The sequence below is a fragment of the Heptranchias perlo genome, chromosome 3 (assembly GCF_035084215.1).
Source record: "Heptranchias perlo isolate sHepPer1 chromosome 3, sHepPer1.hap1, whole genome shotgun sequence".
NCBI classification, from domain to species: domain Eukaryota; kingdom Metazoa; phylum Chordata; class Chondrichthyes; order Hexanchiformes; family Hexanchidae; genus Heptranchias; species Heptranchias perlo.
In genome coordinates, this window is record NC_090327.1 from 114,951,240 (window position 1) to 115,991,739 (window position 1,040,500).

Below are 1,040,500 nucleotides of genomic sequence, written 5' to 3' on the forward strand. Positions count from 1 at the left end.
CTGGGAGGCCATCTCAGTCTATACCTTTGTTCCCGCTATCACCTCCCTCGGCTGCAACACACTGACTTATGACATTTACCATCCCCCTTTGGGATTTCAGTTGTTTAAGCTTTACTATCTCTTTATTACATCTATCATAATAGGGGCCCTTTTGGGTCGCCTCTTTCTCTTATCTCATAATATTGGCCATAGTTTTATTTTCATTATCAGTCTTGCTACGCCCCTCCTCCTCTTTTTGTGCTTCATCTTTTAGCATTTTATATTTAGCCTGAATTACTTGCAGTTCGTCCTTTAACCTTCCCACCTCCTGAAACTGAACAGCAGCATCCCTGCTTTCCAACCATTACCTTTGATCTTTTTCTCCTTAGTTAACTCCTTCACTCAATTCTCAACCTCCCACAAAGTCTGACAGTTTTTAACTAATAAAGCACAAGTTCCTAGTTTCTCCTGAATATATTTCATTGTCTCATCGACCAGAGTTTTTACTGGTAGTTCTTCCACCTTCCCACAGTTATCAATCTCCTCTGCCATGGCTAAACACGCCCCTTCTTTTTTAGCAAAAAATTAAAATGAACCCGTGCGAGGATCTCTCTCGCCACGTTAACCAACTCAAACCATGAGTCCGTGTGATCACCACGGTAAACGACTCAAATCGTGAGTTCGTGTGAGGATATAATCTCTTACCAAGTTACACAACCCACCATGGTGCCGCCTCTGGACTATTACACAGAGTTCCCATGACCCAAAACGTGTGATCCCAGCTTTGCCTGTTTACCAAGTACAACAACCCACATATTTATACTTTGTACAAAACAACACCTTGTGCCTCACGTTGCAGCGCCAATATGTAAGTAATATATTTTACTGTTCGAGTCTTCAATCAAAAAGGCTTAAGGGTGGTTTGCTCCAAAGTATAATGGCTTTATTAAGAAGTTATAATAAGTAACAAAGATGTTAAAATACAATTAAACATGCTAGTAAAATACTAGTAAGATGAATATAACCTGGCACAAAGTTGATCACTGTCCAAGACTTCGAAATGGACTTTCGAAGGTCTTGATTATTTGAGTGGTCCAGCCTTGCTCCGAGAACGTTCCAATCAATACTAAAAAGCTCCCACCTTTATATGTTTTAGAGACAATTAACTCTGTATTCTCTCTGTCTCACGGGTTGCTGTCAGTCCTACTCCCTTATACACACAACATTTAGCTTTACCACCTCCCTCATGATTAGTTGCCTCCGAGATGCCACTAACTCTCACCTTTAAGCAGAACATAATACAACTAGAGCCGACTCCTCTTTCCTAACTGATAAACAAGGCCTTGAGGATAGCACCTGATGCTCATCACAAAAATAGGCCTTCTCTTTCACAAGGTCATAAAAAACTTGTTTTGGATGAACAGTAAGCCCCTTTGTTCACAGCAAAGCTAACATAAGGTTGTTGACCTGAGGTCACCGGTTACGGTTACTGACTTAGTGTTCCTGCCTGTGTATCAGCAGCTGACGTCTCAGGTTACCTTCTGCAGCCCCTAGCCAACAAGGTGTTTTCTTAATGAGGTTTACAATAATATAGAATGCTTGTATAATTGTTTTCGTACACTCTCCAATCAGGTTTCTGCCCCAATACAGGACTGAAATGGCCCTTATCATAGTCACAAATGACATCCTATGTGACTGAGACTATGCTAAACTATCCCTCTTCATCCTTCTCGACCTGTCTGCAGCCTTTAACATGGTTGACCACACCATCCTCGTCCAACGCCTCACCTCCGTCGCCCAGCTGGGTGGGACTGTGTTTGCCTGGTTCAATTCCTATCTATCTAGTAGTAGCCAGAGAATCACCTGCAACGGTTTCCCTTCCCACTCCCTCACCGTTACCTCTGCAGTCCCCCAAGGATCTATCCATGGACCCCTCCTATTTCTCATCTATATGCTGACCCTCGGCGACAACATCCGAAAACACAACATCAGGTTCCACATGTACGCTGACGACACCCAGCTTTACCTCACCACCGCCTCTCTCGACCCCTCAAATGCCTCTGATTTGTCACGCTGCTTGTCCGTCATCCAGTATTGGATGAGCAGAAATTTCCTCCTATTAAATATTGGGATGACTGAAGCCATTGTTTTCGGTCCCCGCCACAACCTCTGTTCCCTAGTCACCAACTCCATCCTCCTCCTTGTCCACCGTCTGAGGCTGAACCAGACCATTCGCAACCTTGGCATCCTATTGGAGCCTGAGCTGAGCTTCTGACACCGTATCCTCTCCATCACCAAGACCGCATACTTCCACCTCCGTATCATCGCCCGTCTCTGCCCCTGCCGCAGCTCATCTGTTGCTGAAACCCTCATCCATACCTTTGTTACCTCTAGACTTGATTATTCGAATGCCCTCTTGGCCGGCCTCCCATCTTGCGCCCTCCGTAAACTTGAGCTCATCCAAAACTCTGCTGCCCATTTCCTAACTCACAAGTCCCATTCTCCCATCACCACTGTGCTCACTGAAATACATTGGCTCCTGGTCCAGCCTGCTGACAATGCATAATGGAAACTCAAGTGCCACTGCCCACTATTTTCTGACCAAAAGGGGCAGAAAATCAATGGCAGCATGTGCCCACATGTGATGCCGGCAGACAAGGTTCTCTATCGGTGGCATGGAGTCTTAAAATTACCTCTTGTTGACGAATTTAATATCTACAGGACAGAAATAGGCCCAACAGGTCCATGCCGGTGTTTATGCTCCATACGAGCCTCTTCCCACCTTACTTCATCAGCATTTCCTTTTATTCCTTTCTCCCTCATGTGTTTATCTAGCATCCCCTTAAATGCATCGATGCAATTCGCCTCAACTATTCCTTGTGGTAGCAAGTTCCACATTCTAACCATTCTCTGATTAAAGAAGTTTCTTCTTTCTTCCCTATTGGCCAATCATGGAGAGGGAGGCAGATGGCGGTGCGGGGGGGGGGGGGGTCAGCAGATCGTTGTGGGGGTGGGATCTGAAGACCGCAGGGGCGTCTGAAGGTTATGGTGGGAGGGGTCTGAAGATCGGGGGGGATCTGAAGATTGCGGGGGGGTCGGCAGATCACAGGGAGGGTCGGCAGATCGTGGCAGAAGATTTGCTTGAGGGGCAGGGGGAAAGAACTCCTGCTCCTCCTGGCCCACAAGCATTGCTGGAAAAGCACTTACCCGCTGGATTGGGCAGTTCTTTAGCTGATGGGCTTCCCGAACCCTGGAGAACCCGGCACGCAGCCATTAAATTCAAATTGCTCCCAAAATCTGAGGAATGGATCCCCATTGCTATGTTATAATCACTGACTCCCTCTCCAGAGCCCCCAAGCCCACCGCACTTAAACCCGAGGTAGGCGCATTCGCAGCGGGTTGGGGTCGTGTTTCACATATTTATCAATTTAAGGCCCCCTCGACCCTTTCCCGCCTGTCGTGGGGAGTCTTGAAGTTTCCCCCATTATTCCTCAGTATAAACGTGACCAGTGTAGACGCCTGCCACGATGACATAATTCTCATCGTAATGACACAGTTTGCCTTGACAAAAGCCATAGTGCCCCCAAAAGATAATTGTTTCCCTTATGGGTAAGGTCACTTAGTGCTGCCTACATCTTACGATATGTTGTTAGAATTCAGTTATTGGGATCCTCCCAAGTGTTATAGCTTTATTTGTTTTGGGGATGTAACTGTGCATCAATAGCTGCTCTTCTGGCCAACTAGTTTATGTAAATTCAAATGACCAATTTGTTGGTGCTAATTAATTTTCTGCCACTTTGAATAGTACTCATATACACAGATCATCGACATTAACAGGCTCTGTTTATTCATCTCTTACCTAGGTAAGTGGCCGCTTTCAGACTCTATTGTCTGAACCTGTTAACAGTTCTGTGAGGTTTGTGCACTACATTAGCTCAAGAATGTTATCATTATAGCTACCTACTGAATAAACATTGCAGCTCATGTCCTGATAATTTCATGATTTATGATTTAATTAAGTTACGTGTACCATAGACAAATTGGGCCTTTCAACAGAAAATATTTTTGTTGCGCTGAAATTAAATCAATTAACCTTGAATATAAAGTAGTGTATTAAGATACTGATGAAAGGAGAAAGTAACAATAAGCATAAGTGGATTTGGTGTAAAGTACTGAACTCTCCGTGTGTCGGGGGTAGAGGTTCCACTTTGGGCGCAATCGGCAACTGGACGCCAGCTAGGTTAGTGTAAATTGATTTTCCGCAATGTGCTGGTTCGGCCGGATTGCACTGATAAAACCAACGCAATCTAATGGAAACTCTACCCCATTTAGTTTTGCAGATGGAATGTGAACAATTAGGATGTGCCACACGTAACTGAGGAACTCATGGAGAAAATTTTAATATTCACAGGAGAAACACATGGAAGTTAAATAATAGTTAAGTGTGAAACACCATAGCAAATAAATAATGCACGTGAAATACATCGAGGATGATATGGTAACATCTACTATCAGTTATAATATCATTGTTAGGATGTTTGTAAACCTGAAGTTCTAGTTTGGAAGTCAAGCATGCTTGGCTACAAGAATAGTAATGAGTTCTTGCAACCTGAACTTTTTGAAATAATTATTTCACAGAATTAAGAGGAAGGAATTATATCACTCAAATTGAGGTCTGAATCCTTTGTATCACTGCTAGGCACTTGATGGTGAATGCTTACAATTATACCATCTGTGCATGATTTACAGTACATTCTACACTCAAACAGAATAAATAACAATGCATGCCATAAAGCTCCGTCACCTTTCTTACAAATTATTTGTTTGATGTTGGTTACAAGCGGGAAATGCAAGGCAGAGTAAGATGGATTTGGAGTGATGGGTTTGGAGTGATGGGTTTGGAGTGTGTGTGCGTAAACGCGCGGAGAGTGGTAAATAAGGTTTACCACCCTCCACATGGGATTATGATATAGTGGCAATAACAGAGACCTGGCACAAAAATAATAGTGTTAAGGGCAAAGAGGGGGAAGAATTCCTGAAATGTGTACAAGAGAACTTTCTTGATCAGTATGTTTCCAGCCCAACAAGGAAGGAAGCATTGCTGGATTTGGTTCTGGGGCAAGTGGAGCATGTTTCAATGGGTGGGCATTTGGGATACAATGATCACAATAACATTAGGTTTAGAGTAGTTATGGAAAAGGACGTGAAACATGAAAAGTACAATCAAATGTGAAAATAATCAGCTGAAGGAGGGCTAATTATGATATAGTGAGTTGAAAGGGGATCTTGCCCTGGTGGATTGGAAACAAAAATTGGAAGGCAAAACAGTAATTGAGCAATGGGAGACCTTCAAGGAGGAGTTGGTTCGGGTACAGACTAGACACATTCCTACGAAAGGGAAAGTAAGGGCATCCAAAGCGAGAGCTCCCTGGATAACTGAAGATATAGAGATTAAAATGGAACAGGAAAAGGAGGCTTATGATAAATGTCAAAGAGTAGAGAACCAAGCTGAATACAGAAATTACAGATGAGAACTGAAAAAGGAAGTAAGTGTGGCAAATGTACGAGAATAGATTAACAGGTAACATAAAAGGGAACCCAAAAGTCTTTTATAATTTTTTTTTTATTCGTTCATGGGATGTGGGCGTCGCTGGCGAGGCCGGCATTTATTACCCATCCCTAATTGCCCTTGAGAAGGTGGTGGTGAGCCGCCTTCTTGAACCGCTGCAGTCCATGTGGTGACGGTTCTCCCACTGTGCTGTTAGGAAGGGAGTTCCAGGATTTTGACCCAGCGATAAACATATAAATAATAAAAGGGTAGTCAAAGGAAGGGTAGGACCGATTAGAGACCAAAAAGGATATCTTCTTGTGGAGGCAGAGGGCATGGCTGAGGTACTAAATGAGAATTTTGCATCTGTCTTCACTAAAGAAGAGGATGCTGCCAATGTCACAGTAAAGGAGGAGGTAGTAGAGAAACTGGACACCTCTTTGATGAAGTAATAGGGAGGGTTGATGAGGGTAATGCGGTTGATATTGTGACTACGGATTTTCAAAAGGCATTTGATAATGTACCATGTAATAGATTTGTTAGCAAAATTAAAGCCCATGGGATTAAAGGGACAGTGGCTGTGTGGATACGAAATTGGCTAGGGGACAGAAAGCAGAGAGTGGTGGTGAACAGTTGTTTTGCAGACTGGAGGGAAATATTCAATGTGTTTCTCAGGGGTCAGTATCAGGACCACTGCTCTTTTTGATATATATTAATGACCTGGACTTGGGTATAGAGGGTATAATTTTAAAGTTTGCAGATCTCATGAAACTCAGAAATGTAGTAAACAATGTGGAGGATAGTAACAGACTTCAGGAGGTCATCGACTGGTGAAATGGGCAGACACATAGCAGATGAAATTTAACACAGAGAAGTGTGAAGTGATACATTTAGGTAAGAAGAATGAGGAGAGGCAATATAAACTAAATGGTACAATTTTAAAGGGGGTGAAGGAACAGAGAGACCTTGGGGGTGTACGTACACAAATCTTTGAAGGTGGCAGGACAAGTTGAGAAGACTGATAAAAAACGTATGGGATCCTTGGCTTTATAAACAGGCATAGAGTACAAAAGCAAGGAAGCTGTGCTAAACTTTTATAAATCACTGGTTAGGCCCCAGTAGGAGTATTGTGCCCAATTCTGGGCACCACACTTTAGGAAGGATGTTAAGGCCTTAGAGAGGGTGCAGGGGAGATTTACTAGAATGGTACCAGGGATGAGGGATTTCAGTTATGTGGAGAGACTGGAGAAGCTGCTATTGTTCTCCTTAGAGCAGAGAAGGTTAAGGGGAGATTTAATAGAGGTGTTCAAAATTATGAGTGGTTTTGAAAAAGTAAATAAGGAGAAATTGTTTCCAGTGGCAGAAGGATCACAGATTTAAGGTAACTGGCAAAAGAACCAGAGGCAAGATGAGGAGAATTTTTTTTACACAGTGAGTTATTATGATCTGGAATGCACTGCCTGAAAGATGATGGAAGCAGATTCAATAATAACCTTCAAAAGGAAATTCAACAAATACTTGAAGGGAAAAAATGTGCCAGGCCACGGGGAAAGAGTAGGTGAACGGGTCTAAAATTGGTCGCTTTTTCACAGGCACGATGGGTCTAATATCCTCCTTCTGTATCATTCTATGATTCTACTGAAGCAGCTGTTACTCTCCTTATTTTTACATACCAATGTAATGCATTTAATGAACACTGCAGACTGATTTGTGACTGTAGCTGTTGCTAAATCTCATATATTGATCCATCTGTTCAACTTGGATTGTTTCTAAATGTGGTATGAGGTTTCTTACAAAATTAGTCAGAAATTAGTAGAAACTGGAATGGAAATGAAGCCATTTGTGCACTTCTTTGAGATCACGCATAAATACGCTGGGCTAGAAATTAGGCCGTGTAGCGCCCGTTGTTTTGGCGCTATGTGGCCTCCCAAAGTGCCAAGATGGTGTCTTGGCTGCACGCACATATTTCCAGCGTGACGTGCGCCAGACACCATCTTGGTATAGGTATTAACGCATGCACAAATACTGAACGCCGGCAGCATGTAAAGTAGGGAGAAAATGCGTAATCAGTGTGCAATGCTGATTTAAAGTGATAGACACCATTTTGGAACTTAACATTTTGGAACTCAACGCACAGGCTTAACCACGCACACCTGAACATGTCTTAGACGGCCTGGAGGACTCCCTTCCAGCGCTATTTAAAGGGGCCAAGCAGATGTTGCAGTTAAGTTGCTGGATTATTGCTTTTGGCTGCTGGTGGAATAGGAAGTGTTTTTTGAAGCTCCCTACTCTTACTGAGAGTTCCCACAGTACATTTGAGAGTGGTTTGGCAGGTACTGCCTTAGGGTTCAGAAAGTTACAACCATGGTTGAACAACATTCCTGGTGACCATGGGTGGTCTGCCAGGGTTCCTGCTGGGCATTGAGCACAACTGGGAGCATGCAGAGAGGCCACGCAGAGCAGGTCAAGCTGCGAGGAGAGGGAGGTGGAGGAGGTGCAGGGCACTGAGCAGGAGGCCATATCCCATGAGGGCCTTCCAGGACCAATTCTCTTACCTCAACATGAGCGAGGAGCATTGCATCCAACAGCTGATGTTCATCAAGGAAGCCATGACCGAGATCTGTCAACTGGTGCAGCCACAACTGCAGCCTCAGAGCAGGGCAAGGACAGCATTGCCTGTGGCTGTGAAGGTCATTGTGGTGCTGAATTTCTATGGCTCAGGATCATTTCAGGCCCCTGCTGGCAACGCGTGCAACATCTCGCAGTATGCAGTGCACTGCTGTATGTGGGAGGTCACAGACACACTGTACGAGATGAGGAACAGGTTCATCACCTTCCCTCTTGACAGAAACAAGCAGAACGAGCGAGCATGGGGATTCGCTCACATTGCTGGCTTTCCCATGGTGCAGGGTGCCATGGACTGCACACATATTGTCCTGCGTGCCACACGTATCAACTCGGCCGTCTTCATCAACCGAAAGGGCTTCCACTCCCTGAATGTGCAGCTGGTGTGTGACCACATACACCGAATCATGGAGGTCGATGCCCGCTACCCTGGGAGCAGTCACGATGCCTTCGTCATGCGGCAGCCCAACGTGCCAGCTATCTTTCATCCACCTCAGCAAGTCAAAGGCTGGCTACTGGGCAACAAGGGCTATCCCCTTTCGCTCCGGCTCATGACTCCGGTCAGGAACCCAGACACACGTGCAGAACAGGCCTATAATGAGAGCCATGCTGCCACATGCAACCCCATAAGCCTCCTGAAACAATGCTTCCGCTGCCTGGACCGTTCTGGAGGAGCCCTGCAGTACTCCGCTGAGCGGGTGGGAAGATTTGTGGTGGTCTGCTGCATCCTGCACAACCTCGGCACCATGAGGGACCAGCCTTTGCCATCAATGATCGGAGAAGACCACGAGCCCCAGTTGGAGGAGGAAGACGCTGAGGAGGAGGAGGGGAGGAGCCGGAGGAGGAAGTGGAGGAAGACGCAAGGGTGCAGCAGGGAACCAGCCTTGTCTGAAGGGCTCTGCGCGGTGGCCTGATCCGTGCCCGCTATCAATAATGTGAACTACATCCCCCAACTCACCAACAGTCCTACACTCCCCACCTTTCCGCTCCCGCATTATCATCAAATCGCCCTCCATCTGATTACACATTGGTTTCCCCTTCAGCTCATCGCACAGATAAAAACCACCACCAAATGCAAATTCTAAGTCGCATTTATCAATTAACAAATAAAATGATGGAAACAGAACAGGACTATTCACTCTTGTGCACTCCCTTAGTGCCTTTTGTTCGTGTGCCTTTACCTATCCTAGGGCTTCCACAAAATGCATCCCCAGTGGCTGGAACATGGGTGGTGGGAGGCTGCTGGCCTTCAATGGAGAAGCATGCAAATGGCCTTGGAGGACAACCTCGAACAGCTATGGGCCGGGAGGGCCCGGTTTCAGACTGCACCATCTCAGCATGGGCTGCAGCAGTCTGGTCTGGCTAGCCGATAGGCAACAACAAGGGCACTGGTGGAGTGGCAGGAGTGGGAGCAGGAATGCTGTCGTCCTGAGAGAGGACAGCAGGTCTGACTGCCATCGCGTCACTGCCACTGTTCCGGGGCGGTGCCTCAGCAATCCTGGTGATCAGCTGGAGAATGGATTGCAGGAGTGGCCCCCAGAGCCATGATAGCAGCAGTCTGTGCTTCCATTGCAACAGTCTGAGCTGCAACCATAGCTTACAGACCTTTGATCACATTGGTTTGTGCTGCAATGGAAGCCGCAACATCGGCCATCAGGCACTGCGTCATGGTGGGTTCCACAGGTGTACTGATGGAGGTGACCACCCATTACATTGTTGGAAAGGATGGGCTCCAAGCGCTATGCAAAGCCCTGAGCCAAGTTGGAGCTGGACTCCTCCATGCACCTGGTCATTGTGCATATGCTTTCTGGCAGGCTTTCCAATGCACCAAGCATTTGGTGGTGTACGCCCGTCAGCCGTCTTCTGTAGCCTGGCCCATCGAAGTCCTCATCTGACTCCTCCGCAGCAGAACTGGTGAGTGACCTCACCATCTGCTGAGCTGGCACCTGTGGTATCCATTCACCCCACCCCGGCTCCTGTGCACTTGTGCTCGGTGTCTCACCATGTGCAGATCCCTCCTCTAACCTAACCTCTAAACAACGCGCAGTATCAGTCTCTGAGCTGGTGGAAGGGAGTGTCAGATCGAGTGTCAGTGTGGCTTCATTGTCCACCCTCCCCCCACCTCCTCTTCCTCCTCCTCCTCCTCCTCCTCCTCGGACGGTGCCACCACGTGTTCTTGGGTATCTGCAATGACAAAGTGAAACAGGTTGAGTTGTGGAGCGGGGAGAGGAGCAAGTAAGATGTGCGTGCCGGCAGCATCTGCAGCACATAAGTCAGAAAAGATTATGGGAGGAGGGAGATGTGGGAAACAAGAAGGAGGATTAGATATGCAGAGACCCCCTTCATCGGGACCTCCAGTGCGGCATGCGGTCATGGGTGCAGCGACGGCCTGGTCAATGATCCACAACAGTCTCCTCCAAAGGGGTGAGGACGTGTAGGGTGCCTGTCCTCCCTCAGGTCTCTCCTACTGGCGGCTGTCACGCGCCACTTTCTCCTGCAAGACAGAGGGCAGTGTGTCAGTGAGTATCCTGCAAGGTGTCTGGGTGATGTGCCTGTCATGATAGAATCGCTGTCAGTGCGTGTGACCTGCGAGTGGTGGTTGTGCGGCCTGCAAGTGTGGTACTATGTGCGGATGAGATGCAGCATGCTGAGTGCAGCATTGTACATGGATGGGCAGTGTTTGTTGGTGGATGGGTGATGGGGGAGTGTGATGCATGGAGCAGTGGTGCAGTTGGTAGAATGTGCCACTTGACACTTGCATTCACTCACCTTGACCACTAGTGTCAAATTATTGAACTTCTTTCGGCACTGCACCCACATGCATGGTGCAATGCTCCTGGCATTCACTTCTTGGGCCATAACCTCCCAGTGCCTGCGATGCTGGAGTCTGGAGGGTCTTCTGCCACCCTGCAGGTACATGTTGGCCCTGCTTTCATCCACCCCCTCCCTAGGGCCTCCAGCGCATCATCGGAGAAGCATGGGGCTTGCTCTCACTCTGGTCCCGCCATCCTTCCAGCTGTCTTTGCCTCCTCCCACTGGACGGTGCATATGCCATTTAAAACGTGCACCTGCCAATGACGTGCGCTGAGCACGCCCCATTTCGGGCTTCCTGATTCTCAGTGCAGCCAGCGCTACCTGTGCTGCTGAGAGGCTGTTCGGAGCTATCATGCTAATTAACAGGCAGCACAAAGTCCCACGCCCAATAATAGGCCTTATCCAATTTAACCCCCACTATATTTATTCAAAAAGGTAAATCTCCCTAATCTTTAATCTGATTCTTAAAGGGATGGCATCTGAGCTTTCTCAAACCAGGTCAGGTCTTCATTAAATAGTGGTGAGATCAATATTACTACTTTGATTAATACTCTAACATAGTACCATAGTATCATAGTAGGTACAGCATAAGGGGAGGCCATTCGACCCATCATACCACTGCCGGCTCTTTGAAAGAGCTATCCAATTAGTCCCATTCCCCTCTTTCCCCATAGCTCTGTCGATTTTTTCCCTTCAAGTATTTATCAAATTCCCTTTTTAAAGTTACTATAGAATCTGCTTGCACTACTCTTTCAGGCCCTGCATTCCAGATCATAACAACTCGCTGTGTAAAAAAATGTTTCCTCATGTCCCCTCTGGCTCTTTTGCCGATCACCTTAAATCTCTGTCCTCTGATTACCGACCTTTCTGCCACTGAAAACAGTTTCTCCTTTATACTGTATCAAAACCATTCATGATTTTGAACACCTCTATCAAATCTCCCTTAACCTCCTCTATTCTAAGGAGAACAACCCCAGCTTCTCCAGTCTCTCCAGATAACTGAAGTCCCTCATTGCTGGTACCATTCTAGTAAATCTCTTCTGCACCCTCTCTAAGGCCTTGACATCCTTCCTAAAGTGTGGTGCCCAGAATTGAACACAATACTCCTGCTGAGGCTTAACTAGTGTTTTATAAAGGTTTAGCATAACTTCCTTGCTTTTGTATTCTGTGCCTCTATTAATAAAGCCCAGGATCCCGTATGCTTTTTGAACAGCCTTCCCAACTTGTCCTGCTGCCTTCAAAGCTTTGTGTACGTGCACCCCCAGTTCTCCCTGTTCCTGCACTCCCTTTAAATTTGTACCATTTAGTTTATATTGCCTCTCCTCATTCTTCCTACCAAAATGTATTACTTCACACTTCTCTGCATTAAATTTCATCTGCCGTGTGTCTGCCCATTTCACCAGTCTGTCTATGTCCTCCTGAAGTCTGTTACTATCCTCCACATTGTTTACTACATTTCTGAGTTTCATGTCATCTGCAAACTTTGGAATTTTACCCTCTATACCCAAGTCCAGGTCATTAATATATATCAAAAAGAGCAGTGGTCCTAATAGTGACTCCAGGAGAACTTCCCTCCAGTCTGAAAAACAACCGTTCACCGCTACTCTCTGCTTTCTGTCCCTTAACCAATTTTGTATCCACGCTGCCTTTAATCCATGGGCTTTAATTTTGCTAACAAGTCTATTATGTGGTACTTTATCAAATGCCTTTTGAAAGTCCACTATATACATCAACTGCACTACCCTCATCAACCCTCTCCATTACTTCATCAAAGAACTCAATCAAGTTAGTCAAACAGGATTTTCCTTTAACAAATCCGTGCTGACTTTCATTTATTAACCCATATTTTTCCAAGTGACAATTAATTTTGTTCCGGATTATTGTCTCTAAAAGTTTCCCCACCACCGACATTAGGCTGATTGTCGGGTTTATCCCTCGCCTCTTTTTTGAACAGGGGTGTAACATTTGCAATCCTCCAGTCCTCCGGCACCATCCCCATATCTAAGGATTGGAAGATTGTGACCAGAGCGTCCACGGTTTCCATCCTTACTTCCCGCAGTAACCTAGGATGCATCCCATCTGGACCAAGTGACTTTTCTAATTTGAGTACTTAATCTTTTAAGTACCTCCTCTTTATCTGTTTTTATCCTATTCACTGTTGCTACTACCTCCTCCTTTACTGCAACAATGGCAGCATCCTCTTCTCTAGTGAAGACAGGTGGGAAGTATTCATTTAGTATCTCAGCCATGCTCTCTGCCTCTACAAGAAGATCTCCTTTTTAGTCCCTAATCGGTCCCACCCTTCCTTTGAACTACCCTTTTACTATTTATATGTTTATAAAAGACTTTTGAGTTCCCTTTTATGTTAGCCACTAGTCTATTCTCATACTCTCTCTTTGCCCCAAATATTTCCTTTTTTAGATTTCCTCTGTACTTTCTGTATTCAGCCTAGTTCTCTGCTGTATTATGAAGCTTACATTCATCATAAGCCTCCTTTTTCTGTTTCCATTTTAATCTCTACATTTTTAGTCATCCAGGGAGCTCTAGCTTTGGATGCCCTTCCTTTCCCCCTCGTAGGAACGTGTCTACTCTGTAACTGAACCATCTCCTCCCTGAAGGTCTCCCATTATTCAATTACTGTTTTCCCTTCCAATTTTTGATTCCAAACCATCGGAGCAAGAACATTTTTAACTCACTGAAATTAGCCCTCCACCAGTTAAGCATTTTCACATTTCATTGTTCCGTGTCCTTTTCCATAACTATTCTAAAGCTAATGATATTATGTTCACTATTCCCAAATGTACCCCCACTGAAACATGCCCGACCTGCCCCACTTCATTCCCCAGAACTAGATCCAGCACTGCTTTCTACCTCGTTGGGCTGGAAACACACTGTTATAGAAAGTTCTCTTGTACTCTTTGACCTTTACACTGTTACTATCCCAGGCTATATTGGGATAATTGAAGTCCCCCATTATCACTACTCTATAGTTTTGCATCTTTCTGTAATTTGCCTGCAAATTTGCTCCTCTATCTGCTTCCCACAATTTGGTGGCCTATAGTATACACCCAGTAGCATGATAGCTCCTCTTTTGTTCCTTAATTCTAACCAAATAGATTCTGCCTTTGACCCCAAAACTACATCATCCCTTTCCAGTGCTATAATAGTTTCTTTGATCAATACTGTCACCCCCCCACCCCCTTCCACTTTCTTTCCTTCCCTATCTTTCCTGAATACCTTGTAGCCAGGAATATTAAGTACCCAATCCTCCCCTTTTTTGAGCCAGGTCTCTGTTATTGCCACTGGATCATAGTCCCATGTGTCGACTTGAGCCTGCAGCTCACCAACCTTATTTACCATGCAACGTGCATTTACCCACATGCACCCTAAAGTCACCTTAGTTTGCCTTGCATTTGCCCCCTGTCTGATCCCTCCTATTTCTGAACTCTTCTTTACACTACTGCTATTTGTCCCTCCCAGTCCTCTATGCACCATGTTTTTTTACTCTCTAATATTTCATCCTGGCGCCCATCCCCCTGCCAAATTAGTTTAAACCCTCCCCCACAGCACTCGTTAACCTCCTCACGAGGACATTGGTCCCAGTTCTGTTGAGATGCAACATGTCCATCTTGAACAGATCCCTCCTGCTCCTGAACTGGTCCCAATGCCCCAGGAACCCGAAGCCCTCCCTCCTGCACCATTGCTCCAGCCACCCATTAACCTGTCTTACCCTACTATTCCTATACTCACTAGCGCGTGGCCATGCAGGACTCACGTTGGCTATTGCAGAAATTCCTGTCTATCCCCCTGACTATTGAATCTCCTATAACAACTGCATTTCTTGCGCATCCCGCCCCCCGCCCCCTCCCCGCCGTGCAGTCGAGTCTCCCACGGTGCCGTTGGTTTTCTCCTGACTGCACTCCCCCGAGCTGTCAACACCCTCACTGGTATTCAACGCCGAATAACGGTTTGAGAGTGCCACAGTCCCAGAGGGAAGATTTGCTCAGTCCATGTCAGTTACCTCTGATTACTGTTTCTAACCTGTTCTTATAAAATGATTTTGCTAGAAATAGCTAAAGTAATAACTCCTCTTGCTATGTTTATGATGTTGCAAACACTGTGGATGCTAAATTGGGCCGTGTAGCGCCCGTTGTTTCAGCGCTACACGGCCTCTCCAACATCCAAGATGGTGTCTCGGATGCGCACGCATGTTTCCAGCGTGATGTGCGCCAGACGCCATCTTGGTATAGGAGTTAGCGCAGGCACAGATAACGAACGCTGGAATCATGTAAAGTAGGGAAAAAATGGTTTCAAACAGTGTGCAACGCTGATTTAAAGTGATAGAGATCATTTTGGGACTTAACGTTCAACTCAACGCACAGTCTTAACCCCGACCATCTGAACGTGTCTTAGAGTGCCTGGAGGACCCCCACCAGTGCTATTTAAAGGGACCATGCAGGATTTACAGGTTAGTGGCTGGATTATTGCTTCTCGCTGCCAAGACATTTGTCACTGTTTTTGGAGGTCTCCTAGACTTGAATACTAGGATGCGGGGACATAGCCTAACATTTAGAGCCAGGATGCGCAGGAGTAAAGTTAGGAAATGCTTCTACACGCTAAGGGTGGGAGACGTTTGGAACGCTCTTCTGCAGACGGCAGTTGATGCTAGCTCACTTGTGAATGTTAATTCTGAGATTGATAGATTTCTGTGAAACAAAGGTATTAAGGGACATGGGGCTAATATGGGTATATGGAGTTAGGTCACAGGTCCCCATAATCTCATTGAATGATGGAACAGGCTCGAGGGGCTAAATGCCACTGCCACTTTCTGCCTCCTGATATGCGCCACCTTCTCCTGCAAGAAAGCGGGATGTGTATCTGGGTGATGTGCCTGTCATGGTTGAATAGCTGCCAGTGTGTGCAGCCTGTGAGTTGTGGGTGGGCGGCTTGAAACAGTGGTAAAGTGTAAGGGTGTGAGGAAGCATCTGGTTGGAAGAGTTGAGTACTGATGGAAAGAGTTTGTTGGTATGTGGGGGATGGGGTGGGCGGTGTAGTTCGTGGTGTAGTTGGTAGGAGACACCACTTGCCAGTTGACCTCACTCACCTTGACCACTCATGTCAAAGCATTGAACTTCTTCCTGAACTGCATCCATGTTCATGATGTTGTGTGCCTGGCATTGACTTCGTCCCCCGCTGCCTCCCACTGTCTTTTGGATATATGTCTGGCGGGCCTCTTGCAACCCCCCCCCCCACCCTTCCTGCAGATATAGGATGTTCCTCCTTCTGTCCACCTCTTGCACCAAGGTCTCTAATGCATCAGCAGAGAACCTTGGTGCATGCACCCTCGCAGGCCTGGTACCAACTCATATCAGCAGATTGGTGAGGTCTGGCATGCAGATTGGAGGATGTGGGATTTAGTTGTGCCCAACTTTTATTCAATGTTTTAACAAAACTCATCAGTGTGTAAACATAGGGATGGGGCCTGCATCTGTGTTTTACATGTGCGATGTCTGATCTCCGTTCAGACTCCATGCAGACAGTAGACTGTTATTTTCAGCAAATACCAACTACCTTTAAGAGATTTCTAAGAAACATCCTCCCTTTAAGAGATTGATCTCCCACTTGTGGTGGAAAGTGCAAATTGCATTGATTCCACATGCAAAGCCTGGAAAGGAAGTCTGATTGCAGGTGAGTCCTCGGGTGGGCCGAAACTTGCGCCCTGCCTGCGCAGGGGTCATTGGACGCAGGGTAATAGCACATCACGCTACCTACGCCGAAAAACGGCCCCTATCCAATTTTTTTTCCCCATAGGGACTGAAATTGCTGATGTGCATTGGGTGCTGGCTCCATGTATTATTAGGCACAGAGACTTGCAGCCTGCTGCACAGCCAATGTGGCTAGCACTCCATGGTGCATCTCTGCTTTGCAGTGAGCACTTGGAGCCTCTGCATAAGTTCATTATCGCCTAGAAACTTATTTAAATGAAGGGGCCTCCCCCAATGTGTTTCGGAGATGGGAGCAGCTCCTGATAGACTGAGCGCCTGTATAAAACTGGCTCTGCTACGGATGTCCATTCCCTTCGGTTGGTCTTTTTTAAAAGGGCATTGTTGCTTTAGGTATGTCTCTTAGCAACTAATTGTTTCTATACAAAGGAAGGTATTAAAACTTTTTGGAGCTTTCCTCATAGTTACTTAAAGCTTCTGTATCTTCTGTCGCTGTGCAGCTGTAGTTGTTAGAGACTCATGGGCCCAGAATTTGCTGGAGCGGGGCATCTCGCGGTGAATGCCATGAATTGGACTTTTTTCCTCACCCTTCAGGTCATATTATTTTTGCGTCGCAAATTGCTGGAAATGCGAATTGATAACCGTGCGGCAAAGTCAGTGGAGCATCTGGGACCTCCCGAACGTCGGGTCCAATGGTCTATCTCCTTAATCAATGAAATTTAACGATTGAGAAAGAAACAGAGAGAATGCCGGAGAAGGAAATAGAGTGAATTAGAGTCAAATTAGATACAGAAAGAGAAAATAAAAGAGGGAAAGAAAGATTGGATTTAGAGAGAAAAAAGAGACATAAAAGAAAAGTAAGACAAAAATTTAAAATTTAAAGAAAAGCTCTAGGAACAATTTACTACTTGCAGGAGTGAGACTCCACAGTTTCAATTGTTCTCTTTCTGGGCCTCCAAGGTTGAGTTTCATGTCAGGACCATAAATCACGTCATTAACGACATGAAATTCCAGCCCTAAATGTCTGCGGCAAGATTCTTTCATATTTACGGCGCAAATCCAGCAATTTCTTGACATTCATTGGAAGGTGAGCTCCCATTTTTGTGAGGCTAATGGCGGAGTGGTGAAAATAGTCCAGCGATTTGTGGCGATTCGCAACTCATGACGTATCTCTTCCTCATCACAAATTGCTGGGCTTTTTACGCACTAATAACAACGGGCATCGTGAACTCGCCATCATTTTTCCGGCAATCTCTGGGCCATAATCTTCCAGCTATGGGCATTCCCACCAGCTTACCTTCCTATTTGTAGGTTCTGAATAATGAGGACAAGGATCATAGGATGTATGCTAGACCAATGGGATCGCACCTTTGGCACTCAATTTGGGCTGTCCTTACATTTACTGATGCATACGGGGCCAGTATCCTTTATCTGGGACCTGTCTGATGAATCCTTCAAGTGATGATTTAGATTCCTGAAGGAAGCCGTTACTGAACTCTGCAAACCAACTAGACTTGGAGACCAGTTCCAGCACATGAACAGCTATCAAAGTTACAGCTGCTTTGAACTTTTATGCAGTGGACTCCTTTCAGGCAGGTGAGGGAGATCCCATCATATCTTCCACCCTTCAGTCCGCAGGATAAGGATCATGCACATAAACGCGGATTTCCCTAGTTACTCCCAAGATTCATTTATCCTGCGGCAGTTAGCGGTGTCACCTTTCATTTGTAGAACCGACAGGATTCCAGGAATAACTTAGGGAAACCAAGGATATGCCCTGCAGCTATGACTCATGACCCCAGAACGGTGCCCAAGGTCGAGTGAAGGAAAGCTAAAATGGGGCCCACGCATCCATCAGAGTGATCATGGATTACACATTCGGCATCCTCATACAGCAATTCCGTTGCTTGGATTGATTGCCAGTGCTCTAAGGTATAGAATTATAGAATCATAGAAATTTACAGCACAAAAGATGGCCATTCGGCCTATCGTGTCTGTGCCGAAGTTTTGGAGAATACAGCGTGCTGTATTCTACAAAACTTTACCATGGCAAGGTCTGAGGATCCAGCCAGGAGGAGACAGGCAGTAAGGAGGAGAAAGTTAATTAATTTTAAAGATTGTAAAATCAGTAGTGTCAAGAATCCTTATCCAATTTACCAATCCATGCTCATGGAGTTTTCAAAATTTAACTTCTTATATTTATGGATAGTGTGAACATCAGGGAACTCAGAACAGATCCCTATGGAACTTCACTAATTATTGCCTCTAGCCAGTGGTTTTTTCCGCTTGTCATCTCCTTCTGCTTCTTGTTGGTAAGCCGATTTTAAACTCAGCTACTGCAATAACATAGCATGCAAGACAATTTTACGTGACTATGTTAACCAGTGAGCTACCAGAGAAGATTAAACCTCTTGGTTATAAATTGTACGTGTTGCCTGTGTAGGGAATTCCTTATTTTGTGTGATTCTTGGACACTGGATGAATAGTCAAGCAAAGAAAGTCACCCTCACTCACGGTAGCTTTGTTAATCAAAAGTAATTATTTAATTATATCATTCATATGAGCATTCGTGAAGCAAAATCAAACCATACATATGATTTTCCTTTATAAAATCCCGTTATACACTTAATAATTCGCAATGTTATTATATAATGACTTAACACATCAGGCAAATCATGAATACATATACAACCTTTAAACTAAGGCTTTTGCTCATCGGGCCTCAAGGTTGATCAGCTCTTCAGAACTCGAGGTCCTCTTCTTCTTGCATGATGTTCTACTGCAGTGTGCATTCCTTTTTATATTGTTTTTTACCAATAGGACGTAGGATTTTGTCCAATCGCTCCCTGTTGCTATGCCTCAATCATTAACATACTTCAATGATTGACAGTTTAGGCTTTGATCATGTGACTAGAGACCCTTTGATGTAGAAAGACCATGTGCTCGAACGATGGGTTGTAAAAGGCCTCTTTACTAATTCTGCTTATGGCCTTTCATGTAGAGATAGCCCCTTATGTTTCTACACCCAGAAATTCTTAATGGTCTTTACGTCTCCAATTTTGATTGCTTCAGTGACTTCAAATCCATTCCTGAGACCATTTGACCATACACTGGATGCAATACTATTTGATGTTTTACAATTCACAGTTCTTTTGAACAGATTACCAGATAGGAATGAGAGGCCCATGATTTTTTTCACATTGCTTTCCTGATCCAAAGCCTTTGGTGTATGTCCTTGTTGCCTTTTCTTACATTACCCCCTGCTATGTTGAAAAGCTTGTGCTTCCAAAAGCCTATGTGTTTTGAAAGCCTGACAACCCTTTAAGCTCAATATTATCCATCTAGCTTATGTATTTAATAATCTAGATATCTATTCGCAGTACAATGTCTTCGATCCCGAAACTCAGACTTCTCCAATGCCATCAGCGTCAGTGAGGGAAAAACAGAATTTGCGAGAACACAGTTTACCATATTACTTTGTTTGCAGGTTTTCAAATGTCTTTGTTTAAAAGGGGTACAGTTAACCCTTTCCTTCAAATGTCTTTTGTTAATGGGGCTTTGAAACCCACATTTGTAGGAAGAGGATGCCTCTGTCTCAAGTAACTGAGCTAAAGTTACGAGAGCTGCAAAAGCAGATATTGATGGGATGCCTAGTGATTTGGGACCTAGAGTACATAATGGAGAAGCCAATTCATAACTTCCTTGGTCAATGTAATAAGGCAGATTTACTGCCCCTTGCTGGCCAGTTCTCAAGGTCAGTAAAGTAGCCCATCATTTTTTAATAAATGGTCATGTCCACTTACGTCACAAAACAGTTTCATGACTAAATGGCAGTCCATTATTAATAACTTTGGCAGAACAGCATTCAAAACCCTCTTACAAATGGGTTTGTGACCTCAAAAAATACCCACACTGAGTATTTTACTATTTAATGGATCCTTTAATTAAACAAAAGTTGAATACTTAGTTCAGTGATTTGATGCATAAATGCAGCTCTCATCTGTGAAGACAGTGCCCTAAATCAAGTTGACGGTTAGCCACTGCTATGAATGTTTATGTGAAATGTGCATAATGGAAAATGTCCACAGTTTGGCTGCTGCCTGCCTAAAGTTGTTACATGCAAAGATTTATGAGCAAGTGCGCTGAGAGCTGTGTATAACAATAAATTAGATCAGGCACTCTTAGCTATTTACAGCTATGAATTCAGATATGTATATTAATATGCTTTATTAAAACAACACATCAACTGTTCTCTAAAAATAAATCAAAATTAACATGCATTAGTGCCGGTATCAATAAAGTTGTCACTTTGTTTCTGTTCTTATTAGGTCTTTTATGACAGTGCCGACTAATCACCACTTGACTGCCTCAAATACTGCAATAAAACCTGTTAACATAATCAGCAAATGGATTCTTCTCCTCAGCATGTACAGTAACTCTACAAATATCATTTGTCCATTATAATTAATTAAATATGTCTCCTCTTGGTGATATTGGTGTCAGGTTCCGCATGTACACTGACGACATCCAGCTCTACCTCACCACCACCTCTCTCGACCCCTCCACTGCCTCTGATTTGTCATGCTGCTTGTTCGACAGCCAGTGTTGGATGAGCAGAAATTTCCTCCAATTAAGCATTGGGAAGATCAAAGCCAGTGTCTTCAATCCCTGCCACAAACTCCGTTCCCTAGCCATCGACTCCATCCCTCTCCCTGGCCACTGTCTGAGGCTGAACCAGAGCGAACACAACCTTGCTGTCCTATTTGACCCTGATCTGAGCTTCTTCTATCCGCTCCATTACCAAGACCGCCTACTTCCACCTTCATAACATTGCCTGTCCCCGCCCCTGTCTCAGCTCATCTGCTGCTGAAACCCTCATCCATGCCTTTGTTACCTCTAGACTCGACTATTCGAATGCTGTCTTGGCCGGCCTCCCATCTTCCACCACCCGTAAACTAGAGCTCATTCAAGCTCTGCTGCCTGTATCCTAACTTGCACCAAATCCCGGTCACCTATCATCGCTGTGTTCACTGACCGACATTGGCTCCCAGTCCGGCAAAGCCTCGATTTTAAAATTCTCATCCTTGTTTTCAGATCCCTCAGTGACCTCGCCCCTCCCCATCTCTGTAACCTCATCCAGCCCTACAACCCTCCGTGATCTCTGCACTCCTCCAATTCTGGACTCTTGCGCATCCCTGATTTTAATCACTTTACCATCGATGGCTGTGCCTACAGCTGCCTAGGCTCTAAGCTCTGGAATTCCCTCCCAAACCTCTCCGCTATTTTACCTCTCTCTCCTCCTTTAAGACACTCCTTAAAACCTATAAGGCAAATGGAATGCTGGCCTTTATATCTAGAGGATTAAAGTACAAGGGGGCAGAAGTTATACAAAACCCTGGTTAGACCACACCTTGGAGTACTGTGAGCAGTTCTGGGCACCGCACCTTCGGAAGGATATATTGGCCTTGGAGGGAGTGCAGCGTAGGTTTACTAGAATGATACCCGGACTTGATGGGTTAAGTTACGAGGAGAGATTACACAAATTGTGGTTGTATTCTCTAGAGTTTACAAGGTTAAGGGGTGATCTGATCGAAGTTTATAAGATATTAAGGGGAACAGATAGGGTGGATAGAGAGAAACTATTTCTGCTGGTTGGGGATTCTAGGCGTAGGGGGCACAGTCTAAAAATTAGAGCCAGACCTTTCAGGAGTGAGATTAGAGAACATTTCTACACACAAAGGGTGGTAGAAGTTTGGAACTCTCTTCTGCAAATGGCAATTGATACTAGCTCAATTGCTAAATTTAAATCTGAGATAGATAGCTTTTTGCCAACCAAAGGTATTAAGGGATATGGGCCAAAGGCAGGGATATGGAGTTAGATCACAGATCAGCCATGATCTTATCAAATGGCGGAGCAGGCACGAGGGGCTGAATGGCCTACTCCTGTTCCGATGTTCCTACGTTCCTATCTCCTTGACCAAGTTTTTGGCCACCTGTCCTAATATCTCGTTATGTGGCTCAGTGTCAAATTTTGCTTGATAATCGCTCCTGTGAAGTGCCTTGGGACGTTTTACTTTGTTAAAGGCACTATATAAATGCAAGCTGTTGTTGTTTAAAGCATATGAATAGCATCTATTGCAAGTCTTTCTTTCATTAGGTGATATTTTAAATTACAGACAACCTGCTGTTGCTCGATTGAAGATATTTTTCGCCAGATGGGAAATTGAAGTCAGGTGCCAATCTGGGTTTTGGCTGAATTTTTACCAGTCCAAATTGTGTGCCCCATGTTTATTTGAGTGTAAAAATGTTTGTATGATGTTTAAATCTCCCCACTTAATCAGTTATTAGAGGGTGGATCCAATCTATTCAGGAGTTACTAGGTTGGCCACCACAACTCAGCCTTTTGCTGTGGACAAGATTCAGGCGTTTTCAGAGTAGGTTTAAAAACTGCAACAGCAAGACAGAATAGAAAAAAATCCAAAATATGTTTTATTCATAACACAATAGATTGAACAATTTTCCCCATTACTTACAGCAATTAAGCAATGATTTTTGCAGTCTGTTGCTGAGAATTAAAATGTGATTATATGCCCAATTTTAACCATGTCCGCCCAACAGTTACGGAGCAGGTCGGGGATTAAATTAGTGGTAGAGTACTTATCGCTGTACTTGTGCTACACTCTTGCCGCCATTTTAACCAAGCACATTTTAAGTCGGCCGAGGCACCTGCCAAAGGCAAGCAGGGGCCTTATGATTCAGGGCCTTGTGATGAAATTGGTACCCGAAGACTATTTTAATGCAAAACTCTTGAAGTCCCAACTGGTGCCCAACCTGCCTGTAAAATCTAGCGGAATTGCAGTTTGCAGAAGAGAGTTCCAAACTTCTACCACCCTTTGTGTGTAGAAATGTTTTCTAATCTCACTCCTGAAAGGTCTGGCTCTAATTTTTAGACTGTGCCCCCTACTCCTAGAATCCCCAACCAGCGGAAATAGTTTCTCTCTATCCACCCTATCTGTTCCCCTTAATATCTTATAAACTTCGATCAGATCACCCCTTAACCTTCTAAACTCTAGAAAATACAACCCCTATTTGTGTAATCTCTCCTCGTAACTTAACCCTTGAAGTCCGGGTATCATTCTAATAAACCTATGCTGCACTCCCTCCAGAAAAATGAAGCTCTATTCACCACATAACTTATAATCTTAAAACACATATGAATATCAATAAGAAATACCTTAAGGTAGTAATTTGGTTTTAATGTGATAAGGTGCTACCACATAAATCAGTGTGATATCGATGTGGAAGTATAAACTGTTTATGTGACAGTATAACATAAATTTTGAGGAAAATAATTCTTGTATTTAAAACTTTAGAATGCAATAACGCTATGGGCTTGAAATTCCTCTGAGTTCATGGAGGACAACAGGGAGGTAAACCCTGTTTAACCTCCCCGCACTCCCCATTCTCATTGACATTGGAGCAAATTGTCTTTAGAATGACCTTTGCTGATTTGTGAAACCATTTTTTGGTGTTCATTAAAAGTCTGATAATAAACCTCCTATTTGGCCAGTCTCAGTTTTTCAAAGTAGTCATGATGTGGAGATGCCGGTGATGGAACATTTACCTGAGGAAGGAGGAAGTCTCCGAAAGCTTGTGAATTTAAAATAAAATTGCTGGACTATAACTTGGTGTTGTAAAATTGTTTACAATTTTTCAAAGTAGTAAGTGCTGATGGACATCCCTTGTTCCCTCAGAAAGTGCAGCAATGTGTGAGCATATGATACAATAAAGAATGCATAAGCCTTTTGCAGACTTTGTAATCAATCTTCTGTGAAAAGCAAATATTATAATCAAAGTGCTAAATATGCATTATGTGGCTCCAGTTTTGAACTCTATTGTTCCTCTAGTTGTGCATGGTTTTAAAGATTTACCACTGGAATCATGACACAGCTTAGATCAAAGCCTCATTTATATATAGAAACTGCCTTACACCTAACATTTTCCAACTGAAGAGCAATATCAGCACACAGTGTGCCAGTTCACTTAATTGACAGTGTGTTCCATGTGCAACTGCACATCTAACTTTAAAGTAGGGCATAGCTGGTATTACCTTGGGGAATAAAGTGACAACATTTTAAATGTGCTGTTCCCAACTGCATTTATCTTAGTCCAATTACTCATAGAACTCAAAGATGAAAGATTCTTAGATCATTTACTATTAATAATTCCCTCCACCACCGGCGCACCGTGGCTGTAGTGTGTACCATCTACAAGATGCATTGCAGCAACTTGCCAAGGCTTCTTCTACAGCACCTCCCAAACCCGCGACCTCTACCACCTACCAGGCGCATGGGAACACCACCATCTGCACGTTCCCCTCCAAGTCACACACCATCCTGACTTGGAAATATATCGCCGTTCCTTCATCGTCGCTGGGTCTCTGGAACTCCCGACCTAACAGTACTGTGGGAGAACCTTCACCACAGGGACTTCAGCGGTTCCAGAAGGCAGCTCACCACCACCTTCTCAAGGGGCAATTAGGGATGGGCAATAAATGCTGGCCTTGCCAGCGACGCCCACATCCCATGAACGAATAAATAATTAGCATAGGTTTTGCTAAATCTGCATCAACATCAGGCTTAAATAACATTTTTGAAACATGCCACAGTTAAGAACATGGAACACATTTGTAATGTCGAAAGACCATTTGTGATTTATTTGGTATTTCCCAAATGAGGATGTCACTACAGTTAATCCTTCTATTTTCAAACATTTCACAACCTTGTGGGCTGAGCAATTGCTACCGTTCAATATGACCAATATTCTTGTCCTTGTTGATTTTTGTGAGAGTACTGCAGTGAATAAAAAGTGGTGCAGTGCTAGGAGCAAGAACCAGTGGATGATCTGTCCATGTTTAATGTTGATTTGAGCAATCATATCCTTCCACAATAGGAATTAAAAAGATGTTTAAAAAGAGTAGAAGTCGTCTGATTTTTGCTCATAATGGCTTTGTTCGAGGTCATTAATGATGCAGCATTCCACAGCTGAAGAGTCAAATCAAAAAGTGAGTATTTTACAGCAGGATTAGTGAGCCTAAGGATGGGGAAGATTTTGAATTCTCACCACAGCAGTGACAGAAGTGAATAGTGCAGATAAATGTTCTGACCGAGAACATGAATAGAGTCAGTTGTGGATATATCATAGTGGAGGATGAGGAGAGGGCAGCTCAGGCAGATAAACTATGCCTAAGGTGATGCCACCTTGCCCATGAAGAACTGCAGGCCTAGTCAACCATTTGCAGTGTAGCATCATTGGTAGTGAAAGTCATCACAGTTCTCAACTTTTATGCCACAGGTGTCTTCTAGGCATATACAGTGGGCATCTCAGGAGTATGCCAATTTGTTTGGCTTGTGGAGAATTGGTCATTTATTTTACTGCACAATGGAAGAGTTACATACTGCTAAATATTAATTGTATTCAGTTGTGCAGTCATAGTGGTTTTATCTCTGGTCTTAATTTGTTTGCATGGCCCTGAATTTCTGTGAGGGTTGACCCGATCTCCTGCCACGACTTTAGCAGAAGATGGGGGAGCCCCCGGAAAAACAGTGTAAATGGCCGTTGTTAACCAATTTATACCATTTCTCCGGATATTCCACTCTCCTGCTGAAATTATGGTGGGAAATCGGGACAACCATTTCAAAAATTCAGGGCCAATATGTTTTGTTGTCACATTTATCACTACTATGTTGTGAACCTGTTCATGTTGATTGTAGATATACTCTTCTACTAAGTGCTCCCCAGCTGATAAGTAACACGGTGGCTAGCTGCATAGTCAACTGGAAATCTGTAGTGAACACAGAAGGCCCTCTTTCCGATCTACAACTAACCCTGATGGGCCTGAATCAGTGCTAGGAATTTCCTTTGCTAAAATTTTTGTGGTTATCATTGCTTTCAAAGGCATTACCTACTCTCACTCAGGTTGGGCTACATGATAGCACAGAACTGCTATTTACATAAATCCTGAGATGCTGCTATTGTGCTACCACTACTGGAGGGCATCTCCTCACAGTGCTCACTGTGTAAACATAGAACAATGGGCATCTATGAGGGTTTGGAATCCCTCCCTTATGGTTGTCTGCTGCTGTTTTTCAAATATTGAAGCTGGCCTTGACTGCTTCTTGAGCTTGGATCCAAAGTTTCCAGAGCAGCAGTGGCAATACTAATAAAAAATGCTGCCATTATATCTATGATCTGTTCAACTGAGGTATTCAATGCAGATAACACTGCTCTTGTCATGTGCTCAATGACAGACTCTAGTGAATACAATTGTTGGAAGATGGCAGTCCATATCTGTGTATTGGACTCCCCCATATTATCCAGATTACTGTTCAAAGTTGCCAGCATGGAGGCAAGTGACTCCACAATAAGGTATTGTTGCTGTAATCACCTCTGCTTGAGAGCGGATCCATTAAGGCCTAAGAGCTATCCTATTTGGACATAGGATGGATGTCCAAGATACAGAGTGGATCATCATGAGCCACTCTGCATCTTGGACATCCATCCTATTCCAGCTTGACCCTCATCAACTACAACCATTTGCCCACTAGTGTTGTCCTGTCGACAGAGAATTGGAAAGACATGAACTGGACTGGTAAACAAAAACAAGGGGAATAGTGCTCCCTAGCTTGTATTTGAGAAAAATGTTTTTATCCTGATTTAAAGCAGCAGTGTCTTGGTGTTGTTGCAATTCAAATAGCAACTATTTTTTTAATTAAGAGCCTAATAGAATCATAAAAGTTGACCAATTACTGGCTTTTTGTTAGAGCAATCCAAAACTAATTCCACTGCCCTACTGTCTCGCCACAGCCCTGTATATTGTTTTAACAAACATGGTCCTGTAATTTCATGGTGGTTCTGCCAGTCCCTTGCTGTAACTGCAGTGGGAGACTGGTATGGCCCCAGGAAAATGGCTAACATCCAGTTATGCTGCTTTTGGGAGTTTATTTATTGCCTTGTACAAAACAAATGACAGGTAGGGGGCTGGGACTTACTAAGCCAGGAGTTCCCACTCCTGATCAGTTAGGACCTGGCATTGGAGTGGCAACCAATATGCCAAGTGAGTGGAGGATTGGCAGCCTCTATAAAGGTGTAAGTGGGTCGCCTGGACCCCCAAAGAAGGTACATTTTAACATAGCTTTGTGCAGATTGATCCCCTTGCTCATTGGATTGAGGGGAATGCTGCTGATGTTGGAGGGGAGGGAGTCCTGGGCAATTCTCCCTGGTCTGGACTACATATGATCAGGTCCCACATCCCATTATTAACTCTTAATACCTGTAATGTGCAATAAATGCCAACAAATTAAGACCAGAGATAAAACCTGGGTCCTTCTTCGTCACTACTGCCCAATATCAACTGGAGCGAGCATTTGGCTTAGTGGTTGCATTCCCGCCTGAGTCAGAAGGTGCAAGGTTCAAACCCCTCTGCAAACTGTCCCGGCTAGTGGAGACTGAGTTGACATCCAGCGAGGACACTTGTGTCTGGTGGGTGGGCTACCCTCCCCCTCACGTATGGATTGTGGGAGCCCATAAAAATCTCCTGCCTTTTAGGACTAACCACCCTATCGCCATAAAGATAGTTATGGCCATGGAATGAGCATTCTATGTCAAACTGTTAATCAGCCTGTGAATCCTTTCACTACTTCACACTGTTCTCCAAGGGAAGAGTGTAAAGATACAAAAACAACAACGCCAAACTACATGGTGCATTTATTCATTGATAGGACCTAAAGGAGTGGGGGAGGTGGGTAGTTTTAGGTGCTATAACAAACTAATGGGGGGGTGGGAGGGGGTGATGGGGGAGAGATTGGATGCTGAAGCATAAGATGCAACTGTTTGCTTCATTCAATATGTGCAAATTCTAACGAGGAGAAACATAGCTCCCTAGATGCTGCTACTAGTTGTAACTCCTTTTTAATACCCTCGTTTCAGCAAAATCAGGTTAAAACAAATGTTTTTAGCTGAATTTAAAATTGCTTATGAATTTAGATCAAGCCCAGCACTCGTGGTTGATTTTCTTCTGGTAATCCCTGAGGCGAGCAGTTTTGATTATGCTGTTCCTATTCTTTTTATTCCTTCTCAATTTACAGATCCTTATCTCTGAGGCTCTGAGAGCCAAACACAAACGTTCTAAATTATAGGAACAGCTCCTGCACCTTTGATGATACATTAATCCTTTAGTTTAGTATAGTTAACCTATTGCAGTCCAGGACACTCTATTCAGTTGGCAATCATTCACATTAAAACAGAAAATGCTGGAGAAGCTCAGCAAGTCAGGCAGCATCTGTCGAGAAAGAAACAGAGTTAACGTTTCAGGTCGAAGAAATTTTTTAGCGATGAAAGATCTTCGACCTTGCTGAGCTTCTCCAGCATTTTCCGTTTTTATTTCAGATTTCCAGCATTCGCAGTATTTTTCTTTTGATTAACTGCTCCTGATGGCAGCTAGCCAACATATAGCTGAGTAACAGTGTAAGCAAGCAGCAGTGACATTTCTGTACAGTGTGCACTTGTTTAAATTACTCATACAAAGCAATGTTTTCGGCTTCAAGGAAAAATTAGATGGTAAAGATTGGTTTAAATATCTCATCCACTTTGACATTTGATCATTATTTTTTAAAAACAATCTTTTGATTGTCATTTTAATTCGCTACAGCACTGAGGTACAGCTATAAGAGCAGATTCGATGGTCGGCCACTCCCTGAGAGTGTAAGTTGGACAATCGTGGGCATGCAGCTCATGGCTTCCCAACCTGCACTCTCTGCGAGTGTCACTTCTTGCAGGGAGTACCCAACCATTGAATCAGCCTCATAGATAATATAAGAGTAAATCTTCCAGATTCATGCTTAAAATTAATGGTCTGAAAATCCCTGACTGAATTCTAAATTGCATTCCCAAAAAGTCGAGCTCCATGCTAGAAGCACAAATCTACCCTTTAAATCATAGTGATAATTTTTCAATGAAAACCAAAGCCAGGCTCTCTGGTGTCAGCTGTGGCTTTTTGGTAGCACTCTCGCCTCTGAGTCAGAAAACTGTGGGTTCAAGTCCCATTCCAGAAACCTGAGCACAAAATCTAGGCTGACACTTCAGTGTAGCACTGAGGGCATGCTGCATTATTGGAGGTGCCATCTTTCAGGCAAGAAGTTAAACCAATGCCCCATCTGCCCTCTCAGGTGGATGTAAAAGACCCCACGGCACTATTCGAAGAAGAGCAGGGGAGTTCTCCCCAGTATCCTGACCAATTTTTATCCCTCAACCAACATCACTAAAACAGATTATCCGGTCATTATCACATTGCTGTTTGTGGGACCTTGTTGTGGGCAAATTGGCTGTCACATTTCTTACAGTACAACTGTGACTATACTTCAAAAGTACTTCATTGGCTGTAAAGCACTTTGGGATGTCCTGAGGACATGAAAGACATTGTATAAATGCAAGTCTTTCTTTCTTCTTTAACATTAAAGATTAGACTAGAAAGGTAGATGAAGGCCAGGAGATAAAGAAAGGGACTGAGTGCCATAGTGGTTTAGCACAGTGCCCCCTCAGCCCCAGGACCTCGGCTTGAATCCTGCCTATGATAATTATATAAAAGTCTTCTCTGATAGCTGTAAGCATCCTCCGTTAAATGGGTTTGGACAGTCTCAACTCTGTCCTTGGTGGAGCCAAGACTGCAAACAGAAGGTTGGCACATAACTAGACATCTCACTTGGAGACAAATTGGGCATAACTTTAACATGCTGGCGGGAACTCAGCAGGGGGGATGGCGGGGGGGGGGTGGTAGGAAACCTAGAAAAATTTTGTGTGTTAGCTCGAGCGATTGCGACTAAATTGAAGGCCCTTAATGTAACTTCCGGGTTTTGCGTTTCCAAGCTGTGCAGTGGGTGTACTGCGTACCCGAATGAGGTGCTGTGAACTGGAGTATTTAAAGGGCCATTGCAACCATAGATTTTGAGGGAGAAAGGAGGAATGTGCAGAGATGCAGCATCAAACGACTAAGCCAGCACCCCGCTTTAATGACTTTTGTCTTGAGTTGCTACTGGCTGGTGTGAGGAACAGGAGGGACATACTGTACCCAAGTGAGAGGAGGAAGCGCCCTGCTTCTGCCACCAAGAAGGCCTGGCTTGAGGTCATGGGTACAATGTAGGAAGTGCTTTAATGACCTAACCAGGTCAGGAAAAGTGAGTACAGTTACTGATTCACCTACATCCTATGGTGTACATTACTTCCCCCCCCCTCACTCTGCCTTGCCAAGCCTACTCCATCACATCACTCCTCACACCCACTTAAGTCTCATTATCAACTTACCTTCACTTTCTGTGCACTTCCTCATCTCCCCATTTGTGAACCCACCACTCCCACTCACCCCAATTCTGTGCAATGTGATGAATCTGTCTGATACTCACCCTCTGATGCATCTCTTTCATTGTCAGCCTCACCCAAAGCAATGCATCCATTGGGTGACCCTGTCACCTTCAGTTACTCACACATCTGTTCTTTCTCCCCTTGTCGGAGAAGAGAGCACAAAATGCACAGGAGAGGAGTCGGACTGGAGAGGGTGGCCCACCACAAATAGTGCCCCTGACAGAGGTGGAGGAGGAGGCCTTGGAGCTCAGCTGCATGGCTGATTGCCTGGCTGCCGGAGGTGGCAACTCTGGCAACCTGAAACGGCTGGTGAGATAACTTTAACATCCTTCACACACATCATGAATTGATGTTATTAATGATTGACCCATTGCACATTTCAGTATTCTCATTGCAAACTAACTTCTGTGATGACTGTTAATATTGCTTTATGTTCTCTTCCAGGACCTTCAAAGATTGATGAGGAGGCAGCCACCGTGGAAGAGGGTGATTCCTCAGAGGAGCTCTATTCCCCTGAGGGTGCACAGTCACGTCAAATCCAGCCTCGCACCCCCAGTGCAGATACTTGCACTTCGGCAGGTCCTGTTAGGCAGAAAGTTGGGTTGTCACCTGGTGATTTACCACTCACAAGTGAGCATGAGCAGATACTGGTGGCAAGGGCAGCTGTGGAGAGTCCATGTCGGGGGGCACACTCCACTCCAAGCTCTGCTTAGTTGGACACAGATGCTGAACCCCGGGGGCCATCGTTGAGAGTGAGAATGATCGAGGTCCAGCTGCACCTTTGCGGGTTATTGGAAAACATGCCACGGACACTCTCCACAATAACGGAAAGGATGGAGGAGTCCACCTCCAGCATTAGTGGAATGGTGGCACAGGTAAGTGTGGGAATGTCTGTGACGGAGAGAATAATAGCTTCAAGCACGACTCTCAGATGAGTCCATTCAGGCCAAGGCAATGGCTGTGCAGACTCTGGATGCCAGCATGTCTGCCACCTTTATCAGGCAGACAGATACTTTAGCCATGGCCTTACAACGCATCACTGATCTGCTCTAAGCCGCTGTCCAGCAAAGTGGTAGGAGTGATGTGGCCCTGGCCCAGGAGAGGGATAATGGCGAAAGGGGACATGGAAGTGGGGATTCCACTCAAAGCGCTCCCACGTCTCACGTGTTGCTCCCCCTCAACCGGTACCCGCAATGCTGCCTCTTCTCCCGATGGCTGAGTCCGCCCCTGCATAGGTGCAGGTGGAGCATCTTTGGCGAGGACCTCATGGGCTTCAAAACCCAGAGGCCATAGGCCAAAAGCATCTCAGCAGTCAGGGCAGGGACTTGAGCAACCTGCCACTACCTCTGCTGAAGCCACAGGGGATGAACCACATAGAAGTAGTAGGAAGAGGAAGGCTGAAGTTTTGTAATCACCAAGGGTATGCACAAGGGTGGATGACGCACTGTCGTATTTTTCATTTTTATATTGGTAAATTTTTTTTTTATTCGTTCATGGGATGTGGGCGTCGCTGGCGAGGCCGGCATTTATTGCCCATCCCTAATTGCCCTTGAGAAGGTAGTGGTGAGCCGCCTTCTTGAACCGCTGCAGTCCGTGTGGTGAAGGTTCTCCCACAGTGCTGTTAGGAAGGGAGTTCCAGGATTTTGACCCAGCGACGATGAAGGAACGGCGATATATTTCCAAGTCGGGATGGTGTGTGACTTGGAGGGGAACGTGCAGGTGGTGTTGTTCCCATGTGCCTGCTGCCCTTGTCCTTCTAGGTGGTAGAGGTCGTGGATTTGGGAGGTGCACATTAAATGTTATAATTGTCACCACCTCTGCTACGTCTTATCCATTCTTGAGTCCCTTTTGTGAAAATGCCCTTTCATGTGCTTCATAATGAACACCAAGACTTGATGCCAGCCATTGGGAGCGTTTACAATTTTATGTGTGGTTGACAGATTGTTTTGTGCAAATGGAGTGGGGGGGCGGGTGGTGGTGGCTGTTGGTGATGGTGGTTGTTCCAGGCAGTCTGAGTAGTTCACTATCTTCAGTTTGCAGATCTCCGTATAAGAACCTGTTAGATACGAGTGACTCCCTGGCGTCACAAGCAGCCATGTGTGCAACTGCTCTGGTGATGGGTTCCCCATCTTCATCATCATCCTCCTCCTCCTCCTCCGCCTCATAGTCTTCTTCAACGTTGCCGGCAAGTGTGGATGCTTCATGAGCGCATTCGAACTCCTCCACCTGTAACCCTCTCTGTTGAGCGATGTTGTGCAGGACACAACACACGACTATTATTCTGTACACCCTCGCTGGTGAGTACTGAAGGGCTCCCCCAGATCGATCCAGGCACCTGAAGCGCATCTTCAGCATTCCTATGGCTTGTTCAATGACAGACCCGGTGGTGATGTGACTGTCGTTGTACCGCTGCTGTGCTCTTGTTGATGGGGTTTCTCACAGATGTCAAGAGCCACATCTGCAAGGGGTATCCCTTGTCTCCAAGGAGCCAACCCTTAAGTCTGTCTTGTGCGTGGAAGAGGGCCGGGATGTTGGACTCGTGCAAAATGAAGGAATCGACAGCTGCCAAGGAATCTGACACTCACCTGCAGAAACCTCTTCCAGTGGTCGCAAACCAGCTGCGCATTGATAGAGTGATATCCCTTTTGGTTTATGAACAGTCCTGCCTCGGCGTGCTACGTGTGTACAATCAATTGCGCCCTGCACCCGTGGGAAGCCAGCAGAGAGTTGAAACCCACTGCCCTCTCAGTTTGACTGATGTCGTCACAAGGGAAGTTGACGTAGTCGGATGCCCTGGCAAAGAAGCCATCCGTGACCTGTCATACACACTTATGTGCAGACGACTGAGAGGCCTTGGAGATGTCACCAATGGTGCCCTGGAAGGATCCGGAGGCGAAGAAATAGAGGGTATTGGTTACTTTGAGTATGACGGGCAATGAGTGGCCACCAGGCCCAGCCGGGAGCAGCTCTGCATGAAGGAGCCTGCAGATGTCTGCGACCACCTGGCACCTCAATCTGAGTCTGCATAGGTACTGTTCCTCAGAGAGGTCCAGGAAGCTCAGCCACTGCCTGTACACCCTTTCACGTGTTTAGTGCCTCCTGTGACGTCGGCCCCTCCGTTGGACCCCTCCCTGCTCTTCTGCAGGTCCTTGTGGCGCACCTCTGTCTTGTGCACCTGAAACTCCCAGAACTGCACGCCGTGCCTGCCGCAGATGGTGATTTGGCTCCTCCTCAGATGCACTATTGAATAAATCCATTGCCCCCCTCCCCTCCACCCCCATCCTGATGTCAATTTGAGGGGGTCCAAAATGTAGGTAAATATGTCTGAACACAAGAATTCTGAGTGTGAACAAAGAAATCTCAGTCTAAACACAAAGAACTCCCAGGCAAAGGTTTGTCTGAGAGAACTGAGTGTCCTGCTGCAAAAACTCACCTTTTATTCGCATGTGTCAATCACTGGTTTAAAGGTCCAAATGAGGGTCGGCTGCAACTCGCCTCCGTTTCCATGACATGTTTCAGAGGTCACGGGGAACACTTTCAGGGAAAGTTAAAATGATTTGCGTAACTCAATACACAAAAAGTTAATCCCCTTAAGTGGTTTAAATGCCTAAATTGGCCCTTTAAAAATCAGCTCGCCGGCTTTAAGTGCCAGTGGGACTTCCGTGTGGGTCAAACCCAGAAGTGGGCGCTTTGGTGCCAGGGTGCAGTCCCACTCTGAAAACTGAGAACTGAGTATTTTCACTGCCCACCCCCCCCCCCCCCCCCCCCGCCCCACAACCCATCCCTTCTTGGGGATTAACATTTACCCCAATGTTTGGGACAGAAGAGAGATTGGTGTCATTTTATTTTCCTCTCATTTTATTTTCCTCCAATTGTCTCCCCTTACTCCTCTCTCCCTGAAGGTGGCAACTCATGCTGAGATCTGGTTCCCTGAATCGTGATTTCCCTCCAAATCCTCGATCGGTGACGACTCTTCACATTTGAGCTGGGATAGTCATTGTTGGTGAAGTATAACTGCAGATAGTCCAGACAGTCAAACCCAATCTTGTCCTCATCTGACATCCACAGACATTGAAACAGTAGTCACTGGAAGTGATTAGCAACAGGAATTGAGGCAACTTTTCTGTTCCTAGGACTGGGAGTATTGTGGCCAATTTTAGTGCACCAGCTAATCACACTACGTAGGGTATTTCCTCACTGAGCCAACAAGGGTGCTCATAGAGCGAGCTTTACTGTGCATACGGCTGTGCGAGATCTGAACTGGGAGTGCTTGATGGTGCCAATTAGTACTCAGAGAGAAAACATGTTCATTTCCTTGCTGATATCTTTCATGTATATAAGCACAAAACTTCATTGAAAATAAAAATAAAAACGGGAAAGAAGTAATTAGTATACACTCATTACGTTTACATGAAACAAATAGTAAAAAATACAAAAATCCTGTACAAAGATATAAAATGCTGCAAGCCCACAGCAGGTCAGTTAGCACATAGAAAGAGGAACCACAGGTTAATATTTAGGGTATAATCCTTCATCAGAACTGGTAACAGAAAGATAAGCAAGCCTCTTAGTAAAAAGGAAGGTAGAGAGGCGGTGGCGGAGGATAGGGTTAGAGAAACAACAAATACTCGCTGAATTTTCACTTCTACCATCAGGCTTAAAACGGACGACAGCAGATCGGCCGCACGTTTACATCCCGTCCAATTTTATTTTCCATTTGAGTCGATGCAAAGAAAAATTGGGCAGGGTGTAAAATGGGAAGTGAAAATTCACCCCACGGAGTGGAAGTTGATGGACTGAACGATACTTAATTGAAAAGCAAGGAACTGTTAGATGGCACAAAAGATCCTATCAGGAGGCAATAGAAAGACATTAAAAGAACAAAGAATGTTCAAGTGACTAAGAGGATGAAAAGGCATGGAACTGACCCACTCAAGGAAAAAGACAAAGATGGGGAAGACTGAAGAAAAGAAAAAATATCGGCACATGCTGCAATGAAAACAGAAAATGCTGGAAGCATGCAGAAGGTTCGCCAGTCTCAAAGAGAAAAATGGGGCAGACATGACCAAGGGTCCTCTTGGCTATTGTTGAGCTTGTGATCTATCTCTGACTCTCCTGTACTTCTATCCCTTGATCTCTGGAATCAGACAGCTATTACAAGCCTACAAACTGCCACAGCTACCTGCATTATACTTCATCTCATCCCACTTCCTGTAAATACTCCAACTCTTTCTCCCAGCCTCTCCATCTCTGTCACATCTACTCTGTTGATCCTTTCCACATCAAGGCATAGAAATTCAGCTGTGCAGCGCTGTTTTTCTGATGCTAACTGGCCTACTATGCTCCCAAAATGGCACGAGAATGACAGGTTGGGTGACCAATGGGGGGACCGTGGGGGCAGGGTGGTTGGAGGGAGGAGGTCATGTGGTGAAACTGCCAGGCAAACATCCAGCCAGAGTTGGCAACCCTAGCCCGTGCACATTTCCAGTGGAAGCGTGCCATCCACCATATTGGTAAAGGTAGACACGCTGGTGGCAGGAGAGCAGGTCGGCATCATTTAAAGCCCAGAATAGTTTAATCAAATGAAATGCAGGACCTGTTTTCCATTTTCAATCGTCCCAGTGCTTCATTTGCCATGTGCTGAACTCGCAAAGCACAATGGGGCACTAACCATCAGGAAGGCCCCCTCACCTGCGAAATATAAAGGGATCATGCAGTACTTAAAGGTTAGCTGTTGGTTTCTCATTTCGGGCTGCTGCTTGACTTTTGGATGTTTTTTGGTGTGTTTTATCACTCTGGAAAGTTCATTTTGTCTGCGCAGAAAGAGGTTTTCCTGGTCTTGCACCTGTTGGCTAGTTTGGCTGCAGACATGGGTGATCTGACAGGGCTGCCTTTGGCACTGGAGGACAAGGTGACCAGCAAGGAAGACACCACAGAGCAAGAGCAGCTGCCAGAAGAGGGGGAAGGAGGAGGGCACTCTGCAGGAGGCCATATCCACAGAGGATACTCAGGGAGCATTTCTCCTCTATGAACTTTACTCAGCAGCAAATCTCAGGCACCTTCGCTCCACCAAAGAGGCTGTCACCTGCTGTACCACAACTCGAGTCTTGCATCAGGGCATGGACAGCACTGCCTGTGGCTCTCAAGATATCATAGTAGGTACAGCAGAGATGGAGGCCATTCAGCCCATTGTGTCTGTGCCGGCTCTTTGAAAGAGCTATCCGAATAGTCCCATTCCCCTGCCCTTTCCCCATAGCCCTGTACATTTTTTCCCTCCAAGTATTTATCCAACTCACTTTTGAAAGTTAATATTGAATCTGCTTCCACCATCCTTTCAGGGAGTGCATTCCAGATCATTACAACTCGCTGCGTAAAAAAATGTTTCCTCATGTCGCCTCTGGCTCTTTTGCCGATCACCTTAAGTCTGTGCCCTTTGGTTACCGACCCTTCTGCCACTGGAAACAGTTTCTCATTGTTTACTCTATCAAAACCGTTTGAACACCTCAATCAAATCTCCCCTTAACCTTTTTTGTTTTAAGGAGAACAACCCCAGCTTCTCCAATCTCTGCACATACCTGAAATCTCTCATCCCTTGTACCGTTCTAGTAAATCTCTACTGCACCCTCTCGAAGGCCTTGACATCCTCCCTAAAGTGTGGTGCCCAGAATTTAACACAATAGACCAGCTGCGGCCTAACCAGTGTTTTATAAAGGTTTAGCATAACTTCGTTGCTTTTGTACTCTATGGGGTCGATTTTCGGATGGCCGAGCAGTGCGTTTGTGGTGGGGGGGCTCTGAAAATTCGGGATTCCCGGGACGGGTCCGGAGCCCGGCTCCAACCTGCCCACTTCCGGATTCCCCAGTGACGCACTTAGATGCGCGCGCAGCCCCCGCATGCGGGACTCCCACCGGCAATTAAAGCCGGCTGGATCCCACTTAAACCAATTAATTTGATACTTCAGGTTGTTAGCAGACCTGATTGGGAGGATATTTTAGGAGGGGTGGGAGAAACACTCCCAGTTGAAATAGACGTGTTGCAGCCATCAGCCTGTGGCAGCTGCAAAGGTCCATTTGACAGGTGGTGGGGGGAAACCCTCACTCATTGCAGGAGGCCACTCTGTCACTTTGGACAAAGTTTGGCCTCCACCACCCTCCTCCTAACACAAAAATTCACAAACTTGCAACCTCAACCCCGGTGTGCAGACACATTTACCTACCTTGCGGACCCCCTCAGATGTACATCTTCCGGATGGGGGCCACCATAGCTGCAGTCATGACCTCCTCGGAGGGCGAACAGCATCACCAGCCTCGCCGGCCATGCCGTCCACCTCTGACACGTGGAGCTCCACAACACAGTGCTGTGACACATCCACCTGCACAGCAGGAGGGAGGGCAACTGCAGAGAGAGATGCGTCGCAGAAGGCACTACCCTCGCCACAGGGTCTACAGACCGAGGCTCAGCTTCCTGAACCTCTCTGAGGAGCAGCGCACACGGAGGCTCAGAGTCACTCGACATGTAGTCGTGGACATCTGCAGCCTCCTTCATGCCGAGCTGCTCCCGGCTGGCCCGAGCACCATCTTCTTACCTGTCGCTGTCAAAGTCACCACTACCCTCAACAACTTCTCCTCTGGATCCTTCCAAGGTGCCATCGGGGACATCGCCGACGTCTCTCAGTCGTCTGCACAAAAGAGACCTGCACCCACTCTGCAGTGACACAATGGGTGGCATCAGGTGTGGGTCTTCATGGTGATCTTCAGGAAAGGGAATTATTGCACAAACCAGACAAGATTTGCAAAGACGTGGCAGTGGTGATGATAACAAATTTTAATGTGCTTTGCAAAACAAACAAAAGTAAATCAAAAACATGACATTTTGTCTTACACCCTTGTGCATCCCCTTTGTGCTCACAAAACCTTCGCCTTGCGTTTACGGGAACCCCTACGTGGTGCTACCCCTGTGGCTTCAGCAGAGGTAGTGGCAGGTTGCTCTTGTCCATGCCCTGACCGATGAGATGCTTTGCGCGGATGCCCTCTGGGGTTCGGTGCCCGTGAGAGCCCCTCCAAAGGCTGCTCCACCTGCGCTTGTGCAAGGGCAGACTCAGCCACCTGGAGAGAGGCAGTATTGCGGGTACTGGTTGAGATGGGTGCAACAGGTGAGACATGGGAGCACTTTGAGTGGCGTCCCCACTTCCATGTCCCCTTTCGCCATCATCCCTCTCCTGGCCCAGGCCCACATCACTCCTTCCACCCTGCTGGACGACAGTTTGGAGGACTTGTGTGAAGCTTTGGAAGGCCAGTTGTAATGTATCTGTCAGCCTGTTTAAGGCGGCAGAATATTGCTCACCCTGAATCCGAAAGGCCGTTGTCAGGGCCTGAATGGACTCATTGTTGAGCCGTGCTTGAAGCTCGATGGAGGATATCCTTTCCTCCATCGCAAACATTCCTGCACCTACCCACGACACTATCTCAGAGATGCCTTCACATCCATGTGACAGTATCTCAGAGATTCCCTCCTATACCTGTGCCACCATTCCACTCATGCAGGAGTTGGACTCCTCCATCCTCTGCGCGATTATGGAGAGTGCGCGTGGCAACTGTTCCAGTACCTCGGCAATGTGCTGCTGGCCCTCGATGACTCTCCTTTTCATGGCTGGCCCCCAGGGTTCAGCATCTGGGTTCAGCTGAGCAGAGCCTGGAGAAGAGTGTTCCCACCGACGCGGACTCTCCACGGCTGCCCCTGTCACCAGGGTCTGCTCGTGCTCACATTTGCGTGGTGACTCACCATGTGCAAGCCCAACTGAGTGAGGACGGGGACCCACCGAGGTGTATGTATCTGCGCTAGTGGATGGCTGGCTCAGATGTGACGATGCACTCTCACAATCCGGCAGGTCCTCTGAGGAATCGACCTTCGAAGTCACGGCGGTCGCAGATGACCCTGCAAGAGAACAGAAAGCAATATTAAGCATGTGGACAGATGTTGAGGTGCTGCAGATGCCAAGTGATGCTAAGATCATTCGCTATCATGAGTGCTGAGTGTTAGATTTCTGTCACCAGCCGCTTGTGCACTCCCAGCGTCCACCACGGACAGGCACTCCAGTGTCCGGCTTACTTCCAATGCCTGCTGCTCCGCGTCTGTAAAGACCACCTGGTGTGGCGGGCCCCCTCCGGTCCTTGCCCTCTCCCGGGCATTCTGGCATCTCTTCTCCTAACAAGGCAAAACACAGAGAGGCGTGATTGAGTGATGGTTGCATGGTGACCTGCTGCATGCATTGGTGTGGGTGGGGGTGAGCGTGAGGCAGATGCATGGGAGGGTGCGTGTGAGACATAGCCATGAGATTGTAAAGATTGGGTTGCGTGGTAGTATTCGAATGGGAACTGGGGCGGTGAGTAAGTGCAGGCAAGGTGAGGATGATGGTTGAGTGGATGTGAGGAGTGATGCGAGAGCGTTGTGGTGGCAGTGCAGAAGGAGTTGTGTGGTGGTGGAGGTGATGCGGAAGACGGAGTGTGGGAGAATGCGTAAGTATACTCACTTTGGCTGACAAGGTTAGGTCATTAAAGCGCTTCCTGCTAACCAATTAACTAACTACAGCAGCTCTCTCTGCTGAAGCCTGACAGAAACTTAAAAATTTAAACTTTAAAATTGAACTTAAACAGTTGATAGCAATTTACAATAGATTTTAAAGAGATTAACCCTTAAACTCCCACACTCACATAAACTCTCAGTTGTCTCACTCGGTGCTCCGTTGCACTCAGTATTTAGGGAGCAGTGATCATAGTATCATAAGGTTTAGAATAGCAATGGAAAAGGACACAGACCACTCTTAAGTAAAAATACTCAATTGGAGGAGAGCCAATTTCAATGGGATGAGAACAGATCTGGCCCGGGTAAACTGGAATCAAAGATTGGCAGGCAAAACTGTAATTGAACAATGGGCGGCCTTTAAAGAGGAGATGGTTCGGGTACAGTCTAGGTACATTCCCACGAGGCAGTAAGGTAGGGCAACTAAAACCAGAGCTCCCTGGATGACAAAAGAGATAGTGAGTAAGATGAAATGGAAAAAAAGGGGCGTATGACAGATGTCAGGTTGATAACACAAGTGAGAACCAGGCAGAATATAGAAAGTTCAGAGGGGAAGTGAAAAAGGAAATAAGAGGGGCAAAGAGAGAGTATGAGAATAGACTGTCGGCCGACATGAAAGGGAATCCAAAAGTCTTCTGCAGGCATGTAAACAGTAAACGGATAGTAAGAGGAGGGTTGGGCCAATTAAGGACTATAAAGGAGATCTACTCATGAAGGGAGAGGGGATGGCTGAGGTACTCAATGAGTACTTTGCATCTGTCTTTACCAAGAAAGAAGATGCTGCCAGAGTCTCAGTAAAGGAAGATATGGTTGAGATACTGGATGGGCTAAAAAATGATAAAGAAGAGGTACCAGAAAAGCTAGCTGTATTAAAGTAGTTAAGTCACCCGGCCCGGATGGGATGCATCCTAGGCTGCTGAGGGAAGTAAGGGTGGAAATTGCGGAAGTACTGGCCATAAGCTTCCAAACATCTTTAGATACAGGGGTGATCCATACAGATACAGATACAGATACAGATCCGTAGATACGGGGGTGGTGCCAAGGGGACTGAAGAATTGCAAATGTTACACCCTTGTTCAAAAAAGGGTGTAAGGATAAACCCAGCAACTATAGGCCAGTCAGTTTAACCTCAGTGGTGGGGAAACTTTTAAAAACAATAATCTGGGACAGAATTAACAGTCACTTGAATGAGTGTGGATTGATTAGGGAAAGCCAGCACAGATTTGTTAAAGGCAAGTTGTGTTTAACTGACCTGATAGAATTTTTTGATGAGGTAACAGAGAGGGTAGATGAGGGCAAAGCAGTTGATGTGGTGTACATGGACTTTCAAAAGGCGTTTGATAAAGTGCCGCATGGTAGACTTATCATCAAGATTGTGGCCCATGGAATAAAGGGGGCAGTAGCAACATGGATACTGGCTCCTGGCTAAGTGACAGGAAACAGAGTAGCGATTAACTGTTTTTTGAACTGGAGGGAGGTGTACAGTTGTGTTCCCCAGGAGTCGGTACTAGGACCACTGCTTTTCTTGATATATATTAATGACTTGGACTTGGGTGTACAGGGCACAATTTCAAAATTTGCAGATGACACAAAACTTGGAAGGGTAGTAAACAGTGAGGGGGATAGTGATAGACTTCAAGAGGATATAGACAGGCTGGTGGCATGGGCGGACACGTGGCAGATGAAATTTAACACAGTAAAATACGAAGTGATACATTTCAGTAGGAAGAATGAGGAGAGGCAATATAAACTAGGGGGCACAACTCTAAAAGGGGTACAGGAACAGACAGATATGGGGGTACATGTGCACAAATCGTTGAAGGTAGCAGGGCAGGTTGAGAAAGCTGTTAAAAAAGCATACGGGATCCTGGGCTTTATAAATAGAGACATAGAATACAAAAGTATGGAAGTCATGATGAACCTTTAGAAAATACAGGTTCGGCCACAACTGGAGTATTGTGTCCAGTTCTGGGCACCGCACTTTCGGAAAGATATGAAGGCCTTAGAGAGAGTGTAGAAGAGATTTACTAGAATGATCCCAGGGATGAGGGGCTTTAGTTACGTGGATGGACTGGAGAAGCTGGGGTTGTTCTCCTTGGAACAGAGGCAGTTGCGAGGAGATTTGATAGAGGTATTCAAAATCATGAACGGTCTAGACAGAGTAGATAGAGAGAAACTGTTCCCATTGGCAGAAGGGTCAAGGACCAGAGGACATAGATTTAAAGTGATTGGCAAAAGAACCAAAGGTGACATGAGGAAAAACTTTTTTACACAGCGAGTGTTTAGGATCTGGAATGCACTGCCCGAGGGGGTGGTGGAGGCAGATTCAATCATGGCCTTCAAAAGGGAACTGGATAAGTACTTGAAAGGAAAAAAATTGCAGGGCAGGGAAGTGGGACTAGCTGGATTGCTCATGCATAGAGCCGGCATGGACTGAATGGGCTGAATGGCCTCCTTCCATGCTGTAACCTTTCTATGATTCTATTCTATGAAATAAACAGTTAATAACATAATTGACAAAAAATCCAGGGGTGAAATGAGGAGAATTTATTTTAATTCAGCAAGTTGTTATGATCTGGAATGCACTGCCTGAAAGGGTGGTGGAAGCAGATTCATTCATAACTTTCAAAAGGGAACTGGATATATACTTGAAAAGGAGAAATGTGCAGGGCTATGAGAAAAGAGCAGGAGAGTGGGATTAGTTCGAAAGCTCTTTCAAAGAGCCGGCACAGGCATGATGGGCTGAATGGCCTCCTTTTGTGCTGTATGATTCTATAACTTTCAGCATTTTAATTCTAATCCCTACATGTGGTTTGACCAGAAGAAACGTGGTGAAGAGCTATGAATCACAATCTATATTCAAGCGGGCTGACCTGTTGACCTACAAACCACAAAGCCATGAATGAGTTATGCCAGCACTATGCGTGGGTTGTAATTGTTACCCAGGACTCTTATTAATTACATTTACTCCATGTCATTGCAATTGTAAATCTGAGACAGTTTGGACCACCACAAAAATGCTGTAATACAGGTCTACAATTGGAAATAAAACTAAAACTAATATATTAGTTGAAGACCTGTACAAATGAGGCATTTTGATTTTGATTTTATTTTTAATGTATCTTCAGTAAATGTGCAGTCCTGAATAACTGCACTGCTAAAATGAACATATGTCATTAAAAATCATCTCTTTCCACCCTGCTTTCCCAGTCTAGTACCACGATTGCTATGATTTTAAGGAGATAAGCTTGAAAGTTAATTATTGGATCTTTTTCCAGGGTTTTATTATTATTCAGGCAATTATTATTCAGTTGTTAAATTAACTATTAACGCATAAATATTTTATTTCAGCTGGCCAGTTTATTTGAATCAGTAGAGGGCCTGTTGTATTCGCATTCAGGACACCTTGGGGTGGAATAGCCCCTTTAAATTATATAAAACCAATGCAGTTTGATTTTGATTCTGGGAAAATGTAAGGGTAGGTTTTATGCCTGATTAATCGGCATAAAATGGGCATACCAATCAGGAAAATGATCAGAGATCCATTACGCCACATTTCTAGTTAACGCCCCACCCATTAACGCTCTACCATTGGCAATCTTGCCTTCAGCCGCCTAGGCCCTAAGCTCTGGAATTCCCTCCCTAAACCTCTCCGCCTCTGTACCTCTCTCTCCTTTTTCAAGATGCTCCTTAAAGCCTACTTCTTTGACTCAGCTTTAGGTCTCCCATCCTAATATCTCCTTATGTGGCTCGGTGTCAAATTTTGTTTGATATCGCTCCTGAGAAGCACCTTGGGCCATTTTACTGCATTAAAGGTGCTATAGAAATGTGAGTAGTTGTTGTTGTTGTTGTTGTTCAGGGCTACTAGAGGCTGTGCTGTTCATGCAAGTGCGTTTAAACAGCCCAATAGTAAAATTTGTGGTAACACTTGGAAGCTATTTCTGAGCCTTCCTTCTGCTTCTTCCCTGCCTCCATAAAACAATGGTTTTCCCAATGGGAATATCTCTTTACTTATGTTTTTTGGAGGATGAAGAGAAGGTGAAATGGAGGGATACCAGTCTGCCAGGGTAGGCTGTACCAGAGGCAAACTGCACCCAGCTTCCAGTGCTCTTGCACGCACATTTATAGGCAATGGGCCACCTATCTGGCAGTGACTATGCCATATGTTTCATGTCAGCATATAGTCAGATGCAGAGCTGTGTCATCTGCTGCAAGGACACCTGCAGCTAACGTGTATTTTGGGCTTGCTCAGCTAGTGGCATTATATCATCTTCTACCTCCATCCAGGCATGCTGCAATGGTGTCCCACCTCATTCTGCATGACCTCCATGTTATCAGCCAGGGGGTAGGAATCTTGTGCTACTCCATCACATGGTCACAGACTCAGTTTCCTGTCTCCACATTTTTGTACTACCCTGTGGGTTTTGCCGGGCATTTTTGTTATCGAAATAGCATTTACTAAGGCTGAAAAATACATTAAAACATTTAGCAGCCATTGTAAGCATTAAATCCCCATATATATGGCCACTTTGTTTTAAATTTACCCATCAGCCCTTAAAGACTGCTTACCCACAGTTTCCGGCTGTCTCCACCCCCAGTGAGCTCCCAACACCAGGCCACAGTATGAGCCAGGAGCTCACCCTCACTTGAAAATGAAGCTGTCATGCTAAATCAGTCGGAGTCAGCACGCGAACACCTCTCGTATAACACCCAATCAGAGGCCTGATTGGAAAAATTACCACATAATGTCAACCTTCTTGTTATCTTTAAAACAGATGACTAGTTGGAAAACAATAACCTATTATCAATCCAGTGCATCTTAATTTATTGATGGATAACAATGGATTGCTGCCTTCTCAGCTTTACTCTGCTGCTGTTTGGGCCCTGGGCAGAAATCCACGTTTCCTGCAACAAAATCCCATTTCCCGCTGGCTTCTGGACTTCAATGCCATCTCTACTTTCACCGCTACTTTCTACAGAGACTGTACTCTCTGCTGGACTGCCTCTATCCAACTACATGGCCTGCTCCTGTGCTGGGACTTTTCATTCTATGTTGGGCTAGATCTGATACATTCCTGCTGGCACCCTGCATGCGACCTGCTTTGCCACTATCCCCGTGCTTCCCATGGCCACTGATCCTGCTGTACCCTACTTGTCCTTCAGAACTCTTCCATCTGGGTTGGACTAAGTTGGACCAGGACCTCCGTTCCTGCTGCCGCTCCTGATCTTGTGGACTCATCACTAATCAACAACTATTCCTCGGACCAGCTCCCTCTTTTGCACTGATCCTGTAAATTTACCTTTCACCCTCCCCTGGATCCCTAGGCTTCACTGCTCTTGGTCCTCAGATTTCATTCCACTGCTACTTGCACCTCTGCTAGTCCACCAGATCCATTAGGATACACTGCTAATACCTCAGGCCACTACGCACTCCAGGATCAACCTCTGCTTGCTCATAGTCAACTCTCTACTTCCCAGCCCTCTGATCCCACTGGACAGCCTCCACTAGTGCCCCCTCTGATACTCTGACCCTGAAACTGTTCCTGGACTCACCCCCTTCTCCATAACTGACTTTGGTTCTTGGATGCTCCAAGCTGACTCCATGCTGTCTACAAGTCAACTTCATTCCATCACAGGCTTCAGACTTTAACTTTGGACTGTTTCATATTCTTTCCTCCCCGTCCTCTACTTATGACCAAGGCATGTCTATCCTAATCTCTGCCATGCCTACATAACTCGAATTCCCCCTGCATCAATTTGCCTGTGCTTTTTGACTGCTGCTTCGGAACTGTTATATCCTTTTTATTTTCGCTCAGCCCCTTTCAAGCCTTTCTCTTTTCTCTCATCCCTTTCCTGTCACCAAGCCATTCCATCTTTCATTTCACCCCTCTCAGGTCAATTTGCTCCCCCAACCACTCCACCCTAACCCATTTCTACTCTTCTGCCTTCCTATTCTCCTGCTACTATCCCAGATTTGAATCTCCCTTGAACAAACACATGGCTACCTTCTGTGTTTCCTTTGGCATTCCCCCAAGGGCCCATTCAAGGCAGCCATCACTGTTTCCTTACAAGCAGCAACCCCAACTGTCCCATCTTTCTGTCTCACTGACCTCCCCACCCAATATGACTACATGGAGCTACTTTTAGCAACTTCCTTTATGTCCTGCTCACCCTAGCCATCACTGCTCTTTGGACTCTACTGGTAGATCAACAATCATCACCCCTCTCCACAATTTTCGTTCACTCGCAAACAAGCCTTACCATACATAACTTTATTGTGGATGATTGCATTAACATCCTGGTCTTGACTGAGACTTGGCTTGTAGGTGAATCCACCTTGCCCCTTACCAAAGCCTGCCCGCCTGCTATAATTCCCACCACCTTCCCTGACCAAATCACTGCAGTGGCAGTGTGACCCTTAACACCAATTCAAATCTTGGTCTCTCCTTCTACTTCACTGGCACCTTCTCCTCCTTCGAGCATCACACTCTGTTCCACTCCTCTGGCCTCGACTTTAAAATCCTCATTGTATACCGTGCCCCCTAAGCCCCACCCCAATTTCTACCTGAGATAGGGAAGAATGAGAGGGGATCTCACTGAAATGTATAAAATTTAGACAGGACTAGACAGACTGGATGCAGGGAGGATGTTTCCCCTGACTGGGGGGTCCAGAACGAGGGGTCACAGTCTCAGGATACGGGGTAGGACATTTAGGACTTAGATGAGGAGAAATTTCGTCATTCAGAGGGTGATGAACCTGTGGAATTCTCTACCACAAAAGGCTGTGGAGGCCAAGTCACTGAATATATTTAAGAAGAAGCTAGATAGATTTCTAGACACAAAAGGCATCAAGGGGTATGGGGGGAGAGCGGGAATATGATATTGAGATAGAGGATCAGCCATGATCATATTGAATGGCAGAGCAGGCTCAAAGGGCTGAATGGCCTACTCCTGCTCCTATTTTCTAAGTTTCTATGATCACAATATAATAAAGTTTAACATAATGATTGAAAGAGATATAAATAGTGCAAAGAACAAAGTGATAGATTGGAAAAAAAAGCCAACTACGAGGGAATGGGGATGGAGCTAAGGAAGGTAAACTGGAGAAATATATTGATATAGAAAGAGAGAAAAACAGTGGGCAATATTTAAAGGAGAGATCAATAGAGTTCAGGAGAAACGTATTCCACTAAAAGGTAAGAACAAACTCGCCAAGAATGAGAGGTCATGGATAAGTAAAGAGATGAGGATAAAACTAAATCTAAAGAAAAAGACATACAGAAAATGCATAAACAATAAAGGAGAGGATGACAAAAGGATATATGATGAGCTCAGGAAATATGTAAAAAGACAATTAGGACGGCAAAAAGGAAATATGAATTGAAAATATCAAAGAATATAAAAAGAAATAGTGAAATATTCTATAATAGGCACATAAGTAACAAAAGGAGAATTAAGATAGGAATAGGGCCACTAAGGGATGAGCAAGATAAACTCACAGGAGATGATACTGAAATGGCAGGGATACTGAATAGATACTTTATTTCAATTTTCACTGACGAGGTTAACAAAGGGGAAATGACAACAATGGAAGAAGTCAAGAGGGATATGACGAAAGTTAAGATAGAAAGAAAGGAGATACTGGACAAACTAATCAAATTTAAGGAGAACAAAGCCATTAATCCAGATGGATTGCAACTGTGGATTCTGACAAAATTAGGGCGGAGGTAGCAGAGATACCATTATCCAGAAATAAAAATTTAACAGAGAAAGGAATGGTGCCAGAAGACTGGTGAACAGCAAATGTAATTCCTATCTTCAAAAAGGGACTTAGAACTAATTGGCTTGTGGTGTTGCTTCTGGTCTCCCAATGTCTCCAATTTAAAATTCTTATTGTGTTTAAGTTTCGTTATGGCCTCACACCTCCCTATCTTTGTAACCTCCTTCAGCCCTAAAACCTCCCCCTCACCCCAAACTCTCCATTACTTTCACTCTGTCCTCTTGTCACTTCTCTTTACCACACCATTGGAGGATGTGCCTTCAGCCACCTTGACCCCACAGTCTGGAATTCCACTGCCCCTACTTCTCCACCTCCCCTCCCCCTTTAAGACCCTTCTTAAGACTCACCTCTGACTAAAATTATGGTCACTCCACCTAATATCTATTTCTTTCGCTCGGCATCTGTTTTTTGATTACATCTCTGTGAAGTGCTTTGGGATGTTTTTCTATGTTAAAGGCACTATATAAATGAACATTGTTGTTGTTGTAATGTTCTCATTTCAAGAAACTTACCTAACTTTGAATAGCTCTGAAAAATACTAAAATCCAGCTGTTTCCTATTATGTAACAGCTGTAAAAAGCTCCTGTACCTCCCCGTTACTGAATAGTTAGTATTTCTCCCCCCCCCCCCCCACCCTAGTCCCGATCTCTCACTCCCTCCCGCAATGGCCTCTCTGCCCCCACCTAGCCTAGGGTCCACGGCTGTGGCCTCCTGCCGCTGGTTTTCTCGGCCAGCAGCAGGCCAGCCTGTCAATTTGGCTGGCTGCCAGATGGGAAACGGAAGAGATAAATTATAATGAGGTCTTGTCGTTATATTCGGCAGGACCTCCATGCCCCCGGCCTTGACGGGTTCCGCCGCGCTACTGTTCTCCCCCGCACTCTCCGCGCCTCCCCATAAATATCGGGGCCATTATTTCCCCATCTCACTTCCTCCTCCCAGATATCCCATGTTCACATCAGTTTTGTGGTTGTGCAGGTGGGATAATCCTGTTGCTGAATACTTTTCCAGAGGATGTCAAGAATCCTATTCTGTGGTCAGCCCAAAGGGAGATGGGCCTTCATGTAGGACTGCACCTCTGCCACTCCCAAATGATCTGACTCACAATGTCAAGCTCAGCACTAAGAGACTTCACAGTCTCAATGACAGTCCTAGCAGTGACTCAGATTTCAGCTGCCTGGTAACAAGTCCATTCAGTAGCCACAGGGCTTCTCACCTACGTTGCTATTTGTGGAGGCTTATTACAGTCTCAGGTGCTTGTGCGTTTAAGATTTTCAGATTAACTGTGAAACTTAAATCAGATCAAAATTTACCTAGTTTATGTTTTCCTCAAAACCTCTGTGAAAGTGATGCACAAGAGACTTGGACTGACACTTGAGCAGGAGCTTTCCCTCTCTCTAAACTTTTGTGAAAGTCCTCAGTCTTGCAAGCATTTGTAAATTGACTGGAGTCAATATGCTGAATAATATCATATCAGTCAAGGCTTTCAACCTGAATATTCATAATGTGCTTCAGGCAGTTGCACCAATTTCTATTCTAAAGGTAAATTAATTGTAAACAATTTTACAACACCAAATTATAGTCCAACGATTTTATTAAAATAAAATCGTTGGACTATAACTTGGTGTTGTAAAATTGTTTACAATTGTCAACCCCAGTCCATCACCGGCATCTCCACATCAAAGGTAAATTAATATATTGACATCTTAAAAGCAAATCAATATATAATTTACCTCCAGCAAAAGAATAAACTTGCCAGAGAAAGCGTGACATTTCACAAGATTTTTGCCTTGTGGGTTTCCTTAAGGAGATGGTTAGTCCTAAAGAAGGGTGACTGAAGAACATCTTCCATTTATATAGCATCTTTCAAGTCTCCCAAGGTGCTTTACATTGGGGATAGTGAGTAGGAGAGAAGTTAAGGACACGACCGAGGCACGCTCAAAGAAGTTATGAGCAGGCTTTTAAAAATGGGAAAGGGGGTTTTTGCCACATTTCCATCGAAATATGGCAACGGAGCTGGAGCAGCGCAGAGGAAATTCCTGCCTCAAGAAACTTGCAGCTGCTATGCCACTGCCTCTAACTCTGACATATACAAATGAGGCGAGTGGAATTCAGTGGGCGGAAAGCAGGAAGGCTCAAACAGGCGAGGAAACTGAGTAGAAGACACGCAATGGTGGAAATGCCTTCCACCTGAATTTCCTTGCTAGAAAAATTTCCTACATCATTCACACCCCACTAATGTGATGAAAACGACGAAGAAGTTCACCCCAAGCTGATTTACTCTGGTCCCACTTACAATAGTGTAACTCGTTCAGTTCATTACTTCTATTAACGAATATTATTTTATGAATCATTTCAACTGGTTTGTTTAAACTGACAATTGATTAGAATTTACATTATTATGGCGTCTTGTTATGTTGACCTTTGGTTAAACTTGTGAGTTATTTGGAATCAGCAATAATCATTATCCACAGACAAATTCATAGTCACCTTTGCTGATATTTTGAAAATAAAATCCTTCACCATGATAGCTGCAGAGCAGGAATGATAGGATTTACCTTGTGTGATCAATACGCATTTGACTGCACTACAATGAGTTTATGGAAAAGCTGATAAAAATGGCTGTTTTCAATGTGCCTTGAATATGATGGTACCTCTCTTTCATTATCTATTGATAGTTTTGTACAGAGCTGTTACTAATGCCTGTGAATACTAATCTGCAATGCAAGTACTTAATGGTAGTAAACACATTTTTTATTCAAATTGCTGGTTCCAGCAATTGAAAAGATACAGTGGGTAGTGAGATAAATACTGATTATGGTGTTCAGATATAAAACAGTATAATGAACACTGGGGAGGAATAGAAAGCCCAAATGTGGGGAAGTGTGAAGTCATGCACTTCGGATCTGAGCAAGACAAATTGGAATATTTTTTAATGGTGAGAAACTAGGAGCTGTTGAGGAGCAAAGGGATTTAAGTGTCCATGTACACAAATCACTACAAGCTAGTGAACAAAAAATAATCAAAAGACAAATGGAATGTTGGCCTTTATCTCAAAAGTGAGGAAGTGATACTTCAGTTGTACAGAACCTCGGTCAGACCCCATCTGGAGTACTGAGTTCAGTATTGGGCACCAAGCCTCAGGAAAGATATATTGGCCTTGGAAAGGGTACAGCACAGATTCACCAGAACAATAGCAGGGCTTAAGGGGTTAAATTACGAGGACCAGTTGCATAAACTTGGTTTGTAATCCTTTGAGTTTAGAAGGTTGAGAGGTAATCGAATCAAGGTAAAATTGAAGTCAATGGGAATCAGGGGGAAAACTCTCCAGTGGCTGGAGTCATACCTAGCACAAAGGAAGATGGTAGTGGTTGTTGGAGGCCAAGCATCTCAGCCCCAGGGCATTGCTGCAGGAGTTCCTCAGGGCAGTGTCCTAGGCCCAACCATCTTCAGCTGCTTCATCAATGACCTTCCCTCCATCATAAGGTCAGAAATGGGGATGTTCGCTGATGACTGCACAGAGTTCAGTTCCATTCGCAACCCCTCAGATAATGAAGCAGTCCGAGCCCGCATGCAGCAAGACCTGGACAACATCCAGGCTTGGGCTGATAAGTGGCAAGTAACATTCGCGCCAGATAAGTGCCAGGCAATGACCATCTCCAACAAGAGAGAGTCTAACCACCTCCCCTTGACATTCAATGGCATTACCATCGCCGAATCCCCCACCATCAACATCCTGGGGGTCACCATTGACCAGAAACTTAACTGGACCAGCCATATAAATACTGTGGCTACGAGAGCAGGTCAGAGGCTGGGTATTCTGCGGCGAGTGACTCACCTCCTGACTCCCCAAAGCCTTTCCACCATCTACAAGGCACAAGTCAGGGGTGTGATGGAATACTCTCCACTTGCCTGGATGAGTGCAGCTCCAACAACACTCAAGAAGCTCGACACCATCCAAGATAAAGCAGCCCGCTTGATTGGCACCCCATCCACCACCCTAAACATTCACTCCCTTCACCACCGGCGCACTGTGGCTGCAGTGTGCACCATCCACAGGATGCACTGCAGCAACTCGCCAAGGCTTCTTCGACAGCACCTCCCAAACCCGCGACCTCTACCACCTAGAAGGACAAGGGCAGCAGGCGCATGGGAACAACACCACCTGCACATTCCCCTCCAAGTCACACACCATCCCGACTTGGAAATATATCGCCGTTCCTTCATTGTCGCTGGGTCAAAATCCTGGAACTCCCTTCCTAACAGCACTGTGGGAGAACCGTCACCACACGGACTGCAGCGGTTCAAGAAGGCGGCTCACCACCACCTTCTCAAGGGCAATTAGGGATGGGCAATAAATGCCGGCCTTGCCAGCGACGCCCACATCCCGTGAACGAATAAAAAAAAAAAAAAAGGTCTTTAAAATGATAAAGGGATTCAATAGGGTAGATACAGATAAATGATTTCCTCTGGTGGGGATATTCAGAACAAGGGGACACAATCTTAAAATCAGAGCTCGGCCAGTTGGGTGTGAAATCAGGAAGCAATTTTTCACATAAAGAGTAGTGGAAATCAAACTTTCTCCCCCAAAAGGCTGTGGATGCTGGTTCAATTGAAATTTTCAAGACTGAGATTGATAGATATTTGTTAAGTAAGGGTATCGAAGGATTATGAAGCAAAAGTGGGTAAATGGATTGAAGGTACAGATCAGCCATGAACCTAACTGAATATGTTAGACTCAAGGGACTGAATAGCCTACTCCTGTTTCTCTGATCTATGACTCACCCTATTTGTCCTCCTCAACCTCACTGTCCATGTCCTCTGAAGTATGTGTAGCTATGGTGGTGGTTGGCAGAGGTGGTGCTGTCTGGTGCTGGCTTTATAGAGGACACTGGCTGTGGCTGCAGTCAACTCTTCCATTCCTATGAAAGTAGAGCAACGAAATGCTGCCTGAAATAACCACCTTCATGGTTATAACCACTACTTTCTTGCATGATACTCAGTATGATGTTACCCAAGGTGCATGTGTGTCCGTGACAATCACTCAGTAGGACAATATTACATGGTACTAGCTGTAAGCTCAGAGAAAGTCTCCGGCTTCTCCATTCCCCATTCTCTTAATACACTTCCAGGTCTCCTGAAAAGGGGCCAAGGGCATAAATTGTTTGGGGCCACCTCCTGTTCACAATAACTAAAGGCCATCTTGTCCTGCAAGCAGAAGAATAGTACAGATATAGTGAAAGTAGAGGCAATGAAATATATCCGCTTTTAGGGAATGCCATTTTTTCCGTGTGTGAAGCACTTTTAAGAATTATTGCTGTGCATACAAGTTGTTATCTGTGTTTCCTAATTGTAATTATACCTTACATCCAAAGTCTTCCCCTTTCGAACAAAGCATTCCAAATCCATGCTCTATTATACTGGCACTGCACTAGGTAACCTCCTTTTACTACTTAGCTTCTCCCAGCCATAAAGGATTACTGTGTTAGCAGAGGTGATTTTCTTTGCAAGTCTACTTGTGGCAAGTGCTTGTCATACATGACCATATTATTGACTTACTTAGCAGATTTCTTCAAGTCTGACATGTTTTTCATAATACCTAGCCATCGTCTGCAGATTCTGGGCGCAGCATTCATACTTTTGGTTAACTATTCTCAATCCTGCTGCACCAGTCGCTTTTGGGGTTGGTATTGCCATCCGTTCCCTTGTCTCCTCAGCTGCTTCCAACAGTAAGCCTAGCTGATGAGTAAACAGTTGCGCTGGGCTCTCCAGCAGCTTTTTAAATGGTTTATTGTTGCAGTTTACAGTTGATTATCAGAATTACTGATTCTGCAGCTTCATTGAGTAGCTGCTGTGCAGATATTAGAGCATGTTTTGGTGCTGCTCCAGAAAACAGTAAAACAGGGAGGGGGAACCAGCATATTTAGTAATTCAAAAACATTAGACAATGCTAATTAACTCCTCAGTAGCACTGAAGCAGTGACAAAATAAAGTCAGCTGTCCATCTTTTCAAAATGAAGAGCTGGGTGCCTCTACAAGAATAAAATAACTGTATGTGACTGCTGAGGTTCTCAGAGAGAAACATGGAAATGTGCTTTAAAAGAGCACAATTGAGCCTCTGAAGTAGGACTGAGCAATAATTTATTATGAAGCAATTGGGAGGAAACACCAGCAAAGCAGTATTTAAAAAACAGATTATTGGACTTCATCATTGTAATCCAATGAAATGGAGGATCCATAGGTCCCAGTATCCCCACTACCCTCCACAAGGCAAGCTTTGTACAGTAATGACAGAGACAGCACACAACAGTACAGTACTCAAAAAAATCCAAAGCCATTTTATGTGTTAGTCTTTGAGGTGAGTTCCTAAGGAGAGTTGTTCTCTGACTCATTTTCCAATGTTATCTTTCACTTATCTTTCCATTATCTCAGCAATTATCTCTGATAATTCAAAATATTTCCTTCAGTTAAGTCTGGTAATACCAGGTCTGGCCTGGAGTTCAACACTCACTTTAATTTTATTCAAGTGCCAGTTGTGTAATTCTGCACGTGTAGTTTATGATTGACCTTTAAAAACTCGTTTTTCTTTTTACTTTTTGCTAAACCCATTTTTTACAGGAGCAATTCTCACAGCAATTCTCACTTTCCATTGCTATTAAAACCCTCTATACCGACTTTTTCAAGAAATATAATTAAGCAGAAGAAATTGTGACCCTAGTTTTGTGAAACGTTTTAAGCGCATCAAGGCAGCAGCAATCCCACTATCAACTGCATCATCTACAATACAGGCAGGAATAGGAGGGCTTGATACAGGAAGTAGTTGGGCTGATGGTGGCGGTGTTTTATTGGGTACCATGTACTTCATTGTTGACTGTACCACAGTTTACAATGGTGGAAATGCAGAAAGTGCATAGAGTAATAGCAACCTTTTGAAATCCATCTTTTGGTGGGATTGTGCTCACTTTTCTAACTTGTGATGTTTAGTATTATAAATGAGGTATAAGATCAACTCTATCACTCTTGCTTCCTACTTTTTACTGCTGAAGGCAGTCGTGACAAAAATGAAGCTTTTTTGTTCATAATGTATCATGGTATCAGTTTCTCTCTTTCTATCATAGTACATATGGGTTTAAAAGCCAGATTGACTCACAGATAATGTTTTGATATATAGGAGCAATGCAATAGACGTGAGCTGAGATTTCCCAGGAATGCTGCCGGAAATGTGGTGACGTAGTTTTGCACCACCCAACCGACCCATTGCTGACACACCATCATTTCTCGGGTTATCTTGATGTACATTTTTTGGACAGGTTCAAAGCTGTGCTTCAAAGCTCACCACCGGCTGTTACCTCAGCAGTCTGCAGCAGCTTAAAGGGACAGGCAGCCTTGAAGAACAGAAACATTTTGGAGCCTCTGACTGCTATAAAAAGAACTGCAGCTCTGGATCTGTGCATTGATTGTCCTTGCATTGATTACACTCACTGCTGGGGGCATTTAAATTTTTGAATGCATTATGCCTCGCCTAGCAACAGTGGATGACTGTTCTCTTCTGGCGTTTGTAGCGTCCAGTGTCCTCAAGATGATAATGATGGAAAATGCAATGTAAGACCTCACTCTGTCATTATCACTTCACTTAATGCACCCAGCTTGCATTTAGGTGGGTGCTTCTAGCGTCTGTTGGAAGTGATGCCAGAAAACTGTAACTGACTTGAAAATGGGGGGAATCCAATGTAATGGGTCCTGCACAATTTTTATACCCCTGTCCTCCCCAATACTGCAGCAAAACTAATGGAAAGGCAGAAGAAAATCCTGCTTGTTATGTTTGTGTCAGATTCCTGTGGGAGGAGCCAAGCCATTCGATTCAAACACAAATATCTTGCAGCTTTTGTTTCAATATATATTTCATTGCCTTTTTCTAAGTTTAAGAGACAAATTTAAATTTTCTTTGCTCTCAATTTTTGAAAAAAGCATTTGTCAGATAGTCTTGATCAAATTGTATAGCTTGTGTGAAGCTTTCAGAGAGCAATAGATGGGCCATAAAGATTCTGTTGGGCAGTCAGCAACACACAAACATGTAAATAATAATAGTATTCATGGACATTACATCTGGTCTAGTTTACATTGCAGTTTTAACAGCACACACAACAGTAATAACTTCTATCTTCAGAGGAGGGATAGTTAAGCCTGTAATTACTGTAAATCCATAATGTGTTGTTGTTTCCGTTAACTTATCCATTTACAGTCTGGTGAATTGTTTATTCTACTGATTTCCAACTTTGAGGACATGTCTTAGAACCAGGAAGTTAAAATATAGTAACAAGGGTATTTTGTTCGATCCCTGGGCTCACTACTAATTGTCAGGCAGGTAACGGCACACTCTGTCCATAAGGAATGGGGGTTCACCTTAGGCCATGGTCTGAAACGATGAACCCAAGGAAAGTAAAACCACCAAAGTATAGCAGCAGTGCTCCCTGACTTTTTGCGTCATGCTGTGTTATTTTAAGTTTTGTTTCATGACCCTCATCCCATTTGAAATAAAGGTAATATTGCTTCTGCCTCAACCTGATTCCATTTTTGCAGCTGATGGACTATGATAGGCATGTCAGCAAAGAAGAGACAAATATTTGATTTACATGGGGGATCAACTGGGATCTATTAATTCAAAGAGAACTTAACCACCATGAGCATTTACTCCCTGGAGTACTTGTCTCAGATAGTATGAAATTACAGTCTGATGGACATGCTCTGTTGTACAGTGAAGCATAAAATGGGCCACGGTTCTGATCAGCCCATTATTATAAAGCTGACAAGTTATTTTGCTTCACAGCTGAGGTAAAACTGGCATCAGTAGGTCGGGATTTGTAAAGGATGAGCAAACAGTTTTTTAAAAATTTCACAATTTAGTTTGAATCAATCTCAGTTAAAATCACTGACTATGAACCTGGTCTAACCTGAAACCGCAGAAGTATAGTTTCCCCTCCAGTTGAGTGTTAGTATAAAGATCCTGAAAATCTGCAGCCATTCCGGCGTACTCCCACCATGCTTATGTAGTTTCTAGTAACACACATATATTCCCTACCACTCTGCACATCATACCTAGGCCTGGAATCTCTCAATCTCCCTGGCTGACCAGAGAGCAAGATCTCTCTTTGTGTCATTCACTGCCTCAGACTCTGAGCGAGAGAGAGAGAAAGAGAGAAAGAGCAACCCCCATTTCAACTCTGTGTAATGAGGAGTGGTCGGCTAAGCTGTGGCAGATGGAGTTCATTGTGGGGAAATGTGAGGTCATCCACTTTGGACCTAAGAAAGATAGATCAGAGTATTTTCTAAATGGTGAGAAACTAGGAACTGTGGATGAGCTGAGAGATTTAGGGATCCAAGTACAGAAATCAATAAAAGCTATTGGTCAGGTACAAAAAAAATTTTAAAAAGCTAATGGAATGTTAGCCTTCATCTCAGGAGGGCTGGAATACAAAAGGGTGGAAGTTATGTTACAGCTGTCCTGAGCTCTGGCGACTCCCCATCTGGAGTACTGCATTCAGTTCTGGGCACTGCACTTCAGGAAGGATATATTGGCCTTGGAGGGAGTGCAGGGCAGATTTACCTGAATAATACCGGGGCTAAAAGGGTTAAATTATAAGGACAGGTTGCATAGGCTAAGCTTGCATTCCCTTGAATATAGAACATTAAGGGGTGATCTAATTGAAGTGTTCAAGATGATTAAAGGATTTGATAGGGTAGATAGAGAGAAACTATTTCCTCTGGTTGGGGCAGTCCAGAGCAAAGGGGCATAACCTTAAAATTAGAGCTAGGCCATTCAGGGGTGATGTCAGAAAGCACTTCTTCACACAAAGGCTAGTGGAAATCTGGAACTCTCTCCCCAAAAAAGCTATTGAGGCTGGGGGTCAATTGAAAATTTTCAAATTGAGATTGATAGATTTTTGTTAGGCAAGGGTATTAAGGGTTACGGAGCCAAGATGGGTGGATGGAATTAAGATACAGATCAGCCAAGATCTAACTGAATGGCGGAACAGGCTCGAAGGGCTGAATAGCCTATGTTCCTACGTTCCTATATCCCTATGCTCCAATGTTCCACTGCCTGTCCAGCTGTGCCACCTTGCCAGGTGTATTGAATAAAAACCCATTCTATCATCAGGGTGCACACTGCTCTGGGATGTGCTCAATGACTTCTCATTGTCTAATGTTGAAACAATAGGCAAACGTAAGAAGCTTATGAAGGCTATAATGTTTGGCTCATCTGATATTCCAACTAGGATCCAATTTAGACAATATTCTAAATGGCTTCTTTATATCTCTGGAAATGAACCTTTGTAAGCTAAATCGAACTTCACAGCAATATCATAACATAAATTAAACCAAAATCACTTCTAGGCCAAATAGGTAAAAATCCCCAAATGTTGCACATTTTCAATGTCGGTATAGTATAGCTAGACATACAGAGTAACAGAATAGCACCTCCTAATGCAGCACTGTGACAAAAATTATATATTTTTGTATGATGTTGTTTCGGAAGCTGTCACTTTAAAACTCCCTCATTTTTCAAAGGGAGTTTATCAGCCAGCTGAAGTCACATAGGATGTCATTTGCGACTCTGATTGGGGCTGTTTCAGTGCTGTAGAAGCCTGATTGCAGAGGTTCAAGCATGGAGTTGCTGGAAAGATGGTAACGGATTTGGGAGGTGACAACGCGTTCAAGAGCTTTGGTGAGGAACGAGAGCTTGGAGATGGGGCGGTAGTTTGCAAGGACAGAGTCGTCAAGGGTGGGTTTTTTGAGGAGGGGGTGATGGCGACAGATTTGAAAGGGAGGGGGACAGTACCTGAGGAGAGAGGGCAGTTTACAATGTCGGCCAGCATGGGGGTCAGGAAGAGAAGTTGAGTGGTCAGCAGTTTAGTGTTCAAATTGTATTTGATTGACAGTTTCCTTTTGAATTTGAAAAGTCATATATGCAAAATCCAGAATGTCCTGGTATCTGTTTTCATGGATATAAAAGACGAGCAATTCTGGTGAGAAAAAGGCAGTTGGAGAATCTTATGAGCTCATGGCAAGAGGCAGTTTGCAAACTTCAGAAGAGACAGGTTTCCTGAAAGATAAAGAAGAAATACTGAATGCACATAAAAGTTATTTATAAAAGATTAGTTCTTAGAATTGCAATCTTTTTATCCTTTTCCCTATGTAAGACTTCCTACTGCAAATATATAACTATATTATATCACTGTTAAAATGATTTACTTGTTTATTTTTTTTAAATAAATTTTTGATATTTGAAATTAGTGACAAGGTCGGCTGTGGGACTTTGCCACTTTGAAGATTGGAATTGGGATTTTATTGGATCTTAAAATAATCCGGTACCAATTACCAAAAAGGGTTTGCTGTTCGTTTATCCAGGCATGTTACCAAAAACTTACCTAAATCTCAAAGTAAGGATGCACACTTTTGAAGGTTTGGGGTATCGGAACTCACTCTGATGTCAGCCTTGGCCTAGTGGTAGCACTCTATCCTCTGAGTCAGAAGTTTGTGGGTTCAAGCCTCACTTCAGAGACATGAGCACATAATCTAGGCTGATACTTCAGTGCAGCACTGAGGGAGTGTTGGAGGTGCTATCTTTTGGATAAGACTTGAAAACCAAGCCGCTGTCTGCCCTCTCAGGTGTACATAAAAGATCCCATGACAATATTCGAAGAAGAGCAGGGGAATTCTCCCCAGTGTCCTGGCTAACATTTATCCCTCAACCAACACCTAAAACAGATTATCTGGTCATTATGTCATTGCTGTTTGTGGGACCTTGCTGTGTGCAAATTGGCTGCCCCATTTCCTACATTACAAATGACTACACTTCAAAAGTACTTCATTGGCTGTAAAGCTCTTTGGGATGTCTTGAGTTCATGAAATGTGCTATGTAAATGCAAGTCTTTCTTTTTCTTTTTAATCTAAGATATGAGAATTGTAATAATTGTATATATAAAGTCTCTCTCCATAACTCCTCTGGGACCTTCTCCTCCTTCGAGCAACTCACCCTGTTACGCCTCTCTCACTTCTACTTTAAAATCTTCATTGAGCTACATACCCCAACCCAAATTTCTCCCTGAATTATTATCCTGTCCTCTCTCGGTCTCTGTTCTTATTTGGTATATAAAAATTCTGGTCATTTACTAGATTTATTTTCAAGGAACTATATGCTCCATGTACCAAGAGTAAATAGTTTATTCACCTCACCAGTTTAGTAGATTTGAGGTGGAACCATGTGATCCTTCTCTTGTGCCAAGTGTCATGGAGAGTGATGCTCAGTTATTTTTTCTGAATGCATAGCCCCGTTGTGATTGCTTTGTTATGAAAGAAACATTTTCTTCACAGAGAACAATTGCATTTTACCATATTTGTCCCAAATATTACAATTTTTCCTTGGTGACTGCACACAGTATTCTCCATTACTGATGGCTGCACACCTTGCCTCAGATATTTTCTCCTTGATCATGTCATCACCCTTGTGTGCAATCTATGATGTTTTCAATGCAACATTCCATCAGATTTGTAGACTCTGTTATGGCTTTAACCACTGATGACTAGAAAAGACCTGATAATTTTAGTCGAAACAAGATTTAGTATCTCTCTTGGCCCTTAAGCTTGCAGTTGCCTTGCCACTCCTGGCCTGTCCTGGTTTCTGGCCCATCCTATCCTATTTTGGACTGTGTGCCCTTTACTTCAGATGAATGGCAACTGACAATGATCTGACTGAAGTATGGCTAAGATGTATAAAAATATTTCAAGTGTACATGTGTTAAGTCATCAAACTCATTAAATGTCCTTGTGGAATAGCACAAGATGCAGATTTTATTAAAAAAACACATTAACGGTTATAATTAACAGTGTCAGATGGATGCAAAAATGATCGTGAACAGTAGCATAAGTCATATCATCTGGAAGGGAAGACAGAAATGAATCATGGTCTGAAAATACACTTTAATTGTCGACAAATATGTCCCATTAACATTTGTAAAATGTAGCTTTGTATGCAATATGATCAATGTGTTCTTTGGTAATAAAAAGCTGTGCTGCTGACCGATTTTAATTGTGAAACCATTGCCACAACTGTGCACTTTTGCCACTTACGCAGTGGTGCATGTCCATATTTTTGCTGGTGTACAAGTATCATTTGTGACAGTGCACCAGAATTGATGATGAACCCTGAATAGCCAATCTTGTATTATTGGTTTATAATAATCATTTGCCTGGTCACAATTTAGTTTGTGTTGTATATCTATTCCTGTAGTGGCAATGGTTAATAGCATTGTGTCCCGACAGCATAGCTGTACAGAATTTATACAACCTGCTTGTCAACAGATAGATAAATCTAAATTTCACTCGTGATTATATATTCATAGCAATGTAAAGAGTACAAATCCAGCATCATTAAAAAAAGATGATTGGGATGGACCAGAATGCACCAGCCAACCGACTTGAAGGAGGAAAGGACGAGGACCTGCTGTTTGACTAATGTTGCTGAGTGGCTTTGGGTGCCTGCTATTCATTGAAGTAGCAAGCACTTTGAGCTTATCAAGTATTAACACCTGTGACGTATTTGTATGTTTGTTATATTTAATGTAAGATGTTTGCCCAGAAGGCTGGTGCATTCTGGAAAGACAGAAGTGAATCCTGATCTGCAAGTACAATTTAATTGTTTGGATGATGATGAGTATATCGCTGTGACTCTTGTAAAATGCAGCTTTGTATGCAATATTAGAAAGGCATTCTTTAGTAATGAAATTTCTTTGGTAACAAAATCCTAAGCTACCAACCATTTAATGGTAAAACCGTTACTTCAAATTCGCACCTGGCATAATTTTTTTTTTGGCTGATCACGTTGCTAGTGTACGAGTCACAGCATTATGGCATGTGGTTCCTGATCAGCACTTCCCTGTCCTTGAGCGTGTCCAATTTAGTCTGTGCCATTGACATGAAACAGCAAAGAGAAGATATGTACTTCCCTGTAGATAGTGGAATTGAAGAGAGTTGCTGTGGGCTGTGCTCGTAACTTGTCAGCTGTTAGAAAGAAGGAATTTGCACTTTCACCTTATTGGATCCTCGGGACATCTCAAAGTGATTCACCAATTAATTATTTATTGAAGGGCAGTTGTAATGTTGGCAAATTTGGTAGTCAGTTAGCACACCAGGTCCCACGAACAGCAAATGAGATGAATGGAGGTGTTGGATGAGGGGCTCTGGCAGAACTCCCTGTTCTTCATCAAATTGTGCTGCGGGATCTCCTAAACAGGTGGACGAGGCCACTGTTTAATGTCTCACCTGAAAGACAGTGCAGTAATTTCTCAGTTCTTTGTGTTGGCTTAGACTATATTCTCAGGTCCTGGAGTGGATCTTGAACCATAACCTCTTGATTCAGAGGTGAGAGTGTTACTATCTGAGCAAAGCTGGCGTTTGTAAGATACCAGACTGGGGATTAACTGGGGTGGAGTGGGGTGGTGACTCATTCACCTGAAACTCGTGACACCTGAACTCTTGACCAAACAATGGTGAGTGGCAGAGGAAGGGTTAAATAAAGTGGAGAAAATAGGGAAAAATAAAATGAGGGAGTGGGTTTTATTCTTATAAATATGGGTGTATTTATGGGTCCCCGATTTTCATCGCTCCACCACTGGCGGCCATGCCTTCTGTTGCCTGGGCCACAAGCTCTAGAATTCCCTTCCTAAACTTCCCCACCTCTGTACCTATCTCTCCTCCCTTAAGACGCTCCTTAAAACCTCTGCTCGTTTAGGACGATGGTAGCCATGATGTGGAGATGCCGGTGATGGACTGGGGTTGACAATTGTAAACAATTTTACAACACCAAGTTATAGTTCAACAATTTTATTTTTAATCCCACAAGCTTTCGGAGGCTTCCTCCTTCCTCAGGTGAACGGTGTGGAAATAAAATTTAGGACGCTCCTTGGAGCCTACCTCTTTGACCAGGCTTTTGGTCACCAATCCTGGTGTCTCCTTGTGTGGCTCGGTGTTAAATTTTATTTGATAACGCTCCTGTGAAGTATCTCGTGGCGTTTTGCTACATTAAAGTTGCGGTATAAATGCAAGTTATTGCTGCATTAAGCTAAATTTGCTGGAATGATGATTATACAAAATGGACATAAAAATCTACTCATGGGGCATGAATTTTATTGGAGCTGGGATCTCAGTGGGTGGATAGACGATCATGTGGAAAACCCAGAATCCAAGTGAGTGCGTCGGAATCTGCGATTGCAACTCAATTGAATGCAATTAATGTTGCTTCCGGGTTTCCCGCACGACAGCCAACCAGATTGTCAGGCTGGCTGCCTGTTGGGAGGGAAAGCAGCCGGGCAGCGGATGCCAGGTAAATCTGAGATCGGTGGGGGGGGTGGGGGTTGGCGACATTGCGAGGAGAGGAGGGTCGGAAACAACATGGTGGAGGGGGTCGTCCATCAGGGGTGGGGTCTGGGCCATTGGGGGTGGAGGCGTGGGGTCTCAGGGTGAATGTTGGTTTATATCCTAGCCAGCAATTTCTGAGATGGGGTGGTTGAGGGTGAATGAGAGTTTGTGATCCTATGCCAGAATTTGTGCTCAGTGGTGGGGAGGAGAAGGTTTGTTGTCCTATCCTGGATTTCCATGGACGCTTACTCCTTGCAGGTGACACATCTTGCTGTATTTTTAAGGTACTCTACACTTCCATATGTTTACGAAGAACATTAGGTTGTTTATTACTGACCATATATTGATGGGGAGAAGCCAGCAGACAACATACACCAATATTAAACAAGGAAAGACTTACAGCCAGCGTCCTGAAGTTGAGCAGGGAGTCAATGGGAGCCACCAGCATCTCGCATCCACTGCAATACATGCCGGTCTGCATTGAGGGTGCACAGGGAGCAGGACATGAAGAGCTGACTCCAGATTCAGGCCAGGAATATGGATCATTATTCCAGGGTGAGCAGCAGAGAAGCACTTTGATGAGCAGTGCAATATAAGTAATATTCATATTTTGAAATTTCTAACTGCACCAGCGCTAGCATAAGCATTAAAAGATGAAAAGTATAACGGATGTCCCTGACAGTTGTTTTCTGCTGCATATGGGAAATGTGGTGGATTCAATCAAAGGGCCTGTCAATCTCTGCTGAGGGAAGACTCAGCTGAGGGAAGACTCAGCTGAGGAAAAAGAAGGATCTTTAGGAACTCTGGTGTGGAAAGTAGATTTATTAGAGCAGATATGAGAGAGATGGAGAACGTTAGATAAATGGATGAAGCATTTACTGGAATTGGGGAACATAAGAACATAAGAACATAAGAAATTGGAGCAGGAGTAGGCCAATCGGCCCCTCGAGCCTGCTCCGCCATTCAATAAGATCATGGCTGATCTGATCCCAACCACAAATCTAAAGAACACAAGAAGTCGGAGCAGGACCCGGCCACATAGCCCCTGGGCCCTCTCCGCCACCCACAGGGCATTGACCGATCCGAACTCAGCTTCATGTCCAATTTCCTGCCCGCTCCCCATAACCCCTAATTCCCTTTACTTCTAGGAAACTGTCTATTTCTGTTTTAAATTTATCTAATGATGTAGCTTCCACAGCTTCCTGGGGCAGCAAATTCCACAGACCTACCACCCTCTGAGTGAAGAAGTTTCTCCTCATCTCAGTTTTGAAAGAGCAGCCCCTTATTCTAAGATTATGCCCCCTAGTTCTAGTTTCACCCATCTTTGGGAACATCCTTACTGCATCCACCCGATCAAGACCCTTCACAATCTTATATGTTTCAATAAGATCGCCTCTCATTCTTCTGAACTCCAATGAGTAGAGTCCCAATCTACTCAACCTCTCCTCATATGTCCGCCCCCTCATCCCCGGGATTAACCGAGTGAACCTTCTTTGTACTGCCTCGAGAGCAAGTATGTCTTTTCTTAAGTATGGAGACCAAAACTGTATGCAGTATTCCAGGTGCGGTCTCACCAATACCTTATATAACTGCAGCAATACCTCCTTGTTTTTATATTCTATCCCCCTAGCAATAAAAGCCAACATTCCGTTGGCTTTCTTGATCACCTGCTGCACCTGCATACCAACTTTTTGATTTTCTTGCACTAGGACCCCCAGATCCCTTTGTACTGCAGTACTTTCCAGTCTCTCGCCATTAAGAAAATAACTTGCTCTCTGATTTTTCCTGCCAAAGTGCATAACCTCACATTTTCCAATATTATATTGCATCTGCCAAATCTCCGCCCACTCACCCAGCCTGTCTATATCCCCTTGCAGGTTTTTTATGTCCTCCTCACTCTCTACTTTCCCTCCCATCTTTGTATCATCTGCAAATTTTGATATGTTGCACTCGGTCCCCTCCTCCAAATCGTTAATATAGATTGTAAAGAGTTGGGGACCCAGCACCGACCCCTGTGGAACACCACTGGTTACTGGTTGCCAGTCCGAAAATGAACCATTTATCCCAACTCTCTGCTTCCTGTTCGATAACCAATCCTCCACCCATGCCAGAATATTACCCCCAATCCCGTGATTTTTTATCTTAAGTAATAATCTTTTATGTGGCACCTTGTCGAATGCCTTCTGGAAGTCTAAATACACTATGTCCACTGGTTCCCCTTTATCCACCCTATACGTTATATCCTCGAAGAACTCAAGCAAATTTGTCAGACATGACTTCCCCTTCATAAAGCCATGCTGACTTTGTCCTATTAAATTATGCTTATCTAAATGTTCCGTTACTGTGTCCTTAATAATAGACTCCAAAATTTTACCCACCACAGATGTTAAGCTAACTGGCCTATAATTTCCAGCCTTCTGCCTACTACCCTTTTTAAATAACGGTGTTACATTAGCAGTTTTCCAATCTGCCGGGACCTCTCCTGAGTCCAGGGAATTTTGGAAAACTATCACCAAAGCATCCACAATCCCTACTGCCACTTCCCTCAAGACCCTAGGATGGAAGCCATCAGGTCCAGGGGATTTATCCGCCTTGAGTCCCATTATTTTACTGAGTACCATCTCCTGAGTGATTTTAATCGTATTTAGCTCCTCCCCCCCGAGAGTCCCCTGTTTGTCCAGTGTTGGGATATTCTTAGTGTCCTCTACTGTAAAGACTGAAACAAAATATTTGTTCAGCATTTTTGCCATCTCCATGTTTCCCACCATTAATTTCCCGGTCTCATCCTCTAAGGGACCTATGTTTGCCTTAGCCATCATTTTTCTTTTTATATAACTATAGAAACTCTTGCTATCTGTTTTTATATTTTTTGCTAATTTCTTTTCATAATCTAACTTCCCTTTCTTAATCAATCGTTTAGTTACTTTTTGCTGTCTTTTGAAGAATTCCCAATCTTCTATCCTCCCACTAAGTTTGGCTACCTTATATGTCCTTGTTTTTAGTTGGATACTATCCTTGATTTCTTTACTTAGCCACGGATGGCTGTCATTTCTTTTACACCCTTTTTTCCTCAGTGGAATATATTTATTTTGAAAGTTGTAAAATAACTCCCTAAATGAACACCACTGCTCATGTACCGTCTTACCCTTTAATCTATTTTCCCAGTCCACTTTAATCAATTCCGCTCTCATACCATCATAGTCTCCTTTATTCAAGCTCAGTACGCTTGTTTGAGAATCAACCTTCTCACCCTCTAATTGGATATGGAATTCAACCATGTTGTGGTCGCTCGTTCCAAGGGGATCCTTAACTAGGACATTATTAATTAATCCTGACTCATTACACAGGACCAGGTCCAAGGTTGCCTGCCCCCTTGTAGGATCAGTTACATACTGCTCAAGAAATCCATCCCTGATGCACTCAATGAACTCGTCCTCAAGGCTGCTCTGCCCAATTTGATTTGTCCAGTTAATATGATAATTAAAATCCCCCATAATTATGGCTGTTCCCTTATTACATGCCCCGACTATCTCCTGATTAATACTTCTTCCAGCAGAGTTGCAACTATTAGGAGGCCTATATACTACGCCCACTAATGTTTTTTTTCCCCTATTATTCCTTATCTCCACCCAAACTGTTTCATTATCTTGATGCTTTGTCCCAATATCATTTCTCTGTATTACAGTGATTCCTTCCTTTATTAACATAGCCACCCCACCTCCCCTTCCTTCCTGCCTGTCCTTCCTGATTGTTAAATACCCTGGCATATTTAATTCCCAGTCGTTGTCACCCTGCAGCCATGTTTCTGTAATGGCCACAAGATCATACCCATACGTAGTTATTTGTGCCGTTAACTCGTCCATTTTATTACGAATGCTACGTGCATTCAGATAAAGAACTTTCAAATCTGTTTTGTGACGCTTAGTTCCTGCTTTTTCCTTTTTTAACACTTTACCTATTACTCCATACCTTCTGTCCCTTCCTGTTACGCTTTCCTCTCTCTCCCTGCTCAGGTTCCCAACCCCCTGCCACTTTAGTTTAAACCCTCCCCAACAGCACTAGCAAACACTCCTCCTAGGACAGCGGTCCCGGCCCTGCCCAGGTGCAGACCATCCGGTTTGTACTGGTCCCACCTCCCCCAGAACCGTTTCCAGTGTCCCAGGAATTTGAATCCCTCCCCCTTGCACCATTCCTCTAGCCACGTATTCATTTGAAATATCCTCCTATTTCTACTCTGACTAGCACGTGGCACTGGCAGCAATCCTGAGATTACTACCTTTGAGGTCCTATTTTTTAATTTACCTCCTAACTCCCTATATTCTGCTTTTAGGACCTCATCCCCTTTTTTACCTATATCGTTGGTGCCTATGTGCACCACGACAGCTGGCTGTTCGCCCTCCCCCTCCAAAATGTTCTGTAGCCGCTCCGAGACATCCTTGATCCTTGCACCAGGGAGGCAACACACCATCCTGGAGTCTCGGTTGCGGCCGCAGAAACGCCTGTCTATTCCCCTTACAATTGAGTCCCCTATCACTATAGCTCTGCCACTCTTTTTCCTCCCAGCCTGTGCAGCAGAGCTACCCGTGGTGCCAGGAAGTTGGCTGCTGCTGCCTTCCCCTGATAAGTCATCCCCCCCAACAGCATCCAAAGTGGCATATCTGTTTGAGAGGGGGATGGCCACAGGGGACCCCTGCACTACCTGCCTGCATCTCTTACTCTTCCTGGTGGTCACCCATTCACTTCCTGCCTGTATACCCTTTACCTGCGGTGTGACCAACTCGCTAAACGTGCTATCCACGAGTTTCTCTGCATCGCGGATGCTCTACAGTGAGTCCACCCGCAGCTCCAGCTCCGAGATACGATCGGTCAGTAGCTGCAGGTGGACACACTTCCCGCACACATGGTCGGCAGGGACACTGGTAGTGTCCATGACTTCCCACATCTTGCAGGAGGAGCATATCACGGGTGCGAGGTCTGCTGCCATGACTTGCCTTAGCTTAGTTACCCCTTTTAAATTACGTTGAAATTAGAAAATGTTAACTATACTAGGGACCTAGGTTCACTAAAAAAAAACACTATCTGCTATAAAACCTGCAGATCTTCCCTTTCTTATTACTTTACTTACAGTAAAATGGTAGAAATACTCACCTGAACCTACTCACCAATCAGCTGCCTCCCCTGTGCCGCGTCACTTTCGGACTGGTGACGTCACCCCGAACTGCCGCTGGTCTCAGAGTCTCGCTCTCAGAGTAAGCTCTGGTCTCGCTCTCTCCGCGCTGTTTATATCCCCGCTCTGGTCTCGCTCTCTCCCGCCGCTCACCGACTGGACTCTCGCTCTCTCCGCGCTGTTTATATCTCCGCTCTGGTCTCGCTCTTTACCGCCGCTCACCGACTGGACTCTCGCTCTCTCCGCGCTGTTTTTATCCCCGCTCTGGTCTCGCTCTCTCCCGCCGCTCACCGACTGGACTCTCGCTCTCTCCGCGCTGTTTATATCTCCGCTCTGGTCTCGCTCTTTACCGCCGCTCACCGACTGGACTCTCGCTCTCTCCGCGCTGTTTTTATCCCCGCTCTGGTCTCGCTCTCTCCCGCCGCTCACCGCTCTCAGGTCCACTACCGCTCTGCAGGAAAAGCAAGGCAAAGCAGCACCTCCTTCCCCCACTTTACCAAACTCCCACACGTACCGAACTCTCAGCACACTATGTTGTCCTGGGAGTGAATAAACATAATCCAAATAGTTGTGGGAGTCCGAGCTTGTAATAAATATCTATGGAAAGCCTGTTGCCAAAGATGGAGAGAGAAAGCTAGAAAAAGAAGGGAAGAGATGGACCACACAAAGGTAAAGAATGGATGAGAATTGGAAACATATTTGGAATACTAGAATTTATATTATCAAAAAGCCAAGTTCTCATAAAATGTTATGATTCTTTCAAGTAACTTGACTGTAGAATATTCCAATATTTCAAATTTTGTCATCATTCTTAAAAATATAAGCTTGTGGACACACTCAACATTGATTCAGGATGTTAACAATTGATTATTTTCTGAATCTTTAATTGAGTGATGGCTGGAAGAGTGAATAGAGACCCAACACAAAGAACTCTCAGCCAAATGATTGCCTGAGAGAACGGAGAGACCAGCTACAATACTGGCATCTACCAACAATGTGGAAAATTGCCCAAGTATGTCCTGTCCACAAAAAGCAGGACAAATCCAATCCGGCCAATTACTGCCCCATCAGTCTACTCTCAATCATCAGCAAAGTGATGATTGAGAGTAGACTCAATCATCACTTTGCTGATGATTGAGAGTAGACTGTGCTATCAAGCGGCACTTACTCACCAATAACCTGCTCGCCGATGCTCAGTTTGGGTTCCACCAGGACCACTCAGCTCCAGACCTCATTACAGCCTTGGTCCAAACATGGACAAAAGAGCTGAATTCCAGAGGTGAGGTGAGAGTGACTGCCCTTGACATCAAGGCAGCATTTGACCGAGTGTGGCACCAAGGAGCCCTAGTAAAATTGAAGTCAGTGGGAATCGGGAGAAAACTCTCTGGTGGCTGGAGTCATACCTAGCACAAAGGAAGATGGTGGTGGTTGTTGGAGGCCAGTCATCTCTGCCCCAGGACATTGCTGCAGGAGTTCCTCAGGGCAGTGTCTTAGGCCCAACCATCTTCAGCTGCTTCATCAATGGCCTTCCCTCCATCATAAGGTCAGAAATGGGGATGTTCGCTGATGATTGCACAGTGTTCCGTTCTATTCGCAACCCCTCAGATAATGAAGCAGACCGTGCCCGCATGTAGCAAGACCTGGACAATATCCAGGCTTGGGCTGATAAGTGGCAAGTAACATTCGAGCCAGACAAGTGCCAGGCAATGACCATCTCCAACAAGAGAGAGTCTAACCACCTCCCCTTGACATTCAACGACGCTCAGTTTGGGTTCCGCCAGGACCACTCGGCTCCAGACCTCATTACAGCCTTGGTCCAAACATGGACAAAAGAGCTGAATTCCAGAGGTGAGGTGAGAATGACTGCCCAAATCCCCCACCATCAACATCCTGGGGGTCACCATAGACTAGAAATTTAACTGGACCAGCCACATAAATACTGTGGCTATAAGAGCATGTCAGAGACTGGGTATTCTGCGGCGAGTGACTCATCTCCTGACTCCCGAAAGCCTTTACACCATCTACAAGGCACAAGTCAGGGGTGTGATGGAATACTCTCCACTTGCCTGGATGAGTGCAGCTGCAACAACACTCAAGAAGCTCGACACCATCCAGGACAAAGCAGCCCGCTTGATTGGCACCCAATCCACCACCCTAAACATTCACTCCCTTCACCACCGGCATACCGTGGCTGCAGTGTGTACCATCCACAGGATGCACTGCAGCAACTCGCCAAGGCTTCTTCGACAGTACCTCTCAAAACCGCAACCTCTACCAACTAGAAGGTCAAGGGCAGCAGACACATGGGAACAACACCAGCTGCACGTTCCCCTCCAAGTCACACACCATCCCGACTTGGAAATATATCGCCGTTCCTTCATTGTCGCTGGGTCCCTGGAACTCCCTTCCTAACAGCACTGTGGGAGAACCTTCACCAAACAGACTGCAGCGGTTCATGAAGGCAGCTCACAACCACCTTCTCAAGGGCAATTAGGGATGGGCAATAAATGCTGGCCTCGCCAACGACGCCCACATCCCATGTTTAAAGGGCCAAATCAACTTCGGCTGCATCTCGCCTCTGTTTCATTGGCTACATGCAGAAGCCATAGGAAACCCGTGCAGGTGAAGTAAAATTCGTTTCAGGTTCAGAATCAACAAAAAATTACCTCAAGTATTTCAACTAGGAGAAACAAGGGGCACAAAGGATCAGGGGAGGAAGATAGCACTAGAGCAAGTAATAGAACTGTATTAGGTACGATCAGACGAAGAAAGAGTACAAGAAAGGCTAAGACTGGTTTGCAGTGCATGTGTGTAAACGCACAAAGCGTGGTAAAAAAGGTTGGTGAGCTGCAGACGCAAATAGCCACATGGGAATACAATATTGTGGTGATAACAGAAACCTGCCTCAAAAAGGGCAGGATTGGGTACTAATTATTCCTGGATTGAAGGTGTTCAGGAAAGATAGAGAAGGAAAGAAAGGAGGGAGGTGGCAGTATTCATTAATGAGAATATTGCAGAGAGAGGATGTCCTGGAGGGGTCAAGGACAGAATCAATTTGATTAGAGTTAAGAAACAACAGAGGTGCCATTACACTACTGGGTGTATTCTATAGGCCACCAACTAGTGGGAAGGATATAGAGGAGCAAATTTGCAGGGAAATTATAGACAGGTGCAAAAGCTATAGAGTAGTGATAATTGGGGACTTCAACTATCCTGATATAGATGGGGATAAAAATAATAATATAAGGGGCACAGAGGGAGAGGAATTTTTGAAATGTGTTCAGGATAACTTTCTTAACCAGTACGCTTCTGGCCCAATGAGGAAGGAGGCACTGCTGGACTTGGTTCTAGGGAATGAGGTGAGCCAAGTGGAGCAAGTGTCAGTGGGGGAGCATTTAGGGAGCAGCGATCATAGTATCATAAGGTTTAGACTAGCTATGGAAAAGGACACGGACCACTCTAAAGTAAAAATACTCAATTGGAGGAGGGCCAATTTCAATGGGATGAGAACAGATCTGGCCCGGATAAATTGGAATCAAAGATCGGCAGGCAAAACTGTAACTGAACAGTGGGCGGCCTTTAAGGAGGAGATGGTTTGGGTACAGTCTAGGCACATTCCCACGAGGCGGAAAGGTAGGGCAACTAAAACCAGAGCTCCCTGGATGACAAAAGAGACAATGAGTAAGATGAAACAGAAAAAAGGAGCGTATGACAGATGTCAGGTTGACAACACAAGTGTGAACCAGGCAGAATATAGAAAGTTCAGAGAGGAAGTGAAAAAGGAATTAAGAGGGGCAAAGAGAGAGTATGAGAATAGACTGACGGCTAACATAAAAGGGAATCCAAAAATCTTCTGCAGGCATATAAACAGTAAAAGGGCAGTAAGAGGAGGTGTGGGGCCAATTAGGGACCAAAAAGAAGATTACTCATGGAGGCAGAGGGGATGGCTGAGGTACTAAATGAGGTACTTTGCATCTGTCTTTACCAAGGAAGAAGATGCTGCCAGAGTCTCAGTAAAGAAAGATTTGGTTGAGATACTGGATGGGCTAAAAATTGATAAAGAAATGGTACCTGAAAGGCTAGCTATACTTAAAGTAGATAAGTCACCCAGTCCGAATGGAATGCATCCTAGGTTGCTGAGGGAAGTAATGGTGGAAATTGCGGAGATACTGGCCATAATCTTCCAATCATGCTTAGATAAGGGGGTGATGCCAGAGGACTGGAGAACTGCAAATGTTACACCCTTGTTCAAAAAGGATGTAAGGATAAACCCAGCAACTATAGGCCAGTCAGTTTAACCTCAGACTTCTAGAAATGATAATCCAGGACAGAATTAACAGTCACTTGAATGAGTATGGATTGATTAGGGAAAGCCAGCACAGATTTGTTAAAGGCCAATCGTGTTTAACTAATCTGATAAGAGTTTTTTGATGAGGTAACAGAGAGGGTAGATGAGGGCAATGCAGTTGATGTGGTGTATATGGACATTCAAAAGGCATTTGATAAAGTGCCACACAGTAGGCTTAGCATCAAAATTGCGGCTCATGGAATAAAGGGGGCAGTAGCAACATGGAAACAGAATTGGTTAAAGGACAGGAAACAGAGAGTAGTGGTGAACGGTTGTTTTTCGGACTGGAGGAAGGTACACTGTGGTGTTCCCCAGGGGTCGGTGCTGGGACCACTGCTTTTCTTGATATATATTAATGACTTGGACTTGGGTGTACAGGGCACAATTTCAAAATTTGTAGATGAAACAAAACTTGGAAATGTAGTAAACAGTGAGGAGGATAGTGATAGACTTCAAGAGGACATGGACAGGCTGGTGGAATGGGCGGACACATGGCAGATGAAATTTAACGCAGAGAATTGCGAAGTGATACATTTTGGCAGGAAGAATGAGGAGAGGCAAAATAAACTAAATGGTAAAATTCTAAATGGGGTGCAGGAACAGAGGGACCTGGGGTATATTGTGCACAAATCTTTGAAGGTGGCAGGACAGGTTGAGAAAGAGGTTAAAAATGCATACAGGATCCTGGGCTTTATAAATAGAGGCATAGAGTTCAAAAGCAAAGAAGTTATGTTGAATCTTTATAAAACACTGGTTCGGCCACAACTGGAGTATTGTGTCCAATTCTGGACACTGCACTTTAGGAAGGATGTGAAGGCCTTAGAGAGAGTGCACAGAATATTTACTGGAATGTTTCCAGGGATGAGGGACTTCGGTTAGGTGGATAGACTGGAGATGCTGGGGTTGTTCTCCTTAGAGCAGAGAAGGTCAAGAGGAGACTTGATAGAAGTGTTCAAAATCATGAAGGGTTTAAATAAAGTAAATAAAGAGAAACTGTTCCCCTTGGCGGAAGGGTCAAGAAGCAGAGGACATGGGTTTAAGGTGATTGGCAAAAGAATCAAAGGCGACATGAGGAAAAACCTTTTTACGCTGCAAGTAGTTATGATCTATAATGCGCTGCCTGAAAAGGTGGTGGAAGCAGATTCAATCGTGGCTTTCAAAAAGGAATTGGATAAATACTTGAAGGGAAAAAATTTGCAGGGTTACCGGGAAAGAGCGGGGGAATGGGACTAACTGGGTTGCTCTTACAAAGAGCTGGGCCAAATTGCCTCCTTCTGTGCTGTAACCATTCTCTAATTCGAAGTGCACACCAAGAATATAACCTAAGCTGACATTTCAGTTTAGAGAGTACTGTGTTATTGGAGGGAATGTTAAACCAAGGCCTCATCTGCCTGTTCAACTGAACTGAGCAACTCTTCACTGTTGCTGATTTCAATCTTCATCTCAGCTCCCCTTCCCCTCTCTCCTCCAATTTCACCGCCCTGCTGTTCTGCCGAAACCTCTCAGCCTTGGCTCACTGGTAGCACTCTCCCCTCTGAGTCAGAAGATTGTGGGTTCAAGTTCCACTGCAGAGACTTGAGCACATAATCCAGGCTGACACTTCAGTACAGTACTGAGGGAGTGCTGCACTGTCGGAGGTGCCATCTCAGGTGGACGTAAAAGATTCAATGGTGCTATTCGAAGAAGAGAAGGGGAATTCTCCAGGTGCCCTGGCCAACAGCTATCCCTCAAACAAAACCTAAAACAAATGATCTGGTCATTTATTTCATTGCTGTTTGTGGGACCTTGCTGTGCACAAATTGGCTGCTGCGTTTCCTACATTACAACAGCGACTACACTTCAATAGTATTTAATTAGCTGTAACGTGCTTTGAGATGTCCTGACGTCATGAAACACATTGTATAAATGCAAGTCTTTCATTTCTCCCTCCATTTTAACTGTCTTACCCATATTCGTGGCCACTGACTTGATCAAACCATCTCCCTATGGCTTCTCTACTCCCATAGTCTCAATTACTGACAACAGCAGCTCCAACCATTCCCTTGGATCTCACACCACCCACATCCCCCTACTCCCTTCCCTCTCCAGTTTCTTGTGCATCTGCCCATGGAAAAAAACACTACTCTAAATTGCTTACAACCACACTTTCAAAATTCCAAATGCCTAACCTTTGGCCTTCCATTTGTTCCCCCCGGTATAACCCCCATCTGTGCTTCCTGAAGTCCAAGAGGTGTCGACTTGAGTTTATCTGATGCACAACTGACTTGGCTACCCATCACCAGATCTGGCTGGACCAGGTCAAGCTCTACCAGGCCACACTCTCCTCTGCCAACACCTTCCACTACTCAAGGATTATCCTGGATATCAAAGATAACATTCAGCTTTTTCTCTACTACAAGGAATGTCAGAAAATTTCATGGAACGGATACAGAACATTCTTCAGGGATAAGGGGAACAATCAGAAGTCGTGGTCCATGTTGGAACCAACAACATAGGAAAGAAAAGGGTCGAGATCCTGCAGTAAGAGTGTCAGGAGCTAGGGATAAATTTGAAGAGCAGGACCTCAAAGGTGGTAATCTCTGGATTACTCCCAGTGCTAGTGAGAACAGGAACAGTAAGATAAGAAAGGTTAATGTGTGGCTGGAGAAATGGTACAGGAGGGAGGGCTTCAGATTCCTGGGCCATTGGGACCAGTTCTGGGGCAGGAGGGAACCTATACAAGATGGACAGTTTGCACTTTAACAGGTTGGTATAAATGTCCTTGCAGGGAGGTTAACCAGTGCTGTTGGGGAGGGTTTAAACTAATTTGACAGGGGGAGCGGCACCAGGATGAAGCATTAGAGAGGAGATACAAGGTGCACAGAGGACTGGGAGAGACGAATAGCATTAGAATAAAGAGTACTTCAGAAATAGGAGGGATCAAACAGGGGGAAAATGCAAGGCAGACTAAGATGGGTTTGGGTGCATGTGCTTAATGCTTGGAGCGTGGTAAATAAGGTTGGTGAGCTGCAGGCTCAAATTGCCATATTGGATTATGATATAGTGGCAATAACGGAGGCCTGGCTCAAACAAGGGGAGGATTGGGAACTTTATATTGCTGGCTACAAGGTATTCAGAAAAGATTGGGATGAACAAAAGGAGGGCGTTGGCAGTATTGATCAAAGATACTGTTACAGCACTGGAAAGAGGTGATGCACTTGAGGGGTCAAAGACAGAATCTATTTGGTTAGGATTAAGGAACGATAGAGGAGCTATTATGCTGCTGTGTCTATAATATAGGCCACCAAATAGTGGGAAGGAGATAGAGGAGCAAATTTGCAGGAAAATTTCAGAAAGGTGCAAGAACTATAGAGTAGAGATAATGGGGGACTTAAATTATCTCAATGTAGATTGGGACACTAATAGTGTAAAGGGCAAAGAGGGGGATGAATTCCTGATATGTGTACAAGAGAACTTTTTTGATCAGTGCCTTTCCAGCCCAATGAGGAAGGAATCCGTGCTGGATGTAGTTCTGGGGAATGAAATGGGGCAGGTAGGAGAGCAGTGATCATAATATCATCAAGTTTAGAATAGTTATGGAAAAGGGCAAGGAACAATCAAACGTGAAAATACTCAACCGGAGGAGGGCTAATTTCAGTGAATTGAAAGGGGATCTCGCCCAGGTGGATTAGAATCTCAAAGATTGGCAGGTAAACCAGTAAATGAGCAATGTGAGACCTTCAAAGAGGGGATAGTTCAGGTACAGACTAAACACATTCCCATGAGGTGGAAAGAAAGGGCATCCAAAGCTAGAGCTTTGATGACTAAAGAGGATGACTAAAGATTATAGAGATTAAAATGAAACAGAGAAAGGAGGTTTGATAAATGTCAGGCTCATAATACGGTACAGAACCAGGCTGAATACAGAAAGTACAGAGGAGAACTGAAAAAGGAAATAAGAGGGACAGAGAGAGTGTATGAGAATAGATTAACGGGTAACATAAAAGGGAACACTAAAGTATATATTATAAAAGGGTAGTCAAAGGAAGGGTGGGACCGATTAGGGACTAAAAAATAAATCTTGTGGAGGCAGAGGGCATGGCTGAGGTAATAAATGAATACTTTGCATCTGTCTTCACTAAAGAAGAGGATGCTGCCAATGCCACAGTAAAGGAGGAGGTAGTAGAGAAATTGTACAGGATAAAAATAGATAACGAGGAGGTACTTAAAGGGTAGTACTCAAAGTAGAAAAGTCACCCTGTCCGGATGGGATGCATCCTAGGTTGCAGAGTGAAGTAAAGATGGAGATAGCGGAGGATCTGGCCACAGTCTTCCAATCCTCCTTAGATATGGGAGTGCTTCCAGAGGACTGGAGGGTTGCAAATGTTACGCTTCTGTTCAAAAAAAGGGGAGAGGGATAAACCCGGCAATCACAGGCCAGTCAGCCTAATGTCGGTGGTGGGGAAACCTTTAGAGACATTAATCTGGGACAAAATAAGTTGTCACTTGGACAAGTATGGGTTAATAAATGACAGCCAGCAAGGATATGTTAACAGCAAATCGTGTTTGACTAACTGGATTGCATACTTTGATGACGTCACGGAGAGGATTGATGAGGGTAGTGCAGTTGATGTTTTGTATATTGACTTTCAAAAGCCTTTTGATAAAGTAGCACATAATAGACTTGTTAGCAAAATTAAAGCCCATGGGATTAAAGGGACAGTGGCAGCATGGATACAAAATTGGCTAAGGGACAGAAAGTGGAGAGTAGGGGTGAACGGTTGTTTTTCAGACTGGAGGGACTGGTGTCCCCCAGGGGTTGCTATTAGGACCACTGCTCTGTTTGATATATACTAATAACCTGGATTTGGGTATAGAGCGTACAATTTCAAAGTTTGCAGGGATGACACAAAATTCGGAAAAGTAGTAAATAGTGAGGAGGATAGTAGAAGACTTAAGGAGGACATAAACAGACTGGTGAAATGCACAGACACATGGCGGATGAAATTTAATGCAGAGAAGTGTGAAGTGATACGTTTTGGTAGGAAGAATGAGGAGCGGCAATATAAACTAAATGTTATAATTTTAAAGGGGGTGAAGGAGCAGAGAGACCTGGGGATGAATGTAAACAAATCTTTGAAGGTGGCAGAACAAGCTGAGAAGGCTGTTCAAAAAGCAGACGGGATCCTGGGCTTTATTAATAGAGGCATAGGCCCCGTTATTAACGCGGAGATGGGATCGAAGTGGGGGGGCACCGATAGGGCGACAATCGCGCAACATTGTAGGACACGTGGAATGTATGCCGAATTATCATTTTACTTCCAATTTTTGCGTCTCCATTGTGCATGAGCGGGCATGATACAGACCCACATAGTCCACTACTGAAAGGCCCACTTCACAGATGCAATTTGGAGGAGTTGTGTGGATTGTATTAAATGAGGTGGAAGTTGCAATGTGGAATCAGGAAGGGCAAAGCTGTGCCCCGATTTAATGAGGTGTCTCCAAAAGTACTGCTGAGTGCAGGAAGGGCTAGGAAGGAGGTGCTCTTCCTTGACAAAGGCAAAAAAAACCTGCTGCCACAACAAAGAAGGCATGGCTGGAGGTGGCCAAGAGGTGAGCAGCAGGGGTGTAGTCAGGAGGACATGGATTCAGTGTCGGACACGTTTCAATGATCTAACCAGGTCAGGAAAGATAAGCAAAGTTGCAGATTCACCTACATCCTGTTGTGCACCTCCCCCCCCGCCTTCACTCTGTCTTGTCAAGCGTACTCCATTCACATCACTGCTCACACCCACTTATGTTTCAGCAGCACCCATCGTTCCCTTTCTATGCACTTCCTCACCTCCCCCCTCCTCCATCCACCACTGCCACTCACCCCAATCCTTATGTAATGTGATCCCACCTCAGTCAGCAACCCCGATTTTCAACACGTCCTCAAATGCATGCCAGTGACACGCATGGTGCATCTGCCTGATTGTCACCCTCGCCGAAGTGTCAGTATGGCATGTGTGCATTGATCAGATGCACGCATACCACACAGACACTTATAGGTCTGTCGTACCCATTTGCAGGAAAAAAGAGCACAAACTACAAGGGAGAGGAAGAGGACCAAAGACGAACCACCACAGATTGTGGAGCTGACAAATGCCGAGCAGGAGGCTTTGCAAATAAGCGCCATGGCAGCCTCCCTGAGTATCGGAGATGGCAAGACGTTGCTGCAGGGTAACAGAATTAATCTCTCCAACCCACATCTCCTACAAGACTAAGTCACCTTGACTTGAATTCAGTACCAAATGAAATATGATCACCTTAATGATTTACATTTCAACATTTGTACAATCCCATGACTAAATCATATCTGTCTCTTCTCTCCTCATGTGAAGAACAGCAGCCCCTGCTCTTTGCAGACAACGATTCCTTCCTCAGAGGAGCTGATTCCTTCTGAGGGTGCACCGTCACAGGATACATGCGAACTAGGCACCAGTGCAGATATGCGCACTTCGGTGGGTCCTGTTAGAGAGTTAGGTGGGATCTCACCTGGTGAATCACTGTTCACAAGTGAGCACGAGCAGAGAGTGGCGGCAGGGACAGCTGTGGAGAGTCCGTGTTGGAGGGCACACTCCTCTCCAAGCTCTGCTCAGCTGGACACAGATGCTGAACCCGGGGAGCCATCAATGTAAAGGAGAGTGACAGAGGGTCAGCAGCATCTGTGCGAGGTACTGGCAGTCCTGCCACGCACACTCTCCACAATGGCACAGAGGATGGAAGAGTTCAGCTCAAACATTTGTGGACTGATGTTGCAGGCCATTGCGAGGGTATCTTCCATTGAGAGATTGGTTTCATCTGTGGAACCAATGAAACCACAGCAGATTAATCAGCCACGGCAAGCCCCGATGATGGCCGTGCAAGCTATGGATATCAACATTCATAGAGAAGCTGGAGTTGTTCTCCTTAGAGCAGAGAAGGTTAAAGGGAGATTTGATAGAGGTGTTCAAAATCATGAAGGATTTTGATAGAGTAAATAAGGAGAAACTGTTTCCAGTAGCAGAAGGGTCAGTAACCAGAGTACACAGATTTAAGGTAATTGGCAAAAGAACCAGGATCGAGATGAGGAGAAATTTTTTTACGCAGCGAGTTGTTATGACCTGGAATGCACTGCCTGAAGCAGATTCAATAATAACTTTCAAAAGGGAATCGGATAAAAACTTGAAGGGGAAATAATTGCAGGGCTATGGGGAAAGAGCAGGGGGAGTGGGACTAATTGAATAGCTCTTTCAAAGAGCCGGCACAGACATGATGGGCCTAATGGCCTCCCTCTGTGCTGTACCATGCAATGATTATATGAACCTACAATCTGCCTCCTTAAACCTCTAAAAGAATAAAAGGAAAATTTTAGATAAGTTAGTTAAGCTAAGGCAAGAAAAAGTGCCAGGACCTGATGGGATACGTCCTACAATCCTACGATCCTGAAAGAATTCAGAGAAGAAATTGGAGAAGCCCTAGAAATTATATTTCAGGACTGTATTGAGTGTGGATTTCTGCTGGAGGTCTGGAGCGTGGCCAATGTAATATCCATTTTTACATATTATTACATAATATTTACAGCACAGAAACAGGCCATTCAGCCCAACAGGTGTATGCCAGTGTTTATGCTCCACACAAGCCTCCTCCCACTTTACTTCATGAGCGTGATTTTAAATGGAAAAATGGATAGGCAGGAGGAGGGAGAGGCAGTAAAAAATTTTAAAATCTAAAACTCACCCCCCACCCGCCCACTTCCGGTTTTAATGGAGGCGTGACGAGGGCCGGGCGACCAACCCGCTCTCAGAAGGCAGGCCGATCATTAAAGCCTTTCAAGGAGGCAGCGGGCCTCCATTTCGACAGCTTTTTGTTTTTAACCCCTGGGAGCCAGGATTCCCGGGCCTTCTACTTCACTCCACGTGAGAGGAGGTGAGAAGGCCTGAAACTGCAGGTAAGTGCCTGTATAGCACAGCCTGTGAGCCTGAAGGAGCAGAAGTGCTTCCCCCAAGCCCAACATGCCTACCTGCAGTGACCACCCCCACGATCTCCGACCCCCGAGATGACCCCCGACCCCAACACCCCGATGACTGAGCCCCCCCTATGATGACTGACTCCCCCCGATGACTGACTCTCTCCAATGACTGAGCCCCTCCCGATGTCCCCCCAATGACTGACCCCCCAATAACCCCTGATGATTGACCCCTGATGACCCCAATGACTGACCCCCGATGACCCCTAACCCCCCAATGACCACCGAACCCCCATCTAACACTTACTTGTTCACGTCCTCTTCCTTCCTCTTCTCCTGTCCGACTGAGTCCAGCCTATCATTCAGGCTGGCCTGTCGAGCAGGAAACATACAAAAAAAAACACGTCAAGATCATAAAGACGTCCAGGAAATCCGTATTTCCGGGTTTCCCATCCGGAATTCCCCCCCCGCCCCACCACCGACGCACCCCTGATAAAATCATGCCCCATACATCAATATATCCTTCTATTCCTTTCTCCCTCGTACTTATCTAGATTCCCCTTATATGCATCCATTGCTTTTCACTTCAGCCACACCTTGTGGTAGTGAGTTCCACATTCTAACCACTCTCTGGGTAAAGAAGTTCTTCCTGAATTTCCTATTGGATTTATTAGTGACTATCTTATATTTATGGCCCCTAGTTTTCAACTCCCCCACAAGTGGAAACATCTTTTCTGTATCTACTCTATCAACCCCTTCATGATTTTAAAGACCTCTATCAGGTCACCCCTCAGCCTTCTCTTTTCTAGAGAAAAGAGCCCCAGCCTGTTCAATCTTTCCTGATAGTTATAACCTCTCAGTTCTGGTATCCTTGTAAATCTTTTTTGCACCTTCTCCAGTGCCTCCATATCCTTTTTGTAATATGGTGACCTGAACTGAGCACAGTATTCCAAGTGTGGTCTAACCGTGTGTGTACTACCAATTCCTGAGTCCAAATCATTTATGTAAATGGTGAACAGCTGCGATCCCAGAACCGATCCCGATGGAACACTACTTCCCACCTTTTGCCAGTCTGAGTATCTACCTTTAACCCCTACTCTCTGTTTCCCGTTTTGTAGCCAGTTTGCTATCCATTCTGCTACTTAACCCTGACCCCACATGATCTGACCTTAGTCACCAGCCTCCTACATGATAAAGGCATTAGGCCCGTTATTTGAATATGCAAAGGACCTAAGTGGATTTTTGCCTCTACTACCCTAATCGGAACCGGTCACCGTTTCAACTTTATGTGTGAACCTCCTGACATCAGTCCAAAATTTGCCTTTTGGTAGTTTGAACCTGTTTCTCCTTGTCCTATTGTCAAGGTTGAACTTGCATTAGTGTTGTGGAATTACCTTTCCTTTACTTCTTACCGTCCTACATGCTTCTATAAGGTACTTCTTGGTCACCTCCTTTCTAGGCTGAAACGCATAAGTTTCTCCAGTCTTTCCAGAATAATTTATGTTAACTAGGGTCCTGGTTTCTTGCAGGACCCATTTTCGATTTTTGAACGCCCCAGCGCTTCACTCTACACGTGCTGAACTTGCAAAGTACAACATGGCTCAAACTGGCAGGAAGGACCCCCCACACTTACCTGAATGTGCAGTTGGGTGGAGAACATGAGTGCGCCACCCAACCCCACAATAAAAAAATGGGGATCGCTGTCGTCTGCGGCTACCTCTCCCACCGCTACACCCCCCGCGTGCCGCTACCCCCTCTCTGATCGCCTCTTCTACCCCCCCCCCCCCGCCACTACCCCACTCTGATCACCTCTTCTATCCCCCGTCTGCCGATCACCGGGTCCTGTCAGCCAGGTGAGCTTGTTGGGCCTGGCTGAAGCACTCCTGATCCTCCGGGCCCACAAGCAGTGCAATAAAGGCACTCACCTCATGGATCTGGCCCTTCCCACCTGCTTTTACCTGACATGAATGGGAAGCAAAGGGAAACCTGAACAGGTTAGGTTAAATTTGTTTTACATTTCTAATGCACAAAAAATTAAGAGCCTCAACCACCGCAATGAGGTACATTGCCCCTTTAAGTATCGTCCTGCCGGCTTTAAGTGGTGACGGGACTTCTGGGTTTCTGTTCACACGCGTATCCTAACGCACCTAGGTTAAACCCGGAAGTTGGAGCCAGGATGCGGTCCCACTCCAAAAACTAACCATTTTTACTGCCCATCCACCCCCAACCCACCCGTTCTTGGTGGTTAAAATTACCCCCTGTTCTCTCCACCTCCTCCCCCCCCCCCCCACCCCGGCCTGGTTTTCACTTACCCGAAGGCTGCTGTGACGCCAGCAGCGGACCGATCTTCCTCCCGCCTCACTGGCTTAATGTTAACAAGGTCCGAGGCGCAATATCGAGGGCTCCTCGGACCTCTCCATCCTGGCGCAGGGATTGTCCCCCTCCCATCCAAAAATGGGCGCTCCCGATTCCTGGACCACGATGTTTCCCATTGTGTGCTGGATAGAGACGCCCCAGTGAGGGATTGGTGGAAGAGTGGGATTAGTTATTAAATCTCAGCCCTGCAGCGAAGTAGAAGTATCTTAACATATTGACCAAATTTACTCATTTCTTTTAAAGAAAAACTGTTCAATGTATGGATTTGTTCCAAAAAAAAACTGTACTACTCCCGGGGTGGAAATGGCCTTTTTTTATTTTTTGAATCAAAGTTGCCCATATTATGAAAAAGAAAGCCAGAAGGGATAGCCGAGTAATGACAAAAGAATATTTTTCGATTGGTTTGGAAACAGTCCAGGTGCACCAATATCAATGATTCTTAATCGATTAGGCTCCCTGCATCAACATCAATAATTCTTAATTGATTAGGTGCCCTGCACAAACATCAGTGAATTCTTTTTTCGGTATGTGTTGGTGTACCTGGCCTGTCTCCAGACCAATTGAAAAATATTCTTTTACAAAACAAATTTTAAACCTTGGCACATCAGAATGTTGGTGGGGACTTGCGTTTCGAAGACAGAAGATTATACCTCAAAAATTTGAAAACAGGCCAAAAATGTTGACAGTGGAACCGCCATCATCTGTGCTCCAACTATTCTCCTTCTTAATTATCCAGGATGTTTGCTGGACGAAGGTTTATATGAGACACTTTGGGCTCAATTTTGAAATGGTGGCGGGTTGGCAGCGGAGGGGTGAAGGTGCGCGTAGCAAACCCGAATAATAAAAACTTACCGTTTCCGGCACAATCGCATCATAATTGATGGTGATTAAAATTCTCACCGGGTTTCGCACCCAGCAGCCAGCCTGATTGACAGGCTGGCTGTCGTCAGGGGCAGAGGGGAGAGAAAGAGAGAGAGCGAGACGTCATCCAGCGCTGGAATGGAAGATCGGGGTGGGGGGGGGGGGGGCGGAGAGTGGAAGATCGGGGGGGGAGAGTGGAAGATCCACCAGTGGGCCCCCTCCATAAATGCCAGATAACAGGGCTTCTGCGGTTTGTTATTTCAGGGCAGTGGATATATTCCTCAAGATTGTCTTGATTGATATCACCAGAGAGAATTTTCTTGATGTCTTCATGTAGGAAATGGATGTCCTCTTCCTTTAGAGAAGAACCTTTAATTCTGACAGCTGATTTTACAAATTCACATTGCTGACACGGACCTTCACCTGCTGGGAGTGAAAATCAGGAATTTGGGTGTGGAGATCGGCAGAAAATCCTGGATGGGCCCACTGTCTTCAGTGCCTGAATTCCCGATCTGTTCTTCCAGCACAAATTTGTAAATCTACCCGATGGTTTTCCAATGAAGTGCATAAGATGAATCAAAAATTACTACGGTGTAATTCATGCAGAGGTAAGCACTTTATATTTAAAGGACGCAGCCCTAAATGAGTTTATTTTCCCTTTATGTGAATATCTCCATTGATGAGGTACTTGGTGTCTGGCTTCTGCTGTAATAAAATGCATGAGCTGCAAATTCCTCAATAAATCTGACCTTGTTGACAAATGGTTCAAATCAAGAAAATGTCTTACAAATACAACATATAAGCCTTCAAGATTAGATCAGGCACAGAGCTCTATTTCCTTTCTGTCCCTATTCTTTTAGTAGATGGAACATGATAATTGGAAAATATTTCCTCTCAAGGTCCTGTGTCATCACCACATCCATAGATCTGCATGTCACACTTTGACGTGGGTAACCAGGGGAACTGAAAGAATATCATATATCAGAAATAATGTGCACAAGAGCCCCATGAACCATAGTTTATCACATCATTCTGTAATACGCATCAGGCACTGTGTTTACTTTCACAACAATAATATGTTGTCTCTGAAGGACACTTTTATTTATGTTTCGGCAGGTTAATGCAGGAGTTTAAGACCGGATTTATCATACTTCAGTGGAATCAGATTTCAAAATATGAAGCAAGCTTTAGTCTCAATTTAACTTTGGCAAAGAATTCAAAAACCCCAGTAAAGTGAAGGAACAAACATAAGCATGTAAGAAAAGATAGAATGAGAAGAGGATAGGGCAATGGTATTGTAAGTTAAAGCAATGAGTTATTGCACTGCTGGGTGCTGGTCCATAGTTTCAATCCCAATTTCAGCTGCATTGCTGTAGGGAAGCAGTTAGCAAAAGCTGGGTATTCACCAAAGGGAGGAGGACAATGAGATGTTAGACAGAGGGAACACATCAAAGCCTGACAAGGCAAAGATATAGGTCTCAATATTAACCATCGGCATGCTCAAGTTGTGCTTCAGGTGCCTCGACAGGTCTGGAGGCGCTTTTTAGTACCGAAGGGCCCCAACGCCAGAGCAGTCACTCACATTGCTGCTTGGGATGCCAGGGATACCCTAATAGCTCGAAGGTTCAGTTAGTCACTCACTCTGGATCAAAGTAACTATCACATTCCCTACCCCCCACCCCCCCACTACTTACACAATGCAGTTCTGCAACCATTCATCCACTCGTTGCACAAGCACCAATTGGTCTCAGTTAATTAACATTTTCACATTCAGCACCAAACAAATGAAAAGCAGAGTTGGCACTCGCCATACAAGAATGGGGAACACGGGAAAGTGGTGTAAAGTAATAAAATTAATGTGACGTAACAAATTAACTGTATTAACAAATATCCAAATACGCCCATGTGCATACCCTTGGTGAACAATAAAGCTTTTCTTTTTCTGTCTCTGACACTTCGACATGGTGCTATCCTTGTAGCTTCAGCAGAGGTAGAGGCCGGCTGCTCTGATCCATGCTCTGACTTCTGAGATGCTCGTGGCTGACGACCTTTGGGTTTTGGAGCTCATGCGGACCCTGCCAAAGACTGCTCCAGGGGCAGACTGGGCCATTGGGAGAGGAGGCAACATTTTGGGTACTGGTTGATGGGGAGGCAATGGCTGAGACTTGGAAACTCTTTGAGAGGAGTTTGCACTTCCATCTCCCCAATCGCCATCCTCCCTCTCCTGGGCCAGCGGCACATCACTCCTGCCTCTCTGGGGGAGAGCAGCTTGGAGGAAATCAGTGACACCTTGGAAGTCCACGTCCAATCTGTCTGCCAGCCTGTGTAAGCCGGTAGACATGTTGGCGGCCTTAGTATGCAAGGCTACCATCTGGGCCTGCCAGGATTCAAGTTCCATAGAAGAGGCCAGTCTCTCAATGGAGCATTGTTTCTTCGCAAGGGCCTGTGATGTCAATCCACAAATGCTTGAGCTGAACTCCTCCATCCTCAGGGACATTGTGGACAGTGTGCCTGGCAGGACTGACAGTACATCGCACATTTGCTGCTGACCCTCTATCATTCTCCTTTTCATTGATGGCCCCCCGGGTTGAGCATTTCTGTCCAGCTGAGCAGAGCTTGGAGAAGACTGCACCCCCTACCTGCACCCAACATGGACTATCCACAGCTGTCCCTGCCACCACTCTCTGCTCATGCGCACTTATGATGTGTGATTCACCTGGTGACATCCCACCTAACTGTGTAAGAGGACCCACTGATGTGCTCATATCTACGCTGGTGCCTGCAATACATGTCTCCTGTGATGGTGAGCCTTCAGCAGGAATCAGCTCCTCTGAGGAATCCTTGTCATCTCCAGGCAGGGGCTCATGTTCTTCGCATGATGGCTCTGGAGGAGAGAAGAGATGGATAAAATTTAGTCATGGGACTCTACAAATGTTGAAGGTGATTATATTTGATTAAGTGTTGAAGTCAACTCAAGATGACTTTGTCTTGGAGGGATGTGGGTCTGAGAGATTAATGCTGTCACCCTGCTGCAACGCACTACCAATCTCGCCATCTCCAATGTTCAGGGAGGCAGAAATGCTGCTTATTCCCCTGCCTCCTCTTCTGCTGTGTAAAGCTTCACGATCTGTGGGGATCCGCCTCCGGTTTTTGCCCTCTCCCTGACATTCTGTGCTCTCTTCTTCTGCAAGGGTGGCATGACAGACCTGTGAGTAGCTCTAAGGCATGTTTGCATCTGATGGGTGCAGTGCATTCGGTGAGGGTGACAATCAGGCAGATGCATCATGGGGGCACCTGCATGCATTTGAGGAATGTGTTGACAGTGCCATTTGAGGACATGTGCTGAGAATCTGGAGCTGACTGAGGTGGTATCAGATTACATGAGGATTGGGATGAGTGGCAATGGTGGAGGGAGGGAGGTGGAGGTGAGGATGTGCGTTGAAACCAAACGATGGTTGCTGCTGAAAGCTAACTGGGTTTGAGGAGTGATGTGAATGAAAAACACTTGACAAGACAGAGTGAGAGGGGGCGCACTAGATACATCTGCAATATTAGGTGTTGGTGAATCTGCAACTTTGCTCACCTTTCTTGACCTGGTTAGGTCATTGAAACGTTTCCTGGACTGAATCCAGGTCCTCATAGTGGCACTCCTGCTACTGACTTCTTGCACCACCTCCAGCCACGCCACCTTTGTTGTGGCTGCAGGTTTTTTTTTCCCATTGCTAGGAAAGAAGACATCCTTCCTGGCCCTTCCCGCACCCAGCAGGCCATCCAGAGATGCCTCATTAAACCTGGGTGCAGCCTTTGCTCTCCTTCCATCCATAACTCTTAATTTTGTACCTTAAAACCAACATAACAAACTCCAAACCTCCTCCTCCATTGCACCTGTGAGCTGGGCCTTTAAATAGTCGAGGTGAAATCGCATCATGCGGGTCCGCATCACACCCGTTCTCGCACGGTGGAGATGCGAAATCCAGAAGTAAAATGATAACGAAGCATCCCTGTTGAAATCGGATATTCCCACACGTCCCACGATGTAGCGCATTCGTCGCCCGCTATCGCCCCCTTCCCCCCCCCCCCCACGGCCCGTTCCCGTCTCCGCATTAATACTAGAACCACAGAGTCTAATCCAATGAAAGTGCTGCCAAACATATAGGTGAACTTCACACCTTAGGCAGGATCTTTCAAAGGGGCATCTCTAAATTATGTTATGTAAGCCGGGCGTCTAGTAAAACAGAGACAGATATTCATCGGCCACAGTGACAGATACTGGGCCTTTGCCATCTTACATATTCAGGAGCAGAATCCAACAGCCAGAAATACGTGAGGCCATTTGAAATATCAGTTAAAGTATGACATCTTGTTTCACTCAATGAACAGTGACCTAGTCTGTGGTTGATTTTGCAATGGTGGCGAGTTGGCAGCAGTGGGGGGTGAAGGTGCACGTGGCAAACCCGCATGAACAAAACTTATCGTTTCCGACGCGATCGCATGTTGATTGATAGTGGTTAACATCCTCTCCGGGTTTCACACCTGGCAACCAGCCTGATTGACAGGCTGGCTGCCGTCAGGAGCTGCAACACGATGGCGGCGGGGGGGAGGGGGGTGCGTGAGGTGAGAAAGAGAGAGAGCAAGACGTCATCCGGCGCTGGAACGGAAGACCGAGGTGGGGGGGAGAATGGAAGGTCCAGTGTTGGACTGGAAGACTGGGGTGGGAGGGGAAGATCGGGGGTGGGGGGGGAGAAGGAAAGATCGGGGGGAGAGAGGGGAAGATCAGGGGGGGGAGAGGACGGTCGGATGGGGAGAGGGGAGGGTGAAAAGGGGGACATCGGGGGGGACATGGGGGCGTGAAGGGGGGACATCGGGGGAAGATTGGGGGTGAAGAGCGGGACATCGGAGCGGGAGACATCGGACATCGGAGCAGGGTGCAAAGGTCGGTTCATTTAGTGTTTTCATTTCCTTCCACGGTTTTCTTTTTAATTTATTTACTTTCTTGCTCCCTGATCCGGACCATCACGCATGGTTTCACCAGGCATGAATCAGAAGAGGTGGGCAAGCCGCCCAGGTAAGTTAAAATTTTTCTTACTACTTAATCTGTCACAGATAAAGTGCCTTAAGTACCTCAGTGAGGTACATTTGGCTCTTTAACTGTCATCCCACCGGCTTTAATTGCCAGCGGGACTTCTGTTTTTGGGTCGCCCACGCGCACACAGGTGGGTCCCTTGGAAACTCGGAAGCCGGCAGGTTGGAGCCAGCTTCCGAACCCGAACGGGATTTCTGCGCTTTTCAGAGCCTCCCTGCCCCCAAAGCACCCGCAATTGCTTCCTAAAATCACCCCTCTAGTCTATAGATGTTTACAGCAAAGAAAGAGGCTACTTGATGCATTGTATCATGCCGACTGTTTGTTAGGGCCATTCAACACTAATCCCTACTCTCTCCTCATGGCTCTTTATGTTTCTTTGCTTCAAATATTTAACTTTACTTATTCATACTCCTATCACAGAGCTTAATTTTAATGGATGGAAAATCATACAGGTCCTGTTGATGTATTGTGCCTGTATTCCTGATACATGCTCCCAGCAGCTGAAGCTCTCTGCTGGGAGCAGGAATTCATAAAATGTATCTGAAATGTCTGCTCCTAGGCTGCCTTGACTAGAAATCCTGAATCATAAAACAACAATGAAAAGTATACTTTCACTGTTATGGCTGATGCAATTTACTATTTTCATTAATGATTTAGATGTAGGTGTTGGGCAAATAATCTGCAAGTTTGCAGATAATACCAAGATATGTGCGAGAGTCAGGCCTGTAGAGGATGCTCAACCACTACAAGCAGATCTAGATGCATTGAGTGATTGGGCCAATGATTGGCGAATGACGTTTAACTTCAAAAAGCGTAGTGTTATGCACGTGGGAAAGGCAAATGCTGAACATACGTACACCCTTGAGGGGAAAGAAAATGGTGCATTACCACAATTGGCAGGAAATATTATGATACCGCATTATTTCAACTGGACGATATAACTACTTGAAGTACAGCAGTTCTTCTCTCTGTCGGAGCCCGTAGGAGTCACACAAAAGCATGTAATAACGATTTTACATAGAAAGAACTTCCATTTTAATAGTATGATACTGAGCTGAACAGATGAAAACAATCCCAGGCTCAATCCCTGGTTTGTACTGAGTTAGCTGATCTCGACTGAAGTGGTGGTAGGGATGCTACAATTGAGATTAGTTTCCTGGTGCTGGGAAATGTATAAATTCAGGAGTCTCACTCCAGTAGGTATTGATTTGTTCCCATAGGTTTTTAAAACTTTTTATCTAATCTTGGCAGTAGTTTTATGCCAGTCTTGCCATCCACACTCCTGTTAGTGTTGGAAGGTAATCGTTTTCAGGATGCAAATTGAATAGATTTCTATTAGAAAATAATTTTGGGATACAGTATATGAGCAATTTGAGACCTAACGTGGTAAATGTAGCTTGCTTGGGAGGAGAAAGGTGACTTTGGACCTATGGATCCCAAAGCTCTCCCCCACTAGGGTTTTCCTTGAGTCATTTCTGGGTCTGTTGTAGACTAATTGATCGAGATTAATTGTTATAATTAGTCAAAACTCCATTATCATTGTATCATGTGACTAACAGGATGGTAGAAGGTGAACGAGATAGTTCTTGATCGTTTTTGTCTTGCAATTCCTATGTTTCTATGAAAGCAGTTCCACTGTTCCTGATCATGGTGGATGGGGCCACTGGTCCTACACTTCATGGGTCAAGAACGTTTGTACATTTCGCACACCTGCCCTGCCATTCACTCATTAACTTCTCAAGAACCAATACAACAATTCCCTAACACAACTGGGTTACATTCTCCCCTTCTTCTGCTTGTTCTTTTTAATTTTTTTCTTACTTTTCCTTTCTGTCTCTTTTTTCTCTCTCTCTTAATCCACTCTCTTTCTTTCCCTCTCTTTATTTCCCTTTATCTAATTTAACTCTAATTCACTCTATTTCCTTCTCCGTCGTTCACTCTGTTTCTTTCTTTATCCTTTCTTTCATTGGTTAAGGAGACAGACCATTGGGCAGGATGTTCATGAGGTCCAGGATGCGGCATTGACATCGCTGTGCCATTATCAATTCGCATTTCTAGCAATTTGCGGCGCAAATATAATGCGATCTGAACGGTGAGGTAAAAAGTCCAAATAATGTCGCTCGCCGTGAGATGCGCCATTGCAGCAATTTCTGGACCCAGGTAAAATTCACTCTCCTGATCGTTATTCAGTGGCCTCTACTGCTAACGTGCTTGTGTGGGTGTCAGCTCAGGCTCAGCTGTGATACCTTTCACGATCAGCAATCCATGTGAATCCAGTTCAAAAGCAACATTGGCAGAGGCCTGAGAACTGGGTGATTGCCCACTGTTTTGGAGAGGAAATGATGTGTGCACAGGGTGGGAGGGTCTTCAATATTGGCATATAAACTTTCAGTGGTTTAATGCAGTATAACATCTTGTGTGCAAAAAATAATTTAATTATTGCAGCACAGAGATGTAAAGAGATGGAAGGGCTCGCCGAGGTGCCAGTGTTCTCATGAACATTAGCCTCAACAGAAATTGTTCCTGAATTACATGATCGACTATTTTGTACAGATGCTGCGGCACTCAATTCAAAAGTAATGAGTAAAACATAAAAGGTCAACAGTGTACGTTTTAATAGCCAGACCCAAGTTGCAGCAAAGTAATTGAAGTTATGTATTAGGCACTACAGGAAAGATATCTCATAGGAACAGATTAAAACCCTTTCCACCAACTGTGTCCTTCTGATTTTTGGCACAGTCACCACATAAACTCAAATTGGACAATAATTTCTGTCTCTACTTGTTATTCTCAAATAATGATTTGGCCTTGAGCAAAATTGCTTTCTCAAAGGCAACATTACTGAGGTCAACATCAATGTTGAAGACTGACCTGACTGAACAGATGCAGTATTACCACCACGGGAAAGACACAGACATGAGCAGCAAAACAAACTGAACTCAAACTTACCACACTGGGCTAGTTTGGACTAATTTGGTGGATAACCAGAAAGTTCCCCCCCCCCCAACACACAGCCCTCCTATTGAAACAAAATAGATAAAAAGCAATACCATGAGTATTCGAGATCTCAAATACAAACAGAAAATGTTGGAATACACAGGCAGGCCCATCAGTACCTGAAAAGAGATAAAACAGGTTAACATTTTTGGTGGGACCCGTTGTCACACCTTGATCTCCATCTGAAATGTTAACCCATTGTGTCTCCAATATTTTTTGTTTGCAGTCCCTATCTATGTGGATACCTTGGCTGTGCCTGTTCCTTTAGAGAGTGATTGCTGCTCCTGCACGTGTATTTGCCACAATTTTAGCTGTCTCCATAGATTTCCAACTGTAATAACAATTGTTGAGCAAGTGGCCACCATTTGTGGCTAATGTCACAGCAATACTTTATTAATGGAGGCATTGAGTACAAAGGCAAGGAAGTTATGATAAACCATTCGAAATCACTGGTTAGGCCCTAGCTGGAGTATTGTGTCCAATTCTGGGCACCATACTTTAGGAAGGATTTCAAGGCCCTGGAGAGGGTGCAGAGGAAATTTACTAGAATGATACCAGGGATGGAGGACGTCAGTTACGTAGAGAGACTGGAGAAGATGGGATTGTTCTTCTCAGAGCAGGGAAGGTTATGGGGAGATTTAATAGAGGTGTTCAAAATTATGAAGGGTTTTGATAGAGTAAATAAGGAGAAACTGTTTCCACTGGCAGGAGGGTTGTTATCCAGCACACACCGATTTAAGGTAACTGGGAAAAGAACCAGAGGGGAGTTGAGAATTTTTTTACGCAGTGATTTGCTATGATCTGGAATGCACTGCCTGAAAGTGTGGTGGAGGCAAAATCAATAGTAACTTTCAAAAGGGAATTGGATAAATACTTGAAGGGGGAAAAAATTGCAGGGCTATGGGGAAAGAGCAGGGGAGTGGAACTAATTGGATAACTCTTTCAAAGAGCCAGCACAGGCACGATGGGCCGAATGACCTTCTTCTGTGCTGTAAAATCTCATTGAAACATGTATGATTCTGAGAGGGCTTGGCAGGGTAGAGGCTAAGAAGTTGTTTCCCCTGGGTGGAGAGTCTAGAACTAGGGGACATAGTCGCAGGATAAGGGGTCGGCCATTTAAGACTGAGATGAGGAGGAATTTCTTTTCTCAGAGGGTTGTGACTCTTTGGAATTCTCTACCCCAGAGGGCTGTGAATGCTGAGACGTTGAGTATATTCAAGGCTGAGATAGATAGATTTTTGGACTCTAAGGGAATTAAGGATATGGGGATCGGGCAGGAAAGTGGAGTTGAGGTTGAAGATCAGCCATGATCTGATTGAATGGCAGAGCAGGCTCGAGGGGCTGTATGGCCTACTCCTGCTCCTATGTTCTTATGTACGATTCTACGATTCTATGCATATATAGTGAGCTGACTTTCAGCACAGGCCATTTCACTCATTCAGCTAACTCACTGCACTTCTACCGCATTCTTGTGACCTTTCTCTGCCTGCTAATTTAGCGCAGGTGATAAACCTGTTTATTTTAAATGAGTTAACGCCTCTGTTAAAGTAGACAACAGAGGAATCTTATGTGAATGCATTAAGCGTGCTTACGCTAATGTCACTGAAACTCATTTCTAGGCTTATATATACATTAGATTGGCACCAGAAATGTCTTCTTTTTTTCCTGAGCTTGAATGCAATGCTTTCTTAGCCTCTGAATTTTGCTGGCTTGCTTTACTTGAGTCCTGTAGATACATTTTCCTCTCACCATTTTCATGGAGCAGCACTTACCAACACAAAATACAAAGTCTGACTGAAAACAAATATGCTGCTGTATATTTCATTCAGTTACTAGCAGTCTTAATGTATTTGACCTGATCACTATGAAAAACAATTGGTCAAATGGTATGGGAAAAATAATGGAAGTTCATGGAGAGGATAGAATTGTTCTGGTTGCTATTAAGCAGGTTCTTTTTTGAATGCTTTTATAATGTTGCTGCATATACTGAGCAGGCTAATTCCAGATGCCAACTTGTCTCAATGTTACCATTTTTATCACAGCCAGAAGGTTGTAGGATCAAGCCCCAGTCAAGGACTTGAGCACATAATCTAGGCTGACACTTCAATGCAGTACTGAGGGAGTGCTGCATTGTCAGAGATGTTGTCCAATATGATAAGATGTTGAACCAAGGTCTGTCGGCCTGAGGTGGACAAAAAATAGTCCCATAGTGCTTTTTCAAAGCGCAGGGAATTCTCCCAGTGTCCTGGCCAACGTGCATCGTTCATCAGATTAACCGGTCATTTATCTCATTGTTGTTTGTGGAAACTAGCTGAATGGAAATTAACAGTTACATTTGTTTATGTAACAACAGCGACTACACTTCAAAAGTAAGTACTTTTTACTTTGGAATGTCCCGAGGACATGAAAGGTGCAATATTAATGCAAGTCTTCCCTTCTCCAAGAATGACATCTTATTGGCAGACCCAAATTTAGATTTATTATAAAATGAGACTTGCTCTTGCCAGTGTAAGGTTGAAAATATTAGTTTCAGTGGCAGGTGAGGGGTAGACTGGGATGTGCCCATATAGTGAAGATAGGTCAATTTATTTATTATCCAGTTCTTAGTTATTACTTCTTAGTGCAGCTGAAATAACTGAGAATGGTTTTATAAATGCTTACAATGTACATTCATAAAAGTATAAATAATAGATTTTCTTTCATAACATGTCAGCATGGCTCAGTTCGCTTTCCCGCCTCTGAGTCGGAAGATTGCGGGTTCAAGCCCCATTCCAGCACTTAACCTAGGCTGACACTTCCGTGCAGTGCTGAGGGAGGGTGCATTGTCAGAGATGTCGTCCTTCAGACGAAACATTAACCGAGGTTCCGTCTGCCTGTTTCATGCTTCAGGTGGATATAAAAGACCTCATGAAGAAGAGCATGACGTTCTGATGTCGTGGCCAACATTCCTCCTTCCTCTGTGCAAAATGACTGCTGCAATTGTTTGATTATCAACCATGACTGCACTTCAAAAATGTAATTTATTCTGACGTGCTTTGGGATGTCCTGAGAGACGTGATGAGATACTACATAAATGCAAGTTCTTTCCTTCCCGTGCACTTCAGCATGAAATTGCTTGAATAGAGCAGCTTTATTTACACTAAGTAGTGTGTAATCCAGACATCAAAATGGTTGTGCTTCTTATCCATTCTCCTTACCACTGCTAGCGCTATTTTGTAACCTTTTAAAACAGTTTCACACAGCTAACAATTATGAGTAACTACAAATGGCATTTTGGCTAATATCACACCTCAAAACCTGGAACTTGATTCTGGATTGTGGACTTGAATTCTAGATCTTTTTGGACTGATGTTGGATTGTGCCATTTTAGCACAAATCCATACAAATATGGATTTTCCTCTGCTCTGCTGCTCAACCCAGTGAATTTCCCTGCCTTCTGTTGCGGCACCACTAACCCCAGGGACTGCCAGGAGATGGGTGGCGGAAGTTCCTGAGGTAGTGGCAGAAAGCCCACTGTTACAGATGGTCCAGTTCTGGACACCTCACCTGCTCTTCAGCCTTTAAACACTGTAAAGTTAGCTTCCTGTTGACTGAGGTCTGTAGGGCAGATTTTCTCAGGCAATATGCACAAAAAGTGGTGGTATTATCAACAAAATGAATCACATGTACCTGTTCATGTCCCTTGCAATTGGATACCAATGCCTGTATCCTCTTGGGATAGTTCTGCTATATGAGGAGTGCATACTTAATGCTTTTCTAAGAGTGGTGGATTGATTGTAGACCTGATTTTGGAAAGCTCCCAAATCAGACAATGTAGTTCAGCAACACGATACTGTCACTATCAAGCTGAAAGTAGTACTATAACTGGGCTCTGCAGAAGCTAAGGTTCTCAGGTCACATCCCTGTAGTCACAGTTATTGGTCACAATGCTGCCTGAGGCTCAAATCTAGCAACAGCACTTGTCATGAATTTTATCAGTTCTCAGCCAGAATGTTGCTACAATAACAATGCAGTGTCTGACCTTGTGGAGAGGAAGATTGACACAGGCTGTCTTATGAGTGTTCTTTATGTTAGCTGAGCATCGTGTGACTTGGCATTACAAGTGGCTAAGGAGTATACAATCTATTTGCTTCCCTTTCTATCTTAAGGGAGTTGTAGGGAGGTGATAGCCGATGGGAGATGGAAGCGAAAACTGGTTGGACACATGCCAGACTATAGTGAAGGACTGTTGCAAATATAATGCTAGAAAGATTGCCCATTGCTTGTTATTAAACTAATGATGTAACAAAGCTTCCTCTGAATTTGCTTAGCTATTGCATGTGTCACAAATAGTCAGGATACCACTGCAAGGAAATACTGTATTGAAATCATAATGTTTGTGGCTATTCCTAAAATCAGAATTGCCTGAAATTGAAACCTGAGTTATTATGTGTACTCACCTGTCAGTTCACTGAATGTCATCTGTGTTGGTCAGATATTACAATTTTTACTTTCAGTGAGAAACTTATATCCATGCACATGCACACATTGAGGGCACAGTAGCATAAGTCCTGAAAGATCTCATTAGAAGTGGAAGGAAATGCATGCAACAATTACAGCTGTGTCGTACCAGTCTGTTGTAATACCTTATAATAAGCTGATGATGCTATAGTATGCCCTTGTGTATAATTTAGATAATGGGGTAGAAATTGAACCTTGTTGTGCCTATTTTATGGTGTAAAACAGATACAACAAGGGCCAATGTTGGGGACCAAAGTCCTGTGCTCCAAGGACACTTGAAAGACGTCCGATCCGATATTGTGACGAGCCATTTGTCATGCATTTCTGGACACTGCTTAAAACAGTCGTTAAGATCCTTACATATGTAAATGAGGGGCCTTACACCTGATATAAGCTCCACTCTTCCAAATGAGGTTCCGACGTGCGGAGCAGGCTCAAAATTCTTCAGTGACCGCTGCGGCCTAAGCAGTGACAGCCACAAAAAGGTAAGTTATTTTTAATAGTTCCTGTGGATCCAAGAGCAGCAGGAGTGTTCCCCCAACTGCACAGTACACACAATCGCCCCCCCTATTGCCACTCCACCCCACCAGCTGGGGTTTACCTTAGGGCCGCTGCCATCAAGGCAAGCGGCCCGAAATTCATTTACTTAAAATGGGCAAGCTGCCTGATGAAGCACCAAAGGCCTCATCCACATAGTGTAACTGAGGCCCAAGGTCATCCTGAATGGGTTCGGGTGCACGTTGACCAATTTCTACAAAACTCAAAGTCTGCTTTTAGCTCAGTGTTAGCACTCTCCTCCGACTCAGAGGGCTATGAGTTCAAGCTCTGCCCCGGGTCTTAAACACATTATCTAGGCTGAGTGAGTGCTGTATCGTCCGCGGAAGTGTTAAACTGAATTCCTGTCTGACCTCTCGGGTGGATATAAAAAATATCATGGCACTATTTTAAAACAAGCAGGGCAGTTCTCAAGAGGGTTTTAGCCAACATTTAACTAACACCACTAAAAACAGATTAACTAGTCATTCATCACAATGCTGTTCCCACATTTGCCTCCAAAGTAACAGTGACTGTACTTCAAAATTAATTCATTGCTTTGCTGTGTCCTGAGGACATGAAAGATGCTACGTAAATGCAAGTTCCTTCTTCCTCACTGTGTTTCCCCTAGGTAATTTGATGTGCTTTTCTAATGCCTAACCTGGCACTCAGGGCCATGTGTTATCAAATGAGAGCATAACATAGTTTTTTCTGTTCAGTACTGAGGATGTAAGGAATAATTTTACAAATTTATGCTTCCACAATGGAGTTTCACCTGCCGGGAGGGTATATCAGGAAGTTAGACACATAACCACCATAATTTTCCATCCATTCATTTTAACTCTCAACATGCATTCATGTCAGATGAAGCTCCTAGCTGTGAGTGCATATTTGTAAAATCCTGTAAAGTGTACTAAAGTTGTCTTGTGCTACATTTGGCTGGTTCTTGCAGATTTTATTTGGGAAGAGCAAATTTAAAAGACTAAAACATGTTGTGGACTATTCTGTTAATAAACATATAGGACCCAAAATTCTGATCAGACCCTGGGTGCTTCTCCAGCAGAACAACAACAACAACACCTTGCATTTATACGGCACCTTTAACATAGTAAAACGCCACAAGGCGCTTCACAGGAGCGATTATCAGACAAAATTTGACACCGAGACACATAAGGAGATATTAGGACAGGTCAAAGCTTTGTCAAAGAGGTAGGTTATAAGGAGCGTCTTAAAGGAGAAAAGGGAGGTAGAGAGGCAGAGAGGTCTAGGGAGGGAATTCCAGAGGTTAGGGCCTAGGCAGCTGAAAGCATGGCCGCCAATGGTGGAGCGATTAAAATCGGGAATGTGCGAGAGGCCAGAATTGGAGGAGCACAGAGGGTTGTAGAGCTGGAGGAGGTTACAGAGATAGGGAGGGGTGAGGTCATGGAGGGATTTGAAAACAAGGATAATAATTATAAAATCGAGGCATTGCCAGACCTGGAGCCAATGTAGGTCAATGAGAACAGGGGTGATGGGTGAACGGGACTTGGTGCAAATTAGAATACGGTCAACAGAGTTTTGGATGAGTTCAAGTTTATGGGGGATGGAAGATGAGAGACTGGCCAGGAGAGCATTGGAATAGTCAAGTCAAGAGGTAACAAAGGCATGTATGAGGATTTCAGCAGCAGATGAGCTGAGGCAGGGGCAGAGGCAGGCAATGTTCCGGAGGTGGAAGTAGGCGGTCTTGGTGATGGAGCGGACATGTGGTCGGAAGCTCATCTCAGGGTCAAATAGAATGCCAAGGTTGCGAACGGTCTGGTTCAGCCTCAGACAGTGGCCAGGGAGAAGGATGGAGTCAGTAGCTAGGGAACGGAGTTTGACAATGCCTTCGGTCTTCCCAATATTTAGTTGGACCACCAGATGGAGGCTGGAAAATAGGTGGAACCTAGTTCCGCTGGGATTCTGCCCCATATAAAGAGCCAAGTGATATTCTGGTAGGAAGGAGAGGGTGAATCTTGTAGCCAAACTCCACTACATCAAGGGTTCATGTCTGGGGGAGTTCCCAGGCTAGCCTGGGAATTCTGCCCAATATTTATTTTTAAGGCCTCAACAGAATTCTTGTCAGCCGTTTTCTGGTGAGAATCCTGCTGTGGGAATGTATATCGGGAAACTGTGGGTCATGCACCTGTAATCCCCTGATATACACTCCCAGAGGTCAAGGCTCCACATCAGGAGCGGGATTGAACAAATGTACCCTATTTCTGCCAGTTCCAATCTCAAGTGTAAATAGTTTCAAGTTAAGGGGAATTAGAGAGAGTAGGAGAGCAGCTAGACTCTATTGCTAATCCATTTTACTGTCGGCAGTGTTCCAGGAAGCTTCCCTTTTCCTGCTATCCTTCTACCTATTTTTTTTTAAAATGACTCAATTTATAGCCTGTCTATGTACCAGTGCTGAATTATAACTAGGCAGCTGAGATTGTTTTCCTGGTCACAGGAGCAAATGGTTCCATTCATGCACAGACAGATATCGTCAGCTAGAGATGAGCATGGACCGTAATTTACGATGGTATTCATTCCTTTAAAATAGTCAAATTAGGTTTACTTTGGCAATTTTGATTTTGAATGCACTTTTTTTTTCTAATTATTATGTATTTTCTATATCATGTACAGAGCAGGGGTATAGAAAAATACATCTTGCACACCAGCTTTCCCCTTATGACTTCTACAGGGGATCTATGCATCAATTGTACATATTAAACCCTCAATTAACAGAATGGGAGAGGCCCCTCCCCCCCGTGCTAAATAGATTTCCAGTCTTGTGTAAATTGTAAAACTACACTGACAAAAGATTAATCAGGGGCCCCTGTATAAATTCCATTGTTGTCAAATTCACACTGGCGCTTCAACAATAAAAAAATCTTAATTTGGCACCAGCAAGACTGCTGAGGTGAGTGCATGGGATGCTGTGTGCCAGTGAAAAGCAGCTCTTCAAGAGCAAATCATTTCATCTTCTTCCCCATTGACACTGGCGGCAGCATTGGAATTTTACTGAGTGGCAGGATTCCCAATGGTCTAAGGAATTACTGATTGCACCCATATGGCCGTGCTCCTTTGATCAATGCCACCATCTATATCAACAGGAAATATATAGCTTGTTTGTGACCAGCAGAACTGCATCATGCAAGTGAATGCATGCTTCCCTGGAAACTGCCATGATTCCTTCACTTTAAGCCAATTCACCATGCCAGCACTCTTCTACCCTGAAAGGGAGGTCTCGGTTTGACTCCTGGGAAATCAAGGCTATCCTCTGCAGTGATAACCAGTGAGGCATCCTAGGACACAGCTGAGCATCAGTACAATGAGGTCCAAGCAGTCACCAGAATCATAATTGAGCACACTATAGATGTTAAAAGCATGCTTCAGGTGGCGGGTTTGATCTGGGGGTGCCCTGCAATATAGTCTGCCTAGGATCTCAAGCATCATTGTTGTGTGCTGCACATTGCACAGTTTTGCTTTACAAAGAGGTCTCATTGTGGAGACCCCGGAGGATGCAGGCACCCAAGAGAAGCAAGGGTATCAGCTAGGGGAACAGCAGCAGTCTGAAAGGGATTTAGGGGAGAACCTGTACATCTGGAGGAGGAAAAGAGGTTAGAATGTTTTTTTGTGGAGCAAAGTTGTTGTGTTCCATTTAGTTGGAGTAACCTGAGGGTCACATGATGTGGCTCACTGATAATTCATGCAGGGTAAAATAAGAGAAGAAATAGAAGCATAATGCCATGACAAACACTCAGCTTTTTTTATTTACTTGGGATGTGCTGAGAGGGTAGTGGCGGGCCTTCTTGAACTGCTGCCATCCTTGTGTGATGGTGTTAGGTAGAGAATTCCAGGATGGTAACCCAGCAATATATGTCCAAGTCAGGATGGTGGAATGCAGTAGATCCCGTAGATTGTACGAGCTGCAGCCACAGTGCACTGGTGGTGGAGGGGGTGGATCTTGGATGGTGTTGAGTTTCTTAAGTGCATTCATTCAGGCAAGTGGTGAGTATTCCATCACACTCCTGACTGGAGCCTTGTGGATGGTGAAGGAATCAGGAGGTGAACTACTCATAGGAACATAGGAACAGGAGTAGGCCATTCAGCCCCTCGTGCCTGCTCCGCCATTTGATAAGATCATGGCTGATCCGTGATCTAGCTCCATAAACCTGCCTTTGGCCCTTATCCCTTAATACCTTTGGTTGCCAAAAAGCTATCTATCTCAGATTTAAATTTAACAATTGAGCTAGTATCAATTGCCGTTTGCGGAAGAGAGTTCCAAACTTCTACCACCCTTTGTGTGTAGAAATGTTTTCTAATCTCGCTCCTGAAAGGTCTGGCTCTAATTTTTAGACTGTGCCCCCTACTCCTAAAATCCCCAACCAGCAGAAATAGCTTCTCTCTATCCACCCTATCTGTTCCCCTTAATATCTTATAAACTTCGATCAGATCACCCCTTAACCTTCGAAATTCCAGAGAATACAACTCCAATTTGTGTAATCTCTCCTCGTAACTTAACCCTTGAAGTCCAGGTATCATTCTAGTAAACCTACGCTGCACTCCCTCCAAGACCAATATGTCCTTCCAAAGGTGCGGTGCCCAGAACTGCTCACAGTACTCCAGGTGCGGTCTAACCAGGGTTTTGTATAGCTGCAGCATAACTTCTGCCCCCTTGTACTCTAGCCCTTTAGATATAAAGGCCAACATTCCATTTGCCTTCTTGATTATTTTCTGCACCTGTTCATGACACTTCAATGATCTATGTACCTGAACCCCTAAGTCCCTTTGGACATCCACTGTTTTTAACTTTTTACCATTTAGAAAAAAAAAATCACAGAGTACCACACCTCTGTCCTGCTCTTGTACCTACGGTGTTAACATGGGTTCTCCAGTTAAGCTTCTGGTGACCCGCAAGATGTTAATGGTGGAAGACACAGCAATGATATTGTACCCTGCATAAATTATCAGTGAGCCACATCCTGAAACCCTCAGGTTGCTCCTACCATACGTGACTAAGCTGTTAAAGGTCAGGAGGAGGTGGCTGTTCTTCCTCTTGTTGGCGATGATCATTATCTGACACTTACCGAATGTTATCTGCCATTTGTCCGCCCAATCAAGGACGTTATCCAGGTCCTGTTGTGGGCTGGCCTGAGCTGCTTCATTATTTAAGATGTGGAGATGCCGGTGATGGACTGGGGTTGACAATTGTAAACAATTTTACAACATCAAGTTATAGTCCAACAATTTTATTTTAAAATCCACAAGCTTTTGGAGGCTTCCTCCTTCCTCAGGTGAATGTGGAAGTTATGAATGGAGCTGAACACTGTTAAATTATCAGTGACAGTCCTACTTCTGATATGATGGGGAGAGTTGAAGGTCGGTTGGTCCAAGAACACTTTGTTGAAGAATTCCTTGCATCAGTGTCCTGGGGCTGCAAAGATTGTCCTCCAACAGCCACTGCCATTTTCTTGTATGTCAGGTATGACTTCAGTCACTGGAGGGTTTTCCCTTTCACTCCCATTGACCTCAGTTTCACTCGGGTTCCTTGGTGGTATACTCAGTTAAATGCTACCTTCATGTTGAGGGCAGCTACTCTCACTCATCCTCTGGCATTTGGCTCTTGTGTCCATGACTGGATCAGAGGTTCGGAGTTGAGTTCTTCTGGCAGAACCCAAACTGAGGCACGGTGACTAGGTTATTGGTGAGTACGTGTCATTTTATGGCAGTATTGATGACTTCCTCCATCACTTTACAGATGATTGGGAGGAGGCTGATAGGATGATATTTGGACAAATTAATTTACCCATTTTTTTCTGGATTAGACAATCTTCCACATTTTGCTGTCCTATATCCCCATTTCTGTTACCCTTTATGGCTTTCCTCCCCAGGAACTGCAAGGCTTCCTCCTCAACAGGGTGCGGCTCGGCTTTGGGGGTAGCCCACCTCATGCCAATCTCTCCTGAGTGTTATGGCTGTCTTCTTGAAAAACAGCATAAAAAGTCAGAGTTGCCGTTTGCTGCTATGACATACACTGAAACCCAGATGTCATTATGCAGCCCATAATGTGTGTGATGACAGGATGAATGCAACAAGCAAGTGCATTCCACACCAGGCTATTGCAAGGTGAATGCAACAAGCAATTAATTCCACACCAGGCTATTGCAGGATGAATGCAACAAGCAATTACATTCCACACGAGGATATTGCAGGATGAATGCAACAAGCAATTACATTCCACACGAGGATATTGCAGGATGAATGCATGAAAGGATGTAAGTGAAGCAGTGCTTCCAGGTGATGGCTGGGAGTGTAAAGGATATCTTGCTATCTGATGGGCATTAATGAGTAATTAATTTAGACACTTTAACACAGTGTAAGTGGGAGGTCATTGTATGTGGCTCAGTATAGTGCATTCTCGGAAGAAATAGCTAACTCCTCTTACTTTGCCTGGCCTGGTACGCCATCAAATGTTTTCTGGCACTGAGTGCCATGCACAGGGTCCTTGCATTGGCATTCACTGGCCATCTCCTTTCACCTTCCCTGAACAGCACTTCATGGGACCTTTAATCTGTCCATTCCAAAAAAGGGCCTCTCTCATCAGTCTAAGATCCAATAGTATAACTTCAATACATGAATGTACAAAGTATTTGGGAGGGAGGGCTCTGTGCCATGCAGCAGACCTCTCTGAGATTTGGAGAATAATAAATATTTTTATTAATGCCAAAATGATGCTGGCGATGCCTAGCCCTTTAAGCTGCTACAAGCCTTTTCATCCCGCAGCTGTACATTACTTCCTGTTTCCCAGTGGTCAAACTGCCAATGCCAAGGTCTTGCCTTAATAATTCAAATGAGTGTTACGCTGTTAATTACAATGGGGTCAGCATTCATTGTATAGAGTAAGCACTGTTCTTGTCCCCACACTTTCGGCAGGGTTCACACCCCATTGGGAAATCTAGGCTTGTGTCTCAGAGCCATTTAGACAGAGACAGAAAGTAAGACAAACAGAATGACAGAGAGATACAAATAAAAACTATAGAGCACAAAGAAACAGTTACGTAAAGAAAAAGACACATAAATTTTATTTTTAAATTTCCTGCGCATAATGCCACAGGAGAACAATGTATAATGAAACCTGAATTAGAATTTAAAAGAATAAACCACTAATTAAAGTAAATACTCTCTATTATAAGGAATAATAAAGCTCTCTGCTTGTATGACTCACAGGAGTTTCATAAAGGGAAAAATAATATGACATCAGTGAGCAAATGTCAGTGCACAATTGTGGAATGTATTGAGCTTTTCTTCTGAATTTATTTAGATGTTAGGGGACAGATTTTCCTCTTGCAAAAAAAGGACAAATGGTCATTTATTACCATAATTTAAGACCCACCAATAAAATTGTGGTAATATGCGGTTTGGAACATGTGCCTTCTGCAAGTGTCATTTCTTTATTGGTAACAAAGAAAAAAACTTATCACAAGGTACCTTTAATAACATTCCTTTAGTGAAACTCAGGCAGCTACCGAGTCTCATAACTGGTATAACTGTTTATTAATCGGGGCGGAGTGTACAACTTTGGAGGACATTTTGGAAAAGTCTATTTTGCTAACAAACAACAAATGTACCAATATGTCATTGAAAGAGTGATCAGACCAAATATTTAGAGGAGTTGATCGGAAGTTCAAAGAAATTACATAGCTTAAAAGAAAAGCACAAAGGAGTAATACTTGAATAATATTACAGTAAACTTTCAGCACAGGACATATACGAACATGAAGGAAAGTAATAATTGTTAACAATATATGCTTAAAAACCACTGTACGAATATAGAGAAATGCTAACGAATAAGATTACAGATTTTAAAAAGCTGTGTAGGATATGGTTATTTAGTGGTTACGGTCCTGGACGAGCATCCCAGTGGTTAGGTGTTCATATCTGACCATGTTGAGCTATGAAATTGATCTTAATAAATCTTGCAATTTGAAGGCGGACACAAGAAAAAATGACCACAAAAGTTTTTTTTGTTGTTTAAAAATCCAACTACTTCACTAATGTCCTTCAGGGAAGGGATCTGTCACCACAACCCAGACTAGTCTACAAGTGACTCCAGTCCCACAATACATGGTTGATTCAATGCACTCTGAAGTGGCTTAGCAACCCACTTAATTGTCAAAAAAACCAATGGGACATAAATGCACACTCACTAGCGTTGCTCAATCTGGAAAACAAATGAAAAAAATGCACAGGATAGAGAATGTATTACATGAAGTATTTTTATGGGCCAAATCACAATAGCATGGAAATTAGATGCTAGCATTCTTAACAAGTTCCTCTCTCTGCTATATTTAAGAGCCAAACAGATTAATAATGTCTCCAATAAAATGGCTGAGAGGAATTTGCAAAGAGTGTGTTAAACGTTTGTTCAATAACATTGCTCACAGTCATTTCCAGGCTAATGCCACTTTTCCCCTTATATATCTGGAGTATCTGTTGCCCGCATACTAACTCGCACCAAGACCTGTTCACCCTTAACTCCTGTGCTTGCTTACCAACATTGGCTCCCGTTCCGGCAACGCCTCAATTTTAAAATTCTCATCCTTGTTTTCAAATTCCTCCATGGACTCACCCTTCCCTATCTCTGTAACTCTCCAAGATCACTGCGCTCCTCCAATTCTGGCCTCTTGTGCATCATTGATTTTCATCGCTCCACCATTAGCGGCGATGCCTTCAGCTGCCTAGGCCCTAAGGTCCGGAATTCCCTCCCTAAACCTCTCTGCCTCTCTACCTCTCTTCTTTAAGATGCTTCTTAAAACCTACCTCTTTGATCAAGCTTTTGCTCACCTGTCCTAATATCTCCTAATGTGGCTCGGTCTCAAATTTTATTTGATAACACTCCCGTGAAGTGCCTTGGAACATTTTGCTATATAAATGCAAGTTGTTGTTGCTGTTTTGCCATACTGGAGATTGTTTTACGATTTTGGCATGAAGCAAATTGCTGGCATGGTAACAACAGAGATTAGAGCTTCAGGTTCGGTATTACCAACACACCTTGTTCTCTGATCTGTAAAAAAAAATCACTTACTCTTTGATAATTACAGTTTCAAAAATTGTCTAACGATAGATGTAAGCAGCTTTCAGACAAGGTTTAAGCTTACAATAACGATTAGTCACATCATCAGTGGGCAGAATGTTTATGCAGAGAGACCGAAGGGCACAATTAGCGATGTAAAAATCAATGTTCTGACCAAATGTACCAAGGATTATACAAAATTATGATGATGAGTCATAGCATTTGTATTGATTGCACAATGATCTAATCTTGCTTTATAATATCTGATGAAAATTAGTGTGCATTGAAAACAGTACTCAGTGAGTAAAATTCTTGAAGCACAGGTAAGAAAAGCTACAGTAATTAAATGTTTTTATCTTTGATGTGCAAGAAAATAAAGCAATATATGCTATTATTTAACACACAGTAAGAACATGTTTTATGAGATACAATGTAGAATTTATTTCCCTGCTAAATTATACTGGAACTCTCTTACCCCAAAAAGCTGTTGAGGCTGGGGGTCAACTGAAAATTTCAAAACTGAGATTGACAGATTTTTGTTAGGCAAGGGTATTAAGGGATACGGAACCAATGTGGGTAAATGGAGTTTAGATACGGATCAGCCATGATCTCACTGAATGGCGGAACAGGCTCAAGGGGCTGAATGGCCAACTCCTGTTCCAGTGTTCCTATGTACTGTTTGAAGCTTAAATGGACTGTATTCGGAAAAGCCACCCTCACAACCATCGTCTGAGGTCAGTCCATTGAAATATTTCCTGCAAGCTCCTGGCTCAGGTTGGGTTTGGCATTGAGAGTTCGCTGACTGTGGGGGTTAGATTTCCTTAAAATGGAAGAAGCTCGTGGTTTGACCAGGCCCAAATTTTATTGCTGGATCTCCTCCAATGTAATGTAGCCACATGAAGGAAAGAAGAAGCAGCAGAACTGCCCAATACATGAGGTGCTGCTGGAATAAGTCTGGGAAGGGGTTGTTTCCTCTAGGCCAGATGGGTATCCTCCTCACAGAAAATCCATTTGCACAGCATGGGTGTCAGCGGTGGAAAGGGTCAATGATGTCCCCAGAAACTGGAGGCAAATGAGAAAAAAGTTTGTAATTCGTAAAAAAAATTGCCACGGGAATGCCACCAACAGCAACAACAACTTCCATTTATACAGAACTTTTAACACAGAAAATCGTCCCAAGGCTCTTCACTGAGGCGTAATCCAAATAAAAATGGACGCAGAGTAAAAGAAGGAGATATTCGGAGGGGAGACCAAAAGCTTGGTCAAAGAGGCGGGTTTTAAGGAGGGTCTTAAAGTAGGAGAGAGAGGAATTCCAGAGAGTGGGGCCTAGGCGCTGAAAGCATGGCTGTCAATAGTGAGACGAAGGGAGGGGGCAGGTGTACAAAAAGCCAGAGTTGGGGGATCAAATAGTTTGTGGAATAGAGCTGGAGGAGGTTACAGAGATAGGGAGAGGCGAGGCCCTGATAGGATTTAAACATACAGAGGCGTTGGGAGACCAGAAGCCAATGTAGGTCAGCAAAGAAAGGGACGATGGGTGAGTGGGACTTTGGGCAGGATAGGAGATGAGCAGCAGTGCTTTGGATGAGCTGAAGTTTATGGCAGGTGGAGGACTGGTGGCCAAAAGATCGTTGGAATAGTCGAATCTGGAGATGACAAAGGCATAAATGAGGGCTTCAGCGGCATGTGAGCAGAGGTAGGGCCAGAGGTGGGCGATGTTATGGAGATGGAAGTAGGCGGCCTTTGTGATGGAGAGGTTATAGTGTTGGAAGCTCAGCTCAGGGTCAAATAAGATGATGAGATTGCGAACAGTCTGGTTCAGCCTGAGATAGTGTCCAGGAAGAGGAATCGATGGCTAGGGCAGGGATTTTGTGGCAAGGGCCACAGACAATGGCTTTGATCTTCCTGATGTTTAATTGAATGAAATTGTGGCTCATCCAAGACTGGATGTTGGACAAGCAGTTTGATAACACAGAACCAGTGTCATCCATGCTTTTGTTACCTCCAGACTCGGCTATTCCAATGCTCTCCTGACCGGCCTCCCATTTTCCACCCTCCATAAACTTATGCTCATCCAAAACTCTGCTGCTTGTATCCTAACTCGCACCAAGTTAAGTTCTCCCATCACCCCTGTGCTCGCTGACCTATATTGGCTTTCGGTCCACCAACGCCTTGATTTTAAAATTCTTATCCTTGTGTTCAAATCCTTCCATGGCTTCCTTATCTCCGTAACCTCTGCTCTGGCCCAAGCTCTGGAATTCCCTCCCTAAACTTCTCTGCCTCTCTAACTTTCCTCCTTTAAGACACTCCTTAAAACCACCTCTTTAACCAAGCTTTTGGTCACATGTTCTAATGTCTCCTTCTTTAGCTTGGTATCAATTTTGTCTAATTATGCTCCTGTGAAGCACTTTGGAATGTTTTAATTAGTGTAAAGGCTCTATATAAATGCAAGTTGTTGTGGTTGTTGCTGGTTTATAGAGCCATTACATAGAGTCTTCAGCACAGAAACAGGCCATTGGACCCAATTGGTCTACGCTGGCATTTAAGCTCCAAACACAAGCCTCCTCCCACCCTTCTTCATCTAACCCTATCAGCATATCCTTCTATTCCTTTCTCCCTCACGTGTTTATCTAGCTTCCCCTTAAATGCATCTGTGCTATTTGCCTCAACTACTCCTTGTGGGTAAAGAAGTTTCTCCTGAATTCCCTATTGGATTTACTAGTGACTTTCTTATATCTATGACCTCTAGTTTTGGACTCCCCCACAAGTGGAAACATTTTCTCTACGTCTACCCTATCAAACCCTTTCACTTTCTTAAATGTCTCTATCAGGTCACCCCTCAGCCTTCTCTTTTCTAGAAAAAAGAGCTCCATCCTGTTCAGACTTTCCTGATAAGTTTTTCCTCTCAGTTCTGGTATCATCCTTGTGAATCTTTTTTGCACCTTCTCCAATGCCTCTATATCCTTTTTATAATATGGAGACCAGAACTGTGCCCAGTACTCTTAGTGTGGTCTAAGCAAGGATCGATACAAGTTTAACATAACTTCTCTGCTTTTCAATTCTTTCCCTCTAGAAATGAACCCCAGTGCTTGGTTTGCTTTTTTATGGCCTTATTAACCTGCATCACTACTTTAGTGATTTGTGTACCTGTACCCCTAGATCCCTTTGCTCCTCTACCCCATTTGGACTCTTATTATCCAAGCAGTATGTGGCTCCCTTATTCTTCCTTCCAAAATGCACCACCTCACACTTACCTATATTGAAATTCATTTGCCAATTACACGCCCATTCTGCAAGTTTATTCTTCTTGCATTTTGACGCATTCTTCCTTTGTATTAACTATATCCCCAATTTGGTGTCATCCGCAAATTTTGTAATTGTACTTCTGATTCCTGAGTCCAAATCATTAATGTAAATTGTGAACAACAGTGGTCCCAGCACCGATCCCTGTGGAACACCACTTCTCACCTTTTGTCAGTCTGAGTAGCTACCCTAAACCCCTACTCTCTGCTTTCTGTTTTGTAGCCAGTTTGCTATCCATTCTGCAACCTGTCTCCTGACTCCTCATGCTCTGACCTTAGTCATGCGTCTACTACGCAGTACCTTATCGAAGGCCTTTTGAAAATCACAATATATTAAATCTACTACATTACCCTTGTCAGAGCAAAACTGCATTCTTCATGTGTGGACAATAATGTTTGTGCATTGGGTGGCTCAGTCACTTAGCTAAATGTGGGGTTGATTATGAACTTGCCATAAAAGTAATAATTATATGTTGAATGAGGGCAGGCTAAGTGATGTGGAAGAACACAGGGACTTAAGGGTTCAGATTCAAGAGACATTAAAAGAAGCAACTCAAGGCCATAAAAAGCTAATGTGACACTAACTTTTATAGTCAGGGGTATAGAATATAAAAGTGAAGATGTAATGGTGAATTTATATAAAACTTTAGTAAGGCCACAGTTGGAGAACTGTTTGCAGTTTTGAGTTCCACGCTATAGGAAGGATATTGAGGCAATAGAAAGAGTACAGTGAAAATTCACTAGGATGCTACCTGGTATAAGGAAATACAAATAAGAAGAAAGACTTGAAAAATTTGATCTGTTTTCATTGGAACGGAGGAGATAATAGGGGTGTTTAAAATTATGTAAGGATGAGAAAGGAAACAGACAGAAACAAACTGCTTCCAGTGGTTGAGGGGTCTAAAACAAGGGGACGCACATATATAAAGTTAAATGTAAGAGCTTTGGGAAACAGAGAGCAGAAAAACCTTTTTACTCATAGTGCTGTGAGCCTGTGGAATGCACTAAACATACAAACATACGATAGATACACTATCAGAGTTAATGATTGCGCAGAGACCATGGGTATGATTTTTACACGGAGCCGGAGAGAAGGAAATCCCATGCAAAACCTGGAAGTAAAGTTGGTGGGTCAGAATCTGCAATTGACGGCAGTAAATTTTACTTCCGAGGAGGGAAGGGGCGTGAGGACACCGGAGGGGGGTGCTGTGGAGGACATTGTTGGGGGGGGGGGGTCTTTGAGGACATCGGGATGGGGAGGCATGAAGGACATCAGGGGCGGAAGCAGTGGAGAAGATCGAGTCAGGAGAACAGTCAGAAATCAAAGGTTAGGAGAGGATTCAGAGGTCGGGAGAAAAGTCGGAGATGGGAGGTCAGAGGTAGGGAGGGGGGTTGGACATCAGGGTGTCTTGGACATTGGGAAGGGGGTCGGCCGATTGCGAGGGTCTGACCTGGCAGATAAACTTGTTGGGCCTGGAGGAAACACTCCTGCTCCTCCTGGCCCACAAGCAGTGCAATAAAGGCACTTACCCCATTAGCCAGCCCTTCTTGCCTCCTTTTCACTGGTGAGATTCACGAGCCCCAGGAAAGCCGCGCTGGAGGCGTTAAATTTAAAGTTAAGTAAAATTTAATTTAAAAAGACCTACTTAATGTCTTACAAGGACACTAATTGATGCTATAACTACCCACGCGCCTGAATTAATTAAGGCCCAGACTATGGCAAGGTTACTCGCACGCATCCAAAAATGCCTCGGTTAAACCCGGAAGTGGGCACGTTGGAGCCGGGTTGCGGTCACGCTCTTAAAATCAGTTATTTTAACTACCCACTCATCCCCAACCCATCCGTTCTTGGGGTTAAAATTCCCCCCCCATGTCAACTTTTAAGAATGGGCTAGATAGGTGATTGAAGGAAAGGGGGATAAAGGGATATGGGAACAGGGTGGGCACATGGCATTAGGACTACTGCTCATGTGGAAGATAAACTCCAGCATGGAAAGATTGGGCCAAATGGCCTCTTTCCATTGATGCAATTTCTTTGTAATCTATGTAATTCATTTTGGCTGCAACCAAGGTTCTCAGACTCTTGAGCTCATGAGTCAGGACAGAAGAGGATACAGTTAATCACCTAAAAGCTGATTATGAAGGCATCATGGCTGCCACCAGGGTAACAGGCATTCACTTGCATGGTATTGTGCAAATGCCACAGACCAATGCTTAGAATGCTATACTTTCTGCTCATGAAGGCAATGCTATTTATGGTAGGAGCCCAGATGGTCTCATGCATGCCATCTATATTGCTTTGTCTTTTGAGAGACTTGCCACATGGAAAAGGTGCAGTGCCCTCTCACACTGCTGGCTGGTTTCCAGAGGGAAAGTTATGAGGGAATTTACCTTGGCAAACAGCACATTTGTAATCTACTGTATGCATCAATGTGCTGTCGATTGACTGATTTGTCACATGTCTCAGAGGTGGCTTTGAATGGTCCAGTGGCATAAACGTTTAAGGCTGTGGTTATCTTCATAGTCACTAGCAGAGCTGTACCTGTTGTCAATCATATCTGAAAATCAGGCTGGAGGGCTACTTCATAACTCTCTGACTGTTTCCTTGGTAAAGTGGAGCTGGTGAAAGCAGATCTGCTAAGATATACCCAGATAGCCATTGAATGATGGAACAGGCTCAAGGGGCTGAATGGCCAACTGATGTACTTATGTTCCTAATTCTTACCACTACTATCTCTACTACCACCATTCAGATTGCCTTCCTTCAGTCCAGCCTTATGCATTGCCTTCACTTTACTACAAATATAAACACCAATACCAAATCGAGAACAAAAAAACAAATTCAACAAACAACTGAATTTCATCTGTATCTAGTTAACTGAAATAATTAGGAATCACCTTTGTGCAAGCACAAAGGTAGATGGTAGTGGTTGTTGGAGGCCAATCATCTGAGCCCCAGGACATTGCTGCAGGAGTTCCTCAGGGCAGTGTCCTTGGCACAACCATCTTCAGCTGCTTCATCAATGACCTTCCCTCCATCATAAGGTCAGAAATGGGGATGTTCGCTGATGATTGCATAGTGGTCAGTTCCATTCGCAACCCCTCAGATAATGAAGCAGTCTGTGCCCGCATGCAACAAGACCTGGACAACATCCAGGCTTGGGCTGATAAGTGGCAAGTAACATTTGCGCCAGACAAGTGCCAGGCAATGACCATCTCCAACAAGAGAGAGTCTAACCACCTCCCCTTGACATTCAATGGCATTACCATCACCAAACCCCCCACCATCAACATCCTGAGGGTCACCATTGACCAGAAACTTGACTGGACTTTCCACATAAATACTGTGGCTGCAAGAGCCGGTCAGAGGCTGGGTATTCTGTGGCGAGTGACTCACCTCCTGACTCAAAAGCCTTTCCACCATTTACAAGGCACAGGTCAGGAGTGTGATGGAATACTCTCCACTTTACTGGATGAGTGCAGCTCCAACAACACTCAAGAAGCTCAACACCATCCAGGACAAAGCACCCCTTGATTGGCACCCCATCCACCACCCGAAACATTCACTCCCTTCACCACCGGCACACCGTGGCAGCAGTGTGTACCATCCACAAGATGCACTGCAGCAACTCGCCAAGGCTTCTTCGACAGCACCTCCCAAACCCGCGGCCTCTACCACCTAGAAGGACAAGGGCAGCAGGCACATGGGAACAACACCAACTGCACGTTCCCCTCCAAGTCACACACCATCCCGACTTGGAAATATATCGCCGTTCCTTCATCGTCGCTGGGTCAAAATCCTGGAACTCCCCACCTACACTTTAGGAGAACCTTCACTACACGGACTGCAGCAGTTCAAGAAGGCAGCTCACCACCACCTTCTCAAGGGCAATTAGGGATGGGCAATAAATGCTGGTCTTGCCAGCGACACCCATATCCCATGAACGATTAAGAAAAAAACTTACTCTTTACAAATCCATGCTGTCTCTCTCTGATTAGTTCATATTTGTCCAAATACTCAGTCACTTTGCCACTAGTAACTTCCCCACAATAGACATTCGACTAAAAGGTCTATAGTTTCCTGGTTGCTCTCTCTTACCCTTCTCAAATAATGGATGACATTGGCAATTTTCCAATCAAGGGGACAATTCCTAAATCGGGAGTTTTTGACTATCATGACTAAAGCATCTGCAATTTCCTCACCTACTTCTTTTAATATCCTGGGGTTGAAACCATAATGTTCAGGAGTTTTGCCTATCTTTAGTCTCAATATTTTCTCCAATACCATTTTTTTACTGATATTAAATCTCGTAAATTCCTCCCTTGATTTATTTTTATTTTTCCTCTTATCACTGGTACTTCATCCTCTTCCTCTACTATGAAGACTGATGCAAAGTAAGTATTTAGCAAGTCTGCCATTTCCTTATTTTCAATTACAATATCACCTGAGTCTGTCTTTAAGCTGCCCATATCACTCTCAGCCACCCTCTTTCTCAGAATATACTTGTAAAAACTTATAGTGTTGCCCTTGATATCACTCATTGGTTTTTTCTCGTCTTCCCTTTTTGCAGCTCTTACTACTTTTTTTGTATCCTTTTGCTGCTTTTACCCTTTAGGGGTATGTACAGGTCATGTATTCTACCAAATACTTCTTTGAACATCTCCCACTCTTCATCTGTAGTTTTATCTGTTAACAGTACTGCCTAGTTGACCATGGTCAATTTCTGCCTCATCCTTTCAAAGTTGGCCTTACCTAAATTTAAAACATTACTTTGTGACTCACTCTTCTCCCTCTCAAACCTAATATCGAATTCAATCATATTATGGCCATTGTCAGCTTGGTGTTCCCTTGCCATTAGATTGATTGTCTAGCTCATCACTCATTGCTAAATTTGTGGTGTCGATGGTAGTCATGATGTGGAGATGCCGGTGATGGACTGGGGTTGACAATTGTAAACAATTTTACAACACCAAGTTATAGTCCAGCAATTTTATTTTAAATTCACAAGCTTTCGGAGGCTTCCCCCTTCGTCAGGTGAACGATCGTTCACCTGACGAAGGGGGAAGCCTCCGAAAGCTTGTGAATTTAAAATAAAATTGCTGGACTATAACTTGGTGTTGTAAAATTGTTTACAATTGCTAAATTTAGTATGGCTTGACCTCTTCTTGGTTCAAGAACTTATTGTCTCGAATACACCCAATAAATTTGGTGCTTTTGGGATTCAAGCTGTTCTGCTTCTCCCAGTCTATGAGAAAATGAAAGTCTCCCATTATAACCAGTCTGCTTTTTCAACACGCTTCTCTGATCTCCGTATTTATGCATCCCGCTACTTCATCACTGCTATCAGGACTGCGGGACTGTTGGTGTATTTGGGATGAGAGGCGACATCACCTGCATATCCCAGTCTGCAGTGTATAGCTGCACAATCGTGGTTGCCGATGCCCCCTTCACTAGGTCTAACCAGTACATCACCTTCCCTATTGACCTCAGCAGTCATCAGGAGAGAGCCGATTTCCCCCGCATGCAGGAGGCAATGATTGCCTACACATTGCGATCAGGGCACTAGATCACTAGTCAGCAGCATTCATCAACAGTAAAGGCTACCACTGCATCAATGTGCAGCTAGTGGTGATCACAGTAAAAGGATCATAGAATCATAGAATGATACAGCACAGAAGGAGGCCATTCAATCCATCATGCGTGTACTAGCTCTTTGAAAGAGCTATACAATTAATCCCATTCCCCTGCCCTTTCCCCATAGGCCAGCAAATTCTTCCTCTTCAAGTATTTATCCAATTCCCTTTTGAAAGTTACTACTGAATCTGCTTCCACCACCCTTTCAGGCAGTGCATTCCAGATCATAACAACTCGCTACATAAAAATATTTCTCCTCATCTTCCCCCTGGTTCTTTTGCCAATTACCTTAAATCTGTGTCCTCTGGCTACCGACCCTTCTGCCACTGGAAACAGTTTCTCCTTATTTACTCTATTAAAACTGGAGTTGGAATACTGTGCTTAATTCTGAGCACCACACTTTGGGAAGAATATCACATAGAGAGTGCAGAAGAGATTTACTAGAATGATACCAAGGATGAGGGTCTTCAGTTATGTGGAGAAACTGGAGAAGCTGGGGTTGTTCTCCTTAGAGAAGAGAAGGTTAAGAAGTGTTCAAAATCATGAATGGTTTTGATAGAGTAAATAAGGAAAAACTGTTTTCAGTGGCAGAAGTGTCGGTAACCAGAGGACACAGATTTAACGTGATCGGCAAAAGAACCAGAGCCTACATGAGGAAGCATTTTTTTACGCAGCGAGTTGTTATGATCTGGAATGCATTGCCTGTAGAAGCAGATTCAATAATAGCTTTCAAAAGGGAATTGGATAAATATTTGAAGGGAAAAAATTTACAGGGCTAAAGGGGAAAGAGCAGGGGAGTGGAACTAATTGGGTAGCTTTACCAAAGATCCGGCACAGGCATGATGGGTCGAATTGCCTCCTTCTGTGTTGTATCCTACTATGACACTATGATAAACCCTTCATGATTTTGAACAACTCTATTAAATTTCCCCTTAACCTTCTCTGCTCTAAGGAGAACAACCCCAGCTTCTCCAGTTTCTCCACATAACTGAAGTTCCGGATCCCTGGTACCATTCTAGTAAATCTCTGCACCCTCTCTAAGGCCTTGACATTCTTCCTTAAGTGTGGGGCCCAGAATTGGACACAATACTCCAGTTGAGGCCTAACCAGTGGTTTATAAAGGTTTAGCAAACTTCCTTGCTTTTGTACTCTATGCCTTAGTGGATAAAGCCAAAGATCTGTTTGCTTTTTTATCAGCATTCTCAACTTGTCCTGTCACCTTCAAAGATTTATGCATTAACAACCCCAGGTCTCTCTGTTCCTGCATCCCTTTAAAATTGGACCATTTAGTTTATATTGCCTCTCCTCATTCTTCCGACCAAAATGCACACTGCACACTTCTCTGCATTAAATTGCATCTGCCATCTGTCTGGCCTTTTCACTAGTCTCCCTGAAGTCTGTTGATATCCTTCTCACTGTTCAGTACATTTCTGAGTTTCTTACCATCTGCAGACACTTCTCTGCATTAAATTGCATCTGCCATCTGTCAGGCCTTTTCACTAGTCTCCCTGAAGTCTGTTGATATCCTTCTCACTGTTCAGTACATTTTTGAGTTTCTTACCATCTGCAGACTTTGAAATTATACCCTCTATACCCAAGTCCAGGTCATTAATATATATCAAAAAGAGCAGTGGTCCTAATACTGACCTCTGGGGAACATCGCTGTATACTTCCCTCCAGACTGAAAAACAACCGTTCACCAGTACTCTTAGCCAATTTTGTATCCATGCTGCCATTGCCTCTTTAATCCTATGGGCTTCAATTTTGTTAACAAGTCTATTTTGTGGTACTTTATCAAATGCCTTTTGAAAGTCCATATACACAACATCAACCACACTACCCTCATCAACCCTCTCCGTTACTTCATCAAAGAACTGAATCAAGTTAGTCAAACACGATTTGCCTTTAACAAATCCACACTGGCTGTCATTTATTAACCCATATTTTTCCAAGTGACAATTAATTTTGTCTCTGATTATTGTCTTTAAAAGTTTTCCCACCACCAACGTTAGGCTGACTTGCCTGTAGTTGCCAGGTTTATCCCTCTCCCCTTTTTTGAATAGGGGTGTAAAATTTGCAAGTCTTCTGGCACCGCTCCCATATCTAAGGAGGATTGGTAGATTGTGGCCAGAGCCTCCTGAAGAGTCTCCTGCTTAGTCGTTGTGTGCTGCATAATTCACATGCGTGCTTTATAGAGAGATCTGCCTTAGAAGAAGCCATTGAGGCAGCAGCAGGCTTCGTTGGACAAGGAAGCTGAGAGAGAAGAGGATGAAGCAGCAGAATGAGGGCCTTGCAGCATGAGATTTGGGTTATCAGCTCATTGCACTGCAATTTTGGTGACCTGCTCATTCCCCTGCCCCTCTGCATCACAGCCCTTGATACCTCCTTCATCACTCCCTTAATCCTGTAATAGATCATAGAATCATAGAATCATATAATCTTACAGCACAGGGGGAGGCCATTCGGCCAGTCATGCCTGTGCCGGGTCCTTGAAAGAGCTGTCCAATTTAGCCCCACTCCCCAGCTTTTTTCCAATAACCCTGCAAATTAGTCCTCTTCACGTACACGTCCAATTGCCTTTTAAAAGATGCTATGGAATCAGCTTCCACCACCCTTTCAGGTAGTGCGTACCAGATCTTAACAACCCTCTGTGTGAAAACAATTCTCCTAATTTCCCTTCTTGTTCTTTTGCCAATTATTTTAAATCTATAACCTCTGGTTACTGATTCACTTGCCAGAGGAAACAGTTTCTCCCTACTTGCTCTATCAAAACCCCTCATTATTTTGAATACCTCTATAAGGTCTCCCTTTAATCATCTCTGCTCCAAGGAGAGCAATCTCAGCTTCTCCAATCTCTCCACACAACTAAAGTCCTTCATCTCTGGTATCAGCCTGGTAAACCTCCTCCGCACCGTCTCCAAGGCCTTGACATCCTTCCTAAGGTGTGGTGCCCAAAATTGCACACAATACTCCAGCTGAGGCCGATTTGTAAAGGTTTAGCATGACTTCCTTGTTTTTGTATTCAATGCTCCTATTTACAAAGCCAAGTATCCCATACGCTTTCTTAACCGCCTTATCAACTTGCCCTGCCACCTTCAAAGATTTGTGAATATGCACCCCCCGGTCCCTTTGCACTGGCACCCCCTTCAAAATAGTATCATTTACATTATACTGCCTCTCCATGTTGTTCCTCACAAAGTGCATCACTTCACACTTATCCGCATTAAATTGCATCTTCTATGCATCTGCCCATTTCACCAATCTGTCTATGTCCTCCTGAAGTCTGCTACTATCCTCCTCACTATTTACTATGTTGCCAATTTTTGTATCATCCGCAAACTTCAAAATTGTACTCCCTACACCCAAGTCCAGGTCCTTTATATATAACAAGAAAAGCAATGGTCCTAATACCGACCCCTGGGGAACCCACTGCATACTTCTCTCCAGTCAGAAAAACATCCATTCACCACCAATCTCCTCCTCTTATTCTTTAGCCAATTACATACCCAAGTTACCACTGTCCCTTTAATCCCATGTGCTACTTTTTTCCGAAAATAGCTGTTATGTGGTACTTTATCAAATGCCCTTTGAAAGTCCATATTGTAACAGAGAGAGAGAGCTGTATCCGAGATGGGATACCACTTTAAGAGGTTGTTGACCTTTGATTGCCTTTAACGACACCCAACCTGTGAGTACAAAAGGCTGGGAAAGGATTCAGTTGGAGAGTGGAGCTTGTGTGAAATAAGTGGAAAGCATAACCTGTCCAGTGGAATGTGGGTGACTACAGGACAAGGATGATAATACCTGTGGCTATCTGGCTTGATGCTGTAAGTAAAGGCCTGTTGGGGGTGAATAAACTAAGCTAGTTTGGATACCATAGCCTAATAGGGTCCTGGGCCAGTAACAGTTGGTTATAATATATACAACATCTACTGCACAACCCTCTGAGATTTCATCAAAGAATTCCATCAGGTTAGTCAGACATGATTTGCCTTTAACATCTGTGCTGGTTATCTCTTATTAACCCATGCTTCTCCAATTCAGGAACATTGACACCACTCGGACAACTCCTACATCAATGATATCCTGAGGATGTGGACTTGGAAACTATGAAACCACACTGTAGGCCAAAGTGTCAAATGTAATAAAAGTGAAAAACTTCATACCAAATGTGCTAATTGCTTTGAATTCATTGGAGTGCTCAATCCTTAGTGCTATTCTTAAAAAGTTTTCTAACTCTACTACTCCTATGAAGAGCTCCCCAATTGGCCTCAGCAAAGCTGCTGTTGCTCATGTTGGGATCTTTGAGATGCTTGTGGTCATTGACCTGTGAGGGTCTGGCTGCAGACTGCTACATCTTGGTTGCTAATGGGCAGTCTGGCCCAGCTGACTTGCAGGCACTGGTGGGTGTTGGTTGAAGGGGTGTTAAAGGAGTAGACAATTAATCTCCTTCCTTCTGTAGTTAACAGCAACATGCATTGAGAAAGCACGACAGTTGAGAATACCAAACAGAACAGATGATCAATCTGTACAGTACAAGGGCTGCATTTGATTTCTTTCTTTCTATCTACCTGCCTTAGCCTTGTAACTATACCCCTATACATGTTTACTACAAAAGCAACATACTGTAATATTTTCATACAGATGTCCACATTTCCAGCTCCTACTACTTCCTTTGTTAGCTGTCTCTGGAACTTACCAAGTACACTGTGTTTAGAGCATCCTGTATCCTGGCTATACTATGGACCATAGATTCTATATTAATGACTCAGGGTTAATGCCTGCTTTAGGCTGCACTCCTTTGCATTCCAGTTGATCTGATGATTTCTGGAGTGGAATAGAATCCCTTTGTTCATATTTCATCTTTCCTTGTGTTACCAGGCAACCAGCTATGGTTATTATAGTTCATTGTGGTTATTAAGTCTCAACTATCCAACATAACTGCCACTTTTTATTTCTTCTGCATTCTTGTATACTGAGCTGGGCTGTGTAGGATTATCATATAATAATATTATTCTTGTCCATGGGTGCTGACCCATGTTGTAAATTGTCACCCACTATTTATGATTCCAAGGGTCCCCTTTTCAACATAACCATTTATGTTGTTTCATGTAAACTATCAGCCTTTTAATGTTAGGGTTTTTAAACTACAAGAGTAATCCAAGAAAATGGTTTCCTTTACTACTTCTCAGTCTTAATCTCCAACAGCTCCTGGTAACCCCCTCATTGGTTTTTCTAAGGACCTCATCTTGTCAGCATCACAAAGTTACCTTGAGTTATTTGCTCTTCTAGTCTAAGTCCCATTTGGTTAATATTACACAATGATACAGACAAAGAAAATCATAATACAATGTACATAAAGCTACAGTGTACCATATTATCAAGAAATCATGGACTTGGAAGATTCTCCAGCTCTCCTTTTACCATTATCCATCTTGTGGATGGATGTTCTTGCTAAGTATTATTTCTCCCCAGCTCTGTTGTCCCAATTTCATTGTTAGCTCAAAGGAAATCAACTCTGAATCTTGGAAATCCAAATTCTGTGTCTTTTTTTAATTAGATGGTTTCTCTATGGAGCATATGTTAGTGCCTTGATTAAAAGATTTTTCTTACACTCCTGAGTTGCATTAACTACTTCATGCTGTGCTGTTGTCAAGTAACTGAGCATGTCTGAGACCCATTCTTCAGTGCATCATGCATTTCTGCATGGTATTTGCCCACACAAATGTATCCCAAGATCATGCCACACTTGACATCAGATACAAGCCATTCCTGGGCTTTCAGGTTATTGGGGGTGTCATGAGAACTTTGTTTATTGCCCCCTCCATGGTCCTGATATCTTGGGTAGTAGCCACAGCACTTATCTCCAAAAGAAAGCTATCAATTAACTACACTCTCCTACACATTCCTGACTTTCACTAGAATGTGCTTGAGTGCACTTACACATCTTTCAATCACCTGGGGCAATGCTCCTAGGCCCCATTTGGAGGTGCACTTTCTCTGCTTCTATCGTGTACCTTCAAACACTTCCTCTAATACCATTTTACACATACCATTAATTACCATTTCATCTAATTTGTGAGCCCTGGAGGAACTTTATTGTCCAAGACAATATTGTCATTAACCCTTAAGACATAGATTAAGTGTTCCCAACTTGGTCCAAGTGATCAACATATTTTTGTTTGTTTTATGTAACCTCTTCTTGGACTGCTTTTTTTCCAAAATATCCTCCTATATTGAGTCCATTTTATCATTTCCAAATTATCTCAATTCCAGAAAGCAATCCAGTCTGCAAGATGAGGGGTGTTAGTTACCTTTAACACAACAGTCTCCACCACCGCCACTCCCCCACGCTCTACACCAGGAATAGGTTCAAACTGGACTGGTATTGTTGGACTGACAAGACTTGTCAATGTTCAATTTTATTCCCACCCCCAAAAAAAAACTTGCTTCCTTGATACACAACATTGGGCAGGAACCATATAGACTGGACTCAAAATTTTCTTTTTTAAAAAAAAAAAATAAAATTTGATTATCCCTTTAAACTTTGACTAAATTTTCCCTTTTGAGTGCTCGAACAGCAACTCTCATCTTATCAACTCCAATTTCAGAAACAAATTCTGCCCAGGTTTGGTGGTTTTATGATAGAGACAGAAGTGCTTGTAATTACTTTTGGAGGTAACTCCCTTATCTAAGATGAGATTGGAGTGCATTTGCGTAAATACATGTAGCGTGGTATATAAGGTTGGTGAGCTGCAGGCTCAAGTCGCCACATGGGACTATGATATAGTGACAATAACAGAGACCTGGCTCGAAGGAGTGGAGGGTTGGGAACTTAATATTCCTGGCTGCAAGGTATTCAGGAAAGATAGGGAAGGAAAGAAAGCAGGGAGGATGGCAGTACTGATCAAAGAAACTCTTACAGCACTGGAAAGGGATGATGTAGTTGAGGGGTCAAAGACAGAATCTATTTGGTTAGAATTAAGGAACAATAGTGGAGTGATTACAGTACTGGGTGAATAATACAGGCCACCAAATAGTGGGATGGACATAGAAAAGCAAGATGCAAGCACTATAGTGTAATGATGGGGAACATCAATTATCCTAATATACACTGGGATAGTAACACTGTAAAGGGCAAAAAGGGGGAGAAATTCTGGAAATGTGTACAAGAACTTTCTTGTCCAATGTGTTTCCAGCCCAATGAGGAAGGAAGCAGTGCTGGATCTAGTTCTGGGGAATAAAGTGGGGCAAGTGGTACTTGTTTTAGTAGAGGAGCATTTGGGGAACAGTGATCATAATATCAGGTTTAGAATAGTTATGGAATAGGACAAGGAACAATCAAGTATTAAAAAAATACTTAGCTAGAGGATGGCTAACTTCAGTGAATTAAAAACGGATCTTGCCGAGATGGATTGGAATCAAAATTTGGTAGGCAAAAAGTAATTGAACAATGGGAGGCCTTCAAGGAAGAGATGGTTCAGGTATTGAGTAGACATATTCTCATGATGGGGAAAGAAAGGGCATCCAAAGCTAGAGTTCCCTGGATGACTAACTATATAGAGATTAAAATGAAATAGAGAAAGGAGGCTTAAGATGAACCTAACATTCATAATACAGTAGAGAATCAAGCTGAATACAAAATGTACAGAGGAGATCTAAAAAAGGCAGAGAGTGAAAATAGATTAGTGGCTTACATAGAAGGGAACCCAAAACTCTTTTATAAACATAAATAGTAAATGGGTGGTCACTGAAAGGGTGGGGCTGATTAGGGTCAAAAAAATATCATCTTATGGAGGCAGAGGGCATAGCTGAGGTACTAAATGAATACTTCACATTGGTCTTCACTAGAGAAGAAAATGCTACTAATGTAGCAGTAAAGGAGGAGGTAGTAGCAATATTGCATCAGATAAAAATAGGAGGTACCAGAGGAGTGCATGTCCACAGATCCCTGAAGGTAGCAGGTCAGGTAGATAAGATGGTTAAAAAGGCAAGTGGGTTACTTTCCTTTATTAGCTGAGGCATAGAATATAAGTGTAAACAATTTTACAACACCAAGTTATAGTCCAGCAATTTTATTTTAAATTCACAAGCTTTCGGAGGCTTCCTCCTTCCTCAGGTGAACGATGTGGAAATGATGGAGATTTCCACATCGTTCACCTGAGGAAGGAGATAGCCTCCGAAAGCTTGTGAATTTAAAATAAAATTGCTGGACTATAACTTGGTGTTGTAAAATTGTTTACAATTGTCAACCCCAGTCCATCACCGGCATCTCCACATCATAGAATATAAGAGCAGGGAGGTTATGCTAGAACTGTGTAAAACATTGGTTAGGCCACAGCTTGAATACCAAATACAGTTCTGGTCACCACCTTGCAGGAAAGATGTGATTGCACTAGAGATGGTACAGAGGAGATTGACAAAGATGTTGCCAGGGCTGGAGAATTTTAGCTATGAGAAAAGATTGGATAGGCTGGGGTTGTTTTTCTTTGGAACAAAGGAGGTTGAGTGGAGATTTAATTGAGGTATATAAAATGATGACTGGACTAGATAGTGGCTAGGAAGAACCTATCTCCCTTAGCAGAGGTGTCAGTGACCTAGAAACATATATTTAAAGTAATTGGTAGAAGGATTAGAGGGGAGCCGAGGAGAAATTTTTCACCCAGAGGGTGGTGGGGGTCTGGAACTCACCGCCTGAAAGGGTGGTAGAGGCAGAAACCTTCAACTCATTTTTAAAAAGTACTTGGATGGGCACTTGAAGTGCCGTAACCTACAGGGCTATGGATCAAGTGCTGGAAAGTGGGATTAAGCTCTTCTTTGGCCGGCATGGACACACTCGGCCGAATGGCCTCCTTCTGCACCGTAACTTTCTATGATACCTAAAAGATTGGCAGTACTCAAAATAGAAAGTCACCCGGTCCAGATAGGGGTTTGAAATGAGGGAAGTAGGGGTAGAAATTGCAGAGGCTCTGGCCACAATCTTCCAATCCTCCTTAGATATGGGTGTGGTGCTGGAGGATTGCAAATGTTACACCACCGTTCAAAAAAGGAGAGGGATAAACCCAGCAACTACAGGCCAGTCAGCCTAATATTGGTGTTGGGGAAAGGTTTAGAGATGATAATCCAGGCAAAATCATTTGGCAGTCGGAAAAGTATGAGCTAATAAATGAAAGTCAGCATGGATTTGTTAAAGTAAAATCATGGTTAACTAACTTGAGTTCTTTGATGAAGTAACAGAGGGTTGCTGAGGGTAGTGCAATTGATGTTGTGTATATGGACTTTCAAAAGGCATTTGATAAAGTACTGCATAATAGACTTGTTAGGAAAATTAAAGCCCATGGGATTAAATGGATAGTAGCAGCATGGATACAAAATTGGCTAAGGGACAGAAAGCAAAGAGTAGTGGTGAATGGTTTTGTCATATTTGAGGGAAGTAAACAGTGGTATTCTCCAGGGTCAGTATTAGGACCATTGCTCTTTTTGATATACATTAATGACCTAGACTTGGGTATAGAGGGTATAATTTCAAAGTTTGCAGTTGACACAAAACTTGGAAGTGTAGTAAACAATGCGGACGATAATTATGGACTTCAGGAGGACATAGTTAGACTGTTGAAATGGGCAGACACATAGATGAAATTTAACAGAGAAGAGTGAAGTGATACATTTTGGTAGGAAGAATGAGGTAAGGCAATATAAACTAAATGATACAATTTTAAAGGGAGTGCAGGAACAGAGACCTGGGGGTGCACATACACAAATCTTTGAAGGTGGCAAGGAAGTTATGATAAACCTTTATGAAACACTGGTTAGGCCTCAGACGGAGTATTGTGTTCAATTCCGGGCACCACACTTTAGGAAGGATGACAAGGTCTTGGAGCAGGTGCAGAAGAGATTAACTAGAATGGTGCCAGGGATGAGGGACTTCAGTTTTGTGGAGAGATTGGGGAAACTGGGGTTGTTCTCCTCAGGACAGTGAAGGTTAAGAGTAGATTTGATAGCGTAAATAAGGAGAAACTGTTTCCAGTGGCAGAAGGGTTGGCAACCAAAGGACACAAATTTAAGGGGATTGGCAAAAGAACTAGAGGCAACATGAGGAAACATCTTTTTTACCCAGCGAGTTGTTATAAATCTGGAATGCACTGTTTGAAACAGTGGTGGAAACAGATTCAATAATAACTTTCAAAAGGGAATTGGATAAATACTTGAAGGGGGAAAGAGCAGGGGAGTGGGACTAATTGAATAGCTCTTTCAAAGAGCTGGCACAAGTACAATGGGCCAAATGGCCGCCTCCTGTATTGTTCCATACTATGATGCTTTGATTTCCTTCCCCCACCCCCCAACCAAACACTTTGTCTCAAGATAGCAAATGACTCCAAGTGGGTTAAAGCCGAGTCTTTGCGAGGCAAAGACTCATTCCAAATAGTCATCGTACTGTGTCATTTGATATCTGCTGGTGTCTGCAGATAAGGTCTTAAATTCTTAACACCACTGGATCTCTTCCTGCACCAAAACTTTCCAACAAAGGATTGCTCCATAACTTTGTGAAGCCACTTTTATGTCAAAGAACTACTCTGTATTTCTGCATCATCAACGTCCATGCCGTCCCGAAAACCATGGTCCCCTGTTTTAAAATGAGAAAATCCATTGTAGCTCTTGAGCACAAGGGGTTAATTTTTCACATCATGATTTCCTTCTATTACCATGGGGAAATATCCACTCAAATTAAGAAACTTGAAATTGAATAATGTTATTAACATTACTAAACTATATGTTTATGCAAATGTGGCTGCTTGCTCATTTAAAAAGTTATCCTTGGAAGGGGTTAACTTCTTTGCAGAAAAAAAATGACGGAGCCAGATGTCGTCAGACTCATACAGCTTTCACATAAATTTAAAATAACTTTGCCAAATGAAAGACAATTAAATTCTGGGTAATTTTAAACATGTTCTTGTCATTGAAGGCAGGATTTCAGTTTGTTCATCTCATTTTAAGAATAGGTTGTGCCAGGCCTTTTTTATCTAGAGGTTTCAGATTAAACTCCAATTGTTAAAGCGCTTAGAATTTATTTAAGAGGTGCCCAAGATTTATTAACCCTTAGATATTTAATCCAACGACAAGATTTCTCCAGGTTGTTGCATCCTGAGGGTAACACGTACTGCTCCCATTGTACCACTGCCATTCCCGTGGGGCTCAGGCTCATTACTTCCACAGATCTACGGGAGAGCAGACTGCAAAAGATGAATGGCTCCTTCAAGACCCCTGTCTATTCGGTCCACTGATCTGTCCAAGGTGGATACCACTCTGTCCAAAATGGGCATTTGGAGTCCAGAGCCTGCATGGCTGCTGTTTAACAGCCATAAAGGCTGGCTATACTTAAAGTAGAAAAGTCACCCGGTCCAGAAGGGATACATCCTACGTTGCTGAGGGAAGTAAGGGTGGAAATTGCGGAGGTGCTGGCCATAATCTTCCAATCCTCCTTAGATATGGGGGCAGTACCAGAGAACTGGAGAATTGCAAATGTTACACCTTGTTCAAAAAAGGGTGTAAGGATAAACCAGGCCGGTCAGTTTAACCTCAGTGGTGGGAATCTTTTAGAAACCATAATCCAGGACAAAATAATAGTCACTTGGATTAATAAAGGAAAGCCAGCACAGATTTGTTAAAGGCAAATTGTGTTGAAGTAACTTGAGTTTTTTGATGAGGTAACAGAGGGTAGATGAGGGCAATGTGGTTTGTGTTGAGTATATGGACTTTCAAAGGTGTTTGATAAAGTGCCACATAATAGGCTTATCAGCAAAATTGGAGCTCATGGAATAAAAGGGGCAGTGGCTGCAAGGAGCCAAAATTGGCTAAGTGACAGGAAACAGTAGAGGTGCACAGTTGCTTTTCAGACTGGAGGAAGGTATACAGTGGTGTTCCCCAGGGGTCGGTACTAGGACCACTGCTTTTTCTGATATATTAATGATTTGGGCTTGGGTGTACAGAGCACAATTCCAAGTTTTGTGTTAACTGCAAATTTTGAAAGTGTAGTAAACAGTGAGGAGGATAGTAATAGACTTCAAGAGGACGTAGGCTGGTGGAATGGGCGGACACATGGCAGATGAAATTGAACGCAGAGAAGCATGAAGTGATACATTTTGGCAGGAAGAACAGCGAGTTCTAAACTAAATGGTACAATTTAAAAGGGGGTGCAGGAACAGAGAAATCTGGGCGTATATGTGCACAAATCTTTGAAGATGGCAGGTAAGGTTGATAAAGCAGTTGAAAAAGCATAAGGAATCCTGAGCTTTACGAATAGAGGCATAGTGTACAAAAGCAAAGAAATTATGTTGAACCTTTATAAAACATTGGTTTGGCCTCAGCTGGAGCACTGTCCAATTCTGGGCATCGTACTCTGGGAAGGATGTGAAGGCCTTAGAGATTTACTAGAATGGTTCCAAGGATGAGGGTCTTCAGTTACGTGGATAGACTGGAGAAGCTGGGTTTGTTCTCCTTAGAGCAGAGAAGGTTGAGAGGAGATTTGATAGAAGTATTCCATATCATGGTCTAGCCAGAGTAGATAGAGAGAAACTGTTACCATTGGTGGAAGGGTCGAGAACCAGAGAACAGATTTAAGGTGATTGGCAAAAGAACCAAAGGTGACATGAGAACTTTTTTATGCAGTGAGTTATGATCTGGAATGCATGGCCTGAAAGGGTGGTGGAAGCAGATTCAATCATGGCTTTCAAAAAGGAATTGGATAAATACTTCAAGGGGGAAAAAAAATTGCTGCTCTACAGGGAAAGAGCAGGGGAATGGGACTAACTGGATTGCTCTTAAAAGAGCCAGCACAGGTTCAATGGGCTGAATGGTTACAGCACAGGAGGTGGCCATTCTATGATTTAAGCTTCCACCAAAGCGTGCAAACATGGACTCCTGTTGTGAGAGCCTGGTTGCAGCTTCCCTGGAGATGGCCTAAACTCCATACACTCCGCCATAATGATAACTCCTTGGCAGGCCTTCCGATACCTCATAGAGCTGTACGTGATGCCAGCAGTTTTTCTTCCATGCCTGGGTCCCTGTAGTTATCTTTTTGTGCCTTCCTGAGCAGAGCTGGGCAAGGACCTCATCCTCTAGCAAGCTGTTTCCTGTGGTCTTCCTGCCACCAGTACCTACCGCTGCTCATTGCTGCTTTGTGATTCACCATGTGCAGATTGCTTGAACTCACTATCTAACCCATTCAGGGTATCAACCTCTGAGCTGGTGCCTCGGAGTGATGGAGCTCTGATGGTGCATCCTCAGGAGGATTGTACTCCTTTTGAGGTGTCTTCTTACAATGGAAGGATGTAAAAAAAAGGGACAAGAGTTACGATGGGAGCTGGACATTTGCAGGTGATAGTCCTGAGAATACAGTTTGAAGTTGTGCAGCTTGCTGCATTTTTGCTGAGATGATGGAACAGTTGTAAGTAAGAGGCAAACGCTGTGCTCTGGTATGTCACCAGTCTTATTGTTAGCAATGGTGCTGCCTCTGCCTGGATCAGTGATCTCTAGGATGTCCTGCTCTGCTTGGGTGAGGACAGTGATATCAAGTACTCCTTCCCCAGTCTTGACTCTCCTTTGCATTGTGTGCTGTTCTTTTTTCCTGCAGAAAGAGGTTGAGGGTTGCTAGATGTAAAAAGACCAAGATCCATCTAGTTTGCCTTCTGCCATCCTGGTAGTCACATGATCAAATGATAATGGAGTTGTTGACTAATTATAACAATCAATCTCTATCAATTGTTAGTACAGTAACATAGTGGACTAGCAATTACAAGAACTTGGGTTCAAATCCCACCATGGCAGTTTGAGAATTTAAATTCTATTTTTAAAAACAAAATCTGGAAATAAAAGTTTGGTACCAGGCTGTTTGATTGCTGTAAAAACTCAACTGGTTTATTAATGTCCTTCAGAGAAGGAAACCTGCTATCTTTACCCAGTCTGGCCCATGTGCCTCCAATCCCACACCAATGTAGTTGACTCTTAACTGCCCTCTGAAGTGGCCTAGCAAGCCACGCAGTTGTATCAAACCACTAGAAAGGAACAAAAGAATAAACCAGATGGACCATTCGGGATGTTACAAAAGTACACCCAGCCCAGTCGACCCTGCAAAGGCCTCTTCATTAACATCTGGGGACTGGTACCAATGTTGGGAGACCTGTTGCAACAAACAAATCAATCTCAAAGATAGTTTCTAGGGCTCTTCAGTTGTTGCATAGATTCATTTCAGACTTTTTAATACTTCCCTCAAAGTCCCCTCAGGTAAGTCATGCATGCACACACAAACTGGCAGAAATATTATAAGTAAAAATATTGTATATGTAAATATATTGTAACAAGTTGAAGCAGGCCCAGGACCCATTGGTCAATTAGACATGCAGACTAGAGCTTAATGTTCAAAACAGGTGAGGTTTATTCACCCAGTGCAGTTGTGCCTTTAAGTATAGAGATGAACAAAAGAGTAACAAGGATTACCTTCCAGCTTACAGATTTTCACTTTACTCTGGCCTCTCCCCAAATGAACTCTTTCCCTGCCTTTTTTCCTTCTAGACTGGGAGTTGTTCCTGATTGATCTTACTTGCCCTTAAAAAAAATTTCTTAAAGCTATCTTGCCTTGGTCATTCTGACATTTTATACAATTTCTTAAAGCTGTGCCCCTATAGAGGATGCAGAGCCATCAAAAGCCTACAGTGCACATTGTGTCCCTCACTCACTGTTACATATCCCCCATGCCAGCAAAGGGCCAGGGACTTGAGCGATTTCTGTCATAAGGCATGACATTCGGGAGAGGGTATCAGCATTCCCATGTGCCGACCCGGCTCTATGCTCAACTGTTAAAGCATATATTTGGAGGGACAAAAACCAATGTGTAACCCAGGCATTCTTTTCCTTATTCACCACATTCTCTTACCAGCTGGAAGGTTTTCACTAAAACAGTATTTTAGCATGTCCACTGACCATTTGATCACAAAACACTCCTTGATTATAGCATAGTTCTGTTCTTGAGGTAGCACTTTCTACTCAGTACATTATGGGATTCGTGGCCCCTTCGAAGACCTGCAATAATGCAGCCCCTAGCCCAACATCCACTCCTCCATGATTTGGAACGATAAATACTGGGTCTGAGCGTAAGGCATTCTGGAGGTCCCAAAATGCTGTTTTCCCTCTAGGGGTCCATCAGATTTGATTAGATCTGTCAAAGGGGCCGCCCTGGTGGCGAAGTCTGGGATAAATCATTGATAATATCCAACGAGGCCCAGAAAAGTTCGTTCATTATTTTTGTCATGGTTCTGGGACATTTCCTAATGACCTCTACTTTGTCAAGTTGGGGCTTAAATAGTCTGCCCCTGACTGCATACCCAAAGTAATGTGTCTCTAACACGCAAATGGCATTGCTCTGGGTTGGCCATCAAACCTGCCTTTCTTAAGCCATCCCGTATCCTTCTAACTTTTTTTAATGGGACTCTGTCGCTGCTGTAGGTTACAAAGGTATGCAGTGGTGCACTGATCATGAGGCCTCAAAATCCAATCCATTAGCTGCTGAAAGGTGGCAGGAGCCCCGTGCAGCCCAAATGGCATCACTCAGTACTTGCATAACCCTCCAGGTGTTACAAAGGCTGTTTTTTCCCTTTGGCAGAATTTGTTAACTGTATCTGCTGATACCCTTTCGTAAGAAAGTAAGGAATCTTCCAACACCAGGTTATAGTCCAACAGTTTTATTTGAAAATCACAAGCTTTCAGAGGCTCTCTCCTTCGTCAGGTGAGTGTCGAGATTCATTGAAAATTACCGCATATATAGTCATAGAACAATGCCTGGTGATTACAGATAATCTTTCCAACTGCCCGTTATCAAGACCATCAAATTAATTGAATAGTGTTCAGACAGAGAAATCGTAGATACCCCAGACAACTGAATATACAAACTGCCAGAACCAGGACCAGGGTGGACAAAAAGTTAGCATTTCCCAGATGTTCAGTTAGCACATCCACCCTAGGCAAGGAGTAAGCATTAAACTTGGAGAATTTGTTTAATTTTCTAAAATCATTACAGAATCTCCATGACCCTTTAGGTTTTGACTCCATAACTAAGGGGTTTGACCATTCACTGAGACTCTTGTTACCGCTAGCTTTGGCAGTCCTCCTGTCTCTTCGCCTCAGGGATCCAGTACAGTTTCGCCGAGACGGTTATCTCTAAAGGCATTACAAGAGATCGAGAGGTAAAAAGTCCCTATTTCTTTTGACTAGTTTTAGTCGCTGCTGTGCCATTTGTTCTTCGGCCAAGTTAACTTCCCTGGTTTCTCAGGTTTTAGTTTCCAAAAGGCTCAGACATAAGGATCTCCTGATCTCTCCATGGTTTTAGCAGATTAATATAATAGATCTACTCATTCAGCCTTCTCCCAGGCTGAATAACTTTGTAGTTTATGGACCCTACTTGTTCCATAATCTTGTGGCTCAATGGCAGGGGCCATACTAGTTTGCTCCCAGGCATGGGAACCAGAAGCAAAGCTCCATCACCCTGATGGAACAGCCCCACCCTGGCCTGCTTATTCTAGTAGACCTGTTGCTTTTCTTGGGCCTTTTTCAGATGTTCCTTACTTTTTCAAGATGTGTTCTACCACATTCCAAGAAGGAATATTCTGTTCCTTCCATTCCTCCCTAATAATAATAATATTATCTAAATTGTCTCCCATAGAGAAGCTCAAAAGATTAAAACCCTGTGGGGAAATTCTCATTGTGAACACTAGGTACAGTAACAAGGCGTCCCAGTTCTTTCCATCCAAACTATTTTCTTTAATGTACTTTTCAAAGTTTTACTGAAACACTCTACCAACCCATTGATCTGGGGATGATCTATCGAGGGTCGTACAACCTCAATCTTTAACAATGCACGTGGGTCTCCCATTAGTTTGGCTACAAATGGAGTCCCCTAATCTGTCAGAATCTCTTTTGGAATTCCTACACAGGAAAACACCCTTACCAATTCATTGGCAATGTTTTTTGATGCTATGTTCCATAAGGGAATAGCCTCTGGATACCTGGGGTCACATAATAAACTATCACTAGAACATACTGGTATCCCTTGGCAGACCGTTCCAAAAGCCCCACCAGGTCCATAGCAATTCTTTTGAAGGGTACATCAATTATGGGTAGGGGGACAAACAGAGCATGGAGACTAGGTTTAGGTCCTGCCAGTTGACATTCTGGGCAGGAATACAATATAATTGAAATTTCTTATAAATCCCTGGCCAAAAAACTGTGTAAAATTTTCTCCTGGGTTTTTCCTACCCCAAGATGTTCACCTCTGGCTCTTTTGCCAATCACCTTAAATCTGTCTCCTCTGGTTACTGACCCTTCTGCCACTGGAAATGTTTTCTCCTTTATCAAAGCCATTCATGAGTTTGAACACTACTATCAAATCTCTCCTTCTTCTCTGTTCTAAGGAAAACAACCCCAGTTTCTCCACATAATTGAAATCCCTCATCCTTGATACCATTCTAGTAAATCTCTTCTGTACCTTCTCTAAGGCCTTGACATCCTTCCTAAAGTGTGGTGCCCAGAATTGAACACAATACTCCAGCCAAGGCCTAACCAGTGTTTTATAACGGTTTAGCATAGCTTCCTCGCTTTTGTACTCTATGCCTCTTAATAAAGCCCAGAATCCCATATGCTTTTTAACTATCTTCTCAACTTGTCCTGCCACTTCAAAGATTTGTGTACATACACCCCCAGGTGTCTCTGTTCCTGCACCCCCTTTAAAATTGTACAATTTAGTTTATATTGCCTCTCCTCATTCTTCCTACAAAAATGACCACTTCATAGTTCTCCACATTAAATTTCATCTGCCCATTTCACCAGTCTCTGTCCTCCTGAAGTCTGTTACTACTCTCTACATTGTTTACTACATTTCTGAATTTTGTCATCTGCAGACTTTGAAATTATACCCTCTATACTCAAGTGCAGGTCATTAATATATATCAGAGCAGTGGTCCTAATACTGACCCCTGGGGAACACCACTGTATACGTCCCTCCAGTGTGAAAAACAACTGTTCACCACTATGCTTACCCAATTTTGTATCCATGATGCCACTGTCCCCTTAATCCCACAGGCTTTAATTTTGCCACTAACAACTTGCATTTATATAACACCTTTTAACATAGTAAAACATCCCAAGGTACTTTACAGTAGCATTATCAAACAAAATTTGACACTAAGCTATATAAGGAGATATTAGGACAGTGAGGTAGCTTTTAAGGAGAGTCTTATAGGAGGATAGAGATGTGGAGAGGTTTAAGGAGGGCATTCCAGACCTTAGGGCCTAGGCAGCTGAAGGCACGGCTGCTGCCAATGGTGGAGTGATTTAAAATTGGGGATGCACAAGAGGCAAGAATTGGAGGAATAGAGATCTTGGGTTGTATGGCTGGAGGAGGTTGGAGATGGGGAGGGGCAAGGCCATGGAGGGACTTGAAAACAAGGATGAGAATTTTAAAATCGAGCCTTCCTGGACCAGTGCAAGTTAGGATACAGGCAGCAGAGTTTTGGATGACCTCAAGTTTACGGAGGGTGGAAGATGGGAGGCTGGAGAGCATTGGAATAGTCAAGTCTAGAGGTAACAAAGGCATGGATGAGGGATTCAGCAGCAGATGAGCTGAAGCAGGGGCAGACACGGGCAATGTTAGACATTGAAGTAGGCGGTCTTGGTGATGGAGTGGCTATGTGGTCAGTAGCTCACCTCAGGGTCATAGGATACCAAGGTTGCAAATGGTCTGGTTCAGCCTCAGACTGTGGCTAAGGAAAGGGGTGGAGTTGGTGGCTTGGGAACGAAGACCATGGCTTCGGTCTTCCCAATATTTAGTTGGAGGAAATTTTTGCTCAATCAGACAATGGAGGGGTTGAGGATTTGGGGGTGAAGTAGAGCTGGGTGTCATCAACGTACATATGGAATCTGACTGTTTTCGGATGAAGGGGCAGCATGTAGGAGGGGGCCAAAGATAGATCCTTGGGGGACTCGAGGTAAAAGTGCAGGAGTGGGAAGAAAAGCCATTGCAGGTGATTCTCTGGCTACAATTGTATAGATAAGAATAGAACCAGGTAAGGGCAGTCCCACCCAGCTGGACGAAGGAGGAGAGGCGTTGGAGTGGTCAACCATGTCAAAGGCTGCAAACAGGTCGGGAAGGATGAGGAGGGATAGTTTACCAGAGTCACATAAGAGGTCACTTGTGACTTTGATAAGTACTGTGGAAGGGGCAGAAATCTGACTGGAGGGATTCAAACATGAAGTTGCAGGAAAAATGGGCACAGATTTAGGAGGTGACAACACGTTCAAGGACTTTGGAGAGGAAAGGGAGGTTGGAGATAGGGCGGTAGTTTGCAAGGACAGAGGGATCAAGGGTGGTTTTTTTGAGGGGGGGGGGTGATGACAGCAGAGTTGAAGGGGAGGGGAATAGTACCTAAGGAGAGGGAACAATATTAGCTAGCATAGGGGCCAGGAAGGAAAGTTAGGTGGTCAGCAGTTTTGTTGTGAATTGGGTCAAGGGAACAGGAGATGGATCTCGTGGACAAGATGAGCTCAGAGGGCATGAGGGGAGATGGGAGAGAAACTAGAGAAAGATAAGTTCAGGGCTAGGGCAGGGGGAACCATAGGGGAAGTTTGGTTTGGTGGGCTGGGGAAGAGAGGGAAGCAGCAGAGGCAGCTGAATGGATGGTCTAAATCTTAAGTGACAGAAGTCCATGAGCTCCTCGCACTTGTTGGAGGTAGCAGGAGAGAGGGGGTTCAAGAAGATGGTTTGTAGTGAAGAGAAGCTAGGAGTTATCTTTGCATTCCAGGATGATCCTGAAATAGTGAGCAGTTTTGACAGGAAAGCAGGACCTGAGAGTGCTTTGTGGTCCAGCCAAATCTGGTGCTAATGGCTAAATCAGTTGTCCGCCATAAACGTTCAAATCTGCATCCCTTGGACTTAAGGAAGCAGAGATGAGGGCCATACCAGGGAAGTGACCAGGGTGAGTAATGGTTTTAATGGGTACAAGGGCATCAAAGCTGGATGTGAGGGTGTGATTGAGCAGATCGGTAGCTGCAGAAACATTGTGGTGAATGGAGGGCCAAAGGCTAGACTGTTGGGAATTTGAAAGTGCCGTCGTAAGTGACTTGGGGAGTTTTTCCCAGGGCGAACACAGAAGGAAGTGTGGTTGGGAGGGGGAAAAGGGGATGTGGGTGGAGGGATACAGAAGGAAGTGATCAGAGATGGCCTTATCTGTGATTGACACAATGGAAGTAGAGAGGCCATGTGAGATAGCAAGGTCAAGGGGGTGGCCATGAATATGGGTAGGGAAGTTTATATGGAGGGAGAGATTAAGGGAGGATAGGAGGGCAGTGAACTCAGGAGTGAGCATGATGAGTTGAGATGGAGGTTGAAATCACCAAGGATAAGTCGCTTGGTCCAAAAGCTGAGGGAGGAAAGCAGTGAAGATATGAGAAACTTGCTGTGGTACTTGGGTGGGTGGTAAAGAATGAGGATTTTAAAGAAGAGGTGAGGGGGTGGAACAAGGAGCTGCACAAAGGAGAAGGTGCCAGAGGAGTAGGGAGGACAAACTAGGTGTGATTTGGTGATCAGGGCCACCTCGGCAGTCTGGGCGGGGCAAGTGGTGGACAATATAGCCAAGCAGGGAGGCTTCATTAAGGGGGAAGGTATCATCACCAGTGAGCCAGGTTTCCATGAAGGCCATGATGTCAATGCAATCATCCACAATAAGCTCATGAATGGCAAGGGCCTTGTTCACAAGTGAACAGACATTCTGGAGGGAGATGTGGAGGGGTGGTGATAGCTGATCTGCTGGCAGAGTCCACAGGGTCAACAATGGTAAGGGTGAGTGGATGGGAAGGAGATTGGCAAGACTAGCCCCAAGTGGGCACATGTGAGTGATGTGGTACTTTCTCGAATGCCTTTTGAAAGTCCATGTACATATCAACAGCACTACCCTCATCAACCCTCTCCATTACATCGAAGAACTCAATCAAGTTAGTCAAACACAATTTTCCTTTAACAAATCCATGCTGACTTTCATTTATTAGCCTACACTTTTCCAAGTGCCAATTAATTTTGTCCCAGATTGTCTCTAAACATTTCCCCGCCACTGACGTTGGGCTGACTGACCTGTAATTGCCGGTTTAATCCCTCCCTTTTTTGAATGGGGTGTAACATTTGTAATCCTCCAGTCCTCTGGCACCATCCCCATATCTAAGGATGATTGGAATATTGTGGCCAGAGCCTCTGCAATTTCCACCCTTACTTCCCTTAGTAACCTACAATGCATCCCATCTGGACAGAGTTCTTTCTGCTTTTGCCTTCATGACCCAATTCATTTCTTGTTAGTCTGCTCCTGTTGTGCCAATGTGGCCTGCATGAATGCTCTCACCATTTCCTCCATGATGGTGGGTTTTGGCCTTCGTGCCCAATCCCACTTCTGACACCACGACCCAATGCTCAATTAGACACAGACTGGAGCTTAATGTTCAAAACAAATGAGGTTTATTTACCCAGGGCACTTGTGCCTTTAAGTGCAGAGGTGAACAAGAGTGCCAGGGATTCCCTTCTGGCACATAGATTCTCACCATAGCTCCTTTGTCCCAACTGAATCATTTTCCTGCCTTTTATCCTTCTAGGTTGGGTGTGGTTCCTGATTGGCTTTAATTGCCTAAAGATTTTTTAAAGCTATATTGCCTTGGTCATTCTGACAATTTTGTTAAAGCTGTACCCCAGCAGATGTAGGGTTCTAAAGTCTGACTCTCATATCATCCCTCTTTCAATCTGTTACAGTACAAGTTATTGAAGTATTTCTTGGAAAGTGAAAATTTTTATATGCTCAATTTTGATAGTCATGCACAAACATTACCCTATTTGTACATTTACACAGGCTCTAAAGCTCACTGAAGTTATCAATTGAATCAAAGATAGAACAAGGTTTGACAAATATGAATGTCACAATACACACTAAAACCTAAAACTGTTAACTTATAGATACGACCTAAACTGTGTCAGAGCGTCATTACTGAACCAACTTGCAGATGGCACTAGAGAAGTGACTGCAGGGATGAAAATGTACATACTTCAGGAGAAATTATTTATTTTCTGTGTAATTGGCTTCTGTTACATGCATAGTCATGCCTATTAAACAAGAATCTAATAAAGCTTACTAAAACTTGGAGCCCCAGCACCTGATTCACCACATGATAAGCTCACTCAGCAGCTCAGCCAGCAAGGACCCTGCAGGAGTTCTATTTAAAGGGCTCATCTCCTCCATACAGATTAGTTGCTGGTTTGTCCTTAGTTTGCCAGCTAACTCCTTGGCTGTTTTTGGCTAATATTTAGCTATTTTCTACATTCCACAAGTGAATTCTGACCTGGAAACAACTTTGTTCTGGTGCTCGAGTTCTATTTGGCTCCTTTGGAATCAGTTTATTGCCATCATCGGTGGTCTGGTAGAGCTGCCCCTGGGACCGGAGAAGGAGGGGGTGTATTGAAGGAGAACAGGAGCAGCTAGAAGGAGGCCATATCCATCATGGACCTTCTCACACCTCAACTTCACCAAAGAGCAATGTGAGTTACCTGCGCTTCATCAAGGAGGCTGTCAGAGCTATGTCACCAGCTGCAACTGGAGCAACAAACCAGTGTATGGACAGCACTGCCTGTGGCTGTCAAGGTCACCGTGGCCCTTAACTTTTACACCGGGTCATTCCAGGTGACAGCAGGTGGCAACAGTGACATATCCCAGTTGGCTGTGCACTGCTCTCAGGAAGGAGTGATTGATTGGGTTAGATGGACTGAAATAATATTTAAAGCTTGATAATCTAAGGAGAAAGTGAAGTATTTTTGTCTTGGATTTCAGAAGTTGAAGCAGGAGGGGGAAGAAATTTGGAGAAGCTTGAGGTTTGAAAATAGGAGATTTTTGGAAATGTTTTAAGTGTGTTCAAGTATATTCCAGAGAATAATCCGAGCTTTATGACAGTTTAAAGTAATTTATGGAATGTATAGTCTGACAATTACCTCATTAAGTTTCTCCATACCAGTTTTATTAACAAGTACAAGGTGCTAGCTAGAAGTTAGAGAAGGCAGGCTGCTCAGAACAAGGCTGAAATTTTGAGTATGAACCCCAAAAGCCAGAGTGCACATTATGAAGGAAAACAGAACTGTTTTGGTATACTTTTGGACTGTTTGTTTTACTGTATGGTATTAGAGGAATGTAATGGGCCAAATCTTGCTAGAGAAATAACGACGTGCTAATGATGCACACCATTATTAATGCACAAATCGGCCAGCAAGTTCAGGGATTAAGAGATATGCCATGAGATGTGAATCACCAGAACTTGATGGTCAATTTTCACCACTCCACTGTTTGCTTCACAGAAAAGGCATCTCACCCTTAGCCTCCCCATTATTTCTAAGAAATTGCAGGATTTGCACATTAATTGCCCATTAAAATCACTGCAGAAAGTTAAGGCTGGTGATTAAGACTTTGTATCCTTTTCACAATCTGATGATTGTTATTGCAATGTCAATCAACCTCTGGCCTAGAAAAGGAACAATTTAAAGTGTTCGATCTCATTCCTACATGTAGTAAATTCTTCTTAGATTTAAAATTCAAATTTATTGAATGTTTTTCTTTCTTTTCCATTCTGACTTTTTTTCTTTCTCTTAATCCAATCTTTCTTTCCCTTTATTTCTCTTTCTGTACCAGATTTGATTCAAATTCACCCTCCTTCTCCATCATTCCTCTGTTTCTTTCTCCATCCTTAAATCTCATTCATTTAAGGAGATAAGACTGTTGGTCCCGTCGTTCACTAAGGTCCCAGATGCCCCGTTGCCCTCGCTGCGCCGTTATCAGCTCGCACTTCCGGCAAGTTACGGCGCAAAACATTTTTGAGCTTGAAGGGTGCAGGAAAAGTCTAACTAACGGCGCCTGCTGCGAGATGCCCCACTCCAGTAAGATTTGGCTCAATAAGTCAGCTTATAGCGACTGACAGTCCAGATACATATTACAAAATTTAATTTGATATTTCTAACTTTGAAAATCACTGTCAGGTATAAAGTGTTGATTAAATTATTCTGAAATGCAACCTTCCTATTTGACTATCAAAATTGTGCTTCAAATGGATAAACCTTCCTATCTGCTGATGAAATCAAAATTGAAAAAAGGCTGAAATTGCAAAGCAACAACAGTGGTAGTCACTGTATAATTAAATGATATGACCACTAACTTCTTCACAAGTCTTCACTACAACACTTTGACATATAACAATCTCTGACTGGGACACAATGGTCTCAATTTTGCTCCTTGTGCATTGGCACTACTGCAATTGAATCAGTAAAAATAGGAGCCTGGAAATGTCTGTTCTTTGTGGTGAGTAGGAAGTAATGATGCCTTTGTTTTAATTTGGGAGCATTGTTAAGCACACAGCAGAAGGTGCAATCTTGCTGCTTTTCCATATGTATGTTCCATAGTCTGTGCGCTTTAATGCAAAATGGGTAGCTGCATATTATGGGCCTTAACAGGCATTTAAAAGCTCAAGCCAGCAATTTTGTAGAACATACAAGTTTGATGACTCACTATTGTAGACCCTTGACTGGAAAGTGCAAAGATGGATGAAAGTCTTGGACACAGAAGATTCCCTTAATATGAAGGCATCATGGGAACTACCAGGAAAGTGGGTATTTGACTGTTCTGTTGGTTGCAAACAAGCTTGATATTTATGCATTAATTAAGGTATCATTGCATCATAGTTGGTATAGCACAGGAGGAGGCCATTTGACCAATTGTGCCTATGTCAGCTCTTTGAAAGAGCTATCCAATTAGTCCCATTCCCCTGCTCTTTCCCAATAGCCCTGTAATTTTTTCCCTTCAAGTATTTATCCAGTTCCTTTCTTGAATCTGCTTCCACCACCTTTTCAGGCAGTGCATTCCAGATCATTACAACTCACGACATTTTTAAAAAAAAAAAGTTTCCTCACGTCGCCTCTGGTTCTTTTGCCGATCACCTTAAATCTGTGTCCTCTGGTTACCGACCTTTCTGCCACTGGAAACAGAGTAAATAAGGAGAAACTATCAAAACCATTCATGATTTTGAACACCTCTGCCAAATCTTCCCTTCTCCTTCTCTGTTCTGAGAACAACCCCAGCTTCTTCAGTGTCTTCACATAATTGAAGTCCCTCATCCCTGATACCATTCTAGTAAATCTCTTCTACATCTTCTCTAAGGCCTTGACATCTTTCGTAAAGTGTGGTGCCCAGAATGGAACACAATACTCCAGCTGTGGCCTAACCAGTGTTTTATAAAGCTTTAGCATAACTTCCTTGCTTTTGTACTCTATGCCTCTATTAATAAAGCTCGGGTCCCATGTGCTTTTTTTTTAAAACGGCTTTCCCAACTTGTCCTGCCACTTTCAAAGATTTGTGTACATATACACTGAAGTGTCTCTGTTCCTGCACTTGGTTTAAAGTTGTACCATTTAGTTTACATTGCCTCATCATTCTTCCTAACAAAATGTATCACTTCACACTTCTATGTTAAATTTCATCTGTCATGTGTCTGCTCATTTCATCAATCTATGTCCTCCTGAAGTCTGTTACTATCCTCAACATTGTTTACTTCATTTCTGAATTTCGTGTCCTGTGCAAACTTTGAAATGATGCCCTCTATACTCAAGTCCAGGTCATTAATATATATCAAAGAGCAGTGGTCCTAATACTGACCCCTGAGGAACACCACTGTATACTTCCGTCCAGTCCGAAAAAGACTGCTCACCACTACTTTCCGCTTTCTGTCCCTTAGTCAATTTTGTATCCACGCTGCCACTGTCCCTTTAATCCCATGGGCTTCAATTTTGCTAACCAGTCTATTATGTGGTACTTTATCAAATGCTTTTTGAAAGTCCACATACACATCAATCGCACTACCCTCATCGACCCTCTCTGTTACTTTATCAAAGAACTAAATCAAGGTAGTCAAACATGATTTTCCTTTAACAAATCTGTGCTACTTTTATTTATTAGCCCATACTTTTCCAAGTGCCAATTAATTTTGTCCCAGATCATTGTCTCAAATTTTCCCCACCACTGACATTAGATTGACTGGCCTGTAATTGTTGGGTTTACCCCTCTTCCCTTTTTTGAACAGGGGTTTAATAGGGTCCTCTGGAATTGTCCCTATACCTTTGGAAGATTGTGGCCAGAGCCCCTCCAATTTCCACCCTTACTTCCATCAGTAACCTAGGATGCATCCCATTTGGACTGGGTGATTTTTCTTCGAGTACTGCCAATCTTTTAAGTACCTCCTCTTTATCTATTTTTATCCTATCCAATATTGCTACTATCTCCTCCTCTACTGCTGCAATGGCAGCATCCTCTTCTCTAGTGGATTCATTTAGTACCTCAGTCATACCCTCTGCCTCCATAAGAAGATCTCCTTTTTTGTCCCTAATCAGCCCCACCCTTTCTTTGACTACACTTTTACTATTTATATGTTTATAAAAGACTTCTGGGTTCCCTTTTATGTTAGCTGCTAATCTATTCTCATAATCTTTGTCCCTCTTTCTTTTTTAGATCTTTTTTGTACATTCTGTATTCAGCCTGGTTCTCTACCGTATTATAAACATTTGTCATAAGCCTCCTTTTTCTGCTTCATTTTAATCTTTATATTTTTGGTCATCCAGAGAGCTGTAGCTTTGGATACCTTTCCTTTCTGTACCCAAACCATCTCCTTAAAGGTCTCCCATTATACAATTACTGTTTTGCCTGCCAATTTTTGATTCCAATCCACCTGGGCAAGATCCCTTTTTAACTCACTGAAATTAGTCCTCCTCCAGTTAAGCATTTTCACATTTGATTCTATAACGATTCTAAGCCTAATAGTATGACAACTGTTCCCCCACTAAAACATATTCTACCTGCCCCACTTCAATCCCCAGAACTAGATCCAGCACTGCTTCCTTCCTCGTTGGGCTGGAAACACACTGATCAAGAAAGTTCACTGGGGCAGAGCATTGTGTGCAGGAGTCTGTATAGCCACATATATGTGATGGATGACTTCCTGGACTCTGACAAAGCCAGTGGATCTCTGGACTTGTACTGTCCTGGGCTGCTGGCTCTGTTGATAAGTAGGAAAGGTGAAAAAATTGTGGAGCCTGTGTAAATAAGCCACCTGCCCACTCACAGTACATTGACTGAAGCAACAGATGTTCTCTGTGCTGACCTTGAAGGACCCAAAGGGATAAAAGCTGAGGGCAATGGTGACATTCACAGCAACTGGCAGTGCCCTGCAAAGGATAGATACAGACTGTAGTTCCTGGTTGAGCATAGAATTACAAAGAATCTACAGCACCAAAATGAGTGTCCTGCTCAAAAGATCAAGTTAATATTCGGACCCGTTGGAGTGGCAGTGGGATTCCACCAGGCGGGGGGAGTTAAACTCAGAGCCTAAATCTCCTAAGACATCGCTCCCCCGATATTCCAGGTACTTCTGCCTGCAGCATTGAATCCCTCTGTGCTTAATAACAGCAGGAGACAACTGTGTGCCTTCTGGGCCACCTGACATAACGAGCTGCCCTTTCCAGTTATTGTTTCTCCTCCACCAAATGCAATATAAGAGGTGCACTGAAACCAATTCCTATTCTTAACATTATGCACACTGCAACAGTCTCCAGCCTTTCACTGCTGCTCACCACCCAGCAATGAATCAAAGCCGCCTGCAGTTACTGCTACAGCAACAGTCAACAGCAAAATGACTGATTATGCAGTCAGTGAATTCATTAATTAATCAAGAGAATTATAGTCAATGTATCTGCTACTCAGACAATTTTACCCCAGGGTCCGAATGAACTAAAAAGAAGCAATGAATTCTGTGTGTGCTTCAGCCACATATACAACATAATCATTAATGTAGCTGTGGATCAATGTCTTATGAGGATGATGACTAACAACTAAGGCACACTAATGAAGGCAAAGAACAAAAGACTGAGAAATTAACAACTTTATTTTAAATGGATGAGTGAACAATGATGACATGGAGGAAATGCTCATGTAAGAAAGATAAGAGGAAAAAAAGTCCAAGATGTGCTTGGTATTGGGATTACATTGCAAATGGTCAAATATGATCTGGCAGATGTAGGCCTAGATTTTGTTCCATTTTCTTGCTTGTTGTATAAAGTCATAGACTCTTATGGCACAGGAGGAGGCCATTCAGTCCATTGTGCCTGTGCCGGCTCTTTGAAAGAGCTATCCAATTAGTCCCACTCCCCTACTCTTTCCCCATAGCCCTGCAATTTTTTCCTTTTTAAGTATATATCCAATTCCCTTTTTAAAGTTACTATTGAATCTGCTTCCACCACCCTTTCAGGTAGTGCATTCCAGATCATAACAACTCACTGCAAAAAAAAGTTCTCCTCATCTCCCCTCTGGTTCTTTTGCTAATTATCTTAAATCTGTGTCCTTTGGTTATTGATCCTCCTCCTTATCTACTCCATCAAAACCCTTCATAATTTTGAACTCCTCGAGGGTACTTGACTTTTAGAAAAGATAGGCAAAATGGAAAAGGAGGGGGAAGGGGGTAGCCCTGATAATAAAGGATGAGATAAATACAGTAGTGAGAGAGGATCTTAGTTCAGAAAATCAGGATGTGGAATCAGTATGGGTGGAGCTAAGAAATAACAAGGGGCAGAAAACATCAATGGGAGTAGTTTATCGGTCTTTAACAGTAGTTAAAGTGTTGGACATAGTATAAATCAGGAAATTAGAGGAGCATGTAACAAGGGTCATGCAATTATTAGGGATGGGCAATAAACGTTGGCCTCGCCAGCAACACCCACATCCCATGAATGAATTTTTTAAAATCGTGGGGGATTTGAATCTTCAAATAAACTGGGCAAATCAAATTGGCAAAAGTAGTTTGGAGGACGGGTTCATGGAATTCATTTGAGACAGTTTTCCAGAATATGTCGAGAAACCAACTCGGGAACAGGCTATTTTAGGTCTAGTATTGTGTAATAAGACTGGTTTAGTAATTTTAGTATTCTTATAGTCAAGGATCCTCTGGGGAGGAGTGATCATAATGATAGAATTTCATATAGAGTTTGAGAGTAATGTAGTTAAGTCCAAAACTAGGATCTTAAATTTGAACAAGGCAAATTATGAGGGACAAGCTGGCTAAGGTAGATTGGGAAATTACATTAAAAAATATGACTGTAGATAAGCAATAGCAAACATTTAAAGAAATAATTCATAATTCTCAACAAATATACATTTTCTTGAGGAATAAGAACTTCACAGGAAAAGTGATCCTACCATGGCTAACTAGAGAAGTTAAGGGTAGTATTAGATTAAAAGAAAAGGCTTACAATGTTGACAGGAGTAAGCCTGAGGATTGGGAGGGTTTTAGAATTCAGCAAAGGATGACTAAGTAATTGATAGAGGGCAAAAAATGAATGAGAGTAAATTAGCAAGAAATCTAAAACAGATTATAACAGCTTCTACAAGTATGTAAAAAGGAAGACATTAGTGAAAGTAAATGTGAGTCCCTTAGAGGCAGAGACAGAAGAAATTATAATGGGGAATAAGGAAATGGCAAAGATGTTATATCTATCTTCACAAATATTTTATATCTATCTTCACAGTAGAAGACATAAAAAAACTACCAGAAATAGTGGGGAACAAAGGGTTTAATGAGAGTGAGGAACTTAAAGTAATTAAGATTAGTAAAGAAAAAATACTGGAGAAATTAATGGGACTAAAAGCCAACAAATCCCCTGGACCTGATGGGCTACATCCAAGGGTTGTAAGAGGTGGCTGCAGAGATAGTGGATGCATTGGTTATGATCTTCCAGAATTACCTTGATTCTAGAATGGTCCTAGTGGATTGGAAGGTAGCAAATGTAACCCTGCTAAAACAGGGACCTAATAGGCCAGTTAGCCTGACATCAGTAGTAGGGAAAATGCTAGAAGCTATTACTAAGAACATAGTAACAGGGCACTTAGAAAATCATAAGAGAATTAGGCCGAGTCAACATGGTTTTATGAAAGGGAAATCATGTTTGACAAATCTATTGGAGTTTTTTGAGGGTGTAACCAGCAGTGCAGATAAGAGGGAACCAGTGGATGTAGTATATTTGGATTTTCAAAAGGCATTCGATAAGGTGCCACACAAGAGGTTGTTACACAAGATTAGGGCTCGTGGGATTGGGGGTAATATATTAGCATGGATTGAGGATTGGTTATCGAACAGAAAACAGAGTAGGAATAAACGGGTCATTTTTGGGTTGGCAGGTTATAACTAGTGGGGTGCCTGAAGATCAATCTTGGGCCTCAGCTATTTACAATATATATCAATGACTTAGATGAAAGGATCAAGTGTAATGTATTCAACTTTGCGAATGATACAAAGCTAGGTGGGAAAGTAAGCTGTGAGGAGGACACAGAGGCTGCAAAGTGATATAGACAGGTTAACTTATTGGGCAAGAGGGTGGCAGATGGAAGGAAGAATAGAAAGTAGAATATTTTTTAAAGGTGAGAGACCAAGAAATGTTGGTCGTCAAAAGGATTTCGGTGTCCTTGTACATTAATCACAGAAAGTGAACATAAGAACATAAGAAATAGGAGCAGGAGTAGGCCAATCGGCCCCTCGAGCCTGCTCCGCCATTCAATAAGATCATGGCTGATCTGATCCTAACCTCAAATCTAAATTCATGTCCAATTTCCTGCCCGCTCCCCGTAACCCCTAATTCCCTTTACTTCTAACATGCAGGCACAGCAAGCAATTAGAAAGGCAAATGGTATGTTAGCTTTTATTGCAAGGGGGTTGGAGTACAAGAATCTTGCTGCGACCTCACCTGGAGTACTGCGTACAGTTGTGATCTCATTACCTAAGGAAGGATATACTTGCCTTAGAGAGGGTGCAACGAAGGTTCACTAGATTGATTCCTGGGATGAGAGGGTTGTCTCATGAGTGATTGAGTATAGATTGGGACTATATTCTCTGGAGTTTGGAAGAATGAGAGGTAATCTTATTGCCCTTGTCCTTCTAGGTGGTAGAGGTCACTGGTTTGGGAGGTGCTGTCGAAGAAGCCTTGGTGAGTTGCTGCAGTGCATCCTGTGGATGGTACACACTGCAGCCACAGTGCACTGGTGATGAAGTGAGTGAATGTTTAGGGTGGTGGGTGGGGTGGCAATCAAGCGGGCTGCTTTGTCCTGGATGGTGTCGAGCTTCTTGAGTGTTGTTGGAGCTGCACTCATCCAGGCAAGTGGAGAATATTCCATCACACTCTTGACTTGTGCCTTGTAGATGGTGGAAAGGCTTTGGGGAGTCAGGAGGTGAGTCACTCGCTGCAGAATACCCAGCCTCTGACCTGCCCTTGCAGCTGCAGTATTTATGTGGCTGGTCCAGTTTAGTTTCTGGTCAAGAATGCCAAGAGGATCCAGTGACTTCACCACCTTGAGTTATGCTCATTTTTAAGAACCAATTTCTTTTCTACTGCTATCTCTGACAATTGTTCTATATCCTGCTCTGGAACACCTACCGTCTCATTCCACCATCATTTGTAAAAACTGACACCGCTATGTATTTACCCTCATCAGCCTTGAGTGGCCTTGCCTTCTCTTTAAGCATTATTGTAGTTATTTATGTGAATCAAAACAGATTGAGATTTACAAAAAGCTGTGAAACACTGGGCTATCATAGCAAAGACAGCAAGTACAGATTCTGGGAAAAGTAAAGCTACAGGGTTAGGCGTAAGGAAAACGTGGGTTAAAATAGGTGTTGGGCAGTAGCGCAAAACAGATGATAGCAAATCAGCAGCCCGTTTGACTTCAATGGAAAAGAAAATTGACTGATGTAAAATGGGCTGCAAAATCACTGTCACCCGTTTCACTCTTTTGGCGAAGACCAATTTCACCCGCACTGAGTTTTCAATCTGGTCTTAAGCTACACAGGGTCACTGTAACATTTCTAGGCTCATTTCAAAGAAAGGCTCTTGTATCAAAATGAACTTAATGCTCATTATTTAGTGGAAATGATAGTAAACCTAGGAGGATTTGCAACCTATAATTGGGACTGCTGTCTTGATGTTGAATTCTGAAGTTCTTTTGGATTGATTTTCATTTTTTGCCCTTCTGGGATGCCAAGGGTCAAATCCATAGACTCTACAGGCCTCTAACATATCCCAGCCACCTGTGTCTGTTAATGTTCTAGCATCTGGTTAGATCAGAAACATGGCTTTGGATGTGACTGGTGCTATTGTAGCATCACAACTTACATCAGAGAAGAAGGCCATTTGTTATATCACACCTGTGCTGCCTCTCTGAAAGAGTTATGCACCTAGTCTCCTTTTCCTGCCCTTTCCCCAATACCCGTGTAAGGTTTGTTATAGTTCGCTCTTGGCTCTTAATCATAAAGAAAGATCTTACATTTATATGGAGCCTTTCACGACCTCAGGGATGTGCTTTACAGCCAATTAAGTACTTTTGAAATGTAGTCACTGTTGTAATGTAGGAAATGTGGCAGCCAATTTGCACACAGCAAGGTCCCACAAACAGTGATGAGATAATGACCAGATAATTTGTTTTTAGTGATGTTTGTTGAGGGATAAATATTGGCCAGGACACTTAGTTTTAACTGTTAGAAATGATTATCAAAATTAATCATAAAATTATATGCAATTACTATACTGAGAAGTTTTAAGCCAATTATATTTGCTATAAGATACAACAAACTTATGTAGACACAGTGAACAGAAAATGGTCAGGTGTAAATTATTGGTGAGTTTTGTCAAGCTTAAAGCTCAAATTTATCCCTGTCAGGTTTTCAAGTTTTCTTTAATCAATGCCCAAACCCATTAGCTTTGACACTCCAGATCCATCACATATGGGATTAGCATTTAGATTAAATAACTTTGGGCTTCAACTTCAGGAAGCTGACAGTTTTGGGTTTTTACAAAATACAATTTCAACCAGGCTGCTAATGACACCAATGTGGAGCACCGTAGCTCTATTTTTCCAAAGGCACAAAAGTTAGAGTGTGGCTGTGCCAGCAGCAGGATAGACTGGCTTTGCCAAATTGTGTTTGGTTAGTTCCTTCCTCTAACTTCTATATGTTCCCTATGAATGAAAAACATCTGTAGGAAGCCTGGCCAGTGTAGTGGGATTGGCTGGGGAGAGTCACAAAATCCAGGTAGGCAGCAGCTCTTGCGTTTGCTGTTCACCATTACAGGAGATGGGACTTTTAAAGACCAATTTTAAATTTCAGCGGGAGTCGTGCGGCGGAGCCAAAGCAGACGGCAAACTGCCTGGTCCTCTGCAGCGTGAAGCCCAAGATTTTAACGGGCGCCAGCTGACTGGTGGACGGGAGCAAGATGTTAAGTGGCAGAAGGCCGTTGCTGGGGCCCCGAAGGAATGAATGGTCTCCGGCATTCAGGAGCACCCCGATTCTCCTGGCCCACAAGGGAACAAAAAGATTTAAAATTAAATCCCCTTTCTTAGCCTCCTCTTCTGGAAATAAATACAAGTGCCCCTTGGTTCCCTTTGTAAGGAGACTGAAATTTAACAACAATACTTCTTTCTTCAAGGATCCCCCAAGGTGGTCCCCACTTCCACTGTTGGACTGGTTGATATGCCTGCTTCAGCCAGCATACTGATGTCTTCCACTGTAAGTGCAAAGAAACTCCTGACCTGGAAATCCCCATCCCAGCCATGACCCATCCTACAATGCTGGTCTTGTTTGGGGCAGGCAGTGGTTCCACCCCTTACAAGGCCCCACCTAATCTCTATGCAAGGCCAGGACCCATTATCTCCAGGCTAATTTCTGGCCCTTCCACTGCAGACCAACCAGAGTTATGGTGGAACGTGGGATTGTATCAGAAAGGCTGTGGCTTTCCTGCTGCTAGGTGCGCAGGGCTGCTAAAGAATCAGCTGTGAGGATTAATTCAATGAAAGGGTGCAGGAAGTAAATTGCTACTGCAATTTAAAGGCATTTCCTGATGATTTTTCCTCTTTCTTTCTTTTGCCCTGGCATTTAGATTCTCATCGGGCTTTATGTGAATTGCTCCAAATGTACTGGCTACATTAGCTATCCCAATCTGATGAGTTTGGAAGGAGAGGAAGATTAGCAAAGTGATTCCGGGCAGTTGAGGCTGCCTGAAAGGTTCTCTGTGCTTGCCTGCTGGTGCGCGCACAGCCAAAACTGTAGATGCAGGTGAACATATCTCACTTTGGCAAAGGCTTCTATTCCAAAAGGAAGCTTGGACAAGAAACTCAATGGCGCCATCAGGGTATGTGAATGCCTGCCCAGCGTAGTGTTGCATGCTTCCTCAGGAGCTTTCAAATCAAAATATGCCATTCTTTTAGTGGCATTGCATGAAATAATATATACTGAGGGTGATCCGGATTGTCCTCACCTGCCAAGATGCCACCAACCATATCTGCAGGCCCTAGTACCCTTACCTGATGAATGTGAGGAACTGTATGAAATAATCTGGGTCATCAGAGTTGTGCCATCTTCTGCAAGGAAAGCTGTAGCAGTGATGCAGCACAAGGCTGGCACTGCAGTGACAATACTAGTCAGCTGTGGTCTGAAATTTGGCTCCATCTTGCAAGCATTCTGTGTGTTGCACAGGGTCTTACAAAAATTACCCTACTATGTCATGGTTGCTGAAGTTACAAGAAACTGGCAGTAAGTGCCAGTTGAGTGATGGAAATAGAAGTATAGGATGAGTGGTGTTGTGTACAATCTTCCAGCAAGGACACAGCTGCCACCTTTCGCTGCAAGCCACAACACAAGGGCTGAAATTTCATGGGGTTCTACTGGTCTCCCACTGTAACTCCAATGATAGGTCAGAGCATACCCTATAGAACTTCAGTCCCCATGTGTTTTCAGATCTGTTTTTTTCATTCGTTCATGGGATGTGGACGTCGCTGGCAAGGCCAGCATATATTGTCCATCCCTAATTGCCCTTGAGAAGGTGGTGGTGAGCTGTCTTCTTAAACCACTGCAGTCCGTGTGGTGAAGGTTCTCCCGCAGTGCTGTTAGGAAGGGAGTTCCAGGATTTTGACCCAGCGACTATGAAGGAACGGCGATATATTTCCAAGTCTGGATGGTGTATGACTTGGAGGGGAACGTGCAGGTGGTGTTGTTCCCATGTGCCTGCTGCCCTTGTCCTTCTAGGTGGTGGAGGTCACGGGTTTGGGAGGTGCTGTCGAAGAAGCCGTGGCAAGTTGCTGTAGTGCATCCTGTGGATGGTGCACAATGCAGCCACTGTGCGCCGGTGGTGAAGGGAGTGAATGTTTAGGGTGGTGAATGGGGTGCCAATTATGTGTTGAATTTCACATTTGGAAAAGAAATTCAACATTGTAATCTATTTGCTGGAATATCTTCCGTGGTAGCCTGCCAATTTTTGCAGGAGTAGGACCAAGGCCTAAGTTGGTAAGTTGCTGAACTCCTTCAAAATCATTTGTAATGACTGCACTATTATTATTTATGATCTTGAGGTGTGAATGCTAACAGAAATAATAGCCTTAATGTTGCTTAGCATTTGTACAAGACATACCATTACCCTGTTACTGCATTTCCATGCCTCATTCTTTGCAATTGGATAACCATACTTGTTTACAAAGTGAAATAAAATCAATGAGATTGCTTTTGTGCTGTGGTAGCACATTCTTGAACAGAACAGGCACTATCTTTTTTTTTATTCGTTCATGGGATGTGGGCGTCGCTGACGAGGCCAGCATTTATTGCCCATCCCTAATTGCCCTCGAGAAGGTGGTGGTGAGCCGCCTTCTTGAACCGCTGCAGTCCGTGTGGTGACGGTTCTCCCACAGTGCTGTTAGGAAGGGAGTTCCAGGATTTTGACCCAGCGACAATGAAGGAACGGCGATATATTTCCAAGTCGGGATGGTGTGTGACTTGGAGGGGAACGTGCAGGTGGTGTTGTTCCCATGCGCCTGCTGCTCTTGTCCTTCTAGGTGGTAGAGGTCGCGGGTTTGGGAGGTGCTGTCGAAGAAGCCTTGGCGAGTTGCTGCAGTGCATCCTGTGGATGGTGCACACTGCAGCCACAGTGCGCCGGTGGTGAAGGAGTGAATGTTTAGGGTGGTGGATGGGGTGCCAATCAAGCGGGCTGCTTTATCTTGGATGGTGTCGAGCTTCTTGAGTGTTGTTGGAGCTGCACTCATCCAGGCAAGTGGAGAGTATTCCATCACACTCCTGACTTGTGCCTTGTAGATGGTGGAAAGGCTTTGGGGAGTCAGGAGGTGAGTCACTCGCCGCAGAATACCCAGCCTCTGACCTGCTCTCATAGCCACAGTATTTATATGGCTGGTCCAGTTCAGTTTCTGGTCAATGGTGACCCCCAGGATGTTGATGGTGGGGGATTTGGCGATCGTAATGCCGTTGAATGTCAAGGGGAGGTGGTGAGACTCTCTCTTGTTGGAGATGGTCATTGCCTGGCACTTATCTGGCGCGAATGTTACTTGCCACTTATGAGCCCAAGCCTGGATGTTGTCCAGGTCTTGCTGCATGCGGGCTCGGACTGCTTCATTATCTGAGGGGTTGCGAATGGAACTGAACACTGTGCAGTCATCAGCGAACATCCCCATTTCTGACCTTATGATGGAGGGAAGGTCATTGATGAAGCAGCTGAAGATGCTTGGGCCTAGGACACTGCCCTGAGGAACTCCTGCAGCAATGCCCTGGGGCTGAGATGATTGGCCTCCAACAACCACTACCATCTTCCTTTGTGCTAGGTATGACTCCAGCCACTGGAGAGTTTTCCCCCTGATTCCCATGGACTTCAATTTTACTAGGGCTCCTTGGTGCCACACTCGGTCAAATGCTGCCTTGATGTCAAGGGCAGTCACTCTCACCTCACCTCTGGAATTCAGCTCTTTTGTCCATGTTTGGACCAAGGCTGTGATGAGGTCTGGAGCCGAGTGGTCCTGGCGGAACCCAAACTGAGCATCGGTGAGCAGGTTATTGGTGAGTAAGTGCCGCTTGATAGCACTGTCGACGACACCCTCCATCACTTTGCTGATGATTGAGAGTAGACTGATGGGGCGGTAATTGGCCGGATTGGATTTGTCCTGCTTTTTGTGGACCGGACATACCTGGGCAATTTTCCACATTTTCGGGTAATATTAGTCTGAAGGGGAGAACTGGGCCAGGTTTTGCTAGAGCAGAGCATCCTGTGGCATATCCCGTTAGTCAGACTTAAAATTGCACATTTAGGTTTTAACATTTTTTGCCCATAAAGTTGCTGGGAGTGCGAGCTGATAACAGCGCAGCATGGGAAAACGGGCATCTGGGACCTTGGTGAACAATGGGGCAGACAGTGGGGATTAAATTGGATAACCCCTGAAAACTGACACGGGGATCATTGCAAAGCAGGCAGCACTACCTGCCCCGTTCATTGGCAGCACACATCAGCAGGGGGCCCCGATATCACGAGTGGCTTGTGCTTCTTAAAGGCAGCCTGCACCTCTTAAAAGGGAGGTGCATTACAGCTGCAAGAAATGGTGGGAGTCGTTTCAAAACCGAATCTGTGCTGTGATACTTTGAAGAATGAGAGAGAACGTGCACCAAGATTCACTAATGATCCACTGGAGGCCTTGGGGCAAGAGATGAGAGAACGAGGGACATCCTGTATCCGCAGGGGAGCAGGGGGCCCTCCAGACATACGCTCAAGGTACTGGGAGGAAGTAACGGAGGAGGTAAATGCCAGGAGCATTGCTCCAAGAACATGGATGCAGTGCAGGAAAAAGTTCAATGATTTAACACGAGTTGTCAAGGCATGTGAGTTCAAGCTTCAAGTGGCATATCCTACCAACTGCACCACTAGCCTCATCCACTGCTCAATTCACTACACCTCCATCACCCACCTACCAACAATTTCTTTCAATCAGCACTCAGCCATTCAAATCATATGCTTTATCTCACCCTCACACACATTACCACTGTTACAAGCCTCACACCCACAACTCACAGTTCACACATACTGGTAGCTATTTAACCATGTCAGCCACATCACCCAAACATCTTGCAGGACACTCACTTACACACTTCCCTCTTTCTTGCAGAAGAAGGTGGCAGTGGCTCCACAGAACATGAACCTGCTGTCCTCTCTCAGGATGACAGCATTCCTGATCCCAGCCCTGCCACTCTGCCAGTGCCCTTGCTGTTGCCTGTCAGCTAACCAGCCCAATCCCTGTAGAGTATTGAAACTTTATCCAAGTATAGAAAACCTCCCAAAACACGGACAAATGCACCAGCAGCCAGAAGAAATAATCTAGCAACCAACCTGTAACTACTTCACCATTCCTTTAAGGTGAATGATCTTTCATGCCGTTTCAGTCATGAAGTGTGGAGTTCCAAAATAACAGTATTGCCTTCAAATCAGCGTTGCACACTGATTTGCGTCATGATCTCCCGACCCAGTATGCTGCCAGCGTTTGTTAGGTACGCGCGCGGAAACCCCTTTGTCAAGATGGCGTCCTGCGCACAACCCGTCGAAAGTGTGCGTGCGCATCTCGGACCCCATTTTTGAAGCTTAGTTGCCTGCGTAGTGCCTGAGAAACGGGTGCTAGACAACCCAATTTCACTCCCAGAGTATCTCCTTAACCAATGAGATTTAAGGATTGAGAAATTAACAGAGGAAGGACTGAGGGAAGGTGAATTAGAGTCAAATCAGGTAGAGAGAGAGGGAAAGAAAGATTGGAGTATGAGAGGGGGAAAAAAAGGACAAAGGAAAAGTAAGAAAAAAAAATTAACATTTAAAATTTGATATCTTTAAAATCTCCGAAAACAATTCACCACCTGAAGGAATGAAACTCCGCGCTTAGAATTGTTTCAATTGTGGCGAGAGGTAGATTGGCAGTCATTAACAATTAGCACGTCGTTAAAAGTTTACTTACGCTGATAATTACTAGACTTAACTTTCTGTGGTGAGTTTAATGGGCAATTAATGTGCAAATGCAGCAACTTCATGAAAATCACAGGGAGGTTAAGTGCGAGATGCCGGTCCCGTGAAGCTAATGGAGAAGTGGCTCAAATCGGCCAGCAACTTGTGGCGATTCCCAATTCATGGGGTATCTCTCCCATGCCGCAAGTTGCTGGCTGATTTGTGCCTTAATAACGGCGTGCGTCGTTCAGACGCCGTTATTTTCGCAGCAAAATCTAGCCCAATATGTTTAATCAGACGGAGAATGAGGCATTTTTCAGCTCCCAGGAGAAATGTTTAATTAATAACGGTATCTGATTCCTCTATCGGGAAAGCCCATTAGCAGTGCTTCTCTCTGTAGTAAAACATCAATAATATAATATAGGCAACAATGTCAAAACCTCAAAAGATACTGAGTGAAAGTAGACTGATAATATTTACAAGTCTATAAGGTGCTGGGTGAAATTTTCTAGATGCAAATGTCGATGCATATGCAACATGGTTTGCTTGGAGACAAATCTTTCCTCTGACAATGAGCTGTAGAGGAATGAAAGCCCAGTCGAGAACAGTAAATCCGCAGTAAAATTAATGCAAACATAAGGGAAGGGGAAGATCAAGCATTTTTTAAATAATTTTCCCCAGAGCCATCACTGCCTATGTATTTTATGAAGAGAGGCAGGAAACAGCAACACTAAGGCCCGATTTTAACCCCTGCCCCCCCCCCCCCCCTGCCTCCCCATTACTGCCCGATAGGAACAGGACGTGAGGGATTTAAAATCAGGGTTGTGTAGTACTCACCTTGTTCACACGGACTTGCGCTCTGCGGCGTTTTAATAGACTCCAGGCAGGCCAGAGCCTCGTAAGTTTTCAAAATATGTGAATCGTACTGCCGAGATCAGGATGGTTTGCTGCCTGCTTCGGCCCCCGCCCGCCCTACTCCCACCCCGAGTTAAATTCGGGGCGAAAGGATTTGCTGTCTGAGGTCAACAGGGTGAGGACTGGAGTTGGAGGGAGGCCTTCTGGCTGCTGTTTTTAGATAGGCTAACAGCCATTACTAATACTGCAGGCCTCAGAGATCTGCAGCTGTGGGGTAATTTCTGCTCCTGTTCCCAGACACAAGGCCATGCCAAGGCAGTGGGCTTGCTCCTGGGGAACATCGGGTTGATTTAAATGACCTGAACCTGCAAATATGGGTGGGCTCAGGTCAGGTCAGACAGAGCACTCTAAGAACTCCATACGGATGCATTCAGTCGAGATGGAAGAGGTTGGAAGAAAGCCATCCCTCAGTCACTGTGAATTTTACCAGGCTGAACCCGTGTAGGCAGGAACCAGTCTGAAGGGATTCGAGCAGAGTGGTGGGAGAGGCGGCCGGTGAATTTCGTGGTGGTGGCATTTGAGAACCTTAAAGAGGATATGGAATTTGAAAGTCGGGCAACAGTCAATGAAAATGGAAAGGTTGAGGGTGAGGTTTTTAAGGAGGAGGGGCAATGACATCAGGATTGAGGTGTGTGACGGAAGCGGGGCAATAATGCATGATTAATTTGCACATTGATGATCAAAGCATAAAATATCTTCAGTTTTTTTATTTTGAGCACACCACATGTTCAATTAAATGTAGATCTTTACTACATTTAGTAAAGATCTACATTTGTAAAGTGGTGGTACAGTGATATACAGTCAGGAGGGAGTGGCCTTGGGAGTCCTCAACATTGACTCCGGAACCTATGAAATCAGGTCAAACATGGGCCACGAAACCTCCCACTGATTACCACCTACCGCCCTCCCTCAGCTGATGAATCAGTCCTCCTCCATGTTGAACACCACTTGGAGGAAACACTGAGGGTAGCAATGGCACAAAATGTACTCTGGGTGGAGGACTTCAAAGTCCATCACCAAGAGTGGCTTGGTAGCACCACGACTGACCGAGCTGGCCGAGTCCTGAAGGACATAGCTGCCAGACTGGGCCTGCGACAGGTGGTGAGCGAACCAACGCGTGGGAAAAACCTACTTGACCTCGTCCTCACCAATCTACCAGTCGCAGATGCATCTGTCCATGACAGTATTGGTAGGAGTGACCACCGCACAGTTCTTGTGGAGACGAAGTCCCGTCTTCGCACTGAGGACACCATCCAATGTGTTGTGTGGCACTACCACCGTGCTAAATGGGATAGATTCAGAACAGATCTAGCAGCTCAAAACTGGGCATCCATGAGGCACTGTGGGCCATCAGCAGCAGCAGATTTGTATTCCAGCACAATCTGTAACCTCATGGCCCGGCATATTCCTCACTCTACCATTACCAACAAGCCAGGGGATCAATCCTGGTTCAATGAGGAGTGTAGATGAGCATGCCAGGAGCAGCACCCGGCGTACCTAAAAATGAGGTGCCAACCTGGTGAAGCTGCAACTCAGGACGACATGCATGCTAAACAGTGGAAGCAACATGCTATGGACAGAGCTAAGCGATTCCACAACCAACGGATCAGATCAAAGCTCTGCAGTCCTGCCACATCCAGTCGTGAATGGTGGTGGACAGTTAAACAACCAACAGGAGGAGGAGGCTCTGTAAACATCCCCATTCTCAATGATGGCAGAGTCCAGCACGTGAGTGCAAAAGACAAGGCTGAAGCGTTTGCAGCCATCTTCAGCCAGAAGTGCCGAGTAGATGATCCATCTCGGCCTCCTCCCGATATCCCCACAATCACAGAAGCCAGTCTTCAGCCAATTTGATTCACTCCACATGCTATCAAGAAATGGCTGAGTGCACTGGATACAACAAGGGCTATGGGCCCCGACAACATCCCGGCTGCAGTGCTGAAGACTTGTGCTCCAGAACGAACCGCGCCTCCAGCAAAGCTGTTCCAGTACAGCTACAAAACTGGCATCTACCCGACAATGTGGAAAATTGCGCAGGTATTTCCGCTGGTTGGGGATTCTCGGAGTAGGGGACACAGTCTAAAAATTAGAGCCAGACCTTTCAGGAGTGAGATTAGAAAACATTTCTACACACAAAGGGTGGTAGAAGTTTGGAACTCTCTTCTGCAAACGGCAATTGATACCAGCTCAATTGCTAAATTTAAATCTGAGATAGATAGTTTTTTGGCAACCAAAGGTATTAAGGGATATGGGCCAAAGGCAGGTAAAAGGAGTTAGATCACAGATCAGCCATGATTTTACCAAATGGCGGAGCAGGCTCGAGGGGCTGAATAGCCTACTCCTGTTCCTATATTCCTATGTCCCTATGTCCTGTCCACAAAAAGCAGAACAAATAAAACCAGCCAATTACAGCCCCATCAGTCCACTCTCAATCATCAGCAAAGTGATGGAAGGTTTCGTCGACAGTGCTATCTAGCAGCACTTACTCAAAAATAACCTGCTCACCGATGCTCAGTTTGGGTTCCGCCAGGACCACTCGGCTTCAGACCTCATTACAGCCTTGGTCCAAACATGGACAAAAGAGCTGAATTCCAGAGGTGAGGTGAGAGTAACTGCCCTTGACATCAGGGTAGCATTTGACCGAGTGTAGCACCAAGGAGCCCTAGTAAAATTGAAGTCAATGGGAATCGTGGAAAACTCTCCAGTGGCTGGAGTCATACCTAGCACAAAGGAAGATGGTAGTGGTTGTTGGAGGCCACTCATCTCAGCCCCAGGACATTGCTGCAGGAGTTCCTCAGGGCAGTGTCCTAGGCCCAACCATCTTCAGCTGCTTCATCAATGACCTTCCCTCCATCATAAGGTCAGAAATGGGGATGTTCACTGATGATTGCACAGTATTATAGAATCATAGAAGTTACAACATGGAAACAGGCCCTTCGGCCCAACATGTCCATGTCGCCCAGTTTATACCACTAAGCTAGTCCCAATTGCCTGCACTTGGCCCATATCCCTTTATGCCCATCTTACCCATGTAACTGTCCAAATGCTTTTTAAAAGACAAAATTGTACCCGCCTCTACTACTGCCTCTGGCAGCTCGTTCCAGACACTCACCACCCTTTGAGTGAAAAAATTGCCCCTCTGGACCCTTTTGTATCTCTCCCCTCTCACCTTAAATCTATGTCCCCTCGTTATAGACTCCCCTACCTTTGGGAAAAGATTTTGACTATCTACCTTATCTATGCCCCTCATTATTTTATAGACTTCTATAAGATCACCCCTTAACCTCCAACTCTCCAGGGGAAAAAAGTCCCACTCGATCTAACCTCTCCCTATAAGTCAAACCATCAAGTCCCGGTAGCATCCTAGTAAATCTTTTCTGCACTCTTTCTAGTTTAATAATATCCTTTCTATAATAGGATGACCAGAACTGTACACAGTATTCCAAGTGTGGCCTTACTAATGTCCTGTACAACTTCAACAAGACATCCCAACTCCTGTATTCAATGTTCTGACCAATGAAACCAAGCATGCTGAATGCCTTCTTCACTACCCTATCCACCTGTGACTCCACTTTCAAGGAGCTATGAACCTGTATTCCTAGATCTCTTTGTTCTATAACTCTCCCCAACGCCCTACCATTAACGGAGTAGGTCCTGGCCCGATTCGATCTACCAAAATGCATCACCTCACGTTTATCTAAATTAAACTCCATCTGCCATTCATCGGCCCACTGGCCCAATTTATCAAGGTCCCGTTGCAATCCGAGATAACCTTCTTCACTGTCCACAATGCCACCAATCTTGGTGTCATCTGCAAACTTACTAACCATGCCTCCTAAATTCTCATCCAAATCATTAATATAAATAACAAATAACAGCGGACCCAGCACCGATCCCTGAGGCACACCGCTGGTCACAGGCCTCCAGTATGAAAAACAACCCTCTACAACCACCCTCTGTCTTCTGTCGTCAAGCCAATTTTATATCCAATTGGCTACCTCACCTTGGATCCCATGAGATTTAACCTTATGTAACAACCTACCATGCAGTACCTTGTCAAAGGCTTTGCTGAAGTCCATGTAGACCACGTCTACTGCACAGCCCTCATCGATCTTTTTGGTTACCCCTTCAAAAAACTCAATCAAATTCGTGAGACATGATTTTCCTCTCACAAAACCATGCTGACTGTTCCTAATCAGTCCCTGCCTCTCCAAATGCCCGTAGATCCTGTCCCTCAGAATACCCTCTAACAACTTACCCACTACAGATGTCAGGCTCACCAGTCTGTAGTTCCCAGGCTTTTCCCTGCCGCCCTTCTTAAACAAAGGCACAACATTTGCTACCCTCCATTCTTCAGGCACCTCACCCGTAGCTGTCGATGATTCCAATATCTCTGCTAGGGGACCCGCAATTTCCTCCCTAACCTCCCATAACGTCCTGGGATACATTTCATCAGGTCCCGGAGATTTATCTACCTTGATGCGCGTTAAGACTTCCAGCACCTCCCTCTCTGTGATATGTACACTCCTCAAGACATCACTATTTATTTCCCCAAGTTCCCTAACATCCATGCCTTTCTCAACCGTAAATACCGATGTGAAATATTCATTCAGGATCTCACCCATCTCTTGTGGTTCCGCACATAGATGACCTTGTTGATCCTTAAGAGGCCCTACTCTCTCTCCCTAGTTACTCTTTTGCCCTTTATGTATTTGTAGAAGCTCTTTGGATTCTCCTTTGCCTTATCTGCCAAAGCAATCTCATGTCCCCTTTTTGCCCTCCTGATTTCTCTCTTAACTCTACTCCGGCAATCTCTATACTCTTCAAGGGATCCACTTGATCCCAGCTGTCTATGCATGTCATATGCCTCCTTCTTCTTTTTGACTAGGGCCTCAATCTCCCGAGTCATCCAAGGTTCCCTACTTCTACCAGCCTTGCCCTTCACTTTATAAGGAATGTGCTTACCCTGAACCCTGGTTAACACACTTTTGAAAGCCTCCCACTTACCAGACGTCCCTTTGCCTGCCAACAGACTCTCCCAATCAACTTCTGAAAGTTCCTGTCCAATACCATCAAAATTGGCCTTTCCCCAATTTAGAATTTTAACTTTTGGGCCAGACCTATCCTTCTCCATAGCTATCTTAAAACTAATGGAATTATGATCACTGGTCTCAAAGTGATCCCTCACTAACACTTCTGTCACCTGCCCTTCCTTATTTCCCAAGAGGAGGTCAAGTTTTGCCCCCTCTCTAGTCGGGCCATCCACATACTGAATGAGAAATTCCTCCTGAATACACTCAACAAATTTCTCTCCATCCAAGCCCCTAATGCTATGGCTGTCCCAGTCAATGTTGGGAAAGTTAACGTCCCCTACTGTTATCACCCTATTTTTCTTGCAGCTGTCTGTAATCTCCTTACATATTTGCTCCTCAATTTCCCATTGACTATTTGGGGGTCTGTAGTACAATCCTATCAAAGTGATCTCTCCCTTCTTATTTTTCAGTTCTACCCATATAGACTCAGTGGGCGAACCCTCGGATATATCCCCTCTCACTACTGCCGTGATGTTCTCCCTATCAAGAATGCAACTCCCCCTCCTCTCTTACCTCCTGCTCTATCTTTCCTATAGCATCTGTACCCTGGAACATTGAGCTGCCAGTCCTGCCCCTCCCTTAGCCATGTTTCAGTAATAGCTATAACATCCCAGTCCCATGTACCCATCCATGCCCTGAGTTCATCTGCCTTGCCCATCAGACTTCTTGCATTGAAATAAATGCAGTTTAATCTGGACTTCCCTTGGTCTTTGCCCTGCTTTCTCAGACCATCTGTCTGTTCATGTTCTGTACACTCTCCCTTACTGCCTTTTGTTTCTGTCACCACTTTACTTCCCACTGACTTCCTGCATCGGTTCCCATCCCCCTGCCACATTAGTTTAAACCCTCCCCAACAGCACTAGCAAACACTCCCCCTAGGACATTGGTTCCAGTCCTGCCCAGATGCAGACCGTCCAATTTGTACTGGTCCCACCTCCCCCAGAACCGGTTCCAATGGCCCAGGAATTTGAATCCCTCCCTCTTGCACCATTTCTCAAGCCACGTATTCATCCTAGCTATCCTGTCATTCCTACTCTGACTAGCCCGTGGCACTGGTAGCAATCCTAAGATTACTACCTTTGAGGTCCTATTCTTTAGTTTATCTCCTAACTCCCTAAATTCAGCTTGTAGGACCTCATCCTGTTTTTTACCTATATCGTTGGTGCCTATATGCACCACGACAACTGGCTGTTCACCCTCCCCCTCCAGAATGTCCTGCAGCCGCTCCGAGACATCCCTGACCCTTGCACCATGGAGGCAACATACCATCCTGGAGTCTCGGTTGCGTCCGCAGAAACGCCTGTCTATTCCCCTTACAATCGAGTCCCCTATCACTATAGCTCTGCCACTCTTTTTCCTGCCCTCCTGTGCAGCAGAGCCAGCCACGGTGCCATGAACCTGGTCACTGCCACCTTCCCCTGGTGAGCCATCTCCCCCAACAGTATCCAAAACGGTATACCTGTTTTGGAGGGAGATGACCGCAGGGGACCCCTCCACTGCCTTCCTACTGTTCCTCTGTCTGTTGGTCACCCATTCACTATCCACGACTTTCTCAGCATCGCGGATGCTCCAAAATGAGTCCATCCACAGCTCCAGAGCCATCAAGCGGTCAAACAGTAGCTGCAGCTGGACACACTTCCCGCAGGTGAAGGAATCAGGGACACAGGAAGGATCCCTGAATTCCCACATCCCACAAGAGGAACATGACACGGCTCTGGGATCTCCTGCCATGACTTAACCCTTAAGTTAGCTTAACAACAACTACAATGTCAAGAGAAAAAAAAGGAAAGAAAAACTACTTACCACTCCCTTTAAGGAGTTTACTCCTTTAAATTATTCTTAATTTAGAGAATGTTAACTACACTAGGAACCATGATTCACTAAAAAAAATGCTACTTGCTAGAAGACCTGCAGACTTTACCTTTCTTTTTACTTTAGTTGCTGTAGATAAGTAGAAATACTCACCTGAACCTACTCACCAATCAGGTGCCTCCCCTGTTTCGCGTCCCTTTCTGATTCCTGACGTCACTTCGAACTCCGTCGCAGCTCCCTCCGCTCCGATCCGCTCCTCTCAGCTGTTCTCAGCGCTCTGAAATCCCGCCTTTTTATGCGATGCTCCCTCTGCTCCGATCCGATCCTCTCACCTGTTCTCAGCGCTCTGAAAATTCAGTTCCATTTGCAACCCCTCAGATAATGAAGCAGTCTGCGCCCGCAAGCAGCAAGACCTGGACATCATCGAGGCTTGGGCTGATAAGTGGCAAGTAGCATTCACGCCAAACAAATGCCAGGCAATGACCATCTCCAACAAGAGAGAGTCTAACCACCTCCCCTTGACATTCAACAGCATTACCATCGCCGAATCCCCCACCATCAATATCCTGCAGGTCACCATTGACCAGAAACTTAACTGGACCAGCCATATAAATACTGTGGCTACAAGAGCAGGTCAGAGGCTGGGTATTGTGTGGCGAGTGATTCACCCCCTGACTCCCCAAAGACTTTCCACCATCTACAAGGCACAAGTCAAGAGTGTGATGGAATACTCTCCACTTGCCTGAATGAGTGCAGCTCCAGCAACACTCCAGAAACTCAACGTCATCCAGGACAAAGCAGCCCGCTTGATTGGCACCCCATCCACCACCCTAAACATTCACTCCCTTCACCACCGGCGCACAGTGGCTGCAGTGTGTACCATCCACAGGATGCAATGCAGCAACTTGCCAAGGCTTCTTCGACAGCACCTCCCAAACCCACGACCTCTACCACCTAGAAGGACGGGCAGCAGGCACATGGGAACAACACCACCTGCACATTCCCCTCCAAGTTACACACCATCCCAATTTGGAAATATATCGCCGTTCCTTCATCGTCACTGGGTCAAAATCCTGGAACTCCCTTCCTAACAGCACTGTGGGAGAACCTTCACCACACGGACTGCAGCGGTTCAAGAAGGCGGCTCACCACCACCTTCTCAAGGGCAATTAGGGATGGGCAATAAATGCTGGCCTTGCCAGCGACCCCCACATCCCAGGAACGAATAAAAAAAAACTAACTGAATATCATTATAAACAACGTCCTTTGTAACAAATAGTTTAATAAGGGAGGAATGTTCATTCCTGTTTGCATATGTATTATTTTTACTGTAATTATAGGTGCTTTCAGATAAAGCCTAGAGTCTATAATTAAGGATAGAGTGACTCGAAAATTTTCAACTGATCAGAGAGAGCCAGCGTGGATTTGTAAAGGGTAGGTCATTCCTGACGAACCTGATTGAATTTTTTTTGAAGTAGTGGACAGAGGAACATCTATGGATTTTATTTATATGGACTTCCGAAGGCAGTTGATAAAGTCCCTCATAAGAGACTTGGTTAAAGTTGAAACTCATGGAATCGAGGGTAAATTATTGATCTGGTTATTGAGCGGCAGGAGACAGAGAGTCGGGATAATGAGCAGGTACTCAAATTGGCAGGATGTGACTAGCGGTGTCCCACAGGGATCTGTGTTATGGCCTCAACTATTCAGTGTATTTATTAATGACTTAGATGATGGGATAGAGAGCCACGTATCCAAGTTTGTCGATGACCCAAACAAAGGCAACATTGTAAGCAGTGTAGATAGAATAAAATTAAAGAGAGATATTAATAGATTAAGTGAATGGGCAAAACTGTGGCAAATGGATTACAATGTAAGCATGAGGTCCTCCATTTTGGACCTAAAAAAGGATAGATCAGAGTACTTTCTAAATGGTTAAAAGCTCAAAACAGTGGAGGTCTAAAGAGACTTAGGGGTCCATGTACATAGATCATTAAAATGGTACAGAAAGTAATTAAAAAGGCTAATGGACTGCTGGTCTTTATATCTAGAGGACTAGAATACAAGGGGGTAGAAGTTGTGCTAAGGCTATACAAAATCCTGGTTAGACCACACCTGGAGCACTGTGTTCCGTTCTGGGCACCACACCTTAGGAAGGATATATTGGCCTTGGAGGAAGTGCAGCATCGATTTACTAGAATGATACCTGGACTCCAAGGGCTAAATTACGAGGAAAGATTACACAAACTAGGATAATGCTGGAAAAGCTCAGCAAGTGAGGCAGCATCTGTGGAGAAAGAAACAGAGTTAACGTTTCAGGTCGAAGACCTTTCGTCAGACCTGGAAGATGTTAAAGAATTAACGTTTTTAGGCAGAGCCAGAGAAAGTTGGGGTGGTGGGGGGGTGGAGGGAGGAGTGGGGAGGAAAGAACAAAAGGGAAGGTCTGTGATAGGGTAGAAGGCAAGAGTTTTTAAATGACAATAGGGATGATGGTGCAAGGCAAGGAGGGTGGTAATGGGACACATTAAGAAACAAAAGATCGGCCTAGAGGAGTTGTAATTGGCAACAGTAGGACCATAACCAGCAGCTGCAATCCAACAAACAAAATAAAAATGGGAGCAGTGGTTATGATCTGAAGTTATTGAAATCAATGTTGAGACTGGAAGGTTGTAAAGTGCCTAAACGAAAGATGAGGTGCTGTTCCTCAAGCTTCCGTTGAGCTTTATTGGATCAGTGTAAGAGGCCGAGGTCGAAGTGGGAGTGGGACAGGGAATTAAAATGGCAAGTGACCGGCAGCTCTGGGTCACGCTTGTGAACCGAGCAGAGGTGTTCAGCAAACGATCACCCAATCTGCGTTTGCTCTCCCCAGTGTAGAGGAGACCGCATTGTGAGCAGCGAATACAATATACTAAATTGAAAGAAGTACAAGTAAACCGCTGTTTCACCTGGAAGGAGTGTTTGGGGCCCTGGACGATGGGAAGGGAGGTGGTGAAAGGGCAGATGTTGCATCTCCTGCGCTCACACGGGAAGGTGCCCTGGGGAGGAGGGCAGGTGTTGGGGGTGATGGAAGAGTGGACCAGGGTGTCGCGGAGGGAGCGGTCCCTTCGGAATGCTGAAAGGGGAGGGGAGGGGAAATGTGTGTTTGGTGGTGGGATCGCGCAGGAGGTGACGGAAATGGCGGAGGATGACACATTGAATGTGGAGGCTGGTGGGGTGGAAGGTGAGGACAAGGGGGACCCTATCATGATTCTGGGAGGGAGCAGAAGGGGTGAGGGCAGAAGTGTGGGAAATAGGACAGACAAGGTCGAGGGTCCTGTCAACTACAGTGGAGGGGAATCCTCGGTTGAAGGAAAAGGAAGACATGTCGGAAGCACTGGTGTGGAAGGTGGCATTGTCAGAACAGATGCGACGGAGAAACTGAGAGAAGGGAATTGAGTCCTTACAGGAAGCGGGGTGGGAGGAAGTGTAATCAAGATAGCTGTGGCAGTCGGTGGGCCTATAATAGATATTGGTTGACAGCCTATCCCCAGAAATGGAGATGGAGAAGTCGAGGAAGGGAAGAGTCAGAGGTGGACCATGCGAAGGTGAGGGAAGGGTGGAAATTGAAAGCAAAGTTGATGAAATTTTCCAGTTCAGGGCGAGAGCAGGAAGCGGCACCGAAACAGTCATCAATGTACCGGAAAAAGAGGTGAGGGAGGGGACCTGAGTAGGACGGGAACAAAGAATGTTCCACGTATCCCACAAAAAGGCAGGCATAGCTGGGACCCATACGAGTTCCCAAAGCGACACCTTTTATCTGGAGGAAGTGAGTGGAGTCAAAGGAGAAGTTGTTCAACATAAGAACAAGTTCAGCCAGGTGGTGGTGGATGGGGACTGGTTGGGCCTCTCTTCAAGGAAGAAGTGGAGGACCCACAGGCTGTCCTGGTGGGGGAGGGAGGTGTAGATGGATTGGCTGTCCATTGTGAAAGGGAGACGGTTAGGGCCAGAAGAGTAGTGGATGTAGGTCGGAAGAGACTGGACGAGGTGAGGAAAAAATAGTCTCGATAAGGAGGAAATAAATTCTGTGGGGCAAGAACAGGCTGAAACAATGGGTCTCCCAGGGCAGTCCTGTTTGTGGATCTTGGGAAGGAAGTAGAAGTGGGCTGTACGGGATTGGGGGACTATGAGGTTGGAGGCCGTGGCCAGATTTCCAGCATCCGCAGTATTTTGCTTTTGATTACACAAACTAGGGTTGTATTCCCTGGAATTTACATGATTAAGGGGTGATTTGATCGAAGTTTTCAAGATATTAAGCGGAACTGATAGGTTAGATAGAGAGAAACTATTCCCACTGGTTGTGGAGTCTAGGACTAGGGGGCATAGCCTAAAAATTAGAGCCAGGACTTTTAGGAGTAAAGTTAGCAAACACTTTTACATGCAAAAAGTGTTAGAAGTTTGGAACCTCTTCTGCAAACGGCAGTTGATGCTAGCTCAATTGTTAATTTTAAATCTGAGATTGATAGATTTTTATTAACCAAAGGTATTAAGGGATATGGGGTCACAGATCAGCCATGACCTCATTGAATGACGGAATAGGCTTGAGGGGCTAAATGGCCCACTCCTGTTCCTATCTTCCCAAAACTCATTTGTGATTAGGACCATTACAAAGAGAAAAATTATACAAGAAAATTGCAATAAATAGAATTGCTGTGGTTTGGCTGTACACCGAGCTGCACTTGAGAAATTGATGTTAATACAAGTAAATCTCCATTAGATTCCCTTTCACATATATTTACTCCCACCACTAAGTTTCTTTGATTATATTTTTAAATTGATTTTTCAAGCTTCTATCTCTCAATTCCCTTGGGTAGTATGAATCACAATGAGTACAAGCAGACCAGTGAAATTGCTAATAACGCTGGCTTTGAAAAAAGGAATTGGGTCTATGTTTAATGGAAAAGTTATCCAGTAAAGACACATCTTCAGAATATTTAGATTCCAAAGATTATGAGGTTCTCCATATCATCACACACACAGCATCTCCCTTGTTAACTAACTCCTTTCAAGATCTATTTTGGAGTTTGTGTATTATATGCATTAACTTTGTTCCATTCTGTTTAATTCTTAATTGATGGTCATATTATGCAGCAAAACATTGAAGCCAAGCCAGTAGATGAGCAAAAATGTGTTGTTTGCTCCAGGATATAGTTATTTTGAAACTACAATCATAAATTACAAGAGTAATATTTAACATAACATATTTAATGTAATTCATTACTGTAAGTCTATGTCATACTGGTGTGACACATCCTCTTCCAATGCCTCTACTCCGTTGTCCAGCTGGGCAGGATTGCTCTCGCATTCCTATCTATCAAGTCATAGCCAGAGAATCTCCTGCAATGGCTTATCTTCTTGCTCCTGCACTGTTACCTCTGGAGTCCTCCAAGGATCTAACTGTGGCCCCTTCCTATTTCTCAACTACATCCTTCCTGTCCCTCAGTGACATCATCCAAAAACACAAGTACGCTGAGGACACCCAGATCTACCTCGTCACCACCTCTCTCGACCCCTCCATGGCCTCTGATTTGTCACACTGCTTGTCCGACATCCAGTGTTGGATGAGCAGAAATTTTTTCCTATTAAATATTGGGAAGACTGCATCAATTGTCTTTGGTCCCTGCCACAAACCTTTTTCCCCAGCCACTAACTCCATCCTCCTCCTTGGCCACTGTCTGAGGCTGAACCAGACTATTCACAACCTTGGCATCCTATTTGAACCTGAGCTGAGCTTCCAACCCCATATCCTCTCCTTCACCAAGACCACCTTCTTCCACCTCCATAATAATGCCTGTCTCTGGCCCTGCCTCAGCATATCTGTTGCTGAAACCCTCATCCGTGTCTTTTGTTATCTCCAGACTCAACTACTCTAATGCTCTCCTGGCCGGCCTCCCACCTTCCACCCTCTGTAAACTTGATCTCATCCAAAACTCTGTTGTCCATATCGTAACTTGCTCTCAACCCGATCTCCCATCACCCCTGTGCTCGCTGACCTACATTGGCTCTCGGTCTGACAATGCCTCGATTTTAAAACATTCTCATCCCTGTGTTCAAACTCCCCCCATGGCCTCACCCCTCCTTATCTCTGTAACTTCTTCCAGCCCTATGACCCCCCCGAGATCTCTGCACTCCTTCAATTCTGGCCTTTTGTGCATCCCTGATTTTCATTGCTCCACTATTGGCAGTCATGCCTTCAGCTGCCTAGGCCCTAAGCACTTTAAGTCACTCCTTTTAAATCTACCTCTTTGACCAAGCTTTTGGTCATCTATACTAATATCTCTGTGGCTCCGTGTCAAAATTTGTCTGCTAATGCTCCCAAGAAGTGCCTTGGGATGTTTAGGGCGCTATATAAATGCAAGTTCTTGCTGTTGGTGTGTAATCTGAGTAAAAGGTTTAATTCGCCCGCCGTATAGGGTGCAATGATATTTTACAGTAGGAATCTGCAACAGAGTGAAGGAACACTCTGAGCACAACCTTTATAAATGCAAATAATAGCATAGATACAACTTAAAAATTAAAATAATACTCCAGGAATAGACTCAATTCAAATATTCACCGAGCAAACAGACTCAGCAGTAGGAAGCGAGTAGGAATGAATGGGCAGTGATTTTGTGCATTATGATTCAATACAATGCATCATTTCCTGTACATTTCCAATCAGTTCACTTCTCAATCCATATCCTCTATATTGGGAGCAAAAGAGAACTAGTTCAGTACATTGACATTCAACACGTTGCGAGTGAATGAGAAGTAATTTGATAGATTGGAATTGTGTACAATGGGAGCCAATGGGACGTGATCTGGAGGGCTCCCAAGCTTCTGATAGTGAAGGGTTTTGTGTGCTCCTGCTAGTTTGAGGGGTTGATTTTAACTGTTCTGGCCGGGCGTATACTAGGCCTGATTTTCCTTTCCAGTTAAAATCGGCACCTAAATCTTAACACCAGAGGGTATATTTTGCTCTGATTATAATTATTTTGCTAAAGTGCAGAGATTTATGATCGTTTAAGGAAAGAATTTAGCACAGAAATGGCTGTAGCATTGCTGGAAATGCAGGGCGGAGAACTTCAATCCGCTGCTCTGTCTCTGCCTTGATCCTCTCCCAAATCTCAGGAACAGGATCATTACTATATTTGGGGCAGACCCTACAGACGTACTGGCCACAGGACAATCTGGCTGGACATTACACAGGTATCCAGGTAGTGGTTTGCAGCTCCCTCGCTGGTGGCCCCATATTGTAACAGCATTCGATCCCCCTAGGATATGTACTGCGGGCCGCATTGATGGCATTTCTGTCAGAATTTCCGGAGGAGCCTAGGTGGCCACGCCCCCTCAACATGCACCCAAAACCTGTTAGCAAAATTAAAGCCCATGGGATTAAAGGGACAGTGGCAGCATGGATACAAAATTGGCTAAAGGACAGAAAGCAGAGAGTAGTGGTGAATGGCTGTTTGTTTTTTAGACTGAAGGGAAGTTTTCAGTGGTGTTCCCCAGGGGTCAGTATTAGGACCACTGCTCTTTTTGATATATATTAATGACCTGGACTTGGATATAGAAGGTATAATTTCAAAGTCTGCAGATGACATGAAATTCAGAAATGTAGTAAACAATGTGGAGGATAGTAACAGACTTCAGGAGGACATAGACAGACTGGTAAAATGGACAGACACATGGCAGATGAAATTTAATGCAGAGAAGTGTGAAGTGATACATTTTGGTAGGAAGAATGAGGAGAAGCAATATAAACTAAATGGTACAATTTTAAAGGGAGTGCAGGAACAGAGAGACCTGGGGGTGCATGTAAACACATTTTTGAAGGTGGCAGGACGAGTTCAGAAAGCTGTTTTTAAAAAAAACATATGGGCCTGGGTTTTATTAATAGAGGCATAGAGTGCAAGGAAGTTATAAAATGCTTGTTAGGCCACAGCGGGAGTATTGTGTTCAATTCTGGGCACCACACTTTAGCAAAGATGTCAAGGCCTTAGAGAGGGTGCAGGAGAGATTTACTAGAATGGTACCAGGGATGAGAGACTTCAGTTATGCGGAGAGACTGGAGAAGCTGGGGTTGTTCTCCTTAGAACAGAGAAGGTTATGGGATGATTTGGTAGAGGTGTTCAGAATCATGACTGGTTTAGATAGAGTAAATAAGGAGAAATTGTTTCTAGTGGCCGAAGGGTCGGTAACCAGAGGACACAGATTTAAGGTGGTCGGCAAAAGAGCCAGAGGTGACTTGAGGAAACATATCTTTACACACCGAGTTGTTATGATCTGGAACGCACTGCCTGAAAGGGTGGTGGAAGCAGATTCAATAGTAACTTTCAAAATGGAAGTGGATAAATACTTGAAGGGAAAGCATTCGCAGGACAATGGGAAAGAACAGGGGAATGAGACTAATTTCAAAGTTTGCAGATGACATGAAACTCAGGAATGCAGTAAACAACGTGGAGGATAGTAACAGACTTCAGGATGCCATAAACAGACTGGTGAAATGGGCAGACACAAGGCAGATGAAATTTAACGCCAAGAAGTATGAAGTGATACATTTTGGTAGGAAGAATGAGGAGAGGCAATATAAACTAAATGGTATAATTTTAAAGGGGACACAGGAACCGAGAGACCTGGGGGTATATATGTGCACAAATCTTTGAAGGTGGCAGGACAAGTTGAGAAGGCTGTTTAAAAAAAGCATATGGGATCCTGGGCTTTATTAATAGAGGCATCGAGTACAAAAGCAAGGAAGTTATGCTGAACCTTTCTAAAACATTGGTTAGGCCTCACCCGGAGTATTCTGTTCACTTCTGGAAGGATGTCATGGCCTTAGACAGGCTACAGAAAAGATTTACTAGAATGATACCAGGGATGAGGGACTTCAGTTATGTGGAGAGATTGGAGAAGCTGGGGTTGTTTTCCTTCGAACCGAGAAGGTTAAGAGGAGATTTGATAGAGGTGTTCAAAATCATGAATGGTTTTCATAGAATAAATAAGGAGAAATTGTTTCTAGTGGCAGAACAGTTGGTAACCAGAGGACACAGATTTAAGGCAATTGGCAAAAGAACCAGAGACAACATGAAGAAACATTTTTTTATGCAGATAGTTGTTATGATCTGGAATGCACTGCCTGAAAGGGTGGAAGCAGATTCAAGAATGACTTTCAAAAGGGAATTGGATAAATACGTGAAGGAAAAACATTTACAGGGCTATCTGGAAACAACAGGGGAGTGGGTCTAATTGGATAGCTCTTTCAAAGAGCACAAGCAGGATGTGCCGACTGGCCGCCTCCTGTGCTGCAACTAATATGATACTATGATATGTGTAAAGTGATACATTTTGGAAGGAAGAATGAGGAGAGGCAATATAAACTAAATGATAAAATTTTAAAGAGGGTGCAGGAACAGAGATATCTGGGGGTTGACATTCACAAATCTTTGAAGGTGGCAGGACAAATTGATAAGGCTGTTTTAAAAAATGAGCATACAGAGTCCTCGGCTTTATTAATAGCCACATGGAGTACAAAAGGAAGGAAGTTATGCTAAACCTCTCTACATCACTGTTTAGGCCTCAGCTGGAATATTGTGTCCAATTCTGGGCACCACACTTTAGGAAGGATGTCAAGGCCTTGGAGAGAGTGCAGAGGAGATTTACTAGAATGATACCAGGGATGAGGGACTTCAGTTATGTGGAGAGAATGGAGAAGCTGGGATTATTCACCTTAGAGCAGAGAAGTTATGGTTAGAATCATAGAAAATAAGAGCAAGAGTAGGCCATTCGGCCCTTCGGGCCTGCTCCGCCATTCAAAATGATCAGGCTGATCGTCTAACTCAGTACCCTGTTCCCGCTTTTTCCCCATATCCCTTGATCCCTTTAGCATTAAGAAATATATCTATCTCCTTCTTGAATACATCTAATGACTTGGCCTCCACTGCCTCTGTGGTAGAGAATTCCACAGGTTCACCACCCTCTGAGTGAAGAAATTTCTTGAGATTTAATGGAGGTGTTCAAAATTATGAAGGGTCTTAATAGAGTACATAGGGAGAAACTGTTTCCACTGGCAGAAAGGTCGTAACCAGAGGACACAGATTTAAGGTAATTGGCAAAAGAGCCAAAGGGGAGATGAGAATTTTTTTACACAGCGAGTTGTTATGAACTGGAATGCACTGCCTGAAAGGACAGAATTTTGGGCAGCCTGAGTTAAACAGCCATTGTCGTAGTCTATGTGGGAACTAAAGACATTGGTAGGACCAAAGAAGTATGTCACACAACTTCAGCATCTTGTGGGATCAGCCCATACCAGCACCTGGGCAGCAACAAGAAAAGGAGGAGGAAGAGAGGTAGCGACCACCAGAGCCCCTATCTGCCAGAGCTCTGAGACCAGCTCATCGAGGAGCACTTCAACTAAATCAGCCTTCCCATTCCCCATTAGGAATTCCTCATTAGATTCAATAGTAACTTTCAAAAGGGAATTGGATAAATACTTAAAGGGGAAAAAAATTGCAGGGCTATGGGGAAAGAGCAAACAAGTGGGACTAATTTCAAAGAGCTGGCACAGGCATGATGGGATGAATGGCCTCCTGTGCTGTATCATTCTATGATTCTGTGATTTGATGCTGCAGTTTGAAGCCTCTAGACCCAGAGCTGCTCGAGGTTGTCTTCCAAGTCATCTGAAGGAAAAAGAGCTCACAAGACAGGCACCAAAGGCTTGCACGAGGGTGATTAATCATTATTTTGGTCAATTCTGACATGACTTGTTTTGTTTTTGATCTGGATTTGGTTTTGGTATTTGTCTTTGTCGTGAAGTAAGGGCAGGACCAATAAGCTTGGAGTGAAGGAAGGCAATTGGATGGTGGTTTTAAGAGGAGTGGTAAGGATTGAAGGATTGTCGGATTGTTAGCATAGGGGCTCTGATGAGCACTGCCTCTCCGCCTCCTCTTCCTGAACTTGTTGGTTTGCAGGTGGTGGTAAGGGCTGGTCCCTCATGATGGCGAAGATATGGATCATGCAGCAGACGAAGAAAAATCTGCACACCTGCTCAGTTGTACTGCAAAGCTCTCCAGAATGGTCCAAGCAGCGGAAGTGTTGCTTTTGGTTGATATAAAGGCAGCACAAAGCAGTGGAGCAGGATTAAGGAATCATGACTGCTGCCGGGATATCTGGCACAGACCTGCATGATGCACTGCCTGTGGTTGCAAACCAGCTGTATGTTGAGGGAATGCAATCCCTTTTGATTGATAAACATGCCAGGTTGGTGATAGGGAGCATGCAAGGCACCTTGTATGCAGTCAATGGCACACTCTACCCTGGGGATGCCTTCGATGCATGTGAAACCTAATGCTCCCTCGTCCTGCTTCGCTCTGTCAATAGGGAAGGAGATATAGGTGTTTTTCCTGGTGCACAGAGCCCCGGTGAGCTCCTTGATACATCGGTGCACTGCAAACTGTGAGATGTTGCTGGTGTCACCTGTTGCAGCCTGAAAGTAGCTGTGGCATAAAGGTTGAGGATGACTGTGACCTTAACAGCCACAGGCACTGCTGTCCATGCCCTGGTTTGAGGCTGTACTGCTTCTGATTTGTCACACTGCTTGTCCAGCATCCAGCATTGGATGAGCCGAAATTTGCTGGGAAGACCAAAGCCATTGTCTTTGGTCCCTGACACAAACTCCGTTCCCTAGCCACCGACTCCATCCCTCGGTCACTGTCTGAGGCTGAGTCAGATCTTTTGCAACCTGAGCGTCCTAATTAATACTGAGGTGAGCTTCTGACCCTTACTTGGATGTGCACTTAAAGTGCCATAACCTACAGGGCTACGGACCAAGTGCTGGAAAGTGGGATTAAACTGGATACCTCTTCTTCGGCTGGCATTGTTCACAGTGGGCTGAATGGCCTCCTTCTGTGCCATAACTTTCTATGATTCTATGACCCAATATCCTCTCTGTCACCAAGACCGCCTATTTCCACCTCCATAACATCACCCGTTTCCATCCCTACCTCAGCTCATCTGCTGCTGAAACCCTCATCCACGGTTACCTCTAGACTCGACCATTCCAATGCTCTCTTGGCTGGCCTCCCACCTTGCACCTTTCGTAACCTTGAGCTCATCCAAAACTCTGCTGCCTGTATCCTGTCTTGCACCAAGTCCCGTTCACCCATCATCCCTGTGCTCGCTCACCTACAGCAGCTCCCAGTCTGGCAACACATCAATTTAAAAATTCTCATCCTTGTTTTCAAATCCCTCCATGGCCTCACCCCTCCCTATCTCTGTAACCTCCTCCAGCCCTACAACCCTCTGAGAACTCTGCGCTCCTCCAATTCTGGCTTTTTGCGTATCCCCAATTTTCATCTTTCCACCAATGGCGGCTGTGCCTTCAGCTGCCTAGGCCCTAAGCTCTGGAATTCCCTCCCTAAACCTCTCTACCGCTCTCTCCTCCTTCAAGGTGCTCCTTAAAACCTTCCTCTCTGACCAAGCGTTTGTTCACCTGTCCTAATATCTCCTTATGTGGCTCGGTATCAAATTTTGTTGTTGTGGCTGCAGCAGGTGACAGCTCGGTGACAGCCTTCTTGGTTAAGCGAAGGTGCCTGAGACATTGCTCCTTAGTAAAGCTGATGTAGGAGAATTGCTCCCTGAAGACTCTGTGGATATGGCCTCCTGTTCAGTGCCCTCCTCCTCCTCCCTCTTCTGGCAGTTTCTCCTGCTCTGTGGTGTCTTCCTTGCTGCTCCCCCTCGTCCTCCAGCTACAAATGTAGCCCTCTGAGACTACCCATGTCTGCAGCCATACCAGTTGTGAAGCAAAGAACAACATTGCAAGAGCAGCAAAACCTCCCTCTGTGCAGACAAAGTGAACTATCCAGGGTGATATAACACAACAAAAAACACCTAGATGTCAGACAGTGGACAGAAATACTAGACCAGCAACTAACCTGTAAGTGTACTGCATGATGCCTTTAAATAGTGCTGGCGAGGGGGCCTTCCTGACGCTTTGCACCACATTGCGCTGAGTGAGGTCAGCACGTTGCGAGTGAAACATTGGGGCAATTGAAAATGGAAAACGGGTCCTGCAAGAAGCACAGGACCCCAATTTAAATAAATTATGCAGAGTTCAGAATGTTGCCAGCTCCTGCCACCAGCATGACCACCTGTACCAATACGCCGGGTGGCGCATTTCCAGCTAGAACTGCACCCATACTTCCTGCCCTCCATATTGGGAACTTATTGGGCTGCTTAACGCCCGATAAACGGGCATTGCACTGCCAAATTTATAGGCCGCTGTCTCCTTGGCTTTGCAAACTTAAAATTTAAGATATACTCAGAGCTGACTAGTTGAAATTTCCATCTGAATTAACTAGAATGCTCAACCTTATCAAGCTGGTGTTTAAGGTTGAGCATTCAAGTTAATTCAAATGACAACCTCATTTTTTTAAAAGGCATTAGAGGAATATTCAGTATAGATTTGGATTTAAAACAATCTCCTGAGCGCTCTCTCATGTGTGGCAGAATACGAGTATTTCAATCTAACCGAAAGTACAAATGCACCAGCCCACACACCAGTATAGACAAACTTATTGTACTGTGCTTGGATTATTCTGTGCTGCAGCATTCCTTTCTGACTTGGCAACCAGATCAAACTGATGCATTTAAATTGCCAAACAAAATGTGCTCAAGCTGATTTGTAAACAGGTTATTCACAACATAATTCAATGTCAGAATAAAGTGACCCCAAAGGTATAGCTACAGAGAAATGTCATGTGAATCACATATATTAGCTGGTGTTAGAAAATAGGCCACTTTGACTATCCTTATTAAACAGATAAAGCAAACATGTACATACGTGCCAACAAACTCCATTGCGTGCGCCAATTATTCTGTGTACAAACTCCTTTTGATTGAACATGTAAAAGAGCAGGATAAATATATTATAACCAGATAATGCTGGGGGAAAGTATATACAGGTACAATGTATTCATAAGATTCTACTGCACAAATAGGTTCATAGTGGAATTGAGAGTTATCTTTGTATGAGAATTAACTTCACAAATTTCAGAATATACATATATAGGTCCAATCCCCACCACTTACAACGTCCATGTTTATCATGGGCAGCCGTATATATCAGGCAAATACTGCTAACCATTTTCCAGTACCATAGGAGTCAGTTACAAAGGCGCCGCTTATAACATGTTAAGCACTGGTTATTTCGGGCAGTTCAATAAATTTTTCACATCTCCTTATATTTGTATTTAAATCCCTCCATGTATCATTCTGTGTCCGTGTCTGTTTTGTGCCCGTGATCTCTCTCATTAACAATCACCCATTCTGAACTAGAATCCCACCCATGGCTCAGTTATCAGTAACTGCTGCAAAGGTTTAAGATTTTCTGTCCTCCTGCATTTCCTGCTTTTTACCAGCTCCTGATTCTTTAGTTGGGAATTTGGGAACAATGGAAAACCCCTCACTTAAATCCTGGACAAACCATCTGTTGATCCCTTTCCACGTTAAATTTTGTTAACAATAATAGCGGGAATAGATTGGAATACAGTCAGCCATTTGTTTCCTTCTCTGTCCCCATTCTCTCTTGGTGACTCTAAAAGATGATACACCATCCAATGCTTATAGCGGGCTAATCGCCTTAACACCAACGTGCCCACTATAAGCAGTAGGGACTGTATAAGCATTCAGATAGCTTAGTACACAATGAAAATGGTGGTAGTTCCTAACCTCCTCAGGGTCCATGAATCCACTCCAATGCCTTAGAGACAATTTCACTTTTGCTGAGGAGCATGAGATTAAAAACTACCATCTTTTAAAGGATGAAAAAAGAAAGGATAAACAACAACTTTCATTTATATAGCGCCATTCACGTTCTCAGGATGTCCCAAAATGCTTCACAGCCAATGAAGTACTTTTGAAGTGTTGTTATTATGTAGGCAAACATAACGATTGTTATGTAGGCAAAAGTGGCAACCAATTTGCACACATTATAGTGGAATTGAGAGTTATCAGATAATCTGTTTCAGTGATGTTGGTTGAGGCATAAATGCTGCCCAGTACACCTCTGCTAAAACAGAGAAGGTAAATGGATTTATTGAAGGCAAGAGATAGGTAAATGGATGAATAAATAGATGGAAAGGCAGGTAGGAAAAGTGAAAGAAATAATCAAGGAAAGGATAGTGAAATGCCAGTTGGTAAGTTGGTTGTACGTCCAGAACTGAGCTGGCCCCACAATAGCTTGGTATTGCACACTCCTTTCTGTGTCATTGTCACTTTTCCATTAGATAAGAAAATAGAAATGGGATTAAAAGAAAATTAGAAAGGATATAAGCTCAGAAATTGTGAGATAGTGGCATGCACATGCTTAATGTGTTCATCTGAAAATTCCTCTTTGCTACTTTAGTGTTGTAGCGAACATATTTTAAGTGTGTAACACTTCTGCTAAAACAGCAGAGTGAAATTTCAGATGAATGCTTGATGCACATCAACATCCCACAAAGTAATTTCAGGGCCTCAAACAACAAGGAAATGAGTATCTGTGTAGGGGAATCTTGCCACTTAGGTATCCATTACAAAGATAACTTTGTCTGTGATGAGTAAAGAAGCGGAGAGTGTTTAGTCTGCACTAATGAACTTAAGTTAAGGGAGCAAAACATAAAGCAAGGACCAGCAGTTAATGAGGAATGAAGAGCATAGAGGGAGATTGTGCAATGTAGTCTGATTGTGCTCCACTTATAATGTGCAAAATTTGCTTTCTATTCAAAAAAGTAAACTTAAATCAAACTTACTCTGAGTCCCTTGGATTAGTAACAGTTGCAGTCACATCACATGACAGGAATGCCAATGGGACTAACCTTCAAAATAAAGCAGTATATAGGCAGGAAAGATTTGAGGAGATCGTGGCTGGAGTTTTCCCCCCTAACAGAGTAAGTGGACTAAAAGTTTTCCTTTTTTACCAAACTTGGGTAGACTTTTTATACCAATACATGGCGAGATAGTGATCCACTGAAAATAAAACACACTTTTTAGTTAAAATAATTTTTATTAGGGTATTGTTATAATATTGATCATTGTTGCTGGAGTTCAAAAGAGCACAGCATCCACAAGGCTAAGGCTTAGAGACAGCGTTCTTTAATAAACCAGACAAGCACTGAAGTGCGTTATTGGAAGCATGTTGAAATATGTGGTGCGTTTAGTAACAAACAATACTGGGTTGAGTCACCTTTTTTCAAATTATTTTCTTCCCTTTTCTCTGATATCATAGGCTACACATCAACTGTGGCTAAGAGAAAGGTCAGGCAGATAACCTGTTCCTAGGTCTCAGTCAACGGCACTCTGAGGTGGACCCTGGGAGTTGTGTGAGAGACCAGTCTGGTGGTGATATTAAAGTGCTTTCCGTTTTCTATGGCGAATCGAAGGAGCAAGTTCATGAATTTGCACACGCACTAAAACGTGGAAATCGTATGTTGGTAAATTTATTTCACAGGAGCTGCGGCGATCGTTGCCATGCCGTTCTGCGCAATTTCTGTCCCATTGTTTCCACTGGTTGGTGAATCTGTAAAAAGGACAAATGTAAGGAATCTTGCAACACCAGGTTATAGTCCAACAACAAAGGAGGCAGTAGAAGGGGAAAGTCAGAAGAATTTTTTTCAACGTGAACCACAAGTGGCTGTTAAGGTGGAAAATATCAGGGTGATTCCACAACCTGGCACTCCAAGCAGAGGCCGAGCTCATGGAGTAGGAGGAGCATAGACCGTTCCCAAGTTCACAACCTTTTCACCGAGCTATTTGACCCTGAGATGAGCTTCTGACCCCATATCTGCTCCATCACCAAGACTGCCTACTTCCACTTCCGTAACATCTCCCGTCTCCGCCCCTGCCCCAGCTCATCTGCTGCTGAAACACTCATCCAGGCCTTTGTTACCTCTAGACATGACTATTCCAATGCTCTCCCATCTTCCACCCTCCATAACCTTGAGCTCATCCAGAACTCTGCTGCCTGTATCCTGACTCACACCAAGTCCGTTCACCCATCATCCCCGTGCTCACTGACCTACATTGAGCTCAGAGAGGGCGTGACGGGAGATATGAGAAAAACTAGAGAAAGATGCGAGTTCAGGGCTTGTATAAGAGGGAATCTTGGGGGAAGTTTGTGAGATAATGGTTTCTCTTTGTTAAGCTAGGGGAAGGGAGAGAAGCGGCAGAATCAGCTGAACAGATGGTCTCAAACTTAGTGACAAAGAAGTCCATGAGCTCCTCGCATTTGTTATTGGAGGTGAGTGTTTTTATCTTTCCTTGTGGGCCAGGAGCTCTCTGGGCCTCACAAGGAAGCCTTGGGCCTCCACTGTCTCGGGCTCCCTGCTCCCCCGATCATCTTCACACCCCCGCCCCTCCGCCCCGACCACCTCCTTCTCCTTACCATCGATCACCCAGGTCCTTGGCTGAGGCGTCCTGGATCTTCCAGTCCCGCTGGCCGGCCAGGTAGTGTGCGGGTTTGGACGGGACTCTGATAAAAGTTATGGAAATGAGGCCCAGGCATTAAGATCAGCCGGGCCTCCACATCCCTGGACTCCCTGGGAGCTTCGGGGCTCGCAAGCACTGTGCCCGTCCCCCGATCCCCCTATAAAATTGGGGCCATAGAGTAACCATTTAATTTCACTCAGTGCTTTCTGAAAGATTTTCGTTTTGCTCCCTGGAACTAAAGGTACCAAAAGGTAAATGAGTTGAAATTTTTTTACTGGGATTAGTTGGCAAATGCTTCATGCAGATTCCTCTGCCTGCTATTTTTAACTATGGTATTAACCCATTAAAGTAAATGCTCTTGGCCCATATAATCATACAAATGTGTGAAGCTTTTGTTGGCTCCAATAGTAATTTATAGCAAGATCACCAGGAACCCAGATTAATTCATGATTTATTCCCGATTTCAGAAGGGTGAACTTTACTCAAATGACAGAGGATTTGGAGCAGGTGAATTGGTCAATCCTACTGGATGGGAGGAAACCGATGCGGAATATAAATGTAAAGTTTTTAGGAACACGTGGAAGCCATGTCAAAAGAAGGGAGTGTAGTAAGAAAAAGCCAAGATGGCTGAATGGTCATGTACAAAGACAAATAAGATGTAAACAAAAATATTTTTATAAATTAAAGCCACATTATATTCAATGAAACAAAGACAGGTACTGGGAACAGCAAACAAAAACCACAGCTGCTATTAGATCAGCTAAAAATTTAATGGAAAAGAGGATTGGGGACAACTGTGGTAGCAATTTGAAAAGATTTTTAAGCTCTGTGAAGAGTCAGAGGACCCTCAAAGACTGTATTGGGCCATTGAAAGATGCTCAAGGACAGATTATAAATGACTCTCAGGGTAAGGCAGAGATACTAAAAGAGTACTTTGCTTCAGTCTTCACTTGATGATGCCGAACTGACAGAATTAAATGGAGTTATCAATAAAGTTGTTAATATTAATATAGGTGAACATATTGTTTTAGATAGAATTAGGAACTTCAAAATATATCGGTCTGCCGACTCGGGTGATAGCCACCTGAGCGTCCTCAAGGGAATAAGACAAGTGCTATACGAGCCCCTAGCCTGTAATTTTAATAGCTCACTGGAGTCTGGGATGGTTCCTTTAGACTTGAAGGAGGCTAGAGTAGTTACAATCTTTACAAAGGGTGATAAGGCAGAACCGGGTAACTATAGGCCCACTAGCTTGATTTCAGTAAAGGAGATGCTTGAGGGAATTATTCGGGATGCACAATACTTAGACAGGGAAGGCCATATCAAGGACACACGATATGGCTTCTGAAAAAGTTCCTGTCTCACCAATTTGATTGTACTTTTTGAAGAAGTCGCCAGGGTAGTTGATGAGGGAAACCCAGTAGATATTGTCTACCACGACTTTCAGAAAGCTTTTGATAAGGGACCGCATAAGAGACTTTTCTATGTGATTGAATCTTCTGCAATTAGTGGTAATCTACAGCGCTGGATTGAAAACTGGCTGAAAGCCCGTAGGCAGAAAGTGGTTGTAGATTTGAAATTTCTTGGAGTGGTGTCCCGCAGGGATCAGTGTTAGGACCATTGCTATTTATTATTTTCATTAATAATCTAGATGTAGGCATTGGGGGAACTATCTGCAAATTTGCAGATGATACCAAGATATGTCAGGACTGTAGAGGATGCATGACTACTACAAGCAGATTTAGATGCACTGAGGGATTGGGCCCGTTACTAGCAAATGACGTTTAACGTCATAAAGTGCAGTGTTATGCATCTGGGAAAGGCAAATGTTGAACATACATATACCCTTCAGGGAAAATAACTAAAGCCAGTAATGAAAGTAAGAAATCTGAGCATTCTAGTGCATAGATCTCTAAAAGATTCATGACCAATGCCATGAAGCTATAGCTAGAGTGAACAGGGTGCTTGGGTGTATTTACTACAATTAATTACAAAACAAAGCCTACTATTTTGTCCATCTACAAGACATTCGTTCGGCCTCAGTTAGATTATTACTATATCCGGTTTTGCTCTCCTCACATGGTGGGTGATATTGAGGTTTTGGAAAAGGTGCAAAGGAGGGCCACAAGATTAATTCCCAGTCTAAAGCATCTTATTATCCAGATAGGCTCACAAAGAGCTGGGCCTCTATAATTTAAAGAAGTGTAGACTTATGGTGATTTGATTGAGGTTTATAAGATGATGAAAGGATTAGATTGTGTTTGTGCAGATAAATGTTTCAACTAAATAGGTTAGGAAAGGCAAGGGGTTACAATTTTAAGTTATATAAGGGCAGAACTAGGTTGGATGTTAGGCGGTTCTTCTTTTCCCAGAGAATAGTGGCCCTGTGGAACAGGTTGCTGGTTCATGCGGTGAACACTGATTCGCTGAATTCCTTCAAGCGAGAGCTGGACCTATTTCTGGCTGGGGCGGAGATCTCCTCCCCAGGACCTGGTTACATTAATGAGGGCCAGAATGCTCTCCTGAACTAGCTTTCGATTGCCTAAAGTGGTCGGAGAGGAATTTTCCAGTTCTTTTCCCCCTAATTGGCCTTAATCTGGTTTTTCGCCTCTCCTAGAAGATTACTTGGCTTCTGGGTGGGATGGGTGTGTATTTATTGTGATGCTTAAGACATCCCAACTATATGGGACAGGCTGGATGGACCAATAGGTCTTTTCCTGTCCATCATTTTTCGTATATTCGTATGTAACCTTAATTGAATCTGAATTGATCATTCCTGAGCGTTCAAGGACACGTCGAGGTGAAATGGATGATTATTGATGAAATGTGCAATGTGGTTGATACACTCCCCAGCATTAACTGACACATTTTCAGTTTGTGAGCATTCATAATAAGAATTGAAGTTGCTGCTCATCAAATTGCACAAGAAAATAAGACTGTTTGGAACAAGGAGAATATTTGAACAATTGAATATTTCATGTACAGTATTTGATGACACTGCCTCTCCCCAATTTATTTCTCTCTTCAGGGATGTGACTAACATAAGAACATAAGAAATAGGAGCAGGAGTAGGCCATACGGCCCCTTGAGCCGGCTCTGCCATTCAATAAGATTATGGCTGATCTTCGACCTCAATTCCGCTTTTCCGCCCGATCCCCATGTCCCTTGATTCCCTTGGAGTCCAAAAATCTCGTGACTTCAGCCTTGAATACACTCAACGACTGAGCATCCACAGCCCTCTGCGGTAGAGAATTCCAAAGAGTCACAACTCTCTGAGCAAAGAAGTTTCTCCTCATCTCAGTCCTAAATGGCCGACCCCTTATCCTGAGACCATGTCCCCTAGATCTCGACTCTCCAGCCAGGAGAAACAGCCTCTCAGCATCTACCCTGTCAAGTCCTCTCAGAATCTTATGTTTCAATGAGATCACCTCTCATTCTTCTAAATTCCGGAGAATATAGGCCCATTTTACTCAATCTCTCATCTCAGGAATCAATCTAGTGAACCTTCATTGCACCGCCTCTAAGGCAAGTATATCCTTCCTTAGATAAGGAGACCAAAACTGTGCACAGTACTCCAGGTGTGGTCTCACTAAAGCACTGTACAATTGCAGCACGTCTTCCTTATTCTTTTACTCCAACCCCTTTTCAATAAAGGCCAACATACCATTTGCCTTTCTAATTGCTTGCTATACCTGCACGTTAACTTTCGGTGTTTCACGAACACCAACATTTAATAGTTTCTCACCATTTAAAAAATAACGAGAGATAAAATTTCCAAGAAGTTAAAACTCTTCTCCATGCCCCACTGAAGTAATATAGCCAAACTTGGGGGGCACCAGTCTAACATTGCAACTTAGATTATTCAAGTCTGACCAGTTGTATTCTACAGAAGACATTTCCATTAGTCTATTTAAATTGGAACCTATAGGGGTTTCATTTCCTCTGTGCTACTGTTAGCACACTGGTTAATGTGTTTGTCTTTAAAACAATGTAGACCATGAAAAGCTAATTAATTTTGTCCAGCGTCTGCAAAGGGATATAGACAGGTTAAGTGAGTGGACAAGAAGGTGGCAGATGGAGTATAACGTGGGAAATATGAGGTTATTCACTTTGGCAGGAAGAATAGAAAAACAGAATATTTTTTAAATGGTGAGAAACTATTAAATGTTGGTGTTCAGAGAGACTTGGGTGTCCTCGTACAAGAAATATAAAAAGTTAGTATGCAGGTACAGCAAGCAATTAGGAAGGCAAATGGCATGTTGGCCTTTATTGCAAGCGGGTTGGAGTACAAGAGTAACGAAGTCTTACTACACTTGTTCGGGGCATTGGTGAGACCTCACCTGGAGTATTGCATCCAGTTTTGGTCTCCTTATCTAAGGAAGGATATACTTGCCTTAGAGGCGGTGCAACAAAGGTTCACTAGATTAATTCCTGGGATCAGAGGGTTGTCCTATGAGGCGAGGTTGAGTAGAATCGGCCTATACTCTCTGAAGTTCAGAGGAATGAGAGGTGATCTCATTGAAACATATAAGGTTCTGAGAGGGCTTGACAGGGTAGATGCTGAGAGATTGTTTCCCCTGGCTAGAGAGTCTAGAACTAGGGGGCATAATCGTAAGATATGGAGTCGGCCATTCAAGACTGAGATGAGGGGGAATTTCTTCACGCAGAGGGTTGTGAATCTTTGGAATTCTCTACCCCAGATTCAAGGCTGAGATGGATAGATTTTTGGACTATAGGGGAATCAAGCGATATGGGGATCGGGCGGGAAAATGGAGTTGAGGTCGAAGATCAGCCATGATCTGATTGAATGGCGGAGCAGGCTCAAGGGACTGTATGGCCTGCTCCTCCTCCTAGTTCTTATGTTCTTAGAACAATAGAACCGGCCTGTACTCGAAGGAGGGTAAATTCAAAACTAATCTGAAATACTAGCCTCGATTTTAAGCACCCCCACCGCCCCCCACCCCCCCCCCCCCCACAATGCCCCAACGGGCGGGACAGGGTTGGGTGAGAGGTAAAAATGTTGAACTTTATCAATGTGCCTAAAGTTAAGGAGGCCTGATTTAAATGCAGCTTCTGCAGTCACAGGTACTTTCTCAGTTCATTGTGGGCTACGGTTTTGAGAATAGATTGTTTGGCACTGTGACTTTGATACTCTCTGTTTAAAAAAGGAGAATTCGTTTACGGGTGCTGCTCTAGTCGCGTTCTATTGGAGTGAAGAAAGGGAGGAGGAAGAGGAGCGCCAGCACTAAGGGCATGCTGAGGAGGGAGTTGCAAGGGAGAAGCAGAGAAGTCCTGTTCTTAACCAAATAGTCACTTTTTTTTCGAGGAGTTAATTCAACATTACATTAACTGCCTTTGATCAGTGTATATCCCATATACCTACTGTATTACATGAGAAAGAACTCATTTGAATTTCTAGTCTCAATTCGGGCATGTTTATTTTATGCTCATGGCCTCCAGTCCTGCAATCACTCTTCAAGTAAAATGACCTGCTTAAATTTGCATTAGCCATTCCTCTCAGCACACCTCATCTCTCAATCCTATTTGCTGAAATCAGGTTCAGTTCTGTGAGTCTCTTCATAATTTGACTTTCAGGTTTCAGAAAAATGAGGCAAGAATTCCTTTGTTCATTATGTGTAGTACATCTAAATGTTAATTTAGGAATGATTCCAAGTAGAACACCAATTGCACTAAATCCAGCACATTTTAAGTGTGGTTGATTTCTTAGTGGTGTTTTCACAGAATCATAGTATCATAGTAGGTACAGCACAGGAGGAGGCCATTCAGCCCATCATGCCTGTGCTGACTCTTTGAAAGAGCTACCCAATAGTCCCATTCTCCTGCTTTTTCCCCATAGCCCTGTAATTTTTTTTCCTACAAGTATTTACTCAATTACCTTTTAAAAGTTATTATTGAGTCTGCTTCCAACACCCTTTCAGAAAGTGAATTTCAGATCATAACAATTCGCTGCGTAAAAAAATGTTCCCTCGTGTCACCTCTGGCTCTTTTGCCGATCACCTTAAATCTATGCCCTCTGATTACCAACCCTCCTGCCACTGGAAATAATTACTCTGTCAAAACCGTCCATGATTTTGAAAATCTCAGTTTAAACTTCTCTGTTCGAAGGAGAAAAACCCCAGCTTCTTCAATCTCTCCACATAATTGAATTCCCTCATCCCTGGTACTATTCTTGTAAATCTCTTCTGCACCCTCTCTGAGGCCTTGACATCCTTCCTAAAGCGTGGTGTCCAGAATTGAACACAATAATCCAGCTGAGGCCTAACCAGTGTTTTATAAAGGTTTAGCATAATTTCCTTGCTTTTGTACTCTGTGCCTCTATTAATAAAGCCCAGGATCCCATATGCTTTTTTAACAGCCTTCTCAACTTGTCCTGCCACCTTCAAAGATTTGTGTATGTGCACCCCCAGGTCTCTCTGTTCCGGCACTCCCTTTAAAATTGTACCATTTAGTTTATATTGCCTCTCCTCATTCTTCCTACCAAAATGTATCATTTCAAACGTCGCTGCATTAAATTTCATCTTCCATGTGTCTGCCCATTTCACCAGTCTGTCTATGTCCCCCTGAAGTCTGTTTCTATCCTCCACATTGTTTACTACATTTCTGAGTTTCGTGTCATCTGCAAACTTTGAAATTATACCCTCTATACCCAAGTCCAGGTCATTAATATATATCAAAAAGGGCGGTGGTCCTAATACTGACCCCTGGGAAACACCACTGTATACTTCCCTCCAGTCTGAAAAACAACCGTTCACCACTACTCTCTGCTTTCTGTCCCCTAGCCAATTTTGTATCCACGCTGCCACTGTCCCTTTAATCCCATGGGCTTTAATTTTGCTAACAAGTCTATTATGTGGTACTTTATCAAATGCCTTTTGAAAGTCCACTATATACATCAACTGCACTACCCTCATCAACCCTCTCCATTACTTCATCAAAGAACTCAATCAAGTTAGTCAAATATGATTTTTCTTTAACAAATGACTTTCATTTATTAGCCTATACTTTTCCAAGTGCCAATTAATTTTGTCCCGGATTATTGTCTCTAAATGTTTCCCCACCACCAACGTTAGGCTGACTGGCCTGTAATTGTTGGGTTTATCCCTCTCCTGTTTTAGAACAGGGGTGTGACATTTGCAATCCTCCAGTCCTCTAGCACCGTCGCCATATCTAAGGATGATTATGGTCAAAGCCTCCTCAATTTCCACCCTTACTTCCCTCAGTAACTTAGGATGTATCCATTCTGAACCGGGTGACTTTTCTACTTTGAGTACTGCCAACCTTTTAAGTATTCTTCTTTCTCTATTTTTATCCTATCCAATATCGCTACTACTCCTCCTTTACTGCTACCATGGCAGCATCCTCTTCTCTAGTGAACACGGAAGCAAAGTATTCATTTAGTACCTCAGCCATGCCCTCCGACTCCACAAGAAGATCTGCTTTTTTGTCCCCAATCGGTCCCACCCTTCCTTTGACTACCCTTTTACTATTTATATATTTATAAAATACTTTTGGGTTCCCTTTTATGTTAGCCGTTAATCTATTCTCATACTCTCTCTTTGCCCTTCTTATTCCCTTTTTTAGATCTCATCTGTACTTTCTGTATTCAGCCTGGTTCTCTACTGTATTATGAACCTTACATTCATCATGATCCTCCTTTTTCTGTTTCATTTTAATCTCTATATCTTTAGTCATCCAGGAAGCTCTAGCTTTGAATGCCCTTTCTTTCCCCCGTGTAGGGATGTGTCTACCCTGTACCTGAACCAACTCCTCCTTGTTCAATTACTGTTTTGCCTAACAATTTTTGATTCCAATCCACCTGGGCAAAATCCCTTTTAACTCACTGAAATTAGCCCTCCTCCAGTCAAGTATTTTCACATTTGATTGTTCCTTATCATTTTGCATAACTATTCTAAACCTAATATTATAATCACAGTTCCCCAAATGCTCCCCCACTGAAACATGCTCCACCTGCCCCACTTCGTTCCCCAGAACTAGATTCAGCACGGATTCCTTCCTCGTTGGCAAAGTTCTCTTGTACACATTTCAGGAATTCCAACCCCTCTTTGCCCTTTACACTGTTACTGTCTCAGTCTATATTGAGATAATTGAAGTCCCCCATTATCACTACTCTATAGTTCTTGCATCTTTCTGTAATTTGTCTGCATATTTGCTCCTCTAGCTCCTTCCCATTATTTGGTGGCCTATAGTATACATCCAGTAGCATAATCGCTCCTCTATTGTTCCTTAATTCTAACCAAATAGTTTCTGTCTTTGACACCGCAACTACACCATCCATTTCCAGTGCCATCATAGTTTCTTTGATCAATACTGCCACCCCCCACCCCCTCCTATCTTTCCTTCCCTATCTTTCCTGAATACCTCGTAGCCGAGAATATTAACTACCCTATCCTCCCCTTGTTTGAGCCAGGTCTCTGTTATTGCCACTGTATCATAGTCCCATTTGGCGACTTGAGCCTGCAGCTCACCAACCTTATTTACCACGCGACATGCATTTACACACATGCATTCCAAACTAACCTTAGACTGCCTCACATTTGCCCCCTGCCTGTTCCCTCTTATTTCTGAACTATTCTTTATTCCAGTGCTGTTTGTCCCTCCCAGTCCTCTGTGCACCTTGTTTTTCCTCTTTAATGTTTCATCCTGTGCCCATCCCCATGCTAAATTAGTTTAAACCCTCCTCCACGGCACTAGTTAACCTCCCCATTGGTCCCAGTTATGTTGAGGTGCAACCCGTCCATCTTGAACAGATCTCTCCTGCCCTAAAACTGGTCCCAATGCCCCAGGAATCTGAAGCCCTCCCTCCTGCACCATTTCTCCAGCATTAACCTGTCTTGTCCTACTATTCCTATACTCACGAACGCATCGCACTGGGAGTAATCCAGAGATTACAACCTTTGAGGTCCTGCTTTTTAACTTCCTCCCTTGCTCCTAGTAGGTGTTTTCTAGTAATTGTTTTAAAAGCTTCTGAATTAGGCTGCTTGAAGTGTAATCAAAAATATTGTAAGGGGAATTAGCATGAGGCCTATGTAAACCATTCACAATTATAGGTTTATAAAAGCCCCGGGGAGATATCTGTGTTGCCTCTTCAAGCGAACAGTAAATGTTTCAATGAAAACACTAAACATTTTGCATTGCAACTCTTATTTAAAAAAAACTTCAGCTACTGTACAAAACAAGCAATTGTGTTGAAACCAGTTTGACCAAATAAAATATGGAGGGGAGGGGCACGGTCTTAATTCCTCCTCTCCACTATGCCCCTGAGCTCTGCTGTGTTACTGGGGAGGTATCAGGTTACACAATGGGCATGATTTTGGCATGGAGCCGGAACTGAGTGGATGGGTAGATTATTGCATGGGAAATTTGGAAGTCAAGTGACCGTGCTGGATTCTGCGATCGCAATTCAATTGAAGGCAAATTATTTCACTTTCGGGTTTCCCATGCAACAGCCAGCCAGATTGACAGGCAGGCTGTCAGGAGGAATGATGTGGAGATGCCGGTGATGGACTGGGGTTGACAATTGTAAACAATTTTACAACACCAAGTTATAGTCCAGCAATTTTATTTTAAATTCACAAGCTTTCGGAGGCTTCCTCCTTCCTCAGGTAAATGTTCAGGAGCTCCTCGAAGCCTACGCATTTATACATATAGAACAATACATGGTGTTTACAGAATGCCCCTGCAACTGCCCGTTGCCAAGGCAATCACCGTGTTCAGACAGAGAGGTGTCACCTGCAGAACCCCCGAATACACATTCAACAAAAAAACAAACAGGAAAAAAAACAGAGAGAGGCAGAAACATCCGGAAGGCAGAGAAAGCCAGCAAATGACCCATTATATTAAAAACAGATAACATTTGTTCGCTGGTGGGGTAACGTGTAGCGTGACATGAACCCAAGATCCCGGTTGAGGCCGTCCTCATGGGTGCGGAACTTGGCTATCAAATTCTGCTCGACGATTTTGCGTTGTCGTGTGTCTCGAAGGCCGCCTTGGAGTACGCTTACCCGAAGGTCGGTGGATGAATGTCCATGACTGCTGAAGTGTTCCCCGACTGGGAGGGAACCCTCCTGTTTGGCGATTGTTGCGCGGTGTCCGTTCATCCGTTGTCGCAGCGTCTGCATGGTCTCGCCAATGTACCATGCTCTGGGGCATCCTTTCCTGCAACGTATGAGGTAGACAACGTTGGCCGAGTCACAGGAGTATGAACCATGCACCTGGTGGGTGGTGTCCTCTCGTGTGATGGTGGTATCTGTGTCGATGATCTGGCATGTCTTGCAGAGGTTACCGTGGCAGGGTTGTGTGGTGTCGTGGACGCTGTTCTCTTGAAAGCTAGGTAATTTGCTGCGAACGACACACGAATCTCCATCAAAGACGGGCACCTCAGCACCTCACTCTACCGCAAGCCCACGGACAACCTCACGATGCTCCACTTTTCCAGCTTCCACCCTAACCACGTCAAAGAGGCCATCCCCTATGGACAGGCCCTGCGAATACACAGGGTCTGCTCAGACGAGGAGGAACGCGATGGACACCTACAGACGCTGAAAGACGCCCTAGTAAGAACGGGATATGACGCTCGACTCATCGATCGACAGTTCCGACGGGCCACAGCAAAAAATCGCTTAGACCTCCTCAGGAGACTAACACGGGACGCAACCAACAGAGTACCCTTTGTCGTCCAGTACTTCCCCGGAGCGGAGAAACTACGCCATGTTCTCCGCAGCCTTCAACATGTCATCAATGAGGACAAACACCTCGCTATGGCCATCCCCACACCTCCACTACTCGCCTTTAAACAGCCACCCAACCTCAGACCATCGTTCGCAGCAAATTACCTAGCTTTCAAGAGAACAGCGTCCACGACACCACACAACCCTGCCACGGTAACCTCTGCAAGACATGCCAGATCATCGACACAGATACCACCATCACACGAGAGGACACCACCCACCAGGTGCATGGTTCATACTCCTGTGACTCGGCCAACGTTGTCTACCTCATACGTTGCAGGAAAGGATGCCCCAGAGCATGGTACATTGGCGAGACCATGCAGACGCTGCGACAACGGATGAACGGACACCGCGCAACAATCGCCAAACAGGAGGGTTCCCTCCCAGTCGGGGAACACTTCAGCAGTCATGGACATTCATCCACCGACCTTCGGGTAAGCGTACTCCAAGGCGGCCTTCGAGACACACGACAACGCAAAATCGTCGAGCAGAAATTGATAGCCAAGTTCCGCACCCATGAGGACGGCCTCAACCGGGATCTTGGGTTCATGTCACGCTACACGTTACCCCACCAGCGAACAAATGTTATCTGTTTTTAATATAATGGGTCATTTGCTGGCTTTCTCTGCCTTCCGGATGTTTCTGCCTCTCTCTGTTTTTTTTCCTGTTTGTTTTTTTGTTGAATGTGTATTCGGGGGTTCTGCAGGTGACACCTCTCTGTCTGAACACGGTGATTGCCTTGGCAACGGGCAGTTGCAGGGGCATTCTGTAAACACCATGTATTGTTCTATATGTATAAATGCGTAGGCTTCGAGGAGCTCCTGAACATTTACCTGAGGAAGGAGGAAGCCTCCGAAAGCTTGTGAATTTAAAATAAAATTGCTGGACTATAACTTGGTGTTGTAAAATTGTTTACAATTGTCAGGAGGAAGGGAGAGAAAGCAGTTGGGAATTGGAGAGGAGGGAGGGAGGGAGAGATCGTGGGGCGTGGAGAACATGGGTGGACGGGGTCTGATGCTGAAGGCGGCCATGGTGGGGGGGGGGGTCTTGACCATCATTGGGGGGGAGTCTCAACCATCGGGGGGAGGGGTCTCGACAATTGGAGAATGGTGGGGGGGGGTCTCGGCGTGAAAGCTGGTTTGATATCCTAACCAACAATTTCTGAGATGGGGTGGTTGGGGGTGAATGAGAGTTTGTGATCCTATGCCAGAATTTCTGCTCAGTGGTGGGGAGAAGGTTTGTTTTCCTAACCTGGAATTTCTGCTATGTGTTTGTGGTCGTATGCTGTGGGGATCCATTTGGCCTTATGATCATTTTTTGGGGGATTGTTACCGGATATATACGATTGGCTTTGTTCCCAATCTTTGTTCAGTGGGTGGGGTTTGATTTTTATTTTTTTTTGCTCAGTTGAATGGGGGCAACGTTTATTATTCTACCGAGGGATGTAGAAAGTGATGCAATGGTGGTGCTGAGGGGGAGAGATTTCTTCTCATTGGTTGCAGTTCTTGCTAGTTAATCTCCCCTGGTACTGCACACAGGAAGTCAAAACCAATGCAACTTTTCAGGTCAACCAAGGGAGATATTTGAACCAAGACTGGGAGGGGAGGGGTAAGAGAAAGGGAGAGGATGAGAACTGTGAAAGCAGACTGAGTGAGGGGGGAGAGGAGGAGTAGGGAAGGGAGAGGCATGAAGGGGAGGAATGGGGAGGAGAGAGAGGACAGATAAAGGGTGAGGACAGGGAAGGGGAGGGTGGGGAGAGAAGGAGGTACAATATAAGTAATATTCATTTTTGGAACTTCCTAACAGCACCAGCACTAGCATTAGCATTAAAAGATGAAAACCATAATGGTTGTCCCTGGCAATTATATTCCGCTGCAAAGGGCCTGTTGATCACTGCTGAGGGAAGACTCAGTTGAGGAAAAAGAAGGACCTTTAGGAACTCTGGTGTGGAAAATAGATTTATTAGAGCAGATATGATAGAGAAGGAGAATATTAGAGAAAGGGATGAAGTATTTACTGGAAGTGGGGTGGGAAGAAACGCAATCCAAATAATTGTGGGAGTCCGAGCTTGTAATAAATATCTATGGAAAGCCCATTGCCAAAGATGGAGAGAGAAAGCTAGAAAAAGAAAGGAAGAGATGGAGCCACACAAAGATAAAGAATGGATAAGAACTGGGAACTAATTTGGAGTTGTACAATTTTTATTAGCAAGACAGCCAAGTTCTTAGAAAATGTTATGATTCTTTCAAGTAACTTGACTGCAGAATATTCCAATATTTCAGATGTTGTTATCATTCTTTAAAATATAAGCTTGTGGACACACTCAACATTGATTCAGGATGTTAACAAGTGATTATTTTCAGTTTATTTAATTTAATTGAGTGATGGCTGGAAGAGTGAATAGAGACCCAACACAAACAGCTCTCAGCCAAACGTTTACCTGAGAGACCAGCTGCAATCCCCGAGCATTTCTTGAGATGTGTCAATCACAGGTTTAAAGGGCCAAATCAACTTCTACATGAATCTCGCCTCCGTTTCACTGGCAAGTTTGAGAAGCCATGGAAAACCCGTGCAGGTAAGGTAACATTTGTTTCGTGTTCAGAATCCACAAAAAATTGTTTAAATTACCTACTTTGCCCCTTTAACAAGTCGGCTGCCGACATTAATAGGGGATGGGACATTCGGGTTTCGGATATGCACGCGCATCCAAACACGGCTGGGTTAAACCCAGGAGTGAGCACGTTGGAGCCGGGTTGCTGTCCTACTGATTAAATCAACAATTTGTACTACCCACCTGACCCCAACCCATCCAATTTTGGGGTTAAAATTACCCTCAATATTTTCTTGCACTCTTAACATGGCCTTCAAAAGATAGTTGTGTTTCACACACACAAGACAAACAACCATTATCTCACAAACAGTATGATCCCAATTTCCCTTCAACCTCAGTCCGGTTTGTCAAGTTTTCGCCATCCTTTCTGATCTTTCTCCTTCTGACTCCAAATGATCTGTCCTAGTTTTGCTACCTTCCTTCTCACCACAAAGGATTTCAAGTTTAACATGGCCTTAAGCTTTTCTATTTTTATTTCTGTTCTTCGTTCTTTGTCCGAGAATTTCACCCTCATGATTCCAATACCTTTGCAATTCTCTTTGGTATCTTAGCTTCACTTAATCTTTTAGAACATAAGAAATAGAAGCAAGAGTAGGCCAAACAGCCCCTCAAGCCTGCTCAGCCATTCAATAAGATCATGGCTGATCTTCGACCTCAACTCCACTTTCCCGCCCGATCCCCATATCCCTTGATTCCCCTAGAGTCCAAAAATCTATCGATCTCAGTCTTGAATATACTCAACGACTGAGCATCCACAGCCCTCTGAGGTAGAGAATTCCAAAGATTCACCACCCTCTGAGTGAAGAAATTCCTCATCTCAGTCCTAAATGGCCAACCCCTTATCCAGTGACTATGCCCTCTAGTTCTAGACTCTCCAGCTAGGGGAAAAAGCCTCACAGGCATCTACCCTATCAAACCCTCTAAGTATTTTATACATTTCAAAGAGATCCCCTTTCATTCTTCTAAACTCCAGAGAGTATCGGTCCATTTTACTCAATCTCTCCTCATAGGTCAACCCTCTCATCCCAGGAGTCAATCTAATGAACCTTTGTTGCAGCGTTTCCAAGGCAAGTATATCCTTCCTTAGGTAAGGAGACTAAAACTGTACACAATACTCCAGGTGTGGTCTCAACAAAGCCCTGTACAATTGTAGCAACACTTCCTCACTCTTATACTCCAACCCCCTAGCAATAAAGGCCAACATACCATTTGCCTTCCTAATTGCTTGTTGTGCCTGTATGTTAACGTTCCGTGTTTCATGTAAAAGGACATCCAAATCTCTCTGGACACTAACATTTAATAGTTTCTCATCATTTAAAAAGTATTCTGTTTTTCTATTCTTCCTACCAAAGTGAATAACCTCACATTTCCCCACATTAGACTCCATCTGCCACCTTCTTGCCCACTCACTTAACCTGTCTATATCCCTTTGCACACTCTTTGGGCTCAATTTTCAAATTAAAAAACAGGTGGGTTGGGGGTGGAAGGCATTGAAAATTGCTACCATTTTAGACCCGCCCCCAACCCGCCCATTTCCGGTTTTCATCTGGGCGGGCAACCAACCCGTTCCCAGGAGGTGTGTCGGGCCTTAAAACCTTTCAAGGAGGCTTCAAGCCTCCATTTTTCACCAATTCCCGATTTCAACCCCGGGGGGCCAAGATTCCCGGGCCTTCTGTTTTACGCCTCGTGAAAGGAGGTGAGAAGGCCTGAGACTAACAGGTAGGTGCCTAGAAAGGCACAGCTTCTGGGCCGGGAGGAGCAGGAGTGCTTCCCCCAGGCCCAACAAGCCTATCTGCACCAACCCCCTAACGATCGCGGACCCCCGACCCTGATCCTCCCCAGACCCCAACCCTCCCCCGACCCTGATCCCAATCCCCCCCAATCCCCTGACCCCGATCCCCCCCCTTAACCCCGACCCCGATCCTCCCCCCTGACCGCCGACCCCGATCCTCCCCCTCTGACCGCCGACCCCAATCCTCCCCCTCCGACCCCCGACCCCGACCCACCCCCCCCCCGATCCTCCCACCCCTGACCCTCCCCCTCAACGATCGCAGACCCCTGCGATGACCCCCGATCCTGACAGCACCCCCGGTGACTGACCCCCGATTCCATCCCCCATTACTCGTGACCCCTGTGCCACCAGTGCCCATCCATGCCCCCATATGCCCCCTGTGCCCACCCATCCCCCCCCCCACCCATCCATACAAACAAAAGACTTACCTGAAGATGTCCTCTCCATGGCTGGTCTTCTGTCCGACTGAGACCAGCCTGTTAATCAGCTGGTCAGTTGCACGGGAAACCGACAAAAAAGAATAAAAGACGTCCTTACATCAAAATTGTAAGGACGTCCGGAAAACCTGTACTAATGGGTTTCCCGACCTCAATTTGATCCCCCCTTCCCGGCTCTGTTTTAAAATCACCCCCTTTGTGTCCTCCTCACAGCTTACTTTCCCACCTAACTTTGTATCATCAGCAAACTTGGATACATTGCACTTGGTCCCTTCATCTAAGTTATTAATACAGATTGTAAATAGCTGAGGCCCAAACACTGATTCTTGCGGCACCGCACTAGTTACAGCCTGTCAACCTGAGAATTACCTGTTTATTCCTACTCTCTGTTTTCTGTCCATTTGCTAATCCTCTATCCATACTAATATGTTACCCCCAATCCCATGAGCCCTTATCTTGTGTAACACCTTGTTGAATGACTTTTGAAAATCCAAATATACTTCTTCAGAACACCTACCTAATTCTCCCCAATTCCTTTAATCCTCTAATCTTTTTCCCTCTGACCTCCCAATTCTCCTTTCTTCAGTTCCAATTCTGATATCATCAAAGTGAGTCACTGTTGTAGAGCACAACGATCTCTACACTGCTGAGGCTGGACAGCAAGTGTCTAACTCTTCTTTTTTTAACTCATCTTATTATTACCCCACCACAAAATAGCAAACCATCATTTCTTAGACCCTCAATTCTATTGAAGGATCCTATCCAAAATAAACTCACCATATATTAATGACTTGGACTTGGGTGTACAGGGCACAATTTCAAAATTTGCAGATAACACAAAATTTGAAAGGGTAGTAAACAGTGAGGACGATAGTGATAGACTTCAAGAGGATGTAGACAGGCTGGTGGCAAGGGTGGACATATGGCAGATGAAATTTAACGCAGAGAAGTGTGAAGTGAAACATTTTGGCAGGAAGAAGGAGGAGAGGCAATATAAACCAAATAGTACAATTCTAAAGGAGTTGCAGGAAAAGAGAGACCTGGGGGTATATGTGTATATTTGAAAGTGGCAGGATAGGTTGAGAAAGCGGTTAAAAAAGCATACAGGATCTGGGCTTTATAAATAGAGGCATAGAGTACAAAAGCAAGGAAGTTATGTTGAACCTTTATAAAACACTGGTTCGGCCACAGCTGGAGTATTGTGTCCAATTCTGGGCACTGCACTTTAGGAAGGATGTAAAGGTCATAAAGAGGGTGCAGAAGAGATTTACTAGAATGGTTCCAGGGATGGGGGACTTCAGTTACATGGATAGATTGGAGAAGCTGGGGTTGTTCTCCTTAGAGCAGAGAAGGTTAAGAGGAGATTTGAAAGAAGTGTTCAAAATCATGAAGGGTTTAGATAAAGTAAATAAAGAGAAACTGTTCCCATTGGTGGAAGGGTTGAGAACCAGGGGACGCAGATTTAAGGTGATTGACAAAAGAAGCAAAGGCGACATGAGAACAATCTTTTCTACGCAGCGAGTAGTTATGATCTAGAATGCACTGCCTGAAAGAGTGATGGAAGCAGATTCAATCGTGGCTTTCAAAAAGGAATTGGGTAAATACTTGAAGGGAAAAAATTTGCAGGGTTACCGGGAAAGAGCACAGGAATGGGACTAACTGGAGGCTGAGTCATTGAATACGTTCAAGGCTGAGTTAGACAAATTTTTGATCATCAAGGGAGTCAAAGGATATGGGGAAAGGGCGGGAAAGTGGAGTTGAGGTAAAAATCAGATCAGCCATGATCTCGTTAAATGGTGGAGCAGGCTCGAGGGGCCAAATGGCCTACTTCTGCTCCTATCTCTTATGGTCTTATGGTCTAACCGGATTGCTCTTACAAAGAGCCGGCACATGGGCCGAATGGCCTCCTCCTGTGCTATAACCATTCTATTGTTCTGAAATGTTAACCTCCCTTTTCTCTCTGTAGGTGATGATCAATCTGCTCTGTATTTTCAGGATTTTCTGGGTTTGTCTTGACAATTTGCTTCCCTTCCCTGCTCTCTGAAGGTGTTGACGTCTTGCTATGTATGATTCCAGGAGTACCAGTTGTCCTTTTTTACTTCGATCAAGTGGCCATTGTTTGTTTGTGAGCCTTAACAGTGGATGTCAGGTGACTGAACCGTGGTGGGGGTTGTTAAAATCACAGTTGAACCCAATCTGTTCTTGTGTTAGTTTGGCTCAATTGGTAGTGTTTTCAACTTTGAGTCAGAAAGTTGTGGGTTCATGCCCTCCTACAGATTTGAGCACATAATCCAAGTTGACATTTCACTGTGGTAACTGAGGGAGTGCTGCATTGTCAGAGGTACTCTATTTCAGATGAGACATTAAACCAATGCCTGTTCAGATGAATGCTAAAGATTCCATGCCACTATTCAAAAGAAGAGGAGGGGAGTTTTCCGAGTGTTCTGACCAATATTCCTCTAACAACCAATACCACTGAAAAACAAATCAAACTGGTTATTCATCTCATCTGCTGTGGGACTTTACTGTGTGAAAATTGGCTGCTGCATTTGCCTGTACAACATCAGTGATTGCACTTCAAAAGTAATGCACTGGCAAGGGACATGCAAGGCAAGTTCTTTCTTTCACACCTGACATCCATACGTGAGCACTTCCAGCAGGGATGGTTGGATAGCAATTAGGAGCAGGAAGCCTAGTTGAAATTTTGCTCCCTAGTCCAGGGAAACTGAAGCCAATTATACAGGCCCTATTTCTGACCAGATGCAATAGTTACCTCAGCACAGACTGGTGATTGAACCGGAGTCATTCCTGTATGGCTTAGACACTCAGAATAAAGTCACTGACTTATTTGAGGAACGTACTTTTTATTTCAGGTTTCAGGTTTCCAGTTTTCCTCTTAAATCCTATTTGTAAAATTCCCTGCGGATGAAATTGGTCATCGCCAGTAGCGGGCTGATAGTGAATCGGTAGCCCGTTTTACGCTGCGTCCAATTTTCTTTTGCATTGACAAGTCAATGGGTATGGTGTGCAACGGTTGCCAATTCGTTATCAGCCCATTTTGCATTACTGGCGTTGAACAATTTCAACTCCCCCCGTCTTTTTTCTCCAGACTCTAAGCTGTTTGTTCTCTCACTCTTTCTGTAGAAGAATGTGATTGTTTTGAGGTCTAGTTTCAGGCCAAAGGATTTTGTTACTAGGGTGAGCGATGTGCAACTTCTGTATCAGATAGTACACCCACCACACTTAAGATGTACTGGGTATAGAATCAAAATATGTGTTTGCTTCAAATTGCCTGAAGTTTATTGGTACAAATTGTTTGTAGCACATTGTACTGGGCTATAGCGTGTACAGAGTAATAACCAAGCTGTACAGAGTAATAACTTGCTTTCTTCTGTTTCAGTGAACTGCTTTAATTTTATATATGTTCAGCACTCCATCTGAACTTGGTAACAAAAAAAGGGCCATGAAACATAAGAACATAAGAAATAGAAACAGGAGTAGGCCATACAGCCCCTCGAGCCTGCTCCGCCATTCAATAAGATCATGGCTGATCTTCAACCTCAACTCCACTTTCCTGCCCGATCTCCATATCCCTTGATTCTCCTTGAGTCCTAAAATCTGTCTATCTCAGCCTTGAAAATACTCAACGACTCAGCATCCACAGCCCTCTGGGGTAGAGAATTCCAAAGATTCACAACCCTCTGAGTAAAGAAATTCCTCCTCACCTCAGTCTTAAATGGCCGACCCCTTATCCTGTGACTATGCCCCCTCGTTCTAGACTCTCCAGCCAGGGGAAACAATCTCAGCCTCTACCCTGTCAAGCCCCCTCAGAATCTTATATGTTTCAATGAGATCCTCCCTCATTCTTCTAAACTTCAGAGAGTATAAGCCCATTCTACTCTATACAGGGCCTGATGATCTACATCCCAGAGTACAAAAGGAAGTAGCCCTGAAAATAGTGGATGCATTGGTGGTCATCTTCCAAAATTCTATTGACTCTGGAACAGTTCCTACAGATTGGAGGGTGGCAAATGTAACCCCACTATTTAAAAAAGGAGGGAAGAGAAAAAACAGGGAATTACAGACCAGTTAGCCTAACATCAGTAGTGGGGAAAATGCTCTAGTCTATTATAAAAGATGTGATAACAGAGCACTTGGAAGGCATGAACGGGGTTGGACAAAGTCAGCATGGGTTTATGAAAGGGAAATCATGCTCAACAAATCTACTGGAGTTTTTTGAGGATGTAACTAGTAGAATAGATAGGGGAGAACCAGTGGATGTGGTGTACTTGGATTTTCAGAAAGCTTTTGATAAGGTCCCACACAAGAGGTTAGTGTGCAAAATTAAAGCACATGGGAGCGGGGGGAATATACTGGCATGGATTGAGAATTGGTTGACAGACAGGAAACAGAGAGTAGGAATAAACGGGTCTTTTTCCGGGTGGCAGGCAGTGACTAGTGGGGTACTGCAGGGATCAGTGCTTGGGCCCCAGCTATTCACAATATATATCAATGATTTGGATGAGGGAACTGAATGTAACATTTCCAAGTTTGCAGACGACACAAAGCTGGGGTGGAATGTGAGCTGTGAGGATGATGCAAAGAGGCTCCAATGTGATTTGGACAAGTTGGGTGAGTGGGCAAGAACATGGCAGATGCAGTATAACGTGGATAAATGTGAGGTTATCCACTTTGGATGTAAAAACAGAAAGACAGATTATCTGAATGGTGATAGATTGGGAAAAGGGGAGGTGCAACGAGACCTGGGTGTCCTTGTATACCAGTCACTGAAAGCGAGCATTCAGGTGCAGCAAACAGTTAAGAAGACGAATGGTATGTTGGCCTTCATTGCAAGAGGATTTGAGTACAGGAGCAGGGATGTCTTACTGCAGTTGTACAGGGCCTTGGTGAGACCACATCTGGAGTATTGCGTGCAGTTTTGGTCTCCTTATCTGAGGAAGGATGTCCTTGTCATGGAGGGAGTGCAACGAAGGTTTACCAGACTGAATCCTGGGATGGCAGGACTGACGTATGAGCATAGATTGGGTCGACTAGGCCTATATTCACTCGCGTTTAGAAGAATGAGAGATGATCTCATCGAAACATATAAAATTCTAACAGGACTAGACAGATTAGATGCAGGGAGGATGTTCCCAATGGATGGGGAATTCATAACCAGGGGTCACAGTCTCAGGATACGGGGTATGCCATTTAGAACCGAGATGAGGAGAAATTTCTTCACTCAGAGGGTGGTGAACCTGTGGAATTCTCTACCACAGAAGGCAGTGGAGGCCAAGTCATTAAATATATTCAAGAAGGAGATAGATATATTTCTTAATGCTAAAGGGATCAAGGGATATAGGGAAAAAGCGGGAACAGGGTACTGAGTTAGACGATCAGCCATGATCATTTTGAATGGTGGAGCAGGCCCGAAGGGCCGAGTGGCCTCCTCTTGCTCCTATTTTCTATGAACACAAGTGATGTGTTGCAGCGAGCAACTGGTCATTACTTAAATCTACTCAGAAACCATCATTTTCACTGCATCAAACGTCTTAAGCAAAGTTGAAGCAAATTGTGCTATACCTGATAAAGGGAGAAACATGCAGGATTTACCACTGGGCGTCAAGCTACACCGAATCACTTGCCCTAGTGCTGGCTACAGGCCATCAAGGTCTTGTAGATTGAGCAAAAGACCAAATAGGATGTAATTCCGCATTCTCTCAGTCGAGAGGTGACGACAAATTGTGCTTTTGGAGAAATTATTGTCACACACTGAAGTGTTCTGGTACACTCCTATTATACTTAAAACAGCATGGCTGTGCCAGTAGCATTAAACAGAAGAACGCCTGTGTATGCTCAGTGTAATGTCACTCCGAGTCTACTGGTCCAAGGGAAATTGGACCCACACCAGTAACTACAATTACCAGAGTTCATTCACCGATTCTTTTAGCTTCTGTATTGTAGCTAATACAATGCAAAATATGTGCTCATTTTCTTTAAGGGTCTTAGAGTAAGCTTAGCATGAGCAGTGATTCCAGAGGAATTAGTGCCAGATTTACAACAACATTCGTGTAAATGCCTTATTAAGTTGGTTTAACATATTGGCTAAGCAGTTGGCTATGTTTTTAAGGGATATTTTCCTTTGAAAGGCCTCTGGCCTCGTTCTGTGCTGTAACCATTCTCTGATTCCATGAAGTGGAGGGGTGGGCGCGGGGACCAGCATTTCCTGCAGAGCTGAAAGCAGCAGCAGCAATGTGGTAAGTGGGAGCAGCGCCAAGAGAGGAGCAGCCAGTAAAGCGGTGAGTGAAACCTGGGGACCTGACTGTGGCTAAATAGTGAAAGATTATTTCCACTGGTGGGCGAATACGAAAAAAGGGACAAAGAGCGAGGATTCTTACTGGAAGAACCAAGGGCGAAGGGAGAAGGAAGGGTCTTGAACTGAGGACTATTATACTGGGGGATCGTTCACCACATTTGGCTATTGAGGTAGAGACTAAAACTTCATTTAAAATGGAACTGGATAAGTATTTGAAAAGGAGGAATGGGGTTACAGGAGAGAGCGCCACGTTAGTTATCAGAGTAATTTCAGTGAGTTACCATTAGTTATTGGTGCAATCAAAGTTCCTCCCACATCTGGTTTCCTCTCCGAAAATTGCTCCCCTGCCCTCGGTTTCCCCTCTCCGCCGCCCTCGGTTTCCCCTCTCCGCCGCCCTCGGTTTCCCCTCTCCGCCGCCCTCGGTTTCCCCTCTCCGCCGCCCTCGGTTTCCCCTCTCCGCCGCCCTCGGTTTCCCCTCTCCGCCGCCCTCGGTTTCCCCTCTCCGCCGCCCTCGGTTTCCCCTCTCCGCCGCCCTCGGTTTCCCCTCTCCGCCGCCCTCGGTTTCCCCTCTCCGCCGCCCTCGGTTTCCCCTCTCCGCCGCCCTCGGTTTCCCCTCTCCGCCGCCCTCGGTTTCCCCTCTCCGCCGCCCTCGGTTTCCCCTCTCCGCCGCCCTCGGTTTCCCCTCTCCGCCGCCCTCGGTTTCCCCTCTCCGCCGCCCTCGGTTTCCCCTCTCCGCCGCCCTCGGTTTCCCCTCTCCGCCGCCCTCGGTTTCCCCTCTCCGCCGCCCTCGGTTTCCCCTCTCCGCCGCCCTCGGTTTCCCCTCTCCGCCGCCTCACGGGTGGCCTCCTGGTTCTTGGAATTTCTCGCACTGCTGGCGTGAAACCACGAGCAAAAAAACTCAACTGCAGGGGACCCAACCTTTATCAGGTAAATGCAATAACGTTTGTAGAAGTCATGTGATCACGGGGTGAATTTTAACCCGGAGCCGGGAAGAGGAAGTCGGGGGCGGGGGGGGGGGGTGGAATTCCTGACAGGAAACCCGAAAATACGGGTTTCCCAGGCGTCCTTACGATTTTGACATAAGGACGTCTTTTAAGTTTTTTTTGTCGGTTTCCTGCCCGACAGGCCAGCCAGATTGTCATTCGGAGGGGAGAAAAGCCAGGGAGCACATGCCAACAGGTAAGTCTTAGATGGCAGGGTTGGGGGGGGGCAGCGCAGGGGTCGGGGGGGAAATCAGTCATCAGGGGGAGTCATGGGTCAATGGAGGGCTGGGGGTCATTGGGAGGTCGGGGGTCAACGGGAGGGGTTGGCTGTAATCGGGGGAGGGTCGGTCATCGGGGGTGTCGGGGATCATTGAGAGTTGTCAGGGGCCATCAAGAGGTCGTGGATCATCTGGGGATTGGGGGTCATTGTTGATCGTTCATCGGGGAGTCAGCGGGGGGGTTGGGGGTCAGGGGTCATTGGGGGGTTGGTCATTGGGAAAGTCAGTCATCGGGGAGGTTGGGGGTCATTGTTGATCGTTCATCGGGGAGTCAGCAGGGGTGTTGGGGGTCGGGGGTCATAAGAGGGGGTCGGTCATTGGGAAAGTCAGTCACCGGGGGGGTTGGGGGTCATTGGGGGTTGGTCAACAGGAAGGAGTCATTGCAGCGGTCGGCCATCTGGGGTGGTTGGGGGTCAACAGGTGGTTGGTCACGGGTCATCGGGGGTCGGAAATCGGGGGGGGGAGGGGAGTCTGAGATCGTTGGTGGTGGTGGGAGTCGCAGATCGGCGGCGGGGGGGGGAGTCGGAGATCGTTGGTGGTGGTGGGGGGAGTCGCAGATCGGCGGGGGGGGGGGGGGTGGTGTCGGAGATCGTGGGGGGGGTGGTGTCGGAGATCGTGGTGGGGGGGGGTGTCGGAGATCGTGGGGGGGGGGGGGTGTCGGAGATCGTGGGTGGGGGGGGTGTCGGAGATCGTGGGTGGGGGGGTGTCGGAGATCGTGGGTGGGGGGGGGTGTCGGAGATCGTGGGTGGGGGGGGGTGTCGGAGATCGTGGGTGGGGGTGTGTCGGAGATCGTGGCGGGGGGGGGGTGTCGGAGATCGTGGCGGGGGGGGGGTGTCGGAGATCGTGGCGGGGGGGGGTGTCGGAGATCGTGGCGGGGGGGGGGTGTCGGAGATCGTGGCGGGGGGGGGTGTCGGAGATCGTGGCGGGGGGGGGGTGTCGGAGATCGTGGCAGGGGGGGGTGTCGGAGATCATGGGGGGGGGGGTGTCGGAGATCGTGGCGGGGTCAAGGATCGTTGAGGGTGGTGGGGTCAGTGATTGCGCGTGTGGGATCGCTGCTGGTAGGCTTGTTGGGCCAGGGAGAAGAACTCCTGCTCCTCCGGGCCCACAAGCAGTGCAATAAAGGCACTTACCTGTTGAGCTGGGCCTTCTCGCCTCCTCTCACGTGGTGTGAAGCAGAAAGCCCGGGAGTCCCGGCCCCCAGGAGTTACAAAAAAAACTGTCAAAACTGTCAAAATGGAGGCCCACAGCCTCCTTGAAAACTTTCACTGACTGACCCACCGCCCCTTGATACAATTTTTATCTTCCCACCCGCTCGTGGGGTTAAAATTTAAGCCCAGATGTCACGTGATCAGTTGTTATGTGTTCAGAACATCATGTGATCAAACCTCCAGCTATGCTTCCAACTAGAGTTGGCAACCCTACCCTGAGTAGTTTGAACTTACAATACTCGCCTATAATTAAAAGCACAGAATGTGCTTTCATTTCTTCTTCGGTTTCAATGCTAGCTTAGAAAAGGTCTAGGAAGAGAATGGTAATTTGAAAATAAATATCATCACAGTTGAGCAATGTAATGCTCTGGCTTACTGAATAACTTACATATTCTGTGATCTTGCTTAAAGAAAGAGAGGCTTTTCTTTGAGGTCGATGGTAGTCATGATGTGGAGATGCCGGTGATGGACTGGGGTTGACAATTGTAAACAATTTTACAACACCAAGTTATAGTCCAGCAATTTTATTTTAAATTCACAAGCTTTCGGAGGCTTCCTCCTTCGTCAGGTGAACGATGTGAAAATTTTCACATCGTTCACCTGACGAAGGAGGAAGCCTCCGAAAGCTTGTGAATTTAAAATAAAATTGCTGGACTATAACTTGGTGTTGTAAAATTGTTTACAATTTCTTTGAGGCACTACACACCCTGAGGAATCTGGCCTGTCATTTCTGATTGTACAGTGCATTTTTTACATTGAAAAGTACCTCATAAAACCTAACATTCATCAGCTCTATCACCTTCTTAATGAAAAAGAAGTCAGGTTTAATTTTCTCCTGCTTACCTGTATTTCAGCAGTCAGGTGCTTTAATCCTGACTGTGGTTTAATCCAATCCCCCCTTCATTTCATATAGCTTGGTAGTTTCCAGAATGAGAAGGTCATATTACTGAGCATGTCTGGTGCACAGCTGAGCTATGATGCAGTTGCTGAAGTACTGAATGCCAAGGCCTTGGGCAAATAGTGAGAGTACTGTATGCAGACAAAAGTGAAGTGGGAGGTGGAGTAATATTAGCTTCTGCCTTGCAAGTAAGTTGCTTTATTTGTCTGTAAATGCTGTTGTCTTGTGTGAATGGGAAGCAGCCGTGTTGTGGCTGCAGCCTTTTTCTGTAGTTAATGCACCGGATAATTGTTTTTTTATATATATTGTAAGTGATTGAGAGGAAACTGAATTTGTTAACATTGAGTGGCAAAAGATATTACCAAAGGCTCAAGCAAAAGCAAGGACATGTGTCGGGCAGGAATCTTTCTTTGTGCTCTGGGGATGTAAACAGTGTAATGCAATGGATGCTGAACTAGTTCTGTTTCAGGTAATCTATTGGACTGCTGCAATACAGTACGGTAATACCCAGTCCACTGCTGGAAGGTTTGTAAGCTGCTACAGATGACATCTACTTCTGAGTGATTAGAACTGCCTGCTTTAATTAGACAGCTGTACTTGTGGTTGAATGAGAAACAAAGCACAGCTTGGTAACAATGTAGAAGCTTCCTAGCTCTGAGCTCCTGGTTGAGGTGAAATATCTTTAACCATGTACAGACTGTAATAATGTGCTATGGATCTATCCAATAAAGTGCCCATTGCACAGTAATTGACTGTTTGAGCACCACAGCAGAATTTTTTGCAGCATTATAAAATAGAAGTATTTATTTCATTCTTTAACTTAAACATTGAATGGAGGAGATTGTGATTGAAGCAATATTAATTCCACACAATAGCTTATTTTGAATTTTCAAAATATTTTGGTATTTTAACTTTAAATCATATGTACTGGTGTATTAAAAACATGCTTTGAAGGCTGCAATGAAAACTCTGTGCTCCAGACTGAGTCCAATAACATTAGAATACTGAACACTGCAGTACTACAAAAATAATGAAGGTACAATTAGTTGATTATGGAATGCAAAACAGTGTTTTTATTTTTTCCACAATTTGCATAAAGAAAATGAGCAGACAGGAAGAATTTTTTTCTGTGTTTTTGAGGATAATGACTTGTAATGTTTGTGGTGCTGTATCTTATCTGAATGTTTGATCCAGCCAGCGATTCGATAACTGATGAAATCATCATTTTAAAAAACAAAATGAAAAATTGAGCAAACCTTACTGACTGGCTTAATCTTAACTCTTTCTTGAAGGGTCAGAGTCTGCATTCAAAGTGGTTTTCATTTGTTTGTCAAACACTTGATATGTTGCAAAAACATCATTGTGATGCTTTGTTTGCTTGTGACATTGAAAAAAGAAGAGTATGCAACTCCCCTCCTATCCTGGCAACAAAGATAATCCTTTTTCTCCATTCCCTCCCTGAAAGAGGTGAATCATGCTGGGACAACGTGCCCTGGCTGCTGGTAAACCTCCTATTGCTCTCCAAAATTAAAATTTAAACAAATGTTTCAGTCATATGAGTAATAATATATGAACATCAGGACAGCAAGGCATATATCTTAGGCAATTACATATCTAAGTTACCGAATTTGGTTAAACTAAATACTGAAAATACAGTGCTCAGAACATGCACAGTATATTGGCAAAATTATTTTCTGTGCATTTGTATTTTAAAATTTTGTTGTTAAGCTTGGGCCAGAACTGTTGTTATTTTACTGGATTGAACTTATGTTCATCTGTTTGGTTCAGATATTTGTGCAATCTAGACTTGGTTACATAGTGAAGTCAAATAACATAAATGCGCAGAGCAATTTATTATTCCTTTCATGGTTGTAATTATATTTACTTTTGCGGTAGGAGCAAACAAAAGTGGTGAGCTCCTCCGAGGATGAACACTTGTACAAAGGCTGCAGATCAAGCAGAGACAGTTAAATATTCAATAATAATTGTATAAGCAAACTAATACTGCTGTGAAAAGTCTTAAGTGGCACCGGGTTGACCTTGGGTAGACCGGAGATGGTAAAGATGTTACTGAAACTTTGGAGGGAATAAAAATGACAATGTAGTTCAAAAAACCTGTGCTTTGTTTATTTTCTCATCTATTCCTATACCTGGGAACATTGCTTCTCACCCTTCCAATTTCAAAATTATTAGATTATAATGATTTTGCACCTGCTTTAACTCAGTTTTCCAGGCGGACTGGGTAGGACAATGGGTTAGCAACGCAAAAAAAAAAGAATGGGTTAGCAATCTGTCCTTTCACCTCTGGAACCTGGGTTTGAACTCAGCTAAAACTAATGGGATGAAACTACTGAAAGATTCCTACAGAATGTTTTAACTTCCCATAATAGACCTGACCCAGAAAGGGCCCACAGCTAGTTGATAAAAGTTGACACTGGTGCAGTAGGGAGGGGTTATCTGAGGTTGGGTTTAAAGTGTATTGTGACATAGAGTAGAGGAAGCTTTACTCTGCATTGGGTATGTGCTGTACCTGAACTAGGAGTCCTGCATACTGATGCTGGGTGACAGAAGATGGAACATTTTCTATTTTCCCAGCAGTGGCAACCTTCACTTTGATGACTACAAAATAAGAAAAATAAATCTTTCCTTTCCGAACTGCCCTTTGTTTATATTAAAGGTGCATCTACAAAAAGCCACCAAAAGTAGCGACACAGGTTAATAAGGCCATTTAAAAAAAAATGCATTGGGGTTCATTTCTAGAGGGATAAAATTGAAAAGCAGAGAAGTTATGTTTAACTTCTATAGAACTTTGGTTAGACCACACTTGGAGTACTGGGCACAGTTCTGGTCTCCATATTTTGGAAAGGATATAGAGGCACTGGAGAAGGTGCAAAAAAGATTTACAAGGATGATACCAGAATTGAAAGGTTACACCCATCAAGAAAGACTGAACAGGACGGGGCTGTTTTCTCTAGAAGAGGGAAGGCTGAGGGGTGACCTGATAGATTATGAAAGGGTTTGATAGGGTAAATGTAGAGAAGATATTTCCACTTGGGGAGTCTAAAACTGGGGGCCATAATGCTAGACAGTCACTAATAAAACCAATAGGGAATTTAGGAGTAACGTCTTTACCCAGAGAGTGGTTAGAATGTGGAACTCGCTACCACATGGAGTAGTTGAGGCGAATAGCATAGATGCATTTAAGGGGAAGCTAGATAAACACATGAAGAAGAAAGGAGTAGAAGGATATGCTGATAGGGTTAGATGAAGAACGATGGGATGAGGCTCGTGTGGAGCATAAACACTAGCATGGGCCAGTTGGCCCAAATGGCCTGTTTCTGTGCTGTACATTCTATGTAATTCTATGCATCTGCTTGATGGAAAAATTGTATTTAAATTGTTTTTGCTTGCTTCTAACATACACAACAACATAAGTCATATACAAGTGCATCGCCTGTACATGGTGATGAGACAAAAGTGATGCACGGCTATTCTGGTTTCTGTCTGCCTAAATAAATAATAATTTGCCAAACACTTTTGATCATGAAGACAGTGCCTCCAAAAACGAAAGGTCAACAAATGTTAGTCCTACCTTTCTCTCTCCACAGCCTGAACTGCTGAGTATTTCCAGCATTTTCTGTTTTAATTATAGCCTCCAAAATTACCTTCATCGTGAAAGAAGTTATTGTAATATTTTTCGATTTGGCTGTCCAGATGATGACTTGTGATATTGGTGGTAGATTTTATTCAAATCCAGCAAACTGCATTTTAAGGATTTAAGGTTTAAAGGATAACATTTTGGGCTCCATTTAGACAATATCAACTCACAGTTTCTTTTTGCAATTATAGTGTAAATGAAGCCTAAATCCAAAGTCAAAAAGCCTGACAGCGGAGAGAAGCAGAATGAGACTGCCCAAAGAGGCAGCCTCACGCCATTTAATTCTGAAATAAAAACAGAAAATGCTGGAAATACTCAATTATCCGCAGTATTTTGCTTTTGATTTAATGCTGAAGTTAGGTTAACCCCTAACTGTGTTTACACTACACAAGTTTAATGTTGATGTGAAATGGAAACCGCACCTTTTAGATCAATCAGATCCAATGGTGTCATAGAATCATAGAATGGTTACAGCACAGAAGGAGGCCATTCAGCCTGTCGAATCTGTGCCATCTCTCTGCAGGAACAATCCTGCTGGTCCTACTCCCCTGCCATTTCCCCAGAACCCTGCCAATTTTTTCCCTTCAAGTACTTGTCTCATTCCCTTTTGAAAGCCACAATCGAGTCTGCCGACACTACCACCCCAGGCAGTGCATTCCAAACCATAACAACTCACTGTTTTTAAAAAAAAAGTTTTTCCTCATGTCGCCCTTGGTTCTTTTGCCAATCACCTTAAATCTACGCCCTCTGGTTCTTGACCCTTCCACCAATGGGAACAGTTTCTCTCTATCTACTCTGTCCAGACCCTTCGTGATTTTGAATACCTCTATCAAATCTCCTCTCAACCTTTTCTGCTCTAAAGAGAACAACCCCAGCTTCTCCAGTCTATCAACGTAACTGAAGTCCCCCATCCCTAAACCATTCTAGTAAATCTTTTCTGTACCCTTTCTAAGGCTTTCACATCCTTCCTAAAGTGCGGTGTCCAGAATTGTTGTGGCCAAACCGGTATTTTATAAAGGTTCATCATAACTTCCTTGCTTTTCCATGCTTCTGTTAATAAAGCCTGGGATCCCATATGCCTTTTTAACTGCTTTCTCAACCTGTCCTACCACCTTCAACTATTTGTGCACATAAACCCCCAGGTCTCTCTGTTCCTGGACCCCCTTTAGACTTGTACCCTTTAGTTTATAATTCCTCTCCTCGTTCTTCCTACCAAAATGTATCACTTTGCACTTCTCTGCGTTAAAATTCATCTGCCAGGTGTCTGCCCATTCCACCAGCCTGTCCATGTCCCCTTGAAGTCTATTACTATCCTCCTCACTGTTTACTACCCTTCCAAATTTTGTCATCTGCAAATTTTGAAATTGTGCCCTGTACACCCAAGTCCAAGTCATTAATATATATCAAGAAAAGCAGTGGTTCTAGTACTGACCCTTGGGGAACACCACTGTATACCTGCCCCCAGTCCGCAAAACAACCGTTCACCACTACTTTCTGTTTCCTGTCACTTAGCCAATTTTGTATCCATGCTGCCGCTGCCCCTTTTATTCCATGGGCTTCAACTTTGCTGACAAGCCTATTATGCAGCTCTTTTATCAAATGCCTTTTGAAAGTCCATATACACCACATCAACTGCATTGCCCTCATCAACCCTCTCTGTTACCTCCTCAAAAAACTCAATCAAGTTAGTTAAAAACAATTTGCCTTCAACAAATCCTTGCTGGCTTTCTTTAATTAATCCGTACTTGTCCAAATGACTGTTAATTTTGTCCTGGATTAGTGTTTCTAAAACTTTCCCCTCCACCGAGGTTAAGCTGACTGGCCTGTAGTTGCTGGGTTTATCCTTACACCCCTTTTTAAACAAGGGTGTCACATTTGCAATTCTCCAGTCCTCTGGCACCACCCCGGTATCTTAGGATGAATGGAAGATTATGGCCAGCACCTCCGCAATTTCGTCCCTTACTTCCCTCAGCAACCTAGGATGCATCCCATCCAGACTGGGTGAATTATCTACTTTAAGTACAGCCATCCTTTCTAGTACCTCTTCTTCTTTATCAATTTTTAGCTAGCCAATCATTTAATGACATTTCTTTAAATAGAAGTATTTATTATTGGTTCAACTTCAAAATGACTTCACTGTTAGCAATTAAAATTGCTGCAGAGGCTCACTACTGCATGCCTTATGATATTTGGTCCATTATAACTGCATGTTCCTGTATGCTGATGGCAAAATAAGTTTATACAACAGGTTGACAGGCGCTGACACAATCACTTGAGTCATCAGGCTGATGAACTGTTTGGTAAAGTAATATTTATAGACATGCTCGCACCCATGAAACCAAATCCCAACAAGAATCAGTACCTTCAAGAGAGGATGAGGGGAGGGGGCGGGCGGGAGTGAGGACATAAATGCAATGAGCTCAGGGCAATCTTACTTCATGGCCATAAAGACAATAAAAACATCCAAATCAGAGTATTTGGTTTAATAGTCAGTAATCAAGCTGAATTAAACAATGGCTGTCTAATTGACTCTGAAAATATTAATGTGATAGTGACAGGTAGCTTCTGCAGTTTCCAGGAATCCTCATTTGTTTTGGTGATTGCTCAGATTGTAGAGGGTTAAGGTGGCCACGAATAGTGGTGCCTCCAGAACTGATGGTTGTGTATCATTTGTTGCTTTTTTTTCTGTGCTGCAGCCTGTTTCAATCTATCCAGTCTAATGCCAAGAATCATATTGCTTTCCTTGCAAGGAATTCCGAGCACAAGTCCTGATTCAGCAGTGACCTATATTAACAGTTATTGAATGGAATGCATTAAATAGTCATTAGATGTAGACACGGTGTGCGTGTGTGCAGACAGGAATGAGAGTTTCAAGTATCACTAGTAGTAAAATTCAGTGGAGAACAAAAAAAGGGGTTACTATGGAATACCTGCAGATTTCCAAATAATACATTTTGGAGGTTTTAATGATCAGCCTTTTGTCTTATAACTTCGTAGTGCCTGCTAACCCTTTGAACAGTCTTGTACTGCTTCAGCTTTCGAAATGTATTTTTCTCGTTCTTAGCCAAATGCAGACAGGAAGAAGGATAACATACTCTTTTATTCCTTCACCTCTCCCTGCTATGTCATGCCCCATTCCTGGCTGAGACAGTGACTTCATCAACATGTATCTTTCGTATTACATCTGCTAAATTGGTTTTCTGTGCATTCTTTGGCAGAGTGTTGTAAAGTAGGTATTAAGAAAATGTAAGGTGACATTTTTTTGGAATATGAACAAATCAGAAGTAGTCTTAAGGGCCTGTGAACTATGTGCCTCGGGGGCTCCCACATGTTGGGACTTTGGAGGCCCCTATCACCAAGGCTTCCAAATCCGGTGGCATGCTTCACCGTGGACAGAGCCACATTGTGTCTGATGGGCCAACTCACAAGCCCAGAAAATTTGAATTGACTGAACAGATTGTTTTTATGTATGCTACCGTGACAACTGAAGATTGCCACTCCACCACAGTCCTCAATTGCAAAGCAGTGCAGGACAATTTGCACTAAGTGTGAACTGGAGGTAGCAGATCATTTTGTTATAAATTTTAGGTGTGCCTCGGATATTCTCTTGGGTTTATGTCACCGGTATGTCCTGTAAGTCGGCCCTGCATCCCTTACATTCTGGTGTTAGCCGGCACTGCCCAGTATCTAGTTATAAAGTGGATAAAGCTGGGAAGGTGTAATGATGCCTCTCCCTTGTCACATAAATTGGATATCATGCTCTTTACTGGGCCACTTCGGAGGGCAGTTAAGAGTCAACCATATTGGTGTGGAACTGGAGGCCAGACTAGGTAAGGACAGCAGATTTCCTTCCCTAAAGGACATTAGTGAACCAGTTGTGTTTTTATGACAATCTCACAACTTCATGGTCACTTTTATTGATATCAGTTTTATTCACAGATTTTTTTAAAAACTGAATTCAAATTCTCAAGTTACCATGATGGATTTTGAATTTGAGTTTTCTGGATTATTAGTCCAGGCCTCTGGATAACTGATCCAATAACATAACTGCTACACTACACTATAATGCTTCTATAACAGATATGCCACCCCAAATTGCAGCTGTATGCTCACATTTGTTTTCCTTTCTTTCTGGTCAGCCTAAAGCTGCAAAACTGATTAGCTGCATCTAAATTTCCAGCCCAGGCCAGAGCCTGCCCCTCTTGGCCTTTGGAACAGATCTTCAACATGTGTTGCACTGCCCTTCTGTTCCGTGTTCATGTGAAGTGGGCTCCTTGAAGTGATACATTTTGGCAGGAAGAACGAGGAGAGGTGATATAAACGAAATGATGCAATTCTAAAGGGGGTGCAGGAACAGAGAGACCGGGGGGGGGGTATATGTGCACAAATCTTTGAAGGTGACAGAACAGGTTGAGAAAGCGGTTTAAAAAAACATATGGGATCCTGGGCTTTATAAATAAAGGCGTATAGTACAAAAGGAGGGAAGTTATGTTGAACCTTTATAAAACAATGGTTTGGCCACAGCTGGAGTATTGTGTCCAATTCTGGGCACCACACTTTAGGAAGATGTGAAGGCCTTAGAGTGGGTGCAGAAAAAATTTACTAGAATGGTCCCAGGGATGGGGGACTTCCGTTACGTGGATAGACTGGAGAAGCTGGGGTTGTTCTACTTAGTGCAAAGAAGGTTGAGAGGAGATTTGATAGAAGAGTTCAAAATCATGAAAGGTTTAGATAAAGTAAATAAAGAGAAACTGTTCCCATTGGCGGAAGGGTCGAGAACCAGAGGACATAGATTTAAGGTGATTGGCAAAAGAACCAAAGGCGACATGAGGAAAAGCTTTTTTACGCAGCAAGTAGTTATGATCTGAAATGCGCTGCCTGAAAGGGTGGTGGAAGCAGATTCAATCATAGCTTTCAAAAAGGAATTGGATAAATACTTGAAGGGAATAAATTTGCAGGGCTACGGGGAAAGGGCGGGGGAGTGGGACTAAGTGGATTGCTCTAATAAAGAGCAGGCATGGGCTCATTGGGCCAAATGGCCACCTCCTGTGTTGTAACCATTCTAAGATGCTATGAGTATCTCCTGCCGTTTTCTGAATAAGTGTTGATTTAACAACCCCTCCCATTGTTCAAAATAGTTAAGGATAATCGTTTCAAGGGCTGCATGTAAACATACCAATCCCACTTTTGTCCCAGTGGTTCCAACATTTCCCTATGTTTAAAAACAAGCGAGAGCAGATCCCATCTTTGTGAATTAACTCTTAAAAGTCCCAAACCTGACCTTATACCTAAAACCTGCTGCAGCTTAAAACAAAAATCTTTCCCAGATCAAATAGCCGATTATCTTTAATTCTAGCAATCCTATTAGAAATCCATTCTGTGAGTCTGTGCATCAGACCTTGGGTCTGAGACTGCGAGACTTCGCTGCCAATGTTGAACTTTGTTAGATGTGAGCTCAGGTCACAGATAAGGCTAGAACATTGTCACCTTGATTCTCTGTCCCGCATTTGTGTGTAGCAACACTCCACGCTGGCAGTGAAGTCTCAGTTTCTGCCCAGTAATTTTTGTTTGCGACAAATGGGGTTAGTGGTTTGTTGTATTTGCTCTTAAGACAAAAAACTCTGACCTATGATAAAGAAAGGATAGATAGTTGTGTTGGGGTTTCAATGTACTTGGAATGTATATTTGTGAAGTATTTTGAAGTCCATTTCAGTGATTTTTTTTTGTATCTTAAGTAATAACCTGAATAAGGAAAAAATTAATTCGATGTAAGTATATTCTAAAGAAAACAATATTTTTTCATGTTTCCCGTGGTATTTGAAGAGTACGTAAATATAGATCAAGAGGAAAAAGACATTAGAGAAATATAGTGAATACAGTGCCATACAGCGCTCTATGCACTGAGTGTATACAGTGAAATACAGCGCATTACTTAATTTACAGCATCACAAAACTGTGGTCAACTTCTTTATACATTAGATATAGAATTTACTGCTAATAAACTGCTGATTATTTTTTGGTGAGCTAGTACTAATCATTTTTTTAAACAGTACCCTATAATTTGGGCATACAGTCTCTCTTTTTTTCCTTCTACAACTATCAGGAAAGATTGAACAGGCTGGGGCTCTTTTCTCTAGGAAAGAGAAGGCTGAAAGGTGATCTGATAGAGGTCTTTAAAATAATGAAAGAATTTGATAGGGTAGACTTAGATGTTTCCACTTGTGGGGGAGACCAGGACTAGGGGCCATAAATATCAAATAGTCGTGAATAAATCCAATAAGGAATTCAGGAGAAACTTCTTCACTCAGAGGGCCCCTGAAGCCATATAAAAGGGGGCTCTCAGCTGCAGCTCACTGGATCAATTGCCAGGAGTGTTTCCAGCTTCCAGATCGCGTCCTTTGCACTTTAGTTGCCTTACAACCCTTTAGTCAGGTGTCTCTTAGTATGGGAGCTGTTCTTGCTTTTTTGTTCTGGATGGAGGAAGACTCGAGAGGGGGAGGAGGAGGAGGAGGAGCAGCAGCATCAGCAACCACCACCAACAGCACCTGGGCCTCTCAGAAGTCAACAGGTAAAGGTCGGGGGAAGGACCAGGTGCAGGAGGCAATATCCAGCACACGGGGTCGACAGGCCAAGAACCATCACCTTGGATCTAGTGAGGAGCAGTGCAGGAGGAGGCTGCACTTATCCAAGCAGGCTGTCATAGACCTCTGCATCCTCCTGCAACACGACCTGCTGCCTGCTGGACCAGGGGGCATGTCAGTGGCCCTCAAAGTCACCACAGCCCTGAACTTTTACACCACTGGATCCTTTCGGTTTTGCTACTGGGGATATCAACCACATTTCTCAGTTTGCAGATCACAACTGCATTAAGCAGGTGATTGACACCCTATTTGCCAGGGCCTAGCAATACGTCACCATCCACACTGACCTCAGTAGTCAACAGGACAGAGTTCATGGCTTTGCAGCAATTGCAAGCTTCCTTCACGTGCAGGGTGTGATTGACTGTACACACAGTGTAATGAATCGCAGTTTGCTGATGATACAAAGCTAGGTGGGAAAGTAAGCTGTGAGGAGGACGCAAAGAGGCTACAAAGGGGTATAGACAGGTTAAGTAAGTGGGCAAGAAGGTGGCAGATGGAGTATAATGTGGGGAAATGTGAACTTATCCACTTTGGTAGGAAGAATAGAAAAACAGAATATTTATTAAAAGATCAGAGACTAAGAAATGTTGGTAATCAGAAGGATTTGGGTGTCCTTGTACACAAATCACAGAAAGTTAACATAAGCAATTAGGAAGGCCAATGGATGTTAGCTTTTATTGCATGGGGGTTGGAGTATAAGAGTAAGGAGGTCTTGCTGCAATTATCTAGGGCTCTGGTGAGACCACATCTGGAGTACTATGTACAGTTTTGGTCTCCTTACCTAAGGATTGATATCCTTGTCTTAGAGGAAGTACAACAAAGGTTCATTAGATTGATTCCTGGGATGAGAGGGTTGTCCTACGAGGAGAGATTGAGTAGAATGGGCCTATGCTCTCTGGAGTTTAGACGAACGAGAGGTAATCTCATTGAAATGTATAAAATTCTAAGAGGGCTTGACAGGATAGATGTTGAGAGGCTGTTTCTACTGGCTGGGGAGTCTAGAACGAGGGGACGTAGTCTCAAGACAAGGGGTCGGCCATTTAGAACCGGAATGAGGAAAAATGTATTCACTCAGATGGATTCTTTGGAATTCTCTACCCCAGAGGGCTGTGGATGCTCATTCGTTAAGTATATTCAAGGCTGAGATCGATAGATTTTTGGGCTGTAAGGGAATCAAGGAATATGGGGATCAGGCGGGAAAGTGGAGTTGAGGTCGAAGATCAGCCATGATCTTATTGAATGGTGGAGCAGGCTTGAGTATGGCTACTCCGGTGCCCATTATGTTCTTATGTGCTTTCACCCTAATCATGATGGTACCTCATCGAAGGCCTTTTGAAAATCCAAGTATATTACATCTACTGCATTACCCTTACCTACTCTTTGTTACTTCTTCAAAGAATTCAATAAGGTTGGTCTAGCATGACATTCATTTTGAAATCCGTGCTGACTATTATACTTTCGTTTTCTAGATGTTTTTCTTCTCCATCTTTGAGTAAAGATTCCATTATCTTTCCTACCACTAACGTTAAGCTAACTGGTCTATAGTTCCCTGGACTTGTTCTATCTCCCTTTTTAAATATAGGAATCACATTAGCTGTCCGTCAGTCCTCTGGCACTATCCCCTTTTTCTAATGAATTTTTATATATATGTAATCGTACCTCTGCTATCTCTTCCCTAACTTCTTCTTTTAGTATGCACAGATGCAGTCCACCCAGACCAGGGGTTTTATCCTCTGAGTTTAACTAGTTTATCAATTATCTCCCCCCTTTCTATATTAAATGTATCAATACCTTTTTTTAAAATCTCTTCTTCTAATGTCATATCCACACAGTTAGTCGCCCTGGTAAATTTTTCAATATTTCTGCCATTTCGCTGTCATTACTTGTGAGTTTATCATGTGCATTCCCTAATGGCCCTATCCCTATCCTGCTTTTCTTTTTGTTATTTATATGTCTGTAGAATACTTTACTATTTCTTTTATATTCTTTGACAATTTAATTTCGTAGCTCCTCTTTGCCTTCCAAATTGTTTTTTTTTTACTTCTTTCCTAACTTTTTTTTGTCATTCTCTCCTTAATTGTCTCTGTACTTAGTGTATGCCTTTATCTTTAGTTTCGATTTTGCCCTTATCTCTTTATTCATCCATGATGTTTAATTATTGGCTAGTTTGTTCTTGTTTTTTTAGCAGAATATATTTCTCCTGAACTCTATTGATCGCCTTTTTAAATATCTCCCTCTGCTGTTCTATCTCTTTGTTTGTCAATATTATTTTCCCGTTTGCCTTCCCTAGTTCCATTCCCCTCAATTATCTTTTTCTCTAATCTATTACTTTGGTCTTTGTCTTTCTTATGTCTTTCTCAATCATTGTTTGGCCTAGATTATGTTTTGATCGCTATTGCCTAGATGTTCCGCTACGCTTACTTATTTTATCTGCTCTGGTTCATTTCCCATAGCTAGATCCAGCAGTGATTTCTCACTTGTTGGGCTTCTTACAGACTGGTAAGAAAGGAGTCCTGTACACCTGTGAAAACTCCATGCCCTTTACCCCTTTCCCTACCTCTTGCTAGTTTATTTGGGGATTGTTGAAATCTCCCATGATTAATATTCTATGTCTTTTACTCATTTCATAGATTTGCTCACATATTTCTTCCTCCACCTCATGTCCTCAATTATGTGAAATATACAATACCCCTATTATTATACTGCCGTTATGTTATCTCTGGTACCATTATTGTATAACCAGGCACGTTTGGCTTCTTTTTTGCGTCACTTATCATCCTCGGTTTCAGAAATCTGCTCGCTGTGGGTAGAAGTGCCTTGGTTAATTTGCCAAAAAGTCTTGAGCTGATGAGTTTCGCAGCATTCCACATTTTTTTTAAACCAGTTATGAAGGGTCATCACAGGCCTTGTGTGCCTTTGCTATTTCAATAGCACTCTGAGCTTTGTCATTTTACTGTGGACACCTTGGCGAGCTGGTGATATGATTGAAATTATATTGTTCAGTGAACCCTTGGAGTTCCTTTGAGCTAAGTGCAGGTCCATTGTCTGATATAGCCTCATCTGGAATACCGTGGCATGCAAAAAGAGCTTTCATCTTGGCTATGACTTGTTTCTCTTTGCTATCAGTCAGTGGCCTAGAAATTGGGCCGCATAACGCCCGTTTTTCAGGCTCTAAGCGGCCTACCAAGTCCCCAAAATTTCAGACAGGAAGAGTGTACGCACTTCCAGCTGGAAGTGCATCATCCGCCATTTTGAAACACAGGAACAGGAGTAGGCCATTCAGCCCCTCAAGCTTGTTCTGCCATTCAATCAGATCATGTCTGATCTGTATCTTAAAACTGTTTACACGCCTTTGTTCTGTAACGCTTAATACCCTTGCCTGACAAAAATCTATCAGTCTCAGTTTTGAAATTTTCCTTTGACCTAACCGCAACAGCTTTTTGGGGGAAGAGAGTGTCCAATTTCCACTACCCTTTGTGTGAAGAAGTGCTTCCTGACATTACCCCTGAACAGCCTAGCTATAATTTTAAAGATATGCCCCTTGTTCTGGACTCCCCCCACCAGAGAAAATAGTTTCTCTCTATCTACCCTATCAAACTGAGCGCAGTACGGCAAATGTGGTCTAACCAGAGCTTTATATAATTGTAACATAACTTCCACCCCTTTGTATTCCAGCTCCCTTGAGATAAAGGCTAAAATTCCATTAGCCTTTTTGATAATTTTTTGTACCTGATTTCAGGGGATTGTGCATGTGCATGAAGACTTGTCAGGTACGGAATTTCAATAAAAGAGCTTAATTTTTGTTTTAATTAAACGCATGACTTAGCTGGGCCAACAAGTACAACTAATTTTCAGAGTGGAGAGAGAGGAAGGACAATAAATGGAAACATCCTCGGCCCTGTGGCAACAGAGACTGAGTATGGCCAATTTCAGTTTCAGTACAGTCTGCACACTCATAAAACTGACCCCTCTTGGAGCGTGGTGGGCAGATTATCGGAAAATCTCCCGGGTTGCTCACAGCAGTATGAGAGAGGTTAATCTTCAATTTCTGGACAATCCGGGAGAGTAGATAACCCTACTTGGATATTGTCAGATGAGGTCAACAGCAGACCATTGAAACAAATTGAATACAAAAGTAGAAAATTACCTTTCCAACAGGGTTTGGCCTTTCCTGAGGGCTGAGGAAATTATTACAGCGTTTTGTCAATTTTTATATTTTACTTGTTCAAGCGTACAGTTGCTGCATCTCTCAAGTGCTATTTGTATTTCCAAAATAAATAAACTTTAGTGGCCTCTAGCTTTTTATGCTCTAGTGTCATTTCAACAGCTTTGAAGCCTTAATTTCCAGGTTGTGGCCTGAATGAATCACAGTGAGTGAATGACCTTTCTCCAACACCTCTCTCATTTCTCCTATATCAGTGTCCGTTAATTTTTTTCATATTAAATTCCACCTGCCATTTCTTAGCTCATCTAGTTAAAATCCCATTGAAGTGCTTTTAGCTCCTGTATATTTAGTTTGCTCCATACACACATTTTAGTATCATTAGTAAATTTGATAATACCTGTAAACAAGAAGGTTTTTCCACTGTATAATGAGCAATGTAAATATCAGAAGGTCCTGTGGATCTGCACTAGACATCCCCCTTGTTCATTTATCTCATTTATCACATTTACATTTTACTGCAATCAATTTTCAGTCTGGTTAGCTAATTTGCTATTCATTCCATACAGTTTTATTTTCTTCAAAAGCATCAGGTGTGGAGCCTTGTCATTGTTGACGTTTTTTTTTAAATTGCTGCCAAACTTCTAAAATGCCCCTGAGGTGTTTGGATTGTCTCAAAGAACCTTAGAGACCAAGGTGGCCATTTTGTTGTAATTTACTGCAAAGGCTCGAGACGGGAGGTACATCAAGGGTGTCTGCATGAAGGAAGGGAAAGTGAAGGAAAACCAAAAGGAGAATAAGAATTGCTCTGAAGAGAAATCAGAATGAAGGTAAATAAGAACAGCAGCAAAGAAACCATGCAGAGGAGTGATATGCAGCAAAGTGACTGAGAAAAGAAACGAGATAAAATAAAATAAGAGTATGTATGTTAGTATTAACCTTGGATCAAAGTCTCTTCTGTATACAAATGGCAGTATTAGTACAGAAAGTTGCACTATTTTTTCAGGGTGTTTTCACACTTGGGTGTTCAGTGCCCAGAACTGCAAGCAAAAGTAAATGGGAAAAGTTGATACAATGGCTGAGATGTTGCACAAATTGGAGCAGGCGATTGAACCTTTGTGTGTCCACCATGGTGCTTCTGTGCACACTGCCTCCATGAACAGCAATTGTGCAGAATGTATGAAAATTGAGCAATACTTGGAGAGTATGAGAAGGGAGAGGATGAAGGAGAGCAGCTCCTTATGATGGAGCACTTTCTCTTTTCAGTGATTTCTCTAATTCACACTCCCAATTTAAGGTTATGTTTTCTTAGATTCAGGCAGTACAGCTACAACCAGTCAATCTTTGAAAGCATGTTGTCTAAATGATAGATAAATCTATACAGGTAAATATCTCTCCAGGTGCACAGACTACATCTAAAGTGCTTTCAGCCCTTTCCCATTGCAATTTGTCAGAGAGTCATAGGAATTGCTGGATGAAAAAAGCTGGACATGTATGCTGGACATGTATGCTCAAGCTGTCAGGAAATGCGTCAATGCCAGATTCATCAGCCGCACTCAGAAGACAGTCCAGAATGTCACCCGAGCACAACGCAACGCCATCAACGCTCTCAAGACCAACCGCAACATCGTCATCAAACCAGCGGACAAAGGAGGAGCCATAGTCATACAGAACAGAACAGACTATTGCAAAGAAGCATACCGACAACTGGACAACCAGGAACACTACAGACGGTTACCCGCAGATCCGACCAAAGAACACACCCACCAGCTCAACAAACTGATCAAGACCTTCGATCCAGACCTTCAAAGCATCCTACGCATTCTCATCCCACGTAATCCCCGCGTGGGAGACTTCTACTGCCTCCCAAAGATACACAAAGCCAACACACCCGGACGTCCCATCGTATCAGGCAACGGAACCCTGTGTGAGAACCTCTCTGGATACATCGAGGGCATCCTGAAACCCATCGTACAGGGAACCCCCAGCTTCTGTCGTGACACTACAGACTTCCTACAAAAACTCAGTACCCACGGACCAGTTGAACCAGGAACACTTCTCACCACGATGGACGTCTCGGCACTATACACCAGTATCCCCCACGATGACGGCATCGCTGCGACAGCATCAATACTCAACACCAACAACAGCCAATCTCCGGAAGCCATCCTACAACTCATCCGCTTCATCCTGGATCACAATGTCTTCACCTTCGATAACCAGTTCTTTACCCAAACACACGGAACAGCCATGGGGACCAAATTCGCACCCCAATACGCCAACATTTTCATGCACAAGTTCGAGCAGGACTTCTTCACTGCACAAGACCTCCAACCAACACTATACACCAGATACATCGACGACATTTTCTTTCTATGGACCCACGGCAAGGAATCACTAAAGAGACTACACGATAACATCAACAAGTTCCATCCCACCATCAAGCTCACCATGGACTACTCCCCAGAATCAGTTTCTTTCTTGGACACACGAATCTCCATCAAAGACGGGCACCTCAGCACCTCACTCTACCGCAAGCCCACGGACAACCTCACGATGCTCCACTTTTCCAGCTTCCACCCTAACCACGTCAAAGAGGCCATCCCCTATGGACAGGCCCTGCGAATACACAGGGTCTGCTCAGACGAGGAGGAACGCGATGGACACCTACAGACGCTGAAAGACGCCCTAGTAAGAACGGGATATGACGCTCGACTCATCGATCGACAGTTCCGACGGGCCACAGCAAAAAATCGCATAGACCTCCTCAGGAGACTAACACGGGACGCAACCAACAGAGTACCCTTTGTCGTCCAGTACTTCCCCGGAGCGGAGAAACTACGCCATGTTCTCCGCAGCCTTCAACATGTCATCAATGAGGACAAACACCTCGCTATGGCCATCCCCACACCTCCACTACTCGCCTTTAAACAGCCACCCAACCTCAAACAGACCATCGTTCGCAGCAAACTACCTAGCTTTCAAGAGAACAGCGTCCACGACGCCACACAACCCTGCCACGGTAACCTCTGCAAGACATGCCAGATCATCGACACAGATACCACCATCACACGAGATGACACCACCCACCAGGTGCATGGTTCATACTCCTGTGACTCGGCCAACGTTGTCTACCTCATACGTTGCAGGAAAGGATGCCCCAGAGCATGGTACATTGGCGAGACCATGCAGACGCTGCGACAACGGATGAACGGACACCGCGCAACAATCGCCAAACAGGAGGGTTCCCTCCCAGTCGGGGAACACTTCAGCAGTCATGGACATTCATCCGCCGACCTTCGGGTAAGCGTACTCCAAGGCGGCCTTCGAGACACACGACAACGCAAAATCGTCGAGCAGAAATTGATAGCCAAGTTCCGCACCCATGAGGACGGCCTCAACCGGGATCTTGGGTTCATGTCACGCTACACGTTACCCCACCAGCGAACAAATGTTATCTGTTTTTAATATAATGGGTCATTTGCTGGCTCTCTCTGCCTTCCGGATGTTTCTGCCTCTCTCTGTGTTTTTTTTCTCTGTTTTTTTTCCCTGTTTGTTTTTTTGTTGAATGTGTATTCGGGGGTTCTGCAGGTGACACCTCTCTGTCTGAACACGGTGATTGCCTTGGCAACGGGCAGTTGCAGGGGCAGTCTGTAAACACCATGTATTGTTCAATATGTATAAATGCGTAGGCTTCAAGGAGCTCTTGAAACATTTGCCTGAGGAAGGAGAAAATCTCCGAAAGCTTGTGAATTTAAAATAAAATTGCTGGACTATAACTTGGTGTTGTAAAATTGTTTACAATTGTCAACCCCAGTCCATCACCGGCATCTCCACATCATGGATGAAAAAAGACCAAGATCCATCTAGTTTGCTTTCTACTATAGAGTCATAGAGTTATACAGCACGGATAGAGGCCCTTCGGCCCATCGTGTCCGCGCCGGCCATCAAGCCCTGTCTAATCTAATCCCATATTCCAGCATTTGGTCCGTAGCTTTGTATGCTATGGCATTTCAAGTGCTCATCCAAATACAGCAGCTAGTTCTAATAATAGAACGCGAGTATCTTTATCATTTTAAAATATCAGCACTTTCATGATTATTTAGTAATTTAAATAATAGTGTACATATCTTTCAGCTTCAAGTTTGACTTTGAGAGTGCACGAATAGGGGTCTGTTAGTCACCTAAAGTGATCTCTCCATTTTAATTAACTATAGTTATCAGTGGACCATTTAAAACCTGATTAAGATGTCACCAGATATAATCTATCTATCGATCTATCTATCAGTAATTGGCTTGTTGTTGAAAGGAAGCAATACTGTAATACAGCAGCTAGCAGGTCACTAAAGTCAGAAAAGCATAAATAAGGTACCTTTCTGGCTACTTTGAATTCTGTAAAACTATACTGTTCAATGGAAAGATGTATCACTAATTGGATGTAGTTCCCTGACAGCAACAAAGTGAAAAATTCATTACTTTCACCATTTGCTGTTTTCTCCTCTGTGAAATTGAGTATAATAGTAAAATATGAAGATTTTGGTCTGTGCTGATAAGCGAGCAACCAATTTTCCACAAAACATAGAAAGAAAGAAAAAAAGATTTGCACTTATATCACTCCTTTCATGACCTCAGGATGTCCGAAAGCACTTTACAACCAATGAAGTACTTTTAAAACGTAAATATGTTGTAATATAGGGAAATGCAGCAGCCAATTTGTACACAGCAAGCTCCCGCAAACAGCGATGGAATAAATGATCAGATCATCTGTTTCTAGGTGTTGGTTGAGGGATAGATATTGGCCAGGACACCAGGAGAACGCCCTGCTATTCTTCGAATGGTGTCACAGGATCTTTTACATCCACCTGAGAGGGCAGATGAGGCCTTGGTTTAACATCTCATCCAAAAGACAGCACCTCTGAGTACAGCACTCCCTCAGTACAGTACTGAAGTGTCAGCCTGGATTATGTGCTCAAGTCTTTGGAGCGGGATTTGAACCCACAACTTTCTGACTCGGAGGCGAGAGAATTACCACCGAGCCACAATTAACGGTCAAAACATTCGCTTATCAGTAAAACAGTCGAACGCAAGAGAATTTTTTGTTGCCGAATTTTAATCGCAATGGAATTTTTTCCCTAAACACAGCCATTCACAATCTAGCTGTTTCTAATCTGTTGTAGTTTTAATTTATTGTTGAAATCGGGGAAGGTACGCAGCCTTTTATAGGGAGAGAAATTGTGAGCAAATTGAATTGTAATTAGGGTAAAATGTGTGATCTGAGTTTAGAGAAAAAATGAAATTAGGAATTTTGCATTTGAAATTCCAGCAACAGGAACAATAACATTGAAGGTATAAACAAAATGGTTTTCTGTTATGAATGTTGAGTTAGTAGGTGTTCACTGTTTCAATTTTGCACTCCATAAAACACATTGTACAATTGAATACGCATATCTGTTCTGAAGGCTCGTTTGTTTTCTCCCTTGTTTTTCATGCTTAAGAGCAAGGAAACAGAAAAAGTGGCTTTAGGGAGGGGGAAAAGTGTGAACAGCAAAGTGACTAGGAATGAGCAATAAGTCTGAATTCTCAGTTAGGTTGATTCATTTTGAATAACAATTGATCGTTACATGCACAAGGAGACATCTTGCTTGGTTTGTGCTCTTTGTGATTCTACAAGGCGATTTTTTTTTTTGTGGCACCATATGTTTGTGGCTAATGACGTTTAAAAAGAGGAACTCTTTGAATGGCATGTGATTTTTTTTCTATAATGGCCCGTGTCCGGATCAATTTTCATGATGGTTTACTGATGTGACCATTTCCTTTTGGATTCTGGGAATACGAATCTAAAAATGGTGCATGTGGTATTAATGTAGGAATGTTTAAAGCGTTTGGACGTCCTTCCCCTATCCGCTATCTAAATCATAGTAGGTACGGCATAGGAGGAGGTCAGTCGGCCCATCGCGCCTGTGCAGCTCTTTGAAAGAGCTATCTGATTAGTCCCATTCCCCATTGCCCTGTAAATGTTTTACCTTCAAGTATTTATCCAATTCGCTTTTGAGAGTTACTACTGAATCTGCTTCCACCACTTTTTCATGCAGCGCATTCCGGATCATTACAATTCAAAGCCATTAACCCATTTATTTCAAAAGGTTTAGTCTCCACCGCAGAGTGTGCCAAATGAAGTCATTAAGCACTTGTGTGCTAATATTGCATACAGTCATTTCTAGGCTCTGTGGTTATCTAGTGCCAGTATGTATCCAGGTTATTGGAGGTTCTACTGGTCATAAAGCAGTGGCCTTTCAATTTTACACTTCTTCCCTAAAGCAACAGTATTGGCACCAATCAAAAATAACAAGAGGAATGTGCATCTGTCATAACATTACAGCAACATGCTTTAGAAAAGTACTGAAAGGCAATCTTAAACAGATATTGTCTTCATAGCCTTTTAGGAAAGGAGAAGAGCTGCATGTGATTTTCATTAGGAACGATGGTGCTCACAAACGATGTAGTGGAAACGAGCATAAAGAGCTACAAAACACTTTTTCATCAAGACATTATCACTTTAATATAAAAGCCACCCATTTCTTATTCTGAAACAATTTCAGACTTGGCAGGAGGAGATTCCTGATGAATTGAAGAATTACCACTTGTAGGGTTGAGTATTTGAATAAATTTGGATTTTCGGTTCAGCTTCAGCATTAGTAGGTCTGAAATTTGGCTCTTGTAATGAAAATCCAAATCTTAAACTAAAGATGTACACATCAGAGTGGCAGTTCATACAATAATTCCATCTGTGCCAAGGAGTATGGGTATCAGTTTTAGCTATACTAAGAAGCATAGATAACAGGCAGTGCCATAATTGATGGAACAATTGAATCCAGAGAATTTGGTTTGCTGTTTATCCTTGGCTACCATTGTTACAACGGACACCTTCAGCATCTAATGCGACCTTGTAGATAATGTACCATTGATGGTTGACAGTTTAAGGGTGCACTTTGTTAAATCAAGCATGCATGCTTTCCATTTTTTCTTGTTGCTGACTAGGTCTAAATTCATTTTGCCATCTGCTTTTTGTGTTGTGAGCATACAAAAGTTTACACTGCTCCTGCGATATAACAAAGTATTTCCAAATTCTGAATTCCTGGTGCGCAAACTTTAGAAAAATGACATTTATGTATGTAAATACAATACCATGACAATTAATTTCACTTTAATATCCATGTAAATTGGCTGACTGCAGACCAGCAACTAAAATGTTAATGCTGACATTTGTCCTCCTTCTTTGCATAAAGAAGTTAATTTAATTATTTCAGGCCCATAGCAGGCAATAGTATCACTTTTACTGGATTTAGGTGGATTATGCTTCAGAACCACAATTTATCTGGAAGACCTTCATAGCCGATGATTTGATTTTAATGCAAATTTCTTACAAGGCCAAACATCAAATATTAATTTTCTTCAATAACAGGGCTAAAGTCATAAAAGGACAAAATAAATATACTAATCAAAAAAAAGGATGCCAATTTACAACAGTTTTCCCAGAAAAAGAATCATTTGTGCAATGTTTTGAACTGTGGACTTCTGTGATATGGATAAGTCTAGTCAGTAACACTGAGTTATTTTCGCTGAGTCTTCCTATAGTGTATTCAGGGTAGGATGACATGACTGGAGAGAATGACATTACCATGTCCAGTTTGCACTATGTAGCTATGTTACGTAAATCTCCATGGAAATTTGGCTTCCCCCTCTACTTCCCAGATATCTCTTTTATTTACCATTCAAAATTCAGTGAAAAGCAATATAGCGCAACCATGGACCACAAGCCAGTGATAGCAGCATGATTTTATCCAAAGATTACTGCATGATAATAAAACAAAGAATTTCTCCTGATGATGTTACAAGATAGAATTCTCTACAACACAACAGCATATGGTTAACTGGATATCTTAAGTAGAAGAGAATGATTGAAATCAGGTAGACTCTTTCAAATTAATACCAAATCTTTTTCATCACCTATGTCTATCCTGCCCTGAACTCTGATGTTGGGTGTCACTAAACTACCCACTTACATGTTGAGGCATCACAGCCAAGCATAATCTTGCCTGAGCTAATGTCCACTTCCAACATGGGTTATTGAATAGTTATGATGACTGGGAACCTGGCTGATTTTTTGTTAAAGTGAAGCACTAAAACCAACTGTAGAGGCCCTAAAGCCACCCTTAACATAGACTGGAGATTGTTCCTGGGACCTTCTTGCTGAGCCAGCAGGGTATTCCACAATTACGGAATTTTTGACAAAACCATGGGGTCGAACAGTTCCATATGAATGGAATAGTGGTTTTTATATAATTGTCAAAGACCATCTGTGTTGACAAACAGAGATCCATTTGCTGTGCTTTAAAATTTTAAGTCATTGAAGCATTAAATACCAAACTTCATTAACTTTATCCTGTATTTGCCCTAAATATCAGAGTGGACTATACCAACTGAATCAAACAGCATCAGAGAATCTTATTTCAAAAAATACATTACCACATTAGTTGATCCACTAAAATTACTCTACAGCACTAAACTAGATTTTCTGTAAAATAATGCCAACTCTTAATTCAGCAGGTGTTTTTGTTTTTAAAAATCAGGAGTTGTTTTGTGTATTTAAAATCTTGAAGGAGAACTAAAATCTTTGCCAAGGTTCTTCCAACCCATCCTCCTCTTTGTTGTGAAGAATGCTATTTTGAAACCTTCCACCAAGAAAGAATCACTCAGCCTTTCTGATATGGACATTATAGCAATCAAACCTCCAGCATTAGTAGTGTATAAACAGTGCCAGGATTTTTTTTAAGCGAGGAAATTCACATGGAAGTTGTTTGTGCACCTTTTAAAATGCTTTCCCCGAGTTTCCTTACACTTTGAACCTTCCCGCGATCCATCCACTGAGCCCCCACTGATCTTGTTTGCCTATGTCACTGAGAATCTTACAGCACCAGGTTATAGTCCAACAGTTTTATTTGAAAATCACAAGCTTTCAGAGGCTTTCTCCTTCGTCAGGTGAGTGTGGGATTCCATGGAAGGTACCGCATATATAGTCAGAGAACAATGCCTGGTGATTACAGATAATCTTTCCAACTGCCCGTTGTCAAGGCAATCAAAGGAGTCGAATAGTGTTCTTGGGTTCATGTCACACTACACGTAACCACACCAGCGAAAAAAGAGTTATCTGTTTTTAATACAACTGATCATTCTCTCTCTTTCTCTTCCTTTCTGATGTTTCTCTCTCTCTCTGTCTTTGGGTTCTGACCATTTGTGTATTCGGTGGTCCTGTGTGTGGTGTCTGAACACTATTCGACTCCTTTGATTGCCTTGACAATGGGCAGTTGGAAAGATTATCTGTAATCACCAGGCATTGTTCTCTGACTATATATGCGGTACCTTCCACAGAATCACACACTCACCTGACGAAGGAGAAAGCCTCCGAAAGCTTGTGATTTTCAAATAAAACTGTTGGACTATAACCTGGTGTTGTAAGATTCTTTACATTTGTCCATCACAGTCCATCACCGACATCTCCACATTATGTCACTGAGGGCCAGTGGGGGAGCAGCTATGTGTTTACTTGTTTGTCACTGCGCTCTGGATAATGTAGACTGAGATATAGGAGGTGCAGCATCTGCGAGGATCACCTCATCAAGGCAGAAGTGAGGAGTTTGTGAGCTGGAAACCTCATAGTGATTTTTGCAGCTTTTGAAATGCCTTTTGAACCTTTTTTGCATTTTTCTGTACAAAATCCTGCACTTGCTTCTGACTACCTCGCACAGGGTCAGCCCACCGGAAGATTTTGAAGGGGTGTAAATTTGAAACTAATCTGTGGAAACAATGGCCTCTATCAGTGGGAGGGCAGGAAGTGTGTGGGCAACGAACCTGGCAAGGCCGGGGACGTGGAGACACTGCCGATTTTAACGGCAGGGCCTCATTTAAATAACTCTTCACTGACTCCCGCCTGGCATCCGGCCAGATTGACTGCCTCGGTAGAGTAGGAATTGAGCGGCAGGAGGCTGGACCCGTGGGGACGGTCCACGGCAGTCAGTGGATGGAGGGGATTGAGAGCTCCAGCGAGTTCAGGGAGGGAAGGCCCGGGACTAGGGAGGCCCAAGAACTCCTTGAGGGGCCTGAAGGGAAGCACTCCTGCTCCTCCTGGCTCTCAAGGTGTTCTAAAAGCAACAGATCTTTAATACTTACCGTAGCCGGTTGGAGCCTTCTGCCTTTGATCTGCTGCCGGGCAGCCATCAGCACGGGACTCCTCCTAACGCTCAGTTAATTCTACATCGCAGCGCAGATGATGTCATTGGGCCGCGACCTTTGAATATTAACTAGGCCCCCACCTGCCTTGTGTGGGAGCCTCGTTGATGGCTTGATTTGGGGTTGTAAAAATGTAAACGGCAGAGAAGGTGGCAGGTTGGAGCTGGGAGGTAGAATTTTTAAATTTTAACCCCTCCCACGCACCATCCCCGCTGGGCGGGGGTTAAAATCGGGGCCAGTATTTCAGTGAGCAAGTGGTCAATCTGTGGAACAAACTCCCTAGGGAGACGGTGAAAGCAGTTAGTATTGATTCGCTCAGAAAATAACATTTTCGGATACAGTATCTGACTAATTTGAGATATGACATGTGGTAAGTGCAGTATGCTGGTGAGGAACAGGTGATTTTGGACTTGTGGTTCCCAAATCTCTCCACCATTGAGGTTTTCCTTGTGTCTTGTGTGGGTCTGTTGTAGACTAATTAATAGAGATTGATTTTATCAGGCGACTACCAGTAAGTTCGCTGATGATACAAAATTGGTAGGGTGGTAAATAGCGAGGAGGATAGCCTCAGTCTGCAGGACGATATAGATGGGTTGGTCAGATGGGCGGAACAGTGGCAAATGGAATTTAACCCGGAAAAGTGCGAGGTGATGCACTTTGGAGGTACTAACAAGGCAAGGGAATATACAATGAATGGGAGGACCCTAGGCAAGACAGAGGGTCAGAGGGATCTTGGTGTGCAAGTTCACAGATCCCTGAAGGCGGCGGAACAGGTACATAAGGTGGTAAAGAAGGCATATGGGATACTTGCCTTTATTAGCCGAGGCATAGAATATAAGAGCAAGGAGGTTATGATGGAGCTGTATAAAACACTGGTTAGGCCACAGCTGGAGTACTGTGTGCAGTTCTGGTCGCCGCACTACAGGAAGGATGTGATCGCTTTGGAGAGGGTGCAGAGGAGATTCATCAGGATGTTACCAGGGCTGGAGCGCTTCAGCTATGAAGAGAGACTGGGAAGATTGGGTTTGTTTTCCTTGGAGCAGAGGAGGCTGAGGGGGGACATGATTGAGGTGTACAAAATTATGAGGGGTACAGATAGGATGGATACTAAGGAGCTTTTTCCCTTCGTTGAGGGTTCTATAACAAGGGGGCATAGATTCAAGGTAAAAGGCGGGAGGTTTAGAGGGGATTTGAGAAAGAACTTTTTCACCCAGAGGGTGGTTGGAGTCTGGAACTCACTGCCTGAAAGGGTTGTGGAGGCAGGAACCCTCACAACATTCAAGAAGCATTTGGATGAGCACTTGAAATGCCACAGCATACAAGGCTACGGACCAAATGCTGGAATATGGGATTAGATTAGACAGGGCTTGATGGCCGGCGCGGACACGATGGGCCGAAGGGCCTCTATCCGTGCTGTATAACTCTATGACTCTATAGTAGAAGCAAACTAGATGGATCTTGGTCTTTTTTCATCCAGCAATTCCTATGACCCTCTGACAAATTGCAATGGGAAAGGGCTGAAAGCACTTTAGATGTAGTCTGTGCACCTGGAGAGATATTTACCTGTATAGATTTATCTATCATTTAGACAACATGCTTTCAAAATGACTATCATAATTTTTAATAGCAAAAGCTGAAAATTCTAGAGAAACGCAGCAAGTCAGTCAGCATCTGTGAAGAGAAAAGATAAGTTGACAGTTGAATTGTCAACCGATTCTCACAAAGGGTTACACACGAAACATTAACCTGTCTTTTCTCTTTACAGATGCTGGCAGACTTGCTGTTTTCCTGTTTTGTTTCAGATTTCCAGCAAATCTAGTTTTTTCTTTTTTATTTCTCACATTTTTATGGCGGATCACTGCTACAAAAATTAATTAACAATTTGCAAGCATAAGAGATTGTAGTCTCCATAATATTTGTTTTTATTAAACTATTTGTCAAATAAAACAAGATTAGCTAGGTCGCATAAATGCATAAAATATTTTGCTTCATAATCCTGCAGACTGAAAATGAAAACTGGCAGTTTTATGTTGTTTCAGTGATGTGTGGCAAATTGATTATGCTGCACCAATGGTTCTGGTATAATAGCATTATGTGACTTCGATAATTGATACTACGTCATAAAATGTAGTATAAAATTCACAACACTGTTAAATACACCCTATTTTCTTGTTACAATTTTAGGAAAGTGCTGTTGCATTTTGCATATTAGCCTCACTTTTTTTTCTGCCGACTGTTCTGTTAAAATGCTTGAATTTTATTACCATGTACATGTAGGCTTGTCTGCTTGTAATCTTTTGTATACAAAGTAATATTGTCCGGAAAAAATGTGTAAGATGTTGCCATAGATTTGGGGGCAGTGCCAGAGGACTGGAGGATTGCAAATGATACACCCCTGTTCAAAAAAGGGGAGAGGGATAAACCTGCCAATTACAGGCCGGTCAGCCTAACGGTGGTGGTGGGGAAACTTATCGGGACAATAATCCGGGACAAAATTAATTGGCACTTAGAAAAGTTTGGGCTAATAAATGAAAGTCAGCACAGATTTGTTAAAGGAATATCCCGTTTGACTAACTTACTTCATCAAAGAATTCAATTAACGGAGAGGGTTGATCAGGGTCGTGTGGTTGATGTTGTGCATATGGACTTTCAAAAGGCATGTGATAAAGCACCACATAATAGACTTGTTAGCAAAATTAAAGCCCATGGGATTAAAGGATAATAGCAGCGTGGATACAAAATTGGCTAAGGGACAGAAAGCAGAGAGTAGTTTGCTTTTCAAACTGGAAGAAAGTATACAGTGGTGTTCCCCAGGGGTCATTATTAGGACCATTGGTCCTTTTGATATATATTAATGACCTGAACAGGGTATAGAGGGTATAACTTCAAAGTTAGCAGATGCCACGAAACTCAGAAAATTACTAAACAGTGTGGAAGATAACAGACTTCAGGAGGCCATAGACAGATTGGTGAAATGGGCAGACACATGGCAGATGAAATTTAACACAGAGAAGTGTGAAGTGATTCATTTTGGTAGGAAGAATGAGGAGAGGCAATGTAAACTATATGGTACAATTTTAAAGGGAGTGCAGGAACAGAGAGACCTGGGGGTGTATGTACAAAAATCTTTGAGGGTGGTAGGACAAGTTGAGAAGGTTGTTTTTTTTTAAAAAAGCATATGGGATCCTGGGATTTATTAATAGAGGCATAGAGTACAAAAGCAAGGAAGATATGCTAAACCTTTATAAAACACTGGTTAGGCGTCAGTTGGAGTATTGTGTTCAGTTCTGGGCATCACACTTTAGGAAGGATGTCAAGGCCTTAGAGAGGGTGCAGAAGAGATTTACTAGAATGGTATCAGGGATGAGGGACTTCAGTTACGTGGCGAGATTGGAGAAGCTGAGGTTGTTCTCCTTAGAACAGAGAATGTTACAGGGAAATTTGATAGAGTTGTTCAAAATCATGAATGGTTTTGATTGAATAAATAAGGAGAAACTGTTTCCAGTGGCAGTATGGTCGGCAACCAGAGGACACAGATTTAAAGTGATTGGCAAAAGAACAAGAGGCGACCTGAGGAAACATTTTTACTCAGAGTTGTTATAATCTGCAATGTACTGTCCGAAAGGGTGGTGGAAGCAGATACAATAATAACATTCAAAGGGGAATTGGATAAATACTTGAAGGGAAAAAATTTCAGAGCCATGGGGAAAGAGCAGGGGAGTGGCACTAATTGGATAGTTCTTTCAAAGAGCCGGCACGAGCACAATGGGCCGAATGGCCTCCTTCTGTGCTGTAACATACTATGATAGGAAAATCTGCCTACTATCATTGCGCCTTGGCATAAAGGATTGCTTGAATACAGCGCATAGAAGAAAATCAGGTAGGCTGTGTAGATATTCATCTACACACTGAGCCCAGGGATCTCCATTCCAAAAGTCCAAAAGGTAAAGCATAATTATTCGAACATAGCCTTAAAATTGAAGATTAAGATTATCAAGGCTACAGAATCTTGGCTAGTTTCCGCTGAACAACAAATGTGCATGTTGCAGAGAGCCCAATAGCATGGCAACTGTCTTTGTAAGTCTTGGATCAGTGGACGCAAGGAAACTCAGTCCCATAATTTAATCAATCTCCATAATACCCTTTTCTTTTATTCGTTCATGGGACGTGGGCATCGCTGACCAGGCCAGCATTTATTGCCCATCCCTAATTGCCCTTGAGAAGGTGGTGGTGAGCCGCTTTCTTGAACCGCTGCAGTCCGTGTGGTGAAGGTTCTCCCACAGTGCTGTTTGGTTGGGAGTTCCAGGATTTTAACCCAGCGACGATGAAGGAACAGCGATATATTTCCAAGTCAGGATGGTGTGTGACTTGGAGGGGAACGTGCAGGTGGTGCTGTTCCCATGTGTCTGCTGCCCTTGTCCTTCAAGATGGTGGAGGTGCTGTCGAAGAAGTCTTGGCGAGTTGCTGCAGTGCATCCTGTGGATGGTACACACTGCAGCCACTGTGCGCCGGTGGTGAAGGGAGTGAATGTTTCGGGAGGTGGATGGGGTGCCAATCAAGCGGGCTGCTTTGTCCTGGATGGTGTCGAGCTTTTTGGGTGTTGTTGGAGCTGCACTCATCCAGGCAAGTGGAGAGTATTCCATCACACTCCTGACTTGTACCTTGTAGATGGCAGAAAGGCTTTGGGGAGTCAGGAGGTGAGTCACTCGCCACAGAATACCCAGCCTCTGACCTGCTCTTGTAGCCACAGTATTTATATGGCTGGTCCAGTTAAGTTTCTGGTCAATGGTGACCCCCAGGATATTGATGGTGGGGGATTCAGCGATGCTAATGCCGTTGAATGTCAGGGGGAGGTGGTTAGACTCTCTCTTGTTGGAGATGGTCATTGCCTGGCACTTGTCTGGTGCGAATGTTACTTGCCACTTATCAGCCCAAGCATGGATGTTGTCCCGGTCTTGCTGCATGCGGGCACAGACTGCTTTATTATCTGAGGGGTTACAAATGGTACTGAACACTGTGCAATCATCAGCGAACATCCCCATTTCTGACCTTATGATGGAGGGAAGTTCATTGATGAAGCAGCTGAAGATGGTTGGGCCTAGGACACTGCCCTGAGGAACTCCTGCAGCAGTGTCCTGGGGCTGAGATGATTGGCCTCCAACAGCCACTACCACCTTCCTTTGTGCTAGGTATGACTCCAGCCACTGGAGAGTTTTCCCCCTGATTCTCCTTGACTTCAATTTTACTAGGGCTCCTTGGTGCCACACTTGGTCAATTGCTGCCTTGATGTCCAGGGTAGTCACTCTCACCTCGCCTCTGGAATTCAGCTCTTTTGTCCATGGTTGGACCAAGGCTGTAATGAGGTCTGGAGCCGAGTGGTCCTGGCGGAACCCAAACTGAGCATCGGTGAGCAGGTTATTGGTGAGTAAGTGCCGTTTGATAACCTGATATTGCAAGACCTCAGTATGTAGGGGAGAGTGATTACTTGATAGTGTATAGTATTCGAGATTAAATGATTTTGGAGTATTTTTGTTGAGTCATAGTAATATGGGTGAAGGAAAAAGCTGCATTGTCCACAGAGCTTAGCAAATGCAATGAACATTTCTCTTGTTAGGAAAATTATGAACAGTTAAAGGTGATTGGCAGTTTAAATACTTTGTTATTTGAAAATGTGTCTGACATCTGTTAAGCATTGTAAATACTGCATGACTTTCCATTACTTTGGTTCTGAAGCAATATACAGCGCATTATATGTTATGCTTTCTGCTCCCCTTCTGTTGGCGGCTGTGCCTTCAGTCATCTGGTCCCTACGCTCTGGAATTTCCTACGTAAGTCACTCCACCGCTCCACCTCCCTCTCCTATTTTAAGTTCCTCCTCTTTGACCAAGCTTTTGGTCACCTCTCCTGATATCTCCTTCTTTGGCTCACTGTCCATCTTTATTTGATTACACTACTGTGAATGCCTTGGGACATTTATCCTCGTTAAAGGCACTGTATAAACGCAAATTGTTGTTGTTGTTATTGTTGAGTGTATGCCTATGGGAATGAGTGAGTATGGAGTAAAGAAATAACAAGGAAAGGATGATGATAACCATCAACTTGGAAGACTGATCTGCCTTCACCCATCCCCACTTCCTCTATGCTGTCGACACTGACAGTTTCCACAGCTGCCTCCACAAATACACTTGAGGGCTTAGAATTGATGATCCTTCCTCTTGTGTGCTTCTGCTACCTTCCTTAATTTGCTAACTTGCCCTGCAAACAGAGAAGTAGCGTTGAGATGTTGGAAGACCAAATGCACTTAGTGCCCATCATGTATCTCAGCATCTGTGTGAGTAAATAAATGTACATACAGTACGCTTTTGTTGAAAGCTGCAGTCTGTAACCCCTTTAAATTGCTGCAGTTGTGCAAGAAATCCTTGTCCACTCTGCTCCCTTCCCCCCCCCCCACTGTACAAGCTCCCAGCAGAAGGCTCAAATCACATTGGGAGCTTGCTCCGCATATATATTGAGCTCTGACCCAGAAATTGAAGCTCAGTGGATGTGCCTTATTCAGGCGTACACAAACCGCATGCTGCACTGTTCCCACTAACTCTGCGACCATTACAGAAATTCCACCCATTGTGTTAAACAATCCTGTACTATTATCATTGGAAGAGTTCCTGAGAGAACTGAACTGGTTTTCATTGGAGAACAAATATTGAGGATGAATATGATACAGTTCTTTAAAATGATGAGACATTATTTATGTAAGCAGATTATTTAAGTACAACAGTGATGGCTGAACTAGAGGGCACAAGTACAAAGTTAACCAGCCTCTAACGAGAGTACAGGTTAGAGCTTGCCCCATCGTGCAGGAATCAAATATATGTAGAAGCAACAACAGGTAATCCTACTGTGATGTATTATAAAGAAGGGCTGGGTAAATATCTATTTAAGGACGGAATTGAAAATTATACGGATACGTACAGACATAGGTGGTCAGGTTTTCAATGAGACACTGTGGTTCCAATTCTAAACAGTCAGAGGAGATATCACTTTTGGAATGCAGCTAGTCTGGAGTCGACTGAGCAGATTGTAATATTACATGAATGGATCAGAATGTCAGGAAGAAATTTCAGAGGTCTGTTTTCTTCGAACTTTTGGCTGTGGCCTTGATAGAGTAAATTGCATATGGTCTATGGAAGGATTCGGGTTGATGGGCTAAACCACCTTTCTCAATCTATGCTTTGTTTCTGTGATGATAAAATGAATTTCATCTGTTTAAGTCTAGTTGCATTTGAATTGTTTTTAACGTGTTTCCTGCTTTTCTCATCAGGTGAACTGAAGGGGTCAGCACACCTTCCCTGTCTATGAAATCCAAATCTTAGATGAGAAGCAAGACATTGTCAAAATGTTCAGCACCAAAAGGTCAGTTTTGTGTGTGAGTGAAAGTACAGAAATTATTCACTAAGTTATTGTCACAAACAGAGAATGAATGCAAAAGTGTTGGTTTATACTTGTCATGTTTGCCATTTCAATATTTGGAATTTTTCAAGCATGCTTGTTTTAACCTGGTCCTGTCTGTACACTGCAGATAGTTTGTAATGATTCATGGGGCTCTGGAGGGAAAAATGTTGAAAATGTTTACAATCTATTACTAGCAACATTGTGAACAGAGCGAGATAATTTTCTTGAGACTTGTTAACCAGTGGGCCCACCAATGAGTTCCAGAGTTGAAAAAAAAACACCACCCTAGTAGCTCACTTTGGATGATGTCTAAGAAAAGATAATGACATGGATTTTCTGCTTTAGTGGAACTGAGGTGCATCTTCAGTGTAGCGGGACTTCCACCCGCCACAAAGAGGCAGCCCTGACCCTGGCCAATTTTGCAACCTCTAGATCATTTGTATAACTTTGTTGGGCTCCTTGGCCTTTGCCTGGGAGTCCACGAAGAGTGGGAGTGGAGAATGGCTGCAGCTGGCCTCTCATGTTCTCGGCTACTGCTCAAGCGTTGCATTATGTACTTGCAAAGAAACAGATACACACTTGTGAGCATCCCAACCTGCACTGAGTTGGGTTTATTGTCACATCAACTTTGTTTCCTTCTGCTGGAAATATAGTATAGGCATCAATATCAAATACAGAAAATAAGCTACTGTCGGCACAATAGGCATCTATGGGAAACTTGTATGATATTGAACCAACGTTTTCAATAAGGAACCCAGAAACAAGGGCTTCCCCGGTAACTCAGTCGATTAAGGCATATTAACCATAAAGATCCCAAGTTCAGTCTCCAGCCTGTGCTGAGTTAACTGATCTCAGCTAAGATGGCATAAAAATGTTATAGTTGACCTCAGTGTCCTGCGTTCGAGGGGAGGTAATTGGCCAGGGTTCCTGCTCCTGATCACTACCATGCAACCTTTGCTGTATGTGCACATTTATGGGCATCAATGGAAGACAGGGCCAGGCTTGGCTTTGTTTCTCCCTGTAGTGGAATCACCTACTGATACTCGGGTCAATTTTACCTCGGGGCGGGAATCAGGAGTGTGGGAGCTGAAGCGGGCGGCAATTGGTCCGGCTTCCCAGAGTGGGAGGTCTGAGAGATTTTAACTGTAACATTGAGGAATCAATTTGACTCACTTTCTATTAATTTGCTGTATTGCTCTACATGGCTGTTGCTTTTTGAATTCTGATTGGTTATCCTGGGACAGCTGACAGGTGTATCAAAATAGTGGACCAGAATCAATATAATCAACAGTATCCGCTGGAGCCAGAGGAAAGATTGACAAACATAGACAATCATAGAATAGTCACAGCTCAGAAGGAGGCCATTCAGCCCATCGAGCCCATGCTGTCTCTTTGTAAGAGCAATCCAACTAGTCCCATACCCCAGTTCTTTCCCCGTAGCCCTGCAAGTTTTTTCCCTTCAAGTATTTATCCAATTCCTTTTTGAAAGCCATGATTGAATCTGCTTCTTTACACCAGTTTTTGAACAACGGTGTAACATTAGCAATTCTCCAGTCCTCTGGCACCACCCTAAGGAGGACTGGAAGATTATGGCCAGCAATTTCCACCCTTACTTTCCTCAGCAACCAAGGATGCATCCCATCTGGACTGGGTGACTTATCTACTTTAAATATAGCTAGCCTTTCTTGTACCTCCTCGATCAATTTTTAGCCCATCCAGTATCTCAACTACCTCCTTTTACTGTAACTTTGGCAGCATTTTCTTCCTTGGTAAAGACAGATGCAAAGTACTCATTTAGTACCTCAGCCACGCCCTCTGCCTCTATGCGTAGATCTCCTTTTTGGTCCCTAATAAACCCCACCCCTCCTCTACTACCTGTTTACTATTTATATGCCTATAGAAGACTTTTGGATTCCCCGTTATGATAGTTGCCAGTCTATTCTCATACTCTCTCTTTGCCCCTCGTATTTCCTTTTTCACTTCTCCTCTGTACTTTCTATATTCAGCCTGGTCCTCATTTGTATTATCAGCCTGACACCTGTCATACGCCCTCTTTTTCTGCTTCATCTTGCACTCTTTCATCATCCAGGGAGCTCTGGCTTTGGTTGCCCTACCTTTCCCCCTCGTGAGAATGCACCTAGATTGTACCCGAACCATCTCCTCTTTAAAGGCCACCCATTGATCGATGGCAGGCAAAACTGTAAATCTTTGAATCCAATTTACCCGGGCCAGATCCGTTCTCAACCCACTGAAATTGGCTCTCCTCCAATTAAGTATTTTTACTCTAGATTGCTGCTAGTCCTTTTGCATAACTAATCTAAACTTTATGTTACTATGATCATTGTTCCCTAATTGATCCCCCACTGATATTTACTCCACTTGACCCACCTCATTCCCAGAACCAGATCCAGCAATGCCTCCTTCCTCATTGAGCCGGAAACATACTGATCAAGAAAGTTCTCCTGAACACACTCCAGAAATTCCTCCCCCTCTTCGCCCTTTACACTATTACTATCCCAGTCTATATTAGGATAGTTGAAATCTCCCATTATCACTACTCTATAGTTTTTGCACCTCTCTGTAATTTCCCTGCAAATTCGCTCCTCTATATCCTTCCCACTAGTTGGTGGTCTGTAGAATACACCCTGTAGTGTAATGGCACCTCTTTCTTTCTTAACTCTAATCAAATATATTCTGCCCCTGACCCCTCAAGGATATTCTCCCTCTCCAGCACTGCAATATTCTCCTTAATCAATACTGCCACCCCGCTCCTTTTTTTCCTTCCCTACCTTTCCTGAACACCTTGTATCCAGGAATATTTAGTACCCAATCCTGCCCTTTATTGCGCTAGGCTTCCATTATTGCCACATCATATTCCCGTGTGGCTATTTGCACCTGCAGCTCACCAACCTTATTTACCACGCTTCATGTGTTTAAAAAATGCACGCTAAACCTACTTGAGAACGTCTCGTATTCTCTCTTAGTCTGATCCCACCTTCTACTGTACTATTTCTTACTCTAGTGCTATCTGTCTCTCCCAATCCTTTTATGCACCTTGTTTCTCCTTTCTAATGCTACATCTTAGTGCCCATCCCCCTGCCAAATTAGTTTAAACCCTCCCCCACAGCACTAGTGAACCTCTCCGAGAGGACATTGGTCCCAGCTCTGTTGAGGTGCAACCCGTCCATCTTGAACAGGTCCCTCCTGCCCCAGAACTGGTCCCAATGTCCCAAGAATCTGAAGCCCTCCCTCCTGCACCATGTCTCTAGCCATGCATTAACCTGCCTTATTTTCCTATTTCTGTACTCACTAGCGCAAGGCACTGGGAGTAATCCAGAGATTACTACTTTTTGAGGTCCTGCTTTTAACCTGCTCCCTAGCTCCTGAAACTCTAACTGCAGGACCTCATCCCTTTTCTTTCCTATATTGTTAGTACCCACATAGACCATGACTTCTGGCTGTTCCCCTTACCCCCACAGAATGTTCTGCACCCTCTCCGCGATGTCCTTTACCCTGGCACCAGGGAGGCAATACACCATGCAGGACTCACGTCGGCAGTCACAGAAACGCCTGTCTGTCCCTCTGACTATTGAATCCTCTATGTCTGCTGCATTTCTACATTTCACTGTACCCCACCCCGTGCAGTCCTTTGCCCCCATGGTGCCACGCTCAGGACAGCACTCCTTCGAGGTGTCGTCACCCTCACTGGTGAATACTGGTTTGAGAGTGCCACACACCCAGAACATGTTTGAATTTCACTCTTTGTTTCTGTGGTTATGCTTGAACGGTCATTTTTGGTGACGACAGTTATTGCACTCAGACTAATCATGACTGTAAATCTGGCAATTTTATTTGTGGCCACTGACTATTTTAAAAGGGCAATCTGCGATGTGTACTTTTATTGGTATGTCCACTTTTTCATATTTTATCCCAAAGCCTTGCATTAGGTAAATTCTATGGAGCTTAAAAAGAGATTTAAATTCACAGGAAAAAAAACCTACCCAAGTTTTTCAATTGATTCTGTAACTGTTAATTCCCCACTGCTGTTATACAATTTTACATGGCATGCAGCAACTCTATCACAGCCATTCAGATAGTGTGGTAGAGACAGTCTTCATGAATAAGAGAAGCAGTGACTTTCTTGAAAGGCAACACTTCATGTGACAGGCAGAAATGGGATTTTTGGACTCCCTTGGACATACTTAACTAAGATGGTTAAAAAAAAATGAATTATGCAGCAGTTTTACATTGTACATCGTCCTTGGTGAAAACAATGCCATTGGCGAGTTCCATGCCATTATCCATTACTAATATAATTAGATTATCAGTGGGAAGTAAATCTCCTTACACACACAAACTGTACGTGCATTGCATCTAGAGAGTGTAAACATTTAGTAAAGTGGATGTTACCGAAAAGCCAAGCCTGAATAAAGATACATTTCTGAAACTAGATATCAGTATATACAAACACACGCACACACAAAAGGACGTGGTGGCAGTTTCCATTACAGCCGGCTCTTGGTCCATAATAATGCTCATTTGAGGTATTAACGTTTAACTATGTAAATGGAAATTCAGTGTCAAATTATTTAGCATTATTTAATAAGGGCTTTAATAGTTACAATTGAAAATGGTATTGCGATAGTTTAGTGTCATTGTAAATATGAATAGCAGACAAAATGAATATAATGAGGCAGTTGTAAAATAAATTTATTGCTTGCACAGGGCTTGTATTAGAATAAGGGACTGAGAGCTGAGCACAAAGCAATAGATAAATTGTCATAATCACTGGTAGACTTTTCCACATGTCCACTTTGCATCAATATTTTAGTTTCATTTGTTAACATTGAAAAATTTCAAATCTATTCTTAAAATGTGTCTTTTTGTTCTATGTTTTGACTCTTCAAAAATGTGAATGTTTTAGACGTTGTCAGTCACTACCATGAATTAGTGGATCTAGAGCAATCCGAATGCCTCATACCATACTTCCTACAAGATGCACCAAGTAATCTCATCCCAGTTCTACCCATTTCAGCAAATGGCACTTCATCAGCAACTGTGATTGTGCAAGTCAATAATTTAGATCACATCAGGAAAAGACTGAAAGATACTATAAATGGAGAATAATTCATCCATCAAACAATGAGAGTTTGACTCCAGTCAGGGACAAAGTGGAGACATGAACAGAAAGGGAATGAGTGTTCAGCTTGTAATTTTGCCATTTGTTTTGTTTTGGAAATTGGACTAGAGAAGTCACTTTTGGAGGCTTGTTTTTAATATTAAAAAAAAGTGCACTTTAAATAATTCATTATCTTGTGGTCCTTCTCTTGCCTGGATGGATTTTCACGTAATATGTGGTTAGTTTCAATGTCAGATATAATTGACAGTCTGTTGTGTTTTACAATGAACTAACCTTACATCGGGCATCTTGGTCAAAATAAGGACGAGAAATTGAATCCTGCAAATGATTTGGAGCCCAGCAGCAGGTTGGTAAAGGCAGCAATGCTAATGAAACTCTTAAGGGAAAAAGTAATCGGCCCAGAGGAAGCATTTTGCCTCGGATTGCTGCTGACATTGATCCCACAGGAAATTCCTTTCCCTCCAGTAATTGGTCCTGGTGGCAGGGATCTCAGGAGTATTGGATACAGAGAGGAAAAAAATATAATTTCAAAGATATTTTACATAATAATACAAAAATCCACATTAATTTAGAAATATCAGCTTAATCTGAACTGGGAATTTTTTTGGTGCATATAATTACACTAGAAGCAATAGAATCTTCAAATGGTAAAATATATCACTAGGAGGATGAAACATTTGAAGATATTCCATGAATCAACATGTGTCTGTCTCGAGAGTCATGTACTTTCCCTAAAGCATGCTTATTTTCTGCATCAAAGAACCAGTTGTCTTCATTGGGAAAAGAGTGTTTGAATTATAAGGCATGACATCCATTAAGAAATGTTAAGAAATTCTTAGACATGGCAGATTCACGATTTGATTTCTCAGGGTCAATTTCCTGACTTAGTGCTGCCAGTGCAAATCCATATTGGACATTTGGGCGTGTGCTGTGCTTGATTTTCCAGGCATTTAAAAGAATGGTTGGAAAATCATAGCAGGTGCATGCCCAAATTTCCACCATGTGTTTCTGATGTTTCTTTAATGTGTGTCTCTGATATTTCCCTTGCTACTGATGAAACGTTTTGGAAACCCTAATAACTGATGTCTTCAAATCATAGACACAGAAGAAATTGGAGAATACAGACTTAGAAACAGGCTTTTTGATATATAAATACAAAAACTGCTGGAAATACACAGTGGATCCATCAACAGCTGAAAAGTCAGGTGAGCAGGGCTACTTTTCTGACTTTACACTTCCAGCAAGAAGTCCAGCAAGGAACGTAAATCGGAAGTTTGGATACAGGCAGTGCGTGATTTGTGACCATTTCAGCACAACAGATTTTCTGATTGATGTTTCTGTTGGATCAGCCTCTTTGCTGAGAGTGCAAAGTCAGAAAATGAGCCCAAACATTTCAGGTGGGAGACCCTTCTTCAGCACCGATATAGGAAGACAACAGCACTCCTTTTACAGTGCTGATCAAAACAAAGAGGGAAGGGAGAACAGCAGGTAAAAGTCAAGAGTTCAGATGTGCTAAATATGTCACAAAGAGGCAGCTACTGGGTTTAATAACCTGTAAAGAATTTATATAAAAGACTGAAAGAGATGAAAGTGTAGATGATATAGAAGGCTCATCTCAGTCAGATTGTGAAAATGCATTAAAATGACAAAAGATGAGCAAAACTGCTCCAAAATAGCATGCAGTGTGAATGAGAGAATAGAGAGATAACAAAGGCCGAAAGGGTTAAAGTCAGTGTTCACATCAGAGAACTGCAGGTTGGTTATGAAGCTGACATTTGCATTGAGCTTGGTTGGAGCATTGAAAAAAAAACTAAAACTGGAAATGTCGGAGTTGGAATGGGAGGTGGAGTTGAAGTATCGAGCCTCAGGGAGGCCAGAATTGTGCTTCTGGATAGAATGGAAGTGTTCACCAAAGTATTCATCCAAAGTCCCCATGTTACAAAGGAGACTGCACTGTGGGCAGTGAATACAGTATATTTGATTGTGGAAGTACATGTAAATCAATTAGCGTTTGGTGCCTGAGACAATGATGTCGAAAGAACTGTATAGATAGGTGTTACATCTACAGCAGTTGTAAGAGAAGGTGCATGGAGAAGAGCAGCCAATGGTGGAGGTGATACAAAAGATGCATATGCAAGTACAGTACATGCAAAAATCTATCCATTCACTGCTTCTCACCTCCGGAGATTAGAGTACTACGGAACTACTTAGACAATGTGCCTTCATCTTCAGCAACACAGCCTGCTCAAAAGTTAGTAGAGTGCCAAATTCAAGTGTCTTAGCTACTCCAACACCAGTTAGTGTAACTAAGGTTTTACCGATTTTGTTTTTAAAAATGTGCCACAGTCAGGAAAAATAAATGGAAGGAATTCAATCCTTTCTGCAGTTCGTATTGTTAATAATGACTTCTCTGCTTTCCTCACAAGTTATTTGAAAAGGTACTTCTGGTATATACGGGCGTAAATTTACTGCAATTCCTTCATTCAGGCCGGAAATGGCATAAACACACAGCATGCCATTTAAAATAGTATTAAATCATGACACTTAATATGAAGATATTGATCTAGCAGAACAGAACAATGGTGTTCATTATACTAACAGAGGTATATTTGCCTGCATTTGCTAATTTTAGTGGAAACATAAATATGAGTATAAATCAGTAATCACCAGAGTATCCTTATGTCTACTTTTTCTACTACAATTAGCAAACAAAGGAATTATGGCCCTTTAAGATTAAAAAAAAATTGGGCCATTCTGCTGCCGTAATGCATTTTAAAGCTGTTTAAGGTTCTAAATTCTTTAATTATTCTAAATGTTCTCAGTTATGTGGTTTATGATTTTTCTTTAAGAATGTAAGTATGTTATCAGATGGACTAGATTGTAGTTTGTTGAGAGAGAAAGCACTTTAATTTTCCTGCTATGAGACTGGGCATTTGATCTTCCACACAGTTCTCTGTATTGTGTTCAAAGTCACTGTGACCATGGTGCACTATCCATCCTGGCTCTCCTCAATCTTTCCACAGCTTTTGACACGGTCAATCATCACATTCTCCGACACTCCCTCACCTCCACGCTACCAGTTTATTCTGCTTCCATTCCTACCTGTGCCTGTGTACTCAGTGCTTTTCCTTGTGCTTTTCCACAGTCACTGCCAGTTGAACCACAATGCCCCATCCTTGGCTCCCACTTTTTCCTCATCTACATGTTGCCTCTCAGCGACATCATCTATGGTATTAACTTCGACATGTATACTGATGACACTGAAAGTTATCTCTCCACCACTATTCCTGATTTTATGATTGATGCTGTGCTGTCTTACTTTTTTTTTGGTCAGATATCAAATCCTGCATAAACCAGAACACTCTCCAGCTCAACGTCAGAACCCATCCTGTTTGTTTCATCCCCCCCCCCCCCCCCCCCCCGCCCTCCCTTTCCGAAAGGTTGTGCCTAGAATCATAGAATGATACAGCACAGAAGGAGGCATTTCGGCCCATCGTGCCTGTACTGGCTTTTTCAAAGAGCTATCCAATTAGTCCCAGTCCCCTGCTCTTTCCCCATAGCCCTGAAAATTTCTCCTTTTTAAGTATATATCCAATTCCCTTCTGAAAGTTATTATTTAATCTGCTTCCACTGCCTTTCAGGCAGTGCATTCCAGATCATAACAAATTGCTATGTTTAAAAAAAAATTCTCCTCTCCCCTTGGTTCTTTTGCTAATTATCTTAAATCTGTGTCCTCTGGTTATTGACCTTCCTGCCAGTGGGAACAGTTTCTCCTTAATTACTCTATAAAAACTGCTCCTTATTTTGAACAACTGCATTAAATATCCCCTTAACCTTCTCTGCTCTAAGGAAAACAATCCCAATTTCTCTAATCTCTCCACATAACTGAAGTCCCTCAACCCTGGTAGTATTATAGTAAATCTCCTCTGCACCCTCTACAAGGCCTTGACATCCTTCCGAAAGTGTGGTACCCAGATTGGATACAATACTCCAGCTGTGGCCTAACCAGTAATTTATAAAGGTTTACCATAACTTCCTTGCTTTTGTATTCTATATCTCTGTTTATAAAGCCAAGGATTCCTTCTGCTTTTTTAACAGCATTATCGACTTGCCCTGCCACCTTCAAAGATTTGTGCATGTGAACCCCCAGGTCCTGCACCACTTTTAAAACTGTACCATTTACTTTATATTGCCTCTCCTCATAGTAAAAAGAGCAGTGGTCCTAATACAGCCCTGGGGGACTTCCCTCCTGTCTGGAAAAACAACCGTTCACCACTAGTCTCTGCTTTCTGTCTGTTAGCCAATTTTGTATCCACGCTCCACAGTTCCCTTAATCCCATGGGCTTCAATATTGCTAACAAGTCTATTATTTGGCATTTTATCAAACAACTTTTGAAAGTCCATATACACAGCATCAACCGTACTACCCTCATCAACCCTTTCCGTTACTTTATCAAAGAACTCAATCAAGTTGGTCAAAAATGATTTGTCTTTAACAAATCCATGCTGGCTGTCATTGAGTAATCCATGTTTTTCCAAAAGACAATTCATTTTGTCCCGGATTATGGTTTCTAGAATTTTCCCCATCACCGACGTTAGGCTAACTGACCTGCAGTTCATCCCTCTCTCCTTTTTAAGAACATAGGTGTAACATTTGCAACCCTCCAGATCTCTGGCACCACTCCCATATCCAACAAGGAAGGAAGCAGTGCTGGATCTATTTCTGGGGAATAAAGTGGGGCAATTTACTATTCTACTTGCTGCCAACCTTTTCACTACCTTGCCTTTAACTATTTTTATCCTATCCAATTTTGCTATCCTCTCCTCCTTTACTGAAACATTGGCAGCATCCTCTTTAGTGAAGACAGATGCAAAGTACTCATTTAGTACCTCAGCCATGCCCTCTGCCTCCTCAAGAAGATCTCCTTTTTGGTCCTTATTCAGTCCCACCCTTCCTTTGACTATCCTTTTACTCTTTATATGTTTATAAAAGACTTTAACGTTCCTTTTTATATTACCCGTTAATCTTTTTCTCATACACTCTCTTTGCCCCTCTTATTTCTTTTTTCAGTTCTCTTCTACACTTTCTGTATTTTGCTTGATTCTCTACTGTATTATGAACCTGACGTTTATCATAAACCTCCTTTTTCTGCTTCATTTTAATCTCAATTTCTTCAGTCATCCAAGGAGCTCTAGCTTTGGATGCCCTTTCTACCTCCCCCTCCCCCCACCCCCTGTAGGATTGTGTTTAGTGTGTACCCAAACTATCTCCTTCTTGAAGGCTTCCCATTGCTCATTTAATGGTTTACCTACCAATCTTTGTTTCCAATCAACCTGGACCAGATCCTTTTTCAACTCACTGAAATTAGCCCTTTTCCAGTTGAGTATCTTCACTTTGTTTGTTCCTTATGCTTTTCCATAACTATTCTAAACCTAATGAAACTATGATCACTGTATCCCAAATGCTCTCCCACTGAAACATGCTCATCTTGCCCTGTTTCATTCCCCAGAACAAGATCCAGCAATGCTTCCTTCCTCGTTGGGTTGGAAACATACTGATCAAGAAAGTTCTCCTGTACACATCTCAGGAATTCTTCCCCCTCCTGGCCCTTTACACTGGTTTTTCCCCAGTCAATATTAGGATAATTGAAGTCCCCCATTATCACTACTATATTGTTTTTACATCTTTCTGAAATTTGCTTGCAGATTTGCTCCTCCATCTCTTTCCCACTATTTGGTGGCCCAGTTTGTTTAGTATACTCCCGGTAGAGTAACAGCTCCTCTTCTGCTCTTTAACTCTAACCAAATACATTCTGTCTTTGAACCCTCAAGCACATCATCCCTTTCCAGGGCTGTAACAGTATATTTGATCAATACTGCCAACCCCCCTCTTTTTTTCCCTTCCCTATTTCTCCTGAATACATTGTAGCCAGAAATGTTTAGTTCCCATTCTTGCTCTTGTTTGTGCCAGGTCTTTGTTATTGCCACTATATCATAATCCCATTTAGCAACTTGTGCCTGCAGCTCATCAACCTTATTTGTCATGCTCCATGCATTTATACACATTCACTCCAAACCCTCCTACGTGCCTCTGGCACAGTTTCTTACACTCACTCAGGGATGAACCCGTCATTGTCCTGAGCTCAGCTTCAAATGGCACATCTGCTTTGTCACGAATTCCATCTACTTCTGCCTTTGCAACCCATATCCTTACCTCAGCCACCAATTCTGAACCCTCTCCATGCCTTCATCACCTCACCTCACCTAACGGCTTGATTTCTCCAATGCCTTTCCCGCTGGCCATTATGTTTTTGTCTTTTTACTCCAGCCATTTCTCCTGGGTTCAGTAACTCTGTCCACTACTGTAGGTGGGCTCTTGCTCCCTACAAACTGGAGTGTGCCTTTTTCTCCCAATATCTACGTAATTTATAGTGAGCCCAGGGATCTAATAGAAAACTCTTGTTTTGTTTTTGTATTTTGATTTACTGGTTGTATCACATGCTCGCCTGTGATCTTCCTTGCCTTGGGGATGCAGTAGAATAAACGTTCCACTAGATCATTGCTTATGCTGTAAACAGCCAAAACAGATTTATTAATCGGTAAGTAGATAAGTGAACAATGAAACACTAGATTTATAGTAGTTATTTGAGTATCCCTCCTTGAAAGATGGAAAGTAACAAGCCATTGCTGCCACAGCAGGAAGCTTCAGTGTGACCTGGACCTGGGTGAACATCCCTGATTTATATGACTGGTTGCTGCTGACCTTCCACAGTATCTTTCTAGCTTATCTATATCTCTCTCATTTTTTCCAATGGAGTACTTGCTTTGAACAAGACAGGCAGAGATATATTTTCAAAATTTCACTGGGATATAGGAAATTTAAAGTTATATGTGGTTATGTTAGGGAATAGTAACCCAGAAGCCTGGACTCATGAACTGGAGAATGAGTTAAAATCCCATCATGGTAGTTTGAGAATTTGAATTCAGTTTTTAAAAAAAATATCTGGAATGAAAAGTTGGTATCAGTGAAAATGACCGTGAAGCTGTTGAATCGCCATAGAAACCCAACTGGTTCACCAATGTCCTTTCGGGAGGGAAACCTGCCATATGTGACTCCAGTCCCACACCAATGTGATTGACTCTTAACTTCCCTCTGAAGTGGCCAAGCACACTGTGCAAGTTGTACAGATCAATCAATGCCGGCCTTGCCGGTGATGCCCACATCCCAACAATACAATAGAAACAATGACCGACAGGAAAAGACCCATTTATCCATCCAACCTATCCCACACAACTGCAATGCCTTGTGCATCACAATATATACACTCCCCTCCCCACCCTACCCTAAAGCCATGTAATGTCCTGGGAGAGGCAAAAAAACCCCAGATAAATACCCAGGCCAATTAAGGAGAAAAAACCTGGAAAATTCCTCTCCGAGCCCCTTACGCAATCGAAACTAGTCCAGGAGATCACTCTGGCCCTGATATTGCTATGTAGTACCTACCTTTTGTAAGAACTGATCTCTCTGCCCCAGCCAGAAACAGGTCCAGCTCTCACTTGAAGGAATTCAGCAAATCAGCGTTCACCGCACAAGCTGGCAACCTGTTCCACAGGGCCACTATTCTCTGGGAAAAGAACCACATCCTAATATCCAACCTAGTTCTGGCATTACATAACTTAAAATTGTGACCCCTATGTCCTCCCTGACCTATTTATTTGAAACAAGCTGTCTACAAAAACACAATCTATTCCCTTCATCTTATAAAGCTCGATCAAATCACCTCTAAGTCTACGGTTCTTTAAAGTCTGGAGTTCCAGGTTTTTGAGCATATCTTTGTAACTAAGATGCTTCAAACTGGGAAATAGTCTTGTGGCCCTCCTCTGCACCCTTTCCAAAGCCTCAATATCACCCACCATGTGAAGAGACCAAAACTGGACATTGTATTCTAAATGAGGCCTAACAAAGGTCTTGTACAAAGACAAAATAGTATGCTTTGTCTTATAGTGATTTATCCTATAAATACACCCTAGCATCCTATTTGCTGTAGCTATTGCTTCACAGCATTGTTCATGAACCGTAGAGATCTATGCACTAGAGCACCCATCGGCTTTAGTTCTTTTCCCCGAAGGGTGCATTCATAAGAACATAAGAACATAAGAAATTGGAGCAGGAGTAGGCCAATCGGCCACTCGAGCCTGCTCCGCCATTCAATAAGATCATGGCTGATCTGATCCCAACCACAAATCTAAAGAACACAAGAAGTCGGAGCAGGACCCGGCCACATAGCCCCTGGGCCCTCTCCGCCACCCACAGGGCATTGACCGATCCGAACTCAGCTTCATGTCCAATTTCCTGCCCGCTCCCCATAACCCCTAATTCCCTTTACTTCTAGGAAACTGTCTATTTCTGTTTTAAATTTATCTAATGATGTAGCTTCCACAGCTTCCTGGGGCAGCAAATTCCACAGACCTACCACCCTCTGAGTGAAGAAGTTTCTCCTCATCTCAGTTTTGAAAGAGCAGCCCCTTATTCTAAGATTATGCCCCCTAGTTCTAGTTTCACCCATCTTTGGGAACATCCTTACTGCATCCACCCGATCAAGACCCTTCACAATCTTATATGTTTCAATAAGATCGCCTCTCATTCTTCTGAACTCCAATGAGTAGAGTCCCAATCTACTCAACCTCTCCTCATATGTCCGCCCCCTCATCCCCGGGATTAACCGAGTGAACCTTCTTTGTACTGCCTCGAGAGCAAGTATGTCTTTTCTTAAGTATGGAGACCAAAACTGTATGCAGTATTCCAGGTGCGGTCTCACCAATACCTTATATAACTGCAGCAATACCTCCTTGTTTTTATATTCTATCCCCCTAGCAATAAAAGCCAACATTCCGTTGGCTTTCTTGATCACCTGCTGCACCTGCATACCAACTTTTTGATTTTCTTGCACTAGGACCCCCAGATCCCTTTGTACTGCAGTACTTTCCAGTCTCTCGCCGTTAAGAAAATAACTTGCTCTCTGATTTTTCCTGCCAAAGTGCATAACCTCACATTTTCCAATATTATATTGCATCTGCCAAATCTCCGCCCACTCACCCAGCCTGTCTATATCCCCTTGCAGGTTTTTTATGTCCTCCTCACTCTCTACTTTCCCTCCCATCTTTGTATCATCTGCAAATTTTGATATGTTGCACTCGGTCCCCTCCTCCAAATCGTTAATATAGATTGTAAAGAGTTGGGGACCCAGCACCGACCCCTGTGGAACACCACTGGTTACTGGTTGCCAGTCCGAAAATGAACCATTTATCCCAACTCTCTGCTTCCTGTTTGATAACCAATCCTCCACCCATGCCAGAATATTACCCCCAATCCCGTGATTTTTTATCTTAAGTAATAATCTTTTATGTGGCACCTTGTCGAATGCCTTCTGGAAGTCTAAATACACTACGTCCACTGGTTCCCCTTTATCCACCCTATACGTTATATCCTCGAAGAACTCAAGCAAATTTGTCAGACATGACTTCCCCTTCATGAAGCCATGCTGACTTTGTCCTATTAAATTATGCTTATCTAAATGTTCCGTTACTGTCTCCTTAATAATAGACTCCAAAATTTTACCCACCACAGATGTTAAGCTAACTGGCCTATAATTTCCAGCCTTCTGCCTACTACCCTTTTTAAATAACGGTGTTACATTAGCAGTTTTCCAATCTGCCGGGACCTCTCCTGAGTCCAGGGAATTTTGGAAAACTATCACCAAAGCATCCACAATCCCTACTGCCACTTCCCTCAAGACCCTAGGATGGAAGCCATCAGGTCCAGGGGATTTATCCGCCTTGAGTCCCATTATTTTACTGAGTACCATCTCCTGAGTGATTTTAATCGTATTTAGCTCCTCCCCCCCCGAGAGTCCCCTGTTTGTCCAGTGTTGGGATATTCTTAGTGTCCTCTACTGTAAAGACTGAAACAAAATATTTGTTCAGCATTTTTGCCATCTCCATGTTTCCCACCATTAATTTCCCGGTCTCATCCTCTAAGGGACCTATGTTTGCCTTAGCCACCCTTTTTCTTTTTATATAACTATAGAAACTCTTGCTATCTGTTTTTATATTTTTTGCTAATTTCTTTTCATAATCTAACTTCCCTTTCTTAATCAATCCTTTAGTTACTTTTTGCTGTCTTTTGAAGAATTCCCAATCTTCTATCCTCCCACTAAGTTTGGCTACCTTATATGTCCTTGTTTTTAGTCGGATACTATCCTTGATTTCTTTACTTAGCCACGGGTGGCTGTCATTTCTTTTACACCCTTTTTTCCTCTGTGGAATATATTTATTTTGAAAGTTGTAAAATAACTCCCTAAATGAACACCACTGCTCATGTACCGTCTTACCCTTTAATCTATTTTCCCAGTCCACTTTAATCAATTCCGCTCTCATACCATCATAGTCTCCTTTATTCAAGCTCAGTACGCTTGTTTGAGAATCAACCTTCTCACCCTCTAATTGGATATGGAATTCAACCATGTTGTGGTCGCTCGTTCCAAGGGGATCCTTAACTAGGACATTATTAATTAATCCTGACTCATTACACAGGACCAGGTCCAAGGTTGCCTGCCCCCTTGTAGGATCAGTTACATACTGCTCAAGAAATCCATCCCTGATGCACTCAATGAACTCGTCCTCAAGGCTGCTCTGCCCAATTTGATTTGTCCAGTTAATATGATAATTAAAATCCCCCATAATTATGGCTGTTCCCTTATTACATGCCCCGACTATCTCCTGATTAATACTTCTTCCAGCAGAGTTGCAACTATTAGGAGGCCTATATACTACGCCCACTAATGTTTTTTTTCCCTTATTATTCCTTATCTCCACCCAAACTGTTTCATTATCTTGATGCTTTGTCCCAATATCATTTCTCTGTATTACAGTGATTCCTTCCTTTATTAACATAGCCACCCCACCTCCCCTTCCTTCCTGCCTGTCCTTCCTGATTGTTAAATACCCTGGCATATTTAATTCCCAGTCGTTGTCACCCTGCAGCCATGTTTCTGTAATGGCCACAAGATCATACCCATACGTAGTTATTTGTGCCGTTAACTCGTCCATTTTATTACGAATGCTACGTGCATTCAGATAAAGAACTTTCAAATCTGTTTTGTGACGCTTAGTTCCTGCTTTTTCCTTTTTTAACACTTTACCTATTACTCCATACCTTCTGTCCATTCCTGTTACGCTTTCCTCTCTCTCCCTGCTCAGGTTCCCAACCCCCTGCCCACATGCATAACACTGCACTTTTCTAAGTTAAACATCATTTGCCAGTCACTTGCCAATCTTGCAGCACATCTAGATCTACATGTAGTAGTCTAGTTTCGTCTACAGTCCTGACACTTGCACATATCTTGGTATCATCTACATACTTGTAGATAGTTCCCCCAACACCTACATCTAGATCATTAATGAAAATAGTAAAAGCAATGGTCCTAACACTGATCCCTGCGGGACACCACTGGTCTCCAAGCAGATCCAAATCCATCTACAACAACTTTCAGCCAGTTCTCAATTCAGCACAGTAGATTGAAGCCTCAGGCATTAGTGGCAATCTTGTGGAGAAGCCACGTATGCTGTACCTTTTTATCAAAAGCTTTTTGGAAGTCTAGGCCTAGACAATGTCTACCAGGTTTCCCTCATCCACTGTCTTGGTGACTTCTTCAAAAAATACAATTGAATCAGTAAGACAGGACCTTTTTTTTTTTGTTGGGTGTCCCTAATATGTCCTTCTCTGTCTAAGTAGTTACATATTGCATCCCTAATGATTCCCTCATTCCAACCTTCCCTATTACTGATGTCAAACTAATGGATCTATAGTTACCTGGATCCATCTTGTCTCCTCTTTTAAAGATTGGAACTACATTAGCCTCCTTTCTGTCTAAGGGAACAGACACAAACGCCAGCAAGCTATTAAAAATACAGGCAAGGGGTTCGCATCGCACCTGTCCAGTCTCTGAGGACAGATGTCATCTGGGCTGGCTGCCCTATTTTAAGGTTCCTAATTCTATCTAAAACAGTATGTTCATCTATGTTAATATTCTGACAGTCGAGCATCAACTTCAAGAGTGAAGACCGATGCAAAGTACTCATTTTGTGTTTCTGCCATTTACCATGAGTCCTTTGTAACCTGTCATTGAGTATCCTTCAATGGTCTAATACAGTCTTTGATCGTTCTGACTCTTCACATAGCTGAGAAAGCTTTTCCCATTCCTTCCGCAATTCTCTATGATCCTCTTTTCTATTCGCCGTTTAGCTGATCTAATAGCGGCCTTAGTTTTCTTTAGCTGTTCCCGGTACCTAACTTTGAGTATGATATGACTTTAGTAGAAACGTCTTTGTACATGACCAATCACCCACCTTGGCTTTTTCTAACCACACTCCCTTCTTTTGACTTTGGGCACATAGAAGTCTTCCACATGTTTCATTTTGTTCTTAAAAACTTTCCATGTATATTTTACGTTGGTTTCATCACCACCCAGTAGGGTTAACCTGTTCCACATCTTCTGCCATTTTAGTAAAGTTTGTCCTTCTTCTGAAATGTGAAATTAATTGTAGATTTTCTGTACCTTTGGTTCTACCAGCCAATTGAAAATCTCTTAAACGCAATAGAATTGGCCTGCAAACCTATATTCAAACAAAACTCATAGGGTGTTTGCATTTGAAGTGAATGGCTTCTTCCCTCCCTTTTGATATCTGTCAGATATAATGGGCATGATTTTTACATGGAGGCGAGAAGGGAGTGGGGTGGTGGGGGGGTTGTGGGGAGATAAGTGGACGCGAAACCCGGAAGTAAAGTTGGCGGGTCGCTATCTGCGATCGCGACCTTATTGAGGGCAATAAATTTTACTTCCAGGTTTCGCGCCCGGCAGCCAATCTGATTGAGAGGCTGGTTGGCTGTCGCAGGGTCCAATTGCGCCAGATGAGCTTGTTGGGCCTGGATGAAGCACTCCTACTCACCCTGGCCCACAAGCAGTGCAATAAAGGAACTCTCCTCATGGATCCAGACCTTCTTGTCTACTTTCATCTGACGTGAATGGGAAGCGATGGGAAACCTAAACAGGTTAGGTTAAATTCGTTTTACATTTCTAATACACAAAAAATTAAGTGCCTCAACTATCACAATGAGGTACATTGCCCCTTTAACAATCGGCCTGCCAGATTTAAATGGGGACGGAATTTCCGGGTTTCTGTTGCACGCACGTGCATCCTAACGTGCCTGGGTTAAGCCCGGAAGTGAGTGTGTTGGAGCCAGAATGTGGTCCTACTGAAGTATTCAATTATTTTTACTACCTACCCGCCCCCAGCCCACCTGTTCTTGGGGATTAAAATTACCCCCAGTGGGTCAGATGCGTTCTCCCTTCCATCTGTTTTTCTAGAATTTCCATGGTTCTTCTGCCGAAGTTACAGAGGACCGTGGAAATTCATTCCCCAATGCCTATTCTGGGGCTATTGTGCATCTGTGCGTAAACCTGGTTTTTAACCCCTTTATGCACTGTGACAGAGAGAAAGAAATCAATAATGCGCCACAGATTGGCAAATAGAGGTCAACCATACATAAACTTCAATTTATTCAGAAATGTGCCAATTGTATTGCATCCCACACTAAGTCCTGAGTGCCCATCACCCATGTCCTCCCCAATTCATACGTGCTCTCCAGACCCCATTGCATTGACAAAAGGTCCTCATTCTCATCATCAGATTTGTCCATGATCTTGTAGTCTCTTCCAGTCCGATATACTAGCATGCAACCCCTGTCCTACTGACTCTGGTCTAATGTGTTCCACAGCTCCCCCCCCCCCACTCCCCCGGTCTGCTCCACCATCAACGGTTTAGCATTGTCATCATGCTCCTGCATTTTAGAGCTCTCTCCCTAACTCTTTAACCTTCCTATTTCGCTTTGTACTTTCAAAAACCTCAAAATCTCGTCACTTCCAGTAGATCCTTTCACTTCCTGCTTGGTATCCTTTGATCTCCTGTAAAGTTCCTTAAAATGTTCACTACATGAAAAGCATAACAGTTACGTTTTTTTTTCAAGCACATAAACACATCGCTGGCTCATTTGCGCATTCTTGCTCGCCCTCCCGCCCTCCCTCCCTTGCTTTGGAATTTCTATGAACTACTTCTGGTCTCCCACCATACCTTCAGTGGGAGATTGGTGGAACGCCCAGATGAATGGCGCCATTTCCGCAAGGTTTCTGCCAGTCTACCACCAATCTTGTTCTGGCAATATTGGGAAATCTCCGGAAATTCTACCCTCTTATATGTAGTTAATCCATCACATCACACCTTTCAAAGGCATCATAAGAACATAAGAAATAGGAGCAGGAGTAGGCCAATCGGCCCCTCGAGCCTGCTCCGCCATTCAATAAGAACATGGCTGATCTGATCCTAACCTCAAATCTAAATTCATGTCCAATTTCCTGCCCGCTCCCCGTAACCCCTAATTCCCTTTACTTCTAGGAAACTGTCTATTTCTGTTTTAAATTTATTTAATGATGTAGCTTCCACAGCTTCCTGGGGCAGCAAATTCCACAGACCTACTACCCTCTGAGTGAAGAAGTTTCTCCTCATCTCAGTTTTGAAAGAGCAGCCCCTTATTCTAAGATTATGCCCCCTAGTTCTAGTTTCACCCATCCTTGGGAACATCCTTACCGCATCCACCCGATCAAGCCCCTTCACAATCTTATATGTTTCAATAAGATCGCTTCTCATTCTTCTGAACTCCAATGAGTAGAGTCCCAATCTACTCAACCTCTCCTCATATGTCCGCCCCCTCATCCCCGGGATTAACCGAGTGAACCTTCTTTGTACTGCCTCGAGAGCAAGTATGTCTTTTCTTAAGTATGGAGACCAAAACTGTATGCAGTATTCCAGGTGCGGTCTCACCAATACCTTATATAACTGCAGCAATACCTCCCTGTTTTTATATTCTATCCCCCGAGCAATAAAAGCCAACATTCCGTTGGCCTTCTTGATCACCTGCATCGCACCTAAAAATGTAGTCTTACTTTAGAAGTGTCAGGCTAATGATAAATGTCAGGTTCATAACAGTAGAGAATCAAGCAGAATGCAGAAAGTGCAGAGAACAACCGAAAAGGAAATAAGAGGGGCAGAGAGTGTGAGAGAAAAGATTAGCAGGTAACATAAAAGGAACATGTAAAGAGTAAAAGGATAGTCAAAGGAAGGATGGGATGATTAGGAACCAAAAAGGAAATCTTCGTGGAGGCAGAGGGCATGGCTGAGTTACTGAGTGACTACTTTGCATCTGTCTTCACAGAAGAAGAGGATGCTGCCAATATTACAGAAAAGGAGGGGGTAGCAAAATTGGATAGGATAAAAATAGAGGAGGTACTTAAAAGATTGGCAGTGCTCAAAGTAGAAAATTCACCTGGTCCGATGGGATGCATCCTTTCAATCCTCCTTGGATATGAGAGTGATGCCAGAGGACTGGAGGATTGCAAATGTTCCGTCCCTGCTCCAGAAAGAGGAAGAGTGTTAAACCCAGTGTCTACAAGTCAGTCAGCTTAACGTCGGTGGTGGGGAAACTGTTAAAGACCATAATCTGGGACAAAATTAATTGTCACTTGGAAGAACATGGGTTAATCAATGACAGCCAGCACGGATTTGTTAAAGGATTTGTCTGACAAACTTCATTGAGTTCTTTGATGTAGTAATGGAGAGGGTTGATGAGGGTAGTGTGCTTGATTTGTGTATATGGACTTTTTAAAAGCGTTTGATGAAGTGCCACATAATAGACTTCTTAGCAAAATTGAAGCCCAAGAGAATAAAGGGGCAGTGGCAGCATGGATATGAAATTGGCTAAGAGACAGAAAGCAGAGAGTAGTAGTGAACGGTTGTTTATCAGATTGGAGGGAAGTGTACAGTGGTGTCCCCCAGGGATCAATATTAGGACGATTGCTCATTTTAAGATATATTAATGACCTGGACTTGGTTATACAGGGTATAATTTCAAAATCTGAAATGTAGTAAACAGTAAGGAGGATAGTAGCAGTCTTCAAGAGGACATCGACATACTGGTGTTAAAAACAGAAAATGCTGGAAATACTCAGCAGCTATCATGCAGCATCTGTGGAGAGAGAAACCATTAACATTTCAGGATGATGACCTTTCATCAGAATGGGAAGAAGTTAGAGATTTAACAGTTTTTAGGCAAGTACAAAGCCTGGGAAAGGAGGAAGGGAGGAAAGAACAAAGGGGAAAGTCTGTGACAGACTGGTGAAATGGGCAGATGTGGCAGAGGAAATTTAATGCAAAGGAATGTGAAGTGATGCATTTTGGAAGGAAGAATGGTACAATTTTAAAGGGGGTGCAGGACCTGGGGGTTCACATACACAAATCTTAGTGGCAGGACAAGTTGATAAGGCTGTTAAAAAGCATACGAGATCCTGGGCTTTATAAATAGAATTGTAAACAATTTTACAACACCAAGTTATAGTCCAGCAATTTTATTTTAAATTCACAAGCTTTTGGAGGCTACCTCCTTCCTCAGGTGAACGATGTGGAAATGGAGGCATGGAGTACAACATCAACTAAACCTTTATAAATCACTGGTTAGACCTCAGCTGAAGTGTCCAATTCTGGGCACCACACTTTAGAGGAAGGATGTCAAGGCCTTGTAGAGGGTGTAGTGGAGATTTACTAGAAAAATACCAGGGATGAGAGACTTCAGTTATTGGAGAGAACTGGAGAAGCTGGGATTTTCTCCTTAGACCAGAGAAGCTTAAAAATTATGCGGGGTTTTGTAAATAAAATAAATAAGGAGAAACTGTTTCCACTGGCAGGAGGGTCGATAACCAAAGGATACAGATTTAAGATAAGTAGCAAAAGAACCAGACTGGAAGAGAAATTTTTTTACGCAGCAAGTTGTTATGATCTGGAATGCACTGTCTGAAAGGGTGGTGGAAGCAGATTCAATAATAACTTTCAGAAGGGAATTGGATAAATACTTAAAAAGGAAAAATTTGCACGGCTATGGGGAAAGAGTAGGGGAGTGGGACTAATTGGATGACTCAAAGAGCAACCACAGGCACAATGGGCCGAATGGCCTCCTTCTGTATTGTATGATTCTAGCTCCGAAATGTCACATGTCTGTAGGGCAGTAAATGACGATTAGCTCAAAGTAACCACTAATCTGTTACATTATCAATCAAACATCTGATTAACTAAATGTGAGTGAATCGAAGTAGCAAAGAAGTACCAATGAGGTATGAGTAACCAGTAGAAAGCTGAGCTATCAAATGCCACAATTTTTTTCAAAGCTATGATTCACAAACCAGCAAATACCACAAAATATTACAATCAAATTGCTCAAGTATTTTCTTCGCAATTTTGACCACTGTTTGCCGCCTTCACACACTTCACAAAATCACTAAACTTACTGATAAATTTGGCTGTTTCATGTTAAAAATGTCTGAAATAAACTTCTAGAACTGTGAACAGTAAAGATTAGAACTCTGTACTTTCTCCAAGATTAGAACTCCGTACTTCTCCAGTTAATCCTTACTGCTACAATCCTATTTTCACACCACAGCTTGGCATCACCTAGTTCAGCGGTGGCACTCTCGCCTCTAAGTCAGAAGGTTGTGGGTTCAAGTCCCACTCCAGAGACGTGAGCACAAAATCCAGGGCTGACACTGCAGTGCAGTACTGAGGGAGTGCTGCACTGTCTTTCGGATGAGATGTTAAACCGAGGTTCCATCTACCCTCAAGTGGACATAAACAATCCCATGCCACTATTTTGAGGAAGAGCGGGGGAGTTCTCCTGGTGTCCTGGCTAATTTTTATCCTACACCCAACTCACTAAAACAGATTATCTGGTCATTATCTCACTGCTGTTTGTGGGACATAGCTGTGTGCAAAAATTGACTGCTGCATTTCCTACATTGTTTCCAGTGGCAGAAGGGTCGGTAGCTAGATTTAAGGCAGAAGAGCCAGAGGCGACATGAGGAAACTTTTTTTTGCACAGCGAGTTATGATCTGGAATGCTCTGCCTGAAAGGGTGGTGCAAGCAGATTCAATAGTAACTTTCAAAAGGAAATTGGATAAATACATGAAGGGAAAAAATTTACAGGACTATGGGAAAAGAGCAGGGGAATGGGACTAATTGGAAACTCTTTGAAGGAACCGGCACAGGCACGATGGGCCGAATGGCCGCCTCCTGTGCTGTACCTACGATGAACTATTAGTGGATCTCAGTCAACAGAACAAATTTCAAATATAATCCTCATACTAATCTGCTATTTGATTTAATTATAGCAACACACTATGTGGATTATAAATGTAGTTATCCCTTGGTGGAACTGAATGGATCGCAATTCACTGCATGACAGGCCTTGGGCTTAGTGTTGCAAAGCTTAAAGGAGAACATTAGTTTTTCTTCGGCTATAAATCCTTCATGATTTAGTTTCTGTAGCTTTGCAGAAGCAGTTATCAGCGAGTTTAGATATAGATACAGAGAATCAATCCATGATGTATAGGATGAGCTATTACCTGTCCTTTTAATATGTTGACTTAGCAGTGCTCAAAGTGACTGAGGTTACATTGTTGAAGAGGGGTGCTTGGGTGCAGGATTTGGGGGACAGTGTACGTTGCCATTAAAAGGATTTGGGAAAAAAGTTGAGATTTTCAGGCAGTGAAGCAAGAAAGTTTTTTTTATTGATTCCTGTAAACTAAATAAGCAAACAAATTGGAATTTCCACACTGGTTTTTCTTGTGGAACCACTGGAGAAACGGAGTAAATGGCCATCTACCCGGGGTTTCCTCTGATCTCCCACCAAAGTTAGAGCAGGAGAACCAAACGGAAATTCAGGGCCATAGTGTTTTCCTTACCAACTGCAGGTGTACAAACAGAGCAATAAATTTGTCTACCACACATAGTATCATAGTAGGTACAGCACACGAGGAAACCATTTGGCCCATCGTGCCTGTGCCAGCTCTTTTGAAAAAGCTATTCAATTAGCCCAACTCCCTTTTTTCCCCATAGCCTTGCAAATTATTTCCCTTCAAGTATTTATTCAATTCCCTTTTGAAAGTTACTATTGAATCTGCTTCCACCACCCTTTCAGACAGCGCATTCCAGATCATTACAACTCACTGCATAAAAAAATGTTTCCTCATGTCGCCTCTGGCTCTTTTACCGATCACCTTAAATCTGTGTCCTCTGGTTACCGACCCTTCTACCACTGGAAACAGTTTCTCCTTAATTACTCTATCAAAATCGTTCATAATTTTGAACACCTCTATCTGTTCTAAGGAGAACAACCCCAGCTTCTCCAGTCTCTCCACATAACTAGCTGCACCTCTAGCCAAGCTGTTCCAGTACAGCTAAATCACTGGCATCTACCCGACAATGTGGAAAATTGCCCAGGTATGTTCTATCCACAAAAAGCAGGACAAATCCAATCCTGCCAATTACCGCCCCATCGGTCTACTCTCAATCATCAGCAAAGTGATGGAAGGTGTCATCGACAGTGCTATCAAGCGGCACTTACTCACCAAAACCTGCTCACCGATGCTCAGTTTGGGTTCAGCCAGGACCACTCGGCTCCAGACTTCATTACAGCCTTGGTCCAAACATGGACAAAAGTGCTGAATTCCAGAGGTGAGGTGAGAGTGACTGCCCTTGACATCAAGGCAGCATTTGACCGAGTGTGGCACCAAGGAGCCCTAGTAAAACTGAAGTCAATGGGAATCGGGGAAAACTCTCCAGTGGCTGGAGTCGTACCTAGCACAAAGGAAGATGGCAATGGTCGTTGGAGGCCAATCATCTCGGCCCCAGGACATTGATGCAGGAGTTCCTCAAGGCAGTGTCCTAGGCCTAACCATCTTCAGCTGCTTCATCAATGACCTTCCCTCCATCATAAGGTCAGAAATGGGGATGTTCGCTGATGATTGCACAGAGTTCAGTTCCATTCGCAACCCCTCAGATAATGAAGCAGTCCGTGCCCGCATGCAGCAAGACCTGGACAACATCCAGGCTTGGGCTGCCAAGTGGCAAGTAAAATTCGTGCCAGGCAATGACCATCTCCAATAAGAGAGAGTCTAACCACCTCCCCTTGACGTTCAACGGCTTTACCATCGCCGAATCCCCCAACATCAACATCCTGGGGGTCACCATTGACCAGAAACTTAACGGGACCAGCCATATAAATACTGTGGCTACACGAGCAGGTCAGAGGCTGGGTATTCTGTGGCGAGTGACTCACCTCCTGACTCCCCAAAGTCTTGCCACCATCTACAAGGCACAAGTCAGGAGTGTGATGGAATACTCTCCACTTGCCTGGATGAGTGCAGCTCCAACAACACTCAAGAAGCTCGACACCATCCAGGACAAAGCAGCCCGCTTGATTGGCATCCCATCCACCACCCTAAACATTCACTCCCTTCACCACCGGCGCACTATGGCTACAGTGTGTTCCATCCACAGGATGCACTGCAGCAACTCGCCAAGGCTTCTTCGACAGCACCTCTCAAACCCACAACTTCTACCACCTAGAAGGACAAGGGCAGCAGGCACATGGGAACAACACCACCTGCACGTTCCCCTCCAAGTCACACACCATCCCGACTTGGAAATATATCGCCGTTCCTTCGTCGTCGCTGGGTCAAAATCCCGGAACTCCCTTCCTAACAGCACTGTGGGAGAACCTTCACCACACGGACTGCAGCGGTTCAAAAAGGCGGCTCACCACCACCTTCTCGAGGACAATTAGTGATGGGCAATAAATGCTGGCCTCACCAGCGACGCCCACATCCCATGAACAAATAAAAAAAACTGAAGTCTCTCATCCCTGGTACCATTCTAGTAAATCTTTTCTGCACCCTCTCTAAGGCCTTGATGTCTTTCCTAAAGTGTAGTGCCCAGAATTGAACAGAATACTTCAGCTGCAGCCTAACCAATGTTTTGTAAAGGTTTCTAACTTCCTTGCTTTTGTACTCTATGCCTCTATTAATAAAGCCCAGGATCCTATATGCTTTTTTAACAGACTTCTCAATTTGTCCTGCCACCTTTTAAAGATTTGTGTACATGCACCCTCAGGTGTCTCTGTTCTTGCATTCCCTCTTAAAATTGTACCATTTTATTTATATTGCCTCTCCTCATTCTTCCTACCAAAATGTACCACTTCACACTTGTCTGCATTAAAATTTCATCTGCCATGTGTCTGCCCATTTCACCAGTCTGTCTAAGTCCTACTGAAGTCTGTTACTATCCTCCATGTTGCTTGCTATATTTGAGTTTTGTGTCATCTGCAAATGTTGAAATTATACCCTCTATACCCAAGTCCAGGTCATTAATATACATCAAAAAGAGCTTTGGTCCTAATGCTGACCACTGGGGAACACCACTGTAAACTTCCCGCCAGTCTAAAAAACAACCGTTCACCACTACCCTTTGGTTTCTGTCCCTTAGCCAATTTTGTATCCATGCTGCCACTATCCGTTCATTCCCATAGGCTTTAATTTTGCTAACATGTATATTGATGGTACTTTAGCAAATGCCTTTTGAAAGCCTGTATATGCACATCAGCCACACTACCCTCATCAACCCTTTCCATTACTTCATCAAATAACTCAATCAAGTTACTCAAACACTATTTCCTTTTCCAAGTGCCAATTTATTTTGCCCAGGGTTATTGTCTCATACTACAGTTAGGTAGATAAATCTGTGCACGCAGTTGCATTATTACACTACCTTGAATATATTACTTGCCATATCTTTCCTGTCAAAGTTACCATGGACAAAGTTCAGAAGTTCATGTTTTTACCTTGTGTTTGTATGTATAAAAAAACAAATGTACTGTTAACTTTACAGCTCTGATAATGGCTTCCATTAGTGCTGTCATTCCTCGGACCCTTTCAATTATAGAATGGGGGAGAAATTGGAGCTTACAAACAAAAAAAAGACACATTTCGTCCTTGAGGTACATCCTGCAAAATTGGTACTTTTTGTCCCTATTTTCTGTCTGGAAAATGGGCACAATCAGGACCAATTTCTACCCATTTATCTACAGAGTACTTGCACAGGTTCACATTGATGCGTCCTGGAAGGTATAAACTGATACTTGGTTGAACTCTGGAATAGCTCCAGGAAACTTCATGAACTCTGAGGAACAGGCCTCCAATGGAAAACATTGTTCGAGACATTTCAAATGACATTTGCAATAAAAGGCAATGAGTCATAGTGTTTGAACATGATTACAGAGCTACATTTTTAGCCCACCTCAATCAGAACTGAAATAGTGCTCACGAGGACTGGTCTTTACAAATAAACCTTAAAATATCAAGCGTACGCTGAGGCACTGAATCTGACTTAGTACGTTTAGAAGGCCATCAGAGGAGGTCTTAGTTCCAGTTGCAAATTAGGAGGCCCATGAAAAAGTGAGACTCTGCTGCTTTATTTAGTCATGTGGAGGGGGTTGGTAAGTTTTCATTTGCCATTAATTGTGCATCAGGAGTCAATGGCGCTGGAAGAAGGTAAAAATGCCTGTACAGACAGACAGACAGAAAGAAAGACACAGAAAGAAAAAGAGATATACAGAGAGAAGGAAAAAGTATGCTCTGCCATTATTTGGTTCTGTGAAGCAAGTTTCTGAAGTCTCTCCCAACTTCATTGCAATTAAAAAAAAACTTACATTCATCAACTGACTGTGAGCAATGTCATGGGCAATTTATCTGTGTATTAAATATCTTGTAGGGCACACACTTCCTGTCCACAAACCTTATTTCCAGATGTGATGAATTTTGGGCATGCTTTTCTATCACAATTTATCATTGTGTTTTGCTGTCGACATTTCCTATTACATTTTGCCAAATAGTGATTTTTCCAGTGGCTTTGTCCACAGAAAGTCAAGTCAAGGCAAAGCAAATTTCCCTACAGAGTTCACAATGATGCTGTAGATATTGGTATGGGATCTGCAGATTATAAAGCTCCATTTAGTGGCAGAAGTATACAGCTGTAGGTGTGACTATGTCACAGAATGGTGATGCCCAAATAAGGAGTGCACAACATACATAGTAAATTTTTTTTGATGAAATGTATTGAAAAGACAGACACATTTAAATGAATAATTACCATGATCTGGAGATCAATGGAATAAGTAACTGCTATTTAGACCAATTAATCATTTCCTCCAGAATTCTTGAGGTTCCTGTTAACAGCCTGTGGGTAGTATTTTGTTCCTTTGTTAATAGGTCAGTGCATGCAGTGGCAACGGAATTGCTAATCAGACATCTTACAAAATACAATCAGTGTAGTGAGAACCTATTTTGCAAACCTTGTTTAGAGTGTAGTGGAACTGTAACACAATATATTAGAGTGTTTATGTATTTGTAATCACAGTCAATTTGCCTGTAATGTCATGGGACTGTTGCAATATAAATCAAATGTTTGGGAACACTCCATGCCTATCTTCTTCGTAGAAGCACACGATACTGACGGCAACTTTTTAAAAATGCGTGTTGAGTGCCAGTACAAACAGTACATCAACTAATATTTAGAAACTATTAGTTATGATACTGTTTGTACTGGCATTCATAACACTGCCTGGGGTAAAACTACCCCAAAAAAAATGATATTCCTCTTGACTTTCAAAAGACAATTGAATGAAGACTTCAGAGTATCAATATAATAAATATTATTATCCAATCCCAACTGGTTGGATATTCAGAACCTTTCAGTTATACTGAAGTGCATTGATTTTTAAAAATTCATTCTCGGATGTGGGCGTAGCTGGCAAGGCCGACATTTATTGCCCAACCCTAGTTGTCCTTGAGAAGTTGGTGGTAGACCACTTTCTTGAACTGTTGCAGTCCATGTGGTGAAGGTACTTCCATAATGCTAGGTAGGAACATTCACAGTTTTGACCCAGCGATAATGAAGGAATGGCACTGTATGTCCAAGCCAGGATGGTGTGTGATTTTGAGTGGCAGTTGGAGGTGATGGTGTTCCCATACACCTGCCGCCCACATCCTTCTCGGTGGTGGAGATCACGGGTTTGGTAGGTCCTGCCAAAGAAGCCTTGGCGAGTTGCTGCAGTGCATCCTGTAGATTGTACACACTGCAGCCACTGTATGCTGGTGGTGGAGGGAGTGGATATTTAAGCTGGTGGGTGAAGTGCCAATCAAGCGGACTGCTTTGTCCTGGTCGAACATCTTGAGTGTTTTTGCAGCTGCACCCATCCAGGCAAGTGGAGAATATTACATCACACTCCTGACTTCTGGAAAGGCTTTGTGGAGTCAGGAGGTGAGCCACTTGCTGCGGAATGCCCAGCCTCTGACCTGCTCTGGTAGCCACAGTATTTATGTGGCTGGTCCAATTCAGTTTCTGGTCAGAGGTGACCCCCAGAATGTTGATAGTGGGGAACTTGGCGATGGTTATGCCATTGAATGATGTGGGGAGGCGGTAAGGCCCTCTCTTGTTCAAAGTGGCCATTGCCTGGTACTTGTGTGGCACGAATGTTACCAAAGACTGGATGTTGCTGCATGCTGGCATAGACTGCTTCATTATCTGAGGTATTGCAAATGTAGCTGAAAACTCTGCAGTCATCAGCGAACAGCCCTACTTTTGACCTTATGATGGAGGGAAGGTGATGATCAAGCAGCTGAAGATAATTGGGCCTAGGACAATGCCCTGAGGAACTCCCGCAACAATGTCCTGGGGCTGAGACAATTGGCCTCCAAAATCCACTATCATCTTCCTTTGTGCTAGGTATGACTCCAGCCACTGGAGAGTTTTCTCCCTGATCCCCATTGATTCCAGTTTTACTAGGGCTCCTTGGTGCCATGCTCAGTCGAATGCTGCCTTGGTGTCAAGGGCAGTCACTCTCACCTCACCTCTGGAATTAAGCTCTTGTGCTTATGTTTGAACCAAGACTGTAATAAGGTCTGGAGCTAAGTGGTCCTGACAGAACCCAAACTGAGCATCAGTGAGCAGGTTACTGGTAAGTTCCTCTTGATATCACTATTGACTATTCCTTCCATCATTTTGTGGATGATTAAGTGTAGGCTGACAGGGCTGTGACTGACCAGGTTGGATTTGTCCTGCTTTTTGTGGACAGGACATAACTGAACAATTTTCCACATTGTCGGATACATGCCAGTGTACTGGAACACCTAAGCTAGGGGCGCAGCTCGTTCTGGAGTGCAGGTCTTCAGCAGTGCAGCCGGGATATTGTAGGGGCCCGTAACCTTTGCTGTGTCCCGTGCACTCAGCTGTTTCTTGATGTCACGTGGAGTGAAACAAATTGGCTGACGATTGACACCCGTGGTAGTATATAATTCTGATGCTGCTGATGGCCCACAGTGCCTCATGGTTACCCAGATTACAGATGCTACATCTGTTCTTAATCTATCCCACTTAGCATGGTGGTAGTGCCAAAAGACACTATAGAGGATGTCCTCAGTGCGAAGATGGGTCTTGGTCTCCACAAGAACTGTGTGGTGGTTACTCCTGCCAATGTTGTCAGGGACAGACTCATCTGCGACAGGTAGATCGGTAAGAATGAGGTCAAGTAGGTTATACCCTTTTGTTGGTTCTCTCACTACCGCTCGCAAATCCAGTCTGGCAGCTATACCTTTCAGAACTAAAGAAGTTGATAGGGTAGATAGAGAGAAACTATTTCCTCGGGAGTCCAGAACAAGGGGGCATAATCTTAAAATTAGAGCTAGGCTGTCCAGGGGTGATGTCAGGGAGCACTTCTTCACACAAAGGGTGGTGGAAATCTGGAACTCTTTTTTTTTTCTACCCCCCCCACCTCGAAAAAGCTGTTGAGGCTGGGGGTCAATTGAAAATTTCAAAACTCAGATTGATAGATTTTTGTTACACAAAGATACTGAGGGATATAGAACAAAGTCGGGTAGATGGAGTTAAGATACAGATCGGCCATGATCTAATTGAATGGTGGAACAGGCTCGAGGGGCTGAATGGCCTACTCCTCTTCCTATGCAACTGAGCAACTTGGTACTGTCAAGCCACTCTTGGTGATGGATATTGAAGTCTGCCACCCAGATTGCATTCTGTGTCCTCCGTGCTGCCTCAATTTGGAGGAGTACTGATTCATCAGCTGAGGAAGGGCAGTAGGTAATCAGCAGGAGGTTTTCTTCCCCATGTATGACCCGAAACCATGAGATTTCATTGAGTCCAAAGTCAATATTGAGCACTCTCAGGGCCACTCCTCCTCAACTGTACCCCCACCTCCGGTAGGTCTATCCTTCCGGTGGGACATACCTGTATGTTGATGATTTTGCGAATATGACTATGTCAGGATGTTGCTTGACAAGCCTGAGGGACAGTTCTCCCAACTTTGGCACCACTCCCCAGATGTTAGTGAGGAGGACAATGTAGTGTCAACTGGGCTGGGTGTGCCTTTGTCTCATCCTGATCTGAAGCCTAGGTCATAACCGAGTGGTCCATCCAGTTTCATTTTTTGTTTTTCTTTCTCGTGGTTTGATACAGATGAGTAGCATGCTAAGCCACTTCAGAGGGCAGTTAAGATGTTGGTGTGGGACTGGAGTCACGTATAGGGCAGTCTGGGCAAGGACAGCAGGTATCCTTCCCTATCGGACATTAGTGAACCAGTTAGGTTTTTATGAGAATTCGACAGCTTCGTGGTTACTTTTACTGGTACCAGCTTTTTATTTACATATTTTTATTTAAATTGAATTAAAATGCTTAAACTGCCATGGTGGGATTTGAACACCTATTGTCTGGATTATTAGTCCAGCAACAACTGCTGCACTACCATACTCAAGGTCTTTTGGTAATGAAGAATGCCAAGGTGTAAGCATTAGAATCAGAAGATACCATAAACTGTTACAAAATATAGAATCATACAGCACAGGAGGAGGCCGTTCGGCCCATCATGCCTGTGCCGGCACTTGGAAAGAGCTATCCAATTAGTTCCACTCCGCAGCTCTTTCCCCATAGCTCTGCAAATTTTTCCTTTTCAAGTATATATCCAGTTCCCTTTCGAAAGTTACTATTGAATCTGCTGCCACCACCCTTTCAGGCCGTGCATTCCAGATCATCATAACTCGCTGTGTAAAAAGATTTCTCCTCATCCCCCCTCTGGTTCTTTCGCCAATTACCTTAAATCTGTATCCTCTGGATACCGACCCTCCTGGCAGTGGAAACCGTTTCTCCTTATTTATTCTATGAAAACCCTTCATAATTTTGATCACTTCTATTAAATCTCCCTTTAACTTTCTCTGCTCTAAGGAGAACACCCCAGCTTCTCTAGTATCTCCATGTAACTGAAGTCCCTCATCCCAGGCACCTTTCTAGTAAATCTCCTCTGCACCCTCTATCCTAAAGTGTAGTGCCCAGAAATTGGCCACAATACTCCAGCTGAGGCCTAACCTGTGATTTATAAAGGTTTATCTATGACTTTCTTGCTTTTGTGCTCTAAGGGGGTAATGTTAACCTAACTCACCGGGCGGGAAACCCACGGGATCGGGTGAAATGCCGGGTTTACACCCTGCCCAATATTATTCTCCCATCGACTTCAATGGAGCGTAAAATCGGACCGGATGTAAAGCCAGCATTGTAACTGATCCCGTCGGTTTTCCCACGGCGTGTTGGGTAAAATTGCCTTCATGGCTCTATTTATGACACCAAGCATCCCGTATGCTTTTTGTTAAAAAACAGCCTTATCAACCTGTCCTTCCACCATCAAAGATTTCTGAATGTGAATCCCCCTGCAACCCTTTAAAACTGTACCTTTTTAGTTTACGCTTTTAGTTTAGTTTAGTATAGGCTTTTTTAATAGCCTTGCAGGTACCGATGGGCTCAAAGCCCCTCTCATGAAGCTGGCATTTTCCGATACTTTTTCTCTTCCAAATTCCTCAGATAGGGAAACCCGTTCGTCCTGGAAATAGTGCTAAGGGAAAAAAATAAATTATAACAATTGGCACAAACGCTTATGTGAACCTTAGTGCCAACAGAGGGGAGAAAAAGATGAAACACAATTAAGAAATACACTTCAGCATTACTGTGTCCTTTCCATGACCTTCTGTATACTTACCATTACCCAGCAACCTGGCCAGCTGTGTGTTGCATTCAGGTGGTGATAATAGAGGAACTCCCTAAGTTGCTCATTTTTAATGTAGAGAGTGCCGCAAGGAGTATTACAACAACGTAAAGCTTCTATACTGGAAGAACTGGAATTAAATGAAGATTCATACTCACAGGCAACACATGGCGATGCTTTGCTGTTGAAGATGACACGTTACAGTTGTTGAGCTCAACTTTCGAGATCGCTTCCTCCTGCTTCACCTTCTAACCTCACATTACAATTTCTTCATTTTTATATCTTTCTAACTATTATTTTACATGATCTGGATGCACTTTACATTAGTTCTCAGCAGTCTTTATCACAAAGTTCCAGCCTCCCTAAACATCTTATCACCAAAGGCTTTCTTTCTGATGTCCGTGGTCCGAAGAATGCACTACAGACATATTAGTCTCTAAGCCTATATAAATCTATGCCAAAGTTCAGAATTACGTGTAATCAGTGTGTTATTTAAACTCGAGACCAGGCTGTTTGTGACCTCCTGAGAAGACTGCAAAGTTCTGCAAGCTTTTAACTTTAGGCCTTAATATAAAATGGATTCTGCACTCACTCTTGGTCCCTAACACTATGAACAGATGAAGATCTGATTCCCAAGTTACGCTGCTGCTTTCACATTGATGCACATCTGAATTGCTTCACAATGATGTAGAAGTGGTAGTATTATGACACTTTAAAGATGTTATACTATAGGCACTGGTACCTGTAGCTACTGAGATTGGCACAGGGCCAGTAGACCTCACTTATACTGCTAGCAATGCATCACTCTCCCATGCATGTCTGGCAGCGCATATGCAGAACTCAGTTCAGTGATATCCAGATGCCAATTAAATTTGAATATCTGCAGAAAACAACTGTCCCCTTTGGTCATCTGCTAACAATTTTTAAATTTCCTAGGTGATCCAATGGGCCACTTTTGCTAATAGTGGAGACTGTGTGGAGCTGAAGCAATGTGAAGATAGCTCCTGGAAATGGTCTCGCACCATTTGGGCCATTTTATACCCAAATGACAGTGCATAGTTTACATCGATCTGAAGCTGAAACCACTTTGCATTGATGCAAACTGTGCAGTTGAAGTGCTCTATAATTAGTCTTCAGTAAAATCTGCATCTCTGGCATCAATGTGCCTTTGTGCGGAATTCATAGAAAGTAAGTGGAGAAGAACAGATTTAGGTAAAATTCCCATTGCACTGCCCCTTGATGTGCAAAAGGACAACGTATCACAAAATAGCGCTCCACCAGCCCATGACTTTCCCTCCATGACCTTAATAAATATAAATTCGGCGACTGGGAGGTAAGTGATTTTGTGATGGGCGCTCCAAGCATATGCCAAGGAGCCTTGTATTGTCATTTTTACCCCCGGTTCCTATGTGAAGCGGCATTGTAAATACATTGAATTTCACTCCAAACAATACCCAAAGCCTTTCGTAGTCTTGAGGAGCTAGCCTTCACTCAGAGATAAATAGACTTTACTGCATTGCGATTGTGAAATGACCTTGTCTGCGTTCCTGGCAGCTGCAAGATGAATTGGATAAGAGGAATCTGTCTTTTGAGCAGGATTGATAGCAAGTAAGCCATACTAATAAAAATGTAAAGGGCAGGATAGCAATTGATATGGAACTCAGCCAAGCAGGTTTTAAAGATTGCTATGTTTTACAAGAGGTGTCAATTTAGCTAAAATAGCTTTTTTGGAAAAAAATTAAACAGGAAACTAATTATACAATGTTTTTCAGATTTGCTCAGTAACTTTATTCTGATGAGCATGTTTAGAATGAGAAGTACAAAAAAGTGTTGCATATTTGAACAGCTCACAAAAGCACTATCACTTCAATTTGGAAAACAATCTAAGTAGTTTTGGGAGTTACTGAAGGTTTATTTCAATAGATGAATAGATTTTCTGATATTTCATATAAACTTTTGTTTCAGATTTATTGGGAACAATATACAGCAAACTTCTGGAGATGTGATTTCATGGTGAGATTTAGTTTCTGTGCCTGAACATGATGCAGTGCAGTACTTTATAATGAACGGAGTTTGCTTTATTGCAGCACTTTCACCATTTCTTTGTCTTTATACTGACAGTGATGTACCTTCTGTGGGACAATCCCTTCTACAGTTTACAGTCTACACGCTTCAAATGTATACCTGTTCAGTGATTATACAATTTAACTGTATACACTTTTTTTGAATCCTAAATGAAATGTTCCTGCATTTTCTCTCTCCCTCTCTTTTTTGTACTTTTATTTTCCACTTTTAAGGCTCCCCTGCTTCCACACCATTCCCTGACATAGTTAATGCTAAGCAGCAAGTAACAGCATCATTTTTTTTTTATTTTGCACACGCTCGTTAAACCTCACCTCCTAAGAATATTCTAACATGATGCATTGCAGAGTGGTGATAGTGAGCTGCCTCAGACAGGGAAGATGTGAGGCAGAGGAAAGGAAACAGAAGAGAAATGAATTAGCAGGGAGTAGGGGAGAGGAAGTAAATTTGATTTGTGTCTGACTACCTCAAACATTTCTGTTCTCTTGCTTCTTTGTTTTCTTAAGCAGACAATCAGTACAGGCGGTGGGACTAACTCTAGAGGGAGGTTGTGGCAGCAGGCTTGTTGGCACAGATATGTGTGAATGCCTTATTAACCATTGTGTTGTATGGTCCTTCAGAAGCACTCCAATCGTAGAATGCCAGCTTTATGTGGCACTGTATAAAAGAAGGCATGGCAGGGCATTATTCAGCAAAGCCTGATTAGCCATAGATGCCAATATACCACCAATCGTATTTGCATGCATTGTCACACCCACCTGCCAATGGCTTTAGGAAAGCTTCTTCACCGGGTCTGGGTGAGCAGAGGCAGATGCCAATCTGTGTCATCTGCTGCAGGACACCAACTACAGTGAAACCTGTACAAACGGACATTTGCAAAAAACAGACACTTGTTGGCAGTCCCAAATAACTTGCATTGTAATAGATACAGCTGCACCTTGAAACCACAGACACTTGCAAATTACGAACTACAGACAGCCTTCAATGCACCAAGTCCGTAAACTAATTTGGCAGGGGGATGTGTACAGGATGAAACATTAGAGAGGAAAAACAAGATGCACAGAGAAGTGGGAGGGACAAACAGCACTAGAGTGAAGAATAGTTCAGAAATAGGAGGGATCAGACAGGGGGCAAATGCGAGGTAGTCTAGGAGATTGGAGTGCATGTGTGTAAATGTACATAGTGTGGTAAATAAGGTTGGTGAGCTGCAGGCTCAAGTCGCCACATGGGACTATGATATAGTGGCAATAACAGAGACCTGGCTCAAAGAAAGAGAGGATTAAGTACTGAATATTCCTGGCTACAAGGTATTCAGGAAAGATAGGGAAGAAAAGAAAGGAAGGGGGCGTGGCAGTATTGATCAAAGAAACTATTCTAGCATTAGAAAGAGGTGATGCAGTTGAGGGGTCAAAGACAGAATCTAATTTTTTCATTTATGGGATGTGGGCGTCGCTGGCGAGGCCAGCATTTATTGCGCATCCCTAGTTGCCCTTGAGAAGGTGGTGGTGAGACGCCTTCTTGAACCGCTGCAGTCCGTGTGGTGAAGGTTCTCCCACAGTGCTGTTAGGAAGGGAGTTCCAGGATTTTGACCCAGCGACGATGAATGAACGGCGATATATTTCCAAGTCGGGATGGGTGTTGTTCCCATGCACCTGCTGCCCTTGCCCTTCTAGGTGGTAGAGGTCACGGGTTTGGGAGGTGCTGTTGAAGAAGCCTTGGCGAGTTGCTGCAGTGCATCCTGTGGATGGTACACACTGCAGCCACTGTGCGCCGGTGGTGAAGGGAGTGAACGTTTAGGGTGGTGGATGGGGTGCCAATCAAGCGGGTTGCTTTGTCCTGGATGGTGTCGAGCTTCTTGAGTGTTGTTGAAGCTGCACTCATCCAGGCAAGTGGAGAGTATTCCATCACACTTGGTTAGAATTCAGGAACAATAGAGGATCTATTACGCTGCTGAGTGTATACTATAGGCCACCAAATAGTGGGAAGGAGATAGAGGAGAACATTTGCAGGCAAATTACAGAAAGATGCAAGAACTATCGAGTAGTGATAATGGGGGACTTCAATTGTCCCAATATAGACTGGGATAGTAACAATGTAAAGGGCAAAGAGGGGGAGGAATTCCTGAAATGTGTACAAGAGAACTTTCTTATCAGTATGTTCCAGCCCAACGAGGAAGGAAGCAGTGCTGGATCTAGTTCTGGGGAATGAAGTTGGTCAGGTGGAGCATGTTTCAGTGGGGGAACATTTGAGGAGCAGTGATCACTATCATTAGGTTTAAAATAGTTATGGAAAAGGACACGGAACATTCAAATGTGAAAATGTTTAACTGGAGGAGGGCAAATTTCAGTGAGTTAAAAGGGGATCTTGCCAGGTGGGTTGGAATCAAAAATTGGTAGGCAAAACAGTAATTACCACTAGTGTACTCCTTACCCTTGTTTGGTCTGCACCTGTATGTACGACTACTGTTGCAAATGAGATGGATCCAAGGCTATTAACGCGTTATCACTCATGTGAAATTAGCTCCATTTCATTACCTTTTGAACACAACTTGCACCAGATGAGAAAAATTGGCCCTATATGTCACAGGATGGGCAAAAAACATGGCCTTGCCAGAATTGCCAACATACTAAGAACAAAAAGAATTCCAGAGATTTAGGCCTAGGCAAGAAGGGCCGCCTTCCAATATGGGGCAAAAGAACAGGGGAAACATGAGCGGCCAGTGTCCGAGAAACAGAGTTTGGGGGGAGGGGGTTAAAGGGCTGGTGGAGATGATAGAGATAGGGGGTTAATGCCATGGAGGGATTTCGACACAAAGATGAGAATTTTAAATTTGAGGCGTTGGAGGACCAGGAGGCAATGTAGGTCAGAAAGGGGGGATGAGAGAGTGGAACTTGGTGTGGGATGGGATACAGGTAGTGAAGTTTTCGATGCACTGAAGTTTATGGACTGTGGAAGTTAGAAGGCCAGCTAGGAAAGTATTAGAATAGTCGAGTCTCGAGGTGATCGAGGCATGAATGAAGGTTTCCTCAGCAGATACAGTTTTAGACTTGTGCCCAACGAAACTGCTCCTCTTGGTCCCACACAAATAAAAATTAAAAGTTTCTTCAGCCGTTTTTGAGCGGCCCAAAGGGACTGCTTGTTAGGCCGCTGAAAGTGGTACAAATGGGCGGAGTGTGCGCGATGCATGCTCCGCCCATTTGTACCTGAAATTAGGGTCTTACAACCTGCACTCGTAAGCAGCCTCCTGCTGAAATCTGGTGGGCCAGCTGCTGGCCCATTTACAGGCTTGCCTGAAAATTGCATCAGGTGGGCCTTGGGCATCAATGGGGTGGCCAAGCTGCCTCACCCCTGATTTTCAACTGCTGGCCAGCTCATTTTTCAGGCAAGAATTTGACAGTTGGTAGTCCCAGGTCCTCACTAGATGGAAGTGTTAGTCTCAGAATTAACCCTGTAGATTTATAACCTTACCTTCGACCCATACTCCTGCCTTGTGAGGCTCCCTGCGCGTTAGCTTTTAAAAATCATAGAATCTTACAGCACAGAAGGAGGCCATTTGGCCCATCATGCCCTTGCCTGCTCTTCAAAAGGGCTATCCAATTAGTCCCACTCCCCATCTCTTTCCCATAGCCCTGAAATTTTTTGCCCTTCAAGTATTTATCCAATTCCCTTTTGAAAGTTACTATTAAATCTGTTTCCACCACCCTTTCAGGCAGTGCATTCCAGATGATCGTAATTTGTTGTGTAAAAAAAAAATTCTCCTCATCTCACCTCCTGGCTCTTTGTCAAATACCTTAAACCTGGTTACCAACCCCTCTGCCAGTGGAAACAGTTTCTCCTTATCTACTCTATCAAAACACTTCATTATTTTGAACGTCTCTATTAAATCTCCCCTTAATCATCTTTGCTCTAAGGAGAACAATCCCAGCTTCTCCAGTCTCTCCACATACCTGAAATCCCTAATTTCTGGTACCATTCTGGTAAATCTCTACACCCTCTCCAAGGCCTTGACATCCTTCCTAAAGCGTCATGCCCAGAATTGGACACAATACTCCACCTGTGGCCTAACTAGTGATTTATAAATGTTTAGCATAACTTTTTGCTTTTGTACTCTATGCCTCTATTTATAAATGTAAGGAATCTTACAACACCAGGTTATAGTCCAACAATTTTATTTTAAAATCACAAGCTTTCGGAGATTATCTCCTTCGTCAGGTGAGTGAGCATCTGACGAAGGAGATAATCTCCAAAAGCTTGTGATTTTAAAATAAAATTGTTGGACCATAACCTGGTGGTGGAAGATTCCTTACATTTGTCCACCCCAGTCCATCACCGGCATCTCCATATCATGGCTTCTATTTATAAAGCCAAGGATCCCACATGTTTTTTTAACAACCTTCTCCACTTGTCCTGCCATCTTCAAAGATTTGTGTATGTATACTCCCTAGTCTTTCTGTTCCTGCACCCTGCACCCTCTTTAAAATTGTACTACTTAGATTATATTGCCTCTCCTCATTCTTCCTACCAAATTGCATCATTTCACACTTCTTTGCATTAAATTGCATTTGCCACGTGTCTATCCATTTCACCAGCTTGTCTATGTCCTCCTGAAGTCTGCTACTATCCTCATTGTTTTCTACTTTTCCGAGTTTCTTGTCATCTGCAAACTTTGAAATTGTGCCCTGTATACTCAAGTGCATATCATTAATATATATCAAAAAATGCAGTTGTCCCAACGCCAACCCCTGGGGGACACCACAGCACACTTTGCTCAAGTCTGAAAAACAACCGTTCACCACTGCACTCTGCTTTCTCCACTATTTCCACCCTTACTTCCCTCATGAACCTAGATGTATCCGGGTGACTTTTCTACTTTGAGCACTGCCAACCTTTTAAATACATCCTCTTTATTTTTATCCTATCCAATTTCTCTACTGCCTTCTTTACTGTGACATTGACAGCAGCCTCTTTTATGAAGACTGATGCAAAGTACTCATTCAGTACCTCAGCCATGCCCTCTGCCTCCACAAGAAGATTTCCTTTTTGGTCCCTAATCGGCCCTACCCTTCCTTTGACTATCCTTTTACTCTTTATATGTTTAGAAAAGACTTTAGTGTCCCTTTTTGTGTTACCTGCTGATCTATTTTCACACACTCTCTCTGCTCCTCTTATTTCCTTTTCCAGTTCTTCTCTGCACTTTCTGTATTCATCTTGGTTCTCTACTGCATTATGAGCCTTAAATTCATCATAAGCCTTCTTTTTCAGTTTCATTTTAATCTCTATCCTTTAGTCTTCCAGAATGCTCTAGCTTTGGATGCCCTTCCTTTCCACCTGGTGGGAATGTGTCCAGTCTGTACCCAAACTATCTCCCATTGCTCATTCACTGTTTTACCTGCCAATTCCCATTTAAAGGTCAGATCCCTTTTCAACTCAGTGAAATTAGTCCCCCCTCCCCCTCCCCCTCCTCCTCCTCCCCCTCCTCCTCCTCCTCCTCCTCCCCGGTTGAGTAATTTTACATTTGTTTGTTCCTTGTCCTTTTCCATAACCACTCTAAACCTAATATTATGATCAGTGTTTCCAAAATGCTCTCCCACTGAAACATGCTCCACTTGCCCTACTTCATTCCCCAGAACTAGATCCAGCAATGCTTCCTTCCTTCCTCATTTAGCTAGAACATACTGAATAAGAAAGTTCTCTTGTGCACATTTCAGGAATTCCTCCCCTCCTTTGCCCTTTACACTGTTATTTTCCCAGTCTATATTAGGATAATTGAAGTCCCCCATTAACAGTACTCTATAGTTTTTGCATCTTTCTGAAATTTGCAATCAAATTTGCTGCTCTATCTCTTTCCCGCTATTTGGTGACCTATAGTATACACCGAGCAGCATAACAGCTCCACTTCTGTGAAATAGATTTCTTTAACTGCTGCTGATTTTTCCAAGGCTGTCTTGCTAAATATTGTTTTGTTTATTCCTGACTTCCTTCTGGAGAGGAGATGTGACTTCTCTTGCATATTTACTGCTTTGCCCCATGGATGCATTATGATGTGATGTTGTAGATTGTTAAGTGACTGTGAGTCACAAATAGCCAAATTTGCAATAAAAATAGATAACATGTTAGCTCGCGGAGCAGGTTTCCATCATATAAGCTTTGTGGAATTTAGGTTTCTAATTAGGAATGGTCCACATTTAATCAATAAAATATTTGAAGCAACCAATATTTGAATTGAACTGACGGAGGTTATTTGAACCAATCACTTTTTTTAACCCTGCATTCACTTTGAGGCATGATGCCCTATGCATAAGACTTTATATATAAAAACACTGGATGACCTTAAACTTGACAGTGGAGCCTATTTAAAGATAGGTCTTTGACTTTTCAGCTCAACAGTGGGGTACTTTTTCTATCTCAGGGGCTGTTGGCCTTAACCCTAAGAACATCTACTGTTGTCCTGGCATTGGCATCTAGAGCTACAGAAATAAATGTCACTACTATATCCTCTCCCATATTTGGGAGAGTCTCTACTACTGGGGAGACGGAAATGGCCAAAAAACTAAATGCAAAATTGTAGACTTTATTTTTGTCATACTTGCAAGGAATTTCCACTTTAATAACATTGTCCATTTTGAGTGTAATTGTGCCTTTAAGGAAACACAGAAGCTGAAATATCTCACATTTGCTGGCAAATGATTATATAAATACAAGTAACTATTGCATCTGAGTTTTAATTTCAGAAATAATCCAAATAAAATTCTAATTTGTTAGCATCTCCTTACATTGTCTTAATGCTTATTGTAACTTCAAGAGCATAATCATTGTAAAAAAGCTTAGATGACAACATTAATATAGCAACAGGGAATGACCTATTATTAAACTACTGAACTATAACCTGGTGTTGTAAGATTGCTTACATTTGTCCACCCCTGTCCATCACCGGCATCTCCACATTAAGATTAAATAAGTTTAACAACAGATTTCTCTTTTCTGTTATTAAATCAACTTGTTAAATTAAAGCCAGTGTAGCTTGATTAAAATCTCTAATACCTGCAGATGTTCATCTCTTCCAATCAATTTGACTAACTGCTCAATTTGCTCATGGCAAAAAGTAACTGCAGAATCTCTGCTGCACTGTAACACCACTGTCCATTACCTTAGCAACCTCCAGATAAGAACACTTCACTCTTCTCCAGATGACTGATAAACTCCAGAGGATGGTGGAAAAAAAAAGTTAACAGATGTGAGGCACCTGTGTTATGGGACAGAATATTATGCCAAGTCTATTTAAATCCACCCTATTTCCAGCTCTGCTAAAGTGGTTTAATGCGAATGTCAATTATAATAATTGTAGTCAGCTACATGAAAATACATGAGCCACATTACACCATAAATGTACATAGAGAAATCACCTGGAAAATAATCTTTCCTCAAGAGCATCATGAAGATTGTACTTTTCTTTAAGATACACGTTTAGGCCCTGCACTCTGCACATATCATCATCTAACTGTAGCATCCAATCTTCAGCCTTTTTTTTGCTTCAGAAATACAATTACTGTATGCAGCTGCTCTGTAATCAATTTTAAATAAATGGTTTAACATCCTAGTGGAAGAATTTAAGATGCTGTTTGAAATTGCTGCGTGACAAATTGCAATCGTAATAAAAAGAAAGCCTTTTGACATGATTTATGAAATGGTACTTGGTTATTTTATCCTTGCGCAGCTAGTCATATAATTGATGAAATTGTCACTACTAAAGCAAAAGCTATGACTTTGCTGATTTGTTCCTGTCAGAAAGGTACAATATACAGCCATTCTATTCAGGAAACTGTCAATTAGTTGTTATCGTCACTATGGTTACATCGCTTGCTTCCATTTAGTCCTTGATTTGTCAAGACAAGCAACACACAAATTATGTTTGTTAAGAAAATTGGGCTTTTAAAATAGGGAAGAAACCAATGGAGTGAAATTCTTTCAATAAGGTCAGCATGAGTACAAAACGAGACTGACCCAAACTTTTTCCACTAAAGTTACTGATTGGAGGAATTTCACCCCAAAAACGCCATGATTTCATTAAACTAACATTGCTGAGATGTGCTGTGCATCTTGTCATTTGTGCATGATATTAACCATTTCTGTTTACTATTACACTTACTATTTGTGTTAATTGATTAGCTTGGGTTGGCCGATTTCTGTTGCTGTTTCTAATGTCACTTCTAGCCTTGCTGAATTAGTCCCTTCAATTAGAAATGAACTAAACGTGGGCTCAGTTGCCCATAGTATTTTCAATATACATGGTAAATGCATCAACAAAGTGTCAGAGATTCTGGCTATTTTATGCTAAATTTTCAATTCTGTGTGTATTGATCAGTAACACCTGATTTCCGGGAACAGTGTGGATGTCAATGATTGCAAAATGGGGTGGAGATCTGTTACACTGGATCATTGTTCATTTTCGCCCTGCCAATTTTGTGATTGCAATTTCAATAGCTCAAGAACATGCTCGTTTGTGGGCTTATGCATGAAAATGAGCAAAATGACATCCTGAATCCGTCCATTCAATTTTCTAGCATTATAGTTCTGTTTGTATTATCCACTCGTATAAAATGGGACTGCAGAGTTACTAGGAACTGAGCTTCACATGGAAGTTCATTTAAATAACCCAGTAAGAAGATTCTTTGAACAATTTCTAGGCCCTTTCGGCACCACTCTTCATGATTTTTTTCTGTTGCCACAGGTTTTCAGGAGCTTTTGTGATAATTGTTGTGCTGCTGCCTTTTTTTCTTTACCCCAACAGCTCTAATAGTGCCTCACTGGGCTTACCCATAGGAATTTCCTAACCTATTGAAACTAGAAGAGATAAACATTCCACTCTGCAACCCAGGCCTCTTAGAGCGGATTGAGCATCCATGGGAGATTCATCAACTTCCTTTATGATACGTGGTGTGGCAGGCTCCACTGCAGATGTCAGTTGACATTCCACACACTCCCTAGTAGACTGCAGTGTTACAGAACCATCATGCAAGGCTGTGCATGTACAGCCGGTGGGTTCTTCCATTGAACCATAAACGTTTCATATTATCATGGTTTGATACAGCACAGAAGGAGGCCATTCGGCCCATCGTGCCTGTGCTGGCTCTTTAGTAGAGCTATCTATTTAGTCCCATGCCCCTCCTTTTTCCCCATATCCTTGTAATTTTTTTCCCTTCAAGTATTTATCCAATTCCCGTTTCAAAGTTACTATTGAATCTGCTTCCACCACCCTTTCAGGCAGTGCATTCCAGATCACAACAACTCACAGCCTAAAACAATGCTTCCTTATGTCGCCTCTGCTTCTTTTGCCAATCGCCTTAAATCTGTGTCCTCTGGTTACCGACCCTTCTGCAGCTGGAAACAGTTTCTTCTTATTTACTCTATCAAAACTGTTCGTGATTTTGAACACCTCTATCAAATCTCCCCTTAACCTTCTCTGCCCTAAGGAGAACAATCTGCAGCTTCTCCAGTCTCTCCTCACAGCTTACTGTGAGGAGGACATAAAGAGGCTGCAAAGAGTTATAGACAGGTTATGTGAGTGGGCGAGAAGGTGGCAGATGGAATTTAATGTGGGGAAATGTGAAATTATCCACTTTGGTAGGAAGAATAGAAAAGCAGAATATTTGTACACGAATCACAGAAAGTTGACATGTTAGTATAACAAGCAATTAGGAAGGCAAATGGTATGTTAGCCTTTATTGCAAGGGAGTTGGAGTATAAGAGTAAAGAGGTCTTGCTGCAATTATATAGGGATCTGGTGAGACCACACCTGGAGTACTGTGTACAGTTTTGGTCTCCTTACCTAAGGAAGGATATACTTGCCTTAGAGATGGGTGCAGCGAAAGTTCACTAGATTGATTCCTGGGATGAGAGGGTTGTCCTATGAGGAGAGATTAAGTAGAATGGGCCGATATTCTCCTGGAGTTTAGAAGAATGAGAGGTAATCTCATTGAAACATATAAATTCTTAGATGGCTTGACAGGGTAGATGCTGAGAGGCTGTTTCCCCTGGCTGGAGAGTTTAGAACTAGGAGTCATAGCCGCAAGATAAAGGGTCGACCATTTAGGACCGAGTTGAGGAAAAATGTCTTCATGCAGAGGGTTGTGAGCCTTTGGAATTTTCTACCCCAGAGGGCTGTGGATGCTCATTCGTTGAGTATGTTCAAGACTGAGATCGATAGATTTTTGGACACTAAGGGAATCAAGGGATTATGGGGATAGGGCGGGAAAGTGAAGTTGAGGCAGAAGATCAGCCATGATCTTATTGAATGGCAGAGCAGGCTCGAGGGGCTGTATGGCCTGCTCCTGTTTCTTATGCTCTTATGTTCCAATAACTGAAGTCCCTCATCTCCAGAAAAGGGAATCATCCCTAGATTCTAGTAAATCTCTTCTGCACCCTCTCCAAGGCCTTGACATCCTTCCTAAAGTGTAGTGCCCAGAATTGATCACAATACTCCAGCTGAGGCCTAACCAGTGTTTTATAAAGATTTAGCATAACTTCCCTGCTTTTGTACTCTATGCCTCTATAAATAAAGCCCACGATCCCATATGCTTTTTTAACAGCCTTCTCAACTTGTCCTGCCACCTTCAAAGATTTGTGTACGTGCACCCCCCAGGCCTTTCTGTTCCTGCACCCCTTTAAAATTATACAATTTACTTCTCATTCTTCCTACCAAAATGTATCACTTCACACTTCTCTGCTTTAACTTTCATCTGCCATGGGCCTGCCCATTTCACCAGTCTGTCTATGTCCTCCTGAAGTCAGTTTACTACATTTCCGAGTTTCGTGTCATCTGCAAACTTTGAAATTATACCGTGTATAGCCAAGTCCAGGTCATTGATATATATATATCAAAAAGACCAGTGGTCCTAATGCCAACCCCTGGGGAACACCAGCATAGAAGGAGGCCATTTGGCCCATCATGTCTGTGCCAGCTCTTTGGAGCAGTCCAAAACTAATCCCACTGCCCTATGCTTTCCCCATAGCCCTGTATCATCTATGATTCAAATATGTATTGGCAATGGAACTAAGCTGCTCTATGTGGTAAAACATAGAGTGAGTGACCGGGTGTTCTGTGACATGCTACCATGGCCGGATGTAGTGGGTCATGTAGTTGTCTTGGTTTGCTGTGGTACAACTAGAGAAAGATAAGAGGAAGGCAGGTTACAAACGTATATTTATGAGCAACCTTCACATAGCTTAGCACAGTTTTCAGTTGGAGTAGAGACATGGGAACCGAGTTTGTGGCAGGGGCCGAAGACAGTGGCCTAGAAATTGGGTCACGTTGTGTCTGTTTTTCAGGTGCCACGTGTCCTCCTAAGTGCCCAGAATGGCAGGCAAGAAGTCTGTGCACACTTCTGACTGGACTGTGTTTGTATTTAGTCCTGTAGTTTTCTCTCTCTCTGGACTGTGCACTTGGTGCTTGAAGAATAAATGCTTTCAATACAAAGTTATGGCTTCACTTTTTTCAGGACTCTCAGTTGATATTTACAAGTGATTTTCGTTCAGCTTTTCATGTGGATGATCCATTGGGGAATAGCAGAATTGTATCCCTTTGTATCTGAATTCAGACATAGGAATGTGAGAAAAGAGTAGGCAATTCAGCCCCTTGAGCCTGTTCCGCCATTCATTAGATCATGTACCTCAACACCATTTACCCCCCTTAGCCTCATATCACTTGATACCCCTCACTAGAGCTTCTGAGGAAAATCTGATGACTTTGATTAGGAATTGTGAATTCCATTCGTTAAGCATGCAAAGGAACATAAACCCAGCACTGTTAATGGGTGAAATGTCGCATTTGACATTCATTTCCTGCAATGGCATCATCTTTCCAGTCCCCCGTACTACTGAGCACATCTGATGGCTGTTGCACCATGTGGACTCTCAATTTTTTTTTATTTTTAGAAAATGCTAATAGATTTTCTTTCCCGCTGAGTGTGCCCTTTAGAAAATTTAATTCTTAGATTCTGGGATATGTATGGTTATCCTAGACTACTGTAATTTGATTTTATAAGTACCAAGATGTACTACATACAACTTCTCCGGAACCATTCAATGATTCAAGATTTCATAGGCTGCAGATGACAGCAACATTTATAAAATACAGCTGAATTTTTCATAAACACATAATTACTTTGCCAAGAAATATCAACCTTGAATCAGAATTATGCTTGTGTCAATACTAATTTAAACTGCAGATATAAATAGGCAGCTCCCAATTTTTCCCCATTTTATCCTCTTCCCTTTTTTCCAGAAGAGCCTGACATGTGTGGGGGAGGGGGTACAGCTCCACAGTTGACAGCAGCACTCAATTACCTCACCAAAATGGTTGCTTTTCACGTGTGCAGCCAGACAGTGAAAATGCTGGAAAGCTATTTCACTCTGGGGCAAATCACAGCAGGAGTCACAGGGTAGCAATCAGGAGCAGGAACCTTTGTTGATTTCCCTTTGCGTATTCATACCTAACCCAGCCCAGCCAAGCATTCCCATTGCTGCTTTGGGTCAGCGCAGATAATGAGGTATTTACTTGGTCTAGTCTGTATAGCTCATTACCACAGTACACAGTGAAGCTAATTTTGCTCTGTTTTGCACTCTAGGAACAGCTACTTCCCAGCTGCAAAGCAGAGGAAAAAGAGTGGAGACCTATTACACCTAGTCTCCACCCCCTTCGCATATCACAACGAGGCCTACCAAGCCCACTTAAAGTAGGCTGTAGAAGCGGCACTCAACTCCTTTTAGAGTGCATTATCTGAGAAAGGGCTGCCAGCAACCTTGTAACATCTCCCCATAGCTACTTACCATCCCCCCCCCCGCCCCCACACCCCATAAAGCCTGCAGGAAATCATCGGGGCTTAATTACTTGTAATGATGTGGAGATGCCGGTGATGGACTGGGGTTGACAATTGTAAACAATTGTAAACAAACTTGTAAACAATTGTAAACAAACTGTAAACAAATGCGATTTCATTTCGAGGATTTCATTTTCACATCGTTCACCTGACGAAGGAGGAAGCCTCCGAAAGCTTGTGAATTTAAAATAAAATTGCTGGACTATAACTTGGTGTTGTAAAATTAATTACTTGTAGCTGCTGTTTTTGGCCAGCAACCAGAAGGTCCTGTAGCTGGTGGCCTCTCAGGCCTGGCAGCAGCAATGCCCTTTCATCCCTTTTTAGGCACAAGCACCTTTCAATGAGCCTTCATGCATTGGGGGAACATCAAGGCAATGATAATGACCTGAACCCATCACTGCCGGTGGTTTCAGGTCCCTGCTGGCGAAGAGTACTTTGGGTACACTCCACCCAACGTGCACTCGAGTGGTGGAGGGAGGATTAAACTTGGCCCCGTTGTACTAACTCGTGAGAGGGTCATTTTTTAGCTGGCAGAAAGCATTTATGGGAAACTCGGGAGACAATATACACAATTCTCCAAACAAAAGGACGGAAAATCACAGGCAGCAGGCCTCTGGATTTCTGATGTGTGCTCTCAGCAAGAGCACGAATTTGGAAAAATGCCCCAGATGAAGCTACCAGAGATTTTTGAATAAAAGCTCATTTAAGCATTTATTCAGTGAGTTAATCTGAACAAAAGTGATAGAAAACCAACATTTTACACAGAAGTTAATGGATTTTGAAAATGTTATGTTGCCTTTAGGTAGATTTTAGCAGCAGATATTTAGCCTGTTTGCCATGAAAACCCGCTTCATTGGGAAACAACCTAGACTTTGAACACCTCCATTCAGTCTGCAAGCGTGATCCTGTGTTTCCAGTCGCTTGCCATCTTAATTCTCCGTCCCACTCCCACTCTGACCTCCCTGTCCGGCCTCCTTCACTGTTCCAGTGAAGCTCAACAGTCATCTTTCGATCAGGCACTTTACAACTTTCCAAAATCAACATTGATTTCGATAACTTCAGATCATAACCACTGCTTTCATTTTTTCCGGACTAGCAGGTGATGGTAATGGTTCTGCTGCTGCCATTCACAGAACCATCTTTTGTTCTTTGCCTTGCACCATCATCCCTTTTGTCATTTAATCACTCCTGCCCTCCACCCTATCACAGACCTTCCCTTTTGTTCTTTCCTCCCCTCCCCTCTTTCCAACCGCACCCCCCCCCCTGACCTTTCCCTGGTTCTGTACTTGTTAAAACAAAACATTAAATCTTTACTTCCTCCAGATCGGGCGAAAGGTCATCGACCTGAAACGTTAACTCTGTTTCTCTCTCCACAGATACTGCTTGACTTATTGAATATTTCCAGCATTTTCTGTTTTTATTATAGACTTTGATTAGAATTTTACGTTTAACTCTTCTGCTTAGATTAGGAATTCTGTACAAAAAAGGGAAGTAGCTTAGTCCAATGGAATTCAAAGTTATGCATGGTTATTTTTTATGTAGAGCTGATAGTGCTAATGTATTTTTCATAGATCAGTTTTGGCAATAGCTGCATATGTAGTGTATTCACTTAATCCTTTTCAGGGTCATGGTGATAAAACACTTTTTTGCTTCAATAAAATTAATAATCTCTAATTACATTCCAAGGAGTGGTGCAGGTTTGAATATAATTACAGCAGGATTTGATTAGTGTAGCCACCTTTTGTCTTTAGCCATCTTCATACTGTCCCAACTCTTTTTAGGAATGTTCAGGATACAATCCCATGCAATTACCTGGCACTTTAGCCAGGCGGTTCTGCAGTACATGAGGTGCTGCTGTTGATTGACACTTCAGCCTAGCTCATTAATATGTCACTGGGGCTGCGATTCTCCGCTTCAGGTAACCCGATAAATCTGTGGGTTTAATGGGCAGGGTAGTGCCAGTTGGACCAGCAGGAAGAAACTCACTAGTACTCTGAGCTGGTAAGGAGCATGGCCTTAGCTGGTCAAACTCCAGCAGTACTTCCGCTCACAGTTGGAAACCCCTAAACCTAGGCTGTTGCCAACTTGTGCCTGTGTTTTCCGGGTTTAGGAAAATGTGATGTGTCCCTAAGAAAATAGTTTGTGCATTTCACATCGGGCAAACGAAACTTATATTTCTGTGGATTTTTCAGTGTCTTGCTGTGGACATCATTAATGTTTTCCCTGCATGTCAGATACCTGGTTGACCAAAGGTTTTCTTTACAAAGGGAAAAACTGTGAGGCTTATCTTTCAGCTGGTAGGAGAATTCTCGTCAGCTAGTTTTGGGTGGGTGGTGATCAGGCAATTTTGTGGCACATGGTCCGCCTGGTTCCTGCTGGAACGTGCCGTATGCAATTTTGTGCAATATTCATTAGAATATTTAAATACGACCTGAATATACATAAATTGGAGTATCCGTGATGTCCTGTCCTTTACAAAGGGATTGTTATGTATCGAACTCATCCATTTGCAGCAATTAAAGGGCAGAAGCATTTTAAATAATGCTTTTTACGACTTTTTACTTTTAAATATAATTTTGCTCTTTTTTTTTGGCTTGTATCTTTTTGTTCCTTTGGCATCTCAACATGTTCAGAATGTTGGTGTAACCAAAAACAACTGAATATTGTCTGCAAGATCCCCAGGAAACCGACTGTAATAGAATAATTTGCAAGAGTTCAGCAAACCTTACAGTGGTAAACGAACAGCAAACATGAAAAGAAGCTTTTAGAATGCAAGCATTCATGCCAGCTCTGGGAGAGACAAGCCATCTTATGTATGCTATAAAGTTCCATGCTGGTTGGCAGAACTATTTAAAATGATGGGGTTTGCCTTTGAAGTGCCCCTCTTGCATTATTTCATGGTTGAAGTTAGAACAAGATAATTATGGATAAGGAAGACCAATCAGACAATTTTATTTCACCCATCCAGAAACATCTTAAAGTTCCCCTAAGGCCACCACTTTGGACCTAAGAAAGATAGATCAGAGTATTTTCCACATGGTGAGAAGCTAGGAACAGTGGACGAGCAGAAAGATTTATGGGTCCATGTACAGTCCTGACTAAAAGCTAGTGGACAGGTACAAAAATAATTTCAAAACTGAGATTGATAGATTTTTGTTAGGTAAGGGTGTTAAGGGATATGAAACCAAGGCAGGTAAATGGAGTTAAGCTAAGCCATGATCAAATTGAATGGTGGAACAGGCTCGATCAGCTGAATGGCCCATTCCTGTCCTATGTCCCTATTGTAACATCAAATTGTTGCTGTATTGTCGTGGTTATGTTACTCTACTAGTAATTCAGAGGTCTGGACTAATAATCCAGAAAATGTAAGTTCAGATCCCATCAGAGCAGTTTGAGAATTTGAATCCAATTAATTTGGAATTAAAATCTTGGTATCAGTAAAAGTGACCATGAAACTGATTGTCGTAAAAAAAACAACTGTTTAGTAATGTTTTTTAGGGAATAAGAATAGAATTGAAAAGCAGAAGTTATGTTAAACTTGTATAGAACCTTGGTTAGACTATACTTGGAGTACTGTGCACAGTTCTGGTCTCCATGTAACAAAAACGTGCGAAAAAGATTTACATGGGTGATACCAGAACTGAGAGGCTATAATTATCAGGAAAGACTCAACAGGCTGGGGCTCATTTCTCTAGAAAAGAGAGGCTGAGGGGTGATTTAAAAGAGGCCTTTAAAATTATGAAGGGGTTTGATAGGGTAGATGTGGTGAAAATATTTCCACTTGTGGGGTCGTCCAAAACTAAGAGTCATAAATATAAGATAGTCATTAATAAATCCAATAGGGAATTCAGGAGGAACTTCTTTAGCCAGAGAGTGGTGACAATGTGGAACTTGTTTCCACAAGGAGTAGTTGAGGCAATTAGTTCAGATGCATTTAAGGGGAAGCTAGATAAACACATGAGGGAGAAAGGAATAGAAGGTTATGCTGATATGGTTAGATGAAGTAAGGTGGAAGGAGGCTCATGTGGAGCATAAACACCGGCATAGACCAGTTAGGCTGAATGGTCTGTTTTTGAGCTGTAATTCTATGTTACGTGTTTGACCCTTATTGATAGTGCATATATTGTTTTTATTCACACTGATAACAATACAAAAATGGCCGCACAGGTCCTGCCTAAGTGAGTTTGGGTCATAACTGTCCGATCATCCCAACTGTTAAAAGTCTTGAGTACTTTAGAGTTGGGGGAAAGAACCAGTCAGCTGTGAGACTCTGCTTTATTTGCACACCAGTAGAATAACTGAGTCTGATAGCAGATGAAATGCTAGGAAATCGTGGCAGTAGAATAGAACAGTTAACTGTGAAACTCATTTATATTCTGTTCCCTGACTGCAGTCTCCCTGCATTTCAATCTTCCAGTGTTTCAGTCCACTGTTCCACTGGGTTAAACACTAACAGTATATATAACTAATGCTTACCTATAACCATTAGCTGGGAATGGGCCAATAACAGAACCACAAGCCAACACAAAGCAGGATCCTTTGTCTCTATCAACCCACCCAATTCATGACGTACTTTTTATATGTTTATAAAAGATTTTTGAGTTCCCTTTTATGTTACCCGCTAATCTTTTCTCAAAGTCTCTCTTTTTCAATTTCCTCCTGCGCACTCTGTATTCTGCCTGGTTTTCGACTGCATTCTGTACCTGACATTTGTCAAAAACCTCCTTTTTCTGTTTTATTTTAACCTCTATTTCCTTTGTCATCCAGGGAGCTGTAGCTTTAGTTGCACTATCTTTTCTCCTTATGGGAATACGCTTGGTTTGTACCCGAACTATCTCTGCCTTAATGGCCTCCCATTGCTCATTTACTGTTTTTCTGGCCAATTTTTGTTTCCAGTCCACCTATCATAACGTCATAGAAGGCCATTTGGCTCATCGTGCCTGTGCTGGCTCTTTGAAACAGCTATCCAATTAGTCCCAATCCTCTGTGTTCTTCATAGCCCTGTAAATTTTTTCCCTTCAAATATTTATCTAATTCCCTTTTGACAGTTACTATTGAATCTGCTTTCACCATCCTTTCAGGCAGTGCATTCCAACTCATAACAATCCACGGCCTTTAAAAAAAAATGTTTCCTCATGTCGCCTCTGGCTCTTTTGCCAATCACCTTAAATCTATATCATCTGGTTACCGATCCTTCTGCCACAATTTCTCCTTATTTAATCTATCAAAATCGTTCATGAGTTTGAGCACCTCTATCAAACCTCCTTAACCTTCTGTGCTGCAAGGAGAACAACCCCAGCTTTTTCAGTCTCTCCACATAACTGAAGTCCCTCATCCCTGGTACCATTCTAGTAAATCTCTTCTGCACCCTCTCTAAGGCCTTGACATTCGTGCTAAACAAGTGCCAGGCAATGACCATCTCCAACAAGAGAGAGTCTAACCACCACCCCTTGACATTCAATGGCATTACCATCGCCGAATACCCCATCATCAACATCCTGGGGGTCACCATTGACCAGAAACTTAACTGGACCAGCCACATAAATACTGTGGCTACAAGAGCAGGTCAGAGGCTGGGTATTCTGTGGCGAGTGACTCACCTCCTGACTCCCCAAAGCCTTTCCACCATCTACAAGGCACAAGTCAGGAGTGTGATGGAATACTCTCCACTTGCCTGGATGAGTGCAGCTCCAACAACCCTCAAGAAGCTCGACACCATCCAGGACAAAGCAGCCTGCTTGATTGGCACCACATCCACCACCCTAAACATTCACTCCCTTCACCACTGGCGCACAGTGGCTGCAGTGTGTACCATCCACAGGATGCACTGCAGCAACTCGCCAAGGCTTCTTCGACAGCACCTCCCAAACCCATGACCTCTACCACCTAGAAGGACAAGAGCAGCAGGCACGTGGGAACAACACCACCTGCACATTCCCCTCCAAGTCGCACACCATCCCGACTTGGAAATATATCGGCGTTCCTTCATCATCGCTGGATCAAAATCCTGGAACTCCCTAACAGCACTGTGGGAGAACCTTCACCACACGGACTGCAGCGGTTCAAGAAGGCGGCTCACCACCACCTTCTCAAGGGCAATTAGGGATGGGCAATAAATGCTGGCCTTGCCAGCAACGCCCACATCCCATGAATGAATAAAAAAAAACCCTTCCTGAAGTGTGGTGCCCAGAATTGAACACAGCACTCCAGTTGAGGCCAAACTGGTGTTTTATAAAGGTTTAGCATAACTTCTTTGCTTTTGTACTCTATGCCTCTATTAATAAAGCCAAGGATCCCATATGCTTTCTTTAACAGCCTTCTCAACTTGTCCTGCCATCTTCAAAGATTTGTGTACGTACACCCTCAGATCTCTCTGTTCCTGCACTTCCTATAAAATTGTACCATTTCGTTTATATTGCCTCTCCTCATTCTTCCTTCCAAAACGTATCACTTCATACTTCTCTGTGCTAAATTTCATCTGCCATGTGTCTGCCCATTTCACCAGTCTGCCTATGTCTTCCTGAAGTTTGTTACTATCCTCCACATTGTTTACTACATTTACAATTTTCATGTCATCTGCAAACTTTGAAATTAAACCTGTATACCCAAATCCAGGTCATTAATATAGATCAAAAAGAGCAGTGGTCCTAATACTGATACCTGGGAAACACCACTGCATACTTCCCTCCAGTCTGAAAAACAACCGTTCGCCACTACTCTCTGCTTTCTGTCCCTTAGCTGAGGGCTAGATCCCTTCTCAAATCACTGAAATTGGCTCTCTTCCAGTTGTTTATTTTCACCTTTGATTTTTCTTTGTCCCTTTCCATAATTACTTTAAACCTAATTATATTATGATCACTATTACCCAGATGCTCTCCCACTGAAACACACACCACTTGCCCTGGTTCATTCCCCAGAACTAGATCCAGTACTGCTTCCTTTCTCGTTGGGCTAGAAACATACTGATTAAGAAAGTTCTTCTGTACACATTTTAGGAATTCTCACCCTCCTTGCCCTTTACTCTTTTTTTTCTCCCCAGTCTACATTAGGCTAATTGAAATCCCCTACTATTTCTGCTCTATTATTTTTACATTTTTCTGAAATTTGCCTACAGATTTGCTCCTCTATCTTCTCATTATTTGGGGGCCTATGGTAAACACCCATCAATGTAGCAGCTCCTTTTCTATTCCTTAACTCTAACCAAATGAATTCAATCTTTGAATCCTCTAGTTTATCGTCCCTCTGTAGAACTGTAATATTATCCTTGATCAATACTGCCCCGCCCCCCGCCCCCCGCCTCCCACAACCTGCCTCCTGTCTTTTTTCCTTCCCTATCCCTCCTGAATACATTGTAGCCAGGAATGTTTCGTTCCCATTCCTGCCCATGTTTAAGCTAGGTCTCTGTTATAGCCACTATATCATAACCCCATGTGGCAATTTGTGCCTGTAACTCGTCTACCTTATTTGTAACACTCCTCGCATTAACACACATGCATTCCAATACCATTCTAGTCAGCTTTGCTTTTTTTCCTTCATTTAATTCTCTTATAATTCATTTAATTCCTGCTGTTTCTTCACTATTCTTCATTTTGTTGCTGTTTGGCCCTCCTAATTTTCTATGCACCTTGTCTCTCCTCTCTGCTGCTGCGTCCTGATGCCCCTCCTCCAGCCAAATTAGTTTCAACCCTCCCCTACAGCACGAGTTAACCTTCCCGCGAAGCCATTGGTCCCAGTCCTGTTCAGGTGCAACCCATCCGGCTTGTACAGGTCCTTCCAGCCCCAGATCTGGTCCCAATGCCTCAGCAATCTGAAGCCCTCCCTCCTGCACCACTTCTCCAGCCATGCATCCACCTGCACTATCTTCCTGTTTCTGTACTTACTACCACGTGGCATTGGGAGTAATCCAGAGATTACCACCTTTGAGATCCTGTTCTTCAATCTTTTTTCCTGGCTCCTGAAACTCTGCCTGTAGAACCTCAACCCTTTTCCTACCAATGTCATTGGTTCCAACGTGGACCACGACTTCTTTCCTACGTCCTTATTTCTCTCTCTTCACCTTCCTCTTTTTTTCTTTCTTCCCTTTTCTTTAATTTCTCTCCTTTTTGCTCTCTGCAACTCTTTTTTGGAAACTTCCCCCCCCACCCACCCCCAATCCCAGCAATCCATTCTTCAGTCGCTTTTGTTCTGCCTTGAGACTCCTCCCCTTGCTTCATACACCTGCTCCAAACTCTGCTGACATTTAGGGCCATTCTTCTGATTTGCACCTGAAATCCTCTGCCGTCTTGTTAAAAAGAAACACAAAAATTATATATCAGTCAAACTGGATGGGTAAACAGGCCAGCATCATGTGGCCATGAAAACATTGGTGGTGGGAGTTGCAAGGAATAGGCTGGTATCAACCCCTAATCACACAAAATTCAGGCCAGTAATGGGCCTGAGTTGCCCATACACAGTGAGCATGGACAGCGTTTTCCAAATGACCATTAATTTTGTCCCGAATTATGGTCTTAGAAGTTTCCCCACCACCAGCCTTAGGCTAACGTCAGCACAAAAGCCAGGTGATCCTGAAAAAACATGACCTGAGATTCACATACACAAATCTTTGAAGGAAGAATGAGGAGAGGCAATATAAACTAAATGGTACAATTTTAAAGGGTGTGTTGTTCGCAAAATTGAAGCCCATGGGATTAAAGGAGCTATGGCAGTGTGGATATGAAATTGGTTGGGGGACAGAAAGGAGAGAGTAGTGGTGAACGCTTGTTTTTCAGACTGGAGGGAAGTATACAGTGGTGTTCCCCAGGGGTTGGTATTAGGACCACTGCTCTTTTTGATACATACTGATGACCTGGACTTGAGTATAGGAGGCATACTTTCAAAGTTTGCAGAAGACACAAAATTGGGAAATGTAGTAAACATTGAGGAGGATAATAACAGACTTCAGGAGGACATAGTCAGACTGGTGAAATGGGCAGACACATGGCAGATGAAATTTAATGCAGAGAAGTGCAAAATGATGCATTTTGGAAGGAAGAATGAGGAGAGGCAATATAAATTAAATGGTACAATTTTAAAGGGTGTGCAGGAACAGAAAGATCTGAGGTTTACATACACAAATCTTTGAAGGTGGCAAGACAAGTTGATAAGGCAGTTAAAAAAGCATACAGGAACCTTGTCTTTATAAATAGAGGCATAAGAGTACAAAAGCAAGGAAGTTATGTTAAACCTTTATAAATCACTTGTTGGGCCTCAGTTGGAATATTGTTTCCAATTCTGGGCACCACACTTAGAGAGGGTGCAGAGAGAATTTACTAGAATGGTACCAGGGATCAGGTATTTCAGTTATGTGGGGAGATTTAATGGAGGTTTTCAAAATTATGAAGGGTTTTGATACAGTATATAAGGAGAAACTGTTTTCAGTGGCAGGAGAGTCATTGATTTAAGATAATTGATACAGAACCAAGAGGAGCTGAGGAGAATTTCTTTTACGCAGCGAGTTGTTATGATCTGGAATGGACTGTTTGATAGGGTGGTTGAAGCAGATTCAACAGTAAGTTTCAAAAGGGAATTGGATATATACTTAAAGGAGAAATTTGCAGGGCTATGGGGAAAGAGCAGGGGGGATAGTAAGGCTGCATGTTCCTCAGGATTTCCTGGAGTGTGAACACTATCCAAAGGGTACAAGATTGGATGTTGTGAACATATTTTGCAAATGGGAAACTAATTTATATGTCACAAGGGACATTTCAGCACCATCTCACATTGATCAAGGTTGAGAAGGAGAGCAGAGGACAGAAATATAGACCTCAATCGTTATTCTAAGCCTGACATTGTAGTATTGGACAGATGGGGCTAATAAGAGTTTCTTACAGTAAAGGTGGAACTATCCCTGCTGAAGCTCTGATGCCCCTTGGCTGGTTTTGTTATTCAGATTATGGGTAGCGACTTGTTATTTAGATTATGGGTAACGATCGAGAAGAGTTCAGTTCATAACCTGCTATAAATTTAACCAGTTCATTCATTGCTACCGGTGGCTATCTGGCAGCTCTTATGTAGGCCACTCGAAGGGATGATGCAGACATTGTAGTTAAGGAGGAGGTGTGTTAAATATTGGATGGGATAAACTTAGTGAGAGAGGAAGTATTAAGGGGATTAGCATCTTTGAAAGTAGATAAATCAACAGGGCCGGATGAAATGTATTCCAGGCTGTTAAAAGAAGCAAGGGAGGAAATAGCAGAGGTTCTGACCACCATTTTCCAATCCTCACTGGATACAGGCGTGGTACATTCGGATTGGAGGACTGCTAATGTTGTACCAATCACTGTAGGGAGGATGGGCAAACTGACCACAGCACTATGGTACAGGGGGCCATTCAAGTGGGCGGAGTAAAAAGGAATAAGGTAGTGGTAAGGGATAGTATAGATACTCTGCAGCCATGACCGAGAGTCCCGAAGGCTGTGTTGCCTGCCTGGTGCCAAGGTTAAGGACATCTGCTTGTGGCTGGAAAAGAACTTGGAGCATAAGGGGGAGGATCCAGGTGTCATGCTCCACATAGGAACCAATGGCATAGGTAGAACTCAGACAGTTTGAGGAGCTAGGGTCTAAATTAATAAGCAGAACCTCAGGTGGTAATCTCTGGATTGCTACCTGAGCCACGTGCAAATTGGCATAGTGTCAAACAGATCAGAGAGCTAAACACATGGCTCAAAGAGTGGTGTAGGGGACGGGGTTTCGATTCATGGGGCACTGGCACCAGTATTGGGGAAAGAGGGAGCTGTTCCATTGGGACGGGCTCCACTTAAACCGGGCTGGGACCAGCGTCCTGGCAAATCGAATAACTAGGGCTGTAGATAGGGCTTTAAACTTAAAAAGTGGGGGGGAGGGGTCAGGTGAGGGGAAAGTTAGAAATCTAATGAGAAAAGTCAAGGCAACAGAGCACTGTAGTGATTTGGGTAAAGATAAGTGTGGCAGGAAGGGACAGGGAGTTTACCAATAATAGAGCATCAACAAGTAAGTTCAAATCAGGAAAAAATGGTAAAAAGTCAAAATTAAAGGCTCTTTATCTGAATGCACGGAGCATTCGTAACAAGATAGATGAATTAGTTGCACAAATAGAGATAAATGGGTTTGATAGAATAACCATTACAGAGACAGGGTTGCAAAGTCACCAAGGTTGAGAACTAAATATTCCAGGGTACATGACATTTAGAAAAGACAAGCAGAATGGAAAAGGAGGAGGTGTAGCCCTAACAATAAAGGGTGATGTAAGGACACTAGTGAGACCGGATCTTGGCTCGGAAGATCAGGAAGTAGAATCAATATGGGTGGAAATTAGAAATAACAAGGGGCAGAAAACACTAGTGGGAGTAGTTTATAGGCCCCCTAACAGTAGCTATACCATTGGACAGAGTATTAATCATGAAATAATAGGAGCTTGTAACAAAGGTGATGCAAAAATCATGGGGGACTTTAATCTTCATATAGACTGGACAAATCAAATGGACAAAGGTAGTCTGGAGGACGAGTTCATGGAATGCATTCGAGACAATTTCCTAGAACAATATATTATGGAACCAACCAGGGAACAGGCTATTTTAGATCTTGTATTATGTAATGAGATAGGGTTAATTAGCAATCTCACAGTAAAGGATCCTCTGGGGAAGAGCGATCATAATATAGAATTTCACATTGAGTTTGAGAGTGATGAGTCTTAAACTTAAATAAAGCCAATTATATAGGCATGAGGGGAGAGTTGGCTAAGGTAGATTGGGAAATTAAACTAAAGGGTATGGCGGTTGAAAAGCAATGGCAAACATTTAGAGAAATATTTCAATATTCTCAAAAAATATACATTCCATTGAGAAATAAAAACTCCATGGGAAAAGTGATCCACCCGTGGCTAACTAAAGAAGTATCAGATTAAAAGAAGAGGCCTTTAATGTTGCCAAGAAGAGTAATAAGCCTGATGATTGGGAGAGTTTTAGAAACCAACAAAGGATCAAAAAATTGATGATAAGGATGAAAATAGCATATGAAAGTAAACGAGCAAGAAATATAAAAATGGATTGTAAGAGCTTCTACAAGTATGTAAAAAGGAAGAGATTAGGAAAAGTAAATGTTGGTCCCTCAGAGGCTGAGACAGGAGAAATTATAATGGGGAATCAGGAAACGGCTGAGACTTTAAACAAATATTTTGTATCTGTCTTCACAGTAGAATACACAAAAAGCATACCAGAAATAATGGGGAGCCAAGAGACCAATGAGAGGAACTTAAAGTAATTGTTATCAGAAGAGAAAAAATACTTGAGAAACTAATGGGACTAAAAGCCAATAAATCCCCTGGACCTGATGGCCTACATCTGATGGTTCTAAAAGAGGTGATTGCAGAGATAGTAGATGCATTGGTTGTGATCTTCCAAAATTCCCTAGATTCTAGAACGGTCCCAGTGGATTGGAAGGTAGCAAATGTAACCCCGCTATTCAAGAAGGGAGAGAGAGAGAGAGAAAACAGGGAACTACAGGCCAGTTAGCCTGACATCAGTCATCGGGAAAATGCTGGAATCCATCATTAAGGAAATGGCAACAGGGCACTTAGAACATCACAATATGATTAGGCAGAGTCAACATGGTTTCATGAAAGGGAAATCGTTATTGACAAATTTATTAGAGTTTTTTGAGGATGTAGGGTAGATAAAGGGAAACCAGTGGATGTAGTATATTTGGATTTCCAAAAGGCATTTGATAAGGTGCCACATAAAAGGTTGTTACACAAGGTAAGGGTTCATGGGGTTGTGGGTAACATATTAGCATAGATAGAGGTTTGGCTAACGGACAGAAAACAGAGAGTAGGGATAAATGGGTCATTTTCAGGTAGTCAGGCTGTAACTAGTGGGGTGCTACAAGGATCGGTGTTTGGGCCTCAGCCATTTACAATCTATATTAATGACTTGGATGAAGGGACCGAGTGTAATGTATCCAAGTTTACTGACCATACAAAGCTAGGTGGTAAAGTAAGCTGTGATGAGGACAGAATGAATCTGCAAAGGGATATAAACAGGTTAAGTGAGTGGGCAAGAAGGTGGCAGATGGAGTATAATGTGGGGAAATGTTAGGTTATTCACTTTAGTAGGAAGAATAGAAAAACAGAATATTTTTTAAATGGTGAGAAACTATTAAATGTTGATGTTCAGAGAGACTTGGGTGTCCTGGTACAAGAAACTTAAAAAGTTAGCAAGCAGGTGCAGCAAGCAATTAGGAAGGCAAATGGCATGTTGGCCTTTATTGCAAGGGGGTTGGAGTACAAGAGTAAGGAATACAATAGTACAGGACTTCAGTGAGACCTCACCTGGCATACTGCGTACAGTTTTGATCTCCTTATCTAAGGAAGGATATATTTGCCTTAGAGGTGCTGCAATGGAGGTTCACGAGATTAATTCCTGGGATGAGAGGGTTGTCCTATGAGGAGAGATTGAGTAGAATGGGCCTATACTCTCTGGAGTTTAAAAGAATGAGAGATGATCTCATTGAAATATATAAGATGCTGAGGGGGGCTTGACAGGGTAGAGGCTGAGAGGTTGTTTCCCCTGGCTGGAGAGTCTAGAACTAGAGGGCATACTTGCAGGATAAGGGTTCGGTCATTTAAGACTGAGATGTGGAGGCATTTCTTCACTTAAAGGGTAGTGAATCTTCAGAATTCTCTACCCCAGACTGCTGTGGATGCTGAGTCATTGGGTATATTCAAGGCTGAGATTTTTAGATTTTTGGACTCTAGGGGAATCAAGGGATATGGGAATAGGGCGGGAAAGTGGATTTGAGGTTGAAAATCAACCATTATCTTATTGAATGGTGGAGCAGGCTCGAGTGGCCGGATGGCCTACTCCTGCTCCAATTTCTTATGTTCTTATCTTGTGTTATTATAAAGGTTCAATGTAACTTCCTTGCTTTTGTACTCTATGCCTCTATTTATAAAGCCCAGGATCCCGTATGCTTTTTTAACCGCTTTCTCAACCTGCTCTGCCACCTTCAGTGATTTGTGCACATATACCCTCAGGTCTCTCTGTTCCTGCACCCCCTTTAGAATTGTACCATTTAGTTTACATTGCCTCTCCTCATTCTTCCTGCCAAAATGTATCACTTCACACTTCTTTGCGTTAAATTTCATCTGCCATGTGTGCTTGTTTATGTCCTCTTGAAGTCAATTACTATCCTCCTCACTATTTACTACACTTCTAAGTTTTGTGTCATCTTGAAATTGTGCCCTGTACACTCAAGTTGCAGTAGTGGAGGGAGGAAATGGGAATTGAGCATATGAAGGGAGTGAGGATGAGGAGGTGCATCGAACCGCTCTGATTGGTGCTGATGAGAGTGATGTGGAGCTGAGGAGTACTGTGGATGGAGTAGGATTGTCAAGCGAGAGTGAGAGGGGACGCATTGCAGGATTTGTGTGAATATTGCTGCCTGCTAACCTTTCCTTACCTAGTCAAGTCATTGAAACCTTTACAGCACTGAATCCACTACTTCATCATCTCACTCCAACTGCTGACTTCTTCTGCCACCTCTACCCAGGCCTTCTTTGTTGTGGCAGCTGGTTTAACTTTCTCGCTTGTGGGAAATAGCACCTCCCTCCTGGCCCTTACAGCACTCAGCAGAATCTCCAGGGAAGCACCAGTAAATCGGGAGGGCGAACTTCCCTCTTGTAGCAGCCATTTTGTCCTCCTTCTATTTTTCTCTGTTTAGATACCTCCAAACCTCTGCTTCCTTTTCAGTGCTGCACTGGGCCTTTAAGTGGGTGCTGGGAAATTGCATCATGCCAGTTGGCATCATGCCCACTATTGCACATTGGCGACGCAAAACCCGGTAGCGTTATTCAAATGATGCCTGGCCGCGAAAATCGGCCAGGTTTCCCAGTTGCGCGATGTTGTGGGCTCATTGCCTGCTACTGCACGCCTCCCCCCCTCCCCCCGCCATCCTCCATTCCCGTCTCCGGGTTAATATCGGTGCCATACATTCTCCGAATTTGTTGTACAGGCTGAGCAATAACCTGAACCTATTTGTATATAGCACTAGTCATTGTGATATCTGGGAAGAAATTCCTGAGACAAAGGCTTTTATAAATATTTTGAACCGTTCACAAGAACCAGGTTTGACAGAGAACATTGTGAAGTGAAAGGGGTCCGAGTAAACAGAAGCTGCATTTCACTAGAAACTTTTTTTTTAAAAAGGAAGAAATCACACAACACAATCTAACGGCAAAAATAAGCTCAAAAAGGATGTATTTGTTTGACTATACCAGAGTCCATTTTGGCCCGTTGATTGGAATCAGTGTCTGATATGCAAAAAGAAAAGACACCATAAGTGCACAACACTTCATTCATTGCTGCCTAATTAACTTAATTATTTGTGAAGCTTAGGTATGTGGTGTTAAAATTCATACTGCGTTGCAGAAACCATTAACAATTTATTATGCAAAGTATACAACCAGAGGAGCCAATACTAATTAATACAAATGACTGTGTCAAGTTTACTCCTGAAGTAAGCATTAATGTTTGCTTCGACATCTTATACTTTCTGCACTTATTGAAATGTGCAATGACAGTGATAGAATGTATAGAACCACTTCCTTGCTTTGTCGCTGCTGTCAGTACCAAGCATCCTTAATTCAGCTTGATTTGCTTCTCCATTTTGTTTTGACAACCACAGAATAGTCCCATTTACCTGAAGCTGCCAGAACAGATAGAATCATGGAATGGTTACAGCATGGAAGGAGGCTGTTCGGCCCATCAAGTCCCTGCTAGCTCTCTGCAAGAGCAATCCAGCTAGTCCCACTCCCCTGTCCTATCCCTATCCCTGTAGCCCTGCAAATTTATTCTCCAAGTACTAATCCAATTCCCTTTTGAAAGCCACGATTGAATTTGCCTCTACCAACCTCTCAGGCAGCGCATTCCAGATCCTAACCACTCGCTGCATAACAACGTTTTTCCTCATGTCGCCTTTGGTTCTTTTGCCAATCACCTTAAATCTATGTCCTCTAGTTCTTGACCCTTCCGCCAATGGGAACAGTTTCTCTCTATCTACGCTGTCTAGACCCTTCATGATTTTGAATACCTCTATCAAATCTCCTCTGCTCTAAGGAGAACAACTCCAGCTTCTCCAGTCTATCCATGTAACTGAAGTCCCTCAACCCTGGAATCATTCTAGTAAATCTCCTCTGCACCCTCTCTCTAAGGCCTTCACATCCTTCCTAAAGTGCGGTACCCAGAACTGGACACAATACTCCAGTTGTGGCCGAACCAGGTTTTTTTATAAAGGTCCATCATAACCTCCTTGCTTTTGCCTCTATTTATAAAGCCCAGGATCCCATATGCTTTCTTAAATGCTTTCTGAACCTGCCCTGCCGCCTTCAACGTGATTAATATACTGGTATCAAGTCAACTCCAATTCCTGGTCTAGCAAATAAATTGTGAATTTTATTTGAGTGATGCAATGGCTCTTTCAGGATTATTCATTAACTGGAATTTAGTCTCTTTTAAAAACTAGGCAGAACCTTGAATGAAAACTATAAACTGAGCTAGGCAATAAGATTAGCTGTCACAACACCCATTGCTAGATGTGTGGAGTCACCCAATGATAATGGGACTTACTCAGCTACATAAGTCGTTGTGAAAAGGTCGTCATGCATTTGACTTCAGGCAACCGTACTTCTCATTGTCACATGCTGTGTTCATAAAGGTGATCATAAAGGAAGAACTTGTGGAAGAGATAGATGTAAAATCTAGGTACACATGGAATTATTGGGTAACATCAATTGTGCCTTCAGGTGTTCACTGACTTCTTGTGTCTGGGTTGGATCACAAGGATTGCAAGGATTTCTAGCTTCAGAAATAAACTGGATGTTGTAAAGTTCTGGAATTGGGTATTTTCTGAGATTAATTGTTGTTTTGTAGCAAAAATAATGGTGGCTAACAGTGAATTAACTTAGCAGGTATTTGCAAATAAAATAGGTTAAGGAATACTTCACCTTAGTTAAGTTGATCAACTCTAATGGGGTGAAGTCATAGTATCCTCATAGTAAGTACAGCACAGGAGGAGGCCATTCAGCCCGTCATGCCTGTGCCGGCTCTTTGAAAGAGCTATCCAATTAATCCCATTCCCCTGCTCTTTCCCCACAGCCCTGTAAATTTTTCCCTTTGAGTATTTATCCAATTGCCTTTTGAAAGTTACTGTTGAATCTGCTTCCACCATCCTTTCAGGCAGTGCATTCCAGAACATTACAACTTGCAGTGTTTAAAAAAAAATGTTTCCTCGTGTCGCCTCTGGCTCTTTTGCCCATCACCTTAATTCTGTGTCCTCTGTTACCGACCCTTCTGCCACTGGAAATAGTTTCTCCTTATTTATTCTATCAAAACCGTTCATGATTTTGAAGAAGTTAACTAGGTTAGTGAATGAGGGCAATCTGGTTGACATTTTCTACCTGGATTTTCAGAAAGCTTTTGATAAAGTACCTCACACTAGGTTACTTCACCAGATAGAACCTCGTGGTATCAGTAGGAATTTGATATACTGGATTAGGAATTGGTGCCAATCCCACAGCCAAAAAATTGTGGTCAGTGGTTGTGGATCAACCTGGAGGCACGTTACTAGTGGTGTCCCCCAGGGATTGGTACTAGGCCCGCTACAGTTCACTTTTTATTAATGACCTGGACAGTGGTGTTGGGATATGGTCATTAAGTTTACATATGGTGCTAAAATTTGTGCAACGGTTAAGGCAGTAGAGGCACAGTCTTCTAGCGCATCTAATTCTTCTTGCAGAGGAATGGGCCAAACAATGGCAAATGGCATTTAACCTAGATAAATGCAGTATAATGTATATAGGTAGGACCAACACAGAATATACTTATCATTTACAAGGAACGATACTGAAAGTGGTTGAGAGAGAAAAGAATCTACATGTTGTTGTGCACAGATCGCTGAAGGTTGAAGACCCAATGCTGAGAAGCCGTAGCCAAAGCAAACAGGGTATTAATAGAACCATTCAATACAAATCAGAGGACACCATTTTGTCCCTTTGCAGGTCACTGGTCAGACTGCATCTGAAGTATTGTGCCCAGTTTCGGTCTGTTCACATGGTGGATGATATAGTGGCCTTGAAAAAGGTTCAGAGAAGAGCTACGAGAACGATTCCTGGCTTTAAGAATCTTAGTTACTCAGAAAGGCTGAAAGAGCTGGTTCCATTTACTCTAGAGCAGCGTAGACTTGGATACCTGATACAGGTATATAATAAAACGATTGGATTGCGTGTCTATTGATAGATTATTTCAGTTTGACAGATTGGGAAGGACCAGGGATCATGCATTTAAAATACGCAAAAGTAGGAACAGACTGGATGTTAGACGGTTCTTCTTTTCCCAGAGAGTAGTGAGCCTCTGGAACGCGTTGCCCGTTGGTGTGGTGGGTGCTGACTCTCTCTATTGCCTTCAAGAGGGAGCTGGACTGGTTCTTGACTAGGGCAGAGATTGCATCATATAGAAGGTAAGAGGATTAACAGTTAATGTATGCATGGTCAATGTGATCTCCTGGACAGGTTTTGATTGTCTGAGGGGGGGGGTCATAGAAGAATTTTCCAGAGTTTTTTTTCCCCTTATTGGCTCTAGGTTTTTTTCTGTTTTGTTGCCTCTCCCGGAAGATTACATGGGTGCGGCTGTGACTGTGGGAGGAGATTGAGGAAAGTGTCTCATCATGTTGCTCCAGGCATCGTGGGTGTGGGGCAGGCTTGATGGACCAGTGGACTTTTCCTGCTGGTTATTTTTGTAAGTTTGTATGTTCTATTGTCAGGAATCAGGTCATTCAGCAGGTTAGTCTTTTATTAAACTTCCTTTGGACAGCACGATCTTGTGCAACTACTCTATTATAAATCCAATGTTCTGTGTCATGGAGTGGTACAATGTAGATTCACACACATAATATCCCACTTGGCTAACTATATTTCTTTAAATGTACATTCATGTCTGAATTGGGTCAAAGTTCAGTGTTTGTCAGATATTCTTGAACTGGCCCAAGTTGTGCATCTTTGGACTCTGATTCTGTTTAATACTCACCCTTAGGAATATTGGGATAGGTGTGTAGCTTGGTCATTTTACATTGATAATACTTGTGTCTGAAGCTTGAAATTAGCTTAATTAAAAACAAAAATGCCTTTATTGGTAAGCCGGCACCCATAACACAGGCACAGATTGGGTGCAGGATGCTGCACCCCAAAACTGGTCCTTTGTGCCCCCGTTTTCTGCCCAGAAAACGGACGCAATGAGGAACAACTTCTCCCCGTTTGATGCCACTGAATGAGGAATGCATCTTCTAATGAATCATGTACAGTTTCTCTCATGGTGTCTTCCTAACTTATTTAATCTCATGATGGAAGGGATTATGCACTGATATAATCCCAAGCAGAGAGAACTCTATGGAAAGGTAGCCAGGTGAAAATTCTCGGGTATGATTATCAATTGAAACCTCACCAGCTGCTTTGCACAGATGACATTCTCATGGTCACAGCAGGAATATCAAATGGGATTCAACAACAGGAAGTGATAGGAAGACTTTTTACACAGCAGACTATGGGGGAGAAATTGAAATGCGTTTCGCCCATTTTTCGGGTTTAAAAAAGTCGCAAAGATGGTGAATTTTGCAGTGACGTTCCATGCTGGAAAGGTGCCGGAATTGCACCCAAAACCATGTTGCATCGAACGCTTATTAGGCATCCCTAGTGGCCACCTGGAACAATCGCTGGCCTCATTTAAAAAATGTTAATAAGGGTCCTGCACCTGAATCCAGGATCCTTCTGTGAAATTGGTCTGGGAGCACCTGATTCATTGGTTATTGACCCCACCCAGCAAATCATAGTGCTCACAGTGGGGAAGGAGGCTGCAGCAGCGATTATTTAAAGGGATTCTCCACTCCATTTAAGGTAAGTCTCTGGTCAGGCTTTATAGGCTGCTGGTGTACTTTTGGGACCAATTGTTTGGCCATCGTGGCTGTATTTTGGCAGTTCACTAGTTTTGCAAAGTGATGTTAGAATCATAGAATGGTTACAACATAGAAGGAGGCCATTCAGCCCATCAAGCCCATGCCAACTCTCAGCAAGAGCAATCCAGTTAGTCCCACTCCCCCACCCTTTTCCCTTCAAGTATTTGTCCAATTCCCTTTTGAAAGCCACGACTGAATCTGCCTCCACCACGCCCTCAGGCAGTGCATTCCAGATCAGAACCACTCACTGCGTAAAAAAAGTTTTTCCTCATGTCGCTTTTAGTTCTTTCGCCAATCACCTTAAATGATGGGAGATACTGTTGTTTTAATCACGATTGGTTTCAGCACTGTTCTGTAACACGGCTATGCTGCTTCGGTTCTGGCTGAGTCCTGAAGGACATAGCTGCCAGACTGGGTCTGCGGCAGGTGGTGAGTGAACCAACACAAGGGAAAAACCTACTTGATCTCGTCCTCACCAATCTACCTGTCACAAATGCATCCATGACAGTATTGGTAGGAGTGACCACCGCACAGTCCTTGTGGAGACTAAATGCCGTCTTTACATTGAGGACATCATCCAACGTGTTGTGTGGCATTACCACCGTGCGAAATGGGATAGATTCAGAACAGATCTCGCAGCTTAAAACTGGGCATCCATGAGGTACTGTGGGCCATCAGCAGCAGCAGATTTGTATTCCACCACAATCTGTAAACTCATGGCCCGGCATATTCCTCACTCTACCATTACCAACAAGCCTGATTCAATGAGGAGTGTAGAGGAGAATTCCAGGAGCAGCACCAGGTATATCTAAAAATGAAGTGCCAACCTGGTGAAGCTACAGCTCAGGACTACATGCATGCTAAACAGCGGAAGCAACATGCTATAGACAGAGCTAAGCGATCCCTCAACCAACGGATCAAATCAAAGCTCTGCAGTCCTGCCACATTCAGTCGTGAATGGTGGTGGACAATTAAACAATGAACGGAGGAGGACGCTCCGTGAACATCCCCATCCTCAATGTTGGTGGAGCCCAGCACGTGAGTGCAAATGACGTAGCTGAAGTATTTGCAACCATCTTCAGCCAGAAGTGAGAGTGGATGATCCATCTCGGCCTCCTCCCAATATCTCCACCATCACAGAAGCCAGTCATCAGTCAATTCAATTCACTCCACGTGATATCAAGAAATGGCTGAGCCAATGGATACAGCAAAGGCTATGGGCCCCTACAATATCCCAGCTGTAGTGCTGAAGACTTGTGCTCCAGAACTAGCTGCGCCTCCAGCCAAGCTGTTCCAGTACAGCTACAACACTGGCATCTACCCGACAATGTGGAAAATTGCTCAGGTATGTCCTGTCCACAAAAAGCCGGACAAATCCAATCTGACCAATTACCACCCCATCAGTCTACTCTCACTCATCAGCAAAGTGATGGAGGGTGTCGTCGACAGTGCTATCAAGCGGCACTTATTCACCAATAACCTGCTCACCGATGCTCAGTTTGGGTTCCGCCAGGACCACTCGGCTCCAGACCTCATTACAGCCTTGGTCCAAACATGGACAGAAGTGCTGAATTCCAGAGGTGAGGTGAGAGTGACTGCGCTTGACATCAAGGCAGCATTTGACCGAGAATGGTACTAAGGAGCCCTAGTAAAATTGAAGTCAATGGGAATCGGGGAAAACTCTCCAGTGGCTGGAGTCATACCTAGCACAAAGGAAGATGGTAGTGGTTGTTGGAGGCCAATCATCTCAGCCCCAGGACATTGCTGCAGGAGTTCCTCAGGGCAGTTTCCTAGGCCCAACCATCTTCAGCTGCTTCATCAATGACCTTCCCTCCATCATAAGGTCATAAATGGGGATGTTCGCTGATGATTGCACAGTGTTCCATGGCAAGTAACGTTCGTGCCAGACAATGACCATCTCCAACAAGAGAGAATCTAATCACCTCCCTTTAATATTCAACTGCATTACCATCACCGAATCCCCCACCATCAACATCCTGGGGGTCACCAACGACCAGAAACTTAACTGGACCAGACACATAAATAAAATGGCTTCAAGAGCAGGTCAGAGGCTGGGTATTCCTGAGGCAAATGACTCACCACCTGATTCCCCAAAGCCTTTCAACCATCTACAAGGCACAAGTCAGGAGCGTGATGGAATATTCTCCAATTGCCTGGATGAGTGCAGCTCCAACAACACTCAAGAAGCTCGATGCTATCCTGGACAAAGCAGCCCGCTTGATTGGCACCCCATCCACCACCTTTAAACATTCACTCCCTTCACCACTGACGTACCGTGGCTGCAGTGTGTACCATCTACAAGATGCACTGCAGCAACTCGCCAAGGCTTCTTCGACCGCACCTCCCAAATCCGTGACCTCTACCACCTAGAAGGACAAGAGCAGCAGGCACATGGGAACAACACCACCTGCACGTTCCCCTCCAAGTCACACACCATCCCGACTTGGAAATATATCACCATTCCTTCATCGTCGCTGGGTCAAAATCCTGGAACTCCCTACCAACAGCACTGTGGGAGAACCTTCACCACATGGACTGCAGCGTTTCAAGAAGGTGGCTCACCACCACCTTCTCAAGGGCAATTACGGATGGGCAATAAATGCTGGCCTCGCCAACCATGCCCACATCCCATGAATGAAATTTTAAAAAAAGGAACTTGGGCACAGATGTGGAGCATCATTACAAGAGCCACTCAAGAATCAGGGTCCTTTAAAGGGCAAATCATAGGGCTCTTAAAACATAGGTGTCACAATTCATGGTTGTCTGTTGCATGCTGCACAACTTTGTATTATAAAGGAGGGAAGCCTTGGAGCGACCAGAGGATGAAGATCAGACCACGCACAACATGAGGAGGACGAGGAGGTGAAGGCTCCAGAAGAAATGGAAGGCCCAGCATTGCTGCCACCCACCAGAGCTCTCAGGCAGCAAATTATTGAACAGAGGTTCTCCTGAAGAATTCCTCCCCATCCCAGTGCACCAACCTTCCCATACCCAAAGCACCACAAGCCCCATCCAAGCTTTACACCCGCCATTTGAATTCCCTCAATCGGTACAATGTCATGGGTGTCGCTGTTCACTAAGAATATCAAGAGCAACAAAATTAGTACTCCTATCAGGTGGTTCCCCAGTGGCTATAGATTGTTAGGTGGAAAGCTGCTGAACTTCCGCTGTGGGCGACCTCGAGGAGCTCTGGCCATTGAGGCTGGAGATGGCTGGAACTAGGCTTTGGCTGGGGCACTCACCCAGCTGGCACCAACAAGGTTTGAGAGGTTTCGGGAGGAGTAGACATGCTGTCATCCTGAGAGAAGACAGCATCTGCCTCTCTTATGGAGCCAATGCCACTCTCATGGGTCTGCACCTCAGCACTCCCACTACTCTGCACGCAAACAGAATGTGAGCATGACTGGAGGCTCTTGAAGCCCCTATCTATGCTCACCTTGATGCTGGACCCCAAAGTCAAGATGGCAACAGTATGAGCTTCCATCGGAGCTGTGATTAGAGGCTCCATTGTCGTGGACCTCACCAGCAGTGCTCATGGAGCTGATCACTCACTTCGTGGTTGACTGTATGGTCGATGCCGTGCGCTAAGACAGCACACAAGTTGGAGCTGGACTCCTCCATGCTCTCCGATGTTGTGTGCAAGCTCGCTGGCAGGCAGGCCAGTGCACTTAGAAGGTCCTTGTTTATCGCCATCAGTGGTCTTGTGTATGGTGGGCCCTCAATGCCTTCATCTGCATCAAGGCGACAATGTGAGCTCTCCCTCCAATGTGAGCTGCTTCTTGGGCTGTCCTGTCCTTGCCTATTGATGAGCACTTAACCTACACTCACCACCTTACCAGAAGACCTGACAACTCACTGTGTGAGAAACTTTGGGCACGGACCTGTGTTCCATTCTTGCTAAGTCAACTACTCTTGAGTTACCAGTCTAAAGTTCTTCATCATTGCCTTGGTGCCTTTTGGTAATTTTTATTTTAGTAGTTAAGCTTAGTCTGTGTGACAGCTGGCTTAAACTGGCTTGAAGTTTGCCCAAGGCTCAGTGCTAAATAGAAGGCACTATAAACTTGTAACCGTGAAAAATGCTAAACCCTAGAGCGGCAGAGTCACCCATTGTCACTAAAACAAATATGTATATGGTCTTAAAGTATATTTGAGGTGACAGATTACGGCTCATTTACGAATTGCATTCTGCTGTGACTGTGCCTTTTTTCAATTTGCTGCATCAAATCCTCAGAGAAAACAGTCAATTTATGTTAATTTTATCTGTTTTTCCTTTTACAAATGAAAACAAAAACTGTTCACTTGATCAGTATATTACTCTGTAAATGGCATCTCCACTGAGAATATTCAATTCACAGAAATTCTTTCTAATCTCAGAACCAATATAATTGTCTTGTACTTTCTCTAGCACAGACCTCAAAACCTTTAAGTTAGCTTGCTAAATTATGTCTCTGGGATAGAATAATATTATGGATCAGTTTAAAATCAGAAGTGGAAAAAACTACAGTTCTAAGGCTAGTCAAAAATTATTTATCAAAGCTCCAGCAGTGGTTATTTAAAAATAAAGTGCAGATGCAATCAAAAATTATCATTCAGGTGAGAGAGTTCTGAATCATCTCTTGCACCACATCCTCCTTACTATTTTAAGCAAAACATGATTTGCAAATAGTACATGGGGAGATGTTGGGTTGCCAACCCTCCAGGATTGTCCTGGAGTATCCAGGAATTGAAGATTAATCTCCAGAACACAACTGCAAGCAACCCAAAGAAAAATCATACAGTCATTAAACAAAATTGGGGGTTATTTTCATTTTCTTTGAACACTTTCATTGTTAGTTATAAAAATATTGGAGATGGGGAAGAAAGGCTGTTTTCACTAAGTCAAGATTAATCCAATTAGGTAACAGAGTCTGTTCCCTTTCCAATTGGTGTGGGAAGGCAGTGCACCTGGAGGATGGACCAATGGCGGGAGTGTGGGGGTGGGGTGGTTTGAGGCGGGAGGTCATGTGATGAAGCCTCTAGTTTTTAAAGAAAAGCACCCAACCAGAGTTGGCAACCCTAGAAGGAGGGGTCCTTTGCAATGACGTGTCTCCACATTGGTTAAAAAATGATGCAATGTATATTCTGTTTTCTGTTGGCCAATGACAATTCTCTACAGAAAGATTTTTTTTCAATTCTCATCTTTACCCTGTTTAGAGCCTCGAGCTCCCTCCCCAGCGGAGTGTCGCTCCAATTTTCCATCAGCCACTCAAGGCGGGCATCTCCACAGGCATGAAAGCAACTATTTAAATGACCGTGTTCTGGTGATTTGGGATGGGGTCAAACAACCCCAGGACACAGTGGCAGCTGGAAATCCCAATCCACTGTAATTCTGGTGGCGATGCAGGCCTTTGAATCCTGATCGAATTAAAATGTTAGAAAAATAGAAATGTGATCTGGTTCGGACCATTTTAAATTTGTTTTACGACTTCACCTACTATCACCCAAAATAAGATTTTTAACAGTTTTTAATTCCTTAGTTCGTTGCATATGGATTTCTCCTGTGTATTCAATTAAATTGTCAGGTTTTTTTTTGCCAGGCTAACATTAAAATTTTTTTGAGAATTACCTGCACTTTATAATTCCTTTGCACAATGTCTTTGTGAACCACTGTTTAATTGGTATTTAAAGGGATCTGTACTCTGGCAACGTTCTGTTTTTGGCCTGGTGGCAAATTTGTTAAGTCCAGTGCGTGATCGTCACAATATTTTGGAGTTTGGAATTTTGGATCAGTGAGGAGGATAATAGCAGACTTCAGGAGGACATAGACAGACTGGTGAAATGGGCAGACTCGTGGCAAATGCAATTTAACGCAAAGAAGTGTGAGTGATGCAATTTGGTAGGAAGAAGGTGGCAGGACAAGTTGAGAAGGATGTTAATAAAGATTACGGGGTCCATGGCTTTATTAATAGAGGCATAGAGTGCAAAAGCAAGGAAGTTATGCTAAACCTTTATAAAACACTGGTTAGGCCTCAGCTGGAGTATTGTGTACAATTCTGGACACCACACTTTAGGAAGGATGTCAAGGCCTTGGAGAGGGTGCAGAAGAGATTTACTAGAATGGTGCCAGGGATGAGGAAAGACCGGAGAAGCTAGGGCTGTTCTCCTTAGAACAAAGTAGTTTAAGGGGAGATTTGATAGAGGTGTTCAAAATCATGAATGGTTTTTGTAGAGTAAATTAGGAGAAACTGTTTCCAGAGGCAGAAGGGTAACCAGAGGACACAGACTTCAAGTGATCGGCAAAAGAGCCAGAGGCTACATGAGGAAACATTTTTTTTTAATGCAGTGAGTTGTAATGATCTGGAATGCACTGTCTGAAAGGGTGGTGGAAGCAATTCAATAATAACTTTCAAAAGGGAATTGGATAAATACTTGAAGGGGAAAATTTACAGGGCTACAGGGAAAGAGCAGGGGAGTGGGACTAATTGGATAGCTTTTTCAATGAGCCGGCACAGGCACATTGGGCCGAATGCCTCCTTCTGTCCTGTATCATTCTATGATAAAGAGATATTTGATAGCTGCATTATTGCTTTTCTTTTGTAATTTATTTCATGATTCTCCCTTTTTCCATCCTTTGAAATTGCTTGAGCCATGAACCACCACCAGCTGACAGAATGTTTAAAATTAACAAGGTTCAGTAAGACTAGACACTAGAAAGAACTTATTTTTCCCCCACAGAGTAGGGGATAAGGAACAGACTCCCAGCAACAAAACACTTTATAAGCTTTTTTCCTTCTGGGGAAGATTTCCTCTGTGCATTATATGTAACAGCATTGTAAAACCGTTTATAAAGAATGGGTTTACAATATTATTACATAGTGCATGGAGGAAATCTTTCCCCAAATGGAAAAGTCATTGTTTGAAGAATTCTTTGCCTGTTCTTGATCCTGAGGACAAGAGATTGATTAAACTGCTGAAATGTAATAGAGCTGTTTTTGAAATTCTGAAGGCAGATGACAGATGAATGACCAGTATGGAATTCTCTTTTATGTGTGCTAAAAACCATTCAGAATTATGCACATTTCCTATTACAATGAGCATGGAAATCGTTGCCACAACAATAAATAATTTGTTATCTGCAAGCTAATAACAACTAAGCAAAATGGAAGAAATTCATTTTTTGCTACTTCAAAACTGCAGCAAAACATTGAGAGGGAGATGAAGAAACTTTGTGTCAGTCTATTTAGAGCATATTGGTGATCACAACATGCTTTTTCTGCCGCTATGTGTTTATTGATGATATAATTATCAGCACTTTGTCCGGCAATGATCCCAGCTAGGAGATGGCAGAGTAACAATGTTGATTAGTTCTTGCTGCTCCATAAAGACTATTGAACACTTTCAGTAGGTCACTGGCAATAATAAACACCATTTCAAAAATTATCTTTTAACTTGTCCCCTCAAACACTGTAGCAAACAGACGATAGTACTGATTCATAGTGAAGGAGAAGCTTTCCCAAAACAGGAGACAACCAGTGCAGGGGGGAGGTCCTGCCACTCTTAAGACACTCACCCCTATGGAAGAGGACACCAGTGACATGTTGCGATGAGCCACAACATTCAGCATCAGGAACAGTGAAGCTGGAGATCTGGTCATACAGTAGGGTTAATGAACATCCCTCATGGTCATCCAGCAGCTTTCAGTCATTTTGTTTGGTGCTAGCCCAGAAATTGACTGGTTAATTAGATTCAATTTCACAACATGCCGTGATGGGATTTGAGCTCATGATGTTTGCGTTGCTAGTCTAGTACTATACTACCTTGCTCTTGTTTCGTGCCTAAGTGTATTTAATATTGTCTCTTGTTTAAATAAGGTTCTGGGAAATCAGCATCCTTGAGTTGACATTCATCCTATTACCTATAGTTCCAGCTGCCTTATCTTGACAGCAGAATCGTAGACCCATGAAAAACTGGGTCAGTGATTCTTGCACTGGAACATGGGGGCTGGATTTAGTAGTTTAAATGCCAGGGCCTATCGCCCGGATTTCTACAAATCCAGCAGCAGTATAAAAGTGGCTTTTGTATCACTGTTAATCTTGGGTCCCTGCTACTTAGTCAACTTAACAACTTTACTCTTGTGAAAATAATTTTTAATTTCCGTAGCTTGTCAGCTGTCTGTAACATTTCATGGTGCATCATTGGTATACCTGATAATGGCTGTGGTAAGAGGAAAAATTCCCTGTTTGCACTCCATCTTAACAGATTTAAAAATATTGCTCTCGTGGTAGAACCAGTAGGTGTTTTGTAAGCTATATTTCAGCTTTAAAAATTCTTGAGATATTTCAGAAATGTGATATGAACTTTTGGTGGCTATTATACAGTTTCTTGACAATTTTTTTGTAGCTTAGAGAATAGACTGCCACCTACTTCATTCTATACTAACTTAGCTGCAGTATTCAAAAATATGTGAATGGGTTCTTGATTCAGGAGCAAGTAGGGGGATATGGATGTAGAGGGAAATGGGCAAAATGCCAGAGTAGGAGGGAAGTAAAACTGATCTGTTCAAGTGTCAACGTGAACATAAATGACAGCATGAGCTGGATGAGTTGAATGATCCTTTCTCTTTTTTGTGTTTTTATAAGAATTAACAATTCATATTCTTACACCTGCTTTCATATCACTGAATATTGTGATGCATTCGATAAGAGTAATCAGACTTAGATTCTGTATATTTTAAACATGAATGAAGCTTAATATCCATGTTTTAGTTTTGTGAAAAAGGACGCTAACCTAATTCAAGTCCAGAGATCTGATTGATTGGGACTCGCCCTTCTGATTAGCACTGCATTGGTTTGGAAATTCTTTAGACCTCCTCTGGCGTGGAGCCATGCTTAACGGGAGTGCGGAACGGAGAATCCGTCATCAAAGTCAGTGCTCTTGATTTTCTGGAGATGAATTTTAATCATCAGAAAATCAGATGATGCACAGTGAACTGGCCAAGCTGTCCTCCGTGCCTGATTCTCAAATCCTCACAAAGCACCACACTAGGAGTAGCTCGTTACAGAATTTACGCTATTATTCGCAGCATGTCCCTCATTGCTACTGCCGTAGATTTCCTGAAAACTATCCCTTTGTTCTCCCTTTCCAAGGGCTGCCTATCAGTCTATTACCAAAAGAAAATTCTTGTGTGCACCCATATAACATGTTCCTTTTGTATTGTCAAACAAAAATGAATGCAACCTTAATAAAATACAGAAACATTGCAATTGTTGTGGTATTTTGCTAAATTATAAATGCTGTTTGTTTGATAAGTAGTGATCATTCATTTATTTTATATCAAGGTACACAAGCCTATGCACAGTCCATCTTCTGGGTGGGAGTTCACTCATTCCCAGAGAGAGGACCGATCTAGACTGGGATTTAGGATAGTGCATCTTTCCCTCCCGAGAGAATATTGTAAAGAAGGTTGCACTGTGTGCACAGAAATCCATGTGATATTTAGGAATCTCGTGTCTCATCCTTATTCACACTTGCTGCTCCAGCTGCAGGGACACAACAAAGGAGTCTGATCAATGGCATCAATGTTGCTCTGTGATTGGTAACCAAAGATATTTTTCCCCTCTGTAGGGATAAAAGGTGCAATGTGTTATTCTTTAATTTGGCAAAATGCCTTTTTATCTCCACACAATTTAATTTTGTATTTAACTTAATGGGCTCTTTTCTAAAGAAACTTCAGGCATAAACCTTGGTTTTGTAAAGAAAACAATCATTTATTATACACTAGAAAATCAACATTAGAATTAAACAACATCTTCAGTTCAAGCACGATTTAGAATTGCTTCAACAATATAAAAAAAACACCTCTGACTCTCAAATGCATACCCTTTGGAAAACAAAAGTCTATCTTAGACTTAACCCCTTAACAAAAGTTTATATACTCATGGTTTTGCTCAGGCTTGTCGAGGCCCTCTAGATATCTTGATGGACATGGTTGTGATGTAGCACATGGTTTTCTCTTGTAGTCACGTCAGCCGTTCCAGAAGTAACCTGTAAACCTGCATCCAGGTAGAAAATGGTGAGGTAGCAGGGCAGTGAGGAAGCGAATGCTTCCTTTACGTGGTTGGGTTATTAGGAACAGTCCTTGTAATTTTGTAACATCACCTCTGGGTGGTAGCTTGCCAACAATAGGCTCCTTCAAGTACAAACCCAGGATTGATTGACACTTCATTTATTTTCTCTGTGTCTTTCATGTAGCTAAGTTAAATAAATCTTCAGCCGACCTGGAGCCAGGCTCTGCAAGTTGCTATGGTGATCTGTTCTTCTCTGTCTGATCTTTAAGCGGGTGTAATTTAACAACCTTTTTCGTTTGTTTGGAGCCGATTTAATTCTTTTATATAAAACTTTCCTTTATCATATGTAATTTTACTCCACCTCTCACCTCCCTGAGATGGTACTTTTATTCAGTTATGTCTGGCTGAGAATTGCCTGGTGTTTGGGAGTTAGTGTGGAGGGCACTAGCACTCGTGGGGAATTTGGGCTAGCAAATTCAAAGAACACCAGATGCAACAGCAATTGACTTTGCGTGCCAACCTCTGAAAGCTCACTGGCCTCAACTTTACCTCACACCAAAACAAAGTAAAATTCACAGACTGCCCTGACCTTGGTTCTTTGGGAGCATAATGTTCAGCTACATACAACAAGGAAAGAGCCAATGTAGTGGTTCCATGCCATGTAGTGTGCAGTGATCTTACTTCATGATTTCAGTCTGCTTGCAATAGGGCTGGATGTTGGTATTTCAACCATCCACACCTTTTTTAAGAAAAGATTCTCAGACTACAATAATTAGCAGTCCTAATATTTGGGGAGGAATAATCAGATCCATGATGAATATTACATAGAATTACGTAGAATTTACAGCACAGAAACAGGCCATTCGGCTCAACTGGTCCATGCTAGTGTTTATGCTCCACATGAGCCTCCTCCCACCCTTCTTCATCTAACCCTATCAGCTTAACTGTCAAGATTCTACTTTTAGCCAAGTTGGGATTTCTACACCATGCCCCTTCCTTGACATTGAACGTTTGGTACAACAGTATGTGGAATTTTTCTCCAATATTTAGTAATTGGATATTTCTGATAAAATCTGGATGTCAAGGCTGCTGCAATTAAATATGACTTTAGAATTACTAAATCATGTCAGAATCTTTGGCCTTAAACTTAATAAAATGAGAGATTGAATGAACAGGATACATTGCCACAACATTCATTGTCTTTTTATCTGATCAACTGCATCAGCTTAATGAGAAAATTATGTAAAATTTCACACTAATGTTTTGTAAATGGTGGTATACCATAATAAAATGTTAAGAAAACTATTCAGTACTTACTAGATTGATAAATATTTACTTGTTCATGGGGAAGGGAAAGGCTTAATTTTTATTTATTCATACTTCTAAATTAATTGAACAACCACTTGGATTAATGTATAGCCTTCAACACAGAAAAACATTTCAAGTGCTTCACAGAAGCATTAACCAAAAATGGAATGTGGGCAGTGGAGTTCTGGATGAGTTATCGTTGTGTAGGTGGAGTTAGGGAGGCTGACATGAAGAATGTTGGAGTTGAGCTTGCAGATGACAAAAGCAAAGATTGAGGATTTCGGTAATGGTGGTAGGAATGGAGGTTGGTAATGTTACAGATTGAAATGGGCAGTCTTGGTGGTCAACTGGATGTGGGGTTTGAAGCTCAGCTCAAAATCAAACGAAAGACCAGTGTTGTGTATCATTGGCTTCAGCCTGGAATGGAGGATGGAATTGAGGGTTAAAGATATACAGTTTCTGGTCGGAAACTTTTGGTCTTGCCAGCGTTGAGCTGGAGAAATTTCTGACTTATCCACATGTTTATGTCAGACCACACAGCTAAAGTTGTGGTGTGGAGGGTGGTGGCATAGAGTTAAAGCTGGATGTCAGTGGCTTACAAATGGAAGGCGACAATTTTTTTTTATGAATAGTGTCATTGAGAGGTATGTTGTAGGTGAAGAATAGGAGGGATTAAGGATGACACTTTGGGCACAATGGAGATGACCTTGAGGGCCTCCGTTAGTGGAGATGACAATGCAGGAAATGTGCTGGCTACCCTAGAACAGGATGGAACAGAATGACAAAAGGGTGATACTACAGAGGTGCACCATAGGAAAGAGGCAGTGGAGGACGATATACTGTTGACTACTCTCAATGGCTCGCGTGGAGCATAAAACACCAGCATAGACCCGTTGGGGCGAATGGCCTGTTTCTGTGCTGTACGTTCTATGCTTTCATTGGTTCTTTTTCTACAAAGATCAGCAGCCAGAAGTTTTTCCAGGTCTAGGAAAGGAAATGAAAATGGACTGAACCTGAATTGCTGTTCAGTGGTCTGGGGGGTTCTAGCCATGTGTGTCTGATACTCGAGCGTAAACATTCCACTTCTATACTCCCGGTGCACCCTAGGAGCACATATTACAAAATTGTAGATTCCCAGGCCTCAATTTTCCACCCATTAATTTCAATGGAAAAACAATTTTGGGCTGGGGCTGTGCAACTTTGCAGTTTGTACTCCCAGTGTGTTCCAGGTGCACAACAGTGTAACTTTTACCAATCTGTGTCGAAAACTGGTTCTAGTACAGTACGGGTTAATTAAACAGAGGAAAAGTAAGTCTTCAAATTTTTTTGAAAGAACGTATGACTGGCATGTAGATAGGGCTTTAAACTAAAAAGGGGGGGAGGGTTCAGGGAGGGGAAATTAAACATCTAAGGAGAAAAGTCAAGGCCATAGAGCAGTGTAGCGATTTTGGGTAAAGATAAGCAGTGAGTGTCAGGAAGGGACAGAGTTTAATGGTGGTAATGAATCAGTGAATAAGGTCAAATCAGGGAAAAGTAGTAAAAAGTCAAAATTAAAGGCACTTTCTGAATGCACGAAGCATTCATAACAAGATAGATGAATTAATGGCACAAATAGAGATAAATGGGTTTGATCTAGTAGCCATTACTGAGACGTGGTTGCAAGGTGACCAAGGTCGGGAACTAAATATTCCAGAGTGCTTGACTTTTTGAAAAGACAGACAAAATTGAAAAGTAGGTGGAGGGTAGCCCTGATAAAGGATGACACAAGGACATTAGTGAGATCAGGATGTAGAATCAGTATGGGTGGAGATAAGAAATAACAAGGGGTGGAAAACACTGGTGGGAGTAGTTTTATGGGCCCCTAACAGTAGTTATACTGTTGGACAGAGTATCAATCAAGAAATATTAGGAACTTGTAACAAAGGTAATGCAATAATCGTGGGGGACTTTAATCTTCTTATAGACTGGGCCAATCAAATTGGCAAAAGTAGTTTGGAGGACAAGTTCATGGAATGCATTCAAGACAGTTTCCTAGAATAATACAGGGTAGGATGTTGCCTCCCTGGTGCCAGGGTCAAGGATGTCACTGAACGGCTGCAGAACATTCTTGGGATGGGGGGATGAGGGAGGGTGAGCAGCCAGAGATCGTGGTCCATATCGGTACCAATGACATAAGTAGAAAGAGGGATCCAGGCAGATCTTAAGGAATTAGGAAAGCGATTAAGAAGCAGGACCCCAAAGGTAGTAATCTCCGGATTACTCCCAGTGCCACGCGCTAGCAAGTATAGAAATAGGAGGATAGAGCAGATGAATGCGTGGCTGGAGAGATGGTGCAAGAGGGAGGGCTTTAGATTCCTGGGGCATAGGGACTAGTTCTGGGGAATATGGAACCGGTACAAGCCGGACGGTTGCACCTCAACGGAGCTGGGACCAAAGTCCTTGCAGGGAGGTTCGCTAGTGCTGGAGGGGGGTGGTGTTTAAACTAATTTGGCAGAGGGTGGACACCAGGATATAGCATTAGAAAGGGGAAACAAGGGGCACAAGGACCGGGGGAGAAAGATAGCACTAGAGTAAGTAATGGTACAATATTAGGTGGGATCAAACTGAGAGAGAGTATAAGAAAGTCTAAGACTGGTTTGCAGTGCATGTGTGTAAATGCACAAAGCGCAGTAAACAAGGTTGGTGAGCTGCAGGTGCAAATAACCACATGGGAATACGATGTCGTGGTGATAACTGAGACCTGGCATAAAAAAGGGCAGGATTGGGTACTAAATATTCCTGGATACAAGGTGTTCAGAAAAGATAGGGAAAGAAAGAAAGGAGGGAGGGTGGTACTACTGATTAAGGAGAATATTACAGTACTGCAGAGAGAGGATGTCCTAGAGGGGTCAAGGACAGAATCAATTTGTTTAGAGTTAAGAAATAAAAGAGGTGCCATTATACTACTGGGTGTATTCTATAGGCCACCAACTAGTGGGAAGGATATAGAGGAACAAATTTGCAGGGAAATTAGAGATAGGTGCAACAACTGTACAGTAGTGAAAACTGGGGACTTCAACTATCCTAACATAGACTGAGATAACAATAATAATATAAGGGGCAAAAAGGGGGAAGAATTTTTGAAATGTGTTCAGGATAACTTTCTTGACTAGTACGTTTGCGGCCCAACGAGGAAGGAGACATTGCTGGACTTGGTTCTAGGGAATGAGGTGGGCCAAGTGGAGCAAGTGTCAGTGGGGGAGCATTTAGGGAGCAGCGATCATAGTATCATAAGGTTTAGAATAGCTATGGAAAAGGATACGGACCACTCTATAGTAGGAGGAGGGCCAATTTCAATGGGATGAGAACAGATCTGGCCCGGATAAATTGGAATCAAAGATTGGCAGGCAAAACTGTAATCGAACAGTGGGCAGACTTTAAAGAGAAGTGAGTTCGGGTACAATCTAGACACATTCCCACGAGGCAGAAAGGTAGGGCAACGAAAGCCAGAGCTCCCTGGATGACAAAAGAGATAGTGAGTAAGATGAAATGGAAAAAAGGGGCTTATGACAGATGTCAGGTTGATAACACAAGTGAGAACCAGGCAGAATATAGAAAGTTCAGAGGGGAAGTGAAAAAGGAAATAAGAGGGACAATAAGAGGTATGAGGATAGACTAGCAACCAACATAAAAGGGAATCCAAAAGTCTTCTACATGTAAACGGGTAGTAAGAGGAGGGATGGGGCTGATTAGGGACCCTAAAGGAGATCTACTCATGATGGCAGACGGAATGGCCGAGGTACTAAATGAGTACTTTGCATCTGTCTTTACCAAGAAAGAAGATGTTGCCTGAGTCTCGGTAAAGGAAGATAAAGTTGCAATACTGGATGAGCTAAAAATTGATAGAGGTACTAGAAAGGCTAGCTGTACTTAAAGTAGATAAGTCACCTGGTCCGGAAGGGATGCGTCCTAGGTTGCTGAGGGAAGTAAGGGTGGAAATTGCGGAGGTACTGGACATAATCTTCCAAAGATCCGTAGATAAGGGGGTGGTGCCAGAGGACAGGAGAATTGCAAATGTTACACCCTTTTTTGAACAAGGGTGTAAGTATAAACCCAGCAACAATAGGCCAGTTAGTTTAACCTCAGTGGTGGGGAAACTTTCAGAAACGATAATCCGGGATAGAATTAGCAGTCACTTGGACGAGTGTGGATTGATTAGGGAAAGCCAGCACGGATTTGTTAAAGGCAAATCATATTTAACTAACCTGATTTTAGTTTTTTGATGAGGTAACAGAGAGGGTAGATAAGGGCAATGCAGATGATGTGGTGACTATGGACTTTCAAAAGGCATTTGATAAAGTGCCGGAAAGTAGGCTTATCAAGATTGCGGCCCGTGGAATAAAGGGGGCAGTAGCAACATGGATACAGAATTGGCTAAGTGATAGGAAACAGAGGATAGTGCCGAATGGTGGTTGTTCGGATTGGAGGGAAGTGTACAGTGGTGTTCCCTAGGGATCGGTTCTGGGACCGCAGCTTTTCTTGATATATATTAATGACTTGGACTTGGGTGTACAGGGCACAATTTCAAAATTTGCAAATGACACAAAACTTGGAAGTGTGGTAAACGGTGAGGAGGATAGTGATAGATTTCAAGAGGATATAGACAGGCTGGTGATATGGCCAGACACATGGCAGATGAAATTTAACCCAGAAAAATGTGAAGTGATACATTTCGGTAGGAAGAACGAGGAGAGGCAATATAAACTAGAGGGCACAATTCTAAAAGGGATACAGGAACAGAGAGATCTGGGGGTATATGTGCACAAATCGTTGAAGGTGGCAGGGCAGGTTGAGAAAGCGGTCAAAAAAGCATACGGGATCCTGGGCTTTATAAATAGAGGCATAGAGTAGAAAAGTATGGAAGTCATGATGAACCTTTTATAAAACATTGGTTCAGCCACAACTGGAGTATTGTGTCCAGTTCTGGGCACCACACTTTAGGAAAGATGTGAAGGCCTTAGAAAGGTGGAAGAAATGATTTATTCGAATGATTCCAGGGATGAGGGACTTTAGTTGTGTGGATAGACTGGAGAAGCTGGGGTTGTTCTCCTTGGAACAGAGATAGTTGCGAGGAGATTTGTTAGAGGTATTCAAAATCATGAAGTGTCTAGACAGAGTAGATAGAGAGAAACTGTTCCCATTGGCAGAAGGGTCAAGAACCAGAGGGCATAGATTTAAGGTGATTGACAAAAGAACTAAAGGTATCATGAGGAAAAACGTTTTTACACAGCGAGTGTTTAGGATCTGGAATGCACTGCCCGAGGGGGTGGTGGAGGCAGATTCAATCATGGCCTTCAAAAGGGAACTGGATAAGTACTTGAAAGGAAACAATTTGCTGAGCTATGGGGATAGGGTGGGGGAGTGGATCTAGTTGGATTACTCTTGCATAGAGCCGGCGTGGACTTGATGAGCCGAATGGCCTCCTTCCATGCTGTAACCTTTCTATGATTCTATGAATACATCATGGAACTAACCAGGGAACAGGCTATTTTAGATCCTATCTTGTGTAATGAGTCAGGGTTAATTAGTAATCTCATAGTGAGGGATCCTCTGGGGAAGAGTGATCATAATATGATAGAATTTCACATTGAATTCGAGAGTGATGTACTTAAGTCCGAAACCAAGAGTCTAAAAGTTAAACAAAGCCAATTACATAGGTATGAGGGACGGGTTAGCTACGGTAGATTGGAAAATTAGATTAAAAGATATGAAGGTAGTTAAGCAATGGCGAACATTTAAAGAAATATTTCATAATTCTCAACGAACATACATTCCATTGAGAAATCAATGGAATGTATGTTCGTTGAGATGAGGAAAGAGATCCATCTGTGGCTAACTAAAGAAGTTAAGGATAGTATTAGATTAAAAGAGGCTTATAATGTTGCCAAGAAGAGTAGTAAGCCTGAGGATTGGGAGAGTTTTAGAAACCAGCAAAAGATGGCCAAAAAATTAATAAACAGGGAGAAAATAGAATATGAGAGTAAACTAGCAAGAAATATAAAAACAGATTGTAAGAGCTTCGAGAGGTATGTAAAAAGGAAGAGAGTAGCAAAAGTAAATGTGGGTTCCTTAGAGGCTGAGACAGGAGGAATTATAATGGGGAATAAGGAAATGGCAGAGATGTTAAACAAATATTTTCTATCTTTCTTCACAGTAGAAGACACACAAATCATACCAGAAATAATGGGGAACCAAGGGGCTAATGACAGTGAGGAACTTTTATTTTTATTCATTCATGGGATGTGGGCGTCTCTGGCAAGACCAGAATTTATTACCCATCCCTAATTGCCCTTGAGAAGGTGGTGGTGAGCCGCCTTCTTGAACCACTGTAGTCCGTGTAGCAAAGGTGCTCCCACTGTGCTGTTAGGTAGGGAGTTCCAGGATTTTGACCCAGCAATGATGAAGGAATGGCGATTATATTTCCAAGTCGGGATGGTTTGTGACTTGGAGGGGAAAGTGCGGCTGGTGTTGTTCCCATGCGCCTGCTGCCCTTGTCCTTCTTGGTAATAGAGGTTGTGGGTTTGGGAGATGCTGTCGAAGAAGCCTTGGCGAGTTGCTGCAGTGCATCCTGTGGATGGTACACCCTGCAGCCACGGTGTGCCGGTGGTGGAGGGAGTGAATGTTTAGGATGGTGGATGGGGTGCCAATCAAGCGGACTGCTTTGTCCTGGATGGTGTCAAGCTTCTTGAGTGATGATGGAGCTGCACTCATCCAGGCAAGTGGAGAGTATTTCATCACACTCCTGACTTGTGCCTTGTAGACAGTGGAAAGGCTTTGGGGAGTCAGGAGGTGAATCACACACCGCAGAATACCCAACCTTTGACCTGCTCTTGTAGCCACAGTATTTATGTGCCTGGTCCACTTAAGTTTCTGGTCAATGGTGACCCCCAGGATGTTGATAGTGGGGAATTCGGTGATGGTAATGCCATTGAATGTCAAGGAGGTGGTTAGACTCTCTCTTGTTGGAGGTGGTCATTGTCTGGCACGAATGTTACTTGACATTTATCAGCTCAAGCCTGGATGTTGTCCTGGTCTTGCTGCATACAGGCATGGACTGCTTCACTATTTGAGGGGTTGCAAATGGAACTGAACACTGCAATCATCATCAAACATCCCCACTTCTGATCTTATGATGGAGGATTGTCATTGATGAAGCAGCTGAAGATGGTTGGGCCTAGGACACTGCCCTGAGGAACTCCTGCAAGTTATAGTAATTAATACTAGTAAAGGAAAAAGCACTGGAGAAATTAATGGGACTAAAAGCCGATAAATCCCCTGAACCTGATGGCCTACATCCTTGGGTTCTAAAAGAGGTGGCTGCAGAGATAGTAGATGCATTGGTTGTGATCTTCCAAAATTCCCATGATTCTAGAACGGTCCCAGTGGATTGGAAGGTAGCAAATGTAACCCCGCTATTCAAGAAAGGAGGGAGAGAGAAAACAGGGAACTACAGGCCAGTTAGCCTGACCTCAGTCGCCAGGAAAATGCTGGAATCTATTATTAAGGAAGTGGTAACAGGGCACTTAGAAAATCATAATATGATTAGGCAGAGTCAACATGGCTTTATGAAAGGGAAATCATGTTTGACAAATTTATTAGAGTTTTTTTGAGGATGTAACTAGCAGGGTAGATAAAGGGGAACCAGTGGATGTAGTATATTTAGATTTTCAAGAGGTATTTGGTAAGGTGTCACACAAAAGGTTGTTAGACTAGGTAAAGGCTCATGGGGTTGGGAATAACATATTAGCATGCGTAGATGATTGTTTTCTGTCCTGTCCGAGAGTAGCAATAAACGGGTTATCTTCAGGTTGGCAGGTTATAAATAGTGGGTGCCGCAAGGATCAGTACTTGGGCCTCAGCTATTTACAATCTATATTAATGACTTAAATGAAGGGACCGAGTGTAATGTATCCAAGTTTGCTGACAGTACAAAGCTAGGTGGGAAAGTAAGCTGTGAGGTGGACACAAAGAGCACAATTTTAACATTGAAAAACGGGTTGGTTGGAGGCAGGGGGGCATTGAAAATCGCAACAATTTCAAACCCACCTACAGATCATTACAACTCACTGCATAAAAAAATGTTTCTTCATGTTGCCCCGGGCTCTTTTGCTGATCACCTTAAATCTGTGTCATCTGGTTACCGACCCTTCTGCCACTGAAAACAGTTTCTTCTTATTTACTCTATCAAAACCATTCATGATCTTGAATATCTCTATCAAATCTCCCCTTAACCTTCTCTACTCTAAGGAGAACAACCCCAGCTTCTCCAGTCTCTCCACATAACTGAAGTCCCTCATCCATCCTTCCTAAAATGTGGTGCCCAGAATTGGACACTACTCCAGCTGAGGCCTAACCAGTGTTTTATAAAGGTTTAGCATGACTTCCTTGCTCTTGTACCCATGCCTCTATTTATAAAGCCCAGGATCGCATATGCTTTTTTAACAGCCTTCTCAACTTGTCCTGCCATCTTCACAGATTTGTGTATGTGCACCCCTGGGTCTCTCTGTTCTAGCACCTGCTTTAAAATTGTACCATTTTAGTTTATATTGCCTCCTTATTCTTCCTACCAAAATTAATCACTTCACACTTCTCTGCGTTTAAATTTCATCCGCCATGTATCTGCCCATTTCACCAGCCTGTTTATGTCCTCCTGATGGCTGTTACTATCCTCCACGTTGTTTACTACATTTCCAAGTTTCATGTCATCTGCAAACTTTGAAATTATACCCTCTATACCCAAGTCCAGGTCATTAATATATATCAAAAAGAGTAGTGGTGCTAATACTGACCCCTGGAGAACGCCACTGTCTGAAAAACAACCGTTTACCACTACTCTCTGCTTTCTGTCCCTTAGCCAATTTTGTATCCACACTGCCACTGTCCCTTTAATCCCATGAGCTTTAATTTTGCTAACCAATCTATTATGTGGTACTTTACCAAAAGCGTTTTTAAAGTCCATATACACAACATCAACCGCAATACTCTCGTCAACCCTTTCCGTTATTTCTTCAAAGCACTCAATAAGTTAGTCAAACATTATTTTCTTTTAACAAATCTGTGCTGACTTTCATTTATTAGCCCATACTTTTCCAACTGCTAATTAATTTTGTGCTGGATTATTGTCTCAAAATTTCCCCACCACCGACGTTAGGCTGACTGGCCTGTAATTGTCGGGTTTATCCCTCTCCCCTTTTTTGAACAGGGGCATGACATTTGCAATCCTCCAGTCCTCTGGCACCGTCCCCATATCTAAGGAGGACTGAAAGTTTGTGGCCAGAGCCTCCACAATTTCCACCCTTACTTCCCTCAGTAACCGAGGATGTATCCCATCTGGACCGGGTGACTTTTCCACTTTGAGTACTGCCAACCTTTTAAGTACCTCCTCTTTCTCTATTTTTATCCTATCCAATATCGCTACTACCTCCTCTTTTACTGCTACAATGGCAGCATCCTCTTCTCTAGTGAAGACAGATGCGAAGTATTCATTTAGTATCTCAGCCATGCCCTCTCCCTCCACAAGATCTCCTTTTTTGTCTCTAATTGTTCCCACCCTTCCTTTGACTACCCTTTTACTATTTATATTTTTATGAAAAAAACTTTTGTGTTCCCTTTATGTTAGCTGCTAATCTATTCTCATACTCTCTCTTTGACCTCTTATTTAGATCTCCTCTGTACTTTCTGTATTTAGTCTGGTTCGCTACTGTGTTACATTCATCATAAGCCTCCTTTTTCTATTTCATTTCAATCTCTATATCTTTAGTCATCCGGGGGCACTAGCTTTGGATGGCCATCCTTTCCCCCTCACAGGGATGTGTCTATTCTGTACCCGAACTAACTCCTTTTTGAAGGCATCCCATTGTTCAATTATTGATTTGCCTACCAATTTATTAGTGACTATCTTATATTGATGACCCCTAGTTCTGGTCTGTCCGCAAGTGGAAACATCTGCTCTACCTCTATGCTAACAAACTCTTTCATAATCTTAAAGACCTCTATCAGATCCCCCCTCAGTGTTATCTTGCCTAGAGAAAAGAATCCCAATCTGTTCAATCTTTCCTGATTGGTATAACCTCTCAATTCTGGTATCATCCTTGTGAATCTTTTTTTGCACCCTCTCCAATGCCTCTATATCCTTTCTATAATATGGAGACCAGAACTGTGCACAATACTCCAAGTGTGATCCAACCAAGGTTCTATACAAGTTTAACAAAACCTTGAGGAGTGTAGTTAATGCAAAGGAAGAATGCGTCAAAACACAAGAAGACATTTAATAAACTTGCAGAATGGGCATGTAATTGGGAAATGAACGTCAATATAGATAAGTGTGAGGTGTTGCATTTTGGTAGGAAGAATAAGGGGTCCACCTACTGCTTGGAAAATAAGAGTCTAAATGTGGTAGAGGAGCAAAGGGATCTCAGGGTACAGATACACAAATCACTAAAAGTAGAGACGCAGGTTAATAAGGCCATAAAAAAGGCAAACCAAGTACTGGAGTTAATTTCTAGAGGGATAGAATTGAAAAGTAAAGAAGTTATGTTAAATTCTTGATCCTATCTTGACGTGGGCTTCCTGGGGAAGGCAGCACATTTTATTTTAAGTCCAGAAATAGTTGCTTGTGATTGAGTTCCTTTCGAAAAACATCAATATGCTGAAATAGCCTCCAGGTCTAAACCCAATGTAGTGACTGCGGCCCTACATGAAGGATATGTGAATATTCTTTCAACATGTATATGATTTGATTGAAGTGAAATAAAATATCTAACAGCAATTGTGCTATTCAGTTCTATTCATAGAAATTGACAGGCTATGATCAAAACCAAAGCTAATTCCAAATATTGGGTGACCAAATCCTTACCCCCTACTGCACTAATGTTAATTTAGAACATAAAAACACAGGAACAGGAGTTGACCATTCAGCCCCTCAAGTCTGTTCCGCCATTCAATTAGATCATGGCTTCTCTGTACCTCAACTCCATTTACCAGCCTTTGTTCCATATCCCTTGACACCCTTACCTAACAAAAAATCTATTGATCTCAGTCTTGAAAATTTCAATTGACCCAACATCCACAGCCTTTTGGAGGAGCATGTTCCAGATTTCCAATGCTCTTTATGTGGAAAAAGTGCTTCCTGATTTTTCTCCTAAATGGCCTAGCTCTAATTTTAAGATTGTGTCCTCTTGTTCTGGATTCCCCCACCAGAGGAAAAATGTTTCTCTGTATCTATCCTAGAAAACCCTTTCTCATTCTAAACACCTTGATTAGATTACTACTAAACCTTCTAAACTCAAGGGACTACAAGCCAAGTATATATAAAACCAGTCTCCATAATTTAACCCTTGAAGCCCTGTATGATTCTGGTGGATCTGCACTGTACCCCCTCCAAGGCTAATATATCCTTCCTGAGGTTCAGTGCCCAAATCTCAATGCTGTACTCTGGATGGGGTCTGACCAAAGCTCTGTACAACTGAAGCATCACTTCCTCAATTTTGAATTCCAACCCCCTTGAGGTAAAGGCTAAAATTCTATTAGCCTTTTTTTTATTTTTGTACCTATGAACTCATGATTTGTGTACATGGATTCCTAAATCCCTTTGCTCCTCCACAGCTCCTTGTCTCTCACCATTATGAAAATGTTCCTATTTTGTCTTGGACCCAAAGTGGATAACCTCTCACTTCCCCTATTAAACTCCATCTGCCGTAGCTTTGCTCACTCACTTAGTCTGTCAGATATGATCTACCCTGCCAGATATGATCTACCCTGCTGACTCTCTCTGATCGGCTGATACTTGTCCATGTGCTCAATCATTCTATTTCTGATGATGCATTCCAGAAACATCCCCACAATTAATGTTAAACTGACAGGCCTGTAGCTACCCGGTTTCTCCCTTCCCCCTCATGTTGAATAATGGAATGACATTTGCAAATTTTCAATCCAAAAGCACAATTCCTGAATCGAGAGAGTGTTGGAAAGTTAGGACTAATACATTTGCAGTTTCTTCACCTATTTCTTTTAATACCCTTGAGTGAAAACCATTAGGTCCTGGAGATTTGTCTATCTTAAGTCCCATTATTGTCTCCATTGCCATGTTTTAAACTTATTAGATCTACTAAGTTCTTCCCCTTGATTGATTTTTAGGTTCCCCTATACCGCTGGTATTTTGTCCTTTTTCTCCTTTGTGAAAAAGGATACAAAATACTCTTAACAGGACTGCCATTTCATTATTAACCTTTATAGTCTCATCTGCATCCGTCTTTAATGGGTCCACATTCCCCCTTTCCAATCTCTTTCCCTTAATATAATTTTTCCAACGTATTCAGGGCTTCTTTGAGTCAAAGTTGAATTGGTGCTGAATGATTGATAGTTTTGTATTGCTATTCACGTCTAATGGAACTGGGTTGAGATTGTGCAATGTAATTCACTTACGACCTACAAAGAGGAGACTATCATCTTGTCTTTCTGTCTCACTATATCAAATCAAAGTAAGCTGTGAGGAGAACACAGAGTCTGCAAAGGGATATGGACAGGTTAAGTGAGTGGGAAAGAAGGTGGCAGATGGAGTACAATGTGGGGAAGTATGAGGTTATTCACTTTGGTAGGAAGAATAGAAAAACAGAATATTTTTTAACTGGTGAGAAACTATTAAATGTTGGTTTTCAGAGGGATTTGGGTGTCTTTGTACATGAAGCACAAAGTTAACATGCAGGTACAGCAAGCAATTAGGAAGGCAAATGGTATGTTGGCCTTCATTGCAAGGGAGTTGGAGTACAAGGGTAAGGAAATCTCGTTGCAATTATACAGGACTTTAGGGAGTCCATACCTGGAGTATTGTGTACAGTTTTGGTCTCCCTACCTAAGGAAGGATATACTTGCCTTAGAGGCGGTGCAATGAAGGTTCACTAGATTGATTCCTGGGATATGAGAGTTGTCCTATGAGGAGAGATTGAGTAGAATCGGCCTATGCTCTCTGGAATTTAGAAGAAAGATAAGGTGATCTCATTGAAACATATAAGATTCTGAGAGGGCTTGACAGTGTAGATACTGAGAGGCTGTTTCCCCTGGCTGGAGAGTCTAGAACTCGGGGGCATAGTCTCAGGATAAGGGGTTGGCCATTTAGGACTGAGATGAAGAGAAATTTCTTCACTGAGAGTTGTGACTCTTTGGAATTCTCTACCCCACAGGGCTGTGGATGCTCAGTCGTTGAGTATATTCAAGACCGAGAGCAATAGATTTTTGGGCTGTAGGGGAATCAAGGGATATGGGGATCAGGTGAGAAAGTGGAGTTGAGGTAGAAGATCAGCCATGATCTTATTGAATGGCAGAGCAGGCTAGAGGGGCATTATGGTCTACTCCTGCTCCTATTTGTTTTGTTCTTATGTTCAAATAATTGCCTGGTTCTGGCCCATAAAACAAATTGCCATGTTTGGCACAGTGAGTTGGAGTGACAGGATGAAATTATCCTCTCTTTGTTGGCTGGTATGGTATTAAATGAATGACCTTGTACATTCTCAATCCAATACCACTGGGCATGAGTCCACAGTATAAAATTGCCTTGCTCAGTCATCATCCACCTTTATTGATCTCCACTGGCTCCCAACACACTAGGTTCAAAATCCTTGCCTTTATTTACAAATCCCTCCACTGCCTTATTCCCACTCACATCCCAGCCCAATTCCTGCAGTGTCTCTGTTCACCTTCCCCTCACGGCGTTCTTCACTTGGTGGCTGAGCTTTTAGCTATGTTGGCCCCATCTGCTAGAGAACCACTGATGAACCTCTCGGCCTTGCCTTGAAGAACCGCCACAAAACCAACCGTTCTGACTGTCATTGGCCAATTCTCCTAAATCTTCTACCACTCAGTCTGTCTCTCTCCTACGTGAAGCACATTGGAATGTTTTATTACATTAGAGTTGCTGTACAAATGCAATGTGGTGTTGGTGGCAAAAACAGTGTCAAGAGTTCCACTGTAAAGCATCAATCACAAGACAGTTCACAATGCTTGGTGTACACCACAGGTCTATAAACACCTGAAAAGAGAAAAGACACGTTAACATTTTGGGTGCTAGTTCCAAAATTCTGATAAAGTATCTCTGTACAACATGTCAATCTATCTTTTCTTTTCAGATACCAGTGAATTAAAATATGACCTGTTTCTGTTTCAGATTTCCAGCATTCACAGTTTTCCATTTTATCTGCACTTCACCTGAAAATTGAGTAACAAATGAGCATTAAGAAATGCTTTCATTAGGACACTAATTTCATTAACAATGAGGGAATGAACAATATTTCAAATCAAATCTGGAATAAAGACTTAAATGTTCTACCTGAAGCTGACAAAGGTGTCAAGTGCTGTGTACAGCTGAGAACCAGATCTTTTGTTGTAGCTTTCTGCTACTACATAGCTTTGATGGTGAGGGTCATGTCTGTCAATTCCATGCAAATGCAGGAAGAGTAATTAGTGTTTTAATTTACTATACATTGGTTAGTTTTATTTATGCGGTTGTTACTGTTAATGTTGCCCTGCAGTCATAAAATATATCACATGACTATCCACATCTCCATATGAACTCCAGGACATCTTCCTCTCTTCGCTATATATTTTAAAGCTTTAAAAAATGTTTTCTCACATTTCAATGACAACATATAGAAGATTGCAGCAATGTGTTAATTGGCTTGTTCCACGTGTAAGACACATCTCTCAGTCCCTGACTTTTGAATTATGAACATTTTTAATTTGTAAATAAATGCACTGCTAATTGAATCATCCATCATTTTATCAACATCAGTGTTATTTTCATTGTCTAGCGTATTTATATTTCAAAGCAGACTTGTCCAAACTACAGCCTGTGGGCCACATGCATCCCCTGACCCCTGGCAATCCAACCATTGAAACCCAGGCAGTTTATTTTTATTTGCATTCATATTTCTTACTTACTGGTTTGTCTTGTTGAATTATATGGGTCTCCACAGGAACCAAACCTCAGCTTCAGTTGTGCTGCACTCTCATATTTGGTCATCTGTTTTTCTTTCCTTGCTCAATACCGGTTAATTTAGGAGGTTGGACTGAAGCAGAGGTTTGGTTGCTGTGGCCTTCCAGCATTTTGCCCAAGTGGCCATTCTTCGTAAACCTGATGGGCCCTGGTAAGGTCATTAATACAGGGGGCTGGCTGTCACAACCCAGCCAAATCCAGCTTTCCTCTAACATAGACCTATGAACAGTTTCAGTAGCGGTCTTGTAGCAGCTCAGAGCAGAGGTTTTCATCTTCCTCTTCATAGCTTAAATGGAGCACAAATCTCTTTAAAGCAATAATTTTCAATTTAAAAGATGACAGGATATGAATGCTCATTAATAGCAGATCTGTAAAATGAGTATATTGAATTACAACTCAATGTGAAAAAGACATAGACATAATTTCATTCATAGTATTGTTTTTCTTTATCTGTTATTTTATGATGCCTCACAATATATAATTCTTTCTACAGTAGGGAAGCTTTGTGAAGCAGGGATAAATATTTAATCTCTTTCAGCAAGTCATATGATGCCTTAGCTTGTTGCTGGGTTGCATGAACAATCTCATCTTACCGTCCTGATGATTTATTGTAATTTCTTTTTATATTTAACTAAGTAGCCCTTTCAGAGAGGGACAGTTTATTTTCAGATTAATCTTTGATTTAGACTTTGTAATGCTCTTGTGTCAGGGCTACAAATCCAGAGCTGAAACCGAATAGTTTTTTTGGCGAACTAATAGTAAAAATCAAGTAAATACTACACAAGTTATTTGAACATTAAACAGCACGACCCTTTGACCCTTTGGTCAATGCCCTATTTTGCCCATACTTTATTAGAATGACAGGATTTGGAACAGATCAATTGGTCAACCAAGAGCAATTGGTCAACTCTGCTGGGTGGGGATGAAACCAATGCAGAATACAAATGGCAAGTAATTTAAGAGCAAAATAAAACACGTGGAAGCCATGGATGTGCTCAAATTCAAAAGAAGGGAGTTTGATAGGAAGAAGCCAAGGTGGCTGACTGGTCATGTACAAAGACAAATAAGATGCAAACAAAAATGTTTTTAAAGAAAGAAAGAACTTGCATTTATAGAGCGCCTTTCATGACCTCAGGATATCCCAAAGCGCTTCACGTACTTTTGAAATGGAAGTCACTGTTTTAATCACCCTTGCTCACAGCAACGTCCCACAAACAGCAATGAGATAATGACCAGATAATCTGGTTAAGGGATAAATGTTGGCCAGGACACCAGGGAGAACTCCCCTGCACTACTTCGAATAATGCCGTGGGATCTTGTAGGTCCACCAGTGAGGGCAGATGGGGCCTCGGTTTAACTTCTCATCCAATTACGTCACCTCCGACAGTGCAGCACTACCTCAATACTGTACTGGAGTGCCATCCTAGACTAGGTGCTCAAGTCTTTGGAGTGGGGCTTGAACCCACAACCTTCTGACTCAGAGGCGAGAGTTTCCGCTCAGCCACTGACACAGTAAAATGATTATTTCCACTCCTGCTCCTGAGCATCACTGGTGTAGAGATTCTTATTGCAACTCACTGCTGTCAGTGACACGACTGATTTGGGGAGTGCTGAGCTATTTGATACAGGCACACATGGCACCTTAGCCAGAGTTCAGGAGGTGTGGCAGGGCTAGCATTAGGACTGTGCAATTGTACAGGACCTCAGGCAAGTCAGGACCCCGAGCCAGTCAGGGACCTGAACCAGTCAGGGATAAATATTGGCCAGGACACCAGGGAGAATTGCACTGCTTTTCTTCGTATATTATCATGGGATCTTTTACATCCACCTGAGAGGGCAGATGGGACCTCGGTTTAATGTCTCATCTGAAAGATGGCATCCCCAACAGTGCAGCACTTGCTCAGTACTGCACAGATGTGTCAGCCTAGATTATGTGCTCAAATCGCTGGAGTGAGACTTGAACCCACAAACTTCTGACTCAGAAGGTGAGAGTGCAACCACCGAGCCAAGGTTGACAACTGATTAATTTATAAATTAAAAGCACATTATACACAGCAAATCAAAGACAGGTACCGAAAACAGTTTTAAAAAACTGAGGCTGCAATTAGATCAGCCAAAAGGTTAAAGGAAAAGAGGATTGTCGGCAACTGTGGGAGCAATGGGAAAAGCTTTTTCAGCTGTGTGAAGAGTCAGAGGACCCTCAAAGACTCTATTGGGCCATTGAAAGATGTTCAAGGACAGGGTAGAAACAGCTGTCAAGGTAGAAACGGCTGTCAGGATAAGGCAGTGATACTAAAAGAGTACTTTGCATCAGTCTTCACTTGAAGATATTGTTTTAGAAAGAATAAGGAACCTTAAAAAAAGATCGGGCTGCCATCCTGGATGATATCCACCCGAGGGTCCTGAAGGAGACAGAACAGGTGCCATACGAGCCCCTTGACCATATCTTTAATCGCTCGCTGGAGTCCGGGACTGTTCCTTTAGACGAGAAGGAGGTTAACGTCAATCCAATCTTTAAAAAGGGGGCTTAGGCAGAACTGGCTAACTATAGACTCATTAGCTCGATGTCAGTAATAGGTATAATGCTTGAGGGAATCATTAGGGATGCACAATATGACTACTTCGAGAGTGAAGGCCATATCAGGGACACCCAATGCGGCTTCTGGAAAAAAAAGGTTGTGTCTTACCAATTTGATTGTGTTTTTTGAAGACGTTACCAGGATAGTGGATGAGAGAAACCCAGTAGAAATTGTCTAGCTGGACTTTCAGAAAGCTTTTGATAAAGTGCCGCATAAGAGGCTTCTCTACAAGTCAGAATCTCCTGGAATTAGTGGTAATCTACTGCACTTGATTGAGAATTGCTCGTAGGCAGAAAGTGGTTGTCGATTGATTTGGATCTGCTTGGAGATCAGTCACAAGTGGTGTCCCGCAAGGATCAATGTTAGGGCCTTCGCTATTTACTATTTTCATTAATGGTCCATGTGTAGGTTTTGGGGGAATGATTTGCAAGTATACGGATGATACCAAAATATGTGTGAGAGTTAGGACGACTACAAGCAGATCTAGATGCGCTGGGGGATTGGCCTGTGATTGCCAAATGACGTTAAACTTAAAAAAAAAAATGTACAGTGCAATGCATGTGGGGAAAAATTTAAGGCCAGTGGTGAAAGAAGTTGGGAGTTGGGGGTGAAGCAGGAGCCCAGGAGGGTTCTGGTTTTCGATTGCGCATGACGTCTTCCTGCGCGTGCACCGTGCCACCCGATAGCATCACTCTCAGCGCATGCTTAAAAACTACTGCTCCGCTAGTGCCGTCACTTCCAGTTATGTCACCCTCACCTGTTCTCGTTGAATAAAATATGCCTCAAAACCAACGTTGCAGCTCAAATTATGTAAAATAGTCAACGCTGTGGATATGTCGAATTCAGCCTCAGAGAAATGGTTACAGTCTCCCACGTGACCTTGCAGTGCCTGTTCATGGGGCCACATATTTGAAGGGGCCCACAAGACAATTGCTGGGATTTCCTGGCGTGGGATGTCTTCAGAGTCAAAGCACAATGTGGTCAACTCAGTCGTGTCAGTGCTGTGCATTCTCTGAAGTCGGTATTGTCAGTGCTGTGCGTTCTCCGAACTCGGTAGTGTCAGTGCTGTGGGTTCTCCAAACTCGGTATTGTCAGGGCTGTGCATTCTCTGAACTCGGTGTTGTCAGTGTTGTGCGGCATTCTCTGTACTCTGTATTGTCAGTGCTGTGCGTTCTCTGAACTCGGTATTGTCAGTGCTGTGCGTTCTCTGAACTCTCTAATGTCAGTGCTGTGCGTTCTCCGAACTCGGTATTGTCAGTGCTGTGCGTTCTCTGAACTCGTTATTGTCAGTGCTGTGCGTTCTCCGAACTCTGTATTGTCAGTGCTGTGGGTTCTCCGAACTCGGTAGTGTCAGTGCTGTGCGTTCTCCGAACTCTGTATTGTCAGTGCTGTGCATTCTCTGAACTCTGTATTGTCAGTGCTGTGCGTTCTCCGAACTCTGTATTGTCAGTGCTGTGTGTTTTCCGAGCTCTGTATTGTCAGTGCTGTGCGTTCTCTGAACTCTGTATTGTCAGTGCTGTGCGTTCTCCGAACTCTGTATTGTCAGTGCTGTGCGTTCTCCGAACTCTGTTTTGTCAGTGCTGTGCGTTCTCCGAACTCTGTATTGTCAGTGCTGTGCGTTCTCTGAACTCGGTAGCGTCAGTGCTGTGCGTTCTCTGAACTCTGTATTGTCAGTGCTGTGCGTTCTCCGAGCTCTGTATTGTCAGTGCTGTGCGTTTTCCGAGCTCTGTATTGTCAGTGCTGTGCGTTCTCCGAACTCTGTATTGTCAGTGCTGTGCGTTCTCCGAACTCTGTATTGTCAGTGCTGTGCGTTCTCCGAACTCTGTATTGTCAGTGCTGTGCGTTCTCCGAACTCTGTATTGTCAGTGATGTGCGAACTGCGAACTCTGTATTGTCAGTGCTGTGCGTTCTCTGAACTCGGTAGCGTCAGCGCTAGGGGATTCGTTGCAGTACGGGGTGAGGTGCATTTGATTAGTGAGCAGAGCGGAGAGGTTTGTACCGAGAGCGGGTCACAGCAACAACAAAACAAAACTGCAGTGAGACGTCACAGGTAAGGCAGGTAGGTGGTTGGTGGTGAGTATCTCTTCTATTTTCTTCCTTCGAAGGACTGCATGCTGAGTAATTTATAGCATAAAACTAAATTCTTTTTAAAAAACTAAACTTAATTTAATAAATTAAACAAGGTCAGTACTTGGTTCAACCTAAAAATAATTTGATTGGCATTGAAGTAATCAATTAAATAAATAAAATAGTTATGACAGGGCAGGAGATGTGTTGCAGCTGCAATATGTGGGAGCTACTGGACAGTTTTGTCCAGGGCGACTACATCTGCGGTAAGTGTCTGCAGCTCGAGGAACTTCGGCACTGGGTTGAGGAGCTGGAGTCCGAGCTGCAGACATTGCGAGGCATCAGGGAGGGAGAAAGTTACCTGGACACTTAGATCCAAGAGGCAGTCACGCCCCTTAGACTAAATACTGTAGAATTGGCACGTGGTCAGGGACAGGAGGTTGTGACTGCGAGTGAGGCAGGTACGGGGATCCAGGAGATAGCATTGCAGGAGCCTCAGCCTCTGAATTTGTCAAATAGATACAAGGTTCTTGCAGCCCTTGTGGACGAGTACAGGGACTGCAGGGAGGCTGAGCAAACTGGCCACGGGTTCAGGGGGCATTCAAGTGGGGGGAGTAAAAAGGAATGTGGTTGTAATAGGTGACAGTAAAGTTAAAGGGATAGATACTGTTCTCTGCAGCCAAGAGCGAGAGTCCCGAAGGCTGTGTTGCCGACCTGGTGCCAGGATTAAGGACATCTCAGAACTGGCGAGGAACTTGGAGTGGGAGGGAAAGGATCAAGTTGTCGTGGACACGTAGGTACCAACGATATAGGTAGGACTAAGAAAGAGGTTCTGCTGAGGGAGTTTGAGCAGCTAGGGACTAAATTAAAAAGCAGAACCACAGAGGTAATAATCTTCGGATTACTTCCTGAGCCACGAGCAAATTGGCACAGGGTAAATCATATCAGAGATGAATGCGTGGCTCAAAGATTGGTGTGGGAGAAGTGGGCTTCGATTCATGGGGCACTGGCACCAGTACTGGGGAAAGAGAGCGCTGAACCATGCTGAGACCAGTGTTCTGGCAAACTGAATAACTAGGGCGGTAGAGAAGGCTTTAAACTGAATAGAGGGGGGGAGGGTTCAGGTGGGGTGAAGTTTAGATTGATAAAGAGAAAAGACAAGGAAGTAGTACAGGAAAGTAATGGGGATAATGATAAACAGAGTGTGTCAGGAAGGGACAGAGCGTACAAACATAAGAGTGCACTAGCAAATGGAATGGCTAAAAAGTCAAAATTAAAGGTTCTTTATCTGAATGCGTGCAGCATTCGGAATAAGATAGATTAATTGACGGCACAAATAGAAACAAATGGATATGATCTCGTGGCCATTACAGAGACGTGGTTGCAAGGTGACCAAGGTTGGGAGCGAAATATTAAGGGTTATTTGACATTTCGGAAGGATAGGAAAAAAGGTAAAGGTAGTGGGGTAGCTCTGTTAATAAAGGATGAAATTGGTGTAATAGTGAGAAATGATCTTGGCTCAGACGATCAAGATGTCGAATCAATTTGGGTGGAGGTAAGAAATAGCAAGGGAAAGAAATCACTAGTGGGAGTAGTATATTTTTTTTATTCGTTCGTGGGATGTGGGCGTCGCTGGCGAGGCCGGCATTTATTGCCCATCCCTAATTGCCCTTGAGAAGGTGGTGGTGAGCCGCCTTCTTGAACTGCTGCAGTCCGTGTGGTGAAGGTTCTCCCACAGTGCTGTTAGGAAGGGAGTTCCAGGATTTTGACCCAGCGACGATGAAGGAATGGCGATATATTTCCAAGTCGGGATGGAGTGTGACTTGGAGGGGAACGTGCAGGTGGTGCTGTTCCCATGTACCTGCTGCTCTTGTCCTTCTAGGTGGTAGAGGTCGCGGGTTTGGGAGGTGCTGTCGAAGAAGCCTTGGCGAGTTGTTGCAGTGCATCCTGTGGATGGTACACACTGCAGCCACTGTTCGCCGGTGGTGAAGGGAGTGAATGTTTAGGGTGGTGGATGGGGTGGCAATCAAGCGGGCTGCTTTGTCCTGGATGGTGTCGAGCTTCTTGAGTGTTGTTGGAACTGCACTCATCCAGGCAAGTGGAAAGTATTCCATCGCACTCCTGACTTGTGCCTTGTAGATGGTGGAAAGGCTTTGGGGAGTCAGGAGGTGAGTCACTCGTCACAGAATACCCAGCCTCTGACCTGCTGTTGTAGCCACAGTATTTATGTGGCTGGTCCAGTTAAGTTTCTGGTCAATGGTGACCCCCAGGATGTTAATGGTGGGGGATTTGGCGATGGTAATGCCGTTGAATGTCAAGGGGAGGTGGTTAGACTCTCTCTTGTTGGAGATGGTCATTGCCTGGCACTTGTCTGGTGCGAATGTTACTTGAAACTTATGAACCCAAGCCTGGATGTTGTCCAGGTCTTGCTGCATGCGGGCTCGGACTGTTTCATTATCTGAGGGGTTGCGAATGGAACTGAACACTGCAATCATCTGCGAACATCCCCATTTCTGACCTTATGATGGAGGGAAGGTCATTGATGAAGCAGCTGAAGATGTTTGGGCCCAGGACACTGCCTTGAGGAACTCCTGCAGCAACGACCTGGGGCTGAGATGATTGGCCTCCGACAACCACTACCATCTTCCTTTGTCCTAGTATGACTCCAGCCACTGGAGAGTTTTCCCCCAGATTCCCATTGTCTTCAATTTTACTAGGGCTCCTTGGTGCCACATTCAGTCAAAGGCTGCCTTGATGTCAAGGGCAGTCATTCTCACCTCACCTCTGGAATTCAGCTCTTTTGTCCATGTTTGGACCAAGGCTGTAATGAGGTCTGGAGCCGAGTGGTCCTGGCGGAACCCAAACTGAGCATCGGCGAGCAGGTTATTGGTGAGTAAGTGCCGCTTGATAGCACTGTCGATGACACCTTCCATCACTTTGCTGATAATTGAGAGTAGACTGAGGGGGCGGTAATTGGCTGGATTGGATTTGTCCTGCTTTTTATGGACAGGACATACCTGGGCAATTTTCCACATTGTTGGGTAGATGCCAGTGTTGTAGCTGTACTGGAACAGCTTGGCTAGAAGCGCGGCTAGTTCTGGAGCACAAGTCTTCAGCACTACAGCCGGGATGTTGTCGGGGCCCATAGCCTTTGCTGTATCCAGTGCACTCAGCCGTTTCTTGATATCTCGTGGAGTGAATCGATTTGGCTGAAGGCTGGCTTCTGTGATGGTGGGGATATCGGGAGGAGGCCGAGATGGATCATCCACTTGGCACTTCTGGCTGAAGATGGTTGCAAACGCTTCAGCCTTGTCTATTGCACTCACGTGCTGGACTCCACCATCATTGAGGATGGAGATTTTTGCAGAGCCTCCTCCTCCCGTTAGTTGTTTAATTGTCCACCACCATTCACGACTGGATGTGGCAGGACTGAAGAGCTTTGATCTGATCCGTTGGTTGTGGAATCGCTTAGCTCTGTCTATAGCATGTTGCTTCCGCTGTTTAGCGTGCATGTAGTCCTGAGTTGTAGCTTCATCAGGTTGGCACCTCATTTTTTGGTACGCCTGGTACTGCTCCTGGCATGCTCTTCTACACTCCTCATTGAACCAGGGTTGATCCCCTGGCTTGTTGGTAATGGTGGAGTGAGGAATATGCCGGGCCATGAGGTTACAGATTGTGCTATAATACAATTCTGCTGCTGCTGATGGCCCACAGCGCCTCATGGATGCCCAGTTTTGAGCTGCTAGATCTGTTCTGAATCTATCCCATTTAGCACGGTGGTAGTGCCACACAACACGTTGGATGGTGTCCTCAGTGCGAAGACGGGACTTCATCTCCACGAGGACTGTGCGGTGGTCGCTGCTACCAATACTGTCATGGACAGATGCATTTGCGACAGGTAGATTGGTGAGGACGAGGTCAAGTAAGTAGGCCCCCTAACAGTAGCTACACTGTAAGGCAAAATATAAATCAGGAAATAAGGAGGGCTTGTAAAAAGGTAATGCAATAATCATGAGCGATTTTAACTTTCACATAGATTGGACAAATCAAATTGGCAAAAGTAGCCCAGAGGAGGAGTTTATAGAGTGTATTCAGGATTGTTTCTTCGACCAATACATCGAGGAACCAACCAGCGAACAGGCCATTTTGGATCTGGTAATGGGTAACGAAACAGAATTAATTAATGATCTCAAATTAAAGGATCCCTGACAAATTTATTAGAATTCTTTGAGGAAGAAATGGGCAGGGTGGATAAAGGGGAACAATTGGATGCAGTATATTTGGATTTCCAAAAGGCATTCGAGAAGGTACCACATAAAAGGTTACTGCGCAAGATAAGAGCTCATGGTGTTAGGGGTAATGTACTGGCATGGATAGAGGATTGGCTAACTAACAGAAAACAAAGAGTCGGGATAAAAGGGTCATTTTCAAAATGGCAATCTGTAACTAGTGGGGTGCTGCCGGGCTCAGTGCTGGGGCCTCAACTATTTACAATATATATCAATGACTTGGATGAAGGAACAGAGTGTATTGTGGCCAAATTTGCTGCTGATACAAAGATGGGTGGAAAAGCAAGTTGCGAGGAGGACACAAAGTATTTGCAAAGGGATAGTGACAGGTTAAGCGAATGGGCAAAAATTTGGCAGATGGAATATAATGTGGAAAAATGTGAAGTCATCCACTTTGGGGGAAAAAAATAAAAGAGCAAAATATTATTTGAATGGAGAAATACTACAAAATGCTGCGGTACAGAGGAATCTTGGTGTCCTCGTACGTGAAACACAAAAAGTCAACATACAGGTGCAGCAGGTAATCTGGAAGGCAAACGGAATATTGGCCTTTATTTCTGGGGAGATGGAGTATAAAAGCAGGGAAGTCATGCTACAACTGTACAGGGTGCTGGTGAGACCACACCTGGAGTACTGCATACAGTTCTGATGCCCTTATTTCAGGAAGGACATACTTGCATTGGAGGCAGTTCAGAGAAGGTTCACTAGGTTGATTCCAGGTATGGAAGGGTTGTCTTATGAGGAAAGATTGAACAGGTTGGGTCTATACTCATTGGAGTTTAGAAGAATGAGAGGAGATCTTATTCAAACATATAAGATTCTGAGGGGGCTTGACAGGGTAGATGCTGAGAGGATGTTGCCCCTCATGGGGGAATCTAAAACTAGGGGGCATAGTCTCAGAATAAGGGATCGCCCATTTAAGACGGAAATTAGGAGGAATTTCTTCTCCCAGAGGGTTGTGAATCTTTGGAATTCTTTACCCCAAAAAGCTGTGGAGGCTGAGTCATTGAATACATTCAAGGCTGAGTTGGACCAATTTTTGATCAGCAAAGGGAGTAAAAGGATATGGGGAAAAAGCAGGAAAGTGGAGTTGAGGTAAAAATCAGATCAGCCATGATCTCATTGAATGGCGGAGCAGGTTCGAAGGGCCAAATGGCCTACTCCTGCTCCTATCTCTTATGGTCTTATGGTCTCTGAACTTGGTAGTGTTAGCACTGTGCGCTCTCTGAATTTGGTAGTGTCAGCGCTGAATGTTCGCTGAACTCGGTAGTGTCAGCGCTGTGCGTTCTCTGAACTCGGTAGTGTCAGCGTGGATGTTCTCTGAATTGGGTAGTGTCAGCGCTGTGCGTTCTCTGAACTCAGTCGTGTCAGCGTGGATGTTCTCTGAATGAGGTAGTGTCAGCGCTGTGCGTTCTCTGAACTCAGTAGTGTCAGCGTGGATGTTCTCTGAATTGGGTAGTGTCAGCGCTGTGCGTTCTCTGAACTCAGTAGTGTCAGCGTGGATGTTCTCTGAATTGGGTAGTGTCAGCGCTGTCTGCTCTCTGCAATCAGTAGTGTTAGCATTGTCCCAGGTCTGAACTCTGTAACCTGCCTGACTGGATCGAATTATATATTGCAGAGAACTTAAATTACTCTGCAGCAGACTGGATCAAATTACACATTCCAGACAAGGGGTTAGGTGAGTATTGTCCTCCCACTTCCTGTCATTGATAACGAATTACCTTATTTCCACCACAATGGTGGAAATAGGCCGAACCAGGTTTCTGGCTCGTGCAGCGATCGCTGATTCATTGAATTCCTTCAAACAAGAGTTGGTCCCGTTTCTGGATGGGGCAGAGATAACCTCGTACAAGTGGCAGGTACCTTGTAACGTTAATCAGGGCCAGGGTGGTCTCCTGCACTAGTCCGATCGCCTGAGGGATCAGAAAGCTATTTTCCTAATATTCCCCCCCCCCCTAATTTCCATCGATCTTTATCTAATTTTTTCCCATTTCCTAGGAGATTACATGGCTTCTGGGTGGGATGTGTGCTTATGTATTGTGATGCATAAGGCATCACAACTGCATGGGATACACTGGACGGACCAGTAAATCTTTACTTAACATCATATGTTCATATTAAAATGCATGTCTTAAATCCCTGCATCACCAAATCAAGCATTTCATTGCACATGATTATTACTATTATTTAGCCAAAACTGCCATTAAGTTTTACCTCTGGATTGGATGCCCCTAAAATAATAGCATTACAAAGTCAAAGCAGAAGAGCCATCTGAATCTCATGGATCAGCAGACAAAGTTCATTAGGTCAACAGAAGACCAGCAATCTAACATACTCCAAGTAAGCCAACCAATAAAAGTCATTTTAAAAGTGAGCCAGTTACATTACCTGAACATATTTTGTCAGAACCAGCAAAAAACAAAAACTGCCCCCTCTCCCCCCCCCCCCCCCCCCCCCCCCCCAAACTAAATCCATCAGACAGGAATCCAGGGGACCGAAGATGTGATGCTGGGTGCCCTCAGTACTCATCCCGGGTGCAGGTGTCCCATATTATTGGGTTGTTGAGATCTGCTGTGCACGTTACGTGGTACAATGTCAAAAGCAAAATACTGCGGATGCTGGAAATCGGAAATAAAAACAGAAAATGCTGGAGAAGCTCAGCAGGTCAGGCAGCATCTGTGGTGTAAGAAACAGAGTTAACATTGCACCCACGTGAAATGGGTGCTCAACCAGAGGCTTAACTGGACCAACTTCATCAATAATGTGGTGACGAGAGTAGATAGTCTACACTCGCCCTTCAAAGCCTCTCCGCTATCTGTAAGACTCAAGTTAGGAGTGTGATGGAATGCTCACCTGGATGGGTGCAGCTGCAACAACACAAGAAGCTCAACACCATTAGGACAAAACATGTCACTTGATTGGTGCCGCTGACATTGGACTCAATATCCATCCCCTCCACCACTAGTGCACTAAGCACACAGCATCCCTTCCAAGCATATAGCATACATTATCTACAGGATACACCGCAGCAACTTACCAAACTTGCTTCAACGGCACCCTGCTCGCTCTGTGACCTCGACTACTAAGAAGGATAAGAGCAGCGACGTCATTGAAACACCATCACATCCCTTCCAAGCGCACGGCTTCCCTTCCAAGCGCACGGCATCCCTTCCAAGCGCACGGCATCCCTTCCACCTTGATGGGTCAAAGCCCTAGAATTGCCTACAAAGGACCATTATGGAAGCACCATCTCCACGAAGACTGCAGTGATTCAAGAATAAGGGTCACCATCACCTTCTGGGAACTAGGAATGAGGAAAAAATGTGACCATGCTAGTATCACCCTCATCCAGTGAACAAATGATAAAAAGGTTGTCTAGCCTATTCAACCATGTTGATTCCTGTTCCTTCAAGCTGAGCCTGTTTGGAAGTTCAGTCGAGCAGCTGCTTGTAGACAGTGATTTCATTGTTTATCTTGTATTGTCCTTGGGTTTCAGTACTACAAATATTCACACCTTTCTAAAAGTACACTCTTATGTTCCAACTGTGGGTGTTAACCAAGGGAACTGTGATTGCATTCTGCCTAAATAGGACCTATGGGCATCCCGAAGGCCGGGAGTGGGGGGTAGGATTTTAACCCCAAGAATGGGTGGATTGGAGTTGGGTGGGAGGTGAAAATAGTCGTTTTTTGGGTCATGACCGCAACCCGGCTCCAACGTGCCCACTTCCGGACTTAACATGGGCGAGTTTGGATGTGTGCGTGGAGCCGAATTGCCAAGGTTGCATCCCCAATTAGACCAGCGGGTGGGTATTTAGTGGGGCAGTTGATGTAGTTAAGAGATATTAAATCGAGTTTTTTTTTAATCGATTTTAACTGAGCTTTAAATTTAATGCCTCCTGTAGGCTTTCCTGGGGCTCGTGAATCTCACCAGGTAAAAGGAGGTGAGAAGGGCCGGTTCATCAAGTAAGTGCCTTTATTGCACTGCTTGTGAGCCAGGAGGAGCAGGAGTATTTCCTCCAGGCCCAACAAGCCTACCTCCCGCGATCGGCCCGTGATCCAGATTGCCAACTTCTTACTCCCACCACCACCACCACCACCACCACCACATCCAACCCCCGAGGGCACTGATCTCTCCCCGACCTCCCCCATCCAACCCCCAGGGACACTGACCTCCCCCATCCAACCCCCGAGGACACTGATCTCTCCCCGACCTCCCCCATCCAACCCCCGGGGAGAGATTCTGACCCGCGAACTTTACTTACGGGTTTCCCACGTAAAAATCTACCTCCCCTGCTCTCTTCCTAGCTCCAGCTAAAAGCCATGTCCCACCTCTCTATATGCTATATCCTGGAAGAGGAAGGGCAGGAACAGTGGAGACACGAGTACAGACCGATCAGGGTGTCCAAAATTATTGTTGCCTGCAAAAGGGCTTTTTATTTTAGCCTAGCAGGTCCTCAGTGTCACAGGCACTTGCACACTATATTATATGGAGCAAGAGTTTGAGACTGGTTGTAATAGTTTGTTGCCTGAATATCCAAGGCACCTGCAGTCATCTGCATGTGTTTCAACACCCTGCCGTACATCAAAACCATGAATACAACAGCATTTCTCATCAACTTACTTGCCACTTAGAAAAAAACCTGTCAGGATACATTACCGCATCTCTCATCCCAACGTAAATTTTCCTCATCCTTCAGCCTTTCCTTATCAATGTGTTTCTCTTCTCTGTGCTTGAGCAATCAGAGTTCCCCAGGTGTGGGAAAGCAGAAAAAGAGGCAGAGACTGTAACATTAGATCTCCACCCCCATTGTGCTACCTTGGGAAATTCTTTTGGGTTCCTCACTGCTCATAACTGGGCCAGGTGTGCTCATTAGGGGTCCCAGCAGAGTGGTGCCTAAAGAACCTTGGTGTAAGGGCCTGGCCCTGGATCGCTATCGACTAGAGGGTCTGCGGGGAAATGGGAATGGAGCCAGGCTGAAGATAATGCAGGCAAGTAATACAGCAATGTTTTTAACCCCCCTTCCTGCACCATCCCCTGCCAGCAGCCAGAAGGCCCCAATCTCTAGCCAAAAGTGCAGTTGCAAGCCTCTCAGGCATGCAGTTTTATTGCTGTGTCCTTCCCACTGCACAGGTGCACAGGAGTGGAGTTCTCCGAAGGTCATGACTCACCTAATTCCATCCACTTTTGTTGATGAAAATGCACATCTTAGACAAATTCAACAGTCCTGCAGGGAACTGCGCTCAAGGGGTCAGAGAACTGGCATTACAGTGTTGTGGCCCTACCCCCAAACCACACTGCCATAGAGCATTAATCACCACTGATACTGTGGAATCAATGAATTTACCCTCATAAGTACAGGATGAATGAAATTGCATTGACAGAAGAACACTTAAAGAAGAACTTGAGAGTAATAGTAGACTAGTCACTTTCAATATCTAGACAATGTGACAAAATAATTTGAGCACAAATAGAACAGGCAGAGCATCAAAGTCGTCTCCAGAGATTTTGCTGGGACTTGAGACTGTCCTTCTCATGCCATTCATATACTTCCTGCTTGACTCATTGGTGCAACTAATTACTATATAATCTAATTTATCCAGAGGGTCAGTTGTGATCTTGTCATTCTACATTGTTATATCAGGAAAGAGAAAGTTAATGGCACAGAATTTCCTGGAACGGTGAATTTGGCAGTGAACGCCATAAGCTGGACCGTCACGCGCCCCAATCCTCCAGTAGTGAACTTACGCCAAAGTTTGCCACAGCAAGGTTAGTGGTGATTCAGAAGTGATGCAGCCAATGGCCACTGTACTGATCCTATAACTCTCACGGCTAAAAAGCTAAAATACGCAGCGATCTCCAGCTAGAAGTACAGACACCACGCTGTATTACATGAATTACTTGGGTGTTTATCCAAAGTTAATTGTAAAAGCACATCTGATTAAAGAGAGATGGATGAGAAGATTATCCTCTCAGTCGAGGATGGAGGATCATTTATTGCCGTGAACTCCCAAGAGTCCAATCAGAAAGAATGAGCTGGAAGCAGCCAAGAGATACCTGGAGACCTACTATCCAACTCAGTTCATATCCTGTGTTCCAAGAAAGGGAGAATGAACCATTGAGCAAAAACAACTATAGTTACCTTTTAAAAAGCTATTGTCAAAGGCTTTTAAAATATTTTGTTGCAAATGGTGAAGTTCTGCTTCGGGTTGACCAGAATCTTCAACCAAAGGGTGTTTGACCAGCTCACCTATCTGCACATAAATATCTCAGTAATTTTTTGTTGATTCTACTAAATATAATTGCCGTTAAGTTAGTTTAACAATTACTAAGCCAGTGCCTTTTCCAGCTTGTTGTTCCAGCATTTCTCATCAACTTACCTGCCACATAGGAAAAAAAACTGACTTGACAATGTTCTCCAGTGAAATTTTGCAGATCTCTCCCTTCAATATCAATCACACCACTGCCTGGTCACCAGCGCCGTCCTGGTTCATTGCAGGTGGCAGCAGTGATTAATGCAGTGTTAATGCAACAATTTGGATGTCACCATTGATTTTATAGAAGGGAGCTATAGCAATAGAATTCTCACTGTTTTGGCGAGGGTCCCAGGATATGTTTTGACTTAAATAATGGCTTGAGTCACCTATACCATAATTTCCAGGAAAATTTGCGCCATAGTAATGGCTTACGCCATAGTTGTACCATTACTATGGCGCAAGTTTTCAGAAAATTCCGGGCCATGGTTTCTACTTATCTGCTGGATTATATGATACAAGGTCCTGGCCTGTTTACTGCAATTTTTGTATTCCATGTCGCATCTCTTTCAACCAAGGCCTGAAGTTTCACTGATTCTTGTTGCTTATCTCTTGTGATTGCATTTCTCTTGTGTATTGATTTTGTTGTGCAGATTAAAATTGGAAACAGTTATGTAACAAAAATGGATGCAAAGAACTTTCATTCCCAGTTGGTAAGATGGATCAGGGAAATGTTTGTACTGCTTAATATGAACAATGCCAGAGCTGGGGAAATTTTTCCCACTTCTTACACCTAATGTCATTGGTTGGTAACAAGACAGTCTATCAGTCTTCCTCCACTGTACCCCAACAACTTCCCGTAAGACCAGCCCAAAAGGTCATAGTAGTTATTGTAGTAGGTATAGCACAGGAGGATGCCATATAGCCCATTGTGCCTGTACCAGCTCTTTGAAAGAGCTATCCAACTAATCCCATTCCCCTGCTCTTTCCCCATAGCCCAGTAAATTTTTTCCCTTCAAGTATTTATCCAATTCCCTTTTGAAAGTTACTATTGAATCTACTTCCACCACCCTTTCAAGCAGTGCATTCCAGACCATCACAACTCGCTGTGTTAAAAAAAAATGTTTCCTCATGTTGCCTCTGGCTCTTTTGTTCTCTGGTTACCGATCCATCTGCCACTGGAAACAGTTTCTTCTTATTTACTGTGTCAAAACCGTTCATGATTTTGAACACGTCTATCCAATCGCCCCTAAACCTTCTCTGTTCTAAGGAGAACAACCTCAGCTTCTCCAGTCTCTCCACATAACAGAAGTCCCTCAACCTAGGCACCATTCTAGTAAATCTCTTCTGCACCCTCTCTAAGGCCTTGACATCCTTCCTAAAGTGTGGTGTCCAGAATTGAACACAATACTCCAGCTGAGGCCTAACCAGTGTTTTATAAAGGTTTAGCATAACTTCCTTGCTTTTGTACTCTATGCCTCTATTAATAAAGCCCAGGATGCCATATGCTTTTTTAACACCCTTCTCAACTTGTCCTACCACCTTCAAAGATTTGTGTATGTGAATCCCTGAGTCTCTCTGTTCCTGCACTCCCATTAAAATTGTACCATTTAGTTTATATTGCCTCTCCTCATTCTTCCTACCAAAATGCATCACTTCATGCTTCTCTGCATTAAACTTCATCTGCCATGTGTCTGCCCATTTCACCAGTCTGTCTATGTCCTCCTGAAGTCTGTAACTGTCTTCCACATCTGCATATTTTGAAATTGTACGCTGTATACCCAAATTCAGATCATTAAGATATATCAAAAAGAGCAGTAGTCTCAATACTGACCCCTGGGGAACACCACTGTATACATCCCTCCAGTCTGAAAAACAACCATTTACCTCTGCTTTCTGTCCCCTAGCCAATTTTGTATCCATACTGCCACTGCCCCTTTTATCCAATGGGCTTTAATTTTGCTAACAAGCCTATTTTGCTAATAAGTCTGCAGGAGGATGGACACCAGGATGTAGCATTAGAAAGGAGAAACAAGGTGCACAAAGAATTGGGAGAGACAGATAGCATTAGAGTAAGAAATAGTACAGTATTAGGTGGGATCCGACTAAGAGAGAATACGAGAAGGTCTAAGATAGGTTCAGAGTGCATGTGTGTAAACACGCGAAGCATGGTAAACAAGGTTGGTGAGCTGCAGGTGCAAATAAGCACATGGGAATATGATGTAGTGGCGATAATGGAGACCTGGCTCAAAAATGAGCAGGATTCGGTACTAAATATTCCTGAATACAAAGTGTTCAGGAAAGATAGGGAAGGTTAAAAAAGGAGGAGGGGTGGCAGTGTTGATTAAGGAGAATATTGCAGTGCTGGAGAGAGAGGATGTCCTTGAGGGGTCAAGGACAGGATCTATTTGGTTAGAGTTAAGAAACAATAAAGGTGCCATTACACTACTGGGTGTATTCTGTAGGCCAGCAACTAGTGGGAAGGATATAGAGGAGCAAATATGCAGGGACATTGCAGAGAGGTGCAAGAACTATAGTGATAATGGGGAACTTCAACTATCCTAATATAGACTGGGATAGTAATAGTGTAAAGGGCAAAGAGGGGGAGGAATTTCTGAAGTGTGTTCAGGAGAACCTTCGTTTCCAGTGTGTTTCTGGCCCAATGAGGAAGGAAGCATTGCTGGATCTGGTTCTGGGGAATGAAGTGGGTCAAGTGGAGCAAGTGTCAGTGGGGGAACAGTGATCATAGTATCATAAGGTTTAGACTGGTTATGGAAAAGGACAAGGAGCAATCTAGAGTAAAAATACTCAATTGGAGGAGGGCCAATTTCAATGGGTTGAGAAGGATCTGGCAAAACTGTAATCGAGCAATGGGCGACCTTTAAAAAGAAGGTTCGGGTACAATCTAGGTACATTCTCACGAGGGGGAAAGGTAGGGCAACCCAAGCCAGAGCTCCCTGGATGACGAAAGTGATGGAGAGTAAGATGAAGCAGAAAAAGAGGGCGTATGATAGGTGTCAGGTTGATAATACAAATGAGGTTGATAATACAAAATTGTTGGACTATAACTTGGTGTTGTAAGATTGTTTACATAATACAAATGAGAACCAGGCTGAATATGGAAAGTACAGAGGTGAAGTGAAAAAGGAATTAAGAGGGGCAAAGAGAGAGAGTCTGAGAATAGACTGGTGGCTAACAAAAAAGGGAATCCAAAAGTCTTCCATAGGAATAGAAGAGGACGGGGTGGGGGGGGGGGGGAATGGGGAGGGGGGTGTGCTGATTACCGACCAAAAAGGAGATCTACACATGGAGGCAGAGGTCATGGCTAAGGTAATAAATGAATACTTTGCATCTGTCTTTTCCAAGGAAGAAGATGCTGACAAAGTCACATTAAAGGAGGAGGTAGTTGAGATACTGGATGGGCTAAAAATTGATAAATAGGAGGAACTGGAAAGGCCGCCTGTACTTAAGTAGATAAGTCACTTGGTCTGGATGGGATGCATCCTAGGTTGCGAAGGGAAGTAAGGGTGGAAATTGCAGAGGTGCTGGCCATAATCTTCCAGTCTTCCTTAGATGTGGGAGTAATGCCAGAGGACTGGAGAATTGCAAATGTTACACCCTTGTTCAAAAAAAGGTGTGAGGATAAACTACGATAATCCGTGACAAAATTAATAGTCACTTGGATGAGTATGGATTAATAAAGGAAAGCCAGCACAGATTTGTTAAAGGAAAATCGTGTTTGACTAACTTGGTTAAGTTTTTTGATGAGGTAATAGAGAGGGTTGATGAGGGCAATGCGGTTGATGTTGTGTATATGGATTTTCAAAAGGCGTTTGACGCATAACAGGCTTGTCAGCAAAATCAAAGCCCATAGAATAAAAGGGGCAGTGGCAGCATGGATATAAAATTGGATAAGTGACAGGAAACAGAGTAGTGGTGAACGGTTGTTTTTCGGACTGGAGGAAGGTATGGAGTGGTGTTCCCCAGGGTCGGTACTAGGACCACTGCTTTCCTTGATATATATTAATGACTTGGACTTGGGTGTACAGGGCACAATTTCAAAATTTGCAGATGACACAAAATTTGGAAATGCAGTCAAGAGTGAGGAGGATATTGATAGACTTTAAGAGGACATAGACAGGCTGGTGGCATGGGCAGACACATGGCAGATGAAATTTAACACAGAGAAGTGTGAAGTGAAACATTTTGGCAGGTAGACCAAGGAGAGGCAAAATAAACCAAATGGTACAATTCTAAAGGGGGTGCAGGAACAGAGAGACCTGGGAGTATATGTGCACAAACCTTTGAAGGTGGCAGGACAGGTTGAGAGGGCAGTTTAAAAAAAGCATACAGGACCCTGGGCTTTATAAAAAGAGGCATAGAGTACAAAAGCAAGGAAGTTATGTTGAACCTTAAAAAAAAAATACTGGTTCGGCCACAACTGGAGTATTGTGTCCAATTCTGGGCACCGCACTTTAGGAAGGGTGCGAAGGCCTGAGAGAGGGTGCAGAAAAGATTTACTAGAATGGTACTTGGGAGGAGGGACATGAGTTACGTGGATAGACTGCAGAAGCTGGAGTTGTTCTCCTTGGAGCAGAGAAGGTTAAGAGGAGATTTGATAGAAGTGTTCAAAATCATGAAGGGTTTACATAAAGTAAATGAGAAGCTGTTCCCATTGGCAGAAGGGTCGAGTACCAAAGGACACAGATTTAAGGTGGCTGGCAAAAGAACCAAAGGTGACATGAGGAAAAACTTTTTTACGCAGCGAGTAGTTATGATCTGGAAGGGTGGTGGAAGCAGATTCAATCATGGCTTTCAAAAAGGAATTGGATAAATACTTGAAGGGAAAAAATTTGCAGGACTACAGGAAAGAGCGGGGAATGGGACCAACTGGATTGCTCTTACATAGAGCTGACATGGGCTCAATGGACCGAATGGCCTCCTTCTGTGCCGTAGCCATTCAATGATTCTATGATTTTGTGGTACTTTATCAAATGCCTTATTAAAATCCATATAAGTATCATCAACTACACTACCCTCCTCAACCCTCTTCATTACTTCATCAAAGAACTCAATCAAGTTAGTTAAACATGATTTTCCTTTAACAAATCCGAGCTGACTTTCATTTATTAGCCCATACTTTTCCAAGTGCCAATTTATTTTGTTCCAGAATATTGTCTCTAAAAGTTTCCCCACCAGCAACGTTAGGCTGACTGGCCTGTAATTGCCAGGTTTATCCCTCTTCTTTTTTGAACAGGGGTATAACACTTTCAATCCTTCTGTCCTGCTGCACCATACCCATATCTAAGGAGGATTGGAAGATTTTAGCCAGAGTCTCCGCAATTTCCACCCTCACTTATCTAAGTAACCTAGGTTGCATCCCATCTGGACTGGGTGACTTTTATACTTTGAGTACTGCCAATCTTTTAAGTACCTCCTCCTTTATCTAATTTTATCCTATCCAATATCGCTATTGCCTCTTACTTTACTGCTACAATGGGAGCATCCTCTTCTCTAGTGAAGACAGGTGTGAAGTATCATTTAGTACCTCAGCCATGCCCTCTGCCTCCACAAGAAGATCTTTTTTGTCTCAAATCGGTCCCATGCTTCCCTTGACTACCCTTTTATTATTTGTGTTTATAAAAGACTTTAGGGTTCCCTTTTATGTTAGCCATTAATCTACACTCACACTCCCTCTTTGCCCCTCTTATTCCCTTTTTTAGATTTCCTCTGTACTTTCTCTATTCAGCCTGGTTCTCTACTGTATTATGAACTTTACATTCATCATAAGCCTCCTTTTTCTGTTTCATTTTAATCTCTATATCTTTAGTTATCCAGGGAGCTCTAGCTTTGGTTGCCTTTCCTTTCCCCCTCGTAAGGATGTGTCTACCCTGTATCTGAACCAACTCATTCTTGAAGGCATCCCATTGTTCAATTATTGCTTTGCCTACCAATTTTTGATTCCAATCCACCTGGGCATGATCCCCTTTCAACTCACTGAAATTTGCCCTCCTCCAGTTAAGCATTTTCACATTTGATTGTTCCTTGTCCTTTTCCTAAGCTATTCTAAACCTGCCCCACTTCATTCCCCAGAACTAGATACAGCACTGATTCCTTCCTGGTTGGACTGAAAACACCACTGTTCCAGAAACTTCTCTTGAACACATTTCAGGAATTCCTCCCCCTCTTTGCCCTTTACACTGTTACTATCCCAGTCTATATTGGGATAATTGAAGTCCCCCATTATCACAACTCTAGTTCTTGCATCTTTCTGTAATTTGCCTGTAAATGTTCTCCTTTATCTCCTTCCCACTATTTGGTGGCCTATACTATACACCCAGTAGTGTAATCGCCCCTGTAATTGTTCCTTAATTCTAACCAAGTAGATTCTGTCTTTGATCTTCCAATACTGCACCAGTGCAACATTTCCAATTTCCCAAACACACCTTTGTGGGTTGCCTGAAGGCATTTACAGTTAAGTGTTTAAACATGCATCGTAGAATGAACTCACTCCAACTAGAAACTGGATTTAGACTCATTTCACTTCGGATCCTTGCATCAATCAAAGGGAGGAGACTTTGAACCTTGGCTCAGTGGTAGCACTCTCACCTCTGAGTCAGTAGATCGTAAGTTCAAGCCTGACTCCAGAAACTTAAGCACACAATCTGAAGTGACACTTCGGTGCAATACTGCGAGGGAGTGCTGCACTGTTGGATGTGCCGTCTTTCGGATGAGACCTTAAACCAAACCTTCCCTCTCAACTTTATTTTATTTGTTCATGGGAAGTGGGCGTCGCTGGCAAGGCCAGCATTTATTGCCCATCCCTAATTGCCCTTGAGAAGGTGGTGGTGAGCTGCCTTCTTGAACCGCTGCAGTCCATATGGTGAAGGTTCTCCCACAGTGCTGTTAGGTAGGGAGTTCCAGGATTTTGACCCAGCGACGATGAAGGGATGACGAAATATCTCCAAGTCGGGATGGTGTGTGACTTGGAGGGGAATGTGCAGGTGGTATTGTTCCCCTGTGCCTGCTGCCCTTGTTCTTCTAGGTTGTAGAGGTCGTGGGTTTGGGAGGTGCTGTCGAAGAGGCCTTGGCGAGTTGCTGCAGTGCATCCTGTGGATGGTACACACTGCAGCCACTGTGCGCCGGTGGTGAAGGGAGTGAATGTTTCGGGTGGTGGATGGGTCATCAATCAAGCGGGCTGCTTTGTCCTGAATGGTGTCGAGCTTCTTGAGTGTTGTTGGAGCTGTACTCGTCCAGGCAGGTGGAGAGTATTCCATCACAATCCTGACTTGTGCCTTGGAGATAGTGGAAAGGCTTTGGGGAGTCGGCAGGTGAGTCACTCACCTCAGAATACCAGCCTCTGACCTGCTCTTGTAGCCACAGTATTTATGTGGCTGGTCCAGCTAAGTTTCTGGTCAATGTTGACCCCCAGGATGTTGATGGTGGGGGATACAGCGATGGTTATGCCATTGAATGTCAAGGGGAGGTGGTTAGACTCTCTCTTGTTGGAGATGGTCATTGCCTGGCATTTGTCTGGCGCGAATGTTAATTGCCACTTATCAGCCCAAGCCTGTATGTTGTCCACGTCTTGCTGCTTGCGGGCATGGATTGCTTCATTATCTGAGGGGTTGTGAATGAAACTGAACACTGTGCAAACATCAGCGAACGTCCCCATTTCTGACCTTATGATGGAGGGAAGATCATTGATGAAGCAGCTGAAGATGGTTGGGCCTAGGACACTAACCTGAGGAACTCTTGCAGCAATGCCCTGGGGCTGAGATGATTGGCCTTCAACAACCACTACCATCTTCCTTTGTGCTAGGTATGATTCCAGCCACTGGAGAGTTCTCCCCCTGATTCCCATTGACTTCAATTTTACGAGGGCTCCTTGGTGCCATACTCTGTCAAATGCTGCCTTGATGTTAATTGCAGTCACTCTCACCTCACCTCTGGAATTCAGCTCTTTTGTCCATGTTTGGACCAAGGCTGTAATGAGGTCTGGAGCTGAGTGGTCCTGGCGGAACCCAAACTGAGCATCGGTGAGCAGGTTATTGGTGAGTATGTGCCGCTTGATAGCACTGTCGATGACACCTTCCATCACTTTGCTGATGATTGAGGGTAAACTGAGGGGGCGGTAATTGGCTGGATTGGATTTGTCCTGCTTTTTGTGGACAGGACATACCTCAGCAATTTTCCACATTGTCGGGTAGATGTCAGTGTTGTAGCTGCACTGGAACAGTTTGGCTAGAGGCGCGGCTAGTTTTGGAGCACAAGTCTTCAGCACTACAGCCAGGGTGTTGTCGTGAAAGGTCTCATGGCACTATTCTAAAAAGAGCTGGGGAGTTCTTCCAGTGTCCTGGCCAATATTTATCCCTCAATAAACATCAATAAAACAAAGCAAAGTACTGCAGATGCTGGAAATCTGAAATAAAAACAGAAAATGCTGGAAATACTCAGCAAGTCAGGCAGCATCTGTGGAGAGAGAAACAGAGAGTTAACATTTCAGGTCTATGACCCTTCATCAGAACTGGGAGAAGTTAAAGATTTAATAGTTTTTAAGCAAGTACAGAGCCAGAGAGGGGGGAGGTGGTGGGAGGGGAGGAAAGAACAAAGGGGAAGGTCTGTGATCGGGTGGAGGGCAAGAGTGATTAAATGACAAAAGGGATGATGGTGTAAGGCAAGGAGGGTGGTAATGGGACAAGTAAAGAAACAAAAGATGGGTCTCGAGGAGCTGTAAATAGCAACATCAGAACCATTACCAGATCCTGCTATCTGAAAAAATGGGAGCAGTAGTTATGATCTGAAATTATTGAAATCAATGTTGAGACTGGAAGGTTGTAAAGTGCCTAATTGAAAGATGAGGAGCTGTTCCTCAAGCTTCTATTGAGCTTCGTTGGCATAGTGTAGGAGGCCGAGGACAGAGAGGTGGGAGTGGGACAGGGAATTAAAATAGCAAACGACCGGCAGGTCAAAGTCACGCCTGAGGATTTAACCGAGGTGTTCAGCAAAGCGATCACGCAATCTGCGTTTGCTCTCCCCGATATAGAAGAGATCGCATTGTGAGCAGCGAATACAGTATACTAAATTGAAAGAAGTACAAATAAATTGTTGTTTCACCTGGAAGGAGTGTTTGGGGCCCTGGGAAGGGAGGAGGTGAAGTGGCAGGTGTTGTATCTCCTGCTCTCACACGGGAAGGTGCTGTGGGAAGGGGAACAGATGTTGGGGGTGATGGAAGAGTGGACCAGGCTGTTTCAGAGGGAATGATCCCATTGGAATGCTGAAAGGGGAGGGGAAGATGCGTTTGGTGGCATCGCGCTGGAGATGGCGGAGGATGATCTGTTGAATGTGAAGGCTGGTTGGGTGGAAGGTGAGGACAAGAGGAGACCCTATCGTGGTTCTGGGAGGGAGTGGAAAGGGGGAGGGCAGAAGTGTGGGAAATAGGACGGACACAATCGAGGGCCTGGTTAACTACAGTGGAGACGAATCTTCGGTTGAGGAAATAGGAAGATATATCGGAAGCACTGGTGTGGAAGGTGGCATTGTCAGAACAACGGAGAAACTGGTAGAATGGAATAGAGTCCTTCCAGGAAGTGGGATGAGAGGAAGTGTAATCAAGATAGCTGTGGGAATTGGTGGGCTTATGGTAGATATTAGTCGATAGCCTATCCCAAGAAATGGAGATAGAGAAGTCGAGGAAGGGAAAGGAAGGAAAGGGAAGAGTCTGAGATGGACCATGTGAAGGTGAAGGAGGAGTGGAAATTGGAAGCACAGTTGATTTCTTTTTCCAGTTCGGGATGAGGTCAGGAAGCGACACCGATACAGTTATCAATGTACCGGAAAAAGAGGTGAGGGAATGGACCTGAGTATGTTCCATGCATCCCACGAAAAGGCAGGCACAGCTAGGATCCACACGGGTTCCCGTCGCGATACCTTTTATTTGGAGGAAGTGAGTGGATTCAAAGGAGAAGTTGTTCAATGTAAGAACAAGTTCAGCCAGGCGGAGAAGGGTAGTGGTGGATGGGGACTGGTTGGGCCTCTGTTCAAGGAAGACATGGAGGGCCTGCAGGCCGTCCTGGTGGGTAATGAATGTGTAGAGGGATTGGATGTCCATTGTGAAAGGGAGACAGTTAGGGCCAGGAAACTAGAAACTGTTCAAATGGTGGAGAGTGTCGGAAAAGTCGCGAATGTAGGTCGGAAGAGACTGGATAAGGGGAGAAAAAATAGCCAAGATAGAAGGAAGTTCCGTAGGGCAAGAACAGGCTGAAACGATGGGTCTATTGTGGCAGTCCCGTTTGTGGATCTTGGGAAGGAGGTAGAAGCGGGCTGTGCAGGGTTGGGGGATTATGAGTTTGGAGGCCGTGGGGGGAAGATCTCCCGAGGAGATGAGGTCAGTGACGGTCTGGGAAACTATGGCTTGACGTTCAGCGGTGTGTTCATTGTTCGGGGGAGGTTTCAGAAAATTGGCATTCAGCCTCCGCAAGGTAGAAGTCTCTTCGCCAAATAACAATAGCGCCGCCCTTGTCAGCAGGTTTAATGACGATGTCAGAGTTGGACCTGAGAGAACGGAGTGCTGCAAGTTCAGAGGGAGGTAGGTTAGAGTGAGTGAGGGGAGTACAGACATTGAGACGGCCGATGTCATGCCGGCAGTTCCCAATGAAAAGGCCAAGAGAGGGTAAGAAGCCAGAGGGAGGGGTCCAGGTTGAACGAGAGCTCTGAAGATGGGAGAAAGGGTCCGCTGTGCGGGGGGAAGACTCCTGGCCAAAGAAGTGGGTGCAGAGGCGATGGTGACGGAAGAGCTCGGCATCTTGTTGAGCTCAAAATTTTTTTTTCTTCATGGGATGTGGGCGTCGCTGGCAAGGCCAGCATTTAATGCCCATCCCAAATTGCCCTTGAGAAGGTGGTGGTGAGCCGCCTTCTTGAACCACTGCAGTCCCTGTGGTGAAGGTTCATTGAGGTGAGGCCTTTGCTGAGGACTGATCGTTTGGTGTAAGAGAGGGGAAGGTCAGACTACCTGGTGATTTATCTCATTGCTGTTTGTGGGTCCTTACTATATGCACATTGGCTGCAGTGTTTGCCAACATTACAATAGTGACTACACTTCAAAAGCACTTCATTGGATGTGAAATGCTTTCAGACCTACTGAAGTTATAATCGGTGCTATATAAATGCAAGTTCGTTCTTTTTTTCTTTATCACTCTAGGTTAGATTGAAGAACAGACCCTCACAGCAAGAAGTACCACTAAACCACTCGAAAAGAACATCTTAATTAATGGTGGGCCAGAATTTGCTGTCAAAATAATGGCGAGGCTGATGGCACTCACCATTATTTATGTGTAAATGGTACAGCAACTTCAGGCGAGGAGCAGATACGTAGTTAAATGCCAATGCCCAAAGGTTGCTGTCCGAGTTGCACCGTTCTGCCGTTAGCTTCACAAAAACGGCATCTCGCTGTCTGCCTCACCATTGAAATGTATTGAATGGCGTGAAGTTGCTGTATTTTCACAGTAGATACGCACTAAACTCATCACTGAAAGTTAAGTCTTGTCATTTCAAGTGTAAGTACCCTTTTAACGATGTGATAATTATTAATTACTGCCAATTTATCTCTGGCACTGAAAATTAACTATTCGAAGTGAGGCGTTTCATTCCTTCAGGTTTTAATTATTGTTTGAGATTTTAAAAATGACAAATTTTAAAAATTAATTTTTTTTTTTCCTTTTCCTTTCTCTCTCTCTCAATCCAATCTTTCTCTCCCTCTCTTTATTTCTCTTTCTGTACCTGATTTGACATTGAATTCACTCAATCTAATTTACACTACCTTCTCAGTCCTTGCGCTGTTTACTTCACAATCCTTCAATTTGATCGGTTTAGGAGATACCCTGTTGCTTGCTCTGTTCACTCTGGTCCCAGACGCCCTGTCTCCCTCACTGCACCATTATCAGCTCACACTTTCAACAACTTGCCACGCAAAAAGATTTAAAAACCTAAACATGCAGGGGTAAGTCTAACTAATAGCAGACACCGCTAGATGCCTTGCTACTGCAAAATCTGGGCCAATGTATTGAAGCTAATTTAATTTTACCTGGAGAAATTAAATAGTCGTGATCCTCTGACCAGCATTTTGCAAATTTATAGATAATTATGGTTGATTTAGCGCCTTTCTGCATCAGTTTTGCACAAATGCATGTCAGAGCGTATTGACATCTGTTACATTTAAATATCAATATCCGGAATCAACACTCGAAATACCTGTCTTTTCTTCCAAACAAATTACTTTGATAATCAAAACACGGGTGGGATTTTGGAGGTGATTAGCTTATATTACATTGTAAATCCCAAATCCCAAATTATTTCTCAATCCTGCATTGATATGTTTAATAAGTTACAAAATTAAGAAACAGGGTATTGAATGGAATGTGGTGCATAAGAAAGTTGGTTAAAGGACAGGAAAGAAAGTCATGGTTAATCGACATTTTTCAGACTTTAGGGTTATAATCAGTTGTCACCCAGGGGTCAGCGTTGGGACCACTTCTCAATATGAATAAATAATCTGAATTTGGATATCCAAATTTGCATACAACATAAAAATACAGAGATGGTTTACTGTGAAGAGAACTGTATGCAAGTTGAAGAATACATAAAGAGGTTAATAGATTGGGCCTATAGATCATAGAATCTTACAGCACAGAAGGAGGCCATTTGGCCCATCACGCCTGTGCCGACTCTTTGAAAGCTATCCCATTAGACCCACTTCCCTGCCTTTTCCCGATAGCCCTGCAACTTTTTCCTTTTCAAGTATATATCCAATTCCCTTTTCAAAGTTACTATTAATCTGCTTTCACCATCCTTTCAAGCAGTGCATTCCAGATCATCGTAACTAGCCGTGTAAAAGAAAAAGTCTCCTCATCTCTCGACTGGTTCTTTTGCCAGTTATCTTAAATGTGTGTCCTCTGGTTATTGACCCTCCTGCCAGTGGAAACAATTCCTCCCTATAAACTCTAGCAAAACCCTTCACAGTTTTATCACCTCTATTAAATCTCCCCTTAACCTTCTCTACTGTAAGGAGACCAATCCCAGTTTCTCTAGTCTAGGAACGGGAGTAGGCCATTCAGCCCCTTGAGCCTGTTCCACCATTCAATTAGATCATAGCTGATCCATGCCTAAACTCCATTTACCCACCTTTGCTTCATATCCCTTAATACCCTCACCAAATAAAAATCTGTCAATTTCAGTTTTAAATTTTTCAATTGACCCCCAGCCTCAACAGCTTTTTTGGGGGAGAGAGTTCCAGATTTCCACTACCCTTTGTGTGAAGAAATGCTTCCTGACATCACCCTGGAACGGCCTAGCTCTAATTTTAAGGTCATGCCCCCTAGTTCTCTACTCTCCCACCAGAGGAAATAGTTTCTTTCTATCTACCCTATCAAATCCTTTAATCATCAAGTACCTCAATTAGATCACCCCTTAATCTACTATACTCAAGGGAATACAAGCAACCTGTCCTCATTATTTAACCCTTTTAGCCCCGGTACGGTATCATTCTAGTGAATCTGGGCTGCATTTTTTCAAGGCAAACATATCCTTCCTGAGGTGCGCTGCCCAGAATTGAACACAATATTCCAGATATAGTCTAACCAGTGCTTCATACAACTGTCGCATAACTTCCACCTGTTTGTATTCCAGCCCTCTTGAGATAAAGACTAACAATCCATTAGCATTTTAACTTATTTTTTGTACCTATCCACTAGCTTTTAGTTATTTCTGTACCTGGAGCCCCGAACCTCTCTGCTCATCCACAGTTCCTGGCATCCTACCATTTAGAAACTACTCTGATCTATCTTTCTTGGGTCCAAAGTGGATGACTTCACACTTTCCCACATTGAACTCCATCTGCCACAGTTTTGCCCATTCACTTAATCTGTCAATGTCCTTTTACAACTTTTTGCTCCCATCAACACTATTTATTGTGCCACCTAACTTGGTGTCATCAGCAAACTTGGATATACGGCTCTCTATTCTTTCATTTAAGTCATTTATAAATATAGTGAAAAGCTGTGACCCCAGTACAGATCCCTGGGGGACACCACTAGTCACATCCTGCCAATTTAAGTACATACCCATTATCCCTACTCTCTGCCTCCTACCTCCTAACCAATTTCCTACCTATATCAAAAGGTTACCTCCAATTCCGTGCACTTTCATTTTTACTAACAGATGCTTCTGTGGAACCTTATTGAATGCCTTCTGGAAGTCTATATAAATAACATCCTTAGACACTCCCTTATCTACCATGTTAGTTACTTCCTCAAATAATTCAACTAGGTTAGTTAGATATGATTTACCCTTTACAAATCCATGCGAGCTATCTCTGATCAGTCATATTTGTTCAAGTGCTCAGTTACTCTGTCCCTAATAACAGATTCTAGTAACTTCCCCACAACAGATGTTAGACTAATAAGTCTATAATTTCCTGGTTTATCTCTCCCATTCTTCTTAAATAATGGAGTGACATTGGCAATATTGCAATCCAAGGACACAATTCCTGAATGAAGAGAGTTTTGAAAGATCATGACTATAGTATCTGCAATTTCCTCACCTACTTCTTTTAGTACCCTGGGGCGGAAAACATCAGTTCCTGAAGATTTGTCAATCTTCAGCCTCATTTTTTCTGCATTACCATTATTTTACCTGTATTAAATCTAGTTAATCTTGACTTCATTTTAATTTTCCTCACATCTCTGGTATTTTACCCTCTTCCTCTACTGTAATTGTTTAGCAAGTTTGTTATTTCCTTATTTTCAATTACAATATCACCTGCATCTGTCTTTAAGAGGCCCACATTACCCTTAGCCACCCTCTTTCTCCTAATATACTTGTAAAGACTTTTAGTGCTTTCCTTGATATCCCTTGCAAGTTTTTTCTCGTTCTGTTTTTGCAACTGCTTTCTTTGTTGTTCTTTATTTCTCTCCTAGTCCTCAGGATCTCTACTGTTCTTTCCATTTTTCCTTTCCTTTTTTTTAGTTTTATACTGTCTCTCCACTTAACTGGTGTCCCTCATCCCTAGTACCATTCTGGTAAATCACTGCACCCTCTCCAAAGCTCCTATATTATTGTGTCCAGAACCAGACACAATACTCTAGCTGAGGCCTAACCAGTGATTTATAAAGGTTTAGCATAACTTCTTTGCTTTTAAACTCTATGCCTCTATTTATAAAGCCCAAGGATGCCTTATGTTTTTTAAACAGCCTTATCAACTTGTCCCGCCACCTTCAAAGATTTGTGCATGTGAACCTCTAGGTCCTGCACCCCCTTTTAAAATTGTACCATTTAGTTTATATTGCTTCTCCTAATTTTTCCTTCCAAAATGCATCACTTCACACTTCTCTGCATTAAATTTCATCTGCCATGTTTCTGCCCATTTCACCAGTCTGTCTATGTCCTCCTGAAGTCTGCTACTATCCTCTTCACTGTTAGCACGTTTCTGAGTTTTGTGTTATCTGCAAACTTTGAAATTATGTCTTCTACCCAAGTCCAGGTCATTAATATATATCAAAAAGAGCTGTGGTCCCAACACCAACCCCAGGGGGATACCGCTGTATACTTTCCTCCATTGTAAACAATTTTACAACACCAAGTTATAGTCCAACGATTTTATTTTTAATCCCACAAGCTTTCGGGGGCTTTCCCCTTCCTCAGGCAGGATGGAAAAGACAATTTCGAATCCTTTGCATTTTAAGATCACATAACAAAGCCTGGTGATTACTGCCCGTTGCCAAGGCAATCACAGTGAGCAGACACAGAGGTGTCATCTAAAAGGCCACTGAATATACAACCCCCCAAAAAAAAGAGAGAGAGAGAGATAAGGAAGACAGTCAATGACCCGTTATATTAAAAACAGATAACATTTGTTCGCTGGTGGGGTTACGTGTAGTGTGACATGAACCCAAGATCCCGGTTGAGGCCGTCCTCATGGGTGCGGAACTTGGCTATTAATTTCTGCTCGACGATTTTGCGTTGTCGTGTGTCTCGAAGGCCGCCTTGGAGTACGCTTACCCGAAGGTCGGTGGCTGAATGTCCATGACTGCTGAAGTGTTCCCCGACAGGGAGAGAACCCTCCTGTTTGGCGATTGTTGCGCGGTGTCCGTTCATCCGTTGTCGAACGGACACCGCGCAACAATCGCCAAACAGGAGGGTTCCCTCCCAGTCCATCACCGGCATCTCCACACCATACTTTCCTCCAGTGTAATAAACAACCGTTCACCACTACTCTCTGCTTTCTGTCTCTTGTCCAGTTTCATATCCATGCTGCCACTGCCTCTTTAATCCCATGAGCTACAATTTTGTTAACATGTATATTATGTGGCACTTTATAAAATGCCTTTTGAAAGTCTATATATATAACAACATCAATTGCGCTACCTTCATCAACCCTTTCCTTTATTTCATCTAAGAACTCAATCAAGTCTGTCAGATACGATTTACCTTTAACAAATTCACTGAATCATAGAAAGGTTCAGCACGGAAGGAGGCCATTCAGCCCATCGAGTCCGTGCCAGCTCTACGCAAGAGCAATCTAGCTAATCCCACTCCCCCACCCTTTCCCCATTGCCCTGGAAATTTTTTCCTTTCAAGTACTTATCCAGTTCCCTTTTGAAGGCCATGATTGAATCTCCCTCCACCGTTCCCTCGGGCAGTGCATTCCAGATCCTAACCACTCACGGTGTAAAAAAGTTTTTCCTCATGTCACCTTTGGTTCTTTTGCCAATCACCTTAATTCTATGTCCTCTGGTCCTTGACCCTTCCGCCAATGGGAACAGTTTCTCTCTCTCTCTTCTGTCCAGACCCTTCATTATTTTGAATACCTCTATCAAATCTCCTCGCAACCGTCTCTGTTCCAAGGAGAACAACCCCAGCTTCTCCAGCCTATGCACGTAACTAAAGTCCCTCATCCCTGGAATCATTCCAGTAAATCTCTTCTGCACCCTCTCTAAGGCCTTCACATCTTTCCTGAAGTGCAGTGCCCAGAACTGAACACAATACTCTAGTTGTGGCCGAACCAGTGTTTTATAAAGGTTCATCATGACTTCCATACTTTTGTACTCTATGCCTCTATTTATAAAGCCCAGGATCCCGTATGCTTTTTTAACCGCTTTCTCAACCTGCCCTGCCACCTTCAACGATTTGTGCACATGTACCCCCAAATCTCTCTGTTCCTGTACCCGTTTTAGAGTTGTGCCCTTTAGTTTGTATTGCCTCTCCTCATTCTTCCTACCGAAATGTATCACTTCGCATTTTTCTGCGTTAAATTTCATCTGCCACGTGTCCGCCCATGCCACCAGCCTGTCTATATCCTCTTGAAGTCTATCACTATCCTCCTCACTGTTTACTACCCTTCCAAGTTTTGTGTCATCTGCAGATTTTGAAATTGTGCACTGTACACCCAAGTCCAAGTCATTAATATATATCAAGAAAAGCAGTGGTCCCAGCACCGATCCCTGAGGAACATCACTGTACACCTTCCTCCAGTCCGAACAACAACCATTCACCATTACTCTCTGTTTTCTGTCCCTTACCCAATTCTGCATGCATGTTGCTACTGCCCCCTTTATTCCATGGGCCGCAATCTTGATAAGCCAACCGTACAGCATTTTATCAAACGCCTTTTGAAAGTCCATGTACACCACATCAACTGAATTGCCCTATTCAACCCTCTCTGTTACCTCATCAAAAAACTCTATCAGGTTAGTTAAACATAATTTGCCTTTAACAAATGCGTGCTGGCTTTCCCTAATCAATCTACCCTCCTCCAAGTGACTGTTAATCCTGTCCTGGATTATCGTTTCTGAAAGTTTCCCCACCACTGAGGTTAAACTGACTGGCCTATAGTTGCTGGGTTTATTCTTACACCTTTTTTTGAACAGGGGTGTAACATCTGCAATTCTCCAGTCCTCTGGCACCACCCCCGTATCAACGGATGATTGGAAGATTATGGCCAGTACCTCCACAATTTCCACCCTTACTTCCCTCAGCAACCTAGGATGCATCCCATCCGAACTGGGTGACTTATCTACTTTAAGTACAGCTAGCCTTTCAAGTACCTCTTCTTTATCAATGTTTAGCCCATCCAGTATCTCAACTGTATCTTCCTTGACTGAGACTCTGGCAGCATCTTCTTCCTTAGTAAAGATCTGATGCAATGTATTCATTTAGTACCTCAGCCATTCCCACTGCCTCCATGAGTAGATCTCCTTTATGGTCCCTAATCGGCCCCGCCCCTCCTCTTACTACCTGTTCACTGTTTACATGCCTGTAGAAGACTTTTGGATTCCCTTTTATGTTGGCCGCCAGTCTAGTCTCATACGCTCTCTTTTCCCCTCTTATTTCCTTTTTCACTTGCCCTCTGAAATTTTCTATTTCCTGCCTGGTTCTCACTTGTGTTATCAACCTGACATCTGTCATACGCCCCTTTTTTCCGTTTCGTCTTAGCCAACATGTGAGATAGTGAGTGTCATTGATTAACCTGTGTTCTTCCAAGTGACATATTACATTCGTCCTGGATTATGCTCTCCAGAAGCTTCCCCACCACAGACATTAGGCTGGCTGGCCTGTAGTTACCGAGTTTATCCCTCTCCCCTTTTTTGAACAGGGGTGTAACATTTGATCGTCCTCTGGCATCACTCCCATAACCAAGGATAGTTGAAAGATTGTGGCCAGAGCCTCTGCTATGTCCACGCTCACTTCCCTTAGCAACAAAGGATGCGTCCCATCTGGATTGGGTGCCTTTTCTACTTTGAGCACTGCCAACCTTTGAATTACCCCCTCTTTATCTATTTTTTATTCTATCCAATATCTCTACCCCCTCCTTTACTGTGACATTGGCAGCATTCTCGTCTTTTGTGAAGATAGATGCAAGGCTCTCACTTAGTACCTCAGTAATGCCTTCTGCCTCCACAAGAAGATTTCCTCTTTGGTCCCTCGTCAGCCCCACCCTTCCTTTTGACTATCCTTTTACTCTCTACTTTTTTATGTGTTCCCTTTTATGTTACCCACTAATCCTTTTTCATAATACACTCTCTTTGCCACTGTTATATACTTTTTCAGTTCTCTTCCACTTTTTGTATTCTGCTTGATTTTCTATTGTATTATGAACCTGACATTTATCATCATCTTCCTTTTTCTGTTTCATTTTATTCTCAATTTCTTTAGTCATCCACGGAGTTTTAGCTTTGGATGCCCTTCCTTTCCCCCTTGTAGGAATGTGTTTAGTCTGTACCCGAAATATCTCCTCCTCGAAGGCCTCCCAGTCAATGTTCCCTCTAATTTTTTCAGCCATGTGCGGAATGAATTTGGGTTTGTGCATCATTGTCAAAAAATTCACAACTTTGAATAGAAGATCTTTTTAGAAAACATTATTCAGGGTAAATAACAAACAGAACAAATGTACAAAATAATGGATAATTGTAACAAGGTGAACTGTCAAGGATTTTTAATTAAACAAAACTGGTTATAGAAATTTCAGAAGTAAACACTGTCACCAGAGGAATGGGGACATCCTGATTGAGACCCAGAGTCTGTAGATGGCAGGCCAGATGATGGAGAAGAGGGTGACTGTCTCTGATTCAGATGTTTTTTCTTCTGTCTCTCCCTGTCTTCCAGTGTCTATATATTTTTTCCAGGTTTACTTCTTCACCACTTGACAGATGAGATTTGATCCGCATAAGCATATAGAGAGTTATAGAGTCATAGAGTTATACAGCACGGATAGAGGCCCTTCGGCCCATCGTGTCCGCGCCGGCCATCAAGCCCTGTCTACTCTAATCCCATATTCCAGCATTTGGTCCGTAGCCTTGTATGCTATGGCATTTCAAGTGCTCATCCAAATGCTTCTTGAATGTTGTGAGGGTTCCTGCCTCCACAACCCTTTCAGGCAGTGAGTTCCAGACTCCAACCACCCTCTGGGTGAAAAAGTTCTTTCTCAAATCCCCTCTAAACCTCCCGCCTTTTACCTTGAATCTATGTCCCCTTGTTATAGAACCCTCAACGAAGGGAAAAAGCTCCTTAGTATCCATCCTATCTGTGCCCCTCATAATTTTGTACACCTCAATCATGTCCCCCCTCAGCCTCCTCTGCTCCAAGGAAAACAAACCCAATCTTCCCAGTCTCTCTTCATAGCTGAAGCGCTCCAGCCCTGGTAACATCCTGGTGAATCTCCTCTGCACCCTCTCCAAAGCGATCACATCCTTCCTGTAGTGTGGCGACCAGAACTGCACACAGTACTCCAGCTGTGGCCTAACCAGTGTTTTATACAGCTCCATCATAACCTCCTTGCTCTTATATTCTATGCCTCGGCTAATAAAGGCAAGTATCCCATATGCCTTCTTTACCACCTTATGTACCTGTTCCGCCGCCTTCAGGGATCTGTGAACTTGCACACCAAGATCCCTCTGACCCTCTGTCTTGCCTAGGGTCCTCCCATTCATTGTGTATTCCCTTGCCTTGTTAGTCCCTCCAAAGTGCATCACCTCGCACTTTTCCGGGTTAAATTCCATTTGCCACTGTTCCGCCCATCTGACCAACCCATCTATATCGTCCTGCAGACTGAGGCTATCCTCCTCACTATTTACCACCCTACCAATTTTTGTATCATCAGCGAACTTACTGATCATACCTTTTACATTCATATCCAAGTAATTAATGTAGACCACAAACAGCAAGGGACTCAGCACCGATCCCTGTGGTACCCCACTGGCCACAGGCTTCCAGTCACAAAAACAACCTTCGACCATCACCCTCTGCCTTCTGCCACTAAGCCAGTTTTGTATCCAAAGTGCCAAGGCACCCTGGATTCCATGGGCTCGTACCTTCTTGACCAGTCTCCTGTGGGGGACTTTAGCGAAGGCCTTACTGAAATCCATGTATACCACATCCACTGCGTTACCCTCATCCACACGCCTAGTCACCCCCTCAAAAAATTCAATCAAATTAGTCAGACATGATCTTCCCTTGACAAAGCCATGTTGACTATCCCTGATTAATCCTTGCTTCTCCAAGTGGAGACTAATTTTGTCCTTCAGAATTGTTTCCAATAATTTTCCTACCACTGATGTTAGGTTCACTGGCCTGTAGTTCCCCGGTTTTTCCCTACTCCCCTTCTTGAATAATGGTACTACATTAGCGGTTCTCCAGTCCTCTGGCACATCCCCTGTGGCCAGAGAGGTTCTGAATAAATGTGTTAGAGCCCCTGCAATCTCCTCCTTTGCCTCATATCAAGGTGATTTGCTTTCAAATCGTTTTGTGATTTCATTTTTATATTCATAAGGCTGAAGCCACACTCACAATCAATACTTGAAGCTTGAAACATTGCACATATATCCACTAGTTGTGAAAACACATTGTACTGTTCTGCATTTTGTAGAGTGAAAGTCACCATGTCCTGAAATGTTTTCAATGACTTTGTTTCAATTTTCTCTGCAATTAAGTACTTGTGGTCATTGTATTGGCTCACAATGAGCTCCATCTCATCCTTGATGTTTTGCCCAGAAGACCTTACTTGACCAAGGATCAGGATTTGTCTCAACCAGTTTCTCAATATTCTCACTGCCAAATTCATGTGGTGCAAGTGAAGCAAAATCAAAAGCGGACCATACATTGAATTCATTTTCTGGGAACTATTTTTCCAGATGATCACATCGTAGAGATATGAATGTCAGAATAGAATCTCCCTTGAATGGTTCATCTCTTGTGCATGATGCGATTAGATTTTTCACTGTGTTGCAACTGAAGACTGTCTCGCCGAGATACTGTCCTCAGATCCTGTGGATCTTGGCCCTCATTAACTGTACAGCTTCGATTGTTGTTAAACAGCTCTTCTGAAAGCATTTGTACAATTCTGCTAGCTCACACAGAATATCATTCAATGCCGCTATGGTGATACGGTAAGTAGAGTCTGAGAGCTTCTTCAGGCAATACTTGGCAACTGGGTCATTATTCTCTGTTCTCTCATGCTCAAAGTATTGAAGAGCATCGTAATTGCACATCAGAGCACTAACAGCAAAATGTCTCGATAGCTACCTCACTTCATTTAGAGGTCAAAAGGACACACCTTCACATTCTGTGACATTTGCAATTTCCTCAAATTGTCCTTTTCGAACTGAAGATCTGCAGGAGACTGTATAAATGGTTCTCAGCAATGTCTCTATTTCTTTTATCATTGGTACTTTGTTCCAGGCATTAACTATTCCCAAATCTTCTCGATGGGCCACACAGTGTTGCTCTACTAAATGTGGAATGAGCTGCTCAGGCCGTGTGGCAACGCCATTGTTTTTTCCCAGCATGACAGAAGCACCATCTGAAGTGAACATCACCATTTTCACCATGTCCAGCTGATTCAGCGTGTAGATGTCTTTGTTAGCCTTTGTAATAGCCGGAGCATTACAAGAAGTTAACTTGACAATTCCACCAAACACTGTCTTGTGCACTGCAGAAGCCGCTTCCCTGAACTTAAAATAAATGATAAGCATCTTGCTGACTGAAATATTTGTGCTCTCATCAATAATTAGTGTATGAAATAAAGATTGCCGAATCTCCAACCATAATTTCTGCATGGACGACTCTGTTGATTGTTTCCAAAAATTCAAAGGCATGGTTTTTGCTACTCCAGCTCGCTGATACCTGGAGATATTTAGCCATGTGGTTGTGTCTATGTTGCGCAGAGTGCATGGAGTTGTTCATTTATACTCCAAGCAGTACATTGTCTATGAGAATCTTTGTTTCATCTGGCTTCGATCGCTGTCTCACCGTCTGGTCCATTCTGGTCCCTCTGTCAGCAGCAGTTTCTGTTAACATTTTCCACAAGCCGAATCCCAGTGGGCGAGAATTTCTATTTTTAAGAACAACCACAGCAGATTCATGAGATTTGCTTGATAAATGCCTCTTCATAGAATCTAACTTCCATCTGTTTTTCCATTTCTTGCCAGTGGAGAAATCACCTGATATTTTTGCTCCAGCACACATTTTGCAGATCAAACCCACATCTGCACTATATTGGAATATCTCCCTCAGTTGGACTCGGATCTTGCTTCTTGATTCATGAGATTCCGCCTCTACATTTTCATCTAGCCACTGTTCTTTGAATGTGAGACAGGATTTCTTCTTAACGCTGGCTCCATTGTTGGCTGAAAGCTATTGCCTTCTGCTTAAACATTGGTATGATGGTGTGGTGTTGCAATGACTCACAAGCTTTTTGTTGAATCAGCTTAATGACTGATTCAAACAGAAATAAATGGTGTGCCATCAGAATTTGTAAGTTGAGTCAGAAATACAAAACAGCTGTCAAATCAGTCAGTGTGAATTTGAGGATAGGGAACAGTTTAATCAAAGGTCTTCACCCCCCCCCCCCCAACTCCATTGAATCCTCAGCAGAGTTTAAAAAATTATTATATTACAATTGTACATCTTGCAGGTCTCGTTAGTTTTGGCTACCTCTATGTAGGGCAAGGACCTGTTTTTGAACTGCTCCCGGCCTTACGTTGAGGCCCCAACAAACCTTAGCCCAGCCAGTGCCCCCAACAAAACTCAGCCCAATCAATGCCCCCAACAAAACTCAGCCCAATCAATGCCCCCAACAAAACTCAGCCCAATCAATGCCCCCAACAAAACTCAGCCCAATCACTGCCCCCAACAAAACTCAGCCCAATCAATGCCCCCAACAAAACTCCGCCCAGCCAGTGCCCCCAACAAAACTCCGCCCAGCCAGTGCCCCCAACAAAACTCAGCCCAATCAATGCCCCCAACAAAACTCCGCCCAGCCAGTGCCCCCAACAAAACTCAGCCCAATCAATGCCCCCAACAAAACTCCGCCCAGCCAGTGCCCCCAACAAAACTCCGCCCAGCCAGTGCCCCCAACAAAACTCCGCCCAGCCAGTGCCCCCAACAAAACTCAGCCCAATCAATGCCCCCAACAAAACTCCGCCCAGCCAGTGCCCCCAACAAAACTCCGCCCAGCCAGTGCCCCCAACAAAACTCCGCCCAGCCAGTTCCCCAACAAAACTCAGCCCAATCACTGCCCCCAACAAAACTCAGCCCAATCAATGCCCCCCAACAAAACTCCGCCCAGCCAGTGGCCCCAACAAAACTCAGCCCAGCCAATGCCCCCAACAAAACTCAGCCCAGCCAGTGGCCCCAACAAAACTCAGCCCAACCAGTGCCCTTTAAATTCACCTCACTCCCCAGGCGCCTTAGCTTGGACACTGTAACAACCTCCACCCCCCGGGGTAAAGGGATCCGACTCCCGACATACCCGACACCCAGGTCATCCACTGCCGACCCCCAAACACCCACCTCGAACTGATTCTCCACAGTCACGGGAATGCACAGAGCCGGATCCGAGCACAGGCAGCAGGTCCGGGAGCAGCTGCAGACACAAAGCACAAGGATGACGAGGGCCTGTGCCAATTCCAAACTCCAGCGCATCCGCTCCGCCAGCCATGAAGATCCACCAGATGCAGCAAGATCATTTATTTATATTCACCCAGATGTGACTGACGATGACACCTTGTGGTCCAGGTTTGGCGTGTGGAAGGAACGATGAAGTCCGCGGCAAACAAAAGATTGCTGCGCGGCCACACACTGGCGCAGCTTAGAGGGAACAATGCTCCCAGTGCTCATTTACTGTTTTACCTGCCAATCTTTGTTTCCAATCCACTTAGGCCGGATCCCCTTTCAACTCACTGAAATTAGCCCTCTTCCAGTTGAGTATATTCACCTTTGATTGTTTCTTGTCCTTTTCCATTACTACTCTAAACCTAATGATATTATGATCAATGTTTCATTAATGCTCCCCCCGCTGAAACCTGCTCCACTTGCCCCACTTCATTGCCCAGAACTAGATCCAGCACTGCTTCCTTCCTTGTTGGGCTGGAACCACACTGATCAAGAAAATTCTCTTGTATACATATCAGAAATTCCTCCCCCTCTTTGCCTTTTACACTGTTATTCTCCCAGTCTATATTGGGATAATTGGAGTTCCCCATTATCACTACTCTATAGTTCTTGCATCTTTCTGAACATATGGGATCCTAGCTTTTTATTAATCTTAGTCCATCTGAGCTCCTTGCCTCCATTTCCTTGTGTGGTACTGTGCCCTAAAGCTTGACAGCTTCCCAGGCCTGTATTGAATTAGATGACATCAGTCAGATTGATACAATTGGCTTCAGCATCTATGTTCTAGAGAAGGGAAAGGTCAACCACGGTTTCTCTTCCTAATTGAGTGACCTGCCGACGTTCACTCTCTCGGCTTACAGGTGAAGAAAGGCCCGGTAAGGTACTGGAGCACCTGTGGAACTATGACCCAGCATAAGCCTCAGGAAAGGAGGGGAGAAATTGGAGCATGGAAAAATGTTCTCCATTTTTCTAATAATAATTCACTTGCTTTTGTATCGCACCTTTCACATCAAAACATCTCAAAGGGCTTTACCCAATTAACTATTTTGAATGGCACTGACTGTTTTGTAGGCAAATGTAGCATTCCACAGCCAGCGATACGATGAATGACCAGTCAAGCTGCTTTTGGAGGAGTTGGTTGAGGAATTGATTTTGACCAGAAGCACTCCCTATTCTTCTTCACATAGTGCCATGGGATCTTTAACATTCACCTAAACTACCTGAATAGCCAGCTAGGCTCTCGGTTTCACGTCTTGCCTGAAGGACATCGCCTCCGTCAAAGTAGCACTCCCAGTACTGCACTGGAGTGTCAGCCTCGGCCTCCATTATGTGCTCACGCCATGAGGAGGGGCTCAAAGCCATCACCTTCCTACCTGGTAGAGTGCTACCAACTGAGCTAAGCTGACATGACTTTGAATTAATATTGGGATGAAAGCATATAAGTTGCCTTCAGAAATTTACAGGCCTAAACTTCAAATGTTCAGAGTCATGTCATTTGTGTTTTTCTACATCTGTGTTCAGAAGCATTACACTGGGATCATGTTAGTGTGATCGACTTCATCAGCAGCCCAAATGCCATAAGGTAACACTAATCCTAAAATCCATCACCTGCAATGTTGAGTAATGCTGCTATGCATTCACAAGCATTTTAAACAGTGGATAAAGTAGCTGCTCAGCTTCTCCTCACCAATTTGATGCTCAGAACGTTAAGCCCTGATTGATGCTCGGGGCAGGAGTGCGTATGTGGGGGCCTGGGTGGGAGGGAAGCACCCATGAAGTCATCGGTGGAAGGCCCAGGCAATTTTGACTCCTGAGCCTTATTTCCATGTCAGGAGCCGGACTCCCGCCAGCAACTGGGAGGAATCACTAGCTAGCCAGTGGGTGAGAGTGGGATTTTGGGCAACCAAAGGCCACTGCCGGGGACCCGAGGGATCAATCCCCGGCATAAGCTAAGTGGTGGGATGGGGGTCTGGAGGCAATTGTGATCGTAGTCTGGCAGGGGAAGCCTAAGGTTTCCTTTGTGAGGCCCGGAGGAGCACTCCTCTTGGCCCATAAGGAAGCCCCTCAAATAATAAAACATCAAACTTATCTGGCCCTCGTCTGGCCACAATCCTGACTGTTGCAAGTCTCACCGGCGGCTGCAGCACTGGGCGTTGCAGCCGAGATCCGGTGTTAAAATCACATCAGGTCCAAATGATGTCATCGGACCGCGATATTTACATATTGATGAGGCTTCTACCTGCCTGTGGCAGGTGCCTTACCCAAGACTGGAATTGGCAGGGTTAAAATGGTGGCTGGCACGAACCCGTCGGGAACGCTGCGTGAAGCGCACAATGCCACTTCAATCACCCGCCCACCCCATTCCCAACGAGTGGGCAGGGTTAAAACTGGGCCTTTAATGCTGTAAAATCAATATTGGTGCTTTTATTTTGTTCCTCTCGATTCTGAGTGGAGCACTGCTCAGCTATATAAAGTGCTGGTGAGTGTGCAGCAGCAGTGCAGGCATTACATTATCGTCAGGATGCTTTACAGTTAACTGTTTAGGGCAACTAAGGATTATTAACCCATTAGTATTGCCCTTATCCATTCATAGGCCAGATTAACAACATTACAAAATCAGGCAATTGTCTTGCAACAATAAGAACTGTTGTTAAAGTGATCATTACAACCGAACTGCACTGATCAGTATAAACAAGTACAATAACATAGGGGGTGATTTTAACCTGACATGCCGGGCAGAAACTGGGTGGGTGAGCATTTAAAATAGTCCAGGTTACTTGCCCACCAAGAGCCACCAGGAATTCATCCTTCCGAGTTTTAACACGCTCAACTGAGCAGGTAGCAAGGTCACCCACCCAAAATCGGTGGTTTTTTTTTATGATGACCACAATTTTAACTGGTGACCTGAGCAGGGAAGGTGCTGTAGCTTTCCTGCCAGCTGAAGACTGCAGGAAGAGGAGCTGGGCCAGAAGAGGCCCGAAGAGGTAAGTTTTTTTTCACTTTGTGGGGCCAGGAGAAGCAGAAGTGCTCTTCTGGGATCCACAAGGAATGCTTAAGGCGACCCCCGAAGCTGATGCCGTCGCCCACCTGGTGTCAGCAGGTGGCCTTCAGGCCGCATGATTTTCCATTGCTTCCTAACGACTTTCTGCGTGTTCCTTGTGGGAAGTTGGCCGGCGGGATTTAAATGAGACCTGGCTGTTAAAATTGGCTGGGTCACAACTTGTCGTGGGAGGATGAGAAGGTACCTCACCAGTGCAGTATACCACCAGAAACCCACTGGCAGTTAAAATCCAGCACATAGTGTCCAGATGGGTTGTGGTTTTGGAATGCAGATTTTGATTCTTGCATCTTGCGCATCCCCATTGGTGGCTATGTTGCCTAGACACTAAGCTCTGGAATTCCCTCCCTAAACCTCTCTGCCTCTCTACCACTCTCTCCTCCTTTAAGACGCTCCTTAAAACCTACCTCTTTGACCAAGCTTTTGGTCACCTGTCCTAATATCTCCTTATGTGGCTCGGTGTCAAATTTTGTTTGATAATCGCTCCTGTGAAGTGCCTTGGGACATTTTACTCCATTAAAGGCACTATATAAATGCAAGTTGTTGTTGTTACAAGTGACCGATTATTATAAAGTGATCAGTATAATAAGATTCCACTGTACATACATAAACTGTGTGACATAAATCACGTGACAGCCATACCTTCAAGGGACAATTACTATAGGAAATAAATTTTCCTTCAAAGCCCTAAGGGCCTGGGAGATTTGCATCTGATCAAATTAATATGCTTATTGAACCAATGGAATAAGCATTGTCTTTTACTACATTTCATCATCTTTTGTACTTCTGGTTTAAACTACAATTTTCAAGCCATCTACACATGTTGCTTAATTCCTCTCAAATGGCGCATTGTCTGTTAAGTATTGTAATCTATTGTATTCTCGGCGAACGGTGGGTTTAATCATGTAGGCCTGTCAAATCCATTAAGCAGAAAGGCAAGATTTGCAGAATACAGCAGTGGAATCTATAATAGAAAGAAAGTGATGATATGTTGAGAAATTGAATTTAAAGTTCAATTCCTTTTGCAGCTGAATGTCAATTGAATATTCAAAGAAACGTTCTGCATCCATTTTGCACTTCTATTGCACAAATGGTGCCAAATGAAGCAGAGCAGCATTCCTAGTTTTTGCTTTAGGCCCTTTGAGCTCTGGTTTCTTTTTTCTTTGCCATCTGTCACAATTGATTAACATTTCTTCACAAAGGATAAGATGCACAGTTTCTAGGCTGTTGTTTTCTAATATCATGTTGTCAGTGTAACAGAGGCCCCGCTACATGTTCATACATACATATTTATATTTCATAACTTTAACACGCATGAAGACAAAGCCAATTTATACTGCTTGGGTTGCCTAATGGAATAAGTAATAGTCATGTAATAATACCATGGTGGGAAAGTTTTTTTTTAATCATTCTTTCGGGATGTGGACTTCATTGACGAGGCTGGCATATATTGCCCATCCCTCGTTGCTCTTGAGAAGGTGGTGGTGGGCCTTCTTTTTGAACTGATGCAGTCCGTATGGTGAAGGTAGACCCACAGTGCTGTTCGGTAGCGAATTTCAGGATTTTGATCCAGCGACAATAAAGGAGTGGCGATATACGTCCAAGTCAGAATGATGTGTGACTTCATGGAAAATTTGGAAGTGATGGTGTTCCCATGCACCTGCTGCCCTTACTCTTCTAGGTGGTGGAGGTCGCGGGTTTGGGAGGTGCTGCCAAAGACGCCTTGGCGAGTTGCTGCAAAGTATCCTATAGATAGGACACACTGCAGCCGCGTTACGCTGGTGGTGAAAGGGGTGGATGTTTAAGTTAGTGGATGAAGTCCCGATCAAGCGGATTGCTTTGTCCTGGATGGCGTCAAGCATCTTGAGTGTTGTTGCAGCAGCACCCATTCAGGCAGGTGGAGAGTATTCCATCATACGCTTAACTTGTGTCTTGTAAGAGGTGGAGAGGCTTTCGGGAGTCAGAAGGTGAGACTCGCCGCAGAATATCCAGCCTCTGACTTACTTTAGTAGCCATGGCATTTATGTAGCTGTTCCAGTTTAGTTTCTGGTCAATGGTGACCTCCAGGATGTTGATGGTGGGGGACTCAGTGATAGCAATGCCATTGAATGTCAAGGGGCTGAGATGATTGGCTTCCAAAAACCACAAGCATCTTTCTTGGTGCCCGGTGTGACTCCAGCCACTAAAAAGTTCTCCCCCGATCCCCATTGATTTCAGTTTTACTAGGATTCCTTACCGTCGCCTTTGCTATGTCGAGTGCATTCAGCTGTTTCTTGATGTCATGTGGAGTGAATTGAATTGGCTGAAGACTGGCATCTGTGATGGTGAGGACCTCTGGATTTCAGTAAGGCCTTTGATACAGTTCCTCTGAAAAATCTGGCACTGAAAATAAAGAAAGCGGGAATCAGTGGAAATATTTTAAAATGAATATGTAATTTGTTGACCGATAGAACCCGGAGGGTAGTGGAACATAGGATCAGGAGTAGGCCATTCAGCCCCTCAAGCATTTTCTGGCATTCAATTAGACCATGGCTGATCTGTATCTTAAATCCATCTACATGTCTTGGTTTCGTAACCCTTTAATACCCTTGCCTAACAAAAATTTATCAATCTCAGTTTTGAAATTTTCAATTGACCCCCATCTCAACAGCTTTTTGAGGGAGAGAGTTCCAAATTTCCACTACTCTTTGTGTGAAGAAGTGCTTCCTGACATCACCCCTGAACAGCCTAGCTCTAATTTTAAGGTTATACCCTCTTGTTCTGGACTCTCCCACCAGAGGAAATAGTTTCTCTCTATCTACCCTATCAAATCATTTAATCATCTTAAACACTTCAATTAGATCACCCCTTAAACGTTTATATTCAAGGGAATACAAGCCTATTTTATGTAGTCTGTCCTGATAACTTAACGCTTTTAGCCCTAGTATCATTCTGGTGAATCTGTACTGCACCCCTCCAAAGCCAGTATATCCTTCCTGAGGTGCAGTGCCCAGAACTGAATGCAGTATTCCAGATGGGGTCTGACCAGAGCTCTGTACAGCTGTACCATAACTTGCATCCCTTTGTATTCCAACCCTCTTGAGATAAAGGCTAACATTCCATTAGCCTCTTTAATTATATTTTGTACTTGTCCACTTGCATTTAGTGATTTCTGAACTTGGACCCCTAAATCTCCCTGCTCCTCCACAGTTCCTAGCTTCTCGCCATTTAGAAAGTACGCTGATCTATCTTTCTTAGGTTACACTTCCCCACATTGAACTCCATCTGCCACAGTTTCGCCCATTCATTATCAATGTCCCTTTGCAACTTTCTGCTCCAATCTATACTATTTACTGTGCAACCTAACTTAGTGTCATCAGCAAACTTATATATTCGGCTCTCTATTCCTTCATCCAAGTCATTTATAAATATCGTGAAAATCTGTGGCCCCAGTACAGAGTTCTGGGGGACACCACTGGTCACATCCTGCCAATTTGAGTACATACCCATTACTCATACTCTGTGTCTCCTACCTCCTAAACAATTCCCTATCCAAGCCAATAGGTTGCCTCCAATTCCACGCACTCTCATTTTTGTTAACAGTCTCTTATATGGAATATTATTGAATGCCTTCTGGAAGTCCATATAAATAACATCCACATTCAACTAGTTTCATTAGACATGACTTAACCTTTACAAATCCATGCTGGCTCTCTGTGATCAGCTTATATTAATGATTTGGACTCGGGAATCAGTAGAGGCAGAAACCCTTAACTCATTACAAAGTACCTGGATGTGTACCTGAAGTGCAGTGACCTACGAGGCTACGGGCCAAGTGCTGGAAAGTGGGATTAGGCTGGGTGGCTCATTTACGGCGGGCGCGGACACGATGGGCCGAATGGCCTCCTTCTGTGCCGTAAATTTTCTATGATTCTAAGTACAATTTCAAAATTTGTAGACGACCCCAAATTGGGGGTTGTAGTTAATACAAAGGAGGAATGCGTCAAAATGCAAGCAGACATTAATAAACTTGCAGAACGGGTGTGTAATTGGCAAATGAACTTCAATATAGACAAGTGTGAGAGGGTGCATTTTGGTAGGAAGTGTAAGGAGGCCACATACTGCTTAGAAAATAATAGTCTAAATGGGGTGGAGGAGCAAAGGGATCTCAGGGTTCAGATACACAAATCACTAAAAGTAGCAACACAGGTTAATTAGGCCATATAAAAAAGGCAAACGAAGCACTGGGGTTCATTCCTAGTGGGATAGAATTGAAAAACAGAGAAGTTATGTTAAACTTGTATGGAACCTTGGTTAGATCCCACTTCGAGTTCTGTGCACAGTTCTGGTCTCCATATTATATAAAGGATATAGAGGCATTGGCGAAAGTGCAAAGAAGATTCACAAGGATAATACCAGAACTAAGAGGATATACTTATCAGGAAAGGCTGAACAGGCTCAGGCTCTAGAAAACAGAAGGCTGAGGGGTGTCTTTAAAATAATGAAAGGGTTTAATAGGGTAGACGTAGAGAAAATGTTTCTACTTGTGGGGGAGTCCAAAACTCGAGGTCATAAATATAAAATAGTCACTAATAAATCCAATAGGGAATTCAGGAGTAGTGTCTTTACCCAAAGAGCGGTAAGAATGTGGAACTTGCTACCACAAGGAGCAGTTGAGGCAAACAGCATTGATGCATTTAAGGGGAAGCTAGTTAAGTACACGAAGGAGAAAGGAATAGAAGGATATAGGGGTACATGAAGTAGGGAGAGAGGAGGCTCGTGTGGAGCATAAACGTTGGCATAGACCAGTTAGGCCGAATGGCCTGTTTCTGTGCTGCAGACTCAATGTACCGATGTAACCAATGCAAAGCAGCATTCAACAAAACCAATAAATTGCTGAACTATGCAGCCAAAACAATAGAATATAAATCAGCTGAAGTGGTGATCAATCTGAACATTACTCTGGTCAGTCCTAGTCACTGAGACACAGGGGCGACATTCAATTACTGGGGGCAGTACAGAGAAGATCCACCAGGCTGATCGCTAATGTCAAAGCTCTGAGTTAAGAGGAAATATGGAGGAACAAGGGCTTTTCAGCCTGGAAGGGAGGTGTCTGACATGGGTAAAACAGATTGAAAAGGAGAAAGGTCTGCCTTGCAAAGTTCAGAGCAGGAGCTCCCCCACTCACGGCATGGGTACAACCCATGCAGCAAAGGAAGCACAGCCAAGCTTTTGATACACTAGTAAAATCGGGGTTTATCTATTTTCTTAGGAATCATGAAAATCCCATGGGGAATAATTAATGTTTTTCTTTCAAGTGAATAAGAGTGCTAACATGTTAGTACCTGGTAGGAGGTCACTAACGTGATAGATAAGGGAGTGTCTATGGATGTTATTTACATGGACTTCCAGAAGACATTCGATAAGGTTCCACACAAATGACTGTTAGCAAAAATGAAAGCTCATGGAATTGGAGTCAACCTATTGACATAGATAGGGAATTGATGAGGAGGTAGGAAATAGAGAGTAGGGATAATGGGTGGGCACTCAAATTGGCAGAATGTGACTAGTGGTATCCCCTGGGGATCTGTACTGGGGGCCTCAGCTTATCACTATATTTATCAATGACTTAGATGAAGGATAGGGAGCTGTATATCCAAGTTTGCTGACAGCATTAAAGTTAGGTGCCACAGTAAATAGTGTAGATGGGAGCAGAATGTTGCAACCATAGATTAAGTGAGTGGGCAAAACTGTGGCAGATGTAGTTTAGTGTGGGGAAGTGTGAGGTCATCCATTTTGGACCCAAGAAAGATAGATCAGAGTATGGTCTAAATGGTACAAAGCTAGGAACCATAGAGGAGCAGTTAGATTTCACTAAAAACAAGTGGACAGGTACAAAAAAAATAATCAAAAAGATTACGGAATGATAGCCATTATCTCAAAGGGGCTGGAATAGAAAGGGGTGGACTCTATGCTACAGTTGCATAGAGCTCTGGTTAGACCATATCTGGAATATTGCGTTCTTTTCACTGTTCAAGGAGAATGTATTGGCCTTGTATGGGTGCAGTGCAGATTCACCAGAATTATACTAAAAGGATTAAATTATGAGGACAGGCTGCATAAACAAGGCTTGTATTCCCTTGAGTAGAGAAGATTGAGATGTGATCTGCTAGGGTAGACAGAGAGAAACTATGTCCTCCAGTGGGGGAGTCCAGAAGAAGGAGGCATTATCTTAAAAATAGAGCTTGGCCCTTCAGTGGTGATGTCAGGAAGCACGACTTCACACAAAGGGCAGTGGCAATTTGGAAAATTCTCCCCCAAAAAGCTGTTGAGACTAGATCAATTGAAAATGTCAAAACTGAGATTGTGTGTTAAACGATATGGAACCAAGGTGGGTAAATAGAGTTAAGATACAGATCAGCCATGATCTAATTGAATGGCAGAGCAGGCTCGAGGGGCTGAATGGCCTACTCCTGTTTCTAGTGTGATATGGACCTGAATTTAACCCCCCCCCCACGACAGGTGGGACAGGGTTGGGCAAGGGGTTAAAATGTTGAAATCAAGCAACCTGTCATGTCCCCGGATGCTGCAGTATTAACGACGGCAATTATCGGCGCCGACGAGTCTATGGAGAGGCACGAATATATTTAAATCAGGGTCTGATGATGCAGTTGGGACCCCGAATTGAAATTAACTGCTGGAGCACAGCGTTTCCTGCAGGTCAGCAAGGCCACCAGGGTAACGGAGAGGAGATTGGTCGCAACTTTATCGATGTGCTTAAAGTTAAGGGGGTCCGATCTGAACAAAGCTTCTGAACTCACAGGTACTTCCTCAGTTCCTGGTTTGCTACAGTTTTGTGATAGAATTGGTTGGAGATTTGGAGAAAAGGAGAAGTTGATTATGGGTGCTGCAACACCTACACTACACTGGACTGATAAAGAGGAGGAGGAAGAGGAGCACCAGCAGCAAAGGTGAGCTGAGGAGGGAGCTGTTGGTGGGCAGCAGAGAAGGCCGTAACATAAGGTCCGTGCTCGCAAAAGGCCCTACCCATCCAATAGGGTGTACTGGCAGAGGCTTAGCTTCCTTGACCTCTCGGAGGTGCGGTGCTTTCGGAGGCTCCAAATGTCAAGTCAGGTGCTCACCGACCTCTGTAGCCTCCTTGACGAAGACCTTCTGCCTGCTGGATCTGGTGGCCATTCCGTGCCAGTGGCAGTGAAAGTAACTACCGCCCTCAATTTCTTTGCTTCCGGATCTTTTCAGGCAGCAACAGGAGGCATAGTGTGGGTCTTGCAGTCGGCAGCACACAAATGAATCAGGCAGGTAACGGATGGATTATTTGCCAGGGCAAATAGATAAATAAACTTCCTGTGTGACGACAACAGTCAGACAGAGCGAGCATTGAGGTTCGCTTCTCTGGCTGGCTTCCCACAGGTACATGGCGCTATAGACCGCACACATGTGGCTATCAAAGCACCCCCTGACCAGCCAGGAACATTTGTGAACCGCAAGGAGTGCCACTCATTCAATGTTCAGCTTGTCTGTAACCACAAGTAAAGGTTCCTGCAGGTCTGCGCCCGATTCCCTGGGAGCTGCCATGATGCTTTCATACTGTGGCAGTCGAATATCCCCAACATGTTTCGACCTGGGACCAATCTCAAAGGATGGCTGCTTGATGACAAGGGATACCCCCTTTAATCCTGGCTCATGACACCTCTCAGGAAGCCCACCACTCAACAGCAGGAGAGGTACAGCATCAGCCACATCACCACACGATGCGTAATCGAGCAAGCCATAGGAATACTGAAGTTAAGGTTCAGGTGCCTTGACAGGTCTGGAGGTTCTTTACAGTATTCGCCAGCCAGGATGTCGCGGACCATTGTTGCATGCTGCGACCTAAGCAACCATAGAGCAGACGAGAGGTCTGGAGGTGCAGGATGAAGAAGGCACTCATGACTCCTCATCTGGTGAGGGGGACAATGGTCAGGAAGAAGATGAGGACCCGAAAGCAAGGCCAGCTGATCATATTGCTGCCCGTGAGGCAAGGGATGCTTTAATAGCACCTAGGTTCAGTTGACCAATGTCGCACAACCATACCCTCTCGCGTATTCCTGTAACCCTCAATCCACTGATCCAACATTCCTCAAGTTCCAGACTCTCCAGCCAGGGGAACAATCTCTCAGTATTTACCCTGTCAATCCCCCTCAGAATCTTAGTTGTTTCAATGAAATCACCTCTCACTCTTCTAAACTCCAGAGAGTATAGGCCCATTCATTTCTTTATAAAAGAAAAAAAATACGCAGTTCAAAGCGGTAGGCTAAACTATTATAACGAATTTCTTTACATTGTGGTTCTTTTCCTTTTCTCACCAACTATGGAAGCTGTCTGGCCTCACCTATACTTTTTGGAGGCTTTTGACAGAATTTCTTCAAAGGTTCCAGACAGACTCAGTGATTTGAAAAAGACAGGCTGTTGAAAATCTTTACACTAAGCCAAAGCAGAATTTAAATAACTGTCTGTTCAATTCAAGGGAGCTGCCAATCTGAAATAGATTTAAATAAATCACACACAAAGTTAGATTTGGCTTTTTTTTTATATTTCAAAATAAACGTTATTCATAAAATTTGTAAAGGTACATACAATGCAATTCAAATCACCCTTCAAACAATACAACACAAGTCATATAATTTGCAACGGTGCATACAGTACAAATCAACGGTCCCGGTCCAATCAATAGTTACGCACCATACATTGTAAATACAGTTCATAGCACCCTAGGGTGCCTCCTTGCATTACAGTCGTTACCGGTTACAGATACAGTACATTTCATTACATTCTGCCTGAGGGGGTTTTGGCCTCTCCTTTCTTCTGACAAACAACTAAATGTCGCAACAAACACATCAAAAATAAGGTGGAACATACTCCTGTAAGTGAAGCTGGTTTTTAACCTCTTTTGTACCAGGAGAAAAACAAAGAAGCTCATACCAAGCTAAATCTTCGATAAAAATGTTTAATGTTCATCACAGGAGTGTAACAGAGTATAAACCTAGGTGGAAATCAGTTCCAAATAATCTTTGTCTATTTTATGTTCCAATTCTGTTTCTGATTGGCCTTGAGGTTTAGCAGTGGAAGCTCCCATCTGAAGCATCTTCATTTAAATATGGGAATGGGGTGTAATTTCCTGACATTTGTAAGGGCGGTCGAGCTCCCGTTTATTTCCGCTAGTTATATCAGCACAATCCGGGTGGAATCGGCCGAACCAGCGCCAAAGAATGGGGAATTTTAAACGTACGTGAGCTACACCCAAAGCTATTCACGCTCATGTTTTCTGCGATCTTTTACGTTTGGTCACGATTCAATTTGTCCGAATCAGGCCCTGCACAAAAACTGGCCACGCCCCCAGGTCAAAATTGCGAGATTCCGCCAATTGTGCTGGTTAGGAAAGACTCTTCAAATTGTCGCTCATTGTCCTAGGCACACAGACACTAGTAGGCACGTATTAAAAGTTTTTTCATATCAACAAATGTTTAATTTACTAAGAAACCTTCTAGTGTACATCAATGAAACAATTAAATGGTTCAGTATAGTTTTTTTAAAGTAATTTTCAGTGATTTTAAATCAGGTTACTCACAGGTGGAGGACTGGACACCCTCACTAAAAATACTTATTGTTGGTGATAAACCCATTTTCAGCTGTATTAATAAAACTGCACCAGGTTACACTCTTAAATACATGAAGGAATACTTTTTAATGGAAGAAATGATTACGAGCTATTACGTTGGTCGGTTGCGCTGATTCATGGAAGATTTTACATTTGTGATTATGCAAATGAATCTTAGCAGAAACTTGAACTGTAACCTAACCAGTGCAATTTCAAGCGCATTTTGGCCGCAATTTCCTGATTGCGTCCAAAACGGAAACTCTACCCTAGGATGTCTAACGTAAATAATGTTGGAAGAAACTAGGTGTTCAGGGTTTTTAGGGACTGAGAAGTATGACAGAAAATCATTTAAAGGGCACTGCTGTGTAAAGGGAAGTCTTTTGGCCATTCATGGACTCTCTTTGATCATTTGTTTGCTGGCACTTAAGACATTTTGTGCCACATATTCTAAATTATATTTTTTTTGCCCGCAGCGCAATTGCTAGCACCGATGGTTTTCCCAATGGGAATCCTCTATTTGAAGTATTAGGAAGAAGATGGAGATGGATGCCAGGCAGGTTAGACTGCCCTCAATGGTATCCACATTCCAACATCCCCAGACAGAGATGAAAACACCTCGCTTTGGGAGACAATTCATGCATGTAAAAGCTTCTGTTCCCAAAGCAGACCTGAAGACACCACTGAGCTATGTGAATACCTACGTGAACAACTGTAATGTTGGATGCTTCAGCGGAAGAACTCCAACCATATTAAAGAAAGAGAGAAAGAACTTGCATTTAAACAGCACTTTTCATGACCTCAGGACATCCCAAAGTACTTTTGAAGTGTAGTCACTGTTGTAATGTAGGAAATGTGGCAGCCAATTTGCATATAGCAAGTTTCCACAAACAGCAATGAAATAAATTATGAAATCATCTGTTTTAGTAATGTTGGTTGAGGGATAAATATTGGCCAGGACACTAGGGAGAACTCCTCTGCTCTTCTTCGAAATAGTGTCATAGGATCTTTTGTGTCCACCTAGAAGGCAGACAGGGCTTCGGTTTAATGTCTCATCCAAAAGGCGGCACCTCCGACAGTGCAGCACTCCTTCAGTACTGCGCTGGAGTGTCAGCCTAGATATATGTGCTCAAGTCTCTGGAGTGGGACTTGAACCCACAGCCTTTTGACCCAGAGGCGGGAGGGAGTGCTACCCACTGAAACACGGCTGATTTATTATGACGTGCTTTCAGTAGCATTGCATTAAACATGGCATTGCAGGGTGAAAAACAGCTTGTGCCCTGATTTCCCACACCCACCAAAATGCCACCAACTATAGGCCCAGGCACATCCACCTAGCAACAACCTTGGGGAACTATCTTTGCAGGATCTGGGTCATTAGAGAGCCAGATGTAGAGCTGTGCCATCTTCTGCAAGTACACCTGCAACTTCAGCCACCTCAAGCCTGCCTCCACCTCCTTCAAAGCATGCTGCAACTCTGGTGATGGTGCCACAAAGTGACAAACTGGGCAACCCTCCTCGCACCCACCTTATGCAATGCCACCCCCATTTCAACAGTCATCAAACAGGTCAAAAGCTAGGCTGCTCCATCACTTACCTCCAGACTCATGCCTGCACATTAGATTTCCTTCCCTTTTGCATTTGCCTTTGATATCTTTGTCCTCTCTCCCTTCAGCCATGTCAATTGCTAACAATGGGTTGGTATGTTTTGAACTTTTCCAACGGCTGTAAGAATTTATGGTGAGGTTACAGCAGCGGAGCAAGAGAAGCTCCAAGGAAATTCCCGGCCCGTGTCCACTTATATACCCTTTAATTGTCAACATCCCTTTAAATTTCACATACAGCAAATTTTCCACTCCCACCATTAGTGTACTCTCTGCATCTATCCAAATTTGCACCTGGAGGTGTGAATTATGCATATAGCCTGACCCAGAGAATTGTGTGGTATTAGCATATTACCATTCTAGTGAGATTTGCACTAGGTCTTAACCTTTTAGAATTGACTTACACCAACGCACACAAACAGACCAAATGAGTGAAAAAGGAAACAAGACAAATAAAGGCAGAAGAACGCTGGTGAAGAAAAATGAAGAGAAAATAACATGGCAAAAAAAGGAGAAATGGAAGAGCCCTTAACATAGATTCGATGGGGTCATAATGTTACTATCAATCACATGGATTATTAGATGTTTAGATTATTAAACAGCTTCATTATCGTTGTGTTGTGCGAGTACCAGGATGGCAGAGATGAATTACATGGATCTTAGGAATTGTTAGATGAAAAAAGACAATGTTCCTGTGTGGTATATAACTGAGCTACAGGTGGAACAAGTGATTTGTCATCGCTCAGGTCCATTCAGATCCAATATTTTTACTGCCTGCTGGATTTTTTTATGCAAACTGTGATAATTGGCAGCAAATTTGGCTCCATGCAGTTAGGGTCAAAATTTGCAGAATTTATCTCAGAATGTTGTGCTGCACAAAAGAACTTGGCCTAACCATTGATCGGTCAAAATAAAAACATCATTCCACTCGTGTAATGAATGTATCATTAATGCTACATTCTGGATAAAATCAGAAAACTTTGAGGTCAGAACAATGATTTTGGATTTATCTGGCCAACAAAAATTAACTGATGGATATAGGACCACCCAGGGGCTGTTTAATATTTATTACAGAGAGCAGAGCGTGCCCTGAGGACAAATAGTGAAACCAGCCAACAGAAGAAACACCAGAGCTGTTCTTTTCTAAATATAGCACTGATTTACCCTGTCCTTTCACCTTGTTATTTGACAAATCTTCTCCACTAATGTCCTGCAAGTACAGAAGACAGAAGCAATATCTTGAATTACAGCAAGATTGAGAGAGAATTTAAGCCCTTAAAGGCAGGATGAATGACGCACTGCAAAAGCTGCATTTGCAGAGCTGCAAAGCTTGGTGTTTCATACATGGGACAAGCTGCATCTTGTACATATGAGAGGGATTGCTGTAGTCAGACAAACTCTCAGGGCTGTCAGTGAAGTACGATAAAGGAAAATTGGTAAAATTTTTTGTCTCCAGGGAGTTTTAAAAAAAAATTGGTTGTCATTTGTATGTATCAGAAATGCTGTATGAAAGGATGGAGACCTGTAGGAACAAAAGGCAGATTGTGGTATTGTTCTTTAATTCAAGGAAATGCCTTCTTATCTCCACACGATTTAATTTAATGGGCTCTTTTTCCTAAAGAAACTTCAGGCATAAACCATGGCTTTGTAAAGAAAACAATCATTTATTATATACTAGAAAATCAGCATTAGAATTAAACAACATCTTCCGTTTAAGCACGATTTAGAATTGCTTCAACAATAATAACAAAAACACTTTTTGACTTCTTACATATAAATATTAATAGTCAATGGATGGGTGGGACCGATTAGGGGCAAAAAAGGAGATCTTCTTGTGGAGGCAGAGGGCATGGCTGAGGTACTAAATGAATACTTCATTAGAGAAGAGGATGCTGTCATTGTAGCAGTAAAGGAGGAGGTAGTAGCGATATTGGAGAGGATTAAAAATAGATGAAGAGGAGGTACTTAAAAGATTGGCAGTACTCAAAGTAGAAAAGTCACCTGGTCCAGATGGGATGCATCCGAGGTTACTGAGGGAAGTAAGGGTGGAAATTGCTGAGGCTCTGGCCATAATCTTCCAATCCTCTGTAAATCTCTTCTGTACCCTCTCTAAGGCTTTGACATCCTTCCTAAAATGTGGTGTCCAGAATTGAGCACAATACTCCAGTTGAGGCTTAACCAGTGTTTTATAAAGCTTTGGAATATCTTCCTTGCTTTTGTACTGGACGGTGCTGGAGGATTGAAAATGTCACACCCCTGTTCAAAAAAGGGGAGATGGACAAACCCGGCAATTACAGGCCAGTCAGTCTAACATCAGTGGTGGGGAAACTTTTAGAGACAATAGCCTGGGGCAAAATTAATTGGCACTTGGAAAAGTATGGGTTAATAAATGAAAGTCAGCGTGGATTTGTTCAAGGAAAATTGTGTTTGACTAACTTGATTAAGTTCTTTGATAAAGTATCGGAGAGGGTTGATGAGGGTAGTGTGGTTGATGTGTATATGGACTTTGAAATTTGATAAAGTACCACGTAATAGACTTGTTAGAAAATTGAAGCCCATGGGATTAAAGGGACATTGGCAGCATGTTTACAAAATTGGCTAAGGAACAAAAAGCAGAAAATAGTGGTGAACGGTTGTTTTTCAGACTGGAAGGGAGTATACAGTGGTGTTCCCCAGGGATCGGTATTAGGATCACTGCTCTTTTTGATATATATTAATGACCTGGACTTGGGTGTCGAAGGGATAATTTCAAAGTTTGCAGATGACATGAAACTCAAATATAGTAAGCAATGCGGAGGATAGTAACAGACTTCAGGAGGACATAGAAAGACTGGTGAAATGGGCAGACACTGAAATTTAACGCAGAGAAGTGTGAAATGATACATTTTTGTAGGCAAAATAATGAGGGGCAATGTAAACTAAATGGTACAATTTTAAAGTGGGTGCAGGAACAGAGAGACCTGGGGGTTCACATACACAAATCTTTGAAGGTGGCCGGCCAAGTTGGGAAAGCTGTTTAAAAAAAATTATTTGGGATCCTTGGCTTTATTAATAGAGGCATAGAGTACAAAAGCAAGGAAGATATTCCAAAGCTTTATAAAACACTGGTTAAGCCTCAACTGGAGTATTGTGCTCAATTCTGGACACCACATTTTAGGAAGGATGTCAAAGCCTTAGAGAGGGTACAGAAGAGATTTACTAGAATGAGGGAGTTATGTGGAGAGACTGGAGAAGCTGGGGTTGTTCTCCTTAGAACAGAGAAGGTTAAGGGGAGATTGATAGAGGTGTTCAAAATCATGAATGGTTTTGATCAAGTAAATAAAGAGAAACTGTTTCCAGTGGCTGAAGGGTCGGTAACCAGAGGACACAGAATTAAGGTGATCGGCAAAAGAACCAAAGGGAACATGAGGAAACATTTTTTTACACAGCAAGTTGTAATGATCTGGAATGCACTGCCTGAAAGGGTAGTGGAAGCAGATTCAATAGTAACTTTCAAAAGAGAATTGGATAAATACTTGAAGAGAAAAAATTTACAGGGCTATGGGGAAAGAGCAGGGGAACGTGACTAATTGGATAGCTCTTTCAAAGAGCCGGCACGATGAGCCGAATGGCCTCCTCTTGTGCTGTACCTACTGTGATACCGTGACTCTCCAAAATTCATACCCTTTTGGAAAACAAAAGTCTATCTCAGACTTAACCCCTTAACAAAAGTTTATATACTCATAGTTTTGCTCAGGCTTGTCGAGGCCCTCTAGATATCTTGATGGACACGGTTGTGATGTAGCACATGGTTTTCTCTTGTAGTCACGTCAGCCGTTCCAGAAGTAACCTGTAAACCTGCATCCAGGTAGAAAATGGTGAGGTAGCAGGGCAGTGAGGAAGCGAACGCTTCCTTTACGTGGTTGGGTTATTAGGAACAGTCCTTGTAATTTTGTAACATCACCTCTGGGATGGTAGCTTGCCAACAATAGGCTCCTTCAAGTACAAACCCAGGATTGATTGACACTACATTTATTTTCTTTCGGTGTCTTTCATGTAGTTAAGTTAAATAAATCTTCAGCCGATCTGGAGCCAGGCTCTGCAAGTTGCTATTGCGATCTGTTCTCTGTGTGATCTTTAACGAGGTATAATGTAACAACCTTTTTTGTTTCAGCCTGTTTGGAGCTGATTTTATTCTTTTATATAACTTTTGTTTATCAGATGTATTTTTATTACATAATCCCCCTCTTGCGATGCAAAGTAAATAGGTTTATCTTTGTATTCCAACCCTAATAAATGACCTTGTGGGTTATGCATTAAGGTGGTGAAGGAAAAGTTACAATCAATATGAGGGGTATCTTTTCCACCAATGTCTAACATGAAAACAATGGAATAATCACAACACCAGGTAGCAGTTCACTCCTTCTCCTCTGCTTCAGTAGCTTGTATTCTTTTGTGAGAATGTTAGGGTTTGAGCTCGTTTATGTGCAGAATCCAAATTGTAGTCCACAGCTGATTATTCATGTTCTTAGTATCTGTGGAAGTGTGACCCAGTTCCTTTCGTTTTAGTGAAGCTGTTGTTTGCAAGGCATTTGGCCCCAGGGTGCTAGATTTAGGAGCAGCTGCTGTTGACGCACTTTGTCCTTTGTTCAAATTAAGTTAAATTTTCTTCCTCTTTTTTTTTCTTTTCAATTCTGTAAAAACAGGAATATCTTTTCCCCTCCTAACTAATTCTTCAATAAACTTGGCATTTCTTTCCTCATCAGTGTATTTAATATTTCTTGTATATATTTGTAAAATGTCACGGGTATTCTGTACTGTCACACAAACATAGGTTTTTTTAATTAGGATCTGTAGGCATTTTAGTCACATGCAGATCGGTTTCACCACAATTAAACTCCTGAAACATTTCCTTTAATTGTTCCCTTTTGGAATCTGATCCCAAAGCATTAGCAGCTTCAATTTTCTGTTGCGCATTTGGTCAAATTCAGGAGAATCTTTGTCCCCTATTTCAACCTTTTCCTCAATTTCTTTTGAACAATCTTCCACTGTAACCGAATTTACAATATTTATTGCTTTGGTGCCACTGTCTGGTCTTTCTTTCCCATTCCTTCAGACAGAATTAAATAGTCGGGATCTACTTTACATCGGCAAGTATGATCCACATCATAAGGCCAAATCGATTGAATTGCGATTAAACCTTTAGGGCTGGTTCGCACTCTGTCAAGTTCACCTCCTCTAGTTCAGCTTTCTGGCAATTTCCCTCTAACAGATGCAGCCAGTTCTAAATCATAAAATGATTCTCCAATTAACACTCCAATTTCAGGAATTTCCCCGGGGTTCTTCCGATCTCCCAATGTAAGTTAGACGGAAACCATGGAGAAACGGTGTAAATTTTTTTTAGCCATTTGCGGAGTTTCTCCTGGAGTTTCACTGATCTTCTGCCAAAGTTACAGCGGGAAATTGGGAGAACCCCAGCGGAAACTCCTCCCCTATGTGCGGTGCATATGTACTGTAGAATTTAGTTACAGTGATCAGTGTGACCACTGGCCCAAAGGACCACTATAACTAGCTGATTCTTATAGCCGATTCCCATGCTCAGCGGTTTTCTCTCTCCTGTCATTAGTCTTTTATTTATTAACCAATTCATGTAGTTGCATTGATCTAGCCCCATTCGCTTGGAGAATTATTTTTCCATTCAGAGGGTTATTAGGACATGGAATGCACTAATGGAAAAGGAGTTGCAAGCAGAATCCATAATAGCTTGTAAAAGTGAAGTGGATAAATATTTGAAAAACAGAAAATTAAACTGGTATGGGGGACAGGCCAGATTTTTTGTGGGGAGGTGGGGGCTAAGGATACGATTATTCTGGTGTTAGTGTGCCCCTGCCTCTACCAGCACGTTGCTATTTTTTCCCTGTCCTTCATGGGCTCGTGGTAGGAGGTAACATATACCTGGCTAATCGAGGGCAGGTTTTAAAAACTATTCTGCACTTTTTCACCCAGATTGTAGTTCACCCCCTTCCTGTGCAGAGTACGTGATGACAGCGGGAGCCACACACGCCACATGTGGGAAGGTTGCAAAATTTGCAACATGCGTAGGCGGCAGGTGAGGCTTCAGGCTGCCTTCGCACACTCGGAAAATTACCACATCCACTGCTGACCTAGCAGATAGCAGCAACTTGTTGTTGAATATCCAGTGTCACAAAGAAGTCAGGAGGAGCTAGTCCTATCTCCACTGCAATTATCAAAGGTCAAATGATATGACATCACTGTAGAGACATAAAGAGGTTATTCTTCAGCAAGGTAAAATTCCGGAGAAAGATGTAGCGGGGGTAACTTCCTGAGCACATGCTGGCGGTGAGAAATGGTGCCCACCATCACGGCACATTGGAAAACTGCCCATGATCTTCCAGCAGGTACAGTTTGCTGTGGCCGGCGTGTACTCAGAAAATTGCCCCCATTCTCTGCAAAAGTAATACTAGGACAGAAACAAATAAAGGCCACAATAACAAAATCCATGTTGTTGAAATGGTTGCACCAATGTCCTTAGTGACTCCAGACTCCAGCAATCAAGGGCAGGTTTTACAAAGGATTCTGTGTTTTTTCACCCAGTTCATAATTCACCACTGGATTGGAAGTTCCTTCCTTCTCTGTAGCATTGTTTATTACTTCAGATAATAACATGAGTAAGTATCACTGGCAAAAGATTTGAATGTTATATAAAGGAGCTTACCAACAATATTACTGTGATAGGATGGTATCAATTTTCCACCACTGGTAAGTCATTGCTGTCTGAAGAAAGCAAAAGCCTGCCTTCAATTTTTGGGAAATAAATCTATGGGCCCAGAATACTGGGTAGAAAGCAGCAAATTTAGTGAGTAAGCTTTATGGAGTTCATACACTGAAGGAACAATAATACTACTCAATACTGAAGGAACAATAATACTACTCAATACTGAAGGAACAATAATACTACTCAATGCTGAAGGAACAATAATACTACTCAATACTGAAGTGATTATATTTAAACTCAGCTGGGCAATAAACTTATAACCAGTGCTCAAGATGATGTGACAACAATCTGGTAAGATCAATAGAATAAACATCGCTGTGATGTAGGATGCAGTCGTATGTACACAGGGAACCAGAAACTGTTTAGTTAGATAATTATGCCACTGTTAAATTTGTGCTTTATGACCTAATGGGCATGATTTTAACAGTGAAAAACGGGAGGGTTGGTGGCAGGGGGGGCATTCAAAATTGCAACCATTTCAGACCTGCCACCAACCCACCCATTTCCGGTTTTCACCGGGGCAGGACGAGAGGTGGGTGACCAACCTGCTCCCAGGAGGCTTCAGGCCTCCATTTTCTCACAGTTTCCGATTTCAACTCCAGGGAGCTGGGATTCCCGGGCCTTCTCTTTCGTGCCTCGTGAAATGAGGCGAGAAGGCCTAAGACTAACAGGAGCCTTTCTGGCACAGCTTGTGTGCCGGAGGAGCAGGAGCGCTTCCCCCAGGCCCAACAAGCCTACCTGCAGCAACCCCCCTCAATGATCACAGACCCTGGCCCGATCACCCCCCAACGATCATGGACCTCCAATCCCCGATCGCTCCTCCTCGCCCCCCCCCCCCCACCCCGAATGAGCGCAGACCCTCAACCCTGATCCTCGATCACCGATCGCGGACCCCCGCTATGATCTCCGATCCCAACACCCTCCCCCCCGTGACTGACCCCCAATCCCTCCTCCTTGACTGACGAATCCCATGCCAACCTATGACCCGTAACAACCTATGCTCCATGCCCAATGCCCACCTGTGCCCACCCATCCCCCCCCCCCTTCCATACAAACAAAGACTTACCTGAACACGTCCTCTCCCTGGCTGGTCTCCCTCTGACTGAGACCAGCCTGTCAATCAGGCCAGTCAGTCGGATGGGAAACTGACAAAAAAAAGACATCCTTATGTCAAAATTGTAAGGACTTCTGGGTTTCCTGTCCGCAATTTGACCCTCCCACTCCCTTCCCGGCTCGGGGTCAAAATCACGCCCAATAAGTAATGGTTAAGACAAATGTAGAAAGTACCTCACTCCTATTTGTTTTCTCAGAGAAACATCTATCCCCTTGCTGTATTGCAGACTGAAGAAAAAATCCCAGTCAGTGGACATAACTTCTCAAGGATATGGCAGTCCAATGGCAGCCGATGATCCATCATCCCAAACTGGCAAAACCCCAACTGTTCTCAAGACAACCACCTCAGAAGAGGAGCAGAACAATGCTGCCAATACACAGAGACGCAATACTAGACGGAGTGAACTCAAGAGATATTATACAATAGGTAGGTGTTGTACTGTACAGTCCAAGTGACACCAGTAGAAAAATATAACCCAATGATTAGCAGCCTCACCTGAGATTCCTCTTTATGTCGCTCATGTGGTGTGGATAGTCGATCATTATTTTTGATACCTTCAGATGTGCTGTTAGAAATTTATTTTCAAAATATATTTTAAATGTTTGGTTTAAATGTTTTGCTTGGTGCAGAAGAGTTATCCATGAGTCTCACTCATTGTAATCTATCTCTTGTATATCTCTCTTTCTGGTTAAAAGAGTTTTTTATAATTAATGTTCTACTGGTTTGCAGGAGATGGTTGATACCTGTTAACCTTGCCTTTAGCACTATCATCAATGTCAATTGCCGTACATCAATTTATACCAACATTTCTGTTCAATGACGCGACAGAGGAACAAAGTTGGACATACTGTCATTTGTATATGTGAATTCCAATTGACATGTGCTTCAGCTTGTATAAATAATAATACTGTGGTATTTGTTTTGAAGTATGGGTAAGTCAGGGATACTCCCCCCTCAATCTTATTACAAAATCTTTTGTTTCCCTGTGAAATATTATGGAGCAATACTTCAGTTATGCTACCATTCTGTGATCGTATTCCATCCATTGGCTCAGAGTCCACTTGTGATGATCACAATGGTTACATTTGCGTTGATTGATTGGTATGACTCCAGACTCTTCTACATAGGTGCATGTCAATCTACAGTGTCACCAATAGAAACATAACATGGACTATGCTGTTTAGGATGGTGCGAATTTGATTTTTAACACTATTGTAATCCAGCTAGATTAGTGCATCAGGTTTATAAACACGCACTAACTTCATGAAAGAGCATTTGTTTGTAAACACACCTGATTTGTAAAATGTTCCACTCGAGCTACACTAGCTCCATAGCTTAACTATTCTTTCCATTTCACCAGCTCCCTGCTCATCCCCGTCACTTCTGTTCCCCCCCCCCCCCCCCCCCGCATCTAGACACACAGAATGCTGTACATATCTGGCATCCAGACTTTCCATACGTAGTGCAGGAAGAAGCCTGTGCAATTGATCTCAGGGCATAATCTATGCGACTTTTCAAAGAAAACAAATCAAAAATTTGCAACATTGTGCCCTGCCACAATGAGACGAGCCACAGCACAGTGCCACGGCTATTCTCAGGTGCTCCCAGGCTGGAGGACGGGGAACCTGCCAAACTTATCTAAATGATCCTGATTCCGGAAATTGGTCAGGGTCAGGGGTGCATCCTCCTGGTGGGCAGAACTCTCATCCCTGCACTGCACTTCAGCGGGTTATGTCAAATCGTATCGTAGTGTCACCATTTTCCTTTTCTCAACAACTTGGTTCTCTTCCCTTGAAGATGTTGTAGCCGATTTTGGTGTCTCTACCGCCCCATTTTTAAGCGGGAAGGGGGCAGTAACAAGATCAAAATTTTAAAAACACTGAACGACAACGTCCTGCTCGTGGCCCGCCTTCAGCCATTTTCAAGATGGATTTTGGCTCCGTCTGGAAGCAGGTGAGAGTCTTATTTTACCATGCTAATCGGGGTTCTACGATGACATTAGGACCCCCTGTGCCATTTTGGTACAGGTAAGTGCAGCGCCCTGCTGAGTGCTGGACCCGGTCACTACACAGAGTGCAAAACAACCAGAACCAGCATCCCTCAAAGGGATCGCTGGGAGCAATGTTGGCAAGGTTAGAAAAAAGTCTTGTTGCAATTTGTTTGGCATCAGGATGAGCATTATTCCTCTCTGTGCAGCTCCCTGACTGTCACCTGCACCATTGCTAATGAGGTTCGTTGACCACCCCGATCAGCCTGGCCCTCCCCTGTAATGCCTTGCTGCCGGCTCTGCTCCACAGATGGATCGTTGGATTTCCCACCTCCCCAAAATGGCGGGCTGCCTATCACCGCTCAGAATGCAATGGTTCAGACCTGTGCTGATGACATTGGACTGACATTTTGATCTCTCCACCTACTGCCTGACAGATGTGCTCCAAATATGAAAATCAACCCTGTTGACTTGTTTCCAAGGGTGCTGGCCACTCTCTTGGAACTCAACAAAGCCGCCATTTGACACGCTTGACCACACCATCCTCCCCCAATGCCTCTCCTCCATTATCCAGCTGGGTGGGACTGCGCTTACCTGGTTCCATTCCTATCTATCCAATCGTAGCCAGAGAATCACCTGCAATGGCTTTTCTTCCTGCTCCCATTCCGTTACCTCAGGAGTCCCCCTATTTCTCATCTACGTGCTGCCCCTCAGTGACATCATCCGAAAACACATCATCAGACTCCATGTATATGCTGATGACACCCAGCTCTACCTCACCGCCACCATCTCTCTTGACCCCTCCACTGTCTCTCATTTGTCACACTGCTTGTCCGACATCCAGTATTGGATGAGCAAAAATTTCCTCCAACTAAATATTGGGAAGACTGAAGCCATTGTCTTCAGTCCCCACCACAAACTCTGTTCCCGAGCCACCGACTCCATCCCTCTCCCTGGCCACTGTCTGAGGCTGATCCAGACCATTCGCAACCTTGGCATCCTATTGACCCTGAGATGAGCTTCAGACCACATATCTGCTCCATCACCAAGACAGCCGACTTCCACCACTGTAACATCGCCCATCTCCTCTCCTGCCTCAGCTTATCTGCCGCTGAAACCCTCATCCATGGCTTTGTTACCTCTACACCTGACTATTCCAATGCTCTCCTGGCCAGCCAGCCTCCAGCTCTCCATAATTTTAAGCTCATCCAAAACTCCACAGCCCATATACTAACTCACACCAAGTCCCATTCACCCATCACCCCATGCTCACTGATCTACATTTGCACCCAGTCCGGCAACGCCTCGATTTAAAAAATTCTCATCCTTGTTTTCAAATCCCTCCATGGCCTTGCTACTCCCTATCACTGTAACCTCCTCCAGCCCTACAAACCTCCGAGATCTCTGCGCTCCTCCAATTCTGGCCTCTTGCACATCCCCAATTTTAATCGCTCCACCACTGGTGGCCGTGCCTTCAGCTGCCAAGACTCCAAGTTCTGGAATTCCCTCCCTAAACTACTCTGCCTGTCTACTACTCTCTCCTCCTTTAAGATGTTCCTTAAAATCTACCTTTTTGACAAAGCTTTTGGTCACTTGCCCAGATATTTCCTTATGTGGCTCATTGTCAAGTTTTGTTTGATAATCGCTCCTGTGATGTGCCTTGGGATGTTTTACTTTGTTAAAGGCACTGTATCATTGCAAGTTGTTCTTGTTATTATTATTCACTTGTGAGCCTGAACAGTAAGTGTCAACAAGATATTCAGCTGTGAGGGCCACCACAGCCAAGTGCAGTCCTGTACCATTGTCACCAAAATCAACACAAACCAAGATTGAACATATGACCATCCTGGTCTACAGAGCTTAAAAACTCAATGAATGAGCTATCACAAGAGCCCATCATTGTGTAATGAAAACTGCTTTTCTTATAGTTTTCCCTTCCCAAACCAAGAACATTTCGGCAAACACCTTTTCATGAAGATTGTATTTCTTTAAATAACAATGTACTCTGTTATAGCACAGGATAAGCTACTTGGTTGTAGTCCTTGTGGACAGGAAGTCCCGTCTTCACACTGAGGACACCATCCAACGTGTTGTGTGGCACTACCACTGTGCTAAACGGGACAGATTAAGAACAGATCTAGCAGCTCAAAACTGGGCATCCATGAGGTGCTGTGGGCCACCAGCAGCAGAAAAATTGTATTCCAGCACAATCTTTAACCTCATGGCCCGGCATATTCCTCACTCTACTATTACCAATAAGCCAGGGGATCAACCCTAGTTCAATGAGGAGTGTAGAAGAGCATGCCAGGAGCAGCACCAGGCATACCTAAAAATGGAGTGCCAACCTGGTGAAGTCAATGGGAATCAGGGGGAAAACTCTCCAATGGCTGGAGTCATACCTAGCACAAAGGAAGATGGTAGTGGTTGTTGGAGGCCAATCATCTCAGCCCCAGGGCATTGCTGCAGGAGTTCCTCAGGGCAGTGTCCTAAGCCCAACCATCTTCAGCTGCTTCCTCAGTGACCTTCCCTCCATCATAAGGTCAGAAATGGGGATGTTCGCTGATGATTGCACAGTGTTCAGTTCCATTCGCAACCCCTCAGATAATGAAGCAGTCTGTGCCCACATGCAGCAAGACCTGGACAACATCCAGCCTTGGTCTGATAGGTGGCAAGTAACATTCAGGCCAGACATGGTGCATGTGCAAATCCATTACTACTATGTGATTTTCCCTCTTCAGTGTCACAAAGCATTAACAGAGCTGGAGACTTCTTGTTGTCTTGCAGGCATTGACTGTGAACTCAGGACATTGTCAGGTCTTGCAAATTGCTGTAATGTTTTTACTGTGAGCTGAGTCGAAATGTCACTTCCAATAAGCCTATATACATGAAACTGTCATTGTCAGCTGCATCCAGTTTGGTTGACTAACGTAAATAATTTGTCATAAGTTCACCTTTGTTAAATTCTTAGCAGTCATCATATTGAAAAGGATGAAAGAAACTAGCAACATTTTACTCCAATCCTGTACAAAGTATTTCAAGATGTGCAGAGTTTCTGAGTATGCAAAGGAAGACTGAACATGTGAGTGAGGCCCTGAGGATCTTGTTGAGAGGTATGCTGTGCATTGCAGAGCTGTCAGATTAGCGTATCCTCAAATATTGTTGAGGCATCTTAAGTCTGTTTTCTTTTTGTTTTTCTTCAACGGATGTCAATGCTGTGGAACGGAACACAAACCTTCCCTTCATATGTCAGCATTCCAATCTGTTCTTGTTTTTTTCAAAACTTGGATCTTCCCAAAATACCCCCAGTGAGGTATCTACATCCATTCGAAATGACTACTGATTGTTGAAGACAGATCTTATACATTCTGTATTGTAAGTGGACAGTCAAAGTTTCTTTCTTGGTGTCCTCTGGTTAGCATTTGCTGGCAAAAATCAGCACGGACTTCACCTTACCATGCATTATTCTGTGCACGTGACCATAACAAAATAGGCTCCCTTGTTTCATAAACTACTCAGCAGCAAATTTATGGCTACCCAGTGTGATCTTTAGATAGATCCATTCTGTAAGGACAAACATCTGTGGCTCACTCGCTTACCGGCTGAATACGTTGGGCGGAAGCGCAAAACGAGCACTAGTGAATTGGCGGGCTGTAAAATGGGCTGCTGATTTGCTATTGCCCAAGACCAATTTTACTCTCTTTATTCGAGTTAGTGATTTCCTCAGTGGCCTCAGATATTGGAGGGTCATTGCCACAGTTCTAGTGACATTTATGTTCTGGTAGCAAGTCCCCGTTTTAGTGAACTGTGGAGTCATGATTCAGGTGAGAATCTGGAGCCAATATTTTAAGGCAGATATCATCGTTTCCTATAATACAACAGTGACTACACTTCAAAAGTACTTAATTGGCTGTAAAACGCTTTGGGACGACCTGAGCTTGTGAAAGGCACTATATAAATGCAAGTCTTTATTTCTGACTGTGGTGGAGAATTCAAGGGCCAGATGATGGTGGGGCTTGCAGAACATATTTATATTTTACAGTGGAGTGCGTATTTAAAATAAAGTGAAAGGAAAGACTTTTTGGAAGTGTAGTCACTGTTGTAATGTAGGAAACATGGCAGCCAATTTGGATATAGCAGGATCCCACAAACAACAATGTGATAATAACCAGATAATTTTTTTTTAGGTGTTGGTTGAGGGATAAATATTGGGCAAAACACCGGGAAGAACTCCCCTGCTTGTCTTTGAAAAAGTGCCATGGGATCTTTTACGTCCACTTGAGACGTTCCCAGCCCTGGCAGGACAGACTTTTCTTTATTCGTTCATGGGATGTGGGCATCGCTGGCAAGGCCAGCATTTATTGTCCATCCCTAATTGCACTTGAGAAGCTGGTGGTGAGCCGCCGTCTTGAACCGCTGCAGTCCATGTGGTGAAGGTTCTCCCAGAGTGCTGTTAGGTAGGGTGTTCCAGGATTTTGACCCAGCGACGATGAAGGAACGGCGATATATTTCCAAGTTGAAGTAATAGTTGAGAATCAATTGTCAAGCATGCCCAAGGAGGAGCCGGGTCAATGTTGGCCACGAGTTACGTCGAGTCTACAGCACAGGAGCAGGCCATTCAGCCCAACTGGTCTATGCCGGCGTTTATGCTCCACACGAACCTCCTCCCTACCTACTTCATCTAACCCTATCAGAATACCCTTCTTTTCCTTTCTCCCTCATGTGCTTATCCAGCTTCCCCTAGTCACTGGTCATGGCTGTTCCAGTTAAGGAAGCATAGCACTATAGAGAAAGAGCGTGTGAGAATGGAGGGTCTGGAGTTTCTGTGCATCGAGTTTGAGAAGCTGTACCCAATAATTCATGGAAAAATACTATATTCAGCTTTCAGAAACAGGCAGGCACTGAAGACAAAAGGAGGAGGCAAATCTTTATTAAATTGCATATACAGAGAGCATGTCGGTAGCCCACATATCAATTTGACTAAATTGACTAGAAAGTCACCTAAGCAGCAAGGTGTGGCAAAGTACTTCTGAGGAAAAATGCAACCTTTTGCATGCTCAACTGTAAAATAAATTACCTCCAAACTGCAGAAAATAATTAGAAATACAAGGTAAAAATCATCACATGACTCCCTCTCCCTTAGAACATGTCCCTTGTATTCGAGACCAACACCTCAGAATTCTGTGGTTAGTGGGGGTCTGGTGGCAGGCCATAGCACCAAGTTTAACTGGGCGTCCCATGAGGAAACCCCAGGAAAACTTGCCGGAATGCAATGGAGGTGGTGACCATGACAATTTGGCCTCGAAATCCGCCCGTTATCTGGTTGCTAAATGGGCGCCTAAGTCAATACAGCGGGCAGGAAATGCACTGCCCGCCCTATTGAATCGGGCTTTTCTGCGGGTGTCCAGAACGTACGCCAGGATTATGGATAACACTGAATAACTTAGTCAAATTAGGGTCCTGCACTTCTTGGAGGACCCTTTTCCAAGCCTGACTCACCACATGCTAAACTCGGCCAGCAACTCGTGGCACTAACAGGCGGGAAGGACCCTTCACCAGCGTTATTTAAAGGGCTCATGCAGTACTTACATGTTAATAGCTGGTTTGTCATTTCAAACTGGTTAACATTTGGGCATTTTTTTGGTCTGTTTTCTGACTCTGGCAAGTTCAGTTTGAAAGCTGAGAAAAAGATTTTGTTAGTGTGTTGCTCTGTTGTTGGCTGCAGTCATGGGTGGTCTGATCGGGCTACCTTTGGGGCTGGAGAAGGAGGGAGGGCAGCAAGGAAGACACCACAGAGCAGGAATAGCTGCCAGAAGAAGATGGAGGAGGGCACTGTGCAGGAGGCCATGCCAACAGTGGGTCTTCAGGGAGCATTCCTCCTACCTCAGCTTTACTCAGGAGAATATCTCAGGTGCCTTCGCTTCACCAAGGAGGCTGTCACCGAGCTATGCCACCTTTTGCAGTGACAACTCACGCCTCAAACAAGGGCATGGACAGTACTGCCTGTGGTTGTCAAGATTACCATGACCTTTAACTGTTATGCCATGGCCTCTTTCCAGGATGTAGCAGGTGACATCAGCGACAGATCCCAGTTCGCAGTACACCGATGTATCAGATAGGATACTGAGGCCAGGAGGAACACCTACATCTCCTTCCCTGTGGACAGAACGAAGCAGGACAAGAGAGCACTAGGCTTCGCCTGCATGGCAGGCTATCCCAGGGTCCAACGGCGACATAGACTGTACTCTCATTGCCTTCAATCAAAAGGGTTTTCAACCACAGGCAGCGCCTTGTGCAGGTCGGTGTCCGGTATCCTGACATGAATCTTTCATCGTGCGCCTGTCCTCTATGCCGCCTTTATGCCAACCAGGCCATTAGGTTACAAGTTGGCTACTGGATGACAAGGGATCCCCTCCAGGCATGGCTCATGACTGCTGTCATGAAGCCACGCACAGCTACAGAGCTGGCAAACAACGAGAGCCTTGCCGCCACAAGAAATGTGATCGAACAAACAATCACCATGCTCAAGCAACACCGCCGCTGCCTGGACTGTTCTGGAAGAGCTTTGGAGTACGTCCCTGAGCGGGTATCCAGATTTGTGATTGTCTGCTGCATGCTCCACAGTGTTGTAATAACAAGGAATCAGCCCTTACCAGCCACCTGGGCAGCAATAAGTGCAGTAAGAGGAGGAACAGGTCGGGGAGGAGAAGAGGCACCAGTGCCCCTTGCTGCTGGAACTCTCGGAGAGCAGCTCACCGAAGAGCAATTCACCTAAACCATCCCCAATACATCAATCCTTAACAGTGTCCTTACTACCACCACAACAACAACAACTTGAGGTAGAGAAGCGGAGAGGTTTAGAGAAGGGATTTCAAAGCTTAGAGCCTAAGCACGGCCGCCAATAGTGGAGCGATGAAAATCGGCAATGTGCAAGAGACCAGTATACCACTCTCTGATTACTTCCTTCAGTCCAGCCTTATGGGTCTTGCCGTCACTTCACTAAAAATATAAACACCAACAGCAAATCCAAATCAAAAACAAATTGATCAAACAATTTAATTCCATGTGTAACAGTTAATAGAAATATTTATGTATCACCCTGTGCAAGCCCTTCATGCCTGTCTTGCAATAAGCATTACTGTCACTGATTCCAAGCATCTGTCACTGTCTATCACATCTAGGAACATAGGAATTGCTGGATGATAAAATCTAGTCCATCTAGTTTGCCTTCTGCCATCCTGGTAGTCACGATACAACGATAATGGACTAATCATAGTAATCAATCTCCATCAATTAGTCTACAACAGACCCAGATATAACGTGAGGAAAACCCCAATGGTGGAGAGCTTTGAGAACCATAGGTCCAAAGTCACCTGTTCCCCCCAAGCATGCTACACCTCCCACATGTCATGTCTCAAATTATTCATACACTTTAACCCAAAATGTTATTTTCTGAAAGAAATCGATCTAATTTGTATTTGAATGAATCGATACTAACTGCTTCCATCGTCTTCCTAGGGAGCCTGTTCCATCGTGTGATCACTCGCTCACTGAATTATTTACGGGGAGGGAGCGTGGTGGTGGTGGGGGGGAAACCTGGAAATCCCGAGGACGCGGAGGTCCTGCCGAATTTAACGGCAGGACCTCATCACCATTTTTTAATTCTGTTTCCGACCCAGCAGCCGGCCAGATTGAGAGACTGGCCAGCTGCCGGGTGGGAAAGCCAGTAGCAGAAGGCTACAGCCACAGACCATTGGGATGGCCCCCAGCAATCGGGAAAGATTGTGGGTTGATGGTTTGCTCATGGGCAGAAGGTTTGCTCCTCCTGGATCACAAGCAGTGCTCTAAACAGCACCTAACTGCTGTACCCAGCTGCTCCCGGCAACCTTTAGCTGCCAGGTTCCCCGGCTCCCAACTGCACTGTGGGAGACTGATTTAAATATTATAATGAAATGTCCTGCCTCTCCAAGATGGGACACACGCATGGCACAATATCTGTCACTGTAAAATTGGCAGCAGGCACGTACGCAGTGAGTTGGGGTCACGTTTTACGATTTTTAATTTTCAACCCCTTCTCCCGCCCATCATGGAGGGATTAATATCAACCCCATTGTTTCTGCAGATTAGTTTTGAATTTATTTGTGTGCTTGTTTACCTATCCTACTACTCCTACCAAGTCTTTCCCTGGTGGCTACAGCTTGGGAGTTGGAAGACTGCTGAGCTTCTGTTGAGGACACTACAGATGGCCATTATGGGTGATCTCAAGCAGCTTTGGGCCTCGAGGGCCTAGTTGCAGACTGCAGCATTTTGGAATGGGCTGGAGCAGTCTCGCCCAGCTGGCTGTGAAGCACAAACAAGGTGGATGGTGGGGTAGCAGGCATGCCCATCATCCTGTGAGACAACAGCAGGTGCCTCTCCTGCGACTGTGCCTCAGCAATCTTGCAGCTCTGTGCCAGAACAGAGGGCAGGAGTGACATGTCGCTCTGGAAGCCCCTGTCAACAGTGACCCCCAAAGCCAAGGCGGCAGCCGTCTGAGCTTCCATGGCAGCAGTGAGAGCTGTCAGGAGAGGCACAATCAGTGACGCAATGATGTCATCTCATAACTGATTGTGTATTAAATACATAGCAAAATGTCTCATTATCACAGTAACCCTGTCCCTTTAATGGCTCTCTGCCAATGACAGTGGATAAATGCACGTCCTGTTGTAGTATTGAGCCACACACAATAGCAAGGTCCTGGATCTGATCCCTGCTTTGTGCTAAATTAGCTGATCTCTACTGAGGCTACAGTAGGGGAGGGGAAAGGTGAGCCGAGGGGAAAGTGAGCCAAGGCTACTGCTCCTGATTGCCATTCAGTTATCACGAGCTTTATGGTGCTTGTGTGTGCCTGGGGTGCAGATAGGATCCGAATTACCTTTGGAAGAAAAGAAAGGAAGAATTTGCATTTACATAGTGCCTTATCACAACCTCTCAAAGTGCTTTACAACCCACAAATTACTTTATTGGTGCAGTTCCTGTTCTGTAGGCAAATACGGCAGCCAATTTATGCACAACGAGGCCCCACAAGTAACAAATGAATAAATGATCAGTTAAACCCTTGATTTGGTGGTGGTTAAAAGAGGGATGTTTCGAGGGGAGAATTTAAAAAAAAATAACATGAGTTACAATATCTGTTTCAGTGACTCAAATACTTGAATTTTGAACATAGAAATCCCAAGCATTCAATACAAGTACAAGGGAATATATCCAGGGGAGAAAAATGTAGGAAAGCATGCATCTGAAAAACAGCAAGAAAAAAGCTGTTACTCTCTTTATATTTAGGTAATTTGGAGGCCTTTTATTGGAAAATAAAAATGCCAACTTCATTTGTTTGAAGACATTGCAATGTAATAAATCACAGTACAAATTCATGATCATATGATTCTATGATTCTATAATCTGTTTAGTTCCAGTCCAGCAGCGATATTGTTTCTGTCTTTTTCATTCAAAATCCAACAAGAGGAAGCTTTAATGTAATACTCCTCCAGATATTTAGTTACGATGTTGATGAATATTTGATAAAGTGTGCTGCCCAGAAAGGAACTGCAGTGACATATAATTTACTCTCCGCCAGACAGCGACACCAACAATTGCATGTCGGAACCCTGCTTGACAACTTTAGTGGGTGACTCAATCATAGAATCATAGAATAGTTACAGCACAGAAGGAGGCCATTCAGCCCATCAAGCCTTTGCTGGCTCTCTGTAAGAGCAATCCACTTAGTCCCATTCCCCCACTCTTTCCCATAGCTCTGCAAATTTTTTCTCTTCAAGTATTTATCCAATTCATTTTCGAAAACCATGATTGAATCTGTTTCCAACACCCTTTCAGGCAGTTCATTCCAGATCATAACTACTCGATGTGTAAAAAAAGGTTTTTTCTCATGCCGCCTTTGGTTCTTTTGCCAATCACCTTAAATCTGTGTCCTCTGGTTCTCGACCCTTCCATCAATGGGAACAGTTTCTCTTTACTTATTTTATCTAAACCCTTCATGATTTTCAACACTTCTATCAAATCTCTCAAACTTCTCTGCTCTCAGGAGAACAACCCCAGCTTCACCAGTCTAATCCACGTAACTGAAGTCCCTCATCCCTCCATTCTAGTAAATCTTTTCTGCACCCTCTCTAAGGCCTTCACATCCTTCCTAAAGTGCGGTGCCCAGAATTGGACACAATACTCCAGATGTGGCCAAATCAGTGTTTTATAAACATAACATCCTTGCTTTTGTACTCTATGCCTCTATTTATAAAGCCCAGGATCCCATATGCTTTTGTAACTGCTTTCTCAACCTGTCCTGCCACCTTCAAAGATTTGTGCACACGTACCCCAGGTCTATCTGTTCTTGCACCCCCTTTAGAATTGTACCATCTGGTTTATATTGCCTCTCCTCGGTCTTCCTGCCAAAATGTATCACTTCGCATTTCTCTGCCTTAATTGTCATCTGCCATGAGTCCGCCCATTCAAACAGCCTGTCTAGATCCTCTTGAAATCTTTTTCTATCCTCCTCACTGTTTATCACACTTCCAAGTTTTGTGTCATCTGAAAAAGTTTGAAATTGTGCCCTGTACACCCAAGTCCAAGTCATTAATATATATCACAAAACCAGTTCCGACCCCTAGGGAACACCACTGTATACCTTCCTCCAGTCCGAAAAACAACCGTTCACCACTACTCTCTATTTCCTGTCAGTCAGCCAATTTTGTACCCATGCTCCCACTGTCCCTTTTATTCCATGGGCTTCAATTTTACTGACAAGCCTATTATGTTGCACTTTATCAAATGCCTTTTGAAAGTCCATATACACAACATCAACCACATTGCCCTCATCTACCTTCTCTGTTATCGAAAAACTCAATCGCGTTAGTTAAACACGATTTTCCTTTAACAGATCCGTGCTGGCTATCCTTGATTAATGCATACTTGTCCAAGTGACTATTAATTTTGTCCCGGATGATCATTTCTAAAAACATCCCCACCACTAAGGTTAAACTGACTGACCTGTAGTTACCGGGTTTATCCTTACACCCTTTTTTGAACAAGGTTGTAACATTTGCAATTCTCCAGTCCTCTGGCATTACCCCGATATCTAATGATGATTGGAAGATTATGGTCAGCACATCTGCAATTTCCATCCTTACTTCTCTCAGCAACCAAGGATGTATCCCATCTGGACCGGGTGACTTATCCACTTTAAGTACAGCCAGCCTTTCTAGTACCTCCTCTTTATCAATTTTTAGCCCATCCAGTATCTCATTTACCTCCTTTTACTGTGACTTTGGCAGCATCTTCTTCCTTGGTAAAGACAGATGCAAAGTACTCATTTAGTACTTCAGCCATGCCCTCTGCCGCCTCTGCTTTTTGGTCCCTAATCAGCCCCACCCCTCCTCCTACTACCCGTTTACTACTTATAAGCCAATAGAAGACTATGGGATTCGCTTTTATGTTGGCCACCAGTCTATTCTCATAATCTCTCTTTGCTGCTCTTACTTCCTTTTTCACTTCTCCGTACTTTCCATATTTAGCCTGTTTCTCACTTATATTATCAACCTGACATCTGTCATACGCCCCGTTTTACTGCTTCATCTTACTCTCTATCTCTTCCATCATCCAGGGAGCTCTGGCTTTAGTTACCCTACCTTTCCCCCTCGTGGGAATGTACCAAGGCTGTACCCGAGCCATCTCCTCTAAAGGCCACCCATTGTTCGATTAAAGTTTTACCTGCCAATCTTTGATTCCAACCATCTTCAGCCAGAAGTGCCGAGTGGATGATCCATCTCGGCCTCCTCCTGATATCCCCACCATCGCAGAAGCCAGTCTTCAGCCAATTCGATTCACTCCACGTGATATCAAGAAACGGCTGAGTGCACTGGATACAGCAAAGGCTATGGGCCCCAACCACATCCCGGCTGTGGTGCTGAAGACTTGTGCTCCAGAACTAGCCGTGCCTCCAGCCAAACTGTTCCAGTACAGCTACAGTACTGGCATCTACATGACATTGCTGCAGGAGTTCCTCAGGGCAATGTCCTAGGCCCAACCATCTGCTTCATCAATGATCTTCCCTCCATCATAAGGTCAGAAATAAGGATGTTCGCTGATGATTGCACAGTGTTCAGTTCCATTCACAACCCCTCAGATAATGAAGCAGTCTGTGCCTGCATGCAACAAGACCTGGACAACATCCAGGCTTGGGCTGATAAGTGGCAAGTAACATTCGTGCCAGGCAAGTAACATTCACGCCAGACAAGTGCCAGGCAATGACCATCTCCAACAAGAGAGTGTCTAACCACCTCCCCTTGACATTCAATGGCATTACCATCGCTGAATCCCCCACCATCAACATCCTGAGGGTCACCATTGACCAGAAACTTAACTGGACCAGCCACATAAATACTGTGGCTACAAGAGCAGGTCAAAGGCTGGGTACTCTGCAGCAAGTGAGTCACCTCCTGACTCCCCAAAGCCTTTCCACCATCTACAAGGCACAAGTCAGAAGTGTGATGGAATACTCTCCACTTGCCTGGATGAGTGCAACTCCAACAACATTCAAGAAGCTCGACACCATCCAGGACAAAGCAGCCCACTTGATTGGCACCCCATCCACCACCAGCGCACAGTGGCTGCAGTGTGTACCATCCACAGGATGCACTGCAGCAACTCGCCAAGGCTTCTTCGACAGCACCTCCCAAACCCGCGATCTCTACCGCCTGGAAGGACAAGGGCAGCAGGCACATGGGAACAACACCACCTACACGTTCCCCTCCAAGTCACACACCATTCCGACTTGGAAATATATTGCTGTTCCTTCATCGTCGCTTGGTCAAAATTCTGGAACTCCCTTCCTAACAGCACTGTGGGAGAATCTTCACCACCCAGACTGCAGCAGTTCAAGAAGGCAGCTCACCACCACCTTCTCAAGGGCAATTAGGGATGGGCAATAAATGCTGGCCTAGCCAGCGACGCCCACATCCAATGAACGAATAAAAAAAAATTTACCCGAGCCTGATCAGTTCTCAACCCACTGAAATTGGCCCTCCTCCAATTAAGTATTTTTACTCTCGATTGCTCCTTGTCCTTTTCCCTAACTAATCTAAACCTTATGTTACTATGATCACTGTTTCCTAACTGTTCCCCTACTGACACTTGCTCCACTTGACCTACTTCATTCCCCAGAACCAGATCCAGCAATGCCTCCTTCCTCGTCGGGCCGGAAACATACTGATCAAGAAAATTCTCCTGAACACACTTTAGAAATTCCTCCCCCTCTTTGCCCTTTACACTATTACTATCCCAGTCTATATTAGGATAGTTGAAGTCCTCCATTATCACTACTCTATAGTTCTTGCACCTTTCTAATTTCCCTGCATATTTGCTCCTCTATATCCTTCCCACTAATTGATGGCCTGTAGAATACACCCAGTAGTGTAATGGCACCTTAATTGTTTCTTAACTCTAACCAAATAGATTCTGTCTTTGACCCCTCAAGGACATCCTCTCTCTCTCTAGCACAGCAATATTTTCCTTAATCACTACTGCCAAACCCCACCCCCCTCCTTTTTTCCCTTCTCTGTCTTTCCTGAACACCTTGTATATATTTCCAGTCAAATTTTGTGCCCCATCTGGGTTCTCTGAATTTTGTCCTGCAACAATTCACCCCAGGAATGCCAGAACAGAAATGTTTAAAAAGCATAAATTCTCCATAGCTGCTGGTGGCTAGTATGATTCCCATAAATTAATAAGGTGAAATTTGTGGCACATCAAGAGCTGAGGGTTAATTTTCCTAATAGCGGGAACCTCACTCACTCCGTGTACACACCAGGCATTTGAAAGAAAGAACTTGCCATAATGTAGTGCCTTTCACGACCTCAGGATGTCTCAAAGTGCTCAACAGCCAATTAAGTACTTTTACTGAAGTGTAGTTGCTATTATAATGTAGGAAAAGCAGCAGTCAGTTTGCGCACAGCAAGGTCCCACAAACAGAAATGAGATCATCTGTTTTTGTGCTTTTTGTTGAGGGATAAATATTGGCCCTTGTTCTTCTTCGAAATGTGCCATGGGATCTTAACGTCCACATTAGAGGGCAGACGTAGCCTCTGTTTAACATCTCACCCAAAAGACGGCACCTCCGACAGTACCAGGCGGGGGGTGTTAAAATCAGGGCTATATTTTCTGTTAAGTATGGTTCATGCAAACAGTCTGCACACCTAGTTCATTAAATCCAATGGCAAAGGCTTTGAGATTACACTGAGGAAATATTAAAATAGCGGACAAAGGTATTTTGTACAAATGCTTCATCCTTATTTGGGCTGATATTTGCAAGCATCATTTCCAAAGTTTTTACCCTCCACCACAACTTTTATGGTTGTGTAAGATTTTTGTCCTTGAACAGATCTTGTTCGGAGCTGCTGTTTTGTTTGGCTCGTTGGTTTATTCCCACTCAGTTTATTCTTCTTTACCCACAGTTTACAGCAATCTCATAAAAACATAAGGATTAAAAGGAACAGAAAAAGACCGTTGCACCCAGTAAGCTTGTCCACTGTTGATAGATGTAAACTCTACCAATCAGCCTTCAAATCCTTCTCTCCCCAGAGCCACATCAAATTGCCTCATAAAGGCTTTTATAACTTATTCAACAAATTGATTACCCTTTGTGTAAAAGCATTCCACCTGAGCTCTTGTCTCACTCATAACTTCCTAATTTGAACCTGGTACTTGAACCCTTCACTATAGTGAACCACATGTTTGGATCTCCTTTTCCCTCCAGAATTAGACTCTTTGTAACCTCTTGATCCCTTGTATTCTGCAGCAACATCCGGATACTAATTAATGACCAATTTTATGCTTCTCTGGGTCTCAACATAACAACGTGAGGGTTACAGCCTATCTGGCTTTTCTGCCTTAGAAAAAAATGGCTGGCCAAGTTAATTGGACAGAAATGAAGCAAATTTCCTTGAGCTAAAATGTAATTCTGGATCAAAACACCACCAACAGATTTATGGTTGAGCTCCCCCTGTGAGGCAACAAGTGCCATAAGGATGTCATTAACTGGGACAACTCTACTATACAGTGTGATGGAAATTGGGCATCAGCAATTTACAAATGAATCAGAAGAACCAATTGTAATGCAATTCTCTTGGTTGCTACTGCAGTGACTGGCAGAGCTGCACATTGTGCTCACTTGCGGCTCTCTTGTCTTTTTTTATCATCCGAGCATCTGAATCAGCTTCCAAATATCAGAACATTCTGTCTGTTTCCCCCAATGTAACTGAATTCAAATCAGTATAGTTCTAGTCGTCCCTTGATTAAATCAGCTGTTGCCACTCACAACCAAACTACAACAACAACTTACATTTATATAGCGCCTTTAACGTAGTAAAACACCCCAAGGCGCTTCACAGGAGCGATTATCAAACAAAATTTGACACCAAGCCACATTAGGAGATATTAGGACAGGTGACCAAAAGATTGGTCAAAGAGGTAGGTTTTAAGGAACATTTTAAAGGAGGAGAGAGAGGTAGAGAACGGAGAAGTTTAGGGTGGGAATTCCAGAGTTAGGGCCTAGGCAGCTGAAGGCATGGCTGCCAGTGGTGGAAAATCAGGAATGCGCAAGAGGCCAGAACCAACTGCATTGTCACCCAGCTCTTAATAGTGTTTAAATTAAAATCTACTCTACTATGTGCTTTTTATTGCAGGGAATTTTTGTGCTCATCAGTTAAGGGATGTTAGCACGAGACAAGGCACTTCACCATTTCAGATATCTAACATCAGCATCAAGCACTCCCAGGTTAGGTATACCATAGGTAGAAGCAGAGTAAAAGATGGCTCTGCCTCCAATAATTTGTCTTAGCTCTTTGAAGACCATTATTTCCATCTTCCACTACCAGCTATCTTTATGGCCTCAGACTGAGATTACCAGACTAGGGCCAAATTTGTGCTGGGGACTAACTATCTGCAACCATCTTCAGCCAGAAGTGCCAAGTGGATGATCCATCTCGGCCTCCTCCCGATATCCCCACCATCACAAAAGCCAGTCTTCAGCCAATTCGATTCACTCCACGTGATATCAAGAAACGGTCGAGTGTACTGGATACAACAAAGGCTATGGGCCCCTGCAACATCCCGGCTGTAGTGCTGAAGTCTTGTGCTCCAAAACTAGCCGCGCCTCTAGCCAAACTGTTCCAGTGCAGCTACAACACTGGCATCCACCCGACAATGTGGAAAATTGCCCAGGTATGTCCTGTCCACAAAAAGCAAGACAAATCCAATCCGGCCAATTATCGCCCCATCAGTCTACTCTCAATCATCAGCAAAGTGATGGAAGGTGTCGTCGACAGTGCTATCAAGTGGCGCTTACTCACCAATAACCGGCTCACTGATGCTCAGTTTGGGTTCCGCCAGGACCACTCGGCTCCAGACCTCATTACAGCCTTGGTCCAAACATGGACAAAAGAGCTGAATTCCAAAGGTGAGGTGAGAGCAACTGCCCTTGACATCAAGGCAGCATTTGACCGATGTGGCACCAAGGAATCAGGGGGAATACAATCCAGTGGCTGGAGTCATACCTAGCACAAAGGAAGATGGTACTGGTTGTTGGAGGCCAATCATCTCAGCCCCAGGACATTGCTGCAGGAGTTCCTCAGGGCAGTGTCCTAGGCCCAACCATCTTCAGCTACTTCATCAATGACCTTCCCACCATCATAAGATCAGAAATGGGGATGTTCGCTGATGACTGCACAGCGTTCAGTTCCATTCGCAACCCCTCAGATAATGAAGCACTCCGTGCCCGCATGCAGCAAGACCTGGACAACATCCAGGCTTGGGCTGATAAGTGGCAAGTAACATTCGTGCCAGATAAGTGCCAGGCAATGACCATCTCCAACAAGAGAGAATCTAACCACCTCTCCTTGACATTCAACGGCATTACCATTGCTGAATCCCCCACCATCAACATCCTGGGCGTCACCATTGACCAGAAAATTAACTGGACCAGCCACATAAATACAGTGGCTACAAGAGCAGGTCAGAGGCTGGGTATTCTGCGGCGAGTGACTCACCTCCTGACTCCCCAAAGCCTTTCCACCATTTACAAGGCACAAGTCAGAAGTGTGATGGAATACTCTCCACTTGCCTGGATGAGTGCAGCTCCAACAACACTCAAGAAGCTCGACACCATCCAGGACAAAGCAGCCCACTTGATTGGCACCCCATCCACCACCCTAAACATTCACTCCCTCCACCACTGGCACACCGTGGCTGCAGTGTGTACCATCCACAGGATGCACTGCAGCAACTTGGGAAGGCTTTTTCGACAGCACCTCCCAAACCCACGACCTCTACCACCGAGAAGGACAAATGTAAACAATTTTACAACACCAAGTTATAGTCCAACAATTTTATTTTAAAATTCACAAGCTTTCGGAGGCTTCCTCCTTCCTCAGGTGAATGTCAAGAAATCCTCGAACCTCTCGCATTTATAAATCACAGAACAATACCTGGTGATTACAGATAGTCTTTTCAACTGCCCGTTGCCAAGGCAACCAAAGTGTTCAGACAGATAGGTGTTACCTACAGGGCCACCGAATATACAAACGGCCAGAACAAACAAAAAAAAAACACAGAGAGAGAGGCAGAACCATCCGGAAGGAAAAGACAGCAATTGACCCGTTATATTAAAAATAGATGACTTTTGTTCGCTGGTGGGGTTACGTGTAGCGTAGAAGGACAAAGGCAGCAGGCACATGGGAACAACACCACCTGCACCTTCCCCTCCAAGTCACACACCATCCCGACTTGGAAATATATCGCCGTTCCTTCATCGTCGCTTGGTCAAAATCCTGGAACTCCCTTCCTAACAGCACTGTGGGAGAACCTTCACCAGACGGACTGCAGTGGTTCAAGAAGGTGGCTCACCACCACCTTCTCAAGGGCAATTAGGGATGGGCAATAAATGCTGGCCTAGCCAGTGATGTCCACATCCCAAGAACGAATAAAAAAATAACTAGAAACTAGGCTGAGATACTGCAAACTCATTTCATATAGCTAGTAGAGTGAGGATATTTTCACTTGTGCTATTATTATGCTGCTGTTGCTGTTGAGGATCCCATTCAGCATTAAATTATAAAAGGAAAAACAACTAGCTTTATTATGGTGGGAAACAACTGCTCCCTCTGTAGAAGTCAGCGTTGACCTCCAGTTTACAAATTCCGCCTCGGAGATTGAGCAACTTCTTCAAACTGAATCTAAGCAGTTGATTAATTGAAATAATTGAGGACACATTTATAAATTCTCATATTCAAACTGAGATATCACCACACATGTTCACAGTCTGGGCTAGACTCACACCCAAATCCCAGAGGTGACTGGATCCATGCCCACTGCACCATCCAGTCTCCAGCAATTCGTTCCACAAAAAAGAATTGTTGCGTGTTTCACTGGTCATCATAGTGATAGAATTAAAGAAAGAAAAAAGAAAGACGTGTATTTATGCAGCGCCTTTCACGACCAAAGGATGTCCCAAAGCGCTTTACAGCCAATGAAGTACTTTTGAAGTATAGTCACCGTTGTAATGTAGGAAACGCGGCAGCCAATTTACGCACAGCAAGGTCCCACAAACAGCAATGTGATAATGACCAGATAATCTGTTTTAGTGTTGCTGGTTGAGGGATAAATATTGGCCAGAACACCGGGGAGAACGACCCTGGTCTTCTTTGAAATAGTGCCATGGGATTTTTTACATCCAACTGAGAGAGCAGACTGAAAGACGGCACCTCCGTTAGTGCAGCACTCCTTCAGTACAGCATTGGAGTGTCAGCCTTGATTCTGTGATCAGGTGGGACTTGAACGCACAATCTTCTGACTCAGAGGCGAGAATGCTATCACTTCGCCATGGCTGACACCTAATGGAGTGATTCTACAATCCCATGCACCCACTAGGAATGCAATGCTTGAAGGGAGCATGGGTGAGATATGGTGCATAGGACTGGACCTAAATCGGACATTATGGAGCCAAAAATCCTCAGACCTTCCAGCACAATCCCACCACAACACTGGCATGAGAGCAGCGTAAGGGCCAGAAATTAGGCCACGACTCAGATATGCCACATGCTGGCCTGATGTCAGGAATTTATGGGACCTTGCAAGCGACAGGGCCTCCACCTGTAGGATCAAGCGGGGCAGGGCTAGGAACTCCCAATAGTAGGAGTTCTTGCATTTCTGGGGCTTGAGTCGGTAGGGCAGGATTAGTGGCTGAAGTTTAGAAGAAGCTTACTGGCTCATCAGGAGTCCAGGCTGGAAATGCAGCCTGAACCTCTAAATAGCACTCTAAACTTCTTTCTGGAGGAGGGGGAGAATGATAACCCCTCTCCCCCCCACACCATGCCGGACTAGTCATAGAAGGCATATTGCGGTCTCCAGAGTCAAGCAGGTGCCCACCATTACAAAGCAGAATAAGGAACTTGCCCCTGACCCCTGAAAGCCTGCTGGGGTCAGTGACTGAGGTTCAGAGCAGGTGCATCCCACTGTAATCGTTGGGACTTTCAGGACCTATCTTCCCTGATTCTCTGACCCACAATCACATCAAGTGGTGCTGGAAGCACTGAATCACCTCTTAGATGTACTGCTTCTGTTCTGCAGCTCAGGTCTCAAACCCCTGGGTGTGCTGAAATGGAGCAGCTTGTGGTTAAAATGGGTTAACCATTAACTAAACATTAACATTATTATTAGAGTTGATTCTTTTGTGATCACCATTTCTTGTTGGTAAATAAACATACAGATTGAACTTGACAAAATGCAAAGTCAGAAGGTAATGAAAGCCTGTTCGAGTGCGAGGAAAGTTTTACAGGGTTCGACTCCGATTGCAGAGTCTTGCTCGATTGGAGTGTAGATCAGAGAATTGGAGATGGTGGTCAGCAGCCGGAATCATTGAGCTCCTGATTTTTCTAGTGATTCATTTTAATAATCCTCTGATCCATGCTCTCATCAAGCGAGGTTTTGTAGACGGAGCAGAGCCTCATAAGATTTACCAATTTTCACAATAATTTGGTGTCAGCCTGTTCAAGTAATATAAAATAAAAATATAAAATGGTTTATGTATGAATATTTTTTTTTAAAAAACTAATGCTATATAATTGCAAAAATTATAAGCAACTTGGATTTCTCTGACATTATTTCTGATTTTTAGAGCTCTTACTATTCTCATTCTCTTGGACACTAAGGGAATCAAGGGGAATGGGGATAGGGCAGGAAAGTGGAGTTGAGGTAGAGGATCAGCCATGATCTTATTGAATGGCGGAGCAGGCTCGAGGGACTGTATGGCCTACTCCTGCTCTTATTTCTTATGTTCTTATGTTCATTGAAGGGATGAAAATCTAATCCAAAGAAGAAGTCTCAGCCAGTCTGAATAATCTGACTCATGTCTGGTTTTCATGATTCTTTAGCTGGTATTTTCACAAGTGGCCTAGTGATGGTATGCTCCTGAGTACTAAATAATCTTTTAGGGGCTAATGTATTCAATCCATAGTGGACTAGATATTAATTTCACCAGAGCCCATGGCAATCTTATTTATGGCATGTATCAGAGTTCATGGTTGTCTAGTTGATTGTATAGATCAGATTTCATGATGGTCTAGATAGTAATATGAATCAGATTCCATGCTAATCTATTTATATGTATTTACAAGAGTACAAAGTTATCTAATTAATTGTGTAGATCAAATTCCATGATAATGGATTTTTAGTATACATCAGAGTCTATAGTAGTCTAATTAAAAGAACAATTTTTTTCCAGAAAATTGACAAGCCAGATAAAGGGCACTATTAAGGTTGAAGAGTAAGAGAGAAGACAAGTAGTGATTAGGTGAAGCCAAACTTGGGGCTTTAAAAGCCTGAAGATTGTAGAAGAAAAGAAAGGTAAGGATTTAGGTTTTGAAGTCCTCAGAAAGAACAGTTCCAGCACCATTCTACAGGGGAACATCCTAACCTTGGATGGAGCACTGCATGGAGATGACGTTATTGAGGTATTTAAAATCTTCAAGAGAATAGATAAACTGGATCCCAGAATGATCTTCTGTATTAGCACAACCTCTAACACAAGAGGACAGGCATCGAAACTTTAATGAGAATAGGTTCTTTTGGCAATCACCTTAAATCTGTGTCCTCTGGTTACCGACCCTTCTGCCACTGGAAACAGTTTCTCCTTATTTACTCTATCAAAACCATTCATGATTTTGAGCACATGATTTTAATGAGAATTGAATAAATACTTGAAGGGAAAAAATTTACAATTAAGATATAATCTCTTCACACAGAGGGCAGTAAGCAGGTAAAATAGTCGGTGGCTGTGGAAGCAGAGGATATTTTAAGAGGACGATGGTTAAATTTTTGACAAACCAGGTATCGAAGGTGGAAACCTGGCAAATCCAGGTTCCTCCCCAAATTCTGACCGTCCCACTCTCCCAAAACAACGCTGTCAGAATTCTGCCCCTCTGAGGACTGGAATTTCTAGGCTATTTTTTCTAACCTTCCTTTTAATTCTTTTTGTGATTATCTTAAATTTGTGCCATTTCGTTACTTGCTGAACAACAGAAAGCATCTTCAAGACTGCTGTTAGGTTATCCAGGTCGCTCCTTAACTTTATCAGCTCTAGTGTGTAAAAAAAAACCCTAACTTCTCAAGTCTCTCTTCATAATTGTAACCATGAATCCCTGGCAACATCTTTAGTGAATCTATGCTGAACCTTTTCCATTGCTCTTGTATCCTTCCGGTAATGGGGTGTCCAAACTGTGCACAATACTCCAACTGCAGCATAACCCTCCAAACCTACTCCCAATCAGATATTCATCAAGCTCCTTCTTGAAAGAGTTCATTGATACAGTGTAAATTGCTTTTTCTGTGCCAACTTAATGTATAATTGAAAGCTATATTTGTAACAATGTATATTGTATTTAAACACTTGGCCTACAGTGTAAGGTACTGCTTCTGTTAAGTATAATTGTGGTGTTTGCATGAGGATTTACAGGATAATTCTGAAGTGTCCTATTAATGCAAAAATGATCTATCTTAAAGGATTAAATTTCTTAAATTTTTAGAATAAATGTTTTTCAGGATTATGTGTTTATTGGAGCACTTAGAAATAACTCAAAACGGTTACTTTTCTGCAGTGTGACTTATCATAGTATCATAGTAGGTAAAGCACAGGAGGAGGCCATTCAGCCCACCATGCCTGTGCCGACTCTTTGAAAAAGCTATCCAATAGTCCCATTCCACTGCTCTTTCCCCATACCCTGTAAATTTGTTCCCTTCAAGTATTAATCCAATTCCCTTTTGAAAGTTATTATTGAATCTGCTCCCACCACCCTTTCAAGCAGAGCATTCCAGATCATAACAACTCACTGCGTAAAAAAATCTTTCCTCATGTCGCCTCAAGTTCTTTTGCCAATCACCTTAAATCTGTGTCCTCTGGTTACTGACCCTTCTGCCACTGGAAACAGTTTCTCCTTATTTACTCTATCAAAACCGTTCATGATTTTGAACACCTCTATCAAATCTCTCCTTAACCTTCTCTGTTCTAAGGAAAACAACACCAGCTTCTCCAGTCTCTACACATATCTGAAGTCCCTCATCCCTGGTACCATTCTAGTAAATCTATTCTGCAGGTCTTGATATCTTTCCTAAAGTGGGGTGCCCAGAATTGAACACAATACTCCAACGGAGGCCTAACCAGCGTTTTATAAAGGTTTAGCATTACTTCCTTGCTTTTATACTCTATGCCTCTATTTATAAAGCCAAGGATCCCAGATGCTTTTTTAACAGCCTTCTCAACTTCTGCCAATTTCAAAGATTTGTGTACATACACTACCAGGTCTTTCTGTTCCTGCACTCCCTTTAAAATTGTACCATTTAGTTTATAATATTGGACAATAATATTGATTTCACTGCATTTATGAGATTGAGCAGATGGGATACATGCTCAAAGGAACTTCTGTCTCAGCATTTAATGCCTGATCTTTCAAGTAGTTCGAATGATGCTATATGAGGCAACAGGTTTAGCACATGACATTCTAATATTTTATTACAATAAGAAACACAAAATCTAAATAGATCTGGAGTCCTTTGTAGGAATACTTACCTTCCCATCTTACTTAGAATGCAGCACAACATGGGTCTTAAGCCTTACTTGTTGATATTTTTCAACTTTAATCCTGTTACAAGAAATTAATGCCTCACATAAAATGAGATTTTAGTAGATTAGCAGAGGAGCAGCCGTGTACAGAGCAGACCTACCTTGAGCTGACCTTGCCTTGTAAGATGCTGCCAGAAGCTATCAGCAGCTCGAATCACACAGCTGGTTCAGACTACTACCATGCTAAATGGATTAAGGAATTACATTAGGGGAATGTACCATTGCTGCATTAGTTGGCTGACATGTTTGCATCTCATTCTGTTTTGTTTTCATGCATGCTCCATATTGAGTACCATAATTCCATTGTTAAACTGAGCAAAATCATATGTATTTGGATGCAGGCTCTCCCACCCCCCACCCCTTTCGGGACATATGTAAATTGTGTCATAGGTAAACTAGTAATGTTAAGCATGTTACAAATGCCGGCTCCCTTTAAGACAGTGGTTCGTAGACCTCTACATGCATTCTATAAATATGTAAGAATTTTATCGTCAAGGAGGAATCGTGTGCTTTTTACAGAGACTCCTATCTGGCACTGGTCATGTGGGGGGAAGGGGAGTCATACTTAACTGACCATAGTTGACAAAACTCAGACCATTCCAACAGTGAGATAATAGACAAGAGAAGGTGTGATTAGGGTTGCCAACTCAGGTTGCATGTATTCCTGGAAGTTTCATCACATAACCTCCCACCTCCAACCACCTCGTCCAGTCAAACAGCCTCTTTTCCCCCTCTCCATTATTATTATTATTAATAAATGGAAATGTTCAAAGAGGATTCCCCGAAGATCGGGGTGAGGGGGGCTCCTTGCGTGGCCTGTGGGGAGCATTCCTTAAGACTGCTCCTGGATAGCTCGCAACAGTGTCCAGGAGATGAATCTTTAATTCCTGGAGACTCCAGGACCATCCTGGAGGTTTGGCAACCCAAGGTGTGCTAGAAAGATTGCAAACCAATGAAATTAATGGAACCATGTTTTATGGAGTGAAATGCACAGAAACTGGTTCATAATGTTTATATTATTGAATTTCTAAATTTTCTGCTCAAAGTGAGAGCAGCTAATGCTAGGAATTAAAATACTTTCTCAGGCTAGGGGCATAGTATCAGCATCAAACACTCTGAAATCAGTGAAGCCCCTCTTGCTGTGCTCCAACAATGTGCTTCAACCTGATCATTTAAGAACACCCATGTGATTTCTTCTAATTCCCACATTGTGGCCTCTGAATGAGGTCAACAAATAGATCAGCCAGTATGCAATTCATTGCTGCAGCCTAGAGATAAGAGTCCCTCTCTTACCATGCATCTGTGTACATCAATTTCAACAGCAGCATAAGCAACATCTGGAGAGGCAGGCACAATTTTTTCAGTTGTGTGGTGTTCCCTGGGTGCAAGTTGCCATTGCTTGTATATATTTTCCATTCATGCCCCTCCGAGCTTTGCCCATTGTTTCAGCAACAGAAAGGGTTACAGTTCTTGGAGCATTCCGTTGGTAAATAATTAGCTTCAATCAACAGGGATCCTGGGCTTTATAAATAGAGGCATAGAGTACAAAAGCAAATAAGTTAAGGTAAACCTTTATAAATCACTGGTTAGGCCTCAGCTGGAGTAGAGAAGCTGGGATAGTTCTCCTTAGAGCAGAGAAGGTTATGGGGAGATTTAATAGAGGTGTTCAAAATTATGATAGAATAAATAGGGAGAAACTGTTTCCACTGGCAGCACAATACAGATTTAAGGTGAAAGAGCAAGAGGGGAGATGAGGAGAATTTTTTTTACGCAGCGAATTGTTATGATCTGGAATGCGCTGCTTGAAAGGGTGGTGGAAGCAGATTCAATCGCGACCTTCAAAAAGGAACTGGATAAATACTTGAAGGGAAAAAGATTGCAGGGCTACAGGGCAAGAACAGGGGAATGGGACTAACTGGATTGCTCTTAGAAATAGCCGGCACGGGCTCGATGGGCTGAATGGCCTCCTTCTGTGCTGTGACCATTGTATGTATGATTTGTATTGTATAATCTGCTCATCAGCTCACACTCATGAAGGATCCTCCATTTCATCAATGGACTTGTGAAATCAGAATCAAGTAGTTGACTCAGCAGGGTCCATGTACATACTGTACCTCCACATAGAACAACCAGATTCATCCACATATGCCCCTTGCTCACCCACATTCAGTAACATATTTGTGTTTCCTTGTGAAGTTCACTAATACCCTCCAAAGCGTGTTAATGCATAAGGCACATGTCTGGGCTGTGCCTTATCAAGTGCTGAGGTGTACATGGTCATGAAGTGCTGGCTTCCTCCAGTTGGATTATGGCCTGTTTAGGAAAATGATAGCGTAAGATGAACACATGGCAATTGTTATGGATATGGTTGATGCAGTAACAGTATATACTGTGTTTCATAATGGAACAAATGCCTCTTGCACATCCCTGATTTTCATCGCTCCACCAATGGCGGCCGTGCCTTCAACTGCCCAGGCCATAAGCTCCGGAATTCCCTCCCTAAACCTCTCTGCCTCTCTCTCCTTCTTTAAGACATGTCTTAAAACCTACCTCTTTGCCCAAGCTTTGTCCTAATATTTCCTTATGTGGCTCAGTGTCAAATTTCATTTGATAACACTCCTGTGAAGCACCTTGGGATATTTTATTACATTAAAGGTGCTATATAAATGCAAGTTGTTATAGTTGAAAATGGAAAAGCAAAGCAAGTACTTGTGTTTATTCAGTTCTATCTGTGCAGAAGGATAGCGATTGAACAAACTTTCTTTGTTGCTAGTAAGCAAGTTTTCCTTTTGTGGCCTGTTGTAATATTTCTAAAATGTCCTCATTACTTCTTTGTGCTCCACTTTCAGCAGGTTTCTTGCTAAGTTCAGGTTAACAGATCTATTCTGAGAAACTATTCAGAATAATATTCCTGACCTCAGCAACCTCCTTGGACAACAATCTCTAACAACTGCAAGAGAATTAGGACTCCTACACTGCTATACTTGGATATCATAATTGACAGCTATCTTCATTCCTTACCATGACACCCTCCTTCTACACATCCTTCCAAGAACACCAGGTTTCATCTGCACAGTAAGGTCTTATCATTGCAGGTACAGCTAACTAATTAGGAAGGTAAATGGTATATTGGCCTTTATTGCAACGGGATTGGAGTACAAGAATAAGGAAGTCTTGCTGCAATTATACAGGACCTTGGTGAGACCACACCTGGAGTACTGTGTACTGTTTCTCCTTACCTAAGGAAGGATATACTTGCATTAGAGGCAGTGCAACGAAGATTCTTTGATTCCTGGGATGAAAGTGTTGTCCTATGAGGAGAGATTGAGTAGAATGGGCCTATACTCTCTGGAGTTTAGAAGAATGAGAGGTGATCTCATTGAAACATATAAGATACTGAGGGGGCTTGACAGGGTAAATACTGAGAGGCTGTTTCCCTTGGCTGAAGAGTCTAGAACTAGGGGGCTTAGTCTCAGGGTAAGGGGTCGGCCATTTAGGACTGAGATGAGGAAAAATTTCTTCGCACAGAGAGTTGTGAATCTTTGGAATTCTCGACCCCAGAGGGGTGTGGATGCTCAGTCATTGAGTATATTCAAGGCTGAGATCGATAGATTTTTGGACTCTAAGGGAATCAAGGGACATGGGGATGGGGCGGTAAAGTGGAGTTGAGGTTGAAGCTCAGCCATGATCTTATTGAATGGTGGAGCAGGCTCGAGGGGCCGTATGGCCTACTCCTGCTCCTATTTCTTATGTTTCTAATGTTCTTATCTATGGGACAGCCCTTTAAGCATTTGTTTCCCCCATCAGCACTCCAAATTGCACTCTTCAGCTGTACTGTACTGAAACACAAATATGTTACTGAATGTGGGTGAGCAAGGGGCATATGTGGAGGTACAGTATGTACATGGACCCTGCTGAGTCACTAATTGATTCTGATTTCACAAGTCCATTGATGAAATGGAGAATCCTTCATGAGTGTGAGCTGATGAGCAGATTATACAATACAAATCATACATACAATGGTTACAGCACAGAAGGAGGCCATTCAGCCCATCGAGCCTGTGCCAGCTATTTCTAAGAGCAATCCAGTTAGTCCCATTCCCCTGTTCTTGCCCTGTCGCCCTGCAAATTTTTTCCCTTCAAATATTTATCCAATTCCTTTTTGAAGGCCGCGATTGAATCTGCTTCCACCACCCTTTCAAGCAGCGCATTCCAGATCACAACAATTCGCTGCGTAAAAAAATTCTCCTCATCTCCCCTCTTGCTCTTTTACCTTAAATCTGTATTGTGCTGCCAGTGGAAACAGTTTCTCCCTATTTATTCTATCATAATATTGAACACCTCTATTAAATCTCCCCATAACCTTCTCTGCTCTAAGGAGAACTATCCCAGCTTCTCTACTCCAGCTGAGGCCTATCCAGTGATTTATAAAGGTTTACCTTAACTTATTTGCTTTTGTACTCTACGCCTCTATTTATAAAGCCCAGGATCCATGTTGATTGAAGTGTTACTTAGGGAGCTAACATTTCTATTATGGTGATTAGCAAGTGTTGCAGTCCCATTATTGTATGTTTGTTGTGATTGGCTTCTCTGTTTTAAATTAGCTGTAATGCATCCAAATGCCAAAAACTGTCTCTGAATGTCCTAAAAAATCTGAGAAGAAAATTAATTCTCATTTAACGCACCACCAGTGTGCTATGAGTATATTAAACTCTCAGTAGCAATCTGTCTAATGTCAGTTTAGGGGTCATTATTCAAGACAATCATTACTTGAAGAATATATCTTTTCAAATTGAGGCCAAGCTAAATGGTTGAAGGAAAAGACCCATAGCCTGAATTTAGTAAAATAATATATGAAGTTACTGTTGTATACAGTCACAATTTTAAAAACAAATCAAATTTATGATCCGTATTTTTTAACTTTAATTTTTTAATCAATTGATGTATATTGACAATGGTGTGTGAGTGTGTCTGTGTGTATAGGTGTGATGGGTTATGGTTTGATAAATCTACAAGTCTTTCATTTGATAACTTGTGAGAGGCAAATTCCTCAGTAAGTAGTGCGAGAGCACCTTGACATTATTTACCACCCTGCACACATACTATATAATAACCTATATTTTTTTTTAGTTGCTCATGGGATGTGGGCATCGCTGGCAAGGCTAGCATTTATTGCCCATCCCTAATTGCCCTTGAGAAGGTGGTGGTGAGCCGCCTTCTTGAACCGCTGCAGTCTGTGTGGTGAAGGTTCTCCCACAGTGCTGTTAGGTAGAGAGTTCCAGGATTTTGACCCAGCGACGATGAAGGAACGGCGATATATTTCCAAGTCGGGATGGTGTGTGACTTGGAGGGGAACGTGCAGGTGGTGGTGTTCCCATGTGCCTGCTGCCCTTGTCCTTCTAGGTGGTAGAGGTCGCAGGTTCAGGAGGTGCTGTCGAAGAAGCCTTGGCGAGTTGCTGCAGTGCATCCTGTGGATGGTACACACTGCAGCCACGGTGCGCCGGTGGTGAAGGGAGTGAATGTTTAGAGTGGTGGATGGGGTACCAATCAAGCAGCCTGCTTTGTCCTGTATATCATGAACATCTAAAGAGTGAATAATTAATTGTCCTCCTCTCAAAGATTGTGAGCATCCAAATATCATTTTGCACTTCACTATAGTTGTATTGATCATTTCTTTCCTAATTATATGGTAACTAAGAGTAAAGTTTTTTTAAAACTGTTTTTATGAATCCATTTGCCCTATTCAGTGAAAAGTTGAGAATTCATTAGTCAGCTCCACCCATTCCCAGAACCTCTCTTATTTCAGTTGCTGTTGGATCTCCTTTATAGGAAAATAAATGCTAGTTACTGGGAGCACACTGGCCAAGAAATTGGGCTATATAGCCTCCTAAGTCTCCAAAATGGCTGGCAGGAATAACGCGCCCACTTCCGACCAGAAGTGCACCACCCGCCATATTGGGTAAGGACAAACAAGAGGCGTCCCTTCCCCACACCTCAAGCGGGTGTTCGTCCTTTTGCATATGCAATTAAGGGGCCTAACGTCTGCTCTGGTCCCTGCTACAAGATTGGTTTGCCTTGAGACAGCTAGTGCCATCGCTAGCTACACTTAGGGAAACCAACCCAATATATCACTTGCCGAGAAAGGAAAGTTATTTATCTCTGAATGTGCAGCCTGCAGGAACCGAAGTTCTCTTCCTGACCCCACATTAAAGGACCCTCCCAATCGGCGCCCCTCACGGGATCCCCAAACCCCAATCTTCAGGCTCCCTGGCCCCGAGATCCCCGACCTCCAGGCTCCCGATCCCACTGGCTGCCAGTGCCCCCCACGCCTGCCCCCCCCCCCAAGGCTACCGATAACCCCTGGCCACCAATCGCTCCTCATCCCCCCCCCCTCCCCCGAGTCACACGCTGCAACCCCACCCCCAAGGCCCATGATTTTCCCCCCCCCCACCCCGAGGCTTGCGAACCTCCCCCCCTCCCCCCCACCGCCCGCCAGAAGCCATCACTTACCTACTAATGCTGCAGCGGCCCGATCTTCCTCCACTCACCTTGATCAGCTCCTCCCACATCGCCATTCCTGTCTGAATGAGGTTCCAAGACCCAAGACCCGGGGCTTCTCGGACCTCTCCATTCGTGAATGGGGTAAAAACCCTAGTCTCAGTTGAAAATACCATCCTTAACTCATCTTGAAATTTTACAGCTTTGGCCATGTGCATCAGATGAGTGCAAATGAATTTATGTGATTAATGAAAGTCATTGTATCTGTTACCCTGCAGCACTGTTTAAGGTTGTTTCTCTGCATAAAATAATCACATCAACTTATTACAATGTCCAGTCGATTTTTGTTTTGGGCCGTGGGTGGGAGGCAAATTATTTTCTTACAGTGTTCCATTCATCCAGCAGTCGTACTCAGTAATTCCCATGGTAAGAATTTTCTGTTGGACAATTTATGGCATGATTTGAATTGTACTAGAATGGAACCTCGCACATTCGCCTTGAAGCAACAGTTGAATACTGTGCTGTAGGGACTGCGCAGTCTTTCTGGATGGATGAGCTATGATGGGTTGAATATCTTTGTTCATTTGTATCTATCATGTGACCGTAGTATCATAGTAGATGCAGCACAGGAGGAGGCCATTCGGCCCATCGTGCCTGTGTCGGTTGTTTGAAAGAGCTATCCAATTAGTCCCATTCCCCTGCTCTTTCCACTTAGCCCTGTAAATTTTTTCCCTTCAAGTATTTATCTGATTCCCCTTTCAAAGTTACTGTTGAATCTGCTTCCACCACCCTTTCAGGCAGTGCATTCCAGATCATTACAACTCGCTGCATAAAAAAATGTTTCCTTATGTCGCCTCTGGCTCTTTTGTCGATCACCTTAAATCTGTGTCCTCTGGTTACCGACCTTTCTGCCACTGGAAACAGTTTCTCCTTATTTATTGTATTAAAACCATTCATAATTTTGAGTACCTCACTCAAATCTCCCCTTAACCTTCTCTGTTCTAAGGAGAACGACCTCAGCTTCTCCAGTCTCTCCACATCACTGAAGTCCCTCATCCCTGGCACCATTCTCGTAAATCTCTTCTGCACCCTCTCTAAGGCCATGACATCCTTCCTAAAGTGTGGTGCTCAGAATTGAACACAATACTCCAGCTGAGGCCAGTGTTTTATAAAGCTTTGGAATATTTTCCTTGCTTTTGTACTTTATGCCTCTATTAATAAAACCATATGCTTTTTTTTAACAGCCTTCTCAACTTGTCCTGTCACCTTCAAAGATTTGTGTATGTGCACCCCCTTTAAAATTGTACCATTATAGTTTATATTGCCTCTCCTCATTCTTCCTACCAAAATGCTTCACACTTCTCTGTGCTAAATTTCATCTGGCATGTGTCTGCCCATTTCACCAGTCTGTCTATGTCCTCCTGAAGTCTGTTACTATCCTCCACATTGTTTACTGCATTTCCAAGTTTCATATCATCTGCAAACTTTGAAATTATACCCAAGCCCAGTTAATATATATCAAAAAGAGCAGTGGTCCTAATACTGGCCTTTAGGGAACACCACTGTATACTTCCCTCCAGTCTGAAGAACAACTATTCAACACTACTCTCTACTTTCTGTCCTTTAGCCAATTTTTTATCCATGCTGCCACTGTCCCTTTAATCCTATGGGCTTTAATTTTGCTAACAAGTCTATTATGTGGTACTTTATCAAAAGTCTTTTGAAAGTCCGTATACACATCAACCACACTACCCTCATCAACTCTCTCTGTTACTCCATCAAAGAACTCAATCAAATTAGTCAAACACGATTTTCCTTTAACAAATCCATGCTGACTTTCATTTACCAGCCCATACTTTTCCAAGTGCCAATTTATTTTGTCCCGGATTATTGTTTCTAAAAGTTTCCCCACCACTGACGTTAGGCTGACTGGCCTGTAATGCCAGGTTTATCTCTCTCCCCTTTTTTGAACAAGGGTGTAACGTTTGCAATCCTCCAGTCCTCTGGCACCGCCCCCATAACTAAGGATTGGAAGATTGTGGCCAGAGCCTCTGTAATTTCCACCCTTACTTCCCTCAGTGATCTCGGATGCATCCCATCTGGACGGGGTGACTTTTCTACTTTGAGTACTGCCAATCTTTTAAGTACCTCCTCTTTATCTATTTTTATCCTATCCAATATCGCTACTATCTCCTCCTTTACTGCTACAATGACAGCATCCTCTTCTCTAGTGAAGACAGATGCAAAGTATTCATTTAGTACCTCAGCCATATGCTCTGCCTCCTCAAGAAGATCTCCTTTTTTGTCCCTAATCGGTCCCACACTTCCTTTGATCTTGTGAAGTATGAGACAATCACCTGATGAAGCTTCTAAGAGTTACGTCCATGTAGTAAATAGTTGATCTCAATAAGTGGAAAACATTCTCTTTGTCTTTACCATGTGGTTCAATGACACAGTTGAATTTTGGGGGCGTGGGAAGTGTATTGGATTAACATACTGCATTTTTACTTCTGAGCCTGGATTTGCATCCAGCCCAGGAAGATGGAATGAAAGTCTGCTGTGTTGCTTGGTTATGAGAACCTTACATGAAATGTGTTTCGCCCAGTTTTAACCTACTTTGTAGTGGAGAGTGGTATTTGCTGTGCCCAGGAGATCCTCTGTGCCCAGATACAGTCGCAGGAATATCTCTCCTTTAATCTCTGACTTTGTCTATTATTACTCTCTAGCCTCAATTAACTGCAGTGTGCAGAGTAATGGAGAGGGACATAGGACATTGGAGAACTGAAATGAGTTGTAAGGAGAAAAGTGGGTAAAGTGCAGAGGGCCAACTTCCTCAGTGAAAATGTGATTTAATTGTACCTCCTGCTCATCCATTCCCATTAACTTTAGAAATTTCTGTAAAATAACTGTAGAGAGAGGATCAGGAAGAGGGAACCTTTTGATACAAAATGTGATGTAGGGCTTGTTCAGGTAAAAGCTGGATCAACGTTTGGGCTTCCCCATTTACTTAATTAGGTCGATATTAACAGAGCCGGGGGATCTGAGCGGGGGTGGGGGATGCTAGCGGGCGTGAAATGTAGAAGATCATGGGACGCATGGGAACGTCGGATTTCAACAGGAATGCCTCATTATCATTTTACATCTGGGTTTCACGTCTCCAATGCATGTGAGCAGGCATGATGCGCACCTGCATGACACAATTTCACCTCGACTACTGAAAGGCACAATGCACAGATGGACTTTGGAGGAGTTGAGAGCATTTCAGGAGACAGGGAAAAGTTTACAGATGGAGTCAGGAATGTCAAAGGCTGCACCCTGGTTCATTGAGGTGACACTCGATGTACTGTTGGATGCAGTACGGGTGAGGAAGGAGCTACTGTACCCCAGCAGTGGCAAGAAGAAACCTGCTGCTGCGACCAAGAAGGCATGGTTAGAGGCGGCTGAAGAGGTCAGCAGCAGGAGTATAGTGCTTTGTACCTGGATCCATGAAGGAAGTGTTTTAATGACCTAACTAGGTCAGGAAAGGTGAGCATAGTTGCAGATTCACCTACATCCTGTAGTGCACCCCCCACCCCCAGCCTCACTCTGACTTGTCAAGCGTACTCTGTCACATCACTCCTCACACCCACTTAAGTTTCAGCAGCAACCATTATTCCCTTTCTAAGCACTTCCTCACCTCCCCCTTTCTCCATCCCCTACCGCCACTCAATCCTTATGTAATGTGATGTCACCTCAGTCAGCTCACCCAATTCCCAGCACATGTCCTCAAATGTTTGCCAGTGCCACTCATGATGCATCTGCTTGATAGTCACCCTCACCAACTGCACCGCATCCATGGGATGCACACATGCCTTACAGACATTCATAGGTCTGTCCCTTGTAGGAGAAAAGAACGCAAAATACAAGAAAGAGGAAGAGGACCGGAGGTGGTCCACCACAGATCGTACATTTGACATATACCGAGCACGAGGCCATGGAGATAAGCAGGATATCAGCATCCTTGAAGAAATGGCAAGACTCAGACTTCAGTGCTGCATGATGACAACATTAAATATCTCCAACCCAAATCTCATACAAGACTGAGTCATGTTGACTTGATATCAGCGCCGAATGAAATATGATCACCTTAATCATGCTGAATTTCAACATTTTTACATTCCCATTACTAAATCATATTCATCTCGTCTCTCCTCCGGGGCCATCACACGAAGGACAGCAGCCCGTGCCCCTTCTGGACGACGTTTCCCCAGAGGAGCTGATTCCTTCTGAGGGTGCACCGTCACAGGACACATGCAAACCAGGCACCAGCACAGATACGAGCACCTCGGTGGGTCCTGTTAGAGAGTTAGGTGGGATTTCACCTGGTGAATCACACGTCACAAGTGAGCACGAGCAGAGAGTGGCGGCAGGGACAGCTGTGGATAGTCCGTGTTGGAGGGCACACTCCTCTCCAAGCTCTGCTCAGCTGGACGGAGATGCTGAACCCGGGGGAGCCATCAATGTAAAGGAGAGTGACAAAGGGTCAGCAGCAACTGTGCGAGGTACTGGCAGTCCTGCCACGCACACTCTCCACATAGCACAGAGGATGGAGGAGTTCAGCTCAAACATTTGAGGATTGATGTCGCAGGCCATTGCAAAGGATGCCTTCCATGGATAGAGTGGCTTCATCTGTGGAACTTGAATCGCGGTGCACTAATCAGTCCCTGCAGGCCCTGGCCATGGTAATGCAAACTATGGACGCCAACGTTTCAGCCATCTTAAATCTATACAATCTTACAACCTATATTAATGACTTAGGTGAGGGGACATGAGTGTAATGTATCCAAGTTTGCTGATGATACAAAGCTAGGTGGGAAAGTAAGCTGTGAGGAGGACGCAAAGGGATATAGACAGGTTAAGTGAGTGGGCAAGAACGTGGCAGATGGAGTATAATGTGGGGAAATGTGAGGTTATTCACTTTGGTGAGAAGAATAAAAAACAGAATATTTTTTAAATGGTGAGAAACTATTAAATGTTGGTGTGCAGAGAGATCTGGGTGTCCTCCTACATGAAACACAGAAAGTTAGCATGCAGGTACAGCAATCAATTATGAAGGGAAATGGCATGTTGGCCTTTATTGCAAGGGAGTTGGAGTACAAAAGTAAGGAAGTCTTACTACAATTGTACAGGGCTTTGGTGAGACCTCACCTGGAGTACTGTGCACAGTTTTGGTCTCCTTACCTAAGGAAGGATATACTTGCCTTAGAGGGGGTGCAACGAAGGTTCACTAGATTGATTCTTGTGAGGAGAGATTGAGTAGAATGGGCCTATATTCTCTGGAGTTTAGAAGAATGAGAGGTGATCTCATTGAAACATATAAGATTCTGAGGGGGCTTGACAGGGTAGATGCTGAGAGGTTGTTTCCCCTGACTGGAGAGTCTAGAACTAGGGGACATAGTCTCAGGAAAAGGGATCAGCCGCTTAAGACAGAGATGAGGAGGAATTTCTTCACTCATGGTTGTGAATCTTTGGAATTCTCTACCCCAGAGGGCTGTGGATGCTGAGTAATTGAGTATATTCAAGGCTGAGATAGATAGATTTTTGGATTCCGGGGGAATCAAGGGATATGGGGATTCAGCGGGAAAATGGAGTTGAGGTCGAAGATCAGCCATGATCTTATTGAATGGCGGAGCAGGCTCGAGGGGCCATACGGCCTACTCCTGCTCCTATTTCTTCTGTTCTTAAACAAGATGATAGACGGCTTAGCCGTACCCTTACAAGGCGTCACTAATCTGCTGCAAGCTGTTCTCCCGCAGAGAGGTAGGAGTGATGTGCCGCTGGCCCAGGAGAGGGATGATGGCGAAAAGGGACATGGAAGTGGGGACTCCATACAAAGTGTTTCCACGTCTCACCCATTGCCTCCCCCTCCCCCAACCGGTACTCGAAATGCTGCATCCTCTCCCGATGGCCCAGTCTGCCCCTGCACAGGTACAGGTGGAGCAGTATTTGACAGGGCCACGGGCTCCAACACCCAGAGGTTGTCGGCCGCGAGCATCTCGGAAGTCAAAGCAGGGATCAGAGCAACCTGCAACTACCTCTGTTGAAGCCACTGGGATTGCGCCACATTGGAGCGGTAGGCAAAGGAAAAGGAAAGCTTTGTAGATCATCGAGGGTATGCACATGGGTATTTATGAAAATGTTGTGTTAGTAAGTTTCATTTATTTATTTATTCACATAAAATTTATTAATTTGCACACTTTCCCGTATTCACCATTCTTGCCTGGCGAGTGCCAACTCGCGTTTTCATAAGAACATAAGAAATAGGAGCATGAGTAGGCCATACAGCCCCGCATGCTTGCTCCTCCATTCAATCAGATCATGGTTGATCTTCGACCTCAACTCCACTTTCCCACCCTATCCCCATTTCCCTTGATTCCCTTAGTGTCCAAAAATCAATTGATCTCAGTCTTGAATATACTCAACGACTGAGCATCCACAGCCCTCTGGGGTAGAGAATTCCAAAGATTCACAACCCTCTGTGTGAAGAAATTTTGCTCATCTCGGTCATAAATGGTCGACCCCTTATCTTGAGACTATGACCCCTAGTTCTAGACTCTCCAGCCAGGGGAAACAGCCTCTCATAATGTACCCTGTCAAGCCCTCTTAGAATTATAGACATTTTAATGAGATCCCCTGTCATTCTTCTCAGCTCCAGAGAGTATAGGCCCATTCTACTCAATCTCTCCTCGTAGGACAACCCTCTCATCCCAGGAATCAATCAAGTGAACCTTCATTGCACCCACTCTATGGCAAGTATACCCTTCCTTAGGTAAGGAGGCCAAAATTGTACACAGTACTCCAGGTGTGGTCTCATCAGAGCCCAATATAATTGCAGCAAGACCTCCTTACTCTTTTACTCCAACCCCCTTGCAATAAAGGCTAACATACCATTTGCCTTCCTAATTGCTTGCTGTTAATTTCGTTGCTTTCAGTTGCTTGGGAATGAATGTGAAGACATGAATTGACTGAGTCCAACAGATGCATTTGCAAAGGGTGAATGGTTGGTTCCAGGACTGCTTTGCATCAGTGGGGGTGGGGGGAGTGGACGGTGGATCAACCTTTCAGTTATTCTGGCATCCTGAGCAGCAGTGTAATTGGCTAGTCTAGCATTGGGGACTCCATCTTCCTCTTCCTCTTCCTCCTCTTCTCCATTGGAATCCTCATCAGATGAGGAGTGCTGAGCGGCTTGTTCCTCCGGCACCTCTAAGCCTTCCTTCTGTGTTATGTTTGGAAGAACACAGCACACCATGATTATCCTAAAGACCCTCGCTGTCGAGTACTGAAGGGCGCCTCCAGACCGAACCTGGCACCTGAAGCACATCCTGAGCATTCCGATGGTTTGCTCGATAAAACATCTGTTTGTCATATGACTCGGTTGATCCCCCGTCCTGGTGGGGTTCTTCAGAGCTGCCACCAGCCAGGTTTGAAGGGGGTATCCTTTGTTGCCGCAGCCACCCTTTAAGACTGGTTCCCGGTCTGAACAGGTTGGGGATGTTGGACTACTGCAGTATGAAAGCATCATGGCAGCTCCCAGGGAATCTGGCGCAAACCTGCATGAATCTTTTCTTGTGGTTTTACACCAGCTGCACATTGATGGAATGAAATCCCCCGCGGTTGACAAATGCTCCTGGTTGATCTGGTGATCCTCGGATTGCCAAGTGTGTGCAGTCGGTGGCACCCTGTACCTGTGGGAAGCCAGCCAGAGACGCGAATCCGAGTGCCCGCTCATTCTGGCCATTGTCATCACAGGAGAAGTTTACCTAACTCCCAGCCCTGGAAAACATTCCATCCATCACCTGCCTTATGCATTCGTGTGCAACCGACTGCGAGAGCCTCGCTATGTCTCCAGTAGCAGCCTGGAAGGAACCAGAGGCAAAAGAAATTGAGGGCGGTGGTGACTTTCACAGCCACTGGTAATGTGTGACCACCTGGTCAAGCAGGGAGCAGGTCTTCTTCTAGGAGGCTGCAGATGTCTGCGACCACCTGACATGACAATCTCAGCCTTTGGAAGCACTGCTCCTCCGACAGGTCAAGGAAGCTGATCCCTGTTAGGTGGGTAGTGCCTCCTGCGATCTCGACCCCTCTGTTGCTCCCCTCTCTGTTGTCCTCCTGCAGCTCCCTCACAACACGACCTTGCTGCAGGTGATGCTGATTGTCTTCCTCGTCTGAAGTCCAATCAAAAGCAGCCATGACGCCACCCATCCTGACGTTCTCTGTGTGAACACCTCCAAACTCTACAAATAAATCTCTCACAGCAAGAACTCTCATCAAACCATTTCCCAGAGGGAACTAAGAAAGCAGCTGTGAGCACTGAGCCTTGATTCATATCGGGACTCCTGACCTTTAACTATTCCCATGAAGTGCAGCTCAATCTCGCCTCTGTTTCACTGGCGAGTTCCCCGAATCCAGGGAAACCCACGCAGGAGGCGTTAATTTCAACTCGCTGCCAAAATCTCAGGAAAGGAGCCTCATTTAAATATTATAATGACAGACCTGCTTTTCCAACGCAGGTTACTTGGACGTCACGATATCAGCCGCGGTTATAATGGAAACAGGCGCCTTCGTGGTGGGTTGGGATCCGGTTTTGCGAATTTGACGATTTGACCCCTCCCCCCCCCCCCACTACGACTCTTTCCTGCCCGTCGTGGAGGAGTTAAAATTTCCCCCAATGAGTTCATCCAGTGAGTAGCTGAGTTGTGCAGCCCAGAAAGATCTCGGTACAAACTTCGATTTGTATTGAGTTAGTTGATCATGGGATGGCAATATAGCTGCTACAGTTGGCCTCTATTCACCTGGGTTGGGTAGGGGAAAATTGGTCATAGTTCCTGATTGCTATTTAGTGACCCTTGTTGGATATGTGGATGTCTGATGAGGACCAAATCAGCTTTGCTGTGACGGCCTATTGAATAGCCTACTGACACTTGGGGTAGCTAACCTGCCTGGCGAGAACGTGACATGATCAGATCAGCTGCCTGTTTTACATGCCTGGCGGGTTATGTTAAAATTACCCCCTTAATATCAAGGTTTCACACATGAATGAAAGCTAATTAGGTGCAGCAGTGGAGGGCACCCTGTGCCCATATAAGACAAGAAATGAATACTTTCAGGAGGTGAGAAAATCAATAAGAAAATAATTAGGTTAATACAATGAACCTGTGACTAGCAGCGGGCCTTGTCAGTTTTGTATAGTTGTACATTCATTCTTAATAAATATCTCTACAGTGAGGTGAACCAGATAATTAATGGACAATAAAGTCACAAATTAATTTTGGTCAACCTTAAAAATACCAATATTCAGTATATTTTATTACTGGCCTTATATTTTATTTATATCACAGAATAAGCATCCCTGAAGCGAATTTTTAGATCATCTCTCAAATCTGGATTTATTTCTATCGTTTCTGAACCATTCTGATCTGGTGATCCGTTGAGAAGTATTAATTTTCTCATTATTAAGTCTTTAAAAGGAAATGTCCATTGAACAATGTACTGAAAGTGCATCCTTATTTAAAAATCCTATGGTCAGATATTTTACAAATGCTGTAGGTGTAAGGGTTTATTCTCCGATATCGCACTCCTTGCAAGGAGAATCACTCACTGGGGGTCCATATCAAAAATTCAGGCATACATACAGAATTTTCCTGTGCGTATTACTCGAGCTACAGACTCTCTTTCCACCTGTTTATCATTTACAAAGTTTCTTTGACATGAGATAATAAGAAATAGCAGCAGGAGTGGGCCATACGGCCCCTCGAGCCTGCTCCACCATTCATTAAGATCATGGCTGATCCTCTACCTCAACTCCACTTTCCTGCCCTATCCCCATACCCCTTGATTCCCTTAGTGTCCAAAAATGTATCGATCTCAGTGTTGAATGACTGAGCATCCACAGCCCTCTGGGGTACAGAATTCCAAAGATTCACAACCTCTGAGTGAAGACATTTTCCCTCATCTCAGTCCTAAATGGCCAACCCCTTATCTTGAGACTATTACCCCTAGTTCTAAACTCTCCGGCCAGGGGAAACAGTCTCTTAGTATCTACCCTGTCAAGCCCCCTAAGAATTTTAGACCTTTCAATGAGATCCCCTCTCATTCTTCTAAAGTCTAGAGAATATAGGCCCATTCTCTCCTCAATCTCTCATCCCAAGAATCCATCTAGTGAACCTTCATTGTACCCCATCTAAGGTAAGTTTACCCTTCCTTTGGTAAGGAGACCAAAACTGTACACAGTATACCAGGTGTGGTCTCACCAGAGCCCTATATAATTGCAGCAAGACCTCCTTGCTCTTATACTCCAACCCCATTGCAATAAAGGCTAACATACCATTTGCCTTCCTAATTGCTTGCTGTACCTGCATATTAAATTTCTGAGATTCGTGTACAAGGACGCCCAAATCCCTCTGACTACCAACATTTCTTAGTCTCTCACCGTTTAAAAAATATTCTGCTTTTCTATTCTTCCTACCAAAGTGGATAATTTCACATTTCCACATTATACTCCATCTGCCACCTTCTCTCTCACTCACTTAACCTGTCTATATCCCTTTGGACATTGGATTAAAAGCTGATATTGGCACTTAAAGGATGAATCCTCTCCAAGATTCCATTCAGTGTCTCTGCTGTTTTTCCCAAGTGATTTTCTGCAGTGAAATGCATGGACTTTTTTTTGATGAGGTTGGACTATTACTGATGGAGATTGAATTGAGTGATGAATGGCTTCTGGTGATAATTAGATAAAAAGATGCAGCTTTGGCAAATAGTCATCTGCAGCTGTGATTTACAGTACAGTGAATATTGAGGAGGTTTTATTAAACTAAAATTCTTGCTGAAGGAATTTCAGAGTGAAACATTATGAATGTTTGGACTGAGCCCCTCTCCTTGATTAGATTAGAATATTGAAATCATTCTGCTCTATTACGTTATCTGTTATCTATATAGGCAATTTCTGTTTATCATTAAGTCTGTAAGTCTTACTATTTCAGTTATGTATCAGACATATGAGCATGCAAAGAGCCATTTGGAGATATAATTTGATTTGTTCCTCCTGCCGGTGCTGTCTGAAACGAATATTCAAAATCTGTTTGCGCACACGCTTGCAATACTTTTGATCTAGGGCTGGTCTCAGTGTTCAGAGCATTTTTGTGGTGAATTTTTCCCCACTGTCTCAACTGAAATCAGGCAGGATAGCAAAGGAAAAGGGAGCAGAATTGGATGGTGACGCCCACCTGCCCTGACCCAAATTTCATTTCCGCCACTGAGACTGCCACTGGTTGCTTCTTCCCTAAACCGCCATATGCAAATACCAGCAGGGGTATGGAGCCTTTGGCCCTGGTTTCCGGCCCATTTTTCTCCCATCTGCTCCTCTTTCCACCGCTCCCAGGACCGCCAGAGGAACCATGGCAGGAAGCCTGGGGTATCATGGGCGTGGCCCCACATGCAGCAAATGGAAGGAGAGAAAGAGCCTATTAAACGCCTCCTCTCCAATTGCTTACTTGGCGGAAGGTCTCGGTGCGCAAGGCCTTTCGTCAATGTGCTGGTCCAGTCTTCAGGTCCCTGTGGACCGTTTAATGTGGCTCCCGCCTCTTCGAGTGCTGCAATGGTGGTTCCGTTACAGCTGCATTTTAATTTTCCAGGGGGCCATTGCTGGCCTCCCACTTGCTGGCGGGGATCCTTCCAGGAACCCGTCATGGATGGCGACCCAGGAAACTTGGGTAGGGTCATGGTGGGCAGGGTATAGTTGGTTAGCGGAAATCCTGCCCTCCCCCTGAATAAGCGGGATCAAGAAAATCCAGCCTTTTATCTGGACTGGTCTATGTCGGATTGCATTATATAGGGATTTTGACCTATTTGGCCTAGAAAGGATTTAGGCTTAATTTATATTGTTACTGACGTAAGGTCAGGTTCAGTTTACAAAAGGTGATCTCTCTGCAATACACAAAGCCACCTGGAAAGTTGATTAAAATCATTAGATGGAATATCAGATGAAACGTCCAACAAAATTGTATATTCTGGTAGTTCATATTAGTTTTGAGACAATGGGGAGTCTTTGAGCATATCCCATTGCAAGTCACACCTTTAATGCATAAAAAATGGTTTTCATTCTACACGCCCAGTAGAAAGTTTGTTACTTACAATGGAGAATTCTGCATTACTTGGGATTTCAAGTCTCTGTCAAAACCGATTGCTGGTATTGAGTATGTCCAAATTACTGCTGTCCATTCCATTATTGCTGATACACTCTTAATGGAAGGGAGAACTGTAGCAGGAACTTTATAATCATATATCAATGACTTAGATGAGGGGACCGAGTGCAATGAATCCAAGTTTGCTGACGATACAAAGCTAGGTGGGAAAGTAAGCTGTGAGGAGGACGCAAAGGGATATAGACAGGTTAAGTGAATGGGCAAGAAGGTGGCAGATGGAATATAATGTGGGGAAATGTGAAATTATCCACTTTGGTAGGAATAGAAAAGCAGAAAATTTTTTACAAGGTGAGAGACTAAGAAATGTTGGTAGTCAGAGGGATTTGGGTGTCCTTGTACACGCATGTTAACTTTCTGTGATACAGCAAGCAATTAGGTAGGCAAATGATATGTTGTCCTTTTAGAAGGAAGATTATATTTGCCTTAGAGGGGGTGCAATGAAGGTTCACCAGATTGATTCCTGGGATGAGAGGGTTGTTCTATGAGGAGAGATTGAGTAGAATGAGCCTATATTCTTTGGTGTTTAGAAGAATGAGAAGGGATCTCATTGAAACACCCAAATTCTTAGAGGGCTTGACGGGGTAGATGCTGAGAGGCTGTTTCCCCTGGCTGGAGAGTTTAGAACTAGGGGGCATAGTCTCAAGATAAGGGGTTGGCCATTTAAGACCAAGATGAGGAAAATTGTCTTCACTCAGAGGGTTGTGAATCTTTGGAATTCGGTACCCCAGAGGGCTGTGGATGCTTAGTCATTGAGTATATTCAAGACTGAGATCGATAGATTTTTGGATACTAAGGGAATCAAGGGCTGTCGGGAGAGGGCAGGAAAGTAGAAGGTCAGCCATGATCTTGTTGAATGGCGGAGCAGGGTCAAGGGGCCTTATGGCCCACTCCTGCTCCTATTTCTTATCTTCTTATGTCCTTATATAAAAGAGGCCTTTTCTCACTATAGCAGCCTGTGGGATGCTTTACTGTGTTCACTATTGAAAAAGAAATTTTAAGCAGTCTTTATTCTCATGTTTACAATTTTGGTAAAAATGGACTGCAATGGAAATGTCCCATCTTGTTGCTATGGGTGACTGGAAACATCCCTTCACCATAGTTGGTGTTTTCTCAGGATAACTTGTATAGGTGCTGCTTTTTCCTCCATACAAATGTTATTTTTCGTGAGTGTATTTTAGAGTGTAGAAAAGCATATGATCAAATTGACTCTCGATTAGATTTGGGAAAAATCTCCCACTGATACAGGTATGAAGTGATCTATTGTTCATGGCAGCTGACAGCTGCTGCAAATACTCACTTTTTCCATAGCTGATTGTGGGTGTTACCTGATACCAATGTTACCATTACTTTCATCAACCTTATCAACCATGACTTTCATCAGATCACAAATGTGTGTAAGAGACAGTTTGCCTTTAATGACCTGCAAGTTACATTACTTATTAATAATTCATATCTATTTGGATTGTGTTTCACATACCTCAACATCCTTATTTTCCATTATGCTATCAAACATGTTGCAAAATTTCAGAGGTTGGCTTTTTAATTTTTTCCCTACTTTTATTTTGTCCCGGTTATGTTCTCCCTTTTTAAGATAATTTTCTCTTCTACCCCTTTAATCAATCAGCTAATGTCATGGAGCATGTGGATTATCATTGACACCCCATCCCTCTGTAATGCAGTGTGTTGGTGCTCCAAAATGGTGTACCTTTGTTTTTCTCCAGAGCTATCTTTTTATATTACGCTATAGTAAAGACACTGGGGTAGATCTTGACGTTGTGTGATAGTGTAAAACGGGTGATAGCAAGTCGGCAGATCGTTTTACATCTCTCCCCATTTTTATTTCTATTGACTACAATGGAATTAAAAATCGGGAGAGATGCAAAATGGGTTGCTGACTCGCTATCATCCTTTTACACTATCACAAAAAGTCAAGATCTACCCCAGCTACTGGAAAGACCATCCTTAAACAAAACAGTTCCATTATATAGTTCTTCCTATTGTATTAGGAAACCTTTGTAGAACATATAGGCATTGAATGACCCTTTGTGTTCATAGGATTTACACTAACTGCGCAGTACAAATAAACTTATTTAATGAAAGAGTGTAATTGTTGATTTATTATTATATGGTCTGGGTTGGTAATTTAATGACAGCAAAACAGATCAATTCTTGCCTTTCAGTGCTCAATTGCATGTTTTAATCTCCATCTCAAATTCCTGGCTAGGATGTTGAACATAGAATCATAGAAAGGTTATAGCACAGAAGGAGGCCATTCGGCCCATCAAGTCCGCGCCGGCTTTATGCAAGAGCAATCCAGTTAGTCCCACTCCCCCGCCCAAACCCCATAGCCCTGCAAATTTTTTCCTTTCAAGTACTTATCCAGTTCCCTTTTGAAGGCCATGATTGAATCTGCCTCCACCACTCCCTCGGGCTGTGCATTCCAGATCCTAACCACTCGCTGTGTAAAAAAGTTTTTCCTCATGTCACCTTTGGCTCTTTTGCCAATCATGAGACTGGAAAATATGCTACCAAACCTTATATCCATCATACTGAGCGGATTTCAACAAAGAGCAAAGATTAGCCATGTTATCTATCCATATTTAAGTAGTATGGCTTAAAAGGAATAATCAGAGGTCAGGTTGGCTTGAATTTTTCAGGATTACTTATTCACGTGCTCAACAAATCCATACTCCTAATGAAATAAATGAAGGATGAGATCTGATATTTCTATCTCTCATGATGCACTGAAAGAGACCCGGAGACAACTCACTTAATCTCAATGTGAATCCAAGCCGAGGAATACACAGTAAAACGTCCATTGGATGGCAGCCTGAAAGCACTAATATTGTAGGGCTTTCATTCAAAAGGTCCAGGTTTAAATACCAGCTTCTACTGCCATGTCTATTCAATCTCCCTCAATAAACAAATATGTCCAGTTCTCAGATAAGCCGCTGAAGGATTTGAGCATAATAATGGGCCATATTTTGCTGTAGCAGGGCACCCAATGGCATTTGCCGTTAGTTAGACTTGCCCCCTGCACCCTTCAGCTCAAAACGGTTTTGCCCACAAAGTTGCGGAAAGTGCGAACTGATAACGGGCAGTGAGAGAAACAGGGCATCTGGGACCTGAGGGAAAAGGGCAACCATCAGGTTATCTCCTTAACCAATGAAATTTAACGATTGGGAAATAAACAGCAGTAGGACTGAAAAGATGGGAGAATTAAAGGGAGTAAGTTCAATGTCAAATCAGGTACAGAAAGAGAAATAAAGAGAGGGAAAGAAAGATTGGATTAAGAGAGAGAAAAAAAAAGACATTTTTATAATCTCCTCAAAAAATTCAAAACCTGAAGGAAGGAGACCTCAGGCTTGAGATAGTTAATTTTCAGTGCCAGAGAGGTTGATTGGCAGTAATTAACACTTAACGCTTAAAAAAGGGTACTTGGACTTGAAATGACAAGACTTAACTTTCTGTGGCAAGTTTAGTTCGTATCTACTGTGCAAATACAGCAACTTCATGCATCTCAATGGTGAGTCAGACAGTGAAATATTGTTTTCGCAAAGCTAACGGCAGAGCAGCGTAACTCAAACAGCAACTTTTGGATATTTGCATTTAACCGTGCATCTGCCCCTCGCCAGAAGTTACTATACCATTTACTCATAAATAATGGCGAGCGCCACTAGCCTCTCCGTTACTTTCACAGCAAATTCCGGCCCATTAAGTCACATGGTTAGCCGAGACCAATCAAAAGTACCTAAGCACAAGTTTGTCTTATTATTATAAATTGATATACTACAGTTGATATTAATTCCTATGTTCCAGGAAAGAGGACCTTAGTGGGATCATTCCTCTGCTGTTTGCTATTTTAAAATAGCACCTGATCTCTCCGTCCACTTCAGTTGACTCTTGTCCCAGCAGGAAGAGGAATTGTACGTTGGGAATAATACTTATTTTAAATAGTGCTTTTGTAGCACTGCCTCAAGGGTAACACTTCTTGGTCTTGTAGAAGCCAACACACTAAGAATTGACAATCACTTTTCAGAAACAATGGCCTCGACAGTAACGATGGGCGGGAGAGGGTCAGGTTGGGTTTAAATCGTCAAATATGTGAAATGCGACCTTTTCCCGCTGTGCGCGCCCATTCTGCCTTTTTTACGGCGGTGGATATCGGGGCGTCCGAGCATCCCAGCATGGAGAGGCGGGTCTGGCATTAGCATATTTAAATCAGGCACCTATTAAGCGATTGGGAGCCCGATTTGGAATTAACGGCTACTGCACAGGTTTCCCAGGGGTCGGGAAACTTCGCAGGGAAACAAGGCAAGATTGAGCGGCACTTTATCGGGGTGGTTAAAGGTCAGGCCTCCCGATCTGAATAAAAGTTCAGTGCTTGCAGCTGCTTTCTCAGTTCCCTCTGGGAAACTGTTTGGTGCGAGTACTCGTTGCGAGAGATTTATTTGTACAGTTTGGAGGTGTTGATACAGAGAACATCAGGATGGGTGGCATCATGGTTACTTTTGATTGGACTTTGGATGAGGAAGAGAATGAGCATCATCAGCAGAAAGGTCGTGCAGTGGAGGGAGCTGCAGGTGGCCAGTGAGAATCGAGTAACTGAACAGTCGAGGTCGCAGGAGGCACTTCCCACCTAACGGTCCACAGACAGAGGCTCAGCTTCCTTGACCTGTCGGAGGAGCAGTGCTTCCAAAGGCTGAGATTGTCACGTCAGGTGGTCACAGACATCTGCAGCCTCCTAGATGACCTGCTGCCTGCTGGACCTGGTGGCCACACATCACCGGTGGCTGTGAAAGTCACCATCGCCCTCAATTTGTTTGCCTTCTGTTCCTTCCAGGCCGCTACCAGAGACATAGCGAGGCTCTCGCACTCGGCTTGACAGAAATGCATAAGGCAGGTAATGGATGGATTGTTTGCCAGGGCTGGGAGGTCTGTAAACTTCCCCTGTGATGACCATGGGCACTCAGATTTGCGTTTCTGGCTGGCTTGCCACAGGTACAGGGTGCCATCGACTACACACACGTGGCAATCCGAGGATCACCAGATCAACCAGGAGCATTCGTCAACTGCAAGGGATTTCATTCCATCAATGTTCAGCTGGTATCCATCCATTAAAAAAAGGTCCCCACAGGCCTGCGCCAGATTTCCTGGGAGCCGACATGATGCTTTCTTACCGCGGAAATCCAACACCCCCAACAAGTTCAATCTTGGAACCAACCTTAAAGGATGGCTGCTAGGCAACAAAGGATACCCCCTTCAACCCTGGCTGATGACACCTTGAGGAACCCCACCAATGAACACCAAGAGCGCTACAACGCGAGCCATATGACAACCAGTTGTGTCATCGAGCAAACCATCGGCATGCTCAAGTTGTGCTTCAGGTGCCTGGACAGGTCTGGAGGCATCCTTCAGTACTCACCAGCGAGGGTCACATATACTGTACTGGTAACCTCATAGCGGACTGAAGCACACTGGACCAAAGTAACTATAAATATCCCACTTACACATAGCAGTCCTGTAACCATTCATCCACTCATTGTACAAGCACCAAATGGTTTCAGTCAATTCATGTCTTCACATTCAACACCAATCAAATCAAAAGCAGAGTTGGCACTCACCATACAAGAATGGGGAACATGGGAACGTGGTGCAAAGAAAGAAATTTCATGTCACTTAATAAATTAAATATATTAACAAATTTTCATAAACATCCATGTGCACACCCTTGGTGAAATACATAGCTTTTCTTTTTCTCTCTCTAGCACTCCTACATGGTGCATTCCCTGTGGCTTCAGCAGAGCTAGTGGCAGGCTGCTCTGATCCCTGCTCTGACTTTTGAGGTGCTCACGACCGATGACCTCCGGGCATCGAAGCCAGTGAGGGTCCTGCCAAAGACTCCTCCACCTGCACCTGTGCAGGGGCAGACTGAGCCAGCAGGAGAAGAGGCAGCATGTTGGGTACTGGGGGAGGGAGAGGCAATGGATGAGACTTGGAAACGCTTTGAGAGGAATTTGCACTTTCATCTCACTTATCGCCATCTTCCCTCTCCTGGGCCAGCAGCACATCACTCCTGCCTGTCTGGGGTGACACCTTGGAAGCCCATGGCTAATCTGTCTGTCATCCTGTGTAAGGTGGTAGACATGTTGGTGTTCATAGTTTGCAGGGCTGCTGTCAGGGCCTGCAGGGACTCATTAGTGCACATGATTCAAGTTCCAGAGAAGAGGCCAGTCTCTCAATGGAGCATTGTATCTTCACAAGGGCCTGTGACATCACTCCACAAATGTTTGAGCTGAACTCCTCCATCCTCTGGGACAAGGTGGACAGTGTGCTTGGGAGGACTGCCAGTACCTAACACATTTGCTGCTGACCCTCTATCATTCTCCTTCACATTGATGGCTCCCCGGGTTCAGCATCTCTGTCCAGCTGAACAGAGATTAGAGAGGAGTGTGCCCTCCGACATGGACTCTCCGCATCTGTCCCTGCTGCCACTCTCTGCTCGTGCTCACTTGTGAATTGTGATTCACCAGGTGAGATCCCACCTAACTCGCTAAGAGGACCCACTGACATGCTTGTATCTATGCTGGTGCCTGCCACGCACATGTCCTGTGACAGTGCATCTTTAACAGGAATGAGCTCCTCTGAGGAATCCTCCTCATCTCTAGGCAGGAACTGCTTCTTTTAATGGCCCTGGAGGACATAAGGGACAGATATTATTTCATCATGGGAATGTACAAATGTTGAAGTGCACATGATTAAGTTGATCATATTTAATTAGGTGCTGAATTCAAGTCAAGGTGACTTTGTCTTGTAGGAGATGTGGGTCTGAGATATTAATTCTGTCACCCTGCAGTATCGCACCACCATCTCCGATGCTCAGGGAGGCAGAGATGGCATTTATCTTCAACGTCTCCTTTTCCGCTGTGGTGAGCTCCACGATCTGTAGAGTCTGCCTCTGGTCCTCACCCACTCCCTTGTATTTTGTGCTGCTTTCTCCTGCAAAGGTGGCATGACAGAACTATATGTGTCTGTAAGGCATGTGTGTATCCGATGGATGCAGTGCATTCGGTGAGGATGACAATCAGGCAGCTGCATCACGAGTGGCACGGGCATGCACCTGATAACAATGCCATTTGAGGATCTTTGAGAATTGGGGGAGCTGACTGAGGTGGTATCGGATTACATGAGGATTGGGTTGAGTGGCAGTGGTGGACGGAGGAAGGGAGAGGTGAGGAAGTGCATTGAAACGGAACGATCGGTGCTGCTGAAACTTAAGTGGGTGTGAGGAGTGATGTGAATGAAGTACGCTTGACAAGATAGAGTTGTGGGTGGCAGGGGGGGGGGGGTGCACTACAGGATGTAGGTGAATCTGCAACTTTGCTCACCTTTCCTGACCTGGTTAGATCATTAAACGTTTCCTGCATTGGATCCATGTCCGCACGATGACACTTTTGCTGCTGACCTCTTGCGCCACCTCCAGCCATGCCTTCTTTGTTGTGGCTGTAGGTTTCTTTGTCCCATTGCTGAGAAACAGGGCCTCTTTCCTCGCCCTTACTGCACCCAGCAGTACGTCCAGGGAAGCCTCGTTGAACCTGGATGTAGCCTTTGCCCTCCTTCCTTCCATTATTCTGCTTCTACTTCTCTCAATACAACACACAAAACTCCAAACCTCTTTCTGCATTGCATCTTTGAACTGGGCTTTTTAATAATCAAGGTGAAATCACGTCATGCGGGTGCGCATCATGCCTGCTCACGCGACATGAAACCCAGAAGTAAAATGATAATGAAACGTCCCTGTTGAAATCAGACATTCCCACGCATCCCACGGAGTTGTGCGTTTTTTGTCCACTATCACCACCCTGCTCAGATCCCGTCTCCGCATTAATACCGAGCCCAATACCTCCCAGAAAATAATAGTGCCACAGTACAATCTAAATATACCACTCTTCAGTGTAGTACTCAGAGAGTACTACATTGTTCTGTACATCGGGTGAGCTGTTAAACCAAGGCCCCCTATACCCTCTCAGATGGACATGTCACTAAGGGAAGCAGGGGAGCTCTCCTGGTGTCCTGGCCAACATTTATCCCCCAAGCAACACCACCAAAAAGTGTTAACTGGTCATTCGTTTAATTGCTGTTTCTGGGACCTTGCTATGTGCAACTTATGTCGCATTTGCCTACAAAGTAACAGTGACTACACTTCAAAAGTGATTCTTTGAATGTAATTATTGAATTATGTCATTTGCATAGATTTAAAGTGATTGGAGAAGGATTAGAAGGGAGCTGAGGGAATTTTTTTTCACCCAGATGATGGTGGGGGTCTGGAACTCACTGCCTGAAAGGGCGGTAGAGGCAGAAACCCTCAACTCATTTAAAAACCACATTTAACCTACATGGCTACGGACCAAGTGCTGGAAAGTGGGATTAGGCTGGGTGGCTCATTTTCGACCGGTGGACCGAATGGCCTCCTTCTGTGCCGTAAATTTTCCATGATTCTATGATTCTAAATGTTATGAGATGTCCTGAGGACGTGAAAGACGCTATGTATATGAAAGATCTTTCTTTCTTAGAAAGTGTGCCAGGTACAAAATACAGAAGGTATGCCAAGTATGTCATGGCATCTCACTCAAGCCTACAGTGCATGTGAGTTGTGTGGTGCTTTGCCATTCATTGGTTTAGTTTCCACAGTGTGCATTCCAGATGTATATCCTCTTCTGAATTGCTGTTTTGGAGGTGAAGAAGCAGTCAGGAGAGGGGCAAATGACTCATCTCCTGACTCCCCAAAGCCTTTCAACCATCTACAAGGCACAAGTCAGGAGTGTGATGGAATACTCTCCACTTGCCTGGATGAGTGCAGCTCCAACAACACTCAAGAAGCTCGACACCATCCAGGACAAAGCAACCCGCTTGATTGGCACCCCATCCACCACCCTAAACATTCACTTCCTTCACCACCGGCGCACCATGGCTGCCGTGTGTACCATCCACAGGATGCACTGCAGCAACTCGCCAAGGCTTCTTCAACAGCACCTCCCAAACCTGCGATCTCTACCACCTTGAAGGACAAGGGCAGCAGGCACATGGGAACAACACTACCTGCATGTTCCCCTCCAAGTCACACACCATCCTGACTTGGAAATATATCGCCGTTCCTTCATCGTCACTGGGTCAAAATCCTGGAACTCCTGACCTAACAGCACTGTGGGAGAACCTTCACCACATGGCCTGCAGTGGCTCAAGAAGGCGGCTCACCACCACCTTCTCAAGGGCAAATAGGGATGGGCAATAAATGCTGGCCTTGCCAGCGACGCCCACATCCCATGAACAAATTAAAATTAAATCTGAAGAAGTGGTAACCTGTGCCTGCAGCATAGAGACATAAACATCAACATACATCATTCAGTAATATTAAGAGACACAGACATCTCTATCGTTGGCTTTAAATCTTCTAGCCTTTCAAAATGGGTAGAGCTGTAGTTCACATCAGTCATCACAGTGGCCTTGGTTCTATGGTTCACTGCTTCAATCTGCTATGAGGTTACCAGTACAGTATATGTGATGTTTTTCTTTAATCTTGCCACTTGACATCTTCAATATTTATGAGGCCACCAGCGGTAAATTATGTGCACTCCTGGTTGACTGATTAGCTATACAATGGGCTTTCAGAGTTTCGTAGTATGCTTAACACGTTCAGCAATAATAATTTCAGACCTGATAGAAGTTAAAGGGATGGTGTCACCTTACTGGAGAATTCTCAGGCAGATTGTGTTGCTGGAGTAACAAGAAACACCTATGTCTGAGAATGTCTCTCCAACTATTCTGCATTGACACAGGAGATTTGTGCCTTAATTTATACATGTGTTGGTGCGGACATGATCACTGACAGCATCATATTAGTCATAAAGTTTTGTTTTCAAACGTTGGAGATTATCTTGAAACACACTTTCCCATATGGCGATCCTCTTTAAATATGCAGGCTAGCACATTTCACTCATTACTTTCCTCATGTCGCAATCTTATTTAAATAAGATTGCCCATTATGATTTTATGTCGGCTGAAATATGTGCTAAGCATGGTGGAAAATAACCAGGGAACTGCCCTTATTGTTGGAAAGGGAGAAAGCCCTTTGAAACATTTAACCTGATGAGTGACATTATGTGAACAAGAACAATGACATTTTCTTGTACATTTTGATCCAAATCATATTGTAATGTGTATTTAGTAATGTAATGAATGAAGTACCTCTTTAAAATGAAAAGCTTTGATCTGGTAAAATTACTCCCATTGCTATAAATGACTGACTGTGATTCATTGAGATTCATGGCCTTTCCTTTATATTGACTACATATAAAGCATTCATTCAAAGACAGCAATAATACAATCATAAAATTGTCAGGATTGTTTAATTCATCATTGTATTACTCCTTTTATGTTTTTCGAGCTTTTCTACCTTTCTCATTTTATATTCCTTGCCTTCCGATTTTAGATCACTCCTGCATCCTTTAGTAGGGTGGTTGGTTCAGTATGGTGGGAGAATTCCTATAGCCTCGATTTTAACTCAGGGCAGGAATTGGGTGGTTGAGGGCAGCCCACCCATTTATACCCTGCAATTTCTGTCGGGCTCCCAAAGTCCTAAAGTGAGGTTGCATTCCCTGATGTCATATTTGTCTGCAACCGTGTAGAGAGAATTATCTTCACTATTATGAGTCACAGGACCTCCCCTGGAGATCCTGGTGGAGAAGGTCAAGGCAAGGAGGTGGGTACTGTTCCCCAACACCTACAGGAGCTTCCCCAGGACCAATGTCCAGCGGTCTTGAACAGAGGTGCCACCAGCACCACCCCCAGAACCTGGCTTCAATGTAGGAAGAGGTTCAATGACCTCACATGAGCAGCAAGAGTGAGTATACCTCTTCACTTCTCAACAACACCTCACAACACTCCTTTCACCCTCTCCCTCATCACTCTCACCATTCCCTCCCCTCCATCAGTCCTTCAGCATACAATCACAAGAGCTCACTGCAACACCTCTCTTTCTCATTCCAAACACACTCACCTGTTTCTTTGTCCTCTTCACACCACACATTAACACCATTCACTTCTCACATCCTACATCCAACAACTCCTTCCAACACTCCTTCCTCACTTCACATTACACACACTTGGCTTTACATTCATCACCTCCCCATCCTCATTTCAGCTTTCTTCTTCTCCAGCTCGCGGCACAGCACGATCTGCCCAAGCCCTACACATCTCCACTTAGCTTTTCACCAGCCACTCACTACTCTCCCCTCTCTTTCTGCAGAACAATACTGCCAGGGAGAGGAGCAAGACCGGGGGGGTGGAGTACCTATCATCGTAGTCCTCACCCAAGCGAGGCAATAAATCCTGGAGATTAGTGGCCATGAGCATTGGGGAAGGTGGGGAAGACAAGGCTGGCGGCGTATCTGAGCAGGGTGTCTGTACATTACTTGTAACCCTTCATTCACTTCAGCAAATATTCAGCAAACTTCACAACTACAAGCTACATTCTCAAGACTGTTGCCTGTCAATGTCATCCTAACTCCCTTTTCTCTTTCCTCAACAGCAAGAGCTTCCTGAAGAAGACATCTCGGAGGAGGAGAATCTGTCTGAGGATGTACCATTATGCACTCCAGCCCTCCAAAGCACTAGCACTGACATTGGCACTCCGTGTTAGATAGTGAGGCAGAGGGATCTGCATGTAGTGAAACACACAGCACTGGTAAGCAGCAGCGGGTACTGGTGGCAGGGGCAGCCCAGGAGACAGCTCGTCGAAGGGTGAGGTCTTCTCGCAGCTCTGTTGAGCAGAACAGAGATGAGGACTTCAGGGGCCCAGCTATGAACAGAAAACCGTTTGCCTCACATAAGCAGTTATACCAGGTATTGGAAGACCTGCCGATGAGTTTCAACACTATGGCTGAAAGTGTGAAGGAGTCTGCTTCGCCTGCATGGTGTTATCTCACATGGCATCAGCATTCTGCCGTCTACCTCGGAGTGTGGCCACCTCCAGGGATACTGCAGCCGGGCCCTCTCAAAGGGAGTCAGTGTCCCGAGAAAGACCTAGAGGTGGACGGTCAAATGGCTGCCATGCAGGCTCTGGGCTACACTTTGGAGAGAGATATTTGTCCACTTTGGACAGATTTTGGTGGACTGAATAGATGGGAGCTTTCAAGAAGTCACTGATCTTCTGCAGTCTGCTCTCTCACAGATCAGTGGAGGTGATGAGTCCCAGTTCCACATGAGTAGCAGTGACGTTCCTTCCTCACTTCACATTCCACATAATTGGCATCACACTTATCACTTCCACAATGGGAGCAGTACACATGTTGCCCTCTCTCTCTCTCAGGATGTCAGCACATTTGCTACCTCTCCAGACCCTCAACCAATACCTGCCATGGTGCCAGGAAGCCAGCTGGGCCAGACTGCCCCGGCAGCAGCCAAGGTGCAGCAGTCTGCAGTCGGGCCCTCACAAGCTCGAGCATCTCAAGGGTTGCAACATGAGGAACAGCAGCCTTCCACCAGCTCTGCTGAGGCCACTAGAGGAGCACCTCGTAGGAGAAGTAGCGTTAGGAAATTTTCTTACAATAAATGCACTATGGGTTTACCCTTCAGTAAGAAATGAATGGAAGGCAATTATTGTGTAGTGAATTAAATTAATCACCTTTATCACATTTCGCACTTTGGCCTGCAGTATTATTTTATTGTAACTTGTAAGTCTGCATTGCCAGTATGGTATTGATATATGTAAGTTGGCTGAATAGTTTGAATGTTCTTTAATGCAGCATTAAGGGAGTGGTGAAGTATGCAACAAGATCCAGTAATGCAGAGGGGCTCTGTGTAAGCTTTCAGGGTAGGGGAATGAGCAGGTAAGCAGAATCGATGAGCAACGAACTCATCCGTCAGATCTCATGCTGGAAGGCGTTGTGGTAGCCCACCTTCTTCTGTTGCTTCCTCGCCTTCACCCTGGTCTACCTCGTCTGATGAGGGCTGCTGCTGCTGTGCCTCCTGCAAATGCAGGCCTCTCTGTATGGCGAGGTTGTGCAGGATACAGCACAACACTATGATGTGGGAGACTCTTTATGGGGCATATTGTAGGGAGCCGTCAGACCCGTCCAGACATCTGAACCTCTGCTTCAGCAGTCCTATGGTGTGCTCAATAATCATCTTGGTGGTCCCGTACTGGGGGGCAGAGAGACTGTCGCAGGATAAATGCACCATGACAGCTGCCTGGGTACCTTGCGCAAACTTGCATGATCCTGTTTCTGTGATCGGACACTGCCTGGACATTAATGGAGTGGTAGCTTTTTCTATTGATGAATGTTGCTGGCTGGTGTTCTGATGCCCTGATGGCAAAATGTGCGCAGTCAATGACACCCTGGGCGCATAGGAAGCCAGCCACTGCTGCAAATCTCTGAGCTCTCTCCCATTGACTGCTGAGGTCAATGGGGAAGGTGATTTAATGCTCAGCCCTGGCGAACAGGGCATTGGTGACCTGCTTAGTATATCTGTGGGAGATGTCCCCTGTGGCAGACTGGAAGGAGCCAGTGGCAAAGAGGTTAAGAGCTGTGATGACTTTGAGAGCCACAAGGAAAGCATGACCCCCTCCCTGGCCCAACAGCAGCAGATCCTGTTGCAAGAGGCTGTCTGGGAGTGCAGCCTCCTGTTGCACTGCTCTTCAGATAGATCGAAGAAAGTGACTCCTGGCCTGTATACCTTGTGCAATGAGTGTGGCCTCCTACGAGCACCACCACCCCCCTCACCTGCTGACTTCTAATGCTGGTGCTGGTCGCTGCGGCTGCTGCTGCTCCTCTTCCTCCAACTACTCCTCCATCCAAATGAAACTGGCAAGAATAGCACCCATGATAAGCAGATAGCGCTTACTCAGAGTAAGTAAGGCAAAAATAAAAGTGAGAAAGAAGTGACCTGTAAGCTGGAAACTCTCCTGGCGATCCAAACAGCACAATGGCACACAAATCCTGTGATCCAATTTCCTGCAGCTGAGTGCTGCTTTAAATACTGCGTCAGTGACTCTGAGACCAATCCCGCTAAGTTTTACTGCCGGGTTGGGTGCTGGGTGTTACTTCTGTGATTCTGAGTTAAAATGAAGTAAGGGTCCGAATTGTGTCATAGGACCCTGATTTGCATGTGTTCATGAGGTTCTCACCTGCCATTGGCAGGTGCCTCGGCCGACTAAAAAAACGTGCACTAAAATTGGCTGCCAAGCGGGCAGGATTAAAATCACTTCTAATATTCCTGTTCAGTGCACAGGGTGACAAGAGTGATTTGGAGGGGTTCGTAGTATGGTTACAGCACCAAAGGAGGCTATTCAGCCCATCGAGCCCATGTTGGCTCTTTGTAAGAGCAATCCAGTTCATCCCATTCCCCCGCTCTTTCCTCATCGCCCCACAAATTTTTTCCCCTTCAAGTATTTATCCAATTCCTATTTGAAAGCCAAGATTGAATCTGCTTCCACCACCCTTTCAGGCAGTGCATTCTAGATCATAACTACTCACTGCATAAAAAAGTTTTTCCTCATGTCGCCTTTGCTTCTTTTGCCAATCACCTTAAATCTGTGCTCAACAGGGGAGATTACCTCTGCTGAATTGGGGATTCCAATGTGGGGTGTGGTATGTTCCTAACATTTCTGTTCTGTGAGGGTGGCAATTCAGTGCAGGGACGAGGATTGTAATCTCTCTTTTCTCAGTAGTAGGGACGAGTATAATGGGGGTGGGTCTGATTTCTGACTTTCATGCTCAATGCGGGAGGGGTGCCTTCTGCTCCTTCAGTGAACATATTCATCAGCTGCTGCTACTAAATAAGGTGGATTGTGCTGCACTTTCTAGACTTGCAACATTTGTTTAAGTTCAGGGTCATGCTTGCAACATTTGCAACATTTGCTGGCAGACGTGTCAAATCTTTCACATGGCTGCTTTTGTTCGGCAAATGCGGCTTTTCAAGTTTGGGCCCCCCAAGTTGTTTTAAATACTATCTGTTCAGTGTGATAGTTTCTCGGAGGCAGCAGATGTGAATTTCTTTTCGAAAGGAGCACCAGTTCATTACCATCAGTTAAGTTTTTTTTAAATTCGTTCATGGGATGTGGGCGTCGCTGGCGAGGCCGGCATTTATTGCCCATCCCTAATTGCCCTTGAGAAGGTAGTGGTGAGCCGCCTTCTTGAACCGCTGCAGTCCGTGTGGTGAAGGTTCTCCCACAGTGCTGTTAGGAAGGGAGTTCCAGGATTTTGACCCAGCGACGACGAAGGAACGGCGATATATTTCCAAGTCAGGATGTGTGACTTGGAGGGGAACGTGCAGGTGGTGTTGTTCCAATGTGCCTGCTGCTCTTGTCCTTCTAGGTGGTAGAGGTCGTGGATTTGGGAGGTGCTGTCGAAGAAGCCTTGGTGAGTTGCTGCAGTGCATCCTGTGGATGGTACACACTGCAGCCACAGTGCGCCGGTGGTGGAGGGAGTGAATGTTTAGGGTGGTGGATGGGGTGCCAATCAAGCGGGCAGCTTTGTCCTGGATGGTGTCGAGCATCTTGAGTGTTGTTGGAGCTGCACTCATCCAGGCAAGTGGAGAGTATTCCATCACACTCCTGACTTGTGCCTTGTAGATGGTGGAAAGGCTTTGGGGAGTCAGGAGGTGAGTCACTCGCCGCAGAAAACCCAGCTTCTGACCTCCTCTTGTAGCCACAGTATTTATGTGGCTGGTCCAGTTAAGTTTCTGGTCAATGGTGACCCCTAGGATGTTGATGGTGGGAGATTCGGCGATGATAATGCCGTTGAATGTCAAGGGGAGGTGGTTAGACTCTCTCTTGTTGGAGATGGTCATTGTCTGGCACTTGTTTGGCGCAAATGTTACTTGCCACGTATGAGCCCAAGGCTGGATGTTGTCCAGGTCTTGCTGCATGCGGGCACGGACTGCTTCATTATCTGAGGGGTTGCGAATGGAACTGAACACTGCAATCATAAGCGAATATCCCCATTTCTGACCTTATGACGGAGAGAAGGTCATTGATGAAGCAGCTGAAGATGGTTGGGCCTAGGACACTGCCCTGAGGAACTCCTGCAGCAATGTCCTGGGGCTGAGATGATTGGCCTCCAACAACCACTACCATCTTCCTTTGTGCTAGGTATGACTCCAGCCACAGGAGAGTTTTCCCCCTGATTCCCATTGACTTTAATTTTACTAGGGCTTATTGGTGCCACACTCGGTCAAATGCTGCCTTGATGTCAAGGGCAGTCACTCTCACCTAACCTCTGGAATTCAGCACTTTTGTCCATGTTTGGACCAAGGCTGTAATGAGGTCTGGAGCCGAGTGGTCCTGGCGGAACCCAAACTGAGCATCGGAGAGCAGGTTATTGGTGAGTAAGTGCCGCTTGATGGCACTGTCGACGACACCTTCCATCACTTTGCTGATGATTGAGAGTAGACTGATGGGGCGGTAATTGGCCGGATTGGATTTGTCCTGCTTTTTGTGGACAGGACATACCTGGGCAATTTTCCACATTGTCGGGTAGATGCCAGTGTTGTAGCTGTACTGGAACAGTTTGGCTAGAGTCGCGGCTAGTTCTGGAGCACAAGTCTTCAGCACTAAAGCCGGGATGTTGTCGGGGCCCATAGCCTTTGCTGTATCCATTGCACTCAGCCATTTCTTGATATCACGTGGAGTGAATCGAATTGGCTGAAGACTGGCTTCTGTGATGGTGGGGATATCGGGAGGAGGCCGAGATGGATCATCCACTCGGCACTTCTGGCTGAAGATGGTTGCAGACGCTTCAGCCTTGTCTTTAGCACTCACGTGCTGGACTCTGCCATCATTGAGGATGGGGATGTTTAAAGAACCTCCTCCTCCCGTTAATTGTTTAATTGTCCACCACCATTCATGACTGGATGTGGCAGGACTGCAGAGCTTTGATCTGATCCGTTGGTTGTGGAATTGCTTAGCTCTGTCTATGGCATGTTGCTTCCGCTGTTCAGCATGCATGTAGTCCTGAGTTGTAGCTTCACCAGATTGGCACCTCATTTTTAGGTACGCCTGGTGCTGCTCCTGGCATGCTCTTCTACACTCCTCATTGAACCAGGGTTGATCCCCTGGCTTGTTGGTAATGGTAGAGTGAGGAATATGCCAGGCCTTGAGGTTACAGATTGTGCTGGAATACAATTCTGCTGCTGCTGATGGCCCACAGCGCCTCATGGATGCCCAGTTTTGAGCTGCTAGATCTGTTCTGAATCTATCCCATTTATCATGGTGGTAGTGCCACACAACACGTTGGGTGGAATCCTCAGTGCGAAGACGGGACTTCGTCTCCACGAGGACTGTGCGGTGGTCACTCCGACCAATACTGTCATGGACAGATGCATTTGCGACAGGTGAGGACAAGGTCAAGTAAGTTTTTCCCTCGTGTTGGTTCACTCACCACCTGCCGTAGGCCCAGTCTGGCAGCTATGTCCTTCAGGACTCGGCCAGCTCAGTCAGTAGTGGTGTTACCGAGCCACTCTTGGTGATGGACATTGAAGTCCCCCACCCAGAGTACATTCTGTGCCCTTGCTACCCTCAGTGCTTCCTCCAAGTGGTGTTCAACATGGCGGAGGACTGATTCATCAGCTGAGGGAGGGCAGTCGGTGGTAATCAGCAGGAGGTTTCCTTGCCCATGTTTGACCTGATGCCATGAGATTTCATGGGGTCCGGAGTCAATGTTGAGAACTCCCAGGGCAACTCCCTCCTGACTGTATATCACTGTACCGCTACCTCTGGTCGGTCTGTCTTGCCGGTGGGACAGGACATACCCAGGGATGGTGATGGAAGAGTCTGGGACGTTGGCTGAAAGGTATGATTCTGTGAGTATGGCTGTGTCAGGCTGTTGCTTGACCAGTCTGTGGGACAGCTCTCCCAATTTTGGCACAAGTCCCCAGATGTTAGTGAGGAGGACTTTGCAGGGTCGACAGGGCTTGGTTTGCCTTTGTCACGTCCGGTGCCTAGTGGGCCGATGCCGGGTGGTCCGTCCAGTTTCATTCTTATTATGACTTTTTTTAGCGAGATTTTACAACTGAGTGGCTTGCTAGGCCATTTAAGAGGGCAATTAAGAATCAACCACATTGCTGTGGGTCTGGAGTCACATATAGGCCAGACCGGGTAAGGACGGCAGGTTTCCTTCCCTGAAGGTCATTAGTGAACCAGATGGGTTTTTACGACAATCCAGTAGTTTCATGACCACCATTACTGATACTGGTATTTTAATTCCAGATTTTAATTTTAATTAATTGAATTTAAATTCCCCAGCTGCCGTGGCGGGATTTGAACTCATGACTCCGGATTATTAGTGTCATGTAACATTTAGCTGCTTTATACTTAATTTATCATGTAATGTTATGTTCACAGTGCTACATTCAGGTGCACTACCCTGGAAACCACTTACTAGTCAATCTTCCTTGATGTTGCGTAAGGAGAGTCGAGGCCATGGGCACGTTTCAAATCAAGCTTAGTGAGGGATTATTAGACCAAGGATTGAGAGGAGAAAGATAAGGGAGGGAGAGAGAAGGGAATCGGGAGAGAAAAGGGTGAAGATAGAGGAGATGGATTGGGACGGGATTGGGCGGCAGAGAAGGGGTGAGAATCGGGGGCGGTACTTGGAAGGGTGGGAGAGATAAGGGGAGAGGGAGTGGATATGTAGAGCAAGGGGAAGAGGAGGAATGAGAGGGGGGAGAGGGGGAGATCAGGGAAGAGAGAAGTGAAGGGGAGGAGAGGGAGAATTAGGGGATGGGTGGAGGGAAGAGGAGGGGGAAGAAAAGAATGAGGGTGGAGGAGAGGGAGCGGGGGAAGAGGGCGAGGAGAAGATGGGGCAGAGGGAAATAGGAGAGTAAGTAAAGGGAATTAGGGGTTATGGGGAGCGGGCAGGAAATTGGACATGAAGCTGAGTTCGGATCGGTCAAGGCCCTGTGGGTGGCGGAGCGGGCCCAGGGGCCGAGTGGCCGGGTCCTGCTCCTACTTCTTGCATTCTTTAGATTTGAGGTTAGGATCAGATCAGCCATGATCTTATCGAATGGCGGAGCAGGCTCGAGGGGCCGATTGGCCTACTCCTGCTCCTATTTCTTATGTTCTCATGAGAGGAGGGAGGTCGAATGAGGTGGAGGTGGGAGGGAGGGGGAAGGAGGTGTCGACATTGGGAGGTCTTGGATGATATTGCAATCAGCAAGGAAGGGGGCTATGGGAAGTGATTTTCTCCTCGGTGAGGCAGGAGGCTGCCAGCATGACATTCTCTCCTCAATTAGGGAGGGGAGAGCAGTGGGCCATTTCTACCTTCTGGTTGGAAGTACAGATTTTCTCCTCAGGGTACAGGGCTGTCAGCAGGTCATTTTCTCCTCAACAGAGAGAGGGACAGGAAGGGAGCCATTTTATCCTTAGTGAGGGAGATGGTTGTGGGTGGGCCTTTCTTTACTCTGTGGGTAGGGGAGGCTAGGGGGTCATTTCCTCCTCAGTAGCGTGGGGAGAGGGAACATCATCTAATTTCGACCTTGAAGGGTACAGATAGGGACAGTTTCCTATTGGGCAGGATATTTCTTGTATTAATTGGGTTTTGGGACGCTGGGGATGTGCTTCCAAGCGCTTACTGAAATGTTCCTTCAGGTACGCATAACAGATGATTATTTAACTTCATAGAATCATACAGCACAGAAGGAGGCCATTCGGCCCATCGTGTCTGTGCTGGATCTTTGACAGAGCAATCCAATTAGTCCCACTCCCCTGCTCTTTCCTCAGAGCCCTGCAAATTTCTCCTTTTCAAGTATATACCTAATTCCCTTTTGAAAGTTACTATTGACTGCCTTCCACCACCCTTTCAGGCAGTGTATTCCAGAGCAAAACAACTCTCTGCGTAAAAAAAATTCTCCTCATTTCCCCCCTGGATATTTTGCAGTTTATCTTAAATCTGTGTCCTCTGGTTACTGACCCTCCTGCCAGTAGAAGGGTCAGTAACCCCTTCATAATTTGAACACTTCTATTAAAATCTCCCCTTAACCTTCTCTGCTCTAAGGAGAACAAACCCAGCTTCTCTACTCTCTCCACATAACTGAAGTCCCTCATCCCTGGTACCATTCTGGTAAATTTCCTCTCCAAGGCCTTGACATCCTTGCACCTAATATATCTTTCTAAGTGTTCAAACATCAAATATTGATTCTGAGGTGTCCTACTTCCTTTTCCTCACCTTGACCTCTGAGGCCAGGGTTGATATTCATGTTCTTGGCTGTCTGTCCATGTTGTTAATGGCTGTCAGGAGGTTTTAGAATTTTTCACATTCCTGATTTTTTTGTTCTATAATTTTTCTGCTTTGTTCTAGCAATTTTAGTTTTAAGCTCTTCTCAATTTTTTGGGAAGCTCCTGCAGCCATCTATTTGATATTGAAGAGCGGGTCGTCAGGGCGAGGCTGTCACGTAACATTCTGTCATTCAACATTCTGTCACTTAACACTTTTTTGACAGCACCGTCTAATGCTGTAATGCCCTCAGGATGTTGCAACCACACACCGTTTTAAAGGTATGATAAATATTCTATTATCCAGCCCTTTGAAAGTAAAATAATTGAAGTTTGCAATCTGCCTGCTAAACTATTCTTTTACAGATAACTTTCATTTACACAATTCCTTTCTTTCTTGCAATCTTTTCTGACTGTTGGAACTTTCTAGCCTACCGTATCATTCTGTGAAGATTCTAATCGGCTCAATGCAACTTCATTCAGTTCAACTCTCTTCTGTTAACTCAGCTGAATGAGCAGTTCCAGTCACATAATCTGTATAAACAGGGCTTTCCGCCAAAGCTATAGTGGAGGAGCGCAAGAAGCCCTGAGGAGATTCCTTGGCAATAACATCAAAAATAATTAGCAGTCATACACATAACTGAAACAATCACACGGCGTGTATATAAAACACAACAACAACTTGGATTTATATAGTGCCTTTAACGTAGAAAAAATCCCAAGGCGCTTCAGTGGTGTAATCAGACAAAGAAGAACCCTGAGCCAAAGAAGGAGATGTTAGAAGGGGTGACCAAACGCTTGCTGAAGAGGTAGGTTTTAAGGAGCATCTTGTAGGCAGAGAGATGGAAGGGTTTCGGAAGCCAATTCCAGAGCATGGGCCTAGGAGGCTGAAGGCAAGGCTGCCAATGGTGGCACAAAGTGTGGAGGGGATAAACCAGAGCCCAGAGTCAGAGGAACAGAGAGTTCTGGAGCGTTTTTAAGGTTACAGCGATCGGGAGCAGCATGGCCATGAGGGGATTTAAACATGATGATGAGAATTTTAAATTGGAGGCATTGGGGGACCAGAAACCAATGTAGCTCAGCAAGGACAGGGGTGAAGGGTGAATGGGATGTGCTGTAGCAGAGTTTTGAATGAGCTGAAGTTTATAGACCATGAAGGATGAGAGGCCAGCCAGGACAGCATTGGAATTGTCGAATATGGAGGTGACAAAGGCATGGATGAGGGTATCAGCAGCGCTTTGGAGCCGGATTGCGGTCCCGCAATTTTGACTACCCACCCGCCCCCAGCCTACCTGTTCTTGGGGTTAAAATTACCCCCCCCACCCAGTGTCACACGTCTCTGACCCCTTTTCTTTACTGTTGCACCTGGAAATCGAGCAAGCTGGTTCAGATTAGAGGAAAACTGACCAAGACAAGACGGAACTGCATCATTTCTTTCACAACTCCATTAAACTTAATACACAAAGTTTGAAAATATAAGTTATCAAAGTGAAGGGATGCAACTAGGGTAGTCGCAAGAGAATATTAAATACTCATGCATTTTAATTTTGATTGTTGTTCAAATACTTGAATAAGTTGCTGTATGATTTCCATTCACTAGGTTTCTTTGGCGTGTTTTAATTCTTTATCCAATGCTTCTAAATACGATGTATTATAAATCAATTATTGATGAGCCTGATATGCTGGTTGAAGGAAATTTTCTCCTTGTTGATTATGTAGCCTTGACAATCTGCAGACTGGTATGTGAAGGAGTATCAATCTATTTATATTCCATTCAAGATTTTGAGACCATACTGACAATTAGGAAGAATATCACTCTAATCAGCTTTAGAAAGATTCTTTTTTTAAAAAATGAAGAATGCAATAAATTCCTTTATAAGTAGCTCAATTTAATGAGCCTCAGTGCCACCTTCTTTTCAGATTAAATTTTCAGCTGGAGACTAATGTATTCTTACACAATGGCTGTTGAGTGCCCATAATTGCTGTTAATAAAGAGAATACACTGTGCTGAAAATGGTTAGTTCCATCATTTAAAGCCAGCAGGTTTCCCACCCTAAATTGTCACAAACGTCCCAAGAATGCATTGTCTTTAGAGTGAAATCACGCTGTGCAATATTAGTAACAAACAGATTGAGACATTTGCATGAAACTCGTGAGACCTTTGTTAAAAGCGGACATAAGAATTTCATATGAACATGTTAATGTGTTTGTTACAAATATCCTGAAGCCTGATTTCAACCTAATTGCATGCAAAGCTATCAAAATAACTGAGTTTGGACTCGAGCAGTTTATCTAAGTAGCCATTTTCTTTATCAAAATGGATTTTCTTTCTTATTCTATGCTTTCTTGTGTTTATATGTCAGATTCTCTCAGAGACACATTGGTTCGTTCCAGTGTTATTGGAGTCAGGGCAAAGGAATGTTTTTGGAAGCACCAGGTTCAATCGGGGAGATTTGAAGGTGGTCAAATATTGTGGTTACTAAACTTTGTTAATCAGCAAAAATTTATAAGGGGGATAATATTCACTTAGGGTGTGGGTGGAAAACCATCGGTTGCAGATTGCCCGCCCATTATACACCCCCCACAATTTTCCTTTGTATTGATTTCAGTACTGAGCCGCGTCTGCTGGAACCTCAGCCGCTGGCCCTGCTAGATTTTCTGCAGTAAGGGGAAGGTTCCTTCATTAGTATTTCAATGGTGGGCACCTGTGCCACTAAAGACACAGGTTTGGGGTGAACAGAGGTTCCATTCCAAACAGGCTCCTTGGAAACGGGGCTCTGAGGTGGGCACCCCATATATCCAGCTTCTGATCTAATTTGCAAGTCTTACACCGCACTTGTGCTAGGATTACGCCATATAGGTCTGTGCAAATTTAAGGCTTTGAAATATAAAATGAATTTTCTGAGTAATTGTGCCAGGGCCTTTGGAGTGATGTGCAGCAAACCATATTGTTGCAGTGTTTCAGCAGTTCTCCACATCATAACTAATATTAAATAATAGTAGCAAAAAATGTTGACAATTTTCCTGACCATCTGTGGCTTTTATGGGCGTGTTCAGCATATCAGCAGTTCTGACATAGCTGTTTAAAATGAGTATCCCACCACTGCAAGCTGTTACTACTTTGTTGAATGGCAAATCTCAAGGACAAACACACAATCAGTTGAAGCTTTGAAAGGTACATTTGCAAAAGAGCTGCCAGCCTCTGTTAATGAGCCGCTTTACTAAATGAGTGAAGCTAGAATTGGTGGGGGGAGAACTTTTAGTTTAATAAAATTCTTTTTGAAAAATCAATGGGAACATGAAACATAAAGGCACTCGGGCAGCATCCTTAACCATCCTCCTTCTGTACAGAAATGGAGTACAGCCTACACTAGATCCCTGTGAGCAAATCTAAGTATCTAATGTGGAAATAAGCTGCTGCTGAAAATGAATAATCCTTTGAAGCTTTTTTTTCACCAACTTTTGATGTGTTGGTAATGCCTCTTTACATAACATCATATTATGGGATTCTATGTCTATTTTTCTCACAGAAAGGATTTGGCAATAAATGTTATATGTAAAGTTTTGTTTTAAAGTAAAGTGCATTCACACAATTTCTTTTGAAGAAGGCTTTCTTTTTAAAAGGATGTAAGGTGGTTTAAATGCTAATTTTCCCCAGACTGTGAACAATAAGTAAAACATTAGCTTGTCTCAGTAATCAATAAACATTTCATACCCATTGTGTTGGGAAGTCCCTGGTTCCAGATGCTCGGCGGTGATTGTCTGGCATGGACCTTCTCTCAGTTTGTGAACAAGGGAAGATGAAAAAAAGAGAGACAGAGAATGAGGCAGTCAGCCAGGTTTTTAAACAGAAAATTGCATGGGCAAGTTTTAGCCAAGTTCAGAAGGAGAATGTAAGAGGGTAGTTAGTAGCTATTTTGTTTAAGTCAAGCTTTATCACCCACTGATGTGGGCAAGTGTAGTGTATTCATTATTTTGTATTATTACAGAAGGTCAATTTGTGCTGATTGAGTGAGTTCAATTCTTGTTTTTGTTCTGTATGTTCACTTGCTGTGAAATAAAGCAGCTTAATGATTTGCATCTAGTTTCATCCACTTCTGAAAGGATTGGAAAAGGCACATGGGGGCATGTTACTACACCCTGAGTTACACAGTTATATAGTTAGATACAGCACAGTATGAACACACTCCTAAATGTATGCTGCTCAGACTAGTTAAGGGATTGACTAGCATCTCTATAGCAAATAGAACATCTAAGTTGAGATCCTAAACTAGTAACAATCTAGTGTACAGGACAGATGGAACATTAACAGTGGTAGTAAGCATTTTGGTTTGCTCTGTAATGGATTCAGTGTTGATTGCAATTTTTTTTTAAAAGGAATCTTTCAATGAAAGATCTGGCTGTAACAATGATTGGCAGTGGTTCCTGCAACCCCCTGGTGAATCTTACTGAGCAAAGTACTGATCTCCACAACAACTGGCGTCGCCTCTCTGTCTGTAGCCAGCTTAGTAGGAGTGACACTCAGAGCCTGAGCCTCGGTGCTTTCACAGCAAAGAAAGCTGGTTAGCTGTCCTCCTAAAGAGCAGCCTTGCTACAAAGAGGTGCCAAATGTTATTTCGCTTTTGATACTCATATCTAATATCAAATCATGAGGGGTTAAATTCAGGAGCACCCATTCTTGGGCGCCATTCCCATGCAGTGTTAATACCCTGCGCACAAATGGTGGACCTCGGACCTCTTTACAATGAGGATAGCGCTGTACAGCGGCCCACAGGTATGTTGTTGCACTCGGGATCGGGGCCTCGGAGTCGGGAACAGGAGGAGGGATCGGGGCCTCAAAGTCAGGATTGCGGGACAATGGGGAAGGATCGGGGGCTTCGGAGCCGGGATCGCGGGGTTGGAGTCGGAGCCTCAGCAGAGGGATCGAGGAGTCAGGGAGGGATCGAGGAGACTGACAGCAGCGGCGATCGGATTGTGTTTGTGGTAAGTGCTTACCTTTTTTTTTATTTACGCGATGTTTAGAGCTGGTTTTCCCTTGTGCTGGCTACCTCAGGGCAAGCCATTGTTGGAGCGGGGACCTGAAGCAGGCGTTAGGCCCCTTCTTTGCATATGCAAAGGGCCTAATGCCTGTTCAGGGTTAGGTAAGGGATGCCTCTTGTTTGTCCTTACCCAATATGGCCGGCAGCACACTACTGGTCGGAAGTGGGCGCACGCATCCTGCCCGCCATCTTGGGGTCTTAGGAGGCCACATAGCGCCTGAAAACAGGTGCTACATGGCCCAATTTAACTCCCATGGACTCTAAGTTTGAATTGAAGCAGCATCTCCTCAGGACATGATCAGTAAAAGCACTAAAAAGGCTACATATGAGCGTGTTATGTTTGCCTACATAACAACAATGATTTTGGGGGTGAATTTCCCTGCGCTTCTCCCGCTCATTCGCTTTAACTTTGGAGGAAGAGCTGTGGGAATACCAGAAAAATGACGTTAACAGTGTAGAGAGTCCGGGGTTTCTGCGGCTCTTTTGCCAGAGTTATGGCGGACGAGTGGAAATTTATCATCCATGTTTTAAAAGTAATTAATTGGCAGTTAAGCACTTTGGACATTCTGAGGATGTGAACTTGCATTTCTGTAGCGTTGTTCTTTCCTAATTACTATCATCTGTGAATCCTCCTGCTATGCATCAGTGGACCCCAGGTTTAACGTAAATACCAAGCATAAAAACAAAAATATCTACTTTAGCTTTATTAGCATATTCGGTAAATTTATCCTATTGTTTGCAAAGACTGGAAATAAAACTCAAAGCAAAAATTCATCTTATGCAAAGGGGACTCAAGACGATTACCTGCCTTGACCTACCCCAATAGACTGCCAACAATAATAACACCCCTACTCCCATGTCCCACCATATATCATCAAAACTTAAACACCCTTCCACTACTTAGTTGAGGGTTTAGAAATTAATAATCCCTCCCAGGAATTCAAATCATAATCCCTGCCAATTTGAATACAAAAGACCCTCTTCCAAAATACCTGGGGCCATGGCAATGAAGACAGTGCTAATCATCAATCACTGTTTGAAGCTATCCATGATGCATTGGCTGATATGTAGGACTGATCCAGGTGCTGGAGGAACCTTCAAGATTGTTCTAATTTTTTCATAAATACAAAGTAAAAACATATAGACTCAGAATAATCTAATTACTTATTCCTAAAATAGTGATGTAAAAGAAGTGAAGATCAATGGTCAAACACGAACCAAAAAGCCAGAGAGAGCTCAATGAAGATTCTGATGCCAGTAGCTTTGCTCAATTTACTAAAGAAAAAATATATTTATTGGTAATCTTTCAATTTATTCAGAGCATTCAAGAGTGAGTGCAGTCAAGGACAATGATTTGTTCACTGTACCTTAGAAAGTGCTGGTCATTACTTGGAACTAAGTTTGAAGTAAAAATAGTCAACATTGTCATTAATACTGAGGTAAGCTGTGTTTTGTGATGGCAACAGACATCAACTGATGGACATCAACTGATTGAACAGTATGCAGTTTTTTATACCCCATGATACAATGAGTATTTCAATCAAATGGTGTCATGAACCACAACACCAGATGGAGCAGATTGTGAATATCAACAGACCCCACCATTGAACTCCTGCCTTCGATTTGGTGCCAGATATTTTGGGTGATGGGGACTTTTCAGTTGACACACAATGAAGCTCACTGCCAGTGGGAAATAGCCACAGTCTTTACTACTCTCCCGTCCTAATGGTGAAGGATTGATTTAAATATTTGATTTCTTCACTGTTGGTATTCAGAGGTTTTAAAGTGTCTGCCTTCAAGTAATCATTAATGTACTTTTTAAAACTTGCAGCATATAGAAAATATGCCATATGTTATTAAGAAGAAATTTAAACTTTATTTAAATTCTAGAGGTGGATTGTAGCTCAGAATGGGTTTCCGGCGGGAAATCTCTCAGACGAGTTAATTTCCTCCCCACCACCGGCAGCAGGAGGCCTTCGGCAATTTTAACCGCCCGATCTCATTTAAATACCGCCACTTAGGATTGCAGGCAGCTTCCGTGTGGGTAGGTAAGCCCCTGGGTTTTAACTACCCACCCATCCAATTTGCGCTGGGCATGTGGAGTTAAAATTCCACCGCACCCCCCCCACCACCACCTCACGGCCAGTTTCCGAGGACTGGCAGGAGTCCTTCCTGTCAGAGCAAAGAACAACAAACACATTTCCAGACAGCAATCTTTGGAAAACCACATCAGCCTAACCTTATTTTATTTTTAGAAAGAAAAGCTCAGGAAGGCTCTCTTGCCCTGAAACAGTGAGCTGTCTTGGAAAGTTCCATTGGCCTACTTCAGTTACCCAGGGACGATTATTTCACAGCTTTGATGAACTCAAAAAGAAAGCAACTCAGTGACATATGTGTACCATCTGTGTATTTGTCTCTCTGTCTTTCTCCTTCATTACTTCTTTCTTTTCTGCTGCATACAGTCCTTGGTGGCCTGTTCCAGCCCTTTTCCTACTCCACTGACTAATTCTAATTCTTTATCTAGATTAAAGTATGGTATACTTTACAGGAAGAAAAAATCTTTGAAGGGGCAAAGCAAGCACTAATGAGAGTGAGACAGTGACTTATTAACAGCATTAGTTATATAGATGGGACAATACCGTAATGTGTTAAAGTGTTATGTGATACATTGTGATATGGATTTGATAAGACATGGATTTGCACTGCAGTGCCCCACATGGTAAGTTCTTGTTTCAAATCTCTCACCAATAGAGGCCAAATGTTAATGCTGGGATTGTGTGTAATGTGAGGAGACAGTGAAAGGGTAAATTTACATATTATGAATGCATAATAACTATAGTTAAATCCATTCAATTGCTGTTTCTCTCCTTGGCTTCCTCTGCATCAATTCTTTCTCTGTGTCTCTTCCTTCCCCTCCTTTCTCTCTTGCTCTCTCTCCTCACTTCTGTTTCTCTCCTTAACATTCCAGACTCTGAAATATTTGACTTTTCTGTCTCTATTTTTCTTTGTAGATTCAGTTCAGTCAGCATGCACCAAATAGTATGGACTTGGTACGACTTCTCTGCTAGTGTCAGCTTCTCTATCTGCACAGTTTAGTCTCTGCACACACTATGATGCAAGTAGTTGTGTTTGTGCTTAGCTGTGCACATGTAAGAATGTACAGGTTGGCAATTTTATGGTATCATTTTCTCAGGTTCTCAATGAATCTTGGAAATTCAGTGAAGCAATATGTTGGAAACTGTAATTTTAGACAAATTCATGGAGTCAGACACTCAAGAATGATTCAAGGAGCAATAAATAATGTGTATCCAGGAGTTTGGAAGCAGGAAACTCTTGGAAACAAGAGACTCCTGATGATTGTGAGGATTAGTGCTTGAATTTAGGATTTAGGTCCCTTGGTTAAAGTTTGAGTAAGAGTCTTAAGTTGAGCAGAAAGGCAATTTTGATAATAAAACAGCTATTCAGTGAATGACAGGGAACTTCACAGGCACATTTCCACCGCCAGATAAAAGAAAAAGAAAGAAAAGGATGGAACTTGCATTTATATAGTGCCTTTGATGACCTCAGGATGTCCCAAAGCGTTTTACAGCCAATTAAGTACTGTAGCAGAGAAACCGAGGGCCCTGATCCCCGAGTAAGGTTGTGGTCCTTTCAGGAAACCTCCCCTTTAAGAAGCAATTAAGGCTGGAGTGGGTGGAGACCTTGTGAGAGTTAAAAGAGCGAAGCAGAAGAGAAACAGGGCTGTTGCTGAAACAGAGCCCAATGAACACAGCCTAAAGAGGAAGCGGGAAAGCTGCTGGGGCTGGCCTGGGCTCTGAGATCTGTAAAGAAGCTGATGTGCTGAAAGGCAGTTGAGGGCAGCTACAGACAGCTCAAAGAGCCTGGGACTGGGAAAGTGTACTAGGCGTTGCAAAAGGTACTGTAGTGTGACTTTGTGTGGAGTGAATTAAAAGAAACGTGGTATGAAGTATGAATTGGTCAAGGACTATCGTTTGTCGTATGAAGAAGGAGACGGTAGGACTCAGTGATTTTAGGAGGCAAATGCAGCTGCGTAGGGGGCGGGGGTGTCTCCGAAAATCGGGCAAATCCCGTCCGGGTTCGGAAGTCGACTCCAACCCGCCGGCTTCCGAGTTTCCCAGGGAGCCACCTGTGTGCACGCAGGCGACCTGAAAACAGAAGTCCCGCTGGCAATTAAAGCCAGTGGGATGACAGTTAAAGAGTCAAATGTACCTCACTGAGGTACTTAAGGCACTTTACCTGTGACAGATGAAGTAATTGTAACGATTTTTAACTTACCTGGGCGGCTTGCCCACCGCTTCTGATTCACGCCTGGTGAAACCAGGCGTGAAGGGCCGGATCAGGGAACAAGAAACTAAATAAATTAAATTTAAAAATCCATGGAAGGAAGTGAAAACACTAAATGCACCCACCTTTGAAACCTGCTCCGATGTCCGATGTCTCCCATTCCAATGTCCCCCACTTCACCCCCCTCTTCAACCCCCTGATGTCCCCCCCGACCTTCCCATTTCTTCCCCCCCCCTGACCTTCCCATTTCTTCCCCCCCGACCTTCCCATTTCTTCCCCCCCGACCTTCCCATTTCTTCCCCCCCGACCTTCCCATTTCTTCCCCCCCGACCTTCCCATTTCTTCCCCCCCGACCTTCCCCTCTCCTCTTCCCCCCCCGACCATCCCCTCTCCTCTTCCCCCCCCGACCTTCCCCTCTCCTCTTCCCCCCCCCGACCTTCCCCTCTCCTCTTCTCCCCCCCCCGACCTTCCCCTCTCCTCTTCCCCCCCCCCCGACCTTCCCCTCTCCTCTTCCCCCCCCGACCTTCCCCTCTCCTCTTCCCCCCCCGACCTTCCCCTCTCCTCTTCCCCCCCCGACCTTCCCCTCTCCTCTTCCCCCCCCCCCGACCTTCCCCTCTCCTCTTCCCCCCCCCCGACCTACCCCTCTCCTCTTCCCCCCCCGACCTTCCCCTCTCCTCTTCCCCCCCCGACCTTCCCCTCTCCTCTTCCCCCCCCGACCTTCCCCTCTCCTCTTCCCCCCCCGACCTTCCCCTCTCCTCTTCCCCCCCCGACCTTCCCCTCTCCTCTTCCCCCCCCGACCTTCCCCTCTCCTCTTCCCCCCCGACCTTCCCCTCTCCTCTCCCCCCGCCCCCCCGACCTTCCCCTCTCCTCTCCCCCCGCCCCCCCGACCGTCCCCTCTCCGCTCCCCCCCCGCCGACCGTCCCCTCTCCGCTTCCCCCCCCCCGACCGTCCCCTCTCCTCTTCCCCCCCCCCCGACCGTCCCCTCTCCTCTTCCCCCCCCGACCTTCCCCTCTCCTCTTCCCCCCCTGACCTTCCCCTCTCCTCTCCCCCCGCCCCCCCGACCTTCCCCTCTCCTCTCCCCCCGCCCCCCTGACCATCCCCTCTCCTCTTCCCCCCCCGACCTTCCCCTCTCCTCTTCCCCCCCCGACCTTCCCCTCTCCTCTTCCCCCCCCGACCTTCCCCTCGCCTCTCCCCCCGCCCCCCCGACCTTCCCCTCTCCTCTCCCCCCGCCCCCCCGACCGTCCCCTCTCCTCTTCCCCCCCCGACCGTCCCCTCTCCTCTTCCCCCCCCCCGACCGTCCCCTCTCCTCTTCCCCCCCCCGACCGTCCCCTCTCCTCTTCCCCCCCCCCGACTGTCCCCTCTCCTCTTCCCCTCCCCCCCGACCGTCCCTTCTCCTCTTCCCCCCCCGCCCGACCGTCCCCTCTCCTCTTCCCCCCCCCGACCATCCCCTCTCCTCTTCCCCCCCCGACCTTCCCCTCTCCTCTTCCCCCCCCCGACCTTCCCCTCTCCTCTCCCCCCGCCCCCCCGACCTTCCCCTCTCCTCTCCCCCCCAGGTCTTCCAGTCCAGCGCCGGATCACGTCTCTCTCTCTCTCTTTCCTGCCCCCTCCCTCTCGCGTTGCAGCTCCTGACGGCAGCCAGCCTGTCAATCGGGCTGGCTGCCGGGCATGAAACCCGGAGAGGACGTTAACCATTATCAATCAACATGCGATCGCGTCAGAAACGGTAAGTTAGGTTCATGCGGGTTTGCCACTCACCCAATCGCCCCACCCCCCGCTATCCCGCCTCCCCGCTAATATCGGGGTCATGGGGTCAGAAGTGAGATCGTGTCTCTAAAAGAGAAAAGAAAGAGACCAATCCCATATGGAGGAAACGCTTGAGGAAATGTTTCGAGCTGAAGAGAGGACCAATCGGTTCCTGATCCATAACGTCCAGCAAGAGTCCTGAGGTAAAGGGATAAAGGGATACGTTGCTGAGTGACTGGAAGCAATGTGCTGTGTACGATAAACAAGGTACTGTGAATAAAGAAGTCCATGCCCTAAACCAGGATTGTGATGGGGACGAGTTCTGGACACTCTGTAAAGAAAAGATGGTGGCCGACATTAAGGAGTTTGAGGATAAGTCCAATTACACACTCACAGAGGGATCACAGCAGAGGCCTTTAGGGGTGAGCTGAGGAAGGAGCATACGGGAATTTTTCAGGAAACATCTGCCCATTCTGAGGAGATGCGGAAATCCAGAAAGGGTCGCAGAGGAAAGCCCAGCAAGTCTGTTTGTAACCAAAACAGTCCTATAGAAGGCTTTTCCCCAGGATGAGGGAGAGATCAGTGACATGTGGTTACTTGGTAACAGTCAAGAGGAAAGGGTGATCGGGTCCTCCAATTGCAGGCCGAGCTGGAAGACACCACCAGAGCACTGGGGAGGACCGAGTCCAAAGCAATCAAACTGACCAAGGAGGTGTCAAGTTTGGAGTCCCTCCTAAAGGACACCCAGGAGCTGCTCCAGGAAGAGAAGAAGAGGCTGAAGCTGGGGTGGCAGGTGGTCTCCCTGCTGGCTCAGTTGGCGAATAGCAAGAAGAGAGGGGCACTGGTTAGACAGGTCCGCGAGCTCGAGCGCCTCAATAAGCAGCACTGGGCTGAGAGGGAGGTCCCAATGAGCTCCAAGGACGATGTGGGCAAGAGTGTGCAAGGGCCGGAGAAGGAGAAGAGAGCGCTGGAGCAGCAGGTAGAGGAGATGAGGACCCTGCTGGAGGAGCAGGCTGACGAGCGGCAGGGCATCGACGACACCAAGCTCCACCTGGAGGTCAACCTGCAGGCCACAAAGGCACTTCACATGGAAGAGAAAAGCCAGCTAGCCACGACTGTCGCCAGCCTCCAGCAGTCAGTCAACGAGATGGTTGATCAGAAGGAGCTGCTCGAGCAAGCTGCGTGGGTTCAGGAGGTTGAACGTGGAGATCATGAAGCTCCACAACTCCTTGAGGAGAAAGGACATGGAGCTGGAGGAAGAGAAGAAACTGAGGCACCAGCTGGCAGAAGACTCGCAAAGTAAAGAGCGGGGGGTTCAGCAAGTTGTCCTCGATCTCCGCTGGAAGTGGGAGACCCCTGAGGGCCAAAGAGGATGCGATGCTCAGTTTTGAGAGGGAGATGGAAGCCGAAAGAGAAAGTAAGATACAAGTGGCCGCGCTGAAGGAAGAGGCGGAGAGGATGTGTAATGAGAAGGCGTCTGTTGTCATGCAGTACGAGACATTGAAGGTTGAGGAGGAAGCTGAACTAGAGATGCTCACCCAACAGATTCAGACTTTGGAAAGTAATCAGATGAGCCTCGAAGACCTAAAGAGGGATAGGCACGAGCTGGCACAGAAGATACAAGAGTAGGACACCGAGGTTATGGAGCTGACCTCTCAAAACCAGAGCCTCCAGTCCGCCTATGAAACCTAAGTTGACGAGTTTGTAGCTCTTTTTATGGAAGCAAGAGGTGACTGAAGGTCAAAGGAGGCAATCCAACGATGAACAGGTGGAAAGATCTGCAAAATGGCAGCATGATCTTTTCGACACACTGACGACGGTCAAGAAGATTAGAGGCAACTTGGAAGAGTCCAGGAACAAGTTGGCCGGTCTCCTCTTGCTGAGCAAGGACTGCCGAGCTCCAGAGCGGAACAACTTGATGGCACGTTGGCTGAATGCAAAATCAAAGATGGTGATCAGAAATTAGAGACTTTGGGAATAGGTGTTGAAGTTGACCGAAGAGTGGAAACCATGGAAACCATCCTAACTGAAGTGGTAAAGAAGATGGTAACGGAAATAATTGGGATCGTTTGGGATGACAAATCGGAAGACCTGCAGTCAGCGCAGCTGGAAGGAATCAAAGCAGAAACCCAAACTGATCTCAGCCAAGGAACCGATAGGGCAGGACTTCAACGGTGTTAAGACACTGAAAAGGCACCAAAAGAGGATGAAATGGAGGTAGCCAACAGAGCGAACAATAAACCTGTAATCAGGTTGGAGTCTCCTGGAGATTGAGCCTCCACTAAATCGTCAATTGAAGGGTGCAAAGAAGAATCAGCACCCCAGAGGTCAAGTAAGGACCAGGGGAGGAAGGATTTCTCTGGGGGGGGGGGAAAGGAACAAAGCGGAAGGGGAAAATTTGCAGGAGGGTCAGAGGGACCAAATTGAGGAGCAGGCGCAAACCGTAGGAATCAAGTGGAATGAGGGAATGGTTCTTCAAAACGGAGGATGAAGCCAAGCGCTCACGGACAGAAAAGGTGATACAGTTGCCCATCGTCCTGTGAAGTGTGGCCGAGGAGCAACGGCTGGAGCTAGGGCGGTTAAAGAGAAACAAATTCCAATCTCTGAGGAAACCCATGGAATGGGATCTTGGCCACCACCAGAGTTTGTTCACGATCTTATGGGATAGAGTGCCAGTGTGGGCAGTGGAGAGTTCCACATCCACAGACCCTGATGTTAAAGGGAGTACGTGGGGAAAGGATTCAAGAAAAAACATAAGGAGAAAAAGTCCAAACATGTAACAGCAACAGAGGTTGCTAAGCAGTGGAAAAAGAAAAAAGAGAGCAGTCTGCTCCAGACCAGGAAGCAGTTCAATTGGATACTCCTTCCCTCGGGCCGATCTTTGGTGATCCATTGGATGAGCCTGCTGAGAGGACTATGCTCTATGAGGGGATATGGCTGCTAGCAGTGCATTCGAAAGTGCAATGGAAAAGAGACCGAATGGACTGAGCTTAGAGAGAACCAGAATGAAGAAGAGTCCTTTACTGAGAAGAAGGCTGGAAAGGTGAAGCTGTCGGCAGGTCCAATTGAGTCCTTCCACAAAAAGGTGGTTACACCAGAAATGCAAGACAGACACAAGTGGAAAATTTTCACGGGGAAAATCTGGCATGAGGACTCCTGTGAAAAGGGGATGCTGGAGTCCGCACGAAAAGGAAAGGCGGGAAACTCAGACGCGGCGTCAATGGCCTTTGAAATAGCCAAAGGGATTGTCCATGGGGCATGTGAACATGGGTGGCAAGAATGATTGCAAAGGCAATTATTGGGCATGGAGACAGGGCGGCTCGGGAATATTGTATGCCCATGGCCCAGGTCGCTAGAGCTGGGTGGGAGGATGTGTAACAGAGTAACTGAGAGTGCTGATCCTCGAGTAAGGGGATGTGGCCCTTTTAAGAAGGTTACGAGACAGTAGGACTCTGTAACAGTATTTCTGAAGTGTAGTCACAGTTGTAGTGTAGGGAAACGTCACAGCCAATAGCAGTAAATTAAATGACCAGACCGTCTGTATTAGGTGTCAGTTGAGGGATAAATGTTGGCTAGGACACCGGGAAAACTGCCTGCTTTTCTTCAAATAATGCAGTTGGATCCTTACACCCACATGAGAGGCAGACCTCAGTTTAATGTCTCATCCAGAGGACAGTTCCTCCAACAGTGCAGCGCTCCCTCTACTGGACTGAGGCGTCAGCCTAGATTATGTGCTCAAGTCTCGTGTGTGTGTCTTGAACCCATGACCTTCTGACTCAGGGGCAAGAGTGCTACCACTGAGCCAAAGCTGACACCTAGCCTCATTCATTCATTTACATTCACTTTGTAATGGCATTCCCTCTGGCACCACTGAAAGATGTGTATTCGGGGGTTCTGCAGGTGACACCTCTCTGTCTGAACACGGTGATTGCCTTGGCAACGGGCAGTTGCAGGGGCAGTCTGTAAACACCATGTATTGTTCTATATGTATAAATGCGTAGGCTTCAAGGAGATCCTGAAACATTTACCTGACGAAGGAGGAAGCCTCCGAAAGCTTGTGAATTTAAAATAAAATTGCTGGACTATAACTTGGTGTTGTAAAATTGTTTACCACTGAAAGAAACACTGGTGCAGAGACATGTATATTGAATAGGGAAATAAGCTGATTGCATCTTCTTTGGCTGTTTGGTGATAATTTGTTGCCCAGAAGTAACAAATGACTAACAGTGTTGGCAGCAAATGTGTTGGGATAGTACTGAAGTCAGGGGGATTTGGCTTACCATGTTGGTTTGGGATGAGTGTAGTATATATATATGGGACTAGCTGGATTGCATTGAGCCGGCACGGACTCGATGGGCCGAATGGCCTCCTTCCGTGCTGTAACCTTTCTATGATCCTATAAAGAATCATAGGACTCAAAGTTGCTTTTAACTGGAAGTCCTGCCAATCATTCCTTTATACCAGTCTCCCTGGCCATGCATCAGACTCGCAGACTTCTTATTCTTTTACCTTCGCCTCCTCTTTTATAGTCAAGGCTGCAGGCTCACTCTGGCTCCATGGTTTCCCATCTACTAATGGCAAACTTATTCAGCACACAGCATGTGCAGATGGTCCTCGGTACTTTCTCCAAGATGTAGCGTGGGACCCACCTGATCTGCCCAAACATTGGAAGCACTGCTCTTACGTACCGATCGTGTGTTCCACCAGTTCAGGTGGAGCCATGAGCCTCATTGTACTTTTTTAGACCACAGTGTGAGGTTGAAGACATGTGTTGATATCCAGAGCAGCATGGGGTAGCTCTAGTCACCCAGCAGTCATTCGTCCAGTCTGTCTGCTCCTACATATAGTGGTGGCACTGTGGCCTGTTATAACATGAAAACATTATGGCTGCTACCGGGGTCTGTTGCAATCATTTGAAATAATTTTGTTGTAGTTTCCAAGATCACTTGAAATTTATCAAATGGAATCATTTGCAATTCATTTATGCCACAAGATTGTTGCCAAGGTGTCCTGATGGCTACATGGGTGCCTTTAATGAGGCCCTGCATTTTTGGGAACCCAGCCTCCTGGTAGAAATGCTGCGTCATGTCAAGCTGTTCCCTCCTTTCCATTCTCATTCACCCTGCTTCTCTGTCGTTCCTCTGTTTTTCTCTCAATCCTTAAATCTTATTGGTTAAGGAACATAGGAGCAGGAGTAGGCTATTCAGCCCCTCAATCCTGATCCGCCATTCGATTAGGTCATGGCTGATCTGTATCTTAACTCCATCTACCCGCCTTGGTTCCGTAACCCTTAGTACCCTTGCCTAACAAAAATCTACCAATCTCAGTTTTGAAATTTTCAATTGACCCCCGGCCTCAACAGCTTTGTTTTTGGGGGAGGTGGGGGAGTTCCAGATTTTCACGACCCTTTATGTGAAGATAGATACACTGTTGCTCCCACTGTTCACTAAGATCACAGATGCCCCATTGGCCTTGTCACGTTGTTATAAACTCGCACTATCAGCAAGTTATGGCACAAAAAAATTTTGAGCTAAAGGGTGCAGGAAACATCTAACAGGCTTGGGCCTGCCTCCCTGAACTCAGCGTCAGGATTATTGCATTTTTCTTTTAAGTTTTCTTACCTTTCCAATATATATTTTTTTCTTGTTATTGAAGTACTGAGTTGCATTTTACTGGGAATCATGCTGTTCCCAAGATTGATAGAGATGAGGAAGGCCCATCTTGATTTCCACATTTATAATAAATTTTAATAAAACTTAAAGGCAGAAACAGTCATTGCTCAAGTTACATCACTGCATCATCCCTCTGGCAGAAGTATTGCACTCTACCAGATGACAGTACCCCTTTAAATACAGTAAAGACCACCATTCGATCTTTGTGGCTGGATAAGAATGACAGCAATTGGATGGAAAATAGCTGCAAGTAAGGATTATTCATGCAGAAGTCCTTAGTTTAAAGTCTTGAGATCAGGTTCAGCTGAATAAAAAGATATTATTATTCTGTGAATTGGCTAGTTCGCTGTACAATATTGTACAACTGACAAGACTATCATCTGGTGTTGCAGTATATAATAAACCACATGTTTGAATGCTGCCAGCTACAAAGGAAATTTAAGACCCAGAAGGATATTCTGAATAGTACATTGATGTTGCACTAGCAGCTCAATAGGGAGCTTTCTTCTTTTCTCTTTCACTCATCAACAGCAGCATTTCTCCATGGGGGTTATCATATCAGCTGAGTGCTAATTTGATGCAGAGTAATGACAGGACAGTGCGTAGTGACTGCACACTACATATGTCCCAGAGCAGGTTCTGCCAGCACTTTGTCCGGTGATCAATGAGCTGCTGCCCCCTTCTGCCTCCTGCTTCCTCTCACTAAATCACAGAAAAGGTCATTTGAATGGAGAGGCTCATCTCCATGTAGCCGACAGTAGCTGAGAACAGCAGAACATCCTTCTGAATCTTTCCCTCGAACAATTTTCCCTGCATCGACAGGCAAGGAACGGGGCCGGGGGTGGTGGGGGGGGGGCTGCAGTGGAGTAAGAGAAATAAAGCTCAGGACGGGGAGGTAGCGGTTGACCTCATCGCCTGATTTTGCCCTGTTTTCCACACTAGCTGGCCCGAAATCAGGGTGGGATTGTGGAGAAAATTCCAGCCCAGCTTGTTATTTGTGTTGCAATGTATATGGTTCAACGAGAAATGTTCTCTACAATGACAGTGCTGTTTTCCTTTGGATAGATGACAGAGGTTTAGACAGGAGATTTCCAGGAGTGGGTCAATATTTGCAGAAGTTCTGCCATGTAGTAAAGTTTGGACATCACTAATACCAATTAGCACCTCTTTCTGTTTAAACCGAGCCATTTTTAAAATGTGCTCCCTCTTGATATAGATTTTGTTAACACTTGAGTTTTGTTTGTTGAGGGGGAGAGAAGGGGAACAAAAATAATGGCCATCCTTTGTGCCCTTTGCGTGAAAGCACTTTTTCACACAAAGGGTAGTGGAAATCAGGAATTCCCTCCCCAAAAGGCTGTGGATGCTGGGTCACTTGAGACTGAGATCAACAGATTTTTATCAGTTAATGGTATCGAGGGATCTGGATCAAAGGCAAGTAAGAACATAAGAAATAGGAGCAGGAGTAGGCCATCTGGCCCCTCGAGCCTGCTCTGCCATTCAACAAGATCATGGCTGATCTTCTACCTCAACACCATTTTCCTGCACCATCCCCATATCGCTTGATGCCTTTAATATCTAGAAACCTATTGATTTCTATTTTGAATGTACTCAATGACTGAGCCTCCACAGCCCTCTGGGGTAGAGAATCCCAAAGATTTACCACTCTCTGAGTGAAGAAATTTCTCCTCATCTCAATCCTAAATGGCCTACCCCTTATTCTGAGACTGTGACCCCGGGTTTTAGACTCCCCAGCCAGGGGAAACATCCTCCCTGCATCTACCCTGTCGAACCCTCTGAGAATTTTGTACGTTTCAATGAGATCACCTCTCATTCTTCTAAACTCGAGAGAATACAGGCCTATTCTACTCAATCTCTCCTCATGTGACAATCCCGCCATCCCAGGAATCAGTCTCTAAGGCAAGTATATCTTTTCTTGGGTAACAAGACCAAAATTGTACACAATACTCCAGGTGCGGTATATAATTGCAGTAAGACATCTTTACTCCTGTGCTCAAATCCCCTTGAAATAAAAGCCAACATACCATTTGCCTTCCTAATTGCTTGCTGCACCTGCATGTTAGCTTTCGTTGACTCATGTACAAGGGCACCCAGGTCCCTTTGAACATCAACATTTCCCAATCTCTCACCATTTAAAAAATACTCTGCATTTCTGTTTTTCCTACCAAAGTGGATAACTTCACATTTTTCCACATTATATTCCATCTGCCCACTCACTTAGCCTGTCTGTATCCCCTTGAAGCCTCTTTGCATCCTCCTCACAACTCACATTCGCACCTAGTTTTGTGTCATCAGCAAACTTGGAAATATTACATTTGGTCCCCTCATCCAAATCATTGATATAGATTGTGAATAGCTGGGACCCAAGCACCGATCCCTGCGGTATCCCACTAGTCACAGTCTGCTAACCTGAAAAAGACCCTTTTATTCCTACTCTCTGTTTTCTGTCTGTTAACCAATTCTCAATCCATGCCAGTATATTAATCCCAATCCTTGTGCTCTAACTTTGTCCACCAACCTCCTGTGTGGGACCTTATCAAAAGCCTTCTGAAAATCCAAATACACCACATCCACTGGTTCCCCCTTATCTGTTCTACTAGTTACATCCTCAAAGAACTCCAATCGGTTTGTCAAACATGATTTCCCTTTCATAACTCCATGTTGACTCTGCCAAATCCTATTATTATTTTCTAAGTGTCCTGTTATCACTTCCTTTATAATAGATTCTAGCATTTTCCCCACTACTGATGTCAGGCTAACAGGTCTGTAGTTCCCTGTTTTCTCTCTCCCTCCTTTCTTAAATAGTGGGGTTGCATTTGCTACCCTCCAATCTGCAGGAACCATTCCAGAATCTATAGAATTTTGAAAGATGACAACCAATGTATCCACTATCTCTATAGCCACCTCTTTCAAAACCCTGAAATGTAGATCATCAGGTCCTTGGGATTTATCAACTTTCAGTCCCATTAATTTCTCTAGCACTTTTTTTTACTAATATTAATTTCTTTCAGTTCCTCATTCTCGCCAGACCCTTGGTTCTCTAGTATTTCTGTTTTTTTGTGTCGTCTTCTGTGAAGACAGACACAAAGTATTTGTTTAATTTCTCTGCCATTTCCTTATTCCCCATTATAAATTCTCCCGTCTCTGTCTGTAAGGGACCCACATTTGTCTTTGCCAGTCTTTTCCTTTTTACATACCTAGCTTTTACAATCCATTTTTATGTTTCTCGCTAGTTTACTCTCATGTTCTGTTTTCCCTTTCTTTATCAATTTCTTGGTCCTCCTTTGCTGAATTCTAAAATACTCCCAATCCTCAGGCTTATTGCTTTTTCTGGAAACTTTATATGCCACCTTCTTTGATTTAATACTATCTTTAATTTCTCTTGTTAGCCACAGTTGGATCACTTTTCCTGTTGGGTTTTTGTGCCTTAAAGGAATATATATTTGTTGCAAATGATGTATTAATTGTTTAAATGCTAGCCATTGCCTGTCTACCGTCATACCTTTTAACGTAGTTCCCCAATCAACCACAGCCAACTTGCGCCTCATACCCTCGTAGTTTCCTTTGTTTAGATTTAAGACCCTAGTTTTGGATTGAACTACATCACTTTCAAACTTAATGAAGAATTCTATCATATTATGGTCACTCTTCCCGAAGGGCTCCTTTACAACAAGATTATTAATTAACCCTTTCTCATTGCACAATACTAGATCTAAAATAGCCTGTTCCCTAGTTGGTTCCTCAACATACTGATCTAGAAAACCATCACGTATACATTCCAGGAATTCGTCCTCCACAGTATCAGTGCTAATTTGGTTTGCCCAATCTCGATGTAGATTAAAGTCCCTCATGATTACTGTATCACCCTTGTTACATGCACTTCTAATTTCCTACTTTATACTGTTCCCTACATTACCACTACTGTTTGGTGGCCTATAAACAACTCCCATCAGTGTTTTCTGCCCCTTGCTGTTTCTTAGCTCCACCCAAACTGATTCTACATCTTGATCTTCTGAGCCAAGATCCTTTCTCACTATTAACAGCGCTACCCCACCTCCTTTTCCTTTTTGCCTGTCCTTCCTAAATGTCGAATATCCTTGAATATTCAGTTCCCAGCCTTGGTCACCCTGCAGCCACCTCTCCATAATGGCAATTAGATCATACCCATTTACTTCTATTTGTGCCGTCAATTCATCTACCTTGTTGTGAAAGCTGAGTGCATCCAGATAAAGTGCCTTTAATTTTGCCTTTTTAACATTATTTCTTATTTTGACCTTATTTGCTGCTGGCCTTTGTTTCCGCTGCCTTCCAATTTCACTTGCTACTTTTCTGCCTTCCACTTCCAGCTTTGTTGCTCTCCCTTCTGATTCTCCTCTCGGGTTCCCATCCCCCTGCCAAGTTAGTTTAAACACTCTCCAACAGCACTAGCAAACCCCCCCGCAAGGATATTGGTCCCGGCCCTGTTGAGGTGCAACCCGTCCGGCTTGTACAGGTCCCACCTCCCCCAGAACTGGTCCCAATACCCCAGGAATCTAAAGCCCTCCCTCCTGCACCATCTCTCCAGCCATGCATTCATCTGCTCTGTCCTCCTATTTCTATACTCACTAGCGTGTGGCAAGTAAATCGATTTGAGGTACAGATCAGTCATGGTCTAACTGAATGGCTCGAGGGGCTGGATGGCCTAATCCTATGCTCCTAGAGCACTGTGAATATGCCTTCAATCATACACTCACACGGCGTCACGGGAAAACGTGGCCAGAGGATTAGGGCAAAATCAACGCAGCAGATAAATTTGTTTGTCAGTTTTTATTCCATCAGTGCTGTGTGGAAAAAGTTAACAGCACTCACAAACCAGCAGAGGGCATCATGCTCTCTGTCTGACTTGAAATTTATAGAATTTCCTTGTCTCCAAAAGGTCTGAGTGAGAATGAATCTGGAGTACTTTCTTGTCCTTGCTTTCAAAAGTACACTTCAGACTGGTTTGAAAGGTAGTTTCATTCATTATAAGCAGTACTGTCAACATTAAAAAAATTATATGCATGATCAGCAACAGTGAAACAGACACGACGCATTTAATACATGGAGCTGTGTTCATTTTTGAAGAGTGAGATACTTCAAAATACGTTGTATTTTTAAACTAAATTGGTTGATTGTCACCCCTAAAGAGTAATGGTTGGTAGGGCTGCTAAAATGTCGTTTCCTGTGTTTTTTCTTCCGAGCTGTAAAATGGGATTGATTTGGGGAAAAAGCGGGAAACCAGGACTGTGTAAAATCTGCCCCCCAAAAGGAGTCTGAGTTTGTACAGACAAGGACTGAATGACCTCCATGTGTGCTAATAATGTTTATGCTTCTTACCTTCCTTCCTGTTTTCTGGAATAATTAAGGTCTGTGGAAATACTTGACCCTTGAACTTTATTGTTTGCTTATAGTTACTTTAAAGGATATTGACATCTGGTAAACAAACCTGCCAAACTCAAAAACTAGCAAAGGTTTACCAGCAGTTTCAAAAAAAGTTGACACAGCCCACTTAAAAATATCCCTGGATATAAGCATATGACAAGTGAATATAAGAAATTAAACTCTAGGTGCAACAACGACAACAAATTGCATTTAATGTAGTAAAATGTCCTAAGACACTTCATAGGAGCGATTATCAAACAAAATTTGACACCAAGCCACTTAAGGAGATATTAGGACAGGTGACCAAAAGCTTGGTCAAAGAGGTAGGTTTTAAGGAGCGTCTTAAAGAAGGAGAGAGAGGTAGAGAGGCAGAGAGGTGTAAGGAGGGAATTCCAGAGCTTAGGTCCTAGGCAGCAAAAGGCACGGCCGCCAATGGTGGAGTGATTAAAATCAGGCATGTGCAAGAGGCCAGAATTGGAGGAGCGCAGAGATCTCGGAGGGTTGGAGGAGGGCGAGGCCACAGGAATCCTCATAGGACGCTAAGGTTGCGAATGGTCTGGTTCAGCCTCAGACAGTGGCCAGGGAGAGGGATGGAGTCGGTGGCTAGGTAACAGAGTTTGTGGCGGGGACCGAAGACAATGGCTTTGGTCTTCCCAATATTTAGTACTGTATTAAGGTTACATATGTTTGACAACCTGTTTTTGTGCAACTGACCCATTAATGCAATTTTAACAAAGTGGTTGTAGTTTTTTCAAGGCATGATATAGTAAACTTATAAATTTTCATTGCTTCAACAACAAACATCCGAGGATCCATTTTAAGAGCAAATTACAGCTTGCTCAGTACTGGATGTCGGACAAGCAGTGTGACAAATTAGACACAGTGGAGGGGTCGAGAGATGTGGTTTTCAGGTAGAGCTGGGTGTCGTCAGTGTTCATGTGGAACCTGACGTGTTTTTGGATGATGTCGCTGAGGGGCAGCATGTAGATGAGAAATAGGATGTGGCCAAGGTTAGATCCTTGGGGGATTCCAGAAGTAACGGTGCAGGAGAGGGAGGAGAAGTCATTGCAGGTGATTCTCTGGCTACGACTGGATAGATAAGAATGGAACCAGATGAGTGCAGTCCCACCCAGCTGGATGACGGAGGAGAGGTATTGGTGGAGGATGGTGTGGTCAACCGTGTCAAAAGCTAAACACCGGTCGAGAAGGATGGTTTACCACGGTCACAGTCACATAGGGTGTCATTTGTGACTTTGATAGGGGCCGTATCAGTGCTGTGGCAGGGGTGGAAACCTGATTGGAGGGATTCAAACGTGGAGTTGTGGGAAGGATGGGCTCGGATTTGGGAGGCGATAACACATTCAAGGAGTTTTGAGAAGAAAGGGAGGTAGGAGTTGGGGCAAGGTTTGCAAGGACAAAGGGGTCAAGGGTAAGTATTTTTAGGAGGGGGTGATGACATACGACATACGAAATTGAGGGGCAGGAAAAGACCAGCTGGTCCATCAAGCCTGCCCCACACCATGATGGTCGGACCTTGATGGTTGAACACTTCTTCCCTACCCCAAACTCCCACACCTACTCCCCACCCCACCTCACACCGATCCCTGCAGCCATTTAATCTACTGGGAGAGGCAAAAAAACAGAATAAACCCAGGGCCAATAAGGGAAAAAATACTCTGTGAAATTCCTCTCCCACCCCCTCAGGCTATTGAAATCAGTCCAGGAGTTCGAATGGACCAAGTGTTATCTATAAAGACACTTACCTTCTATATGATGCGATCCCTGCCCCAGTCAGGAACCAGCAGATTTGAAGGGGTGCGGGACAGTGCCTGAGAAGAGGCAACAGTTAACAATATCAGCTAACATGGGGGTCAGAAAGGGAAGTTGGGTGGTCAGCAGTTTGGTGGGAATAGGGTCGACGGAGCTGGAGGTGAGTCTCATGGACAAGATGAGCTTGAGAGGGCATAAGGGGAGATAGGAGAGAAACTGGAGAGGGATGAGAGTTAAGGGCTAGGGCAAGGGGGTAATCCTTAGGGGAAGTTTGGCTTGGTGGGCTAGGGGAAGGGAGTGAAACGGCAGAGGCAGCTGAACGGATGGCCTCATTCTTAGTGACAAAGAAGTCCATGAGTTCCTCGCATTTGTTGTTGGAGGTGAGGGTGGAGCAAGCAAGGAAGAGAGGTTTAAGAAGACAGTTTGTAGTGAAGAAAAGAAGCCAGGGGTTATCTTTGCATTCCAGGATGATCTTGGAATAGTGAACAGTTTTGCAGAGGAGAGCAGAGGAGCATGGGTTTGTCATGGGAGAGGAAGGGGAAGAAAAACAGAGTGAATATTGTGTGTACCTGCAATCAGTTCTAGTGCATCAGCATTCATAGCATCATGGTAGTATCATAGTATTATCATAGTAGGTACAGCACAGAAGGAAGCCTTTCGGCCCATCATGCCTGTGCCGGCTCTTTGAAAGAGCTATCCAATTAGTCCCATTCCCCTGCTCTTTCCCCATAGCCCTGTAAATTGTTTCCCTTCAAGCATTTATCTAATTCCCTTTTGAAAGTTAAGATTGAATCTGCTTCCACCACCCTCTCAGGCCGTGCATTCCAGATCATTACAACTCGCTGCGTAAAAAAAAAAGTTTCCTCATGTCGCCTTTGGCTGTTTTGCCGATCACCTTAAATCTGTGCCCTCTGGTTACCAACTGGTCCGCGACTGGAAACAGTTTCTCCTTATTTACTCTATCAAAACCGTTCATGATTTTGAACACCTCTATCAAATCTCTTGATCTTCTAAGGAGAACAACTCCAGTTTCTCCAGATAACTGAAATTCCTCATCCCTGGCACCATTCTAGTAAATCTCTTCTGCACCCTCTCTAAGGCCTTGACATCCTTCCTAAAGTGTGGTGCCCTGTAATTTTTTCCCTTCAAGTATTTATCCAATTCTCTTTTGAAAGTTACTATTGAATCTGCATCCACCACCACTTAAGGCAAATCTCAAATTCCAAATCTCTTCTGCACCCTCTCTAAGGCCTTGACATCCAAAGAGCAGTGGTTCTAATACCCGACCCCTGGGGAACACCACTGTATACTTCCCTCCAGTCTGAAAAACAACCGTTCACCACGACTCTCTGCTTTTTGTCCCTTAGCTAATTTTCTTTCCACACTGTCACTGTCCCATTAATCCCATGAGCTTTAATTTTGCTAACAAAACTATTATGTTGTACTTTATCAAATGCCTTTTGAAAGTCCATATACACATCAACCACAATACCCTCATCAGCCGTCTCTGTTACTTCATCAAAGAACTCAATCAAATTAGTCAAACACGATTTTCCTTTAACAAATCCATGCTGACTTTCATTTACCAATCCATACTTTTCCAAGTGCCTATTTATTTTATCCCAGATTATTGTCTCTAGAAGTTTCCCCGCCACCGACATTAGGCTGTTTGGCCAGTAATTGCTGGGTTTATCCCTGTCTCATCTGTCTTTTCCTTTTAGATACTGATCGACCTGCTGTGTATTTGAAACATTTTCTGTTTTTAAACCTTAAAGTCCATTAGACTAGAATTTACTGTTGACAATAATGGCAGACAAACACTTAACATGTTTAACATGTTAACATCTGCTATTTTAAGAAACGTGTTAACTCATTTGAAATAAAATAGTGGACAAAGGATTGTCTTGGAGTTTCTGTGTTTGCTGATTCGTATTGCTTCTCATCACGATGAAGATATACCCCTGACCCCAGCCAATCTTATTGATTCAGGGTCATCAATACGTTTAAGGTGAGCTTACCAGGTCTCAGCGGTGGAGTCGGGGATGGAGTTTTGCTGTGGCAGGTCTCAGCAGGGGATGGAGTTTTGCTGTGGCAGGTCTCAGCAGGAGGTGGAGTTTTGCTGCGGCAGGTCTCAGCAGGAGGTGGTGTTTTGCTGCGGCAGGTCTCAACAGGAGGTGGCGTTTTGCTGTGGCAGGTCTCAGCAGGGGATGGAGTTTTGTTGTGGCAGGTCTCAGCAGGAGGTGGAGTTTTGCTGTGGCAGGTCTCAGCAGGAGGTGGCGTTTTGCTGTGGCAGGTCTCAGCAGGAGGTGGCGTTTTGCTGTGGCAGGTCTCAGCAGGAGGTGGCGTTTTGCTGTGGCAGGTCTCAGCAGGAGGTGGAGTTTTGCTGTGGCAGGTCTCAGCGGTGGAGAGGGGGGTGGAGTTTTGCTGCAGACTACTTGCGCCATGTTGGACAGAATTATCTCCGTGCTCTGCACAAACCCCCGACAAAAGTTGGAGCTGGACTCCACCATGCTCTGAGGCATTGCATGCAAGGTTGCTGGCAGGCTGCCCAATGCAGCTAGTATTTCCTGGTGTATGCCCTTCAACCTTCTTCAGTAACCTAAGCCTTCACGGTCTGCATTTGAGCCCTCTGTCACAGAACTAGTGGGTGATCTGGCAATCCAATGATCTGGCACCTGTGGTGTCCTATCTCCCTGCCCTAGCTCCTGCACACTTGTGGCCGGTGAGTCACCACATGAAGACCCCTCCTCGAGCCTACCCTCTAAAATCCACGTAGTGCCAGTCTCTGACCTGGTGCTTGCTGGTGTCAGATCGATTGAAACTGCATCTTCAGGAAGGCTGGCCTCCCTCTTCCTGAAGTACCAGAGGGGCATCCAAATTTTCCACACCTGAAATGAAAGACAGGGGAAAAGGTTAACTTTGAGTGTGAAGGGAGAGCAGAGGGAGAAGTGACTGCTGAAAGCAATGCACACCTGAAGAGGTCGACCCCACGCTCTGGAAAGGATGAGCACCAAGCTCTGTGCAAAGCACTGCACCAAGTTGGAGGTGAACCCCTCCATGCTCCTTGACATTGTTTCCATTTGAGAGGTTATTCAATTTAACCCCACACATCTTTTCTCCCAAAATAGACGCCATCTTCCTCCTCCTGTTCAAATTGAAACAAATGCAGACAACCTCATTGGCCTGAGCTGAAGTTCAAACCCCATATCCTATCTAGTACCAAACTGCACACTTCTACCTCTACAACATCGCCCACACTGCTGCTGAAATCCTTATCTACACTTTTCTTACCTCCAAACTCAGCTTCTCTAATGGCCTCCATGCAGCTTCCACCCTACATTAACATCCAAAACTCACCGTCCCCATCCTGTCCAACACTAAGTCCTGCTTATCAATCACCACCATGCTGGCTCATCTCCACTGGCTCTCTTTCTATCAATACATCAAATTCAAAATCCTTAACCTCGTTTGCAATCGCTGACAGCCTCAGCCCACCCTGCAACCTCCCTCTGTCCTAGCCCATGCCCTTTGGTTCTCCGTACGTACTTTCCCGTGCATCTCTTCTTCCCTGTGAACCACCATTGCTGCCAGACCCTTTAGCTATCTTTACTCTCTTCCCTTAATGAGGCCTCTGCCTCGCTACTTTTATCCCCATCTTTAAAAGACTCCTCATAAACCTGTATATTTGGCAATATTTTCACTCATTTCTCTTCATTCTTCCACTGGTGCTTGGTGTGCGTTTCTCCATTTTGAAGTACTTTGGGATGTTCACTATGTTAAAGGTACTATATAAATGCAAGTTGTTGTTGTTTTTCCATCTACTTTAAGAAAATTGACTATGGAAAGAAAAAAAGAGCTACCTGATGGTAGAAGCTCAACACCATCCAGGACAGAATAGTTTGCTTGATCGGCACCCATGCTACTGGGCTAAATATCCAGGCCATCCATCGCCAGTGCACTGTGGCTGCAGTGTTTATGAACTACAGGATGCACCACAGCCACAGCAAGTCACCACGATTAATTCAACAGTCCCTTTCTCCCCGGTCATCCACATCCCAAGAACAGATAATTTTAAAAATTACATCCAAATCTTTTGTTATAAATTGTTCCAGTTTTAATAAATCTTTTCTATCGAAGTAGATTCAGGACAATAGCTGCAAAATAGAAACATGTTTGTATCGAATGCTTGTGTTATATCAAGACAAACTTCAACAGCTGAAATATTAGAGATAACAAGATCCTTGTATTTAGAAGGAATTTATTAAAGCAATGCAACAGAGAACACAGTACAATGGCTCTACTCCACCTACAGCAATAGACCACAGTTTACTGAAATCCATCAACTGAAATATATCAAAAACAAAATACTGAGGATGCTGGAAATCTGAAACGAAAACAGAAAATGCTGGAAACACTCAGCAGGTCAGGCAGCATCTGGAGAGAGGAACAGAGTTAACGTTTCAGGTCGATGACCTTTCATCGGAACTAAAATATATCCTTCAGTCCCATCACATTATAAGTAAGCACCATTTCCAACATTACATTGTTCCAGCATCATACAATTATGTTCATAAATGGTTTCACTCCTTGTGCAGCTGGAACGATGGAGAGAATGATGAGGTCAGTGAAGTGAACAGGACAAAGAGCTAAAAAGAAGTGATATGCAGTAGTCACTGGAAAAGATAGAAACGCATTGATGCATTTTGAATTCTTGGGTAAGTAGCAAACAGAGAGATTTAATCTTTTAAAATGCCAGTTTAGCTCCGTGGTAGCACTTTCAAAAGATTGTGGGTTCAAGTCCCAATGTATGATTTGAACATATAATCTAGACTAATTTGAGCATACAATCCACTGCAGTACTGAGAGTGCTGCATTGTTGGAGATCCTGTCTTTTCGATGGGAAATTAAACCGAGGTTCATTCTGCTTGTTCAAGTGGACATAAAGGATCCCGTGACATTATTATCTCCCAACCAACGCCCCCAAAACACATTACCTGGTCATTTATCTCATTGCTTTTTATGGGACCTTGCTGTGTGCAAATTGGCTGCTGCATTTGCCTACTTAACAGCAATGACTACACTTCATGGCTTTAATTCATTGGCTATTAAATACTTTGGGATGTCCTGAAGTTGTGAAAGCAGCTATCTAATTGTAAGTTCTTTCTTTCAGCGAGCATGCCATTCTGCATTAACTGAACAACAACATCCTCGTCATCAGTGTCATCATGACACGCACCAGCTCAAAAATAAACATCTTGCACATGGCAACAACAGATCCTTTTTTTTGTAAAATGGATGCAACGGGCCCCCAAAATCTGTTGGCCACGATCCTGGCACGTATTTCAAGATTGCGCACACTGGTCCCTGCAGCACTGATCCCGCCAAAGTATGAGGGGTCAGTGGAAGGTTCCGTCTCACCGGGCGTATCAGCCTCCCTCTAGAGGATGCCCCAACCTCATGCAAAGTTGAGGTTGCAAGCCGTCCCAATGTAAGGAATTCTCCCCTCCCCCATCCCCACCCCCCACTCCCACCATCCGCCCACCCCCGCTCCCCAGCCAGTGTTGCTGGCTTTGGAAGAGGCAGGAAAAAGCTGTGCCCTTTACAAGACCCAACAGGAATTCCCATTGCAGGCCAGGACCTGCGTATCCTGTTCCACCGGAAGGGCCAATGAATTTTGATCCCAATTTACTTGTGGTTTATGGCTCTTGCAATTTATGGCTTTACTTGAAGACTTCAATTGAATGACTTTCTTGTAATCAAGTCTTATCTATTATTCTCTGTGTAATATATACTGTTAATTACTTCACAACTCTGTATTGGAACTGCAAACTAATTTTCTTATAGTATGTGGAGCCATGCAATTTCCCAGAAATATGCTGCAGATCCATTTCCAGTAGTTGTGCAATGATTTTAGCATAAATTGAATTTACACAACACTCATAATTGTACGTCAACAGAAGACATTTCCTTCAGACTTCCCTTAATATGCAATTCACAGAAACTTGTCAGCGACAGTTAATCACGATCGTAAACTACAGCTGCAAGAAGCTGTCATATTCTTGGTAAGGTTAGAGACTGTATTATCATCAGCGTGTGTGTGTGCACTTGCATATATTTGTGCAGGGGGAAGGAAGAAGGCAGAGAAAATATAAAATAAGAAATGTACAATTGCTGTCAGAATTGACAATGTAGCTGCATCACGTCTTGCTATAGATCTGCACCAAGACTAGGGACTCGAGCTTAATGAGTACCAACTTCTGTACCAGAATATGAATCTGAATCTTAAATAAAAAGGAAAATGGAAACATAAACAACGGTTAAAAAAGTTGTGAATTATTCCCTCGTGTCCCAAGACTTGTAACTACATCAAGTATTTGGACCTATCGCCAGCTGTAGCAGCATTTGGAAAGCCAGCCTGGTGCGATATTTGTAACTTAAACATGAGTGAACTCTTGAACATAAGCAATTTTTATGGAACAGAATGACAATAGCTCCACATTAGGATTGGGCTGTATTGTGCCTTTTGGCATTTCTGCAGCTGCCTTTGTATTTTTTTGAAAGGGCCTATAAAGCTCAATCTGACTCAATGCAGCAATTTATTTGTGGTGATCACTGACAGCCTATAGTTACATTCAAATTGTTTCTTTTTCTCCAGCCGTGTGTTAGAATAGTAATTCACTGCTAAAGAGGGAAGCAGGAAGCATTTTTCAGAATGAATCTCATTTTCCAGTGATTTATTGAGCACGCCCTCTGCAGCTTTAATTATACAGGCTATGATGTCAGTCTGTAACCACCCTCTGTAAACATACCATTGAACAGCCCTGTAACAATACTATTTTTTTTGATGCTGTGATGCATTGAGATGTCAAACATTTGATCCAAAGTGGGTCTCATGCTGCAACAATTCGAACATGTGTAACCACAGATAGGAGGCTGCATTATATAAAAAATGAATAGTGTGGGAAGAAGAAACTCAGCCATTCAACCCATCCAATTTGTCCTGCCAATAGTCCCCAGATTCAGAATCTGCACAGACTATTTTCATCTACCTCAATGCTTTGGTATGAATTCTGTATCTCTCTGCTCCCAGTAGAATCAAGTATCTGTCACTTATTTTTTGGAACTTTCAGTAGTCCACATTCATGCACTGGGTGTATTCTGCAAAATGACAACCTTCAGATGAGGTTGTTACTTGAGTTTCATTTACTTCTTTAGCTTGTTCTTCTTTTACTACTTGAGCACAAAGAGCTTCACATTCACCCTATCGGGGTTGGTAAATAAGTTCTCCTTGTAATGCTGCGAAAAGTTGAGAACTATGGAAGGTCTCTAAGACTCTCTGTAGTTTCGCTCAATTATTTATAGCAGTCAGTTTTAGAAAATTGCAGAAAGTTGATTTTTTTTTCAGATTTCACCTGATCGAAAAATTGAAAGTCGCAGTGAAATTCAAATCTAATGGAGATGCTCAAAGGGTGCTCAAGATCACTCATTCACCCCTTTCCTGGCTGGAGCAATTTATATAAATGATTTTTGGCCATCTAAACCCACAGCCAGGTAATTACAAAACTGTACTTTAAGAGCCAATGATACGCCATTAAAATTGGCAAATGGGAACCAAATCAGCAGATAAAGGGGAATTTAGCTGTTATTAGCAATTACAATATAAACACTGTGAAATTAGAGTGTTCTGAACAAACCAAACTTGCCACTGATGCTGACACTGGGTCCAAAAAGCAGATGATGCTCCATTGCTCTCACTGTCAACCCTTACCATAAGGAGCAAAATAAAAAGTCATCAAGATTTAGGTGTTTTTGTTCAATTAGCCTGAAGAAAACAGTCTGCAAAATCAGATGCCCTCCTTTTCTAGTTGACAGGAGTTTGAAGCTAGTGTTTTGAAAAGCTGAAACTTTCATTTTTTAAACTCTGCATCACAACACCACCAGCTGTCAGGTGTGGTCTGTGCTTGGAATAAGCCTGCTGTTAAAGTGTGACAGGAAAAAATAAGAGGCTGACCAATTATTCAGCCACTAAAAAAGAAAAGTAAACATTATAAAGTACAATATTGCCCTGTAACATTCCATGAGATCAATCCCATTGTTACATTTCATTAATTCATGTACAACAATACTTCCTGCAGTTAAATCATAGAATGGTTACAGCACAGAAGGAGGCCATTCGGCCCGTCGAGCCCATGACGGCTCTTTGGAAGAACAATCCAGTTAGTCCCATTTCCCCACTCTTTCCCCGTAGCGCTACAAATTTTCTCCCTTCAAGTATTTAATCAATTCCTTTTTGAAAGCCATGATTGAATCTGCTTCCACCACCCTTTCAGGCAGCACATTCCAGATCATAACTACTCACTACATAAAAAAGTTTCTCCTCATGTCGCCTTTGGTTCTTTTGCCAATCACCTTAAATCTGTGTCCTCTGGTTCTTGACCCTTCCGCCAATGGGAACAGTTTCTCTTTATTTACTTTATCTAGACCCTTCATGATTTTGAACACTTCTATCAAATCTCCTCTTTACCTTCTCTACTCTAAGGAGAACAACCCCAGCGTCTCCAGTCTATCCACGTAACTGAAGACCCTCATCCATAGAACCATTCTGGTAAATCTTTTCTGCACCCTCTCTAAGGCCTTCACATCCCTGCTAAAGTGTGGTGCCCAGAATTGGACACAATACTCCAGTTGTGGCCGAACCAGTGTTTTATAAAGGTTCAACATAATTTCCTGCTTTTATACTCTATGCCTCTATTTATAAAGACCAGGTTCCGTATGCTTTTTTAACCGCTTTCTCAACCTGTCCTGCCACCTTCAAAGATTTGTGCACATATACCCCCTCTGTTCCTGCACCCCCTTTAGAATTGTACCATTTAGTTTATATTGCCTCTCCTCGTTCTTCCTGCCATAATGTATCATTTCTCACTTCTTTGCATTAAATTTCATCTTCCATGTGTCTGCCCATTCCACCAGCCTGTCTGTGTCCTCTGGAAGTCTATTACTAGCCTCCTCACTGTTCACTACATTTCCAAGTTTTGTGTCATCTGCAAATTTTGAAATTGTGCCCTGTACACCCAAGTCCAACTCATTAATATATATCGAGAAAAGCAGTGGTCCTAATACCGACCCCTGGGGAAAAACATTCTATACCTTGCTCAAGCCCGAGAAACAACCGTTCACCACTTCTCTCTGTTTCCTGTCACTTAGCCGATTTTGTATCCATGCTGCCACTGCTCCTTTTATTCCTTGGGCTTCAATTTTGCTGACAAGCCTATTATGTTGCACTTTATCAAACGCCTTTTGAAAGTCCATATACACATCAACCGCATTGCCCTCATCAACCCTCTCTGTTACCTCATCAAAAAACTCAACCAAGTTAGTTAAACATGATTTGCCGTTAACAAATCAGTGCTGGCTTTCCTTTATTAATCCACACTTGTCCAAGTGACTATTAATTTTGTCCCGGATTATCGTTTCTAAAAGCTTCCCCGCCACCGAGGTTAAACTGACTGGCCTGTAGTTGCCTGGTTTATCCTTACACCCTTTTTTGAACAAGGGTGTAACATTTGCAATTCTCCAGTCCTCTGGCACCACCCCCGTAACTAAGGAGGATCACATGATTTCTTGAAGGAAACTGTTATCCATTGCTTCCCACCATGATACACTTATGTGTGAAACAAATTCAGAACAGTGGCTAGTAAACTTTATGTCCACAGCTATTGTGTGATAGTGGCAGTAATGTTGGAAGTACAACTTACCATCAAGTTTCCATAAGACCATAAGAGATAGGAGCAGGAGTAGGCCATTTGGCCCCTTGAACCTGCTCTGCCCTTTAATGAGGTCATGGCTGATCTGATTTTTACCTCAACTCCACTTTCCCACCTTTTCCCCATATCCTTTGACTCCCTTGCTGATCAAAAATTTGTCTAACTCAGCCTTGAATGTATTCAATGACTCAGCCTCCACAGCTTTTTGGGGTAAAGAATTCCAAAGATTCACGACCCTCCGGGAGACAAAATTCCTCTTCATTTCCGTCTGAAACGCGCAACCCCTTATTCTGAGACTATGTCCCCGAGTTTTAGATTCCCCCATGAGGGGTAACATCCTCTCAGCATCTACCCTATCGAGTCCCCTCAGAATCTTGTATGTTTCAGTAAGATCTCCTCTCATTCTTCTAAACTCCAATGAGTATAGACCCAACCTGTTCAATCGTTCCTCATAAGACAACCCTTCCATACCCAGAATCAACCTAGTGAACCTTCTCTGAACTGCCTCCAATGCCAGTATATCCTTCCTTAAATAAGGGCACCAGAACTGCACGCAGTACTCCAGGTATGGTCTCACCAGCACCCTGTACAGTTGTAGCATGACTTCTCTGGTTTTATACTCCATCCCCCTAGAAATAAAGGCCAATATTCCGTTTGTCTTCTGGATTAACTGCTGCACCTGTATGTTGACTTTTTGTGTTTCTTGTACGAGGACATCCAGATCCCTCTGTCCTGCAGCATTTTGTAGTATTTCTCCATTTAAATAATATTTTGCTTTTTTATTTTTCCTCCCAAAGTGGATGACTTCACTGTGTTGATGGCACAAAATTGGCGGTGCATTTCTAGGAGAATCCAGAGGCAGCTCCCTGGAAGATTTTGCTTTTTTTACATTGAAAATGGTGCATTGTGGCTGGTTAAAAGAACTTTACACTACACTATAGGTAGATGTTTAATTTTAAAAAGGAGAAAAACAGTGACATTTGGATTTTCAACAGATCATCCAGACCATCACTTCCCTAAAAGTTACCTCAAAAGTCATTCTTCCACATTCAATCCCCCTGTCCCAGTTCACAGAGACATTATATTTCCCAAAAGTAATAAAATCGCTCCACGTAACTAATGCTTTCGTTTGTGCGTTAGTTCATTTATGATGGCAGTTTAGATTCTTAAGGGAGAAACAGCATTGTTGTGATGCATTCATCTCATTCGGGTAAAACTGGTGTTACTGCAGAGGCTGCTATGAGAAAATTGGAGTTTTCATTTCAAGGTCAGTGTGGAAACCAACCTAGAAAACTACCAAAAGCAGACCATCAGCTTCAACAAAGTTGACCCAATGCCAAAAAGCTAGCAATTCAAAAACAGTTCAGAACATGAGCTTATGAAACCAAGTAGTTACACAGACGTACATTAAGTTGTAGGTATACCCAACATTCCTTCTCTCGTATTGAAGGGATGAAAAACATAAGTACATGAAAGCCTTAAGGGGAAATCTAAATGTTGATGGCACAAAATTGGCGGTGCATTTCTAGGAGAATCCAGAGGCAGCTCCCTGGAAGATTTTGCTTTTTTTACATTGAAAATGATGCATTGTGGACGGTTAAAAGAACTTTACACTACACTATAGGTAGATGTTTAATTTTAAAAAGGAGAAAAACAGTGACATTTGGATTTTCAACAGATCATCCAGACCATCACTTCCCTAAAAGTTACCTCAAAAGTCACTCTTCCACATTCAATCCCCCTGTCCCAGTTCACAGAGACACTTTACCCCAACCCACCCCCCACCCTTTTACAAAGGCACTCAGTCCTTCTCCAACCCTCTTGGTACATATTGCACTCTGCGTCTTCTCTCCGCTCAATTTAACCTGGCACTCTTTTTCCACCCCACCCCCCTTCAAGCTGACACTCTGCTCTCTCTACCCCCTCAAATCAACCTGACACTCTTTTTCCTCTCCAACCTAGTTCAAGTTGGTACTTTTCTTCCAAACCCCATTTGGGCCTTCTTCTCCCCCCACCCCCCCCCCACCTTCACCAATTCACACTGGCATCCTTCTCCCCCTCAGTTCATGCTGGCACTACCCCCCACCTCCCCATCCCTCCAGTTCATGCTGTCACACTTTCTTCCCCCTCAGTTCAATCTGGCACTTTTAATCCCACATCGCCGGTCCTTGTTGGCACTCTTCATCCCCTTCAGTTAATCTTTCTCCCTACCCGAAAGCTGTGTTCCCAGCTTCTCCCCTTTTCCTCCCCAAAGCACTGCTCCCACCTTCTGTCTCCTTCCCTCTTCCCTTCATTGCCATCCATGTCCTTCAATCATTTCCCCTTATTTACTAGCCATTATCCCCTTCCCTCTCCCTTTCATGGACAGTGTGTCAGCACGTCTAGGACTGAGTTGGTTGACCTGTGCTGCCAGCTTTTAGCCACCATCTCCCAGACCTGACGCACCAGATGCTTGTGGTAAAGGGGCATTAGGCCCATAAATTGTAGATCCCCTCTCCCTGACTCCTTGCACTAATGCTTGCAGCACCTGGCCTGTAAAACTGACTTTCCCTTCATAACACCTTATTCAACAGTAATGTTTTGCTGAATAAAAGTCTGGCTTCACATTCCGAGTGCTATTTCAGATGCTTTACTGCTTCCTATTAAATGATTATCTAAATTGGCTGGCCAGCTGTTTGGGAGCTTTAACCTTTTTTGCCTACCAAACTGTGACCAGTAAAATCCTGAATAAACCAGCAATAACAACAAGCTGCATTTATATAGCGCTTATAATGTAGTAAAACGTCCCAAGGCATTTCACAGGAGCGTTATCAAACAAAATTGAACCGAGCCACATAAGGAGATATTAGGACAGGTCTTGGTCAAAGAAGTAGGTTTTAAGGAGCGTATTAAAGGAGGAGAGAGAGGTAGAGAGGCGGAGAGGTATAGAGAGGGAATTCCAGAGCTTAGGGCCTAGACAGCTGAAGGCACGGCCGGCAATGGTGGAACAATTAAAATCAGGGATGTGCAAGAGGCAAGAATTGGAGGAGCGCAGAGATCTTGGAGGGTTGTAGGGCAGGAGGAGGTTACAGAAATAGGGAGGGGCGAGGCCACGGAGGGATTTGAAAACAAGGATGAGAATTTTAAAATCGAGGCGTTGCCGGACCGGGAGCCAATTTAGGTCAGTGAGCAGAGGGGTGATGGGTTATTTGGTGCGAGTTAGGATACAGGCAGCAGAGTTTTGGATGAGCTCAAGTTTATGGATGGTGAAAGATGGGAGGTTGGCCAGGAGAGCATTAGAATATTCAAGTCTAGAGGTAACAAAGGCATGGATGAGGGTTTCAGCAGCAGATGAGTTGAGGCAGGGGCGGAGACAGCCGATGTTATAGAGGTGGTGACGGAGCGGATATGTGGTTGGAAGTTCATCTCAGGGTCTAATATTACCCCAAAATTGCGAATGGTCTGGTTCAGCCTCAGACAGTGGCCAGGGAGAGGGATGGAGTCAGTGGCTAGGGAATGGGGTTTGTGGCGGGGACTGAAGACAATGGCTTCGGTGTTCCCAATATTTAGTTGAAGGAAATTTTTGCTCATCCACTGCTGGATGTCGGACAAGCAGTGTGACAAATGAAAGACAGTGGAGAGGTCAAGAGAGGTGAGCTCGGTTTCATCAGCGTACATGTGGAACCTGACGTCGTGTTTTTGTATGATGTCGCTGAGGGGCAGCATGTAGATGAGAAATAGGATGGGGCCAAGGATAGATCTTTGGGGGCTCCAGAGGTAACGGGAAGAGAAGCCATTGCAGATGATTCCCTGGCTATGACTGGATAGATAGGAATGGAACCAGGCGAGCGCAGTCCCATCCAGCTGGACGACGGAGGAGGGGCATTGGAGGAGGATGATGTGGTCAGCCGTGTCAAAGGCTGCAGACCGGTCGAGAAGGATGAGGAGGGATAGTTCACCATGGTCACAGTCACAGAGGATGTCATTTGTGACTTTGATAAGGACCGTTTCAGCACAGTGGCAGGGGAGGAAACCTGATTGGAGGGATTCGAACATGGAGTTGCGGGAAAGATGGTCACGGATTTGGGAAGTGACAACCTGTTCAAGAACTTTGGAGAGGAAAGGGAGGCTGGAGCAGGAGCAAATGCTTCCAAAATTTCTTCGTAGTGCACAATTAACACAAATAATAATCGCTAGCCTTGTATATTACCCAGAATTGCAATAGCAGTTGTCAGCAATGCATTACAAGCAGGTGAAACATCTCACAATTATGATATTGATCACCACTTGAGCTTTGTTCTCGTGATAGGCAATGATATTCCAGCCCATCAATGTGTTCTGCCTTGTAACATAATGCAGACTCTCTGTTATTCTATACTAACATGTCTTATCTGTATTAAATAGTAACAGAAGAGAGGAGCATTGTATTGCTAGTCTAGTAAGTACAATGTACACTGCTACTATTAAATTCCTGTCCGTCAGCTCAGCAGCGATTATGGGGCCGAATGAAATCACTCTACTCTTGTTGGGTCTGAAGGAGCCTGACCACTTCAATCATCTGTATCCCTTTCTGTGACAAGTCATTGTCTATCCAGTGCTTCCAGCTTCTTGTTCCATGTACCTCTGTATGCAGGGCCATGAAAGGTATTCTAGCTATTTCCATTCTTGAAACATGCCCAAACCGTCGCAGTCTTCTTTCTTGGATCTTCTGTATAAGCGTTGTTTCTTGGCCAAGCCATGTTCCTATTATGAATAATAGGGATTCAGAAGTTAAGATAGATATTCTGGAGTTTTGTTTGATAAACTTTGGAGATGAGGGAGATATTTTTCAAAACTTATTCTCAGGTAATGAAATAAATAGGAACATGATAGGCAAGCTGGGCACAGTCTGGGAAAAGACTGGGCTTAATGAAACAAGTTGTCATTTTTCATTATTCTTATTCTTATTCTTGCTTCTGCAACAGAAGGACAAATCAGCCATGCCAAAGCATGAAGCTGCTTACTGGCAAGCCTTCCAGTTATGGTAAATACAGAGCATTATATCTGACTTAGGAAGCTGGCTAGATACTTTATTCACTCTTATGGTACCATAATAGAACGTGGCGTGATTCTATGTCAGCACACGAGTTGAGCTATGTTGCATTGTCATAATTGTATTTCCAGATCTTTGCATGTTGTTTAATTCAGTTTTTAAACTGAATCATGTTACATTTAGAATGGCCAGTAAGTTGTACCCTGATAATATAGTTGTCCTTGAGAGATTCTAGGGACACATTCACATCCAAGTAAAAAGTATTTTTTCTTAACTATTACTTTTCTTATAATATATTGTGAATTAGGAAATTCTGCTATTCTATGAATATCACAAGCCCTTGTTATTTAATTTAGTATTAGAAATTAAGAGAAAACCTGTTTCCAATTGTTTTCTGATATGCATTGGTTTTAACAAATCGCTGAATATGTTTATAAACAACGCATTTATGAATTTGTTGAAACCAATGCACAGATGAAACTATCAGGAGCTATGTGATAGAAAATGTTTTGAAAGATGCAAAGGGACATTCACTACTCCAGAGTTTATGATGTGTAATTATTTTTAAAATAATTTCCTCCTTGCTCTTACACTTGTTTCATTCCCTAACTGAGAGGGTGAATAGGTGACCAGATCCCAGTCCACTGCCACTCTATAACCAGTCTCTATGAGGTGCACGCATTGGTCTGATTTTACTGCCCTGATGTCTCCCTCTCTCTTTGTTGTGAAGAAACTCACAAATGTACAGATTTCCCAATGTTGAATAGAAATAGCAGCATAAAAAGAAACGGTCACCGTATAGTGGTGCAATTTTATGATGCACCCACGTCCTGTTTCTTGAAAGATGCAGACTAAAACTCAACCACCCTTTTCTATGACTGGATCTCACTCTTTCCTTCTCACTTTTCCCTTACCCACAAGATAGGACCAGGTGATTCTGTTCTCCCCAGTCATATGAACAGATCCTTCCCTTCCCCACAATGGCACAACCTCTTTTCTCCCCCTGTCCCATTATGACTTTAGTGATGGCATTTGACTCTTCGGTTGCAGAACAGATTGTGCTGTATGCCAGAAGCCGAAGGCTAAGGGCATTGCTTCATAGTCCAATTTATTTCTTTAGCTTTGGATAGTGGTGGATTTGATTGTACACTCAGCCCTATCCACTAGGCACACATCAGCTCTCCTGGGATGCAATTTTAATGTGATTCTTTTGTCAATCGACTTTGTTGCTACTTGATATTTTAAAATGATTGTTATTGTAGTGCCATTTTGTAACTACGAGCCAGGAGGTCGGTCAGGTTGATTCGTTCTCTCTCTGTGGAGGAGTGGTTCCTCTCTACCTGTGCTATTCTACTGATATTCTAGCTGAGGTCAACAGCTCAAAGTGTGGGCAAGTGGAAACCCTTATTTTAAGCTTTCATGGAGCTGAATCTTATACACCTATGGACGAGGGAGCTTCAAAACATGAAAAGGCATAGATAAATTGTGATCATGGAGTTGGAAAACACAAGTACAAAAATGGCAAGGTTTAACCAAGAACTTTTTTCTCCCTATGTCATAAATCCATACTTATTCATTTCCTGCATATGTTTTACAGAAAATATTGAGCACTCAATATTCCTACATCCCTGTTTCTGTAGGCAGAAACCACAGGCGGATGGAAATTAATTCTAAATCAAAAGTACATCAAGGAAGTTGCTCCACACTGGTTACTTCTGTCCTGAAAGCAAATGGTGGGAACGGCAATCAGTGTTTCTGTTAATCTGCAAACTGTAGCCGAGAGAAAACTCGAAGAGATTCCAATCAAATGGATCTAAATTTTTAATCTATCTGATACTGGGCCATGTCCATTGAAGTGATTGTCGTTTTATGATAGTTTTTGTCAGGGAGCAAGAGGAAGCTGTGCACTCTTAGAAATGGCTTGTGTGGTACTTTGTCTACTTGACCTTGGCATTAATAGCTCGCAATCTAGTTTGAAGGAGTGTAAGCTGGAGCATTACATTACAAGTTTATGCAGCTCATCATTATTCTCTGAGCATTCATGAGTTATGAAACTATTTCTCACAAGTGAAAGAATGTTTAAGATGTTCTGTCACGACTGGTGTGTGATAATATTGGTGATAATAGTGACTGCCTAGAAATATCTGGATCTGAATAATTGCAATAAGAGGTTTCCTTTCATTCAGCCTGTGCAGGTCCTTTAGATACACCACCACTTTCATAACTATGCTTTGAAGAAAGCACTTCTTGTGTTAGAGAGCATACTTAATAATGAGCATTGAGTACAATGTTATACGTTTGGGGATAGTGCCAATAGACATATTCGACCAGGTGACTGGGTGGCATATTGAATTACACATTACCCTTTAATCTCAAGGACCTGGTGTTAGAATCAAGTCTAGAATAATAGAAGAATGTCTTGCTACCTGAAAAAGATGTGAAATGGGTATGGGCAGTTTCAATCCACTGCCCAAAGCTACTCATAGTCCAACAGAAATTGATACTAAATTAGCAGCCTCACTTGGACAGGCCACAGAATAACCACTGAGGAAAATGGGAAAATATAAGAACATAAGAACATAAGAAATAGGAGCAGGAGTAGGAGCAGGCTATATAGCCCTGCAAGCCTGCTCCGCCATTCAATAAGATCATGGCTGATCTTCTACCTCAAGTCCACTTTCCCGCCCTATCCCTTAATTCCCTTAGTGTCTAAAAATCTATCGATCTCAGTCTTGAATATACTCAATGACTGAGCATCCACTGCCCTCTGGAGTACAAAATTCCAAAGATATTACACATGTACAGGAAGGGGTGCAGTTCCGAAGTTGGGGTTGAGGCGTATTGTTGGGTCAGAGAAAGTGAGCTTTACTCTGGATCTGACACATATTACACCTGACCCACAAGTGCGTAAAGTTGAAACTGAGGAAGAAAAATAGGAAATGTGCCATTTCCCAGTGCTGATATCTCTTACATTGACAAGAACACGAAAAAAACATATATTTAAAAATAGTCAACTGACCAACAATAAAACCTTGGTTCTCACTTGAATGTGTCCTTAATTTAAATCATCTGATAATTCAACTTGTTTAGCACTGAATTCCTATTTTGTGGTGCTATTTACATTGCTTAAATCAAATTACTCGATAATTATCAGGAGTAGACCATCACTACAACAGCAATTGGCTCCAGCTAACTCTACTTTATATGAGACTCTAATGGATAGTTTGAAAGTCCCCAGTACAGCAGCCACAAGTTAATTTGAGCTATGTACATCATGTCCTGGACTCCAAGAGTATATATCGACTGCAGTAAATCATCATTTAGCTCATTGTTAAGATAACACCTTAACCTGCTTGGTTTGTGGCCGCAATACTTTTCACTGTTGGCAATTTTACCACGTCACAACTTCGCTGGTCTGCAAAACTCCCCCAGAGAGTTTCATTACCTGGAGCTTTTCCTCTTGCCTTTAAAAGGTTAAATGTGGAACTAACAGATGATCTCTGCCCCAGGCTCCTGTTAATGCCATTCTGTAATTCACTGCTGAGAAGTTAGCCAGATGCGATCTTTCATCCTCCCTTCTTGCACAGAAGTGCCTTCCTCTATTCTACATCTCTCTCCCACATAATCTATTCCACTGATATTCAAACTAAGATTAACTGAGAATGTAGGTAACTGTAGATGGAAACTCCCATCTTGGACTGTCATGGTGCAGAATGTTGGTACATCCAATGATGAGAGGGGACATAATTCAGGTCCTAAAAATACTGAAAGGCACAGATGATGTAGATGTAAGTAGGTTATTTAACTTAAGCTACAATCACAGAACTAGAGAACAATCAAGGAAAATTAAGTTTTATCTTCTTAGGCGTTTTACTTGTGGTTATTTCCCTCCTGCAGCAGATTAACTAAGCAAGGAGAGTCCTGTCAGTTCAAATTGTATTTGGCCTGTTGGAAAGAGCATCCTTGATGGGCTGAATGGTCTTGTTATGTCTTGTACTTTCTCTTGTGCTCTTGTGCTGTAAAAGCAATTGATCACTAACAGGTTGGCACGTAGATCGCTGTCCTGTCCTCTTTATATTCATAATTCTTTTGAATCAATTTCTCGAATGGCATTCTTGCATAGACATGTTAATTCGAAAGAAAAATTATGCAATAAATTAATCAAATATTTATTACAATCTAGATGTACAATTAGTGAGACGGTACCTCAGGGATTGTAACTTTTGAATTGCTTTAATATCTTGACCTTTTAATAAGGTAAATTGGGCACAGTGTATGGTGATTGAGTGTGTCATGTCTGAACTGCAGCAAGTATTTGACAAATCCATAAATATTTCATGTAGAGGTAATCCACTTCCAATAGCTTATTACTGCATGTAAGAACCAAATAATTTCCACTTTTAATCTCGTGAAGTTGAAATTGTGTTGTTAAGACTGATATTTCTTCCATCACTCTTGGCTCAGGGCCCTGCTGGCCTGTGAAGAGCACTGAATGATGATGCTGTGGTGCACAGTTTGCTGAAACAGTCAGATGTGCAAATCTGTGCTGAAGTTTTAGAAGTGAGAGTGTTCAAAAATAGTTTATTATGGTCTCTCTCCCCGATGTAAAAAATGGGGGAACCAGGGAATGCTGTGCCTTATTTTCTAAGTATCTAGAGTTTTGACACTAACATACTGAAAGGCTGAAAATGCCAGTCTTGCCATTGAAGCTCCATTTGATAGTGTTAACACCATGTTGCGTTTTCTGATATAGATCTCTAACTCTTCAGTAAATGCATTCTGCTAGTGAAATAAAATCACAAATTCAACCAGTTATTATGAGTGGATCCCAAAATCATAGGGAACTATATCTGATTTTATTAAGTCTTTACACTGCCTGGGGTCAATTTTAACTTGTTTTACCTGGGATTAATGAGGCAGTAATGGCCTCAAAATGGGGTCGGTGGCTTTATATTCCCGTTAACCCCAATGATGTGGCCAGCGCCATTTTGAAAGGGGCCAGCTGCTGGACGCCTGTAGCGCCTGCCAGTTTCAGGTGGTAGGCCCATTTCAATATGCAAATCGTGGTCTAAGCTAAGTTTAATATTATTTTTGTGGGGTCAGGAGGAGCAGGAGTGCACATTATAATTGCACCAGTAGGATTCCCATTGAATTGGCTGACCTGACTGGAAACCCACCCACTTTCATGGCACAAAATCCGGCGAGTCAGCCAGAGATCTATTTAAAGCAGGAATGCTTTATTATTAAAGCGAAGTTTATGCTCCACATGACCGTCCTCCCACCTACTTCATCTCACTCTATCAACAAATCCTTCTATTCTTTCCTCCCTCATGTACTTATCTAGCTTCCCCTTAAATGCATCTATGCTATTTGCCTCAATTACTCCTTGTGGTAGAAAATTCCACATTCTAAGCACTCTCTGGGTAAAGAAGTTTCTCCTGTTTTGCTTATTGGATTTATTAGTGACTATCTAATATTTATGGCCCCAAGTTTTGGACTCCCTGACAAATGAAAATATTTTCTCTACGTCTACCCTATCAAACCCCTTCATAATCTTAAAGACCTCTATCAGGTCACCTCTCAGCCTTCTCTTTTCTAGAGAAAAGAGCCCCAGCCTGTTCAATCTTACCTGATAGGTATAACTTTTTAGTTTTGGTATCATCCTAGTAAATCTTTTTGGCACCTTCTCCAGTGCCTCCTTTTTATAATATGGAGACCAGAACTGTACACAGTGCTCCAAGTACGGTCTAACTAAGGTTCTATACAAGTTTAACATACTTCTCTGCTTTTCAATTCTATCCTTTTAGAAATGAACCCCAGTGCTTTGTTTGCTATTTTTATGGCCTTATTAATCTGTGTCATTAGATTTAGTGATTTGTGTATCTGTATCCCTAGATCCCTTTGCTCTTAATCTCCAAGGAAATGTGGCCTCCTTATCCCTCCTACCAAAATGTACCACCTCACACTTGTCTATATTGAAAATCTTTTGCTATTTACCACCATTCTGCATGTTTATTAACGGCTTTTTGTGTTTTGTCACAGACTTCTTCAGTATTAACTATATCCCTCAATTAGGTGTCGTCCACAAATTTTGAAATTGTACTTCCGAATCCCGTGTCCAAATCGTTTATTTGCATGGTGAATAACAGCAGTCCCAGCACCGATCCCTGTGGAACACCACTTCCCACCTTTTGCCAGTCTGAGTTACTACCTTTAAGCCCTACTCTCTGTTTTCTGTTTTGTAGCCAGCTTGCTCTCCATTCTGCTACCTGTCCCCTAATTCCACATGCTCTGACCTTATTCATGGATCTACCACCGAAGGCCTTTAGAAAACCAAATATATTAAATCTACTACATTAAGCCTTATCTACTCTGTTACGTCTTCAAAGAATTTAAGAAGGTTGGTCAAGCATGACTTTCCCTTTTGAAATCCGTGCTGACTACTCTTCATTATATTTTCAGTTTTTAGATGTTTTTCTATTACATCTTTGAGTAAAGATTCCATTATCTTCCCAACTGGAAAAAGTTGAAAATTAAACAGTTTTTAAGTAAGTACAGAGCCAGGGAAAGGGGGGCTGGAAGGGGAGGGGAGAAAAGAACAAAAGGGAAGGCCTCTGATAGGGTGGAGGGCAGGAGTGATTAAATGACAAAAGGGATGATGGTGCAAGGCAAGGAGGGTGGTAATGGGACAAGTAAAGAAATAAAAGATGGGTCTAGAGGAGCTGTAAATGGCAGCAGCAGAACCATTACCATCACCTGCTGTCCGATAAAATGGGAGCAGTGGTTACAATCTGAAATTATTGAAATCAATGTTGAGGCCAGAAGGTTGTAAAGTGCCTAATCAAAAGATGAGGTCCTGTTCCTTGAGCTTGCATTGATCTTCATCAGAACAGTGTAGGAGGCCGAGGACAGAGAGGTCAGAGCGGAGGTAGGACGGAGAATTAAAATGGCAAGTGACCGGAAGCTCAGAGTCACACTTGTAGACTGAACAGAGGTTTCCAGCAAAGTGCTCACCCAATCTGCATTTGGTCTCCCCAATATAGAGGAGACCGCATCGTGAGCAGCGAATACAATATACTAAATTGAAAGAAGTACAAGTAAATCGCTCTTTCACCTGGACGGTGGCAAGGGAGGAGGTGAAAGGGTGGGTGTTGCATCTACTGCAGTTGCACGGGAAGGTGCTGCGGGAAGGGGAGCGGGTGTTGGGGGTGATGGAAGAGTGGACCAGGGTGTTGCGGAGGGAACAGTCTCTTTGGAATGCTGAAAGGGGAGGGGAAGGGAAGATATGTTTGGTGGTGGCATCGCGCTGGGGGTGGCAGAAGATGATCCTTCCACCCCATCATCCTCCGTCATTTCTGCCACTTCCAGCACGATGCCTTCTGGAAGTCCATATAAACAATATCCATAGACACTCTCTTATGTACCACCTGAGTTAGTTACCTCCTGAAAAAATTCAACTAGGTTCATTAGACATGATTTACCCTTTAGAAACCCATGCTGGCTCACTCTGATCGGTCATATTTATCCAAATGCTCAGTCACTCTGTCCCTAATAACAGATTCTAGTAACTTCCCCACAACTGACATTAGACTAATAGGCCTATAATTTCCTAGTTTATTTCTCTTAAACTTCTTAAGTAGTGACGTGACATTGGCAATTTTCCAATCCAAGGAAACAATACCTGAATTGAGAGAGTTTTGGAAGATCATGACTAATGCATCAACAATTTCCTCACCTACTTCTTTTAATAGCCTGGGGCAGAAAACATTGGGTCCTGCAGATTTACATAGAATTTATAGCACAGAAACAGACCATTCATCCAACTGGTCTGTGGAGGTGCTAATGCTCCACACTAGCCTCCTCCTACCCTACTACATCTAACCATATCAGCATATCAATTCTTCATTCGAAAATATTGAAGAAGTATCTGTATGAAAGACACAAATAGCTAGTTTAGATCACAAGGGGATTCTACTGTTACGTTTTGAGTTACACTATCATACAAGTAGACAAGGGATTGGCAGTGTGAGTCAACTCCCATCAAAGCAAGGTGCTCAGACCCTTATGGCAGTGTTTGATGCCACTGCACTATCCCTGGCAGACCCTACTTAGTAATGGATAGATTTCTCCATGAGATAGCAGCAAGGATTGTGCAGAACAACTGAAAATTCAGTGAAAATTCCCCATGTTGATATTACCTTAAAATGTTTCTGAAAATAACCTTTACAAGAAAAAGTTCCAGAGTTTGACACTGATAAGGAAAGCTTCACTAACCCATATACTAATGGGATGACTGGTAAATATCATATGCATCCACCCAACTAGAGCTCATTCTTAGCATAATACATTGAATAAATTAGCAAATACCTCTTAATAGCCAAAGTGCTCTATTCACACATATGCTTTGAGAAAGATTTCTGCTGCAACATTAATGATTTGGCACCTTGATAGAGGGCACTCATTAACGAGACTTTTCAACACTGTGAAATTCACTTGAATTTCCTGCAACATGTCCAAAACTTTTCTTGCCTGTTCAATAAAATAAAATATCCACTGGACTCCTCATAATATCTGCTACTGTAACCTCAACTACTGCAACCTTATTTAATAAAAAAGGCTTCAAATATGTATCACACACAATACAAGTATGTTTCAATATTGTTTAAGTTTGAGGTTCAAAGTTTTTTGGTGTGTGGTAAATTTTGTGCTCATTAAGGTAAGACTGCATTTGTCTATTTTTAATCTCATTAGTTTCTCCATCACCATTTTTACTTATATTGAATCTAGTTAGTTCCTCCTTGATTTATTTGTAGTTTTCCTTGTATCACTGGTATTTTATCCTCATCCTCCACTGTGACGACCGATACAAAGTAGCTATTTAATAAGTCTGCCATTTCCTGATTTCCAATTACAGTATCACCTGTATCTATCATTAAGGGGTCTACATTTCCCTTAGCCAACCTCTTTCTTTTAAAATATTTGTAAATGTATTTGTCCTTGATATTTCTCGCAAGCTTTTTCTCGTATTCCCTTTTTGCAGCTCTTGTATCCTTTTGCTGTTCTTATATCTCTCCCAGTCCATGGGATCTCTACTGTTCTTTATATAAGCCCTTTTAGTTTTATACTATCTCTCACTTCCCTTGGTGATCAAGATTGTTTAATTACACGTGTAGAGCTCTTGCCCTTTAGGGGTATGTACAGGTCTTGTATCCTACCAAATACTTTTTGAACACCTCCCACTATACATCCGTAGTTTTATCCATTAATAGTTCTGCCCAGCCTATTGTGGTCAATTCCTGTCTCATCCCTCACAAGTCAGCCTTACCTAAATTTAAAACAGTCCGTTACCCACCCTTCTCCCTCTCAAACCTAATATTGAATTCTATCATGTTATAGTCACTGTTAAATTATTGACTAATTCAGGCTCATTACTCATCACTAAATCTAAGGTGGTCTGTTCTCTTGTTGGTTCAAGAACATATTGTTCCAGAAAACTGTCCCAAATATACTCAAGAAATTCGTTGCCTTTGGGACTCGAGCTGTTCTGCTTCCCCCAGTCTATGTAAAAATTGAAGTCTCGCGTTGTAATTACTCTGTTATTGCAACAAGCTTCTCTGATATCTGTGTTTATGTATGCTGCTACTTTATCACTGCTATCTGAAAGTCTATTAACAACTTCCACTAAGGTCTTGCATCCTTTTTTATTCCTCAATTCTACCCATAGTATTTCTACTGCCTGCTCACCCTTACTGATATCTCCTCTTTCTAATGCTGTAATAGTGTCCCTTATCAATATTGCTAATCCTCCTCTTTTTCCAATTTCCCTGTCCTTTCTAAAGACCTTATAACCTGGAATATTTATCTCCCAATCATGCCCTGTTTGTAGCCAGATCTCAGTGATGGTGATGACATCATACCCTTTTAGCTGAATTTACACTCTAATTCACTTGTTTTATTTGTAATGCTACTTACAATAGTGTATAGAACTTTTAATTTGGCTATAGATCCTATCCTGCCCTTAAGCCCTGATGTTGTTTTTAACAGATGTTTTAATTTATCACATTCCTTGTTTTTTATCACTTCTGTTGTATTTTGATCAGTTATTTTGTTATTATATCCTATACCTTTAACACTATTGATGACCTGGACTTCACTCTCATCCCTTTTTTAAAAATCTTTGGGCTATTTTTATTTCTGTCTGAACTCCCTGCCCCCCGCCACCCCGAACCATTGCCACCCCTCCCCCCTTTATTGGTTTAAAATCCATTCTACAGCCCTATTTATCCTTTCAGCTATCCACCTTAAGTTTGCACAGCTCTTCGGCAACTATGCTGGTAGTAATTGTGTCCTTTGTTTTAGTTTTAACCTGTCCTCTGCTACAGTTTTAACTTGTCCTTTACTACAGTTCTTTGGCCTTTACTGTCACCAGTACAATACATCAAGGCCTTTTCAAAAGCCAAGGAGATTATTTCCTGCCTATCAAGGCAGTAATTTATCATTCTAATTTAACTCCATTAGGTGTCTTAATTTACTGGCTAGAAGTAAGTTAAACTTAGTTGAGTCAAAATTAAAGGAATCTTACAACACCAAAATTAGGATGTGATCAGTTATCACCATATCTAAGTTGCCTTTACAATCAGCCTTCCAGAATTAAGAGAATAAATAGGTTAACTTTTCGATTGGAGATCCTTTGCCAAAACTGGAAAAATGAAAAAAAAATGTGCAAAACGTAGAAGACATCTTGAGTTACGGAAGGTAGGTGGCTAATGGGGATGTTGGTCCCAGTCATCGGGTCTTCTGGAGCTTGCTTCATTGCCTGCTGGGATTGGAAAGGAATTTCACAAAGTTTTTTATTGGCCAACGTTTTTTTGTCTTTGTTTCTTTCAGGAGATTGTGTGGCATTTGAGGGGGTGGATGGGATTGGATGGGTTTAATGGTGTGAACAGGTGGCACCATGTGGGACAGGATAGGCTTAATGGACCAGCTGGCCTTTTCCTTTTTTTTTATATGTTTTGTATATTCCCTGTGTAGGCAGTAATGGGTTGAATGGCCTGTAGTCAGTTATTAAACCCATTAACTGCCTCTTTGTGACAGTATTTATCTATCTGACTCTTTATCATTACCTGCTCTTCTCACTTCCCTTTGTATTGTCAAGTCCTTTTTCCAGTTCTGTTGAAGGGTCACCTCTTAATACATGATTTTCCTCTTTTCAGATGTCAATTGATCTGCATATTACCAGCATTTTCTGGTTTTTTCCATCTTTTCAACATTCATAGGTCTTTTTTTTTGCTTTTTATCTGGTCCAAAAATAAAGGTGATCAATCCTTGTTGTAAGTAACTGACTGGAGAGAAAAAGATTTAAATGAATTCACAAGTAAGAAACATTTGGAAAAAAAACTCATTTTTTACTCTTTTGGTGCTGCTCTCTATGACCAAACATAACCAAAGAGATATCAGAATTAGATTTCTCAGCCTGAAATAAAAGTTGACTGTAATGAACCTCTTACTTTCATGTAATGAACATGTAAGTGTATTTACTGACCAGTAACACGGCACCTTTTGTCTGTTTTGGTGAGTAAAAAGTTAACACTTCTAGACAAAAGTGAGTAGTGGCATCAAACAAGTTTGAACTGCCTTAAGCCATGTCCAACATCCAGTGACAGTTGGAGAGTACATTGAGCACTAGTGACTAAACCTGATTCTGTGCACCAGAGTACATAAGGACTTGACACAATTACAATTTGGAATGAGTCTAACCATTAGAAGCACTTTTAAAACTAAGTAGTTGCACAGAATTATTAATGGATTTAACATTCTTTTTTTCCATCCAGGCTTTTGCTGTTGATTTGACAATATTTGCTTAATTGTTAAGTGTTGACAGTACCGTTGGGTTGGGGTAGGGTGGAATGGGGTAGGTGAGAGTGGGTGCTGTGATGGAGTAATTGCGCCTATGGTCCAATATAGCCTGGTTAAAATGATACGCTCGCTGAAGCTCCTGGGGTTAGACTTTTAATTTCAATGACCCACCCCGATTATTCCACTCTCATGGGTGGCCAAGCATTCCCCTGGCACACTGTGTAAATGGGGCTACCTGACTGGTAAATCAATTGAAAATTAGGATATAAATTACAAATTAGGATATACATTACAATCGACTTGGACACTGCAATCTCTTGTCTCTACCGAGCTCCCTCATGTTTATGCGGCTCAATTATACTTCCCCGATCACTCCCCCAGTGATGTCATCTATCAAACCTGTTCAAACAAAAATACGAAAGGATCTAATATGATTCTATGATATACAGAAATTAACAGGAAAACAGAGACTGTATATCATGGTTCTTTGGAATTGCTCAATGCTACAATTTACAAATGTTCTGAATGACCTTAGCATTTCTCAACCAGGATTCCTGCTCCTGATCGCTGCCATTTTCTGGGGATGACATATATGTGTAGGTACTGGGCGAGGACAGGAGCAGGCTTGGCTATCATGCCATTCTACAGTTAAATAGTCTGCCAACACTCACTGGGGGTGAGTTTTTAATCGCCAGCCACCCTGTTTATGAGGAGTCTGGCAGGAAAACAGCAGCTGCCCCTTGGACACCCAGGGTCCCCCTGGTGTGATATTTAGGTGGGCCAGCAAATAGGCACCAGCTCACCTGCCAAAACAGGCGGGAAGCTGCTTTCATATGCAAATCGGGGTCCTACACTCGTTGCAATTTTCAACTACAAATAGGCAGAGTCCGCACCACACACTCTCCACCCATATGTAACGAGCGCTGAGCAGCCTAACTGTTGATCCTTAAAGTGACCACTGGAAGCTGCTCCATAAATGCCTTGGAACATTTTGTGTGTGAAATTTTGCAGGGCCAGATAGAGCAGGAACGCTCCTCCCGGCTACACAAAAAAAAACGTGTCCTGTGCCCCGGTGCACCTCCCCCCTTTTAATGCCGACTTCCGGCTCAGCCTGCTCATGGAGGTGCTGGAGTTTCAGCCCCCCAATTTGGTGAGCTGTCTGCTAACGCTCAATGAGCACTGGGCAGTTCAACAATTGTATTCTAATGAGGCCCAAACCTGAAAATGGTCTGAGCTTCCAGCTGAAGAGTTTGGGCAGACACAGTGGATGCTGAAGGCATCAATTAAACAGATTCTCTATCCACTTGCATTTCATAATGAAAGGCAGAGCTTTAACTGTCCCGCCAAGGTCACAGGAGTGCAAGTGACTGACTCAAGCTGTGTTTAATACAAACACCCAACACTGGGACAGACATTGCAATGTTCTCATCTACTTTTCAAGGCCAGGGCAGATTTCCCATGCAATTGTTGATGATTGGACAGAGTACTTTGTGAAACATTTAACCTTAATAAGATGTCAGTGATCTGAAGGTTTTCATGAGGGGGGAAGGGGATACTTACATATAACCACTCCAATACTGATTTAAATACCAAGGTATTGTACAATTCAACATTTCTGGATCTTTGCCACATTTACATGTCTCATTTCTTCTGAGAAATATTTGACAGCTGGAAACCTTGACCATAATCATTTGTACAACGGATGTTCTTTTCTGTCTCACTGCACAACATTGGCAGTTAAGTCTGCTATAATGAATCTATATTCACTGTCAATTAAAGCAGTTGGGTGCTTTACTTGGCATTGTTGGTGGAGACTAGATGATAACAACAATTCTGTCAAAAATAGTCTGGCACTATAAAATTAATTACTTTATAATTTATTTTTGAAAATTTGACTTCCTGCTGCATCTTGGCCTATATCCAAATTGTTGATAGACACGCCATTACCCACTTCCAACCACTCGAAAAACTGCCCTTGACTTCTGGGGCTCGATTTTCGTATACCTGAGCGGGTGCGTTCGTGGCGGGGGGGCTGCGAAAATCGGGGATTCCCGGGGCGGGTCCGGAGCCCGGCTCCAACCCGCCCACTTCCGGGTTCCCCAGTGATGCGCTGACATGCGTGCGCAGCCCCCGCATGTGGGACTCCCGTCGGCAATTAAAGCCGGCAGGGTACCACTTAAAGTAATCATTAAGGTATTTCAGATCGTTTAGAGACCTGATTAACATGACATTTTAGGAGGGGTGGGATTTTGCAAACAACTGGGACTGTTTTCCATACTGGGAAAAACACTTCCAGTTCAAATGGACGTGTTGTAGCCATCAGCCTGTGGCAGCTGCAAAGGTCCATTTGACAGGTGTGGGGGGAGACCCTCACTCATTGCAGGAGGCCACTCTGTCACTTTGGACAAAGCTTGGCCTCCACCACCCTCTTCCTAACAATAAAATTCACCAACTTGCACACTTACCCCGGTGTCCAGACTCATTTACCTACCTTGCAGACCCCCTCAAATGTACATCTTCCGGATGGGGGCCGCCGTAGCTGCAGTCATGACCTCCTCGGAGGACGAACAGCATCACCAGCCTCGCCAGCCACGCCGTCCACCTCTGACACGTGGAGCTCCACAACACAGTGCTGTGACACATCCACCTGCACAGCAGGAGGGAGGACAACAGCGGAGAGAGATACGTCGCAGAGGGCACTACCCTCGCCATAGGATCTACAGACCGAGGCTCAGCTTCCTGGACCTCTCTGAGCAGTAGTGCACACGGAGGCTCAGAGTCACTCGACGTGTAGTCGTGGACATCTGCAGCCTCCTTCATGCCGAGCTGCTCCTGGCTGGCCCGAGCACCATCTTCTTACCTGTCGCTGTCAAGGTCACCACTGCCCTCAACAACTTCTCCTCCGCATCCTTCCAGGGTGCAACCGGGGACATCGCCGACGTCTCTCAGTCGTCTGCGCAAAAGAGCCCTGCAAATACACCTACACCCACTCTGCAGTGACACAATGGGTGGCATCAGGTGTGGGTCTTCATTGTGATCCTCAGGAAAGGGCATTATCAGACAAGATTCGCAAAGACGTGGCAGTAGTGGTGACAATATAATATGTAATGTGAGTTGATCAGAAATTAATTATAGGTAAAAACCATGACAAACCCTCAAACACCCTTGTGCATCCCCTTCATGCTCACGACACGTTTGCCTTACGCTTCCTACTGCACATATGTGATGCATGCCCTGTGGCTGCAGCACAGGTAGTGGCAGGTTGAGTGAGGCTGACCGTGAAAGAGATGTATGAGAGGGTGAGTATGAGATAGAGCCATGAGATTGGGTTGAGCGGTAGTGGCAGGATGAGTACTGGCGAGGTGAGTAAGTGCAGGTAAGATGAGGATGAGGTTTGAGTGGGTATGAGGGGTGATGTGACAGAGTAGTGTTGGCAGTGCTGAAGGAGATGTGGGGTGGGGGCGGTGATGTGGCAGACGGAGTGTAGGGGAATGAGTAAGTGTACTCACTTTGGCTGACCTACTTAGGTCATTGAAGCGCCTCCTGCACTGTTGGTGGTGCTGGTGACCTCCTCTGCCACCTCGAGCCAGGCCTTCTTGGTGGCAGAGGCAGGCCACTTCCTCCCGCCCACCGGGGGGAAGATCTCTGTCCTCCCCCTCCTCCTCACCCATCTAATGATACCTGGAGTGAGGCATCATTAAACCTGGAGGCTGCTCCATGCTGTATTTTTTCCGATTTCCTGCAGCATCAGTCAGTGGATGACTGCCCCTTTAAATAGGGCTCCTCCAGCTGACAGTCTGTGCTGCGCATGCGCAGCCCGCCCGCTGCGCAGCTTTCCAGCGCGAAACCCGGAAGCACAGGTAAGTGGCTCCAATTAGCCTGCGATTCCGTGCGGAGCACACTGATTTCACTGGGCGCGTTACCCACGCGCCGAGTCGACCCCCCCACTGAGAACCCACCGCCCTCCTAATATCGGGCCCCTGGTCTCTGTTTTCTCCCTTTGAATCAATTTTTAATCCAGTTTGCTATCCTTTGCCTAATGTGCTGGACAAACTCTCATTTTTATTTCAAATTAATGGTCGAAAATGATTACTGATTAAAGAAACAAAATTTAGAAAAAAAGACATGAGGCCACAAAATAATTACAGATGAGGAAGGCCATTGGCCCATATCAATTCATCCACCCACAGGGGTGCTAAAACTCCCCAAAGTAACATCCAGTAGTTTTTAAAATAATTCCATGGTTTTTGCCTCCACAGCTATATCTATCTAGAAGTTTATTCCACATATTGATCACTCTTTGTGAAGAAGAATTTCCTGATATCAGTCTTGAAATGACTGTTTACTGGTTTGAACCTGTGTCCCGGAGTTCTACTCCCACAGTTTAATTTAAAATAATTCAACTTTTTCTATGTCTTTAATAATCTTATATACCTCTATAAGATCACTTCCAAGATGTCTGTTTTCCAAGCTGAAAAGCCCCTTGGTTGTTAAACTTATATAGAACCTTGGTTAGACCACACTTAAAGTACTGTGCACAGTTCTGGTCTCCATATTACAAAAAGGGTATAGAGGCACTGGAGAAGGTGCAAAACTGATTTATAAGGATGATACCAGAACTGAGAGGTTAACTCTATCAGGAAAGGTTGAACAGGCTGGGGCTCTTTCCACTAGAAAAGAGAAGGGTTAAGGGTGACTTAATAGAGGTCTTTAAAATTATGAAGGGATTTGATAGGGTAGACATAGAGAAGACGTTTCCACTGGTGGGGGAGTCCAAAACTTAGGGTCCTAAATATAAGATGGTCACTAATAAATCCAATAAGGAATTCAGGAGAAACTTCTTTACCCAGAATGTGCAACCTGCTGCCACAGGGAATAGTTGAGGCAAATAGCATGGAATGCAATTAAGGGGAAGCTAGATAAGTACATGAGGGAGAAAGGAATAGAAGGATATGTTGATAGGGTTAGATGAAGTAGGTGGGAGGAGGCTCGTATGGAGTATAAACACCAGCATAGGCCAGTTGGGCTGAATGGCCTGTTTCTGTGCTGTATATTCTATGTAATGGCTCCCTCTGTGATAAATACTGTCATAAAAATCCCCAACCTATAAACATACTGATATAGGTTTCAAGTTTCACCTAGATTTTAATTTTGTAGTTTATTTAGAGAATTCTATAACTTTAGGACAAAGAAATATTTGTTAGTTCATTCATGCTTTTTATTTTAAAAAGAGCATACTTGAAAACTGCAAAGAAAATTAACTATTCTCAAATACTGAACTCACACTATTGATACTATGGACATAATTTTAGCCGTGGGCGGGGGTGGGGGGAATTCCTGTTGGGAAACCTGGAAGTACGGATTTCCCAGACATCCTTACGATTTTGACGTAATGACGTCATTTTTTTCTTTTTTGCCGGTTTTCTGCCTGACAGGCTGGCCTGATTGAGAGGCTGGCTCTCAGTCAGACGGGAGAAGAGCCAGGAAGAGGACATGTTCAGGTAAGTGTTAGATGATGAGGGGCAGGGCAGAGGTCATCGGGGGGGTGGCTATCAGTCATGGGGGGGGTCAGTTGGGAGGGGGTTCAGTCACCGGGGGGTCATCTGGGGGGGGATTGGAGGTCAGTCATCGGGGGACGTTGTCAGTCACTGGGGGGGGGGGGGTCATTCGGTGGGGGGGGTGGGGGAGGGGATCGGGGGTCAGTCAACCCAGGGGGTCACAATCGTGGAGGGAGGGGTCGGCGATTGTTGTTGGGGGGTTGCTGCAGGTAGGCTTGTTGGGCATAGGGGAAGCACTCCTGCTCCTCCGGGCCTACAAGCAGTGTTATGAAGGCACTTAACTGCAGTTCTGGGCCTTCTCACCTCCTCTCACGTGGCATGAAGGGGAAGGGCCAGGAATCCCGACCCCCAGCGGCGAAAATCAAAAAAGCTTTGAAAATGGAGGCCCGCAGCCTCCATAAAAGCTTTTAATGCCCGACCCGCCTCCTGAGAGCGGTTTGGTGTCCCGCCCCCGTGAAAACCAGAAATGGGCGGGTTGGGGGCTGGTTTTAGATTTTTACTGCCCTTTCCACCCCCAACCCACCCGTTTTTCCCAGGCTAAAATCATGCCCCATGGCTCTGAATTCTCCTGATCTCCTGCTGTAACTTCGGTGGGAGATTAGCGAACTCCTTACAGAAATAGTGTAAACAGTTGTTTTTTAGCTGTTTACGCTGCGTCTCCAGGGGTTCCACTGGTTTCCCACCGGTCCCACAGAATTTCAAGATGTACAAATGCGGAAATGACTAAAGCAAGAACAATCATTGGGCACACGAATATCTGGCATGTACTAAAGGTGTGGTTTGCTGTTTAGGAGAGCTCGGACACATGACCTAGGAATTCAATGGCGCCGCACCTGTTTTTCAGTATTCAATATGACAGACGGGCATGCACTCATTATGATCCCTTGAAGTCTGCAGCAGACCTAGTATGCAGTCTCACCCTCTGGCGAGCTGGCACCTATGGGGTCCTACCCTCCTGCCCTAGCCCCTACACACTTGTGCCGATGATTCAGAACGTGAAGAACCATCCTCTAGCCCAGCTTCTAAAGCACGCATGGTTCCAGTCTCTGAGCTGGTGCTTGCCAGGGTAAGATCGAGTGATGGGACATCTTCAGGAAGGCTGGCTTCCTCTTCCAGAAGTGGCAGAGGTATCTCCATGTCATCAGCAACTGAAATGAAAGAGAGGCATAGGGTTAGCTTCTACTGTGAAGGGAGAGCAAAGAGAGGTGAGTAGCCGGCAAAAACATCCGCAGTTTGTCTTGCAGAGTGTGCAGGGAGAGATTAAAGTAAGAAGGGAGAAAGAGGATACGGTGTGAACAAACCTTCCACGAGGTCCCCTCCAGTGTTGTCAGTCACCACGGCCAGTACTCTCCTCCCTGCCCGTGATAGGCAGCACGTTTTTTTCGACGGGAGAGAGTGTGTGCATGTGGGCTCAGCAGGTTGTGCGTGACCCCCTCCTGCAAGAAAGAAGAGAGTGTGTTAGTGACATCCTAGTGAGGTGTTTCAAGAATGTGCCTATCATGGTCGAATAGTTGGTATGCAGTGTGTCAGATGTAAGCTGTGGGGATTGTACGCACGATTGCAGAAAAGCGAAGGGAAGCGAGGGAGGGGAGTACTGAGTAGGGAGGTTGGAAGTGGTGGAGGTATGAGCAGAGAGTAAGAGAGCAGTGTTCTTACCTTAACAACTCTGATGAGGTCATTGAACTTTTTGCAGCATTGCAGCTAAGCTCCTGGGAGTTACGCTCCTGGCCTTGACCTCCCCTGCGATTTCTTCCCATGTTTTCGGGCGGGGAAGCCTGAGGCCGACCTTGCACCTGATGTGGTCAGCATATGCCAATGGTGGCTGGCCAGCATGAAAAATGCTGGAAGCCTGATTTAGATTTATTTAAACTAGGAGGCTTCTCTATAGTGAAACTGGAGCATGTGAGTGCCAGTCCAAACATTAAGCACCTGTTTTGGACAGGCGCCGGTGTGAGGGGGAGGGAATGTTGCTGCTGAGTGGGACTTTTTCTTGTATGGGGCCACCCTTCTTTGCTGCTGCTTTTATTTTTTTTATTATTCGTTCATGAGGCTGTGGGCATCGCTGGCAAGGCCAGCATTTATTGCCCATCCCTAATTGCCCTTGAGAAGGTGGTGGTGAGCCTCCTTCTTGAGCCACTGCAGTCCGTGTGGTGAAGGTTCTCCCACAGTGCTGTTAGGAAGGGAGTTCCAGGATTTTGACCCAGCGATGATGAAGGAACGGCGATATATTTCCAAGTCGGGATGGTGTGTGACTTGGAGGTGAACATGCAGGTGGTGTTGTTCTCATGTGCCTGCTGCCCTTGTCCTTCAAGGTGGTAGAGGTCGTGGGTTTCGGAGGTGCTGTTGAAGAAGCCTTGGTGAGTTGCTGCAGTGCATCCTGTGGATGGTACACACTGCAGCCACTGTGCAGCGGCGGTGGATGAGGTACCAATCAAGCGGGCTGCTTTGTCCTGGATGGTGTCGAGCTTCTTGAGTGTTGTTGGAGCTGTACTCATCCAGGCAAGTGGAGAGTATTCCATCACACTCCTGGAAAGGCTTTGGGGAGTCAGGAGGTGAGTCACTCACCGCAGAATACCCAGCCTCTGACCTGCTCTTGTAGCCACAGTATTTATGTGGCTGGACCAGTAATGTTTCTGATCAATGGTGACCCCCCCGGATGTTGATGATGGGGGATTCGGTGATGGTAATGCCGTTGAATGTCAAGGGAAGGTGGTTAGACTCTCTCTTGTTGGAGATGGTCATTGCCTGGCACTTGTCTGGCGCGAATGTTACTTGCCACTTATCAGCCCAAGCCTGTATGTTGTCCAGGTCTTGCTGCATGCGGACACGGACTGCTTCATTATCTGAGGGGTTGCAAATGGAACTGAACACTGTGCAATCATCAGCGAACACCCCACTTCTGACCTTATGATGGAGAGAAGGTCATTGATGAAGCAGCTGAAGATGGTTGGGCCGAGGACACTGCCCTGAGGAACTCCTGCAGCAATGTCCTCGGGCTGAGATGATTGGGCTCCAACAACCACTACCATCTTCCTTTGTGCTAGGTATGACTCCAGCCACTGATGAGTTTTCCCCAATTCCCATTGACTTCAATTTTACTAGGGCTCCTTGGTGCCACACTCGGTCAAATGCTGCCTTGATGTCAAGGGCAGTCGTTCTCACCTCCCCTCTGGAATTCAGCTCTTTTGTCCATGTTTGGACCAAGGCTGTAATGAGGTCTGGAGCCGAGTGGTCCTGGCGGAACCCAAACTGAGCATCGGAGAGCAGGTTATTGGTGAGTAAGTGCTGCTTGATAGCACTGTTGATGACACCTTCCATCACTTTGCTGATGATTGAGGGTAGACTGATGGGGTGGTAATTGGCCGGATTGGATTTGTCCTACTTTTTGTGGACAGGACATACCTGGGCAATTTTCCACATTGTCGGGTAGATGCCAGTGTTGTAGCTGTACTGGAACAGTTTGGCTAGAGACGCGGCTAGTTCTGGAGCACAAGTCTTCAGCACTACAGCCGGGATGTTGTCAGGGCCCGTAGCCTTTGTTGTATCCAGTGCACTCAGTCGTTTCTTGATAACACGTGGAGTGAATCGAATTGGCTGAAGACTGGCTTCTGTGATGGTGGGGATATCGGGAGGAGGCCGAGATGTCAGCCTTAAAGTACTTAAGTCTCCAGGGGTGGGCTAATGCAACAAAAAAAGTGGTGGCACTGTACAGGCATTCAGCAGCCTTTCACTGCCTGCTGGTGCTGACATTTAGGCCCCATTCCCCAATGTATTATCCACCACATGCCAGGAACACCACTAAGGTATTTAAATAAGTTGACCATGCATTGTGGGGTGAAGTCAGCTCATTCAGGCGCAGGTATGATCAGCACCTCAGGAGCAGCGGTCCCAGTACAGTACAGCCAATATCACGTCATTGGCCCCACTGTGATAGAAAGTGGTGGAAGCATAGTGCCATCAGCATGCTGCAGGACCAGTTTAATGCACAACAGAGTCAATGGGATATATGTTAACACAAATAATCCCCTAAACACTAGCTGTCTAATCGTATCTTGTTGAGCAGAAGTAATGCTCAGAGGAAAAGGTTTCCCCAAATGGAAGGGAAGGAAACTTGAACAAAGAATCACTCAGGCACTTCATAGTAGCTAGTTTCAGAATGACAATAAGAGAAGTCTAGGGTCAGGCCACCTGTCTACCTAAGGTAAGGATAGTGCAGGTTGATCCAGGGGAGAAGGAGGGAATAATAATTTTTAGAAATCATCTAGTGCAGCAGGGTACAAATGATAGACCTGGATCCAGAGCCGCACTTTTAATTTTATACAGCCCTGCAACAACTTAAAGGGTCTCATGCAGATTAGCCTGTAGGTTTTCTGTCGGACTTCCAATTTGTTTGCAGAATTCAGGCACTTCATACAGTCTTTAGAAAGCATAAGGAGTTGTTTCTGAATATGTTCCCACATCTGGATTAAGCTTTACTGTATATTAAAAGAACTCATTAATGCTTTGTGCTACACAGCAATTGCAAACCTCAGCCAGACTTTGCATTTGGCCTTGTGAAGTCCTGGTTTGATGCATTGTCGGGACCAGGCATTGCTGTGTACTCATCACAAATTAGCACGGAGCAAACCTTCTCATTTTGTTGTATTTAGTCCCGAATGAGATGGGCACTGTGAGCACGTACATGCCTGTGAAGTCATTGGCTTTAATAAAACAAATAATTGTTCTGAGACTGTGGAGATGCTGACAGTTGCAGGAAAACATTAGAACAGAATGTAAGAAAAATAATGACCAGGCAGATTGCCAGGGGAGCAGTATAAACAAGCCAGCTAATGTTGATTTAGTGCAAGATCCTCCTATGGTGCTGCTGTTTTGCAATCACAAATAACCGGGGCCATTTGGGCATTAACACTGAGTGAACAGATTCACTAAGACTTTGCAGGGCTGTGGGGAAAGAACAGAGGAGTGGGAGTAATTGGATAGATCTTTCGAAGAGCTGGCACAGGCACCATGGGCTGACTGGCCTCCTTCAATGCTGTATGTTTCTCTGATTCTAGACCACTATCCCACTAGGGTAGTCAGATAAACAATAGGTAAGACCCTACAGTGTTACCAATCTCAATGGCACCATCTAAAGAGTCCACCACCATTTTTCCATGAATATATTGGAAACCTTTGCGTGAAGATTGCATTGTTTAAACTCTCCAAGCAAATCACTAATTGAAAAGATTGTAACAATTTTGCACTGGACAGTCATGTTAGAAACTATTGTGCAGATAATTTGTTTACAGTAGAATATTTTATTTGCAACAAAAAATAATCCTTCACAACGCTTTCTTTCCACGGCCTTTGTGTTCCTCCAAAATGGAGATGCTATTTTGCAATATTTTTGTCGAAGTTTATAGTCTAGGACTTACTTTGTGAGATATTAGCAAGCGAACACTTCACACTTCAGCAGGACATTAGGTGTTTAATATTTTAATGGAGGCATTAACATCAGCCTAAGTTAATTAAAACTAGCCCTTGAGAATAATACCCCTTAAGCTCATTGATTCCAATACGATGGGCTCGATTTCAACTCCCGGGCAGGAACAGGGCAAAACGAGCAGCATGCCCATCCAGGAGTGGCAGCAGGCAGACTTGGCCGATTTTAATGACCAGGCCTTATTAGCATGCCGCTTGCCGACTTCCCAAAATGGCCGGCCAGGCAGCGGGAAGCGGCTGCTCGGCCGTTAAATTGGGCGGCAGTAGACCACCACGGAGGACCCAGGAGTATGAACCCGGGCACAAGGTAAGTGTTCCAGCAGGGGGGTCCTGGCCGGGGGAGGGGGGAGGAAGCAGGAGGGGGTCAAGGTTTCTTTGTGGGGCCCAGGGGAGCAATCCTGCTCTTCCACGCCCACAAGGAAACGAAAAAATGTTTTTAAAAACTTGCTTTAGTCGTCTGGCCCCGGCTGCTGTTCCCAGCGGCTTTTGCCTGGCAGGGAAGCCATCACTGCTCCACCTCTCAGGTCTCAGGTTAAAATAGCAGATGATAATCTGAAGACCTGATCCAATGATGTCAACGGAGCCCGATTGCACATTTAAAGAGAAACTCACTGGCTTGGGATAGGTGTCCTTGCAGCCTTCAATTTAAAATTGTAGTCGGCCAGATCGGGGCTGGAAAGGAGTGGGTAAGTCCTCTGTTCCATTTTAACTGCCCCCCCCCCGCCCCGTTCAGTTTCCACCACGTGGGAGGAGTTAAAATCAAGCCCCATATCTTTACAGGCCAAAGGCAGCACCAAATGTTCCACGTACTTGCCCCTGCCAGGATTATGATCAGTCATATTTTCATGGCTGTCAGTAAAATAGTCCGTGTCAGACATGACTTTTTGGTGATAGAAGTAGCTGGAGATCAGGGTGGGAGACTCAGTGAGTATAAAGGGAGCTGTGAAACTGACCTGGGAGAGGACAGGGTGGGAGACTCAGTGAGTATAAAGGGAGCTGTAAAACTGACCTGGGAGAGAACGGGCTGGGAGACTCAGTGAGTATAAAGAGAGCTGTGAAACTGACCTGGGAGAGAACGGGCTGGGAGACTCAGTGAGTATAAAGAGAGCTGTAAAACTGACCTGGGAGAGAACGGGCTGGGAGACTCAGTGAGTATAAAGAGAGCTGTGAAACTGACCTGGGAGAGGACAGGGTGGGAGACTCAGTGAGTATAAAGGGAGCTGTAAAACTGACCTGGGAGAGAACGGGCTGGGAGACTCAGTGAGTATAAAGAGAGCTGTGAAACTGACCTGGGAGAGAACGGGCTGGGAGACTCAGTGAGTATAAAGAGAGCTGTAAAACTGACCTGGGAGAGAACGGGCTGGGAGACTCAGTGAGTATAAAGAGAGCTGTGAAACTGACCTGGGAGAGAACGGGGTGGGAGACTCAGTGAGTATAAAGGGAGCTGTAAAACTGACCTGGGAGAGAACGGGCTGGGAGACTCAGTGAGTATAAAGGGAGCTGTAAAACTGACCTGGGAGAGAACGGGGTGGGAGACTCAGTGAGTATAAAGGGAGCTGTGAAACCGGCATGAGAAATCAAAAAAATCAAGAAAAAGTCAAAAAGTGGAGTCACAGCACAAGAAGGAGTGCTGAGGGTGGGTCAGTAAGCATTCAGTTTATTGATTAATGTTTTTAGAGGTTAGTGTTTTAATGTTAGCTAAACGGTAAATTGCCTTAAAGCTAAATAAACAGTTTATAAGTGTTAGCTAACATGGCAGGACAGCTGGGGCCCGTCACCTACACATCCTGTGCCATGTGGGAAATCCAGAACACTTTGTTACCTGGAAAACCACAGGTGCAGGAAGTGCTGCCAACTGCTCGAGCTTGCACTCTGAGTTCCTGAGCTTGAGGGGTGGCTGGTGTCATTACAGTGCATACGGGAAGCTGGGAGTTTCGTGAAAAGCACATTTCATGGGGAGGTGGTCACCCCGCAGCTAGAGAGGGTTCAAGCGGAGAGGGAGTGGGTGACTAACAGTCGGACTAGGTGCAAATCCATGGTACTGTGGGAAACTCGGCTGCACAGGGGGGCACAAGAAATTCAGTTGTTACAGGGGATTCGATGGTCAGGGGGTCAGACAGGCGTTTCTGCAACCGCTGACATGAGTCCCGCGAGGTGTGTGTTGCCTCCCTGGTGTCAGGGTGAAGGACATCACTGAGAGGGTGCAGAACTTTTTCATTACCATTTTTTTTTACTTATATTGAATCTAGTTAGTTCCTCCCCTTGATTTATTTGTAGTTTTCCTTGTATCACTGGTACTTTATCCTCATCCTCTACTGTGAAGACGAAGACTGATACAAAGTAATTATTTAGCAAATCTGCCATTTCCTAATTTTCAATCACGGTATCACCTGTGTCTGTCTTTAAGGGGCCCACATTACTCTTAGCCAACCTTTTTCTCTTAATACACTTGCTACAATCTTTAGTGTTGTCTTTGATATCTCTAACAAGTTTTTTCTCATATTTGCTTTTTGCACTTCTAACTACTTTTTGTTTCCTTTTGCTGTTCTTCATATCTCTCCCAGTCTGTGGGATCTCCACTATTCTTTGCATTTGTATAAGCCCTTTCCTTTAGTTTTATACTATCTTTCACTTCTTTTGTTGACCAGGGTTGTTTAATTACACAAGTAGATCTCTGTGGTATGTACAGGTATGGGTATGAACCAAATATTTCTTTGAACACTTCCCACTGTTCACCTGTATTTTTACCCATTAACAGTTCTGCCCAGTCTACTGTGATCAATTTCTGCCTCATCCCTTCATAGTCAGCCTTACCTAAATTTAAAATCTTGGTTTGTGATTCACTCTTCTCCCTCTCAAACCTAATATTGAATTCTATCATATTGTGGTCACTCTTAGCTTGGTGTTCCCTTACTGTTAGATTATTGACTAATTCTGGCACATTACTCATCACTAAATCTAGTATGGCCTGTTCTCTTATTGGTTGAAGAACATATTGTTCCAGAAAACTGTCTCAAAAAAACTCAAGAAATGTGCTGCCTTTGGGATTCAGACTGTGAGAAGCAGAACAGCTCATGTGAAAATGAAAGTCTCCCATTATAACCTGTCTGCTTTTACAACAAGCTAATCTGATCTCCATATTTATGCATCCCATAACTTTATCACTGCTGTCAGGAGGCCTGTAGGCAACTCCCACCAAAGTCTTGCATCTTTTTCTATTCCTCAATTCTACCCAGAGAGTTTCTACTGCCTGCTCACCCTTATTGATATCCCCTCTTTCTAATGCTGTAATAGTGTCCTTTATGAATATTGCTAATCCTCCTTTTCCAATTTCTCTGCCCTTTCTAAAGACCTTATAATGTGGAATATTTATCTCCCAGTCATGCCCAATTTATAGCCAGCTCTCAGTGATGGCCATTACATCATACCCTTTAAGCTGGATTTGCGCTTCTAATTCACTTGTTTTATTCCTTATTTTTTTCAAAAAATATACTTTATTCATAAAATTTGCAACAATACAGTTGTCATATCTCATTCCAAACGTACACAATACAGATTATACAATTTGCAGGTTACATCAAGTACAGTTCAATGAACACATTGGACATAATTACAGTTCATGACACTCTAGGGTGCCTCATTGCATCACAATCAATACAGGTGATTCATTACAGATTCATTACAGGTACATTACATTTCTTTAAATCAAATTGAATTTTACATTCTGCCCAAGGGGTTTTTCCCTGATTGCAGCCCCTCGGTATACAGTGGCGGGAAGGCTCTAAATGGTTGCCTTTCCCCACAGAGCCTTTGCGACGGCTGCACCCATCCTCAGTGCGTCCCTGAGCACGTAGTCCTGGACCTTGGAATGTGCCAGTCTGCAACACTCGGTCGAGGACAGCTTCTTGCACTGGAAGACAAGCAAGTTTTGGGCAGACCAAAGGGCGTATTTCACCGAGTTGATGGTCTTCCAGCAGCAGTTGATGTCTGTCTCGGCGTGCGTCCCCGGGAACAGCCCGTAGAGCACAGAATCCTGTGTTATGGAACTGCTCGGGACGAACCTGGACAGATACCACTGCATCTCTCTCCAGACCTTCTTTGCAAAGGCACATTCCAGAAGGAGGTTGGTGACGGTCTCTTCTCCACCGCAGCCTCCTCGGGGACAATGTGCGGTGGCGCTGAGACTCCGGGAGTGCATGAAGGATCTGACAGGAAGGGCCCTTCTCACCACCAGCCAAGCTAGGTCTTGGTGCTTGTTTGAAAGGTCTGGCGATGAGGCATTCTACCAAATGACATTGACAGTCTGCTCGGGGAACGAACCAACAGGATCCACCATCTCCTTTTCCCGCAGGGTCTCGAGGACGTTACGTGCGGACCACTTGCTGATTGCCTTGTGATCAAAGGTGTTTTTCTGCACAAACTTTTCCACGAAGGACAGGTGGGGCGGAACGGTCCAACTGGACGGAGTGTTCCGTGGCAGCGTGGCCAGGCCCATCCTTCGCAACACCGGGGACAGGTAGAACCTTAGCACGCAGTGACACTTTGTGTTTGCGTACCGAGGGTCCACGCAAAGCTTGATGCAGCCGCACACAAAAGTGGCCATCAGGATGAGGGTCACGTTGGGCACGCCTTTCCCCACTTTCTCTGGAAATTTGTACATCGTGCCCCTGCGGACACGGTCCATTTTTGATCTCCAGACAAAGCGGAAGATGGCTCGGGTGACTGTCGCGGCGTAGGAGCGAGGTATGGGCCAGACCTGTGCCAAGTACAGCAACACCGAGAGCACCTCGCACCTGATGACCAGGTTTTTGCCCACGATCGAGAGGGATTGTCGATCCCACAGTCCCAGTTTTTGCTTAACCTTGGCAATATGCTCCTCCCAGTTTTTGGTGCACGCCCCGGCCCCCCCGAACCAGATCCCCAGCACCTTCAGGTAATCCGACCTGACGTTGAAGGGGACAAAGGATTGGTCGGTCCAGTTTCCAAAGAACATGGCCTCGCTCTTGGTACGATTTACCCTGGCCCCTGAGGCCAGTTCAAACTGGTCGCAGATGCTCATCAATCTGCGGACCGACAGCTGATCCGAGCAAAAGACGGCGACGTCGTCCATGTACAGGGAGGCCTTGACCTGAGTGCCTCCGCTGCCTGGGATCGTCACCCCTCTTATGCCCGCCGCATCCTTCCTGATGGACTCGGCAAAGGGTTCGATGCAGCACACGAACAAGACAGAGGAGAGAGGACAGCCCTGCCTGACTCCAGATTTGATCGGGAAGCTTTCTGATTCTCACCCGTTGATTGAAACTGCGCTACTGATGTTTGTGTAGAGCAGTTGGTTCCAATTGCGGATTCCCTCCCCAAACCCCATTTTGGAGAGCACGTCCATCATGTACGTTTGGGATATTCTGTAAAAGGCCTTCTCCTGGTCCAGGCTGATCAGGCAGGTGTTCACCCCCCCCCCCCCCCCGTCCGGTACACAGGCGATCGTATCCCTGAGTAGCGCCAGACTATCAGAGATCTTCCTGCCGGGTACGGCGCAGGTCTGATCGGGGTGAATCACCACCTCCAGGGCTGACTGGACCCGATCAGCGATGACCTTGGACAGATGCTACATGTATTAGTGCAGAGAACTTGTAATTGGGGAAGCGACCCTACCCTGCCCCTTTTGCCCTGATGCTGGTTTTCTCACACTTTTTACCTTATCACACTTCTTGATTTTTATCACTCCTGTTGTATTTTTATCAGTTATTTTGTTATTATTTCCGATATTTTTTTCTGAGCCTGAAGTATTTATATTATCTTTAACACTATTTATGATCTGGACTTTGTTCTCATCACCTTTTCTTATCTTTAGGCTATTTTCACTTTTATTATTATTTCTGCCTGAACTCTCTTCGACCTGAAACATTAACTCTTTTTTTCTCCACAGATGCTGCCTCACTTGCTGAGCTTTTCCAGCTTTTCCTGTTTTTATCCCACACCCATTTATTGGTTTAAAGTCCTTCCTATGGTCCTGTTTATCCTTTCAGCTAGGACCTTGGTCCCAACCTGCTTTAGGTTTAGGCTTTCCCAGCGGAACAGCTCCTTCCTCTCCTTCCTTTTGGTGCCAGTATCCCATGGAATGGAACCCCACTCTCCCACACCAATCCTTCAGCCACATATTTACTCTCCTGATCTGCTTATCCCTCTGTCAATTTGCACGTGGCTCAGATAATAACTCCGAGATTATTACCCTCGAGGTCCTGCTTTTTAATTTAGTTCCTAGCTTCTGATACTCCCTTAGCAGGAATTCCTCCCTGTTCTTACCAATGTCATTGGTCCTGACATAGACCACTACAGTTGGATCTTCCCGCTCCCTTTCCAAGTTCCTCTCCAGTTGCTCCAAGATATCCTTTACCCTTGCACCAAGTAGGTAACACACCCTCCTGGACTCTGTTGCAACTGCAGAGGATGCTATCTATCCCCATAATTATCGAATCCAGTATGACTACAACCTTTCTATTCTGCTCCTCCCCCTCCTTGAACTGCCTCCTGCTCCACGTTGCCATGGTTAGCATTCTGGCCATCCTTCCTGTGACCTTCATGCTTATCCTCACAGGTTGGATAGGACCAGTGTCTGTGGGACCTCCTTCTCTACCTTCCCTTGAGTTCCCCTTACCCTTCTGACTGACAGTCACACACACCCCTTCCTGCACCTGTGCTTTCCTCTGAGGTGTTACTGTACGCTGAGCTGCCTTTCTCTGCTGCCACTTCTTTTATATCTCTGGTGCTGGGGATTCCTGGGCTTTTTCTGGCTACAGTGGGTTATTTAATAGTCTTTGTTATTCATTCAATTGCACCATAGAAATGGATAATGTCAAAATAGTACAATGAATAAAGGTAGGGAACTCCTAATGTCCAGACGCTGTATTTCTTTGTTTTAGTTTTAAAATCTCTTTTTAAATCTTTCTGATATGGAGGCCTTTGAGTAAGGTCTCCTCCCTGATCGTCTGATCTAGTAAGGTCAGTAATGAAGAGTGTACAGGAGCAGCTCCATTGTAAACAGCCAGGGGCATGACTTCAAAATGGGCTGAGGGCCAGCCAGAGTTGCTCATGAAAAACCATGTTCAAAATCCCAATAGACAATCAGTCAAATCCTTTCCCCCTCTTTCTAACAGGGAGACATAGGAACATTGGATCGGAATCTACCAAATATGCATAAGGTTTTTCAGAATTAGCTCCTCTTTGGACTACTAAAATGTTATTAACGCAAGCCACCACATAGTATGACACTGAGTGAAATATAATTCACTCATACTTACTCGGGTTGTCAGAGATGAAATAAAAAGGAAGACCTGCAAATGCTGGAAATCTGAAAAAAATAAAACACCACAGATCAGTCAGCATCTGTAAAGAGCAAAAGGTATGCACTTGAAACATCATAACCTGTCTTTTTACAGATGCTGACTGACCTGTGTAACAACATTTTGGGGTAGATTTAAACTATGAGACGGCCAATTGGCAGAGTGTGCCGGCTGGTCATCCGACAGCGCTGGAGGGCTGGGCCACATTGCAATTCCACTGCTGGGCTGCAGTCGCAGAACCAGTCTAGCGGAAAGGTAGGTCTGGGGGCGGGGGGGTGGTGTTGATATTGCAGAAGGGAGGAGGCCGGGTCGGCAGCAATATCATTCACATTATTCTTGTGGATCTCAGAGGAGCATTCTTGCTCTACCTGGCTCCATAAGTAATTTTTAAATTTACCAGTCCTCATTGGCTGTTCCGCCAGGTAAAACTGGGCAGAGTGTGCACCATGCATGCTCCACCCACTTGTCCTCCAGAAGGTCATGGGACACCAATTTGCGTATTAAAAAGGGCCTACCACCTGAAACAGGCAGGCCCTGTGGCTGCCCAGTGGCAGGCCCATTTCAGGGTGACGTTGGCTGAATCAGGAGCAGGAACAGGGCGGTAAGATTTTCCCCATGATTTTCAGGACACTATCACCCCGTTTCCACTGAAAATCTCCCCTTTTATGTTCATTACAGATGAAGTTGGCTACAAAAATCTATTAACTAACACTACTTTATTTAACAACACCTATGGCAACACACGTAATGCCATCATAAAATTATGATGTGGAGATGCTGGTGATGGACTGGGGTGGACAAATGTAAGGAATCTTACAACACCAGGTTATAGTCCAACAAATTTATTTTAAAATCACAAGCTTTCGGAGATTATCCCCTGACGAAGGGGATAATCTCCGAAAGCTTGTGATTTTAAAATAAATTTGTTGGACTATAACCTGGTGTTGTAAGATCATAAAATTAAGCCTTGAGGATTGATTATAAGTTCTTTGATATGTACTATTAAATTGGCAGAGTCTAAATCATCATAGGCACAACTGTAATTTAAATGTATCACACTATCTCGATCTTTTCTGGGTTTTACCAATTAACAGGATTACACAGCTATGTTTACTATTCAATGATATCAGTAAAGGTGACGATGCAGCTGTCGGATTGTCATAAAACCTCAACTAGCTCACTAATGTCCTTTAGAAAGGAAACCTGCCGTCCTTACCCGGTCTGGTTTACATGTCACTCCAGTCCCACATCACACTTGACTCTTAACTTCCCTCAGCGGTGGCATAGCAAGCGAATCAATTGTACCAAACTACTACCAGCGGTTCAAGTAGAAGGCTCACCACCACCTTCTCAGGGCAACTAGCAATGGGCAATAAATGCCTGCCTTACCAGCGATGCCCACATCCTGAGAATGAATAATAAAACTGAAGTTTACAGTTTCTATTCAATGTGTCACTGACACATTTCCAGAATTTGATTTTCCTTCTGCAATACGAGCATAGCACGTACAACTTCTTCCTTTAGTAGGTTGGATGCTGGACTTCTTCTTTGGGGACATCTGTGGTCCTCATCTTCTTTGTCCAGTTGCATTTTCTGGTCCTAACATAACTTACCTTTTACATATATTATCTCTGCATTGTATAATGTTACTTTACTATCTAGGTTCAGAGACTTAAGCTATCACTAATACCCACAATACACTTTACATGTTTACTTCTGTTCAATTAAACACTTAATCTTTCTTGGTTTTACACTATTTGCTCTATCGTTCACTTTGGTTTTTGCACATCCTCCAGCAGTTGCTTGATAAACTTTTGTACCACTCGGCACAACTATATCTGTTATCTTTGTCATGGTTTGTAAAATCCAGACCAACCCCATTAGATCTGGCTGTCTATAATATAGAGCTGCCCTACAGGTACATCTTACCTCTGTACTCAATATTGTCTACCTGTGTGCCAGATAACTAATGTAGATCCTGGAAGATCGACCTGGATCAGCCACTCACGGACAACTGGAAGGGCCTTGACACTGACCCTCATGACCTCCAACTGCAGCAGAATAAGAGAGAGCAAACTCAGAATTCTCTATCGGCGCCCCACATCCCACACAAAGTAAGAAAAATTCAACCCAACACCAGCAGGTGGTGTACCTACAGCCCGAAGAATACATTCCTGCACACATTTTCGTCCTAGCTTAATTTCTAACCCTCCTAGATGAAGGTCCTTGAGGCACCGAGCCCATGCAAACTTAGCCTGCTACCAATAAGGCAAGGAACTCCTATCACTCACAGACTTGCGCACATACCCTTGGCAGCCAGAAGATGTGTCAGCCTGCTGAAAAGCCACCCAACACCCCCAAAACAAGCAAGGACAAAATACATCTGCAACATTTGTTATCAATCATGGAATGTGCACGGAGCTGGGAAACACCAAGAAGCATCGGGGTCTGCAGTGGGATTGCCTCCTATCCATCACAGTCTTCCACAGCCAAAGTAACCCTTGGGCTGAATGAAGAGACAGCTTTCAGCACCCTGCCCAAACACTGGCATACATTGTTAGCTCAACCTAATGTCTGGTGAAACTCTTTACACAAACATTCATACACCCACCTCCAATGAGCTTCCAGCACCCCTGACTAGGAGCTCTTATCATGGAACACTGCACCCTAATGTATAGACCTATATAACTATGCATGACCCTCAAAGTCTGTACATAGAACCATAGAATGGTTACAGCACAGAAAGGGGCCATTCGGCCCACCGAGCCCGTGCCGGCTAAGTATTATGTTGTCTGTAATATAGCATTACTCTCTATCAAAGAATGACCCAAGAGGATGTGTAAATTCCTTATACAAAACGATGAAGAAAATGTTTGGAAAGAAAGTCAGGTCTTTGTACTACATAAGAACAGAAGAACATAAGAGATAGGATCAGGAGTAGGCCATTTGGCCCTTCAAGCCTGCTCCGCCATTCAATAAGATCATGGCTGATCTGATTTTGGCCTCAACTCCACTTTCCTGCCTGTTACCCATATCCTTAGACTCTCTTGCTGATCAAAAATTTGTCTAACTCAGCCTTGAATATATTCAATGACTCAGCCTCCACCGCTCTTTGGGGCAAAGAATTCCATAGGTTCACAACCCTCTGAGAGAAGAAATTTCTCCTCATCTCCATCTTAAATGGGCGACGCCTTATTCTGAGACTATGCCCCCTAGTTCTAGATTCCCCTATGAGGGGAAACATCCTCTCAGAATTTACCCTGTCAAGGTCCCTCAGAATCTTATATGTTTCAATAAGATTTCCTCTCATTCTTCTAAACTCCAGTGAGTATAGGCCTGACGTGCTCAATCTTTCCTCATAAGACAACCCTTCCATACCCGGAATCAACCTAGTGAACCTTCTCTGAACCGTCTCCAATGCAAGTATATCTTTCCTCAAATAAGGGGATCAAAACTGTACACAGTATTCTACGTGTGGTCTCACCAGCACCCTGTACATTTGTAGCAAGACTTCCGTGCTTTTATACTCCATCCCCCTAGAAATAAAGGCCAATATTCCATTTGCTTTCCCAATTACCTGCTGCACCTGTATGCTAATTTTTTGTGTTTCATGTACGAGGACACCCAAATCCCTCTGTACTGCAGTATTCTGTAGTCTTTCTCTATTTATATAATATTTTGCTTTTTTATTCTTCCCACCAAAGTGGATGAATTCACATTTTCCCACATTATACTTCATCTGCCAAATTTTTGCCCATTCGCTTAACCTGTCTATATCCCTTTGTAGACACTTTGGGCTCAATATTGAAATGGTGGCGGGTTGGCAGCGGGGGGGGGGGGGGGGGGGTGAAGTTGCGCGTGGCAAACCCGAATAATAAAAACTTACTGTTTCCGACACAATTGCATCATAATTAATGGTGATTAAAATTCTCTCCGGGTTTCGCACCCGGCAGCCAGCTTTTTTTTTATTCGTCCATGGGATGTGGGCGTCGCTGGCGAGGCCGGCATTTATTGCCCATCCCTAATTACCCTTGAGAAGGTGGTGGTGAGCCGCCTTCTTGAACCGCTGCAGTCTGTGTGGTGAAAGTTCTCCCACAGTGCTGTTAGGAAGGGAGTTCCAGGATTTTGACCCAGCGATGAAGAAGGAACGGCGATATATTTCCAAGTTGGGATGGAGTGTGACTTGGAGGGGAACGTGCAGGTGGTGTTGTTCCCATGTGCCTGCACGAGAGGCTGAATGGCCTACTCCTGTTCCTACGTTCCTATGTTCCTATGCTCTTGTCCTTCTAGGTGATAGAGGTCGCAGGTTTGGGAGGTGCTGTCGAAGAAGCCTTTGCGAGTTGCTGCAGTGCATCCTGTGGATGGTACACACTGCAGCCACTGTGCACCGGTGGTGAAGGGAGTGAATGTTTAGGGTGGTGGATTGGGTGCCAATCAAGCAGGCTGCTTTGTCCTGGATGGTGTCGAGCTTTTTGAGTGTTGTTGGAGCTGCACTCATCCAGGCAAGTGGAGAGTATTTCATCACACTCCTAACTGATTGACAGGAAGATGTGGGGGGGTGGGGAGCGGGGGAGAGTGGAAGATCGGAGGGACATCGTGGGGGGTGAAGAAGGGGAGATCTGGGGGACATCGGGGGGGTGAACAGGCGGAGATCGGGGGGGACAACGGGAGGATGAAGAGGGGGAGATCGAGGGGACATTGGGGGGCGAACAGTGGGAGATTGGAGAGGGAGACATCGGAGCAGGGTGGAAAGGTAGGTTGATTTTGTGTTTTAACTTCGTGCAATGGTTTGTTATTTAATTTATTTTGTTTCTATTTGCCTAATCCGGCCCAACAGGCGTGAATCAGAAGCCGTGGGAAAGCCGCCCAGGTAAGTTAAAAATCATTCCAACTTCCTAATATGTCACAAGTAAATGCCTTAAGTACCTCAATGAAGTACATTTGGCTCTTTAGCTATACGATTCAGGACGCCAGTGCGCACACAGGTGCATCCGAGGGGAACTCGGAAGTCGATGGGTTGGAGCTGTAAAATTTACGTGTAAAATTGAGCCCTTTGTATCCTCCTCACAACTTACTTTTCCACCTATCTTTGTATCATCAGCAAATTTGGCCACAAGACACTGTTCCTTCATCCAAGTCATTGATACAGATTGTAAATAGTTGAGGCCCCAGCACTGATCCCTGCGGCACCCCACTAGTTACAGATTGCCATCCTGAAAATGACCCCTTTATCCCGACTCACTGGTTTCTGTTAGTTAGCCAATCTTCTATCCATGCTAATATATTACCCCAACACCATGAGCACTTACCTTGTGCAGTAACCTTTTATGTGGCGCCTTATCGAATGCCTTTTGGAAATCCAAATACACTACATCTGCTGGTTCCCCTTTATCCACCCTGCCCGTTACTTCCTCAAAGAACTCTAATAAATTTGTCAGACACGATTTCCCCTTCATAAAACCATGTTTACTCTCCTTGATTGTATATTGAGTCTCTAAATGTCCTGCTACTACTTCCTTAATAATCGATTCTAGCATTTTCCCAATGACAGACGTTAGGCTAATTGGCCTACAGTTACTGCTTTCTGTCTCCCTCTTTTCTTGAATAGGGGTGTTACATTTGCGGTTTTCCAATCCGCTGGGACCTTTCCAGAATCTAGTGAATTTTGGAAGATTATAACCAATGCAACCATTATCTCTGTAGCCACTTCTTTTAAGACCCTCGGATGCAAGCCATCGGGTCCAGGGGACTTGTCAGCCTTTAGACCCATTAGTTTGCCTAATACTTTTTCTCTAGTGATAGTGATTGTTTTTAGATCCTCCCTCCCCTTTGCCCCTTGAATACCTACTATTATTGGTATGCTTTTAGTGTCTCCTACTGTGAAGACAGATACAAAATATCTGTTCAATTCCTCTGCCATTTCCTTGTTTTCCATTATTATTTCTCCAGTCATTGCTGCAGGAGTTCCTCAGGGCAGTGTCCTAGGCCCAAGCATCTTCAGCTGCTTCATCAATGACCTTCCCTCCATCATAAGGTCAGAAATGGGGATGTTCGCTGATGACTGCACAGTGTTCAGTTCCATTCGCAACCCCTCAGATAATGAAGCAGTCCGAGCCTGCATGCAGCAAGACCTGGACAACATCCAGGCTTGGGCTGATAAGTGGCAAGTAACATTCGCGCCAGATAAGTGCCAGGCAATGACCATCTCCAACAAGAGAGAGTCTAACCACCTCCCCTTGACATTCAATGGCATTACCATCGCCGAATCCCCCACCATCAACATCCTGGGGGTCACCATTGACCAGAAACTTAACTGGACCAGCCATATAAATACTGTGGCTACGAGAGCAGGTCAGAGGCTGGGTATTCTGCGGCGAGTGACTCACCTCCTGACTCCCCAAAGCCTTTCCACCATCTACAAGGCACAAGTCAGGAGTGTGATGGAATACTCTCCACTTGCCTGGATGAGTGCAGCTCCAACAACACTCAAGAAGCTCGACACCATCCAAGATAAAGCAGCCCGCTTGATTGGCACCCCATCCACCACCCTAAACATTCACTCCCTTCACCACCGGCGCACTGTGGCTGCAGTGTGCACCATCCACAGGATGCACTGCAGCAACTCGCCAAGGCTTCTTCGACAGCACCTCCCAAACCCGCGACCTCTACCACCTAGAAGGACAAGGGCAGCAGGCGCATGGGAACAACACCACCTGCACGTTCCCCTCCAAGTCACACACCATCCCGACTTGGAAATATATCGCCGTTCCTTCATTGTCGCTGGGTCAAAATCCTGGAACTCCCTTCCTAACAGCACTGTGGGAGAACCGTCACCACACGGACTGCAGCGGTTCAAGAAGGCGGCTCACCACCACCTTCTCGAGGGCAATTAGGGATGGGCAATAAATGCCGGCCTTGCCAGCGACGCCCACATCCCGTGAACGAATATTAAAAAAAAGTCTCATCCTCTAAGGAACCTATACTTACTTTAGCAACACTCTTCCTTTTTATATACTTGTAAAAGCTCTTACTGTCAGTTTTTATATTTCTTGCTAGTTTACTTTCATAATCTATTTTCTCCCTCTTTATTTTTTTAGTCCTCCTTTGCTGGTTTCTAACGTTTTCCCAATCTTCGAGCTTACTACTAATCTTTGCCACATTGTATGCCTTTTCTTTTAACTTGATACCATCCTTAACTTCCTTAGTTAGCCATGGTTTGTACACCCTTCTCGTGGAGTCTTTCCTCCTGACTGGGATATACTTTTGTTGAGAGTCATAAAATATCTTTTTAAATACTCTACCAATAAAGTCCCCCAGCAACAGAATAATTAACTTTATATACTTTTTTAAGTGTGATTCAAACAAAGAAACAGTCTACCCTTTAACTGTCCTGAGCATCTGCTAATAACTTCTATTTGTCGCAAAAAGGCACAGCAATTACATCTTGTGGCCTTAAACGAACTCACAAAGTTGCACACAGCTGCACTTTAGCAGCAGAACAATACATTGTGTAAGCCTGGGATATCTTCTATCTTTATAAAAGAATACATTATCCAACTTACAATGAGCAATTTCATGGGAGAGCTACTCATGTGTTTAAGTGGATTTGTGATCTGCCTCACTCATCCTAATTACAATGAAATGAGTGTTAATATATCCCCAATGAAATAAGAGTATTTGCTTCATTTAATAGGGCATCCCCATACTACTTGGTAAAGAGAGAAAACAACGAATATTGAAAATGATGTTGTTCTGATGAAGGGTCACACTCCAATCATTAACCTGGATCTCTTCTTCAGATGCTGATTGAACAGTGTGCACCCAGCACTTTCTGTTTCGGATTTTTGTTTTATATCATTCTCTTCAAATTTATCGGTGCTTCATGCAAACATATTGAGATAATTCTATTATAGTCATATAAACTTAGAATCAAAGCAAGTCATTTTCCAGAAAGATGTTTGATTGTGGAAAAGATCATGCTGAAAGAAGTGATGTGCAGCGCTACCAACACACGCTCTATTAACTATTGGACTATTGGCTTTGCATTGTTGTTTCAATCCACAGGATTCATAGGGATTGAAAGGAGAAAAAGAAGTTGTATCCCTCTGAATCACATGCATTAAAATAACAGTGCAAAATCACTAACTAACCAAATTGCAAGGGCTTTCAGCAATTGAACTGTAATTCACTAGCATACTTTGTTTAGAATTTGGTTTGGAAGGTTTAGCTGAAGAGATATTCTCACCCGCAGGGTCCCTTTCAAAAATCAATCAGCTAAAAAGAATGCGGATCAGCGCTGGCATGTACTTGATTTTTTTCCAGTTCATTTCTGTTCCAACCTCCATAAACTTGAGCTCATCCAAAACTCTGCTGCCCGTATCCTAACTCGCACAAAGTCCCGTTTTCCCATCACCCCTATGCTCACTGACCTACATTGACTCCCAGTCCGGGAACGCCTCGATTTTAAAATTCTTATCCTTGTTTTCAAATCCCTCCACGGCCTCGCCCCTCCCTATCTCTGTAACCTCCTCCAGCCCTACAATCCTCCGAGATCTCTGCGCTCCTCCGATTCTTGATTCTTGCGCATCCTGGATTTTAATCGTTCCACCATTGGCGGCCATGCCTTCAGCCGCCTGGGCCCTAAGCTCTGGAATTTCCTCCCTAAACCTCTGCCGCTCTCGACCTCTCTTTCCTCCTTTAAGATGCTCCTTAAAACCTACCTCTTTGATCAAGCTTTTGGTCGCCTGTCCTAATACCCCCTTACGTGGCTCAGTGTCAAATTTTGTTTGATAATCGCTCCTGTGAAGCGCCTTGGAACGTTTTACTACGTTAAAGGTGCTATATAAATGAAATGTTGTTGTTGTTTTGAGTATTATTGTTTGAGCAGAACAAGTCATCCTCGGGGCAAAGGCCTGGAGGAGTTTCTGAGCCCAAGAACTGAATTGATATACAGTGGCCCTTTAAATTTAGTTCACTAACTATGTCACAATCAGTAATTCCTCCATCAGTACCCCAGATTATATCAATGTTCATTGTAATACTCACAGTAATACTCAGAAAAGTCAATGGAAATGGGAGGGGGAGAATAAAAGGGTGTTCAGGTTAATTGTAACTCATTGAAATGCTTTTAAAATGGGGTCTAGATGGCAAGACATACTCTTTGCAGAGTGATTCAGTATGCTCCATTTATTTAATTAGTTTTCTCCCTTCTGTTTTTGGCCATCTCTCTCTACACACCGTTCCCTAGTGCAGACATCAGGGAGCCAAATCATTTCACATCTCATCCCTTGCACATCTGGGTACTCGGAGATGTAGAAGAACAGTCCTGAGTGACCCGACTGTTGAATCGACCCAGACTGTGGGGAATCGTTTAACTTTCACTTGTCACATCCCTGCTGAGAGTACGGCTGAGATCAGGAACTCGTAAGGAGCCCAGGCACTGAACCATGTCCAACCTCCCCAACATGTTGGAGCAGCAACGTGGAAAATGTGCTTCAGCTGAACCTGCCAACTAACACAGAGAAGTCACTGGGTGTATTGTGTGTGTCGTCATACAGACTCAGTGCTCTGAAAACTGCTACATCTGCACAACTCAGGATTTGAAACAGTTCCAACTGCTTTAACTTGTGAGTTAAAAACAAACAGCAGGAGGTTCTTGATAATATTCCAACTTTTCTGGAGCATTATATGTCCTCTATGTGGAAACAAAGTGGACATTCATTTTAAATACAATAGAAGAGATGGAATTTTGTGAAGTTCCAAAAAAAGTTTGTAAGATTTTTCTGGTTCCTTTAGAACTCTACTAACATTACAATTCATTTGTTTTAATCTTTGCTTCCTTTTTTTTAAAAAGACCATTAATTCAACAATTAAAATAAATGGCACCATCCCTCCCGCTTGATTAACAGGAATCTCATTATGAATGATATTGAAACCCAGTGCCATCACCTAACTGTGTCATAAAGTGGAAGATTATGGGCTCGATATTGTCAGGGCTGTGGGTTCGCGGCAGGGGGCACGTGCCCGGCGAAATCAGTCTGCCCCGTGCGCGATCGCAGCCTAATTGGATCCACTTACCTGTTCTTCCGGGTTCCCCACTGCTGAGCTGCGCGGCGGGCGGACTGCGCATGCACAGTAAGGTCTGTCAGCTGGAGGAGCTCTATTTAAAGGGGCAGTCCTCCACTGACTGATGCTGCAAGAAATAGGAAAAATTACAGCATGGAGCAGCCCAGGGGGAAGGCTGCTCCCAGGTTTAATGATGCCTCACTCCAGGTATCATTAGACGGGGTGAGGAGGAGGGGGAGGACAGAGATCTTCCCCCCGGCGGGCGGGAGGAAGCGGCCTGCCTTTGCCACCAGGAAGGCCTGGCTCGAGGTGGCAGAGGAGGTCACCTGCACCACCAACATATCGCCCACCTGCACACAGTGCAGGAGGCGCTCCAATGACCTCAGTAGGTCAGCCAAAGTGAGTACACTTACTCATTCCCCTACACTCCGTCTGCCACATCACCGCCCCCACCCCACATCTCCTTCTGCACTGCCAACACTATTCTGTCACATCACCCCTCACACCCACTCAAACCTCATCCTCATCTTACCTGCACTTACTCACCTCGCCAGTACTCATCCCGCCACTACCACTCAACCCAATCCTCATACAATTTCATGGCTCTGTCTCATACTCACCCTCTGATGCATCTCTTTCACGGTCAGCCTCACTCAACCTGCCACTACCTGTGCTGCAGCCACAGGGAATGCATCACATATGTGCAGTAGGCAGCGTAAGGCAAATGTGTCGTGAGCATGAAGGGGATGCACAAGGGTGTTTAAGGGTTTGTCATGGTTTTTACTTCTATTTAATTGCTGACCAACTCACATCACATATTATATTGGCACCACTACTGCCACGTCTTTGCGAATCTTGTCTGGTTTGTGCAATAATGCCCTTTCCTGAGGATCACAATGAAGACCCACACCTGATGCCACCCATTGTGTCACTGCAAAGTGGGTGTAGGTGTATTTGCAGGGCTCTTTTGTGCAGACGACTGAGAGACGTCGGCGATGTCCCCGGTGGCACCCTGGAAGGATGCGGAGGAGAAGTTGTTGAGGGCAGTGGTGACTTTGACAGCGACAGGTAAGAAGATGGTGCTCGGGACAGCCGGGAGCAGCTCGACATGAAGGAGGCTGCAGATGTCCACGACTACATGTCGAGTGACTCTGAGCCTCCATGTGCACTGCTGCTCAGAGAGGTCCAGGAAGCTGAGCCTCGGTCTGTGGACCCTGTGGCGAGGGTAGTGCCCTCTGCGACGTATCTCTCTCCACTGTTGTCCTCCCTCCTGCTGTGCAGGTGGATGTGTCACAGCACTGTGTTGTGGAGCTCCACGTGTCAGAGGTGGACGGCTTGGTCGGTGAGGCAGGTGAAGCTGTTCGCCCTCCGAGGAGGTCATGACTGCAGCTACGGCGGCCCCCATCCGGAAGATGTACATCTGAGGGGGTCCGCAAGGTAGGTACATGTCTCTGGACCCCGGGGTAAGTGTGCAAGTTGGTGAATTTGATTGTCAGGAGGAGGGTGGTGGAGGCCAAACTTTGTCCCAAGTGACAGAGTGGCCTCCTGCAATGAGTGAGGGTCTCTTCCCCCACCTGTCAAATGGACCTTTGCAGCAGCCACAGGCTGATAGCTGCAACACACCCATTTCAACTGGGAGTTTTTCCCCCAGTACGGGAAACAGTCCCAGTTGTTTCTAAAATCCCACCTCTCCTGAAATATTCCCTTAATCAGGTCTGTTAATGACCTGAAATACCTGAATAAATACTGTTAAGTGGCACCCCGCCGGCTTTAATTGCCTGCGGGAGTCCCACATGCGGGGGCTGCGCGCGCACGTCGGCGCGTCTGTGGGGAACCCGGAAGTGGGCGGGTTGGAGCCGGGGTCCCGACCCGCTCCGGGATTCCCCGATTTTCGGACCCCCCTGCCAGGAACCCGATAGCGGGTGCTAAAATGGAGCCCTATAGCTTTGTTTCTGTAATGCCCATGGTGATAGTCCCCATTCCTAGTCATACTGTTAGGGATAGGTGCTGAGTAAAGCTTTCTCACCAAGAAGGTAGGTAAATCAACAAGTCTGCTTCCCCTCTTGCCCCTGCCCCAGGCCCACCTTATACATCTCCTATTGGTCAGACATTGAACTAGTCTGAACAAATTGTCACCCTTTGCCATTGACTGGTGCACACTTCTGAGTGCAGGAAGGAGGGTGGGAAGAGGAGTGATGTTAAAGAAGCAATAAATGGTCAAAATATAAACAGCGCACTCAATGTTCAATTTATTTATTTAGTCTTTACCAAACAAAACTGGAACCACACAATTTTCCAGTAACCTGTGCTTGCTGTATTCCAGAAACTAAGAGGTGGAAATATCCAAGCTTTATATTACTCACTACAAATGACCACATAAAATGCGACAAAATGAGTGTTTTTAAAATATCTGCTGAGACCATTATTTCTAGGTGTCATTAAATTAAATCTGTCACAAACATTGGTTTCAGATGTTGTAAAGGAAAACAGTATACAAGTCTGTAAGTGCCTGCCAAAGATAAGGCAGGCAGAGTAAATGCAAGAACCATTTACACCAGGATTATCTGCGGAGGTTATGGAAATCTTCATTTTTGTTTTATAATTGCCTTTTAATTCAATCTTTTCTGGACCATAAGGAACCCTTGTTTATAAACTTCTGGAAGTGTATAATCTCCCTGAAGGGAAAGGTGGCCTCTCTCCTTGCCGCAAACAGACATTTAGTATTTGTTGAAACAAATAGAACCAAAAGGAACTGCTGTGTTTAAATAGTTAGCTGTGTTATTCTTAGTTGTATAAAAGCAGTATCTTTTTTTACAATTCACGTACAGTGAAATTGAAGGTGAAACTTACCCTGAAAGCTTGCACCTCCAGCTTGTACATCAGTGCTGCCAGCTTGGTGCAAAATCCAGGCACTTTGCCAGGGCTTAACTCACATTTCATTTTGATGAACAAGATAATTGGTGTAAAAATGGGCCAAACTTAGCTGTCAAAATAACAATAAGGCTACTGGCACTCGCCGCTATTTATACATAAATTGTAGAGCAACTTCAGATGAGGGGCAGATGCGCGGTTAAACGCAAATATCCAAAAGTTGCTGTCCAAGTTGCGCCATTCCACCGTTAGCTTCGCAAAAATGGCATCTCACTATCTGCCTCACCATCGAAATGCATTGAACGGCGTGAAGTTCCTGTATTTGCACAGTAGATACAAACTAAACTTGCCACTGAAAGTTAAGTCTTGTCATTTCAAGGCCAAGTACCCTTTTAATGACGGCGATGTGTTAATTAATGTCAATCAATTTCTTAGGCACCAAAAGTTAACTATTACAAGTGTGCAGTCTCATTCCTTCAGGTATTAATTGTTGTTGGAGATTTAAAAAATTTAAAATTTAAAATTTTTGTTTAACTTTTCCTTTCTGTCTCTTTTTTCTCTGTCTCTCAATACAATTTTTCTTTCCCTCTCTTTAATTTTCTTTCTGTACCTGATTTGACATTTAATTCACCCAATTTAATTTACACTTACTTCTCAGTCCCTGCGCCATTAAATTGCACAATCCTTTAATCTGATTAGTTAAGGAGATACACAGTTATTTGCCCCTGTTCACTCAGGTCCCAGATGCCCTGTTTCCCTCGCTGCGACGTTATCAGCTCGCACTTTCATCAACTTGCCACTCAAAAAATGTAAAAACGTAAACGTGCAGGGGCAAATCTAACTAATGGCAGATGCCGCTGGATGCCTGGCTACAGGAATTCCTGGCCCATTGTTAATAACTAGGGCACAACGAAATGTAGCCCTTTTCTTGAGAACGAGCGTTCAGAATTCTGGAGTCACTGTAACTCCGGGCATGGCTTGTGTTTGACCAGGTCCAGAACCCTGGTGAAGTTCTGCCTGAGCATATCCCGTCAGACCAGTAGCATGGTGCTCCATCTCAGCGCTGATAAACACACCTCAAACTGCTTTGCATGCTAATGTTCATCCGCAAAAGGCATAACCCGCAGGTCACGGCTGGGAGACTTTAACTGGAATAAATGAGCACTTGAGTCCTGGCTCGAGCAGCGCAAAAGGAGACCAAAAGCACTGGCCACTTGCATGAAACAAGTGCATTGGCAACTATGAAATGTTATTCCAGTATGTTGGAGGAATGATAGGAAATATTTAGCTCCAGGGTCTTTCTCAAATCTGTTTGTGTATAAATTAATCTACGCTATAAATCCACATAGTTTGTGAGCAGTTCTCCAATTCTTTGAGGGTGATTTCATTTAGTTTTCTTAAGATTCTTCAACACCATCAACAGTCATGTGTGTGTTTTTTTAACAAATATATTTTGATTTTGCAATGATTTATTCATGGATGGGAAGGAATCTCATATAAAATCTACTATAAATATATCAGACTGGTTGATCATTTTTCTAATGAGACTTAAAAAAAAAATCTCACCAGCTGATGTTTGCCGATATGAAAATTGAAAAATTCTAATCTTGGCCTTTTTTCTATATATTGCACACCATAAATGATGGTGCAAGCCTCTGAGTCAGAAGATGCAGGGCTTGAACCCCACTCCGACTCTGAATTCTGGGTTGTGGGACACTTGAGTTTGGTGGGTGTGGGTGGCCCCTCCTGACCATATGGGTTATGGGAGCTCATAAAACCCTTCCGCCTTATAGGAGTCTGGTATGAAGATGGTTATGGCCATGGAAGGAGCATCCACGTCATGGGCTGTCAATCAGCCTGCATATCCTTCCACTACTTCACACTATTTTCCGAGGGTAAAAATATGAAAACAGCCACCAAAAATGATTACAGTCTGCAGGGGACTGCATCTGTGAAACTGCGCAGCCTGCGTATTTGTGTGGCCTTGAATTCAATTACACGGAGTGGAAAAGGGGCACATGTTCTCATTAACTCACCGTTTGGTGTTTTTAGCTGTATGGATACACAACTCACAATTGACTGCAGCTGGAATCTGGACAAATCCTGTAGTCTGTAATTACTGACTCACAGTTGCCACCTTTATGGACAGCACTTTGTGATATATGCTAGCATCAACAATGGAGAATGTTTCATCCCGATTTTCACTTCTCCAAACAATTGCCACAGTGAAGGACCTCTTCGAGGTGGCCTCACACCACTTATGACAAACCATCTTGTGCTCCGACTGGTTGCCTTAAGATTGCAGATTCTGTGTTGATACAATACGAAAAGCATGTTGGATTGTTTCTAATGGGAGCAGTGAGCAGTGGACGAGCCTCCATGCTGGCAGGGTTTTATACTGCCTTCACCTCAGTGTTCCACAACATTGCTTCCATTCTCTCACTGAGGCAGCTGCTACTTTTTATTTATTTTTGTTGGACTCTGAAAAATGTAAATGCAAACTTTCTGATGGGTTCAGTTGGCAATAGCATCATCAACTCAAAAAGAAGACATCTGATTTTATGGAAGAAAAAGCACATAAAACCTTTACAAAATAAGAATAAATTTGTGCTTAATCACTCTCACTTTGCATGACCTCTGGCCCAGTTGCAGCCACTGCATGGTCTCCAGTGAAGATTTTCCTTTTGATTGTAATGAGGGTCAAAAGTTTTCAACAGTGATGTAAGGGTCTGGCCTATGAATTAAGGGTTGATTTACAAATCTGGGCAAACATTACTCATGTATATACAAAGTTAATATTCAAATTATATTCTTTGGATGTGCCATAATGTAATTTTAAAAGATAATCATTTACAGCATGATGAAGGGCAGATTATTCCCTTGAAGAAGTACCTTCTCAATGAATCTCATACTCTATGTAAGTGTCCCTTTGTGAGTTAAATTTTCCTTTCATGGGGCTGAAATTAAGTTGTGGCCTTCATATTTCCCATTTCAGTGCTGTCTCTAGTGACAGCCCCATCTAGTGACTCAGGCTGTGAAGTGACTGCTGTGTGAAGAGAATTCTCTTCGCATTGCAAGAGAAGGAAGCACTGCTACTAGAATACGCCCAAAACAAATTTCATCCATAAAAAGAGCCTGACCACCAGAACTCCACCTATAACTCAAACAGTGGAAAACAATTCTTTGACCTTTTTTTGTCTATTGATGGGTTTTTTGAGTATCTGTGTGAGTAATACTGCTGTTGTCAAAAGATTTGGCTGAAGCTTTGTAAGATTTTTTTTAAAAGTTGTCCAGGGTTTAGAAGGGCTACTGAGATGTTTTTTCATGGATTTTAATAGCTTGTTAATATACAACCTTGAGTTTTCATTAATGATTATTGTTTGATTATGAGTACATTTTAGTCTGGTTTGAACATTTATAGAAGTTCTTGTGGTTACTCAATAGAGCGTGCAAAGCCCTTCAAACAAAGAAGGGGGAGAGGTTCATGCCTGTGACTGGTAAGTTCGCTGCCGATACTGTATTTATTTGTGGCTCACCAAATTCTCCATGCCCCTGGTGCACTCATTCTAGGTGGTGGCCTATGTTCCACATAATCTGGAGACAAGCTTCTCTTGATAGTATTAATTAAAAAGAGATTGTCCTCTTTAAACCTCCTTAAACTTCACAGCAAAGGTGAATGTCCAGTTAAAAACAGTCTATAAGCTGTACCAAAGCAGCAAATCATATCTCATACCTGGGTACAAGTCACACCTTGAAGTTAATAAAACTGAACTTGAAGCTGTGACTTGTGGCTTGAACTTTACATTATACCTTGATTGTCATAGTCAAAGGAAAACAGAGAGAAAGGAAAGAGAGAATAAAGAAGAATAGATCATGAGTGGGAGAAGAGGATAGTAAAGTAATGCCACATTTATACTGCATTGCAGGAGGCTGCTTTTGCTGTTCTTAGAGTGATGAAAGTGGACAATACATTGCAATTGTCTGCTTTCATTACTGTGATTTTGGAGAAGAGTACATTTGAGTTCATGCATGTACTCAAACACATGCAAGGAATGCTGCTGTCCAACGTTCCACCATCAGTGCGATTTTTAATGATCGAAAATAGCCAACAAGACAGTCAGCTCTTTTCACTTATTAAATGTGGATGGTGGTACAGCAGGCTACCATAAGAACATAAGAAATAGGAGCAGGAGTAGACCATACGGCCCCTTGAGCCTGCTCCGCCATTCAATAAGATCAAGGCTGATATTCTACCTTAACTCCACTTTCCCGCCCTATCCCCATATCCCTTGATTCCCTTAGTATCCAAAAATCTATCGATCTCAGTCTTGAATATAGTCAATGACTAAGCATTCACAGCCTACTGGGGTAGAGAATTCCGAAGATTCACAGCCCTCTAAGTGAAGAAATTTTTCTTCATCTTGGTTTTAAATGGCTGTGACTGCAAAACTATGCCCCCTAGTTCAAGACTCTCCAGCCAGGCAAAACAGCCACTTAGCATCTACCCTGTCAAGCCCTCCAAGAAATTTATACGTTCCAATGAGATCACCTCTCATTCTATGAAACTCCAGAGAATATAGGCCTAGTCTACTCAATCTCTCCTCGTAGGACAACCCTTTCATCCCAGGAATTAATCTAGTGAACCTTTGTTGCACCCCCTCTAAGGCAAGTATATCCTTCCTTAGGTCAGGAGACCAAAACTGTATACAGTACTCCAGGTGTGGCCTCACCAGCGTCCTATATAACTGCAACAAGACCTCCTTACTCTTATAATCTAACCTCCTTGCAATAAAGGCTAACATACCATTTACCTTCCTAATTGCTTGCTGTACCTGCATGTTAACTTTCTGTGATTTGTGCACACAGACACCCAAATCCCTCTGACTACCAACATTTCTTAGTCTCACCTTTTAAAAATATTCTACTTTTCCATTCTTGCTACCAAAGTGAATAATTTCATATTTCCCAACATTATACTCCATCTGCCACCTTCTTGCCCACTCACTTAACCTGTCTATATCCCTTTACAACCTCTTTGCATCCTCCTCACAGCTTACTTTCCCACCGTGTGGAGATGCCGGTGATGGACTGGGGTTGACAAATGTAAGGAATCTTACAACACCAGGTTATAGTCCAACTGTTTTATTTGAAAATCACAAGCTTTCAGAGGTTTCTCCTTCGTCAGGTGAGCAAGTGTCACCTGACTTGCTCACCTGAGGAAGGAGAAAGCCTCCGAAAGCTTGTGATTTTCAAATAAAACAGTTGGACTATAACCTGGTGTTGTAAGATTCCTTACTTTCCCACCAGCTTTGTATCATCAGCAAACTTGGATCCTTTACCCTCGGTCCCCTCATCTAAGTCATTGATATAGAATCTTACAGCACAGAAGGAGGCCATTCAGCCCGTCGTGCCTGTGCCGGCTCTTTGAAAGAGCTGTGCAATTTAGTCCCACACCCCAGCTTTTTCCCCATAACCCTGCAAATTAGTCCTCTTCAAATACATGTCCGCTTGCCTTTTGTAAGTTCCTGTGGAATTTTATTCCGCCACCCTTTGAGGCAGTGTATTCCAGATTGTAACAACCCTCTGTGTAAAACAATTTCTCCCTCATTTCCCCTCTAGTTCTTTAGCCAATTCTTTTAAATCTGTGACCTCTGGTTACCGACCCACTTACCAGAGGAAACAGTTTCTCCCTATTTGCTCCATCAAAACCCCTCATAATTTTGAACACCTCTATCAGGTCTCCCCTTAACCTCCTCTGCTTTTCGAGAAGAACAACCCCAGCTTCTCTGATCTCTCCACATAACTGAAGTCCCTCATCCCTGGTATCATTCTGGTAATCCTCCTCTGCACCCTCTCCAAGGCCTTGACATCCTTCCTAAAGTGTGGTGCCCAGAATTGTACACAATACTCCAGCTGAGGCCTAACCAGTGATTTGTAAAGGTTTAGTATGACTTCCTTGTTTTTTGTATTCAATGCCCCAATTTACAAAGCCAAGATATATATTGTAAACAGCTGAAGCACTAATCCATGCAGCACCCCACTAGTTACAAGTGGCCAACCCGAAAATGACCCTTTTTTTCATTCATTCATGGGATGTGGGCGTTGCTGGCATGGCCAGCATTTATTGCCCATCCCTAATTACCCTTAAGCAAGTGGTGGTGAGTCAACTTCTTGAATCGCTGCAGTCTGTGTGGTTTACTCCTACTCTCTGTTTTCTGTCAGTTAACCAATCCTCAATCCATGCTAATATATTACCCCCATCCCATGAGCCCTAATCTTGTGTAAAAACCTCTTGCGTGGCACCTTTTCAAATGCCTTTTGAAAATTCAAATATACTACATCCACTGGTTCCCCTTTATCTATCCTGCTAGTTACATCCGCAAAAAAATTTAATAGATTTGTCAAACATAATTTCCCTTTCATAAAACCGTTTTGACTAATCGTATTATGATTTTCTAAGTGCCCTCCGAACTACGTCCTTAATAATAGAGTCTAGCATTTTCCCTACTACTGATGTCAAGTTAACTGGTCTATAGTTCCCTATTTTCTCTCTTCCCTCCTTTCTCGAATAGCAGGGTTACATTTGCTACCTTCCAATCCACGGGAACCATTCTAGAATCTAGGGAATTCTGGAAGATCAAAACCAATGCATCCATTATCTCTGCAGCCACCTCTTTTAAAACCCTAGGATGTGGGCCATCAGGTCCAGGGGATTTGTTGACTCTTACTCCCATTAGTTTCTCCAGTACTTTTTCTTTATTGATATTAATTACTTTAAGTTCCTCACTCTCATTAGACCCTTGGTTCCCCACTATTTGCGGTATGCTTTTTGTGTCTTCTACTGTGAAGACATTTACAAAATATTTTTTTCACGTCTCTGCCATTATACCTAATTATAATTTCTCCTGTCTCTGCCTCTAAGGGACCCACGTTGGGACGGGCTCCACTTAAACCAGGCTGGGACCAATGTCCTGGTGAATTAAATAACTAGGGCGGTAGATAGGACTTTAAACTAATAAGAGGAGAGAAGAGCTCAGGTAAGGGTAAATTTATAATTCTAAAGAGAAAAGTCAAGGCTATAGAGTAGAGTGGTGATTTTAGCAAAAACAAGCAGAGTGTGTCAGGAAGGGACAGAGCGTTTAACAAAGGTAAAAGGGCATTCGTGACTAAGGTCACATCAGGGAAAAATAGTTAAAAGTTAAAATTAAAGGCGCTATATCTGAATGCACGAAGCATTCGTAACAAGATAGATGAATTAATGGCACGAATAGAGATAAATGGTTTGATCTAGTAGCCGTTACTGAGACGTGGTGGCAGGGTGACCAAGGTTGGGAACTAAATATTCCAGAGTACTTGACGTTCAGAAAAGATAGGCAAAATGGAAAAGGAGGGGGAGGGGGAGGGGGTGCGGTTGACGGGTAGCCCTGATAATAAAGGATGAGATTAAGGCAGTAGTGAGACAGGTTCTTAGTTCAGAAAATCAGGATGTAGAATCAGTATGGGTGAAGTTAAGAAATAACAAGGGATGGAAAACACTGGTGGGAGTAGTTTATAGGCCCTCTAACAGTAGTTATAGTGTTGGACAGCATATAAATCAGGAAATTAGAGGAGCATGTAACAAGGGTAATGCAATAAGTGCGGGGAACTTTAATCTTCATATAGACTGTGCAAACCAAATTGGCAAAAGTAGTTTGGAGGACAAATTTATGGAATGCAGACACTTACTGTGGATGTGGTTGCCTGGCATCACGCTGCTCTCCACAAACTCCCACATGCTGCAGTTACAGCACACCACCTGCACTGCCATCTCCATCTAATCTTGTTTTATTTATTTACTTTATTAAAGTTTTTATGTATTACCAGCGTTTGTATTAATTTTAAAAGCTTACCTCTTTTCAGTGAGGATTCATCCCAGCTGTTGTTAGTCTAGCACCAATGCCCATGTTGTGAATCCATTTCTTCCAGGTGAATTCTGATCGGACCCTACCCTTCCAAGTTTCAACTTCTTCTTTCAACCTTCCCAACTCCTGTGGCTGAAACAACAAGACTCACGCTTTTCAATCATCTTTAATTTCCTTCTCCCTTACCAGTTTCTTTATCTTAGTCTCCACTTCACACAAAGTCTGACAAGTCCTATTTTAACTCCTCATCTTCCTGCACAATCTTACCCTCAGTTACTTGGACTTTGAATCCATTTTGTCGCCTTTTGACACGAGTTCCCTTCAGGACTGGTCAAAAACAACACTAAATCTGTTACACATAATTTCTCAAACTTCTTATCTCGGGCTCTCTCAACAACGGTTGAGCTAGCCATTCTGTCAACACCAAAGTGTTAATGAACCGTCACTATACTACTGGTTGGTCGCAATGTCCTACACTCCCCGAAGGTTCCCTTCCTTGAATGACTAGGCGATGTCAGTCTATGTCAGTCCTAGGATCTCGCTTACACCAAATATGCCAACGGCTATTGTGTCAGTCCACTGGTTCAGGCTCAACAATTTGTAGTCAATTTGACTCTCTGTTCAATTGTTCGAGACCGACACCATAATGGTTAATAGCCATATGACTTTATTGAGCACAAGCAAGAATCAGCACATTACAGTATTTAAGCAGTAGTTTACAAAGCACAATTGAGAATTATATTACCCCATGGGTAGAAGCCGTGACCTCGTTCCCCGTTCCTTCATTCAGATAATCTCATTCTCGTTTATCCACCAGGTATTTTCTTTTCTGTCCTCTACCCTGAGTCTGAGTAGGGGCTGGCTACTTATACACTGAGTTAACCCCGGCCCTCTTTCTCACTGCAGCAAATTTAAGCTACTTATAGATGGTTCCCTTATCAGCACTTTTAGGGGCCCTTCAATCGTTCTTCCTTGATTCTGGAATGTAGTTGCTTAGCGACATGTTCGGACATACAGACCCATTCGTTGTTTCACTATTTTTGCCTCGGGCAGCACGGTTGTGTGCGATTAACCACGAGTATTGAAAAACAGTTGCGTCATTGGTGATAGGAAAATGAAGTCAGATTCAAGCACAGACAGATCCTGTGACTTGCCAATTTTTTTTCTCTTTTTCTTACTACTTCTCCCTGCGGGGTTTCTCCCCTCTTTTATCCTGAAGTCATTGATTCCTTGCTGGGTATGGTGCTGCAGCCCTCATGCCTTCTGGTATCCTACCCGGGTGGCCATTGCTCATGTTGAGCCTTGATAGTGAGTGTCAGCAGGCTGTGGGAGCAACAGGCCTGAACTGGATATTGTGCTCAATCGACATACACGTGCAATTCTACCAGAGATCACTGAATAGTGATCAGAAGGGGGAATGCTGACTGACTTTCCCCGCTAACCAAGGAGCACCAAAACAAATCGCAGTGCCAATAATACCAGCTGGCATGAATTCAGTCAACTCAACTGAGACTGGGGATCAAAGCTGGGATCTTTCTAGTCTGCCTGGCTCAGCAGCTCCCTGCCTAAAATTGCTTTTTCATGGGGCAGTCAGCTTGCCACTTTATGTGATGTTTGCACAGTTGGCATAAGGCGGTACTTTAAGTATTTGGTTGACTTGTGATTGAAAATTTCACACTTAGGATTTGCCCACAGTTGGCAGCTCTAGATTTAGTGACTAAATGAAGTAACACGTTTGAAAAAGACCCTGACAATAAGTGTAAACATAAATGTACTCAGTTAATCAGAATGCTGCTCAGATAATTTTCTTTCTTCTCTTATGTAATAAAAGATCAACCCATTTCAGCCCCTCTGCCTCTCAGCCTGTGCAAACACAACAATGAAAGGAGAACCACACTGGACGGCTTATTGAGAATTATGTTGATCAATAAAAATTGTCCAACCTAAGCTGAGAATTTTGCAAAGCTTTTGGCAGAAAACAGTGGTTGAGGGTGATCTTCGACTTCTGGCCAAAACATTTTCAGTTCGAGCCTTGCTTAAATGCTGTAGCTGGGAGGGCAAGAAATCAGCCGGCTCTTACGCTGAATGTCCAGCAGGTCAGGTCGGGGGTGGGGGGAGGCAATTCTGGGTGCGGCCTCGCATGGGTAAGGAGCCGGCTGGAAGCTTTCTGTGGGCCCAGGAGGAGCAGACCAAAAAAAAATTGTACATTTCTGTGGCTCATTTTTGTGAGGCCTCCAGCAGTCCCATTAAGGGCCACTGGTTAGGCCACTCAACCCCTGGTACAAATGGGTGGAGGGTACTCAGTGCACACTCTGCTGATTTGCACCTGAAAGTTGCAGTCGAGATCCTACAACCAATTTGCATGTTTATGCAATCTCCTGCCTCTCTCAGGTGGGCGTGCTGCTTTCCCATTTACAGGCCCAACTAAAAATTGCATCAGACAGACCTTGGGCATCAATGGGGTGGCTGAGGTGGCCTCCTCAATTTTTAATTGCTGGCTGCCCATTTTTCAGGTGAGAAATGGATGTCAGGCAGTTGAAAATTGCCCCATTGTATGAATGGATGAGAAGCAGCACTAAGATCAGGTAAATTTGCAGTGGGCATGGGCTGCAACCTGTCATTGAGGCCAAGAGCCTGAGACCTCATCGTATCAGTATCAGCCCTGGAAAGCAAGATTGCTCTGCGTGTGTGTGTGTCTGTGTGTGTATTTAAATTTGTACAAAATGGAGTTCATCTTTTGACTGCGAGCTTCATCCATTAAAAATCATTTTTTATAATGTGTCATTATGATTAATTTAGGCAGTCTCGTCTTACCTTTGGACAGTTCTGCCCGAACAATGAATGCTGATCGCGTCACTGGGGAATTGACTGGGACTAACAGTTGTACACAACACTGTGAAAGAGCTGAATTGACATTAGTAGATTTAGAAACACTAACCCCAGCTGTAATGATATAGTGGCCTAGAGATTCAATCGCGGCTCGTCCATTTTTCAGGCACTAAACGAGCGCATATGCCTCCAATATGGCGGGCAGGAAGTACACGGTCATTTCAAGACGAAAGTGCGCCACCCGCCATATTGGATTGGCTTCTCCAAAGGCCTCCAGAGGACCCTTTTCTGATTTTATTATGCCTCAACGCCTGACTCATCACATGCTAAACTCACCCAACAGCTCGTGGCACTAACAGGCAGGAAGGACCCTTCACCAACGTTATTTAAGGTACTTCAGTACTTACAGGTTAGTTGCTGGTTAACTTCTGGGCATTTTATGGTCAGTTTTCTGACTCTGGAAAGTCCTGTTTGACTCCTGAGAAGAAGATTTTGGTGGTGTTATAAACAATATAAACAGTTTGACTGCAGTCATGGGTGGTCTGGTAGGGCTGCCTTCGGGGCTGGAGGACGAGGAGGAGCAGCAAGGAAGACAGCAGAGAGCAGGAGCAGCTGCCACGAGAGGGAAGAGGAGGAGGGCGCTGCGCAGAAGGCCAGACCCACCGTGGGGATTCAGGAACCACTTCTCCTACATGAACTTCACTGAGGAGCCTGTTTCACAAAGGAGGCTGTCATCGAGCTATATCATCTGCTGCAGCCGCAACTCGAGCCTCGCACCAGGGCATGGACTGCACTGTGGCTGTCAAGGTGACAATGGCCCTTAACTTTTTCAGCCACAGACTCTTTACAGGCTGCAGCAAGTGACACCAGCGATACGTCAACAGTTTGCAATCCACCACTGAATCAGGTAGGTCACCGAGGCTGTCTATGCCAGGAGGATCTTTTAGATCTAATTCTGCCTGGACAGAGCAAAGCAGGACGAGTGAGCACTAGGCTTCGCCCGCATGTCAGGCTTCCCCACCGTGCAAGGTGCAATAGACTGCACCACGTTGCCTTGCATGCTCCCCATCACCAGTCTCACACATTTATCAATTGAAAGGGATTCTGCTCCCTCAACGTACAGCTGGTTTGCAACCACAGGCATCACATCATGCAGGTCTGTGCCCAGTTTCCTGGCAGCAGTCATGGTTCATTCATCCTGCACCAGCCCTCTGTGTCACCTTTATTCCAAGCAAGCCGCCAAGTTACTGGCCAAGGATGGCCTCCTCTTCTTCGACTAGCATGGGGCTTCCACATTTTCAGCACCTGAAATGAAGGAGAGGGACAAGAGTGTGAAGTGTGTTCGAAGTGAGAGCAGAGAGAAGGAAGTGGGTGGTGAAAGCATCTGCAGTTTGCCACACAGAGTGCATGGGGTGAGATAGAAGTAAGAAGGGAAATAGAGGATAAGATGTGAGTGAACCCTGCGCAATGTCTCTTCTTGTGTTGCCACTCGCCACAGCAATGACGCTGCCCCTGCCCATGATGGCCAGCAAACTTTCTTCAACGGGGGAGGGGGTGGAGGCGGGCTCGGCCTCCTCCGGTGACAGCCTGCTGTCTGGAGTTGTAGGCAGCCTTCCCTGCATGAAAGAGGTGAGTGTGTTAGTGACAGTCTTGTGCAGTGTTTAGAGAATATGCATGTCATGGTAAAATAGCTGGTATGCAGTGTGTCAGATGTGAGGTGTAGGGAAGTGAGGGTTGCAGTGGTGGTAAGCGTGTGAGCAGGATGAGAAGGAGGTGTACTGAAATGTGGTGCAGTGATTGTAGAAGAGTGAAGGGAAGCAGGGGTGAGGATTATCGTGAGGCAGTAGGTGGTGGAGATGTGAACAGAGACTAAGAGAGCAGTATTCTTAGTTTGACAACTCTGGTGAGGTCATTGAACTTTTTGCGGCATTACAACCATGTCCTTGGAGCTATGCTCCTGACATTGACCTCCTCAGTGACCTTTTCCCACAGACGGTGGAGCTGTTGCCTGGAGGGCTTTCTGCCCTGTGGAAGGAAGAGGATCTCACTTCTCCTGTCCACTACTTGCACCATAGCCTCCAAGGCAGCATCAGAGAACCTTGGTGCCCTCTTAGTACTTGCTGCAGCTATTTATATGCTGACAAGTGCTTCTTTCCTTCTGCAACCAGAGTGCACCAGAGGAGTCAGAGACACTTGAGATCCGGCCCCCCGAACAGGCATGCAGCCAATGAATAGGACTGGCTGCACACCTGAGTCATGAAAATGAACAGGCAGCACCCCGCCCCTGCGCACACAATTTTGGGCACAATCAAATTTCCAGGCCAGTATGAATATTATCCATGTTCCTTTACTACAGTAAGTGCCAGTGTTCCATATCAACTTAAATATGTAATTTAGAGAAATTTCCTTAACAATCAGTAACATTGTATCAATTAGGCGATTGGTTTCATAGTAGCATAGTAGGTACAGTACAGGAAGATGCCATTCAGCCCATCGTGCCTGAGCCAGCTCTTTCAAAGAGCTATTCAATTAATCCCATTTCCCTGCTTTTTCCCCATAGCCATGTAAATTTTTTCCCCAAGTATTTATCCAATTCCCTTTTGAAAGTTACTATTGAATCTGCTTCCACCGCCCTTTCAAGCAGTGCATTCCAGATCAATACAACTCACTGCGTAAAATAATGTTTCCTCATGTCGCCTCTGGCTCTTTTGCCAATCACCATAAATCTGTGTCCTCTGGTTACTGACCATTCTGCCGCTGGAAACAGTTTCTCCTTATTTACTTGATCAAAACTGTTTGAACACCTCTATCAAATCTCCCCTTAAACTTCTCTACAAACTTTGAAATTATTCCCTCTACACCCAAGTCCAGTTCATAATATATAGCAAACAGAGCAATGGTCCTAATACTGACCTCTGGGGAACACCATTGTATACTTCCCTCCAGTCTGAAAAACAACTGTTCACCACAACTCTCTGCTTCCTGACCCTTAGCTAATTTTGTATCCGCACTGCCGCTGTCCCTTCAATTTTGCTAACTAGCCTATTATGTTGTACTTTAACAAATGCCTTTTGAAAGTCCATATACACAATATCAACCCCACTACTCTCATCAACCCTCTTCGTTACTTCATCAAAGAACTCAATCAAGTTAGTCAACATGATTTTCCTTTAACAAATGGTTTGATCCAGACTAGGCTAGTCAGGAGTCTGAAATATGTAGTTTGTAAGCATAGGCTCTGGTTCATTGTTCAATGTAAGCTTGGTTTAGTGGTAGTATTCTTGCCTTTGCGTCAAAAAACTGTGGGTTAAAGACTTGAGCATATAATTTTCACTGACACTTAAGTGCAGTATTGAGAGATGGCAGAGGTGCTGGGTAGGGTGGCAGCTAGGAAAAGGCCTCCCCGCCCTGACCTTAATTTCCCTCCCTCCAAGATCGCCATGATGCCACTTCCTCACCCATCACATGGTTCCTGACTCATTTCTCTCCTGTCTGTCCCCAGTGAAGCCCCAGATAGTCCCTGAAGTAGCGGCGGAAATACCCTGAAGTCCATTGATGGATCGAGAGAGCGTAGTAGCAGCCTCCTCCTCCATATCCGCCGATCCCTTATCTGCTGAAGGCCTCGAACTTGGCTGAGGCCAATAAAAAATTAGCCGAAGTCTTTGGGCTCTTCTGCCCCTTTAAGTAGCATCCCACCTCTTCTGGTGCTGCAGTGATGGTCCTGCTACGCTGCCAGGATATCCATTGTTGGTAGCGGCAGGCTCTCCCTTAGTGGAAATCACCCTACATATTAAAATGAGCCCCGTCCCAGGAGTAGAAAGATCTAGGCCACTGTCTTTTGATATTAAACTCAGACCCCATTAGCCTCTTTATGTGAATGTAAAAGATTCTGTGCTATACTTGACAAAGAGAATGGGAGTTTTCCGGTTTCCTGGCCAACATTTATCCCTCAACCAACATCACTTAAAAAACGTTTAACTGGTCAGTGTCATGTGAGACGTTGCTGTATGCAAATCGGATGCCACGTTCACCTACAAAACAACAGTGACTGCACTCCAAAGTAGTTCATTAGCTATGAAGCACTTTGGGACTTAATTAGGATGTGATAGGCACTACATAAATGCAAGTTTTGTTTGTGTATTATGGCATAAATTTTCATCTTTAGTATTCCCAGAGCATGGATAAGGGTTTCAGCAGCAGATGAGCTGAGGTAGAGGCAGAGATGGACAATATTACAGAGGTGGAAGTAGGTGGTCTTGTGATGGAGCGAATGTGTGGTCGTAAGCTCATCTCAGGGTCAAATAGCACCATTTGGCGGCCTACAGCATACACCCAGCAGTGTAATTACTCCTCTGTTGTTCTTTAATTCTAACCAAATAGATTCTGTCTTTGACCACTCAAGTACATCATCCCTTTCCAGTGTTGTAACAGTATCTTTAATCAATACTGCCACCTCCTTTTCTTTCCTTTCCTATCTTTTCTAAATACATTGTAGCCAGGAATATTAAGTGCCTATTCCTCCCCCTTTTTGTGCCAGGTATCCGTAATTGCCATTATATCATAATCCCATTTGACTACTTGTGCCTGCAGCTCACCAACCTTATTTACCATGCCCCGTGCATTCCAAATCCATCTTAGACTGCCTCGCATTTTCCCCCTGTCTGATCACTCCTATATCTGAATTATTCTTTATTTTGATGCTGGTTGTCTCTCCCAGTCCTCTGTGCACCTTGGGACATTTTACTACTTTAAAGGTGCTATATAAATGCTTGTTGTTGTTGTTGTTGTTGGAGATAGAGGAGCAAATTTGCAGGCAAGTTGCAGAAAGATGCAAGAACTTTAGAGTAGTGATAATGGGGGACTTCAATTATCCTAATATGCACTGGGAAAGTAACAGTGTATAGGGGAAAGAGGTGTGAGGGGGAGTTCCTGAAACGTGTACAAGAGAACTTTCTTGATCAATATCTTTCCAGCCCAATGAGGAAGGAAGCAGTGCTGGATCTAGTTCTGGGGAATTAAGCGGGGCAAGTGGAACTTGTTTCAGTGGGAGAGCATTTGGGGAACAGTGATCACAATATCATTAGGTTTAGAATAGTTATGGAAAAGGGCAAGGAACAATCAAATGTGAAAATACTCAACCGGAGGAGGCTAATTTCAGTGAGTTAAAAAGGGATCTGGCCCAGGTGGATTGGAATCAAAGACTGGCAGGTAAAACAGTAAATGAGTAATGGGAGGCTGTCAAAGAGGAGATAGTTCGGGGACAGACTAGACACATTACCACAAGGGGGAAAGGACAGGCATCCAAAGCTAGAGCTCCCTGGATGACTAAATATATAGAGATTAAAATGAAACAGAAAAAGGAGGCTTATGATAAATGTCAGGTTTGTAATTCATTCGGGAACCAAGCTGAATACAGAAAGTACAGGGGAGAACTGAAAAAGGAAGTAGGAGAGGCAAAAGAGAGAGTATGAGAATAGATTAGCGGGTAACATAAAAGGGAACCCAAAAATCTTTTATAACCATATAAATAGTAAAAGGGTAGTTAAAGGAAGGGTGGGGTGATTAGGGATCAAAAAGAAGATCTTCTTGTGGAGGCAGAGGGCATGGCTGAGGTACTTTGCATCTGTCTTCACTAAAGAAGAGGATACTGCCATTGTCACAGTAAAGGAGGAGGTGGTAGAGAAATTGGAAAGGAAAGAAATAGATAACGAGGAGGTACTTAAAATGTTGGCAACACTCAAAGTAGAAAAGTCACCTGGTCCGATGGGAAGCATCCGAGGTTGCTGAGGGAAGTAAGGGTGGAAATTGTGGAGGGTCTGGCCACAATCTTCCAATCGTCCTTAGATATGGGAGTGGTGCCAGAGGATTGGGGGATTGCAAATGTAACACCCCTGTTCAAATAAGAGTGTAAGGATAAACCGAGCAACTACAGGCCAGTCAGCCTAATAGAGTCATAGAGTCATAGAGTTATACAGCACGGATAGAGGCCCTTCGGCCCATTGTGTCCGCGCCGGCCATCAAGCCCAGTCTAATCTAATCCCATATTCCAGCATTTGGTCCGTAGCCTTGTATGCTATGGCATTTCAAGTGCTCATCCAAATGCTTCTTGAATGTTGTGAGGGTTCCTGCCTCCACAACCCTCTCAGGCAGTGAGTTCCAGACTCCAACCACCCTCTGGGTGAAAAAGTTCTTTCTCAAATCCCCTCTAAACCTCCCGCCTTTTACCTTGAATCTATGCCCCCTTGTTATAGAACCCTCAACGAAGGGGAAAAGCTCCTGAGTATCCATCCTATCTATGCCCCTCATAATTTTGTACACCTCAATCATGTCCCCCCTCAGCCTCTTCTGCTCCAAGGAAAACAAACCCAATCTTCCCAGTCTCTCTTCATAGCTGAAAATGTCGGGGGTGGGTGAACTTTTAGAGACAATAATCCGAGACAAAATTAATTGGCACTTGGAAAAATATGGGCTAATAAATGAAAGCCAGCACAAATTTGTTAAAGACAAATCGTGTTTGACTAACTTGATTAAGTTTTTTGATGAAGTAACGGAGAGGGTTGATGAGGGTAGTGCGGTTGATATTTTGCATATAGACTTAGAAAAGGCACATGATAAAGTACCACATAATAGACTTGTTAGCAAAATTGAAGCCCATGGGATTAAAGGGACAGTGGCAGCGTGGATACAAAATTGGCTAAGGGACAGAAAGCAGAGAGTAGTGGTGAACGGTTGTTTTTCAGACTGGAAAAAGTCTGACTGTGTAGTGGTGTCCCCCAGGGGTCAGTGTTGGGACCACTGCTGTTTTTGATATCTGTTAATGAGCTGGACTTATTTTCAGAATTTGCCGATGACACAAAACTCAGAAATGTAGTAATCAGTGAGGAAGATAGTAACAGACTTCAGGAGGACATAGACAGACTGGTGAAATGGGCAGACACATGGCAGATGAAATTTAACACAGAGTTTGGTAGGAAGAATGAGGAGAGGCTATAAAAAATAAATGGTATGAATAATATAAACTAATTTTAAAGGGGTGCAGGAACAGAGAGACCTGGCGGTGTATGTATACAAATCTTTGAAGGTGGCAGGACACGTTGAGAAAGCTGTTAAAAAGACATATGGGATCCATGGCTTTTTAAATAGAGGCATTGAGTACAAAAAAAAGGAAGTTATGCTAAACCTTTATAAATCACTGGTTAGGCCTCAGCTGGAGTATTGTGTTCAATTCTAGGCACCACACTTTAGGAAGGATGTCAAGGCCTTGGAGAAGGTGCAGAGATTTTCTAAAATGATACCAGGGATGACGGACTTCAGTCAGCTGGAGAGGCTAGAGAAACGGATTGTTCTCCTTAGAGTAGAGAAGGTTAAGAGGAGATTTGATGAAGTGCTCAAAAACATGTAGGGTTTTGACAGTGTAAATAAGGAGAAACTATTTCCAGTGGCAGAAGGGTCGGTAACCAGAGGACACAGATTTAAGGTAATGGGCAAAAGAACCACAGTCGACATGAGGAAACATTTTTTTATGCAGCCAGTTGTTATGATCTGGAATGCACTGCCTGAAATGGTGATGGAAGCATATTCAATAATAACTTTCAAAAGGAAATTGGATAAATACTGGAAGGGGAATAATTTGTGGGGAAGAGTAGAGGACTGGAACTAATTGGATATGTCTATCAAAGAGCTGGCACAGGCATGATGGGCTGAATGGCCTCCTTCTGTGCTGTAACATTCTATGATTCTATCACAGTTAGGTCCTATTGAAATTTGTTTCAGGGGATTGATCCAAGCTAACTACTTTTCAAGGTACAATGTGAGGTAGTAAACTGTGTTTCAGCTACAATATGTAGACATCTCTTGACAGCACACTCTATAAGAGAAACAATTCTGTCATTGGAGGGGGGCAAAACATTGACTCTGAAAATCCACAGGGGTACCACCTGTCTCCCACTGTAACTACCACAGGCAACTAGCAGAACCCACCAGAAAATGCCAGTGAGCCAGTTATGCTGAGTCGCTGCCATTTATGAGATTTTCTGGCATGCCTTATAAGGGGCGGATCCCCCAACTGACCCTTAACAGCAAATGTCATCGGGGGCAGATCCATGGGTAGGGACTCCCTATGCCAAGGGTTCCTGCTTCTCTGGATCATTGGGGACCCGACATACTACAGGAAGCCAGTACACCAAGTGAAATGAGACATACCGGCCTCCAGATGGGCGTAAGTGGGCCCACCAGGGTGGAGGAGGTGTCTGTGGCAAGGGAAGTGGACTGGACCTTTCAAGAATGCCCCAAATTGTTTTTAAGGGAATTGAAATTGGTTCCTTTATATAGAGGGTTGATAGAAGTCTGTTTGGGTTCTCGGAGGAAGCTCAGGCAAACCTCCCAAAAGGAGGTAAGGCACCAGATTTTTCGCAGGTGAGTTTCTGAGATGCACCCACCGCGCCCAGTGGATATTTTTTAGAAGAACTTCCATTTATACAGCACCTTTCATGTTCTCAGGATATCCCAAAGTGCTTCACAACCAATTAAATATTTTCGAAATGTAGTCACTGTTGTAATGTCGGAAACACATCAGCCAATTTGTGCACAGCAAGGTCCCATAAACAACAACGAGATAAGTGACCAAATAATCTTTTTTTTGTGTGGTGTAGGTTGAGGGATAAATGTTGGCCAGGACACCAAAAGAATTCCCCTGCCCTTCTTCGTATAGTGCCATGGGATCCATTACGTCCACCTAAGAGGTTAGACGGGGCCTCAGTTTAACACTTCATCTGAAAGACAGAACTTTCAACAGTGCGATACTCCCACAGTACTGCATTGAAGTGTCAGCTCATTTTCCCGAAGTGGGGCTTGAACCCATGACCTTCTGGCGCCACTGTGTTTATCCAGTTGATTCTATTGTGCAAACACTGGCAGATTTATGGAGAATGAATTCTTGCCCGAGAAAATGTTCCCTTTAAGTGATTGTTCCCACTGATAAAGTGATCATTACCTGTATGTCTACTTGTCAAAAAATAATATAATGTAATCAACTGCTGTTGCAATACATCATTCCACATATCACACTAACTGCCCATTTGCAATAGCTGCACTCTTATGACCCTGTGCTATTACTTTGATGACACATGACAAAAATGGCACTTATTGGCAAAGATAACTAAACAGCCATTGCTAAATCAATACAACATATTGAGATTATGTTATTTCCCTGTACGAAGCAGTGAAATGAAACCAAAAAGCACTGCTGTTCAAATCACATGATCCGATGGCAGGAGCTTGTTCCCGATCTCTAGTTGCGTTGCTACCTCTTGCACACAAAAAAAACATACGGAGCTGGGGGAGCTCCTCCAATAGCTCAGTAGGCAAATGCACCACATAATGTGGTATTGAGTTTTTATTAGGAACTTAGGAGGTTAGATCATAGTCTGTAATGAGTCAGTTGATATCAACCATTGTGGTACTGCAATGCGACAATCACCATCAGCATCCCTGGGTTACGGAGGAGAAAAATTACCCACGGCTCACTTTCTTGATCGCTACTAGGGACTCATGTTGGTAACTGTGTCACCTCTGGTGAGACAGGATTGAGACTCAGGGGGTGAAATTGGTCTTTGCCGATAGCATGAAATGGGCTAATAGCAAATCGGCAGCCAGATTCACTTCAGTGGAAAAGAAAATCAGGCGTGGTGTAAAATGTGCTGCCGATTCGCTTTGACCTCGTTTCGCACTGCTGGAAAAGATTAATTTCACCCCTTCATTGTATGAAGAATGATGAGTTACAAGAGGATTACCAGAATCTGTGTTTCTCCCTTCAGGAGAGGAGGTGAGAACACTGCAAACTTTCTCCCAAACACCCTCATATAGAATAACACAACCTGGATCATGTTTCAAGGATGTAATACGTATTAATGGGTCAGAAATTGCTGGGATTATAATGATGCATTAACAGAGGCCGCCATTACTAATTTGTAAAAAATCCAGCAATTTGCGGTATAGAAGAGTTACGCCATGAATTCCGATTCTCCACAAATTGCTGGACGATTTGGGCCGCTCCGCTGTTAGCCTCGCCAAAGCAGATAAAAGTACTTTCTCACCATGAGGCTCCCCATGGAAGTTAATGTCGATCATGAAATTGCTGGATTTAAAGCGTTAATGCGAATTATTCCTCCCACAGCCATTTTGGGCTGGTAATTAATGCCGTAGAGGACCCTGTTAATGATGTGATTTATGGTCCTGATATGACATTCCACCTTGGAGGCCCAGAAAGGGAACAATGAAGCTGTGGAGTCTCGCTCCAGCAGGTAATGAATTGTTCCCATAGGATTTTTAAGCTTATTATCTGTCATGGCATCATTTTTGTGCCACTCTTGCCATCCACACTCCTGTTAATGTCGTCAGACAATAATTTTCATGATGCAACGTTGTTTCAACACTCAGGAATGCAAATTAGATCGATTTCTTTCAGAAAATAACATTTTCTCTGGTCTCTCCAACACCCTGCTAATCCTGTCTAAATCTTTAAATGTAAGTGAAATGCTGACTTGTGTTTCTTGCTTAAAAAATAAAGTGCACTCTAAAATTATGCAATATGAAATTAAATTTGACAGGGGTAATCTTTCTTTTGTTGATCACACTTTAACGTAAGGAACATTTGGTCAGACACAAATAAACATTTTGGCAAAATGAATTAAAAGATGCCTGCCCTTGAATTATCAATCTAACCATTATTTCATTTATTCTTCATATAATCAAAATATTGAGTGAGATTCTGCGGCAACATTGCCCAAGGCATCCCTCCAGTCTGGTTATGCCACCCTTCATAAAGAAACCAGGATCTTTTTAAAAAAACTGAATTTGCAGTTTACAATGTGGAAGTTTTGCTAAACATTGCAACTTACCTGTTATCCACAGTTATGCAGCAGATGGATGATCTTCAGCTACTTAAAGTGTAAAGTGACTGCTGAGTGCAAAAAGATTCCTTAATATTCTAATAAGGAGCTGGATTTCTTCCTTTAGCAACCTCAAGTTGTCCCAGGGAACCTGAAACAAAAATCGTGAGGACATTTTCCAAAAGGTAAATCCAGGATAATTATAGACAAATAAATTCATTTTAGACATCAAGTAAAGATAGGATGACCTGAAATGATTCTTATTGGAAAAGGCAGCATGCCTGGTTGGATAGGTCACTGGATGAGGACCGCCTGGAGCAGACAGTGGAAGAGCCCTGATAGTCAGTTGATAGTGAGGTGGAGGGGTGAAGAGAGCTAACAGAGTGGTTTTAGTTTTACTGTTTCTGACCAGCCAAATAGACAGAAACTGGAACTGTTTTTAAGAAGATATGTTCACTATGGGTAGGTATCTGAGAGCCAAATGTGTGCAATCAATTAGCCACAAGATACTCAATAAACTAGCTATTTAATAGAGTTCATTTTGGACTTGTTACTGGCTTACAATGGTTATAATGACCTGATATACTAATAGAAGTACCACTCATCCAAGGCACACAGTAGGGATTGATATCGGGCTGGCTGTTGCCAGATATCTGCATAACCATCTTGAATGAGTTAGAAACAAAATAAATTAAATCCCACCATGACATTATCTTTTTACAGAAAGGAGATTATTCTGGTCAAACCTACTCACGACATCAGTACTTCCAGATTGTTGACTTGTCTGTCTGACCCAGGAAATAGTTTTGTGTTCTGCATGTCATCTCGTGTTACATTGTCTGTACAGGTTTTAGAGGGCATGTTGTTGGAATAATAAGTGTCAGTATTGCTTATCAATGAGAAACCGAAGTTCCTGTAATTCTAACTGTTGCAATTTCCCAATTGCTAGGCTTCACTTCAAATACATTCCAATAATTAAATGAAGCTGTGGCTCCTTTTTGGCAAGATCACTTTAGGCCGGTCTAAAAGGCCCACCAGAAAATTTGCACTCGATGTTGAAATGGCACACATTCAGCTGTATTGATTGGAGACAGACTTTCCCGTCCCCCGGTGCTTTCTGCTCCTTTGCCACCAACCACATAGTGACCCCACATAGTGACAGGAACTGAGAGGCTGATTCCACTGGCTGGAAAGTCTAGAACCAGGCGGCATAGTCTCAGGATAAGGGGTTGGCCATTTAGGACCGAGATGAGGAGAAATTTCTTCACTCAGAGGGTTGCGAATCTTTGGAATTCTCCACCCCAGAGGGCTGTGGCGGCTCAGTCGTTGAGTATATTCAAGGCTGAGTTCGATAGATTTTTGGACTCTAAGTGAATCAAGAGATATGGGGAGAGGGCGGGAAAGTGGAGTTGAGGTCGAAGACCAGCCATGATCTTATTGAATGGCGGAGCAGGTTTGAGGGGCTGTATGGCCTGCTCCTGCTCCTATTTCTTATGTTCTTCTGACCTTCTGTGTGAAACTACTAGCTACTCATTTTCTGTTTAACTGCTTTTTCTGAAAAAAAACTCAAACCTTTTTCCAAATTAATATTATTAACCAATTGAGTAAAATAATTACATTGCTAAATGATAAACTCAAATTATTTCTTTGAGGATGGCTTTTCTATTGCTGCTTGTAGTTAAATGTTTGTGCTTTGTTGATGCCATTATTTTGGATACATTACCTAAATGATTAATGAATTTACTGGGAGTGATTACAATGTCGTAATCTTATCAATCAATATAATAAGCCAACCTTGAGTCTTATCTGAATTTTGAGGCTAAATTAAGGCCTTGAGTGCACTCACTGGTGTCTGTTATTATTTACAATATATACGGGCAGATGTTCCTGTAATTGCGCTGGGCGTAAAGGATGGCCTGGACGCAGCTCATAGAGGAAATTGATGGGGAGAGCAAGCATTATTTCTCCCAGGCTGCATCCCGTCGGACAGGATATGTAACAGAAAATACAAAGTCTTCATAATGTAGCAGGACAAACAAGTGATACTGAAATCCTGTTATAAGAATTGGATTGGGACATACCCAAAGAAAGGCTGCGTGTTAGACTGGTATTACTTACAAGAATGGCCACACCAAGACTTACTGAGTCATAACATTTTGGAATGTGTAAACATTTGCATCCAATGCACCAGGAATTTGGATAATAGCATCATTTGCATGATATTCTGTAACACAAAGAAAATACCAGATATACAGATTAGAATGTGCATCAGCTTTGCTGTTTGGCTCAAGGTTGACCTTAACCTTTGACCTGTGTAAAATAAACTTTTATGTTTAAAGCAGGAACTTTTCTTATTCAATTGGAGTTGAGGGCGATTCAACAGCTTGCATGCATAATAATTAACTACATACAAAATAAAAACTATAAGCGACTGCTTTTCTAGAGGCATCGGGGATCATTTTCAAATTCGGCAGGGGCAGAAAAAACTGGTGCTTTCAGGAAAATGATTGAGGTGTATAATGGGTGGTCGATCCGCTATTGCCACTTCATTCTCCTGACGAATTTGAAAGTTACCCCATAGTCTTCAAGAGATAGTGTTTGGCGAGCTTTTTTTTTCTGTCTGGGGCAGGACAAGAATTATTTTTGTCACCATGGGGTTGATTTTGCAATGGTCCAGGTTGGCAGCGGGGGGGGGGGGGGGGTGGTGAAGGTGCACGTGGCAAACCCGCATGAACAAAACTTACTGTTTCCGCCGTGATCGCAACCTGATTGACAGGCTGGCTGCCGTCAGGAGCTGCAACGTTGTGGGGGGGGAGGCAGGGGGGCACGAGAAAGAGAGAGAGTGAGACGTCATCCGGTGCGAATGGAAGATCGGGGTGGGGGGGGGTGTAGTGGAAGATCCGGGGAGAGAGGGGAAGATCGGGGGTGAAGAGGGGGACGTCCTGGGGTGGGGAGAGAGGATGATTGGGGGGGAGAGGGGATGATCGGGAGGACATCGGTGGGGTGAAGAGGGGGACATCGGGAGGACGTCGGGGGTTAAAGAGGGGGACATCGGGAGGATGTCGGGGGGGTGAAGAGGAGGAGATCGGAGAGGGAGTCATCGGACATCAGAACAGGATGCAAAGGTAGGTTCATTTTGTGCTTTAGCTTCCTTCACCAGGCGTGAATCAGAAGCGGTGGGCAAGCCGCCCAGGTAAGTTAAAAATCGTTACAATTACTTCATCTGTCACAGGTAAAGTGCCTTAAGTACCTCAGTGAGGTACATTTGACTCTTTGACTGTCAAAGCCGGGTGGACTTCCATTTTTGGGTCGTCCACGCGCACATAGGTGGGTCCCTGGGAAACTTGGAAGTCAACGGGTTGGAGCCGGCTTCCGAACCCTAATGGGATTTCTGCAATTTTTGGAGGCCCCCCCATCCCCAAAGCACCCGCAATTGCCCCCTAAAATTGAGCCCCATGACATCTTTTGCAAGTGATAAGATGATACATTCAAACATGCTTTATAGCTTAGAAATTACAATTTGCAAGGTTAATGTACGAAGGCTCACCATGTTAGTGATACCTTCCACTGTCTGCTATTTTAATGGCGACGTCAGCCTGTTTTAAATAATATCAGGAACACCCATTCTCTTGTATGTTTGCAAACTATTGAAAAAAGAATTGGCAGAAGCTTCTTTCAGGTAGACAGTGCGCCTTTAATTAGTGCATAGTGGCCCACACTGCCCATCACATTACATAATGGGCCAGAATTTACTGTAAGCGGCAAACGAACACCGCCCGCCGTTCGTTAGACTTGCCCATATACTTTCCCTGAGCTTTTGCGCTGGAAACTGCTGTAAGTCGGAGATCCAAACGGCGTGGCGCCCTCTACAGGGCATCTAAGACATGTGTGAACAGGGCCGTGTATCTCCTTAAGCAATCAGATTGAAGAATCGTTAATGAACAGTGCAGAGTATGAACCAGGAAATGTAAGTTTGAATAGTGAATTTAATGTCAAATCAGGTACAGAAGGTGAAATAAAGAGAGGGAAAGAAAGATTGGATTAAGAGAGAGGAAAAAGTAGAGACAGAAAGAAAGAGTTTTTAAAAAAGTGTTTAAATTTCTTTTTAAATCTCCGACAACAATTAAAACATGAAGGAATGAGACTCCACGCTTGTAAAAATTAACTTGCAGTGCTAGAGAGGTTGTTTGGCAGTAATTAAGACTTATCACGCCGTTAAAAAGGGTACTTAGACTGAAAAGGACAAGGCTTAACTTTCTGTGGCGAGTTTAGTTCATATCTACCATGCAAATACAGCCACTTCACGCCATTCATTGTATTTGAATGGTGAGTCAGACAGTCAGATGCCGTTTTCGCAAAGCTGATGGCGAAGCATCTCGGACAGCAACTTCCAGATTTTCGAGTTTAGCTGCAAATTTGCCCTCGTCTGAAGTTGCTGTCCGATTTGTGTATAAATAACGATGAACACTGTTAACCTCACCGTTATTTTGACAGTAATTTCTGGCCCAATGCTTTCAAAGACTCGCCCATTGAATAATGAGATTCTTGCACACCTGTTATAAGAGTAACTTTTGTACGTGTGAAAGAATGCCCCGGATTACTCATGCCTGCAAAGCTCAGGACAAGTGTGCTCAGGACAACTTGTGCAAGAACAGCAGTAAATAACTAGCATTGTTGTGATGTCACATAAAATGGAGAATATTAGACATCTAGAAGGGAATGGCAAAGCAGAAATCCAGGTGGGGGTTTCATAAAGTGTGATAATGTTTTTCAGGTGTTTATGTATATCATCTAAACCCAGTGATTGGATTACAGCCTTTTATTTCCTTTCAGTTATTTATTATTACTTGTAATTAGAATCCACCTTGTTTTGTAATATAGAAAATGAAAATGGTTGAAATTAAACAGAATACTGACTTGGACTATCTATTTTAATGTGTGAGAGGATATTGAGTCCTGAGCAGCAGACTGAATATTATTCAGCAAGGCCCTTTAACCTCAAACAAGTGTTGGAAAGATTTGTGTTATTTGAGAAGCGTAGCAGGATTTTTCAATTATCCAGCTGGGCTACTGCATCCTGCTGTATGTGAATTTGTATCAGTTCACACAAACTGAGCTGCAGAAGCAGTATTCATTTATTGGATATCAATGCTTGAGGACGCTACACTTAGTAAACATTTTCCATTCCAAGGGAAAATTCAAGATATTATCTTGGGTCTGAAATTAAGAAAAGAAAATCAGGTAAGATTATTTTTTTATCTCCTGTGCTCCTGCCTGGCCTGATACCTGGACCCAGAGAGTGGGAACACGGTCTATTCAGGTCGCCACCAGTACTTCCTACAACTGGCTGCCAAGAGGCACCAAATTAAAATTGCCGCAGACGTTGTTGAAGTGGCTTTATTTTGAATACAATTTGATATTTGCATTAGAATCATCGAATCTTACAGCACAACAAGAGGCCATTTCGCCCATCATGCCTGTGCTGGCTCTTTGAAAGAACTGTCCAGTTTAGTCCCACACCCCAGCTTTTTCCCCATAACCCTGCAAATTAGTCCTCTTCGAGTACATGTCCAATTGCCTTTTAAAAGCTCTTGTGGAATCTACTTAACAACCCTCTGTGTGAAAAAAATTCTCCTCATTTCCCCCCTAGTTCTTTTGCCAATTATTTTAAATCTATGACCTCTGGTTACCGACCCACTTGCCAGAGGAAACAGTTTCTCCCTATTTGCTCTATCAAAACCCCTCATTATTTTGAATACCTCTATTAGGTCTCCCCTTAACCTTTTCTGCTCTAAGAAGAACAATCCAAGCTTCTCCAATCTCTCCACAAAACTGAAGTCCCTCATCCCTGGTATCATCCTGGTAAACCTCCTCTGTACCCTCTCCAAGGCCTTGACATCCTTCCTAAAGTGTGGTGCCCAGAATTGTACACAATACTCCAGCTGAGCCTAACCAGTAATATGTAAAGGTTTAGCATGACTTCCTTGTTTTTGTATTCAATGCCCCTATGTACAAAGCCAAGTATCCCATACGCTTTCTTAACCAACTTATCAACTTGACCTGCCACCTTCAAGGATTTGTGAATATGCACCCCAGGTCCCTCTGCTCTTGCACCCCCCTCAAAATAGTACCATTTAGATTTTACTGCCTCTCCATGTTGTTCCTCCCAAAGTGCATCACTTCACACTTATCTTCATTAAATTGCATCTGCCCTGTGTCAGCCCATTTCACCAGTCTGTCTATGTCCTCCTGAAGTTTGCTACTATCCTTCTCACTATTTACTATGTTGCCAAGTTTTGTATCATCCGCACACTTCGAAATAACAATATAACAAGTTAATGTTTCAGGTCGATGACCCTTCGTCAGAACAGGTATGATGAAAGGTCTTTGACCTGAAGTAGGGAAGTAGGGAGAAACTGTTTCTTTCTCCACAGACTTGCTGAATTTTTCCAGCATTTTTTGTTTTTATGTCTGTATATTTATTCAGTGCAATTCAACACTGTCATATGATCTAAAGCAAACAAGGTGCAAGTAAACAAAAAGCTGCACCCAAATAAAGTTATTCCATTGACATGTAGTGTGTAGCCTTAAGTCTTGAACTTCTGAGCTAGGCTAGAGCTGGTTTCACTTGTGAATTCTGACAGAGGTGGGATGATATGATGTACATTTTTTTTGTTTTCATACAGCAAAGAAATCCATAATAAGGTTTAATTAGCAAAATAATGAAACATCCACATTAAGCTTAAAGTCTTTACTTATCAAAATAATGAACATAGGAATTGCTGGACGAGAAAAACCAAGGTCCATCCAGTTTGCCTTCCACCATCCTGGTAGTCACATGATAAAACAATAATGGTGTTGTTGACCAATCATGGCAATCAATCTCTATCAATTAGTCTACAACAGACCCAGACATGAGGTTAGGAAAACCCCAGTGATGGAAAGCTTTGGGAACCAAAGTCACCCAAGCATACCACGCTTACCATATGTCATGCCTCAAATTACTCATACACTGTATCCTAAAACATTATTTTCTGAAAGAAATCTATCTAATTCACATTTGAGTGAATCAGTGAATTTGCTTCCACCGTTTCCCTAGTGAGCCTGTTCCATAAGTTTACCACTTGCTCACTGAAATATTGTTCCCGCAGGTTTGGAATTTACTCCACTCCAAACGTAAGCCATGTCCTCTGATTCTAGACAAGGTGAAAAAGCTTGTCATGGTCTACATTGCCTAGTCCCTTTAGAATCCTAAAAACACCAAACATATCACCTCTCAACCTTCTCTTTTCAAATGAGAACATGCCCAAATTGCACAATCGCTCCTAATAATCCAATTCCTCCATCACCTCAATCATTCTGGTTGCTCTCTTCTGTATCCTTTTAATGGCTGCAATATCCTTTTTGTACTGCGGTAACCAGAACTGTACACAATATTCTAAATGTGGTCGCAGCAATGATTTATAAAGTGGCTGGATTACCTCACCATTTTAGCTCAATATTGACCTTTTAATACATCCCAGCATCTGATTTGCATTACTCACTGACACCGAGCATTGTTACAATAGCTTCAATTTATTGTCAATCAGCACACCCAGATCTCTTTCATTTTCCATGCACGTTATTTTCTTTCCATTTAAGTAATAGACCCTTTCTGGATATTTTGTCCCCATGTGAAGCACTTTGCATTTCTACATATTGAATTTCATCTGCTACCTGTCTGCTCAATTCCCAAATATATTCAAATCTTCCTGTAACTTAAGCTATTCAGCTTTAGAGACCACTACCTTCATTAGTTTTGTATTATCTGTAAATACAGCCATTGTGCTTGTGGCTCCTAGCTCCAGATCATTTATGAAGTTATTAAACAAAAGAGGTCCCAAAGCAAAGCCCTATTGGACCCCACTTTTAACATTCTTCCAGGCTGATGACAATCCCTATACCACTACCCTCTGGATTCTATCAGTCAACCAGTTACTTATCCTTTGTAAAATCCTTTCCAGAGCAACTGTATGAAAGGCCTTACAGAAATCCAAGTGCACCACATACACAAGCTCTTTTGTCAAGTCCCGTTCACCCATCACCCCTGTGCTTGCTGACCTGCATTGGCTCCTGGTCCAGCAATGCCTCGATTTTAAAATTCTCATCCTTGTGTTTAAATCCCTCCATGGCCTCACCCCAACCTATCTCTGTGACCTCCTCCAGCCCTACAACCCTCCAAGATCTCTGTGCTCCTCCATCTTGCGCATCCCCGATTTAGTTCACTCCACCATTGGCAACTGTGCCTCCAACTGCCTAGGCCCCAAGCTCTGGAATTCCCTCCCTAAACGTCTCCACTTCTCGACTTCTCTCTCCTCTTTTAAGACGCTCCTTAAAATTAACCTCTTTGACCAAGCTTTTGGTCACCTGTCCTAATATTGTTATATTTGGTTTGGTGTCAAATTTTGTCTGATAACACTCCTGTGAAGCACCTTGGGATGTTTTACCACCTTAAAGGTGCCGTATAAATGCAAGTTGTTGTTGTTGTCACCCCCTCAAAGAAAACTAATGAGTTAGATTGAGAAAATCTCCTGTTAATGAACCTATATTGGCTATCTTTCATGATTTTATTTCGATCCAGGTGCTCCATGATCTTATCTTTAATAAAGGTTTCTATAACTTATTCATAATGGTTGTCAAACTCACTGGTCTGTAGTTTCCTAGTTTTGCTACCTTTTTTCAAAAATAGGAGTAATATCAGTCTCCAGACACCTCTCCAGTATTCAGTGATTTCTGGAAGATTTGTGTCAGAGTTCCTGCACGTCTACCCTTATTTCTTTAAGAATCCTCAGATGCACTTTATCTGGCCCCTGAGATTTATTTACCTTAAGTTGCACAGCAGTTAGGAAACCAAGCTGGTAGTAGTGTGAAGAGTGTTACAATTTACCTTTGCAACACCCTCAGCTGATCCCACATACAGTGGCTCTATTCCATCCCTCTAGTTTGCTTTTCTCTCTTAATGTAACTAAAAAACTTATTTTATTATCCTTCATTTCTCTTGCCATATGCAATTCAATATTTTTCTTTGCCATTTTGGTGCCCTTTTTACATTTCTGGCCTTCCATTTTGTATTAAATCTGTCTTAATTCTGTGCCATTTTGCTTCATGGCCTTAAATGCTTTTTTCCTTTCTTTATGATTTGCTTGGTGGTCCCATTCAACCAGGCAGGAGTGCCTTTAACCTTGGTACCTTTACTTTGCATGGATACACATTGGTCCATTGCATTCAGAATCGCCTCCTTGAAGGAACTCCATAGTTCTTGCACTCCCCTAGCCATATTCAAACCTTCCAGGCCCACTCTGACAAAAGGGGTACATTCAATCCCGAAACTTAGGGGTCAATTTTAACCCTACTTGCCTGGTTTCTACAGATAATTGACTGACCCACCAATGCCCTGCCTATGATCTCTCCACATTTAGCACTGAGATGAGGAGAAATTTCTTCACTCAGAGGGTGGTGAACCTGTGGAATTCTCTACCACAGAAGGCTGTGGAGGCCAAGTTACTGAATATATTTAAGGAGGAGAAAGATAGATTTCTAGGCACAGAGGGCATCATGGGGTATGGGGAGAGAGTGGGAATATGATATTGAGATAGAGGATCAGCCATGATCATATTGAATGGCAGAGCAGGCTCGAAGGGCCGAATGGCCTATTTCTGCTCCTATTTTCTATGTTTCTATAACCCGCCGTCTTCAATTTTAACATGCTCTTCTGAGCAGGAGGAAAAGGCATCCATCTGTCACCAACAAAGTCCTTCTTTAAGTATGCAGATTAGGGTCTGGTGACCTTACCGGGCCCCTACCATGATTTTTAATTCTGACATGAGCGGGGAGGCTGCTGCAGCTTTCCCACCAGGTAAAGTCAAGTGAAAAGAGGATCGTAAGCTGAAGTAGCCATTCAAGGTAAGTTGTTTACTCTCCTTTGTGGGCTAGGAGGAACAGGAGTGCTCCTCTGGACCCCACAAGGAAAGTTTAGGCCTCCCCTGTCCCAGACTCTCCCACTTCCATTTGCGAGACCTACCCAGAAGCCCAGTCCGAAAGTTAGCTGACTAGCGGTGGGCAGCTCTACTTCTTGCATCTTCTAAACAATTTTACAACACAAAGTTATAGTCCAACGATTTTTATTTGAAATCTACAAGCTTGTAGATTTCAAATAAAAATCGTTGGACTATAACTTGGTGTTGTAAAATTGTTATCAATTGTCAACCCCAGTCCATCACCGGCATCTCCACATCTTGCACCTTCTGCGAGGGAAGTCGGCTGGCGGCATATTAATGTGGCCCGGCAGTTAAAAGCGTTTTGGCCTCATTCTGTCGTGAGTGGGAGGAATCTGACTGGAACCAGCGGTTTCCCACCAGAAACCCTCTAGCTGTTAAAATTGTTAATTGTATCCATATGATTTATATCAATTAGTGTTAGTTGAGGTGGTGTGTATCAATTGGGGACTCTCTTGTATCCATTTATATGAGAGCTTGTCTAGGGGGTGACAGTGGGTAATGAGGATTTCTGTGAATAAAGGCTTGGAAACAACTGAAGACCGGGCCATATTATTCTATCCTTCACCAGCTAGCTATCCAATTTATCACAAAAATTCCCCTCATGGATTCAGTTGAAATCATAGAATCATAGAAAGGTTACAGCACGGAAAGAGGCCATTGGGCCCATCGAATCCGTGCCGGCTCTCCGCAAGAGCAATCCAGCTAGTCCCACTCCCCCTCCCTATCACCGTAGCCCAGCAAATTTTTTCCTTTCAAGTTCTTATCCAGTTCCCTTTTGAAGGCCATGATTGAATCTGCCTCCACCACCTCCTCGGGCAATGCATTCCAGATTCTAAGCACTCTTTTTTTATTCGTTCACGGGATGTGGGCGTCGCTGGCGAGGCCAGCATTTATTGCCCATCCCTAATTGCCCTCGAGAAGGTGGTGGTGAGCCGCCTTCTTGAACCGCTGCAGTCCGTGTGGTGACGGTTCTCCCACAGTGCTGTTAGGAAGGGAGTTCCAGGATTTTGACCCAGCGACAATGAAGGAACGGCGATATATTTCCAAGTCGGGATGGTGTGTGACTTGGAGGGGAACGTGCAGGTGGTGTTGTTCCCATGCGCCTGCTGCTCTTGTCCTTCTAGGTGGTAGAGGTCGCGGGTTTGGGAGGTGCTGTCGAAGAAGCCTTGGCGAGTTGCTGCAGTGCATCCTGTGGATGGTGCACACTGCAGCCACAGTGCGTCGGTGGTGAAGGGAGTGAATGTTTAGGGTGGTGGATGGGGTGCCAATCAAGCGGGCTGCTTTATCTTGGATGGTGTCGAGCTTCTTGAGTGTTGTTGGAGCTGCACTCATCCAGGCAAGTGGAGAGTATTCCATCACACTCCTGACTTGTGCCTTGTAGATGGTGGAAAGGCTTTGGGGAGTCAGGAGGTGAGTCACTCGCCGCAGAATACCCAGCCTCTGACCTGCTCTCGTAGCCACAGTATTTATATGGCCGGTCCAGTTCAGTTTCTGGTCAATGGTGACCCCCAGGATGTTGATGGTGGGGGATTCGGCGATGGTAATGCCGTTGTATGTCAAGGGGAGGTGGTTAGACTCTCTCTTGTTGGAGATGGTCATTGCCTGGCACTTATCTGGCGCGAATGTTATTTGCCACTTATGAGCCCAAGCCTGGATGTTGTCCAGGTCTTGCTGCATGCGGGCTCGGACTGCTTCATTATCTGAGGGGTTGTAAATGGAACTGAACACTGTGCAGTCATCAGCGAACATCCCCATTTCTGACCTTATGATGGAGGGAAGTTCATTGATGAAGCAGCTGAAGATGGTTGGGCCTAGGACACTGCCCTGAGGAACTCCTGCAGCAATACCCTGGGGCTGAGATGATTGGCCTCCAACAACCATTACCATCTTCCTTTGTGCTAGGTATGACTCCAGCCACTGGAGAGTTTTCCTCCTGATTCCCATGGACTTCAATTTTACTAGGGCTCCTTGGTGCCACACTCGGTCAAATGCTGCCTTGATGTCAAGGGCAGTCACTCTCACCTCACCTCTGGAATTCAGCTCTTTTGTCCATGTTTGGACCAAGGCTGTAATGAGGTCTGGAGCCGAGTGGTCCTGGCGGAACCCAAACTGAGCATCGGTGAGCAGGTTATTGGTGAGTAAGTGCCGCTTGATAGCACTGTCGACGACACCTTCCATCACTTTGCTGATGATTGAGAGTAGACTGATGGGGCGGTAATTGGCCGGATTGGATTTGTCCTGCTTTTTGTGGACAGGACATACCTGGGCAATTTTCCACATTGTCGGGTAGATGCCAGTGTTGTAGCTGTACTGGAACAGCTTGGCTAGAGGCACAGCTAGTTCTGGAGCACAAGTCTTCAGCACTACAGCTGGGATGTTCAGCACTCGCTGTGTAAAAAAGTTTTTCCTTATGTCACCTTTGGTTCTTTTACCAATCACCTTAAATCTATGTCCTCTGGTTCGTGACCTTTCCGCCAATGGGAACAGTTTCTCTCTATCTACTCTGTCTAGACCCTTCATGATTTTGAATACCTCTATCAAATCTCCTCGCAACCTCCTCTCTTCTGCACCCTCTCTAAGGCCTTCACATCTTTCCTAAAGTGCGGTGTCCAGAACTGGACACAATACTCCAGTTGTGTCTAAACCAATCTTTTATAAAGGTTCATCATGACTTCCATACATTTGCACTATGTGTCTCTATTTATAAAGCCCAGGATCCCGTATGCTTTTTTAGCCGCTTTCTCAACCTGCCCTGCCACCTTCAACGCTTTGTGCACATATACCCCAAGATCGCTCTGTTCCTGCACCCCTTTTAGAGTTGTGCCCTCTAGTTTATATTGCCTCTCCTCATTCTTCCTACCAAAATGTATCGCTTTGCATTTTTCTGCGTTAAATGGAGGAAACATTGTGGCTAGATAGGTAGGAGTGTGTCACAAGGCATAGGAACATAGAAACAGGAGTAGGCCATTCAGCCCCTCGAGCCTGTTCCGCCATTTAATTAGATAATGGTTGATCTGTATCCTAACTCCATCCATCCGCCTTAGCGACATATCCCTTAATACCCTTGGCTAGCAAAAATCTACCGATCTCAGATTTAAAATTATTAATTGAGCTAGCATCTACTACTTTTTGTGGGAGAGAGTTCCACAGTTCTACCACCCTTTGTGTGAAGAAGTTTTTCCTAACTTCTCTCCTGAATGGCCTAGCTCTAATTTTAAGGTTTTGTCCCCTTGTCCTCGATTCCCCCACCAGTGGAAAAAGTTTCTCTCTATCTACCCTATCAATTCCTTTCAAAATCCTAAAAACCCTAATCAAATCACCCCTTATCCGTATATATTCCAGGGAATACAAGCCTAGTCTATATAATCTCTCCTAATAATCTAACCCTTGGAGCCCTGGTAACATTCTGGTGAATCTGCCCTATACTCCTTCCAAGGCCAATATATCCTTTCTAAGGTGCAGAGCCCAGAACTGAACACAGTACTCCAGATGGTCTAACCAGGGCTTTGTACAGCTGAAGCAAAACTTCCACCCATTTATATTCTAGCCCTCTAGTTATAAAGGCTAACATTCCATTAGCCTTTTTGATTATTTTTTGTACCTGGCTACTACATTTTAGTGATCTATGTACATGGACCCCATAATCTCTTTGAACTGCCACTGTTCCTAGCTTTTCACCATTTAAAAACTACACGGATCTATCCTTTTTTGGTCCAAAATGGATGACCTCACACTTACCTGCATTGAAATCCATCTGCCACAGTTTTGCCCAGTATCATAGACCTAAATATTAGTTATTCTTGATTGTATTTTTATTTTTTTAAAACATACCTGATGAGGAAATTTAGAGTTGATGAAGCTGTTAGATATTAGATGAGATGCAAGCTGTTAGATATCCTGACTTGGAAAGCAGGTTGGACTCTTGACTACATTACGTGACGAACACTGAAGTGATGTGATAGCATGTGATTCGAGCTGTCGTCATACCAGCTTCTGTTTGACCAATTGAAGAGATAACAAGGCTAAAAGGAAACTGTAACATCCTCATTAATGCATAAAGGGTGGTCCTGCTCTTATTTTATTTCATTAAAATACATCAGTTACAATACTACCACTCTACAAAGGAACAAAGGTAAGCCATTGGCTACTTATGTTGTCTCTTTGCACCTCTTAAGTGGTACCCAGACTGCTTCAGAATACACCATTTTCTAAAGTGCCTTTGCTATTAGTGACAACACTAGAGATCATATGTCCTTTTTAACTTCTCTAAAGGTATTGCCACTTCTCTAAAGGTATATTTTCTGATGGGACTGATCCAATAAAGAGGCATAAATGGGTAAAACCAATCAGAAAATTGGGCAGAGATCCATGATGCCAGACCTCTGACCATTCTACGCTCCACAGGCATTTCCATCACTGAAACAAATAGAGGCAGGAACTGGTGTCTGAAATTGTAATATGTAAATTAAGTGGGGATGATCACATTTCCTCGTGCATGGAATTATCCCACATTCATGCATGTGGGATGCAATCTTCATGGCCTTATGTAATCGGGTCCAGAATTGCTGGGGGATGTAGACTTAAAGAGACATGATAGAATAGGAGCCTTTTTCTCCCCCCAACAGCTCCAATGTGCCACAGTGGATTTCCCAATGGAAACTCCTCAGCTTTTTGGAGAGGAAGAGGAGGATCAATGCAGGACGCCAGAAAGGTCAAGCTGCACCAAAGATATTCATCATCCACCCTCACTCTCCCACCCACAGACAGAGGATTAGTGCAAGCGGAGGCTCCAATTCCCAAAAGAAGCCACGACAGCAGACCCAGTGGATCAAATACAACGTATGAAGCAATGACTAACCATTATACTGGCTGGTTCTTCAGAAACTCTCTAATCACAGTATTTCATGCTTTAAGTAGTACTACATGAAAGAATGGATTCCAGTGTGACCGACAACCAGCTAAGTGACCACATCTGCTAAGATACCATTAACCATATCTGCAAACTCTTGCACGCCTACCTGACAAGGACCGTGGGAACCAGGACTGTGGGAACTATCTGCACAGCCTCTGGGTCAGCAGAGAACTAGATGTAGAGCTGTGTCATCTGCTGCAGGGGCATCTGCAGCTAACATACAGCATAGGATTGATCCTGCCAGTACCAGTACCTCTCAGCTGCAGCCTCACATCTGCATCTTTCTCTTTTCAGGCATGATGGAAGGAATATAGGAAAATTAGGAACAGGGGTAGACCATTCAATTAGATCATGGCTGATCTGCATCTCAACTCTATTGTCCTACCTTATGACCTATGTAATGGCAAACAGGAGTACCCTTCTCAAACCACCTCATGAAGCACCATCTCCACTTCAGCAGCCATCAAACGGGGGGTTGGGCGCTGTGCTGCTATATCGCTTGCCTCTGCATTGCATTTCTTTCCATTTCAATTTTGCCTGTCACTTTTAACCCCTCTCGAGCCTTGGCAAATGTTGTCGATGAATCGGCATTTTTCAAAGGCCGTAAGAGCTTTAGGCCCCTGTTCTGTCACTTCCTTTTAAAAAATGTCTCTTTATTTGTTCACAGAATATAAACAGACCTTTCATTGTCCAGGTCCCTTTAAATTTCACCTGAATTGCAATTTCTCAGACCCTTCTCTAGACTATCTGTAAACATCCAAAGCTGCACCTGGATGTTATGAATAATTATGATACTGAGATGACCATGAAAAATTGTGTGCCATCACCACACTATACTTTTCAGGTGAGCTTTGCACTTTCTGATGAAGCTGCATCCATACCAGAAAATTTGTTATCCAAGCTCCCGGGTCTTGGTTGATTGGCTTTATTACAAATGGTCTACAATCTAGAAACATATGATGGCATTGTCAGCTGATTTTAAGCGTATATAGGCCCAAAACTGATAGGGGACAACTTGTCCAGATTTCCCCCTTTGCAGCAGATATATTTTTGGAATAAGATATGTGGTGCAGCCCTTTGTTTTGGGCAGTTGGCTTGGAAGGTTCCAATCCATGGTGGGCAGGAGAGGGTCGTGGTGGGGGTTAAATTGTTAAAAATGTGAAACCTGACCCCAACCCATTGCGAGTGTGCCTGCATACGATTTTACCACGTCGGGTTTGGGAGCGGCCGAGTAACCCGCTCTGGAGAAGCGGGTCAGTGAGTTTAATATTTAAGTGAGGCTGTGTTCCTCAGGTTTGAATTTAAGGGCTGCGGCCCATGTTTCCCAGGGCTCGGAAACCCGGCAGCTGAAGGGAAGTGGGAGCTGCCGGCTCCAGCAGGTTAAGTGCTTTTCCAGCACTGCTTCTGGGCCAGGAGGAGCAGGAATGCTTCCCCCGGCCCCTCAAGCAAATCATCTGCCGCGATCTCTTCCTCCGCGCGATGGGCCGACCCCACGCGATCTGCCGACCTGACCTGCCCTCCCCCCCCGCCCCCCCCCCCCCCGGCAATCTGCTGACCCCACCCCCGCTGTGATCTGCCAACCTCCCCGTTATCTGCCGACCCCCCCCCACCCCCCACAATCTCTCACTCTCCCGCCGCCACAATCTCTCCCTCCTCGCTGTCGTGCTTCGAGACCCCTCCCCCTCCTCCACCAACCCCCGATTGCTGGGGACCGATCCTAGTGGTCCCCGGCTGCTGCCTTCTACAGCAGGCTTTCCCACCCGGCAGTGGCCAGCCTCTCAATCTGGCCAACTGCCAGGCGGGAAATGGAGTTAAATTCAGCAGGACGTCCACCTTCCCCGTATTTCCGGGTTTCTCAGCCGCCGAAAGGCGCCCCCGCTCCCTCCCGCCTTCCCGTAAATGTCAGGGCCAATATCTTTTTTCTAATATTGCCAATTTAATCCCTGAATAAAGACTTTTCTACTGCTATGTTTTAAATGATGAACGTTGTCAGGAGTAGGAGACCCATGTATAAATCTAGTCAATGTGTCAGCATGCAGCTTATCTTGACTGCATAAAGTTACAGGTCACTGTATTCGCTGGACTGCTTCCTGATAACATTCTTTGCATGTTTACCAAATTATCTATCCCATGCCACATTGTTTCATCAAAATTGTAAAAATGCTTAACTTGCAAGGACAACAAGGCAACAAACTGCAACCTCAAACTATCTGAATAGTGCCAGCCGCCTGTAAATGGCCTGTATATCCATCACCCTTCAGCAAAACACAGAGCTCCATGGATTTAGAATAATTGCTAATGGTCATACTTTTTTGGCTAACAAAGCTCCATTTGGTAAAAGCTTACTCTTGGTACTACTGCATCAAATAATAGAAATGCAAGAATAGATCAATTGAAATCCATGTTTCAGCTGGGTTTTTGTCAAACGCGTCACCTCAAAAGCACACAAATGCCTCAAGTTTCCTTTTAAAATACTTATAAAGTAGAACTTGAAAGAAATACTGTTTTAAAAAAAATTTCATACAGCAAGAGTCAAACAAAAGGATTGCAGGCTGGCAATGGTTCAGTTCAGAGTCAGATATGAAGAACATTTTAATGGTTACACAGCATATAAAGGTGTTATAAGGGCATACTGGGCGTAATCCTGAGGGTAGCCAGGGAACTCCACCAGATATGCCCCGTTGATGGGGGGCTTGGTGGGCTGAAGGTTTGGCTCCACCCCCCACCACCAGAAATTTATTCCGCCCCATTTTCTGGCTCCTGCCCAGGAGTTCCACTGGAATTTTGGGGCCTTTGAATTTATTGACAAGGACGCAAACTGAGTGCAATTTTCACTAGTTCTTGTCTTGATGCATTTGTCTCTTTAAAAAGTGGGCCTGCCATGGCAATCTTCATGAGATGATGGCCAACCACCTGACTTCTATTTGTCATCAGCCGTGACAACGCGACCAGGGTCAACAACTTACAGCTGAGACCTTACAGGCACAAATCCACTTCTTAACAGCCCTTGGCATAGCATTATGGGACACTAAACTTGATGACTAATAACATGAACTTTTGTTCCCCCGAACTTTGCTTCCTTCTCCTCCTGAAAGTACTGAATAGTTCTGCAGGCCCAGGCAACTCTCTGCGACTTCACGCAAACATCTAATTCTCATGAGTGAGCCTGGTCACTAAGGACCGAACTTTCAACTTCGGCAGTTGAACAAAACTGGTGGTATCAGATCGGCCACCCGTTATACACCCCGCCCAAGGAACGGAAAATTGGGTGGAGTATATAATGGGCGGAGTGCATAATGGGCGGTGCGTATAATGGGCAGAGTGTATAATGCGCGGAGTGCATATTGGGCGGTGTACATATTGTGTGGTGTCTACAATGGGCAGAGTGTATAATGGGCAGTGTGTATAATGGGTGGAGTGCATATTGCGTGGTGTGTATAATGGGCAGTGCGTATAATGGGCAGTGCGTATAATGGACGGTGCGTATAATGGGCGGAGTGCATATTGGGCGGAGTGCATATTGGGCGGTGTACATATTGTGTGGTGTCTACAATGGGCAGAGAGTATAATGGGTGGTGTGTATATTGGGTGGAGTGTATATTGGGTGGTGTGTATATGGGCGGAGTGCATATTGGGTGGTGTGTATATGGGCGGAGTGCATATTGGGTGGTGTGTATATGGGCGGAGTGCATATTGGGTGGTGTGTATATGGGCGGAGTGCATATTGGGTGGTGTGTATAATGGGCGGTGTGCATATTGGGTGGTGTGTATAATGGGTGGTGTGTATATTGGGTGGTGTGTATAATGGGCAGTGTGCATATTGGGTGGTGTGTATAATGGGCGGTGTGCATATTGGGTGGTGTGTATAATGGGCGGTGTGCATATTGGGTGGTGTGTATAATGGGCGGTGTGCATATTGGGTGGTGTGTATAATGGGTGGTGTGTATATTGGGTGGTGTGTATAATGGGCAGTGTGCATATTGGGTGGTGTGTATAATGGGTGGAGTGCATATTGGGTGGTGTGTATAATGGGCGGAGTGCATATTGGGTGGTGTGTATAATGGGCGGTGTGCATATTGGGTGGTGTGTATAATGGGCAGTGTGCATATTGGGTGGTGTGTATAATGGGCGGAGTGCATATTGGGCGGAGTGCATATTGGGTGGTGTGTATAATGGGCGGAGTGCATATTGGGTGGTGTGTATAATGGGCGGAGTGCATATTGGGTGGTGTGTATAATGGGCGGTGTGTATATTGGGTGGTGTGTATAATGGGCAGTGTGCATATTGGGTGGTGTGTATAATGGGTGGAGTGCAAATTGGGTGGTGTGTATAATGGGCGGAGTGCATATTGGGTGGTGTGTATAATGGGCGGAGTGCATATTGGGTGGTGTGTATAATGGGCGGTGTGCATATTGGGTGGTGTGTATAATGGGCAGTGTGCATATTGGGTGGTGTGTATAATGGGCGGAGTGCATATTGGGCGGAGTGCATATTGGGCAGAGTGTATAATGGGCAGTGTGTATAATGGGCGGAGTGCATATTGGGTGGTGTGTATAATGGGTGGAGTGCATATTGGGTGGTGTGTATAATGGGTGGAGTGCATATTGGGTGGTGTGTATAATGGGTGGAGTGCATATTGGGTGGTGTGTATAATGGGTGGAGTGCATATTGGGTGGTGTGTATAATGGGCGGTGTGCATATTGGGTGGTGTGTATAATGGGCGGTGTGCATATTGGGTGGTGTGTATAATGGGTGGAGTGCATATTGGGTGGTGTGTATAATGGGCGGTGTGCATATTGGGTGGTGTGTATAATGGGCGGTGTGCATATTGGGTGGTGTGTATAATGGGCGGAGTGCATATTGGGCGGAGTGCATATTGGGCGGAGTGCATATTGGGCGGAGTGCATATTGGGCAGAGTGTATAATGGGCAGTGTGTATAATGGGCGGAGTGCATATTGGGTGGTGTGTATAATGGGCAGAGTGCTTATTGGGCGGTGTGTATAATGGGCAGTGTGTGTTATGAGCAGAGTGTGTAATGGGCGGAGTGTATAATGGGCAGTGTGTGTTATGAGCAGAGTGTGTAATGGGCGGAGTGTATAATGGGCAGTGCGTGTTACGGGCGGAGTGTATAATGGGCAGTGCGTGTTATGGGCGGAGTGTGTAATGGGCGGAGTGTATAATGGGCAGTGCGTGTTATGGGCGGAGTGTGTAATGGGCGGAGTGTATAATGGGCAGTGCGTGTTATGGGCGGAGTGTGTAATGGGCGGAGTGTATAATGGGCAGTGCGTGTTATGGGCGGAGTGTGTAATGGGCGGAGTGTATAATGGGCAGTGCGTGTTATGAGCAGAGTGTGTAATGGGCGGAGTGTATAATGGGCAGTGTGTGTTATGAGCAGAGTGTGTAATGGGCGGAGTGTATAATGGGCAGTGCGTGTTACGGGCGGAGTGTGTAATGGGCGGAGTGTATAATGGGCAGTGCGTGTTATGGGCTGTGCGTGTTATGAGCGGAGCATGTAATGGGTGGAGCCTGTAATGGGAGGAGTGTATAATGGGCAGTGTGTGTATTGGCCAGAGTGTGTAATGGGCGGTGTGTGTAATGGGCAGAGTGTATAATGGGCGGTGTGTATAATGGGCAGTGTGTGTTATGAGCAGAGTGTGTAATGGGCGGAGTGTATAATGGGCAGTGCGTGTTACGGGCGGAGTGTGTAATGGGCGGAGTGTATAATGGGCAGTGCGTGTTATGGGCTGTGCGTGTTATGAGCGGAGCATGTAATGGGTGGAGCCTGTAATGGGAGGAGTGTATAATGGGCAGTGTGTGTATTGGCCAGAGTGTGTAATGGGCGGTGTGTGTAATGGGCAGAGTGTATAATGGGCGGCCAATCTGATACCACCAGAGTGATGCCCCTGCCAAAGTTGAAAGTTCACTTCTAAGTGTGAACGGGTTATTCAACCTTGGGGCACCACAACATGTTTGACCCTGTCTTCACTCAGCAGTCACACAATCAAGTAGGGGTCATTGGACAATGATCAGGCATGGGAAATCTAGCTGATTGCCTTTCCTTTTCCTAGGCCAATCATGCTGAAGGGAACTTTAGCACCCCCACCAATATCACTTATATCCAAATGCCAATAATGGGCATGTAGCCCCAGTTTCAAATTACTTCCTTTGATTTGAATGGAGCATGCTTATTATTAGATAGCAGTCTCTTACTCATGGCTCATTGCGGGGGTGGGGGAGGGGGGAAGTAAGGAATTAGGATCTCTATGTGATGATAGTTAAACCTGGATTTGGCCTCAATAAACGAAATGGATCAGCTGCAAAATTTAAATTCAGTTTGGATGTAAAATTGAACTTAGATTTCACGATCAGATGTAGGACCATGATCAACATGGGGAGTGCTACATGTACTCAACATGTACTTGCAGCTTAACACACAAGGTCAGTTTTGCACTCCATGGAAATCATAAAATTATACTGGTAATCAACGGAGTGTTTGTGTTAATTGTTGATTATATTTATATAAGAGAACTTTCTTGTGTTTCCAGCCCAACGAGGAGTGCTGGATCTAGTTCTCTGGGCAGGTGGAGCATGTTTCAGTGGGGCACCATTTAGGGAACAGTGATCATAATATCATTAGGTTTACAATAGTTATGAAAAAGGAAAAGGAACAGTCAAATGTGAAAATGCTTAACTGGAGGAGGACTAATTTCAGTGAGTTAAAAAGGATCTTGCCCAAATGGATTGGAATCAAAAATTGGCAGGCAAAACAGTAATTAAACAATGGGCGGCCTTCAAGAAGGAATTGGTTCGGGTGCAGAGTAGACACATTCCTATGAGGGAGAAAGGAAGGGCATCCAAAGCTAGAGCTCCCTGGATGACTAAAGATATAGAGATTAAAATGAAACAGAAAAAGGAGGCTTATGATGAATGTAAAGTTCATAATACAGTAGAGAACCAGGCTGAATACAGAAAGTACAGAGGAGATCTAAAAAGGGGAATAAGAGGGGCAAAGAGAGAGAGTATGAGAATAGATTAGCGGCCAACATAAAACCGAACCCAAAAGTCTTTTATAAACATATAAATAGTAAAAGGGTAGTCAAAGGAAGGGTGCAGCTGATTAGGAGCAAAAAAGGAGATCTTCTTGTGACGGCAGAGGGCATGGCTGAGGTACTAAATGAATACTTCACATCGATCTTCACTAGAGAAGGGGATGCTGTCATTGTAGCAGTAAAGGAGGAGATAGTAGTGATATTGGATAGGATAAAAATAAAAAGGGACTTAAAAAATTGGCAGTACTCGAAGTAGAAAAGTCACCTGGTCCAGATGGGATGCATCCTAGGTTACTGAGGGACTGGCTCTGGCCACAATCTTCCAATCTTCCTTAGATGTGGGGGGCCTGTGCCGGACGACTGGAGGATTGCAAATGTCACACCCCTGTTCACAAAAGAGAAGAGGTATAAACCCGGCAATTACGGGCCAGTGAGCGTAACGTTGGTGGTGGGGAAACGTCTAGACACAATAATCTGGAACAACGTTAATTGGCACTTGGAAAAGTATAGGCTAATAAATGAAAGTCAGCATGGATTTGTTAAAGGAAAATTATGTTTGACTGACTTGATTGAGTTCTTTGATGAAGTAACGGAGAGGGTTGATGAGGGTAGTGCGGTTGATGTTGTGTAGATGGACTTTCAAAAGGCATTTGATAAAGTACCACATAATAGACTTGTTAGCAAAATTAAAGCCCATGGGATTAAAGGGACAGTGGCAGCGTGGATACAAAATTGGCTAGGGGACAGAAAGCAGAGGGTAGCGGTGAATGGTTGTTTTTCAGACTGGAGGGAAGTATACAGTGGTGTTCTCCAAGGGTCAGTATTAGGACCACTGCTCTTTTTGATATATATTAATGACCTGGACGAGTATAAGGGATATAATTTCAAAGTTTGCAGATGACATGAAACTCTTAAATGTAGTAAACAATGTGGAGGATAGTAACAGACTTCAGAAGGACATAGGCAGACTGGTGAAATGGGCAGACACATGACAGATGAAATTTAATGCGGAGAAGTGTGAAGTGATACATTTTGGTAGGAAGAATGAGGAGAGGCAATATAAACTAAATGGTACAATTTTAAAGGGAGCACTAGAACAGAGATACCGAGGAGTGTATGTAAACAATTCTTTGAAGGCGGCAGGACAAGTTGAGAAGGCTGTTAAAAAAAACGTACGGAATCCTGGGCTTTATTAATAGAAGCATAGAGTATAAAAGCGAGGAAGTTATGCTAAACCTTTATGAAACACTGGTTAGGCTGCAGCTGGAGTATTGCATCCAATTCTGAGCACCACACTTGAGGAAAGATGTCAAGGCCTTAGAGAGGGTGCAGAAGTGATTTACTAGAATAGTACCAGGGATGAGGGACTTCATTTATGTGCAGAGACTGGAGAAGCTGGGGTTGTTCTCCTTAGAACAGAGAAGGTTAAGGGGAGATTTGATAGAGGTGTTCAAAATCATGAGGGTCTTTGATAGAGTAAATAAGGAGAAACTGTTTCAAGTGGCAGGAGGGTCGGTAACCAGAGGACACAGATTTAAGGTGATTGGCAAAGGAGCCAGAGGGGAGATAATGGAACACTTTTTTATGCAGCAAGTTGTAATGATCTGGATTGCACTGCCTGAGAGGGTGGTGGAAGCAGATTCAATTGTAAGTTTCAAAAGGGAATTGGATAAATAGTTGAAGGGAAAATATTTACAGGGCTATGGGGAAAGAGCAGGGGAATGGGACTAATTAGATAGCTCTTTCAAAGAGCCGTCACAGGCACGATGGGCCGAATGGCCTCCTGTTCTGTACCTACTATGATACTATGAATTGATTAATATTACAAAAACTGTATGTAATACAAAGATCAACATTACAAAACAAAATGGCCCCGAATTTCCTTGGGACGTAAGGTGCAGTGCAGGGGGAAGTGGAAATAAATTGGGTGCAAGAGGCCTAGTCGGGGAGCAAAATCAGGCGAAATCCAGAAATGTTGGGTCACTGCCCATTGGAAAATATCAAACCAGTTTCAAATGGAGCCTGGGGTGGGTGAAACTACAGTCTGCTCCAGAAAAAGTCCCTGATTTCACAAAATATCAGGAATCCTGTCAGCTCCCACTTCCTTTCTGCCTCGTGATCTGGTATTGGGAAGGTCAGAGCACGTGGAGTCAGGGGAGAAAAGCAGAATGGGTAGCAAACTGACTACAAAACAGTAAACAGAGAATGGTGGTTTAATGGTAGTTACTCATACTGGCGGAAGGTGGGAAGTGGTGTTCCACAGGGTTTGATCCTGGGACCACTGCTGTTCACTATTTACATAAATGATTTGGACTCAGGAATTGGAAGCACAATATCAAAATTTGCAAACGACACCAAATTGGGGGGGATGACCTGATAGAGATCCCTAAAATTATGAAGGGGTTCGGTATGGTAGATGTAGAGACGATGTTTCCACTTGTGGGGGAGTCCAAAACTAGGGGCCATAAATAAAACATTCCACCAATAAATCACCAATAAATCCAATAAGGAATTCAGGAGAAACTTCTTTACTCAGAGAATGGCTAGAATGTGGAACTTGCTACTACATGGAGTAGTTGAGCGGATAGCACAGATGCATTTAAGGGGAAGTTAGATAAGTACATGAAGGAGAAAGGAATAGAAGGATTTGTTGATAAGGTGAGATGACGTAAGGTGGGAGGAGGCTCCTATGGAGCATAAACACTGGCATAGAACTGTTGGGCCGAATGGCCTGTTTCAGTGCTGTAAATACTATGTAATACTATATAAGAAACCAACATCTGAGGTCATTTTAGGGGCACATGTGAGGCCCACTAGTGTCTACAGGCTGGGGCCATGGCCAGGAAGACCTCAGAGTCGCCTGTGCAACATTTTGTTTCATCAGCCTTCTTACACGGGGGTCAAATCGCTTGCAGAGCTACACCTATTGGGGGGGCTTGGAAACAGCAGCCCCATGCAGCTGTCCAGTGTTGCATCTTTCATAGAATCATAGAATGATACAGCATAGGAGGCCATTCGGTCCATCGTGCCGGCACTCACTGATAATATATAAACCAGCTGACCCCACTGTCACCGTGGATAATCCGGCATAATCAGAGCGGAGGTCAGTGGTGAAGCAGGATGGGGAATTTTGGCCCCAATTAACGTGTTTGGCTATTTTCAGCATTACAATGAAATTGGTATTTTGTCAAAACACTAATTTGCGGTAAAATTGTGGAACTCAAGCAATGAAATGAATTCTGCTGTACAAAGATTATCATTGTTTTTATTGATAACTGCAAATTTCACTCGATAACAAAATAAGCAGTGAGAAAAAAAACAGTTTAACAGCCAATATGTTTCTCCCCGCATAATGGGGGATGTCATTGTATTTTGAAAAAACTACCTCATTACACTCACAGTCACTTGGACACTATGCACAGGAACATAGGAACAGGAGTGGGCCATTTAGCCCCTTGAGCCTGTTCCGCCATTCAATGAGATCATGGCTGATCTGTGACCTAACTCCATATCCCCGCCTTAACCCCATATCCCTTAATACCTTTGGTTAACAAAAATCTATCAATCTCAGATTTAAAATTAACAATTGAGCTAGCATCAACTGCAGTTTGCGGAAGAGAGTTCCAAACTTCTACCACCCTTTGTGTGTAGAAGTGTTTCCTAACTTCACTCCTGAAAGTCCTGGCTCTAATTTTTAGGCTATGTCCCCTAGCCCTAGACTCCCCAACCAGCAGAAATAGTTTCTCTCTACCTATCAGTTCGCCTGAATATCTTGAAAACTGCGATCAAATCACCCCTTAATCTTCTAAATTCCAGGAAATACAACCCTAATTTGTGTAATCTCGCCTCATAATTTAACCCTTGGAGTCCAGGTATCATTCTAGTAAATCTATGCTGCACTTCCTCCAAGGTCAATATATCCTTCCTAAGGTGCGGTGCCTAGAACTGAACACAGTGCTCCAGGTGTGGTCTAACCAGGATTTTGTATAGCTGTAGCAAAACTTCTACCCCCTTGTATTCTGGTCCTCTAGATATAAAGACCAGCATTCCATTAGCCTTTTTGATTATTTTCTGTACCTGTCCATGACATTTTAATGATCTATGTACATGGACCCCTAAGTCTCTTTGGACCTCCACTGTTTTGAGCTTCTCACCATTTAGAAAGTACTCTGATCTATCCTTTTTAAGTCCAAAGTGGATGACCTCACACTTGCCTACATTGAAATCCATTTGCCTCAGTTTTGCCCATTCACTTAATCTATTAATATCTTGCTGTAATTTTATGCTTCCATCTCCAAAGCTTACAATGCTACCTACCTTTGTGTCATCGGCATACTTGGATATGTGGCTCTCTATCCAGTCATCTAAGTCGTTAATAAATACAGTGAATAGTTGAGTCCCCAACACAGATCCCTGTGGGACACCACTAGTCACAATTTGAGTACCTGCCCATTATCCCTACTCTTTGTATCCTGCCGCTCAGCCAATTTCCTAATCAGGTCAATAATTTGCCCTCAATTCCATGAGCTTCAACTTTAGCTAACAGTTTCTTATGAGGGACTTTATCGAACGCCTTCTGGAAGTCCATAGACATTCCCCCATCCACTAGTTTAGTCATCTCTTCAAAAAATTCAATCAAGTTCGTCAGGCATGACCTACCCTTCACAAATCCATGATACAAATACACTCTCTCTGATCAGCTGAAAATTTTCAAGGTGTTCAGTCACCCTATTCTTAATTATAGATTCTAGTAATTTCCCGACAACAGATGTAAGGCTAACTGGTCTATAATTCCCTGGTTTCACTCTCTCACATTTCTTAAATAGCGGAGTGACATGTGCAATTTTCCAATCTAAAGGAACGGTTCCTGAATCGAGAGAACTTTGGAAGATTATAGTTAGGGCTTCTGCACTGTTCTCACCAACTTCCTGTAAAACCCTGGGATGGAAACCATCTGGTCCTGGGGATTTGTCACTCTTTAGAGCCATTATTTTCTTCATTACTATTAATTTGCTTACGTTAATTATGGTGAACCCGTCCCTGATTCAAAATTAGTTTCCTTGGGGTGTCCGGCATGCTATCCTCTTCCTCTACTGTAAATACTGACTCGAAGTAATTATTTAACATGTCCGCCATTTCCTTATTTTCATTTAAAATATCACCATGATCAGTTTTTAAGGGGCCCACATTGCTCTAAACCACCCTCTTCCTAATATAATTGTAAAAAATGTTTGTGTTGATTTTGATTTCCCTTGCAAGTTTCTTTTCATACTCCTTTTTGTAGCTCTAACTATCAGTTTTGTCACCCTTTGCTGTTCTTTGTATCTCTCCCAGTCGCCAGGATTGGTGCTATTTTATGCATTTTTGTATGCTTTCTCTTTCAGTTTTATGTTGAACTTTACCTCTTTTGTCGTCCATGGCTGTTTTTTTTTGGCAAGTGGAGCTCTTGCCCTTTAGGGGTATAAACTGGTTCTGTATCACTTTAAATTCTTTTTTGAACACCTCCCACTAATCTTCTGTCGTTTTACCCATTAACAGATTTACCCAGTTTACTGTGGACAGTCTCTCTGTCTCATCGTGTCTCATTAGGCCTTACCTAAATTTAGAATCTTACTAGCTGATATGGGTTTCTCCCTTTCAAACACAACGTTGAACTTGATCAATGCTGACACCATTAAAATTTCTAACAGCAACTGAATAGCCAAGGTAGCTGTCATCATACACAGCATTCTAAATGACAGTATTTCTAAATGACAAGAAGGACCCTTGACCTTTAATATGGGGCATTTGATCTCCCTTAGAGGTTGTATCCAGATTTTCAGCAAACGATGGGCTCTGAAAGGTTTCCGTGTTCTTAATTCCAGTACTATATGGAGGATGACAGGTCAAACATCTTACATTAAATACAACAAATATACAAATACGTCACAAGTGTTAATACTTGATAAGCTCAAAGTGCTTGCTACTTCAATGAATAGCAGGCACCCAAAGCCACTCAGCAGCATTAGTTAAACAGCAGGTCCTCGTCCTTTTCTTCTTCGCTTTTAGAGAAATGTTCACGCACCGTTAGGCTGTTAACTAAATCTGGCTCATCGTTCGTTACTAAATCTAAGACGGCAGTTGCAATTTTTATGGATTTTAATTTATTGTAACCATTTTAATTTTAAGTAACATGCAAAGCTTGCTGTCCCTTCCCCCACAAAGCAGATGCCCATACACAGTATGTGTCAAATGAGATCCAGTAAGGAATCATTCTCTTTCCTGAATCAGACACTCAGTATAGACTATGAGGCTTGCATGTTGAAATGTGCAACCCAGGTAATAAATGCTGCATCCTTGAACCTGCAAACTCAGTGGCCCAGGAAAAGTTCCTATGCTCTCATCTCCCTCATTGTGAACAACGGATGATTGCTAATTTAGTTTTAAACAGTAATAGGATATACATTCTAGCTCCCGTGCTCTATACAGTCTGTAGATTCAAATATGCAGCACTTAAACCCTGAATGGTTACACCATTACACTGCAGACATGACATTACTTTAGTGTCTGCTTGGGGCAAAGGAAAGTTGGTGTGTCAGGTGTTGTCGTTCCCAGTACCCCAAGACGCTAAACCCCTAGAGGTTTGCCAATCGTCCAGTATTGTCCTGGAGTCTCCAGGAATTAAAAATTAATCTCCTGGACACAGCCCAGAAGAAAATTCATTGTGGTTTTTTTTCATTTCTTTTGAACACTTTCATTTATAGTTATAGAAATATTGGAGATGGGGAAAAAAGGCTGTTTGACTGGGCGGGGTGGTTGGAAGTGGGAGGTCATATGATGAAACCTCCCGGAAGACTTTCGTCCAGAGTTGGCAACCCCACCCCTCTACCAACAATAACTGAATCCCGCTACTGCCTGCCTCACTTGCAGCTGGGGTCAGGCTCGAGTCTCAGGGCTATCTGTAACTTAACGTCTGACTAATGAGGTCATTTTTTTTCAAAATGTACTGAGCTTAAACAATGACATCCCTAATTATGTGGAAACATATCAGCTGTCAAATATTTTTTTTTCACTACTTGTTTTATCTGATGTAAGTTGTAGTTTTCAATACGGATAATGTTAATCTTTGTACCGCAGAATTCATTTCATTGCCTCAATTTTACCACAAATTAATGAGTTGACAAAATATCAATTTCATTGTTTTGCTGAAAATAGTTAAATACATTTATTGGGGCCAAAATTTCTCCAGTCCTGCTTCACCTGCTTGAGAGCGAGTTTAATCTGTTTGAGCTCAGGATACTAGACGAAGCCCTTCCCAGTGGTGAATCATTCCATCTAAAAATATCAGCCTGAGTTCAATATGGTAGCACTCTTGCCTTTGAGTCAAAAGGCCATGAGCTCAAATCCCACTCCAGAGACTTGAGTACATAATGTAATAAATTGGATAGCCAGGTGGTGAAGGATAGAATACTCGAGCCTAGTCTTCAGTTGCTTCCAAGCCTTTCTTCACAGAAATCCACATTACCCACTGTGCACCCCCTAGATAAGCTATCGTATAAATGGAAACAAGAGTCCCCAATTATTACGCACCACCTGAATACAACTTATATAATTCATACTGATACAATTAACACATAATCTAGGCTGATACTTTCGTTGGTGGTGCCATCTTTCAGATGAGATGTTACACTGCCTTCGTTGTATCTGCTTTCTCAGGTGGATGTAAAAGATCCAATCTCACTATTCGAAGAAGAGCAGGGAGTTTTCCTGGTGTCCTGGCCAACATTTATCCCTCAACCAATGCCACTAAAAATATTACCTAGTTGTTTATCTCATTGCTGTTTGTGGAACCTTGCTGTTTCCAAATTGGCTGCTGCATTTGCCTACATTACAACAACGACTACACTTAAAAAGCAATTAATTGGCTGTGAAACAGTTTGGGACATCCTGAGAAAGTTAAAAATGCAATATAAATGCAACTTTTTTTCTTCTTAAAGGATGACTGACTTATTCTGCTTTCCAATTCTGAAAAAGTGTTGGGTTACAGAATGACATTGGCTGCATTTATGGGACTATCCTGACACAGAATGACCCTCAAATCTCATTGAATCTTACCCATTCCACCTGAATCTCTCCCATTGGCAGAATAATTTTTCAGGATATCTCATGTAAGCCTCATATCAAGTTTTATTTACAAAAACTGTGCACAGAGGTAGCAACAAACTAACAAAAAGCTTACAAAACATATTTTCTCATTCACTATTCAGATGCAGTATAATGTGGATAAATGTGAAGTTATCTACTTTGGAAGGAAAAACAGAAAGGCAGAGTATTATTTAAATGGTGATAGATTGGGAAATGTTGATGTACAAAGGGACCTGGGTGTCCTTGTACTTCAGTTACTGAAAGAAAACATGCAGGTACATCAAGCAGTTAGGAAGGCAAATGGTATGTTGGCCTTCATTGCAAGAGGATTTGAGTATAGGAGCAAGGATGTCTTACTGCAGTTATACAGGGCCTTGGTGAGATCACATCTGGAGTATTGTGTGCAGTTTTGGTCTCCTTGCCTAAGAAAGGATATACTTGCCATCGAGGGAGTGCAGCGAAGGTTCAGCAGACTGATTCCTGGAATGGCAGGACTGTCTTATGAGGAGAGATTGGGTCGACTCGGCCTGTATTCACTCGAGTTTAGAAGAATGAGAGGGGATCTCATAGAAACATATAAAATTCTGACAGGGCTCGACAGATTGGATGCAGGGAGGATGTTTCCCCTGGCTGGGGGGTCCAGAATGAGGGGGCACTGTCTCAGGATATGGGTTAGGGCGTTTAGGACTGAGATGAGGAGAAATTTCTTCACTCAGAGGGTTGTGAACCTGTGGAATTCACTACTACAGAAGGCTGTGAAGGCCAAGTCACTGAGTATATTTAAGAAGGAGCTGGATAGATTTCTAGACACAAAAGGCATCAAGGGGTATGGGGAGAGAGCTGGAATATGGTATTGAGATAGAGGATCAGCCATGATCATATTGAATGGCGGAGTAGGCTCAAAGGGCCGAATGGCCTACTCATGCTCCTATTTTCTATGTTTTTATGGTTCTATCAGCATGATGCAAAGTATAGTGTGGGGAAATAGATTTTATTTTAAACTTCATTATCTTTTAATTTGGCTCCCACACACTACTTGCCTGTAAGCATTGGGTTGAACTGTAAATATTTATTGTGCCTCAGTGCCGCTTCCCAATGTTGGCCCAAATCAGCTAACTCAACACAGACCAGGGACTGAATCTGCGATGTTCCTGCTCTGTGTGGTTCAGTTTCTACACCAGGCAGTGCATTCATACATTGAGTTACGAGGAGAACATATATTCTAACAAAATTGTGCCCATCCCCAGAAAACTAAGTTGCCTTCAACATAATTTTAAATAAATGAGTGGAAAAGTATTGTAAAAGCTAGCTAAACTTTCTTGCGCCTTTCAATTAAAAAATAAATGCACAATTATTTGTGGTCTGGCGAGATGGGTGTGCGTGACGAGCCAATGAAGAAAAGAGGCAGTGACTTTGGGACGTGCCTATCTCGGTGTAAACACACATTGAAATGTACACACACTGTTGCATTGGTGGCCTCGCCATATAAACACTGCGCTGAGGTGTTCCCAGGACGAAGATGGCGGCAGTAGACACGTACAGCTGAGCCATTTCACTCCTCATATGTCAAGATAGTCAAAGAGCATGGATTATTTCAGCAGTTTTTCCGGCAAGGGAGCCCGCTTGTTACGGAGCACTTCGAACAGAATGTGGGCTGGATTACGGGAGGTCTACTTCCTTGACTCGGTTAAAGAAACTGACGCGTCCGGGCAGGAGCCTCAGCTCGAAACAACTTCCACAGGCAAGTAATTAAAGTTTGAAAAACTTTGGGCCAAAGTTTGAAATTGTCGCTATGCTCCGATTCCTCGACTTCCTTCCCACCTCTCTGCTGCAAAGATATTCCCCACTTGTCTTTGCAAGGTTTCAATGCAATTTGACTGAAACTTTGACTTTTTAACTGAAACTGACAAATCAAGGCAGCATTACGTTCAGATTGCGTGTAGCTTTTAAAGAGGAAGTTCCTGAAACTCGTTGCAAGGTTGAGTGTGTTTCGTCCTTGCACTTAAGAAATAAACACGTTAATTGCATTTCTGTGTGTTTACCTTTCAATTTGGTTGATTTTATCTGCATAGCAATTGTCAAAAGCAAACTTTCCTCTGGCCTTCACCTTATACTTACTGATGTTTGCCTTTAGACTGCAATATTTCTGTTGCAGAATGCAACGTCTTGTTTGTAACGTTGTACCTTTAGAAAGAACGATGGTTTTGAATATTCAAACGGCTTGTTTTGCATAACAAAGTTACAGTTTCATTTTTAAATGATTCATTGATTTAGATTTTGCAACCATTTTTTTGCGTATCTTATCCGTTCTACTATTTATTTCGAAGGGATGTGTGTTACATAAGAAATAGGAGCAGGAGTAGGCCATGCGGCCCCTCGAGCCTGCTCCACTATTCAATAAGATCATGTAAACAATCTTACAACACCAAGTTATAGTCCAACAATTTTATTTGAAAATCACAAGCTTTCGGAGGCTTCCTCCTTCGTCAGGTGAATCATGGCCATCAATAAGATCATGGCTGATCTTTGACCTCAACTCCACTTTCCCTCCGGATCCCCATATCCCTTGATTCCCTTAGTGACCAAAAATCTATTGATCTCAATCTTGAATATACTCAATGACTGAGCATCCACAGCCCTCTGGGGTACAGAATTCCAAACCCTCTGAGTGAAGACATTTTTCCTCATCTCGGTCTTAAATGGCCAACCCCTTATCTTGAGACGGTGCCCCCCAGTTCTAGACTCTCCAGCCAGGGGAAACAATCTCTCAGCCTCTACCCTGTCAAGCCCTCTTAGAATTTTATACGTTTCAATGAGATCCCCTCTCATTCTTCTGAACTCCAGAGAATTTATTTTTTATTCGTTCATGGGATGTAGGTGTCGCTGGCAAGGCCAGCATTTATTGCCCATCCCTAATTGCCCTTGAGAAGGTGGTGGTGAGCCGCCTTCTTGAACCGCTGCAGTCCGTGTGGTGAAGGTTCTCCCACAGTGCTCTTAGGAAGGGAGTTCCAGGATTTTGACCCAGCGATGATGAAGGAACGGCAATATATTTCCAAATCAGGATGGTGTGTGACTTGGAGGGGAACGTGCAGGTGGTGTTGTTCCCATGTGCCTGCTGCTCTTGTCCTTCTAGGTAGTAGAGGTCAAGGGTTTGGGAGGTGCTGTCGAAGAAGCCTTGGCGAGTTGCTGCAGTGCATCCTGTGGATGGTACACACTGCAGCCACTGTGCGCCGGTGGTGAAGGGAGTGAATGTTTAGGGTGGTGGATGGGGTGTCAATCAAGCGGGCTCTTTGTCCTGGATGGTGTCGAGCTTCTAGAGTGTTGTTGGAGCTGCACTCATCCAGGCAAGTGGAGAGTATTCCATCACACTCCTGACTTGTGCCGTGTAGATGGTGGAAAGGCTTTGGGGAGTCAGGAGGTGAGTCACTCGCCACAGAATACCCAGCCTCTGACCTGCTCTTGTAGCCACAATATTTATATGGCTGGTCCAGTTAAGTTTCTGGTCAATGGTGACCCCCAGGATGTTAATGGTGGGGGATTTGGCGATGGTAATGCAGTTGAATGTCAAGGGAAGGTGGTTAGACTCTCTCCTGTTGGAGATGGCCACTGCCTGGCGCGAATGTTACTTGCCACTTATGAGCCCAAGCCTGGATGTTGTCCAGGTCTTGCTGCATGCGGGCACAGGCTGCTTCATTACCTGAGGGGTTGCGAATGAAACTGAACACTGTAGGTCTAGAATATACGTCCATTTTATTCAATCTCTCCTCATAGGACAACCCTCTCATCCCAAGAATCAATCTAGTGAACCTACGTTGCACCACCCCGAAGGCAAGTATATCCTTCCATAGATAAGGAGACCAAAACTGTACACAGTACTCCAGGTGTGATCTCACCACCGCCCTACATAATTGCAGCAAGACCACCTTACTCTTGTAATCTAACCTCCTTGCAATAAAGGCTAACATTCCATTTGCCTTCCTAATTGCTTGCTGTACCTGCAGGTTAACTTTCTGTGATTTGTGTACAAGGACACCCAAATCCCTCTGACTACCAACATTTCTTAGTCTCTCTCCTTTTAAAAATTATTCTGCTTTTCTACTCTTCCTACCAAAGTGGATAATTTCACATTTCCCCACATTATACTCCATCGACCACCCCTTGCCCACTCACTTATCCCGTCCATATCCCTTCGCAGCCTCTTTGGGTCCTCCTCACAGCTTATTTTCCCACTTAGCTTTATATCACTAATATTGTCAGCAAACTTGGATACATTACACTCGGTCCCCTCATCTAAGACATTGATATAGAATCATAGAAGTTTACAACATGGAAACAGACCCTTTGGCCCACATGTCCATGTCGCCCAGTTTATACCACTAAGCTAGTCCCAGTTGCCTGCACTTGGCCCATATCCCTCTATACCCATCTTACCCATGTAACTGTCCAAATGCTTTTTAAAAGACAAAATTGTACCCGCCTCTACTACTGCCTCTGGCAGCTCGTTCCAGACACTCACCACCCTTTGAGTGAAAAAATTGCCCCTCTGGACCCTTTTGTATCTCTCCCCTCTCACCTTAAATCTATGCCCCCTCGTTATAGACTCCCCTACCTTTGGGAAAAGATTTTGACTATCTACCTTATCTATGCCCCTCATTATTTTATAGACTTCTATAAGATCACCCCTTAACCTCCTACTCTCCAGGGAAAAAAGTCCCAGTCTATCTAACCTCTCCCTATAAGTCAAACCATCAAGTCCCGGTATATTTATTAATAGATTCTAGCATTTTCCCTATGACTGATGTCAGGCTAACTGGCCTATTGTTACCTGTTTTGTCTTGCCCTCCTTTCTTGAATAGCAGGCTTACATTTGCTACTTTCCAATCCACGGGGACCTTTCTAGAATCTAGGGAATTCTGGAAGATCAAAACCAATGCATCCACTATCTTTGCAGCCTCCTCTTTTAAAACCCTAGGATGTAGGCCATTAGGCCCAGGGGATTTGTTGACTTTTAGTCCCATTAATTTCTTCAGTACTTTTCTTTACTAATATTAATTACTTTAAGTTCCTCACTGTCATTAGACCCTTGGTTCCCCACTATTTCTGGTATTTTTTTGTGTCTTCTACTGTGAAGACAGATACAAAATATCTGTCAATATTTGTTTAACGTCTCTGCCATTTCCTTGTTCCCATTATAATTTCTCCTGTCTTTACCTCTAAGGGACCCATGTTTACTTTCGCTACTGTCTTTTTTACATACTTGTTTAGCTCTTACAATCTGTTTTTATATTTCTTGCTAGTCTACTCTCACATTCAATTTTCTTCCTCTATCAATTTCTTGGTTATGCTTTGCTGATTTCTAAAACCCTCCCAATCCTCAGGCTTATTACTCTTTTTGGCAACATTGTAAGCCTCTTTTAATCTAATGCTATCCTTAACTTCTCTAGTTAGCCACGGTTGGATCATTGTTTATTCCTCAAGGGAATGTATGTTCATTGCAAGTTATGAATTATTTCTGCCATTTGAAGGGGAGTGAATGTTGTGCTGTCTTACTTGACAATTGTTTGTTCTGAGAAGTTAAAGATTTATTTATTGCCTTCTGACCCCGCCCATTCATTGTCAGCCTCGGGAAATGTGAACTCGTTGGCCGAGAATTTGCTGGGAAAATAATGGTGAGTTCACGGTACTTGCCGTTATTCGTGCATTTTTTTAAAAACCCAGCAGTTTGTGGCGAGGAAGAGATTTGCCATGAGTTGCGAATCGCCACGAAGTGCTGGATGATTAGGCGATTAGCCTCGCAAAAACAGGATCTTGCTGTCAATTTCCCCTTGAATTCAAAGAATTTGCTGGAATTATGCCGTAAATAGGAATTAAGCTCACCACAGAAAGTTTGGGGTGGTATTCCATGACGTAAGGGCCCTTTTAATGACGAGATTTATTTTTCTGCAATGCCACTCAACCTCGGATGCCCAGAAAGGGAACAATTGAAACAGCAAATTCTGACCCATTATAAAATCTGGACTTGTTCGATTACTAGAAACATCGTGTACACTGTATCGGTGCCCTGATCGATGAGATCAATATTGGGAATAGAGTTTATTCTCTGACTGAACCCTGCCAGTCAGCTTGCCATCTCATCCTACCCTCCACCCATTGTGGCTTCCTTCAACTACCGCCGTGATTCTAAGATCTGCAAATCTCCTCCCTGCCCCTCCCCAGTCCTGAAGGCACTGACTCATGTTGTGGTAAATTGTGAAATTTCATTCTATAAATCTGGTAATTTGTTGGCTAGCACCAGAAAATGAACATTGAAGCTGCTGGATTGTCATAAAAATTCAACTGGTTCACTAATGTCTTTTGGGGAGGGAACATTCTGCTCCAACCCAGTCTGGCCTACATGTGATTCCAGTCGCACCCTACATGATTGACTTTTAATGCCATCAGTGCATCTAGAGAGAGTCAATAGCCGGTGTCCACCAAATCCCGAGAACAAATATAAAAGACACTACTAAAATCTCTCAAACTACCTTTTTGGTGAGCAAGTAAGAGAACTGGCATTGTAGTTAAGCACTTTCCAGCAGGGAACACCGGTTAGCAATCAAGAGTGGGAAGCCTTGCTCATTTTTGTTCTCCCTCTGCCTGGCCCAGGTACAGAAACTTAGGAATCTAACTTGGGATATTCTGATCTATATTTCACCCTTTAGCAAGTAGACCATTGAGGGAGAAAGGTACCCAAATATAAAAGAATGTATGTTTTTAAAGTTATTTTTCATTATTAAATATCTGCACAATCTGCATATCAAATATCTGTTTCATTTTTGCTGTAGTAGACTGGCACCAGAGCAACAGTTTTATAGGTAAAGGAAACACTGCTGGTTGGGAGCCACGGAAGAATGCACAGTGATTTTATACTGGTGCCTCTGGTTTCAGTGCAGCTGAATATCTAAGGACTTAAACGGTGTACATTTTGCAATTCTCCTAGAACAAATCCCTGTTATCTGCCTAATTTCTAGATCAACCTATCTGACCTGTTTTTGTTTGTAGACTGCCTAAATCGGTCTCCATTTTGAAGGTGGCAGGACAAGTTGAGAAGGTTGTTTTTAAAAAAAAAAGCATATGGGATCTTGGGCTATATTAATAGAGGCATCGAGTACAAAAGCAAGGAAGTTATGCTAAATCTTTATACATCACTGGTTAGGCCTCAGATGCAGTATTGTGTTCAATTCTGGGCACCACTCTTTAGGAAGGATGTCAAGGCCTTAGGGAGGATGCAGAAGAGATTCACTAGAATGGTACCAGGGATGAGGGTCTTCACCTATGTAGATAGACTGGAGAAGCTGGGGTTGTTCTCCTTTAGAGCAGAGAAAGTTAAGAGGAGATTTGATAGAGATGTTCAAAATAATGAACGATTTTGACAGTTTCTAGTCCTCTGGTTACCAATCCTTCTGCCACTAGAAACAGTTTCTAGAAACTGTTTCTAGTGGCAGAAGGATTGGTAACCAGAGGACACAGATTTGAGGTGATTGGCAAAAGAACTAGAGGCGAAATAAGAACATAAGAAATAGGAGCAGGAGTAGGCCAATCGGCCCCTCAAGCCTGCTCCGCCATTCAATAAGATCATGAAGAAATTTTTTTTTACGTAGCGAGTTGTTATGATCTGGATTGCACTGCCTGAAAGGGTGGTGGAAGCAGATTTCATAACTTTTTCAAAAGGGAAAACATTTATAGGGCTATGGGGAAACAGTGGGGCTAATTGGATAGCTCTGTCAAAGAGCAGGCATGATGGGCTGAATGGCCTCCTTCTGTGCTGTAACATACTATGATTCTACGAAAGACAGCTTTCATTTTAGCTCTTAGTTATTGCAAAGTACTACAAAGTAAAGACAGAAATTTTCCTTATTTAACAAAGAATGTTAACTCTGCCTTTGTCATAATTCCTCCCTCTCCCCAAGGGGATGATGGTTACTCTCTGGTCCCTCTTATGTGGCTGTTGTCTTATTTGGGTGACCTGTCCTGAACGATGTTGACAACTCTTACTGGATAAAGTGCTCAGGGTGTGTGGAAACTGTTCCATCACCTGCTCCCCTACAACTATTGCTGCTTTTCACTCTTGACATGGTCCCATACATTATAAGGCATAGGTGGTGGGCATGGCTTGACTGGCATCATGTTGCCTGCTAGCATAACCGTGTCTACTCAATGACAATGGCTGAAAGCCTTGCAAGCACTCTGCAACCTGCTGCCTTTGTCTGAATAACTGCTGTTTAATGAGAGCACCCTCCCCTGCTTGTTCTGTTATCAGCTGGTGCTCCAATTATGTGACTCTCTGCATCCTTCCATTAAGCAGCCAAGACGCACAAAACTACTTCATCATGGACATGTTGTGGTTTTTCACCATTATTCTTTTGCATTGAGAGCCTCAAGTGAGCCAATATTGTGTACTGAGGATACGATTACCTTGTGGGCTTAGACTGCATTGAAACGTCGGTGCTGCCTGACTGTCTGCCTGCCTCCATATAGTGTCTCATGCAGGGTCATTGTGCTACATCCTTTTCAGTTCAATTGTGGAGAATGTGGTTTATGTTCTCCACAATTCCCTGGACAGTCTGCGGGTGACCCACCCTCCACACCTTCGCTGTGCTTGAAGTTATTGCAGTGAGTCCTCCTTTGGTCCTCTGACCTGGTTCAAGTTGGTGAACATCCCTTCGCACAACACTGCCAGCATCCACCACATGTGGTTGCACTGATCCAGCAGTGGTTATTGCTCTGTTTCCCAGCCCTAGTCTGGCCCCTAATAACTGTACAGGCTATGACCTGTATCACACAAGCCTTTTGTTTTTAAATAATTCTGAATTTAGATAACTTGATTTTTTGTGTGTGTGTGTGAATTAGTCCAAAGTGGGCCAAATCAGACCAATTTAGATTTGGCACTCATCTGGATATAACCATTTTGAATTGAATAGCTGGCTCATTTTGGCACAATATTGCTGTCCCTGTTTTGCATATACATTGGTTTGGGGCACTAGTGAATGTAAGATGTAGGGAAAGTCAACTGAAGTCAGATAAAGAGGCTGTTCCAGTATTTTCTTTTAGTTGTACCCTCCTAATGAGTTACATCGTTTCACTTTTAACCAGAGACTATTGTAATGGGCTTTGTGAATAGCCTACTTCACTGAAAATATAAATTAATTAAGCCATATTTTGCTGTGAGTGGCGTTTGTTAGACTTGCAGTTTCCCATAGACTTTCTGTGGGGTTTTGCATGGCAAGTTGCTATCAGCCAAATGACCTGGCGGCTTCTACAGGGCATCTGGGACTTGTGTGAACAGGGCAAGCGACTGTGTATCTCCTTAACAATTAACTGAAGAATCATTAATGAGCAGCGCAGAGTCTGAACCAGGACGTGTAAGTTAGAATAGTGAATTCAATGTCAAATCAGGTACAGAAAGTGAAGTAAAGAGACAGAAAGAAAGATTGGATTAAGAGACAGAAAGAAAAAGTAAAAAAATAATGTATTTAAATTTTAAGAAAAAATCTCCAACAATAATTAAAAGCTGAAGGAATGAGACTCCACGCTTGTAAAAGTTAATTTTCGGTGCCAGAGAGGTTGTTTTGGCAGTAATTAAAACTTACGAAGTCATTAAAAGACTTGAATGGACAAGCCTTAACTTTTTGTGGCGCGTTTAGTCCGTATTTACGACGTCACTACAGGAACTTCACGCCGTTCAATACATTTGAACCGGGAGCCAGATGGCAAGATGTCGATCTTCACGCAGCTTATGGAGGAGCAGCGCATCTCGGCCAGCAACTTCCGGATTTTTGCGTTTAACTGCGCAAGTGCGATCGCCAGCAGTCGCTGTCCAATTTGCGCATCAATAATGGTGAGCGCTGTTAGCCAAACCATTATTTTCACAGCAAAATCCGCCCATTGTCTATTATGATGATGGGAATAAATGGCTAATTAGGCTGATATAATCTTTAGGCCACTTCATTGAGATAATACAAAACATTGGAGCATGTAGCTATTAGTCTGAGGTTTCAGTCAACCAACGTACAATGTGACTCAATGTGTAAACCCTTTTGGATCTGATTGACCTCAAAGTTCTTGAGTTTTAATGTATAAGTCCTTAAACATCCATCTTTCCCGCAACTCCATGTTTGAACCCCTCCAATCAGGTTTCCACCTCTGCCACAGCATTGAAATGACCCTTATCAAAGTCACAAGTGACATCCTCTGTGACTGTGACCGTAGTAAACTATCCCTCCTCATCCTTCTCGACCTGTCTGCAGCCTTTGACATGGTTGACCACACCAGCTTCCTCCAATGCCTTTCCTCCATTGTCGAGCTGAGTGGGACTGCCCTCGCCTGGTTCCATTCTTATCTATCCAGTCGTAGCCAGAGAATCACCTGCAATGGCTTCTTCTCCCGCTCCCGCATTGTTGCCTCTGGAGCTCCCCCAAGGATCTATTTTTGGCCCCCTCCTATTTCTCGTGTACATACTGCCCCTCGGCAACATCGTCTGAAAACATAACGTCAGGTTCTACGTCTACTCTGACGACACCCAGCTCTACCTCACCACCACCACTCTCGACACCTTCACGGCCTCTGATTTGTCACGCTGTTTGTCTGGCATCCAGTATTGGATGAGCAGAAATTTCCTCCAATTAAATATTGGACAGATCAAAGCCATTGTCTTCGGTCCCCGCTATAAACTCCGTTCCTTAGCCACTGACAATATCGCTTTCCCTGGCCACTGTCTGAGGCTGAAACAGACTGTTGGCAACCTTGGTGTCCTATTGGACTCTGAGCTGAGCTTATGACTCCATATCTTCTCCATCACCAAGACCGCCAACTTCCACCTCCGTAACATCGTCTGTCTCTGCCCCTACCTCTAGATTCCATTATTCCAATGCTCTCCAGGTCGGCCTCCCACCTTGCACCCTCCATGCACTTGAGCTTATCCAAAACTCTGCTGCCCGCATCCTATCTTGCACCGAGTCCGGTTTACCAATCACTCCAGTGCTGGCTGACCTACGTTGGTTCCCAGTCTGACAACGCCTCAAGATTAAAATTTTTATCCTTGTTTTCAAATCCCTCCGTGGCTTCGCCCCATCCTATCTCTGTGACCTCCTCTAGCCCAGCCTGCCTAGGCCCTAAGCTCTGGAATTCCCTCTCTAAACCTCTCCATCTCTCTACCTCTCTCTCCACCTTTAAGACGCTCCTTAAAACCTGGTGCTGTGACCAACCTAACCTAATATCTCCTTATTTGGCTCGGTGTCAAATTCTGTTCGATAACGCTCCTGTGAAGCGCCTTAGGACATTTTACTACTTTAGAGGTGCTATATAAATGCATGTTGTTCTTAAATATTTCATATGTGATCATGAGAGACTGAGTGGCACAGAAATGGGTTGTGCAGGCAGTGGGATTATAAAATGACACCACAGCATCGCTGAAAGGAATTCAGGAGAGCTGCAAGTGTTTAAAAAGAGGAAAGTAGACTGGAAAATATCGATAACACAGCAGGTCAGTTAGCATCCGTGGAGAGAAGACACGGGTTAACATTTCGAGCCGGGCCCTTCTTTAGAACTGTTTTGAAGAAAGGCTTAGACCGAAACGTTGACCTTCACAGATGACCTGCTGTACAGAAATTGTGTTGGTTTGCTTGTGGTTTGTTTTGTTTGGAAAAAAAAAATAGGGTGTGACTTGGGAAATGATTCTGAGTATTAAATCTCTTCCTGACAGAAGAAAAATATGGCCACCGAGCAATTTCATCCCAGTCATGCTTGAGGTTTTCTTACTGAACCTACCTAGGAGATATCATCCTGTTGGGCAAATTTAACTGAAAAGGAATAGTTTTTTTTTAATGAAAATTGCATATGTCACACACATTGGAACTGCACATTCGTAAATACAATTAACTCACTCCAGTTTCTCAGCTGGTTCCTGCATATTGACCAAAGTAGAATGAGTGGATGTCCAAGCTGGGGGTGTGAGATGTCAGAAAAGGTGCCAGTCCTGTTTCTCCTCACTGCCAATTGCCCATTGTCTAAATAGGACATTTCTTTGAGTCAGCAAGATTGTCGAGCACTTGAAAGGAAAATCGAAAGACTTGCATTTATATAACTCCTTTGATGACCTCGGGAAATCCCAAAGCACTTTACAACTAATGAAGTACTTTTGAAGTGTAGTCACTGTTGTAATGTAGGGAAACGCGGCAGCCAATTTGCGCACAGGAAGCTCCCACAAATATCAATTAAATAAATGAGCAGGTTTTGCTTGTGGGATAAATATTGGCCAGAGCAATGGGAGAAACTCCTTTGCTCTTCTTCGAATCGTGCCATGGGATCTTTTACATCCATCTGAGAGGGCAGACAGGGCCTCGGTTTAACGTCTCATTTGAAAGACAGCACCTCCGACGGTGCAGCACTCCGTCAGTACCGCACTGAAGTGTCAACCTAGATTTTGTGCTCGAGCCTTTGGGACTAGAACCCACGACCTTCTGACTCCAAGGCTAGAGTGCTATAACTGAGCCACAGCTGACACTTGCACTGCCCCTTTTAAACGAAACCTATCAAAAATTGCCTTTAAAATGAACATTTTTTCACTAGTTTTCTTGGAAAAATGCCAGGATAGGTCATCTGGGTTGTTTTAATTGTAGTTTATATTATAGTACCTCCCAGTAAAATCTATGGCCTTAAGGGAGAAAGGAGGTTTAAGAGGGCCTTGCTATTTCAGGAGTGATGTTGCTTTCAAATTTGCACTGTACAGTCAGTTTTTCATGGTAACTGTGCGGTGGATACTCCCAGCAGTTGTTATAAATGTAAAATTGCTGTGCAAGATGCTATCAGCAGTGCTATGATACAAATGCACCTACCTCTGTGTGTAAACCATGCAAAGTATCTTGCAACATTTTTAACTATGGTGATTCTGGCTCCTTCGTTTCAGCTTGAGTTCTGAATGGATTTCAAACATTCAATGGTTTTCTTTTTCATTCAGTAAATTTAGTACATAAAATATGGCCTTGATTTTAACCCCCCGCAGGAAAGTGTCCAGCAAGGGGTTAAAATCCTGAAATTCAAAATCCCGCTGTGTTCCCAGCCAATATAAACAGCGACGATTCAGGCCTTGGACAAGGCTCCCACTAAAAGTAGGTGGGGGCCTACTTGAAATTCAAAAGTCGGGGCCCAATGACGTCGTCGGCACCACAACATTTTCTTAATGTCAACACAGGGGAATCCCCGCCGTCTGCTTCCCGGCAGCAGAAACATGGTGGGCGGAGCCGACTGGCCGGTACAGGCCCAGGTAAGTTTTAAAACTTTCCCCATTCTTTTCTAACTCATTGTGGGCCAGACGGAGCAGGGGTCCTTTGGCTTCTCCGGCTCCGGCATCCTCCTGATCTTCGGGGAATCCTCAGACACGGCATCCCCCGATCATTAAACACAAGGAAGCCCCAGCCTCTTTTTTTTCTCCCCCCCCCCCACCCCACCGCCCCTCAATCGCTGAATGTGAGGAAACACCGGCCTCCCCCTCCCACTGCGATGTGAGGGAATCCTCTCTACCCATTGACTGCTGGGCACTGTTCCCACGGGTCCCCGGCTGCAGCCAAATTGCCGCTCCCGCCTGCCGACCGGGTAGTGAATCTGGCCGGGTGTCAGGCGGTAGTCTGGGAAATTATATTGAAATGAGGCACTGCCGTTAAGATCAGCAGGGCCTCCACGCCCCCGACCATGAAACGTCTCAAGCTACTGGGCTTGCATGCAACTTTCCCCCACTGCCACCCCTCACTCTGTAAAAATCAAGGCCCATGATTCTCATAAATCTTGTAAAGAGATGCATGTAATAGTTATCTGGTGCATGTTCTTTCAAAACTGAAGGAAAATATTGCATGAAAAGTCGTCTTTTTGAGATCTGTAAATATCAAGGTGAGGGAGAGTGACTGAAATAAATTCTAGACATGAACTTTTCCTAATGGCTTGTCACAGAAGATGGAAAGAATATTGTTTGATTCTCTGTATTTCTTTATGCACAGATTTAGTGCCATTGTAATCCCAGTTATGACTGATGTTTAATCACAAAATTAGCATTGAATGGAGAAATTGCAGTCAAACCCTGACAAATGCAGAACTGGAGTGCAGAGAAATGCCAGAATATGAGGAGTTCCACCACCTGAAAAAATTCGCTGTTGTTATAGAATCGTGATGTGGAGATGCCGGTGATGGACTGGGGTTGACAATTGTAAACAATTTTACAACACCAAGTTATAGTCCAACAATTTTATTTTTAATCCCACAAGCTTTCGGGGGCTTCCCCCTTCCTCAGGCGGTGTGGAAATGACATTTTCGAATCCTTCGCATTTTAAGATCACAGAACAATGCTTGGTGATTACTGCCCGTTGCCAAGGCAATCACAGTGAGCAGACAGAAAGGTGTCACCTAAAAGGCCACCGAATATACAAACCCCCCAAAAAAAAGAGAGAGAGAGAGAGAGAGAGATAAGGAAGACAGTCAATGACCCGTTATATTAAAAACAGATAACATTTGTTCGCTGGTGGGGTTACGTGTAGTGTGACATGAACCCAAGATCCCGGTTGAGGCCGTCCTCATGGGTGCGGAACTTGGCTATCAATTTCTGCTCGACGATTTTGCGTTGTCGTGTGTCTCGAAGGCCGCCTTGGAGTACGCTTACCCGAAGGTCGGTGGCTGAATGTCCATGACTGCTGAAGTGTTCCCCGACAGGGAGAGAACCCTCCTGTTTGGCGATTGTTGCGCGGTGTCCGTTCATCCGTTGTCGCAGCGTCTGCATGGTCTCGCCAATGTACCATGCTCTGGGGCATCCTTTCCTGCAACGTATGAGGTAGACAACGTTGGCCGAGTCACAGGAGTATGAACCGTGCACCTGGTGGGTGGTGTCCTCTCGTGTGATGGTGGTATCTGTGTCGATGATCTGGCATGTCTTGCAGAGGTTACCGTGGCAGGGTTGTGTGGTGTCGTGGACGCTGTTCTCCTGAAGGCTGGGTAATTTGCTGCGAACGATGGTTTGTTTGAGGATGGGTGGCTGTTTAAAGGCGAGTAGTGGAGGTGTGGGGATGGCCATAGCGAGGTGTTCGTCATCATTGATGACATGTTGAAGGCTGCGGAGAACATGGCGTAGTTTCTCCGCTCCGGGGAAGTACTGGACGACGAAGGGAACTCTGTTGGTTGCGTCCCGTGTTCGTCTTCTGAGGAGGTCTACGCGATATTTCGCTGTGGCCCGTCGGAACTGTCGATCGATGAGTCGAGCATCATATCCCGTTCTTACGAGGGCGTCTTTCAGCGTCTGTAGGTGTCCATCGCGTTCCTCCTCATCTGAGCAGACCCTGTGTATTCACAGGGCCTGTCCATAGGGGATGGCCTCTTTGACGTGGTTAGGGTGGAAGCTGGAAAAGTGGAGCATCGTGAGGTTGTCCGTGGGCTTGCGGTAGAGTGAGGTGCTGAGGTGCCCGTCTTTGATGGAGATTCGTGTGTCCAAGAAAGAAACTGATTCTGAGGAGTAGTCCATGGTGAGCTTGATGGTGGGATGGAACTTGTTGATGTTATCGTGTAGTCTCTTTAGTGATTCCTCACCGTGGGTCCATAGAAAGAAAATGTCGTCGATGTATCTGGTGTATAGTGTTGGTTGGAAGTCCTGTGCAGTGAAGAAGTCCTGCTCGAACTTGTGCATGAAAATGTTGGCGTATTGGGGTGCGAATTTGGTCCCCATGGCTGTTCCGTGTGTTTGGGTAAAGAACTGGTTATTGAAGGTGAAGACATTGTGATCCAGGATGAAGCGGATGAGTTGTAGGATGGCGTCTGGAGATTGGCTGTTGTTGGTGTTGAGTATTGATGCTGTCGCAGCGATGCCGTCATCGTGGGGGATACTGGTGTATAGTGCCGAGACGTCCATCGTGGTGAGAAGTGTTCCTGGTTCAACAGGTCCGTGGGTACTGAGTTTTTGTAGAAAGTCTGTAGTGTCGCGACAGAAGCTGGGGGTTCCCTGCACGATGGGTTTCAGGATGCCCTCGATGTATCCAGAGAGGTTCTCACAGATCATCGACACAGATACCACCATCACACGAGAGGACACCACCCACCAGGTGCACGGTTCATACTCCTGTGACTCGGCCAACGTTGTCTACCTCATACGTTGCAGGAAAGGATGCCCCAGAGCATGGTACATTGGCGAAACCATGCAGACACTGCGACAACGGATGAACGGACACTGCGCAACAATCGCCAAACAGGAGGGTTCTCTCCCTGTCGGGGAACACTTCAGCAGTCATGGACATTCAGCCACCGACCTTCGGGTAAGCATACTCCAAGGCGGCCTTCGAGACACACGACAACGCAAAATCGTCGAGCAGAAATTGATAGCCAAGTTTCGCACCCATGAGGACGGCCTCAACCGGGATCTTGGGTTCATGTCACACTACACGTAACCCCACCAGCGAACAAATGTTATTTGTTTTTAATATAACGGGTCATTGACTGTCTTCCTTATCTCTTTTTTTTGGGGGGTTTGTATATTCGGTGGCCTTTTTAGGTGACACCTTTCTGTCTGCTCACTGTGATTGCCTTGGCAACGGGCAGTAATCACCAAGCATTGTTCTGTGATCTTAAAATGCGAAGGATTCGAAAATGTCATTTCCACACCGCCTGTGGAAGGGGGAAGCCCCCGAAAGCTTGTGGGATTAAAAATAAAATTGTTGGACTATAACTTGGTGTTGTAAAATTGTTTACAGTTATAGAATCATATAGCCTAGAAGAAGGCTATTTGGCCCATCGTGTCTATGTCGGCTCTTTGAAAGAGCTATCCAATTAGCCCCACTTCACTGCTCTTTCCCCATAGCCAGCAAATTTCTCCTTTTTAAGTATTTATCCAATTCCCTTTTGAAAGTTACTATTGAATCTGCTTCCACCATCCTTTCAGGCAGTGCATTCCAGATCATAACTACTCACTGAGTGGAGGAAAAAAAAATGTCAACTCATTTCCCCCCCTGGATTTTTCACCAATTATCTTCAATCTGTGTCCTCTGGTTACCGACCCTCCTGCCAGTGGAAACGGGTTCTCCCTATCTACTCTATCAAAGCCCCTCATAATTTTGAACACCACCTATTAAAAAATAAAGGATAGTCAGCACGGATTACAAAAGGGAAGGTCATGCTTGACCAACCTCACTGAATTCTTGAAGAAGTAACAGAAAGGGTAGATATGAGTAATGTAGTTGATGTAATATATTTGGATTTTCAAAAGGCCTTTGATAAGGTACCGCATAGTAGACTCATGACTAAGGTCAGAGCATGTGGAGTCAGGGGACAAGTAGCAGAATGGATAGCAAGCTGGCTACAAAACAGAAAACAGAGTAGGAGTTAAAGGAAGTTACGCAGACTGGCAAAAGGTGGGAAGTTGTGTTCCATTGGGAACGGTGCTGGGACCATTTTTTTTTATATTCGTTCATGGGATGTGGGGGTTGCTGGCAAGGCCAGCATTTATTACCCATCCCTAATTGCCCTTGAGAAGGTGACGATGAGCCGCCTTCTTGAACTGCTGCAGTCCGTGTGGTGTGAAGGTTTTCCCACAGCGCTGTTGGGTGGGGAGTTCCAGGATTTTGACCCAGTGATGATGAAGGAATGGCGATATATTTCCAAGTCAGGATAGTGTGTGACTTGGAGGGGAACGTGCAGGTGGTGTTGTTCCCATGTGGCTGCTGCCCTTGTCCTTCTAGGTGGTAGAGGTATTATACCAGTTACATCCTCAAAAATCTCCAGTAGGTTTGTCAAATATGATTTCCTTTTCATAAATCCATGTTGAATTTGTTTAATCCCGTTGATATTTTCTAAGTGTCTAGGGAGGTGCTGTCGAAGAAGCTTTGGCGAGTTGCTGCAGTGCATCCTGTAGATGGTACACATTGCAGCCACGGTGTGCCAGTGGTGAAGGGAGTGATCGTTTAGGGTGCAAATGTTCACCATTTACATAACCGATCTGGGCTCGGGAATTGGAAGTACAATTTCAAACTTTGCAGACGTCACCAAATTGGGCGGTATAGTTAATACTGAGGAGGACTGCGACAAAATGCAGGAAGACATTAATAAATTTGCAGAATGGGCGTGTAATTGGCAAATTAATTTCAATATGGATAAGCGTTAGGTATTACATTTTGGTAGGTAGAATAAGGGGGCCACATACTGCTTGGATAATAAATCGAAATGGGGTAGAGGAGCAGAGGGATCTGGGGATACATAAATCACTAAAAGTAGCGATGCAGGTTAATAATACCATAAAAAAACAAACAAAGCACTGGAGTTCATTTCTAGAGGGATTGAATTAAAAAACAGAGAAGTTGTGTTAAACTTGTATAGAACCTTGGTTAGTACTGTGAACTGTTCTGATCTCCATATCATAAAAAGGATATAGAGGCACTGGAGAAGGTGATAAAAAGATTTACGAGGATGATACCAGAACTGAGAGGTTATACCTATCCGGAAAGATTGAGTAGGCTGGGGCTCTTTTCTCTAGATAGAGGCCTTTAAGACTATAAAAGGGTTTGATAGGGTAGGTGTAGAGAAGATGTTTCCACTTGCAGGGTAGACCAGAACTCGGGGCCATAAATATAAGATAGTCACTAATAAATCCAATAGGGAATTCAGGAGAAGCTTCTTTACCCAGAGAGTGGTCAGAATGTGGAACTCGCTACCACAAGGAGTGGTTGAGGCAACTAGCATAGATGCATTTAAGGGGAAACTAGATAAACATATAAGGGAAAAAGGAATAGAAGGATGTGCTGATAGGTTTAGATGAAAGAGGGAGGAGGCTTGTGTGGAGCATAAACACCGGCATGGACCTGTTGGGCCGAATGGCCTGTTTCTGTGCTGTATGTTCTATGTAAATCCCCCCCTAACTGTCTCTGCTCTAAAGAGAACAATCCCAGCTTCTTTAGTCTCTCCACATAACTGAAGTCCCTCATACCTGGTACCATCCTAGTAAATCTCCTCTGCACCCTCTCCAAGTTCTTTTTATAGATGTTCTATTATGTGTTTTTTTTTGTTACAGACTTTCTTTCATGAGTTCATCAAACTAATATACACCTATGTTAGAAATATACATTTTTTTCCACCTTTTTGTGTGGGTATTGTGGAACAGAGGCGAGTTGCAGAGTAAAGTTCCCTCTATTTTTCCTAGCCAATCTCAATTGCGCCCCTTACTGCATGGCACTTGGATTATTGCTGACAAAACATATTCTATGTAAGACCCTTTTAAAGGTCACAGAAAAGGACACTTTTTCACCTAACCAGTTAGGATTGTTAGAAAAGACTAACTGTTGTCATAAATCTATGTGTATGTGTACAACTCCCGATATTCTGGGTTCAGATCCAGCTGTCTGAGATGAGAGGAGGGCATGCTACTTTGCTGTGCCGTACAGACCCCTAGTTTTTAATTTCATATTCTGTTCCACTGAAAAAACAACAAAAGGAAATGCGGCCCAACCATGGCTAACAAAAGAAATTAAGGATAGTATTAGATTCGAAGAGGAGTCATATAAAGTTGCCAGAGAAAGTAGCAAGCCTGAGGATTGGGAGCAGTTTAGAATTCAGCAAAAAAGGACCAAGAGATTGATTTAAGAGGGGAAAAATAGAGAATGAGAGTAAACTTGCAAGGAACACAAAAGTGGACTCTAAAAGCTTCTACAAGTGAGTAAAAAGAAAAAGATTAGTGAAGGCAAATGTAAGTCCCTTGTAGTCAGAAACGGGAGAATTTATAATGGGGAACAAGGAAATGGCAGAGTAATTACTTGGTTCTGTCTTCATGGAAGATGGTACAAATAACTTCCCAGAAATGCTAGGGAACCAAGGGACTAGTGAGAAGGAGGAATTAAAGGAAATTAGCATTAGTAAAAAAAAATAGTGCTGGAGAAATTAATGGGACTGAAAGCTGATAAATCCCCAGGACCTGATAATCTGCATCCCAGAGTACTAAAAGAGGTAGCCATGGAAATAGTGGATGCATTAGTTGTCATCTTCCAAAATTCTATAGGTTATGGAACAGTTCCTGTAGATTGGAGGGTGGCAAATGTAACCCCACTTTTTTTTAAAAAGGAGGGAGCAAGAAAACAGGGAACTACAGACCGGTTAGCCTAACATCAGTAATAGGGAAAATGCTACAGTCTATTATAAAGGATGTGATAACAAGACACTTTGTTTAATCCCGTTGATATTTTCTAAGTCAACATGGATTTATGAAAGGAAAATCATGTTTGACAAACCTACTGGAGTTTTTTGAGGATGTAACTGGTAGAATAGATAAGGGACAACCAGTGGATGTGGTTTATTTGGATTTTCAGAAGGCCTTTGATAAAGTCCCACATAAGAGGTTAGTTTGCAAAATTAAAGCACATGGGATTGGTGGTAATATACTGGCACGGATTGAAAATTGGTTAACAGACAGGAAACAGAGAGTAGGAATAAATGGGTCTTTTTCGGGGTAGCGGGCAGTGACTAGTGGGGTACCACAGGGATCAGTGCTTGGGCCCCAGCTATTCACAATATATATCAATGATTTGGTTGAGGGAACCAAATGTAATATTTCCAAGTTTGTTGATGACACAAAACTAAGTGGGATCGTGAGCTGTGAGGAGGATGCAAAGAGGCATCAAGGCGATTTAGACAAGTTGAGTGAGTGGGCAAATACATGGCAGGGGCAGTATAATGTGGATAAATGTGAAGTTATCCACTTCAGAAGGAAAAACAGAAAGGCAGAGTATTATTTAAATGGTGATAGATTGGGGAATGTTGATGTACAAAGGGACCTGGGTGTTCTTGTACACCAGTCTCTGAAAGCAAACATGCAGGTGCATCAAGCAGTTCGGAAGGCAAATGGTATGTTGGCCTTCATTGCAAGAGGATTTGAGTATAGGAGCAAGGATGTCTTACTGCAGTTATACAGGGCCTTGGTGAGATCACATCTGGAGTATTGTGTGCAGTTTTGGTCTCCTTGCCTAAGAAAGGATATACTTGCCATAGAGGGAATGCAGCGAAGGTTCACCAGACTGATTCCTGGAATGGCAGGACTGTTGTATGAGGAGAGATTGGGTCGACTCGGCCTGTATTTACTAGAGTTTAGAAGAATGAGCGGGGATCTCATTGAAACATATAAAATTTTTGACAGGGCTGGAAAGACTGGGTGCAGGGAGGATGTTTCCTCTGGCTGGGGGGTCGAGAACGAGGGGTCACAGTTTCAGTATACGGGGTAGGACGTTTAGGACTGAGATGAGAACTTTCTTCATTCAGAGGGTGATGAACCTGTGGAATTCTCTACCACAGAAGGCTGTGGAGGCCAAGTCATTGAATATATTTAAGAAGGAGCTAGATAGATTTCTGGACACAAAAGGCATCAAAGGGTATGGGGGGAGAGCGGGCATATGATATTGAAATGGAGGATCAGCCATGATCATACTGAATGGCGGAGCAGGCTCGAAGGGCCAAATGGCCCACTCCTGCTCCTATTTTCCATGTTTCTATGATATTTCATTGCAAGGAACTTGCAAGGGTAAAGGATATCTCTGAGCAACTGGAGAGGAACTTGGAAAGGAAGGGGAAAGATCCAGTTGTCTTGGTGCATGTCGGGGCCAATGACATAAGGAAGAACAAAGAGGAGGTTCTGCTAAGGGAGTATCAGAAGTTAGGAACTAAATTTAAAAAACAGGACCTCACTGGTGGTAATCTCAGGATTAATACCTGAGCCACGTGCTAATTGGCATAGGGATAGGCAGATCAGGAAGGTGAATGCGTAGCTGAAAGACTGGTGTGAGAAGGAGAGGTTCCATTTCATGGGACGCCGACGCCAGTATTTGGATAGGAAGGAGCTGGACCATTGGGACTGGCTCCACCTGAACTGGAATGGGACCAGAGTCTTAGCGGGAAAGGATCAATAGGGCTGTGGATAAGGCTTTAAACTAGTGAGACGGGGGCGGAGGCGGGGGGGGGGGGCGGAATATGGTAGAAATAACCCAAGCCTAAAGAGAAAAGAAGCAGGAGATGAAAAGTAAAGGTCAGACCAAGGTATGGAATAAAGATAACATATAAATGGTCAGGGAACAAATCCAGTTATAGAACAGAAATATAAAAAGACTGTTATAAATAAATTGAGAGGAATGACTAATAAAAACAAATTAAACTGCCTGTGCAACAATGTACATAGTGTCCAAAATAAAACAGGGGAATGGGAGGCAATAAATCGTAGCAAGGAACCAGATATAGTAGGGATAACTGTAACATGGCTATGTAAAGAACAGGACTGGCAATGAAATATTGCAGGTTATAACATTTAGAAAGGATAGGGAAGGAGGAAGCTATATTAATTAGAGATAACATAATGGGCCAGATTTTGCTGTAGCAGGGCATTTAATGGCATCTGCCGTTAGTTAGACTTGCCCCTGCATCCTTCACCTCAAAATATTTTTGCCCACAGAGTTGCTGATGATGGCGCAACGAGGGAAACCGGGCACCTGGGACTTGAGTGAACGGGGCAACCAACTGTGTATCCCCTTAACCAGTCAGATTGAAATGAACAGTGGAAGGACTGAGAAGGAGGGTGAATTCAATGCCAAATCAGCTACAGAAAAATTTAAAATTTGAAGGAATGAGACTCCACACTTGTAATAGCTAATTTTCAGTGCCAGGGACGTTGATTAGCAGTGATTAACAATTACCATGTTGTTTGAAAGGGTACTTGCACTACTAATTACTATCCCTAAATATCTGCAGCGGGTTTAGTTCATATCTACCGTGTACAACATTCAATGCATATCAATGGTGAGGCAGACAGCGTAATGCCGTTTTCGCAAAGCTAACGCCGAAGCAGTATAACTCGGACAGCAACTTTTGAATGTTTGCATTTAACCACATATCTGCTCCTCACCTAAAGTTGCTGGAACACTTACGCATAAATAACGGCGAGCGGCATTTGCCTCATTCTTAATTTGACAGCAAATTCTGGCCCAATGGCAGTAGAAAAAAGGGATGTAACTAACAAAGATAGAAACAGAATGCATATAGATTCAGATAAAAGATAAGGGATCGATCAAACCAGTAGGGGTATTGTATAGACCACCTAATAGTGGAAGGGAGGTGGAAAGAAACATGTAAGCAAATCAATGAAATGAGTAAAAGACATAGAACAATAATCATAGGAGATTTCAACTACCCCCAAATAAACTGACAAGAAAAAGTAGATAAAAAGGAATGGAGTTTTTACAATGTGTACAGTACTATGTTCTTACCCTGTATGTAAGAAGTCTGAGAGAGGAATCACTGCTAGATCTAATAATGGGAAATTAGCCAGAGCAGTTAAGAGAAGTAAGCATAGGGGAACATCTAGGCAATAGCGATCACAACATAATAAGGTTTAAGCTAAAGATTGAGAAGGACATAAGTAAGAAAAAGACCAAAGTAATAGATTGGAAGAAAGCTGATTTTGAGGGGATGAGAATGGAGCTAGAGAAAATAAACTGGAAAATAATATTGTCAAACAAAGAGAGAGAACAGCAGTGGAAAATATTTAAAACTGTGATCAGTAGAGTCCAAGAGAAATATATTTCGCTGAAAGACTAGAACAAACTATCCAATAATGAGACACTGCGGATGAATAAGGGCAAAATTGAAACTAAACAAAAAGACACACACTAAGTCTGTAGCCAACAAAGGAGAGGATGACAAAAGGGAATACAAAGAGGTTAGGAAAGAAGTAAAAACAAATAGGAAGGCAAAGAGGAACTATGAAATTAAATTATCAAAGAATATAAAAAGAAATAGTAAAGTATTCTACAGACATATAAATAACAAAAGGAAAATCAGGATAGGGATAGGGCCACTAAGGGATCCACAAGATAAACTCACAGGTAATGACTGTGAAATGGCAGAAGTATCGAACAATTACTTTGCCTCAGTATTTACCAGGGAGACTAACAAAGTGGACATGACATTAGAAGAAGAGATCAATTAATAAAAATTAATTAGAAAAGGGAATAATGCTGGAGGACAGCTAATGTTATACCTATATTTTAAAAAAGGAGATCGAACAAGTCCAGGGAACTATAGACCAGTTGGCTTAACGTTGGTGGTAGGAAAAATATGTCTAACAGAGTAGACCAGGGTAATGCAGTAGATGTAATATATTTGGATTTTCAAAAGGCCCTTGATAAGGTACTGCATAGTAGACTTATGAATAAAGTGGAGTCAGGGGACAAGTAGCGGAATGTTACAGAACAGAAAACAGAGATTAGCTACTTAGACTGGCAAAAGGTGGAAGTGATGTTCAATAAGGATCAGTGCTAGGACCACTGCTGTTCACAATTTACATAAATGATTTGGATGTGGGAATCGGACGTACAATTTCAAGATTTGCGGAAGACACAAAATTGAAGGGTATAGTTAATACTGAGGAAGACTGCGACAAAATATGAGGACATTAATAAACTTGCAGGATGGGTGTGTAATTGGCAAATGAATTTCAGTATGGATAAGTGTGTGGTGGTGCATTTTGGTAGGAAGAATAAGGTGGCCACATATTGCTTGGAAAATAAGAGTCTAAATGGGGTAGAGGGGCCAAGAGATCTAGGGGTGCAGATACACAAATCACTAAAGGTAGAGACACAGGTTAATAAGGCCATTAAAAAAGCAAACCAAGCACTGGGGTTCATTTTTGGAGGGATAGAATTGAAAAGCAGGGAAGTTATGTTAAACTTTTTTAGAACCTTGGTTCGACCACATTTAGAATACTGTGCATAGTTCTGGTTTCTATATAACAAAAAAGGATATAGAGGCACTGGCGAAGGTGCAAAAAAGATTTACAAGGATGACACCAGAACTGAGATATTATACTTATCAGGAAAGAATGAACAGGCTGGGGCTCTTTTCTCGAGAAAAGAGATGGCTGAGGGGTGACCTAACATGGTCTTTAAAATCATGAAGGGGTTCAATAGGGTAGATGTAGAGAAGATGTTTCCACTTGTGGGGGAGTCCAAAACTAGGGGCCATAAATATGATAGTCACCAATAAATCCAATAGAGAATTTTTTTCTTGTTGGCAGAATTAAACTCAAGTTTATGTTGCAGCTCATTGGAAGATTGAAGGTCAAACTAAGTCTACTCAAATACAATGGAACCTTTTAACTCAGTGTTTCTCTTTTATCTTTCCCTCTTAGAATTGATGACTCAAACTGAATTATAAGCCTAGAGTGTCTAAATTGGGCAGGTTTCAGGTGACTCAGAATGCCTCTTCGCTCTAATTTGGACACTTCAGTTTTGAATTTGGTTTGGTGTTGCAGCCCATTTAAGGAGAAAAATTCATATGTGCATCAGAGCAATCGTCAGAATATCCTCAGTGTGTGCATCTAAAACCAGGAATAGAATCAGAAACCAAGAAAGTTTGCTGCCTGGTCATTTATCTGATATCTGCGAGCAGCCAGACCTAGCTGCGCTGTTAAAGGGCTGCTCACCAGCAGGAGGGCCCCAGATATCGTGAGTGGCTCGCAAAGGCAGCCTGGACCTCTTATTTGCAAAATATAAGATATGGGTCCGCACGGAGTCTGAACGGAGATCAGACATCACACACCACACACATAAAACACAGATGCAGGTCCCATCCCTATGTTTACAAACTGATGAGTTATTTTTAAACATTGAATAAAGGTTGTACGCTACTAAATCCCACATCCTCCAATCTGCACGCCAGACCTCACCAATCTGTTGATCTGAGTTTGTACCAGGCCTATAAGACCATAAGAGACAAGAGCAGAAACAACCCAAAATCAATCTAGCAAACCTTCTCTGAACTCCCTCCAACGCAAGTATACCTTTCCTTAAATAAGGGCAGCAGAACTGTATGCAGTACTTCAGGTGATCTCACCAGCACCCTGTACAGTTGTAGCATGACTTCCCTGCTTTTATACTCCATCCCCCTAGAAATAAAGGCCAATATTCCATTTGCCAAATTTCCAAGTGCTGCACCTGTATGTTGACTTTTTGTGTTTTATATACTGGGACATCCGGATCGCTCTGTACTGCAGCATTTTGTAGTATTTCTCCATTCAAATAATATTTTGCTTTTTTATTTTTCCTCCCAAAGTGGATGACTTCACATTTTCCCACATTATATTCCATCTGCCAAATTTTTGCCCATTCGCTTAACCTGTCAATATCCCTTTGCAGACACTTTGTGTCCTCATCGCAAGTTTATTTTCCACCTGTCTTTGTATCATCAGCAAATTTGGCCACAATACACTCTGTTCCTTCATCCAAGTCAATGATATGTATTGTAAATAGTCGAGGCCTGCAAGAGAGCGTGCATCAAGGTTCTCTGCTGATGCACTAGAGGCCTTGGTGCAAGAGGTGGACAGAAGGAGGGGCATCCTATATATCCACAGAGGGACAAGAGACCCTCCAAACATATGCCCAAGAGGCAGTAGGGGACGAAGTCCTTGCCAGGCACGTAGCAACACAAACATGGATGCAGCGCAGGAAGAAGTTCAATGCTTTGACAAGAGTGCTCAAGGTGAGTGAGGTCAACTGTCAAGTGGCATATCCTACCAACTGCACCATGCACTACACCCCCATCACCCACATACCAACAAACTCAATCAGTACTCAACTCTTCCAATCAGATGCTTCCTCTCACCCTCACTGTTGCAAGCAGCACACCCACAATTCACAGGTCTCGCACACACTGGCAGCTATTCATCCATGACAGGCACATCATCCAAACATCTTACAGGACACTCACCGACACACTTCCTGCTTTCTTGCAGGAGAAGGTGGCGCACAACAGGAGGCAGCAAGTGGCAGTGGCTCCATGGAACATGAACCTGCTGTCCCCTCTCAGGATGACAGCATTCCTGTCCCACCCCTACCACTCTGCCAGTGCCCTTGCTGTTGCCTGTCAGCTAGACAGCGCACTCCCTGTAGAGTATTGAAACTTTATTATAGGAACAAAGGAAGATAGGAACAGGAGTAGGCCATTTAGCTCCTCGAGCCTATTCCGCCATTCAATGAGATCACGGTTGATCTGTGACCTAACTCGTTATACCCGCCTTAGCCCCATATCCCTTAATACCTTTGGTTAACAAAAATCTATCAATCTCAGATTTAAAATTAACAACTGAACTCGCATCTACTGCCGTTTGCGGAAGAGGGTTCCAAATTTCTCCCACCCTTTGCGTGTAGAAGTGTTTCCTAACTTCACTCCTGCAAGTCCTGGCTCTAATTTTTATGCTATTTCCCCTCGTCCTAGTATTCAAGTAAAGGAGACCTCCAAAAACACGTACAAATGCATCAGCAGCCAGAACCTATACATCCTGCAACTAACCTGTAAATCCTGCATGATCCCTTTAAATAAAATCATAGAAAGGGTACAGCACAGAAGGAGGCCATTCGGCCCAACAAATCCGCGCCGGCTCTATGCGAGAGCAATCCAGTTAGTCCCACTCCCTTGCCCTATCCCCGTAGCCCTGAAAATGTTTTCCTTTCAAGTACCTATTCAGTTCCCTTTTGAAGGCCATGATTGAATCTGCCTCCACCACCCCCTCAGACAGTGCATTCCAGATCATAACCACTCGCTGTGTAAAAAAAGTTTTTCCCATGTCACCTTTGGTTCTTTTGCCAATCACCTTAAATCTATGTCCTCTGGTTCTTAACCCTTCCGCCAATGGGAACAGTTTCTCTCTATCTACTCTGTCTAGACCCTTCATTATTTTGAGTACCTCTATCAAATCTCTTCGCAACCATCTCTGTTCCAAGGAGAACAGCCCCAGTTTCTCCAGTCTATCCACATAACTGAAGTCCCTCATCCCTGGAACCATTCTAGTATATCTTTCCTGCACCCTCTCTAAGGCCTTTGCATCTTTCCTGAAGTGCGGTGCTCAGAACTGGACACAATACTCCAGTTGTGGCCGAACCAGTGTTTTATAAAGGTTCATCATGACTTCTTTACTTTTGTACTCTATGCCTCTATTTATAAAGCCCAGGATCCCGTATGCTTTTTTAACCGCTTTCTCAATCGGCCCTGCCATCTTCTACAATTTATGCACATATACCCCCAAATCTCTCTGTTCCTGTACCCCTCTAGTTTATATTGCCTCTACTCGTTCTTCCTAGGGCTGGTGGAGGGGCTCCTTCATGCTGTTTATGACCTGTTCAGTTGTGTTTGGTTAAGACAGGTGTGTTGGCTGGAGCCTTGAGTTCCAAAATCACATCTGTCCTTTTAAATCAGCATTGCACACTGATCTACCGCATATTCTCCCTACTGTATATGCTGCCGGGGTTCATGTGTGAACACCTTCACCAATATGGCGTCCAGCGCACGTCACGCTAGAAGTGTGCACGTGCATTCCGGATGCCATTTTGGGTCCCTAGAAAATGGGCGCCACGTGGCCCAATTATACCCTATATGTTCCTGTTGTATTTGTATTGCACACAGCATAAACAATAGAACAAGCGATTTAGAAGCACAGATTCAGCTTAAAAGGTACGATGTAAACGCCATTACAGAGACCTGTCGACAAGTTGGGCATGAATGGGAGCTTAATATTCCATGCTATATGGATTTTAGAAAGGATAGGGAAAGGAGGAGGATTCAGTATATTGCTAAAGGACAATATTACAGAAGTTGGGGGGGAAAAAAGCGTATCAGGAAGGGTGAGCAGGCAGTGGAAACACTCTGGGTGGAATTAAGAAGCAGCACAGGATGCACGACTCTGGTGGGAATTATCTACAGACCTCCTGACAGCGGTGATGTAGTAGCAGGATGCATAAATACAGAGATCAGAGAAGTATGTAGCAAAGGCAAAGTGATTATAATGGGAGATATCAATTTTCATATAGATTGGGAGATGCAAAACAGCTCAAGTCATAAAGACAATGAATTTCTACAGTGTATCCAGGACAGTGTTCTGAAACAACGGTCTCAATTTTAACTTCCATCTCCCCCAGGTCAGGAAAAGATCGGGCGAGCGGTTAAAATCCCGGAAAAGGCAATTCCATCTCCTGCATTCCCGGCCGCCGCAATTTTAACAGCAGCGAGTATTGGGTTCGACTAGTCTCCTGCTGTAGAGAGGCGGGAGGCTCGTGAATATGCAAATCCGGGTTCTATGATGCAATTAGGACCCCAATATGATTTTTAACGAGTGCAGCACGGGTTTCACGCAGGTCGGCAAGGTTGCCAGGGAACCCTGGTGGGATTGGGTGCTGACTGACCAGTGCGCCGAAAGTAAAGGCGCCACGATCTGAATAAAGCTGCAACATTCACGGGTGCTCTTTCAATTCACTGTGGGCTGTGATTCTGTGCTCGCTGTTTGCTTCGGGTTATATTTTTGATTTGATTTGGACTCGGGAATCGGAAGTACAATCGGAAGCTGATTATGCATGTTGCTCTTGCTGCACTCTATTGGAGTGAAGAGGAGGAGGAGGAGGAGGAGGAGGAGCAGCAGCAGCAGCAAGGGCATGCTGAAGAAGGAGCTGCAGGTAGGCCACAGAGATGGCAGTAACAGAGGGGGCATGCGTACAGAAGGCCTTACCCACCTCACAGCGCGTACAGTCAGAGACTCTGCTTCCTCGACCTGTCTGAGAAGCAGTGCTTCAGGAGGCTAGATTGTCAAGGCAGGAGAACACGGCGTGTGGATCATCTTGCGGCCCGAGATGCAAGGGACGCTCTCGTAATTCGGCGCTTCATCGAGAGATCTGTCGCTTCTACCACTCTGTGACCAGACCCTCTTGAACTAACAGTCCTGCAATCTTCACTCCATTGATTTGCAATCCTCCAACTTGTCATCTTGAAAACACTGAACCGAGGTCCACACCTATGACATAAAAAGCAGACACAGAAATTGCCTTGAAAGCAGAGGGCACCCAAGAGTGACAAGTAAAAAAGGTTTTAATGTGCATCAAAAAATCAAATATTAACAAGCCACTTAGTGCTGAGATGCTCCAGGCTGATGACCTCTGAGTGCTGGAGCCCGTGAGGACACTGCTACTGACTGCTGCTTCTGGAGTTCTGCTGGGGCAGTCTGGGCCAGCTGGAGTTCAGGCATCATGTCAAGTAATGGTTGAGGGGGTGGTAAAGGATGAGATGCACTGACCTCCTGAGAGAGGTCTGCAAGTACGGTGCCCCTACCGCCAACCTCCCTCCCTTGGACCAGTGGCACATCAGTCCTATTGGTCTCCGGGAGAGCAGACTAGAGGAGATGAGTGATGTCTTAGAAGCCCCAATCTACTCTGTCCATCAACTTCTCTAAGGTGTAACAGACGTTGGGAACCCAGATTCAACATGAAGAACATATGAATGTAAGAAATAGGAGCAGGAGTAGGCCACATGGCCCCTCGAGCCTGCTCCGCCATTCAATCAGATCATGGCTGATCTTCAACCTCAACTCCACTTTCCTGCCCAATCCCCATATCCCTTGATTCCCCTAAGAGTCCAAAATTCTATCTATCTCAGCCTTGAATATAATCAACAACTCAGCATCCACAGCCCTCTGGGGTAGAGAATTCCAAAAATTCACAACCCCCTGAGTGAAGAAATTCCTCCTCATCTCAGTCTTAAATGGCTGACCCCTTATCCTGAGACTATGCCCTCTAGTTCTAGACTCTCCAGCCAGGGGAAACAACCTTTCAGCATCCACCCTGTCAAGCTCCCTCAGAATCTTATGTTTCAATGAGATCACCTCTCATTCTTCTAAAGGTATCTATCAAAGGTATTAAGGGATATGGGCCAAAGGCGCATGGAGTTAGATCACAGATCAGCCATGATCTTATCAAATGGCGGCGCAGGCACGAGGGGCTGAATGGCCTACTCCTGTTCCTATGTTCCTAAACTCCAGAGAGTATAAGCCCATTCTACTCTACTTCTCCTCATAGGACAACCCTCTCATCCCAGGAATTAATCTAGTGAACCTTTGTTGCACTGCCTCTAAGGCAAGTATATCCTTCCTTAGATTTGCTACCTTCCAATCTGCTGGGACTGTTCTAGAATCTAGGGAATTCTGGAAGATCAAAACCAATGCATCCACTATCTCTGCAGACACCCCTTTTAGAACCCTCGGATGTAGGTCATCAGGTCCGGGGGACTTATCAGTTTTTAGTCCCATTAGTTTCTCAAGTACTTTTTCTCTTTAAGCCACGTGACCCTGCAGGAAGGCCGCAAAGGCTGGTTGTACTGACTCCTGTGAGGGCCTGGCTGCAGTTTCCCTGGAGGTGGTCACATGCAGATTGCAGAGTTGGGAACCCCTGCAAAAGTACCCCACAGATGGTGGAGGTGGACACCTCCATCCTCCAAACCTGGCAGGACTGCCAACATCTCACAGATTTGTTCTTGTGATTCCAGTATTTGAGGAGTCGTAGTGAGTAAGTGAAAATCCATGCAAACTTACCTGAGTGCCTCAGCTTCTGTCTGTTACCAAGTTGGAGCTGCAGCTTTGGTGATATGGCAGTGAGGGGGTGTAATATGTGAGGGTTGGGGGTCAGTGCTTTGCAGGCTGCATTCTGCTGTGGGTTGAGTGCTTGGTGAAAGCACAGTATAGGCAATTCCTTTCCATTAAATGGGCACCATTTCTTTAAGCCTACCCTGGCACTCATTTCCTCAGTCCTGAAAATCTTTTTGCACATTTGTTCCCCCAACATATGGACATGGGAGACTGCATTGAATCTGTTTGCCATCTCCTCTCACGCCTGTTTCACATTACCTTTTATAAGGATGGTTCCTCTCTGCCCTAAAAATGGCCATTTTGTTCACTTCCACTTTCTCTGTCAGGACCTTGTGACTTTCTTTGGTGACGTTCTCTGTGCCTCTCTATAGCGTGCTGGAGCTTTCTCTGATAAATGTTTAAATAAGCTGAACTCGTGTAATTCATTAAAGTTGAGCTGCTACATAACTAGAGTGGGTAGACTCAGGAGCTCTGAGAGCACAGGCCGTTGTGCCCTGGTCGGAGAATCTGGCCCAGTCTCTTTGTGCATTTAAAATACAGTTACATTCTTGTGTTTGTTTTATTTTTGGAGGGATTGGTGGATCCAAACCTGAATTAAGGTCAATTTTTGAGTACAGTAGAGTCTACTTGTAGTGATCGTGCAGATATAATTGACGTTCAGTTTGCAGCTATGGAGTTTTTTGAAGAAAGATGAGACTATATTGGGGGAAGGAGTTTTCATTTCAGACGTGAAAATGTGGCTTTCAAATTTCCCCTCATTGGTGCTTTTAAACCAATCAAACGCCCTTCAAAACAAGAGTCAATGTCTGGAGATTCACTTGCTGTTCTGAAAATCTTGATTGCTTCTGAAAATGAAATCTGCTTCACATTTTTTAAAATATTGCTCCTGGTGCCTTCTGTGGTGTAACATCCATCATCCAATGTGCAAAGTTCAGATAATGTCAAATTTTGTTCTTCACACTTCCTCAGCTGTTATATCGTCTTGTCATTATTGCTGCTCTTTTTGGCTATTCTTTAACCTGTGGTTAGTTATCTCATAGTTTCCTGTGTCTTATGGTTTCTCTCTGACACTTGATACAGAAACTACGGGTTGGGGTGGGAGAGGTAGTTGCAAATGCCTAACAAATGAGATCAAGTTGTACAGTGATTAGGATAGAATGTATATAACAGACGTGATCAGCATTGAGTCTGGTCTTGTAATCGGACAAATCCATGAATTTCCCCCTATCCCCAATAAATTGCAAACAAACATGGTCTGGGGAGCAAAATTGCAAAAACATTATTTGAAATGCATGTGCCAGGCAAAGCACCCTGCAGAGCAGCAACCCTATGTTGAGGGGAATATTGCTAGGGGGAAGGTTAATTGTTAAGTTCTCAAAAAAAAACTTTTTTTTAACACTTTTTTATTTTCTGGCCTGATGGACAAATAAGGACTTTATCAGTTGCTGGTAGCCTGGGGGAGACTCTCTCGCCTAGATTTTCTGATTGGGACCATCCATTTACTGTCTTGAATTGGCCAGCATGGATCAATAAATGGGCTAGAGTTCCATACTGCCAGATCATCACCCATTTTAGCAGCCGCCCCATTTTCCGCCGACATTTCTGACAGCTGGGGCGAAACCTGCTAATTTCGGGTATGCATACCCAAATGAAGTGGCTATGGTGATATTAAATGACACATTTTGCAAAATTTCCGTCTCGTTTGCACTAGTGTGTTCTTGCCTGTATGAAAAGGGATAAGTGAATTTAAAGAGCTCATCAGCTATATTTGTAGAATTTCCGGAAATCTTGTTAATATGTCTCAATTATGATCTGGAAACAAAAAGTGCTGTTGCCAACAGCTTCTCCCTCTGCCTTTTGTGTCTTTTGTTCAACTACCATTTCAGACAGAGCGCAGTGGATTTCACATTGAGAATTCTGCTGCATTGTTGCTTTTTGCAAGAAGGTGATGAGGAGCAATGGACCACACCAGTTCCCCCATTTCAGAATATACATTTCACACTATACGCAGAGGCATCCTGCCTCCAGTTATCCCAGGAGCAGTGCTACAGGGGTTTCACTTTACAAAGTTATGCTACGTGCTACAACCTGACCTTCAGTCCACCTCCACCACGGGTAACACATGACCAGTGGCTGGAAAGGTCATTACCACCCTTAAATTTTATGCTACAGGCTGTCTTTGGGGACATCATCAACATTAGTCAAACAGCTCTGCTCAGATGCATAAAGCAGATGCACTGGTTCCGAGAGCAAGTAATTTATTTTACTTCCGGATGGACAGCCTTGATGGCAGCATAACAGGCCACTGCAATTTTGCAGAGAGGCAGGATTAAAAACAAAAGTCCAGAGTCACGGGTTCCGCCCATGTGGCCCTACATGCTCCCTTAATCAGTGCTACCATAGGTTATCATTCCAGTCTCAACATGTAGGTTGTTTGTGACCAGCAGAACCTCATCATGTAAATGCAAGTTCTAAGTTCCATCATGCAAGTGAATGCTCGCTTCCCTGGGAGTTGCCACAATCCCTCCTTTTTATGGCATTCTACTGTGCTAGTACACTTTGGCCCAGAAAGGCAAGCCTCTGGATGGCTTCAGGGACACCAAGGCTGTCCTTTTTATAATCCTGGCTCATGACATCAGTGTGCTAAATGTGCAGGCATCAGACGGACCTGGTGGGAGAGCACGCATGTGCTGCAATCTTGAGAGGCAGCACCATCACCTGTGCACATTCCTGTCATTTTGCCACTAGTGCTGAGCACTAGTTTAGCATGATTGTTAATCTGTGGTAAAGCAGACTTACTGGTACCAATGAGATCAGTGAAGCCCTGGTGGTCTTAAAAGGTTGCCAAGCTTTTAAAGCCAGAAGAGACGGCCCTTTCCAATCTGTTACCCCAGGTCTCTATAGCAGTAATCTGAGCATACATGGAAGAGGTGTAAACTAGCCTTGGGACCTTCGCCAAGGTGTCCCTGGAGTTGCCTTATGTTCTGTGGTGGCCCGCAGTGTTGCTAAACCATCCCCCAAAGTACTGTTAATGCTGTTGGTGGACTTCTCCGCCCGAGCTGCCTGTCTGATATGCCCTCTAGTCGATTAAAATTTTCATCCTCCTGTGATGCCATTACTTGCTCGTGCTCTGTGTGTCACTGGGTGCACACTCCCCTGCGATGGATATCTGAGCTGATGCGTGGGAGGATAGAGTTAGTGATGGCCCATGCTGTGGCGTACTGGCAGTGCCAGCTGCAGACAATTATGTCCTCCAATGGCAATGAGGGAAAAGAGTAAGAGATTAGAAAGGTTTCCTGAGGAGAAAAGCACTTGTAATGTTGTGTGTGTGTTCTGCACTCTCAACCTTGCTTCTGGTCGAGAATACATCCAATTTGAAAATTTAGGCTTCAATTTCAGCCAGAAGATAGCCAATTTGATATGTTGCCCTTGTGTGAGGAAGGGGGGAGAGCAGTTTTCTGGTGATGTTTCCATATTCCTCAAATCCCATAACAGAATTTACTTGTGTGTTTGTAGCAAGCCTGCAAAACTACATCAACCTTTTGTAACAACTTATCGTAGAGTCTGCTGCTTGTTTTGTAGTTCCCTGCCATTTGAAACTCATTCTGTTTTCTATTAGGGCAGAATATGTTTTCTCTTAGGATAGAACATAACAGCAGGTTTCCTGGGCTGACTGTTGGATGCCAACGTGCGAGCTGCTACAGATTAGGTAAATGAGAAGAATCAATAATGTTCTCAATGTTGATTTTTTTTTATTGGGGTTGTCACAATCTAAACAAATGAGTAACACAAACAATTTAGTGCTTTAATACACCGAGCTTCTGCTTCATTCTGATCCAACTGTTTTTTATTGAAGTAATTACAGAGGATAGATAGATCAAATCAAGGCAAGATGCCACAGATTCCTGTTACATTATAATGCAGTTCATTAGTATTGTTCAATCATCATTTCAGTTACTTTTGACTTGAAGGGGATTTTTCAGTCCTTTTTATTCTGGTTCAAAGTGGCAGTGGAGGACTTTGCAGCTGGCGCTAGTGCACTGTAGGGGTGATTGGTTGAAACTCTTGTTATGGGAGTCTCCTCCGTTGGAGCCTTACCGTCCTTAATTATGAACATACAAAATTGACGGGCTGGAAAAGACCAGTTGGTCCATCAAGCCTGCCCCACAAATTCAGTTGGATTGAGTAGATTATGCTGTGCAATGATTGGTTTTTCAGTCTTATTTCTCTATACTTGCAGTTGCGTTAGTTCATTTTTCAAGACTGCTTTATGCAAACTGGTGAATTGTCTACACATGGAAAGTGAGGGGGAAATTTATTTGCTTAATTCTAAATTAGCAATCCAAGCAATGAGTTGGAAAGGACCAAGCAAAGAAGCAAATAGAACAGAGAAGGATAGAAAAAATTAAGCTCAATCTTTTTTGAGCGACTTTAGCAGTTTTGTTGGAAATGTTTGATTTAGGGTTGTCAAGCGATTTAAAAAAAAAATCATGAATAATCTCACGATTAACAATGTTAGTCTTGGTTTTAATCACATAATGCTAAGTATTTACGTGTCAGCTTTACTTTCCTTGTTCCTGGTTGCCATATTGGTTGTATTGGTGTCTGTTTTGACCTTGTCTTTACTGTTAGCAGGGAGTGCTTTGTCTGCCAGAACAAAGGTTGATTATCAGCTGGATAAATTAGTACAAGGAGCATTGGTGGTTATACATGTTAGAATTTATAGCATTCTACAAAGATCAGAGGCACTCAAAAAGCTCTTACCTGAAAACTAATGGAAAAGTAATGGAAAGTTACTCTTTATGTACAGCGAAACCTGTACAAACGAACACCTGCAAAAAAACAGACACTTACTGACAGTCCCAAATAACTTACATTGTAACAGATACGGCTGCACCTTGAAACCATGGCGACTCGCAAATTACGAATAACGGACAGCCTTCAATGAACCAACTCCGTTTACAACTTAAAACACAGGACACACAGGTCAGCAGTGGGTGAAAGAAACGGCTTTTGTGCAATGGAGTTCTCTTAACCCAGCATCCATAACGACAGAGAAACCGCTCTATCTCTGGGATTGAATACTTGCACGGCTCAGTCCCAGGGATAGAGCGGTTTCTCTGGGATTGAATACTTGCACGGCTCTGTCCCAGGGATAGAGCGGTTTCTCTGGGATTGAATACTTGCACGGCTCTGTCCCAGGGATAGAGCGGTTTCTCTGGGATTGAATACTTGCACGGCTCTGTCCCAGGGATAGAGCGGTTTCTCTGCCGCCATGGATGCTGGGTAAAGAACTCCCCATTCCACAAAAGCCAGGGCACTGCAGCGAGCAACATCACATCTCACTCCACCAGTAGGTCAGGTACTGATGAGCTTAGGGTTCCTAACCCGCCCCGAATTACCGGGAGTTTCCCAGAATCGGGGGTTCCTATCGTGAGCGCTGCCTCCAGCAGCCCCCGCGGGAGGTCAGCGGTTTAAATTTCCCGCCGCAGTGTGCCCACATGAACAGCAGACACGTGAGGTACTGTAAATAATTACTCACTGTTAGCTTGACGTCGGGAGCCAGAACCAGGTTAAACTGCATTAATTTTAAACAGAATCATTTTCCATGGAGACAGTCACCGGCTGCTGCTCAGAACCGTCACCCGCAGAGAGCCACAACTGGCTTGGGGGAGGAGGGCGTTGGAAATCTGGGGGGTGGGGGCGGTGTTGGGGGCTCTGAAATTGGGGGACTCGAGAGTGAGGGGGGGGGGGGGGAAGAGAGGGAGAGGGGCGAGACTGGGGAATAGGAGCTGGGGTGACAGGGAGACTGGGGAAGAGGGAAAAATGGGATGGGCATGGGGCCCAGTAATTCCTGCAAAGAGTGGGAGATGCACTGAGAGAGGAGCAGCCAGCAAAGGGGTGAGTGAAACCTGGGGACCTTACTGTGACTAAATAGTGAAAGATTATTTCCATTGGTGGGGAACTAGGGAACGGAAAACAAGGATTCTCACTGGAAGAAACAAAGGGGAAGGGAGGAGGAAGATTTTTGAACTAAGAGCTATTAGACCATGGGATCCTTCACCCATGTGGCTATTGAGGTAGAGACTAAACTTCATTTCAAAGGGAAATGGGATAAATATTTGATCAGGTGATCAGATGTCATGATCAGCCATCACATGGTCAAATGTCATGTGATCAGAATGTCACTTATTCAAACCTTCAGGAGTTGGCAACCCTAGATGATCTGCTAACAGCCACCTACCCACCTCTCAGCACTTCAAATATTAGCAGCTGCAGCACACAGAGGGAGGGGATCCCGGGCAGGGGTCTGTAGGACATTAATTCCACCCCCTCCCAATTTGGATGGGATCTCCCAGTCACACCGGCCCTACAGCAGCCACCTCACCCTGTGCAGACTGCCAACGTAGCAGATCCCAGGATCAGGACATCCCTCCCTCAATGGAAAAGGACCCTGGGATGGCAATGAACTGTGAAACCCAACAAACAGAAAATGAACTGCAATCACATCCTGCTGGCAGGGCTCCAGAATTAGTCACGATCCCAGGTGAGGGCGAAAAAAAGAAGGAACGCTGCGGGAGCTACAGCCAATCCCGGGATATTCGGCTCATCCAGTTTACTGTACGTACAATGACCATTTTGAAAATAAGGACACCTGCAAATAAAGGACACCTGATGCAAGTCCTTTAGGTGAGCCTAATTTACAGGTTTCACTGTAATTCCCAGCTTTTGGTAAAAGTAATGGCCTAGAAATTGGGCCGCGCAGTGCACGTTTTTCAGGTGCTATGCGGCCACCTAAGGACCCAAAATGGCGGGATCGATGTGCATGCACCGGAAGTGCGCAGCCCGCCATTTCCTGTAGGAGGTAGCGCACCCGTCAGGAGCGCACGCCGGCAGGATTTAAAGCAGCCAGAAAATTATGCAGGTGAGGGTCATGTGCTGTGTGCAGGACAGGCTCAGCGTCTTGGACCACACCAGCTGTTCAGCCACCGCGTGCTGACCTCACTCAGCACAACGGGACGCTAACTGGCACGAAGGCCCCCTCGCCAGCGCTATTTAAAGACATCATGCAGGACTTGCAGGTTAGTTGCTGGTTCACTACTTCTGGCTACTGTTTGACTTCTAGGTATTTTTTTGCTGAATTCTAGCCCTCTTCAGAGATCACTTTGTCTACTTAGAGGTTTGGCTGCTTTTGTAGTGCTGTTGCTGTTTGCCCCCAAATTGTTTGGCTCCAAATGTGGGTGGTGTGGTAAAGTTGCCTTTGGGAATAGAGCACGATTGGGAGCAGCAAGGAACACACCACAAAGCAGGACAAGCTGCTAAAGGGAGGAGGAGGGCACTCAGCAGGAGGCAATATTCACAGAGGGTCTTCAGGGACCAATTCTCCGACCTCAACTTCAGTGAGGGGCAGTGTACAAGGCGCCTTCGCTTTACCAAGGAGACTGTTACTGAGCTATGTCAGCTGCTACAACCACAACTGCAGCCTCAAACCAGGGCAGGGACAGCACTGCCGTGTGGCTGTAATGGTCACTGTCCCACTCAACATTTAGCCACAGGTGCCTTTCAGGCTGCAACAGGTGACATCAGCAACATCTAACAGTTCGCAGTACGCTGATATATCAGGGAGGTCACCGAGGCTCTCTACACTTAATAATAAAGTGTATGAGATACTTGGCTTTGTAAAAGGAACATTAAATACAAAAACAAGGAAGTCATGCTAAACCTTCACAAATCACTGGTTAGGCCTCAGTTGGAGTACTGTGTACAATTCTGGGCATCACACTTTAGGAAGGATGTCAAGGCCTTGGAGAGGGTACAGAGGAGGTTTACCAGGGATGAGGGTCTTCAGTTACGTGGCGAGATTGTAAAAGCTGGGATTGTTCTTCTTGGAGCAGAGAAGGTTACGGGGACCCATAATAGAGGTATTCAAAATTATGTGGGGTTTTGATAGAGCAAGTAGGGAGAAACTGTTTCTTCTGGCAAGTGGGACGGTAACCAGAGGTCATGGGTTTAAAATAATTGGCAAAAGAACTAGAGGGGAAATGAGAATTATTTTTTACACAGGGGGCTGTTAAGATCTAGAAAGAATGGTGGAAACAGATTCCATAGGAACTTTCAAAAGGCAATTGGACGTGTACTTGAAGAGGACAAATGTGCAGGGTTTTGGGGAAAAAGCTGGGGTGTGGGAATAAATTGGACAGCTCTTTCAAAGAGCCGGCACAAGCCTGACGGGCCGAATAGAATCTTACAGCACAAGAGGCAATCATTCTACACCAGGAGAAACACTTGCTGAAGTAATCTGCGATTAATTGACCGCTCTAGTTTGATTATATAGACTTGTGTTCTGGTAAGTATAGGGAATGGTCATAAGGATGTTTCTCATTCAGTTTCGTTAGCGGCTAACTTCCACAATTGGCTTGAATTGTTAACCTCTGAGTGATGAGCAGAGGGTTTTCTGAAAGACCCATATTTATTATGGAGGTGCACTCCTGGTTGCTCACCGATTAGTAAACTGCAAGTTCAGCATATTCTTGAGGGTTAATGAGAGAAACCACAGTCGATTTATAGATTCAGCGAGCACTCACAAGGCAAGTTCTTAATCTAAGCCTGGTTGTTGGGAGATGGGAGTGAGGTGATAAACGGTCCTGTTCTCCGAAATCTGTACTTTAAATATTCAAACGAATACAATATACTCCTGTTAATTCCAAGTCACTTAATGCAAATTACTGGATAATGAGAGAGTTGCACTGTAGATAGCTCAGAATTTGAGAGGGGGAAGTTTCATCTGTGTGTTTTGTGTAACAGAATTGTAAATAATTTTACGATTTAGTTATACATTGTGTACAGAGGAAGTCTTCCCCCATGGTTTTCCTGAAGCCATTTGTTTTATTTCATGGGAACGAACACCAGACACTGCTCCCCCGCTAAGGCCTCTGCTTGAAAGGTCCTGATGACATCATTGGAACCGATCTGCATATTTAAAGTAGGACCCCGCTTACTTCCTGTGGGTGTCCTGCTTGGCTGCTCCAAAGACCAGGTTAATTTCGGGACATGGCGGGAAGGCAGTGTGATCAAAGGGGCTAAAGTGACTCCTTATTTTAACTGGCACGGTATTTTTCAGAAATAACTATCCTGCAGTGATACTACCAATGCCATATTAGAGCTCTCTATCTTCTGCTGCAGTTCAATTTTTTTTTAATTGATTGCTGTTTTAAAATTGTTCACATTTCCAATTACAGTCCTGCGCTGCTCACTTAGATGAGTGCTGAGAGGTAGCCTTGTATCCTGTAATTTCAGTTTACAGTGTGCAACTTGCTTGTTCTTTTTTACAATCGTGACACTTTTTTTTGAGTGACGTGCCAGTTTCTGTGTTAGTGTTTTGTGTGTATATGGGCATGACTATCTGTGACCTTCCTCCCTGCCAGTTGACGTGCTTTGTTGACGGATAGGTTTGCGAACACCACAAACTGTGAGTCAGCGCCTGTGAGTGTCTCTCTGACAGACTGGCTCTTCACTATGCCACAATGGTAGGAAAAGTGGTTTTGTGCAATGAGCAGAAGCACAACATCCAAATTCAGGCAAATTGGAACTGTTCTGGGTTTCTAATATGGGGGAGAGAAGAGTGGTGAAAAGAAACTAAGTGCACAGCAGGACTGTCACCAAGGACATTTTTCAGGTGTAGCCCTTCATCAGAACTGCCCAGTTTTGATTAAAGGTTTCCATCTGAAATGTCAATCTGTCTTTTCTCCTTTGCAGATATAGACAGCGTTGCTGTTCATTTTCTGTTTCAGTTTTTGGATTTCCAATATGGGTTTACATCTATGGGTGTCTGAACTGAACAGAACTTTACTTTGTACTGATCAAGCCTGCATAGCATTTTGTATAAGTGGTACTACAGGCTTCGTGACTGAGGTCAACTTCATTGACGCTTTTTTTTGAATTGTGCTTTTCAATATTTTATATCTTTTTGAAAAAAAATCTTGAGTGACACTGGATGCTGAAGTTCTCTGAAATGCTTTTGCATTTGAAAACCTTTCATCAAAGCCTGGGAGTTTGTTTTCTGGTTCTGTTGCCTCTGCATCCTCTGACCTCGCACACTCTCCCCTTTCGGGCACCCCACCCATTTTCCACAGTCTCTCCCACACCTCTTTCACTGTCACTACACTTATCTCACCCATCAAGCCCACCACTTGATGCCCTCCCGTCCCAGCTCCTGACCACCCAATTTCCCCTTCTCAGTCCCACAATCATTGTCATCATCAAACTGTCCCCTCCTGGCTCGGTCAAAGCTGTGGTTGTCCCCTCTGTCTTCAAAAACCTACTGTCAACCTTTTTATCCTCTGCCTCATCTTAGACTGCTTTTACATTTTTAATATTAGTTAAGGGAGGACAGTTCTGTCAGCTATTTTACCCGCTTTCCAAAAAGAGTGAGCAGACATCTACACGTGTATGTACAAAATGTTCCTCTAATGCCCGAGTTGCCTAAGAGTGAGTAGCTGAAGGTCAATATAAAAGCAGCTTTTATATTGAACTTCAGTTGGCAGTGTCTGTAGCTGGGGTGTCTCATGGATGGAAGAATTAAAGAAAGAAAATGCAATGAATTTAATATATAGCAACTTTCATAATCTCGGGATGTCTCGAAGCACTTCACAGCTGATTAAGTACTTTTGAAATGTAGGAAATGCGGCAGCTAATTTGCGCACAGCAAGGTCCCACTAACAACAATGAGATAATGACCAGATAATCTGTTTTAGTGATGTTGGTTGAGGACAGGACACCGGGGAGAACTCCCCTGCTCTTCTTTGAATAGTGACATGGGATCTTTTACGTCCACCTGAGAGGGCAGGCAGGACCTCGGTTTAACATCTCATCTGATTGACAGCATTTCCGACAGTGCAGCTGTCCCTCAACTGCACTGAAGGTGTCAGTCTGGATTACCTGCTGAAGTCTCTGGAGTGAAACTTGAACCCACAACATTCTGACTTGGAGGTGAGAGAGCTACACACTGAGCCACAGTTGAAGGTAAAATTAGTGAATTTTGCCACACTGGCAGCCAAGATGACCCATTGTTTTCCTTGGTCTTTGCACTGATATGTTTCCTGTAAAAGCACTGTGTGCGCCTTTTGTGAACACCTTTCCCACCCTGCTGTGGTTGAATAGCCTGCTGGCCCTTTCCGCCTAGGCTTACACGTGAAGAAAGGGCACTTGACCAAACTCCTGGAGGATAACTGATGCTTATGAAATCATACCCAAGTAAGATGTAACATCTTCCAGATTGCAGAAAACGAGAAAATTGACAGAGAAAGTAAAAAAACTAGTGCACCTATTCAGAGGTAGTACCAAGAGCTGACAATATGGGGGTAAATTTAACCCCCAAGAACGGGTGGGTAGCAAAAATAGTTGAATTCGTCAGCGGGACCACATCCTGGCTCTAAGGCGCCCACTTCCGTGATTAACCCAGGCGCGTTAGGATGTGCGCACACAACAGAAACCCAGGAAGTCCCAACACCACTTAAAGCCGACAGACCGATACTTTAAGGGGTGGGTTTCCCATTGCTTGTGATTCATGTGAGTTGAAAGCAGGTGAGAAGGGCCAGATCCAAGAGGTGAGTGCCTTTTATTGCACTGCTTCACCCAGGCCCAAGAAGCTCACCCGGCGTGATCGGAACCCGCGATTGGTTAACTACACCCCGCCCCCTTTTGATGATAGACCCCCCCCTCCACCCCGTTCTGCTTTGATGGTGGACCCCCATACACCGTCCCCCACCCCACCCCACCCCTCCTTTCTCTTTCGCCCTCCATCCTGACATGCAACCAGCCTGTCAATCTGGCTGCCTAGTGCATGGGAAACCCGAAGGCACAAATTCTTAACTTCAATTGAGTTGTGATCGCGGAATGCGACACACTCGCTTGACTTCTGGGTTTCCCATGCGAATATCTACGCACTGGCTGGGTTCCTGGCTCGGAGCTAAAATCTTGCCCTGTGACTGCGCTACTGATCAGTTTGCACTGATCTAAAGCAGGTACTAGTGTCAAACCAGTACCTGCAAAATAACGGCAGCATTAAATTCCAAACCACCAAGCTGCTCCCCTAACATCATTCATCATAGCATATCATAGTAGGTACAGCACATGAGGAGGCCATTCGGCCCTTCATGCCTGTACTGGCTCTTTGAAAGAGCTATCCAATTAGTTCCACTCCCCTGCTCTTTCCCCATAGCCCTGTAAATTTTTTCCCTTCAATTATTTATCCAATTCCCTTTTGAAAGTTACTATTGAATCTGCTTCCACCACCCTTTCAGGCAGTGCATTCCAGATCATAACTCGCTGCGTAAAAAAATGTTCCCTTATGTCGCCTCTGGCTCTTTTGTCGATCACCTTAAATCTGTGTCCTCTGGTTACTGACCCTTCTGCCACTGGAAACAGTTTTTTTCTTATTTACTCTATCAAAACCGTTCGTGATTTTGAACATCTCTATCAAATCTCCCCTTAACCCTCTCTGCTCTAAGGAGAACAACCCCAGCTTCTTCCGTCTCTCCATTAAACTAAAGTCCCTCATCCCTAGCACCATTCTAGTAAATCTCTCTCTATGGCCTTGATATCCTTCCTAAAGTGTGGTGCCCAGAATTGTACACAGTACTCCAGCTGAGGCCTAACCAGTGTTTTATAAAGGTTGAGCATAATTTCCTTGCTTTTGTACTCTATGCCTCTATTAATAAAGCCCAGGATCCCATATGCTTTTTTAACAGCCTTCTCAACTTGACCTGCCACCTTCAAACATGTGTGTATGTGCACCCCCAGGTCTCTCTGTTCCAGCACCCCCTTTAAAATTGTACCATTTCGTTTATTTTGCCTCTCCTCATTCTTCCTACCAAAATGTATCACTTCACACTTCTCTGCATTAAATTTCACCTGCCATGTGTCTGCCCATTTCACCAGTCTGTCTATGCCCTCTTGAAGTCTGTTACTATCCTCCACATTGTTTACTACATTTCCGAGTTTCATGTCATCTGCAAGTTTTGAAATTGTACCCTCCATACCCAAGTCCAGGTCATTAATATATATCAAAAAGAGCAATGGTCCTAATACTGGCCTCTGGGGGACACCATTGTACACTTCCCAACAGTCTGAAAAACAACCATTCACCACTACTCTCTGCTTTCTGTTGCGTAGCCAATTTTGTATCCACGCTGTCAAACCCATGGGCTTTAATTTTGCGAACAAATCTATTATGTGGACTTTATCAAATGCCTTTTGAAAGCCCATATACACATCAACCGCACTATCCTCATTAACCCTCTCCGTTACTTCATCAAAGAACTAAATTAAGTTAGCCAAACACGATTTTCCATTAACATAGCCATGCTGACTTTAATTTGTTAGCCCATACTTTTACAAGTGCCAATTAATTTTGTCCCGGATTATTGTTTCTAAAAGATTCCCCACCAATGATGTTAGGCCGACTGGCCTGCAATTTCCGAGTTTATCCCTCTCCCCATTTGCAGTCCTCCAGCACCTTCCCCATATCTAAGGAAGATTGGAAGATTGTGGCCAGAGCCTCTGCAATTTCTTCCCTTACTTCCCTCAGTAACCTAGGATGCATCCCATTTGGACCGGGTGACTTTTCTACTTCGAGTACTGCCAATCTTTTAAGTACCTCCTCTTTATCTTTTTATCCTATCCAATATCACTACTATCTCCTCCTTTTACTGCAACAATGGCAGCATCCTCTTCTCCCCAAATGCTCCCCCACTGAAACTTGCACCACCCGCTGCACTTCATTCCCCAGAACTAGATCCAGCACTGTTTCCTTCCTGGCTGGGCTGAAAACACATTAATCCAGAAAGTTTTCTTGAGCACATTTCAGAAATTCCTCCCCCTTTTTGCCCTTTACACTGTTACTGTCCCAGTTTAATATGAATTGAAGTCCCCCATTATCACTACTCAATAGTTTTTGCATCTTTCTGTAATTTGCCTAAAAATTTGCTCTTCTATCTCCTTCCCACAATTAGTATACACCCAGTAACGTAATTGCTCCTCTATTGTTGCTTAATTCTAACCAAATAGATTCTGTCTTTGACCTCTCAACTACATCATCCCTTTCCAGTGCTATAATAGTTTCTTTGATCAATACTGCCACCCCCTCCTTTCTTTCCTTCCCTATCTTTCTCAAATACTTTGTAGCCAGGAATATTACGTTCCCAATCCTCCCCTTCTTTGAGCTAAGTCTCTATTATTGCCATTATATCATAGTCCCATATGGCAACTTGAGCCTGCAGCTCACCAACCTTATTTACCACACTGCACATTATTTACACACATGCACTCCAATCTCATCTTAGACTGCCTCACATTTGCCCCCTGTCTGATCCCTCCTGTTTCTGAACTATTCTTTACTCTGTCTCTCCCAGTCCTCTAGCAAGGAGAAACAAGGTGTACAATGTTTCATCCCAGTGCCCATCCCCCTGCTAAATTAGTTTAAACCATCCCCCACAGCATTAGTTAACCTCCCCGCAAGAATATTGGTCCCAGCTCTGTTGAGGTGCAACCTGTCCATCTTGAACAGATCCCTCCTGCCCCAGAACTGGTCCCAGTGCCCCAGGAATCTGAAGCCCTCCCTCCTGCATCATTGCTCCAGCCACGCATTAACCTGTCTTATCCTACTATTCCTATACTTACTAGCGCGTGGCACTGGGAGTAATCCTGAGATTACTACCTTTTAAGGTCCTGTTTTTTAACTTCCTCCCTAGCTCCTGAAACTCTGACTGCAGGACCTCAACCCTTTTCCTTCCTATGTCATTGATTCCCACATGGACCATGATTTCTGACTGTTTCCCTTCCTCCCTCAAAATGTTGTGTACCCTCTCAGTGATGTCAGTTTAATCTTGGTGGTGGGGAAACTACTAGAAACGATAATCTGGGACAAAATTAACAGTCACTTGGACAAGTGTGGATTAATTAAGGAAAGCCAGCACGGATTTGTTAAAGGCAAATCATGTTTAACTAACTTGATTGAGTCTTTTGATGAGGTAACAGAAAGGGTTGATGTGGTGTATATGGACTTCCAAAAGGCTTTTGGTAAAGTGCCGCATAATAGGCTTGTTATCAAAGTTGAAGCCAATGGAATAAAGGGGGTAGTGGCAGCATGGATGTGGAATTGGCTAAGTCGCAGGAAACAAAGTAGTGGTGAACGGTTGTTTTTCGGACTGGAGGGAGATATACAGTGGTGTTCCCCAGGGCTCGGTACAAGGGCCACTATTTTTTTATATATTAATGACCTGGGTGTACAGGGCACAATTTCAAAATTTGCAGATGACACAAAACTTGGAAGTGTAGTGAACAGTGAGGAGGATAGTGATAGACTTCAAGAGGATATAGACAGGCTGGTGGAATGGGCGGACACGTGGCAGGTGAAATTTAATGCAGAGAAGTGCAAAATGATACATTTTGGTAGGTAAGATAGAGAGAAATGGAGAGGCAATATAAACTAAAGGGTGCAGGAACAGAGAGATCTGGGGGTATATGTGCACAAATCTATGAAGGTGGCAGGGCAGGTTGAGAAAGAGGGTAAGAAAGCATGTGGGATCCTGGGCTTTATTCCCAGGATCTGGAATGCACTGTCTGATTCAATCGTGGCCTTCAAAAGGGAATTGGATAAGTACTTGGAGAAAAAAATTTGCAGGGCTACAGGGATAGGGAGGGGGAGTGGGACTAGCTGGATTGCTCTTGCAGAGAGCTGGCACGGACTTGATGGGCCGAATGGCCTCCTTCCGTGCTGTAACCATTCTGTGAATCTATGTGCTTTACCTTGGCACCAGGGAGGCAACACACCATGTGGGACTCACTTCGGCAGTTGCAGAAACGCCTGTCTATTCCCCTGACTATCAAATCCCCTGTAACAACTGCATTTCTTTCATTCCCATGTGCAGCAGAGTCTCCCACGGTGTCGTGGATTTGCTGTTGACTGCCCTCTCCCACGGTGTCAACACACTTACTGGTGTTCAACACTGAATACCGGTTTGTGAGTGCCACACTCCCAGGGGATTCCTGCACTGCCTGCCTGTTCCTCCCAGTCTGCCTGGTGGTCACCCGCTCCCTCTCCAACTGACCTCTCTGTAGCTGCCGGTGACCACCTCCTGAAACATGCTATCTGCGAAACTCTCAGCTTCCTGAATGCACTCTAGTGAGGCCAGCTGCCCCTCAAGCTCAAACTCTGAGCTCGAACTCGAGCAGTTGGCGGCACTTCCTGCACATATGGTTTTCCAGGACACATGAAATATTCTGGAGTTCCCACATGGCACAGGATGTGCGTGCGACAGGCCCCAGCTGTGCTGCCCTGTTAGCTAACAGTTATTTAAACTGTCTAGCTTTTAGGCATTTGTTCTGATTATTTATCTGTTATTAAGTTAGGTGCCATAGGAAGTAGTGTAGATGGGAGCAGAAAGTTGCAAAGGATCATTGATAGTTTAAGTGAATGGGCAAAACTGTGGCAGATGGAGTTCAATGTATGAGGTCATCCACTTTGGACCTAAGAAAGATAGATCATTTTCAAAATCATAGAAAGGTTACAGCACGGAATGAGGCCATTTGGCCCATCAAGTTCACGCCAGCTCTATGCAAGAGCAATCCAGCTAGTCCCACTCCCCAGCCCTATCCCTGTAGCACTGCAATTTTTTTCCTTTCAAGTACTTATCCAGTTCCCTTTTGAAGGCCATGATTGAATCTGCCTCCACCGCTCCTTCGGGCAGTGCATTCCAGATCCTAACCACTCGGTGAGAAGCTAGGAACTGTGGAGGAGCAGAGATATTTAGGGGTCCACATGCAGTAATCACTAAAAGCTGGTGGATGGGGAAAAAAATAATTAAAAGGACTAATGGAATGTTAGCCTTTATCTCAAGAGGGCTGGAACTTAGTTATATAAAGCTCTGGTTAGACCCCATTTAGAGAACTACGTTCAGTTCTGAGCACCACACCTCAGGAAGGATATATTGGCCTTGGAGGGGGTGCAGCTCAGATTCACCAGAATGATACCGGGGCTAAAAGGGTTAAATTATAAGGACAGGTTGCATAGACTAGGTTTGTATTCCCTTGAATATAGAAAATGAAGGGGTGATCTAATTGAGATGTTTAATTAAAAAATTTGATAGGATAGAGTCATAGAGTAGATAGAGAGAAACTCTGTCCTCTGGTGGGGAACCTGGAACAAGGGGGCATAACCTCAAAATTAGAGCTAGGCCATTCAGGGGTGATCTGAGGAAGAGAAAATTTAGCAGGGGTGGTTCAGTATGATTATATTTATCCAACAGGCCTAACCAGTTATGTGAAGTGGCTCATGCGATGCACCTTGTCTATTTTAATAACTATCATTGTGCGCGCATGGTTCAGGTTGGAGTGAGTCTGTAATCTTCTGGAGCTCCCGGTGCTGTGAAATCCAGCCCATTTACATGTTCCACAGCACCAGCAGCAAGTACTAGAGTCATGGGCAGGTGTTTGAAAATCACAGATCATTTTTGGCCAATGGATCTTCCCCAGGGTGAAAGCCTGTACAGTCCACAAAGTGGAAAGCTGTAAGGGTGGGCTGAGTGACCAGAGGAAAAAATGTCAACTTGCACTGTTTATATTGCTGCTGTCACTAGTGACACCAGGCTCTACTTCACTAGGTTTCCTGCATTCTACTTTAACCTACTGTGTAAATGCAGACTTCGTTCATTTGACTCTATAATTATCTGAATGTTGCAATTAGTGGTATGAATTGTGGTAAGTTGCAGTTGAGGTGGTTAACTGTGCATGATGGTCTAACAGAATTGGGAAATGAGGGAGGAAAGGAAGAAGTGCATTTTATAAAAAAAAATCAGGCCCAGAAATTGTTCCCAGATATTCGAGGTTGCAGAAAAGTCCATGTTTCTCCAATCTTATAACTTAGACCGTTGACATTAGTGTTCAGCCTTGTGGCTCTTTGCACTGCTTCTAGTGCTTGTATGTCTCTCGTGTCTTATTGACCAGAACCGGACATAAGACTCAAGAGCACCATACAGTTTGGTCACAACTTCCTCTGACTTATATTCTAATGTTTTGGCTACATTGTTCATCATTCTCTTGGCACAGAAGATTACAGCAATGAAAATATTAAATCAATTTGGAATTCACCATTCCAAATTGATTTAATATTTTCGAACCGACAGTCCTTGCCGCTCCATAGATTTATACTAACCCACCAACTTACCGCGGTCTTTACCGCGTGCACTTCCTCTAATAGGAAGCGGAGAAGAGCCCAGCGTTAGCTCCGGCGAAGCTAGTACCCATGGGAGAAACGAGAGGATCACTCTCTCCCCTCGACCAATCCGATTGCAGCATTTTTGACTAGCTGTGAACAGTTTCTGCAGGCTGGAACATAAAATCCAGGAAGTGAAAGGTGCAACATTAAATACATTTGTGAAAATAGTTATAGACAGCAAAAAAAAAAGAGAGGGTAAGAAATAATCAAATTAAATAAGAGACAGAAGGAAAAGGTAAATGACCAAAAACTATTAAAATGAGTAATGAGACTCCATATTTTTAAAAGTTAATTTTTAGTTGTTTGGCAGTCATTAAGACTTAGCACGTTGTTAAAACTTAGTTTAGATCTGATATTTTTAAGCGTACCTGTCTTGTGGTGACAATTACTTTCCAACTGGGCAGAAGAGCAAGTTGGAGCTGGTCCATTGATTCCACTGATTCTGGCGATATCCCTTTAATTTGAAGCTGTCATATCGCCGGCGAACCAGGAGGAACAAGTTCCAGATTTCCATGTTTGACTGCGCATGTACGAATGCCAGAACTTGCTTCTCGATTTTGCCATTACCAACAGTGAGCGCTGTTGAGCTCACTGTTCTTTTTAAAGCAATTTCCAGCCCATTATGTTTACTTGGTTCCCTCTTGTGTGTCGCTTTTATTTTTATACATTCAGCAGTAAGTGCTGGTCTGTGCCTTGTACTGGGTGTTGAGAAAGGTATACAGGTCGAAAGGATCACAGCCACTTAAGCAGAATGGTGAATTCCAAATTGATTTAATATTTTCATTGCTGTAATCTTCTGTGCCAAGAGAATGATGAACAATGTAGCCAAAACATTAGAATATAAGTCAGAGGAAGTTGTGACCAAACTGTATGGTGCTCTTGAGTCTTATGTCCGGTTCTGGTCAATAAGACACGAGAGACATACAAGCACTAGAAGCAGTGCAAAGAGCCACAAGGCTGAACACTAATGTCAACGGTCTAAGTTATAAGGAAAGATTGGAGAAACATGGACTTTTCTGCAACCTCGAATATCACTTAAGTTAAATAATGAGAGTAGGACAAAGGGGCATAGATTCAAACTAATAAAAAGTCAATTTAAGACTGATGTCAGAAAATTCTTCTTCACACAAAGAATGATCACTGTGTCGAATAGATTTCCAGGTAGAGTCTTGGAGGCGAAAACCTGGAACCTTTTAAGAAACAATTGGATACTGAAATGGTGGGACTTTAGAATCTTTGAGTGGATGAATAAAATGGGCCAAATGGCCTTCATCCGTAGCTATCTTGTGATCATGTACTTAAGACTCCCACTAATAAAGCAGCTGAATCCTAGGATAGGAGCACACCAATTAAAAAATGTGGAGCTCCACTTCCATATGCTCACTGTGCACAAACTGAAAGGTCATCTGCAATCATTCATAGTAGATTTGTAATCTGTGTTTGTCTGGCCAAAAATGTTAGTGTAAAGGACTTTCTTTTGCAAAAGTGGCCCACTAACTGAACTCATAATTTTTCTGTCGCAGAAACAGTCTGCTCTGCTCTCTGCATATTTAAATATCTGGTTACTTTACATTGTTCGTACTGATAATTGTAACATCAGGCACATAGCTTTTTACTGCAGGTACTTCTCTGCAGTTGCATTTCATTAAAGAACATAAGGTGCAAATTTTTATCATCTGGTACATGTTTGTAAGAAGAACTTTTGATGCATATTATCTAATAGCTAATGATACCAGTCATTTTGTAACAAAGGAAGTCTTGAGAACAGTAACCAAATTATTCTGCTAATTGGGGATCTTGCTTAGCAGCTTAGACTGTAACATATAATGGGCTAAATTTTGCTGAAAAAATGACAGCGGCATGAACGACACTCACCGTTATTAATGCACAAATTGGCCAGCAACTTGTAACGAGGAAGAGCTACCCTGTGAATTGCGAATCGCCACAAGTTGCTGGATGATTTGTGCCGCTCTGCCGTTACCTCTCCATGATTTTCATGAAATTGTTGCATTTGCACATTAATTCCCATTAAACTCGCCACACAAAGTTAAGTCTTGTAATTAACAGCGTAAGTACCCTTTTAACAATGTGATTTTTAATGACAGCCAATCAACCTCTCCTGCCCAGAAAGTTATAAATGTGGAGACTCATTCCTTCAGGTTGTGAATTGTTGTAGGAGATTTTAAAAATGTCAAATTTTTAAATTTTTTCTTACTTTTGTCTCTTTGCTCTCTTTTTTTGATCCAATCTTTCTTTCCCTCTCTTTTTATATCTCTTTCTGTACCTGATTTGACAATGAATTTACCCACTCTAATTCTCAGTTCTTACTCTATTTATTTCTCAATCCTTAAATCTCATTGATGAAGGAGATACACTGTTTTCCCCTGTTCACTAAGGTCCCTGTTACCCTCGCTGTGCTATTATCGGCTTGCACTTCCAGTAACTTTGTGGGCAAAAATGTTTTAAACCTAAACGTCCACGAACAAGCCTAACTAACCGGGCACGCCACGAGATGCCCCACTTCAGCAAAATCTGGTCCAATATGTCTTGCCTTATGTTGCTCAATGCACAGTAGATTCTAATGGAGGTAAATTAAATGTGATATGTGCACACAGTAAATTGCAGTCTTAAAGTACACCAATCAGTCTGTCTCAATGCGTAAAACTGATATCAAAAAGACAACAAGAAGTTCTTGTCTCTGATCATTTTCTGTGCCTATAAAATGCTCAGAGGCATGTAAGATGAAGATGTAAGCAGCCTATTTTACTTACGCTGTGAGTGCAGAATTAGAGGGGACAGGATTAAAAGTAACGAGCTTGAAGTGAGACTAGAGATTGGAGGAAACTTTCTTCCTCGGGATAGACTTAGATGGCCAAGTACTCCATGGGTCATGATGGTTCTGTGTTTCTGAAGTGGGGGTGGGTGTGAGGGAGGGGAGCAATTAAAGGGTTGAATAATACAGATCTAAGAATGGATAGATATTCTGACATTTTGCTTGATTAGCTTGGAGATCAGGGAGTATTCCAAAGATAAGGGGATAAAGTGGGAGGTTTGGGGGTGGGGGGGGGAAGGGGAGAATTCCCCTCTGAAAATTACATGGGTAAGCCCATGACCGGGTAGATTGTACAAGTTGTGTAGAAGGTGATTAACAGGGTGAGGTAGAGTCTGTAACGGGGTAGATTGGTCTGTGGGAGTGAGTTCTTGTAAACTTTTATTTTTAGAATTGTATATCGCTAACTACAACATATGAAGAGCTGCGGGAGAAACACAAGCAAAAATATAAATAAAGGGGCAACATCATAAAAACAGGAGTAGGCCATTCAGCCCCTCGAGCCGGTTCCGCCGTTCAGTTGGTTGATCTGTAGCTTAACTCCATCTACCCGCCTTGGTTCCGTAACCCTTAATACCCTTGCCTAATAAAAATCTAGCCATCTCAATTTTGAAATTTTCAATTAACCTAGCCACAACAGCTTTTTGGGGGAAGAGAGTTCCAGATTTCCACTACCCTTTGTGTGAAGAAGTGCTTTCTGACATCAGCTCTAATTTTAAGGTTATGCCCCCTTGTTCTGGACTCACCCACCAGAAAAAATAGTTTCTCTCTATCTACCCTATCAACTCCTTTTAATCATCTTAAACACCCCAATTAGATCACCCCTTATTCTTCTATACTCAAGGGAATACAAGCCAAGCAACCTATCTTCCTAATTTAACCCTTTTAGCACCGGTATCATTCTGGTGAATCTGCCCTGCACCCCATCCAAGGCCAATATATCCTTCCTGAGGTGCAGTGTTCAGAACTGAACGCAGTACTCTAAATGGGGTCTAACCCAGAGCTTTTTATAACTGGAACATTACTTCCACCCCTTTGTATTCCAGCCCCCTCGAGATAAAGGGCAACATTCCATTAGCCTTTTTAATTATTTTTTGTTCCTGTCCACTAATTTTTAGTGATTTCTGTACTTGGACCCCTAAATCTCTGTGCCCCTCCACAGTTCTTAACTTCTCACCATTTAGAAAATACTCTGATCTATCTTTCCCAGGTCTAAAGTGGATGGTCACAACATATGCAACAGAATGGGAATATTGCAATAATAAATTAAGTACAAATTCATAATAGATAAATACCAGTGGTAACAGTAAATCATTAACCATAATTTTGAAGGATGATATAAATTAAGTATACTTGTCATCATAAAAAAAAACAGCAAAAGCGGACAAACTGTTTCGAAAAAGCTGACCGCTCAAAAACTGCCCTGAATGAGCCTATAACTTGTGAAAATAAGTGCAGTTGAACACAGTCTTGTATCTTGACCAGAGGTATACCTAGCATTACTTCATTCATTCATAGTAGAGGAAGACAAATATAAGCTCTTGAAAGCCTGAAAAGCATAAGATTTATTTTATAGGGGTGTCAAATGTTATGCCTTCCCTCCAGAAAATGTTAATTTTTGACTCTTGATTTGGTGCATTTTCCAGTGTCTTGGAATCAACAATGAAAAGGGGCATTATTGCTTTTAATTTAAAAAGGAAGGGACATTGCTCAATTTTATTGAAAATTACTCCGTATTTGCCAATTGAGAATGAGATAATGAGCCATAAGACTTCTTTCTCCCAGTGGCAGAAGATGATTTATTATTGTGAGTAAACAGTTTTAGTTTTCTTATTCAGTGCAAATAGGGGATTCACACATGGTGTTTTATTGATCACAGGGTCATTCTAGTCAAGAGCCTTGGCAGCAAATTTCCAATTGTGCACACTCCTTCCAATTGCTCTTCCTCTATCCCATGTTTGTACTGGTAATGCATTCCTGTGATGGGGGAGGCTCTGGGGACATGTCTCCAGAAAATGTTGAAGTTTCACATCAAAAGTTATGCATTCTAGTTAATTTTAGACACACTTCACAATTGCTAGATTTTTACATTTTTTTAAAAAAAAGAGAAAAATACATTTTGGTTTTCCATAGACCCAGCTCTCCCAAAACCTAGCATAGTTATTGCTCTTTCTGCTTCAGAGGCACTTCTTCCCCTCCCTTCTTCACAGATGCACTCTTTCCCCCCCCCCACCTCCCTACAATTGAACACCACTGTGGGCAGGAATTCTTTTCAGTCCATCACTTCCAGCAGCAATAGCAGGGCAGAGGGATTTTGAGAGGGAGAAGAATTCCAGTTTGAACTGGGGGGAGAGGGAGAAGTAGCAGGTTGAATTGAGTGGATGGAGAAAAGTGCCAGCATAAATATGGAGGGTTGAAGGGGATACGGCATCTCTGCAAACTAATTCCGCAAGGGATACACTCTACTCTCCCATCCAAACCCCCTACAGTTCACAGCTACTGTACCCCCTTGTACAGCTGCATTTAAAATCATTTCAGTACGTCTATCAGTAATTATACTTAATACGGAAAACAACCTCAGGAGACTCCCATTTTAGATCGTGAAAGTCTCTATTAAAATTTCATTTACAATGTTTAAATTAGGCCAATGGTATGGAATTTTTAAAACACATTTGAGTCAACAATTCTCTAGGGGAAGCTAGTGTTTTGGTAGCTTGGAATGCAAAGTTGTCATCTGGTTTGATGCCCAGTAACCCTTTTGAACTCTGCGAAACAAATTACACATGTTTTGTGGAAGGATGTTTCATTTTGAAATTAATATCAGACAGGTGTCAAAGAATGCAAGCTAGCAGCCATGAGCTAGATGTCTGTGATGTGTGGCACCATCAGGGATCTCCTGCTAGGACAAGCAGCTGTTTCTGTTTTTCAAAAACTAGCTGGGTGCATGCTGCAACTGAATTAGTATCTCCTGGTTAAAGCAGATGCTGGGTGTTATTGCCAATTAACATGATGTTTGAACCATCTCTCTTCTGGTTCCCATCCTATTCAGGATGCTACTCCCATGCTGCTGAATGATCTTTCCTGTGCTGCTATTAGTTTTCTTCATGCTGGCTCTGCTCTTCTCCACTCGTCCTTCAGTACTCCTCCATCACTCTTCATTAGACTGGGTTGGGCCAGCTTCTCAAGCTTCTGCTGCTACTCCCAATTTTATTAGCTCCTCGCTGCCTTACAGCTGTTCCTCGAACAAGCTCCCTCATCTGCACTGATCCTGTGTCTACCAGTTGACTCATCCCACCACAGGGCCCCAGACTTTAACTTTGGACTGTTTCATATCATTTTCTGTCTATCCTCTGTTTATGACCACAGCATATCTCATCTAATCTTTGCATACCTATGTAACCCTTTTATGTTTGTTCGTGCGTGCATTTTGGCTGCTGAGCCCATTACTTCTATCTCCCTTTTTTCCCTTGGGGCTCTTCTTTCCTCTCACCTTCCCTTCTGTCACCCAGCTATGTCATCTTTTATTTTGCCCCCCTACCCCAAACCACCACTACTCTTCTGCTTTCTTAATCTCCAGCTGCTGTCTCATGCTTGAACCCCCTTGAATAAACCACTACTACCCCCTGGCTCTCTTGGCATTCTCTGAAAGATCCATTGAGGCTCCTCTTGCTACCTCCTTAAAACAGCAACCCAACTGTCACATCCTCCTGCTTCACCAATGTTCCCACCCAGTATGCCTGCTTGGGGCTAAACTTCCCAACCTGCTTCATGCCCCACTCACCCCACCCACCACTACCACCTTGGACTCTGGACTATATCAGTGGATCAACAATCACTGCCCTCTCCACATTTCCCTCCAAAATGTCTGTTCACTCACAAACAAAGCTCTTACCATCAATGACCTTAGTGTGGATGATTGCATTTCTGTCCTGGCTTTGTAGGTGGCAACATCTTGCCCTTTAACTGAAGCCTCCCCATCTGGCTACATTTTCAACCACCTGCCCTGCTCAAACCACCAAAGTAGCCCTTGTCACCAAGTCACAGTTTGTCTCTCCCTGTACTCCTCTGGCACCTTCTCTTCCTTCAAACACCTCAGCCTGTTCCACCCCTCTCAACTATCCTTTAAAATCTTTGTTGTCAGCCTAACTCCTCCCAAAGCTGCACCTCTAGTTTCTTCCCGAGATATCCTTTCTCAGCCTTTGCACCGACAATTGTTTCTCGATTTCAATTTCTATGTTCCTTGCCTCCTAACCTCCCTGAACCTCTGCCTCCATATAAAATTCTCCCATCCACCCCTTTGACCTCACCATCTCCTGTGACCTCCCCACTCCTGTCGTCCCAATCAGTGACTAGGTCATCTCCAGTTACTTCCTCGTATCACTCACCACCCACAACCCCCTATCATGTCCAACCCCTCTTAGCTCTGTGTCCACCCCTGGAAAACACTTTCTCTTCCCCCCCCCGCCTCCCCCCAAGTCCCTTACGGCTGCACTTTCAAACTCTCAACTGCCTAGCCTTTGGCCCTCGTTTGCCACAATACCTCTTGTGCCTAACCACTCCATCTGATGCCCTTGTCCCCAACAAAACCGTCACCCCCTCTCCCTAGTACAGCCTCCCATCTTTGCTTCCTTAAGTCCAAAGGATGCAGATTTGAAAGTATCTGGTGCAAAACCGACTTAGCCATCCATCACCAGATCTGGCTGGACTACATCAAGGTCTACCGAGCTTCATTCTCTTCTGCCAAAATCACCCACCACTGTAGGTGGTGAGCAAAAATAACCCCCAGCTTCTTTTCTCCACCACCAACTGTCTCCTACACCCTTACCTACAACAAGCGTGAGGAGCTCATGAACTTCTTACTTACCAAAATAGAGACCCTTCATTCAGCAAACTCTATTGTTTCCCTCCTCCCCCTTGCCCGATGAACCAAGCCTCCTCCACCCTAGCCCTCAGTCCCTATATATATATTTTCTCTCTCTCTTGTTTATTAAACAGACTGCGACCTGCAATTCCTACCAGTTGTTGAAAGTTTTGAGCGAACCAGTAGACACTGTGTACTCTTGTTCTAAGGTCACCAGGGCAGCCAGCAGTTGCTTGCACCATCACAGAAGGTCTTTTGCCGTTAGCAGTGCTTTGACTCCAGTCTGTCTCATTTATACTAAAGTGCTATCCATTGACGAGAGAACAAGAATTCATACCGCAGGGAATGAGTTTTTACATAGTTTATTAAATAAAAACACTACAGGGTGAAAGATTCACTGAAATAATTGTTTCGTGCATGTGCCTCTTAGTCCGAATCCAAATGATTTCCTCATTACTGTTTTCTCATTAAAGGGATCTGTTTGGGCAGACAGTGTCTTGTAGTCAATCACACACCTCTAAGTACAGTCATACTGACATCTAATGGTCACTGTTGTTGCCTGCCTCTTCCAGTTGCACCCAGTAGCTAATGCTTAATGAAAAGTTAGTCATGACAACAGCCTTGCCAAAAAGGATCTGTGTGCAGGATGTATTGAAAGGTTGAATCCCTTTTTCTCTGGAAATCTTTTTTATAAATAAAATTCGAAGGAAAGGATTTGCTCAATAATCACCATGCACAAACTATTTATATCCTTTGGTATGTGAGGTTTTCCCATGATGGGCCCTTTTTGGATCTAGTATAACCATGACAAACTTTAGTCTTTGTGTCAGCCATTTGACATCAGTACAACAGTACATGTCATCAAGCTCATTCGTTCATTCTCTTCAGACTTAACTCTTTATCCTCTGATAATTGCCTTTTGGTTTCCAGAATTAAATGTTGCAGCTAGACCAAATAAAATGATTACTTATTAACCATAATCACGTTTTATGAGCAGAGAATCTCCCAAAAAAGGGGCACAGAAAGGAATAGGAGTGGGCCATTCAGCCCCTCGAGCCATTCAGTTAGATCATGGCTGATCTTTATCTTGACTCCATCTACCTGCCTTCGTTCTGTAACCTTGAATACCCTTAACTAAAAAAAAACGATCAGATCTCAGTCCTGGAATTTTCAATTGACCCCCAGCCTCAACAACTTTTTAGGGGAAGAGTGTTCCAGATTTCCACTACCCTTTGTATGAAGAAGTGCTCCCTGACATCGTCCCTGAATGGCCTAGCTCTAATTTTAAGGTTATTCCTCCTTGTTCTGGACTTCTCCACCAGAGGAAATAGTTTCTCTCTATCTAGCCTAATAAATCCTCAATTAGATCATCCCTTAATCTTCTATATTCAAGGGAATATAAGCCTAGTCTGTGCAACCTGTCCTCAAAACTTAACCCTTTTAACCCAGTAATTATTCTGGTTAATCTGCACTGCACCCCTTCGAGGCCAATATATCCTTCCTGAGTTGCGGTGCCCAGAACTGAATTCAGTACTCTAAATGGGGTCTAACCAGAGCTTTATATAACTGTAACATAACTTTTGTATTCCAGCCCTCTTGAGATACAAGTCAACATTCCATTAGTCTCTTTAATTATTTTTTGTACCTGCCAACTAGCTTTTCAGTGATTTCTGTACGTTGATCCCTAAATCTCTCCATTCTTCCACAGTTCTTAGCTTCTCCCAATTTAGGAAATACTCTGAACTATCTTTCTTGGGATCTCAAACTTCCCCACATTGAACATGTTTTGCCCACTCACTTAATCGATCAATGTCCCTTTGCAACTTTCTACTCCCAGCTAAACTATTTACTGTGCCACATAACTTGGTGTCATCAGAGAACTTGGATACATGGCTCTCTATTCATTCATCTAAGTCATTTATTAATATAGTGAAAAGCTGAGGCCCCAGTACAGATCCATGTGGGACACCACTGGTCACATCCTGCCAATTTGAGTACATACCCATTATCCATACTCTCTGTCTCCTATCTCCTAATGAGTTCCCTACCCAAGTCAATAGGTTGCCTTCCAATTCCATGCGCTCTCATTTTTATTAATAGTCTCTCATATGGAACCTTCTGGAAGTCCATATAAATAACATCCATAGACACTCCCTTATCTAACACATTTAGTAACCTCCTCAGAAAATTCAACTAGGTTCATTAGGCACAACTTATCAGTCATGAAGACAAGCCATGTGTGCCATTGTCATCACAATTGTGTTGTCTTTAAGTGGCATACTTTGCATCATATTATACATTGTTGAACCTTTTCTTTGTTTGCAAAACACTAGTGGAAAGCATCTCTCAGAAGGGGATAAATTATCAGTTTAGATTGTTTGTTTGTTTTTTAATTCCTCTAGTTGTGGGAATTTTCTTTTTTCTTTTATAGATGACTGAATGTCAGCTTATATGATATAAAAACAGAATACTCAGCTGGTGAGGCTGAAACAGAATTCATGTTTCAGGCCCACGTCCTTCCGTCAGAACGTCCAGTTCTGATGAACGGTCGCCGACCTGAAACGCTAACTCTGTTTCTCTCTCCACAGATGCTGCCTGACCTGCTGACTGTTGCCAGCATTTTCTGTTTTTACTTCAGATTTCCAGCATCTGCAGTATTTTTGCTTTTGCTTCAGCTCATATGGTGCCTTGGGAACGTAGGGGGCCTTTTCTAAATCAAAGCTGCACCTCAGCACAGGACATGGCATTGGGTGACAAAAGGAGCGATGGGTTACTGCAGCTCTTTTTAAAAGCATCTAAAATGCCCTCATGTGGCAGAGTACATGCTCAGCACAGGCAGGCTGAAGTTCAGTGGTGTAAGGGTTAAGCATAGGAATGCGCGGTCCCTATTGGAAAAGCAGCTTGCGGATGCAGAATGGATTCAGATGAATTGTGTATTGGTATTAAAGTAAACCTCTCCTGACGTGTGAAACCCTGCAAACTCTTCAACATTGATCGAGCTCCTTGAACGCTGACTCATGTGTATTTGTTTGTTTTTTTGTGTCTGGTTGACGATCCAAACTGAGGTCCCCAGTGAAGAAGAGACTGGGAGAAGGAAAGTGTCATTTTTATTATTATTATTATTATTATTATGCTGGAACTAGAGGCGCTGCTTGTGTGAGTGTGAGCGAGGAGACAAATGAGCTTGTCCCTCAGCCGAGCCGGGTTCAAGAGCCTTGCCAGCAAGCCGGGGCGGGGGGGAGAGAGAGAGAGAGAGAGAGACAGCATGGAACTAACGCGCACCTTACCTCGTCTGCTTTCAGATACCGGCCAGAAAAAGCCCCAGGAGAAGAAGGATGCGCGGCGGATGTCTTTCCAGAAGCCCAAGGGGACCACTGAATACACGGTGAGTGAGAGCGAGATCAGGAGCTGGCTGGTTGTGCAGGTTCCTTGAGGCTCCTTCACATTCTTTGGGGAGACCCATTTAATTGGGGGGGGGGGGGAACAATTTAAGTCACAAATCTATTAGCCCCTCCTCTTTCCCCCCCCCCCACCAAACCACCAACTAGCTCCCTATCCAGTGTCATCACTGTGTTGCAGGGTCCCCCTAAGCCTCAACTGCAAACCATGGTGCCCTGGCACTTGGGATTGACCTTCCTGTGCAGCCGACCTCCAATTTCCAGTACTTGCAGAAAATGGAGCCTGTTTTGTGTCTGTGGAGTGCTCTTGAAATGACCCTGTGGTAAGCTGCAGTCAGGTTAGGAGATGATTATGGAAAAGTGATGTGTGAATCTCAGATGGCGGGTGAGATCCTCAGAGGCTCCCTTTCCCTAACAGTGTTTTTCTTGTTAAGCAATCTACAAACGATTATATTCCAACAACCTCCAGTTGGTACTTAAAAGAAAATCTAATTTCTGTTAATACAGTAACAACACAAGGGAAACCCACAGCATGGCAGACATGTGCAGGTTAGTTCCTACATAGTCTGGCATGCTGGGGCAAACTCTCTCTTAATGGGTTTGCATTTTTAAGAAATATTTTAGAACTATTTGCCCTCACAAAAGTGTTGCAACAGCTGCATGTGACATTTATGATGGAAGTTAGTTAAGGAGTTATTCATTTTTACCAGAGCTTCTCAATTGAATTAAAGCAGCAATTTTACTAAGATCTGTGGGAGGCCCAGGAGTTAATCAGATAATGAGTGGTTTGATGTTCCAAGTAGTTTACTTAAAATGTTTTTATTTTGTATCTATCCCCTGGGTCATCTGGTGCAATGTATTTCCCCCTTCCCCGGTTTTGTGTTTTGGAACCATGAGTCAATTCAGTCACCAGTATAAAGCTGTCTAAATAGATCCCTATATGTATAAGAGTGTGCATTTATATGTTGTGTCTATCTGATTTTATTCTATATGGAGTTTGATTGGGCTGAAGAGCAGTCCTATGTTGCTTTGCTATCAGCAAATGAAGAATAAACCCAGTTGTTACCTGAACTTGGTTAGATTTGCAGCCCAGTAACTGCCCCCTTGTATATACTGTCCTGTATAAAGTTTGTAGGGCCTGATTGTGTTTTTTTAGCCTTGGGTCACAGTTTGAAAGTTTGTGTCCCATTTCAGGCTCAAGCCAACTGAGCCATCGTTGCCTCCTGGTGCCAATGGGGCAGAAATCGCTCTGGATGTAGCGGAGGAGTTAATCAGCGCTCTCCATCGCGAGTAGCGAATTGAGGGAGCAAGTTCCGGCGTTCGTACACGCGCAGTGAAACACGGAAATCCGGAACTCACTCCTAGTGGTTCGCCGGCAATACGACAGCTTTGAATTAAAGGGACATCGCACCCTGTAATCAGAGAAATCATTGAAAAAGCGCCAACTTGCTTATCTGCCCAGCTGTAAAGTAACTAATTACACCACCAAACAAGTATGCTTAAAAATACAAATTTAAACTAAGTTTTAACAGCTCGGTAAGTCTTAATGACTGCCAGACAACTAAAAATTAACTTTTAAAAATGTGGAGTCTCTTTTATTTAATTTCTTTGGTTTTAATAAAAAAAATTAAAATTTTTATTTACAATTACATACAGAATATTAAATTTCAATGAATGAAGTCTGCTTGCCTGTTTGAGCAATGCAGTCTGAATCTGTGGACGTGACTTCTCTTCCGGACAGATTTTGTGGGCGTGTCTTCATCTCTCTCTCAGACATTTTCCAGCGGCGGCAACTCTCGCTGCTCAGAGATTGGGTTGATAGCGCACAATTTTTTTAAAGTTCAAATTCAAGCAATTCAACGCCACAGAGCCCGCAGTAAGTTATATTAATTTAATTCGCAGAAGCGGAGGTGACCTTTGCCTTGCCGCTCCGAGCGATTTCTGGCCCAGCATGCAAAAAATCCTTCCCACAACACCTGTACAAACATATAGCGGGCTTGAAGCATTTTCATTAGATGTCAATCTGATTTAGTGACAAAATGTGGTCTCTACGAACATTTTTACTTCTTGGGATGTGGGCAGTGCTGCCAAGGCTGAATTTATTGTCCATCCCTAGTTGCCCTGAGAAGGTAGGTGGTGGCCCTTCATTGCAGTCCTTCTGGCAATCCCACAATGGTGTTAGGAAGGGAATTTCAAGATTTTGACCCAGTTAGGTTGAAAGAATGGCGATTATATGCCCAAGTAAGGATGGGGTATTTTTCTATTATAATCAACTTCAGTCATGGACAAAACTAAATCAGCTTGCTTTAATTTTAGAAATCCAGGGTTAGTTAGGACTTCTAAAATACTCTTTATTAATGAATTGGTATGTCCATCAAAACATCGGGACAGGGAACCTGTACTTTTCCATTTGTTGCACCCACTCCGCTTTGAAAATTCAGTTCAGCTATTTCACAGATTAATCTGAACATAGGAACATATGAACCAGCTCCTTGAGCCTGTTCTACCATTCAGTTAGATCATGGCTGATCTGTACCTAAACTTAATTTACCTTTGAATTTTTTTTGAAAAAGGGAGCAATTGACCCAGCATCCACAGCTTATAGGGGAGGGGGGGGACGAGGGACAGTGGGGAATGGGGGACGGGGGATGGAGAGAGAGTTCCAGATTGCCACTACCGTTTTTAAAAATCTGCTTTCCTGATTTCACACTTAAATGGTCCAGCTCTCATTTTTAGATTGTACCTCCTTGTTCTGGATTTTCTACCCTATCAAACCCCTTTATTATTTTAAGTATCGTTTACTCTGCCCTAACAATTAAGTTTTTCATTTATCCCTCAACCAACACCACCAAAAACAAACTACTTGGTTATTTTTCTCATGGGGGACCGTGCTGTGTGCAAATTGGCTGCAATGTTTGCCTACCCAACAACGGTGACTACACTTCAAAAGTAATTCATTGATTGTCAAGTGCTTTGGGATGTCCTGAAATGATAAAAGGCACTGTATGTTATGTTAGTTGATTACTGGCCCCTGAATCTGCAATACATTTGATTCACTTTCTAATTTCTGATTTTATTCTTTCTGTTTTGATTCTTCCCATCTTAGTGTGGGACCCATGGAACATGGCAGGTCAGTTATCTTTATCTGAGCAGGTGGACTTGACCAAATAAGTCACTACTAACAAATGTGGTTTCAAAAAGGTGCCTGATGGGGTATCGTCAATGTTAACTCTCCCTCCCCCCTTGACTTGTTATGGGGGACTGCAATCTATTATTGAAGTGGGCCATACTCAGGATGCCGGACACAGAGAGAGAATAGTCAAATCATGGCTGTCTGGGCACCCTTATCTGAAATTCCATAAAATATAGAAAAAAAATGTCTACAGTAGCATTGACCTTGTTTTGTATCTTGACTGTATTTTATTGATTGCTTCTGTTGCTGGCGAGTTTCCATATCATCTGTTGGTGGCAGCAGAGTCTCTGGCTGCTTTCGTGGAAATCGGTTTGCATTTTTTTGCTCTACGCAAGAACAACATATAAAGCTATGGGGCTATCTCTGTAATATAATAAAAATGTACAGATGGCAAACTAGAGGCTTGGAGATTAGCATTTTGAGGGTTTTCAGATTTTGGCTTTAAAGCCCCTGCAACTCAGATATTTACAAGTTGAACTGAAGGCCAGTACATGAACTAGACATAGACAAAAGGAATCTGAATCCGTGCGCCACTGCTGCACTGCCAGGGATTAGATTGCAATCATGGTTGTTTTATAAACAAAACACAGCAGCGAAATTATGTGCAGCAAGGTCCCACAAATGGCAAATGAGATGAATGATTAGCTAATCTCCTCTGGTTGTGTTGGTTGAAAGGAGAATGCCCTGCTCTTTTTCAAATAACGCCATGGGATGTTCACCTGAGCAGGCAGACAGGACCTCGGTTTAAAGTTTCATTTGAAAGACGGCACCTCCCACGGCGCAGCACACCTCTAGTGTTCAATCCCTGCTCTGCACTGTGTTAGCTAATCCCAGCTGTAGTAGGGCACTACAATTGCTGTTGAATTGAGGGAAGTGGAAAGATCAGCCAAGGTTTTTGTTGGTGATTTCTCCTCATTGGCTCCTGGTAGAAAGTTTGTATGTTTGAACACTGATTGACGGCCTGGACTGGGCATGGCTGTGAATGCTCTCCATTGTTAAGTTGCATCGTTGTTTAACCTTTCACATGAGAACTGACTACTTAGGTGAGGTACTGGAGGGATACCAGCATGATGGTGAATTGTGTTTGTCTTTTTTTGTTTCTGGCTCTCGTGTTTCTACAAACCTTGTGACATGAGCTCAGCATTCATCAGCGTGTCCAGTCAGGTTAAACTGGATATTCTAGCTTCCTCTGAAACGAGGAGCAGAATTGGGCATGTACATTCTTGATGTGTCATGCATCGCTTGCCTACCTGTATTCTGGTGCTTTGACTTTTGGAGGAAGCTGCTGTATCCTGGTGATGGAAGCTCATCTCAAAATGCACTTTTTGAGATGAGCTTCCATCACCAAGACCGCCTACTTCCACCTCCATAACATCAGCTGTCTCCGTCGCTGCCTCAGCTCATCTGCTGCTGAAACCCTCATCCATGCCTTTGTTACCTCTTGATTTGACACTTCCAATGCTCTCATGGTCTCCCATCTTCTCTCCTCCGTAAACTTGAGCTCATCCAAATCTCTGCTGCCCGTATCCTAACTCTCACCAAGTCCCGTTCACCTATAACCTCTGTGCTCGCTGACCTACACTGGCTCCCGGTCCGCGAACGCCTTGATTTTAAAATTCTCATCGTTGTGTTCAAATCCCTCCATGGCCTTGCCCCTCTTTATCTCTGTAACTTCTTACAACCCTCTGAAATCTCTGTGCTGCTCCAATTCTGACCTCTTGTGTATCCCTAATTTTAATCGCTCCACCATTGGCGGCTGTGCCTTCAGCTGCCTAGGTCCTAAGTTCCCTCCCTAAATCTTGCCGCCTCTCTACCTCTCTCCTTTTAAGGTGATCCTTAAAACCTACCTCTTTGACCAAGCTTTTGGTCACCTGTCCTAATATCATCTTCTGTGGCTTGATGTCAAATCTCATTTGATAACGCTCCTGTGAAGCACCTTGGGACGTTTTCACTACATTAAGTTGTTGTTTATACTTGTCTCCTGGAATGTCATGTGATGACCGGAGGTACAGTGAAGTGCAGTGAAAACTTTACAAACGGGCACCTTCCAAAAAACAGACACTAAATGACAGTCGCAAATAACTTGCATTGTAAAATATACAAGCTGCATCTTTAAACCATAGTCACTCGCAAATTCCGAACTACTGACAGCGTTCAATGCACCAAGTCCGTTTATAACTTTAAACACCGACACCAATGTAAGTGTGAGGCAGCAGCGGGTGAAAGAAATAGCTTTTGTTTAATGGAGATCTCTTTACCCTGCATCCATAGCAGCAAAGGAGACTCGGGAGGGGCAAAGACAGGAGAAACGGGGTAGAGGGGGACAGAGGGAAAGATGGAGGCTGGGGGGGAGGGGAAGAGATGGGGAGAATGGTTTCCCTTTTCCCTGCCCTCTGTTTCCCATCTTCGCCTGTTCTTGGAACTTCTAACACAATAGCTGCTGACACAAAACCACAAATAAAGATTCTCAACTACACGGAACCCAACCTTTCTCAGGTGAATCTAATAACATTTGTAGAAGTCATGTGACCTGACGTCACATGATCTGACATCACCTGGTCAGAACATCACGTGATCAAACCTCCCAGGAATGCCTCCAACCAGAGTTGGCAACCCAGCTCCACCAGTACGTCAGGTACTGATGATCTGCTAACAGCCCCCTGCCCACCCCACAGCATTTCAAACATTAGAAGCTGCAGCACATGGAGGGAGGGAGGGGGTCTGTAGGACATTAATTCTCCCCCCACCCCCGAATTTAGCTAGGATCTCCCAGACACTTCAGCCCTATGTTGGCAGCCACCTCACACTGTGCAGTCTGCCAACGTAGCAGATCCCAGGATCAGGACATCCCTCCCTCAATGGAAAAGGACCCCGGGATGGCAATGAACTTGGGAAACCCAACAAACAGAAAATGAACTGAAATCACATCCTGCTGGCAGGGTTTCAGAATTAGGCACGATCCCAGGTGAGGGTGAAAAAAAGGAACGCTGCAGGAGATACAGCCAATCCCGGGATATTTGGCTCATCCGGTTTACTGTACATGCTCCTTACTTTTCTTTGTACTGGGATTCTTGAGCTATATGCAGTCTTTAGCTGTACCTTTTGTCTCTAATTCTGCCAATTCCTTTCTGAATCTGCATTATTGACAGTGATATATAGACTTTTCAGAAAGTAGGCTTAGTCTTCTGGTTAAAGCAACATAAGCATCTGTTTTTTTTTAAAATTAATTACGAGTATGACGCGGCGCATTCTGCATGTTTGAGCTCCATTATACAATGAGTTAATGACTTATTTGGATGATCCCTCACAATGAAAGTTGAGAAGTGGCAGTTTGTCCCCGAGTGTTGATGAGCCACAGCTCCAAGTTCACTGCAGTATGAATGCATTCTGATGCTCCTGGCACATGTCAAAGAACACCTGCAACTCCCTGCAGTTTTGTCAGATGTTACGGTTTAATGTGCTGTGACGCATCTGAATAGAATTTGAAGAGTAGCTTCGGATAAATTCTGGGATTATGGTATCTCTACTGTTAACTATGGCCTTTAACATGCATAATTTAGATTAGTTTGCCCCTATGTATTGAATCATATTTTTCTGGGGTATTTTCTGCCTAATTATGTCCACAGAATAAACTATATACAGTCAGTGCTTTTTGAGAAAATGGAGAATACCACACCATCCTGGTGTGAAAACACATTCAAACAACAAGTGAATGTGAATGCATAACACACAACTAACTACATCATGAGTGTATCACATTGGTTAAGGCCAGGCCCTTGCTTGGGCTGCATTTACATTACCTGTCATTGTCAAATGGTTTTGGTTTGCACGAATGCTGAGAAGTTGTAGTGTGAATCCCCAGTCAGGACAAGATCTGGTCAGGCCCTGACTCTGGATTTGCATTATTGGAGTGAAAGGAAACAGCTGAATGGACTAAAAAATTCTGTGTTTTTTTTTGGGAGGGGGAAGGACCTGCATTATATTGTGTCTCAATTGATGAGGGATTGAGACAGGCGTTCTCTGCAGTGATTCTGTAGTTATACAGAACTGTGGAGTTAGTGATTCTAGATGGTTTTAAATGCATCCGGTAAAGCTTTTCAAATGTTTTTACGTGTTGGGAGTATATTTCATTTGTTTTTTTGCTTTAACTTATTTTGGAATTATACAGTGCTTTCTGGCACCCGGCGACAAGGTACACACCTCACAATTGTTAAAAGTGTCCTGTGAAAAGTGTTCCTGAGATAATGGTTGTATTACTGGACTAGTAATCCAGTGAATGAGAGTTTAAATCCCACCATGGCAGTTTGAGAATTTGAAATTATTTTTTAAAAGCTGGTAATAGTGGCCATGAAGCAGTTGAACTGTCGTAAAAACTCACCTGGTTCCCTAACATCCTTTACGGAAGGAAACCTGTTGTACTTGCGCTGTCCGGCCGATATGTGACTCCAGTCTAGCCTTGGAGGAGGTGCAGCACAGGCTCATCATAAGATGATACAGTATAGAATCATACAGCATCTTTCAGCCCATTGTGCCTGTGCTTGCTCTTTGAAAGAGCTGTCAAATTAATCCCACTCCCCTGCTCTTGCCCTGTAGTCCTGCAAATTTTTCCCCTTCAAGTATTTATCCAATTCCCTTTTGAAAGTTACCATTGAATCTGGTCCCACCAGGGTTTTCAGGCCATGCATTCCAGATCATAACGCCTTGCTGCGTATTTTTTTTCCTCATGTCGCCTCTGGTTCTTTTGCCAAATTACCTTTTTAAATCTGTGTCCTCTGGTTACCAACCCTCCTGCCACGGGAAACAATTTTTCCTTATTTACTCCATCAAAACGCTTCATGATTTTGACCATCTCTATCCAATCTCCCCGTAACCATCTCTGCTCTAAGGAGAACAATCCCAGCTTCTCTAGTCTCTCCACATAACTGAATTTCTTCATCCCTGGTACCATTCTAGTAAATCTCCTCTGCACTCTCTCCATATCCTTCCTTAGTGTGGTGCCCTGAATTGGCCACAATACTCCAGCTGTGGCCTAATCACTGCTTTATACAGGTTTAGCAGACCTTCCTTGCTTTTGTACTCTATGCTTCTATTTATAAAGCCAAGGATCCCGTATGCCCTTTTTTAAAAGCCTTCTCAACTTGTCCTGCCACCTTCAAAGAATTGTGTAAGTACACCCCAAGGTCTCTGTTCCTGTGCTCCCTTTAAAATGGTACCATTTATTTTATATTGCCTGTCCTCATTCTTCCTACCAAAATGAATCACGGACATGATGGGCCGAATGGCCTCCTTCTCTACTGTAATGTTCTTTGATTCACACTTCTCTGTGTTAAATTTCATTTGCCCTGTGTCTGCCCATTTCACCAGCCCTCCTGACGTCCGTTACTTTTCTCCTCACTGCTTATAGGGTTAAATTATGAGGAAAGGTTGCATAAATCTGGCTTGCATTCCCTTGAGCTTAGAAGGCTGAGGGGGGGGGATCCAATCAAAGGATTTGATCGGGTAGATACAGAGAATCTATTTCCTCTGGAGGGGGAATCCAGAACAAGGGGGCGCAATCTTAAAATTAGAGCTAGGCCATACAGGAGTGAAATCATGAAACACTTTTTCACACAAAAGGTAGTGGAAATCTGGAACACTCTCAAAGGAACATAGGAGCAGAAGTGTGCCATTCAGCCCCTCAAGCCTGTTCTGCCAATCAGTTAGATCATGGCTGATCTGTACCTTAACTCCATCTACCTGCTTTGGTTCTGTAACCCTTGATACCTTTGCCTAACAAAAATCTATCAATCTTAGTTTTGAAATTTTCAATTGACCCCCAGCCTCAACAGCTTTTTGGGAGGAGAGAATTTGATTTCCCCTACAATTTGTGTGAAGAAGTGCTTCCTGACATCACCCCTGAACGGCCTAGTTCTAATTTTAAGGTTATGCCCCCTTGTTCTGGACTGCCCCAATCAGAGGAAATAGTTTCTCTCTATCTATCCCATCAACTTGTTTAATCATCTTGAACACCTCAATTAGGTTACCCCTTAATCTTCTATATTCCAGGGAATACAAGTCTAGTCTGTGCAACCTGTCTGAATAATTTAATCCTTTTAGCCCTAGTATTAGTCTGATGACACTGTACTGCACCCACTCCAAGGACAATATATCCTTCCTGAGGTGCGGTGCCCAGAACCGAACGCAGTTCTCTAAATGGGGTCTAATCAGAGCTTTATGTAATTGTAACATAACTTCCACTCTATTGTTTACAAACCCCTTTGAGATAAAGGCCAACATTCCATTAACCTTTTTAATTATTTTTTGTACCTGTCCACTAGCATTTAGTGATTTCTGTACTTGGACCCCTAAATCTCTCTGCTCCTCCACAGTTCCAAGCTTCTCACCATTCAGACAATACTCTGATCTATCTTTCTTAGGTCCAAAGTGGATGACCTCACATTTTCCCACATTGAACTCCATCTGCCACAGTTTGGGCCCACTCATTTAATCTGTCAATGTCCCATTACAACTTTCTGCTCCCATCTACACTATTCACTGTGCCATCTAACTTAATGTCATCAGCAAAATTGGATATACAGCTCTCTATTCTTTCATCCAAGTTATTAATAAATGTGGTGAAAAGCTGAGGCCCCAGTACAGATCCCTGGGGAACACCACCAGTCACATCCTGCCAATTTGAGTACATACCCATTATCCCTACTCTCTGTCTCCTACCTCCTAACCAATTCCCAATCCATGTCAATAGGTTGCCTTCAATTCAATGCGCTCTCATTTTTGTTAATAGTCTCTTATGTTGAACCTTATCTAATGCCTTCTGGAAGTCCATGTAAATAACAACATCCATAGACACTCCCTTACCTACCACGTTAATTATGTCCTCAAATAATTCAACTAGGTTAGTTACACATGACTTACCCTTTACAAACCCATGCTGGCTCTCTCTGATCAGTTCATATTTGCCCAAGTGCTCAGTTACTCTGTCCCTAATAACAGATTCTAGTAACTTCCCCACAACAGACGTTGGACTAATAGCTCTATAATTTCCCAGATTATCTCTCCCACTCTTCTTAAATAATGGAGCGACATTGGGAATTTTCCAATCCAAGGGGGCAATTCCCGAATGAAGAGAGGTTTGGAAGATCATGACGTGAGCATCTACAATTTCCTCACCTCCTTTTCATAGCCTGGGGTGGAAACCACCAGGCCCTTCTTAATCTTATTATTTCCTCCATTACCATTATTTTTTAACTTAAATTTAGTAAGTTCCTCCCCTCGATTTATTTTTACCTTTCCTCGTATCTCTGATATTTTATCCACATCCTCTACTGTGAAGACTGATACAAAGTAATTATTTAGCAAGCTGCCATTTCCTGATTTTCAATTACAATATCACCTGCCCCTGTCTTTAAGGGGCCCACATTATTCTTAGCCATCCTCTTGCTCTTCATAAACTTGTAAAAACCTTTAGGGCTCAATTTTCCCGGGAAATTGCGGGTGCGTTGGGGGCAGGGGGGCTCCGAAAATCGGGGAAATCCCGATCGGGTTCGGAGCCCGGCTCCAACCGGCCAACTTCCGAGTTCCCCACAGATGCACCTGTGTGCGCGCCGGCGTCCCGAATCCGGAAGTTCCGCTGGCAATTAAAGCCAGCGAGATGATAGTTAAAGAGCCAAATGTACCTCATTGAGGTACTTAAGGCACTTCACTTGAGAAATATTAGGTAGTTGGAACGATTTTTAACTTACCTGGCCGGTTTTCCCGTGGCTTCTGATTCACACCTGGTGAAGGGCCGGATCAGGCAAAAAAAAACACAATAAATTAAATAAAAAACCATTGCAGTAAGTTAAAACATAAAATAAACCAACCTTTCCACCCTGCTCCGATGTCCAATGTCCCCCTCTCCCCTTCTTTGCCCCCTGATCTTCCGTTCCAGTGCCAGATGACGTCTCGCTCTCTCTCTTTCTCTTCCTCTGCCCCCCCCCCGCCTCACTGACAGGCTGGCTACCGTCAGGAGCCACAATTAGGCTGGCTGCTGGGCGCGAAACCCAGCGAGCACGTTAATCACGATGGGATCGCATCGGAAACAATAAGTTTTGTTTATTTGGGTTTGCCATGTGCACCCTCACCACCCCCTCTCCACCCCCCCCCCCCTCCCCATGCTGCCAACCCGCCGACATTTCAAAATTGAGCCCTTAGTGTTTCTCCTTGATAACTCCCACAATTTTTTTTCTAGTATTCCCTTTTTGCAGCTCTTACTACTTTCTTTGTGTCTCTTTGCTGCTCTTTATATCTCTCCCAGTCTGTGGGATCTCTACCGTTCTTTGCATTTGTACAAGCTCTTTCTTTTAGTTTTATACTATCTCTCACTTCTCTTGTTGACCAAGGTTGTTTTAATTATACAAGTAGAGCATTTAGGGGTAGTTTAGGAAAGATATGAAGGCCTTAGAGAGGGTGCAGAAAAGATTTACTAGAATGGTTCCAGGAATGAAGGATTCAGTTACATGGATAGACTGGAGAAGCTGGGGTTGTTTTCTTTAGAGCAGGGAAGTTTGAGAGGAGATTTGATGTAGGTGTTCAAAATCATGAAGGGTCTAGACAGAGTAAACAGAGAGAAACTGTTCCCTTTGGTGGAAGAGTCCAGAACTAGAGGACACAGATTTAAGGTGATTGGCAAAAGATACAAAGGCGACATGAGGAAAAACTTTTTTACGCAGAGATTGGTTATGATCTGGAATGCACTGCCTGAGGGGGTGGTGGAGGCAGATTCAACCATAGCTTTCAAAAGGGAATTGGATAAGTACTTCAGGAGAAAAAAACTTGCAGGGCTATGGGGAAAGGGCGGGGGAGTGGGACTAGCTGGATTGCTCATGCAGAGAGCCGGCATGGGCTCGACGGGCTGAATGACCTCCTTCTGTGCTGTAACCTTTCTATGATTCTATATACAGGTCTTGTATTCTTCCAAATACTTTGAACACCTCCCACTGTCCATCTGTAGTTTTATCCTTTCGCAGTTCTGCCCAGTCTACTATGGCTAATTTCTGCCTCATTCCCCAAGTCCGCCTTACCTAAATTTAAAACCTTAGTTTGTGACTCACCCTTCTCCCTCTCAAACCTAATATCGAATTAAATCATTCTATGGTCACTGTTGGCTAGGTGTTTCCTTACAGTTGGATTGTTGACTAATTCAGGTTCATTACACTACACTAAATCTAATATGGCCTGTTCTGTTGTTGTTCCAAGAACATATTGTTGCAGCAAACTGTCTCAAATATACTCAAGAAATTTGGTGCCAAAAGGGTGTGGATGTTGGATATTTTCAAGACTGAGCTCTATAGGTTTTTGTTAGGTAAGGATATTGTGGGATATGGATCAAAGGCGGGTAAATGGAGTTGAGGTACAGATCAGCCATTATCTGATTGAATGATGGAACAGGCTCGAGAGGCTGAATTGCTTAATCCTGTTCCGATGATCCTTTGACTCTTCACTGCTATGTGAAGTAGCCTACCAAGCCACTCCATTGTATCACCACCTCCTCAGGGCAGCTGGGGATGCGCAATAAATGCTGACATTGCCAGCGATGCCCACATCTCAATGAATTTTTTTTTAATGAATAAACCCCTTTTTAAGAATTATTCTTAACTGGAATTCACCTTTCACTTTTAAATTACTAATGATAGTGATATATTCCTTTGTTAAAAAAACAAAAAGGAATAAACTGTTTTTATTTCACTCATTTTAAAGTCTATAATGTGTATGTTTTTTGGTTTTTATTTAAGATTAAGGTATCTGCCAGAGAATTCAATATTTTCCACTTTTGCACCATCAAGTGCCTTCTAGGCCAGGAATAGCATAGCAGATGCACAGTAAAGCTTTATCTAATCTCTCTTAATGTCCTGTAACTCCCAGTCTCAAGACCAATTCCTGCTGCAACATTGTCTTTCCCTTCACACACCAGCCAAATAATTGGCAATTTCACACTGTGAGCAGTCTTAACTCAGTTTCAAGTGCCTCAATCTAAATCAGGGTGCGTTCACAACTAGCATTGGTTCCAAGTGGTTTTGCTTCATACCAACAGTGCAGTTGTGGTGTAAGTAGAGCCTGAATCAGAAGTCAGGGCTTGAACAGACATCGGAATGAAGGGGAGTGAAACTCCCTGGAGACTTGCTCTGCTTCATGTTTCAGTCAGCCTGGGCCTTAATACCTGATTCACACGCTAAGTTTAGCGTTGGAAAAAAGTAGTTTCAGCCTCACATTGCTAAGTTTGTGGGGTGTGATTGCACTGTTAATTGAACCAGGACCCTTGCACTGCCAGGCACAGGAGACTCATCCAGTCAGTCTGGACCAGATTTGAACCAGGTCCCAGAAATGAAAAGACAGTTCCAGAGCTAATCTGACATCAATTTCCTAAGCCAGTATTTTTAAAAAATCTCTGGGGAAATATATTTAGATTATATCCCTCTCTTGGACTAAAGAGGATTTTTTGCCATTAATGGCAGTCTGTTGAAGCTGAAGACAGTTCTTGCTAAATATTGGGAAGACCAGAGCCATTGTCTTCGGTCGCTGCCTCTCCCTGGCCACTCTCTGAGGCTGAACCATGCCGATCGCAACCTGGGCGTTCTATTTGACCCTGAGATGAGCTTCCAACCACATATCTGCTCCGTCACCAAGACCGCTTACTTCCACTTCCGTAACTTTGCTCGTCTCTGCCCCTGCGTCAGCGCATCTGCTGCTGAAGACCTCCTCCATGCCTGACACCTCGAGACGTGACTATTCCAATGTTCTCCTGGCCTGCCTAGGCCCTAAGCTCTGGCATTCCCTCCATAAACCTCTCTGCCTCTCTACCTCTCCTCCTTTAAGATGCTCCTTAAAACCTACCTCTTTGACCAAGCTTTTGGTCATCTGTCCTAATATCTCCTTATGTGGCTCGATGTTAAATTTTGTTTGCTAACACTCCTATGGAACACCTTGAGACGTTAAGGGAAGTCGTCGTTGTTATTGTTATTGGGAATTTAGTTCCATAGAAATGGCAGGGGAAATATTGGTGTGTGGAGTGATCTGGTTTTCAATTAGAACTTGCTGTCACCGGATGGAGTTAACTGCATTACTCACATCCCAGATCTAGGATTCCTATTAAATTAATATTGCAAGACACTTTTTTCAATTTTGAAGGTACCTGTCTCCTAACGCACAATGTGGTAGAAATTGCAACTTGCTTTAACAGGCAGAAAATCACATATCCTTTTCATCACCAAGACCATTTCCATCTCCAATAGCAGAATATTTTTTGAAAAAGATGAGAGACTAAGAAATTTGGTATTCAGAGGGATTTCGGTGTCCTTGTACGAATCACAGAAAGTTAGCATGCAGGCAATTAGGAAGGCAAATGGTATGTTAGCCTTTATTGCAAGGGGGTTGGAGTATGAGTAAGGAGGCCTTGCTGTAATTATATAGGGCTCTGGTGAGACCACACCTGGAGTACTGTGTACAGTTTTGATCATCTTACCTATGGAAGGATATACTTGCCTTGGAGGGGCCGCAACAAAGGTTCATCAGATTGATTCCTGGGATGAGCGGATTGTCCTATGAGGCAGATTGAACAGAATGGGCTTATATTCTCTGGAGTTTAGCAGAATGAGAGGTGATCTCCTTCTGGCCAAAGGATTGTGTAATGATTAATCGTTTGAACAACATATGTGAAGCACTGATCAAGGGAAAGTGGCCTATACATAGGCATCAGCCATTTGATTTTCATGGTATAATCAACTATACACCCAGGTCGGTGGAAAGCCCTTTGCCGAGGAGGTGTTTCACTGAACTCTCTATGGTAGGTCAAGGGAGCTTCAGTGCCTGTGAAGATACAGCTGGTTCTCAGGTGTCATGATAGGTGTTTAATATTCCTGCTGCGTGGTGTAGGATATGTTTGCAATAAGTGAAGAGGAGCAAGTTTCGGGTGGTGTAGGGCAGAGAAATTAAGTTGCTATCCCATTTTAAGTGATAAATTCCTTCACTTCAGTGATTTACTTTTACCTCTCTCCGCTCTGTCCCAATCCATACAAGAAATGGGTTCTTGTTTCGAGATGGAGGGGGAAGAATGGCAAAATTGAATGTCAAACCCTAGAGCATGAACTTCTGGTTGAGAGTTTTCAGTCACTTAATTAGATAGATAGTTGTGTTATTATTGTGGTTTATTAATATAGTAAACATTGTTGGTAGTGCAAGTAGAGCTGTAGCCTCCGTTTAATTCATGACCTGGGAAGGTTTGATGCAAACATTTGATGCCAGAAGTAAGGGGAATGTCCGTTCTGCACTACCGCTATCCCTCACCTTGGTGAGCACAAAATTCATCATTTTCAGAAGTGGAAAAAAATTGCTTCAGGTTATTGGGAACTTTGTAAACTACAGAAATCTTTCATTATGTTGCTATTGAACAACACAGGCATCCATGGTCTATTCCCAGTAGTTGTGTTTATTCATATATGCACATAGTACGGAACATACATTTTGTGCATTTCCATGTAGTTAACAGTGTAAAGCCTTGGTGTTTTCAGTAATTTCTTAAAGTTGTATGTTAGAATTTTAAGAAAATTCTGAAAATTAAAACACTTCTATACCAGATATTACATTGCAGAATGTTTGCATGTTTACTTAAGAGTGTAAGTAAATGCAAAGTGGATTCCTTGAATTTCCATAAATACTAGACAATCTCCCATAGCGTGGCACACAAGTCAAAACCAAGTGCAGTCTTTAGGTGACGAGGGATAATTGGATTAGGGCTTGTAGATGTAATTCAGTCCCCATTTTGAAGTAATTTATTTTTTATATATAATACTTTGATTTTATATTATTTGTTAATAACAACGGTTATGGTAATTTGTGAAGCCAAGAAATTGATTGGAACATAGGAGTTTCTCTCCACTGAAGGAAGGTGTAATTAACATAACAAGTTTACACAGATTGTTTCCATTGTAAATGTAGACATAGGAATTTATAATTAAGGTTAACAAGCGTGTGACAAAAACATGGCAAGAAGAAGTACGGCTTTGTACACAGGAAGCGCAAACGGGTATAAGATTTTTACTATACTATAGATGGTAGGCAATTTGTGTGAGCATGGCTTTATTGGGGCTAATGTCACTCATTTCATTGGACTCCTACATTTAAATTAACATTGTGGTTTTCTTTAATGGAGGACCGAGATAATTTCATTGCCTGAGGATCCCAACTTAGTGGCTTCAATTGAACCTGTTAGAAAGATTCCATTGTTCTCTTCTATTTAGAATGCTAACTAGATTCCATTACTTGCACAAAGCACTCTGGTACCTGGAATTTTTGCTTGCATTCAGGTATGAAGGACTTAAGTTTCCAGGGATAAGGGACTTTAGTTACGTGGATAGACCGGAGAAGCTGGGAACAGAGAAGGTTAAGTGGCGATTTGATAGAGGTATTTAAAATCATGAAGGATCTAGACAGAATAAATAGAGAGAAACTGTTCCCATTGGCGGAAGGGTCAGGAACCAGAGGACATAGATTTAAGGTGATTGGCAAAAGAACCAAAGATGACATGAGGAAAAACTTTTTTATACAGCGAGTGGTTAGAATCTGGAATGCACTGCCTGGGGGTGTTGGAGGCAGATTCAATCATGGCTTTCAAAAGGAAACTGGATAACTTGAAAGGAAAAAAAATGCAGGGATACGAGGATAGGGCGGGGGAGTGGGACTAGCTGGATTGCTCTTGCATAGAGCTGGCACAGACTCGATGGGCCGAATGGCCTCCTTCGCTGTATCCTTTCTATGATTCTATGAAATGTATAAAATTCTTAGAGGGCTTGACAGAGTAGATGCTGAGAGACTGTTTCCCCTGGCTGGAGAGTCCAGAACTAGGGGTCATAGTCTCAAGATAAGGGGTCGGCCATTTAGGACTGAGATGAGGAAAAATTTCTTCACTCAGAGGGTTGTGAATCTTTGGAATTCTCTACCCCAGAGGGCTGTGGATGCTCAGTCGTTGAGTCACTGAGATAGATAGATTTTTGGACACGAAGGAAATCAAGGGATGTGGGGATAGGGCGAGAAAGTAGCGTGGAGGTAGATCAGCCATGATCTTATTGAATGGCGGAGCAGGCTTGAGGGGCCGTATGGCCTACCTCTGCTCCTATTTCTTACGTTCTTATGTTCTAATGAACCTAATTGAATATTCTGAGGTTGCTAATCTGGTAGATATGGGAGTGCCTATGGATGTTATTTATATGGACTTCCAGAAGGCATTTGATAAGGTTACACATAAAAGACTAGTGACAAAAATGAGACCGCATGGAATTGGAGCCAACTTGTTGTAGGTTGGGAATTGGTTAGGAGGCAGGAGATAGAGAGTAGGGATAATAGGTATGTACTCAGTTGGCAGGATGTGACTAGTGGTGTTCCTCAGGGATTTTTTTTATTCGTTCATGGGATGTGGGCATCACTGGCAAGGCCAGCATTCACTGACCATCTCTAATTGCCCTTGAGAAGGTGGTGGTGAGCCGCTGCCTTGAACCGCTGCAATCCGTGTGGTGAAGGTTCTCCCACAGTGCTGTTAGGAAGGGAGTTCCAGGATTTTGACCCAGTGACTACGAAGGAACGGCGATATATTTCCAAGTCAGGATGGTGTGTGACTTGGAAGGGAACGTGCAGGTGGTGGTGTTCCCATTTGCCTGCTGCCCTTGTCCTTCTAGGTGGTAGAGGTCGCGGGTTTGGGAGGTGCTGTCAGAGAAGCCTTGGCGAGTTGCTGCAGTGCATCCTGTAGATAGTACACACTCCAGCCACGATGCACTGGTGGTGAAGGGAGTGAATGTTTGTTTAGGGTGGTGGATGGGGTGCCAATCAAGCGGGCTGCTTTGTCCTAGATGGTGTCGAGCTTCTTGAGTGTTGTTGGAGCTGCACTCATCCAGGCAAGTGGAGAGTATTCCATCACACTCCTGACTTGTGCCTTGTAGATGGTGGAAAGGCTTTGGGGAGTCAGGAGGTGAGCCACTCGCAGCAGAATACCTAGCCTCTGACCTGCTCTTGTAGCCACAGTATTTATATGTCTGGTCCAGTTAAGTTTCTGGTCAATGGTGACCCCCAGGATGTTGATGGTGGGGGATTCGGTGAATCTCTCTTGTTGGAGATGGTCATTGTCTGGCACTTGTTTGGCGCGAATGTTACTTGGGTCTGTACTGGGGCCTCAGCTTTTCACCATATTAGTAACTTGGATGAAGGAATGGAGAGCTGTATATCCAATTTTGTTGATGACATTAAGTTACGTGGCACAGTAAATAATGTAGATGGGAGCAGAAAGTTGCGAAGGGACATTGAGAGATTAAGTGCGTGGGCAAAACTGTGGCAGATGAAGTTCAATGTGGGGAAGTGTGACCTAAGAAAGATAGATCAGAGTATCTTCTAAATGGCGAGAAGCTGGGGACTGTGGAGGAGCAGAGAGATTTAGGGGTTGAAGTACAGAAAACACAAAGCTGGTGGACAGGTACAAAAAATAATTTAAAAGGCTAAAGGAATGTTGACATTCATCTCAGGAGGGCAGGATTACAAAGGGATGGAAGTTATGTTGCAGCTGTCCAGAGCTCTGGTTAGACCCCATCTGGAGTACTGCATTCAGTTCTGGGCAACAGGAAGGATGTATTGGGCTTGGAGGGGGTACAGTGCAGTCACCAGAATGATACCGGGTCTAAAAGGATTCCATTATGAGGAGAGGCTGCATAGACTCGGCTTGCATTCCTTTAAATATAGAAGATTCTAATTGAGATGTTTATAATTAAAGGATTTAATAGGGTAGATAGAGAGAAACTATTTCCTCTGGTGGAGGAATCCAGAACAAGGGGGTATAACCTTAAAATTAGTGCTAGGCCATTCAGGGGCGATGTCAAAAAGCACTTCCTTCATACAAATCGGGACACTTTTTTGTTTCCTCCCCCCCCCCCCCCCCCCCCAGAAAAACCCCCTGTTGAGATTGGGGGTCAGTTGAAAATGCCAAAACTGAGATTGATAGATTTTTGTTAGGCAAGGGTATTAATTGTTACGGAACCAAGGTGGGTGGATGGAGTTAAGATAGAGACCGGCCATGATCTAATTGAATGGTGGAACAGGCTCGAGGGACTGAATGGCCTCTTCCTATTCCCATGTTCCTATGTTCCCAAAGCTGCATTTCACGGAGATTTGAAAGGAGAGAAAACAAAATGTGTTTTTTGGTGAGAGTGAACTAATAGTACGGGCCCAGTTAACTCAACGTAAGTAGGCTAGACATTTCTGTCAACTTGATGAAGCATCCGAGAAATATGTGAAATGACGGCTGAGGCCGTCTTGATTGATTGTAGTCTCCTCAGAGAGGGAGAGAGAGAGATGATGTTGCACACAAGTGTAGATATTCATGTCGTTTTCAGATTTTTTGCAAAGTTTGTGCTAACAACGTGTTTTATTACTCTGCAGGCTGCTGCTGAGTATCTTTATCCCTCAACAGCTTTTCCCACTTTTGACCTGTAGAAATGAAGCAGAGATTGACCTGGGCTCATCCATAATGCAACCAGCTCAGTCATCTGCCTTTTCATTTGGCTAAAATACATGAAAAGGAAAAATTTGTAGGGCTTTAGGGAAAGAGGAGGGGAGTGGGACTAATTGGATTGCTCTTTCAAAGAGTATAGAATGGCCTCATTCTGTGCTCTTCTGAACGGTCATCGACCTGAAATGTTAACACTGTTTCTCTCTCCACAGATGCTGCCTGATATGCTTGGTATTTCCAGCATTTTCTGTTTCTATTTCAGATTTCCAGCATCTGCAGTACTTTGCCTCTGCCAGTGCGAGCTCCTTAGGTGGAGCTATCTATCCCTATCCTTTTTATATTCTTTCTATTCAAATTGCTATCCAGGTTCCTTTAAAATTACTTTATAGTCTTTGCTTCAGTAGCCATTGTGGTAAACCATTCCATGTTCTAATAATTATCTTTGTGAGAAAAAACTCTTCTAAGTTATCCCTTTTGCTCTTCTGTTGATAATCATGTGTTTTTGCCAACCAATGGAAACCATCTTTCACTCTTTACCCTGCCAAAACCTTCCATAATTTTGAAAATTTCTATTGGATTCCTCCTTAACATTTGGTAGCAAAATGAATATTTGCCTGTAACTCGTTTTTTTGAATTGTTAGAATCAGCATGTGAGGGGTTAACTCTTGAAGCCACACGAAATATTCTTTTCAACAGAAAGCCATTAGCTCAAACCAGGCAGTTTGGAAGATTTTATTGATGGTGTAGGTTTGTGTTGTCTACACAATGGTGGTCTGAAGTGTTAATTGTTTAATCAGCCCTGATCGCAGTTGAAATGATACTTGTGGTAGTGACCTTGACAGCTGTTTCTGAGACCCTCTGGAAGAGAGCTGATTAAGTGGTGCTTTCTGTGATTGACACCTTGGTGGGCAGAGACTTCATCTTACAGAATATTACCGGCAGCACATAAAGGCTGTGAGTATTTAAAAATCTGAGCCAGTTTAGCCAGCGAGCTGCGTAGACTGAGTTTACAGTAAGTGGTCGCCGCCTTTTGGCTGAGATCATGTGTAGTATCCTGTTCTCATCAGTTTAAATTGGGTATTTGAGCAGATCTTTATGCTGGCTTCGGCCTCATGGCCTTGCGATGCGCGGTCTTCGCTGCGATTGGTGGAGCTCCACGCTGGCTCCGTCCTAAATTTGCATAAGGAATCAATCGTTGGTGAAATGGCGGCAACGAGCAACCAAGCACCAGACCAAGGGGTGCGATACACAGTCAGTGTGACGGTAAAGAGAGAGGAAAGTGTTACACCCGTTGATCACATGTTTTTCGTGAAACGGGTCCTGTTCGAGTACTGCGGACTCAAAGCAGCAGACATCTTCTGTCTTCAGGATTTCCCCAGAAGCGGATATTTTGATGTCACCTTTAAGGACGTCGCTGGATGCCTGACGTTTCTCCGGGTGTTCAAAGAAAAGGGAGTGAAGGGCCGCTGGCGATCCTAACCGCGGAGCCACTGTTTACCCTCCTGACGCAGAGGAACCGGACAGTGATGGTGCACAGGTACAATCCACAGGTTCCGGTCGTCAATGCGCTGACGTTCCTCGCCGGATACGCCGATGGGGCTGAAAAGAGCATCGATGTCGCCGATCTGTTCGGGATCTGGACCAGCAAAAGGAACATCAGGATGACCCTGAGAGGGGGCCCAAGGGAATCCACCTCCACCCCCACCTCCAGCTTTGCCATCGGAGGAAGTCGAGGGTACATGGTGTATGCGGGGTAACTCAGAGCCTGTCGCACCTGCGGCAAATCCGACCACATGGCAGCCTCCCCCTGCACTGCACTCATCTGCAGGAGCGGCGAGCAGACGGTCACCAAAGGACTGCAAGGAGAGCAAGTGCTGCAACCTGTGCGGGGAGGCTAGCCATCTTTGCAGGGCCTGCTCAAAGCTCAGCTTCAGCTACATACAGGTGGCAAAGAACAAGGCGACAGAGGAGAGAACAGCAAATATGGCCATCCCAAAGAAGACCAAGCCCCGCCGCCCCCGCCATGACCCCCTGTGAAAAGACCCCGAGCCGGGAAGGCAGAGAGCAAGAAAAGAGAGTAGCAGAAAATTGACAAACCCTGACACTTAGCTTTGAGCCTACTCCCCACACCCCCGGTCGCCCCCCACCCCCCCCCCCCCCCAGCCGTCAGAGTCGATGGAAGAGGAGGCAGCAGGGGAGCAATAGCAGGAGGTGAAGAACAGGAGAAACAGAAGGAGAAAGCCACAAGAAAGCAAAGGAGCTCCTGTGGAATTTACGACTGGGGCAAAAGACCGTTGGAGTCCCAGACAGGCTACAGCGGCTATCCAACAATGAGGGACGGCAGGAAAAAAGCGGTCACTGTCAAAAAAAAGAGGCAAACCGTGAAAGACAACGGTGACGCAGACGTCGCCTTCACCTCCCCCTCCCCCCCCCGCCCCCCCCCAGCTCCAGGACTCGGGAGCAGCACAGTGCCCAGCACACACCAACCAGCTCTGAGGCACCAGGGGCAGCGAAATGAAGAGCCTCAACCGATCGGGGATCGGGTGCGTTCTCCACCCAACACCAGGCCGCCGATGTCACCCTGGCGGAACAACGATCCCCACCCCGACCGCCCCAAGACAGAACAGGACTCGTACCTCAACACAGGGACACCGGGATGCAGGGACATGGCCAGAGGCCGGAAACTGCAATCGGACCGATTGGTGAGACTTTAGACAGTGGTTAAAATGGGTTTGAAAATCAGACCCATTAACGTGCGTAGCGTTAAAAACACTACGCGATGTGTGTCGACCTTGGTACCTCGCCAAGGTCAAAAGCAACCTGCTGTTCTTGCAGGAGTGCAGCACCTCCGTAATTATCGGCAATGGTCGCAACAGTGGGCCCATGGGTCATCGATCTGGTCGGGAGGCAACGATTGCCGTTCCTCCAGCCTGGGAATTCTGCTGCGGGGAGCCAGCTTCACCATCGCTGAAGTAAAGGAGGTAGTGGTGGGGGGTCACCTCCTCGTAGTAGACGTACTGTACAAAAAAGCTCCGCTCCGGCTGATCAGTGTATACGCCCCAACTCTAAAGAACGAGCAGCTGGCCGTCTTCCAGCAGCTCCCACTGCTGCTGGTGATGTCCAGACCGGTCATTCTAGGCGGTGACTTCAACTGCATCATCCGGCAGAGCTGACAGCAAGCTCAACATCATGTCCAAACTCCTGATAGAAGCGGTGAAAGACGCCAAGCTGTGCGACGTCTTCAGCAACCCTGCAGACAGAGCACCGAGTCGCTATACCTGGTCCAGGCTAGACAGGGCCGTCAGTTCCAGGATAGACTTCCTGTTGTGTCCCCAAAGCTCAAGGTCAGATCGGTGTTCTTCTTTGACCACTGCCACCTATGGATGACTCTCAGTCGCAGGAGGACCAGAGGGTGGGCAGGAGGATATGGGAGCGGAACATGAAACTGTTGACCCCGGGAAACATTGAGGGACTAAAAAGGGATTACAAAGGTTGGAGAACCGTAAAACCCCTCTTTGATTCACCAGTGCTCTGGTGGGAAGCCATCAAGGTAAACAGTAAGAGGTGGTTCTTCCTCAAAGGTGTTCAGAAGGCGAGAGAATCTAGGAGAAGCAACGGATATGGGGATTGGGCAGGAAAGTGGAGTTGAGGTCGAAGATCAGCCATGATCTGATTGAATGGTGGAGCAGGCTCAAGGGGCCATGTGGCCTACTCCTGCTCCTATTTCTTATGTTCTTATGAGAGAGGCAAAGGGAAATGTCCCGACTCCAGAAAAGTATACAGAATCTGCTCTAGCTGCAGTCGATGGGGGGTCGATGACTGGAGGAATTCACATCCACGCAGCCTGACGTGCTAAGGATCAGCAAATACTTCTATGCCGGACTGTACAACATGAAGCCCACAGAGAGCACGGCCTCCCAGTCCTTCCTGTCCTCTATCATGGAGGTTTAAGATGACAGCAAGCGGGAGAGTCTGGATCACCCGCTAACTCTGGATGAACTGACAAAGGCGGTCCGATCCTTCGAGAAGAGTAGAACATCCCCCGAAGCGATGACTTACTAGTTGAGCTGTATTTGGCTCTGTGGGACTGGATTGGCCCAGACCTGCTGGAAGTGTACGGGGGTATGCTTTTGGCCGGCAGCATGTCAGAATCCATGAGGAAAGGCATCATCACCCTCATCTACAAGCAAAAGGGGGAGAGAGAAGAAATCAAAAATTGGCAGTCCATGTCACTACTTAATGTGGACCACAAAATTCTGTCCAAGGTCATCGCCAATCGGGTCAAGTCTGTCCTGAAGCAGGTGATCCACCCGGATACTTTACCCGCAGGTAGATCTCTGCTAGCCTTGTGCTACTCAGGGATACGTACAGGACAAGGGAGGGTCAACATCTGCCTAATCAGCTTGGACCAGGAGAAGGCCTTCGTCAGAATATTGCACACGTACATGTTGGACATGCTCTCCAAAATAGGATTGGGGGGGAGGGACTTCGCAATTGGATCCAACTGCTCTACACAGACATGAGTAGCGTAGTTTCGATCAACGGGTAAGAATTGGAAAGCTTTCCGATCAGATCTGGAGTCAGGCAAGGCTGTCCTCTCTCTCCTCCGTCTTGTTCGTGTGTTGCATCGAATCCTTTGCCGAATCCATTAGGAAGGATGCGGACATAAGAGGGGTGACGGTCCCAGGCAGCAAAGGCACTCAGGTCAAGGCCTCTCTCTATATGGACAACGTCACCGCCTTCTGCTCGGATCAGCTGTCGGTCCGCAGATTGATGACCAGTTCGAACTGGCCTTGGGCCAGAGTAAATCGCAGCAAGAGTGAGGCCAAGTTCTTTTGGGAATTGGATCCTTTGTCCCCTTCACCGTCAGGTCAGATTACCTGAAGGTGCTGGGGATCTGGTTCAGAGGAGCCGGGCCGTGCATCAAGAACAGGGAGCAACGTATTGCTAAGGTAAAGCAGAAACTGGGACTGTGGGATCAATTGCAGGTAAGAACCTGGTCATCAGGTGCGAGGTGCTCTCGGTGTTGCTGCTCACGGCGCAAGTCTGGCCCATACCTCACTCCTGCGCCGCAACAGTTCACCCGAGCCTTTTTCCACTTTATCTGGAGATCAAAAATGGACCATGTCGGCAGGGACATGATGTACAAATCTCCAGGGAAAGCAGGGAAGAACCTCCCAAACGTCACTCTCATCCTGATGGCCACCTTTGTGTGCGGCTGCATAAAGCTGTGCATAGACCCCCGGTACGCAATCACAAGGTGTCACTACGTGTTGAGGTTCTATCTGTCCCCGGTGTTGCAAAGGATGGGCCTGGCCATAATGCCAAGGGACTTTCCATCCAGTTGGACCGTTCCGCCCCACCTGTCCTTCATAGAAAAGTTTGTATGGAAAAACACCTTCGACCACAAGTCAATCAGGAGGTGGTCTGCACGTAACGTCCTGCGGGGAAAGGAGATAGTGAATCCTGTTGGATGGTTCCCCGCGCAGACTGTCAGTCTTTTGGCAGAACGCCTCATCGGCAGATCTTTTCAAACAAGCACTAAGACGTAGCTTGGCTGGTAGTGAGAAGCGCCCTTCATGCACACCCAGCATCTCATTGTCTCCACGCACTGTCCTCGAGGAGGCTGCGGTGGGGACAAGACCGTCACCCATCTCCTTCTGGAATGTGCCTTTGCAAAGAAGGCCTGGAAAGAGATGCAGTGGTATCTGTCCAGTTTCATCCGGAGCAGCTCCATAACACAGGACTCTGTGCTCTACAGACTGTTCCCAGGGACGCACACTGAGACAGACATCAACTGCTGCTGGAAGACCATCAACTCGGTGAAAGATGACTTCTGGTCGGCCCGAAACTTGCTGATCTTCCAGTGCAAGGAGCTGTCCTCTACTGAGTCCTGGACCTTGGAATGTGCCAGTCTGTGACACTATGTGCTGAGGGACGCACTGAAACATGGTCCAACCCCCGCAAAGGCCCTGTGGGGAAAGGCCACAGTTTAGGACCCTCCAGCTATTGCACACTGAGGGGCTAGATTCCGAGAAAACCCCCCTTGGGCCAAATGTGTAATGACAAATGAATGTAATGTATCTGTAATGATTGTAAGTGGCGAATTGGATCCAAAATTGGCTCAGTAACAGGAAACAAAGGGTAAAAGTCGATGGATGTCTTTGCGAATGGAAATCCATTTCCAGTGGTGTGCCACAGGGCTCAGTGTTGGGTCCCTTGCTGTTTGTGGTATATATTAATGATTTGGACTTGAATGTAGGGGGCATGATTGGCAAATTTGCAGACGATACAAAAATCGGCCATGTAGTTGATAGTGAAGAGGATAGCTGTGGACTCCAAGAAGATATCATTGGGTTGGTGGAGTGGACGAAAAGTGGCAAATGGAGTTCAACCCGGAGAAGTGTGAGGTAATGCACTTAGGGAGGGCAAACAGTAAAAGGGAATACGCACTAAACGTGAGTGTATTGAGAGGGGTGGAGGAAGTGAGAGACCTTGGAATGCATGTGCACAGGTCCCTGAAGTACAGGTAGATAAGGTTGTGAAGAAGGCATACAGAATGCTCTCCGTTATTAGCCGAGGTATAGAATACAAAAGCAGGGATGTAATGACGGAACTGTATAAAACGCTGGTAAGGTCACAGCTGGAGTATTGCGCGCAGTTCTGGTCACCACATTACAGGAAGTTCGTAATTGCTCTGGAGAGAGTGCAGAGAAGATTTACAAGAATGTTGCCAGGGCTTGAAAATTGCAGCTACTGGGAGAGATTGGATAGGGTGGGGTTGTTTTCCTTGGAGCAGAGGAGGCTGAGGGGAGACATGATTGAGGTGCACAAAATTATGAGGGGCCCAGATAGAGTAGACAGGAAGTACCTGTTTCCCCTAGCAGAGAGTTCAAGAACCAAAGGACATAGATTTAAGCTGATTGGCGGAAGGATTAGAGGGGACATGAGGGTAGTGGGTGTATGGAATTCGCTACCCGAATTGGTGGTCGAGGCAGGGACCCTCAACTCTTTTAAAAAGTACTTGGACCTGCACCTAAAGTGTTGTAAGCTGCAGGGCTACGGACCGGGTGTTGGAAGGTGGGATTAGAATGGGCACCTGGTTGTTCTTCGAGCCGGCACGGACACGATGGGCCGAATGGCCCCCTTCTGTGCTGTATCTTTTCTATGGTTCTAAGTGCAGTGAGGCACTCTAGAGAGCCACGAACTGTGTGCACCATGTATGATGTGTAACTGTATTGTTTGTATTGTGATATTTGAATCGTGCTGTATGTACCGTTGCAAATTGTATGACCAGTATTGTGGTGTTTGAACTGTGATATTGCAATCGTACTGTATGTACCTTTTTTAAAAAATTTATGAATAAGGTATATTTTTGAAACAAAAAGTAAATGGTCTTCTGTTTAAAGGTACGTGCTTAGAGAGAATTTGAGTTGCGTCTATATCGCTGTATACACTGAGGAGTGTAAGGCAATGTACATCTCTGTGCACTGTTCATTCATTTATCTTGTGAGTGGTTTGAAGCCTGTGTTTGGATTTGGTAAGAGTGTTTACCCTGTCTGCTTTTGGAGGATAATTCACATGACGACACATATTCACAGTTATGGGTTCAATGTTACGATGTCTGGGTTATGATATCACTTGCCTAAGTATTGGGAAGAAAATGGTACACTCCAGATTGAAGGCAACATGAGGTCTGCTTATGGGAGTGACAGGTGACGCTGAATCCATGAAAATATCCAGTGTAAAAACATCAAAATGTGTTGCTTCTCCGTTCTAGCGGGCAAAAGGAGAAGTAGAAAGTGTAGAAAAGATTGAGACGGTTGTTCCAAAAAATGGGTAAAGGGGAAAGAAGAGAGAATGGGAGGAAAGGATGGCGGGGCTATCAGAATTTGTACTCTTAAAACATTTAATTGAGATTTCAATGTTTATTTTAATAATTTTAATGTTAATATTGCAGTGATGATGCTATTCTTGATGCTTGAGTAGTACTTTCACTGTAATATTAGTATTTTTTGCCATTGTCCATGAGCTGAAAACTTCCATAAGCACCATCTCGGGAAACCGTGAATTCCCTCCAATTGCTGCAATGTTAAGGGCTAACATTGTTCTTTACGGGAGGGTTGAAATTCTTCTGTGTCGTATTTTAGTGCACTGATGAACACTTTGTCAAATTGTAAAACCTGGCTTAAAAAAAAGTCACAACAAGAATAAAACTGGACGGACCACCCAGCATTGGACCACTAGGCACCAGACACGACAGGAAAACCAAGCCAAGTCGACCCTGCAAAGTCCTCCTCGCTAACATCGGGGACTTGTGCCAAAATTGGGAGAGCTGTCCCACAGCCTAGTCAAGCAACAGCCTGACATAGCCATACTCTCAGAATCATACCTTTCAGCCTACGTCCCAGACTCTTCCATCACCATCTCTGGGTATGTCCTGTCCCACGGGCAGGACAGACCCACCAGAGGTGGCGGTACAGTGATATACAGTCAGGAGGGAGTGGCCCTGGGAGTCCTCATCATTGACTCTGGACCCCATGAAATCTCATGGCGTCAAGTCAAACATGGGCAAGGAAACCTCCTGCTGATTACCACCGACTGCCCTCCCTCAGCTGATGAATCAGTCCTCCTCCATGTTGAGCACCATTTGGAGGAAGCACTGAGGGTAGCAAGGGCTCAGAATGTACTCTGGGTGGGGGACTTCAATGTCCATCACCAAGAGTGGCTCGGTAGCACCACTACTGACCGAGCTGGCCGAGTCCTGAAGGATATAGCTGCTAGACTGGGCCTGCGGCAGGTGGTGAGAGAACCAACACGAGGGAAAATCTTACTTGACCTCGTCCTCACCAATCTACCTGTCGCAAATGCATCTGTCCATGACAGTATTGTCGGAGTGACCACCGCACAGTCCTCGTAGAGACAAAGTCCCGTCTTTGCACTGAGGACACCATCGAACGTGTTGTGTGGCACTATCACCGTGCTAAATGGGATAGATTCAGAACAGATCTAGCAGCTCAAAACTGGGCATCCATGAGGCGCTGTGGGCCATCAGCAGCAGCAGAACTGTATTCCAGCACAATCTGTAACCTCATGGCCCGGCATATTCCTCACTCTACCATTACCAACAAGCCAGGGGATCAACCCTGGTTCAATGAGGAGTGTAGAAGAGCATGCCAGGAGCAGCACCAGGCGTACTTAAAAATGAGGTGCCAACCTGGTGAAGCTACAACTCAGGACTACATGCATGCTAAGCAGCGGAAGCAACATGCTATAGACAGAGCTAAGCGATTCCACAACCAACGGATCAGATCAAAGCTCTGCAGTCCTGCCACATCCAGTTGTGAATGGTGGTGGACAATTAAACAACTAACGGGAGGAGGAGGCTCTGCAAACATCCCCATCCTCAATGATGGCAGAGTCCAGCACGTGAGTGCAAAAGACAAGGCTGAAGCGTTTGCAACCATCTTCAGCCAGAAGTGCCGAGTGGATGATCCATCTCGGCCTCCTCCCGATATCCCCACCATCACAGAAGCCAGTCTTCAGCCAATTCGATTCACTCCACATGATATCAAGAAACGGCTGAGTGCACTGGATACAGCAAAGGCTATGGGCCCCGACAACATCCCGGCTGTAGTGCTGAAGTCTTGTGCTCCAGAACTAGCTGCGCCTCTAGCCAAGCTGTTCCAGTACAGCTACAGGAGCAGGTCAGAGGCTGGGTATTCTGCGGCGAGTGACTCACCTCCTGACTCCCCAAAGCCTTTCCACCATCTACAAGGCACAAGTCAGGAGTGTGATGGAATACTCTCCACTTGCCTGGATGAGTGCAGCTCCAACAACACTCAAGAAGCTCGACACCATCCAGGACAAAGCAGCCCGCTTGATTGGCACCCCATCCACCACCCTAAACATTCACTCCCTTCACCACTGGCGCACAGTGGCTGCAGTGTGTACCATCCACAGGATGCACTGCAGCAACTCGCCAAGGCTTCTTCGACAGCACCTCCCAAACCCGCGACCTCTACCACCTGGAAGGACAAAAGCAGCAGGCACGTGAATACAACACCACCTGCACGTTCCCCTCCAAGTCACACATCATCCCGACTTGGAAATATATCGCTGTTCCTTCATCGTCGCTGGGTCAAAATCCTGGAACTCCCTTCCTAACAGCACTGTGGGAGAACCGTCACCGCACGGACTGCAGCAGTTCAAGGAGGCGGCTCACCACCACCTTCTCGAGGGCAATTAGGGATGGGCAATAAATGCTGGCCTTGCCAGCGACGCCCACATCCCATGAACAAATAAAAAAAATTGCAGTGGACTATTTTAACAAAGTCTTCAACCTATTTAAAATAAATGGATTAATGATTTTAATAAACTAGCACAGACAGGAATTTTTCATTATCAGTGCACTAAAAAGAAGAATTTATACTGAAGCATTTTTTCCCCAATGCTGGGGATGAGGGCAAAACTTCAAATCCCAAACCTGTGCTCAAATACTGGCGAATACCGACTAGGCAGAAGATACCGAGGCCAAGATTGTAATGCAGTGTTTGGCCTATTTTTCCATTGAAACTCAGTTAACTAAAGGGGTGAAATTGAACTTCGGTGGGGGCGCAAAACGGGTGATATCGGACCAGTTGCTCATTGACTTCAATGGAAAGGAATATCGGGAGGGCTGTATTACTGGCGGCCAATTACACCACCTGTTCTGCGCCCCAGCCAAAGTTGAATTTCACCCTCTAAGAATAATTAATTGTGAAATAAATTGTTGGCCATCATGAATGTAATGCAAATGAGTGGGGGAAAGGAATTGAGCTGTTTAAAATTTACTTGGTGTCTTCTCCCAGGTGCCACTGTAGTCTTTAATTGTCAATGGAGAGCTATTTTCTTTTCTAGCTGTGAAATGAAAGTACTTTGCCTGAAGTGAATTATTTAGCAAGTTTTCCTGAAGTTGGTGGTGTGGTTAAAAATAGTACTGTACAGCATGTAGTGCAATACGCTGCTGTGACATGTCCCGTTGGACGTTATTAGGATTTCAGAAACTGCCATGTACTTAGAGGATGGTGCTTTAACGAATGACCTTTGACTGATAAATGAAAAATTCAGTGTTAATGGGAGCCGAGGCTAATGCTGAGCTGTGCTGCAGAATGTATGTGTGGATTACCCATGTAGCGAGTTCCTGGCCAGTACGGGGAATGACTGGAATCTTTAGTTCTTTCCTCCCCTCTCTCCTGACGATGTTGCCTCATCTGCTGGGACAGTATGGAGCTTTTGCAGTTTAGTCTAATCTTGTCCACACCCAACATGCACATATGCAAGCTCAAGCAGCGATCAACACATATCAATTGGGAGCAGGAATGGTGACTAATTTTTCACCTTAATTTGGACACTGAGACCAACTTTGTGCCCAACACTGTTCTGGCTAAAATCAGCCAATTAGTACAGATCTGGGACCTCCCTGGACTGTGCAACCTCGCTAAGCCAGTGGGGGACTACCTAGCTTGATTTTTTAGCGGCTGCTTACAAGGTGGATTTGACAGTTATGGGGATAGGTTGACTGACTGCCTGCCCTCTTGGTTGCAGTGTGGTGTTTGTCATAGGAAACCTACAAGGAGCAGGGAAAGAGGACAATAGTGGATGGGGAAAGGTGAGGTGGCACTGGGATAGGGCCAATTTTCCTCTTAGTTGGTTAAGAAAAGTGAATCCCAACTCAAATTGGAACCCAAGCTTTGCTTCAATGATTTGAGTCGGCAAATGCTTCCCCATCATGCTTCTGTTTAGATACTTGGTTCTCTTTGCTTGCACATACCTCTCCCCAAAAAGCTGCTGAGGCTGGGGGTCAATTGAAAATTTCAAAACTGAGATTGATAGATTTTTTTTAGGCAAGAGTATTAAGGGTAATTGGAAGTAAGATACAGATCAGCCATGATCTAATTGAATGGCAAAACAGGCTTGAAGGGCTGACTGGCCTACTCGTTCCATTCGTCCCTACGTTCCCGTCTCCGCCGTACTGATCACACAATGAGGCCACCACCCGTGAAGAACAGAGTTCACAGCCCCTTTCTAAAGAACGCACGCCATTTAGTAAAGAATACCCTCTCAGAGCATCTCCTCCACTTTATTGAGTAGAGATTGCAGCTATCCCCAAATCCCCCACCCCGCTGAGCAGACATTGAATCCATCTCTACATCCCCCCCCCACCCACCCCCAACCCCAAACAGAGAATTTTGGCATAAATTTAATTCCCAAGCATGAACAGGAGAGATGAATCATCGATAACAAAGGAATGGAAGCACTCAAACTGGAGCATTAACCATCTGCCCTACTCTACGAACCAAGGTAAGAAACTGGAAGACCTTGGGCAGACAAAGCAAATGGCTTAACCTCCCTACCTCTCTACCTCCCTACCTCTCTACCTCCCTAGAAATCAAGGTCCCTTTCACACCCCCACTGAGCAAAAAGACATGGCACAATCCCTCCCCACCCATTGAGCTGAAATCAAAAATAACTCATACCTCTTTCAGTCTCTTAGCCAGAAGAAGCTTAGCACTACCTCCCCACCCACCTATAGAGATAGCAATTGGCCCTAGTCCAGTACACCTCCCCGCCCCCCCCCCCCCCACCACCAAATTACCTGAGGAGTCCAGGATCACAATTTATCCATGGACAGGTTACATTGGGAATTCTTCTGGTTATGTCAGGAGTTGTCACGTAACATTATGTGCTGCCCATTATACTCAATCAGTTATGTAACATTGCATTCACAACATCACCTACAGGTGCAATACCTCTACAGTGCAGCATTAAATCAATGTTTGTCGACCTGGTTCCAGAATGTGGGTCTCAGCATTTTATAGCCTATATAAATTTAGCATTTATATAACCTAAAGCTGGATGCGTTATTGCAAGTTTTACACACAATGGTTAGGACTGGGTCTACATATCAATTAGCTAAGGTTTTTCTAATTATTTTTATTGTGACATTGAGCTCCTATTGAACTTATTAAGCCAGCAGCAATAATCAGTCTCTCTATAGTCTGTGAGCTTCAAGCATTTGCTGCCACTCTGATTTTACGCAATTATTGTGGATTGCTCTAAGTGGTAGTGTCGACGGATTTGTACTGTTAATTTTTGACTGTACTTCTTAGAGTGCGATGCTTCTGCCTGGGTGCATTGCTTATTTCTTAAATCAGTGGAGGCCACTTCATTTCTTGTATAGAATTGAGATGGTTGCTGGGCCTTTCCTAAATTTTGATGAACATTCACAATCAAAAGGGCCGATTTAAACTCCTGGTCGGAGTCGTGTGGATGGGGGCTGCGGCCCTCCGCAGTGTGAGGCCCTGGATCTCGTCTGCATAGGCCCCATCAGGCTGGCGGGCGGGGGTGAGATTTAAGGTGGCAGCAGTTGCTGAGGACCCGAAGGAATGTCCCAGGCAATCAGGTAAATGGTTCAGAGAGGGTGCAGGAGAGCAACTTCAACGGGGAAAGGGGAGGGAAGCCCAAGGCAGGAGAGGCCAAATGTTCCCTTGTTGGAACCCAGAGGAGTCTAATCTTCCTGACCCACAAGGAAATAGGAAAAAAAAATGAACTAACCTTTCTGGTCCTGGTTCTTCATGCCACCAGGATGGCTTAGTGAGGAAGCCACGACGGCATGGACGCGCAGGCCTTAGATTAAAATTACATCCGGGCTCCGGTTATATCATCGGAACCGTATCTGCATTTTTAACGAGGGACCACGCTGCCTTCCAGCGAGTGTCTCACTTGCCTACTCAAAAGAGCAGGTTAAAATTGCAATCCATGGGAAAGCAGTAGGATCGGTGGGGATAGGTTGCTGTGGCCGCTTTAACTGCCTTTACATTTTGGTTTCCACTGGTAGGCAACAAGATCAACATCATTGCATTTATATAGCGCCTTTTAACAAGGTAAACATCTCAAGGCACTTCACAGGAGTGATTTATAAAATGAAATTTGACACCAGGCCACATAAGGAGATATTAGGACAGGTGGTTAAAGCGGTAGGTTTTAAGGAGGAGAGAGAGGTAGAGAGTTGCAGGGAGGGAATTCCAGAGCATAGGTCCCAGGCAGTTGAAGGCACGGCCGCCAATGGTGGAGTGATGAAAATTGAGAATGCGGGCAAGAGGCCAGAATTGGAGGAGCGCAGAGATCTCGGAGGGTTGTAGGGCTGGAGGAGGTTAGAGAGATAGGGAGGGGCGAGGCCATGGAGGGATTTGAAAGCAAGGATGAGAATTTTAAAATCGAGGCCTTGACTGACTGGGAGTCAATATAGGTCAATGAGAACAGGGGTGATGGGTGAACGGGACACGGTGCAAATTAGGATACGGGCAGCAGAGTTTTGGATGAGTTCAAGTTTAAGAATGGTGGAAGATGGGGGGCCGGCCAGGGGAGCATTGGAATAGTCGAGGCTAGAGATAATCCAAGGTATGGATGAGGGTTTCAGCAGCACATGAGCTGACGCAGGGGCGGAGACAGGCAATGTTACGAAGGTGCAATAGCCGGTCTTGGTGATTGAGTGGATATGTGGGCGGAAACTCATCTCTGGGTCAAATCGGACGCCAAGGTTGCGAACGGTCTGGTTCAGGACAGTGGCCAAGGAGAGGGATGGAGTCGGTGGCTAGGGAGCAGAGTTTTTGGCGGGGACAGAAGACAATGGCTTCGGTCTTCCCCAATATTTAATTGGAGGAAATTTCTGCTCATCCAGTCGAACAAGCAGCGTGACAAATCAGAGGCAGTGGAGGGGTCGAGGGAGTTGGTGGTGAGATAGAGCTGGGTGTTATGAGCACCCATGTGGAACCTGGCGTCGTGTTTTCGGAAGATGTTGCTGAGGAGCAGCATGTAGATGAGAAGTAGGAGGGGGCCAAGGATAGACCCTTGGGGGACTCCAGAGGTAACGGTGCGAGAGCGGGAAGAGAAGCCATTGCAGGTGATTCTCTGGCTACGACTAGATAGATGGGAATGGAACCAGGTGAGGGCAGTCCCACCCAGCTGGACAATAGAGGAGAGGCGTTGGAGGAGGATGGTGTGGTCAGTCGTGTCAAAGGCTGCAGACAGGTTGAGAAGAATGAGGAGGGATAGTTTGCCACGGTCACAGTCACATAGGATGTCGTTTGTGACTTTGATAAGCATCAGTGCTGTGGTAGTGGCGGAAACCTGATTGGAGGGATTCAAACATTGAGTTGCGGGAAAGATGGGCACGGATTTGGGAGGCGACAACACGCTCAAGGAATTTGGAGAGGAAAGGAAGGTTGAAGATGGGGCGGTAGTTTGCAAGGACAGAGGGGTCGAGAGTGGGTTTTTTGAAGAGGGGGGTGATGACAGCAGATTTGAAGAGGAGTTAGTACTGAGGAGAGGGAACCATTATTAATATCAGCTAACATGGTGGCCAGGACGCGAAATTGGGTGACCAACAATTTGGTGGGAATAGAGTTGAGGGAGCAGGAGGGGTGGGTCTTGTAAACAAGATGAGCTCAGAGACGGCATGAGGGGATATAGGAGAGAAACTAGAGAAAGATGCGAGTTCAGGGCTTGGGTAGGGGGATCCTTGGGTGGAGGCGAGGGTGTGATTGAGCAGATCGGTAGCTGCAAAAATGTTTTGGTGAATGGAGGGCCAAAGGCTGGACATTTGGGAATTTGAAAGTTACGTTGTAAGTGACTTGGGGAGAGTTTTTTCCAGGGGTGACCGCAGAAGGAAGTGGGGTTGGGAGGGATACAAGGAAGTGATTGACACGATGGCAGTAGAGAGGCCATGTGAGATGGAAAGGTCGAAGGGTTGACCATGAATATGGGCAGGGGAGTTTTTATGGAGGGAGAGGTGAAGGGCGGATAGGAGGACAGTGAACTCACAGGAGAGAGGGCATGATGAGTTGAGATGAAGGTTGAAATCACCAAGGATAAGAAATCTCTCGGTGCTGAGGGAAGAAAACAGTGAAGATATCTTGGTGAGAAACTTGGCATGGGTATGTGGGTGGGCAGCAGAGAACAAGGACTTTAAAGGAGAGGCGAGAAAGGTAGTAATCCAGAGGCCTGGTCTAATAATCCGGAGTCATGAGTTCAAATCCCGCCACGGCAGCTGGAGAATTTAACTTCAGTTAATTAGATAAAATATAGAATAAAAAGATAGTATCAGTAATGGTGGCCATGAAACTACCAGATTATCATAAAAACCCATGTGGTTCATTAATATCCTTTTGGGGAAAGAAACCTGCCGTCCTTACCCGGTCTGACTCCAGGCCCATGGCGACAGAGTCTTCGGTATCTGGAAAAAGAGGTTGGAGAGGAGACCTGAGAAGGACTGGAACAAAGAATGATTCAATAACGCCTCTCCTATTCCTTCTTCCTCTTCAGTTTCTTCTGACCCCCATCCTTCCTTCCTTCCTTCCAATCTCACCCTTTGTCGTGTTTTCACTATTGCCTCTGACCTTCTGCTCTCTGACCCCGAACGATCACTTCTCAGCGTCATTAGAGTTCAGGAGAAATACATTCCTCTAAAAAGCAAGAACAAACCAGCCGATAATGAATCACAATGGATGAATAAAGAGATAAGGGTACAATTGAAACTAAAGAAAGAGGCATACACTAAGTACATAGACAATAAAGGAGAGGATGACAAAAGAGAATACAAAGTAGTTAGGAAAGAAGTCAAAAAAACAATTACAAAAGCAAAGAGGAATATAAAAAAGGAACATGAAAAGAAATAGTAAAGTATTCTACAGACACATAAATAACAAAAGAGAAATCAGGATAGGGAGAGGGCCACTAAGGGATTCACAAGATCAACTCACAGGTAATGACAGCGAAATGGCAGAAATATTGAATAGTTACTTTGCCTCAGTATTTACCAGGGAGACTGACAAGGTGGGCAGGACGTTAGAAGAAGAGGTCGAAAAAGATATTAAAACATTTAAGACAAAAAGGGGGGGAGATAACTGATAAATTAATCAAACTAACGGAGCAGAAGACTAATATTAAAAGAGTTTAGGCAAGAGATAGCAACGGTACTATTACATATATATAATAATTCACTAGAAAAGGGAAAAATGCCAGAGGACTAGCGGCAGCTAATGTTGTTCTACCTTCCTTTATAAATATAGGAATAAGTCCAGGGACCTATAGACCAGTTAGCTTAATGTCGGTGGTAGGAATCACAATGGAATCTTTACTCAAAAGATGTAACAAAAAGACATCTAGAGAACGAAAGCATAATAAGGAATAGTCAGTACGGATTTCAGAAGGGAAAGTCATGCTTGACCAACCTTATTGAATTCTTTTGAAGAAGTAACAGAAAGAGTAGACAAGGGTAATGCAGTAGATGTAATATATTTGGATTTTCAAAAGGCTTTTGATAAGATAACGCACTGTAGACTCATGGCTAAGGTCAGAGCACATGAAGTCAGGGGACAGGTAGCAGAATGGATAGCAAGTGGGCTAGAAAATGGAGCGTAGGGGTTAAGGGTAATTACTCAGACTGGCAAAAGGTGAAAAGTGGTGTTCCCCAGGGATCGGTGCTGGGACCACTGTTGTTCACAGTTTACATCAATGATTTGGACTTGGGAATCGGAAGTACAATTTCAAAATTTGCAGACGACACCAAATTGGGGGGTGCAGTTGAATGCGTCAAAATGCAGAGGACATTAATAAACTTGCAGAATGGGCACGTACTTAGCAAATGATTTTCAGTATAGTTAAGTGTGAGGTGGTGCATTTTGGTAGGTAGAATAAGAAAGCCACATACTGCTTGGATAATAAGAGTCTAAACGGGATAGAGGAGCAAAGGGACCTAGAGGTACAGATACACAAATCATTAAAGTAGCGATGCAGGTTAATAAGGCCATAAAAAAGTCAAATCAAGCACTAGGGTTCATTTCTAGATGGATAGAATTGAAAAGCAAAGAAGTTATGTTAAACTTATATATAACTTTGGCTTGACCACACTTGGAGTTCTGTGCACAGTTCTGGTCTCCAAATTACAGAAAGGATTTACAGGTATTGGAGAGAGTGTAAAAAAGATTCACAAGGATGATACCAGAACTGAGAGGTTATCCTTATCAGGAAAGGCTGAACAGGCTGGGGCTCTTTTCTCCAGAAAAGAGAAGGCTGAAGAGTGACCTCATAGAGGTCTTTAAGATAATGATAGGGTCAATGGAGAGAAAATGTTACCACCTGTGGAGAGTCCAAAATTAGAGATCAAAAATAAAGTCGCTGACAGGTCCAATAGGGAAGAGTGGCAAGAATGTGGAACGCGCTACCACAAGGAACAGTTGAGGCAAAAAGTATAGATGCATTTAACGGGAAGATAGATAAGCACATGGAGGAGAAAGGAATAGAAGGGTATCCTGATAGGGTTAGCTTGAGTAGGGAGGGAGGAGGCTCTTGTGAAGCATAAACACCAGTATAGACCAGCTGGGCCGAATGGCCTGTTTTTGTGCTGTAGTTTTGAGCTCTTCTACTGCCGCCTTCACCTCCATGCTCGCTTCTTTAGCCAAGAAGTTGTCTTCAGAATTCGATTTCCACCTGGACCCCTCCCTCTGGCGTCTTACACTCACTTGATCTTTTCATTGAGAACTGCCAGCATGACATCGGCCGTCTCAATTTCTCTACTGTCCTCACTCGCCCTTATCTATCTCCCTCTGAACTTGCAGCACTCCGTACTCTCAGGTCCAACCCTGATACAGTCATTAAACCTGCTGACAAGGGAGGCACTGTTGTCGTTTAGCAAAAGACCCCTACCTTGCGGAGGCTGAACGCTAACTCTGATATCTCCCCCCTACCAGAACCCATGATCCCGCCACTGAACATCAAGCCATAGTTTCCCAGACCGTCTCTGACATTATCTCCTCTGCAGATCCTTTTCCCCCCCCCCCTCAACACAGCCTCCAATCTTGTAGTTTCTTAACCTTGCACAGCCTGCTTCTATCTGTTTCCCAAGATCCACAAACAGGTCTGTCTTGGTAGACCCATCGTTTCAGCCTGTTCCTGCCCCACGGAACTTATTTCTTGTGATCTCAACATTTTTTTTTCTCCCCATGTCTAGTCTCTTCTGACCAAATCTGTGACTTTTCCGACGTCCTCCACCACTTTAACAGTTTCCAGTTCCCCGGCCCCAAACATCTCCTTTTCACGATGGACATCCAGTCCCTCTACACCTCCATTCTGCACCAGGTCGGCCTGCGGGCCTTCCACTTCTTCCTTGAACAACGGCCCAACCAGTCCCCTTCCACCACCACCACCCTCCTCCGCCTGGCCAAACTTGTTCTCACATTGAACAATTTTTCCTTTAACTCTACTCAGTTCCTCCAAATAGAAGGTGTCGCTATGGGAACCCATATGGGTCTTTTCAGGGGTCCTCTTTTTCTGGTACATTGATGACTCTGTTGGTGCTGCTTCCTGCTCTCGCCCTGAACTTGAAATTTTCATCAACTTTGCTTTTCCCTCCATGACACTCTGGTCCACTCTTCCTGCTCCCCTTCCCCCAGTACTTTGCCATGCAAGCACAGGAGATGCAACACCTGCCCTTTCACCTCCTCCCTGCCCCCACTCCAAGGCCTCAAACACTCCTTCTGGATGAAACGACGATTTACTTATACTCCTTCCAACTTTGTACACTGTATTCACTGCTCACGATGTGGTTGTCTCTACACTGGGGAGACCAATTTTGGGTGATTTTTGTAGATTGGGTGATCGCTTTGCTGATCAATTGTGGATTTCAGTCCGCAAGCGTGATCCTGAGCGTCCAGTCGCATGCTATTTTAATTGTCCATCCCACTTCCACCTTGTCCGTGGCCTCCTACAACATTCCACCTCCAGGTTGACTGGTTGCTACAATATAAATGCAGCCTAAATGGTCATTACCTCCCAGTACTGTTGGCTCTTAGATTTTTAAACTTATGAACTCATTCCACTCCCACTTCTAATTTCAGGACTCTGAAGTCAGCCTTGAAGTAATCATGCTCTTCCCTGGATATCTTTGACATGCTCTGCTTGGATAAGTGTGTACCAAATGTGACTGAGGCTGAGCATCAGCACTGTCAGCCTCCCTTTTATTTATGTGGCGCACTGATGCAGCGAAATGTTTACAGTTCCAGTTCAGCTCTTCGACCACTGCTGGATGTTTTCCATTTAAGTCCATGTGTTCCATTATAAATCTTGGCAGTAGCAGTATCTGCCTTCCTGTTAATGCTTGAGTTTGCATAATCTACTCCTTCCATATGCATTTACCTCTCTGGGGCTTAGTGAAATGCTTCCACTCCTCAATAAGCCTTCTGCTTCCACTCCTCAATAAGCCATGATGTGGAGATGCCGGTGATGGACTGGGGTTAACAATTGTAAACAATTTTACAACACCAAGTTATAGTCCAACGATTTTATTTTTAATCCCACAAGCTTTCTGGGGCTTTCCCCTTCCTCAGGCAGTGTGGAAGGGGAAAGCCCCCGAAAGCTTGTGGGATTAAAAATAAAATCGTTGGACTATAACTTGGTGTTGTAAAATTGTCCTCAATAAGCATTATTGAAGTTATTTGAGGATGTAACTAGTAGAATAGATATGGGGGAACCAGTGGATGTGGTGTATTTGGATTTTCAGAAGGCTTTCGAAAAGGTCCCACACAGGAGATTGGTGAACAAAGTTAGAGCACATAGAATTGGGGGTAATATACTGGCATGGATTGAGAATTGGTTAACGGACAGAAAACAGAGAGTAGGAATAAATGGGTCTTTTTCAGGTTGGCAGACTGTCACTAATGGGGTACCGCAGGGATCGGTGCTTGGGCCCCAGCTATTCACAATCTATATCAATGCTTTGGATGAGGGGACCAAATGTAATATTTCCAAGATTGCTGATGACACAAAACTAGGTGGGAATGTGAGTTGTGAGAGGATGCAAAGAGGCATCAAGGGGATCGAGACAGGCTAAGTGAGTGGGCAAGAACATGGCTGATGGAATATAATGTGGAAAAATGTGAAATTATCCACTTTGGTCGGAAAAACAGAAATGCAGAATATTTTTTACATGGTGAGAGATTGGGAAATGTTGAAGTTCAAAGGGACCTGGGTGTCCATGTACATGAGTCACTGAAAGCTAACATGTAGGTGCAGCAAGCAATTAGGAAGGCAAATGGTGTGTTGGCCTTTATTACAAGAGGATTTGAGTACAAGAATAAAGATGTCTTCCTGCAATTATATAGGGCCTTGGTGAGACCGCACCTGGAGTATTGTGTACAATTTTGGTCTCCTTACCTAAGAAAGGATATACTTGCCATAGAGGGAGTGCAACAAAGGTTCACCCGACTGAAAATACTGGGATGGCGGGTTTGTCATATGAGGAGAGATTGAGTGGACTAGGTCTGTATTCTCTAGAGTTTAGAAGAATGAGAGGTGATCTCATTGAAACATACACAATTCTTATAGGGCTCGACAAGGTAGATGCAAGGAGGACATTTCCCCTGGCTGGGGAGTCTAGAACCAGGGGTCACAGTCTCAGAATAAGGGGTAGGCCATTTAGGACTGAGATGAGGAGAAATTTCTTCACTCAAAGGGTGGTGAATCTTTGGAATTCTCTACCCCAGAGGGCTGTGGAGGCTCAGTGATTGAGTACATTCAAAACAGAGATCGATAGATTTCTAGATATTAAAGGCATTAAGAGATATGGGGATAGTGCAGGAAAATGGCGTTGAGGTAGAAGATCAGCCTGATCTTATTGAATGGCAGAGCAGGCTCTAGGGGCCGGATGGCCTACTCCTGCTCCTATTTCTTATGTTCTTATGTTCTCTTGGTAGCAATAAACCAGTATAGCCTCACCTCTTCTTACTCAGTTCTGATAACTTTGACTTCAGTTACTCCCTAGTTAATAGCAGCAGTTAGTAAGTCAGTAAATCTGTATGCAGAAATCTGCATAGTATGATCAGTAGTGTATGTGCATTCTTACCATTTGCTACTTCAGAATCTATTGGTTGGGAGTGAGGCACAAAGCAGCCCTGCTGTAAGCTGCCAACTGGTCTATTGGCCTCGTATAAAGATTAAAATAACTTGTACGCCACATCAAGTTACTTATGCTGTAATTTTGCACAATATTTCAAACTTTTTACAAATATTGAGGCATATTCTGAATATTTGGACAGAAGTGCAAATTCAGGCCTGATCTTGTACTGGAAGAAACACAGGCTGGATACAAATAGGCTGTGGATGGAATGTTTTTATTACTTTAAAATATTCTAGGAGAATTTTTTTTTGTTAAAACGTTCTGAAAATGGTGGTTAATTCATGTAATTGTTCCTGTTCTACCCCTGAGTGAGCTCAGTGAGTTATCAAACAAAAAAGTTATTCCTGTGGTCTTGGAAAAGGTTGTGATATAGTCCCTTCCATCGGGTGCTTCACTTCCAAAAGTAATAAAACATTTTGTTCACATCCTATTATTTCAAAACAAAAATCAGGAGGTACGTTTCTATGCTTGAGGGAACAGAGAAGGGGTTAAAAACAGTAAAATTAAAAAATGTAATCTATTACATGCTGACGTGTCTGCTGTTACTTTGAAATATATCAACGACTGATCATTTGACCTTAACAGATTTGGTTTCTCTGACAGGTTGAATCAAGGGACTCTTTGAATAGCATCGCGCTCAAGTTTGACACTACACCTAACGAACTAGTGCAGCTGAATAAGTTGTTCGCCAGAGCTGTTGTTCCAGGCCAGGTATTGGGCTCTCTTCCTTTTTACTACCATGTACAAATATTGTTTTGCTGCATAGTAATATATAATGTATATCATGGCTAGCTGTGTAATATAATTATATCTTTTTTTAAAAACTGGTTAAATGAAATATAAAATTGCATTTATACAGTGTCTTATGCTTAAGCCACATCTTAAACTAATTTGTATTATGTAAGCAAATGCAGTGGCAAGATCCCACAAGCAATGAGTAGGGTTGAGGGAGAAATGTTGGCCAGGACACTAGGTAAACTTGGTTCTGCTTTTTGAAGGTTGCCATGGGACCTTTAAAAGTGCACCTGAACTGGCAGCAACTGGTGGACAACTTTTGTAATACAGCACTCCTTCTTCAGTACTGCACTGAAGTGTCATCCTAATTTACAAGCTCAAGTCCTGGAGTACAACATGGGAACAGGAGTAGCCCATTCAGCCCCTCGAGGCTGTTCCACCATTCATTTAGATCATGGCTGATCTGTATCTTAACTCCATCTACCCGCCTTTGTTCCATAACCCTTAATACCTTTACCCAACAAATATCTATCAATCTCAGTTTTGAAATTTTCAATTGACCCCCAGCCTCAACAGCTTTTTGGGGGAAGAGAGTTCCAGATTTCCACTACCCTTTGTGTGAAGAAGTGCTTCCTGTCATGACCCCTGAATGGCCTAGCTCTAATTTTAAGGTTATGCCCCCTTCTAGACTCTCCCACCAGAGGAAATAGTTTCTCTCTATCTATCCTATCAACTTGTTTAATCATCTTAAACACCTCAATTAGCCCCTTAATATTCCATATTCAAGGGAAGACAAGCCTAGTTTATGCAACCTGTCCTCATAATTTAACCCTTTTAAGCCTGTTATCATTCTGGTGAATCGCGCTCCATCCTCTCTAAGGCCAATATAGCCATTCTGAGGTGCAGTGTCCAGAACTGAATGCAGTACTCCAGATGGGGTCTAACCAGAGCTCTGTACAGCTGTAATATAACTTCCACCGCTTTATATTCTAACCTCCTTAAGATAAAGGCCAACATTCCATTAGCCTTTTAAATTATTTTTTGTACCTGTCCACTAGCTTTTAATGATAGGGCTTTAACACGCAACCTCTGATTCAGGGTGAGAGTGCTACTGACTGAGCCAAGTTGAAACTTTCTTGGGTGATGGTTTGCTTCACAAGTAGAGGTAAATAATGCCTTACACTGCTGCCTGTGGTCCCCGGCAAGCAGTGTCACAGATACTGTACAACTTCTTGAAAAACTCCTGTAACACCACTTGAGGTTCCTGGTGCTGGTGAGTGCCCGTTTACATTGATTACATCATAACAGCACCAGAGCAACTGCACATACATTACATAGAATGTACAGCACAGAAACAGGCCATTCGGCCCAACAGACCTATGCCGGCGTTTATGCTCCTCACGAGCCTTCTCCCTCCCTACTTCATCTAACCCCATCAGCATATCCTTCTATTCCTTTCTCCCTCATGTGCTCACCGAGCTTCTCCTTAAATGCATCAATGCTATTCACCTCATCTACTCCTTGTGGTAGTGAGTTCCACACTCTGGGTAAAGAAGTTTCTCCCGAATTCCCTATTGGATTTATTAGTGACTATCTTATCTATGGCCCCTAGTTTTGGTCTCCCCCAAAAGTGGAAACATCTTCTCTACATCTACCACATCAAACCCTTTCATAATCTTAAAGACTTCTATCGGGTCACCCCTCAGCCTTCCTGCAGTTGCCTGCCTGTTCCTCCTAGTCCGACTGGTGGTCACCCACTCTCTCTCCTCCTGAACTCTCTGGAGCAGCCGGTGACCATCTCCTGAAATGTGCTCCCCACGAATCTCTCAACTTCCCGTATGATCTGCAGTGACGCCAGCCGCCCCTCAAGCTGAGAAATTCTGAGCTCGAGTGCGAGCAGTTGGCAGCACTTCCTGCACATGTGGTTTTCCAAGACGCACAAAGTGCTCTGGAGTCCCCACATGGCACAGGATGTGTAGGCGACAGGCCCCAGCTGTCCTGCCGTGTTTAGCTAACACTTATTTAAACTGTTTGTTGAGCTTTAAGGCAATTTACAGTTTATCTAACACTAAAGCACAAACCCCTAAAAACACTAACCAACCATTAAAGACACTAACCACTAAGAACAATAACCACTAAAAACACTAACCAATAAACTAGATACTTACTGACCCACCCTCAGCGTTCCTCCTTGTCTTGTGATGTCACTTTTTTTGACTCTTGATTTTTTTTGATTCCTTGCGCCACTCCCTTTGTGCTCCGCTCGGCCGCTTCTCCCGGGCTGTGTGCTCCGCTCGGCCGCTTCTCCCGGGCTGTGTGCTCCGCTCGGCCGCTTCTCCCGGGCTGTGTGCTCCGCTCGGCCGCTTCTCCCGGGCTGCGTGCTCCGCTCGGCCGCTTCTCCCGGGCTGTGTGCTCCGCTCGGCCGCTTCTCCCGGGCTTTGTGCTCCGCTCGGCCGCTTCTCCCGGGCTTTGTGCTCCGCTCGGCCGCTTCTCCCGGGCTGTGTGCTCCGCTCGGCCGCTTCTCCCGGGCTGTGTGCTCCGCTCGGCCGCTTCTCCCGGGCTGTGTGCTCCGCTCGGCCGCTTCTCCCGGGCTGTGTGCTCCGCTCGGCCGCTTCTCCCGGGCTGTGTGCTCCGCTCGGCCGCTTCTCCCGGGCTGTGTGCTCCGCTCGGCCGCTTCTCCCGGGCTTTGTGCTCCGCTCGGCCGCTTCTCCCGGGCTTTGTGCTCCGCTCGGCCGCTTCTCCCGGGCTTTGTGCTCCGGACTCGGCCGCTTCTCCCGGGTTTGTGCTCCGCTCGGCCGCTTCTCCCGGGCTGTGTGCTCCGCTCGGCCGCTTCTCCCGGGTTTGTGCTCCGCTCGGCCGCTTCTCCCGGGCTGCGTGCTCCGCTCGGCTGCTTCTCCCGGGTTTGTGCTCCGCTCGGCCGCTTCTCCCGGGCTGTGTGCTCCGCTCGGCCGCTTCTCCCGGGCTGCGTGCTCCGCTCGGCCGCTTCTCCCGGGCTGCGTGCTCCGCTCGGCCGCTTCTCCCGGGCTGCGTGCTCCGCTCGGCCGCTTCTCCCGGGCTGCGTGCTCCGCTCGGCCGCTTCTCCCGGGCTGCGTGCTCCGCTCGGCCGCTTCTCCCGGGCTGCGTGCTCCGCTCGGCCGCTTCTCCCGGGCTGCGTGCTCCGCTCGGCCGCTTCTCCCGGGTTTGTGCTCCGCTCGGCCGCTTCTCCCGGGCTGCGTGCTCCGCTCGGCCGCTTCTCCCGGGCTGTGTGCTCCGCTCGGCCGCTTCTCCCGGGCTGTGTGCTCCGCTCGGCCGCTTCTCCCGGGCTGTGTGCTCCGCTCGGCCGCTTCTCCCGGGCTGTGTGCTCCGCTCGGCCGCTTCTCCCGGGCTGTGTGCTCCGCTCGGCCGCTTCTCCCGGGCTTTGTGCTCCGCTCGGCCGCTTCTCCCGGGTTTGTGCTCCGCTCGGCCGCTTCTCCCGGGCTGTGTGCTCCGCTCGGCCGCTTCTCCCGGGCTGTGTGCTCCGCTCGGCCGCTTCTCCCGGGCTGTGTGCTCCGCTCGGCCGCTTCTCCCGGGCTGTGTGCTCCGCTCGGCCGCTTCTCCCGGGCTGTGTGCTCCGCTCGGCCGCTTCTCCCGGGCTGTGTGCTCCGCTCGGCCGCTTCTCCCGGGCTGTGTGCTCCGCTCGGCCGCTTCTCCCGGGCTTTGTGCTCCGCTCGGCCGCTTCTCCCGGGCTTTGTGCTCCGCTCGGCCGCTTCTCCCGGGCTTTGTGCTCCGCTCGGCCGCTTCTCCCGGGCTTTGTGCTCCGGACTCGGCCGCTTCTCCCGGGTTTGTGCTCCGCTCGGCCGCTTCTCCCGGGCTGCGTGCTCCGCTCGGCCGCTTCTCCCGGGTTTGTGCTCCGCTCGGCCGCTTCTCCCGGGTTTGTGCTCCGCTCGGCCGCTTCTCCCGGGCTGCGTGCTCCGCTCGGCCGCTTCTCCCGGGCTGCGTGCTCCGCTCGGCCGCTTCTCCCGGGCTGCGTGCTCCGCTCGGCCGCTTCTCCCGGGCTGCGTGCTCCGCTCAGCCGCTTCTCCCGGGTTTGTGCTCCGCTCGGCCGCTTCTCCCGGGCTGCGTGCTCCGCTCGGCCGCTTCTCCCGGGCTGTGTGCTCCGCTCGGCCGCTTCTCCCGGGCTGTGTGCTCCGCTCAGCCGCTTCTCCCGGGCTGTGTGCTCCGCTCGGCCGCTTCTCCCGGGCTTTGTGCTCCGCTCGGCCGCTTCTCCCGGGCTGTGTGCTCCGCTCGGCCGCTTCTCCCGGGCTTTGTGCTCCGCTCGGCCGCTTCTCCCGGGTTGTGTGCTCCGCTCGGCCGCTTCTCCCGGGCTGTGTGCTCCGCTCGGCCGCTTCTCCCGGGCTGCGTGCTCCGCTCGGCCGCTTCTCCCGGGCTGTGTGCTCCGCTCGGCCGCTTCTCCCGGGCTTTGTGCTCCGCTCGGCCGCTTCTCCCGGGCTGTGTGCTCCGCTCGGCCGCTTCTCCCGGGCTGCGTGCTCCGCTCGGCCGCTTCTCCCGGGCTGTGTGCTCCGCTCGGCCGCTTCTCCCGCGCTTTGTGCTCCGCTCGGCCGCTTCTCCCGCGCTTTGTTCTCCGCTCGGCCGCTTCTCCCGGGCTTTGTGCTCCGGACTCGGCCGCTTCTCCCGGGTTTGTGCTCCGCTCGGCCGCTTCTCCCGGGTTTGTGCTCCGCTCGGCCGCTTCTCCCGGGCTGTGTGCTCCGCTCGGCCGCTTCTCCCGGGCTTTGTGCTCCGCTCGGCCGCTTCTCCCGGGCTGTGTGCTCCGCTCGGCCGCTTCTCCCGGGCTTTGTGCTCCGCTCGGCCGCTTCTCCCGGGTTGTGTGCTCCGCTCGGCCGCTTCTCCCGGGCTGTGTGCTCCGCTCGGCCGCTTCTCCCGGGCTGCGTGCTCCGCTCGGCCGCTTCTCCCGGGCTGTGTGCTCCGCTCGGCCGCTTCTCCCGGGCTTTGTGCTCCGCTCGGCCGCTTCTCCCGGGCTGTGTGCTCCGCTCGGCCGCTTCTCCCGGGCTGCGTGCTCCGCTCGGCCGCTTCTCCCGGGCTGTGTGCTCCGCTCGGCCGCTTCTCCCGCGCTTTGTGCTCCGCTCGGCCGCTTCTCCCGCGCTTTGTTCTCCGCTCGGCCGCTTCTCCCGGGCTTTGTGCTCCGGACTCGGCCGCTTCTCCCGGGCTGCGCGCTCCGCTTGGCCGCTTCTCCCGCGCTTTGTGCTCCGCTCGGCCGCTTCTCCCGGGCTGCGCGCTCCGCTCGGCCGCTTCTCCCGGGCTGCGCGCTCCGCTCGGCCGCTTCTCCCGGGCTGTGTGCTCCGCTCGGCCGCTTCTCCCGGGCTGTGTGCTCCGCTCGGCCGCTTCTCCCGGGCTGTGTGCTCCGCTCGGCCGCTTCTCCCGGGCTGTGTGCTCCGCTCGGCCGCTTCTCCCGGGCTTTGTGCTCCGCTCGGCCGCTTCTCCCGGGTTTGTGCTCCGCTCGGCCGCTTCTCCCGCGCTTTACCGAGCTTTAAATAGTATTATAATAAAATGATTAAGTCAAAGACGAAGGTCAGTTTTTTGATTATTTGTGAGTATTGATTGTAAATAGTCCATTACAGTGAATTCTTAGTTGTTCACTTAAAATTTCTGGATAGTATACATTAAACAATGAGGTTTGTAATTAGTTGTTTCTCTTTCTTTTACTCTCTCTTCTACAGATTCTCTATGTTCCTGATCCAGACTACATTTCCAGTGTGGAGAGTTCACCATCATTGAGTCCTGTCAGCCCTTTGTCACCAACCTCTTCAGAAACAGAGTTTGAAAAACCTATGGTAAGGATCTGAAGGATGGAGAGCATGTTACTTATACGAATGCTAAGAACAGTAGAGATCCAATGGACTGGGAGAGATATAAAGAATAGCAAAGGGATACACACAAAGTAGTAAGAACTGCAAAAAGGGAATATGAGAAAAAACTTGAGGGAACATTAGAGGTTTTTACAATTATATTAAGAGAAAGAGGATGGCTAAGAATAGTGTGGGACCCTTAAAGACAGACACAGGTGATATTGTTATTGAAAATCAGGAAATGGCAGACTTGATAAATACTTATTTTTATCGGTCTTCACAGTAAAGGATGAGGATAAAGTATCAGAGATACGAGGAAAACTAAAAACAAATCAAGGGGAGGAACTTACTAGATTTAATGTAAGTTTAAAAAAAAATTGTAATGGAGAAAATAATGAGACTAAAGATAGACAAATCTCCACGACCTCTTGGTTTCCACCCCAGGGTATTAAAAGAAGTAAGTGAGAAAATTGTAGATTCTCTAGTCATGACTACATAGAATTTACATCACAGAAACAGGTCATTTGGCCCAACTGGTCTATGCCAGTGTTTATGCCCCACACGATCTTCCAAAACTCTCTCGATTCAGGAATTGTCCGCTTGGATTGGAAAATTCCCAATGTCACTCCATTATTTAAGAAGGGTAGGAGAGATAAACTAGGAAATTTATAGACCTATTAGTCCTACGTCTGTTGTGGGGAAGTTACTAAAATCTGTTATTAGGGACAGAGTAACTGAGCATTTGGACAAATATGAACTGATGAGAGAGAGCCAGCATGGATTTGTAAAATGTAATCATGACTAAAGAACCTAGCTTTTCACTATATTTATAAATGACTTAGATGAAGGAATAGAGAGCCATATATCCAAGTTTACTGATGACGCTAAGTTAGGTGACACAGTAAATTGCATAGAATTTCAAAGAACGTACAGCACAGAAACAGGCCATTCGGCCCAATATGCTCCACACGAATCTTCTCCCTCCCTACTTCATCTAACTTGATCAGCATATCCTTCTATTCCTTTCTCCCATGTGTTTATCTAGCTTCTCCTTAAATGCATCTATGCTAGTCGCTTCAACTACTCCTTGTGGTCGTGAGTGCCGTATTCTCACCACTCTCTGGGTATAGCAGTTTCTCCTGAATTCCCTGTTTGATTTATTAGTGACTATCCTATATTATGGCCCCTAGTTCTGGTCTCCCCTGCAAGTGGAAACATCTTCTCTACGTCCACCCTATCAAATCCTTTCATAATCTTAAAGACCTCTGAGGTCACCCCTCAGTTTTCTCTTTTCTAGAGAAGAGAGCCCCAGTCTGTTCAATCTTTCCTGATAAGTATAACCTCTCAGTTCTGGTATCATCCTAGTAAATCTTTTTTGCACCTTCTCCAATGCCTCTATATCCTTTTTGTAATACGGAGACCAGAACTATTCACAGTACTCCAAGTGTGTTCTAACCAAGGTTCTATACAAGTTTAACATAACTTCTCTGTTTTTCAATTCTGTTCCTCTAGAATGAACCCCAGTGCTTGGTTTGTCTTTTTAATAGCTTTATTAACCTGCATCATTACTTTTAGTGATTTGTGTACCTGTACCCCCTGATTCCTATGCTCCTCTACCCCATTTAGACTTATTATCCAAGCAATATGTGGCTCCCTTATTCTTCCTACCAAAATGTAACACCTCACACTTATCGATATTGAAATTCATTTGCCAATTACACGCCCATTCTGCAAGTTTATTAATGTCTTTGTATATTTTGTCGCAATCCTCCTCGGTATTAACTAATAGCCCCCAATTTGGTGTCATCTGCAAATTTCGAAATGTACTTCCGATTTCCGAGTCCAAATTATTTATGTAAATATGAACAATAATAGGCCCAGCACCGATCCTTGTGGAACACCACTTCCCACGTTTTGCCAGACTGAGCAACTACCTTTAACCCCTACTCTTTTTTGTTTTGTAGCCAGCTTGCTATCCATTCTGCTACTTGTCTCCTGACACCACATGTTCTGACCTAAGTAAGGAGCGCCTACCATGTGGTACCTTATCAAAGGCCTTTTGAAAATCCAAATATATTACCCTTGTCTACTCTTTCTGTTACTTCTTCAACGAATTCAGTGAGGTTGGTCAAACATGACTACCCCTTTTGGAATCCTTGCTGACTATTCTTCATTATATTTTGGGTTTCTAGATGTTTTTCTATTACATCTTTGAGTAAGGATTCCATTATCTTTCCTATTACCGATGTTAAGCTAATTGGTCTATAGTTCCCTGGACTTGTTCTATCTCCCTTTTTAAATATAGGAATCACATTAGCTGTCCACCAGTCCTCTGGCACTATTCCCTTTTCTAATGATTTGTTATATATATGTAATAGTGCCTCTGCTATCTCTCCCTAATTTCCTTTAATATGCACGGATGCAATCCATCCAGACCAGGGGTTTTATCCTTTCTAAGTTTGATTAGTTTATCAATGATCTACCCCATTCTATCTTAAATGTCTTTAGAAGAAGAGATCAAAAAAGTTATAAAGTCATGCCCATCATGTTAGTCTCCCTGGTAAATACTGAGGCAAAGTCATTATTTAATATTTCTGCTATTTTGCTGTCATTACCTGTGAGTTTATCCTGTGTATCCCTTCGTGGCCCTATCCCTATTCTGATTTTTCTTATGTTATTTATGTGACTATAGAACACTTTACTATTTTTATATTCCTTGATAATTTAATTTTCTAGTTTCTCTTTGCCTGCCTAATTGTTTTTTAACTTCTTTCCTAACTTTTTCGTATTCCCTTTTGTCATCCTCTCCTTTGTTGCGTATGTACTTAATGTATGCTTTTTTCTTTAGTTTCAATTTTGCCCTTATTTCTTTATTCATCGTGGTGTATTACTGGCTAATTTGTTCTTGCTTTTTAGCGGGATATATTTCTCCTGGACTCTCTTGATCACCATTTTAAATGTTTCCCACTGCTGTTCTATTTTTCCAGTTTATTTTCCTAGTTCCATTCTCATCCTCTGAAAATCAGCATTTTTCTAATTTATTACTTTGATTTTTGTCTGTCTTATGTCCTTCTCAATCTTTATCTTAAACCTTTTTATGTTATGATTGCTATTGCCTATATGTTCCCCTTCTCTTATTTGTTCTGGTTCATTTCCCATTACTTGACCCAGCAGTGGTCTATAGTTGGGCTTTTTGCATACTGGGTGAGAAAGGAGTCCTGCACACAATGTAAAAACTTAATTCCCTGTTCCCCTTTCCCTACCTCTTCTTTGCAGTTTATTTGGGATAGTTAAAATCTCCCATGATTATTATTCTATGTCCTTTACTCAATTCACATATTTGCTTACGTATTTCTTCATCCACCTCCTTACCACTTTTAGCTGGACTGTAGTTTAGCCCTATAAGCGTGATCGATCCCTTATCTTTTATTTCACTCCATACAGATTCTGTTTCTATTCTTCTTTGAGTTACGTCCCTTTTTTCCACTGCCATAATGTTATCTCTAATTAGTACAGCTACTCCACTCCCCCCTTCCTTCCCTATCCTTTCTGATTATGTTATAGCCTGCAATATTTAGCTGCCAGTCCTGTTCTTTATGTAGCCATGTTTCAGTTGTGCCTACTACACCTGGTTCCTTGCTACAGATTGTTGCCTCCTGTTGCTCAGTTTTATTTTGGACGCTGTGTACATTGTTGTACAGCGGTTTAATTCATCTTTAATAGTTGTTCCTTTTCTTTATTTTTAACAGTCCTTTTATACTTCTGCTTTATCTGTATTTGTACTTCTGTACTTGTTTCTTCATCATTTTTGTTGATTCCTTACTCTGGTCTGACCTTTACACTCATCTCTTATTTCTTTTATCTTTAAGCTTTGGTTATTGCTACCAGATCCCTCCCCCATCTTGCTAGTTTAAAGTCCTATACACCACCCTATTTATCCTTTCCACTAGGACTCTGGTCCCATTCCAGTAAAAGTGTAACCCATCCCAGCGGTACGGTTCCTTCCTGTCCCAGTACTGGTGCCAGTGCCCAGGAAATGGAGTCCCTCCTTCCCACACCACTCTTTCCACCATTCACCATATGCCAATTAGCATGTGGCTCGAGTAGTAATCCTGAGATTACCACCTGAGGTCATGGTTTTCAATTTAGTTCCTAGCTTGATATTCCTTTAGCAAGACCTCCTCCTTGTTCTTCCTTATGTCATTGATGCCAACATGGACCACGACAACTGGATCCTCTTTTCCTCCCCCCCTCCCTTTCCACATTCCTCACCAGTTGCTCCGAGATGTCCTTTACCCTTGCACCAGGTAGGCAACACACCCTTCTGGACTCTTAGTCGCGACTGTAGAGGATGCCATCAGTACCCCTGATTATAGAATCCCCTATGACTACAACCTTTCTATTCTGATCCTTGCCCCCCCCCCCCCCCCGCTACTTTGACTGCCTCATGCTCCACGGTGCCATGGTTAGCATTCTGGGCATCCTCCCTGCAGCTTCATCCTTATCCTCTCAGTTATCAAGTACCTCATATCTGTTGGTTAGGACCAGTATCTGCAGGCCCTCCTTCTCTACCTCCCTCTCCCTTATGTGTCGGAGTGTCTCTAACTTGCACTCCAGCTCAAAGACTTCAAGCCAGTAAATAGTGTAGATGGGAGTAGAATGTTGCAAAGGGACATTGATAGTGAGGTGTGAGGTTATCCACTGGACCCAATAAAGATCATAGTCTTTTCTAAATGATGAGAAGCTAGGAACTAAGGAGGAGCAGAGAGACACAGACAGCACTAAAAGCTAGTGGACAGGTACAAAAATTAATTTAAAAGGCTATATTTAAATAAAATGCTAGCTGTGCTCTTCTCATCACTGATGATAAGTTAGAGAAATAGTTCATTTTTTGACCATGTAGTTGGGTCCTTGCAGATTTTTCTATTTATGATGTTGGATTGACAGTTCATTAATTTCATGGTTGCAGCCTGTGCTGACCAGCGTCTGTTAAGGGAAGCTGTGCTGCTCGTTCATCAGCCTCTCATTGGCAAGTGGTTGCAGTCCCTGTTGTGTGTTTCTAAATATAGCCGCCTTAGCATCAAGAAGCTGGCAAAGAAGAGCGTGGGCTTGTAATTATATGAAGTAAAAGAACCCTAATTTGGCTTGACACCTTTTCTGCATGGTGTCCTTTAGGTGACTTTGTGATGGCATAAGTTTTCAATATGTGTTTCTTTTAAATTACAAGGTGTAAGATCTTTTGATGATGTCCCATAGAAATGTAATTGCGACATAAAATTAAATTGAATAATTTGTGGCATGCTGATTTGCATTATAACTTTCTCTGGTAACATTGTTGATCATCGATATGAATATTTTGTAACAACAATTTAAATAACTTTTTTTTGCATATGTTAATTAGTCCATGATGGGGAATTGCACCTCAGGCTGACATTCAGGCAGGGGCTGCGACTCACACCAACTTGCCATACATAAAACTTGGGCATGAAATGTCTGTTACTAACAGCATGTCGCACTCTCAAGTTCCTTTTACTTGAATTACAAGAAAGATTTGATATAGCACCTGATCACATTTCTCTGAAACATCTCTAGTACAATGGATTATTTAGAGAGTACAGTGACTATTATGTTTGCAAATTTGTCAGTCCTTTAGTAGTTGGAAAGGTCCCACAAACAGCAGTGAGATGAATGAATAGTTTATCTGGTTTTGATTGAGGGAGAAATGTTAACCAGGACAACTCTCTGCTCTTTAACGAATAGTACCATGGAGTCTCTAACACCCAACTGAACCACCGAGACACAAAGCTAGGGCCTCTGTCTCTCATCTGTAGAACAGTACCTGCCAGAATGCCCCACCCCCTCAGTACTGCACTTAATATTATGTGCTGTAGTCCTTGAGTGGAACCTGATAGCACAACCTTGTGACTCTGGTGCAGAAAGGCACCACCTGACCCAGGCTCACAACTGCTGGAATACATATAGTTAGCAAATCAAAACACTAGAGCAAACGTTCTGTGGACTGTGCAGTTAAATATTTGTCTTTTATGAGTGGGTTTGTTGCCATGTGGGGTTTACTATGTCTCTCATTTTTGGTTTGTCTGGAAGCTGCGTAAAACGTGGGGTACATGATCTTGGCCACAATATGTTATGATTGTTTTTTTAAGTTTCCGAGACAGTAAACTAAAAGAGTAATGAGGTACCTGACTTGGGATTCTTAAGTTCAGTCCAGTGAATCACTTCTAATAACTTATTTGCATTGAAGAAAAGAAGGTTGAGGGGAGAACATGATCCTGTTCTTTAAAATGTTGAGAAGAGTGGGTGATGTAGATGGTAGGAGACTATTTAGTTTAGACTGAGAACAGAATGTTAGCATACAGGTTCAAAATTAACTATCTTGAAGCAAAGTAAGAGGTGACAAAAAACATTCCCCCAGCGACTATGAAGGAACGGCGATATATGTCCAAGTCGGGACATATATCGTGTGCCTTGGAGGGGAATTTGGAGGTTATGGTATTAACATGCACCTTATGCCCTTGTCCTTCTAGGTGGTGAAGGTCCTGTGTTTCAGAGGTGCTGTCGAAGGCTTGGCTATCCTGTAGATAGTACGCACTGCAGCCACGGTGTGCTGGTAGTGGAGGGAGTGAATGTTTAAGGTGGTGCATGGGTTGTCGATCAAGGATACTGCTTAGTCCTGGATGATGTCAAGCTTCTTGAGTGTTGTTGCAACTGTACCATCCAGGCATGTGGCTGACTTGTGCCTTGTAGGTGGTAGAGAGGCTTTGGGGAGAGTCAGGAGGTGAGTCACTCACCGCAGAATACCTAGCCTCTGACCTGCATTAGTAGCCACGGCATTTATGTGGCTGGTCCAGTTAAGTTTCTGGTCATTGGCAACCCCAGGATGTTGATGGTGGGGGATTCAGCGATGGTAATGCCATTGAATGTCGAGAGGTGGTTAGATTCTCTCTTGTTGGAGATGGCCATTGCTTGGCACTTATGTGGTACGAATGTTACTTGCCATTTATCAGCCCAAACCTGGATTTTATCCAGATCTTGCTGCTTATGGGCATACGATGCTTCATGGACAGGATGTGGTTCCTGTGCCACTGGGAGGGAGGGGGCAACATTGCCTGTGGGCCAGGGTTGAGTAGTGGAGACTTGGGAATGAATGAATGAATGAATATTTTAGAATTTTGCTTGATCATCCTTGGGAATTGGAAAATATTTCTGCAGGGAATCTTTTCTTCAGGAGACTTAATGGGTGGGGCAAAGTCCATCATGTAGATTGTACATGATCTGTGGAAGAAGCAGGCTTTGTGGAAAGAGTAGCCTTTTCTCATTCCCTGCTTTCTTGCGTTGTCACAGCTTACAGGTGGTTCACTCAGGCCTTACCTGTATGTAGTGACCAAAATATACCAGTTTATACAAAGCTGATTCAAGAGAGAGAGGGACACCTTCGGTTTAGTTGCCTGGTTCTATCCCAATATATTTTTTCAACAATTAAACTTCATTCTAGTAAGATCTTGCCTCATTCTTGATCGAGATTACCTGCATTCTTTCCCATTATCTTAATGAGCACAAGGTTGTTATTGCTGTGCATGGGCTCATTTGCAATTTTACAGTGGTTAATTTGTCGATCATTGTGGCTGAATTGGTTGATGTCCAGCTGAGTCAGGAGAGGAATCCTTCAGAGGCAACACCTCAAAGGCTGGCTTTGCTATGCCCCTCCTTTTTGAGGTATTTTCCACTGAGGCACCCCCTTTAAGATTGCTTTCACATACTCTTGCTGTATATCCTGGTCCCTCACCAGCAAACTGCACCTATTGCATACATTCTTTTTTGACACATCACACAATCCATTTGTTATGGTTGACTATATCACCTACAGACACCATGGCCTAGAAATTAGTTGATACTGTGGCCGTTTTACAGGCATAAACCGGGCACCAAAGTGTCCAATATGGCGGGCGGCGTGGGTGTGAACATTCCATGCTGGAACTGCACTGCCCATCATATTGGTAAAGGCAGAATAAAAGGTGTCCAGGGTACATGCCTGAAACTGGCATTAGACTATTTGCATATGCAAATAAGTGGCCTATTTCCTGTTTGAGGCCCCCTTTGCAAAATTTCTCTGCTTTGAATGAAACCAGCACCGGGCCAGCCGCATTCAGGAAAACCAGGTCTACATGCGGCCTAACCAACAGTCCTGAAAAGGACAGCTGCAGGCCGCCATCAAAAAAGTGAGTTTGTTTAAAAGAAAGACTTAATTAAATGTGGAGCAGGAGTGCTCCGAGCGACTCCATTGCAATGTCGAAGGCCGTTGCCAGCTCCTACTGGGCCCCGTCTAAATTGCCTCCGCCTCCCCCACCCCCACCACCGCCCCCCCCCCCCCCCCCCCCCACCCTCACCCCTCCCGGGACTTGCCTGAGTGACGCAGCGGTCTGAAATCCAATGCCAATTTGCCGACGAGCTGCCTGGGGTTGCCCAGCACACGCCAGTCTCATTTAAATGTGGCCCGAGGCTAAATACCGTGGGTGCGTCAGACTTACCCGTTCCAGCATTGCACCCAGTTCGCATGGCCTATGATTTTGTTTGGGGTGCCTTTTAAAAAATTTCTTCTACGTCTTTCCCAACTGGTGTCAGCCTTCAGATTTGACCCAAAGCTTGGTTTAAATTCCTTTCGCAGGATAGTTTCTTTATTGTCCATCACACCAACAAATGAACTCTTCTGCTATTGACTTTTTCCTCCCCTTTTCTTCTGAAAGTGCTCGTTCATGATATAGAATGATCCCGTGGGTGCTGGTATCTCATGCTGGTGGCCATTCTTCATGTGGATTCCTCGTGATCTAAGCCACTGCCCTTCCTTTAGGTTCCTTCGGGAATGCCCAGTTACAACCAGTGGTTATCCTACTACGATCTTGGGAGATAGCTGTGTAAAAAGCATCCTTCTTCATGCTGCAACCTCCACATTCTGTGGGCGTATGGGAGTATATCCTATCTTGATCGGTTCTGGGATGACCACATTCAGAACACGCGCATTTAAATGTCTTCATGGTGTTCCAGAAAAGCCGTGCCACACACTGTATCCTACTCCCACGTGGAATGAAGCCTTTATCCTCCCTTTAGTACTCGGGGCTTAAACAAATTGCCAATTTGTGGTCACACCAACTCTCGGGTTGCAGCATCGTTACTTATACCTGTACCTGGATGATTGGCTCATCGGAGCCCATTGTTTCTGGTCTACCAGCTTGACCATGCAGGAGATACTCAAATACAGTCCATGGGTAGGGATTCATAGTCAATTAGAAATAAATATCTGCTGTAGCTCAGTAAGGAGGTAATAATCTTGGGGGCATTGATTCAGCTTAAGGTTTTTATTTTCTGCCTTTAAATTGGTTTACGGAACTTGAGATCCGATGTTTCCTTTACAAGAAAGGTTACAGAACTCAGCGGAAAATTGCTTAAGAATTTTAGGTTTGATGCTGGCAGCATTGTTATAGTTCCCAATGCTTGATTTTTTTTTTTATGCAACTACTTCAGCAGAATATACTCAGCCAGTAGTGCCGCACAGAGCTGCTTATTTCCAAACCAGCAAGGGTTGACCAGGACTCTATTTCACATGGAAGTCAAAGGAGGATGGTGTACTACAGAAAAATCCCTTCAACATCATCCACCATAATTCATGGTGGGAATAGAAGCAGCCCTGGCAAATGGGGTACCATCAGCAAAGGGACTGGCTTCAGGGCAAGTAGCCAGTAGAGCAGCCCAACTTGATTGGAACTAAGGGCGTAAGGCTAGCTCTGGAACCATTCTATACCACAGTACATAGTAAGCTGCGGTGTGCCTGGTAGGACAACATTAGAGTTGGCTGTTCCATCAATAGGCAAGAGAGGACTTTCCCTTGCACCTTTTGTCAAGATGTAACTCTATCGGTAAGCTGGTATTTGGACCTTGAGATAACTGTAGGCTCAGCATTTAACCGAGGTGGACTGGGGCAGTAGTTCGGGATATCTTCAAGGGTTCGGGGGTGTATGAATACAGATCTATTTGTGTGGACAACCATAAACTCCCATGTTTCTACTTAGGACAGAGTTCTTGTCAGCCAGGAGGCTGGACTCTCCTTTTCCTGGGCACAAGTTTCTATATGCATTTCCTCTGTTGTTCCTGACCCCGGAAACAGACAGGGAATATTATACTGGTGGCTTGTGATTGCCGTTACGGGGAACAGAGACAAAATCCCACTATCTTGCAGGAACAATCTCATCTCAGTTTGTGAGGTAGAACGGAGGAGGGCGGTGTGGGGGGAGGGGGGTTACAATCTGGAAATATTCTGATTGTCAGCCTGGCTAACTGAAAGATAGTGATTGTTAAATAAGGGTCTTTTGTCCCCAGTGCTGGATACTTTCTGTGCAATGGTGTTCTATTAAGTTGGTTAATTAATTTTATCCCATTTGATGACCTGCATATTCTGGAGAATCTTCAGGATCTGTTCAGCATTGATTTGTCATTCTGACAGTGCTGTCCTTAGGGCTGTCCCTAAGAGTTTTATCTCTTGCGCAGAGTTATTTAGGCAGTGTTATAGTTTATTTGTTTTGTATGTTACAAGAACCCAAGGCAAACAGATGACTATGTAACAGATAGCCAAATAGATGGTTGAGTGCATCCAACATTGTTACCATCTAGGGAAAATTCCCAGGGGCATGTTAGGGGTTAAAGAATATAAAAGGAAATAGTAAAATATTCTACAGATACATGAATAACAAACTGAAAATTAAGATAGGGATAGGGCCACTGAGGGATGCACAAGATAAACTCACTGATAATCACAATGAAATGGCAGAAATATTAAATAATTTGTTTGTCTCAGTCTTTACCGGCGAGATGAACAAGCTGAACGTGACATTAGAAGAAGAAATCAAAAAGGATATCAAAACATTTAAGATAGAAAGGAGATGAGGGAGATAATTGATAAACTAGTCATATTTAGAGAAGGTAATACCCTGGGTCCGGATGGATTGCATTTGCGCATACTCAAAAGAAGCTAAGGAAGAGATACCAGAGGCACTAATATACATAAAAATTCAATAGAAAAGTGCCAGCTTTGAAGTGCCAATAGAAAAGTGGACAGCTAACGTTATTCCTATATTCAAAAAGGGAGATAGAAAAATTCCAGGGAACTATAGATCGGTTAGCTTAACGTCGGTGGTGGGAAAGATATTGGAATCTTAGATGTAATAGAAAGACATCCAGAAACTGAAAATATAACGAAGAATAGTCTGCATGGATTTCAAAAGGGAAGGTCATGCTTGATCAATCTTATTGAATTCTTTGAACAACTAACAGAAAGAGTAGACAAGGGTAATGCAGTGCATGTAATATACATGGACTTTCAAAAGGCCTTCGATAAAGAAATAGTAAACTCATGACCAAGGTTAGAGCATGTGGAGTCAGGGGACAAGTAACAGAATGGATGGCAAACTGGCTATAAAACAGAGAGTAGGGGTTAAAGGTAGACTGATGGAATAACTCAGACTGGTGGAAGGTGGGAAGTGGTGTTCCGCAGGGATCGGTGTTGGGACCACTGTTGCTCACCATTTACATAAATAATTTGGACTCGGGAAGTAGAATATCAAAATAATACAGATGACACCAAATTGGGAGGTATAGTAATTACTGAGGAAGACTGCGACATAATACAAGACATTAACAAACTTGGAGAATGGGTGCGAAAATGGCAAATTAATTTCAATATAGATAAGTGTGAGATGTTGTATTTTGGTAGGAGGAATAAGGAGGGCACCTATTCCTTGGAAAATAAGAGTCTAAATGGGGTGAAGCAGCAGAGGGATCTGGGGGGTACAGATTCACAAATCACTAAAAGTAGGAATGCAGGTTAACAAAGCCATGAAAAATGCAAACAAAGTACTGGGGTTCATGTCTAGAGTAATAGAATTGAAAAGCAGAGAAGTTATGTTAACCTTGGTTAGACCACACTTGGAGTACTGTGCACAGTTCTGGTCTCCATATTACAAAAAGGATGTAGAAGCACTGGTGAAAGTGCAAAAAGATTTACAAGGATGATACCAGAACTAAGAGGGTATAATTACTAGGAAAGACTGAACAGACGGAGAGGTAACCTGATAGAGGTCTTTAAAATTATGAAGGGGTTCAATAGGGTAGATGTAGAGAGAATGTTTCCACTTGTGGGGGAGTCAAAAACTAGGGGCCATAAATATAAGATAACACTAGATTGATTCCTGGGATGAGAGGTTGAGTAGAATGGGCCTACACTCTCTGGAGTTTAGAAGAATGAGGTGATCTCATTGAAACATATAAGATTCTGAGGGGGCTTGGCAGGGGCTGAGAGGTTGTTTCCCCTGGCAGGAGAGTCTAGATATAGAGGGCATAGTCTCAGGATAAGGGGTTGGCCATTTAAGACTGAGATGAGGAGGAATTTCTTCACTGAGGGGTGTGAATCTTTGGAATTTCTCAATGACTCAGCATTTTCTGGGGTAGAGTATATTCAGGGCTGAGATAGATACATTTTTGGACTCTAGGGGAATCAAGGGATATGGGGATCGGGCAGGAATGTGGAGTTGAGATTGAAGATCAGCCTTGATCTTATTGAATGGCGGAGCAGACTCAAAGGGGCCGTATGGCCTACTCCTGCTCCTATTTCTTATGTTCATAAGTCATGAATAAATCTAATAAAGAATTCTGGGTAATTAAGTTTCTCCTGAGTTTTTTTTTATTCGTTCACGGGATGTGGGCGTCGCTGGCAAGGCCGGCATTTATTGCCCATCCCTAATTGCCCTCGAGAAGGTGGTGGTGAGCCGCCTTCTTGAATCGCTGCAGTCCGTGTGGTGACGGTTCTCCCACAGTGCTGTTAGGAAGGGAGTTCCAGGATTTTGACCCAGCGACAATAAAGGAACGGCGATATATTTCCAAGTCGGGATGGTGTGTGACTTGGAGGGGAACGTGCAGGTGGTGTTGTTCCCATGCGCCTGCTGCTCTTGTCCTTCTAGATGGTAGAGGTCGCGGGTTTGGGAGGTGCTGTCGAAGAAACCTTAGCGAGTTGCTGCAGTGCATCCTGTGGTTATAATGTGGTTATAGTATGGTTATAATGTGGAGCTCGCTACCACGTGGAGTAGTTGAGGTGAATAGCATAATTGCATTTAAGGGGAAGCTAGTTAAGTACATGAGGGAGAAAGGAATAGAAGGATATGCTGATAGGGTTAGATGAAGTGGGAGGAGGCTCGTGTGGAGCATAAACACTGGCATAAACTTGTTGGGCTGAATGGCCTGTTTCTGTGCTGTAAAATTCTATGTCATTTTACATAAGAGTCATTTTTTTTCTGCCCTGCAGCTGCTTTTGAATCATTTTTCTGTTCCAAATGATAGCACATGCAAGTTTGCCACATCATGCAATTCTCACATTTATTAAAAATCATTGTCTAGATTTAACTAGAGCAAACCACTGTCTATGGTAGGACGATCCTCACACTGTGATGCCCTCTCCTATGCACTGGCCACCTCCTTTCCATATTTGCACTTCTTTGTATGCTTCTATGATGTTTGGAGGATGAGAATAAAGAAATCTGTCCTTGAATGGTATTCATCCTTCTCATGCAATAATCCCAGTTATCTTTGCAGGGACTTCATTTGGAGCGGGGGTAACGGGATTAGTGTTTAGTGTCTGCTAAACAGTATCCGTTCACTTTCCAGTCAAACAAACCGGCGTGCTGCCACAGCTCCTGGGATTTTATATGATGTGGGAGTAGAAGGCCACATTCTGACTGCCGAGCTGCAGTGACTTACTGACATTTTCATGTGCATTCTCATCATGCAGTTTCCTAAGAACCTATCAAGCTAGAGTATATTTCTGTGGTGTGGGGGGTGCATATGGTTCAAATCATAATGAGGCTCCCAAAAGTGATTTAATGGGAATATGTGCAGTATAATCTCCGCAGGCTAATTTTCCAGACAATTTTGATCGAGGTAGTGCTGGCTGCTGTTAGTGTGGGGAGCACTTGCTACGTGATGAGGATAGACTGTTATATAAAACACAGAAGAAAGTCATTAAATACGACAAATATCAGGGTTCAGACCAATCTCCAGCCACGGCTTTGAAGAGTACTGAGGTGGACTGGGATCTGGTTGTCGTAATTCTTAATCATCAATTTATGGAATAAACTGCTACTAACTGTTGTGAATACTGGTTCCTCTGAAGCATTTGAAAGGGAATTGAGTCAGTTCCAGATTTAACGTGGTTTGGGGTGTGAGTAAAGGTGGAAGAATGGCCGGAGCATGCCCTGAAACAGACAGAACTTAATAATGTAGCATGCAAGAAGAGAAGATCAAGACACTTCCTGACCCCTCCCCAGCCCAGCTCTCCCATTTCATTCACAACTGTTTGCAGAATACTGGTGAATAACAACTGACATGAACTAAAATACAATCGTTTCACGAGACTCCATACTGTTACTCCATAAGATATGATCCTATTACGTTCTGTACAGCAATACCAGCCCATGACTATGGTAAAACCCATGAAAAATAAATTTGGAACAGCCAATACTTATTGCACCATTGGGAACCTCCTCCTGCAGTTGGCTGGTGAAAGTGTTAAGTAATCATGCTGTTCCATAGCTTGCAGTAAATTGGAAGGGCAGGATGAAAGTATTATTATAATGCAGCAATCCTTAAACTTTTTTCTTCCCATTTATAGCACCTCATGAATCATTTTATATTTGCTTCTTTATATCCCTCCTCGACCCTTTGAATTGCCTGACTTCCCCCACTCCTACCAGCTGATAATTACATATAGAATTAAACAGAATGTACAGCACAGAAACAGGCCATTTGGCCCAGCAGGTCCATGCCGGTGTTTATGCTCCACACGGGCCGCCTTCCACCCTTCGTTTAACCCCATCAACATCAACATACCCTTCTATTCCATTCACCTTCATGTGTTTATCCAGTTTCTCCTTAAATACATCTATGCTATTCGCCTCAACGACTCCTTGTGGTAGTGAGTTCCATATTCTTACCGCTCTCTGGGTAAAAACTTTTCTCCTGAATTCCCTATTGGATTTATTACTGACTATCTTACATTTATGGCTCCTAGTTCTGGTCTCCCCCACAAGTGGAAACATCTTCTCCACATCTACCCTATCAAACCCCTTCATTATCTTAAAAACCTTTATCAGGTCACCCCTCAGCCTTCTCTTTTCGAGAGAAAAAAGCCCCAGCCTGTTCAATCTTTCCTGATAGGTAAAACCTCTCAGCTCTGGTATCATCCTAGTAAATCATGTTTTGCACTTTCTCCAGTGCCTCTATATCCTTTTTATAATACAGAGGCCAGAACTGTTCGCAGTACTCTGTGTGGTCTAACCAAGGCTCTATAATTGCTATTTGTTTTCAAACACTCGGGGTGGTTAAAGGCATAGCTTAATCAATAAAAATAAAATTACTTTAAACAAATATATGAATCATTTAACCAGCTGTGGAACAAAATTTTAATTGAAGTCTTTGAGCTTCTTGTCTAACTTCATTAGCTGCTCTAGATTGTATTTTTGCTTGGTTATAGGAAGCGTGTGACCTGTTAAAGTTGTTTCTGAGATTCATGCTAGCAACAGAAAATGTATAATACAGAGCGTGCTGTTCTTTAACCAATGCTTATAGTTTTTAAAGTATTTTATTGAGTTATGATGCTTATTTTAACCATTTTTTTCTTTTCCACTAAATCCATGTTTTACTTGTGTTTTCTGCTTTCGAATTCAAAATAGAATTGGGTGCAAAAAAAAAAGAGCAGATTTCGTGCTTGACAAATAGAGCACTTTATAACCTTTGAAATTATTAAAATAATTTTTTTTAAAAATGCTTTATCACACATTTAACAGGCAGTATATGGGTACGGAATGGTGATTATGTAGCTGATGGTTTTTTTAACCATTTTTCATTTCTTTTGACTTTTTTGTGTTATCACAAACAACATTAAAATTTCACTGGGGTGGTGTGTTTTATCAGTTTAAACTTAAAATCTGATTCCTTACCCATACTGTGAAATAAAGCCCCAAGTTGCAGTGGTGTGGATCATATTGTACAGTAGTCTATGGTTTAAATTTCCAAATGCAATTGATGAGCCTGGAATTACTAGGTCCAAAATTCGGGGGTATAAAGCTGCTCTTATCTGGTCAGGCAGGTGTGGAATTTGAGAAGAGCTAGTAATGCAGAAATTCTTGTGGATTTGGGGGCAAACATTTGTGCTTGTGCGTCCCTGCTGCCCAGCGCTTCTAAGGGCTTGTGTACAAATTTCGGGTCTGCCTTAGATATTCTTCCAGGTTCAGCAGTGCTGGTCACTCCTCCTGTGAGTGGATCCTGCATCGCTTGCGTTCAGGAGTTTGCTGCACTGCCTAGAATCTAGTAATATAATCGTGCAACCCAGAGGTGTAATGGTGAGACTCCTTTGTTATACGAGCTGGATATTGTGGTCGTCCAACACACGCTATTCGGGGTTTCTCCAAACTTGCGAAAGGTGGACTGATTAATGCTTTAGTGAGTTGAAGCCGGATATGAATTGTTCAGCTGCTTCATTTTACAGTCAGTAAGTGAACATATCGAATAAGTTCCAACATTAACTCGAGGTGGGAGTCGGGGGTGTGGGGGACGCAGAGGGCAGTGAACCGTTGCCCTGGAGCATGGGATCTGGGATATTTTAACTCACCAGCCTCACTGACGTGCCCTGACTGACTCCTGCCCAAAACTGGTGGGAATGATGCAACCGCCAGCAGGCAGGAGTTAAAATTCGTCGGGACGGTGGGGGGGGGAGCGGGGGGGGGGTGCGTGTGGGGAGTCAGGACACCGCCAGGGACCCAAGGAAACAGTCTGCTGTAAGTAAGGATTCGTTTGTGGGTGGGGGTGGGGGAGGGAGGAGAGGTGGTCAGAGAATTCACGATCATGGGAGGAGGGAAGCCCAAGGTATCCTTGTGAGGCCAGGAAAAACATGCCTGCTCCTCCTGGCCCACAAGGAACCTTCAAATGCAATAACTGGACCTCCTATGGTCAGGATCCTTGCTGCCACCAGCTTTTGCTGGCGGATTCGAGATTGTGCAGTCCTTAGTGCCGTGGTTAAAATAACGTGTGCATCCCTTGACATTTGAAATTAGGCCTCCGCTGTTCTGGGGTGGGTGGCCTTCCTGTGCCTGAATTCAGGCAAGTTAAAATGGCGGGCAGGAATGCATTGGGAACAGGGCGTGAACATCCCTGTCACCATTTAAACCGCCCCGCCTGTTCTGTTCCCATCGGGCAGGCTGGGTTAAAATTCACCCGATCTCTGTTTGCTTCAAATTAACTTTAGCCCCCCACGCCCCCCCATCATCATCATAAATAATAAACTGCACCACCCTGTCCTGGTTAGCAGGCTAAGTAAGGCAGGCTGCTTTCAGCCAGCCTTAACTCTGGTTCAGACCAAGACTTGCCCAGTCACCTTTCAAGATAGATTACCAGAGGCCGTACCTGCCAGCCTCTGCAGCTCTTATTCACCAGCCTTGAACATGTGGGTCTTCATTCTTTTGTGTCCTCTCTTTGGACAGGAAGTTTGACTTTGACCCTTTCCCTTTCCAGGGGTTGGCTAATTAAACTGCCTATGGTCCTCCCAAGAGCTGAACTCTACCACACAGTTTATCCCACTATCTTATGTGAATGCATCTGAAATAAGATAACACAACCCCTTAATGTCCCAGATCATTATGGGTAACAGTTTCAATGGCTGGCTTATTAGCTTTCAGGTGAACTCAATAACATCCTAAATCCTGTTTGTCTCAGTGGCATCAGTCTGTCTCTCTGTCCAGATGATTAACCTCCTAAAATATTGAAACCGAGTTTATATTCTGACTTAAAGTGAAAACTCCTGCAAGGCAAATAGCAAATAATCCCTAATTGTGACAACCTAGGACGGGGGATTTGAGCTGTAAAAGGCTGATTTCCTGAAAGCACACCCATTGCAGAGTGATCGATTTGCTTTCAGGAAAGTGGCAGCACTTTTTGCATTTCTTCATTGTCATCTTGGACGACAATACTTGCTAGATTCTGCAACTGAATCTGTGTTCCCATTTCAACAACCCCCTCACCCAGTTGATGCAGGCACTCTAATTCTGTCATTCCTGGTACAAACACCTGCCCACAATACGTAAGTGTTCCTGATCCTAGGATTTGAGACGAGGTCAGGGGTGCATCCACGAGGTGAGTGGAAGTTCCACCTGAGAATCGCCCCAAACCCCTCCAGAGGACAGGCCGAGATCTCCACTACACTTTTATATAAAAAAAGACAATGAGCGTGTTCTTTAACACAATAATGCATCTCCTGAAATTTTCAAACACCGTTTAATCTGTATGATGTTTTTTGGACTAAGTAATAATCCTGACATTAAGGTAGGTGATGTGACTTTGTCCCGGTAGTTATATTATCATACAGCACAGAAGGAGGCCATTCAGCCCATCGTGCAAGTGCCGACACTCTGAAAGAGCTACCAATTAATCCCACTCTCCTGCTCTTTCCCCACAGTCCTGCAAATTTTTCCTTTTTAAGTATGTATCAAATTCCGTTTCGAAAGTTATTATTGAATCTGCTTCCACCACCCTTTCAGACAGTGCATTCCAGATCATAACAACTTGCTGAGTAAAAAAAATTCTCCTCATCTTCCTTCCTCCTGGCTTTTTTGCCAATTATCTTAAATCTGTGTCCTCTGGTTACTGACCCTCCTGCCAGTGGAAACAGTTTCTCCCTATCTACTTTATCAAAACCCCTTATAATTTTGAACATCTCTATTAAATCTCTGCTTAACCTTCTCTGCTCGAAAGAGAACAATCCCAGTTTCCCTAGTCTCTCCACATAACTGAACTCCCTCATCCCTGGTACCATTCTGGTAAATCTCCTCTGCACCCTCTCCAAGGCCTTGACATCCTTTCTAAAATGTGGTACCCAGAATTGGACACAATACTCCAGCTGAGGCCTAACCAGTGATTTATAAAGGTTTACCATAACTTGCTTGCTTTTGTACTCTATGCCTCTATTAATAAAGCCCAGGTCCCATATGCTTTTTTAACAGCCTCCCTGAGTCTCTCTGTTCCTGCACTCCCTATAAAATTGTACCATTTAGTTTATATTGCCTCTCCTCATTTTTCCTTCCAAAATGCATCACTTCACACTTCTCTGCATTAAATTTCATCTGCCATGTGTCTGCCCATTTCACCAGTCTGTCTATGTCCCCCTGAACTGTGCTACCATCCTCCTCACTGTTTACTACAATCCGAAGCTTTGTGTTATCCGCAGACTTTGAAATTATGCCCCCCCCATACCCAAGTCCAGGTCATTACTATATATCAAAAAGAGCAGTGCTCCTAATACTGACTCCAAAATAACTGAATGCCAGGAGTTATTATAAACATCTATTGTAAACAATGTAGACTACCTGTTCCAAATGGGTACTAGCCAAACCAGATCAATTTCAACAACAGGAATCTTGAAGCCAGTTTGGTTATGTGCCATTCTTCAATAAACTAGCAATGGTCTCGGAACTTGGATTCTCTTGCCTTCAGCTACAACACTGGCATTTACCCGACAATGTGGAAAATTGCCCAGGTATGTCCTGTCCACAAAAAGCAGGACAAATCCAATCCGGCCAATTACCGCCCCATCGGTCCACTCTCACTCATCAGCAAAGTGATGGAAGGTGTCGTCGACAGTGCTATCAAGCGGCACTTACTCACCAATAACCTACTCACCGATGCTCAGTTTGGGTTCCGCCAGGACCACTCGGCTCCAGGCCTCATTACAGCCTTGGTCCAAACATGGACAAAAGAGCTGAATTCCAGAGGTGAGGTGAGAGTGACTGCCCTTGACATCAAGGCAGCATTTGACCGAGTGTGGCACCAAGGAGCCCTAGTAAAATTGAAGTCAATGGGAATCAGGGGGAAAACTGTCCAGTGGCTGAAGTCATACCTAGCACAAAGGAAGATGGTAGTGGTTGTTGGAGGCCAATCATCTCAGCCCCAGGGCATTGCTGCAGGAATTCCTCAGGGCAGTGTCCTAGGCCCAGCCATCTTCAGCTGCTTCATCAATGACCTTCCCTCCGTCATAGGTCAGAAATGGGGATGTTCGCTGATGATTGCACAGTGTTCAGTTCCATTTGCAACCCCTCAGACAATGAAGCAGTCCGTGCCCGCATGCAGCAAGACCTGGACAACATCCAGGCTTGGGCTGATAAGTGGTAAGTTACATTCGTGCCAGTCAATGACCATCTCCAACAAGAGAGAGTCTAACCACCTCCCCTTGACATTCAACGGCATTACCATCACCGAATCCCCCACCATCAACATCCTAGGGGTCACCATTGACCAGAAACTTAACTGGACCCCCGTATAAATACTGTGGCTACAAGAGCAGGTCAGAGGCTGGGTATTCTGCGGCGAGTGACTCACCTCCTGACTCCCCAAAGCCTTTCCACCATCTACAAGGCATAAGTCAGGAGTGTGATGGAATGCTCTCCACTTGCCTGGATGAGTGCAGCTCCAACAACACTGAAGAAGCTCGACACCATCCAGGACAAAGCAGCCTGCTTGATTGGCACCCCATCCACCACCCTAAACATTCACTCCCTTCACCATCAGCACACCGCGGCTGCAGTGTGTACCATCCACAGGATGCTACTGCAGCAACTCGCCAAGGCTTCTTCGACAGCACCTCCGAAACCCTTGACCTCTACCACCTGGAAGGATAAGGGCAGCAGGCACATGGGAACAACACCACCTGCACGTTCCCCTCCAAGTCACACACCATCCCGACTTGGAAATATATCGCCGTTCCTTCATTGTCACTGGATCAAAATCCTGGAACTCCCCACCGAACAGCACTGTGGGAGAACCTTCACCACACGGACTGCAGCAGTTCAAGAAGGCGGCTCACCACCACCTTCTCTAGGGCAATTAGGGATGGGCAATAAATGCCAGCCTTGCCAGCAACGCCCACATCCCATGAATGAATGAAAAAAAATGTAACTGCTAATCCTGTTCCTTATGTAAACAGGTTTCAGTTATCTCTACCACATCTGGCTTCTCGCAATGAATTATTGCCACCAGTTCCCCCGTTTTGTTTCGGATGCTGTGCACATTGCTGTACAGGCAATTTAATTTGTTTTTATAATTGTTCCCCTTCCTTTGTTTTTAAGTCATTTTGCACTCATGTTCCATTATTTTATTTGTTCCCTGAATGTTTGTTACCCTTATTCCTTAAGTTGGTCTGACCTTTACTCCTATTGCCTATTTTTTAAGTATTCAGACTTATGTTAGCTTCCCCAGATCCCTCCCCCCTACTTACTTGTTTAAAGTCCTGTTGACAGCCCTATTGATCCCGAGATTACCGCCCGTGAGGTGAGGTCCTACTTTTTAATTTAGTTTCTAATTTCTGATACTCCCTTTGCAGGACCTCCTCCCTTTTCTTCCCAATGTCATTGGTCCCAACATGGACCATGACAACTGGATCTTGCCCCTCCCTTTCCAAATTCCTTTCCAGTTGCTCCGAGATATCCTTAACCCTTGCACCAGGTAGGCAGCACACCCTCCTGGACTCTCCATCGCTATCTATCTCCCTAATTATAGAATCGCCTATGAATACAACCTTTCTATTCCGCTCCTCCCCCCCAGACTGTGTCCTGCTCCAAAGTGCCACGTGCCATGGTTAGCATTCTGGTTGTCCTCCCTGCAGCCTACATCCTTATCCTCACACGTAGAAAGTACATTGTACCTGTTGGATAGGACCGGTGTCTGCAGGACCTCCTTCTTTACCTCCCCTTCGTTCCCCTTACCCTGCTGAGCTATGTGTCGGAGTGTCTCTAACTCGCACTCCAGCTCAAAGACTCTGAGCTGGAGTGACTCAAGACAGAGACATTTCCAGCAGATGTGGCAATCCAGAACAGTCTCGCTGTCCACAAACTCCCACATATCACAGTCTCGACACAAAACCTGCACGGCCATTTCTAGTTTTTATTTATTTATTTATTTGTTAGTATCAGTTCAATTCTAGAACTAATAGAAACACTTAAGGTCTAGATTATATTTAGTGGATGGATTTTAGCTTGATTTTGAATTAATTAGTAATTAATTATTTATTTAACTTTATTTTTAGCTTATAGTTAATAGAGTTTGTATAGTAAATTAAAGACTTAGTTTAATTTCCTCGCGTTCCACCGCTCCCCACTCTCTGCTGACTATGATGTCACCTTTTCAGATTTTTCCCTGGGTTTGTTTATCTGCTCTGGTTTCCTGCTCTTTTGAGCTGTTTGTTTAGCTTTCAGGCTTTTTAACCAACAGTAACAGATCAACCACTAAATACACTACCAACCACTAAAGACACTAACCACTAAACACAATAACCGCTAAAAACACTTACCAATAAACTAAATACATACTTACCCTCGACACTTCTCTGATGTCGCTTTTTGTCTTTTGCTTGATTTTAAAAAAAAATTTCACTGCTCAGGTCCACTTTCGCCGCATCTCTTATTCACCGCTCAGGTCCGCTCTCCCTGTCTCTTTTCTTCACCGCTCAGGTCCGCTCTCCCTGCCTCTTTTATTCACTGCTCTGGTCCGCTCTCCCTGTCTCTTTTATTCACTGCTCTGGTCCGCTCTTCCTGCCTCTTTTATTCACTGTTCTGGTCTGCTCTCCCTGCCTCTTTTATTCACTGCTCTGGTCCGCTCTCCCTGTCTCTTTTATTCACTGCTCTGGTCCGCTCTCCCTGTCTCTTTTATTCACTGCTCTGGTCTGCTCTTCCTGCCTCTTTTATTCACTTGTAAACAATTTTACAACACCAAGTTATAGTCCAGCAATTTTATTTTAAATTCACAAGCTTTCGGAGATTTTCTCCTTCCTCAGGCAAATGTTTCAAGATCTTGAAACATTTGCCTGAGGAAGGAGAAAATCTCCGAAAGCTTGTGAATTTAAAATAAAATTGCTGGACTATAACTTGGTGTTGTAAAATTGTTTACAATTGTCAACCCCAGTCCATCACCGGCATCTCCACATCTTTTATTCACTGCTCTGGTCCGCTCTCCCTGCCTCTTTTATTCACTGCTCTGGTCCGCTCTCCCTGTCTCTTTTATTCACCCCTCTGGTCCGCTCTCCCTGCCTCTTTGATTCACTGCTCTGGTCCGCTCTCCCTGCCTCTTTTATTCACTGCTCTGGTCCGCTCTCCCTGCCTCTTTTATTCACTGCTCTGGTCCGCTCTCCCTGTCTCTTTTATTCACCCCTCTGGTCTGCTCTCTCTGCCTCTTTTATTCACCCCTCTGGTCTGCTCTCCCTGCCTCTTTTATTCACTGCTCTGGTCTGCTCTCCCTGCCTCTTTTATTCACCCCTCTGGTCTGCTCTCCCTGTCTCTTTTATTCACCCCTCTGGTCTGCTCTCCCTGCCTCTCTTATTCACTGCTCTGGTCTGCTCTCCCTGCCTCTTTTATTCACCCCTCTGGTCTGCTCTCCCTGCCTCTCTTATTCACTGCTCTGGTCCGCTCTCCCTGTCTCTTTTATTCACCCCTCTGGTCTGCTCTCCCTGCCTCTCTTATTCACTGCTCTGGTCTGCTCTTCCTGCCTCTTTTATTCACCCCTCTGGTCCGCTCTCCCTGCCTCTTTTATTCACCCCTCTGGTCCGCTCTCCCTGCCTCTTTTATTCACCCCTCTGGTCTGCTCTCCCTGCCTCTTTTATTCACTGCTCTGGTCTGCTCTCCCTGTCTCTTTTATTCACCCCTCTAGTCTGCTCTCCCTGCCTCTTTTATTCACCCCTCTGGTCCGCTCTCCCTGCCTCTTTTATTCACCCCTCTGGTCTGCTCTCCCTGCCTCTTTTATTCACTGCTCTGGTCCGCTCTCTCTGCCTCTTTTATTCACCCCTCTGGTCCGCTCTCCCTGCCTCTTTTATTCACCCCTCTGGTCCGCTCTCCCTGCCTCTTTTATTCACCCCTCTGGTCTGCTCTCCCTGCCTCTTTTATTCACCCCTCTGGTCTGCTCTCCCTGCCTCTCTTATTCACTGCTCTGGTCTGCTCTCCCTGTCTCTTTTATTCACCCCTCTGGTCTGCTCTCCCTGCCTCTTTTATTCACTGCTCTGGTCTGCTCTCCCTGCCTCTTTTATTCACTGCTCTGGTCCGCTCTCCCTGCCTCTCTTATTCACCCCTCTGGTCTGCTCTCCCTGCCTCTCTTATTCACTGCTCTGGTCCGCTCTCCCTGCCTCTTTTATTCACCCCTCTAGTCCGCTCTCCCTGCCTCTTTTATTCACCCCTCTGGTCTGCTCTCCCTGCCTCTTTTATTCACTGCTCTGGTCTGCTCTCCCTGCCTCTTTTATTCACCCCTCTGGTCTGCTCTCCCTGCCTCTCTTATTCACTGCTCTGGTCTGCTCTCCCTGCCTCTTTTATTCACCCCTCTAGTCTGCTCTCCCTGCCTCTCTTATTCACTGCTCTGGTCTGCTCTCCCTGCCTCTTTTATTCACCCCTCTGGTCTGCTCTCCCTGCCTCTCTTATTCACTGCTCTGGTCTGCTCTCCCTGCCTCTTTTATTCACCCCTCTGGTCTGCTCTCCCTGCCTCTCTTATTCACTGCTCTGGTCCGCTCTCCCTGCCTCTTTTATTCACCCCTCTGGTCTGCTCTCCCTGCCTCTCTTATTCACTGCTCTGGTCTGCTCTCCCTGCCTCTTTTATTCACCCCTCTGGTCTGCTCTCCCTGCCTCTCTTATTCACTGCTCTGGTCCGCTCTCCCTGCCTCTTTTATTCACCCCTCTGGTCTGCTCTCCCTGCCTCTCTTATTCACTGCTCTGGTCTGCTCTCCCTGCCTCTTTTATTCACCCCTCTAGTCTGCTCTCCCTGCCTCTCTTATTCACTGCTCTGGTCTGCTCTCCCTGCCTCTTTTATTCACCCCTCTGGTCTGCTCTCCCTGCCTCTCTTATTCACTGCTCTGGTCTGCTCTCCCTGCCTCTTTTATTCACCCCTCTGGTCTGCTCTCCCTGCCTCTCTTATTCACTGCTCTGGTCTGCTCTCCCTGCCTCTTTTATTCACCCCTCTGGTCTGCTCTCCCTGCCTCTCTTATTCACTGCTCTGGTCCGCTCTCCCTGTCTCTTTTATTCACTGCTCTGGTCTGCTCTCCCTGCCTCTTTTATTCACTGCTCTGGTCCGCTCTCCCTGCCTCTTTTATTCACCCCTCTGGTCTGCTCTCCCTGCCTCTTTTATTCACCCCTCTGGTCTGCTCTCCCTGCCTCTCTTATTCACTGCTCTGGTCCGCTCTCCCTGTCTCTTTTATTCACTGCTCTGGTCCGCTCTCCCTGCCTCTTTTATTCACTGCTCTGGTCCGCTCTCCCTGCCTCTTTTATTCACCCCTCTGGTCTGCTCTCCCTGCCTCTCTTATTCACTGCTCTGGTCCGCTCTCCCTGTCTCTTTTATTCACTGCTCTGGTCCGCTCTCCCTGCCTCTTTTATTCACTGCTCTGGTCCGCTCTCCCTGCCTCTCTTATTCACTGCTCTGGTCTGCTCTCCCTGCCTCTCTTATTCACTGCTCTGGTCTGCTCTCCCTGCCTCTTTTATTCACCCCTCTGGTCTGCTCTCCCTGCCTCTTTTATTCACCCCTCTGGTCTGCTCTCCCTGCCTCTTTTATTCACCCCTCTGGTCCGCTCTCCCTGCCTCTTTTATTCACCCCTCTGGTCTGCTCTCCCTGCCTCTCTTATTCACTGCTCTGGTCTGCTCTCCCTGTCTCTTTTATTCACTGCTCTGGTCTGCTCTCCCTGCCTCTTTTATTCACCCCTCTGGTCCGCTCTCCCTGCCTCTTTTATTCACCCCTCTGGTCCGCTCTCCCTGCCTCTTTTATTCACCCCTCTGGTCCGCTCTCCCTGCCTCTTTTATTCACCCCTCTGGTCCGCTCTCCCTGCCTCTTTTATTCACCCCTCTGGTCTGCTCTCCCTGCCTCTCTTATTCACCCCTCTGGTCTGCTCTCCCTGCCTCTCTTATTCACCCCTCTGGTCCGCTCTCCCTGCCTCTTTTATTCACCCCTCTGGTCCGCTCTCCCTGCCTCTTTTATTCACCCCTCTGGTCTGCTCTCCCTGCCTCTTTTATTCACCCCTCTGGTCCGCTCTCCCTGCCTCTTTTATTCACCCCTCTGGTCCGCTCTCCCTGCCTCTTTTATTCACCCCTCTGGTCTGCTCTCCCTGCCTCTTTTATTCACCCCTCTGGTCCGCTCTCCCTGCCTCTCTTATTCACTGCTCTGGTCCGCTCTCCCTGCCTCTTTTATTCACCCCTCTGGTCCGCTCTCCCTGCCTCTTTTATTCACTGCTCTGGTCCGCTCTCCCTGCCTCTCTTATTCACCCCTCTGGTCTGCTCTCCCTGCCTCTTTTATTCACCCCTCTGGTCTGCTCTCCCTGCCTCTCTTATTCACTGCTCTGGTCTGCTCTCCCTGCCTCTTTTATTCACTGCTCTGGTCTGCTCTCCCTGCCTCTTTTATTCACCCCTCTGGTCTGCTCTCCCTGCCTCTCTTATTCACTGCTCTGGTCTGCTCTCCCTGCCTCTTTTATTCACCCCTCTGGTCTGCTCTCCCTGCCTCTTTTATTCACCCCTCTGGTCTGCTCTCCCTGCCTCTCTTATTCACTGCTCTGGTCCGCTCTCCCTGCCTCTTTTATTCACCCCTCTGGTCTGCTCTTCCTGCCTCTTTTATTCACCCCTCTGGTCCGCTCTCCCTGCCTCTTTTATTCACTGCTCTGGTCTGCTCTCCCTGCCTCTTTTATTCACTGCTCAGGTCCGCTCTCCCTGCCTCTTTTATTCACCCCTCTGGTCCGCTCTCCCTGCCTCTTTTATTCACTGCTCTGGTCTGCTCTCCCTGCCTCTTTTATTCACTGCTCTGGTCCGCTCTCCCTGCCTCTTTTATTCACCCCTCTGGTCCGCTCTCCCTGCCTCTTTTATTCACTGCTCTGGTCTGCTCTCCCTGCCTCTTTTATTCACCCCTCTGGTCTGCTCTCCCTGCCTCTTTTATTCACCCCTCTGGTCCGCTCTCCCTGCCTCTTTTATTCACTGCTCAGGTCCGCTCTCCCTGCCTCTTTTATTCACCCCTCTGGTCCGCTCTCCCTGCCTCTTTTATTCACTGCTCTGGTCTGCTCTCCCTGCCTCTTTTATTCACCCCTCTGGTCCTCTCTCCCTGTCTCTTTTATTCACCCCTCTGGTCCGCTCTCCCTGCCTCTTTTATTCACCCCTCTGGTCCGCTCTCCCTGCCTCTTTTATTCACCCCTCTGGTCCGCTCTCCCTGCCTCTTTTATTCACTGCTCTGGTCTGCTCTCCCTGCCTCTCTTATTCACTGCTCTGGTCTGCTCTCCCTGCCTCTTTTATTCACCCCTGAGGTCCGCTCTTCCTGCCTCTTTTATTCACCCCTCTGGTCTGCTCTCCCTGCCTCTTTTATTCACCCCTCTGGTCCGCTCTCCCTGCCTCTCTTATTCACTGCTCTGGTCTGCTCTCCCTGCCTCTCTTATTCACCCCTGAGGTCCGCTCTTCCTGCCTCTTTTATTCACCCCTCTCGTCTGCTCTCCCTGTCTCTTTTATTCACCCCTCTGGTCCGCTCTCCCTGCCTCTTTTATTCACCCCTCTGGTCTGCTCTCCCTGCCTCTCTTATTCACTGCTCTGGTCTGCTCTCCCTGCCTCTTTTATTCACCCCTGAGGTCCGCTCTCCCTGCCTCTTTTATTCACCCCTGAGGTCTGCTCTCCCTGCCTCTTTTATTCACCCCTCTGGTCCGCTCTCCCTGTCTCTTTTATTCACCCCTCTGGTCCGCTCTCCCTGCCTCTTTGATTCACTGTTCTGGTCCGCTCTCCCTGTCTCTTTTATTCACCCCTCTGGTCTGCTCTCCCTGCCTCTCTTATTCACTGCTCTGGTCTGCTCTCCCTGCCTCTTTTATTCACCCCTCTCGTCTGCTCTCCCTGCCTCTTTTATTCACCCCTCTGGTCCGCTCTCCCTGCCTCTTTTATTCACCCCTGAGGTCCGCTCTCCCTGCCTCTTTTATTTACCCCTGAGGTCCGCTCTCCCTGCCTCTTTTATTCACCCCTCTGGTCCGCTCTCCCTGTCTCTTTTATTCACTGCTCTGGTCTGCTCTCCCTGTCTCTTTTATTCACCCCTCTGGTCTGCTCTCCCTGCCTCTCTTATTCACTGCTCTGGTCTGCTCTCCCTGCCTCTTTTATTCACTGCTCTGGTCTGCTCTCCCTGCCTCTTTTATTCACCCCTCTGGTCCGCTCTCCCTGTCTCTTTTATTCACTGCTCTGGTCTGCTCTCCCTGTCTCTTTTATTCACCCCTCTGGTCCGCTCTCCCTGCCTCTTTTATTCACTGCTCTGGTCTGCTCTTCCTGCCTCTTTTATTCACCCCTCTGGTCCGCTCTTCCTGCCTCTCTTATTCACTGCTCTGGTCTGCTCTCCCTGCCTCTTTTATTCACCCCTCTGGTCCGCTCTTCCTGCCTCTCTTATTCACTGCTCTGGTCTGCTCTCCCTGCCTCTTTTATTCACTGCTCTGGTCTGCTCTCCCTGCCTCTTTTATTCACTGCTCTGGTCCGCTCTCCCTGCCTCTTTTATTCACTGCTCTGGTCTGCTCTTCCTGCCTCTTTTATTCACCCCTCTGGTCTGCTCTCCCTGCCTCTTTTATTCACCCCTCTGGTCTGCTCTCCCTGCCTCTTTTATTCACTGCTCTGGTCTGCTCTTCCTGCCTCTTTTATTCACCCCTCTGGTCTGCTCTCCCTGCCTCTTTTATTCACCCCTCTGGTCTGCTCTCCCTGCCTCTTTTATTCACCCCTCTGGTCTGCTCTCCCTGCCTCTTTTATTCACTGCTCTGGTCTGCTCTCCCTGCCTCTTTTATTCACTGCTCTGGTCTGCTCTCCCTGCCTCTTTTATTCACCCCTCTGGTCTGCTCTCCCTGCCTCTTTTATTCACTGCTCTGGTCTGCTCTCCCTGCCTCTTTTATTCACTGCTCTGGTCTGCTCTCCCTGCCTCTTTTATTCACTGCTCTGGTCTGCTCTCCCTGCCTCTTTTATTCACTGCTCTGGTCCACTCTTCCTGCCTCTTTTATTCATTTGCTCTGGTCCGCTCTCCCTGCCTCTTTTATTCATTTGCTCTGGTCTGCTCTCCCTGCCTCTTTTATTCATTTGCTCTGGTCCGCTCTCCCTGCCTCTTTTATTCACTGCTCTGGTCCACTCTCCCTGCCTCTTTTATTCACTGCTCTGGTCCGCTCTCCCTGCCTCTTTTATTCACTGCTCTGGTCTGCTCTCCCTGCCTCTTTGATTCACTGCTCTGGTCTGCTCTTCCTGCCTCTTTTATTCACTGCTCTGGTCTGCTCTCCCTGCCTCTTTTATTCACTGCTCTGGTCTGCTCTCCCTGCCTCTTTGATTCACTGCTCTGGTCTGCTCTCGCCGCCTCTTTATTGGCCGCTGAGGTCCACTCTGCCCGCACCCCTCTTATTGGCCACTCAGGCCCGATATCCCTGCCTCTTGGTGCTCAGAATAGTTCAAAAATAGAAGTAAGATTAGTTTGCACTTTCTCAGGATGAAGGAAATAAGGCATATGGTGACATCACAAAATGTGACGTCTTCTCGACAACAAAGTTATTGTCGTTCATCATTGTCATGATTGTAACTGCATTTTGATTGGTTAGTCTAGGACCCCAGTTCATTGATTACACATGGTTGCTATGGAAATGCATTCTGTTCACCATCAAATTGTTTATAATGAAAGAAAACAACTGTTAAGAGTTTTGAAGATTCAACTTTTTCCTGCCAGGCCTTTGCATGGAATTGAAAAAGTTCCTTGAAAATCATATCTCATGGTATAATTCCAGTAGTCGACATTTAATGGTTAGTTGATTATAGCTTTGTAGGTTTAAGAATTTAGAACTGAGATAACCAGCAAGGTTAAATGTTAAATCTGGAGTGATTATGTCACAGCTCTTTCTGGCAACAAAGGATTAAAAACCCAAAACCGGGAAGGGCAGGGTGAGAGAACACTTCAAGAATTTTAATGTGTATATTATGAAAAATACAGCAACCCGATGGTGTAGGTGTCATCTAATATTCTTTGAGGGTTCAGAGAATAGTTATAAACCCCAGGAATGATGGCCTGTGAAGTCCTTGAGTAGATTATTGCCTTGTGATCCCTTGTCCATTTCCATTCTCTGCATAAATAAAAAATTGCTTCTGAATACGGACAGGGAAGAAAAGATCTAATAGGGACCAGCCTTTATCAATTTTTTTTGCAGTTGCTGTATGCATGTGTTTCTCCCCACACCCCCCAAAGTTACTGTTGTTGCTATTATGAAGGGATATTAGTATTAGTATGTTGCTGTGATTACCAATTCATCATCACACAAGTACAAATAACTGATCGTGACAGTGCATCACTCTTGTCCCAGGCTTACTACGATAGAACGGTATTAGGGTGAAGTTTTAGTTTTTTGGCAAACAAAAGGGAGTTTAATATGCTTATGATGATTTGAATGCTGAGTCATTGGCAGTATTCTGTTGAATAGTGTCTTTGATAGCTGGCTAGACAGTATGTTAATTACCAGTAATCACAGCTAATTCATGTTACTTGACACGTATCAATGATTAAAGCTATCTCATGCAATTCTAAACATCGTCGGGTATTGGCATCCTGGGGTAGTGATCTTGATTGACCTGGCTTGAGTCTGTGATGGTGGCAGTATCAATGATTCTTTGTAGTCCCTTTAGACAGCTCTATGGCCTGAGGTTTCTGAGTGCTGACTTATTTGGGTTGCCCGTGCCCAACTTAGTAAGTCATTACGAGTCCAGCAGAGAGACCAGGCTATTCAGACTCTGTGGTAGAGTTTTGACATGAGTGAATCATGGTTTTCAAGATTCAATTTTCTGTTGAAAGAAAGCTCAGGAAACTTTATATCTTTTGATGTAAACAGAAAGATAGCAAAGTTTGTAAATGACTGTAAATAAACTCTACTGAATAATGTTCATTTACCTGTTCTGTTAAATCAATTATATCTTAATCCTCAATCTGAGCATATAATCAACCCGCATACTGCAGACCAGGAGAATTGCATAGTGCATTCCAATAATCTGAAGTGCAATGGCAAAAAATGTATGTTTGAACCTTGGCTCTTGTTATTTTTTACCTAGATACTGGGTAGGTAAAGACACACTCTGGTTCTAGTAAAGACACAATCTCTGGTTCATAGGGAACATGAAGTCCACTTATGGTAGTGGTTGGCAATGTTGAAGCCAAGTAAGATATCTAGTGATTAACCCTAAATATCTAATGGGTATTAGTGCTTTGCTGCAGTCCCTCATTCATTGTTACAGTGGGCTATCCGTTTATTGCTGCACTGTTTTTCCTGTATGTAACTCAGCTACAGAAATCCACATACACTGATTCCACACACTGCGCTCTTTTTGGAGGATGCTTACTAGGTTTTCATTCATATCTTTCCACACTGCTGGAATGTGATCAGTTGGTGGAGACTATTATTTATCTGTGCCAGTCACTATGAAGTGCGGTATTTTTCATTCCAGTGGTCCTATTGCCAACCGCTGAGGAACACCTCTGTATACTTCCCTCCAGTCTGAAAAACAACCGTTCACCACTACTCTCTACTTTCTGTCCCTCAACCAATTTTGTATCCACGCTGCCACTGTGAACTGTTTTTAGGTCCACTGCTCTTTTTGATATATATTAATGATCTGGACCTGGGTATAGAGGGTATAATTTCAAAGTTTGCAGATGACATGAAACTTGAAAGTGTAGCAGGATTAGGGACTTCAGTTATGTGGAGAGATTGGAGAAGCTGGAGTTGTTCTCCTTGGAGCAGAGAAGGTTAAGAGGAGATTTGATGGAGGTGTTCAAAATCATGAAGGGTTTTGATAGAGTAAGTGGCAGAAGGGTCGGTAACCAGAGGACACAGATTTAAGGTGATTGGCAAAAGAACCAGAGGCAACATGAGGAAAGATTTTTTTTTTATGCAGTGAGTTGTAATGATCTGGAATGCGCTGCTTGAAAGGGTGGTGGAAACAGATTCAATAGTAGCTTTCAAAAGGGAATTGGATAAATACTTGAACGGAAAAAAAGTTACAGGGTTTTGGGGAACGAGCAGGGGAGTGGGGCTAATTGGATAGCTCTTTCAAAGAGCCGGCACAGGCACGACGGGCAGAATTACCTGCATCTGTGCCGTATGATTCTATTAAAGAGGGCTAATTTCATTGAGTTGAAGGGGAATCTGGCCCAGATGGATTAGAATCAAGGATTGGCAGGTAAAACCGTAAATGAGGAATGGGAGGCCTTCAAAGAGGAGATAGTTCTGGTACAGACTGGGCATATTCCTATGAGGGGGAAAGGAAGGGCATCTAAAGCTCCAGCTCCCTGGATGACTAAAGATACAGAGATTAAAATGAAACAGAAAATTAAGCTTATGATAAATGTAAGGTTCATAATTCAGTAGAGAATCAAGCTGAATGCAGAAGACAACTGAAAAAGGAAATAAGAGGGCCAAAGAGAATGTGTGAGAAAAGATTAGCGGATAACATAAAAGGGAACACAAAAATCTTTAGTAAGCATATAAAGAGTAACAGAATTGTCAAAGGAAAGGTGGGCAGATTTAGAACCAAAGAGATCATCTTGTGGAGGAAGAGAGCATGACTGAGGTAGTAAATGAATACTTTGCATCAGTCTTCACTAAAGAAGAGGATACTGCCAATGCCACAGTAAAGGAGGAGGTGGTAGAGAAATTGGATAGGATAAAAATAGATAAAGAGGAGGTACTGAAAAGGTTGGCAGCGCTCAAAGTAGAAAAGTCACCTGGTCCGAATGGGATGAATCCTAGGCTGCTGAGCGAAGTAAGGTTGGAAATAATGAAGGCTCTGGCCACAATCTTTCTTTCAGACCTCCTTGGATATGGGAGTGGTGCCAGAGGACTGGAGAGTTGCAAATGTTACACCCTGTTAAAAAAAATGGAGAGCGATAAACCAGGTAACTAGGCCAATCAGCGTAACGTTGGTGGTGAGGAAACTTCTAGAGACAATAATCCGTGACAAAATTGATTGTCACTTGGGAGAACATGGGTTAATAAATGACAGCCAACATGGATTTGTTAAAGGCAAATCGTGTCGGACTAACTTGATTGAGTTCTTCAATGAAATAATGGAGAAGGTTGATGCTGTTGAAGCTGTGTATGTGAACTTTCAGAAGGTGTTTGATAAAGTCCCACATACTAGATTTGTTAGCAAAATTGAAGCCCAAGGCATTAAAGGGACAGTGACAGCATGGATATAAGATTGGCCGAGACAGAAAGCAGAAAGTAGTAGTGGGTGGTTGTTTTTCAGACCGGAGGGAAGTATACAGTGGTGTCCCCCAGGGGTCAGTATTAGGACCACTGCTCAATCTTGATGTATATTAATGACCTGGACTTGGTTATATAGGGTATAATTTCAAAGCTTGCGGATGACACAAAGCTTGGAAATGTAGTAAATAGTGAGGAGGATCGTAACAGACTTCAGAAGGACGTGGACAGACTGGTAACATGGGCAGACACATGACAGTTGAAATTTAATGCAGAGAAGTATGAAGTGACGCATTTTGGAAGGAAGAATGAGGAGAGGCAATATAAACTCAATATAAACTAAATGGTGCAGGAACAGAGACACCTGGGGTTCACATACACAAATCTTTGGAGGTGGCAGGACAAGTTGAGAAGGCTGTTTTTGAAAAAAAAAAGTGTACTGGATCCTTGGCTTTGTTAATAGAGGCATAGAGTACAAAAGCAAAGAAGTTATGGTGAATCTTTATAAATCAGTGGATAGACATCAGCTGGAGTATTGTGTCCAATTCTGGGCACCACACTTTAGGAAGGATGTCAAGACCTTGGAGAGGGTGTGGAAGAGATTTACTGGAATGGTACCAGGGATGAGGGACTTCAGTTATGTGGAGAGACTGGAGGAGCTGGGGTTGTTCTCCTTAGAGCAAAGAAGGTTAAGAGGTGATTTAATAGAGGTGTTCAAAATTCCGTGAGATTTTGCTAGAGCAGATAGGGAGAAGCTGTTTCCACCAGCAGGAGGGTTGGTAACCAAAGGATACAGATTGAAGATAATTGGCAGAAAAGCCAGGGGTGAGATGAGAAGCTTTTTTAGGCAGCGAGTTGTTATGATCTGGACTGCATTGCCTGAAAGGGTGGTGGAAACAGATTCAATAGTCCCTTTCGAAAGGGAATTGGATATATACTCAAACAGGAAAAATGAGCAGGGTTATGGGGAAAGAGCAGGGGAGTGGGACCAATTGGTAGCATTTTCAGAGAGCCGTCACAGGCAAGGTGGGCCGAATGACCTCCTGTGCAGTATGATTGTATGATTCCAGGACCTCTGCAGTCCCCTGGAAGAAGATCTGGTGCCTGCTGGACTGGGCGGCCATGCCAGTAGCAGTGAAAGTGACCAACTTTTATGCCTCTGGATCCTTTCAGGCTTCCACTGAGGACAAATCGAGGGTGTTGCAGTCAGCCACCCGTAAATGCATCAGGCAGGTCACCAATATGTTATTTGCCAGGGCCAGTTGATATATCTTGTTTGCAGCTGATAACAACAATCAGACTGAGAGCATTAGGATTTGCAGGGTGCAATTGAGTGCACACAAGTAGCCATCGGGGCACCTTCCGACCAGCCAGGAGCCTTTGTCCACTCCATCAACATCCAACTCATGTGCAACCACAAAGAAAAGGTTCATGCAAGTGTGTGCCTGATACCCAGGGAGCTGCCATGATGTCTTCACTTCATGCCAGTCCAATATCCCCCCTTGTTTCGACCTGGCACCAGTGTTAGAGAACGGCTGCTTGGGGACAAGGGACACCCCCTTCTTCCTTGGCTGATGGCACATCTCCAGAATGCCACCACTCCACAGCAGAACAGATACAACAGCAGCCACATCACCACAAGGTGCGTCACAGGCCATTGGAATGCTGAAGTTGAAGTTCAGGTGACTTGATAGGTTTGGATGCCCCTTGCAATATTCGAGAGCTGGAATCTCCAGAATAATAGTGGCATGCTGCGTCCTCCATGGCATCGCTCAACAAAGAGGACTGGAGGTGTAGGAGGAAGAAGGTCTGCAGACTCCTTGTCTGATGAGAAAGAGGATGGTGAGGTTGAAGATGGAGGACACGACGCATGGCGTGAGGAGTTGCAAGAGATCTCATAGCCTGTCGCTTCACATAGAGATCTCTTACTGCTACTGCTCTTATATGACCAGACCCACTTGAACAAACAATCCTGCAACCTTCACTCCATTGCTTTACAATCCTCCAACTTATTACCTTGAAAACATTGAACCGACTTCCATACCTATGACATAAAAACTGCATCGGAAGCTGAGGGCACACGGAAGTGACAGAACTGAGAAAGGATTTAATGTGCACTAGAAAGCAAATATTTACAGATGAGTAGTGCAACACCCAGGTGCTCTATTTAGCCAATGGCTTCCGAGGTCTACTACTTCTACGAGGTGCTAACCCAGTGGCGTGAGCAGAGCTTGTTGTGCATCTTCCTGAGATTGCAGAGATGCTCGCGGCTGACGACCTCTAAGTGCTGGAGCCCTCAAGGGCCCTGCTACAAACTGCTGCTCCTGTACTTCTGCTGGGGCAGTCTGGGCCAACTGGAGTGTAGGCATTATGTCGGGTGATGGTTGAGGGGGTGGCAATGGAAGAGATATGCTGACATCCAGAGAGAGTTTTACGCATAGTGTGCCCGTACCGCCAACCTCCCTCCCATGGGCCAGCAGCACATCAGTCTTACTGGTCTGCGGGAGATCAGACTGGAGGAGATAAGTGATGCCTTGGAAACCCCGATCTACTCTGTTCACCAGCATCTCTAAGGTGGAACAGACGTTGGGGCCCAGAGTCTGTATGGCAGCTGTTTGAGCCTCTAGGAAGGCTGCAAAGGCTGGTTGTACTAACTCCTGCTTGAGCGCCTGGCTACAGTGTCCCTGGAAGTGGCTACACGCTTCAGGATAGATTTCAGAGTTGAGAACCCCTGAGAAAGCACTCCACAGATGATGAAAGTGGACTCCTCTATCTCCTCCCTGCCGTTGTGGATGGCAGGACTGTCAATACCTCACCCATTTTTGCCTCCAGTATTCTGCTTTTCATGGCTGGCTCCCAGCATTCCACATCTCTTTCTTGCTGAGCAGAGCTTTGAGAGGACAGCGTCATACGGCATGTACTCTCCTCGGCTGTCCTGACCACCACTATCTGCTCCTGCTCACTTGTGCTGTGAGTCACCTGGTGCCAGCCCATCTATCTCACTAAGACACCCATTCAATGTGCCAGTCTCTGCGTTGGTGTGAGGATGAGAGGTGGCACAGTGTACCATGGTGGTGAGGAAAGTGATGCGGGGTGAGGAGTGTTATGAGTGGTGTAGGAGCGACAAGGGGGAGCGGAAGGAGGTGTGTTGCAGGAGATGGGTAAAGAAGGATGTGTGCTGACCTTTCCTGACTTAGTCAGGTCATTGAAAAGTTTCCTGCACTGGATCCAGGACCTTGGCATGACTCTTGCTGCTGACTTCCGCAGCCACCTCTATTCAGAGGAAGGTCCACATCTGAAGTAACTTTGCAGGAATTGCACAAGTGCAAATTTTGTACATTTGAGTTTGCTATAGGTATAATACTTGGGCAACAATGGAATTCTTTCATTAGGAATTGTAAATACAGGCATTTCACACAAATGCAGTAATCGGTGTTACCTTTAGATTGATGAGTCCTATTAGATTTTCCACAAAATAAATGAAGTACAAGTTAGTTAGATTTTACATAATCTCTTCCCATTATAATACAATACACACAGTCCCAAAGAGCCAAGTGTTCTTCCAGCTCAGTGTCTGAGGAATGCATGCAGGAACCCATCACTATGCTTGAGCCCCCAAACCAGAATATAGAGATATTTGCACTTGGAGTATTGCATATCTACTTAGGTCAAGTATTGGGTTGCTGAGTCTGCTACAGAGGATCAACTCTCTTCCAGTCTTCTATCGCTCGGCACATCACCTTGGTGCTAACTTGACCCCAAGAAAACTACTTTCCTTCTTCTGCCCAGCAAAATAGATACCTGTGGGTCATTACACAACTAACCAGTGCAGTTTAATGCCTCACTAGGTGATGAGAACTTCTGTGCAACATAACGTGCCCTAAGATTTGTGAGTGATTTGCCAGCATCTTCTGGACCATAACATGGACACCTGCCACACCCCATTAAATGGTGGTGGTACCAGTTGGAAGTGCGCTTCAGCGGGACTGCTGGCTTCCCTGCAACCCAGTCAATAAATCAGATCTCTGATCATGTTGTAATATACCTAACCTCTAGGTAACCGATTCCAGCAATCATCTTGCCAATCTTCTGAGTTTCCTCATCAGCTATATACCTTCAACATGGTGAAATGACTCATGCATAACATTTAGTGATCTGTCAGTTTCCTTGGTGTTCTAACTGTCCAAGTCCAATTCTGTGTACAATTCTTGACCATCAATAATTGTTTAACCAAGGTCCTCGTGAGGAGCTCTGACAGAGATATGGCTACTGTGAACCTGAAATCCCTCCAGAATACTGACTGTAGGCTGGAACCTACTCTCCTTGCAACTATTCATCTTTTTGCCATAAATCCACCACACAACTCGGTCCTGCATCTTGCAAATAAGTTGAATAAAGACTTTTTTTTATATGTCCAGGAGCTCTGAACTACAGAGAACTTTGTGGACACACATAACCTGCCATTGAAGAGAGATTAAAAAAAAGACCTCAGCATGGTTCTGAAAAACTGTTTTGAAGCTGAAGTTGGTATCCACCCATACAAATATGAAATGACAATGGAGACAGATGCCTCTTGTATCTTTCAGTCAATAGCTTTGAAAGCCAAATGGGATAGTTTTGTGCTATTTTATCATCGAATGACAATCTGCTGTTTTGAGATGTGTTAGTGACTTTGTTCACTGAACAACGTATCATAGAATCATAGAAAGTTACGGCACAGAAGGAGGCCATTCGGCCCATCATGTCCGTGCCAGCTGAAAAGCAGCAATCTAGCTTAATCCCACTTTCCAGCACTTGGTCCGTAGCCCTGTAGGTTTCGGCACTTCAAGTGCATATTCAAGTACTTTTTAAATGAGTTGAGGATTTCTGCCTCTACACCCTTTCAGGCAGTGAGTTCCAGACCCCCAGCTCCCTTCTAGTCCTTCTACCAATTACTTTAAAATCTATGCCCCCGGTCACTGATCCCTCTGCTAAGGGAAATAGGTTCTCCCTTTCCACTCTATCTAGTCCCATCAAAATTTTATATACCTCAATTAAATCACCCCTCAGCCTTCTCTGTTCCAAAGAAAACAACCCCAGCCTTCCAATCTTTTCTCGTGGCTAAAATTCTCCAGCCCTGGCAACATCCTCGTAAACCTCCTCTGTAACCTTTCTCGTGCAATCTTTCCTGTAATGTGGTGACCAGAACTGTATGCAGTACTCAAGCTGTGGCCTGACCATTGTTTTATACAGTTCTAGCATAACCTCCCTGCTCTTATATTCTATGCCTCGGCTAATGAAGGAAAGTATCCAAGTGCCTTTTTAACCACCTTATCTACCTGTCGTGCTACCTTCAGGGATCTGTGGACATGCACTCCAGGGTCCCTCTGTTCCTCTTCACCTCTCAGTATCCTCTTATTTATTGTGTATTCCCTTGCCTTGTTTGCCCTCGCCAAATGCATTACTTCACACTTCTCTGGATTGAATTCCATTTGACACTTTTCTGCCCACCTGACCAGTCCATTGGTATCTTCCTGCAGTCTACAGCTTTCCTCCTCACTATCAACCACATGGCCAATTTTTGTATCATCTGCAAACTTCTTGATCAAGCCCCCCACATTCAAGTCGAAACCATTAATATATAACCACAAAAAGCAAGGGACCTAGTACTGAGCCTTGCGAGACCCCACTGGAAACATCATTCCAGTCGCAAAATTTGGCAATATTTGAAAGAACTGTACATAGAAAGCATATGGAATGAGAAAAGGCTATTCAACTCATTAAGCCTAATCCTTCTGCAGACCATGTTCAGTCTACCCTCACCTGTGTAGAAGTTGCTATGGGGAAAGGATTTATTCTGTGCTATGTGCAATGAATTCAAAAATCTATTCTTTTGAACATTATTGGCAATTGCTTTGCTAATACTTCAGTGGAAGATTAGAAAGCTTTTTGTGTTTAGAATTTGCGTAGTTGCTAGAATAATGCTATTCATAATGCTATGTGCTGAAGTACAATTAACTTTGCCTATGTTGGCTAGTTGGAGGAGGAACATTTAGAGATCGGTAAATTTTAATGCAGAGTTTTCCCTCCAGCGGTTAGGTGAGGGTAGACTGAACATAGTCTGCAGAAGGATTGGGCTTTAGAGTTGAACAGCCTTTTCTCATTCCATATGCTTTTTATGTACAGTTCTTTCAAATATTGCCAAATTCACTCCACAGTATAAATGTAACTGGATTTGGCAGCAACGGATGAGCTAAACTCTTTGTGGCTGTAATTAAAAGTCTTGCATCTACCATTCGTCGATCACAGTTCAAAGTATGAAAAGTGTACATCAGTCACACTTCCTATGTCACACGTGGAAAGAGTACATCATATTTGTTTGGCACAAATATCCTATTCGTAAAAAAAAAGCAAATCACAACACTACAACAATTGAAGAATGCTAATTGCCTGAAATATTATTGAACAAGTAGCAAGACGATCAATAAAGAATCTAGTAGCGGCTACCAATTTTTTTTAAGAAAGCAGGTCAGAAGGGAATGAAATCGTTCAAAATATTTTTTTTGAAAATGCTTTTAGCCATCTTGACCTGGGTAACCTGAGGTTTTGTACTAACCATAAGGGTTTTAACATAATCAACACATTTTTAAAAAAAATTCAGAAAACAAATCTTTAAACTTGCCCATATAATTGTTCATGTGCCTTTGTCTAACTGATCCATCACTCACTGTGTTTTCAAAACTTCTTGCATTGTGACAAGTAATATTTTGTATTTGAAATGCTGCCATTGTTTAATGTTCATATATTCTATAATATTTATATATTTTTTTAATAAATGTATTAGGTTAGCTGAATTTCTGAAACAGAGCTCAAAAACAACCAGTAGAAAAAGATTTACGAGTAACAGAGTAACAGTTTCAGGCAGGAGAAGACCTTTAGTCCATCTAGCCCACCGAGCCACAGTATTCCATTGTTACATTTCTAATAACCCTGAAAAACTCCCTACTCAGGACCACACGACCAGAACCATCCAGAGCATATGAGCCTGCGTGAGAAAACCCAAATGGATTTCCAGCTCACCGTCGTAACCACTCGGCCATGAGCGGGGGTGGGGGGAGATCGTGGAGCGGGGGAGAAAGAGATCGCAGAGAGGGGGGGGGGGGGTTGCAGGGGGAAGAGATGGCGGTTGGGGGGGGGTTGTGGCTGATCGCGGCAGGTTAGCTTGGGGGGGTGGGGGGAGCACTCCTGCTCCTTTTGGCCCACAAGTAGTGCTGGAAAAGGACGTACCTGGTGGATCTTGCTGTTCTAGCTTCCTTTTAGCTGCCAGGTTTCCCGAGCCCTGGGAAACCCGGCCCACAGCCATTAAGTCCAAATGGCTGCTAAAATCTGAGGCACGCAGCCTCGTTAACATATTATAATTACTGACCCGCCTCTCCAGAGCTGCTTACTCACCCCCACCTCTCCTGGCGGGTTAAAATTCACCCCATTGTTTCTGCAGATTATTTTTCAATTTAGCCCCGATCAAGTTCTTTGGCTCTGCTGATCTGGACAAGGTGAAATAGCTTGTAATGGTCTACATTATCTAGTTCCTTTTAAAATCATTTTTAAAAAACTGCAATCATATCAACTCTCAACTTTCTCTTTTCCAGTAAGAACATGCCCTTCTCCACCCTGGGACACGAGCGACATTTAAGGCCTCTTTGCGTGCTCGACCAAGTGCCTAGCAAAATGGTGGCCATGTAGCTGACTGTTCCAGCTCGTGTTGTTAAATATGTTCAGTCTTTCAGTCTTTCATTCCCTGGAGATCTCCCTAATTCTCCAGCTCTGCTTCTAGCCAATGCCATGGAAAGTCTCATGTAATATAAGGAAATAGACAATAATGCTGCAAAGTGACTGATCTATTTAAGGGTTTGTTTTATGCTTACTTCTATGGCACTGACTGTGTTCTATATATCACTTTCACCTCTCCAGTTGGAGTGGCATCCGTTGACCTTATAGCCTTTTATGTTGTATTGTGGTCTGCCCCATAAATAACAGTCCTAAAAACCCACAGTCCCTTCAGAAAAACCTTCTATCTCAGAACAAATTGAGTCGCAGTGCTCAGCAAATCACAGTTCTAAATTTAGAAGTACATTTTAGTTTATAAAATTTAAGTACATTTCAAACAACCCTTAGTGGGACATTGCACAGTTAATTTGTTGGGATTTGGCGAGTCACGTTCTGTGTGATGACATTTGTTCCTTTATGATCTGTCACTTGTTCTTGTGTAGCATGTTTTATTCAATTCTGCTTCTGATTGTTGAATCATTTGTGGCCTTTTGTGGGAGTTTGATTTCATTTTTTTTCTTCCATCTGTTAGGGGCTGAAAAGCCAAGTTCCTGATTAGTTGTTTTTAATGGTTGATATTTTCCAAATGTATTGCATTTTGTAACAATAATGGATCCGCTGCTTCTAGATATTTCAAGGAGTTGTGTGACACCTTTTATGCCTGAATCATTGCTGGAGCATAAACTTAATTTTATAGTTTGGAAGTTAAAACAGTTTAGAAATGTTTCCTTTCACATTGAAGTACATCGACAAGATTTGTTTTGCATATGGGTGGACACAGCCTGTTATATGGGAGCTGGTGCAATGTAACTTTGCCATCAGAATACCAACCTAACCTTGGGCTTTTTTGGCGATAGCTACTTCATGTGGATTTGTTTCTTTTGCCAAATGTACACTAGTACTGATGTGCATGAAAGTTGTACCATAACAGAAGCATAACTCTTGTACTATAACAGAAGCATAACTTGTGCAATCTATCCACGTGAATTCACACATTATCTGAACTCAATGTGTGAATTCACGTGGATAGATTGCACAAGGCTACTCAGTTTATACTACTAGCTTCCACGTAACATACAGTGTGCGTTCTGAGTCCTTATTGTCATATTTTTCCCTTGCCTTTTTTGGGGTGCATACTTATTCTAGAATATGGTTCCTTGGGGCTCGGAAGTAGTCTGACATAAGTAGCTGTTCATCATATGTGAACCTAGGCAATGAGTCTCTGTGGAATACTCAACTGTGGAAGACAGCACAGATAAGCCTGATCCTGTCTTATCCCAACATTGGCATGCACATTTTCCAGCAGGAGTCATTGGATAGCAGTTAGGATCCAGGCTGTTCCAGTTGCTGCAACCCTTTTGCTATTGTGTTGTCCAATAGAAATTGCCACAGGTGTGGCTACGGTGACACTGTTTCAGCCACATGCACTAATTTTAGTAGAAAACACCTTCCTTACACTCACACAATGCAGGTAAATGTACTTAACGTGTACATTTACTTAACAAACATCTACCACCATTCAGTAACCAAGGAAGTAATGCACAACAATCAAAAACACTCACACACTGTCTTACCATTTTACCAACAGACGCACAAAAAGGTTAAATGCATAAGCCATTCAAATATGAGACTTAAGAACAAATGCCTAACGATGGTGTCTATCATAGAATCGTTACAGCACGGAAGGAGGCCATTTGGCCCATCGAGCCTGTGCCAGTATTAATACTCATTTTTTATTTACTAATCAGAAATGTAATTAGCCACATTTGCATTCCCAATTAGCCACACATGGCTAGTGACTAATGTATTGGACAACGACGTCCTATTGGATAACAGCTAACTCGGTATCAACCAGGGATCACACCTAGGACTTCCCTAATCTATATGGCTTGGTACCACACCATGGAGTACATTTATCCACTGAGGCATCAGGGCAACTAATCTTTCTGGATGGTGGGTGGGTAGTCGGAAAAAGTAAGTCTATGCAACGGTGAATCTGACTTCTAGCCTGGAATTTATCCTCAAATAGCCTGGAATTTATCCTCGAATCTGTCCGTAGGAACAGTAGTAGGCCATATAGCCCCTCGAGCCTTTTCCCCATTAATTTAGATCATGGCTGATCTGCACCTCAACTCCATTCACCAGCCTTTGCGCCATATCCCTTAATACCCTTACCTGACAAACATCTATTGCTGTCAAGTCTTGAACATTTCAATTGTCCCTGCATCCACAGCCTTTTGGGAGAGAGAGTTCCAGATTTCGATTACCCTGTGTGTGAAAAAATGCTTCCTGATTTCACTCCTGAATGGCCGAGCTCTGATTTTAAGATTATGATGTTCCATTGTTCTGGATTCCCCCTCCAGAACATGGGATTCTTAGAAAGTTACAGAAATTAGAGGTTCGTTCAAACTTTAAATGTAAGTGCTGTTGTGTTCATAGTGTGTTCCAATGCCTAGACTAGGTTCAGTGTTTTGTATTCCTGAATTCTCTGCAGAGGTCCTGGTCATAGAACAAATGCTCACGCTGCCATCTTGTGTTCCGTTGTTTTCCTTTCAAGTTCAAGCATCGCGAAATGTTTGCTGAGGGGTAAACTTAATTAGATGGAGAATCGTGTAACTTGCGAATCGGACACATGGGGGTTAATTTTGCATGCGCACAACAGAAACCTGTAAGTCCCATCCCCACTTAAAGCCAGCAGGCCGATAGTTAAAGGGACGGTGTAGATCAGTTAAACACTTGAGTTACTTAGCTTTTTGTGGATTCTGCAACAGAAACCGATTTAACTTCTCCTGAATGTGTCTCCCATGACTTCTGAAACACGCCTTTGAAACGGAGGCGAGGTGCAATAGAAGCTTATTTGGCCCTTTAAACCAGTGATTGACATATCTCAATAAAAGGTGAAGTATTGCAGCTAAGCACTCAATTCTCTCAGGCAAATGTTTGGCTGGGATTTCTTTGTGTTTAGACTGAGAATTCTTGCGTTCACACAAATTTACCAACATTTTGGAGCCCCTCAAACTGACAACTTCAGGATGAGGGGACACAGTGGATCTATTCCACATCTGAGGAGGAGGAACATCACCACCTAGGGCAGGCACGCCGAGCAGTTCTAGGATCTGCAGGTGCACAAGACAGAGGTGTGCAACAAGGACCTGGAGAACAGCAGATAGGGGACAAACAGAGGGGTCAATGTCTCAGAAAGCACTAACCATGTGAGAGGGTTTACAGGCAGAGGATGAGCTTCCTGCACCTCTCTGAGGAGCAGTGCTTACGCAGGCTCAGATTGAGTCGTCAGGCGGTCGCAGACATCTGCAGCCTCCTTCAGGAAGAGCAGCTCTCGGGTGGCCAGGCATTGCCTGGCGCAGTTAGTCACCACTGCCCTCAATTTCTTCACCTCTGGATCCTTGCAGGGCACCACCGGTGACATCTCCAGGGGTGTTCCAGTTGTCTGCCAGTAAGTGTATAAGACAGGTGATGGATGGGTTGTTTGCCAGGGCATCTGACCACGTGAACTTCCCCCACAATGACATCAGCCACTGAGAGGACGGTGGGTTTCCACTCTCTGGCTGGCTTCCCACGGATGCAGGGTGCAATCGATTGCACACACATAGCAATCCGAGGACGATCACATGAGCCAGGAGTGTTCAGAAACTGAAAGGGCTATCACTCCATCAATGCATAGCTGGTGTGCGATCACAGGAAGAGATTTCTGCAGGTTTGTGCCAGATTCCCTGGCAGTTGTCATGATTCATTCGTTTTGCGTGAGTCCAACATTCCAGACCTCTTCCAAACAGGAGACTGACTTAAGGGCTGGCTCTGTAGAGACAAGGGATACCCGCTGCAGACATGGCTCATCACACTTGTAAGAAACCCCACCAACGAGGCACAGCGGCAGTACAACAACAGTCATATCACCGCCAGATGTGTCATTGAGCAAGCCATTGGCATGTTGAAGATGCGCTTCAGGTGCCTGGATAAATATGATGTGGAGATGCCGGTGATGGACTGGGGTTGACAATTGTAAACAATTTTACAACACCAAGTTATAGTCCAACGATTTTATTTGAAATCTACAAGCTTTCGGAGGCTTCCTCCTTCCTCAGGTAAATGTCAGGAATTCCTCGAAGCCTGAGGAAGCCTTGTTTACAATGGATAAATATGGAGGAGCCTTTCGGTACGAGCCAACGCGGGTGTCCAGAATAATCGGCGTGTGCTTCGTCCTGCGTAACATCGCGCAGCAGGGAGGGTTACAGGTGGATGAGGTTGAATGTGGTCATCAAGCATCTTCTGCTGGCTCCAACATTGAGGAAGAGGTGGAGGAGAACAAGAATGAGGAAAATGAAGATGGGGAATCCATCGCCAGAGCAGCTGCGCACGTTGCTGCCAGGGATGCCCTCGCATCTAACAGGTTCCCATAATGAGATGTGCAATGTGAAGAATTTGACATACTCAGGCCACTGAAAACCACCACCACCACCAACTCACCTGCCCCAACCCCCTTCCCCCTCTCTTCCCCCTCCCCCCTTTGCACTAAACAGTCCTTCAACCACGCATACACCCATTGCACATCCGTCCAATGTGTCTCGTCTTGTCTTGGCATTCATGATGAAGCAAATGAAACTCCAGAGAATATAGGCCCATTCTACTCATCTCTCCTCATAGGACAACCATCTCATCCCAGGAATCAATCTAGTGAACCTTCATTGTACCCCTCTAAGGCAAGTATATCCTTCCTTAGGTAAGGAGACCAAAACTGTACACAGTACTCCAGGTTTGGTCTCATCAGAACCCTATATAATTGCAGCAAGACCTCCTTACTCTTAATCTCGAACCGCTTTGCAGTAAAGGCCAACATACCATGTGCTTTCCTAATTGTTTGCTGTACCTGCATGGTAACTTTCTGTAATTCGTATACAAGGACACCCAACTCCCTCTGAATACCAATATTTAGTAGTTTCTCGCCTTTTAAAAAATATTCTGCTGTTCTATTCTTCTTATCAAAGAGGATAACTTCACATTTCCCCACATTATACTCCATCTGCCACCTTCTTGCCCAATCACTTAACCTGTCTATATCCCTTTACAGCCTCTTTGCATCCTCCTCACAGCTTACTTTCCCACTTAGCTTTGTATTGTCAGAAAACTTGGACACATTACACTCGGTCCCCTCATCCAAGTCATTGCTTTAGATTGTAAATAGCTAAGGCCCAAGCACCGATCCTTGTGCCACCCCACTAGTTACAACCTGCCAACCTGAAAATGATCTGTTTATTCCTGCTCTCTGTTTTCTGTCCATTAACCAATCCTCAATCCATGCTAATCTATTACCCCCAATCCTATGAGCCCTAATCTTGTGTAACAGCCTCTTGTGTGGCACCTTATCGAATGCCTTTTGAAAATCCAAATATACTACGTCCACTGGCTCCCTCTTATCTGCACTGCTAATTACACCCTCAAAAAACTCTAATAGATTTGTCAAAAATGATTTCCCTTTCATAAAACCATGCCTAAACATATTATGATTTTCTCAGTGTCCTGTTACCACGTCCATAATAATAGATTCTAGCGTCTTCCCTACTACTGATGTCAGGCCAACTGTGGTTCCCTGTTTTCTCCCTCCTCCTTTCTTGAATAGCGGGGTTACATTTGCTACCTTCCAATCCACGGGGACCATTCTAGAATCTAGGGAATTTTGGAAGATCAAAACCAATGCATCCACTATCTCTACAGCCACCTCTTTTAAAGGACTTGAGGAAGTATATAGAAAGTGAAGGATGGTTGATGCTGCAAATTCACTGGGTGTGACGAGTGATGTGATGGAGTAGGTGTGCCAATACAGAGTGAGAGGGGTGGGCGGAGTGATGGTGTTGCACAACACAGGATGTGGGTGAATCAGCAAATGTACTCACTTTTCCTGACCTGGTTAGGTCATTAAAACGTTTCCTCCACTGCAACCAAGACCTGGGCACCGTGATCCTGCTGCTGACTTCTTCTGCCACCCCTAGCCACGCCTTCTTGGTGACAGAAGCAGGTTTCTTCCTCCTATCACCAGGGTATAACACCGCCCTCCTGTTTCTCACAGCAACCAGTAGTATCTCAAGGGAGGCGTCCGTGAACCAGGGTGCTGCTTTGCCTCTGTCCTTCCATTTCGCTGTTTACTCTTTCCTCCTTCAAAACCTATTTAAATAGTGGGCTTTAAATCGTGTCATGCGAATGCGCAGTACGCCCGCTGCGCAGCTTGGAGACACGAAACCCAGAAGTAAAATTAAGTGCCTTCAATTGATTTGCGAGCGGACAATTCGAAACGCTCAAATTCCTTCGGGGTTTCCCACACGATTATTTACCCACCTGCTGACTTCCCGCCTCCATGCTAAATTCATGCCCATGATCTCAGTGCCTAAATTCCCAATGTATTCTCCTGTCATGTGCAGCTGTATGCCAGGAACACTAAAATATTGAATTTCTCATTATATGTCAATTTTGCAACTGAAATGCTTGAATATTACTTACCCACCTCTTTCATTTCTCCATGATCAGTCTCAAAGCTATGCATATTTTTCCAATGGTTTAATTTAGCTGCGACTGTGTCGTAGGTACAGAAGTAGGCCATTCAGCCCCTCGTGCCTGTATCCACCATTCAATTAGATCATGGCTGATCTGTATCTTAACTCCACCTTGGTTAACGTTAACTCTTTCTTTCTCCACGAGTGCTGCCTGACCTGAGTGTTCGCAGCATTTTCAGTTTTTATTTCAGATTTCCAGCATTTGCAGTATTTTGCTTTTGTTTTAGGCCAATAATTTCCTAGTTTATCTCTCCTACCCTTCTTAAATAGTGGAGTGGTATTGTCAATTTTTCAATCTTTGGGACTAGTTCCTGAATCGAGAGAGTTTTGGAAGATCACGGTTAGAGCATCTACAATTTCCTCACCTCCTCCGACATTTAATACCATGGGGTGGAAACCATCAGGTCCTGGAGATTTGTTTATCTTTAATCTCATTATTTTCTCCATCACCATTTTTTTTTTACTTATATTAAATCTCAATGGACTAGTCAATCTAGTTTTTGTCTAGGCTTCCAGAAATTTATAAAATTTAAACTTGGCACCAAAAACCTTTTTCTTCTACTTGTGTTTCATGGTGTGGAGCCATGAACTATTAAGATTATTTTCAACATTAGCAATGCAATCCTGAGAACTTGAGCCTTGATCCCATCCCTGCCCAATGCTTATCCTGTTTCCTGTCCAGTTTGGGTTTGGGAATTAAAGGGGGCAGCGCTATATTGAGGTAAAATTGCAACCCAGTGCTCTCCAGTGTTTTCTTGCCAGTCTCAAATAAATTGCAAAGCTTGCCCAATAAGTGAGCATTCATAAAAACACTAAAATGGTTCCCCAAATGCTCAGCTGGTTAAAGACTATAAGGAGCTGACCCATGTGGACCAGGAAGGTCCCAGGTTTTAACCCCAGTCTCTGCTGAATGACTTGATATCAGCTGGGGCAATGGTAAGCATACCACAATTAGTTGCCATACCTGAGTTTGGGATGGGATAAGTCAGCCATGGTTGCCACAATGTCTTTCAAATAAAACTTAGAGAGACTTTTGGTGGTGAGAGCCTCATTGTAGTTCAAGCCTAAATTATAGACTAAATTTTTAAAAGGTTTATAACCTCAAATATGAGTAGACTAACAGAGTCACTAAATCCAAACCAGGAGTGGGAGCCTTGGCTGATTTATTTATTACCCCCATCCCCATTACCAGGGGTGTTGAGGCCAATTGTAATGTATCGATCCCTGAGATCAGCTAACTCACGTCCTTCCCCTTTGGTTAAAAATAGCTACTGTTTCTCTTTTGAACATGGCCCTTGAGAGCAAATGCTTGATGCATGGGTGATTATTATCCTGAAATCTCACAAACGCAGCATGAAATGTTACCTGAAGTGCCAAGAAGCAAGTCCAGGTACAAACTTTATAAGGGGGAGGCCGTCTAGGAGGAGATGGTTTGGGTACAGAGTAGACACATTCCCATGAGGGGGGAAGGAAGGGCATCCAAAACTAGAGCTCCCTGGAAGACTAAAAATATACAGATTAAAATGAATCAGAAAAAGGAGATTTATGACATACGTAAAGTTCATAATACAGTAGAGAACCAGGCTGAATACAGAAAGTACAGAGGAGATCTAAAAAAGGGAATAAGAGGGGCAAAGAGAGAGTATGAGAACAGATTAGCAGCAAACATAAAAGGGAACCCAAAGGTCTTTTATAAACATATATATAGTAAAAGAGCATTCAAAGGAAGGGTGGGAGTAATTAGGACCAAAAAGATCTTTTTGAGGAGGCAGAGGGTATGGCTGAGATATTAAATGAGTACTTTTCATCTGTCTTCACTAGGGAATAGGATGCTGCCAATGTAGCAGTAAAGGAGGAGGTAGTAAAAATATCGAATAGGATAAAAATGGAAAAAGAGCAGGTACTTAAAAGGTTGGCAGTACTCGATGTAGAAAAGTCACCCGGTCTGGATGGGATGCATCCTAGGTTACCGAGGGAAGTAAGGGTGGAAATTGCGGAGGCTCTGGCCACAATCTTTCAATCCTCCTTAGATAAAGGGGCAGCGCCAGAGGATCGGAGGAATGCAAATGTTACACCTCTGCTTAATAAAGGGGAGAGGGGATAAATCTGGCAATTACAGGCCAGTCAGCTTAACGTGGGGAAACTTTTCGAGACAATAATCCGGCACAAAATTAATTGGAAAAGTATTGGCTAATAAATGAAAGTCAGCATGGATTTGTTAAAGACAAACAGTGTTAAACTAACTTGATTGAGTTCTTTGATGAAGTAATGAAGAGGGTTGATGAGGGTAGTGCGGTTGATGGTTGTGTATATGGACTTTCAAAAGGCGTCTGATAAAGTACTACATAATAGACTTGTTAGCAAAATTGAAGCCCAAGGGATTAAAGGGACAGTGGCAGCGTGGATACAAAATTGGCGAAGGGACAGAAAGCAGAGAGTAGTGGTGAACGGTTGTTTTTCAGACTGGAGGGAAGTATAGAGTGGTGTTCCCCAGGGGTCGGTATAAGGACCACTGCCCCTTTTGATATATATTAATGATTTGGACTTGGGTGTAAAGGGTATAATTTCAAAGTTTACAGATGACACGAAACTCGGCAATGTAGTAAACAATATGGAGGATAGTAACAGACTTCAGGAGGACATAGACAGACTGGTGAGATGGGCAGACACATGGCAGATGAAATTCAATGCAAAGAATTGTGAAGTATTACATTTTGGCAGTAAGAATGAGGAGCGGCAATATAAACTAAATGGTACAATTTTAAAGGGGATGCAGGAACAGAGAGACCTGGGGCGTATGTGCATAAATCTTTGAAGGTGGTAGGACAGGTTGAGAGGCTGTTAAGAAAGCATATGGGATCCTGGGCTTTATTAATAGAGGCATAGAGTACAAAAGCAAGGAAGTTATGCTAAATCTTCATAAAACACTGGTTGGGCCTCAGCTGGAGTGTTTTGTTCAATTCTGGATACCAAACTTTAGGAAGGATGTCAAGGCCTTAGAGAAGGTGCAGAAGAGATTTATTAGAATGGTACCAGGGATGAGGGACTTCAGTTATGTGGAGAGACTGGAGAAGCTGGGGTTGTTCTCCTTCGAGCAGAGATGGTTAAGAGGAGATTTGGTGGAGGTGTTCAAAGTTATGAATGGTTATGACTGAGATAAATAAGGAGAAACTGTTTCCAGTGGCAGAAGGGTCGGTAAACACAGGACACAGACTTAAGGTAATTGGCAAATGAACCAGAGGCAACATTAGGGAAAATAAAATTTATGCAGCGAGTTGTTATGATCTGGAATGCACTGCCTGAAAGAGTGGTGGAAGCAGGTTCAATAGTAACTTTCAAAAGGGAATTGGATAAATACTTGAAGGGAAAAAATTTACAGGAATATGGGGAAAGAGCAGGGGAATGGGACTGATTGGATAACTCTACCGAAGAGCTGGCACAGGCACGATGGCCGAATGGCCTCTTTCTGTGTTGTATCATTCTATGATTCTCTAGGAGACTGTAATAAAATTATGAGGGAGCGAGGACTCCAAATTGAAAGAGTTTCAATCAGTAGGTTGGCCCTATGCTCTTAGTCCTTACCATATTGATTTATTTGGATTAATTTCCAGTGGTGCTTGCTTCTTTTTGAATCATGTCACTAATACAGTGTTGTACTGGAATTTATGCAACATGATCTTTCATTGCCTGTTTTATTACTGTTTTATTAGGTTAACTTGATTTCAGTCTGTGCTCCATAATGTACAACATACTTAGTAAAATTCTGGCACGGTTTGTGTACTGGCTAATTGCCGTGACATAAGCCCCGATTTTAACTTGGGGCGTGAGTGCGGTGTGTGGGGGCTGGGGTGAGCAGGAAGTGTTCGTGACTGCATGAGGCCCGGGTCATTTTAACTCATTACCATGAAGGAAGAAGAACTCCCACTCGAGCTCGGCGGGAATGACGAGGTGGCTGACAGGTGGGAGCAGGATATTGCATAGTGGGAGGCTGCCGCCAGGTACCTGAGCGAAAGGTCCCCAGCATAAGGCAAGAGGTGAATTGGGGGAGGGATCAGGGGATCCGGAGACGATCGCAGTCGACGGAGGCTCCTCCTGGCCAACAAAAATTTTAAATTAGAACTTAACCGGGCATGTTCTGGTCCTGATCTTGCCTGCCACCAGGTTTCACTGGCGGGACTTTCACAACTTCAACCCTCTGTGTTTATATTGTAGGAACAGTGGGTCGAGAATGAGGTTTGTTGCTAGGATTTTTACTTGCGTTGTTTAAATCGGCTTTGTGTGTTCCTACATAAATTAACTCAATTAATAAGATCCAAGTCACCAGCAGGATAGGGTTGCCAGCCCTCCTGGATTGTCCTGGAAACTCCAAAGTTTGAAGATTAATCTCCCAGACACTGCTGTGAGCAACCCGGGAGATTTTCCGATAATCTTCCCACCACGCTCCAAGAGGGGTCAGTTTTATGAGTGTGCAGACTGTACTGAAATTGAAATTGGCCGTACTCAGTCTCTGTTGCCACAGGGCCGAGGATGTTTCCATTTCTTTTCCTTCCTCTCTCTCCACTCTGCAAATTAGTTGTACTTGTCGGCCCAGCCAAGTCATGGGCTTAATTAAAATGAAAATGAAGCTCTCCCTTCCCCGAGCCCACCAAGCCGAACTTCCCCGAAGGTTCCCCCCTACCCTAGCCCTGAACTCTCATCTCTCTCTCGTTTCTCTCCTATCTCCCCTCATGCCCTCTCCGAGCTCATCTTGACCATGAGACCCACCTCTGCTCCCTCAACCCTTTTCCCACCTAGCTGCTGACCACACAACTTACTTTCCTGGCCCCCATGTTAGCTGATATTGTTAACATTTCCCTCTCCTTAGGTACTGTCCCCCTCTACTTCAAATCTGCCGTCATCACCCCCTCCTCAAAAAACCCAACCTTGACCCCTCTGTCCTTGCAAACTACCACCCCATTTCCAACTCCCTTTCCTCTCCAAAGTCCTTGAACATCTTGTCGCCTCCCAAATCTGTGCGCACCTTTCCCGCAACTCCATGTTTAAATCCCTCCTATTAGTTTTCCACCCCTGCCACAGTACTGAAAGGACCCTTATCAAAGTCACAAATGACGTCCTGTGCATCTGTGCTCATGGTAAACTATCACTCCTCATCCTTCTCGACATGTTTGCAGCCTTTGACATGGTTGACCAAACCATCCTCCTCCAACGTCTCTCCTCCATCGTCCAGCTGGTTGGGACTGCGGTTGCCTGGTTCCATTCTTATCTATCCACTCGTAGCCAGAGAATCACCTGCAATGCATTCTCTTCCCGCTCCCACACAGTTACCTCTGGAATCCCCCAAGGATCTATCCTTGGCCCCCTTCTATTTCTCATCTACATGCTGCCCCTCAGCAGCATCATCCGAAAACACGACGTTAGGTTCCACCTGGGCGCTCATAACAGCTCTACCTCACCACCACCTCTCTCGACCCCTCCACTGTCTCTGATTTGTCACACTGCTTGTCTGACATCCAGTACAAGATGAGCAAAAATTTCTTTCGACTCAATATTGGGAAGACCGAAGCCATTGTCTTCGGTCCCGGCCACAAACTCCATTCCCGAGTCACCGACACCATCTGGCCGCTGTCTGAGGCTGAACCAGACCTTTCGCAACCTTGGCGTCCTATTTGACTCTGAGATGAGCTTCCAACCACATATCCGCTCCATCACCAAGACTGCCTACTTCCACCTCCGTAACATCAGCTGTCTCCGTTGCTGCCTCAGCTCATCTGCTGCTGAAACCCTCATCCATGCGTTTGTTACCTCTAGACTTGAATATTCCAATGCTTTCCTGGCCAGCCACCCATCTTCCCTCCTCCATAAACTTGAGCTCATCCAAAACTTTGCTGCCCGTATCCTAACTCGCACCAAGTCCCGTTCACTCACCACCCCTGTGCTCGCTGACCGACATTGGCTCCCAGTCCGGCAATACCTTGATTTTAAAATTCTCATCCTTGTTTTCAAATCCCTCCATGGATTTGCCCCTCCCTATCTCTGTAACCCCCTACAGCCCTCCGACATCTCTGCGCTCCTCCAATTCCTGCCTCTTGCGCATCCCCAATTTTAATTGCTCCACCATTGCCGGCCATGCCATCAGCTGCCTGGGCCCTAAGCTCTGGAATTCCCTCCCTAAACCTCTGTACCTCTCTCTCCTCTCCTCTAAGATGCTCCTTAAAACCTACCTCAGTGACCTGTCCTAATATCTCCTTATGTGGCTCGGTGTCAAATGTTGTTTGATAATCGCTCCTGTGAAGCGCCCTGGGACATTTTACTACGTTAAAGGTGCTATATAAATGCAAGTTGTTGTTATTATTGAAATTCCCACCGACCATCGATCACCTCCACACCTGACAAGTCTTTTTGCACATCCACCGCCCCCTTGCTCGTGTGCACGAAACAAAGTTCAATTGCTGCGTGGAGTTGTTTTGCAACTTGGGTACGTAATTAGCTAAGGGATAGGAGGCAGAGAGTAGTTGTGAACGGATGTTTTTCTGACTGGAGGATAGTACGCAGTGGGGTCCCTCAGGGGTCGGTATTAGGCCCATTGCTTTCCTTGTTATGCATAAATGAGTTGGACTTGGGTATAGGGTTATGGGGAGAAAGCTGGGGTGTGGGATTAAATTGGACAGCTCTTTCAAAGAGCCGGCACAAGCAAGACTGGTTGAATAGCCTTCTGTGCTGTAAGATTCTCTGATTCTAGGTAGCGACCTTTCTTTGCAACTCTGCACTGTAGGACTCTGCATCGTCCATAGACGTGAGATTGCAAGCTCAGGTATTAGACCCTTGTTTTATGTCACTGTGTCCGGAGCAGTGTTCGGTGTTGTGCTCATTTTCCCCATCACAACGGATTGTATCTTTAGCCACGCCCTTGGTTGGTAATTACCAATGAGGAAGGAATAAAAAGCAAAATAATCAAATCACTCCTGTTTGTAACCAGCCCTGAACTGGCAAGTACACGGAAATGATTGATCACGGGCTGTGAGAAGTCATATGATGCAACCTCCTGAATACTTCCAACCAGAGGTAGCAATGCTACAGTAGGAGCACTTGGTAAACACCATTTGAGTTTTGCCTCAGCCTAAAGATATGAAGAACCAAATAGGACAGAATTTGATGCATTACTCACAACTACTTCTTTATCACTTCTATATAGTCGAGGATAATACACCATTGCTGGTGTTTCATAAGAAACAACAATAATTTGGATTCAGTATTACAATACTCTAACATTAACTGGGTTCATTTTAACAGGGCAGAATAATAACATTGAATTTTGAGAATTACAGGACGTGCTTGGTGCAGTTGGCCCTTTTCAGTCTATATCGTGAAGTAGCAGGTTTCATTTTTAAGTCTATATCTGATTGGCTTTGATATAAAAACATGCACAGGATCATTTTCAAACCTTGCATTCCAAGAGGGCAGCCTCGCTTGCTGAGAGTGCATATCAGAAATTCCAGTATACACGGCCCACCATTTTCAACCATTTAATATAATAGTTGGAAAATCGTATGCAGCACATAGCTGATATATGCTCTCAGCAGGCGAAAGAGCCCAGAGTCGGAAAATCCCTACAATTTCTTTGATCTGAGAGCAATTTAACTGCTCTATCAATACAATTCTGTCTTCCTCTGCGATGCATTGGTTCCAACCTCTAAGGTATATCTTCAAGTTTTCTGCAGCCTTTCTGATCCTTCAGTAGACTCCTTTTCCTAATTTCTAAGCACTGAGATGTCCCAAGGACATGAAAGGTGCTATATCAGCATTGTCCAATACATTTGCTACAAGCCAGATATGGTTAATTACATTTATGATACGTAAATTAAGCAGTAAGGAAGACACCAGAGAGCAGGAGCAGCTGCCAGAAGAGGGAGGAGGAGGAGGAGGAGGAGGTGGTGGAGGGCATTGTGCAGGAGGCCAGACCCACACTGGGTATTCAGGGTGCACTTCTCCTATCTCACCTTTACTCAGGATCAATGCTTCAGGCGCCTTTGCGTCAACAAGGAGACTGTTACCAAGCTATGTCACCTGCTGCAGCCGCAACTCGAGCCTTGCGCCAGATGGCATGGATAGAACTGCCTGTGGCTGTCAAGGTCACCGTGGCCCTTAACTTTTATGCCACAGGCTCCTTTCAGGCTGCAAGAGGTGACATTAGCAACATTTCATAGATTGCAGTACACCAATGTATCAGGGAAGTTACCAAAGTTCTCCACGCCAGGAGGAAAGTCTACATCTCCTTCCCTATGGACTAGGCGAAGCAGGACGAGAGGGCTCTAGGCTTTGCCCACCTGGCAGGCTTCCCCAAGATGCAAAGTGCCAAAGACTGCACGCACATTGCCTTGTGTGCTCCCTATCACCAGCCTGGTATCTTTATCAATCCACTCCCTCAGCGTTCAGCTGGTTTGCGACCACAGGCAGTGCATCATGCAGGTTATTTGTCATGACTCTTGCTGGATAGAGTGATCTCCATGCTCTGCATGAAACCTTGAGACAAGTTGGAGTCGGACTCCTCCATGCTCCGCAAAATTGTGCACAAGATCTCCGACAGGCTGCCCGGTGCACCAAGCATAATCCTGGTAGATGCCCATTTGATGGCTGCCTTCAGTAGCCTGGACCGTCAAACTCTGCATCTGAGTCCTCTGCAACAGAATTAGTGAGCGACCTCACCCATACGAAGAGTCACTTGTGGCGCCCTATCGCCCTGCCCTAGCTCCTCTGTACTTAGGAACATTGGAACAGGAGTAGGTCATTCAGCCCGTTGGGCCTGCTCCACCATTCAATTAGATCATGGCTGATCTGCAGCTCGACTTCATTTTCCTACCTATGCTCCATATCCCTTGATACCCTTATTGAACAATAATCTATCGATCTCAGTCTTGATAGCTCCAATTGTCCTAGCCTCCACAGCTTTTGGGGAGAGTGTTCCAAATTTCTACTACCCTTCGTGTGAAAAAGTGCTTCCTGATTTTGCTCCTGAATGGCCTAGCTCTAATTTTAAAATTGTGCCCCCTTGTTCACTATTCTTCCATCAGAGGAGATAGGCTAGATACGGAGAAACTATCAAATCCTTTTAACATTTTAAACCACTCTATCAAATCACCCCTCAATCTCCTATATTGCTGGGAATACAAGTCAAGTTAAGCAACCTGTCCTCATAATTTAACCCTTTAAGCCCCAGTATCATTCTGGTGAATCTCCGCTGCATTCCCTCCAAGGCCAATATATCCATCCTGAGGTATGGTGCCCAAAACTGAACGCAGTCCTCTAAATAGGGTCTGAGCAGATTGTATACAACTGAAGCATAATTTCCTTCCCTTTGTATTCCAGCCCCCTTGAGATAAAGGCCAACATTCCATTAGCCTTTTTGATTGCTTTTTGTCCACTGGCTTTTAATGAATTCTATACGTGGACTCACAAATCTCTTTGCTCCTCTGCAGTTTCCTAGTTGCTTGCCATTTAGAAAATACTTAGATTTATCGTTCTTGGGTGCAAATTGGATGACCTCACACTTGTCCACTTTGAACTTCATATGCCATAGTTTTGCCCACTCACTTAATGGGGGTGATTTTAAACCCCAATAACGGGTGTGTTGGGGCTGGGTCGGAGCAGAAAACAGTTGTTTTTTTGGGTCGTGACCGCAACCCAGCTTTATTTCCGGATTTAACGTCGGCGTGTAAAAGTACAGGCTTCCCACTGGGAATCAAAGTCGGAAAATTTTGCAGTTGCGACCCAAAAAAACAATTATTTTCAACTCCCACCCGCCCCCAACCCACCCGTTCTTGGGGTTTAATTTGTCTATGTCCCTTTTGAACTTTCTGCTCCCATCTACACTACTTACTGTTCCCCCTAACTTAGTGACATCTGCAAACTTGGATATACAATTATATATTCCTTCATCCAAGTCATTAATAAATATGGTGAAAAGTTGAGGTCTCTGAACAGATCCCGAGGGAACAGCACTTTTTTTTATTCATTCATGGGATGTGGGCGTCGCTGGCGAGGCTGGCATTTATTGCCCTTGAGAAGGTGGTGGTGAGCTGCCTTCTTGAACCGCTGCAGTCTGTGTGGTGAAGGTTCTCCCACAATGCTGTTTGGAAGGGAGTTCCAGGATTTTGACCCAGCGACGATGAAGGAACGGCAATATATTTCCAAGTTGGGATGGTGTGTGACTTGGAGGGGAACACGCAGGTGGTGGTGTTCCCATGTACCTGCTGCTCTTGTCACATTCCACCAATCAGAGTACATACTCTTTATCCCCACTCTCTGTCTCCTACCTCCCAACCAATTTCCAACCCAAATCAAAAGGATACCCCCAATTCCACGTGCTCACATTTTTGCTAACAATCTGGTTTGGAATCTTGTCGAATGCCTTCTGGAAGTCCATTTAGATAACATCCATAAACACTCCCTTATCTACCTTATTAGTGACCTCCTCAAAAAATTCAACTGGATTAGTCAGACATGAGTTACCCTTAACAAAGCCACATTGGCGTTCTCTGATCAGCTTATATTTGTTCAAGTGCTCAGTCACTTGGCCTTTAATGACAGATTCTAGTAGCTGTTAAACTGACAAGTCTGCAGTTACCTGTTTTTTTTGTCTCCCAAGTGCCATTAGCAAATTTCCAATCTAACGGCATAGTTCCCGAAACAAGAGAGCTTGGAAAGATTGTGAGTAACGTTACTGCAAGAGAAGCGAGGGTGGGGAGTATTGTGATTAGTGATACTGTTGTGGTGGAAGTGCAAGTAGAGAGTAAGAGAGCAGTATTCTTACCTTAACAACTCTAGTGCGGTCATTGAACTTCTTCTGTCATTGCATCCATGTCCTGGGTGCTAGGCACCTGGTATTGACATACTCTGTAATCTGTTCTCATGGCCTGTATAGTTGATGCCTGGACGGCTTCTTGACCCTTGGGCGGGGGGGGGGGGGGGGGCGGGAGAGGATGTCCCTCTTCTTATCCACTGTCTGCACCAAGATCTCCAAGGCAGCATCCGAGAGACCCTTAGTGCTCCATCAGCGCATGCTTCAGCCATATCTCTGCTTCCAGAACTGTTTCCCCGATGCCTGCAGCCAGAGTGCACCTCGCCTTTAAGTGGCGTCATAGATGCCTGATATGCATGCAGCCAGGTAGCCTGTGTGATTTGGAGAGGAAAGGGAGATTGGAGATGGGGCGATAGTTTGCAAGGGCAGGGGCGGGGTGACAGCAGTTTTAGTAACACAGGAATTGCTAGACTGAAAAAAAACCACGGTCCATCTAGTTCACCTTCTACTATCATCGTTGTCACATGATACAACGATAGTGGACTATACATAGCAATCAATCTTTATCAATTAGTCTACAACACACCCAGAAATGACACCAGGAAAACCCCAGTGATGGAGAGCTTTAGGAACCATAGGTCCAAAGTCACCTGTTCCTCCCAAGCATGCTACACTTACCACATGTCATGTCTCAAATTATTCATACACTGTATCCCAAAGTCTTATTTTCTGAAAGAAATCTATCTAATTTGAATGAATCGATACTAACTGCTCCCACCGTCTTCCTATGGAGTCAGTTCCATAGATTGACCACTCACTCACTGAAATATTTACCCTGATATTAACCTTCCCCCACCCCACCCGATGGTGGGGGAGGGGCATCTCCAACCCATCACATACACACCCATTGCCGTTTTCACGGTGGCAGGTTTCATGTTCTGCGAGTGTCCCACCGTGGAGAGGTGGGACACTTCATTAACATATTTAAATCAGGCTCCTACGATGCAGTTGGGAGCCTGATTTAAATTTATCAGTTGCCGCGCGGGTTTCCCAGGGCTCGGGAAACCCAGCAGTAAAAGGGAGGTGGGAGCTGCCGGCTCAAGTGCCTTTTACAGCAATCCTTGTGGGCCAGGGGGAGCAGGAGTGCTCCCCCTGGCCCCTCAAGGAAGCCTTCGGATTCCCCTCTGCTGATCGCAGACTCTCTCTCCTCTCTCTTCCCCCCCCTGCCACAATCACTGACCTTCCCCCCCCCCCCCCCCCCCCCCACCCCGCCCCAATCTTTCACCCCCTAGCCCCTCCCGATTGCCAGAGACTGTCACCAAGGTTAAATTCAGCAGAACCTCCGCATCCCCAGCCTCGCCGGGTTTTTGCGGCGCTCCCACACACCCTCCCCGCCTCCCCATAAATACCAGGGCTATTGTTTCCGCAAATTGGTTTTGTATTTACCCCCTTGCAAGTGTAAGCCATGTCCTCTAGTTATACTGTTCTGGATAAGATGAAATAGCCTGTCATGGTCTACATTATCTAGTCCCTTTAGAATCCTAAAAGCAGCAATTATATCACCTTTCAACTTTCTCTCACCCGTGCCCAATTTACATAATCCTCATAATCCAATCCCTCCATCTTCTCAATCATTCCAGATGCTCTGTATCCTTCCAATGGCTGCAATACCCTTTTGTACTGTGGCGACCAAAAGTGTACACATTATTCCAAGTGTGGGTGCACCAATGATTTATAAAGCAGGATTTCAGCTCAATATTGACAGTTTAAAACATCCCAACATCTGATTTGCTTTACTCACTGCCACCAAGCATTGTTGCATTTTGAAAGGGAGTGGGACAGTACCCGAGGAGAGGGAGCCATATACAATGTCAGCTTACATGGGAGCCAGCAAGGGAAGTTGTGTGATCAGTTTAGGGGTGAGGGGAGCAATAGGTGGGTCTCATGGATCCTGTATCCACACTGTAACCTCCAGAGTCGAACAAGGATCTATCCTTGGCCCCCTCCTCTTCATGCTACCTGGACAACATCATCCGCAGACATGGGGCCAGTTACCAAAGGATGTTGATGACATCCAGCTCTACCTCTCCACCATCTGTCTCGACTCTTCCATTGCTTCTTGTCTTGGATGAACCACAGTTTCCTCCATCTAAAAATTAGTAAGACAGAAGCCATTGTCTTCGGTCCCCACCACAAACTTTGTATCCTTGACACCAATTCTATCCTTCTCTCTGGCCAGTGTCTCGAGCTGAACCAGACTGTTTGCAATCTCGGTGTCCTGTTTGACCCTGAACAGAGTTTCTGTCCCCATATCCTTTCAATAACAAAGGCCATCTAATTCCACTTCTATGAACATCGCCCTTCTCTGCCCCTGACTCAGCCCATCTGCCGCTGAAACCCTCAGAGATAGAAGCAGGTTCAGGGCTGGGATTGGGGAAGGGTTTGCTTGGTGGACAAGGAGAAGGGGTGGATGCGGCAGAGGCAGTGGACAGAGGTCTCAGTCTTAGTGACCGAGATGTCCATGAGCTTGTTTTGGAGTTGAGGGTGGAGGAGATGGGGGGAGGGGTTTAAGGAGACGGTTGGTAGTGTCTTTCTTTCCAGGATGATCCTGGGGTAGTGTGCGGTTTTGGCAGAGAGCGCGAGGTCCCATAGCATTTAATGTAGTCCAGATAGATCTAAGGACTGATGGCTAAACCAGTTGTGCACCAGATACGCTCAAGTCAGCATGGATTTGAGGTAGCAAAGATTGGGTCCAAATGAGGGAGAAAAACTAGGATGGGAGAGAGTAAAGGTTCTGCTGGGGATAAGGGCATCAAAAGTGGAAGTGAGGGAGTGGTTGAGCAAATCGACAGCTTAAGACGTATCGTAGGAGGTCTGTCCAACTTAATATCTAGAAACATCTGAGATGTATAAAAAATTTTAAGCTCCTCACTGAGAAACTTCTCCAGCACTCCTAAGGGGAGATGTCAACCTTTCCTCTGATTATACCCCTGTCACGATTTGGAAAGAATGGCCAAGAAATTCGATGGCTGCGCCCGTTTTTCAGGCACAAAACAGGGGCCTAAGCATCCAAAATGGTGGGCAGGGCACGCAAGTTCTTTACAACAACAATAACTTGCATTTATATAGCATCTTTAATGCAGTAAAATGTCCCAAAACGCTTCACGTTGTCAAACAAAATTTAACACTGAGCCACATAATGAGATATTAGGACAGGTGACCAAAAGTTTGGTCAAAGAGAGAGGTTTTAAGGAGCGTCTTAAAGGAGGGCGGAGAGGTTTAGGAAGGGAATTCCAGCGCTTAGGGCTTAGGCAGCTGAAGGCATGGCTGCCAATGGTAGAGCGAAGAAAATCAGGGATGTGCAAGAGGCCAGAATTGGAGGAGCGTAGAGATCTTGGAGAGTTGTAGGGCTGGAGGAGGTTTTTTATATACATTCATGAAATGTGGGCGTTGCTGGCAAGGGGACCGAAGACTATGGGGGTGAGGTAGAGCTGGGTGGCTGGGTGTCATCAGCGTACATGTGGAGCCTGACGTTTTGTTTTCAGATGATGTCACCGAGGGACAACATGCAGATGAGAAATAGAAGGAAGTGCTGAAAGTACGCCGCCTGCCATATTGGATTGGTGTCAAGAAGCATGGTGGATGGTAGAACTACTTTTTAGTAAGCAGTTTGGAGCAAACACGGGGTTGATAAGCTTTGGGTGATAAGTTTCAGGTGATTGATACAACATTAAGTTAATAAGTTTTGGGTGATACTGATGCTGGAGTTTCGGGTGATAAACTGAAACCTGTGATCATATTGTGTGAGGTACTGATAAGAGGACCATTTGATCACAGCATGAAGGCTATTGATAAAGAGGAACTGGGAGCAGATAGTGAGATTACAATCTTACACAACCTTCAGGCAAGTTTGCATATTAATTAAGTGGGTTTGCACGCTAAGTAAAGTAAACAATACAAGAAAGACGTGATAGTGGAGCCAGAGAACCTGGATCACAGGGTGAACAGACAACATGGCAGGAAGGGAGGCTGGATAGAAACTGGGAGAAAGATAGAACTCATTGTAGAGGATAGAAGGAAAAACACTAGGAAGAGGCAGGGATTACAACTCTACCCAGAGGAGTGGGTAATACCATGTTGCTTATTGCTCTGTACTATTGATAGTGATTGTATTTACTTTACTTATTGCATATCAATAAAGTCATCACACAACCAATATGGAGTCTCCTTGGATGCTTATGTCAGGCTGCTCGGTAGGTATGCAGGGCGCAGGCCAGAACTATTTAAATCGCTGGTTAAAATGTTTAAATAAGGGCCCTACGCTTTTAGGCCCCTTTCGTCATATTGGGCTGCCCCAGTGCCTGACCTGCCTCTTGATAAACTCGCCCAGAAACTCGTGGCGCTAACAGGCAGGAAGGACCCTTCAGCAGCGTTATTTAAAGGGCTCATCCACTACTTACAGGTTAGTTGCTGGTTTGTCTTTTGAAGCTACTGGTTAACTTCTGAAATAAAAACAGAAAATGCTGGACAAGCTCAGCAAGTGAGGCAGCATCTGTGAAGAAAGGAACAGAGTTAACGTTTCAGGTCGAAGACCTATCGTCAGAACGAAAGCATCCAATGTAAGCGTCCGAGGGAGACTCCATATTGGTTGTGTGATGACTTTATTAATATGCAATAAGGTTAACTTCTGTGTGTTTTTTGGCCTGATTTCTGACTGAAAATTTAATTCTGACTGCTGAAAAGATTTTGCTGGTGCTGTCGGCTAAACAGTTGTACTGCAGTCATAGGTGGTCTGGTAGATCTACCTTTTGGGCTGGAGGGGAAGGAGCGGTAAGGAAGACAGGAGGAACACGCTCAGAAGAAGGATGGCACTGCACAAGCGGGCTTCAGAGAGCATTTCACCTATATGAACTTCTTAGAGGAGCAATGCCTCAGATGCCGTTGCTTCACAAAGGAGGCCGTCACCGAGCTACGTCACCTACTGCAGCCACAGCTCGAGCCTTGGACCAGGGCTTGGACTGCGCTACTGTTGGCTGTCAAGGTCACCGTGACTCTTAACTTTTATGCCACAAGCTTCTTTCAAACTGCTGCAGGTGGTATCAGTGACATATCAGTTTGCAGTCCACCATTGTTTCAGAGAGGTCACCAAGGCCCTCTACACCAGGAGCAATACCTACATTTTCCTTCTCCATGGACAGAGCAAAACAGAACAAGAGAGCACTAGGCTTCTCATGCATTGCAGGCTTCCCCATGGTCCAAGGTGCTATAGACTGCACTCACATTGCCTTGCGAACTCCCTATCACCAGCCTGGCATCTTTGTTAATTGTAAAATTCTAACTAATACCTTGCCTTACTAATTAATAGGTCAAAGAGTCTAGTGTCAGCAACTTCAATACTTTATTAAGAAATATAAGATTAGCAGATTTTCTGACCCCTACTGAATCTTATATTGATACATCAATCATAGTAAACATGCAAGTTCCATGCAACCACAGTAACTTACATGTAGTCTGCCGCTGGATGGAACCTTGGTGTCTTATGTCCAATCTTCCCCCTTCCACCAGGTTGCTCTCGCTTTTTATACCCCCTCATAACACCCCTACTTTTGGTCACAGGATATGATGTAACCATTCTCTGTCTGAAAAATAGTAGAAATCAGTTTTGTCCACAGACAGTAGGCCTCATCCCTTTTTTCTTCAAGATTTCTCTTTCTGCACTTTCTCACTATACTTCTGTATCCATGGTAACCTCGTTTCAACTATTTTAAACTTGTGCACTTCTGAAGTCATGTGATACAATTCCCATCTGAGGTCTATTGCCTACAAGAATACAGTTAATTACATCTACACCAACTGCATTTAACCCTTAGCTTGCTCAAGCTATCTACCTTTGCACAGACACATCTCTGGCTTTCAGATTGATATTCTCTCTCTCTCTCTCTCTCCCAACCCCACCCAACGTATTCTTACTATTACCCCTAAAACCTGTATCAAGAAAAGGGATACCACTCCTTCAACATCCAGCTGCTTTGCGACCACAGGTAGCACATCATGCAGGTCTGTGCTGGGTTTCCTGGCAACAGTCATGATACATTCACCATGCGCAAGTCCTCTGTACCGCCGTTGTTTCAGCCAGGCCGCCAGGTCACTTGCTGGTTACTGAGGCACATGGGCTATCTCCTTCAAACATGGCTCATGAATCCTGTCAGGAACCCAGGCACGTGTGCAGAGCAGGCCTAACAATGAGATCCATTCCGCCACCAGGAACGTTATCGAGCAGTCAGTCAGCGACCTCAAACAACACTTTCGCTGCCTGGAAAGTTCAAGAGGAACTTTGCAGCACACCCCAGAGCAGGTATCCAAATTTGTTGTCACCTGCTGTGAGCTCCACAACTTTGCCATCATGGGGGATCAGCTCTTGCCACCACCTGCATAGCAACAAGTGCAGCAGGAATCATAATGTTACATAGAATTACATCGAGTCCACAGCACAGAAACAAGCCATTCGGCTCCACTGGTCTGTGCCAGCATTTATGCTCCACATGAGCCTTCTGCCACCCTACTTCATCTAACCCTATCAGCATATCCTTCTATTCCTTTCTCCCTCGTGCTTATCTAGTTTCCCCTTCAATCTATCTATGCTATTTGCCTCAACTACACCTTGTGGTAGCGTGTTCCACGTTTTTTGGATAAAGAAGTTTCTCCTGAATTCCCTATTGGATTTGTAAGTAACTATCTTATATTTATGGACTCCCCACAAGTGGAAACATCTCTGTCTACCTTATCAAACCCTTTCATTATGTTAAAGATCTCTATCAGGTCAACCCTCGGCCTTCTCTTCGAGAGAAAAGAGCCCCAGTCCCTTCAGCCTTTCCTGATAAGTACACCCTCTCAGTTCCAGGTATCATCCTTGTGAATCTTTTTTGTACTTTCTCCAGTGCCTCTATATCCTTTCTATAATATGGAGACCAGAACTGTGCATAGTACTCCAAGCGTGGCCTAACCACTGTTCTCTACAAGTTTAGCATAATTACTCTGCTTTTCAATTCAATCCCTCTAGAAATGAACCCCAGTGCTTGGTTTGCTTTTTTTAATGGCCTTATTAACCTGCATCACTACTTTTAGTGATATATGTATCTGTACCCCTTTGCTCCTCGACCCCCTTTAGACTCTTATTATCCAAGCAGTAAGTGGCCTCCTTATTCTTCCTACCAAAATGCACCATAGAATCGTACAGTACGGAAGGAGGCCATTCGGCCCATCGTGTCTGTGCTGGCTCTTTGAAAGAGTCCCACTCCCCTGCTCTTTCCCTATACCACTGCAAATTTTTCCTTTTCAAGCACATATCTAATTCCATTTTGAAAGTTACTGTACTATTTGTATTAATTATTACTATTGATTTAATTTATATTGCCTCTCATTTTTCCTTCCAAAATATATCACTTCACACTTCGCTGCATTAAATTTCATCTGCAATGTGTGTGCCCATTTCATCAATCTGTCTATGTGCTCCTGAAGTCTGCTACTATCATCCTCATTGTTTATACATTTCTAAGCTTTGTGTCATCTGCAAACATTGAAATTATGCCTCCTATACCCAAGCCCAATCAAAAAGAACGGTGGTCCTAATATCGACCCCTGGGGGAGATCATTGTATACTTCCCACCAGTGTGATAAACAACCGTACACCACTACTCTCTGCTTTCTGTCTCTTAGACAATTTCGTATCCATGCTGCCAGAGCTCTTTTAATCCCATGGGCTTCAATTTTGCCAACAAGTCTATTATGTGGCACTTTATCAAATGCCTTCTGAAGGTTCATGTGCACAACATCAACTACACTTCCTTCATCAACCCTCTCTGTTATTTCATTGAAGAACTCAATCAAGTTTGTTCGACATGATTTGCCTTTAACAAATCCATGTTGGCTGTCATTTATTAACCCATGTTCTTCCAAGCGACAATTAACTTTGTCCCGGATTATTGTCTCTAAAGGTTTCCCCACCACCGTCGATAGGCTGACTGACCTATAATAGCTGGGTTTATCCCTCTCCCCTTTTTTGAACAGGGGTGTAATGTTTGCAATCCTCCAGTCTGGCACTGTCCCCATATCTCAGGAGGATTGGAAGATTGTGGCCAGAGCCTCTGCAATTGGCACCCTTGCTTCCCTCAGTAACCGAGGATGCAGTCCATCTGGACCCAGCGACTTTTATACTTTGAGCGCTACCAGCCGTTCAAGTACTTCCTCTTTATCTATTTCTATCCAATCCAATTTCTCTACCCCTCTCCTCCTTTACTGTGACATTGGCAGCATCCTCTTTAGTAAAGACAGATGCAAAGTATTCATTGGTCAGGGAGTGTAGCAACTCCAAAGGGCTCCCTGTCTCCGCAAGAAGATTACCTTTTTGGTCCCCAATCAGCTTGACTCTTCCTTTGACTATCCTTTTACTATTTATATGTTTATAAAATACTTTAGTGTTCCCGATTAAATATTTTAGTGTTTACTTCAGGGGGAGGAGGTGAAGAGCATGAGCAACGTCGATGACCCTAGCTGCCAGAGCTCTGGGAGCAGTTCATTGAAAATCGCTCCACATGCACCATCCTTCCCATCCACAATACACCAGCAGTCCCACAGTTGTTATCAGCACCGTCCCATTGCCTTCCTTCAGTCCAGCCTTATTGGCCTTGCCCTCACTTCACTACAAATAGAAACACCAACACCAAATCCGTACCAGAAAACAAATTATCCAACAGCTCAATTCCATCTGTGTCAAATATTTAACAGTAATATTTAAGAATCACCCGTGTGAAACTCCTTACTGCCTGTTTTGTGTGCCCGTTTATCCATCCTAGTGCTCCTATGAGGTGTATCCCCAGAGGCTGCAGCTTGGGAGACAGAAAGCTGTTGAGCTTCCATTGGGAACAGTTCAGATGGCCATAGTGGGCGACTTCTAGCAGCTGTGGGCCTTAAGGGCCCAGCTGCAGACTGCAGCGTCTCGGTATGGGCTGGGGTAGTCTGGCTCAGCTGCCTTTGTGGCTCTAACAAGGACCCTGACGGATTGGGTGGCAGAGGAGTGTGCATAGATAGGGTGGAGCAAGGCCGTAGAGAGATTTACAGATCAGGAATTTGCGCGAAAGGGGGACAATGTTGGTCAGCGAGGACAGGGGCAATGGACAAGTGGGATGGAGCTGTGGTTACATTGCATATTTTCTTTGACTGTGCTCTTTGAGATTATAATAAGGATGTTTGTACAGCAATCCATGACAGTGTTCTTAAGGATTAAAGGAGTATTTATGGGTTAGGGTTATTATACAGTAAGCTAACTGTGCCCTTTGGAGTTGCTACACTCCCTGACCAATGATGAACTGTGCTTGCCCTTTTCTTAATGTATATTCTTCAGTATTTTGCAGTCCTATAACTGAAAACAGCAAGGTCCTGAAATTCCACAGGAAATGGTGGAACCCCCAAAAAAGGATAGAGACCTGGAGTTACAGTGGGAGACTGGGAGAACCCCTGTGGAATTTCAGGGCCCAAAAAGGTATGGCAATAATTCCAAGTTGTAATAGCTTCCAAAATAGTAAAGACGTGCAATGGAATGTATTAGAACTTTGAATAAGAAAGAAAGAACTTGTATTCATTTAGTGCCTCTCGCAACCTCAAGACATCCCAAAGCCAATGAAGTACCTTTCAGGCATAGTCACTGTTGTAATATACGCAAGCACGGCAGCCATTTGCGCACAGCGAGATCGCATTAACATCAATGAGATAAATGACCAGATAATGTGATTTAATGATTTCGATTGAGGGATAAATGTTGGCCAGGACACCGGGAGAACTCCCCTGCTCTTCTTTGAAAAGTGCCAAGGGATCTTTTATGTCCAACTGAGAGGGCAGACAGGGCCTGGGTTTAACATCTCATCCGAAAGACAGCACCTCCAACAGTGTGGTACTCCCTCAGGACTGCACTGATTGGGGACTGGAGCTTCCGCTTGGTTTCTGCCCAGATATCAATGCAAAAGATTGTAAATTTAAAATGTAAGTGAGTTATCACCTATCTCCATTTACGCTCGAGTTTCCGCGACCTTTTGTCCTTGGTCAAAAATCAATTCGTCCGAAGCAGTCTCTGCCCATGGTGAGCTTCTGCTGATTGCGCCCGTTGGGGGGTGTTCATCACATTGCTCCTATAATTTCGGGCGCACAGTGATCTGTGATCACATTAATCCAAGGTTGATGACCTGAAGCTGCAGTGACCAACAGTCAATTGAAGCCTCACTCAGATCTGTTTCTCATTGTAATGCAACTTTAAATTACTTTAAATTCAGCTTTATTCAGTTCAAATTGAGTCAGTTGATCTGCTCTTGGTGCACAAGACCTGTGACCAGCAGTCAATTGGAACACTGATTGCTGCAGCTGAAGAAACAGGCCAATTATTTGAACAAATTTTCAGTTTAAATTTGTTTAATTCAGGAAGCTTGAGGCCCCAGTCAATAATCAATTACAATCGATAACGCTGCTTGATTGCGCTGATTCATGGGAAATTTTACAGTCCGGCTTCTCAAGTGAGTTTGAGCGGAAATTTGGTCGTTACTTCATCCCGGCAATTTCCTGCTTCATTATCTGAGGAATTGCGAATGGAACTGAACACTGTGTAATCATCAGCAAACAGTCCCACTTCTGACCTTATCATGGAGGAAAGGTCATTGATGAAGCAGCTGAAAATAGTTGGGCATAGGATGCTGCCTTGAGGAACTTTTGCAGCGATGTCCAGGGGCTGAGATGATTGGCCTCCAACAATCACAACCATCTTCCTTTGTGCTAGGTATGACTCCAGCCACTGGAGAGTTTTCCCCCCGATTCCCATTGACTTAAATTTTACTAGGGCTCCTTGATGCCACACTCGGTCAAATGCTGCCTTGATGTCAAGGGCAGTCACTCTCACCTCACCTCTGGAATTCAGCTCTTTTGTCCATGTTTACACCAAAGCTGTAATGAGGTGTGGAGCCGAGTGGTCCTGGCGGAACTCAAACTGACCATTGGCAAGCAGGTTATTGGTGAGTAAGTGCCGCTTGTTAGAACTGTTGCCGACCCCTTCCATCACTTTGCTGATTAAGATGGTAGTTGGCCAATTTGGACTTGTCCTGCTTTTTGTGGACAGGATATACCTGGGCAATTTTCCACTTCGTCAGATGATCCTTCTCTGCCTCCTCCCGATATCTCCACCACCACAGCTAATTCGATTTACTCCACGTGATATCAAGAAGTGGCTGAGTGCACTGGACAAAGGAAAGGCTATGAGCCCCGACGACATCCTGGCTGTAGTGCTGAAGACCTGTGCTCCAGAACTAGCTGCACCTCTAGCCAAACTGTTCTATCCACTCGGCACTTCTGATTGAAGATGGTTGCGAACGCATCATCATCAACAACAACATCTTGCATTACATAGCACCTTTTAATGTAGTAAAATGTCCCAAGGCACTTCACAGGAGCGATTAGCAAACAAAATTTGACACCGAGCCACATAAGGAGATATTAGGACAGGTGACCAAAAGCTTGGTCAAAGATAAGTTTTAAGGAGCGTCTTAAAGGAGGAGAGAGAGGTGGAGAAGTTTAGGGAAGGAATTCCAGAGCTTAGGGCCTAGGCTGCTGAAGGCACAGCCGCCAATGGTGGAGCGATTAAATTCGGGGATGTGCAAGAGGCAAGAATTAGAAGAATGCAAAGATCACGGAGGGTTGTAGGAGCTTACAGCATAGGGAGGGGCAAGGCCATGGTGGGATTTGAAAACAAGGATGAAAATTTTAAAATTGAGAGGTTGCCGGACCGGGAGCCAGTGTAGGTCAGCGAGCACAGGGGTGATGGATGAAAGGGACTTGGTGCGAGTTAGGATACGGGCAGCAGTGTTGTGGATGAGCTCAAGTTAATGGTCGGTGGAAGATGGGAGGCCGGCCAGGAGAGCATTGGAATAGTCGAGCCTAGAGATAACAAAGGCATGGATGAGGGTTTTAGCAGCAGATGAGCTGAGGCAGCAGCGGAGACGGGTGATGTTACAGAGGTGGAAGTAGACGGTCTTGGTGATGGAGTGGATATGTGGTCGGAAGCTCAGCTCAGGGTCAGAAAGGATGCCAAGGTTGTGAAAGGTCTGGTTCAGCCTCAGGCAGCGGGATGGAGTCGGTGTCTTTTGCACTCACGTGCTGGGCGCTGCCATCATTGAGGATGGGGATGTTCATGGAGCCTCCTCCTCCCGTTAGTGACTTAATTGCCCACCACTATTCACATCTGGATGTGGCAGGACTGCAGAGCTTTGACCTGATCCTTTGGTTGTGGGATTGTTTAGCTCTGTCTATAACATGCTGCTTCTGTTGTTGAGCATGCCTGTAGTCCTGTGTTGTAGCTTCACCAGGTTGGCACCTCATTTTCAGAGATGCCTGGTGCTGCTCCTGGCATGCACTGCTACACTCCTCATTGAACCAGGGTTATTTATCTAGCTTGATGGTGACAGAAGTGAGGGAGATGCCAGGCCATGAGGTTACAGATTATGGTGGAATTCAGTTCTGCTGCTGCTGATGGCCCACAGCATCTCAGGGATGCCCAGTTTTGCACTGCTAGATCTGTTCTGAATCGATCCCATTTAGCACAGTGGTAGTGCCACACGACACGATGGAGGGTGTCCTCAATATGAAGATGGGCCTGTGCAGTGGTTACTCTTACCAATACAGTCATGGACAGATGCATCTGCGACAGGTAGATTGGTGAGGACAAGGTCAAGTATGTTATTCCCTCGTGTTGGTTCTCTCACCTCCTGTTGCAAGCCCAGTCTGGAAACTAGGTCCTCCAGAACTCAGCCAGCTCAGTCAGTAGTGGTGCTACAGAGCCACTCTTGGTGATGGACATTGATGTCCTCCACCCAGAGTATATTTTGCCCCCTTGCTACCCTCAGTGTTTCCTCCAAGTGGTGCTCAACATGGAGGAGTACTGATTCATCAGCTGAAGGAGGAGGTTTCCTTGCCCATGTTTGACCTAAAGCCATGAGACTTCATGGGGTCCGGAGTCAACGTTGAAAACTCCCAAGGTCTCTCCCACCAGACTGTATACCACTGTACCGCCACCTCTGGTGGGTCTGTCCTGGTGGTAGGACAGAGGACATACCAAGGGATGGTGATAGAGGAGTCTGGGACATTGGCTGAAAGGTATGATTTTGTGAGTATGTCTATGTCAGACTGCTGCTTGACTAGTCTGTGGGACAGCTCTCCCAGCTTTGGCACCAGTCCCCAGATGTTAGTGAGGAGGACTTTGCACGGTCGACTGGGCTGGGTGTGCCTTTGCCGTTGCTGATGCCTAGGTTGCAGTGGAGTGGTTGCTCCGGCTTTAAACTTCTTTTTTGTAGTGGTTTGATACAATTGAGTGGCTTGCCAGGCCGTTTCACAGGGCAGTTAAGAGTCAACAACATTGGTGTAGGACTGGGATCACATATAAGCCAGACCGGGTTTCCTTCCCTAAAGGATATTGGTGAACCAGTTGGATGTCCACAACAATCTGACAACTTCATGGTCACTTTTACTGATAACCAGCTTTTTAATTCAGATTTATTTAGTTTTTTTTTAACTGAATTCAAATTCACAAACTGCCATGGTGGGATTTGAACTCCTTTTCTCTGGATTATTAGTCCAGTAATATAACCAACATGCTACCATACCCCATTGGAGGGTTGGGATCTTAATATTCTTGGCTACAAGGTATTCAGGAAAGATAGGGAAGGAAAGAAAGAGGGGGGTGGTGACAGTATTGATAAAAGAAACTATTATGGCACTGGAAAGGGATGATGTATCATATCATATAGTAGGTACAGCACAGGAGGAGGCCATTCAGCCCATCGTGCCTGTGCCGGCTCTTTGAAAGAGCTATCCAATTAGTCGCTTTCAGGCAGTGCATTCCAGATCAATACAACTTGCTGATAGAGGCATAGAGTAGAATAGCAAGGAAGTTATACTAAATCTTTATAAAACATTGGTTAGATCTCAGCTGGAGTATTGTGTTCAATTCTGGGCACCATACTTTAGGAAGGATGTCAAGGCCTTAGAGAAGGTGCAGAAGAGAATTACTCGAATGGTGCCATGGATGAGGGACTTGAGTTATGTGGAGAGACTGGAGAAGCTGCGGTTGGTCTCCTTAGAGCAGAAAAGGTTGAGAGGAGATTTGATCGAGGTGTTCAAAATCATGAAGGGTTTTGATGGAGTAAATAAGGAGAAACTGTTTCCAGTGGTAGAAGGGTCAGTAACCAGAGGACACAGATTTAAGGTGATCGGCAAAAGAACCAAAGGTGGCATGAGGAAACATTTTTTTACACAGCGAGTTGTTATGATCTGGAATGCGCTGCCTGAAAGGGTGGTGGAAGCAGATTCAATAATAACTTTCAAAAGGGAATTGGATAAATACTTGAAGGGAAAAAAATTACAGGGCAATGAGGAAAGCGAAGTGGAGTGGGACTAATTGGATAGCTCTTTCAAAGATCCGGCACAGGCACGATGGGCCGAATGGCCTCCTCCTGTGCTGTACCATATATGATATGCAAGAGGTGGATGCAAGATGGATTACTGTATGTGGCATAGGGTAGCAGTGCAGCATAGTGGCAATTAGTCTAAGGCATAAAAAGTAGGGGCTAAAGTGACTTTCAGAGCGACTGGCGATACCATGCCTATGTTGCAAGTTGGCTGCAGATATCCTTGCAGCATATGGTAAAGCTGTGCAGCTGGTTCCCTGCTGACTCGGAGTCTGTGGATGGCGTTATCCTAGTCATTGGCAGGTAAGTATGCAATGGTCTGCAGATATTTTTGGCACAATTGCAGGTGTGTCAGTGCATCTTAGGTGGCTGCTGACCTCTGCTGCATGCCTTCTTTCATCTTGTGCCACCTCAACATGAAATACTATATTTGGGGCATATCCAAACCGACCCCCATCAAAAACTTTACCTCCACCTGACATTCCAGCTTGCACTAGATGCCTGTAATATTTGCAACAAAAAAACGATCCCTTTGAGAGCTCTAATGTACATGGAGCTTTTTTGAATGGTAAAATAAATGCGTAAAAGGCATGAAATTGCCTCAAGTATTCATTCAAATGTTTTTGCCTGTCTTCTTGGGCCTTAGTGAGAGTATGACATGAAATGTGTACAAATATTCGAGCGTACAAATTATAGCCAGACAGAAAATCATGGGCAGAATGAACCAAGTGCAAAAAAAAACGTCTTGCCCAACTTTACAATTTCCCCTGTACCTGTTCTGCTACTGCACACTTGATGCAAATGACCTCAAATCTACCCTATTGTTGGGGCTCAGTGGAAGCAGCTTCACTGTGCATCTAATCCATGTTCATGTCTGCCCTGGAAGCATTTGATACTAAGACTGCTTGCCGCTATGCCACTATGTCTCCCCTAAAACGCACCTTTTATATTCAGCTTTCATGTTTTACTAAACCCAACCACTTGTAATTTTATTAACATGAAAGAGATTACCCTACTTTTAGGGATTAAGGCCATGTTGTCCCTTTCACCAGTGAAGCAATCAATGAACTTTGTGCACAGCAGCCAACAGTGGGGCTTATCTGTATATGTGTTTAATCACTCCAGTTAAACTGTAAAGTTTGAAAGATATGATCTAAGGCAACAGAATTGCTGACGTTCAACACGCTATCCCTTTTTGCATAGTTATCACTGAACAAATAATTTAGATTTGCTTCTGAAGGTGTTAACTTGTGTATTGTAACCAGCTGATACAGACCCAGGAACCAGGAATCAATTATACACATAGAGCAGATCGCTAATTGAGTGTGGTTTATTCCCCCACATTGAATCTTTACATTATATAATGCAGCAGGCATTCATAGGTACTGGTTCTGTCCTTAGGTTTCTCTGCTCCTTCTGCTTCACACATATCCGTGCAGATTAGTCACCCACATTCAGGCCTTACATTATACAATGCACGAAACAGGGACAGGTACTAATTTCCAGATTACCACTTATCCCTCACAGTCTCTCACAGTCTCTCTCTCTCTCTCTCTCTTTCTCTCTTTGAGCTCGCTCTCGCTCTCTCTCTCTTTGAGCTCGCTCTCTCTCAGATCTCGCTCTCTCTCAGATCTCGCTCTCTCTCAGATCTCGCTCTCTCTCAGATCTCGCTCTCTCTCAGATCTCGCGCTCTCTCAGATCTCGCTCTCTCCGAAATTGATCGATCTCTAGCTCTCCAGGATCTACATCTCCCCCTGAGATCTCGCTCTCTCCCTCAAACATCCCGCTCTCACCCACCCCACGCCCCCCAGATATTCTGCTCTTTCCCCCCCAATCCCGAGCTCTCTCCTCGAGATCCCTCTCTCCCCCTCTTTCTCCCTGTGTTTCTCCCTCTTGCCATCTCCTCGATCTCTCGCCGCGATCTCTCTGACCCCCTACCCTCCCCCTTCCCCTTCCCCCTTTTTCCTCCCCCTCTCCCATGTGGGAACGGGCCACTAAGTACACTACTCCAGTTTTAGGACCACTGTTCACACATGGCCATTAGAGGTAGAATCGGCCCTATTGAGTAATGCAGCCAAGGAAGGCCCAAGCTTGAGTGTTGATTTGCACTGGGTTATATTTCTTAGCCAGTGCAACGGTCGGGGCGCTGCAACTGGCCTCTGCCTTCCTGGGCCGTGAGCGCGTGGCTGTCAGAAGAGGACAAGATTGGACTGAACTAACTATGTTACCCCCCTTGGTAGAATAATCTGTTAACACCGTCTAGATTAACACATGAAAACTTCCCACTGCAATACCCTGCCCTGGTATTCTCCCTAGAAGCACAGAAAGCGTTTCACCGGGTGGCTGGAATTCCTGCTTGCTACTCCAGGCTGTACGGCATTGGCCTAGTGTTCAGGAAGTGAAGCCTGTACTCGAACCCTACGTCCAGCATGTGTATGAATGATATCAGCTCTTCCTCATTCCTGGTCCACCAGAAGACTAGACAAAGTGCCCTTCATCTGCTCTCCTCTTTGCCTCAGCCATTAGGGTCCTAACAGCAAACAATTACACGTGCATGTGTGAAGTCATCGTTGGAAGAACCACGTGCAAAATATTTGCCTTATGCAAACAATCTTAGTCTACATAACTATCCCTACCACATCACTACCCAATATTTTTCAATAGATGATGGAGTACAGCCATCTCTTTGGATAACCATTCCAAAACCCTGAACATGTCCCTAATGCAAGATGCCTCCCCACACATCCTTAGTCCTTCCCCTTTGCATGGTCAGGGTTGGGCTTCAAATACCTCGGGGTAATAGTAACCCCCCAACCCCTGCCCTCAAATATTGTCCAGGTTACAAGAGGTTAGAGACATCTAGAAAAATCTGCTCATATCGCTCATGGGGAGAGTAAGCACAATAGAAATGAATGTACCTGTTTCAGATGCTGCCAGTCAGGATCTTCAGTCCTGGCCCAGTCATTCTGAGAGCTGAACAGGTTCATCTCCAGTTTTCTATAAGCAAACAAAAAAAATGCTAATACATCCCAGATGCCTCCATATGTGAAAAAGCCTCCACCTTCTTGCTCTCAGACAGTACAGTCCAACTTCGGGGAGTCATGGCTTTAAATCTGACTGTCCCTTCCCTATCTGCTCCCCTGTCCTCCCTATCCTGTCCTGTCCTGCCCTCCCTTCTCTGTCCCGTCCTGCCCTCCCTTCTCTGTCCTGTCCTGCCCTCCCTTCTCTGTCCTGTCCTGCCCTCCCTTCTCTGTCCTGTCCTGCCCTCCCTTCTCTGTCCTGTCCTGCCCTCCCTTCTCTGTCCTGTCCTGCCCTCCCTTCTCTGTCCTGTCCTGCCCTCCCTTCTCTGTCCTGTCCTGCCCTCCCTTCTCTGTCCCGTCCTGCCCTCCCTTCTCTGTCCCGTCCTGCCCTCCCTTCTCTGTCCTGTCCTGCCCTCCCTTCTCTGTCCTGTCCTGCCCTCCCTTCTCTGTCCTGTCCTGCCCTCCCTTCTCTGTCCTGTCCTGCCCTCCCTTCTCTGTCCTGTCCTGCCCTCCCTTCTCTGTCCTGTCCTGCCCTCCCTTCTCTGTCCTGTCCTGCCCTCCCTTCTCTGTCCTGTCCTGCCCTCCCTTCTCTGTCCTGTCCTGCCCTCCCTTCTCTGTCCTGTCCTGCCCTCCCTTCTCTGTCCTGTCCTGCCCTCCCTATCCTGTCCTGTCCTACCCTCCCTTCTCTGTCCTGTCCTGCCCTCCCTATCCTGTCCTGTCCTACCCTCCCTTCTCTGTCCTGTCCTACCCTCCCTTCCCTGTCCCGTCCTGCCCTCCCTTCCCTGTCCTGTCCTACCCTCCCTTCCCTGTCCTGTCCTACCCTCCCTTCCCTGTCCTGTCCTACCCTCCCTTCCCTGTCCCGTCCTGCCCTCCCTTCCCTGTCCCGTCCTGCCCTCCCTTCCCTGTCCTGTCCTACCCTCCCTTCTCTGTCCTGTCCTGCCCTCCCTTCCCTGTCCTGTCCTACCCTCCCTTCCCTGTCCTGTCCTGTCCTACCCTCCCTTCCCTGTCCTGTCCTACCCTCCCTTCCCTTCCCTGTCCTGTCCTACCCTCCCTTCCCTTCCCTGTCCTGTCCTGTCCTACCCTCCCTTCCCTGTCCTGTCCTGTCCTACCCTCCCTTCCCTGTCCTGTCCTGTCCTACCCTCCCTTCCCTGTCCTGTCCTACCCACCCTTCCCTGTCCTGTCCTACCCTCCCTTCCCTGTCCTGTCCTACCCTCCCTTCCCTGTCCTGTCCTACCCTCCCTTCCCTGTCCTGTCCTACCCTCCCTTCCCTGTCCTGTCCTACCCACCCTTCCCTGTCCTGTCCTACCCTCCCTTCCCTGTCCTGTCCTACCCACCCTTCCCTGTCCTGTCCTACCCTCCCTTCCCTGTCCTGTCCTACCCTCCCTTCCCTGTCCTGTCCTACCCTCCCTTCCCTGTCCTGTCCTACCCTCCCTTCCCTTCCCTGTCCTGTCCTACCCTCCCTTCCCTGTCCTGTCCTGCCCTCCCTTCCCTGTCCTGTCCTACCCTCCCTTCCCTGTCCTGTCCTACCCTCCCTTCCCTGTCCTGTCCTACCCTCCCTTCTCTGTCCTGTCCTGCCCTCCCTTCTCTGTCCTGTCCTGCCCTCCCTTCTCTGTCCTGTCCTACCCTCCCTTCTCTGTCCTGTCCTACCCTCCCTTCTCTGTCCTGTCCTGCCCTCCCTTCTCTGACCTGTCCTGCCCTCCCTTCCCTGTCCTGTCCTACCCTCCCTTCCCTGTCCTGTCCTACCCTCCCTTCTCTGTCCTGTCCTGCCCTCCCTTCTCTGTCCTGTCCTGCCCTCCCTTCTCTGTCCCGTCCTGCCCTCCCTTCTCTGTCCTGTCCTGCCCTCCCTTCTCTGTCCAGTCCTGCCCTCCCTTCTCTGTCCCGTCCTGCCCTCCCTTCTCTGTCCCGTCCTGCCCTCCCTTCTCTGTCCCGTCCTGCCCTCCCTTCTCTGTCCCGTCCTGCCCTCCCTTCTCTGTCCCGTCCTGCCCTCCCTTCTCTGTCCCGTCCTGCCCTCCCTTCTCTGTCCCGTCCTGCCCTCCCTTCTCTGTCCCGTCCTGCCCTCCCTTCTCTGTCCCGTCCTGCCCTCCCTTCTCTGTCCCGTCCTGCCCTCCCTTCTCTGTCCCGTCCTGCCCTCCCATCTCTGTCCCGTCCTGCCCTCCCTTCTCTGTCCCGTCCTGCCCTCCCTTCTCTGTCCCGTCCTGCCCTCCCTTCTCTGTCCCGTCCTGCCCTCCCTTCTCTGTCCCGTCCTGCCCTCCCTTCTCTGTCCCGTCCTGCCCTCCCTTCTCTGTCCCGTCCTGCCCTCCCTTCTCTGTCCCGTCCTGCCCTCCCTTCTCTGTCCCGTCCTGCCCTCCCTTCTCTGTCCTGTCCTGCCCTCCCTTCTCTGTCCTGTCCTGCCCTCCCTTCTCTGTCCCGTCCTGCCCTCCCTTCTCTGTCCTGTCCTGCCCTCCCTTCTCTGTCCTGTCCTACCCTCCCTTCCCTGTCCTGTCCTACCCTCCCTTCCCTGTCCTGTCCTACCCTCCCTTCCCTGTCCTGTCCTACCCTCCCTTCCCTGTCCTGTCCTACCCTCCCTTCCCTGTCCTGTCCTACCCTCCCTTCCCTGTCCTGTCCTACCCTCCCTTCCCTGTCCTGTCCTACCCTCCCTTCCCTGTCCTGTCCTACCCTCCCTTCCCTGCCCTGTCCTACCCTCCCTTCCCTGTCCTGTCCTACCCTCCCTTCCCTGTCCTGTCCTACCCTCCCTTCCCTGTCCTGTCCTACCCTCCCTTCCCTGTCCTGTCCTACCCTCCCTTCCCTGTCCTGTCCTACCCTCCCTTCCCTGTCCTGTCCTACCCTCCCTTCCCTGTCCTGTCCTACCCTCCCTTCCCTGTCCTGTCCTGCCCTCCCTTCCCTGTCCTGTCCTACCCTCCCTTCCCTGTCCTGTCCTACCCTCCCTTCCCTGTCCTGTCCTACCCTCCCTTCTCTGTCCTGTCCTGCCCTCCCTTCTCTGTCCTGTCCTGCCCTCCCTTCTCTGTCCTGTCCTACCCTCCCTTCTCTGTCCTGTCCTACCCTCCCTTCTCTGTCCTGTCCTGCCCTCCCTTCTCTGACCTGTCCTGCCCTCCCTTCCCTGTCCTGTCCTACCCTCCCTTCCCTGTCCTGTCCTACCCTCCCTTCTCTGTCCTGTCCTGCCCTCCCTTCTCTGTCCTGTCCTGCCCTCCCTTCTCTGTCCCGTCCTGCCCTCCCTTCTCTGTCCTGTCCTGCCCTCCCTTCTCTGTCCAGTCCTGCCCTCCCTTCTCTGTCCCGTCCTGCCCTCCCTTCTCTGTCCCGTCCTGCCCTCCCTTCTCTGTCCCGTCCTGCCCTCCCTTCTCTGTCCCGTCCTGCCCTCCCTTCTCTGTCCCGTCCTGCCCTCCCTTCTCTGTCCCGTCCTGCCCTCCCTTCTCTGTCCCGTCCTGCCCTCCCTTCTCTGTCCCGTCCTGCCCTCCCTTCTCTGTCCCGTCCTGCCCTCCCTTCTCTGTCCCGTCCTGCCCTCCCATCTCTGTCCCGTCCTGCCCTCCCTTCTCTGTCCCGTCCTGCCCTCCCTTCTCTGTCCCGTCCTGCCCTCCCTTCTCTGTCCCGTCCTGCCCTCCCTTCTCTGTCCCGTCCTGCCCTCCCTTCTCTGTCCCGTCCTGCCCTCCCTTCTCTGTCCCGTCCTGCCCTCCCTTCTCTGTCCCGTCCTGCCCTCCCTTCTCTGTCCCGTCCTGCCCTCCCTTCTCTGTCCCGTCCTGCCCTCCCTTCTCTGTCCTGTCCTGCCCTCCCTTCTCTGTCCTGTCCTGCCCTCCCTTCTCTGTCCTGTCCTGCCCTCCCTTCTCTGTCCTGTCCTGCCCTCCCTTCTCTGTCCTGTCCTGCCCTCCCTTCCCTGTCCTGTCCTGGCCTACCCTCCCTTCCCTTCCCTGTCCTGTCCTACCCTCCCTTCCCTGCCCTGCCCTGTCCTGTCCCGTCCTGCCCTGCCCTGTCCTGTCCCGTCCTGCCCTCCCTTCCCTGTCCCGTCCTGCCCTCCCTTCCCTGTCCCGTCCTGCCCTCCCTTCCCTGTCCCGTCCTGCCCTCCCTTCCCTGTCCCGTCCTGCCCTCCCTTCCCTGTCCCGTCCTGCCCTCCCTTCCCTGTCCCGTCCTGCCCTCCCTTCCCTGTCCCGTCCTGCCCTCCCTTCCCTGTCCCGTCCTGCCCTCCCTTCCCTGTCCCGTCCTGCCCTCCCTTCCCTGTCCCGTCCTGCCCTCCCTTCCCTGTCCCGTCCTGCCCTCCCCTATCCTATGGGCGAGATGCTAGAGTCGACCAGTGCCTTTGCGATTAGAGCCCGGCATGAATTACTGCTTTCAAGTGAGGACTGGAGAAAATTGGAGGAAAATTAAAAAAAAGAACAACTTAAGAGTCTCGTATTTATGACCAGATTCTCTCTCAATTTAACTTTTCTTTCCACTTCTGGCCCCTTGGTGCCACTTCAAATCCAGTTAGATTCTTTGATTGGTATAAAATTGGATTTGCATATTGTATATCTGCCTACTCCCAAGATTAGATATTAATCAATGGAATTTGTGTGATTTCAGGATGTAGAAAGTGTTCACCACAAAGATTCAACCTCCTCACCAGCACACAGCTGCATTCGGCCTGCAAGAGTGGTGTCGTCCACCTCCGAGGAAGAGGAGGCCTTCACTGAGAAATTTCTTAAAATTACATGCAGATACATAACTGATGGCAAGGTAACTGTTAACTTCTAACTTTCGTTTCATCTGTCTGACTTTTAGTACTCCCTTGGTGGCTCAGTAGACAAATGCACTGTGTAATATTGCCCATAATTTTGTTACTCAGAATTGGTCTCCAGTGGGCTGTGGAGGGGGAAAATATCAATCAGGAATTCGGGCTGCCGATGACCATTCAGTGACCAGCACTGTAAAATGAGCATGAGTGCACCTTGGGTGAGGACTTACTCAGGCTTAACTGTAAGGCCTCTCAGAGCTGAGCAGCCCTCATACCCTCGATGTTTAGATTCATGCATGAAGAGTGATCATTTGGGCAAGAAGCCAACACGTGATGGTGGAATCATTAACCAATATGGAGGAGTGGGGTGGGAATTATTAGGTGATACAACATTTTTAAAAGTTTAGTTTTTTTGTGCTATTCTGTGATAGTTATTATTCAAAGATTTGGGAAGAGTTTAGGTAGTTTCACTAAGCATTGAGCTCTTCCTAATGTGGGAATAGAGAGATACTGCTACTGATCCAAAAACTGGGATATATTCTATCACCCAGCACTGATCTTCATTTGGATGAGCAGAAAAACTAACCTTCCCCCACCGCCCCCCCCCCCCACAATTTTTTTTTTTACAATAGCAATGGTATGATTCAGACTCTTATCACTGCATTCCGTTGGGTACTATTCTGCTCTTCTGCAAACAAGTACTCTCTGATGCCCCCTCCCCCAAGACCCAGTAGCACACTATCTGGACTCATCCATGAAGGATAACCACTTGGACTAGGGACTAGAGGGTGCCTGTGGAATGGTACCCCAGCCAGGAGTCAATACTTTCAGGGGAGGAGAGGAAAAGAAGATTGTCAAAGCAGAATAAAAATGTGTTCGTGTGGCAAAATACTGCAGGAACATCCTTTTCATAAATTAAGTGAACTTCTTTCCATTGTACGCAAGGGGGCTGACTTGGGTTTTCGTAAGGTGTCTTTCCCTTTTGGGTAACCCAAAATCAAATTGTTTGGCTTGTGTAACAAGAGTCTGGCTCTGGCTGGCTGATGGTTGTTGTATCAACAGCCATGCACAACCCAACGTGCTGCTTAGCCAGCAACCTAACTTTGAGACTTTAAAGAACACCAAGTACGGAACAAGAAAAGTTTACTCAACCTATCGAGCCCGTTGCCTCTGCAGACCACCTACAATTTGTCCTGTCATGGATCCTATCCAACCCACTCAATCACCTGAGGGAGTCGACAAACCACAGATAGACTTCTAAGGATATTAACAGGTCTCTGAAAATTTCATCCTGATCCCCAAGAGTAATGGAGCAAAACTGCAGAATGTTATTGTAACTTTATCTGACCAGATGCATTCCACAGATGACTCGACCAGGATGCCAGCAACCATTGAACCATTCTGTCCCACAGAGTATTTGGTCATCTGTATATATCCATATAACCTCGAGTCATGCTCTTAGAGCTATTTATATTTTTAGTAGCTATGACTGGTTGAGTTATGTCAACGACGCGCATACATACCAAATGTCAGCGTTCAGCATTGATGGTCAGCTTTTTGGGGTCTGGTCCACGTTTCAGCATTTGCTGACAAAAATCAGCATGGACCAGGCCCCTCTTTCCTCATTGCCACTGCTGTGAGAATCCTGTTGCATACTCTAGGCAGTAATTCTTGTGAGAATAGGCATTCCAGTCTATAATATTCAGTATAATATAATATTTCCAGCATGGAGGGAAAGGAAAGTGAAATAGATGACAATGAAGGAGACATGTTGGGGGAGTTGGAGGATAGCAAAGATAAAGGTGAGGGAAATGAAGAACAGTGAAGGAGAGAATTCAGGGGAAAATGGTGGGCAGTGCAGTAGAGAGGGAGTGGCAGAAGCTGGAAGCAGTGCTGGGGGGGGTAAGAGAGCAAAAGCTGAGAACGGCTTTTTGGGATGGGGCAAAGGAGAGTGCCAGCTTGAATGGATGGGGAGGACAGAGCTTGGACTGTTTTAGCAAGGAAAGAAAAGTGGCATCATGAACTGGAGAGGAGGAAGAAGAGTGCCAGTTTGAACTAAGGAGATTGGAAAGAGAAAGGAGTGCCAACTTGAATGGGGTTTAAAAGAAGAGTAGCTACTTGAACTGGGCTGGAGAAGAGGAGGAGTGCTGGGTTGACTTGAAGGGAAGAGAGAGAATTGTGTGAGTATGAGCTGTTGGAGAGTTGTGAAAGAGTGGGGAGTTGGATGGGTACTGAGGAGTTGATTTTAACTGGCCCCCAAAATCGTCCGAGTCCACTTACTGGCCCGAGACCACACCATTCCCGCCCCGCAACATTTTATCTTCACCGGATTTGAAGTCGACAGGCGGGGGCCTAATCACATCTACTTGCTTTCATGTATACGCTGATGCTCTGGGCTGTTCTTTAGCAGTCAGATTTTTTGAGGGAAATGTCAGCTTTTTCAAAGCTGTTGAAGAACTTTTGAATAACTTCTAATTGGCACGTATGCACTCAACCAAACCAGATGTATATTATGAGTTCTTTTTATTTTGTTTTTAAATTTTTTAAGACATTTTTCTCCATTTTCGCCTTTTGTAGATCTAACTGGGTCATGCGTGCTGGGAGAGATGTCCTGTACGCAATCTGCACTGAGGCCTTTGCCGGTGTTGCTTTGTGACTGTCTGCTTGGAGGAGCACAAGAACAGGCCCAGGGTGACTCCACTTCTTTGAGGGAGAAACCTGCCTCTGCTCACCCTGACAGCACAGATCAGTGATTCTTACTGAGGTTTTCAGCCTTGTCACCTCTTTACAGGTTTCACATAGGCTGCTGACCCAAATATGTACTTTGACTAGGTTAGTGTTAAATGTTTTAACCTTTGTGTACAGAAATACTGATGGGAATAAGTTGCACCACAGTGGGCTGATATGATAAAGCGGTGTGTGTTTGTTTTCCTCTGCCAATTTTCTCTCTTCCTGACGGCATTGACCAGTTACTGGGGTTGGGTTCAACAAATGTCACGCACCCACTAATATCTCACCCAAGTGAGCCTTGATTTTATATTGAACGACAACATGATCGAAGTGGAGAATCAGAACCAAGCCCGATTTTGTACTCGGCCAATGTGCACGCTTCCAGCAGAGTCCAATGAATAATGATCAGGAGTAGGAATCCTGACTGATTTTCCCCTGAAACAGGGGAGCTGAAGCTAATTGTAGTGTCCCTACCGCCACCCTGGCTGAGATTGGCTAACTTGGCACAGACTGAGGATCAAACCTTGATCCTTCATGGTCTGTGTGGCTCCACGACTCACTGGATGAACTCACTGAGCTACCAAGGGAACATAAGCCGCTTATGTTGGGCTACAAAAACAATTAAGTATCTCATTAAAAAAAAAAAATTTTCAGTTGCAAATTTTGCTGCATATAAATAACAACATTAAAATTCTGACTTTGAATTCAGCTTTCAAAGACCTGAATTTCCGATGACTGTAAAGTACCCAAAATGCCCCATCCCAATTTTTGTGGTTCATTTTCTTGGCATCCTGGAAGCATTATCCATTGGAGGTGTCCATTTTATCTATGTCTTCAAGGGCAAAAATCCAAGATACCCATTTCCATGGCTGTTTCGACATAGTCAGTAGTGTATCTGTCCTAGACATCTATTTATGTGGTGATTTGGAGAGATTGAATCCTCAGTGACCTTTGAAATTTTGGGGCTTCAGACTTGGACATTCTGGCTGGGATCTTTACCTTCACTCCATTGATTTCTGGGTGGAAAATGGCGGGGGTGGGGTGGAGGGGAAGGCACGCTCAGTTATGTACCCACCTAGTTACATGCCCATTGGATTTCCCACCAGCAGTGCACCCGTATATGGGCAGGTGCAATGACATGATATTCAAATAATGGAAGTATATCATCTGACATATTTTCTATTCTTTCACCCATAGCAGTGTTGAACCCCAGGGACATCTGTTCATCTCTGGTGCCCAGTGCTGTTATAGCAATAGTAGGAGGCTTAGGAAAGTTAAATGTTAAAAGTCAGGAATCTTGCACAACTGATTTGAAAATGTAATATTTTTATAAAAGTTAAACGTTTTACAGGCAGCTGATGCATTTGTACCTGTTTTTGGAGGTCTCCTATACTTGAATACTAGGACTAGGGGACATAGCCTAAAAATTAGAGCCAGTGCTTGCAGGAGTGAAGTTAGGAAACGCTTCTACACGCAAAGGGTGGTGGAAGTTTGGAACCCTCTTCTGCAAACGATAGTTGATGCTAACTGAATTGTTCATTTTAAATCTGAGATTGATGGATTTTTGTTAGCCCCATATCCCTTAATACCTTTAGTTAAGGAGGGTATATGGAGTTAGGTCACAGATCATCCATGATCTTGTTGAATAGCAGAATAGGCTTGAGGGGCTAAACGCCACTGCCACTTGCTGCCTCCTGTTATGCGCCACGTTCCCTTGCAAGAAAGTGGGACGTGTGTCGATGAGTGTCCTGCAAAATGTTTGGGTGATGTGCCTGTCATGGTTAAATAGCTGCCAGTGTGTGTGACCTGTGAGTTGTGGGCGTGCGCCTTGCAGCAGTGGTAATGTGTGAGGGTGAGTGGAAGCATCTGATTGGAAGAGTTGAGTACTGATTGAAAGAGTTTGTTGGTATGTGGGTGATGGGGGGTGTAGTGCACGGAGCAGTGGATGAGGCTAGTGGTGCAGTTGGTAGGAGATGCCACTCGACAGTTGACCTCACTCACCTTGACCACTCGTGTCCAAGCATTTCTTCCTGCACTGCATCCATATTCGTGGTGCTATGTGCCTGGTATTGACTTCGTCCCCTACTGCCTCTTGAGCATATGTCAGGAGGACCTCTTGCACCCTCCTCCCGTGGATATAGGATGCCCCTCCTGTTGTCCACGTCTTGCACCAAGGCCTCTAGTGCATCAGCAAAGAACCTTGGTGCACGCTCTCTCCCAGTCCTGGTACAAACTCAGATCGGCAGATTGGTGAGGTCTGTAAGGATTTTGGACATTGGGTCAAATTCCATTTTACTCTTTTGAACTACTGAATGATTCAATATAAAGGGCTGACCAGTCCCTTTAAGGATATGGACATTCACTTGGTACATTTACAGTACATTTGAAAACAAGGGTCAACTTGCTCTGGACATTACGGTATAAATGCACAATTGTAAAACAGCAAAATGCAGACCGTTTAAACTGGACAGTTGGACATCAGTTTAACACTGCAGGAGCAATACAGTACAGAAGCTTCTAGACGGTTTTTGATGTCCACAACAACTGCGAAGATATAGATAAGAGGACACCTGGCTTCACGTGGAGAGGGGGATATAAGTGGTTCACATGGTCCATGAGTGGTCCCACCAGCCATCCATCTTAATGTTCTGGACAAATTGGGCCTTCTTGTAACTTAGTTCACACCTATTTGCTCAGAAGCATATAAAGATAAGACATCGTAGCAGTCAAAACAGCAGACAACATCGGAGAAGCTGGAAGAAGCTTCAAGAGTTAACGACTGCAGCATGGGATCCTCCAACAAGACTTTATTTCTAAACTTTGATAAAAAGACTTTGATTCGGAGCTTTGACCAAACCACTTTGTCTCTAAACATTGATGAGAAAACAAACCTTGATGAGAAGAAGCTTGACACATCGCTCAATATATCGCTCAACGATGCACCTGTTACTGCAGCAATTGACACCCTACTTCAAGACCTAGATGGCTACTCTAGATGATGCACAAGGTTGTATATGCTACTTGCTCGCTTTGCTTCATGCCTGCTTATGTGCTCTTTTAAATCATTAAATAAAGAACATTGCGAACTCCCACTTGTATTATCGGGTAGAGTAATCCAGGTATTGATTGAGTTGCTTCATGCTTGCTGTGTGCTCTTTTTAAATCACTAAATAAATAATCGCGTTGATTAAGGAAATACTGTCAGGGTAACTTTCTTTGTCGGAACTATCGTCCACGTCCACGAACCTCTGGGAAGGACCCTAAATTCCTTACAGATCTGGCGTGAAAATTGGAGGATGTGGGATTTAGTAGTTTGCAACCTTTATTCAATGTTTTAACATAACTCAACTGTTTGTAAACATAGGGACAGGACCTGCATCTGTGTTTTACATGTGCGATGTCTGATCTCCGTTCAGACTCCGTGCAGACCTGTATCTTATATTTTGCCTTTAAGAGGTGCGAGCCACTCACTCGATATTGGGGCCCCCCTGCTGGTGAGAAGCCATTCAACAGCCTGGCTGCTCACGCGGGAATCAGGTAAATGACCAGGCAGCATGAATCTCACGTGCTGCCTGCATCTCAACGACTGGGCATGGGTTAATTGCACACCACCTGCGCCCGGAGTCGGGAGTTATCAAATTTAACCCCCCCGTGTCTCTCCAGTCTCTCCTTATAATTCAGACCTTTTACACTAGCGATGAGCCTCGTGGCTCTTCTCTGCACTGCCTCCAGCGCATAAATGTCTTCCTTTTTTCTCAGTGACCAGAACTGGACACAGTATTCAAGGTCCAGAGGTCCAGCACCCTGTACAGTTTGATCATGACTTCATCTGACTTGTCTTCTACTTTTTTGACTACATAGTTCAACATTCTTTTGGCTTTATTGGTTGCTGGTCTGCATTAGTTAGACATGTGTGTCAAGTCTAAGACTCCTAGATGTCTTTTAGCTGCATCCTTAGTTTTTTCAACATCACTCATGGAATATATATATGTTATTGGCAATTTTTCCTTCCTTTGTGCAATACTTTACTTTTGTATGCGGCAAATTTTATCCTCCATTGTTCAGCCCACTCACATAATTTGTTTACCTCATTCTTTAACGTCCATTTCCTTTGATTCCATTGCCCTTCCTAGTTTGGTATCATCTGTAAATTTGACCAAATTATGATGTAAATTAGAAATAGTTGTGGTCTCAACACCAAACCCTGGAGCAACCCACCAGTACTTCCCCCACCCCAACTCTTCTAACTAGTACATGTTGTTTTCTACCATTCAGCCACTTTCTTATCCATTCCCATGTTTTACCCTGAATCCCCACAGCTTTGTACTTAACTAGTAGCCTTTATTTTGGAACTTTATCAAGTGCCTTTTGGAAGTTTAAGCACACAACATTGCAGGGTTTACTACAATCCACTTGGATTGTCACTTCCCCAAATAAATCAAGGAGGCTGGTCAGGCAGGGACTATCCCTTCTAAAGCCAAGACTGCTATAATATTATTTTCGTTTGTCCCTATGTTTAGGGAAATAACCCTATTACTACTTCTAACCTTGAGCAGAGTCAACAACCACAGAAATTGGTACTAAGATTACTAAGCACTTTATTCAATTGCCAAACGACAATAAGTAACAGACTTAGACAATACGTACAAATGAAATGTAGTTCTGGAGGAGGGAGCCCTGAAGTGTCTACCGAGATGATTCTTCCTCGTCTTGGTCTTCTGCTTCTCCTTCGTGTTGCCTCTCCTTGACTATTACCTCTCCTGACAATGGCACAGGTCGTTCTCCTTTTATACAGTTTTGAGGCGAGCTTGATCCATACCTTTTTAAGGAGATTTTCTTTGTCTTGGTCTTCCATCTTTTGACTACCGTAAAAAAGGTCTTCCTCGTCTGATGGCAGTGCAGTGTTCAGAGTCGCGCTATTTCTATTTCCTGTGTTTTTATCAGCAGACAAAAGGCTATGGTACACTGTTATCTGAGCAGGCTGAGTTTCCTTTCCATTAATAACCTCTCTACAGTTAAAAGTGACCAAGCTGACAAATTCCAAAAATTCTATATCTTACAGTGTGTAACTACTTACACAAAAAAGGCTTTGCTGCCTCATAATGGAGTTCTTGGATCTGGTTCCATCATGGCAACTGCTTTTATCCGTTGGAAGATGAGACACATCAGCTGCTGCAACACAAAGTGCTCAACAATGCGTTTGTTTAAAAAATATTAATACATTTGCGGCAATGGAGGTGATTGGTGAATGCAATGATTGTGGCAGCATGTGTTCTAGACATATGGGGACATGATGCTATGTAAAAAGTTCTACTGAATCCTGGGCTCATCATTCTGTGGAAAATACCATTTCTTGAGCTCCCCCAATAGCTTTATTGTAAATGCCCAAATTGGATCCCCACCCTGTGCTGAGTTAACTAATCTGGCACTACAGTTTGCCCGACTTAGCTGAGAAGGAGAAAAGGAGAAAGAGTTATTGATTTCTGCTGGAAGTATGTGGAGTAGACATCCAGGATTGTCATGATGCTTGACACTCACTCTTCAGTTCACACATGGAGAAATGCCATTCCAGGGAGGGACTAGAAGGTACCGAATGTCTGTATCTGTCCGCCAGCATGAGCTAATACTTTTAGGAGAGCTGGTGGGAATGAACAAGACAAAGTTCTTTTTCTTGAGTTTATAAGGTTGAGGGGTTGATCTAATTGATAAAATAATAAAGGGATTTGACAGGATAGATAGAGAGAAACTATTTCCTCTGTTGGGAGAATCCAGAACAATAATCTTAAAATTGGAACTCGATCATTTAGGAGTGAAATGAGGAAGCACTTTTTCACACAAAGGATAGTAGAAATCTGGAACTCTCTGCCCTAAATTGCTTGAGATGCTGAGTCAATTGCAATTTTGAAGACTACGGTCGATAGATTTTTGTTTGGTAAGCGACATGGAGCAAAGGTGGGTCAATAAGGTTGAAGTATAGATCAGCCACAATCTAATTGAGTGGTGGAACAGGCTGGAGAGCCTGAATGGCCTGCCTCTCTTCCTATATTTTTAAAAATCTTTGCATCTCCCAAGTAAAAATAAAAATCAGACATGTCTTTTTGAACTTTACGGAAAGGTCACACTTTGAGGCAATCCCAGAGATTGATTAGAAGGCAGAATGCACTGCTTTCACCAGCTTTATGTTGAGATTTGTCTTGTTTTACTACCTCCATGTTATTTCTTGTATGGAGAAAGGATATTTACCCGCAGCCTGTGACACTTCTGTTGCCATTAAACATCATTAAAGTCCACTCTAGGCAGCAAGCAGTCAGAAGTAGTTTTGACAGCCTAAATCTCGCTAACAGAATTCCTGAGTGTTGATTAAACAGAAATTCTGCTTGTTTGCTTCATACTTTTGTGTTCCATTTGACAGAGAGCAACATTACAATAAAGGTTGCCTTGGTACTTTTGCTTCCCTTTCAATCCACTGTAAAATCTTCACTGACTCTCGATGAGAATGAAGGGCTCCCAACTTACTTTCTTTCTACCCTCTCCTCTACATGCTAGCTGAAATGAAGGGCATACTTTGAGGAAATAAAATTCAGACCATAATTTTTTTTTAAAGTGTGGGTCACTTCAGACTTATCACAATACAGCATTGAATGTGACCTTGTAACATAACATGTGATAACAACAAAATTATTTCTGAAATAGGCAGCCTTGAATGTATTCTAGAAAATACATACTGTGACTTGATTGCTGCTGGAATTTGTGAAGCTCAATTCTGAGCAGGTTGAGGGTGAGTCTCCCTGTTGGGAACTGAATGTGCCTCTTTCTATTTTCGGATGCTACTGTTGGGACCGAACATTCCCAAGTTTTTTTTCTCTAATTTAGGGCATTGGTTTAAACTAAGAGCTGGGAAACTAAAAAGGGGGAGGTTAATTGGGGTAATTAAACAGTAAGTCAATTGATGATAAGAGGTATAAAAGGCGAGGCCCGAGAGCGGGAGAATCACCGAGACCAGAGACCGGAGCGGGATCGGATCGGATCGGAGGTATAAAAGGCGAGGCCCGAGAGCGGGAGAATCACCGAGACCGGAGCGGAATCGGATCGGAGGTATAAAAGGCGAGGCCCGAGAGCGGGAGAATCACCGAGACCAGAGACCGGAGCGGGATCGGATCGGAGGTAGAAAAGGCGAGGCCCGAGAGCGGGAGAATCACCGAGACCAGAGACTGGAGCGGGATCGGGTCGGAGGTATAAAAGGCGAGGCCCGAGAGCGGGAGAATCACCGAGACCAGAGACCGGAGCGGGATCGGGTCGGAGGTATAAAAGGCGAGGCCCGAGAGCGGGAGAATCACAGAGACCAGATCGGAGGTATAAAAGGCGAGGCTTACTCTGTGACCGACACTCTGTGACCGACACTCTGTGACCGACACTCTGTGAGCGACACTCTGTGAGCGACACTCTGTGAGCGACACTCTGTGAGCGACACTCTGTGAGCGACACTCTGTGAGCGACACTCTGAGAGCGACACTCTGAGAGCGACACTCTGAGAGCGACACTCTGAGAGCGACACTCTGAGAGCGACACTCTGAGAGCGACACTCTGAGAGCGACACTCTGAGAGCGACACTCTGAGAGCGACACTCTGAGAGCGACACTCTGAGAGCGACACTCTGAGAGCGACACTCTGAGAGCGACACTCTGAGAGCGACACTCTGAGAGCGACACTCTGAGAGCGACACTCTGAGAGCGACACTCTGAGAGCGACACTCTGAGAGCGACACTCTGAGAGCGACACTCTGAGAGCGACACTCTGAGAGCGACACTCTGAGAGCGACACTCTGAGAGCGACACTCTGAGAGCGACACTCTGAGAGCGACACTCTGAGAGCGACACTCTGAGAGCGACACTCTGAGAGCGACACTCTGAGAGCGACACTCTGAGAGCGACACTCTGAGAGCGACACTCTGAGAGCGACACTCTGAGAGCGACACTCTGAGAGCGACACTCTGAGAGCGACACTCTGAGAGCGACACTCTGAGAGCGACACTCTGAGAGCGACACTCTGAGAGCGACACTCTGAGAGCGACACTCTGAGAGCGACACTCTGAGAGCGACACTCTGAGAGCGACACTCTGAGAGCGACACTCTGAGAGCGACACTCTGAGAGCGACACTCTGAGACCAGCGGCAGAGTTCGGGGTGACGTCACCAGTCAGAAAGTGACGCGGCACAGGGGAGGCAGCTGATTGGTGAGTAGGTTCAGGTGAGTATTTCTACCATTTTACTGTAAGTAAAGCAATAAGAAAGGGAAGGTCTGCAGGTTTATAGCAGGTAGTGTTTTATAGTTAACATTTTCCAATTTCAACATAATTTAAAAGGGGTAACTAAGCTAAGGCAAGTCATGGCAGCAGACCTCGCACCCGTGATATGCCCCTCCTGCAAGATGTGGGAAGTCATGGACACTACCAGTGTCCCTGCCGACCATGTGTGCAGGAAGTGTATCCACCTGCAGCTACTGACCGATCGTATCTCGGAGCTGGAGCTGCGGGTGGATTCACTGTGGGGCATCCGCGATGCAGAGAAACTCGTGGATAGCACGTTTAGCGAGTTGGTCACACCGCAGGTAAAGGGTGTACAGGCAGGAAGTGAATGGGTGACCACCAGGCAGAGTAAGAGGTGCAGGCAGGTAGTGCAGGGGTCCCCTGTGGCCATCCCCCTCTCAAACAGGTATACCGTTTTGGATACTGTTGGGGGAGATGGCTCACCAGGGGAAGGCGACAGCGGCCAGGTTCATGGCACCGTGACTGGCTCTGCTGCACAGGAGGGCAGGAAAAAGAGTGGCAGAGCTATAGTGATAGGGGACTCAATTGTAAGGGGAATAGACAGGCGTTTCTGCGGACGCAACCGAGACTCCAGGATGGTATGTTGCCTCCCTGGTGCAAGGGTCAGGGATGTCTTGGAGCGGCTGCAGGACATTCTGGAGGGGGAGGGTGAACAGCCAGTTGTCGTGGTGCATAAAGGTACCAACGATATAGGTAAAAAACGGGATGAGGTCCTACAAGCTGAATTTAGGGAGTTAGGAGTTAAAACTAAAAAGTAGGACCTAAAAGGTAGTAATCTCAGGATTGCTACCAGTGCCACGGGCTAGTCAGAGTAGGAATGACAGGATAGCTAGGATGAATACGTGGCTTGAGAGATGGTGCAAGAGGGAGGGATTCAAATTCCTGGGACATTGGAACCGGTTCTGGGGGAGGTGGGACCAGTACAAATTGGACGGTCTGCATCTGGGGAGGACTGGAACCAATGTCCTAGGGGGAGTGTTTGCTAGTGCTGTTGGGGAGGGTTTAAACTAATGTGGCAGGGGGATGGGAACCGATGCAGGAAGTCAGTGGGAAGTAAAGTGGTGACAGAAACAAAAGGCAGTAAGGGAGAGTGTACAAAACATGACTGGACAGATGGTCTGAGAAAGCAGGGCAAAGACCAAGGGAAGTCCAGATTAAACTGCATTTATTTCAATGCAAGAAGTCTGATTGGCAAGGCAGATGAACTCAGGGCATGGATGGGTACATGGGACTGGGATGTTATAGCTATTACTGAAACATGGCTAAGGGAGGGGCAGGACTGGCAGCTCAATGTTCCAGGGTACAGAAGCTATAGGAAAGATAGAGCAGGAGGTAAGAGAGGAGGGGGAGTTGCGTTCTTGATTAGGGAGAACATCACGGCAGTAGTGAGAGGGGATATATCCGAGGGTTCGCCCACTGAGTCTATATGGGTAGAACTGAAAAATAAGAAGGGAGAGATCACTTTGATAGGATTGTACTACAGACCCCCAAATAGTCAACGGGAAATTGAGGAGCAAATATGTAAGGAGATTACAGACAGCTGCAAGAAAAATAGGGTGGTAACAGTAGGGGACTTTAACTTTCCCAACATTGACTGGGACAGCCATAGCATTAGGGGCTTGGATGGAGAGAAATTTGTTGAATGTATTCAGGAGGAATTTCTCATTCAGTATGTGGATGGCCCGACTAGAGAGGGGGCAAAACTTGACCTCCTCTTGGGAAATAAGGAAGGGCAGGTGACAGAAGTGTTAGTGAGGGATCACTTTGGGACCAGTGATCATAATTCCATTAGTTTTAAGATAGCTATGGAGAATGATGGGTCTGGCCCAAAAGTTAAAATTCTAAATTGGGGAAAGGCCAATTTTGATGGTATTCATAGAGTCATAGAGTCATAGAGTTATACAGCACGGATAGAGGCCCTTCGGCCCATCGTGTCCGCACCGGCCATCAGCCCTGTCTACTCTAATCCCATATTCCAGCATTTGGTCCGTAGCCTTGTATGCTATGGCATTTCAAGTGCTCATCCAAATGCTTCTTGAATGTTGTGAGGGTTCCTGCCTCCACAACCCTTTCAGGCAGTGAGTTCCAGACTCCAACCACCCTCTGGGTGAAAAAGTTCTTTCTCAAATCCCCTCTAAACCTCCCGCCTTTTACCTTGAATCTATGTCCCCTTGTTATAGAACCCTCAACGAAGGGAAAAAGCTCCTTAGTATCCATCCTATCTGTGCCCCTCATAATTTTGTAGACAGGAACTTTCAGAAGTTGATTGGGAGAGTCTGTTGGCAGGCAAAGGGACGTCTGGTAAGTGGGAGGCTTTCGAAAGTGTGTTAACCAGGGTTCAGGGTAAGCACATTCCTTATAAAGTGAAGGGCAAGGCTGGTAGAAGTAGGGAACCTTGGATGACTCGGGAGATTGAGGCCCTAGTCAAAAAGAAGAAGGAGGCATATGACATGCATAGGCAGCTGGGATCAAGTGGATCCCTTGAAGAGTATAGAGATTGCCGGAGTAGAGTTAAGAGAGAAATCAGGAGGGCAAAAAGGGGACAGATTGCTTTGGCAGATAAGGTAAAGGAGAATCCAAAGAGCTTCTACAAATACATAAAGGGCAAAAGAGTAAGTAGGGAGAGAGTAGGGCCTCTTAAGGATCAACAAGGTCATCTATGTGCGGAACCACAAGAGATGGGTGAGATCCTGAATGAATATTTCACATCGGTATTTACGGTTGAGAAAGGCATGGATGTTAGGGAACTTGGGGAAATAAATAGTGATGTCTTGAGGAGTGTACATATTACAGAGAGGGAGGTGCTGGAAGTCTTAACGCGCATCAAGGTAGATAAATCTCCGGGACCTGATGAAATGTATCCCAGGACGTTATGGGAGGTTAGGGAGGAAATTGCGGGTCCCCTAGCAGAGATATTTGAATTATCCACCGCTACAGGTGAGGTGCCTGAAGATTGGAGGGTAGCAAATGTTGTGCCTTTGTTTAAGAAGGGCGGCAGGGAAAAGCCTGGGAACCACAGACCGGTGAGCCTGACATCTGTAGTGGGTAAGTTGTTAGAGGGTATTCTGAGAGACAGGATCTGCAGGCATTTGGAGAGGCAGGGACTGATTAGGAACAGTCAGCATGGTTTTGTGAGAGGAAAATCATGTCTGACGAATTTGATTGAGTTTTTTGAAGGGGTAACCAAGAAGATAGATGAGGGCTGTGCAGTAGACGTGGTCTACATGGACTTTAGCAAAGCCTTTGACAAGGTACCGCATGGTAGGTTGTTACACGGGATCCAAGGTGAGGTAGCCAATTGGATACAAAATTGGATTGACGACAGAAGACAGAGGGTGGTTGTAGAGGGTTGTTTTTCAAACTGGAGGCCTGTGACCAGCGGTGTGCCTCAGGGATCGGTGCTGGGTCCGCTGTTATTTGTTATTTATATTAATGATTTGGATGAGAATTTAGGAGGCATGGTTAGTAAGTTTGCAGATGACACCAAGATTGGTGGCATTGTGGACAGTGAAGAAGGTTATCTAGGATTGCAACGGGATCTTGATAAATTGGGCCAGTGGGCCGATGAATGGCAGATGGAGTTTAATTTAGATAAATGTGAGGTGATGCATTTTGGTAGATCGAATCGGGCTAGGACCTACTCCGTTAATGGTAGGGCGTTGGGGAGAGTTATAGAACAAAGAGATCTAGGAGTACAGGTTCATAGCTCCTTGAAAGTGGAGTCACAGGTGGATAGGGTGGTGAAGAAGGCATTCGGCATGCTTGGTTTCATTGGTCAGAACATTGAATACAGGAGTTGGGATGTCTTGTTGAAGTTGTACAAGACATTAGTAAGGCCACACTTGGAATACTGTGTACAGTTCTGGTCACCCTATTATAGAAAGGATATTATTAAACTAGAAAGAGTGCAGAAAAGATTTACTAGGATGCTACCGGGACTTGATGGTTTGACTTATAGGGAGAGGTTGGATAGACTGAGATTTTTTTCCCTGGAGAGTAGGAGGTTTAGGGGTGATCTTATAGATCTTATAGAAAATAATGAGGGGCATAGATAAGGTAGATAGTCAAAATCTTTTCCCAAAGATAGGGGAGTCTATAACGAGGGGGCATAGATTTAAGGTGAGAGGGGAGAGATACAAAAGGGTCCAGAGGGGCAATTTTTTCACTCAAAGGGTGGTGAGTGTCTGGAACGAGCTGCCAGAGGCAGTAGTAAAGGCGGGTACAATTTTGTCTTTTAAAAAGCATTTGGACAGTTACATGGGTAAGATGGGTATGGAGGGATATGGGCCAAGTGCAGGCAATTGGGACTAGCTTCGCGGAATAAACTGGGCGACATGGGCATGTTGGGCCGAAGGGCCTGTTTCCATGTTGTAAACGTCTATGATTCTAAGTCTGATATATACCTTGTTGGTACTGAGCTCTTTTTTGGATCTCCAATGTGAATTTGATTGTGGGGCACACGAGCGTCTATACTGGCAGGAGCTCTGTATTTGGAATATATGGGATGTATCAAAAAGTTGGCATTTGTGTATTTCAGTTGATCTAAGTTAATAGTACGTAGTTGTGAATGTGAGCTGAATTGTGTGCCTGATTTTCCTTTTAAAAAAATTCTAGGCCTGCGTGGCTGCCTGGTGGCCAGAAAGCGCGCGCACACTTCCGACGGGAAGTAAGCCGCTCGCCACGTTGGGTAAGGTCAAACAATAGGCGTCTTTTACCCACGCCTGAAGCAGGCTTTAGGCCATTTGCATATGCAAATAGGGGGCCCCCGACCTGCTTCAGGGCTCCACTGCAACATTGGTTTGTCTTGAGGCAGCCAGCGCCATCGCTGCCTCGCTCTATCTATTTGGACTGGATTCGAACCTCGGTCCCAGATTATAGAATCGTACAGCAGAGAAGGTGGTCAGTCGGCCCATCGTGCCCGTGATGGCTCTTTGAAAGAGCTATCCAATTAGTCTCACTCTCCTACTTTCTCCCCATAGCCCTGCAAATTTTTCTTTTTTAAGTATTTATCCAATTCCCTTTTGAAAATTACTATTGAATCTGCTTCCACCACCCTTTTCGGCAAGGCATTCCAGATCATAACAACTCGATGCTTAAAAAAATTTCTCCTCTTCTCCCCTCTGGTTCTTTTGCCAATTACCTTAAATCTGTGTCCTCTGGTTACCGACCCTCCTGCCAGTGGAAACAGTTTCTCCTTATTTACTCTATCAAATCCCTTCATAATTTTGAACACCTTTATTAGATCTCCCCACCACCTGCTCGGCTCTAAGGTGAACAACCCCAGCTTCTCCAATCTTTCCACATGACTGAAGTCCCTCATCCCTGGTACCATTCCATCTCCTCTGCGCTCTTTCCAAGACAAAAGAACCAGAGGCGACATGAGGAAAAGAAAATTTTACATAGCAAGTTATTCTAATCTGGAATGCACTGCTTGAAAGGGTGGTGAAAGCAGATTCAATAATAACTTTCAAAAGGGAATTGGATAAATAATTGAAGTGGGAAAATTTGCAAGGCTATGGGGAAAGAGCAGGGTAATGGGATTAATTGGATAGCCCTTTCAAAAAGCCAGCACAGGCACGATGGGCCGAATGACCTCCTTCTGTGCTGTATCATTCTATGAATCCTTTGTAAAGTGTGGTGCCCAGAATTGGACACAATTACTCCAGTTGAGGCCTAACCAATGATTTATAAAGGGTTAGCACAACTTCCATGCCTCTATTTGTAATTCCATGTGCTTTTTTTTAACAGCCTCATCAACTTGTCCTGCCACCTTCAAAGATTTGTGCATGATGTTAAAGGACAGTGTACTAACCAGTGATATTACCCACACGTCTTGTACACATGGGTGTAACAATGTGCATGTTGTTGGTCAGTAACTAAACAGAAGTTCTGTTTCACAAAAAAATGGAACTTCAGAATTTTGATTTTATTTTGTGGAATCTAAATTATATATTTGCACACATGGTGCATTTGCAAAGTGTTTGTGTTAACATTTATAAAGTGTTTCTTCAGCTGATTTAGCCAATATTTCCACTGGCAAAGTTCATTTTTATTAAGGTGTATTATTTTAAATGATTTATAAGCTGTGAATCCATCTAAGGTACATTATAATTACAAGCTTTAAGGCCAACTGCAAAGAGAACAAAAGCAGGGTGGGAGTCTTGCAAAATTATTGGGAGTTGTGATGGTCGCACTCGCTGCCATTCCTTTACTCACAAATTGCAATAACACTTCATATTGAATTGGTTATTCAGTCGTGGACCCCTGCATTACGCATTCTTTCACCCTTGCGGCGCAGCAAAACAAATGTCCACAAATACCTGTGTATAGTATGCTAGATGGTGCAAGCTGGAGTATGTTGCAAACAGTTACATGTCTTAAGGCTTAGATGATGTTGATGAATTATTTAGCTTTACTTGATCTTTGCCTTGTAACACATCACATACCATCTGCTCTTATGGGTCCTGAAATTCCAAGGAGATTCTTCCGTTCTGTATTGTAACTTTGGTGAAAGATCAGTGAAATCCCCCAGTAAATGGCTGAAAAAAAGCCATTAATGCCATTTCTCTGGGGATTCTGCTGAAGTTGCGATGGAACACTGGGAAAACCCTGGCAAGATTTCCAGGCATGGCTTTGTTTTTTTCAACAAGATCATAGAATATTAACACCTGGGGAAAGTTATATGGGTCATCTTATCTCATCCATCCAGAAAGAACCTACAGTCCCACCATAATAACATCCAAATGCTGCTTAAGTGATTCCAGTGTCTTCACTTCCACAATTCTATCCAGAAGTCCATTCCATGGGTTGATCGCTCTGTGAAAAAAGAACATCCTGACATCAATCCTAAACTTGTCTTTCACTAATTTGAATGTGTGCCAATTGCCCCACTGTCACTGTTGATGTCGTGTTTCAGATCTACCGTTCTTATTTACTACCTTATTTACCTTCATGAGGCCTTCCGATGTTTTCAGTCTTTCCTGTAATTATGTCCACTGACACTAGGGAATGGCCTACAGCTCTTCACTGCATTATCTCTAGATTTGAATGTCTCCCTTGTGTCTCAGTGACTGAAATTGGACACAGTACTCAAGGTGCCTTCTAATCAGAGCACTGTGTAGTTCAAGCATGGCATCCTGCAGCTTTTCTTGTCTTAACTAATATTGCTTGAAGTTGCACATTATATCCCATTATCACCACTGGTTGCTTAAGTGTATCATGAACCCTCTCATTTGGTGATGAGAAGAAAGAGAATTTGAAAAATACCTGTAGGTTTGACTCAAAAATTGATTGCTCTTCAACCTATTGAACTCTGTGAGTAAATTAATGACATGGTAGGTATTTGAGAATCAAATATTTTATTACAGATTCTTCATGTTTAATAGCTGCCTGATTTCCATTGTTAGACTATGAACCTGACTTTCACATGTTTTAACAAACTTATTAAACACCTCCTCATTGAGGTTTCCTCTAACCACAGTGCACTATTCTCCTACTCGGCAGTTATAGGAGGCCTGCTCCCAGGCTTCTACATATACTACTCTTGACTGACTTGTTATTTTAATATTACTCCCAGTTATATGGTGATTTACCACACTGAAACGTCTCAAAGCACCGCACACAACAACAAATTACCTTTGGACTGTAGTGACTGCTATGTAGAGAAATCGAATAGCCATTCTGCACCAACAACATCCCACAAACAGCAATGAGATGAATGACCAGTTAATTTTTTTGTAGTATTGGTTGAGAGAGAAATGTTGGCCAGGACACAGGGAGATCTCTCTGCTCTTATGTGAATAGCAGCATTGGATCTTTGTCCACCTGAACAGGCAGATGGAACATTGGTTTAACATTTCATCCAAAGCATGGCACCTTCAACAAAGTAGCATCATCAGACATTGGAATGTCAGCCTAGATTGTGAGATCAGATTCTGATGTGGGGCTGGAGCTCTCAATCTCCTGACCCAGAGACGAGAGTGCTACAAACTGAGACAACTTGGCATTTCAGTGAGGTGTATGAGGACACCTGGGGTGACTCACTGTTAACAAACACATAGGAACAATGCAGGAAAGCGTGTCTCTTATTTTCAGTAACACAAAAGGACAGTACAAACTAAGAGATTTAAACATGTGTGTCTGTTTCTTTTTCATTACAGGGAGCAGTCAGTGGTGTACTTCTAGTGACCCCCAACAACATCATGTTTGATCCTCACAAGCATGATCCTTTAATAAAAGAACGTGGCTGCGAGGAATATGGCATCATGTGTCCCATGGAGGAGGTCCTTTCAGCAGCCATGTACAGGGACATTTTGGACAGTAAAATCAAAGAATCTTTGCCTCCGTAAGATCCAACATTTACTATCTGTTAACAGTTATTTAATGCAACAATATGCAGCTCAGTTTGTAGTGAGCCAAGATATATTGGAGTTCATGGGGAGGGTGACTAATTAAAATCCTCTATTCGTTACCACTAGCACTTCCTATCCTACTGGGAAAAAATGAAGTGGCAGTTCAGAGTTTCTGTTCATTGTTTGCATAGTCACTGACTGAAATACCTGAGGCTTTGCTTCTTTAGGAAGCCCCACTTTCGTTCAAAATTTATTGCAAAGTGATTAATTTTTACAGGACACTATCTTGATGTCCAGAGTTGTCAATCAGACGGGGCCTGCATTATACATTTATAACGAGCAGAGAGGTACCCAGATCCAAGTTACTGTGAGTTAAACATCATTACAAAATAATAACATCAAATTGCGTTAAAGGAAGTTGAGGAAGAGGAATGGTAGCAGCAGGTTGGCAAACCTCAGGAAGCTGCAGTTGGGGCTCGGAAGGAGACCACAAAGAAAGAGGGTTGCTCGAAGGGGGCCCTTACCCTGTCCATAGGGTTGATAGGCGCAGAGTCACTTACCTCCAGTTTTCTGAGGGGAACAGGAGGCTGCGCTTCTCCAGGGAGATCTGCAAACCACTCTCCCAGCTGGCCATGCATGGCCTGTGGCAGTGAAAGTAACCACGGCACTTAATTATTTTGCCTCGGGCTCTTTTGAGTCTTCAACAGGTGACATAATAGTCAGTCAACTGTCCATGCCTGCATCAAGCAGGTCACCAAAACCCTCTTTGTCAAGGCCATACAATTTATGACATTCCCCAAGGATGCCAGCAGCTAACTGGGAAGGAGTATAGTGTTTGTTACCATAGCAGGTTTTCCCTAAGTTCAGGCTATGATTGCTTGCACGCACGTGACCATCAGGGCACCACCCAATGAACCAACACCCTTCATGAACAGAAAATGCTTCCACTTCACTAATGTTCAGCTGCTGCGTGATCAGCACCGCACATTATCCAGGTCTGTGTCACCATCCTGGCAGCTATCATGACGCCTACATCCCCCCCTCCCCCCACACCATTCTTTGATCCGGTTTAGCAAGTCAGAGGCTGGTTGCTTGGGGACAAGGGCTATCCTCTTTAAACCTGGCTCATGACATCTCCGTGCTTGCTCACTGAATGGCGATACAGCCTGAGCCATAGGGTTACTAGAGCCATCATCAATCGGACCATTGGACTGCTCAAACTATGCTTTTGCTGCCTCAACAGGTCTAGAGATTTTCTACAGTACAGCTCGCAGATAGTCTCCTAGATTGCGGTCATCTGCTGCATTCTGCTTAGCTTTGCTGTGCAATTGAGACAACACAATGAGCCTGTCCACAATCTAATGAGGTAGACCCCCCCACCCCGCCCCGGTCAAGGAGGATGGAGCAGAAGTGGGAGAGCGACAGCGCCAGCCTGCAGCCAATAGTTGATTGAGCAACGTTTCAGCTGATCTACTCCCTCCCCCCACTCCCCACATTAATAGTCCGCAACGCCATCTTTAACAGACTTCCACCCTGAGAGACAACAGCAGGTGCCTCTCCCATGGAGCTAAGGCCACTGTCCTGTGACGGCGTCTCCGAACCTCCAGTACTCTGCGCGAGAACAGAGTGCAGGAATGATGTGACACTCTGGAACCCCCTGTCAAAAGTGGGCCCCAATGCCACGATGACTGCCATCTGTGATTGCATGGCAGCAGTGTGAGCTGCCATGGAAGCTGTCGGATCTGTCAGCAGAGGCTCCATCATGGTGGGTGCCACTGCGTTGTTAATGGAGCTGACCGCTCGGTCCATGTTGGACAGAATGGGCTCCAAGCTCTGCGCGAAGCCTTGCGCCAAGTTGGAGCTGGAATCCTCCATGCTCCGCAACATTGTGCACAAGGTCTCCGGCAGTCTGCCCAGTGTACCTAGGTTTTCCTGGTGTGTTCCCATTAGCCTACTTCAGTAACCTGGCCCTCAAAATCAGCATCTGAGTCCTCTACAGCAGAACTAGTGAGCGACCTTGCCATCCAGCGAGCCGTTACCCGTGTGTAGTATCCTCCTGCCCTAGCTCCTGCGCACTTATGCCCAGTGAGTCACCATGTACAGACACCTCCTCTAACTTAGCCTGTAAAGTACTCGTGCCAGTATCTGAGCTGGTGCTTGAGTGGATGAGATCAAGTGACGGTGCATCTTCAGGAAGGCTGGCCTCCTCTTTCTCCACTGGTATAGGGGCTTCCATATTCTCTGGGTTAGATTTTGGTGTAAAGGGAGAGCAGAGAGAGAGAGAGAGAGAGAGAAGTGGATGGTGAAAGTATCTGCAGGTTGTCATGCAGGGTGTATGGGGTGAGAGAGAAGTCAGAAGGGACAAAGAGGATTAGGTACAAAGAAACACTGCGCAACGTTTCCTCCAGCTTTGCCAGTCGCCACTGCCTCGACTCTGCCCCTGGCCATGATGACCAGCAAACTTTCTTCAAGGGGGAAGAGGGTGTGCAGTGTGCAAATAAGGGGCCTAATGCCTGTTTGAGGTCCCCACTGCAAGATTGGTTTGCCCTGAGGTAGTCGGCGCTGTCGCTGGCTACACTAAGGGAAACGAGCCTTACAGAACGCCTGCAACAAAAAGATAAGTTACTTACCCTTGAACGTGGAGCGGGAAAGTGCTCCTCCCGACCCTACATTAAAGGACCCTCCTGATCACCGTCACGACCGACCCCTGAGATCTCTGAATTCCGTGATCTCCCTCCCCCGCCCCAGCATTTGATCTCCCGATCCCGAGCCCCGAGTTCACTGATTTTTCCCCCCCCCACCCCGACTCCGGCGCTCAATCTCCCGGCCCCGAGGTCCCCGACCCCGCAATTCCAGGCTCCCGAACCCCGACCTAGGCCCCAACCCATGGGCCAATGCAGGCTGGTGCTATCCGCCCCCCCCCCCCCCCCAACTATCCGTTCCCACCCCCCACGCCGAGTCCAGCAATCTCTATCTCTCCCTCTCCCTTCCCCCTCCCCCCCCACCCCCGAAGGCTGTGACCCTGACCCGCTGTGTCCTCCAATCCCTCCCCCCCTCCGAGGCCCACGATTCCTTCCCCACCCACCTGACTCTAGGGATCCCTCCCCGAGGCTCTCGTTTACCTGTGGGCCGCTGTGGTGTCAGCAGTGGCCCGATCTTTGTCCACTCTTCCAGCAGCACTGTTTTCATTCTAATACCAGGGCCCAACATCCGGAGCTCCTCGGACCTTTCCATTTTGGGCCTGTACCCTGCGCTGGGGAATTGGGCGCTCCCAAATTTCTAGGCCATCAATCCTTATATGGTTCCATAGATGCTAGCAGTCCTTTGGTATCTCACCCGTGGCCATTCTTCACGTATGAGCTGAGCCAGTTAGTGTTAACAGTCTATTTGACTGTGGCGAGCAGTACAGTTAAGAAAGAGATAAAGTTAGGGGCGATGACACGTGACGCCATTTCCTCCCTGGCAACCACAAGAAGGTCCCAGTGCACTGCTACAACGCATTTTAATATAGTGATCCATTTTAATATTTTCCACAGCATGAAATAACGTTTTGCGCCCCCCCAGCCCACCAATGCCACCTTTGTTGTGGGTGTTCAGGTATAAACCAGTCAGTGTGGGCACCAATGCACGAGAGGGGAAAGAAAAATAACGTTCTAATGCATCTTTTGGGATCTTGAAGTGCTGTCAAATTCACTGGGTAAGCCCGTTTTCATGCAGGTTTCATGATCTGTAAATCTAGCGTTAAGACTTGTGGGATTAATAAATAATTTTTGCAGCAAACCCACAAAGTCACAAATGCTGCTTTTACACTGGCAACACCCAAGATTCCAGATTCCAGGCAGAGAGAAAATATTTTTTCATTAACGTCACATGATGACTATTTCAGTGAGGGCTCTGTTTCTATAGTGCATTTTAGGGACCATGTCAGATCAAATCAAACAACAGCTGGAGAAATCAGCACACCAGGAAAGATAGTTCATTGACTGAAGGGCTGTTGAAGGGCAAGAAATTTTACTGTTGCATGTTCTGTCAGTGTGCACAAACTTGTTCCCTCAATAACTGGGAAGTGATTTCTATCAGTACTGCTTTTAAAGGGGAATACTGTTTTAAGGGGAAGTGCTTTCAGTGTAAAGTACCCTTCTAGATATGTCTTAACTCCTCCTTGGTAGAGGTTGTTTGTACTTTTAATCCTTTTTCCTCTTCCCTCCCCCCACCCCGCGCTCATCATATATGTGTAATAAAAACAGAAAATGGTTGAAATATGCAGCAGGTCCATTAAATTAAAAAACATGAAAATGCTGGAAGTACACAATCCCCGACAGCTGAGAACAGCTGGACTCTACTGAGATCAACAATGAGCAATGTCAGTTAGCTGCTCCACAGAGTGTTTTGCAGATTGGCACATGGGCCAGCCCTGGCTGCTCAAGAGAGAATGAACTTTCTATGCCAGCTGTGCTTGTAGCCTCTTTGATTGAGGTTGCCCCAGCAAGTGCAGTATTATCGACTGTTTTGTGTTGTGTACCTGGGACCTTAGTAAAGACTGCTCAAAATCAATGGGCCAGAATTTACTGTAGCAGGGCACCTACTGGCATCTGCCGTTAGTTAGACTTGCCCCGGCACCCTGCAGTTCAAAGCGTGAGCTGATAACGGCACAGCGAGGGAATCAAGGGCATCTGGAATCTGAGTGAACAGAGCAACCAACGGGGTATCTCCTTAACCAATGAGATTTAAGGATTGAGAAATAAACACAGGAAGGACTGAGGAGGATGAATTAAAGGGACTGAATTCAATGTCAAATCAGGTGCAGAAAGAGAGGGAAAGAAAGATTGGATTGAGAGAGAAAAAGAGACAGAAAGGAAAAGTAAGAAAAAAAATTTAATTTATAATTTGAAATTTTTGAAATCTCCCTGAAAAATTCAAAACCTGAAGGAATGAGACTCCACACTTGTAATAGTTAATTTTCAGTGCCAGTGAAGTTACTTGGCACTTAACAATTATGCCGTTAAAAGGGTACTTAACACTACTAAAACTAGCCCAAGATATCTGCGGCGGGTTTAGTTCATATCTACCATGCAAATACAGCAACTTCATGACATTCATTGCATTTCAATGGTGAGGCAGACAGCAAGATGTTGTTTTCACGAAGCCAATAGCGGACCGCCTAACTCAGACAGGAGCTTTTGGATATTTGCAATTAACACTTATCATGTCATTAAGAGTACTTGTAATGACAGAACTTAATTTTCTGTGGCGAGTTTAATGGGCAAATACAAGTTACTTAAAAAAAAAACGGGGCAGCTCAGGGCGAGATGCCGTTTTCATGAAGGTAACGGCAGGGCGGTGCATCTCAGACAGCAACTTTTAGATAGTCACATTTTACAGTGTATCTGCTCCTCGCCTGAAGTTTCTGTACCATTTACCCATAAATAATGGCGAGCGCCATTAGCCATGCTGTTATTTTGACAGCAAATTCTGGCCCATTAAATCACTAGTTAGGCCTCAGCTTTAGTAATGGGCCGGATTTTCCTGTGAAAATAACAGCGAGGCTAACAGGGCTTACCGTTATTTCTGTGCATCTGGTGCAGCAACTTCCAGCGACCGCACATGTGGAGTCAAATGCGGAGATCCGGAAGTTGCTATACCAGATACGACCCTCCTCCATAAACTCCGCGAGAACGACATCTTGCCAGCTGGCTCTCCATTCAAATGAGTAGAACTGCGTGAAGTTTCTACACTGACCTGATGGATATCAACTAATCTCGCCAAAACAAGGTGCGTCAAGTCATTTCAAGTCTAAGCACACTTTTAACGGCGTAGTAAGTCTTAATGACTGCCAAACAACCTCTCTGGCACCGAAAATTAACTTTTACAAGTGTGGAGTCTCATTCCATCAGATTTTGATTGTTGTTGGACATTTTTTTTAAAATGTTTAATTTTTATTCTTTTACTTTTTCTTTCTGTCTCTTAATTCTATAGTTTTTACCCTCCTGCACCTGATTTGACATTGAATTTACTATTCTAACTTACACTTCCTGGTTCTGACTCTCTGCATTTTATTAACATGCTTCAATCTGATTGGCAATGGTTGCCCCATTCACACAGGTCCCAGATGCCAGGGAAAGGGTGCCGTGTCGGATTGAGCGCTCCATGAGAGGAACTTGCTGTGCAAAAGCCCGTGAAAAGTCTATGGGCAAGTGCAAGTCGGACTGGTTCGCCGCTCACAGGAAAATCTGGCACATTGTGTCCAATTCTGGGCACCACACTTTAGAAAGGACATCAAAGCCTTGGGGAGGGTGCAGAGGAGATTTATTACAATGGTAACAGGGATGGGAGACTTCAGTTACGTGGCGAGACTAGAGAAGCTGGGGTTATTCTCCTCAGAGCAGAGAAGGTTAAGGGGAGATTTAATAGAGGTGTTCAAAATCATGAAGGGTTTTGATAGAGTAAATAAGGAGAAACTGTTTCCAGTGGCAGAAGGATCAGTAACCAGAGGACACAGATTTACGGTAATTGGCAAAAAGAGTCAGAAGTGAGATGAGGAGAACTTATTTTACACAGTGATTAATAATCTGAAATGTACGGCCTGAAAGGGTGGTGGAAGCAGATTCAATAGTAATTTTCAAAAGGGAACTGGATAAATACTTGAAGGGGAGAAAATTGCTATGGAGAAAGAGCAGCAGAGTTGGACTAATTGGATAGCTCTTTCAAAGAGCTGGCACAGGCACGATGGGCTGAATGGCCATCTCTACTGTATGATTCTATGTAGAATCCTTGCAAGTTAGCAGAGAAAGCAAACTTCATCCCGTTAGCTTGAGCCAGGTTCCAATCTGAGTCCCAGAGGTGAAAGGGTGCGCACACAAAAATAACATGTATTCTTCTGCACCTGGTTTGGCTGTACCAGACTGTTGGGATGCTTGATGGTGACCCAGGTTTCTTAAAGTAGAAAGAGTATTACATTCCCTTGCACTGACTCCCTCAGCATGACTACAGGAACTCACCTAGTTTAAAATGCCATGCAAGTACTTTGGTAGCACAGATGTGTTCTACGCTTTCTCTAAACTGTGAGTATAAACCAAAGCTTTGTTAATTTCTGATCTTTTACAATATTCTGTGACATTTGCAGGTATGTACTTCTCATAATATTTTGATTCTTTCTCAATATTTCCAAGAGCAATTTTTGTGAGTGTTACTCACATCTTGAATTCCTCCCTGAAACCTGTAAATTTCAATGAGACTGTCTGGAGCAGATATGTTGGGGTGATGTTAATCCAGGGAGTGCCAATAGGTACTGAAAAGTTACTTGAGCTGCCTTCCTCTTTAAGGTGAGAGTGATGCACATGTTGGCTCAAAAAAATGCTACTATCTGTGCTTTGGTAGCACAGGTGCATTGTGTGCTTTCTCTAAAATGTGAGTATAAATCAAAGTTAAGAAATTACATCTCTGTTTCAAACAACAAATATGAGCAGAATAGTTTCTTCTGATCTTGCAGAATTGGTTTTGTGCATCACCACATATTTGTTTCTCAATTTTTATGTACAAAATGTGAATCATGGAAAATGGACAAATGTGTGAAGGACAATGTATGGATAGATCAGAGCTGAGTAACTTTATCCATACAGGAACATTCATAGGGTAAAGGAAGGAACATTCAGAAGGAATTATCCAAGAACTATACAGTTGTACCATAAAATGTGTTCAGGGGGCAACCACAGAAAGGTGCCTAATTAAAGCCACACGTGCATTCGACCTTTTACTTTTTTTCTTCTTTCCACCAGAGAACTAGAATATTCTGCATCAGCCAAAGATGTATACCAGTTAAACCGAAAAGCAAGAAGTAATACTGATGAGGTTGACTCCAAACTACGAGATACAGGGAATGACAGCACCAGCACAGCTCCCCGAAGCACAGAGGAATCCTTGTCTGAAGATGTATTCACCGAATCAGAACTCTCCCCCATTCGGGAGGAGCTGGTCTCCTCTGATGAGCTTAGACAAGATAAATCATCAGGAGCCTCCTCAGAGTCTGTGCAAACCATAAACCAGTCTGCTATGGAGAGCTGTCTGCAACCTTCATCTGTAGAGTCATTGGAGGCTAATGCCAATGAGCAAGCTAGTGCTGAAAAACTATTGGCTCGTGATGGTGGTGTTCCAGGCCATGAACTGGTTGAAGTGAAGGGAAATGGGAACCAAACTATGGAAAAATCTCTAAATGAGCACAGCACTGACGGTAATGGCAGTGCACATCAAGATGAGGGTGAGCAGCATTCCACTCTTAATCATAGCTTGGCCAGCGAGCACAAAGATGCTGAAGCTGAGGAATTGAACGTAGAGTGTAGAGCAAGTCAAACTGCAGTTGCTTCAGATTCCTCAGGCATATGCGAGAAAGAGAACACAGATCAAATCGGGAAATCGGGGGAGGAGCACGTTCGGGATTCTGAGACTGAGGTGGAGGAGCTCCGAAAGCTGTGGAAGAGCCACACTATGCAGCAGACTAAGGAGCAGAGGGAAACAATGCAACATTCCACCAACAAAGAAGTCAAACAGAAAACTGGGAAAGCTGCAGAAGGATCTGTAGAAGGTATATTAACCAAATAAAATTACTGTACTTGGGTTGGTATAACGAAGCCTATTGTAGTAGGAATACGAGGAGTAGTTTTACAAATTCTCATTCTGAGTGTGGAGTTTGTCCACTGGGGGCACATACTGGGAACTCGGGAGTACAACCAATGATGTATACATTTGATCTAACATGGGTCTCGTTTTAAGAATAAAAAGGACCAGACTCTCTTTCTCTCCATCCTGCGAGCATTTTTTTTTCTTTGTCCATTTTTTTAAAAAAGGGATGAAAAATTGTGAGGGGGCACATGCCCTAATTCCTCATGAATATGCCCCCTGTCATTCCTAGTGTGGAAAGTTTCAGGTCTCAGCTGTACCACTTGATGGTGCCCAGTAGACACCACATGCTTTCTCTTTCTCTCCCTCCAACCCATCCAGAGGGAATGTGGGAGGATTCCTGCAGCTCCGCAGTAGCCGGTTACAGAGTAGTAAAGGCAGGCGGTCCTGTCATCAGGAAAGTGATTTGTGCCACAGGAAGACTGTAGAAAGAAGAAATTTGGAGAAAATATACAATAACTTAAAAAACAAAATGCTGCATTTGGATTATACAGATACTTCCACACTCCAGTGCTTTCTCAACTAGCACAATTTTAAAAGATTACTTTGCTTATGGCTCTTCTGACTGAGATGCTTCGGTTCCCAAAAGAGAAGTAAGAAAAAGCCCCTTTAAAAGTAGTCCCACTCCTGACTTGCTCCATTAGCTTCACAGCGGTGTTATTTTATTATAATTAGACCCTTTTTATAAAAAAGCTTTTACCCTGCTCTTTGTGAACTTTGTTTTGTGCAATTGGCTCCTACGTTTGCCTATATAACAATGGTGACTGTACTGCAAAAAAGTAACTCATTGGCTGTAAGGATTTTGGGATGTCCGGACATGAAAGGCAATATATAAATGCAAGCTTTTTCTTTCTGGACCTTTACTTTGATTTCTCAATTTAAGTAAAATATGGATAGGATTTGGATTGAGGTTCAGGCTTCCAAAATCTTGTATAAAATAACTACTACAACATCACCATCACCATTGGCTACCTGATATTTTGACCTAGGTAGCACTTAGCTGGCGGTATTTTTTGGCACTCACTCTGGATGAGTCAGGGTCTAATACTTCACATTGAGACCTTGCTACCATGAAACATTACATCACTTAATTTCCTTATTAGTGAGAAAGAACAAACTAATCGAACTAATACAAAAATAGAGTATATCCATTGCTGTAGAAGTTTACAGTCACAATATAACCCGCAAACAAACTAGGTCGCCATGGGGTTAACACAGCACTTGACAACCCGAGATGAATTCTGAAATCTCTCTGCATCATGGTCACAGTCTTTCTAGTTTTAATGCACATTCAGTGTCAAGATACCCCAGGGGAGAAATTGGACCTTGTCATGCCGGTTTTGCGGGCATAAAATGGACGCAACAAGGGCCAATTTCGGACATCAATGTCCTGCGTCCCAACAATGCCTGAAAAACGTCCAACCCGATATTGGGTCAGGCCATTTTTCAGGCATCACTGACAACTGCCTAAGATGTTAGGCCCCTTACATAGGCCCTTCATTTACATAACACCTGTTTTAGGCCCCCTTTAAAAATTGGACTCTGTGCAGTCGTTGTGGCCTAAATTTTATGAAAAAATAATTTTTCATTCCCACTACTCTATTTGGGAGTCCATTGCATGTCAGCAGTGGCTCAGTGGTAGCATTCTTGCCTTTGAGTCAGAAGGTCATGGGTTCAAGTCCCACTCCAGAGACTTGAGCACAAAACCCAGGTTGACTCTCCAGTGCAGTACTGAGAGAGTGCTGTATTGTCAGAGGTGCCATAAAAATAATCCATTGCTGCTCCCCTGGGACTCATCTTAGGGCCGCTGCCAGCAAGTCAAGTATTCAACTGTATGAAATGGGCGAGCTGCTGGCTGCTTGGCCAAATAATATAAATGAGACCCAATGCCCAATTTTGGGCTGGTCTCAGGCCATGACCAATTTCTAGGCCCTCTTTTCCTAGCTAACGAGCCAAACATTTTGATTTCCTATTCAGATGACCTGAGGCTGAGGGGTATCTTGATTAAGGTGATTGTACCAGTTGATTGCCTCCATTGTAATTGTAGAAAAAAACTCACCTATTTTTTTTTTAACCTTCCTAAGAAAGTATTTGGTAACCAAAGGAAGATGTAAATCTTACTGCAATGCATCATCTTACAATAAAAACTCCATTGTAATGAAAATTACATCGAATGTACAGCACAGAAACAGGCCATTCGGCCCAACAGGTCAATGCTGGTGTTTATACTCCACACGAGCCTCCTCCCCCTTACTTCATCTAACCGTACCAACGTATCCTTCTATTTCTTTCTCCTTCGTGTGTTTATCTAGCTTCCCCTTAAACCCATCAATGCTATTTGCCTCAACTACTCCATGTGGTAGCGAGTTTCACATTCTTACCACTCTCTGGGTAAAGAAGTTTCTCCTGAATTCCCTATTGGATTTATTAGTGACTATTTTATATTTATGACCCCTAGATTTGGTCTCCCCCACAAGTGGAAACATTTTCTTTACGTCTATCCTATCAAACCCTTTCATAATCTTAAAGACCTCTATTAGGTCACCGCTAGGCCTTCTCTTTTCTAGAGTAAAGAGCCCCGCTTGTTCAGTCTTTCCTGATAGGTATAACCTCAGTTCTGGTACCATCCTTGTAAATCTTTTTTGCACTTTCTCCAGTGCCTCTATATCTTTCTTATAATATGGAGACCAGAACTATACACAGTACTCCAAGTACGGTCTAACCAAGGTTCTATACAAGTTTAACATAACTTCTCTGCTTTTCAATTCTGTCCCTCTAGAATTGAACCCCAACGCCCTGCACCTATTCTTCTCTGGTGAACTGTCTTTAGTTCACAATATAGTTATGGATGAGGAAGGCTTTAAGGCCCATTTTAATTCACCTATCCAGAAAGACCTTGCAGTTTCCCTGTGCGGCATCCAGTTGTTTCTTAAATGATTCCTAGGTTTTCATTGCCACTACTCTATTTGGGAGTCTATTGCATGTCAGCAATGGCTCAGTGGTAGCACTCTCGCCTTTGAGTCAGAAGGTCATGGGTTCAAGTCCCACTCCAGAGACTTGAGCACAAAACCTAGGTTGACTCTCCAGTGCAGTACTGAGGAAGTGCTGCATTGTCCGAGGTGCTGTCTTTCGGATAAGACGATAAACTGAGGTTTTGTCTGCCCACTCAGGTGGACATAAAAAGTCCCGTGGCACTATTTCGAAGAAGAGCAGGGGAGCCCTGGCCAATATTTATCCCTCAACCAACATCAATAAAAAAAATAGATAAATGGTCATTATCTCATTGCTGTTTGTGGGACCTTGCTGTTTGCAAATTGGCTGCGGCATTTCTTACATTATGACAGTGACTTTAAAAGTACTTTGTTGGCTGTGTAGCGCTTTGAGGCGTCCTGAGGGCGTGAAAGGCGCTGTTTAAATGTAAGTTATTTCTTAATGTGTTGATCACTCATTGTGTGAAGCAGAACTTCTTGATATCAGTCCTAAACTTGCTTTTGACTAGTTTGAATATGTGTGCCCTTGACCTCTTCTCGCAGTTTGGTATGTTAAGTAATTTTCAAGATTTATCTTTTCCATACCGTTTACTATGTTGTAAGCCTCAATAAGATCACCTGTGAAGACAAATCCTTTCCCCAAGGTTACTTAAAACTTTGATCTCTAAAACTAGGCATCAACCTCATGGCTCTTCCCTGCACAGTCTCCAATGCTTGAATGTCTCCCCTGTGCTTTGGTGACCAGAACTGGACACAGTACTTAAGATGTGTTGTAACCATAGCACTATCTGGATTGAATAATAGAAAGTTATGGCACTGATGGAGGCCATTCGGCCCATCGTGTCCATGCTTTCCGAAAAAGAGCTATCCAGCTTAATCCCACATTCCAGCACTTGGTCTGTAGCCCTGTAAGTTACGGCACTTCAGGTGCACATCCATGTACGCTTTAAATGAGTTGTGGGTTTCTGCCTCTACCACCCTTTCAGGCAATGAGTTCCAGACCCCCACCACCCTCTGGGTGAAAAAAATTCTCCTCAGCTCTCGTCTAATCCTTCTACCAATTACTTTAAATCTGTGCCCCCCGAGTGTGACTTCCTTTGACTAACACTGTGCAATCTTTTTACTTTGTTGATTGCTGCCCTGTAGCGGCTGGACATGTTGAATGTTGAGTCCACTAAGAATACTAGATTTCTTTCAACTTCATCCTTAGCTATTTCAGTACCATTCATGGAGTACGTGTGTCACCCATTTTCCTTCCAAGTCACCCTGAAATAACAATTAAGACAACAAGAAAAGAGAAGTAAAAGTGCTGGAAATAGGGTCTAGAGGAGGTGTAAATGGCAACATCAGAACCATTACCAGCACCTGCTGTCTGAAAAAATGGGAGCAGTGGTTATGATGTGAAGTTATTGAAATCAGTGTTGAGGCCGGAAGGCTGTAAAGTGCCGAATCGAAAGATGAGGTGCTGTTCCTCGAGATTCCGTTGAGCTTCATTGGAACAGTGAGGATAGGGAGGTCGGAGTGGGATGGAGAATTAAAATGGCAAGTGACCGGAAGGTCAGGATGAACCCCACGGGTCCTTTGATCACATCCTTTAATCTTTGCACTTAACAGAAAATCAGAAAGGTTCACTATTCTTTGCTTGATTCAGTGGGCAAGGTGCTCGCATCAGTCCGAAGATTGTGGATTCAAGATGCATTCCAGGACTTGAGCATGTAATAAAGGTTGATAGTGCAATAATGAACCAGTGTCAATTTGTTGGAGGTACTCACTTTTCAGTTGAGCTGTTAGATCATGGTCAAGTCTGCCCCTTACAGTGGTTCAGCTGCACGTAAAAGATCTCGTGGCATAATTTGAAAATAAGCAGAGAGATCTAGTGCCCTGGCCAATGTTCTCCTCTTAACCACCACTACTAAAAAAATTAACTAATCGTTCATCTCATTGCTGTTTGTGGGACCTTGATGTGTTCAAAATGTCCTACATAATTGTCAACTGCACTTTGAAGTATTTCTTTATATGTGACATGCTTTGGGACTTTGAGAATTTTGATAAGAAGCTATATAAATGCAAGTTTGTTTGCTCTTTTGAACCAGCTGTAACACTGTGCTAATCTGGAAAATTGTACAACCCAGACCCAATGTAGCAGCACAAATATGGATCATGCTGCTTGTCTTGAATGTCAGGTTTGATTGGCATCTTTTTGGTATCTGAAACCACATAACACCATACAACATTCTCATTAATTCTAGTGCAAGATCCCAAAGGGAACAAATGTTCAATTTCTATAAATGGCATGTTTTATATACATTGCACAGTGTACTGTAGTGATTCTTACAAGATATTAATTTGTGTTTGGGAAATCCTCTTTTTAAAAAAAAATGTAGTTTCTGAAAGTCAAGTAATTTCTTTGGAAACAAATTGATTAAATGTTTTTGTGGGAGGGAGGAGAAGAAGGCCCCTGTATAATTCAATATTGCATTTTAATCTTATAAGCTACATCCCATCTGATTGTGAATGTTGGAGAAGTAATTCTCAGAGGTGACAGCTGGCATCGGAGCAGGTTTTCCACATGGGAAGAGCCATATAGCACTGGAGAGTAGAGAAAGCATTTAGAGTGCACCACATGAAGCCAAACTAAACCCAAACCACAGTACTCCCCATCTGAGCCCAAGCCTTAATGAATTTTGAAAATAATCTTATGAAATAGAACATTATATATGAAAATTACTAATCCTATTTTTCTATATTTTTTGCACATAACACCCACCTTAGCTTCAGCAAGTTTTTTTCCCCCAAAGTCAGATGGTTTGTTATGAGTTATAATTCAAAGTTCTTAGTGCAAAATGTTGAATGTAGTAACAACAAAAACTTGCATTTATACGTGTCTATAATATAAAAAAAGCCCCAGAATTGGCAAGATTGGATGCCGAGTCAAAGAAGGAGGTACTAGGAGGGGTGACTAAAAGCTTGGTCAAAAAGATGGGTTTTCAGGAGGGCCTTAAAGGAGAAGAGGGAGCTGGAGAGGCAGAGGAGTTTAGGGAGAGAATTCCAGAGTGTAGCACAGCACGTGAGTGCAAAAGACAAGGCTAAAGTGCTCGCAACCATCTTCAGCCAGAAGTGCCGAGTGGATGATCATTCTTGGCCTCCTCTTGTGTCTCCACCATCATAGATACAGTCTTCAGCCAATTTGATTCACTCCACGTGATGTGAAGAAACGGCTGAGTGCACTGGACATAGCAAAGGCTATGGGTCCCGACAACATCCCGGCTGTAGTGCTGAAGAACAGCGCACCACAACTAGCTGCGTCTCTAGCCAAACTGTTCCAGTACAGCTACAACACTGGCATCTACCTGACAATGTGGAAAATTGCCCAGGTATGTCTTGTCCACAAAAAGCAAGTCAAATCCAATCTGGCCAATTACTGTCCTATCAGCTACACTCAATCATCAGCAAAGTGATGGAAGGAGTTGTCAACAGTGCTATCAAGCGGCACTTACTCACCAGTAACCTGCTCACTGATGCTCAGTTTGGGTTCCGCCAGGACCACTAAGTTCCAGACCTCATTACAGCCTTGGTCCAAACATGGACAAAAGAGCTTAATTCCAGAGATGAGGTGGGAGTGACTGCCCTTGACATCAAGGCAGCATTTGACTGAGTGTGGCACCAAGGGGCCCTAGTAAAATTGAAGACAATGGGAATCAGGGGGAAAACTCTCCAGTGGCTGGAGTCATACCTAGCACAAAGGAAGATGGTTGTGGTTGTTGGAGACCTATCATCTCAACCCCAGAACATTGCTGCAGGAGATCCTCAGTGCAGTGTCCTATGCCCAACCATCTTCAGCTGCTTCATCAATGACCTTCCCTCCATCATAAGGTCAGAAGTGGGGATGTTTGCTGAAGATTACAGAGTGTTCACCTCCATTTGCAATTTCTCAGATAATGAAGCAGTCCATGCCCACATGCAACAAGACCTAGACAACATCCAGGCTTGGGCTAATAAGTGGCAAGTAACATTTGCGCCAGGCAATGACCACCTCCAACAAGAGAGAGACAAACTACCTCCCCTTGGCATTTAACGGCATTACCATCGCCGAATCCCCCACCATCAACATCCTGGGGATTGCCATTGACCAGAAACTCAACTGGACCAGCCACATAAATACTGTGGCTACAAGAGCAGGTCAGAGGCTGGGTATTCTGTGGTGAGTGACTCACCTCCTGACTCCCCAAAGCCTTTCCACCATCTACAAGGCACAAGTCAGGAGTGTGATGGAATACTTTCCACTTGCCTGGATGGGTGAAGCTGCAACAACACTGAAGAAGCTCGACACCATTCAGGACAAAGCAGGCCACTTGATCGGCACCCCATTCACCACCTCAAACATCCACTCCCTCCACCACCGGCGCACTGTGCCTGCCATGTGTACTATCTATAGGATGCACTGCAGCAACTCGCCAAGGCTTCTTCAACAGCATCTCCCTAACCTGGGACTTTCTCCACTTAGTAGGACAAGGGCAGCAGGTGGATTGGAACGCCATCACCTCCAGGTTCCCCTCCAAGTCACACCATCCAAACTTGGACATATATCGCCGTTCCTTCATCGTTACTGGGTTAAAATCCTGGAACTCTCGACCTAATAGCATTGTGGGTGTACCTTCACCAAATGGACTGAAGCTGTTCAATGAGAAAGCTCACCACCACCTTCTCAAAGGAACTACGGGTGGGCAATAAATGCTGGCGTTGCCAGCGACGCCCACATCCCAAGAATGAATTTTTAAAAATATACGGCCACCAATGGCGAGCTGAAGGATGTGGGTTGCACAAAAAGCCAGTAAGAGGAATGGAGAGTTTGGGTGGTGGTTGGAGTGGGGGAGGGGGTCGGAGGGATTGTAAGGCTTGAGGAGGTTATAGAGATAGGGAAGAGCAAGATCATGAAGGGAATTAAATATGAAACTGAGAATTTTAAATTGGAGGCATTGGAGAATCGGGAATCAATGTAGGTCAGCAAGGACAGGGATGATGGATGAGCGGGACTTAGTGTGGGATAGGATATAGGTAGTATATTGATTTTCTGAATGACGAGAAGGGGGACGGGGATCGTTGCCTATTTCAACTTTTTGAGTGCAATTCTGTAATATTGGGTAAAATACTATCGGCTCATTTTGATCTCAATTGTCCAGCTCTTTGCAGGTTTACTGATTTAAATTGAGAGGCAAGAAGTACAAGAGCTTCCCATTACAAAGCAAACTGTATGACATAAGATATTTCGTTTTTGTGCTACTTGAAAAGAAATCAGCAAAAAAAATGAAACTTGTCATCTTTATTATTTTTTGAAAATATCGAACATAATTGATAGGCTGATTAATTTAAAGAAAAAGTATAATTTTCCCAGCACAGTGCCAGAGATGTTGGTCCAGTTCCTCAGCTTCCTTCCCAGTCCATCCAATTTTAATGTGAAGTCCATCAAGAACAACTACTTATTCTCAAACTGCTCTCAGTTGCTAACTCGCACCAAGATGAAAGAAAGAAAGAAGGAACTTATATTTACATAGCATCTTTCACATCCTCAGGATGTCCCAAAGTGCTTTAATCAATGCATTACTTTTAAAGTCCAGTCACTGTTTGTTATGTAGGCAAAGACGAAAGCCAATTTTGTGCACCAGTTAATCTATATTTTTGATGGTGTTGGATGTGAGCCAGAGCTCCCCTGCTACTTTGTGAATAGTGACATGGGATCTTTTACATCCCGACAGCGTGGTACACCCTCTGCACGTCACTGAAGCATCAACGTAGAAGTATGTGCTCGAATCCTGACTGGGGCTTGAACCTATAAATTTTGACTCAGAGGTGCTACCATTGTGCCAAGCTGAAACTTAAGGCTCAGCAGTGACACACCTTGCAATGTAATCCAGTCTTCATATTTTGGTTCTTGTTGTCAACCAAAACATTCTTAGCAATTTCCCGTACAATTTTGTAACTAATGCAGAAATAAGATTTCCAGATCAAAAAGGGTCATTTGTCTTTGAACACATGGCAAATCTAGGATTGAAGATAGGTCCCTTATTTAAGTATATTTGATCTGTATGGCCACCAACATTCAGTAGCACTAATTTCTCCCTCTTGCATATCTCTCTCGCTTTGTCTGTCTATCTGTATCTCTCTATCTCTGTCTCTCATATATATGCTCACATTTACATTCACACACCTCTTCTGTGTGTAGTAGTGCTCAGTTTTAAAGCAATGAAACCAATTTCTGGACAGATTCCATGGTTCCAGTAGTTACATCTGTTAAATGGGACCTTTTTGAATGACTTTCCCAAACGACCTTTACTGATGCTTGTTACAGAAGGGGCTTTTGCTTTTATGGTGGATTTGACTGAAATCAGAATTAAAACTATTGTAAACCAGAGTTGATTTTAACTTTGTATCTACTAAAGCCATTGACTCATACTAGGTTAAGAGTGCTGACAGTTGGATAGCATGTCTGAGCTCACTTTTCAACCATGAGGGGCATCACTACCAAGCCCAATCCTGTTCCCACTGTAACCAACCCTCCCCCCAATTGTTCATCGTTACCACAGTTGAGAATGGTTAACTCTGCACAGAACAGGAACCAAACTTTTTAAGCCAGCTTTTTAACAACAAGTGTATACACAAGCCACTATGGCCTTTCTAAAACATATAAAGTTGCAATACGAAATGTTATTGTATTTATGGCAGTAAATATCATCGAGTCATAGAATCTTACAGCACAGAAGGAGGACATTCGGCCCATCATGCCTGTGCCAGCTCTTTGAAAGAGCTATCCAATTAGTCCAACTGCCCTGCTCTTTCCCCCATAGCCCTCCAATTTTCTCCCCTTCAAGTATTTATCCAATTCCCTTTTGAAAGTTACGACTGAATCTGTTTCCACCACCCTTTCAGGCAGTGCACTTCAGATCATAATAATTAGCTGCATAAAAAAAAGTCTCCTCATCTCCCCTCTGGCTGTTTTGCCAATTACCTTAAGCTAGTGCCCTCTGGTTACCGACCCTTCTGCCAGTGGAAACAGTTTCTCCTCATTTACTCTATCAAAACCATTCATGATTTTGAACACCTCTATTAAAACTCCCCTTAACCTTCTCTGCTTTAAGATGATCAAATCCAGCTTTACTAGTCTGTCCACACAACTGAAGTCCTTCAACCTTGGTACCATTCTAGTAAATCTCTGCTGCACCCTCTCCAAGGCCTTGACATCCTTCCTAAAGTGTAGTGCCCAGAATTGGACACAATACTCCAGCTGAGGCTTGATTAATAAAGATTTAGCATAATTTCCTTGCTTTTGTACTCTATGCCTCTATTTATAAAGCCAAGGATTCCGTATGCTTTTTTAACAGCCTTATCTACTTGTCCTGCCGACTTCAAAGATTTCTGTAAGTAAACCCCCAGGTTTCTCTGTTTCTGCACCCCCTTTAAAATTGTACCCTTTAGTTTATATTGCCTCTTCTCATTCTTCCTTCCAAAATGTATCACTTCACACTTCTATACGTTTGCTGAATATCTCGAACAAAAATTTGAGCTTAAAAACAAAAGGGATTAATTTTATGTTTTTAATATTGAATCTCAGGTGGTGTCATAGCAAAAGAGAAAAGGCGGCATCGATCCCACAAGTTCTTGTGTTTGAGAGTTGGGAAGCCCATGAGGAAGACGTTTGTGTCTGTAGCAAGCGCATCCATGCAGCAGTATGCCCAGAGGGACCGGAAACATGAGTACTGGTTTGCAGTACCACAAGAAAAGTAAGTTGACCTTTCACCATAGGAGTCCTAAGTCCCACACTGGATCTCTCCTGAGACAAAAAGGATCTGAAGAGTACATAGTGGAAACCCTAGGACGGGCTCCTTATTTGAAAGTGTTAAAACATGGCAAATAAGTTAACAGTGCATTTGTCCAGCTGTATGTGCTTTTTTTGTAAATGAGTGAATTTTGTACAAAGTTTTGATGATGCAGAATGGAATTTTTTTTTTCTACTTCTCTCACCCAATCTCAATATTACAATACACACCAGGCTAGGCTGGCTGCAGAATGAACTGCCCTCTATTCTTTCCCAGCAATGTTAGAAGAGTACTCCTTACTGCATCTATGGGAATTATTCAGTTTCCACACCAACCATCCTAAATTGACAAATAATGAGTAGTTTTGTTACATAAGTTGTGCCCACTGGTTCAGGGAAGTGGTTGAGATTGCTTAAAAACAGTACTGCAGTGGTTTTGGTACTGGACTAGCAACTAAGTTGTGAATTCAAATCCCACCATGGTAAATTGTGAAAATGAATTCAGTAAATCTGATAACTTAGGGGCTGGCTCCAGAAAAATAACCACGAGAGCTGCCAGATTGTCATAAAAACCCAACTTGTTTAGTTTACTTCAAGGAAGGAAACCTGCCACCCATACCTAGTCTATCCAACATTTAACTCTGTTCCAACACTACAGTTATTTTCTTTTATAACGCACATCAAGCCGGTGGTAGACCAAAGCGAATGCACGGTCCACCCAATAGCACTAACCAGAGGCCCCAACCAGTTCGAGACCAGAACGAGTTGCCAGTGCTCAACAAGGGGGACGGAAAATCCATGGAGCTGAGCCACAAGTCAAAACTTAAAGGGAGGGTATTGAAGGCGTGGCAGCAAGCCGCAAGATATTTGTGGGGCAAGAGGAGCTTCTCCTGGCCCCACAAAATTAATTTTGAACACTTAACTTGCAATCTTTCCGTAGCTTCCAGTGGTCCTTTTTAAGGCAACGTTGAAGCCTCTATGTCCAGTATCAGTGGGCAGGGCATGCACAGCACATGCCCTGTGGTACCAAAAATTGTGCTGAGGTCCTACAACTGGTGTATGACTCCGATTTAATTATTGTAATATGGCTCTTGCATTTTTTGGGCAAGACCGCTGGCTGCTGATTTCAAGTCCCACTCAAAATTAAGTTTGGTGATGGAGAGCAGTGGTATTTTTTTTTAAAAAGTGGTCTGTTCATAGGAACAGGAGGAGGCCATTCAGCCCCGTGAGCCTGTTCTGCCATTCAGTGAGATCATGGCTGATCTGTATCTTAACTCCCTTTACCCGTCTTGGTTCCATATCCCTTAATACCCTTGCCTAACAAAAATCTTATCAATCTCAGATTTGAAATTTTCAATTGACCCCCAGCCTCAGCAGCTTTTTGGGGGAGAGAGTTCCAGATTTCCACTAGCCTTTGTGTGAAGAAGAGCTTCCTGACATCACCCCTGTATGGCTTAGCTCTAATTTTAAAGTTATGCCCCCTGGTTCTGGACTCCCCCACCAGAGGAAATAGTTTCTCGCTCTCTACCCTATCAAATACTTTACTCATCTGAAACACCTCAATTAGTTCACCCCTTAATCTTCTATAACCAAGGGAACACAAGCGTAGTCTATGCATCCTGTCCTGAGAGGTGCGGTGCCCCAGTACTCCAGATGCAGTCTCACCAGAGCTCTGTACAGCTGTAGCATAACTTCCACCCCTTTGTATTCCAGCCCTCTTGAAATAAAGGCCAACATTCCATTAGCCTTTTTAAATTAATTTTTGTACCTTTCCACTAACCTTTAGTGATTTCTGTACATGGACCTCTAAATTTTTCTGCTCCTCCATCTTTCTCGCTTCTCACCATTTAGAAAATACACTGAACGATCTTTCTTAGGTCCAAACCTCACATTTCCCCACACTGAACTCCCTCTGCCACAGTTTTGCCCACTTACCTAATCTATCGATGTCCCTTTGCAACTTTCTGCTCCCATGTGGGGCTCCGCTAGGCTCAGTACGAGGTCCCTTGCTTTTTGTAGTATATATTAATGATTTGGACTTGAACATGGGGGACTTGATCAAGGAGTTTGCAGAGGATACAAAAATTGGCCGTATGGTTGATAGTGAAGAAGAAAGCTGTAGATGCAGGAAGATACCAATGGACTGGTCAGGTGGGCAGAAAAGTGGCAAATGGAATTCAATCCAGAGAAGTGTGAGGTAATGCATTTGGGGAGGGCAAACCAGACAAGGGAGTACACAATAAATGGGAGGATACTGAGATGTGTAGAGGAACAGAGGGATCTTGGAGTGCATGACCACAGATCCCTGAAGGTAGCAGGACAGGTAGATAAGGTGGTTAAAAAGGCATACGGGATACTTTCCTGTATTATCCGAGGCATAGAGTATAAAAGCAGGAAGGTTATACTAGAACTGTATAAAACATTCGTTAGGCCACAGCTTGAGTACTGCATACAGTTCTGGTCACCACATTACAGGAACGATGTGATTGCACTAGAGAGGGTACAGAGAAGATTTACGAGGAATTTGCCAGGACTGGAGAATTTTAGCTATGAGAAAAGATTGGATTGGCTGGGGTTGTTTTCTTTGGAGCAAAGGAGGCTGAGGGGAGATTTAATTGAGGTATATAAAATTATGACTGGACTTGATAGGGTGGATAGGGAGGACCTATTTCCCTTAGCAGAGGAATCAGTGATTAGGAGGCATAGATTTATAGTAATTGGTAGATGGATTATAGGGGAACTGAGGAGAAATTTTTAAGCTGGATAGCTCTTGCTCGGCTGGCACAAACACGATGGGCCGAATGGCCTCCTTCAGTGCCATAACTTTCTTTGATTCTATGATACACTACTTACCATGCAACCCTACTTGTATATACGGCTCTGTATTCCTTCATCTAAGTCATTGATAAATATAATGAAAAGTTGAGGCCCCAATACAGATCCCTGGGGATCACTGGTCACATCCTGCCGATTGGTCATTATCCCTACTCTCTGTCTCCTACCTCCTAACCGATTCCCTATCCATGTCAATAGGTTGCCTCCAATTCCATGGACCTTCATTTTTGCTAACAGTCTCTTGTGTGGAACCTTATCGAATGTGTGAATGCAGCAATATGTAGAGGAAAATCGCTCCCTATGTGTTTGACCCTAAATGCTTTATGAAGTGACCTAGCAAGCCAAGTTTATAAAAATAATCTCAAGGCAGCTAGGGATGGGTAATAAGTGTGGTTTTGTTAATGTTACCCATGAGCAAATTTTTAAAAATCCTGCGATTAGTATATGTTACAAAGGGGAACCAGAAAATGAGATGGAGAGAGGAGGAATGTGCTTTATTTGACTACAAAATTATTGCTTAAAAATTGGGCCACATTGCGCACATTTTTCAGGCACTTCTTGGCCTACTAAGACCCTAAAATGGAAGTCTGCACACACTCAAAACCAGAAGTGCGCCGGCCACCATATTGGTAGAGGAGATCGCACTTGCATCAAGAGCACACGCTGGCAGCATTTAAAGTCAAAAATAACATATGCGGATGAGAGTCCTGGGCTTCTTGCAGGAACCGTTTTCAATTTTGGACTGCCCCAGCGTTTCACCCACCACATGCTGACCTCGCATAGCACAACGGGACGCTAACCACATGAAGGCCCCCTCGCTAGTGCTATTTAAAGGATTCATGCAGTACTTACAGATTAGTTGCTGATTTGCTACTTCTGGCTACTGTTTGACTTCTAGGTGTTTTGGCTATATTCTATCACTCTTGAAAGTTCACTTTGACTTCGTACGGAGAGGTTTTGCTGCTTTTTCCGCTGTTGTTGCTCTTTGCCTCGCAACTTGACTGGCTGCAGACATGGGTGGTTTGGTAGCCTTTAGGAATGGAGCACGATTTGGAGCATCAAGGAAGACACCACAGAGCAGGAGAAGCTGCCGTAAGAGGGAGGAAGAGGAGGAGGGCACTCAACAGGAGGCCATTTCGAGAGAGGGTCTTCATGGACCAATTCTGCTACCTCAACTTCACTGAGGAGCAATGTTTCAGGTGCCTTTGCTTTATCAAGGAGGCTGTTACCGAGCTGTGCTACCTGCTGCAGCCTCAAACCAGGGCATGGACAGCACTGCCTGCGGCTGTCAAGGTCACCATCAACTTCTATGCCACAGGCTCCTTTCATGCTGCAACAGGTGACATTAGCAACATCTCCAAGTTCTCAGTGCACCGATGTATCAGGGAGGTCATTGAGGCTCTATACACCAGGAGAAATACCTACATCACCTTCCCTATTGAAAGACCGAAGCAGGATGAAAGAGCACGAGGTTTCGCCCGCAGGGCAGGTTTCCTCATGGAGCAAGGTGCCATTGACTGCATGCACATTGCCTTGCGTGCTCCCTATCACCAGCCTGGAATATTTATCAAACAAAAAGGATTCCACTCTCTCAACGTACAACGGGTTTGCGACCACAGGCAGTACATCATGCAGGTCTGTGCCTGCTATCCCGGCAGCAGTCACGACTCTTTCATTCTGCACCAGTCGTCTATGCTGCTTTTATTCCAACCAGGCTGCCAAGTTTAACCTGGCTATTTTGTGACCAGGGTTATCCCCTCCAGACATGACTCATAACTCCAGTTAGGAACCCGTACAAAGATGCACAGCAGGCCTACAATGAGAGCCATGCTGCCACAAGGGACATCATCGAGCAAACAGATGGCGTACTCAAGCAACACTTCCCCTGCCTGGACCGTTCCAGAGAAACTTTGCAGCATAGTTCTGAGCTCGGTATCCAGATTTGTGATCGTCTGCTACATGCTCCACAACTTCGCCATCATAAGGGCCCTACCCTTACCCACCTCCTGAAAACCAACAAGTTCAGGAAGAAGAGGAGGAGAGGCAGCAATCAAGAAAGCCCCTATCTGCCCAAGCTCATGGTGACCAGTTCGTCGAGGAGAACTTCGTCAGCAATCCAGTTCCCCATTCACCAATAGCCAAGCAATCCTTACTTCTCTTACAACCATCATCAGATTGCCTTCCTTCACTGCACACTTATTGGTCTTGCCCTCACTTCACTACAAAGATAAATACCAACACCAAATCCTAATGCAAATACAAATTTATCAGATAAATCATCATCATTTACAAAGCAAATTACTATTCACCATTGTGCATTCTTTTAGTGCCTATCTTACGTATTCCTTTCCCTACCCTAGTGCTCCTGCGAGGTGTTTCCCCAGTGGCTGCAGCTTGGGAAGTGAAAAGCTGCTGAGCTTCCATTGAGGACACTTGAGATGGCCTTGGAGGACAACCTCGAGCAGTTTTGGGCATGGTGGGTCCGGCTGCAGACTGCACCATCTCGGTCTGGGCTGCAGCAGTCCGGGCCGACTGCCGGAATGGCACTAGAAAGGGCACTGGTGGAGTGTCTGGCGGGGGAGCAAGCACGCTGTAATCCTGAGAGAGGACAGCAAATTCCTCTTCGATGGAGCCAAGGCCACTTTCCTGGGGCGGCACCTCAGAACTCCTAGTGTTCTGCTCAAGAATAGAGTGCTGGAGTGACGGAAGCCACTTTAAACAGTGGCCCCCGAAGCCAAAATGGCAGCCATCTAATCTCCCATGGTAGTACTTTGTGCCACGAGGAAGCTGTCAGATCTGTCATGAGACCCTCCGTCATGGCGGGTTCTACTGTGTTGCTGTTGGAGCTGAGCACTCCACGTTGGACAGAATGGGCTCCAAGCTCTGTGCAAAGCCTTCTGCCAAGTTGGAGTTGGACTCCTCCATGCTCCGCGACATTGTGAGCAAGCTCTCCGGCGGACTGCCCAGAACACCAAGCATTTCCTGGTGTGTGCCCATCAGCCGCCTTCGGTAGCCTGGCCCATCGAAGTCTGCATCTGAGTCCTCTGCAGCAGAACTAGTGAGCGACCTCGTCCTCTGGCGAGCTGGCGTCCTGTCCCCCCGCCCTGGCTACTGTGCACTCATGCCCAATGAGTCACCACGTGCCGATCCCCCCACTAACCTAACCTCTAAGGACTGCGTGGTGTCAGTATCTGAGCTGGTGGTTGCAAGAGTCAGAGCAAGTGACGCTGCATCTTCTGCAACACCGCACTCATCTTCCTCCACTGGCTGAGGGACGTCCACATTCTCAGGCGCTGAAATGATAAAGGGACAAGTGTTAGGTTGTGGTTTGAGGGAGAAGTGGGTGTTGAAAGCATCTGCAACTTGTCGTGCAACCCTGCTCGGCGTCTCCTTCAGCATTGCCACTGGCCACGGCCTCCACTCTGCCGCTTCCCGTGATGGCTAGCACGCTGTCTTCATCGGGGGGAGATGGTGTCCAGACACGCTCTTCCGCCTCCGGTGGGGGACTGTTGCCTGTTGTTATGTGCCTCTTTCTCCTGTAAGAAAGAGGGAAGTATGTTAGGGAGAGCCTTGTGAGACGTTTGGAGAATGTGGCTGTCAAGGTTGACAGTGTGTTAGATATGAGTTGTGGATGTGAAGTTTGTAATAGTGCTAAGGGTGAGGTGAAGAATGTTTAGTGAAGTGTGATGCACCGATCGCAGGGTGGTGGGAGAGGGGAGTGTTGTAATTAATGAGGCTTTAAGTGGTGCAGCTGTGATGAGAAAGTATTTCAACAGTGTTCTTACCTTGACCACTTGTTCTTGTAGCAATGCTCCTGGCATTGACCTCATTGGCGATCTCCTCCTACTGCCTCCTCATCAGATGCCTGGTGGGCTTCCTGCCCCCTGTGGGGAAAAGGATATCCCTCCTCCTCTCCACTTCCTGCACCAAGGCTTCTAGTACAGCATCAGAAAACCTTGGTTCCCGCGCTCTCCCTGCTTCAGCCATATCAATTGAAAGTAACAGCACAAAAGGCCTTGCAGCCAAAATCCGCCTCGCCTTTAAGAAGTGCTAGCTGCCTTTAAGTAGCGTCGCCATCTCCCGAAATCGCACCCCCCCCCCCCCAACCAAGAGGCGTGCAGCCAATGAGCAGCATGGGTAGCACTAGCTGCACACACAATTCATTTCTGTGTCACAATCACCATGGATGCTTTCAAAATCTGTAAACTATTTATAGGCATCACTCCACTGGGTGAAATGTCGCAAAATCTGACAGGAAAAGGAGCAAACTTTTAACAGCTTATTTTTTTCTTACTAGTTTTCCTCCCTCCCTCCCCTCTTGGGGCAGGCTTGATGGATCAGCTGGTCTTTTCCTACCCGTCATTTTCGTATGCTTCACGCCTGTTCTGCATGGGTCGATGGTTCTAAAGGCACCAGGTGCCATTCTGCACCTCACCCAAGTGACCATTATTTATGTATATGCTTTGACAGTGTCAGCCAAGGCATTTGACTGTGGGTATCATCACAACCAAGCCCAGTATTGTCCGCATCTGATGTCTGGCCATACACACACGCACACTCTTCCAGCAAAGGTCAGTGCATAACAATCTGGAGCAGGATCCCTGGCCGGTTATTCCCGCACCCTGACCCAGGAGATCTGAGGCCAGTTATACAGCCTTCCTGTTTCCCAGCAAAGATCAGGTAATCCAGCGCAGACCTGTAGATGAAACCCGGGAGTTTACTGCTCTGTATGGCTCAGCCACTTCTTGGGTAAACTTACTGAGGCATTGGGAGAGCCGTGCTAGTGAATTAAATTTAAAAATAATGTTCTTCATAGTCAAGAATATTATTTACATTTTTTAATTTTTCTGAGAAGAGAATTGAGTGATTCAGTGCTGTCGCCTCGCCTCTCGGCCCTGGGTTCAAATCTATCCTTAATTGACTTGGCGTCCTCATATTTATTCGCTTTCTGAAATGAAATTGAAGTCTTTTTGGACTCAGTCTAAAGCACAAAACTGCCCTGACACTAAATGGACAATCTTATTTATAGTCCATAAGGATAGCTGATCTGGGAAGTGATGTTAAGATTAATTAGATCAGAGAAGGTAAAAGCAGATCTGATACATCAGATGGTGTTTTGAAAAGTAAATGGAGAAAATGGACAAAGAATGGCCAAAAGAGGGAGATATTAGGATGAGAGACCAAATGCTCGGTCAAGAAGGTGGAGAGGCGGAGGATTTCAGGGAGAGAATTCCTGAGTGTGGGTTCCAGGCAGCTGAAGTCATGGCTGCCAAGTTGGGGTGAAGGGATGGGTGGATGCCCAAAAGGCTGGACTAAGAGTTTGGGGGGTGAGGTTTGTAGGGCTAGAGGAGGCTAGAGATGGGGAGGGATAAGGCTATGGAGGGATATAAATACAAGGATGAAAATTTTGAATATTGAAGCATTAGGGGGACCTGAAGCCAATGTAGGTTAGCCAGGACTGGGGTGATGATTGAGTGGGATTTCGAGCACGATAGGATATGGGCAGCAGAGTTTTGGATGAGCTGAAGTTTACGGAAGGTGGAGTATGGGGGGCCGGCCAAGGAAGCATTGGAATACTTGAGTCTAGAAATAACAAATGCGTGTTTCAGCAGCAGAAGGGCTAGGCAAAGGCAGGGGCAGAGGTGGATGATGTTATAGAGGTGGAAGTAGGCGATCTTTGTGATGAAGAGGATATGGAGTTGGAAGCTTAGTTCCGGGTTGAATAGGTTGCGAACAGTCTGCTTCAGCCTGAGATAGTGGCCGGGGAGGAGGATGAAATCAATGGCAAAGGTATGGAGCTTATGGCGGGTGGCCAAAGTCAGTAGCAGCCTAACAACTCAGAGGCAGTGGAGGGGTCGAGACAGATGGTGGGGAGATGGACCCTGTTGTCATCAGGATACACATGGAAGGTGACCCATGTCTGGGGATATGTTGCTATGGGCATCATGTAGATGAAAACGAGGAAGGGGCCAAGGACAGATCCTCAGGGGACTCCTGAGGTGATGGTGCAGATTTGGAAAAGAATCCGTTGCTAGAGATCCTTTGGCTACAAACGGATAGGTAAGAGTGAAACTAAACAAGGGAAATCCCACTAAGTTACAATGTGGAGGAGAGGCATTGGCGAAGGATGATTTGGTTGAAGAGAGGACAAGGAGGGATAATGCATCACGGACACAGAGAATATTATTCCTGACTGGGATGGAAACCTGATTGGTGGGATTCAAAAAGGGAATTGTGGGAGAGAGGGAGGCGACATCACATTCAAGAACTTTGAACAAGAAAGGAAGATTGGAGATGGGGCAGTAGTTTGCAAGGACAGAGGGGTTGGGGTGAGCTTTTTGAGAAAAGGGTTGATGGTAGTTTTAAAGGGAGGGGGAACAGTGCCTGGAGAGAGCAAACCATTTACAACGTCATCTAGCATGTGGTCAGGAAGGGAAGTTGGGGGCGGTGGGGGGTGTCAGCACTTCAGTGAGAATGCGGTCACGGGAGCAGGAGTTGGGTCTCATGGATAATTATATATCAAGCTCCTGATCGACTTTATGCCAAAGTGTTCCTGCTCAAAATCTAATGGTGGTGCTTTTTTACTCAATATTGCCTCTTAATGGTAAATTACAGGTTGTGAAACAATTTACATTTAAAAGTGTTACTTTAAAGCCAAGTCAAGTACAAAAGATCTGTTATGTTGAAAATAAGATTTTGGCAATCTGATCCCCTTTCATGAAACTGAATACATTCTCTAATAGAAATTAACTGATTATAAGTAGCTACTTATGAGATGGTGATTATAGTATTTATTTAGTAATAGTAATATAATATCAGAACCCTACAACTTCTGAGCTGCTGATTGTACAGAAACAAGGACAGAAATGTTGGAAATGTTTATCTGTTACTTGTTCAGGTCCTTTGTCAGAACCAGAAAAAAATATAGATGAACAACATTTATAAAGGAACAGATCAAAATGAATCATGGAACCACAGATCTCATAGAATCTTACAGCACAGAAGGAGGCCATTCAGCCCATCGTGACGGTAGCTCTTTTAAAAAGCAAACAAATTTGTCTCACTACTCTGCTGTTTCCCCATAGCCTTGCAATTTTCTCCTCTTCAAGTATTTATCCAATTCCCTGTTGAAAGTTACCATTGAATCTGCTTCCACCACCCTTTCAGGTAGTGCATTCCAGATCATCATAACTCGCTGCGTTTTTAAAAAAAGTTCTCCTCATATCACCTCTGGCTCTTTTGCCAGTTACCTTAAATCTGTCCTCTGGTTACCAAGCCTTTTGCCAGTGGAAACAGTTTCTCCTTATTTACTCGATCAAAACCCTTCATCATTTTGAACACCTCTATTAAATTTCTCCTTAACCATCTTTGCTCTAAGGAGAACAATCCCAGCTTCTCTAGTCTCTCCACGTAACTGAAGTCCCTCATCTCTGGTACCATTCTAAATCTCCTCTACACCCAAACATCTGACATCCTTCCGAAATTGTGGTGCCCAGAATTGGACACAATACCCCAGCTGAGACCTAACCAGTGATTTATAAAGATTTAGCATAACTTCCTTACTCCTATACTCTATGCCTCTATTTATAAAGCCAAGGATCCCGTCTGCTTTTTTAACAGCCTTATCTACTTGTCCTGCCAACTTCAAAGATTTCTGTATGTGAACCCCCAGAACTCTCTGTTCCTGCACCCCCTTTAAAGTTGTACCATTTAGTTTATATTGCCTCCCCTCATTCTTCCTTTTAAAGTGCACCACTTTACACTTTTCTGCGTTTAAATTTAATCTCCCATGTGTCCGCACATTTCACCTGTCTGTCTCAGTCCTCCTGATGTCTGCTACTATCTTCCTCACTGTTAACTACTTTTCTGAGTTTTGTGTCATCTGCAAACTATGCCCTGTGTGCCCAAGACCAGGTCATTTATATATATTAAAAAGAACAGTGGTGCTAATACTGACTCCTGGGGAACACCACTGTATACTTCCCTCCAGCCTGAAAAGCAACCATTCACCACCACATTCTGCTTTCAGTCCATTAGCCAATTTCATATCCACGATGCCACTGCCCCTCTTATTTCTGCCACTGCCCCTCAATTTCACTAACAAGTCTAATATGTGGTATTTTATCAAATGCCTTTTGAAAGTCCAACATCATGATGAATGATGAAGGAACAGAGTGTCTTGTAGCCAAATTTGCTGATGATACACAGATAGGTGGGAAAGCAAGTTGCGATGAGGATACAAAGTGTCTGCAAAGGGATATTGACAGGGTAAATGGGCAAAAATTTGGCAGATGGAATATAATGTGGGAAAATGTGAAGCCATCCACTTTGGGAGGAAAAATAAAAAAGCAAAATATTATTTGAATGGAGAAATACTACAAAATGCTGCGGGACAGAGGGATCTGAGTGTCCTCGTACGTGAAACACAAAAAGTCAACATACAGTTGCAGCAGGTAATCCGGAAGGCAAACAGAATATTGGCCTTTATTTCTGGGGGATGGAGTATAAAAACAGGGAAGTCATGCTACAACTGTACAGGGTGCTGGTGAGACCACACCTGGAGTACTGCGTACCGTTTTGGTGCCCTTATTTAAGGAAGGACATACATGCATTGGAGGCAGTTCAGAGAAGGTTCACTAGGTTGATTCCGGGTATGAAAGGATTGTCTTATGAGGAAAGATTGAACAGGTTGGGTCTCTACTCATTGGAGTTGAGAAGAATGAGACCTTATTGAACCATACAAGATTCTGAGGGGACTCGATAGGGTAGATGCTGAGAGGATGTTACCCCTCATGGGGGAATCTAAAACTAGGGGGCAAAGTCTCAGAATAAGGGGTTGCCCGTTTAAGAGGGAAATGAGGAGGAATTTCTTCTCCCAGAGGGTCGTGAATCTTTGGAATTCTTTACCCCAAAAAGCTGTGGAGGCTGAGTCATTGAATACATTCAAGGCTGAGTTAGACAAATTTTTAATCACCAAGGGAGTCAAAGGATCTGGGGAAAAGGTGGGAAAGTGGAGTTGAGGTAAAAATCAGATCAGTCATGGTGGAGCAGGCTCGAGGGGCCAAATGGCCTACTCCTGCTCCTATCTCTTATGGTCTTATCAACCGATCAACCCTTTCCGTTACTTCATCAAAGAACTCAAGTTAGTCCAACACGATTTGCCTTTTAAAAAAAAATCAGTGCTGGCTGTCATAGTATCATAATAGGTACAGCTCAGGAGGAGGCCATTTGGCCCAGCCTGCCTGTGCCGGCTCTTTGAAAGAGCTATCCAATTAGTCCCTCTTTCCCCATAGCCCTGTAAATCTTTTCCCTTCGAGTATTTATCCAATTCCCTTTTGAAAGTTACTATTGAATCTGCTTCCACCACTCTTTCAGGCATTACAACTCGCTGCATAAAAAAAAATGTTTCCTCATGTCGCCTCTGGCTCTTTTGCCAATCACCTTAAATCTGTGTCCTCTCGTTACTGACTCGTCTGCCACTGGAAACAGTTTCTCCTTATTTACTCTATCAAAATCATTCATGATTTTGAACACCTCTATCAAATTTCCTCTTAACCTTCTCTGCTTTATGGAGAATAACCCCAGCTTCTCCAGTCTCTCCACATAACTGAAGTCCCCCATCCCTGGTACCATTCTAGTAAATCTCTTCTGCACCCTCTTTAAGGCCTTGACATCCTTCCTAAAGTGTGGTGCCCAGAATTGAACACAATACTCCAGCTGAGGCCTAACCAGTGTTTTATAGAAGGTGATTGATTAACCAATGTTTTTCCAAGTAAATATTAATTTTGTCCCATATTATTGTCTCTAGAAGTTTCCCCACCACTGAAGTTAGGCTGATTGGCCTGTAATTGCTGGGTTTATCCCTCTACCCTTTTTTGAACAGGGATGTAGCATTTGCAACCAACCAGTCTTCTGGCACCACTTCCATTTCTAAGGGGGATTGGAAGATTGTAGCCAGGGCCCGCAATTTTCACCCTTATTTCCTCAGCAACCTCGGAAGCATCCCATCCGGACTGGGTGACTTTTGAGCACTGCCAACCTTTTAAGAACCTCCTCTTTATCCATTCTTATCCAATCCAATTTCGCTACTGCCACCTCCTTTACTGTGACATTGGCAGCATCCTCTTCTTTAGCGAAGACAGATGCAAAGTATAATATATAAGGCACGATATGCAGTCATACAAATGAGAAGAGGGAAATAGCCCCACAATCTAAAGTCAAGGAGTATAAAATATGACTCTGCTACTGCCCTATGTTCAGCAGAGATAGCTGAGCATACAATATGGCACACAAATTAGCAAAGATAGTTTGTAAAGCCAAGCAACAGACTATTAAAGTAATATGTCGGTTGATACAGTCTATTTTTCCTCTTAGACCCCTTTGTTCTATGGAACTCGGAAAATACTGTGACTTTTGTGCAGTTTTAGAGGCTAAATTGGCTGTTTACCATTCCTAATTGAAGCATTAGCTCTGAAAAGCTTCCTTTTTCAAGACTAATCAAACTGTAATTGAGCATGAAATGATTTTCTTTGTTTAAAAACTATATTCTACTGTGTGCGTTGTAGATGATTGATAGGATGGTGTTCAGTGCTCACATTGATCCCGAGAACCTCAAACCCAGATCTGAACCAATTATTGAAGGAGTTTTCACTCTCCGTTAACAGGAGCAACTTGTCTGTCACGTTTTTGGGTTTTACTCTAGATATTTTTCTCAGGTTCAGTATCTCAGATCACTTCCACAGGCGAGTCCCACTTCCAATGACCCTTCACTGTTAAGTAGAATGCCAACGATATGTATGGATAGAGGAGAAGATGTATCTTGCTACTGTTGTGCTTTGTATGTAGGGTCATTGATTGTCTCCGAAGTGATCAATTCCATAAGTTTTGTACTAAAAGTAGTAAGGAGGCCTGAATGAAGTGCAGTGCTGAGACCACAATGCTTTGGGTGCCCTATTCCAGGAGAGAAGCAGTGCAATTGCACACTACAGTCATTAGTTGCGAATGTGTGTGACTCCACTTAGAAATTTAAATATAATCTAATTCTAATATTGTGGGATTCCACTGTGAACCAGTATCTACACAGTAACCAAATTTACATTTTTATCAACTGTCTGAACAAATTCTATAACCTACTTAACCCATTGGTCCTGCCTATTGTGCTGGGTCATACCAATGCTAGGACATGAATATACCTTCATGTCTTTATAATATGAGTATACATACAATAGCTGTGATAAAAACATTGCCACATTAATTCCTCAGTGCTTATGGTAATACTGCTGACTGCAGTCCTGTCTTCGCCCAGAGTTCTGTAGAATAAATCAGACGCCATGAAGAGTTGGCTTCCCCTGCTCTTCAGGAGACTGCAGTGCGGTAGAAGCTGGATGAATACTGCTCCCAGTGGAATAGGCCTCAACTTCTGACCGCAGATGGGCTGAGCAGATTGCTCCCATACCCACCAGCCCGCATGGATCTTCCCTAGACATCAGGGGAGATCCCACACCTAGAAAATCAAGTTGTGAATCACAAATAGGAACGTGGGAACAGGAGGATGCCATCCAGCTTCACTAGCCTGTTCTGCCATTCAGTTAGATCATGGCTGATCTTTATCTTAACTCCATTTACCTGCCTTGGTTCCATATCCCATAATATCCTTGCCAAACAAAAACCAATCAATCTCAGTTTTGAAATTTTCGATTGACCTAACCTCAAGGGAATACAAGCCGAGTCTATGAAACCTGTCCTCAAAATTTAACTCTTTTAGCCCTGGTGAATCTACGCTGAACCCTCTCAAAGGTCATTATATCCTTCCTGAGCTGGGTTGCCCAGAACTGAATGCAGTATTCCAGATGGGATCTAACCAGATCTCTGTACAGCTGTAACATAACTTCCACCCCTTTGTATTTCAGCCCCCTTGAGATAAAGGCCAACATTCCATTAGCTTTTTAATTTATTTTTTGCACCTGTCCACTAGCTTTTAGCGATTTCTGTACTTGGACATCATAATCTGTGGCCCCAATATAGATCCCTAAAGGACACCACTAATCACATCCTGCCAATTTGAGTAAATACCAATTATCCCTACTCTCTGTCTCTTACCTCCGAACCAATTCCCTATCCAAGCCAATAGGTTGCCTCCAATTCCATACATTTTCATTTTTGATAACAGTCTCTTATATGGAACCTTGTCGAATGCCTCCTGGAAGTCCATATAAATGACATCCATAGACACTCCCTTATCTACCACGTTAGTTACCTCCTCAAAAAAATTTAACTTAGCTCATTAGACATGACTTGCCCCTTACAAATCCATGCTGGCTCTTGATCAGCTCATATTTGTCCAAATGCTCAGTCACTCTGTCCCTAATAACACAATAACAGGTTCCAGTATCTTCCCCACAACTGACATCTGTAGTGGGTAAGTTGTTAGAGGGTATTCTGAGGGACAGGATCTACAGGCATTTGGAGAGGCAGGGACTAATTAGGAACAGTCAGCATGGTTTTGTGAGAGGAAAATCATGTCTCACGAATTTGATTGAGTTTTTTGAAGGGGTAACCAAGAAGATAGATGAGGGCTGTGCAGTAGACGTGGTCTACATGGACTTCAGCAAAGCATTTGACAAGGTACCGCATGGTAGGTTGTTACATAAGGTTAAATCTCATGGGATCCAAGGTGAGGTAGCCAATTGGATACAAAATTGGCTTGACGACAGAAGACAGAGGGTGGTTGTAGAGGGTTGTTTTTCAAACTGGATGCCTGTGTCCAGCGGTGTGCCTCAGGGATCGGTGCTGGGTCCGCTGTTATTTGTTATTTATATTAATGATTTGGATGAGAATTTAGGAGGCATGGTTAGTAAGTTTGCAGATGACACCAAGATTGGTGGCATTGTGGACAGTGAAGAAGGTTATCTGGGATTGCAACGGGATCTTGATCAATTGGGCCAGTGGGCCGATGAATGGCAGATGGAGTTTAATTTAGATAAATGTGAGGTGATGCATTTTGGTAGATCGAATCGGGCCAGGACCTACTCCGTTAATGGTAGGGCGTTGGGGAGAGTTATAGAACAAAGAGATCTTGGAGTACAGATTCATAGCTCCTTGAAAGTGGAGTCACAGGTGGATAGGGTGGTGAAGAAGGCATTCGGCATGCTTGGTTTCATTGGTCAGAACATTGAATGCAGGAGTTGGGATGTCTTGTTGAAGTTGTACAGGGCATTGGTGAGGCCACACTTGGAGTACTGTGTACAGTTCTGGTCACCCTATTATAGAAAGGATATTATTAAACTAGAAAGAGTGCAGAAAAGATTTACTAGGATGCTACCGGGACTTGATGGTTTGACTTACAGGGAGAGGTTAGACAGACTGGGACTTTTTTCCCTGGAGAGTAGGAGGTTAAGGGGTGATCTTATAGAAGTCTATAAAATAATGAGGGGCATAGATAAGGTTGACAGTCAAAATCTTTTCCCAAAGGTAGGGGAGTCTATAACGAGGGGGCACAGATTTAAGGTGAGAGGGGAGAGATACAAAAGGGTCCAGAGGGGCAATTTTTTCACTCAAAGGGTGGTGAGTGTCTGGAACGAGCTGCCAGAGGCAGTAGTAGAGGCGGGTACAATTTTGTCTTTTAAAAAGCATTTGGACAGTTACATGGGTAAGATGGGTATAGAGGGATATGGGCCAAGTGCAGGCAATTGGGACTAGCTTAGTGGTATAAACTGGGCGATATGGACATGTTGGGCCGAAGGGCCTGTTTCCATGTTGTAACTTCTATGATTCTATGATTCTATAATACGCCTATAATTTCCTAGTTCATCTCTCTTACCCTTTTTAAATAGTGGAGTGACATTGGCAATTTTCCAATCCAAAGGGACGATTCCTGAATCGAGAGAGATTTGGAAGATCATGACTAATGCATCAACAATTTCCTCACCTACTTCTTTTAATACCCTGGGGTGGAAACCATTGAGTCCTGGAGATTTGTCTATCTTTAATAACATTAGTTTCTCCATCACCATGTTTTTACTTATATTGAATCTAGTTAGTTCCTCTCCTTGATTTATTTGTAGTTTTCCTTGTATCACTGGTATTTTATCCTCATCCTCCACTGTGAAGGCAGATACAAAATAGCTATTTAGTAAGTCTGCCATTTCCTGATTTCCAATTACAACATCACCTGCGTCTGTCAATAAGGGGCCCACATTACTCTTAGCCACCTTCTTTCTGTTAATATGTTGGTAAAACCTTTAGTATTGTCTTTAATATCTCTCTCAAGCTTTTTCTCATATTCACTTTTCATGGCCCTTACCACTTTCTTTGTATCCCTTTGCTGTTCTTTATATCTCTCCCAGTCTGTTCTTTGCCTTTATATAAGCCCTTTCTTTTAGTTTTATACTATCTCTCACTTCCCAAGTTGTTGACCAAGGTTGTTTAATTACACAAGAAGAGCTCTTGCCCTTTAGGGTTATATACAGGTCTTGTATTCTACCAAATACTTTTTTGAACACCTCCCACTGTTCGTTCATAATTTTATTAGTTAGTAGTTCTGCCCAGTCCATTTATAGTATCCAGTTATAGGTATGATATGAAACAGGAGGAGGCCATTCGGCCCATCGTGCCTGTGCCCGCTCTTTGAACAAGCTATCCAATTAGTCCCACTCCCCTGCTCGTTCCCCATAGCCCTGTAAATTTTTCCCTTCAAGTAATTATCCAATTCCCTTTTGAAAGTTACCGTTGAATCTGCTTCCACCACCCTTTCAGGCAGTGCATTCCAGATCATAATAACTCGCTGCATAAAAAAAATTTCCTCATGTTGTCTCTGGTTCTTTTGCCAATCACACTAATTCTCTGTCCTCTGGTTACTGACACTTCTGACACTGGAAACAATTTCTCCTTATCTACTCTATCAAAACTGTTCACAATGTTGAAAGCGTCAATCAAATCTCCTCTTAACCTTCTCTGCTGAAGGGAGAACAACCCCAGCTTCTCCAGTCTCTCCATATAACTGAAGTCCCTCATCCCTGGCACCAGTCTAGTAAATCTCTTCTGCACCCTCTCTAAGGCCTTGACATCCTTCCTAAAATATGGTGCCCAGAATTGAACACAATACTCCAGCTGAGGCCTAACCAGTGTTTTATAAAGGTTTAGGATAACTTCCTCGATTTTGTACTCTATGTCTCTATTAATAAAACCCAGGATTCTTTGTGCTTTTTTTTTTAACAGCCTTCTCAACTTGTCCTACCACCTTCAAAGACTTGTGTACATACACCCCCACATCTCTCTGTTCCTGCACTCCTTTTAAAATTGTACCATTTAGTTTATATTGCCTCTCCTCATTCTTCCTACAAAAATGTATCACTTCACACTTCTCTATGATAAATTTCATCTGCCATGTGTCTGCCCATTTCACCAGTCTGTCTATGTCCTCCTGAAGTCTGTTTCTATCCTCCACATTGTTTACTACATTTCCGAGTATCGTGTCATCTGCAAACTTTGAAATTATACCCTCTATACCCAAGTCCAGGACATTAACATATATATCAAAAAGAGCAATGGTCCTAATACTGACCTTTAGGGAACAACACTCTATACTTCCTTCCAGTCTGAAAAACAACTGTTCACCACTACTCTATGCTTTCTGTCCCTTAACCAATTTTGTATCCATGCTGCCACTGTCCCTTTAATGCCACCGGCTTTAATTTTGCTACCAAGTCTATTATGTGGTACTTTATCAAATGCCTTTTGAAAGTCCATATACACAACAGCAACCGCACTACCCTCACCAACCCTCTCTGTTACTTCATCAAAGAACTCAATCAAGTTAGTCAAACGCGATTTTCCGTTAACAAATCCATGCTGACTTTAATTTATTAACCCATACTTTTCCAAGTGCCAATTAATTTTGTCCCGGATTATTGTCTCTAAAAGTTTCCCCAACACTAACATGAGGATGACTGGGCTGTAAATGCCGGGTTTATTCCTCTCCCCTTTTTTGAACAGGGATGTAACATTTGTGGTCAATTCTTGCCTCATTCCCTCCCCCCGCCCCCCCCCCCCCACCCCTGCCAAAGTCAGCTTTACCTAAATTTAAAACCTTGGTTTGTGACTCATTCTTCTCCCTCAAATCTAATATCGAATTCTATCATATTGTGGTCACTGTTAGCTAGGTGTTCCCTTACCGTTAGATTATTGACCAATTCAGGCTCATTATTCATTATTAAACCTAAGATGGCCCGTTCTGTTGTTTTTTCAAGAACATATTGTTCCAGAAAACTGTCCCAAATACAATCAAGAAATTCGCTTCCTTTGGGACTCGAGCTGTTCTGCTTCTCACAGTCTATGTGAAAATTAAAATCTCCCATTATAATCACTCTGTTCTTGCAATAAACGCATTTATGTAACTTGCTACTTTCTCACTGCTATCTGGAAGTCTATTAACAACTTCACCAATGTCTTGCATCCTTTTCTATTCCTCAATTCTACCCGTAGCGTTTCTACTGCCTGCTCACCCTTCTTGATAGCCCCTCTTTCTAATGCTGTAATGGTGTCCCTTATCAATGTTGCTACTCATCCTCCTTTTCCAATTTCTCTGTCCTTTCTAAAGATCTTATAACTGGGAATATTTATCTCCCAGTCATGGCCTGTTTGTAGCCAGGGCTCAGTGATGGCCATTCTAAATCTAACAAGTTACATGAGTGGGTTATGCATTGAGGTGGTGAAGGAAAAGTTACAATTGACATAAGGGTGCCTTCCACCAATGTGTAATGTCAAAACTATGCAAAATCACAACACCAGGTAACAGTTCCTCTTTTGATCCAGCAACTTGGACTCTTTGGTGAGGATGATAAATTTTGAGCTGGTCTATGTGCAGGATCCAAATTCTAGTCCAGATCTGGTTATTCTAGTGTGCACAGTACATGAAAATTCTCTGCAGTCTTTGGAACCACATCTTTTCTTAGTAACTTAAGAAATGTGGCCAGTTCTTTTTGGTTTACTGAAGCTGTTGTTCACAACACGCTCAGCCTCAGGTAATAAACTCAGGAGCAGCTGCTGTTGAAGCACTTTGTCCTTTGTTTAAATTAAAGGCAATTTTTTTCTCCTCATTTTCTCTTTTCAATTCTGTAAAGACAAGAATATACTCCTTTTAAATAGTTCTTCAGTAAACTTGGCATTTCTTTTCTCATCAATATATTTAACATTTGTTGTACAAATTCGTAAGATATTTAGGGTGTTCTATACTATCGCACAAACTTAGGGTTTTTTTTTATTAGGATCCGTAAGTATTTTAGTCACGTGCAGATCGGTTTTACCACAATTACATGCTTCTTTTGCAAAAAGATCATTGAACTCCTGAAACATTTCCTTTAATTGTTCCCTTTGGGAATTTGATTCCAAAGCATCTGCTGCATCAATTTGCTGTTGTGCCATTTGGTCAAATTCAGGAAAATCTTTGTCCCCTAGTTCAATTTTTTCCTCAATTTCTTTTGAAAAATCTTCCACTGTAACTGAATTTACAATATTTATTGCTTTGGTGCCACTGTCTGTCTGGTCTTTCTTTCCCATTCTTTCAGACAGAATTAAGTAATCGGGTTCTACTTTACATCGGCAAGTATGATCCATACCACAAGCCAAATCGATTGAAATTGCAATGAAACTTTTAGGGCTGGTTCGTAATCATCAAATTCATCCCCTCTAGTTCCGCTTTCTGGCAATTTCCATAACAGGTACAGCCAGTTCTAAATCATAAAATTATTCTCCAATTAACACTCCAAAATCAATTGGATAATTTAGCCCCTTGACTATTTGAAAGTAGTGCAACATATTTTTATCTCTAATTTAAATTTGCAAGGCACCGATCCCTGAGCTTCTTATCCTTATAAAGGTACCTTCGGAACCCAGTCTTTTGCCTTACTACCCAACAACGTTAACTTCTAATTTTTGTGGTAGGTTTTCAATTTCTGTCTTTTCTTTCTAACCCTTATTCTACTCTTCACGTGAAGACGCCAGAGTTAACCCAGAGTTTCTTATGTCACTCTTTCACAGCCTTTGTCTGCTATGAAAGGGCTGATATTAACTTTCCATCCTCCTCCTGCACAACCTCTTAAAGTTATAACTTTTGTGTAGATGGTCACGCAAACCATGCACAGAGGCAATAGCAATCACTGACTGCATTTGAGGCTATTTAACAGGAGTTCACCGTCAATGTTTATTGATTCATGTCCTTTTAAACAATCAGAAGCACTTATTTCTGAAACAAAAATCTTTAACCCTTTGGGTTCCAGCTCACTCTTAACAACTTTTTCCTTTGATATAGGATCAAAATTAGTTCCATCTCTCCATGGTACTAATTTATCTGGGTCTCCTAGCACTAGTAGAGTAGGCTCTGTGGAACAAAAATCATCTTGTTCAATAAAGCAGGTTTCTACCTTTTTCTCATGATTGTGGAGATAGTTCCCATCTGGTATGGGCCTTTTAATTTGACACCACAGAACTTAATGGAAATAATCCATTACTGGGGAGAGTCTTTGTAGCAAATCATTGCCAATCAAGAACTCATCTCCACACTAATCTGTGACATATACAGGGTGAGGGACAGACATGTTCCCTATTTTAACTTTAATCCAAACTTTTCCATATGGCTTTTTGAGAATTCCCTCCATAATCTATCATATTGAGATCGCAAGGAAGGATTCTAAGATTCCCCGTTTGATCAGTGGCCTTGACCAATTTATCAAACATGCTCCTTGTTACTTCTGAAGTTGTGTCTATTAAAGACTCACAACTATATCTTTCCTTTAAATCAACTTTTACACAATACCTCTCACCCTTCCAAGGAAAAAACTTATGTTTCTTTAATCCTGTCAATTCCAAACTTTTATCTTGGTTGGCGTCCACCTTCCATTTCAAGTGAACGCTTTATAATAATTTCACTCACTATTATCTCGGGCTCAAATTTTTCCTTTGTTGCTCCAACTGATTCTGTAGGTTCATCTCTTTGCTCCCTAAACAATTCATGTGGAAGTGTCTTTCTAACTCTTTATTTTTCAATGAGTTTACTCTTCGATTCAACTGGAAGCATTCACATATAAAAATCTACTGACCATTTAATTTCTCATTTAAAATCTTATTATATCCCTATTCTGGTGTATAACTTGGTTAGGCCTCAGCTGGAGTATCGTGTTCAATTCTGGGCACCGCACTTTAGGAAGGATGTCAAGGCTTTAGAGAGGGTGCAGAAGAGATTTACTAGAATGGTTCCAGGGGTGAGGGACTTCAGTTATGTGGAGAGACTGGAGAAGCTGGGGTTGTTCTGCTTAGAACAGAGAAGGTTAAGGGGAGATTTGATAGAGTTGTTCAAAATCATGAATGGTTTTGACAGAGTAAACAAGGAGAAAATCTTTCCAGTGGCAGAAGGGTCGGTAACCAGAGGACACAGATTTAAGGTGATTGGCAAAAGAGCCAGAGGCGTCATGAGGAAACATTTTTTTTATGCAGCGAGTTGTAATGCCTGAAAGAGTGGTGGAAGCAGATTCAATAGTAACTTTCAAAAGAGAATTGGATAAATACTTGAAGTGAAAAAAATTACAAGACTATGGGGAAAGAGCTGGGGAATTGGGACTAATTGGATAGCTCTTTCAAAGAGCTGGTACAGGCACGATGGGCCAAATAGCCTTTTCCTGTGCTGTACCTACTATGATACTAGACAGGTCCCAGTATTCTTTATACAGTTTTTCATATTCTCACCTGGCATATTCATTTACTTTGTGGGGCAAGGATCCTGGCTCTATCCTCTTCAATTTTACTCCAAACAGTAGGGGGTAAATTTTAACTTCCAGCCGGGAAGGAAGCGGGAGAGAAGATTTCCGGGTATGAAACCCGGAAGGTAAGTGGGCAGGTCGCAATTTCACACCTGACAGCCAGGGAGAAGATTGGTGGGTGGTGTTAATTATATCCATGTGATTTATATCAGTCAGTGTTAATTGTATTCAGGTGATGCATATCAATTGGGAACTCTCTTGTGTCTGTTTATAAGAGAGCTGATCTAAGGTGTGGTTTGGGTGTAATGTGGAGCTCTGTGACTAAAGGCTTGGAAGCAACTGAAGACTAGGCTCTAGTATTCTATTGTTCACCACCTGGCTATCCAATTTATAAGGGTGGGGTGGTAGGTAGAAGATCGGGGAGAGGGAGCCAGGGAGGAGTTTGAGTTTGAGGTGGGGGTGGGGGTGGGGGTGGGGCATGGAATGGATCGGGGGGCGGGGGGGGGGAGACCGAGGAACAGATTGGAGTTCGCTGGAGGTTGGGTGAAGAGTCGGAGGTAGGTGGGGGTCCACCATGGGGAGGGGACCCCCATTTGGGGGGTGGGGGTTTTCAGACGATCGCAGAAGTCCTATCGGCCATGTGAGCTTGTTGGGCCTAGATGAAGCACTCCTGCACCTCCGGGCCCACAAGCAGTGCAATAAAAGCACCCACCTCATGGATCCGGCCCTTCCTGCCAGCTTTCACCTGATGTGAATGGGAAGCGATGAGAAACCCGAACAGGTAAGGTAAAATTCATGTGATTATTCCAATACACAAAATATTAAGTACCTCAAATATCTCAATGAGGTACATTGCCCTTTTAAGTATCAGTCCGCTGGCTTTAAATGAGGGCGGGACTTCCTGTTGTCTACTCTACACACGCAGACAAACCTGCCTGGGTTAAACCCAGAAGTAGGCACGTTGGAGCTGGGATGTGGTCCCATTCTGAAAACAGAGTACTTTTATTCCCCACCCGCCCCTAACTCCCCAATCTTGGGGGTTAAAATTTACCCCCAGGTGTCACTATCGCAGGAGAACAATTCTCTTTCCCATCATATTTGTGCACGTAATTTAAAGCTTTTCTTTTAGTTTCAGTTAGGGATGTCTTAGCTGCCATTTTAAGACAAGTCAGTTTGATTATTTCTTTTAAAAAGCCACAGAATGCCTGAAAATTCTAAACGACAGCTCCTCTTCCTTAATTGCAAAACAAAATATCTTAGGATCTGAAAATTAGGATGCCAAAAATTAGGATGCCTGCATTCTCCAAAACTATGTAGGAGTAAAAAGGCACAAAGTGATTTTACACTTTAATTTGGGGCAATGCCTTATTATTTCCACAAGGTTTCATTTTATATTTAACTTAATGGGCTCTTTTTCCTAAAGAAACTTCAGGCACGAGCCATGGCTTTATAAAGAAAACAATTGTTTAGAATTAATCAACATCTTAAGTTCACGCACGATTTTGAATTGCTTTAACAACAACAAGATAACAACACCTTCTGAATTCCCAAAATGCATAACCTTTTGGAAATCAAATGTCTATCTTAGATTTAATCCCTTAACAAAAGTTTACGTACTTATGGTTGGCTCAGGCTTGTCGAGAAGATTCTCAGAAATCTTGAAGGACACAGTTGTAGTGTAGCATGGCTTCCTCTGGTAGTCTGGTCAGCCATTTCAGAAGCAACCTATAAGTCTGCATCAAGGCACGAAGCTGTGAGGTAGAAAGCAATCAAGAAGCCAGGTGAGGTGGTGCCATCAGGGAACGAAAGGCGAGGTCGGAGCAGTGACTCACGCACTCTAACTTCTGCTTGGGTCTTCTAAAAGTCTCCTTAATTTTGAACCACACCTCTGGGATGGTGGCTTGTCAACAATATGCTTCTTCAAATACAACTCCAAGATTGATTGACAGTCCATTTGTTTTCTCTCAGTGTCTCAGATGTAATCAAGTTAAGTAGGCAGGTGTTCAGCCGATCTCCAGCTGACCCAGAGTCGAGTTCTAGTTGCTAATGTCCAGTTGCTATGGTGATCTGTCCTTCCCTGTATGTGTAATTTTATCAATCCCTTTAATAGTTTTTCCTTCAGCCTGCTGGAGCCAAATTTGTATCAAACTTTTGTTTATCAGATGTATTTTTAGTACACTTATGAACAACCTGAAGGTCTACAGTCAGACGTGCCACTTTCTACCAGAAGGGGAGCACAGATGGCAATATTATACAGACACATGCTCACAGAGTGAGTAGTAGTAAAAAAAAGAGGTGACCATGATATGCACACAGCAAGCAAGAAAGCAACAGATATTTTTATCTCTCAGCCTGCTTCAGTACTCTCTATTACGTATATTTTTTATTAGGTCTAGGACAGCAGTTAACCTATATTATGAGGACCATTAATGCTGCCACAAAACGAGAAAGATGGGCTCAGTTGTGGTTGATGATTTATTATGTCCTGTAGTTGTAATCTACAAGTGCAGACTGGTATAATTACAGATTTTCCTTATGGATTCTAGGTTGTTTTGGTAGGTGACTTTGTATAACCTATTATCAAGCAGACCATTGGGTAACATTCTCCTTGGCAAAGAGGATTCCCTTAACTGAAATAGGTGGCAATAAGTTTGCCTTCCGTTTTTCCCATTCCTCAACTGAGGATTTTGAAGCCACCATAAGAACAATTTTACTATGCTGCTGTATTTGATAAAGACCTTGTTTCCTTAGTAACAGTCATGGGCAGGACCTAAAGGGTCTGCAAGCACCATAATTATGCAGAAACTACAATTGGCCCACTTAATAGGATCGCCCCTCCAGACAATGAGACCATTTGGTATTTTTCACCTCTGCCTTCCTCCCAACAGCTTTAGAAAACTGTTTCCAATGTGGGAAAGAGGCATTGAAGAGTTGTAAACTCCATTCCCCCCAAAAAAAGAATGTTAAACCATGTAGCATGGCAGTTTACAAGTATGAGAAATTTCACCCGCTTTGAGGTCACGTTTGCAGATGTTTGTCTTTCTTTCAGGTTTTGAATTTTGTATTTAGATGATTTATGCTGGCATTTATATGCAGGTTGGGCTTAGTGCTACTTTCTATACCTGTAAAAGGTATTCAGTATAAATTGGAAATAAACCTTTGCAGAAAATTAAATACAAGCACAAGGGTATTGACAAGTTGAACACTGAGAAACCATCTATCATGCCTCCTTGTTATCATTCTCAGGGCTATTGGATGAAGCTCAGAAGGGGAAAGTAAATGGACAGATCAGGTATAACTGTTTCACACTGAGGGTGCTGAATGTTTGGAACAGACTGCCCAGGGACGCGATCGAGGCTGATATCATCAAAAATTTTAAAAGGAAGTTGGACAGGCATTTAGTGAGAAAATCAGTTGTGAGATATAAATAGTGAATTATGTATTGTACTTCCGAACTCTGGGACTGGGAAGATGGACGTTTTCCGTCCTTTATATTCTGATGTATAAATAACAGAACTGGACAAATCAGAATTTAAAACTGGAGTGACAGCTCAGCACGCTTTAAGGTCCAGATGAGCTCTTTTTCAAGCTTCTGAGCTCTTGCTGCGCCCTCTGCCCCCACGTTGTATTGTGGGATCTTCGCCACTTTGTCTCCATGAAAAGAGAAAGAAAATTTCAAGCCATTTTCACACTGATAAAGATGTATGGAGCACCATGACCACACTGGAACAACAAAGGGGGGTGCCATCTGGACACATGGGTTTTGTGCTGGAATGTGGATCAGTAATTAGATAGATAAGTGTTCCTTGAGTTTGAAATGTTGCAGAATAGTTTCCATGGCTAGATGCTGTAGCCATTAATAGTGATGTTAGACTGTAGTGCTGAATTTTAAATCTACTTGTAGAACATGCTGGCTCTTATTGTTTTATTGTTTTAAAATAATGCAAGATTATACAGAGAACGAAAGCCTGTGCAGAACTTCCTGCTGTCTAATAAACTCCCTAATGATGTCATTTGAAAACAATATATATATATTATATAAATATATAGATAATTATTTCAACTCTCCACATTGTTAGTGCCATCATATACAGTTGTTTAGCCTTGTGCCTAGTTTACCCTTGACATTTCATTGTAATATGGTTAGAGTTGGGAAAGTATTTTACTCCTATGAAAATAGATTACATTTCCAAGAGCCTTTTAATTTCAATGCAGTATCTGGATCAGAATTCTATTGCACGCCTTCTGCTTCATTGTTGTGAAGGTATACGAGAGGTTTTCCTGTATGGCATTAATTTTTGATTGGCCCTATTCTGTCGGTTCTGTTGTTCTCCTGTGATACTAAGGCAATCAAGTGCTTTGGACTGAAGGACCTTTATTACTGCTGTGAGGACTGTATTTATCAGCTTTATGATTTTTGGTGCAGTTAAACCATAAATGATACACTTGGAGCTACTGGCACTGTACCGATCGTTTCTTTTGAATTCCATAGCAAATATTTTATAATTGCCTAGAAACTAGAAAGAGTGGGTGGTGCAGTGGTTTAGCTTTCTCTGTCCTTTCATCTCCGAATCTGGTTTGAATCTAGCCCTAAGTGACAGAATTAAAAAAGTTCCTAGTCAATTTCATGAAATGTAAGTGAAATGAGTTCTGATAATCTCAACCCATTATCTCATTTTGTGGGGTTGCTGCACAAAACCTCCTATATTTTAACATTAAATTCAGTCGCTCTCATAAAGGCCACAAGGATGCTAACTGGAAATGTTATGATGATGCACATGGATGTTCTTCTTTGGTTGGATTTAAGGTGATTGGGAACTTTCGCTTGCATCCAACCTAGCATGCAACTTCTTAATGTAGACACTGGGTAATAGAAGTGGAAAGAGTGTTCCATTTGCATTCCTCAGTTTAATGAATGTGAACCAAGTAGACACCTTGCAAAGAGAAAAACACAGCTAATGAGATGTCTGTACTAGAGACTAGAATATTTTTCACATTTTGTCACCCATTGTTAGTGTTAACAGCTCCATTATTCGCCATAGCACAGGCCTTGTGGAGAGCAGGAGGTTCCTGTATGTCAAAAACTCTTCCCCAGTTTTTGAAAGGCACTCCCTACCCTTTCCCATCCCAGTACAACATTTCCTTTTTCCACACCTGCCATCCTTGTGATATTCCTCTAGTGGCAAACAGGAGGCACGTCAACAGGAAATATTGGAGGATTCAGCTTTTGTTTTCCACTCTAAACCCTAGCGGATTTTGAAAAGTTGGGATAAATGGAACCTGCCATTTTAATGAGCTTCATTTGTACCAACGTTTTCTAAAATTCAACTTACTGCTGCTAAAAACACAAGTAGGTTCCACTGATGAATTTGCAACAGTAAAATGAACCAAGCGACTGGAGACCTAGCCACCTCCTGCTTGTCAGTTTCCATCCCAGGTGATGTTCAAGTAGTTGGTGAAACCTCCCTTTGACTTTGACCCTGTTACTATCAGTCTGTTACCCTGATTGTTCTGCTTGGTACGGCTCCTATCTTCACTCCCTTAAGTCCAAGGGAAGCAGATTTGAACATTTATGGCGCACAACTAGTTTAGCCATTCATCGCCAGATCTGGCTGGACCACATCAACACTATTGGGCCCTGCTCTCATCGGCCAGAACTGCTCACTACTCAGGATCATTCTGGAATGCAAAGATTCTTTTCTCCACTACCAACCATTTCCTTAAATCCCTCTCCCCTGCCCCCTCCACCCTTACCCCCAACAATGTGCGAGGAGCTCATGGACTTCTTTGTCACTAAGATTGAGACCATCCATTCAGTTGCCTCTGCCAAATCCCTCCCTTCACCTAGCCCACCAAGCCAAACTTCTCCCAAGGTTCCCCCCCTGCCCTAACCCTGAAACCACATCTTTGTCTAGTTTCTTTCCTATCTCCCTTCATGCCCTCTCTGAGCTTCTCTCCCACATCTTACGCTCTCGACCCTATTACCACTCAACTGCTGGCCACCCAACTTTCCTTCTTGGCCCCCATAATAGCGGATATTGTAAACTGTTCCCTCTTCTCAGGTATTGTCCCCCTTCCTTTCAAATTTGCCATCATCATCCCCCCCTCCTCAAAAAAAACCTACCCTTGACCCTTCTGTCCTTGGAACCTACCGCCCCATCTCCAACCTACCTTTTCTCTCCAAAGTCCTTGAACGTGTTGTCACCTCCCAAATCTGTGCCCATCTTTCCCGTAACTCTGTGTTTGAACCTCTCTAATCAGGTTTCCACGCTTGCCACAGCACTGATACGGCCCTAATCCAAGTCACAGATGACATCCTATGTGATTGTGGTGCATTATCCCACCTCATCCTTCTCGACCTGTCTGGAGCGTTTGACACAGTTGACCACACCATCCTCCTCCAATGTCTATCCTCCGTTGTCCAGCTGAGTGGGACTGCCCTCGCCTAGGTTACACTCTTACCTTCCCGCCCTCACACCATTACCTCTGAAGTCCCCTAAGGATTAATCAATGGCCCCGTCCTATTTCTCTAAATGCTGCCCGTTGGTGAAGTCATCAGAAAACACGTCAGGTTCCACATGTATGCTGACAACACCCAGCTCTACCTCAAAACCACCTCCCTCGAGCCCTCTACCTCGACACTTCTCGACCCTTCCCCTCTGACTGTGCTGTCAAACTGCTTGCCTGATATCCAGTCCTGGATGAATCAAAATTTCATCCAATTAAACATTGGGAAGACCGAAGCCATGGTCTTCGGCCCCCACCACAAACTCCATTCCCTAGCCACCGATACCATCCCTCTCCCTGGCCACTGTCTCAGGTTGAACCAGACTGTTCGCAACCTCGGCGTCCTATTTGACCCTGAGATGAACTTGCGATCCCATATCTTCTCCATCACCAAGAGTTCCACCTCTGTAACATCGCCCGTCTCCACCCCTGCCTCACCCCATCTGCTGCTGAAAGCCTCATCCATGCTTTTGTTCCTCACGACTCGACTGTTCCAATGCTGCCCTGGCTAGCCTCCCATCTTTCACCCTCCATCAACTTAAAATCATCCAAAACTCTGCTGCCCGTATCCTAACTCGCACCAAGTCCCATTCACCCATCACCCCTGTTCCCGCTGACCTACATTGGCTCCCAGTCCCCGAACACCTCCATTTTAAAATTCTCATCCTCGTGTTCACATCCCTCCGTAGTCTCGCCCCTCCCTATCTCTGCAATCTCCTTCAGCCCTCCAACCCTCTGAGAAATTTGTGTTCCTCAAACTCTGGCCTTTTGTCCATCCCCCACTTTCTTCAGCCCACCATTGGCGGCCGTGCCTTCAGCTGCCTAGTCCCTAAGCTTTGGAATTCTCTCCCTAAACCTCTCTACCTCTCTCTCCTTCTTTAAGACCCTCCTTAAAACCTACCTCTTCGAACAAGCTTTTGGTCATCTGTCCTAATGTCTCCTTCTTTGGCTCGGTGTCCATTTTTGTTTGATTATGCTCCTGTGAAGCACCTTGGGACATTTAAGAAGGTGCTATACAAATACAAGTTGTTGGTTTAAAAGGAGCAATTAAACAGAAAAAAAAATATGAAAAGGGAACAAGCACATGTAAATTTGGTATTGAATTATGCCAGCAAAGAAAAAAGTCTTCAGTCCTGTCCTGACCTAGACTGGACAATAGACCCCAATGTTGAAATAAATGTTTTAACCTACTTTTAGATTGCTATCTTTTGTTTAAGTGAAAATTGCATCTTAAATAAAAAGAAACAATTGCTTATAGATGAGCTCATGTATAAGAAGTTAAATTCTTTCCTAAATTGATTCAAAATATCCTCAGGATAACTCTTCATTTTAAGTTCCCCGAATGGGATGTTGCAATGATACAGTGTGTTTTTTGGTTTGAATATTGCATTCTGGGGATGGAAGGAGTTTAGAAACCAAAATCTGTGGATTCCCCAATGGCTCAGCTGATTCAGATAGTGAGTAGTTAGGCCATTATAGACCAGCAACATCCCAGGTTCAATTCCTGATTGATGATACAATCAGCCTCTGCACCCCTGGGTTAGAATCTTGGATTTTACAGCACAAAAGGTGGCCATTTGGCCCATCATGCCTGTGCCAGCTCTTTGAAAGAGCTATTAAATTAATCCCATACCCCTGTTTTTTCCACACTTTCAAGTATTTATCCAATTTCCTTTTGAAAGTTACTATTGAATCTGCTCCCACCATCCTTTCAGGCAGTGCATTCCAGAACTCAAAAAATTCTCCTCATCTCCCCTCTGGTTCTTTTGCCAATTATCTTAAATCTGTGTCCTTTGGTTACCGATCCTCCTGCCAGTGGAAACAGTTTCTCCTTATTTACTCTGTCAAAACCCCTCATAATTTTGAACACCTCTATTAAATCTTCCCTTAAGCTTCTCTGCTGTAAGAACAATGCCGACTTCTCCAGTCTCTTCACATAATTGAAGTCCCTCATCCCTGGTACCATTCTAGTAAATCTCCTCTGCACCCTCTCCAAGGCCTTGACATCCTTCCTAACGTGTGCCCAGAATTGGACACAGTACTCCAGCTGAGGCCTAACCAGTGATTTATAAAGATTTAGCATAACTTCCTTGCTTTTGTATTCTTTGCCTCTACTTATAAACCCTTATCGACTTGTCATATATAGTATGATACAGCACATAAGGAGGCCATTCGACCCATTGGGCCTGTGCCGGCTGTTTGAAAGAGCTATCCAATTAGTCCCACTCCCCTGCTCTTTCCCCATAGCCCTGTAAATTTTTTCCCTTCAGGTATCTATCCAATTCCTTTTGAATCTGCTTCCAGCAACCTTTCAAGAAAGTCCTCTTGTATACATTTCAGGAATTCCTCCTCCTCTTTGCCATCCCAGACTGTTACTTTCTCAGTCCGTATTGGGATAATTGAAGTCCCCATTACAACTACACTATAGTTCTTGAATCTTTCAGTAACTTGCCTGCAAATTTGCTCCTTTATCTCCTTCCCACTATTTGGTGGCTGATAGTATACATCCAGTGGCATAATAGCTCCTCTATTGTTCCTTAATTCTAACCAAATAGATTCTGTCTTTGACCACTCAACTACATCATCCCTTTCCAGTGTTATTATAGTGTCTTTGATCAATACTGCCATCCCCCCCTCCTTCCTTTCCTTCTCTATTTTCCCTGAATACCTTGTAGCCAGGAATATTAAGTATTCAATCCTCCCCTTCTTTGAGCCAGGTCTCTGTTGCCAATATATCATAGTCCCATGTGGTGACTTGTGCTGCCGCCGTCAAAGATTTGTGTATGTTCACCCCCAGGGGTCTCTATTCCAGCACCCCCTTTAAAATTGTACCATTAAGTTTATATTGCCTCTCCTCATTCATCTTTCCAAAATGCATCACTTCACACATCTCTGCATTAAATTTCACCTGCCTTCACAAGTCTATATCCTTCTAAAGTCTGCTAATATCCTCTTCACTTTTAACTACATCTGAGTTTCCTGTCATCTGCAAACTTTGAAATTATGCCCTTTATACCCAAGTCCGGGTCATTAGTATATATCAAAAAGAACAGTGGTCCTAGTACCGACCCCTGGGGAGCACGCACTGTATACTTTCCTCCAGTCTGAAAAACAACCGTTCACCACTTCTCTCTGCTTTCTGTCCCTTAGATGGGAAAAGTATCCAAGGTTAAAGTTCCTAATCACTGGAGGTGTGCATGCAACTTGCCAACTGGCTAGATGCATAGATAAATAGATTTTTTTAAACTTACTTTTTTGGTGGCAGCTGCAGTGGCCTCTTTAAAGACCACTGATTAAGCTTCATGTAAATCTGGTTTTCCTGAACGTAGCACGCCTGGCACTGGCTGCATTCAAGGCAAACTAATTTGGTGAAGGAGGCATCGAACAGGCATTCGGCCCCTTATTTGCATATGCAAAGGGCCTAACGCCTATTTCAGGCATGGGCCCTGGACGCCTCTTGATGCCTATACCAATATGGCGGGTGACATACTTCCGGCGCCATACCGAACGCTTTGGCACTTGATTTACACCTGTAAAATGGGCTCAGCTTCATCGAATTTCATAGCCATTATCTTCAAGGGAAGAGGAGGGGAGAAAATTGACAGAAGAAGGAGGAGATGCAAATAAATGTTTATGATCTTTTATCATATCTCTAAGAATACTAATTTTCAGATTGGCCATTCTATCATCTCCATTAAGGATACCTCAGCACAATTTGAGGATGCCCCCATATGAAGGGTAATGGGGACCAGTGTGAACACAAGTCATGCAAACTCTTTTGCATCCAGCCTTCTCTTGCATATTCCAGCTCCACGTAGCCCCAGTCTTTCTGGCACCAGAAATCTCCCTACAATGTACACATATCATAACCTATGTAGCCTTAAAGAAATGTTCAAAGAAACTACTTCGTGGAAGAAGTTTGGTCAGAATGTTGGCTTTGTGGCTGCAAATGCACTGTAATTATTTTCCTTGGTTGGTGACCCCAGCCATGCAAACAGTACTCATTTTAAAGCAATAGGGTTGAATGATAACCTATGTATGCTGGAGTGAAGGATAAGCCCTCAATCAACCTATCCTTCATTTCAACCATATTATCACTTTTATGTCATTGTTATATGACACCAACTAATTAGCATATGTTTTGAAAATATTAACTAAGAAGCCTAGTCATTATATAATGGAATGCTTTTAAAATCCATGCAATGACACACACTGTGCCCAGAAGAAATGATACAAAAATAAATTATTGGACCCCACCTCCACATTACCCCCGCCCACAAAATCCAATAGTTTTAAAATTAATAAAATAAAAATTTGAGTGATTTCAGATTTCTGATTATGTGAACCTTTCCCCTGCTAGTGACTGGGGAGTACGTTATTTTTTCTTTCCTTTCCTACCCCCATCCCCTCCCTCTTCTACTGTCTGATTGCAACTTCCTCCAGCCAGCATGTGCACAACCTCCAGTTCTGCTGTCCTTAGCAGCTGTTCAGCGAGCCCCTGTGCAGTCTCTGGCAGCCAGTGCAGCATGGACCCAGGAAAAAAGGTCAGCTGATAGGAGCAGATATTTATTCAGTGGAAACTTTGCTTTGCAGGGCCGAGCATCTGTATGTCTTCTTTGTGCAGTGGTCTCCAGACATGTATGGGGATGAAACTGGAGAGTCAGTGAAGGAGCCAGGATTCATGGTTGTAACAAAGAATGAGGAGTCTGAAATGAATGAGGATTCCATCAACGAATCAGTGCTGAAAGACTGGGAGGTAAGGTATTCTGGAGCTAATTCCTGTATTAGTATTGGAAGCTACATAGAAATCTTTACCTGGTCTGTTTATTTTAATCATGCACGTATGGCTTAAATATAAAAGAATTAATCTGGTGAAAGTCTTTTATTGTTACTTAGCACAAATTGTCTAGAAAACAATGTTATCGTGCTTGCTTGAAAGTCAGTTGTAGGATTGCATTGTCTGTAATTTCTTATTATGCGTGGTAACTGTTCATGTCATCAAACTTGCTTTTGTCTTTCTTCTGAACTTTTACTTCTGCAGCTCCACGTTTTACCCTTTGCTGACCATGAGTCCCTTCAGTGATTGTGTTGTATTTGTACTGTGTATGCTGTATGTGTTTCCTTGCATGTGGCAATGGGTATCGGTGGAATGTTACATAGATGTACCTGTGAAATATGATTAATTGAGTTGTCTTTGTTATTTGTGAGTTAAGGACAAATGGGTGTTTATTTGAGGGAATGGAAGAGAGGGAGGGAATGGAAGAGGTGGCTTTATGACAGTGTGAAACCTGGAGGTGCCATAAATGTCAAAATGGACACTGCTTACCATAAATCCCAATGTGAATGTTGGATTTCAGTCCAGAAAAAAAATGAAATAACCGTTTAATTTGTGGCAGAGCTGTTTTTGTGTGTGTCAACCTGAGAGTTCGGTTTACTGTCTGTACACGATTTTCAATATTTATATATCTTTGTGTCTTGAGGATGTTTGAGTGGGGACACCCCTTTTATAATTCTGTCATAAATAATTACAGATTAGCTTTACGAACATACAAAATTGACAGGCAGGAAAAGACCACTTTATCCATCAAGCCTGCCCCACACTCATGGTGGCTGGAGCATCATGACTAGACACTTCCTACCGACTCCCCCCAATCCCCTGCAGCCATGTAATCTCCTGGGAGAGGCAAAAAACAGAGAAAATCCAGGGCCAATAAGGCAAAAAAATACTCTACAAAATTCCTCTCCGACCGCACAAGCAATCGAAACCCATCCAGGAGATCACATGGACCAAGAGTTATCTATAAAGACACTTACCTTCTATATGATGCGATCCCTGCCCCAGTCAAGAACCGGTCCAGCTCCTCTTGAAGGCAATAGAGAGAGTCAGCACCCACCACACCAACCAGCAACGTGTTCCAGAGGCTCACTACTCTCTGGGGAAAAGAAGAACCGTCTAACATCCAGTCTGTTCCTACTCTTACTTTGTTAAACTCATATCCCCTCGTATTCCACAATCTGTTAAACTGAAATAATCTATCTGTGGGCAAGCTATCAAGCCCTTCAATTATTTTATAGACCTCTATTAGGTCACCTCTAAGTCTACGTTGCTCTAAAGTAAATAGACCTAGGTCTTAAGCTTATCTAAATAGCTAAGGAGTTATACTCTGCTCTCCTCTGGACCTTTTCCAAGGCCGCTATATCACCTACCATGTGGGGGGATCAAAACTGGACACAGTACTCTAGATGCAGTCTGACCAGCAACTAGTATAGTGACAGAAATGGTGTGCTTTGATTTATTTATTTAATATTAATACAACCCAATACCCTGTTAGCTTTAGTTATAGCTTCTCTACATTGGTCACGAGCCTTCAGTGATCTGTGCACAATAACACCTGGATCGTTTTCTCTGTCAAACTCCAGAGGCACTGGAGAAGCTGCGAAAAAGATTTACTAGGATGATACCAGAACTGAGAGGTTATACCTATCAGGGAAGATTGAACAGGCTAGGGCTCTTTTCTCTCGAAAAGAGAAGACTGAGGGGTAACCTGATAGAGGCCTTTAAGATTATGAAAGGGTTTGATCGGGCAGACGTAGAGAAGATGTTTTCACTTGTGGGGAGTCCAAAACTAGGGGCCATCAATATAAGATAGTCACTAATAAATCCAATAGGGAATTCAGGAGTATCGTCTTTACCCAGAGAGTGGTTAGAACGTGGAACTTGTGACCACAAGGAGTAGTTGAGGCGAATAGCATAGATGTATTTAAGGAGAAGCTAGATACGAATAGAAGGATATGTTGATGGGGTTAGAAGAAGGTTGGGAGGAGGCTCGTGTGGAGCATAAACACTGGCATGGACCAGTTGGGCCAAATGGCCTGTTTCTGTGCTGTACATTCTATGTAATTCTGTGTAATTCTTTCAGCATTGTTCCCTGCAAATGATAGGCGTATTCTGTGTTGGCCCTACCAACATTTATCTGCGTTAAATGTCCTTTGCCATTGTTTCAGGTTGCAGATCTCCTACTCAAGAGACTCAATCTCTGGACATTTAGAACATGTCCGTAGTGCCTAATGTCATATCCCTCTCTCCCAAGCTTACCTTAAATGTGAACATGTTGCACAGCTCACACTGGAGTCGCTGTCCTCTAGGCAAGGCTCTGGAGGCGGCCATGATATTGTTGAAGTGTCAAAAAGAAAAACACAAAAAGCTCATAAAACTGCAAGGGTATGAGTCACCCCAATGGTAAGAGGATGGAGAAAAACAATGAAGTAAGGGTAATGGAACTCGCTCTGTTCCAAACTCCCTTGCTCATAACTCCCAAAGCAATTGACTCTTCAGTCTGCTGAACCTCTCACTCCACTGAGGTCTCGCTCCGTCAGAGTCTCGCCGTACCATCATCCTTTTTGTCTTTCTGATGCTTTCTTTTGAATTGTGTATTTATTTTAATACAACATTGCTCTCTGGTTTGTAGATGTGATGGAGCTGACCTAATATCAGCAGAGAAAAGAAAAACTGCGAACTGTGAATTCAAAAGTATAAAACGCTGGATGTACGTGGCAGGTTGATCAATATCTTAGTCATAGAAATTGCAGCATAGAAGAGGGCCATTCAGTCTATCGCATTTGTGCTGGACAGAGAAAGACAGGTTAATGTTTCAAATGGAAATCCTTAGCTCAGAATTCTTGCCGTGTTGCAGCTCCACTGTGCCACAGAGTAGTAGGAAATAGACAACCTACCATTTCACACATGGCAAATCCGTTTATCTCCACTGTGCCTCAGCAGAAAAGTGTTCATCAAAAATCAAACACTTGGTGACAGGGAGTAAAAGAAAATCAGAGCTCCATTCACACCCGACAACCCTTGTGCCCTATCGTTTGAATTCAGAGTAGCACTGGGTCTGGGAGAACTCAACTAAGATTGGTTTATATAGCAATGGAATCTAAAAAGGGAGAGGAAATTATGAAATAACTAATTTTCTCCTTTAATTTTTCCCCAGTCCTGACTCATGCTGGATACAATTCCATGGACACTAGCCTTTCCCCTCCCCTTGTTATTCCTCCAAAATGGCATTTTTGATTTGTGAGTTTAGACAGTGAGTGTTGGCAGGGTGTTTGACTTGTTTTGCAGGGGGTCATGATAGCCATCAGGAGTGGGAACGCTTGCTGATTTTCCCCCCACCTTTCTAGCCCAGGGGCAGTGAGTACAATTGTAACACCTACCTCCACCCGAGCTGAGAACCTTCCGCTAACGTAGCGCAGACTAGGATTTGAACCTGGGATCTTCTGGTCTTTATGACTGAGTTACACACTGCTTTTACCAACTGAATCATTGGAGGAACTCGAAAATAAATTTCCTTTATTATAAAATGATTGAGGGAGTGGTGCTATATGCAAAGCTCACATGAGGTGGTGGCTAAGCCATGTTGGTGGCTGTGTTGATTTGATTTAGATGGGTTTTTTCATATGACTTGAGACCCATGAAAAACAGTTTGAAAAATGTGGCTTGTAATCCAAGATGCATTGCTTGTGCTCTCTGCAGGACACACTGTACATTCGTTGCCTAAGGATCCAACACCAGGGCGGAAAACATAACTAAAAGGAAAACTTTTTCTGCTAAAAGCAGAATTTGTCAAAAGCAATAGAATGGTTCCAAGGATTTTACTGATTATTTCAGTTGTGCCAATAGCTATTTATACCTCTCAAAAGACATCAACGTTAGACAATAAATTGGAATTAGGTACTTCTCACTGAGAACTGTATAGTTTCTGTAGGTGTATCTATGTCAGTTAAGAATGTATACATTTTAGTTTTATAAGTAGCATTATACATTACTGCATTTTCCAACAATCTGCACAAAAATCAACCAGTGCTAAATGTACAATAAATATAAACATATAACGTCTGAGAATTTCTGTAATGGGTTAAGTTCCCTTCAGAATGAGTTTGAGTCTCTGGAATTGGAATTTTGTTCTATATTTATCAAACAGTGAATTTTTAAATCTTGTTAACTCGTCTCACAAATCTTCTGCATCAACTTATCGTGTCACTCAAGCAGGGATTGATACAGGGCCTTTCATTCTGACCTGAAAAAAATTTGTCCTGAATTAAAACTCTTGCCTTTAGACTCTTGGGTGTCGAAACAAGCACCTTTAACATAGAGGTTCCCAAAGAAGCTCAATAATGTTTCATACATATTAATTCAGAATAAAAACACAAAGCCATCAATATAATAATGAATATCCTAAAAGGTATGACCACTTCACATGCATTGTCAATTGAACAAATATCTACAGATCAGAACAAAACAAGTTCTTTCACATCAGAGGAACATTTCTGAATCAAGGAAATGGACCATTTTGATCTATGAAGTAAGTGAAACCAGCAATTCAGACTTTTTCCACACAAGCCATGTTTGACACTTAAGCCTCGATTTTAATCTTGCCTGCCCGATGGGAACGGGGTGAGCAGTTGGTTAAAATAGCAGTAGAGTACGTAACGCTGCTTTCCCTATTTGCTCCCACCCACCGCTATTTTAACCATACACTTTTCAGAGTCGGCCTAGGCTCCCACCAAAGGCAGGTGGGGCCTCATGAACACATGTAAATCAGGTTCTTCTGACAGAATTAATACCCCAACACCATTTCAACTACAAATGGTGGACATCCCGTCCAGTGCCTGATCCGCCAGTAAAACCTAGCGGGATTGGTGTCTCAGAGCCATTGAAGCAGTATTTAAAGGGGTACTCACCTGCAGGTAATTAGATCACAGGATCTTTGTGATATTTGGATTGTCAGGAAAGTTTCCAGCTTCCAGATTTTTTTTCTTTCTCACATTTTTGCTTTATTACCCTCAGTAAGCTTTCTCTGCTTATCATGGGTGCTGTTATTGCCAGTTTCATTTGGATAGAGGAACAGTTGGAGGAAGAGCAACGACAACAACAGCCTCAGCAACCAGCTGCAGCTGGGCCTATCAGAGCACAGCAAGTGAGGGGCCTGCTGTAGGAGCCCACACCCAGCACACAGGGAGTGCAGACCAAGTAACCATCTTGGATCTACCTGAGGAGCAGTACATTAGGGACTGCACCTCACCAGGCAGGCTGTTGCAGACTTCTGTAGCCGCCTTCATCAGGAGCTGCTGCCTATTGGACCAGGGGGGCATGCTTTGTCAGTGGCTGTCATAGGAACATGGGTACAGCAGTATACCATTCAGCCCCTTGAGCCTGTTCTGCCATTCAATTAGATCATGGATGATTTGTATCTTAAATCCATCTGCCCGCCTTGGTTCCGTAACCCTTAATGCCTTTCTATCAATCTCAGTTTTGAAATGTTCAGTTGACCCCCAGCCTCAACAGCTTTTTGGGGAGAGAGTTCCACATTTCCACTGCCCTTTGTGTGAAATGCTTCTTAACAACGCCCTTGAACAGTCTATCTACCCTGTCAATTCCTTTAATCATCTTAAACATCTCAATTAGATCACCTTTTAATCTGGTATACTCAAGGGAATACAAACCTAGTCTATGCAACCTGTCTTCATAATTAACCCTTTTAGCCCTGGTATCATGCTGGTGAATCTGTGTTGCACCCTCCTCCAAGGTGAATATATTCTTCTGGAACTGCATGCAGTACTCTAAATGGGGTCTAACCAGAGCTCTGTACAGCATTGTATTCCAGCCCCCTTGAGATGAAGGCCAACATTCCATTAGCCATTTTAATAACTTTTTGTACCTGTCCACCAGCTTTTAGTGATTTCTGTACTTCTAAATATCTCTGCTCATCCACAGTTCCTAGCTCCTCACCATTTGGAAAATACTCTGACCTCACACTTTCCCACATTGAACTTCATCTGCCACAGCTTTGCCCACTCACTGAATCTATCAATGTCCTTTGCAACTTTCAGCTCCCATCTGCACTATTTACTGTGCCACCCAACTTGGTGTTGTCAGCAAACTTGGATATATGGCTCTCTATTGCTTCATCTAAGTCATTTATAAATATAGTGAAAAGCTGAGGCCCCAGTACAGATCCTGGGGGTCACCACTAGTCACATCCTGCCAAATGGAGCACATACTCATTATCCCTACTCTATGTCATGGTCGATGTTGGGACCAATGACATAGGGAAGAAAAGGAAGGTGGTCCTGCTAAGAGAATATCAAAAGTTAAGAACTAAATTAAAAAACAGTTACCTCACTGGTGGTAATCTCGGGATTACCACCCGAGCCACATGCTAATTGGCATAGGGATAGGCAGATCAGAAAGGTGAATGTGTGATTGAAGGACTGGTGTGGAAAGGAGGGGTTCCATTTCATGGACCACTGGCATCAGTACTGGGACAGGAAGGAGCTGTACCGCTGGGACAGGGTACACCTGAAACATAGAAAATATGAGCAAGAGTAGGCCATTTGGCCCTTCGGGCCTGCTCCGCCATTCAAAATGATCATGGCTGATCGTCTAACTCAGTACCCTGTTCCCGCTTTTTCCCCATATCCCTTGATCCCTTTAGCATTAAGAAATATATCTAACTCCTTCTTGAATACATCTAATGACTTGGCCTCCACTGCCTTCTGTGGTAGAGAATTCCACAGGTTCACCACCCTCTGAGTGAAGAAATTTCTCCTCATCTCGGTTCTAAATGGCATACCCCGTATCCTGAGACACTGACCCCTGGTTCTGGACTCCCCAGCCATCGGGAACATCCTCCCTGCATGTAGTCTGTCTAGTCCTGTTAGAATTTTATATGTTTCGATGAGATCACCTCTCATTCTTCTAAACGCGAGTGAATATAGGCCTAGTCGACCCAATCTCTCCTCATACGTTAGTCCTGCCATCCCAGGAATCAATCTGGTAAACCTTTGTTGCACTCCCTCCATGGCAAGGACATCCTTCCTCAGATAAGGAGACCAAAACTTCACACAATACTCCAGATGTGGTGTCACCAAGGCCCCGTATAACTGCAGTAAGACATCCCTGTTCCTGTACTCAAATCCTCGAGCAATGAAGGCCAACAAACCATTCACCTTCCTAACTGCTTGCTGCACCTGAATGCTCGCTTTCAGCGACGGGTTTACAAGGACACCCAGGTCTCGTTGCACCTCCCCTTTTCCCAATCTATCACCATTCAGATAATTTGACTTTCTGTTTTTACAACCAAAGTGGATAACCTCACATTTATCCACGTTATACTGCATCTGCCATGTTCTTGCCCACTCACCCAACTTGTCTAAATCATATTGGTGCCTCTTTGCATCCTCCTCACAACTCACATTCCACCCCAGCTTTGTGTCGTCTGCAAACTTGGAAATGTTACATTTTGTTCCCTCACCCAAATCATTGATATATATTGTGAATAGCTGGGGCCCAAGCACTGATCCCTGCGGTACCCCACTAGTCACTGCCTGCCACCCGGAAAAAGACCCGTTTATTCCTACTCTCTGTTTCCTGTCTGTCAACCAATTCTCAATCCATGCCAGCATATTCCCCCCAATCCCATGTGCTTTAATTTTGCACACTAACCTCTTGTGTGGGACCTTATCAAAAGCCTTCTGAAAATCCAAATACACCACATCCACTTGTTCTCCCCTATCTATTCTACTAGTTACATTCTCAAAAAACTCCGGTAGATTTGTTGAGCATGATTTCCCTTTCATAAACCCATGCTGACTTTGTCCAATCCCGTTAATGCCTTCCAAGTGTTCTGTTATCACATGTTTTATAATAGAACTGGAATGGGACTAGTGTCTAGTGGAAAGGATAAATAGGGCAGTGTATAGGACTTTAAACTAGTAAGACGGGGTGGAGTGATCTGGTGAAAATAACTTAAGTCTGAAGATAAAAGAAATAGGAGATGAGATTAAAGGTCAGACCAGGGTAAGGAATAAGGATAACATAATCACTCAGGGAACAAATACCGTTAAAGAACATAGGTACAAAATGACCATTAAAAATAAAGTGAGATGAACAATTATTAAAAACAAATTAAATTGACTGTATAGCAACGTGCACAGCATCCGAAACAAAACAGGGGACCTGGAGGCAATAATTCATAGCGAAGAGCCAGATGTAGTCGGGATAACTTAAACATGGCTACATAAAGAACAGGACTGGCAGTTAAATATTCAGAAAGAATAGGGGAGGTGGGGTAGCTGTACTAATTAGGGATTAGAGGATAAAGGATAAGAAGGGACCGATCATGTTAATAAGTATATTCTACAGACCATCTAATAGTGGAGGGGAAGTGGAGGAAGAAATATGTAGGCAAATTTATGAAATGAACAAAAAACATCAAATAATAATCATGGGAGATTTCAACTGCCCCCAAATAAACTGGCAAGAAGAGGTAGGGAAAGGGGCAAAGGGAATGGAGTTTTTACAGTGTGTACAGTAAGCTTCTCTTACCCAGTATGTCAAAAGCCCAAAAAGAGAGGAATCACTGCTGGATCTAGTCATGGGAAATGAACCAGAACAGATAAGAGAACTCAGTGTGGGGGACAATCTAGCAATAGCGATCATAACGGAATAAGGTTTAAAATAATGATTGAGGAAGACATAAGTAAGACAAAGACCAAAGTAATAGATTGGAAAAAGCTAATTTTGAGGGGATGAGAATTGAACTAGGGAAGATAAACTTGGGAGAAAAAAATTGACAGACAAAGAGAGCTCCAGGAGGTTAAGATGGTGGGGAGGGTGTTGCAATGTGTTCCCAACTTTCATTCAGGCATGGGAGGGCTGCCTATGCCTGATGTAAAGCAGGCAGGGGCATGCTTTACATCGAAAAGTCACCACCAGATGACATCATTGACACTGCAAAGATATTTTATCTTCCGGATTTGGGCCCAATGGTGAGAGCAGAACCACGACGGGAGTCTGCAGAGTGGCCAGAATAGGCCACAGTAGGTTTTAAAAATCACAGTTCTGTGCAATCCTTGTGGGCCAGGAGGAGCAGGAATGCCCCACCCCGAGCCCCGCAAGGAATCCTTGAGCCTCCCCAGCCGGGCCCGGCCTTGCCCCTCCCACCCAGCTCCATCATCAGCTTCCAAAGCCCCTTCCCAGCACTAATTTTATGCCCGGAACCATTCCCTTAGGTCCCCAGTGTTGTCAGGCTGCTGAACCTATTTTTGCTCCCGCTGGTTGGACCAGATAGGTGGGGGACTTTCCTGTATTATTCAAATAAGACCCAGGAATTAAAATAGCCCGGCCCTTATACTGAGCTCCCTGTGGGGTTTCCCTCCCACCCGGCACCCCCGCCCACCCAAACACGGCACCGGTTAAGATCGAACCCTATGTTGTTGGTGTCTGTTAACTTAACTCTGTCAGCTCTAGAGTTGATCGTGTGCCTTAGGGCAGTAGACATTGCAGCTCTCTGGAGAAACTAATGCTAAAGATATTCCCTCACTTTCTAGTGATGCTTGAAATGTGAGATCGTAAGTTATCTTCTAAATTGGCGGGATCTATTTTTTGCCAAAGTTTTTGAGCGTGCAGGCAGGTGCACTCCTCCCTTACAGCCTGGGATATTTATGGAACACTGACCAGTCATCCAGTCCGATTCTACAACCAAGAAACAACTCTCAGCAAGATTTGAGCTGCTTATTTTTTACTTCAACCCTTTGAGCATCAAAATACTGCTTCAGATTTTATATAATAAACTGCTTTCATTTAATATTTCCAAAATTTATTTTCTGCAAAATTCTGATTGAGGAGTTTCAGAGGAGAATATGAAGCAATTTGAATTTTATTGATATATCGATTTACACCATTTATACCAGCTGTAGGGTTCTGATGCCCTTTGACATATGCACCAGTATTAGTGGTACAGATGAGCCCAAACTCATCCCAAGAGCTACACTTAAAACAATTGCCACCCCAAAGAGAGGGGCATGGAGGTAGGGTGAAAATATCTGGCCTAGAAATTCTGGCATGTGCCCTGCATCTGATTGGTGAGGCCCAATTCGCCCCCGATATTGGGCCTTGGGCCACATTTCCATGGGGACAGCGAGCTGCACTGAGCTGCTGACGAAACAAAATTAAAGATCGGGCTGTTGCGACGCTAGCAGCGACCCTTGGGTAAGTGAGGAAGGGGAGTGACTGGGTTGGAAGTGGAGTGACCAGGTCGGAAAGGGTGGATGATCGGATCAGGAGGGAGTGGTGGGAGGGAGCAGAGGAGCACTCCTGCTCCTGCCAGCTCCACATTCAGGTAAGTATATTTTTAAAACTTACCTTGTTGGTTGAGGCCTAACAGGCAGTCACTTTAATAGTATCATATCAGAGTAGGTACAGCACAGGAAGAGGCCATTCGGTCCATTGTGCCTATTGTGCCTGTGCCGCCTCTTTGGAAGAACTATCCAATTAGTCCCAATCCCCTGCTCTTTTCCCATAGCCCTGTAAATTTTTTCCCTTCAAGTATTTACCTAATTCCCTTTTGAAAGTTACTATTAAGGCAGTGCATTCCTGATCATTACAACTCACTTCGTAAAAAAATGTTTCCTCATGTCGCCTCTGACTCCTTTGCCAATCACCTTAAATCTGTGTCCTCTGGTTACTGACCCTTCTGCCACTGGAAACAGTTTCTCCTTATTTACTCTATCAAAACCGTTCATGATTTTGAACACCTCTATCAAATCTCTCCTTAACCTTCTCTGTTCTAAGGAAAACAACACCAGCTTCTCCAGTCTCTACACATATCTGAAGTCCCTCATCCCTGGTACCATTCTAGTAAATCTCTTCTGCACCCTGTCTAAGGCCTTCACATCCTTCCTAAAGTGTGGTGCCCAGAATTTAACACAATACTCCAGCTGAGGCCTAACCAGTGTTTTATAAAGGTTTAGCATGACTTCATTACTTTTGTACTCTGTGCCTCTATTAATAAAGCCCAGATTCCCTTATGCTTTTTTAACAGCTTTCTCAACTTGTCCTGCCACCTTCAAAGATTTGTGTATATGCACCCCCAGGTCTCTCTGATCCTGCATCCCCTTTAAAATTGTACCATTTCGTTTATATTGCCTCTCCTCATTCTTCCCACCAAAATGTATTACTTCACACTTCTCTGCATTAAATTTCATCTGCCATGTGTCTGCCCATTTCACCAGTCTGTCTATGTCTTCCTGAGGTCTATTACTATCCTCAACATTGTTTACTACATTTCTGAGTTTCGTGTCATCTGCAAACTTTGAAATTATACCCTCTATACCCAAGTGCAGGTCATTAATATATATCAAAAAGAACAGTGGTCCTAATACTGACCCCTGGGGAACACCACTGTATACTTCCCTTTTAGTCTGTAAAACAACCGTTCAACACTACTCTCTGCTTTCTGTCCCTTAGCCAATTTTCTATCCATGCTGCCATTGTCCCTTTAATCCCTTGGGCTTTAATTTTGCTAACAAGTCTTATTATGTGGTACTTTATCAAATGCCTTGAAAGACCGAATTTCTCGGCCTTTGGGTCAGGCTGGTCCTTGGTTTGTGTTAGGATGTGTCAAGAGTACTGCTAATTGGCAAATATTCCTCAATAGAGCCCCAAATTTCTGACGTTGGTATGGGATAACTGACTTTTTCCGAACTGCTGCTTCTTCATGTCTGTCCAGAACTTCATAAAATGTAAACTTTGCTTGCAACACTGATGTCTCAACAAGTAGCAAATCATAAGTCTTATCAATTATGTTCGTTTGGGGAATGTTTTTAACTAGGAACCAATCTCCTAAAAGGTCTTTTTTCAGATCAATTGATAATTAGCACAGTTGATTCAGCGATCTCCACATTGGGTACTCTCAACTTAGGTTAAGGAAAGTTCCAATTTATTCTTTATACGTTTCAGATACTCACTGGCATCTTCCCACACCGTATATAGAATACCTTTTTTGTGATGCACTGGTTGCAAATAATTATTGTGGGTCACCATCTATGATTCCCTCTACCCCTCTCCCCTCCCTGCCCCTCCAATACCTCTCCAGTCTCTGGGAACTTGCATTGTAAGCATCATTCCCAGAGTGTTTGAGAGGTTTAAGGATTCTCACCCACGATTCCCACCCTTTAAGCTTTGCCACAAATCTGAGCTTTGCTCCACATCTTCTTTCAGTACATGGAGGGGGGAAACAAAATTCTGCAGTAGTATTGGAGGAAGTTGGGCTGGAGGGACATTTAACTTTCTTTCTCCTTCTGCTTATCTAATGGGGAAAATGTGTCATCCGATTGCAGAAAATGACTTTTCCCATCCCCCTCGCTCTCATCTGTAACTGACTGGTTGCCAGCATTCCCTAGCATTACAATCACCTTCATTCTCAAAGAGAAAATATTTCTTATTTAATGATACTTTCAGAATAAACAACGTTTTTTTAAAAAATGACCTTGTAGCACTGAAATGGATACTTGAACCAGTAAAGCTTTTGTGGCAACTAGCTTTGGACAACAAAGTAAAAAGTTGTACACCTCCATGAGAGAGAATGTACAGTAAGTTCCAGTTCTCTGAGATATTTCTGATTTGTCTGTACATTTATTTAAGCATAAACATTGTGTCTCTTCAGTTGCTGTTAAGTAAACTTATATTACATTGCTAAGATCTGCCACTTTAATCTTTATTTTTGGCCTCCAATTCATGCTGTTTAATTGACCTTGATGATAGAATTTCGAATATTGCAAACCCCACCATCAGCAATTTAAAATATGTATTGTATTCTCATTACTCCCAACAGGACTAGTATTTTGTATCTGTCTGAGCTGAACATACTGCGTCTATGTGCAGTCTGACCCAGCTACTGAGGGGTAGATTGGCAGGTCAATCGGCTCACTTGTATCTGCCACTCTGGATCTTGAGTGAGATGGGAACAAGTAGGTAAAGGACTGTGCTATTATTTAAAAATAAAGTGCCCCCCAGAGGAATTGTTTTTCTTAATAACTGAGGAATACTGCATTATACAACGGTCTAAGTGAGTCTTGCGTGACAGACTTCTATTTGACTGTCTTAACCAGTGCAGCTTAAATACCAATGCAGGAATAGAATTGTAAATTACTATAGGCATCCAACTGGGAGGAGAATGTACTGACTGAGTGCCATCTGAGTGGCAGCCAAAAGGTGACAAAGAAAATTCCTACAAAGTTTGGTGTATCAAATCCATACCCAGAATACAAAACTGATATGTGAGCTCCAGAAGAAACTTAAATATTAATGGAAACCAATAAAGCTGTGAACTGAACCACCTGATTAATTGGCTCAACAACACCCTTAGCAGCCTAAAGCATTTTAGTTTTATTTATTTTTTCTTTATTCCATCTCTTTACAGTTTTATGAACATTTTTCCCTTCACAGGCATAACTGTCCTGAGGATTGCTGTATTTTGACATTTTGATAGCAAGGAAAACTAAAAAGGTTCATGATTTCTCTTTATCTATTCCTCCCCCTCTCTCAAATCTGCCTCTGCCCCATCCTTTCAGTATCCTGCCCCTCTCCTAATCTGCCCCAATAAATGTCTGCTTGTTCCTGCTCTGCTTTCATAGCAATGCCCAGGTTAAAACTAAAATAAAAAGCTGGAAATCTGAAATAAAAATAGAAATTGCTGGAAATACACAAGCAGATCAGTCAGCATCTATAAAGAAAAAAGATGGGTTCTTGATGCTGCAGGTGATCCTTTGTGACCCTTCATCAGCTAGGTTAGCTACTGGAAGGCAGGGCTCTCACACATTCCCCTGCTATGACCTACAACATTGGGAGAAAAGCTGGGATAATACCACATTCCCAACCCTTACTGTGAGGACAGGAGAAGCACAGACAGATGTGAGGAAGGCATAAGGAGCATCAGAAACCTGGAATGCAGAAGATCAGAGGGGGTGAATCAGTGACAGATATGTGGAATAAAGTCCTGCCAATTATAATGATCCGAAGTTTAAGCAGTAAGGACTCGGAGTGAAAGTAAAAGGAAGGGAAAGAGCAAGAAGTGTGAACCAAATAAACTACAGAAGAGGAATAATCAAGAAATAAAAGAACGTTAGACGAGAAGTCAGGAAAGAAAAACATGAAGGAAAAGATTGGGAAGGGGAAAACAACAGGAGAGTAAACAGTAAATTTATGAGTATTAGGATTAAAAAATAATCTATATGCACAGTGTAGATTTACTAGGATGAGAGGATCATGTTATAATGGGAGACTTGGGAAAAACAGACCTGCATTCACTGGAGCAGAGAAAAGTTAAGGGACGATCTAATTCAAGTTAACTGTTCAAGTTTTTGAGAAAATAAATAGTGAAAGGTCAGTGAATAGATAAAAGGAAGCATTGAAGGAATGTTTTGCTGCAGAGGGTTATCAGAATATGGAATGCATCACCACATGTGGCACTTGAAGCTGTGTATGACAGTTAAGAAGGAATTGGATAAACATTTGAAGGAGCAAGAATATTAAAAGGGTACAGGGAAAACGACAGGACAGTAGGATTAGAGTAGATAGCTGCACTGTGGAGCTGACACAGGCACAATGGACGAAATAGCCTTTCTCTATGATGATAAAAATATATTCACTCCTCAGTGAAAATATACAGAAAGGTATGGAAATTATTTATTTTCTATTTTTTGTTGTGTTCGGAATTATATTGACGCAGGAAAAGCCTAGTGAAATTACGGTTTAAAAAGAATTGATTTACTGGAAAAGTCTATTCAGGATATGGAGCCACTGCATGCTCTGGCTAAGGAGAGAATGGGTGAGCTGATCCCAGGTTCCGTCGATGGGGTAAATTTTAACGTACCAGCAGGAACTCAGCGGGAGAGATGAATAGTCGCGTGGGAAACCCAAAAAGATTTTGCGTGCATTGGCTCGAGCGATTGCGACTCAATTGCAGGCACTTAATGTGACTTCCGGGTTTGACGTCTCCAAACTGTGCAGCGAACGTACTGCGCACCTGAATGACATTCTGGGAACTGGAGTATTTAAAGGGCCATTGCCATGGATTTTGAGGAAGAAAGGAGAAATTTGAAGAAATGGAGCATCAAAGGAGTAAGCCACCACCCCGGTTAAATGACTCTTCGCTTGAGTTGCTACTAGCCGGTGTGAGGAGCAGGAGGGACATACTTTTTCTTACATGAACATGTTATTTCTTACATGAACATTATGTTACAATTGTCACCACCACTGCCATGTCTTGTCCATTCTTGAGTCCCTTTTGTGAAAGTGCCCTTTCATGTGCTCCATCATGAACCCTAAGACTTGATGCCACCCATTGGGCACATTTACATTGAGTGTATGTATGTTTGAAGAACTGTTTTGTGCAAGCGGGGGGGGGGGGGGGGGGGTGCTGGTGCTGGTGTTGGTGATGGTGGTTGTTCCAGGCGGTTCACTATCTTCAGTTTGCAGATCTCCTTATGAGGACCTGTTAGATATGAGTGACCTCCCTGGCATCACAAGCAGTCATGTGTGCCGCTGCTCTGGTGATGGATTTCCCTATCTTCATAATAATACTCGTCGTCGTCGTCGTCGTCAGCAGATGAGGATGCTTCATGAGCACATTCGAGCTCCTCCACCTCTCTGTTGAGCGATGTTGTGCAGGACCACACACACGACTATTATTCTGCACACCCTCGCTGGTGAGTACTGAAGGGCTCCCCCAGATTGATTCAGGTACCTGGATCTTCAGCATTCCTATGGCTTGGTCAATGACAGACCTGGTGTGACTGTCGTTGTACCGCTGCTGTGCCTCGTTGGTGGGGTTTCTCACAGTGTCATCAGCCATGTCTGCAGGGCGTATCCTTTGTCTCCAAGGAGCCAGCTCTTATGTCTCTTATGCACATGGAAGAGGGCCGGAATGTTGGACTCGTGCAAAATGAAGGAATCATGGCAGCTGCCAGGGAATTTGAAACACACCTGCAGAAACCTCTTCCGGTGGTCACAAACCAGCTGCGCATTGATGGAGTGATATCCCTTTCGGTTTACGAACAGTCTTGGCTCGTGGAGGTCCTCGGATTGCTATGTGTGTGTAATTAATTGCAGCCTTCACCCGTGGGAAGCCAGCAGAGAGTTGAAGCCCACTGCCATCTCAGTCTGGCTGATGTCGTTGCAAGGGAAGTTGACGCTGTCGGATGCCCTGGCAAACAAGCCGTCCGTCACCTGTCGTATAGCCGACGCTCACTTATGTGAACGATCCTGGTGATGTCATCGGTGCTGTCCTGGAATGATGCGGAGGCAAAGAAATTGAGGGCAGTGGTGACTTTAACAGCGACGGGCAATGCGTGGCCACCAGGCCCAGCCGGGAGCAACTTTGCATGAAGGAGCGGCAGATGTCTGCAATCACATGACTACTCAATCTGAGCTTGCGTAGACACTGCTCCTCAGGGAGGTCCATGAATCTCAGCCTCTGCCTGTATACCCTCTCATGGGGGTAGTACCTCCTGCGACCTCTACCCCTCTGTTGGTCCCCTCTCCGCTCTTCTGCAGGTCCTTGTGGAGCACCTCTCTCTTGTGGAGCTGCAGCTCCCAGACCTACACGCCGCAGATGGTGATGTGCCTCCTCCTCTATTGTAGAATAAATCCATTGCATCCCCCCACCCCACCCCCCCCCACACATCCTGATGTCAGTTTGAGAGGGTCCAAAATGTAGGTAAATATATTTGAACACAAGAATTCTGAGTGTGAACAAAGAAATCGCAGTCTAAACACAAAGCACTCCCAGTCTGAGAGAACTGATTGCCCTGCTGCAAAAACTCTTTCCTTCACATGTCAATCGCTGGTTTAAAGGTCCAAATGAAGGCCGGCTGTAACTCCCCTCCGTTTCCATGGCGTGTTTCAGAGGCCATGGGAGACATGTTCAGGGGAAGTTAAAATGGTTTATGTAAGTCAAAAGTTAACAGCATTAAGTACTTTAAATACCTCAGCTGTCCCTTTGAATATCGTCCCATGCATCAGAAGCATGCACGTACGCATCCAAACGCATCTGGGTCAAACCTGGAAGTAGGCGTGTTGGAGCCAGGATGCGGTCCCGCTCTGAAAACAGAGTATTTTTACTACCCACCTGCCCCCAACCCACCCGTTCTTGGGGGTTAAAATTTACCCTTATGTCTCTGTTAAGCCCAATGCTATGAGATGCATGAGAGAATCACAACTTGCTTTTCTAAATTTTTTAATTATTTTTCACTTCACCAATCTATGTTTTTTGTTCCAGTATCATTCCATAGAGAAAAGTAGTAGCTCAACAAACTTTCAAGAGAATATAAGCAAAATTCATATTTTGCGAGGGGCGGTGCAAGAGTAGGAGGAAGCTCCTGGTACCTCATGTTTCTGAAAATGTTTCAATTTCTCTAGAACCCTGAGAATTTTAAATGTACAATACATGATTCAGGATCATTAAATATGCAAAGTACTCTTTTTGCTAGCTCATTTGTCTTTAGTTCAAACCCACTTCTTTTTCAATTTACATGAGAATGAGTAGCTAGCTTTTCTGAATGCAGTTGACAGTTCAAAGTTTTTTTTAAATTAGGAAGAAAAGATTTTAAATTAGGATTTTACTGATAGCATCAAAAAGTTTGTGTTCAGGTTACTGTATTGGTTTAGAAAGATTTTTCCAGATTAAAGATTATTGTCTGACTTGTACTATGCTGCAGTGTTCAACCATTCTATCAATCGGTAATCAATCCTGGCCAAATGTCTCATATATTTCCATTGTGGGATCTGAGGCGAATATCTAACATGTAGCAGATATGTTTTTCATATAGAAAAGCTGTGGTGTAGTATTTAAAGTACAGTTTATATTTTTTATAAAAAGAGAGGGATAAAAATAAAAACAAGTGACTGTCTGAATCAGCCGAACCATTTGGAATGTACAGAGTACAAAAGCAGATTCTACTGTGATTTGTTTTTGGTGCTGGGTAGTAAAGACAGGAGGAGTTTGTACACTTGCTTTTTAACATCAAGCCAACCATTTGGGGAATATGATGAATGATCCTTGCTATGTTCAAGAAGATACTGTGCCTGGCTTGCTCATACTCTTGATCATGTTTTCCCTCCACAGACATAATTATAAAAAAGAGCATGATTTAATATGGTGGATTGATTGTGCCCTTTTAAAATTTGAGTTCAATTGAGTGCAGGAATTTGCTGAATAATGAAATAACTGCATCAGTAATCTAGGGGGCTGCCTTCTAAGTTTGCCAATTGTTATGTCTGTGAATGCTTTGTCTATTATTTGAATTTGAAATATTTAGCATGCTTACTTCCATTAGAAAGCTGGCTTTTTCAAAGCTTGGGTTCACATTCAAACTGGCATTCTATCAAATCTATTTTGGGTAATTCAGCACACCATCTTCAAATGTATTAAAACTGCTTGTTGCACAACATCCTTAGACCATATACTGAATGATGAAAATGGTTTTCCTCTAAAGATTAAGATGATTTTTGAACGAATGTACAATTATTCTTTATCTTACTTAAGGGAGTGTCTAGGGATGCCATTTATATGGACTTCCAGAAGACATTCAATAAGGCTCCACACAAGAGACAGTTACAAAAATGAACCTATTCACTTGGCTAGGGAATTTGTTAGGAGGTAGGAGACAGAGAGTAGGGATAATGGGTATGTACTCCACTTGCAGGATGTGACTAGTGGTGTCCCACAGCGATCTGTACTGCGGCCTCAGGTTTTCACAATATGTATCAATGACTTAGATGAAGGAATAGAGAGCCAAGTTTGCTGACGACACCAAGTAAGTTAGGTGGCATAGTAAATAGTGTAGAGGTCTCCTGTCCTAGAGGGCAGGAGACCAGAAAAATTTGCCAACATATTGGTACCAAATGCTCAATCTTGCTGACAGAGACCACAGAATAGCTGATGTTGGAAATGGAAAAATTCATATGGGTGCAGTCAGCTGGCATTCTCTTGAGGTTGAGATTAAGGCACATTGTAAGGACAATGGAAAAGAATGAAAGAACTTGTATTTATATAGTGTGTTCCATGTCCTTAAGATGCGTTTCAATGTGCTTCACAGCCAATGAATTGCTGCTGTTACGTATGCAAATACAGCAGCCAGTTTGTGAACAGTAAGGTCCCACAAACAGCAATGAGATAAATTAATCTGGTTGAGGGATGAATGTTGGCCAGGAAATCTGGGAGGCTGCCTGCTCTTTGAAAAAGTATCTTGGGATCTTTTGCTTCCACATGAACAGGTAGACATCTCCGAAAGATAGGTATAGAGATGACTTTACTTTGCATCTAATTTGTGATCTACCTCACCTGGGTGTGGATTCTAGGTGCATTAGCCTTTATACAGCTGTAGTTTTAGCTTCTCATGTACCCCGTTGCTAGATAGCTTTAAAGTAGGGGGGTGCTTTAAAGTAACATCCTGTAACCTCAATGTTGGTTAAGGTAGTTGGTAGATCAAACTACTCATCAAACCCAAATGTCTCCCATGGAATTGTACATGGTTTTACATAGTGGACATATTCCCATTTTTGGCCTAATAGTGATCAGGGACCTCAACTCTGAGTTCAAAAAAGGCACTGTTCCTAGTCTGGTCTATACTTGGAGAGTGAACAAGCGCAAAATATATAAATGAAGAAGACTTATTTATTAGCACAGAGATGGAGCAGTGCACTAATATTTCTTGATGAAAGTGGTACCAGAGTTTCACAGTACATTTCTTTTGAATAAGATCCTCAAACTGGATAATGAAATGGCTACTAAGCCAACTCTTCTCTATTGCATCAATTGGTGCCATAAGGCTGGCACAACAACAGTTTGTCTTCAATGGGCTAAAGACTTGGGTGATGAAGTGGAAAGTAGTGCATTGCTAGTTGCTGCAGTCAGTTAGCAAATGAGAAGACCCTGAAAGTGTAGGGAATATTCTACATATCCAGTAGGTGTTTCATGCCTGTGTTCCTCCCTGTCTGTAGGCTATCTGAGGGAGATTTCCTTAATGATCTGTTCTGTATTGATATAACTAGACTTTGTGGTTATGTTCATGGTTATTGACCGATTTAATCTTTTATTTAAAATTGGATGTATTTTAACACTATTATAAGAAATGCTAAGTCTTTGAGAAATGGGATGTGGGGTTCTGTGGGGAATCCTTCTCATAGGGGGAGATTAGAAGGATTTTTTAATGTAAAAGTTTATTAGGATGGGAGCTAGGATGTGCAGATGCACAATAAAATGAATGGCCTCTTTCTGAGCTGAGATTTCTATGGTTCAATTAAATAATTCTACTTAGTTGCTCCATTAATTACATTCATAAGAGGGTGTGAACTCCTGCTTGCAATATCCATAAAAAATCACTATATAATGGAGAACTGCATAAATTTCTACAGTTTCTGGTAGTTATTTACTTAGTATAATCCATCACAGTTATTTTATGTCAGATTGCAAACTAATATAGTTAGTCTTAATGGAAGTTCAACAGCAAGGTTTTTGCTTCTTAGTATTCAGGAATAGTAATTAGCTTTCATGGCCTGAATTCGTTTGTGTAAATGTTAATTATTTGGATATTTTCACGGTGTTGTGCTTATACTGCCTTGTTGTTCATTGACTGCTTTTATATTGTATGAGACCCCTTCTCGTGGAGCCAACGTGTGGGTTTTCGACAGTACGCTGCAAGCCAAAATTAAACTTGCCGTGATCCACAAAGGCTGTCAACCAGAAGCAACTAGTTAAAAATGAGTCTCCCCGGGAGCCAGCCTCAGCAAATCCTGGCAGGTTTACTTTGAGGTTGCAGCCAGCTGCGTGTGACTGGTGTGTTGAGGGCCAGTACCACTTGCATGTGTGATGTGCAATATATTGTAGCTTGTGAGGCAGTAAGGAACCTTTCACACTAACACAACAATAATAAGTTTCTGTCCTTAATGTTTCTGGCAAGCAAGTGTGTACCTTGGCAGTTCTGCCTACACTGCCTGCCTTTCTGAAAGTTGGGTCATTTTATCTTTGAACTGTGGAGAGGGACAGTTTTAAAAATGTATTCAAGCCAAATTGGATTCATTCTCAGCATTTCTAAAGCTCCATGTGTGCCTTTTACCAAAAAAGTGCAGAGTTCACTCTGGCATGTCTATTGTATAGCTTTAGTATTTGAAAAGAAATATATTTGTTTCAACTGACAATTAAAGATTCCTGTGCCAAAACAAACTAGCAGATGGATCAATGGTTTTTTACTTTTGTTAGACCAGTGGAACAGACCCCTCCTCAAATGACATCAGTTATTTTTTTCATTAATAGTATGTCTAATTTTGACATTATGTCTAATATTGCAAATATTAGAATTCAGAAGTAAAAATCAAAAATGTAAATTCACAGCAGGTATGTCAGCTTCTGTAGAGCAAAGGTACTCTCTTCAGGGGTTGACAATTTCAAGTACGCCTTTTTTTATTACATCTTTGTCTATATTTGATATTTTGGAACAAAAATAAGGGCTCATCTGTGACAAGCCAGATCACTCATTCATTTTACCTTTTGCTATTTTGAAGTATGTTACCGTTAATCCAGCAGTATATATTATCAACAACTTGCATTTATATAGCACCTTTAACATAGAAAAACGTCCCAAGGCGCTTTACAGAAGTGTAATCAGTCAAAAATTTGACAACGAGCTTAAAAAAAATCTCCTACAATGGCTTCTCTTCCCGCTCCCTCACCATTACCTCTGGAGTCCCCCAAGGATCTATCCTTGGCCCACTCCTATTTCTCATCCACATGCTGTCCCTCAGTGACATTATCCGAAAACACAATGTCAAATTCCACATGTACGCTGATGACACCCAGCTCTATCTCACCACCACCTCTCTCGACCCCTCCATGCCTATGATTTGTCACGCTGCTTGTCCTCCAATTAAATAATGGGAAGACCAAAGCCATTGTCTTCGGTCCCCACCACAAACTCCGTTCTCTGATCACCGATTCCATCCCCTCCCTGGCCACTTTCTCAGGCTAAACCAAACTGTTCGCAACCTCGGCGTCCTATTTGACTCTGGGCTGAGCTTCCGACCCCATATTCTCTCCATCACCATGACCGCCTACTTCTACCTACCCCCCTAACATTGTCCATCTCCTCCCCTGCCTCAGCCCATCTGATGCTAAAACCCTCATCCATACCTCTGTTACCTCCAGTCTTCACGATTCCAATGATCTCCCAGACGGCCTCCCATTTTCACCCTCCATAAACTCGAGTTCATCCAAAATCCCGTTGCCCGTATACTAATTTGCACCAAGTCCCATCACCCATTACCCCTGTGCTCGCTGACCTACATTGGCTCACAGTCCAGCAACGCCTCGAATTTAAAATTCTCATTCTTGTGTTCAATCCCTCCATGGCCTATTCCCTCCCTATCTCTGTAACTTCCTACAACCCTCCGAGAACTTTGCATTCCTCCAATTCTGGCCTCTTGTGCATCCCGATTTCCTTCGCCCCACCATTGGCGGCCGTGCCTTCAGCTGTCTAGCCCTAAGTTCTGGAATTCCCTCCCTAAACCTTTCCGCTTCTCTACCTCACTCCTCCTTTAACACACTACTTAAACCCTACCTCTTTGACCAAGCTTTTGGTCACCTGTTCTAATATCTCCTTTAGCTCGGTGTCAAATTTTGTCTCAATGTTCCTGTGAAGTGTCTCGGGACCTTTTACTACGTTAAAGGCGTGATATAAATGAAAGTTGTTCAAAATCCACGACAGAGACTTGAACGCATAATCTAGGTTGACTCCTCAGTGCAGTACTGAGTGCAGCACTGCTGGAGGTGCCATCTTTCGGATGAGATGATAAACGAAGTCTGACTTCTAAGGTGGATGTAAAAAATCCTATGGCACATAGGAGAGCGGGAGAGTTCTCCCTAGTGGCCTGGTCAATATCTATCCTTCAGAGTTGCAGGAAGACAGTGCTGTACATGTGAAACCTGACCCCAATGTTTTCGGATAATGTCGCTAAGGGGCAGCATGTGCATGAGAAATAGTAGGGGCCACAGATAGATCATTGAGGGAACCCAGGGATAATGTTGTGGGGTCGGGGGCTAGAACAGGTGCTTAGCAGTTTAGTGGGAATGGGATGAACAGAGCAGGACATGACAAGATGAGCTCAAAGAGGGCCTGAGAGGAGATAGGAAAGAAACTGGGCAAGACCAAAGCTATTGTCATTGGCTTCCGCCACAAACTCTGTTCCCTAACCACCGATTCCATCCCCCTCCCTGGCCAGTCTTAGGTTGAACCAGACTGTTTGCAACCTCAGCACCCTATTTGAGCCAAAGCTGAGCTTCCAAACCCACATCCTCTCCATTACAAAAAAACAACCTACTTCCGGACTCCTAACCTCCCCCAGAGCCCCAGCACATCTGGCAAAATCTAGTCTGGAATTAAGTGCTGTTGTAATTCTTTTAACCTATAATTTGATGAGAGTTGCATGTAAAAGCTGCAATTTTTTGCATCCCCCCCCCCCCCCCCCCCCCCACATCATCATAAACGCTACTTGTTGGAAGCAGCACAGTCTGATGAGCTGTAACCAAGCATTTAACGCAGAAGCAAAAAAGGTGTGTTTTCAATCGAGCCCACCACAGCTGTCAATCAAATGCAGCAAACACGACGGAACGTCATTCGCTGCCGCTCAACCTACCTTTGCTGTGTCTTTTATTTTGAGAAACCCTTTGGTGCCTGGCCTGTGCGGCAAGCGCCCGATAAACCAATCAGAATCGGAGGTGGAGGACGAGCGCCGACTGGTGGGTTGGGGTGTCAATCAGGCGGCCGTGGTCCGGCCCCGCCCCCCTCCCTCCCCTCCCCAACCGGCGGAACGGCGCGAGCTGCGGGCGGGCGGTTGGCAGGCAGGCAGGCAGTGCGCGAGTGATGGATGCTCGCTGTGGTCGTGGAGCGGCGGGTGGCGAGTGATGGTGTGGCAGTGAGAGGAGCGCGGGGGACGGGGACCATGTCCCGCTTCGTGGTCGGCAAGATGAAGACCCCGGGCCCGGGGAGGAAGGACCCGCGAGCCGGATATAAGTACTCAATGGCAAGTAGAGAGAGAGAGAGAGCGGGGATGAGGACTGGCAAGGGCAGGGCCCTCGGGTTCGCTGCATCCGCCGTCAGAGAGCCGGGAGCCGGTGAGGGGAATCCTACCACCACCACCACCTCCCAACTTGGTTTGGTGTAAAGGTGCGCGGCCAGACGGCCCGAGCTGCTGGCTGTGGGGAGTGTGACTGGCGAGCCGACACTACTATATTGGTCCGTCTACTTCGCTCAGCTTGAATCTATCTCCCTCTGTTATCACGATCAACGGGTGCTACAATTCGAGATATTCTAATCCTATAAGTAAAATGTACTTTTTATAGATTTTTTTTTGGATTAAACTTTACACAAATATATATCTCAAAGATGCCAAAATTACATTGAAGTGTAATCCCATTTTTAAAGAGATGCATCGGGTTTTCTCCTTTTTATAGTTTAAATGATATATATATAAAATCGATGTTTACACACATGCACATATCAATTTACCCCATGTTCCCTTTGCACCATATATATCTTATCCTTTGCTCCCAAAGTCTACAAATCTGTATCCAGGCTTCAAATTAAGTTTTGAGAATTAGTACCTCTGCAGTTCTTCCCTGGTCTGTCAGCAAAGATTATGAAAATTAACAGGTAGTTTTGGACGTTGTTTGTCTATAATTGATGCTGGAATGAGCTCCCTAATTACTGTAAGGAGTCTTACAACACCAGGTTATAGTCCAACAGCTTTATTTGAAATCACAAGCTTTCGGAGCTTTCTTCCTTCGTCACTTGGACTATAACCTGGTGTTGTAAGACTCCTTACATTTGTCCACCCCAGTCCATCACCATCATCCCTAATTACTGACAGTCTGTTGGACTATATTTATCAACCCATGCACTTTTTAAAATCTGTATATGTTCTGGTAATATCTGTTCAGAAATGAAATGAAGGTATTCAGAAGTGAGGGCAAAGTAAATAATTCTCAGATAAATATGTTTGTGACTGAATTATAGCATTTAAAGGCAGGGGCGAATGCTTTTTTTGAAAAAAATACAATTACATTTCTATAGTGCCTTAAACACAGTAAGGTGCCTCAAGGCACTTACCAGAGGAGAAGACGACTCAGCAATAATAGCATTGGGAGAGGTGACAGAAAGCACAGCTGAAAATACAGGTATTGAGGAGGCTGGTAAGCAGAGAGCCTAGGTTTTTGAGGCAGGAGTTCCAGAGATAAGAGCTGATACAGTTGAAGGCTGTGCCACTGTTGGGGGAAGAAAGGGAGGGTGGGATGCACAGAAGGATCAAAAGGTACACCCTTTGTCGTGCAAGACACAAAAGGGCTGATGAGCCCAGAAGGCGTGAAGATTTTTAGTTCAGTGCATCTTGGGACAGGAAACCAGTGAAGGTTGGTGAGGACAGGGATGATGGGTGAGCAGGACATGATGCAGTTTTGGTTGAGTTGCAGTTTTTATGGGGTAGAGCTAATTTCTCCACTCAGGTAATTTGCCGCCTCCAAGTCTTCATTATTCTCCTGCCTTCTTGCTTCAATCCCCCTTGGATAAATCCACAGCTACCATCTGTGTGTCTCTCGGCATTCTGTGAAGGGGCCCATTGCGGAACCTGCTGCTGCCTCCTTCCACGCAGCAACCCCAAGCTGCCTCCTCCTCCGCGTCCCGCTCACCACATCCACTGCTACCACCTTTGACTTACCGTATTTCCCTCCAGAATGTCCGTTCACTCTTGAACATTGCAATCATTGACATCATGGCTTTGACAGAAATTTGGCTCGCAGGCGGCAATGCCTTGCCCTCCACTTGATGTCTCCCAACCTGGTTCTACTTTCCACCTCCAGCCTTGTCCAAACCTTTGCAGAAGCGATGTGGCCCTTGGTTTCTTTGCCAACTGCTCTGGCACTTTCTCCTCTTTGAGTACCTCACCTTGTTCTATCCCCTCACCTCCTTTAAAATCCTTGTTCTCTACTACCTGCTCCCAAGTCCCATCTTGATTTTCTTACTGAGATATCCTCCTTCCTTTCCTCCCTCAGTCTTTGCACTTAGCAACTCCTCATTCTCTGTGATTTCAATCTCCATCTCACTTTGTGTAAGTCTTCACAGTACAGGACGAGGATAATATAGCTGACATTCCAGGGAAACTAATAATGAATCAAGGAGTGGTACTTGCTAAAGTTAACGTAAGCAAGAAAACAGTTTTCGAAAAAATAATGGCAATAAAGACTGACAAATCTCCAGGATCTTATGGTTTCCACCCCAGGATTTTAAATGAAGTAGATTAGGAAATTGCAGATGCTTTAGCCATAATCATCCAAAGCGTGCTCGATTCAGGAATTGTCCCTTTAGATTGGAAAATTGCACACATAACTCCATTATTTAAGAAAGGTGGGAGAGGGAAACAGGAAATTATAGATCTGATAGTCTAACATCTGTTGTGGGGAAGTTAATTGGAATCTATAATTAAGGATAGTGTGACTGAGCACTTAGAGAAATTTGAGCTGACTAGAGAGAGTCAACATGGATTTGTAAAGGGTAGGTCAAGTCTAATGAACCTAATTGAATTTTTTGAGGGAGTAATTTAAAGTAGTAGACAGGGGAATGTCTGAGTGTAGTTTATATGGACTTCCAGAAGGTGTTTGATAAGGTTCCACATAAGAGACCGTTAGCCAAAATTAAAGCTCGTGGAATTGGAGGCAAATTATTGACCTGTTTAGGAGATTGGTTAGGTGGTAGAAGACAGAGTAGGAATAATGGGTATGTACTCAAATTGGAAGGAAGGAAGCGACTAGTGGTGTCCCACAAGGGGTCTCAACTATTCACTAGTTATTAATGACTTGATAACACAATAGAGAGCCATATATCCAAGTTTGCCGATGACAAAAAGATTGATGGCATAGTAAGTAGTGTAGATGGGAGCATAAAATTACAAAGAGACATTGATAGATTAAGTGAGTGGGCAAAACTGTGGGAGATGGATTTCAACACAGGTGATGCGAGGTTATCCATTTTACACCAAAAAAGGATAGATCCGTGTATTTTTTTAAATGGTCAAAAGCTAGGAACAGTGGAGATACGAAGTGATTTAGGAGTCCATGTACATAGATCACTAAAGTGTAGTGGTCAGGGAAAAAAAATAATCAAAATGGTTAATTGAATGTTAGCCTTTATATCTAGAGGGCCAGAATGTAAAGGGGAGGAATTTTTGCTGCAGCTGTACAAAGCCCTGGATAGACTACATCTGGAGTAATATGTACAGTTCTGGGCTCTGCACCTTAAAAAGGATATATTGGTCTTGGAAGGAGTATAGCGCAGATTCACTAATATGTTATCAGGACTCCAAGGGTTAAATTATGAGGTGAGATTACATAAACTAGGCGTGTATACCATGGAATAAAGAAGGTGAAGGAGTGATTTGATTGAGGTTTTTAGGAATTTGAAAGGAATTGATAGGGTAGATAGAGAGAAACTTTTTCCCCTGGCGGGGGAGTTGAGGACAAAGGGACATAACTTTAAATCAGGGCCAGGCCATTCAGGAGAGAAGTTAGGAAACACTTCTTCACGCAAAGGGTGGTAGAAGTGTGGAACTCTCTCCCACAAAAAGCAGTAGATGCTAGCTCAATTAATAATTTTAAATCTGAAATCAATAGATTTTTGCTAGTCAAGGTTATTAAGGGATATGTCGTCAAGGTGGGTAAATGGAGTTAAGATACAGATCAGCCATTATCTCATTGAATGGTGGAACAGGCTCGAGGGACCGAATCGAGGGGCCTACTCTTGTTCCTATGTATCCCTCTCCGCTCATATCCCTCTACCCCTACTTCTTTCTGCGTTTGCCCTGGAAAAGACTTGAGTCTGCAGCCCATAAGACACGAGGCTGCTGAAATGTACCACGGAAATGGTGGAGATAGTATACTGGGTCCTGGATGTGAAAGACATCCCAAGAAGTGCCAAGTTTTAATGTAATTTACTCTCTGTCAGATTGTAGATTGATAGGCAAGCTGCCATCTAGCTCACATTCAAAACAATGGCCTGGTGGAACCAGAAGAACAGGATATTTTGTATTTTAAAAACTTATTTTGTCTTTTTTGGAAGACTGAAATTAATTTAGCAGTAAAAATCACCAGTTTTGTAATTCTATCATTATGCCGCTCCTTTGTTGGGATATAGTCTTAGTGAAAAAGTATTTAGCAAGCTTTATTGCCTACTAGCACACAATAGTGGTCTAAATAGAGTTAAAATATTGCCTAGTTATTTGCGCATGATGGCATTGTGACAGAAATGACGCATGTCTCCTCCATTCCCAAACAAAAGGAGGTTTATCAAACACTTATGGTATTGATAATTGACTCTATGTAACAAATTCTAACTGTTAAATCAAACTTACTGCTTGGTTAACCTATTGCATGATACAAAAGATTACTACGCTTATAAAGAATGTTGCTGATTTGATTTTTCTTTATATCCATAAATTAAACTTTGAAGCTCTGGATTGACGCAAAGGATCAAGCCTCTATAAAGGCTTGGCAAAAGCAAACACTTGAGCAACTAAAACAATGGGAGTCTGTCACTAATGCTTGTGCTGCTCTATGTTACATTTGTATGCTGCTTCTGGAATGCTGATAATGGGGGAAAATGCTGTACTGTATTCCAAATCATTATTTCACTTTTAAAAACAATGCCAGCAATTTAATTTAAAAGACACCAGCCGGAGGAAAACATTGTCAAATTGGCTTTAGCACAAATATTTCAAGTGATTGTAACGATGTACCATGGGAGACATTAGTACATTAAAATTGGCTGGATTACCTACAGCATATGGAATGGACTATATGTAACAATTTGACGGTTACCATGTTTTTTTTGTCTCCTAGTATTGTAGTTCTTTCTAGACAGGATAGAAGAAAAAACTTCTTGTGACAGACAATCCTCCTCATACCTGTGAGGTTCCACTCTCTATCTCTATTGCAATTTTTTTTGTCTTTATTCTGTTGATGTTGTACTATGATTGATATTCTTCAGAACTTTGATTTTTTTTTGTTCCTTCTAAGCCCCAAAAAAGCAATCCTACATGTTCTTCTATAGATCTCCCTTGTGTTGAAATCAAGGCTCACTGCATTCTTCTATTCTAACTCATTCTTTTCTAGGACTTCAAAACTGTGGAACACTTTACCCCTCTCAATCCTTCTTCCTTTTACAATTTACAGGCTTTTGAAACTCAAGATTAACACCACATCACTACATCCTGATTTACCATGTCATTTCTTTTACACTTTGGAATTTTGCTCTATGGCTCTTGGGCCTTCATCTTGGTTTCTTAATTTAAAAAGAAGTTTTAATGAGCTTGTAATTGGCCTTGTCACTGGGATTTCAGAAAAATGTAATTAAGGACTCATGAACTTTGTATGCTACATCAATTTGAACTGCAGAAAGCACCCAGTACAATTTTTTTTACAGTTTTGTTGTTCACAGATTTTGAACTATGCAGTGCTGGGATGAAGTGGTTACAGGCAATGCTCCTCATATTCTTACATCACAGAATTTGAATTTGTCCCGGGTTTGTGGACATCCTAATCTCACTATATAACACATTTTTAACGTGCTGTATACCATGAGGGAGGAGATGTTGGGCGACCAGGGGCAGTTAGATGCAGGCGGTCATGTGATGAAACCTCCAGGAATATGTCAAACCAGAGTTGGCAATTCTACCCTGATGGGAAAGGCAGATACCTGCCATTGGCATTCAAAATAAAGGGACTTCTCCCTGACCATGGGATCTTCGGCGGGCTAGGCACTTGAGGTCCTGGGCAGGCATATCCTGGCACTAATGCCTGCATTCAACCACTATGGATTTTCGTCACCATTGTGTTTCTTGTGTTCTATCTGTACTCCTTAAGCTAACTGCTTTTAATGTATAATAATGAAACAGTTTACAAAGTGTCTAGTATAGTTACCATGAAGTGAGCTCAGAAGAGTTGATCATTGCTGAATGCTTGAGATCTGCCCTTCTGCAGGCTAAAAGTAAAATGTTTGGATGCATTAAAGATAGCCTACTAAAATGCTTGCCATATTTACTCAAACTCGGCTGTAGTTCTAAAGCACAAAAAATTGGTTTGATTTTGTTCATGAAGGAAGGGTTCAAATTTAGGGTGTGATCTATATGTTAGTGAATACAGGTATCCTCCGTCAACTGGAGCTGCTCTTAAAAGTCAACGGGGATTTCAGATTCGATTAAATTAATGATAGATAATATCTACTTTCATGCAACAATGTGGATACTATTCTTTAACCTGGGTGACCCATATTCCAAGCTAACGCAGATTGAGAATTCACTTTTTTTTAAACTCATGCCATCAGTAGACATGAGTTCATAGCACAAAATCATCTGATAATCCAAAATTTCAGCAACATTTAAGGTCTCGGGTATTACTTTGAAATCTATTATGTAGATGGGAGTTGAGATGAATTGGTAGAGCATCATTGAGCGAAATCCTTGCATTGAAACTATAGCACTTTGCACAGCCTGATCTAGTAAAAGATCAATTAAAAGCAATTGATTGACACAAAGCAATAGAACATTTAGAAACCACTTGAAACTCCCAAACAGAAATTAAATTACTTTAGTGTTTTATGATTGAAGTCCAGTCTTGCATTTGTTTCTTTTATCCATTTGGACTTTTTTTTAATTCAGCATGGTCAGGGTTTCAAACAGTGCAAATATTTAGGCTGAGGAACTACTACTTGTACAGTAGGTGCAGTGGCCGGTTACAGGACCGTAACAGGTCATTTGATCCAGCAAACTAACTTAGATAATATTCCAGCACAAAAACTAAGTGGAATGTGCTTTTTTTCCCTAGAAATGAGGAAGAAGACTTGTATTCTTCCAATTAACATAGGCCATTGTGGCTCTGAGGCACTGCAAGGTTGAGTTCAGCTATTTGTTTTACTCTGTCAGCTGTGTAAGACTGTATTTCTGAGTCATGCTTCAGACATTTATTTTGTGATTTAAAAATGTACACCTAATGCAGAAGAAATTGTGCAAATTAATCATTTTTATTTTGGGTTGGTGGGCTCGTAAGACTCAGTTTATTTGCAGAATGTTAGATATCTTTATGAGAAAGTGGCAGTTGCTGAAGTTTCTAAAAGGTAGTAAGTTTTCATTTTATGTGGTGAACGAATGGTGTACATCGGTTGGTACTAATGTGCTGCTTCACACATGTTTGTTCATATCTGCAGTTTCTTTGCCATGGGAGGGTACAAGGCCATTCCATTCCAGGGAAGTGGTCTATGGAAGTAAGACGAGAGTGTGCTTGGGGGGTGGGGGAAGAGAGGAGAGCCCACCCATGCTGGTCTCCCATATATTGTAATGTCTATTTCCAGCGTGGAGTTAGCCGACGAATGCCACAGACTATTTGCCTGCTAAGCCTTGTGGCTGACCTTGAGAAAGTATCTGGTTGTGTGGGGAAATGGGTGGTTAACAGAGGAGAAAAATAATGGAAGGATGGATGAAGAGGCGAATTCTTGTACATTGAGGTAACATTGAAGAGCAGAGTCTGATTCTATCCCCCTAATTGTTCTGGCTGAAATCGGCCAACTCAGCACCAACAGAAAATAGAACCTGTGGTTTTTTGGTCTGTACAGCTTAGACCCACTAAGTTAGCAACAAAAGGAAAGGTTTACCATCTTTGAAATGCACCCCATCTTGTACAGTTGGAGTTCATGATGCTTTCCTTTTTCTTTTGGGAAGATATTGTATCACTTTTTTTCTTCCTTTGATAGATGTGGTAAGCAGCAGTTAACCACAGTTGAACATTGTGCCATGAACTGAACCGTTTATGCCATGAGATTTGAATTTCTGTGATTTATTTCACTACTTTACAGACCAACGTTTGCTATTATAAAATATAGCAAATTAAAAATTGAAGTACTAAGACTCTGGCTTTCTCAGCCACAAACAATACCCTGGGAGATTGTGCCAGCACATGGCAACACATTTAATAGCCATTAGATACAGTTTTTTAACAACTGGAGATGCTGGAAAGCAGAAATAGCAGAAAATGCTAGAAATACACAGCAGACCCATCAGCATCTGATAGGTTCTTTACCAGAAATGTTAACCTTTGTCGGAATGCAGAACTTGTGATTTTCTGATCCCACACAGTTCAGGCTTTGTGCCACTCTGAAGCATATGTATCCAAAATGTTAGCCTATCTTTTCTCTTTTACAGATGCTGTTGTTAATAGTGTGTATTTCCCATATTTGCTGTTTTTATATCTGATAATCACTGGAAATGTGTAAGATACTGTCTTGAGTGAAATCCACCATGGTCACTCTGTTTAGTAGTGTCCACTGCATTGAAGCCTCTGCATTCCATTATAGAGCCCTCAGACTGGCTGGTTTGCAATTAGAATTATGTTTTCTCCCTCCTGAGGTCATTCACTATCGCCAAGGTATCAGCCTTGGCTCAGTGGTATCACTCTCGCCTCTGAATCAGAAGGTTGTGGGTTCAAGTCCCACTCCAGAGACTTCAGCATAAATTCCAGGCTGACACTTCAGTCCAGTACAGGGGGAGTGCTGCACTGTCAGAAGTGCAACTTTCAGATGAGTCATTAAACCAGCCCCGTCTGCCCTCAGGTGGACATAAAAGATCCCATGACACAGTGGAATTCTCCCTGTGTCTTGGCCAATATTTATTCGTCAACCAACATCACTGAATCAGATTATCTGGTCATTATCATATTGCTGTTTGTGGGACCTTGCTGCATGTAAATTGCCTGCCAAGTTTCCCTCTATTACAACAGTGACTACACTTCAAAAGTATTTTATTGGCTGTAAAGTACTTTGAGACGTCCTGAAGTCGTGAAAGGCGCTATAGAAATTATTTCCTCTTTCACTATGTTAAGATTCTGTTCCACATGGACTAGAATTGCCTACTTGGCCATTCTTCAAGTATAAGGTTACAGTGCACTGGACTGGGGAGAGGGCCATTATGGCAAGCCTGATCCTGTCCACCTGCAATCAGGATGTGGCTGTTCACTACCACACTCCTTGATGCATTTACCCCTCCGATCAAAAAAGTGGGGTTGGTTTTAAAGAAGGAATTATACACGTGACTAGTCTAGAAGATTTCCTAAGTGTTTGGAGGATTTTGATCAGACGCTCTTGGTTTTTGGTAATTACATGTTAAACTTAAAATAGGGGACGACAGTTTGAATCTAAAATATCCAGTCAAATAGGTAAGACTGTCATACTGCCAGGTAACGGTATTGCAGGGTAGCAGTGACTAACTGAAGTCTAGCTAAATACGTGGCAGCCAAATACATTAGGGTGAAATGGATGCTGGACTCACTTAAGTGCACTTCAGTAATCGGTAACTGTCTACATCATCCCTTAATGTTTGTCCCTTTATTGAATCCTGTAACATTTTAATTCTTAAAAGAACATCCTTTGGGAGCATATATTTTAGGATATGTGTATCTTGCAGGTACCCTTATATTAGATTATCCCTGAAAGCGAGTATGATGCATAACTTATGAAACTATATAACTAAAATTGTCATGTTTAATGTATTGTCTAAAATGTAATTTGCTGCTGGAGTACCTTTAAGTAAATGTATTCTAATTTAAATACTATAGCATGATGGCAATGCCTACCATAGCAGCAGAAAAAATTTAATCTGCCATTTGAGTGTTGCTGCGACTAAGTGATTGATAGATGTGTAAAATGCAAGAATATCCAAGTTTATAATATTATGCAATTGTAGTCACATTGTTTGGGGCTTTTAAGAATAGGAATTGGGTGACATTAGATTAGCATGCTGAGAATATGGTTCCAATTCACATCAGACCAACTGGATGAATGTCATCTCTGCTAGCTTTAAAAGGAAATATCTGAACTACAATTGTGTAGTGTCAGTTCACTTCCTAATGGGGGAAAGCCTGGGGCACAAAACTCCAGAGATTTTAGGTGCTGGTACTAAATGAATCTTGCTCAGGGTTCATATGCATGGATTATGTGGGGGAATGAAGGGGGTGAAGAGAGAAGAATGGAAGCTATAAGAATTGATCTTGGTGCTCTGAGATTGAATTGCAGTCACATTGTTGATGCAAAGTAGGAAGAGAGCTTTACTCCACATCTGACTGGTGTTCATGAACTGCCAGGTGTTAAACTTCCAAATGTGTTCCATTTCTAGCAATAACATTTCTCACCTTTTTATGAGTGGAAGAATTCAACAAATTTAAGGATTGTCCATGTTCTCTAGAAATTAACTGCACAAAAAACGATTTATATAAGTGATCTATATATATCTGCTACCTCAAAGATATATATATGTTATCTGAACAGCTCGCTGCAAAGAATTGTGCAATATTTTTCAGACTGTAGTTATAATTGCAGAACTGATGCATGCAAATTGCTATAATCTGAATGCAGTATATGGTTCATTGGTAAGAGACTGTGGTAGACTGCAAGTATTTCATTATTCAAAAACACTTCAACATAAGATTTAATTATTTTATCATTTCAGGTACCATGTGGGTGGTTAACTGTCAAAAAAAACCTACTGTCCTTACCCAGTCCCTTCCTCCATCCCCCCCGCATAGCTTCCTTTATTCTTTCTTCCATTCCAGATTTTGCATTCCTGTTTTCTGTCCTTCCTCTTCACCTGTATATCTTCCTTTTTAAAATTTTAGTGGAATTACTTTCTTCCTATCTCTGTATTCAGGTAGTATCAGTGACTGAGTACCATCGCAGGATCGATGCTCTTAATGCTGAAGAACTGCGCAAGCTCTGCAGACGTCTCAAGGTGCCCCATCTGTAGTTAAACCCATTATACATTTGCCCAAAGAATTAGAGCAGATGTGGCTGCGTGCATCCCAGATTTGTATCATTGGCAAACACACCTACATCGGATTTGCCTCAGCAGCGGCACTTTACCAAAGCCTAGCAGAAAATTCCTTATTTTTGGATACACTTGTGGTGCAGTGGTGTGTAATAGTTGGTTAAATGAAACACATTGCATGAAGTGGAGTTAATTATGGAATGGGGGGGAAATTAGGAATTTTCTGCCCTCCATATCACAGTAGGTTCCTCTCAAACTGTGCACTCGTTATCACATGACCATTGTGACAATGAGTAGTTTCCCTGTAATTTGTTTTACTGCAGAATTTGATGTGTACGATTTGATGTGGAGGAAAATCTTTGCTGAGAATGCGGAAGTTGAGCAAAGAGTCTGTGATGATTGTGCCTCCTCTTAATGCAGTGTATTTACAGTAAATTCTCTCTTTAATTGCTTGCATTCTTCTCAACTTTCATCATAGACTCCCATAGTAACACTGCATTGTTGAATTACTGTGCATCCCAGCTTGCCAGTGGCAGCACTGATCCTGCATTATACATTGATAATAGCAGTGACATTGTTAAAAGTACAATGCAGAATTCTTCTAGCCATGTGATAATTTAAAGATCTTGGATTAGTACATAGAGGAAAATTAAGAAAGGGGAAATGATCACCGTTAAAGTTAAGTATTTATGTTTTTGTTTTGGTCACTTTTAAATTAGTAACTGGGTTTTCAAATTCACACTGAGAAAGACTTTTTGGTCGGAATTCTGACTGTCATTTTAAGAATCCCTGACTTGTAGTTACACTTCTGCCTTGTACTGTATAGTCAGGAAAGGTCTGCTTCCAAAACCTTATTAAATTTGCCTTGAAAAATTGAAGATGCCATATTTTGTAATGGTGTCCAAATTAAAACATTTTTTGGAAAGAACAAAAATACAGGAGCTTTGCTGTTTAGCATCTCTTTTTTTATTTTAAAAAGGCAGTGCTGTATTTGAGAAGTGGAGCCTAAAACACTCTGGGATTGCCGGTTAGCTGTAATTTGCACTTGCTGTCGGTGTTGTATGAGATCATAGACCAGTACCCTTTTTAGTTCGAGGTAATTACTACAAGCGTCTAGTAGAGAATTGTGGTTATTAATATTGTCCCTGCTTTTAGATAACAACACGAGAAGAAACCAGTATGAGGCAAAGTACAACTGCAAAGCCTGACTTGGAGCCTGAAACATTTCGACCAAACCTGAGTGAAAAGAGTGACCTGCTTCAAACGGATCAGATTGAAAAGGTACAGTGATTATTGCTCAGAATCATAGGTTACAGCACGGAAGGAGGACATTCGGCCCATCGAGTCCGCGCCGGCTCTATGTAAGTGCAATCCAGCTAGTCCCACTCCCCTGCCCTTTCCCCGTAGCCCTGCAAATTTTTTCTTTTCAAGTACTTATCCAGTTACCTTTTGAAGGGCATGATTGAATCTACCTCCACCACCCCCTCGGGCAGTGCATTCCAGATCCTATCCACTCGCTGTGTAAAAAAAATGTTTTTCCTCGTGTCATCTTGGATTCTTTTGCCAATCACCAAAACCCATGTCCTCTGTTTCTTAACCCTTCCGCCAATGGGAACAGTTTCTCTCTATCTACTCTGTCTAGATCCTTCATGATTTTGAATCAAATCTCCTCGCAACTGTCTCTGTTCCAAGGAGAACAACCCCAGCCTCTCCACGTAATTAAAGAAGCCCATGGAATCGAGGGAAAAGTACGGACTTGGTTAGGAAGTTGGCTGAGCGAAAGGCGACAGAGAGTAGGGATAATGGGTAGGTACTCACATTGGCAGGATGTGACCAGTGGAGTCCCGCAGGGATCTGTCTCGGGGCCTCAATTATTCACAATATTTATTAACGACTTAGATGAAGGCATAGAAAGTCTCATATCTAAGTTTGCCAATGACACAAAGATTGGTGGCACTGTAAGCAGTGTAGATGAAAACATAAAATTACAAAGGGATATTGATAGATTAGGTGAATGGGCAAAACTGTGGCAAATGGAATTCAATGTAGACAAATGTGAGGTCATCCACTTTGGATCAAAAAAGGATAGAACAGCAGAGGCTGTAATATGTGATTTATTAAAAGAAACTCGTGTGAAATTTGGGGTTTGCAATAGACAGTGAAGGTTTCAAAAGAGAAGTGAGAGGGGTGGAACAAGGTGATGTGCTCGAAGGAGGATAAAAGTGCCAGAGGAATAGGTGTTGAGAGCAATGTGTGATTTGGTGATGAGGGCCACTGCAGCGTTTTGGGAGGGGCCGGTGATGGAAATTAGTCAGACAGGGAGGCTTCAGTAAGGGGCAAGGTGTTGCCACTCGTGAGCCAAGTTTCAGTCAAAGTCAGGATGACAGTGCAATCATCCACAATAAGATCGTGGATGGCAATTTGTAAGTTGCCAGTTAACTGCCATTATGAGGAGTTATGGGTTACTGCACTATCCTGGAGCCTTGCTTGATTGCCTTTGAGAATCAGAGGAATTTCCTGCAGTTTTACTTGAATTGGCTGCAGATTATTTGCTTCTCCCAAGAAAGTGTGTGGCTAGAGACTGTGATCAGTGGTGTATGTGGCTGCACCATTGTTTAGTAGTAGTGTGTTTGATGGGCCTGCTGGTCTTTTCTCTTTTTTTGTAGTTGTCAATGTATGGGTAAAGGTTTTCCAGCCTCAGGGCGTCCTAAAGCACTTCACAGCCAATGAAGTACTTTTGTAATGTAGAAAATGCTGCAGCCAATTTTGTGCACAGCAAGTTCCCACAAACAACAATGTGATAATGACCAGATAATCTGTTTTAGTGATGTTGGTTGAGGGATAAATATTGGCCAGGACACTGGGGAGAACTCCCCTGCTCTTCAGAAATAGTGCCATGGGATCTTTTATGTCCAGTTGAGAGGACAGACAGGGCCTCAGTTTAACGTCTCGTCCAAAGGATGGCACCTTCGACAGTGCAGCACTACAGATTACCTCATATCACTTGAACCTTATCTATGTTCTAGAATATATTATGGATGAAACTTTATCAAGGTGGCTATTCTAAGTAGGATGAACATCAATGTAGGATTACATTTGTACAGCACAGAAACAGGCCATTCAGCCCAACTGGTCTGTGCTTGTGTTTATACTCCACACGACCCTCCTCCCTACTTCATCTAACCTATTGTAAACAATTTTACAACACCAAGTTATAGTCCAGCAATTTTATTTTAAATTCACAAGCTTTCGGAGGCTACCTCCTTCCTCAGGTGAACGATGTGGAAGGAGGTAGCCTCCGAAAGCTTGTGAATTTAAAATAAAATTGCTGGACTATAACTTGGTGTTGTAAAATTGTTTACAATTGTCAACCCCAGTCCATCACCGGCATCTCCACATCATCTAACCTAATCAGCATATCCTTCTATTCCTTTCTCCCTTATATGTTTATCTAGCTTCCCCTTAAATGCATCTATGCAATTCGCCTCAGCTGCTCCATGTGGTAGCAAGTTCCAAATTCTAAACACTCTCTGGGTAAAGAAGTTTCTCCTGAATGTCTTCTTGGATTTATTAGTGACGATCTTATATTTATGACCCTTAGTTTTGGACTCCCCCTCTATGTCTAGCCTATCAACTCCTTGATAATTTTAAAGACCTCTATATTAGGTCACCCCTCAGCCTTCTCTTTTCTATAGAAAAGAGCCCCAGCCTGTTCAGTCTTTCCTGATAGTTGTAACCTCCCAGTTCTGGTATCATTCTTGTAAATCTTTTTTTTACCTTCTCCAGTGCCTCCATATCCTTTTTGTAATATGGAGACCAGAACTGTGCCCAGTATTCTAAGTGTGGTCTAACCAAGGTTCTTTATAAATTTAATATAACTTCTCTGCTTTTCAATTTTATTCCTCTAGAAATGAACCCCAGTACTTTGCAGCTTCATGGCCTTGTTAACCTGTGTTGCTACTTCTAATGATTTGTGAATTGGTACCCCAAGATCCCTTTGCTCCTCTCCCCTGTTTAGACTCGTATTTTCCAAAGAATATGTGGTCTCCGTATTCGTCCTACCAAAAAGCACCACCTCACTCTTATCTATATTGAAATTCATTTGCCAATTACATGCCCATTTTGCAAGTTTATTAACGTCGTCCTGTATTCTGTTGCAGTCTTACTCGGTATTAGCTATACCCATCAATTTGGTGTCATCCGCAAATTTTGAAATTGTACTTCCGATTCCCACGTCCAAATCGTTTATGTAAAAGGTGAGCAACAGTGGTCCTAGCACCAATCCTTGTGGAACACCACTTCCCACCTTCCGCCAGTCTGAGTAACTACCTTTAACCTCTACTCACTGTTTTCTGTTTTGTAGCCAACTTGCTACCCATTCTGCTACTTGTCCCGTGACTCCACATGATCTGACCTTAGTCATGAGACTACTCTGTGGTACCATAGCAAATGTTAAAATTGGATAGCCATGTGGTGAAGGATTGAATACTAGAGCTTGGTCTTTAGTGTTTCCAAGCCTTTCCAGAACCTCACTCACCTGACGAAGGAGGTAAGCTCCGAAAGCTTGTGATTTTCAAATAAAACTGTTGGGCTATCACCTGGTGTTATAAGATTGCTTACATTTATTTACAGAGGTTTCCCTTACACGTACACCCCACCCTAGGTAAGCTCTCCTATAAAAGATATGAGAGAGAGCCCAATTGATACCCACCACCTGAATACAATTACCATTCATTGATATAAATCATACAATTAACATCGAAGGCCTTTTGAAAATCCAAATATATTACATCTACTGCATTACCCTTCTCTACTCTTTCTGTTACTGCTTCAAAGAATTCAGTAAAGTTGATCAAGCAGGACTTTCCCTTTTAGAATACGTGCTGACTACTCTTTATTATATTTTTGGTTTCTAGATGTTTTTCTGTTACGTCTTTGAGTAAAGATGCCAATGTCTTTCCTACCACTGATGTTAAGCTAATTGGTCTATAGTTTCCTGGACTTGGTCTATCTCTCTTTTTAAACATAGAAACAACGCTCGCTGCCCACGAGCCCTCTGGCACTATTCCCTTTTCTATTGATTTTTTTTTAATATATATATATGGCTCTGCTACCTGTTCCCTTGCTTCTTTTATAATGCCCGGATGCAATCCATCCAGACCAGGGGTTTTATCCGCTCTAAGCTTGACTCGTTTATCAATTATCTCCCCCTTTTCTATCTTCAGTGTCTTGATATCTTTTTGATTGCTTCTTCTAATATCATATCAACCCTGTTAGTCTCCCTGGTAAATACTGAGGCAAAGTAATTATTCAATATTTCTGAGATTTTGCTGTCATTACCTTTTTGAGTTTATTTTGTTCATCTGTTAGTATCCCTATCCTGATTTTCCTTTTGTTATTTGTGTCTATAGAATATTTTATTTCTTTTTATATTCCTTGATAATTTAATTTTGTAGTTCCTCTTTGTCTTCCTAATTGTTTTGACTTCTTTCCTAACCTCTTTGTCATCCTATCCTTTATTGTCTATGTACTTAGTGTATGCTGCCTTCCCATTACAGTTTTACCCCATCTCTTTATTCATCCATGGTGCTTCATGCTAGACTTTGTACAACTGGTTTCCATAATCATATCTTGATTGACCTGGGAATAATGGGAGGAATGTTCCAGGCAGCAAAAAGTTGAGCTTGCTTTGAATGCAGCAGCAAACTTTTTTTTAAATGATTAATGCAAGCATTAACATGCAATTGGTCTGGCTATGTCAGTATAAGGATTAAAAGCATTGATTGTTTTCAATGTCAGAAATGTTGAATAATTACTTTGCCTCAGTATTTACCAGGGCGACTAACAGGGTTGACATGATATTAGAAGAAGCAATCAAAAAGATATCAAGACACTGAAGATGGAAAAGGGGGAGATAATTGATAAACGAGTCAAACTTAGAGCGGATAAAACCCCTGGTCTGGATGGATTGCATCCGGGCATTATAAAAGAAACTTTTATTGAATATGGTACACTTTTATTTAGCAAATGATTGAATTGATAGACCTTTGGTTTAGTAGCCTTGTTGAAGTGAATTGGCTTGTCACCACTCCCTTTTATGATAACAGTAGTTTAATGACCATTATTATTAATCACATTATTTCACAGAAAGTAGTTTATGCCTGTGTTGAATTACTAAAGTACCAACCGGTGAATTGTTATAGAGACTTTCTTTCTCACTTTAGGTTTCAGGCACAGCCGTGACTTTCAGTAGAATTTCGTAGCTGTTTCAGGCTTGTGCGTGAAAGAGTAAATTAAAATTTAATTTAGCACTCTTGTAGAACAAAAAATTATGACTTCTGAGAGAAGTGGACCTTGAGCTTGTTGGCACTTGCCTCTTGAAAGCAAACTTCATAAAGCAATGTGGATTTGCCAACTGTTCTTGATACAGAGTAACAACATTAGTCAGATAGAGATTGAATCTTTTTTCACATTATATGCTTTGGCCTTTTAATACTGTGAATTGCTACATCTACTATTCTGTGGACAGACCTTGTTCATTTATATATGTCACTGTACATTTTTTGGAAGTGAAGCTAGTTTGGCAAAGCACTCCCCTTGACAGGTGGGGAGAATATGACGATTCAAACCTCCTGTGCACTTTTCAGAAGCCAGTTCAAAGTTAAGGCTTCGAATGGTCAAAAAAAGTAAATTTAGAAAACAGCAATTATTTTTTTAATATGTTTAATATCTGACTGCCCTAACAGTTTACACAGGTGCAAGAGTCTTGGGTATCCGTAATGTAGGTGTTTGGGGCCGAGGTAGATGTTGCTGAAGAAATGACCCTTGACCTCAACTACACATTTTTCTGACTGCCCCAAGTGCCACCATTCGCTGTTGGAGGACCAACATAGAGGCACTTGTGCTCTGTACCTCCATTCCCTGCAAGCAGGCAGATTTTGTCCCATTTGATGTTATAGTACACTGGACAAGGTGGGAATAACACACTCCTGCAACAGCATAGCACAGCATATCAATATTAAAAACGTATTTGAATCTTGTGTTATTTGGTTTTTAAGTATTCACTCAGTTAATCTTTTTTTTTGTGTGAATTTCAGCTCGCAAAAAACCTGCCTCCGCGAACTGTTGGTTACCCATGGACTCTAATTTACAGCACTGCAAAGCATGGAATGAGTCTAAAGACATTGTACCGCAGTATGACTGGTGTCGATACCCCAATGCTGCTAGTTATTAAAGACAGCGATGGCCAGGTACAGCTCAGACATTTAAAAGCCAGAACATGTTGCTTTTATTTCACCCACTTAAAAAAAATTGTTTATTATATACAGTACTGTTAACTGTAAACAAAGTAATATTTCAAGTATGGAAATTTTGTGCACAAAATACGATATCTTGCACATGCACACTTCCTCTGACTCTTTCCTGTAACACTCCATTCTGACACACACTCCATTCTGTTTGCTAATTTCTTTCACCTTCAAATTCTCCCTTTTATCTCAATGGTACTGTTTTAGTTCTCCCAGCTAGGTGGTGCTGTGGCACTAATCCTGCCTGATGCCTCTTGCTGAAGAGTTATATGGTACTCCCCTACCCCTTCTACCTACTGCTCCTGGCGAACACCCATTCAAATTGGGGCTGGGCAGCACCAGCTGTGGAGGACACAGCACAAGCCGTAAGTGTGTAGATGGTGATGATGCGGCCATTGGTATTAGCGTGAGGGGGGCGGGAGTCAGGTGGGCGGCATTGTTAATTTCTATGAAATAAACCCATTTATAATAAATCAGATCATTTGGTAGCTTAAGAAATGTTCTCTGTTAACCATGTCCTCATTAACTGGTTTCCATTATCCTGTTTTATACCTACAGCTATTTGGTGCACTAGCATCTGAACCATTTAAAGTTAGCGATTGTTTTTATGGCACTGGGGAGACTTTCCTTTTCACATTTTATCCTGAATTTAAGGTAAGAAAAGAAATCACAGGAACCACTTAGTGTTTTTGTAATATAATCTTAATTTTATATTTTAGTCCACAGAAATTTGTTGATCAACTATGGATTATTTTTCAAGCTTCAGTTGATGACACCCATCACCAGAGTATAGCAAGCTGATGGTATAAAACCTCCCCAAAGCTAAACAAAATTTCATCTAAAATTTAAAATAACATCTTTTAAAATCTGGATACCATGAATGATTTCAAGACTCGAATATGAGTTATGATGTTTTAAAATTCATTCTCGGGGTGTGGGCGTTGCTGGCAGGGCCGGCATATGTTGCCCATCCCTAGTTGCCCTGAGAAGGTGGTGGTCGACCACCTTCTTGAACCACTGGTAGCTGTTTAACACAACCAAGTGGCTTGCTCAGCAACTTCAGAATCCTCCAAAACTGAAAGCTTACAATCGATAACTGTTATGCTAATATACAGAAAACAGATTTTCAAGAAAAGGAGAGAGAAATTTTGGTTTTAAGAGTTGAACAGTATTTCAGTGGAGTAGACTGCATATTTACTAAACTTTAGAAGGAGAAATTAATTATTCTCATCTCGCTGTCAGGATAACTTTTGTTGGACAGTTGGTATTGAGGATAGTCAGGGAACCTTATAGCACAGGTCTTCCACAACGGAAATTGTGCAACCAGATGTGGTTATTATAAAAGTCTGTGGGGGGCTGGGTGAAAGATTCTAATGGGCCACTACAGGTATCTGGGAGCAATGAAAAACCAAACAATTAGCCAAATGTCTTCATAATGCATTGAAGCCGAACTTAAACACGTTGGTGTGATTGAGTCACATATGGAATAGACCGAGTAAGGACATCAGTTGGGTTTTTATGACAATCTGACAGCTTCGTGGTCACTTTTACTGATTTATTTCCAGATTTATTAAACTGAATTCAAATTCTCAAACTGCCATGGTGGGAACTGAACTCGCATTGTCTAGATTATTAGTCCAGGCCTCTGGATTACTAGTCTAGTAACGTAACCACAACCTACTGTACCCAGTTGCATATAAATACATACTTGAGTCCATTCTACAGCACTAATGCGGGCTGTTACATTTTCCTCCGCCCAACTCCCAGGCTGCACCAGTGATACAGCAGCCCCAAATTTGATCCCTGATATTGGGCAAGCTGCATCTGGAGGTGCAACAGTCACCAGTAGCTCGCCCCTATTATTAAATGAAGCCCGAGGCCCAATTTCGGATTAGCCTCAGGCCCGTGGTTGTTTGTGGGGTTTGTTGCCGAGAGAGGAGCAAAGCTGCAGCTTGCCGCACTGTTCCCCTTCTCTCCCAGCCCAACTTGAACTGTGGTTGGAGCTCACAATGTAAAATCAGGGTGTGCAGAGAATCTTCAGTCTCTGTACCATTTTCCCCAATCTTTCACTATTTACCCACAGTAAGGTCCCCAGATTTCACTCACCCCTTTACTCGCTGCTCATCTCGCGGCGCTGCTCCCACTCACCACATTGCAGCTACTGCTGGAAATGCATGGCCCCACGCCGACACAATTCCACCTCATTCCCCTGTCCTCTCTTTCACCCCACAACCGCCAGCCCACCATCACTCTCTCCAAGAGTCCAAATCTCTCAATCCCGACCTCCCGCACCTCTCCCTATTCCATCTCTCCCCTACAGCAGCCAGTCCTGCTTCCAGTCACTCCTAAACAGGTGACGTCACAGAGAGGAGTGGTTGGGGGTGGGGGGAGGCTGCTGGTGCAGTGCGACGTTTAAAAGGCGCAGTTCTTCCGGGCTGTGAGAATCAGTGCCTGGGAGATTCACACCGTGGGCTGGATGAAACTGTTCCACGGGCCGTATGTTTGACATCCCTATTCTACATGGTATGCAAACGTATGTCGCATAGAAGATGCCAGTCATCATCTGATAATTCTAAGTTTTTTGCATTTATAAAATCAATTATCTAATAATTTGAAGTAAACATCAAAAATAATGCAGCAAAAGTGAGAATTTAGTGCTTAAAAATGTGAATAATCAGATAATTGAAGTTATGTGACTTGGAATTAAGAAGAGTTGGCTGTATACATATATGGCTAGTGTGGCTTTATTAGTGATAATGTTGACATGTTGATCAGGGTTGTGTTGGGGAAAGAAATAAATTCAACTGGACTTTTTTTCAAATTAATGCAATAATTCTTTGGTCACAAATTGCTTTTCTATATTGATCAAGGGTCCAAAAAGTGCTTGTATTGGAGTTTTCATACAAGTGAAAGTTGTAGAGGGATCTTGCAGTCCCTTGTCTGATTTGCTTTGTCCAAAACACTTTGAAGGAGCAGAATCAATAAATGGCTATATTGCTGCAAACATTTCTAGAATTAGCTGACAATGTCCAGGCATCCCAACATGTCGTGTGCAGAAAAAATTGTTTGTTCATATTTTCTTTGCTACCAGCACCAACAAATACATTATGGGGGTGTGTGCAATGTATAGCAAGTATCTTTTCAGTTTCTATGAAGTTGGACCAGTGACTTTTACCATAGACCATAGGCTCATCGGTTAATGGTCCTGCAGTCTTCGTTTGAAGTCCTGTGTACAAGGCTGTTGATCAGCTATTCTGACAACTTTTTAGTATGTCTAGAGCTGTACAATTTACACCATGGAGTCGTTTTATTCTGCCTCATTTCCATTATGTCCGTAATCTCAGTTCTTTAAATTCACTTTCCAGTGGAGGTTGAGAATCGCAACTTTTGATGAACCTTATCTGCTCCGTTTGCATTTTTCTTTAAATGTGTTCCTTGGTAAATGGAAGTATCAACTTAAAAATAGACGTCTGCTGAAATGTAAAATGTGATTAGCATTTCTTCTAAAAGCTGAGCGTCTTCCCTGGGAGAAAGAATGTTAGAGAAGCCAAATAGCATTTTATATTGAACGGAAGTTGATGACAGATTAATTACACTTAATTGTTACTATAGTGTAAGTGTTGCAGAGTTAGACGAGCACTTCTTACAAAAAAAAAGTGAAGAAAATTATTGAACTTAATTTTTTCAGATCTTCAAATGGACAGGTGATAATATGTTCTTCATAAAAGGAGACATGGATTCCTTGGCTTTCGGCGGTGGAGGGTAAATAATCTGTTTTAATGCCTTAGCACATTAAATGGCCATACAACTGCATAGCTTTTTCAGAGTAACAGGAAGTCTTGCCAACAACCATCACAAAGAATTAGATGCAGCTTTAACCAAAATTATGTAAGTAACATATTATTAATGAGTGCTATTGATGGCATTGTCGGGAGTAGCTGGAAGCAGTTGCATATCTGCATTTAAATAGCCCCTTATCACGTCTCAAAGCACTTCATACACTGAATTTACTTTGAAGCACAGTCACTGTTATATAGGCAAACACAGTGGCTGTTTTATGCGCAGGATGGCCTGCTAATCTGGTTTTGGTCGTTGGAGGAGGATTGCTGGTCCAGACACTCAGAACTCCTTGCTGTTTGAATAGAGTGCTGCTAACTGAAGCAGGCTGACCTTTATATGACTATTTAATCATTTTTCTTACACTGCTGGGTGCAATAATGCCTCAAAACGAATTCTCCCTCTTCCCAAAAACATTAGTCATCAACACTTCTGGCTAAACACGTCTCTAAAAAATATATAAAGCTTCTCCGTAAGGCATGGGATCATTTATGATGTGTCCATAGGGCATGAAGCATTCTGATAAAATCTCCCATTCACTTTATTTTTTAAAATCTCTACATTAAAACACAATTTACAGCTACTGTAAAAGCAACCAATCAAATTACTCAAATGTTTCCAAATCCTTTCAATAGCTATGTTGGTGAGAAGTCACTGCATACTCAATTAAATTTATAACATAATGAATTATAGTTATTAACTGTTCAGTATTTCCTTCGGATTCTGCTATTCATGTATGATGTCCAACAACTCTTCATAGTATCGTGGTAGGTCCAGCACAGGAGAAGGCCATTCAGCCTATTATGCCTGTGCTGGCTCTTTGAAAGAGCTATCTAATTAGTCCCATCCCCCTGCTCTTTCCCCATAGCCCTGTAAATTTTTCCCTACAAGTATTTATCTGATTCCCTTTTGAAAGTTACTATTGAATCTGTTTCCACCACCCTTTCAGGCAGTGCATTCCAGATCATTACAACTTGCTGCATTTTTTTTTAAATGTTTCCTCATGTCGCCTCTGGCTGTTTTACTGATCACCTTAAATCTGTGCCCTCTGGTTACCGACCCTTCTGCTGCTTGAAACCATTTCTCCTTATTTACTCTATCAAAACCATTCATGATTTTTAAACACCTCTATCAAATCTCCCCTTAATCTTCTCAGTTCTAAGGAGAACAACCCCAGCTTCTTCAATCTCTCCACACAACTGAAGTCCCTCATCCCTGGGACCATTCTAGTAAATCTCTTCTGCACCCTCTCTAAGGCCTTGACAGATGAACTCTTCTTACTAAATTTCAGTTTTCCAATCAAAAAATTTGCTGTTTCACTTCTTACACATTCTCATCTATTCAAGTACAAAACCCCCTGGTATCTTTAAGATAGAAATTTAGATTGCATTCCCCGTCACTAAACACTGTTTGGTGTTTTCTGTATAAATGTAAGCTTATGAGGCTGAAATGGGCTGTCCATTTAAGCTTTATTTATCTATCTTTCTTTTTTCAGGTGCTAATTGAGTAGCACTAAATTGTTAGAAGTAGCTTTAGAATCATTAAGGTACAAAACTTCTTAGATGTGAAATTTTATAGAACTTAGCCTCATTCAGAATGTAGCTGTTAATATTTTCTTCAAAACCATCATCCTTCATCTCTTGTTTTGAGTCTTATGCGGCTGTGTTGTGCACAAACCCAGTTGCAACATGCACTTTTGCCATGGAGCTACCATTCTGCAGTGCACTCTGGGTAATATTGCACATTGATGTTATGGCTGTCCATGGACCCTGGCTTTGCACAGCTTCCCACAGAATTTTGACTTGCAGAACATTTATTTTTAAAACCAGTTAAAGTTACGATTGTTATCAAAATTGTAAATACATAATTTTTTGTTAGTGTTTTAAGCTTGTTTAAACTGAATTTGGCTAATTAAAATGTATTGTATATTCATACGTAAGTCATACTATAAATTGCTTTTTTGCATGCAGGTATTTCCTACAAGTTACTGTTTCAGGAATGTTTGCCACTAACCAACACATTTTAGGTTTAAATTCTAAAGCTCATTAGTTTCTTTTCCATAATCTTGTTCTGTGAAAATGTGCAGAATAGTGAATGAATAATTCGCTACTCCATTTCCATAGTATTCGGCCCAACAGGTAGGTCTGTGCTCCACACGAACCTCCTCGCACCTTACTTCATCTCCCCTATCAGCATATCCTTCTATTTCTCCCTCATGTACTTATCTAGCTTCCCCTTAAATGCATCTATGCTATTCACCTCAACTACTCCATGTGGTAGCAAGTTTCACATTCTCACCACTCTGAGTAAAGAAGTTTCTCCTGAATTCCTTATTGGATTTATTAGTGACTCTTTTATATTTATGGCCCCTAGTTTTGGACGGCTACAAAAGTGGAACCATCTTCTCTACATCTACCCTGTCGAACCCCTTCATAATTTTGAAGACCTCTATCGGGTCGCCTTATCTTTTCTAGACAAAAGAGCCCCAGCCTGTTCGGTCTTTCCTGATAGTTATAACCTCTCAGTCCTGGTATCATCATTATAAATCTTTTCAGTGCTAAAGATGTCTTAAATTGATTGAACTAGTATTAATATATTTCTGCTCATTTTTCCCCTCCAACTAATTGGCTGTGTTCTTTACAGAGGAGAATTTGGATTATGGTTGGATGGGGATCTGTACCATGGACGCAGTCACTCATGTAGAACATTTGACAATCGAATCCTTTCAAAAAAGGAAGACTTCTATGTACAGGACATTGAAATATGGGCTTTTGAGTGAAAAAAAAATCTTTACATAAGCACTGAAGAAATTCAACGTCTCTCGGATGTAGGGCCCCAAACCTGACCATGCATCAGTGCAGCAAAGTCGAATTTAGGCATATTGAAAAAGACAAATGCTCCCTTGTATCCGCTTGTTTCTGTCTTCAGTAGAGCAACCCAGCCACTTTTGTTAAAAGATTATTAGAGCAAAATTGCTATATTTGTGTTGAATCTTATTGAACGTGACCGAAGATAAGTGTTGCCACTACAAATGACAAATCTATAATAATTTGTACTAAATGTCAGAACACCAGCCTGTAGTCCATATAAAACTAATTCATCATAAACCCATTGACATTAAACTGAACCCTGACTTAAGTTCTCTGGCTTCAAGTCTCTGACCAGTTGCAATTGCACTAAAATGATGGGGTCAGAAACCAAGCTAATAAATATTGGTGTTCTTGCTGAAATGAATCAAATGTAATTTAGTTTAAATCTATTAGAAGAAAATATCTGGGTAATGCTGTTTCTGATGTTGCTGCTGCAGATTTGGGACAGATACTGTCAGAATTTTGGGTTTGCTGACAAAAGCAGCTGGGGTTGCTCCACATGTTCAGCCTTTTTGAAAGGACTTCATGCAGTCCCTGTGTTTTGTTGCAAAACTAATGAAAGAAATAGAAATGTGTCAAGAAAGAAGCCTCGTGTTGCTGTGTGTATTGCTGGATAGATGTCTGTCAACAGAATGTTGCAGGTTTTTTTATTATGCCAATGTAGCTTCCTGCAAAAGTGATGAAGCATATACAGTATTTATTGGTCATATATTTATCCTACCGTTTAGCTTCATAGCACACCAAACTCCCAAGCACATACTGAGTACCCATAGTTGTACTGTCTGTCAGTGGGTGTGCATTGTGTGTGCAGCTAGCACTACCCTACAACAAAATAGTGTAGGTACTGTAGATGGTAGGATAATTCTGTAGACTTGTGGAATTTGCAGATTGCTGTCATGTGACCTCAAACCAACCTTGGCAGGCAACATATAACAGTCATTCCTGTCCTCTTCATAGAAAATGGATAAAGCCAACCTTAGATTAACAAAACAGTTTCAGAATGCACAGGTTTTCTCTGTATTTAGTCAAGTCTGAAACCTGATTGTGTTTTACAAAAATATTCCTGTTCTGGGTGTGACAGTGACTTTCTTCGTGCTGAAAATCCAGCTGTTCCAGATGCATTGTATATTACCCTGTAAATTAAAGTTAAAAAATGTACTGTTCCTCAGTTTAGAAAAGTGGAATGGTGAGTTGCTTATAGCATTTTGAATTATGATAGAAATGAACACAGGCCAGTTAATTTTATTGGCTTTAGTTGCAAGTGGTTCTTGTATAGTACATTTCCAAATTTAAGGTTTTGGACTGTTGGGAGAGAGCTTGCTGCTACAGTTCAAAAGGGCATATTAATTTTCTGTACTATGTTTATTTATGCTGAATGTGAAAAATACAGGGCATCGGTTCTCTCTGTTTTTGCCTAATGTTCTGTAACTTTGTTAGGATGTAGCCTGAATGTTTACAGATTTTGAAAGTGAATTGTAAATAAATACAGCAGCTTTTCTTCCCCTTCAGTCTTCCACAGCAGTATTATTGTCTTTGTGGAGTTACAGCTACCTATAAAAAAATATTTAAAATAATCCTAGAAGTATCACAATACTGCAATGTAATGGTGATGTATAGTAGAATAAATTATTGGAACCATATACCCTGGTCTGAATTCATTTGGTTTCACAGAATCATATAGCACAGAAGGAGGCCATTTGGCCCATCGTGCCTGTGCCAGCTCTTTGAAAGAGCTATCCAATTAGTCCCGCTCCCCTGCTCTTTCCCCATAGCCCTGCAATTTTTTCCCCTTCAAGTATTCATCCAGGTCCCTTTTGAAAGTTAGTATTGAATCTGCTTCAGCCCCCCTTTCAGGCAGTGCATTCCAGATCATAACAACTCGCTGTGTTTTTTTTTAATTCTCCTCATCTTCCCTCTGGTTCTTTTGCCAACTACTTTAATTCTGTGTCCTCTGGTTATCAACCCTCCTGCCAGTGGAAACGGGTTCTTTCTATTTACTCTATCAAAACCCCTCATAATTTTGAACACCTCTCTTAAATCTCACCTTAACCTTCTCTGCTATAAGGAGAATAATCCCAGGTTCTCTAGTCTATCCACATAACAGTAACTCAATTATACCATAGATCATGCCTTTAAAAGTAAGGGTGTTATTCCCATCTCTTTTGAGAGGTATAACTGTCCCTAATCCATCATTGCCATCCAAAGGCTGTAAATCTAATAACCTCCAAAGGATAATGTATGGGCCAGTAGCTCTGAACATTTTGTCAGCTAATCTGACTCCAAGGTACAACCCAACTGGTAGTTACATTTGAAGGAATACAAATTTCAGCAGTGGTGACACTGAAAATTTAGAGGCCTGCTTACCTTGCCTCTAGGACTTTAGCTCCAAACACTGCATGTAAGATCAAGGGGAAATAACTGTCTCTCTAGTCCATTCATAAACTAGTTATACTACACCTGGTGCAAACTCAGCAGTGTGAAGCAGCCACCTGCAGGTGATCGCCCACCACTTGCCTTTGAATCAGGACCTGATCCTGGATTTACACTGCCATTTTTCCATCAATGTTTAAATGAAAGCATTTGCATCAAACCACACTTGATTTAATAAAATGGTATTTGCCTTTGTGATAATTATGGATAAATCAAGATGTCTTTTTAAACAGTATTGGTGCAAAATCAACAGTACTTAAAAATGGTAATGCAAGCCTTGCAATGAAAGTGCATTCATTACTTGAGAAAATGTCACTTTCTTTTTCCCCCCACCCCCAGTCAACTTTTTGTATTACCGACTTCTAATTCAGTTCAAACTTAATGTTATCTTGGCTTTGACTGCTTTCAGGTACTTGTATAATGTGCGTTTTTTTATTTTCCTAACATCCACAGTGTATCCAAATGCACAAAACATATTTGAGTCAGGTATACTCTTCTGAAGTTATGATTACATCCTGATTTACATATTAACCTACCAAAGTTTGTGATACCCAATGATTATTGGCAGTAGCATTTGGGCTATCCAAACATGCATTTATGTAATACAATTCCTAATGTTATATTCAAAGTGGCTTCAATGACCATATTAGTATAAACTCACAAAATAGCACCCTGAAGAACTGGACCAAAAAACAAAACCTGCCATACCATGGAGTTGTGTACAACCTAGTGATTTAATAACTGTTTAAAAGATGAATAAATATGTACAATTGTTCAGAAAATCTCTTGTTTAATAAATTAACTTCAATGCTTCCATGTGTTTTCACATTATTGATAAGTATATTTGTTTTATTGATGAGCCTATGTCCTGGGTTTATGCTGACCACTAGTGATTATTACTAGTCCAAATCCAGTACCCTATCTAGCATTGTCTGCTTGGGTCGGAATAACTCAGCAATGGTTCTTTCTCCCTTTTAGTTTATCCTTAACCTGTCGTGTGTATTTTAATTAATAATGACATCAGTTAATAGAAAAATTGAGAAGTTTGTCCAATATTAAGGTACCTGACAATTACTACCATTTGTCCGACATCCAATATTGGAGCAGCAGCAATTTCCTTCAATTAAATATTGGGATAACCGAAGCCATTTTCTTTAGTTCCTGCCACAAATTCTGTTCCCTGGCCACTGTCTGAGGCTGAACCAGACTGTTCGCAACCTTGGTGTCCTATTTGACCCTGAACTGAGCTTCCGACCCCATATCCTGTCCATCAGAAAGACCGCTGACTTCCACTTCTGTGACATTGCGTGTTTCTGCCGCTACCTTAGCTTATCTGCTGCTGAAACCCTCATCCATGCCTTTATTACCTCTAAACTCGACTATTCCAATACTCTCCTGGTCAGCCTCCCACCTTGCGCCGTCTGTAAACTTGAGCTCATCCAAAACTCTGCTGCCCTTATCCTAACTTGCACCACGTCCTGTTCACCTGTAATCACCCCTGTGCTTGCTGACCTACAATGGCTCCCGGACCGGCAACGCCTCGATTTTCAAATTCTCATCCTTGTGTTCAAATCCCTCCATGGCCTCGCCCCTCTCTATTTCTGTAACCTGCTACAACTCTCAGTTCTCTGCGCTCCTCCAATTCTGACTTTGCGCATACCAGATTTTAAGCATTACACCATTGGCAGCCTTGCCTTCAGCTCTGGAATTCCCTCCCTAAACCCCTCTGCCTTTAAGACTCTCCTTAAAACCTAACTCTTTGACAATGCTTTTGGACACCTGTCCTATTACAACCTTGTGTAACTCATTGGCAAATTTTGTTTGATAATGCGTCTTGGGACGTTTTACTACGTTAAAGGTGCTCTATAAATGCAAGTTATTATTTAGACTGAGCACTATGTTCCCCGGCATCTCAGCCAGTAGGAGATTGATAACATGCTTAGGTTTCCTACGAACTAATTGATTTTTACCTCCAATATTTTAGTAGTGATGTCAAACATTTAAATTTGTGTTCCTTCTGAATATAGAGCCTAATACGATACTAGTTTTGTGGGCATTCACTATGTTCATAGAAAAGTTACAGCACAGAAGGAGGTCCTTCCTATCCACACTATCTAGGCCCCTCATAATTTTGTACACCTCAATCAAATCACCCCTCAGCCTTCTCTGTTCCATAGAGAACAACCCCAGCTTATCTAATCTTTCCTCATAGCTAAAATTCTCCAGTCCTGGCAACATCCTCGCAAATCTCCTCTGCACCCTCACTAGTACAATTACATCCTTCCTGTAATGTGGTGACCAGAACTGTACACAGTACTAAGCTGTGACCTAACCAGTGTTTTATACAGTTCCAGCATAATCTCCCTGCCCTTATATTCTATGCCTCGGGTATTCCATTTGCCGCCTTAACCACCTTATCTACCTGTCCTGCTACCTTCAGGGATCTGTGAACATGCACTCCAAGGTCCCCTTGTTCTTCTATACCTTTCAGTATCTTCCCATTTATTGTGTACTCCCTTGCCTTGTTTGCCCTCCCAAAAATGCATTATCTCACACTTATCTGGATTGAATTTCATTTGCCACTTTTCTGCCCACCCAGTCCAATGAAATCTTCCTGCAGTCTACAGCTTTCCTCCTCACTATCAACCTCACAGCCAATTTTTGTATTATCTGCAAACTTCTTAATCATGCCCCCTACATTTAAGTCCAAATCATTAATGTATATCACAAAAAGCAAGGGACCTAGTACTGAGTCCTGCGGCAACCCCACTGGAAACAGCCTTCCAGTCACAAAAACACCTGTCGTCCATTACCCTTTGCTTCCTGCCACTGAGCCAATTTTGGATCCAACTTGCCACTCTCCCTTGGATCCCAAAGGCTTGTACTTTTTTGACCAGTCTGCCATGTGGGACCTTGTCAAAAGCCTTGCTAAAATCCATGTACACTACATCAAATACACTACCCTCATCGACATTCCTTGTTACATCCTCAAGAAATTCAATCAACTTAGTCAGACACAACCTTCCCTTAATAAATCCATGCTGACTGTCCTTGATTACTCCGTGCCCTTCTAAGTGACGGTTTATCCTGTCCCTCAGAATTGATTCCAATAATTTGTCCACCACTGAAGTTAGATTGACTGGCCTGTAATTATTCGGTCTATCCCTTGCTACCTTTTTAAACAATGGTACAACGTTAGCAGTCCTCCAATCCTCCGGTACCACGCCTGTATCCAGAGAGGATTGGAAAATGATGGTCAGAGCCTCTGCTATTTCCTCCCTTGCTTCTTTTAACAGCCTGGGATACATTTCATCCAGCCCTGGAGATTTATCTACTTTCAAAGATGCTAAACCCCTTAATACTTCCTCTCTCATTAAGTTTATTCCATCCAATATTTCACACTCCCCCTCCATAACTACAATGTCTGCATTGTCCCTCTCTTTTGTGAAAACAGAGGCAAAGTATTCATTAAGAACCATACCAACATCTTCCGCCTCCACACATAGGTTACCTTTTTGGTCTCTAATAGGCCCTACTCTTAGTTAGCCTCTTGTTCATAATGTATTTATAAAACATTTTTCAGATTTTTCTTGATTTTACTTGCCAATATTTTTTCATGCCCTCTCTGCTTTCCTAATTTCCTTTTTAATTTTGCCCCTTTTTATACTTCTCTAGGCTTTCTATAGTATTGAGTTCTCGGTGTCTGCCTTATCTTACCCTGTATGCTCCTTGACATTCAGGCACATTGAAAAGCATATTTTCTCTGCACCACTTCATTAGATAGCGTCCCTTCAATCAGCATGCAATGTCCTATATATCCAAACGTCATCAACACTACCTTGTACACTAAGCTCTCCTTGACTAATATGGCCAGGGCAAGGAAGTACTCATTTAGGTGAGTGTAATTTATTTTTATGAATAGTTTATTGAGAATTTTGAAATCTGCTTTTCTTCTTTAGTCCTCTTACTGTGGGTAATACCAAATTGAGAAGTATTCATGGAGTAAAATGACATAAAATAAAGGAACATAGAGGTTGTAGGAAAGGTATGGCTGATACCACTTTTAAACTTTGCTACAGATGTTTAGTTTGCCTAAGGGTATATAATCTGCCCTTACCCTGCCTTGTAATAATTTTGCATTTTCTCTCCTTCCCTTCTGAGCTTGGTCACCGAACGTTATCAGTCACTGGCTGAGAGGATATGGGGTGACTTGTTTCCAGAGCTCTGCCAACAGATCAACTGGCTGCAAGGGGTTAAGTGAAGTCCCTAAGAGTCTATCATCTGTGGTAGAAATGAGCTTGATATGCTAAATGGTGTTTTCTCATTCCATGTGAGGACAAGCCGTGCATAAAGTGAAATTTGGGAGTTTACCTGATTGGGTTATTGACTTTTTTTGAGAAAGTGGCATGCCAAGAGAAAGATGAAAAGCTCCATGATGTGATGTGCCTTGATTTCCAAAAAGCTTTTAAGAAAGTTTTATATGAAAGCTCAAAATGGTGGGATTTGGACTAAATTTTTTTTATTTGTTCATGGTATGTGGGCGTCGCATTTATTGCCCATCCCTAATTGCCCTTGAGAAGGTGGTGGTGAGCCGCCTTCTTGAACCGCTGCAGTCCGTGTGGTGAAGGTTCTCCCACAGTGGTTTTAGGAAGGGAGTTCCAGGATTTTGACCTAGCGACGATGAAGGAACAGCGATATATTTCCAAGTCGGGATGGTGTGTGACTTGGAGGGGAACGTGCAGGTGGTGTTGTTCCTATGTGCCTGTTGCCCTTGTCTTTCTAGGTGGTAGAGGTTGTGGGTTTTGGAGATGCTGTCGAAGAAGCCTTGACAAGTTGCTGCAGTGCATCCTGTAGATGGTATACACAACAGCCACGGTGCACCGGTGGTGAAGGGAGTGAATGTTTAGGGTGGTGGATGGGGTACCAATCAAGCGGTCTGCTTTGTCCTGGATGGTGTCGAGCTTCTTGAGTGTTGTTGGAGCTGCACTCATCCAGGCAAGTGGAGATTAGTCCATCACATTCCTGACTTGTGCCTTGTAGATGGTGGAAAGGCTTTGGGGAGTCAGGAGGTGAGTCACTCGCCTCAGAATACCCAGCCTCTGACCTGCTCTTGTCGCCACAGTATTTATGTGGCTGGTCCAGTTAAGTTTTTGGTCAATGGTGACCCCTAGGATGTTGATGGTGGGGGATTCGGCGATGGTAATGCCGTTGAATGTCAAGGGGAGGTGGTCATTGCCTGACACTTGTCTGGCGCGAATGTTACTTGCCACTTATCAGCCCAAGCCTGAATGTTGTCCGGATCTTGCTGCATGTCTGCATGGACTGCTTCATTATCTGAGGGGTTGCAAATGTAACTGAACACTGTGCAATCATCAGCGAACATCCCCATTTCTGACCTTAATATTTAGGAACTGATAAGAAATTAACCAAATATACTTGTTACAAAAGTTACAAAAAAAAGATAAGTTAGTTGAGCTGGCAAGTGCTGAGTGGGGTAACCCAGGGATCAGTGCTGTGTCCTCTTGTTTCTAATTTGCATCAATGATTTAGGATTCAGAAGTTCAAAGGAAATTGATCAGTTTTGCAGATACCGATTCGGGGAGGCATCTGAATGAGGAGGTAGCTCAGGAACTACAAAATAGTTGGACGAAGTATGTATGTAAGCAGAACCATGGCAGATGAAATCTAATATTGATGAATTTAAAGTACTGCAAAAAGGAACAAAAATGGGCAACATAAGGTCTAGTCAGAGCACCATTTACCATTGAGTACTATGTCAAGTTCTGATCACAGAGACAGGATAGGCATCTAAATCTTGGAGGCAGTTCAAAAAAGAGCTTCATTAATATGCTAGAGGACTGAGATATAACAAAAAACTGGCGATACTTGGGCTTTTTAACCTTGAAGGAAGGTGACTGAGAGGCAACTTTGGTAATGGACGATACTAAATGATATGGAAAAGTTAAATCTGGAAATTACTTCCAATAAACAGTAGGACAAGGAGATTATGAACTGCTCAGACACAGAACACCAGTATTTTCTTTATTTTCTTTTCTAACCATGAACACAGATTGAGAATGGATTACTTTTTTTAATGCTGTTGAAAATTCCATTGCAAAAAATCGCTTGAACCAGTTTTGGACGTAAGGATTTTTTATATATCTGAAAACATGGAAACCGCACAAGCAATTAACTTTTGAACAGTTTATGGTGTTATTCTTTGTAGAAATGTATGTTTATTACAATAGCAAACTAATAATGTACTAAAGGTTACCTTTTCTACTTCTGTACTCGTGCATTCCTGTAATTTTCTGGCCATTAATTTTAATATATATTTTTTAATGTTTTAAGGCAGGAACATAAAGACTGAAATTGGCTAACAATGGGAAAAGCGATTGGGGAAGGGGATTATCTGAGGGCACAAAAAGGAGCTACGGACAGGTTGGGAGAGGAGGCTGACAGCGGGAATGTGGCGGCAGGTTGGGACGTGATGATTCAAAAGTGGCCAAGGACAGTTTTGGGTATCATTCTCTTGTTCCCCTCCCTCGCAGGGCTGTTCGACCCTGGCAGATCCTTGTAATCTCTAATACTGCTAGACTTTGCCCATTGTGCTCTAAAGCCCATTCCTAGACTGCCTACAGCTCACTGCAAGGACTCCCTCTCAGTGCTCACAAACCCCTAAACCACATTACCTGATCCCAGAGCAACCCCAGTGCTCCCAAACCCTGAGATCACCAGATCCTAGGGTCTCCCTCAGTGTTCCCAGAACGCTGCCACCCTCAAAATAAAAGCTAGACACTGAAACCCCATCCCATAGCTGGCAGACCAAGCTCCCTTGCCAGTACTTGCAGATCCTAGGGCTGTCCTTATCCTGGTAAGTCACTGTCCCTGGTAATACTACTTGGCATAATACCCTAGTTCTCATAAAACCTCTGACCTACTGTGAGCAACCTCACAGGAGATTTGCTAGTTCCTTTTTTTAAATGCAGTTGAATTTGCAATGTAAACTGTGCTTTTTCTGTACTGTGAGGCTGCAGTTAGTGAAACTTTTGCAATAACTTCTGGTTTAATTTAAACAAAAAGAGACAAAATGCATTCATTCAACAGCTTTTTAATTTAAGCACCGGTGTTTCAAATGGAAAAGAGTGCTTTGATGAAGAGCACACTGGCTATGAAGTTCCCACAGCTCCACAATCCCTGGATTTCTTGCCAGCAAGGAAAGCTTTCAGGTGAGCATTGCCATCAATAAAAATGGTGAACTTCTTTTTGGTAAGTTTACAAACACCATGTGATGTCATGGCATAAAGAATTCAATTGGTTCTGTATAAAAGAATTAAATCTTTCAGAAGAGTGTAAAAATATACCGCTGCAGCAATGTCTGGTGTATACTTTTATATGAATGTATATAATCCCTTGACATGTTAGCAAAGCAGGAATTGGATTCACACTGCTTGTTAACTGAAGAGTATTTCTGCTGTTATGTTTGGACCTGTGGAAACACCTTTGGATAAATCTATAGTCCTTTCATTTTGAAACAGTAACACAAATGTATTACAATAAATTCCAGGTAGCAACTGATTAAAACTTCAATTCATCTAATGGTATTCAGACCAAAAATTTGCGGGACTACGGGGGAATGGACTGGGGAGTGAGGTTAATTGGAGAGGTCTTTGGAAGAGCCCGCACAGGCTCGATGGGCCAAATGCCACCTCCTGTCCCTATGGGCACTATTCCATCGGGCTGATGATGACATGGTCGTTCCTGGTGCTGTACTTTATGTATTGTTGCAAATTTTATGAATAAAGTATATATTTTTTGTAAGACTAAAATCTCTCCCTCCAAGGGGATGCGGACCCGGCCGTCCAGCCCCGGCTCACAGGACGATGCAGCACAGGTCGCCGCCCTCTGGGTGGATGTGCGCCTCGGCTCTCGGCGATCTTGCTACCCTTCCCCGCGGTCGCTGACCACGTCCAGCTGGCGATCGAAGTTGCCGCTGAACGGGGCGGGGGGGGGGGTGGGGTTTGAGCTTCTGCCATCAGCCCAATCCCGCCACCCGTTCTCCAGGGTCCCCCCCCCCCCCCCAACTCCTGCTCCTTCCCCTCCCCTGGAAGCGCACACCCGCCGGTTCCCTCCGCCCTTCTGTCTCTCTCTCCCATCCCCGTCCTCGGTGTGCGACTGGCCGCTCCCGTGCCCCGGCTCCTCCAGCTCTTGGTCAGCCCTGACCCCAGGTTGGAGCAGCGCCGCCTCCTAGTGGGAGCCCCGGGCTCGGTCCACTGTTGGCCAAGGACTGGTTTCCCCTCGGGCTCATGTTTGACCTGCACGGCCGGCGCATTCTCTGCGGGCACCAGCAGACGGAGAGAAGGTCACACGGGAAATGATACAATTATTAACGCTTGAGAAATGTATCCCCGCCTTGCCCATACATAAGCGACAGATGAAGTGATAACGTTACGGTTGAGTCTTGTTAATTTGAAGAGACTGTCTCTAATTTTAGAAAGAAACACCGACTTTAACTCTGGTCCGCCAATGTTCTTTCACATGTTTGTTCATAAATCCAGAAGGGCAATATTTTTAATACGCAGTGGAGATGTTTATCTATCTATTTTAATATTAAAAATTATATTATAGTCAGCATTTCCTAGCCCTCTGGTGTCTCTATGAGCAAATGACAACTCAGAAAAACAGAATGTTTTGTCAAAACCTTTCATCCACCATATTTCTCCTACAAACTTAAACTTTCTGACATAATAAAACAATTAATATTACATATTTCACACTAAAATTCTATATAATTTTTTTCTTCCCAGGTCCCAGCTTGTCTCAGAAGCCCCCCGTTATAGTTTTCCCGATCTAACCCTTCGCCTACCAAACATCCTGCCACTTTTTACCACATCCCTCGTTCCCTGCTCCCACCATGATCCACTTACAATCATCTTCACTCCATGCCACTATTGCCAACCAATGCAACTGAGGCCAGCTTAGTCTTTCCACTGCTTCTTGATAATCCCACAATCTCACCAAGCCACCTATCTCCCTCATTTAAATTAAACCCACTCTGTATTCTCCACTTCAAATATTCTCATGCACTCCTCTTCCCGCCTATCTCTTATAGGCCCACTTCCTTCACACTTGTTTCACCTACACTCCTCCCATACAGATACTTCTGCCAGATCTATGCAACTGCACTCCCATCCCTTTTAATATTAAATACAAAATCAGATCATAAAGCACTACAAGTGACCAACACCTCACTACATCTTAAAAGAGTAGTCAAATGAAATCAAACCTACCAGTCCAGTTTAGTTCAAATCAAACCCACCAGTCCAGTTCAATTCAAATCAAATCAAACCCACCAGTCCAGTTCAGTTCAAATCAAATCAAACCCACAAGTCCAATTCAGTTCAAATCAAATCAAATCAAACCCACCAGTCCAGTTCATTTCAAATCAAATCAAATCAAATCAAACCCACCAGTCCAGTTCAGTTCAAATCAAATCAAACCCACAAGTCCAATTCAGTTCAAATCAAATCAAATCAAACCTACCAATCCAATTCATTTCAAATCAAATTAAATCAAATCAAAACCACCAGTCAAGATCAGTTCAGTTCAATTCAATTCAAATCAAATCTAATCACATCAAATCAAATCAAATTAAACCCACCAGTCCAGTTCCTATCAAGTCAAATCAAATCAAATCAAACCCACCAGTCTAGATCAGTTCCATTCAAATCAAATCAAATCAAATCAAACATACCAGTCTAGTTGAGTTCAAATCAAATCAAACCCTAGATCAGTTTAAATCAAACCCTGCAGTCCAGATCAGTTCAACTCAAATCAAACCAAATCAAATCAAACCAAATCAAGTCAAATCAAACCCAACAGTCCAGTTGAGGTCAAATCAAATCAAATCAAACCAAATCAAACCCAGAAGTCTAGTTCAGTTCAAATCAAATCAAGACACAAAAAGCATCCCAAAAATAGTGGGGAACCAAAGGGTAAATGAGAGTGAGGAACTTAAATCAATTAATATCACTAGAGAAAAAGTACTGGGCAAACTAATGGCACTAAAGGTCGACAAATCCCCTGGACCTGATGGTCTACATCCTAGGGTTCTTAAAGAGGTGGCTGCAGAGATAACGGGTGCATTGGTTATGATCTTCCAAAATTCTCCAGATTCTGGAACGGTCCCAGTGGGCTGGAAGGTAGCAAATGTAACCCCGCTATTCAAGAAGGGAAGGAGCGAGAAAACAGGGAACTACAGGCCAGTTAGCCTCACGTCGGTTGTCAGGAAAATGCTGGAATCCATTATTAAGGAAGTGGTAACAGGGCACTTAGAAAATCATAATATGATTAGGCAGAGTCAACAGGGTTTTATGAAAGGGAAATCATGTTTGACAAATTTATTAGAGTTTTTTGAGGATGTAACTAGCAGGATAAAGGGGAACCAGTGGATGTAGTATATTTGGATTTTCAAAAGGCATTCGATAAGGTGTCACATAAACGGTTGTTACAGAAGATAAGGGCTCATGGGGTTGGGGGTAATATATTAGCATGGATAGAGGATTGGTTAAAGGACACAAAACAGAGAGTAGGGATAAACTGGTCATTTTCAGGTCGTCAGGCTGTAACTAGTATGGTGCCGCAAGGATCAGTGCTTGGGCCTCAGCCATTTACAATCTATATTAATGACTTAGATGAAGAGACCAAGTGTAATATATCCAAGTTTGCTGATGGTACAAAGCTAGGTGGGAATGTAAGCTGTGAGGAGGACTATAAAAGCTTCTATAGGTATGTAAAAAAGACTGGTGAAAGCAAATGTGGTCCCTTACAGACAGAGAGGGGAGAATTTATAATGGGGAATAAGGAAATGGCAGAGAAATTAAACAAATACTTTGTGTCTGTCTTCACGGAAGAAGACACAAAAAAACTTCCCAGAAATACTAGAGAACCAAAGGTCTGGCAAGAATGAGGGACTGAAAGAAATTAATATTAGTAAAAAAATAGTACTAGAGAAATTAATGGGACTGAAAGTCGATAAATCCCAAGGACCTGATGATCTACATCCAAGGGTTTTGAAAGAGGTGACTATAGAGATAGTGGATGCATTGGTTGTCATCTTTCAAAATTCTATAGATTCTGGAATGGTTCCTGCAGATTGGAGGGTAGCAAATGTAACCCCATTATTTAAGAAAGAGGGAGAGAGAAAACAGAGAACTGCAGACCTGTTAGCCTGACATCAGCAGTAGGGAAACATAGAAACATAGAAAATAGGAGCAATAGTAGGCCATTCAGCTCTTCGGGCATGTTCCGCCATTCAAAATGACCATGGCTGATCGTCTAACTCAGTACCCTGTTCCCGCTTTTTCCCCATATCCCTTGATCCCTGTAGCATTAAGAAATATATCTATCTCCTTCTTGAATACATCTAATGACTTGGCCTCCACTGCCTTCTGTGGTAGAGAATTCCACAGGTTCACCACCCTCTGGGTGAAGAAATTTCTCCTCATCTCGGTCCTAAATGGCATACCCCGTATCCTGAGACACTGACCCCTGGTTCTGGACTCCCCAGCCATCGGGAACATCCTCCCTGCATCTAGTCTGTCTAGTCCTGTTAGAATTTTATATGTTTCGATGAGATCACCTCTCATTCTTCTAAACTCTAGTGAATATAGGCCTAGTCGACCCAATCGCTCCTCATACGTCAGTCCTGCCATCCCAGGAATCAGTCTGGTAAGCCTTTATTGCATTCCCTCCATGGCAAGGACATCCTTCCTCAGATAAGGAGACCAAAACTGCACACAATATTCCAGATGTGGTCTCACCAAGGCACTGTATAACTGCAGTAAGACATCTCTGTTCCTGTACTCAAATCCTCTTGCAATGAAGGCCAACATACCATTCGCCTTCCTAACTGCTTGCTGCACCTGAATGCTCGCTTTCAGCGACTGGTGTACAAGGACACCCAGGTCTCGTTGGACCTCCCCTTTTCCCAATCTATCACCATTCAGATAATAATCTGCCTTTCTGTTTTTACGACCAAAGTGGATAACCTCACATTTATCCACGTTATACTGCATCTGCCATGTTCTTGCCCATTCACCCAACTTGTCTAAATCACATTGGAGCCTCTTTGCATCCTCCTCACAGCTCACATTCCACCCCATCTTTATGTCATCTGCAAACTTGGAAATGTTGCATTTAAAAATACATTTGAAAATGCTAGAATCTATTATAAAGGATGTGATAACAGGACACTTAGAAAATAATAATAGCATTTGGCAGTCAACATGGATTTATGAAAGGGAAATCATGTTTGACAAACCTATCTGAGTTCCTTGAGGATGTAACTAGTAGAATAGATAAGGGGGAATCAGTGGATGTGGTGTATTTGGATTTTCATAAGGCTTTCGATAAGGTCCCACACAGGAGGTTGGTGAACAAAGTTAGAGCACAAGGAATTGGGGGTAATATACTGGCATGGATTGAGAATTGGTTAACGGACAGAAAACAGAGAGTAGGAATAAAAGGGTTTTTTTCAGGTTGGCAAACTGTGACTAATGGGGTACGACAGAGATCGGTGCTTGGGCCCCAGCTATTCACAATCTATATCAATGATTTGGATGAGGGGACCAAATGTAATATTTCCAAGTTTGCTGATGACACAAAACTAGATGGGAATGTGAGCTGTGAGGAGGATGCAAAGAGGCTTCAGGGGGATATAGACAGGCTAAATGAGTGGGCAAGAACATGGCTGATGGAATACAATGTGGAAAAATGTGAAGTTATCCACTTTGGTAGGAAAAACAAAAATGCAGAGTATTTTTTAAAGAGAGAGATTGAGAAATGTTGAAGTTCAAAGGGACCTGGGTGTCCGTGTACATGAGTCACTGAAAGCTAACATGTAGGTGCAGCAAGCAATTAGGAAGGCAAATAGTATGTTGGCCTTTATTACAAGAGGATTTAAGTACAAGAGTAAAGATGTCTTACTGCAATTATATAGGGCCTTGGTGAAACCGCAACTGGAGTATTGTGTATAATTTTGGTCTCCTTACCTAAGAAAGGATATACTTGCCATAGAGGGAGTGCAACAAAGGTTCACCAGACTGATTCCTGGGATGGTGGGATTGTCGTATGAGGAGAGAGTGAGTAGACTAGGCCTGTATTCTCTAGAGTTTAAAAGAATGAGAGGTGATCTCATTGAAACATACAAACTTCTTACAGGGCTCGACATGGTAGATGCAGGGAGGATGTTTCCCCTGGCTGGGGAGTCTAGAGCCAGGGGTCACAGTCTCAGAATAAGGGGTAGGCCATTTAGGACTGAGATGAGGAGAAATTTCTTCACTCAAAGGGTGGTGAATCTATGGAATTCTCTACTCCAAAGGGCTGTGGAGGCTCAGTCATTGAGTACATTCAAAACAGAGATCGATAGATTTCTAAATATTAACGGCATCAAGGGATATGGGGATGGTGCAGGAAAATGGCGTTGAGGTAGAAGATCAGGCCTACTCCTGCTCTTAATTCTTATGTTCTTGTGACATAAAAAGTCTGTAAAGGGATATAGACAAGAAGGTGGCAGATGGAGTATAATGTGGGGAAATGTGAAGTTATTCACTTTGGTAGGAAGAATAGAAAAACAGAATATTTTTTAAATGGTGATAAACTATTAAATGTTGGTGTTCAGAGAGACTTGGGTGTCCTCGAACAAGAAACGCAAAAAAGTTAGTATGCAGGCACAGCAAGCAATTAGGAAAGCAAATGGCATGTTGGCCTTTATTGCAAGGGGGTTGGAGTACAAGAGAAAGGAAGTCTTACTACAGTTGTACAGGGCTTTGGTGAGACCATACCTGGAGTACTGTGTCCTGTTTTGGTCTCCTTACCTAAGGAAGGATATACTTGCCATTAGAGGCGGTACAACAAAGATTCACTAGATTGATTCCTGGGATGAAAGGGTTGTCCTATGAGGAGAGATTCAGTAGAATGGGCTTATTCTCCCTGGAGTTTAGAAGAATGAGAGGTGATCTCATTGAAACATATAAGATGCTGAGGGGGCTTGACAGGGTAGATGCTGGGAGATTGTTTCCCCTGGCTAGACAGTCTAGAACTAGGGGGCATAGTCGCAGGATAAGGGGTCAGCCATTCAAGACTTAGATGAGGAGGAATTTCTTCACTCAGAGGGTTGTGAATCTTTGGAATTCTCTACCCCAGAGGGCTGTGGATGCTGAGTCATTAAATACATTCAAGGCTGAGATGGATAGATTTTTGGACTCTAGGGGAATTAAGGGATATGGCAATTGGGCGGGAAAGTGGAGTTGAGGTTGAAGATCAGCCATGATCTATTGAATGACTGAGCAGGCGCGAGGGGCCGTATGGCCTACTCCTGCTCCTATTTCTTACATTCTTATGTAAATAAACCCACCTGTCCAATTCAAATCAAATCAAATCATATAAATTCGAATCCAATCAAATCAATTCAAAACAAACCCACCAGTTCAGTTCAGATCAAATCAAGTCAAATCAAACCCACCAGTGCAGTTTAGTTCATTTCAGCTCAAATCAAATCAAAACAAATAAAATCACATCAAATCACATCAAATCAAATCAAATCAAATCAAACCCACTAGTCCAGGTCAGAAATAAATCAAATCAAATCAAAACCACCAGTCCAGATCAGTTCAGTTCAATTCAATTTGAATCAAATCAAATCACATCAAATCATCTTAAAATCAAGCCATCCAGTCCAGTGCATATCAAATCAAATCAAATAAAATCAGACCCACCAGTCCAGAAGAGTACAGTTCAAATCAAATCAAATCAAATCCACCAGTCTAGTTGCATTCAAATCAAATCAAATCAAATCAAGCACATCAGTTTAGTTCAGTTTAAATCAAATCAAATCAAATCAATCCCACCAGTCCAGATCAGTTCAACTCATATCAAATCAAATCGAACACACCAGTCCAGTTGAGTTCAAATCAAATCAAACAGACCAGTTTAGTTCAGTTTAAATCATATCAAAACAATCCCACCAGTCCAGATCAGTTCAACTCAAATCAAATCCAATCAACTCAAATCATATCAATCCCACCTGTGCGGTTCAGTTCAGTTCAGTTCAAATCTAATCAAATCAAAACTAATCAAATCAAACCCACCAGTGTAGTTCAGTTTAAGTCAACTCAAACCAAGTCAAATCAAATCAAATCAAACCCACCTATCCAGTTCAGATCAAACTAAAACAAATCAAATCAAATCAAACCCAACTGTCCAGATCACTTTAGTTCAAATCAAATTGAATCAAATCAAGTCACATCAAATCAAATCAAACTCTCCAGTCCAGTTCAGTTCAGTTCAAATCAAAACAAATCAAATCAAATCAAATCAATCTCAACAGTGCGGATCAGTTCAGTTCAAATTTAATCAAATCAAAACAATACTAATCAAATCAAACCCATCAGTCTAGTTCTGTTTAAATCAAATCAAATCAAATAAAACCAAATCAAAACAAACCCACCAGTTCAATTCAAAACAAATCAAATCAATTCAATTCAATTCAAATCAAATCAAATCAAACATACCATTCCAGTTCAGTTCAGTTCAATTCAAATCAAATCAAATCAAATCAAACCAAACCCACCAGTAGAGTTCAGGTCAGTTCAAATCAAATCAAGTCAAATCAAAGCCACCAGTCCAGTTCAGATCAAATAAAAATAAATTGAATCAGATTCAATCAAATCAAATCAAATTAAACTCACCAGTCCAGATCAGTTTAGTCCAAATCAATTAAAATAAAATAAAATAGAATCAAATCAAATCAAACCCACTTGTCCAGATCAGTTTATTTCAAATCAAGTCAAATCAAGTCACATCAAATCAAATCAAATCAAACTCTCCAGTTCAGTTCAGTTCAAATCAAAACAAATCAAATCAAATCAATCCCACCAGCATGGTTCAGTTCAGTTCAAATCTAATCAATACAAACCCACCAATCTAGTTCAGTTTAAATCAAATCAAATCAAATCAAACCCACTAGTCCAGTTCAGTTCAGTTCAAAACAAATCAAACCAAATAAAAAAAAACAGTTCAGTTGAAAACAATCAAAATCCAATCAATTCAATTCAAATCTAATCAAACCAAATCAATTCAAATCAAAACTACCAGTCCGGTTTAGTTCAAATCAAATCAAACCAACCAGCCCAGTTCAGTTCAAATCAAATCAAACCTTTTCTAATCAATTCAAGTGAAATTAAACCCACCAGTCCATTTCAGTACAAATCAAATCAAACCTACCATTCCAGTTTAGCTCAAATCAAATCAAATCTGATCAAATCCAACCTACCAGTCAAGTTTGGTTCAAATCAAATCAAATCAAATGGAAACTGCCAGTCCAGTTTAGTTCAAATCAAATCACACCAACCAGTCCAGTTCAGTTCAAAACAAATCAAATCAAATCAAATCAAACCCACCAGTCCAGTTCAGTTCACTTCAAATCAAACAAATCAAATCAAATCAATCTCACCAGTGCGGATCAGTTCAGTTCAGTTCAATTCAAATCTAATCAAATCAAACCCACCAGTCTAGTTCAGTTTAAATCAAATCAAACCAAGTCAAATCAAATCAAATCAAAACAAATCAAAACAAACCCACCAGTTGAGTTCAAAACAAATCAATTCAATTCAATTCAATTCAATTCAAATCAATTCAGTTCAAATCAAATGCACCATCCAAGTCAGTTTAAATCAAAACCAATCAAATCAAATTGAATCAGACCCAATCAAATCAAATCAATTCAAACCCACCTGTCCAGATCAATTTAGTTCAAATCAAATCAAATCAAGTCACATCAAATCAAATCAAATTTACTAGTCCAGTTCAGTTCAGTTCAAATCAAAACAAATCAATCTCACCAGTGCAGAACAGTTCATTTCAAACCTAATCAAACTAAAACAATACTATTCAAATCAATCTCACCAGTGTGGATCCGTTCAGTTCAGTTCAGTTAAAATCTAATCAAACCAAGTCAAATCAAATCAAATCAAACCCACTAGTCCAGTTCAGTTCAAATCAAATCAAATCAAACCAAATCAAAACAAACCCACCAGTTCAGTTCAAATCAAATCAAATCAAATCAAATCAAATCAAGTCAAGTCAAACCAAACCCACCAGTCCAGTTAAGTTCAAACCAAGTCAAATCAAATCAAAACAAACCCACCAGTTCAGTTCAAAACAAATCAAATCAAATCAATTCAATTCAAGTCAAGTCATATCAAACCCACCATTCCAGTTCAGTTCAAATAAAATCAAATAAAATCAAACCCACCTGTCCAGATCGGTTTAGTTCAAATCAAATCAAATATTTCAAGTCACATCAAATCAAATCAAATCAAACTCACCAGTCCAGTTCAGTTCAAATCAAAACAAATCAAATCAAATCAAATCAATCTCACCAGTTTAGTTCAATTCAGTTCAAATCAAATCAAATCAAATCAAGCCCACCAGTCCAGTTCAGATCAAATAAAAATAAATCAAATCAAATTGAGTCAGATCCAATCAAATCAAATCAAACCCACCAGTCCAGATCAGTTTAGTTCAAATCAATTCAAATAAAATCAAATAGAATCAAATCAAATCAAACCCACCAGCCCAGTTCAAATCAAATCAAATCAAAACTTTTCTAATCAATTCAAGTCAAATTAAACCCACCAGTCCATTTCAGTTTAGTACAAATCAAATCAAAACAAATCAAATCAAATCGAATCAAACCTGCCAATCTAGTTCAGGTCAGTTCAAATCAAATCAATTCAATTCAAGTCAAATCAAATCAAATCAAACCCACCAGTCCAGTTAAGTTCAAATTGAATTGAATCAAATCAAATCAAACCTACCATTCCAGTTCATTTCAAATCAAATCAAACCCACCAGTCTAAGTCAGGTCAGTTCAAATCAAATCAAATCAATTCAAATGAAACCCACCAGTCAGTTCAATTCAAATCAAATAGAATCAAATCAAATCAAACCCACCAGCCCAGTTCAGTTCAAATCAAATCAATTCAAACCAAAACTTTTCTAATCAATTCAAGTCAAATTAAACCCATCAATCCAGTTCAGTTCAGTTCAAATCAAATCAAATCAAATCAAAACATATCAATTCAAATCAAACAGATGAATCCAGGTCTGTTCTCTTCAATTCAGTTCAATTCAATTCAATTCAATTCAATTCAAACCCACCAGTTCAGTTCAGTTCTGATTAGTTCAAACCAAATCAAATCAAATCATATCAAACCCACCAGTCCAGTACAGTTCAGTTCATGTCAAATCAATTCAAATCAAATCAAATCAATCAAATCACATCAAACCACCAGCCCAGTTCAGTTCAAATCAAATCAAATTGAATCAAACCTTTTTTAATCAATTCAAGTCAAATTAAACCCACCAGTCCAGTTCAGTTCAGTTCAAATCAAATCAAAACATATCAATTCAACTCAAACAGACCAGTCCAGTTCTGTTCAGTTCAATTTAGTTCAGTTCAAATCAAATCAAATCAAACCAATCAGTCTAGTTCAGTTCAGTTCAGTACAAATTAAATCAAATCAAATTTAATAAAAACAAATCAAACCCACCACTCCAGTTCAGTTCAGTTGAAATCTAATCAAATTAAAACAAATCAATTCAAATTAAGTCCACTAGTCCAGTTCAGTTCAATTCAAATCAAATCAGATCAAAATATATCAATTCAAATCAAACAGACCAGTATAGTTCTGTTCAGTTCAGTTCAAATCAAAACAAATCAAATCAAACCAAATCAAAACAAACCCACCAGTTCAGTGCAAAACGAGTCAAATCAAATCAATTCAATTCAAATTAAATTAAATCAAACCAACCAGTACAGTTTAGTTCAAATCAAATCAAACCTACCAGTCCAGTTCAGTTCAAAACAAATCAAATCAACCCCACCACTCCAGTTCGGTTCAGTTCAAATCTAATCAAATCAAACCAAATAAATTCAAACCCACCAGTACAGTTCAGTTCAAATTAGTTCAAACCAAATCAAATCATATCAAACCCACCAGTCCAGTACAATTCAGTTCATGTTAAATCAATTCAAATCAAATCAAATCGAATCAAATAAAATCAAACTCACCAGCCCAGTTCACTTCAAATCAAATCAAATTAAATCAAATCAAATCTTTTCTAATCAATTTAAGTCAAATTAAACCCACAAATCCAGTTCAGTTCAATTCAAATCAAAACAAAACATATTATTTCAAATCAAACAGACCAGTTCTGTTCAGCTCAATTCAGTTCAGTTCAAATCAAACCCACCAGACAAATTTAGTTCAAATCAAATCAATTCAATTCAAATCAAATCAAATCAAACCCACCAGACAAATTTAGTTCAAATCAAATCAATTCAATTCAAATCAAATCTAATCAAACCCACCAGACAAATTTAGTTCAAATCAAATTAATTCAATTCAAATCAAATCTAATCAAACCCACCAGTCCAATTTAGGTCAAATCAGATCAAATGAAATCAAACCTAACAGTCCAGTTCAGTTAAAAAAAAATCAAATCAAATCAAATTAAACCCACCACTCTAATTCAGTTCAGTTCAATTCAAATCAAACCCACCAGTTCAGTTCAAATCAGATCAAATCAAATCAAATTAAATTAAGCCAAAACAAATCAAATGAAATCAAACACACCAGTCCAGTTCAGATCAAATAAAAACAAATCAAATCAAATTGAATCAGATCCACTCAAATCAAATCAAATGAAACCCACCAGTCCAGCTCAGTTCAGTTAAAATCAAATCAAAACAATCCCACCAGTGCAGTTCAGTTCAGTTCAAATCTAATCAAATCAAAACAAAACTAATTAAATCAAACCCACCAGTCTAGTTCAGTTTAAATCAAATGAAATTAAATGAAATCAAATCAAATCAAACCTAACAGTACAATTCAGGTCAAATCAAATCAGCTCAACTGAAATCAAAACCAGCAGCCTAGTTCAGTTCAAATCAAATCAAATCAAGTCAAACCAAATCATATCAAACGGAATCCAATCAAATCAATTCAAATCAAATCTACCAGTGCAGTTCAGATCGCACCAAAACAAATCAAATCAAATTGAATCAGATCAAATCAAATCAAACTCTCCAGTCCATATCAGTTCAAATCAAATCAAATCATATCACATCAATTCAAATCAAACCCTCCACTCCAGTTCAGATCAATGCAAATCAAATAAAACACACCAGTCTATTTGAGTTCAAATTAAATCAAATCAAGTCAAAACTAATCAAATCAAATCAAACCCAGCTGTCTAGTTCAGTTGAAATCAAATCAAATCACATCAAGTCAAATCAAAGAAAACCCACCTATCCAGTTAAGATCAAATCAAATCAAATCAAATCAAGTCAAATCAAACCCACCAGTCCAGTTCAGGTCAAATCTAATCAACTCAAATCAAATCAAAACCAGCAGCCTTTTTCAGTTCAAATCAAATCAAATCAAACCAAGTCAAATCAAATCATATCAAATGGAATCCAATCAAATCAAATCCACCAGGCCAGGTAGGTCAAATCAAATCAAAACAAAACAAATCAAATCAAATCAAACAAAGCTGTCTAGTTCAGTTCAAATCAAGTCAAATGGAATTACATCCAATCTAAATATTTCAAATCAAACCCACCAGTCCAAATCAGTTTAACTGAAATGAAAGCAAATAAAGCAAACCAATCTACTTGAGATCAAATCAAATCAAGTCAAATTGAAATCAAATAAAACACACCTGTATAGTTCAGATCAAATCAAAACAAATCAAATAAAATTGAAACAGATCCAATCAAATCAAATCAAACCAACCAGTCCATATCAGTTCAAATCAAATCAAATCAAACCCACCAGTCTAGTTCAACTCAAATCAAACCAAATCTAAGCTAACACAACTGTCCAGTTCAGATCAAATCAAAATAAATCAAATTGAATCAGATCCAATCAAATCAAATCAAATCAAACACACCAGTCTAGTTCAGTTTAAATGAAATGAAATGAAATGAAATCAAATCAAATCAAATCAAACCCACCAGTCCAGTTCAGGTCAAATCAAATCAAATCAAATCAAACCCAGCTGCCTAGCTCAGTTCAAATCAAATCAAATCAAACCAAGTCAAATCATACCATATCAAATAGAATTCAATCAAATCAATCCAAATCAAATCCACCAGGCCAGTTCAGGTTAGGTCAAATCAAATCAAATCAAACCCAGCAGTTTAGTTCAGTTCAAATCAAATCAAATCAAATCAAGTCAAATCAAATCAAACCCACCTGTCCAGTTCGGATCAAATCAAATCAAATTGAATCAAATCGAATCAGATCCAATCAAATCAAAACAAATCAAATCAAATCAAACCTAGCTGTCTAGTTCAGATCAAATCAAGTCACATGGAATCATATCCAATCAAGTCATTTCAAATCAAACCCACCAGTCCAGATCAGTTCAAATCAAATTGAATCAAATAAAGTTAAACAGACATGTTGACTTCAAATCAAATAATTTCAAATCAAACCTATCAGTCCATATCAGTTAAAATAATATCAAATCAAATCACATCAAATCAAATCAAATCAAACTCACCAGTCCAGATCAGTTCCAAACAAATCAAATCAAATCAAACACACCAGCCTAGTTGAGTTCAAATCAAATCAAAGCAAGTCAAATCTAATCAAATCAAACCAAATCAAACCCGGCTGTCTAGTTCAGTTGAAATCAAATCAAATCACATCAAGTCAAATCAAAGCAAACTCACCTATCCAGTTCAGATCAAACCAAAACAAATCAAATCAAATCAAATCAGATCCAATCAAATCAAATCAAACACACCAGTCTCATTCAGTTTAAATGAAAACAAATCAAACCAAGTTGAATCAAATCATAACAAATGGAATCCAATCAAACTAAATCAAATCAAACACACCAGTCTTGTTCAGTTTGAATCAAATCAAATCAAATCATTTCAAATCAAACCCACCAGTCCAGATCAGTTCAAAGCAAATCAAGTAAAGTAAAACAGTCAAGTTGATTTCAAATCAAATCAAATCAAACCCACCAGTCTAGTTCAAATCAAATCAAATCAAGTTAATTCAAATCAAATCTAACACACCTGTCCAGTTCAGATCACATCAAAACAAATCAAATCAAATCAAACACACCAGTCTAGTTCAGTTTAAATCAAATCAAATCATATCAAATCAAATCAAACCCACCTGTCCAGTTCAGATCACACCAAAACAAATCAAATCAAATTGAATCAGATCCATTCAAATCAAATCAAACTCATCAGTCCATATCAGTTCAAATCAAATCAAATCAAATCAAACCCGGCTGTCTAGTTCTGTTGGAATCAAATCAAATCACGTCAAGTCAAATCAAAGCAAACCCACCTGTCCAGTTCAGATCAAACCAAAACAAATCAATCAAATCGAATCAGATCCGATAAAATCAAATCAAATCAAACACACCAGTCTAGTTCAGTGTAAATCAAATCACATCAAATCAAACCCACCAGTCCAGATCAGTGCAAATCAAATCACTCCCACCAGTCCAGTTTAGTTCATTTCAGTTCAGTTCAGTTCAAATCAAATCAAAATAAATCAAATCACATCACATCACATCAAATCAAATCAAACCCACCAGTCCAGTTCAGTTCAGTTCAAATCAGTTCAATTCAAATAAAATGAAACTCACGAGTCCAGTTCAGTTCAAATCAAATCAAATCAAATCAAATCAAACACACCAGTCCAGTTGAGTTCAAATCAAATCAAAACAATTCAAAGCAAACTCACCAGTCCAGTAAAGTTCAATTCAAATCAAATCAAACCCACCAGTCCAGTTCAGAACAAATCAAATCAAATCAAATCCAAACAAATCAACTCAAATCAAATCAAATCAAACCCACCAGTCCAGATCATCTTGGAATCATGGAATCATAGAAGGTTACAGCACAGAAGGAGGTCATTTGGCCCATTGAGTCCATGCCGGCTCTATGCAAGAGCAATCCAGCTAGTCCCACTGCCCTGCCCTATGTCCGTAGTCCTGCACATTTTTTTGTTTCAAGTACTTGTCCAGTTCGCTTTTGAAGGCCATGATTGAATCTGCCTCCACCACCTCGGGCAGTGCATTCCAGATCCTAATCACTCGCTGTGTAAAAACGTTTTTCCTCATATCACCTTTGGTTCATTTGCCAATCACCTTAAATCTATGCTCTCTGGTTCTTGACCATTCCGCCAATGGGAACAGTTTCTCTCTATCTACTCTGCCTTCATGATATTGAATACCTCTATCAAATCTCCTTGCAACCTTCTCTGTTCCAATCAAATCAAGTCAAATCAAACCCACCAGTTCAGTTCAAATCAAATCAGTCCGGTTTAGTTCATTTCAGTTCAGTTCAGTTCAATTCAAATCAAAATAAATCAAATCACATCAAATCAAATCAAAACCACCAGTCCATTTCAGTTCTGTTCAATTCAATTCAAATCAAATCATATCAAATTAAATCAAATCAAACCCACCATTCATATTCAGTTCAGTTCAGTTCATTTCTAATCAAATCAAATCAAACCCACCTTGCCAGTTCAGTTCAAATCAAATCAAATCCAATCCAATCAAAACAAATCAAATAAAACTCACCAGCACAGTTCAGTTCAAATCAATTCAAATCAAATCAAATCAAACACACCAGACTAGTTCAGTTAAAATCAAATCAAATCAAATCTCAGCTTCTCCTATCTATCCATGTTATTTAAGTCCCTCATCATAGAGAGTCATAGAGTCATACAGCACGGATAGAGGCCCTTCGGCCCATCGTGTCCGCGCCGGCCATCAGCCCTGTCTACTCGTCGAGCAGAAATTGATAGCCAAGTTCCGCACCCATGAGGACGGCCTCAACCGGGATCTTGGGTTCATGTCACGCTACACGTTACCCCACCAGCGAACAAATGTTATCTGTTTTTAATATAATGGGTCATTTGCTGGCTCTCTCTGCCTTCCGGATGTTTCTGCCTCTCTCTGTGTTTTTTTTTCTCTGTTTTTTTTCCCTGTTTGTTTTTTTGTTGAATGTGTATTCGGGGGTTCTGCAGCTGACACCTCTCTGTCTGAACACGGTGATTGCCTTGGCAACGGGCAGTTGCAGGGGCAGTCTGTAAACACCATGTATTATTCAATATGTATAAATGCGTAGGCTTCAAGGAGATCTTGAAACATTTACCTGAGGAAGGAGAAAATCTCCGAAAGCTTGTGAATTTAAAATAAAATTGCTGGACTATAACTTGGTGTTGTAAAATTGTTTACAATTCTTGAATGTTGTGAGGGTTCCTGCCTCCACAACCCTTTCAGGCAGTGAGTTCCAGACTCCAACCACCCTCTGGGTGAAAAAGTTCTTTCTCAAATCCCCTCTAAACCTCCCGCCTTTTACCTTGAATCTATGTCCCCTTGTTATAGAACCCTCAACGAAGGGAAAAAGCTCCTTAGTATCCATCCTATCTGTGCCCCTCATAATTTTGTACACCTCAATCATGTCCCCCCTCAGCCTCCTCTGCTCCAAGGAAAACAAACCCAATCTTCCCAGTCTCTCTTCATAGCTGAAGCGCTCCAGCCCTGGTAACATCCTGGTGAATCTCCTCTGCACCCTCTCCAAAGCGATCACATCCTTCCTGTAGTGTGGCGACCAGAACTGCACACAGTACTCCAGCTGTGGCCTAACCAGTGTTTTATACAGCTCCATCATAACCTCCTTGCTCTTATATTCTATGCCTCGGCTAATAAAGGCAAGTATCCCATATGCCTTCTTTACCACCTTATCTACCTGTTCCGCCACCTTCAGGGATCTGTGAACTTGCACACCAAGATCCCTCTGACCCTCTGTCTTGCCTAGGGTCCTCCCATTCATTGTGTATTCCCTTGCCTTGTTAGTCCCTCCAAAGTGCATCACCTCGCACTTTTCCGGGTTAAATTCCATTTGCCACTGTTCCGCCCATCTGACCAACCCATCTATATCGTCCTGCAGACTGAGGCTATCCTCCTCACTATTTACCACCCTACCAATCTTTGTATCATCAGCGAACTTACTGATCATACCTTTTACATTCATATCCAAGTCATTAATGTAGACCACAAACAGCAAGGGACCCAGCACCGATCCCTGTGGTACCCCACTGGCCACAGGCTTCCAGTCACAAAAACAACCTTCGACCATCACCCTCTGCCTTCTGCCACTAAGCCAGTTTTGTATCCAAAGTGCCAAGGCACCCTGGATTCCATGGGCTCGTACCTTCTTGACCAGTCTCCTGTGGGGGACTTTATCGAAGGCCTTACTGAAATCCATGTATACCACATCCACTGCGTTACCCTCATCCACACGCCTAGTCACCCCCTCAAAAAATTCAATCAAATTAGTCAGACATGATCTTCCCTTGACAAAGCCATGTTGACTATCCCTGATTAATCCTTGCTTCTCCAAGTGGAGACTAATTTTGTCCTTCAGAATTTTTTCCAATAATTTTCCTACCACTGATGTTAGGCTCACTGGCCTGTAGTTCCCCGGTTTTTCCCTACTCCCCTTCTTGAATAATGGTATTACATTAGCAGTTCTCCAGTCCTCTGGCACATCCCCTGTGGCCAGAGAGGTTCTGAATATATGTGTCAGAGCCCCCGCAATCTCCTCCTTTGCCTCACACAGTAGCCTGGGATACATTTCGTCCGGGCCTGGGGATTTATCCATTTTTAGGCCTGCTAAAACCGCCAATACCTCCTCCCGCTCGATGTTAATATGTTCGAGTATATCACAGTCCCCCTGCCGTATTTCTATGTCTACATTGTCCTTCTCCATAGTGAAAACAGATGCAAAAAATTCATTTAGAACCCCTCCTACATCTGCCGGCACCACACACAGATTGCCATTTTTGTCCCTAATGGGCCCTATTTTTTCCCTAGTCATCCTCTTACCCTTAATATACTTATAAAACATCTTAGGATTTTCCTTTATTTTGCTCGCCAGTGTTTTTTCATGGCCCCTCCTTGATCTCCTAATTTCTTTTTTAAGTATCCCCCTGCACTTTTTGTACTCCTCTAGGGCTTCCTCCGTCTTTAGCCTTTTGTATCTGCCAAAAGCCCTCCTTTTTTTCCTAATCCATTCTCGTATATCCCCTGACATCCAAGGTTCCCTGGAGTTCTTGGAACCACCCTTGACCTTTACGGGAACATGTTGCCATTGTATGGTCTCAATCTCCCTTCTGAAAGACTCCCATTGCTCCGATGCGGATTTTCCTACAAGCAGCTGATCCCAGTCCATTTTGGCCAGATCCTGCCTTATCCTATTAAAATCGGCCTTCCCCCAATTTAGAACCTTTATTTCCGGCCCCTCCCTGTCCTTTTCCATGACCACCTTAAATCTCACCGAATTATGGTCACTGTCACCAAAGTGCTCACCTACTAGCACTTCTTCCACTTGGCCGGCCACATTCCCTAGAACCATTCTAGTAAATCTCCTCTGCACCCTCTCTAAGGCCTTCACATCCTTCCTAAGGTGCGGTGCCCAGAACTGGACACAATACTCCAGTTGTGGCCAAATCAGCATTTTATAAAGGTTCATCATGACTTCCTTGCTTTTGTACCCCATGCCTCTATTTATAAAGCCCAGGACCCCGTATGCTTTTTTAAATGCTTTCTTAGCCTGCCCTGCCGACTTCAACGATTTATGCACGTATACCCCCAGATCCCTCTGTTCCTCCGCCCCTTTTAGAATTGTGCCCTTTAGTTTATATTGCCTCTCCTCATTTTTCCTACCGAAATGCATCACCTCGCATTTTTCCGCGTTAAACTTCATCTGTCACGTGTCCATCCATGCCACCAGAGTGTCTATATCCTCTTGAACTCTATCACTATCCTCCTCACTGTTCACTACCCTTCCAAGTTTTGTGTCATCCGCAAATTTTGAAATTGTGTCCTGTACTCCCAAGTCCCTGTCATTAATATATGTCAAGAAAAGCAGTGGTCCCAGCATCGACCCCTGGAGAACACCACTGCACACCTCCCTCCAGTTCGAAAAACAACCGTTCACCACCACCTTCTGCTTCCTGTCATTTAGCCAATTCTGTATCCGTGTTGCTATTGCTTCCTTTATTCCATGGGCCGCAATCTTAATAGCAAGCCTAATATGTGGCACTTTATCAAACGCTTTTTGAAAATCCATATACACCACATCAATTGCAGTGCCCTCATTTACCCTCTCTGTTACCTCATCAAAAAACTCTATCAAGTTGGTTAAACACAATTTGCCTTTAAGAAATCCATGCTGGCTTTCCCTAATCTTTAAATTTATCTTTAAATTAAATCAACTCAAACCAAATCAAATCATATCATATCAAATCAGTCAAATCCATCCAGTTCTGATCAAATCAAATCAAATCAAATCAAACACCCCAGTCTAGTTGAATTTGTTTTGATTTGATTTCAAATGAACTGGACCAGACTGGACTGTAGGTTTGGTTTGATTTGATTTGTTTCAATTGGGTTTGAAATGAACGGGACCATTCTGGACTGATAGGTTTGGTTTGATTTGATTTGGTTTGATTTAATCTAATATGAACTGGTGAGTTTGATATGATTTGATTTAATTTGATCTGTACTTCACTAGTGGATTTGATTTGATTTGATTAGATTTGATCTGATCTAATTTGTTTTGATTTGAACTGAACTAGACTGGTGGGTTTGGTTTGATTTGATTTGGTTAATACTGAACTGAACTAAAGACATGGGCTTGATTTGATTTGATTTGATTTGCACTGAACTGGACTGGTGGGTTTGATTTGATTTGATTTGAATTTAACTGGACTGTTTGGTTTGATTTGAATTGAGTTGATGTGAACTGAACTGAACTTGTGGGATATAAACAGAAAATGCTGGACATACCCAGCAAGTCAGGCAGCATCTGTGGAAAAAGAAACAGAGTTAACGTTTCAGATTGATGACTTGGAGTTACAATGGACTTGGTGAGCAATTAATATTTGTACTATTGGAAAGGAATATGTCATGGTGACATGAGAAAACCAAAGGCGACATGAGGAAAAACATTTTTACGCAGTACATAGGAACATAGGAACAGGAGTAGGCCATTCAGCCCCTCGTACCTGCTCCGCCATTTGATAAGATCATGGCTGATCTGTGATCTAACTCCATATACTTGCCTTTGGCCCATATCCCTTAATACCTTTGGTTGCCAAAAAGCTATCTATCTCAGATTTAAATTTAGCAATTGAGCTAGTATCAATTGCCGTTTGCGGAAGAGAGTTCCAAACTTCTACCACCCTTTGTGTGTAGAAATGTTTTCTAATCTCACTCCTGAAAGGTCTGGCTCTAATTTTTAGACTGTGCCCCCTACTCCTAAAATCCCCAACCAGCGGAAATAGTTTCTCTCTATCCACCCTATCTGTTCCCCTTAATATCTTATAAACTTCGATCAGATCACCCCTTAACCTTCGAAACTCTAGAGAATACAACCCCAATTTGTGTAATCTCTCCTCGTAACTTAACCCTTGAAGTCCAGGTATCATTCTAGTAAACCTACGCTGCACTCCCTCCAAGGCCAATATGTCCTTCTGAAGGTGCCGTGCCCAGAACTGCTCACAGTACTCCGGGTGCGGTCTAACCAGGGTTTTGTATAGCTGCAGCATAACTTCTGCCCCCTTGTACTCTAGTCCTCTAGATATAAAGGCCAACATTCCATTAGCCTTATTGATTATTTTCTGCACCTGTTCATGACACTTCAATGATCTATGCACCTGAACCCCTAAGTCCCTTTGGACATCCACTGTTTTGAACTTTTTACCATTTAGAAAGTACCCTGTTCTATCTTTTTTTGATCCAAAGTGGATGACCTCACATTTGTCTACATTGAATTCCATTTGCCACAGTTTTGCCCATTCACCTAATCTATCATGTATGTAGTATGTAGTAATGATCTGGAATGCATTGCCTGAAAGGGTGGTGGAAGCAGATTCAATCGTGGCTTTCAAAAAGGAATTGGATAAATACTTGAAGGGAAAAAATTTGCAGGGCTACAGTGAAAGAGCGTGGGAATGGGACTAACTGGATTGCTGTTACAAAGAGCCAGCACGGGCTCGATGGGCTTCCTTCTGTGCTGTGACCATTCTATGATTCGATGATATGCTCAAAGGAGGAGAAGATGCCAGAGGAGAAGGGGGACAGACCCCAAGGTGTAATTTGGTGATAAGGGCCACACTGCTGCTGCAGCGGTCTAGGCGGAGCAACTGGTGGATGATATAGTCAGGTGGGAAGGCATCAATAGGGGGGAAGGTATCATCACCCATCAGCCAGGTTTCTGTCAAGGCCATGATGTCGATGCAATTATCCACAATAAGCTCATGGATGGCAAAGGCCTCGTTCACAAATGAACGGACATTCTGGAGGGAAATGTGGAGAGGGGCGGTGATAGCTGATCCGCTGGCAGATTCCACAGGGTCAGCGCTTGGAGGGGTGAGTGGGATGGGAAGGAGATTGGCAAGATTAGCCCCCATTGGGCGCACTGGGCTGGTGAGAGAGTAGGAAGGGGCAGTTGGGGTTGCTGCTCGTAAGGAGGCAGCGATGAGTGCCTCGATGGGCCCTTCGGAGGATGCCAAGAGAGGCACACAGGGCAGCTGTAAGCATATCTAAGAGGGAATCAAGCCTGGGACGATGACAGATTAGGAAAGTTGAGGAATGCTGAAGGGTTGAGGTAGGAATTTGGGTGGGCAGAGTACTCGAGAGGGGAAAAATGAAAGGAGGCATGACGTCAGGAGAGAGGGGCCTAGGAGGGATAAAGAGAAAAGAAGCAAAAAAGGGGAAATAGAAGCGATGGGCTCGAGGCCGGAGCGGCAGCCAAAACGCACATGGGAATGGACACAGTTACATAGGCGAGGTTACATAGCAAGATTGGGCTATATATGTCCTGGTAATAAACAGGGAATAGAGAGGAGACAATAGGAGGGAGTCCAAAGTTAAAGTCAGAAGTCCTGTGGCGGGATACGGTTGACGTAAATAAGGTGGAGTCAGCTTGGAGCATCAAGGAACTCATGTCCAGGCTTGGAGACAGGTGTGGAGGGCAAGCCAATAGGTTGTCTCCAATTCCATGTGCTCTCATTTTTTGTTAACAGTCTCTTATGTGGAACCTTGTTGAGTGCTATCAGCATGATCTGTTTAAAAACTCCCACCAGACTCTGTCTGCTGGAGGAGTGAGGCCACTACATTGAGCAGCCTCCCACCTCGCTTTGACTCTGAAAACACTCCAGGCCAGGCCAACCCATGAATGGGTACTGCAAGATCATGCGGGGGGGCTGTAGCCATTTCTCTGTGCGACTGAATTTGACTAATCCACGGCATTGACAATTTTACATAATTTGAGCTGCAAGGTTGGTTTAGTGAAGTGCATTTCATTCAATGAGAACGGATGAGGGTGCCATCATTGGAAGTGATGTCACTAGCAGAGCCATAGCTTTTCAGGAGGCACCGAGAGTGACGTCATCAGGTGGCCTGGCACACGCGTAGGACGTCACGGGTCAATCGAAAATCGTAAGCACCCACACTGTCACTAATCACTCTGTCAAACTTAACACTCAGGGAGAGAGCTACAGTGATTGATGGGGCATTATGTGTGGGTCATGGATTGTTTTCAACTTTATTGCGTATTAAGTGTCAGTGGGGGGGGGGGGGGGGCGGAGGGGTCACCTTTTACATTACAAAGTGAATAGTGACACTGCGTCCGACGACGTCATTTGCCGGGCTTTCCGAGAAATCAACTCACCGCCGTTCATGTTCAAGAGCGTGATCCAGGTCTAACTGGGTGGGGGGTGGGGGGTGGGGGGGGGGGGGGCAGGAGAGGGTGATGAGAACATGATTCAGGTCTAACTGGGGGGGGGGGGGGGGGGTGAGGGGAGGAGAACATGATCCAGGTCTGGGCGGGGGGGGCAGGAGAGGGGGATGAGGGGAGGAGAGCATGATCCAGGTCTGGGGGGGGGGGGCAGGAGAGGGGGATGAGAGCATGATCCAGGTCTGGGGGGGGGCAGGAGAGGGGGATGAGGGGAGGAGAGCATGATCCAGGTCTGGGGGGGGGGGCAGGAGAGGGGGATGAGGGGAGGAGAGCATGATCCAGGTCTGGGGGGGGGGGCAGGAGAGGGGGATGAGAGCATGATCCAGGTCTGGGGGGGGGGGCAGGAGAGGGGGGTGAGGGGAGGAGAACATGATCCAGGTCTGGGGGGGGGGGGGCAGGAGAGGGGGATGAGGGGAGGAGAGCATGATCCAGGTCTGGGGGGGGGGGCAGGAGAGGGGGATGAGGGGAGGAGAGCATGATCCAGGTCTGGGGGGGGGGCAGGAGAGGGGGATGAGAGCATGATCCAGGTCTGGGGGGGGGGGGCAGGAGAGGGGGATGAGGGGAGGAGAGCATGATCCAGGTCTGGGGGGGGGGGGCAGGAGAGGAGGATGAGGAGAGGAGAGCATGATCCAGGTCTGGGGGGAGGGGCAGGAGAGGGGGATGAGAGCATGATCCAGGTCTGGGGGGGGGGCAGGAGAGGGGGATGAGAGCATGATCCAGGTCTGGGGGGGGGGCAGGAGAGGGTGATGAGGGGAGGAGAGCATGATCCAGGTCTGGGGGGGGGGCGCAGGAGAGGGGGATGAGGGGAGGAGAGCATGATCCAGGTCTGGGGGGGGGGGCAGGAGAGGGGGATGAGGGGAGGAGAGCACGATCCAGGTCTGGGGGGGGGCGCAGGAGAGGGGGATGAGGGGAGGAGAGCATGATCCAGGTCTGGGGGGGGGGGGGGGGCAGGAGAGGGGGATGAGAGCATGATCCAGGTCTGGGGGGGGGGGGGCAGGAGAGGGGGATGAGGGGAGGAGAGCATGATCCAGGTCTGGGGGGGGGGGCAGGAGAGGGGGATGAGGAGAGGAGAGCATGATCCAGGTCTGGGGGGGGGGCAGGAGAGGGGGATGAGGGGAGGAGAGCATGATCCAGGTCTGGGGGGGGGGGCGCAGGAGAGGGGGATGAGGGGAGGAGAGCATGATCCAGGTCTGGGGGGAGGGGCAGGAGAGCATGATCCAGGTCTGGGGGGGGGGGGGCAGGAGAGGGGGATGAGAGCATGATCCAGGTCTAACTGGGGGGTGGGGGGTGAGGGGAGGAGAACATGATCCAGGTCTGGGCGGGGGGGGCAGGAGAGGGGGATGAGGGGAGGAGAGCATGATCCAGGTCTGGGGGGGGGGGGGCAGGAGAGGGGGATGAGAGCATGATCCAGGTCTGGGGGGGGGGCAGGAGAGGGGGATGAGGGGAGGAGAGCATGATCCAGGTCTGGGGGGGGGGGCAGGAGAGGGGGATGAGAGCATGATCCAGGTCTGGGGGGGGGGGGGCAGGAGAGGGGGATGAGAGCATGATCCAGGTCTGGGGGGGGGGGCAGGAGAGGGGGATGAGGGGAGGAGAGCATGATCCAGGTCTGGGGGGGGGGGGCAGGAGAGGGGGATGAGGGGAGGAGAGCATGATCCAGGTCTGGGGGGGGGGGCAGGAGAGGGGGATGAGGGGAGGAGAGCATGATCCAGGTCTGGGGGGGAGGGGGGGGCAGGAGAGGGGGATGAGAGCATGATCCAGGTCTGGGGGGGGGCAGGAGAGGGGGATGAGGGGAGGAGAGCATGATCCAGGTCTGGGGGGGGGGCAGGAGAGGGGGATGAGAGCATGATCCAGGTCTGGGGGGGGGGGGCAGGAGAGGGGGATGAGGGGAGGAGAGCATGATCCAGGTCTGGGGGGGGGGCAGGAGAGGAGGATGAGGAGAGGAGAGCATGATCCAGGTCTTGGGGGGGGGGGGGGGGAGGGGCAGGAGAGGGGGATGAGGGGAGGAGAGCATGATCCAGGTCTGGGGGGAGGGGCAGGAGAGGGGGATGAGAGCATGATCCAGGTCTGGGGGGGGGGCAGGAGAGGGTGATGAGGGGAGGAGAGCATGATCCAGGTCTGGGGGGGGGGCGCAGGAGAGGGGGATGAGGGGAGGAGAGCATGATCCAGGTCTGGGGGGGGGGGGGCGCAGGAGAGGGGGATGAGGGGAGGAGAGCATGATCCAGGTCTGGGGGGGGGGGCAGGAGAGGGGGATGAGGGGAGGAGAGCATGATCCAGGTCTGGGGGGGGGGGGGCAGGAGAGGGGGATGAGAGCATGATCCAGGTCTGGGGGGGGGGGGGCAGGAGAGGGGGATGAGGGGAGGAGAGCATGATCCAGGTCTGGGGGGGGGGGCAGGAGAGGGGGATGAGGAGAGGAGAGCATGATCCAGGTCTGGGGGGGGGCAGGAGAGGGGGATGAGGGGAGGAGAGCATGATCCAGGTCTGGGGGGGGGGGCGCAGGAGAGGGGGATGAGGGGAGGAGAGCATGATCCAGGTCTGGGGGGAGGGGCAGGAGAGGGGGATGAGAGCATGATCCAGGTCTGGGGGGGGCAGGAGAGGGGGATGAGGGGAGGAGAGCATGATCCAGGTCTGGGGGGGGGGCAGGAGAAGGGGATGAGGGGAGGAGAGCATGATCCAGGTCTGGGGGGGGGGGCAGGAGAGGGGGATGAGGGGAGGAGAGCATGATCCAGGTCTGGGGCGGGGGGCGCAGGAGAGGGGGATGAGGGGAGGAGAGCATGATCCAGGTCTGGGGGGGGGGGGCAGGAGAGGGGGATGAGGGGAGGAGAGCACGATCCAGGTCTGGGGGGGGGGGGCAGGAGAGGGGGATGAGGGGAGGAGAGCATGATCCAGGTCTCGGGGGGGGGGCCAGGAGAGGGGGATGAGGGGAGGAGAGCATGATCCAGGTCTAATGGTGGGAAGAGGAGAGCGTGATCCATCTCCCCATTTGGACCACATTCTCCCTCTCTTACCCCCTTCAGACCTGGATCACATTCTTCTCCCCCTCCCGCGCTGCTCCTCTTTCCCCCTCAGCTCCTCCATCCCCACGCTTCCCGCGCTGTTTCTTCCTCCGGGCCCTCCTCCCGCCACTTCTCCCCTTCCCCCGGGCTCTGCTCTCCTGAGGTCCCTCCCTCGGTCTCCGCCCTTGTCTCTGAGCAGGCAGGGGCCAGCGAGTGACCGACAACGCGCACGCGCTAAGCGCTGGGACGAGTCGCCGCGGGTTCTTCTTGCTTTAAGCCACGCCCCTTGTCCGTTGCGTCATCGCCTCGAGCCCTGACTGGCCCGGTGTGACGCAATTTACGGTCCCGCCACCGCCCACATCGCGGGACACGAGCGGTCGCGGATTCGCTGGAATGCCGACCAATGGGGAGATCGCTTCCGTTTCAGCTTCCGGCAAGTGGCTGTTGTTGATGATGTTGAATCCTTGCGCGATGTCAGGGTGGTGGGAACTAACCGAATATTTACAGGCGAAAATCTTTCCCCACCCCCCACCCCCCCCCTGCTCCCTCCCAAATTAATATTTTATTTTATGCTAAATCTGTTGTTAATGTCAGAAGAAATCCTTTCCGCGCGCGGGAGGAGGGGACTATTTTACCTAGCGGAAGGAAGCCGAAGAGCTTTGCGCGGGAAGTCGCGTGCGAAAGTTCTGGCGCCAGAATTTCCAGCGGTTGGTTCGCGAGGGGGGGGGAAAAAAAAAATCCAACGGTCGGCGGCGGCTTCACCCCCACTCCCAGCCCCGGCCCCGGGGGGAGGTTTAATGTGTCCGCTGCCCAGACACCCCCCCTCATCCCCACCTCTCTCCGTGTGTGTGGAAGATGTTGATTCCGCTCAGCTGAAGGATGGTGATGCTGAGGAGCGGAGTCTCCGTCAGCCTGGATTCCAGCTCGGAGTTCATCGCCCTGGGGAAAAGTGACAGCCCGTCCCCCTGCAGCAAGAGAGGCCGAGCGGAGCCAGTGAGTTTACAGAGTGCGACTCCCCCCCCACCCCCCCAACCCAACCCGCGGCGCTGATAACTCGTGTGAGGCCTAACGCTAGTGGTCACTGACTGACTGGTCAAGTTGTGAGGCCCGACATTGGAGGGTCGGACCGGCGCTGTTTTGTTTTTTTTTGGGGGGGGTGGGGAGGAGCTGATTTATCCCCGACAGTTTCCGTTTATTTCGCAGTCTTTAACCTTAAAAAAAACGTCCTAAGGCGCTCCACGGGAGCGATTATCAAACACAAAATAAGACACTGAGCCCGCATCGGGAGATATTCGGACAGGTGACCAGGAGCTCGGTCTCTGAGGGGGGGGGGGGTTTGAGGAGCGTCTTAAAGGCGGGAGAGGAGAGGGGAGGGGAGGAGGGAATTCCAGAGCTTGGGGCTGAGGCAACTGAAAGCGCGGCCGCCCAACGGTGGGGGAACGAAGGAAATCGGGGATGCGCAAGAGGCCGGAATTGCAGGAGCGGAGAAACTCTGAGAGGGTGACCGGGATGGGGAGAAAAATCTAGTGAAATATATTCCCCCCCCCCCCCCGGGTTTGTGTCTCTTTATTCTTGGGCCCAAAAATCAAGTCAGATGGAGGAGGGAGGGTGAGGGGAGTGAGGGAGGGTGAGGGGAGGGAGGGCGAGGGCTGTCACTGACGGAGCCCGACACGGGGTGGCAGTGACGCAGTTTGCTCACGGAGCTGCGGGCCCTCTTTTTTTGTGTGTGTGTCTGTTTTTGATAGACGTCAAAATAGCAGCCAGTCTTTTTTTTTACACACACACACACACACCGGCCCCCCGGCGGTCCTGTGAGTGGACCGCCAACCCGGCCCGAGGTTCAACTTGGACAAGCCCCCAGCCTTAAGGCCTTTTCACCCTTCAGGCTCGAAGTGTCGACTGCATCGGTCACATGGGCCGCAGGGGTTGGCCAAGCGTCACCATTGGAGTTGTTTTGTTTCTCTCGTCCCTCTAGTTCCGCACCCCCACCCCCTCCCCGACTCTCTCCCTTTTTGCCTTTGTATTTTTAAAAATTGTCTCCACAATTAAAGTGAGATTTGTGAGCGTTTTCTGTTGACTATGGAAGTGGGGGTATCCCAGCATTCATAGCTACAGCGAAAGCCCTCTATAGATTCAGTGAAGGGATTTCGTGTTGCGACAGCTGCTGGGTTAGCATTGCCTCCATAGCATTTAGCTTTCTCTCTAGTTAGAGCAAGGGTAGCACAGTGATATAATGGCATAGTCCATATATGCCTGAGATTACGAGTCTCAACGCAGTTAGGTTAGTAAATCTCTTGGAGTTCAGTGTTAAGACATCCAGAATTTTGTCATTTTACTTCAATCTTTGCATTTTTGAGTCAGAAGTTGCAGGTTGAAGAACTCCCCTTCCAGGACTTTCTGTAATCTAGGCTGGTGCTTCATTGCAATGCTAAGGGAGTACAGTACTGTATTGTTGGAGGTACTGTCTTTAAGATTTTCTATAAAAAACTAAGGACCCATCTACCTGTTCAGGTAGATATAGAAAATGCCGAAGCACCAATTGATTTATATTGGTGTCCTACATTCTTCCTTCAATCGCCATGACCAAAAATAGGATAACTGGTGATTCATGCCATCTGTTTATGGGATTGTGCTGTGTGCCAAATAAATGTGTTTAATTTCTTTATATCTTCAACCACCTTAAGGATGATGCAATCTAGAGAGTAAATGTGTTCATTGTCTGGCATGGTTAGCTGTTGTAATTGAATAGGTCGTAATCTTTTTTTTAATGGACGTTACATTCTAGGAAATGTTAGATCTGACTAATGGATGAAGTATGTCTCTCTATTTTGAGGTTATAATGGGTACCTTGTAAACTAGATTTGGACGTGTGACAGCTGCTCAGTTATTTAAGACCAAGACACACATTTCATTGTTTTTGTTATGGCTATATTGGCAGCCAGATCTGAACAGAATCTGAATCACTGGGCTGCAAACACTACTGTATCATAGTATACCATAGCTTTTACTTGCAGGCTGGTTAGTAGATCAATTGGCATACCCATTTATTATCCAGTTACTAGCACACATCTATTCAGCAGATGCTTACTTTGGCAGATTTCTTCAATGTGGTGAAATGTGTGCATCTGAATGGAGGACCTGCTGCCTGCAGAAACAGTTCCAATGCTCTGCCATTCTTCCTCTGCAGCACAAACAGCAACCTTCTGAAGAGGGTGTCCTTCCAAGCCAAAGATGACAGCTCTCACTTCTTGCAATAGGGCCCTGTCTAAATGCAAGTCTTCTCTGGGCCCTTGTACTTTTCCTCTGCTATCTTTTAATATATGAACATACGAATTAAGAGCAGGAGTAGGCCATTAAGCCCCATGAGCCTGCTCTGCCATTTGATAAGATCCTGGCTGAACTGATTGTGACCTCAATCCTACTTTCCTGTCTACCTTCTATAACCTTTGATTCCCTTGTTAATCAGGAATCTATCTAACTCAGTCTTAAAAATATTCAACGACCCTCTCCACTGCTCTCTGGGGAAGGGAGTTCCACAGACTCACGATCCTCAGAGAAAAAATTTCTCCTCATCTCCATCTTAAATGGGAGACCTCTTATTTTTAAACTATCGCCCCTAGTTCTAGTGTCTCCCACAAGGGGAAACATCCCCATAGCATCTACCCCTTCTAGTCCCCTCAGGATCTTATATGTTTCAATAAAATTACCTCATTCTTCTAAACTCCAATGTATACAGGCTAAACTTGTCCAACCTTTCCTCATAAGATAACCCCCTTATCCCAGGAATCAGTCAAGTGAACCTTCTCTGAAATGCCTCTAAAGCAATTATGTCCTTTCTTAAATAAGGAGACCAAAACTGCGCACACTATTCTAGATGTGGTCTCACCAATGCCATGTACAGCTGTAGCAAAACATCTCTACTTTTATATTCCATTCCTCTTGCAATAAATGACAACATTCCATTTGCCTTCCTAATCACTTGCTGTACCTGCATACTAACTTTTTGTGATATGCCAGCAAAAAACAGTTTAAAAATAGTGCACTTACAAAACACAGGTGCTCCTTTAAGGTGTAGCAACAGTTTTCTACTGCATTAGATATTCGGTGATTCTTGGTCTCCACACAGCCAGCACGTGAGCTAATCCGCACTTGAAAGTGCCTGTTACAAATTTGGGTTTAGGAACAGGAGTAGGCCATTCAGCCCTTTGAGCCTGTTCCACCATTCAATAAGGTCACAGCTGATCTGTAGCCTAACTCCATCCACCCGCTTTGGATCCATAATCCCTTAATACCCTTATCGTGCAAAAATCTATTGATCTCAGATTTTAAATTATTAATTGAGCTAGCATCTACTGCTTTTTGTGGGAGTGAGTTCCACACTTCTACCACCGTTTGTGTGAAGAAATGTTCCCTAACTTCTCTCCTGATTTTAAAGTTATGTCCCCTTGTCCTAGACTCCCCCACCAGTGGAAAAAGTTTCTCTTTATCTACCCTATCAATTCCTTTCAAAATCCTAAAAGCCTCAATCAAATAACCCCTTAATCTTCTATATTCCAGAGAATACAAACCTAGTTTATAAAATCTCTTATAATCTAACCCTTGGAGCCCTGGTAACATCTGTGCTGCAGTCCTTCCAAAGCCAATATATCCTTTCTACGGTGCTGTGTCCAGAACTGTACACAATACTCCAGATGTGGTCTAACCAGGGCTTTGTATAGCTGTAGTAAAACTTCCTCCTCTTTATATTCTAGCCCTCTAGTTATAAAGACTTACATTCCTTTAGCCTTTTTGATTATTTTTTGTACCTGACCACTATAGAGTGGAGGTCCAAAGAGATTTATGGACCCATAAATCTCTTTGGACCTCCACTGTTCTAGCTTTTCACCATTTAAAAAATACACGGATATAATCCTTTTTTGGTCCAAAATGGATGACCTCACACTTGCCTGCATTGAAATCCATCTGCCATAGTTTTGCCCATTTATTTAATCTATCAATGTCTCTTTGTAATTTTATGCTCCCTACTTACTGTGCCACAAATCTTTGTCATTTGGCAAACTTGGATATATGACTCTCTATTGTGTAATCTAAGTCATCAATAAATATATTGAATAGTTGATAGTTTGCTGTAGATACCTTCTCTGATTCAGTGGCAGCATTCGTTCCCGTAAGCAGTCCAAACGTCTTTTGTTGGAGTTGACTCTCACTGCCCTTTATCTACTTGTATGATAACAGGACCCAGGGGTGTAATAGTGGAACCCTTTTGTGACCTGAACTGGATTGTAGGTTTTAAGGAGCGTTTTTAAAGGAGGGGAGAGAGGCGGACAGGCTTAGGAGGGAAGTCCAGAAATAGTGGCCTAGGCAGCTGAAGGCATGGCCGCCAATGGAGGAGTGAGGGAAACCAGGGGTGTGCAAGAGGCCAGAATTGGAGGAGCAGAGAGATCTCCAAGGTTTGTAGGGCTGGAGGAGGTTGGAGAGATAGGGAGAGCCGAGGCCATGGAGGGATTTGCATACAAGGATGAGAATTTTAATAATTGAGGCTTTGCTGGGCTGGGAGCCAATGTAGGTCAGTGAACACAGGGGTGATGGTTGAACGTGACATGGTGCAAGTTAAGAAACGGGCAGCAGAATTTTTGATGAGCTGAAGTTTATGGATAGTGGAAGAAGGTTCCAAGAACCCAGATAAGTTAACAAATCGTTCATTGCTTAGTCTCTGGGAAAAACCAACTTCCACCCTTTGGATGCCCTTTTTTAAACTTGTAAGAATGCACTTTCTGTGGAAATCGCCAAATTTTGAATCGTGACAATGCTGCACATAATTGTTAAAATGAGAGGACCTCAGAAAACACTGGGAGGTTCTCCACCCCCACGCACTCACAATTTTAGATGTGCTGGGACACTTACAGGTGCTGTGCCACAAAAGGTAAACTCTCTCCTCTAAAGCTTATCCTCTGACTTCTGGACATACAGTCCATGAAACATTTCTGCTAATTTCCAAAATATTCTAGTTTTATAGGAAAAATATTAGCCTATGGTGTATCAGATGTCATAGAATTTTTGCTGCTTGGTGATTCTTCCAGAACTCAGTTTAATTATTTCATTGCAGAGTTACTTGTCTGGAAATGTGAAGGAAAGCATCAGTGGTAATCTGTTTCCTACTTTGAGAAGGAAAAGTCAGTTGCATCAAACTGACACCTCCTTAGATTCGAGCTGCAATGAAAAGAGCATGGAAGAGACACGTGACAATGGGATGGAAGTACAACATTTTACCAGGTAAAATGTTAATAACTAATGCTAATTCCAGGCTTCTATTATAGTTCCTGTACTTTTACAGTGTCATGGTTTCCTTCTGTGCATTGCATTGTCTTAACTTTCAATCTTTGGCACGTCTACCTTGTTTGCTTTGTATTGTAAATTGTAGTATGCATCTGTTACCACCAGAGAGTGCCATTGTATTGCTGTAAATACCAAGAAACAAATATTACCCGAGTTCAGATAGCTCCAAAAATGTTGTCTTTCCTCACCCAAAACATTTTCACTTCAGTCTTTTCCTGAATATTTAAGCACTCTTTTTCTCTCTGCAGGCAATCGGTAAGACTAAAAATCAACAAAAGTAATAATAAAGAAGGTACAGCAAACGTTTCTTTTATATGGTTGCTTTAAGTATTTTATTTCATTAATTTCGTACACCAAATAGATCTAGAAATTTCATATAAAATCTGCTGGGATCAGTCCTATAATATGCCAAATAATATGAAAATGAAATCCTCTCAGTTTGACGTTTTTAAGTGTGTGCTCTACAAAAATGAGGAAGTACGCTCTTTTCTATTTTTGTCGATAAAATGGTAGCTATTAACCTGAGAATATTGGAAGTCGAAACATAATATTGTATTGCTCAAAGATTCAGAGCAATGTTGTACAATTAGGGTCAATTCTGTATCCCATTAAGCATCAACAACTAGCATTTATATAGCGCCTTTAACGTAGGAAAACATCCCAAGGCGCTTCACAGAAGTGTAATCAGACAAAAATCGACACTGAGCCAATGAAGGAGATGTCAGACAGAATGACTAAAAGCTTGTTTGAAGGAGGATCTTAAAGGAGGAGTGAGAGGAGGAGAAGTCTAGGGGGAAATTCCAGAGCTTGCGACTTAGACAGCTACCAGTGGGGGGGTGCGTACGAGGCCAGAGTTAGAGGGTTGTAGGACTGGAGGAGGTTACAGAGATAGGGAGGGATGAGGCCGTGGAGGGATTTGAACGCAAGGATGAGAATTTTAAACTTGGTGTTGGTAAACCAGGAGCCAATGTTGGTCAGTGAGCATGGGGATTATGAGTGAGTGGGACTTGATGTGGGTTAGGATATGGGCAGCAGAGTTTTGGATGTGTTCAAGTTTATGAAGGATGCGAGGCCGGCCAGCAGAGTTTTGGAATAGTTGAGTCTGGAGGTAACAAAAGCATGGATGAGGATTTCAGCAGCAGATGGGCTTAGGCAGGGGTGGAGATGGAGAATGTTAGAGGTGGAAGTGGGCAGTCTTTGTGATGAAGAGGATATGGGGTCGGAAGCTCAGCTCGGGTCAATTCACTGTTCGTTTACTAATATTATTCTGTACTATACAAGCCAACTTCTGAGTCATCCAATGTGGATTTAAACACTACGCATGTACTACCTGGGTAATTTAATGGTCATGCTTGGTATCCTCTCTATAGTGATTGCAGCTCCAGTCACCAGATTACTTCGGAGTAACAGAGCTATAATGGAAGTGGATGAAAGAGTACACGAAGAAGGCACTGATACAGAAGTCCGGCGCAGTTGTCGACTCCGAAGAAATCGCTACAATACATTAAACCAATCTGTTCTCTTTGATAAATTGATAACAAAGTAAGTTTGAAAAATTTTCTTTCTATGCTTATGATTCAATATCTAGCAGTCAGACCGTCTTGCCGTCTGTAATATGTTACTGGGATCTAACTTTTTTCTTCTTCTTTTGCAAACATTTGTTGGACAGCACTGCAGAAGCTGTACTGCAGAAAATGGATGACATGAAGAAACTGCGTCGTCAGAGAATGAGAGAATTGGAGAATTTAAGAGTGCTCAACGATACAGAAGAAGATGAAGTAAGTCAGTCTGTACTTTGGGCATTATTTTAAATAGTTGAATTTTAATTTGTGAACTGCATCTGAATGTGGCTAGTTTGGACTGATGCATGGTTTAAAAATGCTGGTTATTATTTGGGTGGGCAGAAGTAGAACAGATTGAATGACAATTACCCGGAACTTGCAAACATACTGGTTTGAGTCCTCTCATTTGTTGACTGACATGGTAGAGAGTTGATACAGGCTATAGCCTGGCTGGTGGAAGGCTTTTTGTTGAAGGGGGTTGGGTGGGGGGGGGGGGTGGAGGTGAGAGAGTTCTACTGTACTGTAGTACAGAGTCATAGTGTTGTTTAATCATGACAATGCTCCAAACATTGATTATTTTCATAACTCAGCTATTTTATCAAAGGTAAAGTGCTGAGCCGAGGCCAGGCACTACCTCCATGAAGGGAAAAGTGGAAGGGGGCAGAGGAAAGGACCGAAGTTCTTTAAGATTGTACAATAGCATGGTTCTGATACTGTGTCTTTGAAAGGTAAATCTGGATATGTATTCACGTGTGAAAAAGAAGCGGGCGGTTCAGACAATAGATGAGGAAACCACAGAAGATTACGAGGATGGGAGTGCTGGTAAGTAACACAAAAGTTTAGTAGTACATAGACATTTCTGACTGTGTTCCCTCTCCCCTGAGCGAGCGAGGGAGTCTTAGTATTAAAACAAAAACTTATAAAACGAGTATATTTAGACAGCATTCAGACAAGTGCAAGTTCTCTCTATTGCATATAATTCTAGCTCATGATTTATATGGGGGGTTGGAACTAACTACAACTGGTTTTAATGAAGCTATTCAAGTCACGTGGAGAATAAGCAAAGGATAGCAAACGTGAAGATTTTCTTTTTCTCTCCTTCACTGTTCATAGTTCCTGAACGGGTGGCCTACTTGCAGGATTTTATCAGTGGTCCAGAGCATGTGGCTTGAATTATTCTGGAGGGGGAAATGGAAGTTTTCAGTGCCGATACATATATTTTTATGGCATCCTGGTGGAGAGGAAAGGTGAAAATGTTATGCTTTCCATGAGGTACCTGCAGTGGGATTGTTGATGAGAGGGGGAGTTTGAAGTGTGTGTCTCCTCCCTTCCTGTGATGGGCAGTTATTGCTCTGAAGGGTAGGGATCTTCCTTGGGGAGTGCCCTCCTGCAGCTCTGGACTGAGATCAGCCAACGGTGCAGAATGAGGATCAAACCTGGGAGCTTTGTGGTTTGTAGAGCTCAGCTACACATTGAATGAACTCTGAGCACTCGTGGCAGGATATAAAAAACTGTTATATATAAAAATACAAATCGTGATAGATGGGCTTTTGATGCTGCAATAGCTGGCATGACATTTTGTTGTTCTGGGGCCTACCGTGCAGGGGGTACAATCAGGAACTGTCAACTGATGCATCTGCTGACTCCAGAAAGTCTTAAGTACAAATGTAGGTTTATAGACTAAATGTCAGACTTCCCGGGGTTCAAATAAACAAATTTAAGATTAATAATGTTTAAAACATGCTGTAGTGACAAAGGGAAATTACGATTAACACGTAAATAAATTAAGAGAATGAAAGCCATTTTGACACTAATGCTTCCTCCAGTAGTCACTGGTGTCCACCTTTATGTTTGGTTGCACCTGAACTGTGATTCATACAATATTGTACGGTAATAACTTTGTGACATTGGATAAAAATCTATCCTTAGATACCTGCATTCCTTATTAGCATTCCTAAATGGGAGAAGCTGTACCATTCCTTTAGGACGCTGCTTGTTAGGGGCATGACATTTTCCCCCAGTTGATTTCGTATGATATTTCGTATTGATCTGATATGATGAAGGAATCACCCATGTCAAGAAGCTATGGAATTGAGGAATGAGTGTGTGGCATGTTTATCTCTTTCCCCCCGCCCCCCCCCCCCCCCCCCCCAAAAAAAGTTGACTTAACAAATGATTATTTCCGAAACCTGTAACTAGAGTTATCTGAGGAAGAAGAGGCTGAAGATAGAGAAGATGAAGATGGTGAGGAGGATACTCAGAAGCGCTATTATTTACGTCAGAGGAAAGCTGTTGTGCAATGCCAAGCTCCATGTGAAGGTATAACTGCTTTTTATTTGATGTGATCCAACAAAAGTCTATTTCTGTTCCTTCAACTTATTCTTCCTTTTTTTGCTCCCACATGTTGCTACATGGGCTACTTGAAGGTAAATCAGTGTCCGAGCAGTGGGAGGCATTCAAGGGGGAGACTCAAGGGGTTCAGAGTAAACATGTTCCCACAAAGAAAAAGGGTGAGACTGCCAAATCTAGAGTCCCCTGGATGACTAGGAGCATACAGGGTAAGATAAGGGAAACTTATGTCAGATACCGAGAGCTCAATACTGCAGAAAGCCTAGAGGAGTATAGAAAGTGCAGGGGTGAAATTAAAAAGGAAATTAGGAAAGCAAAGAGAGGGCATGAAAAAATGCTGGCAAGGAAAACCCAAAAATGTTTCATAAATACATAAAGAGCAAGAGGATAAATAAGGAAAGAGTAGGGCCTATTAGAGACCAAAAAGGTAACCAATGTGTGGAGGCGGAAGATGTTGGTATGGTTCTTAATGAATACTTTGCGTCTGTCTTCACAAAAGAGGGGGATAATGCAGAGATTGTAGTTAAGGAGGAGGAGTGTGAAATATTGGATGGGATAAACATAGTGAGAGGAAATATTAAGGGGTTTAGCATCTTTGAAAGCAGATAAATCACCAGGCCTGGATGAAATGTATCCCAGACTGCTAAGAGAAGCAAGGGAGGAAATAGCAGAGGCTCTGACCATCATTTTCCAATCCTCCCTGGCCACAGGCATGGTGCTGGAGAACTGCTAACGTTGTACCGTTGTTTAAACAGGGAGAAAGAGATAGACCGAGTAATTATAAGCCAGTCAGTCTAACCTCGGTGGTGGGCAAATTATTGGAATCGATTCTGAGGGACAGCATAAATCGTCATTTAGAAAGGCACGGGTTAATCACGGACAGTCAGCATGGATTTGTTAAGAGACTAACTTGATTGCATTTTTTGAGCAGGTAACGAGGAGGGTCGATGAGGGTGAGGTGTTTGATGTAGTGTGCATGGATTTTAGCAAGGCTTTTGACAGGTCCCACATGGCAGACTGGTCAATAAAGTAAAAGCCCATGGGATCCAAGGGAAAGTGGCAAGTTGGATCCAAACTTGGCTCAGTGGCAGGAAGCAAAGGGTAATGGTTGATGGGTGTTTTTGCGACTGGAAGGCTGTTTCCAGTGGGGTCCTGCAAGGCTCCATTCTAGGTCCCTTGCTTTTTGTGGTACATATTAATGATTTGGACTTGAATGTGGGGAGCTTGATTGAGAAGTTTGCAGATGATACTGAAATTGGCCATGTGGTTGATAGTGAGGAGAAAAGCTGTAGACTGCAAGAGGATATCAATGGATTGGTCAGGTGGGCAGAAAAGTGGCAAATGGAATTCAATCCAGAGTAATGTGAGGTAATGCACTTGGGGAGGGCAAACAAGGCAAGGGAGTACACAATAAATAAGAGGATACTGAGAGTTGCGGAGGAACAAAGGGACCTTGGAGTGCATGTCCACAGACCCCTGAAGGTAGCAGGACAGGTAGATAAGGTGGTTAAAAAGGCATACGGGATACTTTCCTTTATTAGCTCAGGCATAGAATACAATTGCAGGGAGGTTATGCTAGAATTGTATAAAACATTGGTTAGGCCACAGCTTGAGTACTGTGTACAGTTCTGGTCACCACATTATAGGAAAGATGTGATTGCACTAGAGAGGGTACAGAGGAGATTTAGGAGGATGTTGCCAGGGCTGGAGAATTTTAGCTATGAGAAAAGATTGGATAGACTGGGGTTGTTTTCTTTGAAACAGAGGAGGCTGAGAGGAGATTTAATTGAAGTATATAAAATTATGACAGGACTAGATAGTGGATAGGGAGGACCTATTTCCCTTAGCAGAGGGGTCAGTGATCAGAGGGCATAGATTTAATATAATTGGTAGAAGGATTAGAGGGGAGCTGAGGAGAAATTTTTTCACTGAGGGGGTGGGGGTCTGGAACTCACCGCCTGAAAGGGTGGTAGAGGCAGAAACCCTCAACTCATTTAAAATTACTTGGATGTGCATTTGAAGTGCTGTAACCTACAGGGCTGTGGACCAAGTGCTGGAAAGTGGGATTAAGGTGCATAGCTCTTTTGCGGCCAGCATGGACATGTGGGCCCACTGACCTCCTTCCGTGCTGTAACTTTCTATGATTCTATGTTAGTATTTGTTTTTAAATTCCCTTTATCTGACGACTTGCTTCTTGACCTTTGATATTCTCTTGAGCTGACTGCTGGGATGTACATGAGAACAGTCAGTGACTCACCCTCTGATTTATTTCTTTTTCTCGTCTTACAACGCCCCCCCCACCACAATAAAAAAAAACAGGCAGTGACAGGCTTTTTGCAGGACATTATCTTCTTACTCTGGAAATTGTGAATATGCATTGCAAGGGTTTTCAGGTGGTCTGGGCAAGGCTGTGGTGGGGCTGCATTCTGTTGGCATTATTGTAAGGGTCTCTCCTATTTTCCAGGGCAAGGAGAGGTGAAGGCTGTTCTGGATGAAAGGTTTTGACTTGTCTTACGGCAGGTTTAGTTACTGAGATGGCACAAATGCTGATAATACTGTGGTATTTTGGTGACATCAGTCATCCATTTTAGTTGTTGTTTCTTGGTCCAACTCTAGCAGGCGCGTTACCTGGGTTTGTAGTGTCATTATCTTGGCCTGGTTTTTACAGCCACAGATTTGAACTTTATAAACTGATTTCATTTTTGACTGTTGCTACAGACCACACACATGCACGCAGACACATCTGTTGACCTGAGAGAGGCACGCAGACACACACCTGTTAATCTGAGAAGCACACTCATCTGTCAATCTGAGGCGGATGCACAGGTGTCGAGCTGAGGACCGCGCGCAGACACACGCACATCTCCTGTCGATCTGAGGCCCCCGATCTGGAAGGGACAAATGTTAAACCACCTTTGTACAACCTAAAATTTCCAATTCAATTTACTTACAATTAGATGATTTATAAAGGTAAAGACATTAATCTAATCACTATATGACACAATAATTCTAAAAGAGATCAGGAAATAGCCCGTATAGAGTTGATTGACCCTAATAAAGCATCAGACTAGTTCACCAACAATGTTTTTTGGTTCTGGAGTGTTCCCTTCACTGAGGATTTTCTTCCTGCTGACATGATCAGACTGAGAAAGAGAACTGACAAACTAGTAATGCAACGTTGTTTTAAAGAACACTTTTTTTCCCACTTTGAAGATGGATTAAATCGAATATCAGTGACAAGGCTGTCAATTACGAGTGTTTTAATGCAATAGCACAAATCAGTGACAAGGCTGTTTTGTGCTATTGCAATAAAACACTTGTACTCTTGGGCCTTTGTTGGTGTGGAATTAGTGTCTGTTGAACAGCCAAACACCTTGTAGATTTTCAATTTTAACATGTTTCTGTGCCATTTTATACTAGTTTCTGACCTGGAGCTGGAAATTTACATCCACCTGCAAATCTACAGATTTCTGTCACCACTAGCAATTGACCTCAACGTTGCCTATTTACAGCAATTAGACTTTGTGGCTTAAATTGACAGCAGTTTAGTCACAGACTAATACATTGTGCATTATCTGGTATAATGTTCCTGTCATTATAAACTTCCATTTTGTTCTAACTAGTTTCCCACTATCAAGTGGGCATTTGCATTTGGAAGTTTTGGAGTTCCACATTCATATATTGGACGGTCGTCAAATGATTTTAATTGAGTGATCTAAATTTTGCCACAGGTTTGGGGTAGTCAGGTGTGGTATGCCTGCACTTCGTCCTGGCACTTGCTTTATATGGGCTTGAGCGGTGTTCTGTATTGACAGTCCTGGAAAGGAGACATTTGGTGAAGGGGTTCAAGTTGCGTTGACAGTTGTTGCTTAGTTGTAGCCCTCAGTCGCTTGATTGCATTGATGTCATCTGTGACTTGAAGGATATCACCTTGGGAGGCTGTAGGCTATATCTTGGGAAGCTGTGAGCTCGGCAGGCATTAGATCCTTTGGGGTTTGTTTCAGTCAATTGTAATGTTTTTGTTCTATGATGTTACTAAATGGCTGATTCTTAATGAACGTATAAACAACTAGTGTAATTATAATTCAAAAATTGTGACTTGAATCCACATCTGTTTAAACATTACCTCTTCATATCCCATAGTTAATGATGGGTCTCCTGGTTGCGACGGGTTGACTGAGAGGAGAAACAGTAAGTAATTATAACCATGTTTATCACAGCAAACGTTTGTTTACATAACATTACAATCACAAAACTTAAAGGGAATTGAATAGACTACAATTCACCAAGGACATCGATAATGGGTCTTTCCCAATATGGAAAAGACACTTCCGGCCTGATATAAAGTTTCTGTCACAAACTCCTAACTTTGCTCGGTAGCAGGAGACATGATTGCAGGGAGTTAAAACTTCACATTTTTTTGAAATATGATTTGAATGGGTACTTAATTTAGGTCTTTCAAGAAGAGGTGCAAGAACTCTACAGTTTTTAAAGATGGGAATGATTCGATCACTAATTTTTAGTGCAGTGAGTGCTAGAATTGAAATATAGGTAATAGCTAGATCGTGTCATTAAAGGTGAGTTGCTCTGCTTATTCTATGGAACAGCATCTCTGTAAAACCAAAGCTGTGTGATTCTGCAAATTCTCATTTTTGGCTTTTACTTGTATGAAATTGCAGACCAATAGGTAACTGCCAATCATTCTTGTACAATGTGTTTTGGAGAACCTTCAGTCTACTCTGTGTACGTACTAGAAGAGTCTAACGTGATTGCTTCATTTATGTTCTTTGTACCAGAGCCCCAACGAAAATGCAGAATGTTTTATCGTGGCCCGGTTTCTCCTGTAAGACGAAGATTTCGATTTGGTACTCCTGGCTCTCGTAGTCCTTACTGCAAGAGAAAAATTACCAGGTTTGTAATGAAAGTATAATCTGCAATCTAGTTATTATAAAAGGTCTGACCATGGCTAACAGCCTCTAGTAGTAATAGGGTTTGAGGCACCTATAATCCAAATAACGGTGTTGTAAAGCTGTAGGACTTTGCATCAGTGTTTTCTAACTGTATGCAGCTCTGTCTGTCGTGAAAAGCAGGAAAGTGCAAATATTGGCATCAATATGATCTTTTATAAAGAGTTTTTAGAAATCCTAAGAGTTGTCCCATAGTCTCTGAAAAGATGACACTTGCTGGCTTGATCACTAGAAGATAGTTTTTAAAAATGCTGAAGCTTTAAAACACGCGTGCTACATGTAGAACTTTAAGCAAGTGTGTTTACAGAGTTTTTTCTTCTTAAAGACGAAGACATGCAATACATAGCAGTGATTCTACCTCTTCTTCCTCATCCTCTGATGAGGAGGGGCATTTTGAGAGAAGAAGAAACAAAACAAGGAACAGAGCATTTTTGAGGTATGTCACACGTTTTGGAAAGAGAAACTTGTAAAATGGAGGATCATTTGGTTTTAGGTGTATGTGGTTTTTCTTGTTTGTTTTTAAACTCCAGCACTAAATTGCATATTTTGTAGAGTATGTTTTTTTTCAAAAAAATCTAGCTTTGCAGTTAGTTGGGTGTGGGGAGGGAAGAGAAAAGAGAAACCTTTCAGAATAAGTTAAATTCCACTCAGATTAAAATCTATTTTGCTAACTACTCTTTCACTTTGTATTCATCTACAACCCACCCGCTGTAACAGATTGAGCTGTAATTCTAAATAGTGTGAGGTTGGTGCCATTGTGATGTGATACTACCTATGGAAGTATGGCTTGCTTTTGCCAGTATCTGTCCATATGTGTTTTTAATAAATACATGTGTAAAATGCCATGTTTTGTGCTAGAACTTTTTAAGCTGCTTATTTAAATATAGTCAGAACTAAAGGTGGGATGTTGCACTTTATGATGTCATTTGGTTCTTTTTTAAAAAAAACTTGCATCATAACTGTAGGACTTTGTTGTTTGAATATAAATCAGTCCCGCTAAGGTACTACTTCTGGCAGTAAAGTGAATAATGTAGGAGAAATGGTTCAGAGGCTGATGGGTTGAAGTAATATTAATATACAGCAAAGAAAGCCATTTAAAAATGAGATTTGTGAGGTTTGACGTTTGTATGTAAAACTGATGGATACACTGGAGTTGGAAGAAGGTAATATTTTCTGGTGAGTGCTCTGTGTGTGGGGATTTGGTTGTCAGTAACTGTGGTCGAGGAGTTAATGTTGCTTATAATTCTGCAACACTTAGCAGAATTTGTTGTGCAGAGTTTTCATTTGTGGAAAATTCCAGTATTAACGGCCGGAAATGAGCACAACTGCCCAGGCTTAAGTTAGAGACCAGGAGAACTAAGATGGTGAGAAATAGAGCGTCAAGAACAGATAAGAAGTTCCAGTTCAACAAGAAAAGAATAGTTCCAAAAGTATCGCTTTAGGGGGCCATAAAAATGATGGGAAGTTGAGAGAAAGTTACATAAAGACAGAACAAAGCAAAGGAATCTAACTGCTATTTTGCATGCCTTGTTAAGAGGCAAAGGGAAATCTTTTCAGACAAGCCAAATTTTTTGTATCAACCCAAGATGTTTTAAAATTTTGTGTTAATATGAAAAGCCTATGCTTTTGCCATCCCCTAGAAGTTATGGATACTGTTTCATTAAGTCTTTCGCATCTTTTTTAAAAAAACAAGTTAAATCCTCTTCTTCACATTCTCCACATATTGCAGGACTGCATGTTTTTCAGTGTCTCTGTTCCATAGAATTCCTAAAACTCCATGAAGTTGGAACCTTGGCATCTCTAGGGTCCAGATGGAACTTAAATTTGCTTACGTAGGTCATTGAAATTCAAAGTAATTGTTTGCGAAGCACTTGAAGACATTCTGAGAGGTGTGATAAGGCAATATCTAAACTCTAGTCTTTTTAAATTGCTTTAAATCCAAGCAGTATGTTTTCCTCTCGGCCACTTTCAAATTTTGGTCCAAACCAGTTGTGTCTCTAAATTAACAATGCCATAGTACTTTTATGTAAACAAACAGATTGATTGGTGCCAAAAGTACTCGGTCATTTGGTACATCATCTTGTTGAAATGGCCTATGTGACAGCTAACTGTTGCACCTCCATTCACAGCATGAGTGGGCAATCCATCTGGAGGGGTGCCAAATAATTCACAGCCTCGTGTTAGTAGACCCAATGACCTCTTGAACACAGAAGATTGGTTGGAAGTTGGTATGCCTATAATTCTTACAGCCATGGATGTTTCTGTTTTCCTCCAATACTTGGGAGAGGTCCATTTAGAGGAGGGCAAATTCCACACTGGCCTTCAAAGTCTTCAATATCTTTTGTGTTCACAATCTGATCTCACTTCCTCACACTGAAGCCGCCTTATTTCAGTTGTCTGGCTAGATTCTTTTGCTGGACCCAATTAGCTTCTGATTTAACAATCTGGTTGTTAAGTAGCTCTTGGATCAGGACTTTAGGTAATATGTCTTGATGCCTTTCAACAATCTTTCTACCAACAATGCATGAAACAAAGTGAAAGAAATGTTTCCACTTGTGCTGTGCTAGACACCTTTGTCCACTATCTTGATGTCTTTTCTGTTTCACATCTGAAACGAAACTGCAAATGTTAGAATAGCACAGCAGGCCTGTCAGCATCTGTGGAGAGAATAGGCAAGTCAACATTTTGGCCCTGTTTCAGAACTGAATCCTGCTTTTTAAAGAAGGCACCAGCCCTTTATATTGACTTGTCTGTTCTCACCAACTGCCCATCTGTGTGTTTGCAGTATTTGCAGTTTCTTACTTTTACTATAACATATTTGGGGTCAAATCCATCTTGGGTGGTAGCCCAAAACGGACAGTAGCGAATTGGAAGCCCGGTTTACACTCCGCCCGATTTTCTTTTCCATTGACTTCACTGCTGTAAAACATGCTATTTATAGTTCTAAGTATGGAATCCCCTACTATCTTTGTCGTCTTTGCAACTTTCCACTCCAGCCTTTGCACCACCCCTTTTGCCATAGTGTTGATCCAGACTATTCTTTTTTTCTCCCCAACCCCATAAGGTCACTTGCTGTCCTCATTGCCTTTCAAAACCTTGTAGCTATTACATAAGAAATAGGAGTAGGCCATATGGCCCTTTGAGCCTGCTATGCCATTCAGTAAGATCATGGCTGATCTTCTACCTCCACTTTCCTGCACGTTCCCCATATCTTTTGATTCCCTTAGTGTCTAAATATCCATCAATGACTGAGCGTCCACAGCCCTCTGGGGTAGAGAATTCCAAAGATTCACAAACCTCCTGATTGAAGAAATTTTTCCTCATCTCGGTCCTAAATGGCCGACCCCTTATCTTGAGACTATGACCTCTAGATCTAGACTCTCCAGCCAGGGGAAACAGCCTCTCAGCATCTATCCTGTCAAGCCCCCTAAGAATTTACTACGTTTCAATGAGATCACCTCTCATTCTTCAAAACTCCAGAGTATAGATCCATTCTACACAATCAATCCTTGTGACTACCAACATTTTTTAGTCTTTCACCTTTTAAAAAATATTGTGCTTTTCTATTCTTCCTACCAAAGTGGATAATTTCACATTTCCCCATATTATACTCCATCTGCCACCTTCTCACCACTCACTTAACCTGTCTATAATCCCTTTGCAGCCTCTTTGCATCCTCCTCACGACTTACTTTCCCACCTAGCTTTGTATCGTCAGCAAACTTGGATACAATACACTTGGTCCCCTCATCTAAGTCATTGATATAGATTGTAAACAGCTGAGGCCCAAGCACTGATCCTTGCGGCACCCCACTGGTTACAGCCTGCCAACTCGAAAATTACCCGATTATTCCTACTCTGTTTTCTGTCCATTAATCAATCCTCAATCCACGCTAATATATTACCCCCAATCCCATGAGCCCTAATCTTGTGTAACAACCTCTTGTATGACTACGTCCTTAATAATAGATTCTAGCATTTTCCCTATGACTGACGTCAGGCTAACTGGCCTATAAGTCCCTTTTTCCTCTCCCTCCTTTCTTGAATAGCAGGGTTACGTTTGCTACCTTCCAATCCACGGGGACCATTCTAGAATCTAGGGCATTCTGGAAGATCAAAACCAATGCATCCACTATCTCTGCAGCCTCCTCTTTTAAAACCCTAGGATGTAGGCCATCTGGTCCAGGGGATTTATTGGCTTTTAGTCCCATTAATTTCTTCAGTACTTTTTCTTTACTAATCTTAATTGCTTTAAGTTCCTCACTCTCATTAGTCCTTTGGTTCCCCACTATTTCCAGTATGTTTTTTTGTGTCTTCTGCTGTGAAGGCCGATACATAATATTTGTTTATTGTCCCTGCCATTTCCTTATTCCCCATTATAATTTCTCCTGTCTTTGCATCTAAGGGACCCACGTTTACTTTGCTAATCTCTTCCTTTTTACATACTTGTAGGAGCTCTTACAATCTGTTTTTATATTTCTTGCTAATTTACTCTCATTTAATTTTCTCCCTCCATCAATTTCTTGGTCATTCTTTGCTGAATTCTAAAACCCTCCAAATCATGAGGCTTACTACTCTTTTTGGCAACATTGTAAGCATCTTCTTTTAATCTAATACTATCCTTAACTTATCTAGTTAGCCACCGTTGGATCATTTTTCCCGTGGGGTTTTTATTCCTCAAGGGAATGTATATTCGTTGAGGATTATGAATTATACCTTTAAATGTTCCCCATTGCTTATCTACCGTCATATCTTTTCATTAATTTCTCAATCTACCTCAGCCAACTCACCACTCATATCTACGTAATTGGCTTTGTTTAAGTTTATGACCCTAGTTTTGGACTTAACTACATCACTCTCAAACTCAATATGAAATGCTATCATATTATGATCACTCTACCCCAGAGGATCTTTAACTATGAGGTTACTAATTAACCCTGTCTCATTACACAGTATTAGATCTAAAATAGCCTGTTCGCTAGTTGATTCCTCAACATATTGTTCCAGAAAACTGTCTCGAATGCATTCCATGAACTCGTCCTCCAAACTTTTTTTTAATTTGTTCATTGGATGTGGGCATCGCTGGCAAGGCTAGCATTTATTGCCCATCCCTAATTGCCCTTGAGAAGGTGGTGGTGAGCTGCCTCCTTGAACCACTGCAGTCTGTGTGGTGAAGGTTCTCCCACAGTGCTGTTAGGTAAGGAGTTCCAGGATTTTGACCCAGTGACGATGAAGGAACAGCGATATATTTCCAAATCGGGATGGTGTGTGACTTGGAGGGGAACTTGCAGGTGTTGTTCCAATGTGCCTGCTGCCCTCGTCCTTCTAGGTAGTAGAGGTCACGGGCTTGGGAGGTGCTGTCGAAGAAGCCTTGGCGAGTTGCTGCAGTGCATCCTGTGGATGGTACACACTAGCCACGGTGCGCCGGTGGTGAAGGGAGGGAATGTTTAGGGTGGTGGATGGGGTGCCAATCAAGCGGGCTGCTTTGTCCTGCATGGTGTCGAGCTTCTTGATTGTTGTTGGAGCTGCACTCATCCAGGCAAGTGGAGAGTAGTCCATCACTCTCCTGACTTGTGCCTCGTGGATGGTGGAAAGGCTTTGGGGAGTCAGGAGGTGACTCACTTGCTGCAGAATACCCAGCCTCTGACCTGCTCTTGTAGCCACAGTATTTATGTGGCTGGTCCAGTTAAGTTTCTGGTCAATGGTGACCCTCAGGATGTTGATGATGGGGGATTCGGCGATGGTAATGCCGTTGAATGTCAAGGGGAGGTGGTTAGACTCTCTTGTTGCAGAGATGGTCATTGCCTGGCACTTGTCTGGCGCGAATGCTACTTGCCATTTATGAGCCCAAGCCTGGACGTTGTCCAGGTCTTGCTGCATGCGGGTACGGACTGCTTCATTATCTGAGGGGTTGCAAATGGAATAGCGAAAACTACTTTTGCCAATTTGGTTTACCCAGTCTATATGAAGATTAAAGTCCCCCACGATTATTGCATTACCCTTGTTACATGATCTAATTCCCTGATTTATACTCTGTCCAACACTATAACTACTGTTAGGGGGGCCTATAAACTACTCCCACCAGTGTTTTCTGCCCCTTGTTATTTCTTAGCTCCACCCATACTGATTCTACTTCCTTTCTCACTACTGCCTTTATCTCATCCTTTATTATCAGGGCTACCCTCTCGCCCCTCCTTTTCCATTTTGCCTATCTTTTCTGAACGTCAAGTACCCTGGAATATTTAGTTCCCAACCTTGGTCACCCTGCCACCACGTCTCAGTAATGGCTACTAGATCAAACGCATTTATCTCTATTTATGCCATTAATTCATCTATCTTGTTACGAATGCTTCATGCATTCAGATATAGCGCCTTTAATTTTAACTTTTTATTATTTTTCCCTGATGTGACCTTAGACACTAATGCCCTTTTACCTTTGTTAAACTCTGTCCCTTCCTGACACACTCTGCTTGTTTTTACCCAAATCACAACTCTGCTGTACAGCCTTGACTTCTCTTTAGACTTATAAATTTACCCATACCTGAACCCTCTCCACCCCCCCATTAGTTTAAAGCCTTATCTACCGCTGTAGTAACTCAGCTCATCAGGACACTGGTCTCAGCCCGGTTTAAGTGGATCCCGTCCCAACAGAACAGCTCCCTCTTTCCCTAGTACTGGTACCATTGCCCCATGAATTGAAACCCCTGCTTCCCACACCACTCTTTCAGCCACTCATTTAACCATCTAATCTGTTTGTCCCTATGTCAATTTGCACGTTTCTCAGGGATTAATCCAGAGATTATTACCTTTTTGAGGTTCTGCTTTTTAATTTGGACCCTAGATCCTCAAACTCCATCAGCACCACCTCATTCCTAGTTCTACCTATGTCGTTGGTTCCTACGTGGACCACGACAACTGGATCCTCCCCCTCCTGCTTCAAGTTCTTCTCCAGCCGTGAGGAGGTGTCCTTAACCCTGGCACCAGCCTTTGGGACTCCTGGTCTCGGCTGCAGAGACAGTATCTATCCACCTGATTATACTATCCCCTAACACTATCACGTTCCTTTTTGCTCCCCCCACTTGAATGGCCTCCTGTATCACAGTGCTGTGGTTGATTTGCCCATCCTCCCTATAGTCTTTGTTCTCATCCATACAGGTAGCAAGTACCTTGTTCCTGTTGGACAAGGGCAAAGGCTGAGGCTTCTCCACCACTGCATCTGGCGTCCCCTTACTTGCTTGACTTGCAGTCATATCCTCCTGTCCCTGCCCACTAACCAAATCTAAACCACTACTTAACCTAAAGAGTGTGACTTGCTCCTGAGTCAAAGTGTCCAGGTAGCACTCCCCCTCCCTGATGCTTTGCAATGTCAGCACCTCGGACTTCAGCTCAACAACTCTGAGCCGAAGTTTGGACAGCTCAAGAATCCTGTTCCCCCTTCTAAACTCACTCTGGTTATCTGCCAGCCTCTCTCAGGTGACTGCCGTGTGGGACGTGTGACCCTGGAGCAGCTTAACCTCCCAGATGTTGCGCTCGAGAGACTCCATTCTCCAGCATCTGCCGCAAGCAAATTTCCCCCTGCGCGCCTTTAAATCCAGGGTGGCCCACATCTTAGATTCCACATCTATTCTGAGGGTCCCCTGACACTCCATTTCCAATCTCAGTTTAAAAAGAAAACATTTACTTACCAATCTCCACTCTGTCCATGTGTTCAGACTGTTTGCTGACCACTTTAGGATGCACAGAATTTTTTTTTAAAATGCCTAATCCGCTTGCCTTTGTTCTCTAAATGGAAACCTTCTTAAAATGACGAGATCCCACCCTGCTGCCCCCTTCGTCCATTTTGGATTTGTCTTTTCATTCTTCCAAACCCTTCCAGACACACATAACATGGAGGCTTCACTCATGCCTTATGTATTTCAGAGGAATGTCTGTTTAAAAAGTCGAGGAGGTGTCATCTGCTGTTCATTTTTCTCACCATTAGGGATAAGGACATTCATGTAGTATAGATGTTTCAATTACAAAAAGAACTACAAAATAGATTGTAAACAATTTTACAACACCAAGTTATAGTCCAGCAATTTTATTTTAAATTCACAAGCTTTCGGAGGCTTCCTCCTTCGTCAGGTCACCTGACGAAGGAGGAAGCCTCCGAAAGCTTGTGAATTTAAAATAAAATTGCTGGACTATAACTTGGTGTTGTAAAATTGTTTACAATTGTCAACCCCAGTCCATCACCGGCATCTCCACATCATGACTACAAAATAGATGACATGTGTTCTTGAGTCATACAGTTATTTGCAGAAATTATACGTGCTTACTCATGGCCATAGGAGATGTATCTGAGTGCTTTGAGGGCAGGCTCTCTTTGTTCCTTTAGGGAGGCTTTTGTGCAGCCCCCCGCCCCCGCAAAAAAAAACTCTGCTTCTCGACAGCAGAATAAGATAGACCACTGTCCTAGTAGTTCACTGGTGTACTATTTTGCTATGTTGTTTGAATAGTTTAGCCGTCTAAGATTATCTCTGTAATCAATTGTTCACTGTTACATATACAAATATGGGAAAGCAAGCCTTTATTTACAAATCCCACTTAAAATTGTTTTATATTTCTAGATGTCTCCCACTGAATGTTAAGAAAGATGACGTGAAAGGAATTCGCAAAGATCGGATGAAAATAGGTGCTAGCCTGGCAGATGTGGATCCAATGCAAATTGATACTTCCGTAAGTTAAGGAAGTTTGGGCTTCCTCCTCAGAAATTTAATTATTTTCACTCCTTCATTTCATCCACTAATAATAAATATAGAGCAGGTCATTGAAAGCTCGATAAGAATGAAAGGTAATTGACTTGCTGTGATGTCATCATGGGAATAGCTGTTAATTCATTGCCATTTGATGCTCATTTCTTTATTTGCACTGAAGTTTCAGTAACTATGAAGGTTTCCTGTAATCAATGGCAAACTTGTAGTTGTGTAACTTGTTTGTCAAGGCTGCTTGTACTTCCCTTCAAGCTCAACTGTTGACATGGGTGCACATAACAACATCTCCAAGAAAGTCACTGCCCCACTGCCTCAATTTTGTCTGTTGGTTTTCAGCTTTTGTCTGTGAATGTACTTTTTTTGGGTAGGTGAGATGGTATATACAGGAGACCCATTAGAACTTGTGGGCATTTCCTCCTCTCGATATCCCCACCATCACAGAAGCCAGTCTTCAGCCAATTCGATTCACTCCACGTGATATCAAGAAATGGCTGAGTGCACTGGATACAGCAAAGGCTATGGGCCCTGACAACATCCCGGCTGCAGTACTGAAGACTTGTGCTCCAGAAGTAGCTGCGCCTCTAGCCAAGCTGTTCCAGTACAGCGACAACACTGGCATCCACCCGACAATGTGGAAAATTGCCCAGGTATGTCCTGTCCACAAAAAGCAGGACAAATCCAATCCAGCCAATTACCGCCCCATCAGTCTACTCCCAATCATCAGCAAAGTGATGGAAGGTGTTGTCGACAGTGCTATCAAGCGGCACTTACTCACCAATAACCTACTCACCGATGCTCAGTTTGGGTTCCGCCAGGACCACTCGGCTCCAGACCTCATTACAGCCTTGGTCCAAACATGGACAAAAGAGCTGAATTCCAGAGGTGAGGTGAGAGTGACTGCCCTTGACATCAAGGCAGCATTTGACCGAGTGTGGCACCAAGGAGCCCTAGTAAAACTGAAATCAATTGGAATCAGGGGGAAAACTCTCCAGTGGCTGGAGTCGTACCTAGCACAAAGGAAGATTGTAGTAATTGTTGGAGGCCAATCATCTCAGCCCCAGTACATTGCTGCAGGAGTTCCTCAGGGCAGTGTCCTAGGCCCAACCATCTTCAGCTGCTTCATCAATGACCTTCCCTCCATCATAAGGTCAGAAATGGGGATGTTCGCTGATGATTGCACAGTGTTCAATTCCATTCGCAACCCCTCAGATAACGAAGCAGTCCGAGCCCGCATGCAGCAAGACCTGGACAACATCCAGGCTTGGGCTAATAAGTGGCAAGTAACATTCGCGCCAGACAAGTGCCAGGCAATGACCATCTCCAACAATAGAGTGTCTAACCACCTCCCCTTGACGTTCAATGGCATTACCATCGCTGAATCCCCCACAATCAACATCCTGGGCATCACCATTGACCAGAAACTTAACTGGACCAGCCATACAAATACTGTGGCTACAAGAGCGGGTCAGAGGCTGGGTATTCTGCGGTGAGTGACTCACCTCCTGACTCCCTAAAGCCTTTCCACCATCTACAAGGCACGAGTCAGGAGTGTGATGGAATACTCTCCACTTGCCTGGATGAGTGCAGCTCCAACATCACCCAAGAAGCTCGACACCATCCAGGACAAAGCAGCCCGCTTGATTGGCACCCCATCCACCACCCTAAACATTCACTCCCTTCACCACCGGCGCACAATGGCTGCAGTGTGTACCATCCACAGGATGCACTGCAGCAACTCGCCAAGGCTCCTTCGACAGCACCTCCCAAACCCGCGACCTCTACCACCTAGAAGGACAAGAGCAGCAGGTACATGGGAACAACACCACCTGCACGTTCCCCTCCAAGTCGCACACCATCCCGACTTGGAAAGATATCGCCGTTCTTTCATTGTCGCTGGGTCAAAATCCTGGAACTCCCTTCCTAACAGCACTGTAGGAGAACCTTCACCACACGGACTGCAGCGGTTCAAGGCGGCGGCTCACCACCACCTTCTCGCGGGCAATTAGGGACGGGCAATAAATGCTGGCCTCGCCAGCGACGCCCATGTCCCATGAACGAATTTTTAAAAAAAGCAAACAGCAAGCTATGGTACATGCTGCAGCCAGCATGTTGTTGACTTGAGCCCTGTATTGCAGATTTGGATGATTGGGCCTCTAAGCTGGCGGAAAAAGGTGGCTTCACCTTTATTGGTAGGAATGAGTCAAGTCTGTGAAGTTCAATGGTTTGAAGATCCAGTGGAATTTTGAAAAAAGAACTTGTCACTGCACTCTTAATTATTCATCCTGCTGAACTTTAAGGAATGAATAGGATCCTGACTTCTCACTCCACAAGTGTGGTTGGGGCGTGGGCTTTCCTTAAACTTCTCAGCTACCAAACTTAGAGCAAACTCAGTCAAGAATGGAAGAGCCCTGCTCCCTCCACCTCTGGAGAGAATAACATCCATAAATGGGGATATTTCTGCTAAATTATTGGAATTTTTTGGTAGTTAAAGCAGTGAAGCAAGAATTGCATGAATGGGGCATTAAATGTATTACATTAAATTCTTTCCACTTTTATATTTAGCCCATCCAGGATGGGCTAAAAATTGAAAGAGGAGGTACTGGAAAGGTTGGCTGTACTTAAAGTAGATAAGTCACCCAGTCCGCTTGAGATGCATTCGATGTTGCTGAGGGAAGCAAGGGTGGAAATTGCAGACGTATGGCCATAACCTTCCAATCATCCTTAGATACAGAGGTGGTGCCAGAGGACTGGAGAATTGCAAATGTCACAACCTTGTCCAAAAAAGGGTGTAAGGATAAACCCACCAACTACAGGCCGGTCAGTTTAACCTCAGTGGTGGGGAAACTTTTAGAAATGATAATCCCGGACAGAATTAACAGTCACTTGGACAAGTGTGGATTCATAAAGGAAAGCCAGCACTGATTTGTTAAAGGCAAATTGTGTTTAACCAACTTGATTGAGTTTTTTTGACGAGGTATTAGAGAGGTTGATGAGGGCAATGCAGTTGATGTGGTGCATATGGACTTCCAAAAACACTTTGATAAAGTGCCTTATAATAGGCTTGTTGAAACCTATGGAATAAAGGGGGCAGTGGCAGCATGCATACGAAATTGGCTAAGTAATAGGAAACAGAGAGTAGTGGTGAACGGTTGCTTTTCAGACCAGAGGAAGGTATACAGTAATGTTCCCCAGGGGCCGGTACTAGGACCATTGCTTTTTTTGACTTGGACTTGGGGGTACAGGGCACAATTTCAAAATTTGAAGACGATGCAAAACTTGGAAGTATAGTGAACAGTGCAGAGGATAATGATAGATTTCGAGAGAACATAGACAGGCTGGTGGAATGGGTGGACATGTGACCGATGAAATTCAGTGCAGAAAAGTGTGAAGTGATACATTTCGGTAGGAAGAACGAGGAGAGGCAATATAAACTAAAGGGTACATTTCTAAAAGGAGTGCAGGACCAGAGAGATCTGGGGGTATATGTGCACAAATCTTTGAAGGTGGCGGGGCAGGTTGAGAAAGCGGTGTAGAAAGCATATGGGATCCTGGGCTTTATAAATAGAGGCATAGAGTACAAAAGCAAGGAGGTTATGATGAACCTTTATAAAACACTGATTCAGCCCAGAACTGGACTATTGTGTCCAGTTCTGGGCACCACACTTTAGGAAGGATGTGAAGGCCTTGGAGAGGATGCAGAAGAGATTTACTAGAATGATTCCAGAATGAGGGACTTAGTTATGAAGGGTCTGGACAGAGTAGATAGAGAGGAAACTGTTCCCATTGGCAGAGGGGTCAAGAACGAGAGGACATAGATTTACGGCGATTGGCAGAAGAACCAAAGGCGACATGAGAAAAACCTTTTTTACACAGCGAGTGGTTGTGATTTGGAATGCACTGCCTGAGAGGGTGGTGGAGGCAGATGAAATCGTGGGTTTTAGAAAGGAACTGGATAAGTACTTGAAGGGAATAAATTTGCAGGGTTTCAAGGATAGGGCAGGGGAGTGGGACTAGCTGGATTGCTCGTGCAGAGAGCTGGCACGGACTCGATGGGCTGAATGGCCCCTTTTGTGCTGTAATCATTCTATGATTCTGTATTTTAGTTCCCAGAAGCCAATGTGCCTTTTTCTTTGGAAGTTGCAACCATATTTTTTAGTCGAGTCGTTTAAACTCCTTTTCTTCCATTTTCTCCACTTCCTGACTTTGCCCTCATCTGCAGAAGGGTCTTTGCAAGAATCCCTCTGGCTGACTTTTAGTTTCTCTTTTCTCCTTAAACCCCCCCCCCCCCAACAGATCATTGACATTGAGGTTTATTGTAGTCCGTTTTTGCTGTCCTGGCTGAGAGCTAACTTGATATGTAGCAGGGTTGAAACCTGAGACCTTCCAGGTTGGCTCTGTACCATGCTAGATGGTGCATTTCATCAGGAACTTCAGTTGCTCTATCTTGATCCCTTCCTTGGAACCTGATTGTGGTTGCAGGATGGCTGAACAAATGTCATCATTTTCTCCTAAAGAAGGGAGATGTTTTTCTGGCATTGGATGGAGGCCTTTGAATATAAAGCAGTCATCCTCCTCATTGTGAGGGGGTTTCCTGACCATTTACACCCAAGATTGGAATTTACCCTTGGTTCCGTAGAACTGTAGTTTTGTATTACAGATTCTGTTAGTTTCATGCTTTAATGGGGTCCTTGATAGTCTTGTATTTAAGATACCTCTAATTTTTGATTGTAGTTTGATTGGTGTCATGTGGTTAACATGGAACACATACCAATCAGCAACAGTGAAGACGCGCCATTGCAATATTAAGAATTAAGGTTTTATAAATAGATACGGAAAAAGTCTTATACTGACTCTTCTGCTTTCCTCTTCTGCTTTCCTCTTCTGCACTGTCATGCAGTGCAAACTGCCTCAGTTGCAGTTATCAAAGTAATACACAGTATTTGCTTATTTAATACACTATCTATGGCTGTCAGTTTTACATAAAAGCAGATAAAATACCAGTTTTTTTAAATGTAATGTTGTCCGGAAGCCCCGTTTTATCAGGTACACTGAATGAAAACTGCACTTGCTTCAGATTTTTTGGGGGGGTGGTGGGGTCTGCAGTTTTTTTAATCCTATTGAATTCTGGCAAGTTTGGCATGAGCCCCACAGCCAGTAGGATGATTGTTATCTTTGGCAGAAATCACTCAATATCCATGTCAGATTCACTTTGTATTAACTTGGCAGCACAAATTGGATGAAAGAAGGCAGGTATACTATACTCGGAACTTTATAACATGAATGGTGTAAGTATAAAAGGCTGTGTAGATCACTTTGATACAGTTTATTCTAGTTTACAGATACTTGGTGGGGGGGGGGGGGGGAAGCATATGTAGGAAAAATGCATGTAGTTAAAATCTTGTTAAAAGTGGCATTTGTTTCTGTTATATATTTAGGTTCGTTTCAATAGTGTGGGTGGACTTTCAAGCCATATTGCTGCACTGAAGGAGATGGTGGTTTTTCCATTGCTTTACCCTGAAGTGTTTGAAAGATTTAAGATTCAGCCTCCAAGGTACAGGAAGGCCCTTCTGCTTATCAGCTTAAATAATGTTGTTTTATGGGTCCATCATGGACTGAGGTGGTTAATTGAAATATGGGGTCAGTATATTAAAGGAGAACAAAAAATATAAATTGATACTAGATTTTTATTTTTAATAAAATTAAGTTTTATGCTTAGCTTGAGGTCTTGCTGCGCTATGCTAATCTGTAAACTGCATAACTGTCTGTCTTGTGTGTTTAAAGTGTAGGAAAGTCCTTTATTTAATGTTACGCTCTGATCTCCATTTGCTATTGCTCATGGGTAGTCAGGGATTTGGAACATAATTATGCTGCTTAGCTACTAACATAGCCTGTCCCTTTTAAGTCTATTGCTGTTATTAAGTCCAGCTGATTTTGAACTGCTAAGGCCATCCACGGGAAAGGAAAGCTGCTCGTAAATTCCAATCTCCAGCTCAATAATTGGATTTTAAAAAAAATTGTTTTTGCATCTTTCACAAGGCGTAATAAATGCATGCTAGACACAAGATTCTTTCTATGCTAGCATATCTGCAATGGTGTTGCTTATGGAAAATCAGATGATGAAACTGTTCTATTCGGACCACAATAGATTGCATTTATATAGTGCCTTTAACATAGTAAAATGTCCCAAGGCGCTTCACAGGAACGATTATCAAACAAATTTTGACACCGAGCCACATAAGGAGATATTAGAAACAGGTGGTCAAAAGCTTGGTCAAAGAGGTAGGTTTTAAGGAGTATCTTAAAGGAGGGCTGAGAGGTGGAGTGTTTTCGGGAGGGAATTTCAGAGCTTGGGGCCTAGACAGCTGAAGGCCGCAAATGGTGGGGCAAAGGAAATCAGGGATGCGCAAGAGGCCAGAATTGGAGGAACGCAGAGTTCTCAAATGGTTGTAGGGTTGGAGGAGTTTACAGTGATGGGGAAGGGTGAGGCCATGGAGGAATTGGAACCCAAGGATGAGAATTTTAAATTTGAGACGTTGCTGGACCAGAAGCCAATGTAGGTTAGCGAGCACAGGGGTGATGGGTGAACGGGACTTGGTGTGAGTCAGAATATGGGCAGCAGGGTTTTGAATGAGCTGAAGTTTAAGTAGTAAATTTAGAATGCATCCGTACCCGGCTCCAGCTCTGAATTGCACTTTTATAAATTATTTTGAATCTGTAACAAAATGAACGTCTGTGTGTACAGGTGTATATGGCTACAGAGAGAGCAACCAATGAAATGCAATCAAACTAAATAAGTTTAAAATATTCATAAAAAGCTTTGGGAAATATTGGGCTCAATTTTCAAAGTAAAAAAACAAGTGGGTGGGGGGGGGGGGGGCATTGAAAATTGCCACCATTTCAGACCTGCCTCCAACCCACCCATTTCCAGTTTTCACAGGGTGAGAAGAGGGGCGGGCGACCAACCTACTCCCAGGAGGCGGGTCGGGCCTTAAAATCTTTCAAGGAGGCCTCCATTTTTCTCGAATTCCCGATTTCAACCCCGGGGAGCCGGGATTCCCAGGCCTTCTGTCTTACAGGAGTGCTTCCCCCAGGCCCACCAAGCCTATCTGCACCGAACCCCTCCCCCCACCCCCCACAACAATCGCGGGCCTCCCCTTCAACTATCACGGACCCTTGCGATGACCCCTGATCCGGACACCCCCTGCCGTGACTGACTCCCGATCCCATCCCCCATGACTCACGACCCGCCCTTGCCAACCTATGCCCCCACCCCAATCCATACAAACAAAGACTTACCTGAACACGTCCTCTCCCTGGCTGCTCTCCCGTCTGACTGAGACCAGCCTGTCAATCAGGCCAGTCAGTCGGACGGGAAACCGACCAAAAAGAAATAAAAGACGTCCGTACGTCAAAATCGTATGGACGTCTGGGAAGCCCATACTAATGGGTTTCCCGGCCTCAAATTGACCTCCCGCCCCCTTCCCGGCTCGGTTTTAAAATTGAGCCCATTACGTTTATAATTCCTATTCGTTCTCTGTCAACTGTACGCAAAGCTAGGTTGAGTCGTATGTTCCCTTATGCAATGTCAGCAATACTCTCCCGTTAACTCATAGGAGGTATGCTACAGTGGGTAGGGCTGAATCCACCAGAACTGAATTAATTTGTCACTTTTAAAATGCCGCCTTTTGTAAACAATTTAGCACAAAAAAAGAATTATTTTTAAAAGTTGTTTATCTTTCAATTTTTAGAGGTTGCTTATTCTATGGTCCCCCTGGTACAGGGAAGACCCTTGTTGCCAGAGCCCTGGCCAACGAGTGCAGCCAGGGAGACCGGAGGGTGTCTTTCTTCATGCGAAAGGGTGCAGACTGCCTCAGTAAATGGGTAGGAGAATCTGAACGGCAGCTAAGGTTACTTTTTGATCAGGTAACTAGAAAATTTGATGACCCTTTTTCACATTGCGATATTGTTTATGCATTTAAGTGTTTTTTTTAATAAGAGTCTAAAGTTTTTTGAGCTGCTAACTAGATCATTAAAAAATAAATAGTAGACCTTTTTCACCCAGTAAAGTGATATGTTTGTGTAGGACAGCTTCTTACCCGAGGCCTCTGTCCGCGAGGCAGGTAGCCTTTAAACCAGTTGATGCAAAAAGGCGAGCTCCTGCTGCCTCTCTCGCTTCCACACATTATTTAGATGAGGTCCAAGGCCCAATTTCGGGTTCGGATGTGCGTTGGCGGCTGTGTCGCCTCGAAACCAGGCACCGGTGAATTTCCACCCCATCGTCTTTCCCTATTCGCTGAATCAAAATCCTTCGTTTTAAAAAAAAACCTCTTAATTCTTAACCAGCTCTGTTCCAAGTGGAAATAGTCCCAGTATCTCCAGCCTCTCTTCATAACTATTGTTTCTTATCCTGGTAAAACTACGCTGTCTAAGGCATCAATGTCCTTCCTGTAATGTGGTGCCTAAAACTGCACACTGTACTATACCTGTGGCCTAAGCATTAATCATTGCATTATAGAGATTTACCATCATCTCATTATTCTTGTACCCATTTATAAATCCCATGCTATTGGCCTTTTTATGGACTTATTTATGTGCACTCTCACTTTCAAGGAATTATATATTTAAACCCCTAGGTGTCTGTTTATTTCAGCATATAGCCGTTGTGTGTATATACTCCTATTTCCTGTTTTTGTTCCAAAAATTTATTACCTAACACTTTTCCACATAAAATTGCATCTGCCACCTGTCTGCTCATGTCTCTCTCCTCCCACTGTTTGTACCAAACCCCCTATTTTTCTGTCATCAGCAAATTGTTATATTGAACTCCCTATGCTCAAGTTGAAATCATCTCTATATACATCTAAAAGAAAAGTGGACCCAGAACTGGACCCTGGGACCAACCGTTCTCTAATCCAAGCATTTTCATTTTTTTTCTATTGTAAATGACTTCAAACAATTAATTTTGTGTTGCCTATAAAATTTCTCATTGTAAAAACAGCTGAGATGGTACTTAATCTAACTGGCTTTGAATTATATAAATATTTGTCCTCTGAGAAGAAAGTTTGATATAAGTAACTTTCTTTTTTTTTTAAGGCCTTTTTAATGCGTCCTTCAATTATTTTCTTTGATGAAGTAGATGGCTTAGCCCCTGTTCGCTCCAGCAGGCAGGATCAGATACACAGGTAAGGATGCAAAGGTTTTTTTTAAAAACAGGATAGCATACTTTGCACTGTTGATAATATGGTAATCTGATATCAGTTAATGTTCAGTGTATTAGTAAGCCCATCTTGCTACTTGATATCTTGTATCTGAACTGGAATGGAGCTGCTGAAGTTGGGGATATCTCCCCTGTATCACGAATTTCAATTATTAATTGCATATTTTAAAGAAAATAGGAATGTATTGGTTATAGATGGGCTTTCCTGTTTTTATTAACTTTTTCCTATTTAGACATTTATTTTCCATAATGTCCCCCACTGCATTTCACTAAATTCAGTACATTTTTTTTGTTCCTTTCTTTTGGTCAAAAGCAAGACCTCGTTATTCACCAGGAAAAGAACGTATAGCATGATGAGCTATTTGATCATAAATTTCTGGCCAATAGTCCAGATGGTATTTTTTAATGGATTTATGGAGAACCCTGCAGAGCACATTTTCAGCTTTATTTTTTGGTGTTTTCAACTTAAACATTAAGTTCAAAACTCTGCATTTCTATGATTGTGATTTTTATCGATTTAAACAACAACAGCAACTTGCATTTATATAGTGCCTTTTAAAGTAGTAAAACATCCCAAAGCGCTTTAAAGGAGCGTTATCAAACAAAATTTGACATCGAACCACATAAGGAGATATTAGTGCAGGTAACCAAAAGCTTGGTCAAAGAGGTAGGTTTTAAGGATTGTCTTAAAGGAGTAGAGAGGTTTAGGGAGGGAATTCCAGAGCTTAGGGCCTAGGCAGCTGAAGGCACGGCCGCCAATGGTGGAGCGATTCAAATCGGGGATGTGCAAGAGGCCAGAATTGGAGGAACGCAGAGCTCTCGAGGGATGTAGGGCTGGAGGAGGTTAGAGATGGGGAGGGCCAAAGCCATGGAGGGATATGAACACAAGGGTGAGAATTTTAAAATCGAGGCGATGCCAATGTAGGTCAGCGAGCACGGGTGAACGGGACTTGGTGCGAGTTAGGATACGGGCAACAGAGTTTTGGATGAGCTCAAGTTTATGGAGGGCAGAAGATGGTAGTAAGAAGAGGAATGGGGCTGATTAGGGACCATAAAGGAGATCTACTCATGGAGGCAGAGGGGATGGCTGAGGTACTAAATGAGTACTTTGTATCTCTTTACCAAGGAAGAAGATGTTGCCAGAGTCTCAGTAAAGAAAGATATAGTTGAGATACTGGATGGGCTAAAAATTGATAAAGAAGGGGTACTTGAAAGGCTAGCTGTACTCAAAGTAGATAGGTCACCTGGTCCGGATGGGATGCATCCTAGCTTGCTGAGGGAAGTAAGGGTGGAAATTGTGGAGGTAGTGGCCATAATCTTCCAAACATCCATAGGTACAGGAGTGGTGCCAGAGGACTGGAGAATTGCAAATGTTACACCCTTGTTCAAAAAAGGGTGTAAGGATAAACCCAGCAACTATAGGCCAGTCAGTTTAACCTTGGTGGTGGGGAAACTTTTAGAAACGATATTGCGGGACAGAATTAACATTCACTTGGATGAGAGTGGATTGATTAGGGAAAGCCAGCACGGATTTGTTAAAGGCAAATTGTGTTTAACCAACCTGATAGACTTTTTTGATGAAGTAATAGAGAGGGTAGATGAGGGCAATGCAGTTGATGTGGTGTATATGGACTTTCAAAAGGCATTTGATAAAGTGCCGCATGGTAGGATAATCATCAAGATTGCTGCCCATGGAATAAAGGGGGCAGCAGCAACATGGATATAGAAATGGCTAAGTAACAGGAAACACAGAATAATGGTGAACTGTTTTTTTGGACTGGAGGGAGGTATACAGCAGTGTTCCCCAGGGGTCATTGCTGGGACCACTGCTTTTCTTGATATATATTAATAACTTGGACTTGGGTGTACGGGCACAATTTCAAAATTTGCAGATAACACAAATCTTGGAAGGGTAGCAAACAGTGAGGAGGATAGTGATAGACTTCAAGAGGATATAGACAGCATAGGCGGATACGTGGCAGATGAAATTTAACACCGGAAAATGCGAAGTGATCTATTTCAGTAGGAAGAACGAGAAGAGGCAATATAAACTAGAGGGCACAACTCTAAAAGGGGTACAGGAACAGAGAGATCTGAGGGTTTGTGTGCACAAATCGTTGAAGGTGGCAGGACAGGTTGAGAAAGCGGTTAAAAAAGCATACGGGATCCTGGGCTTTATAAATAGAGGCATAGAGTAGAAAAGTATGGAAGTCATGATGAATCTTTATAAAACACTGGTTCGGCCACAACTGGAGTATTGTGTCCAGTTCTGGGCACTGCACTTTAGGAAAGATGTGAAGGCCTTAGAGAGGGGGCAGAAGAGATTTACTAGAATGATTCCAGGGATGATAGTTACATGCATAGACTGGAGAAGCTGGGATTGTTCTCCTTGGAACAGAGATGGTTGCGAGGAGATTTGATAGTTATTCAAAATTATGAAGGGCCTAGACAGAGAGAAATTGTTCCCATTGGCGGAAGGGTCAAGAACCAGATGACATAGATTTAAGGTGATTGGCAAAAGAACCAAAGGTGACGTGAGTGAACTTTTTTACACGCGAGTGGTTAGGATCTGGAATGCACTGCCCGAGGGGGTGGTGGAGGCAGATTCAATCATGGCCTTCAAAAGGGAACTGGATAAGTACTTGAAAGGAAAAAATTTGTAGGGCTACGGGGAAAGGGTGGGGGAGTGGGACTAGCTGGATTGCTCTTGCATAGAGCCGGCGCGGACTCAATGGGCCGATTGGCCTCCTTCCGTGCTGTAACCTTTCTATGATTCCATGGAAGGCTGGCCGGCCAGGAGAGAATTGGAATAGTCAAGTCTATCGGTAACAAACTCAAAAACCTCGATCCCCTAGTTATATGCTTCTACTTCTACAAGTCTGCTTGTTTCAGTGTTTTTATATTTTTGCTGTACCTGCTGTGATGAAATTTTATTGTTATAAATTTTCTTCAGTTCTATAGTTTCGACTTTGCTAGCACTGATGGATGGGCTGGATAGCAGAGGTGAGATTGTGGTGATAGGTGCAACAAACAGATTGGATTCCATTGATCCTGCTTTAAGAAGACCTGGACGATTTGATAGGGAATTTCTTTTTGGCCTCCCAGACAAAGACGTAAGTGTGAGGCTTGCTCTACTCGCAAGTTGGCTTGGCTAATTGATTAATATAAAGCAAGTAACTTTCTGATTACTGAAATGAGAGGAATGCAGTTTATTAGTATATTTTGGCAAGACAACCTTGTGTGGTTTCTCTCAACTGCTGTAAGTTTATTTCTTGTTCATTTGGAGTCTCTCAGTGTCATTCCACATCTATGGCAGAGAGCCTTGCTGCTGACCCGCTCCCCAGACAATTACCAATGCTACTCTTTGGCTGGCTGCTGGGAAGTGTATAAGAGCAGTTCTCTGATTTTTTTTTTTCTCCTCTTTGTAAGGCACTTCTCCTTGTGGACTGGCTGAGACTGGGAATATGTTGCACTACAGCTGTGATTAATTATGGTAGTGTTCCAACTGATGACAACAGTCAACCTATGTTTTCCAAAATCTTTAGTTGACTTTATTTTTAAGCAGAATGTCATTGATGAGAACCAGATTTTAACAGCGTGCTAGAACAAAGGGAAGTTTTGTTCCAATATGTGCACTAAACAGTGAATGATGAGCTGTGCACCATTGATTGCTGGAGGTGGGCAAAGGGTTAAAACATTGTACGGAAGCAGTTTCTGTTTTACCTCTAGTGTCAATGTACACTTTTTAGTTCTACTTGTGTTGCCGTCATTCACTTTATCTTTGTGTTCTTGTGTGGCACTGATTTTAGTTTTATCCTGTTAAAATTACTGTTTTTCCTAATCCAGAGAAATGTTGGTGTCTAAATCACAACCACCACTTTTCAGGCTCATACAAACCTATTATTTGTGCATTAGATCCTTGGAGTGATTGGGGGAAAAAATACTATTTGCAAAATTACATAGAATTTACAGCACAGGAACATGCCATTCGGCCCAACTGGTCTGTGCCGGCGTTTATACTTCTCGTGTGGTGCATAAAGTCAACCTTCTCTAGAAAGAGTGTGAGCTGTCTACCAGTGCGTTAATGAAATTGTTTTGTTTATTGTCTTCTAACCCATTTCAAATTTGCTTACAGGCCCGTAAAGAGATTTTGAAGATCCATACCAGGGACTGGAATCCAAAGCCATCAGATGCATTTCTGCAAGAATTGGCAGAAAAGTGTGTAGGTAAGCAATCTGTTACACCGGATAAATGAAGAATAAACTGGATATGTACACCTGAGTTATACTTGTCTACAACCTTAAATACTGTGTGAGGTTAGAAGGATTTACCTAATTGAACAATATTGCTTAATATATGTGAACATCAACTAACCAATCTATTTTGTCCCATAGGTTATTGTGGTGCTGATATTAAATCTGTCTGCGCTGAAGCAGCCCTATGTGCCTTGCGCCGCCGTTACCCCCAGATTTATGTCACCAGTGAGAAATTACAACTCGATGTATCTTCCATTAACATCGTAGCACGCGATTTTGTGATGGCCATGCAGAAGATCGTGCCTGCTTCTCAGCGGATGGTGGCCTCACCTGGACAGGCGCTGTCGTTTGTTGTCAGACCACTCCTAGAGAACACCTTCAGTAGAATTCTGGAAGCGTTGAAAAAGATTTTCCCACATGCAGAGCAAGATTTTAAAAAGAACTGCAAGATTGGTGAGAATTACTATTAACTACAGCTCTGAAACCATCGAGGTTATTAAGTAGCTGCACAGTGCTCAAGTATAAGTGTGGGTCTTGGTTTTGTGGAGTTAAGTTTTGTGCTCGTGAGGTAAGGGATACAAATTAACTGAAGGTACTTGCCATTTTTGGCACTCAGCATTAAGTACTCTAAGCTAAGATAACAGCAAGGGCACATGCAGAATAAAACGCTCGCTCTCCTCTACCCCATGATCTGCCTTCAGCTCCATCTCATGAGCAGCCCTACTGCACCAGTATGAACTTTTCACCATCTGCACCAGCTATCTGTGTGGCCTTTGAGTGAGATTGTGATTTTTTTTGTGCCAAATTCTAGGCAGTTTTTGTTGCGGATTCACTATAATCTGGATTCATATTGTCTAAATGGGTTCCATGTAGGATTGTTGCAGCTGGTCCCTTCAATCCAGGCTGGATTGAGATCCAAAATTTCAGAGGTAAAATGGCAACATGTTAACTTGCTGCCCACCCAGTTCCCAAATATTGAGCTTAAAGGTGAAGCAAAGACTTGGGAACACATAATTGGGGTAGCAGACTGCATTCCAGGCAAGCTATGTTCATTTTTAATGGAAGGCAGTCTTTCAAACTGCACTGGGAACTCCTCTGCAGGTGTGCGTTGGGGAAAATAGCTCCCATCAGCCATTAGTAGCTTCTTCTTCCCCTGGGTTTTGTTTGTTTCTACTGAACATCAATAGCATTTCTTAAATATCGGTCAGGTTATGTATGCTGCCAGTGTCAATTGTGTGCAGATTAATATATCCTTTTTGCAGTTCCAAGCCTTTTAAAGTGGTTTTATACTGTTTGAATTGCAATCACCCCTGCTGTTAAAACTCAATTTACAATAGGGGGTGATATTAGCAACAATTTTTTTTAATTCATTCTCAGTATGTGGGCATCACAGGCAAGGCCAGAATTTATTGTCTATCTCTAGTTGCCCTGACAACTGAGTGGCTTGCCAAGCCACTTCAGAGGGCACTTAAGAGTCGTCATGTTGGTATGGGATTGGGGTCACGTGGGCCAGACTGGGTAAGGACGGCAGTGAACCAGTTAGGTTTTTATGATAGTTTCATGGTCACCTTTATTGATACCAGCTTTTTATTTCCTGATTATTTTTTTATATAACTGAATTCAAATTCTCTAACTGCCATAGTGGGATTTGAACTAGTGTTTTCTGGATTATTAGTCCAGGACTCTGGATTACTAGTCTGGTAATATAACCACCACAGTGAGAGTAGACTGGTGGCAAAAGGAAACATGACTGTTGCCAGTGCGCAGAAGAGCTCTGTATAGGTAAATGGTGGTGAAACTTTTTCATTATCTGAAGGGCGCAACCACGTTTTATTGCACCCCCCCTCTGCCTTTGGTGTCGGCATTGCCTGTTTATAGTGATCCTGGCACCAAAAGCAGGATTCCACTTTGTGCCTCAGACTTGGAGATTTCACTCCCTCAGAAGTCAGGTATCAACATTTATAGTGTAAATCTGCCTTAGGTTTAGCATTTGTGCTGTGAATGGGATACCAAGCTTTTTAAAATCATAGAAATTATAGGACAGGACGAGATCATTTGGCCAATTGTGCCTATGCTGCTACTGGTTCTTGGGAGCTCTCCACTGTGTTGTTTCCCCATATCCTGTAATATTCTTCATTTTCAAATATTTATGCAATTCCCTTTCAAATCAGATGGAATAAGTCATATACTAAATGATGGCATCTACAGTGATGATGAAGGTCCATCTGTTTTTGAAATTGGACCACTCCAGAAATCAGCCACTAAACGGGGAGATAATGGATCCTTCCTCTGCTACAGCAGGTAAGAAAATGTTCTTTATATTCTGTAGAATATCTTTCATTTGCCAACAGGAATTGATGTACAGGTAGTGGATATAACATTGAAGCTTGTTGTCAGAGATTTGTCTTTAATATGTAATCAAAATGATAATTTTAAATAGCTAAAATGTTAGGGATGCAGTTGTAAGAGTAATACATGAAGGGTCTTTATAACAGAAATTTATTTCAACTGCATAAATGTCTAGTCATTGGCTGGAAACCTTACTGTGCCCCTTCGAATTATAATCCTGTTTTCACTCAAATGAGAGAAGAAATACTGCTACATCACCAAACCATCCACACATTTGCATAATTTTACAATTTTAACCATTAACGGGTGTCCTAATTGAAAACACTGTTTATTATGTACTTGTTTGTAATGTTACATTGGACTTTGACTTATGGCAACGAAAGCTGAACATGATGCAAGATGGTGAGACATTAGTAGTGCCTTAGTTAGGAAATATGCGAAACCATGCGTGAGTTTTCTGGGTCCATGATTTTTCTCCTGGCAGTACCATTTGAGAGGGGTAACAACATTGGGAAGCTCCTCAGCAGTTTGCTGAAGAATGGTGCAGGCACATGCCTAGGGGCAGAACTCCCATTTGCTTGAGGAATGGGTTTTGGAGACCTAGTGAGAAGGTGACACTTATCTCTTTTTAAAAAAAAAAATAGGGGGTAAATATGAAAACTTTAACTCAAACTTACAGAATGTTCAGCATTTAAAGCTTTAACCAATATATGTTGCCAAAATTTAAGAAGTAAACTTGGAGATTCATTTTCTAATTTCTCATTCAGTGAATTTTGTCAGTCCTTTATTTATTTACAATAGAATTTTTTTTACATCTAAGCACCTTCTGTGAACTTCTTCCATTATAAATTCCCATGTCCACTTTTACCATTCCAGGACTTTAGTGCAGTATTGTGTTGTCAGAGTTGTTGTCTTTCAGATGTGATGTTAAACCGAGGTCTTATCTGTCTGCTTAGGTGGACGTAAAAGATCCCATGGTACTATTCAAAGAAGAGCGGGGGAGTTCTCTTGGTGTCGTGGCCAACATTTATCCCAACGTCACCAAAAACAGATTAACTGGGTACTTATCTCATTGTTGTGTGTGGCACCTTGCCCTGTGCAAATTGGCTGCCGCATTTCCCTACAAAACGAGTGACTACATTTCAAAGGTAATTCATTTACTGTAAAGTGCTTTGCGATATCCTGAGGACATGAACGCATTATATAAATGCAAGTTCATTCTTTACAAAGCAAACTGCTTCTGTAAATATGTCAGTGTAACTATACCCTCTTGCCAGTGTAGATGCTGCATCACTACCACTAGTGGAAGGGTGTAATTGCAGTGTGGCAAGTTCACATAGGCAGTTTCCATTTATAAAAGTGGACACAAGAATTTATAATGGAAATAAAAAAATAAGGACAAAATGTATCACTTTAAAATGGGGATTGATTTACATATACACGCCCTCTAATCCCACTTCCCCTGAAGACTACACTTGGTTTTGACTCCCCGTGTGCAATGCTACAGGAGATTGACATGTAAAACACTGACGTAGTATGTCTTTTTCTGTGATCCATGGGCTGACAGGTTTGTATAGCTACGTTTTGGAAGATTAGGGTTTTCTGTATCACTCCTCACAACCTAGCAACAGTTTGAGGGAGTGTCAACTGAAGATCCTGCATCAATCTTGCTATTATCTCCTCATTCCTGCACTGCACTTTAACATATGCTTTACTAACATCAAAAAAAATTCTCAAACTTTGTTTTTGAATGACATTTGAAAGGTTTTTTTTCCTTTTTGGTGCTAAAATATTGCTATAAATATTGTAAGCATGTCTTTCAAAGTCAAGCAGCAAACATTCATGAATGAATGGCCTTTCACTTTTTTTTTTAAAAAAATACTTTTTCGTTAGGTGTGCCTATCACCAACCAACCTCCTACAGACCAAGGCTACTGCTGGCTGGGATACCGGGTTCAGGTCAGAGTTCACATCTTGCCCCAGCACTGCTTCACAGCTTGGAGAAATATGCTGTGCATACACTAGATCTTCCAGTATTATATGGCGTCAGTGCCACATCACCTGAAGAAACCTGCGCACAGGTAAGAATATGCATAGTTGAAATTATCCGGATATACATTTTAGTGGGAACATGGTTGTTGTTCATTTTTAAATGAGAAAAGTATCAACCAAATTAGACATTGTAGTTTGGCTGCATCTGAAAGTTATGTGCTTCCAGTGAGGTGACCATAAATTATTGTTCAATTGAAGTTATTTTTAAATTCAATTCAGTCTTTCCAGAATAGATTTATAAAGCCACCCTTATGGAGACATTCACCTTGTAATATTGTATTTTTTCACCAGGGAACTACCATTATATCCTTTTCTGCAGGTACTGCATACCATCAATATGGATAACAGTTGGAGCTTTTTTAAAAAAAAAAGAGTCACTGTTATTGATCATCCCTTCAGGTCATGTTTGAACATTACTTGTTTTATGCAGCGCCTTCCTCCACTCACGCGCACACGTACCTTGCGATTCTACCTGCCGCACACTTTGCTGCTGTGGTCTGACTTGGTATGAGAACAAAAAATATCTTTCCCAGTCTGGCACAGTGGTGCTAAAGACATGCACAAATTATATTTAAATAGGATAAGCACAACTGAAAGGAATGGGTGAAGTAAACATCCTAAAAGTAGGTGTCTGTCTCCATTCTCATCTGATAGTAGGCTTTTTTGAAGAACTGTTTGTATTTAAATTGCCCTGTCTACAACATTTTAACCTTGATTCTTGGCTGGGCTTTACTTCAGTTTTGAGGGGTGGGGGAGGGGAGGAATCGAGAATTTGTTCCAAACTGGCACAGGGACTTTGAAACCCAGTCACTTACCTATCCTGCAGCTGATTTCCCTGCGGTGTGTAATGTTCAATGAAATTATCGGAAGGCTCCCAATCCCACGGAAGGCTCATCTCCAAACAGCTGGGCGTATAGTGGAAAAAAAATTACACATGGGGCATTTGCAGTTTGCAGAACAAGGGTTGAGATGTATAAACAAACTATCCACATTCACTTAGCTACTGTTCTCACAGTAAGGAGCTAGGTTGTGGCTAGTCTCTCGCACACCAGCTGCTGAACTGGTGCAGCATTTGATGATAAATACTCTCGATTCAGAATGACAACTCAAGGCTTTACCTTCCACAGATGTGTCTGGTCGAGGATATTGGGTTTCTCACTAGCATTCCAGAACCAACTAATGGAAAATGCCAGACGGCATCTTTTTTATATATATATATATATATATATATATAGAAAATGCAGAGGTTCTGATTTACCCACGTGTTCTCTCCAACTCCTACCAAGCAAGCGCAGAATCATTTCATATTCTCATCAAATTAGTGCTGTATGTGTCATTTATCTATTGCCAATAACGAAAATGCATTTTTAGACCTGAAAAGATTGTAGTGATTGTTGTGCCTGTTGTTTACATGTTTTATTTTACATGATTATTTTAATACGCTTAGCTGTTCCGAGAAGCTCGAAGGACGGCCCCAAGTGTGCTGTATATTCCTCACATTGATCAGTGGTGGGAATCAGTTGGAGACACATTGAGGGCTACATTCATTACATTACTTCAAGACATTCCCTCATTTACCCCAATCTTGCTACTGGCGACATGTGATATCCTGCACAGTGAGCTGCCGGAAGAGGTGAATTTTCATATAACTGAAATCCTGTACATTTTGTATTAAATATTTTGTTCAGTCTGAGCTAGATTGTGACATTTGATTGAGGCTTAATTCTGATGGCTTGCTGATTATTTTCAGAGTAATGTAACTTTCACTGGTCACGAATAGTGTTCCAGCTATTCCTCGAAAGTATATGTCTAGGGTTTGTGGGTTGTGGTTTTCCGTTTTGATGTTTCTCTCACTGAATGTTATGGTTGAGTACTTTCATCATGATACTTGTTCTGCACTTCATCCAGTCACACAATCTGAATATTGCAAGGAAAGAAAGTAATTTCCCAGCGACATTTTGATTAGATTTATTAAATAATTATATATGTTATGTAGAGACAAGTAAGGAGTGTGGTGAGAAGGGTGTGACAGAATCTTTGCGTTTATGTTAATAAATATCACTAGTAATTTAACCAAACTCTGAACCTCAAGACTGTTTCAGCCTTTCAAAACATGCCCAACCATTTAATTATAATCTCTCATCTGCCTTTTAATTGAACTTTATTTTTAAGGTAAAAGAGATGTTTGTTTGCCATTATGGAGAAGTTTTCAATGTTCAGCTTCCTAGCCGTGAAGAAAGAAAGAACTTCTTTGAAAACCTGATAGTAACGCAGGCTGCTAAGCCCCCATCATCCAACAGAAAAGCTGGTAAGTCGAGGACTTGTGCTGCTGAAGTGGAATAATTACAATAGGAAACAAAACACAAATGAAACTGGTACTTAATAAAAGAAAAGAGGAAGCAGATATCATTCCTCTAGTGTTTAATTTCAAACAAATGATAGTTCCCAAAAAAAAAACTGATCCAATAAATTGATGCAGGCTGCCCTGTATATGAGGGAAACACAGTAACACAGTGTGCATGTAAAAAGACTTCTAGGTCATGTCATTGGTAGCTGCTTTCCTAAAGTTTCTCATCCAGATACTCTCAATCCATTCTTCCTTCAGCCTCTGCACCGAGCGGCTTCTCGTCCATGGTGGTTTTAAACTCCATCTCCACTCACCTTGCCCTTGCTCTTCTGCGTTCACTGCCCCCTTGTCATCCCTTATCCTCTTTCTCTATAAACTTTCCTACCCATATTCACGGCCACCCCTTCGAACTTGCCATCGCGCGTGGCATCTCTATTCCCATCGTCTCAATCATAGACATGGCCATCTCTCATCACTTCCTTGTATCCCTCAGCAGTCACATCCCCCTTCCAACCCTACTTCCTTCTGTGTCTTCCCCTGGGGGACAAAACCCTCCCTCTCAACTTACAACGGCACTTTCAAACTCCTAACTGTCTAGCCGTTCGCCCTCCATTTGCCACAATACTTCTGCAGCTATCAATCTGCTCAATCACATCCTCACCTCCTCCTTTGATGCTGTTGTTCCCAGCAAAACCCTTACTTTCTCCCATCCTGGTCGTTCCCCCTGGTTCAACCCCCATCTTCGTTCATAGAATCATAGAAAGGTTACAGCACGGAAGGAGGCCATTCGGCCCGTCGGGTCTGTGCCGGCTCTATGCAAGAGAAATCCGGCTAGTCCCACACTCCCACCCTATCCCCGTAGCCCTGCAAATTTTTTCCTTTCATATACTTATCCAGTTCCCTTTTGAAAGCCACAATCGAATCTGCTTCCACCATCCCCTCGGGCAGTGCATTCCAGATCCTAGCCACTCGTGCAAAAAAGTTTTTCCTCATATCATCTTTGGTTCTTTTGCCAATCACCGTAAATCTATGTCCTCTGGTTCTTGACCTTACCACCAATGGGAACAGTTTCTCCCTATCTACTCTGTCTAGACCCTTCGTGATTTTAAATACCTCTATAAAATCTCCTCAGCCTTCTCTGTTCCAAGGAGAACAACCTTAGCTTCTCCAGTCGATTCACGTAACTAATGTCACTCATCCCTGGAATCATTCTAGTAAATCTCTTCTGCACCCTCTCTAAGGCCTTCACATCTTTCCTAAAGTGCGATGCCCAGAACTAGACACAATATTCCAGTTGTGGTCGAACCAGTGTTTTATAAAGGTTCTTCATGACTTCCTTGCTTTTGTACTCTGCTTCTTTTTATAAAGCCCAGGATCCCGTATGCTTTTTTAACCGCTTTCTCAACCTGTCCTGCCGCTTCCAACGATTTGTGCACATATACCCCCAGATATCTCTGTTCCTGTATCTCTCTTAGAATTGTGCCCTCTAGTTTATATTGCCTCTCCTCTTTCTTCCTATCGAAATGTATCACTTCACATTTTTCTGGGTTAAATTTCATCGCCACGTATCCGCCCATTCTACCAGTCTGTCTATGTCCTCTTGAACTCTATCACTATCTTCCTCACTGTTCACTACACTTCCAAGTTTTATGTCATCTGCAAATTTGGAAATTGTGCCTTGTACACCCAAGTCCAAGTCATTAATATATATGAAGAAAAGCAGTGGTCCTAGTACCGACTCCTGGGGAACACCACTGTACATCTCTCCAGTCCGATAAACAACCGTTTGCCACCATTCTCTGCTTCGTGTTACTTAGCCAATTTTGTATCCATGCTGCTACTGCCCCCTTTATTCCATGGGCTTCAATCTTGAATACAAGCCTATTATGCAGCACTTCATCAAATGCCTTTTGAAAGTCCATATACACAACATCAACTGTATTGCCCTCATCTACCCTCTGTTACCTCATCAAGAAACTCTATCAAGTTAGTTAAACACGATTTGCCTTTAACAAATCCGTGCTGGCTTTCCCTAATCAATCCACACTTGTCCAAGGGACGCAGACTTGACTGTATATGGCGCACAACTGGTTTAGCCATTCTTAGATAGATCTGGCTGGACCACATCAAGCCCTATCGGGCCTTGCTCTCCTCTGACAAAGCTGCTTACTACTCCAAGATCAACCTCGATTCGTTTCTCCACTACCAACCGTCTCCTCAATCCCCTTTTCTATCCTCACCTCCAACAAGTGTGAGGAGGTAATGGACTACTTTGTACCAAGACTGAGCCCATCCGTTCAGCTGCCTCTTCCGCATCCCTCCCTTCCCCTTGCCCACCAAGCCAATGTGGCTTGATTCTCTCTTATCTCTGAGCTAATTTTGTCCATGAAACCCAATTCCTGCTCTCTTGACCCTATTCTCACTAAACTGCTGACCACCCAACTTACTTTCCTGGCCCCCATGTCAGCTGATATTGTAAAGAGTTCCATCTCCTTAAGTGCGGTCCTCCTCCCTTTCAAATCTGCCATCATCACCCCTTCTGTCCTTATAAACTACCGCCCTGTCGGAAACCTCCCTTTCCTCTCCAAAGTCCTTGAACGTGGTTTCACCTCCTAAATCCATGCCCATCTTTCCCGCAACACCCTGTTTGAATCCCTCCAATCAGGTTTCCGCCCCGGCCATAGGACTGAAACAGCCTTTATCAAAGTCACAACTGATATCCTCTGTGACTGAGTGTGGTGCACTATCTGTCCTTATCCTTCTCGAATTCTCTGCTGCCTTTGACACGGTTGGCCACGCCATCCTGCTCCAGTGCCTCTCTGTTGTCCAGCTGAGTGGGACTGCCCTCGCCTAATTCCAGTTTTATCTACCCTGTAGTAGCCAGAGAATCTCCTGCAGTGGCTTCTCTTCCCACTCCCGCACCGTCACCTCTGGAGTGCCTCAAGGATCTATCATTGGCCTCCTCTTATTCCTCATCTACATGTTGTCCCTTGGCAACATCATCCAATGACATGGTGTCAGGTTCCAAGTGTATGCTGACAACACCAAGCTCGACCTCACCACCACCTCTCAACCACTCCAATACATCTGTGTTGTCAGACTGCTTGTCTGATATCCAGTCCTGAGTGAGCCACAATTTCCTCCAATTAAACATTGGGAAGACCAAAGCTCTTGTTTTTGGCCCCCATCACAAATTCCGCTCCCTTGCCACCGATTCTATCCCCCTCCCTGGCCACTGTCTCAGGCTGAACCAGACTGTTGCCAATCTAACCGATCTATTTGACCCTGAGCTGAGCGTCCGACCCCATATTCTTACCATTGCCTGTCTCTGCCCCTGCCTCAGCTGAGCTGATACTGAAACCCTGTTCCATGCTTTGGTTACCTCCAGACTTGACTATTCCAATGTTCTCCAGGCCGGTATCCCACCTTCAACCCTCCATAAACCTGAGCTCATCCAAACTTCCGTTGCCTGTATCCTAACTCGCATCAATTCCCACTCACCCATCACCTCTGCTCACTTTCAATTTCAGAATTCTCATTCTCATGTACAGATCACTCCAAGGCCACGCCCCATCCTATCTCTGTAACCTCCTCCAGCTTTACAAACTTCTGAGAACTCTGCGTTCCACCAACTCTGGCCTCTTGTACATCCCCCAATGCCTTCGCCCCATCATTGTCGGCTATGCCTTCGGCTGCCTAGGCCCTAAACTCTGGAATTCCCTTCCTAAAGCTCTCCAATTCTCTCTCCTCCTTTTAAGACCCTCCTTAAAATTACCTCTTTGACCATCTATCCTGATATCTCCTCCTTTGGCTCGGTGTCAGTATTTGTCTGATGCTTCTGTGAAGTGCATTGGGACATTTTGCTATGTTAAAGGCCATAAACGCAAGTTGTCGATTGATGTTCTTAGCAATTTTTGGTTTAAAGTGAGACTTTGGTGTATGTTATGTTCGGGCTTTTTTCAGAGTACAAAAAGAGGATACAGAAGATATCACTCATCATCATATTCAGAACAACTGTGTCACAGCTTGAGATAACACCTTTAAGAGAAAATTCCCATGTACCAAAAAATATACACAATAGATGAAGGTTTTACTTGAATTTAATGGTTTTAATCTTTTCAAAATTTTATAAGCTTGAAAATTGAAAGCGATAAGTTTGCACTGTTAAGCATTATTTCAAAATGCTTCACAGTTGCTATATTATTCTCTAGCTACTGTGTGAATATTAAGTAAGTTTGAAATCATTCTAGTTCTCCAGGCTTTGGAGGTCCTTCCAGTAGCGCCACCGCCAGAACCACGATGTCTCTCAGAGGAGGAGGTAAAGCAGCTGGAAGAGGAGGAGGAAGGCACATTACGGGAGCTGAGGCTTTTCCTGCGGGATGTGACTCACAGACTGGCAAATGACAAACGTTTTAGAGCATTCACCAAGCCGGTAGATATAGAGGAGGTATAAATTGTTGAACTTCAATTGAGCATGTTGTCCCATGAATGATTGGTCAAATATTAATTGTACCACATGTTATTATAGTCAAGAAAATACTTGTCCGTCTCCTGTGGCATTGCACGTGGGAGTCAAGATGAGGTGAAGTATTTAGATTTTTAGAAAAAAGAACTTGCATTCATGTAGTGCTTTTCACATCCTCAGGACATCCCCCTTTTGAGTGAAGTTAGAGAGCAAGGGGCATAATTGGACCAGGGGCACGGTCAGTTTCAATGTTGGAGGCCAGAAGAGGGGATGGTTTAAAAAAAAGTTAGATTTTGTGGGTAAACTGGGACGGTAGAGCAGACTTAGAAACTTGGCAGGATAAGATGGTAGAGTGAGGTTAAAGACTTTGAGGAAGGGAAGGGGAAGTTAGAATATAGTAAAAGGCCAGAAGAGAATTAGAGGTTGAGGGATGAAGTAGGAAGAGAATAGAAAGCTGCCAGAGCGGGCCTGGTGTTTGAAGGAAGTGGCCCTGGATTGAGACTGGTATGTGGGCAGAGTGAAGCTGGAGAGAGTGAAGAGAAAGGTGGAGGGAGAGTAGAAGTGGGGAAAGGGGTACGTAGATCGGAGAGGTGGAGGGAGAATAAATGTTAGCCTCTCTTGGGAAGATTTGATTGCTAGAATTAACCATAGCTTTCTTTGTCTTGAGCAATGCAAATAAAGTAGTAATGTTATAAATATTCTAAACAAAGACTTTGTGGGAGGGGGGGTGGTGGAATTCACATCAGTGGCCAGTTCCGATTTTATCCTGTTAGTGTTTTATTTTTAAAAGTTACACTTTCTGAGCAAACAGGCAAATGTAGCTGGAACAATTATAATGGAGAGCTGTAGGCAGATAGTGAATGAAGAAACATGAGCTGTAGCTAGGAGAAAATTTATTGCAATATTTCACAAGAATGGAATAGTTACACGCTGCAAAATTCTTAAGTTACCCATTTAAACTGTTCAGCTGAGCAAGATTCTTCTAGGGAGTAATTAGGAGATTTTGAAATCCCATTTTGCACTGAAGCTGGGACCAGCCAACGAGTGGCGAAGAAGTGCAGAGTGTGTGTGGCCAGGAAGAGGCAGCTGAAATTGCTGAGGGGATCAGTGAGCTAGTCAACAAGAGTGAGTCAAAGTATTGAAGGAGGCATCTTTAGCTCAGCCCCTTCTATCTCAAAAATTTAACATGAAGACTACTGATGGCATCACATAACACCTGAACATTATCCAAGTGTAAAATAACTTGGGAAATTCCTATGACTGTGCCACCTAGAGGCATAACGGGCAAATGGGTTGCATGGGAGTTTTGAATAGCTAAGTGACAGGATATAGCATTTAAAAATATGTTATGTAAAATGACCAATTTTTTGTTACAAATTTGACAGTTTAGTAACAGAATTGTTAATGGTGCAATTTTACCACCAACAATCTTCAAAACCGAAAAGTCCAGTAAGACGTCTTGGTTTACTGCAAGGGCTGCCATTTTGAATGCAACAAGCCAAGAAATCTACAGCTGTGTATTTCTGCCCACCTCCATCTTGTCTTAGTTTTCCTGATCGTGATAGTGAGTTCATTGCACTTTGGACGAGGTGGATGGAGATCATACTTGCCAGTTTGAAAAATTAACTCATTAGTAATTAAAAAATGTTAAATGACTGAGTGAAGGTACCTAAAGATCATACTTCAAATAAGGCATGCAACCCTAGTGCCCCATAAAGGAAGTGAGAATACATTGCAATGATGATGAATCTGACTTATTTCATATTGTGTGTTGGGAGTGGGTACTATTCTGTTCAGTCGTTCATTCAGCGCTTTGATGTATTCAGTTGAATTTAGAATAAATTGAGTTTTTTGCATGCCAATATGCCGCTATTTCTTTAAATGTGTTGTAGGTCTAGCAAAAGTAACTTTTTTCTGTTAGGTTCCAGATTACTGCACTGTTATCAAACAACCAATGGACCTTTCCACTGTGATGTCAAACATTGACATGCACAAATACATGACCGTAAAGGAATATCTTCAAGACATAGAGTTAATCTGCAATAATGCACTGGAGTACAATCCTGATAGAGATCCTGGAGGTGAGGAACAAATGAGTGAATCTATTCTTTTGAACAATGAATACTAGGGAAGAAGTTCCAAGTTGTAATCGAATTTAGTGGGTGCAGTTGCTATATCAAACAAGTGTGGAACTGAACGTTGGCTGAACCCTAAGTATGAATTATAGGTTCCAATATATCCAAGTTATTTCTATAATGTGTACAGTACAGTTTAGAACTGTATTAGTGAGTAGACCAATTGCATTAGAAGAAAGTTATCTTTTGCCAAAGTATTTTTGCACTTGATTTCATTGAATCCCGATGAATGTAAGTGAATTTGCTAGTCTTCCCTGGGCATCTGAAGCAAACAAAAATAGGCATTTGCCAGTCATAATTACAAGTTGAATCCATGTATTTTTGGTTAAGTTTTGGTCATTTCCCTTCCCTTGTTTAAGATTCATGGTTTTGTTCCAATCCAAGAGCAGAACAAAAACTTTTTTTTTAAAGTGAAAAGGAGGGAAAATTCTAATGGTCAACAGAAGGGGAGGAAAACATTTCTTAAAACGCTACAAATATCATCTTGACTGTTAAATTAATATGGCAATAGTGAATGATATAGCAGATTTTGTGCTGTATATGGGAAACTTGAATTTATTAAAGCAATTCATTCCCACTTTTACTTTTGTTCTGCACTTCTCTACACTCCTGAAACTTTGATGGAATACAGTATCACAGTCCCTGGTACTTTGCGCAGATGACCATTCTTGCATGTGCCTGGATAATTACTATCACTCTATTCAATCTTGGTTGGGTAGGATGTGTTAGATGAGCCTGATCCTATCTTCATTTGACGTCTACACACACATACTTTCAGCAAGAATTACTGGATAGTGTTCAAGTGCAGGAGCACTGGCTGATGCTTTAATGGCCCCAGGGCACTGTGGCTAGTTATAACACACACCCTTACCTCAGCTGATCAAAGAGTTTAGCACAGACTGTGGACTGAACGTAGAAACTTGCTTACAGTTGAATACCACAGTGTCCCATTTATCTATTGAGCCATTGGAGAGCATCAGCTTGTCTTTTAAATTTACTTTCTACACTGCTACCTAATAAATATGAAGGGTTTTGATAGAGTAAATAAGGAGAAACACTTTCCCCTGGCAGGAAGGTCGGTAATCAGAAGACACAAATTTAAGATAATTGGTAAAGGAACCAGAGGGGAGATGAGAATTTCTATTAATTCTGTAATGCACTGCCTGAAAGGGTGGTGGAAGAAGATTTAATGGTAACTTTCACAAGTGAATTGGATGTTTACTTGAAAAGGAAAGCTTTGCAGGGCTATGGGGAAAGAGCAAGGGTGTGGGACTAATTGGATAGCTCTTTCAAAGGGCCGGCACAGGCACAATGGCCCAAATGACCACCTGTGCTGTATGATTCTATGAAATCCACCTTGATCATTCTCCTTGGCCGAGGTGACTTTTATAGCAACAGAATAGTGGAATGCAAGACCCCACAATACTGGCTAAAAAAAAATTGGAATCCCATATAATAAAAATGGAATTTGACTTGCTCAGTTCCTGCAACCCAGTGTCCCTAATTATAGGGAATAGCAGCCCCTTTGTATGTTGTAGGCAAGGTCACTGGTGTTCCATTATCATGGTAGAAACTGGAATGTAATCCCTAAAACACCAATGAAAATTCCAGAATTTGACATTCATTTACTGTGAACCAGTGACCCTGATTTATTAACTGATCAGAATTGGCTGCGTACTTCTAGTTTAGAAGGGATTGGCATCTTAATGACAGCAACAACTACATTTATATAGTGCCGTTAATGTAGAAAAGGTTCCAAAGTGTTTCACAGAGGTATAATCAAAAAATGGACATGGAGCCAAAGAAGGAGATAGTGGGAGGAGTAACGAAAAGCTTGGTCAAAGAAATGGTCTTGAGAGGGAGGTGGAGAGATGGTTTAGGGAGGGACTTCCAGAGGATAGGACCTAGGTTGCTGAAGGTACAGGTGCCAGTGGTGAGGGTATAAGAGGCCAGAGTTGGAGATGGAGAGTTCAGAGAGATTGTAGGGCTGAAAGATGTAAGAGACAGGGAGGGGCACGGCCTTGAAGGGATTTAAATGCAAGAATGAGAACAATAAAAGGAATTGGGGAATCAATATAGGTCAGTGAGGACAGAGATGATAGGCGAGTGAGTCTTTGTGCAGAATAGGATACAGCGGCAGAGTTTTGGAGACCTGAAGTTTATGCAGAATGGGAGACTGGCCAAGAGAGTGTGACAAAGGCATGGATGAAGGCTTCAGCAACAGATGAATTGAGGTATGGGCTGCCAGCAATGCCCACATCTCAAGAATGAATTTTTTAAAAAGATGGAAGTGGAGATGGGAGGTTAGGAGCATGGAGTGGCATATTCCGTCTAGTCCACGTCATTTATTTCAATTTGTGGGGATAAAACCTTAAGTAATTGTTTAACGTGATGCTGTTCCAAAATGCAAAGAATAATATGCCTTGACTTGATCTTTATTTCTACTCCTTGTCTTCTGTTCTGTGAGAGATGAAGAGGGACATTTGGGCATGAAGAAGGGTGGAAATGCAGAGGATGATACTGGAGTGTGAACTTTGTTGCTTACTTTCAAGTAGCAATGCAGTTTCTGTGGAATGTCTAGACTGGAGCTCTTAAACTGTTGCTTTGCAGATAAATTTCTGTTTAAATTAGTAGTCTGAAGTCTATCTTAAAAATGAGACCTTTATTAGACTTGGGTGATTTAAAATCTTTTATTTGAAGATTTGTCCTGCTCCCCTCTTAAAAAGAAATGGAAATAAAAGGCGGCTTGTTTTTGTCTCTGTAGAACAACTAATGTAATACTGTTCTCTTAGATCGTCTGATCAGACACAGAGCCTGTGCTTTGACAGACACTGCCAATGCTATTATGAAATCAGAACTTGATGAAGAATTTGAAAAACTCTGTGAAGAAACTCAAGAATCTCGAAAGAGCAGAGGTACAGTAATTTTCTTCAACCAGTATAAAAATGGAAGGCTGACGTGGTCTGCCCCGCAGTAATGTTCCTTGAATTGCTATTAGCAGAAGCTGTAACATTTGATACATATGGACATAAGAAAGAGCCAGTCAGTCAAATTCCAGAAGCAATCCCAAATGCTTGCCAACACTAATTGAATGCCTATGGTATGCAGGCATCTATCGTGCCAAATCCTGCATTTAAGGAACATTTTTTTGCATATTGAATTTCATATTGTATCCAAATCTTTACACTTGTACTGTTACTATTGTAGGTTGTTATTCTTCCAAATTTGCACCCACATTTTATCACGTGCTACCAAAGAGTTCTACCACAGATCTGGAGCTGTCCTATCAAAGAGTGGAAGTGCCCTCAACGCCAATAGCTGCAAGCACGCCTTCAACCTCTACAGGCAAGTGTTGTCAGAGTTTTTGCAAACCTCTAAAATCAACCTGCATTCTTCAAGTGTTTTTTCTTTTCTCCATTTTTGAGCTTACTACCTTGTCCATTCAGTAGTGTGGTCCATTCGAGGGTTTGTGTGAGAGCAACCAGAGCTGACTCTCCCCTCCTGATGATGATTTTGGAAATATGCTGCACTGTCACATGATATTTTAACTGCAGCATGTTTTTAAAAAGTATTTAAGTTGTTAGGAAGCACAAGCTTAATGCGAGTAATTTTGATTGCAGTATACGATTTGTCAGATTCAACAATGGAGTGCTGTTCTCATCCCACATATCAGTATCGCACGTTAATACATATGGCTGCAAAATGTTAAAAACTTGTACTATCCCACAATGACTTAGTTGGTAAGACAGCATGTAGTTGAACCATACAGACTAGGTTGTTTTGGCTTTAATTCCTGGCCTGTGCCCAGTTAGCTCATCTCAGCTAGGTGGCAGTACGAATATATGAAATGGACGGGCAGGAAAAGGCCAGCTGGTCCATCAAGCCTGCCCCACACCATGATGGCTGGACCATCATGGCGAAACACGTCTTCCCACCCCTGATCTCGCACCCAGCAGTAGAGTTAATACAATTGGCCTCCATGCTTATAGGTCAAGAGGAGAAAATCAGCCAGGATTCCTGCTATTGGTGATTAGCTGGTGATCATTGCTCGAAGGCATGTGTGTCTGGAGATTGTGTGAAGAAATGACTGAGGTTAGTTATGACACTTGTTGCTCCACAGGCCCACCCATCACTATCCCATGATTGAGTAGCCTGCCAGCACTCGCTGTCGAAGATCACGTGTGAAGAACAGCATTTTGAGTGCGATACTGGAGAGTGTCCAGCGTGAACTTGTATCCCCATGAGTCAGTACCTTGTGGAGAAAGGAATGGACACCATTGTCCTATACAAAGCATGATGCTTATGCACGTGCCCGAGATAGCTAGAAAACAAAATTCTGAAAAAACACCTAAACCAAAAAACTGAATTGTAAGTGATTAGTAAAGCTTAAGATTCCTTTTAGATAATAAATAAAACTTGCAGTTAAAATATACCATTATTAAAACACAAAAAGGGTTACACAAACATTCAAATTAATGTATGTGACTTATTTGACAAATCTGCATTTAATACTTAAAATTCTAACAAGAAATGAAACCAATCTATCTTAACATGGAGCAACCGGCTCTGTCGCAAATTCTATTTTTCAGTAAAAGCTTAATTCTGCTCCATAGACCCAGGTACTATTGGAAATGCAACAAAGTACGAAGTCAAAATTCTCACATTGCCAGAACTTAGGCAATGCAGGCTATGCAATCGCAGTCACAATGGTGGGTGAGCCTTGGATTAGCGTGTATCATAACTAAACTCAGTCTTATCTTCACCCTAAAAACTGGTGCAGATAATGATGGCATTTTTTGTGGCAATAATAAAAGCATGCAAGAGAACAAAAATACATTCCTGTTCACAACTGCAGTATTGGAAACCTAGATCAGCAATGGTATGAAATGCAATCTGAGAATAAATAGAATGGAAGCAGTGATAGCAAACTCTGGAAAGCAAGACAGTCTGGATGCACGTAATACAAATGTTATATGATGGTGAAATTACTACAAATAACATTACAGATTCCCGGACACTACAGAGCATAAATTTTTCTGATCTGCAATTTCTAGTACAACATTCAGTGAAAACACTACCAAAGAAAACCACTCCATGCTGCACAATCTTGGTTCAGTTGGTAATGCACTGCCTAATATGGCACTAACCCTTGGTTTGCTAAGTTTGTTTCCTGGTCTCTGCTGAGTTTGCCAATCTTGACTGGGTTGCTACAATTGTCCTGAGCATTCTTGGACTATGGAGGGGAAATATCTGCAGATCTCACCTATTAAAACCGACTAGAAATGCTCTCATTTTCATACCAAAAATGTTAACCAAAATTCTATAAATTTAATTTTTATAATATTTTAACCAGTTCTACTTGTTTGGTCAATGTGTCGGTGTGACTGTCATATTTATATATTATCCATAATATAAAGGATGATTGTATATGATAAAATATCTGGTTTAAAAAAAACCTATTGATTACCAGCCAGATTATATTGATAGCTATTCTGACATGTAGTCACAGTATACTTTGTTTATGTAGCTCATTCAAAGAAGAAGCAACGTAGATCTGGACGATGGGGCCGTGGTATATGTAAACGTAAGCTTAAGAGGCCTTCACCAAACATCAAATATGAGGAGGATGGTGACAGCGAAGATGTGACTGATGGAATAGAAAATCGCAATGATTCAAGTGTAGATCAGACAGACTACAATGGAGATTCATCCATGGAAACTCAGCAAGAGCAACTTCTCTATAATGGATGTAGCAACATCAAAAAGAAATTGACTAAGGAGATTATTGAAGCACAATCTGATAATGCACTCATGTCTACTGGTGAAAACATATGCAAGAAGAAAGTGCTTTCTACCAATGAAGCAAAACATGAAGAAAGTGAACTGGGTAATGTAGATTCTCTTTAAAAACCAGCAACTTGAGCCAAATGAGTGCAAGGAAAGGAAGGGAGATAAACCGCATAATTCTGCAGGTTTTATATATGTATATAATATATATATAAAATATAGAGGTATAGAAGTAATATAGTTCTGTAATTGTTTTTGCCAAGTTTTTTCTTGGGTTTGGGGGGTAATTATGTTCTTGGGAGGTCTGAATATCCATGTTGCACCTTTGACTGCTTTTGCAAACACGTTAATGGTAATAGTAGAAACTAGCCCAATGTCTTGTGAAGATTGTGGGAGATTAAAAGGCACAGAAAATCAAGTGTGTTAGTGAGTTTAACTTTATATTTAAGCTTTTTTTCCCTTCTAAGCAAGCAACCTCATTCACATGAATAATTAAAGTAGTATAACTAGTGTAACACGAGAATGGAATAGCAACAAAATGAGGTATGTTTCAAAAATACATGCATTGGACAAGTAAAGTCACTTGGTCAGTCCTACATAGTGAGGGGGCTGAAGTAGAGAATATGGTACGGGCGGATGTTAAAGATTTAATGCCATTGTTCAAAGAGCAGGGGAGTTCTTCTGGTCTTCCGTCCAACATTTATCCCTCAACCAATACTACCAGAACAGATTAATTGGTCACTTAGCTCATTGCTGCTTGTGGGGCCTTGCTGTGTGGAAATTGGCTGCCATGTTTGCCTAGTTAACGACAGTGACTCAGTTAACAACACCTCAGACGTAATTTATTGGCTGTGAAGTGCTTTGAGACATCCTGAGGACATGAAAGCGCTAAATAAATACGAGGTCATTTTCTTTGCTATCTTAATGTATTTGGGTTTCATTACAAGTTGATCCTCATTTTGAAGAACATCAGCTTTTGGCAGATTTTAAACCGTTCCCATCAATTCCATGTAAGAATAGGTGCCTGACATTCAGGGCTTGTTGGGTTCGTGCTACAGAATGAGTAACTAAAGGCTTGATTGATTTTTACTTTTTTTGAATGTCAGGCTCGAGACTAGGGTCTAGAAATTCAATGGTGCCGTGCCTGTTTTTCAGTCGCTAAACGAGCGCCCTAAGCTTTCAATATTGCGGGCAGGAAGCACACGTTCATTATGAGCTGGAAGTGCGCCCCCTACCATATTGGTGTAGGCAACAAAAAAAAAAGGCATCCAGGGCCAGTGCCTGAACCAGACAATAGGCACATGCAAATAAAGGGCCCAATGCCATTGAGGCCCCCTGTGCAAAATTGGGTTGCCCTGAACGCAGCCGGCACTGGGTCTACACGTAGCCCTTAAAGGGACCACTGCAGGCTGCTACCAAAAAGATACGTTTATTAAAATTTGCTTACTTGAATGTGGAGCCGGGAGGAGCAGGAGTGCTCCTCCCAACTCCCCATTCAAATCACGGGTCACTGATTAATCCCCCCAACCCTCATCCAGATCGCTCCCCCACCTTTAAAACCTACTTCCTTGGCCCAAAACTCCAGAGCTGCCTGTGGATGTCTGTCAGACAGGTGAGCTGCAATGAGACCTGACGCCCAATATCAGATGGGCTTTGGGCCTACCCGTTCCGGCTCAGGGATCGTTCCCTGTACCAGCAGGCCAGCGCATACGAATTTCCAGGCCTAGGAGTTTCTTGTCGACTTGTGATTGCATGCAAGTGGGCTTGGGTCCAGTTTTCTGGTTTACTTGCTGCTCTTCCCTTCTCCTGTGGAAAACTGTCTAGCAATATCTGATGCAAATGAAATGGCAATGTCTTTTGGGATGTGGATATCTGTTGCACAGTTTTTTTTTCTTTAAATTACAGATTTTCTTTTGTGTTAGGTACCATGCAGCCATTTGTTGCTATTCTTTAGCTTGTCATTTTCCATTGATATTGCATACACATGACTGATGTGTTATCTCACTAGAGACGGTAAAAAGGGTATTTTCCCTTTTTCTTTCCTCCCCCTCCCCCAGCCAGAAGGTCGTGCTGTAGATAGCCTAGGGCATCTTCTGGGGTCATTGCGTTGTGGAGATATGCAGAAGAGCAGTGCGAGGTGACTAGACATTTGTGTCGTGTTCCTCTAATTATCCTTCCATTTTTTAAGTGCTGGCTTCTGCTCATTGCCTGTCGCGTGCACAATGGAAAAGGGGGTTGAACTAGATTCTGTGTTTGGTGTCTTTAGCCCACACATTTTTGGCAACTTATTTGCAACTCTGTGAATGGAAAGTATATAAACTGGCATCATAAATGGTGTGGTAAATGCTTTTGGCAGTTACATTAGCGCAGGTCATAAAGATGTTTGCAGAAATTCCAGAGAAAAGAGGAGCACCATTTTGAAGGTGTTACTGTATTTCCCCACACAGATAAATACTCAATGTTACGTATGACCCGCAGCAGACGAGTCCAGGTGGAACAGCAGCAGCACATTAATGTTGAGAAAGCAATGGAGGTCCTTTCTGAACACACTCCACCTGTAATTGTAGATCATGAAAAGCTGATGGTATGTTGTGGTGTATGGGCTATTGCTATCTTAAGCATTCTATTTGAAATGGTCTCTTAAAATTTCTGTATTGGTTTGTTTTTGGTTCTATTAACTGCATTAATCTTATCGGTATTACTTATCTCTATGTGAAGAGATGCCTTCAACTCAAAGTAACATTAATTTGATAATTGCTTTTTCCTTGTAATGCAGAAATTTTAATTTTGAGTAAAATAACTTTGAAGTTCCTAACTGGCTGAAAATTGATTTTACTAGCAATTCTACAATAGAACTTCATTGTTACTTTTACCCGATCATTCCAGTAAGCAAACAAAATAGCAATTTAAATAAACTGGCAACTGATGCTTGCAAAGATGTCAGTTAATCGTACATCAGCTATTTTGCTGTTTTTCTAAGGCACTCTGACATACCGTGACCTTTAATACTGGCTATGTAGTTCCTTCATTTGTGCAAAAGTTTTAGTATCTTTTTATTCCCATCCCTCACCGTATCTGTGTCTGCTAACAGTAATGTTATCAGAGCAGTTCATTAGCTGTGGGGAAATTGTGCTTCTAACTCCATAGATTAAACAAATGTAGAAGCGAGTCATGTTTGCTGCAAAAGCTTATTAAATACTGAATTCATCACAGACTGCTAAATGTGTTCTTGAATATGGTCCACATGCAGAATCTCTGGAAACAAGTTACTCGGCAAAGTGAGGGATTCACTGTACTTCAGCTTGAGAAATTGTATGCTGTGCTCAGTCAATGCATCTACTATCATCGTAAGGAGTTTAACAAGTCTATACTAGTACAGGTAAGTTACTAGGCCTTTTAGATTTGAAGCAAGGCATTCCCAACTCACGTTTATATATAGGCTTACTTAGCATTTAATAGCTTTACTGTGTCAATGCGCTGTTTGTGTGATTGAATGTAATGAATTATCTCGTATTACTTCACCCTAGTGTCACTAGTTGAAAGTGTTTTCTCTAGAAACAACCAAAATTTGGAAAGACAGATCTTGCAGCAGTACTACATAGTTCTGAAATTTCACATGGTCATTCAGATGCTAACCATTATACTTTATTGAAAGCCTGATACATGAGGGAATAATTTGTACTGAAAGTAATTTTCTGGGGTCCACCCTGACAGTTTGTTTCTGTTTTAAATGAGGCACCAGTTCCTTCCTCAACCTCACCCTTTGCAACAACTCCCATACCCATTGCCACCCTCTTGCCCTTGCCATCTCACATGGCCTTGTCACCTTTGAGATCTCTTCGAAACAAAAAACTTACTGATTATATCATATGACTCCCTTATCATTATTATCCACATCTCCCTGGCTACCTCCACCTTCTATTTCTGGAAAAACTTTTTTTTCCCCTCTGCTTCCCACCTCTAGCTCCCTCACCAACAAACGCTTTTGAGAAGCACCTGTTTTTCTGTGTTAAAGATGCCATATAAATGCAAGTTGTTGTACTGCATTGCACCTCCTTGTCTGCATTAGTCTTCCTCCTAAGCCTCACCAAACATTTTCATTTTCCTTTCTTTTTACCCCAGCTTTCTGTCCAGTGTTTTTCTTTCTCAATGTGAAGTGTTTTGAGACATCTTCCTGTACATGAGTGCTGTAGAATTTATTTGGATGTAATTATTGGTTTTAATAGCTCGTTGAGGAATATGCTGCAAAACTTTCTTTTGTTCCCTTCTTCCCTCCCCTCCATTGTTTCAGAAGTAAAGCTTCAGTCCGAGTCATGGAGACCAGGAAAGTCCCAGGTTCATCACATGGTCTTCATTAGGGCAGTGGTAGGAGCTCACCTCTGATTAGGAAGGAAAATTGGCCAGGGTTGCCAATCCTAAACGCTGCACAGTAACCTCTACTGGAAGTATTAATGTGTAGATCACAGGATTAGGCTCAACTGTGATATCCTACATGGTTGGGTAAGTTACTGAGGCTGACACATGAAGGATAGCTACTCGGATGAGTTATCTGAGGACAGCTGCCATCTGTGGAACCATACCATAGTGAGGAAATCACCTCAGGAAGAGAGAAGAAATCTAGTCTTTTTATCCTCATTTAAATTGATTTGTATACCTATGTCACACTTATCAAAGAATAAAATTTGTTCTTGGTAAACATTTGAATATGTTATGATAAAGGAGACCTTTTTATAAAGAGCATATGTGAATGTCATTGCTTGATGGTTTTTATTTTACCCATGTCCTGTAGGAAATGGAGAAAGAAGTAAAGAAGTTAAGTCCATCTTGAGCCTTCTGATTGCAAATGGATTTTCCTCGAACCTGGCATGAGTTTCCAGTCACTTTGTTCGGGACTGGTTCCAGTTTTTATAATTTGAATGTTTGTAACATAAAATGTAAAACCAGCTTTTTCATTGTTAACTAAAACCAGTTATTTTTTGATTGAATGTAAATATATATTCCAGCAGAAAATGAAGTTTTTAGTTGGGCTAAAGTTTTTGACATACGTTAGGTTGATAACGGCCATATTTTGTAATTTGTGTAAAGAATAAAGTATCAAATTTAAGAAGAACTTGTGCCCTATGATTTTAAAGCAGTGGTCATAATACTACCACTATTAGAGTTGCTGGAGCTGCAATATTCTGTACTCTTTGCATGGAGTTACATGTGCCTAGTAGACATTTTTTAGAGCTTATTTACCAGCACTCACTGATCCACTTGTATTAAATTGTGCAGTGAAACTTCAACTTAGCACAAGAAGATGGACAAGTTGTTCAGAATCCCAGTCATGTTAAAGCAATTATGATCTTTCAGTTAAGGTTTCAAGAGAGACAATTCTGATTTTGAAATATATTATTCAGTTTAGGAAAAATCATTTTGCAACATCAAAATTAATTTGGTCATTCACATTTGTTTAGTGATTGGTCAAGCACTACAGTGCTTTGGAAATTAATTGATGCAACAAGGGCATTATGACTAAAGTTATTGGTTAGACTGTAATAACTAAAGGGAAAAGCAGCTTTGTCTGAATGGATACAAAATCAGAAAAATAAGCATTCTTAACACAGCCACCATACCTTAAGTAAAAGAAATATTACCAACTTATTGTTAAGATGTTTCTGTGTTGCAACATATAGAAAAGCAGTCAGAACGTATTACACAAGGAAAGAACAGACAACTTCTGTGGGTTTGACACTGGCCTTTCATCTCTGGGGCTTGGGATCAAAGCATATGAAATTTGGGGCAATTTCAACCCTTTTTCTAGTGGGTATGGGACAACAACCAAATTGACAATCTAACTCCAAGATGCGACATACGAAATGGAAAATCATCATACTAGGGTGCTTTCTTAGGAAACTGAGGCAGATTCTTAGGACAGAGTGGAGCAGGCTTTGCAATATCTGACTTGGGAGTGTTTGGTGCAAAGACTGGATGTCCAAATTGGACAGTACTCTATTCTCCAGCGTTAACACACTTCATCGTGATGAACATAAAAATTTAGAGAAAAACAAATGTGAGTTTTATAACAAAAGACAGCTCCAGGTTTTGACAGGATCAGACACATTGAATACTATATTCTAATCTTGGGAAACCAGATCCTTAACACTGGACTGTGAAATACTGAAATCTTTCCCAGTTCCACTATTGACAACATTTGTCAAAGGAGTAGGTGAACTCTCAACAACTCGTCACTAATGGTTAGGATCTGGAATGCACTGCCCGAGGGGGTGGTGGAGTGAGATTCAATCATGGCCTTCAAAAGAGAACTGGATAAGTACCTGAAAGAAAAAAATTTGCAGGGCTACAGGGAAAGGGTGGGGGAGTGGGACTAGCTGGATTGCTCTTGCATAGAGCCGGCGCGGACTCAATGGGCTGAATGTCCTCCTCCTTTCTATGATTCTAATTTAACATGATTTTAGTACTGAGAGATAGTTCTGTCTAAGATACCAAAGCTTTAGCTCCCACGATGCCTGGATAGATAATGCAGCATGTGAGAACTGCCCTAATAGTGACTGAGATACTTAATCAGACCAGATTTTACTCCCTCTGTGCTGAAATAGCTGATCTCAGCTTGGTGTCATTAAGGGTGCTACGATTAGCCTTTGCCAAGCTGTTTTGGGGAGGGGGGGGGGGTGGAAAAGAAAATCAGCTTGGTTTCCTGCCCCCAATTGCTAATTAACTACTGTGGATGTTTGGTATAAACAGGATCTGGCCCAGCTGTGATGCCACCTTGGGGAAAAAATAGTCTGCTGACAATTACTAAGTTCACACATTAAGGATAACTTCATAGGCAAAATGCTAGAGTGTGACTGGTACCTATGGAACATAACCACTGCAGAAGTCAGTGCCTCCATGAGAAGTTTCAAATTTACTGCATGTTGCCATTGTGACTCATTGATTATTTTTTTTTATTCGTTCATGGGATGTGGGCGTCGCTGGCAAGGCCAGCATTTATTGCCCATCCCTAAATGCCCCTTGAGAAGATGGTGGTGAGCCGCCTTCTTGAACTGCTGCATCCGTGTGGTGAAGGTTCTCCCACAGTGCTGTTAGGTCGGGAGTTCCAGGATTTTGACCCAGCGACGATGAAGGAACGGCGATATATTTCCAAGTCGGGATGGTGTGTGACTTGGAGGGGAACATGCAGGTGGTAGTGTTCCCATGTGCCTGCTGCCCTTGTCCTTCTAGGTGGTAGAGGTCACAGGTTTGGGAGGTGCTGTCGAAGAAGCCTTGGCGAGTTGCTGCAGTGCATCCTGTGGATGGTACACACTGCAGCCACTGTGCTGGTGGTGAAGGGAGTGAATGTTTAGGGTGGTGGATGGGGTGCCAATCAAGTGGGCTGCTTTGTCCTGTATAGTGTCAAGCTTGAGTGTTGTTGGAGCTGCACTCATCCAGGCAAGTGGAAAGTATTCCATCACACTCCTGACTTGTGCCTTGTAGATAGTGGAAAGGCTTTGGGGAGTCAGGAGGTGAGTCACTCGCCTCAGAATACCCAGCCTCTGACCTGCTCTTGTAGCCACAGTATTTATGTGGCTGGTCCAGTTAAGTTTCTGGTCAATGGTGACCCCCAGGACTTTGATTCTGGGGGATTCGGCGATGGTAATGCCGTTGAATGTCAAGGGGAGGTGGTTAGACTCTCTCTTGTTGGAGATGTACCTTGTCTGGCGCGAATGTTACTTGCCACTTATCAGCCCAAGCCTGGATGATGTCCAGGTCTTGCCGCATGCAGGCACGGACTGCTTCATTATCTGAGGGGTTGCGAATGGAACTGAACACTGCAATCAACAGCGAACATCCCCATTTATGACCTTATAATGGAGGGAAGGTCATTGATGAAGCAGCTGAAGATGGTGGGGCCTAGGACACTGACCTAAGGAACTCCTGCAGCAATGTCCTGGGGCTGAGATGATTAGCCTCCAACCACCACTACCATCTTCCTTTGTGCTAGGTATGACTCCAGCCACTGGAGAGTTTTCCCCCTGATTCCCATTGACTTCAATTTTACTAGGGCTCCTTGGTGCCACACTTGGTCAAATGCTGCCTTGATGTCAAGGGCAGTCACTCTCACCTCACCTCTGGAATTCAGCTCTTTTGTCCATGTTTGGACCAAGGCTGTAATGAGGTCTGGAGCCGAGTGGTCCTGGCGGAACACAAACTGAGCATCGGTGAGCAGGTTATTGGCGAGTAAATGCTGCTAGATAGCACTGTCGACACACATTCCACCACTTTGCTGATGATTGAGAGTAGGCTGATGGGGCGGTAATTGGCCAGATTGGATTTGTCCGTCTTTTTGTGGACAGGACTCACCTGGGCAATGTTCCACATTGTCGGGTAAATGCCAGTGTTGTAGATGTACTGGAACAGTTTGGCTAGAGGCGCAGCTAGTTCTGGAGCACAAGTCTTCAGCACTACAGCCGGGATGTTGTCGGGGCCCATTGCCTTTGCTGTATCCAGTGCACCTAGCCGTTTCTTGATATCATGTGGAGTGAATCGAATTGGCTGAAGACTGGCTTCTGTGATGGTGGGGATATCAGGAGAAGGCCGAGATGGATCATCCACTCTGCACTTCTGTCTGAAGATGGTTGCAAACACTTCAGCCTTGTCTTTTGCACTCACGTGCTGGACTCCGCCATCATTGAGGATGGACATGTTCACGGAGCCGCCTCCTCCCATTAGTTGTTTAATTGTCCACCACCATTCACGACTGGATGTGGCAGGACTGCAGAGCTTTGATCTGATCCGTTGGTTGTGGAATTGCTTAGCTCTGTCTATAGCATGTTGCTTCCGCTGTTTAGCATGCACGTAGTCCTGAGTTGTAGCTTCACCAGAATGGCACCTCATTTTTAGGTACACCTGGTGTTGCTCCTGGCATGCTCTTCTACACTCCTCATTGAACCATGGTTGATCCCCTGGCTTGTTGGTAATGGTGGAGTGAGGAATATGCCGGGCCATGAGGTGACAGATTGTGCTGGAATACAATTCTGCTGCTGCTGATGGCCCACAGCACCTCGTGGATGCCCAGTTTTGAGCTGCTAGATCTGTTCTGAATCTATCCCATTTAGCACGATGATAGTGCCACATAACACGCTGGATGGTGTCCTCAGTACGAAGACGGGACTTAATCTCCACAAGGACTGTGCGGTGGTCACTCGTACCAATACTGTCGTGGACAGATGCATCTGCGACAGGTAGATTGGTAAAGACGAGGTCAAGTAGGTTTTTCCCTCGTGTTGGTTGGTTCACCACCTGCCACAGGCCCAGTCTGGCAGCTTTGTCCTTCAGGACTCTGCCAGCTCGGTCAGTAGTGGTGCTACAGAGCCACTCTTGGTGATGGACATTGAAGTCCTCCACCCAGAGTAGATTCTGTGCCCTTGCTACCCTCAGTGCTTCCTCCAAGTGGTGCTCAACATGGAGGAGGACTAATTCATCAGCTGAGGGAGGACGGTAGGTGATAATCAGCGGGAGGTTTCCTGCTGCTTGCATCTACTATATATCTATCCACAGCTTTCCATGAACTAGGAAATGTACCGCATACAATATGAAATGATTTCTCTGAATAAGCTGAGATCTAAAATGAGCCTGTTCCCCAACATTAAGCTATTGGAGAATAGTTGTTCTTTTACATTATAGATACTTTGTAGATATAGGGCAATGTGAGTCAACTAAAAGCAAGATGCTGAGACCAGTTACAGGAGCAACTGATGCCACTGAATCCAAGAAGGTATCTATAGACCAGAATTTGTAACAAGTACTATAACAAAATATCTGCCTGAAATGGTCAACCACATAGCCTTCAACTAATTTGCTTGTTGAAAGAAAGAGTTCAATTTATTTTGAAAATCAGTTTAGGTACAAAAAGGATGACAAGAGGGTAACCATGAGTGACTACAAGGCAATCAATCAGCTTTCATCTCCATCTGTGGACAGTTTTCTTTCATAATCACAAAGTTGGCTCCAAACTGAAACTTTGTTTCCCATGTAAATGGTGACAACTCTTTTATAACTGAGAAAATTATGTATTCTACAAATTTAATACACTAAGCTGCAGGTTGTTTTTCTAAAATGAGGTTAAGGGTGAGGTCTGAGATTCAACTACTCCAATGTTAATGTATTAATTTTGAAGATTGAAATAATGCAGTATTGGGAGGGGAGAGATTGATTATCTTGTACTGTGTTTTAAATTTAGCAAAATTTGTTACTACTCATTTTAACCTACCAATAAAGTTAGATGGTTAGAGTAGGATGTAGTTTAATGGATTGTACACTAATTTGCCCAATGTTAGATTTCACAATACCTAACAGAGAACATTATACCAACAAGCAAACAAGAAAAGGAAAGTATCACCTAACAAAATATTCAATTGAATGGGTAGGAACACTTTGTGTAAATACAGTTTGCCTCTAAGTATTCATTGATGTGGAACTAACCTACCTACCAGAACAATCAATAGAAGGGGAAAACTAAGACTTTAGACCTATGCAGGTAAATGGGTGATACTGAATATTTTGTTCAAAATCTTCCTGTTGAAATAAATCTATCCCCTGGCTCTTCATTAGATTTTAGTATACCTTTGGACAGGTTATTATAAATAGAATAAATAACTAAAAAGTAGATTCTGAAATGAAACCATCTAGTTCTGATTCATAAGTTTTTTTGGTAGGTAGAAAGAAATCTACCACATTTGAGATCTCAAAATGTTCTGTTTTATTTCACAGGTGCATTTTGATTTTCATTGTTTAGGAGAAGGGATGTAACTTTTTAGCGAGATTTCAATTGCAGTTCATTGGAGGTTATAGAGCATGGTATTCTGCTAAGTATGGAAAATGTATTATTTGACACCTGGCAATGGAAATTCCCGAGTGGTGACTTTTATTTGAAGGTTTAAGGGTATGAAGGATTATACGTAGAGATCATTTTTTTTAAAAATGTATTTTGCGAGCTTTACATTCCTGGGTCTGCAATTGGAATCCAAAGCACTTAAAGAATCATAGTGGTGTGTAATACAACAGCTATGTTTGGTATTTAATTAAAAATGCATTCTTTTAAGATTTTGTATGTAGGTAAGAGATTTTAGGCAGTTAATGGCTCAAAGTAGTGGACACAGAAAATTGGAAAATAGTTCTTCTGCAACTGAGCCCGTTGCTAATGGCTGGTCCAATCTAGTCTGTCCCATACGCTACATATATTTGACAAAAGCAGCAGTCTGAAATGTTGTACTGTACATAAGTCACAGATCAGAGTATACCACCACAATAATGAAAATTGTTCTATACTGACAATTTATGCCATTATCCCCTTTACCATTAAAAAAAATTCAACAAAAAAATTAAACACGCAATTCTGCATTGCAGCTTTATCACTATCCACCTAAGTTTATATTTTTAAGAACAAAAATCCCACACTGGAAGTTATGTCAATTTTAAACTACAAGAAATCTACTTTTAAAGTACTCGATCTTTTAATCCTCGTTTCACTTGTGTGGTTATAATATTTAACAAGAAGCTGTACTACTTCATCTGCACGTCTTAAAAATTTACTGTGTTACTAAGATTTTTAAAAATTGGCTTGTCAATTTAATATAAACTGTAGCAGTTGTCATGACAATCTGGATGAACCTTAAGTATGCAAGCTGTACATACTGACAAGCTAAGCTTGGTAATCAAGCTTAAAACTCAAGTCTATAGTGGAGTCATTGACCTCTGTGGTCAGGTACTAAACTAGATAGTTTAGATTTGCTTTCTTTTATTCTGGGTTCTCACCTCCACACCCACCTGTGTCATCTTTTCAAGCTATTTAAAATTCAGTTAGCAGGCTGTGTATTGAGGAACAAAATTTGTCAGATCTGGTATACTACCCTTGCTCGAGGGTGAGGTTGACTGATTCAAGCCAAAGCAATAAACCCATGTTACCAAACACATTAATTGGACTGGTGTATTTCAATAGTCCATTTAACCACACTTATTGTCATGGTAAAGAAGTAGCCACTTGCTATCGTAAAAGTCACCTTAAGAATATACTGAAAAGTGATGGCTTTTTAAAAATTAAATGAAGCACGTTGGGACAGTTTAACATTAAAGGCACTATATAAATGTAAGTTTCATTTTTAAACCAGCAGCAAAATGTCAACAAAGTATCAATAAAAGAGGACTGAGTTGTGATAATGGACTAGTAAAAAATTAAATATATAAAAAAATAGCCTCAAAAGAATTTGCCCAAGATATAACATTGTAAAACAACCTAATGCATTCAGGTATCTGCTGGTACTTGAAAACGTGACTTCAGGACCATGAGGTGAAATTATTTCACAGGCTTATCTCCTGTCTATTTTGCAATCCTCTTGGATATTTAATCCTTATTCCACCGTTTTGATGAAAAAAAAGTTTGGAGCCCTTCTTTATTAAATTAACTGAACAGAATTAAGAAAATGCAGTAAAGGATTTATAATGGAAATGATTTAAAGCACTATGTGCTGCTCAGCAAAACAGGGTTCTGTATTACCTTCCCCACCTCAGAGCTTAAGACTCCATTGAATGCAGCTGCAGAATATTAATTGAAATATTTTTAATACCTATTTTACATCTATTACCCAGAAAGCAAGATCTTGAACATGTTATATACTGAAACTGTACATTATTAAAATGCTCATTATTTGACATCTCAAAAGAACTTCTACCTGATTATCATATTCTCATAGAACTAGTTGATGTTTGAGGATATGTGGCACTGATCAACAGAAGGCATTTTTAGAAACAGAGTTAGAACCTGAATACAATATGTCTGCACAATACAAATTCATAATTCACATTTCAATAATTAAATTCCAGTTTTAGTGTATTGTTTTAAAACATAGGTTAAATCAATACAACACAATTTTGAATGACACTTTTATAAGGACTTTGCATGGTCATATCTTACACACTACTGTACTTGCTCTTAAAAAAGCGATCTCCTGAACTGGTTTCAATCGCCCGAGGGGGTCAGAGAGGAATTTTCTATTTTTTTTCCCCTCATTGTCCCTAGGTTTTTCTCTGGATTTTTGCCAGGAGATTACATGGCTGTGGGGGGGGGGGGGGGGGGGGGGGTAAGGAAGTGTCAAGTTATGATGCTCCAGCCATCATGAGTGTGGGGCAGGTTTGATGCACCAGGTCTTTTCTTGCCCGTCAATTTTCACATGTACCTCACTTCTGTGGACAAAGATTCAAGTGAATGAAATGGCCATTATTCTTAAAAATGTGAGGATTTTCATTAGTCCTTACTAGCTGAGAGCATGACATAAAACTAACAAACCATGTGTATTGGGGAAGGAGAACAAAAGATTAACTGTACAGATTTAGATTACATCACATGATTACATACTTTAACTTCTCTCTACTGAGAGTTATTAATCTTCAGTTTGTTTGACAATAGGTGCTTATTGATTTGCATCTCAGTCATTCTCTGTTCCACACTGCAGAACATACTGGAATGGTCTCCATTGCCATTGGTAATAGCAAATGATTTTAAATCAGCAACAGCCTATAATGCACTGTTCACTAAGAATGGTCAATTTTGGTCAATCCCTGGCTCAACTTCATCAAATTCTTTATCTTTCATCTGTTCTAGAATATGGTTTCCAGCTATCCTGATGAGAAGTGCTTCCTGATTGCTAAGCTCCTCACAGGTTGGTGTTTCATTGTCAAATTCAATAAAGCAAGCAGCATCAACAGTTGCTTTCTCCCAACAATGGTGAAAGGTCTGGTATTTTTTCTTCTGTTATTGAAACAGTACCTTTCTCAGTAAGGAAAAATACCACAGGCTCAATTTTGAAATGGTGGTGGGTTGGCAGCGGGGGCGGGGTGAAGGTGCTGACTGCAGCTCCTGTCAGCATCCAGCCTGTCAACGCCAAGGTTTGGCGGGGGGGGGGGGGGGGGGAGGAAAGAAGATAGAGACACACACACATCATCTGGTGCTGGAACAGAGTGGGGGACGTTGAAGATCGGGGGGAAAAAGAAGAGAGGGGAACATCGGAGCAGGGGAAAGATAGGTTTTTTTTGTATTTTTTTTAAAACTTTTTTTAAATTAAATTTATTTTGTTTATTTTTGCCTGATCCCCAGCGGTTCACGCCTCAGTGGGAAACCCGGAGGACGGCGGATTGGGGCCGGCTTTCTCACCCGCTCAGGATTTTCTCAGCCCCACCCACAATTTCCTTTGAAAATTGGGGGCCCATATTTCTGGAAACATACTGTGATGGCAGACTGGTATTTCATTCCAAGCTGCTGAAATCCATTGTACTGCATGAAGCACAGAGATCTGCAAAGCCAGCTGGAAGGCATATCCTACTTGATCATGTCTTTTATAATGTGCTTGTGGTACAAACTCTTCAAATATTTTCGTCACTCCTACTTCCAGAGGTTGAAGGGAATCTGCGGATGAAAAGACTGATGTGTGTCGTGCAGTAAACCTCTTGCCAAAGTTTAATTCTGGAATATTTGATGGATTTCCACACAAATAGTAAGATGTTGCATCTTCTGTCTCAGTCTTGCAGGGATTCACCCGGAATATCAGAAGTCATCAATGCCTTTCTTTTTTCTCCCCACATCATTTACAACCAAGTTTTAAAAGCGTTAGCAGCCTTTCCAATAACAGGCACTGGTATTTTCTCACTAGCAAAACTTGCACAGATCACCGCAGTAAGTCATTTTCTTGCCATTTCTGCTCATTTGGCTTCTTCACCTGCCCATAACAAAGATTTGTTGGGCACAGCACAAAAAATAATCCAATTTGATCCAGTTCTACACATTTCCAGGGTGGTCAGCACAAGTGTCTAGCATAAGATTTTTCCAGGTAGCAATTTCTTCAGGTGGCAGTCCCGCAGTTTTGCAGAGAGGCATTTTAAAAGCAATGTTGTACCGTTTGAGATAACTTTCTGACCATCTGTTACTAGCTTTAAAGGACGTGTTTCCCAATATAGAGGCAAACTCCAGGGCTTTTCTTTGAATCATTGGGCCACTTACGGGAATAACGTTGTGCTGTACAATCTGAAACCAAACAAACAATAGTCTATTTAGATCAAAATTTATGCAACGAACGTACATTGGTCTCTTTAACATCAACTTGCATTTATTAAAGCGCCTTTAACGTAGTAAAATGTCCCAAGGCACTTCACAGGAGCGTTATCAAATAAAATTTGACACCAAGCCACATAAGGAGGTATTAGGACAGGTGAAGAGGTAGGTTTTAAGGAGCATCTTAAAAGGAGGAGAGATGGATTGAGGTTTAGGGAGGAAATTCCAGAGCTTAGAGCCGAGGCAGCTTAAGACACAGCCGCCAATGATGGAGCGATGAAAATCGGGGATGCGCAGGAGGCCAGAATTGGAGGAATGCAAAGTTTTCGGAAGGTTGTAGGGCTGGAGGAGGTTAGAGGTAGGGAGGGGTGAAACCAAGAAAGGATTTGAAAACAATTATGAGAATTTTAAAATCAAGGCATTGCCAGACCAGGAGCCAATATAGGTCAGCGAGCACAGGAATGATGGGTGAACAGGACTTGGTGCGAGTTAGGATACAGGCAGCAGAGCTCTAAAATGTAGAACAGGTACTTCTGACTTGCTGAATTGCATTACATATCATTGGGTGTTACAGTTACGATGCAGTGTGACACTCCTTATTCAGAAACTCCAATTTTGTACATTAAATGATTCATTTTAAAATTATAAGCAAACTCTAAAGCTTTTGTGAAACTGATAAAACACAACTGCTGTTTTATAATTACTGCGAATGCAAGACCTTGTTCGATTCCAGCAAGGAGAATGAGGCAACTGCATGTAAAGTTATTTAAATATGCAGCTTCACGCACAAAAACAAACAAGGAAAACATTATAGAATCATTCAGCACAATAGGAGGACATTCAGCCCATTGTGCCTGCTCTTTGAAAGAGCTATCCAATTCTTGCCACTCCCCTGCCCTCTCCCAATAGCCCTGAAATGTTTCCCCTTCAAGTATTTAATCCAATTCCCTTTTGAAAGTTACTATTGAATCTGCTTCCACCTCCCTTTCAGGCAGTGCATTCCAGATCATAACACCTCACTGCGGTTTTTTAAAAAAATTCTCCTGGTCTCCCCTTTGATTCTTTTGCCAATTACTTCAAATCTGTGTCCTCAGGTTACTGACCCTCCTGCCAGTGGGAACAGTTTCTCCTTATTGACGCTATCAAAACCCTTCATGATAAAGCGATGTAGTAGGAATTATTACTGCACTACGTACGTATAAAGATTATATACAAATGACCAAGGAGCCACAAAATAAAGTGACACCACAAACATGATTAAGAGAGAAGACACCTTCAGCTCTCACCTACACAAGTGCCGGCTGTAATATCACTGACGGGGCTCCAGGTGGTATTTGCACGACACGTCGTAAAGCACGCCTAACAAGGAGTTTCTAGCGATTGGAACTTTTTATTAAATTGTTGTCGCCGATTTAATTTTCTTAACTTTATCGGATATTTTGCTGCGTCGATGGGTTTATTATTTTTTTTTCAAATCGGAAGCAGAAAGGGAAACTATTGTCGTAAAGTAAAAGCCAATTGCTCAAGCAATTCAGTTTGCGGCCGTCCAAAAGTCGCTCCCCGATGACGCGCGGGCGTCGGCGTCCCTCCTCACAAAACAATCAGTAAATTAATTAAAGAGTATTATCGATAATTGGATGGTTTGCGGGATCGGAGTTTCGGGTCAAAATGCGGTTTCGATAGTTCTGGGTGTCGGGTATGTCATATGAGCAGCATAGGTCTTGAGAGAAAAGATCGGGCGCCATTCGTTATTTTGTGTCAAGAAAAAAGGCCGGAGGATGGTGGTTTCTCGATAAACCGTGGATATTAGCGGCGGTCGGAGTCGGTCGGTCACCACCACCACCACCGTCGTTGTCGTCGTCCCTGCCCGCTGTCACCGCCGATCGTTGGAAGGAGACAATAAGGGAGAACTCGGGACAAGTCAGGGAGCTCGGGAACGAGCGAGCCCCCTCCCGCCCGCGTGTGCGCGCGCGCGCACAAACCGCCACCGCGCGAGCTAGCGAGCATCAGCCTCCCATCACTGGGAAGGAGACAATAGGGGAAGAGCTCGAGACAGGAGAGGGAGCGCGCGCGCGCGCGCGGGAGCGAGCCAGCCAGCCAGCCCGCCCCCGCCCCCGCGCGCACCAACCGCCATCGCGCGAGCGAGCGAGCCGCCCATCTGTTGGAAGGAGACAATAGGGAAGGGAGCGAGCCAGCGTCAGCCTCCCATCTGTTGGAAGGAGACAAGGCAGGGAGCGCGCGTAGGAGATAGCGAGCCCCCGAGCCTGCCCCCCCCCGCCCCGCCCTGCGCGCACCAACCGCCGCCACCGCGCGAGCGGGCGTGAGTCGCTGGAATCCCCCCCCCCCCCCCCCCGCCAGCAAAGTACATCGTGCCCTGTGCACGCCAGGTGGGTTGTCTATTTTACTGCTGCATATGTAGAGTGTTACCCCGTGATAGGCCCGTTTCATATTTCATCTTGTCGGGAAGTGATTTTTTTAAATGCAAAAAAAAATGAGTATTGGAATATGATTAACTTAATTTTCCTTCAAAGCAAAAAAAAACAGGGAAAGAGCAAGGGTGGCAGTAGGACTAATTGGATAGCTCTTTCAAAGAGCTGTACAGGCACGATGGGCCGAATGGTCTCCTATATTCTATGATTATGGGGTTTTTAAAAGATGGGACTAGAATATGTATAGGTAGTCAGGACAGTGCTGCAAAAATAGATAGTAAAATCTTGAAATTAAAACAGTATAAACTCCTCCGCCTCTCTACCTTTCTCCTTTAAGATGCTCCTTAAAACCCACTCCTTGACCAAGCTTTTGGTTGCCTGCCCTAATATCTCTTTATGTCGCTTAGTGTCATATTCTGTCCGATAACGCTCCTGTGAAGTGCCTTGGGATGTTTTACTATGTTAACGGTGCTATATAAATGCAAGCTGTGTATCAAACTTTTTTTGCACAAGGCTTCAGATCTGTTAGTGAATTAAAGTAAATTGGAGAAACTACTTTGTTTTAACTAGGTGGGTTGTATGATTTGTTTTGAGGTGGTTGAAGGTCTTTTGGTTTGGTTTATACTGGAACCTGTGAATAAACAAACTGTAATTTTTGGATATGAAGTAAGCTAAGAAATATCCAAAACAGTAAAGCTGGAAGTGCTACTATGATTGTGATGACTTTTTGTTTAAAGCGGGGCAAGAATAATATTTTCAACAAGCTGAACCTTTCAAATAAAGGCATAAAATTGCTGCAAATGTTTTTGTTTATGTCAGATTTCTAATATTTGCAGATTTTACTTCCTATTTGCGTTCAATTGATCAAATTGAAAATCTACTTTGTTCGCGCTGGCATGCATAGTGAAATATTCATAAATATTTAAATGACCACATATTTAATTTTTGTGCTATCATTTATGTTCCCTGTTGATGATTTTTCAAACTTGCAGATTCAGAGGATTTTTTAAAAATGAAGTATTTAAAAACACTTTCTATGCTGCAGAGGGATGGAAACTCCAGATTTAAATAAGGAGTAAACAGGCAGTGGCAGAAACCAGGATGGTAGGGGAAGGGATATTACTTCGGAGCTTTTTATCCCACTCGAGCCACTACAAGCAAAACTTTGGTGAAGCCAAAACAAGTTTGTGTCTGTTTCCTTAGTTACTCTTTCTTCCTCTTCCCTGTTCTTAACTCATACTTATTTATGCACTTTACTATTTTTAATCATATTTCACACAGTTTTATAACTCACTTCTGAAATGTTTTTCCTTTTCCAACAATTCTGTATAAATTTATTTTTCTGTGGCTGTTTGTGTGTTCCCCTACCCCCCCGTCTCGTCTTTTTGGTGGGTGGTGGGTGAGCACATTAGCAGGAGCCAGGACAAAGCAAGTAGACAGAAGAGTAGTGTGGGCTGGGATTCAGCAAGCAGAAGCGGTATGAGCTGGGATTGGGTAAGGAGAGAGAGAGAGAGCATCAGCATTAGTCAGGACTAGGTAAGGTCAGAGAGCAGCAGTGAAACTCAGAACTTGACAGTTTGGCTTTGGAAGAAGAGAGAGCAGCAGCACTAATCCTGACTTGGGATGGAGCAAGTACTCAGGAGGACCTTTTTAATTTAACAATTATTTTTGAAAATGCCTTGCAGGTTTTTTTTTCCTTTTTAAAACTGAATAAAAAGATTGGCAAGTCAATTAAATGGTCAGGAGAACCAAAGCAATAGTTCATTCAGATCACTGAATAAAAATGGGCTTCTTTCAAGAGCTACCAAGAAATGTGCAATGGTTCAGAGACTTTAAAGCACTATGCTGTGATTCATACTTTTTTTTCCTTCATTTCCTCTTTGCTGTGGTGTAACTTGCAAGCTCAGTATACTTTGTTGAACCAAATGTACAGAATTTTACCCCTATTCATTTTTGCAAATGTTTTTTTGGGGGGGGTGTAGGGGAGGCTGACATGAACTACTGGTATTTTAATTGTTTTGCTGGCTGTGCTTTTCACTCAATGGTGATGATGGTCTTGCAGACCAAAGAAATTCTAGATTTAAAAGACAGCCAAAAATCACTCTTCACCCACTTTTTATTGAACAGAAGCTTGACTTCTCCAGCGTAATGTAGAACCTGACAGGAGCTATGTTTGCTGTATCACAATGGGTCTGCATTGTGATCGTGTCACTTTCAATATAGTCGCGGTCTAATGCTTGGGTTAACTGTACATTTTTGTTAATATAATGGACCTCCAGGAAGTGAACATGAAATGTGACAGTGACCTCAAAACATGCTGGGAGCAATTGATTAAGATCCGGTTGAAGAAGTAGTGGTTTTTCTTTGTAATACAGTAGTTGGTTTAAATCACCGCTTCAGGGCAATGATGCTTCCCAACTGGCTGACTGCTGGTGTGTGCTTAGCAGAATTCAGACGTGTCAGTAAATGTCAGAGAATGCCTTTCTGTGGATTTTAGTTTTTTTGGGGTAATAGTACCATTATTAATTTTTATGTAATGTGCAGGAATATTTTGTTCTTGAATTGAACCTATAGCTATAACTATTAACTTGGGGCAGCAGTCATGTAGCCGGGGGTTGAAGCAGGCAGCAAGCCATCCCAACCACAGCAGAGTGAGACCTGGCAGAACTTTATTCCCAGGCCCCATCAGTCTCCCATTTGAACCTGGTGGGAAGTGGCAGCTGGCAGGCAGGAATGGAATGTCGGGTGGCAGGATGCCACTGCTGGGGACCAAAGCAAAGGTCCCTGTGGCTGGGAGGGGGTTGGGAAGGGCCTTGTGGTCGGAGAAAGCCTGGGGCAGGGAAGGCCTAAACTTACAAAAGTTTTTTTTTAAAACAAAAGTAAAAACACTTACTTTTTGGACCTCTTCTGGCCCTGGCTCCTCTTCCTGCTGATTGACTTGGTGGCAGGAAAGCTAGACTGACTTCCCCATTTAGGCCTCTAGTTAAAATAGCAGTCAGGCCCTGATGATGTCATCTGAGCTGCATATTTAAAGAAGTAACCCACCAGTTTCTGGCAGGTGTCCCTCCTGCCTATTCATAAGAGCAGGTTAAAATCAGGACCACCCTGCATAAAGACATTGGGACCTAGGCAAATAAGTCCCACGTGCGATTTTAACTGCCCGTCCGGTTTAAAATCACCCCTTATATATTTTTACCGTGTAAAAATATGTCTGCATGCATAGCACTAGAGCAGTGGTGCTCATAATATAGGTTTAGATTTACCCTTCACCTGCTGCTTTTGGCAGATTTGCAGCTCTGGTGGTCTCTGGACTTCTGTTCGAAGCCTTCTTGGCTGTATGTTGTTGCTATTCCCTCCCCTTCTTTTGCTGCCTTGCAAGAGAAAGGAAGGAATGCTTTCTTGGAAGTCAGGCTACTCTAGCATCTAGAGGACAAATGAAAGGGCTCTATTGAAATTCTCAAATTATAGTTTCAATATAACTATCAATCCTATAATTTATTTTCCATCCTTGGAAGTGCATGCCCTCTTCTTGGCAAATAACCAAAGTTGCATGATTGAAATTGAGAGCTCACTGCCGAATTTCAGGTCTACCTGTATACTGTTGCTCCGTGGGTGCAATGTGTACAAGTTTTTGTGAGAGTGACCCTCAAAAGCTTAGGATTATGATCCTCTACAAAAAGCACTGCACTATACTTTCAAAATTAAATGAACTCAGTTTCACTCTGGATCACACATTGAATGAGTTGGGATTTTTTTTTCCCTAATATTCTTCAATGTTAACAGTTTTGTCATGTTTCTAAGGTCTAGCAAATACTCCATGGGGAGCTGTGGAATACAGAACTTAGTCCACTGGTGGTGAAGAATTTAACAACTCATGAGTAATCTGTTTTTCTGACTTTAGGAGGTCTGATGACTCACTGGTGTGTTATGTTCTCGATCAAAAATAGAAGAAATTCTGTATTCTAAAGTTCCATCGAGTTCCTGAGTCTACACAAGTCGCAATAGTGTAACTAAAAAATAATAACTTAAACTTTTAATTATATGCTTATAATGAAGGTACTTTCATAATCCTTAGTGACTTGAGATAAGCCTGCTTCTGGTCTCCTTCAGAAGAGCATTGTCACTATTTTGAAAGCCTCCTCAGCAATGTTAATATATTAAATTCACAGCTCAGTTTTAGTTCCAAATGAGGATATTGTACAATTGAGAAAGGAGCTGAATGTAAGTCATACCTCTGTGACAATAATAAACACCTTTATTGGCATTTGTTTGATAAACTGTAGGCAATTGGATGTTGTGGAATTGAAGCAGTAAAGAATTATTTTTAAAAATTCTGTTCAGAGCTTCAATTTTAAGAACAGCAGCTTTAAAACGTGCGGTTTTCATTTTCTGTAATGGAATTTACCCTGCAATGTAAACGTGTAAAATTCCATAGCACTGGAATCATCTGGCTTTTTTCTTCCTCCCCACCCCACCTGTCCCCACATGGCTTGCTCCACAGGTAAATTTCATTGTGGTAGGCAGCCATATAGACCAGGAAATCCCAGATTCAGTACGATTCTGTGCTGTTTTTGGTGAAATCAGTCAGGGCTTTTGCTCATGAACACGATCCAGTGGCTCCTGCTGGAAAATTGCACAATTGTAGATGTCATGCAACACAATCCTCTTGTTGTAGTTGTCCCATGATCACATCGTATATTTTGGAAAATTCAAATACTGAAATCTTGGTCGAAGTAGAATTAAATTTTGTTTCGGCCCAGGTTTTTTTACCTGGGTTAACAAGATTGTAAATTTTACTTCTGGCTCTGAATCGAATAATCAGATGGGGATTAAATCGGTTGAAAACTAATTACACCAGAATTCTGTGTCTACACATTTGACTAGGTTTGCATCTTTGTAAATTTATTCCAATCTGATCCTTATTTTTCCAGACATGTTTTTAAACCTCTTGAAACTTTTCTGGAACCAAATTTGTACAAGGATCACATGATCTGTCCATTGCTTTCCCACAGCAGTTGAAAGAAACATGTGCTAAGGCCCTCACTAGACCTCTCTCTGAGGAGGGAGATGTCAGTTGGTCCTTCTTAAAGCTACAAATGCACCATTACTGATCTTACTACATAACTCAACCTTTGTTGAGCTGCACATATAACAGTGTTTCCAGCAAATGGGAAATATCGTGGAAGTAGGGGCTCTATCTTCCAAGCACTCTTGGGAGTTTTTGAAGCTTGGCTCGGTGTTAGCACTGTCACCTCTGATTCAGAAGGTCATGGATTTAAGTCCCACTCCAGAGACCTGACCATATAATCTAGGCTGATACTTCAGTACAGTAATGAGGGAGTGCTGCACTGTCAGAGGTGCCATCTTTCCGATGAGACATTAAACTGAGGCCCACTCTGCCCTCTCAGGACCTAAAAGATCCCATGGTACTATTCGAAAAAAAGTAGGGGAGTTCTCCCAGTGTCCTGGCCACCATTTATCCCTTAACCAACATCAATAACAGATTATCTGATCATTTATCTCATTGCTATTTGAGAGGCCTTGCTGGTTAAAGTGTTAAAAGGATTTGATAGGGTAGAAATGGAGAAACTATTTCCTGTGGTGGGCAAATCAAGAACAAGGTTAAAGATTAAAGAAAACCCAAAGATGTTTTATCAGTACATTAAGAACAAGAGGATAGCTAAGGAAAAGGTGAGGCCTGGGTAACTTGTGTGTAGAAGCAGAGGATGTGGGTAGGGTTTTAAATGAATATTTTGTCTCCATATTCACAAAGGAAAGGAATGATATGGACGTAGTAGTTAAAGAGGAGAGGTGTGAAATGTTGGATAAGGTAAATACAACGAGAGAGGAAGTACTAGAGGGACAGGAATCCTTGAAATTTGATAAGTTACCAGGGTTGGATGGATTGTTTCCTAAGCCTGGGAGGAAATAGTGGATGCTCTGAAGATCATTTTCCAATCCTCACTAGATACAGGAGAGGTACTGGAGGACTGGAAGACTGCAAACATAGTACCATTGTTTAAAAAGGGTACGAGGGAAAGGCCGAACAATTATGGGCCAGTCAGTCTTACCTCGGTGGTGGGCAAACTATTAGAATCAATACTGAGAGATAGGATGTGATAAGGTGCTACATAAATGCATGTTCTTTCTCTTAGTTATCATAGCATGCATAGTGTAATTTACATAAAAATGCAATTTTCACATGCAAAATGCAAATACTTGTCTGTGTCAGTATAGCATTCTTTGATATATCTTTAGCAAATATTATTTTCCATATGTGCCCTATACTGTTACTTTACAGTAATATTCATGCCATACATTTTTGTGTGCCTCAGATCATGCAGTTTCTTCTGGACCTGATGCTAGGTCTTCTGAGTCCTTGACGATGTGTTGACTTTGTCATAGTGCGAAGATTATTGCCTCTTTTGTAAATAGAGCTCTGTCCCTCCTGCTAGAAATGTGCTCCCATTTCTCCATTACAGTAGTTGCCAGTGCATCCAGGACTAGATCTGAAAAGCGAGCTTTTCTCACTTCATTGTGCCAATCTCCACAAGTTTTGCACACTACACAGCTGCTTAATGAACTTTTCTATATTTATATTGGTTAAGTAACCCATTCGCTGTTTGAGAACTGAGGATCAGTTTTTCATTCTCAAGAATTGCACATCTAAAACTGCATGTTCCTGCAGTTTGGTTAGGTTACGAATTATGATTTTAAGAACAGGCAATTTTTCTGTTTTTTTCAAATGGGGAAAATGTAGCGTAGAGATATAAAGCTAAGGCTGTAAGGACCCTTTAAATTTATTCCAAGGAATGCTTCAAAACTTTGGGTGTTCATATGTTTTTAACCTGAGAATAAAAATAAGTTTACTAACTGATCTGGTTTAGGAGGAAAAAGTTAGTGTTGGGAATAAAGCTTTGAAACCATATTACACGAATGAAGCACCAAACCTTTGTTGTAGCTCCAGTAACAAGTTCCATTTTTCAAGATGGTTTAAGGCAGTAAAACTAACTGCTAAGAGGTTATCAAATGTACCCAGATGAGTATCTTGCCCATTCTCACTAAAGAACTATTAGAATTGGTAAGAGACATACTTTTATAATAAATAGTCTGTAATATGTTACTTACATGAGAAATTCAAAAAAAGCTGAACAGAATTGTTCTATTTTCTGTTGCTATATGCAGGGACCAAATGTTGGTGAAAGTTGATTTTACTATGCGTTGGACAGAACTGTGGTTGAAAGTTTTAAAAAATAGTCATGGTTGGAAAACAATTGTGATTGGTTCAGTTGGCTGTAAAATACTTAAAATGGCAGCTTTTGCCAATTTAAGTTTTTTAAACACAAATATTTTTCTCTTTTCTTTCCTGGAAGTGGTGACTAAGATAGGATATGGTTCCATGTCCACTGGCAAGCTTCTAATACTGTAACCAAATGGCCATTGCCAGATGCTCTCCTTGACCGACATCCACTTTTTAAAAAAATTTGAGAAACCAGAATGAAGAGCCCAAGTGTAGGATGCCACCAAATTTAAAAGGGGTTAAGGAGAAGACAAAGTAAATCAAAAAGCAGTGATTGTGTGACTCCAACCTTGGTTTTTAAAAGCTTGAAGATTTTTGGAGGAAGGAAAGACTCGAGAGGTAAAGAATTCTATAATATTTGTGGTCCTGGGAAAGAATGAGTTAGAAAAAATGTGGATGAGAAGCTGAGCAACTAAAAGTGTATGTGCAGGAGGAAATGTAAAGTTCAAGAAAGTAGTTATAAGAATGAGACAGGGGAGGAGGAGAGGGAATAAAATAGGGTCTAATGAGCTTGAGGTCTGAGAGGTGGCAGTGGTAATACCCAGGCAAATCAAGATCTACCACCTATTTGGAAGATTCTGTCTCGCTTCCCAAGATGGCAAGGATGGCCCTCTGCCTAGCTCGCAGTGGTCAGATAGGGGACTTCAAATGTTTTCCTCTAAAGAAAATCACAAGGATTAGGGAAGTCTTGACAGCCAGCTGCCTATGTTTTCAACTGGAGCCCATAGACCCTTAGGGAATCCATGATAGGGTCAACAACTCATCAAATATCTGCATCTGTTGTATTACTAGTGCATATTTTCTGCGCTGATGTTCCTGTTCTCCTTTGGATAGCTGATACTGTCTTTTGGAAATTGGGACAGGGAATTCCTGTGAGTGTCAGTATTTGCAAACGGTCCCCCACACAGAAAAGTTTGAAAACCATTGTCCTATAGGATCACTGCCCTGCAACCTAAATGGACTTGGAACTCACTGACTGATGACCCCTGTTCTAAGTGAATCACATCTACTACAGCCAGGATTACTTGGAGGAACCACCCTCCTGCCTGACTGGCTTCTGGGAAGGTCTCTTAGGAAGCGGGCATCTTTCTGGGTTGTGCAGAAGCAGTTCCCAGTTGGATGCCAGTGAGTCAGATCTTGCTTTGCATTCAATGAAAACTGTAACAATCAAGAATTGCTGATTAATGACACCTTCTTTCAAAGCTAAATAGCTCAAATTTGTCCAGCCTTTCCTCTTAACTTAGACCACTAACACTAGAAATCAGTCTTGTGATTCTTCTCTGCACTGCCTCTGGCACTTGAATGTCTCCCTTGTGTCTCATTGACCAGCTACTCTTGGAGATGTACTGTAACTGACCTCCAGGGAGATTCATGGGAACAGTGTGGTAATAGCTCCTGTCTTTTAAGTTTCCCTCACTTTCTGTAGGCAAATGTGTGCCCTTTGGTGTCTTGCCATAGGAACACTGCTGCGATCAGGTAATGTCAGGGGTTACTGTTTCAAGCTTGCATCATGTTATTCTGTGTGTCAATGCTCCAGTGTAGTGTATCAAAATTATGGCATCAAATTTTAATGCAGTGAAGAGTTTTTATTTGTAACCCTGAAATAACATTTTCTTAACTTTTATCTGCAGGTGAATGCAATGTGATAGAGCTACTGCTTGTGGGGGGGGGGAGACCTCAAGAAGATCTAAGTGAAGGTAGATAAACTTTCAGTGACATTGGTAGTTTCTGAAAGAAATTCTATTTTTCACCTCTGACCATGGCCAGCAAAAGAAAGTCTAAAATTCCTTGCATGGTTCCTGCCAGTGAGACCCTAGACCAGGACCTAGATCTGGATATGATTACAGATGTCGATGATCTTCCTCCAGATATTTCTGATGAGAGCTTGACAGCAGAAGGTGCCATAATCGATGATGAGAATATTCCAGAAAAGGAAGTGCAAGATACTCAAATCAAGAAACTAGAAGGAGGCTATGAATGTAAATATTGTACTTTTGAAACACAGGACTTAAATGAATTTACAGTGCATGTTGACTCAAAGCACCCAAATGTTATTCTTAATCCATCCTACTTCTGTGTGGAATGTAATTTTACGACCAAAAGGTATGATACTCTTAATGACCACAATGCCAGATACCATTCAGGTGAAATAAATTTTAAGCTTAAAATGGTAAAACACAATAATCAAACTGTCTTTGAACAAACTGTTGAAGAATACAATAGTAATGGTGTTTCGACAAATGAAGAACAGGCAGAAAGCACTGACACCACTCCAACAGGAATTTCAATAAGTAAAACTCCAATTATGAAGATGATGAAAAATAAAACTGAGACCAAAAGAATCTCTGTGTCTCCCAGTTTGGTAGATGAATTTACTGCTGGACAAGAAAATGATGATGAGACAATGGGGGCCAACTCAGGCTTAGAATCTACCAATACCAGTGGAATTTGCATTAACCAGGAAGCAAATGGAGTAATACTTGATTCAGTGCTGCCAACAGGTGTAAGTCAAGTGATATCATCTCCAAATTCTAATTTAATTCCAAAAGTTATGATTCCTGTAAACAGCATTCCAACTTATAACACTAATATGGATGTAAATACTCAACTAGTGAATTCATTCAACAAATTTCCTTATCCTACACAGTCAGAAGTTGTAACACTAAAAACTCAGACAAAATATGCAGAGGAACAGATTAAAATCTGGTTCACTGCTCAGCGCCTCAAGCATGGCATCAGCTGGACCCCAGAAGAGGTGGAAGATGCCAAAAAGAAACTGTTTAATGGTACTGTGCACTCTATACCACAAACAATTACCGTCATACCGGCACAAATTTCAACATCTGCTAATGGATTGCAGCAGATCCTTCAGCCTTGTCAGATAGTCGGCCAGCCAGGTATTGTCTTGGCACAGGTCGCCAGTACAAATGCAGTAGCTGGGAATTCGCCAATTACTGTGACCGTTGCAGGAGTTACAAATCAAATGCAGTGGCAAAAACGCGGAACACAGGAAGGTGACGCAGGTCCTGAAGCAAAACGGGCAAACAGTGCCCAGCTTTCTCAAATTGCTTCACAAGGAAGTGCTCTTATTTCTGCCTCGACCACAGATCCATATGGTGTGCGCCTCAAAAAGACAAAAGAGCAACTAACAGAACTAAAAGCCAGCTTCAATAGAAATGCATTTCCCAGTGACGCTGAGATTGCTAGAATTATACAAGTAACAGGCCTCTCAAGGGGTGACATTAAGAAGTGGTTCAGTGACACAAGATACAACCACAGGAATTCAAGGTGTAATCAAATTGTCAATGTGGCTGAGGTCAGCAGCACTATCATTTTAGATTCGGGTGATGAAACAACATCTGAATCCCTTGTAGTAAATCAACAGCGCAAACATGGGTGGAATGCTTTCCCTGATTTTACTCCACAGAAATTCAAAGAGAAAACTGCAGACCAGCTTCATCTCCTTGAAGAAAGCTTTCTTTTTAGTCCTTTTCCAACTGATGATGAGATTAACAAGCTACGGACTGATACAAAACTCACCAGGAGGGAAATTGATGTCTGGTTCTGTGAAAGAAGGAAGGCTAAAAGTTCAGAAGATAAAAATGAGGAGAATGGAAAAGTAATCGGAGGTGAAGTCGATGTTAAATACAAAGACTCTGAAGGGGGACGTACCAAACCGCAATATGGGCAAATTCATACAACATCTTTGGCAAGTGGTCTAGCAATACCAAGAGTAATGGCAGCTGCAGCTATTAGGCTATATAAGAAAACTCCAGAGCAACTACATCTCCTTAAAAGTGCATTTGTCCGCACGCAGTGGCCATCTCCAGACGAATATGACCGATTAGCAGCAGACAGTGGACTGGCCAGAACTGACATAGTAAGTTGGTTTGGAGATACCAGATATGCTTGGAAAAATGGCAACTTGAAATGGTACTATTACTATCAAAGTGGTAATGTGGACAACCAAAATGGACAAACCCAAGTTTCCTCCAAAAAGAGTAAAGGTAGAGGTAGATCAAGAGGTAGACCACGAGGAAGAGGAAGGCCCAGAGGAAATGGAAGGCCAAACAATTGGAGTGGAACGTCAACCAGAAAAACACCTTCAGGCCATGCTTCTTCAGGGAAAAATGTTCTTGAACAATACTACTTGAAACACAAATATTTAAATGAAGAGGACCTTGATGATCTTGTTGCAAGATCATGTATGAGTTATGAAAGCATCAGGGAGTGGTTTGTACAAAGGCAAACAGAAGGTGGTGTTTCTGAGAGCAATAACTCCGATGGACAGTACCCTGGTGACGATGAGAAGAATGAACAACTTGAAGAGGATGAAGATTGGCCTGGTGAAGAGAATGCTAGCCAGGAGGATGAAGATGATGCCTCTGATGCAAGTGGCAGCAGTGATATATGGAAACCTCCTTCAAAAAAAGGAAACGAAGTAATGGAACCAGATGGTGAATTCTCTGTAGAGAATTCCAACATATAAATGTGAGTTGTAGAGGTAACCATTTAATAGATCTAGAAACTGAAATTGGGAAATAGTGCACCAATGTAACACAAAAAAGTAGTACAGTGGAATGCCATTTATCTAAATACTTTTGGTAATACCCATTTTGATTAGTGAATAATTGAATCACTATTAATTCCAATGCTGTAATGCATCAAACAATATTAATTATAAAATGGGAATTTTTTTAACTGTCAAATGGTATTTGGATAAGTCGCTAAATGACACCCCACTGTATATACTAATTGAATTTATATTGTATTTATATTTTGCTAATGTAGAGATATTTCCATTCTATATATTGGGGTGTTTGCACTGTGTTTGAATTAGGTTACAGTAGTACCATATAATTGAATTTCAATTTTTGCATCAGGCACTCCTGAATTAAGATACTGCGCAAGTATAAGTTGCAATTCCCTATGCCACTTTAATGGTATGTTTAAACCCAAACTACACCACTGCAACACTTTAATCCTGATTTACAAAATTGCTTATCTTACGGCATTTAGGTATTGCAACATTTGAGGCAGCTTTGTCTCTGAATTTGTATTAGCTAAGGCTGGACTGAGACTGTCTAAATTTGTTTCACTTGGAAACTTTTACAGCTTTCAGAATTCCTTCTATTTAAACGCCAGAAACGATGAGACTCTTTCTATCCCTTGAGCTATGGAAAGTTTATACATTTAATTATACCATGGCATATTTTTGTTGTTCTTGTACTTGTAGGAATATATATATATATATATATATATATATATATGAAGATTTTGATCTAATGGGGAATTTGTATTAATTCTAATCATAAATAAGTCTTATATTTTAATATCTATGTATAAAAAAACTCATCACTTTAAATTTTGGTTACTGCCACAGTCAGTGTTCAGCTCAACATGTACAGGCCACTATAGATGAAATCCATGGCTTTCATATTCATTTGAATAGACAGGGAATTCTTCCAATGCAAAAACATTTTGCTTGCAAAACTTGAATAGAGATCCTTAATTGAGAACTATTTGTTCTGTGGATGGTCAATTAAGACTAGAGGAATTTGCTATTGGTTGTACACCTGTTAGTTGGGTACTTGTATAAGTATATATTTATCTGGCAGCTTTATCTAATATTTTATGATACATTTTTGATTTCCCTTGTTCCTGTTTGAACCTCAAAGCATACCAGGATATATTCCAGGAGTGTGCTCTCAATTCACCATTATTTCTGAGACCATTGAGATACGGCTGGAGACTCTCAAGGAACCCCAACGTATAAATTATGTTGCAGAGGCAGGTACATGTTTAGTCTCGGTAGAGTTAGGGAAATGTCAGGTCTTTGTTATTTTGTATCCAAGCAGTAAGTGTGAAGTAAAAGTGTAAAAATAATCCAAATTGCTGTATTTGCCTTTGCTGCTGCTTATAACCAAAACTACTGTTAATAAGGATATTTCTTCTACCACTTTCTGATGTCTGTGACATATCCAGAAAGCTAAATACAGTGACAAGGATTTTTGTTCAACCCTTAGGCTCACTACATTATCAGACATTGGGTGGGTCATAGAGAGTGATGGCTTGCTTACAGAAGTGGTCTTTGGCGCTAAGCTCATGAAAATACCTCAATGAAATCCAAAATGTAACAAGTTCACATCAAGAGTGCCCATACGTTACCTGTTTTGACTCTTGTAAATCTCTTGTCAAAATATGTGGTGTTTTATCCACATATTTATGTTGTGGACATGGAAGCTACATTTGCTATTGTAAAGGATATGAATTTTTACCACTAATAATGAGAACTGCCCCAGCCTACATACCCTGTGGTTCACAGAAACGAGAGGTTTTTTTCTGCAGCATTCCAAACGTGGTTACAATTTCATTACTAGGCAGACCCATTGGAACTGAGCTTTCTTAAAGATTGTCACTCTTCAAGCCTTTCCGGCCATCTTTGCCCCTGCATAGACTGGAAACCGAGAAATAACCATAAGAACCTGCTGGTTACCATTTTAATTTGAACCCCATTCTCCTCTGCTGCCTTTTATCAATGGCTCACTAATGAGGGATTACACGTGCCTGGTTCCAATCTCTAGTAATGGTTTCTCCTGTTGCCCCCACACATTTGCCTATGGAGTACCTCAAGATCCACCTTGGCTCCCTCTTATTTGCATGCTGCCTCCTAAGAGGCTTTGGGAGAGAAATTGGTCCCCGTTGAGCCTGTTTTCCAAGCGACGCAGTCAGCCCAAATTGGTCCTTTTCAAACTTCTGGATGCCTGATTGGTGTCCGCAACTTACTGGCAATATGCTGATGAGGCCCGAGGCGTAATTTGGGACAACCCTCAGGCCTCTGGGTTCTGGTGTGCTATTTCAAGCTCAAAAGTGTTCAAATAGCATAGGAAGTCAGCAAGTTTAATTAAAAAAATCTTCGGAATCCCTTTAGATATATATTAATAATGGGGTTTTGAATTCCCAACAAATTATCAGGAGAAAAGAATAACTTCAAACTTGATTTTATTTTTAACTTTTATCTTCAAAGCAGTCAGAAGGAGGCTGTATTAAATCCACTTGTGAAGTGCAAGATATATTTTAGAAACTTTTGACCTTATCTGATTTCTGTAAGTGAATAGAAAAGTTGAGATGATGGTATCCTGCAATTTGCAGATTTTAAAAATCTAATATTTATTTATTCTTCTCCAGTGAGAAATAACCATAAGAAGCTGCTGGCTACCGATTTGATTCACAATATTAATCTATGAAGTGAAAAAAGGAAGCTTTATTGAGCTTTGTGACAAATGTCTTTATGTAAATTGCATATTATTGCAAATACTTCCACCATTTTAATTTGAAATTGCGAAAAACATCCCCATACTTGCCTTTGGATTCCTGGCATTCCAGTGGTTTCTCCACTTGTTCCCCCCGCCCCCTCGGCAAAAGAGAGGCAAATCACAAATGCAGCTTGTATAGGGTACAGTTGTGCCAGATTCTGTAGTTTTTTGTCTATTTTCTTTGACTTATTTTCATAATCTGTTTAACAATTGCGACTCCCTTTCAGTTACTATACTATTTTTACTTGCAAAAGATACCAATTAAACAGTACTCTGGCTCCCTAATGGATCAGTGGATAAATGCACATGTGTGATACTGACCAGAAAGTTTCAACTTTGATCCCCGTTAAGCTGTTGAGTTAGGAGATCTTGGCCAACAGTGGTAGAGTGGCTAGTTACAGTTAGTCTCGCTCTCCCTGGCGTGGATTGAGGAGGGGTACAATCGGCCAGGATTTCACTTCTAGTTGCTATCCAGTAAACACTTACGAAAAATATTTATTTCTGGATTTCAGATGAGAACACATTGAGAACTCTTGTTTGACAGCCTGAAATGTTGCAATTAAAGATTCTGGTAGGTTCATGGAGGCTGTGAATTTTGGAAAAGGCTGGTTTGGGAAACACACATCCTTAGCATTCTTTTAAAATGGAGGGGGTGGGCTTGTTGGAATTGCTGTGGCATGTTTAAACAAACCAAAAGTTGTCAGTAGTATGACTTGTAAAATGAAGGTTGATGTTGTTTGGCCTACTCCTGTTCCTAATATAATACATTCAGCCCCTCGAGCCTGTTCCGCCATTCAATGAAATCATGACTGATCTGTATCCTAACTCCATCCAATCGCCTTGGCTCCATATCCCTTAATACCCTTGGCTAGCAAAAATCTATCGATCTTAGATTTTAAATTATTAATTGAGCTAGCACCTACTTTTTGTGGGTGAGAGTTCCACTCTTCTATCACCCTTTGTGTGAAGAAGTGTTTCCTAACTTCTCCTGAATGGCCTGGCTCTGATTTTAAGGTTATGTTCCCCACCAGTGGCAAACTTTTCTCTCTATCTACCCTATCAATTCCTTTCAATATCATAAAAATCTCAAACAAATCACCCCTTAATCTTTTATATTCCAGGGAATACAAGCCTAGTTTATGTAATCGCTTCTCTTAATTTAACCCTTGGAGCCCTGGTAACATTCTCGTGAATCTACGCTGCACTCCTTCCAAGGCCAATATATCCTTTCTAAGGTGCGGTGCCCAGAAGTGTACACAGTACATAAGAACATAAATAGTTGCAGGAGTAGGCCATCCGGCCCCTCCAGCCTGCTCCGCCATTCAGTAAGATCAGGCTAAACTTCTACCTCGATGCCATTTTCCTGCACTATCCCCATATCCCTTGATGCCTTTAATATCTTAAAATGTATCGATCTCTGCTTTGAATGTACTCAATGACAGCCCTCTGGGGTAGAGAATTCCAAAGATTCACCACCCTTTGAGTGAAGAAGTTTCTCCTCATCTCAGCCCTAAATGGCCTACCCCTTATTCTGAAACTGTTATCCCTGGTTCTATACTCCCCAGCCAGGGGAAACATCCTCCCTGCATCTACCTTGTCGAGCCCTATAAGAATTTTGTATGTTTCAATGAGATCACCTCTCATTCTTCTAAACTCTAGAGAATGCAGGCCTATTCTGCTCAATCTCTCCTCATATGACAATCCCACCATCCCAGGAATCAGTCTGGTGAACTTTCGTTGCACTCCCTCTATGGCAAGTATATCCTTTCTTAGGTAAGGAGACCAAAATTGTACACAATACTCCAGGTGCGGTCTCAACAAGGCCCTATTTAATTGCAGTAAGATATCATTACTCCTGTACTCACATCCTCTTGTAATAAAGACCAACATACCATCTGCCTTCCTAATTGCTTGCTGCATCTACATGTTAACTTTCAGTGACTCATGTACAAGGACACCCAGGTTCCTTTGAACATCAGCATTTCCCAAATGTGTTCTCTCCATTTTTTAAAAAAAACTCTGGACTTCAGTTTTTCCTACCAAAGTGGATAACGTCCATATTTTTCCACTTTATATTCCATCTGCCATGTTCTTGCCCACTCACTTAGCCTGTCTATATCCCTTTGAAGCCTCTTTCCATCCTCCTCACAACTCACATTCCCACCTAGTTTTGTGTCATCAGCAAACTTGGAAATATTACATTTGGTCCCCTCATCCAAATCATTGATATAGATTGAGAGTAGCTGGGGCCCAAGCACTGATCCCTATGGTACCCTACTAGTAACAGTCTGCCAACCTGAAAAAGTCCCATGTATTCTTACTCTCTGTTTTCTGTCTGTTAACCAATTTTCAATCCATGCCAGAATATTACCCCCAATTCCATGTGTTCTAACTTTGTTCACCAACCTCCTGTGTGGGACCATATCGAAAGCCTTCTGAAAATCCAAATACACCACATCAACTGGTTCTCCCATATCTATTCTATTGGCTATATCCTCAAAGAACTCCAATAGGTTTGACAAACATGATTTCCCTTTCATAAATCCATGTCAACTCTGCCAAATCCTATTATTATTTTCTAAGTGTCCTGTTATCACATCCTTTATAATAGATTCTAGCATTTTCCCTACTACTGATGTCAGGCTAACAGGTCTGTAGTTCCCTGTTTTTTCTCTCCCTCCTTTCTTAAATAGTGAGGTTACATTTGCTACCCTCCAATTTGCAGGAACCATTCCAGAATCTAGATTACTCCAGATGTGATCTAACCAGGGCTTTGTATAGCTGTAGATAATCTTCCTCCCCTTTATATTCTAGCCCTCTAGATATAAAGGCTAACATTCCATTAGCCTTTTTCATTATTTTTTGTACCTGACTACTACTGTTATGTTGTGCATACACAGGGATTTTATTAGATTTTTATTGCATGTCTGTAATTAAGTACTAGTTAGTCATAATTCTACATTTAATCCATTAGCACTGAGAATTTTTTTCTCTTGGTAGGAAATATTTTTTGAAATAATTACAATCTGGCATGTGAGCTAGTTTATTTTCAGTTCTGAACAAGTTTTAGACACAGGAGTTAAATGATTGAAGCATTGCTCATCATCGAAAACCTGTTAATTTTTAGCAATTTTGTTTTAATTGTGAGAAATTAAGCTTGAGCTTTTATTTAAAAATATAAATTGATGTGAGATTTCTAGATTTGCAGATGTGTATTAAAAATTCATCTGAATTTAAAGATTGTAAAGTCTGGAGTTTTTTTTGATTTATGCAATAGGTTGTCTGTATTCAGTTTCTTTTCCAATTCAAGGACAGGTAACCCCCTACCTCTTGTGTGCGTGCAATTTAATGCAAACACAATGAATGGAGCACAGTTCACATAGTACAAACTTTTTTTCGTTATATCAGTTTTTATGCTGGAATAAGGAACAACCGATCTCTTACTTTGAGTTCTCTGCTAAAAGATAGTTATTCATCAATCTTGAAATTTCACACGATGGTGATAACTGGGGTCTTCTAGAACTTGTTGCTTTCTCTTCTCGTCAGTCAGATTGCACATGTTCTGATTCTTAGACACAAGCTAGAAAGTTTAGAATTGAGAGAATTATTGGTGGAAATATCTGTGACACCTATTAACTACATCTACACCTATTAAGTAATTTCTGTCATGGCCATTGATCCTCTTTTAATACATGATTTGAATGTATTGATACCAAAACTCATCAGCTGATCCTAAGAAGCAGTTGAATTTTTTTATTGTCATTTTACTTGTGGGACCCACTGCTTGACTGTGACAGTGTCAAGTTTCTACATTTTCCTTCTCTCTTCTCTGGTATCTCACTTTCTCATCTGGCCAGTGTTACAGTACTGGGTTCAGCCTTGCCCTTCTTTCCTCTCATTTGAACAACAATCCTAAGGACTGTCCCAAGCTCCAGAAAACAGTGCAATATATATATTATTGGTAATGGAACCCTTTTTAATTACAACGTGGAGGCAATTTATCCCTGCTTCCTGCGTTTGGTTATTGGTGAACAAAAGGCAAATGATAGTGTTAAATCCCAACAACAACAAGGACACGGCCTAACCAACCACAGAGACACCTGGGTGGGTAGATGAAAAAGGGAGAAAAATGTGCATGAGAGGGGGTTCTTGGAAGCAAGCCAAAATAATCTGTCCAACTGAATCTCATCTTTTTTAATAACTGCAAATTTGAACATTACTTTAGAAAAGGTGAACTGTCCTCAGAAAGATTAGTTAATATCTATAATCCTTTGACAGACTTAGAGCTAGAGGAAAATGCTGCAGTCTGGAACAATCCATTTTTGCTGTTCATTCCTGTTTTTTATTAATATATCTACAAAATAGTGTTACTAGACTTTGTGCAAAATTCCTAATGAACTACTGTATTTTTCCCTTAGGAACTGCGATTATGTGAAAATCTTCAGTGGACACTTGGGTCAAAGAATTAAAATAAAGAATCCTCAACTGTGGTTATCTTCTCTGAGCTGCAAGATTATTTCCATAAATAAATATCCATGCACCACATATTTTGTTTCTCAGTAAAAGAAAGGCTTTTAAAAAAAATAATAAAAATTCCATAGTGCCAAAGCTTTAATACTGCAGTTGGAAGGATTTTTGTACATAGGTGATTGTTTTGGAACAGATTTGTACAGTTTGGGATTTTATTACATTTTTACTGAGGTTTAATTTTGGAGATATCTTGTCTTTGAGCACATTTTTAGATTTAGCAACCACTAGTTTTTTTTTCCAGTAGGCTGTTACATTACCCAAATAGTTTTGGCACTCTGTGATACAGTAATCTGCCTTCCTATGATACTGGCAGTTACAATAAGCTTTGAGCAACCAAATGACATTTTCAGCATTAGTTTAAAATAAACATATATCAGTAAAGAAATGTAAACTGATATATTGTTTGTGACATAATTATGCATGGTGCTTTTTGTATATGCTTTGGAAAATTCATCTGTTCAATTTTATGCTTTAAGCTTTTGTAGTTACTCAATTACACACCTATTGTAGATGTAGATAAAGTCAACAGATTTATGTTTTTCCCAAATATTTTCTTCAGAAGCCATATTCCCAGTTGCTAGTATTTTTCAGTATCTTCTGCAAATGTCATTTCGTATACTGAAATTAGGAAAATGCTGCTTCTATATATACAGTACTACATTTATATAATATATATAGTATTTAAATATTGTAAGCATTCTGAGTAAGGGGGTTGCAAGCTGTGGTTTGAATAAATCAATGTCCAGTTCTAATTTTTCACGCTATTTATTTTACTTTTTGGTATGAGTACTGTGAGAAGAAACATCCAAGTTGATTGGTCATGCCTTTTTTTTGTAGTTAGTAATTCACCACCATTGTTATTAGCATTTAGATTGTTTTGCTTGTGTAAGAAATCACCATTTGTGCTCCATCCATTTCAAGAATTTTTGTTTAGATCATTTTTTGAGTAAAAATGAGATCCATAAAGCACTGGTGGTAAAGTAAACCAGTTAACATGTACCTAGTTTTAGACGGGTACTGTGATCTCTTTACAAATTTAAATCATGATTACAGTAATGGCTGGTGAATGTGCATTTTTATAATGCAAAAAAAGCTGTTTGCACGTTTATTATACAAGTACTGTATACTAAATTCTTCAAAGTTTGATCATTTAGTTAGAACTTTGGTTGTCCAACCTTTACTGGCACACAAGTCACCAAAGTAGGTTGGACCTGCACTGGTAATTCGCAAAAGCAGTTCAGCTTTTTATTTTCCTGAACTGTCTTAATATTCATCAAGAATCCTGGGAAAACATAACTTGTCTAAATCCGCCATAATATAAACATTGGTCTTTGTCACCTTTCAGGTTTAAAATATGTGAACAGTATTTTAGATTCTAAATTTAGCGAAAATGTATTGCACATAACACTAGCACTAATTGTGTATTAGCTTTTCCAAACACTTTTTGAGAAATGCTAGCATGATGCGCCCAATGCCGTTTCTGGCTCGCCAGTGCTACAATTTTTAGTTTGCACAGAGAGCTAGTTACCTAAAACTTAAAGAATTAGCATCCTATATTTTTAAAGATGTAAACGATTGTCACTGTAGTTCTGAACCGTAAAATGTTAACAAGACCAAGCATTTTTTAAATGGGTCTCGAGATAGTACTTCCCTTTCTACCCCTCTCCCCGCAAGAAGACTGTCACAAAATAAAATCAAAAGTTTTTAAATGTCTGAACAACATTTTTAATCAAAATTTTAGAAGCCTTAATATTCACATATTGATGGTCTTTTTTCTTCAGGAAACTTAAGTAGTATCCAATCCAGACATTTTGATAAGTAACCTGGTAGCTTGGCTATGACACTGGTCACAGCTCTTGTCGAGAGCTCTTCCACCAATGGAAATTGACTGCAGTGAAGATGAATCGGTAGAGAGGACCAATGTCCAATAAATCACTGACTTAAACCTTAACAGTAAATTTAAACAAAAATTCCTCCATGATCTCACTTAACCTATTTTTAGGTTTGCACTGCTATCTTGTTTGTCCAGCCAACTCATCTGTAAGGTTCTGTGAACAACCACATGTAAAAGATGATCAATAAAGATTTTTTAACAGATTTTTGAAAATATCTGTGAATATCCAACATAGTATCACATCAGCCAGTGCTAGTGCCATTCTGAGAGCTTTCCAGGAAACTTAAATGTGCTGTTGAAGGGGTCAGTGGAGACTTTATATAGGCTTATTATTATTTTTAAAATATTTTCTGTTATTATTACAGAATTTTTTTAAATGACATCTGTTTAGCTCTCTACTGCAGTTCTGTTTTGAAGTTTTAATTTTTTTTTAGTAGATTTGACATCTTTTTCCATTGACTACAATGATTGTAATATGTGAACATAACATGTTTCAAAATAAACCTCCATTCTGTGATTTGTAGAGTTGGATTTCATTTTTTTTCTGTTCCACTGCAACAAACATTAAAAACCAAAAGGTGAGAATAAGTTGGTTTTACCACCTTTTTAAACCACATTCTTCCCATATACCCATGAATCTTCACCCTAATGTATAGTAAAATGGGAAATGTTTGAACTTGACATGTACCTCATCCATTGCTGGTTAAGTACCCCTATTTATGTCTCACCACTGTTACAATTATTATGCAGTTTTTAAAAATTTCCCCTGGTTGAAGAGAGGGATGGAATTGGGCTGGAGCATCTGTGGTAGGCCTCTGGTAAGAAGGGAGCAAATGTGACAGATAGAGATTCAGGAATGGAGTGAAGCAGAACTGGAACACTCAATTTGGGTCTGGGATGGAGTGAGGCACAGCTGAATCAGCAATAGATCTCTCTACATGAATCAGTATTCTCTCTGGTCCATTAGTTTTACCTGTCTCTTTTGATCTCTTCTGTGCTGTTCCCTGATGCTAACAGTCAAGAACTGTGCTTATGGTTCCCTAACCTTTACATTATATCAGTTGGATCATATCAATTGAAAACAAAAGTAAATATGGTGATAACCTACATTAACTGCTGAAGTTTAATCTGTTAGCAAGAAAAGAAAGACGCAAGTGTGAGCATCAATTAGGAAAGTCAAAGACATATAGGGTGAAAAATTGGATACGGGTCAGTTCTGGGCAATGTTAGCGCGATAACACCCTGCGCCCGACGGACCCTGTGCAAGCAAGACGCAAGTTTGGACCCAAGGGAGCCGCTTACCTGCAATCGGCGTTCCTTTCCAGGCCTTGCATGTGGAATCAATGCAATTTGCACTTTCCAACACCAGAGGGAGTGCCATCTCTTAAAGGGAGGATGTTTCTTAGAAATCTCTTAAAGGTAGCTTGTACCTGTTATTTGCTGAAAATAAATGTCTACTGTTTGTATGGCATCTGAACAGAGATCAGACATCACACACATAAAACACAGATGCAGATCCCATTCCTATGTTTACACACTGATGAGTTATGTTAAAACATTGAATAAAGATTGTGCACTACTAAATCCCACATCCTCCGATCTGTATACCAGACCTCACCAATCTGCTGATATGAGTTGGTACCAGGCCTGTGAGAGTGCATGCACCAAGGTTCTCTGCTGAGGTGGACAGAAGGAGGGACATCCTGTATCTGCTGGGGGGGAGGGGCAAGAGGCCCTCCAGGCATATACTCAAAAGACAGTGGGAGGCAGCGGGGGGCGAAGTCAATGCCAGGCGCACAGCATCATGAACATGGATGCAGTTCAGGAAGAAGTTCAATGCTTTGACATGAGTGGTCAAGGTGAGTGAAGTCAACTGGCAAGTGGTGTCTCCTACCAACTGCACCATGAACTACACCCCCCCCATCCCCCACATACCAATAAACTCTTTCCATTAGTACTCAACTCTTCCGATCAGATGCTTCCTCTCACCCTTACACATTACCACTGTTTCAAACCGCCCACCCACAACTCTCAGGCCACACACACTGGCAGCTATTCAACCATGACAGACACACGTCCTGCTTTCTTGCAGGAGAAGGTGGTGCATATCAAGAGGCAGCAAATGGCCGTGGCATTTAGCCCTCGAGCCTGTTGCACCATTCAATGAGATCATGGTGGGCCTGTGACCTAACTCCATATACCCGACTTAGCCCTATATCCCTTAATACCCTTGGTTCATAGAAATCTATCAATCTCAAATTTAACATTCACAAGTGAGCTAGCATCAACTGCCGTCTGCAGAAGAGTGTTCCAAACGTTGCCCACCCTTTGTGTGTAGAAGCATTTCCTAACTTTACATGTCCTGGCTCTAAATGTTAGGCTATGTCCCCACATCCTTGTATTGAAGTCTAGGAGACCTCCAGAGACAATTACAAATGTCTTGCCAGCCAGAGGCAATAATCCAGCCACTAACCTGTAAATCCTGCATGGTCCCTTTAAATAGCACTGGTGGGGGGGGTCTTCCTGGCACTCTAAGACACGTTCAGAAGGTCGGGCTTAAGACTGCGTTGAGTTGAGCGTTAAGTCCCAAAATGCTGTATATCACTTTAAATCAGCTTTGCACACTGATTGAAGCCATTTTCTCCCTACTTTACGAGTCCAGCATTCGTTATCTGCGCCTGCGCAAACTCCTATACCAAGATGGTGCCCGGCGCACGTCACGCAGGAAACGTGCGTGCGCATCCAAGACGCCATCTTGGATATCGGAGAGGCCGTGTAGCGCCGAAACAACGGGCGCTACATGGCCCAATTTAGCATCCATCACCTTCTAGTTGAATATTGTCAGGATATCCTGAAACATGAATGTCAAACAAAACTAAATATGACTGAGGCTGATTTTGCGATAGGTTTCTTAATGAAATTTAATTCCTCATGTCTGTGGAACGGTTGAACTGGAATAAAGAGAAAGTAGCGTTATGGGATTGCACCAGAACTAGCTGATAGAGCTGACATTAGACAAATAAACACACTGCATAAGTGACAAAGAATAGCTTCCATTTATATAGTGCTTTTTACAACCTTAAAAAGTCCCAAAGCGTTTTACAGCCAATGAAGTACTTTTAAAGTGTAGTCATTTTGTATTGAAGGAAACACGGCAGCCAAATTGCACACAGCAAGGTCCCACAAACAGCAATGTGATAATGACCAGATTCTGTTTCTAGAAGTTGGGAAATAGTACCATGGGATCTTTTATGTCTACCTGAGAGGGCAGACAGGGCCTCGGTTTAAACTCTCCTCCTGACAGTGCAGAGCTCCCTCAGTACTGCACTGGGAGTGTCAGCCTGGATTATGGGGCTCGAGTCTCTGAAGTGGGGGCTTGAACCCATAAACCTCTGATTTAGTGGCCAGGGAGTGATACCCACTAAGCCGTGGCTGACACAATCTTTAATTCCTGGAGACTCCGGGACAATCCTGGAACGTTTGGCACACCCTACAAACTGAAGTCAACTAGTTGCTTGGAGTATGCAAGAGCAATCCAGGGAAAAAACCAATAATTTTCGAGTGGGGAAGTCCCAAGGCTTTTACTCAGGCCCCAAACAAGCCAACAGGGGTCAGAAATCACCCAGATGAGGGGTTGCAGTTTGTTTCTTGATTCTGCTTCTTACTAGGACCTCAAAACTGTGAAACTCCTTACCTACCTCCATATTAATTTACTCCTACAATCTACAGGCATTCAAAACCAAGCTTGACACCACTTAACCACTACTACTTGATTTATTTTGTCTTCCCTATTTCCATTTTCAACATGAATTGATGTTTTGCACCATGGATCTTGGGCCTACACCTTGGTCCTCATTAAAGAAAAAAAGACATGATAATCCGATCGTGATGAAAAATGCTTTGCTTTACTGAAGAAATTATGCTTTTAGCTAACATTTTGCACTGTTAAATGTTTTGGAATGTAACATACTAAAGTAATATATATTTTTATAAGATCTCCTTTTGGCGTGCACATCCAAATGTGGATGGATGCCTGAACTCAAGGCTGCTACTTTTTAAACGTGCCAACTGAATTAGTGTTAACAACATAAAACAAGGGAAATAACTTTGGTACTTCATGAAAAAGGTAAGTGTTGTAGATAACATTTGGTCCATATGATGATCTGGACTGGTTTCGATCACCTGAGGGGATTGGAGAGCAATTTTATAGAGTATTTTTTCACTTTTTGGCTCTGGATTTTTTCTGTTTTTGCCTCTTCCAGGAGATTACTTGGCTATGGGGGTGGGTATGAAGGGGGTTCGGAGGAGGGAAGAAGTGTTCAGCCATGATGGTCATGGGGCAGGCTTGATGGACCAGCTGGTCTTTTCCTGCCCATCAATTTTGTATGTTCCTATAGTAAGGGTATGGGGAAAGAGCTGGGAAATGGGATTATAGTAGATGGCTGCAGCTAAATAGACAACAACAACTTGCATTTATACAGCACCTTGAGCTTAGCAAAATGTCCCAAGGCGCTTAACAGGAGCCTTATCAATCAAAATTTGACACCAAGCCACATAAGGCTGAAAACTTGTGCTCCAGAACTAGCCACGCCTCTAGCCAAAGTGTTCCAGTACAGCTACAACACTGGCATCTACACGACAATGTGGAAAATTGCCCAGGTATGTCCTGTCCACAAAAAGCAGGACAAATCCAATCAACGCCCCATCAGTCCACTCTCAATCATCAGCAAAGTGATGGAGGGTGCTATCAAGCAGCACTTACTCACCAATAACCTGCTCACCGATGCTCAGTTTGGGTTCCGCCAGGACCACTCGGCTTCAGACCTCATTACAGCCTTGGTCCAAACATGGACAAAAGAGCTGAATTCCAGAGGTGAGGTGAGAGTGACTGCACTTGACATCAAGGCAGCATTTGACCGAGTGTGGCACCAAGGAGCCCTAGTAAAATTGAAGTCAATGGGAATCAGGGGGAAAACTGTCCAGTGGCTGGAGTCATACCTAGCACAAATGAAGATGGTAGTGGTTGTTGGAGGCCAATCATCTCAGCCCCAGGACATTGCTGCAGGAGTTCCTAAGGGCAGTGTCCTAGGCCCAACCATCTTCAGCTGCTTCATTAATGACCTTCCCTCCATCATAAGGTCAGAAGTGGGGATGTTCGCTGATGATTGCACAATGTTCAGTTCCATTCGCAACCCCTCAGATAATGAAGAAGTCCGTGCCCGCATGCAGCAAGACCTGGACAATATCCAAGCTTGGGCTGATAAGTGGCAAGTAACATTTGTGCCAGACAAGTGCCAGGCAATACCATTCCAACAAGAGAGAGTCTAACCACCTCCTCTTGACATTCAACATCATTACCATTGCCGAATCCCCCACCATCAACATCCATTGACCAGAAACTTAACTGGACCAGCCACATAAATAACTTGGCTACAAGAGCAGGTCAGAGGCTGGGTATTCTGCTGCGAGTGACGCACCTCCTGACTCCCCAAAGCCTTTCCACCATCTACAAGGCACAAGTCAGGAGTGTGATGGAATACTCTCCACTTGCCTGGATGAGTGCAGCTCCAACAACACTCAAGAAGCTCGATACCATCCAGGACAAAGCAGCCTGCTTTGATTGGCACCCCATCCACCACCTTAAACATTCATTCCCTTCATCACCGGCACACTGTGGCTGCAGCGTGTACCATCCACAGGATGCACTGCAGCAACTCGCCAAGGCTTCTTCGACACCACCTCCCAAACCCACAACCTCTACCACCTAGAAGGACAAGGGCAGCAGGCACATGG

General features: G+C 43.7%; 3 protein-coding genes and 2 long non-coding RNA genes across 10 annotated transcripts; 3 read left to right on the top strand and 2 right to left on the bottom strand.

Annotated features, from left to right (window-relative positions):
- Positions 1 to 178,550: 178,550 nt before the first annotated feature.
- Positions 178,551 to 271,110, bottom strand: LOC137319276 (uncharacterized). Its single transcript, XR_010962067.1, has 3 exons — positions 270,846 to 271,110; positions 258,030 to 258,113; positions 178,551 to 179,053 (listed from the first exon to the last, which is right to left on the bottom strand). It is a non-coding gene; the product is annotated as an uncharacterized lncRNA (long non-coding RNA).
- On the top strand, positions 205,371 to 906,488 carry oxr1a (oxidation resistance 1a). 2 transcript variants are annotated; one of them, XM_067981541.1, is made up of 17 exons: positions 205,371 to 205,441; positions 237,320 to 237,411; positions 394,097 to 394,296; positions 652,461 to 652,543; positions 694,869 to 694,976; positions 700,673 to 700,786; positions 781,360 to 781,512; positions 800,725 to 800,909; positions 808,692 to 809,494; positions 820,186 to 820,354; positions 854,076 to 854,238; positions 889,114 to 889,194; positions 890,386 to 890,511; positions 896,328 to 896,480; positions 897,096 to 897,191; positions 900,226 to 900,299; positions 903,018 to 906,488. In XM_067981541.1, the coding sequence occupies exons 2-17, from the start codon at positions 237,395 to 237,397 to the stop codon at positions 903,151 to 903,153; spliced, it is 2,661 nt and encodes an 886-aa protein (XP_067837642.1). In that variant the 5' UTR covers positions 205,371 to 205,441; positions 237,320 to 237,394; the 3' UTR covers positions 903,154 to 906,488. The 2 variants fall into 2 exon arrangements, with proteins under 2 accessions (XP_067837642.1, XP_067837644.1); XM_067981543.1 differs by lacking the exon at positions 889,114 to 889,194.
- Positions 906,489 to 940,264: 33,776 nt separating this feature from the next.
- Positions 940,265 to 1,001,266, top strand: LOC137319285 (ATPase family AAA domain-containing protein 2-like). Of its 3 annotated transcripts, none has more exons than XM_067981575.1 (29): positions 940,265 to 940,576; positions 945,690 to 945,856; positions 946,168 to 946,211; positions 947,290 to 947,461; positions 947,589 to 947,697; positions 948,210 to 948,303; positions 949,681 to 949,800; positions 953,974 to 954,021; positions 954,627 to 954,741; positions 955,123 to 955,233; positions 963,406 to 963,514; positions 968,985 to 969,100; positions 971,298 to 971,472; positions 972,643 to 972,731; positions 975,720 to 975,879; positions 976,902 to 976,992; positions 977,161 to 977,475; positions 979,194 to 979,323; positions 981,265 to 981,451; positions 982,870 to 983,055; positions 983,595 to 983,730; positions 988,020 to 988,216; positions 990,156 to 990,315; positions 993,162 to 993,284; positions 993,577 to 993,714; positions 995,897 to 996,256; positions 998,604 to 998,740; positions 999,407 to 999,535; positions 1,000,946 to 1,001,266. In XM_067981575.1, the coding sequence occupies exons 1-29, from the start codon at positions 940,463 to 940,465 to the stop codon at positions 1,000,982 to 1,000,984; spliced, it is 4,071 nt and encodes a 1,356-aa protein (XP_067837676.1). In that variant the 5' UTR covers positions 940,265 to 940,462; the 3' UTR covers positions 1,000,985 to 1,001,266. The 3 variants fall into 3 exon arrangements, with proteins under 3 accessions (XP_067837676.1, XP_067837682.1, XP_067837688.1); XM_067981581.1 differs by having other exon boundaries at positions 988,020 to 988,201; XM_067981587.1 differs by lacking the exon at positions 953,974 to 954,021 and having other exon boundaries at positions 940,266 to 940,576.
- A 4,727-nt stretch (positions 1,001,267 to 1,005,993) lies between these two features.
- On the bottom strand, positions 1,005,994 to 1,013,249 carry LOC137319338 (uncharacterized). Its single transcript, XR_010962101.1, has 2 exons — positions 1,012,525 to 1,013,249; positions 1,005,994 to 1,011,211 (listed from the first exon to the last, which is right to left on the bottom strand). It is a non-coding gene; the product is annotated as an uncharacterized lncRNA (long non-coding RNA).
- Positions 1,012,793 to 1,035,224, top strand: LOC137319308 (zinc fingers and homeoboxes protein 1-like). 3 transcript variants are annotated; one of them, XR_010962090.1, is made up of 4 exons: positions 1,012,793 to 1,013,625; positions 1,022,599 to 1,025,458; positions 1,026,646 to 1,026,761; positions 1,032,702 to 1,035,224. XR_010962090.1 is itself a non-coding variant. In XM_067981596.1 (3 exons), the coding sequence occupies exon 2, from the start codon at positions 1,022,727 to 1,022,729 to the stop codon at positions 1,025,454 to 1,025,456; it is 2,730 nt and encodes a 909-aa protein (XP_067837697.1). In that variant the 5' UTR covers positions 1,012,793 to 1,013,625; positions 1,022,599 to 1,022,726; the 3' UTR covers positions 1,025,457 to 1,025,458; positions 1,032,702 to 1,035,224. The 3 variants fall into 3 exon arrangements, 2 of the variants coding, with proteins under 2 accessions (XP_067837697.1, XP_067837699.1); XM_067981596.1 differs by lacking the exon at positions 1,026,646 to 1,026,761; XM_067981598.1 differs by lacking the exon at positions 1,026,646 to 1,026,761 and having other exon boundaries at positions 1,012,793 to 1,012,934.
- Positions 1,035,225 to 1,040,500: the final 5,276 nt, after the last annotated feature.

Coding starts and splice junctions, on each gene's coding strand:
- oxr1a (XM_067981541.1), top strand. Junction 652,544..694,868: donor AGGGGACCACTGAATACACG/GTGAGTGAGAGC, acceptor TTTCTCTGACAG/GTTGAATCAAGGGACTCTTT. Junction 889,195..890,385: donor AGCTCTGCAGACGTCTCAAG/GTGCCCCATCTG, acceptor CCCTGCTTTTAG/ATAACAACACGAGAAGAAAC.
- LOC137319285 (XM_067981575.1), top strand. CDS start 940,463: ATGGTGATGCTGAGGAGCGGAGTCTCCGTCAGCCTGGATTCCAGCTCG. Junction 946,212..947,289: donor CAAAAGTAATAATAAAGAAG/GTACAGCAAACG, acceptor TCCTCTCTATAG/TGATTGCAGCTCCAGTCACC. Junction 947,462..947,588: donor TTTGATAAATTGATAACAAA/GTAAGTTTGAAA, acceptor TTTGTTGGACAG/CACTGCAGAAGCTGTACTGC.
- LOC137319308 (XM_067981596.1), top strand. CDS start 1,022,727: ATGGCCAGCAAAAGAAAGTCTAAAATTCCTTGCATGGTTCCTGCCAGT.